The 1,052,251-nt window shown below is 38.3% G+C and overlaps 10 protein-coding genes, 2 non-coding genes and 5 pseudogenes across 30 annotated transcripts; 9 read left to right on the top strand and 8 right to left on the bottom strand.

Moving 5' to 3' along the window:
• The first annotated feature begins 2,102 nt into the window (after positions 1 to 2,102).
• Positions 2,103 to 7,803, top strand: NDUFB4 (NADH:ubiquinone oxidoreductase subunit B4). Its single transcript, XM_024578146.4, has 3 exons — positions 2,103 to 2,322; positions 6,338 to 6,481; positions 7,682 to 7,803. The coding sequence occupies exons 1-3, from the start codon at positions 2,140 to 2,142 to the stop codon at positions 7,742 to 7,744; spliced, it is 390 nt and encodes a 129-aa protein (XP_024433914.2). The 5' UTR covers positions 2,103 to 2,139; the 3' UTR covers positions 7,745 to 7,803.
• Positions 7,804 to 18,998: 11,195 nt separating this feature from the next.
• HGD (homogentisate 1,2-dioxygenase) lies at positions 18,999 to 60,137 on the bottom strand. The gene is made up of 14 exons (XM_024578023.4): positions 59,949 to 60,137; positions 55,368 to 55,439; positions 54,507 to 54,595; positions 50,787 to 50,892; positions 38,131 to 38,190; positions 36,342 to 36,433; positions 34,967 to 35,001; positions 34,082 to 34,161; positions 33,423 to 33,522; positions 31,244 to 31,368; positions 28,764 to 28,868; positions 26,357 to 26,483; positions 21,956 to 22,137; positions 18,999 to 19,333 (listed from the first exon to the last, which is right to left on the bottom strand). The coding sequence occupies exons 1-14, from the start codon at positions 59,961 to 59,963 to the stop codon at positions 19,184 to 19,186; spliced, it is 1,338 nt and encodes a 445-aa protein (XP_024433791.1). The 5' UTR covers positions 59,964 to 60,137; the 3' UTR covers positions 18,999 to 19,183.
• An 8,551-nt stretch (positions 60,138 to 68,688) lies between these two features.
• Positions 68,689 to 118,681, bottom strand: RABL3 (RAB, member of RAS oncogene family like 3). 3 transcript variants are annotated; one of them, XM_024578182.3, is made up of 8 exons: positions 118,607 to 118,681; positions 113,914 to 114,005; positions 90,056 to 90,185; positions 83,913 to 84,027; positions 77,885 to 78,035; positions 73,791 to 73,862; positions 70,975 to 71,013; positions 68,689 to 70,416 (listed from the first exon to the last, which is right to left on the bottom strand). In XM_024578182.3, exons 1-8 carry the CDS (start codon positions 118,650 to 118,652, stop codon positions 70,351 to 70,353), a joined length of 711 nt encoding a protein of 236 aa, XP_024433950.1. In that variant the 5' UTR covers positions 118,653 to 118,681; the 3' UTR covers positions 68,689 to 70,350. The 3 variants fall into 3 exon arrangements, with proteins under 3 accessions (XP_024433950.1, XP_045041955.1, XP_045041953.1); XM_045186020.2 differs by having other exon boundaries at positions 73,791 to 73,882; XM_045186018.2 differs by lacking the exon at positions 73,791 to 73,862.
• Positions 118,682 to 118,814: 133 nt separating this feature from the next.
• GTF2E1 (general transcription factor IIE subunit 1) lies at positions 118,815 to 164,864 on the top strand. Its single transcript, XM_024578076.3, has 5 exons — positions 118,815 to 118,941; positions 123,943 to 124,420; positions 145,558 to 145,759; positions 150,899 to 151,140; positions 163,056 to 164,864. The coding sequence occupies exons 2-5, from the start codon at positions 123,973 to 123,975 to the stop codon at positions 163,478 to 163,480; spliced, it is 1,317 nt and encodes a 438-aa protein (XP_024433844.1). The 5' UTR covers positions 118,815 to 118,941; positions 123,943 to 123,972; the 3' UTR covers positions 163,481 to 164,864.
• On the top strand, positions 159,455 to 159,561 carry LOC112320712 (U6 spliceosomal RNA). The gene has a single exon (XR_002976429.1). It is a non-coding gene; the product is annotated as a U6 spliceosomal RNA (small nuclear RNA).
• Positions 164,865 to 211,858: 46,994 nt separating the features above from the next.
• LOC112320722 (U6 spliceosomal RNA) lies at positions 211,859 to 211,966 on the top strand. Its single transcript, XR_002976437.1, has one exon. It is a non-coding gene; the product is annotated as a U6 spliceosomal RNA (small nuclear RNA).
• Positions 211,967 to 234,257: 22,291 nt separating this feature from the next.
• LOC112320480 (acidic leucine-rich nuclear phosphoprotein 32 family member B pseudogene) lies at positions 234,258 to 237,227 on the bottom strand (annotated as a pseudogene).
• Positions 237,228 to 276,915: 39,688 nt separating this feature from the next.
• LOC112320401 (transmembrane protein 230 pseudogene) lies at positions 276,916 to 277,283 on the top strand (annotated as a pseudogene).
• Positions 277,284 to 347,337: 70,054 nt separating this feature from the next.
• STXBP5L (syntaxin binding protein 5L) lies at positions 347,338 to 700,119 on the top strand. 4 transcript variants are annotated; one of them, XM_045185997.3, is made up of 30 exons: positions 347,338 to 347,492; positions 348,511 to 348,707; positions 391,289 to 391,386; positions 401,550 to 401,631; positions 409,557 to 409,657; positions 437,282 to 437,416; positions 445,134 to 445,197; positions 488,249 to 488,332; positions 495,489 to 495,612; positions 521,973 to 522,051; positions 527,401 to 527,555; positions 531,538 to 531,610; positions 545,701 to 545,848; positions 546,803 to 546,870; positions 552,595 to 552,635; positions 554,508 to 554,725; positions 556,590 to 556,762; positions 559,601 to 559,726; positions 591,706 to 591,857; positions 593,970 to 594,041; positions 627,302 to 627,367; positions 632,604 to 632,696; positions 640,537 to 640,587; positions 665,659 to 665,829; positions 675,493 to 675,732; positions 683,475 to 683,835; positions 685,660 to 685,825; positions 689,705 to 689,816; positions 695,074 to 695,294; positions 695,870 to 700,119. In XM_045185997.3, exons 2-30 carry the CDS (start codon positions 348,519 to 348,521, stop codon positions 695,909 to 695,911), a joined length of 3,705 nt encoding a protein of 1,234 aa, XP_045041932.2. In that variant the 5' UTR covers positions 347,338 to 347,492; positions 348,511 to 348,518; the 3' UTR covers positions 695,912 to 700,119. The 4 variants fall into 4 exon arrangements, with proteins under 4 accessions (XP_045041932.2, XP_045041933.2, XP_045041934.2 ...); XM_045185998.3 differs by lacking the exon at positions 640,537 to 640,587; XM_045185999.3 differs by lacking the exon at positions 593,970 to 594,041.
• Positions 532,768 to 538,640, bottom strand: LOC112320426 (eukaryotic translation initiation factor 4E pseudogene; annotated as a pseudogene).
• Positions 626,076 to 626,163, top strand: LOC112320698 (U2 spliceosomal RNA; annotated as a pseudogene).
• A 21,959-nt stretch (positions 700,120 to 722,078) lies between the features above and the next one.
• Positions 722,079 to 865,658, bottom strand: POLQ (DNA polymerase theta). Of its 5 annotated transcripts, XM_024578062.3 has the most exons (30): positions 865,338 to 865,658; positions 864,722 to 864,898; positions 862,039 to 862,169; positions 860,472 to 860,628; positions 855,161 to 855,269; positions 851,684 to 851,906; positions 849,249 to 849,396; positions 846,982 to 847,128; positions 839,289 to 839,501; positions 833,932 to 834,074; positions 832,690 to 832,894; positions 832,018 to 832,160; positions 818,908 to 819,101; positions 817,893 to 818,017; positions 815,856 to 816,099; positions 804,095 to 807,201; positions 801,681 to 801,824; positions 800,499 to 800,695; positions 795,935 to 796,175; positions 781,024 to 781,217; positions 778,256 to 778,393; positions 776,868 to 777,042; positions 771,452 to 771,578; positions 770,590 to 770,711; positions 756,311 to 756,495; positions 753,711 to 753,822; positions 747,570 to 747,694; positions 726,772 to 726,925; positions 723,519 to 723,643; positions 722,079 to 723,057 (listed from the first exon to the last, which is right to left on the bottom strand). In XM_024578062.3, exons 1-30 carry the CDS (start codon positions 865,543 to 865,545, stop codon positions 722,944 to 722,946), a joined length of 7,827 nt encoding a protein of 2,608 aa, XP_024433830.2. In that variant the 5' UTR covers positions 865,546 to 865,658; the 3' UTR covers positions 722,079 to 722,943. The 5 variants fall into 5 exon arrangements, with proteins under 5 accessions (XP_024433830.2, XP_045041896.2, XP_053774392.1 ...); XM_045185961.2 differs by lacking the exon at positions 864,722 to 864,898; XM_053918417.1 differs by lacking the exons at positions 864,722 to 864,898; positions 865,338 to 865,658 and adding an exon at positions 862,828 to 862,886.
• A 24,254-nt stretch (positions 865,659 to 889,912) lies between these two features.
• Positions 889,913 to 903,467, top strand: ARGFX (arginine-fifty homeobox). The gene is made up of 5 exons (XM_053919397.1): positions 889,913 to 889,940; positions 894,280 to 894,402; positions 895,719 to 895,844; positions 901,901 to 902,049; positions 903,057 to 903,467. The coding sequence occupies exons 1-5, from the start codon at positions 889,913 to 889,915 to the stop codon at positions 903,465 to 903,467; spliced, it is 837 nt and encodes a 278-aa protein (XP_053775372.1).
• A 5,601-nt stretch (positions 903,468 to 909,068) lies between these two features.
• Positions 909,069 to 926,901, top strand: FBXO40 (F-box protein 40). Of its 5 annotated transcripts, none has more exons than XM_045186004.3 (6): positions 909,070 to 909,417; positions 909,529 to 909,740; positions 915,479 to 915,551; positions 920,380 to 920,412; positions 921,278 to 923,194; positions 925,691 to 926,901. In XM_045186004.3, exons 4-6 carry the CDS (start codon positions 920,410 to 920,412, stop codon positions 925,904 to 925,906), a joined length of 2,136 nt encoding a protein of 711 aa, XP_045041939.2. In that variant the 5' UTR covers positions 909,070 to 909,417; positions 909,529 to 909,740; positions 915,479 to 915,551; positions 920,380 to 920,409; the 3' UTR covers positions 925,907 to 926,901. The 5 variants fall into 5 exon arrangements, with proteins under 5 accessions (XP_045041940.2, XP_045041939.2, XP_045041937.2 ...); XM_045186002.3 differs by having other exon boundaries at positions 909,529 to 909,635; XM_045186005.2 differs by lacking the exon at positions 915,479 to 915,551 and having other exon boundaries at positions 909,069 to 909,417; positions 909,529 to 909,635.
• Positions 926,902 to 930,133: 3,232 nt separating this feature from the next.
• On the bottom strand, positions 930,134 to 960,186 carry HCLS1 (hematopoietic cell-specific Lyn substrate 1). The gene is made up of 14 exons (XM_024578036.4): positions 958,941 to 960,186; positions 956,156 to 956,239; positions 955,537 to 955,610; positions 945,222 to 945,351; positions 943,528 to 943,638; positions 941,673 to 941,727; positions 935,282 to 935,392; positions 934,339 to 934,394; positions 932,772 to 932,841; positions 932,414 to 932,625; positions 931,884 to 931,988; positions 931,154 to 931,367; positions 930,942 to 931,004; positions 930,134 to 930,742 (listed from the first exon to the last, which is right to left on the bottom strand). The coding sequence occupies exons 1-14, from the start codon at positions 959,070 to 959,072 to the stop codon at positions 930,606 to 930,608; spliced, it is 1,554 nt and encodes a 517-aa protein (XP_024433804.2). The 5' UTR covers positions 959,073 to 960,186; the 3' UTR covers positions 930,134 to 930,605.
• Positions 960,187 to 961,471: 1,285 nt separating this feature from the next.
• GOLGB1 (golgin B1) lies at positions 961,472 to 1,048,939 on the bottom strand. Of its 6 annotated transcripts, none has more exons than XM_024578014.4 (22): positions 1,048,888 to 1,048,939; positions 1,031,450 to 1,031,544; positions 1,030,490 to 1,030,642; positions 1,030,175 to 1,030,327; positions 1,027,950 to 1,028,078; positions 1,023,895 to 1,024,011; positions 1,021,668 to 1,021,790; positions 1,020,384 to 1,020,497; positions 1,015,756 to 1,016,158; positions 1,015,310 to 1,015,425; positions 1,008,494 to 1,008,608; positions 1,005,627 to 1,005,700; positions 996,769 to 1,001,954; positions 994,008 to 995,919; positions 987,135 to 987,313; positions 973,572 to 973,734; positions 973,254 to 973,391; positions 966,234 to 966,377; positions 965,322 to 965,419; positions 964,681 to 964,815; positions 963,112 to 963,217; positions 961,472 to 962,829 (listed from the first exon to the last, which is right to left on the bottom strand). In XM_024578014.4, the coding sequence occupies exons 2-22, from the start codon at positions 1,031,540 to 1,031,542 to the stop codon at positions 962,695 to 962,697; spliced, it is 9,786 nt and encodes a 3,261-aa protein (XP_024433782.2). In that variant the 5' UTR covers positions 1,031,543 to 1,031,544; positions 1,048,888 to 1,048,939; the 3' UTR covers positions 961,472 to 962,694. The 6 variants fall into 6 exon arrangements, with proteins under 6 accessions (XP_024433782.2, XP_024433783.2, XP_024433781.2 ...); XM_024578015.3 differs by having other exon boundaries at positions 1,021,668 to 1,021,775; positions 1,048,801 to 1,048,931; XM_024578013.3 differs by having other exon boundaries at positions 1,048,801 to 1,048,931.
• Positions 1,034,660 to 1,034,745, bottom strand: LOC112320704 (small nucleolar RNA U3; annotated as a pseudogene).
• Positions 1,048,940 to 1,052,251: the final 3,312 nt, after the last annotated feature.

Here is a 1,052,251-nt window from a genome sequence, read left to right on the forward strand (position 1 = left end):
CCATGCTACAAAATATATAAATAAAGTCCCCAGAAATTAATACTTGATTTATACAAATTAGCACACAGTTGTAATTGTAACCTAAAGTGTATTAAATATAAGATAAATTCATTTTCACATTTTTGGTTGCATTATTTCAAAATAAAGTCCCAATTAAGTCTTTTTCTTTCATTCTGGAATCCAGGTCTCCATCTTCAATAGATTCACTGTAACAGGGCCTTTACTGGGAAAAGGAAGAGGAAAAGAAGACCTCTTGTACTCATCTCTATATTTTCCCAAAATGCAATATTGTAAGAATCTCCCCAAGAAATTGTAAAAACTACAGACTCCTGGGTTCCCCTGCCAAACCAAATCTCCACGAGCAAAAAGCAAAAACAAAAACCAAACATAACAAAAAAAACCCTTAAGGGGTTCTTACGATAATTAAGCAAATGTGGGAATAACCACCTTACTTTAAGACAAAATGATGTTTATTTGCTATGTCTCCCTCTCTCTAAACAGTAAAAGTCCTTTTTAACTTTGTCAGCTGGCTTACACTCATTGTACACCTTTCCTTTTTCTTTCATTTTTTTATGTGCCCTTCTTCCTAGATCAGTGTCTAACCTAGTCTTTAGAATTTTTAGAATTTATAACCTGTTCCTACTTTTCATTTTGTTTTGTTTTCTTAATATTTTAAAACACTTTTTAAAAAACAGACCTTCTGTTTTCTTTCTCCTTTAAAATTTGAGTGTGAGTGATTTTTCTGAAGTTTCTTTTTTCTACATTCCCTCAGTCTGCATTCTCAGGAGTCTATTTTGTTCTCTATTCACTTGGACATTAAAATGCCTTGCAAATACTATCATACTCATTCTATTCTTTCTTTAGTTCCTGATTGCCAGCTCCTCAAAGACAAAGATCACATCCTTCATTTCTTCTCTCTTTCCTCAGTGAGTCTAGAAGATTGACTGACTAGTGTTCAGTATGCTTCATGCTGTGGGAGCTTAATAAATATTTTAAAACAGTATTAAAATGTTGAATAAATTTGATAGCAGTGCTGCTCCTCACCACTTTGAAGTGCCAACCCTTTCTAGGTGCCTTCTCTGTCTAGCAACCATTTTCTAAACACACCTGCATGTCCCCAGACAGTTCGCCCAATCTGAAGCTCTCTTTTGATCCAGCTTTCCTCATCTGAGTTCTGGAAATACTGTTTATATCTTTTCTCCCGAGGACTATCTGCTTGGTGCCCAAGACCCTGCCATGCAACGTGAGGTTGCTCTTTTCCCTTGCATAGTAGGGGAGGGAGAAAACAGTAGGGATGGAGAAGGTTTCATTTCGGGTTACCTTCTTTTTCTCCCTGCATCATCTTTCGCAGTAAGACACAATGACCTCATGTATATTTTCATATCTCTAAGGATGTTTTTCATTCTTAGCACCTGAAGAGTGCTAAGGTATTTTAGGCAAGAGGTGTATTTTAACCAAGATTATTTCTTCAGAAGCTTTATTCAATTTTTGTCTGACCTACTATAGTCAGGCAGGCAACACTTCTCATAACCTCATTCTCCTACTACACACACTATTTCGTGCCTACGAAAAACAGTCTTCTACATATGCTATACGGATCTAACGTGGCAACACACAGAAAACCTTATTCTCTTTTTCTTGGCTGGGAAATTAAATTTTGCAAAGCATTTTGGCATCTATTCATTATATAACTGAATCCTCACAATAACTTTGCTAGGTGGACAGACTAGGAGTCATCATTTCCTGTATACAGATGAGAAAACTCAGAGACTTTTAAATGACTTGTCCAAGGTCACACAGCCTCTATGGATCCACACTGAAACAAGACTTGACAACCAGTCCCACTTCCTGTTTCTTCCAGTTGCACACAACTCGACTTCAAGTAATAAGCTCTGTCACGTCAGTAGAGAAGGCTGCTAAAAAGAAATAACAAGCGATGGATTGAAAGGGCAATGGGTAGGGGAGGTTGAAACGCGAAGGAAGCACGTTGCGCATGCGCAGGTCGCGATTGTTGGCTCGGACGGGAGGCCGAACCTCGTCTCGACTCGCCGGCCAACGCGCAGGCGCACTCCTCGGGATTAAGGTCAAAATAAAGAGGACGGGTGCCGCGCAGGCGCAGTTGTGCGCTAGGTTTCCAAGATGTCGCAGTTCCCAGAGTACAAGCCGTCGCGTTTCGCCACTTTGCCCCCTACCCTTGACCCAGCTGAATACGACATATCTCCGGAAACCCGGAGAGCGCAAGCCGAGCGGTTGGCCATTAGAGCCCGGCTTAAAAGGGAGTACCTGCTTCAATACAACGACCCCAGCCGCCACGGGCCTATCGTGAGTGGGGGTCGGCTGGGCGGGAATCAAGGGCTAATTTCGGACGGGCTCAGGCTGGGTAGGCTGGGTAGCCCAGACCTGCCAAGGGGGACTTAGTAGCGGGGCGGCCATCGTTCCTCGTCAGTATCTTAGACATTGGTCGTCGTCCAGGCCCAGTGTCTAAGATGCTAAGAGAGCAGGCCAACTCACTAGCCCTTTGACCTTAGAGAGTTTTAGTGGTTCATAGAACGGGGTCTGGACGCAACAACTGGCCGAGTTTGAGCCCGCTTTGACCACCTCTCGCCTGGCTGATCTTGAGAAAGTTATTCAACTCTGCTGCTTACCTTCGGTTTTCCTATCTGAATAATGGGAATAACAATTCCTTATGAAGATTAAATGAGAAAGGACACGTGAACGGCAGTGCCAGGCCTGTAATGAATGTTCGAAAATGTGTATTTTTTAAAAAACTGTTTTCCACCTTTCAGTGCACAGTTCATAGCAATGCTGCTCTCTCCAGCTGGGAATATAGTGATTCTTCACTTTATGTTTTTAAAGATCCAAAGACTCTGCAGCTTGTTCAAGCTTTGCACTTTGGAGGCAAACTCCAACATGCTACATACTAGCAAATCACAGCATAAGGCAAAAGTGGGCATACAGTTGTGACTATGCGAAACACAGGTTTATTCTTTTTTTTAACCCAAGAATGCACACGTTTATTACATGAACCTTTTGGTTTTTTTAAACATGAGTTTTAAAGAAAGGAGGTCCGAGGAGGATTTGTTTGCCTTTCCTGGCCTTAATTTTCCTCAACTAGAACTCCAGCTCCTTGCCTTCTAGTACATGACCATCTGCTTGGCCACACTGGCCTCATCTTGAAGCTTATATTATTACTTGTTATTTATTGTGTTATTTTCCATGCAAACAACTGAAACCTACTTTTTCCTCACCCTGTGTATGACCTTGGGCAATTTGCCTAACCCTTCTGTTAGGGGAATGGTATTACCTTCTTTATAGAATTGTTGTGAGGTAAAATGAGGTAGTCTGTGTAGAATTCCTAGCACATATGCCCAGCAAACTAATAGTTATTATTTACCAAGCATGTTTTTCGATAATTTTCTGTACAAGAACTTTTTTTAAATACTATATCAAATATGATTTAAAAAAAAAAACACTTTTCTCAACAGTTGCATTGGTATTTGGTAGGAATTTTTAGAAGTTAGGAGAATTGAGGAAATTTACAATGTCCCAGGCACTGTCTAAACTTTTTCTGAATGTTATTCAAATATCACAACTATTTAGACAGTAAAGTTCCATTACTATCCCCATTTTACAGATGACAAGACAACATCAGAAAGACAAGTAGTTCATAGAGTGGTAACTGTTAGCAAGTGGTAGGGCAGAATTTGAACCTTGGTCTAAGTAACCCAGAGCATCTGATTAACCACTTGGCTGTACCATCTCCTGCCAGAACCGTTTATTTGGGAAGAAGGTGCAGAGAGAGACATTATTATATGCATACACAAGTAGGTTTGGTCTGCTAGATAGTATGATATAGTGAAAAAGAATAAGGCCTTGACCCAAACAAAGGTGAGGTTTAAGCTCCAGAGTTTGTCTTTTGCAGTTCTGTGACCTAGGGCAATTTCAGTTTTGTCATGTAGAACAGAAGTAGTAATATCTGTTTTATTCATTAAGTGAGTGTTGCACACTTCATCAAATATTGATCAATACATGGAAATCACTTGCCTAATCCTTAAGAATGATTAACTTAGGGACTAAATAATTGCTCAGGTTCTGTAATAGGCCAGGGCCTGTTTTAGATGTTGTAACGGTGGAGAACAAAACAGGCAGAGACCCCTGTCCTTACAGAGCTTTCTTTCTAATGGGGGAGACAAGTAGTGAGTTTAAAAAAATTAATCATTTAGCATGTTAGTGATACATGATTAGAAGAAAAATAAAGAGACGAAGGGGATTAGGAGTATGTGTATATAGTAGGAAGGAAGAGCAGCTACAATTTTAGGTAGGCCCAGGGTGACATTTGAGAGATTGGAAAGAAATGAGGTGAGGGAGCTGGGAAAGTAGTGTTTTAGGCAGAGGGAACAGCACTTTCAAGGGTCCTTAGATAGGAATGTGTCTGGTTAATTGCAGAAATACCGATGAGATCGTTGTAGCTAACACTGAGAAAGGAGAGGGCAGAGTAGGAAGAGGTGAAGTTAGAAAGATACCTGGGACTAGATCACACCAGACCTTGCAAGTCATTGGCAAATTGGATGTGAGGAATAAGAGGAGAGGGATCAAGGATGATTCCAAGGTTTTTGACCTAAGCTATCGGAAGAATAAACTTGCTTTTTTGCCAGGATAGAAAAGAATGAAATGAGAGGAGCAGGGGTGGAGGTGTAATGGAATATTGGGAAGTCAGTTTTGGATACATTGCATTGGACATGCCTGTTGGATGGTATGTCATTGTTGAGCAGGTAGCTGGATATTGTGTCTGTAGTTTAGGGTAGAGGTCTACAGCGGTGTAAGAGGTGTACAGAGGCATACTTTTAGGAGTTATCAGTGTGTAGGTGGATATTTAAAGCCATGTGACTGCAGGAGATCACCAAGGGAGTGAATGTAGATGGGAAAGACCAGCAAAGTCCTAAGTCCAATCTTAAGAGATTGTGGCGAGTAAGGAATAAGACAGCAAAAGAGACTTAAGAGGAAACGGCCAGAGAGGAGGAAAGCCAAGCTGGTGTGTGCCCTGGAAGGCACGATTTCAGGGAGGAGTGTTCACCATGTCTCATGCTGCCAGTAGTCCAGACGTGAAGTGGTGTCAAAGAAGAACTATCCCCCATGCCATGTGTATTGAAACTTCTTTTAGCAGCACTGAGAGCTCAATGAACTATGGTCATGGGGCTGTTGATATTTTTCTGAAATGAAATGTGTTTCTAGAAGATGGATCTGTCAGATATCAAAGTGTAGAGAGGTGACTGACAGTTTCAGAATTCATGAGTCATTCAAATCCATTAACAGCAGAAGGGATAGATAATAGATGTGTTGAGCTCAAACATCCCTTAGAGTCTATATCTTGTGTCTTTACCTTTGCTGTTTCTGCAGTTTGGTTTACAAAGTTACTGTGTAAGATCCAGTTTAGGTAATTTAGTCCTACCAACCATGCCCTTTTGGTATTATTGGTTAGGACCTTGAATGTTCTCCTTATAGCTTAGTATTAAGATTTTAAAGCTGACTTCACTCACTTATTTTTATCTATTTGTTAATACGAGTGAATAATTTTGTAAAATCATTTTGGAGGTTTAACTAATTATGTGTTTGGGGGTACAGTTGTTATTCTCACATAGTTATTCTAATATAATCATTGAAATGGACAATTAGGATTTTTCTTAACAAAGGCAGTGATTATTTTTCTTTAACATCAGCCTTACCCTTTCTACAAAACTATTCTAAATAGTGTGAAATGTAATATTTTGCTCCTAAAATATGAGCCAAGTCAGCTTAAAAAACTTAAAGTTCATAGTTAGCCTACTTCAGTCTTCACTTTCCTGCAGCTTATTTGTAGCCTGGAAAGACCAACGTGGGGTAACATAAAGGGTTTGTAAACAAAGTACAACGCATGATAGAGCATATGAAAAAGTGTTTACTGTCTTCAGGAATACTATGTGGGTGTGTTGGTTACACTTCAAGAAGACAGTAGGGCTGAAAACAATACAAAAAACAACAGATAAAAATGATCAAAGAGAAAAAGTGGTTTCTCTGGCACATTTAGGATTAGGATTCTGAAATCTGAAATAAATAGAATGCTAAAGGGTGTTATAGAAGTCTTTTAAATTCTGAAGGATTTGAACAGGATCATCAGAGAATTATTCAGCAAATACTAGAAGTGAAGATCTTCCCTGAAGCCCTTGAGGAACATTCAGAGTATACCCTTAACTGTAGTAGGGAACAAAAGGAAGGCATCTCCTGTGCTCCTGCACAAAAGTCTGAATGAGATTGTTTCTCAGCGTGGCCCTGTGTAAGTACCTGTAACCTTTTGTTCTAGGAAGATCCTGCTTTGACTCGATGGACCTATGCAAGAACAAATATCTATCCCAATTTCAGACCCACCCCTAAGACCTCACTCTTAGGAGCTCTGGTTGGATTTGGGCCCCTCTTCTTCTGGTATTACGTTTTTAAAACTGACAGAGTAAGTATTATTACTAGGACCCGAGGTTTAGTATTTGTGTGATAGGTTCACCCTGTGCTGGCTGCAGCTGTTTCTCCTGATCTTTGCACCAGTGCGCCTCCCATCTGGGCCCTCTCCTTTTCCTTCACTTCCTCTCTTTTATCTTACTCCTTTCCAACAAGAGATAAAATGTAATTTGAGTCATATATTTGGTGTTATTTATCATTTCAACTCACAGCAATATGCTTTGTTAAAAATCACTATAGGGTCTTGCAAGTTTAATGGTTGCTCTAGAATTTAAAGTAATAAATTGGTCAATTTAAATATCTAAGACTTGAACTTAGCTTATGAAAGAGTTTTCCTGGTATATTTAGATAATGTAAGGAAATTATACTATGAACATTAAGTAAGAGAATATGAAAGTAACTTAAAAAGTTAATTTCTTTTTTCTTACTAGGTATGCAGAAGTTAAACTTTCTTCTGATTAACTTTTATATATTACCTTAGCAAATTTTTGAATTTAATGTTTTTAGTTCATTTATTTTAAAAGAAGATGTTTGTGGGGTTAAGTGTTAGCAAAATATATAAATCATTTAGTGTGTTCCCTGTTTGTGTGAATTCTAGTTATATTAGTCACATTTTGCAAATTAATGTTAAAACTTACTAATACCTGAACAAAAGAAAAGCAAAAGCAGCCCATCCTGGGACTCACTGCCACCAGAGGCCTGGCTATGTGATTGCAGAGAAAGCCAAGCTTATCTTTGACACTAGACCACTTTGGTCCTAAACCCCAGCCCCAGCTTCCAGGCCTCATTTTGCCACCGAGACTGGAGCCCACCCATCTCCCTCTGCCTTAAACCAGCCAACCCACTCTCCTGTTAGAGCATACAGATTTTGATTATCTGATGAATACTGCTTAACAGAAAGGTACGCCACGCTTACCTAGAAGGGGTTTGCATTTTTCTTTTGACGTATGCTGTTTTCTAATAGGGTAATACACTTTTACTACTTAAATGTGGGTAAGACATTTTTCAATAGCAGTAGTTTCTTACTGTTCCTTTATTTTTCAGGCTACCTCTTCCTCTTCTTACTCCACAGGTTTTAGATGGTGGGGGGTTGGAATTAGGTTTGGCGTGTTTCATTCCTGATTTCTAGTGTTGTATCATGCATTGTGCCAGAATGCATTGTTTTTAATATTTTTCTTTCTTCCTCTTTATTCAGGAAAGGAAGGAAAAACTTATCAAGGAAGGAAAATGGGATCGAAAATTTAACATCTCATATTAAATCTGGCAATGATGGCTGTATGCATTATTGTTTAAATAAATCTTCTGTTGATCATTAAATAGTTTCTCTTTCTTCATATTACCTTGATTCAACAGACATTTGCCGGGCACTATAGAATCCCTACTTTGTGAGAGTTCACAGTTTAATGACGAAACCGGTGTATGTTCATTCATCATTCAGCAAATGCATGCCTCCTGTGAGCCAGGCACTGTGCTGTGCTGGGAATACAACAGTCAGTTAGACAAACTTAGGCCCTCTGCTTAAGGAATACACTGACAACTATTTATTCAACAATTATTATTTTGGGTGCTTATTACGTCTCTGGTACTCCTTAATACCTAAGCTCTTGTCTGGCTCCAGCCCCAGTGATAATGCAACAGAACCGTAACAACAGTGTGGTGAAAAATATCCTGAAGATTCAGGAAAGTGCTGTAGGCCAGCTGAGGGAGAGCGGCGTCTAGGGAGATGGCATTGGATCTAGGTGCTAAAGTTCACAGGGTTGATAGGGCAAAGCAGGAGCACAAGAGGGCAAGGTGTGTTGGGTATGGCATGATTGGGGAGCATTGCAGGATGAGAAGACAAAGAAGGTGGAAGCCATGCTGAGGAACAGAAGTAAAATAGTTTAGAAAAATGGGCTTTAGAGGACAGATACGGTCTAGAATCCCAGTTCTAATTTAGCAGTTGGAATACCAGGCCTGCATTTCTCACACTGTAGCATGGAGGTAATGAAGTCTTACGACATTGTGATTTATAATAATAAATATATATTTGGTTTTTGTCCCTGTTTCTGGCACAGAGCTTCTAAAGCCTATGGGATTTCTTAAATGATGAGATAAAGTTTTCTTTATGTTAATGAGGTACCTTTAGGACCATACCTAAGGATGGGGGCTCATTGCCAGGAGAGCCAGCCTTGCAATTAGAGGATTGGAACTTTCAGTCCCACCCCGTTACCGCCTTGTGTTTGTAGATCTGCTCAGCCACTGACTGGTTAAGTGAGCTGGAAAATACTTAAATTTTCTTTGTCTCAGTTTCCTTGCCTTTAAAGTGGATGTACTACTAATAATATTAAACTTACTATTTAACGAGTTACTACTTAAACAGTTTTTAGAACAGAAGTACACGTTAAGATCTCAGTGAGTGTTTACTATTATTTTTAAACCTAATTGATGAAAACTAATTTGCATTTCATTTATTATTGAAGTCTAACTTTTTTCGTATATTTTTGTTCACTTATATTTTGTTATTTGCTTCTTCAAATCCACTGCCCAATTTTTCTGATGTAATATGTCTTTTTTCTTAATGATTTTAGGATTTAAACATGATGAATTAAAGATATTAGTCCTTGATCATTCCAGTCGTCTCTTACTGGAAGTTATTCTAGTATGCCTTAGTAATAGGAAAAACATTTATACTATATCTTTGGTGCCTAATCTTTGAAGGAAGGCAGTACCCAGAGAGGCATAGTTAGAATTTTTAAAACTTTTTTTTTAACATTGAGAATTATTGCAATGTGTTCTTAAGAGTTTAATTTTTAAAGATTTTACAAGTGATCTGGTGAGAACAGCAATTGCCACATTGTCTGAGTGCAAAATGCTGCCATGTGTCAGACTGATGCTGCCAGCTCTGGGCACTGGGCCGAGGATCCCACTGAGCTACGCTGCCTCTGTTGGTCCATGAATTCATCAGCTTGTTGCAGTCACACCACTGGAAAGAGTTCTTCAAGGTTTCTGTTATCTTCCCATCATTGCTTCTGGGTCCAGGGGTATATGATTGGCCAAGCCTATGTCATGTGTCCGAGTTCTAGCTGCAAGGGAAGCTGAAAAAGCAAGTACATGGTATATTCAGCTCTAAAGTGTGAGGCAGGTAAGGACTTTTCAAACATAAGACAGTGGTTCAAATGCTGAGCGTCCAACAAAGTGACAAGTGTAACCAGGAAGGAAACTAGGAGCCTTTATCCTGATGGCAGTGGGAACCACTGAAGTTATTAAGCAGGAGTAGTAACCTGATTGGATTTGCATCCCTGTAAGGTCATTCTGGATCCTGGAGGATGATCAGTAATCAGGCTGTATAAGACTTTAGGCCAGAAAAGATTTTCAGTTTCTGAGACAGCCCTCAGCGCAGCACAAAGCCACCTACGCCAATCCCAGGATGACTCAATGGGATGGCAACTTGCTGAAAGCTTTATGAAAGTCTAAATACGTTATCTCTATTAGTTCCCTTTCATGCCCTTGCATGAGGAGCCAGTCTTCTTAAGTCCTCATCCTTGTATGACATCTCTTCCCTCTCCGAAACAAAATTTCATTTCTGACAGGCTGGCTTGTTTAATTGCTATGTGTTTTTTTTACCCTTTATTACGGGTCCTGCCTGGAGAGAAAGATTACATGCATGCTGTGATTGAAATGCCATCATATTTAGTCTGATCTAGTTACTTTTTAGTCTTTTCTCATTCCTGCTGGCACCTGACAAGTCTAACAGTTTTGGGGAGCTACAGAGTACTGATTATCTACATTCTTCAGGATCATTAATGGGGTATTTGAAGAAATTGGAGATGTGTATAAGAAAGAAACTGCCTCGATCAAATATGCACAATTAAAAATGTGGATCCTTTAAAATCAGTAAAAATATAGTGCTGTGAGTATTTTCAAAGTTCTATTACAGGACCCATTTGTATCTATGACTATGATTGCGATGCTTCCAAAAGTTTTCCCTCTGGCTACCTTGCTTAGTGTCTCTCTAGCTGAGACAGACTTCTTTTACTGCTGGTACCCGCTGTGGCCTGGAGAGACACTGAGCAGCGTCATCTATCTGGACACCATCCCAAGAAAATGCAGTGTACATCGATCTCATGGCCAAGCCTCAGGATTTCAAGGATTAGAGTCAAGTTCAAAGTCTGACCTCTGAATTTCCCTAGAGGTGGATGGCTGGTGAAACATCTGAGATTTTTGGAGCAAACCTGCCACTAAAGTTAAAATTCATTTCCCCCATAATCACAAGAATTACTGCCTTACCAATTTTGAGTTAATTCTTCCATCACCAGTTGCATTTAAATAATTTATCTCTTATTTGATAATTAGGCTCTGGAACAATCTTGGGGTTGGGGAGGATGCAACTGACTGAAGCTGCTCCAGCTATCAATAGGGGGGACACAGGCTGCGATATGATATGAAATCATGGGTAGGAGGAGAAGGTGGTAGGGGTCTTGTAAATACATTTGCACAATTAAGCACATCTTTTTCCTACTTACAGTGTGTGTTTTATATCAAAAAGTTTTCTAAAGAGACTTTTATTCATACTTCATATAAGATGGAGACAGCATCAAAGTGTTATTGTTTTATATGGAGTGGCTTGGGTTAGGGTAGATGGACATGGGGTGGTCAGTTTCCCCAAAGCCATCTATGACAAGCTGGAGAGGCAACTCCTCCAAAATCACACTCTGCAGCAGGGGTGGCATGCAAGTGATTTGGTCCCTTCAGGGCACTTGGGAAGAGACACCAATACAGGCTGCAAGGAGAATGAGCTGCTCTTGGTTTGCAGGTACTGGGGATGGTTTCCTGGAGCCACTGGGGTAGAGGAGCCTGTGTCCTATGAATGGCCACTAGGTCTCCTCTGCATCGATCACTTACAGAGCCCTGGTCATTTACTAAGCACTGAGGATACTAATATGAGAACATACAGCTCCTTGGAGGAAATCAAAATGATGAAAATCAATTATAGCAGTCAACACTTATTAAGCTTTTACTTGAGTTCCAGATACTAAGCTAAAGTAAGAGCTTTACACACCTCTCAACATACCTTGAAGATCCCCATCACGCAGATGAGATTTAGAGAGCTTGAATAAGTCAGTGGAATCCTCTAGCTAATAAGTGCTGAGATAGAACTTAAATCTAGGCAGCCTGACTCCGGGAGAGGGCGTGTCTTTAACCATTCTTCGTAAGGGATAAAGACCAACGCTATAGGGTGTCCAGTACTGAGAAAAGACATCTAATCGAGCCTGGAGGGTTTAAGTGATAACGCCTGAAGAAGTACTAATTAGTAGTTACAAAATAGGCACAGGGAGAATAGTGAACGATATTGTAATAACTATGCTGCCAGGTGAGCCCTTGAATTACTGAAGGGAACTCTATGTAAGCTATATGAACAGTCTATCTGCTGTGCCTTACACCTAAAATGAATACAAAATAGTATTGAATGTAAACTGTAAACAAAAATTAAAAAAAAGAAAACGCCTTCGAGAGCAGGGACTCCCACTTGCACATTTAGTGTTTCTAGCACATTCACAGGTATATAGAATGATAGAGCTGAAGGATCTTTAAGGAACTGCCATTCTCACGGCCTAATTCTATAGGAAAGGTTTGGACAGGAGAAATGACTTGTCCAGTGCTTTAAGGAACCCCGCCAATTTGAGGATTAGGCGTGCAGGTTGTAATAAGAACTGATCTGATAGCCCTGGCTGGTGAAAGGTTGTGAGTTTGATCCCTGGTCCAGGCATATATGATGCGTCTCTCTTGCATCGATGTTTCTCTTCCTTCCTCCCTCTCTAAAAGCAATGAAAACAATGGTCTCGGGTGAAGATAAAAAAACAAAAAAAGATGAAGAACTGCTCTGATGGCCCATGTCACCTGTTTGTGATTAGAAATGAGACTGTGGGACAACTGAAACAATTGCCAGCCAACCTCCTTCCTTCATATATCTAAGAGACTCGAAATGTCATTTTAACAGGGATAGATTTGGAGAGAAATCATCTCTCTCTGTCAAACATCCGAAGGCAGATGTTTGGAGCATTTTCAGTGTGAAGCAAGTATTAGCAGACTTGTCTCTTGGGGCACGTGAGAGTGAAGATATTAGATTTAAATTGAATGCCTCCTATATTATTCTTGTCAAATTCTCACAGGAAGGTATCCGTGGTGGGCACTAGCTGTCGCCCACTGATACCCACTCTCCTCTCTTTCCTTTTGATAGAACCCCAATTTTTTCAGGAGACTGGTGGAATCCCCTTTATCTGCACCCTGCAATGGAGTGGTGTCCTGTCCAGGGCCTTGGCTCCAAACACCTGCATCGGCTCCAGCCACTGGGACCCAAAACTGAAAAATAATGATCTCATTTTATTAATCTTTATTAAATGTATGTATAGTTCACATTTATTTTAATGCTTAATATTATCAGTGTTTTGTGTCTTTATTTAGACCCAAAGTTTAATGATATTTTTGTGACCAGAAATATGCTGTAGGAACTTAACTTGTTTATATCATTTAGCCTTTGGCAAAATTGGTTCTCTACACATCATTTCGTTTAAAGTCAGTTTCCAAGAACCTACTGATGAAGCTAAGTGAGGACTTATTGTACTCATATCAAAGCCACTTTATTAATTTTTATCTTTATTGTATTTTCCATTACCATTTAGTCCCCTTACACCCCTTCCCCCAGCAATCACCACAATGTTGTCCGTGTCCATGAGTTCTTTTTCCTTAACCTGTTCACCCCCTAACCTTCCCCTCCTGCCCCCCGCCCAATAGGGGTCATCTTGCTCTCTATGAGTCTGCCTCTGTTTTTCTTGTTAGTTCAGTTTGTTCGTTAGATTCCACACATGAGTGAAATCATATGGTATTTGTCTTTTTCTGACTGGCTTATTTAACTTATCATTATGTTCTGCAGGTCCATCCATACTGTTGCAAATGGTAAAATTTTCTTCTTTTTTGTGTCTGAGTGTATTCCATTGTGTAAATGTCCCATAATTGTTTTATCCACTCATCTACTGATGGACACTTGGGCTGCTTCCATATCTTGGCGATTGTAAATAATGCTGCAATGAACATAGGGGTGCTTATGTTCTTTTGAATTAGTTTTTTGGGCTCCTTCAGATATACTCCCAGAAGTGGGGCTGCTGGGTCAAAAGGCAGGTCCATTTTTAATTTTTTGAAGTATCTTCATACTGCTTCCACAGTGGCTGCACCAATCTGCATTCCCACCAACAGTGCAAAAGGGTTCCCCTTTCTCCACATCCTCACCAGCACTTGTTGTTTGTTGATCTATTGATGGTATAGCCATTCTGACAGGTGTGAGATGGTATCTCATGGTGGTTTTAATTTTCATTTCTCTGATAATTGACATTGAGAATCTTTTCATATGTCTATGGGCCATCTGTATGTCCTTTTTGGAGAAATGTCTACTGAGATCCTGTAACCATTTTTTAATTGGGTTGTTTGTTGTTTTGGTGTTGAGTTTTTAAGTACTTTATGAATTTTGAATATTAATTCCTTATTAGATGTTATTGGCGAATATGCTCTCCCATTCTGTGGGTTATCTTTTTATTTTGTTGATGTTTTCCTTTGCTGTGCAAAAGCTTTTTAGTTTGATTTAGTTCCATTTGTTTATTTTTTCTTCCGTCAAAGCCGTTTTACATTCTGTCTTAACTTGCACTTTGAGTTATTAATATGCATTGTTGAAGTCTTAAATTGAACTTCAATATGGTTTTCTTGTTTTAAGACCTAAAAGATGATGAAAAGGAGGCAGTACTTCTAAATTTTCCATACTTTGAACTTCTGTTACTTACTGCATTGGAAGGGTACATGCCTTAATCTTCAGCTAAGTGCTAGTTTATGTGGGACAAGGGCCTTTGCTTAACTCATCCGTGTCTCCTACAGTAAGTGGCATGGTAGTTCCCCTGAGTCACTATAGCAACAATACAATAACACTGAAAATAGCTAATACTTGCCTGTGCTCACTGTGCCAAAAGCAGCGTGGGTGCCTTTAAAGCTTGGTCTCCTTTAACCCACATCAAATCCCTGTGAAATAAATCACTTCCTTCTTTCAAATGAGGAAAGTGAGGCTGAGAGAGGTTAAGTCACTTGCTCAAACTCGTTCAGCTATGAAAGCATGGTCTGGATTCCTTAGTTACTATGCTTCCAAACAGATTCATGTCTAATGGCCATTATATTAATCAGTATCTAATAATTATACTAAAAACAAGCATATCGAGATCAAAATACCCCCCAAAAAGAAAAAAAAAAACCTCTGAATAATAGCTACTTGCCTTTCAGTGCTTATTATGTGACAAGTACTATTCTAAGCAATTTATCCACATTGGCTCATTTTATACTCACACTAACACTATGAGGCAGGTACTATCATCCACGTTACAGCTGAGGAAACAGAGGCTCAGAGAGCCTCTCTGTAACTTGGTCAGGGTCACACAGCTAAGAAGGGATAGAGCCTGGATTTGAACGCAGGCAGTGTGGCTCTAGCACTTATGCTCTTAACCATGCAGCACACTGCCTCACAAACACAAAAATAAATTTGGACATACTTCAGATTAGTGATGCAATTATTGAAGTTGATTATACCAACTTGAAGTCTAGCTGATCACTAAATATAAGACATTTAAATGTCAGCTCTCAAACTTTCTCTTTTTTTTTTCATTTTCATTTTAGTTGTAAAATGAAAAAAGAAGGACAAAACCTAGAAGGACAAAACCCCAGAAGTGAAAACTCTATCATCACTCTAGAAAACCACAACATGGGAACTGCACATTAACTTGTAACCTCTAAACAGTTCACATCTAGGCCTTGGGTTTCCTAATTTCCCTCTGCTTCTCCCCACACTCCCTGTGCCCCACCTGGGCATCCTTGCTGACCTGGCGCTTTCTGGTGGGAGGCGGTGCCCCTCCCTACTGACTGTAGCCTGCTTTGCCTCACCAGTAGTCCCTCACTACACATCCCAACCCATTCCACATTTATTGGAACCTTGGGAATTTTAGGGATTTTTTTTCACCTCCTTTTTGTAGACCCTAGGAAACCCTGGTTTGGACTAGGATCTGAGGTTGGGACAGAGGGTGTTTGGGATACTGATTTTAAGGTAATTTCTGAAACAGTGGTCCTCACTCTTGCCTATACAATTGTGATCACCTGAGCAGTTTCAAAAAAAATTATTATTTTGGTTCCATTCCCAGTGTTTCCAATTTAGTTGGTCGGTGGTATACCCTGGGCACTCGGACTTTCAGATGCTGCCAGGAGATCTAATGTGCCGCCGAAGCTGACAACCAGTGTGTAAAGAGCAGGGTTTCTCAACTTCGGAACTATTGACATTCAGCACCAGATAATTCCTTGTTGTAGAATAAGTTATTCCAGATAATTCACTTGTAGAATGTTTACCTGCATCCCTAGCCTTTACCTACTAGATGCCAGTAGTACCCTCCTCAGTTGTGACAATGAAAAATGTCCCTAGACTTTGCCAGATGTTGGGGGTGGGGGCTGCAAAATCTTCACTGTTGAGGACCATTGGTCTACAGCTGTTACTGGTAGCCTTGGATGTGAGAGAAGTCTCTCAAAAAGAAAGAAAGAGAAGGCTGGCTTCTATTGCAGCCTCTCTAAGAGGAGAATATATAAAGATGCCAAGGGACCAGGCAGAAAACCCTCTTGTCATTGGAGGAAACCAATTCAGGGTGCTCTTCCCGCATTTTTAAAAAAGTTTTTCTCTTTCTAAGCAAAGAGGTAATATATTTTGGGGGAGCCTGGTAGAAGGAGGTACAGTAAGTGCTCACTTAACAATGTCACTAGGTGCTACAATTTGAAGTGACACAAATAATTAAACCAATTTCACCATAGGCTAATTGATATAAACAAGAGTTAAGTTCCTATGGCATCTCCTCAACATTATAACAAAACAACATTGAACAAAATGATGATATTTGAGATTAGGGAATTAAGGAAATGATATAGATCTTTCTAGCTGATCTGAAGCACAACAAAACTAAATCTTTTTTAAATTAGTGTGAACAGCCTGACTTGGGTGAAATACTGTGTCTAGCTGACAAGTTGCTTCCAGCAGTGGAGACCAAGTACATGGGTTTGGATGTTAAATGGATGTAAATCTAGAATGTTGCCTTAGCTCTAGGAAGGTTTTGCTTCCAAACTGGTAATAAAATGTACCTATAGAGGTGCGAGTCTAGGTATGTAGAAAGGTAGGGTTAGATAGAGCTCATTATGAAAAGGCCGAGTTTGGGAATAAAGTGTGTTAGTGGTTGTCTTTGTTCAGATTATTTGGGAGATGGGCCCAGGAAGCACCAGAGGAGAGTGGGGACATGAGAGAAAAGGAAGCTAAGAATGGGTGCATTAGCAGAATTGCCATCTCGGGCACGTGGAGCTTAATCTCAATGGATGTTGCAGGGAGCCAGGGTCAAATGTGAGCCTCCGAGATACAGGGCAAAAGAGTGGGTGTTTTTAATCCACTGATTGCCGTTGTCATTGGTTGAGGGCTGTATGCACGTCGGCTTGATCCTCAGCACTTTGTCAGGTTCCAATTTGGGCCTCAGGCAGAGTTGCCTGTGTGGTGCTGGCAATTGGAAGTACTTAGTTGGCACTGGGTGGTGATTGCTGATGGGAGGAAGTCAGTGGGCCACTGGCAACTCCTGCTACAGTGATCAACTTTAAATTTTATTTTAAGGTATTAATTGCTTTACTAGTTAACAATCTTTAATTTTTAGTAAAGATTTCTTTATATTAAGGAACATTAGGAAGGCACACCAATCTCTGCCACCCTCAAAGATACCTTCACCTTATTGTTTGACACCATGAAATACTGTCAGAAAACCAGCAGCCACCCAGCCTTGTTCTCAGCTCCTCTTTCCCTCACCCCTTACATCCAGCCCATTAACAAGTTCTTCCAGGTTTACTGCAAAACACTTGGGAATTCTGTCTCTGCTGCCACCTCATTAGAACAGTGTTGTCTTTTTCCTGGACCATTGCAATGTTCTCCTGGGCTCCCCAAATTGCCTTTCCTTTCAGTTTCTTGAACCCACAAGGCTTCTTGGAATGTTCTTCCTCCAGACTCCACTCAAGCCCAACCCCACCCATCCAATGACTTCCTTCCTATCCTTTAGGTCTGGCTCAATGTCACTTCTTCATTGAAGACTTTCCTCTCTAAAGAAAGATGTCCTGCCCTGGCTGGTGTGGCTCAGTGGATTGAGTGCTGCCCTGCAAATCAAAAAGTTGCCGGTTCGATTCCCAGTCAGGGCACGCGCCTGGGTTATGGGCCAGGTCCCAAGTAGGGGGAGTGCAAGGGGCAACCACACATTACTGTTTCTCTCCCTCTCTTTCTCCTTCCCTTCCCCTCTCTCTAAAAATAAATAAGTAAATTTTTTAAAAAAAGTTCTTTCCCCTCCCACCTGTTGTTCTCAGCTCAGTTTCTCTTTTCTTCTTAGTGTGCGTGTGTGTTTTTAAGATTTTATTTATTAAATAAAAATCTTGTATTTTTTATATATCTGGGTATTATATATCTGGGTGTCTTGTATTTTATCTGGCAACCCTAGTTCCTGGGCCCTGACACATGGCTGACTCTCACTACATATTGTTGAATAAAAATCTGGTAGCAGCGTATCAAAATTGCTACTATGGCAACAAAGTGGGGGAAATGTGCTAAACCTACAGAACTAAAGTAGTGACAAATACCATTTCCCATTCCTTTCTGTTCTGATGTGACTGTCTCCTCATTCCAGGAGAATCCCATCAACTCACCTAAAGTCCTGGGCAGCCAGTGTTCTGGGAGGGGGCCGGCCGTGGGAAAGGAGATGCTAGGAGCAGCTTTCCTGCCCAGCACTGCCTGTTTTGTTGTAGTCCGACTACAGGGGCCCTTGGGCTTCTTTGGCCCAGATCTCCCCAGACTGTCAGCTTACTAAGGGAAGAGACAAATTCTTTCTTTTCAGTCATTCATCCCCAGTGCCTCACTCTGTAGCTGGACTCATAGTAAGGACTCAGATCATGGCTACCTAATGGACTGATAAGTGAGAGAATAGTAGGGTTACTAACTATCCTGTTTGGATTAAGAATGAGGGAGTTTTCTGGGATGTGAGGCTTTCAGTGTGAAAAAGAGGCCGGTTGGTACCCTCAGTGAATGATGCTCATTCAGTGGCTGGGCTTCTTCCATTATCACTATATGGTGTATTACATGGCAGCCGGCTGACCTGGATGCCCATCTGTTTAAGGAGGACATTAGGTGTTTGAAGCTCTGCTGACCCAGTTTGCTTCCCTATGCTTGAACTGACTCCTGAGGCCTTTGCCTTGGGTTCAGCCTAAACTCATGGTTCTTAATGTTAGCCTGTCCTTCCTTGTGACTCGGTTTTTTGGTCTGTGGTAGATGCCCTGAACCGTGCTTCTAGAATAAAGGCTAAGCATATGCAGATGGATCTCAGTCCGATCGCATGGACTGAGTCCTGGCTGTCACAGGTCTGCTCTATCAGGTGCTGATTATGAGCAATTGCCACTTCCACACAACACCAGCAAGAATTTATTGAGTAATTAAGCTGACAGACATAGAAATTTCCAAATACAAATGTCTCAGTCACTTGACAATAAAAAAGTGAATTCTCATTTTAACCCACCTCCTCCCCCAATAGTGCCCGAAGTAAGGAGATTCTAAAGGAACAACTATGGTAGCAATGCTCCAGTCTCAATTAGCTCCTACTGGGTTCCTGGAATTGGGTGTGAAGTGGCTCTTGAGAGGCTCCCAGCACTTGTAGTAGTTCTCATCCAGACAATGAGAGGCCTTGAGCCCCCACTTGGTGACAGCCATACTTAGAGAAGACTCAAACATAAATGCCTGTAGGAAATGACAAGAAAGAAGAGGTGAGGTGGATAACGGAACACATTTGATTAGATGTCTAGAGAGATGCGAGTAGGCAGAATCTTTGAATGATAAATCATGTGTGCTAGCATGGTGAGGAGAGCAGGCCACACCCTGGGTTCTGGCTCTGACCCTACCACTCATAAGTGGGAGATACCTCATGCAAGACCCTGAACTTCTCAGGGCCTCAAGTTTCATTCTAGAAAATGAAATCAGGCACGTAAGCCTTGCATTGTCCTTGGAGCATTATGGAGCTAAATTTGCTAGATCCAAGGGCAGAGGTGGGAGAGCCCTAGTAATATTCATCTTCTTAGGGGTAGTCACTTACTGTGGCCATGTCCTGGAGAGGGAGGCCACAGCCCCCCCTTTGTGGAGGTGAAAACTAAGGCTCAGAGCTGGGAAATGGCTTATCTAAAGCGATGGTAACAAGAAGTGGCAGAGCTGGGATTTGAGCCTTTCTTTTTCAGGACGCTGACCACGAGATGAGCTGGAAAAAGCAAAAGAAGGAAAAGAGAGAGTGGGGAGGAAGAGCGGAGTGGGCAGCAGGAATGGCTGTAGCCCTTTTGGAAACCCCGCCCCAGAGGGAGTGGACAGTGGATGCCCTGCTGTGTTCCGGAGGGTTCTGTCTGTGGCAGTGAGGGTGTGTTAAGTGCTTTGTGCATTGTAGACATTACAGCTTCACTGAGCGCCGATTTTCCTACTCATTGTGGCTTTTAAGAGTCAAAAAACAAAATAAAATCCTATAATTCTTTTGTGCTCACACTAATAGAAATTTTAAAAATTTAGATGGGTAAAAGGAAACTAAATATACTCTGTGCCACGATCCGGAGAACCCACATTAATGTTTGGTGTCTAATACACATTAACTTCTTTTTGCCTAAAACAGTGGAGATGATTGCCCCTGACCGACTCCCCACGACAGGCTTGCTGTGAGGACCAGATGAGGTCATGTGTAAGTGCCCTCTGCGTTATAAAGCATTATTCCGATATACGGGTTGCTATCGTGGCCATTATTTTGTCTCTCTGCTGACTGCTTCTCAGGAGACTTGCTGTCTGACTGGAGTAAGAAAACCCCATCCCAGCTGAGCTATGAAGACAGTATTGTGTGATGTTAATTGATTGCAAACTGGAACAAGGATGAGACATGTAGATGGGCTTGGATCCAAATTATCTAAAGGGAAATGGTAAGGGAGGCCCAAAGTTAGTTCTACATGAAGTGTTGGGCCCTCTCCCACCAGGCAGCATGGGCTTCCTGCACAGGGCCTCCCAGCTCCTGAGCCGCCACATAGAAGAGCTCTTTCTCATTAGTGCTCTGAGCCCTAGGCATTACCCAAAGTCTTGCTCTCATAAAAACAGCTCTGTCCTGTGCCTTGCTGTAGCAGAACATTGCTCTCTGGCAATACTGATTATCCCAAGGGTTATTGAGTAGTAACCGTGGAGTAGCCTGTGCACCCCCAGGAGCCTTCAGAGGCAAGAGCTTAACTAAGATTCTTAAGCCACGTCTCACAGAGGAACAGTGTCAACAAAACCTCCGCAGAGGCCCGGCAAGGGGCAATGCAGCTGAGGTGAGGCAGACGGGACTCTTCTCAGCCTTCCCCTGCAGACTAGCCCTCCTAACTCTGGCCCCAGGATTCGGGATGAAAGCAAACTGCACTGGACAGAGGGACAGATAATGCTCCGTGCTTAGTTAGTTTGCAAACTGGGCATGGAGTCAGGTGGGCCTGTGCTATTGATTTTAAAGCCAGGTAGCATTGAAGGCATTTGTTTAAAAATGTAATGCAAATTTGTGTATAATTTAGTATAAAATTACTCCTAGTGGTTCATAAACTCTACTTCCAAGAATGTACAAATAAAATAAAATCAAGTACCACAGCCATCTGCAATTGTGTTCAGCCTTGATGTTTACAGCCTGACACAGGAGGAATACAAAACAGGTTTTAAGTCCCATCAGTTTCATCCCATGCCAAAGGAGGGCAAAAGAAAATGAGCAAACAACAGAGAACTGGTGCTCACAGTCCTGACTACAGTGATGCAAAGCCTTCCTGACCCTCCTTGGCTTGACATCCTGCAGGAAAGTGACATCCTGCATCCTCTGCTACTGTGGCTTTAGATGAGGATCACTTCACAAAGCAGGGAATGACTCTGAAACAAAGCGTGTATACACAGGGCTGCGTGCAGATAAGCGAAGACCCTTCCCATAGTATTAATAACACCCCCGCCTTACATTTGAACAGTGCTGGACAGTCTGTGAGGTTAAATTACAGCCCCCTGCTGGGTTGGTCACTATACCTACTCTACAGATGGGGAAAATGAAGCAAAGAAGTAAAGTGACTTAGTCAAGGTCACACAGGAACTAAGTAAGAGCTAGGATTTGAACCCAGGCCTGACTCCAAGTCCAAAGCTCTTTCTGTGCGCACTACATTAGGAGTCTAGTAATCACACAGGGGTGTGTGCATACACACGTGGGAACAGACACACAGACACACTCTCCTCTCCTGACTCCTCCTCTGTGACTTTGGAGAAGTGAAAAATAGACTGTTCTCTCAGCAAGACCGGGGAGCCCGGAGGCCACTGGGGCCTGCCGTTTAACTTGCTCACCATGGTGCCATCGGCAATCCTCTCAGGGGCCAGCTTGGCTTTGCTGGCCTTCTCAAAGCAGTCAGCATCGGGCCCGTGGGGAGTCATTGCGCTGTGTAGGCTGCCTCCTCCTGGCAGGAACCCACCTTGCTTTGCCTCGTAGTGACCTTTGATGAGTCCCATGAATTCACTCATGCAGTTCCCTGGGAAGGTTGAAGCAGTATTATTGTTATTACCCAAGGCAGACCCGTGAACATTAAGACCCTTCAAACGTTATTTTTGCAGAATGACAAGAAGATAAGATTATCTGATACATTTTATTAAGATTAATAAAGAGTACAGATTGACAAAAAGTAACTGCAAGACATTTATTAGTGTGGAATTCTTGGTAGGCAAAGCTCTACTCCCTGGACGTGTGGATTAGCAGAAGTCTTGTATTCTACTGCCTGAAAGAACTTAGGCTAGATCTAAAGAAAATCAGACCTCAGAAAAGAATTTTAATAATAATTAAAATGTAAACTATAATAAAGAGTCAATGTACTCCATCAATTAGTTTTAATAAGCCTCATATCAAAATTATCTTCTTCTGTGACTGGACGCTTCCCAAGCAGCCCTACAGCAGGACACGCATCACCACGTTTCTGGTTCCCGGCCCAGAAGACTGACGTGGATGGGTGTGTGCCGACAGGGGGGATGTAATAGGTGCTATATTCCAACAAATACTATATTCTATATCTGAATCCGATATCCTCTTATTCTTCCAATCTTGAAAACGGCTGTTAGATTCATTCTTTCCTATTTCCATTGGCATTATCCTCATAGAATTTTAAAATCTTAAAATTGGAAGGGATCCTAACTTCTACTCAGTACAGAATAATTTTCTATGTCATTGCTGGCAGATTATCTCCTGTGCTCTGCTGGCATGCTCCCTGTGAATGCAAGCTCTCTACTCAAAAGAGCTACCTGAGCTCTCAGCTACCCAAGCTCTCTACTTAACAAAGCTCAGGGTGTTAAAAAGATCTCTCATATTAAATGGAAATTTGCTTTCACATACATTTAAATGCATTGATCTTAGTTGTATTTTCTTGATTCACACAAAATTTGACAAAAATCATGTTCCCACTCTTTCAAAAGTATGTTTCTAGTGAAATAAAACTTTTTGTTAGAATAGCAACACATTTAGAACAAGAATTAAAGTAATAGAACACCTGGGTAAATTTAAGTGACTTTCCATTCATCCACCCGCCTACTCACCCATGTCCTCCCCCGCCATCCATCTGTCTATTCACCCATCAAACCTATATAATTGGACACGGTGCTAAGTACTGATGGAGATGCATAAGAAATAGCCTGTCTAAAATTACTCCTATTCTGTCCCAAGGCAGTGCTAAGAGTACAAACCATGAACACAGAAGAACAACATGGCAGAGGCAAAGCCACACGTCTGACATTATTAATGCCCCGCTCCTCTTCCTTGCTTGTGAAGTATCACCAGAGAGTAAACTAAGCAGCCATACCCACCTGCCCAGACAGCCAAATGCTGCGGCAGGCCCCTGAAAAAAGGCACGGCCCAGGCCATAGCGCCACGTGTTTCCCCATGAAGCAGAAATAGAGGAGGAGACGTGACTGGGAGTGCCAAGTGTTTCTATTTTAAAAGCTCATGACTTAAATATGCAGCCACACCCCTCACTCCAGTGTGTGACCTCAGGGTTGCCTTCACGGCCTAATTTTAAGAAGAGAGCAGCACAGAATTCAGCTGGGATCTGAATATGAATTTAGGTAGCAATGGGTTTGGTGATGACACTTCTGTATCATTTCTGTAATTCAAAGGGCCGTGGGGTGTAGACCTTGCCTTTCTGAGTGATACCGGAACCATCTGACCAAGGCGCATGAAGACGATTGGAGGCAGTATTTCTACACAAACAATTCTCTACTTCTCTTGTAAAGTCACATCAAAGTAGCAATGATTTTGATTTTTGCTTAAGCAATATTTTAAATACCACCAGTAAAAAATCATTTCTAACTTGGGGTTCTGTGGTTTTGCCAACTAACTTGGGCAACCATACCTTTCCTGAGATCTGTTTATCCAGAGCCCAGTTTATCTGAGAGTCTTAAAAAATTATTGACAAGCATTTCACAAGGCCATTTGTTTCAGGCGATCTGAATGACAAACCAAAACCAAGGAGTGGGTTGAGAGCTGTGGCACAGTAGCAGCCTCGCCCGAGTCAGACTGCTCTTACACCCCCTCCCACCATTTCCCTACGCGATCCCCCCCCCCCCCCCCCCCCCCCCGCGTCAGAATTCCTCGACTTAACAAAATGCAAAATGCAAATGCTGAGGTTCCACCTGAAAACCAACTCATTAAATTCTCTGGGGATAAACACTGGGGGAAAAAAGGCATTCTAAGTGATTTTCATGTCCCCTGATGTTCTCAAACCGAGTCCCTGGAACAGAAGCATCAGCTTCACGTGGGAACTTGTAATAAATGCAGATTGTTGGGCCCTACCCTGAACCTACGGAAGCAGGAAGCCTGCGGCTGTGCCCAGGGACGTGTGTTTTAATGAGCCCTCCAGGTGCCTCGACAGCACGCCAACACCGAGAGCCATTCCTTCAGGCGCGGAAAGGAACCTGGATACAAGAACGTTGTGAAACAGTGAATGATGAGGACCGTGAGGTACAGGCTCTAAGCCAGAGCAGCTCTCTCTCCTTAACAAGTCCTCTAGAGACTAATTTGCAGGAGAACAGTTAGGGCCCGTGATGGGCTTGACATTTTTCAGAAAGGACGCAGTTTGTTACAACTTTATTCACAAAGCATCTGGGGTGTTTGTAGTGGTAACTAATTGTATCCTTTTCTCAGTCATAATGGAGTCACCTGAAAAGGTGCTGGGATTTGACGGTGAAGTGGCCTGCGCCCTGCGGACCTCTGCAAACGCCTGCATTATCCCTTCGGGGCACCTTTCCATCCTGTTGAGCCCTGGCATCTTGGGGCTGGTATTATGAGAGGAGTCTCACAAAGACAGAAGGCCCTGAGGTTAATTAAGGAAAGGATTTTTTAAATTTTTTTTTTTAGATTTTCTTTATCTATTTTTAGAGAGGGGAAGGGAGGGAGAAAGAGAGGGAGAGAAACATCGATTGGCTGTCTCTCAAATGTACCCTGACTGGGAATCTAACCAGAGAACCTTCCCTTTGCAGGATGATGCCAAAATCCACTGAGCCACACTGGTCAGGGTGACGAGGATTTGTTTTTAAGAATGTTTCAGCTTAGAGTTTTTCCAGAATGTACTCTCCAGGACGTGGAAGTGTACATTGACCTTTAGGTTGCATTTTCAGCTAGCTACCGCACCATTAGAAATGCCAACCTCACTAGGTGCAGCTATGAAGTACCTTATTCTTGTGATGCATTCATGTATTAAGTCAGTATTTATTAGGTGCATATCGTATACCAGCACTGTGCTGGGCACCCCGGTCTGTGGTCGTGAGCCCGTGATGAAATGCTGACTCCACAGCTTACCTCCCTGTGCAGCTTTGAGCAAGTCCCTAACCCTGCTTGTCTCAGTTCCGTCCTCTGGGGGGGAGGGGAGGGGGTGATGATACTACCTATCTCTGACAACTGTTATGAAGATTAAATGTTAATACTTTGAAAGAACGTGTAACAGAGTCATAAAAAGTCAATAATTGTTAGCTGTTAGTAACAGTAATATTAATAAAATGGATTTCATAAATTGTGTTTTCAGCAACAAATGCTTTCCAGAAACTGCCTCCAGAATAGGGTCCATCCCCTAGTGCGGACTGTAGTCTGATCTCTGCCAAAGTAACTGAAGAAGGCACATCTACTGGTTCTTGAACCAGATTTACGTAAACAACAAATTAACCAACATTCCCCCTCCCCCAAAAGAAGTATCAGAAACATAAAGAAATTTCTCCCCTTCAGCTCTGGGTGGAGGGTGCTGGGGGGCAGGGGCGGGGTAGAGGGATTGAGTGACAAAGAAAAGAGGAAGAACTCATGGACAAGAACAACAGCGTGGTGACTGTGGGGGAGGGCAGGGGGGGTCGGTGGAGGTGGAAGAGGATATAGGAGGGATAAATAGTGGTGGGGGAAAAAAATTGGGAAAAAAAAAGGAAACTTCTTGCTTCACACTTTATTAGGCTTTCTACCTCTCTTCAGGGCCGGAGGAACTGGGCTTCAGCATTACAAAGTGTTTTCTTCTCAGAAGCAACACAGTGCTGCCATCCCATGGGGAGGCTGTGCTATTTAAGCAGCTAAAATCTGGGGAGCAGCACCAGGCCCCAGGAGGCAGGATCTGGAACTCAGGCCAGGGCAGGGCATCCAGAAACACCTCTGGCTGTGTTCCCAATGGGCAGTGCTCACTGCCTTGCTCTCTCTTTGGTTCTCAAATGTGGCTTGGCAAAAGAGACACTTACTGTGGTAATAAGGAGGCCTGAAGGTCTTATCAGCAACCCCCCACCGAGGTGGAAAGATGACAAAATCGGCAATGGCCACTCCAGGGCGGAGAGACTTGGCAGTTAATACTGTGAAAATGGATGGGTCCTGTGAAAGTACAAGGAGAGGCTGAACACACGAGGAAAGGGAGGTGACGGGACAATGACACATACACCCACACATGAAGGGGCTTTCGAGTGACACTGTAATTTCTGATCAACCGCACAGGCCAGGCTCAGGAGTCTGGGCTTGTCACATAGGAGCCGTACTCACTCCTCTGACTTTCCCCTCTTGCTGTGCTTGAAGCAAAACGAATTAACACCAGCTAAGAGGACTCTGAGCTGCTTTTTCACCCTGCTGAGCCCATTTCATGTGAACACCACCCTGCGGGCCTGAGAAGCAGTGGCGCCTGCCTCCCAATCTGAAGTAGGGTGACCAGAGCCGGGCTGTACCACAGGGAGCTCCTGGCAGAAAGGACGCTCAGAGTAAGTGGAGATAGAAACAAAATATCCAAGCTGTGGTGCAAATGTAGGATCTGCTTCTTTTTGGGAGGGATCACAGAGACTCTAGACAGTGTTCTTTTGCTTTCCGACCCTTGTTTGGCTCTCAGATTTAAAATACACCGCATACATCATTAGTTTGGGTGGTGGTAGTATAGAAGGGAGTAGGTCAGGGGACGCTATAATGATTTTTAAAGAACTTCACAAGTCTTTCAGTGGAAAGGTTGATGTTCAATTAATTAAAATCAATGATCATGTTTGCTTTTGGATGCCATGCTAAGGTCTGAATTCAAAGATAATAGAGATCTATTCCCTGCTCCTTTAGCATTATTGGTGGAGGGGTGGGGAAGGTGGACTAAAGGATTAATAAAGCAGGTGCATGAACAACTCATCACAGCAAGGTCCCCAGGGCAATCTAGCTGTGTAAATAGAGACACAAGGAACGCAGAGGAAGGAGTGCCTATCTCTACCTGAGAGGACCAGGGAAGGCTTTAAAGAGGAGGAGACATTTGAGATAGGCTTTGAAGAATGAAAGGAGAAAGAGAGAAAAAGAGAAAAGGAGGAAGGAAGGAAAGGAGAGAGGAAGGAAGTAAAGAAAGAAAAAGGTATTGTAAGCACAGAAAACAGGAAAGACATTAAAATGCACATAGGTTTTATTAAGAGACAAGAAAGCTAAAGCCCAGGTGTACTGGCAGAAGGGAGAGAGGCAAGAGGTGGCACTGGAAACCGAGTCCATGGTCAGCTGACAAAGAGCATCAAATGCCACGCTCCAGAGCTCAGACGTAATCCTCAACCACAGGGAGCCTGCAAAGGTTTGCTAATGCGGTGGTAGAATGATCAGACCTGAATTGTGGACAAACGGCTATCGCAGCAATACAGGGGAGATGAAGCCTGAATAAACGCAAGTCAACAAATCAACCCTTATTGCTGTGAGAGTTAACATTTTCTTCGTCTGTCGTGAGAAATGATCTAAAACTGCTGAGGACAAGGTAGTGAGGCTGAAATAAAGCTCTGTCGGTGTCTCAGGATCCTTTTTCATGCTGTTTTGGGCTGGATGCCTCGTTTTCTTTCCCTTTGCTTTTATTCAGTGTTGCTGCTCTTCAGAAAGGTAGTTTTGTCCGCTCAGGGATACGCTGAACTGCCTCAGAGTAATCTTTCTGTCTTTGCTCCTCTGCCTTCTGCTCTAACTACCCCTCCAACTTGTGGGTTAAGGCTGAAAAATGAGGGCCCCCAGGGCCCCAGGGCTAGCACTTTATCAAGAATGTGGGGCCTCAGGGGCCTGCACGGTAGGCCCGGAACCTCTTTGGGGCCCCTTAACTGAGTGAAAAATATGACCAAGTTCATACTCTAGGACTTCTTTGGTTTAAATTCAAGCACCGAACATTCTGAGTAACTGCATAAGAGAACCATCTGCTCCATTGCTGCTAGAGACAGCCAGGAGTGGAGGTGCTAAAGTAGGCGCCGGGTCAAGTCACCCCTTAGTATTTATGGGCAAGATGGAGAACACCCCAAATCCAGAAATGGTCCTTTCTTATCTCTCCATCACTAACACTAGCAGTTGATTTTCTTTTGGGGATAGACTTTCCGTGAAGAAAATAATTTTTTAGCCATCTCCTGTGACTGCTGTATGTAGAGAATGGAGCTGCATTCACGGGTGAGTGTTGAGTGTCTGGCCTGGCTTCCTCACCAGCTATGCCATTTTCCCCTTCACCAAAGCCTTGCTGCGGGTGATTCAGATTCCTGTAAGCATGATGACAAATGACTATGTTGCAGGTTTCCAAGGGTTACACTGGAAATGTTAAATCTGTGAATCTTAGGGGTCTACTGTAAGCCCCTCTCACCCAAGGGTTGTCCCCTTCTCCAAGGACCCTCCAGGGTCCAGACTTACCGCGTGGTCGAAGGCCACCGCATTGATGACCATGAAGTTCTCCAAGTTGTACTTGTAGGGGGTATAGTTCCCGTGCCAGGCCACGACATTGAACGGGGAGACATCCTGATTGCAAAAGAATTAGAAAAGGGCCATCTCAGCACCTAATGCTTTCATAGCTGTGATTCCAGTTTGTATTTGGCATTACTCTCTCTTTTTGGATTTGATTTTGTTCTCATAATTTAATAATACCACCCTTTGGGAGAAGTACAAGCCTGAATCATACACCCTCAAAGTATCCCTTGTTTATCCACTAACCCCACTTTTTTAGTTCAGAAGCTGCAGCTGCCTCTGATCACATGTGCAGAAACAGAAGCATGGTACATTCTCCAAGCAGTGCCTTTTCAACAATTTTTCACACAACTGGGAGAATCTGTGGATGCCAGCAGTTCTCAGACCATCTGGGCCAGCCTCTGGGTTTCCTGGTGCGAAGGGCAGGCACTAGCTGTGGCTGTTCTCCAGGTAATTGCTGCCTAGAGGAGCTTCCAGGAGATGTAGTTAGTGCCTGGCTGTTGAGTATGGGAGGGTGGGAAGGCCTCTAAAATTTCCAACCCCAGGGACTCAAGATTTCAGAGCAATCCCAGGGTGATGCTTCTTGAGCCTACCCTGGGGTAGCAGAGGACCAGTGTTGTAAGATAGGAAGGATGCCCCGCTGCAGATATGGGTCTGTGCTGGAAACAGCATCCAGTTCAGAATGTTCTAAAGACTTTACTGGAGAGACTATTCACAGAGGTGTGACTGGTGTTAAGTGAACTGACTAGAGGTGGGTGATGTGGTGTCTGAGCCTACGAACAGTGGGGAGACATTGCCATTCCTGGGCCTGTGGGACATGGGAAGGAAATGTTACAGGATTCCAGTAAGAGCTCAGAACCTTGAAGAAGGTCTGCCCAGTGGCGTGCTGGTAAATATTTTACAACCAGCAATCTGGAAAAAATACAAAAACTCTGATTTCTGGGGTATAAATACTCTCACCATGATCATTTTTAAGTTACTGATGTGATATCACTAAGCACAAAGCTGGGAAAAGACGCCAAGCCAGTATGAACTGGTTCCAGCACACCTCTGGGGCTGCTCAGTGCCAACTGAGATTGTGGAAGGGTGCAGACCCAAATAGGGAGGAAACAGGGGGAGAAAACCCCCAACTTGTCTTTCCTCTGCCTTGCAGGTTCCTGTGAGGACCTCCCACTAGTTGAACCCAACCCACAGCCAGCTGGCAGGGAAGCCTGGGTGATACAGTCCACGTAGGTCAAGCTCCCAGGGCACAGATCATGGCAGAGAAGGGAGAATGGATCAGTGGGAGCTCACACAGAGAAAAACCATCCCAGGGGCCACTTAGAAAGTGGAAACTACTGGGGCTCTGGCCGCCTCTAGAATGATGGTTCTCCATCAATTGCACGTCAACAGTAATATGGAGAACATGCTTCTAATGAATGCAGATTTCCACACTCCATCCCCAGACATCCCCCGAGATTAGCATCTTTGCCAGGTTGGAGTTGTATCTAAGTATCTGCATTTTAAAGAAGCCTCCCTGATAATTTGATTCAAATGGTCTCTGAACCACATTTTGAGAAATCCTGACCCATAGAATATAAGGGTAACAATGCATCAATGAGGGTGACCATTAACCCTCAGGGGCTAATTTTAAGTGCCGAACCAGTTGCCTCTGTTGGTTAGCATGTCTTCTAGATGCTGTCCCATAACATGTCTTGGCAAAGTACATAAGCAGTAAATCAAATGGGCAAAAAATAAAGCAAACAAACAATGGTAAGCAGAAGAGATCTTTGGATTATGTTTGTTAACATAATTACTCTATACTAATACATTATATATTCAGCATATTAAGGAATAATATATACTAATTATATACTATGTATTATATAAAATATATGAATTATATACTCTATATTATATAAAATTATACTAATATTAATATATATTATAAATTACATATGTTACAATTACTATTTTTGTTATTATCTATGCCTTCGCCTATCTCCTGAGTTTTACCAGGCTGGTGAGGCAAACCAAATCAAGCTAATTCTACTTGTTTTGTGGGAGCCATTGCTAGTATTTGAACTATGGTGGTCATCGATGTAAAAAATCTCGGATGATCTGCTTGTTAACTCATTTCCCTTTCCAGAACATATTACCCTGTGTGTATATTACGTTATCGCCTGGATTTTCATTACTCAGTGAGTTGGAAAGAGCATGACTGACAGATAAGGTTCTACCATTTACTGTGACATTTGGTAAATTATTTGTCACTAACTGGCTTGTTTTCATGGCTACAAATAAGGCAAATAGCACTTTGTTTGTAGTACCTTAGTGCTGTAGTAAAGATGAAAGAATACAATCTGTATAAAATATTGAACACTGGCCTTGGCAATTAGTAGGTGCTCAATAACTATTCATTCCCTCCCCTTTCTACTGACCCCCCTTACCTGTTTGGCAGCAAACAGTTTTCCTTGGTATTTATTAATCACAGTGTAACCACCTGGCACTTGGCGATCTTCATACCAGGCAACAGGTATCAAGAAATCACGAGGATTGGCCAAGCCATTGGCTCCTAGAATACAATGACCATAGTTTTTTAGACACTTTGGAAGTCACATAGGAAAGAGGTTCACAGTTGCACAAATCAAAAGGGCTTTTTTCTACATCAAGAGCAACCCTACAATTCACCTTCATTGTCCAAAGTCTGACTGGATGCCCAGTGTGGCGCCTTTTTAAGAGAAGCCAAAGAATTTGATCAGGAAAAAACAATCACGAAAGTCACCTTCATCATCACCAACATCATGTCCCGAAGTTGTAGTGAATGTGGTTTCTAAAGCCACTTTACATACACTATCTCATCACTGCAGGTGAGGGGAGGGGAGAGGAGGAAGAGACTAGAAAAGAGGAAAGGGGAAGATCTGATAGAAATACTAGACCATTTTATTTCCAAGAAAACCCTGATGACTCTAGAACTCACCTGCAGTCCTTGATCTACAGGCCGCCAGAAAGAAAGGGTTAAGTACTGTTGCCCCAGGCATGCCTCTACTCCTCAGCCAGAACTCAGATTCAACTCAGATAAAACTGCTCTCCAGCCTGACAAATCCACCAGGGAGAAAAGTATTCAGGACTTCCTTGCTTGCCTTTGCTTTGCAAGTGTTCCCTCCAGGGAAAGGAAATAAATCAAAAGACCAAAACTGAAAAGTGTAAGTACAAAAACATAATTTAACTCTGAAAGGAGAAACACGGGGAGTGTTTTATCATTTCCAGTTCCTAGGGTTAAAAAAAATAAGCCCCCAGCTGGTTAGAAAATTACATGTATTTTCCAGAGGGTACATGTTCCATGGAACCTGGAAGCTCTGCTGAAAGTAGAGCAGCAGGAAGCCAGACCAAAGTGGGAAGAGCCGGTGGTGAGCAGGATGGCAGACGGCCTGCCACGGCTCCTGCTGCATCTCTGCTGCCTCCCACCTTCCTCAGATTATTAGGATCCTCCCAGGGGAGTGACCAGAAGGCACACACCGGCCTGTCCCTGTTTTGCTCTAAAAAAGCTGTTGATGAGGAAGAGAAGAATTGGGAGGTGTGGTCCTCAACTTCAGCAAACATGCCAAAGATGAAACTAAGGGCCAAACTCCTCAGCCACTCTTTTCACTCCAAGAGATGTTTTGAGGACAACCCCTCCTACCACCTTCGATTCTCTCCTGCATGTCCTGTCTCCAGCTTGCCAGAAAAATCCGGAGTGGGGAGATCTTTGTCCACTTTTGAAAGTTTTAATCTGCCTCAGGAGGCTGTGGTTTCTAGCTTCCTCATAGCACTGTGCAATGTACCTTTTGGGACTGTTAAGTGTTTAGATTTTGTGGGGTGTGCTCAGTAGGACTGTGAGGTTCATAGACTATGTGCCGCTTGGTCTGTTTCTCCTCTCTGTAGGAATATAGCACCTGCCATTTTTCTGGCTTCCCCACTATATTCTATACACACAACTAATTGACAAGAAAATGATATCCCTTCTACTCCCAAAGCTCATTCCCTCTTGTGTGCTTTTGCTTAAGCTGTTCCCTTTCTTCTTTATTTTTCCTCAATTTTTCATCAAGAATTAGCCAAATCTCATCTCTTCTGTGAGGCAGTTCCTTGTGACCAGGCCCACAGTATCCCAAACTTCTACATCCTATGGGGTGTACACGGCTCTCCAGTGGTCTATATACTATTCTAGAGAGAAATTTATATGGGTTATACTGGGTCATTTTCTGTTATGTATGTTGTGCACCTGTGGGAAGATGCTGTGTTATTCTTGATAAGGTTCTGTCACTCCACTCAGCACAACATGGAAGGTGAGACAAGCTGATGAATGAATACACGGATGAGCTAATAAATGAAGATTTCATTTCTCGGTAAGGTCAGTCATACTACATGCAGCCTCGGAATTTAGAGGTTTGAAAAGAAAGTCTGGCGTTGCTCAGGGAGTTCTAATGGGTTTTTAAAATTACCAACTACTCTTGGTCTTAGAGAAGAAGTTGTCTAGAGGAAAGTTCAAGTTTGAGTGAGATAATGAGGGGAGAAGGATGTTGAACTCTCATACAATTATTCATGTCCTATATTTCAAGCCAGGCTTAGAGGTTTGTCGTGAAGATTTACCAATTGGTCCCAGGTCAGGCAACTCAAAGTGGACACCATAGACCTCCAGGATGTAGCCCCTGGTCTCCTCGAAGACATCCACGCTGAACCGCATTCCTCTCTGGAATAGGAAGCAGAGACTGGTGTGCACTCCCAAATAATACCTGTAGCAATGGAGAAGCCCTGGAGGCACAGCTAGCCCCACATGCAAAAGTAAAGGGATGGTCTGTTGAGCTAGGTTTGAGAGACAACGAACTCAAAGATGAGTCAGTCAGAAAAGGAAAATTTAAATCCTAAACATGTCTGTGCCCAAACCAACTCTAGTCTATCCTTTCATTTGGTTCAGAAATAACGGTGCCCAGATTTAGCCACATTTTAAAGAAATCCATCTTCACTGCCCCCCGTCCACGTCCAGGGCCTTATCCAGAGTGTGTATAGCTATTTAGGAAAGTGAACCGACAATGCTCTTTGCTTTGTGACTATGTGCTATTTTAAAACAATGCAGGCACCCAAGCCTGCTTACCCTTCTGCACAGGAAGCCTTCTGTGTAACTCAAACACCCCTCCGCCCCCATTGCCTAGTCATAACAGAGAAATTCTAGAGTTGGAAATAGCAGCAGCTGCAACATCTGATTGCTTCCAAATTAGAGAGAGGCAGGGAGAAGGGGACGCATGGCTCACCTGAATGACGCAGATCTCGTTGGGCTGCACAAGCATCTTGCCAAACTCAGTGTAAATGAGAAGTTTCCCTTTCTGGGGAACTAACAGAAAAGGCAGGGCAGCAGTATTGCTTTTCATGCAAGAACCACTTCATGAAGAGTAAAAAGTTTAAGGACTGTATTTACTTTTCCATTCCCAATGAAAAGAGCTTCATTGAATCTCATAGGGGAAAATGTATGACATCTTAGGTTACCTATTTTATTATCTAGAAGAATGTGAATGAAAAAACTGACTCTTTTTTAGTTGTCAGGTAATGAGCTTGTATATGCACAATTCTGTGGATTGACCAGAAAAGGCAGCTGGAAAAGGGTAGGAAATCACCTATTTCTGACACTTCCAGCAGAAGGCTGTCATTTGCACGTCTAATGTCTATCCCAAAGTGTTCACTCCAAAATACCGGTACTGGAATCATCAAAAAGGGAATGGGCGGACCAGAGAAATCTCAAAGAGACATTCCATTTTTGGTGCGCTCATGAAAATCTGTATTTAAATTGCAGATATAAATGACAGTCTTTTCTTGGGACAGTATGAAGGCAAAGAGAGTTATCTTAATAAGTTAATCATATCTTGGTATTACTCTTCATTTTTTTTTCAGCTGCTCAGATCTACCATATTAGAAGGACCCTACAGAAATGGGCAAAGTCAGAGAGACCAGAACATAGAGCGGGCCTTTGAGGTACAGTAGGAATCTTTTCCAGACCATCAATTGTCTTTAGACCTTAGTCTGTAGATTCCACTAAATAAGACAGATGAAGGATGAAGGGATATAATGTGTATAAAATTAAAAAGCAGCTTGTGACTAGGGCTAAATTCACAGTGAAGGGGTCTGAACTCTTCAAAACTCACCAATCAAGAAGTCCCCATCCGAATTGTAAAAGCATCTGAAACATGTAGAATCATTCCTGTGATTTTCAGTTTTAACACCATCCAGACAAATTAATTTACTGCACAAATGATTGTTCAGTACCCACTCTGTGCCAGGCTTAATGCTGGATATGAAATGGTGTGCAAAAAAGACCCAGCCTCTGCCGTCATGAAGCTTAGAGTCTAGTAGGAGGTCAGACAGCAATCAAACATTTACAGAACTGTATCATTGTAAACTATGGTGGCACTGTGAAGGTCAAGTCTAGGAGAATGAAAGAATAATGAACACGATCTAGCTTGAGGAGTCAGGAAAAGCTTCCCTGAAAAAGGGACATTTGACCTGTGGTCTGAAGGAATCATCTAGGCAAGGGTTTGAGGAGGGAGGAGAACATTCCAGGCAGAAGAGCAATGCAAATGCTTTGAGGTAGGAGGACGGATGGCAGGTGAGAAGAACTGAGTGCGGAGAGAGAAGTAGACCCAGGGGACAACACCTGTGTCTTGTCACAGGGCTGTGATCTTGGGCTTATTCATGGCTCAGTTAAGTTAAATGACTTGCCCAAGGTCACACAGCCAGAAAGAGTGGAATTGCCTCTGGACACAAAGGTCTGGTTTAAAAAATTGTTATGACAGTCTGTTTACCAAAGAAAAGGCAGGAATGCTACTCACATATCGAAGCTCGCGTCGTTATTTGTTTATTTATTTATGATTATATATTTATTTATTTGTAATACATGATTTGTTTATTTATTTTATTTTAGACAGAGGGGAAAGGAGGGGGAAAGAGAGGGAGAGAAACATCAGTGTGTGGTTGCTTCTCATGTGCCCCCTACTGGGGACCTGGCCCCCAACCCAGGCCTGTGCCCTGACTGGGAATCAAACAGGCAGTTCTTTGGTTCATAGGCCAGCACTCAATTCACTAAGCCACACCAGCCAGGGAGAAGCTCCTCTATTTAGGAACCTTAAGCTTATACTAAGTCTGTCAGCTTGACCTGCCACCAATAGCTGGTCCTAATGGCTGTTCATGCAGTGTGATTTTGGACTCAAGAAAAGTCCTGGGAACCTTAGAAATTAAGAATATTCTACCCCAAACTGGGTTAAAGTCAAAATGCCTCTTGGACTACCCCTGCTTTCCAGTGTCCCATCATCCCTTTTTTATTTACATTGTTATGTGACATTCTCGCTTGTGTCATGGGAGTCGATCAAGATAGAACTACTCATTTATTGCCATTATTAATAAATGCATACCAACATTGCTCTGGGGGAAAAAACAAGAACAAAAATAACAACCCAGAATGTACCCTCTGGTCAGCAGCTTTTGGGGAGTGGGGCTGTCCTGCCTGAGCACTGAGCCACTTACCTGTCCTTCATGGAGGTGTTGCAGAGGAACATGTGGATGGCAAGCCCATTGTTAGATCTGATGTCTCCAGCTCCACACAAGGTGTGCAGGCCCTGGGAGAGGCCCGCAGGAGAGGGGAGGGTGAACGTGAATAGTGATAAAAGGCCATCATTCCTCCTGGTCCATGAGGGCCATGAGACAAGGTCCTAGTACTAGCATCTTCCCTTTGGGACCAGTGGGACATTCTGGGTCCAGGCTGCCTCTGGGGAACCCAGAGTTTATTGATTTATGTTTGGTGGATGGCAGCTCACCCTAGTGCCCAGCCATGGCCCTGGATCTCGATTGTCTTACTGGCTGCATCAGGTGAACTTACAAAGCATCGATTCATTACTTGGCATTTTATCATGTTCTACTTATGATCAACCTGAAGGAGAGTTTCTATTGGACATAAAGTCAGGTATCCAGGAGGCTTGGGGAGGAAGGTAGTGGCATTAGGGACCAGTTAATGCTTCTCAAATACACCAGACCATGTGGCGGCCCTCTGCCTATGAATAGGGTCAGCCCTAATCTTTCCAGAACAAGGCAAAGGGAAGTGCTCTGACCGACTATAATCCTCTGCTGACCATCCACTGTCCAAGAAACCGGAACGCACAGGCCGTCTGAAACAGCCCTCCTCCCCGGACCCGAAGTCTGAGAGCCCAAAAGAGAGAGTTCTGCTCCTCCAGATATCCATAATTCTCACAGGGTGGGGACTTCTTCTCTCATTTGAAGGTTTGGGTTCTGTTTAGATGGGTCTACACAGGGCTTGGAGTACTTCATATGGATAAGGAGTTCAACATGATCCAAAGAGTTTGGCCTATGGCTGTATACCTGGACCCTCCCTAACTAAACCACAAACCAAGGTCATTCTGCAGAATCTTCTGCTAGCTTCCTTGAGCCCCACCTCTTTGTAGCTCCTCTCCTTTTCCCCTATACACTCCGTGCTGTGAGCACAGATATTCCTAGATACTCTCAGCACCTATTACTGCCAAGCAGAACTTCTAATTAGTGTTGTACTAACTAGAGTTGCCAGCCTGCGTTGATCCTATTCTAGCCCAGGGGTCCACTCCAGGGAGTTCCTGAATTTGGACAAGAAAAATGATACATTTATTTTCACTAATCTCTGACTGACATTTGTCATTTCCTTCAATTAATGTGAACATAAGCAACAAATTACAGGAGTATTAGAAGTTCCTGTAACATTGACACTGATAGAAATCAGGGATATTTTTATATCACATTATAGCTGTTATAGATATCCCAAAATGTAATTTTTGCTCATTTTTCTAATCACCAGAGCTATTAGACTCTCCCATAGATTTTGTGATTTAGTGCATTTGTAAGGAAGCACACATATTACTATAAACCAAACCAAATTTGTTTTAATATTTTTATCATTGCATTTGAATATAACCAGGTTCTTTGTAATTTTATGTAATTTGTTTTATGCATTTAAGAACACAGGCTTCATCAGACTATCAAAGGAGTCTTTGTTCCCAAAACAAAGGAACCCAGGAAAGTAAAAGTTCAATTTCCATTAGCCTTTCAGAGATGTAGTAATTAGCTCCCCAGTGCCCTTTGGTGTCAGGGGTGAGATGGTGCCTGTAAGCAAGACATCCCTCCGCAGCCAAAAGCAGAGGCAGATGGTGCTGTGTCGGCTACCTGCCTCTAACGCTGCTTCTGCTTGGCACTCGGCCTGCAAATGGCTGGATCACTCACCGCAGAAGAGAGGAGAACAAGCTGTGGGAAGGTGTGGGTAGTATTGACTTACACTCGCAAAGTCCACCTTCTTCTGAGATGCTTTCGGAATCTCAAATGGCTTCCATCTAAGCTGGAAAAAAAAAATACATAAACAGGAAAATGATTTTGCAAGGGGAAACTATAGACTTTCTATATAAAAAGGATTGATTACACAGAAAAAGGACAGCTGCTCTCTGTGAGGCTCTGACTACTTGTGGTTTTGTTATTTTAAATTTAATAATTATCCATCATTTTCTTAAAGGGGCTCAGCTGGGTTCTCTGTGTGTGTGTGTTTAACCCATATGTACACACACACACACACACGCACAGTCTTTGTTCATTAACACTTTAAATTAAAACAATTTAGAAAAAAAATCACTGCTTCTTATTTCAGAGACTGTTTCTTTTAACATTTTGCTCAGGCACATCAGCGAGTTTTGACTGATGCTGCTTTTAATGCTATTTATAATCAGTTCCCTTTGCTGGCATGCCAGCCTCTCTGTGTGACACTGCAGGGGAAGGTTCTACTTCTACTTCCAGCCCTTGGAGTTTTGAATTATTTCTTGACGAGAAAGAGAAAGCACCCAGCTGAGACTGAATTTGGTAAATGCAGTACCAGGTCCTATTTTTTTTTTTTTTTTACCAAACCCCATGTTTGTCCCCAGGCTGCCTGAGAGTTCAGTTTAAATCACAACAATCTTTAATTTAATAATGAAATGATCTAGGGAAGTGGGGGGAAAAATCAGCAGGTCCACTCCCTATTCAAAGTGTCAGCCTGGTGCTTATTAATCAACCTGGCAGCTGGCCTGACTCAGCCAGGCTGGCAGCTGATAAACCTAGCAGCCTCAGGACATACCATGAAATGACCTGCAACCCAAAGACTGGCTCCACCGGCTGTCTGGTCAAGGCTGGCTAGCTAGGGCCTCCTCTAAATAATTGGGATCAGCTCATTCTGTCTCTCAAAGAGGCAGTCTGGCAGGGGGAAGTGAGCAGCAAGTAGAAATGGCAGCACTGGGATTTTTCTGCCTCTCTAATATACACAGTCAGATAGCAGCCTTTATTTCTTCTTTATTTCTGTCATTTAAAATTTTTTTTTATTGTTATTCAATTACAGTTGTATGCCTTTTCTCCCCATCCCTCCACCCCACCCCAGTCGAACCCCCCTTTCTCACCCACCTCCACCCTCCCCCTTGATTTTGTCCATCCCCTCTCCTCACTGTCCCTCCCCACTCCCCCCTGGCTATTGTTAGATTGTTCTTAACTTCAGTGTCTCTGGTTATATTTTGTTTGCTTTATTTCTTAAAAGCAACACAGATTATCACATTCTGGGACTACTTAAAAAGGATGTAAAATGTTGATTTGAAAAACATTGTTGAAATCATGCTTCAGAAAGAAGGAAAAATTAGATCTAATTAATTAAGGATGGTATTTCTTGGGGGAGGAGGAGGAACCTGAGAGCAAGGATCTAGGAAAGGGTTTCTCAAACTCGGCGCTGATGGCATTTTGCATCGAATAATTCTTTGTTCTGGGGGTTGGTCCTGTGCATTGTAAAGATTTTTAGCAACATCCCTGCCTTCTCCTCACTAGATGCCAGTAACACTCTCTCAAGCTGTAACAACCCAAAATGTCCCTGTTGTCAAATGTCACCTGGGGGACAAATTTCCCCTGGAAGAGAACCATTGACCTAGGAGGGTATTCCCTGACAGGAAGGGCCACCACTAAGCATTGCTGGCTTTTTGAGGGGAGGCTCTGGTCTATTACTAGGCATTATCTGCTACTTTCCTCTATAGCCAGCAACACAGTTTATGTACCCAGGAAGACTGTCTGGAAGGTAATACTACCTCGAATGGTGGTTCCAAGAAGAGTCACCATTCTGGATTTCCCAAGGGAAGAGATTTAAGTATCAGATCAATGGTTGCCTGAACAACATTATAGATCAATCCAGAGATTCTGAACCCTGTTTATCCGTGAGAATCACGTGGGCAGTCTTTGAGACCCACGACCAAATTAAATCAGAAACTGTGAAGGTGGGGCCCAGGCATCAGTATTTTATAAAGGCTTTTCTAGTGTGCAGCTACAGTTTAAGGATCAGCACACCCAACCCAGAGATTCTATGATCCTTGTATTGCTGAACAATGTTCAGAGAAGTCCACTCAGTCAACCAATGAACCAATGAACCAGCAAATCAATCAACTAAATTGTGGCATCTTGGGCCAGATATGGCAGTGACATGCCAATTACCAAATAGCAAAAATGTTTAAATAATGTAAGTCTAAGGATTTATAAAAGTAAAGATCAAGAAAATAAGGGGAAAGAAACGAGAGAGAGAAGAAAGAGAAGAATAAGAAGGAAGGAAGGAAGGAAGGAAGGAAGGAAGGAAGGAAGGAAGGAAGGAAGGAAGGAAGGAAGGAAGGAAGGAAGGAAGGAAAGGGGAAGGAAGGAAGGAAGGGAAAAGAAGAAGAGAGGGAGAGGGAGGGGTGAGAAGGAAGGGGAGGGGGAGAAGAAAAGGGAGGGGGTCCCAGTAATAGAGGCAGCACTGCCTGGTTTGCTGCACTGACACAACCCCTTTTTTAGATATTCCTGAAATTAAAATACCTGTTGTGAGTAGATATAAAGTTTTGACCTCTAGAGAATAGGTTTATCTTCTATGAGTGGGAAAGGTTGAACCAGAGAGGCTGATGGTTGAGTTGGTTAGGTTTTTAGTTTTCCAAGGTCTTCTGGAGCACATCAGACTTTAAGCCGAGGAAAGAGCCTGAGGTAGCAGGTGAAAGGAACCTGCATGATGCTATAGAGAGTATGCCTTCAGTAGGGATCACGTCCTAGATGAGGCAGTGGCCTCAAAGGACTTTTCCGGAGCTCTGGTGTGAGATCTTCTTGAATGTAAGGAGGAAGAACTGAGGAAAGGATAAACAGGAAGAGTCCATGGAGTGAAGGATCAAGTCATCTGCTAAATCCAGATGTGCAGCTTAATTGTATGCTGTGGCGCAGCTACTGTCTGATCCACAGCCAGCACGAGGGGGGCTGTGCATCAGACGGAGCCGGGAGACCTAGGTTCTGCTATGGTCTCTGTTCCCACTTACTCTGTGAACTCAGGCAAGTCATCTCCTCTCCCTGGATTGTGTTTTTTCTTACCTGTAACAGTGGGCTGCTAGAGTAAGCTATAATTCCATAATTCTCTTCAGAGAAGAGCTTCTAAAACTAATAAAGGGGACTTGCTAATTGAGTTAGTCCTATAACTTTTTAACAGTTTATTTTATTCATACTATATGTTATTTCTAAATAACCCCAACAGAATTAAATTATTAAACACTTCAGAAACAATGAAATCTGTTATAGTACCCAATGTCTTAACTCTAGTGGATTTTCATAAATTTATGCTGAATGATTGAATGAATAAACACAAGGAAGGTACTGAGAACATTGTTAATATCTCAAAGAACAAGACTAAAGCAAATTCGTGACATTTTTGGAAGTCAAAATGACATTCAGGCAATAGCTAGTAAATTGATAAATGTTTCTAAAAGTCCAAAGATTATTTCTAAAATGTAAGTCAGTTCTTTGTACATGTGAAAACCCCTCCTTTCTTTCATGTCCTGGGAGAGCAGTGTTGGCATTTCCAACTATAACTGGGGTTTCTTCTAATTCTCCCTTCAATTCTACCACTGCTTCACATAGTTTGCAGCCATATCCCACAAATTCTACTGGAAAATAAACTTTTACCTGCTATAAATGAGGTGGTCAAAAATAATTTGAAAAGTACTTTTGAGGGAGTCCAAAGTTAGAATTAAAAATTCTTTAAGATTACCAAAAGAGAAAGACTAGGCATTAGTGGCAATGTTTAATGATCAAGATTTGAAATTTACACCCAGGAACAAAAAAGGAAATGAGAATTGACCTCAGTTATTTCTGGAGTCAGAAGATCAGGACCAGATGATTCAAGTATACTCTTCAACACTGAGACTCCAATTTACTGAGATTCCCTATAAAACTGCCTTGGACTCAACTAGATTAGGTTAGATATCCTCAACACCATTGGCTGGTTAGAGATATACATATCATTAGAAGGCGGTACCACCTACCCAAGAATTTGGAAATAACTTGTAGATATGGTAGCAATTACACTGTGTCAGCATTTATCTGCCCAGCTGTGGCTATGAGAGGCCCAGGGTAATCCACTACAGTGAGTTTCAGTGCAGACTAGGGAATGCGGCAGGGACAGAGGCAGTGGGGGGCCATAAACGAAATAAAACAGTAACTCACTGAATGCCACAGCAAATCTAGCAATTTAAGGAAAAAGGCAACATGATTGATGTGGGGAAAATCAGGCTTTGAGTTCTTTGTAGTACTTTGAGGTAATAGAAGCACAGGTAAGGAGGATTCAAGTCACCGCGCATCATTTGGACTTTCAAAAGTCTTTCATGGGGCTACAAAAGAGATGAGCCTTTGTGGGGTTTGTATAACATTTTTTTTTTCATGGAAAAAAACCCCCTGGATTCCCATTTGGCCTGGCCCTTGAGTATAAAGCTAAGGGCATTAAATCCATTACTCAACACATAGCATAGAGCATGAAACATGGTAATCACACAATAAATATTAGTTGGATGACATTTAATTATCACAACAACTCTCTGAGACTCCTGTGATTATCATCACCTCTATTTTAGGAGTGAAAACACAGATGGTTTAGAGCAGGTCATTTTTTTTCCACTAAGAAATGATGCCAATATTCTGACTCTCTTAATAACATACACCCCTTTACTCTCAGGTTGTCTCAATAGGCTTCCCAGACTATTCATGATCTCCTTGCCTCCTGAACCCGGGCTTTGCCTCCTTTTAATGGTCTTGTGCTTGGTCCTCCATTCTGACCTTCTTTACTGCTCTTTCAGTGCTGAGTGCCCCTGGCCCAGCCTGACTCCTGGGACCTGAATCCTGCTAAGGTCCTTTAGTGTCAGCGTTCTTGTCCGATCTTTTTATATTAATTCATTCAAATGATTTATTGAACCTCTCTGTGTGCCGAGTCTTATTGTAGGTGCTGGAGATGAACATGACTGTCTCTGCCCTCAGTGGACCTGTTACAGAAGACCCTAGAAATGTGGACACTTTTTGATAAGAAAACAAGGAAATGGATAAGTAGAAATGACTTTGGAAGAGAAATATAAACAGGAATGTTCCCTCAGGATTAAGTCCTGGCACAAGGCCTATTTAAGTTCTTACACATGGAAGATAAGAGACAGACACAATGAAATAATCTGGTTTGCAGACATCTCCAACATCTCTCTAAGGAGTAAAATACAAGTTGATGGAGATGTACTATGAAAAGAGCCAGGAAGCTGTCAGAAAGGGCTGGACAGGGCAACGTGCCCTGCTATGTTGGCAAACGCCAATGAATGCCTTTAGGGAAATGGAATCTAGTCTATTTACAGGCTGATGGGATGTAAGCTATCAGGGAGTATATTCAACAAATACTTGTGATTCTGCTTGAAAAAAGGCATGTGTTGGACACTTCAGGATGTATGAACATGATGGAGATGTGGATCTCAGGATGTGAGAGTGTTGGAGTCTGGGAAAAAGTGGGGGAAGGGGATTGTGGGCCATACCTTAGAACTTCTTGAATGTTTTCAGGAGAAATAAATGAAAATTGAAATTATTTTAAATTATTTTTGGTCTGTGGATGTATGGGACCCTGGATCTTTGTTCATACAAACACACACAGACACACACAGAGAAAGAATGGAAAGAAACCAAAACATTAGAAGTTGTTACCTCTGCATTGGTGGAATTATTGGGCATTGATGATTTTATGTAAGTTTTAAATAAAAACATGTATTAATGGGGGGTGCCTTATTGTTGCTTAAAGAAGGTATAAATAGTTTCAATAGAGTGGTCATGGTAGGCTGAATTATAAGGAATTAAAAGCTTGAAGAGATGGAAAACCCAAGACATTTTTGGAGGGAAGGGGCTCTTTTAGGATTGTGAGACCTGAACAGTGGGGTAAATTAGACAGCAAACATCTTGAAAAGGTGTACAAAGTGTTTCAAACATTTTGATAACTTGCATCTCCTGGAGGCAGAGGTAACTTTATGATGTAGTCTTTAATTAGCCTTGAGATGTTTATCACTTGGTCCAAATTATACTGAGAACTAGAAGGTAATTTCCTCAGCTGAGGCTTCACTGGGTCAAGAGTCTGACTTTCCAATAATCAAGAGGTTGGGGATGTAGTGCACAAAAGATAAACTTTAAAGGACTCTGACCTTTTAAGAGGAATGCTGATTCAGAAATACTAATTGAAATCTGTAAAATCAGTTAACTTGGATGCAGATTTGTTTGATGAAATTCTGAGGTTCCAGAAATTAGAAGAAGGTGAATAATGAAAACAATTAGGTATATATATTTTGTTTAAAATATTTTATTTATTTATTTTTAGAGAGAGAAGAAGGGAGGGAGAAAGAGAGGGACAGAAACATCGATGTGTGAGAGAAGCATCGATCATCTGCCTCTAACACACCCCCAACCAGGGGTCTGGCCCACAATCCAGGCATGTGCCCTGACCCTGACTGGGAATGGAACCTATGACCATTCGTTCTGCAGGACGATGCCCAATCTACCAAGCCACACCAGTCAGGGTGGTTATATTTCTTATGTAAGGTATTAATGGATTGAGCTTGTTTTATGTCCACGGGCTAAATTTAAATACACTTAAAAAGAGTTTGCATTGATTCTTAGACAACTCATTAAATATACACTAAAAGAAAATGATCATTTTGTGGGTATACTCCTCACTTTTCCTGGGAGGGTATCAAAGAGATAACAATGACGACAGCACATCCATGATGTTCTCGTGGAGGAAACATTAGGTAATTCTCAGGTCTTCTGGCTCCCAGAGATGACTAATGTGGGGAGTTGAAGCTGATGGGTTGATTTGATTGGTGACAGGTGAAGACATGCCTACCATACAGGCTTCAGCTGGGAAAAATTGTCAGATAGGTACCTCATCGTACTTTTCTCATACTTTCTTGTTGAGAGTCTGGGATACATATTTGGAAAAGGTTATGAGGGGGGAAAGTGATGAACACAGATTGCTTTGTCTATTAATGAAGCATCAAATTGGAAAGAAATATTAACTGTCAAGAAGGTATAAATGAAAAGGCAAAAGCATAGACATAGTATGAACAGCCAGGGTGTGTGTATCAGGGCAACAGAAGCGAGATGGCAGAGGATAAACTACTGCCTCGATGGGGCTGGTGTTCATGGAGACACTACTGAGTTTTAGGGAGCATCTATCCGAAAGTATGTGAGCACACGGTCAAAAATGAGCAGGGGAAATATTGGAGAAGAGATTCATTTGGTGGCCACCATATAGAAAGTGTTTGAAGGAATTCAAAACGAGGAAAGGTAACAAACAAGTTCAGGAGAAATGCAAAGAAAGTTTAAAATGGGACAAATGGGATGGGGGAGGAAAATAAACATCTATTGAAGAGCTAGTAAAAAGTAAACAGAAAACTTTGATGCAGCTATTTTAATGGCTCTGTATTAACTTGTGCTTATTAATGCAGTTGCCTCAAACTTCCCTCCCAAGATTTATGTTATTTATGAAACAATGGATTAACATGCCCAAATGGCATACTTGACTCTCACTTATGGTGGGAGATTTCCATTTCTGATTTTTTAAATTTTATGTCATTTGAGTATTTATAAATGTTTATTACCTTAACAATAAGACAAAACCAGAAAAATTCTATCGGGACAAGGTTTAGCTTTCATTGGTAAGCCACCTATACCCAAAAATAATATTATAAAAAGGTGTATATATGTTCAATGAAATGTAACAATAGTAGTTATAGAAATAATAATACATAACAAAAGGATTGACTTCTGGTCAAGATGGAGGTGTAGGTAGATACACTGTGCCTCCTCGTACAACCAAAAGAAGGATGACAGCAACAAATTTAAAAAGAAAAACCAACCAGAACTGCCAGAATATTGAATTGTATGGAAGTTTGACAGCCAAGGAGTTAAAGGAGAAATATTCATCCAGGCCAGTGGGAGGGGCACGGATGGCTAGCTGGGGTGGAAAGAACTCAAGGCAAGGAGGCAACTAGCAGACCTGGTGGCCCCACATTTGTGTGCAGAAAAACCAGGAGGAACAACTGGGGAGCGAGACGGTCCACACGACCCAGGGTTCCAGTGTGGGGAAATAAAGGCTCAAAACTTCTGACTGAAAAAAACCTGTGGGCATTGAGGTGGCAGGAGAAACTCCCAGCCTCACAGGAGAGTTCATTGGAGAGACTTGCAGGGTCCTAGAATATACACAAAACAACCCACCCAGGAATCAGCACCAGAAGGGCCCAATTTGCTTGTGGGTAGTGGAGGAAGTGACTGAAAGCTGAGCAAGAGCTGAGCAAGCAGCATTGTTCCCTCCGGGGCCCCTCCCCCACTTACAGCATCACAACGCAGCTATGTGGGTTGCCCCCACCCTAGCCAACACCTAAGGCTCTGCCCCTTACTATATAACAGGCTCACCAAGACAAAAAAAAAAAAAAAGGTGGTCCAAATGAAAGAGCAGATCAAAACTCCAGAAAAAATCCAACTAAGTGACAAAGACATAGCCAACCTATCAGATGCACAGTTCAAAACACTGGTAATCAGGATGCTCACAGAATTGGTTGAGTATGGTCACAAAATAGAAGAAAAATGAATGTTATGACAAGTAAAATAAAGGAAAATGTACAGGGAGCCAACAGTGGCGGGAAGGAAACAGGGACTCAAATCAATGGTTTGGAGCAGAAGGAAGAAATAAATATTCAACCAGAACAGAATGAAAAACAAGAATTCAAAAAAATGAGGAGATGCTGATGAACCTCCAGGACAGCCTTAAATGTTTCAACATCCAAGTCATAAGGGTGCCAGAAGGAGAAGAGGAAGAGCAAGAAATTGAAAACTTATTTGAAAACATACTGAAGGAAAACAATCTGGCAAAGGAAATAGACTTCCAGGAAGTCTAGGTAGCTCAGAGAGTCCCAAAGAATTTGGACCCAAGGAAGCACACACCAAGGCACATCATAATTACATTACCCAAGATTAAAGAGAAGGAGAGAATCTTAAAAGAAGCAAGAGAAAGAAGACAGTTACCTACAAAGGAGTGCCCATAAGACTCTCAGCTCATTTCTCAAAAGAAACCTTGCAGGCAAGAAGGGGCTGGAAAAAGTATTCCAAGTCATGAAAGGCAAGGACCTACATTGAAGATTACTCTCTCCAGCAAAGCTATCATTTAGAATGGAAGGGCAGATAAAGTGCTTCCCAGGTAAGGTCAAGTTAAAGGAGTTCATCATCACTAAGCCCTTATTATATGAAATGTTGAAGGGACTTATCTAAGAATAAGAAGAAGATCAAAAACCTGAGCAGTAAAACGACAACAAACAAAACTATCAACAACTGAACCTAAAAAAAAAGAAAAGAAAAGAAAAATATACTAAGCAAACAATTAGAACAGGAACAGAATCACAGAAATGAATATCACATAGAGGTTTATCAGTGGAGAAGGGGAGGAGAAGAATGGGGGAAAAGGTACAGGGAATAAGAAGCATAAATGGTAGAAAATAGACAGGGGGATGTTAAGAATAGTATAGAAAATGGAGAAGCCAAAGAACTTACAAGTATGATGCATGGACATGAACTAAGGTGGGGAATGTGGGAGGGAGGGGGTGTGCAGGGTGGAGGGAAATAAAGGGAGGAAATGGGACAACTGTAATAGGATAATCAATAAAATATATTTAAAAAGAAAAAATGAAAGGGTAATACTACATATGTTACATATCACATTCACAGTACAGTCACATTTTCCTTAAAGGCTAGGTTTACCCCTCTACCCTAAATAGTCAATCAAATATAAAGTAAGAGGTCTCCACTGCTGCCCTCACAACCACAATCAAATCTAAGAAGACGTGTTGAGGTTATAGAGCTTGGATGACTGATGTGGATGATATGAGGAGGAAGGGCACCAAAAATCCCCACTCCACTCCTAGTTATTAAATAACCACTAGTTTTTTCAGTAGTGATCTTAAATGGCCCGTGACTTGAATTCCCAAACATCTGCCTAGGGACTTTTTCTGTAATCCTTCCTTTAGTCTTGCTCAGTGGTTCTCAAATCTAGTGCAGGTACAAAGTAGCACACACAAAACCATGTATCCTATACTTTATGGATAATTTAAGGGATTTTTTCATTTATAATCTTATTTATACTTAATTTTTGTCTTACTTGCTGATTTTACAACCACCCTCTTCCTTTGCATAGCATACACTTTGGCTCTACTTGAGAGAACTCCCAGAAACTTACCTGGGGATTCTCTATGCTGTGTAAAGAAAATAGAAAACTTATTGTGGTCCAAATACCCTCTTAGCATTCCAAAGCTAGAAGATAATAAATGCTTAATTTATTTCACCCAACCAGGAATCCTACCAAAGTACAGTTATCCATTCATTATATTTTCTAGTGGAAGATGGAATCACATTATTAAGCAGTCTGGTCTATTTATTAATCAAAAACAAACGAATGTGGCCATTGTAAGTCTATGAGAGAAATTAGAGAATTTGAGATGTAATCCACTGAGGAATCAAGCAAATTCTCAGAGGATTTGCAGTGATTTTGGCTAGGATGGTTTATGGTCCTTTATAAGATGAGCAGGAAAGCAAATGGTTAAATGAATGAGTTAAGGGATTAAATGAGGATGGTCTGCCAGATGCATTCCTAACCCCAGAGTGTGGGAGAAAATGTGGTAAAATGGTATCGGATTAGCACCCGGGTGAAACTCAAGGACGAAGTGAAGAAAGGGTCCTCAGGTTGGTTGTACAAATTGTGTTCCACACTAGGGCCCTACTCAGCAGAAGGAAAAAGAGGCAGGAGCTGAAAACCCAACCTTGTGTCTTGGCAGGGAACTATGTCTGCAGGGTTGCTGATTGGAGCAGGGACTGACTTTTCCCAACATGTTCACAGGCAATACACAGGCTAGTGGTGAACCGGAAGGACGGCTACTTCATGCATTAAATTTCGCACAAGTGGAAGCTGAGACAAAATATCCTGGTTTCAAAATGGCTGTGAGGTGGATGATATTTGAAGTTGTTAACTCACATTTCCTTCCACTCTGAATTCCTCCTTTTCTGCCCTTGATGTAGAAGATGGAGTAGCATTCAGACAGCACTTAATTCTCTGAGATTTCTATAGCTAGGGAAGAGATGGAGCAGAGCAGGAAATCAAAAGTGACTATGAATTATTCTGGTTCTACAAAATCACCTAAGCACTTAGGGGAAGAAAATTTGTAGGTACAGACAAATGTCTTGGTAAGCCAAGGGGAGGCAGCAGATTTTCGTCGGCGTTGGAAAGGGGATGGAGGGAGAGAGAGAGACGATTGTTTTGTGTGGACTTTGGTACAGAGGGGGGTTCTTGAACCTGTGACCTGGCAACTCTCAGAAGGAGGGAATGGCTGTGTGGCATATCCAGGATGGCAGGACCAGTGGGCTTGTGCATGATTCCATGACCAAACCTGGCATAACAGCAGCAGAACAAGGGGTGTCTCAACACTACTCCGTGCACAGGACCAACCAGCAAGGCCCAACTCCTACTCCTACTTTAGCATCCTTTACCATCAACAATTCCCAGCCAAGATGAAGATGAAATTGTTTTCTGCTGGTTTGGCAGTCAGGACCTCAGAATAAAAAAATAATATAAAATGAAAAAACAAGTTTATCTGAAAATAAATTCTACAATTTATAGGTAGTACCACTGCCTTAAGGTGACTATATCAAGTGGCTGTGTGCCAGGCACTGTTTGGAGTGCCGTCACCAGTTCTGTTACATACTCTTCACAGCAGCACTGCACAGCAGATTACCGTACCAATTCACAGGGAAAATACCACGGCTCAAAGACACAGCAGGTAGTAGAGGCACAGGGATGCAAGCCTAGGTCTGGTTTTCTGCCTGCACTATACTATACACGCTATCAGTGAGATCTACCTAAACTCAGGCACAATGGGAATACAATGGAGTTCTCAGAAGGAAAAAGTATATATAGCCTAGTCCATTATAGTACTGAGTCAGTCTCATTACTGGAAGTAGACCACATAAATACCGATGCCCAGAGGAAAAGCCCTCTGGTCGCTCAAACAAAAGGAGGAAACTTAGGCAAGAAATAGAAGCTCCTAGGTCTGCAGAGAATGTGACGGCAATCTGTCACCACACTAAACTTAACAGAATCCAGCTCAGACAACAAGTCTTTCATCTGTATATCAGAAACCCTTTTCCAGATACGAGTATTTAAAGTGTTTTATGTTCTGTGGTAAGTTTAGATTAAAGCAAACCAACCAACCTATGGGTATGTAGATATTTTCACTAGCTTATATAATTTCCATTCATCCCACTCACATTGGCGCGCCTGCCGAGTCTGAACCACTTCTGTAACTACCTAGATGCCATTAGGCTAAAAAACACAAGTTGATACACACATACACACACACGTGCACATTTACGCAATTACTGAAATCCCAAATTCCCACCCAAGTTTGAGAAAAACAACAGATAGTTTAATATTTATTTTTTAAAAAACTGTCTAATTTCTCAAAGACCCAGGCTTGACTTAAATATTTATATTGAAGGCTTTGGATACATAGTGTGTTCCAATTCACAGAATCCAGTTACCTGGTTAGGATCAGGATCAACTTCATCCCAGTTGTGGGTGACATGGCCTTGGTCAATGGATTCAAAGGGCTTGTGAGAAACTGAAGGTAGAATCCTATACAGCCAGCTGGGAGGAAACAAGGACACATGTCTCAGGGAGATGTACGAGTGATACACAGACTGGCTCAGAAAGTACCATCAGGAAGATTCTTAGGTCAACGATGATCTGTGGGCTTTAAAAGCAATGACACAGCATCACTACTTAACAACCAACCACTGCCGCCCATAACCCTGGCCTCTTCTGGCCTTTCCACCCTACCCATCACCCTTCATATTAAGGCTCTGGCTGTTGGTTATTCCTGTACTGACAAAGAATGAAGAATTGTCTTGCCTAATGACAACTATAGAGGAAAAGGCAGTACCTTGAAGGGTATCTGTATAAAAAAATCCATAGAAAATTATTAGCGTATATATGTCATTGGATACCAATCCTTGCTCTGGAAGGTGATGACAATGAATCCTTCATAGATTGAGAAGATATGGGTGGTTTCTTTGTTTTGTTTTTGAAATATAAATCAGTTTTCTCCTTTAAAATTATAAACACAATATATGTTTGTATTATGGTAAATATAATTCAAGTGGTAAAAATAATTCAAGGAATTCAAAAAGTTCTGAAATGTAAATGGCTTTCTCTTCCAGTTTCTCCAGGGCCAATCCTCGGAGGCGCCAGAGCTCAACAGTTTTCTTGTGTGTTTTCTCAGATGTGTCCAATGCACATATAAGCAGAACGGCCAAGTCATTTTACAATTTTATTCTCACAACAAAAATGTGAAAATGCCTAACCACCCACCTCTTCACAAATATGGCATATTATTAATAATTTTTCCATTAAGGCAAAACATATTTTGTTCTAATTTTGTATATTCTTTATTACAAGTAAGGTTGAGAATCTGTATGTTTACTGGACTTTTGTAATTTTTCTACGAATTACTTGTACAAGTCTTTTACAATTTTTCTCTTGGGTTATTTGTCTCTTTGATATTAATTTGTAAGAAGTTTAGGAAATTAACACTTCTGTAGTCCAAAATTATAAGACCATCTGTCCTATTTTCTTATAGTACATTTTTCCTTCCTTCCTTCCTCCCTTCCTCCCTTCCCTCCTGAGTTTTACTATCCGTATATATCAAGGTCAGAGCGAAAGATCTTCCTGCCAGGACCCAGGTCTCAGGCTTCAGGAGGAAAAGAAGCCTCTGATGAAGAAACCTTAAAGGACAGCAGGAGGACAACCCTCCACAAGCTGAGAGGGAGACTAAAACACAATAAAAGGGACTCAAGTCTTCAAAGGCCATTGCCCTGACAGAGTACAGAAGGAAGAAGAATACTACTTCTGACAGTTGAAGACCAGAGAAGCTTGAACCCACAGACGGTCCCTTTAAGCACTAGGACAGTCTACATCAGGGGTGAAGTTGGCCTGACTGCACACTGAACCATTTGAGAGATAAAAAGGCTACATTTGCTCAGTTTCCATTTGATTTCTCCGGCTCTAGAAAATATGACCTCAGACCTTGGACTTCAGGGCATGAAAAACTAAACTTCTCTCGCTTTGGGGAGACTATAGAGCTGAGAGTGTGAGTGTATCTTAGAACCAACTGTGTGTTCGTGGGCAAGTTAAAAAACTTTCTTGACTCGTGTTTTTCATCCTAATCTCCTAGGGCTGTTGTGAGGATTCAGAATTTATGTACCTAGAATGCCTGGTGCACAGTAGTTGCTCAATTATCAGATTCATGTGGAATTGTCTGTGAACTCCTAATCATCTGGGTTTTTGTGATAGTCCAAAATTTCCACATTCTCTGCCCTAAGTTTTACTTTCTCAGGACCTGAGGGATCAGTTAACTAATATGAAAAAAGTTAATCCTTGATACTTTCATGGGGACTCTGCATTCTGTGGTTTCAATGAGTGGTGACTAACTGTAAGAATTTTAGGCTTGCTCACCTATGGATAGGACTGGCTCCATTTTCCCCCTGGGAATTTTTATCATTTTCACAAAATTCTTGTGGATATTGTTGAAAAGTTCTAAATAGATGGGTGAGCCATGTCTCGTGTCCCTTGTTTTCTAGCTGAGTTTATAAAAATCCCCAGGTAGCACCACACTGTGCTGAATTTAATTCTGATTCAGAGACTGGTGTCAGCTTCTTAATGAATTGCCAACAGTTCATTTTCAGCCCCCTGGATCAGAGCTTAGCTCCTGCTGGCTGAAGATATTGCTGAATAATAGAGGCAGGCAGCAGAATCCAGAGTCCAGGTGTCCCATTAGTGAACGGGACATAGCATCATGGAGGCCAGGTTGTCATAAATTAGACTGGACAGGAATTGTCTATGTTTACCTTACTTTGACTATTTGGGATTTCACAGAGATGATTAAATACGAATTAATAGAATTAACCCGTAATTTTTGACAAGTATGGAAAACTATTTCTTCCTCTCTCTATGTATGTATCTATCTTGAGAGAAGCCATATTGGTATTGACATGGTAGCAATAGCACCTGCCATATCTCACACTAAGTTCTCTGATAGCCCCTTAGGGATACCCTGTGTTAGAGGATGAAAATCTGCTATGATGACAATAATAGTGATCATAATTCTTAATATTAACTGAGCACTCATCCTATGCCAGGCAATGTGCTAAGCACTTTACATACATTCTTTCCTTTAATCCTCATGACAACTATGGAATAGGTACCATTATTGTCTTTTTGACAAGTGAGAAGCCTGAGGCTCTGAGAGGGTAGACGACTTGCCTCAGTTCACATAGCCGAAAAGAGAAGGAGCAGGATTGAAACTCAGTGGTCCTGGCTCCAGAGTGGGCATGATTAACCACTAAGGGGAACAATCTATCATTTGTGTGGTCCATCGTGTTTCTATGCTCACTGTCTTATTTGCTTCTCAGGAGGACTTTGTGGAGATAAACCCTGTCCCTTCCATTAAGCAGTACCAGGCCACCTGCCCATTCCCCCAATCCTCCAGTATCAGTAGCAGACCTCCTCACAGTGCCCTAGCCTGAAATTCCTACAGTTAGACACAACATGTTTAAGTCAAAACACTTACTGCCTTCCCAAACCACTACAGCTACTGCATCCAACCTGCCCTTTAGGAGTTAATCAAAGGAGTGAGCTCACTGACCTGGCGTGCACGATTAGGGCAAACATGGAATATGAATGTGCTGATTTCCAGCAAAGGCAAATTCCAAAGAGTAAAAACCTTACTGATTCAAACCACAAGGGGCCGTAATACATGACCTTTTGACAACTCACGCTTGGATTATCCAAACTTGTCATGCAAAGAACATTCGGGTGAGAAAGATACTGTGCTCAATCTTCTATAATTTTGAGTTAATCATTAAAAAAAACCAAAAAAGTAAACCAAAATCCAAAACTCAGTTGGACAATCCTTAGGGGAAGGCCAGACTATTGGGAACATTTTCTTCTGAGTACAAGTGAGAATTTGTAAATGGACCTGGACACGTGTGATTCTAGGCTCTGTTCATCAGCTCTCTCAGCTTCATCCACCAGTCACTGTAGCTAGAGACAAGACCTATCATCCTCTATGATCCAGAGCACAGCCTGTGCAAAGTAGGGTCTTAGGCAGCCCAGTGAGGCTGTGGCCAAGGTGTAGGAGGCAGCATTAAGTAGCAGTCATAGCTCCCACAGTCTGCAAGTCAGAATTAACCTAATTCTTGTACCTTCTCTTATTGGTGATCCGCGGACAAGTAAAAGCTGATCCTGAGAGCTGCTCAGCATACAAATTGTAGGGACAAACTTGAGGATTGTTCTAAAACAAAGAAGGTAATAAATAACATCACTCCAACCTGAAATGCATCCCACCTTCCCCCAAGCAATTCATGGGAGGATTCTGTCCTGAATGGGGATGCTCTGGGCCACTGCATGTGACCACCCCCCACCCATATATTCTTATAATAATTTTAGGTGACTTTTTCCTCTGATTAGAAAAGTAATATACATGACATATAACCCATTATTTCACCATCCAGTAATAGCCCAATTTTGACATATTGGTATATTTCCTTCTATTCTTATCCTCCCAAATGGGGGCCCTTATGATATGTACAGTTGTGTAATAATCAGGACTTTTTAAAAAGAGGAAACCCTACATCATGAACATTTTTCATGACATAAAATATTCTTCAAAATTAAAAAATAATTTGTAACCAACACTAGTGTGAACCAACACTACTGTGTATACATTTTTAGGACTAATTATTTTGTCATCATTGTTATATGTTATGTTGTACAAGGGAATTACAAAAAAGTTCCCTTAGCCTTGGACCTAGGGGATCTCCTGAAGATCTTACAGTTAGTATTACTATTTGGGGCTGGGTGCTTTGCTTTAAAATAACCACCATCCAACTTTATTCTTTGTATTGTCATTGTTCTATATCCCAGTCTTGAGGATTTGTTAAACTCCAAGACACTTTACAGGCTAAATTACGAGAGCTATGATGGGTAGAGGTGCTTCACCTGAGGGCTGGTCATTCATTGCTATAATATAGAGCTCTCTAAGCTAATATTCTGCTTACTCATACCTGTCCTTCTGGCAGGGCACCAGGGCAGCGGGGGTCCTCTGAGGCACATTCGTTCCCAAATCCAGAAATGTACTGCACGTGACAAAGACACAAAGACCTCCGTTAATGGGATTTAAACAGCATTTTCACAAACTGACAGTCTACAAAGGGAAGAATTTCATATGGACATGTGTTTGTAGATGATTTTTTCTACAGAATATGTGATTTTCTATGTCTTGGCACATGAACAATTTAGGAAAGATAATATGTTCTGTGTGAATTTTAAAGACTGCCAATTAATTGGGAGAGGAATCCTGAATATTGACTCCATCCTTTGCTATACTTTGTCAGTTTATAGGCTTGCTCTTAGTTATCCTACTCCAAGAACAGGTTCTTCAATTCTGGTTCCATGAGGGATTTCCTGATGAGGGAGATGGCTCACACATCACCTCATCCAAATTATTAGGATCTTGCTGGGCCTAGATTACGGCCTCCTTGAGTTTGGGGAGCTCTACTCCCAACCCTTACTCTGAAATAAGCAACTGTAAAGGAGCATGAGGATCTACTCTGATAGCAAAGGCTTTGAGAGAAAGCTCTTCAAATCATCCTCACGACAGGGAGAAGACTACTTTTAGCTGGCTCATCTACGGAATGTATATATAAATGAAGTTTGAAGATATGGCTGGCTTGCAGGAGAAGGGATAGACCAGAATGTGTCCACCACAGCAATGTGGAGTCTATCTTAATTGCCACTTGTTTGAACCCAGAGAAAATAAAGTTAGGGGGTTTCTCCACAAAGTAAGGTATGTGGAGCCCATGAAACTCATTGTTACACCATTTAACACACCTCTTGCTCACTGTCTGACTCATCTGCTAGTTTATAACCTCCATGAAGTCCCTGTATACCTCTATATGCCCTGTGCCTGGTGTATAGAAGGTACTCAATGGATACCTACCATTTGATTTAGTTGTCACTTAGATCCGATCCAAATATGAGTGTATGTTTGCCGTCGTGAGGTTAGGATCCCTTCTTTTCTAACCTGAACATCAAAACACATGGCTATTTTTCCCCATAGCTGTTCCTAATAAATGTACTTAATTTTAGCCCAGGAAAGTGCAGCCTTGCTCAGGGAGTAAAATGCCACCATCTGAGCACATGTCTTTAAGAGATATAAGAAGGATGTAAGTGGGTGGAGGGTAAGCCCTCCAGACTTCTCAGCAGCACAGAGAAGGATGAGCTCGATGCAATGCGCCCGCATGTGTGAGCGATGATCGGGCCAACAGCTGTCTGTATTTGGAAGGAATATCAAATGTGAAGTGTCATGACCTAGAAAGCGATGGAAGTGAAATTCTTTTTGCCTCCAGAAAAATTTTTTTATATATTTGAAAATCTATCAGCACTAAAAACATCGAGTTCTACTTTTCACAGATTGGTTAATAGCAGTGGCATGCAGTTTGGAATGACTTTTGGGGGGGAAATGGCAGAAACCACCCAGCATTCTGACTCTCCACTGAACACAATTTTCTTCTCTGTAAGTGAACCTCATGCTCATCATCAACAGGATTGAATTTGAGCTGCTGAGAAATGGTAATGACCCCAAATTTTACAAAATGGAATTTTATACCAATCTGTGACTGAACCCATAGAGTGTCACAGAGCCTTCATTTTGTTCAGCTGCCTAGTTGTTCCTCTCCTCTGGAGAGGCAGGAAGGTGTGAGTGCTGGGGAATGCAGCCCATCTATGTGGCAGGCATGTGTCGGTTTACTCATTAGCCTTCCCCATTCTTTGCAACTGCTGGCCTCAGAACAGAGTCCACCATTAGATATGTTCAGAACGAGGGAAAAGAGACTTAGTATATGGAGTTCTGAAGCATTTGCTTCAGATTGCTTTTTAAAATGAGGGGGGGGGAGTAGAAAAACAGCTGGTGGTTTGGAAGGGAGCCACCCAGCTCCCAGAGAGGTGTGAGTCTTGAATCCCTTTCTCCATCTTAGCTGTGGTGCATTGGCTAAAGGGGCAGTGGAAACTGCTGAGTCACCATCGAATCAGTTGGTTTTCCTAATCCTCTGAGAGAAAAATTGCAGACGAGTTTGTCAGAGCTTTAAAACTCCATGTCCCTCACTGCTGAATGTACCTGAATTAAGGAAGCAGTTTTCTGCAGCTGCTTTCCCAAGGCTTTGACATCAAGGACAAAATCTAAACTCTGCTTTTATCTGCTAAGGAAATCCAAGCCTTCAACTCCAGCTGATTCAGTGACTAAGTACAAATATACCTTATACCAAAAAAGTCTGACATTTAGCGAGTGTGTTTGTATGTTTCCTTCAGTCCAGATTTCTGAATAATTTCATCCAACACAGAAATGATTTCATTTCATTCCAAGAGAATTATATGCATCCTTTCTAAATAAAAACAAATTACGGAGCTCCGTGTTAACTTCAGTACCATCAGTTCTTTGGCAGCTCCCTTGTATACAGCTTTTTAATTTTCTCCTTGTCCCCAGGATATGATTTATTTGTTAAGAGTAGTTTTATGAGGTGTCTTTTACTGACTCTGGTCCCAGGTAACACCCTGATGGGACGAGCAGATGGTGCACCTCGTTTCCTTTTACTGGGCATGCAGGAGAGAGAGAGAGAGGTCAGGGTAGAGATGGAGCTCGAGCTACCATTTTTCCTCTGTAAAGAGTCCAGTATTTCTAATTCACCTTGTTGGGAACACAGATTGTTAGGAGAACTTGCAGATGATTGCAGTAGGCTGAAAATGACCCTCAAAGATATTCAACTTTAATCCCTGGGACTTGAGAGTGTTACCTTATATAGCAAAAGAAATGTGATTTTTGCTGACCTTATATTGCAGATGTGATTAAGTTAAGGATCTTGAGAAGGGGATAAAGCCTCGTTTTTTGAGGGGTGTGCCCTAAATGTAATCACAAGTGTCCTTAGTAGAGGTAGGTAGAGGGGGGGTTGACTACAGAAAAGGAAAAGACGATGTGTTGGAAGCAGAGATTGGAGTGATGCACCCTGAAGATGAAGATATTAGTCAAGGGATGTGGGAAGCCTCTAGAAGCTGGAAAAGGCAGGGAAACGGATTCCCCCCTTGAGTCTCCAAAAGGAAGCAACCTTGCCAACAGTTTGACATTAGCCCGAGGAAATTGATTTCAGAGTTCTGACCCAGAGAACTGTGAGAGAATAAATGTATAGTTTTAGGCCACAAAATGTATGGTAAGTTGTTACAGCAGAAACAAGAAACTGATACAATAATTAGGTAGATCAGGAAGACCTATCTTTGGCTAATCGTTGGGATCACCCCAGAAGTTTGTTAAATGCAGACCCCCATCTAGTGAATCAAAATACTTGTTGGTGAAGCCCAAAGTCTGCAACTTAAAGCTCTTTGTTTTTAGAAATGAGGAAATCAAGACGTGTAGAAGTGAAGCAATTTAAGAACGTAGTGGTCTTTCAAATTTAATTTTATTGTTTTATCTTTTGAATTTTCTTCCCCTAGTTGTGCTTTTATGTACATGTGATTTTCCCGGAGGCTTTGTGTTGATGTATCCATTAAAATGAGGAAATAAAAGTTGAGAAATATTTTTAAACATAAAATGCTTATTGATTAGAATGATGCAATCTGGCTCTCTGTGCTTGGATTCCTGATCCCTACAACTAACCTTTTCTCCTGGAGATTAGACAGCAGGCCGGGAAGAATGCCTTTGAAACTGAGAACAAAGACCAGCATGCAATTTACATTGGTATGCTGGCTCTGTGCATAATAAGTTGCTTACAGATTTCAGCAGGATAGGATTTTAAATATAATTTATTTATAAATGGTAAGGATGTTTTCAACCCCTGCTGAACTCCCCCATAGGATTTTCATCAGGAAACACAGTTTTTATGAACTCTCCTTCTTCCAAGACTTCAACTACACTTTTGCTATGATGACCTCCCATATCTGTTCTCCTAGCCTTACCCACTCCCCAGAGACCCAGACGCATACATCTGACCACCTCCAGGGGATCTCAACTTGGCTCTCCCTGCAACTGAAATTTAGCTGAAACACTCTTGGACTCCAGAACATGCATAACCCACACTTATTTTTCAATTGCACATTAAATGATAAAAAGGAATTATTTCTTAGAGGAAGTGCTAAGACTTCTACTGGCCAAGGGCTGCTTGTGGGCCTCAAAATAACTGAGTAGATTAAACATATCTAATTAGTCAGCCAGAGGCAGTCCAGGAAGCTGCAGCAACAGGAAGGTGCTGGAGAGTGAGGGCCTGGGAGAAAAAACTGCAATGAGAAATCTGTCTACCAACCCATGGTGGGAGGGAGCCCTTTTGATATCTACTGATTCCCAAGACAATATTTGAAATGAACAAAAGCAAAAGACTGATAGTAAGGGCATCATCTCTCCCGCATCAACCCCTTCAACCCCTCCCCACCCCCCCCAGACCCAGCCATCCCTATGGACACCATAGCGAAGCCTCTGAAGACAGGGGCTTAGGCCCAGATTAGAAAGGGCCTAAGTCCTTTCTAATCTGACGCTATGGAATTCTCAAAAGCTTCCATGAGTTCTGGCTGAAGAAGTAGCCACAGCAAACTCGGTAGTTTCTTACCTTCAATTCGGCCATTTTCCTTCTACTGCAGGTGTGGTGACTTCAGGACACTCGAGCCCAGAGAGGGTATGAATCCAAAATGCTTCTGTTTCTTCTTCAAACCACTCTCTGAATGTTCTTACTCTCCCCACTTTGCTGTGCTCACTGGCCAGCAGGTCACCCAAACTAATGACAAGAATTGCCTAACTGATAAAGTAGGGAGAAAGTCCAGCATGTTTATTTTCAACTAACTGCTTACACAATTGCCTTTGTTTACTGACCTCAGGCTGTTTCTGGAAGAGCTTTCAGAAGCTTGCCTCCTCTTCTGACGTTAAAATTGACTAATGATTTGTTCCAGTTGAAAAAACACTTATTACTAGTGGCAGAGAATTTACTGTAGTAGTTACTGCCTGCTGTGTGTGGCAGAGACTTCTGTACTCAGTCCTGACTCAGGCTGGGAAGGAATAGAGAGGAGTGTTCACTCTCTAAAGAGCAGTGAGAAAATGCACTGTGCTCTGACACAGGGGTTTACACAGAGCGGCCTGCAACGGTGACCAGACCTACACAGCTCTCCACAGGGGCCTCCCAAGGATGATCTGGGTGAACAGTTCAGAGCCTGAAGCACTGATGTTTACTACTATTGCTTCTCTTAATTTCCTAAATTCTTAAAATTTCTTTAATAATCTTATTTCCTAATACCTTATTTCTCTGAAAACAGACCAAGGGATTACTTTCCAGCCACTTTTCCCATGACTCCCTTGTCCTTCATCTTGGCTATTCTCCTAAGTCATGGTCAGGTATCAACTTCGTGGCTAATCGTATTCAGGAAGGAAAAAACCATATATCGAATGCATGTTCTTGCCAGATTTTTCCACAGACATTACCTAATTTAATTTCACAAAAACAATCTCGTGAACCAGGCTTTATTATTACAAACTCAAGTGCAACAGGCCGGGCAGGAAATATAAATGGGTTAAGTAGGCTAGGGGATTTTTCCAAATGGAACTTTTATGTGATGCTCCAATTTTTAAACATTGGCAACTAAACAAATGAATGAATGAATAAATGTATAAAACCACTGTGGTAGATTGCAAAAAATGCCCACAATTCCCTTCCATCCTTGTATGCATGACCCTTTACAATGTGACTTTTCTGCTCCTCCCAGCAAGAGATGGTCCCTCTCTCTCTCTCTTTAATTTCCTGGATCTTACTTTGGCTGATAGCAAACATGACACAAGCAGAGGCTCGAAAAGTGTTGTGCCTTACAATTTGTCCATTTCTTCCTACTTGAGACCACCACGAAAAGCTGGGCTAGCCTCCATGAGAATGGGAGACCACATGGAGAGAGAAGTTCAGGCAACAGCCCAGAACTAAATACCAGGCATGTGAATGAAGCAATCTGGCTGCCAGATGGCTGCAGACCCATGAGCGATCCCAGGTGAGACCAGTGGGAGAACCAGCAGCTAACCTAGTCCCAATGGCTGACAAACAGATTTGTGAGCAAACAGAATGGTGTATTTTATGCTACTAAAACTTAGTAGCATAAAGTTTTGGGATGATTTGGTAAGCAGTGATAAATAACTGATATAATTATGTCAAAAAACATACATATAGGTTTGAAATGGCTATGGGCTGCCAGTTTAGACCCTCTGCTTTAAATGAATGGGTCTAAGCAGCATCCAGAGGAGGTCCCTAGGCTCTAGCATAAGGCGGTACCAGCAGAGTGATTCATCTGTGTATAAGGTGTTAGTGCAGAGAGGGCCAGACCAAAGGGACTACGGTGATAGGAATAAGTAAGTGACAGGTTGCTAGCAAACTGTGTGGATTGATACCTGGGGACCAGGCAGCTTCTAGGACATCTCAGCATATATCAGCATAGACAGATGACATTGTGGTATTACATAAACTTCTCTGGAATTTATATGGAAACCTGTGAGGAAGGGGGCTGAAGACCCCAGCTTTAGTGAGGCTGAGTTTTTATATTTCCTTTGGTATGCAGACTTAAAAGTAAATTCAAGAAAAGCCAAAAATAAATTCAAGAAAAATATTTTTTTCCAACTGAGTTGAGTACATTGGATCTCAGTGTAGGATCTCTATTGATCCTAAAAGTTAGTCTTTGGTGGTTAGAAAAATAAATGGGAGCCATTAAAAGACAAAGGAAAAGCTTTTCTGCTTTATTTTTCCTTAAACTTCCTATGCTCTTCCCATTGACGCAGCTTTGAAGGCAGATTTAAGAGGTGTTTCAGTTCCTCCTAAGGTGTGAGAAATTTCCTAAAGAGAGTGGTAACACCTCCATGACTGGATGAAAATTACTTAGAGGGACCTGAAAACACTTAAAATTGAATGAACCTATCATGGAACTTTAGGGGTTTCTCCCAAGTGGGTTAACTATTTCTTGCCTTTCTCTTTTTTATAGCAACAAGTCAGTAGAACAAGCATTTGCTTTGTAACTGTCACGTGCCAGGCCCTGTGCTAGATACGCACAGGGGATATAAGAATAAATATAACAGTTCTGACTGTAATCACACACTCATTTCTTTATTTTATCATTACCAAGGACCTGTGCCATGTGCTATGTGCCAGCCTCTGTGAGATGTGGGGGACACAAAGATGACCGTGTCCCGTTCTCTAGCCGGCAGTGCACTGGTGAGACTGCCCGCTAAAGGGGCCATTACAACTGAGTACCACATGTGCTGCGACAGGTAGAGTCCAGGGTGCTGCGGGAGGGATTGGGGGGCCCCCTAGCCCTGACCAGCAGGGCAGGGAAGGTTTCCCAGAGAAGATGATGCCTGAGCCAAGTCACGTGGAATTAGAGTTGGATGGGGCACGGAGCAGAGGGAAGAGTGTGAGTGAAGACAGAAGGGGAAGTGCGGTGAATTCAAAGAACTGTGTTTAGGGTCGTGTGACTGAAATAGTGGGGTGGAGGGGTCAAGTGAGGGAAAGCTTGCAGGAAGGGGAGAGTTTTGGCAGACATTTGAAACAGGGGAATAGGGACATCTTCTGGCTTGGGCATGTCTTTTAGCGTTCAAAGACACCCTGTGAAAGTAGGTTGTGTGTAGGGGCAAGGCAGACATATACTGGACCAGAAGAGAGTCACAATATCAAAGTGTTCACCAGAAAGAACAAAGATCCTAAAAACCAGGCAGAAGAGGATGGATTCGGTGAACTGACATGGGAAACATGTGAGGTGAAGAATTTGAAAAAGACCAGGAATCCGAGACACCAGGTACCTGCTTCTACCAGATTCCAGCAAAGATGGGTTTACTGTTCACAGGAGCTCTAGAAGGAAAGTCAGAGAAGTTTCAGACACACAAACACCAGGGAGTAGGGACCAACACCAAGTGTGACAAGTGATGATGAAACTGCCAGCCTCCTCTTCCCAGTGCACTTCCAGCATGCTATCAGCAAGTGTTTTACCGCCCCCAGGCAGGCGATTGGAAGACTTTTCTCTAGGACAATGGTCCATAAATAGTATACATTTTAAAAAGTGATTTGAGAGACATGAGGGGAGGCATCGATTTGTTGTTCCACTTATTGATGCATTCATTGGTTGATTCTTGTATGTGCCCTGACTGGGGATCAAACCCATTACCTTGGTGTATCAGGATGACACTCTAACCAACTGAGTTATCTGGCCAGCAGCTACACTTTGAAAAATAATTATTAAGTATAAAAGATAACGTTTTTCTAGAAATGATTCTTTTAATGAGGTGGATGGCTGCCTTCCCTTATTAATTCATATATCCATGAATAATTATTTTTATAATAAGATAGGAGTCAGCATCATTTACTCATATATTTTGGTTTTACAAACATAAGCACTGAGATTTGTTCACACAAATAGTAGATATGCCTGGAAGGAATTTTGCTATGGTATCCCTCACTTCTCCTCCTGAGTTAAAAACTAATAAACACAGTGTTCTGTCATTAAACATTATTATTAATGACCTCCATCAATCAACTCAGTAAGGTTCTCCTTTAATTTTGTTGCAAGGAAATAATTGGAAGCCTGATTGGAAAAGGGTTGGTTACCTAACTATTGGAATCACTGACTGAGGTGCTTTGTCTAATTCGTTACTTAGAAAGGGTTGGGAAACTAAGAATTTTATACACCTTTGCTTGTATAATTATATTTGACAAAAATGTTATTTTGACATTTTGATAGACCAAGCAAGAAGCTGCGTCATGAAAGAATGTGTCACAGCCTTGGATATTTCTTGGCAGAGCTCTTTGCTTTGTTCTCAGGAACTCTTCTTTAAGAGCTCTGCATTTTTAAAAATAACTGTAAGAAGTGGGAAAACTTCCTTAAATAAAACCAATATTCCGAATTGTTCTTTTGTTGGCATCCTTAAGGCATTTATAGCTTGGGGCACTATATCATGCTTCCATTGTACTACGAGTAAGATGTCCCTTTTCTGTAGCGGGGATTCTAAAAGCAGAGGTAGAGAATAACAACTAGCATTGATCTGCATTCACAAGCATTTCAATTTTAAAACTGAAATGCTTGTGAATGCAGAGGGGAATTGATGGTCTGGAAAATGATTCCTGTAAAACTATCTGTGCCCATGTACCTCCTGGAGCGGGTATTTGAACTCACCCCAGTTGGAAGACCACTGATCCACATCAAGAAAGTGGACAACATGCCATCCAGGAAGCTGGGAATTGTTACAGGGTGACGTAAAGGAGAGTGTGATAGGCTTACAGAGCAAATCACTCCAGCATGGAGCTAGGGAATAAAGGACTGAGGATAGATGTCTCCAAGAAAGAGATGGAACTGACAGATTACCTAATGTACTTGATGACATAGAGCATCAAGTTTCCTTCTTCACCATTACTTATTGATGACCTTGGTAAAGCTTAGCAGTTAGCCTGTTGAGAAAATAAATGTGGTAGAGTTGGTTGAAAAAAATCCATATATAAATGGGCACATACAGTTCAAATTTGTGTTAAGGATCAACTATACAAAATCCTGGCCCTATTCTACATACATAGAATTGGGAGAGGGGGTAGGGTAAGTGTTGGAATTTGCATTAAAAAATTTTTTTTTATCCTCACCCAATGACATTTATTTTTCTTTCTTTTTTTTTTTTTAGAGAGAGAGGGGGAGAGAGAGAAACATCAATGCGAGAGGGAAACATCAATTGGTTATCTCCTGGACTATAGATCAAAGCTGCAAGCTAGGTATGTGCCCTGACCAGGAATCAAACCCACAACCTCTTGGTTACTGGAAGACACTCCAACCAACTGAGTCACACTGGCCAGGGCCTGGAATCTGCATTTTAAACAAACACTCATAGAAATTTAATGTACTTTTGAGTTTGAAATCCATTGCCTCAACTCCCTAAATGGAAGTGCTGATTAATTGTAACTGGAATTCAGATCCTATTCCTGCTCTCTGGAGCAGCCCTGGCTGGTTCCAGCTCCAATAGTGCATCAGGAATACCGTGGAATATTTGAGGCTCAGGGTTCTGCCGGGGCTAGACTTCCTGGAACCCTTTCTCTCCTACCACAGTGATTTAACTCAGTCTTGGGACCGTGGAGAAATAAATTTTTTATTTCACTTTCTTCCTTTCTCCAAAACACTACCCTCCTTTGATTAACAGATATTAAATCAATGCAGACATTGGTTAGACCTTTAATCTTCTTGAAATAGTTGTTACCTGTGCTCTGGAATTTTCAGTTAAATCAACATTTATTAAACACCCATTCAAGGCCATACCTAGGTTGGGTGCTACAGCCCACACTATTGAAATGCAGGCTCAAAAGCTCTCATTATGGCAGCAATTAGAAGCTCTTCATCTCAGTCCAATGGCCTTAGCACATGCAGTCCGTTTCCAGAATGGACAGAAAAACATCAGTGTCAAGGCACTTGGATTATATCATGGATGTTTCTTTTTAAAAAATATATTTTACTGATTATGCTATTACAGTTATCCCACTTATTCTCCCCTTTATTCCCCTCCACCTTGCACATGCCCCCCACCAGCATTCCCCTCCCCTCTTAGTTCATGTCCATGGGTCATACATGTAAGTTCTTGGCTTCTCCATTTCCTATACTATTCCTAACCTCCCTCTATTTTGTACCTACCATTTATGCTTCTTGTTCCCTGTACCTTTTCCTCCATTCTCCCTCCTCCCCCTCCCCACTGATAACTCTCCATGTGATCTCCATTTCTGTGATTCTGTTCCTGTTCTAATTGTTTGCTTAGTTTTTAATTTTTTTTTAGGCTCAGGTGTTGACAGTTGTGAGTTTGTTGTCATTTTACTGTACACAGTTTTGATCTTCTTTTTTTCTTAGATAAGTCCCTTCAACATTTTATATAATAAGGGCTTAGTGATGATGAACTCCTTTAATTTGACCTCATCTGGGAAGCACTTTACCTGCCCTTCTATTCTGAATGATAGCTTTCCCGGGTAGAGTAATCTTGGATGTAGCTCCTTGCCTTTCATGACCTGGAATACTTCTTTCCAGCACCTTCTTGCCTGCAAGGTTTCTTTTGAGAAATCAGCTGAGAGTCTTATGGGCACTCCTTTGTAGGTTAACTGTCTCCTTTCTCTTGCTGCTTTTAAGATTCTCTCCTTTTCTTTAATCTTGGCTAATATAATGATGGTGTGCCTTAGTGTGTGCTTCCTTGGGTCCAACTTCTTTGGGACTCTGAGCTTCCCAGATTCCCTGGGAGTCTATTTCCTTTGCCAGATTGGGGAATTCTCCCTCATTATTTTTTCCAGTAAGTTTTCAGTTTGTTGCTCTTCCTCTTCTCCTTCTGGCATCCCTATGATTTGGATGTTGGAACACATAGAGTTGTTGTGGAGGTTCCTAAGCCTCTCCTCATTTTTTTGAATTCTTGTTTCTTCATTATGTTCTGGTTGAATGTTTATTTCTTCTTTCTGCTCCAAATTGTTGATTTGACCTGGCTTCCTTCCCTTCACTGTTGGTTCCCTGTATGCTTTTATTTCATTTTGCATAGCCTTCACTTTTTGCTCTATTTGGTGACCATATTCAATCATTTCTGTGGGCATCCCGATCACCAGTTTTGAACTGTGCATCTAATAGGTTGGCTATCTCTTCATTGCTTATTTGTATTTTTTTTTTTGAGCTTTTATCTGTTCTTTCATTTGGCCCTTTTTTTTTTTTTTTTTGGTCTCAGAATGCCTGTTATGCAGTAAGGAGCAGAGCCTTAGGTATTTGCCAGGGCAGGGCAACCCATGTCACTGTGTTATGGTGCTGTATGTGGGGGAGGGGTCTGAGAGGGAATAATGCTGCTTGCTCAGCTCTCTGCCTGCTTTCAGTCACTTCCCCTACTACCCACCGCAAATTGGGCCCTTCTGGTGCTGATTCCTGGGTGGGTGGGTTTGTGTACATTCTAGGACCTTGTGGGTTTCTCCAACAAACTCTCCTGTAAGGCTGGGAGTCTCTCCCACCACCGCAACCTCCACAGATTTTTACAGCCAGAGGTTCTGAGGCTTTATTACCCCATGCTGTAACCCTGGTTGCGTGGTTTATCTCGCTCCCCAGTTGTTCCTCCCGGTTATCTGCACACAAATGTGGGACTGCCTGGCCCACCAGCTGCCACCTCGCCCACCCAGTCCTCCAGGCCACACCTTGCCGCACGTCCTCTTTGCCCTGGCTGCCTGTCTCCACCCCTCTTACCAGTCTAAATGAATATATCTTCGTTATGGTAGTTGGACTTCCATACACTTCAATTTCTTGGCAGTTCTGGTTATTTTTTGTTTTTAAATTTGTTGTTGTCCGTCTTTTGGTTATGTGAGGAGACATAGTATAGGATATCTACCTATACCTCCATCTTGGCTGGAGGTCGTCACTATATATCATGGATATTTCAACTTCAGGGACTTCTGAGAACCCAAAATAAAGCTGATATGGGTCAAATCCTTTGAGAGCAGCTCTTCTGAGAGCACTCAGGTTAAGAGACTAACCCAAACCCTTTCCAACTAAGGGTGCTACCACTTAAGGGGCAGATGACTGGCCATATGCCTGCACATTTGGTTGTCTCCACAACAAGTAAGGACATTGGCTAGACATCTAAATCGCGAGAAAAAAATCTTTCTCTATTGCTAGCAACCTGTTCCACCAGAAAGTAAGAAAATGGAAGACTTAATTAACACCTTTTAGAAAGTATTTTGGTATTTACACTTGTTTGTTACTTAAAAGATTTTATGAGCAGGTCTGAGGAAGTCTCAGCAAAAATTATGCTTCAAAACATTCTTTTTGAAGAACTCTGGCTAATATTCATTTTGGAAAACAGCCTTATTTTGTTATTAATACTTGCAACAAACTTAGGCTATTAAAGATTATATTTTTCTTAGAAAACTGTAATTCAGAGAGTCAAGCTTGACAGCAAGAAGAAATGGACTTGAGAAGTAATGCCAGTTTTTCAAAGTTGACCCTGAAGCCAACAGTGATGGGTTACTTTTAATTTTTAGTAAGTAAGAACATAAAGAAATTGGAATAGATTTTTTTAAAATTTTTTAAGAATTTATTTATTTTTAGAGAGAGGGGAAGGAAGGGAGAAACAGGAGAGAAACATCATCGTGTGAGAGATATGTTGATTGGTTGCCTCTTGCACACCCCCAAACTGGAGACCTGGCCCATAACTGGGCCTGTGCTCTGACTGGGAATTGAACTGCTGACTTTTTGGTATGCAGGCTGGTACTCAATCCACTGCGCCACACCAGCCAGGGCTGGGATAGATTTTTTTTAACTAAGGGAAAGAAAGAAGAAGAAAGGCAGCGGGGGGCATGAGGAGAGAGTTATTGATTTATTTGTAAAAGAGGAATACAAAGAGCTTTAGTTGGTTTAGGTCTTTATGTATTCATTTGGTGTCTACTTCCTAACTGCACAGCCTCTGTCACAATGCATTTGTGCCAAATTCCACATACAGATCCTGATTTGCATAGCTCTCTTAATGTCAGAAAAGAAATCAGGACTAACTCTTGTGGGGGAGGATGCGAAGAAAGACTGGAGAATATTCTAGCTGATGAAAAGTGCTTTAATCATCCTTTTCCAAATTCCAAAGACTGCCTTTCTAAAAGCACTCTCTAACATTGTTATTTTAACATCCTCTTTCAGTGTATCTTGATTTCCACAGTACATCTGAAATTTAATTAGAGTAGAAAGTGAATTTATTGTTCTTTCCCCTAGTTTTAAAATGAGTAGCTGAAACTATGTATTATTATTATTATTATTATAATATTTTAATATGGAGCAAAATCAGAAGTACAGAGATCCACAGGAGAGCCAGAGAGAGAATATGGGTGGAAATGTGTTGCTGAATAAGGCAGCAAGTTAGTTTTTGGAAACCAGGTTTATATATTTAAGAATAACCAGGACAGAAAGAATTAAACAAGCAAAAAAGATGGGTAAGAAAAAATAATTAACAATTATGTATATACATGCACTCCCCCCCAAAATTTTTTCTTATGAAATCCAAGAATTATAGTCCAAAATTCATGTAAGTGTGTTGCTGTGGAACTTATTCTTACTTTTCTCCATAAATACATTGTTGACACAAAGAATATTATTCTTAGATTATAGACTACAGTTAAGAGTCATTTTAGGAGTTATCTTTTCCTTCAAAAAAAAATACAATCTGAAGAGGCTGTAAATCTTTCTTACTGCCTTTGTGCAGGTCTTAGATTTCACCGTACCCGTTTCCAAAAAGAAAACAGTGAGAGCATGTGACAGCTGTAACCTAAAGAGTGAAGGATTTAGGGAGCTGTCAATTTCTTACAGAATTCTTCTTTTCTGGCACTGCTGTTCTCTATGTATTATTAATCTATTTATATTTAACTCCAGCCATTAGTACTCCTCTTCCAGCCACTGAACCATTTGCAAAGGAGAGGCGAGGGAACAAGGGTTGCTATTATTAGGCATCCTTGTGTGTGATGTGAGGGTGGAGACAATTAAATGACACCATTTTGCTGCTTTGAAAATGACAGAGAGTATTTCGGATGGACAACTCAGGGCTGGTTAACATAACCTTTCCCCTCAAGAAGGTAAAATTACAGAGATACATTTTTGAAGTACTTAATTAAGCCTTCAGCAAGGAGTGCAGGAAAATTACAGACCCATTAAAAATCCTCTGTACTAGGCAAGAGTAAATTTTCTCTGCAGCACTCTGTCACTGCTCATTTACTGCATCATTTTGACAACATCTCTTATTTCCACAAAGCTTTTACATAATCTATAAACAGGGACAGAAAGGTGAGGAACAGATAATGGGGACAAAGTCTGGGCCTCTCACACTGTCACTTTCTTTCAGTTTTCCATTAAAGGGTGAGGGTGCAGGGTGGCATTTTAAGGTGATCATTAAAAGGCCGAGACATTAATAACTGACACAGCAAGAAGAATGCTGTGAAAAACTGCCACATCTTGCTCACTCTTCCAAAGAATGAGTGTAATTCAGTCATAATGAAGGCTCTTTAATGTTCCTCCCCCAAACCTCTTTCGATCAGGAAAGCCTGGAATCTGTAGGCAAGAAAGATAATCACATTAAGTCTCAAGTAGGCAGAGTTCAAATGCTAATAGGCTTTAATTTTTTTTTCCTTTAAAATGTCAGTCAGTTGTTCTTGAAAGAACCACCATTCTGTGGTTTTACTCAGAAAACCACAGCAGATTAAATAATAAAAATAAATTCTACCCAAATGGAAAACATTTGTTAACAAATTGGTGTTATCTAAATCAGAGAGGATGAAGGTGAAGGTGAATCTCATAATATTCACCTATTGGACTTTGTATGAATTATTTGCTTATGATAGACTTTAAATACATACCTTTGGAGTCTCAAGCAAATGCTTTTCTTCTATTATTTTATAATGTAAGCTTATCCCTGGATTTTTTTTTTCTCTTGGACCCTTACTTTCCCTTGATCTGACTTTTTTTTGTATCTAACAGAGGGATATCAGAAGCTTATGCCTATGAAGGGACTTCCACCATGTTTTTTTTAACCACTTCTGAAAATAAATTTGGCAATCTTCTCTCTATAAACTTAAGAACCCATTTGATGAAGAAAAGATAGATACTGACCTGATTACTGTCTCTTGAAAAGTATCTCTTCTCTATGACCTGCGAGAAACAAAGATTTTAAGGGTTTAGCACACATACCCGGAAAAAGTGGCTAACTGTAATGGCCGCTCATAGGGCTAAAAGGCATACATCCAAATTAAGAGTCTTTCCAATAGCTGCAGACATCTAGCACAAGGAGTTGAATTTGGTGCTAATGAGATCAGGATTGTGAGAGTATTTCCATTAAAGCCTGCCTCATTCCAGAAATCAGAGAATGACATATAATCTCATGCAACTCTTTAGTATGTAGCAGGAAATTTAGCTCTAAGTGTCCTAGCAGTCAGCCCAAAAGGTACCAAACAGAATCCATAAGATAAAAGCAAAGCACTTGCCTTAATAGTACAGCTATTCCTTAAAGAGGAGTCTGTGTAATGCAATGAACCACCACACCCCTCTAGTCACCACAGTGATAAATTCTGTAGGGCATCAATGGAGACAGATGACATAACATCACAAGTAGTCAATTAGCTTCTTTTTATGGACTTAATTTTATTTCAGTAGTTTTAGAACTGTCTGTATTTGGTTAGTAGGAAAAACACAGTAAAGCAGTGGACATATCTGCACAAATCCCTCCCCACTATCACACAGAAGCCCTCAAATGACATGCCCTAATATAGTGAGTTTAAGGAGCATCACATTCTCAGATGATGAAAAACATTTTTAAAAAATAGAGTTCTCTTCTAACATTTGAGAAACGGCAATGATTGCAGAGGCAGTATTGTTTTCTGTATACAGAACTGTTGTGATTAAGAAAAGTTAATCAGGTAGGAATACACAGAGATTAGCTGGAGATTATCTCTAATACATTGGAATCTCAAATTACGAAAATAAAAATTCCTCTGAATGAGCACTGAGCATCTTCTTCCAGGCCTGCATCAACTGACTCTCAACTGCCAGACAGCCCAAATATCTGGATTTTTCTATCTTTAAGAATATGGCTGGGTCACTGTTAGCCACAAGAGATCTGGGGTAAGGTTGCATTCACTGGTCCCAGAGGTAGAAAAGCTGGTTCATGATTAATATACGTGTACATCTCAAAATACTTGGTCTTACAGAAAGCAAGACAGGACTGATTATCTTTCCTCCTTCCAGGGAAGGACAGGAAGATCCTATCATTCTAGAGTGGGGACGAATTAATGGTAGCCAAGCGAGTCCGAAGGAGTGTCAGATTCCCTCTTGGAAAAGGAATCTTTACATTAAATTCTTACAGATATGATGTACAGAAAACTGGGTGATATTTAGCTGCTATATCCCTTGGCTTCAGACGGCCATCTCGGTCTGGAGATGTACATCCCAATGTACATACCTCTTGCTGTGTTTAGGCAATAGAGAGAGAAGTTACTTTTTTGCTTTTGCACATAATTCCCTACCTTCAACTTGTAATGTCTCCATACTAAATCTTGCTTTCTTCTTAAAGCCAATCAAGTTCCCTCTGATTTTTTTTTTAAATAAAGCCTTGACTGACAACTTAGGTCATACTCGTCTATAACCCATTGTTTCTCTAGGATATAACTTATTACATTTAATATTTCAATCTCAAAATCATTAAATTATTTAAAAATTTAAACAGTATATTGTGGGATCTTTCCATGTCAGACACAGATCTATAAGATGTTGCTTTCAGGGGACAGCATTTTGTATCAGATGGGATCAGGGATCTAAACCAAATGAAAGTTCTTACATTTTAAGTTTGAAAACAATGTAGACAGAAAATGTGGTTCCTTGAAGTGCATCTCATTTACAAAATGCTAATATTTGTACAGCACACGGGGGTAAATGGAAGAGGCTGCCAATCACCCAATCCCAGGGACTCTGGCTGCTCTGAGAACTGAGGGGAAATCAATATCTCAGCACACCTTACCCTATTTGCGACACACCAATTGGGAAGTTCTGCAATGAAGCAAAAATTTCCCAGTGATCTCATATTAAATAGGGAGGGGTGTGGGGCTGATCTTCTCCTGACATATTAGGTATCGGGCCAAACATTAGATCCCTAAATTGCTAAAAGAAAAATGATTCATAAGAAAGACCTATGAGGAGAGAAATGTTTTTTGGGGGATTACACTTAAAAGGACATATAATACAGCAATTAATCTTTTTTCAATAACACATACAAAAATGCATCCTATTTTACTTCGCAATGTCAGCATTGGGCAAGCAACTTAAATTCTAACCGGTCAATTCTATGTGCAATGCATCCGTATGGCCTTGTGAAGGAAAGAAGAGTGCTCTGATTTACTAGCATGCTGACTCATCCTACATTTTCATTCTACAATAAGATGATGCTAGCAAGAGTCAATAATTAAAATGCAAAGGTTTTTGATAGGGGAACAACAGGGAATTGAGAAGATAAAATTACCTTAAGAATAATAGTAACAGCTATTAATAGCTGGGAGAGCAAAAAGAACTCAGGGCTTTAACTAAGTAGAATCTCCTCAGCTCAGTGTCTTTTGTAGGAGTTAGGGGTGAATGAATACAAAAAGAGCTAGAAAATAGGGAAACATAAATTATTTTAAGGAGGGGAATTAGGTATCTTTAAAAAACTCCCACTTAAATCCAGTAGCTTTCATCCTTTGCTGAGAGAACACTGGTGATAGAATAAATACGTCAGCAGGCCTTGAGCAATTATACCAACAGATAAGAGAGATCAAAACAAGTACTATTCAGTCTGTGACATTCAGGATGAAGGCTTAAAAGGACAAAGCATTCTACAAAAAAATTTAAAGCCTCATAATATATAAATTAAGTTTAAAAAAAAACTTAATTGAGGCCATTACCTTATCAAAAAACCTACTGAGCTTGACAGCATTGGAAGAACCGGCAGCAAGGTACCTTGGATTTGTGCAATCCTAGAAGGTAAAACACAGACCTGCAATTAAAATTCAGGGAACATAAGCTCCTTGTCAGTATCGCTGCTCCTGTTGCACATTTCTACAGTAAAATATCAGCTATAATGCTCTCATAACATATTCATGTAATTTTCAAATTATGACGCACAAAGCAAAGAGGAAAGTGCTAAAGGAGGGTAACACCCCTTTTTATTATCTAAGCAATTTTAGAGGACACTGAACCAATGTATTCATCATCAAATAATTCATAAGGGAAGACAGGATTGCTAATATCTTACTAATAAAACCAAGGTACTAATCAGGTGACCTACCTACATTTACCCTAAAAAAGCAGAAACAGTGCCATTAAAAAGTCAGCCCTTCACTTTTGGGCACTAGTTCCTGACCAGTGCTCAACTAAATTCCTACAAATAGTAGGAAGCATGAAAATAAGGAGTTAAAAGGAGCAAAGAACAAACAGAATTGTTGCCAGGGATTTCTCCCTCATTAAATGTAAGGTAATACATCTCTTGATAGGTCATAAAGATAATAATAAGCAATAAATATATTTTTGATAATAAACAATGAATTATTATTAAATATTGTTATTATTAAATAATAGTTAAATAAACAATAATGAACAATAGATAAGTTACTATTAAATAGGATTTTTAAAAATCAGAAAAAAATGGGGCCCAGAAGAGACAAAACAACCTGGAATATTAAATCATTATAATGGCTAGTAAACACTTTAAAAGACTTATTGTCCTTTTACTGAAATTCCAGTGCCATGGTGTCTTTGCTTATCATTACTGATATGCTACCTCAAGAGATAAGAATATTTTGATTTTTACCTCAGAGGGCACATAAGACCAAACTATGACAACATCATATAGGCTCCTTGCAAGAATTATATTTGTCTTTCAGGCTGTGTCCCTTGGGAAACTACTGAAATTATTGGTGTTGCATTTATTGTTTTGTAATCTATATGCCTCATGATTCCTTTCCACTGCATTTTGTTAACAGTCACTTGTATTTTATCCATACACAACGTTTCAAGGCCCACATTTTTAATTTTGACTAGAATCTATAATACATTCTCAAAACCACACACACACACACACACACACACACACAAAGAGACTACAACAAACTTTTCAAAGATCACAGAATACTAGAAGCCAGCAAGGTCTGAATCTGAGTGTCTGTCACAACATTTTTAGATTGTGTGACATCGGTTAGGTTACTAAATCTTTAAAGTGGAGATCATTTATGAAATGGGGGTAATGATACTTATCCCATAGTATTTCTGTGAAAATTAAATAAGATAATATACATCTGGCACATAGCAGGTACTGAAATATTAGTTCCCTTCTCTCTTCTTCCTAAGCAAATGCTAGCAGGCTTAATTTTCAGACACAAAACACCTACCATAAAAGATAATTCCATATACAGATCAGACTGAAATATCATTGTGGAAACTACTGTATTTGAAATAACGTGTGAGCACATTTACACAGCAGAGAGACAAAACCTTAGATGGAGCTTTGTTAGATATTTTATAAAATGTTACAGCTGATACAGTTATCAGAATGTGAAAGTACTTCAGAGACTATTCCAAATAGAGCTGAAGTACTAAATACAGAAACTAAACCAAGCAGCAAACAAACAAAACTTCCCGAAGGTTTAATTCTAAGGTTGCACAATTTCAGCTTGACCACGCTAGAAAAATTCTATGATTTTCAGGATAACAATTTTAAAATTGAAAGGGTCATCTGTTATTGCTCATGGCAAAGGGCAAAGCTTGAAAATTAATAGCTCTAAATAGCTTGTCCAAGCTTGAGAAAGGAATAATAACTAGGGAAGATGCTTCAATGGGATCACTTTAAAGTACATGTATGACAGAGAAAAATTTGTTCTAGACACAATCAGCCTAACAGAATTTTAAAAAGTAAATATGGAAAACTTTAAGTATGCTTGGAAGAACTTGGGTATGTGAATTGGCTTTTTCAAATGTGAAGTTTATGAAATCTGAATACAGAGCAAATATTTTGAATGAAAAATTAGTATCTGAATTAAGAACTAGAGTGTAAAAGACATCAAATTTTGAAGCCTTAGTATGAAAAAAGAATATTTTTATTAATATTTACTTTATTAATACTTTTAAATACTGATTACATGTTGAAATGATAAAATTTGTATATACTGAATTAAGTAAAATATATTTAAATTAATTTTATCTCTTCCTTGTTACCTTTTTTAGTGTGGAAGCCATTGGAATAGTAACTGGTAAATTTTTTAATTTTCAAATGAAAGTAATTTTATTTCTAAAAACTATAAAACTTTTATTAAAAAGTAAATAAGTAAATAAATAAATAATCTTCTCCCTATTTATAATTTAAACACTTTATCTTTTTTTCAGGCACAAGAATAACTCTGATCCCTTCTTTGATGTAAACATATAGTAACCAAAGATGATAGCACTAATATTGTTACATTCGTTTTTTTTAATTTGAGGCTTTATATTTATTTGCTGAGTCTTTCTGATGATCTCTTTTTGAAACTTTAATCCAATTTTCCTCCTTATTTTTTACTTCTTGCATACTTACTAACAGATACTTAATGGAACAAATTAAGAACATTTAATGGTAAATTTTGCTTTGGAAATAATGTTCAAATGAGTTAACCTCAGCATTTCTTCAACAAGGATATTACATATTCTAAGTAGCAGGAAGCTTCTGGAATATCATGGTCCAGTGCTGACCACCTGGGGCACTTACTCTGAATATTCCATGGTGGCAGCTGAGAAAAATAAGGCACCTCCACTGCAAAGGAGAATGTAAAAACCAACGGCATGGCAGACAGATGCCGATTCCCTGTGGGGGTAGAGGTGGGGCTGCACCCAGCAGTGTTCACAAATGTTGATTCAGAGTCAGGACATCACAATCACCCGAGTCATTTCTTAAAATTAGAGTCCTGGTCCCCCGGCAGACCTTATGAATAAAAAGCTGCTGTTGTATGAGAGTTACTCAAAAAATTTCATAGGTACTGTTTGTTGGTAATATGAATATGCAGTCAGGTTTTGGTAATTGTTCATCTAGGTGATTTCTAAGAGTTCTTTCAGCCCCAAAATTCTAAATGTTAGTCATAGGATAATTAAGTGGAAGAGAAGCTTAATTGTACAGCACAGGCTCTGAAGTCAGAGTGCCTGCTTTGACCTGTGTAACCGTGGCCTAGTTACTTCTGCTACTAGTCTGCATCTTTAGAATGGGTATAGTAATAGTGCCTGACTCATAGGGACGATGCATGTGAGAGAATGTACGTAAAGTACCAGAACAGTGCTCGGCTCAATAAACGGTAGCAACTGGTATTATTAAACCACCACACGTCTGAATGCCAGTGCAGTGTGTACGTATGCTGCACGAATCCTACTTGTGAGCAACGACATACCCTTTTCTGGGCAACACTAACTGGTTTATAGGAGGACTTTTCTTAGCCTTTTTAGTGCCAAGTTCTAATGGAGCTAAACACCTCAGGAAGGGATTCAATATCTGTATACACATAAGATTGTATAAACTAATGCCTATGAAGTACTCCTAGTTTATAGTTTGTAATTTTTTCACTTGCCTAGGCCCTTTGCCTATTCACCCTTTAAGGCAAATTCTGTAATTTAAGAAGCTAAGAGGCTTTTTCTAAAGCAAGAATAATAAAATTTATTATAGTACTAGTACCCTTTCTTTGTCATCTTAATTTACTTATTTTGACTTTGGTGTGACTTTAAAAAACCTTTTCAAGAAAATGCCTATGATTTTTACATTATTCACAGAACAAAGTTTGAACATTCCAACAGAACAGCATACAAGGAAGTTGAAGTGACTGTCCATCTAACAGTTTGTTGATTCCAACTTTCCCCATATTTTGGAGTAGAACCAAAATAGCCTGACTTCAAGTATAAACCTTCTTTTGTGAGAATATACGATTTGAACTCTTGGATTTTGCTTCAACTGATAATAATACAAACATGCATTAGTGAAAATACACACCAAATTAATCTCTTCTGCATTGAAATCCTCAGCCAGGAAAGCAGTCCTAATTAAAACTTCATGGCGCTTGGTTTCATGAATCTGGTCCAGTTTAGTCCCTATTACCAACAATGGGATTTGGTTTTCAGCAAACTGTTCCCGGTCATAATCCCTGTGATAAATAATGAAGGGGTGAATAGAATTTACCTTTCTGATGTAGATATGTAAAATAGCTTATACTATTTTACTGATAATTCACTGACTCTTGCTCACCTATCACCTATAAAACTACTTTTTCCCCTAATTTCTTCCATCTACTTGTTTATCAATGCATCCTCACCATTTATAGAATTCTAACTATTCCATCTAATTCTCAAAATTTGTCCCCTTGAATCTTTATAGAGTACTGAATGTCCACCAGGTATAACAAGGTAAGTTGAGTTGACTTCTCCCAAAGCTCTGTCTTCTGAGGCTCAGGAATTTTTTTGTACAGATTCAGAGAGTGGACCCAAACCTCAGTGGGGAGAGAACCTGGAATCTAGCATGGCACTCAAGCCTTGTGTCAGAGCAGAAAATGACAAGCTTCTGGGTACCTTCAGGGCTATGCATGTGCTCTATACTACCATGCACATTTCTGTCTAGGAAGAAATTATTTAAGGAATTAGGCAATAGGGACATTAAAGCCAGAATAAATCAACCATAGGTAATGCTATAGCCTACGGAAAGATGGATTCAACAGATGAAAAGGGAAATAAACAGCTGAATCACAAACTGAATAGTAAAAGGAAAGAATTAAGTACCAAATAGATGTTTGGGAATGAGAGCTGTGGGAGACAGAGGACAGGCAATACAAATCTGTTAGGGTCATTGGCCATTACAATTCTTTTTTTCTATTTCTATCCAATTGATAAGAGTGGTATTCCTCCTATTACTAAAAGGAACACAGAGCCCAATGTTGAATTAATTTAAATTCTATTCATATATGAGAAATAAAAGGTTTGGATTTTTGACATATTATAAGCTCAATTTAAAACAGTCAGCAAAATCTGGTTTTGAACACCTGATGACAGTGAATCAATATTGCATAATCCAATCAATACAACCCAGTTGAGGATAGCTTTTTCTCTTCCTTTGACATTACTTTCCTTTCTCTTGAATAACCTAAATTGGGGGTGTGTATGCAAAATTATCAAATCTTTTTGCCCTTCATAATAATCCTGCAGAGCCTCAGTTACTGTTCAGCCTTGTAACACAATTGTTTTGAACCATGTAACCTCCCGTTTCATAAAAATGTTACCACTCTTTGTTTGCATCAAAGCCAATGAGAGCTTGAGTTCAAGGTCTTTGATTCTTTTTACCAGCATGAACCCTGATTTAGGAGAAATTGTCCAAACTGAAATTTGCTTTATTAGGGAATAAAGTATTGAGAGTGACCTCCTTTAGGACTATTTCCTTTTCCTATACTCACTAACTCTGGCTCACATACAAATTTTTGTATACAGTTTACCGAACATCATCTCTGATACACATATATTTCTGTCACTTGCAGTCTTGCATAATGATCTCTTGCACATCAACATATATATGTATTACATATGTTAATAATATATATATTGCAATATACATATAATTTGTTCTTTTATCTCTCTCCTAAGCTTTCCTTTTTACTCTTTTTTTAAATCTTACAACCAATTTGACTTTGGCAAAAACAAACAAACAAACAAACCTAGCATCTTTCAGACCACTATTTTTAACTACCATTTTAGAGAAGATTTAGGATTCAGAGAAACAAATTTAACAGGCACTATCGGCACACAATCACCAAAAGCCAGAATACAGGAAACTCTACAGGATAAACAAGCCATCTATTTTTCACAAATAAACTACTACAGGGTAAAAAATAAAAATGAAGAAGGGAAGGGGAAGTTGAGATGAAAAGAAACCAAATACAATGAGTGGAACTTATTTAGTTACAGTTTTGAATAAACCAATATTTTTGAAAAATTTGAGGACATTAAAATGAGGACATTAAAGTAAAATTCAATATTAAAGAATCACTGTGCATTTAAAGTATGACAATATATTTTGGTTATGTTCAAAAAGTTCTTAACCTTTAATGTTACACATTGAAGTACTGTATATCTAGATGAAAGGATATCACGTCTACGATTTTCCTCAAACATAAATGAAGAGACACACTGTATTCATGGATGGGACGATACAGCAAAAATTATCCCTGATTTGATCTATAGGTTTATTGCAATTCCAATACAAATTAAAGCATAATTTCTGTCAATATAGACAAGCTGATTTCAATTTTATATGGAAAAGCAAATAAGAGGAGCTAAACCATTTGAAAAGGAATAAAGTGGAAGGAATCACACAAATTTTAACACTTACTAAAATGCTACAATAATCAAGACTGTAGTATCAGTCAAGGGGCAGCCACACATATCAATGGAATGGAATTGGGAATCTAGAAATAGACCCACATAAATATGGTCAAATTATTTTTGGCAAAAGAGTAAAAGAAATTCAATGGACAAAGGATAATCTTGTCAATAAATGGTGTTGGAGGGAAGTTCATAGCGATACAGGCCTCCTTAAAAAACAGAAACATTTCAAACAAACAGCCTAACCCTACACCTACAAGAACTGGAGGAACAACAACAAACAAAGAGCAGAGCAAGTAGAAGCAAGGAAATAACCAATATTAGGGCAGAATTAAATGACATGGAGACTAAAAGAACAATTGAAAGGATCAATAAATCCAGGAGCTGGTTCTTTGAAAAGATAAACAAAATTGACAAGCCTTTAACCAAACTTATCAAGAGAAAAAAAGAGAGGACCCAAATAAGTAAAATCAGAAATGAAAGGTGAGAGATTACAACTGATACCACAGAAATACAAAGGATTGTAAGAAATTACTAAGAACAACCATATGCCAAGAAATTTGCAGACCTCGGTGAAATGGACAAATTTCTAGAAAAACATAATCTTCCAAAATTGAATGAAGAAGAAGCAGAAAGCCTGAACAGAATGATAACAGCTGGTGAAATTGAAGCAGTAATAAAAAAAAGTCCTGGCACACAAAAGCCCTGGACCAGACTGCAAAGTTTAGCAGGGGAATTTTACAAAACATTTAAGGAAGAGCTAACCCCTATCCTTCTCAGACTATTCCAAAAAATCCAAGAAGACAGAAGACTCCCAAGCTCTTTTTATGAGGCCAATATCACCCTAGTCCCAAAACTAGATAAAGACACAACAAAGAAAGAAAAGTACAGGCCAATATTGCTGATGAAAACAGGTGCTAAAATCTTCAACTAAATACTGGCAAACAGCATAGAGAAATACAGTAAAAAGATCCTACACCATGATCAAGTGACATTCATTCCAGGGATGCAAAGATAATACAATATTCTCAAATCAATAAAAGTAATACATCACATAAACAAAAATCACATGATCATCATGATCAATAAATGCAGAAAATGCATTTGATAAGGTACAGTACCCATTTATGATAAAAACACTCATCAGAGTGGGAGTTGAGAGAGCATTCCTCAACATAATAAAAGCCACATATAAGAAACCTACAGCCAACATCACATTCAATGGGCAAAAACTAAAAGGTTTCCCACTAAGATCAGGAATAAGACAAGGATGTCTGCTTTCACCACTTCTGTTCAACATAGTATTGGAAGTTCTAGCCACAGCAATCAGACAAAAAAAAAAAAAAAAAAAAAAAAGCAATAAAAGGCATCCAAATTGGAAAGGAGGAAGTAAAACTGTCATTGTTTGCAGATGATATAATAGTACATTTTGTACACCAACAAAAAAAATCAGAAACAGACATGAAAAAAAAAATCCCTTTTGATATAGCAACAAGAAAAATAAAGTACCTGGGAATAAACCTAACCAAGGAGGTAAAAAACCTGTACTCAGAAACTACACAATCCTGAAGAAAGAAACTAAGGAAGACAGAAACAAATGGGAGCATATACTATGTTCATGGGTTGGAAGAATTAACATCATCAAAATGTCCACACTACCCAAAGCAATTTATAGATTCAATGCAATCCCTATTAAAATACCAGTGACATATTTCACAGATATAGAACAAACAGTTCAAAAATTTATATGGAACCACAAATGATCCCAAATACTTGCAGCAATTTTGAGAAAAAAGAGTAAGTAGGAAAGATCATAATTCCTGGCATAAAACTATATTACAAGGCCACTATAATCCAAACAGTCAGGCCTGGTATAAGAATAAACAAATAGATCAATGGAATAGAATAGAGAGCCCAGAAATAAAAAAACCCCATGTTTTTATGGTCAATTAATATTCAACAAAGGGGGCAGGAGCATAAAATAGAGAAAAAATAGCCTCTTCAACAAATGGTGTTGGAGATCTGGACAGCTACATGCAAAAAAATGAAATTTGACAACCAACTTACACTATACACAAAAACAAATTCAAGATGGATAAAAGACTTAAATATGTCATGACAACATAAAAGTCCCAGAGGAGAACATAGGCAGGAAAATCTCAGGTATTCCATGCAGCAGTATATTCATTGATATGTTCCCTAGAGCAAGAGGCATAAAGGACAGAAAAAGCAAATGGGACTAGATCAAAATAAAAATCTTCTCCATGGCTAAAGAAAACATCAGCAAAATGAAAAGGGAACCAACCTTATACGAAAATATATTTGCCAATGATATCTTGGACAAGGATTTGATCTCCAAAATGCATAAAGAAGTAACATGACTCCACACCAGGAAGACAAACAATCCAATTAAAAAATGGGCAAAAGACTTGAACAGACACTTCTGCAAGGAGGACACACAGAGGGCCCAGACACATATGAAAGGATGCTCAGCATCACTAGCCATCAGAGAGATGCAAATTAAAACCACAGTGAGATATTACTTCACACCAGTCAGAATGGCCATCATTAACAAATCAACAAACAATAAGTGCTGAGGAGGCTGTGGAGAGAAGGGAACCCTAGTGTGCACTGTTGGTGGGAATGCAGACTGGTGCAGCCACTGTGCAAAACAGTATAGAATTTCCTCAGAAAACTAAAAATGGAACTGCCTTTTGACCTGGCAATTCCATAGCAGGGATTATTCCCTAAGAATCCTGAAACAACAGTGCAAAAGAACCTATGCACCCCAATGTTCATAGCACCACAATTTACAATAGGCAAGTGCTGGCAGCAACCTAAGTGCCCATCAGTAAATGAGTGGATAAAAAACTACAGTGCATTTACACAGTGGAATACTATGCAGGAGAAAGAAAGAAGGAGCTCTTACCCTTAGTGACAGCATGTATTTAACTAGAGAGTATTATGCTAAGTGAAATAAGCCAGGCTGTGAAAGACAAATACCATATGATCTCACCTATACGTGGAACCTAATCGATCATAAAACAAGCAAGTAAAATAGAACCAGAGACACTGAAATACAGAACAAACTGACAGTAACCAGATGGGAGGTGGGGGATAACGGGGCAAAGAAGGGCAAGGGTCTTCAAGGAACGTGTATAAAGGACCCACGGACAAAGCCAAAGGGGTGTAGGATTGAGGATGGAAGGTTGGGGTGGCTGGGGTGGGGGACAGTGGGGGGTGGGAAAGGGAGACAACTGTACTTGAATAGCAATAAAAATAAATAAATAAATGGTGTTAGAACAATTGGATGTTTATATGTAAAAGTCACCCTCCAACTATCTCACATTATAAGTAACTCAAAAAGGAGCAAGATCTAAAAGTAAATCTAAAACTATAAAACTTCTAGAAGAAACATAGGAGAAAACCTTAATGTTCTGGAATTAGGCAAAAAGTTCTTAGATATGATACTAAAAGGTACAATACATAAAAACCGGAGAAATTAGACTTTATTAAAATGCAAAACTATTGCTTTATGAATGATACTGTTAGGGGGATATTTATACATAAAACATCCTACAAGGTGTTATTTTGGAGGGTGTATTCCTGCGATTGCTGTAACATTTCAAGCCAACTGTAAACTAATCTGGGCTTACCCGTTTGTTACCAAGACTCCAGTTGGCACCGAATCCCTGTTGAGAACTTCTGATGACCAACGATTCAAGTTTTGGGATGACTTCTTATTCGTTAAGTCGTGTACTAAAATAATACCTAAAATAATCAGAGAAAATAATGTCAATACAGTAACAATTCTTCTTCATTTCAGAATTGGCAAAGTGAGGATTAGCAAAAAATAAGCATTGAGTTGTTTATTGCACCTAGCATTCTAGTATGATTAATGATTATTTTAAAATTTCCTCTAACCACAACAAGAGACAAAGAACATCAGTACATAATACTTAAGGGAGTAGTCCAACAAGAGGATATAACTCCTGCAAACACATATGCACCCAATATAGGAGCACCACAATATATAAAGAAAATCTTGGAGGACTTTAAGAAAGCAACAGATAGCAATACTATCTTTGTAGGGGATTTTAACACCCCACTGTCAACAGTGGATAGATCTTCCAAACAAAAAATCAACAAAAATATTGCAGAATTGAAGGACATTCTAGATCCAATGGACTTAATTGATATTTATAGAACATTTTACCCCAAAGAAGCAAAATACACATTCTTCTCAAAGGCACAGGGATCATTCTCAAAGATAGACCACATGGTGGACACAAAACAAGCCTCAACAAATTCAAGAAAACTGAAATCGTATCAAGCATCTTCTTGGATCACAATGGATTGAAACTAGAAACAAACCTCAAGAAAAACACAAAAAAACAGTCAAATACATGCAGGCTAAATAACATGTTATTAAATAATGAATGGGTTAACAATGAGATGAAGGAAGAAATCAAAAAGTACTTGGAAACAAATTAAAATGAATATACAACCCCAAACCTATGGGACACAGCAAAGGTAGATTTGAGAGAGAAGTTCATAGTGATACAGGCCCACCTAAAGAAGATAGAAAAATCTCAAATAAACAATCTAACCCTGCATCTAAAAGAACTAGAGGAACAACAACAAACAAGGCCCAGCGCAAGCAGAAGGAAGGAAACAATCAAGATGAGAGCATATTAAATAACATATAGACTGAAAACACAATTCAAAGGATCAATGAATCCAGGAGCTGGTTCTTTGAAAAGATAAACAAAACTGACAAACTGTTCACCAGACTCATCAAGAAAAAAAAGAGAGAGGACCTAAATAAATAAAATCAGAAATGAAAGAGGAGAAGTAACAACTGATACCACAGAAATACAAAGGATTGTAAGAAAGTACTAAGAATAAGTATATGCCCAGAAATTGGACTACCTGGGCAAAATGGATAAATTTCCTAGAAATACACAGTCTTCAAAAACTGAATCAGGAACAAGCAGAAAAACTGAATAGATTGGTAACTAGCAAAATGAAAGAAGTAATCAAAACACTACCGGCACATAAAAGCCCCAGACCAGGTGGCTTCACAGGCGAATTTTACCAAACATTTAAAGAAAACTAACTCCTATCCGTCTCAAACTATTCCAAGCTACTCAGGAAAAGGAAGACTCCCAAACTCTTTTTACAAGGTCAGTATTATCACATTCCTCAAACCAGGTAAAGATACAGAAGAAAGAAAATTATAGCCCAATATTTCTGATGAACACAGATGCTAAAATTCTCAACAAAATACTAGCAAACCAGATCCAACAATACATTAAAAAGATCATATAACATGATCAAGTGGGATTTATTCCAAGGATGCAAAGATGGTACAATATTTGCAAATCAATAAATGTGATACTTCACAGAAACAAAATGAAAGACAAAAATCACATAATCATGTTATATGCAGAAAAAGCATTTGATAAAATCTAGCACCCAGTTATGATAAAAACACTCAGCAAAACGGGAATAGGGGGAGCATACCTCAACATAATAAAGGACACATAAGAAAAACCTACTGCCAACATCATCCTCAATGGGCAAAAACTAAAAGTGTTTCCCTTAGTATCTGGAACAAGACCAGGGTGTCCACTTTCCTCTTATTCAGCGTAGTACTTGAGGTCCTATGCAATCAGCCACAGCATTCAGACAAGAAGAAGAAATAAAAGGCATCCAAATTGGAAAGGAGGAAGTACACCCATCATTATTTGCAGACGACATGACAGTGTACACAGAAAACCATATAGGCTCCACCAAAAATTTACTCGACCTACTAAGTGAATTAGGCAAAGTAGTGGTATACAATATCAATATTCAGAAATTGATGGCATTTTTGTACACCAGTATTGAACTATCAGAAAGAGGAACTAAGAAAAAAATCCTATTGACTATAGCAAACAACAACAAAGTATCTAGGAATAAACTTAATCAAGGAGGTAAAGACCTGAACTCAGAAAACTACAGAACACTGAAGAAAGACTGAGGAAGATACAAATAAATGGAAGCATATACTCTGTTCACTGATTAGAAGAATTAACATCATCAAAATGTCCATACTACCCAAAGCAATCTATAGATTTAACACAATTCCTATTAAAATACCAATGGTATGTTTGACAGCTCTTGAACAAATACTTCAAAAATCTATATGGAAGCAAAAAGGATCCCGCATAGCCACAGTAATCTTGAGAAATAAGAACAAAGTTGGAGGGATCACAATACCTGATATCAAACTATACTACCAGGCCAGAGTAATCAAAACAGTCTGGTACAGGCATAAGAACAGACACATAGATCAGTGGAACAGAATGGAGCCCAAAATAATCCCATGTCTCTATGGTCAATTAATATTTGACAAAGGGATGATGAGAATACAATGGTGTAAAAATAGCATCTTCAATAAATGGTGTTGAGAGAACTGGACTGCTACATTCAAAAAATGAAGCTAGACCACCAACTTACATCTTACACCAGAATAAACTCAAAATGGAAAAAAGACTTAAACATAAGTTGTGATACTATGAAAGTCCTAGAGAAAAACATAGGCAGTAAAATTTCAGATATCTCACAAACCAGTATTTTTGCTGACATATCTTCAAGAGCAAGGAAAATAAAGGAAAACAATAAACAAATGGGACTATATCAAAGTAGAAAACTTCTGTACGGCTAAAAACACATCATTAAGATGAAAAGGGAACTGACTGTATGGGAGAACATATTTGCCAATGATACATTTGATAAGGGTTTAATCTCCAAAATATATAAAGAACTCATGGGACTTAACACCAGGAAGACAAAAATTCCAATTTAAAAATGGGCAAGGGACCTGAACAGACACTTCTCTACAGACGACATACAGATGGCCCATCAACATATGAAAAATACTCATTGTCACTAGCCATCAGAGGGATGCAAATTAAAACTACAATGAAATATCACCTCACACCTGTCAGAATGGCCATCATTCATAAATGAACAAACAACAAGGGCTGGCGAGGATGCGGAGAAAAGGGAACCCTAGTGCACTGCTGGTGGGAATGCAGACTGGTACAGCCACTGTGAAAAACAGTATGGAATTGCCTCAAAAAATTAAAAATGCAACTGCCCTTTGACCCAGTGATTACCCTGCTGGGAATATACCCTAAGAACCCCAAATACCAATTCAAAAGAACTTATGAACCCCTATGTTAATAGCAGCACTATTTACAATAGCCAAGTGTTGGAAACAGCCTAAGCACCCATCAGTAGATGAATGGATTAATAACTGTAGTACATGTACACAATAGAATACTACACAGCAGAAAGAAAGAAGAAGGAATTCCTACCCTTTGTGACAGCATAGATGGAACTAGAAACTATTATGTTAAGTGAAATAAGCCAGTCGGTGAAAGACAAATACTGTATGATCTCACATGTAAAAGGAATCTAATGAACAAAACAACAAGCAAAATAGAACCAGAGATATGGAAACAGGGAACAGACTGACAGCTACCAGAGGAGGGTGGGGTATAATGGTTGAAAAAAGAGTAAGGGATTAGTGAAAGAACATGTATGAATGATCCATGGACATGGACAATAGTGTGGGGCTGGATTGTTGGAGCAGGGACTGGTCTGGATGGAGGAGGGCAAAGGGGGAAAAACTGGGACAACTGTAATAGAATAAACAGAAATAAAAAAGAAGAAAAAAAATGAAGTATTCAAAATAACAAAAAAGCACACCTCTCCTTCTAACTTTGAGGTAGACATTCCCCCCCCACTAAAGGGAGGGGGCAATTAAAAAGGAATAACAGACTTCAAAAAAATAAAATTTCTGCCCTGGCTGGTATGGCTCAGTGGATTGAGTGCTGGCCTGAGAACCAAAGGGTTGCCAGTTCAATTTCCAGTCAGGGCACATGCCTGGGTTGTGGGCCAGGTTCCCAGTTGGGGGTGCATGAGAGGCAACCACACATTTTCTCTCCCTCTCTTTATCCCTCCCTTCCCTCCTCTCTAAAAATAAATAAAATCTTTAAAAACAAATAGTTATGTATCATATTATGTTAAAGAAAAATAAATGAGTAACACCGTAGGGGGAAAAAATGGGCAAAGGACCTGAACAGACACTTCTCCAAGGAGGACACACAGAGGGCACAGACACATATGAAAGGATGCTCAATATCACTAGCCATCAGAAAGATGCAAATTAAAACCACAATGAGATACTGCTTCATACGGGTGAGAATGGCCATCATTAACAAATCAACAAACAAGTGCTGGTGAGGTGGAGAAAAGGGAACCCTAGTGCACTGTTGGTGGGAATGCAGACTGGTGCAGCCACTGTGCAAAACAGTATGGAATTTCCTCAGAAAACTAAAAATGGAACTGCCTTTGACCCAGCAATTCCACTGCTGGGACTATATCCTAAAAGCCCTGAAACACCAATCCAAAAGAACCTGTGCACCCCAATGTTCATAGCAGCACAATTTATAATAGCCAAGTGCTACAAGCAACCGAAGTGCCCATCAGTAAATGAGTGGATCAAAAAACTACAGTACATTTACACAATGGAATTCTACACAGCAGAACGAAAGGAGGAGCTCCTACCCTTTGTGACAGCATGGATGGAACTGGAGAGCATTATGCTAAGTGAAATAAGCCAGGTGGTGAAAGACAAATACCATATGATCTCACCTTTAACTGCAACATAATCAACATAAGAAAAAAGAAAACAAAATATACTCAGAGACATTGAAATTAAAAACAATCTAACAATAGCAGAAGGTGGGGGGAGGGGACAGTAGGGAGAAGGTTTTCAGGAAAAACTATAAAGGACACATGGACAAAATCAAGGAGAAGGGTGGAAGCAAGGGAGGGAGGTGGGTTTGGCTGGGGTGCGGGGGAGTACAGGGGGGAAAATGCAGACAACTGTAATTGAACAACAATAAAATAATTTAAAAAATAAAATTGAATTAAAAAAAAAGAAATGAAGAAAGTACTTAGCAATTGCAATGCTTACTTAATAGTGAATGATAAATGCATACACCAGGAGGGAAGGGGTAAGATGCTAAATCTTTTGGTACATCAATCAAAGACAAGTTGAAATTATATTTCACAGTAAAAAAAGGTTTAACAAATTAACTTAAAAAAGAGTAAAAAGATAAAGAAACTCTATTGGTAAATTCTAGGTGTCAGCAGTTTAGTCTACTGACAGAGTAGGCCCTCTATTAACTGCAGTTAGTCCTCTATTACATGCCACTAGTTGGAAATCTGCTCCAGGCTTTTGAATCTCTGTAACCGGAGGAAATTTTTGCACCCCAAAAGACACTCTTAGTCATCACTTCATAATTAATTGCATAGGAATCCCTCTAAGGAGCAGATGAAAGAAATCTTTGTAACTCTGTGACATCTGGCTTAGACTGTGGGATTCCTAATAGTTCTATTGTACTTACCCAACTTACTGGTGGAATAGGACTCCCAGGGGACAGTGTTTTGAAAGCCCCATGGTTAATGTCAAGTACCGCAAATACAATTTTACTTCTTAATATTTATTTTATGACAATAATATAAATAGAAACACTTAGACAAAGCAAATATTCAATGTTCTGAATTACATGGTTAGAATCTAGAAACACAAACTGGAATGATATGCAGATTTAAATTAAGAGTTGTGAGTAATTAAATCTTTCTTAAATTAAGATGAGTCCAGCATCCCACAGCATTCCATATAGAGGATGTGTACTCCTAGCCCAGTAATAAATGGTAGAAATAAAAAACGCTTTACCATTTACAGAGTTGTAGAATACTGCTCTTGTGCTTTTCACACTGCTGGCACTGCCCACAGAGCCTCCAACATCCCATAATTCTATATAGTAGGTCTTCTCTTCTGGGGTTCCTTCTTTGTAGTCATGAACCTAAAAATATCAATCCATAAAAATAATTATTATAGCCACTTAGCAAACTGGTAAGCACCCTCATTCTAGTTTAAAGCATTGGACATTGCATATCATTATCTCAAGCTTTCTCCCTCTTATACTCCAACACTAATTATAATCTTTGACCTCACAGGACTCTATATGTATTTAATTGATCCTAACATCTTTCATAGCTTCCCCTTCTACTTCTAAACCTCCTTTCCTGACTAAGGATAAATTCCATGATTTGTCGTTTTAGTCACTGCTTTTCCCCCTCTCTCATTGTATTCACCTGATAAAATATCAACCCTAATTACATCCACCTTTTCCCTGATTTCCATGTCTACAACCCAGCTAGCTGAATGTGAAGCTCAGAAAAATACACATTCAAGCTGACTGAATTCATTTTAAACTCAAGTGTACCTTTGGATCTGTCTTTCAGTCATTTCATATAGTTCATTTCCTCTTTTTCTCTCCTAGATACGTTTCCTCTTTTTAAAATTTCCAATATCCCTTCCTTATCCTCAAACACAGCTAATTACCTTGCTTCACGACAGAAACAATCAGAAGAGGACTTCTACAACCGGTTCTTCCCATATCTGTCCACCTCCCTGCATTGGTACCTGTATAATCCACTTTCCCTCCAGCTGTGAGACATAGGCTGTCTGTGTCCCTAAAGCATTAGATCCCATCTCCTCTTTCTGGTCAAAGTGGAGCTCCTCTCATCACCGAATTTTCCCTCTCAGTTGGGTAATTTCCACCAGTGTATAAACATGACATAATTTTTCAGAAAAAAAAAAACCTTCTACTTCCTCAAGCTACTATGCCATTTATCTGTTCCATTATTTATTTGTTTGTTTTTTGTTTATTTATTTACATTGTATTGTGTTTTCTTTCTTTGTTTATATTGTATCTATTCGCCACCCAAAGTCAAGTCTCTTTCCATCACCATTTATCCCCCCTTTACCCTTTTTTTCTACCTTCCCCCACACCCTTTTCCCTCTGGTAATCACCGTACTGTTGTCTATGTCTATGAGTTTTTTTCTTTTTTGCCTAATCCATTTCATCTTTTTCATCAGCCTCCCAGAACCCTCCTGTCTGACAACTGTCAGTCTGTTTTCTGTATCTATGAGTCTGTTTCTACTTTTTGTTTTTGTTGTTGTTGTTCATTAGATTACACGTATAAATGAAATCATATGGTACTTGTCTTTCTCTGACTGGCTTATTTCACTTAGCATTATACTCTCCAGGTCCATCCATGCTGTTGCAAAAGGTAAGAATTCCTTCTTTTTTACAGCTGAGTAGTATTCCATTGTGTAAATGTACCACTGCTTTTTTATCCACTCATCTACCATGGACACTTGGGCTGCTTCCAAATCTTAGCTACTGTAAATAATACTGCAGTGAATATAGGGGTGCTTATATTCTTTCAAATTAATGATTTGGGTTTCTCTATTCCTTTTTACAGTGAAAGTCCTCCAAGGGACTTTTGAGTCTATCCTCAACTGTCTCTAATTCTTCTCCTTCCATTCTGTTTTGAACTCATTCCTGTCACACTTTTGCCCCAATCACCCTAATGAATCATTCCTTATCAGGGTCACCAATGGTTTCCACATTGCTAAATCCAATGATCAATGAACAATTTTTACCTTCCTCTACCATTTGACACAACTAATCACTCCTCTGCCTTGCAATACTGTCTTCATTTATCTTCCAGGATGCCATACTCCCCTGGTTTTCTTCCCACCTCCCAGCTAATCCTTTTCAATCTCCATATGGGTTGTCCTTATCTCTCTATTCTCTAATTGTTGGAGTGTCCTAAGATTTAGTTCTCCGATCTCTTTTCTTCTCAGTCAACACTTGCTGTCTTCGCAATTTCATCATCTTTTAATTTTAAATGTCGTTATTATGTTGATGAATTCCAAATTTTTATCCATCTTGGACCAGTTCCTTGAATTTCAGACTACCACAGCCACCACACTACAATTTGGATGTTTAATAGATACAATATAGGCCAGAAGTGATTGGCATGAAACACTGAAGTAATGAAAAGCAAGGTACTTGCAACCAAGACTACTCTACCCAGCAAGGCTCTCATTTAAAATGGAAGGCAATATTGGGTCTAAGATGTAAGACCTGAAACCATAAAAATCATAGAAGAAAATATATGCAGCAAAATTTTGGACATGCAAATAGCTATATTTTATTGGATATATCTATCTCTCCAGGCAAAAGAAACAAAATGAAAAATAAACAAATGGGACTACATCAAAATAAAAAGTTTTTGCACAGCAAAAGAAAACATCAACAAAATAAAAATGGAAAGACAATCCACAGACTTGGAAACATACTTACTGATACATCTGACAAAAGGTTAATATCCAAAATTTATAAAAAACTTACAAAATTCAACATCACAAAAAACAACCCAATTAAAAAAAAAGGGCAATGGACCTGAATAAACACCTCTCCAAATAGGACATACAGATGGTCCATAGACATATACAAAGATGCCCAATGTCACTAATCATCAGAGAAATGCAAATTAAAACCACAATGAGATATCACTTCACAACTGTCAGTATGGCTATCATCAATAAATCAACAAATAAAAAGTGCTAGTACAGATGTGGAGAACAGGGAACCTTTTTGTACTGTTGGTGGAAATGCAGATTGGTACAGCCACTGTGGAAAGCGGTAGGGAGATATTTCAAAGAATTAAAATGGATCTGCCTTCTGACACAGTGATCCCACTTCTGGTAATACATCCAAAGGAACTCAAAACACTAATTCAAAAGAACACAGTACTACTATGTTCACTGCAACATAATTTACAATTGCCAAGATATGGAAGCAGCCCAAGTGTCCATCAGTAGATGAGGAGATAAAACAACTATGGGACATTTATACAATGGAATACTGGTTGGCAGTATAAAAGAAGAAAATTTTACCCTTTGTGACAGCATGGACGGACCTGGAGAACATTATGCTAAGCGAAATAAGCCAGAGGACGACAAATACCATACGATTTCACTCATGTGGAATCTAATTAACAAACTGAACTAATAAGGAAAACAGAGGCAGATTCATAGATAGCAGGATGACAGTGAAGGGTGGGGGAGGTTAGGGGAGAGAAGGATCAAGCAAAAGGGAAAAGGACCCATAGACAGGGACAACAGTGTGGTGATTGTAGGGGTAGGGAGAGCATATAAGGGGACTAAATGGTAATGAAAAAAATACAATAAAAAATTAAAAAATATATGGCATCACAAAAAATTAAAAAAAATAAAATGGAAGAAATTGCTACGAACAATTATATGCCAAGAAATTGGACAACCTAGGTAAAATGATAAATTTCCAGAAAGATTCAATCTTCCAAAACTGAATCAGGAAGAATTAGAAAACCTGAATTGAGTGATAACAAGTAGTGATTGAAGAAGTGATCAAAAAACCCTTGGCACACAAATGCTCTGGACCAGATGACTTCACAGGCAAATTCTACCAATCATTTGAAGAACTAATACATATCCTTCTCAAACTATTCAAAAAAATTCAAAAAGAGGGAAGGTCTTCACACTCTTTTTTTATGAGGCCACTATTATACTAATTCTAAAACCAGGTGAACATACAACAAAGAAAGAAAATTATAGCCAATATCTCTGATGAACACAGATGCTAAAATCCTCAACAAAGTATTAGATAACCAGATGCAACGATACATCAAAAAGATCATACACCATGATCAAGTGGGTTTTATTCCACACATGCAAGGATGGTACAATATCCACAAATCAAAAAATGTGATACATCACATAAACAAAATAGAAGACAAAAATCACATGATCACATCAATAGATGCAGAAAAAGCATTTGATAAAATCCAACATGCATATATGATGAAAACACTCACCAAAGTTGGAATAGAGGGAACATATACCTAAATATAACAAAGGCTGAATACAAAAAAACCTACTGCCCATATCATAATTAACAAGCAAAAACTAAAAGCGTTTCCCTTAAGATCAGGAACAAGAAAGTCCGCTTTCACCACTCTTCTTCAACATAGTCCTGGAGGTCCTAGATACAGTGATCAGACAAGAAAAAAAAAAAAGGCATCTAAATTGGAAAAGAAAAAGCAAACTGTCACTGTTTGCAGACAACATGATATTAAACATGGAAACCCTATAGGCTCCACCAAAAAACTACTAGACCTAATAAATGAATTCGGTAACGTAGTGGGATATTCAGAAAGTCAATATTCAGAAATCAATGGCATCGTTATACACCAATAATGAACTATTAGAAAGAGAAACTTAGAAAACAATCTCATTCACTATTGTAACAACAACAAAAAAAGTACCAGGAATAAATTTAACAAGTAGGTAAAAGACCTGTACTCAGAAAACTATAGGACACTGAAGAAAGAAATTGAGGAAGATACAAGTAAGTAGAAGCATATACTCTGTTCATGGATTGGAAGAATTAACATCATTAAAATGTCCATACTACCCAAAGCAATCTATAGATTCAATGCAACTCCTATTAAGATACCAATGGCATATTTCACAGATATAAAACAAATGTTCCAAAAATTTATATGGAACCAAAAATGACCCCAAATAGCCTCAGCAATCTTGAGAAAGAAGAACAAAGTAGGAGGGATCACAATACCTGATATCAAACTATACTACAAGCCCACTGTAATCAAAACAGTTTGGCACTGGCATAAGAACAGACACATAGATCAATGGAACAGAATAGAGAGCCCAGAAATAAACCCATTAATTGTCTTTATGGTCAATTAATATTTGACAAAGGAGGCAAGAGCATAAAATGGAGTAAAGCCAGACTCTTCAATAAATGGTGTTGGTAGAACTGGACTGATACATGCAAAAAATTGAAACTAGACCATCATCTTACATCATACACCAGAATGAATTCAAAATAGATTAATGACTTAAATGTAAGTCGAGATAACATAAAAATCCTAGAGGGAAAACACAGGCAGATATCCCATGTAGCAATATTCTTGCCACTATATCTTCTAGGGCAAGGGAAGTAAAGGAAAAAATAAGCAAATGGGACTATATCAAATTAAAAACCTTCAGCACGGCTAAAGAAACCCTCATCAAAATGAAAAGGGAACCAACTGTATGGGAGAACATATTTGCCAATGATACATTTGACAAGGGTTTAATCACCAAAATATATAAAGAATTCATAGGATTCAACCCAGAAAGACAAACAATCCAATTAAAAAATGGGCAAAGGACTTCAATAAACACTTCTCCGAGGAGGACATGTAGATGGCCCATAGACTTATGAAAAAATGCTCAACATTACTAGCCATCAGAGGGATGCAAATTAAAACCACAATGATATATCTCCTCACACCAGTCAAAATGGCCACTGTTAACAAATCAACAAACAACAAGTGCTGGCAAGGATGTGGAGAAAAGGAAACCTGAGTTCACTGTTGGTGGAAATGCAGACTGGTGCAGCCACTTTGTAAAACAGCCTGGAGTTTCCTCAAAAAAACTAAAAATGGAACTACCTTTTGACCCAGTGATTCCACTGCTGGGAATATACCTGATGAATCCTAAAACATCAGTTTAAAAGAATTTATGCACCACCATGTTCCAGGCAGCACTATTTATGTATAATAGCCAAGATTTGGAAACAGCCAAAGTGCCCATCGGTAGGTAGATGAGTGGATAAAAAATCTGTGATTCATCTACACAATGAAATACTATGCAGCAGAAAGGAAGAAGTAGTTCCTACTTTTTTCGACAAAATGGATGAACTGGAGACTTAAGCTAAGTGAAATAATCCAGTTGGTGAAAGAAAATTACCATATGATCTCATTTATAACAGGAATCTAATGAACAATATAAACTAAATAGCAAAATAGAACCAGAGGCATAGAATCATGGAACAGACTGACAGATGTAAGTGGGGAGGGGGAAAGTGGGGACTGATTGAAGAAAGGTGAAATGATTAGTCAAAGAACATATATGAAGGACCCATTGACATGGACAATGGTGAGGGGAATGTTTATGGAAGTGGGGGTCAGGCTGGGTGGAGGGGGGTGAATGGGGAAACAGTAGGACAACTGTAATAGCATAAAAAATATTTAAAAAGAAAGAAAGAAAACATTTTAGCAGGATTTCTAAGCAAAACCATTGAAACAAAATACAAAGTGTTATAAGGAGTCAGTTACCTGTTATCAAAAACTCAATCACATTAGTGAATCTTTCTTGATCTTGTCTCCCTTCCCTCCAAGACCTAAAACCAACCAGGGAGGTTTAGGTACTCCTATTTGCTCCCATAAGATCCTGTACACGTCTATCATTTCTAACCACACTGTTTTATTTATCTGCCAATATCTCTTCTATTAGACTCTGAGCATAAGGACAGGGATCATGTATTATTCATCTTTGTGGGCCTAGAAAATAGCATAGTACCTAATACATATTAGATGTTTGGTTATGTTTGCTCAAATCAATGAATAAATTTAGATTATCTCATCCTCCAAGGTCTTATTATATTAGGTTTATTATTTTACTGAATACCATCACTTCTCAGGTACAGTTTTCAGAACTAATTAAATCAGAATAGGAACTGGATAAAACACAGACTCTTGGATCATTCCTGAAGTTTCTAGGGTAGGGCTCAAAAATCTGTATTTTTAAAGAAAGCTCCCTAGGTGATTCTGTAACATAATTAAGTTTGGCAACCACTGCTATACACCGCTTTCATCTCTAAAATTATTTCAAATGTCTAACGTTACCTCTTCTTTTTTTTTTTTTTTTTACATTACCTCTTCTAAATGACTATAATTCCTCTAAGAATAGCCACCATGTAATACAATTCCCAGGTAGCATGCCCTCTTAGCTTTGTAATGTACCAAGTCTGCTACTGAGATCTCTTTTGACTATATACAGTTCCAAGTAAGACTGACAAAATACCTTCCCTAATCAAAACTTTCATTGTTTTCCTCTAGAATTAGAAGAGAAGGTGTCCTTCTTCCTTTTCAGCTTGTTCGATTAATACTGTTTAACTTAATTCAAATGGAACAAGTCCAAAGAATGTTAAACCAGTGGCTGGTAGCTTGTAGCTATAACATTATATCACTTACACAGGTAAGAGATCGCCAAGGCAAAGCTTGATATTATCACAGGTATTGCTCTTGACACAATAAGAGGTTCCTTGGTGCTAAAGTAAGAGCCCAGAATGATGGGGTGGGGGTAATGCCAAATTATAAGCAATGGGTTTTATATTTAAATAGGTTATCAAGGATTTAATACTTAAAGTCATTACAGACTTTAGTTATACAAGGTAGGAACAGTGTCTGCTGATCATCATATGGGAAAAGGAACCATATTCCTCAATGCTGCTGTTGCCTTGGTAATTCTCATATACATACTCTTGACTTTTTATGAAAGCCAAATCAAGACTAAGTATAAAAGGTTGTGTCTCACTGGAAGTTTATTCATTGTTTCTAACTTTAAAAAAGCAAAAACAAATTTAGTAAAGACTATCATACACATCAAGAGAGAACACTGGCCACTATTGATGCTAATAAGTTTGGTTTAGTATATATGCCTGCAGAACTATTACTAAAGAGAAGCAGATCTGGCCAAGATGGAAGCGTAGGAAGATAGATACACTGGGCCTCCTCATACAACCAAAAGAAGGACAACAACAAATTTAAAAACAAAAAATAACCAGAACTGCCGGAAAATCGAACTGTATGGAAGTCTGACAACCAAGGGGTTCAAGAATAAACATTCATCCAGACTGGTAGGAGGGGTTGAGACAGGCAACTGGGTGGAGAGGACTTGTGGCAAGGTGGGGGCTGGAGGACCGGTGGTCTCACTTTTGTGTGAGGATAAACCAGGAGGAACAACTGGGGAGAGAGACAGACTGTGTAACTCAGGGTTATGGTGTGGGGAAATAAAGCCTCAAAACCTCTGACTGTAAAAACCTGTGGGGGTTGTGGCAGCAGGAGAAACTCCCAGCCTCACAGGAGAGTTCATTGGAGAGAACCACAGGGTCCTAGAACATACAAAAACCCTCGACCCGGGAATCAGCACCAGAAGGGCCTAATTTGCTGTGGATGGCTGGGGAAGTGACTGATAGCCATCCTAGAGCACAGCAAGCACTATTGTTCCCTCTCAGACCCCTCCCCAACATACACTGCCACAATGCAGCCATGTAGGTTGCCCTGCCCTGGCGAATACCTAAGGACTGCCTCTTACTACGTAATAGGCACACAGAGACAAAAAAAAAAAAAAAAAAAAAAGGCCCAAACGAAAGAACAGATCAAAGCTCCAAAAATAGAACTAAGGGATGAAGAAATATCCAACCAATCAGATGCACAGTTCAAAACACTGGTAATCAGAATGCTCACAGAATTGGTTGAGTATGGTCACAAAATACATGAAAAAGTGAAGGCTATGCAAAATGAAATAATGGAAAACGTACAGGGAATCAACAGTGAAGGGAAGGAAACTGGGAATCAAATCAACAGTTTGGAGCAGAAGAAAGAAATAAACATTCAACCAGAACAGAATGAAGAAACAAGAATTCAAAAAAATGAGGAGAGGCTTAGGAAACTCCAGGACAACTTTAAATGTTACAACATCCGAATCATAGGGGTGCCAGAAGGAGAAGAGGAATACCAAGAAATTGAAAACTTATTTGAAAACATAATGAAGAACTTCCCCAATCTAGCAAAGGAAATAGACTTTCAGGAAGTCCAGGAAGCTCAGAGAGTCCCAAAGAAGTTGGACCCAAGGAAGCACACACCAAGGCATATCATAAATACACTACTCAAGATTAAAGAGGAGAGAATCTTAAAAGCAGCAAGAGAAAAGGAGACAGTTACCTACCAAGGAGTACCCATAAGACTCTCAGCTGATTTCCCAAAAGAAACCTTGCAGGCAAGAAGGGGCTGGAAAGAAGTATTCCAAGTCATGAAAGGCAAGGACCTACATCCAAGATTACTCTACCCAGCAAAGCTATCATTTAGAATGGAAGGGAAGATAAAGTGCTTCCCAGATAAGGTCAAGTTAAAGAAGTTCATCATCACCAAGCCCTTATTATATGAAATGTTAAGGGGACTTATCTAAGAAAAAGATAAAAAATATGAACAGTAAAACAATAACAAACTCACAGTTATTACCCATACCTAAAACAAAAACAAAAGCAAACTCAGCAAACAACTAGAACAGGAACAGAATCACAGAAATGGAGATCACATGGAGGGCTATCAGCAGGGAGGGGGAGGAGGGAGAATGGGGCGAAGGTACAGGGAATAAGAAGCATAAATGGTAGGTACAAACTAGATAGGGGGAGGTTAAGAATAGCATGGGAAATGGAGAAGCTAAAGAACTCATACGTATGACCCCTGGAGATGAACTAAGGTGGGGGAATGCCCTTGGAAGGGGGGGGGGTACAGGGTGGAGGGGAATAAAGGAGAGAAAAAAAATGGGACAAATATAATAGCATAATCAATAAAATATATCTAAAAAAAGAGAAGGAGAAAGGTAGGAGGTCTTAGTATAGAGTTGAAAGAGAAGGACAGCAAAGAACAATTAGGAAAGTGCACCACAGGGCAGGAACTGAATTTGTCTCATTCACTGCTGTGTAGACATACCTCAAAGATATTGCAGGTTTGTTCCAGACCGCAGCAATAAAGCGAGTCATACTAAAGGGAGTCATAATGTTTTTGCTGGTAAGAGGGTCTTGCCTTCAATTTGTAAAAATCATTACATCTGTGAAGTACAATAAAGCAAAGCACAATAAAACAAGGTATGCCTGCACTTCCAATTCCTTACAGTGTCTGATACCCAGCAGGTAATATATGTGCTAAATGAACAAATTAATGGATGACTAGTATAGTTTGTTGCTAATTACCTCTCCTTTCCAGTAATCTGATTTAGCCCTCAGCTAAGTTCCTTTCCCCTTTTTTTAAAAAAAGTTTCACTTTTCTGTTCTATTCTGTATCTATTCACTCTTTTGCGAAAGATTGATTTAAACTTTAGTCTCTATTTCCTCTCAGCCTATTCACATCATTTGATTTCTGCCACTAACATTTTTGCACTTTCAAAGGTCAGCACTGACATCATCATCACCACATTCATTTTTTTCCTCTCTCAGTCCTTACATTTCTATAGTATTTCATACTAAAAATCAATCCTCCCTTTGTGAAATTCTCACCTCTCTTTTCTCTTGTGGTATTTCATCATCTTAGCTATCCTAGCATTTGATCAATCTTTCTCTGACTCCTCTTTCACTTTCAACTTTCTAAATATACCCCACAGTTCTTCATCAGCTCTTCTCTTTTTAAATGTTCTTTTTTTAAAAAAAAAACTCATCATTTCTCATGGTTCAGGATTATCTCTATACAGATGATTCCAACTCAGAATTTTCTCTTGAGCTTCAACACCTCATTTCCAAATGCTTTTTGGATAGTTTCAGTTGAATAACTCAGATACAGCCCTTCATCATGTCCAGAACTGAATTTATTACCATTGTCTCTTCTTTCACCTAAAATATATATATCTCCCCCATTCATCCATTGCCCAGGCCACCCATTCAATCATTTATGCCCTGCATAATTTTCCACCCTTCACAAACATCTCACTTTCTCTCTTGAATTGCTATAACACTAATTTTCACTTAAGTGCTTTTTATGTAAGAATTTTCTGTGGTGATAAAAATATCCAATACAGTAACCACTAGCAACATGGTACTACTGAGCAGTTGAGATGTGCCAGTTCAACTTAGTTAATTTAAATTTAAATTTAACACATGAGTCTGGTCATCACTGTATTTACCAGCATTAGAATGCTTTTTTCCTACCTGTCTTTCCGGAACAAGAAGCCGTACAGAATAGTGATAAAGAGGACAGGCTCTTAGACTATGCTGTCTGTGTCTAAATCCCAGGTCCTCACTTACTAGCAATGTTCCCCTGGACAAGTCACTTAACATCTCTGTGCTGCAACTGCTTCATTGGCAAAGAGGGACACTAACAGTAACTACCTCAAAGGGTTGCTGTGGGAATAAAATAAATTATTATGTAAAATAAGTGTCTAGTCTAATTAAAGTTTTAGCAATCATTCATTATTATTGTTATTTTAAAGATCATTTACTTTACTATATGAACAAGAAAAATAAAATACTTAGGAATAAATTTAACTAAGGAGGTAAAAGACCTATACTCAGAAAACTACACAACACTGAAGAAAGAAATTAAGGAGGACACAAATAAATGGAAGTATATACCGTGATCATGGACTGGAAGAATTAACATCATCAAAATGTCCATACTACCCCAAGCAAATTATAGATTCAACACAATCCCTACCAAACTACCAATGACATATATCACAGATATAGAACAAACATTTCAGAAATTTATATGGAACCATAAATGACCCCAAAAGCCTCAGCAATTTTGAGAAAAAAGAACAAAGCAGGAGGGATCACGATACCTGATATCAAATGTATTACAAGGCCACTACAATCAAAACAGTCTGGTACTGGCATAAAAACAGGCACATAAACCAATGGGTTAGAATAGAGTGCCCAGAAATAAACCCATGTCTCTATGGTCAATTAATATTTGACAAAGGGAGCAGAACCATAACATGCAGTAAAAACAGCCTCTTCAACAAATGGTGTTGGGAGATCTGGACAGCTACATGCAAAAAAATGAAACTTGATCACCAACTTAACACCATACAGAAAAATAAACTCAAGATGGATAAAAGACTTCAGTATAAGTCGTGACACCATAAAAGTCCTAGAGGAGAGCATAGGCAGGAAAATATCAGATATCCTATGCAGCAATATTTTCACCAATATGTCCCCTAGGGCAAGGGATATAAGGCAAAGAATAAACAAATGGGACTACATCAATTTAAAAAGCTTCTGCACAGCTAAAGAAAACATCAACAAAATGAAAAGGGAACCAACCACATGGGAAAACATATTTGCCAATGACACCCCAGACAAGGGTTTGATCTCCAAAATTATATATAAAGAACTCACATGACTACACACCATGAAGACAAACAATCCAATTAAAAAATGTGCAAAGGAACTGAACAGACACTTCTTCAAGGAGAACATAGAGAGGGCCCAGAGACACATGAAAAAATGCTCAACATCACTAGCCATCAGAGATACGCAAATTAAATCCACAATGAGATACCACTTCACACTGGTCAGAATGGCCATCATTAACAAGTCAACAAACAACAAGTACTGGCGAGGTTGTGGAAACAAGGGAACCCTAGTACACTGTTGGGAATGCAGACTGGTACAGCCACTGTAAAAAACCGTATAGAATTTCCTCAAAAAACTAAATATGGAACTGCCTTTTTAACAAATTGTTGTTCAAGTACAGTTGTCTCCATTCTCCACCCACCACTCCTCCCTGCCCCACCCTCGATCCTACCCTCTTTGGCTTTGTCCATGTGTCTTTTATGTTTGTTCCTTGACCACCCTTCCCCTATTTCTCCCCATTAGCCCTCTCTCGCCTACCCTCTGGTTACTGTCCATTTGTGGAACTGCCTTTCAGTCCAGTGATCCCACTGCTAGGATTATACCCTAAGAATCCTGAATCACCAGTTCAAAAGAACCTATGCACCACAATTTACAATAGCTAAGTGCTAGAAACAGCCTAAGTGCCCAACATAAATGAGTGGATCAAAACACTGTGGTGCATTTACATGATGGAATTCTATGCAGCAGAAAGAAAGAAGGAGCTCCTACCCTTCTGACAGCATGGATGGATCTGGAGAGCATTATGCTAAGTGAAATAAGCCAGGTGGTGAAAGACAAATACCATATGATCTCACCTATAAGAGGAACCTAATCAACAAAACAAATGAACAAAATAAAACCAGAGACTTGGAAATAAAGAACAAACCAGATAGTGACCAGGGGGGTGGGGGTAGGGGGATAACGGGGGAAAGAACGGGAAGGGTAAGCAAAGGAACACAAATAAACGACTCATGGGCATGGACAATGGGGGGACATTGACTGTGGGAGTTGGGTTGATGGGGTAGGGGTGAGCAATGGGGAAAAGAGCCAGACAAGTGTAACTGAAAAAAAAATCTAAAAAATTAAAGAAAATAAAGATCATTTATGTATAAACTTTGTCCCACTGACTAGATCCCATTCATATTCTTACTGAGGATAGACTGCTTTATAAAAAATATTTCTTCCCAGTGCTTGCCCATTGTTATGCTGTCCACATTCAATAAATATTGATTATATGCAATGTGTAAATTAGAGTTAAAATCCCTTTAAAGTGAACTAGAAAAGACAAATCAATTTCCTTATTTATAATCTGTGAAAAGATTAAGTTCTGTAAATCTTGTTGTCATAAATAAGAGTACCCATGCATTTATATTAGTCCCATTAGACTTGGGGCAACAAAATTAGGAGACAGGAATGAAGAACACCACAAAATAAAACTCTTCTGCCTTCCGTTCAGTTATGAACACCTCTGCAGTGTACCCTAAATCCAAAATGTTAATAATTACTGAGCACACACATTAAGCTCATTAGTTTCATCTAGTACTTGAAATTAAACAATTACACTATTACCTTATCATTGCCATTTTTAGTTGGCTCTTAAACAAATGGGAAATGAGCTAAAGGAGGCAACTGTTTGTGAATTCATGGGTCTACACTGATTCTGGAGATCCCCTTTCACATGTGTCAGTTACAAGGAAGCTATAATTGCAATATAAAAGCTGCTAGGGAGAAAGTGTTCTTACAAACTCCTGAGGTAAAGGCTCTATCAGATTTAATTATTCTTCCTAAAGGGAACAAATGTTCACTTTATTACAACAATAGTCAAAATCATTTACATATCTGACAACTTACAGAAGATTATAATTTAAAAAGACCTTTTACTTATGTTGTCACTCAAGAAATGCATTCTCTTCCGACTGAAGTCAGCGATCAATCAGTCTAGATACCATGAAGAGTTTTTCTTTTTTAAACATATAAGATTTTATATTTTTAGATTTTATTTATTTATTTTTAGACAGAGGGGAAGGGAGGGAGAAAGAGAGGGAGAGAAACATCAGTATGTGGTTGCCTCTCCCAAACCCCCTACTGGGCACCTGGCCTGCAACCCAGGCATGTGACATGACTGGGTATTGAACAAGGAACCCTCTGCTTCATAGTCCGGTGCTCAGTCCACTGAGCCATACCAGCTGGGCCAATGAAGAGTTTGAAGAGCAAGGTCACTTTCAGTCCCACATGCTCCATTCTTCCAGGCCAGGCTGGCTTTAAAGGAGTCAGTACCACTCTCATTACAGGAAAATCAGTCACATTACATGACACGCGCCTCTGACTGCTGTAGCCTTTACTCAATGTTCCTTGGAACTATGGAGAGAGTTCAAAAATCTGAAGTCTAGCATAAGCTAAATAACTAAAGGGAACTCCAACTTTACTTCTCCCAAAAGCATGGTTTCCAAAGGGAATTACTACTGTTACTTCTGAAACTTGTTTGCAGTGTGGAGAACTAACTAATCTCATGTTGGTCTGCTCTCTGGGACTTACATAGAACCACCCTCGCAGATACAATCAAGTCTCCACCTTCGTATACAGTGGACTGTTGGGACAGTTTCTTCTGGAAGTTCTTGCCACCAGCTACACTCAAGGCATTTGACATCCCTGTTATCCTCACTTATCATACATTTCGGGCCTTAATCGGTTTTTCATATTCTCACCCCAAACTACATTCTGCTTTCCCTACCCATCATTTGTTGTGTCCTTCTTTCCAGTTTTCTCATGGAATCTTACTCCATGGTCACAAAATTCCAAATTATTTTTAGCCTTAACTTCACTGGATTAACTAATGCCAGCCTCTACTTTGAACACACAACTTCTCCTGCTGCCCTCTCAAATGGATGCTGTTCTCTTTCTTGTTCTAATTACCTTGGAATTGAAAAATTAAAACAAATGCCTGGCTGGCTTACTCTTCAAAGTTATTTCCAGTACATTATTAATCTGTCCTTATATTTTTAAAAAACTGTATCATTTAGAGGCCTTGTACCATCCACCTGTACTATCTTCCCTCTCGCCTTGCCGTATTAATAACTACTTGCCTCCTATCAGTGAAAGATTCATACTCTTACCCCTCCTGTGGTGCAAATCTTGTCATTAACCACTTCCATATACACTTGGAAGACTGATGCTACATCCTAACCAGTGCTCCTCAAAATACTATTCACCTCTACCAGAATCACCTCAGATGCTTTTTAAAATTAAGATTCCTGGGCATCATGTATAACTCTGAATCAGAATACCTAGAGGCATGGGCCAAGAATCACATTAAATGACTGTCAGAGTGGTTATCAAAACAAAATTTAACTACATCCTACTTACAAGAGATGCATATATTTATATGCATTTGTTGTTGCAAATGGCAGGATTTCCTTCTTTTTATGGCTAAATAATATTCCATTGTGTGTGCGCGCGTATATTTTTCTTTATTCATCTGTTGATATGGGCACTTAGATCTTAAAAGTTCTTATCACATAAAGTAATTTTAAAAAAATTAAATTATATTAAAAAATTCTCACTACAGAAAGAAAGTGTAACTAAGTGAGGTGATAGATGTTAATTAAGCTTATTATGGAAGTCATTTTGTTATATACATATTAAATCTTTATGTTGTACACCTTAAACTAATACAAAGTTACATGTAAATTATAACTCAATAAAACTGGAAAAAATAAGTAAGTTGGTTTAGCTATTTTATTATCAGACAAGACAAGACTTCAAGGCACAATGTACTACCAGATTTGGAGAGGGACATATCGCAATGAAAAAAGTTAAATCCTTCAGGAAGTTTAAACATTCTTAAATTCTTATACATCTACTAATAAAGCCTCACAATATATAAATGAAAAATTAACAGAATTAAAGTGAGAAGTGGACAAATTGACACTAATAGTTGGAGATTACAACACTCATTCCTTAGCAACTGGTAAAACAAGCAGGCAAAAATCAGGTTTGAACAAAATAATTAACAAACTTGACCTAACTGGTATATCTGAACACTGTAGTCAACAACTATAGAATATGCATTCTTTTTAAGTGCACATTAAATATTTACCAAAATTGACCATATAATGGGGCATCAAGCAAATCTCATCACATTTCAAAGGATGAAATCACAGTGTGTGTTCTGAAGATAATGAAAGTAAACTACAGAGAATTAATTAAAATAAACATTCTCATATGTTTGCAAATTAAGTAGCATATTTCTAAACAACCCATGAGTCAAAGAAGAAATCACAATGGAATTGGACATTTTGAACTGAATAATAATGAACAAAACTTCAGAGGTACAGCTAAAGCTGTGCATGGTTAAAAATTTAGAGCCTTAGAGTTCTAAAAGGAAGCCTGAAAAAAAAATCAATGAAAACAACTACCCATTTCAAGAAGTTAGAAAAAAGACAGCAAATTAAATCTCCAAAATGTATAGATATCTTAAAGTAAAGAGTAGAAATTAATGAAATAGAAAACAAATATATAATAGAGAAAAATCAACAAATCCTAAAACGGGTCCTTGATAGACCTCTGGCAAGACTAAAGGAGAAAAACTACAAATTACCCATACCAGAAATGAAAAAAGTAATATTACCAAAGAGCCTACATATATTGAAAGACTAGACATAAAAAAATTTTGACAACTTTTTTGAAATGGACAAATTCTTTCAAAAACATGTCACCAAAATTGACAAAAGGAGAACACAGTCATTTTCATATTTTCTTTAATGTTATTTAAACATTTTCCACAAAGAAAACTTTAGGCCCAGATGGTTTCACCTGCGCATTCTTTCAAATAGGTAAGAAAAAATAACAGAAAACTTAAATTCTTCCAGACTAGAAACATAAATAACACTTCCCAACTCATTTTATGAGGCTAGCATAACCCTGATACCAAAACTCCACAAGACAGTAAGAAAGATGACAGACTAATAACGTTTGTGGTGAATTTAGATTCAAATATTTGAAAAAATATTACCAAACTGAGTCTAGTGACATATGAAGACATACAAGACAAAGCTGGATTTATTCCAAAAATGCTAAGTTGGTTTGATATTTAAAAACCAATCAACATAATTTCCCACAGTAACAAATAAAAGTTGAAATATTATGATTATCATAACAAGCAACTGATAAAATACAACACCAGTTCATGATACAAATTCTCAACAACATAGAAACAGAAGGGAACTTCTGTATCTCATAAAGAATAGCTACAAAAAATCCTAGAGCAAACACCAGACTTAAGAGCACATCGAAAATTTCCTGAGATGGGGAATGAGACAAGGATGCCCACTGTCACCACTTCTATTCAACATTATACCAGAGACTTAGCCAATTCAACAAGTAGGGGAAAAACCCAAGAGATAAATGATGTGAGCAGACTGAGTTCTAGGTGGGATAACAGGGTCAGGACAAGGGCAAAGAGGCAGGGAGGGAGGGGCACAGAAAACTGAACTAAATTCAATTTTAAATTTAAAGCACTATACCTTAACTTCACATCTAAGCTTCTCTAATCCTCCCTACAAACCTATAGGCTAGAATCAGGGGTATGCAACTCATTTTCACCTGGGGGCCACATCAGCCTCGCAGTTGAATGTAATTTCAACTCCTTAACAGTTAAGTAGTAGTTACATTTATACATTCCTAAAATTATTTTGGCCCTTTGAAGACAATCACGTGGCTGATATGGCCCCCAGTGAAAATGAGTTTGGCACCCCTGTGCTAGATAAAGAGGTATTATTTACCTCTACTTTGCAAATAATATACTAAGGCCCAGAAAGTAAACTGATGGACTTCTGGCCAAGATGGAGGCGTGGGTAGATGTACTCTTTGGTTGTGCCTCCTCGCACAACCAAAAGGACAACAATTTAAAAACAAAAACCAACCAGAACTGACAGAAAATTGAAATGAATGGAAGTCGGACGACAAAGGGGTTAAAGAAGAAACATTCATCCAGACTGGTAGGAGGGGTGGAGACAGGCACCCGGGTGCAGAGGACTCGCAGCAAGGCGGCAGGTGGTGGACACAGGGAGGTAGTGGATTGTGGAGTGGGGTGGGCAAAGCTGCATCTGGTCAGTGAGGCAGCAGCTGGTGGACCGGGTGACAGACCGCGCAACCAGAGTTCCAATGTGCGGAAATAAAGCCTCAAACCACTGACTGAAAACACCTGTGGGGGTTGAGGTGGCAGCAGGAGAAACTCCCAGCCTCACAAGAGAGTTTGTTGGAGAGACCCACAGGGTCATAGAACATACACAAACCACCCACCTGGGAAGCAGCACCAGAAAGGCCGAATTTGCTTGTGGGTAGTGGAGGGAAGTGACTGAAAACTGGCAGAGAGTGAAGCAAGTGCCATTATTCCCTATCAGACCCCTCCCCCAAATAGCGTCACAGTGCAGCCACCAGCGTTACCCCACCCTCGTGAATACCTAAGGCTCTGCCCCTTTACGTAACAGGCACACCAAGACAAAAATAATGGCCCAAATGAAAGAACAGATCAAAGCTCCAGAAAAAATACAACTAAGCGAGGAAGAGATAGCCAACCTATCAGATGCACAGTTCAAAACACTGGTAATCAGGAAGCTCACAGAATTAGTTGAATTTGGTTGCAAATTAGATGAAAAAATGAAGGCTATGCTAAGAGAAACAAAGGAAAATGTACAGGGAACCAATAGTGATAGGAAGGAAACTGGAACTCAAATCAACGGTGTGGACCAGAAGCAAGAAAGAAACATCCAACCAGAAAAGAATGAAGAAACAAGAATTCAGAAAAATGAGGAGAGGCTTAGGAACCTCCAGGACAACTTTAAACATTCCAACATTCGAATCATAGGGGTACCAGAAGGAGAAGAGGAAGAACAAAAAATTGAAAACTTATTTGAACAAATAATGAAGAAGAACTTCCCCAATCTGGCAAAGGAAATAGACTTCCAGGAAGTCCAGGAAGCCCAGAGAGTCCCAAAGCTGGACCCAAGGAGGAACACACCAAGGCACACCATAGTTACATTACCCAAGATTAAAGAGAAGAGAATCTTAGAAGCAGCAAGAGAAAAGGACACAGTTACCTACAAAGGAGTTCCCATAAGACTGTCAGCTGATTTCTCAAAAGAGACCTTACAGGCAAGAAGGGGCTGGAAAGAAGTATTCCAAGTCATGTAAGGCAAGGCCCTACATCCAAGATTGCTCTATCCAGCAAAGCTATTATTTAGAATGGAAGGGCAGATAAAGTGCTTCCCAGATAAGGTCAAATTAAAGGAGTTCATCATCACCAAACCCTTAGTATAGGAAATGTTAAAGGGGCTTATCTAAGAAAATAAGATCAAAAATATGAACAGTAAAGTGACAATAAACTCACAGTTATTAACAACCACACCTAAAACAAAAACAAAAACAAACTCAGCAAACAACTAGAACAGGAACAGAATCACAGAAATGGAGATCACATGGAGGGTTATCAACAGGGGAGTGGGAGGGAGAGAGAGGGGGAAAAGGTACAGAGAATAAATAGCATGAATGGTAGGTAGAAAATAGACAGGGGGAGGTTAAGCATAGTATGGGAAATGTAGAAGCCAAAGAACTTATTATATGTATGACCCATGGACATGAAGTAAAGGGGGGGAATGTGGGTGGGAGGGGGTGTGCAGGGTGGAGGGAAATAAAGGGGGGAAAATGGGACAACTGTAATAGCATAATCAATAAATTATATTAAAAAAGAAAAAGAAAAAAATTTTAAAAATAACCTATATGCATCACCCGTGGGTAGGGACAACAGTGTGGGGATTGCCTGAGGGAATGGGGAGGGGGAGCTACATGAAGAGAGGCAAAAAAAAAAAAAAAAGAAAGAAAGTAAATTGATTAGTATCAGGTCACTTTTTTAAGGAGCAAAAAGTAATATGAGGACTGACCCAGAAAATGGGAGTTTAAGTCTAAGGTTTTTAAAATAGATTTTTATTTTTATTTTTTGTCATTTTTTTTTACTGTTCAATTACAGTTGTCCCAATTATTCCTTTGTTGCTCTCCTCTGCTTTGCCCCCCCCACTCAGTCCCTCCCCTGTCGTCCATGACCACGGGTCCTTTATACACGTTCCTTGACTTGATCCTTCCCATTCTTTCCCCCATTATCACTTTGCCCCTCCCCCTGGTCACTGTCAGTTTGTTCTTTATTTCCAAGTCTCTGGTTTTATTTTGTTCATTTGTTTTGTTGATTAGGTTCCACTTATAGGTGAGATCATATGGTATTTGTCTTTCACCACCTGGCTTATTTCACTTAGCATAATGCTCTCCAGATCCATCCATGCTGTCAGAAGGGTAGGAGCTCCTTCTTTCTTTCTGCTGCATAGAATTCCATCATGTAAATGCACCACAGTGTTTTGATCCACTCATTTATGTTGGGCACTTAGGCTGTTTCTAGCACTTAGCTATTGTAAATTGTGGTGCATAGGTTCTTTTGAACTGGTGATTCAGGATTCTTAGGGTATAATCCTAGCAGTGGGATCACTGGACTGAAAGGCAGTTCCACAAATGGACAGTAACCAGAGGGTAGGCGAGAGAGGGCTAATGGGGAGAAATAGGGGAAGGGTGGTCAAGGAACAAACATAAAAGACACATGGACAAAGCCAAAGAGGGTAGGATCGAGGGTGGGGCAGGGAGGAGTGGTGGGTGGAGAATGGAGACAACTGTACTTGAACAACAATTTGTTAAAAAGGCAGTTCCATATTTAGTTTTTTGAGGAAATTCTATACGGTTTTTTACAGTGGCTGTACCAGTCTGCATTCCCAACAGTGTACTAGGGTTCCCTTGTTTCCACAACCTCGCCAGTACTTGTTGTTTGTTGACTTGTTAATGATGGCCATTCTGACCAGTGTGAAGTGGTATCTCATTGTGGATTTAATTTGCGTATCTCTGATGGCTAGTGATGTTGAGCATTTTTTCATGTGTCTCTGGGCCCTCTCTATGTTCTCCTTGAAGAAGTGTCTGTTCAGTTCCTTTGCACATTTTTTAATTGGATTGTTTGTCTTCATGGTGTGTAGTCATGTGAGTTCTTTATATATAATTTTGGAGATCAAACCCTTGTCTGGGGTGTCATTGGCAAATATGTTTTCCCAGTGGTTGGTTCCCTTTTCATTTTGTTGATGTTTTCTTTAGCTGTGCAGAAGCTTTTTAAATTGATGTAGTCCCATTTGTTTATTCTTTGCCTTATATCCCTTGCCCTAGGGGACATATTGGTGAAAATATTGCTGCATAGGATATCTGAGATTTTCCTGCCTGTGTTCTCCTCTAGGACTTTTATGGTGTCACGACTTATACTGAAGTATTTTATCTATCTTGAGTTTATTTTGGTTTCTGGTATAAGTTGGTGGACTACTTTCAATATGTTATCTCACCAAAGGGGAGCTAGAAGAATGCAAAGGGAAATTTTGTCTGGAACTTGCCATTGGGTCTCCCAAACTTCAATAAAGTTGTCAGTGAACTTATTATCTAGAATTTTCTTTCCTTCCAGATCTAAGAATTTGGAAACATTTTAGGCTGAAATGGGAGACAAGTTCCCTCTGACTTTACATGCATAGAAATCATAAAATTTTAAAAAATAAATATAGAGGACAAGCTCAAAAGAAAGGAAAATCCCCAGATGCTAGAAATGAAGAACTTAAAATCCAAGTGATAAGTGGGAATCGACCTAGATTCATATATAGCTTCAGGGTCTGGTCCCTGGAGTTTTAGTGTCCATCTGGGAATAGAGATTTGTTTTCCAGTTTTTAAGGCAAGAGTATATGTGGGTGAGGGACAAAGACCAGACTGTAATTCTCTGCATGAAGTCTGGACTTGGATGAGCTGCCCAGTCAGTGAAAGAGACTTGGAAAAACTATCTAATGGTCAGGAAAACAACAAACTTTCTATCAGGGACCTCAAGTAGGAGTGGTAGAGAGTAGATAAAAAGGCCCCAAGAAATGGAAACCATTGACCCATGTTATAATTATACATTAGGGAAATTTACATTATTTAGATACCATGGAAACTCCTACGTGGGAAATTACAAGGACCACTGAAATCCCTAGGGCTGTGGCAGCAACAGAAATGAAAAGGCACTGACTGTACTTTCACAGCACAGCATACAGGACTTCTACAGGGAAGAGGAAACAAAATCCTCCTGAAGATGTGATCATCTTCAAAAAATTACAAACCGTACAAAAAGATACATTTTTATGAAGTAGAGTCAGGAAAATAGGATATCTACCATCCACCCAGAAAAAAAATAGAACATTCCAAGGGCAAGTAAAAAATATTAAAATAAAAAAGTAAAATCATTATGAAAGATTAGGATATTTTGAAAAATTTTGACATTTGCAAAAGAACAAAAAATAACATCTAAAAACTAGAATACGAAAATGATAATTGAGTGGATATATTAAAAGCAAATTAGACATAAGTGAAGAGACTCTTAGTTAACTGGAAAATAGGAGTACGTCATCCAGAATTAAGGAGAAATAAAGAATAGAAAATGTGAAAGTTCAATTAAAAAATACAGAAGACAAAACTCTAATAGAAGTTCAAAAGGGGAGAACTGAGGGAATGAAGAAAAACAGATAATGGTTAAAATTTTTGAAAAATGAAGAGAGCTATGAGAAGTACAACTTCTGAATAGAATGGCTAATAACTAATTCACATCTAGACTTAGGTTAGCAAAACTACATAACATCTAAGATTTCTGATGGAAGATTTCTAATCAGCAGCAAAATAAACAGCCTGTGGAAAAACAGCTTCAAAGAACTAAAGGAAAATAACTGTCAATCCAGCTAATTACCATCCCTCCCCTATTTATTTCTTAATTCAATGGAGAGATGTATGCCTGCAGAAGAGACACTTGCAATGGAGCAGTTGGAATTAGCAAACACCAACAATATCTGGGAATATACTTAATTCAGTGGAATCTGCACTTGTGTTTCTGAAATGTGAGGTGGAACAGATGACCTAGACATAAGGCTCCAGAAGCTTTTGCCTTTGCACTATTTCTAGCCAAAAGTTGGACTTTTCAGTGGCAAAGGCTAAGGCAGAATTATTTATGGAGATGTAAAGTGAACTTTACATAAAAAGCACAGTCATTAAAACTGAAGTCTCTGGAATCAGACTAACAGGGATCAAAACCTGACTCTGCTTGTTAAGCACTGAGTGAATTTGGTCAAGTTACTTTACTTCTCTATGCCTTGCGTTCTGCAGCTGTATCTAACAAATTAGAAAAGATTTAATAAGCAGAGATATGTAAAGCATTTGTATCCAGCACAGAGGCATAGTATCCAGCACAGAGTAGGTGCTTATTAAAGCCCAGTTTTTACCATCATTTAATTTTGACCATAGTACTGTAATTTGATTACATACAGGGCCCGGCAGAAGTAACGCCTGCTTGAGTGTGGTTGGTAGGGTAAAAATATGGGTGTAATAATTTATAGTTTTATGTTGAACATTTCACCTAAAATGTCATATGGTGTGCTTATGTGTGATATTGTTACATTACAGAATTACATGTTTATGATTTTGTAATAAAATATTTTATATAAAAAGGGGTGTTATTTGTGCTGGACCGGATAGTTTGAACAAGTTATTTTGAATATGACTACTAAAAACTAAAATATAGGAAACATACTCTGACATCTACTGAGCAGCCCACAGTCCATGATGGATTTCCCAGCACTTGATTTTGGCATAGAAGATGAACAAGTGAAGATTTCCCAACACCTGTAAAAGATACAAGAACTGTAGTCATACAAGACACATGCCAAAGTCTATTATGGCAAAGGTATAACTGGAAATATGCAGCACTAGTGGTATGTAAAGTACAGTTGTTTAAAGCGTGTTCACACCATACCAACCATTTAATAAGATTTATCAATAAATAGATGGTCAAGGAAAGTACTCTCTAAAATTCACTTAATAAGGGCTTGTTAAAACACAGAATGCTGGGTTCTGCCCCCAGTTTGCTATTCAGCAGGTCAGTTGCAGAGCTCAACACTTTTGCACTTCTAACAAACTCCCTGGTGATGATGATGCTGCTAGTCCAGGGGCCTCCTCACTTTGAGAACTACTGTTCTAGGGCAATCTCATGTGAACCAATCCTTTCCTTTTGAATGATTTCATCTGTTCAGACTATTTATTTTTTTAAAGATTTCTTTTATTTATTTTGAGAGAGAAGGGAAGGGAGGGAGGAAGGGAGAGAAACAAACATCACTGTGTGAGAGAAACATCAATTTGTTGCTTCTCCCATGCAACCCAACTGGGGACTGGGCCACAACCCAGGCAAGTGCCCCGACTGGGAACCCAACCGTGAACTTTTGCTTTTCTGGATGGCGCTCAACCAACTGAGTCACTCCAGTAGGGCATATTCAGCCTATTTTAGAATTGTACATTAACATATCCTGAAGGTAATCCTCCATCCTGATCACCAATGGAGAGGTCCCTCCACAGCACCCTGTTAGGTGGTCTTCCAGATTGTGCTTGAACACTGTCAGTAATAGGGACTCACCATTTCACATTTCCTTATCTGGACATTCCAATTCTCCCTCAGTAAATTTTAAAAGGCAGACAACTACTTGGCCCAGCTTTACCCTTTAGGGAAAAAGCACAACTCTACTTCCTCTTCCACATCACAGCACTTTACCTTAAGGCAGCACTTTATTTTCCTTTAGTTTTCCTGGGTTCAGAGCAATCTGTATGAGGGGGAAAGAAAATGAGTTCTCCCTGTATATTGATGGAGTCACTCATTCAATTAACAGCATTTTGATGCCATTATGTCAAGCATGGTTGGTGAATTTTTATGCATCATTAGTTGTATCAGAAATTTAGATGCCGGGGTGGAGTGGCTCAGTTGGTTGGAGCATCAGGGCACACACCTAGGTTGCGGGTTCAATCACCCAGTCAGGGCACATACTGAAGACAATCAATCAATGGTTCTCTCACATCGATGTTTCTCTTTCTTCCTCTCCCTTCCTCTCTCTCCAAAAGTAATAAACATTTCCTCGGGTGAGGATTAAAAAAAAAATTAGACTATTTCTTTGTGAGTTTTCTTTGCATTTTTATGTAGGAGCCTATCACTTTTGTTTTTTTATTACATAAAGTTATATTTACAGACAACTGGAAAGTATTTTTAAAAAGGGGGGAAAAAATCACCTGAAGAGCACTATCGTCAAAATGTAGGTTTAATTCCATAAGCAGGGTTTTCTATAAGCAGATTATTATTGTGAAGATATACATGGTGTACTTAAAACAATAAATCAGATCTGTTTACAGATCTGGTTCTGTCTGCAATATACTACCCATTCTCCCCCAGCCCTTCCCTCCATTGGCCGGCCTAATGAATTAATCTGTCAACACTCGGCATCATTCTAGTTATAAAGTCTTTTCTGATTCCACACAGAGAGAACTAAGTACATAATCCACCATCCTCTGGTTCTCCAACTGTACCCTGTAAATTTTTTCAGAACACTTAAAACATTGTTATACTTTTTTGTTTATAGGTTTTATATTTTATTCACTTTGTTTAATTTTAATTTCTTGGAGGATTGAGATTGGGTTTTACTCATCTTCCCTGCCCCACGCACCCCTAACCTCCAGTACTCAGAACAGGTTCTTAATTAGTATTTATTTAGTGACTAAAGTTTTCCATTAATGCAGAATTTCCCTAACATATGTAATGTCTCCATTGTAGTTCAGAACACTGACATAACAATTTACTTAACCATTCCCTCATTATTAGATATTTAGGGTGTTTTGAAATTTTCACTACGCTAAGAAAAAAATTTGTTTAAACTTTTGTTTACAGTTAAAATTACTTCATTGGTATATATCCCCAGAAGTGAAATTCACATGTAAAAGGAAATAAACATTTAAAGTTCTTAATATATATTGATGACTTTCATCTGGTTACTGTGCCACCAGCCATACACATACGCCTGCAAGTTTTGTTGCACCTCAACGTTATGTAGCTGCTTAGTGTTATTTTCATGATCTCTTTATATATTAGCTGTCTCATGTAATTGAATCAAACATTTTCCCAGGTTTCCCTTTTATTCTCTGCATAGACATTTATTTTTGTCACTTAAACTTAGTTTTTTGTCTTTGTATTGACTGCACTGCATCTGTGATTTCTGGCGCATGCTGTTGATTTTTGTGTTGGCATGTAAGTTTATGTTAGAGGCACATATCTAAGCAGTTTCCAGTCTGATGCAAGGTTTGAGCTTCTAGTTAATCTTAACTGTATCAGAGTAAGCATTTTTAGGCAGTAACACCTACAGCTCTCCATGAATCAACTTTGGGTGGTAAGAGTTAGCTAACACTGAATGAATTCTAAACAGTAAGAAAAATTGACATACCAGAAACAACGGCTAACTATTCATTTCTTTAAGAATTTTGGGAGGTTCTGATTCTATGATTTCGCTATTAGGACTAAATTAGATTTAAAAACTCATTGATTTGTTGGGGGGAGGGACGTGGTAAAAGGCCCAATACAATTAAATACCAGCTCCGAAAATAGTTGTTGGTAATGTATTTAGCACATCCCTTATATCTGAAAGAACAAAGAGTCAGCATGTGCCTATTAGTGAGACTTTCAGAATTCCTTACTAAATCATCAAATATCTCCATGACACAAAACAAATCTCTAAATCCCTTTGTATATTTGTGAAATCCTCCAAGTTTCATGAGGGAAATAATCCTTTACTCAAAAGTAAACTTTGAAGTTTGAATACAAAGGCTGATGAAGTGTAAGAAGTATATTCTAACCTGTCCAATAGCAAATCACTGTTAAAAGGGAAATGATAAAAAAGCAGTAACTGACTTTACACAAGTAGCCTAACATCACTGACTGTGTAACAAGATCAGTCACTTTTCTGGTGGGCCTTCTGTCTTATGTTTTACAATTGAGTTATAATGAACAGTGTAATGAAAAAAGCTTACTAATTTCCTGATCACTTCTCTTCAATACAGCAGCCAATGAAACCCTGTTATGTAATGCATTGATTCCAGTTATAACCCTAGCACCTAATACAGTGCCTGTTCTGCATTACATATATAAGTGTTTGGGGGGAGAAAAATGGACTATTTCCAACAATACCTAACATGAAATAACTGTTTGATGCAATACAAAAGGGAATTATAAAAGGAAGGGACACCTACTTCAAATATCATTGAACTGTGTTAGCTCTGTATTTCAGTTGTAAATCCTACGTGGTGATTCTCTTGCCAAATTAGACCACCATTACTTTCTTTATCTGTAAAACTGAGTGATTTTATTAAACTAACTTCAGCACGACCTCAAGCTAAAGAACTGGAGCTGACATAAATGTTTTATTTCATAATGTAGCTTTCTTAAGAGAATTTTAAAGAATGCTCTCTGTAAAATATTTTATAATGCAAGAAATCTTCAGGCAAGGTGAAAATGTTTTTGACCTCTTCCTTTCCGCAACTATGCCATTCAGTTCTGTAAGGGTAGTTTTCAAGCTCTTTGGGGTATGTTCTGTCCATTTCCCAGCATGTGGCACAATCTCTTTGCTCACAACACATACTCAAAGGTCAACTCCTGAAAAGCACATCTACGAAATGCAAGGTTAGCATTTATTCCAAGTTCATGAGAAGCGTAGGAATGGAGGTCATGGTGAGAGGAAGGATAGAGAGGTAGGAGAGAGAAATGCATACTTTCGAGTTCTCAAATGTCCAAAGGTGTCAAAAGAATTCTAATACTAGCATTAAACTGGGCTCAGCATTAAGTCCTAGCTACTTCATAATATGGCCCTTATCTTAATATCTCTATTTCTTACAACCTAGTACGTAATGGTTTTCAATTAAGATCAAAGAGAACAAACAAATCAAGCCCAATTCAGAGAAAAACAGGACAATCATCCAATATTTCATTTCATAATATAGCTTAGTATTTAAGTATGCGGACTCTGGGTTCAAACCCGTTCTGTCAGTTACAACCCTCCGCAACACTTTTCTCTTGAAGGCACGGTCCTAACTTGTTTCCCTAGCACCGCGCCCAACAGAACACGCAATGTCCGCTTATCTTTTTAAAACAAAGGAATTGACCACACGAGCCAAGTTACGATCGTCTAGGAGACGATCGTCGAAAGCAGCGAAAGTGGAGAAGGGCCGGCACTCCGCGGCCCTATCCGCGCGAGGCCACCACATCGTCAAACACAGCAAAGTCCTCTGGGAAGTGTAGTCTTTAGGCTTTGAGAAGGATTTCAGCCGCGGGCCGGAGCCTGTTATTTGGCGGAGGGAGGAAGTATTAGTTATCGGGTGATTTAAAAGTGTCAGGAGCCCAAGAGTTGGGTTAAGCAGCTCACCTGAGTCTCCCAACACCAGTACCTTCACCCGATCCAGGGAGGCCATCTTGCCAATGCCTTTCTGGGGTTAACGCCTGTTCCGGATTGTAGGCCAATCAGAGCTGGGTATGTAGGGCCGACCCTTCAATTTCATTGGCCAATCAGAGTTTGACTGTCTTCATTGATGGCTTCAGTGTTCTGATTGGCCGACCTGGTTAAAAGTAGCGAGTAGTGGTTTCCAAAGCTGGTCGCAGAAATAAGGCGTTTACTTTGTCGCACGAGTGTCGAGACTCGTTTAAGCCGGTAGTTGAGGCGCTGAGGGAAGCTGTAGTGCGAGTGTTCGAGGATTCGCTTTGGTAAAGCTTGTTCCCTGTTCCTTGTTCTGGGTTCTCTGGCCCGGAGTCGCATTCAAGGTTTCTCCTCCTTTTCGCTCCTTTCTCTTTAGCTACCCTTGTCTGCTTAGCTACTGTTTTGACTTGGTCCTCCAAAGAACCACGGGAGCGGCCCGTGTGCGACCTCGGGTGTGACGGGCTCGGCTCCACCGAGTGTGGTCCCTGGACTCAGCTGGCAGAATCCGCGGGAACTGGGGGTCTTGCAGTGTGGGGAGGAGTGACCATTACTGAACCGGGCTCGTGGAGGGCAGCTGGGTCCAGAGGTTCCGCGGTGGTATGCAGCTGCCTTACGTATGAAGGCGTAGAGAGTACTATGAGTAAAACGTGGTAACCGAGAAAACTACAGTTAAATGTATAGGATCCACATTCTTACAGAACTGAAATAGTAGTATACTGAAATAATCTTCTGGATTAATAAACGGGACCGCCACATCCTTTCCTTTCTCCTTTTATTTTATACCGGCAGTCAGCATAATCTTTTAAAATTGCGAATTTGAGCCTGTTGCTTCCAGCTTAAAATCATTTGGAGTTTAAGAAGGTTTCCAATAGCTTGTTTTTCTACTCTGGAAGCAGCAGTGGAGGGAAGTAAATTGGGGGGAAGCTGGCAGGGTGGGCATGTTGGGAGAACAAGTGCTTAGGAGATCTATTGAAAGTTTTGTGGAAGTACTTGACTGGCTGGGCTGGATTCTGCAAAGTCAAGATGAACACGATATCCCTGCTCTCAGTTAAATATGGAGAAGTACAAGTCTATTTACTGCAACGAAGAACGTTGGGAAAAGTTATGGGAACTCGTTAAAGCTATTAAGGGGAATCCGGATCGGTTTTTCTAAGGAAATTCCTTTGAGATGTGAAGGATACTTAGGAGAACAGAGTTGGGGCAGAGAGAACAGCATGTGCAGAGGTCTGGAAGTGGGGAAGGCATGAGTGGCTGATGGAATTGAGAGCATGCCAGTGTGGCTGGAGATAAGACTGACAGGGATAGACAGTGCAGAGAATTCTTTCATTTCAACTTTGTTTCTCCAACCCTGTGCCTGGTACACAGTAGTTCTTCAATGATTGTGGGATTAGAGTACATAGGATTTAAAAACAAGATCTTTCCGGATCTGTGCTGGGTAGGAGGTAGGTGAGACTGGGAGGGATTTAGACTCAGGCAAAAAAAAAAAAAAGAAAAAGAAAAAAAAAGAAAATAGGGCCTACCGTTAGAGGTCACACACTTAAAAATTTCCAGAGGCTAGCCAGTCAAGCTCTTTCCCTGTTTAAAAGTGACAAATGCTTTTCAGCTTATTTTTTCCATTTGGAAACCTGATCTTTTCCTCAGAAGTTTCCAAGAGGAGCTGAAACTTGAGATTTACATGGAGTCCCACTACTTTTAAATGTTGACACATAACTCAGAAAAGTTTCAATACATTCTTTTGATCAGACAATGTGGCAGAGGCTGCCAGTTTGGGACCTCTGACCTAAATAATATAAAAAATGCAGAGATTGAGTAGGAGATTGAGCATATGTGGGGAAGTAGAAGTGATAGAGGAGAGAAGACAGGTCAGGAAGGATGATTTTAGAAGGTAGACATTTTGAACAAAGTGGCGTGACTTCTTTCCTGAGCTCCAGTTTCACTTTTTCAGCTACGTGCTGGACATCTTCACGGGAATATTCTGTGGTATTTCCTCAAAGACAAGCAACTATAAGTGAATGCCTCACTTCTTCCAAACCTGTTCTTCAGGTGTCATACTATTTTTCATAGTAGTGCTTTTCCTAGTTACACTGCTTAAAACATAGCTGTATCTTATTGTTTAATGAGTATAGCATTTCAGTTTTTCAAGGTGAAGAGTTACGGAGATGGATGGTGGTGATAGTTACACAACATTATGAGTGTATGTAATACCACTGAACTATATACTTAGAAATGGTTAATTGGTAAATTTTGTTACGTATATTTTACCTCAATAAAATTTATTTTAAAAACCCAAATAACTATCAGTATTTAAAATTTTCCTACTTTTTTACTCCATTTCCAATATATTATTCGGTCCTTTTGATTTTGTTTCTGTAATAAGTTTCATTCATCCTGTTCTCTTGCAATTTTTTGCTCTCTTTCTTCGTTCAGGTTTTTTGCTCTCTTTCTTGGTTCAGGTTTGACTACTGTAGTTCCTAATACTTCTACAGTGTGTCCGTCTTCACTCATCTCAGTCCATTCTTCATAGTGTCATAAGAGTCACTTTTCAAAATAGGGGGCTGTATTATAAATGCCAGTACTTAATGGAGCTCATGATGTCAGCTCTGTAAGCAGCCTATTTTACATGAGTTATCTCTAATCTGTACAGCATCACCTTTATGAGAAAGGCACTGTTAATCACTTTTTATGCATGAGGAAACAGACTGAGAATTTTCAGGGCCACAAGCTCGGAAATGGTGGAACTGGAACTCAAAACTCAAAACTGTTTGGACTGCAGAGTCCTCGTGTCACTCCCTTGCTCACATCTTTAAGACCACCTCAGTTGTTTCAGGAAATGGAAACAGGCTAAATAAGGGGTACAGGGTCTTGCAGGATGTACGTTGGCAGGGTGTGTAATAGCTAGTCACCAGGTTTGTCTGGTGCAGTGGTCAGGGACTTTTTCTGTTTACTGGAGTCACCTAAAGAGCTTTTAAAATAAGATGATGTCTAATATGACCCTCCCAGACCAGCTGAAACAGAATCTCTGAGAATGGGGCCCAAGTGGGTATTTGAAAATGCTCCCTAGATGATTCTACTTTACAGCCAGGGTTGAGAACCATTGATTCCAGGTATGGAGTGTATATGTTGGGAGTTTAGGGACGGGAATACAATAGTAGGAAATAATATTGGAAAAATAGGTTATTTAGGTTATTTTGTCATTTGTATGCCATTCTTTGGTCTGTTGGATGTTTCTGAAGCCATATTTTGTGTTTTGCCAATTGTTGAACATGTTAAAAAAAAATTGAATCAACCATATTGGGAAGGAGAACAAGATGCATCTGACAGTATGTTATGATACTACTTTGATGTTGAACCCAGGCACTCGCCTGGCACCCTTGAGCCTTGGGATAATAGGAAGGCTGTAGGATCACAGGTTTGGATGTAGGTGCTACTTTGTTATCTCTTATATAGTCATGCCTGAGTTTTTACAATATGAAATATGTTCAGGGTCTGGCAGAAGTAACACCACTGAGTGTGGTTGGTAGGGTCGTGAATGTCTCACACGAGATGGACAGCAATTTGAACATTTCACCTAAAATGTCATGTGGTGTGCTTGAGTGTGATATTGTTATGTTACAGAATTACATGCTTATGATTTTGTAATAAAAGATTTTTATGTAATTAAAAAGGGTGTTATTTGTGCTGGACCCTGTATTTTTTTATTATAAATAACTTCCCATCCTCACCCCAATTATGTGTATAGATTGGTTATTTAGGAATCTTTTTAGCACAGTACTGTAGATATGCAAATATCTCTCATAAAAAGAGATATTAAATCTAATAGGGTTGATAACCACAGATTTTAAATAAAATGTTCAGTAGAAACTGGTGCTAACAGAATATGATTCTTTATTGGAATAGTTTAATGGGATATCTGTTAAAAATGTCCCTATGGTGTATGGAATTTCATTTGACGTAGTCTGTGTGGATAGCCTGACCATATTTAGTTTGGGACATATTAAATCAATATGGAATCTATTATTAACAAGAGCTTCACAAGCACATTACGTATATTCTCATTTATTCATCACAACAGCCTCATTGAGGTAATTAATATTGTTATTTCTCAGAGACTAAAGTGTAGCTTGTGGTGGTTTATGGGACTTGCTCAGGACCATGCAGCTACTAAAACACAGGCTCTCTAAATCAGAAACCCAGAGCCCATGCTTTTTGACGATTACATGAGAGTCTGCCTCATGCCATTCTGAGCTTCTGTAAGACAGATTTCTGGGTCATGACATAAGAACTGGGTACAGTTGCTTTGTTCTGCAAGGCTTCCAGTATTTAAGAATATTTTGGGTTCCTTTTTTTTTAAGTACTGGATGGTATTTACTTGGTCATTGGATTTAACTTTGCAAGGTTGGTAAAGCTGGCTGGATCTAAGTGTTCATTTCTTTCGTATTTATAACAATTTTGCTAAACACCTAGTTCGTGGTTACTTATGTGTTTATGGGTTTGTTGTTATTTTATTGTGAGAACGTGGCTGTGTAAAACATTCTAAAATCTATCTTGGTCGAAAAATTTTACTCAAGAAATAAAGACACTCTAAGGATATACTAACTGCTAGGCTTCTCCAGGGGTTTCCAACGTCCCCAAAGATGTACAGCAGCGATTTTCAGCTGGTGTGCAGCAATAATATTTAAAACATGCCATACCTGACTAGTCAGAGGCACTGACCTCTTTTCCCTTAGACTGTCAAATTAAAAAAATGACAACAGCCAATGGAACAATAATTGTCTGGTGTGAGTGAATCAAAATTTTACCTATTTTTTTTTTTCAGACTGGCAAAAAAAATATTTTTGGTGTGTGGCAGAATTTTAGTAATTAGTTTATGTGTGCAGTGAGATGAAAAAGGTTGAAAATTCACAGCTCTGTAACAATAAGAATAGTGTGACTTCACTTAGTTTTTTTGTTTCTCTTTCTGAAATAAAGTGGGTTTGATATGTATTATTGCTATAAGTAGTAAGTTAATTTTTTGAATCAAGCACATGTAGATCATGAGATTAGCCATTTAAGAAATATGTCAAGCTTTTTAGGTGTAACCTTTTGTGTACTCTGGAGGAGAATATTGTTCTCTGTGAAATGCTTAGGCATTATAAGTCTTTTTTAAGTCTTATAAAATAAAGATTTGAGTGCCTTTGTGGCACTCCAAGAGTAGTGGTAGCTCCCTAGTGGGTTGATCATTCTAGATTTAAAATGATTACTATGTCCTTATTATACCTAGGTAATCTTCTCTTTTTTCCTGAATTTAGTACATTTAAAGTGAAGTTTGCTGCTAAAAGATGGCAGACCCAGATGTCCTCACCGAGGTTCCTGCAGCATTGAAGAGGTTGGCCAAGTATGTGATCCGGGGGTTTTATGGCATTGAACATGCTTTGGCCTTGGACATCTTGATCCGGAACCCTTGTGTGAAAGAGGAGGATATGCTGGAGCTGCTCAAGTTTGATCGGAAGCAACTTCGATCAGTTTTGAATAATTTAAAGGGAGACAAGTTCATCAAATGCAGAATGAGAGTAGAGACTGCTGCAGATGGGAAAACCACTCGCCATAACTACTACTTTATCAATTATCGTACTCTTGTTAATGTGGTAAAATATAAATTGGACCACATGAGAAGGAGGATTGAAACTGATGAGAGAGATTCCACCAACCGGGCTTCCTTCAAATGTCCTGTCTGTTCTAATACTTTTACAGATTTAGAAGCTAATCAGCTCTTTGATCCTATGACAGGTGAGACTTTTCTAGTTTATGAATCTTTTTAGTAACTTTAAAAAATAAAATATGTATCCTTTTTCTTAAATTGTTTCATCTAATTTTTAAACCAATTATGTACGGCATTATAAAAGTAAATGGATATATAAAAGTAAATCACCATATGGTTTTTCTTAGTCTTACTGTCCTGTTGACTGTTAATCTCCTTCACAAGGGAGTACTCTCTTGCACCCATGGCCTTCCTACCTCCGCTCCCCGACCTCTATCCCTTACTTACAGCTACAGCCCGATCTGAGGGGTTGATTTCTCTACCACTTTGAGGCTATTCTGACTTTACTTTTGACCTCTTCATTCAACAAACGTTTGAGCACCTACTTGTCCCAGTCACTGCCAGACGGTTACGATACAGTGTATATAAATGTTATGTCGGTGGAAGTTTAAAGTGCTATCAGGAGTACATAACTAGGGCGCCTAATCTGGAAAAGCCTCTGGAAGAGCTTGAAGCAACAGCTGAGACCTAAAAGGTAAGAGCCAGATGAAATAAGAGGGGCACCCTTTTCAAGTTAATAAGTGGGTAGATATATAATCTCTTGGCCATTAATTAGTGGAAGAAAATTGTCAACAAGATATATAATTTGCTTCATTTAAATACTTTAATTTTAAGGACTTTTTTTTATCAACCAGAATTTACAAGACACGTTTTCCAAAAGTACAATATAGATTGCATTAACATGAAAAACTTTAAAGTGCTGGGTTGCATAATTATTTTGTCTTGTCACTTGTAAACTTGTAAAGAGATTATAGTTTTGCTAATTACTCAGTGGATCAATTAGGTATTATTTTTGAGAGGTAAAAAATTATAGAAAGAGTCATGCTTTTAAGTTAGATTGTCCCTTTGTTATGGCTGAATTCAGGAGTATAGGTTCCTTTTTAGTTCATAAATCTGCCTTTAAAAAAACTATCAAAATGTAATTTAAACTTTTATACATGAAATGTTTTATTGTAGGAAATTAGAAATTTGTGTACTGTTTAATTTTCTAATTTTAATATATGTTATATATTGTACATTTTAAAAGTTTTAATTATTTAAAAATGGGGAATATCAATATCAATTAAGATTATTAACAAAAAGAGCTAAAGATAGACTATGACTTTTTTTTCCTTATTTACTGTAAAGCAGTCATTTTGATGAAAAGTCATTTAAAGAATTCCAATTTGTGTTCAATGTTTATTTTGTCTGAACTATTTTGTCTGAACCTGTTTACCTTGAACAGAATTAACTATGAAGAACCTTGGCTGTAACAAAATCTTAACCATCCTGAGTGTAAGAATTGCTTGAGTGTGCTATAGAGGAAGTTTGTAGAGTATATCGAGCTCTTTCAAAACAGACTAGGAAAATCTCGTGATTTTTGCTGTTCATTCTAACAGATTTCTTAAAGGAGCTCTGGGTTTTGGCTTTGTGATCTTCTGCAGAGGTTGGTGTTATAGTGGTCGTCCTCACCTCTCTTGACTGCAGTGGAAGGTGTTATCCAGTCCCTCAGAGAGGGTAATCTAAAGTGATGTACTTCTACTACATTTACTCATCATTTGACTCTTATTTAATTTCATGAAGCTTTCTGAAAGGAAGTTACTCCACTACTTATGTATGAGTATTTATGAGACTGATCCATGATGCTCTTCGAATTTCACCTAAGATCAGTGTCTGAATGAAGCTAGTTGTAATCAACTGGTGGGTGGCCTGTGGAAGAGGTGGCCTAACACCCGAATATAGTCAAGTTTGTTTGAATTAGGGAGTTGAGATAGGGTAGGGGCATGAAAACATTTTATGAAAGAGAGCTAAAACTGAAATAGTTGTTTTGTGGTCAGTCTGAACAAAGAATATTTTTAATAAGAAAGTTATGGTCAGCATGAAGGTGGAAAGAAGGGATTCCAAGAAAGCAAGAATAAGTCATTTTACCTTTTGATTATAATTTGGCTTTTCATATGGACTTTCCTTTAAGGAGAGAATGTGCTGATTGGGTGATATTAGGACCCAGCCTGCTTGTTAGTTTTGTTTTGTACTATTAATAATTCGACACCCTCCTATGGTCTATACATTCCCTTTAGAAACTTTGGTCTTTTTCTCTCTGCTGCCTTCCTGTGTTGCTCAGTATTCATTCCCTTCCCACTCATTTTGAAGAAGATGGGAAATAAACATTTGGTATGTGTATCAGAGGAGGAGAGGACTTTTTCTGCTGTAATACTGTAATATTAATGCTCTGTTTAAATTAATAGATTACAGTTTTCATTCTAAGCCCAGACTTATACAAAGCTATTCTATTTCCTGGCTGCTTTTAGAGAATGATATTCTGACCAAATAATGGGGGTGTCTGGTGGGCTATCTCCATTGCCATCTCAACAGTTACTAGGTTCGACTGTTACTTTATCAAATAGGGGGGTATTCAGGAATTATATTTGAAGCCTTCTAGACTTTACTGCTTCCCTGATAAAAGTTCTTAAATCATATGTATGGGCAGCTCTTTGCTACCGGCCAGAGAGTAGTGACTCCGAGATGAGCATCTGGAAGCTCTGGACTCAGGAAACTCTGAGTCCCACAGGAGTTATTTTATCAAGGTTAATGCACACGTAAGCCAGAGATCTTACTATTCAGTTTACAGCTTTCTACCTCATCTCTCTTTTCTCCAAAGATGGTAGGTTCTACCTTGTCCAGTGTGACTCAGTGTTATCCCATGAAGCAAAAGGTTGCCGGTTCTGTCCCGGTCAGGGCACTTGCCTGGGTTATGGGCTTGGTCCCCAGTTGCGGGCATGGGAGAGGCAACCAATCGATGTTTCTCTCACACATCAGTGTTTCTCTTCCTTTCTTTCTCCCTCCCTTCCCACTCTGTAAAAATCAATAAATAAAATCTTAAAAAAAAAAGAAAAGATTGTAGGTTCTCTCCATACTTTCCATTAGGTTTCGTCTTTGGTGTTCTTGGGTTGAACTCTCTCCAGATGTTTGATGGTTGTATGTGTGCAGTAATAATGTATTGGTCTCTGCCTGGTTCCTTGGACAGACCTCATAAAACCCTTGAGTGATAAGAACACTAGAATCATCTTTTATACTATTTGTCCTTTGACTGCTATTCCTGACTCAGGGCTCCTGAAAAGGAATCCTTGTAATTTCACGGGTGATAGAAATGTCTTCTGTTCTAATGAGGCAGCTGTGGTGGGCTGCTGGATCAGGGCTGGTCACCAGAAAGATCAAGTCATGATTAGAAGTTTGGAATTGTCAGCCCCATCCCCCTTTCTCTAAAGACAAAGGAGGACTGAAATGGAGTTAATAATCCATTTTTGCCTGTGTGAAGAAGCCTCCATAAAATCCGCCAAGTATGACGTTTAGAGAGCTTCCAAGTTGGTGAACCCGCTGACGTGGAAGTGCTGGGAATGTGGCATGCCTGGACAGGGCGTAGAAGCTCTGAGCCCCATTCCGCATACCTTGCCCTACACAGCTCTTCCACTTAGATACTCATCTGTATCCTTTATCACATCCTTTAATAAACTGGTAAATATAAGTGTTTCCCTGAATTCTGCAGCTGCTTTAGCAAATTAATTGAACCCAGGGTGGACGGGGTTGTCATTGGAACCTCTAATTTATAGTCAGTTATACAGAAGAACGGGAGATAACCTGAGCATGCAAACTGGTTTCTAAACTGGGAACCGAGGAGCAATCTTGTAGGACTGAGCCCTTAACCTATAGAATGTGATGCTGTCTCTAGGTAGACCGTGTCAGAATTGAGTTGAATGGTAGGACACACAGCAGATATTACCGAGAATTGCTCGGTGTGGGGTAAAACCGCCATACGTTTGGTCACCAGACGTGTCAGAAGTGAAGTGTTATATGTGACTGGTAAAGGAGACACACAGTGAAGAAACACAAATAGAGAAGAACTGGGGTTTTCCCTACACAGAAAGGAAAAAAGACTGAGGTTTTTCCATTACAGTATGTCGAGATACTTTAATATCATTAAAATGGAATTACCTGGCCTTGCCCACTAGTGTCTGGTTTCAAAAATTTAACCAGGCAAAACTAGTTGTTTTGCTTCCTGAAGTATCAGGGTTTAAGTAATCAAAACAAAAACAACATGAAATTCCTCAAATCAGCAAAGTAGCATCGTGTGGTTCATAAGTGCATGCTTTTAGATTTAGCAAGCTTTCTGACATGTAAATAGATTTAGTATTTCTACTTTAGCAATCTCAGCCATGGGTAATTTAGTTAATGGTACTTCTAAGTTACATTCAGCAACACGGCTTCCCCAAAAGGGGAGTTCGTATTCTCTCTTTAGATGTTAAGGCCAGATGATATGGAAATGGCTTTGTATTTTCCATTTTTATTTAAAAATTATGTAGCCATAAGGCCAGAGATAATTTTGAAGTGAAAATATTACCCACAAAACCACTAGCTATTACCATAATTATAATCATAGCCAAAAATAGTTTGTGATCTCTTCGTTCCTTAATGTACCAAACTCTTATTCCTATCTATTGTTTAAAAAATGTTTTAATAGGTGAGGTTCCACCTCCCTCCCCCATTTTCCTTTCTGCATCTTTTTAGCACCTTGATTTTTATCTATTTTTTTCGTAGCGTCGATATAATGCTTGGAATACTTTTGTATATACCGTTTTATTCCTCTTCAAGTGTTTTCTTCAGAATTCTCAGCAGTTGGAATACAGGGTGAAAGAATATAGCTTTATAGCTTCTGTAAAAGTATATATGGCACTGTTGTTTATTGTGAATAGGATAAAGTTTTTCGGTGTTTGAAACACAAACAGTTTGGGAGCACCTATTGCTGAAATCATCTGGAGACCTGGGCATCCCATTGTAAATAAAGTTTGAAATAAGTTAAAATTTATTTTATTTTATTTTTATTTTATTGATTATGCTATTACAGTTGTCCTAATATTTCCCCCTCTGCCTCCCTCCATGCAGCACTGCCTACTCCCTCCAGAGATCCCCCCTCCTTTGTTCATGTCCATGGGGCATGCGTATAAGTTCTTTGGCAACTCCATTTCCTATACTTGTTCTTAACATCCCTCTGCCTATCCTGTAACTACCAATTTGTACTTCTTAATTCCCTCACGTTTTCTCCCATTCCCCAAGAGCCCCTCCCAACTGGCCACCATCCCAATGTTCTCCATATCTATAATTCTGTTAAGCTTGTTTGCTTAGTTTGTTTTTTAGATTCAATTGCCGATAGTCATGTGTTTATTGCCATTTTAATGTTAATAGTTTTGATTTTCTTTTTCTTAAATAAGTCCCTTTAACATTTCATATAATAATGGTGTGGTGGTGATGAAGCCCTTTAGCTTTACCTTGTCTGCGAAGCACTTTATCTGCCCTGGATTCTACATGATAGCTTTGCTGGATAGAGTAACCTAGGTTGTAGGTCCTTTTCATCACTTTTCACCCCTTTGAATACTTCTTGCCTGTCCCTTTTAGACTGCAAAGTTTCTTTTGAGAAATCAGCTAGCTGATAGTCTTATGGGAACTCCTTTGTAGATAATTATGTTCTTTTCTCTAGCTGCTTTGAAGATTCATTATCTTTAACCTTTGGCATTTTAGATGCGTCTTGGTGTGGGCCTCTTTGTATCCATCTTATTTGGGACTCTGTGCTTCCTATACCCGTATGTCTATTTCCTTCACCAAATTAGGGAAGTTTTCTTTTATTATTTTTTCAAATAGGTTTCTACTTTCTTGCTCTCTCTCTTCTCCTTCAGCACCTCTATCATATGAATGTTGCAGTGCTTGAAGTAGTCCCAGAGGCTCCTTATACTGTCCTTGATTTTTAGATTCTTTTTTCTTCTTTCTATACTGATTGGATGCCTTTTTCTTCCTTATGTTCCAAATCATTGACTTGGTTCTTGGCTTCATCCACTCCACTGTTGATTTCTTGTAAATTGTTCTTTATTTCAGTTAGTGCCTCCCTCATTTCTGATTGGATCATTTTTATGCTGTTGAAGTACCTACTGAGTTCCTTGAGCATCCTTTTGACCAGTGTTTTGAACTCTGCATCTGATAGATTGTTTATGTTTATTTTGTTCATTCTTTTTCTGGAGTTTTGATCTGTTCTTTCATTTCGGCCATATTTTTTTGTCCCCTCATTTTGGCAGCCTCCATGTGTTTGTTTCTATGTATTAGGTAGAACTGCTTTGACTCTGTCTTGATAGTGTGGCCTAATGTAGTAGGTGTCCTATAGGGTCCAGTGGCACAGCCTCCCCTATCACCCAAGCTGGGTACTGAAGGTGTGCCTTCCATGATGGCTGAGTACTCTCTCCTTTTGTAGCTGAGTCTTTATTGCTGTCAGCAGGTCAATGGGAGGGATTTACCCAGGCCAGACAGCTGCTGGGACTATCTGTGACCACTGGCCATTAACCACCTCCCTCCGTAGATTGTGGAAATGATTGGGTGGTGGTACTCCAACATGGTCTGTAACTGTCTGCTGGGTGCACAGGCGGTGCATTTCCTAGGTGGTGCAGGCCAAGGTCAGCCACCACCTGTGTTCGGTTTGGGGCCCCTTGGTGTAAGCTATAAAGCTGTCTGCAGATGGCTGCTGCTAGTGTCAGGCCTGTGTGCACCCAGCAAGAGGTACAGAGCTGGGCTCAGCTGTGGCTTGTTTGAGCAGATTTAGGAAGGTCTGAATCCTGTGCTTAGCCTGGCCATTCATATGGAAAAGCCACTGTTACTAGCTTGGGTGGGTCTGCAGGTTGGATGGGAATGAACCTTAGGTAATTATGAGGGCGGGGCTGAGCCAGTTTGATGGAGACTCAGATATGTTGCCACTGCATGTGCTTTGTGTTGGGGAGGGCTCAGAAAAGGAACAATGACTACTGTTTGCAGTTCTGTCCAGGATGAAGCTGTCCCCCAGCTCTCACCTTGATGCCAGATACTTCAGTTCCTCCCTGTATGCCACTGGTGCCTTTCAAGGTGCTGCCCCAGTGCTGGAGCCCAGAGAGAGTGAGTCTGAGTAAGTCTGTGTGTGTAGGGCCCTCCAAGAAGAGACACCTGAGAATCCCACAGTTTTTTCTGCTGACCCAACCCCCACTGGTTTTTACAGCCCGAAGTTATGGAGATTTATCTTTTTAGCACTGGAACCCCAGGCTGGGTGGTATGATAGGGGGTTGTGATCCCTCACTCTTGACATATCCCTCTGTTTTATATCCACCACACATGAGTTTGGGACCAACCTGTTCTGAGTGTCTGCCACTCTGCCCTTTCTACCCATCTGGATGAATGTGGTTTCTGTAATTCCTTAGTAGTTGGACTTCCATACAGCCTGAATATCTGATGGTTCTGAATGATAGTTGTTTTGTAGTTTAGCTGTAATTTTGCTGTGGTTGTGCAAGGAGGTGAGCTGCGTTTACCTACACCTACATCTTGACCAGATGTCTCCTGAAAAAAGTTAAATTTGTAAAAAATAAATCTTATAAGTGTATAGTAAAATCTTAGGAATAAGAATTTAGAGATTATTGCCCTGGCTGGTGTGGCTCAGTGGATTGAGGCAGGCCTGCTAACCAAAAGATCTCTGGCTCAATTCCCAGTCAGGGCGCAGGCCTGGGTTGCAGGCCGGGTCCCCAGTTGGGGGAGTGCAAAAGGCAGCGAATTGATGTATCTCACACACATCAATGTTTCTCTCCCTCTCTTTTTCATTCTCTTACCCTCTGTCTCAAAAAATAAATAAAATCTTTAAAAAAAAAGAATTCAGAGGTTATTTTATCTTGTTCAGCTCATCAAATTGTGTGTGAGTACATCTGTACATGCATGTGGTGTACTTCAGGCATGAAGTTGGAGTATTCAGCTATGTTGGAGTATTCTTATAAAGTAATACATAAACCTAGGGCTATATAGATTTCTAAGATGCTTTAAATTGAAGGTTAGGGAAGAATATGATAGCTTTCATGGAGACTCAGCTTGTTTTGTGTGGCTCCATGAAATTACTTAGAGACAGATTTTAGAATTAGTGTAAAAGAAGTTCTTAATAACTAACTATTAAATAAAATAAGTACAGTATCTAATAAATAAATCTTAAAAATAGCTAGTAATGGAAATTGTTGTAATTCTAGTGGTTAGTTCTAAGTCATTTGGAATATTCAAGTAAACTTTATATGTAGAAATTTGGGGTTAAGTTATATGAGCCTATTCTTGCCTTGTGACGGCAGGAACAGCTTTTTGATTTATAGACAGATGAGTGTCCTGATTAAAATTCCTCTTCAGTTTCCTTAACCCATAGGTGGCAAACACAAGGCCCGTGGGCCAAATCCAGCCCTCCACCTTATTTTATCCAGCCTGGCACCTTGTTTCTACCCAGCAGCAGCGCCGAGCTCTCGCTTAACCGTTAAGGAGTAGTTATATGTATACAGTCCTAAAATTACATTCAGCCCTTTGAAGGCAACTGCAGGGCTGATGTGGCCCCTGGTGAAAATGAGTTTGACATCCCTGCCTTAACCTAGGGGATTTGTTAATGTCTACCTTCACAGAGCAGGCTGCTTTTTCTTTATCTCTTTCTAGTTAGGACAAGAGAGAGCTTATAAAAGCAGTGCTTTCAATTCCTAAAATGCTAAAAATGCAAATACAAAAAGAAATCTTTCTATGATTATTTTTGCTCAGTTGCTGAGTGGAATGTTGCCCAGGATGAGTTCATTAGGAAATGATACTGGAAAGCTCAAAGGTGTGGATTTTGGGGGATGGAGGTGATTATTAGAAAAAGTTAAATAAAAACAAGTATGGAAAGAAAGTAAGGAACAAGTGTTTTCCCTTTTTTACCTCCTCTGTGCTCCCCCCCACCAAAATACTTTAGGGCAGACTTTTTTTTTCTTTTAATTGGCTGTGTTTCATCTTGAAGATTTGAGAACTTTTAAAAAAAAAGTCATTTGCCTTTTCTTTGTTGTATGTTGATACTGATTATATATGGGCTAAGTTATTTGTGCAAAGTTGCGTTTAGTTTTGATGCTGGCATGCAATATTCTATTAATTATTATCTTTCAAATAGTTTTATCAAAACCACAGACTTTTTGCCTGTTCACTGCTTGTTGAGATGAATTTGATTTAGGCCTAATTTATGGAATTTATTGTTAGCTTTAGTATTCACCGAACTACCACCCTTAAGTATGTTGCTCTCCCTCCCAGGCACAGTATGTTTTCCCCTGTGTAAGAAGACTTACGGAATGTAGGAATGATGCATGATTGTTACCAAACCTAGATGTGTCTATTTAAGGAAGGACAGAAGCCAATTTCATTGATAACTTGAATTTTGGGGTGTGGAGTTTTGTTGTGTATATCATTAATATATTTGAGATATTCTGAATTTAAAAATACATTAAACCTTCTTATTGTTTTCCTTTTGCATGCAAGCAAATGAGTATCTTACAGAGTTAGGTGTTGTGCAGTGAATTGTTAAAGTGTGATTTTTAAAATTCTTTTTTATTATAGGTAAAATAATATAAATATATAACTATGTACCTGTCGTGTCTGTTACTATTTTATAATAGCAGTTCCTTTTCCTGGACATTTCCCCCTGCCCAATTACACTGAAGAGATTTGTTTTATCAAATAAAGTTTGGAAATTAGAATAAAAGGTGACTTTTTGAGACTAGCATTTTAATATATATGCACCTTTAGCATTATGAAAGTTATAACAAAGGACTTGATAATACTTTGAATAATGGCCCAAGAATGACTGTGTAACTTCTTCACGTCAGTTAAGAGGGAGTTGAGTGCTTTTGAAGGATTCAAGATAACATTTGTTTTCCTTCTAAAAATATGTAAGTAATATGTGAATGTAAATTTAGAAAAATATGTAGAATAAAACGGCAAACCTAGTTTTTCCTCTGTGTTCTCCCACTGCACCTAGCCCCCACTCTCACCGCCTTTCAGGGTGTTAGCAACTGTTAACTTTGGGTGTCTTCCAGCCCTCTCACCTTATATCCCAACCCCACTCAACACCAACTGCCCCCGCCTCCACAGCCCTTTTGAAATCTAAGAAAGCAAAGTGATTCTTAATTAAATGTTTTGTTGTTATAACAGCTTATGGTTATTACAATGCTTGGTCAACTTCTATTAGTATTGTCAGGGTTTTTTAGAGCACTTACTATATTGAGTCCTTTTGCCTAGTTGGTATACTCAGTTAACATGTCATTCCTGGAAGGGGTTTTTTGGGGGGGATTTTTTTGGGGGGGGGCAATGATTAAGACAGTAACGTGGCAGTGCATTAGGATCCAGAGCCCTGACTTCTAGTCTTGGACCATGTTAGTAACTACTACCTTGGGCAAATCCTTTAAACATTCTAGACCTTTTTTTAGCATGTATAAAATGTTAAGTTCAGTCTGTTCTATACCATATATGGTTTGTCTCAACTTTAATTTCATAACACCCTTTCATTTGGAGAATAGTTGACATTTTAAAAGTATAAAGAAGCTTGGGGTTGTTTTATCGCTGCTCTTAGAAGATGATGTTAGTTACCTTTGGATAATTTGAAAGTCTTGGTTAGGAATTGAAACTCGTGGTTATAGTCGTGTTCATATAGAAAATATGTGCTGTTGAATTATGCTATCTTCAGAAACATGTGGCATAGTGGAGAACAGTATTTACAATTTTTCAGCAGTCTCATTTAACTAAGCTCCCCAGTTCATTCCCTTTCCCCTTATGTACATGATCTATAAAATATTCTGTGGGAGGCAAAACAATCTCCATATATGTTTCCTAAGTTATATATGGTGATTGGTAACATTAGTCACATGTGTGAGTGATATGTCTTTGAAGTTTTGTGGTTTCCTCTTTATCTCACTAAAATCTTAGGAGATCTGGTCCTGGTTAGTTGGTTTTAACAGGGAACTGTTCGTCTTTTGTTTTATTGTTTTTCCTGGAAGCTTGTTGAGTGAAGGTGAGTTTATTCAGGGAATTTATTTTTTTTCCCCCTAGGGTTCTCCAGAACCTTATCTAAGCAAGAGATAATGGTTTATATGACTTTCTTAGCTAGCCTCCTTGCTTTCAGTCTTGCTGCTCCTATGGGCTATTTGCATGGCAGCCAGTGACCCTTCTGAAAAGCACATCACGTAATGTCACTCTTTGTTTTTGAAACTTTCCTAAGGCTTCCCCCTTCACTAAGTAAAGTCAGAACTTAACAGAACTTATAAGGGCTTTTATCAACCCTCACCTCTTATTTCAGAGACTTTTTTCCTACCGCTCTCTTCCACGTTCACTCCACAACAGGCTCACTGACCATCTTTGTGTCTTGCGTGCACCAGGCGTGCCTTCGCTTTATCTGCCTTTTACATGCTGTTTTCCTTTTGGCCAAATGTCCCTATACTGTTCTTTTAAGTCTTTGCTCACTCATCGCTGTATCAGAGAGGCCATCCCTGAGTTTCCTATATACAGGGTGGGGGCAAATGTAGGTTTACAGCTGTTTGTATGGAAGATAATACAAGAATAAACTGCTTTGCATACTCACAACTGTAAACCTACTTTGGCTCCATCCTGTATGATAGAGCAATATCCCTTTCTATCACCCTCCTTTTTCTTCATCCTCTTTCCCTACTTTGTTTTTCTTTTTTATACTTATCAACACCTAGTGTTACTTTTTGTCTTGTTTACTCCCCACAAGAACATGAGTTCACCAAAGTGGCTCAGAAGATGATTGGCTGGACTAGGAAGGCAGAAGGTGGGAGATCCTTGGGACATGAGTCCCCCTGTGCTGGGTGTCAGGGCCCTGCAGCAGCAGACGTTTGATCCTCCCTGGGTCCTGAGCCGGCCGTGAGGACTTGTCTGTGACTTGACTGCCACTGCAGCACCTGTGCCATATCAAAAGAATTGGGCTTATTTTAATTTCTTCTTCTCATCCTCCTTCCTCTTCCCCTCCTCCTTCTCCTTTTGGTAGGTAAATGGCTGAATAATATTCCTACTGCAACTAGTACCTTTGAAAAATCTTTGACAGTGAATTCTTGACAGTTGCTGATGACCTATTCATTGTATTGAGTTGGCCAAGAAAATCCATAAAATAAAAGACACGTTTTTCATTTTCAACAATAACTATTGATTTGGATATTTTGAGTATGTTGGCTATCTCCATGTGGTGTAACATTGATTGTTCTCAATTAATGTGTCTATTTGATTGCTATCAACTTCAGCTGGTCTACCCAACCATGGAGCATTGTCCATCAAGAAAATCTCTAGCACAAAACTTCGCAAACCACTTTTTCTTCTTCTTTTTAATTGTTTTGAAAGTATAGTTGTCTCTCCATTTCCCCACCTCCACTCCCCCTGCCTCCCACCCTTGATCCTACCCCCTTTAGCTTTGTCCATGTATCCTTTATATGTGTTCCTTGATGACCCTTCCACTATTTTCCCCATTATCCCTCTCCCTCCTCCCCTCTGGTTACCATCAGTCTGTTCTTTATTTCAATGTCTCTGTTTATTCTTTGCTTGCTTGTTTGTTTTGTTGATCAGGTTCCACTTATAGGTGAGATCACGTGGTATTTGTCTTTCACCACCTGGCTTATTTCACTTAGCACAATGCTTTCCAGATCCATCCATGCTGTCGTGAAGGGTAGGAGCTCCTTTTTTTTCTGCTGCATAGTATTCCATTCTGTGAATGTACCACAGTTTTTTCATCCACTCATTTACTGATGGGTACTTAGGCTGTTTCTAGCACTTAGCTATTATAAATTGCACTGTTATGAACAGTGGGGTGCATAGGTTCCTTTCAATTGATGTTTCAGGAATATAGTCTTAGGATATAGTCCCAGCAGTGGAATTGCTGGGTCAAAAGGCAGTTCCATTTTTAGTTTTCTGAGGAAATTCCATACTGTTTTCCACAGTGGCTGCAACTGTCTGCATTCCCACCAACAGCGCACACTAGGGTTCCCTTTTCTCCGCATCCTCTCCAACACTTGTTGTTTGTTGATTTCTTTATGATGGCCATTCTGACCGGTGTGAAGTGGTATCTCATTGTGGTTTTAATTTGCATCTCTCTGATGGCTAGTGATGCTGAGCATCCTTTCATATGTCTCTGGGCCCTCGTATGTCCTCCTTGGAGAAGTGTGTGTTCAGGTCCTTTGCCCACTTATTAATTGGGTTGTTTGTCTTCCTGGAGTGGAGTCGTGTGAGTTCTTTATATATTTTGGAGATCAAACCCTTGTCCAAGGTATCATTTGCAAATATGTTTTCCCATACTGTTGGTTCCCTTTTCATTTTGCTGATGGTTTCTTTAGCTATACAGAAGCTTTTTAATTTGATGAAGTCCCATTTGTTTATTCTTTCCTTTATGTTCCTTGCTCTAGGGGACATATTGGTGAAAATATTGCTGCGTGGAATATCTGAGATTTTCCTGCCTGTGTTCTCCTCTAGGACTTTTATGGTGTCACTGCTTATATTTAAGCAAATCACTTTTGACGAAGTTGATCAGTCACAGTACCTTCTCCATACACTGCACAGATTTTTTTGCATTTCAGTTGTGTTTGTACCTTTCTTGGAATAATAAAGTATAATATGCCAAAAATGTTGCTTAACATTTTCTTCCATCTTTAATACTAAATTTTTTTCTATCTTTAATACTAAAATGGCTACACAAAAATTCACCAATTTTGATGTTTTTTAAAAAATGCGCACTCACATGACAGCTCTCACAATACAATCTAACAAGATTGCTTCAAATGAAGTTAAAGGCAAGTAAGCGCTACTAGCCTTTGTGTGGAAAAAAACAAACAAACTTTTTGGCCAACCCAGTATATACTGCAGTGAAGAGGGAAAAATACAGTTCTAAAGAGGGGAATTGACTCATAATATGCTTTGTGCTCTTTTCTTCAATTAAGGTAAAGTTCCAAAGCATTTTTTCTCTTTTCAAACTAAGGAGAACTTCATTTCTTTTCTCAGTTTGGGGATACATACTTTCATTGGAAGAGTCCTGAGTTATAGAATTTGGACTTTTGTATATTGAATACTACTGAATAGACAACCCACATACAGAGTTTTAAAATATTTATTTGTATAAGATATTTTTTCTCCCTATTTTCAGTGCCTGTTAGTTACAACTACATAAATTTTGATCCTCTGGCAAACTTGCTACATTAAGACTCAGCTTAAAAAAAAAGCCTCAGGTGAGTAAATGCCAAGTATGTGAAAGGCACTTAATGTTTGGTAAATAAATTCTTTGTTACAGACCCTTTCTCCCTCTGTTTTGTATTTTAAGAAATTAAAGCCTATGTGTATACATGGGGAGACCTTGCTAAATTGTATCTGGCAGGGATTATAGATGTTGGGAAAGTGAGGTGTGATTCAGGATGGTGCTGTGAATTTCGTCTTTTGAGTCAGAAAGATTTGTATTGAATCAGACTTAATGACTTTTGTTTTTAGTTATGACCTAGTAAACTTAACCTCTCTGAGTCGTTATTCCCTCCTATGTTGGATTTGGCTGATACTATTGACACAGACTTGGCTCTGATGAACATATGAGAGTATCTGTGACATAGCTCTCCTACTTCTTTTGTGGTTTGTGAATGTAGATGATCAACAAATGTGTTATCATTGAACTTCTTTTTCTTACTCCCATCCCATCATTTGTCAAGCTTTGCCTAAAGAATCTTTGTAGTCTTCGTTTTTCCCCCTGCTGCCACATTCTTGGATGTAGCTTGCATGTTCTCCTTGGCTTGGATTTGTTATTTCTAATTTTTGCCTTATTTTAATGTGAGGGAAGGGGAAAATGGCAAAGAGTTATGAGCTTCGATTTCAGTTTCTTCTCTCATGCTTGAGTACTATATTCTTTGCACAATACTTAGTGCAAAGTGGTCCACTTACAAGAAGAGTTGGGATATTTATCATATTGATTATTTAACAGCAGCTCTCCACCAAGGGTATGCATTAGAATTCCGTGTGGAACTTTGAAAATTTACATTCCTGGGCCCCACTCCAGAACTATTGAATCAGAATCTCTGGGATGGGCCTGGGTATTAACTTAAAATTTCACTAGTGATTTTTATGAAAACACTGTTAAGAACTGACTTATTGGAAGACCATCTCAAGTCAGTAAGGCAGATCAATTTTTATAAATATTAGTTTTGATTACCTCATGTTCTTTTCCAGAAGCCTTCAATCACCTTTCTGTTACTCAAGAATAAAGTCAAAATGAAGCCTGACATTCAAGACCCACTTATGGCCACTGTAGTTTATCTGTTAATTCTGTTCTTTGGTTGTTGTTTTTTTTTTTTACCATTCTTTTTGATAACTATATTCCTAGAAGACTGAAATTGCAGTTTAGCATTATTTTCAACTACCTGTTTCTCTTATGGTCTAGAATGTCCTGTTTTCTTCCCTTGCTCCTTGATCTCTAACAACTACTTCTAAAGTCTACCTTAAAAGGCGTACTTTCTCCATGAACTTTCCCTAGTATGCTCAAGCTAGAAGTTATATTCCTTCTTTTAACCCTAAAATGCTTATGTGCTTTATTTTTGCACTGATCCCTGGTCATGTTTGTCTCCAGATACTTTCGTCTCTACTAAACTTTAAGCTTATTGATGGCAGATTCCATTTATGTTCCACTACTCACTCAGTAGAATGGTACTTTGTACATAATATGTGCTAAGTTCCCTACCCCCACCTCTGATTTGGGGAAAGCTTATTTGCATTTTTTAATGTTTAGTGAAATTTATATAAGTGCTGCTGGTATGTTAAGCTATTCTTAAGTCATTTCCATAAAAATGTAGAATTTATTCTTCTTGTTAGACTCCAGACCTGGCTTTTGACAGGCCTGTTCCTGTTTACAACTTGTGTTGTGTGGTAAACATAGAATGCAGAGATGTCAGCCAGCATTACCTCCTGCGTGGTTTGCCAGACATGGTAACTGTTGGGAGATGACAGTTCTCCACGGGTCTCTCACACGTTTTGCATGTCTTGCAAAGAAGAGGTACTGTCTGATGGCTTTTTTTCTAGACTACATTTTTTTCAAGGGTATTTATACAGTGAGCAGGCTTGGAAGATAAAGATATTTTTTCCAGAGCAAAGGGCAAGTTTGCTTACCGTTGAGTATAATAAAAATACACTCCCCCACATATGAAAATATGCTTAACATCACTAATCATCAGAGAAATGCAAATTAAAACCACAATGAGATATCACTTCACACCTGTCAGAATGGCTATCATCAATAAATCAATAAACAACAGTGTTGGCGAGGGTGTAGAGAAAAGAGAACTCTCATGCACTATTGGTGGGAACGCAGATTGATGTAGTCATTATGAAAAACAGTTTGGAGATTCCTCAAAAAAATTAAAAATAGAACTGCCTTCTGACCCCACAATTCCACTTCTGGGTATATATCCAAAGAAATTTAAAACACTAATTCTAAAAGATAATGCACCCCTATGTTCACTGCAGTGTTATAATAGCCAAGATACAGAAGCAACCCAAGGGCCCATCAGTAGATGAGTGGATAAAAAAGTGGTGGTCCATATATACAATGCAATATTCCCTGACTGTGAAAAATAATGAAATCTTACCATTTACAACAGCATGAATGGAACTAGAAGGTATTATCCTAAGTGAAATAAGTCAGATAAAGACAAGTATGATTTCATTTGCATGCAGAATCTAAAGAACAAAACAAATGAACAAAGTAGAAACAGGCCGATAGATACAGAGAACAAACTGAGGATTGCCAGATGGGAGGCTGATTAGGGGATTGGGTGAAAAAAGGTGAAGAGGTTAAGAAGTACAAATTGGTAATTACAAAATATTCACAGGGATGTAAAGTACGGTATAGATGATATAGTCAATGATATTACAATAACTATGTATGGTGCCAGGTGGGTACTTGAAATATCAGAGGGAGCACTTTGTAAACCATGTGATTGTCTGACCACTCTTGTCTTGCATATTGAAAGTCTACTGCAATTGAAAAGTAAAATTAAAAAAGTAATAGTCTCCCTCCAGGGCATGTTTGCTCAGTTCAGTATAGTCAAGATACCATCACTGTGCAGAGCAAAGGACAGGTATCTTTATGCCCATTATAAAAGACTTGGTTCCTTCGTATCAGGATTTCCGTCTTGTAACATAACGTACTATCGTTACCTGGCTCTCTGTGTGTCACTGTATGGGAATTGGGGCCTTTCAGAGCTGTCACAAAGCTGACACTGTCCTCTGCTATTTTTGTGAGTAATAAATGCTTTGTCTCTGACCATAGGAGTCTTGTGTCTTCTCCAACACCCATGAAACCGGCAGGATAATTTGTTAGCTTATAAGTAGGATAAAATCTCAGATTCTTTACAGTTCTTATTAGTAATATTTAAGCTACTCTTTTGAGAGCTCCAAAGTGGGCCCTTCCAGAGGTAATTGTTAGTAAATCTTAATCTAAATTAAACCTGGGTCTTCAGAAAGTTACTTGAATGAGGCTAGAATTCAGGTCCCTGGTGACTTATACTGCTTTCTCCCTATTTTTTTCCCCACAAAGCCAAATTTATTTATTCAAGTAAAGGACTGTTACTCTAAGATTACCCTTCTACCAAACGATGATGTTAGAGATCTCTTTCACTCTTTTCCCAAAATGAAAGCATTGCTATTTTATGTGGATGAGTGACACTAACAAGCGTGTTTGTTTATTTAAAGTTGCAGTTTGGAATGTATCTTGTCTTCAAAGGAGAAATTGGGTATTTGGGAGAGCATTTTTAAAAAATTGGTATAACATAATTTTAATGACAAGTAATCTAATAAACTATTTAAATAATAAAACATAATATGTTTAATAGTGACAAATGTTAAGAAAAAAGGGAGGACAAGATGGTATTGAAATTTTAGGTAATGTTGGTTAGGGAAGGCCTCACTGAGGTGACTTCTGAGTAGAGAACTAAACTAAGTAAGGAGACAAGCCATTCACCTATCTGGAGGAGTAGCATCCGGGGTAGAGGAAACAGCAAGTACAAAGGCTCTGCAGCAAAGTATGCCCCATGCGAGACCTTGAGAAGCCCAGCTTGTAATGCTTTGAAGACATGTGCTGAGAGGATTAGAGTGTTACCCTTTGTCTTGGCTCTCTTTCTGTGCTTGAATTAGAATATTTGCACATTTATATATTAGCTACTTCTTTACTTCTGGAATGGGATTTCTTTATTTTTTTGTATGTGTGTGTTATTCTCTTTTTTATTATTTATTTTTTAACAATTTTAATTATTGTTCAATTACAGTTGTCTGATATTTCTTTCTTTAAATATAATTTTGAAAACTATTGAATTAGATAATGTTTTTCAGTATCCTCTAGTTTTCAGTGACAGTCTTTATAAGCACCTATTTTTCAACATTTAATGTAAGTTCCACATCACCTTGCTTTTTTTTTTTAATTCAGCAGGTATTTGAGAGCTGAAGTAGACCTTATTTTATATGATCCCACATGGATTATATTCTTTCTACTTCTGTTGAAGAGAAGAGGCTGAGATAGCCTGAAGTAGTTAGAAACTATTCTAAGATAGCAGCATACCAACTAAAACCCCACTAGCCAAGGTCACTAATTTTCAATTTTTAACCTTGATAAATGAACACAAATCCTTTCTTCCTTGAAATTCCATCTGGTTATGCCATTTCTGTCTTAAGGATTCCTCTTGCCTTGGGTTTATGCCTTGACCGCCTATGCTTCTCACTCTCCTTAATCTTTTTCGATACTCTAATCTATCATATGGCTTCAGTTACCATTTATATCTTCTTGATTCTCATATCAGAATTTCCAGTCTATATCTCACGTATGAGCTTTAAGCAGTTGTAATAAGTTGCCTTCTAACATACATTTTAATAACCAGTGGGCAATGTGAGTTCAGATATTTAAAGCAAATTCATATCTTTTCCCCACAAAGAACAAATGACTTATTCTTCCTCTCTTTATTTTGGTAAGTAGTATGCTTGTGTAGTTAGTTAAGCTGGAGTCTTTGTTGATGCCCACTAGTCAAAGACCATCATACCCATAGATAAACAAAGTTGGGTTTATCAATGCTTTCTGCAAAAAGGGAAGCCACATGCCATGGGGAACCATGGTGTGTCACAGTAAGGCCATGCTGGACAGAGGATGTGGGCTTTTGTTAGGTAATTTTGGGGAGGATTCAGGAAAGTGGTGGGGGTTTGCTCTGGACTGGGTGCTGTCAAGAAGTGGGGATAATTCTATGATCGGGTATCTTAATAAATCTCATCTACGAGGTAAGAAGCACAGGGTCAGGCTACAACTGTAATCGGTAAGGAAGCAATAGTTGCAGTTAGCTGAGATTTTTTTGTTTTTGGACAGAGACCTTACTTTTGTCTATACTCGGCCTCAAAGAGACTTGGCTTTGTATCACTTCCACAATGGCCACAAAGGACCTTCCTTATCTGCTTTTGGTAATCTGTGAGATTCTGTTTGATAGAAACACATCACAACCTAACTGAGTGCTGGGCCACCTTCTGTCTGTGAGGGGTGGTTTTTCTCTCTCACTGATTTGGAATCGGTGTAAAAAATTAGGTACCATTTGGACAGTGGGAAGATGGATGAAGAGTGCTTTAAATAGGATATATGAACAAAGAACTTGTGTGATATTGGTGTTTATGTGTGAGAAGCAGTAAAAATCTTCCTTTTGAAATAATCAGCAGGCTTGAGTGTAGTGTTGAAACAGAGATGCCTAGTTTGTTTATTCCTTACCAGGGAAGAGGGGTAAGGGGGTGGGGTAACATATCAATCACATGTGGAGCTTTTTAAAGCTCAATGTTTGCCTACTTACAAAGTGCCAGGCGCTAAGTACTTGTATGGTCTCTTTTAATTCATCACTCAGGTAAACTGGGATAGAAAGGAAGGGTACATATCCCCGGCATTGGGAATAAACCAAACTGGAGATCCAAGTGCCGATAGTAGACCATAATGTTTAAGAGTGTGAGTTTCAGCAAAATGGTGTGGGTTTGATTCTTGCCCCCTCCTCACAATTAGTAGTTATTGTTGACCTTGAATAATTTATTTAACCCCTTAGAGCCTCTGTATTTTACAGATCTAACTGGGCAATAATCAGAGTTGGTGATACTTGGTAAGCACTCAGTATACAACAGCTGCTGTTACTGCTTTTCCTTTACTGGCCATGTGACTTTGGACAAATCACAAAACTCCTCAGAGCCTCAGTTGTGACATCGCTTTGCAGGATTGGTATAAGGATCAAAGCGTGTTTATGGAAGTGTTTTAGAAACAGAAAACACTATACAAATATTTATCTTAATGTCTAATATTTTTTCTCTCAAATGCTTGAATTTACTTGACAGGTGAAGGACTGTGATTGGGTTGTGTGTTTAGTGCCAAATGATATAGGATCTTGAATGTTAGGATGACAAATGTAGCTTTGATGCGGTAGGCTTTAGAATCCAGCTACCAGATAGACTTCAGAGCAGGGTAAGGAAATGACAGAAGTGGTGACAGAGAACACTTGGAAGTGGAGAGGTGGAGTTGGAGAGGGAGAACCTAGAGGTTCCAAGACCAGATTTAGGAAGTTGTTTCATGCTAAATAATGTAGTCGTGGTCAGTGAAATGACAATAGAAGTGAAAAATCTTAGATGTGTCTAAGGAATTACTACAATTTAGTTACAAGTTGAATGTCAGGGATATAGAAATAAGAACAATAAAGCCTTCTTCAGCGTCAATTTTAAAAATGATTGGTTAAATTTGTTTAGATATAAATGGTTAATAAGTTTGAAAAAAATAGCCTTGTAACAATGTACAGGATGACTAGAAACTTGGTTTCGGGTATGTGTTTGGCAAAATTTATGTGTAAAAAGAAGGCTTTTGGGAAAGGGCACAGGTTTCACTGGTAAGCTGTAAAAATTTTGATTTTAAGTTAAAATAAGTATAAATTTGTTAGAAATATGATTAAAAACTTTGCTATGCTGCATTTGGGGGTTAGATATTAGTTTGAAATGCACCAAAAATAAGAGATGGATAGAAATGTGATAAATCAAATATAGCAAAATGTTGATTTTAGAGTCTCGATGGTGGGCATGTGGATGTTCGCTGTAAAACTCTTTCGTCTTTCCTGCATATTTGAAATTTTTCATAATGACATGGTAGAGGAGTTGTGGAGATACAAACAGTTTGCTAAAGGCTAGTCTTGATCATTTCTCTTGCCTGACCTGAGACTTGTTTTCTCTGTAGGAACTTTCCGCTGCACCTTTTGCGGCACAGAGGTAGAAGAAGATGAATCAGCAATGCCCAAAAAAGATGCACGCACACTTTTGGCAAGGTTTAATGAACAAATTGAACCTATATATGCTTTGCTTCGAGAGACAGAGGATGTGAACTTGGCCTATGAAATACTTGAGCCCGAACCTACAGAAATACCAGCCCTGAAACAGAGGTGAGGGTAGGCCCTGTGCTCAGGAACAATTTTAAGCTTGCCCTTGTTTTAACTACCTGTACTTTGAAGAGAAAGAGTGGGTAATTAATTTACCAGAAGACTAATTTTCATAGATTCCAAGCTCTTCTGCACTTGTCTTACTAACTTGTGCCTGTGATGAAGTTTGTTTGTACTGAATGCAGAACAGTGTGAGCCTTAGGCGAAAATCTTTAAGTAGTCAGGTCTGACTTCGAGCACTCACTCTGCTTAGGCCTGCTGCAGCTCAGCCAGTTGTTAGCTAGTCCTAAATTAGTCGCACCTCTTGGGGACATTTTAATTTTCCCAGCCAAGTTCTGAAGGCTGAAGTTCTTTAAGGAATACAGCATTTGCTTTTTTGTTTTTGGAGCACACTAACCATTACCTTTCTTGCCCGCCTCAGTTTTCAGTGCAACTTCCTTCAAAGTGAAGTAGGTGTTACCTGTGGGGCTTCCTATTTTTTTTTCTAGTGTACCCTAATGTTTGAATTGCAGAGGTAGCCTTAGTTTTGCATAAATGAGAATTGGGGTCAGCGAGTGTTCTCCTACTCTACCACTTTCTTTTTCCTTCTAGTGTCAAACTAAGGAAAAAGCTAAGAGCTTGGATTTTGTACCCTTTCATAGGACCCAGCAGTCCAAGTTGCAACTGTATAGTTGAACACTCTTAGTATTTTATACCCTCTGGTACCAGTGCTACGGAAAAGCCAGTTCTAGGCATTCCTGAGCAAACTGAGTTTCTTTCAGGTTGTTAAAACCAACCCAGTTGTACAGAAATGAATGTCATACTCTAGCGCTATGGATCGGTTAGGCTGCCTTTACATGTGATGACTGAAAACTGAACCAGAAGTAGCTTAATAAGAAGAAAAAACCTCACGAGCATGACCAGAATTCCTGAGGAGCACAGAATTAATTTCACAGCTTAGTTACATCCTCAAGAATCTAGATTTTATCCATGTTTATAATCTGCCAAATTTAGCCTGTTGGTTGTCTTCTCAGGAGCACAGGGGGATCTAGCCTAAGATAGTCATGTTTTTCTAGGTATCACATGTAGATGAAACTCTCCAAATGCAGACAATAGGCCATCCCTTCCTGTATCTTATTTTAAGATTGAAGAAGACTTTCCCAGAGGGCAGCCTTCATCCTACCTTACTCCTCTGTGTCTCACTGGCCAGAATTATTTTATATGCTTATTTCTAAACCAGCATCTGGCGAAGGTTATGAGATCACATGATAGCTGCTTAGACAGTTAAGGTCTACCTCCCACTGCTGGGGAAAGTCCCAGAGTCCTTTGGAGCAAGTAACTATCAGTATTTGAATAAAATCAGTAAGCAGAGAAGGAGAGGAGCCACAGTTGGTAGGAGCCAATATCATCCACATCACAGATAGCCTTAAATTTCTGTTACTGGTCATTTGGTCTCTTATCAAGGATATATTGTTTATATCTTTTTCTGTCTATGTAAGTAATACTATAACCCTAACATAGGAACCAATGAGGCATAGTAACTTTATAAAAATACATACTTTTCTAAGTCTGTGGGTTATTTCAGGTTGAAGTATGCTTTAGCATTCTCTCTGATTGCCTTCTACATAATATAATACTATCCATGAATTATTCTTGTGTTTCCTCTTCTAACTATAGTTATTTTCCTATGTATCAAGATATTTTCCCACTACAATAGTATTCTTTCACCATCACTCCTGGCATCTGGCTCTGATGTTCCCACCTGCCACTGTCCACCCCCCATTCCTGATCTGTATTGAGGTATCCCTTTCTCCATGCTGGAGACCAGTCGCAGTCATGCAGTAATGCTAGAGGCCCTAGCAACTAACTCACTGTATCAGATAAACCTGGCTTCTCCTTAGGAACGATGATGACTCTGGAGATGAAGAAGAATCAGGAAGTAGAGGAAATAAACTGATCAAGAAAGAAGCTGTCCAACAGTCTGGTCACTAAGAAAGAAAGGGTGAATGGAGGCAGGCAAAAGAGATAGAATAGGGTACCTGGAAGTGCCAGCCAGACCGAAGTACAATTGCTTCCATGAAGTCAGGAGAAAGACCATTGGAGCTAGGATGTAAGGTGTTAACCTGGCCAAGATGGCCTCACCAAGCATTTGACAGGCTCTGCTGCCTGAATATAAAACATCCTGGAAGTGGTATTGATTTAGCCTTTCTGTACTATAGGATCTGTTTTGCAGTGTAACAAATCTGTAATAGCCATCCTGCCCCAGATACAAGAAAAGCAACTACAGTAGAGTGGAATGGGAGCTCAGGGATGATAGTGATTCATTGACGATTTTTTAAAAGATAAGTGGCATCATTGTTAGTTTGGTTACTGATCTGTAATCAGTTAAATTCTAGCTCATCCCTAGATCAGGAATCAGAAGCTGCCTCTGCAGAATTAGTGGACTTAACCCGAGAGCTGATGGACAGTTTCAGCTTTTCAGCAAGTCTTTCTTAAATGGAATTCTTTGCCTGTAGCCTCACCTTTTTCATCATCTCTTTTTAACACTCATCTTAAAGATCTTTAAAATTTTAATTTGAAATAATATTCCTCCCCAGTCCTGAGCAAGAGTTAGCTTTTTAAAGTTCTAAAATTTCTTAATGTAAAAAGATTCAAAACTGAATTGTCCCTTTTGTCATCTTTAAGTAAAATATGTGCATTCTCTCCATAGAAGAAATTTAAATATGCAGAAGGGGTGAGCCTACGGTGTCGTCTCTCATCTAGATTTTTAGTGTCACATTTGCTTATAATTTAGATTTGTCTGTGTCTGTGGTAAAGGTAGAAATAAAATCTGTGTAGTCAACTCTTCATGGTTAAAAACATCTTTTAAAAAAATTCTTCCAAATTTAAAAATTTGTATGACTTGTGGTCACATGTCTTATGTTTCAAACTGGAATTAAACCAATTTTTGGTTTCTGTAATGCAATACTAAAAACAAAAGACATAGGATACTTTTATAAAAAAGTAGTCTCATGCTAATATTTATATTAGTTGTCCTGTTCTTTTTTCTACTTTTCTTGTTCTTCTCTACTCGTTGACCTTCAGAGTTAATGCTAAAGAAAGAGCATAGATGAAAGCTATATGTTCAAAATTATATATAGAGAAACAATAGCTTCAGAGAGAGTGAGTGAAGCATTTAATAAGAGTCTGGATAAAGGAGACACAGAAAAGGACAGGAATGTAATTGGCTAGGTCAGAGTTAGAGAAACATTGAGTGTATGGAAAGAGACAGAAAAGGCATATGGGCCTTGGCTGTTGTGGCTCAGTGGATTGAGCACCGGCCTGCAGGGTGAAGAGTTGCTAGTTCGATTCCCAGTCAGGGCACATGCCTGGGTTGCGGGCCAGGTCCCCAATAGAGGGCACCTGAGAGACCACCACACATTAATCTTTCTCTCCCTCTCTTTCTCCCTCCCTTACCCTCTCTCTAGAAATAAATAAGTAAAATCTTTTTTTAAAAAGGCATTTGGCTAGCTCAGGGAGACACATTTAGGGGCAAACAGGCATGTCGAGTAGGCTCATTACAAGGTAAAGATGTTGGCTGTGGATAGAAGGGACATTCAAAGGAGTCAGAGAGACCCAGGTGAGAGAGGAGAGACTCAGGATATAAAGTGAGCACATAAACATATAAACATAGATTAGGCCAAGGGAGAAGAGAAGAGAAAGAAAGGTGAATGCTTGAGGGAGACTAAAATTCAAAAACTCAATTTACACCAGAGTAAGCAGAGTCAGGTTATAGTGATGACAGAGACACAGCCTTTTAGGAGACATCAGAACTGTTGGAAGATGGAAAGATAATGACTAGAGACAGATAAAGATTAAATTGAGACAAGCATAGTAAATATGCAAAAAATAACATTAGATAAATGCAAAAAGAGAAACCAGTTATTTGCAACTGTAGCATAAGACTTTACAATATAGTAAGACAAATAAATTGGGTATAGAGAGATACCTAATAAGCCTAGAGAGGGACAGCAAATAACTGGTATAAAGGCTATGGGAAAGAAGGGTTATAGCAGCCCTACGTGTAGCTAGAGGCAGTAGCTGGCAGACATGGATTAAATGACTGAATCAGTTTGAATTGGGCAACTGGAGAGAGGGCATTTTTTTTTCTAATTTTATTGTTGTTCAAGTACAGTTCTCTGCCTTCCCCTCACCCCAGCCTAACCTCCAGCCCCCCTCACCTCCCTCCCGTTTCTACCCCCACCCCGTTATTGTCCATGTGTCCTTTATAATTGAAATAAATAAATAAAATGAGAGAGGGCATTTTTGTATAACAAAAGTGGCAGTGGGCCTGTAGACAGCCAGAGGGAGGGAAAACCGGAGGGATGGGATAAGCTCAAGATAACCTCCAAAATATGATCAGAAACAGAATGTTCTGAGAGAGAGATGTAATGACCCAGTCAGATACACTGACAGAGATATCCATCAAAGAAACTTCAACTGAGCATGAGGCAAAAAGCTCAAGTAGGCATAAGTGGGCCTGGGAGGAGATGAAGAGCATTGGAATAAGCAGAAATGAAGTAGGGTCAAAGAGAAGAAAAAATAGTGAGTGACTCATCAGGGAGACGTGGTACAGGACACAAAGATAAGTGAAGAAGTATTGGTTAGGCTTAAAATGAGGCAGGACTCCACACTAGATGACAGTTCAGGTTCCATGGAAAACATTTAGAGAAAAATGGGAGAGAAATTAAGGAGAAACACGGGGCCAAATGAGTCAGGCAGTGGACACTGGAAGGAACACAGCAAAAGGAATGAAGAAAGGTACATGGAAGATATACATGGGAGAGATTTTTGCCGGCGAGTGTCTTTTAAGTGCCACCAGACTGTCTGTCCTCTTCCAAGGTAGATTTATTGCAACATCTTAACCTGTAAAACCTCAGTCATTTATATACACCAGATGATCTGATCCACTGTTTGAAGAACTTAAACGTAAATATGATGTGTTCTTATAACCCATGCAACTTTCACTGTGAGATGTAAGAGCGGTTTCTCAAAATTGTCAAAGCTTGTGTACGTGGTTGCTAGCCAGCGTTCATTCAGTAACCACATGCGCAGCTGCCCTCCTTTTCCAAAACCAAGACTTTCATATTTTTCCTCCTGTCTTCCTCTAATCTTTTTATATAGCAAGGACCGTGCAGCAGCTACTGCTGGAGCTGCTGGCCTGGCAGGTGGGCACCACCGGGAAGCATGGGCCACCAAAGGTCCTTCCTATGAGGACTTATATACGCAGAATGTTGTCATTAACATGGATGACCAAGAAGATCTTCATCGGGCCTCACTGGAGGGGAAATCTGCCAAAGAGAGACCCATTTGGTTGAGAGAGAGCACTGTCCAAGGAGCATATAGTTCTGAGGAGATGAAGGAAGGTAAGAGAAGTCATTAAAATGAGCGTGTCTGGGTTCAGTAGAAAATAAGTTTGATTTAATGGGAAATTGCCTAGGCAATTCTTAGTTTTGTTGGTAATCCACTCTGTTTTCCAAAACAATTGCCTTACATCAAGAAGTAGGAAATTAAGTAATAAGCATTAAAACCAAACAATATACTTGCATTATTCTTTCACTTAGTTGAAGAAACAAATAGACAGCTTTTAAACCTATCTGTCTTTATTTTTAATTGAGATAAATTGGTAGACAGCATTATATATTTCAGTGTACAACACTATACTTCTACATCCGTATGTACTACAGAGCGATCACCACCGAAGTGTAGTTTCTATCCTTCACCGTACACTTGACCTCCTTCACCCACTTTACCCACCCCTTAACCTCCTTCCACTCTGGCAGGTAACTGCCAGTCTCTCTATCTATCAGTTTGTTTTTGTTTTATTTGTTGGGTTTTCTTTTTTAAGATTTCTCGTATGAATGAACTCATACAGTATTTGTCTTTCTCCATGTTGTCGCAGATGGCAAGCTTTCACTTTTTATGGCTGAGTGGCATTTCATTATGTATATGTGCTATTCATCTGTTGATGGATACTTAGATGGGCTTCATTTCTTGGCTATTATAAATAATGCTGCAATGAACATAGGGGTGCTATATCTTTTTTTCCTTTTTATTGACTTTATTGGGGTGACACTGGTTAACAAAATCATACAGGTTTCAGATGCACAGTTCTACAATACACCATCTGTACACTGTATTCACCACCCCAAGTCTCTGTCCATCACCATATGTTCCCCCTAAACCCTTCTCAACCTCCCCTCACCCCCCTTCCCCTATGTCATTTTGAATTAATATTTTTGTATTCTTTGGAATAGCTGGATCATATGGTAGTTCTAGTCTTAATTTTTTGAGGACTCTCCATACTGTTCTCTGTAGTAGCTGCACTAATTTGCATTTCCACCTATAGTGTACTGAATTTCCTTATATCGACATTCCTTCTGACACCTGTTATTTTTTTGTCCTTTTGGTAATAGCCATTCTAACAGGTGTGAGGTGATGTCTCATTGTGGCTTTGATGTGCATTTCCCTAATTATTAGTGAAGTTGAACATATTTTTATTTCCCTGTTGGCCAACTGTATGTCTTTGGAAAAATATCTGTTCAGTTCCTCTGCCCATTTTTTAAATCAGATTTTTTGTTCTTTTGTTGTTGAGCTATATGAATTCTTTGTATATTTTGCATATTAACCCCTTATTGGATGTATGATTTGCAAATATATTCTTCCATTTAGTAGGTTGCCTTTTCATTTTGATAATTTCTTTCACTGTGCAAAAGCTTTTTACTTGGATGTAGTCCATTTTTTTTTGCTTTTGTTTCTATTCCATTTGGAGTCAGATCCATGAAAACATTGTTAAGGCTGATGTAATGGAGCTTACTATCTATGTTTTCTTCTTGAAAGTTTATGGTTTCAGGTCTTATTTAGCTCATGTTGAGTTAATTTTTGTGCGTGGTGTAAGGTAGTGGTCTAATTTGTATTCACCTGTGGCTATCTAGTTTTCCCAACACCACTGTTTGAAGAAACTGTTATTTCTCCATTATGTTTTTTTACTCCTTCATCATAAATTAATTGTCCATATATGTATGGGTTTATTTCTGGGCTCTGGATTCTGTTTTATTGATCTGTATATCTATTTTTATGCGAATACTATATCATTTTTATTACTGTGGCTTTGTAGTATAATTTGAAATCAGGGAGAGACCTGATACCTCCCTCCAACTTTGATTTTCTTTCTCAAGATTGCTTTGCTATTTGGGAATTTTTATGGTTCCATACAAATTTTGGAATTATTTGTCTTATTTCTGTGAAAAATGCCATTAAAATTTTGATAGGGATTGCATTGAATATGTAGATTATTTTGAATAGTATGGACATTTTAACAATATTAATTCTTCTAGTCCATGAGTACGGAATGTCTTACCATTTATTTGCATCTTCTTTATATTATCAGTATCTTAAGTTTTCAGTGTACAGGTCTTTCACCCCCTTGGTTAAATTTATTCCTCAGTATTTTATTCTTTTTGATACAGTTGTAAATGGAATTATTTTCTTAATTTCCCTTCCCAGTTGTTTATTATTAGTGTATAGAAATGTCACAGATTTCTTCACATTGAGTTCATATGCTGCAACTTTACTGAGTTTATTCTAATGGTTTTTTGGTGGAGTTTATAGGTTTTTCTATCTTCAGGATGGGGAAATATAGGTTTACAGTTGTTCATATGAAAAATAATGCAATAATTAAAAAGTAATAATACAATAACAAACTCCGTGTTTTGTGTATTCACAATTGTAAAACTATTTTTGCCCACCCTGTATTATGTTATCTGCAGATAGTGAGAATTTTACTTCCTTTCTGATATGGATGCCTTTTATTTTTTCTTTTGCCCAATTGCTGTGGCTAGGACTTCTAATACTATGTTGAATAAAAGTAGTGAGAGCGGGGATCCCTGTCTGTTTCTGATCTTAGATGAAAAGCTTTCAGCTTTTCACTGTTGAGTATGATTTAATTGTAGATTTGTCACATATGGCCTTTGTTATGTTGAAGTATGTTCCCACTTTGTTGAGTTTTTATCATAAATAGATGTTGAATTTTGTCAGTTTATCTTTCTGCATTTATTGAGATGATCAGATGATTTTTGTACTTCATTTTGTTTATGTAGAGTATCACATTGATTGATTTGCAGATGTTGAACCATCCTTGCATCCCTGCAATAAATCCCACTTGATTATGGTGTGTGATCCTTTATATGTATTGTTCAATAGTTTGGTAATATTTTGTTGAAGATTTTTGCATCTATATTCATAAAAGATGTTGGCCTGTAAAATTTTTTTTTTTGTGGTGTTTTTGTCTAGTTTTGGTATCAATGTAATTCTGATCTCATTAAATGAGTTTGGAAGCATTCCCTCCTCTTTGGTCTTTTGAAGGAGTTTGTGAAGGAGATGTATTAAATCTTCTGCAAATATTTGATAGAATTCACCAGTGGTTCACCAGTGAATCTTGGTCTTGGACTTTTGTTCACTGGGAGTTTTTAGAGTACTGATTCAATTTCCTTGCTGGTAATCAGTGTACTCAAATTTTCTATTTTTTCATGACTCAGTCTGGGAAGAATGTGTATTTGTAGACATTTCTTCTGGATTGTTCATTTTGTTGGTGTATAATTGTTCATATTACTCTCTCGTGATCCTTTGTATTGTAGTATTAGTTGTGACTTCTCTCTCATCTCTGATTTTATTTGAACCTTCTCTGTTTTATTATTGGTTAATACAGCTAAATATTTGTTCATTGTTTATCTTTTCAAAGAACCAGCTCTTGGTTTTATTGATCTTTTCTAATTTCTTTTTCGTTTCTATTTTATTTATTTCAACCCTGATCTTTATTTATTATTTCCTTACTTCTGCTAACTTTGGGCTTTGTTCTTATTTTTCTCATTTCATTAGGTATAAACTTAGATTGTTTGTTTTGAGATTTTCTTATTTCTTTTTTTTTAATCTTTCTAAATTTATTTTTCCACGAGAGTTGACATTTGACATTATATTAGTTTTAGGTATACAACACAGTGAGTGGTTAGACATTACAGATAACTTACAAAGTAATCCTCCTGATGTTTCCAGTACCCAACTGGCACCATACACAGTTATTACAATATTTTGACTATATTCCCTATGCTGTACTTTACATCCCCATGACTATTCTGTAACTACCAATTTGTACTTTTATTTTTATTTTTATTTTTTATTTTTTAATATATTTATTGATTATGCTATTACAGTTGTCCCATTCCCCTCACTTCATTCCACTCCATCCTCCCCAACCCCTCCCTCCCACATTCCCCACCTATAGTTCATGTCCATGGGTCATACTTATAAGTTCTTTGGCTTCTACATTTCCTACACTATTCTTACCCTCCCCCTGTCTATTTTCTACCTATCATTTATGCTACTTATTCTCTGTACCTTCCCCCCCTCTCACCCCCTCCCACTCCTCTATTGATAACCCTCCATGTGATCTCCATTTCTGTGGTTCTGTTCCTGTTCTAGTTGTTTGCTTAGTTTGCTTTTGTTTTTGTTTTAGGTGTGGTTGTTAATAGCTGTGATTTGCTGTCATTTTTACTGTTCATATTTTTTATCTTCTTTTTCTTAGATAGATCCCTTTAACATTTCATAGAATAAGGGCTTGGTGATGATCAACTCCTTTAATTTGACCTTATCTGGGAAGCACTTTATCTTCCCTTCCATTCTAAATGATAGCTTTGCTGGGTAGAGTAATCTTGGATGTAGGTCCTTGCCTTTCATGACTTGGAATATTTCTTTCCAATCCCTTGTTGCCTGCAAGGTTTCTTTTGAGAAATCAGTTGACAGTCTTATGGGAACTCCTTTGTATGTAACTGTGTCCTCTTCTCTTGCTGCTTCTAAGATTCTCTGCTTATCTTTAATCTAGGATAATATAATTATGATGTGCCTTGGTGTGTTCCTCCTTGGGTCCAGCTTCTTTGGGACTCTCTGAGCTTCCTGGACTTCCTGGAAGTCTATTTCCTTCGCCAGATTGGGGAAGTTCTCCTTCATTATTTGTTCCAATAAGTTTTCAATTTTTTGTTCTTCCTCTTCTCCTTCTGGCACCCCTATAATTCGGATGTCGGAACGTTTCAAGATGTCCTGGAGGTTCCTAAGCCTCTCCTCATTTTTCTGAATTCTTGTTTCTTCATTCTTTTCTGGTTGGATGTTTCTTTCTTCCTTCTGGTCTACAGTGTCAATTTGAGTTCCCGTTTCCTTCCCATCACTATTGGTTCCCTGTACATTTTCCTTTGTTTCTCTTAGCATAGCCTTCATTTTTTCATGTAATTTTCAACCAAATTCAACCAATTCTGTGAGCATCCTAATTACCAGTGTTTTGAACTGTGCATCTGATAGGTTGGCTACCTGCTCTCTGCTTAGTTGAATTATTTCTGGAGCTTTGAACTGTTCTTTATTTGGGCCTTTTTTTTTGGGGGGGGGGGTCTTGGCGTGTCTGTTACATAAAGGGGCAGAGCCTTAGGTATTCACCGGGGGGGTGGGGTAACGCTGGTCACTATGCTGTGACACTGTATGTGGGGGAGGTGCCGAGAGGGAGCAATGGCACTTGCTCCACTCTCTGCCGGATTTCAGTCACTCCCTCCATTATCCACAATCAAATTGGGCCCTTTTGGTGCTGATTCCCGAGTGGGTGGGCTTGTGCACACTCTAGGCCCCTGTGAGTGTCTCCAATGAACTCTCCTGTGAGGCTGGGAGTTTCTCCTGCTGCTGCCTCAACCCCATGGGTGTTTTCAATCAGTGGTTTGAGGCTTTGTTTCCCCGAGCCTGGGTGGTGGTCTGCTTCGCGATCCTCCTGGTTTTTCTATGCACAAATGTGGGGCATGGGGTCTGCTAGCGATCACGCTACCACCCCATTTGTTCAACAATCTGCCAGGTTCTGTGTCCAGCCCGGCAACAGGAGTCCTGTCTACCCCAGCTGCCCGTCTCCGCCCCTCCTACCGGTCTGGATGAATGTCTCTCCTTTATCTCCTTGGTTGTCCAACTTCCCCGCAGTTTGATTTTCTGTCATTTCTGGTTGTTTTTGTTTTTAAATTGTTGTTGTCCTTCCCTTGGTTGTGCGAGGAGGCACAGTATGTTTACTTATGCCTCCATCTTGGTTATGATTTTCTTATTTCTTAAGGTAGACCTTTTTGCTATAAATTCCTTCTTAAAAGTGCTTTTGCTGCATTCTGTAGATTTTGGTGTGTTGTACTTGTGTTTTCATTTCTCTCTAGGTGTTATTTTTTGTTTATTCTTGATTTTTGTGTGATAACCCTTTGATTATTCAGTAGCATGTTGTTTAATCTCCACATTTTTGTGGGGGTTTTTTTCCATTTTCTTTTTGTAATTGAGTTCTAGTTTTATACCATTGTGATCAGAGAAAATACTTGATTTGATTTCAGTCTTCTTGAATTTATTGAGCCTTATTTTGTGGCCTAATATGCTGTTCTGGAGAATGTTCCAAGTACACTTGAGAAGAATGGTATTCTCCTTTTGGATAGAGTGTTCTGTATATAGCTATTAAATCCATCTGATCGAATATGTTGTTTAAGGTCGATGTTTCCTTATTGATTTTCTGTCTGGATGATCTATCCATTGGTGTAAGTAGAGTGTTAAAGTTAAAGTTCCCTATTGTTATTGTATTGCTATTAATTTCTCCTTTTGGTCTGTTAATATTTCTTTTATATATTTTGTTGCTCCTGTGCTGGGTGCATATAAATTTATAAATGTTATATCTTTTTGCTATATTGACCCCTTTATCATTATATAGGTCCCTTCTTTGTCTTTTATCACATTCTTTGTTTTAAAGTCCATTTTTTCTGAAATGTATATAGCTACTCTAGCTTTCTTTTCCTTTCTATTTCCATGGAATATCTTTTTTTAAAAAGTGTATAAGAGTTTGAGTCAAACAGAGAATATACCTGGAAGCAAGATCTCAATGGACAGTAATATGCTTTCTACGTGGAATATCTTTCACCATCCCTTCACTTTCAGTATCTGTGTCCTTATTTATGAAGTGCCGTGGTGGTGGGTAGGGCTATCAATGGCCTGGCTAAAACATGCTGCTACCCTCAACTGCTGCCTGAGGGTAAGTGGGGCTCTCACGAGGGCGTGCCCAACTATGCTAACACGTTAGAAGGAGAGTTACAAAATGGTGCCTCCAAGTGCCAACATTTGCTAGGCAGCAGGAGATTACAGAAATGGTACCTACCAGTGTCTCCATTCCCAAGGAAGTTCCCAACAGTTTTCTTTTCCTCTGGCAGATGTTTTAAGATTAGTAAGTAGGTTTCCTTCCTATATGGTCTAGATACTTTTCAAACTGGTGGTTTTGCACTGTTCCCAGGGCAAGTGAGTTTGCACACAAGTCCTTTAAGTGCAGGTTCTCTGTTCCCTACAGTTCTGTGGGTTTCCTGGACATACTCCCCATTGGTTTTCAAACCTGTGTTTTGGTGTTTCTCTCTTGTGCAGGATCAGGATCTCTCCCAAATGTGGATATCTGTACCTGGGGTGTTTTTCTATGTTTATTTGTTTGTTTTTTGTTTTTGCAAGACCTTGTCTCTGCCTCCCACCCATCACTTTTTAAAAAATTCTTACCCGATGATACGGTTTTATTGATGGCAGAGGGGGAGGGAGAAGGAGGAACATTGATGTGAGCAAGAAACATTGATTTGTGGCCTCCTGTTTGCACCCCAACTGGGGATCGAACCCACAACCTACGTATGCACCCTGACTGGGATCGAACTCACAACCTTTTGGTGTACAGGATGACTCTTACCAACTGAGCCAGCACACCGAAGGCCTCAGCTACTGCCTACCCATCTTGATGCTGTCCTTTTATTCTTCATTGTAGAGGCTTTATTCACCTAATTTTCAGGTCTTTGTTGGAGGATATTTTCCATATGTAGTTGTAGACTTGTGTCCATGGGAGGAAGTGTGGTTGGGATCTCCTATCTTGAACTGCCATCTTGAACTGCTCCTAAATCTCCATTTGTAGATTTAAGAAATAGCCACCTCTTTCTCTTAATTTTTTTGGACAAGTGCTATTGTGTTCAAGGTGGCCAAATTCATCTCTTATTTTTTCTTTTGTGGCACTAATTTATATGCATTTTTATTTCTCTGAATTGGGAGCAATAACTAGTCCAAGATTTTTATGTTGTGTCATAAATACCAAGAAGTTTGTGCTGCCTGAAATACATACTAAGACACCACCTGAGTAAAGGATCAAGGATACTCACCTTCCATGAAGACTGATGCAACTTTGTAGTAGAAGATTTTAGAAATCTCTGTGAGCACTAAAGGTTTAAAAATTGCATAATAAGGAGGACTGGATGAAAGAAGGTGAAGGGATTAAGAACAAATTGGTAGTTATGGAATACTCATGGGGATGTAAAGTACAGCATAGGGAACAGAGCAGCCAAAGAACATAAACGCATGACCCATGGACACGGATAACGATGAGGGGATTGTCTGAGGGAGTGGAGGTGAGCCAAGGGAGAAAAAGCAAGGACAACTGTATGGCATAAACAATAAAATACAATTAAAAATAATATAAAACTAATAAAAAAAAGAATTGCATAATAATCATAAGTCTGAGAACTGTAAGATTTTACTTTTTAAATTTTAGTCTTAAGTTACAGGATTCAAAGATTTTGGGGGATGAGGATTTAGAAGTACATAGGAAATGGGAGGTTAGTGCTCGCTTTGGCAGCACTTGTACTAAAATTGGAACGATACAGAGAAGATTAGCATGGCCCCTGCTCAAGGATGACATGCAAATTCATGAAGCGTTCCATATTTTAAAAAGAAAAAGAAAATGGAAGGTTAAGACTATGAACAAAGTTTACTCAGAAACTGGGAAGCAGAGATGAAAGGGAGTGTGTACCTCTGGTTGGAATTCAGCAGCATTCGAATCTGGTGCCTCTATGTATCATTATTAACATGTCACCTGAGTATGGTTCTTCAGTAGTAAAGAATTATCAGTAACTGAAAACTACTTTATTTTTTGGCCTTTCTTCTAACCTCTTTTCCCTTCACAATTAGCCTTTCTTTTCTGTGTATGCTAAGAGTTGTAAAAGTGGCGTGGAATTGAATAGTTATGATAAAAGCACATGTTACCTCTAATGTGATTCCCTTTGGTGTTTTTATTCTAATCAGATAAAAAAGTTTGTTTTTGGCGGCCGTACTTCACACTTCTTCCTTCCCACCGATTAGGTTGGCTATGATGCAGAGTTATTTTGATTCACTTGTTCGAGATTATATAATAATTAAGCTGTCAGCTATTTAATAGACTTGTTTTCTCCACCTTGGCTTTTTGCCTATTCTCGAAACAAGCAAACCTTCTTTTGTTTGAACTTAGAAACAAAATTGAACGAGACTGTGTTTAGCCAGTATTAAGATGACCTTAAATAAGTCATTTAGCCTACCCAATTAAATTTTGTGAATATTACTTTCTATATAAAATAGGATAATAAGCTGTCATATCTAAGTTTGCCTTTATTAAGTTTTATGATAATATAATAGGCTCTATCCAGTGAATGTATGAATTGAGTCTTACTAGTCTTATTCGTCTACCCTTAATTTTCCTCAGACATCAAGTCATTTTAATATTGTTCAGAATTCTATAGACTTCAACCATGTCCTCATTAGGATACAGAAAGTTCTAATTTCTTTTGATTCTACTTTCCTTACAGATAAGTCCTCTTCCCTCAGTCACCTCCACCTACAGTTTTGTTTAATTTTAGTCACCTTTTTCTGGACAATCTCCAATCATAATGTACCCTGCTTGAGACCTACTGATCAGAAGAATACGTGTTGTTCATACATGGATTCATATCAGTGATTTGAATTTTATTTCCAATATTCTTCTGGTTTTTATCCAAAAATTTGTTTTGCTTTGGTTCTGGAAGCGTATTAAGAATAACAACTTTAGAAACATATGCAGGGTTTTTTGAAAAGCTTGTCCTGCCCTGTATCTGACGGCTTGGACCACATCTTTCAGTATATTTGAGATTATTTTAACTAGAGGCAGATTTTCTTATACTTGCCAGTGTAGAACTAGATCTACCACTTTCCCATCCATATATATATGACCCTTGTCAGAAGTCTTTTCTGACCCTTTCCATCCCTCTCATGACCCTTGTCAGAAGTATTTTAGATAATAATTTCATTTAGTTTACAAAGATAAATTGCTCTCCCCCTCATTTTATATTTATTTTAAACATTAATGAAAATACTATTTTTGTAATATTAAGGTATTTAGAAAATTTTAAAAGAAGCAATGATTGCCTTAGAGACTCATATGTATATTTCTTGTCTTTTCTTTTTTAAAATTCCTGCATTGGCAATAAGGGCTCTGGGAGGAGCTTCAGTCTTTGGCAGTGTTTTAAAGTCGTCAGGTTAGATTTCAGTTCTCAGCTTTACATCTACATTGTCAAAAGCCTGTTTTGTCTGACCTGAAATTTTAACTTCTCAGTTCCTGTTTCCTATTTTCTTGTCTGTCCAATATTTCATCTCAGGAATTACACACTTTTGTAAATGTCCAGAGTTGCAGCTAATCTATTCTGATATGTTAATGAGAAGATGCTTTAATTGCACCTGTAGCCAGGCTCCATGATTCCTGAGCCTTCCCTTCATGGTGGTGATGGTGCTGATGACAGACTGAAAACGCCGTTCTAAGGGCCAGGCCTGTCTAAGCACTTCACAGACACTCACTAACTCTCACAGCAGTCCAGTGAGAGAGCTACTTTTTTTCCCTTTTGTACTTGAGAAAATTGAAGCAGAAAGAAATGAAGTAACTTGGCCAAAATTACGTAGCTAAAAAGTGTTGAGTCAGGATTTGAATCAATGAGTCAGTTCCATGTAACACTTTTAATCCTGTTATATATTTTAAATGGCAGTATGTTTGCTATTATTTTCTGAATATAGAATACAGATGTTTGTCTAATTTTTTCATCTTCAATATGTCAGGCAAGATGTGTACACAGAGTGACAGATAGGAGGTATGTGGTGAGAGCAGCTTGATTCGTGACACCAGATTCATTTTTGTAAAGAGTTCAAAGTGTGCTCAGTTTGCTTCAGGAGGCTAAAACTGCCATATACTCACTCATTCATCAAATATTTATTTAGTGCCTAACAAGTGATAGACACTATTTTAGGTGCTTTGGATATATCACTGTATAAAAAAGATAAATACCTGTTGTGGAGAACCTACATGCGGGGAAAGGGTACCAAAGACAATAGACATAAATTATTTATTGTGTTAGAAAATCATGATCTCACCTATAAGTGGAACCTAATCAACAAGACAAACAAGCAAGCAAAATAGAACCAGAGGCATGGAAATAAAGAACAAACTGATAGTTACCGGAGAGGAGGTGGGAGGGGAGAATGGGGAGAAAGGAGGGAAGGGTTTTCAGGAACAACTATAAAGGACACAGGGACAAAACCAAAGGGGGGTAGGATCAAGGGTGGGAAGTGGGGATGGCTGGGGTTGGAGGGAGTGGTGGAGGGAAAATGGAGACAACTTTATTTGAACAACAATAAAAGAAAAGTTTTTAAAAAATCAGTGCTATGGGAAAAAAATAGAGTATTAGGAATATAGAAGTAAATTAAAAGAAGGCGAAAAACTTGTGACACCTGAAGGAGATAGATGTAAGTATCCCAGGTAGAGAAAACAGGCAGTGCAAAGGCCCTGAGGTAGGACTGTGTGTGGTGTGTACAGGAATGCCATGGCAGCCACTGTGGGTAGAGCAGAATGAGCAAGAGGAAGGAAAAGACATGTTGGTGGGCGAGAGGGGTCCCACATAGCGGAGGACCTTCTACACCTTTGGCTTTTACGCTGGGCAAAATGAGGAGCCATATTTTGATTTCCTGTTATGGCAGCTACTATACGTGGTCTTTCATAGGTACTATTTTATATGCTCGTCTCCAGAGCCCTAGAAGGTCGATGCTTGAATCACCACATTTTATAGAAACAGGTGTTGAAATTTCGAGACTAAATATCTTGACCAAGGTGGTATGGCTTATATATGAAAGAATCAGTATGTAATTCCAGTCTATATTATTCTTAAAACCCACGTACTTAACCATTATGCTATTTAAGTTCCAGTTTGTGAGAACCATTTCGAATATATTATGGACAGCAGCTCCAAAAAGAGAATCAATGAAGTCTTAATCAGTGTTATTTTATAGTATTATGGTATATTTAAATATAATACATTAAAATATATTTTTTTATTGTAAGGGAGTATCTTTTATATTTAAGGATATTGACTTTCTGGGTTTTTCCTCCCAGGTGGCATAGATATAGATGCGTTTCAAGATCGCGAGGAAGGCCGTGCAGGGCTGGATGACAATGAGGAGGTTATGCGGGCGCTGCTCATTCACGAGAAGAAGACCCCCTCTGCCACTGCGGGCTCAGTGGGGGCGGCTGCTCCTGTGACCACTGCCAATGGCAGTGACTCAGAGAGTGAGACCAGTGAGTCAGATGATGACTCTCCCCCTCGTTCAGCAGCTGTGGCTGTGCATCATCGAGAAGAGGACGAGGAGGACGAGGAGTTTGAGGAGGTAGCAGATGACCCCATTGTTATGGTGGCTGGTCGTCCATTCTCCTACAGTGAAGTGAGCCAGCGGCCAGAGCTGGTGGCACAGATGACACCAGAAGAGAAGGAAGCGTACATAGCAATGGGACAACGCATGTTTGAGGACCTCTTTGAATGAGCTTTCCCTACCCTTTCCTCCTTCCTGTAATGTTCATTTCAAAAAGAAATTTCTTACCTTTGAAGAAAAGTATTTAAGTGGCTTTCTGCCCTTCTTGATGTAAAGTGACTGTTAATCTTGCTCAAAAGACAATGGGAGATAAAGATTGATTTTTATGACAGAAACTTTCCCAAAAGGTAGGTTGGCTACAAGCATTCCCTTCCCCGGTATTACTACAGTATTAATATTTTACTGTATTTTTTTTAAATCGAATCATTTTCCTTTTCTTTTTAAGACACATCTTCCTCCTTGTGAAATAAGTGAGAGAAGTCTGTAAGGTAAATTATTCCTGGCTGCCTGCAGAAGCCCACTGTGATGGGTTGCAGTGATTCACTGACCACATTTTTTAAATCTATCCTGAGCAAGCATTCTGAACAATTCCTAATAAAAAGCAGCTTGCCAACAGCAAATCATTTGATGAGGGAAAAAACCAATCTGAAAACTTCATACTGCCTCACAATTGAGGATGGTGTCAATAAGTAAGGGGAAGCGCGAATGCGTGCCAAAGAGGGATGGATATGCCTAAATCTCGTGCTTAATATCTAAACCAAAATTTGTGTGTTTAGAACTGACCTGACTGGTAGATTCTATTGTTTTGCTTATTGCCTCTTGGTTTGTATATTGGATGATAGAAAACAAAAAGTGTGCTTGGTAAACACTTATGAAGAAATTAGAAACAAACATGGATATAGGATAAGGAGTCCATATAAAGTGTTGAAAAGTGAAGAGCATTGGGAATAGTACCTTTTAGAATTGCTGAGTTTGTGCTGATTTGGAAATCCTTTATAGAAAGCTGTGACTGGTTCCTTTTTTTCCTTCTATAGTGCTATAAATTGTTTCATGAGGGCATTTCAGCAGAAATCAGCATATAACAATTGATTACTCCCCTCTTTTTCTCTCTCAGCACCGTTGAATGCCATCTTTGCCTCTCTCTTGATTGTTGTCAGACATGGTGTTGTAAGAGGACGTCCAGTATATTGTTGAGCATTATAACCTCAAGGAACAGTTTATTTTCAGTTCTGATATGTAACATGGTATTATTCCCTAAGGCAGAACTTTAAAAATAAGGAACTTTCATACAAGGATCTATAGCAATTGTATATTTTGTAATATTTCCCTTTGCATTGTAATTTTTAAGTATTTATCATTTTATAGTAAATGTGTGAATTAAGATAGATTTTAGAGTTATCTGAGCCTTGTATGAAGTGATGTTTCATTTACCTGGGTTGTATTAATGACTGTGTATTGACAAACTATTTTATACTGATTGAAATTTGTTAATTTCCAGCTCTGTAACATCTTGGAGCATAATTAAAATGAATACTCGTCCCATTAAAAAGGAGTTTCAGACTTTTTCTCTTATTGGTCATATTTTAAATAATAGACGCAGTTGTATGTGGTCTAAACTTTTTTCTGGCAGTAATTGACTTAAGAATGACTTTTATGTATGTACCTTGTACACATGGGCTATTCAACTTTTAAATGCTGTTTCTTTAAACTTTTATAGTTTTAGAATGAAGTTCATTTAAATAAAATAGGAACCAGATGTTAAGTTTTAAAACAGTTGCATGTTAACTGTCAGTTCTTTAAATGAATACCGTATTTTTCGGACTATAAGACTCACTTTTTTGCCCCTCCCCCCCAATTTGGGAGGAAAATGAGGGTGCATCTTATAGTCCGAATGTAGTTTACATTTACATTGGTGAAATATTACGTTATTTATATTATTAAATATTTTACCACATTTTTTGCTTCAAAAATGTTTCCCCTATTTTCCTCCTCTAATACCTAGGTGTGTTTTATGATCCGAAAAATACGGTAAATATTTCTCACTATTTCTTCTTGAATGTGACTTGCATGAGTTCTATTTCATGAAGTTACTGTTCTGTTTTTCTTTCCCATATTCTACCAACTTGTTAAAGAATCGTATAGACTAGTTACATACTTCTTTCATCTCCATCTTGCAGTCTAGGTTTTTGCCCTATTCCTATGATGAAACAGCTTTCTCCAGTCCTAATTGTCCAAACTAACAGCCCTTTATTCTTCGTTTTCTTTGGCAGCTCTTCATTATTTGATGCTATCAACTCATTCTTTCTCCTTGAAACACTTTCATTTGGTACCCTAGCCATTACACTGACCTGGTTCTCCTTACCTCACTGGCTATTCCTTCTCAGTCTTTAGGCTTTATTTTTTCTTCAGCCGTATGTATCAGCACAGCTCAGGGCTAGTTCTTTTTTCCTTTCCATGTGTGTGTATGGGTATGACATTTATGTAATGGAAAAAATCAGAAGTGAAGACAAAATATTGAAGAATAAATATTCATAGCAGCAGAGTTTTAAATAGAATAGATACATAGGTATACTAAATGGGCTTTAATCAGGAATTAAATTATTTTCCCATAAAGCCATTTAGAAGAATGTACTGATAGGAAAAGATATCCATAATTTATTAAGAAGGATTCTGTTTTTCTACCTGTGTATATGTTTGTGTATGTTAAGGAACAAAAGTAGTTAATACATGTGTTTAGGCGTTGACTTTTTTATATTTGTTGACTCAATCTTTATAAACTGAAGTAGATACATGTATACAAAGACATATATGATTAGAGTTGAGGATTACAGTGGTGTTAATGTGCTATAATGGAAAAGATATGTCCATTTTGAAAAAAGAATCAAGTGGACATTTAAAGAAGTTCATGTAGAAGATACCTGGCAGAATTAAAGAAAAAGAGTGACAAAAAGCAAGCCTTTTATATTAATGTTAATGCTGGGATTTTAAGGTATGCCTTTTTTTAATCCTGGATTTATCATTTCCTTAGATAAACATCTCTGAATTTATTATCAAAATTAGTAGGAAAATATAACAATATAAAACTTTGTGCACTATACCACATTTCAGTAACGTATCTAGTCACTCAATAGAGTTTGATATTACTTCATCCAACAGGTTTATGTCTGTTGAATGCACAATAATCTAATGAGAAAAGCCAGTCAGTGACAGAATGGCCAAAAATGGGAGCCCTGCTAATTCGCAGCCTCTGGAGCTCTCAGAAGGGCAGACTCACACCCCAGGTTGGTCAGTGCGTGTGGTCACAGTGTTTGCTGACCTCAGGATGTCTGGAGTTGTACCACCCACAGCCTATATATATATATATGGCCAGTAACTCCTCTCTGAGTGAGATTGGCTATGTTAGCATACCCCCAGTGTCAACTGTCCAGGTGTCCCATTGTCCTTTAAGATTCAAATAGAACAGTTTTACCCTAACATCATGAATACTCCTTCATTATTGATATTTGGGGGGGGGGATTTGCGTAAGAGGTTTGTGATTTATATCATCCTGCTCTGCCTTCCTGCTTTTTTGGCTTATCCACCTCCTCTGCACCACCTATACTGGCTCCCAGACTGTCATCAGTGCGAGATCCTCACGGAAGTTTTATAGTAATGGGCAGGGACAGGCGATGAGAGGGGGTTTTGTCTCAGTATTGCATAGTCTAGGAATTTAACAGTGGATCATATACAATCTTGTTCTTGAGTCTCTTAGCATTCTCACAGGTTTCATCTCAAGTAAAATCTTGCTAAAATTTCAACTCCTTTTTTTTTTCTTTTCTTCAATTACCCCTTTCTTTCCTAAGGCCTTCGAAAGCTATAAATGTATTAGAGGAAGTAACTTTGTTCATCATTTTATTCCTATTCCAAATAGTGCCTTGAAAGCTCCCATCACATCCAAAGTGCCTACTGAGATGTTTGCCTAACCAAGGAGCCATCTTCTCACCTCTAGGGAGGTTAACTGTGGCTTTAAAAGGAACTTTATTTTCTTCCCACTGCACTAAAAAGTATTAGTCATCATACCATTATAAGTAAGATGATATATAAATAGCCCTGGCTCCAGGTAATTATAACCTTGTATCTGGTAGAAAACTACTTTCATGCTATCTGCCCTTAAAGTTGAAGCCTTTTTTTTTTTTAAATTAAGATGTCCTTTTTTTCCTAAAACACCTTAAGGAGTATTCAGTTTAAATGATTAAAAGAAAATACCCTATTTGGCGTAGCCGGGAAGTCAGGAGACTAAATTCTAGTCCTAGTCCAGTTAACTAGATACTCGCACCGTGACACTGTTACCCGATATGATCTTTCTGGGCTGGCTTCTGGGCCGTCAATAATGAGAGGATTGTGCTAGGATCACTGACGAGTCCTTCTGCTCTGATATTTTGTGGAGGGAATACATATTAAAATGAGGCCAAATAATAACCAAAAAAGAAAAAAATATGTGTTCTGATATGTTACAGCAATTCAAAACAAATGAAGGATGTTTTAGTTGAGGGACTAATGTAGCTGCAGGTTTAGGATTTAGAATGTAGCAAACCACAGAATAAACAATTGCTAATTAGGTTTCTCTTTCCCTATTTGACAAGATACTTGACTGAGGAAGACGTAATTGAATACTTCATAACTTTTGGTAGTGTTTTGAGAGAATGGGACACTGAATGAGAATAGGATTGGGAAAAGTAGTTCATTTTCTTTTATACCATTTGGCTCTGTGGCTAAATTCCCAGCCAGGACCACAATAGAAAGACTTAACATACATACTTCCTTTTTCTTTATTTCTGAATTTCAAAAAAGTAACTAAGAAATGACAATCAAAAAGCAAACATGAAAGTCTTTAGAATTTAGAAATTGGTATTCTTTTTGTTTAGTAATTTGTTTCCACCAAAGCCTATTTCACATGTGCAGTCTTCGTCGAGCTGGGCTATTATAACTTTTTTTTTAATAGCTAAAAACCTCTTGGGAAAATGAAAAAGATTTTCAGAAAGACACTGGCACTATGGTAAATTTACTCTCTATTCTTTTAGCTTTTTATATTATAAAGGGAGCAAAATAGACAAAGTAAGCTACTTTCAAAACATGTAAAGCCAAATGGATTGAAAAGGAGAAAGGGTCATGAAATTTTACTCCTTTCTTGAAAAGCTGAAGGAGCGAGCCGGTCCTAGTGTGCCCTCAGAGGAGTGAGTGAGTACCCTTACCTGCTCTTCAGAAGAGCTTCATGTCCCTCTGAGTCCCAGAGGCTGTATTTTCTATCCAGTTGCAAAACACATAGGCCTAGTACATGACCCAGTTTCAACAGTCAACGCCACATTTCCTGTCAACAAAAAGGAATTATTGCCTACCTAATGTGAGTAAGTCTGAGAAATTAGTCTGGAGAGAAGGCTGGTGCCAGGTCCTAAAGTGCCTTTAATCGTGTTAAGCCATACAAGATGGTCATACAGTTTTCTGGTGGTGGTTATATGCATATTACTTTTTAAAAAATTCATCTAGTAAAATATAGAGAGTAAAAAAATGAAAACTCTTTACACAGCCCATCCCTATCTCACTACCCCGAGGTAACTTGTTAATATTAAGTTGAATGTGTGTTGTCCCAGACCTTTTCGGGGCCTTTAAGAAACAACATATACACATACACACAGGTATTCTGCAAAGATCTTTAAATGAATGCAATTACATACACATTGACACTTGCCTTTAAAGTATCATTAAAAACATGAAAATCTTTCCCATCAGTACATTTAGATTTGCATCAATTTTTAAAATAATGACTAGACAGAATTTTACAGTGTAGTTGTATCATGGTTTGTGTAACAATTTCCACATTGAATGGCATTGGCGTTAAGTGTCCAGTTTTTCAACTGTAAAACATTAAATGAAATACCCTCATATTTTTATTTTCTGAGTATTTCTATAGGATAAAATCATAAAAGAGCCAAAGGGCACATCCATTTTAAACTTTGATAGCTATTGCCAAATTGCTCTTCGAAAACACTGTTAGAGAATTTTAAGCAGGGAACAATTTGTAGCATTGATGTTGGTTGGGTTGGAGTTTAAACCTGGAGATAACAGAGGCCATTTCAATAGTCTTGGTGAGAAATTTGGTCTAAAAAATTGTCAAAGTCAAGGGGGATGGAGAGGAGCAGACGGATTTGGGAAACTTTGGGAAGGTAGCATTAACGGATTTGTCGACTGGACAAATGCCTTGGATAGGCCAGTGTCTTGGATAAAGGTCAGGTTTCTGACTGGATGGTGGTTCCATTTATCTGGATGGAAATATAGGAGGAGGGCCAGGGTTTTGCTCCTGTTTCAGTTCACCATCTCCGTAAATGTCACCGCTGTTGCCTTTACATGCTCAAGCCAATCGTCTAATAGTTGGTCAGAGTTGTTTCCCACATGCAATTCATTAGCAAGTCCTGTCATACTCAAAATCTAATATATGTCATCTAATTTTGAAGGTAGAGCTAACAGGATTTGCTGATAAAGTATATTTTAAGGATCCAAGATGGCGGTGGAGTAGGTGGAAGGTACGCTAACCGCCTCCCAGGACCAAACTGGAATTATAACTAAATTATAGAAAAGTCATCCTGAATAACCAACAGAACTCTCGCTGGAGAGAAGCCTTATAACCAAGGACTTACGGGAGAAACCACTTCACCACATCAAGACTGCAAGGCTCCTTCCGGTTGGCTCTTCCTCAGGCTCACCAAGTGCCTGGATACCTGGAAACTAGACTTCAGCCTTCCTCTTTCCTATCTTATGGGCTTTAAAAGCTGAATGGGGACAGACATGAAGTTTTTAAAGATAAGTCACGAATCACTTTGATTAAACAAATAGTTGGTCATATTTTATTTTGTCCCCCCAAACTCTTCTAATAATCCAGTAAACAAACCTTTATTAAACACTTATTTTGTTACCACTCATTGTTCTGGACACGGCGACCACTGCAGTCGTGCTTCTCCCTTTGCAGGAAGGGCAGACAGCAAAAAGGCATCCGCTACACTGTGGCCAGTGCTGTGACAATGACAAACTTGATGGGCTGGCAGCAGCAGGCAGGACTGGGTGGATCAGGGAAGCCCTCTCCAAGCAAGTTCTATTTGAATGGAGACCTGGAACGGGAGAATAAGTCAGGTTTTTAATTTTTCTTTTCCTTCCTTTTTGCACCTTACAGATTTTCATTTCTAGTAAATATCAATCTTTAATATCCTATATAAAAAAAGCTTTTGGGGGATCCTTTTTCTTTTTTCCAAAGTAAAACTGTGATGAGGCCAAACAGTTCTCATTTTTCTTTTTCTTTTTTGTTATTTGGTGGTTTTTAAAATTTTTTTATTTTTCCTCAATTTTTTTTATTTTGAAGTCACCATGTCTAATGACTTTGCAGACATCTTTGCCAAGGGTTGCCATGTTGGCAGTTACATACTACTAAACAGCGTTGGCAAGGTGTTTAAACATCCTTTGCCGAAATAAGGTTGGCCCAGCACATTTTGACCAGCACAGATGTGGCTGTGAAACTTACGAGTTGGTGGGGCTTCTCTGAAGTTTTTCAAGAAGTTCATTGTCTTAAGAGCCCAAATCACCCCAACAGCACCAAGTTATTTGAGGCGATTGCCACCTGGGACCAATAATTTCTCTTCATGGAACATATGAGCGGAGGTCACTTACTTGACTTGCTCAAGAACTACGGCCGCAGGACCTAGGAGGAAGCTCGAGCCACGTTCCAGCAACTGATGCCAGTGGTACAGTACTGCCACCAGAGGAGAATCCTGCACCAGGAACTGAAGCCAGGGAACTACATCTAGACAGTGAGCTCAATATCAAACTAACAGACTTTGGCTTCAGTATAGAATTTTCAGACCATGAACTGTACACCTTCTGTGGCACCGCCTCCTAAACGGCCCCAGAGATCTTGCAGCTCTATGACAGCCCTCCCCTGACTCCACCAGCAAGCAGTCTTTTCACAACCCAAGAGGTTCAGGCACTGGGGCAGAAAACCAGTAAGTCTGCCAGTCCCCAACCTGAAGTCAAGGATGCCCAGTCCCGGACCCGGCATGGAAGCAAGGAGGATCATTCCCTCTGCCAGCCTGGAAGCAAGGATGACCATTTCCCCAGCCAGGATGGAAACGAGGATGACCGTTCCCCCACCCTGCCTGAAATCAAAGACCACCACTCCCCTACCGGGTCTGAAGTCCAGCATGGCCCTGGGGGCTCCTCCACCACCCACAGCAGCTCAGCCCCCAGCAGCAGTGGTAGAGCTCCAGAGGGAACCATTAATGAAAACTGCCTCCAAGCTGGTCAGCCTGATGGTGGGACCTCAGCTTCTTCCTCTGGACCCAGCGAGGGCTGGCAGGGGGTGGCTAGGAGGGTCTTCAGGTTTTTCTTAAAATATGTATGTACTAACAAACAGCATCTCAAAAGGACAAGAGTCAAGCCAATATCATTTCTTTTATTCCATATTCTATTTTTAAAATATTTTATTGTTTATGTTATACTTGTTAAGCCAATGTAGATTTTAAAATTTTTGGATGGCGAAGGCAGAGCCACAGTCAAAGACGCTGGGGAGAAAAAGCGTCCAACTTTTAAGTGCTAAACCTGAAGTGCTGAGCTCCATGGAGGCCAGCCACGTGGCTCAGAAGATGAGCCAGGAGCTGGACGCAAACAACTGCAGGTGAGAGCGTTTCCTGGAACACACACTGTGTGTGCAAGTGAGACGAAGTGTGCAAACTACTGCAGCATTTCTTGCCTGGGACTCACATCAGAAGGTTGTCTAGCATCTCCGTGGCCTTCAGAAGCACCTTATCCAAAATATCTGCTGAGCTTGGAGCATGGCCTAGAGCCCCCTAGGGGTCAGGAAGAGAGGCTGCCGTCACTGTGGGTCCACCCCTCAGCCCCGACCTGAAAGAAACTTCAGAGAATGGACTATTTTCTTGGAGCCCTTCTCCCCTCCCCTGCTCTCCTTTGCTCCCATGTTTTTTGGAGTTCGTATTAAAGTATAGAGTCCAGCAGAAGTAATGCCTGCTTGAGTGTGTTTGGAAGGGTAATAATTTATAGTTTTAATTTGAACATTTCACCTAAAAAGTCATGGTATGCTTGAGTGTGATGTTACGTTACAGAAGTATACGCTTATGGTTTAATAAAAGATTTTGTAATAAAAAGGGGTGTTAGTTGTGCTGAACGCTTTATTTGATTCTACTCCCACCCCTCAAAATAAAGTACATTTTAAATTTGATTTCTTGTTACTTTTACCACTAGCAGCCTCCTCCAAGCCACATCAGCTCTCACCTTGGCTATGGCAGCCTTTCACCTGGCCTCCCCACTCTTATTTTTAACACCTCCCCAGGAACATTGACCATTCCTCACACACATGATTTTTAAAAAATGTAAATTAGATGATCATCTCCCAAACTCCCTAGCCCCTTGGAAGCGTCATTGATTTTTTCCCCCTCAGAATAACATCTAAATTCCTTACCCTTTTCTGTGGGCCCCCAGTGGTCTGGCCCCTTGCTACCTTTTTGACCAGGTCTCCTTCTCTGTATTCTTCTCCTTGTTAACTACTCTCTAACCACTTTGACATTTTCTCTGTTTTGCAAAAATACGCCAAGCTTTTCCTACCTTACTTAGGTCTTTGCCCTGACTACGTTCTTGGCATAAAACATTCTCCTCCACTCTCGTCCCTGTTATTTCCTTCTCAGCTTAAATGCCACCTTCTCTGCCTGTGCCATTTGTGATCGTGTTTTCCTGTTTAATTTTCTTCATAGCAAAATTGCTATTTGAAATGAATTTATTTCTTATTTAATTATTATGTCTATCAACCTTTCCAAAATACTAAATTCTTTGAGGGCAGGATTCTAGCATATAGAATTAATTGGGGTACGTAGTAGGCTCTGTTGGGTGGATGGACTGATGATGAATCAGCACTATGCGAACATAACCCTTTCTCCACCAAGGCTGATCATTTTGTTGCTGACTGAATTGCAGATATATGTATATTTTCTTAATCAGTTAAGTATGTTCATTTGTGGTTCATGGCACCCAGGGCTGTTTCTCCAGGACTAACAGTAGAGGGTGCCAGAATATAGCTTCTTGGGCACAGCCAATGAGATGGCTAGGAGCTTCAGTTCTGGGGAGCCATTAGCTTTAATGTGCATGGACAAGGGAGTTTAGTGAATCTTTGTCTAGGACGGCACTGTCCAGGTTGGTAGCCACTAGGCACACATAGATGAGTACTTGAAGTGTATCTAGTCCAAACTAAGATGGGCTATAAGTGTAAAATATGCAACAAATTTTAAAAACTCAGTACAGGAATAAAGAATGTTAAATATCTTGTTATTAATAATTTTTATATTGATTATATGTTGAAAAGATAATTCTGTTGATATGTTGGGTTAGAGGAAATATACTATTAAAAAATCTCCCCTGTTCCTTTTTCTTTCTTTTTATGTGGCTATCAGAAAAATTTAAATTGCATATATGCTTCCCATTTGTAGTTTGCATTATATTTTCTATTGGGCAGCACTGGTCTAGGGCATTTTCTTCAGGTGCTAGAGTTACATGCTTTGTATTTAGTGATTATTTGCATTTTTCTTCACATACAAGTTTTTGACCTGAATGCTGGGCCCACTTTCCTCTTCTCCCCAACCCTCTCAACCAGGCTTTCTTTGTTTTGTTTGTAGGCTCTTTGTTGTTGAGACAATAATGGTTTTGCTGTTTTAATTCTTCCCCTTTGAGGGGTGGCAGTGGTTGGGATGAGGTGTCTTTGTTTGGTGAAACGTAAGGATGTCGACAATGCTGAGAAGGAACTGACGTTGTGACGTGGAGAGTGCGGCTGACTCCCGGTAACTGAGCACCCTGCGGCGTCCTGTCGGAGTTGGGGGAACTAGGAGCCAGTCCTAAATTAGAGGAGAGTTGGAAGCTCAACATGTCCCTCTATATGCATTATATTAATATATGATATATATGAAAATTGCTTATGTGTTTATTGTCTGTATTTCCCCTTCACTGGAATGTAAGCTCCGCGAGGGCAGAGACTGGATCTTTCTTGCTTTCTTGTACTATTCAGGCTCCTGCCCCGGGCTCAGTGCCTGGCACTTAGTGAGTAGTCATCAACACACATTGAATAAGCAATTATGTTTATTTAGTCCAGGAGTAAACTATGGACCTTGTATAAAAGACTGTTGCTTTCAGTTTCTGTCATTACTCGTATACCTAATGTTTGTGATGCTGTTTCGTATTATGTTCCTGTTTGGAATGGACAAAACCAAGGGGGAGGGTGGAGGTGGGGGAGGGAGGTGGGTTCAGCTGGGGTGGGGTGGAGGGATGGGGAGAAAAGGCATACAACTGTAATTGAATAACAATAAAAATTAAAAAAAATTAATGGAATGCTTACAGACGGCGAGTGCTGATCTGTGTGGCAAAGGGCGCTTCCCAGCAACTGGCGAAACCATCTACCCACAAGCACATCTAACGAATATATCTAACCCAGACTTACGTGTGAACTTGCTCATGTAGTCTATGTTAAGGTCATTTTTTAAAGAGAAAATTTGTAAAGAACAAAGATTTTGCTATTTCTTTGACTAGGAGTTTTGTCTCAGTAAAATTGATGATACCATGGTTTCCTTCGTGACATCTAAGACCCAGATTCCTTTTACCTTTATGCTCAGCCAGTCTGGGCAAATGTTTGTTGCCTTTTGGTCGTGTAATGGCTGATCTGCCTACACCCTCAGGTAGAAAGAAGGGCAGGTGTAAGGGGATAAAGGTATATACCAGCTGAGTCAGTGCCCCCCCCTTCTGGATTTTTTATTTGGTGAAATTCATGTGACATAAAATGAAAATTTTAAAGTGAACAATTCGTTGACATTTAGTGCATTTATAATCTTGAGCAGCTACCGTCTCTATTTTCAAAATATTTTCATCACCCCAAAAGAAAACCCAGTATTCGTTAAGCAGTTGCTCCCCAGTCTCCCCTTCCCCCAGACCTTGGCAACTGACAGTTCTGTCTGTCTTTGGATTTACCTCCCCTAGATATTTAGTGTAAGTGGAATCATACTTTATGAAACCTTTTGTGTCTAGCTTCTCTCACTTAGCATGTTTTCAAGGCCGATCCATCCTGTGGCAGGTATCAGTGCTCCGTTACGTTTTATGGCTGAAGAGTATTCTGTTGTGTGCCCATACCACAATTTATTTATTCACTCAGCTTTCAACGGACATTTAGATTGTTTCCACATTTTGGCTATGGTGAATAATGCTACTACGAGCATTCATGTAAAAGTATTTAAGTACCTGTTCTCAATTGTGGGTGGTATATACCTAGGAGTTAAATTGTTGGGTTATATGATAACACTACATTTATGCGCTCTTTCTTTTTAAAGCAATACCTCTCCCAGCTTTGTGTGCAATAATTACTGTCATTCTCTGGGGAGTAGACAGGGCCTTACAACCGAGTTTTCTCTTTTGGATGTGAGAGTCAACAGAGAATACCAGAATGCTAGGGTTTGTGATCAGAGAGCCTTTCCGGGCAACCACCACAGTGGACAGAGTACTAGAAGGCGTGCATAGGGGGTAAAAATTCAAGAGTCCTGGATCTCCTTTCCTGAAGGAATTAGCTTTTCAGAACTGCCCTTTACATTCATTTCCGGGATTCAGACTCTAAGTCACACCACGGACTCCTTCGGGCCTTCTGGCCATGGACTCCTAGAGTGCTAACCTGGAACTGTGGCCTCTGCGCTCCAACTCTGGCACACAGCCAGGCCTTGAAGTCCAGGGTCAGAGCGGGCTAATGTTTTCATTGGCTTGAACATGAGGTGAGGCCCTTCGGTGTGGACATGCTTGGAAGTGGACCAATATCCAGCCCTCTGGTGATGGCAGTTGTTAAGATCCAGGGGATAGATCCAGAACGGAATTGCCTATCACAAGAATTTGCTCAGTATGAAGTCGGTTTTAATCAGCTCTGTTCCACCAGCTTCAAAAATGGGAGGCTGGCAGCTTTTCATTTCAGGGTAGTAACCTACCTGGGAGGCCTAAAGAATGATTCCGACAGTGTTCCAAGAGAATCTCTCCCTGCTGTTCTGTGCCTGTGTGCAGGTACAATGCGCTTGTAGGAGGGTGGAAAAGGCAAGACAGGGTGGGCCTTTATGTTCAGTGGGCGGGTGGAGAGGGCCTGCTGTGCTGTGCGTGTCAGTCACATTTCACTGCTCTGACAGGCTGTAACTTCCAGTAAACTTCGTGATAATTTCTTTGCTGCTTTTCCCACTGAGACTCATTAAGCTATAAAAATATGGTAGTGATGTGGGCATCTATGTCCATGTCTCCTGCATTAGTCTAGCTCCTTCGAATGGATACAGTCTTTTCCATCCATCCCTCCCTCACCCCCAGCAGTTAGGGACAAAGACACCTACCAAGGGAAGAACTAACTGAAAGCTTGTGACAGTGGCTCTTTTGCCTCCTAAACCACTGTTTCCCAGGAGTGCATTGGGCCACTTTGGAAATTCTTCGATATGTCCTACTGTGTTTTGACTGACAGACCTCCCGTGTCATTATGCCACCTCCCTATTCCCCAGAGTTTACTTGGTAATCCCTTTTTAAACTTGCCGTTCTGCTGTAAGTGCTACTTACCCTCTGCCTTGGGTTCTCTTCCCTCCTCTGTCCTGTGTCCTCCCTCCTACAGTCATCACTTCGGAAACAAGCCCCTCCAGCCGACGTCTAGGGTGGAGGATGTGGGTGGTTTTCATTTGCTCCCCAGCAGTTTGTATTTCACCCCACCCTCCCTCCGTGTGATTCAGCTGGGATGATGCCAGTCATGGTGATTGATTCAGATAATCCAGGCCAGACAGTAAGAGTTTCTTCAGGATTTTTCTTGAAATAAGAAAAAACTACTCTCTCTTCCTACTAGGGTTACTAAACTAACCCTGACTACTAGGTAACTAACCAGTATAACTGGTAGCTGCTGGGGACATTCTTTGTCATCATTTGAGGACAAGCTGCCTGAAAATGAATCTAACACGGAAAGCAGACACTAGAGATGGGGAGAGACAGATTTCCAACCATAACACCTGAGCACCTGAATCTTGCCACATTTGAAGTCATTTTTCCCTTGCAATTATTTCTATTATATGAGTTAATACATTTTATTCTTAGGCTGATTTGACTTGGGTTTCCATCCCTTGCAATTAAAAGTCTTAGACAATGCCTATCAGCCCACTGATACGTCCACTCACATTTACTCTGTCTCTCCCTCTGGGCCCTATTTAGTCGGCGATAGTATCTCACCTGTACCGTAAACCCCTCAACTCTTCCCACGACCCTCATCAGTGTTATAATCCCATACATACATGCATCTAGGGCTTTGTAGTTTATCCAGGGCTTTCCTATTTCATTTGATTTTCACATAACTCTCTGAGGAAGGTAGAGGAGGCATTATAATCCTCTTTCCTCAGCTGGGAAAACAAGTTGAAAGAAGTTTATGGTGATTTTCCAGTATCATATTCATAGTAACTGCTGGGACTCAAGTCCAAGTTTCCTGACTGATGACCTAGAAGAATTCTTTCTTTCATATTGTGCTGCCTCCCCGGGTACAAACATGGGTCTACTGTAAGCTCAGACTGTCCTCTCTCGTGGAAACCTCCTTTTTCTAGCACCTGTAGGCCCAAGGGGACAGAAGGCCTCGTGTTTGTTTCTGTGTCTCGGATTGGCTGTCCTCCATTTTCCATCAATTGGATTCCATTTCATCTGTCCGTACCGCACGCCACAATTCTTTGTTACTGTAATAGGTTATTTCTCAAGTATTTAACCTAGTTTAAGAATATGACTGGTTCTGGATCATATGACTTGGCTTCCCATTGACTCTTTTAACTCTTCAACTTCTTTAACATCCCAAGACCTCCCCGAAGGCCTCTGAAACCATCTATCATCCCTACATATCTTCCTGACCCACTTTTTAAGCTCCCATGCCTGGGCTTGGGCGTGTTGCAGCAAAGAGACTAGCTCATGCTCTAGTAGTGGCCCTGCTGCATGTTTTCAGCTGGGCCCTTCCTCTAGTTGGCTGCAGTGGGTGCTTCTCTCCTTGATCTTTACCAATCCGTTCATGAGCTTTCATGCCTGGGGTCAGTTTGCCTTTACACAACTTCCATAATAAACACTATTGGTTGCCTAGTCAGAATCCATTGCTCCTTTCTGTTACCACCTGATTTTTGCCAACTGATCTTCTCAAGGACATATATGTGCTTCTGGAGAAGCTAACTCTATATAGTCATCTTTACAGTTGTTTCTCATTGAGTCAAGGATAATTGTATTGTAGTAGTAATTGAGACTATTTATAAATACTCCATTTCTCCTAGAGACATGGTAGGAGTGCACTTCCTAGCTTGTTCATGTTGGGTATGGCCATGTGACTTGCTTTGGCCAATAAAATGTGAATAGAGGTGACACATGTCATTTCCAGGCAGAAGCCTTTAGAGACAGTGTGTGATTCACCAGGTCCCCTTCCCCCTGCTGCACTGATTGCTGAAGTCGGTGTCAAGGTGAAGCCTCCATCAGCCTGGGTCCCAGAGTGACTATAATGATAGAGCTCCCCCTGCCGATCTCCACTGGTATGTAGTGAGCAAGAAATAAATTTTTGCTGCATTACAAGCTGCTGAGATAGGGGAGTTGGCTGTTACTGCAGTATAAGCAGGCCATCCTAACTGATACAGTAATCTTATCCTCTTACCTGTGCCTGGGTCGGGAACCTAGCCTAAGCCAAGGAATCCATGGCATTCCTTGGTCAAGGAATTGGTTGAGAAAAGGGCTTGTGGGTGTTGGTACACTGAAAAGAGGAGAGAGGTTTGCCGGGGCTTTGAGGAAAGAATTTTCTTCACTTTTAAGAGAGCCACCAGAAGAGATGGATTTTCTTCCTCTGGGCTTTACTTGTAAATGTGAAGCCTGGAATTACTAAGTCATCTTGCTACCGGCCTGAGTATAAAGCCAACACACAGGGAGAGTAATGCCAAAAGAATGACAAAGAAATGATGCCAAATCTCTGATTAATCATATTCAATTATTACCCAACCTTTGGACTTTTTCAGTTGGAGAAGCTACTAGGTCTCCTTTACTGTTGAAGCCATTTGAGTGGGGTTTTCCATTACACACCTCCAAATGCAACCTAACAGTTTGTAACTTCCTTTCTAAGTTCTTATCTTTACTTCCCGCTCATCAGTCTAGCCTCAGAGAAATAATAACTAATAATAGCGTCCACTTGTAGAAGGTTCACTGTGTGTCTGGTACTATGTTAAGTGCTTTCCAGAAAGAGATTCTGATTCTATTTCAGTGTAGTAAATACACGTGTGAGCTCCTTGAGAGCAGAAATCTTTTAAAATTTATATTTGTTTCCCCCACAATGGTGATTTGGTGCAAAGTAGGTGCTCAACAAATGAACAAATATAAATTGAGTTTTTGCCTTAAAGAGCTTATAAGTTTCACAAACCTGAAAAATTAGAGATCAATACAAGAGAGAATAAGCCGTTAGGTACTAAATTGAAGTCCCAAAAGGCATGCTGTTAACAAACAGTAAAGGCTATGAGGAAAGGATGTTGTTGCCTGAAGCTTGGGAGCGAAAAGTTTTTGGAGGTCAGATTTGATTTAAAAAAAAATGAAGTCAGTATTGAAGGGTGAGAGAGTGGACGTCACACAGCGTTTGGATGGTAACGAACAGCAAGGAACGTGATGCACTGAAGACCATCCAATAAAGGTGCTCAATAAATGTCAGACCTTTGATTTTTCTTATGAGAAAATGGCCATTTTCCCTAGAATTTTTTGATGTAGTCTTGCTATAAAAGAAGTGGCCACTACCTTATTTAGCTGTTTACTTGCTCAAATCCCTTGCACATAGTAGGCCATCAAAGATGTTTATAAAATTACAAAGACATCCTTCCATGCACGTTTTCTCCCCAGAGAAAGATGCTTCTAAGGGCTTTTCTGCCAAGCATTGTACTTTTTTGTCTCTCAACTCAATTCTTGGCACATAGTAGGCCCTTAGTTAATACTTGTTTGAATTGACTCAAATTATCTGGTTTGGGAAGATGTTATTTGCCTACTGAGCCTGGTTTCTCAGCACATCAACACTTCATCATACCTCTGTCAGATCAGATTCTCAATAGGGTATCTTAACTACATGCTATTAAAATACCTAAATAGAAGCCCCATCTGTTTGAATAGACTGAGCCTGATGAGTCAGCGAGAAAGGTGGGAGGCTGATCCAGCCAGACATGAACTGATCCAGTGGGGAACAGGCAGCACTCTCCCTTTGCCACTCCAGAGTGCTCACAACGCAACGTACAGATTTATAAGAGAAAACAGCATCAAGCCGTTAGGAAAACAGGAGCGCTGAAGCAATCCGCAGGGCAGTGTCTGCGGGCTAATTATCAGAGGTCTGGCTGGGGCTCCTTGTCCCTGCTGTGGATCCTGCTGAAGTGTTTGTGGGAGCAGGAGAAAGAAGAGCCCGGGGATTACTCCTTTCATAATTACTCTACCTCTGGAATCTAGATTTTGTTTTCATGCAATTGTTAAAAGCACTTAAAAAGAACAGGATTTATTTTGGGAACTGTCATTGGTGAAGTCGCCAAGGACTTAAAGACCTAAGATGAAATACAATGATGGAAAGTGTTGAGGAAGCTGCATCCATTTCCCCCCAAGGATTTTGCACAAACAGCCATCCCTGATGAGATGTCACCAAGCCCTCACTTCCAGATTGTCTTGGCTGCCAGAGTCCTAGTCACAGTCAACTACCTTCTCAACTACCACACCTCCCTCTCCCCACCTCTGGAAATACCCCGGGTGTGGACTGTACTCTCTGATGCTGCCATTAAAGAAGGAAAAATGTTCTTGAGGATTTACTCTTCACTACACCAAAACACATGTTGAAAAATGTTCTTTCCTGTGCTCTACTCCTCCTGGTAGCAGTTAGCACACAAGGCCTTGAATCTGTGAAACGATTCATGTCTCAGTTCCCCTGGTAAAGCAAGAAGTTTGATGTGCTTTCTCATTATCGCACTGGTATGATTTCTCTTCTACTGTGCTGTCAACTTGCCTCTCCATATGCAACCTTAACCCAGCTCCCCACACACGTGCAAACACAGTCCCACTCCACCCCACCCAGGTGCTGCTATTGCTCCTTTATGGTTTTATTTCGGGTTTTTTCTTTATTAAATGAGAGGTAACTGGGAAGAGTATAAAAGTCAGAAGACCTGGATGCTGTGCCATTCTAGCTGTGCCATTTTGAATATGAGGGAAGCTCAGATTCCTTATCTCTGAAATAAGAATAATAGTAATAATATATGTCTGATTTACTTCTCAGGTTGGTGCAATGGTCAGAGGAGCTAATATATATGAAAGCCCTTTGAGAACAGAAAAAGCATTGTAAGTGACTGTTCTTGTAAGTTCCTAACCCCTTCTTTCAAGTTCACATACCCAGGAGAGCTCATGTAGTATTATCAGGAAAGTCCTCCACAGTGAGTTTCCCTGGGAAGGGGGCTCCGTCTCACCTCCCTCCCCCAGGAGAGGCTAATTGGCTGGCATCCTGGGCCTGAATGGGACACTTACTTTGATGAATTCACTGGGGTCCAGGGTCAGGCCCTCAGCTTTGCAGCCTCAGAAACCTGATCTTGGCAGAGCCTCTGAGTTGATCAGACTCAGGGATGCTGACTCATACTAACTCACAAGAGACTGATATATAACCAGAATGCCAGCTGATTAATTTACAGTGGGAAACATTTGACCTGATTTGCCCCTTTTCTCTATATAGGCCAGTTGTGAGGGAAGAGAGATTATCAGAAGGTCACTCAGTGAGCAAGGGACTTTTACAAGAAGGGTTAGACAATCCAAATGTTTAATAACATCGGGCTCTGCTCACCGGCTCTGCTATCTTCCCAACAGGAATCCATTCTCCAGATGGTCTAGATGTTTCTGGCACCCTGGCAGGGAACCCAATTCCAGAAGTCTGTTTGCATGAGCCAGAATGTGCCAAATGTACCCGTTTGCCCAAATTCCCTTGGCTGACCAACCTTCCGCTGACCTACACATTGCTCTTTATATGTGTTAATTCTTTTCAGATTTCTTGCAGTGTGACTGGTTCCCAAAGCCAGTCTGCTGCCACAAAAGCACCTGGGGGATTTATTTAAAAATACAGACATTCTTTTTAGCTCTACTAGAAACTAAAATACTGGGTTTGTGAAAGGGTTTAGGAATGTGCATGTTTACAGGGAGCACAAATGACTCCTGATCATTAGCCAGATTAGGGAACCACTGATATAAAAGTTTTATTTGGCTAAGAATTATACTGTTGCTTTAAGATGACTTTGCATATTCTGATCTTATCCATTATGGATTGATTGTATACATTAACTCTCAGAACAAAACGTTATTTCCTAGTTCTTAAGGGCCATTCACTCTTGCATCATTAAACCAACTTCCCTCCCTTCCTTCCTCCTTTCTTTCCTCCCTCCCTCCCTCTCTTCATCCCTCTTTTTCTTCCTTCCTTCCCACTTTCTTTCCATAAATATTTATAAATACCTAATTCATAAGGAAGTTTAACTAGAGAAGATTGTGGCAATCAACACTCCAACTGCCAAAAGCAAAAGCTGCTTTTAGGTGCTAATAGACTTTGAGTATTAAGACACATAATCCTGGTGCTTTAAGGCCAGCCAATAAAACCAAGGCCTGACATTGAACGGTCTAGAGCTGATTTCCCTGTGGTAAGTAACCCTGGGTCTTGGCACAGTTCCTGAGCCGATGTCCTCTAGGAAACAAAACTCTTAACTCACCACTGACTTTGACAGAAACTACATGTCCCCATTTCACTCATGGCAAAGAAAAGAGATGTTTTTCCTCTCAAACATGGTTCCCATCTCACTAGCATCTGGCAGTGGCCTACTTCCAGCAGAGCACCAAAGTCTGGGGAATCAAGTGAGAATCTTCTAAGGAGGTAGGCTAACGAGTGATGGGCATCTCAATATACTACGCATTGTGCTTTCATAGTTGATATGCCTTATGCATCACAAAAACTACTGATAGGGGTTAATGGCCCCATTTTCCAGATAAAGAAGTGGTTACCTTGCTAAAGTCACTTGCAAGCCTAAGTGGTAGAATTGGAATTTGAATCTAAGCCCGCTGGGTTCCAAGTTCTATATTCTTTCCATGATCCCTTGCTGCTTAGTAAACAGTGTCTGAAAGTGGGTGTTTTGAGCATAAGATTGTGATATGCATATGTATTTACAGATGATATTTAAGTTTTTCTATACAGAATTATACTATATATATGTATGTGTGTATATATATATACACACACACATATATATACACACACATGCACACCTTTTTCAAATATGCTACAATGAGAACTATTACATTCCTACATATAAAATATACTGGCATTTCAACGTGCATTTGGTTATACAGCTAATTCTGGTTCCTTTCTGGGAAAAATAAAGGCTATAATTATGGACAGAACTGGGAGCCAGGACACCTGGTTTATAGTCCTGGCTCTGTCATTCACTCGCTGTGTGTCTTGGAAAGCTTGCTTTTCCTCCCTGGGCCTCAATTTCTTCATCTACAAAAAGAATCTAATTTAGATTTCTAGATTAGACTAGATCTCTAACACAGTAAGATTCTGAAATCCTGGTAACAACTGTTACCATGTTTCTTCATTGTTTTAGATCAAAGCATAGCAAATGAACACTAGAAAAAAAGAAAGCTGAATATAAATACAAGATACATTAGATTATTTTAAAATAACGAATACTTACTGATATTTATTGAGCACTTTATAGATGCCAGGGACTGTGCTAATTAGTTTACAAACTTTTGATTCATTTTTATGACATCAAACCAATTTTTACTTAATCATCTCTAAGGAACAAAGAAATAAGTAATCCGGTCACAATCCCATGGCTGTTAGGTAGAGAAGCCTCAGCTGAAATCCAGGCCTGATTCTAGGGCCATCGGCTAAATATGGTCCTATCTTCTACTATCTGCTTTATGCCTCCTGATGTAGATTCTGGCCAGTGAGATCCGTGTTTTGAAGCAGCAAAAGACAAATACACACGGACTACAGAAATCCTGTGGAGAAAAAGGAATTGCACGGGCCTCTCTCTGAGAGAGAGCCCCCCACCCCCAGACTCCCTCCTGGAGGTCCTCATTTACTACACACAGGTTTGTTTTGGGTGGTTACCTTTTACAAAAAACAAAGGAGAGGATGTTGCTAATTACATCAAAGAAGAAGGATATTTGCAAATGTAAAGGGAAAAGTGGTCGAACTGGTTACACTCCATACTTGGGAGGTTTAGCTCAGATTTTAGGAAATTAAAGATACTCAGTAAACATTTGCTGCCTCAACTCAGGGTGAGGGAGTTTTAGCAAAAGCAAGTCTCATAGCAGCCTAGGTAAAATGCAGGCCTAATTCCCCACGGGAGAACCTGTTGGTGGGCTTGGGTCCTGCCTGCTGAACCTCCCACCCACTGGCTTTTCCGAGTGGGAGCTGGGCTACATTTCCCACGGTTGGAACATTTCCCTATAGCCTCCCACTAAGATGACTGTGTAGGACATTTCTTAAAGTTCCATTTGAGATTACCTGACCTTGGAATATGAGGAAAAAGGAGCCCATGTGAGCCCATGTAAGAGAATTTTCAGAGACTATGATTGTATTATCTCCCTTTGGGAGGGCAGCTGTAAAAGTCAGACCGAGTACGTTCAAGTTCAGAGAGTATTTTTTTATTTCAACTGTATCAGAGGAAACATTACACGGGTCAGCAGACCCTGGCCAAAAATTGTTTCTTTTCCTTAGTTTTATTAGTTTGATTTGTTTTCCCAACATTAAGCTTCTAAAAGGCCTCGATTCCCCTGACTAGATCTAAATAGGAGGAAATAAATCCATGAGGAAAAACTCCTTTTTCTGTTCGGTACTGATCCCACAAAGGTGAAGGGGAAAGGGAGGAAGAGGAAGACAGAGGGCTATCAAAGGGCCGAGTCTTGTACAGACTGCAGCTGCCACATTTGACATCCATCCTGTTCCAATGATGCCTTGATGTGATCTGTTGCCTGGGATCTGCCTGGACAGGGTGGCTAGGCCGAGTCACGGTCTAGGAGGAATTATAGACACATCATTAGCCTCATCTAGCCCCAAGGGATCAGACCACAAGAGGGTCCAATCCTGGGACCAGGGATAGGAGAATAGGGAGGAAGGTGCAGGTAGGGTTACCACTCCTTTCTTTTTTTCCATACTCACTACCCGCATCAAAAGTCCTCTTTTTCTTCTTTGTATGCCTTATATTATGTGTTGTTCAGGTGGGTTGGAGAGAATTTAAAAAAGCTTTCAATAAATTGCTCAAACTAATTTAGAAGTCATTCTGTATTGTGTATCCAAGACTGCACTTGTCAATGTCAGAAAAGTTTGCTTCACTTTTGCCATGGCATCCATTCAATGGCATTTTGTTTTTACTAAATCTACAGGTGGCACAAAGCTGGAAAATATAGCTACAGAACTAAACCAAAATTCAAAATTGTCTGTCAGTCTGGTGTGTCTTATCTAACTCAATGAGATGAAATGTTATCAGAAATAATTGCAGATTTCTATATTTAGGATAAAAAAAGAAAACCAGCTATTCAGGATTGAGGAGTTACCTGGACAGAGTTTGTTCACATGAAAGAATTGGGGGTTTTAATTAATGACAGGTTGAATATTTGCCAAAACTATGATGTGCCGCTGAAAAAAAAAACTACCCAGTCTTTGACTGCACGAAGGGAAGTGGGGTGGAGTTCAGAGGCAGCCCTGGCCTTCAGTGGGCTGTGGTCAGACCACACTCAAGAACTGGGTTCCGTGGTAGGTACCACAATTCTTGGGGGATATTGACCAACTAGAGCAAGGTATATAGAATGGTGAGAGTCAGGAAGTCAGAGTTAATTGATATAAATAATCACATTTAGCCTGGAGAAGAAAAGTAGTCAGCCAAAGGAACACCATAAAATTGTCTGTAAATATTTCAAACACTCTCATGTGGCAAGCCGAACAAATTTGTTCTTCCCTGTCAAGATGTAGAGGTAGAACAAGGAATAAAAGTTAAGAAGGCTGAATTCAGTTCAGCGTAAAAGCTGTTCAACAGCTGACCCCTTGTCCTAGAGAGAGTGAGATCCCAGATTCTAGAAAGTACTATGGCTAAGTCTGCCTTGGAGAAGAACTTTACAGAGGACAAGGATGAGGTGCAAAGTGGGGAAGCATTACTTGTTTCATTTTTACTCCCTGGACCAAAGGAGCCACCATTGTCTCCGCTTTTCCACAACTGAATTCATCTCTCTGATTTCACCTGTTTCCTATTTTTGCCTTGGGCCTAGACTTGGCAGCCATGCAGGCCTGAGGACCATGCCTATGGGCTCAAAGCCTGTGACTTTCTGAGCAGGGACCATCACTTTGGAAAACCTGAGCCCCTTAGGAATTCTTCCCACAGTGAAACTCAAGCTGTTGTACTCATGCATTTGCTTAGTAACAGAAAGACTCACTTTGCTTTTTGAGCATATGTTAAGCAATTTTTTCTGCTGCAGAAATATTTTTATTATTCCATATATTATACTTTTATTTCTTTGAGTTACATGTGGTAATTCCTAGACATAGAACTTTGATAATATAATAATTTTAATAATAATTACATTTATTGCACAAAGGAAAAAAAGATGAACGGAACATTTTGCTCTAAGACTTGCCTGTGCAGCTAAAATAATGGAAAACTTATCCCTGCAAAGTACATCTGTGCAGCCCTGAAAGAGATTGATGACCATGCCCCAATCACCTCTTACCTTATAGCTATTCCATTAAGAAAGGCAAGCAGTCTCATTCTTAAAATCCTTGATCCAAGAGCTTAGGAGCATTATAGCTCAAATTGCTTTTTCAGGAGAATACAAAACGGCTTCAAACTGTCTTGGAATAAAGTAACAACAGCAACCACACAACAACAAATACTTTCATGGGCTTACTATATGCCAGGCACTGTTGAAGCATTTTCATAATTTATTTAATCTTCACCATAACCCTGTGGTAGGTGCTGGGAATATAAAAAAAGAGAAGTTTTGTAACTTGCCCTGGGTCACAGAGCTCACAGGATGGGAGTCTGGGCTGGGGAGTCGAGCCCGTGAGTTCTGGCTCCAGAATCCAGGCTCTTACCCGCCATGCTGTATACACAACGATACCACGACCCTTTCATTTTTAGAATGCTGCCTGCAATTCCTCAAGATAAATCCATGACTATAGTTTCCATTCTCAACATCTTACAATCTTCTTAAAACATGTGTACTTTCTCCATTATAAAAATAATAGTGTAGTAGTGAAGAGTCCTGACTTTAATGTCAGATAAACCTGGACTCAGATGCAGGCTACCCACAGATAAGATACTTTATTTCTTTAGCTTTTTTATATGCAAATGTTTAGGTTTATAGATTAAGTGAGATAAAATATGTAATGTGCTTAAGTAGGGTGCCTGGCCCAGCGTCAGTGCTCAGGAAGTGTTAGCATTCATTAATATGTATTATAATCAAAGGAAATGTGGGAAGACTGAAAGTAGAAATAAGAAAACACCGGTATTCCCACCACCTGAACTGATTTTCAGCTATTTCATTCTGTCTTTTACCTGTGTGTAAGAGAAAGTAATGTTTTGCTGTTGTTCTGATTCTGAAAGGAACTCCTGGTAGCCATCATGGCCTGTTTGCACAGCCGTGATGGATGGTGGGAATAAAATATGGAGGTAAAAACTGGGGTGTATGTATGTGTGTGCAGAATTGCTCTGCATGATACAGAGAGGTGAATCAGAATCCCGGGGGGAGAAATGATTTATTCTCTGATTTAGATTTTCTAGCAGTCCCTGTTAAAGACAGAGAAGGAAGCCATTGAGGGCCCTGGATGTTGGAATTAGAACTGTTCCAATCAAAATGGACCACCTTTGTGACATCTTTCACACCAGCTCCCAATCTGCTGCCAGTGACGTAGAATCTCTGAGAGCTGAGCTGGAGGCACTGGAGCAGAGAGCCATTTATCTAGGCTTCCATCTTCTCCAAGTCATTCCCTGACTCATTCTTTTCAGGGGTAGCCAAGGTGGTCTCTTCCATGTTTTCCCATCTCAAGTTGGGCTGAGCCAACTTAAAATTAGTCAATAGTCCTGTGAATGCTTTAGTAGTAGGGAATGGGAACAGGAAGATTGCTTCTCTGAGGGCCTGAATTAAAGATAGTGCCAGAATCCAAGGAGAAAGTACTTGACCAAACCAATTTATAATCACAAGGTAATGTTGCTCAGTGACAGCTTAGGGAGGATGTTAACACTAAAATCCAGGCACTAATGTTTCTATTTAATCATTTACTTTTCTTTGCTTATTTATATCCACTAGTTGGATATATTAGATTGGTTTGAAAGTTATCACTTATCCATTACGTAAATCTGGACTCTCAAGATTTCAGGTCCTGAGTGCTGCCAGAATCATAACTCAATGAGAAAGATTAATTGGCAAAAATAATAAAATGGAGTAAGGACCTCTCTATGTCTACAGCTAACCTTTGGGGGAGAAAATCATGAAATCACAATCTTCTTCATTAGCCGCCGATGGATATAGATTTTCAGCTGTGTCTAGTCAGCCATGATGACCCCTCGCTGGTACTGTGGGGAACTACTTACTCAGTTTGATGAAGTCTATTAGGAAGGGGAAACAAATCCTGAAATTTAAGATAAAAATCGAGCACGTCTTAGTGGTGAAATATTACATGTAAATATTCTACAAAGAAATATTACATGTAAATCTTCCATTAAGCAGTTATTAGAAAGTTGGCCAGGACGACCCCTAGCAGGTGCACAAACTAAATTGAGGAGGAGATGGGAGTGAGAGGTGGGGCTTAGAAGGAACAGCAGGTTGCCAGGCAGAGCCAGGCCCTTTCAGAGGGTGCAGCTGGAAAAAAAAGCAAAGGTAAGAGGAAAAGGGCCCAGCCCTGGGAGTCTAGGAAGTAAAATCCAAAGAGTCCAAGGGGTGAAGTTCTGGCCTTGCCAAGGCAGCCACGAGGGAGGGAGGGGAGCATGGAGAAGCCTGGGAAATCCCAAGTAACTAAAAGATCCAGACTCAGAGGAACCATCAGCAGATCCAAAGAGGAGATTCTCCAAAAGCATTTCAGCATTGTTTGGTGAAAGGTTTTCTTAGGCTCCGCGGAGAATAAAAGCCGATCAACCACAAAAAGAGGCAGTACAGAGCTTTATTTGGGATTTGTGCTCTTGGAGGACGAAATTCTCCAGTCCGGAGAACTCCATGCCCCTGGGGAATATGGGCGGGGGGGTGGCTTTATACACCAAAATTCTGATTGGCTCCCCTCGAGGGCTAGGGATTGGTCTTCTGGAACAAAGTCATGATCCGTCATTGGTGGTTCCCCTGGAGCTCTGGCTGTCAGTCAGATATCCCCACCCATCCTGATATTCTGACATCTTTGATAGGATAAAGGGCGGGCTTAGGATGCCAGGGGGATATCCCTGCCCACCCTGACATCTGGGTCCTGTATCAGTAATTTTTAACTTAGAGTAAAATAAATCTAATAAAAGTGTGGCTTAAACATGACGGACACATACTTTTATCTCAAATAACATAAAGTGGAGAAATTGGTACTCCAGAGTTGGTGTAGCAGCATCAAAATGTCATTGATGTAGATGTCTTATTCTTTCAGATGCCAACATCCTAACCAGTTTCCATCTGCAAGATTACCTCCTGGTCACAGTGGGTTTCTGTAGCCCCAGCCATCACATATACCACACGGGAAGGAGGACTAGGGAGAGCAAACATACTGAGGGAACCAGTCCCCTTTAAAGAGCATTCCCTGCAATATGCCACCCTGTGATTTCTGCTTACATTTTTTCACCAAGTCTGTTTCACATGACCAATCCTAACTAAAAGAGAGGCGGCAGATAAATAGTTTTTAAGCTTCACATCGAGTTCCCTTAAGTAAAATTGGAGTTCTCTTAATAAAATAAAAAGGAATTATAGATCTTAAGTACCATATTTTGCCATGTATAATGTGCACCTTTTTTGCCCAAATTTTTGAGAGAAATATAAGGAAGCACATTATACATGAGTAGTATCTGTCCTTGTGTTCTGTAATTATTTGTTACATAAAATTTCTTGTACCATAATATGTTCAAAAATAAATGATAAAATTCCCTTATAAGAAACAAGTATCTAAATATGAATTTTTAAAAAATTTAATTAAAACCTAAGAATTTTTTCCAGGAAGTTTGGGCCAAAAACATGGATGTGCATTATACTTGGCAAAATACGGTAGGCGAGTAGCAGTCTCTGCCACAACCCCCCAACCATAGAATGACAAAAAAAGTAATTTGCACCTCCCAGTTATGTGCTGGGTGAGGCTCTAGATATATTGGTGTTCCCTGGATGTGCTTTCACTGATTCTGAAGAAGAGCAAGATGGTTTTATAGCCAACTTATTCCATTACTTGGTTTGAGCTGAGTCAGGTTAAGGACAGATAACAATATTAAAAGGGATGTCTAGGAGAACAGCCTGGAGGAAGTACATCCTGTGATTATAGTGGTGGGTAAAGTGATGAGATCATGACTTTTCTAGTTTTCTATTTTCCATTTGTTTTATTTTAAAATTTCTTTTTAAAATAGAGGATTTTCTATTTTCCTGTTTTCAAAGGGAAGGCCTTTGTGCCAGCCTACTTAAAGTAAGGCACATGCCCAATGTGCAAAGTAGGCCAAAAGGCCACACAATGTGTTTAGGAAACAAACCAGGGCGTGTGAGGTTGCCCCTGTAAAAGCTTATTGTGTGTGTGTGACACTGAGTTCCATGTCACAGGGTGAGCCATAGTGAGCTGGCAAAGGCCCCAGGAGGAAAAATTAGAAGACAGCTGCCCCGGGAAAGCAGCTGAAGAGCGGGTAGCAAACTAGGCGGCCCGTGGGAAGGGGACCTGGGTTCTAGGTCTTTCAGCACTCCTACCTTTAACCACCTGCGGGATGCTAGGGAAATTAACCTACTTTGTCCTGGTTTTCTTACCTATAAGATGAGAGAATAGAAACAAACTGATCATTGAAATTCTTTGCAATCCTAAACAGTTTTATATTATGTGATTGTTGAACCCAGAGAGAAAACTATGAAATATGAATAAAGGAGGTAAGGGTAAGGAAGAATGAAAGTAGCCTAACATGTGAAGAGCTTTAGTCAAGAGTAAAAAGACTTGGAAGAGGAACATGAAAAGTATGAAGCCATTTGGGGGTGATTTTAGGTGCATGGAAGCTCTGTGGGTTGGGGGATTTCCTATCCCTCACTGATGAATTAAATGTGCCGATTGCAACTCTAGCACCTGGAGGACATCCCCATGTGTATCTGTTTGCAGCCACCCAATTAAAATTCCTGAAAAAAAGGAATTACTTTTATAACTACCTAAGTCAATGAAATGGACTAATTCCCCTAGAAAGATTTTAACTCAATTATTTTTAAGTATAATTAATCCCACAATTCTCTAACCTTTCCATATAGCTTTCCCTTATGTCTGTTTCAGCAAACTCCCAGTCCTTTCCTCTTTAAACCTCCACAAGTCTTATCCTCCTTAATTTTAGTGGTCGGTTTATTTTACTTTCTGAATGCTTTTTAATTGAAAATGTATTATGTACTTTTAATTGGAAAATTAAGAGTGTGCATATGTTTCTGTGTGCACACATGCAAGAGACTGCTATGGTTCTCCTGAAATTTTTTTGCTTGAAAATACCTTATAATCTAATATACTGCTCTAATGAGACAGTTTTTCAAATGCAAATAAAGCCCTGAATTCTGCAGAAAAAAATGGAGCTTCTCTCCCTGCACTATCACACTAATTACAATTATTTCATTATAATAGCTCTTCCTTGAGCAAAGCTTTTGCTATTCTTCCTGCTACCAGCCACTTGAAAATAAGGAGGTAAACCCTGTTTCCTGGGTTGCTGGGGAAGTCAATGAGCAGAAAGTTAAAGACGGGGAAGAAGAATGGTGTACATTTAGCCCTGATTTGGTGCAAATTCAGGCTCTTCACCTTCGCCGTGGACTCAGTAAAGCCTCCACTCTTTGGTCTTCCTAAGCCTGAGCCTTCAGGATCGATCGCTTAGATAAACTCTGGGGTTCCCAGGCTTCTGCTCCCAGTCTCTGTTTTCATTTTCAGGACAGGGCATTGACATCATTCCATGAAACTACTCTTTCAAAATCTCCCTCCACTGTGACACAGAGAAAACCCTTCCCATCCTTGTTCCAGATCCAGAGAAAGAGGTGCCTCTCTGTCTAAAGTTAATTTCTGTGATTCACACCCCTCCAGAGTTCTTGGAGACCTTTCCTCTGGGCTATCTAGCTCTCTTAATGGCCAGACTCAGCACAATATTGGAGATGGGGACTAAAGAAAACTCGAGGCAGAAATCTAAAGGGCAATATACAATACAACTTCAGTAGAGTTTCTTAAGGAAGTGGAAAATGGATATTCAAAACTTCTTAAAAATATTTTGTGAAATTTTCTCCTTTCCAAATCCCTCTTCCTTCTTATTTCCAAATCCATCTCCTCCTTCTACATCCCACTACCTGATCTTTTCCTCAGGGAGCTGACTTCTCCCGAAGCCATTTGTCTTCCATCACCTTGTCCACTGACCCTCTCCCCTCCTCACCACATGGTCAACAAGGAACAATGCATAGCTGCCAAAGAAAAATTTCTTTCTCCTTAGAGGTCAGGGGGCTGGGTGATATTCATCATTACAAAATAGGGACAAGAATCATGCTTCATAGAGGTGTTGTGAGAATTAAATGAAAGAATATACATGAAATTCTCAGATTAGATACGTGAAGTTCTTAGAATAGTGACTGATGCAAGGTAAGGGCGAAATACATTTTAGTTCCTGTTATTATTAGCTATTTTTAAAAGACTTTATTTATTTATTTTTAGACAGAGTGGAAGGGAGGGAGAAAGAGAGGGAGAGAAACAGCAATGTGTGGTTGCCTCTCATGTGCCCTCTACTGAGGACCTGGCCCACAACCCAGGCATGTGCCCTGACTGGGAATCGAACTGGCGACCCTTTGGTTCACAGGCTAGCATTCAATCCACTGAGCCATACCAGCCAGGGCTATTAGCTATTTTTTAACCAGCATGTCACATTTTTTTTTCTTTTCTAACAGCTTTTTATTTACCATTTTTTTCCTATTTTCCATTGTAAGTAATCTACATTCACTATTTCCAATTATTCTCTTCTTTCTTTGTTTAATGATAAGCTTCTTGGAAAGATAAGCTATTCCTCTAAATTTTTATTTTCTGAATTCCTATTACGCCCTCCAGTCCTTAATTTCTAAGAATTCAAAAGGGGAAAATAACATGAAAAGAGCACATTGCAGAATGTACCATAACCTCACAGAGCTGTCAGTACCAGAAGGACGATGGGAGGGAGGGGGTACAGGCTCAGTGGAGTGGGCTGGGAAAACTTCAGCAGAGTGTGGGAAGAGAGGGAGATAATTTTTTGCAGAGAATGGAGAAGGGCATTCAGATGGGAGTAAACTGTAGTTTGGAACAGAAATGTGTAAGTTATGTTCTGGAAATAGTAAGGTTTTTATAATGAAGCAGAATTTCTGAAACAGAGCAATGAAATGTGAGGTTATTACAGCATAATTTGTGATGAATGAAGGCTAGGCTATAGGTAATTGGTAGAGAATTTGAAACAAATGCAAAAGTGCCTAGATTTAATGTAGGGCGCAAGAGTAAGTTTATGTAATTTGGGCTTATAATTATTTAAAGTAATGATAATTGGTCTTATTTTTGCAGGGCTTACTATATATGAGGAATAGTCTAAGAACTTCCTAAATGGTTTTGCTGTATTTGCTCTTCTGCTAATCTTATCCTCAACATAGCAACCACAGTAATTTTTTTAAAAATGCCAACCTGGTTATGTTCCTGACTCCTCCATGCTTCTTAAAATCCTTTACTAGCTTCTCTTTGCTCTTATGAAAAAGACCAAAGTCCTTTACATGACTTACTAGGTGCTGCCAGATCTGGCTCCAGCCTCTTCAGCTTCAACTTTTGTTCTATTTTTGGTCCTGCCCTCTCCTGCCTCAGTTCTTCACGGATGATGCTCTTTCTTATTCTGGACAGCTCCTGACTGCACCCCTCGGTTGGGTTGACACTGCTTTGGCCTCTACATCTCCATTTAAATGACACTTTGTCAGGAAAGCCTAGGTTAGGTTCTACATTAACCTCTACATTAGCACCGACAGCCATGGAGGTACATCAAGTAAATCACCTTTCAGGAATTTGCTATTTATCTGTAAAGAGTAAAGTTGACCGAATGCCTACCCTTGGTGCTTTCAGGACCTGCCTCAGCTTTCTAGCCAAGGGTACATCCAGGACACCCCCAATCTAATGACTAGACGTAGTGGGTGGTCCTGGTGCATGGTTATTTCTGTTCAATGTGGGATTCCTCTACTGGGCAATCTTTGTTCCTTAAGTTCCTCTTGAACTGGCTGAGCCTTTGACAGATCTGCATTGCAGACTGAGGCTCTTCCTGCCCAAGTCTGCTTCCTTTGCCCTTAACATTTCTCAGGCATCAACCCCAATGCATTTCTTATGCTTCTAACTCTGTGTTTGCATATGCTTCCTGGGGGACCCAAATGACACATAGCACTTGTCAGTATTTAAACCTATATATTTATTTGTGTAATATCTAACTAATGTTTACAGCACACTGAAAAATTCATGAGGAACGGTACCACCTCAAAAACTCCTGAAAAACCATTGTGGCAATAAAGTTAACTTTCACATGCATTATCTCACTAATCCTTTGAGAGAGTTTTCATTATTGTGCCATTTTGAAAATGAGAAAACTGATGAGATTAATTTGTCTAAATTTGATTTCAGGTGTGTCTGATGTCAAAGATCTTCTGAACTTCCACTTACTGCCTTTCCTGAGCAGGCAAAGAGTCAGATGACTTTTCAATCAGGACCCTTGGGTTTTTATCTTCCTGGTTCTTGTTCCTACCAAATATTGTGAGCTTGATTTGGAAAGGATCTTACCTGATTAATTTGTGTATTTCTAATAGTGTCTGACTCACAGAAGTGTTTGCTCCATGTGTAGTAAACTGGATGGGCAGTGGAGGGCAGGGATGATGCTCAAAGAAGACGATTCTTGCTGCCTCTATGTCAGCAGAGGAATGTCAATCCACTCTATGGATTCTCAAGAGGAAGTGATGCCCAGGACTCTGGAGCACAGCTTTCTTTGGTCATAACTCCCCTTCCCCCATGTCTGAGCCTATATGGCAATGTCCTCAGTAAAGTTTCCATTTTTGCTGCAAAGAGAAATCAGTGCATGTCAGAGCCAATCATTTTTCCTCTTGCCTTCAGAGTGTAATGCATTTGGTGCAGCTAAGACTGAATTATTACAGTAGAGCCTGCAAGGAATCTTAGAAAAAGATTTAGCTTGTTTATTTTGGGGGGGGGGCAGAAATTGAGGCTGAGAGAGAACAAAGCAACTTATCTAAGTAGCAGAGGTAGAACTGGAACAAGATCACGTATCTCTTCATTCCTGACTCCCAGCCTGCAGAAGAAACTGGAGCTCTTTATTTTGCTCCCTTCCAGTGAAAGCTAAATGTTGCTTCAGAGAGAATCACACATTTTGCTGGGATGTGGCCCAGGGAGAGAGTCTTGGGCCATGGGAGGTGAATAGGAGGTTCTAGAAGAGCAGTACTGTACAAGAATCAGTGTTGCATAGACAATTCTGACTTCTGAAAATAAGGTATGCTCACTGAAAAGAAAAATATAATTGCTCGAGTACAGAATTACCTCATCTATTTTGACCTTATTGTTGGACAGTGTGACCAAAATTGAGTTCTCCTGCACGAGTTTCTCAAATTTTTTGTAGTTCTAGACTAAAGCAATTACTACTTTCTTCCAAGGAGCTCTAGCCACTGTGCTGAGACTGTCTCTCTGTGAATATTTGTAGCTTCCTGTTGTTCTTTTCATCTTTGAACTGAAAAAAAAAATGAGGCAAAAATAGGTCTTAACGTGGGTCAAACCATCTCAAAATTAGCACCAATCTTTCTTTGTTTACAAGGGTTGAGGGATTCTTAGACTAGGATAGATGGGTCAGGTAACCCTGGTTGTCTCCCAGCCACTGGTCCTCCCTGGTGCCGGTCAGCCTGTCAAGTGCCAATGCTGCAACTCTCTTAGTGCCCATCGTCGTCTTGGTTGGCCCTTCTGGGTTTGGAGGGGGTCAGGGCATAGGGCCACAGAAAAGTAAACAAAGAAATCCTGGGGAAATGCATAAAAACCAGTGCTGAGAGCAAAATTCAGGCTATGAGCCCTGACTGGTGTGGCACAGTGGGCTGGCCATCATTCTGCAAACTGAAAGGTCACAGGTTGGGTTCCGGATCAGGGCACATGCCTGCGTTGCGAGCCATGTCCCTGGTTGGGGGCATGTGAGAGGCAACCACTGATATTTCTCTCCCTCTCTTTCTTCCTCCCTTCCCCCTCTCTAAGAATAAATAAATAAAATCTTTCAAAAATCTTTTTAAAAATCAAAAAATACTCTGGCTATGGACTGAGGGTTGGCAAGAAAATGAAATAGCCCTGTTCAAGGTCAGAGCAGTGAGGACATTCTCAAGTTGGAAACTGAAATCAATTCCTCTCTCCTTTCAGCCTGGCAGCTGTGTCTGGAGGGTGCCTAGGAAGCTGGAGCACAGACACACACAGGGCTGGAGCCAGAAAGGAGATCATTCTTTGACCCTTGTCATGGGCTCCTTGCTAACAAAGGCAGAGCCACTCCATGGCCCTAGAAAGGGCATCATGGGAGTACTTATTTATGGGTTTCCATTTTCATCCTGATTGGTTTTTCATATGTTTATTTTTCAAATATAAGAATCATATGTCCTTGTAGTTAAGGCCATGTTTTGATGAGAGTGAGGGTAAGAGACAATTACTCTATTGTAAAGCTTAAAATTCAGGACAGAGAAGATGCTGCATTTCTTACCAGAGTCAGTTCTTGCCAAAACAGGTCACTCAAAACAAGTGTTTTGGATCAATGAAGCAAGAGGAAGGAAGCTGGGGAATGAATATCAGGAAATAAAACCCGATATTCTTTGTTTTCTGCTTGACCACTTGGTGGAGTACATGAAGGTGAATGCAATTTATGGCTGAGAAGGGGGTGAAGGAAAGTAATGTCTGGAGAAGGAAAATATCACAGAATGAGACTTTCTAGAGGTAGAAGAAAATCCAGATTTTGAAAATTTCAGTCCGAAAGACATATTTTCACACATCTCTAATTTATGTAGATTCATAAATGAGCAAATAAACTGAGAAAGGAAAGGAAGAAAGAATACAATGGCCAGAACAATGTGGATTGGAGGCAGATCTGACAGCCTTATAATGGAGAAGAAAGAGAAAAGATGTGGTGAAGGCTGGTGGTCCACCCTTTTCACATTTCAACTCAACGAACACTTGTTGAGTATCTGTTAGGCACCAGGCATTATGCTAGGCACTGGGCATTCACAAGCAGATCATGGAAAACCTCTTGGAGGAGGTGACATTTGACCTGGAATTCAAAAGATGATTTTCTTTTCCTATGCTCCATGCATGGATATTTTGCTTATTTGAATAGATAAACTTACTAGCTTAAGAAAATTAAATCTCTCCATTTTGCAATATAACAAGAGTCACAAAAATAAGTGTGATATGACACTTGGGGATATTACCATCATCTCTCAGAGCTAAGGTCCATATTCAATTGCCAATAGCCATGCAATGGGTCTCCTGGAAACAAGAGAATGCAGTGTCTGGGAAGAACCCAACAAACTACAATAAGAAAAAGGAATTTCTTCAGGGCAACTGATAACCCATTATTTAAGAAAAGCAATATTGCCCCTCCCCCAGTAATATGCAACTCTTGCATCCTGTGATCAGAACTTAGATTATATTTATAATTCAGTTATTTTTAATGTGAAATTGCTTTAAGGACATAACAAGATTTAAGTCAGAGGTGGAACCCCTTCCACCCAGGTGTTTTAACCAGAGGTAAGCAAACTTTTTCTGTAAAGGCCTAAATAGCAAATATTTTCAGCTTTGCAGGCCATGTGGTCTCTGTTACACCTACCCAACTCTGCCATTACAGTATGGAAAGCAGACATAGGCAATATGTAAATGATGAATGTAGGTGTATTCTAATAAAACTTTATTTACAAAAACAGTGACCTGGATTTGGTTCTATGACCATCATTTGTTGACCCCTACTTTCAGTCATTGCTTTCACATGACTCTCCTCAAGCCTGCTACCCTCCCACTTCTGTAACCTGGAGGGGAGCGGAGGGGTCCCTTAAGAGCCTAGCCCTTCTTTCAACCCCCCATTCATATTTCCTAATCCATCATTTTTCTTTCTATATTTTAAATAAAAACATTCTATCCCTACTTTCTTTTTTGTTCATTTTTTGTTGTATTTTTTCCATTACCACTTATCCTCCCTATACTCTCTTCCACCTGCACCCCCCCTTTCCCTCCTGCAATCTATCTGTACTTTCTAGCCTAAATCTCCATCTCCATTTTTTTTCTACCCGTGTAGTGTATCTTAACAGTGACACATGGATTACTCTTCTCATCCTTAGCAACAACTGTGGCTACGCTGCTCTGGAAACAGAATTTCTAGAGCTCTATCCTGAGATGTGGCACAGATTGCTAGTTGTTAACCTCAATATTAATTCTTCTCTTTCCTTAGTAATATAACCCAATATTGATCTAGGCTTATCGCCATCTGGAATATAGACATTTCCCAGTCTCTTTGTAGCTGAGTATGACCAGGTGATTAAGTTCTAACTAAAGAAACATAAACAGAAATACTGTGTAGCACCTTCTAGAAAACCATTTTAAAAGGCAGCTGGTGGGTGTCTTTTCCCATTGTTCACCTTTTCCTCCATGATGCTATGTGGAAAAATGATGTGATGACGGAATTCCAGCTGTCTCTTGGACCTGGAGGACAAGGACTTTATCATAAGGGTGTCAAAACAGTGAGCTGGAAGGACCACTTATTAATACCTGAGGATTGTAGATTCTCATACTAGCCTTAGAGCAACTTTTTACCTGATGGAGAAATAAACTTCTACCTTGTTTAAGTCAGTGTTACTTGAAGCCATACTGAATCCTAATGAATTTATTCAGATACTTTCAAATCTTAGACAAAAATTTCTTTGAAACATGGACTGAAATGAGCTTTATTGCAGTTCTTAAAATGACTTTTAAAAAGCAAACAATGATCACTTAAAGATTTAACTCATTGAATATTTATGATTGCTAAATGTGACAGAAGAGAGCACAGGTGTCTATCTGAATTTATTGGAACTTTGTAATGCAACTCGTAAACTTTCATTGCTTCTTATGAATTTAAGTAACAAAAAGAGACAACTGAGATACATTTACTAGTATGTTAAGTAGTCCTGGGACTTGGAGCCTGCTCGGTTCTCTCAGCAACAATTGTTAAAGTAACAGGGCAAAGGTTATGCTCTGTGAGCAGGTTAAATTGACACCATCAGTGTGTTTAAACAGAGCAGTATCTCTCAGGGCAGCTGAGAGCAATCCACTCGTTGGCTGTTTGCACTCCAGGCTCCCAATCTGCAGTAATGCCTGTTTTCTACCCACCCCCACCAACACCCCTAGCTTGCACTTCAAGGCCAGCTTCTTGTGCACAGTAGGATGTATGTGATAGGAGCAGGGAATCCCATAGCTACCAGCTTTGGGTCTCAATTCTTTGGAGAGGAGCTTGTCCTTTGGTTACCAGTCACACTGCCTGAGTTCTCACACTGCTATGGGTTTTGGTAGGAGAGAACCTGCAGAGCAGTACTCTTCTGCCTGTTATTCCAATACTGAGCAGCACAATTTATTTTTTTCCTTTTTTGCACTTGGTGTGGTGTTTCCTGCCATGCTGATTTGTAAGACACAGGACAGATGCAAAAGGCTGGATGCCGGCCTCATTTTTCTCTATCCGCCACTAGCTGGGCAACCTGGAAGCAAAGATTGCCCTTTTCCTGCTGTTCTTTACTTACGAAAATGAAAAGAATTGGGTTAGGCAAAAAGATTGTATGCTTTCTTCCATAATATAAAAGACACATTTTTCATTTTCACCAATAACTTTACTGATTTGGATATTTTGAGTATATTAGCTGTCTCCTGCTAATGGAGGTATAATGTTGATTGTTCTCAATTAACGTCTCGATGTGATCACTATGGACTTCGTGGAGCATCATCCAGTGAGAAATCTCCAGCACGAGACTTCACAAATCACTTTTGACATGTTCCATCAGTCACAGCACCTTCTCCAAACACTGCACAAATCTTTTTTTTTAGCATTTCAGTTGTGTTTTTACCTTTTTGAAATAATAAAGCAGAATATGCCAAAATGTTGCATATTTCCTTCCGACTTGAATATTAAAATGGCTACACAAAAATTCACCAATTTTGGTAAGTTTTTTAAAATGCACAGTGATATAGTAGCTGTCACAATACAATCTATCAAAACTGTTTTGAATGAAATTAAAGACAACTAAGCACTACTAGAGCCATCTTATGGAAAAAACCAAACAAACTTTTTGACCAACTCAATAATAAACCACTATTCTTTAATTCCTCAGAAATGCTCTAAGACAGTGGCCACAAAGTTCCTGAAAGATTTTTCAGGGGCCCAACGTATCCCAGCCCATGGCTTATCTTTCTAGCCTTTCCTCCTCAACTGTTTACTTCCTCCTCATATTAGGAGGATGACGTGCTACTTACTGCTCCTTACCTTGATGACAGAGCAGAGACAGTGAGTGCCACACTTACTTTGGGTTTATTACTTGACACCCCATTCCTGGTACCAATTTCAGATTTAATTAAATTCTTTTCCTTGTAAGGAACAGAGACAAATGAGGAGGACTGGCTATTCTACAAATATATTTGGACTGTAACTGAGCCTGGAAATCTGGTGGGAGTCAAAGCAGTCCTAGAGATGTATGGCTTCTGTAAATAATGTTGCCTCTGCTACTCTCCTTTTTGGTCTCCTGGTTGGCTTTCTGTTCATTCATTCACCAAATATTTATTGATCACTTACCGAGTGTTGGGTGCTGCTCTGGGCACCAAGAATGCAGCAGCAAACAAAACAGACAAAATCACGGAGTGTAATGTCAAGTAACAATAAATTCTATGAAGACAAGTAAATCAGGGAAAGAGGATAGAGAGTAGCATGGTGCTATTTTAAATAGTATGACCAGAGGTAGTTCTGAGGAGGTAAAATTTAAGCATAGACCCGAATGAATTGAGAGAGAGAGAGAGAGAGCCATGAGGGACGGGTGTTCCTGAAGAGGAAACAGTAAATGCAAAGACTCTAAGGCAAGAATGTGCTTATCTTGTGAGAGGATCAACACAGAAATCAGTTGTGGCTGGAGCACCGAGAGCAGGAAGGAAGTTCATACTTAGTAGGGAGTTACCCAAGAGCCAGATTATGTAGGGCCCTGTAGAGTGGGGTAAAACAGTCATGATCGGATTTACAATTGAAGTGTCATTCTGGCTGTTGGGTGGAGACTAGGAATGAAAGCAGAGAAGACAGCCAGGAGGCCAATACAGTAACCCAGAAGAGAGATGATGACAGTAGCCTACTGCTGCTGGGGAGGTAGGAAGTGGATGGATTGGGATACATTCTGAAGAATTTGCTTGTGCATTGAATATTGAATATGAAGGGAAAGAAAAGAGATCAAAGATGACATTTTTTTAAACCTGAGAAACTGAATGGTTCATTTACTGAAAAGGAAAACACTGGGAGAAGAATAAAACATATGGATATCCTGTTTTAATTTCTTTTGGAAATATACCCAGAAGTGGGATTGCTGGACTATATGGTAGTTCTATTTTTAATTTTGTGAGAAACTATTCTACTGTTTTCCATAGTGGCTGTACCATATTATACTTCCACCAATAATGTACAAGGGTTCTCTTTTGTCCACATTCTCAGGAGCATTGGGTAACTCTTTTCTTTGTCTTTTTAAAATATATTTATTGATTATGCTATTACAGTTGTCCCAGTTCCCCCCCTTCACTCCACTCCATCCTCTCCACACCCTCCCTCCCACATTCCCCCCCTATAGTTCATGTCCATGGGTCATACATATAAGTTCTTTGGCTTCTACATTTCCTACACTATTCTTACCCTCCCCCTGTCTATTTTCCACCTATCATTTATGCTACTTATTCTCTGTACCTTCCCCCCTTCTCCCCCTCCCACTCCCCTGTTGGTAACCCTCCATGTGATGTCCATTTCTGTGGTTCCGTTCCTGTTCGAGTTGTTTGCTTAGTTTGCTTTTGTTTTTGTTTTAGGTGTGGTTGTTAATAACTGTGAGTTTGCTGTCATTTTTACTGTTCATATTTTTTATCTTCTTTATCTTAGATAAGTCCCTTTAACATTTCATAGAATAAGGGCTTGGTGATGATGAACTCCTTGAACTTGACCTTATCTGAGAAGCACTTTATCTGTCCTTCCATTCTAAATGATAGCTTTGCTGGATAGAGCAATCTTGGATGTAGGTCCTTGCCTTTCATGACTTTGAATCCTTCTTGCCAGCCCCTTCTTGCCTGTAAGGTCTCTTTTGAGAAATCAGCTGACAGTCGTATGGGAACTCCTTTGTAGGTAACTGTGTTCTTTTCTCTTGCTGCTTCTAAGATTCTCTCCTTCTCTTTAATCTTAGGTAATGTAATGATGATGTGCCTTGGTGTGTTCCTCCTTGGGTCCAGCTTCTTTGGGACTCTCTGGGCTTCCTGGACTTCCTGGAAGTCTATTTCCTTTGCCAGATTGGGGAAATTCTCCTTCATTATTTGTTCCAATAAGTTTTCAATTTTTGTTCTTCCTCTTCTCCTTCTGGCACCCCTATAATTCGGATGGTGGAACGTTTCAAGATGTCCTGGAGGTTCCTAAGCCTCTCCTCATTTTTTTGAGTTCTTGTTTCTTCATTCTTTTCTGGTTGGATGTTTCTTTCTTCCTTCTAGTCCACACCATTGATTTGAGTCCCAGTTTCCTTCGCCTGACTATTGGTTCCCTGTATATTTTCCTTTGTCTCTGTTAGCATAGCCTTCATTTTTTCATCTAGTTTTCAACCAAATTCAACCAATTCTATGAGCTTATTGATTACCAGTGTTTTGAACTGTGCATGTGATAGGCTGGCTATCTGTTCCCTGCTTAGTTTAATTATTTCTGGAGCTTTGAAGTGTTCTGTCATTTGGGCCATTTTTTTTTTGTCTTGGTGCTTTTGTTGCTTAAAGGGGTGGAGCTTTAGGTGTTCCCTGGAGTGGAGTAATGCTGGTCGCTGTGCTGTGATGCTGCTGCGCTGTGAGGCTGTACGTGGGGAAGGGGCCGAGAGGGAGTAATGGCGCTTGGTCCACTCTCTGCTGGATTTCAGTCACTGCCTCTGCTACCCACAATCAAATTAGGCCCCTCTGGTGCTGGTTCCCGAGTGGGTGGGCTTGTGCACACTCTAGGCCCCTGTGGGTCTCTCCAACGACCTCTCCTGTGAGGCTGGGAGTTTCTCCTGCTGCCGTCCCAACCCCCACAGATGTTTTCAATCAGAGGTTTGAGGCTTTATTTCCCCGCGCTGGAGCCCTGGGTTGCACGGTCTGCTTCGCTCCCTGCCATTCCTCCCGGTTTATCTATGCACGAATGTGGGGCCGCGGGGTCTGCTACCCGCCACACTGCCTGCCCCATTCTCCACCACTCTGAGTCCGGCCCTCTCGGTTTATCTGTGTGTGACTGTAGGGCCATAGGGTCTGCTAGTGGTCAGACTGCCTGCCCTGTTCATTGCACACTCCACCAGTCTCGGTTCCGCCACAGCAACGCGAGTCCTCTCCACCCCGGCTGCCCGTCTACGCCCCTCCTACTGGTCTGGATGAATGCTTATTTTTTATCTCCTTGGTGTCGGACTTCCTTGCCATTCGATTTTCTGTCAGTTCTGGTTGTGCGAGGAGGCTCAGTGTGTCTACCTACGCCGCCATCTTGGTTCTCTCAGCATTGGGTAACTCTTGTACTTTGGTAATAGACATTCTAACAGGTGTAAAGTGATATCTCATTGTGGTTCTAATTTGCATTTCCCTGATGATTTGTGATGTTGAACACCTTTTCCACATACCTGTTGTCCATCTGTGTGTCATCTTTAAAAAAAGGTGTATTTAGGGCTTTTGCCCATTTTTAAATTGGTTTATTTATTTTTGCTATTGAGTTATATAAGTTACTTCTATATTTTGGAAATTAAACTTTTATAGAATATGTGATTTGCAAGTATTTTCTCCCATTTCATAGGTTACATGTTGATTTTCTTTATGGTTTCCTGTGCTATGCAGGAGTATTTTTAGTTTGAGGCAGTCCAACTTGTTTATTTTTGCTTTTATTGCTTATGGTGTCAAATCCCCCAAAACAAGAGTTTTACAGTTGCAGGTCATACATTCAAGTCTTTCCTCTATTTTGAGTAGATTTTTCTGTATGCTGTAATATAGGGATCCAGTTTCATTCTTTTACATGTGGATATCCTATTTTTTAACACTATTTTTTGAAAATACTATGCTTTCTCCATTGTATATTCTTGGCACTGTTGTTAAAAATTAATTGACCATATATGCAGGGATTTACTTCTGGGTTTACTGTTCTGTTCCATTGGTATATGTGGTTTTTAAAAATGCCAATATCATACTGTTTTGATTACTATAGCTTTGTAATATAGTTTTAAATCAGGATATGTGATGCCTCCACCTTTGTTTCTTCTTCTCAAGAATGCTTTAGCTGTTTGGAATCTTCTGTGGTTCTATACACATTTTAGGTTCATTTTTCTATTTCTGTGAGAAATGCCATTGGAATTGGTTAATTTCCAGAGTGCTGAAAAAGTTGATTTTGACTATTTTTGGCAAGTGTTCCTTTGCTGGAATTGATTTTTATTCTACTTTTAAAGAAGTGTTCCTCTTGAATATGTTAAATTTGCATTATTTATTAGCATAAGGCAGGATTGCAAAATTAACAGCATGTAATCTGGAACCAGATTTGCTTGGTACATATCTTGGTTCTGCCAATTTTTAACTGTGAGAACTTTTGTCTCATTTTCCCCTTCTATAAAGTGACTATATTAACAGTGCCTATATTATAGGGTTATCTTATGTGAGTTAACCCCAAGTAAAGCATCTATAGTAGTGCTTGGTAAACAATGGCTTATGGAACAATCCTGCCACTATTTTTTTTTTTTAGGGCCCATGAGCTAAAGATGGCTTTTACATGTTTAAGTAGTTTTAAAATCAAATTAATATTTCCTGACACATGAAAATTATACGTTATTCAAATTTCAGTGTCCATAAAGTTTTATTGATACATAGCCATGCTAATTCATTTACACACTATCTGGCTGCTTTCCCACTAAAACAGGTGAATAATTGTGACCAAGTTTGTATGATCTAAAAAGTATAAAATATTTATTATCTAGTAATTTTTAGACAAAGTTTGCTGACCTCTAATGCAGTATATTGACAGGCATGAAAGAACTGAATATTTGTTAGCTATAATTTTTGCTGGACAGCTCAGTTACTGTTCAGTCTCTGTTATTTTTTTAAAGGTGTATTTCACATGGTTCACAGTGGCCTAAACTCTGTCTCATTAGGTCACATTGTATTCACCGTAGCCTCCCATTCTCAGCACGGTCTGGCTCCTGTCTCCCTCTCTGAGCTCATCTTTCACTCTTGCTTTCTCTGATCTAGTTGTCTTGGCCGTCTGTCATTTCTGGGAATGTGCAGAGCAATTTCCTTCCTCAGGGTCTTTGCATTTGCTTATCTCTATGCTTGGAACACAAATCTGGATCTATATAATTTTTCAGATTTTAGCTTATATATCATACCTCAGAAAGGCCTTCCCAGACCACCTTATCTAGAGTAGGACCCTCCCCCTGGCTATTCCTTATCCATATATTCTATTTATTCCTTCATGGCAATAATAATAATCTGTCATTATCTCACTTATTTACTTGTTTAACTGCTTTTTTTGTCTGCTTATCCAGTAGAATGTTAGCACTTTGATAACAGGAGCTTTATGTTTCATCTTCTTTATTATAACATGGTAGTGCCCTTACTAAATATGTGTTGAATGAATGAATGATATTGAGCTTCAACTCCCATGGTGAAGTATATTCATTCTCTTCTTTTTCTTATACTGTCATGCAAAGGAAACTGATCACCCTTACTTATCTTTTCACTCAAGGGCATGTCACAAGTCTCTGGCTGAAGTGTTATTTAGCTGACTTTGGTCAGATACCCTTCCCTGGTCTGATCAGCATGAGTTGGGACTAAAATGAAGTCACAAGGGGCAAAACATGGCTTTTTAGGGTCTGTACCTTCAGCAGGAGCTGTGGACATATAAAAAAAAGTAGGGTGCAATCAGAAAATAACTTGGGGTCTGGCTGGTGTGGCTCAGTGGATTGAGTACCGGCCTGCGAACCAAAGTGTCACTGGTTGGATTCCCAGTCAGGGCACATGCCCGGGTTGCAGGCCAGGTCCCCAGTAGGGGGCGTGTGAAAGGCAACCACACACTGATGTTTCTCTCTCTTTCTTTCTCCCTCCCTTCCCCTCTCTCAAAATAAATAAAATATATATATATATATTTTTAAAAAGAGTCAGAAGCCCTTTGTTAAAAAAAAAAGAAGGAAAACAACTTGGTACTTTTCCTGCACTGCCTGTATTCTGTACAGTTAGATCTTCCTTTGTTCCCAGATGAAATCCTGGGCAGACCTGAGGGTTTATATGCTCACAATTAGATAATAAAATCTTGTCTCCTCTGGTTATTTGATTTCCTAAAACAGTCTTAGTCCAGTAATTAATATGTCTTGCCCAGTGTAATAGTAAAATTTTCGAACTTCAAAAATTTTGAACTTCTTTTCCCCAACTTGGACTTGCTTCAACTGGAAACTTGCTGTTCAGGTGGATGTGAATTGTTTCCTCTTCTTATGCCCCACTCACTAGGCTCATTATGTCTCCTTTAATACTGAAGTGTGGGAAGGCAGGAGAGGGTGGGACAGCAAAAGTTTGACTAGCACTACTGTAGTGGTCTTAATTTCCTCTGGCTGGGGCAGAGATGCAAACAAATTCTGGGGTGGTGCTTTTGTGGTCTCCTTGGAGACTCCCTGGTGGTACTCAACTATAGCCCCTTGCCTTTGCTTCAGACAACCCGTCTGTGTACCTCTCCAGACCTTGTAAAGCCAGTGATATTCCTGAGCCTCTTTCTGTGAATGGTTGTCTTGTCCCTCAAAGAAAACCCTTCTGGGAATTATTCTAACCGGTTCTTCGTGAGTAGCCTCTGGCCTGTGATGTCTACAACTGACTCAGCAACCAAGTACCTCGGCTCTGTTGTCAAAGGCAATGTAGTTACCTACTAGTTGAAGTGCTCTATTCTGCTCCCTCAAGTTACTTCAGGCAGACTCTAACCTTTTAGATTTCTCACAGTTGACCTGGAAACATACTGAACTCCCTTGATACCCATCCCACTGGGCTTGAAGTGCAATACAGGGCTCCAGGTTGGTGCAAGGTAGGCATGATGGGGAAGGAAAATGCCACCACATTTTCACAACTAACCCTATAAGAAATCTTTTTCTTGTCTTTAAAAAAATCTCTCAGCATCTCCAAAGCAAGGAATGGGTGATCAATGAATGGTTACAAAACAGCAAGTCCTGCTTGGGCGATCTAGCACCTCCCTTTGGAATGCGGGAGTGGTGGTTGTTCAAAGCTAGGGGCTTTGGCCAGAGGCATACAGTCTCGTTTTAAATTACACACCTCATTACACATATCTAATAGTAAGTACCCTTTGAAGCACTACATGTCTCATGCAGGAAACACTTGTGTGTGTGTCTAAGATTTCAGAAATTATAACATTACACGTTGAGTAATAGACTGACATGCATTCCTTATGTTTCTTCATTTGAAAGAAATGAAGAAAGTAAGAATATGTTTCTTCATTTGAAAGAATGCATTGCTGAACGCAGTCGGAAATTGGTTTGTTCTATTTCAAAAGTATCTTTATATTTCCATTTATAGTTTCAAACAAATGTAGTTTTTGTACCGTTTTAACAAACTGTACATTACTAACATGCAGTCATTAGAGAACAGTGTTTACATTGGTTTGCAAGTATATATACAAAACCTTAAGTATTTACCTTCAAACCAATCACTAATTTCAACTCTCTTCACCTCTCTATGGCAAACTTCACTTTAATACAAAACTCAAAACAATCATGGGAGCAAAGAGTCATCATATTCCAACGTGCCAATTCTACTTTTGATTGTAATATTCTGACAAATTTTAACTAACTCTAATTGAAAATATTTTTTCAATCTGTTTTGGAGGATTTCCAAAGCCCTGTGGCCAAAATGTTTTGGCCTCGTGTATTAACTAACTTAGACTCTTGGGTCTATATCAAAAATATCATGGGCAAAAATTAAATATTTTAAAAATAGTTTCAGGTGTGCTAGGTAGGGCGGTACAGTTTTACTGCATAGCAGATTCTACTCGTATCTGTTGAGGCATCATTTTTGTAACACAGCTTATAAAGGCAGCAGAAGGTAGTTCTGTGTTGATTACTTATGTGTTGGTGGAGTGAGAAAGAACAATTTCTAATTTCTGCCAGTAAAATTCTTTTCTGTTCCTGTCTGTTGAGCTTGTTCTGGCAGCAATCATATTCTACTTCCCTTTTGGTCCTCCAAGCGTTAACAGAGATACACTTGTGCTCATGTTGGATTAATGTAAGAAAAGTGGAAAACTCTTCTTTTTGGAGCCATTAGTTACTTCTTGAATACAGAAATCAGGATCAAATAGCCTACACATCTAATTGTCTTCTCTGCTATAAAGTGGAAAGAGCTTATGAAGACAGATGGACAGTAAAATTCTTTGTGACATCTTATTAATAGTCTATCACTTTAGTCCTTACTAATTATTTTCTCTCCAATTCTCTATCTATTCATTGACTTACTTTTTTCCTTCTATTTTTTTTTTTTGAGTGTGGGTGACATTGTGATTGGATCAGAGTAAGTGCTCAACATATGCTAACAAACAAATGAATGATTTTCTAGGACTATCTGCCTATATGGGTACCATGGTTACTATGGTATTTAAGGGGCCTCATGTTAGGGCTGACTGATTAGACTTATGTCCAGAAGCTGATCTATACAGAGGTGATGTCAAGTGTCCAGGAAGTTGGTTGGGTACTACAAAGTGAATATCCCTGTTCCAGTTGATGGTAATTGCCCATGGACTCCACCCAAACAAGAACAGTTTGACCCACTGTCCTTGGAAACCTACTTTGTGTTCCCAAGGCTGATCTTAACTGGCTAGGAGAAGGATAATGGTAATATCTTACAAACTCTGGCTTAAAAAGAAGTAGGCCCATGAGTTATATTTTATATCACTTCCAGCTAATGCCTGAATGATCAATTAATATACCTCTCAGAAATTCACCCCACCAACATAGCTGTTAATAATTGGCTTACTCTGTATTTGGTAAGGAGTTTTGTGGAAGATGACCCTTGGGAGCCCTGGACTGACTCCCTTACCATGGAGAATACACTCTTTAATCAGAAAGGGGAGCTGCTGTATGTAGTTTACCATGCATGCTTCTCTCCTCTGAAAGCTCCTTGTGTTCCTTATATTTTAAATCTGTGTGTTCTTAACTATACTAAAAGCTGCCATGTATTAATCTCTTACTATATACTATCCACTGTGCTAAGTGCTTTACATACATTGTCACATTTAATTCTCCAGCGTTCCATCCTGCATCCTTAATTGTGCTGTCTCTGTTCACCAGAGGAGTGCATCTGTTCCAATGGCTTCAATTATCACCTTCATACTTAATCTCGATATCCACGTTACCATGTCCACTCAGAAAGCTCAGTCAGTGTTGCTCCATGGATAGCTTGCCATCCATACCCTCTCATTCAACATCTTGGCAACCCTTTCTGTTCTCCTCTCCCACCTTCTTTCTCTGTGTATTACATGATCATCTTAACCATCACCAAGGCTTAATACTTGTAGTCATCCATGACTCATTCTTCAAATATATGGGAGAGAGACTTACCAAGTACTGAGCCCTACTGATTTTCTTCCCTCTGTTTACTCTACTGCAATGATACTTCAGATCTCCTCACCTCACATGTGAGTTATTGCAACGCACTTCAGAGAGCTTCCCCAGTTCCAGACACTTTGCTCTTTGATGCATTCTGCCACCACCCTCGGCCCATCTTTTACATACCCTATGTTCATGTTACTTCGGCTGCCAGTGTCCCACTGAGTGAAGTCCACCTCCTTATTCTGGCCCTACTTACCTAACTTTATCCATGACACCTCTTTTACTCCCCACCTCCAACATATTTACTCTTCCCCAGGGTCTTCTTTTACCTTCACCTCCAGGTCTCTGTTCATCAGCTTCTCTTCATCTAGATTTTTCTCCCATTTTCTGACATTCAATATTATATTAGTTTCAGGTACACAGCATAATGGTTAAACAACTAAATAATTTACAAAGTGATCCCCCTATAATTCAAGTTATCTTACATTTTTCGGGGGGATGAGAAATCCAAGGCTCAGAGAAATTGAACAATTTTCCTCAAGTTATATTGTAAATGATTAAGCTGGATTTAAATCGATTCTTCTGATCCTCAAAAAAGTGCTTTCTTTCCTTAGCCACAACTGCTTGTCTCAGAATCAGATTAATACAGGATGGAATCCACTGATGCAAACTCAGATTGCATTTGTGTAACACCTGCCTGACAATAAAATACTCACAGGATGGCAGTGGCCCCTGAAGACTGTCTCCCTTAACCTGGACCCAGCCATGGCAAATGATTTTTTAATATATCCAGCAAAATTAATCTGCAAATTATGGCTTAATTTTAATAGCTTTATATCTGTAGTCCCTTAAACAAAACTTTAAATTAAAGAAAAAGAAGTGGATGCCCACAATTTATTTCAAAGTTATTGAAATTCTTCATTCAAATTCCATCATAGGGGTGTTGGTCCTAATTGTTCTAGGTTTGTACTTTAAGCTGCACCCAAAGTTCCAGCACTGGTTTTTTATGATTCTAAAAAAGGATAAGATAGCATATGTTCAAGCTGAGCAAGCTACTAGGATGCCAATAGTATGTTTCTATAAACTTTTGATTGTAGATATCCTATGCAAATAGCACTTCTCAGGGTCTTGGCTGGTGTTGGTTTTAAATGAGAACATGACCTTTAGTTCAAAGAGATAGCAAAGATTACTAGACTCTTATTCAAACTCTTCCTTAGGGGTCCTCCGAGAGCAGAGGTCTGGATTTGTGACCTTGCTGTTAACTTGCTGAATAACTAACAGATAGATATCTTTCTCCATCTCTGTTTCCTTCTCCAGTTAAGGAAGGTAACAACTCTCTTTCCATTCTCTCAGGCATATCAAAGGATTAAAGATGTTGTAAACAGTATTAAAAAAGAGTTTATACTGCTAACTTCGGCAGCACAGATACTAAAAATTGGACCGATACAGAGAAGATTAGCAGGGCCCTTGTGCAAGGACGTCATGCAAATCAATGAAGCATGCAATAAAAAAAGAGTTTATATTTTATTACATAACAATCCCATGAATATAATGACATCACGACAGTAGCTAACTGCTACTATGGTACATACAATGGAAAGTTTTTGTTGCTGTTTTAGTCATCCTCATTATTTGTAATCACCACATTGATTTTAGTCTGAAAAGCCACATTCTCAGAAACATAAACATGAAATTTGATTCAAAATAGCAACACTCGTGGCCCTGACAAATCTTTAAGAATTAGAATCAAGGTAGAAATATGCCTCTGGAAAAATCTTCTCTTTTCTTAGATTTTAGTGTTTCAGCTCCAGAGGCTAGTTGCTATTAGTTGTAGAAAATATGTCAACCTCATTCCAAACTCCATAGGCCATGAGGAAAAGCTAACAATCTGTGGTGAATACAGCAACTTCTTTCCACTGTCTCCCCAATAAAAGAAAACCACACATTATACCACATACCACATACAACTGACCACTCATTCTTTAAAATATTCTTTGCAGGTATGAGGGGTGGAAAAAAGATTCAAAGCTAAATAAGACAGTGTCTTCCCATAGGTATTCATAATCCAGCACAAATTTTTATACCACCAATGCCATAGTTTGTATTTTATATCTAATAATTGAATTACATTTCTACCTTTCTTTATTTTTACATGTGGAATGGTGTGAAAAGCTTCAGAAGAGAGGTTCTGAAATTTAGGTGTTAGGACTGGCTCTGCCATTGACCAGCTTATTTGTCCTCATCTGTAAAATTCCAGCCTTTAAAGTCCTACCCATTCCTGTGACATCCATCAGCTCTTGTTAGAGGACCTACTACATGTCAGTCACTGGCCCAGTTACTTGGTTACCTTAATGAGCTAAACAGACACATATTCCTGTCCTCGTCTTCTCTTATGTTCTATTGGCAGAAGACTGACAATAAACAACATAATAATAAATAATATAGCATATTTGAAGGTTGTAGAGCTGTGGAATAAAAAGCATAATATAAGGGGGAGACAGGAGGTTAGGATGGGAAGGAGCTCCAATTTTATACAGTGATCAGGTGGAACCGAGAAAGTGCCACTTAAGCAAAGACTTGCCAGTCCTGTCCAGTGCATTCTCAGAGCACTTCTTCCTATGGGGTAAAGGGAAAAGAATTAGAGAATTAGAGAAGTGCTGGAGCAAACACCACAGAGATGGCACAAGCATCTGTGACTATTGAGCTCTTGGAATATGGCTAATCCAAATTGAGATATTCAGTAAGTGTGAAATATAAATGAGATTTCAAAGAATATAAACTATCTCGTTAATGTTTTCATATTGAATGTATGTTGGGTTAAATAAAATATATTTTAAAAATGCATTTAACTTATTTATTTATATATTTTTGTGGCTTAATAACAGTTTCTTTCTCTCTCAAGTAAATGATGTATAGAAGTAAATATTCCAGAACAGATGTGCTGCTCCTTAGTGTTAAAGATCCTGATTCCTTTTCTCGGCGTTGCACTTCCAGTTGGGGCATGGATTCTTTCTGATAGTTCAAGAGGGCTGTTTAATTTCCAGCTATCACTTCTGAATTGCAATCAAGAGAAAGGAGAAAGTACAAGAGGCAAATGTACTCCCCCTTCTCTCCTTTAATGAAACTTTTTGGAAGTTGTATAAGACACCTCAGTTTTTATCACATTGACCTGTATCTAGTATGTACAGAGTCTGGGAAAACTGGTAAGTTTCTGAATGGCTATACAGACATCTAAAAATGAGTTCTCTTACTGAGAAAAAAAGGATAAAAAAAGGGAGAACAAATAATGAGTTAAAACAAGCAGTTTTTGCCAGAGTGTAACAAATCCTTTTTCTTGACCTTCCAAATCCTTGTTAAGTGAGATAATAAATGTTATTTTTGTTTGAATGACTATGGTTTGCTTTTTTAACAGATGCACCTTATTTCATTAGCCTTTCCACTCTATTAATGATGGCAAATATTTTATTATATGGCTGAACCATGACTTAGTTAACTTTTTAGTTAATTTTGGAAATTTAGAATGTTTTACATTTTTGCTAAAAAAATAGCACAATGATGAGCATTTTGGCCCATTAAACTTGTGATACATTTCTAAGAACAAAAAGATCAAAAACTATGAATAATAAAATGACAACAAACTCACAGCTATCAACAACTGAACCTAAAAAACAAAAACAAAAACTAAGCAAACTAGAACAGGAATAGAATCACAGAAATCGAGATCACATGGAGGGTTATCAGTGGGGATGGGGGAAAATGAGGGAAAAGGTACAGGGAGTAAGAAGCATAAATGATAGGTATAAAATAGACACGGGAGGTTAAGAATAGTATAGGAAATGAAGAAGCCAAAAAACTTAGAGTTACCACCCATGGACATGAACTAAGGAGGGGAGAAAATGCTAGAGGGTGGGGGCAGGTGGTGCAGGGAGGAGAGGGATAAAGGGGGGGAAATTGGGACAACTGTAATAGCACAATCAATAAAATATACTTTAAAAAAACTTAAAAAGACAGCACTTTTTACTGCCAAAAATGCAGTTCACTGACAGTGGGAGCACAAAATGGTTCCTTTCTGGCAAGAAAATTAGCAGTATGAATTGAGAACCTTAAAAATGTTCATATTCTTTAACCTATCTAGGGATCTATTCCAAAATAATAATTTGAAATGTACTGTATTTTTATTTTTTCAAATGTAGCTACCAGAAAACTCAAAATTATACATGTAGTTCACAATATATTTCTATTGGGCAGCACATATACAGAACTTGAAATGGGGGTTTAGCTATTAGAGCAAATGTCAGTCCTGCCTTGCTAGGTAAGTCATCTCTCATTTTGCTGAATGTCTTTCCTCTGGCATTCCTCAAAAGTCTTCTCCCCTGTGGCCTCTGGGTCTAGGAGTGCAATTACAGGGTTTCCATTTCTAGAATTCAGGGTACTTTAGGGCTATAATTAAGATACAGTGTGGAAGAGATGGGAGAAAAGTTCTGGGATAAAGCATGTTTTAGAAACTATGTAAGACCAGCCATTGTGGTTTGGTTGTTATGCTAATTAGAGTGAGTTGCTTCTGTCTTTATTCTTCATTCTGAACTTGATGACAAAACATGTTAGCTGTCACGATGGTAAATGAGGGTGATACTGGTATAAAATGAGAAGCATTTCTGCAAACCACAGCTATTCTCAGAGGTCAACAAACCTTGGAGTGTCAAACTTCAAATTAGGAGAAAGGCCTATGTAAAATACAAAACCTCTTTTTTTTTTCTTTTAGAAAGTAATGGTATACAGAGCTTCCAGCCAAGATGGAGGCATAGGTAGACACACTGTGCCTCCTCGCACAACCAAAAGAAGGACAACGACAATTTAAAAACAAAAAACAACCAGAACTGACAGAAAATCGAACTGTATGGAAGTTTGACAACCAAGGAGATAAAGAAGAAACATTCATCCAGACCAGTAGGAGGGGTGGAGATGGGGAGCCGAGGCGGAGAGGACTCAAGGCAAGGTGGCGGCTGGCAGACCTAGCGAGGTGGTGAATTGAGGAGTGGGGCAGGCCAGGCTACAGCTGACAGACCCCACAAGGTGGTGGCTGGTAGACCCTGTGGCCCTACATTCACGCATAGATAAGCTGGGAGGAACAGCAGGAGAGCAAAGCAGACTGCACAACCTAGGGCTCCAGCGCAGGGAAATAAAGCCTCAAACCTCTGATTGAAAACACCTGGTGGGGGTTGAGGCAGCAGCAGAAGAAACTCCCAGCCTCACAGGAGAGTTTGTTGGAGAGACCCACAGGGGCCTAGAGCATGCACAAGCCCACCCACTCGGGAATCAGCACCAGAGAGACCCAATTTGATTGTGGGTAGTGGAGGGAGTGACTGGAACCCGGCAGAGAGTGGAACAAGCGCCATTGCTCCCTCTCAGCCCCTCCCCCATGTTACAGCGTCACAGCGGAGCTACCAGCATTACCCAGGCCCTGGTGAACACCTAAGGCTCTGCCCCTTTATGTAACAGGTGCACAAAGACAAAAAAAAAAATGGCCCAAATGAAAGAACAGATCAAAGTTCCAGAAAAAATACAACTAAGCAATGAAGAGATAGCCAACCTATCAGATGCACAGTTCAAAACGCTGGTAATCAGGAAGCTCACAGAATTAGTTGAATTTGGTCACAAATTGGGTGAAAAAATGAATGCTATGCTAAGAGAAATAAAGGAAAATGCACAGGGAACCAACAGTTATGGGAACGAAACTGGGACTCAAATCAGTGGTGTGGACCAGAAGGAAGAAAGAAACATCCAACCAGAAAAGAATGAAGAAAGAAGAACTCAAAAAATAAGGAGAGGCTTAGGAACCTCCAGGACATCTTGAAACGTTCCACCATCCGAATTATAGGGGTGCCAGAAGGAGAAGAGGAAGAACAAAAAATTGAAAACTTATTTGAACAAATAATGAAGGAGAACTTCCCCAATCTGGCAAAGGAAATAGGCTTCCAGGAAGTCCAGGAAGCTCAGAGAGTCCCAAAGAAGCTGGAGCCAAGGAGGAACACACCAAGGCATATCATCATTACATTAGCCAAGATGAAACAGAAGGAGAGAATCTTAGAAGCAGCAAGAGAAAAGAACACAGTTACCTACAAAGGAGTTCCCATAAGACTGTCAGGTGATTTCTCAAAAGAGACCTTACAGGCAAGAAGGGGCTGGCAAGAAGGATTCAAAGTCATGAAAGGCAAGGACCTACATCCAAGATTGCTCTATCCAGCAAAGCTATCATTTAGAATGGAAGGGCAGATAAAGTGCTTCTCAGACAAGGTCAAGTTCAAGGAGTTCATCATCACCAAGCCCTTATTCTATGAAATGTTAAAGGGACTTATCTAAGAAAAAGAAGATAAAAAATAGGAACAGTAAAAATGACAGCAAACTCACAGTTATTAACAACCACACCTAAAACCAAAACAAAAGCAAACTAAGCAAACAACTCGAACAGGAACGGAACCACAGAAATGGACATCACATGGAGGGTTACCAACAGGGGAGTGGGGGGGGAGAGAGTGGGGAAAGGTACAGAGAATAAGGAGCATAAATGGTAGGTAGAAAATAGACAGGGGGAGGGTAGGAATAGTATAGGAAATGTAGAAGCCAAAGAACTTATATGTATGACCATGGATATGAACTATAGGGGGAGAATGTGGGAGGGAGGGGATGTGCAGGATGGAGTGGAGTGAAGGGGGAAAATGGGATAATTGTAATAGCATAATCAATAAATATATTAAAAAAAGAAAAAAGTAGAAAGTAATGATATATAACATGTGATCAATTCAATATATGGTTCTAAACAATTCACCTTCTAGAATCCAGAGTTCCCCTGAATCATGTTTTTAGAAGTATTCTAGAGCAAGGGAGGATACTGAAAGATTATTCAACTACCTTTCTTAAAGCAGGCAAAGAACTAAATCCTCCTGCTCATCAAGTTTTCTGTTCTTTTTATGATGATTCCCCAGAGATTTCAATACATACTTATTTATATATGGTAATTATGTATATGTAGCAATACTTTTTTATATGTGGACTAGAGATTCTACAATGTCCCTTAGAAGCCCATTTCAGTATTTCATCTTTCTAATAGTAAAGAAAGCCTTGTGGTATACAACTAAAAATATTCTCTATTTTATGCCAATTTTCTTGTCCAGGCAGAAAAACTAAGGAACACTGGTCATTTAAAATTTTTTCAAGTATACTATAAGGATTTGAAAGCAATTCATCTCTCTTATTCCTTTCCCCCAAATCACTGTGTTAGTTGCAAAGCTCTACAGTTGCACAGTATTATTCCCTGACTTGTGGTTATATTTTTGTGCTTCTGTCTATAAATCACCTACCTTGAATTTTCTTTATTGAGTTTTATCTTGTTCTATTTCTCATTTATTAAGGTCACTGTCCATGTTTTTTCTTTCACCTCATCTTAGCAAATAGATGTGTTTCTGAACCTGCAGTATCAGAATGCTATAAACTGTGACACTACTAAAATATATGTTCCAATAGTGAACCAAGAGATACCAGGTTCCACTGAAGAATACAAAAGAGCAGGAACAAAGAATGTGAGGTTATGAGGAAGTCAGTAACTGAAAACCAGTTAGGAGCCACTTAATAGAAAATACCAGGGAAGAAGAAAAGACAGGATTTATTGAAAATAAAATAATTCCTAGGTATCCCAACTTAAATTATATAATCTGTATCATCTCAATAAGTAGACTGTTTAGAAGTCCCCTTTCCATCCAGTACAGAGCAATGCAGTTTGGGCTCTTTTATTCAGAGCACTGTTCTTTGAGAACAATGGAGAGTAAATCTTGTCCAGGTTCCAAAGGTTTCTTTTTTCTTTTCTTTTCCTTCCCTCCTTCCTTCCTTCCTTCCTTCCTCCCTCTCTTCCTTCCTTTCTTTCTTTCTGTTTATTAAATTTATTGGGATGACATTGGTTAATAATATTATATAAGTTTAAAGTGTACAATTCTATAATACATCATCTGCATATTGCATTTTGTGTTCAACACCCAAAGTCATCTACTTCTGTCCATATATTTGACCTCATTTACCTTCATTCTTTTTAGACCAATACTACCATTGGTGAGTTACTCAATTTAACTGTTCTTGTCTTGCTTAGCACCAAATAAAACTCTAACTGGAAGGAATATAAAGTCTCCCACTGGTCTGATAAATTATTGCTTCAATAAGAATGTAAAATACTCCTGATGCAATTGCTTACTGATGGATCAAATATCTTGGTTAATAGAAGGGAGGGTAACACTGCCTTATGTGGGTGAGGGGAGTTGCTAAAGGTAGATGACAATTCCAGGAGTCTGATATAATTTCAACTGTCTGGTTTCTTCTCTGCTTCCCTCACTGGTCTGTAAGCACCTTGAAGATAGTAACTATATCTTTTTCATCTTGGGATTTCCAGGTCTTACTTCCAGGCTTGGAACAAAAGGCATTCAATAAGTAGTTGATTGGTAACTGAGTAAATCTTTAAACAAATTAATTAAATAATGTTTTGATCATGAGGAAAAATAAGTGGCAATATTAATATTTCAAAGCAAAATCATTTATTTTTTCTAAAATCATTAATAATAAGTTTGTGTATAATTCTACTATAAACTGATGAAACACTAAAGAAACTAAGTTCCTTAATATTATATACATTTGGAAGACAAAAATAATATTAATATATAAAAAGAATTATATATACATAATGTATATGTATTTATATATGTGTGTATATATCTATTTATATATATATGATAGTACATGGAATGAAAATCAAGACGATCATCTTGTCGGGGGAGAAGATGGTGGTGAGGTAGGTGTGAGCAGAGCCCAGTTCTCCCTATGCCTAGCTGGAACACCTAGCTGATCTCCTGAGGAAGAGAGTGAACAGTCAACTGAATCCCAGCTTATATGACACTAGGAGGCAAAAAATTGCAGAGGACATTGAAAAACAGACGATGAGGAGATTGAGCTGGGATGGTAAGGTTCCTGGGATTTGCATGGGGACCAAGTCTTCTGTGGCCCCCAGGCTGGCGCCTGCCACAGATTACAAGGAGGAGAGTTAGATCACCAGTTCCCTCCCCTACCAGAACAGGGAAGGCAGCCTGGCACCAGGATGGATCTGGATGCTGGAAGTTGCTGGGGCAAATAGACATGAAGTGGGAGACACACAAAGGCAGTACACATCCACTGGGACTGGGGATGCCAGCACCAGAGAAACTGAGGTGCCAGGTGACACTGGGAGAAAGGAGGAGTTGGGCCGTATCAGACCCTGACTCGGATAGTCTCCGGACTGGTTAGAAAGTTGGGCTATTGTAACTGAATAAAAATTTTTTTAAAAATTAAAAAAAATAGTTAATATCAAAAAAAAAAAGAAAAAGGAAAGTTGGGCTATGTGAAAAGCTGTGTGCTTGTTAAGAACAATGGGCAGCTGCTTTGTAAGGAACTCTCCAGCAGTGGCTGGCAAGCCCTGAGGGTGATTTGAGCTGGGTGTGCCCTGAGGTTGAGTGGCTGAGTGGAACTGCATGCCCAAGTTTGTCTCACACTGCACACCCAGAAGTTGATTGGAGCCTGGCAGCTCATGGAGAACCTGGGCTGGAAGCTTGGAAACTGTGAATATTGTGGCCCAGACCTGGTCCCCATCCTCTCCAAACCACAGGAAGGGAGAAAAGCAAAGCCCAGCACCCCCCTTCCTGTGGCATCCAGGAAGACCAGCAGAACTCGCTGAACAGGTTTAAAGTAAGCAGGAGGCTTATTTTTATTATTTCTTTTTTCCTTTTTTGTTCCCCTCTCTCTTGTTTTTTTTCTTTTTTTTTTCTGCCCACAAGTCAGACAATAAGACATAGAGTTATGAAGGGTCCAGAAACAGATCGAAAGGGGGAGCACAAAGCTAACCCCCAAAACTGAAAAACTGAGACAAATGTCACTTTGCTATCCCATAGATCTGACATTTTATTGTTTATGTGTATTACTATTTTTTCATTATTTTTACCACTTTTATTTTATTGGTATTTTTTTATTTCTCTTCTTTATGTTTAGTTTTCCTCATTTTATTTCTCTGTTTAATTGTACTGTTTGACTGGTTGTCCTTATTCTCTCTCTATTGTGTTTTAATTTTCCTTCTTTCACTTCACCTGTGTTCCAATAACACACAACTATTGATTGGATACTTTCTATTCTGGTTATCCAAATCATATATTTCTTGTCATATTATTGTTGATCCAGCACTATTGAAATAATTGTTGTTCCATATAATTGTACATATTACACAGTATCCCTCCCTGATCTTAGCCCACTTCACTTTATTCCTGAGCATTATTATTGTTGTGGTTAACTCTATTCTCTCTCACACTATGCCTAATTTCTATCCTTTACTCTCACTATGTATCATCATCTAACCTTGCACAAGCTGTCTGTTTTCTGGATTCAGCTCATAATCATCTTCCCGTCTAACAAGAATCTTAACTCTCTTTCACCTTTTATAAAAAGTGGCTAGTTGGGGGAAATATCACAGTTAATGCTATACTTACCCAAAGAATCTACTATCTCTTCTCTACTTGCTGGTACTTTAAATTCCACAAAATACTCTTCCACTGTCTTAATCAATTTTGCCTGCACACTGCCACTGGTCACATACAAGAAGAGATGGGAGCTGCAAACATCAGCATACTTGCTGGAGGAGAAATACCACCAACAAAAGAAGCACCAAAAGGTAAAAACCCAAGAAAAACAAGAAAGCCCACACAAACAGAAGAAAGGGCAAACTTAGAGCATCCAGATAAGGAGATCAAAGAGACCACACCACTGAACCCCACAGAATTCCTACCGTAGATGTTCACCATACAAAGACAGCTAGCAAAGCAACACATCAGGAAGCACAGAAACAAACAAAAAGAGTGACCTAAAATGGGGAGACAAAAAAAGAACATGCAATTGAAAGCAATGGAAGACTCCCCACTAAGAGAGCTAAACATAATAGAAGTAACCAAACTATCAGATATAGAATTCAAAATAATGGTTATAAAGATGCTCAAGGAACTCACAGACAACTATAAAAACTGAGTGAAAACTATATCAGCAAGAAAAAGGAAATAGAAACTATAAACAAAACCAGGAAGAAATGAACAATAAAATCTCAGAAATAAAAAACACATTAGAAGGAATTAAAAGCAGGCTGGATAAAGCAGAGGATCGAATCAGTGAGCTGGAGGACAGGGTAGAAAAAAACACCCAGACAGAGCAAGAAAAGCAAGAGACTCAGAAAGAATGAACAGGTGGTAAGGGAGCTGCAAGACAACATGAAACATTATAATATCCATGTAATTGGGATACGAGAAGGAGAGAAGAAGAGCAAGGGATAGAAAACCGGTTTGAAAAAGTAATGATGGGTGGGGATTAAGATGGCGGCAACATAGGTGGGAGCGGAGTCCACTTCCCCTCAACGCCAGGGAAATACCTAGCTGATCTGAGGAGCAGAGCGAACAGCCAACAGTATTCCAGCATATACGAAGATCAGAGACCAAAGATAGAGGACACTGAAAGATCTGACGGTAAGAAGAGGGCTCAAGGACAATAAGGTCCACGGGACCCAGGACCGCGCGGTACAAGGGCTGCAGAGGCGCCAGCCCTGGCGCAGGGGCTCCTGCAGGAGTCTTGGGAGAGGGCCAGGCTGCGCTGTGAGCAGCCAGGTGCTTGATTAGACCAGGGGGGCTTGAAAAGGAGGAATTTCTCAAAAAGAAAAAGAAAATAGAGACACTCAGGGGCTAATTAGAGAACTCTCGGTAGTAGCCGAGGCCCCTGGCGCCCCTCCCCCTCCACCCCTGGACTGCTACGCTCACCTGAGGTCCGGTCGCGCGCACGAGCAGATTAGCGAACGGGACCCACACTTGAAACCCCGGAGGGGCGCCCACACCTGAAACCTCCGAGATAATTTGGAGCAGAGACTAGCTGCTCCACCCACAGGCCCAAAACCTCGGAACCGAGTGCCGCGTGATTCAGTCCCAGGGCGGCCCCGCCCGCCCGAGAGACTCAAGCCCAGGGCGGCTGGATCGGGCCCCCAAGCACAGAGCCTGTGGCTCAGCGGGCTGCACGCGCTCACTAAGCACAGGGCCGGCTGGGTGCCTGTTTTCCAAATACAAAGCTGCTGGCGAGTGTCCTAACCCCAAGGCGGCTGAATCCGCCACCTGCGCGCCAGCGTTCCAAGCCCTGGCGGCTCGATTGGTCCGCCGGCTGCGCGCTCTGGGCACAAAATAACGTCACAGACCCAAAGCGGCTGGATTCCCCTGCTGCGCACGCACGCGTCACAAGCCAAAGCGGCTGGATTGGCTGATCAACGGACTGATTGACTGCCAGGGACCACACCTACAAAACAGCGAAGAGTGTGACCCAGGAAGAGAGAAAAGTGAAACCAATCCTTCCAACCACCCCCTCCCGTTGCACAGACAGGACACCAGCAGAAATAACCTGACCGGTTTAAAGCCAACAGAAGATTTTTTTTTTATCCTTTTTCTTTTTTTTCCTTTCCCCCTGAATTCCTTCTTCCTCTCTCTTTTTTTTCTTTTTTTTCATTCCTTCTTCCTCCCATCCTTTACCATTTTTATGTCTTCTTCCTGCCTTCTTTTATCTATTTCTATGTTTTAATTTTTGCTAAAATTCCTTCTTATCTTGCCTCCGATCTTTCTTTATTCCTTCTTCCCTCCTTCCTTCCTTTCCTCCTTTCCTATTTCCTTTTTCCCTCCTTCCCATCTTTGTTTTGGTTTGTTTTGTGTGTGTGTGTGTGTGTTTTTTCTTTTCTTTTGCCCCCCCTTTCTCTTTTTCCCACAGGTGAGACAACAAAACCTGGAGTGCTGAAAAGACTAGAGTTAGACCGTGTTAAACACATAAACGTCAGCTCAAGACCAGTGAGCACAGGAGAGTAAGGAGACAGCACCACCGAATCCCATTGGCATTCTACCATAGAAGTTCATATCATAAATCCAGGGAGTCAGAACAAAGCAATTTAAGACGCAGAGGCCAACAAGAAGAGCCTCACAAACAATGGGAAGACAAAGAAACAATTCCCAAATGAAAGGAAAGGAGGAAGTCTCAGAAAGAATACTAACCGAAAAAGAGGCAAGTCAACTATCAGATACTGAGTTCAAAGCAATGGTCATCAGGAAGCTCACTGAGCTCTCTGAGCTCAAAGAGAACTACCAGAAACTACAAGGAAACTACAATGAACTCACTGCAAACTATATCAACATGAAAAAGGAAATAGAAAATATCAACAAGAGCCAAGAGGAAATGAAGAATACAATTTCTGAATTGAAGAACACAGTAGAAGGAATGAAAAGCAGACTTGATGAAGCAGAGGATCGGATCAGCGAGCTGGAGGACAAAGTAGAAAAAAACACCCAGAAGGAGCAAGAAAAGGAAAAGAGGCTCAGAAAGAATGAAGAGGCAATAAGGGAAATGCAGGACAACATGAAACGTAACAATATCCGTATAATAGGAATACCAGAAGGAGAAGAAGAAGAGCAAGGGATAGAAAACCTGTTTGAAAAAGTAATGATGGAAAATTTCCCTAATCTGAGAAGAGAAAAAGTCACCCAAATCCAGGAATCACAGAGAGTCCCAAACAAGAGGAACCCAAAGAGACCCACTGCAAGACATATCATAATTAAAATGGCAAATTTCCAAGACAAAGAGAGGATCTTAAAGGCAGCAAGGGAGAAAAAGGAAGTAACATACAAGGGAGCCCCAATAAGGTTAGCAACTGACTTCTCAATGGAAACGCTCCAAGCCAGAAGAGAATGGCAAAAAATATTCCAAGTACTGAGAACCAGAGGCCTGCAACCAAGACTACTTTACCCAGCAAGGCTCTCAATCAAGATAGAAGACCAAATAAAGAGTTTCCCAGACATAAGAAGTCTAAAAGAATACAGCTCCACCAAACCAGCTCTGCAAGAGATGCTAAAGGGACTGCTTTAAGGAAAGGAAGGAAAAGAGAAAGACAGAGGAACACAGGTAGGAAATAATGGCAATGAATAACTACCTATCGATAATAACCTTAAATGTAAATGGATTAAATGCTCCAATAAAAAGACATAGAACAGCTGAATGGATAAGAAAACATGACCCACACATATGCTGCCTACAAGAAACCCATCTCAGGACAAAAGACTTACACAGACTGAAAGTGAAGGGCTGGAAACAAATCTTCCAAGCAAACGGACAGGAAAAAAAAGCAGGGGTAGCAATACTCATATCTGACAAAATAGACTTCCAAAGAAGGGCCATAAAGAGAGACCCAGAAGGTCACTTCATAATACTCAAAGGAAGAATCCACCAAGAAGACATAAACATTGTAAATATATATGCACCAAACATAGGAGCACCCAAATACATAAAGAAAATATTGGAGGATTTCAAGAAAGATATTGACAGCAACACAATTATAGTAGGGGATTTTAACACCCCACTATCAAAAATGGACAGGTCTTCCAAACAAAAGATCAACAAAGATATTGTGTCACTTAACAATACCTTAGAGGAAATGGACTTAACTGATATATACAGAGCTTTTCATCCCAAAGAAGCAAAATACACATTCTTTTCAAGTGTCCATGGAACTTTTTCAAAGATAGACCACATGATAGGACACAAAGCAAGCCTCAACAAATTCAAGAAAATTGAAATCATATCAAGCATCTTCTCTGACCACAAGGGTCTGAAACTAGAAACCAACGCCAAGGGTAAAAACCCAAAACACTCAAAAGCATGGAGACTGAATAGCATGCTATTAAACAATGAATGGGTCAAGAACGAGATTAGGGAAGAAATCAAAAACTTCCTGGAAACAAATGAAAACGAACTCACAACAACCCAAAACCTATGGGACACAGCAAAGGCAGTCCTGAGAGGGAAGTTCATAGCAATACAGGCCTACCTTAAGAAGTTAGAAACAGTTCAAACAAACAACCTAACCCTACGCCTACAAGAACTGGAGGAACAACAACAAAGACAGCCCAGAGCAAGCAGAAGGAAGGAAATAACCAAGATCAGAGCAGAACTAAATGACATAGAGACTAAAAGCACAATTGTAAGGATCAATGAATCCAGGAGCTGGTTCTTTGAAAAGATAAACAAAATCGACAAGCCTTTAAGTAGGCTCATCAAGGAAAAAAGAGAGAGGATCCAAATAAACAGAATTAGAAATGAAAGTGGAGAGATTACAACTGATACCACAGAAATACAAAGGATCGTAAGAAATTACTATGAAGACCTGTATGCTAAGAAATTTGAAAACCTAGATGAAATGGACACATTTCTAGAAAAATATAATCTTCCAAAACTGAATGAAGAAGAAGCAGAAAACCTGAACAGACCAATATCAGCAAAGGAAATTGAAGCAGTCATCAAGAAACTCCCATCACACAAAAGCCCTGGACCAGATGGTTTCACAGGAGATTTCTACAAAGCATTTAAGGAAGAACTAACCCCTATCCTTCACAGACTATTCGAAAAAATCCAAACTGATGGAAGACTCCCAAACTCTTTTTATGAAGCCAACATCATCCTAATCCCAAAACCAGATAAAGACACAACGAAGAAAGAAAACTTCAGGCCAATATCGCTGATGAACATAGACGCTAAAATTCTCAACAAAATATTAGCAAACCGCATCCAGCAATATATTAAAAAGATCATCCACCATGACCAAGTGGGATTCATCCCAGGGATGCAAGGATGGTACAATATTCGCAAATCAATAAACATAATACATCACATCAACAACAGCAAAGACAAAAATCACATGATCATATCAATAGATGCGGAAAAAGCATTTGATAAGATACAGCACCCATTTCTGATAAAAACACTCAGCAAAGTGGGAATAAAGGGAGCAGTCCTCAACATAATTAAGGCCATATATGAGAGACCTACAGCCAACATCACACTCAATGGACAAAAACTTAGAGCTTTCCCACTAAGATCAGGAACAAGACAAGGATGCCCTCTCTCACCACTCCTATTCAACATAGTATTGGAAGTCCTAGCCACAGCAATCAGACAAGAAAAAGCAATAAAAGGCATCCAAATTGGAAAGGAGGAAATGAAACTGTCACTGTTTGCAGACGACATGATAGTGTACATGGAAAACCCTATAGACTCCACTCAAAAACTACTCGACCTAATAAATGAATTTGGCAAAACAGCTGGATACAGAGTCAATACCCAGAAATCAAAGGCATTCCTGTACACCAGCAACGAAACTGCAGAAACAGAAATCAGGAAAAAAATCCCATTCGATATAGCAACAAGAAAAATAAAGTACCTAGGAATAAACCTAACCAAGGAGGTAAAAGACCTGTACTCAGAAAACTACACAACACTGAAGAAAGAAATTAAGGAAGATACAAACAAATGGAAGCATGTACCATGTTCATGGATTGGAAGAATCAACATTATCAAAATGGCCATACTACCCAAAGCAATTTATAGATTCAATGCAATCCCTATTAGAGTACCCATGACATATTTCACAGATATAGAACAAACATTGCAGAAATTCATATGGAACCATAAACGACCTCGAATAGCTGCAGCAATTTTGAGAAAGAAAAACAAAGCAGGAGGGATCACAATACCTGATATCAAACTGTATTACAAGGCCACTGTAATCAAAACAGCCTGGTACTGGCATAAAAACAGGCACATAGACCAATGGAACAGAATAGAGAGCCCAGAAATAAACTCAAGTCTATACGATCAATTAATATTTGACAAAGGAGGTAGGAGCATAAAATGGAGCAAAAACAGCCTCTTCAATAGATGGTGTTGGGAGATCTGGACAGCTACGTGCAAAAAAATGAAACTCGATCACCAACTTACGCCATACACGAAAATAAACTCAAGATGGATAAAAGACTTAAATATAAGCCGTAACACCATAAAAGTCCTTGAGGAAAACATTGGCAGGAAAATCTCAGACATTCCACGCAGCAACATCCTCACAGACACATCCCCTAAAGCAAGGGACATAAAGGAAAGAATAAACAAATGGGACCTCATCAAAATAAAAAGCTTCTGCATGGCTAAAGGAAACAGCACCAAATTACAAAGAGTACCAACAGTATGGGAAAACATATTTGCCAACGATACCTCAGACAAGGGCCTGATCTCCAAAATATATAAAGAACTCACTCGACTCCACTCCAGGAAGACAAACAACCCAATTAAAAAATGGGCAAAGGACTTGAACAGACACTTCTCCAAGGAAGACATACAGAGGGCCCAGCGACATATGAAAAGATGCTCAGCATCACTAGCCATCAGAGAGATGCAAATTAAAACCACAATGAGGTATCATCTCACACCAGTCAGAATGGCCAACATAAACAAATCCACAAACAAATGTTGGAGAGGATGCGGAGAAAAGGGAACCCTTGTGCACTGTTGGTGGGAATGCAGACTGGTGAGGCCACTGTGGAAAACAATATGGAATTTCCTTAGAAAACTAAAAATGGAACTGCCCTTTGACCCAGTAATTCCGCTGCTGGGATTATACCCTAAGAACACTGAAACACCAATCCAAAAGAATCTGTGCCCCCCAATGTTCATAGCAGCACAATTTACAATAGCCAAATACTGGAAGCAACCGAAGTGCCCATCAGCAAACGAGTGGATCCAAAAACTATGGTATATTTACACAATGGAATTCTACGCAGCAGAGAGAAAGAAGGAGCTTATACCCTTTGCAACAGCATGGATGAAACTGGAGAGCATTATGCTAAGTGAAATAAGCCAGGAAGTGAGGGACAAGTACCATATGATCTCACCTTTAACTGGAACATAAGCAATAGAAGAAAAAAGCAAACAAAATATAACCAGAGACATTGAAGTTAAGAACAATCTAACAATAGCCAGGGCGGGGGTGGGGGGTGGGGGCGGGGATAGTGGGAAGAGGGTATTACAGGAACTACTATAAAGGACACATGGACAAAACCAAGGGGGAGGGTGGAGAGGGGGGAGGGAGGTGGGTTCACCTGGGGTGGGGTAGAGGGATGGGGAGAAAAGGCATACAACTGTAATTGCATAACAATAAAAAAAAAAAAAAAAAAAAAAAAAAAAAAAAAAAAAAGAAAAAGTAATGATGGAAATCTTCCCTGATTTGATGAGAGAAAAAGTCACACAAATCCAGGAAACACAGATAGTCCCAATCAAGAAGAACCCAAAGAGGCCCACTTCAAGACACATAATTAAAATGGCAAAATTGCAAGACAAAGAGAGAATCTTAAAGGCAGCAAAGGAAAATCAGGAAGTAACATACAAGGGAGCACCAATAAGGCTAGCAGCTGGATTCTCAATGGAAATGCTCCAAGCCAGAAGAGAATGGCAAATATTCCAAGTAATGAAAACAAGAGGCCTTCAACCAAGACTACTTTAACCAGCAAGGCTCTCAATTAAAATGGAAGGCTGAATAAGGAGCTTCCCAGACAAAAGAAGTCTAAAAGAATACACCTCCACCAAACCAGCTCTGCAAGAGATGCTAAAGGGACTGCTTTAAGAAGAGGAAAAAAACAGTGAGACAGAAAGGAACACATGTATGAAAAACTGGCAATGAATAAGTACCTATCAATAATAATCTTAAACATAAATGGATTAAATGCTCCAATCAAAAGAAATAAAATAGCTGAATGGATAAGAACGCATGACCCACACATATGCTGCCTACAAGAGATCCACCAGAACAAAAGACCTACACAGATTGAAAGTAAAGGGCTGGAAACAAATATTCCAAGCAAATGGACAGGGAAGAAAAGCTGGGGTAACAATACTCATACCAGACAAAATAGACTGCAAAACAAGGGCAATAAAGAGAGACCGAGAAGGTCACTTCATAATACTCAAGGAAAGAATCCATCAAGAAGACATAAACATTGTAAATATATGTGCACCCAACATAGGAGCACCCAAACACATAAAGAAAATCATGGAGGACTTCAAGAATGATATTGACAGCAACACAATTATAGGAGGCAAAATGGATAGATCTTCCAAACATATCAACAAAGATATTGTGGAATTGAACGATGTCCTAGATCAAATTAACTTAACTAATATATATAGAGCCTTTCATCCCAAAGAAGAAAAATTCGCATTCTTCTCAAATGCACATGGAACATTTTCAAAGATAGACCACATGATAGGACACAAAACAAGCCTTGACAAATTCAAGAAAATGAAAATGATATCAAGCATTTTGTCTGACTGAAGGAACTGAAACTAGAAACCAACCCCAAGGAAAAAACTCAAAAACACTCAAACTCATGGAGATTGAATAGCATGCTATTAAACAATGAATGGGTCAAGAATGAGGCCAAAGACAAAATCAACAAGTTTCTGGAAACAAATGAAAATGAACTCACAACAATGCAAAACTTATGGGACACAGTGAAGGCAGTCCTGAGAGGGAAGTTCATAGCAATGCAAGCCTACCTAAAACAGATAGAAACATTTCAAATAAACATCCTAACTCTACATCTACAAGAACTTGAAGAACAACAACAAAGACAGCCCAGAAAAGTAGAAGGATGGAAATAACCAAGATCAGAGCTGAGTTAAATGACGTAGAGACTAAAAGCACAATTCTAAGGATCAATAAATCCAGGGGCTGGTTCTTTGAAAAGATAAACAAAATTGAGAAGCCTTTAAGCAGACTCATCAAGAAAAAAAGCAAGAGGACCCAAATAAATGCAATCAGAAATGAAAGAGGGATTACAACTGATACCACAGAAATACAAAGGATTGTAAGAAATTACTACAAATATTAATGTGCCAAGAAATTTGAAAACCTAGGTGAAATGGATACATTTCTAGAAAAATATATGCTTCCAAAACTGAGGGAGGAAGAGGCAAAAAGCCTGAACAGACCAATAACAGCTGACGAAATTAAATCAATAATCAACCCCCCCCCCAGCACACAAAACCCCTGGACCAGATTGTTTCACAGGAGCATTCTACAAAGCATTTAAGGAAGAGCCCTATCCTTCACAGACTATTCCAAAAAATCCAAGAAGACAGAAGACTCCCAAGCTCTTTTTATGAAGCCAGCATCATCCTAATCCCAAAACCAGATAAACACACAACAAAGAAAGAAAACTTCAGGCCAATATCACTGATGAACATAGACGCTAATATCCTCAACAAAATATTGGGAAACTGCATCCAGCAATACATTAAAAAGATCATTCATCATGACCAAGTGGATTCATCCCAGGGATGGAAGGATGGTACAATATTTGCAAATCAATAAATGTAATACATCACATAAAAAAATGAAAGATAAAAATCACATGATTATATAAATAGATGTAGAAAAAGCATTTGATAAGGTACAGCACCCATTTATGATAAAAACGCTCAGCAAAGTGGGAATAGAGGGAGCATTCCTCAAAATAATAAAGGCCATATACGAGAGACCTACAGCCAACATCATACTCAGTGGGCAAAAACTAAAAGCTTTCCCACTAAGATCAGGAACAAGACAAGGTTGTCCACTTTCACCATTTGTATTCAACATAGTATTGGAAGTCCTAGCCACAGCAATCAGATAGGAAAAGGAAATAAAAGGCATCCAAATTGGAAAGAGGAAACAAAACTGTTGTTGTTTGCAGATGACATGATAGTGTACAGAGAAAATCCTATAGACTCCACCAAAAAACTGCTCGACCTAATAAATGAATTTGGCAGAACAGCAAGATACAAAGTCAATATTCAGAAATCAAAGGCATTTTTGTATGCCAACAATGAAATATCAAAAACAGAAATCTGGAAAAAAATCCCATTTGATATAGCAACAAGAAAAATAACGTAGCTAGGGATAAAGCTAAGGAGGTAAAAGACCTGTACTCAGAAAACTAAACAACACCGAAGAGAGAAATTAAGGAAGACACAAACAAATGGAAACATATACTGTGTTCATGGATCAGAAGAATTAACATCATCAAAATGTCCATACTACCCAAAGCAATTTATAGATTCAATGCAATCCCTATTAAAGTACCAATGGCATATTTCACAGATATAGAACAAACATTTCAGAAATTTATATGGAAACATAAACAACCCCAAATAGCTGCAGCAATTTTGAGAAAGAAGAAGAAAGCAGGAGGAATCACAATACCTGATATCAAACTGTATTACAAGGCAACTATAATAAAAACAGCCTCGTACTGGTATAAGAATACATAGAAGGACCAATGGAACAGAATAGAGAGCCCAGAAATAAACCCATCTCTATGGTCAATTAATATTCGACAAAGGGGTAGCAGCATAAAATGGAGCAAAAATAGCCACTTCAACAAATGGTGTTGGGAGAGCTGGACAGTTGCATGCAAAAAAATGAAACTTGATCACCAACTTACACTATACACAAAAATAAATTCAAGGTGGATAAAAGACTTAAATATAAGTCATAACAACATAAAAGTCCTAGAGGAAAACATTGGCAGGAAAATCTCAGATATCCACACAGCAATATTTTCACTGATATATCCCCTAGAGCAAGGGACATAAAGGAAAGGAAAAACAAATGGGACTTTATCAAAATAAAAAGCTTTGCACAGCTAAGAAAAACAGCATTAAAATGAAAAGAGAACCAACTATGTGGGAAAACATATTTGCAAATGATACCTCGGACAAGGGTTCATTCTCCAAAATATATAAGGAACTCACAGGACTCCACTCTAAGAAGACAAGCAACCCAATTAAAAAATGGGCAATGGACTTGAACAGACACTTCTCCAAGGAGGACATACGGAGGGTCCAGAGACAGATGAAATGATGCTCTGTATCACTAGTAATCAGAGAGATGCAAATTAAAACCACAATGAGATACCACTTCACACTGTTGAGAAGGGCCATCATAAACAGAGCAACAAACAACAAGTGTTGGAGAGGTTGTGGAGAAAAAGGAATCCTAGTGCACTGTTGATGGGAATGCAGACTGGTGCAGTCACTGTGGAAAACAGTATGGAATTTCCTCAGAAAACTAAAAATGGAACTGCTTTTTGACCTGGCAATTCCAGTGCTAGGATGATATCATAAGAACTCTGAAACACCAATCCAAAAGAACCTGTGCACCCCAATGTTCATAGCAGCATAATTTACAATAGCCAAGTGCTGGAAACAACCTAAGTGCCCATCAGCAAATGAATGGATCAAAAAGCTATGGTACATTTACACAATGGAATTCTATGCAGTAGAAAGAAAGAAGGAGCTCCTACCCTTTGGGACAACATGGTTGGAACTGGAGAGCATTATGCTAAGTGAAATAATCCAGGTAGTAGGGACAAATAAGATATGATCTCACCTTTAACTGGAACCTAATCAACAAAACAAACAAGCAAAGTAGAACCAAAGACATTGAAATTGAGAACAGACTGACAGTGACCAGAGGGGAGAGGGGAGGGGATAATGGGGGGAAAGGGTGAAGGGTTTACAGGAACGATTATAAAGGACATAGGAGAAATAAGAAGTTCGGGTGGAAAAGGGAAAGAGGTGGGGAGGGATAGGATGGTGGGGAAGGGTGGGGGGAAAGACAGAAAACTGTAATTAAACAAAATAAAAAAATAGAAAAAAAAGATGATCATCTTAACCAAGATGTATCCTAGGTCAAACAAGGAGGGTAACAAGTGAATCTTGAATCTGATTTTCACTCTATGATAGCCATGAATTGATGGGGAGGTTTAAGTACCAACAAGGCAGAGAAAAATCATTAAAAAATTAGCAAAAATGGGAATGATCAAGAGTTGGGAAGAAAATGGTAAGAAATTCAATTTGACCCACAGCATTTAGAGAATAGTAATAGATGAGGAAATATTAACGCAAGTCTATCTATCTTATATTTGAGTCAATAGGCAATTGGGAGAAAAAGTGGTCGTTAAGAGAATGAGAAGAGAAAGGGTTTTGTTTCTTGTTTTTTGTTTCTTTGAAAGTTATGTCAGGAAGAACTTAGACAGGAGGAGAAAGTCCAGCCAGGAGGATATTGTGATGACGTGAAGGTGAAGTGATGGGGTCAGTACAGGAGTGATGACTATGGGATCATACGGTGAAGAAGATACATGAAAGATATCAGTGAAACAAATCACAGAACTTTGTAGCAAGATGTATACGTGGAACAAAGAAAAGTAAAAACTAAATTTGAGTCTGTGAGTAAGGAAATATTGGGGACACATATATCATGAATGATTTTGGAGAATTTAGGAATATATATAATATTTTGAGGGAACAGTTTTTGATCTAGTAAGTTTTAGTGTCATTATAATAGCTACACTTGGAAGTAACTGGAAATTTGGGACTAACTAGAAGTCAGGGCTAATTTCTGATTGTTTCTCAGCCTAATTGCTTCTCTACTCCAGGATGGATTTTGTGTTTGTTTTATTTGCTGGCTTTGGAAAAATTGGAGACTGATTTCTGTCTTTTTTGTTTAATAAATGTTAAGATTTTATTTACAAAGCTTCTTTGTTGTACAGAAAGTAAAAATGCTGTTACAATCTTGGTGTAACTGGTAGCCACAGACGGTTGACTCACCAATCACAGCTACCCACGCTACAGCAAGAGTCTTACATGAAAACCTAACAACGCTTACAATTTTGCTGGGGTGCAGTCCCCAAGCTTGGTGGTGAATTTCCAAAAGGGACTAAATGGAGGAAGGCGGAATGTCACAGGAACTATTCTTTGGCTCTTTGGGTGGGTGGGTGTCCTGGGGTTTGTATCACAGCTACCTTTTTTTAAACAGCTACCAAATCCATACGAGCAGTCCAACCAATACTGAACAGTTCTTTGTTTGCAGGTTATTTAGCATCTTAATCATCTTCTCCTTCATCGTCTGTTTCTCTCTTCCTCTTTTCACCTTTCCCACTTTCTTCCTCCTCTTCATCCTCATCCTCATCCTCATCGTCTTCATCTTCATTTACTTCTCCATCATGTCCAAATTCTTCTTCCTCCCCACTGACTTCATCTTCATCCTCTTCCCCTTCTACATCTTCATCTTCATCTTCATCCTCTTCATCGTCAAACTCTTCCTCCTCACCATCCTCATCCTCCTCGTCCTCCTCATCTCCTTCTTCATCATCCTCTTCTTCATCCACACCATCCACCTCGGCATCTGAGTCAGGAGCTTCTTGATCCTCTCGGTCATAGCCATCCAGGTAGGTCAGCTGGGGCAAGAGCTTGAAGACACTGTCTCAGTAGTCATTCAGGTTAGTAACCTCACAGTTAAACAGATCCAGGCTTTTCAAACATTCCAACTTTTCAAGGGTTCCAAGGTGCTGATATCTTTCAGTTTATTGCCACTTAAATTTAGATATGTGAGATTTGGAAGTTTTTCTGCCAGCATGTCCAGACTTCCACAGATTCTATTGTCACTGAGCTCAAGCTTTTTCAATTTTGGTAGTTTGGGGAGATTTGAAAGTGAAATCAAGCCTACATTTATTAAACTGAGGAACTCTAAGTTCACAAATTCAGCTGTTAAGCCCTCAATTTTTCTTTCTTTTTTTAAAATATATTTATTGATTATGCTATTACAGTTGTCCCATTCCCCCCCCCAACTCCACTCCATCCTGCCCACCCCCTCCCTCCCACATTCCCCCCCATAGTTCATGTCCATGGGTCATGTATATAAGTTCTTTGGCTTCTACATTTCCTGTACTATTCTTACCCTCCCCCTGTCTATTTTCTACCTACCATTTATGCTACTTATTCTCTGTACCTTCCCCCCTCTCCCCCTCCCACTCCCCTATTGACAACCCTCCATGTGATCTCCATTTCTGTGGTTCTGTTTCTGTTCTAGTTTTTTGCTTAGTTTTCTTTTGTTTTTGTTTTAGGTGTGGTCGTTAATAACTGTGAGTTTGCTGTAATTTTTACTGTTCCTATTTTTGATCTTCTTTTTCTTAGGTAACTCCCTTTAACATTTCATATAATAAGGGCTTGGTGATGATGAGCTTCTTTAACTTGACCTTATCTGAGAAGCACTTTATCTGCCCTTCCATTCTAAATGATAGCTTTGCTGGATACAGTAATCTTGGATGTAGGTCCTTGCATTTAATCTTGGGTAATGTAATGATGATGTGCCTTGGTGTGTTCCTCCTTGGATCCAGCTTCTTTGGGACTCTCTGAGCTTCCTGGACTTCCTGGAAGTCTGTTTCCTTTGCCAGATTAGGGAAGTTCTCCTTCATTATTTGTTCAAATAAGTTTTCAATTTTTTGTTCTTCCTCTTCTCCTGGCACCCCTATAATTCGGATGTTGGAACGTTTCAAGATGTCCTGGAGGTTCCTAAGCCTCTCCTCATTTTTCCAAGTTCTTGTTTCTTCATTCTTTTCTGGTTGGATGTTTGTTTCTTCCTTCTGGTCCTCACCATTGATTTGACTCCCAGTTTCCTTCGCATCACTATTGGTTCCCTGTACATTTTCCTTTGTTTCTCTTAGCATAGGCTTCATTTTTTCATCTACTTTTCGAACAGATTCAACCAATTCTGTGCGCATATTGATAACCAGTGCTTTGAACTGTGCATCCGATATGTTAGCTATCTCTTCCTCGCTTAGTTGTATTTTTTCTGGAGCTTTGAAGTGTTCTGTCATTTGGGCCATTTTTTTTTCTTTTTTTTTTTTGTCTTGGCGCGTTTGTTACTTTAAGGGGAGGAGCCTTAGGTGTTCACTGGGGCGGGGTAACGCTGGTTGGTGTGCTGTGACGCTGTATGTGGGGGAGGGGCCCAGATGGAGCAATGGCGCCTGCTTCACTCTCCTCCGGATTTTAATCTTTCACTCCGATACCCACAATCAAACTGGGCCCCTCTGGTGCTGGTTCTCGAGTGGGTGGGCCTGTGCACACTCTAGGCCCCTGTGGGTCTCTCCAACGACCTCTCCTGTGAGGCTGGGAGTCTCTCCTGCTGCCGCCCCAACCCCCACAGGCGTTTTCAATCAAAGGTTTGAGGCTTTATTTCCCCCGAGCTGTAGCCCTGGGTTGCACGGTCTGCTTCGCTCCCTGCTGTTCGTCCGGTTTATCTATGTTCAAATGTGGGGCTGCGGTGTGCTACCCGCACTCTGCCTGCCCGCTCTCCGCCACTCCAAGTCCGGCCCTCTCGGTTTATCTGCGCGAATGTGTGGCGGCAGGGTCTGCTAGTGCTCGGACTGCCTGCCCTGTTGGTCCCACACTCCGCCAGTCTCGGTCTTGCCACAGCTACGCGAGTCCTCACCACCCCGGTGCCCATCTCCGCCCCTCCTACCGGACTAGATGCATGTTTATTTTTTATTTCCTTGGTGTCGGACCCCCTTGCCGTTCGATTCTCTGTCAGTTCTGGTTGTGCGAGGAGGCGCAGTGTGTCTACCTACGCCCCCATCTTGGTTCTCTTTTTCCTGGATCTTTCAGGGAGAAAAAAAAGTCTTTATACTCCTGAATGTGTGTGTGCTTCAAACCAATTTATTATGCGCAATAGCCCACATTGCTGTGTGGTTTTCACTTAATAATAGATCTTTGTCCATTGTTCCAGTCCATCCAAGAACCAATACCCCTTGCTTGTATTATTGCAATATCCTCCTGGCTGCCTTCTGTGCTTCTGCCTTTACCCGCCACCATTCATTCCAGAGGGATCCTGCTCTCTGCTTTGGCTTGGGAAGCCCTCAATTTTTCCATCATTCGATTTGCAATTGTCCAGAACAAGTTCTCGAACCTGGTTTCCTACTGACTGACATTCAGGTTTCTTCCAGTTGTTCATCATTGTACATGCCATCTCTCTACAATTGGCTCCTTGAAATAAATTCCATTGCTGGCTTTGAACTTGGAGGAAGAGTGTCTTAAACCAAGGAACATGGATGGCCTCTGGAAACTCGACTTCTGCCTTTTTAAGAAGGCTGTCTGGAAGATGGAGGCATAGGTAAACATGGTACTTGCCTCCTTGCACAACCACATCAAAATTACAAATAAACTATAGAAAAACCATCATACAGAACTGTCAGAAATTGAGCTGAATGGAAGTCCAACAACTACATAATTAAAGAAGAAACCAACTATGTAATTAAAGAAGAAATCACATTGAGACTGGTAGGAGGGACAGAGACAGGAAATAAGCTGGTGCCAGCCCCACACCAGGGCCCCCATACCAGGGCTCCAGTACCAGGAAGAAAAGTCTCTGTAACTTCTGGCTGTAAAAAACAGCAGAGATTGAGGCTGTGAAAGATAGTAAGTGCTGTAGTCTCAGGCAATTCCTCTTAAAGGGCCTTCACATGGACTTACTTGGGTTGGACTCACTCCCTCTGAGCTCCAGTGTGAGGGCAGCAGAAAGAAAGACATTAGAGACATCCAGGGAGGAACTGAATTGTCTGGCATCAGGGGGACAGATTTCTCCCAGACAGAAGTGCTGGCAGAGGCCATTGTTCCTTTCTTGAGCCCTTCCCCCGCAGAGCCGTAGAGCTGGCAGCTGGGCACCATATTTAGACTCCATCAACCTGGATCACACTGTTTGCCCCAACGTGGTGATTCTCTGAGGCCCTGCCCACCCATCTTTTGGGCCCAGTCAAGCTGTTTCCAGTGGATTTTCCATACAATTGGCTTGTGTTGGCCCATGCTTCAGATTTTCCTAAATTTTCTCAAACAAACAGCATCTGGCTTCAGTGAGCCTTGTACCCACTAAGTTTTCTCTGTCCTGGCACTAGCAGCAGTTAGCCTTGGTTAATAGCTTTGTCTTGCTTGGGCACCTCCAAGCCCAGCACAAGTAGCAGCTATCTGCAGATTGCTTTGTTGTTTATGCTGTGTGACCCTGGAGAGAACACAGTTTGTGGCTGATGTTGGATGTGCCAACAACAATCAAGACTCATCTACAACAGGAGGGTGTACACAGCCTACACGGAGGTTGCACACAGTCTACACAGAGGTTGCACCTTCAGTACCTAGCTTGGGTGATAGGGGAGGCTGTGCCACTGAAATCTACAGGGCATCTACTGCATTAGGCCAAGTCTACTCCACCAAGTCTAGGTGACATAGCAGCTCTACCTAATACATAGAAACAAACACAGGGAGGCTGCCAAAATAAGGAGACAAAGAAACATGGCCCAAATGAAAGAACAGAACATAACTCCAGAAAAAGAACTAAACAAAATAGAGACAAGCAATCTACTAGATGCAGAGTTCATAACACTGGTTATAAGTATGTTTACAAATAACGTAGTAAGGACCTCAACAGCATAAAAAGAAAATAGTCAGAAATGAAGGATACACTAATTGAAATAAAGAACAGTTTACAGGGGATCAACAGTTAAGTGGATAAAGATGATAATAAGATCAGTAATTTGGAATATAAGGAAGCAAAAAACAATCAAACAGAATAGCAAGAAGAAAAACGAATCCGAAAAAATGAGGCTAGTGTAACAAACATCTGGGACAACTTCAAGCATACCAACATTCACATCATGGGGTTGCTGGAAGGAGAAGAGAGAAAGAAATTGAAACCTATTTTTAAAAATAATGACAGAAAACTTCCCTAACTCAGTGAAGCAAATAGAAATACAATTCCAGGAAGAACAGAGAGTCCCAAGCAAGATGAACCCAAAGACGATCACACCAAGACATATCATAATTAAGATGCCAAGGGTTAAAGACAAAGAATCCTAAAAGTAGTAAGAGAAAAGAAGTTAGTTATCCGCAAGGGAGCTCCCATAAGACTGTCAGCTGATTTCTCCAAAGAACTTTGCAGGCTAGAAGGGATTGGCAATAAGTATGCAAAGTGATAAAAAAGAAGGACCTACAACCAAGATTACTCTACCCAGCAAAGCCATCATTTAGAATTAAAGGACAGATAAAGAGCTTCCCAAACAATAAAAAGCTAAAGGAGTTCATCACCATCAAATCTATATAATATGAAATGTTAAAGGGTCTTCATTAAAAAGAAGAGAATAATGTGGCAATAAATACATACCTATCAACAATTGGATCTAAAAAGCCAAATGAACAGACAAGCAGAACAGAAACAGAATCATAGATACATGAGAATGTTTTAATGGTTGCCAGATGGGAGGGGGGCCAGGGGGATGGGTGAAAAAGGTGAAAGGATTAAGAAGTACAAATTGGTAGTTACAGTATAGTCATGGGGACGTAAAGTACAGCACAGGGGATAGAGTAGTCAAAGAATGTATATGCAGGACCCATGGACATGACAATGGTATGGGGATTGCCTGAGGGTAGGGGATGGGTAGGGAGGGGCAAAGGGGCAAAAACTGGGACAACTGAAGTAGCATAAACAATAACAAATAATTTTAAAAAGGAATAAAAAATAAGAAGGCTGTCTGAGCCTCTAAACCAAGACAATTCTCTCATTTATTCATTTATCCAAGTAATAACAACTGAGTACCTTCTCTGTGTCAAGAATGCTGAGTGCTGTAGATAAAGATGAAAAGATGACCTCTTAGTAGTTATCCCAACAAATAATTACAAAATATAATTGTCAGTGAAACCTAGATTGCTTAGTCATCATGCTTAAGGGCAAATTTTAGGGTACAAAATGCATCATAAAACCATGTCTTTAGGTCTGTCCCCAACCAACTCAGCAGAAAATCCAGCCATTTCCAAAAGCCTTTAAAGTTGTTTAGGATTCCTTAGAAGTGTCATGTGTTTTCTATTGTTAGAATATAAAATATGGAGTGACACATGAGCCTGGTCAAGCAGGGAGAGATCAGATATCCATACTGGACCTCTCTGACTTCTGTAAGCTTTGTTCGTAATTTGCTTTTATGAAACAGTACCTAGTTCATAGGAATATTCCACAGGACTTCTGTTTGTTTAGAGGAATAAAGAAAAGCAAACAGATCTCTGTTCCACATACTTGGAAATCTATTGGTGAGAGTTGGGCTGGCTTCCTTGTATAAAATGCTGCCATTTGCCTCCTGAGGACTCTGTATCTCTCTCTTCTTTTTTGTTTTGTGACAGAGACTCTAAGCAACTTAATCTCTGGGTCTTCAGTGCTAGGTAACCTTCTTCCAGTCATCTACCTCCAGGCCTTAACACTGTCTCCTTCAGGAGGGTCTTTAGAATGGCCTGTTTTTTACTTTTTAATTTTTTTAAATTTTTACTCTCAGCTGCTTTGCTGGCTAAGGAAATGAGACTGTTCTCTCAACAGGAGGGACCATCCTGCCACCTGTAGGATTGCTGGCTCTCTGCCCTCAGATTGTCCCAAGTCTAGCTTTGGTTTAAACTGCAACTCATCATCCACGTCCAAATCCACAAATTAGCTCCTTCCTTCTGTCCTCTCTTTATATAGCCTGTAATGCTCTTTTGGATAGTCCAGGGATGTCCTAGACCAGTGCTTTTTAAATCTTAAATTACATAGGAATCACTTGGTATCGTGTTAAAATGCAGATCTTAATTTAGTAGGTCTGGACTGAAGCCTGAGTTTCTGAATTCCTAACAATATCTGAGGTGAAGCCAATGCTGCTGGTCCATCGATCACACTCCAAGTAGCAAGGTTCTGAAGACTTTCTTGGGTGTTTACCCTAAGGGGCCAGGTCTAAGTAAGCTACTTCATCTGAAATGGAGATGGTGGTCATCACTGCATATGCCTGACCCAGTTATGCTTCCTTTCTCCCACATTTCTGGATCTTTGGGCTTCCAGCTGGTTCTCTCAGGGAACCATCCTCATGTCCAGTCACCAAATGTCAAAAAACCTCGCACAGGTGCTTCTCCTGTTCAGCCGCAAGGTTTCCAAAGCAGCTCTGTGTGTGTGTTTTTCCTGAAGCTCTTGCCATCTTTGGAGATCTGTTTAATCCCTTGCTTGGTTAAAGTGGGACATGGACTCCTTAGCTTCCTTGAGGCCCACAGCCCCTGTTGGTTTTAGGGGTGTTCCTTCTAATTGTTTTGGCAAAACAATTTGTTTTTGTTATGGTTTATAGTAAAAATTATAAACATAAGGAAGTTACAGACTTAAGTTCTTAAAATCCTGATCCCTATTTTGCAATCTATCTTCCTTTGCAATTGTAAAATGGGTGTCTGAAATCTCTTCCCTCTGTCATCTAAGTCCTATTTTCTTCTGGACGCCTCACACCATCTTTTGGTTTCTTCTTGTTTCTCTGGTTTCATGACCTCCCTCCTCGGTTACTTTCCTATATCTGACCCATCTTCTTAAGACTCTTATTTTCTGTATATTTTGACTTTGACTTCCTACTTCTGGTTCCTTGCCTGCTCCAACCTGTCCAACTCACTATTTTGTTTCCTCCAAGAAGGCAAGGAAGCAGGAGACCCTTTTGGTTTGACATCAATCTTTTAAGATGTTTTAGAATGCTGACCTTTCCGATATTACTTGACTTCACTCCCCTTGACTGCAGCTCTGGCTCCTGAGAAGCACTTTGGATCTTGGCTGTATTAGCTATGGCTTTGACAACTGCTTAGGCATGCCATTTAAATGATTATTTTCTGTTGCTTAATTAGGACTCCTTGTCCCTGTCCCCATTTTCCAGTTCCAATCCACAGACCTGCTGCCAAACAAGTATTTAGCATAGAGGAATTAGGGATATCTCTCACCTTTGTACAAGACTCACTATTAACAATCTAACTGTTTAAAAGAGTCAGAAAATCTAAATTTTGTAATATAAATTCAAAATAAATTTATAGGGAACATACTATTTCCTAACTGCACTGGCCCCTTTGCCTATGCTGTTCCCTCCACTTTGCGCATGCACTTCCCCCTACCATTTATGTCTTAGTTTAAACATCACCTTCCAGAGACCCTGAGGTCCTATCTAAGAAGTTTCCATCTTTGTGGGTCACTATGCTTGGATACTTAATTCTGTGTATTTACTTTTTAGCCTAATCCCAAATTGTGCTTATATATTTATTCATCTCTTGCTTATTTTTTAATCTGTTCCCTAGGCTATAATTTCTACAGGGACACAGAAACTGTATCTGGGTAGTCCAATATTAAATCAGGAGCATACTGATTTAAATACATGTAAATCAGCATGCTATATTGTAGGTGTTCAATAAATGCCGGGTGGATGGATGTTTGAATTGGATATAACCTTGTTAGGGGTCAAATACGTCAACATTAGTTCAACCAACAGTGTTTTTAAGGCTTCTCAATGAGAATGGAGGCCAAAAACTTTGAGTTAAATAGACTGAATGGGAAGTTTGTAGTCATGTGGAGTTCTCTAATTCTGGAAACCCTGGCTAGGCCTAAAGGCTAATTAGCAATCAAGCACAGTTGGTCCGTTGACTTAGTTTTTGCTGAAATCCCTCCTGAGACTGTCAAACATAACCAATTATTGGATTAACAGGCAAAGGATTGATGGTGCCTCCTGGTTCAAATGGTTTGAAAAGTTGATGTAAGACATTCATATTCTCTTAGTCTGTCCCTTTTCTCTGTCCTTAAATTACTTTCCATAGCTCCTGTGTATGCTTGGAAATATTATCACCTATTGATTTTTACTTTTCTTTCAGTACAGTTAAAAAAACCAGATGTGAGGCTTCTAGGTGAATGGAGAGAAATACAGCTTGGTGTGATTAGGGAACAGAACTGCATGGTTTTAGGGAAGTTAAAAGCATGGTCAGAGCTCCCTGAAAAGAGCACTGAAAAAAAATGAAAATAATTTTTTGTCATGGTGGTGAGAAGGGAAAACAGGAGCATAGTAAAGGTTTCTATACAACATTCTCAGTCTCTGTTCTCAGAAGAAGATTTCATTAGGCTTAGACCTGGGACTTTATTAAACCTAGGAAAAGCAAATAAGCTTTAGGTAAAGGAATAACACATATATGAATGTGGGTAAGTGTAACTCTAAGAGGGGGTGAAGAGGAAAGTCATTTTTTGTATGCACAGCAAAAAACCAAAGTTTTTTCCCTGGAGTGTGAAACCCTCCAAAAATGCCTCGTAGAATTAAAGCCAATGTGTGTGTCCCATATGACTGAGCAATTCCATCCCAGGGTATACCCAATAGAAAGTCATGCATATGTCCACAAAAAAACATGCCCTTGAATATATATAGAAGCATTATTTATTGTAGTCTCAAATTGGAAACTACCCAAATATCCAGCAAAAATACAAAGGAAAAATAAATTATGGTCTGTTCACAAAATGGAATAATATCCTGCCATGGAGAATTCAGATCTAAAAGTGTACACACAATATGGAAAAAAATCTTCACAGACATAACATTGAGCTAAAGAAATAGATGCAAAGAGTATGTATGATATGACACAAATGATATAAACTATGAACACCAGAAAATCTATGCTGTGAGAAATTAGAATAGTAGTTACCCTTGAAGAGGAAAGTAGAGTCTAGAAAGGGGTGTTGGGGTTTAGGGTTTCTAGAATGTTGCTATTATTCTGTTTCTTGACCTGGGTATTAGTTAAGTAGCTACTATATTCAATTCATGAACACTCATCAAGTTGTATGCTCATGACATTTGCACTTTCCTAATAATTTTTTAAAACACAGTTCTCCTTAGGGCTAAGGATTCTCTATTTCCCCAACTATCAAATAGTTATTGAGTTGGTATCTTGAAAATTTAATAGAGGAACAAGGAGCAGTGATTTAAATGGCAAAGCCCAAATGAAAATTGTGAGAATTAAAGAAAGTTTTTTAAAAGGGGGAAGGAAAGCAAGAAAGATTAATGGAAGGAAGGAAGGAAGGAAGGAAGGAAGGAAAGAAAGAAAGAAAGAAAGAAAGAAAGAAAGAAAGAAAGAAAGAAAGAGAGAAAGAAAGGAAGGAAGGAAGGAAGGAAGGAAGGAAGGAAGGAAGGAAGGAAGGAAGGAAGGAAGAAAGAAAGAAAGAAAGAAAGAAAGAAAGAAAGAAAGAAAGAAAGAAAGAAAGAAAGAAAGAAAAGAAGGAAGGAAGGGAGGGAGGGAGAAAAGAAAAGAAAGAAAAAGAAAGGAAGGAAGGAAGAAAGAAAAGAAAAGAAAGAGGGAAAGAGAGAAAGAGAGAGGGAAAGAGAGAGGGAAAGAAAAGAAATTCTATCACCTATTGTCAGCCCTTATCACTATTCAATGGCCACTCTGCAAAAAACATTAGATAGTAGTTTTTAAATTTTTATTTATTTATTTATTTATTTATTTTTAATATATTTATTGATTATGCTATTACAGTTGTCCCATTTCCACCTTTCACTCCACTCCATCCTGCACACCCTGTCCCTCCCACATTCCTCCCTTATAGTTCATGTCCATGGGTCATACATATAAGTTCTTTGGCTTCTTCATTTCCTATACTATTCTTACCCTCCCCCTGTCTATTTTCTACCTACCATTTATGCTCCTTATTCTCTGTACCTTTCCCCACTCTCTCCCCCTCCCACTCCCCTGTTGATAACCCTCCATGTGAGCTCCATTTCTGTGGTTCTGTTCCTGTTCCAGTTGTTTGCTTAGTTTGCTATTGTTTTTGTTTTAGGTGTGGTTGTTAATAACTGTGAGTTTGCTGTCATTTTTACTGTTCCTATTTTTTATCTTCTTTTTCTTAGATAAATCCCTTTAACATTTCATAGAATAAGGGCTTGGTGATGATGAACTCCTTTAACTTGACCTTGTCTGAGAAGCACTTTATCTGCCCTTCCATTCTAAATGATAGCTTTGCTGGATAGAGCAATCTTGGATGTAGGTCCTTGCCTTTCATGACTTTGAATCCTTCTTGCCAGCCCCTTCTTGCCTGTAAGGTCTCTTTTGAGAAATCAGCAGACAGTCTTATGGGAACTCCTTTGTAGGTAACTGTCTCCTTTTCTCTTGCTGCTTCTAAGATTCTCTCTTTATGTTTAACCCTGGGTAACGTAGTGATGATGTGCCTTGGTGTGTTCCTCCTTGGGTCCAGCTTCTTTGGGACTCTCTGAGCTTCCTGGACTTCCTGGAAGTGTATTTCCTTTGCCAGATTGGGGAAGTTCTCCTTCATTATTTGTTCCAATAAGTTTTCAATTTTTTGTTCTTCCTCTTCTCCTTCTGGCACCCCTATAATTCGGATGTTGGAACGTTTAAAGATGTCCTGGAGGTTCCTAAGCCTCTCCTTATTTTTTGAGTTCTTCTTTCTTCATTCTTTTCTGGTTGGATGTTTCTTTCTTCCTTCTGGTCCACAACATTGATCTGAGTTCCAGTTTCCTTCCCATCACTGTTGGTTCCCTGTGCATTTTCCTTTATTTCTCTTAGCATAGCATTCATTTTTTTCATCTAATTTGCAACCAAATTCAACCAATCTGTGAGCTTCCTGATTACCAGCGTTTTGAACTGTGCATCTGATAGGTTGGCTATCTCTTTGTTGCTTAGTTGTACTTTTTCTGGAGCTTTGATCTGTTCTTTCATTTGGGCCATTTCTTTTTTTTTTGTCTTGGCATGCCTGTTACATAAAAGGGCGGAGCCTTAGGTGTTTACCAGGGCCTGGGTAATGCTGGTAGCTGTGCTGTGACACTGTACATGGGGGAGGGGCTGAGAGGGAGCAATGGCGCTTGTTCCACTCTCTGCCGGGTTCCAGTCACTCCCTCCACTACCCACAATCAAATTGGGTCTCTCTGGTGCTGATTCCCGAGTGGGTGGGCTTGTGCATGCTCTAGGCCCCTGTGGGTCTCTCCAAGGAACTCTCCTGTGAGGCTGGGAGTTTCTCCTGCTGCCGCATCACCCCCCACACGTGTTTTCAATCAGAGGTTTGAGCCTTTATTTCCCTGCACTTGAGCCTTGGGTTGCGCAGTCTGCTTCATCCCCTGCTGTTCCTCCCAGCTTATCTATGCTGAATGTGGGGCCCCAGGGTCTGCCAGCCACCACCTCGTGGGATCTGCTAGCTGTAGCCTGGCCTTCCCCATTCCACAATTGGCCACCTCGCTGGGTCTGCCAGCCGCCACCTTGCCCCGAGTCCTCTCTGCCCCTGCTGCCCATCTCCGCCCCTCCTACTGGTCTGGATGAATGTTTTTTCTTTATCTCCTTGGTCATCGGACTTCCATACAGTTCGATTTTCTGTCAGTTCTGGTTGTTTTTCGTTTTTAAATTGTTGTTGTCTTTCTTTTGGTTGTGCGAAGAGGCACAGTGTGTCTGCGTACACCTCCATCTTGGCCGGAATAGATTGTAGTTTTTAAATCAAGCATATTTAAATTAAATACAATATCTTTATTTATTCCTTAATATATACAAAAACATTAAACTTAGCTGTTCTTTCAATACCACGACCAAATTTGTTTAAACAGTATTTATGTAAATGAATTGCCTTCATTCTCAAAAACTACAGTAGACTCTTGAGGGGTTGAAACCTAGCCTGGCTGGAGCCAGTGAGTTAAGGCACAGAGTAAAAGACGAGTCAAACAGTTAGATCCTCACATATCACTGATGTATAGGATGATTTGTGATGACCCTTATCTATTCCTGGAGTGTCTAAATAACTTCTAAATGAAAAGCCCAATTGGCTCTGTCTAGACAATACCAAACCTTCAGGAACATTTGGATGATCCATTTTTCCATCCAGAAATGAAGTATTAAGGTAAACATTGTTACTCTTTTTCAATAAGGTGGAAAACAAACTCTCAGTAGTCAAAAGAAGCCCCATGGCCTACAGTTCTAGGTGGAAGAAACTCTAGTGATCACTAGGGGTCAGTTCTTTATTTTTACAGATGAGGAGGCAGAGGTGAGAGAGCTCACTCACAGTCACACATGAAGTTGGTAACTGGAGCCCAGACAGCACGGTCATGATTTCCCTGGGAAATATGTGATGCATGTTACCATATATTATTTTTAAGGATCTGGTTTCATTTCAGCTGCAGGGCACAGAATAGGATTACACTATTTTCAGTTTTTAAATTTTAGATCTAATTATACAACTGGGAATACAGATTATAGAATAAATGTCCCCAAAAAGCTTGTTCTTTAAAAAATGTGTTCTTGCCCTGACCAGGGTGGCTCAGTTGGTTGTCATCCCACAAAGTGAGGGGGCACTGGTTTGATTCCCGGTCAGGGCACATGTCTGGATTGTGGGCCAGGTCCCTGTTTGGGGTGTGTGGGAGAGGAAACCGATAGATGTTTCTCTCACACATCAATGTTTCTCTTCCTCTCTTTAAAAAAAGATAAATAAATAAAATCTTTAAAAAAATGTGTTCTTACAAGGATATTTTCTCTCATCCTTTCTTCCATAATCTTTTCCTTGCTCTTTCCCAACACCACTTAGTCATTTGTTATCTGTTTTCCTTCCTTCATCCTGTGGGTTAAACTGGGAGATAATTTAAAAATAAATACACAGATGGAACTAATACAAAATAATATTGAATGTAAAAAAATAAATATGCTATTGATTAAATGAAAAATATATGCATGAAAATGTTCATGTATGGACCTTTTACTAGTTTAAAGGACCTCAGTATAAGAATTCTGAAGTAGAAATAAAATTTTGTCTTACATAATATTTTACCCAAATTCTGTTACATTTTGAAAAATATATTGATATGGAACATCATTCTGAATTTTAAAAAATAAATTATTTTCTCCTTAATCTCTAATAATCATAGAAGTTTAAAGAATATCTGGTAGTAAATAAATATTTTGTCATGTAATTTTTTGCAAAGTCTTTAAAAGGAGAAAGTATTTATTTTTATCATTTGGGGAAAAAGAATAGGTTTTAGAATTATCTTAGACACTAGGGTATTATGAAAATACAGTTTACAAAGTATTTTAACACTAATTAAACTTGCTTAATCCTTATAAAAGTATGAGAAGCAGGAGAAACATTATTATACCCATTTCACAGATGAAGAAACTGATACTAAAAGGGGTAAAGAGATTTTTGCACAGTCACATGGCAATTTAGTGTCAAAAGCAACTTGAAAGTAGATTTTTGGTCTCTAAATGCTATTGTTTCCTTTCTTTTTCTTTTTTTTCTTAATGCTATACTCCTCTTCCAGGCTGCTGCCCCTCTTCTTCCTCAGTGTCCCACCCTCATTGTCTGCCCTCCCCAGTCCACATGGTAGTCTCAGGTAGACTGTTAAGAGAATATACTCAGGAAGACATACTGAATCAAGAATTCTGGCTGTACAAGCCTCCACCCTCCTACCCAAGTGAAAAAATTCTGACAAGGCCATCTGTTTAGTCAAGCATGAGCCTGATGGCTGTGGGAGGATCGACAACTGTACCGCCATGGATGCAGGCCCTAGAGAGTAAATATTGAAACATGTGTTTGTGCCTCAGGGCTCAGTGATGGGCACATTTTAAGGATCTAAATAATAATAGTGATGGTGATGCTGCCAGCCCTAGTACTACTGTAGCACCTGAGCTTCACTTGAAGGAGAGCTGTGGCCACTTTGCCGATTACACATTCCTCTGTCATTCATGCAGTGTCTCCGTCCTAATCCCTGCAGTCCCCATACCTGTGTTGGTACTCTGCTTCCTACTTTCCCAGCCATATTTTCTTTTTTGAAAGAAACATTTTGTATTCCCATGGATTCTTGACAGTTGATTTCTTCCAAGGAATTGCTTAAATTCATTTTTTCCCCCCTTCTCTATAGTATGGGTTACTTCATTCTATGTATCAGTAAGAAGCAAAAACCATAGTTATCAGGATTTCTTGATCAGGTGTATACAAAACAAACAGGAAGTGGTACCTGCCCTCAATTATCAACACAATTGGTTTGAAAGGTAAAGGATGAGATCACCTAAAAAAAAAAGCAACCTTTAAATAGGTGCAATATTATATGTGATGACACATACAGGGCAATCAAAGGAACTCAGTAAAAAAAGCAGGTGACGTTACAAAGGGGTAACTTTTAGGAAAGAGAGAAAACAGTGTCAATTGGTGATTTAGTTAGGCTTAGCCCCAATAATCTCCATCAACACTCATTACCTATTTGAAATAAACATATAATCCAAGATTTAAAAAAATGAATTTTCTAATCTCAGCTTCATAATAAGACCCCCCTAACTACTCCCCTCAGATCAAGCCACATAACTAAGCTCTTCAAATTTAGAAGTTCTGGAGATACACTGAGAGGAACTGAGTTTCAAAGAAAATGATCTATAGAGAATTTTATTGTAAAGTTTTGAGATATTTTTCCAGTTGGAGATGGAGTTTTATACAAAGCCAGTAATAAGTAAGAAGAAAGGAGTTGTGACTAATGCACAAGGAAAGCCACGTCTGGATGTAAACAGAAGAAAACTGAGGTTGGAAAATAAGGGTGAACTGACGGAGGTTCCTAAAGGCCAGACTGATAACAACAACGCCTAACATTTACCAAGCCTCAGTTATACGCTGGGCTCTCTGTTAGATATCACAGTGCACTATCATATTTTAGGACCACAAAAATTCTATAAGAAAGTGTTACAAATCATTTTTTAGATGTTGCAGTAACAGGGTTAAAAGGTTCACCAACGTCATATAGCTAGTAAGTGACACATCTGTCTGAATCTGCATTTCATGCTCTTCCCTTTTCATAATTTGAATAACAAGTAGTTTAGATTAACTATACTAGGAAGTTGGGAATCTTTATAGTTTTTTTTAAATTGAACTTTATTTGTGTTAGAGTAATATATGCAAATAGTATTAAAAGTCAAATATTAGCATAAAATTTAGCAGTTCCCTGTCTACTCTTCCTTCCCCATCTTAAGGTACTATTCCTCAGAGGAAACCATATCCATTTCCTTTAGTTTTAAAATTAGCTCATTTTCTGTACTTCAAAATGATATGCTTGACTATTTATTGTTTCAACACTTTAAACATTATCTATTGATATCTTCTTTTCACAGATGAGGATTTATCTTTTATATACCTTCACCTCTTTTCCTCTTTCCACTCCATCCTCCCAACAATATATAATTTTGAGAGGTAAGTTATGTTTAGTGTTTACATTATGATGATGATATAAATACTGTTTAATGCTTAGCTAAGTAATGTACCCTGATTATGCTTCTTTATATAACTTTCTGCTTTTGGGGCAAGTAAGAAACTGTTTTAGATGTTAAAATGACTGTTTTCTATATACCTATTGCTCATTTTTTTCTAAATGCTCCGAGGATTTTTGAGACCATCTCATAGTACTATTTCCATATGGTCTAACCTATCAGGTTTTTTTTTTCTTGAGAACTTCTCTCTCTGGCTTCAGTCTGGACCAGTTGCTCTACTCTCATCTTGCGTTGTTCTGTTGTATTGGAGTTCTTCTTCCCTGAATTCTGTATCTTTTTATTTCACAGTTTACTCTGTTGCTTTTAGTGGATCACATCCTTCCAGAAGTATCCAAAAAAAAAAAAAGGATACATGGAAGGTCCATTTTTGAGCCCTTGAATGCCTAAAAATATTGGTGGATTATTCTTATAATCGATTGCTAATTTGACTTACTATGGAATTCAAAGTTAAAATTTCCCTTAGACTTTTGAAGGGATTTCTTCAGTGTCTCACACTTTCCAGTGTTGATATTGAAAAGTCCAATCACTTCCAATCTTTTGTTTGTGATTCTTTTTTCCCCCAGAATTTTCTCTTATCTCTTATGTTGTTATTTTTTAAGTCTTATTGCCCCAGTCTTTTTAAAAATCATTTTCCTACTATTGTCCATTTCTATGTCACTTATTCTATATTTGAGAGCTTCCTATGTCTTTGTCTTCCAGGCCTTCTACTGCATTTTAATTTTTATCATTTTTTTATTTGCAGTTCTCTCTGCCTAGAATTATTCTTCCCTACCTATTTTTGCTTCATAGATCCAATAACTTTTCTTTTTTCCCAAAAAGATACTTAGTTATATACATTCTGTTTTGAGAAAATTTTTTCTTCTCCCACACTTTTATTGTTTCTTTTATGCTTTTTCCCTCCTGTTATTTTGGTCTATTTTTTAAATATATAATCTTTATCATATTTTTTCCACTACCATTTAGTCCCTTAATATTCCCCTCCCCCCAGCAGTCCCCACACTGTTGTCCATGTCCATGAGTCCTTTTCCATTTTTGCTCAATCCCTCCACCCCCTTACCTCCATCACCAACTAGCTGTCATCTGCTCTACATCTATGATTCTGTCTCTGTTTTGCTAGTTTGTTCAGTTTCTTCCTTAGATTACACATATGAGTGAAATCATGGTATTTGTCTTTCTCTGACTGGCTTATTTCTCTTGGCATAATTTTCTCCAGGTCCATCCATACTGTTGCAAAGGGTAACATTTTCTTTTTTTTTATGGATGAGTAGAATTCCACTGTGTAAATGTCCCATAGTTGTTATATCCACTCATCTATTGATGGACACTTGGGCTGCTTCCATATCCTGGTGACAGTAAATAATGCTGCAATGAACATAGAGGTGCTTATGTTCTTTCTAGTTAGTGTTTTGGGTTTCTTCAGATATATTCCCAGAAGTGGGATTGTTGGGTCAAAAGGCAGATCCATTTTTAATTATATGAGGTATCTCCATACTGCTTTCCACAGTGGCTGCACCAGTCTGCATTCCCACCAACAGTGCAAAAGGGTTCCCCTTTCACCACATCCTCACCAGCACTTGTTGTTTGTTAATTTATTGATGCTAGCCATTCTGATGTATGTGAGAAGATATCTCATTGTGGTTTTAATTTGCATTTTCTGATGATAAGTGACATTGAGCATCTTTGCATATGTCTCTTGGCCATCTGTATGTCCTCTTTGGAGAAATGTCCATTCAGATACTTTGCCCATTTATTAATTGGGTTATTTGTTTTTTGGTGTTGAGCTTTGTTAGTTCTTTATAAATTTTGGGTGTTAACCCTTTATCAGATGTGTCAGGGAATATGTCCTCCCATCCTGTGGGTTGTCTTTTTATTTTGTTGACAATTTCCTTTGCCTTGAAACAAATTTTTAGTTTGTTTATTTATTTATTTTCATTTGTTTATTTATTTTCTTTCATTTCCCTTGACTGGGAGATAAATCCAATAAAAAAATTTCTATGAGCAATGTCTGAGATTTTGTTGCCTATGTTTCCTTATATGATTTTTATGGTTTCGGGTCTAACATTTAAGTCTTTCATCCATTTTGAATTCATTCTTGTGTGTAGCATAGGAAGGTGGTCTAATTTCATTTTTCTGCACATATCTGTCCAGTTTTCCCAACATCATTTATTGCATAAACTATCTTTAGCCCATTGTATGTGCTTGCTTCCTCTGTCAAATATCAATTGACTATAAAGGTATGGGTTCATTTCTGGGCTCTCTTTTCTGTTCCATTGATCTATGTATCTGTTTTTATGCCAGTACCAGGCTGTTTTGATTACTATGGCCTTGTAGTATAGTTTGATATTAGGTAGCATGATTCCTCCAACTTTGTTTTTCTTTTTTAGAATTGCTGTTGCTATGTGGGGTCTTTTGTAGTTCCATATAAATTTTTTTTTCAATTTTTATTGTTATTCAATTACAGTTGTATGCCTTTTCTCCCCTTCCCTCCCCCCTACCCCAGCTGAACCCACCTCCCTCCCCCACCCCCACCATCCCCCCTGATTTTGTCCATGTGTCCTTCATAATAGTTCCTGCAATCCCCTCTTCCCACTGTCCCCACCCCACTCCCCCCTGGCCACTGCTAGACTGTTCCCAACCTCAATGTCTCTGGTTGTATTTTGTTTGCTTTTTTCTTTTGTTGATTATGTTCCATATAAATTTTTAAAATATTTGTTCTAGTTCTGTGAATACATCACTGGACTCTTGATATGAATTGCATTGAGTCTATAGATTGCTTTGGGTAGCATGGACATTTTAATGATGCTAATTCATCCTACCCATGAACATGGTATCTGCTTCCACTTATTTGTATCTTCTTCAATTTCTTTCTTCAGTGTCCTATAATTTTCCAAGTACAGGCCTTTTACATCCTCGGTTAGCTTTATTCCTAGGTATTTTATTCCTTTTGTGAAGATTGTGAATGGGATTGTTTTCTTAATTTCCCTTTCTGTTAGTTAGTTATTGGCATATAAAATGCAGCTGATTTCTGAATATTAATTTTGTATCCTGCTACTTTGCACAATTCATTTATCAGTTTTTATAGTTTCTTGGTGGAGTCTTTGGGGTTCTCCATGTACAGTATCATGTCATCTGCAAAAAAGGAGAGTTTTGCTTCTTCCTTTCCAATTCGGATGCCTTTTATGGCTTCTTCTTGTCTGATTGCTATGGCTAGGACTTCCAGTACTATGTTAAATAGGAGAGGTGAAAGCAGATATCCCTGTTTTGTTCCCGTTCTTAAGGGGAAACAATTGTAGCTTTTGTCCATTGAGTATGATGCTGGCAGTGAGTTTGCCATATATGTCTTTTATTATGTTTAGGTATGTTCCCTCTATTCCCACTTTGCTAAGAGTTTTTATCATAAATGGGTGCTGGATTTTATCAAAAGCTTTTTCTGCAACTATTGATATAATCATGTGGATTTTACCATTTCTTTTGTATATATGATGAATCGCATTTATTGATTTGCAAAAGTTGTACTATCTTTGCATTCCTACAATAAATCCCATTTGATTGTGGTGTATGATCTTTTTTATGCATTGGTATATTCTGTTTGCTAATATTTTCTTGAGGATTTTAGTGTCTATATTCATCAGTGATATTGGCCTATAATTTTCTTTCTTTGTAGTGTCTTTATCTGGTTTTCAAATTAGGATAATGCTGGCCTCATGAGTTTGGGAGCCTTCTCTCCCCTTGCATTTTATGAAATTGTTTGAGAAGGAGAGGCATTAGTTCTTCTTGGAATGTTTGGTAAAATTCACCTGTGAAGTATTCAGGTCCACAGCTTTAGTTTCTTGGGAGTTTTTGATTACTGCTTCAGTTTCACTATGTGTATTCTCTCTATTCAGATTTGCTGATTCTTCCTGATTTATTTTTGGAAGATTGCATGTTTCTAAGAATTTATCCATTTCATCCAGGATGTCCAGTTTGTTGTCATATAATTGTTCATAATATTTACTTACAATCTTTTTATTTCTCTGGTGTCATTGTTATTTCTCCTCTTTCATTTCTGACTTTATTTATTTGGGTCCTCTCTCTTCCTTTCTTGATGAGTCTAATTAAAGGTCTGTCAATTCTGTTTTTCTTTTCAAAGAACAAGCTCTTGGATTCATTGATCTTTTGTATCTTTTTTAAAGATTATTTAATTTATTTCTCCTCTGATATTACTTATTTTCTTACTATACTGTCATTGAACTTTGTTGTTCCTTTTCAAGTTCCTTTAACGTGAAGTTAGGTTGTTTATTTGAGCTTTTTCTTGTTTTCTTTTCTTTTCTTTCTTTTTTTGAGATAGGCCTTTTTTTGGTAACGCTATGAATTTCTCCCTTAGGATTGCTTTCCAGTGTCCCACAGATTTTGGATTGTTGTGTCCTTATTTTCATTTGTTTCAAGATATCTTTTGATTTCTTCCTTGATCTCATTATTGACCCATTCATTGTTTAATAACATGTTATTGAGCTTCCATGTCTTTGTGTGTTTTTCAGTGTTCTTGTGGTTGATTTCTAGTTTCATAGCCATGTGATTGACATGATTTCAATCTTTTTAAATTTATTAAGACTTGTTTTGCATCCTAACATGTCTATCCTAGAAAACATTCCACATGCACTTGAAAAAGGGTGACATGCTCTGAAGATATCAATTAAATCTGTATGATCTAGTGTCTTGTTTAAGGCCCCTGTCTCCTTGTTGATTTTCTGTCTAGAAAATCTACCCATTGAAGTCAATAGGATGTTATAATCCCCAACTATTACTGTATTTCTGTTGACCTCTCATTTTATGTCCATCAGGATGTGCTTCACATATTTAGGTGTTCCTATGTTGGGTGCAGAAATATTTATTAGGGTTATATCCTCTTATTTGATTGTTCCCTTTATCATTATGTAGTATCCTTCTTTGTCTCTTACAATTGACTTGGTTTTAAAGTCTATTTTCTCAAAAATAAGCTTTATTTTCCTTTCCATTTGCATGAAGTATCTCTTTACAACCCTTTACTTTTAGTCTATGTGTATCTTTCGATGTGTGATGGGTCTGTTGGAAGCAGCATATATATGGGTCTTTTTTTCTTATCCATTCATATGCCCTATCTCTTTTGGTTAGAGCATTTAAGCCATTTACATTTAAGGTGATTACTGATAGATACATAACTAGTGCCATTTTATTAAATTATTTTCCTCATTTTTTTCTTCTCTTCTCCTTCTCCTTCTCCTCCTCCTCCTTCCTTTTCAACAAGCCCTTAAATATTTGGTACAGGATTGCTTTGGTGTTAAGAAAGTCCTTTAGCTTTTTCTGGTCTGGAAAGCCCCTTATTTCTCCTTCGATTTTAAATGATAGACTTGATGGGTCAAGTAGCCTTGGTTGTAGGTCCCTGCTTTTCATCACCTTGAATATTTCATGTCACTCCTTTCCAGCTTGAAATGGTTCTGATGAGTAATCAGATGACAGTCTAGTTGGTACTCCTTTGTAGGTATCTACCTGTTTTTCTCTCATGGCTGTTAGGATTCTCTCCTTATCTTGAAGCCTTGTCATTTTAATTATGATGTGTCTTGGTACAGGCCTCTTTGGGTCCAACTTGTTTGGGGCTCTGATCTTCCTGGACTTGTGCAACCTCTTCCTTCACCAGACTAGGGAAATTTTTGGTTATTATTTCTTCAAATAGGTCCTCAATCCCATTCTCACTCTCTTCTCTTCCTGGTATTCCCATGATGAGGATGCTGTTAACACCTCATGTTGTCCAAGATGTTTCTTAAGCTCTCCTCAATTTTTTTATTCATTTTTCTTTTTGCTGCTCTGTGTGGGTGCTTTTTTCTACCTTGTGTTCCAAAACTCTGATTCGATCCTGTGTTTCATGTAACCTATTGTTTATTCCTTCCAGTGTATTATTTATTTCAGATACTGCATTCTTTATTTCTGACTAGTCCTTTTTTGTGTTTTCTATGTCTTTTTTCATGCTGTTGAGTATCTTTATAATCATTATCCTAAACTCTCTATTTCATAAAATTGATTACTTCCATATCATGTAGTCTTCTGGAAAGTACTCTTATTCTTTCATTAGGGGTCTATTTCTTTATCTTCCTGTTTTGACCGCTTCATTGTATTTTCTGCCTTAGACGTTAAACTAGATAGATGTCTATATGATCCATTGTTAATGTATTCAATCTGTAATCATCAATCAGGCTTAAGCACCCTAGAGTTGGGCAGAGAAATTCAGAGTAATTCCTGCAGGCAGGGCTATTGCTTCCCCTTAGGCTGTTGCCATTCAGTGAGGAATGGTCTGCCTGAGAGAGTAGGCTCCTGCAGTATGGGGGATTACTCAGCACATGGATCCTGATAGCTGTTCCTTCAGTTTTCTCCCCAGAACCATTGATCTCAGACTTTCCTCAAGCCTCTCTAGTCCACTCTGCCCTCCCTTTGCTAGCACCCAGGGTAAGTGGCTGCAAATGAAATTTTGCGCTCTGGCCCTCCAAAAGGCCCTCTGCTTCTCCAGCCACCTCTCCCTGGCAGACAGAACCCCTGCTCTTTTCATAGCTGGAAGTTACCTGGGTTCCTTTACTTTCTGGCCCTAGTGCTGCAGGCTGGGGAGTCCAGCTTGGGCTTTAGATCCCACACTTCTCAGGGGAATCCCTCAGCCACTGAAATATCCCTCAGGTACTTAAGGCTGTTGCTCATGGGAGCCCCACCAGCCAGCCCTTTTACATCTCCTGCTCACTCCCTTCCACTCACATTGTACTGAAGTGTTTTCTTCTGTCTATCCTTGGTTGTAAGGCTCCTCTACAGCTAGTGTTCAGTTGGTTGTTCAGGATGATTTCTGTACAACTTAGTTGTAATTTTAGATTGGTCCTGGGAGGGTAGTGTAGCTTTCACTTACTCCTCTGCCATCTTGGATCTGGGTCTATTTTTCATATTAAAAACTTTCTTCAAATGTACGGTCACCATTGCCTGATCTTTCATATGAAAGAATGAGGAACTACAAAACTAGAGGCTCTGTGGAGGGGGGGGTAATGTTGGGTGAGTGAGCAGCCACATCACTTTCTCATTGAGAACCTGCAAATGCCAGTATTGGGTAGTTGTGTTCTTTGGAGTCATTCAGTTTCTGAAAGGCAGAGAAAAATCCCCAGTCTTTTTTGGGGGGCCAATACTCCAGTCTCTGTGAAGGAAGCTAGTAAGAGGAAGCAGGGGTGTGAGGGAGCAGTCTTCCTGTTCAACATACAGATTTTCATTTATTTCCCTTATTTTCGGTTCCAATCCTCACTACTCCTCTAGCGATCCTAGCATCCCCAAGCTCAGAGTCTCTTTAATCCATTTTTTCCAAGAAATAAATCTCTAGTCTCATGCAAGGAATACAGAAGAGACCTAGGAGCTATAAGCATTTGGCATATTGATTTCAACAGTTTCCTGTTATTAGCTTTATTCTTTCATCTATCTCCAGGAGCTCCAACCCTTCCATTTTCTGAGCCTTTCAGAGGTTCTGTGGAAGAAATCACCTGACTTCCCATTGGTATCCCACTTTGCAAGCATTTTTGTTGCTTCATTCTTTCTGCTAGGACAACTATTTTCCCTTTTTCCACTGAGGTGTTTATTTTTGTTTGTTTGTTTTTTCTTGGTTTTTTGTCTTGTTCTCTTTGGCCTAATGAGTTAAAAACAAAAACAAAATTACTTTCATTTTAGTGGGCTTCTAAAATATAATGATATTTGGCCATGTTTAATGTTGTCAATGGTTGGGTTCCCCCAAAGCAGATGCTGAGATAATTTGGGATTCAAGGTTAAAGATCTAGAGGGATGATAAATAGAGAGGGTTTTTTGTTTGTTTGTTTGTTTTTTGAAAAAAGGTTAGAGATCAAAACTTGTGAAAAGGGAGAGGAGGAAGCAGGACTGAGCAGAAGGAGATGTCAAACCATGATGCAGGTCTCACACAGTCCCAGTCCATCTAGGAAGGAGGTCTTCAATGAGCGGGCTGGTCAGAATTGTCCTTCATCCAGCATAAATGGCTGGACCTTTATAGCCTGCTTCACTGAAATGTGAGCTTCCCTGGAAAGCACTTGACCTCCGGCACCTTGGACATAAAACAAACAAACAAGCAAACAACAACAACAACAAAAACCCTCAGTTTTCCACCTATGTTTCTCTCTTGTGTGTTTCCTTTGCTACTCACAGAGAACACTTCTGATACTTCTGGTCACCAACTATATAGAGGATTTTCCCTACAACAAGCAATTCTTCATGACACCAGCTGGATATCCTACAATTTAACTCAATTCTGATACTATCAACCAGTAGATAGTGTCAGATCCCATAAGTTAAAGGCTCAGTCCAACAAGACTGCTTCTACCCTACTTCAGATGTCAATAACAAGTAGTAGGTCCCCAGGCTACCCACAACTTTGCCCCAACTTGGCTAACAATCAAGGGTTCCCACAACCCTCTTCTCAGTTTCAATTAATTTGTGAGAGTAGCTCACAGAATTCAGGAAAACACATTTAACAGCTTATTAAAGGATATAATAAAGGATGCAGATGAACAGCCATATGAAGGGATACATAGATAAAGTCTGGGAGAGTCCCAAGCAAAGCAGCTTCTGTCCTCGTGGAGCTAGGGTGCAAAACCCTCCTGGTAGATGGATGTGTTAATCTACCTGGAAACTCCACAAACCCCACACTATTGGGATTTTTATGGAGGCTTCCTCATGTAGTCATGATCAATTATTAATCTGTTTCCAGCCCCCCTCTCCTCTCTGGAGAAGTGAGTGTGTGCATGGGGTGGGAGAATGTGGCTGGAAATTTCAAGCTTCTAATCATGGCTTGGTCTTTCTGGTGACCATGACCAATATGGCAACCACCTCTTTAGAACAAAAGATGTTTCTAGTGCTCTTATCAGTTAGGAATTGACAAGGGATTTAGGAGCCTTGTGTCAGGACAGGATCAAGACAAAATATTAGAGCAAGAGATGCTCCTAATGTTCTTATCACTTAGGAAATTATAAGGGTTTTAGGAGCTATATGCTAGGAACTGGATACAGAGACCATTACATATATTTTCTATGATCTCACATTGGTCAAGGCAGCTCTCTGAAGCTGAGGCTGACCTTGAAGGAGCTGACAGCTGTAAGTTATCTTCTGACTATGCTCCTCACAGTTGGGTAGCAGGTCCATCCTTGAAGGGTGATCCTGGGTAATATTGGGTTGGCCAAAATGTCCATGTGTTTTTTTCATAAAATAAAAGGCAAACTTTTAATTTACACTGATTACTTTATTGATTTGGATATCTTGAGTATGTTGGCTATCTCCTGCATGGTATAATCTTGATTGTTCTCAATTAATGTCTTGATTTGATCACTATCAACTTCAATGGGTCAACCCAACCATGGAGCATCATCCAGTGAGAAATCTGTAGCACAAAACTTCACAAACCACTTTTGATATGTTTGATCAGTCACAGTACCTTCACCATACACTGCACAAATCTATTTTTGGGTTTCCATTATGTTTTTACCTTTCTTGAACTAATAAAGCATAATATGGTGAAAATGTTGCTTACTTTCTTCCATCTTCAATATTAAATTGGCTACATAAAAATTCACCAATTTTGATAAGTTTAAAAAATATACAGGCTGATATAACAGCTCTTACAATACAATCTAATGAACTTGTTTTGAATGAAGTTAAAGACAACTAAGTGCTACTAGAACCACCTTATAAAAAAAACAAGTAAACTTTTTGACCAACCCAATATATCTCCATGTCTACCACAAATAGAAAGACCACCATAGGTTTTCTTTTAAAATAGTTTTGTACAATTCAAAATGGTGGAGGAGAAAGTGGAAGCTACACTAACCTCCTCCCAGGACCAATATGGAAGTACAACTAAATCATAGAGAAATTATTCTGAATAACTAACTGAATGCTAGCTGGAGAGAAGCCTTATAACCATGGATGGACAGAAGAAACCACTTCACCACAATGAGACTGGTAGAGAGTGCGGAGGAGTGCAAGAAGGCTGACTGGGCTCCCACAGGTGGCAACTGAAGTTCCAGAGTGATATTTCAGTGGCTGGGGGTTCCCCCTGAGAAGTGTGGGGTCTAAATCACAAACTGGGATCCCCAGCATGCAGCACCAGAGCCAGAAAGAAACCCAGATAACATCCAGCTGTAAAAAGCTGCATGGATTCTGTCTGCCAGGAGGAGATGGCTGGGCAGGCAGAGAGCCTCTTAAAGAGCCAACACAAAAAAATTTTGTTTGCAGCCACTTACCCTGGGCTCTGGCAGAGGGAAGGCAGAATGGACTAAAGATGCTTGAGGAGAGTCTGGGGTTAGTAGTTCTGGGGAGAAAACTGAAGGAACAGCTACCAGGATGTCTGTGCTGAGCCTTTCTGCATATTGCAGAATCCGTCTTTCTTAGGCAGAGCACTCCTCCCAAGTGGCATCAGCCTGAAGGGAAACAATAGCTCTGCCTTCAGGAATTACTCTGCCCCATGCTGTAGTGCTTAAGCTGGGCTGCTGATTACAGCTTAAGACTATATCACTCATTAGTTTAACTACTAATGCAGAGAATACAAAGAAGCAGCCATAATGAGAAGACAAAGAAACAGACACCAATTGAAAGAAGAGAGCCCTGGCTGATGTAGCTCAGTGGATTGAGTGTGGGCTGCAAAACAAGGTCACCAGCTTGATTCCCAGTCAGGGCACATGCCTGGGTTGTGGGCCAGGTCCTCAGTGGGGGCCACATGACAGGTGACCACACACTGATGTTTCTCTCCCACTCTCTCTCCCTCCCTTTCCCTCTCTCTAAAAATAAATAAATAAAACCTTTAAAAATAAATAAAAGAAAGAATAAGAGAATTCTCCAGAAGGAGAACTAGATTAAATGGAGGCAAACAATTTGTTAGATAGAGAGTTAGAGTACTGATTATAAGGATGCTCAACAGCATGAAAAAAGACATAGAAAACACAAAAAAGGACTAGTCAGAAATAAAGAATGCAGTATCTGAAATAAATAATACACTGGAAGGAATAAACAATAGGTTACATGAAACACAGGATCGAATCAGAGTTTTGGAACACAAGGTAGAAAAAAGCACCCACACAGAGCAGCAAAAAGAAAAATGAATAAAAAAATTGAGGAGAGCTTAAGAAACATCTTGGACAACATGAGGTGTTAACAGCATCCTCATCATGGGAATACCAGGAAGAGAAGAGAGTGAGAATGGGATTGAGGACCTATTTGAAGAAATAATAACCAAAAATTTCCCTAGTCTGGTGAAGGAAGAGGTTGCACAAGTCCAGGAAGATCAGAGCCCCAAACAAGTTGGACCCAAAGAGGCCTGTACCAAGACACATCATAATTAAAATGACAAGGCTTCAAGATAAGGAGAGAATCCTAACAGCCATGAGAGAAAAACAGGTAGATACCTACAAAGGAGTACCAACTAGACTGTCATCTGATTACTCATCAGAACCATTTCAAGCTGGAAAGGAGTGACATGAAATATTCAAGGTGATGAAAAGCAGGGACCTACAACCAAGGCTACTTGACCCATCAAGTCTATCATTTAAAATCGAAGGAGAAATAAGGGGCTTTCCAGACCAGAAAAAGCTAAAGGACTTTCTTAACACCAAAGCAATCCTGTACCAAATATTTAAGGGCTTGTTTAAAAAGAAGGAGGAGGAGGAGGAGGAGGAGAAGAAGAAAAAGAAGAGAGGAAGAAAAAATGAGGAAAATGGTCTAACAATAAAACAGCACTAATTATGTATCTCAGCACTAGTTATGTATCTATCAGTAATCACCTTAAATATAAATTGTTTAAATATTCCAACCAAAAGACATAGCGTAGGTGAATGGATGATAAACAAGACCCACATATATGCTGCCTCCTAGAGACAGATCTCAGACTGAAAGATACACACAGACTAAAAGTAAAAAGTTAGAAAAAGTTATTTCATGCAAATGGAAAAAAAATGGTAGCAGTACTTATATCCAACAAAGTACTTTAAAACAAGGCCACAGTAAGAGACAAAGAAGGACACTACATAATGATAAAGGGAACAATCAAACAAGAGGATATAAGCCTAGTAAATATTTACACACCCAACACAGGAGCACCTAAATATGTAAAGCAAATCTTGATGGACATGAGAGATCAACATAAATACAATTATAGTTGGGGACTATAACATCCTATTGAGTTCAATGGGTAGATCTTCAAAACAGAAAATCAACAAGGAGACAGGGGTCTGAAATGACACACTAGATAAGATAGATATAATTGATATCTTCAGGACACTTCTCCCCAAAGCAGCAGTATATACAGTTTTCAAATGCACATGGAACGTTTTGTATGATATAACACGTTTAGACACAAAACAAGTCTCAATAAATTTAAGAAGATTGAAATAACTTCAAGCATCTTTTCTGACCACAGTGCTACAAAACTAAAAAATAACCACAGGAAGAACACTGAAAAACACACACAGACATGGAAGCTTGATAACATGTTATTAAACAGTGAACAGATCAACAATGAGATCAAGGAAGAAATCAAAATATGTTGAAACAAATGAAAATGAGGACACAACAATCCAAAATCTGTGGGACACTGGGAAAGGAATCCTAAGGGAGAAATTCATAGCATTACAGGCCTATCTGAAGAAGAAGAAGAAGGAGAAGAAGGAGGAGGAGGAGGAGGAGGAGGGGGAGGGGGAGGAGAGGGGAGGGGAGAGGATAAGAAGGAGGGGGAGGGGGAGTAGAAGGGGAATGGGAAGGGGAAGAAGAAGAGGAGGAGGAGGAAGAAGGAAATAGCTCAAATAAATAATCTAACTTTACACTTACAGGAACTTGAAAAAGAACAAACAACAAAGGCCCAAAGTGAGGGGAAGGAAGGAAATAATTCAGATCAGAGCAGAAATAAACAAAATAGAGTCTTAAAAATGATATAAAAAATCAATGAATCCAAGAGCTTGTTCTTTGAAAAGATAAACAAGATTGACAAACCTTTAACCAGACTCAACAAGAAAGGAAGAGAGAGGACTCAAATAAATAGAAATTGAAATGGGAGAAATAACAGTGACACCAAAGAAATACAAAGGATTGTAAGAAAATATAATGAACAACTCCATGACTACAAACTGGAGAGCCTATATGAAATGGATAAATTCCTAGAAACATACAATTTTCAAAACTAAATCAGGAAGAATCAGTGAATCTGAATAGAGAGAATACACCTAGTAAAATGAAGCAGTAATAAAAAAACTCCCAAGAAACTAAAGCCGTGAACATAAATGCTTCACAGGTGAATTTTACCAAATATTCTGAGAACTAACACTTCTCCTTCTCAAACTATTTTACAAAATGCGAGAGGAGAGAAGGGTCCCAAACTCATTTTATGAGGCCAGCATTATCCTAATCCCCAAACCAGGCAAAGACACTACAAAAAAATTATAGGCCAATATCCCTGATGAACATAGATGCTAAAATCCCCAACAAAATATTAGCAAACTGAATACAGCAATGCATCAAAGAGATCAAACACCATGATGAAGTGGGATTTATTATGGGAATGGAGGTTGGTACAACATTTGCAAATCAATAAAAGTGATTCACCACATAAACGAATTGAAGGATAAAACCATTTGATCATATCATATATTCAGAAAAAGCATTTGATAAAATCCAGCATCTATTTATGATAAAAACTCTCAGCAATGTGGGAATAGAGGAAACATACCTAAATATAATAAGGGCCATAAATGACAAACCCACTGCCAGTGTCTTACTCAATGAGCAAAAACTACAAGCATTCCCCTTGAAATCGGGACCAAGACAGAGATTTCCACTTTTACCTCTCTTATTCAACATAGTACTGGAAGTCCTAGCCACAGCAATAGGACAAGAAGAAATAAAGAAGGAGTGAAACTGTCATTATTTACATATGACATTAAACTGTACGTAGAAAATCCCAAAGATTCCACCAAGAAACTACTAAAACTGATCAATGAATTCAGCAAAGTAACAGGATACAAAATTAATATTCAGAAATTCATTGTATTGATATATGCCAATAACATACTAACGGAAAGGGAAGTTAAGAAAACAATCCCATTCACAATTGCTACAAAAGGAATAAAATACCTAGCAATAAACCTAACCAAGGATGTAAAAGACCTGTACTTGGAACATTGTAAGAGACTGAAGAAAGAAGTAGAGATACAAATAAGTGGAAGCACATACCACGTTCATGGACAGGAAGAATTAGCATCATTAAAATGTCCATACCACCTAAAGCAATCTGTATAGTCAATGCAATCCCTATCAAGATTCCAATGATATATTTCACAGAACTAGAACAAATATTTTAAAAAATTATGTGGAACCACAAAAGGCCCTGCATAGCAACAGTAACCTTGAGAAAGAAAAAGTTGGAGAAATGACACTACCTAATACGAAGCTATACTATAAGGGTATTGTAATCAGAACAGCCTGTACTGACATAAAAACAGACACATACATCAATGGAATAGAATAGAGAGCCCAGAAATAAACCCATGCCTTCATAGTCAATTAATATTCAACAGAGGAAGCAAGTATATGCAATGGGCTAAAGATTATCTATTCAATCAATAGTGTTGGGAAAACTGGACAAATATGTGCAGAAAAAAATGAAACTAGACCATCTTCCTATACTACACAAAAGAACAAATTCAAAATGGATGAAAGACTTAAATGTTAGACCCGAAACCATAAAAATCATATAAGAAAACATAGGCAGCCAAATCTTGGACAATGCTCCTAACAATATTTTATCAGATATCTCTCCCCAGGCAGGAAAATAAAATTAAAAAATAAGGAAATGGGACTACATAAAACTAAAATTTTTTGCACAGCAAAGGAAATCATCAAGAAAGTAAAAGGGCACCCCACAGAATGGGAGAACATATTCGCTGATACATTCGATAAGAGGTTAATATTCAAACTTTATAAAGAACTGACAAAGCTCAACACCAAAAAACCCCCCAAACAACCCAATTTAAAAATGGGCAAAGAACCTTAATAGACACTTCTCCAATGAGGACATACAGATGGCCAAGAGACATATGCAAAGATGCTCAATGTCACTAATCATCAGAAAATGCAAATTAAAACCAGAATGAGATATCTGCTCACACATGTCAGAAAGGCTAACATCAATAAATCAACAAACAAGTGCTGGCCAGGTTGTGGAAAAAAGGGAACACTAGTATACTGTAGGTGGGAATGCAGACTGGTACAGCCACTGTAGGAACCAGTGTGGAGATACCTCAAAAAATTAAAACTGGATCTGCCTTTTGACCCAGCAATCCCACTTCTGGAAATATATCTGAAGAAACCCAAAACACTAATTGGAAAGAACATAAGCACCTCTATGTTCATTGCAGCATTATTTACAATCGCCAAGGTATGGAAGCAGCTCAAGTGTCCTTCAATAGATGAGTGGATATAACAACTATGGAACATTTACACAATAGAATACTACCCAGCCACAAAAAGGGAAAATATTACCCTTTGTGACAGTATGTATGGACCTGGAGAACATTATGCTAAGAGAAATAAGCCAGTCAGAGAAAGACAAATACCATATAATTTCACTCATATGTGGAAACTAATGAACGAAGTGAACTAGCAAGGAAAATGGAGATAGACTGATAGATGGAGAGCAGGATGACAGGTAGTTGGGGGGCGGTTAGGTGAGGGGGTGGAGGTTAGGTGAGGGGGTGGAGGGATTGAGCAAAAAGGAGAAAGGACTCATGGACATGGACAACAGTGTGGGAATTGCTGGGCACAGAGGGTCATAAAGGGACTAAATGACAATGAAAAAATACGATAAAAATTAAATTTTAAAAAGGTTGAGAAGAAAATACTAATTAGTTTTGGGGGTCCTCATATTATAGGATTTTGTGCAGCCTTGGACTTAAGACTTTTCTGATACACTGGTAAAATGCTTTAAAAAATAAAATAGCTTTGTATAGGTATAATCCACATACAAAACAATTCACGAAGTGTACAATTCAATGAATTTTAGTATTTTCACAAAGTTGTGTATACATCACTATGAATGTAGATTTTCATTACCCCAGAGAGAAACCCTCTAGCTGTCACCCTTGAGTCCTCTCATCATCTCCAGCCCTAGCCAACCTGTAATCTATCTTCTATTTCTATAGCTTTGTTTATTCTCAACACTTCATTTAAATGGAATCATACAGCTGTGGCCAGTGTAGCTCAGTTGGTTGGATATCATCCTGTAACTGAAAGGTTGTGTGTTCGATTCCTGGTCAGGGTGCACCCATGAGGCAAAAAATCGATGCTCCTGTCTCATATCAATGTTTCTCTCTCTCCCTTCCTTTTTCTCTAAAAGCAATGAAAAAAGTTCTCAGGTGAGGAAACATACAAATGAAATCATACAATATGTTCTCACATATGTTCTTTTTATTGCTGCAGAACATTTCATTGTATGGACATTCTTATTCATTCATGAGATAATAGACATCTGGGTTATTTTCACTTCCTGGCTATTGTAAATAGTGTTTACAATACAAGCGTTTGTGAGGACACATGCTTTTATATCTTTTGGATATAACCCTAAGAGTGGAATTGTTGGATCATATGCTAACTCTATGTTTAACTGTTTGAGAAACTGCTAAACTGTCTTCCAAAGTGGCTAGCCCATTTATACACGCCCACCAGTTTATGAGGATTGCAACCTCTCCACATTATTGCCAACACTTGTTAGACAGTTTTTTTAAATTATGGTTATTTTAGTAGTGTAAAATGGTATGTGCTTGTGGTTTTGTTTGGTATTTCCTTGATGGCTAAAAATGTTGAACATGTTTTCATATGCTTATTGGTCATTTGTAAATTCTTTGTAGAAATGTCCATTGAAATTCTTTGTCTATTTGAAAATTGGATTATCTGTCCTTCTATTGTTGAGTTTTAATAGTTCTATATAGTCTGTAGATACAAGTCCTTGATCATACATACAATTTGAGAATATTTTCTCCTGTTCTATGGGTTGCCTTTTCACTTCCTTGTTGATGTCCATTGAAATACAGAAGTTTTAAAGTTTTGATTATGTACAATATAATCTACTTTTTTCTTTTGCTGTTGAGTCTTTTGGTGTTATATCTAAAAAAACCACTCTGTGATCCAAGATCATGAAGATTTACACTGATGTTTTCTTTTAATATTTTATAGTTTTGACTCTTACATGTAGGTCTGTAATCCATTTTGAGTTAATTTTAGTATGTGGTGTGAGTCAGGGTCCAAATGTGGATATCTAGTGGTCCCAACCACCATAGATGTTAAACCTGGAGAATAGCGTAATTAATGTTTAAAAAGTTAAGAAGATAGCTATTGAACATCTAGTCTGTATCCATATTATATTAGGTATTATGAGACATAGGACCACTATCCTCTTTCTGGGTATTAGTTTCTGATTCTTATGCGCTGGACCACTTGCCTTTAAATTTTTATTTATTCATTGCTAGTATTAGAATATTGGACAAGATAATGGTCATGCACAGAGAATTTTAAACATGCCACTTAAAAATTCTTTTGTGGTTAATCAGAATCCATTAAAAAGTTCACTGTGAGTAGTCTTGTTTAAGTGCCTATGAATTCAGGTAAAATGGAATGGGTACCTAACCATTTGTCAGGCACTGAAGTGCCAGAGGTACAAAGAAATATAAAATGTGCTCTTTTCTGTCATTGAGCTCACAGTCTTAGTAGGAGAAAGTGATCCGTTCTAAAGAAATTTCAACCCACTTACCAAACCATCATCCTATCTCACACCAAATCATCTCGTCCAAAACATTCTAAGAGACTTAATGAGATTAGAATTTGTCCTTAGAATTCCTTTTATTTAGCAAACATCTTATCTTAACTAAGGAAAATGATTTTTTTTAAGATCCATCCCATGCTGGCTCCTGAGATCACTCCTTTATCTGTATGCTTACACACTATTATAAATAAATCAGTTTGTAATTTTCTATTTCTTTGTCCATACTTCCTTGTCATAGAGGGAATTATTCTCTTTTTTATCTGGCCACTATTTTTAACTGGACAAAAGTCATCTGTTCCCAATCCTCAGGCTCATTTACTATTTTCTATGATTATTAAAACTTAATCTGTAATAGTTCTGTGAGATTGACTTGTTTTGCTAATTTAGTTAGGAAAATCTTTCAACCTTACATATGACCCTTTACATAGTGGGCTTCTTTTCCATCTCAGTAAATGTAATCATATAATAGTGGGCCAGGTAGGACAGAGAGATATAGTCCAAAATCAAAGGCTATAACGAAGAAGTTATATAATGTAAGGTAGGAAAACATTTTTTTGTAAAGATAATGGATAAAGGTGACTAATTTAATGGAGTGGAAAAATAAATAAGAACGATCATATTAAATTATCTAATTTTTAAAGTAGAGCATATATTTTTGGTCCTAAGGATCCTAATAAAGATAACAAAAACTTACTTGCTTCTCAAATCTCCTTATCCTAAGATAAATACACTTTGGTCTGAAGGCATGGTGCAAATTCATGTCTCCTACTTTCCCTCTCAAATTCCAGCCTTATCTTGACTACATAGACTCTGGGAGTCTAGTTATATTCTGCCTCCTAGAAACTGGCCTGACTTGCTTTCTCCACCCCTATCAGAGCAAATTTCTTTTTCTCTAGCTCAAAAATCCCAGAATCTTTTAGTTCTCTCATTTAACCTGGAATTTTTTTTTTTTTTTTTTTTTTTTGCCAGAGAGATGTGCCTTACCTATAGGCATGGCAAAAGTAACTGACATGTATTTCCCCTTTGAGCTCAAATTATTGATTCTCACAACTCTGAATAATTTGAAGACATCAAATTAACAGAAAATGTAATGTTTCTTCAAAGTTTCATGGGTTTGTAGCATGAGTGAATCTTTCTGACTGTCCATCACTTATTATTGCAAATGATATACCCAGCAGATGTTTGTAAGATTGCACCAATCCATTATGGAGTTCAGGATATGATTTAAAGTTACTCTTAAAAAATTAAATCCATGATGTCTAATTATTTTTATTGTACTTTGTCTCCTAAAAATATACAGCCATAGAAAACATCCTCAGATGAACCCAGTCTCAGTAGTTGGGATTGTATTGAAAGATTTTACTATAAGAAAATTCATGAAGTAGAAAAACATTTTTTTAAAGAAAGTGATTACAATCCAAATTCTACCAATGCTCCCAACTCATAATTGGAAGTGAAATATTTTAAATCTTTCTCCTGGTTTTCCCATGCAGACAAAGAATTGTGTAAGTGGGATTTTCAATGTAATTTCACTGTTTAGGCTGCACCATGATGAGAGGACCATTATATGAGAAATCATTATGAACTGTTTTTGGCAGGGAGAAGAACAGCCAGAATAAGTGATTAAAAGAGAGAACAAGGCAAGGGTCTGCTGGGGATAGAATGTGGTGGTGCAGCTGCTACCTCAGCGTGAGAACAGAGACCTATTAAGCATGTGGGGGGAACACGTGGTCCACTTCCATCCTTGCAGAGCCCCCATTTCCACTGAGTTCTTTGCTGACTCTGGTTCTCAGTCCAGAAGGAAGTGGCACAGTGTTTACTACCTGGAGGGATCAGAAATAAAGACCAAGACTCCCATGGTGCCTTTGAACAAGTGAGTTTAGAAAGCCACAAAAGGATGGACAGATTGCTAATAGCAACAGGAGGTGGGTATGCCTTCTAGAGTATGGCCCCCAAGGAATACTATCTATAGGCAACCCCGAAGAAGAAGAGCTAGATCTCTGCCAGAAAAACAAATCTCATTGCCTGGGTAAGGACTGATCAGAGACACTGACTCTGCATTTATGTACTGTTCAGAGGGCTGCCTAGGAAGAATGGCACACAGAAGCAGCAGTCCCCTTGGTGGAAACTGCCTCTGGGCACTTTCCTTCTCTTGGCATGGTGACCCCTCATTTTTTGCATGAAATACACTTAACACCTGGACAGAGCTCTTTGGAAATTCTCCCAAGAGCACTTTCTGGGACATGCCAGGTTCATGGCGGTCACTTGGGATCACAGAACCTTAAAATTAAAAAGCCAGAAGGGGCCTTAGAGGTCATGCAGTTAGCTGTGTATGCCTAACAGACACTGAGTGAATCACGAGTTTTCATCAAGTTTGGCATCTGCCTATGAATTTACATAATGTCACTTCAGTGCTGACAAATGAGCAGTCTGGCCACAGCCAACACTTGTGTGAGCTGCCTCATCCACAGGCTCTAGCTGGTTAATTTGATGAGAAGTCCGTTCATTCTGACTCAACAGACTGCTGTGTCAGCACCCTTGTCTGGTCCGGGCATTGTTTTCCTGTTACTGTCACGTGACTGCCGGGGCTCTGATTTTCCCCCTTCCCCACTCTGCCTCTGACTTTCTGGTGCGCTAGATGATTGGCTCACTCTTCTCTCCTCTGCTCAGTCCTCCTTGAAGTCTGCCTTCTCACAATCTCTCCCCTCAAATCAGGGAGAAAGAGAGGCAGAGACCAGGCCTCACTTCTCAGGATGAGAGTTGATTGTCCACCTCTTCCTAACCTGAAGTTCCTCCCTTATCATCTGGGGTCAGGATCTCTCCGTTCCCCTCATCCCCTCGCTCACAGCACATTGGGAGAAGTAGACAGTGGAACAGCCTACACTGATCCAGATTTCAACCTGTGAGTCAGGGCCTCAGACCAGGCTGGATGTGAGGAGGGAACTGTGGACATTTAGTTCTAAAGAATACCCTCAAGTGGGGTGAAAACTCAGGAGTCTTCATCCTTAAACCAAGGGGACCTCCTCATTACAGAAGTAATGAACCAGAGATGGGAGAGGCTGCAGACCTTTCTCTTAAACCCGCTTGACTAAAACCTGTATCCTAACCTGAAGCATGAGCCTGAAAGAAAGATAGAAGCACATCTGGGAAAGGATCATTGAGGGAGACTATATGACTGAAATAAACCTAAACAGGAAGAAATAAATTTTACTTTGGGTGAGTAAAACCAATGTTTTTCCATTTCATCTCTGAATCAACACGTTATCCAACTCCTGTCAGAGAAGTTTAAGAGTTATGATTAGTTAAACATTTGTATTAAAGGGGGAGTCCCTATAAATTCTGAATCAGTACTTTTTAACCTTAGCTTCACATTGGAATCATCTGGGGGCTTTAAGCATACTGATGCTTGGGTCTTACTCTCAGAAATTTTGGTTTAATTGTTCTGGGGTCCAACTAGACATTGGAATCTTTAAATTCTACATAGTTTAATCCATTAGTCAAGGATGAGAAACAATGTTCTGAAAAGAAATGCTCATATGTAACAGGGAAACTTTTCAGAAATTAAATTTCTTCTTTTCTCTGGAAAGAGAGATACCATGCATAAAACATCTTGGAATCAGGTAGGACTGTCCTATTGTAGGGGAATTACCTTGGAATCTGAGGGTGGTTTCTTTCAGACATGCAGGTATAGAGGAGCCACTGGAGTCTGAACTCAACACTTGCTATTGACAGAAAAAGAGAATACAATGAGACGTCTTGGGGTTTGTAAGTTCAAAAGAAAAGCCTACTCAACCCTTTGTTGCAAATCCTCAGGGAGAGAAAATGGTTCAGGGTTAGCTGATGTCCTGGCAGGTGTCTGTATCTGACTCTTACCTTTGCTTTTGCTGCTCTGTACCTGAAACTCTCCTCTCCCTCTTACCAAGTTCCCAGCTCATATTTCAACTCTCCTCCCTGCAGTTTTCCCTGACACCTCAGGAAAAATTAATTTATCTTGCATTCCTAGAGTATTACATGTATATTTCTATTCCCGCACTTGTCACATTGTATTACAGTTATTTGTTTACCTGCCTGTCTTCTTTCCCAGCTTGACTGTGAATATCCTAAAATCAAGGACTTGACTTTCCATCTTTATATAATAAATGTTGAGAATGCCTGCATATGTTAAGTGCTTTACAAACGCTTACGGAACTAATCACAAGCAATAGATTAGTCTCTTCGACTAGTTCAAAATCCTACTTAATTTATAATGTAATTGCAATAGATATACAAGGAATGAATGATAGAAAGTAATAATGTGGAACCATATCACCTTCAAAGTACAGTGAAATTTGTTTAAATAGACAGGGTCAAAAAGAACATTAAATACATAATGCCCAAATTTCTCAACAGACTGCCAGTCAGTGGTACAGGCATCTTGCGCATAGGGCAGAAGAGGGGCTGGAGGTGGGGCTGGGAAGACTGGCTGGAGCTTGTTGTGAGAAGCTGTGTGTGCTATGGGAGGCCTTTGGACTTCACAGTGTGGCATTGTGGAGCCAAAGGAGTCCTCCAAGCAGGAAATGGCAAAATCACATTAGTCATTTTGAAAAGGACCAGTTGATCTAGAAAGAAGCATAGAAGTCGAGGGCGTTGGCAGCTGAATAATGTTTATGGTGGAATCCTAGATTGAAAATTGAGAATGGCTATTGCTGTTGTTTGTTGATTTGGTTCTTCTGAGGCTTCTATATCCTTATAATAAAATCCAAATCCCCCTTTACTTGAGCTATTTTAAGTACATTTCTCTTCCCTACAACCAAATGTGCTCTAATACAAAAAATAAACTAAATTCTCGGGCTGAGATTAACTTTTAGAGACTAAAGCTATGAAAAACCACTGATATACCACAAATGTATATAATTCTACCTACCCTTTTATTCTTAAAAGCAGAGGATAAAGCCTGTACTATATAGAGCAGGCAGATAGAGCAAGAACAACAAAAGTGGTAAACTAGCTGCTTTCATGTAAACTTTCTCTCAAATCTTCTTAAATTAATATTTTCATTTGTATATGAATGAATACATTAGTATGAATATATGCATATGAAAAATATACCAGAATATACAAAATATACCAGAATGTTACTCAGGAAAAAAAAGAAGGCAGAGGACATGGAACTGCATCACGAAATTTCACGACATACAAAGAAAGCAAACAACTTAAAAGCTATTCTGATAATACTAAAATGCACGTATGAAACATAAACATCGTCTAATTCTTTTTAGGAAATGCTAAACAGATGCCTAAATTTTTTAGTTTCTTCAGTAATTTTCACTGTTTTAAATAACCAATTGAAAGACCTCTCTAAACCCATGTATTATTTTAATCAAGTAAAATAGCTTTCTGAGTTATATTCAAATTCCTGTATATAAGTAGTTAAATCAGTCTTCATTTTCTGAAAATACTTGGTAGGGTGAATCTAGTGTGTGATTCATTTTCCTCTTCTCTCTGACTCAGTTTTGCCACACGAGCATTACTTTTTATGGGCATTTCCATATTCAGGCTGATAGTGCAGCTTCCTTTCCCTTATAAGGGGGCTTGGGGAGGCTTTCTGGATTCAGTGGAATATTTCTAGGCAGGGTCTGCATTTAAAATTAGGATCTGAACATGGGATTCTAAGCTGATAAGGTGTGACTCTCTGACGGGGAGGTCTGGGTGCTTTCCTGCTCACTGACCCAGGACCGACTTTCCCCCGGGATGGCCTGCAACTGACTCTCATGTGGAGGAGAGAAAAGCCAGGCGAGGGGAATCTGGCCTTCCCTTCTCAGCATCTATGACAGAAGAAATAATTGGAAATCAACAGTTAAGTGACTGGTCCAGGGTCAGAAACAAGGAATCCAGGCTGGCTCAAAGAACAGAAGCAGCAAAACAATAACTATATAAGAACAAGGTAGAGCCCTGGCTGGTGTGGTTCAGTGGATTGAATGCCGGCCTACGAAGCAAGGGGTCACCGGTTTGATTCCCAGTCAGGGCACATGCCTGGGTTGCGGGGCCAGGTCCCCAGTAAGGGGGTGCATGAAAGGCAACCACACATTGATGTTTCTCTCCCGCTCTCCTTCCCTTCCCCTCTCTAAAAAATAAATAAATATACAAAATCTTTTTTTTAAAAAAAGAACAAGATAGAATGGTCTAGTGGTTAAGTGCACAGGTACTGAAATCAGGGTACTGGCGTTCAAACTCCAGCCTGCCCTTTATGTACTGAGTTTCCTAACCTCTCAGAGTCTTAATTTCCCATCTGAATAGACACACGGTAATAACAGTACCTCCCTCATAATATTGCTTCGAGGACTAAATGTGATAACAGCTAGAATCATGATTCGATTCTAGCTCATGTGTGACAAATGCTTTATATCAGTGAAATAAAACTCACCCACCTGGAGGAGAGACATGCAGTGAAGGGACAGGGCCTGGGGCAGTTGCATGGAAGGGCTTATGGATGGATATAGGCTGCATCTCATACCGTCTTGTTCTCTACCTTCACCTGTCACAGAAGTGACTTGTACTTTTCTGGCTGGGCAGGTGCACCAAAATGTAATGAAAATAAGAGATTTGGAGACTCCTCAGAAAGCAAAGAACAGCTGTGCCTTTCCCCTCTGCTCAGCTTATTTTTGTTCCCTGTGAAGACCATGTTAGCTACTGAGATTCAAGCACCCCTCTACCTCCCCCCGCAAAAAAAAAAAACAAAAAAAAAACCTCTCTCCAGTGAACCAAGAGATTTAGTGGCAGCAGTACCAATGACAGCATATCTGGCTGTCTGGCTCCTGTGTGCTGGCGCCTCTCCACCCCCGCCCATCCCCATCCTAGTTCTGGCTTCCCAGTCAGACTTCTCTGCATAGCAGCAGAGGGTGTGCTCAGCAGCTCTGCCCAATAACAGATGGACCTGCAGCAGCCCCAGTGAGGAGGCCAAGTTGTGATTCAGACTTCAGAGCACATTCGGAGGGTATTGCTTCTTGGCTGACAGTAACAGCATCAGATTTTGGATTTTGTTAGTGATGGGCACTCTGAGGTCACTTTACAGATTAGCAAAATTCTCTTGTCTACATAACTCTCTTCCTGAATACCTTGTATATTAACCCTATTCTCCCCTCTCATCCATCTCCTTATTTGGTCTTATAAATAATGGCAGATTTCAATGTATTTGGACATAAAGTCCTCTCTCTAATACGAGGGCAATAAAGCTTAATTTTGGACTCCTTTGGGAAGGTTCTATTTAATAATAGATGAGGCTACTCAAAGGAAGCACCTTAGCATGGGTCATCAGCGGGCCTATACATTCTATAGACATTTCATTCAGCCCTCAGTTTCCCAGATTCAGAGGCAATCAGACATTATTTCCAGAGCCTGGGATCCTGAACCAGGATCATGTCTAGTGCCTCTCATTGCCCTATTACATCCAGGTGATCTTATCTACATGCATATTGATTCTGCAAAGCACATAGACCCGTTGTAGATTGCAATCAAGGTATTTATAACATAAGGACTAGACCAGAGCACTAGGGTTTGACAGAGGTGCCCCAGAGACTGCTGTGAGTGAGTATAGAGAGAGAAGCAAGCTGGAGCCTTTGAACCTGCCACCCCAGTTCAACACTGACTTATGAGTTTTGTATATTTGGTTTTGTGCTGGATGTTCTCTGTTTGATTGTTTAAACGCATTCTCTGGCCTTCTCCATCTTGCTCTTTGCCTCCAGGAAGTTGACTTTTGTGGACTGTGTCTTTTGGCTTCCTTCGTCCTCTAGCTTTCCACTGGGTTCAGGAGATTGAGGGCAGGAGAGAGAAGCAGAAGTGTTTATCCCCCTGACTGCTTCCCTTCTAGGCTGTGGTTTGGTAATGGCTACATTCCTTTGCCAAAGTCCACAGCTTCCACCTGATGGTCTCCTCTTATAGCCATAGTTCTTGCCTGCTTCTGGTAACCGCCTATGCACTCTCTTGCCCCTTCTGGCCTAGAGGTGGCCATGCCATCCTACTGTTGCTAGCCCTGTGGTACTTTCACTTCCTTTGCAGGTTTCCCTTTACCCCATATTTTTGAATACTGCTTTCATCAAACCCTCTTCACTCACTCCTTCTTGAGTTTTCCATCTGTGGTTGAATCTTCCATACTAGGACTGTGACTGATTCAGTGTTATATTGTAAGATTTTGTTTAGTAAAGGAGTCTACCGCTAAATAAAACTGCAACACTAGACCAATCAGAAGCACTATAAAAACAAAGGCACATACTTTGTGAGTGTGAATACTCAAGATGGCTGAAGCAATGACTTAAAAAAAAATTAACTTAGATGATTTTTAGCAGAAATTTTAAAGTTTCTATTGAGGGATACATTAAATTCAGTACTAAATTTAGTTATTAAATAGAGGCTAAAATGTTTGGAATCAGATAGACTTGAATCCAGACTCTGACACTTACTATCTGTGTGATTTTGAGTTAAGTTATTTAACCTCTCTAAGCCTGTTTTCTCCTTTGTAAAACAAGGTAGTTGGCCAACAACATGGGTTTGAACTGCATGCATCCCCTTACACACGAATTATTTTCAGTAAATACTATAAGTGTAATTTCCTTATGATTTTCTTAATAACATTTTCTTTCCTCTAATTTGCTTGATTGTAAAAATGTAGTATACATTGTCATGCGCGTCTCTGTTTCCATCCGTGCACGAGTGAGCTGTTGGCCCGTGGCGACTTGGCACCTTGCGCCAACTGTCGCTGTGTCAGCGTATTACGATGCCATCTCGAAACAACTTGGCTACTGGAATCCCAAGTAATAAAGTGAAATACTCAAGGCTCTCTAGCACGGATAATGGTTATACTGACCTTCAGTTTAAGAATAGTCTTCCTAAGATCCCACATGAGGCCATTTTGCTTGCTACAGTGCTGTTTTTGATTGGCACCTTTCTCAATACCGTAGGCTCCTTCCTGCTGGTGGGCTCTGTCAGTCAGGGGGCCAGGAACTGGGGCAGACTGGCGCTCCTGTCCTGTTCACTGGCATCCTAGTGTTCCCCCCAGGATTTTCCTGCCTTTGCATCACCTGCTATGCATCCAAAAGCTACCTGGGTTACTCCTGCAATGACATTCCAGACTTTGACGACTAGCACTCACCTCAGCCCTGAGGAGCAGTTAGATGGGACTGAGCTCAGCTTAAGATGCTAAGCAGAAACTTTGGCTAAGGGCTAAGGAATCCTGCAGTTTGAAGATGTTTAACAAAATAATGGCCAAGTTTTATGGGTCCATCCTAAAGACATTAACCGAGCTTACAATTAGCTAATTGGGGCATGCTCTATTTTTCATCTCCTGGCCCTGACTAAAAGCTGACAAATTTTTCTAAGTGAACCTGTATCGTGGAAGAATAGCAATGTTAATTGGGAAAGGTGGGTGGTCTATTTTGTAGTGGAAAGTGTTGCTGCTGCCATCCTTTGTAGAGCTGAGCATTTTCAAGAATAGTCTGTATTGTCAGTTTGTTCTTATGGCAAATGGAAGAATTCAGTATGTCAAATTTATTATTACTAAGTAATTTATTTTGAAACTATCTAAGTGTCTTATCCTCTGTGCTCTAACTTCATATTCAAGTGAAAGACCTTAGAAAAATCAAATATTAGTGTAAATGCATCTGTAATATTTTTTACATGCTTTCTTATTAAGAGCAACCAGGAATTTTTTAAACCTCAGAGCAACTTTTGAAAATGCAAACACTTTCTCTGTTCAACACTCCTCACCCAGTTCTGATCTGGTTCACCAATAGGTTGGGTACCATATAATTTGGGTAATTCTATCCTTTATAGATTAAGATGTTCTGCTGAGTGAAAAAGGGATTAAGCAAAGAAAAAAAAACCCTCATAGACACAGACAATAGTATGGTGATTACCAGAGGGAAGGGAGTTACAGGTGGTAGAAAAGGGTATGGGGGGATAAAGGGTGATAGAAGGAGACTTGACTTGGGTTGGTGAACACAATATACAGATGATGGACTATAGGACTGTATGCCTGAAACCTATATAAATTTGTTAACCAATGTCACCCCCAATAAATTCAATAAAATTAATTTTTTTAAAAAGGTGTTCAGTATATCACGCCTTTAAGGACTGGACTTTTGGCTATTTTCTAAGGGGAAAATGTAGATAAGTGGTTGTTATTTAGAGTTTATAATCCCATTGTTAACACTTTGTGTTATGATGTCATTCTGCTGAAGATTACCAGATTTGACTTGGATCCGCAGGGGACTAGACTGCCTTAGTTTAATTATGTTTCCTAGCTTGCAAAAGGTGACGTATGTTCAAAAGAAATTAAAATGTCCAAACAAAAAAGAGATGTGTTGTATAACATATATAACGTACAAAATATGGGTTATTAACTGTCTTTTAATACTTTTTTTCTATTAATGTCCCAACACAGTTGTCTCCATTTTTCCACCACCACTTTCCCTTGCCCTACCCACGCCCACATCCCACTCTCAATCCCACTCCCCCTTGGCTCTGTCCATGGGTCCCTCATTCATATTCATTTACATCCCTTTCCCTTCTTTCCCACCTTATTTCCCTCTCCCCTCCCCTCTGGTTACTGTCAGTTTGTTGTCAATTTCAATGTCTCTGGCTATATTTTGCCTGCCAGTTTATTCTGTTGATTAGGTTCCACTTATAGGTGAGATCATATGGTATTTGTCTTTCACCACCTGGCTTACTTCACTTAGCCTAATACTTTCCAGTTATTCCATCCATGTCGTCTCAAAGGGTAGGAGCTCTTTCTTTCTTTCTGCCACACAGTATTCCACTGTGTAAATGTACCATAGTTTATTAATTCACTTATTTACTGATAGGCACCTGGGCTGCTTCCAGCACTTGGCTATTGTGCTGCTATGAAGATTGGAGTGCATAGGTTCTTTTGAATTAGTGTTTCAGGATTCTTAGGATATAAACCCAGCAGTGGCATTGCTGGGTCAAAAGACAGTTCCATTTTTAGTTTCTTAAGGAAATTCCCTGCTGTTTTCACGGAGGCTGCACCAGTCTGCATTCTCACCAACAGTGCATGCACTAGGGTTCCCTTTTCTCTACAACTCCACCAACACTTATTGTTTATTGATTTGTTTATGTTGGCCATTCTGACAGGTGTGAAGTGGTATCTCATTGTGGTTTTAATTTGCATCTCTCTGATTACTAGTGATGCTGAGCATCCTTTCATATGTATCTGTGCCCTCTGTATGTCCTCCTTAGAGAAGTGTCTGTTCAGGTCCTTTGCCCATTTTTTAATTGCATTGTATGTCTTCCTGGAGTGGAGTCATGTGAGTTCTTTATATATTTTGGAGACCAAATCCTTATCTGAGATATCATTGACAAATATATTTTCCCATACAGTTGGTTCCCTTTTCATTTTGCTAATGTTTTCTTTAGCTATGCAGAAGCTTTTTATTTTGATGAGGTCTCATTTGTTTATTCTTTCCTTTTTGTCCCATGCTCTAGGGAACATATCGGTGAAAATATTGCTGTGTGGAATATCTGAGATTTTCCTGCCTATGTTTTCCTCTAGGACTTTTATGCTGTTGTCATGACTTATATTTAAATCTTTTATCCACCTTGAATTTATTTTTGTGTATGGTATAAGTTGATGATAGAGTTTCATTTTTTGCACAGAGCTGTCCAGATCTCCCAACACCATTTGTTGAAGAGGCTATTTTTGCTCCATTTTATGCTCCTACCTCCTTTGTCAAATATTAATTGACCATAGAGACATGGATTTATTTCTGGGCTCTCTGTTCTGTTCCATTGGTCTATGTGCCTGTGTTTATGCCAGTACCAGGCTGTTTTGATTACAGTGGCCTTGTAATACAGTTTGATATCAGGTATTGTGATCCCTCCTGCTTTCTTCTTCTTTCTCAAAATTGCTGCAGCTATTTGGGGTCATTTATAGTTCCATATAAATTTTTGAAGTGTTTGTTTTGTATCTGTGAAATATGTCATTGATATTTTAATAGGGATTGCATTGAATCTATAAATTGCTTTGGGTAGTATAGGTTAACTGTTTATATTAAAGCTTCTGATCAGTAACAGGCTGTTAGTAGTTAAGTTTTTAGTGAGTCAAAAGTTATACATGAATTTTCATGTTGGTGCCCCTAACCTTGCATTGTTCAAGGGTAACTGTAATAACCTTCCCTACATTATGGAACTATTATTATGTTTAATAGTTTTTTATCCTCGCCTGAAGACATGCTTATTGATTTTAGAGAGAGGGGAAGAGATAGAGAGGGGCAAGGGGTTTTGGGAGAGAAACATTGTGAGAGAGAGAAGTATCAATAGGTTGCCTCCTATACACCTGATGGCATCACCTGGGGGATCAAATCTGCAACCTAGGCATTTGCCCTGACCAGGAGTCAAACCCAAGACCTTTTGGTTCAGTAGGACAACACTCCAACTGAGCCACACTGGCCAGGACCCTCATGGAATTATTGTGAGAATTAAATGAGATTATGCTTCAAGAAAGGTAAAAATTTAACTGAAATGCAAAAAAGATTTGTGCAGTGTATGGAAAAGGTGCTGTGACTGATTGAATTTGTCAAAAATGGTTTGCAAAGTTTCATGCTGGATATTTCTTGCCGAACGATGCTCCACAGTTGGGTAGACCTCTTAAAGTCGATAGTGATCAATTCGAGACATTAACTGAGAACAATCAACATTATGCCATGCAGGAGATAGCTGGCATACTCAAATTATCCAAATCAATGTTAATGTTATTCGTGAAAATTAAAAATGTATCCTTTATTTTACAGAGAAAGCTATATGGACTTTTTGGTGAAGTCAATATATTAAATGATAACCGCTGGCTGATTTTTAACTGAATTAAATAGATGTTTACATCAGTTTCACAGGTCACTTTTCATTGATGTCTGGCCTCTACTTGAATTGTACCTGTTTAGCAGTCTGGCACAAAATGGGCACTCAATAAGTGTTAATCCTGTGTTTTGTTGTGTGTTGGATATAGCTTTTTTAAAAATCAGTCTTTGTGAACATGTATCTGTGTGGGTGTATACCTCAAGGCACATCTGTTCTTGAGAACAGTGTTAAAATCCCTCAACTATCTATTTGCAGCTTATTAGAGAGAAGACATTAATTGCTTCTTTAGTATTCCCTTCTCACTTCAAGTGTTCCTCCTCATGTCCTTTTTCCCCCCAAGAGTAACATATTTAGTTGTCTAAGTTTTAATCATTTAGGTTGTTTCCCACATTGAATGCCTGATAGGACAGGAGCAAGAAAACTCCAGCAAAACTTTTCTTTGTCAATATAAGTGGTCCTGTTTGTACTGTTCCCCTCACCCTCCCTATTAGGAAACCCTGTGATATTCGTTCATATTCTTTTCTAAGGTAAACAGGAACCCCATTTACTTGCTTTCTTCTGATCAAAGATTAGATTGGAAGTCAACTTGTTAGTTCACTGCATTAGGAACAAAGGCATAGTTCAAAAAGCTGGAACTAAGTCCAAAACAAAGGATTTGTGATGGGGAATGCATGATACTGAACAGAAGCATCTTGGAAGGAGAAACTGGAAGTTTTCTAAATCAAAGGGAAGAGGCTATTTATAGGATACCTGTAATATGAACTGTTAAGAGTTTTTATCTGCTCTGGATAGTTATTACCCATTTTCTAAAGACCCATGGAGATAAGATATCATAATAAGGGATAGCAAATAGGTTCCATTTTATGTGCCAGCTGTATTTGGTTATAGTGGTAATTGACTGAAACATTGTTTCTCAGAATGTGGTCCCCCAACCAGCAACATTAGCATTACCTGGTAAAGTGTTAGACATGCAAATTGTTAGTCCTTACCTCAGACCTCTACCTCAGAAACTCCGAGATAATCTCTATTTTATTTTATTTATTTATTTTTTAAATTTTTATTGTTATTCAATTACAGCTGTATGCCTTTTCTCCCCATCCCTCCACCCCACCCCAGCCAAACCCCCCTCCCCCATCTCCACCCTCCCCCTTGATTTTGTCCATGTGTCCTTTATAGTAGTTCCTGTAATACCCTCTCCTCACTGTCCCCTCCCCACTCCCCCCCAGCATGGATGGAACTGGAGAGCATTATGCTAAGTGAAATAAGCCAGACAGTGAGGGACAAATACCATATGATCTCACCTTTAACTGGAACATAATCAACAGAAGAAAAAAGGAAACAAAATATAACCAGAGACATTGAAGTTAAGAAGAATCTAATGATAATCTCTATTTTAAAAAGTCCTCCTGGTGATTCTGAAGCACACCAATGTTTGGAACAACTGGCTTAGAGTACTGTGTTAAGTAGGATTCTAATTGGAGCTCATTAGAGAAAAAAAATGTAGCAATCCATTAGTGTTGTGCACCATAAACATGGGAGAGAGGAGTGGCAGTGAGTAGGCCATGGATTTGTGATCTCACTTGTAGACAGAATTGATAAATATAATGCAAAAGAGTGACTTCAGGAAGCACTCCAGGAAACTTTCCATAATCTGGTTTTGCCTGACTTCAGTGTGGACACTGGGTGTGAGGGAATCACGGGGAGGCAAAGAGAGAAGTGTGGGTGACCTACATGAGGGCTCGTGGTGGTCACAACCAGGAAATTTATAGTGGGATAGAGAGAACAAATCAAGTTAAGAAACGCTAAAAAAGTGGACTTGACAGAAGTCGGTGATTGGATTTGGAGAACAAGAGAAACATTAAAGACAGTGCCTGGATTTCTTGTTTGGGAAACTAGGTGGATGGTGATGCTAGCTACCAAGATGGGAGACAAAAGAGGGCAGATATAGGGGAAAGAGCTCAGCCTGGCCACATGGAATTTCAGGTGCCTGTGGCCCATTCAAACTGAGGCGCCCAAGAAACAGTTGGATGAAAGGGCTCTAGCTCAGGAGCCCTATCTAGGTGAGAAATATAACATTTGGATATTATTCCTTTAAACAAGAAAGTCCTGAAATAGATAAAAATTATGCAGATAGAGTGGAGAAGGGCTCAAGACAGAACCTTGAGAAAAACCAGTTTTAAGGACTAATCCCAGGAATGGAAACTACAAAAGATATTAAGAAGGAGATTAACCAGTTTTAAGAAGCAATTCTGATTCTTTGTCTTGTTATGTCTAAAAATTATATTTATACTAATTATTTTATTCATTTAACTTTACCATGAAATATTTCAGACATTCAAAGAGGTATAGACTAGAATAATGTAAGAAACATCCATGAGCCCCCCTACTGCTTGAACGCAGTTGAAGGCTCTCTGTGCATCCCTCCCGGAGCACTCTCCCCACCTCTCCCTCAGGGCTAACCAATTCTATAATTCCTATTGTCTTCACACTCTTGATAAGTTACGTTGTCATCATGCAAAAGGATATAATACTCTCTTCCATTACTACTGGGACACTAACCTAAAATTCCAAAGTAATGAGCTTCTACAAATTGCCCTTCAAAGAGATTGCAGGTATACTTCTATTTATCAAACACCACTCACATTTGGATTGCTAAGTGTAATCAGTTATTGATTCATTGTCTTCAGCTCCAATTCAGTCCTCTTTGCCCAGGTTTGTGGTGCTGAAGCTGGATGCTGGAACATTTTTAATTTGCCAGCTGGTGCAATGTTAACCTTGCTAGTAGAGGGTGCCGAACGAACACTGCAGCAGGCAGGGGCCTCACTTCCTGGTTCTGGTGTACTTCTTCTTACTTGCTCCTTCCCTGTGGCCAGTGACTTGCAGGCCATCTGGTGGCATTCAACCTCCGGTGAGTTTCACTGTCACCCAAATTGGTGGCTTCCCAAGAGTCTCACTGATAACCTCAATCCCCAGCACACAGCACCCCAACCTCTCCACCATCCAAGGGACAACAGCCAATTCTCCATAACAAGGTCTGGCTCTTCACCTTGAGGTGAGGTTGCTTCCTTAGAAACTCTGCCTCAGCCCTAGAAGTAGTGTCTGCTCCCTATGCCGGCCATCCCTTCAGAGTTCTCTCTATCCTTTAGCAATTAACTCCCTGTTACCATTAATAATTTTTTATATTAAACTTTCCTTGTTCAAACTACTGTGTAGATTCTGTCTCCTTGCTGAATCCTGGCTAATACAATAAGCAGAAGAAAGAACACCCACTTGTGGCCACAGACTCTGACTTTGCACTTTTCTTAGTGGTGACACATTGGAAAGTCATTTCATCTTTCCAAATTTAAATCCCTTGTCTATAAACTAGGGATAGGATACCTCCTCTACCTCCTCCAGGATTGTTCCAAAAATTCCATTGGATAATGGATGTGACTTATGAAGGGGTAGAATACAGGCTACACATTCAGTCTAAGTCCAAGTAAGGAAAACTGAAGGGTTGATAAAGAACAAAAGAAGCTGAAATACAAAAGTATTGGGGGGTCAAGACTGTGGGTGGTATTTATGGTTTCATGTCACCTGAAGCCTCCTCTATCTGTTCCTTCTGCTCAGTAGAGTGAAAGGAAGCAAGACTTTGAGAACAGGGAGCTTGAAAAAAAAAGTTCTTTCCTTTAATGACCTTAGAAGTGGCTTTATATTAGAAAGAAATGGCTTTGTGTTAGACTTACTGAGCAGGGGGCTTAGTGCCAAGGAAACCTAGATGCTGAGAATAAACAAATTACAGAAACCTTTTTTCTTTAATCCTCACCCAAGGACATTTTGTTTTCATGGCTTTTTAGAGAGAGAGGGAAAGAGAACCCAGTTATATTTATGAGTTTTAATATCAAATTTTATTATTTTATCAAAAAAGGAAATGTTGGAGCACTGTCCTTCAGAATGTGTCTCTATGGCCTGGCACCTAATGGCCAAATATCTAAATCGCAGGTTTGTTTTGTTTTGTTTTTTGGGAAAAGCAGCCTGCAGGTTACAACTTTAGTAATCATATTGAAAGGTTATGGGCTTTATAGTTAGCAACCATATAGCTGAGATTTTTCTGAGAAACTCCTGTTGTTGTGTAGTTTTACTCTTTTCAATTACCATAATTTGTTAAAAACACAACAAAAATGTAATTTTATTTGATTCTATTAAAAGCATTCATATATTGTTATAAATTTCATATAAAATTCATACAAATTCATATAAAATTCATGTAATTTTATTTTATATCTATTAAGAGTATTCATATAAATTCATATAAATTTGTCACGTGTCCTGAGTTTTTTGTCCAGAGAGCATAGTTTTTGGCTTGCAGAAGAACTCAGACTATTCTTTTTGTGGTCCCTACCCCTTCTTGGTCTTTAATATACTGACATGTAAAAAGAGGGATTGCTTTTTTCAGTGACTTTTATATCTTTTTTAACTGTGACTTATTGTGGAAATTGCTTCTGCATAACATTATCTCTTTCTCTTTCTTGTCTCTGTCTCTGTCTCTCTGTCACTAAATTAAAATTTATTTTTTTAAAAGAAGCTACCAAATTTAGCTACTCAAAAGTTCTGATAAAATAAAATGAAATTGGTCAAAGTAAATAACAAATGTAGATGGAATGGTGCCAGTGGACTCATGGACAGTCAGATGACTCCTTGTCCATGACTGAGGCTCTGGAGGAGACTGTAGAAAACATGTTTCACTCTAAATTTGTAATATGTGATGGTAATAAACATAATAGTTATTTTGACAGAGAAAAATAACTTATGAGTATCAGGAACATGTTTTCTTTTGATCAGTAAGGAGAGTTATGTGTTCACCATCTAAGTTAATGGCCTTCCTTTTATACAGAATCAGTGTGAGAGTTAAAGAAAAGGATTGAAAGGGACCCACATAGGAAGGCTTGTTCTACAGGGGTAAGAGAATAAGGTTATTGACAGGATCACATATTAGGCTCAAAAGGTGAAAGAAATGTGGGGTAAGAGCAAGAATGGCCTGGTTTGGGGAAGAAGAGATTTATTCTGAGCTTTGAAAGTGGGTTGAGGATAGAATTGAGGAAGGTGAAAGGCATATAGAGGATGAAGAAAGAAAATTTTTAAGAAATTTTCTATGCTTAGCATAAAACTGGTATTTTTGAGAGGTTTCTGTAAAACTTTGAATAGCTTTTAAATTACTTTTGTCACTACAATTACTATTTTGGTTCTTAAACTGTTGTTTCTTTTAGTGATGCCATGCTAACTCTGAGCTTTATTTAGATTAAGTATTTGTACATTTATTTGTTTATGCTCTGTATACTTCTAAAATGTTTTATTTAAGGTGGCTCAGAGACAACAGTAATGCTAATATATTGTATTCGTTTAAAAATGTATAATTGTGACTTCCAGCCAAGATAGAGGGTTAAGTAGATACATTGTACCTCCTTGCACAACCAAAAGAAGGAGAACAAAAAATTTAAAAACAAATAACAACGAGAACTGACAGAAAATCAAACTACATGGAAGTCCAACAACCAAGGAGTTAAAGAAGAAACATTCATCCAGACCGGTAGGAGAGGCAGAGATGGGCAGCCAAGTGGAGAGGACTTGTGGCAAGGTGGCATCTGGAGGACCAGGGCAGGTGAGGTGGTGGCTGGCAGAGCGGGTGGTCCCACATGTGCATGCAGTTAAACCAGGAGGAACAACGGAACAACTGGGGACCGAAACAGATGGTGCAACCCAGGGGTCCAGTGCAGGGAAATAAAGCTTCAAAACATCTGACTGAAAAAACCTGTGAGGTTTGAGGCAGCAAGAGAAACTCCCAGCCTCACAGGAATTCGTTGGAGAGACACACAGGGTCCTAGAACATACACAAAACCACCCACCTGGGAATTAATAACAAAAGGGCCCAATTTGCTTGTGGGTAGCAGAGGAAGTGACTGAAAGCTAACAGAGAGCTGAGCAAGCATCATTGTTCCCCCTTGGACCCCACCCCACATACAGCACCACAACAGAGTGATGAGGATTGCCCTGCCCTGGCAAATACTTAAGGCTCTGCCCCTGACTACGCAACAGGTACAACAAGACAAAAACAAAAATATTGCCCAAATGAAAGAACAGATCAAAGCTCCAGAAAATATACAACTAAGCAACAAAGAGATAGCTAACCAATCAGATGCATAGTTCAAAACACTGGTAATCAGGATGCTCACAGAATTGGTTGAATATGGTCGCAAAATAAAGGAAAAAGTGAAGGCTATGGAAAGTGAAATGAAGGAAAATGTACAGGGAACCAAAAGTGATGGGAAGGAAACTGGGACTCAAATCAATGGTTTGGAGCAGAAGGAAGAAATAAACATTCAATCAGAACAGGATGAAGAAACAAGAATTTGAAAAAATGAGGAGAGGCTTAGGAAACTCCAGGACAACTTTCAAAATTCCAACATCTGAATCATAGGAGTGGCAGAAGGAGAACAGGAAGAGCAAGAAATTAAAAACTTATTTGAAAAAATAATGAAGGAGAACTTCTCCAATCTGGCAAAGGAAATACACTTCCAGGAAATCCAGGAAGCTCAGAGAGTCCCAAAGAAGTTGGACCCAAGGAAGCACACACTAAGACACATCATCATTACATTACCCAAGATTAAAGATAAGGAGAGAATCTTAAAAGCAGCAAGAGAAAAGGAGACAGTTATCTACAAAGGAGTTCCCCTAAGACTATCAGCTGAGTTCTCAAAAGACACCTTGCAGGCAAGAAGGAGCTGGAAAGAAGTATTCTAAGTCATGAAAGGCAAGGACCTACATCCAAGATTACTGTATCCAGCAAAGCTATCATTTAGAATGGAAGGGCAGATAAAGTACTTCCCAGATAAGATCAAGTTAAAGGAGTTCATCATCACCAAGCTCTTATATGAAATGTTACAGGGACTTATCTAAGAAAAAGAAGATTAAAAAATATGAACAATAAAATGAAAACAAACTCACAACTATCAATGACTGAACCTAAAAAAAAAAAAGAAAAGAAAAGAAAAACAAACTAAGAAAACAACTAGAACAGGAACAGAATCACAGAAATGGAGATCACTTGGAGGGGTGGGGGGAATGGGGGGAAGGTACAGGGAATAAGTAGCATACATGGTAGATACATAATAGACACGGGGAGGTTAAAAATACTATAGGAAATGTAGAAGCCAAAGAACTTATATGTACAAGCCATGGTCATGAACTAAGGGGAGGGGAATGAGGGTAGAAGGCAGTGTGCAGGGTGGAGGGGAATAAAGTGGGAAAAATAAGATAACTGTAATAGCATAATCAATAAAATATATTTAAAAAATAAAAAATTGCAATTGTAAAACCTTTTTATTTTTATATTTTAAACATTTTATTTATTTATTTTTAGACATAGGGGGAGAGAGGGAGAAAGAGGGGAGAAACGTCAATGAGTGGTCACCTCTCACGTGCCCCCTACTGGGGACCTGCCCCACAACCCAGGCATGTGCCCTGACTGGGAATCAAACCGGCGACCCTTTGGTTTGAAGGCCAGCACTCAGTCCACTGAGCCACACCAACCAGGACTGTAAAATTGTTTTAATAAATCTTTTTGGTAGGGCATTATGGTGGGGCCAGTGGGGGTAATGCTATTATCCCCATTTTCCAGATGAAGCTCAATGAAGTGTTATATTTTGCTGTAAGTGTAACAACTAGTAAATAATTATTTGGGGTTCAAATTTGGGTCTCTTAATTCTGAATTTGGCATTCTGTCTATTACTTCAGATGGTAACAAAGAATAGTGTAAAGGAACAAGTCTTCTGTTGGGGAAGGTAATTTGTTTTAAACTTTAAGTTTACATTGTGTCTGACAAAATATGATTATACTTTTAGCCACATGTTTGTGTGTATGTAAGGAATTATGATCTCATCTGAAAGATGAGATTATTACAGATTTTCATAATTGAGAATAAGGAAACGTTTTCAGACTGGATCTGGAACAATGACAGGTTGAAAGAAGAAAGCACCCAGACTAGTCTTGTCTAACTACAGAAGATTAAAATGATAGTTGGTAGGGTTATTAAGAGAGGGCTAGAGCCCTGGCTGGGTGGCTCAGTTGGTTGGAGAATCATCCCTGCGCCAAAAGGTTGCAGGTTGCATCCCTGGCCAGGGCATGTATGGGAGGCCACCATTGATATTTCTCTCTCACATCGATGTCTCTCCCTCCCTCCCTTCCTCTTTCTCTAAAATCAATAAAACATATATTTGGGTGAGGATTAAAAGAATTTTTGTTAAAAAGGAGATGGCTTTGAGGCTAAGTATACATTTTCAGAGAATGGATACAGGTGGAGTAGAACAGAAAGCAAGCTGGCTATAAGACTGTCAGAAACCTGTGGTTTTTAAACTGCATTGTTTTCATGTGTTTCTACTCTGCATTTATTTTTCCTTTTTCTCCTTTCTTTCTTATTTAATAGAGTTGTGTTCAAAGTTCTATCCTGACTAAGCCATGACATATGGAACCAAGGGGAGGGAGCTTTACCTGTAGACCCTTGAGGATTCAAAATGGTGGTGTGAGTGGAAAGGTGAATCTCTAGGAGACAGTTGGGGTAATGTGGTCAGATGACTCTTCCTATGTAGAGATCCCACTTTCTTGGATAAAATGTTAGACGAATGTAGTCTTTTTATTTCTGTTTGTTATTCCCCCTTAAGAGAGAGAGAGAATCCTCATATGATTTGTGAAAGAAGTAAATGAATGGAAAATTAATAAGTATGTTATAAACACAGAATTTAAAAACATATTGATACTAAAACTGTTTTTGAAATAAATAATATGTTCCAGAAGAGGATTTTCTCTGTTGACGCCTCATCTTTGCATTTCCCAAATTCAAAAGAAATATTGTTTTATGTAAAGCTCGACACAGTGTTGGGTGACAAGAAACATAGCACGGTTCTCAATGCAAAAGTAAAATAAATTTTAGGATATCTTTCCATTTCTCTGAGCTGAAGAAAAGAAAGATTTTAGGGCTTTATTTACTTATAGACTTTTAATTTAAAAGTTGGGGAGTTTTCCTATTCTACTGATTAAGCCTTGAAGCCTGGAGTTAAACATTGGTTGCAACGAACATCAACCCCCTTGGAGACTAGAATCAACAAGTATATTGCCCTAAATATTCAAACAATATTGAGAAAGATAAAATAAAAGGGAGGGAGGGGTGGAGAGCGAGAGAGACAGAGAGACACACAGAGAAAAAGAGAGAGAGAGAGAGAGAGAAATAGAGAGCGAATAAATCTACAGATAGAGTAATATATGACTTTTCTTGATCCACAAAGAAGGTGAAAGATCATCACTGACAAGTGAAAATTTAAACATACCTGAATGAGAATACTAAACTATATTTTAATAACATTATCATATTTTTCTTGCCTATATAAATTGTCACTGAAGTTCTATTAATCTGGTGTTATTGCTTAGTCACCTGCTCAATCTTGGCAATAAAGTGAGCCTGTAGGACTAGAAATTTGTTTATACATAACTCTGTGGAAACCAAACCCTATATTGGTACATGCTCTAGGTTGGCATTTACATACAGACTAGCCAATTATTTATATTTTTGTTGTTTCCTCTACAGCAGAATGATGAAACCAATTTCTTGCATGTATAATCCTAAGAAGAAATGCAATTCTAATTAAAAAAATAAGATTCACAAATACTGTCCAATATAATGTACAACCCCAGTGCTACCAGTTTGACCAAGCACATTTTTATAGGTCAGAATTGTGCTGCAGTTTGTTTTTAAAAGGGAATCCTTCATGGATATGAGAGGAAGAATCACAAAGAAAAGTTGCTCCATTCTATCACCACATGTTCTGCAAAGTGAACACAGAGAGGTAACCCAATTAACTTTCTTCAGTCAATCAAATATTTAAAACAAGTAAATACACAAAAACTTTTCAGCAACCTTCATTTGTAGGCAGGGTAATCACAAAGAAACAATAAATAAATTGACCAAGCACTTGTAAGAAGATTGTATTGGTTACAAGACTGTGTTGCTCACCTGACTGGCCTTCTGTCCCCAGATTCCCCCAACCCAGGTGGCTACTCCTTTGCAAATTCACCTAGGTCTTGGAATAAGTGTTACCCAACTCACTGATCTAAGATCAAGTTAAATTTGCTGATGGCCCCTCTTTAACCCTGGTGTCTGTCCCAACTGCTCTTGGTTGGGTTCATTTTCTATCTCCCAATCACGTAATTAACTGAGCTTCTTGCTAGTTTCTCCAAATATCACATTTATCTGTTTTCCTCAGAAGCTTATTTATTAGCTTTCTAGGGCTGCTGTAACACAGTACCACAAACTAGGTGGCTTAAACAGAAATGTATTGTCTCACAGTTCTGAGACTAGAAGTTCAAGATCAAGGTGTTAGCAGAGTTGATTTATTCTGAGGACTATGAAAGGTAAATTGTTTCATGCCTCTCTCCTAGCTTCTCATTGTTTGCTGGCAATCTTTGGTGTTCCTTGGCTTGTAGAGACATCACACTGATCTCTGTCTTTATATTTACATAGTGTTTCCCTTGGGTACATCTATCTCTTTACATGACATTCTTTTTATAAGGACACCAGTCATATAAGATCAGAGGCCCACCCTACTCCAGTATAACCTCATCTTAACTAGTTATAACTGCAACAACCCTATTTCTAAATAGGGTCACATGTTGAGGTACTGGCGTTTAGGACTTCAACCCATGAATTTGGGAAGGGCACAATGCAACTCATAGCAGCTTACTAACTCATTGTAATTTCTTTTTTTTAATTTTAATTTTGTATTGTTATTCAATTACAGTTGTGTGCCTTTTCTCCCCATCCCTCCACCCCACCCCAACCAAACCCACCTACCTCCCTTGCTTCCACGCTCCCACTTGGTTTTGTCCATGTGTCATTTACAGTAGTTCCTGAAAACCATTCATGCCACTGTCCCTCCCTCCTCCCCTCTAGCTATGGTTAGATTGTTCTTAACTTCAATGTCTCTGATTATATTTTGTTTCCTTTTTTCTTCTGTTGATTATGTTCCAGTTAAAGGTGAGATCATATGGTATTTGTCCCTCACCGTCTGGCTTATTTCACTTAGCATAATGCTCTCCAGTTCCATCCATGCTGTTTGCAAAGGATATAAGCTCCTTCTTTCTCTCTGCTGCATAGAATTCCATTGTGTAAATATAACATAGTTTTTGGATCCACTCGTTCGCTGATGGGCACTTAGGTTGTTTCCAATACTTGGCTATTGTAAATTGTGCTGCTATGAACATTGGGGTGCACAGGTTCTTTTGGATTGGTGTTTCAGGGTTCTTAGGCTATAATCCCAGCAGCAGAATTGCTGGGTCAAAGGGCAGTTCCATTTTTAGTTTTCTGAGGAAAGTTCATACTGTTTTCCACAGTGGCCTCACCAGTCTGCATTCCCACCAACAATGGACTAGGGTTCCCTTTTCTCCACATCCTCTCCAACATTTGTTTGTGGATTTGTTTATGTTGGCCACTCTGACTGGTGTGACATGGTACCTCATTGTGGTTTTAATTTGCATCTCTCTGATGGCTAGTGATGCTGAGCATCTTTTCATATGTCTCTGGGCCCTCTGTATGTCTTCCTTGGAGAAGTGTCTGTTCAAGTCCTTTGCCCATTTTTTTAATTGGGTTGTTTGTCTTCCTGGAGTGCAGTCGTGTGAGCTCTTTATATATTTTGGAGATCAGGCCCTTGTCTGAGGTATCATTGGCAAATATGTTTTCCCATACTGTTGGTTCACTTTGTAATTTGGTGCTGTTTTCTTTAGCCATGCAGAAGCTTTTTATTTTGATGAGGTCCCATTGGTTTATTCTTTCCTTTATGTCCCTTGCTTTAGGGGACATGTCTGTGAGGATGTTGCTGCATGGAATGTCTGAAATTTTCCTGCCAATGTTTTCCTCTAGGACTTTTATGGTGTTACGACTTATATTTAAGTCTTTTATCCATCTTGAGTTTATTTTTGTGTATGGAGTAAGTTGGTGATCCAGTGTCATTTTTTTGCACGTAGCTGTCCAGATCTCCCAACACCATCTATTGAAGAGGCTGTTTTTGCTCCATTTTATGCTCCTGCCTCCTTTGTCAAATATTAATTGACCGTAAAAACTTGAGTTTATTTCTGGGCTGTCTGTTCTGTTCCATTGGTCTATGTGCCTGTTTTTATGCCAGTACCAGGCTGTTTTGATTACAGTGGCCTTATAATACAGTTTGATATCAGGTATTGTGATCCCTCCTGCTTTCTTCTTCATTCTCAAAATTGCTGCAGCTATTCGGGGTCGTTCATGGTTCCATATAAATTTCTGAAATGTTTGTTCTATACCTGTGAAATATGTCATTGGTACTCTAATAAGGATTGCATCAAATCTATAAATCACTTTGGGTAGAATGGTCATTTTGATGATGTTAATTCTCCCAGTCCATGAGCATGGTACATGCTTCCATTTGTTTGTGTCTTCCTTAATTTCGTGCTTCAGTGTTTTGTAGTTTTCTGAGTACAGGTCTTTTACCTCCTTGGTTAGGTTGATTCCTAGGTACTTTATTTTTCTTGTTGCTATATCAAATGGGATTTTTTTCCTGATTTCTGATTCTGCAGTTTGTTGTTGGTATACAGGAATGCCTTTGATTTCTGAGTATTGACTTTGTATCCAGCTGTTTTCCCAAATTCATTTATTAGGTCGAGTAGTTTTTTGGTGGAGTCTATAGGATTTTCCATGTACACTATCATGTCATCTGCAAACAGTGACAGTTCCATTTCCTCCTTTCCAATTTGGATGCCTTTTATTTCTTTTTCTTGTCTGATTGCTGTGGCTACGACTTCAAGTACTACGTTGAATGGGAGTGGTGAGAGAGGGCATCCTTGTCTTGTCCCTGATCTTAGCGGGAAAGCTCTAAGTTTTTGTCCATTGAGTATGATGTTGGCTGTAGGTCTCTCATATATGGCCTTTATTATGTTGAGGAATGCTCCCTCTATTCCCACTTTGCTGAGTGTTTTTATCAGAAATGGGTGGTGTATCTTATCAAATGCTTTTTCTGCATCTATTGATGTGATCATGTGATTTTTATCTTTGCTGTTCTTGATGTGATGTATTATGTTTATTGATTTGCAAATATTGTACCATCCTTGCATCCCTGGGATAAATCCCACTTGGTCATGGTGGATGATCTTTTTAATGTGTTGCTGGATGCGATTTGCCAATATTTTGTTGAGAATTTTAGCGTCTATGTTCATCAGCAATATTGGCCTGAAGTTTTCTTTCTTTGTTGTGTCTTATCTGGTTTTGGGATTAGGATGATGCTGGCTTCATAAAAAGAGTTTGGGAGTCTTCCATCAGTTTGGATTTTTTCGAATAGTCTGTGAAGGACAGGGGTTATCTCTTCCTTAAATGCTTTGTAGAATTCTCCTGTGAAACCATCTGGTCCAGGGCTTTTGTGTGTTGGGATTTTTTTGATGACTGCTTCAATTTCCTCTGCTGTTATTGGTCTGTTCAGGTTTTCTGCTTCTTCTTCATTCAGTTTTGGAAGATTATATTTTTCTAGAAATGTGTCCATTTCACCTAGGTTTTCAAATTTCATTGTAATTTCTGAATGCTGACCTGCTTGATTTCTGTCAATGACATGTGGATGGCTCACTTTCAATTGCTTATTTAACAAATTCTTTTTTATTTTTTTTTAGTTTTTGAAATATATTTTCTTGATTATGCTATTAAAGTTGTTCCAATTTTTCCCTCTTTGCCCCTCCCCATCCAGTACCCCCATTCCCTCCAGCAATCCCCCCTTAGTTCCTGTCCATGGGTCATGCATATAAGTTCTTCGGCTACTCCATTTCCTATACTGATTTTAACATTCCCCCATCTATTCTGTACCTACCAATTTGCACTTCTTAAAGTTTGCATCTTTTATCCCATTCTCCCCTGTTCTCCTCCCAACTGATAACCTTCCAAATGATCTCCATATCTATGATTCTATTTCTCTTCTGCTTGTTTGCTTAGTTTACTTTTTAGATTCAATGACTGATAGTTGTGAATGCATTGCCATTTTAATGTTCATAGTTTTCATCTTTTTCTTATATAATTCCCTTTAGCATTTCACATATTAATGGCTTGGTGATGATGAACTACTTTAGTTTTACCTTGTCCAGGAAGCACTTTATCTGCCCTTCCATTCTAAATGATAGCTTTGCTGGATACAGTTATCTTGGATGTAGGCCCTTGCCTTTCATGACTTGGAATACTTCTTGCCAGTCCCCTCTAGCCTGCAAGGTCTCTTTTGAGAAATCAGCTGAAATCTTATGGGAACTCTGTTGTAGGTAACTACCTGCTTTTCTCTTGCTGCAACAATTTCTTTGATAGGCATCTTTGATTTGATGTGAACTTCACTTGATTATGCTTGTGATCTTCCTCATTTCTCCTTAGGATGGCAATGTCCTAGGCCTATACCTACCATGTGATTCATGTCTCATTATGCCTAGCACTTTGTAGTAAGCAGAACAATGCTTTCCCCCAACCCACAAAGACATAGAAATCCTAATCCCCAGGACCTATAAATGTGGTTGGTTCTGTAGCAAAGAGAAACCGAGGTTACAGGTGGAATTTAGGTTGTAATCAGCTGACCTTAAAACAGGGAGGTTATCTAGGTAGGCCCTATGTAGTCAGAGGGTCTTTAAAAAATGTAGGAGGGAGGTCAAATAAAATGTCTGAAGTATGTGATTATGGAAACAGAGTCAGATGCTGTGCTGCTGCTTTGAAGGTGGAGAAGGGGGGGGAGGTGAACCCAGGAATACAGGTGGCCTCTAAAGTTGGAGAAGACAAGGAAATGAATTCTTTCCTAGAGCCTCCAGAAATGAACACAGCCCTCTTGACACCAGTAAGGTTTTGGTGATTTTTTACGGCACCAGTAGAACACTAATATATCCAAGAATTGAAAACTCATAGATGAGCCCTTAAGGTTTAGACATTAGTTTTTTGATGACCCTGAAAGTTCTCCTGTTCCCTGAGTTCCCTGTTGCCCCCCAACTAATTCATTCTCCCACCACTTCAAAGCTTAGAATAAACAGGCATTAGTTGCAATGTGGTGGAATGCATTAGAGTTTGCGTGAGCACTGGAGTCAGATTTGACCGCAAATTCTGGTTTGACCACTTTCTAGCTCTATGACTTCCGATAAATCATTTAAGTTTTCTGAGCTTCAATTTATTCCTTATTTACAAAACAGAGATAATAAGGAATACCTGTTACTATGAGGATTAGTAACGATATCTGTAAATGCACCTACCACAATGCATTGTATATATTAGGTACTTGATAAGGGGTAACTATTATTACTGTATTTTAAATTCTTAAGACTATTGTTTCATTTTTCTACCACATATTATTTTTCATCAAGGCTTTTTTGTGAGTCAGAATATAAACAGGTAATAGGATCTTGAAAGGAAGAATTGGTGAGACATTTTGTCCTATAGTACTTATTGGTGAATGGATGGATATTTAGGAATAAAGAATCATTAAATGTCAAAAGTGTGGTAGGGGAGACCCTGAAATAGAAGCGGACAACAACTGTACATTGCCTTAATTGTCAGATTCTGTGTTTTCCTTCAGTACACTGAGAATATTATTGAATAATAATGTAAGTAACTTTAATGCTGTTTGAAAATCATATACATGTATTCTTTTTCCTTCAAAGGACTCTACATCTCATGGCCTACATCTGCTTCTTCATGTCCTCACATCATAAAGTTGAATGTTACCCAAAGATCTTTAGAAGACCAGAAGTTAAAAAACACCTAAAGGCTACTCATAACAAAAAGTCATTTATTAGAAAAAACATTTTTAAAACATTTCTTCTGTTTTCAAAAAGAAGCAAAGGTGCAAAAATGCAAAGAATGCTAAAGTAACATTAAAACCTTGTAGTTACTGGTTGTAGTGTCTCAGTGAAAACCTTGTAGTGCCGGCCTGTGAGTCAAAGGGTTGCTGGTTCGATTCCCAGTCAGGGCACATGCCTGGGTTGCGGGCCAGGTCAGGTCCCCAGTCAGAGGCGCGTGAGAGGCAACTGCACATTGATGTGTCTCTCCTGTTTCTCCCTCACTTCCCCTCTCTCTAAAAATAATAAATGTTATAAAACCCTCAAGATTCCCTTAGAAAATAAATAAATAAAATCTCGTAGTAAAATTTGATAGAGTGAAGTAGTAATTTCCTTTGAAAGTTTAAAAAAAACCCTTCAAGAAATAGTGATAGTTATTGATGATCTTTTTAATATTGTTGTTCAAGTACAGTTGTGTCCATTTTCCCTCCACCACTCCCCACAATGCCACCCATCCCCATCTCCAACCCTCAATACTACTCCCTTTGACTTTGTCCATGGGTCCTTTATACATGGTCCTTGACAGCCCTTCCTCTATTTTCCCTCATTATCCCTCTCCCCTATCCCCCCTAATTACTGTCAGTTTGTTCTTTATTTCAATGTCTCTGGTTATATTTTGTTTGTTTTTTTCTTTTATTGATTAGGTTCCACTTGTAAGTGAGATCATATGGTATTTGTCTTTCAGTGCCTGGCTTATTTCACTTAGTATAATGCTCTCCAGTTCCATCTATGTAGTCGTGAAGGGTAGAAGCTCCTTTTTTTCTTCTTTATAGAATTCCATTGTGTAAGTGTACAATAGATTTTTTATCTACACACTTACTGATGGGCACTTAGATTGCTTCTGAAACTTGGCTATTGGAAATTGTACTGCTATGAACATTGGGGTGCAGAGGTTCTTTTGAACTGGTGTTTCAGGATTCTTAAGGTATAATCCCAGCAGTGGAATTGCTGGGTCAAAAGGCAGTTATATTTTTAGTATTCTAAGGAAATTCCCTACTGTTTTCCACAGAGGCTGTACCAGTTTGCATTCCCACCAACAATGCATGTACTAGGGTTCCCTTTTCTCCACAACCTCACCAACACTTGTGGTTTGTTGATTTGTTTATGATGACCATTCTGACCAGTGTGAAGTAGTATCTCATTGTGGTTTTAATTTGCATCTCTCTGATGGCTAGTGATGCTGAGCATCCTTTTATATGTCTCTGGGCCCTCTGCATGTCCTCCTTAGATGGATGTCTGTTCAGGTCCTTTGCCCAGTTTTTAATTGCATTGTATGTCTTCCCAGAGTGGGGTCATGTGAGTTCTCTATATATTTTGGAGATCAAACCCTTGTCCAAGCTATCATTTCCAAACATATTTTCCCATACAGTTGGTTCTTTTAATTTTACTGATATTTTCTTTAGCTGTGCTGAAGCTTTTTATTTTGATAAAGTCCCATTTGTTTATTCTTTCCTTCATGTTCCTTGCTGTAGTGGATATATCAGTGAAAATATTGCTGCATGGAATATCTGAGATTTTCCTGCCTATGTTTTCCTCTAGGACTTTTATGGTATTGTGACTTATATTTAAGTCTTTAATTTATTTTTGTGTATGGTGTAAGTTGGTGGTCAAGTTTCATTTTTTGCATGTAGCTGTCTAGATCTCCCAACACAATTTGTTGAAGAGGCTATTTTTACTCCATTTTGTGCTTCTGTCCCCTTTGTTGAATATTAATTGACCATAGAGACATGGGTTTATTTCTAGGCTCTCTTTTCTATTTCACTGGTCTATGTGTCTGTTCTTACGCCAGTACCAGATTGTTTTGTTTACCGTGTCCTTATAATATAGCTGATGTCAGGTACGGAGATCCCTCCTACTTTGTTCTTCTGTTTCAAAATTGCTACAGCTATTTGGGGTCATTTATGGTTCCAAGTAAATATTTGAAATGTTTGTTCCATATCTGTGAAATATGTCATTGATATTTTAATAGGGATTGCTTTGAATCTATAAATTGCTTTGAGTAGTATGGATATTTTGATGGTGTCAATTCTTCCAATCTATGACCATGGTATATATTTCCATTTATTTGTGTCTCCCTTAATTTCTTTCTTCAGTGTTGTGTAGTTTTCTGAGTACAGGTCTTTTACCTCCTTGGTAAGGTTTATTCCTAGGTAATTTATTTTTCTTGTTACAGAAAATGGGATTTTTTTCCTGATTTCTGATTCTGATATTTCATGGTTGGTGTATAAAATGCATTTGATTTCTTAATGTTTAGTTTGTATCCCACTGTTTTGCCAAATTCACTTATTAGGTTGAGTAGTTTTTTGGTGGAGTCTGTAAGGGTTTTCTGTGTATACTCTCTTGTCATCTGCAAACAATGACAGTTTTGCTTCCTCCTTTCTAACTTGGATGCCTTTTATTTCTTTTTCTTTTCTGATCACTGTGGCTAAAGACTTCCAACACTATGTTGAAAAGTGGTGAAAGCAAACATCCTTGTCTTGTTCCTGATCTTAGTGGGAAACCTTTTAGCTATTACCCATTGAATACGAAAGTGGTGTTAGGTTTCTCGTATATGTTGAGGAATGCTCCCTCTACTCCCACTTTGCTGAGTGTTTTTATCATAAATGGGTGCTGTATTTTATCAGATGTTTCTTCTACATCTATTCATATGATCATGTGATTTTTGTGTTTCTTTTTCTCCATATGATGTGTTGTGTTTATTGATTTGTGAATATTGTACCATCCTTGCATCCCTGGGATGAATCCCACTTGATCATGGTGTATGATCCTTTTAATGTATTGCTGGATGAGGGTTGCCAATATTATGTTGAGGATTTTAGTGTCTATGTTCATCAGAGATATTAGCCTGTAGTTTTCTTTCTTTGTTGTGTCTTTATCTGATTTTGGGATTAGGACGATGTTGGCTTCATTAAAAGAGTTTGGGATTTTTCCCTCTTCTTGGATTTTTTGGAATAGTCTGTGAGGGATAGGGGTTAGGTCTTCCTTAAATGTTTTGTAAAATTCTCCAATGATGCCATCTGGTCCATGGTTTTTGTATACCGGGAGTTTTTTGATTACTTCTTCAATTTCACCAGGTGTTATTGGTCAGTTTAGGCTTTCTGCTTCTTCTTGATTCAGTTTTGGAAGAATATATCTTTCTAGAAATTTTTCTATTTCACCCAGGTTTTCAAATTTCTTGGCATATGGTTGTTTGTGGTAATTTCTTACATTTCTTTGTATTTCTATGGTATCAGTTGTAATTTCTCCTCTTTCATTTCTGATTATATTTATTTGGGTCTCCTCTCTTCTTTTTTTCTTGATGAGTCTACTTAAAGACTTGTTGATTTTGTTTACCTTTTCAAAGAACCAGCTCCTGTATTTGTTGATCCTCACAATTGTTCTTTTAGTCTCTATGTCCTTTAATTCTTCTCTGATCTTGGTTATTTCCTTCCCTCTACTCACTCTGGGCTTTGTTTGTTGTTGTTCTTCAAGTTCTTGTAGGCATAGGGTTAGGTTGTTTATTTGAAATGTTTCTATCTTTTTTAGGTAGGCCTATGTTGCTATGAACTTCCATCTCAGAATTGCCTTTGCTATGTCCCATAAGTTTTAGTCCGTTGTGTATTCATTTTCTCTTGTTTCAAGAAACTTTTTGATTTGTTCTTTGATCTCATTATTAACCCATTCAATGTTTAGTAGCATGCTATTCAATCCCTATGAATTTGAGTGTTTTTAGTTTTTTCCTTGAGGTTGGTTTCTAATTTCAGTCCCTTGTGTTCTGAAAAAGTGCTTGATCAGATTTCAATTTTCTTGAATTTGTTGAGACTTGTTTTGTGGCCTGTCACGTGGTCTGTCTTTGAAAATGTTCCATGTGCACTTAAAAAGAATGTGAATTTTTCTTCTTTTGGATGAAAGTTTCTACATATATCAGTTAAGTCCATTTGATCTAGGACTTTGTTCAATGCCACAATATCCTTGTTGATATTTTGTTTTGAAGATCTGTCCAACTTTAACAGTGGGGTGTTAAAATCCCCTACTATAATTGTGTTGCTGTCAATATCTTTCTTGAAGTCCTCCAAGATTTTCCTTATATATTTGGGGGCTCCTATGTTGGGTGCATATATGTTTATAATGTTTATGTTCTCTTGATGGATTATTCCCTGAGTACTATGAAGTGTTCTTCAGTGTCTCTTTTTATGGCTTTTGTTTTGAAGTCTACTTTGTCTGATATAAGTATTGCTACCCTAGCTTTTTTTCTTGTACATTTGTTTGGAATATTTTTCCAACACTTAACTTTCAGTCTGTGTAGGTCTTTTTTACTGAGATGGCTCCCTTGTAGGCAGCATATGTCCAGGTTATGTTTTCTTGTCCATTCAGCTATCCTATGTCTTTTGATTGGACATTTAATCCATTAACACTTAAGGTTTTTATTGATAGGTACTTATTTATTGCCATTTTACCTCTTTGTACCTTTGTTCCTCTCTCTCTCTCACTCTTTTTTCCCCCTCTTCTTAAAGCAGTCCTTTTAGCGTATCTGGCAGTGCAGGTTTGGTGGAGGTATATTCTTTCAGCATTCTTTTGTCTGGGAAGCTCCTTATTGCACCTTCCATTTTAATTGAGAACCTCACTGGGTAGAGTATTCTTGGTTTCAGGTCTTTGGTTTTCATTACTTGGACTATTTCCTGCCATTCTCTCCTGACTTGTAGTGTTTCTGTTGAGAAATCAGCTGCTAGCCTTATCAGAGCTCCTTTGTATGTTACTTCTTGTTTCTCCCTTGCTCCTTTTAAGATTATCTCTTTGTCTTAAAAGGTAACATTTTAATTATGATGTGTATTGAAGTTGGCCTCTTTCAGTTCATCTTGACTGGGACCCTCTGTGCTTCCTGAACTTGTGTGTTTGTTTCCCCTCTCCAGGTTTGGATTGTTTTCTGTCATAATTTTTTCAAGCAGGGTTTCTACCCCTTGCTCCTTTTCTTCTCCTTGTGGTATTCCTATAATTTGAATGTTGTGTTTCATGTTTTTCTGCAGTTCCCTGAAGCTATCTTCATAAATTTTTAGTCTTTTTCATGCAGCTGCTGTATCTGGATATTTCTTTCTACCTTGTCTTTCATCTCACTTATTTGGTCATCTGCTTCATGTGTTTCCTTCTAGTGTGCTTTTTATTTCAAAAATTGTATTCCTCATTTCTTCCTGGTTCTTGTTTATAGTTTCTATTTCCTTTTCATACTGTTGTAGTTTCCACCCATTTCTTTGTAGTTGTCTGTGATTTCCTTGAGCATCCTTATAACCATTCTTTTGAATTCTATATCTGATAATTTGCTTGCCTCCATTTCATCTAGCTCTTTTAGTGGGAAGTCTATCATTGCTTTTGATTGCATGTTCTTTCTTTTTTTTCCCCATTTTAGGTGACTCTATTTATTTGTTTCTGTGATTTTCGATGTTCTGCTTTGCTAGCTATCTTCGTAAGGTGAACTTCTATGGTAGGAGTTCTGTGGGACTCAGTGGTGTGGTCTCTTTGATTTCCTTGTCTGGGTGCTTTAGGGTTGCCCTTTCCTCCATTTGTGTGGGCTCCTTTGTTCTATTTGTGTTTTATCCATTGGTGACTCCTTCATTGGTGGGTTCTCCCCTCCAGCGGATTTACTGGTATTCACAACTCCCACCTTATCTTGTATGTGATCTGGGGCAGGATGAAGACAGAGTGGATTATGACAATGGTAGAGTATTCTATGGGATTTAAAGTACCAACAAGTGGAGAACAGATAGGAGATCCTTTGTAGAACATAGCAATAACTGTGATATTTCATCCAATTAGCCACTTCTTTTAAAAGCTGAAAAAGAGATAAGACTTGTTAGAGTGGAAAAAGAATGTGAGCTGACTCCAGAAAGCAGAGCGCTTAGCTAGGTTAGATGGTGAGATATAGTGAGGGTAAGGGATAGAAACTTGGCATAGTGTGTGAGAGAATAAAGTTAACCACAACAGTAATAAAGCTCAGGAAGATAGTGAAATGGACCAAGACCAGGGAAGGGTGCTGTGTGGGATTTGGGACAACAATATCACAAGAAATATATGATCTGAATAATAAAAATTAAAATTAAAAGACTAAAAGTAATATGTTAGAATATGAGTGAAGTGAAAGAAGAAAAATTAAAATATAAAAGGGAGAACAAAGAAAACCAGTTAAACAATGAAATCAAACAAACTAAACAGAAAGACAAGAAATAAAAAAATAAAAAATAAAAATAAATAAAATGAAAGTTCTGTAGGATAGTAAAGTGAAGTTTGTCTCTGTTGTTGGCATTAGCATTCTGATCTCTCTCTTGATCTGTCTTTGTTCTTCTCACAACCCTAGGTCTTATTATCTTACCCTTGGGTGTGGGGGGCGGGGTGAGGGTGAAAGCCTCCTGCTGACATTAAACCCACCAAGCGGGTTCTGCTGGTCTTCCCTGATGCTGCAGACAGAGGGGGCTGGGCTCCATTTTTTTTCCTTTCCTGTGGTACTGAAAGGATGGGGGCTTTGTCTGGACTACAATATTCACAGGTGCTCAGCCTCCAGCCCAAGCCCTCAGAGCCCTGTGAGGCCCACACTGTCCATATGCATCAGGACGGCACCTTTAATCCACCTCATTGTGCAATGCTTTGATTAATCTGCGAGGTACAGGAGTGGGAACAACTTGTACCCCTCCTCCTCCTCTTCCCCTTTTGCTGACCTGGGCGCTGTGTGCACATAAAGTCCCTTCAGGGCAGTTTAGTTCCCTTGTTAAATTATGTCTCTCTGGGGACTGCTACCTCTCTGAGCCCCTCTTTGATCAGTCTGTGAGGCACCCTGATTTGGAGCAAATCTTGCCCCTCCTCCTCCTGGCCCAGACCTGCCTGTGAGAAGTCCTTGCATGGTGGCTGAGAGCCTTTTTTTGAGCGAATTCCCCTTGGTTGTGGGCAGCTGTTCCTAACAAGCACCTGGCTTTTCACACAGACCAACTCTCTGACCAGTCCAGAGACTAGCTGGGTCACGGTCAGTCATGGCCCAACTCTTCTCCCATCTCCAGGTGTCATCTGGCTCCCCAGTTTCCCTGGTACCATCCCAGCTGGCGACCACAGTCCCAGCCAGGGAACAAGGCTTGCTGTGTGTCTCCCACTGCGTCTTTATCCCCCCAGCAACTTCAAGCATCCAGGTGTCTCCTCGTGCAGTTCTGGCTTCCCTGCTCTTGGAGGGGAGGGAGCTGTGAAGTTACAACTGCTGACCTGGCTGTCCTCCAAAGCTCCTGTAGCGGCCGCAGTCCTGGCCCAGGGCCCGGGGACCTTCCCATCGGCCTACAAAATCTCCTTACCATCCATTTTTAAACATCCTCTGCAATCTTTGGCTTCCAAACTTCATATAAGCTGGGATTCTGTTGGTTGTTCACTCTATTCTTCAGAAGATCGGCTAGATGTTCAAGCTGGGTGCACAAGCAAGTGGGCTCAGGTCCCATCTACCTCTCCACCATCTTCAATGCCCTACTTATTGATGATTTGAATGTACTCAAGAGTAAAAACAGGAGCAAACCACCTAAAGGCTGTATTTTTTAGTTTAATTGCAGAGCTATGAACTCCAACATATTTTAAAACTATGGTATTTAGCACCTGAATTAAATTGTGCAGTTCTGTTAGATATTTGTCAAATAAATGATGGATAAAAATCAACTTAAAATATATTTCAGACTCAAAACATATTTCTAATGTGAAGAACCAAAGAACATAAGTAATAGACTTTTCAGAAGTAATTGTAATTAGTCAATTCCTGCTTCTACAAATTTCTTAAATTCTAAGTTCAAAAAAAATATGAAGCTGGCACCATGATCACGTTTTACAGGAGTAGAAAGTAAGTGGTGTCACCCTTGAAGAGGCAGATGATATCCTATGGGTAATTCCAGTTGCAAAGAACTGTGATGACTAGGTGAGGCTACAACAGCAGTTGTAAGGCAGAGACTCCCCAGCGAGGGGGGCAGCTCCAGAATGAAAGTACAGTACCTAGAAGAAATACATACCTTTTTCCTGGGGAGGATTCAGAGACCAGGTTCAGACAGGTTGAAAGTTGGGATGTGGCACCAGAACACATGTGATACACAAGGAAATAAGCAGGATTGATGAGAAATTAAGAAAGAGCTGGGCAGAATTAATGGAGAGAAGAATCAGGAAACAGAGTCTGGAAGAACATAACATCAGGATCACTGATCAGGAGCAAAGTAGGGGACACACTGCGGGACTTCAGAATCTAGCAGGCAGTTACTTCTAAAGATGAGCTTGTGGGCATGGCCTAATTTTCACAATGTCAGCCAGGACCTGCTGCCTGCTATTCTCTATTCTTAAAGTAGTCAGGCCTGGCCAGGTGGACAACAGTGTGAGTCTTGGCAAGCAGCATCCTTGTGATTTGATACTGCAAAAACAGAATGTATTCAGGTAGTAGGTCCCAGAACACAGTCTGGTATTCTGCCAAACAAATATGTCCTGAAATATGCTGGAAAGACCTTTGCACAGCAAGGTATTGGCACCTCTTGTTTTTGTCTAAGATGTCCCCAGCTTTAACCAGTAACAAAATTCACCCCAAACCAAAACATACCTATTCATGATGAAGCAAAAAACTGTTTCAATTTGGGCAATCCTGTAATTTTTACAAGTCTATGAAATGGGAAAAATAAGACACCAGATGCCCAGAGTCAGTTGGGGACTTCCTCATTCATCTCAGTTGTTGATTTATGTAATAATTTCAGGCAAGTGGCCTTAGATAAAAAATGAAGTCTGCAGTTGCATTTATAATTCTAAATGGATATATTGGTATGATATCTTACTCTTTGAGTTGGAAACACCCTAACCTCATCCCAAAGACTGACAAATGGATTGTTACGTGATCTCGGAGTGTTTATTCTAGCTTACCTAGATGAACAAGTAAGTACACTAGCTAAAATATAGAAAAATATTTGAAACATTGCATGTTCAATGCTATATGCTACATGCAATCCTAATCATAAATTTTATTATTTCAATTCTTCCTCCTGAACATCTCCCAAATTAACCCCCCAATTTTTTTCTAGATCTGTTAATGACATTATCCTACTTTGGGGCCCATCACCTGTATAATTGAAACAGCTTTCTATTTGGCCTCCAGTCTGGCTTTCCCTCATTTCTTCCAATGTCTTCCATACTATAAGAGTTACGTTTTTTCTAAATATTTAACCTGGTCAGTTCACTTTCCTAGTTAAAACCTTTAATGGAGCTTCACCTATTTTTGGAATAAAACTCATATTTCTTGAAACGTTCTACAGAGATGTTCATGACCTCCCTATCATTCACTTCACCACTTTGAATTCCATATCCCAGCCCCACTGGACAACTTTCAGCTCCCACATACTATGCTTTCTCACCTCTGGGTCTTCCACTTTATGTTCTCTCTGCCTGTAACATTCTTCATTACCTCTCTCCTCCCTCTCTGCCCCTTGAACTTTCATGGCTAGTTGCTACTTTCCCTTCAGGTTTGGGCAGAGAGTACTTGTGCTCACCGGTATCTACCTTTCCTTCTTCATTCTTGGCACATAGATTACATTTCATATCTTCCCTTGCAGTGAAGTGTGACAGTGTAACTAAATAAAATGTGGTAGAAGTGATCTATTATTCTCAGGCCTGGTCTATAAAACCCTGCCACAGGTAAACCTTGCCCTCTTTCTCCATCTGCCACCTGACTGGCTAGGATTCAGAGGACATTGAGGAGGACGAAGGACTAAGATGAAGGTGCCTAAGACTTTCATTAGACTGTGACATAAACAAGAAGTAAATCACTAGTGCATTAAGCTGCTGAGAAATTGAGGTTTCTTTAATTCAGCAGCTGACATTACTTTCCTTAAGCAACACAAAATCATAGCTTAGTTTTACATTTCCCTGGGAAAACTTCTTTGACTGACAGTATCTGTCTTCTCCACTCTACTGTAAGCTCAGTAAGGGCAGAGACCATTTTCTTATTCACTATTTTATCTCCAGTTCTTATTACAGGGTAAGTACACAATGCATGAATAAACCAAAAATATTTGTTAAATGTTGAGCCAATAGACTTTATATTGAACCTTAAAAGATTCAAATTTGAATTTCCAGGAGTTGAACAGATAGCATTAAACTTGGAAAAGTACATTTAATTCCTTTGTATAACAGAGATGAAACCATGAAAAACTGGAAAATTCTTACATCCACACAAGCAAACAACTTTAAAAGACAAAATCCTCATGTTGGGGACAAGAACATTAATACAAAGTTCTCACTTTGGCATTGCAGCTTGTCTGCTTTTCGATTTTACTTAGAAGAGAAAAACATGATAAGGATATCTGTCCCTTGGAGTGCAAAGAAGATTTTGAAAGCCCAAATAGGTTCTGATTTTCCTTATCAGTTTTTAGAGCTCCATACATTTCAAACCTGTTCAAAGTGGCAGTTGACATGTTGGATAATGGCTGGAGCACTTTGTTACAAGACCATAAAACAATAGCCATCTACGTATGAGAAAAATGTTGCAAAGAGAAAGAAACCTGTATTCTCTGTAACATCAATATAAAGCACTTTGTACTTTTTGGATAAACTGGATCTCTCTGTCTTTGGCCAAGTTATTGTGTATGTGTCTGTGTGTGTGTGTCTGTGTGTGTTGTGATCATCAGGCTCTCTTAATTTGGGTGTGCTGGGCTTAATGGTAGTCTCTAGAAATGGTCCTGGAAATGATAGTATGAATGACTTTTCAGAGCGGTGAGGAGAGAGACAGAAAGAAAAGGGAGAGAGAGATTACATACTAGAGTAGTCTCTGTGTGAATAGAGAGCTTAAGTTTTTCATATTTCATAGATTTCCCTCAATTAATAGGAATCATGCAATTGCTTTTCACTAAAATTAATTATGCCATGGATAAGAGTAGATAGGAAGATAGTGGTATTCATAATTTATTATGGTTTTATATTTCTTTTACTTCTAAGAAATGATCAGATCTCCCTCTCACCTGTTTCCAAAAGGGAATTCAGAAAACATGATTTCAGATTGCATATTCAAGGCAAACGCCATCAATTGTCTGCTCCATATCCTTTCCTGTTTCTTCCTTGCCAATGTAAGCCTGACTTTCTTTATGCCCAGCTCCAGAAAATGAAGCATGATTGGTAAGCCAGTTGCGACACCTTTTCTTTCTTAGTCTGTCTTACAGCTCAGGATGCCCATGTCATCCAGTTCTAGCCAATTAGGCCTAAGATGCAATCTGCTTATGGAATTTCTGGGGAAATTTTTTCCTAATAAAAAGGGACATATGCTGGCACTGTTCTCCCTTTATTCCTGTCCACTTCCCACCCCCATTTTTCAACTTTGAATACAGATATTGAGTTTAAAGCTTCAGAAGATATGTGTTACCATGAGGCAATTAGCATGAAGATAAAATCCAACACACTTTAGAGCATACAGCAAAAAAAAAAAGGAAGAGTCTAGATCCTTGGCATTGTTGAGCAGGTGAAGTGGTGTTTTCAGAAACATTCAAAAACTTGGACAATACATGCAGAGAGAAGAATAGAAAATATATTGACACATATTTAAAACTTTTACCAGATCCTCTAATGCATACCTTTCTCTCATTGCTTGGCCAAAACAGAGACTGGAAAACAAGATTTATATGCATTTTGGTATTCAATTTAAGATTAGAATTGTGAAGGTGAGAAAAATGAGGACAAATTGTTTAGTAAAGAAATGCTGTTGTCATTTACTTAAGAATAAGTTTGTGTGAGTTTTTTAAAGTTTTTAACTGAATCATGAATAGAAAATTTGAAGAAACCAATAATGAATAAGAAGATTGAAACAGTACTCAAATAAACACTTCCCAACAGCAAAAACAAAAAAAACCCAGCACTAGACATTTTCACTGGTGACTTCTATCAAACATTTAAGAATTAACAGCAATCCTTGTTAAATTTTTCTTAAAAACTGAAGATGGAACATTGGAAAACTCATTTTATGAGTCCTAATACCAAAGCCAGATATAAGAGCACTATAAGAAAAAAAAAAAACCTAGAGGCCAATATCCTTGATGAATAAAGATGCAAAAATTATTTAAAGAAAATTAGGAAATGTACTTCAACAACACACTAAAAGTCTCACATGCCATGGTCATATGGGATTTTTCTTGAGATGCAAGGGTGGTATAACATACATGCATTAATAAATATGATATACTGCTTTAATGGAATGAAAGATAAAAATCATATGATCATCTCAACAGCTTAAAAAAGAGCATTTAACATCCTTTCATGATAAAAACTCTCAACAATTTGGATATAGAAGAAAGGTACCTCAACATGATAAAGACCTTATATGAAAAATCATAGCTAACATCATACTCAATGGTGAAAAGTTAAAAGCTTTCTTGCTAAGACCAGGAATGATACAAGGGCTCATTCTCATCTAGTCAAATAAAACTGGAAGTCCTAGTCAGAGCCATCAGGCAAGAAACACAAATAAAAATCATGCTAATTAGAAAGGAAGAAGTAAAATTATCTCTATTTGAAGAAGCTATGATCTTATATATAGAAAATTCAAAAAAGTCCACCCCCCAAAAATCTGTTAGAACTAATAAACAAGTTCATTAAAATTACAAGACACACAATCAAATACAAAAATCAGTTGCATTTCATTTATTTGTAGAGGTATATGTACCCCTGCGTTCACTGCAGCACTATACATGGTAGCCAAGAAATGGGAACAACGTTAAGTGTCCTTTAATGGGTGATTGGGTAAAGAAGATGTTGTGCACATATTACAGTGGAATACTACTCAAGCAGAAGAAAAGATAAAATACTGACATTTGGTACAATATGGATGGATCTTGAGAATATCATGCTAAGCAAAATAAGTCAGATGAAAAATGACAAAAATCATATAATTTTACTTGTGTGGGATATACTTATAAAACAAAAAGCAACAAATCAATGAACAAACAAACTCATAGACACAGATGACAGTATGGTGGTAACCAGAGGGGAAGAGGGATTGGGAGAGGATGAAGAAGGTAAAAAGGGTCATATATTTGGTAACAGGAGATTAGACTTTGGGTGGTGAGCACACATGCAATATGAGGGGGAACCCCCCCAAAACAGAATTCTCTTCTGGAGGGCAGGCCCCTTGTAGTACAAGCTTTCCTCACTAGGTGAGTGTTCTAGGAACCCATCTGTATCAGTGTACCAGCTGGCACTGTTGTGAGAGGCTGCATTTGGCTTCAGTGAATTTTCCTTGAAGACTCCTTCAGTGCATTTGCCCATTCATGATGAGCTATTTATGAGTGACCTGCCCACACCACACTGAGCATTCAGCAGTTTGTGACCCAAAATGGCATGACCCCTGTGCCCCACCCTCCCTATTCACCCAATCTTGAACTGAGTGGCTTTTTTTTTGTTTCCTCAGATGAAGAAAGTCCTCAAAGGGAAATGTTTTACCAGCATGGAAGAGGAGAAATAAAAAATGGCAGAAGCACTAAAAGACATCAAAATTGACAAGTTCAAAACCCGTTTTTTAAAAATTTGTATTGTTATTCAATTACAGTTGTATGCCTTTTCTCTCCATCCCTCCACCTCACCCCAGCCGAACTCCCCTCCCTCGCCCACCTCCACCCTCCCCCTTGATTTTGTCCATGTGTCCTTTATAGTAGTTCCTGTAATCCCCTCTCCCCACTGTCCCCTCCCCACTCCCCCATGGTTATTGTTAGATTGTTCTTAACTTCAATGTCTCTGGTTATATTTTGTTTGCTTTTTTCTTTTGTTGATTATGTTCCAGTTAAAGGTGAGATCATATGGTATTTGTCCCTCACTGTCTGGCTTATTTCACTTAGCATAATGCTCTCCAGTTCCATCCATGCTGTTGCAAAGGGTATAAGCTCCTTCTTTCTCTCTGCTGCATAGAATTCCATTGTGTAAATATACCATAGTTTTTTGAGTGGATCAAAACCTGTTTCTTTTTAAAGATTTTATTTATTTATTTTTAGAGAGAGAAGGGAGGGAGAAAGAGAGGGAGAGAAACGCCAATGTGTGAGGGAAATACCAATTGGTTGCTTTTTGCACACCCCCAACCATAACCGGGCCTGCAACCCTGGCATGTGCCCTGACTGGGAATTGAGCCAGCAACCTTTTGATTCACAGGCTAGTGCTCAATCCAGTGAGCCATACCAGCCAGGGATCAAAAACTGTTTTGAGCAGTGGAAAAAAAGTCTCAATAAGTTTATTGCACCAAAAAGAGAGTACTTTGAAGGTGACTGAAGTTTAAATATGTAAGAATAAATACACAATTTTTAATAAATAAATTCCACTTTTGGGTCTTCCTCATATACAGATGATGTATTATAGAATTGTACACTTTAAACTTAGATAGTTATTAACCAATGTCACTCAAATAAATTTAATATATATAATCAATTGTGTTTCTATACATTAACAACAGAGTTTCTAAAAAAGAAGTAAGGAAAATAATCTCATTTAAAATAGCATGAAAAAAATAGCATGAAAAATAATAAAATGCTCAGGAATAAATTTAACCAAGGAGATAAAAGATGTGTATACTGAACACTATAAGACATTGATAATGGATATTGAAGAAGACACAAATAAATGGAAAGACATCCTGTGTTCAGAGTTGGAAAAATTAAGATTGTTAAAATGTCCATCACAAATGTCCAAAGTGATTTACAGATTTAATGCAATCCTCATCAAAATTCCAATGGCACTTTTCACAGAAATAGAACAAACAGTCATAAAATTTGTATGGACTACTAAAGATCAGAAATAGCCAAAGCAATCTTGAGAAAGAACAAAGCTGGAGGCATCACAATTCGTGATTTCAAACTTTACTACAAAGCTATAGTAATCAAAACAGTATGACACTGGCATAAAAACAGACACATAAGCCGATGAGAGTACAGTTATAAGACCACACATACTTGTTCTACTAATATTTGTCATGGAAGCCAGGAATACTCAGAGGGGAAGAGAAAGGATAGTTTCTTCAATAATGGTGTTGAATATTTTCTATATGTAGAAATGGATATTCACATGCAAAAAAAAATGAAATTGGACCCCTATCACACACTAATCACAAAAAATTAACTCAAAGGGATTAAAAACTTAAGTGTAAGACCCAAAACTGTAAAACTAGTAGGAGAAAACATAGGGACAAGCTCTTTGATATCAGTCTAGGCAACAAGTTTTTGGATATGACATCAAAAGCCCAAACAAAAGCAAAAATAAACAAATTAAACTAAAATGCTTCGGTACAGCAAAATGAAAAGGCAAACTAAAAAATGGGAGAAAATATTTGCAAACCATTCATCTGATAAGATGTTAATATCCAAAACATATAACAAATTCATATCATTCAATAGCAAGAAAACACACAATCTGATTTCAAAAATGGGCAGAGAATCTGAATAGATGTCTTTTCAAGTGGCCAACAGGTACATGAAAAGATGCTCAGCAGCACTAAGTATCAGGAAAATGTAAAGCAAAGCTAAAATGAGATATCACCTTAAATTTGTTAGAATAGCTACATCAGAAAGATAAATGATAACAATTATTGGTGAGGATGTGGAGATGAAGGAACATTGGTGCACAATTGGCAAGAAATTAGATTGGAAAACAGTATGGAGGCTTCTCAAAAGATTAAAAATAGAATTACTATATAATCCAGCAATCCCACTTTTGGATACATACCTGAAGAAAACTAAATAGTCATTGTGAAGACATATCTGTAGATATGAACCTCTTCATGTTTCTAGGGAGGCCATCATCACATGAGCAGCATCTTAATTAGGATTCACTGAGGAACCTCTGCTAGTCAGGAATGTGACAAGGTTGTCTGCTGTCACCATTACTAGTTAACATTTTTAAAATATATATTTATTGATTATGCTATTACAGTTGTCCCATTCCCCCCCTTCACTCCACTCCATCCTGCACACCCTGTCCCTCCCACATTCCTCCCTTATAGTTCATGTCCATGGGTCATACATATAAGCTCTTTGTCATCTACATTTCCTACACTATTCTTACCCTCCCCCTGTCTATTTTCCACCTATCATTTATTCTACTTATTCTCTGTACCTTTCCCCCTCCTCCCCCTCCCACTCCCCTGTTGATAACCCTCCATGTGATTTCCATTTCTGTGGTTCTGTTCCTGTTCCAGTTGTTTGCTTAGTTTGCTTTTGTTTTTGTTTTAGGTGTAGTTGTTAATAACTGTGAGTTTGCTGTCATTTTTACTGTTCCTATTTTTATCTTCTTTTTCTTAGATAAATCCCTTTAACATTTCATAGAATAAGGGCTTGGTGATGATGAACTCCTTGAACTTGACCTCATCTGAGAAGCACTTTATCTGCCCTTCCATTCTAACTGATTGCTTTGCTGGATCCAGTAATCTTGGATGTAGGTTCTTGCCTTTCATGACTTGGAATACTTCTTGCCAGCCCCTTCCTGCCTGTAAGGTCTCTTTGGAGAAATCAGCTGACAGTCTTATGGGAACTCCTTTGTAGGTAACTGTCTCCTTTTCTCTTGCTGCTTCTAAGATTCTCTCCTTCTGTTAATTATGGGTAATGTAACTATGATGTGCCTTGGTGTGTTCGTCCTTGGGTCCAGCTTCTTTGGGACTCTCTGAGCTTCCTGGACTTCCCGGAAGCCTATTTCCTTTGCCAGATTTGGGAAGTTCTCCTTCATTATTTGTTCAAATAAGTTTTCAATTTTTTGTTCTTCCTCTTTTCCTTCTGGCCCCCCGGTAATTCGGATGTTGAAACATTTCAAGATGTCCTGGCGGTTCCTAAGCCTCTCCTCATTTTTTTGAGTTCTTCTTTCTTCATTCTTTTCTGGTTGGATGTTTCTTTCTTCCTTCTGGTCCACACTGTTGATTTGAGTCCCAGTTTCCTTCCCATAACTGTTGGTTCCCTGTACATTTTCCTTTGTTTCTCTTAGCATAGCCTTCACTTTTTCATCTAATTTGCAACCAAATTCAACCAATTCTGTGAGCTTCCTGATTACCAGTGTTTTGAACTGTGCATCTGATAGGTTGGCTATCTCCTTGTTACTTAGTTGTATTTTTTCTGGAGCTTTGATCTGTTCTTTCATTTGGGCCATTTTTTTTTTTTTTGTCTTGGTGCACCTGTTATGTAAAGGCGTGGAACCTTAGGGGTCCACCAGGGCAGGGTAACGCTCATCAATGCGCTGTGACACTGCATGTAGGGGAGGAGTCTGATAGGGAGAAATGGTGCTTGCTCCATTCTCTGCTGGTTTTCAGTCATTTGCGCCGCTACCCGCAATCAAATTGGGCCATTCTGGTGCTGATTCCTGAGTGGGTGGGCTTGTGCATGCTCTAGGCCCCTGTGGGTCTCTCCAAGGAACTCTCCTGTGAGGCTTGGAGTTCCTCCTGCTGCCTCCTCAACCCCCATGGGTGTTTTCAATCAGAGGTTTGAGGCTTTATTTCCCTGCGCTGGAGCCCTGGGTTGAGCAGTCTGCTTCGCTCCTCCGCCAGTCCTCCTGGTTTATCTATGTGCGAATGTGGGGCCTCAGGGTCCACCAGTTACCACCTTGTGGGGTCTGCTAGCTGCACCCTGGCCTGCCCCACTCCTCAATCTGCCACCTTGCTGGGTCTGCCAACCTCCGCCTTGCTGTGAGTCTTCTCCACCCCGTCTTCCTGTCTCTGCCCCTCCTACAGGTCTGGATGAATGTTTCTTCTTTATCTCCTTGTTGTCAGACTTCCATACAGTTCAATTTTTGTCAGTTCTGGTTGTTTTTTGTTTTTAAATTGTTGTTGTCCTTCTTTTGGTTGTGCAAGGAGGCACAGTGTGTCTACCTACACTCCATCTTGGAGGGAGTTCTCCTAGTTAACATTTCACTGGAGGTATTGTTCAATTGAATGAGAGAAAAAAATTAAAGGCCTAAAAACTTGAAAGAATGAGATAAAATTCTGACTATTTACAGATAATGTAATTGTATGACTGGAAAACCCATGAGAATCAAATGCCAAAACCTACTACAAATAAGAAGATAATTAAGTATGTTGCTGGGATATAATATTAAAACATAAAAATAAATAATTTCATTAAAGAACGTATATAGTTACATGAACATAGGTAGTATGTTAGATGGGATTAGCAGTCAGATAATGCTGGGATGCAAGGATATTCACATAGAGAGTGTTTTGGGTTTTTTTTTTTAAATATACCCATGATTAAGAATAGGATTGGGCACCAAGTCTTGGGCATGGCTAAATCTATGGTCCTAGCCAGGATGGTGGACTCAAAATGTGGGATTAAGGAAAGTAAGTCACTGGCAGATAGTTTTCCAGAAGCAGTTTTGATAAAGTCATGGCTATAGATTCCTATCAATTTACTATGGCGATTAGAAATACTTGATTAATTTTTATTTTTTTGAGGGTTGAAATCCTGGAACTCCTTCATTAAATACCTCTCACTATTAGAAGTTGGACAAGTTCAACCATTGAGCTGATATAAAGCATATAAATAAAGTAAATTTTTTTTGAGTCAGAAAACCTAGATGTGAGGTCAGTGTTCCAACACTTAATAACTCATTGATCTTGAGAAAAAGCAGTTTTCTCCATGAATATAATACTACTTTTCTTCTGTTCCTCCCAGGGTTTTTGCTAGGCTGAGATATGATAGAGTATTGTTTTGTATACTGTTAAATGTTACAGTTAATGTTAATGTTATTATGATGGTGATGATGATGGCAATTCATATGTCCAGTGCAATGCCTGGTTATTACTCAGGAATTACTAATCTCACTTAATTACTTTCTTATAGAAATCACACAGACTCTTAAGCCCTGTCATTCTATAAAGATCTTGCTGGATTCAGAGAGCAAACAGAAATCTAGGGTCCAATTGCTAGAATCATAGCTGTGCTATCAGTCTGCACGTTTTGCCCCTCCATGTTCCTGCCAACCTGAAATGTACTTTTCAGCTTGCAGACTACTGTCATCTGCCAGAGGCTGAGAGATTTGTAGTGTGAAAAGAAAAATCTAAGAGCCTCTGGCCTTCTTGCCCCTGAAAAGAAAGTGTGATTTTTTGGTAGAAAAACCATTCACAGGTCAGAAAAATGCCTAACATTTATTCTTTTAAAACATGCTTATTATGAAATAGTTCAGACATATAAAGATTTATAACAATTATAATGAAGCTTCATATACCTATCACCCATCTTAAGAAATACAACACTGGCAACACAATTAAAGCCCTTTGGTACTTCCTCCCAGATTGCACCTTAGATAACCAGTAGCTTGGATTTTGTCATTTATCAATCATGGCATTTCTCTGTATTTTTGCTATTAATGAATATCAACTCTTTATAAGAACAAGTCCTCCTAGACTTACAACAGTTATATATCCTAATATTCTTTCTTCATTGCCTGTTTTAAAAGTTATAGTACTTCTTTTTAAAAATGGAGTTTCTCACTGTCATACATGTTTTTGACATCTCAAGAATTCAATTTGGTGGAATATAGATATTTTGGTAAGAAATAAAGCACCAATTCTCCTTATCTTTATATACTGCAGAATGTCTCCCCTACTCTTCCCCTTTTCCTAATCCTCTTTCCCTTTTTACATGCATTAGCATGTGGACTTCTTGTTCCCACCAAATGAGTCAGTCAAGATAGAATGAATGTCAATGTCTCCTGAAAAATACATGCCATACTGTCTTATAAAGTCACAAAAAAAAAAGTATTAGTGTGAGCCAACATTGGAAAAAACTGGGAGAGCTCACATAAATGTCTGGCTTCTTTAGAAAAAGTAAAAAGACTGATAACAGTGCCCACATTTCTAAATGGCAACAGTCTGCTTGAACCAAGTAGCAGCTGCCTCTTTTAGGTGGAGCACTCTCCATTGTGGGAAAAAAAACAGAAACCAAAGAAGCCAAAAAACCTCCTATCACTCCTTTTTTCTCCCTGAGACTAAGACCAATGTCATTTGCCACTTATTTTCATAGTCGGATTGCTGGTTCCCCATGGTAGAGGAAAATGTTTTTTCTTTACCCATATCAGTACTATCAAAAGTAGTGAAACAAACAAAAAAACTCAACCAAAAGGGCCACATCCACCCTCAAATAAACCTAAGATCCTAGAAAAAACAGTTTTCACTTCATAATCACAACTTTAAGAGAAGTCCCCTTGTTCCTTTATGAATCAGATTGGTACCTCTAAGGTCCTCTTCCCTAAAAATGTACTGTGGTCACTCCCCCCAGTACACAGAACCATCTGCCTCTTTCTTTTTTTTTTTTTTTTTTTTTTTTTTTTTTGCATTTTTTTTTTTTTTTTTTATTGTTATGCAATTACAGTTGTATGCCTTTTCTCCCCATCCCTCTACCCCACCCCAGGTGAACCCACCTCCCTCCCCCCTCTCCACCCTCCCCCTTGGTTTTGTCCATGTGTCCTTTATAGTAGTTCCTGTAATACCCTCTTCCCACTATCCCCGCCCCCACCCCCCACCCCCGCCCTGGCTATTGTTAGATTGTTCTTAACTTCAATGTCTCTGGTTATATTTTGTTTGCTTTTTTCTTCTATTGCTTATGTTCCAGTTAAAGGTGAGATCATATGGTACTTGTCCCTCACTTCCTGGCTTATTTCACTTAGCATAATGCTCTCCAGTTTCATCCATGCTGTTGCAAAGGGTATAAGCTCCTTCTTTCTCTCTGCTGCGTAGAATTCCATTGTGTAAATATACCATAGTTTTTGGATCCACTCGTTTGCTGATGGGCACTTCGGTTGCTTCCAGTACTTGGCTATTGTAAATTGTGCTGCTATGAACATTGGGGTGCACAGATTCTTTTGGATTGGTGTTTCAGTGTTCTTAGGGTATAATCCCAGCAGCGGAATTACTGGGTCAAAGGGCAGTTCCATTTTTAGTTTTCTGAGGAAATTCCATATTGTTTTCCACAGTGGCCTCACCAGTCTGCATTCCCACCAACAGTGCACAAGGGTTCCCTTTTCTCCACATCCTCTCCAACATTTGTTTGTGGATTTGTTTATGTTGGCCATTCTGACTGGTGTGAGATGATACCTCATTGTGGTTTTAATTTGCATCTCTCTGATGGCTAGTGATGCTGAGCATCTTTTCATATGTCTCTGGGCCCTCTGTATGTCTTCCTTGGAGAAGTGTCTGTTCAAGTCCTTTGCCCATTTTTTAATTGGGTTGTTTGTCTTCCTGGAGTGGAGTCGAGTGAGTTCTTTATATATTTTGGAGATCAGGCCCTTGTCTGAGGTATCGTTGGCAAATATGTTTTCCCATACTGTTGGTACTCTTTGTAATTTGGTGCTGTTTTCTTTAGCCATGCAGAAGCTTTTTATTCTGATGAGGTCCCATTTGTTTATTCTTTCCTTTATGTCCCTTGCTTTAGGGGATGTGTCTGTGAGGATGTTGCTGCGTGGAATGTCTGAGATTTTCCTGCCAATGTTTTCCTCAAGGACTTTTATGGTGTTACGGCTTATATTTAAGTCTTTTATCCATCTTGAGTTTATTTTCGTGTATGGCGTAAGTTGGTGATCGAGTTTCATTTTTTTGCACGTAGCTGTCCAGATCTCCCAACACCATCTGTTGAAGAGGCTGTTTTTGCTCCATTTTATGCTCCTGCCTCCTTTGTCAAATATTAATTGATCGTATAGACTTGAGTTTATTTCTGGGCTCTCTATTCTGTTCCATTGGTCTATGTGCCTGTTTTTATGCCAGTACCAGGCTGTTTTGATTACAGTGGCCTTGTAATACAGTTTGATATCAGGTATTGTGATCCCTCCTGCTTTGTTTTTCTTTCTCAAAATTGCTGCAGCTATTCGAGGTCGTTTATGGTTCCATATGAATTTCTGCAATGTTTGTTCTATATCTGTGAAATATGTCATGGGTACTCTAATAGGGATTGCATTGAATCTATAAATTGCTTTGGGTAGTATGGCCATTTTGATAATGTTGATTCTTCCAATCCATGAACATGGTACATGCTTCCATTTGTTTGTATCTTCCTTAATTTCTTTCTTCAGTGTTGTGTAGTTTTCTGAGTACAGGTCTTTTACCTCCTTGGTTAGGTTTATTCCTAGGTACTTTATTTTTCTTGTTGCTATATCGAATGGGATTTTTTTCCTGATTTCTGTTTCTGCAGTTTCGTTGCTGGTGTACAGGAATGCCTTTGATTTCTGGGTATTGACTCTGTATCCAGCTGTTTTGCCAAATTCATTTATTAGGTCGAGTAGTTTTTGAGTGGAGTCTATAGGGTTTTCCATGTACACTATCATGTCGTCCGCAAACAGTGACAGTTTCATTTCCTCCTTTCCAATTTGGATGCCTTTTATTGCTTTTTCTTGTCTGATTGCTGTGGCTAGGACTTCCAATACTATGTTGAATAGGAGTGGTGAGAGAGGGCATCCTTGTCTAGTTCCTGATCTTAGTGGGAAAGCTCTAAGTTTTTGCCCATTGAGTGTGATGTTGGCTGTAGGTCTCTCATATATGGCCTTAATTATGTTGAGGACTGCTCCCTTTATTCCCACTTTGCTGAGTGTTTTTATCAGAAATGGGTGCTGTATCTTATCAAATGCTTTTTCCGCATCTATTGATATGATCATGTGATTTTTGTCTTTGCTGTTGTTGATGTGATGTATTATGTTTATTGATTTGCGAATATTGTACCATCCTTGCATCCCTGGGATGAATCCCACTTGGTCATGGTGGATGATCTTTTTAATATATTGCTGGATGCGGTTTGCTAATATTTTGTTGAGAATTTTAGCGTCTATGTTCATCAGCGATATTGGCCTGAAGTTTTCTTTCTTCGTTGTGTCTTTATCTGGTTTTGGGATTAGGATGATGTTGGCTTCATAAAAAGAGTTTGGGAGTCTTCCATCAGTTTGGATTTTTTCGAATAGTCTGTGAAGGATAGGGGTTAGTTCTTCCTTAAATGCTTTGTAGAAATCTCCTGTGAAACCATCTGGTCCAGGGCTTTTGTGTGATGGGAGTTTCTTGATGACTTCTTCAATTTCCTTTGCTGATATTGGTCTGTTCAGGTTTTCTGCTTCTTCTTCATTCAGTTTTGGAAGATTATATTTTTCTAGAAATGTGTCCATTTCATCTAGGTTTTCAAATTTCTTAGCATACAGGTCTTCATAGTAATTTCTTACGATCCTTTGTATTTCTGTGGTATCAGTTGTAATCTCTCCACTTTCATTTCTAATTCTGTTTATTTGGATCCTCTCTCTTTTTTTCTTGATGAGCCTACTTAAAGGCTTGTCGATTTTGTTTATCTTTTCAAAGAACCAGCTCCTGGATTCATTGATCCTTACAATTGTGCTTTTAGTCTCTATGTCATTTAGTTCTGCTCTGATCTTGGTTATTTCCTTCCTTCTGCTTGCTCTGGGCTGTCTTTGTTGTTGTTCCTCCAGTTCTTGTAGGCGTAGGGTTAGGTTGTTTGTGTGAACTGTTTCTAACTTCTTAAGGTAGGCCTGTATTGCTATGAACTTCCCTCTCAGGACTGCCTTTGCTGTGTCCCATAGGTTTTGGGTTGTTGTGAGTTCGTTTTCATTTGTTTCCAGGAAGTTTTTGATTTCTTCCCTAATCTCATTCTTGACCCATTCATTGTTTAATAGCATGCTATTCAGTCTCCATGCTTTTGAGTGTTTTGGGTTTTTACCCTTGGGGTTGGTTTCTAGTTTCAGACCCTTGTGGTCAGAGAAGATGCTTGATATGATTTCAATTTTCTTGAATTTGTTGAGGCTTGCTTTGTGTCCTATCATGTGGTCTATCTTTGAAAAAGTTCCATGGACACTTGAAAAGAACGTGTATTTTGCTTCTTTGGGATGAAAAGCTCTGTATATATCAGTTAAGTCCATTTCCTCTAAGGTATTGTTAAGTGACACAATATCTTTGTTGATCTTTTGTTTGGAAGACCTGTCCATTTTTGATAGTGGGGTGTTAAAATCCCCTACTATAATTGTGTTGCTGTCAATATCTTTCTTGAAATCCTCCAAGATTTTCTTTATGTATTTGGGTGCTCCTATGTTGGGTGCATATATATTTACAATGTTTATGTCTTCTTGGTGGATTCTTCCTTTGAGTATTATGAAGTGACCTTCTGGGTCTCTCTTTATGGCCCTTCTTTGGAAGTCTATTTTGTCAGATATGAGTATTGCTACCCCTGCTTTTTTTTCCTGTCCATTTGCTTGGAAGATTTGTTTCCAGCCCTTCACTTTCAGTCTGTGTAAGTCTTTTGTCCTGAGATGGGTTTCTTGTAGGCAGCATATGTGTGGGTCACGTTTTCTTATCCATTCAGCTGTTCTATGTCTTTTGATTGGAGCATTTAATCCATTTACGTTTAAGGTTATTATCGATAGGTAGTTATTCATTGCCATTATTTCCTACCTGTGTTCCTCTGTCTTTCTCTTTTCCTTCCTTTCCTTAAAGCAGTCCCTTTAGCATCTCTTGCAGAGCTGGTTTGGTGGAGCTGTATTCTTTTAGACTTCTTTTGTCTGGGAAACTCTTTATTTGGTCTTCTATCTTGATTGAGAGCCTTGCTGGGTAAAGTAGTCTTGGTTGCAGGCCTCTGGTTCTCAGTACTTGGAATATTTTTTGCCATTCTCTTCTGGCTTGGAGCGTTTCCATTGAGAAGTCAGTTGCTAACCTTATTGGGGCTCCCTTGTATGTTACTTCCTTTTTCTCCCTTGCTGCCTTTAAGATCCTCTCTTTGTCTTGGAAATTTGCCATTTTAATTATGATGTGTCTTGCAGTGGGTCTCTTTGGGTTCCTCTTGTTTGGGACTCTCTGTGATTCCTGGATTTGGGTGACTTTTTCTCTTCTCAGATTAGGGAAATTTTCCATCATTACTTTTTCAAACAGGTTTTCTATCCCTTGCTCTTCTTCTTCTCCTTCTGGTATTCCTATTATACGGATATTGTTACGTTTCATGTTGTCCTGCATTTCCCTTATTGCCTCTTCATTCTTTCTGAGCCTCTTTTCCTTTTCTTGCTCCTTCTGGGTGTTTTTTTCTACTTTGTCCTCCAGCTCGCTGATCCGATCCTCTGCTCCGTCAAGTCTGCTTTTAATTCCTTCTACTGTGTTCTTCAATTCAGAAATTGTATTCTTCATTTCCTCTTGGCTCTTGTTGATATTTTCTATTTCCTTTTTCATGTTGATATAGTTTGCAGTGAGTTCATTGTAGTTTCCTTGTAGTTTCTGGTAGTTCTCTTTGAGCTCAGAGAGCTCAGTGAGTTTCCTGATGACCATTGCTTTGAACTCAGTATCTGATAGTTGACTTGCCTCTTTTTCGGTTAGTATTCTTTCTGAGGCTTCCTCCTTTCCTTTCATTTGGGAATTGTTTCTTTGTCTTCCCATTGTTTGTGAGGCTCTTCTTGTTGCCTCTGCGTCTTAAATTGCTTTGTTCTGACTCCCTGGATTTATGATATGAACTTCTATGGTAGAATGCCAATGGGATTCGGTGGTGCTGTCTCCTTACTCTCCTGTGCTCACTGGTCTTGAGCTGACGTTTATGTGTTTAACACGGTCTAACTCTAGTCTTTTCAGCACTCCAGGTTTTGTTGTCTCACCTGTGGGAAAAAGAGAAAGGGGGGGCAAAAGAAAAGAAAAAAAAAAAAACCACACACACACACAAAACAAACCAAAACAAAGATGGGAAGGAGGGAAAAAGGAAATAGGGAAGGAGGAAAGGAAGGAAGGAGGGAAGAAGGAATAAAGAAAGATCGGAGGCAAGATAAGAAGGAATTTTAGCAAAAATTAAAACATAGAAATAGATAAAAGAAGGCAGGAAGAAGACATAAAAATGGTAAAGGATGGGAGGAAGAAGGAATGAAAAAAAAGAAAAAAAGAGAGAGGAAGAAGGAATTCAGGGGGAAAGGAAAAAAAAGAAAAAGGATAAAAAAAAAAAAATCTTCTGTTGGCTTTAAACCGGTCAGGTTATTTCTGCTGGAGTCCTGTCTGTGCAACTGGAGGGGGTGGTTGGAAGGATTAGTTTCACTTTTCTCTCTTCCTGGGTCACACTCTTCGCTGTTTTGTAGGTGTGGTCACTGGCAGTCAATCAGTCTGTTGATCAGCCAATCCAGCCGCTTTGGCTTGTGACGCGTGCGTGCGCAGCAGGGGAATCCAGCCGCTTTGGGTCTGTGACGTTATTTTGTGCCCTGAGCGCGCAGCCGGCGGACCAATCGAGCCGCCAGGGCTTGGAACGCTGGCGCGCAGGTGGCGGATTCAGCCGCCTTGGGGTTAGGACACTCGCCAGCAGCTTTGTATTTGGAAAACAGGCACCCAGCCGGCCCTGTGCTTGGTGAGCGCGCGCAGCCCGCTGAGCCACAGGCTCTGTGCTTGGGGGCCCGATCCAGCTGCCCGGGGCTTGAGTTTCTCGGGCGGGCGGGGCTGCCCTGGGACTGAATCACGCGGCACTGGGTTCCGAGGTTTTGGGCCTGTGGGTGGAGCAGCTAGTCTCTGCTCCAAATTATCTCGGAGGTTTCAGGTGTGGGCGCCCCTCCGGGGTTTCAAGTGTGGGTCCCGTTCGCTAATCTGCTCGCGCGCGCGACCGGACCTCAGGTGAGCGTAGCAGTCCAGGGGTGGAGGGGGAGGGGCGCCAGGGGCCTCGGCTACTACCGAGAGTTCTCTAATTAGCCCCTGAGTGTCTCTATTTTCTTTTTCTTTTTGAGAAATTCCTCCTTTTCAAGCCCCCCTGGTCTAATCAAGCACCTGGCTGCTCACAGCGCAACCTGGCCCTCTCCCAAGACTCCTGCAGGAGCCCCTGCGCCAGGGCTGGCGCCTCTGCCGCCCTTGTACCGCGCGGTCCTGGGTCCCGTGGACCTTATTGTCCTTCAGCACTCTTCTTACCGTCAGATCTTTCAGTGTCCTCTATCTTTGGTCTCTGATCTTCGTATATGCTGGAATACTGTTGGCTGTTCGCTCTGCTCCTCAGATCAGCTAGGTATTTCCCTGGCGTTGAGGAGAAGTGGACTCCGCTCCCACCTATGTTGCCGCCATCTTGTCTCCCTCCTGCCTCTTTCTTTGTTTAGATTCATATGTAGTTTTAAAATAGACTCAAGACAATGAGTATGGAAAATATAACAATAGGAGTACAAGAAGACCATAAATGGCAAAAACTGCCAATGAAGCTACAGCTTTAAATTTAGAAGTGAGGCACAAGAATCAAAACAGAGGAGGTAGCATTATTTGCAAAACAATTTTACAGAGGAGACCCATTTTAAATATGATTTATAAACTGTTTCTGGTGAGATTGAGGTGTCTGCTTTCTTAACATCTCATCAGGAAGCCAATCTAAAATGTGATAAAGAAGGATGAGCTCTACATCCTTGGAAATTACATTAAGATGTAAGGCTGTAATGACCCCCAAAGCACTTTGTGGGCTAATAGGGGATATTAAAAACAAAGAGAAGGAAAGTAAAAAAAAAATGTGAGTCTTTAGCTAGCAGCACAGGCACTATGTATTTGGCAGATAGACACAAGAATTCCAGCTATTAGCAAGGTGTTCTTTGGACAGAGAAGGTATAAATCTTCTGACTTTTGCATAAATTATTCAAATACCCTCAGGCTTCATGCTTAAGAAAAATCTTGTAATTGTTATTTTGGGAAGAATGTATCTTAGCTACTAGACATGAGGATAAGTACTCTCTGAAGTAAGAACAGATTTACAAACAGCTGGTACCTGTGGAATATTTTCTCAATATTACTCACAGCCTCTCTTCCCAGATGTGATACCCCCACTAGTTGTTCTTCTATTGAAGGTCACATAAGTGAGGTACAGAGGTTGGGAATTAAATGATACAGGTGTCTAGAAGTACCAACCTAGTCTCCTATGTGACTGCTCCTATAGCAGTCTTCTTCTTCCCACCTCTCCTTCCCTAGACCCCTCTACTGTCTCTGCCATGGGAGGGGAAGTTTCAAGGAAAAGCTGCTACCACAAGATAAATGTATTCTTGGTATCTTCAGGTAAAATTCTGAATGTCTTTTTCTATATAAGTAATATTATAAACTGTGGCTAAATATAGTTGAAATAGTACAGAAAACATCATATTTAAGCATGTTTTGGGGTGGATCAGTCTTTTAGAGTTAGCCTGGGACTTCCAAGTACAATTGCAAAACATACTTCACACTTAAAAAAAAGTCTATGAGATTTTGGAAACAACCTGTTTCTGGATTTGGGAAATGTATTTGCTCTATCACTAGTATAAATTATTGCTCATCATTAATTTGTAATCACCCTGGCTTCAATATCTTCGAATTAAAACAAAGAGTGTAATAAGGAGACTGAACCTCCTCTGAGAGTTAGAGAAGACTAAAGAGAAGGTTAATCTGGGGCTTGAAAATGTGTAGGAGTGAGTCACAAAACAAATGGAGAACAAGTGTCCCTGTCAAAGGAACCAGTATCTGCAAATAACCTGAAGTGAGGAGGAGCTTAGGGTATTGGAGGAACTGAAAGGAGGCCAGTGTGGCTGCAACATAGTATCAGGAGTTACTGTTGGAGTGGTAAGCAAGGTCTAGATCAAGCTGGGATATTGATGACCATATCGCAGGTTTAGGAATTTACTCTAAGATCAATTAGAAGCCACTGCAGTATTTTAATAAGGAGGTTTAGATCCAGTCTTTAGCCTCTAGTGACCCCACTAGAAGGTGTGTAGCCTGTAGCAAATAGCTGCCTCAGTCCCCTATACCGCAGTCTGCAGAATTCCATATAATACATTTCTATACTGTAATCCATAGCATGGTATGTAATGCATTTCTAAGCCTATACTTAGACTGAGCCCTTAAAATATAGGATTACTCTGCCCCTCATTGTTTCCTAGAAAACTTGTCTTAAACTTCTCAGCCTAAGGAATAAATACAATGACTAATGGTTTCATTATTTCGTCTTCGATCTTTTAAAATCTAAATAATTTATCCATTTTTCTACTAGCTTCTAAGCTCCTTTCTAGAAGTTTGACAGAGTTCAGAATCTATGTCAACTCTTTTAAGCCACTAGGAATTCATTTAGGGAACTGAAGTGGCAATTTATTAGCAAACTGGAATGGAAGCTCCTTTCCTTATCTTGGTATTTATTTCTACATCTGGGCCATTCTGTAAAGTAGCAGTTACTTATGGCCCGAAAGAGTAAGTGCAGCATGCAGATTGCTTAATTTATGACTGGTGAGAGATTCTACAGGGAGAATTAGTTCATCACAAAATGTTCTATATTATAAACACATGTATAGACTCTTTGGCATCAGTCTCTTTTAAAAAATTTAAAAAATAAAAGTAACTAAATAAATTCAAACCTATCCCAGACTTGTGCTGTTGTCTTTTTCTTGAATGTGCAGAACTCTTCTGATTATCTGGAGAGCTCCGCCTGCAGAAGTGGTGTGTGTGGGGGCGGGGTGGGCAGCATGAGATTTTGGCCCTCCATTGCAAACTGCTGCCAGTTCAAATGATGCACACATGCTTAGTCCATCTGTCTTCAAAGACTCGGCAGAGTAGTCAGTAAAACTTTCTATTCAGTGTTTGAAGCTGCATTGCCAAATATTAGTAACTCATTTTATTTATAAGTGATTCTCCAAAGTAGGAAAAACAGGTGGTACTTATGAAGAACTCAATAGTAGCCAAATCTCAAAGGTCAGATGGTGCCAGTGTAGAATGAACTTCTCTCATTTTCTGTTCATATTCTTAATGTAAAAATCTTTTCCTGTGCCTCCTTTTCCCAATCACATTACTAGTACCTTAAGACTGCCCAGGACTGTTCTCAAGAGCTACTGCCACCCCCAAATCATCATTCTCCAGGAAGTTCCCCATGATGCACTTTTACAAATGTCCTCAGGGTCCTTCATTTCCTTTCCAGCCATCTTGGTCTGATAAATTACTGCTGTCTAATCTCACGACTTGATGACCGTTAGGTGTGAAACCCCTCCTGGAGATGATGACTACAGATGCTGTCTGTAAAGAAAGGCCAGCTGTGTTGGCGTGCCAGTAGAAAAGATAACTGGGCAGACAGCGTCCTTCTCGTGTCTGTCTCCCAACCTATGGGCATGAGAACTACAATAAACTTCTGAGAAACCAAAAATAGAGGAGATGCGGAGACAGATTAATAAAGTTCAAATTTTCAAGCAGAAAAAAAGGTTGCATTTTGGTTTCCGTTGTCCCGTTTTCAGTCCTTTCATAACAACACTGATTTTTCTTTTAGGAAATCACCTCCCTCCTCACTGGAATGGAATATTAGGGTGCTTGATGTCCCCTATCCACAGGGTGTGCATATGACTCAAGGTAGCCAATCAGTTCTCACCCCCTCAATGAACATCCAAAAGACTGAATTGGTGTGAATTTCAATTCACCCCAAAAGAGGCACCTTAAAGAGGTAATTCCTTTACTCTTACTATGGAGACACCCAGAACTTCTGTGGTTTTTTTATCTTTCTGAACCTGATTATTTAATGGTCTCTTTTTAGTCTTTCAATGATTTTCTTTTTATTGCTTAAGTTAGTTAGAGATGATTTTTCGTGTTTACAAAGAACTCTAATATTCCCAAATGTTAATTCTAAAATGATCAATATGGTATTTATCTTGTAAGATTCTAGGAATATGGGAAGTCTTTAGTATTATTCACCAGTGAAATATGATTGAAAACAATATGTAGCATTTCTAGGTGGAAACTTTAAAAAGCCAGTGTGTGATTTGTCACTGCTCTGGTGTCCAGATGAAGTCTGTTTGTGTGGGTTTCTGAGAGACCCTGAGGAGAGCTACTCTGGGATCTGCATGAGACTTGTAATATGACGTACATATAAACTGTTGTAAAGCTAGTGAGATTGGGGAGAATGTTAACTGACTAATACAGTAGTAACTTTAGAGCATGTAGAAAAAATGGGTAGTTTTATGGTTGCCAGCATGGAGCCATAAAGGACAAGATATGTTGGAAGTTTTACTTTCTTTTAAAATCAGAGTCATTAGTGACATATGAGGAAAATGGAAAAGATGGGTATTCCTTCAACTTCAGTAATAATTAAAGCCTATTAAGAGGAAAGAAGATAAAATATACCTAAATATTTTTATTTTAATGATAATTAAATATACACTATATACCAAGCTCATGTAAATGTTAATAAAGCTATAAAAATATTATTTAAATCTATCCTGTTAATTTCATATGATAGTTGACATTATTTAGATGAACTGAAATTGTTGTTCAGCAATGTGAAAGTGGTGCTGACTTCCATGGATTTGATCTTCCTATTCTTCCACATGCCGCATGATGGTTCTACCTCATGCTTGTCACCCATGTCTTTGCTTTATTTGAAACACTGCAAAATCATCACTTGTAGAGGACATAATGATTTTATCTGCCTTCTTTTTTATGTGCATGCATCATTTAAGTATTAAGGCATCCTCTGTTTTTTTAAATAATTAAAGTGAGCCAGGTGGTGAGGGACAAATACCATATGATCTCACCTTTAACTGGAACCTAATCAACAAAAGAAAAAAGCAAACAAAATATAACCAGAGACATTGAAGTTAAGAACAATCTAACAATAGCCAGAGGGGAGTGGGGAGGGGATAGTGGGGAGAGGGGTTTACAGGAGCTACTATAAAGGACACATGGACAAAATCAAGGGGGAGCGTGGAGGTGGGGGAGGGAGGTGGGTTAGGCTGGGGTGGGGTGGAGGGATGGGGAGAAAATGCAGACAACTGTAATTGAATAACAATAACAATAAAGAAAGAAAGAAAGAAAAGAAAAAATAAATAATTAAAGTAGTACTTCTTGGTACCAATGTGAGGATAAACATATACCCAGGAACAGAAGACATGTGGAAGTCCTCATTTATAAAGAGGTCATCCAAATTATATTGAATATATCTGTATTGATTTAAAAATATTTTGATTAAAATAAAAGGACAACATTGGAATAATTCCCCTATGGAAATTGAAGACCTTTAAGGGTATATCTATGGACTCCTTGGGGCAGCAAATACTAGTCTGAAAAACATTGCACTTGATATAAAATATCAAAATTTCAATGAAGCAAGACATGTCTCACAACACTGGACATCTTTACAAACAAGGTAATAAAATTATTAAACCATAGCATATTATGGGGACATTTATTAACAGGTCAGTATCAACCTGGAGGGAGGTTTCTAGTGTATCGTTCAGACCTCTATCCTTAGACTTGTTCTGTTCTGTAATTTCGTACCAGTCACAAAAGAAAATGTAGAATATACGTTAAACATATATATCAGTGATGAGCTGAAGGTGAAACCACGTATGTTGCATAAAGAACAAATATCTAAAACAACCTCTAAACTATCTCCCTCCCAAGATTTTGTTCTTACGTCATCAGATGGCTATTCCACCCACCCCCCACCTGTTTGCAGTCATGTACTGACCCCCAGAAAATCACTCCTCCTCATTGCTGTCACTTTTAGATAGTACAGCTGTCTTGATTCTTGTTTCTATACACATAGACAATCCTTCCAATTGCCCGATTTTTCAGTTTCTGAACCTCCTCTCTTCCAATGACCTCTTCCACATTCCCTCAGCCACTCTATATATAGATCGTGTATAAAACCTTGCATTTGTCAGTACTGAGACCCTGATTTCATTTTCAAGCTTTCTACACGGAGTACTCCTCCTCTAACCTTTCTAGCTTATTTCTTCCAATATCTCAATTCCAACAATCCTTTGAATGCACCAGGACCAATAAACTTATCAATCTTACTTTTTCACCATCTCATTGGTCATGTCTTCATATTCTTTGTTATTCAGCTTGAATTCTGTAGTCAGTCATTATACTAACTCCCTTGCCAATGCTCTCAGCCTCTTTCCACTTCCTTATTCTATTGTTTTCACTTGTCTTCAATCCCGGTTAAAATCAGTTTTATGTCTCTTGCATGCCTATATTTGTTCAGTTGACATGAATAGGGAAAAACACAAAACCATGCTGACTGGTCTCACTTTATGTTCGTGATCATTAACCTTAAGTGGGCCCTTGATGCTGCCTAGCAATTAAACTCCCACACTGTTAGATTTAATTATTTCATTCCTTCTCCTTTCTCCTTAAACCTCCAACACTTTCTCCCTCATCCTTCTTCTTAGCTTCTGATCTTTCTTCCCCTTTTCCCGAGGAAATAGAGCAGTTCTTAAAGAACTTTCAAAAGCAGTACCAACTTTTCTATTCACCCTAATGCATTTGTGGCCATATACTCTGCTTTCTCCCCTGTTATTATAGATAAACTCTATGCACTTTTAGATAAGGCCAGGCCCTCAACTTATGTTCTATATCTTTCTCTCCCACTCAAGGATATCTTCAATTATTCTCCCCATTTCTCACTTATCAATTCCCTTCTCGCTAATGGATATTTCCTAATCATAAAGAAATGTACAGTTTTTATTCTCCATCCAACAAAATAATCACCCTTTTGCAGATCTCACTTCCCTTCCAGCTATGTGCTATTTCTCTTCTCTCCTTTACAGCAAAACCCAAGGAAAAAGGTATTTGTATACTTGATATCCAATTCCTACATACATATGCTTTCTTTCTTTTGCTCTTGCCACTCTACAACCACTCTGTCAATATCATTCATGACCTCAAGTCCTCATCTTATTAGACTCCTAGCAGTGCTTGACCCAGAGGAGCACTTCCTCCCTTCACTGGGCCTGCAGAACACACCCTGTTGTTTTTTTTAAACTAAGTTATTGACTGCTCCTTTTAATTCTTATTTCTTGGTTATTACTCCCTTCTTTATGTCAGAATGCCCTAAGGGCTCGATCTTTGTACCTCTTCTCTTTTATATCTACACTCATTCCTTTGGTGGTCTCATCCAAAATCATGCCGTTAAGTGCCATCTAAATGCTGGTGACTCATACATTTATGCCTTTCTAACATTTATAGCTTCAGACCTCTTTCCTGAGTACCTGACTTAAATATTCAAATACTAACTAATGGGCACGAAAATATTAACAGTCCCAAACTAAGTTCTGATCTGTCCTCCCTGAAAAACTCGCTCCTTTCTAAGTTTTCTCCTGAAAAGTTAATGGCAACTCCATTCTTTTCATTGCTTAGACCTGGCACTATAAACTTCTGGTAATAGTGGACCATCATGTGCTAGTGAGTTATCATTTATTTAATGACTCGTCACATTAGTAATTTTTTTCAATTATTCATCAACTGCTTATCTCAGTCTTTAAAGTAAGACAACTTCTATTTGAAGGTATGAAGGATATATAAGGTAATCTCCATATCTCTGGCAACTGTAATTTAAACAGGACTAGATGTACCTAGAGAGTAATAGGAGGAAAGTGGCCAAGATATTGAGGGAAAGTAAAGGCATGTTTAATGAGGGATAGTTAAAGGAATTGAGGATATATTTAACCTAGAGAAGAAAGAAATCAAAGAAGTGATATCTGTTATTAAATATTTCCATAGTCCTTCATGTAGACAGGTGATTACCACACTATCCATTTTGGGTTCAGTTAGGCCATTAGAGATGCAACAGTGTTTTCTTCTTCTAAGAATGGATGGACTTGATAATCGGCCAATAGGGGGACATGACAGTATGATACTGCAAGACTTAGGCCATTTAGTCAAGATATTTTTATATATAATATATACTATGCATTATAAAAATATATACTACATACTATATAATATATACTATATATTAAATATAATATGTATAATAGTGAATTTCAACCTTTCTCATCTCATGATACACATAAACTTCTTACTAAAATTCTGTGGCACACCAAAAAGTATATTTTTTGCTGATCTGACAAAAAGATAGGTACAATTTTGATTCATTCACACTGGACAGTTATTTTTATGTTGGCTGTTGCCATTTTTTTTTTAAATTTAACGATCTAAGGGAAAAGAGGTCAGTGTCCATGACTAAATAGTCATGTATTGCATATTTTAAAAATTCTTGCAACACACTAGTGTGCTATGGCCTACCAGCATGCTAGAGCTGCCATTGAGAATCGAGTTGAAAATTACTGATATAATAAACGTAAACAAGACTTAGGCCATTTAGTTTCCAAGATATCATTATACAAGGGTGGGGAAAAGTAGATTAATAAAAATAAGTACTATAACAATTAGTAAATAATAATACAAGAATAAACTCTATGTTTGACATAAACCTACTTTTGCCCATATTTGTATATATAAACACAAAAGGAAGGGAACAATATCTTGAGATGTTTTATAGTCCGAATATCTTGCTATATATCCTCAGGACTTTTGCATGATTATAATTTTACAATATCTCTATTCAAGTATAGAGAAAGCCCATCATTCAGTGTCCTAAAAGCAAATGTTTACATGGATGTTATCATATCTTACATGAGAAAGAGGTGGGCAGGCATCTCCTGAATAGAGAAACAGTGACAGAATCATTCCATACAGCCAGAGTCTAGACGAAACTTTTTCCATTCAATTCCCCTTTGCTCAGATGTGTAGAAGTTTAAGAAAAGGGATATTTGCTTCAAGAGCCAAAAAAAAACCCAAGTGGGAGTTATATGTGATGGCTGTCACTTATAGTTCTAAACCTTTCACTTATGCTTTATAAAAATAACCAATTATTCAATTTTTGATCTGGCAAGGAGAAGAGTCTTTCCCTGAGTGTCAGCTGAGAATTCCCAAGAAAACTTCTTTTAGGACCAATAGGTCAAAGTTGCAGAGTGACTGATTTTGGCTTCCTAAAAAACAATTTTTTTCTAGGACATATTGACTTTTGAGAGGTGATTCTCAACCTTGGCTGGATTTGGAATCACTTGGAAAGTGTTAACAAATTTTAATTTCTGGATCTCAACCCCAGAGATTCTGATTTAGTTGTAGTCTCAGCATGGAGATTTTAAAAAGCTCTTAAGAATGTTCCACTGTACAGCCAAGGTTGAAAACATCTTCTCGAGAGGTATTTTACCCCTTCTTGCTACTTTGGGGGAGGGGTGAGGATAGGATGTTGGGGTAGGGGGAGGTGTTTAATATATATGCTAGATGACCGATTGGAACAAATGTTGAGATAAGTTAAATATAATTATTATAATAATATAATATAATATATAAATATTATAATATTATGATTGGAGTAGATGGCCTTTTATATCTTGCTCAACCTTGAAAGTCTACAACAATGCATATAGTGGAATCAAAGAAATATAGACAAAATTCTATTGAGCTGGATAAATCAGGATGATTTGGCCAGTGTAACTGTATTCCTAGTTGCTGCGTCTTTGGGTGGAGTAAACTATTCTTTTATTCTGACTACCTTTAAGTGCACATGACACAGTTTTATTAGATTACATTATTCACAGCATTATTGAGTCCAAGTGATGTTATTAGCCTGCTAGAAGAAGCATCTTAACCAGCTGTGAGGGCTCGTTAATATATTATGAAGTTAATGGTGCACATGCATATGTGTGAGTAGGTGGTAGAGGACAGAATTTTAAACCAAATAAAAAATGTGAGAGAGATTGCAGCATGTGGGACACAAATGCTTATTGCCACTAGTCTCAATTATTTTTCATTATCTTCAAGGTCAAGCTGGCAATTTTTCACAACTCCTACCTATAGATGCCCTTCCCAATTGATTGACTCTTAACAGCTAGTAGCTTTCCTTACACCCAGGAGGCAAGCCTTCTTTTTTATTGTATTAAAAAAATCCAAATGCCAAAGTGAAAGGAATACTAGGATTCTGGTTATTTTTATCTGAAAATCTAAACACTGTATCAAAATCTAAAGCAATTAAAGTATTAATCCTGATTTTTAAAAAAGTTTAAATGAACAGACAATGGTAATTGAATAACAATAAAAAGTTTTTTTAATAATAAAATAATAAAATAGTATTTTTATTTAAAAAGTTTAAATGGTTTAAAAATAATATACTGAGACAATTGTACATGAACAACAATAAAATAAAAAATAATATGCTGAGGAAACTGCTATTCTTTTTTTTTAATTTTGAGAGAGAGAAACATTGATTTGTTGTTCCACTTATTTATGCCTTTACAGGTTGATTCTTGTATGTGCCCAGACTGGGGATTGAACCCCACAATCCTGGTATATCAGTAGGATGCTCTAACCACTTAGGTACCCGGCCAGAGCTGAAACTGCGATTCTTACTGAATCTAAGCCTATTGTAACCCTGGTTGGAATCCTCTAGTCCTTCCCACTTGATAAAGCATGCTCTTTGGTTTGGCAAAAAAAAAAAAAAAATTACATATATATCTTTCCTTCACCATAACTTTACAATTTCTATTATAAGATGAATATCTCATGGTCATTTATAACTGTGTAGAACTTTTCTCATGGATATTTTTGTCCCCAAATTACCCATAACTTAAAATCAGAAAAATAATAACTTTGCATGTAGAGAAGGTGAGAGGTTCCCAGGGAGTCTTAATTGTCATACTGGTAAACAAAGAGACATATGAAGTTTGGGAGAATGTGGGAAGAAGGTGGGAGGTAGGGGCTGTTAGTAGGAGAAATTCCTTTTTAGTTGCCAAAAGGGTGGGGTGAAAGTGAGAAGGTATGAATGGGTGCTTATTATTGTCTTGAAGATTTGATAGTAGGAGGGCTAGGACATTTTCTTTTAATGGCTTCATTTTCTCTATTCTGGGCAAAGGCCATGAACCAGGGTTGCAATGGTAGAGAAGCTGGAGGGTTGGAAAAAGTGGGAAAATTATGAAATACTTGTTGCAACCAAAACCTTGTTTCATTGGTTATTTTATTTTACTCTTGAATCTTTATAGTTTGTTCTCTGCTCCTCCATATTATTCATTCTAGTCCCGTCCAGTCCCTTCAATTTCACATTTTCTCTGTTTTGTCCTTTTCTTTTACCATGAAATTCTTGAAATAGTAATTTATGATAACTACTAAGTCTTGCTCATATTGCATTTGCTTCTTAAATCCTTAGGGGTTTGGAAAAAGATGACCCAGTGAAGGAGGTGAAAGAGACCTCAAAGATGTAAAAGGGAAATCAGCATAGAGCTGTGTTGAGGAAGCTAAGTATAGGAAAGATTGAAGAAGAGCTAAAACCAACCTTCTCAATTTATTTACCTCTTTTTACTGAGGCATCTGGAAGAAATAATTGGCTCTTCTTTCAGGGCAATCACAGGGTTCTGCTTACAACATGTACATTACTTTCCTAACAGTGTTTTATTAACTGAAGCATTTTATCTAATTTGTGACTTGTTTATATATTCAAATTCAGTCCCGAAATTCTAGTGTGAAGCCTGGATATCATGTACTAGTATTCATTCATTCAGCATATTTATTGAATACCTGTCATGTGCCAGACACTACTGTGAGTGGTGGGGAAATACCCATGAACACAACAGACAAAAATTGGTATTTGCAAGCCATTTTGCAGGTTATAAAACTCACTCTTACATCTCTTCTTGGTACTTTCCCTTTTTCCTCATCCTGTATTATCAAAGCCTAAGAGTTTCATTAAGCTTGGCATGCATAAGGGAAATAAGGCTTCATCCTTGTCTTTGCTTCTCACATCCTGTGGAATGCCTGCTTTTGTAGCTGCTACTCTTGATTCTTAAAGCCTTCTTCTCTTCCTGTACTATGGAAGTCTCTATAAGAGTTGATGAATTATAAATATGGCTACCATATTTTAAAACTTGCAAATCAGGGCATTTATTCTTACAAAACATTTATTGTTTTCTATTTGTAAACTACTTTCATCAGAAGTCTTGCAGTGGTGTAAAATTTAAATCACTATATATATAAGTATATATATATATATAAATATACACACACATACACAATGAATAATCTTCATTAAAAAGCATACAGTTACATGAAAAGAAATAAAAAATTCAGCCAAGGTGTATATTAGCTAATACAATATTTGCATTGTCATTTTCATCATCTGCTGTTGAAATGATGGCACGTTAGTCTCCTCATACTTGTTTAAAGAACTCAACTTGCTTAATAATTGTTTTTTTCTTTCCAGTCTTTTTGCAGCATTTCTGGCAAGTCTTTGAGTACTTCATGTGGATTATCAAGAAAAATATCAGTGGCTGCCAATGGTTATTCCAATCTTCAAAAGTTGTTAATAAAGGAAAACAAAAACAGCAACAAAGAACAAAGAAGCAAACAAAAACAGCAACAACTCTCCTCCATACTGGAGGTTGGACAGAGAGAGACTGAGTTTACATGTTTTCTTTCTGTTTGGAAGAATAAGATTACCATGTTGAAAGTCTTTAAACATATTCAACCATCTTTGTTCTATGAATACCTTTTTCTTTGTCCCATTTTGCTAGCAAGTTCTTGTTAAGATATGACTTAAGAATACAATGTTTATTAAACTGATAATATGACTAAGTTAATTGCCTATTTTCTAAGGTTTACCATTTTTGGCCTTCCCATGTGAACTCTTCCAAACATAGTTTCTACAAAGATTTCCTTTCTAAAGGACTAGTTAATTATTAATCTACAAATACCCAGCTAAATAATTCCCAAGGTCCAAATCATAACAAACAGCATTTTAGTACTTTTCATGTTAGCATCTTTTACTTGAGTGGTAAAATTACATTTTTCTTATAATTCTTTTATGACCACCAATACTCATGTGAGACTTTGGTGCTGAAAAATCATTACAGCTAACATATGTGGAGGGTTTTCTATGTGCCAGGCAGAGTGTTGAGTGCCAGAATTCTCTCACTTAATTTTTACAACATCTTATGAGGTTGGTAATTTTATCTTTCTTTAATAGATAAGAAACTTGAAACACAGAGATGTTAAATAACTTGCCCAAGGTCACACACAGACAAGATCAGGCGCGTTCAGGGTGGTATGGCTGTAGACCAAGGTCACACACAATAAGTAACGGCCTCAGGTTTATCTGAAATCAGAGTTCCTGCTCTAAAAAACATGCTGTTGTGTATCTCCCTCCTCCATAGGTTTGCCATTCAAATTTTAAAAACAGCATCATGGAAAACAGTGATTTGCTGAGGAACTGGATAGTATTTTAAATGGTTTTGACGGTTTACGAGAGCAACGGTATAGAATTTTTAAAATAGAAACTGTCCCAGAAAATTCAAGAAATTTGGTCTCCATAATTAAAGCACATTAGACACAGACACACTTGAAAAACTATGCAAAATAAAGTAATATTTGCATTAAAAAGGGATTATGGCTAAAGACAACAGAGTGGGCATAGTGTAAAGAAAAGAATGAGGCAGAGAAATAATATCTGTTTTTCTGAGAAGACGTAGACGAAGCCATAAATCACTCTGGCTGTTACTGAAAAAAAATATTTGTGAAGTTTTTCAGCTTGGCCAAGGTTAAGAGAACAACAGTGTTTTGCCAGCCCAAGCTAGCCAAGGTACAGATTGAAATGGAAAGCTTATCCTGCACGGCCAGAGAGGACCCACTTAAAGGGTTTTCTCTTGTCTTAGTCTGCAATTGGGTCGGCAAGAGGTCATTCATCCTTCCACTCTCATGACTCTGTCTTGGAAGTTTTCTTGATAGTAAGGCAAAGTCATACCTGCATCCTGGATTATTCTCTAAAATTCTAGTGTGCCAATTTTAGCAGAGCTAATAATTAATATGAACATTTTCAGAATCTTCACATCCTAACCTTTTGTTAGCCATTTTCAAAGAGCAGTTCAGTAATAGCATTATTAAATTTTGTGATTGCCATCACAAAAACAAATGCACATTCCTGTTTAAAGTGGTGTAATCATCACAAGTCATGGTCAATCAAACCTTCAGGAAACTAGAGGCTGGGTCTAAAAGAAGCTGTTTCCATTTGTCTCCGTATTCCAAACCAAAGAAGACTGTCACACCTTGGTAGTTTTTATGGTCTAGATCAAGGTTAGAGAATCTATGATCTGTGGTCTGAATCCTGTTCTCATCTTCATTTGTTCAACGAATACCAAGTGTTCACATCTCTATTTAGTCTATAGTGGCAAACACCCAAATTGCTTTTAAAAGTCTTAAGTATTCTTTTAAGATTTGGTTGTCTTCCTAAAAATTATCCTTCCTTAGGTCTATATACAGGGACGGGCACATGTAGGTTTACAGTTGTAATACAAATAAATAATATAATAATAAATAATAATACAAGAACAAACTGTGTTTTGTGTACTCGCAACTGTAAATCTACTTTTGCTCCCTCCTGTATACTTCTTTCTCTACCCTTTAAGCTCTCTCTTTGCTGATTTTCTCATTTTTCCCTCAAATAATATAGCATATGATAAAATTGTACTTTTATTTATTTTTTTAAATATATTTACTGATTATGCTATTACAGTTGTCCCATTTCCCCCCCCTCACTCCACTCCATCCTGTCCACCCCCTCCCTCCCACATTCTCCCCCTATAGTTCATGTCCATGGGTCATACTTAAAAGTTCTTTGGCTTCTACATTTCCTACACTATTCTTACCCTCCCCCTGTCTATTTTCCACCTATCATCTGTGCTACTTATTCTCTGTACCTTTCCCCTCCTCTCCCCCTCCCACTCCCCTATTGACAACCCTCCATGTGATCTCCATCTCTATGGTTCTGTCCCTGTTCTAGTTGTTTGCCTAGTTTGCTCTTGTTTTTGTTTTAGGTGTGGTCGTTAATAACTGTGAGTTTGCTGTCATTTTTACTGTTCATATTTTTGATCTTCTTTTTCTTAGGTAAGTCCCTTTAACATTTCATAGAATAAGGGCTTGGTGATGATGAACTCCTTGAACTTGACCTTATCTGAGAAGCACTTTATCTTCTCTTCCATTCTAAATGATCGCTTTGCTGGATACAGTAATCTTGGATGTAGGTCCTTGCATTTAATCTTGGGTAATGTAATGATGATGTGCCTTGGTGTGTTCCTCCTTGGACCCAGCTTCTTTGGGACTCTCTGAGCTTCCTGGACTTCCTGGAAGTCTATTTCCTTTGCCAGATTAGGGAAGTTCTTCATTATTTGTTCAAATAAGTTTTCAATTTTTTGTTCTTCCTCTTCTCCTTCTGGCACCCCTATAATTCGGATGTTGAAACGTTTCAAGATGTCCTGGAGGTTCCTAAGCCTCTCCTCATTTTTCCGAATTCTTGTTTCTTCATTCTTTTCTGGTTGGATGTTTCTTTCTTCCTTCTGGTCCACACTGTTGATTTGACTCCCAGTTTCCTTCGCATCACTATTGGTTCCATGTACATTTTCCTTTGTTTCTCTTAGCATAGGCTTCATTTTTTCATCTGGTTTTTGAACAGATTCAACCAATTCTGTGAGCGTCTTGATAACCAGTGTTTTGAACTGTGCATCCCATAGGTTGGCTATCTCTTCCTCACTTAGTTGTATTTTTTCTGGAGCTTTGAAGTGTTCTGTCATTTGGGCCTTTTTTTTTTTTTTTGTCTTGGTGCTTCTGTTACTTTAAGGGGCGGAGCCTTAGGTGTTCACTGGGGCGGGGTAACTCTGGTCGCTGCACTGTGACGCTGTACGTGGGGGAGGGGCCGAGAGGGAGCAATGGTGCCCGCTTCACTCTCCTCTGGACCTCAATCTTTCACTCCGCTACCCACAATCAAACTGGGCCCCTCTGGTGCTGGTTCCCGAGTGGGTGGGCCTGTGCACACTCTAGGCCCCTGTGGGTCTCTCCAACGACCTCTCCTGCGAGGCTGGGAGTCTCTCCTGCTGCTGCCCCAACCCCCAAGGGTGTTTTCAATCAGAGGTCTGAGGCTTTATCTCCCGGCGCTGGAGCCCTGGGTTGCGTGGTCTGCTTCGATCCCCGCCGTTTGTCTGGTTTATCGGTGCACAAATGTGGGGCCGCAGGGTGCTACCCGCTGCTCTGCTTGCCCCTTTCTCCGCCACTCCAAGTCCAGCCCTCTCTGTTTATCTGCGCGAATGTGGGGCCGCAGGGTCTGCTAGTGGTCAGATTGCCTGCCCCGTTCATCCCACACTCCGCCAGTCTCAGTCCCGCCATGGCCACAGGAGTCCTCTCCGCCCTGGTGCCTGTCTCTGCCCCTCCTACCTGTCTGGATGAATGTTTATCCTTTATTTCCTTGGTGTCAGACTTCCTTGCCGCTTGATTTTCTGTCAGTTCTGGTTGTGTGAGGAGGCACAGTGTGTCTACCTACACCGTCATCTTAGTTCTCAAAATTGTACTTTTAATTTGTTGATATAATTGAATGGAGGTTTGTGTCACTAGTTTTTAAATTTAGAAATCAAACGTGAATTACTAAGTTTCTTTCTAACCTTGAAGTTCTGTAAAAACTTTTATATTTTCTTCCTTCAAACTGAAACGACAAGGTTTACTGAAATTACATGTTTTACCTTGCCATGTTTTCTTCTCAGTTTAACTGATTGTGCTTACTAATTCTTACTATCTTAAAACTCTCTTTGAATTTTTTTTAACATCTAAACAAAAAAGGCAATGGAGGTGGTATGGGACATCACTTTTAAAAGGTTCATTGTAACATGAGTCCTCTACAGAGACCTAAGGTCTTAAGGAGGGTATAAATTGGAACAATATTTTAAAAATAAGATTTAAAATTAATAAAATGTATTACTTTTGCATAGTAGTATCCCCTATAACAAAATCTGATTGAGGAGATCCTGTCTGAGGAATTACTTTTATAAAACTTTTAATAGGCAAGGCACATTTATGAACAAAAAGTTCATTATTATTTATATATATGAAAATTAGAAATAAATATCCAAGAATGTGGAAATGACTAAACACATTTATAAATGTCTTTATGATTGAATATAATATTGACATTCAAATGGTATTTCTGGAGAATATTTAATGAAATGGGGAAAGTTCATTACAAAAATGTTTGGTTAAAAATAAAACAGAAATGAAAATGATGTATACTGGACACTTCCAATTAATTTAAAAATGTCCTAAAGAGGACTAGAAATGAATGCTCAGATTTTCTAAAGTTTCTATAATAATCATACCTTATTTTTATAATCAGATACACATGCACATGCATGAAAATATTTTTAAAAATGTGATCTCTAATCGGTAGGTAGATCCTTCCTAGGATTCCTGTGTAGACTGCAGTTCATCTCTGTTGGCTGGTACCTACACAGATACTATAACAGGATACAGTCAAGTGGGGGCCCAAATGGGGATTTGTAATGGGATCCAGAACTTGGTGTCCAGGAAATATTAGAAAAGAATATATATATATATATATATATATAGGATGTCCTCACCCCCACAAGTCTGAGCTGGGGGATGAGATGAATGGAGCAGGGCCATTGAGAGTTGTTTTGAATAGCAACAGTTTTGCAGATAACCTCCAGAATGGTCATTTAACATGTCTGTAATCTTTGGCTGGTTTCATAGATATGTTAAACAGCTGTGGCCATGCTTTGAGCCAGGGGGATGGGAGTGACTTCATCTCATGATGTAACTGGGACTCTCCCTGGTTATAGAGCCTGGGTAAGAGCTTAGAGATGATTGGCTCCACACCACAGGGCCACGCATGACCAGACTTATTCTGGCAGCCCAGTAAAGCTGGAAAAATATGGGAACGATGGCAGCTGTGGCCAATTGTGGGAGGAGTCAGAAATGGTGTGGCAGAGGAAGATTGGCACTGGGATTTAAACCCAGGCATGCAGCCATGGCTTGGGCAAAGAAGAACTACAGACTTTTATTTCTTTTTCTGAGATATGGTACCCTGGACTGGGCAGAGAGGGAAGGAAGGACTGTGTGTTTATGGGTATTCTAAAGGACTTTGGGATCTCAAAGAAGACATTAAGTCATTAACTCTTTAGTTTGTATAACTCTCTAAATAAATAATCCCTTTCCTTTTCACCAATCTCTGGCATTGCGAGATGTCTTTCCCTGGTGGCGGGCAAGGTGAACCTAGTATGGGGTGGGGGACCCCCGGAGCACAAGGGTGGGTCCATTCGGTAATAGTATATCATTCGTACCCCCATGGGTCGTTCTGTAACAATACTCTTTTCTTTTTCATTTTTTAGTTAAATTTATTGAGGTGACATCAATTTGTAAAACCATACAGGTTTTAAGTGTATAGCTCAATAAAACACCATCTGTACACTGCAATGTGTGCCCATCATTGCAAGCAAAGTCTCTTTCCACCCCCACCCCACCCCCTTTGCCCACCTCCACCTATCACCCACCCTCCTTTCCCTCTGACTGTCACTACACTGTGTATGTGTATGTGTGTATTTATAATATATATGTATATATATATATACACACACACGTCATAATTCTTTCACCTTCTTTCATCCAGCTTCCCAACCCCCCTCACCCTGACAGCTGTCAGTCTGTTCTTTGTATCCATGCCTCTGTTTCTATTTTGTTCATCAGTTTATTTTGTTCATTAGATTCCACATATAAGTGAGAATGTATGTATTTGTCTTTCTCTGATTGGCTTATTAATTACCTTTTCAATGAAGCTTTGTGTATTTAAGAAGAGAATACAGCGAACTTTGATAAATAAATCATATAAAAGACAGAATTTTGGATTGGAAAGAACCTTAAAGTTCATCTAGCCCAAACCCTCTTCCTCCCCTTCAATTTCAGTTGATCCACAGATGCAAGCGACTTTTATATTAGTAATAGTCAGAAAATAAATTCAATTCTAAAGTCAATCCCTATAAACTATTTCACTAAGCGAAAAAAAATAGAGTAAAATAACAATATATTTATAAAGTGGTCTGCAAATCACTTTTATAGAAATCTCATTTGTTCCATATAATAGCCTGTCTAACAGCTTAGAGGCTAAAAGGGCATGTTAGTTCCCCAGCTAGAAAACTTGGTCTTGTCCCAACACCAAACCCCTTTCTCTTACCATATCTCAATGTAATGGATTGATATGTGAAAAATCTATTTTAAAAGATGCACAAAGAGCTGGTTTTAGTTACATGATTAATAGCAAATATTTTAGTTTTGTCCTAGAAGGGATAAGTTCTGTTTGCAGTTCTATCTTTGATTGTGCGCTGAGCCATGCTTTGTATGTTTTGGGTCTATCCTAATGACCCCTGACTGTTCATCTGAAACTCATGAGAGCTACGACATTATTTAATTAACCCTGTGATTTCTCCCATTGTGGGCTTGGAATAGGCTGAATAAGGTATTTTAATGGTCATTGCTATTTCCTGCCATATGACAGAAAGCTGATAATTATCAACCAGTACACCTCATGAAGAATGTATAAAAGGGTAAGAAAAAGTTTGGATGAAGATTGTGAAGGAAAGAGAATTCCTAATCCTCTTCAAAATTTTGCCAGAAAGGATAAAGGTGGAACCCATGTTTTGACTGTGTTCTCTCATAAAAATTCTAACTCCTAGACTGGCAAATAATAAAAGATGGTGCTATAACTTGATGGAGGAGTCAGAAGTAAATGATAAATTAGCTAGCTCAGTCCAAGACTTGGTACCTCATAGCAAGCAGATTGGAAATGTCTCCTCACTTGCTAATAATAGCCATCCTGGAGTTATAGTAAGCCTTGAGTCATCACCCTCCCTCTACCCAAATTCTCCTTCCAGATATTTTCATATTCTCTGACACTACAACCTCTCTGAGCAGTTTAGTACTGCCTTGCTACATCCAATTAGATATTGAATAACTGATTTATTCTGTACTAGTGGGATACTCCCTGGGACTCTTAATATATTTTAAAGTATACTCAGATTTCTTATGAGATAAGAACCTTCTATTAACTTGCCACTGCAAAAGTTCTCTGCTTCTAGTACTCACTCCCCATCTCTAAAATTCCTTTCTAGTTCTAGTATCCAAACTCCTTAGCAGCTTTCCTCTTTTTAAAATTCTGTGTTATCCTAATATTTAAATTTTGTAGTAATCCCCTTTTCTAATAACAAATAACTAAATAATAAGATTTCTTTGGTTTCTCCAAAGAAAGCTAGCAGCATGAGGAAAGAAATTTGGGATTATGTGAACCCCAATTCCTACTTTACAACCCACTAGATAGGTGATTTTCAACAGGTGTGCTGCAAGAATTTTTAAAACATGCAATACTTGACTAATTAGGAGCACTGAGGTCTTTTCCCTTAGATTATCAAATTAAAAAAAAAAGACAACAGCCAATACAACAATAGCTGTCTAGTATGAATGGATCAAAAATATACCCATTTTTTGGTCAGATTGGCAAAAAATATATTTTTGGTGCACCACAGAACTTTTGTAATTAGTTTACGTGTGCTGTGAGATGAAATAGGTTGAAAATCACTGCATTGAACTTATATTGGGCATACTGCTTAACCTTTCTTTGTTTCTGGTTTTTTTTCCTATAAAATAGTTTTCATGATTATTGTCAAAATTATATGAGAAACTAAATGTAAAACTGTTTACCCAGTTCCAACTTATTGTAGATGCTCTGCTCAAAGAATGTTGAATTTAATTGTCATTTGTTATGGTTTAATTGCATTTCTCCAGAATTCATATGTTACAGTCCTAACCCCAGTAGGTTTGGCTTTGTTTTCTCCAAGCCTAGGCAGTTTAGCAAATCTTCTTTGTGTGAAGTGCAAAAGATGTACATACTTTGTACATTTATCTGATTATTGTTAGAATGTGAAAAAGCAGCTTTTATTAGCTTTACTACTGGCTTGAATCCAAGATCACAGTCCCTTGAAGTGAGGTGTAATACATCTTTTACATATAACCTGAAAATCTTCCCAATGTATTAGGTTTGTTTGAATAATCTCATGATTTTGCTCCAAGAACCAAGCTTAGACTATTTTTTCTTTCTTACAGTTCTTCATACTTGTAATTTTAAGATGTCATGGCTTATCAGAAACTCCTCTCCATGAGGTGTTCTTCTAGTTTGCAGTGAAATGATCAAAGTTCTCCTTTACTATTATCTGACCCAATTCTAAAGTCCCCTGTATTATTTATCAGTTATATTTCATGGTCTGGTCTCATTCCCTTTACCAGGTGGTTTACACCTTACTTCTCTTTAATTTATTAAGAATGGAATTTGCTTCCATAGATATTTCAGTGTGCTGCTCTCACCTAGCAAGATTTTTAGGCTATATTTGTTTATCCTGTCCCCAGAGTATACAAAACGCACTCTGTTTCTTGCTCATTTGTATCCTTTGCTTACAGTTTTTGAACTGGCATCACAATATTCTCTGTGCACAGGTTTTCTCGCTCTATGATATTGAAATTATCTTAAGATTTTTACTTGCTATCATTTATTCAAATTAATTTGTACTGGGTAATTACTATATATAAGGCACTCTGCTATTCAATATCTATTGTGAAGGAATGAAGATATTTAAAATAGTTCCGGAGAGTCCACAGTGTCAGCATTCTAATCATTTTTTATTTTTAGGCTTCATATATTTGTTCATAAACACATATATTCTGACTTGGCCTTTTCTTTTATTCTTATTTGCTGTCCCATCTGAAAGGATATCTACTGTCACCTCCTCCTGAAGTCAAGTAGGCCAATAAATTCCCTTCGGGGTCCTCGAGCAGAATTTTTGTCAGTCTGTTTTGCGTACTAGTACTTCTTAATTCTCAGTTCTCCCCCTATTTTTAGAATAAAAACCACCACCTACTTTGCTATGATACTGCAGTGTTAGTGATGGGTGGTTTACGGGGTTTTTGTGCAAAAATTACGTCTCACTTTGCTGAATCAGGATGTCTGTTTTTCGTTTGTTTGTTTTCACTTTCATCAAAAGACCAAACCACCACTTGTTTTTATTTACTTGAAAATTAGAGTTGCCAGCAGACTTTCTGATGAAGGGAAAGAAGATATTTAAATCCATTATTTTAGACAACAATGCCTACTTCCCAAAGAGTTAGAGCAACCCTGTCCCCTCCCAACACCAGCCATTTAAAGAAAAGCCAGACATAAAAATGAGGAAAACAAACTAAAGCTCTTTAGCTTTAATATGCACCCATGCTTGGAGGTGAAATGGGCCAGACAGAAGAAAAGGAGAAAATGTAAAAAAATAATAAAGACAAAGATACATTTTGTTAGGAATCCAATATAGAATTTGGAACCCTCCCAAAAATCTAGTTAACATCACACATGGCATTTGTTTCCACCCTTACTTTTACCCCGCCCAAACAGGCTATTGGTACCGTCTCATAAATCTTTTACTAATAACCGGTAAACCAACTATTAACCTTTTAAGTGCCTATTCTATGTGAAACATTGTCCTAGCTGCTAAACAAGATAAGATAAATATAAAATTCTATGCCCACTTTCAAAAGTTTTGTCGTCACAACAAGAGACTGTCAGGCAGTATTGGGGGTCTTTGGGAGGTTTCGAAAGGACATTAAGCCCTGAAAAATTCAGAAGGAGAAGGTAAACGTTGAGCTGAGGATCTGAAAAATTGGGCTTTATTCCGTCTTTGCCATTTCCTTGATACCTTGAGCAATTAATTTCTCTTTCAGGTCTCCCTCTTTATCCCTCCCCCCACCCCCTCCCTCCTCTACACACACAAAGAAAGAAAAAATAAAGAAGACGTCATTCTAGATTTTTAAATGTGAGAATATTTGGGATGATTACTAATGAGTTCTGTTGTGTTGCCCACACTGAAGTCTAAAGCAGCTATGGCCCATTGAGCTGACCTTCATTTTCACAGACTAAGTAATCAGGTACTAATTTTTCCCAATTCAGTAGCTCATCAGGGTTTAGAACTGAATCTTCCTATCCTGATGCTGTTAAAAAAAAAATTTCCGGCACACAATAATGTATCTTTCAGTGATTATTGTGACTCAGAAAAAACTTAAAATATATTCTTGACACCGTCTACTGGAGAGAAATGCTTTTTAAAAAAATCTTTGAATGTATAGGTGAAATGAGGGGGGAAGGGGTAATTCTGCATATTAGAGGGGACACGGTGGATAATTAATTATTTAGTACCTCTAAAGCTATGCAGTATATCCCAAAATTCTATTGAAATACTATTCCTTCTGGCTGAGGTGACCCGTTAAGCCATTATGCAAGTAGCAGGGCAGAGAGGGGAGCCTAATAGATGCACCTGGAAAGCGGGAAGAGGCTCACAGGGGTGATAAACTGCAAAACGCTTGCCAATTCACAAAATTGTCCAGAGCCATACCTAAGGAAAGCCTTCCGAAACCCTCAGACTCAAGAGACCTAGTTCATTCGCTTCCTTGCATTCTATTGATTTACACTTGCGTCCTTCAACAGGTAGCGCCAATTACAACCCCGAAAGCACTGCCGCCCAGCATACTGGCCAATACTTCTGTCAATCAAATACTCCAGCTACCTTTCCAAATTCTCTCCTCCCCCTTTCATGGACTTTTCCTTCGGCCTATCCCCAAATTTCTTCCGCGTTTTGCAACCGTGGAACTTGACCCTATCGAGCCTAGGATTGGTGAGGAAACTACTCCCGCCCTTTGATGTCCGGGAGCTCTCCACCCCTTTCAGGGCTCTGGGCTGTCTGGGCAGGAGGGGGCGGGGGAACCGCGGGGCGGTTTGGAGGCAGAGCTTGCCTCCCACGGCGGGAGGGCGGAGCCTGTGGTGGAGCCTGTGGTGGAGCTTGCCTGCTCCGTTAGGACCTCGGAGAGCGCCGGGCGCCGAGACCAAACGGACTCGAGAAGCTGCCGGGACCGGGTCGGACTAACGCCGGCGAGCCCGCCTCCCTCCGCACCCTGAGCTTCCCGGGCTGACAGGCGGCCAGCGGCGGCTGTGGAAGGTGCTTAGGTCTGGAGTCAGATAGTCATCCCTCTGGGACGCGGACGCCGCCGTCCCGCCGCGGCTCCCTCACACCTGTGTGTGCGTCTGTGAGCGTGAGCGCCCGCGCGTGATGTCTGCGCGGCGGTGTCTCGGTTCGCGCGTCCAGCGCCTCTGCGCTCGGCCCGGGGAGGGACCGCGGGAGCCAGCCGGCAGAGGCAGGACTCGGGCCGCAGCCCTCGCCGCCACCGCTTCAGGTCCCGCCAGAGCCACTGCTGGGCTGCAGGTTGAGCGGACTGGCGGGCGAGCGCGGCGGCGGCCGCGGGCTGAGCGGGGCAGGAGGCCGCCGGAGACGCGGGAAGGGAAGGAGGGGTAGCGGCGGGAGAGGCGGAGGGAGAAGCGGGGGCCGCTGGCCCCGCCGCTCGCCCCTCCCATTAGCTGTTGCTGTAGGTCAGCCGCAGATGCTTGGGGGTCCGGGTTGTTGGAGGTAGGGAATGGAAAAAACGGCTCCCGCATTTCTTACTGAGCAAAAGAGAGCGTTGATGACGATGGGGGTACAGACAGGAAGGTGGTGGTACCGCCCCCCCAACATCATTTTTCTGAAAATAATGTATTCTGAGCTGAACCTTCAGTTGGAAAGCCCGCCCTTAAGAGAGAGACCGTCTTGGTCTGTTGAATTGTGGTTTGATTGTATAATAATGATGATACAATGCTAATGACGACGATGACACTGCCTTTTATTTTTACCCCACTGCTGATAAAGCGTAGCCACAGCTGGCGATAAAGCCCTTGAAAATTTGATGTATGAGGAGAATATACCGTTGTTTTCTGAGTTGTGTGTTTTTTCTAAGATATGCTTTTTAGAATTAAAATTTGACAATATGTAGCGCCCCCCCCCCCCAATCTCTCTCTTTAGTCCCTCATAGCCAATGCTAGTAAAATGGGGACTGGCTATTGCCTTGACTAATGAAAAGCCGAACACTTCTACCTGGGTATAATACCATGTGTTAAATCACCCTTTCCTTTGAATTTCTCAACAGTGTTTAAAATGAAGAAGTTTAATTTCCGAAAAGTTTTGGATGGCTTAACTGCGTCCTCCCCTGGCAGTGGTAGCAGCAGTGGCAGTAACAGTGGTGGTGGGGCTGGAAGTGCTTCCATGCACTCAGGAGGGACTGCGGGGGTTCTCAGAGAAGAGATACAGGAAACCCTGACTTCAGAGTATTTCCAGATCTGCAAGGTAAGTTTTGAATTGGTTTAAAGCCTATTTTTTTTTTAAATTTTACTGTTCTCAAGAAAGAAGTGTTCACACACACACACACACACACACACACACACACTCAGGACTGGAAATTGTTGAGATGCCAGCATCAGAGTCAGGTGTAGAGAACTGTGTGGATAGGTCAGTTTGAATTAATAAAGATATACCAGCATCAACTTAAAAAGCAATAGTAGTTTAAGGGGGAAATAAGCAAACATAAAAAGTAGAATTTGCAAATAATGTTAAGGCTCAATAATAGAGAAAAATTTTAATGTAATATTTATGTATAAGTTGTAAATTGAAGGAGAAAAATCATCATTCTGGTTAATCCTGTGATGTCATTCAGATAAACTAAGTTATTTTATTTCACTGTTCAGCTGTTAAGATGGTGTTAGAATCAGGTAGGTAACGTCTAGATGAATACATCCATTTTAAAAGAAATAATGGCATTATTTAAAATTATTTAAAATTATTTAAAATTATTGTTTAAATTCTGAATAAAAACACTTCCAGAGTCTTAAACTCTAAACAAACAAATGCCATGAGCTTAATAAGAACTTTTAATACTCATAAGAACTCAAAAATAGTGTTCAGGTTTATTGGGGAAACATTTTAGGCAATTATACTTTAATGTTGAACTTCTAATGAGCGTTTCTGAAGGGGAGAGATGAGAACTTACAAAATAAGTATTATGTTAATATATAGAGGTATTGCTATATTTTCTGAAATAAAGTGATTTGTAATTTTTATTGTCTTTTTTTATGGTGTCCTAGGAATGTGCTTTTGATCTGGCATGTGTAATAAAAAAGCTATTAAGTCATTCATATGAAATAGATAAATATATTTTTATAAATGTGTTCAATACATAAGAAGAAACAGTAAATTTTTGAAATTACAGAAATTAAGTATTAAATTTTTTCACACTTCAATAAGTGTTTTTAATTAAAATTAGTTTTGTAGTAAACAAATTATGTATAATAAAGTAAGCATCAATTACTGCATTAGTCTCCATTCCCAGTAGCATTATTATAAAACATTAACTTTATGGTTACTAAAATGTTGTAAATTAGTTTACATAAAAGTGATTTTATTTATAATTGGGTTACATAAATAGATTTAATTATAACCTACCCTGTGAGCATTGTATACAATACAATTTTGAATAAAAATATTATACAGTTTTTGTCCTCAATTTGAAATAATAGATATTTTGTCAGATAAGGGAGAGATTAAAGAGTGGTCATGAGATAAATATGTAAAAGGGTCCTAGAGATCAGAGATCAAATTTGGACTGCTAAGCAAGGGAATTATACCCTGATTCTCTAATCTTTGATGTATTAGTATTTCATTTCAAGATTTGAAAAAATTTCCAAATTCTCTCAGTTCATGAATGTGGTAGTGATGGAAGAGTTTTAGCAGATGTAAAACTGGTATAGAAAAAGTAGACTTATGAAACCAAGAGGCACTGTGCTGTTGAGGTTATAAAGCTGATAGAGAAGGTTTTAAATAAAAATATTCAGAAGAAATGAGTGAATGCAAGAGAGGAAAATGGGCTTATAGTCATGCCATTCATTCAGACAAGAGATAGTCATGGTGTAGTAGGAAAAGCAATGGCCTTGGAATCAGAAAATGTGTATTTTATTTACAGCTCTGCCATTTGCCAGCCATATAATGGCGAATACCTTTATCTGCCTTGAGCCTAGATTTTCTCATCTGTAGTGTGGTAATAAGTATTTCTGCCCTTCTTTCCTAACAAGGTTATCAAGAAGATGGAACGACAATTAGTTGAAGGCAATGTATAAATTGGAAAAGGCAATAAAATGTATATTTATATTATTGTAAAAGTTTCAAAATCACCTTGTTCTTGGTGGAATGAGTATCACCAGTGGGTTATAATAACGTTAGGTAACAATTTTCAAAGAAATTATAGGGATAGCTATGTAAGCAGAACACTAATAGTATTGAAATCTTACTAAATGGGGAAAGTGCTATGGCATCTTTGGATAGCAATATAGTTAATTTTAATAAGTGGTTATGTGATTGTGCTTTACATTACCCAGACTATAATAAGATATATAAAAATGGATGAAGGAAATTCCAAAATTAGAACTGTTACTAAATGGGGACTTCTTTTGTACTCACTGATTAAATGTGCAAAGAACATTCTATTCTGAGTACTAAGAAGCCGGCACCTTCTGGATACTTGTACCTTTTCAACATGGTCAAAATTAAAGTATAAATCTAGAATCTGCTTTTTTGAAAACCATCCTTCTCTCTATTATCTAAAGAGTCATTAAATTCTATTTTGTTTTGCCATCTCTGCTACTTGTCATTTCATCATATTTTCTTGCCTGGTCTCTTGAAATCACTTCCTAATTCATCTTCTCACCTCTCATTTCACCCTAGTTCAATTCATTTTTGTTGTTATAACTATTATTTCTGAATTATAATGTTAATTATGTCATTTCCCTCATAAAAATTCTGTTTCAGTCTTTCTAGACCAATGATGCTCTACAAAAAAGTCTAATGTGAAACTCCAGTAAATGATATTTGTTAAATAAATGTGGTAGTTAATTGGCATATATTTTAAAGTAAATAATAAATTATATCATCTCTGTAGGTATATACTTATTATATTATTATAATTATTGGTTCTTGTATAATTTTATCCACAGGCAGGTAGTAGGACATTTGCTAGCCTTAAAAAAGCAAATGTATAAAGCTACAGCTTTTATAATCAGTGATACATCTATAAGAAGTTAAAAAACACAGAAATGGTAGAAGAAATTTTGGTTCAAGGTCAGCCAAAAAACCTAAACAGGTTAACGCATTGGTTCACTACAATCTGTTTTAAGTTTAGTGTATATGCATTTAAATGAACATGTTCAGATATTTGTGAAATGCATGAAATGCCTTTTATGAATTTGAATTCTATGAAACAATTTGAAATCACTGCTTTATGCAATAAACTTTAAAGTACTTAACTTCATCTGTATGTAGTTCCCTTCAGAAATACAGATGAAGTTTACCTTTCCATCCTCATTTCTGTGATTCCCTAAGCATATTGTTTTCCCTGAAAGCACCAAACTTTCTCATATCCCAATGCCTTTTCTCAGTGTGTTGCTTCTGTCTAGAATATCTCTTCCAGCTTTATTATAATTGGAGAATTCCCAACTACCCTTTACGTCAAAGTTCAAACACCACCTTTATGAAACCAGCTGAGACCACTACTTTCCTTATCTACCTGCCCAGGCAGAGTTTTTTCCCCCTTCTCTGTTTTCCTATATCACCTGGCATATACCTGTAGAGTGAATTTAGCACCTTGTTATGATTAAAAATATTACTTCTGTTACTGTCATTATACTGTCAACTCTTTGAGAGGCAAATATATTTTGTTTCCTTATCACTGATAGGTTTTCATTACCTAACAGGCTAGTGGTTCTCAACTGTCGGTCTAAAAGAAAGATTTCTAGTTCCACCCTTGTTTTAGAGAATCAAAATCTCTAGGGACAGGGCCTAGGCACTTGCATTCTTTAAAGAGGCCTCACAGAAGATTCTGATGTACAGTTGGTATTGAGAACCATTATAGTAGACACTTAATATACTTTATGAATGAAGCAGCATGGTTGGTTCCTTAATTTACATGGTTGCTTAATTAATATACATGGATCATTGATTAATTTAAAATAAATTAATGCAGATGATATTTAATAATTATATATAATTCACATATATACATTCAATCCTATAGTTAACTGACTCGCACTTAATTAGGCTGGGAGCATGCGAATGTGAGTATTGTAGCTAGAGAGTTCCATCAGTATCAATCTATGTTTTACAAAGAGAATGGAGTTTTTCTTAATCTAGCAAATTGGTTAAATTAAAATTACAGAGCTTAATCTGTTAGATAGCTCATTTGACCTTCATAACAATCCTATAAGGAAGGCAAGGAAAGTGTTAATATTTTTATTTTACTGATAAGACATCTGAAGCCAGAGAATTAAAGTGGTATCCTTAAATCTGCAAATTAGTTGGTAAGAGACATAGCTAAGTTTAACATACTGTTCTTTGATTCTCAAATCCAGTACTTTTTTTTCTTCATCTTTGTTATTTAACAAAGCAACATGGTAAATTCCTCAGTAAACATAGAAACTTTGAGAAGATAAGACTATTTTATTGACTCTTCCTTCAAAATACATCCAAATAAAACCATATCTCTTCCACCATTACTCTTTTCTAGACTACTACTCGTAAGTATTTTCCTTGCTTTCTTTGCACTCAGGCCACACCACAGACTCATCTCATAATAGATAGAAAAATTACATCATCTCATGCAATGTTTGCTCAGAACTCTCATGGCTTTTCATTTCTCTTAAAAATAAAACTAAGTCCTACCTATTGTGCCTTCTAAAACTCTAAGATTTGGCTACTGACAAGATATCATTTTTGACTCTTTCTGTTACTTACTCTACCAACTACGTTACTACTTCTCAGACATGATTCCTGCACTGGGGTGGGGTAGAGGGGTGGGGAGAAAATGCAGACAACTGTAATTGAACAACAATAAAATAATTTTTTTAAAAAAGGAAAACAAACAAAAAGAGATTTTTGTATTTGCTCTCTCCTTTATATGTAGTATTCCTCCTCCCACCCCATGATTATATTACTTGTTCCCTTTGCATCATTCAGTTAAAAGAGAGACGGGGAAGGAGAAAGAGGAGAGAAACATCTATGAGTTGCCTCTCACTGGCTCCCAACCAGGGATCTGGCCTGCAACCCAGCCAGGCATGTGCTCTGACTGAGAATCAACCAGAGAACTTTCTTGTTGCGAGATGATGCCTAACCCACTAAGCCACACCAGTCAGGGTGTCATTCAGTTCTTAATTCAGCTGTTAACCTCTCAGAAAGATCTTTATTGACCATTGTTCACTCCCTTTATTCTCAACCCTCATCCTGCTTACTTTTTTCTTGATAACACTTATACCACTACCTGTTATTAAATTATATATTTATTTGCTTCTTCTATAATAATGTAATTCCATGAGGGTAGCACTTCATTTTGTTTACAACTGTCTCACCAATTTACAGAGCAGTGCTTGCCACATAGAAGGCAAATATTTGTTGAATGAATGAATGAGTAAATGAGAGCAAGGAAGTTGATAAAGCAACGAGTTTCAACAAGTGTGCCACAAGAATTTCTAAAACATGCGGTGCCTGATTGCTTAATCTGGCATAGTGACCTCTTTTCCCTTAGATTGTCAAATTTAAAAAATGACAACAGCCAGCACAACAATAGCCATCCAGTGTGAATGAATCAAAATTATACCTATTTTTGTGAGATTGGCAAAAAATGTAATATATTTTTTGGTGTGCTGCAGAATTTTAGTAATTAGTTTATGTGTGCCATGAGATGAAAAATACTGAAAATCACAGTGATGGAGTGATGTATTAAGAACAAACTAGATATTTTGAATGACTTTTTGAAAAACGTTTTTATTAAATAAATTTTTATTACATAAAAACAAGGAACCGTTCAGTGAAAGAGTATCACCACTTTAGGAACATGGTATATAATTTTCAAAAAGATATGGAGAAGGAGATTATAAAGAGATTCATTTAAATTTACTCTAATTTTTACTGAAGAAGGTATTAGGAACATTCTTGTTTTCCAATGATCTTTTTAGGGGAACAATTCAGAAGTATTAGATGGACAGTGACAACCACACAAAATATTCTAGGAATGTTCTAGACCTAATTGACGAAATAGACAAAAATAAATACATCACCAGGACCAGATGTCACAATCCCTAAAGTTTTGAATACACTCTTAAATTAGGCAATTCACTATTCATCATCACTTTTAAACTATTTCTTTTGTTATAAGTGGTTGTGGTGTCAGTGCCAACATTTAGATAACCAGTGTAATGTCTTCAGGGAAATGGATTTGTAATCATGATGTCATACCAGACATAATATCAGATATTGCCAGATAAATATGTATAATCAGAAACATAGGTGTCCACTGTGAAGAGTTGGGCTTCCCAGAACCCTGGAAAGATGAAGGGAGACTTAAGTACTTAGATATTCTTGACTATTATCTCTCCAGGTTTTTTATTGTCTCCACATTCTTCTTATTTTACATTATTTTACTTCAGGGTTTCTGTAAATGAAATTGGTACAAGACTATGAACATAATTCCTCATTTCCTCAATTTTCATTTGTTAAAAGAACTATACAGATTCCCTGACATGGGTGGACTTGTCTCATTGTGTACTTATAAACTGGTTGAATAAAAGCTAGTACAGTTGACACTGCAGGATAACTTATTATGGATAAAGCATTTGGCAATGACTTCATGCTCATGTTACTAAAATGAACAGCAGAGGAAGGGCATCTTTAACAGTAGTAATAGATGCAAACCGGAAAAAATAAGTTACCTTGTTATGATTGAGATGTTAACAAATTTAAAAACCAAATAGAATTAAAAAATAGATATATATTTTGGAACTGAAAATCAAAGTCAAATTATTCAGTACTCTAGGCTCTCTATTTTGCTTATCCTAGTATACAGGAGCAGACTTGAGTAAGGAATTATAGACTTGTAGGAAGTATGTTTGTAATTTTTTTAAGTTACCATAGAGAACAATCACATATTCTCACAAAAGGTCCTTTGATGCTAGTAAATTGGGTTATTAACTTTATTTAATATGGCAGTTCTTAATGTTCTTAAAAACAAACAGTGCTGTCATACTTCATGTCTCAGTGTAGAGCTAATTTAAAATCTTACATAATTTCCAGATTTATCTGTGGGATTATTTAAACCAAATTCCTATTTTTGAAGTTTAGTACATTTCTCTGCCTTCACTTGAAGATGTGCCTGCAAAAAATCATAGGGTTAAGTTCCATAATTTATTTTAATGATAGGATGATTGTATTGGTGTCCCACATTATAGTCTATAAATCATTTACATACTAGTTTAATAGCAATAACTTTGTATTCATTAAAGATTTCCAGTAGTAGCTCTACTTGTCAAATAGTGATCTTTATTAAAGATTTCAGCTATAATGATAGTTATATTTTTTGTATAGTTAAGTCTTTGATTCATTCCTTTTTATCTCCCAAGCAAGGAAATGCCTCTAAAATTCAGTTTTGATTAAATATTCATTTTTATTTTCTTTTATTTTTGTTTTTTTTATCTTTTATATTTTAACTTCTTTCAATCTAAACAGAATTTGTTTTGGTGTACAGTGTGGCTCTAAAGTGACTTTTTTTTTCAAGTAGCCAATTATTATACCATTTATTAACTGATTCTTTTTTCTGCTGGTTATGATACTCCTTTGTCATATATTAACTTTTGTTGTGTGCTAGGATTTGTATCTGGGTTAACAATGTTCTTCCATCTTTCTGCCTATTCTTATGCCAATATCATACTGATTTAATTTTCAGGTTAAAAAGACTGGTCAAAATAATGCATAGGGTGGGTTTTGGAATATTTGAAAGGAAATGCAGTGCCTATGCTCATCAACCAAATACTGCAGAAGCTGTATTTATTACAACAAGGGAGATTACACACCACAGGGAGCCATGAGACATCTCACTAAGAGGGTATTAGGGAGGCTTGTTACAGGATTTGGGCTTGTGTTAGGTGATTTTAGGAAAGTTCAAAGAAGCATGATTGACTGTTGTCAGAAAGTAGGGGACAATGCTATCGTCTTGTAACCTAAGAATATTTCTCTAGAATGCAAGAGAAACAGCATGGGCTAAAGATATAATTACTAAAGAAGCAGCAATTATATTACTTGGATGAGGGGAACATTCAGTCATTAGTGTGGTTTATGCAATGTTCTTACACTTACCAGTACCCAGACGTGATCCTGAAGTGGTTCTGTTTTTGTCTTGCTTCATCATGGTCATAGAGGGTCCTTGTTTGATGTTTTTTTTTTTTTTGTGGGATTGTTCATGTTCTGTGGTAGAACACCATGGCCTGTTAGTGCCAGGCAAGCTCAAGCTAATAACTGTTAGAGGCTACTTTTTTTCTCTTTTAGCAGTTTATTACTTCTAAAGTAGCTTTGTAGCTGAAGTTGCTACACTATGTTGCTAAACGGGCCTGCTTTATTACCTACATAAGAGAAATTTTTCTTGTTGATCAGCAGCCAACAATTCATATTGGATGATTTGAATTTGTTACATAATTGTTAATACAAAATGATTTGAAACTGCTATTATAATTATATATAATATGTAATATATAACAGCTACTGTTTAGTAAAATTATCTACTTGAAATAATATATTTGAAAACAACTGTACTAAGTATAACAATTTTTGTGCTAATTTTATTTGTACTGTTTCTCCATTTAGTCACAATTTATATTTTCTTTTCTTCACCTTTTTGAGAAAATACACAGATTTTATTTCCTCCACATAATATTCTCTAGCAGGCAGCTGTAACTCTAGCAGGTAAATAGAAGATTTGAAGTAGCTTTTGTTTTTTTGAGAGTTCAACCTGGCAAATGAATTTGGTATTTTTGTGTGAATATACAAAATTTTATTTGCTGCAGAAATAAAAACTATTTTTCAAAAATAAAATTATAGATAAAACTAATTTTCAAAAATCTTATAGGAAACTTTATTGTCTATGTATTAGGCTGAGTGATGCAAGCTTCCTACGTATAACACTCTGATTTTTTACCTGAACCATGTGACATCAGGTAAACCAGTATTTTAACTAAGTTCCAGAAGAGAAATTATTATCTGGTCTACATCATTGCAAATATTTTTACAAGGCTGGAGTAATCTTACTTCTATTTTCAAACCCTTTTTAGCCACTCCCATAGTGGCAAACAAAGATTATTTAATACAAGAAAAGTACGTGAGGTGAAATAAGATCCTTAGCAAATGTATATCTTGAGGAGAACATTGAATATGGTAGTAGGCCAGGCTGTTGAATGAATCATACTAAGAAACTTAACTGAGTCTGGAGAAGATTCAGGGTGGGAGTGTATAGGGCATAGTTACTGAAGGCAATTTCACTAAATGTTGTATTTGCTTGTTTTAGTGTGGTCAAATATAGGCAGAGATTAAGATTTAAGATGAAAGCTACAGAACCTGGAAGAATGGAGGCAAGAGTGATGCGGGAGAAACTGTGATATGGACAATAATTCGGATACTCAGGTTGATCACAAGGAACTAGGATAAAAGAACATTAAGGGATCAGCAACAAGCTAACTCAATACCAAGTCTATTGGTTGTTTTTCTTAATCCTCTTAATATAATGAAAGGATTATTTTTATAATTTTATTTATTTTATTTTTTAAATTAAATTTATTGCTGTGACAATGGTTAATAAGATTATGTAGGTTACAAGTGTACAAATTGTATGATACGTCGTCATCTGTATATTGCATTGTGTGCTTGCCACCCAAATCCAAATTTTCCACCACCATATATTTGACCTCCTTTATCCTCTACTATCCCAACCCCCTTCCCTCTGGTAACCACCATCCTGTTACGAGTTTGTTTGTTTTTCTTGTTTCTTCATGTGTTGCTTTCAGTTTTTCCTTTTTATTTAATTTCTTGGCGTGACACTAGTTAACAAAATTATACAGGTTTCAGGTGCACAATTCTACAATACATCATCTGTATGCTGTATTTTGTATTCACTACACCAAGTCAAATCTCTGTCCATCACCCTTTATCCCCCTTATACCCTCCCTTATCTCCCCCAAACCCAATTCTCCCTAGCAGTCACCATGCTGTTGTTTGTGTCCATGAGTTCTTCCTCTTATTTTTCTCTTTTGCTCAGTCCCTTCAGCCCCCTAAGTCACACCCCACAGCTGTCAGCCTGCTCTTATCTATGAGTCAGTCTCTCTTTTGCTAGTTAGTTCATTAGATTCCACATAGGAGTGAAATCATATGGTGCATGTCTTTCTCTGACTGGCTTGTTTCACGTAGCATAATGCTCTTTAGGACCATCCATGCTGTCACAAAAGATAAAATTTCCTTCTTTTTATTGCCAAGCAGTATTCCATTGTGTAAATGTACCACAGTTTTCTTTTTTTTTTTTTTGAATTTTTGTGTAGCCATTTTAATATTGAAGATGGAAGAAAATAAGCAACATTTTCAGAATATGCCTTATTATTTCTTTCTTTTTTTTCTGTTCCAATATTTGTGTTTTTATTTGGTTTTCTTCCTTCATTTCTTTTTTTAATTGTTTTTTAATAATTTTAATTTTTATTGTTATTCAATTACAGTTGTGTGCCTTTTCTCCCCATCGCTCCGCCCCACCCCAGTTGAACCCCCCTCCCTCCCCCACCCTCCCCCTTGATTTTGTCCATGTGTCCTTTATAGTAGTTCCTGTAGTCCCCTTTCCTCACTGTCCCCTCCCCACTCCCCCCGGCCCATTGTTAGATTGTTCTTAACTTCAATGTCTCTGGTTATATTTTGTTTCCTTTTTTCTTCTATTTATTATGTTCCAGTTAAAGGTGAGATCATATACCACAGCTTTCTTATCCACTCATCTACTGATGGGACACTTGGGCTGCTTCCAAATCTTGGCCATTGTAAATAATGCTGCAATGATCATAGTGGTACATAGATTCTTTTGAATTAGTGTTTTGGGTTTCTACAGATAAATTTCTAGAAGTAGAATTGCTGGGTCATAAGACAGTTCCATTTTTAAATTTTTTGAGGTATCTCCACACTGGTAATATATCTTTTTCTCTTGGAAATTTAAATTGTTTTTTTATATAATAAAAGATATTAAGAAGTCTTGTGGAATATAAAGCCACTTAAAGCCATTTACCTGTGTTTACTGACGATTTCCAAGCTTAGGTGACCAATGCCAAATTTTGTGATCAATTTTCAAACTTCTATGATTTATGTGGGTAGTTATGTGACCTTTTAGATATAATACCACTTAATATCCTACAACTATGCTTCAAAGGATATACTTTGGAAATAATGATTCAGTGTATTTTACCCATAACTAACTTCTTTATGCAATATATTATTGAGTATGTGAACATATAAATTGAGTTCAGGAGGATTCTGGCTTAAGCATATGGGGTGCAGCTTGAAGACTTCCAAATCTTGGGGAAACCATTGAATCCCTTGGAAATAATTTGAAATCCTCACAATACTTTAGACCTGGAAGAGAATTTAGAAATAATCAAATTAAATGTATCACTTTTACAAGTGCAGAAATCAAGCTCAAAGACATTAAGATTACATTAAGGTTAGATAATGTTAACTAATGTTATGTTTTTGTCAGGATTTTGCAAATAAAAATAACCCATTTTATGTTCTTGAATTAGAGATATAGCTTGAAGTCTATGTTAATAAATACCTCATAATGTTTGATTGAATAACAGTATACTTCCATATCCATCAGTGGCCTTCTGTTAATGTTAATCTCCTAAATGTCAATTCTATGCAAGTAAGGCTTTAATATGTCTCTTTGTCTTTAACAAGCTGTTTTACAAAACTGTTAATTATGTCATTTTTGTATTCAGCAAATTTATTTTTGAATAACTGCTATTATTTAATATTTTAAATAAAAAAACCTGTGGATGCTTTTCAAAATTCTGTGGACAGTATAAAGAGTTACTTTTTTCATTTACAATTACGTAATGTTGTGATAGTGTACTTACCTCACTACGTTGATAAAATGCCTGCTCCATACATATTGCATGTCATTAGAGTATAAAATGACAGGTTTCAAAGGAGAAAATTTTTGACTTAGAAATATTAACTAGACACCTAGTTTTTGATAGCTTGTATCAGGTAAGCTGTTTCCTTTCAGTGGGTGGTTCAGATAAATGGCATTTGTTTTATTTTTATTTATTTTATTTTTAGTCCTTTTGCTTTGCAGGACAACACCCAACCAACTGAGCCACACCAGCCAAGGCACCATCTTTTTTGTGGATTCTAAATTTTCTCTTGTTCTTCCTGTAAATAATGGTGTAGCCTTTGGGAGTCGCTACTTTACTTGGGTCTCCAACATCATAATCATGTTCCAGCCAGGGGACAGTCCTACATGTGACCATACAAATGAAGTTCCAGGTCATGGGGAATCGCCAAAAGCCCCTGCAGCCACTAAAATGGTTGTTTATTTGTTTGTTTGTTTATTTTTATTGTTGTTCAAGTACAGTTGTCTCCATTTTCCTACCACCTCTTTCCACCACCCCACCCACCCCCACCTCCCACCTCAATTTTGCCCCCCCCCCTTTGGCTTTGTCCATGAGTCCTTTATACATGTTCCTTGACAACCCTTCCCCCTTTTTCCCCCATTATCCCCCTGTCCCCTCCCCTCTGGTTACTGTCAGTTTGTTCTTTATTTCAATGTCTCTGGTTATATTTTGCTTACTTGTTTGTTTTGTTAATTAGGTTCCACTTACAGGTGAGATCATATGGTATTTGTCTTTCACCACCTGGCTTATTTCACTTAGCATAATGTTCTCCAGTTCCATCCATGCTGTCACAAAGGGTAGGAGTTCCTTCTTTCTTTCTTCTGCATATTATTCCATTGCATTAATGTTCCATAGTTTTTTGATCCACTCATTTACTGATGGGCACCTAGGTTACTTCTAGCACTTGGCTATTGTAAATTGTGCTGCTGTGAACATTGGGATGCAGATGTTCTTTTGTATTGGTGATTCAGGATTCTCAGGGTATAACCCAGGCAATGGAATTGCAGGGTCAAAAGGCTGGTCCATTTTTAGTTTTTCTGAGGAAATTCAATGCTGTTTTCCCAGTGGCTGCACGAGTCTGCATTCCCATCAACAGTGCACTAGGGTTCCCTTTTTTCCACACCCTCCCTAGCACTTGTTGTTTGTTGATTTGTTTATGATGGCCATTCTGACTGGTATAAAGTGGTATCACATTATGGTTTTAATTTGCATCTCTCTGATTACTAGTGATGCTGAGCATCCTTTCATATGTATCTGGGCCCTCTGTATGTCCTCCTGTTCAGGCCCTTTACCCATTTTTAAATTTTATTGTCTTCTTGGTGTGGAGTCATGTGAGTTCTCTATATATTTTGGAGATCAAACCCTTGTCTGAGGTATCATCGGCAGGTATATTTTCCCATATTGTTAGTTCCCTTTTCATGTTGCTGATGTTTTCTTTAGCTGTTCAGAACCTTTTTATTTTGACGAAGTCCCATTTGTTTATTCTTTCCTTTATGTCCCTTGCTCTAGGGCACATTTTGGTGAAAATATTGCTGTATGTAATATCTGAGATTGTCCTGCCTATGTTCTCCTCTAGAAATTTTATGGTGAAGAGGTTATTTTTACTCCATTTTATGCATCTGCCCCCTTTGTTGAATATTAATTGAACATAGATACTTAGGTTTATTTCTGGTCTCTATTCTGTTCCATTGATCCATGTGTCTGTTCTTATGCCAGTACCAGACTGTTTTGAATACAGTGGCCTTATAGTGCAGTTTGATATCACATATTGTGATCCTTCCTACTTTGTTCTTCTTTGTCAAAATTGCTGTGGCTATTTGGGGTTGTTTATGGTTCCATCTAAATTTTTGAAAGATTTGTTCTAGATCTGTGAAGTATGCTATTGGCATTTTAATGGGGATTGTGTCAAATCTATAAATTGCTTTGGGTAGTATGGACATTTTGATGATGTTAATTCTTCCCATTCATGAACACAGTATATGCTTCCATTTATTTGTGTCCTTCTTAATTTCCTTGTTCAGTGTTGTGTAGTTTTCTGAGTACAGGTCTTTTACCTCCGCAGTTAGGTTTATTCCCAGCAAATAGGATGTTTTTCTTGATTTCTGTTTCTGATATTTCATTGTTGGTGTGCAGAAAGGCCTTAGATTTCTGAATATTGACTTTGTATCCTGCTGTCTTGCCAAATTCATGTTTTAGGTCGAGTGGTTTTTTTTTGTGGAGTCTATAGGGTTTTCTATGTACACAATCATGTCATCAGCAAACAGTGACAGTTTTACTTCCTCCTTTCCAATTTGGATGCCTTTTATTTCTTTTTCTTGTCTGATCACTGTTACTAGGACTTCCAATACTATGTTGAATAGAAGTGGTGAAAACAGACACCCTTGTCTTGTTCCTGATCTTAGCGGGAAAGCTTTTAGTTTTTGCCTGTTGAGTATGATGTAGCCTGTAGGTTTCTCATACGTGGCCTTTATTATGTTGAGGCATGCCCCCTCTATTCCCACTTTGCTGAGTGTTTTTATAATAAATGGGTGCTGTACCAAAGGCTTTTTCCACATCTATTGATGTGATCATGTAATTTTTGTTTTTCCTTTTGTTTATGTGAGGTATTACATTTATTGATTTGTGAATATTGTACCATTCTTGTATCCCTGGGATGAATCCCACTTGATCATGGTGTATGATCTTTTTAATATATTGCTGGATGGGGTTTGCCAATATTTTGTTGAGGATTTTAGCATCTATGTTCATCAGCAATATCGGCCTGTAGTTTTCTTTCTTTTTTGTGTCTTTATCTGGTTTGGGGATTAGGATGATGCTGGCCTCATACAAAGAGTTTGGGATTTTTCCCTCTTCTTGGATGTTTTTGGAATAGTCTGAGAAGGATAGGGGTTAGGTATTCCTTAAATGTTTTGTAAAATTCTTCTGTGAAACCGTCTGTTCCAGGGCTTTTGTGTGCCGGGGGTTTTTTGATTACTGCTTCAGTTTCACCAGCTGTTATCAGTCTTTTCAGGCTTTTGCTTCTTCTTGATTCAGTTTTAGAAGATTATATTTTTGTAGATATTTGCCCATTCACCCAGTTTTCAAATTTCTTGGCATATAGTTGTTTATAGTAATTCTTAAAATTCTTTTTATTTCTGTAGTATCAGTTGTAATTTCTCCTCTTTCATTTCTCTTTATTTAGGTCCTCTCTCTTTTTTCCTTGATGAGTCTGGTTAAAGTCTTGTTGATTTTGTTTATCTTTCAATGAACCAGCTCCTGGACTTACTGATCCTTTGAATTGTTCTTTTAGTCTGTATGTCATTTAATTCTGCTTGATTTTGATTATTTCCTTCCTTCAACTCATTCTGGGCTTTGTTTGTTGTTGTTTCTCCATTTCTTATAGATGTAGGGTTAAGTTGTACATTTGAAATGTTTCTATCTTTTTTAGGTAGGCTTGTGTTGCTATGAACTTCCCTCTGTGGACTGCCTTCATTGTGTCCCATAGGTTTTAGACTGCTGTGTGTTCATTTTCACTTGTTTCCAGGAACTTTTTGATTTCTTCCTTGATCTCATTTTTTACCCATTCATTGTTTAATAGCATGCTATTCAAACGTCCTTGAATTTGAATGTTTTCAAGTTTTGTTTTGTTTTTAGAGGTTGGTTTCTAGTTCAGGCCCTTGTGTACCAAGTAAAAGCTGGATAAGATTTCAATTTTCTTGAATTTGTTGAGGCTTTTTTTTTGTCCTATCTTGTGGTTCAGCTTTGAAAATGTTTCATATGCATTTGAAAAGAATGTGTATTTTGCTTCTTTGGGATGAAAGTTTCTCTCTCTCTCTCAGAGAGAAAGAAATATAATTTCTTTCAATTTCTTAATTGAAATATATTTCAATTAAGCCCATTTGATCTAGTGTGTTGTTAAGTGCCCCAATATTCTTGTCGATATTGTGTTTGGAAAATCTTTCCACTGTTGACCGTGGGGTGTTAAAATCCCCTACTATAATTGTGTTGCTATCTATATCATTCTTGAAGTCCTCCAAGATTTTTCTTATATATTTGGGTGCTCCTATGTTGGGTGCAATAATGTTTACAATGTTTATGTCTTCTTGATGGATTCTTCCCTTGAATATTATGAAGTGCTTTCCTGTGTCTCTTTCTATGACCTTTGTTTTGAAGTTGATTTTTTCTGATATAAGTGTTGCTATTTCAGCTTTTTTTCCTGTCCATTTGCTTGGAATATTTTTTTCAACCCTTCACTTTCAGTCTGTGTAGGTCTTTTGTTCTAAGGTAGTTTTCTTGTAGGCAGCATATGTGCAGGTCATGTTTTCTTATCCATTCAGCTACCCTATGTCCTTTGATTGGAGCATTTAATCCATTTACATTTAAGGTTATTATTGATAGGTACTTATTCATTGCCATTTTACTCCCTTCGTACCTGTGCTTCTCTTTCTCTCTCTCTCTCACTGTTTTTCTTCCTCTTCTTAAAGCAGTCCCTTTAGCATATCTTTTAGTGCTGGTTTGGTGGAGGTATATTGTTTCAGCCTTCTTTTGTCCGGGAAGCTCCTTATTTGGCCTTCCATTTTAATTGAGAGCCTTGCCGGGTAGAGCAGTCTCAGTTGCAGGCCTGTGGGTTTCATTGCTTAGAATATTTCTTGCCATTCTCTTCTGGTTTGGAACGTTTCCATTGAGACATCAGCTGCTAGCCTTATCGGGGCTCCATTGTGTGTTGCTTCCTGTTTCTCCCTTGCCACCTTTAAGATTCTGTCTTTGTCTTTGAATTTTGCCATTTTAACTATGATGTGTCTTGGAGTAGGCCTCTTTGGGTTTCTCTTGATTGGGACCCTCTGTGCTTCCCGTACTTGTGTGATTTTTTTCTCTCATCAGATTAGGGAAATTTTTCCGTCATTACTTTTTCAAACTGATTTTCTATTCCCTGCTCCTCTTCTTCTCCTTTTGGCATCCCTATTATATAGATGTTATGACATTTATGTTGTCCTGCAGTTCCCTTAACTCCTGTTCATTCTTTTTGAGTCTTTTTCCTTTTCTTGGTCTTTGTGTGAGTTTTTTTCTACTTTTCCTCCAGCTTTCTGATTCAATTTTGTTGATTTCATTCTCTGCTTCAGATAGCCTGCTTTTTTTTTTTTTTAAAGATTTTAAAGATTTTATTTATTTTCAGAGAGAGGGAAAGTAAGGGAAAAAGAGAGGGAGAGAAACATCAATGTTTGGTTGCCTTTCATGCACCCCCAACTGGGGACCTTCCCACAACCCAGACATGTGACCTAACTGGGAATTGAACCAGAGACCCTTTGGTTCACAGGCCAACACTCAATCCACTGAACTACACCAGCCAGGCTAGCCTGCTTTTGATTCTTTCTACTGTGTTCTTCAATTCAGAAATGGTATTCTTTATTTCCTCTTGGCTCTTGTTGATAGTTTCTATGTCCTTTTTCATGCTGATATTTTTTTGCATGAACTATTAGTAAGTTCCTTGTAGTTTCTCTGTAGTTTTTTGTAATTCTCACTGAGCTCATTGAGCTTACTTATAACCATTGTTTTGAACTCCATATCTGATAGTTGACTTGTCTCTATTTCATTTAGCACTCTTTCTGAGGATTCCTCCTTTCCTTTCCATTGGGGGTTCTTTGTCTTCCCATTATTTGTGAGACTCTTATTGTTTGCTTCTGCTTATAAATTGATCTTTTTGACTTCCTGAGTTTGTAGTGTGAATTTCTATGGTAGGAGGCTTGTGAGATTCAGTGGGACAGTCTCCTGATCTCCTGAACTTGATGCTTTTTGGATGTCCTTTGTGCTGTTTGTGTTGGCTCTCTGGATACAATTGGGTTTTGATTGTTGTTGAGTCATTCTTTGGTGTGTGCTTCCCTCCTGTTGTTGACTAAGGATCTCTCCACCCACCATGTCTTATATGCTGTTGTGCAGGTGCCCTGTTTTGGTTTTTTTTTTTTCCTGGATCTGATTCTGGTGATGTGAGATGGTGACCCTGTCTGGCTCTTAGGCAGTCTGTTTGAGACTACCAGGGATCTACTGTCTGTGGCTGACTCCTTCGGTTGTTAATCTAGTCACTCTGCACTCAGCAGTTAGGCTTAAGCACCACAGAGCTGGGGCAGAGTTCCTCCTGGTGTCGGGGCTATTGTTTCTCCTCAGGCTACTGCCACTTGGGGAAGTGGTCTGCCTGAGCATGATGGCTGCTATTGTATGGAAGATGACTCAGCGCCTGGATCCCAGCATCTACTCTCTCAGTTCTCTCCCCAAAGCTCAGTCCCCAGTCTCTCCTCAAGCATCTCTAGTCCATTCTGCCCCTGCTTTTGCGAGAGCCCAGTATAAGTGGCTGCACATGCAAATTTATGTGTTGGCCCTTTAAACGGCTCTTTGGATCTCTAGCTATCTGTGTCTGACAGAGAGTAAATCTGCTGCTTTTTGCCACTGGTTGTTATCTGTGTACCTTTTGGGCTCTGGTGCTCCAGGCTGGGAATCCCAGCTTAGGGTTTAGACCCCACTCTTCTCAGGGGGATCCAACTGGCCACTTAATTATCCCTCCACTGCTGCTGCCCATGGGCTCCCGAACCAGCCTTCTCAAGTTTCCAGTGCACAAACTTCAGTCAGGTTGTGCTGAAGCTGATTCTTCTGTCTGTCTAAGGTTATAAGGCTTCTTTCTCATTATTGTTCAGTTGTTTGTTCTGGGTGATTTTTCTACAATTTAGTTGTAACTCCAGATTTGTCCTTGGAGGAGGTTAGTGTGACTTCCATTTCTGAGTTAAATGGCATTTAAAATGCCTTTTGATATGTTTGAAGTTAAGTCAAGTGAGGAAAACTAAGTTGAAAGTTATTATTGGTAGGTATACTATGTAAAGGTAAATCAGTTTAATATTCCTTTTACTGCTTTCTACCTTACCTTTCATAGTAAATTAGCAACTAATAATTGCTTTGCAAACAACTTAATTATTACTTGGTTTTTATATTTGGAATTGGCTCTGAAAGGAAAACTAGGTAGCCTTCTTTTCTTAGTCTTCTTAACAAAAAATAAAAAAATAAAAAGAATTTAAGACATAGGAATCAAGATTCAGCGAATATTTTGGTGAATGAACTCTACTGCATTTAATGAGCTAGAAATAGTAAGAGAAATTTATAGGCAAGCCCAGTCAACCCATATGGGCTTTGGGCAAGGGATTGGGAAACCTAACATTGTATTTTGGGGAAATATAGATGTGTTTGAACTCTTGATGTAAATTTTAACTGTTGTCTTGGAAGGATTCTTTGTTGTCTCTGTAACTAAGGCAATGCTCAAAAAGTGATGAGGGAATATGAGAGGGTTGCTGTTTTGGATGAAGGGGGCCTTGATTACTATGTGAAGCACTGTATGATAATAGGAAGCACTATGATACATAATATGCTAATTTACAAAGTAATTTGGGTGAGTTTTACTTGTTAGTGGTGGTGTTAAACCACAATTGCTAACCTAAACCAAACAATGCCATCTCCAGTTTTAGCTTCTGTTGGCATTGAGTTAAAACAATTTCTAAAAGCAAAACCCCTATAGTAAACCCCAAGACACATTGTAAAATAACATTGTAAAAAGTGTATATAAGGGGAAAAAACACCCCTGTTATGGGAACACCCTTTTGTACAATATCTTTCTTACCCCTACTTACTCGAAATATGATACATATACATTTGATGTTTTCCTTAGGAAAACTGATACTAATCAGAAGCTCAGTGAATCTTTTCTACATGGTATAGTATTGAACAGCTACTTTTAGTGAGGCTTTTGAAGTTTCTTTCAATTGTTAAAGATATTTTAATTTTATTTCTGATTTCTCTAGAGAATAGTACTAACTGGTAGAATAGTCTATATTCCAGAGGACCCTTGAAATAGATAAAGAAATTAAAAGATAGGGAAAGCCTATTTACCCTCTGAGCACCCATTTGGCCAACTGAATATTATTTAACCAAAACATTATATGGAAAATTTTAAACATGTAAAAAATAGAGAGGAGTATAAAAAATTGTATGTACGCCATCACCTGGTTTCAATAATTATGACATTTTGCTGGGGGTTTTTTCATCTATTTCTTCCCCATTTCTTCAAGTATATATGTTTTTTGGAGTATTTTATTAACTTTCATTATGAAATAACTTCAGACTTATAGGAAGTTTGAAAAGCAGTATGGATAATTCCATACTGTTTCACCCCAATTCCACAAATAATATTTTACCACATTTGAGGTACTATTCTTCCTCAATATGTGACCTGTTTGAAAGTTATAGACATGATATCCCTTGTCCCTAGAGGTTTTATTTCCTTAAAATAAGAGCCTTAAAAAAAAAGTAAAACCACAGTTCAGTTATCAAAATCAGGATATTTATATTGTTATAATATTATTATCTAATGCATAAACTTAATCCATATTTTGCAAGTCGTCTCACTAATGTCCTTCACAGCAAAATAAAATTTTTTTTCTGAGTCAGAATCCAATTCAAAATCACATGTTATATTTATCTGTCATGTCTTTTTAGTGTCCTTTAAAATATGACAATTAGTCAGTCTTTCTTTGAATTTTATCATCTTGATATTTTTTAAGAGTATTAGCTAGTTGTTATGTAGAATGCAGGAACAATTGGGGTTTAATAGTAAATTAAACTAAGTTCTATACATTTATTATTTTACCTAAAAATTACTTAATTATATATCAGTGCCCTGGCAGGTGTGGCTCAGTTGGTTGTAGCATTGTCTCATAGACCAAAGGGTTGTGGGTTTGGTTCCCAGTCAGGGAACATACCCAGGTTGTTGGTTCGACCCCCTGTTGGGGTGCATACAAGAAAGCAACCAATCAATGTTTCTCTCTCACGCTGATGTTTCTCCCTCTCTCTCTGTCTCTCCCTTCTTCTCTCTCTAAAAGCAATGAAGAAAATGTCCTCAGGTGAGGATATATATATATATGCACACACACATACATATACACATACACACACACTCACATATATATGTGTGCGTATATATATCTAATAATGTAAGGATTTAAAAGAAACAACCAGAGTGCTATTACCACTCAACAAAATTAATAAAAATTCCTAAATATTATTTAATATATAATCCTTATTTTTGGCATCTAATATCAATTTTCCCTGATTGTCAGGGAAAATTTGTTTGAATAATGACACGAAAGTATGTATTCTATTTCTTTGCATATATCCCTTAAGATTTTTAAAATTTATAATAGTTCCTTTTTCTTTTTTCCGACATGCTATTGATAGTTGAAGAAACTAGGTAATTTGTTTTCTAGAACTTCCTAGATTCTGTATTTGGCTAATAGTTTTTTACTTAATGCTTTTTAAAATAAGAGGCAGTGGCTTAAAAAGGAAATAATGGTGCAAATCATCTATTCTCCTTGATACACACCTTTGTTTCCAGGGCATGTTATCTTCATGATCGAGGCATTCTTCTTTACAATTGTGATAATGTTGATGATTCTTGAATCATGATTTGGCTTTGCTCTTTGGTGTCTGCCAAATGTACTTATTCTGGAGTCTGGCAAAGGTACCAAGTTCAGTCTAAAAATATCACTTGAACTAGCATGATAATTATTGTAACAATTTTAGTATATGGTCATAATGTAGTCTCATAATTATTCTCTTCCACTCCATGTAATACAAATGTGACCTGCTTTGTTCCTTGTCCTAAAGGTGTTATAAAAAATGAAGAATTATTTTTCATTAATGTATTCTCCTACAAATAATTTATATAGAAGCATAGGCTAATTATTATTGATTCATCTGCCTTATCTTGCTAAAGAAAGACAAGTGAATAAAGTAGAACATAAACAGGCTAAGCTCTCTCCTGTGTCTAGGATCAGCTGGTAGTTTGGCTGGTGGCTAGATGACCAAGCATGGCCTCACTCACACGTCAGTTGGCTTCTATTGGCTGTCATGCCTTGATTTTCCTCCCTCTCCTCTAGCAGGCTAGCTTGGGCTTGGATCACATGATGGTTTTGAGGTTTCCGAGTGTGTGTGTGCGTGTGCGTGTGTGCCATATTTTCTTCATTCATCCATCAGCAGATAGGTTGTTTCCATGTCTTTGTTACTGTGAATAATGCTGCAATGAACATTGGAGTGCATATAACTCTAATATAGTGATTTTATTTCCTTTGGATATACAGGTGGGGCAAGAGTAGGTTAACAGTTGTTCATATGGAAAACAATACAATAATTAATAAATAAAAACACAAGAATAAACTCTGTGGTTCACACTCTTACAACTGTAAACCTATTGGGTTGGTCAAAAAGTCCGTTTAGTTTTTTTCTGTAAAATAAAAAACACAGTTTTCATTTTCACCAATAACATTATTGATATGGATATTTTGAGCATGTCAGTTATCTCCCACATGGTATAACATTGATTGTTCTCAGTTAATGTCTCAGTTGGATCATTGTCAGCTTCAAGTGGTCTACCTGACCACGGGGCATTGTCCAGTGACAAATCTCCAGCCCGAAACTTCGCAAACCACTTTTGACACATTTGATCAGTCACAGCACCTTCTCCATACACTGCAAAAATCTTTTTTTGTGTTTCAGTTGTGTTTTTACCTTTTTGAAATAATAAAGCATAATATGTCAAAAATGTGTATTTTTTCCATCTTCAATATTAAATTGACTATACAAAAATTCACCAATTTTGACAAGTTTTTTAAATGCACATTAACATGGCAGCTGTCACAATACAATCTAACAAAATTATTTTGAATGAAGTTAAAGGCAACTAAGTGCTACTAGAGCCATCTTATGGGAAAAAAACCCCTGAATTTTTTGGCCATCCCAGTACTTTTGCCCCACCCTGAATGCCCAGAGTGGGATTGCAGGATCATATTGTAGTTCTATTGTTAATTTTGTTCAGAACCTCCATACTCTTTCCCATAATTGCTATATCAATTTACTTCCCATCAGCAGTGGATGAGGGTTCCCTTTTTTCCACATAGTCACCAACACTTGTTTTATTTTGACCTTTTAACGATAGCCTACCTGACAGGTGTGAAGTAAAACCTCATTTTGGTTTTGATTTTCATTTCCCCAATTAGTGATAGTGAGTATCCTTTTATATACCTGTTGTTACATTGTTGTCTTCTTTGGAAATAAAAAGGTCTATTCAGGTTTTTTGCTTTTTTTTTTTTTTTAAGCTGGGTTATTTTCTGTGTCTCTGTGTGTGTGTGTTTCGCTGTTGAGTTCTATGAGTTTTTTTTTAAATATATTTTGGTTATTAACCCCTTAACAGATAAATGGTTTGCAAATAGTTTCTCTCATTCCATAGGTTGCCTTTTCATTTTCTTGATGGTTTCTTTGCAGTGCAGATACTTTTAGTTTGATGTAGTCCCACTTGTTTATTTTTGCTTTTGTTGCCTGTGCTTTTGGTGTCAGTTCCAAAAATCATTGCCAAACCTGTGATAGGGAGCTCTTTTTGTATGTTTACTTCTGGGACTTTTATAGTTTCAGGTCTTATATTTGAGCCTTTAATCCATTTTGAGTTGATATTTGTATATGGTATAAGAGAAGAGTCTGAAGGGTCATTATTTTACATGTGGCTAACCAGTTTTCCCAATACATTTACTAAAGGGACTAATTATTCTTTCCAAACTGAATATTCTTGGCACCTTTGTTGAAAATTTATTGTATATGCGTAGGTTTATTCTGTTCCACTGGTCTGTGTATTTGTTTTTATGTCAGTACCATACTGTTTTGATTACTACATCTTTGTAATATAATTTAAAGTCAGGAAGTATGATGACTCCAGCTTTGTTCTTCTTGCTCAAGATTGCTTTGGTATTTCAGTTCTTTTGTGGTACTTTGTGAATTTTAAGATTTTTTTCTGTTATGTGAGAAATGTCATTGAAATTTTGATGGGGAATTTTTTTAAATCTGTAGATCACTTCATGTAGAATGGACTTTATAACAGTATTAATTCTTCCAATGCATGAACACAGGATATTTTTAAATTTATTTGTATTTTCTTTAATTTCTTTCATCAGTGTTTGAAAAAAAATTGTAAGCCAATGTCCCTGATTAACATAGATGTAAAGATCCTCAACAAAATAGTAGTAAACTGAATTCAACAATACATTAAAAGTATTACACACCCTGATCAAGTTGGATTTACCCCTGGATGCAAGGACGGTCCACATACACAAAGCAATAAATGTTATATACCACATTAACAAAAGATAAATATCATATGATCATTTCAGTAGAGTCAGAAAAAGCATTTGACAAAATTCAATATTTTTCATGATAAAAACTCTGAACAAGTTAGGTATGAAAGGAATGTACCTCAACGTGATAAAAACTATATTTGACAAGCCCACAGCTAACATCATATTAAATGGTGAAAAGCTAAAAGCTTTTCCTCTAAAATTAGAATAAGTGTGCCTACTCTTGCCACTCATATTCGCCATAGTACTGGAAATCCTAGCCAGAACAATTAGACAAGAGAAATTAAAAAAAGGTACCCAAGTTGGAGGGGAAGAAGTACAATTGTCTCTGTTTGCAGCTGACATGATCTTATATAAAGAAAACTCTAAAGACTGCTAAAACAAAACTGTTAAAACTAATGAACAAATTCAGTAAAGTTTTAGGATATAAAAATCAACACATATGCAAAAATCACTAGCATTTCTATACACTAATGAGTAAGTATCTGAAAAAGGCATTAAGAAAATCCCATTTACAATAATAGCAATACTAAATATAAAATAATTAGCAATAAATTTAACAAAGAAAGTGAAAGGTCTGTATACCAAAGGCTTTCTTGAGGTTTATTTTTCTTTAGTTTTCTGCTGCTACTACCCAGGGTATCAGGGATTACATATTTTTAAGTATTATGTTTGGGATTAGTGTTTTCCAACATGAAAAATGCCTCCATTCATAGTTTCTATTTCAGTAGGTAAGCTTGGTCTTCACCTTCCAGTATTCTATTTCTTAACTTTTCTCCCACCACTACATTAACACTTCTCCCCCTCTTTAGGAATAAAAGCACTGCTATTCATTATGATAGTACCATTATGAAAAGGTATTTAGTCAATACACTACATATGTTATAAAATGCCTCTCTAAGGTGTTTGTTTTTGAAATTTTTTCACTGCGGTATTGAAAATTTGTTATCCTTTGGAGAATTGAATTTCAGGCAACAGACTAAAATAATGGAAATAAAAGCCTATTATTTTTTTTAAGGAATTAACTTTCAGTAACGAATATGGAACAGCCTACCTTTCTATCCTGTGTCTCTAAGTTTACCATGGTTTTTAGTGCCAGTATTTGTATTAGGAATATGGTATGGAATTGGAAAAGACCTTAAAATAAGTTCCTTCTCCTTATTTTTTTCATTCTCTTTATTTTATAGATGAAGCTGAGTGCTTAAGTAATATGTCCAGGTTAGACAGTGAATGAAAGAGCTGGGAGTTGGACTAGGTCTCCTGACTCCTAGCACGATATTCCTCCACATCATTCTGTCTATAATTTTGCTTCACAAGATTTTCATTGTCTTTTCTATTAAAATGATTTTCTCCCCACAAAGTCAATTTATTTTTCTATCACTATACATTTTTAATTTTATTATATATCAATGAGAAAAGATTTTTAAATTTATAGAAATTTATTTGATAGCTTTATAGACACATAAATTAGTTAAAGATGTATGTAAGTTTTTCAAGTATGACATGAATTAAGTTAAAATGTACTGAGATGTTAAATAAGTTGGGAATAGAGGCTAGTGTAGCCAGAAAGAAAATAAAGATTTCGGATAGGTAGGAGGTTTAAGTGGAAGTAATAGGATAGTAGAAAAGATGGAATGGACTTCTGGCCAAGGTGGAGGTGTAAATAAATATGGCTCTGAGCCATATCTTTGCCTCCTTGCACAACCAAAAGAAGGACAACAACAAATTTGAAAACAAACAAACAAAATAAATAACCAGAACTGCCAGAAAATCAAACTATATGGAAGTCCAACAACCAGGAGTTAAAGAAGAAACATTCATCCACCGATAGGAGGGGTGGAGACTCAGGCAGCAGGGTGGAAAGGACTTGTGGCAAGGTGGTGCCTAGAGGACCAGGCAGGCAAGGTGGTGGCTGACCCACTGGGCAAGGCAGTGTCTGGCAGATGGGGTGAGGTGGTGGCTGGTAGAGTGGGAGGTTCCATATTTGCATGAAGATAAACTGGGAGGAGTAACTGGGCAGCGAGACAGACCACGGAACCCAGGGCTCTAGCACAGGGAAATTAAACCTCAAAACCTCTGACTGAAAAACCCTGTGGGTGTTGAGGCGGCAGGAGAAACTCCCACAGGGTCCTAGAATGTACACAAAACCACCCAGCAGGGAATCAGCACCAGAAGGGCCCAATTTGCTTGTGAGTAGCAGAGCAAGTGACTGAAAGCCAGCAGAGAGCTGAGCAAGCTGAGCAAGCAGCATTGTTCCCTCTTGGACCCCACCCCACATACAGCACCACAGCACAGCAGGGTGGGTTGCTCCACCCTGCTGAATACCTAAGCCTCTGCCCCTTAACTATGTAACAGGCATGCCAAGACAAAAAATTATGGCCCAAATGAAAGAACAGATCAAAGCTCCAGAAAAAACACAACTAAATGACAAAGAGATAGCCAACCTATCAAATGCACAGTTCAAAACACTGGTAATCAGGTTGCTCACAGAAATGGTTGAGTATGGTTGCAAAATAGAGGAAAAAGTGAAGGCTATGAAAAGTGAAATGAAGGAAAATGTACAGGGAACTAACAGTGATGGGAAGGAAACTGGGACTCAAATCAACAGTTTGGTGCAGAAGGAAGAAATAAACATTCAACTAGAACAGAATGAAGAAACAAGAATTCAAAATAATGAGGAGTAGGAACCTCCAGGACAACTTTGAACATTCCAACATCTGAATCATAGGGGTGCCAGAAGGAGAACAGGAAGAGCAAGAAATTGAAAACTTATTTGAAAACATAGTGAAGGAGAACTTCCCTAATCTGGCAAAGGAAATAGACCTCCAGGAAGTCCAGGAAGCTAGAGAGTCCCAGAAAATTTGGACCTAAAGAAGCACACACCAAGGCACATTGTAATTACATTAGCCAAGATTAAAGGTAAGGAGAGAATCTTAAAAGCAGCAAGAGAAAAGGAGACAGTTATCTACAAAGGAGTTCCCCTAAGACTATCAGCTGAGTTCTCAAAAGACACCTTGCAGGCAAGAAGGGGCTGGAAAGAACTACTCAGAGTCATGAAAGGCAAGGACCTACATCCAAGATTACTCTATCCATCAAAGCTTTCATTTAGAATGGAAGGGCAGATAAAGTGCTTCCCAGATAAGGTCAAGTTAAAGGAGTTCATCATCACCAAGCCCTTATATGAAATGTTAAAGGAACTTATCTAAGAAAAAGAAGATAAAAAATATGAACAGTGAAATGACAGCAAACTCACAATTGTTAACAACTGAACCTGAAAAAACAAAAATGAATGAAGGAAACAACTAGAACAGGAACAGATTCACATAAATGGAGATCACATGGAAGGTTATCAGCGGGGAGGAGGAGGGGGGAGAATGGGGGAAAAGGTATAGGGAATAAAAAGCAGAAATGGTAGGTCCAAAATAGACAGGGGGATGTTTAGAATAGTATGGGAAATGAAGAAGCCAAAGAACTTAGCTAAGTTCTTATGACCCACGGACATGAACTAAGATGGGGGAATGATGGTAGGAGGAAGGGTACAGGGCAGAGGGGAATAAAGGAGAGGAAAAAACGGGGACAACTGTAATAGCATGATCAATAAAATATATTTTAGAAATGGAATGGAAGTTATGACAGGAAAAGGTACTGTGAATGATTTGACAAAATGCCAAATTTAAGTTCTCGGAAGAGGCCTAGTAGTGTATGATGATAAGGCTATGTCGATTTGAGGCTGATGATAGTAATTGGTGATGATCCGTTGAATTGAAAGAGAGGGAAGAATGATGTAGTTGAGGTTTAGGATAGATTGAAGCAAGGATATTAAAGACATATGGCTGTTAATAAGGCTTAGAGTAGAGAGAAAAATATATAAGCCAGAATGTAAAATCACCTGAGAATATGAAAATGAATGTTTGGGGTGTATAAAAAAACTGGAAGTATTTTGGAGAGAAAAATCTGTCCACATTAGAGACTCTTCTGTCCTTAAGTTCTCTGTCCTTTAGTGAAGAATAAAGATGATAGAATTGATACTCTTTAAGGTATACTACTTCATGTTATTAGTGTGCTAGTATTCATATTATTGTCAGTGTTATTTATATATTACTGCAATATTACTGTACTTTTCGGTAGTGAAATTTTGGTTTACTTATATATTATGTGGCTTTTTGAAGGTTGTTTTAAATGATATTGTGAGACAAAATGATAGTATGAGAAATGATGGTATTAGAGAAGATAAATGGATCTAATTTGAACTTGATTTCCTCATTTAAAAAAATTTTTTATTTATTTATTTATTTTAGAGAGAGGGGAAGGAAGGGAGAAAGAGAAGGAGAGAAACATTGATGTGAGAGAGAAATATTGATCGGTTGTCCTCAACTGGGGACCTGGCCCACAAACCAGGCATGTGCCCTGACCAGGAATGGAACCAGCAACCTTTTGGCTCACAAGCTGACACTCAAAATCTATTGAGCCATACCAGCCAGGGTGATTTCCTCATATTTTGAAAGGACAGTTTTCTGTAAAGTTTAAATACTGTAAGCTTATGTTTACATAGTGTGCTCAATTTATAAAGCATATTTACATGGATTATCCCAATTATGTCTTAAATTTTTTGTAAGGTTAATAGTGTTAAGTATAGAATTATAATTACTCACCGTATGTGTTAATCTATTATCTACTAGATAATAGATGTAATTTTATCTATTTTATTGATTATGCTGTTACTGTTGTGATAATAGTCAGTAGTTTTTTGAGTGCGTATGAGGCTCTTAAGCTTTAAACAACAGAATCTTTGCCCTAATGTGATTTGTGATATAGCATGGTAGGAAGAAACACAACTAGGTAGTAAAGAATAATCTACTTTTACATTACACTTAGTGATATATTAATATCTATATCATATCCTGAATAAAATAACTATATCTATTTAAAATGTTATCTAAATGCAATTCTTATACTGTTCTAACACCTTAGAATTATCAATATTTAATATTAAATTGCATATGCTGATAGTAATCACAAAGGTGCTCAGAGGGAAAGGGTGAAAATGATAGCTATTGAAATTTTTTTTTTCCAATCTCAAATGTGCTTTCTTTACTATGGAAAGTTGAGACAAGAACTCCAAATACAGAAGTAATTATATGTTGATCTATAATTATTCTGAGTATTTTATTTCCACATACACAAAATATTTTGCGACAATCATTCAGCTTTCTTAAAAATATGAGAATAGTTTTAAAAGGAAATACTGTTTATATGCACAAATATTGATGAACTTTAAAGAACCTATTTAATCATAGCACTGAGCTAAGTGAAGGGGAAAAATTATTTTTTTAAAAGAACTTTAAAATTTTTAAATGACAGTTTATATTCATTATTATTTTGTATTAGTTTCAGGTGCACAGCATAGTGGTTAGACAATCCTATACTTTACAAAGTATATTTCCAGTATCCATTTGGAACTATATACAGTTATTGCAATATTACTGACTATGTTTCCTATGCTGTACTTTACACCCTGTAACTATTTTGTAACTACCAATTTGTACTTCTTTTTTGAAGTCTACTTTATTGATTATGCTGTTACAATTGTCCCAATTTTTTTCCCTTTGCCCACCTCTACCCAGTACCACCCTGCCCTCCAGAAATCCCCCACCTTAGTTCATGTCCATGGGTTGTGTGTATAAGTTCTTTTTGGCTTCTCCCTTTCCTATACTATTCTTAACACCCCCCACCCCATCTATTATGTTCCTACCAATTATGCTTCTTAATATCTGCACCATTTCCCCCTTTCTCCCCCTCCAAGGAGGACATACAGAGGGCTCATAAACATATGAAAGGATGCTCAACATCACTAGCCATCAGAAAGATGCAAATTAAAACCACAATGAGATACCACTTCACACTGGTCAGAATGGCCATCATAAACAAATAAACAAACAGCAAGTGTTGGAGAGGATGTGGAGAAAAGAGAACCCTAGTGCACTGTTGGTAGGAATGCAGACTCCTGCAATCACTGTGGAAAATAGTATGGAATTTCCTCAGAAAACTAAAAATAGAACTGCTGTTTGACACAGCAATTCCACTGCTGGGATTATACCCTAAGAATCCTGAATCACCAATTCAAAAGAACCTGTGCACCCCAATATTCATAGCAGTGTTATTTACAATAGCCAAGTGCTAGAAACAACCTAAGTGCCCATCAGTAAATGAGTGGATCAAAAAACTGTGGTACATTTGCACAGTAGAGCACTATAAAGCAGAGAGAAAGAAGGAGCTCCTGTCCTTCACAACAGCATGGATGAAACTGGAGAACATTTTATGTTAAATGAAATAAACCAGTTGGTGAAAGACAAATACCATATGATCTTACCTATAATCAGCAAAACAAACAAATGAGCAAAATGAACCAGAGACATGGAAATAAAGAACAAACTGACAGTGACCAGAGTAGTGGGGGAGACGGATAAGAGAAAGAAGGGGAAGGGGCAAGTCAAGGAACATGTATAAAAGGCCCATAGTCATGGACATCAGGATAGGGATTGACTGTGGGAGTGCAGGGTCTGGTGGGCAGGGCAGGGAAGAGTAACAGGGAAAAAGTGGGACAACTGTCATTGAACAACAATTACAAAAAATAAAAAGGTTGCTGAGACTATTTGGGGTCTTTTTCGGTTCCATATAAATTTTTGAAATAACTTGTTCTAGATCTGTAAAGTATGCTATTAGTATTTTAATAGGGATTGTGTTGAATCTGTAGATTGCTTTGGGTAGTATGGACATTTTAATGATGTTTATTCTTCCAATCCATGAACATGGTATATGCTTCCTTTTATTTATATCTTCCTTAATATCTTTCTTCAGTGTTGTGTGGTTTCTGAGTACATGTCTTTTACCTCCTTGGTTAGGTTTATTCTTAGGTACTTTATTTTGTTGTTTGCTGTACTCAATAGGATATTTTCCTTAGTTTCTCTTTCTGATAGTTCATTATTGGTGTACAAAAATGCCATCAATTTCTGAATATTGACATTGTATACCACTGTTTTGCCAAATTCACTTATTAGGCTGAGTATTTTTTTGGTGGAGACTATATTGTTTTCTATGTACACTGTCATGTTGTCTGCGAATAATGACAGTTTTATTTCATCCTTTTCAATTTGGGTGCCTTTTATTTCTTTTTCTTGTCTAATTGCTGTGGCTAGAATTATCCAGTAAGATGTTGAATAACAGTGGTACATTTGCATGATGGAATACTATGCAGAAGAAAGAAGGAAGGAGCTCCTACCCTTTGTCACAGCTTAGATTGATCTGGAGAGCATTATGCTAAGTGAAATAAGCCAGGTGGTGAAAGACAAATACCATAGGATCTCACCTATAAGTGGAACCTAATCAACAAAACAAACAAGCAAGAAAAATGTGATAAGAAGCATTGAAATTAAGAACAAACTGACAATAAGCAGAGGGTAGTGGGAGGGGACAATTGGGGGAAATGGGGTACGGGTTGTCAAGGAACATGTATAAAGGACACGTGGACAAAGCCAAAGGGGGTAGCATTGAAGGTGGGAGGTGGGGATGACTGGGGTGGGGAGGGCATGGTGTGGGAAAAATGGAGACAACTGTACTTGAACAACAATTAAAAAACAAAGAAAAAAAAGAGTGGTGAAAGTGGACTCCCTTGTCTTGTTCCTGATCTTATGGGGAAAGGTTTTAGGTTTTGTTCATTGAAGATGGTGTTGGATGTAGGTTTCTTGTATGTCTTTTATTATGTTGAGGTATGCTCCCTGTAGTTCCACTTTGCTTAGTGTTTATTATAGATGGGAGCTGGATTTTATCTAATGCTCATTCAACATCTGTTGATATGATCATGTGATTTTTGCTTCATTTTGTTTGCATGGTATATTGCTTTTATTGATTTGTGAATGTTTTACCATCCTTGCATTCCTGGGATGAATCTCACTTGATCATTGTGTGTGATCTTTTTAATTCATTGCTGGATCTGGATTGCCAATATTTTGTTGAGGATTTTAGCATCTCTGTTCATCAGATATATTGGCCTGTAGTTTTTTTCTTTGCTGTGTCTTTACCTGGTTTTAGAATTAGGATAATACTGGCCTAATAAAAATAGTTTGGGAGTCTTCCCTCTTGAATTTTTTGGAATAGTTTGAGAAGGGTAGGAGTTAGTTTTTCTTTAAATGTTTGCTAAAATTCACCTGTGAAGCCATCCTGTCCAGGGCTTTTGTGTGCTGGGAGTTTTTCAATTACTGCTTCAGTTTTACTGGTAGTTATCAGTCTACTCAGGCTTTCTGCTTCTTCTCGATTCAGTTTTGGAAGATTCTATGTTCTTAGAAATTTGTCCATTTCACCCCATTGTCCAATTTCTTGCTATATAGTTGTTCTTAGTAATTTCTTACAATCCTTTGTATTTCTGTGGTATTGGTTGTAAATTCTCTTCTTTTTTTTCTAGTTTTGTTTATTTGGGTGGTCTTTTTGTCTTGATGAGTGTGGTTAAAGGTTTGTCAATTTTGTTTATCTTTTTATAGAACCAGCTCCTGGATTAGTTGATTTTTTTTAAAAGATTTTATTTATTTATTTTTAGATAGAGGTAAAGGAAGGGAGAAAGAGAAAGAGAGAAGTTATCAATGTGTAGTTGCCTCTCACACACCCCCTACTGGGGACCTGGCCCACAATCCAGGCATATGCCCTGATTGGGAATTGAACTGTCAACCCTTTGTTTCGAAGGCTGGTGCTCAATCTGCTGAGCCACACCAGCCAGGGCTCTTCTTTTGAATTTTTTTTCATTTAATTGTCATTTAATTCTGCTCTGGTCTTGATTATTTCCTTCCTCCTGCTTGCTCTGGGTTTTCTTTACAGTTGTTCCTCTAGTTGTAGATTTAGGGTTAGCTGTTTATTTGAGATTTTTCTATCTTCTTTAGGTAGCTCTGCATAGCTATGAACTCCTCTCTCAGTACTGCCTTTGCTGTGTCCCATAGGTTTTGAATTGTTGCGTGTTCATTTTCATTTGTTTCCAGATATTTTTTTAATTCTTCCTTGTTCTCATTAACCCATTCATGATTTAATAACCTGTTATTCAGTCTCCATGTAGTTTAATGTGTTTGAGTTTTTTTCCTTCAGGTTGGTCTCTACTTTCAAGCCATTGTGATCCGAAGAGATGCTTGATAGGATTTCAATTTTTTTTAATTTTAATTTTTTATTGTTATTCAATTACAGTTGTGTGCCTTTTCTCCCCATCCCACCACCCCACCCCAGCCAAACCCCTCTCCCTCCCCCACCTCCACACTCCCCCTTGATTTTGTCCATGTGTCCGTTATAGTAGTTCCTGTAATCCCCTCTCCTCACTGTCCCCTCCCCACTCCCCCATGTCTATTGTAAGATTGTTCTTAACCTCAATGTCTCTGGTTATATTTTGTTTCCTTTTTTTTCTTCTATTGCTTATGTTCCAGTTAAAGGTGAGATCATATGGTATTTGTCCCTCACCATCTGGCTTATTTCACTTAGCATAATGCTCTCCAGTTCCATCCATGCTATTGCAAAGGGTATAAGCTCCTTCTTTCTCTCTGCTGCGTAGAATTCCATTGTGTAAATATACCACAGTTTTTGGATCCACTCCTTTGCTGATGGGCACTTAGGTTGCTTCCAGTACTTGGCTATTGTAAATTGTGCTGCTATGAACATTGGGGTGCACAGGTTGTTTTGGATTGGTGTTTCAGGGTTCTTAGGCTATAATCCCAGCAGTGGAATTGCTGGGTCAAAGGGCAGTTCCATTTTTACTTTTCTGAGGAAAGTTCATACTGCTTTCCACAGTGGCCTCACCAGTCTGCATTCCCACCAACAGTGCACTAGGGTTCCCTTTTCTCCGCATCCTCTCCAACATTTGTTTGTGGATTTGTTTATGTTGGCCACTCTGACTGGTGTGAGATGGTACCTCATTGTGGTTTTAATTTGCATCTCCCTGATGGCTAGTGATGCTGAGCAACTTTTCATATGTCCCTGAGCCCTCTGTTTGTCTTCCTTGGAGAAGTGTCTGTTCAAGTCCTTTGCCCATTTTTTAATTGGGTTGTTTGTCTTGCTGGAGTGGAGTCGTGTGAGTTCTTTATATATTTTGGAGATCAGGCCCTTGTCTGAGGTATCATTAGCAAATATGTTTTCCCATACTGTTGTTTCTCTTTGTAATTTGGTGCTGTTTTCTTTAGCCAGGCAGAAGCTTTTTATTTTGATGAGGTCCCATTTGTTTATTCTTTCCTTTATGTCCCTTGCTTTAGGGGATGTGTCTGTGAGGATGTTGCTGGATGGAATGTCTGAGATTTTCCTGCCAATGTTTTCCTCAAGGACTTTTATGGTGTTACAACTTATATTTAAGTCTTTTATCCATCTTGAGTTTATTTTCGAGTATGGCGTAAGTTGGTGATCGAGTTTCATTTTTTTGCACGTAGCTGTCCAGATCTGCCAACACCATCTGTTGAAGAGGCTGTTTTTGCTCCATTTTATGCTCCTGCCTCCTTTGTCAAATATTAATTGACCGTATAGACTTGAGTTTATTTCTGGGCTCTCTGTTCTGTTCCATTGGTCTATGTGCCTGTTTTTATGCCAGTACCAGGCTGTTTTGATTACCGTGGCCTTGTAATACAGTTTGATATCAGGTATTGTGATCCCTCCTGCTTTGTTCTTCTTTCTCAAAATTGCTGCAGCTATTCGGGGTCTTTTATGGTTCCATATGAATTTCTGAAATGTTTGTTCTATATCTGTGAAATATGTCATGGGTACTCTAATAGGGATTGCATTGAATCTATAAATTGCTTTGGGTAGTATGGCCATTTTGATGATGTTAATTCTTCCAATCCATGAGCATGGTACATGCTTCCATTTGTTTGTGTCTTCCTTAATTTCGTGCTTCAGTGTTGTGTAGTTTTCTGAGTACAGGTCTTTTACCTCCTTGGTTAGGTTGATTCCTAGGTACTTTATTTTTCTTGTTGCTATATCAAATGGGATTTTTTTCCTGATTTCTGTTTCTGCAGTTTCGTTGCTGGTGTACAGGAATGCCTTTGATTTCTGAGTATTGATTTTGTATCCAGCTGTTTTCCCAAATTCATTTATTAGGTCGAGTAGTTTTTTGGTGGAGTCTATAGGATTTTCCATGTACACTATCATGTCATCTGCAAACAGTGACAGTTTCATTTCCTCCTTTCCAATTTGGATGCCTTTTATTTCTTTTTCTTGTCTGATTGCTGTGGCTACGACTTCAAGTACTACGTTGAATGGGAGTGGTGAGAGAGGGCATCCTTGTCTTGTCCCTGATCTTAGCGGGAAAGCTCTAAGTTTTTGTCCATTGAGTATGATGTTGGCTGTAGGTCTCTCATATATGGCCTTTATTATGTTGAGGAATGCTCCCTCTATTCCCACTTTGCTGAGTGTTTTTATCAGAAATGGGTGCTGTATCTTATCAAATGCTTTTTCCACATCTATTAATATGATCATGTGATTTTTGTCTTTGCTGTTGTTGATGTGATGTATTATGTTTATTGATTTGCAAATATTGTACCATCCTTGCATCCCTGGGATGAATCCCACTTGGTCATGGTGGATGATCTTTTTAATGTGTTGCTGGATGCGGTTTGCCAGTATTTTGTTGAGGATTTTAGCATCTATGTTCATCAGCGATATTGGCCTGAAGTTTTCTTTCTTTGTTGTGTCTTATCTGGTTTCGGGATTAGGATGATGCTGGCTTCATAAAAAGAGTTTGGGAGTCTTCCATCAGTTTGGATTTTTTCGAATAGTCTGTGAAGGACAGGGGTTAGCTCTTCCTTAAATGCTTTGTAGAATTCTCCTGTGAAACCATCTGGTCCAGGGCTTTTGTGTGTTGGGAGTTTTTTGATGACTGCTTCAATTTCGTCTCCTGTTATTGGTCTGTTCAGGTTTTCTGCTTCTTCTTCATTCAGTTTTGGAAAATTATATTTTTCTAGAAATGTGTCCATTTCATCTAGGTTTTCAAATTTCTTGGCATACAGTTCTTCGTAGTAATTTCTTACAATCCTTTGTATTTCTGTGGTATCAGTTGTAATCTCTCCTCTTTCATTTCTAATTGTGTTTATTTGGATCCTCTCCCTTTTTTTTCTTGATGAGCCTACTTAAAGGCTTGTCGATTTTGTTTATCTTTTCAAAGAACCAGCCTCTGGTTTCACTGATCCTTAGAATTGTGCTTTTAGTCACTATGTCATTTAGTTCTGCTCTGATCTTGGTTATTTCCTTCCTTCTGCTTGCTCTGGGCTGTCTTTCTTGTTGTTCCTCAAGTTCTTGTAGGTGTAGGGTTAGGTTGTTTGTTTGAAATGTTTCTATCCTCTTAGAGTAGGCCTGTATTGCTATGAATGTCCCTCTCAGGACTGCCTTTGCTGTGTCCCATAGGTTTTGGGCTGTTGTGAGTTTATTTTCATTTGTTTCCAGAAAGTTTTTGATTTCTTCCCTAGTCTCGTTCTTGACCCATTCATTGTTTAATAGCATGCTATTCAGCCTCCATGATTTTGAGTGTTTTGGGTTTTTTCCTTTGGGGTTGGTTTCTAGTTTCAGTCCCTTGTGGTCAGAGAAATTGCTTGGTATGATTTCAATTTTCTTGAATTTGTTGAGGCTTGCTTTGTGTCCTATCATGTGGTCTATCTTTGAAAAAGTTCCATGTACACTTGAAAGGAATGTGTATTTTGCTTCTTTGGGATGAAAGCTCTATATATATCAGTTAAGTCCATTTCCTCCAGGGTGTTGTTAAGTGACACAATATCCTTGTTGATATTTTGTTTGGAAGACCTGTCCATTTTTGACAGTGGGGTGGTAAAGTTCCCTACTATAATTGTGTTTCTGTCAATATCTTTCTTGAAGTCTTCTAAGATTTTCTTTATGTATTTGGGTGCTCCTATGTTGGGTGCATATATATTTACAATGTTTATGTCTTCTTGGTGGATTCTTCCTTTGAGTATTATGAAGTGACCTTCTCGGTCTCTCTTTATGGCCCTTCTTTGGAAGTCTATTTTGTCTGATATGAGTATTGCTACCTCTTCTTTTTTTTCCTGTCCATTTGCTTGGAAAATTTGTTTCCAGCCCTTCACTTTCAGTCTGTGTAAGTCTTATGTCCTGAGTTGGGTCTCTTGTAGGCAGCATATGTGTGGGTCATGTTTTCTTATCCATTCAGCTATTCTATGTCTTTTGATTAGAGCATTTAATCCATTTACGTTTAAGGTTATTATCAATAGGTAGTTATTCATTGCCATTTTTTCCTACCTGTGTTCCTCTCTCTTTCTCTTTTCCTTCCTTTCCTTAAAGCAGTCCCTTTAGCATATCTTGCAGAGCTGGTTTGGTGGAAGTGTATTCTTTTAGACTTCTTTTGTCTGGGAAACTCTTTATTTGGCCTTCTATCTCGATTGAGAGCCTTGCCGGGTAAAGTAGTCTTGGTTGAAGGCCTCTGATTCTCATTACTTGGAATATTTTTTGCCATTGTCTTCTGGCTTGGAGCGTTTCCATTGAGAAGTCAGTTGCTAACCTTATTGGGGCTCCCTTGTATGTTACTTCCTGTTTCTCCCTTGCTGCCTTTAAGATCCTCTCTTTGTCTTGGAAATTTGCCATTTTAATTATGTGTCTTGCAGTGGGCCTCTTTTGGTTCCTCTTGCTTGTGACTCTGTGTTTCCTGGATTTGGGTGACTTTTTGTCTCCTCAGATTAGGGAAATTTTCCATGATTACTTTTTCAAACAGGTTTTCTATCCCTTGCTCTTCTTCTTCTCCTTCTGGTATTCCTATTATACGGACATTGTTACGTTTCATGTTGTCCTACATTTCCATTAATCCCTCTTCATTCTTTGTGAGCCTCTTTTCCTTTCCTTGCTCTTTCTGGGTGTTTTTTTCTACTTTGTCCTCCAGCTCGCTGATCCGATCCTCTGCTTCATCAAGTCTGCTTTTCATTCCTTCTACTGTGTTCTTCAATTCAGAAATTGTATTCTTCATTTCCTCTTGGCCCTGGTTGATAGTTTCTATTTCCTTTTTCATCTTGATATAGTTTGCAGTGAGTTCATTGTAGTTTCCCTGTAGTTCCTGGTAGTTCTCTGTGAGCTCAGAGAGCTCAGTGAGCTTCCTGATAACCATTCCTTTGAACTCGGTATCTGATAGTTGAGTTGCGTCTATTTCAGTTAGCATTCTTTCTGAGGCTCCCTCCTTTCCTTTCATTTGGGGATTGTTTCTTTGTCTTCCCATTGTTTGTGAGACTCTTCTTGTTAGCCTCTGCTTCTTAAATTGATCTATTCTGACTCCCTGGGTTTATGGTATGAACTTCTATGGTAGAATGCCAATGGGATTCATTGGTGCTGTCTCCTTTATCTCCTGTGCTCACTGGTCTTGAGCTGATGTTTATGGGTGTAACACAGTCTTACTCTGGTCTTTTCAGCACTCCGGGTTTTGTTGTCTCACCTGTGGGAAAAAGAGAAAGAGGGGGAAAAAGAAAAAGAAAAAAGAAGGGAAGGAGGGAAGGAGGGAATAGAGAGGGAAAGGAAGGAAGGAAGAAGGAATAAAGAAAGATTGGAGGCAAGATAAGAAGGAATTTTAACAAAAATTAAAACAAAAGAATAAATAAAAGAAGGCAGGAAGAAGGAATAAAAAAGGTAAAGGATGGAAGTAAGAAGGATTAAAAAAAAGACAGAAGGACAGAAAGGAAGAAGGAACTCAGGGGGAAAGGTGGAAAGAAAGAAAAAAAAGTCTTCTGCTGGCTTTAAACTGGTCAGGTTAGTTCTGCTGGTCTTCCTGTCTGTGGAACTGGAGGGGGTGGTTGCAAGGATTGGTTTCACCTTTTTCCCTTCCTGAGCCACACTCTTCACTGTTGTTCAGCCTTCAGTCCAGTTCCTCAGGGTCCTTCTGCTCCCCACTAGGCCTTTAGTTCACCAGTTGTGCTGTCCTTGAGTTGCACCAATTAGGGGCAACTCACACTCCCCCTTCTTGCTCTTTGCTCTCCAAGATGGTAGGGTCTCTCAGTGCTGCTATGGGGTTGTTCAGCCCACCTACTGGGTTGAGTCTTTCCGGGGTAAGCAGTCTCCCCCAGCCCTGCAGCTCCCCTCTGCTGGATGTTCTGTCTTTGTCCTAGAGAGCCAGTAGGCCCTGCAGGGCTCTGTGCACAGGGCCTCCATAGGAGTTGTAGGTGTGGTCCCTCGCAGGCAGCCAGGCAGGTGATCAGCGGATCTGCTGCTTTGGGACTGAGTCGAGCGCTGCCGGCCGGTCTAGCTGCTTTGGGTCTGAGTTGTGGGGGTCCTCGGGTCCGCCGCTTTGGGCCTGTGCGTTGGGCAGCTAGCCTCTGCTCCTGGTGCACACCCACCTGAGGTTTCAGGTGTGGGCCCCCAGTCCGCTAATCTGGGTGCACTCAACCGGGCTTCAGGTGAGCGCCGGGTCTGCTTATCCCATGTTCTCCGTCCAGGGGCTGAGGGGGGATGGGCGCCAGAGGCTGGGGCTGCTGTGGAAAGTTCTCTAATTAGCCGCTGAGTGCCTCTATTTTCTTTTTCTTTTTGAGAAATTCTTCCTATTCAAGCCCCCCTGGCCCAAACAAGTACCTGGCTGCTCACACAGCTCAGCCTGGCTCTCTCCCAAGAATCCTGCAGCAGACCCTGCGACAGGGCGGTCCCCTCGCAGGTCCTGGGGACCTTATTGTCCTTAAGCACTCTTCTTACCGTCAGATCTTTCAATGTCCTCTATCTTTGGTCTCCGATCTTCATATATGCTGGAATACTGTTGGCTGTTCGCTCTGCTCCTCAGATCAGCTAGGTATTTCACTGGTGTTGAGGGGAAGTGGACTCTGCTCCCACCTATCTCGCCACCATCTTCGCATTTTCCTGGATTTCAATTTTCTTGAAATATTTGAGGCTTGTTTTGTGTCCTACCATGTGATCTAACTTTGAAAATGTTCCATGTGTGTTTGAAAAGAATGTATGTTTTGCTTCTTTGGGTTAAAAGGTTCTGTACATATCAGTTAAGTTCATTTTATCTAGCATGGGTTTTCCTTTCTATATAAAATGCTTTCTTGGACTGACTCCTGACTTTCATCAAATGACTTTCCAAATCCTTTTAGTACAGTCAAGAGGTTTTATCTTTTACTTTGTTAACTTAATGAATGGCAATACATATCCTGATAGAAAACTGTCTCTGTGTGAAGTTAAATGAGATTAGATAGTGAAACTCTACCTAAATCAAACAGAGAGACATACCTTTAAATTTTATTTTCTTTCTTTCATCTGAGATAAAAAGAAAAGTACTAATGATCTTCTGGCTTTATAAAGGAAGCACACATGTACTTATGTTTTTCTGAAAATACTATGTCAATTTAAGTATTATTACCAGGGAACACATTATTAAGTAAAACAACTAATCAGGTTTATAGACTCCTTCGAGACTAAAGATTACATTCATAGCAGATAGCAGCAGTCTGTAAAATACAGCTATCTTATCTTTTCTAATCTGGGTGTCTTTCATTTATTTATTTTTCATCTAATTGCCCTCCATAAGACAAGAGCTGTGGTAAGAGCCTACTTGTCTCATTCCCGATCTTAGAAGGAAAGAATTATTTTTTTGGCTAATTAGTATGATATTAGGTGTAGCGTTTTCATTAATGTCATTTATCAGATTGAGGAAGTTTTATAGGATTCCACTTTTGAGTGCTTTTTAACATAAATGGGTATTGGATTTTCTGAAATTCTGCATCTACTGAAATAAGTCATGTGATTTTTGCCCAATATTCTATTGATATAGTATATAATATTAAGAAACTTCTTAAATCTTAAACCTACCTTACATTACTGAGGTAAATCCCACCAAGACATGTTGTGTGTCATTTTTATATGTTGCTGGGATCAGTTTGCAAGTATTTTATTGAAGATTTTTATATCTCTATTAATAAGAATTAGTGGTCTTTAGTTTTCTGTTTTTATGGATGTCTTTGTCAGTTTCTAGTATCAGAGTAATACTAGCCTCATAGAATGAGTTGGGAAGTATTCCCATCTCTTTTGGTTTTTTTTGGAGAGCATCTGTATTCTGATTTTCTTATCCACATTGCTCTGCAGGAAGATTAAGGCTACCTTTCTCTTGACAGTGTTATGTTTATAAGCCTAAATAAGGATGACAGTTTGGAATCAAGTGGGAAACATGACTAGAAAATGGGTTCTGTCTTTTGTTGCTTCTTTGTTTTATCAATTTAGTTGACACCTCTTTAGAGTTTATAGAACAGTAGTTGGTTGGTTAAGGATATCATGGTACTTTCATACTAATAAGCTCTGCAACTTCAAATAGTTTGGAGTATATTTACACACCTTTTTGTGAAACTATTTCCATATTATACTGTTGAATGAAAAAAACGATTATAGATCTGGGTATATGCTATATAATATGCATATGTGTATGGGCTCTTACATACTTTAAAAGAAAATGAGGAAGTTATGCAATGAACTCCTTATAGTGTTTTCTCTGGGGAATAAGAGTTTTAGATGAACTACATGCTGTGGTTGATCTTTCTTTTCATCTATTTACATTTGTAATTTACAAATGTAATTTTTTAATGAAAGTATTTCCATTAAAATAATTCTTGGGTCTCTAAATATCTGGTTGAAAAAGATATAGAACCTATTTTTTATTTTTACCTATGTGGTCCTCTATTTTTTTGAAAAGTTAGAGCACATTTTATATTGAATTAAAGTCCTTCCTTGCTTGTTTGTTTTGTTGATTAGGTTCCACTTATAGGTGAGATCATATGTTATTTGTCATTTACTGCCTGGCTTATTTCACTTAGCATAATGCTCTTCAGTTCCCACCTGTCCACCCATTTATTCATATTACTTTTTTTGATGCATTTTTAAAATAAGTTGTAGATGTCAGTACACTTTACCTCTTAAAAGTTCAATATGCATATCATAAACTGAGAGTTCAATATTTGTTTATAATTATTTTGTCTTATCTTTTTTGAGATATAATTTCATACAGAGAAATCACAAATTTTATCGAACCATTTGATGAACTTTGACTAATGTATACATTTGTGTAATCCAAACCCCTACCAAGATATAGAATATTACCTTCACTCTAAAGTTTCTTCAAACCCCTTCCCATTCAGTTCTGCTGAGGTCCACCACTGATCTGATCTTTTTCATCATTTTTAGTTTTGCTTGTTCAGAATTTAATACAAATGTAATTATACTGTATGCACTCTTTTGCATATTGCTTCTTTTACCTAACATAATGATTTTGAGAATTGTCCCTGTTGTTGCATCTGTCAGTAGTTTTTGATTGTTTAGTAATTTTTCATTGTATGCATATATCACTTTTTTTTAAATTTTTTGTTGGATATCTGGGCTGTTGTGTATAAAGTTATTGGGTTATACATATACAAATTATTATGTTGGCCATACGGTCTTTATTTTCTTGGGTACATACACACATGAGTGGAATTTCCAGGTCATAGTTCAGTATTTATTTAGTTTTACAAGAAGCTGCAAGACATTTTTCCAAAGTGGCTGTGTCATTTTATACTCCTACCAACATTTGGTAGTTGTTTTTTTCTTTTTAAGCAAAAACAAAATTATTTTAGTCATTCTGGTGGTTGGATAGTGGTATTTTGTGATTTTAATTTTAACTTTCCTGATGACTATTTTACTATTTGCTCTCTTTCAGACAGTACGTCATGGTTTTCCTCATCAACCCACAACATTAGCCTTTGATCCAGTTCAGAAAATCTTGGCTATCGGGACAAGAACAGGTGCTATAAGAATGTATCCTTAATTTTTGATCCATTATTTGCTATATTAATAGCAATTACATTTTAAAATTCTCAGGTGAGTGAATATATTAGTGACCAAATAAAGTTTATTGTTTCTTTAGATGCAAGTAATGATTGTGAAAACCCTCATTGTCAAATTTATTGGCATATTTTTAATGTCTGTGAGATAAGTATTGCTTTCCTTTCTTTACTTCCTAATATTGGTAATCTGTGTATTCTCTTTTATCCTGATCAATGTGGCTAAAAGCTTACCAGCTGTATTGGTTTTCAGAAGACCCAAGTTTTGGTCTCATTGCTTTCCTGTACTGTTTTGCTATATTCTGTTTATTGATTTCACTTTTGTCTTTTTTTTATTTCCTTATTTTGCAAAACTTTGGGTTTAATTTTACCTTTTTCTGATTTCTTAAAGTGGAAACTGAAGTAATTGATTTAACTGTCTTCTTTTCTTTAATATGCTTGTAGTACTATAAATTTCCTCCCAAATTTTGCTTTAGTGTCATCCCATTTTTTAAATTAAACTTTCCATTTTTAGATGGTTACAGATTTAATTGTAGTTGTAAGAAGTAATACAGAGAAATCCTATGTACTCTTTACCGAATTTCCAACATCTTATAAAACTATAGTGTAGTATCACAAGGTTATTGATATTGATACACTCAAGGTACAGAATATTTCTATCATCACAATGATTCCTCATGTTGCCCTTTATAGTTACACCCTATCTCTCCAATTCTCCCACCCCCACACATAACTCCTGACAATCACTAACTTGTTCTTTATTTTAATAATTTTACCACTTTAACAATGGAATCATACAATATATAACATTTGGGATTGGCTTTGTTCACTCAGCATAATTATGTGAAGATTCATCCAAATTGTTGTATATATCAATATTTCATATTTTTATTGTTGAGTAATATTCCAGGGCATGGCTATATCAGTTTGTTTAACCATTCACTTCTTGAAGGACATCTGCTTTCCAGTTTCTTGGCTATTATGATTAAAGCAGCTATGAGCATTTGTGTGCACGTTTTTGTGTAAACATAAGTTTTCATTTCTTTATCATAAATGCCCAGGAGGGCAGTTGGGGGTTGTATGGTAACAGCATGTTTAATTTTATGAGATGATGCCAAACTATTTTTCAGAGTGGTTGCAACATTTTACATCCCCACCATCAGTGTTTGAGTGATCCTGTATCCCTACATCATTTGCTACATTTTTATGTTACTATTTTTTTATTTTAGCCATTCTGATAATTTTGTAGCAATATTTCATTATGTTATTCTAACATTGGGTTGGCCAAAATGTTCATTTGGTTTTTTTCATATGTTGGTGCTGGTAGTGCTTAGTTGTCTTTAACTTCATCCAAAACAATTTTGTTAGATTGTATTGTGACAACTGTCATATCGGCATGCATTTAAACAAAACTTATCAAAACCGGTGAATTTTTGTGTAGCCATTTAAATATTGAAGATGGAAGAAAATAAGCAACATTTTTGGCATATAATGCTTTATTATTTTAAGAAAGGTAAAAATGCAACTGAAACACACAAAAAGGATTTGTACAGTGTATGGAGAAGGTGCTGTGACTGATCAAACATGTCAGAAGTGGTTTGTGAAGTTTCATGCTGGAGATTTTTTGTTGTATGATGCTCCATGGTTGTGTAGACCAGTTGAAGTTGATAGCAATCAAATCAATACATTAGTTGAGAACAGTCAATGTTCTATCACACAGGAGAAGCTGACATACTCAAAATATCCAAATCAATAAATTTACTGGTGAAAAATGAAAAAATTCGTCTTTTATTTAATGGAAAAAAACACACAAATTTTTTGACCAATCCAATGTATAGGGTGGGGCAAAAGTAGGTTTACAGTTGTGAGTAAGTGAAACACATTTTATTCTTGTATTATTATTTATTATCGTATTTTTTTCATGTGAACAACTGCAAATGTACTTTTGCCCCACCCTCTATTCTAGATACTAGTCTTTTTTCAGATATATGGTTTGTGGTTATTTTTTTTCCAATCTTTATTAAATTGTCTTTTCACCCTCTTAACAGGCTCTCTCTGAGACCAGTTTTTCAGTTTTTCCTATATAGATGTGCTTTTGGTATCACCTCTTAAAGCTCTTTTGCTAACCATGGATGTTCATTATTTAATTTTTTTCTTAAAATTTTATAATTTTACATTTCATATTTGAATACAGTTTTCATGTTGAGTTAACTTTTTATTTGTATTGCCTTTGTCTAATTTTGATATTGGGGTAATACCAGCCTCAGAAAATGAATTGAGAAGCCTTACCTCCTCTTCTGTTTTCTGTAAATAAAATTCGTGTTAATTCTTTAAGTGTTTGGTAGAATTCTATAGTTAAGGTACCTGGCCCTGGTGATTATTTTAGGAGAGATTTTTTATTACAAAGTCAACTTATTTAAAAGTTAAAAGACTATTTTGGTTTTCTGTCGTAACTTACTTGAATTTTGGTAGTTTGTAGTTATTCTTACTAGTGGTTTATAAATTTTATTGATTTTTTTTTTGAGGAGCCAGCATTTCTTTAATCGATTTTCTCTATTTTCTTGTTTTCAGTATTTTTATGGCTTATCTTTTTTTAAAAATTGAGTTATAATTTACATACAGCATTGTATTAGCTTAAGGATGACTTTCTTTTCTTTCTTTGCTTGTGTCTGACTTTATTTTGTTCTTTTTTCTAGTTTCTTGAAGTAGGAACTTAGATTATTGATTTGATATCCTTTCTCTTCTCAAAGGTGTGCACTTAGTGTTATTAATTCCCCTCTCAGCACTGCTTCAGTGGATACTACAAGTTTTAATATGTGTGTTTTCATTTCCATTCAGTTAGATGTAGGTTTAAAATTGTCTTCAAGACTACTTTTTTGAACCATGAATTTCTTAGAAGTGTATTAATTGGTGTTTGGACATTTTCTTGTCTTTTGTTATTGATTTCCAGTATGATTTTATTGTGGTCTAAAAACACTCTGTACGATTTCAGTTTTTTTAAATTTTTTAAGGTTTGTTTTGTGGCCTAGGATATGGTCTGTCTTGGTGAATACTCTGTGGACTCTGGAAAAACGTCCATTCCTTTCATATTGAGTAGAATGTTCTGTATTTTTTAACTAGATCGTTGGTTGATTGTGTTGGTCAGTTCTATATCTTTGCTGATTTTATCTGTTAATTCTGTCAAATCCTGAGATTGGAGTAAATTTGGTTCTCCAAATCTGTTTCTGTATATATTTATTTTTCTTTCCAGCCCTATTAGTTTTTGCCTTCAGTTTTTGGGGGTTCTGATGTTTATTGTGAACACAAGTAGAATTGTTATGTCTTCGTAGTGGATTGACCCCTCTATCATTATGTAATGTCTTTATTTGTCTCTAGTAATTTTCTTTGCTCTGAAATCAACTTTATTTGATATTAATCTAGCCACTCCTGCTTTTAAAAAACTTAATGTTTACATAGTATATCTACTTTAGTTCCTTTACATTGAACTTACTTATGTCATTGTATGTGAAGTGATTTTATTATAGACAACGTATTGTTGGATCATTTTGTTTTTTTGAGGCATAATTGACATAACATTATGTTCATTTCAGGTATACCACATAATGATATGATATTTGTGGATACTGTGAAATGATCACCCCAATAAATCTACTTAACAGGCATCACCACACATAGTTACAAATTTTTTTTCTTGTTTTGTCTACTATCTTAGCAACATTCAAATATACAGTATTATTAACTATAGTTAGTATGCTGTGCATTATATCCCCAGTTCTTACTTATTTTATAACTGGAAGTTTGTACCTTTTGATGACCTTTATTGATTTGGCCCATGTCTCAAATTTAATTCTGGTAACCACCCATCTGTACTCTGTATCTGACATTTTGGTATTTTTGCTTGTTTATTTGTTTTTTGTAGATTCAACAAGTGTGAGGCAATATAGTATCTGTATTTCTTTGTCTGACATTTCACTCAGCATGATGCCTTCAGTGTCTATCCATGTTGTCACAAATGGCACAATATCTTTCTTTTTTTATGGCTGAGTAAGATTACACTGTATGTATATATATAGCACATTTTCTGTATCCATTAGTTCATCAGTGGACACTTCAGTTGTTTCCATATCTTGGCTATTGTAAGTAATGCTGCAGTGACTATGAGGGTGCACATTTCTCTTTGAGAGCGTGGTTTCATTTTCTAGGATTCATATCCAGAAGTGGAATTGCTGGATCACACAGTAGCTCTCAACTTCATCTTTTGAGGAACCTCTATACTGTTTCCCATACTTGCTGTCCCAATTTGCAGTCCTACAAGCAGTATGAGGGTTCCCTTTTCTCCACATCCTCAGCAACATTTGCTTTTTCTTGTCCTTTTAATGACAACCCTTATAACAGATGTGAGGTCTCGATTTGCATTTTTCTGTTGATCAATGAAGTTGAGTTTCTTTTTATGTATCACTGGCCATTTATGTGTTTTCTTGGAAAAATGTTCATTCAGATCCTCTGCCAATTTTTTCCCTTACACAGTTGTATGTTTCCTATATATTTTCATATTAACCTCATATGTGATAGATGGTTTGCAAACATTTTTTCCCATTCCATAGGTTGCTTCTTTATTTTGTTGTTTATACGTTTATTTGAGTACTCTCCCTTTTTTCTTGGTTAGTCTAGTTAAAGGTTTGTCAGTTTTGTGTATTCTTTGAAAAAAATAGCTCTTAGTTTTGTTTTTTTTCTCTTTCTAGTCTCTATTTTACTTACTTCCATTCTGATATTTATTATTTTCTTTCCTCTGCTAATTTTCAGCTTAGTTTTTTCTAATTTCTTGAAGTATAAAGTTAGATTGTTTATTTGAGATATTTCTTTTTCTTAATGTAGGCATTTATCGCTATAAACTTTCTTCTTTGAACTGCTTTCCTGAATTCCTTAAGTTTTTGTATGTTTTATTTCCATTTTCATTTGTTTGAAAATGCTTTATGGTTTCCCTTTTGCTTTCTTATTTGACTTATTGGTTGTTCAGGATTATACTGTTTAATTTTCACATATATGTACATTTTTCACTTTCTTCTGGTTGTTGATTTCTAGATTAATACTGTTGTGGTCAGAAAAGATGCAAGTTATGTTTTTTTTTTTTTTGCTTCATATGTATCCAAACATATGATATATCCTGGAAAATTTTTCATGTGCACTTGAGAAGAAAGTATATTGCTGGCACTGTTGGATGGAATGTTCTGTATATGTCTGTTAGCTCTATTTGATGCATAGTGTTATTTATAATTGATTCACTCATTCCTTATTAATTCTTTAAGGATGATCTCTCCAGTGTTAAAAGTTGGATATAAGTCCCGTACTATTATTGTATGCTGTTTATTTCTCCCTCCAGTTCTGTTAATATTTGCTTTAAACATTTATGTTCTCCAATGTTGGGTGAATATTATGTGTAATTGTTATATCTTCTTGATGAATTGACCCCTTTCTCTATCATGATGTTTTTTCTCTTGTGACTGATTTGACTAAAAACCTGTTTTATCTAAGAAAAATATAGGTATGCCTATTCTCTTTGGGTTACTATTTTCATGAAATATCTTTTTCCATCTCTCCACTTTCAGCCTGCATGTGTCTGTAAAGCTAAAATGAGTCTCTTATAAGTAGCATATTGTTGAATCTTTTTTCTTAAATCCATTCAGCTACTTTGTATCTTTTGATTGTAGAATTAGTCCATTTATATTAGTAATTATTGATAGGTAAATATTGGGTTGGCCCAAAATTTCATTTGTTTTTTTCCATAAGATGGCTCTAGGAGCACTTAGTTGTCTTTAACTTCATTCAAAGCAATTTTGTTAGATTGTATTGTGACAGCTGTCATATCAGTGAGCATTTAAAAAAAACATCAAAATTGGTAAATTTTTGGGTAGCCATTTTAATATTGGAAGAAAATACACAACATTTTTGGTATATTATGCTTTATTATTTTAAGAAAGGTAAAATGCAACTGAAAAGCAAAAAAAGATTTCTTCAGTGTATGGAAAAGGTGCTGTGACTGGTGTATCAAAAATGGTTTGTGTCAATGTGTCAAAAGTGGTTTGCAAAGTTTAGTGCTGGAGATTTCTTGCTAGATGATGCTCCATGGTCAGGTAGACCAGTTGAAGTTGATAGCATTCAAATCAATACATTAGTTGAGAACAATCAATGTTCTATCATACAGGAGATAGCTGACACACTCAAAATATCCAAATCAATAAAGTTATTGGTGAAAATGAAAAATGTCTTTTACTTTAATGAAAAAACTAAATGGACTTTTTAGCCAACCCAGTGCTTACTATTGCCACTTCTTTGTTTTCTGAAAGTTTTTAGTTTCTTTGTCCCTTTCTTTTTCTCTTATTATCTTCATTTGTGATTTACGTTTTGTATTTGTTTTTTGTGTGATTTAATTGCTTTCTTTTTATCTTATTTAACTACTGTTGATTTTTTTCTCTGTGTTAAACTTCTTACAGACATAACAATCTACTTTAAGCTACTAACAACTTACTTTCAACCACATAAAAACAACACTTTTGCTTCTCCTTCTCCAACATTGTATGGTATTTTCGTCACACTTTATATGTTTTTATATTGTACCTCCATTAACAAATGATTATTGCTATGGTTGTTTTTAATATTATCTTTACCTTTTATAGTAGAGGTAAAAGTAATTAATATACCACCATTATAATATTAGGATATTCTGAGTTCAACTATGTATTTACTCTTACCAGTGAGTTTTATATTATTGGGTTGGCCAAAAAGTTCATTTGGTTTTTTCCTGTAAGATGGCTCTAGTAGCACTTAGCTGTCTTTGACTTCATTCAAACAATTTTATTAGATTGTATTATGACAGCTGTCTTATCATTCTGTATTTTTTTTAAACTTATCAAAATTGGTGAATTTTTGTGTAGCCATTTTAATATTGAAGGTGGAAGAAAATAAGTAACATTTTCAGCATATTCTGCTTTATTATTTCAAGAAAGGTAAAAATGCCGCTGAAGTGCAAGCAAAGATTTGTGCTATAGAGAAGGTTGTGTGACTGATGGAATGCATCAAAAGTGGTATGTGAAGTTTTGTGGGAGATTTCTCACTGGATGATACTCCACGGTCATGTAGACCAGTTGAAGTTGATAGCAATCAAATTGAGACATTGATTGAGTGATCAACATTGTACCACACAAGATAGTCGACATACTCAAAATATCCAAATCAATAAAGTTATTGGTGAAAATAAAAAATGAGTTTTTTATTTTATGGAAAAAACCATACAAACTTTTTGGCTAACCCAATATTATGTGTTTATGTCATTATATAGTATCCTTCTATTTCAATATGAAGAACTTCCTTTAGCATTTCTTGTAATGGCAGATTTAGTGGTAATGAACTCCCTCAACTTTTGTTTGTCTCAAACTGTCTTTATCTCTCCTTCATTTCTTAAGGACGGTTTTGCTGGGTATAGTATTCTTGGTTGTCAGTTTTTTTTTCTTTCACCACTTTGAATATATCAGCACACTGCATCCTGGCCTGCAATGTTTCTGCAGAAAAATCCACTTATAAGCTAATGGAAATTGCTTTGTATGTGACAAGTTGTTTTTCTCTTGCTGCTTTGAAAATTCTCCTCTTGTCTTTGATCTTTAACATTTTGATTATAATGTGTATTTGGGTGTCCATTTCTCTCCCAAAATTTGAGAAGTTTTTCACTATTATATCTTTAAATAATTTTTCTGCCCCCTTTTCTCTTCTGGAACTCTCATGATGAAATGTTTGTGTAATGGTATGCCATAATTCACTTAGGCTTTCTTCAGTATTTTATTTTCTTTTTGTTTCTCTGGCTAATTTCAAGTCTTTGAGTTTTCTGATTCTTTCTTCTGCATCATTGGGCTGTTGAAACTCTCTACTGGGGTTTCAGTTCTGTCATTGTATTCTTCGGCTCTTGGATATCTATTTGGTTCTATTTTGTTGTTTCTATTTCTTTGTTAAATGCAATTTGTTATGAATTATTTTACTGACTTTGTTTATTTGTCTATCTGCATTCTCTTGCATTTTATTTGTTCTCATTAAATAATTGCTTTAAATTTTTTGTTCAAGGCAAATCATAGAACTGCATTTCTTTGCAGTCACTTACCAGAGTTATTTTAGTTTCCATTGGTTGTGTCATATTTCTTCATGAACCATGTAGCCTTGCATTGGTGCCTGTACATTTGTTAGAACAAACACTTCCTCTAGTTGTTACAGACTGGTTTCAGAATATGAAGACCTTCGTATGTTTGTTTGCTGGGCTGATAAGATTACCTGTGGAATGCAGTTGTGCTGCATTGGAGCTAGTTATAAGGCTGTTGCTAGGTCTGTTGTTTGTGGGCTCACCACCAGGGCACAAGCTGGTGTGAATTCCTTCTGGTTCCTGGGTGAGTGTGACTGCCTCCAGTACCTTGTTCATTAGGCTGCCACTTATACAAGGGTCCATATTTGGGTCCTCAGAGAGTGGATTTCCAGGTATGGCATCCATCAGGTTCCTGGGAGAACTGCTGCCTGGTCACTGGATAAGTCCCTGGGTGGGCAGGACTGACCCTGAACAGTGGCTGTCAGGGCTCTTTCAGATTCCACAGCCAAGGTTAAGGTTTGAAGACCTAGCTCTACAGGCACAGATGGGCATGTCTCCTAGTGGGTTACTGGATGGACAGGATTGGTCCCCGACCATGGCTAGAGGGGTTGGAATGGCCTATAGGGTTCTTGCAGGATCTCCTGAAGTTCAGTCATATCTCCTGCCAGGGCCCTGTGCTGGTAGAACTGCTTGTGGATTATAGCTGGGAGGGGCTGAAACCAAGTATAGAGTCCTTCCAAGTATAGAGGATCTCCAGGAATGCAGACAGGAGTGGTTCCTGCTAATTCCCTGTGGCAGCAGGACTATTCACAAACTGCAGTTAGGTGGGTCTGAAAATAAGTATAGGGACATCTTAGAGTCTCTAGGTTTTCAGACAGGAGTGTTTCCCACAGGAACTCTGGACCATCAGTACTGCTGACTGACTAGGGCTGTGAGGTGGCTGGGGCTGTATATAGGGAGGGTCCTTCCAGTTTCTCCAGGGGTACAGATGGGAGTGTTTTTTGCTTGGTATTCCATGCCAGTAGGCTTGCTCATGGACTGGCTATAAGGGGTCTGGAGAAGAGTATAGGACTCATTTAGACTCTTCAGATGGGAATGTCTACTTCTGGTACCCTGGACCCTCAAGTCTTCTGGAAGACTGGCAAACTGTGGCTATGAGGAAGCTAGAACCAAGTATAGGGCCCTTTCAGGATTTCAGGGCATGGACAGAAACTTATCTGTTTGGCACCTGTGTCAGAAGGCCTGTTTGGCACAGCAACTCAGTATAGACTGAGAGAAGGGGCTGCCTATTATAGGTCCCTTTAAGGATATCTGGGGGTACAGACAAGAGGGCCCATGTGCCAGTGAGGCTGTTTATGAAATATGGGTTGGATGGGCTGAAGCTGAGTTACAGGGCCATTTCAGAATCTATAATCTGATCAAATTTGGCAGTTTTACCTCCAGGAGCTTCTGCAATGCAACTGAGAGGGGCTGGAGCTGGCTCAAAGGCCATTTCTGAGTCCACAACCAGGACCAAGGTCTCTATATCTATTACCTGATTCATGTGTGGGCTTGCCTCCTATGGGTCCCCCGATGGCATTTGCTGGTGACAAATGCAAACCCAAAAAGAGCTGAAGCCAAGTTCTCAGGGGTACAGAGCTATTTCCGTATCAGCCATCTGGGTGTGAGCCCGCCTTCTCAAAATGGCTTTATTCATTCTGGGACTGCACCAGGGTTTCACAATCTCCTACTTGAATCTGGAAGCTCCCATGAAGACCATTTTGTCTGTATATGATGCCAAATTATTAAGGGGGAATACATACAAGGGACATCTTATTTGGCCATTTTGCTGATATGCTGTGTATATAATGCAATTTACATCACCAAAGACTAAGATTTTTCAACCTCTATTTACAAAAATTAAGATAGATAAAAAGCAAACATCAGCTATTAAACATCAGCTATTAAGTTTATTTTTACTCATTAATATTAGAGCTAATTAAAATGTTAGAATCCTTGACTTTTATTCATATTAGACTCGGGAGGCCAGGAGTTGATTGTTATTGCCAACACGAAAGTGGTGCAGCGGTCCTGCAGCTCCAGTTCTTAATCAACGAGGTAAGGATTTCCTTGACTATTTGTCACGCACACACTGCATTCATTGATGTAATCTTTTTTCTGTTTTGATTCTAAATGCTTAAAGATATATAGATATATATATATGCATGCAGTATTGTTCATGGTCAAATTTTTCATAAAAGTCTCTACTGCAGTATTTGTCAATTTATTAAATTTTAAAAGAAAAAGTGGCATGTATCAGAAAATCCTGTTATTGTGATTGTGTAGAATAAGTTGGATTATTTAAATGTTTTTTTAAATATTACTAAAATTCTTTGATTGCTTTACTACCCATAAAACTTTTCTGCTGTGCACTCTCCACCCACCAACTTGAATTTTATAATTCAGCACTAATTTAATGTTTTGACTTTATCTTCCACGAAATAATCTTTTCATTTATTTACTTATAGGCTCTTTTATTTGTGTATATCTCCATATGCATTTGTTGGTATGTGTATGAATTTGTATTTATGTATGCATTCATAGCTATTATGACAATTAGCTACCTACCCTATCCCTATCTTTATAAACCTTTGGTGGTTAGGAACTCCCTAAAGATAAAATATGTATTTACAAAGCTCAGAAAGGTTGATAATCTTCCATTAGTTGAGGGCTACTTCAGGCCATCTTGAGTCAGATTTTTTTTTTTTTGGATTGGGAAGATGTTTTATTTGGTTTGAATGGCCATCTCATAGACCTTCTTGTTTAAAAAAAATTTCAATTATAATTGAGATGCAATATATTACTTTCAGGTGTACAATATAGTGATCAAACATTTATATAACTTACAAAGTGATCACCCCAATAAGTCCAGCACCCACCTGACACCATACATAGTTATTCTAATGTTATTGACTATATTTCCTACATTGTACTTCACATTCCTGTGCATGTTTTTCTAACTGGCAATTTGTAAATCTTAATCCCTTCCCCCTTTTCACTTATACTCTCAACCCTCTTTCCATCTAGCAACCATCAAAATGTTCTGTGTCTCTATGAGTTTTCTTCTTTTTTGGTCATTTATTTTGTTTTTTAGATTTAACATATAAATGAAATCATATGGTATTTCGTTGTCTATGTCTGACTTATTTCACTTAGCATAATACCCTCTAGGTCCATTCATGTTGTTGCAAATGGCAACATTTCAATTTTATAGCCAAGTAAAAATGGAATACCATTGTACATATGTACCACATCTTGATCCATTCATCTATCCATGGACACTTAGGTAGCAACTAAGCAATAGCTTAGGTTGGCTATTATAAATAATGCTGCAATAAACATAGGGATCCTTTCTGTCATTTTGAGTTAATGGTTTGGATTTCTTTGGATAAATAACCCAAAAGTGGAATTGCTGGATCATATGGGAGTTCTATTTTTAATTTTTTTAGGAAGCTCCATACTGTTTTCCATAGTGACTTTACCAATTTACAATCACCAACAGTGCACAAGGCCTTTTTTCCACATCATTGCCAACACTTACTGTTTGTTGATTTATTGATAGCCATTCTGACAGGTGTCTCAGAGTGTTTTTAATTTGCATTTCCCTGATGATTAGTGATATTGAGTATCTTTTAATACATCTGTTGGTCATCTGTATGTCTTTGTTGAAGTAATATCTATGCAGGTCCTTTGCCCATTTTAAAACAAATATTTTGGTGTTAAATTGTATGAGTTACTTATAAATTTTGGATATAAACCCCTTATCAGATGTATCATTAGCAAATACCTTCTTACACTCAGTAGGTTGTCATTTTATTGATGGTTTCCTTAGCTGTGCAAAAGCTCTTTTTAGTTTGATGTAGTTTTAGTTCTTCATTTACTTTTTTTTTGTTTCCCTTGCCTAAAGAGACATATCCAAAAAAATATTACTAAGAGTGATATCGGATAGTTTATTGCCTATGTTTTCTTCTAGGAGTTTTATAATTTGGGGTCTTACATATAAGACTTTAATCCATTTTGAGTTTATTCTTTTTTTAATATTTATTGATTATGCTATTATAGTTGTCCCATTTCCCCCCCCACTACACTCCATCCTGCCCACCCCCTCCCTCCCACATTCCCCCCCTATAGTTCATGTCCATGGGTCATACTTATAAGCTCTTTGGCTTCTACATTTCCTACACTATTCTTACCCTCCCCCTGTCTATTTTGCACCTATCATCTATGCTACTTATTCTCTGTACCTTTCCCCCCCTCTCCCCCTCCCACTCCCCTATTGACAACCCTCCATCTCTATGGTTCTGTTCCTGTTCTAGTTGTTTGCCTAGTTTGCTCTTGTTTTTGTTTTAAGTGTGGTCGTTAATAACTGTGAGTTTGCTGTCATTTTTACTGTTCCTATTTTTGATCTTCTTTTTCTTAGGTAACTCCCTTTAACATTTCATATAATAAGGGCTTGGTGATGATGAACTTCTTTAACTTGACCTTATCTGAGGAGCACTTTATCTTTCCTTCCATTCTAAATGATAGCTTTGCTGGATCCAGTAATCTTGGATATAGGCCCTTGCCTTTCATGACTTGGAATACTTCTTGCCAGTCCCTTCTTGCCTGTAAGGTCTCTTTGGAGAAATCAGCTGACAGTCTTATGGGAACTCCTTTGTAGGTAACTGTCTCCTTTTCTCTTGCTGCTTCTAAGATTCTCTCCTTATCTTTAATCTTAGGTAATGTAATGATGATGTGCCTTGGTGTGTTCCTCCTTGGGTCCAGCTTCTTTGGGACTCTCTGAGCTTCCTGGACTTCCTGGAAGTCTATTTCCTTTGCCAGATGAGGGATGTTCTCCTTCATTATTTGTTCAAATAAGTTTTTAATTTTTTTTTCTTCGTCTTCTCCTTCTGGCACCCCTATAATTCGGATGTTGGAACGTTTCAAGATGTCCTGGAGGTTCCTAAGCCTCTCCTCATTTTTCCGAGTTCTTGTTTCTTCATTCTTTTCTGGTTGGATGTTTCTTTCTTCCTTCTGGTCCACACCGTTGATTTGAGTCCCAGTTTCCTTCGCATCACTATTGGTTCCCTGTACATTTTCCTTTGTTTCTCTTAGCATAGGCTTCATTTTTTGATCTGGTTTTTGAACAGATTCAACCAATTCTGTGAGCATCTTGATAACCAGTGTTTTGAACTGTGCATCCGATAGGTTGGCCATCTCTTCCTCGCTTAGTTGTATTTTTTCTGGAGCTTTGAAGTGTTCTGTCATTTGGGCCATTTTTTTTTTTTTTTGGTCTTGGTGCGTCTGTTACTTTAAAGGGGCGGAGCCTTAGGTGTTCACTGGGGCAGGGTAACGCTGGTCGCTGCGATGTCATGCTATATGTGGGGGAGGGGCTGAGAGGGAGCAATGGCGCCCGCTCCACTCTCCACTGTACTTCAGTCACTGCCTCCGCTACCCACAATCAAACTGGGCCCCTCTGGTGCTGGTTCCCGAGTGGGTGGGCTTGTGCAAGCCCTAGGCCCCTGTGGGTCTCTTCAGCGACCTCTGCTGTGAGGCTGGGAGTCTCTCCTGCTGCCACCCCAACCCCCACGGGCGCTTTCAATCTGAGGTTTGAGGCTTTATTTCCCTGTGCTGGAGCCCTGGGTTGCATGGTCTGCTTTGCTCCCCTGCCGTTAGTCCAGTTTATCTGTGCATGAGTGTGGGGCTGCAAGGTCTGCTAGTGGTCAGACTGCCTGCCCCGTTCCTCCCATACTCTGCCAGTCTCGGTCCCGCCACGGCCACGCAAGTCCTCTCCACCCCAGCTGCCCGTCTCCGCTCCTCCTACCGGTCTGGATGAATGTTTATTTTTTATTTCCTTGGTGTCGGACTTCCTTGCCATTCGATTTTCTGTCAGTTCTGGTTGTGTGAGGAGGCACAGTGTGTCTACCTACGCCGCCATCTTGGTTCTCCGAGTTTATTCTTTTATATGGTATAAGAAAGTGATGCAGTTTCATTTCCTTGTATCTCTCTGTCCAGTTTTTCTAACACCATATTTGGAAGGAGACTGTTTTTACACCATTATAATTTCTTGCCTCCAATTAGTCGTAGAATAATTGACCGTATAAGCCTGGATTTATTTCTGGGTTCTCTATTCAGCTCCATTGATCTATGCCAGTATCATGCTGTTTTGATTACTGTAGCCTTTTCGTGCAATTTTATATCAGGTAGCATGATTCCTCCAACTTTGTTCTTCTCAAGATTGCTTTGGCTGTTTGGAGTATTTTTGTGATTCCATATAAACTTTAGGATTATTTGTTCTAGTTCTGTGAAAAATGACATTGGTATTTTGATAAGGATTGCATTGAATCTATAGATTGCTTTGGGTAGTATTGACATTTTAAGTATTTTAACTCTTCCTAACTATGAGTATGGTTCATGCTTCCATTTATTTGTATGTTTTTAAATTTCTTTCTTCAGTGTCTCACAGTTTTTCAAATAGTCTTTTACCTCCTTGGTTAAATTTATACCTAGGGTTTATTTTTTATTTTTTTAATTTTTGTTATTATTCAATTATAGTTGTCTGCATATTTTCCCCATCCCTCCGCCCCACCCCAGCCAATCCCACCTCCCTCCCCCACCTTTACCCTCCCCCTTGATTTTGTCCATGTGTCCTTTGTAGTAGTTCCTGTAAACCCCTCTCCCTACTCTCCCCTCCCCACTCCCCTCTGGCTATTGTTACATTGTTCTTAATTTCAGTGTCTCTGGTTTTATTTTGTTTGCTTTTTTTCTTTTGTTCATTATGTTCCAGTTAGAGGTGAGATCATATGGTATTTGTCCCTCACCGCCTGGCTTATTTCACTTAGCATAATGCTCTCCAGTTCCATCCATGCTGTTGCAAAGGGTATAAGCTCCTTCTATACCTAGGGTTTTTTAATGCAATTATAAATGGGATCGTTTCTTTAAAATACCTCTTTCCGATAATTCTTTTATTTTTATTTTTATTTATTTTATTTATTTATTTTTTTTTATTGTTCAATTACAGTTGTCTGCATTTTCTCCCCACCCCTCCAGCCAAACACACCTCCCTCCCCTGCCTCCACCCTCCCCCTTGGTTTTGTGCATGTGTCCTTTATAGTAGTTCCTGAAAACCCCTCTCCACTCCCCTCCCCTCCCCTCCCCTCTCCTCCCCACTCCCCTCTGGCTATTGTTAGATTTTTCTTAATTTCCATGTCTCTGGTAATATTTTGTTTGCCTCTTTCTTTTGTTGATTATGTTCCAGTTAGAGGTGAGATCATATGGTTCTTGTCTCAAATTTTTACAGTGGATCCTTCAGTCTTCTGGAGCTCTTTTATGTTAAGTGAGCTAGTTAATGCAAAAATGCTTTAAGAGTTTGTGACATGTCAAATCTGCTACAGCACACAGCAGATTGAACTCAGTGTCTTGAGAAAAAATGAGGTACTATTGCTTGCTCTCTTACGACATGAACAATGATTTTTAATTCAGTGTCTTTATATATTTGTGTATGTACCTCTTTCTAAGCATTTATAATCAATCATAAACATGAATACAATGTTTCATGGAACTTCATATCAGAGACATCTGACTCATGAAGAATTTGTGATATTGGCAGATGTCCACTTTTTACTTCTCTTGGCTCAAAATCTTTCTCATAAGGTTGTGAGATTCTCTGTATTGACAAATCTAGGATATTTCACTTTATAGACATACTTGCTGTTGGATACCAAAATGAGAGAGAGAGATGAGGAATAAAGGGAAAACATTTTTAAAAAATATTTTATAGCAGCTAGTCATTCGTATTTATAATGATAGCCTTTTTAAAGTCTCAGTGTTACTAGTTGAGAGATCTCAGCCTTTTGTCTTCTGCATGGATGTGTACTGGCAGACATAAATTGTTTCCCAGTATTTCCCCTGAGTACAATTTTCTGAGAATTGTCTTCGAGGCCCTATGTTTTCCTCTGTGCTACATGACTGAGAATATATAAAGACAAGCCTTTAACATCTTTCCATTGTTCATCCTAAACCACTTACCTTGATCTACTTCATATTCAGTTTCTGTACTTTTTTTCCAAAATTCCTAGTTTTGACTTTATGACTGGTGTTTTAATCTTTTCATAGATCTTCTTTAGTAGTGTTTCTTGTAGATTCACTTTGCTTGTAAATGAGCACTAGACACACTGATGATGTCCTTACTGTCATGTGTCCTATCTCTATTCATGCTGTTATGCTCAGAGATCCTATTTACTTCCCTTCAATGATAAGTTACCTTTTAGTTTTTTCATAGAATTAATAATACTGATTTTCTCCTTAGATTTATTCAGGTATTACATTAAATATTATTGATATATGTCGTTTTAATTCTATTGCCTTTGGCATATTATATCTTTGTATGGCACATAACTTATGTACTGTGGAGAATGTTTTATTAATTTCCTATATTACATTTTATCTTCACCCTATCCCAAGTGAATTTCCACTTTCCTGAGAAATGATATCAGTATTTTATATCTCAAAAAAATAATTGTACCTCCTTAAGCACTTGCAAGCAATCCTAATAATTTTATAGTTTGTGTATATGAAACATTTTTACAAATAAAACAGCCAAATAAACATAAAAATCCTCAAGGCAAGTATAGGTACATTTTATTGGAATGTAGTTACCTGTGAGTTCTTGTTAGAGTATATATATCAATGTACCTCTTTGAACATGTGTATTTACATATTTATGTACAAATATAAAAATTATACAAATTTTTTAACATTTTAATGGTTATGCCATGATTATGATTGGTGTTTTAAAAGTTATTCTCCTTGAGGCTAAAATCACAGGTACAGAATATTAAGGGAACCATCATAGGATACATGAATATTTTTGTTTAGGAATTGTTTTGGAAGGGCATTTAGATTCCCATCTTCTTCTCTAATTCCTAAAGAAGAAATAGATTTTAGGGATTTCAACATAGTTCTTCCTAGCATCTAAATGGGATTATGATTTTGAATCTGTAATTGGTATTATAAACTAAGAAAGGTTACTTGTAACAGAGTACTTTGGAAAATATGAAAGCAATTTTAAGTATCTCGGGATCACCATGATTCTGCAAGATCACTTTTAAAGGACACGTTTCCGTACTCTAGAGTAGCTTCAGGCTCTGTCATAGGGAAAGCGCTGACATGTTTAGCTGGGAAACTCATGATTGTAAAAGTTCTGGCATTGTTTACAATGATATTACTGAACTCAGTGAAATAAATAGTTTAACTGTGTTTGTGTGTATCATACATGGCAGCTAGTTATCTGCCCATATGGTGTCTGCCATATTAAGAAATAGAAAAACTTGCATTTGAAATAGGATTTATTTGTATTTGGAGGTGTTGTATAAACATAATCTTAACAATATTTTTGAAGTTATACTGAGTTCTATTTGGAGAAATGTTTTCTTTTATTATAGATGGTTTCTTTTATCAGAGATGAAGTTTCTTGAATATAAAAAATTAAACAATACCAAATATACTTTTTTAGGAAGAATATATACTTCCCAACTGTGATATATAGACAAAATTCTTACAAGTGGAGAATTTTTATGTAACTAGATTAAATTTTAAAACTAGGTTGGATTTTTGCTTCTCTGCAAATCTATATATAGTATAGGTGTCAATGGTAGAAACAAAAAAATTAAAGTAAGTTTTTCCCAAAGACAATAGAAACAAATCCTTAATAGTCACAATGATGCTTACAATAATTTTTCCTCTATATTAGTATATGCATATTTCTTGAGCTAGTCATCCTGACCAATCCCTATGCTGTAGTTTACTTGCTTCTTCCACTTCAGTATTCTTAGGTTTCCTGATTGGAGTATATGCAGTTGACTGTCCATGTATTTCTAGGTTATATAGATACAAATAGTTCTTTAAGCAGTGAAAAATTCAGTAAATTAGCTTGTTGTTTTTGCTTCACAATAAACCCTAAATTAAGTAAACCACTTGCTAAATTTGTTGTCTTTTTGTTCCAGGGTGCTTTGGTCAGTGCAGGTTCAGATGATACTCTTCATTTGTGGAACCTTAGGCAAAAAAGACCAGCTATTCTTCATTCTCTTAAATTTAACCGAGAACGGTAAGAATTTATGAGTTAAACAATTTACTAAGGTACAATAAAATTACTTCCTGAGCAAGTTACAGGTTAACTTTTGGAAGATTTTTTCCATAATCTTAATAGCTGGAAATAATGTAATGTTTATGGTTGCTTTTATAATAATTAATTTTCATAGCAAATTCATAATTTATATAGATTTAGCCATCATCTGCTAATGAAAAGTATCTAACATTTCTCTCCTCCTTGCTATGAAGCAGCACTTCAGCAATGAAGTATTCTTTTCCCGAAGCAGGGTGCTGCAAGCCCTGATCTAAAATCTGAGGCAGGTAAATAGTAAATGTATTTTTACACCTTTGATCATGGCAGTTACTTTTTACACTTACATCCTTTTGCTTAAATAATTTTTAGCATTAAAAAAATTGTGAGATAAAAGTTTTAGATATCAAAAAATGTTGGTACTAACTGGTGAGCAATACCATATTATTCAAGATTCATGTTTAAGATGGTAATTTGATCAAAATTTCAAGTCCCCATTTTAGAATGAAATATTAATAATCAGAAAGAGAAAATTATATGAATGGATATAAAATGTTATTAGATTTTATGTGTAACAAGTTGTACCAAATTTTAATGATTCTAATATTAGATTCAACCAGGCCTGGAACATAACACACATCCACTTAACTAATAATATACTTTGAAGTAAAATTACATTTTATTCTGTGTTTGTACTTTAACTATAAAATATTCTAATATTTGTTTATTATTTGGAGAGCAGTCATATAATTTGCAGTGAATGGGAAGAGTCATCACAGGAAAACTCGATGTTCATGAAAGAAAAAGAAACCTCTGAGAAATAAATTTACACAGATTAGTAAGCATTGTTCAAACTGATGTAGGTGAATAATAGAGGCAGGCAGCCATTTCTGAGCACTTAATATTATTGAATGGTCATAGTTCATAGGGAAATATCACTATAGGCAGTTCTCAATTAAGTAAACCTGTTTTTTTGTAGGAATAATGAGAAAAAAAGGATGGCAGCTATACAGATAGTCTTTTCTGAAGCTTTTTCTTTTTCTTCTCATATACATACTATACTATTTAAATTATTAACCCTCAATATTTTGAGTAGTATTCATGAATATTATGTCTTAAGTATTTTAGGATTCAGCATCAATGGAAATTTTTAGTGTGTCCAATATCTTTTTTTAAAGATTGTATTTATTATTTTTTAGAGAGAGGGGAAGGGAGGGAGAAAGAGAGGGAGAGAAGCATCAATTTGTAGCTGCCTCTCACCTGCCCCCTACTGGGCACCTGGTCTGCAACCCAGGCATGTGCTCTGACTGGGAATCAAACCAGTGACATTTTGATTCGCAGGCCGGCACTCAATCCACTGAGCCACATCAGCCATGACCAATATCTTTTCAGATGAAAATATTTATATTTTAGATATTTGCTAAAATTAGATAGGAATTCTTTTTTTTTTTTTTTTTTTGCTGTTTACTTCATTTATTTGTGTATTTATCACCATGATATTACTAGCTTAAGATGGTGGTTCTGTTGCCAAACCAACTAAAATGGTTAACTCCACTTGTTACAGCCTGTACTGAGTTCTTAGCTATGCTCATTTGTTAAATTTTTTTTAAATTAAAGAATGAAATCCATTCCTTGTTTCACATATTTTTTTCTCTTGCTGATTATTTTGTCACCAAGATATCCTTCTCACTTTCATTCAAGTACTATATGGTTTCTCCTGCATGCATCAAGTTATTTGCTTTTAATTGTACTTGCTTACCTAGATGCCTTTTGTTTCCTCCTACACCATAGATATTCTTTTGGATCATTATTTCTCACCCACAAATAAACACAGACTGTTTGTATTTAAGGGATCTATAAAAGAAGAAGAGCAAGAAATGTGGAACGAGAAGTTCTTTAGTTTAGATATAATTTTGGTTATTTTTAAAACTTTAAAACAATATAACAGAAATTTTAGGATATTAATATTAAAGGTCAGTCAAGAGATGTTATACTATTTCTGTTTCTTTGCACTGAATATATTACCTACTCAGATATTGCCATCCTAATATTTTGTTTGTTTAAATGGTTTGAATATTTTGGCCATACACTTTTGTACAGATGGAGAGAATGGGTAATTTTTCCCTCACAATTGGAATATTGAAGGAAATGTTCTGGCCCCTTTTTACGGCCCGTTTCGGGGGGAAAGGACTGATTGGTGGTGATTGCCAATTCTAATTTTATTTTTTCAGTTGCGGTGGATTTAATTGGAAACAACATAAAAATGTAAACTGACAGATTTTGGACAAGTTTAAATTATAGGAACCTTGCAAGCATTGCCTATATTAATGCCTACAAAAATGTGATATATATCTTTTTTCCCCACAGTATTTTATTTATTTATATATTTATTTATTTCTTTGGGTGAATAATGGGGAGGCATTGATGAACCTGCAGAGTCTATGAATAGGAAGTCCATTAATGAAACTATCAATGTCAGTGGTTGCCAGAAAACACTTGAAGGGAGAAACGGGAACGGATAGATTAGCACACTGAGTAATGGAAGGCAGGGACTCCCTCTACTCCACCAGCCCTTCACCACTTTTGCCTTGGCGTCCCTGACCCTTTCTCCAGTTGACCTGGTGCCCCAAAGGAAGATTTAGTTCCCACCTCTTGCAATCCTCTTACTCCCAGCAGGTGCAGGCATGGGAGTTCAAGAGGGTCCACCCACCTTTGTGGGCTGCAACAGACAGAGGTCCTGGGACTTAGGAGTCTGCTCGGCCTCCAGTTTTCAACTCATCTCAGGGCCTAAGCTCCCTGCCACCTCTCCCCTCCACCCATACGAGGGAGCCGCTTTTCCTCATTGATTTGGGGGCATGTCTAATTACAGCGCCTCTGGCTGGGAATCTGATATAAAGAAAAAGAAATTCATTATCTTAAAATTGAAAATAATCATTAATACTTAACTGGAGAATAATCATTAACTATTGCAGTTTATTGTGGAGGAGGAAAACATTTTAAATGTATGGTGAACGAGAGGATTAGATCTATAAAGGAAAATTTAACCAAGCATCTTTTGAAACTTTTAAGTCCTCTTAAATTAGCTATTAATTTAATCATGTAAATTTCTGTATATGCTTATGCCATATATATAGTTTATGCTGTACATTTTAGTGTTTTTTGAAGGCACCTTGAGACTTTGATCCTACAATCTTTAAAGACAGCAACCAGCCTTAGATTTTTGAGAATTAGGTTTAGATATTTCAGCTGCTTTTTAAAAAAATTTTATTGTTATTCAATTACAGTTGTCTGCATTTTCTCCCCATCCCTCCACCCCACCCCAGCCAATCCCACCTCCCTCTCCCACCTCCACCCTCCCCCTTGATTTTGTCCTTGTGTCCTTTATAGTAGCTCCTGTAAACCCCTCTCCCTACTATCCTCTCCCCACTCCCCTCAAACTAAAAATGGAACTGCCCTTTGACCCAGCAATTCTGCTGCTGGGATTATATCCTAAGAACCCTGAAACACCAATCCAAAAGAACCTGTGTGCCCCAATGTTCATAGCAGCACAATTTACAATAGCCAAGTCCTGGAAGCAACCTAAGTGCCCATCAGCAAACGAGTGGATCCAAAAACTATGGTACATTTACACAATGGAATTCAGCTGCTTTTTAAAACCTAATTGTGGAAGAAAAACTGTTTTGATTTCTATAATACATGATCTGAAAAATGAACAAAATCAAACATTCACATTTTAGGCATATTAATAGCCCTTGCTATCACTGATCATAAATTGTATTATATAATGTTGGGGAAAGCATAGATTGATTTTTCAAGTAAAATTCTATATGTAGACTATGATATACAGACCTTAAATTACTTGTATATATTATAGCAGGGTTTTGGGTTTTTTTTTTCTATTTGTGGTGTTCTGCTTCAAATTTCTCTAGTGCCCTTGATTTTGTCTCCTTTTGATTTTTGGTTTCATAAGAACTTTCTATATAGAGATTTTGGATTGTAGTTTTTCCTGAGGCTTCAATGAAGGCAATGATTTTCAGTTTATTAGGCCTTTCTCTTCTTTTTTTAACCATTCAGTTCTGAGAATTTTAGTATTTATTCTAAATAAATTTTCTAGTCCTTTGTTAAATATGTGGTTTGCAAATATTTTCTCCCAGTCAATTGTTTGTTAAGACCCTATTAATAGGGTCTTTCGTAGAGAAAATATTTGAAATTTTTATGAAGCCCAGTATATTAATTCTTTCATTATGGGTCATACTTTTCATAAAATCTAAGAAATTGTTGCTTAGTCCTAGATCCCAAGAATTTTCTCCTATTTTTTTAAAGTTTTATATTTTACATATAAATGTATGCTCTGTTTTAAGTTACTTTTTGTATAAGATTTGAAGGTTAGCTGGAGATTCTTTTTTTCTCAGTAGATGTCCAGTTTTCCGGTACCATTTGTTGACCTCTTTCATTGTATTGCCTCTCAAATTTGTCAAAAGTATGTTGAACTTATTAAGTGGGCTTATTTTTCTGTGTTCTCTATTCTGTTCCATTAATCTATGTGTCTATCCCTCTACCAATGCTACACAGTCTTGATTACTGTAGGTGTATATTAGGTCTTAAAACTGGGTAGACATATTCCTCCTACTTTATTATTCTTTTTCACAATTGCTTTAGCTATTCTAATTTCCTTGCCCTTTCATGTGATTTCAGAATAATCATATCTACAAAATCTACAAAAATATCTTTCCAGAGTTTTATAAAAGTGTGATTTGATGTTTTTATTATATTGAGTATTAAAATCTATGAACATAGTATGTTTATTGACTTAGATCTTTTATTTATTTCATCTGGGTTTTGTAGTTTTTAGCATATAAGTTCTGTAATTGCTTTTTACATTCTCGGTATATCATATTTTGAATGATTTTAAATGGTACTGCACTTTAAATTTCAGCTTCCACATGTTCATTGCTAATATATAGAAATATAGTTGAGTTTTATATGTTTATCTTATATGATGTAATGTGGATGAATTCATATTAGTTCTGAGAGTTTCTTTGTAGATTCTTTGGGATTTTCTAAGTAGACCATCATGTTATCTGCAAATAGGGGAGCTTTATTTGTTCCTTTCTCATCTACATGCCTTTATTTCCTTTTCTTCCTTTCTTGCACTGTCTAGAACTTCGAATAATATGTTGAAGAAGAGTGATTAGAGCAGCCATTTTTGCCTGTTCTTAATCTTAGAAACAGGGAAGGATTCAGGCATTTCAGTATTAATATAGTGTTAATTGTAGGTTTTCTTGTAGCTGTTCTTTGTGAGGTTGACCCAATACCCTCTAACATGATTTTCGATAGTTTTTATCATGAATTAGTGTTGAATTTTGTCAAATGCTACTTCTATATCAATTGATATGATCACTTTATTTTTCTTACTTTCTTTTTAACATTAGGTATATTTCCTTTTTTACTTTTTAATTGCATTTTTCCATTACCATTTATACCCCTTATAACCCCCTAACTCCTGCAGTCACCACACTGTTCTTCATGTTCATGAGGGCTTTCTCCTCTTTGCTCAATCCCTGTACCCCCTAATGCCCCCACCACAGATGTCATCCTGCTCTCTCTGAGTTTTTCTCTATTGTTCTTGTTGGTTCAGTTTGTTCATTAGATTCCACATATGAGTGAAATCATAAGGTAGTTGTCTTTCTCTGACTGGCTTATTTCACTTAGCATAATTGTTCTCTAGATCCATCTATTCTGTCAAAAAGGGTAAAGTTTTCTTTTTTATGTCTGAGTAGTATTCCATTGTGCAAATGTACCACAGTTTTTTGATCCACTCATCTACTGATGGGCATTTAGGCTGTTTCCAGCACTTGGCTATTGTAAATAACGCTGCTATGAACATTAGGGTGCATAGGTTCTTTTGATTTGGTGATTCCGTATTCTTTGGGTATAATCCCAGCAGTAGGATTGCTGGATTGAAAGGTAGTTCCATCTTTAGTTTTTTGAGGAAATCCCATACTGTTTTCCACAGTGGCTGCATCAGTCTGCATTCCCATCAACAGTGTACTAGGGTTCCCTTTTCTCTGCAACCTCACCAGCAGTTGTTTGTTGATTTATGATAGTCACTGTGATGATGTGAAGTGGTATCTCATTGTGGTTTTAATTTGCATCTTGCTAATGGCTAGTGATGTTGAGCATTTTTTAATGTGTCTATGGGCCCTCTGCATGTTCTCCTTGGAGAACTGTCTGTTCAGGTCTTTTGCCCATTTTTAAAATGGATTGTTTGTCTTCCTGATGTGGAGTCATGTGAATTCTTTATATATTTTGGAGATCAAACCCTTGTCTGAGGTATCATTGGCAAATGTTCTTGTGATGATGACTTCTTAGACCCATTATTTAGGTGTGTTGCTTAGTTCCAAATATTTGGAGATTTTTGCATCTTTAAAAAAAAATCCTCACCAGAGGATATATTAATTGATTTTAGAGAGAGAGGAAGAGAGAGAAAGAGATCATGACCAGACATCACACCTGCAACCTAGGTATGTGCTGTGACCAAGAATTGAGCCCACAACTTTTGGTGTGTGGGATGATGCTCCAACCAACTGAGCCACCTGGCCAGGGCCCAGGTATTTGAAGATTTTTTCTATTATGTTTTTTGTAAATTGATTTCTATGTTGATTCTACTGTCTTTAGAGAACATATGCTACATGACTTGAATTATTTTAAAATTGCTGATGTTTGTTTTTTAGCTCATGATATGGTCTATTTTGGTATACATTTGTGGATGCTACAAAAGTATACCTATTTCAACCTTATTTGTCAGGTTATTCTGTAAATGTTGATTATTTCCTGTTGGTAAATAGTTGTTTTGGGTCCTTTTGTATCCTTACTGATTTGCTAGAGATAGGTGTTGAAATTTCCTCCTAGAATCTGAGATTTCCTTTTTTTAGTTCTATCATTTTGTGTTTTACATATTTTGTAACCTGTTGTTTGGTTGTATACCCATTTAGAATTGGTATGTGTCCTTGATGGATTGACCGATGGATTGACCTTTTAATATTTACATAATCTCTCTCTCTCTCTGATCATTGTCTTTCCAGTGAATTTTTAAAAATCTAATATCAATATAGCCACTCCTGCTTTCTTTTTATTAATGTTTGCATGATATATCTTTGTCCTTCCTATTACTTTCAGCCTACTCATGTCAGTATATTCAGAGTTTCTTCTACACAGTGTATAATTAAGTGATTTTTGCCAATATGTTAATGTTTTTTTATTGTTGTTCAATTATAGTAGTCCTCATTTTCCTCCCACCACTCTCCCCCTGCCCTACCCACCCCTCACCTCCCACATTCAGTCTTCTTCCCCCTGTTGTCTTTGTCTATGGGTCCTTTATACCTGTTCCTTGATGACCCTTCCCCTCTTTCTCCCATTATCCCCTGTCCCCTCCTCTCTGTTTACGCCAGTTTGTTCTTTATTTCCATGTATCTGGTTGTTTTCTGTACACCGGTTTTGTTGATTAGGTTCCACTTATAGGTGAGATCATATGGTATTTGTCTTTCACCGACTGGCTTATTTCACTTAGCATAATGTTGTCCAGTTCCAACCATGCTGTCGCAAAGGGAAGGATTTCCTTCTTTCTTTCTGCTGTGTAGTATTCCATTGTGTAAATGTACCATAGTTTTTTGATCTACTCATTTACTCACTCTTCCTGTATATTTTAATTGTTTACATGTCATGTAATTATTTATATTTTAGGGCTTAAGTTCTTATTTTATTTTTTGTCTGCTTGTTCTATTTTTATTTGTTTTTTTTTTTTCTTCATGTGGTTTAATTGAACATTTTTTTAGAATTCCATTTTTGGTTTTTTGGGTTTTTTTTAATTATTTTATTGTTGTTCAATTATAGTTGTCTGCATTTTCTCCCCACCCCTCTACCCCACCCCAGCCAAATTCCATTTTGATTTGTCTATAGTTTAATTTTAGTGTCTCTTTTAAAAAATTAATTAATTTACATATAAATTTAAAATTTTCAGTGTATCTTTTTGTATCACTACACTTTTTCTACTGGTTGCTGTAGACATCTTATTATATGTATAAACAATGTATCACAGTCTACTGTTGTTGCATTTTTCCAGTTTGAATTAATATTTCCTTTTTCACTTCCCTTATTTACAGGGTGGGGCAAAATAGGTTTACAGTTGTTTGTATGGAAATAATATAATAATTAATAAATAATAATATAAGAATAAACTGTATTTCATGTACTCACAACTGTAAACCTACTCTTGCCCCACCCTTTATAGTAAATTTTCCTCCAAATATATTCAGAACTACATCAGAATGTGTAATAATTTTTACTTCAGCCACCAAACTTAATTTAAAAAACTTTGGAGGAAAAGGAAAATATATTATATTTATTCACATTTTTACTCTTTTTTTCTTCACACTTGATAGTAAACATTTCTTCTTTTATCATTTCCTTTTGGGTTAGTGAACTTTTTAACCATTTTTATAGAGTGGGTCTTCTAATGACAAATTTTTAGTATAGCTTCACCTAATGTTATGATTTCTCCTTTGTTCCTGGGATATTTTTGGTGGATATAGAATTCTGGATTAAGAGTTATTTTGTTTAATCACTTGAATAGTGTTCTACTTCCTCCTGGCCTTCTGTTTTCTGATGAGAAATCTGCAATCATTGCCATTTTTCCCTATATAAATAAAGTGTTTCTCTTTCTTGCTGCTTAGAAGATTTTTCTTTTCTTTTCTTTTCTTAGTTTTCAGATGTTTGGCTTTCACCTATCTCAGTTTTATTTCTTTGGGTTTTTCCTGTATAGTTATTCTCAGTGTTTTAAATACTATTTGTTTGTCATTTGCCAAATTTGGGAATTTTTAGACATTCTTTCTTGGACTACTTTTTTGAGCCCATTCTCTTTTCCTTTCCTTCTGGGACTTTAATATATAATTGTATCTTTTGTTTTTGTCCCACAGGTTTCTGAATCTTTGTCACTTTATTACATCTATTTTATGTTTCTTCAGATTGGATAATTTTCATTGTTTTATCTTTGAGTTCACAGACTCTTTTTTCTATCTCCTCCATTCTGCCATTGAGAATATACCTATTTATAACATAGGTTTTAAATTTTTCATTGTATTTTCGGTAGTAAAATTTGCGTTTGGTTCTGTTTTTTCTCCTGTTTCTTTGCTGAGACTTTCTAGTTTTTTCATTTCATTTTATTCATAATTGCTTGTACTTTTGTGATAGCTTATTTTAAATATTTATTAGTGAATTGTAACATTTTTATTATCTTGGTGTTGGTATAGTCTTTTTTTATCCATGTTGAAATATTCCTATTTCTTGGTACCATGAGTGATTTTTTAAAAAACTAAAATGACATTTTAGCCCTGGCTGGTGTGGCTCAGTTGGTTGGAACATTGTCCCATATACTGAAAGGTCATGGGATCCATTTCCAGTTAGGGAATGTCCTCAGGTTGCAGGTTTATCCCTGGTGAAGGTGCATACAGGCGGCAGGCAACCATTTGGCATTTCTCCCTCACATTGATGTTTCTTTCTCCCTTTCTTTTCTTTTGTCAAATTTCTTTCTCTCTCTCTCCCTCTCCCTCTCCCTCTCTCTCTCTCTCTCTCTCCCTCACTCTCCCTCCCCCAAACCCCCCTCCCTCCCTCCTCTTTTCTTCCTTCACTCTCTAAAAAGCAATGAAAAAAAAAAGTCCTCAGGCGAGGACAATTAAAACTAAACATTTTGGATATTGTGTTATGATACCCTAAGTCTTCTGTTTGGGTTGTTTTGACATTGCTTTGGCAGGGGAATGACAGATGTCCTCTTGTTATTAACATGTGGAAGTTATCAATAGAAGTTTAGTTTCCCTAGTTGTCCTTCACTAACACCTGAGATAGAGGCATTTTGTTACTGATGGGTGGGATGGGATTATGGCTCCCCACCATTATACTTCTATTTTTATCACACTGACCAGGAGACCAGTGACTCATTCCTGCTCTCCGCATTGCCTCCACCAATACAATTCTCTCATTCAAAAATTGAAATATTCTATGAATTTAAGTAAAGGTAGAAAATATTATTTATTTTGCTGTAGGAGAATGAGAATAAGCTTCTCAGGGTTGCATTTGTTAGAAATTATGATCTTATTCCCTATGGAACTCCAGAGATGAGACTTATTTTTAAAACTTGACTTATGTTTGATAGTTTTCCAACTAACTATAGACAGTAAAATTGACCAAGTTTTATACTGTCTGGTTAATTGATGAATAGCCCATTAAGACTGTGAATGAAATTCAACTAAATTTTTACTTATCTGTTTAATTTTGTCTATTGTATGATAATTCTAGTTAGGTATAGATTATTCAAAATTATCAGATTCTTTTCTTCAAGAAATTTTAATTCTTTATCTTTTCTTTCATAATTTTGAAATTCCCTATAAAAATTCCCAAGTATCAGTCTTTGACTTAAGATGCTTAGGAAATCTTAGGGTAGCTATGTTGTTGTGGTTCTTATTATCATCATTATAATTATCATTAGCTGTTCAGGGGAACTACATAGTAACAAGACTTTCTCCTCACTGTTAATGTAGCAATTTAGGTTCTTATCCTAAAACTTAAGGGTAAGTAAGCAGCATTCAACCATAGAACAGTGTTCCTTACAAAGTAGTTCATAGATTATTTGTATCAGAATCACCTGGAGAAGTGCTTCCTGAACTGTAATGTGCATACAGCTCCCCAGAAGGTTCTTCATAAATGCAGTTTCTGATTCTGGGGTAGAACCTGAGATTCTAAATTCTACTAAGTTTCCAGATGATGTCCATGCTGCTGGTCTATGGACTTAATTTTCAATAGCAAGTACTGAGGATACTTGTTAAAATATCAGTCATATATTACATCCCACGGAGTCCATTTGTGTAGCTGAAATCTGGGAATATATATTTTAATGACATATTTATTTATATCAAAATTAAAGAATTGTTGGTAGAATTTAATGGTTCTTTTTAAAATTTTATTTTTCAGTTGACATGCATTATATTAGTTTTAGTTATACAACATAGTGTTTAGACATTTGTATACCTTGTGAGGATCACCCTGAAAAGTCTAACACCTATTTGACACCATATAGTTAGTACAATAAGAGGTCTGTCTGGAAAAAAGTCCAACCCTGTTAATATAATAACAATGGTTTGCACAATATTGATGTAGTCTGGCAGCCAAAGAGAGTGGACTGGAATGCATATACATGAGCAATAACGACTTCACTGTACTAGTCAGTAGGGGTGGTAGATGCTGTTGAGTGAGCATGTGGACTGTATGGCCATTGCCATACAAAATGAATGAGCGAGTAGAGCAGTTAACCTACATCAAATTTTGCATTAAACCTGAGTATCCCTCCCCGAAAACTATTCAGGTAATTCAGAAGGCGGCAGATATAGGCAACTGGTGATTGATAGCTTCATCACAACAATGCACCTGGTCATACATCACATCTCAGGCAGAGTTCTGTGGCGAAACATCAAATCATCCAGGTAACTCAGGCTCAATACAGCTCAGATTTGGTGCCCTTAGACCTCTGGCTTTTTCCAAAACTAAAATAACCTTTGAAAGGGAAGAGATTTCAGACCATCAGTGAGATTCAGGAAAATAGGACAGGGCAGCTGATGGGGAATGGAAGAACTGTGTGAGGTCCCATGGTGCTTACTTTGAAGAGGACTGAGGCATCATTGTCTTAAGTACAATGTTTCTTGTACCTTGTATCTTCTTCAAGAAATGTCTCTATTTTTCATTTTATATGTTTGGATACATTCTGGGCAGATTGCAGTATGTTTATCAAATTACAGGGTTATTTGATCAGTAATACCCCAACTCAAATACAGTTTTCTACATTAGCTTTCCTTGATTTTCATTACTGGAATTAATTCTTCCCTCCTTTGGAATCTTCATAGTAATTAACAATTTAACTTTTATTTTTCTTGTCTGTTTGTCTTATCTTTTCCATTACATGGTATGTCTTTAAGAGGAAAAAGAGTAGATATGTTATAATAAAAGAACAGTGCTTTTATAAAGAATTATTCAGTGAAGTTTGGATAAATGAATGAAGACCATATTAGATGATTTATTAGAGAAGAATAATAGTGAATATGGATATACGAACAAGATTATTTTTCCAAGGCTCACATATAACAGAAAATTCTTCATCTTGTACGAGGTAGTGGTTGAAATACATTACAAATGAAAGTGTGACTACTAAATACAATTAGTTAAGTTCTCTAAGGGCATAGGTTTAGTCATTTATGGTCATCACATATACAGCAAATGTGTAATGCCCTCTCCTTCATCTATGTCAATCATCTTAAATATTTCACATTACTCTTTTGATGTTCAGATAAAGTCTGGGATGTTTCTTAATTGGTGGTTTAACCACTACCCATCATTTGGACATTGAACATAGATGAAACAATTTTATCATCAACTGTCTAGTTTCTAGTCAGTAAGAATGACAGAAAAAGTGGTATTGGTTCAAGGAATAGTTCTAATGCTATTTGGATCTTCTTTGTGTATTCCATTGTTATTGTACTACACAACCTGCTGCTTCAGGACTTACTACAGAAACCTGGAAGTTCTTGGAATTTTCTCTTTCATCATAGAAATTACTATGTTGAACATTATTCTTTTTCTACCTGAACTTCTATACTTGTGTCTACTCTTATAGGATAAGTGGTTTTTTTACTCTTCTTGTAATTCAAAAAGGGTGACCTTAAATCCTCTTTAACACAAGTCCCCTCTTTCTTACTTAGATTGAATTGAAAACTGATGGCCTAGAAACATGAACATCAATTTATTTCCTGTAGGATGTTATTAAATATGTTTTGGCAACAGCATTTTTAGCATTTGGGTTTTAATCATAATAACCCAATGTCATATAGTTTTGTTAAACTTTAATTAGTTTGTCAATTAACTCTGTAATAGCATGGCTTCTAATTTTTTAGACATAGTGTACAAGGTACTTTAAGCCAAATACTTTTAAATAGATGAAGACAGGTTTAAAGAAGTAGGGTGTTAGGTGATTTAATTTATCATTCTCAAAATGTAAATTTGGGGGGGTAGGTGACTGCAGAAACATTATATTATATCTATTTTTATTGTTGTTCAAGTACAGTTGTTTCCATTTACACCCCACCTCAGCCTCCCGCACTACCCTTCCCCTCCTCCACCCATGAACCTACCACCTTTGGCTTTGTCCATGTGTCCTTTATACATGTTTCTTGATGGACCTTCCCTGTTTTCCCCCATTATCCCTCTCCCTCCTCCCTTCTGGTTACTGTCAGTTTGTTCTTAATTTCAATGTCTCTGGTTATATTTTGCTTGATTCTTTTGTTGATTAGGTTCCACTTATAGGTGAAATCATGGTATTTGTCTTTCACCAACTGGCTTATTTCACTTAGCAAAATGCTCTCCAGTTTCATCCATGCTGTCATGAAGGGTAGGAGCTCCTTCTTTCTTTCTTCTGCATAGTATTCCTTTGTATAAATGTACCATAGTTTTTTGATCCACTCATTTGCTGATGGGCATTTAGGTTGTTTCCAGCACTTGGCTCTTGTAAATTATGCTGCTATGAACATTGTGGTACAGAGGTTCTTTTCAACTGGTGTTTCAGTATTCTTAGGGTATAATCCCAGCAGTGGTACTGCTGGGTCAAAAGGCTGGTCCATTTTTAGTTTCTTAAAAATTCCATACTGTTTTCCACAGTGGCTGAACCAGTCTGCATTCCCACTAGTAGTGCATTAGGGGTCCCTTTCCTCCACATCCTCACCAGCACTTGTTTGCTGATTTGTTAATGATGGCTATTCTGACAGGTGTGAAGTGGTATCTCATGTGGTTTTAATTTGCATCTCTCTGATGGCTAGTGATGCTGAGCATCCTTTGATATGTCTCTGGGACCTCTGTATGTCCTCCTTGGAGAAGTGAGTTAAACAAACACTTCTGTTTAAGTTCTTTGCCCATTTTTTAATTGGGTTGTTTGTCTTCCTGGAATGAAGTTGTGTGAGTTCTTTATATGTTTTGGAGATTACACCCTTGTCCAAGGTATCATTGGGAAGTATATTTTCCATACGGTTGGTTCCCTTTTCAATTTACTGCTGTCTTCATTAGCCATGCAGAAGCTTTTTATTTTGATTAAGTCCCATTTGTTTATTCTTTCCTTTGTGTCCCTTACTCTAGGGGACATATCAGTGAAAATATTGCTGCATGGAATATCATAGCTTTTCCTGTCTATCTTCTCCTCTAGGACTTTTATGGTGTCACGACTTATATTTAAGTCTTTCATCCACCTTGAATTTATTTTTGTGTATGGTGTAAGTTGATCATTTTCTTTTTTTTTTCATGGAGCTGTCCAGATCTCCCAACACCATTTGTTGAAGAGACTATTTTTACTCCATTTAATGCTTCTGCACCCTTTGTTGAATATTAATTGAGCATAGAGACTTGGATTTATTTCTGGGCTCTCTATTCTGTTCCATTGATCTATGTGTCTGTTCCTATGCCATTACCAGACTGTTTTGAATACTGTGGCCTTGTAATATAGTTTGATGTCAGGTATTATGATCCCTCCTACTTTGGTCTGCTTTCTCAAAATTGCTGTGGCTATTCAGGCTCAGTTATGGCTCCATATAAATTTTTGAAATGTTCTATATCTGTGAAATATGTCATTGGTATTATAATAGGGATTATGTTGAATCTATAAATTGCTTTGGATATTATGGACATTCTGATGATGTTAATTTTTCATGTTCATGAACTTGGTATATACTTCCATTAATTTGTGTCTTCCTTAGTTTCTTTCTTCAGTGTTGTGTAGTTTTCTGAGTACAGGTCTTTTATCTTGTTGGGTAGGTTTATTCCTACATACTTTATTTTTCTTGTTGTTATATCAATGGGATTTTTTTCCTGATTTATGTTTCTGATATTTCATGATTGGTGTACAAAAATGCCTTTGATTTCTGAATACTGACTTTGTAGCCTGCTGTTTTGCCAAATTCAGTTATTAGATCAAGTAATTTTTTGGTGGAGTTTTTGGGATTTTCAGTGTACACTATCATGTCATATGCAAACAGTGACAGTTTTACTTCCTCCTTTGCAATTTGGATGCCTTTTATTTCTTTTTCTTGTCTGATTGCTGTTGAATAGAAGTGGTGAAAGCAGACACCCTTGTCTTGTTCCTGATCTTAGTGAGAAAGCTTTTACTTTTTGCCCATTGAGTGTGAACTGGCTCTAGGTTTCTCGTATATGGTCTTTATTATGTTGAGGTATGCTCCCTCTATTCCCACTTTGCTGAGTGTTTTTATCATAAATGGGTGCTGTACCTTATGAATTCCTTTTTCTGCATCTTTTGATATGATCCTGTGATTTTTGTCTTTCCTTTTGTTTATATGATGTATTACATTTATTGATTTGCAAATATACCATCCTTGCATCACTGGGATGAACCCCACTTGATTGTGGTGTATGATCTTTTTTAATGTATTGTTGGATGCGGTTTGCCAATCTTTTGTTGAGGATTTTAGTGTCTATGTTCATCAGAGATATTGGCCTGTAATTTTCTTCTTTGTTGTGTCTTTATCTGGTTTTGGGATTAGGATGATGCTGGCTTCATAAAATGAATTTAGGAGCTTCCCTCTTCCTGGATTTTTTTTTTTTTTGAATAGTCTCAGAAGGATAGGGGTTAACTCTTCCTTAAATGTTTTATGAAATTCTCCTGTGTAAACATTCAGTCCAGGGCTTTTGTATGCTGAGAGTCTTTTCATTAGTGCTTGGATTTCACTAGCTGTTATAGATCTATTCAGGCTTTCTGCTTCTTTTTCATTCAGTTTTAGGGCATTATATTTTTCTAGAAAATTTTCCATTTCACCCAGTTTTCAAATTTCTTGTCATGTAGTTCTTCGTAGTAATTTCTTACAATCCTTTGTATTTCTGTGGTATCAGTTGTAATTTTTCTTCTTTCATTTCTGATATTATTAATTTGTGTCCTCTCTTTTTTCTTGATGAATCTACTTAAAGGCTTGTCTATTTTGTTTATCTTTTCAAAGAACCAGCACCTGGTTTTACTGACCCTTTGAATTATTCTTTTAGTCTCTATGTCATTTAATTCTGCTCTGATCTTGGTTATGTCCTTCCTTCTACTTGCTCTGGGCTTTGTTTGTTGTTGTTACTCCAGTTCCTGTACATGTAGGATTAGGTTGTACATTTGAAATGTTTATATCTTTATTAGGTAGACCTGTATCGTTATGAACTTCTGTCTCAGAATTGCCTTTGCTGTGTTCCATAAGTTTTGGACTGTAGTGTTTCATTTTCATTTGTTTCCAAAAACTTTTTGATTTCTTCCTTGATCTCATTATTGACCCATTCATTGTTTAATAGCATGCTAGTCAATCTCCACAAATTTGAGTGTTTTTAGTTTTTTCCTTGAGGTTGGTTTCTTGTTTCAGGCCCTGGTGGTCTGAGAAAATGCTCTATAAGATTTCAGTTTTCTTGACTTTTTTGAGGCTTGTTTTGTGTCTTGTCATGTAGTCTATCTTTGAAAATGTGCATTTGAAAAGAATGTGTATTTTGCTTCTATGAGATGAAAGGCTCTATATATATCAGTGAAGTCCTTTTGATCTAGGGCATTGTTCAACACTGCAATATCTTTGTTGATATTTTGTTTGGAAGATCTATCCATTTTGACAGTGGGGTGTTAACATACCCTGTATTTGTGTTTTGGTGTCTATATCTTTCTTGAATTCCTCCAAGGTTTTCCTTGTAGGAATTAGGATGCTCTGATAGGTGCTCTTATGTTGGGTGCAATAATGTTTACAATGTTTATGTCTTCTTGCTAGATTCTTCCCTTGAGTATTATGAAGTGTCCTTCAATGTCTGTTTTTATGGCCCTTGTTTTGAAGTCTATTTTGCCTGATATAAATATTGCTACCCTAGCTTTTATTTCCTGTCCATTTTCTTGGAATATTTTTTTCCAACCCATTACTTTCAGTCTGTTTTAAGTCTTTTTTTCTGAGTGGGTCTCTTGTAGGCAGCATGTGTGCAGGTCATGTGTTCTTATCCATTCAGCTACCCTATGACTTTTGATTGGAGCATTTAATCCATCAACATTTAAGGTTATTATTGGTAGCTACTTATTCATTTTTTCTCCTTTGTACCTGTGTTCCTCTCTCTCTCACTCTTGTTCTTCCTCTTCTTATAGCAGTCCCTTTAGCATATCTTGCCGTGCTGGTTTGGTGGAGGTATATTCTTTCTGCCTTCTTTTGTTTGGGAATCTCCTTATTTTGCCTTCCATTATAATTGAGATCCTCACTGGGTAGAGTAGTCTTGGTTGTAGGCCTTTGCTTTTCTTTACTTGGAATATTTCTTGCCACTGCCTCATGGCTGCACTGTTTGTATTGAGAAATCAGCTGCTCGCCTTATTGGATCTCCCTTGTATGATATTTCTTGTTTCTCCCTTGCTTCTTTTAAGATTCTCTCTTTGTCCTTAAAAATTCGCATTTTAATTATGATGTGTCTTGGAGTAGGCCTCTTTGGGTTCATCTTGATTGGGACCTTCTGTGCTTCCTAAACTTTTGTGTTTTTTCCGCTCTCCAAATTCAGAAAGTTTTCTGTCATAATTTTTTCAAACTGGGTTTCTATCCCTGGCCCCTTTTCTTCTACTTCTGATATTCTTATGATTCAAATGTTGTTGCATTTCATGTTGTCTTGCAGTTCCCTTAAGGTATCTTCATGTTTTTTGAGTCTGTTTTCATGATGCAGCTGCTCTACCTGGGTATTTCTTTCTACCTTGTCTTCCAGCTCACTAATTCGGTCCTCTGCTTCATCCAGCCTGCTTGTAATTCCTTCCATTGTATTTTTTTATATCAGAAATTGTATTCTTCATTTCTTCCTGGTTATTGTTTGTAGTTTCTATTTCCTTTTTCATACTGTTGTAGTTCCCACCCACTGCTTTGTAGTTCTCTGTGTGTTCCTTGAGCCATCCTTATAACCATTCTTTAGAATTCTGTTCTTTTGAATTCTATATCTTTTGAATTCTTGCCTCCATATCATTTAGCTGTTGTTGTGGGGAATCTGCCATTTCTTTAAATTGCAGGTTCTTTCTTTTTCTCCCCATTTTAGGCAACTCTTTTTGTTTGTTTCTGTGATTCCTGATGCTCTGCTTTCCTAGCTGTCCTTGTTTGGTGAACATCTATGGTAGGAGTTTTGTTGGCCTCGGTGGTGTTGTCTCTTTGATTTCCTTGTCTGGATGCTCTAGGGTTGCTTTTTTGTTTGTTTGTTTGAATAGTCTTTTTTGTTGTACTTTGTTTTTACACGTTGGTGGCTCCTTTGTTGGTTTGTTCTCCCCTTTAGCAGGTTTACTGATATCCACAACTCCCACCTTATCTTGTATGTGATCTGGGACAGGATGAAGATGGTGTGGATTAGGCAATGGTGGAGTATTCTATGGGATATAATGTACCAACAAGTGGAGAACAGATAAGAGATCCTTTGGAGAAGTATAGCAATAACCATGATATTTCATCCAACTAGCCCCTTTTTTTAAAAGGTGAAAAAGAAATAAGATTCTTGTTAGAGGGGGAAAAGAATGTGAGCTGACTCCAGAAAGCAGTGCACTTAGATGGTGGGATATAGTAAGAATAAGGGGTAGAAACTTGGCATAGTATGCAAAAGAATGACGTTAACCACAACAGTAATAAAGCTCAGGGAGATAGTAAAATGGACCAAGATCAGAGAAGGGTGCTGTGTGGGAATGGGGACCACAATAATATTAAAGGAACTATATGATCTGAATAAAATAATAAAAAGTAAAACACCAAGAGTTGTGTATTATAGGAATATAAATAAAGTGAAGGAAGAGACATTAAAATGCAATATGAAAGGGAGAACAAAGAAAACCAGTCAAACAATGAAATCAGACAAAGAAAACTACGTGGAAAGAAAAATAAAATAATAAAAAATATTAACAAAATAATAAAATACAATAAAATATAAACAACAAAAATAATAAAATAATAACAAAATAATAAAAATAAACATACAAAGTAAGGAGTGAAATGCAAGTTCTGTAGGATAGTGAAGTGAATTTTGTCTCAGTTGTTGATGTTAGTCTTCTGATCTCTCTCTGGATCTGTCTTTGATTCTTTCATAGCTCCAAGTCTTATTGTCTTACACTTGAAAGAAAAAAGAAAAAAAAAATGCCTCCTGCCCCAAAACATGAACCCACCAAACAGGTTCTGCTGGTCTTCCTGGATGCTTCAGGCAGAGTGGGGCTGGGCTCCATTTTTTGTTTTTTGTTTTTCCTTTCCTGTGGTTCTGCATTGGGGGCTAGGTCTGGGCTCCAATATTCACAGGTGTCCAGCCTCCAGCCCTAGCCCTCAGAGCCCTGTGTGACCTCTACTGTCCATATGTGCCAGGAAAGCCCCATTTATCCACCTTTTTGTGCCACCCTTTGATTAGTCTGTGAGGTGCACTGAGTGGGAGAAACTCGCATCCCTCCTCCCTCTTTACTGGTGTGGGCACTGTGCACTTGCAGAGTCCCTTCAGGGCAGTTTAGTTCCCCTATTAAATGAAAATCTCTCTGGGGACTGCTACTCTCTGAGCCCCTGCTGCCCCACTTTGATCAGTCTGTGAGGCACCCTGACATGGAGCAAATCGTGCCCCTCCTCCTCCCTCTTTGCTGGCCTGGCCATGGCCTGAGAGTTGCTTATACAGTGGCTGAGAGCCTTTTTTTTTTTTAAGTAAATTCCGCTTCTTTGCACCCGCTGTTGTTAATGAGCACCCAGCTTTTTACATACCCCAACTCTCTGACCAGTCCAGAGTCTATCTAGGTCAGAGTCCATTGTGGCCCAACTCTTCTCCTGTCTCCAGGTGTCACCAGGCTCCCTGAGAATGTAAATTTGATGGACCAGATATTCATGCTTATATAAAGAGACACAGAGGTAGATCCAAGATGTTGGCATAAAAGGGGAAGAGTAGGTAGAAGCAAAACTAATCTTCTCCCAGGAATAAACTGGATTACAACTAAATTATAGAAAAATCATCCTGAATAACCAACTGAACACTACCTGGAGGGAAGCCTTATAACCGAGTACTTATGGAAGAAACTACATCACCACATTCAGACTGGTAGGAGATGTAGAGGCACGAGAAAGCTGGTTGATCTCCCATCAGTGACAGCTGATGTTCTGAGGGATTATTTCAGTGGCCATGGGGGTTCCCCCTGAGAAGTGTGGGGTCTAAACCCCAAGCCTGGCTCCCCAGCAGGGAGCACCAGAATCAGGAAAGGTGCCCATGTAACATTCAGCTGTGAAAATCAGCGGGGTTTCTGCCTACCAGGAAAAGGCAGCTGGAGACTCAGAGACACTCTTAAAGGGCCAACACACAAAATTTCTTCTGAAGCCACTTACCCTGGCTTTGGTGGAGGAAGGGCAGGGTTGACTAGAGCAGGATAAGGAAAGTCTGGAGTTGATGGCTCAGGGGAAAGAGCTGAAGTGTCAGCTGCCAAATTCCTAGTGCTCACTCATGCTCAATATTTCAGAAGCCATCTGGCTCAGGGACAGCACTCCCCTCCATTCAATATCAGCCTGGGGGAAGCAATAGCCTGACCCAACCCAGTTGCTGAAGAGTACAGCTGGAGGCACTTCCTGTGATTAACCATAACAGAGAGTCTGCAGGTGGAGGCAGATGTCTGAGGGTTTAAGACTTTAGCAGACCCTCTCCTGGGCCCAGTGCTGATAAAAGCTAAACTTGGTGTGCAGTCTGGTTCATTCTGCATGCACCCAGTCCCAGCAGAGGGAGCCACAAACTGTGGATCTCTGATAGCTCCAAACACATTGCCCAGGGCCAGTCATAGACAGTGTCTGACATAGGACTGCAAAAACAGTTTTTGAGATCTACCTAATATGTAGAAAAAAACACAAGGGGGGCAGCCAAAATTGGAAGACAAAGAAGCAGGCCCAAAACGAAAGAATGAGAACATTTTCCAGAAAAAGAACTAAATGAAAAAGAGGCAAGCAATTTGTCAGATATAGAGTTCAAAGAAATGATTTAAGGATGCTTAAAGGCATGATAAAAGACATAGAAATGATATAAAAGTACCAGTCAGAAATGAAGAATGCAATATCTGAAGAAAATAATACACTGGAAGGAATAAACAGTAGGTTAGATGAAGCAGAGGATAGAACCAGCGATTTGGAAGACAAGTTAGAAAACAAACATGCAAACTGAGTAGCAAAAGGAAAAAAATAAATAAAAATGAGGATAGTTTAAGGGACCTTTGGACAACATGAAGCATAACAACCTCCTCATCATAGGGATACCAGAAGGAGAAGGGAAAGAATGAACAAGTGATTGATAATGTATTTGAAGACATAATGACCAAAAACTTCCCTAACATGGTGAAGGAAAAAGACACACAAGTCCAGGAAACTCAGAGAGTCCCAAATAAAATAGACCCAAAGAGGTCCACATGAAGACACATAATTAAAATGGCAAAGTTTAAAGAAAAGGAGAGCCCTGGCTAGGGTGGCTAAGTGGATTGGGCACCAGCCTGCAAACCAAAAGGTCACTGGTTTGAGGCCCTGTCAGGGCATATGCCTCAGTTGCAGGCAAGTCCCCCAGTTGGGGGTGTGCAAGAGGCAACCAATTGACATCTCTCATACCAATGTTTCTCTCCTTCTCTGCCTCCCTCACTTCCCCTCTCTAAAAATAAATAAATGAAATCTTTTAAAAAAGAATATTTGCATTAAAAATGTAATTACAAGGAGAGAATCTTAGAAGACATAAGAGAAAAGTAGTTAGTTACGTACAAAATAGCTCACATAAGACTGTCATCTGATTTTCAACAGTAACATTTCAGGACAGAAGAGATTGGCATGAAATATTCAAAGTGAGGAAAACCAAGAACCTACACCTAAGGCTACTTTACACAACAAGGCTATCACTTAAAATTGAAAGAGAAATAAAGAGGTTCCTAGACAAGAAAAAGCTAAGTGATTTTGTTACCACCAAACTAGTATAGCAACATTTATTAAAGGGCTTGCTTTAACAAGAAGAAGAAAGAAAAAAAAAAACAGAGGAAAATTGTTAAAAATAATGGCAATAATGACTTTAAATGTAAAAAACTTAAATGTTCAAATCAAAGACATAGAATAGCTGAATGGATAAAAAACAACACCCACATATATGCTATCTTGAGGAGAGCAGCCTCAGAACAAATGATACACACAGACTAAAAGTAAAGTGATGTAAAAAGATATTTCATGCAAATAGAAAGGGAATAAAAAGATGGGGGCAGCAATACTTGTATCTAACAAAATAGACTTTGAAACCAAGGCTAAAGTTAGAGACAAAGAAGGACACTACATAATGATAAAGGGAACAATCCAACAAGAGGATATAACCCTAGTAAACTTTTATGTACCCAAAATAGGAGCACCTAAATATGTAAAGCAAATCTTTATGGACATAAAGGGGGAGGCTGACAGAAATATAGTCAAAGTTGGGGGTTTCAACACCCCATTAACTTCAATGGGTAGGTCCTCCAGACAGAAAATCAACAAGGAGCTGGTGATCTTCAATGACACTCTAGATCAAATGGATTTAATTGATATCTTAGAACATTTTATCCCAAAGCAGCAGAAATTACATTCTTTTCAAGTGCACATGGAACATATTCTAGATAGACCACATGTTGGATAGGAAATAAGTCTCAGTTAATTTAAGAAGATTGAAATCATATCAATCATTTTCTCAGACCACAATGCTATGAAACTAGAAATCACAAGATGAAAACAAAAAAAATACACAAAGACACGGAAGCTAAATAACATGTTATTAAACAATGAAGAGGTCAACAATGAGATCAAAGAAGAAATCAAAAGATACCTTGAAACAAATGAAAATGAAAACACAATAACCCTAAATGTGTGGGACACAGCTTAAGCAGTCCTAAGAGGAAACGTCAACATATTACAGGTCTATCGTAAGAAACAAGAAAAACTCAAATAAACATCATAACCCTACATCTAAGTGACTAGAAGAAGAACAACAAACAAAGCCCAGAGTGGGTAGAAGGGAGGAAATAATCAGGTTTAGATCAGAAATAAATGCCACAGAGACTGAAAAAAAAACCAAACAAACCAATTTAAAGGATAAATGAATCCAGGAGCTGCTTCATTGAAAAGATAAACAAAATTGATGAACCTTTGACCAGACTCATCCAGAATAAAAAAGAGAGAACCCAAATAAAATTAGAAATGAAACAGGGGAAGTAACAACTGATATCAAAGAGATACAGTAGACTGTAAGAAAATGTTACAAAAAGCTGTATACCAACAAATTGGACATCTGGACAAAATGAATAAATTCCTGAAAATACACAATATTCAAGACTAAATCAGGAAGAATAAGAGAATCTGAGTAGACAGATTACACCTAGTGAAATTGAAGCAGTAATCAAAAAACTCCCAACAAGCAATAGCCCCGGACCAGATGGCTTCACAGGAGAATTTTACTAAACATTCCAAGAAGAAATAGCACATCTCCTTCTCAAACTATCCAAAAAATTCAAGAGGAAGGAAGACTCCCAAGTTCATCTTATGAGGCCAGCATACCCTTAATTCCAAAACCATATAAAAACACTGCAAAAAAGAAAATTATAAGCCAATACCCCTGATGAACATCATCAACAAAATATTAGCAAACTGGATACAGCAATACATCAAAAAGATCACACACCAAATTGGGTTTATTCTGGCCATGCAAGTTTGCTACACTACTCACAAATCAGTAAATGTGATATACCACATAAACAAAATGAAGGATAAAACCCACCTGATTATGTTAATAGAGAAAAAAGATTTGATAAAATCTAGTACCCATTTATGATAAAAACTCTCAACAAAGTGGGAATTGAGGAAATATACCTAAAAGTAATAAAGGCCATGAATGACAAACCCATTGCCTGCATCATACTTAATTGGCAAAAACTACAAGCATTTGCCTTAATATTGGGAACAAAACAGGGATGTCCATGTTCACCTCTCTTATTCAGCATAGTACTGAAAGTCCTATCCAGAGCAATCAGACAGAAGAAATAAAAGGTATCCAAATTAGAAAGGTAGAAGTAACAGTGTCTTTATGTGCAGATGACATGACACTGTTCATGGAGAACCCCAAATATTCCACCATGAAACTACTGGAACTGATAGATGAATTCAAAAAAGTAGCAGGATACAAAATTAATATCCTGAAATCAGTTGGACCTTTATATGTCAAAAACGAACTATCAGAAAGGGAAATTGAGAAAATAATCCCATTCACAATTGCTTCAAAAAGAATAAAATACCTAGGAATAAATCTAACCAAGGACATAAAAGACCTGTCCTTGGAAAATTACAAGACACTGAAGAAAGAAATAGAAGAAGATACAAGTAAGTGGAAGCACATACCATGTTCATGGATAGGAAGAATTAGCATCATTAAAATGCCCATACTACCCAAATTAATCTATAGATTCAGTGCAATTCCTATCAAGATACCAATCACAGAAATAGAACAAAAATTTAAAAAACTATATATGGAACCACAAAAGGTTGTGCTGTATAGCAACAGCAATCTTGAGAAAGAACAAAATTGGAGTAATCATGCTGCCTAATATCAAACTATACCATACAGCCATAGTAATCAAAACAGCATGGTACTGGTGTAACATTGACGCATAAATCAGTGGAACAGAATAGAGAGCCCAGAGATAAACCCACACCTTTATAGTCAATTAATATTGACAGCAGAAGCAAGCACATACAACGGGCTAAAGATAGTTTATTCAATAAATGGTTTGGGGAAAATTGGACAGATACATGCAGAAAAATGAAACTAGACCACCTTCTTATGCCACACTTAAGAATAAATTCAACAATAAAAAATGAAAAATAAACAGGTACATGATGAAATCTTGTTGGGAGTTGACCATTTGCATTTCTTCTTTTGAATTGGTCTGTTCCTCTGGCATCAGAATTACATCTAGCTCTTTCAACAGTTTACTTGCTCCTTTTCTTAGTAAACTTTAGGAAATACTATGATTCAATAACAAGTTTGGCAAGGGATTACTGTGAATTTATTCCTGCTTTTTTTTTTTTTAACGGTGATTAAAGAGCATATGTAGGCCAACCTAGTAAGAGTGATGATGCTATGAAGAGAAGACTTAAATTTCCAGATTTCATATATAGTAGTCATGGTTGCTCTGGCTATGGAATAGGCTCCCAGAGTTGGTCAGAGAGCCCACTGTGAAGATGAGGCAGAACAACAGCAAAAAAAGTCATATTATAGTGGATCTCTGACCTTATAAGTTTTCTTTATACTACTTAGATGCCAAGCATCTGAATAAACAGTAGATAATTTGTCATAAGCAGACAGAGCTACAAACTCTATGGCAACTCTGAAATTTTTGTTTCAAATTTACCTAAGTTTTATTTGAACTGAAGATTACTGAAAAAATAAGAAGCAAACAATGAAGCTTCATAGAAAGATCGTAATTTTGCAACTAAACAAGAATAGATGTTAATTGCAGTTTTGCCACTTATTTGCTGCCAGCATTGAAAATAAAAATTAAATTTTTAGAATTTTTATTATAAGTAAAAAATAAAAATTCTTTTTAAAGTATATTTTATTGATTATGCTATTATAATTGTCCCATTTTTTTCTACCCTTTATTCCCCTCCACCCTGCACCACCCCCACACTGCCCGTCAGCATTCCCCCCACCACTTAGTTCATGTCCGTGGATCTTACATATATATTCTTGGGTTCTCCATTTGCTATACTATTCTTAACTGCCCCCTTAATCTTTAATCTTGGGGAATTTAATTGTGATGTGTCTTGGTGTGTTCCTCCTTGGCTCCTCAATTTGTTTGGGACTCTGAGCTTCCTGAACTTGCATGTCTATTTCCTTTGCCAGATTGGGGAAGTTTTTCTTCATTATTTTTTCAAACAAATTTTCAATTTCTTGCTCTTCCTCTTCTGGCACTCCTATGATTCAGATGTTGGAATGTTTAAAGTTGTCCCAGATGTTCCTAAGGCTCTGTTCATTTTTTTGAATTCTTGTTTGTTCATTCTCTTCCATTTGAATATTTATTTCTTCCTTTTGTTCCAAATCATTGATTTGAGTCCCAGTTTCCTTCCCTTCACCGTTGGTTCCCTGTATATTTTTCTTTATTTAACTTTGTATAGCCTTCACTTCTTCCTTTATTTTGCATCTGTATTCAATCATTTCTGTGGGCATCTTGGTTATCAGTGTTTTGAACTGTGCATGTGGTAGGTTGTCTATCTCCTTGTTGCTTAGTCCTTTTTCTGGTGCTTTGGTCTATTCTTTCATTTGTGCCATATTTCTTTGCCTTGGTACACCTGTTACATTGTAAGGGGTGGAGCCTTAGGTATTCACCAGGACAGTGCAACCCATGTTGCTGGGTTGTGGTGCTGTATATGGGGGAGGGGTCAGAGAGGGGACAATGCTGCTTGCTCAGCTCTCACCCCGCTTTCAGTCACTTCCCCCATTACCCACAAGTGAATTGGGCCCTTCTGGTGCTGATTCCCAGGTGGGTGGGTTTGTGTACATTCTACGATCCCATGGGCCCATCTAACAGACTGTGAGACTAGGAGTTTCTCCCAGCACCACAACCCCCATAGGTTTTTACAGCCAGAGGTTTTGAGGCTTTATTTCCCTGTTGTGGAACCCCAGGTTGTGCGGTCTGTCTCTCTCCCCAGTTGTTCCTCCCAGTTTATCTACATGTGTATGTGGACTGTCCTGTCTGCCAACCACCACCTTGCTGTGAGTCCTCTCCATCCGCTCTGCCTGTCTCTGCCCCTCCTACCAGTGTGGATAAATATTTCTTCTTTAACTCCTTGGTTATTGGACTTCCATACAGTTCAATATTTTGGCAGTTCTCATTGTTTTTTTGTTTTTGAATTGGTGGTCATCCTTATTTTGGTTGTGCAAGATAGCAAAGCATATCTTCCTGTGCCTCCATCTTGGCTGGAAAAAATTAAAATTCTTTACCTCTGTGTCCTCTTTGCAAAACAGAAGTATGTATCTGTCTTGTAGTGCTGTTTTCAGAAAGAAATATTAGTGCCTATGTTAGATACTTATTTTTTTAAGACTTTATTTATTTATTTTTAGAGTGAGGAGAAGGGAGGGACAAAAAGGGGGAGAGAAACATCAGTGTGTGGTTGCCTCTCACACAGCCCCTACTGGGGACCTGGCTAGCAACCCAGGCATGTGCTGTGACTGGGAATTGAACCAGTGACCCTTTGATTCACAGGCTGGCACTCAATCCACTGAGCCACACCAGCCAGGGCATAGATACTTATTTAATAATGGGTATTATCATTATGGTTTTTAATAATATATTGTTATTTATCCTATGTCCTTGCTAATAACTAAATTATGCTACTTGAGTACATAGTAAATTTTATTGTTTATTTAGCTGTCACTACATAATAAGTGTAAAGAAAATATACTGCTGCTCAGACATAAATTTAGATATTTTAATTGTAATTTTCTTTCTTTCAGAATTACTTACTGTCATCTACCTTTCCAGAGTAAATGGCTCTATGTTGGAACAGAAAGAGGAAATACACATATTGTAAATATTGAATCTTTCATTCTTTCTGGATATGTTATCATGTGGAACAAGGCAATTGAACTGTAAGTGTAAACTTGAATATCACTTATTTAGCTTAAATATTTCTTATGGTTTGTAACATATATAAAATTGCAGTTATTTGAAACTTTAAAACTAATTTATGATTAATATGAGTGAAAAGTTCAGCCAAAATAATTTGAAACCATAAAGGCTTTTAAAAATATATATTGTGGTATTAACACATGCAAATAAGATTTTCCAAATACTATAAGTAATTAAGGATATGTGTGCCCAATTTGATGATAAAATATTAATTCTAAAAGTTGCACATGGCAATATCATCACATTCTTTATAGTCAAATTTAGTATAGCTACTTCCATTGAGAATGACAAGTGGATTGTGGCTACAGTTATTTTTATGTAAAAATAATCATGATCTGTTCACATACAGGGTGGGACAAAGGTAGGTGTACAGTTGTGAGTATGTAAAGCAGTTTATTCTTGAATTATTTATTAATTATTATATTATTTTCCATATTAACAACTGTAAACCTACTTTTTAATATTGATAGCTTATTCTTCATTTGCCTCATTGACATATATTTCTGGGCTCAAAGTAGAATCAATTTATTAATATTTTTATGTTGTGATCTATACAGCTATCTGGATATGTGGTTGATGGCAATTACCACTTTGATACTGATATTTACATTTCTGCTGGTATAAAATATGAAATCCCCCACATATGAAACTTCATGGAATTCTAAGCCATCTATTTATAGTATATATACAGACAGTTCTCCTGGTTAATCAGAGAAACAATTTTTCTTTAATAAATGTTTATGCTCTATACATTATTAGTTCCTTTATAAGATAAAGTTTTGACTTGAATCTGGCCCATTCTCTCATATTGTCTCATAAGTACATAAATTATTCTTCCCCCAAACTCTGATTAAAACAGACTATTTTCATAAAGTTTGACTCTTGACTGTTCCATACTCCCAATGTTTCAATGTACACGTATATTACTTAATAGGGAAGGTTGTTACTAGTTATATTGTTGTTACAGTATTTTGTATTATGTCTTAATGGGTTTTTTATTAATGACAATTTTTTCTCTGTCATTAGATTAAGAGGTGCTCCAGGGCAGAATTTTTGTTTATTGCTCTTTTCTTTTTCTTCATACTTGGTTTATTTTGGCACTTTCCACAGAGTGGCTACTAAATGACTGACATTACTGAAGAGTTGGTATGATAGTTACACACTACTATTGACTTACAGTTTTCATTTGTAATTATATTTGTTATAGCTATTTTGATTACATATATTTTACCATTCTGTATATGTATTTTTAAAGACATTTATCCGATAAACAATTATGTCTCCACCAAAAAGATACTTACTTTTTTTAGATATTTGGTAATGGCTTTTCCCCCTATAATCTTAGTCCTATAATAGCAATAAACAGGCTGAATAACAAACATTAAATAAAAAAAAAGGATTTCAAGTGAGGACTTTAAAGTAATTTCACATATCTCTTAAATATCTCCTATTTATTATTAATGCTTGTTTTCATAGTATTGTTTTAGGATATGATAAAAACACAAGTAAACTTGAGAGATCCAATTATAGAACTGCTATAAAATTTAATAGTAGTATAAATCATAATAGATGTATTATTTGTGTTCAGTTGAACGATGCTAAAATAATTAAGAAGAGTTTATTATCTGAACAGGTAAAATATTTTACCATTTTTTCAGTGTTGTTTCCACATTCATTTACTTAACAAATCCTTTCCTTAATCCAAATTCGTACTACCTGAAATAGTGACTTACACTTTAGCTATTTATAGTTATATAATCTATACTTTATGATTGTAGGACTAATGAAGAGGTTTAAAATGTGTATTATAAAGGAGGGAAAATTTAGGAAAAGTTAAAGTAAAATAAAATACTTTTATTTTTCATAATATGATCCTACACATGTAATTTGGCATCAGAATAGAATCTAACATCTATACTATATGAATCCAGTGTTTTATAGAGTTGTACATGCCTCTGAAAATGTCCATGAAATATTAACGTCCAAATTGTTTTTTGGTTTTCTCACTAGATTTCCAAAAGTATATTTTCATTGTTATAGATATAATTTTATTTTATTTTTTTAGACTCCTAGAGATTTTTATATAAGCTCTAGAACATTCATTTTAATAATAAAATACAATAATATTAAAGTCTATTTGTGTATACAAATGGATTTTATCTATAATAAAACAATAATAATAAAATCTATTTGTGTATGCAAATAGAACATAGTTATTATTTCTTTATTTGACAAAGCTTCCCATGTACTTTAAGCATATCAAATAAGCCTAATTAGTTCAAAATTTCTCCTTCATAAGGAGAAAGAACAAATCCCCAAGGCATTTCAAGGACCCTTTGGAATGACTCAAAGCCAATTTCAGGTCAAGAAAAGTCTCTTAAAAGTTAAACCCTGGGAAAGTTGTCAAACATATTTGACCAAAAGACTATATATCATTATGAAATAATAATATTTATTTATCCAAAGTAACAATAAAGGTATCAAACATAAACACAGGCTAGCAAAACTTTAGTTCTTAGGATAAAGAATATGAGTTTTTAATCAAGTACCTGATTTTACAATGTAATACATAACTATTTTTTTTAAATATAGAATCTTTGCTTTCTAGGCAGATACAGGAACACCTAGATATAATTTTATTTATTTTTAATTTTTAAATTTTTTAAATTTATTTATTTTTATTCAGTTACAATTGTCTGCATCTTCTCCCCATCCCTCCGCCCCACCCCAGAGAGTCCCACCTCCCTCCCCCACCTCTACCCTCCCACTTGATTTTGTCCTTGTGTCCTTTATAATAGCTCCTATAGACCCCTCTCCCCATTATCCCCTCCCCACTCCCCTGTGGCTACTGTTACAATGTTCTTAATTTTAATGTCTCTGGTTATATTTTGTTTGCTTTTTTTCTTTTGTTCATTATGTTCCAGTTAAAAGTGAGATCATATGGTATTTGTCCCTCACCGCCTGGCTTATTTCACTTAGCATAATGCTCTCCAGTTCCATCCATGCCATTGCAAAGGGTATAAGCTCCTTCTTTCTCTCTGCTGCGTAGAACTCCATTGTGTAAATGTACCATAATTTTTTGATCCACTCATTTGCTGATGGGCACTTAGGAGATGCAAATTAAAACCACAGTGAGGTACCATCTCATACCAGTCAGAGTGGCCAACATAAACAAATCCACAAACAAATGCTGGAGAGGATGTGGAGAAAAGGGAACCCTAGTCCATTGTTGGTGGGAATGCAGACTGGTGCGGCCACTGTGGAAAACAGTATGGAATTTCCTCAGAAAACTAAAAATGGAACTGCCCTTTGAACCAGCAATTCTAGTGCTGGGATTATACCCTAAGAACCCTGAAACACCAATCAAAAAGAACCTGTGCACCCCAATGTTCATAGCAGCACAATTTACAACAGCCAAGTACTAGATATAATTTTGAATGCCAACTTCCAATCTCCCAGAGTCTTTTAAATGCTCTCTACCTCTTGAGATACAGAAGAAAATGCATGCTACTTACTGTTAATATGTCAAGTATATGGGACAATAAAAATATGCATTTAATTAAAAATTCATTTTACAATAGAATTTTAGACACAAATTTTAACAATGCATTTTCTAAGTATGACAAATGCAGAATTGCCTTTAAGAGATATGTGAAATTATTTCAAAGTCCTTACTTGAATTCCTTTTTTATTTAATGTTTGTTATTCAGCCTGTTTCTATTTTTGTGAAGTCCCCTAATTGTAATTATATTCAATTCTCAAAAAAAGAAAATATATTGATGATTTGGAAACTGGAAAACATTTTCCATATAAACAGTGATGTTTGTAGAATATTTCATCTACGGCCATACCACCCTGAATGTGCCTGATCTCATCTGTAGAACATCTCATAAAATAGTTTTATAGAACAAAACTAACATTAATATTTTTGTGGGAAAATATATTCTAGTTTATAGCACAGAAATAGCTGTTCCTGTACGGTAGCCCTAGCTCTTTAAAAAATGTAACCTATTTTTTCTACATATTAAAATGTGAACATGAAATTCTGAATTAATATTAATATTTAACTACTGCTCATTCAAACATATTTATTGAGCGGTATGATATGGTAAATACATAATTTCTGCTTTCTTGGGGGCTTCCATTTTAGTAAGGATGAGATTATGTAAAAAGGCAATTACAATGTATTAGAAATATAGTGTGGCAGTTCCATGAGGACACCTAGTAAAGACATGGGGTCTCAGAGAAGTATCTGTGAAGTCAGATACATCTATGCTGAGATCTGAAGGATGAGTTTCAGTCAGATGAGTGAAGAACTGAGGAGAGGTGAAAGGGTATTGCAGGAAGTGGGAACAGAGGCTTAAAGGATGGAAATGTGAGAGAGTTTTTGTTCCATGCCCAGTTTTAAGTAGTTTAGTTGGTTGAAATGGCTGGGGAAGAGGATAGCAAAAGATAAAACCGAGGAAGTAATCTGGGTATATAACATGACAGGCCTTATAAGACAATTTGAGAAGTTTGGACTTTTTCGAAGGCCAGGAGCTAGATTTTGAAGAGTTTTAAGCAGAGAACTGACTGGATCAAATTTGCATTTTGGAAGATTACCCTGAATGCAGGTATAGAGAAATGAGAAAAGACTGTATTTTCGGTAAAAATTATGATGGTGAATTTTGGAGTGGAGATAAGCTGACATAGTAAAGAAGTAAGAGATAGAAGCTGTAAGACTTGGGTATTATGGGAAGATGTGAAGATAATAGGGAAGAATTAAAAGTGACCCCCAGGTGTTTGGGTTAAGCAACTGTGTAGGTTAGGGTGCCACTTAGAGAAAGAATGCAAAAGATTGAATAGGTTGGAAATAAAATAATGAGTTCAGTTTTAGGTTGGTAGATTGTATGTGTTTATAAAGCATTCACCTGGAATTGGTATGGGAGAATGGTAGGATGTGGTAAACAGGGTGGGGCAAAAGTAGGTTTACAGTTGTGAGTATGTGAAATAGAGTTTATTCTTGTATTATTAGCTATTGTATTGTTAATGAGAACAGAATTTTCATTCTCAATGAAACCATGAGAAGAGATGAGATTGTTTGTGATGAGTTAATAGAAAAGAGGTAGCAAACTAGTAGACAATGAATCAATTCACAGATATATTTTACTTGGCTGTCAGAATATTTAAATATGTCTGAATTATTAATTTGTAACATTTAAAAATTTGTAGACATAAAAATTCAGATTTTCAGCTTTTCATTAAAAAGATTCATAATGAGACAATTCCAGTCCAGCATTCTTGCATGGCAGTCAGTGATTAACTGGAAATGAGTTACATCTATTGTTTAATAGATGGGTCATGTGCTATCCAGTTTAGTACAGTTCTTATTCAGCCTATTTAACTCATTTGAAATACCTGCCTGGCTCCTGTGGGCCCTTGAATTTATGACTGCATCTAATAGGGGAATAGATGGCAGTCTAGGACAGAAGACAAAAGCAGACCAATATTTAAGATATAGAAACAGAAAGTTCATGAAGGAAACTATCAAGAGCCATTGCAGTGAGTGGGAGAAAGAGAAATAAATAGGGATACTTAGAAGAATTACTGGGCATTATTTGATAGGTATATATGAATTTAAGTTTATTGATAATTTTACCTGACATAATTCTTGTGGGATTTACAGAATCTGGATGTACAGATGCTATTCTTATTTTTAAAGTCAACTTTTAATGGTCATAAGTTTTGCCAGGAATGCTTGGTGATTTTTTGGAAGTTTAATGTTAGGAAAGAGGTCAGAAACAATACATCAAAATGTCAGTCATTATATCTAGGCAGTGAAATAATGAGAGATTTTTCCTTTAAACTTTTGGTATTTTCTGAGTTTTACTTTTTACAATAAATTATATTTCTTATATCATTATAAAAATCATTACAAACTGGAGATTTAATGCTAGATTATTTTCTGAACTTGAGTGTTTTCTAGAGTCTGAGAACTTGAATGGAAGTCTTGCAAATGGTCTAACTAGTGTTTCTCAAAGTATATTTCAGTGATTTTCTTAACATAATCAACAAAAAAGGATTCTGTTGATCCATAATTTTGGAAAATATTGAACATTTTCAATGCTCATTTGCATATGATAGCCCTAAGAAGTTCTTTAGAAAAAGAAAATATTTAATTGCCCCATGCAGGGCTTCCCAAACTTTTTTTGATATGAAACACTGTGAAATGCCTTATATGTTCACTAGTGTATCATGGAGTACACTTTGGTATTTGTTGCTCCAATCAAACCCAAGAGAGAGATAGGAGTTTATGATTTGTTGGATATTATTAGTTCTTCAAGGATAATCGAGGCACATTGTCCCTTCTTAGAAGCATTTATACTATAATAAAACACTACATTTACGTGTAAGTGATATAACTGCTAAAAGCTTTGTAAACTTTTTATAAAGCCTTGTTTAGTTTCTTTCTGCCTGCATGTATTCCAGACTGCAAATAGTAACTCTGATTTCCAGTTATTCCAATGATTTACAACAATCATAATACATAGTATTTATTGAGTACTTACTATGTTTTGGCATTATATTAAATGCTACATGTATCCTTTAATCCTCACAATCCTTCACTAGGGTTAGTACTACTACCTCCATTTTTAGATGAGAAAATTTAAGATAAAACCACTAACAAAATATCTAATAACTTTGTATTTATTCCTTTCAGTCACTCAGGGGAGTCAGTATCTGGGGAACCTGGAGCTACATAATTTGTTACTTTTCTCTGATGCCAAAGAGTTTCTAAAATTTAAATCTTTATTGCTTTGTAGAGAATCTTTGATGATTTTTATGTTTTTTAAAAATAAGTTATACTATGTCAGTATAATCATAATAGAATTAATCTGGTACACTTAAGTCACTGAAGAAAGAATGTGGAGATTTGTGAAATTGGTGGTCATATCAGGTCATGTCATATTTAGTCATGATACAATCACATTTAACAATGATCTAAGTTAAAGTAGGAAATATAAAATAAACATGCCAGATATCATAGTAGAATAAATTTAAAGTCATATTGACAGAATACATCTCTCTTTATCAATATGCTCTTGAACTCATAAAGATCTGTTACTGATTACCCTAGAAACCAGATAAATGAGACATAACCAACAAACTTTGTTTCCCTAGTTGGTCAGTGTTCTGTATGCTGGTTATCACTAGAGAGGGAATTTTCTTTTAAATAGAAGGAACCTATGTACTTTTTACAGGCACAAATCAGAGATTTTATGTCAAAATGAAATTTTAAATCAAGTATGAACTTTTTAATTCGGTTGAAACAGGTTTACAACATCAACCTTGTGGCTGTGTAAGTTTTCCTTTGTTTGGATAAGTATGTGTTTAATTTCAAATTTTCAGAGGCCCTGATTTGGCAACAAACGTATAAGATAATAAAGAATCCTATTGTTATGTGGATCTAAGTTTTTAAACCTGATTTTTAAAAAATCACACCTACTTTAATAACGTTAATAGGAAAGACAAAAGTAATCTTAAAGAAAAACAACACAAAAGTCAAATGAATCTAAGCTAAACCCCAGAATATTGGAAGTGTATTCCAGTATAATCTTAGTTTTTTTTGTTCCTGTCTCTAGTGGTAAGGTGTTTTAATGTTTATTTTTTAATTACTTTTTTAAATTGATTTAACAGATCCACAAAGACTCATCCAGGTCCAGTTGTACATTTAAGTGATAGCCCAAGAGATGAAGGGAAAGTGAGTATTCTAATACCATTATTCTTGCATTTATTTTCTTCATTCTTGAATAAAGGTATTTCTTATTATTATTTGATACCTAACATCTTTAGCACAGTTCACAACATTCAGTGTCATTTAAGATTAAAATATGTTGAATGAATGAGCAAATATTAATAAATGAATGAATGAATTATTCACTCTAATAATGGTACCAAATTAAGTCTTTAGTTTTACCTAAAGGTAAAGTTGATATTTAATTGTAGAATTTTGAGGGAGGCATGTAACACGTGGAACAATTTTAATTTTCAGATAGTTTGTGCTTGAACTTAACAATATAATTTTTAGTATTGTTAATCATTGGCCTCTGCTATTCAGTCTTGATAATGATAAGTAACCAATATTGAATAATTATAAATTAGCCAATCTTGATTTTTATAAATAGGTGATAATATAGAAAATGTTCTTAGATTACAGAAATAATCCTATTAACCTTGATTATTCATAATTTTCTTTTGATGATAAGGAAACAAAGTTAATAACAAAAAGATCTGAAGTATCACTTTCATGTAAATACTATTTCTTCAAGTATATAATTTTGGCTATGTAGTGTAAAAACACTTGAATAAATTATTTAGTTTAGGTTTGGTTCTTTGTTTATTTTTAAATGATAGAAACTGAATTAGCCTAATAAATATTGAACCTGAAAAACAAATTGGCCCCATGGCCATAGAAAGAATATTGGATTTCTTCAAATTGATCCATAAATATGGTATAATTCCATCAGATGTTATCAGAATTTACTTATTTTTTAAAGAACTCAAAAGCTGATTCTAAAATTCATAAGAAAAAGAAAATGTTTAAGAATAGTCAAAACATTTTTGAAAAAGAAATACATTGTGATAGTCATACAAGGGTATAAAGAAGACCAATAGATATTCAGAAATGGTTCAGGCATTTGGGGGAATTTTGCACATTTTAGAGATGTTTTAGAACATGATATACTGTTGAGTGAATGGTGTTGGACAATTGGCTATTTGTTTTAAATCAAATGGTATGACCTGTACCTCATACCACTCAGAAATAAATTCTAGATGGAGAAAACACATAAATATTAAAATCACAACTCAGGGAGTTTTAAAAGAAACTGTAGGAAATGGGTTGTTACTGTGCAATAAGGATATCCTGAGGCAAGATACAAAGCCCAAAAGCTTTAAGGACTATAGCATAACAAGACAATCATGGTAAGAGACAAGCATCAAAGTAGGGGGCAGTGTTTGCTACATATACAGCAGGGAAATAATGAACATGCAAAATATGTAAAGAACTTTACTAAATCCTTTTATTTCATAATAGGAAATAAATAATGTCTAATTAATAAAACAAGAAGTGGCAATATACATACATTTAGAAACATGGAAGAATAAGTCTACTAGAAAAGATAGTTTTAAGAGTTGAAGGAGTGGTTGCCTTTTACCTTTAAGAGAGCAGGGTTTGGCAGTGAGGAGGAAACAACTTCACTAGTATTCACTAAGGAAATGCAATGTACCATTTTCTTCCTAATCAGAGTGGCAAAATATTAAAAATTAAACATATTCATAATATTAAGTAATGGAAAAGGCATTGAGAAATGGGCATCTAGAATCAGCAATATGGGCAATTTGGCATTATCAACATTTAAAACATGTATTTATTATGACCTAGAAAATCCATTTCAGATATCTAACCTAGTTATATGACCAAGGGGCAAGATTTTGAAAACAACCTAAAAGTCTATTAATAGGGAGTAAATGAATGCTTATATATCCATACTATAGAATACTGTGTTAATATGGGAAGTTCTTTAAGCCACATTTTTTAAAACCACAATTTTTAAAAATTGTTCAATAATGGTTGTCCCCATTCCCCCCCATTATTCTCCTCTGCCCTACCCATGCCCACCTCCCACATTCAACCCTCCCCACCCTCCCCCCACCTCCGTGTCTTTGTCTGTGGGTCCTTTATACATGTTCTGTGATGACCTTTCCCATTCTTTTTTCCATTATCCCCCTCCCCCCTCCCCTCTGGTTACTGTCAGTTTATTCTTTTTTTCCATGTCTCTGGTTCTGTTTTGCCTGCCTGTTTGTTTTATTGATTGGGTTCTACTTACAGGTGAGATCATATGGTATTTGTCTTTTACCACCTGGATTACTTCACTTAGCATAATGCTACATTTTTTTTTTACAAGTTGCAGAACCATAAATGCAATGTAAAACCACTTAAATAATGCATTTGTATTTTTACTTGTACATTCAAATACCCAAGGGGAAAAGCCTGAAAGTATATGTATAAATCTGGGGAGGATACTGGAGATTGGAAAATGGTCAAAATTATCCTTATTTTACTTGTGGTGTTCAAAGTTTTATGAAGGAATAAAATTTGTGTTAATCATATAATTTAAAAAATTAGTATTAGAGTCAGAAACTATGTGTTTGAATTATGGCTCTACTACTTATTAGCATACATCCTTGAATAAATCCTTGACTTCTTGTAGATTAGTTTTTTTATCAGTAGCCTTTTGTCACAAAAAGTTTTTATTTTAATTACTTATTTTTATCAGTTTTAATTTGATTCCTGCATTTTGTTTCTTAGTAATGTTTCCTTTTCTGAGGGAAAATATAATCCTATTTTTTCTATTAGTTTTAAGGCTTTCCATTTTAAAATTAGATTTTAATCTATATATATATAGTTTATTTTGGTTTGTGATAAGGGCATACCTTTATTTATATGTATAAATAATCAATTTATTAAAATAAACAGTTCGATTTCCACTGATGTATAAGGACATCTCACTCATATATCAAGTTCCCATACTGGGGTGGGTCTTTTTCTGGGCTTTTTACTCTGTTGCACTGCTATATTTATTGTTTTACTAATAGCACATTTTAATAACTTCACAAAATATCTTGATATCTTGGAGGTCCTCCTCCTCCTCCCTTTCCTATCTTAGCTTTTACTTACCATTTATTCTACTCTATGAAATTTAGCATCAGTTTATCAAGCTCTGTATATCCCTGTTGTATATCCCTGCTGGGATTTTGTTTGCAACTTGGACATGCCAAATAATTTAGAGAAAATTTACATCATTAAGATATAAACATAGGAGACTTTTTGGGGGAAAGATGGCAGCGAGATAGGTGGGAGCAGAGTCCACTTCCCCTCAACACCAGTGAAATACCTAGCTGATCTGAGGAGCAGAGCGAACAGCCAACAGTATTCCAGCATATATGAAGATCGGAGACCAAAGATAGAGGACATCGAAAGATCAGACGGTAAGAAGAGTGCTTAAGGACAATAAGATCCCCGGGACCCGCGGGAGAGGGCAACTGAAGCCCCACCCGGGCACAGGGTCGGCTGCAGGATTCCTGGGAGAGAGCCAGGCTGGGCTGTGTAAGCAGCCAGGTGCTTGTTTGGACCAGGGGGGCTTGAATAGGAAGAACTTCTCAAAAAGGAAAAGAAAATAGAGGCACGTAGTTGCTAGTTAGAAAACTCTCTGCAGCAGCTGCAGAAGCCCCGGCCTCTGGCGCCCCTCCTCCCTCAGCCCTGGACTGTGAGCGCAGAAAAGCAGCCCCGGCGCTCACCTGAAGCCGGGCTGACGCACTCGCGTCTAGGGGCCCACACCTGAAACCCCGGGTGGGCGAGCACCCTGATAAGCTCCGGCTGCCTGGGAGCACAAACAAAAAGCTCCTGGGTGAGCGCAACTGGATCAGTGGCTGGCTGCCCCCGTCACGGACCCAAAGCAGGGGATCAGCAACCAACTGAAGTCCAAACACAACCCTATCAATGGCCTGGCTGCCTGCTGGCGACCACAGCCGAAAAAAGCACTGGTTCTGAAAACTCCTACGTAGCCCCTGCTCACACAACTCTGCAGGGCCTACTGGCTCTCTAGGAGGAAGGCAGAACGCCCAGCAGAGGGGAGCTGCAGGGTTGGAGAGACTGCATTCCCCGGAAAGACTCGACCCAATAGGGGGCTGAACTACCCCATAGCAGCACCGAAAGCCCCTAGCATCTAAGACAGCAAAGAGCAAGAAGGTGGAATGTGAGTTGCCCCTAATTGGTGCAACTCAAGGACAGCCACAGCTGGTGAACTAAAGGCCTAGTGGGGAGCAGAAGGACCCAGAGGAACTAGACTGAAGGCTGAACAACAGCGAAAAGTGTGGCTCAGGAAGGGAGAAAAGTGAAACCAATCCTTCCAACCACCCCTTCCTGTTCCACAGACAGGACGACCACCAGAACTAACCTGACCAGTTTAAAGCCAGCAGAAGACCCTTTTTTTTTTTCCTTCTTCTTTTTTCTCTCCTTCTTCCTCCCTGAATTCCTTCTTCCTTTCTGTCCTTCTTTCTTTTTTATTCCTTCTTCCTTCCATCCTTTACCTTTTTTATTCCTTCTTCCTGCCTTCTTTTATTTATTCTGTTGTTTTAATTTTTGTCAAAAAATTCCTTCTTATCTTGCTTCCGATCTTTCTTTATTACTACTCCCTTCCATCCTTTCCTTTTCTATTCCCTTTACGCCTCCTTCCGGTTTTTTTTTTTTTTTTTGCCCCCATTCCTCCTTTTTCCCACAGGTGAGACAATAAAACCTGGAGTGCTGAAAAGACCAGAGTAAGACTGTGTTATACCCATAAATGTCAGCTCAAGACCAGTGAGCACAGGAGATTAAGGAGACAGCACCACTGAATCCCATTGGCATTCTACCATAGAAGTTCATACCATAAACCCAGGGAGTCAGAATACATCAATTTAAGAAGCAGAGGCTAACAAGAAGAGTCTCACAAACAATGGGAAGACAAAGAAACAATCCCCAAATGAAAGGAAAGGAGGAAGCCTCAGAAAGAATGCTAACTGAAAAAGAGGCAAGTCAACTATCAGATACTGAGTTCAAAGCAATGGTCATCAGGAAGCTCACTGAGCTCTCTGAGCTCAAAGAGAACTACCAGAAACTACAAGGAAACTACAATGAACTCACTGCAAACTATATCAACATGAAAAAGGAAATAGAAACTATCAACAAGAGCCAAGAGGAAATGAAGAATACAATTTCTGAATTGAAGAACACAGTAGAAAGAATGAAAAGCAGACTTGATGAAGCAGAGGATTGGATTAGCGAGCTGGAGGACAAAGTAGAAAAAAACACCCCGAAAGAGCAAGAAAAGGAAAAGAGGCTCAGAAAGAATGAAGAGGCAATAAGGGAAATGCAGGACAACATGAAACGTAACAATATCCGTATAATAGGAATACCAGAAGGAGAAGAAGAAGAGCAAGGAATAGAAAACGTGTTTGAAAAAGTAATGATGGAAAATTTCCCTAATCTGAGGAGAGAAAAAGTCACCCAAATCCAGGAATCACAGAGAGTCCCAAGCAAGAGGAACCCAAAGAGACCCACTGCAAGACACATCATAATTAAAATGGCAAATTTCCAAGACAAAGATAGGATCTTAAAGGCAGCAAGGGAAAAAAAGGAAGTAACATACAAGGGAGCCCCAATAAGGTTAGCAACTGACTTCTCAATGGAAACGCTCCAAGCCAGAAGAGAATGGCAAAAAATATTCCAAGTCATGAGAACCAGAGGCCTGCAACCAAGACTACTTTACCCAGCAAGGCTCTCAATCAAGATAGAAGGCCAAAGAAAGAGTTTCCCAGACAAAAGAAGTCTACAAGAATACAGCTCCACCAAACCAGCTCTGCAAGAGATGCTAAAGGGACTGCTTTAAGGAAAGGAAGGAAAAGAGAAAGACAGAGGAACACAGGTAGGAAAAAATGGCAATGAATAACTACCTATCGATAATAACCTTAAATGTAAATGGATTAAATGCTCCAATCAAAAGACATAGAATAGCTGAATGGATAAGAAAACATGACCCACACATATGCTGCCTACAAGAGACCCATCTCAGGACAAAAGACCCACACAGACTGAAAGTGAAGGGCTGGAAACAAATTTTCCAAGCAAACAGACAGGAAAACAAAGCAGGGGTAGCAATACTCATATCAGACAAAATAGACTTCCAAAGAAGGGCCATAAAGAGAGACCCAGAAGGTCACTTCATAATACTCAAAGGAAGAATCCATCAAGAAGACATAAACATTGTAAATATATATGCACCCAACATAGGAGCACCCAAATACATAAAGAAAATCTTGGAGGATTTCAAGAAAGATATTGACAGCAACACAATTATAGTAGGGGACTTTACCACCCCACTATCAAAAATGGTCAGGTCTTCCAAACAAAATATCAACAAAGATATTGTGTCACTTAACAATACCCTAGAGGAAATGGACTTAACTGATATCTATAGAGCTTTTCATCCCAAAGAAGCAAAATACACATTCTTTTCAAGTGTCCATGGAACTTTTTCAAAGATAGACCACATGATAGGACACAAAGCAAGCCTCAACTAATTCAAGAAAATTGAAATCATATCAAGCATTTTCTCTGACCACAAGGGACTGAAATTAGAAACCAACCCCAAAGGAAAAAACCCAAAACACTCAAAATCATGGAGACTGAATAGCATGCTATTAAACAATGAATGGGTCAAGAATGAGATTAGGGAAGAAATCAAAAACTTTCTGGAAACACATGAAAATGAACTCACAACCACCTAAAACCTATGGGACACAGCAAAGGCAGTCCTGAGAGGGAAGTTCATAGCAATACAGGCCTACCTTAAGAAGATAGAAACATTTCAAACAAACAACCTAACCCTACGCCTACAAGAACTGGAGGAACAACAAGAAAGACAGCCCAGAGCAAGCAGAAGGAAGGAAATAACCAAGATCAGAGCAGAGTTGAATGACATAGAGACTAAAAGCACAATTCTAAGGATCAGTGAATCCAGGAGCTGGTTCTTTGAAAAGATAACCAAAATTGACAAGCCTTTAAGTAGGCTCATCAAGAAGAAAAGAGAGAGGATCCAAATAAACAGAATTAGAAATGAAAGAGGGGAGATCACAACTGATACCACAGAAATACAAAGGATTGTAAGAAATTACTACGAAGAACTGTATGCTAAGAAACTTGAAAACCTAGATGAAATGGACACATTTCTAGAAAAGTATAATCTTCCAAAACTGAATGAAGAAGAAGCAGAAAACCTGAACAGACCAATAACAGCAGACAAAATTGAAGCAGTCATCAAAAAACTCCCATCACACAAAAGCCCTGGACCAGATGGTTTCACAGGAGAATTCTACAAAGCATTTAAGGAAGAGCTAACCCCTATCCTTCACAGACTATTCGAAAAAATCCAAACTGATGGAAGACTCCCAAACTCTTTTTATGAAGCCAGCATCATCCTAATCCCAAAACCAGATAAAGACACAACGAAGAAAGAAAACTTCAGGCCAATATCGCTGATTAACATAGACGCTAAAATCCTCAACAAAATATTAGCAAACCGCATCCAGCAATACATTAAAAAGATCATCCACCATGACCAAGTGGGATTCATCCCAGGGATGCAAGGATGCTACAATATTTGCAAATGAATAAACATAATTCATCACATCAACAACAGCAAAGACAAAAATCACATGATCATATCAATAGATGAGGAAAAAGCATTTGATAAGATACAGCACCCATTTCTGATAAAAACACTCAGCAAAGTGGGAATAAAGGGAGCATTCCTCAAAATAATAAAGGCTATATATGAGAGACCTACAGCCAACATCACACTCAATGGACAAAATCTTAGAGCTTTCCCACTAAGATCAGGAACAAGACAAGGATGCCCTCTCTCACCACTCCTATTCAACATAGTATTGGAAGTCCTAGCCTCAGCAATCAGAGAAGAAAAAGCAATAAAAGGCATCCAAATTGGAAAGGAGGAAATGAAACTGTCACTGTTTGCAGACGACATGATAGTGTACATGGAAAACCCTATAGACTCCACCAAAAAACTACTCGACCTAATAAATGAATTTGGCAAAACAGCTGGATAAAAAATCAATACTCAGAAATCAAAGGCATTCCTGTACACCAGCAACGAAACTGCAGAAACAGAAATCAGGAAAAAAATCCCATTTGATATAGCAACAAGAAAAATAAAGTACCTAGGAATCAACCTAACCAAGGAGGTAAAAGACCTGTACTCAGAAAACTACACAACACTGAAGAAAGAAATTAAGGAAGACACAAACAAATGGAAGCATGTACCATGCTCATGGATTGGAAGAATTAACATCACCAAAATGGCCATACTACCCAAAGCAATTTATAGATTCAATACAATCCCTATTAGAGTACCCATGACATATTTCACAGATATAGAACAAACATTTCAGAAATTCATATAGAACCATAAACGACCCCGAATAGCTGCAGCAATTTTGAGAAAGAAGAACAAAGCAGGAGGGATCACAATACCTGATATCAAACTGTATTACAAGGCCATGGTAATCAAAACAGCTTGGTACTGGCATAAAAACAGGCACTTAGACCAATGGAACAGAACAGAGAGCCCAGAAATAAACTCAAGTCTATATGGTCAATTAATATTTGACAAAGGAGGCAGGAGCATAAAATGGAGCAAAAACAGCCTCTTCAACAGATGGTGTTGGCAGATCTGGACAGCTAGGTGCAAAGAAATGAAACTCGATCACCAACTTACGCCATACTCGAAAATAAACTCAAGATGGATAAAAGACTTAAATATAAGTTGTAACACCATAAAAGTCCTTGAGGAAAACATTGGCAGGAAAATCTCAGACATTCCATCCAGCAACATCCTCACAGACACATCCCCTAAAGCAAGGGACATAAAGGAAAGAATAAACAAATGGGACCTCATCAAAATAAAAAGCTTCTGCCTGGCTAAAGAAAACAGCACCAAATTACAAAGAGAAACAACAGTATGGGAAAACATATTTGCTAATGATACCTCAGACAAGGGCCTGATCTCCAAAATATATAAAGAACTCACACGACTCCACTCCAGCAAGACAAACAACCCAATTAAAAAATGGGCAAAGGACTTGAACAGATACTTCTCCAAGGAAGACATACAGAGGGCCCAGAGACATATGAAAAGATGCTCAGCATCACTAGCCATCAGAGAGATGCAAATTAAAACCACAATGAGGTACCATCTCACACCAGTCAGAGTGGCCAACATAAACAAATCCACAAACAAATGTTGGAAAGGATGCGGAGAAAAGGGAACCCTAGTGCACTGTTGGTGGGAATGCAGACTGGTGAAGCCACTGTGGAAAACAGTATGGAATTTCCTCAGAAAAGTAAAAATGGAACTGCCCTTTGACCCAGCAATTCCGCTGCTGGGATTATAGCCTAAGAACCCTGAAACACCAATCCAAAACAACCTGTGCACCCCAGTGTTCATAGCAGCACAATTTACAATAGCCAAGTACTGGAAGCAACCTAAGTGCCCATCAGCAAAGGAGTGGATCCAAAAACTGTGGTATATTTACACAATGGAATTCTACGCAGCAGAGAGAAAGAAGGAGCTTTTACCCTTTGCAATAGCATGGATGGAACTGGAGAGCATTATGCTAAGTGAAATAAGCCAGATGGTGAGGGACGTATACCATATGATCTCACCTTTAACTGGAACATAATCAACAAAAGAAAAAAGCAAACAAAATATAACCAGAGACATTGAAGTTAAGAACAATCTAACAATAGCCAGGGCAGGGGTGGGGGGACAGTGGGAAGAGGGGATTACAGGAACTACTATAAAGGACACATGTACAGAACCAAGGGGGAAGGTGGAGGTGGGGGAGGGAGGTGGGTTCAGCTGGGGTGGGGTGGAGGGATGGGGAGAAAAGGCATACAACTGTAATTGAATAACAATAAAAATTTTTTAAAAAAAGATATAAACATAGTATACAGGGTGGGGCAAAAGTAGTTTTACAGTTATTAGTATGGAAAATAATACAAAAATTAATAAATAATACAAAAATAAACTATTTTGTACACTCACAACTTGTCCTACTCTGTACTTACCTTGGCTTTTATGTTTTTCTATATACCTTTATAACATTTTTTCACAGAAGTCATATATCTTTTGCTACCTTAATTCTAAGTGCCGTATAGATTTTGTTGTTCCTGTTATTAATGTTTTAAAAATCAATTTTATACTTGAATTTTAGCATATAAAATATTGATTTTGTTATTTTGTATTAAACTACATCACTGAATGTTTTGTTTTTAAAGCTATCCTTAGATTTTCAGGAATATTCTCTATATAAAAGTATAGCAAATAGAGACAAATCTTATTTCTTCCTTTTGATATTTATAGTTTTTATGTATGTATTTGTTTTGCTGCATATGAACTCAGTGCAGTGTTGATTATAAATGGTTTTAATGGGAACTTTATTTTGTTTCAAACCACAGAAGGAAATGCCTCCAAGATTTTAACATTAAGTAAGATGTTTGCCTCAGATCTTTGGTTGATTGCTTTTATGAAGTTAAAAAGTTTTCATTTATTTTTAATATCCTAAGAGTTTTAAATTATTAATGGTTTCAAATGTTTTTCCACATATATTGAGATGTGATTTCTGCTGGTCTCAGCCTATTGACAGAGATGCTATTGGCTAGAAATGCCCGGGGGCAAACATCTGAGTCTGAGGTGAGACCCCACAGACATACCTCTTTGGAGTCAATATTGTGGCTGGACTGGCCCTCATGGTTTTTTTATGATTGCAAAACACACCTCAGCAACAACCACCAGGGAACTTTGACAAGCAAGGTTTATTATTCACAGGTCCTGGAGAGCAAAGGGCATGCCTGGTGCAATAAAAGTGAAGTCGGGTAAGGAGAGCAACCCTCTGGACCTGGGGTTCTGCTTTTCTAGGGGTTGAGTGTGGGGACCCTAGGGCTCAGCTGTTTCACTCTTTATTGGAAAATTTAAAATGTAAGAGCAGTAAAATACAGAAAGGGAAAAGCAAACCATCAGTCAAATTGTCAGTTATTTAAATCAACCTAAGCTTTTTAAAAAACAGGGGAATAGGGGGAAGTACAAGAGGGTAAAGGTGGAATAAATGGTGATGGAAGTAGACTTGAGTTGGGGTGAGTGGTAACCATACAATACAATACACAGGTGATGTATTTATTATAGAATTGTATACCTGAAACCTATATAATTTTATTAACCAACATCACCCCAATAAATTCAATTTTTAAAAAAGCTAAAAATAAGGGAACTCATGGGTGGTGCAGGTCTTTATCTAATCTTGTAGCTGACAGTGAATTTATTGGAGGTGGATGTCCTTTAAGTGGATGCCTTGGCAATTAAAAGCTTATGTCAGGCACTTAGAATACAATAAAACAGCTAACTGTCAGGCTACAAGATGATTATTCCTTATTATGTTATTTTGTTGAAATATGTTAATAGGTCTTCTTAATTTTAAACATTTTGCATTTCTGGGATAATTCAACCTAGAAGGGGAAAGCTTCCATTGAGGCTTGTTGGTGAAGTGAAAGAAGGAACAAATTACTTGAGTTAAGTCTCCTACTGAAACAAGATTGTGTTATAAAATCAGAAAATAGACCACTGTCTCCCTAAGATAACGTTTACTAAAGAAACTTCATACTAGTTTATCAAATAGAAGAGGGTGCTCTTGAAATGAGAGATGTCTGTATTATACATGGTATAGTGTATGTCTCCTCAAAGTCACTCAGCCTTGCTTCTACCCTAGCCCCTTGGCTGTTTGCTTCACCTCAGTTTTGGCAGGTTTAGTCAGTTTCAGGTAGTACTACTTCCTGAAGTTGAGTGGCTATGCTCTGAGTCTCTGTCTCCTCCCTTTAATTCTGAATGCAGATAATGTGTCATACTACAAAGCATGAGCTCTGGCTTCCCTAATAGCTGACAAAGGGGACAAAGGACACAACTCTGAAGTGAAGGGGTGTTTAACTTCTCATGGAGAAAACCTTGACCTATATTAGACAAGATACATAAAATAATTCCCACTCCCTCCCTTCCTATGGTTGGGCTATTCTGAATCATGATTTTTCCATATAAAGTGTTAGAGACATCCTGCAACACCAAATAGATACACTTGCAAAGTAATTGTCTCTTCTGCTTCTTTCAATGAAATAGTGGTTAGTGTGATAATAAATTTTCTTTTACTTACTTACCTTACTTTTCCTTATTATTACAGCCCTGAGGTTGTACTTCTCAGTGAAACATTAGCATTTAAGATTTGCCTCAGGCTGTTTTCTACAGGACCCTGGTTAAGACAATAGTTGTCAAAACTCTTCTAGATTGAGGATTGGAAACTACAACCCATGGGACAAATCTAGCATGCTGTCTGTTTTTGTAAGTGTTTTATTGGAACACAGCCATACTTACCCATTAACGTATTGTCTGTGGCTGCTCTCTTACTACAAGATCAAGTCTGAGCAGTTGTGACTGTGCTATATGGCCTGTGATGCCTAAAATACTTATTATCTAGCCCCTTATGTTAAGTTTGCTGACCCCTGTTATAGATTGCAGACCCACAGGATGGGATTGTACAGTTGGATTGTCTCCTATCTAAAGTCAAAGAACCCACTGAAGGTGCCAAGTGAAGAGTATTAAACCCTTTCATGCAGTGCCATCACAATTTTCCTATAATTAATTGGGATGAGGGGCTGATAGAAAGGTAAAACAATGGGAGATCAGGTACTTGTAGTGCTTAACTGATAAAAAGCAATGATAATTATAATCATGATGAAATAAAATAGCTTTCTTTGATGCCATTTATGTTATTTTCTATTCCAACAAACATTATTGGAAATATAGTAGTTTGAAACAATGTAAATATATTATCTTACCGTTCTGTCGGCCAGAAGTCCAACATAGGTTTTACTGGGCTACAACAGAGATATCACCAGGGTTGCATTCCTTTCTGGTAGCTCTGAAGGAGAATCTGTTTTCTTGCCTTTTTCATCTTTTATGACTATACACATTCCTAGGTTTATAGCCCCCTTCTTTCCTCTTCAGAGACAACATATCTCTCTGATCTTCTTCCATCATAACATCTCTTTCTAACCACAGCTAGAAACGGTTCTCCACTCTTAAGGATTCATGTGATTGATTAGATTGGGAGCATTTGGATAATCCATGATGCTCTCCCCACTTCCACAGACCATGTTTCTGAAAAGTCTACCTTTTCCTTTTTTTGTCAAATAAGGTAACATTTATAGCTGGGGATAAGGCACAGACATCTTTGTGGGGCTATTATTTTGCCTACCAAAGCACTGGACACTGTGTGAAAATAAGATAACTCAGAAAAGTTGATTACTGATTTAGGACATGCCAGAGGCCCCCTAAGGCAACTTTAAAGGAAGTCTTACCTCCTGATGCTCTAAGGAAGACTATGCTAAAAATAGGCCCACGATATATATATAATATTTTATTAATTATGCTATTAAAATTGTTCCAATTTCCCCTTTTCCTCCCTCCCCCAGCACCCCTTACTCCCTCAAGGAATCCTCACACAATTGTTCATGTCCAAGGATCATGTTTATAAGTTCTTCGTCTACTCCATTTCCTACACTGTACTTTATATCCCCATGGCTATTCTGTAACTACCAATTTGTACTTCTTAATGCCCTCACCTACCTCTTCACTCATTCCCACAAATCCCTCCCATCTGACAACCATCAACATGCTCTCTGTAGCCGTGATTCTGTCTCCATTCTTGTTTCCTTAGCTTTTTAGATTCAGTTATCCATAGATATGTATTTATTTCCATTTTATTGCTCACAGTTTCAATCTTCTTTTCCTTATATAAGTCCCTTTAACATTTCATATAATAATGGTTTGGTAATGATGAACTCCTTTAGTTTCTTCTTGTCTGGGAAGCTCTTTATCTGCTGTTTGATTCTTAAAGATAGCTTTGTAGGGTAGAGCAATCTTGCCTGTAGGTCCCTGCTATTTATGATTTTGGATATTTCTTACTAATCCCATTCTAGCCTGTAAAGTTTCTTTTGAGAAATTAGCTGACATTCTTATGGGAACTCCTGTGTAGATAAGTAACTGCTTCTCTCTTGCTGCTTTTAATGTTCTGTTTATCTTTAAAATTTGGCATTTTAATTATGATTTGTCTTGGTGTGGGCCTCTTTGCACCCATTTTGTTTGGGACTCTTTGGGCTTCCTGGATTTGCATGTGTATTTCCTTCACCAAATTAGGGAAGTTTTCTTCCATTATTTTTTCAAAAACAGATTTCTAATTTCTTGCTCTTTCTCTTCTCCTGGCACCCCTATGTTACAAATGTTGGAATGCTTGAAGTTGTCCCAGAGGCTCCTTACACTACTTACACTTTTCTCACTTCCTTTTTTCTTTTTAAGATTTTATTTATTTATTTTTAGAGGGAGGGTAAGGGAGGGAGGAAGAGGGAGAGAGAAACATCAATGTGTGGTTGCCTCTTGTGTGCCCCTGCTGGGGACCTGGTCCACAACCCAGGCATGTGCTGTGACTGGGAATCCAACTGGCAACCTTTGGTTCACAGGCCAGCACTCAATTTACTGAGCCTCACTAGCCAGGGCCATCCTCATTTCTTTTTAGATTCTTTTTTCTTCTTGATGTTCTGATTGGTTGTTTTTTGCTTCCTTATGTTCCAAATCATAGATTTGATTATTGGTTTCATCCACTGTACTGTTGATTTCCTGTAAATTGTTCTTTATTTCAATTAGTGTATCTTTCATTTCTGATTGAACCTTTTTTATTCTGTTGAGGTCCTCACTAAGTTCCTTGAGAATTCTTATAACTAGTGTTTTGAACTCTGCATCTGATAGATTATCTCCATTTTGTGTAGTTCTTTTTCTGGAGTTTTGATCTGTTCTTTCATCTGTGCCATGTTTCTTTGTCTCCTCATTTTGGCAATCTCCCTGTGTCTGTTTCTATGTATTAGGTAGAGCTGCTATGACTTCCTGTCTTGGTAGTGTGGCCTAATATAGTAGGTATTCTATAGGGTCCAGTGGTACAGCCTCCCCTATTACCCAAGCTGGGTACTTGAAGTGTGCCCTCCATGTGGGCTGAGTATACCTCCCTCGAGTAGTTGAGTCTTAATTGCTGTCAGCAGGTCAATGGGAGGGATTTTCCCAGGCCAATCAGATGCAAAGATTGGTTGTGACCACTGATCACCAACCTCCACCCTCCATAAAGGATTGGCTGGCAGGGGCAGGGTGGTGGTACTCTGACGTGGTCTGTAGCTGTCTACTGGGTGCACAGGCTCTGGAGTTTCCTGGGTGGTACAGGCCAATGTCAGCCTCCACCTGCGTTCTACCCCAGGCTGCCCAGTATGAGCTACAAAGCAATCTCTAGGTGGCTGCTGCTTGTACTGGGCTTAGAGGTTCCCAGGTGGAGCCAATCTGTGAACTTAGGCTGGCTGCTGCTAGTGCCAGGCCTGAGGCCACTTAGGAAGAGTTATGGGGGCTAGGGGCTAGCTGAGGCTCGCTGTTACTTGTTTGAGATGACTTAGGAAGATGTGAAGCATCAGTGAAGACAAGTCATTCATATGGAAAAACTACTGTTAATAGCTTGACTTGGCCTATAAGTTGGGTGGGGAAGAGCCTCAGGGAATCACTAGGGTGGAGCAAACAGTGTTAGCCAGGTTGATGGAGTCTCAGATATGGCACCCTCCTGCCAGCTCTGTGGCTCTGTGGGGGGATGATTCAGTAAAGGAACGATAGCCTCTGCTCGCAGTTCTGTTTGGGAGAAAGCTGTCCTGTAGCTCTCACCCTGAAGCCAGACTCTTCAGTTCCTTCCCATATGCCACTGGTACCTTTCAAGCTGCTACTCCCTCTGCTAGAGCTCAGAAGACACAAGTCTGAATAAGTCTGTGTATACCTAATTCCTTTGGGACTCCAGAAATTTCTTCCACTGACTCAATCTCTGCTGTTTTTTACAGCCAGAATTTATGGGGGGGGATTTATCTTCCTAGCACCAGGACCCTGGGCTGGGGGTCCTGGTATAGAGCTGGGACCCCTTGCTCCAGAAATACTGCTCCCAAATTTTTATCCACCATATGTGGGTGTAGGCCCAGCCTGTCTGTTTCTTCTCTACTCCTACCATTCTTGATGGATGTGGTTTCTTTAATTTCATAGTTGTCAGACTTCTATTCAATTTGATTTCTAATTGAAGTTATTGAGGTGAAATTCATTCACAAAACCATACAGGTTGCAAGTGTACAATTCAATAAAACATTATCTGGGCACTGCATCTTGCACCCATCACCCCAAGCAAAGTCTCTTCCTGGTGAGTTAAAACAGGAAGAAAAGGGGGTACTTAAAATAACAGAAATTTATTATTTTATAGTTTGGAAGCCAGAAATCCTAAATCATCAAGATCTTTAGGCCATGATCCTTCTGAACGCTCTAGGAGAAAATCCTCCTTTTCCTCTTCTACCTTCTGATGGTCCTGATGTTCCTTGATTGGTGGCAGAATTCCAGTTTCTTTCTCTGTCTTTACATAGCCTTCTTCTCTGTCTTCTTTTTTTCTTTTAAAAGGGCCAGGAGTCACTGGGTTTAGGGACCACCCCAAATCAAGAAAAATTTCATCTGGAAATTCTTAACTAATTATATCTGCAAAGATCCTATTTTCTAATAAAGAACATTCTGAGGTTCTGGGTAGGCATTAATTTGGGGAGATGTTGTGCAATCACTAGTATACCTGAGAATATTGTAAAGTCCACCTCCTTCAATTTCTTCGAACTCCTGTTTAGCAGAAGTACCTTTTTCACTGTTTCCAGAGAAGTTTACCTCTTCTAGGACACTGTGCAATGACCTCACCTGAGGTATATTTTTTGCCTAGCGGTGTTTATCCTTATAAGACCAACCACTAATCTCATTACCTTCAGGACAATAAACAGGTTACATCTCAGATCTCAGTACAACTTGACATAGCATAAATATTCCTCTAGGAAGAAATAGACCACATATGAAAGTAATAGAATATCTATCCCCCGACCCCAACTGTGTCAGAGTGATTTTTAAGGATTTGAACTTGGGCAGCTACTTGGAGGAGAGTTCATTTATCGAGCATCACTGAACAATGATTTGAGAGTTAATGCTTTGAGAATACTGGAATCTGGTCTTAATCATTTGCTGGAGCGGCTCCTTGAAGCTTGAACTCAACAAAGGCATATGGTTAATAAAGGAAAGATGCCAGAGCCTTTTGGTATAGCATTGAGGAGGGGTCAGAGGACAATGAAAGGGACTGTTAAAATGGATATATTTGTCCTGGCAACTTACTTCTAGACTGTATTCCCTAGGTGTCTCCTAAGGATACTGTCTTCACTTAACCTACCTAATAAGGAATACTCTGAAAAGATGAGTATCAGCATATTTGAGAAGTTTGTCACTTGTAAACAGTTTTTTAAAAAATATATTTTATTGATTATGCTATTACAGTTGTCCCATTTTTTTCTCCCCTTTATTCCCCTCTACCCTTTACCCCACCGCCCACCATCGTTCCCCCACCATAGTTCATGTCCATGGGTCATACATAGAAGTTCTTGGCTTCTCCATTTCCCATACTATTCTTAACCTCCCTCCTGTCTATTTTGTACCTACCTTTTATACTTCTTATTCCCTGTACCTTTTTCCCGCTTTGTCCCCCCACTCCCTCCCTGCTGATAACCCTCCATGTAATCTCCATTTATGTGAATCTGTACCTATTCTAGTTTTCGCTTAGTTGATTTTGGTTTTGTTTTGTTTTGTTTTGTTTTGTTTTTTAGGTTCAGTTGTTGATAGTTGTGAGTTTGTTTTCATTTTGTTGTTCATATTTTTTATCATCTTTTTCTTTCATAAGTTCCTTTAACATTTCATATAATACGGGCTTGGTGATTATGAACACCTTTAACTTGACCTTATCTGGGAAGCACTTTATCTGCCCTTCCTTCTAAATTACGGGGTTTGCTAGATAGAGTAATCTTGGATGTAGGTCCTTGCCTTTCATGACTCTGAATAGTTTTTTCCAGCCCCTTCTTGCCTGCAAGATTTCTTTTGAGAAATCAGCTGATAGTCTTATGGGAACTCCATTGTAGGTAACTGTGTCCTTTTCTCTTGCTGTTTTTAAGATTCTCTCCTTATCTTTAATCTTGTGTAATGTAATTATGATGTGCCTTGGTGTGTGCTTCCTTGGGTCCAAGTTCTTTGGTACTCTTGAAGCTTCCTGGACTTCCTGGTAGTCTATTTCCTTTGCCAGATTAGGGAAGTTCTTCATTGTGTTTTCAAATAAGTTTTCAATTTCTTGCTCTTCCTCTTCTCCTTCTGGCACCCCTGTGATTCGGATGTTGGAGCGCTTAAAGTTGTCCCAGAGGTTCCTAAGTCTCCTCATTTTTCTGAATTCTTGTTTCTTCATTCTATTTTGGTTGAATGTTTATTTCTACCTTCTGCTCCAGACTGTTGATTTGAGTCCTGGTTTCCTTCCCTTCACTGTGGTTCCCTTTATTTCACTTTTCATAGCCTTCACTTTTTCCTCTATTTTCCAACCATACTCAACCATTTCTGTAAGCATCCTGATTACCGGTGTTTTGAACTGTGCATCTGATAGGTTGGCTATCTCTTCATCACCTAGTTCTGTTTTTTCTGGAACTTTGATCTGTTCTTTCACTTGGGCCATTTTTTTTTTTTTTGTCTTGGCGTACCTGTTACATAGCAAGGGGTCCAGCCTTGTGTATTTGCCAGGTCAGGACAACCCATGTTGCTGCATTGTGGTGCTGTACATGGGGTGGGGGGGAGGTCTGAGAGGGAACAATGCCACTGGCTTAGCTCCTTGCTGGCTTTTAGTCACTTCCTCTGCTACCCACAAGCAAATCGGGCCCTTCTGGTATTGATTCCCAGGTGGGTGGTTTTATGTATGTTCTAGGAATCTTTGGGTCTCTCCTGTGAAGCTGGGAGTTTCTCCTGCCACCTCAATCCCCACAGGTGTTTTCAGTCAGAGGTTTTGAGGCTTTATTTCCCTGCCCTGGAACCCTGGGTTGCAGAGTCTGTCTTACTCCACAGTTGTTCTTTCCGGTTTATTCCCCAACAAATGTGGGACTGCCTGCTCCGCCAGCTGCTGCCTCACCTGTCCCAGTCCTCTAGCACCACCTTGCCACATGTCCTCTCCACCCTGGCTGCCTGTCTCCACCCCTCCTACCGGTCTAGATGAATGCTTCTTCTTTAACTCTTTGGTTGTCAGACTTCCATAAGTTCAGTTTTCTGGCAGTTCTGGTTATTTTGTTTTCAAATTTGTTGTTGTCCTTTTGGCTGTGCGAGGAGGCAAAGTGTATCTACCTATGCCTCCATCTTGGCCAGCTGCAATCAGTTATTTATTTAGTGAATTCAGTATCCATCAGCAGGACGGATCAAATGCAGCTTGCTTTTATAGAAAGGAAAGCATATAACTTCACAGTCTTTTCCTAGGCCTATTATTTTTCTTCTCTGTCATAACATATCCTTCAGGAACCTTGATTTTCTTGGCATTCTTTAGAAAGGATACCAATTCACTTTCTTTGCTATATGATATTAATTGGATCTGGTCAGCAGAAGTGGCAAGTACCTATATAACTCATAAGACTCATGTGTCAGAGGGTGGGAAGAAAATCCTTCAAAGGTCTAGGACCTTGCTCTGTATGTGATGGTATTGAGGGTCTGAGGGTATGGGGTATGCAGGGGCATCTCTTCTACAGTAAAGCATAAGTTTTTGTACTTTTCTAAGAAAGTGTCATATCACTTGGTGAACCTTTTTGGATTTGGATAATACTATGTAATACCCCTTGAAATTACTATTCAAATAAATTTTTTCCAGACTGTGCAAAAGTCTGACAGTTTTGAATGGGGCTTAGGAAAACAACAACAACAAAAACCAGGGCTTTTCACTAAGTACAAGCCAGTTTGCAAGGTACTTTACCACTTGGTATCTATGATCTAGTAAATCTGATGGAGATTAATATATCTAGCAGATAAGAATGCTCTATTGGAAAGCCCAGTAACAGAGTCACAACACTACTCTCTATTTTCAAATCAAGTCCTAGCATGCTGATGAGCTTTTGTAAAGACTGAATACCTAACCATGGGATACCAGTTGACTATGAAACTTGAGCTGTCCATCATGAGTTAGATGTTACCATATTCATTGAGTCATACCATTTGGTGAGGGAAGTGACAATCCATTTTACAATGGAAGTGGCATATTCAGGAAATCAGGCTGGAGCTGTTCAAAAGGTATAAATAAATTGGATAAATGGAAATCCCAGAAGTTAATCTGTCATAATGCCTTTCTATCAACCAACATATATGGCATTATGGAATTGGAGGGGAGTAGCTAAAACTCATAAAAGAGGACATAATTCAAGTCTGGTTCATAGATGCCACATGATTGCTTGGTGCAATCTGGACACAGACTACTCAATTACATTTCCACTTAGAGGGGACCTTGATGAAGAAAAATCCTTAAAATGGATTGGTCCACAAGCATATACATGATTGTGCATTTCATATGAATAGCGAAACACAATAATAAAAAAATTTTAAAAAATTACTTTCTACTTGGAAATTTAAAAACTATTAAACAGCTATTAGGTCTAATAGAAAACACAGAATAAAAATGAATATATAAAAATTAATAGTGATATAATACTACATATAAGAATCTATGAAATATAATTAAACCAGTTATCGTAAAATAATTCATACCCTTTAATACTTATGAATAAAAATTAGAAAGTTAAATAAATTTAATAAATCAATTCAACATAAAGCTAGAAAAAGAACAAGAAAATAAGCAAAAGGAAGCTGAAGAGGCAAAGATAAAAAGTTAGTTCTCCTGATTTTAAGTAATCTTAAAAATTAATTAACATGCTGGTTCTTTTGTTTTATTTTTAATTTTTTATTGTTATTCAATTACAGTTGTGTGCCTTTTCTCCCCATCCCTCCACCCCACCCCAGTTGAACCCCCTCCCTCCCCCACCTCTACCCTCACCCTTGATTTTGTCCATGTGTCCTTTATAGTAGTTGCTATAATCCCCTTTCCTCACTGTCCACTCCCCAATCCCCCCTGCCCATTGTTACACTGTTCTTAACTTCAGTATCTCTGGTTATATTTTGTTTCCTTTTTTCTTCTATTTTTTATGTTCCAGTTAAAGGTGAGATCATATGGTATACGTCCCTCACCGCCTGGCTTATTTCACTTAGCATAATGCTCTCCAGTTCCATCCATGCTGTTGCAAAGGGTATAAGCTCCTTCTTTCTCTCTGCTGCGTAGAATTCCATTGTGTAAATATACCACAGTTTTTCAATCCACTCTTTTGCTGATGGGCACTTAGGTTGCTTCCAGTACTTGGCTATTGTAAATTGTGCTGCTATGAACATTGGGGTGCACAGGTTCTTTTGGATTGGTGTTTCAGGGTTCGTAGGCTATAATCCCAGCAGCGGAATTGCTGGGTCAAAGGGCAGTTCCATTTTTAGTTTTCTGAGGAAATTCCATACTGTTTTCCACAGTGGCCTCACCAGTCTGCATTCCCACCAACAGTGCACTAGGATTCCCTTTTCTCTGCATCCTCTCCAACATTTGTTTGTGGATTTGTTTATGTTGGCCACTCTGACTGGTGTGAGATGGTACCTCATTGTGGTTTTAATTTGCATCTCTCTGATGGCTAGTGATGCTGAGCATCTTTTCATATGTCTCTGGGCCCTCTGTATGTCTTCCTTGGAGAAGTGTCTGTTCAAGTCCTTTGCCCATTTTTAATTGGGTTGTTTGTCTTGCTGGAGTGGAGTCGTGTGAGTTCTTTATATATTTTGGAGATCAGGCCCTTGTCTAGGGATCATTGGCAAATATGTTTTCCCATACTGTTGGTTCTCTTTGTAATTTAGTGCTGTTTTCTTTAGCCATGAAGAAGCTTTTTATTTTGATGAGGTCCCATGTGTTTATTCTTTCCTTTATGTCACTTGCTTTAGGGGACATGTCTGTGAGGATGTTGCTGCATGGAATGTCTGAGATTTTCCTGCCAATGTTTTCCTCAAGGACTTTTATGGTGTTACAACTTATATTTAAGTCTTTTATCCATCTTGAGTTTATTTTTGTGTATGGCGTAACTTGGTGATCAAGTTTCATTTCTTTGCATGTAGCTGTCCAGATCTGCCAACACCATCTGTTGAAGAGGCTGTCTTTGCTCCATTTTATGCTCCTGCCTCCTTTGTCAATTATTAATTGACCATAAAGACTTGAGTTTATTTCTGGACTCTCTGTTCTGTTCCACTGGTCTATGTGCCTGTTTTTATGCCAGTACCAGGCTGTTTTGATGACAGTGGCCTTGTAATACAGTTTGATATCGGGTATTGTGATCCCTCCTGCTTTGTTCTTCTTTCTCAAAATTGCTGCAGCTATTCGGGGTCATTTATGGTTCCATATAAATTTCTGAAATGTTTGTTCTATATCTGTGAAATATGTCATGGGTACTCTAATAGGGATTGCATTGAATCTATAAATTGCTTTGGGTAGTATGGCCATTGATGATGTTAATTCTTCCAATCCATGAGCATGGTACATGCTTCCATTTGTTTGTGTCTTCCTTAATTTCTTTCTTCAGTGTTGTGTAGTTTTCTGAGTACAGGTCTTTCACATCCTTGGTTAGGTTGATTCCCAGGTACTTTATTTTTCTTGTTGCTATATCAAATGGGATTTTTTTCCTGATTTCTGTTTCTGCAGTTTCATTTTTGCTATACAGGAATGCCTTTGATTTCTGAGTATTGACTTTGCATCCAGCTGTTTTGCCAAATTCATTTATTAGGTCGAGTAGTTTTTTGGTGGAGTCTATAGGGTTTTCCATGTACACTATCATGTCGTCTGCAAACAATGACAGTTTCATTTCCTCCTTTCCAATTTGGATGCCTTTTATTTCTTTTTCTTGTCTGATTGCTGTGGCTAGGACTTCCAGTACTACGTTGAATAGGAATGGTGAGAGAGGGCATCCTTGTCTTGTTCCTGATCTTAGTGGGAAAGTTCTAAGATTTTGTCCAGTGAGTATGATGTTGGCTGTAGGTATCTCATATATGGCCTTTATTATTTTGAGGAATGCTCCCTTTATTCCCACTTTGCTCAGTGTTTTTATCAGAAATGGGTGCTGTATCTTATCAAATGCTTTTTCCGCATCTCTTGATATGATCATGTGATTTTGTCTTTGCTGTTGTTGATGTGATGAATTATGTTTATTCATTTGCAAATATTGTAGCATCCTTGCATCCCTGGGATGAATCCCACTTGGTCATGGTGTATTATCTTCTTAATGTGTTGCTGGATGTGGTTTGCCAATATTTTGTTGAGAATTTTAGCATCTATGTTAATCAGCGATATTGGCCTGAAGTTTTCTTTCTTTGTTGTGTCTTTATCTGGTTTTGGGATTAGGATGATGCTGGCTTCATAAAAAGAGTTTGGGAGTCTTCCATTAGTTTGGATTTTTTTCAAATATTCTGTGAAGGACAGGGGTTAGCTCTTCCTTAAATGCTTTGTAGAATTCTCCTGTGAAACCATCTGGTCCAGGGCTTTTGTGTGTTGGGAGTTTTTTGATGACTGCTTCAATTTCGTCTGCTGTTATTGGTCTGTTCAGGTTTTCTGCTTCTTCATTCAGTTTTGGAAGATTATGTCTTTCTAGAAATGTGTCCATTTCACCTAGGTTTTCAAATTTCTTGGCATACAGTTCTTCGTAGTAATTTCTTACAATCCTTTGTATTTCTGTGGTATCAGTTGTAATCTCTCCTCTTTCATTTCTAATTGTGTTTATTTGGATCCTCTCCCTTTTTTTTTTCTTGATGAGCCTACTTAAAGGCTTGTCAATTTTGGTTATCTTTTCAAAGAACCAGCTCCTGGATTCACTGATCCTTAGAATTGTGCTTTTAGTCTCTATGTCATTCAACTCTGCTCTGATCTTGGTTATTTCCTTCCTTCTGCTTGCTCTGGGCTCTTTCTTGTTGTTCCTCCAGTTCTTGTAGGCGTAGGGTTAGGTTGTTTGTTTGAAATGTTTCTATCTTTTTAAGGTAGGCCTGTATGCTATGAACTTCCCTCTCAGGACTTCCTTTGCTGTGTTCCATAGGTTTTGGGCTGTTGTGAGTTCATTTTCATGTGTTTCCAGAAAGTTTTTGATTTCTTCCCTAATCTCATTCTTGACCCATTCATTGTTTAATAGCATGCTATTCAGTCTCCATGATTTTGAGTGTTTTGGGTTTTTTCCTTTGGGGTTGGTTTCTAATTTCAGTCCCTTGTGGTCAGAGAAAATGCTTGGTATGATTTCAATTTTCTTGAATTTGGTGAGGCTTGTTTTGTGCCCTATCATGTGGTCTCTCTTTGAAAATGTTCCATGTACACTTGAAAAGAATGTGTATTTTGCTTCTTTGGGATGAAAAGCTCTATAGACATCAGTTAAGTCCATTTCCTCTAGGGTATTGTTAAGTGACACAATATCCTTCTTGATATTTTGTTTGAAAGACCTGTACATTTTTGACAGTGGGGTGTTAAATTCCCCTACTATAATTGTGTTGCTGTCAATATCTTTCCGAAGTTCTCCAAGATTTTCTTTATGTATTTGGGTGCTCCTATGTTGTGTGCATATATATTTACAATGTTTATGTCTTCTTGATGGATTCTTCCTTTGAGTATTATGAAGTGACCTTCTGGGTCTCTCTTTATGGCCCTTCTTTGGAAGTCTATTTTGTCTGATATGAGTATTGCTACCCCTGCTTTGTTTTCCTGTCTGTTTGCTTGGAAAATTTGTTTCCAGCCCTTCACTTTCAGTCTGTGTGGGTCTTTTGTCCTGAGATGGGTCTCTTGTAGGCAGCATATGTGTGGGTCATGTTTTCTTATCCATTCAGCTATTCTATGTCTTTTGATTGGAGCATTTAATCCATTTACATTTAAGGTTATTATCGATAGGTAGTTATTCATTGCCATTTTTCTTACCTGTGTTCCTCTCTCCTTCTCTTTTCCTTCCTTTCCTTAAAGCAGTCCCTTTAGCATCTCTTGCAGAGCTGGTCTGGTGGAGCTGTATTCTTTTAGACTTCTTTTGTCTGGGAAACTCTTTCTTTGGCCTTCTATCTTGATTGAGAGCCTTGCTGGGTAAAGTAGTCTTGGTTGCAGGCCTCTGGTTCTCATGACTTGGAATATTTTTTGCCATTGTCTTCTGGCTTGGAGCGTTTCCATTGAGAAGTCAGTTGCTAACCTTATTGGGGCTCCCTTGTATGTTACTTCCTTTTTCTCCCTTGCTGCCTTTAAGATCTTATCTTTGTCTTGGAATTTTACCATTTTAATTATGATGTGTCTTGCAGTGGGCCTCTTTTGGTTCCTCTTGCTTGGGAATCTCTGTGTTTCCTGGATTTCGGTGACTCTTTCTCTCCTCAGATTAGGAACATTTTCCATCATTACTTTTTCAAACAGGTTTTCTATCCCTTGCTCTTCTTCTTCTCCTTCTGGTATTCCTATTATACGGATATTGTTGCGTTTCATGTAGTCCTGCATTTCCCTTATTACCTCTTCATTCTTTCTGAGCCTCTTTTCCTTTCCTTGCTCTTTCTGGGTGTTTTTTTCTACTTTGTCCTCTAGTTCGCTGATCCGATCATCTGCTTCATCAAGTCTGCTTTTCATTCCTTCTACTGTGTTCTTCAATTCAGAAATTGTATTCTTCATTTCCTCTTGGCCCTGGTTGATAGTTTCTATTTCCTTTTTCATCTTGATATAGTTTGCAGTGAGTTCATTGTAGTTTCCCTGTAGTTCCTGGTAGTTCTCTGTGAGCTCAGAGAGCTCAGTGAGCTTCCTGATAACCATTCCTTTGAACTCGGTATCTGATAGTTGAGTTGCGTCTATTTCAGTTAGCATTCTTTCTGAGGCTCCCTCCTTTCCTTTCATTTGGGGATTGTTTCTTTGTCTTCCCATTGTTTGTGAGACTCTTCTTGTTAGCCTCTGCTTCTTAAATTGATCTGTTCTGACCCCCTGGGTTTATGGTATGAATTTCTATGGTAGAATGCCAATGGGATTCAGTGGTGCTGTCTCCTTAATCTCCTGTGCTCACTGATCTTGAGCTGACATTTATGGGTCTAACACGGTCTAAGTGTGGTGTTTTCAGTACTCCAGGTTTTATTGTCTCACCTGTGGGAAAAAGAGAAAGGGGGTGAGGAAAAAAAAGGAGAAGGGAAGGAGGGAAAAAGGGAATAGAAAAGGAAAGGAAGGAAGGAAGAAGTAATAAAGAAAGATCGGAGGTAAGATAAGAAGGAATTTTAACAAAAATTAAAACAAAAGAATAAATAAAAGAAGGCAGAAAGAAGGAATAAAAAGGTAAAGGTTGGAAGGAAGAAGGAATAAAAAAAGACAGAAGGACAGAAAGGAAGAAGGAATCAGGGGGAAAGGAAGAAAGAAAAAAAAGAGAAAGTCTTCTGCTGGTTTTACACTGATCAAGTTCGTTCTGCTGGTCTTCTTGTCTGTGGAACTGGAGGGGGTGGTTGGAAGGATTGGTTTCACTTTTCTCCCTTCCTGAGCCACACTCTTTGCTGTTGTTCAGCCTCCAGTCCAGTTCCTCAGGGTCCTTCTGCTCCCCACTAGGCCTTTAGTTCACCAGCTGTGGCTGTCCTTGAGTTGCACCAATTAGGGGCAACTCACACTCCCCCTTCTTGCTCTTTGCTCTCTTAGATGCTAGGGGCTCTCGGTGCTGCTTTGGGGTAGTTCAGCCCCCTACTGGGTTGAGTCTTTCTGGGGAATGCAGTCTCCCCTAGCCCTGCAGCTCCCCTCTGCTGGATGTTCTGTCTTTGTCCTAGAGAGCCAGTAGGCCCTGCAGGGCTCTGTGCGCCGGGGCTAGGTAGGAGTTTTTCAGAACTAGTGCTTTTAGGTGTGGTCCCTCGCAGGCAACCAGGCCGTTGATCAGCTGATCTGCTGCTTTGGGCCTGGTTGGTGGCAGGTCCACTGCTTTGGGCCTGAGTCGCTGGGCCAGTGGGTCCACCCCCTTAGGCCTGTGCATGGGGCAGCTAGCCTCTGCTCCCGGTGCGCACCCACCCAAGGTTTTAGGTGTGGGCGTCCCGCCTGGGTTTCAGAAGTGCGCGGCCAGCTGGGGTTTCAGTTGTAGGCCCCCAGTCCGCCGATCTGGGTGCATGCAACCGGGCTTCAGGTGAGTGCTGGGGCTGCTTTTCCCGAGTTCACTGTCCAGGGGCTGAGGGTGGAGGGGCACCAGAGGCCGCGGCTAATGCGGAGAGTTCTCTAACTAGCTGATGAGTGCCTCTATTTTCTTTTTCTTTTTGAGAAATTCTTCCTATTCAAGCCCCCCTGGTCCAAACAAGCACGTGGCTGCTCATACAGCCCAGACTGGCTCTCTCCCAAGAATCCTGCAGCAGCCCCTGCACCTGGGCTGGGGCTTCAGCCGCCCAGGTCCCTGCGCAGGTCCCAGGGACCTTATTGTCCTTAAGCACTCTTCTTACCGTCTGATCTTTCAATGTCCTGTATCTTTGGTCTCTGATCTTCATATATGCTGGAATACCATTGGCTATTCCCTGTGCTCCTCAGATCAGCTAGGTGTTTCACTGGTGCTGAGGGGAAGTGGGCTCCGCTCCCACCTATCTCGCCGCCATCTGCCCCCGATCCCCAACATGCTGATTCTTTGAATAGAATAAATAAAATATGCAAACTGCCTTCTGACCTTATAAAAAAATAGGGAGAGAACAAAGAAGCACAAACAATACTTGAAACAAAGAGGAAGCACTCTAAAGATAAGGAAAATTTTATGCATTCACATTAAATTATTTTACACAACTTTTAGCAGGTACATTTAAAAGCCTAGGTAAATGGGTAATTTCCTAGGGAAAATAAATTTGTCACCAGTGACACAAATGGAGACAGAAATTTTAAGGAAATGAGAAAGTTATTGAATGAGTATTCCCAAACAAAAGTGCCAGGCCCAGATGGTATTGCAGAGAAATTTTGCTAAATTTTCAAATAGTATATAATTCCAATGCTGCACAGATTCTAAAGCAGTGGTTTCTACTCTGGCCAGTGGGACAGTCTGGCCCAACTACTCTCAATATAAATAAAGTTTTATTGGAGACCATGTATGGTCTGGAGAGCTTAAAATATTTACTATCTAGCCCTTTACAGAAAAAAATTCCCCTTTTTCTAAATGTAGTTTAAAACAAGAAAAATATACAAATTGTTTTTATGAGTCACCTGGTAAAGATTACAGAAAAAGAAAAACATGCATTTATTGCACTTATTCATATCAATGGAAAAATCTTAAATATCAATAGATACTGATAACATATTTAAAAATAACACACTGTGGTGTGCATTGTTTCATCCCAAGGGTGTAAGTATGGATACCATGAGAAAATTCATTAATATACTTTACATTGTTAACAGATATAAGAAAAAAAATTGTTATTACCTCTATAGAGGCTGAAGATGTCTTTAAATAAAATTTAACACCTGAGGTATTTATACTTTTGATAATGGTAGACTGCCTTATTTCAGATCAGTCCTCTCACTGTGAGAATTAGAAAATCTAATGTTTTTTAAAATCTGTTTGAGGGCATTAGAAAATGACAAAGGCAATGAAGACTTGTGGGTCCTAGATCCGAGAGAGAGAAACCCAGGGAATTGACCCAAACATAAATACCACCTTTCCCCTCTAGGCATTTTCGAATTTGAAAATAATGGCTAAAATATTAATTATATAAAAACAAAAGTTATTAGCTGAGAGGCTAAGCAGAATTTTCTGCAGTTTCTCATGGCAGGAGAGAAGTGGGGATAGATATATACATAAAAAAGGAGTTCATGACAAGTCAAAAATAAGGGTCTCTTGTAATTACTCCACACTTACATTGTGACCTCAAAAGGATATGCCCTACAAGTAAGATTTAACAGGAAATATATAAACCCTTTACATGACTCAAATCAATGTTAACATTATCTCAGTTGGTTTGGTATTAATTTGATCTTCCATAGTCTGCCTGAAAAAAAATAAAGATGAAAGAAGAAAATATTACTCAGAGCTTTTGTCTCACTCTACATTTCTCTCACAGTTAGCCTCAATGTGTCAAGTAAAAATAACATGGTTTATACACAGATCAGAAAGAGGAGAATTCACCAAAAACTAATGGGACAAAAAGAAATAGATGAACAAAAGGTTCAAATACTAGTCATTAAACATGGACTTTAAAATAAGCGTGATTGAAATGTTACTAAAAATGATAGAGATTTCATCAGATAAATAAAAATATAACAGAATAACTGATTGTAAAAAGGTGAAAAGAGAATTAATGACATTGAAGATAGAAGAAGAAAATATCCAGACTAAAGGACGTTGAGATAAAAGGATAAAGAATATTTGAGATATGTTAAAAATGTGTAATTATGGTCACAGAAGAACAGAGATAATGTGACAGCAGCAGTATATGAAGAAGGAATCAATGATAATTTTCTAAAGCCAATGACAGATATTTAAATCCAAGATATACTACAGACACAAACAGACTTTAATAAAACAAAGTTCACCTAGGCATATCAAAGACAAGGAGAAAAATCTTAAAAGCAGTCATAGTGTAGAAAAACAAAAGAGCAATAAAACTAACAGCACACATCTCAACAGGAAAATGAGATATGACACAATTGAGTGATAATGTCAAAGTTTTGGGAAAAAAGAAACTGCTTACACAGAATTCTATAGTATACAAAAAATATCCTTAGAAATGTTATGAAATTATTGCAACTTAAAATAATTTGCAAGAATTCATTAATAGAAAATGTACTCTAATGAAAAAAACTAAAGGAATTCTCTCAGAAAATGAAACTGATCCCTTTTAAATGAACAGGGAAGAAATAGGAATAAAGAACAACAAACATGAAAAAATATAAGGAACTATTTGATACAAATAATAGTAACAAGTTCTGAGAGTGTAACATACTGAGAATTAAAACACAAGGTAAAAATAGGTCAAAAGTTGGTATGAAATCCAATGAATTAAAGTTCTAAGGTCCTTATAACTTCCAGATAGTAATACAAATACTAATTTACTTTATAGTTTGATGAGTCATGGAAACATTTTGTATTGTTGTGGTAACAATAAAAGGTTAATAATGTATGTCTAATGGATAACTTAATAGAGTAGGGCACTGCAATCATAGATAATTATTAACCCAAAAGAAAACAGTAACATTAAACAGATGGCACAAATATAAAAGAAGTAGGTAGGTTTGTTCAAAAGTATGTCAGCAGTTATATTAAATATAAACATTAAATAGGCTAAAAGACAGTAATATGCAGATGTGTCAAAACAACAATATGTTATTATAAGAGACACACTTTAAACTTAAGGACATAGAAAATTTAATGTAAAAGAATGGGAAAAGATATAACCCTAAGCAAAGAAAACTGGTGTAGCTATACTAATATCAGACAAAGTAGACATCTTAGTTCAGGCTGCTGTAACTAAAAAGACTGTAGAATGGGTGGCTTAAACAACAAAAATTTATTTCTCATAGTTTTTGAAGCTGGAAACTCCAATATCAAGGCAGCAGACTAGGTGTCTGTTGAGAGCCTGGTTCCTAGGCGGCCATCTTCTCACTGTGTCCTCATATGGTAGAAAGGACAAGAGAGCTGTTAAGTCTTTTTTATAAGACCACTAATCCCATTCATAAAGATTTTACTCTCATGGGCTATATCATAATCTCCCAAAGGCCCACTTCCTAATCCGTAACATTCAGAATTAAGATTTCAGTTTTTGAATTTTAAGAGGACACACTTTCTCTAAGGGGAAGATTTTGAAATAGTCAATTCAGCAGGAGACGTAATCCTCAATTTGTATATGTCTAATAATATAGCTTCGTATTGTATAGGCAGTGCTTGCTTTACATGATACCATGTTAGCTGAAACATGCATATCTGAACAATGTTTTTGTTTTCCATGATTCCTTGGTGTGTGTGCATAGAAACTGACAGAACTAAGAAATATAAAGCAAATTTGACAGAACTAAAATGAAAAATACGCAAATCCACAATTGTAGTTGGAGATTTCAATACATTTCTCTGAGTAAGGAGAGAGAGAAAGAGTCAGAGAAGAAAGGACAAAGAAAATTTGAACAACATGATTAACTAATTCAACCTAATTGACATGTGTAGTACATTACACCCAATACCTGTAGACTACACATTATTTTCTAAGTGTACCTGGAATATTTACTGAAGTTATACATTTGTTGAGCCATAAAACATATTTGAACAAATTTCAGAGGATTAAAATAATACACAATATATTCTGTTAACCACAGCATGATTTAGCAGGATTATCAATCAAAGATAAATAGGAAATCTCCTAAATCAGGGGAATCAAACTCATTTTCACCAGAGGCCACATCAGCCTCACGGTTGTCTTCAAAGGGCCGAATGTATAGGACTGCATAAATGTAACTACTCCTTAACTAGGGGCAAGGAGCTCGGTGCTGCCACCAGGTAGAAACAAGGTGCCAGGCCAGATAAAACAAGGTGGAGGGCCAGATTCAGCCTTGTGTTTGCCACCTGTGTCCTAAATGCTTAGAAATTAAGCACTGTACTTATGAATAACTAATATGTCAAAGAAATCAGAATTGAAATTAGAATATATATATTAAATTAGACATGTGATGTGTCAAAACTTGTGGACTATAGCTAAAACCAAACTTAAAGGGAAATTTATAGATTTTCATTGCACTCATTAAAAAGTGAAGAAAAGCTGAAAATCAATTATCTTAGTGTGAATATTGAAATATAGTAAATTAAACTCAAAGGAAGTAGAAGAAAGATAATAATAAAGATGTGATTGTTAATATTGTGTTAATACAACTGAGCCATGGGGTTCCCAGAGATCTGGTCAGATATTATTTTGATTGTTTCTGTGGTGGTGTTTTTGAATGAGATTAACATTTAAATCAGTAGTCTAGGTAAAGCAGATCGGCCTCTCTAATGTGGGTGGGCCTCCTCCAGTTTGTTGCCTGAATACAGCAAGAAGGCTGACCCTCCTCCTCCTCCGGGGAAAGACAATCCCTCTTGCCTGACTGCTTTCCAACTGGGACATCAGCTTTTTTTTCCTGCCTTTTTACTTGATTTAAAACATCAGCTCTTCCTGAATCTGAAGTCTGCTGGCCTTCAGGTTGGAATTACACCATCGGTTCTCTTGGTTCTCAAGCCTTCAGACTCAGATGTACCTCTGTCATTGGCTCTCTGGGTCTCCAGTTTGCCAACTCACCCTGTAGGTCTTGGGAGTAGTTGGCCTCCCTAAACATATGAGCCAATTCCTTATACTAATCTCTTTCTACATATACATCCCATAGGTCCTTCTCCTCTGGAGAATGCTGATTAATACAAAATGTGAGAGCAGAAATTAAAATAAATAGAAAAAATGTAGTACATTAGCAAAGTCAAAAGTTGATTTGATTTTGTGAAAATACTAATAAAATTGATGCATCTGGGGCAAGCTGATTTAAAATTTTAAGAGAAAAGCCACAAAATAATACAACCAATTTTCATTCATCTCAGGAATACAGAGTTGTTTTAACTTTTTAAAATCAATCAATATACTTTTTTAAATTTATTTATTTATGTATTTTTATTCAGTTACAATTGTCTGCGTTTTCTCCCCTTCCCTCCACCCCACCCCAGCCAGTCCCACCTCCCTCCCCCACCTCTACCCTCCCCCTTGATTTTGTCCTTGTGTCCTTTATAGTAGCTCCTATAGACCCCTCTCCCCACTATCCCTTCCCCACTCCCCTGTGGCTATTGTTACAATGTTCTTAATTTCAATGTCTCTGGTTATATTTTGTTTGCTTTTTTCTTTTGTTGATTATGTTCCAGTTAAAGGTGAGATCATATGGTATTTGTCCCTCACCACCTGGCTTATGTCACTTAGCATAAGGTACTTTTTTTATATTAACAGAAATAAGGAGAAAAATATGAGACAATAAAATGATACATAAGAAGCATTTGATCAACTTCTCTTCATGATAAATAAAAATCTCTTGTTACATTAGGAAAAGAAAGGAATTTACTTAATCTGTACTTTGCTGATTTACCCAAAACTATGAAAATATCCTCCTTAATGGCGAATTAATGTTTTCTTCCTACAGTACAAAATTAAATAAAGATGCCAACTATGTACATCTTCTATTTAACATTATATGGCTATTGATAATATTAGTTGTTAAAGAAAATGAGAAGGAACTGAAGCTCTCGTGTGCAGCTTGTAGAAATGAAAACTGGTACAATTAACTTAGAAAATTGCTTGGCAGTATTGATTAAAGTTAAACATACTCTTACCCCATGGATAAGTATGAATAAGTATATACCTGACAGAAATGTATATATGTGTTTACCAAGAGACATACAAGATTGTTCAGAGAAACATTTGTATACATTACTTGTAAAATGAATGAACTTTGGTCATGTCATACCCAAACAATGGACTATTATAGTAATGAAAGTGAATGGGATGATAACTAAATTTCTGGTGGTGATCACTTTGTAGTGTATACAGATGTCGAATTATACTTGATATTTAATCAATTAAAAAAGAGAGAAAAGGGAGAAAATGAATGAGCTACTCCTACAAATGTCATGTTTAGAAATAGGAGCCAGCTTCCCAATGACTGCCTGCCAGCTGCTCCAAGTCTTGTGCCACTACTTCCCATTGTACCTCACATCCTCTCGTAGGTGGTAGAGGCATGTGTGGTCATTGCCGCTGTGTACCTGGGGTTGCATCACCCAGGGTTGCATTACTGGAAGACATGTTGCCAGTCAGTGGTGGGTCAGCACCCAGCAACCCACCTGAGTGAGCTGGGCTGGGACCAGAGTGCCTCCCTGAGGCCTGGTCAGAACATGACAGCCTCCTGGGTGCATCTTTTGAGGGCCCAGGCTCTGCTACCCACTTTCAGAGATTAAGGATGTCCCTGGCCATTCGTGGGCCAAAGAACCTCTGCTAAATAGTCCTGAGATTTATCAACACCTATACAACAGCATACAAGGTGTGGCAGAAGTTGTGACTCCCAGTCAGCCAGCATTGGTGGGAGAACCCACCAATGAATGAGCCACCAATATTCAAAGCCAAACTACAACAAGAGAGCCTACATAAAGTGAATAAAGGCCAACCCTAGAACCTCCGGATCAGGAAATCAAAGAGACTGTACCACTGCAGTCCCACAGAACTCCTACCACAGAAGTCCATCCCACAAAGAGAGGAAGGCAAAGCAGAGCAACCTGAGTTGCAGAAACAAACAAAAAAGAATCACCTAAAATGGGAGTACAAAGAAAGAACCCCCCATTGAAAGGAATGGAGGAATCCCCAGAAAAAGAGCTAAATAAAATTGAGGTAAGCATTCTATCAAACAAATAATTCAAAATAGTGGTTATAAGGATGCTCAAGGAACTCAGTGGGAAGGAACTACAGCAATATGAAAAAAGAACATAGAAACTATGAACAGGAACCAGGAAGAAATGAAGAATATAATATCTGAAATGAAAAATACACTAGAAGGAATTAAAAGAAGGCTGGATGAAGCAGTGGATCAAATCAGTGAGCTGGAAGACATGGTAGAAAGAAATGCCCAGTCAGAGCAACAAAACAAAAAAAGACTCAAAAAGAAATAGGATAGTTTAAGGGAGCTCCAGGTCAACATGAAACATAACATTCACATCATAGGGATATCAGAAGGAGAAGAAAAGGAGCAAGGGATAGAAAACATGTTTGAAAAAATAATGACAGAAAACTTCTCTGACTTTGTGAGGTAAAAAATCACATAAGTTCAGGAAGCCCAGAGGGTCCCAATCAAGATGAACCCAAAGAGGCCTACTTCAAGACACATCATAATAAAATGCCAAATTTTAAAGACAAAAAGAGAATTTTAAAGGCAGCAGAGAGAAACAGCAAGTAACATAGAAGGGACCTCCCATAAGGATATCAGCTGATTCCTCAATAGAAACAAAACAAGCCAGAGGGTCTTGACATAAAATATTACAGGTAATGAAAAGCAAGGACTCACAACCAAGACTCTTCTATTCAGCAAGGCTGTCATTTAAAATGGGTGGTGAAATAAAGAGCTCCCCAGACAAAAGAAGGCTAAAAGAGTACATCTCCACCAAGTCAGCACTGCAAAAGGTGTTAAACGGACTGCTATAAAAAGGAGAAGAGAGAGAGAGATGGAAAAAAAGGCAATGAATAAATACCTATCAATAATAACCTTAAATATAAATGGATTACATGCTCCAATCAAAAGACATAGGGTAGCAGCTGAATGGATAAGAAAACATGACTCGCATATATGCTGTCTACAAGACACCCACCTAGGAACAAAAGTTATACACAGGTTGAAAGTGAAGGGATGGAAAAAAATATTCTAAGCAAACAGACAGGAAAAGAAAGCTGGGGTGGCAATAGAATTAAAGAATAGCTAGAATAGACTTCAAAACAAAAGCCATAAAAAGGGATAAAGAAAGTCACTACATAATACTTGAAGGAACAATCCAACAGCAGGATATAAGCACTCAATATAGGAGCACCTAAATATATAAAGAAAATCTTGAAGGACTTCAAGAAACATATTGACAACAACACAGTCATCATAGGGGATTTTAAACACCCCACTGTCAACAATGGATAGACCTTCCAAACAAAGGATCAGCAAGGATATTGTGGAACTGAATGACACCCTAGATCAAATAGATTTAATTGATACATACAGAACCTTTCACTCCAAAGAAGCAAAATATATATTATTTTCAAAGGCACAAGGAACACTTTCAAAAATAGACCACATGGTAGGACACAAAACAAGCCTCAGCAAATTCAAGAAAATGGAAATCATATCAAGCATGTGCTCAAATCACAATGGATAAAAAGTAGAGGTAAATTCAACCTCAAGGTAAATTCAAAAACGCTCAAATACATGAACCAAAAAGACCCTGAAAAGCCTCAGTAATCTTAAGAAAGAACAAAGTGGGAGGAATCACAACACCCCATATCAAACTCTAGAACAAGGCCACTGTAATCAAACAGTCTGGTACTGGCATAAGAACAGACACATATATCAATGGAACAGAGTTGAGAGCCTAGAAACAAACCCATGTCTGTATGATCAATTAATATTTGACAAAGAGGTCATAAGCATAAAATAGAGTAAAGATAGCCTCTTCAATAAATGGTGCTGGAGAACTGGACTGATACATGCAAAAAAAGAAAAAAGAAAAACAGAAACTAGACCACCAATTTACACCATGCACCAGAATAAACTGAAAATGGATAAAAGACTTAGTTATAAGTCATGACACCATAGAAGTCCTATAGGAAGACATAAGCAGGAAAATTTCACATATCCCACATAGCAATATTTTTGACAATATATGTCCTCAGGCAAAGAAAATAAAGGAAAAAATAAATGGGACTACATCAAACTAAAAATCTGCATGGCTAAAGAAATCATCATCCAAATGAAAAGGGAACTGACTGTATAGGAGAACATATTTGCCAATGACACATTGGACAAGAGTTTGATCTCCAAAATATATAAAGAACTCATACAACTCAACATCGGGAAGACAAACAATCCAATTAAAAAGTGGGCAAAAATTTGAATAGACACTTCTCCTATGAGGACATACAAATGGCCCATAAACATATGAAAAGATGCTCAACATCACTAGTCATCAGTGAGATGCAAATTAAGACCACAATGAGATACCACATCATACCTGTCAGAACAGCCTTCATTAATAAATCAACAAAAACAAGTGCTGGACAGGATGTGGAGAAAAGGGAACCCTAGTGCACTGCTGGTAGGAATGCAGACAGTTGCAGCCACTGTGGAAAACAGAATGGAATTTTCTCAAATAATGAAAAATGGAACTGCCTTTTGACCCAGTGATTCCACTGCTGGGAATACATCCTAAGTATCCCAGAACACCAATTCAAAAACCTTACGCACCTGTATGTTTAAAGTGGCACTATTTACAATAGCCAAGTGCTAGAAATGGCCCAAGTGCCCACAGGTAAATGAATGGATTGAAAAAATCTGTGGTACATTTACACGATCGAATACTATGCAGCAGAAAGAAAGAAGAAACTCCTACCTTTTGCATTAGCATGGATGGAACTGGAAAATATTATGCTAAGTGAAATAAGCCAGTTGCTGAAAGACAAATACCATATGATCTCACTTACAAGAGGAATATAATGAACAAAATAAACTAATAAGCAAAATAGAACCATATGCATGGAAACATGCAGCAGTCTGAAAGTGACCAGAGGGCAAGGGCAAGGGGGACAATTGTGGAAAAAGGGAAAGGGACTAGACAACATGTATGAATGACCCATGAACATGGACAACAGTGTGGGTAAAGAAAGAAAAAATAGGAGCCAAACAAAAGAATGTATAAGGTATAATTCCACTTATATAAAATTTGGAAACAGATAATAGTGACTTATAGTGTTATAGAAGTCAGGATAGTAGGTATCTTTAGAGAGGATGAGGATATTGACTGGGTAAGGGTGTGAAATAAGCTTCTGAGTATCTTGTGTTTTTTTTCTGTTATTGTTTTTCTACTTTCTTGATTTATGTATCATTTCTTATGTTTCTTTCATCATAATTCATTAAAAACACATCTATAATTGGTCAATACTTTCCTCAATACTTTAATAAAAATATTTATTAAAATACTAAACACCTATTACTGACAAAAGAAAGTTATTTTTTTTTATTTTTTATTGTTGTTCAATTACAGTTGTCCTCATTTTCCCCCATTACCCTCCCCTGCCGTACCCACTCTCACCTCCCACATCCAATCCTTCTCCCCCCATTGTCTTTATCCATGGGTCCTTTGTACATGTTCTTTGATAACCCTTCTCCTTCTTGAAAAAAAATGAATTAATTCATACTTATTTAACTAAATATATGTGAAAATACATAGAATCCAGGAGCTCATTTAATGGGGAGACACTACAGGCATTGGCACTAAAGTCAGGAGGAAAGCAATGCTCTAAAGTCAGGAAGAAAGGATGCTCACCCACTATTTTTAATGCCATAGTATTTTTAGTAATGTAGTTATACATGTACAAAAAAAGGAATATGTGTTGGAAAGGAAGAAGTAAAATAGTCTCTCATAGATTATATGATATTATATCTGAAATGCCTACCAAAATCAACATTGAAATAAATACAAATAGTAAAAGAATTTAGAAAGTAGCATACTAAAATCCAACCATAGAAACAATACCCTGTAGAAGAGACAATGAAGAGAAGATCCCATATAAAATAGCAACCAGTAGCAAAAATTTGTCTTGATTTTGAAGCCCTGGCATTCAGATACATAGATACATTCTGACTTCTAGTTTTAGAATGTGAATCACTACATACTTGTATTAAAATCAAAAACAGAAAAAAAATAGCAACCAAAAAGTCAATTAGCTATAAAATTTACAAGAAAATCTATGTATGGAAGACTTTGCAAATACAAAAGTATACTTAAATAAGTGAAAGGTATTCTTTGCTCTTGGATAAGATGACTCATTATTTTTTCTTCTGTTTCCTGAACTTTGCTTTTTAAAATTTTTTCTAAAGTCAAATGAGCTAGTAGAGCAACAAATCTGCATCAAATTTCATGTTAAGCTTGAACATTCCTCCACAGAAACTATTTGGAGGATTCAGAAGGCTTTTAGGGACAATTTAATGAGTAGAGCACAAACAGAAGTGTGGCACAAATGCTTCAAAGATGGTCGAGAATCTGTTGAAAGTGATCCACATTCTGGAAGACCTGCAACAAGCAGAACACCTGAGAATGTTGAACATGCACAGGCTGCAATCAACAAAGATCAACTGACAGTGTGAGAACTGGAGGCTGATCTAGGGATTCCAAAAACTACTGTGGCCGAGATTTTGACATAGGATCTTGACAAAATTCATTCCACGGCTTTTGCTACTAGAGCACAGGGAACATCGTGCTGCAGTTGGGGGAACTTGTGAGTAGGCATCCCAGGATGCCTACTTTGAAGGGAACTGAGGCGTCATTGTCCTAAGTATAATGTTTCTTGTTTCTTGTATCTTCTTCAATAAGTGTCTCTATTTTTCATATTACATGGCTGTATACTTTCTGGACAGACTGTGTACGTATGAAACTATAAATTTGTCTGTTGACAAATGTTCATCTATATCCTACTAGTTTCAATATAAGATATTTTTGTTCAGGTTTATATCTTATATTTCATTATGATTTCTTCTTTACCATGAGCTATTTATGAGTATATTTTTCAGTTTTCAAAATACTTTGGCAGTGACTTCAAATTTTATTTTGCTGTTAGAGAACATAGCATCTATGATTTTGATTCTTTGGTGTTTAATAATTAATTTAACAGATATTTATCAGACAACCTATTTTCCCCAAATAGTGTTCCAGGTTCTGATGAAATAGTAGTGAAGAAGTCACCCTACTTCTGTGCCTTTATGGTACTTACATTCTATTATGGGAGGTGTTTTTTAGAATTAAATATATATATAACTTAAATATATAATATGTAATACTGTATATTTGTGGTTTGGGTGATGTTCATGTTTTGGTCAGACATGATTTCAGAGTGATCTTGTCTTTGACTTGATCCATCATGGTCACAGAATGACCTTGTCTGATATCTCCTTGGTATCAGGGGCTGCTTTTCTCTGTCTCAATTCTCAAGTGATTCTCATCTCTTTATAGTTCCTGTACTATAATCTTATAATTATCTCAATAATTTATGACATTTTGAGGTTCAGTATTTTATATTTTGTTATTTTACCAAGGCTATTGCTAATAATGTTTTACAACCTCTACTTTTCAGATATTTACTTTTAAAAAATAGCATTTTAGTATACTATTTTATAAAATTTTGGGGCTCAGATTATGAAAGGTTATATTATTCATTTTTTCACTTAAGTCAGATTTTCCAAATTGTTTAGATTTACAAATCTAGTTTCCATACATGCTGTATGAATTGTTTTCATAACTACATAGGAGTTGATTTTATTACTCATTATTTTCTCTGGTACATAAAAAGAATTGATTTGAAGTTAAAACATCTTAATACAGTATGTATGACTTTATGTAAATTTTTAAAGAAATATTCTTTTTTAATTCTTTTTTATTGTTATTCTATTACAATTGTTTCAATTTTCCCTCCTTTGCTCTCCTCTACCCAGCCTAACCTCGAGTCTCACAGTTAATCCATGGGTCATTCATACATGTTCTTTTACTAGTCCCTTCCCCTTCTTTACACCTTTATCTCCTCCCCCATGCCCTCTGGCTGCTATCAGTCTGTTCTATAGTTCCATGTCTCTGGTTCTATTTTGCTTATTAGTTTATTTTGTTCATTATATTCCTCTTATAAGTGAGATCATATAGTATTTGTCTTTCACTGACTGGCTTATTTCACTTAGCATAATATTCTCCATTTCCATGCTGACACATAAGGCAGGAGCTCCTTCTTTCTTTCTGCTGCATAGTATTCCATCGTGTAAATGTACCACAGATTTTTGATCCACTCATCTACTGATGAGCACTTAGACTGTTTCTAGCACTTGGCTACTGTAAATAGCATGGCTGTGAAAATGAGGGTGCACAAGTTCTTTGAATTGGTGTTTAGGGATTCTTAGGGTGTAGTCCCAGCAGTGGAATCACTGGGTCAAAAGGCAGTTCCATTTTTCATTATCTGAGAAAATTCCATACTGTTTTCCACAGTGGCTGCAACTGTCTGCATTCCCACCAGCAGTGCACTAGGGTTCCCTTTTCTCCACATCCTGTCCAGCACTTGTTTTTGTTGATTTATTAATGAAGGCTGTTCTGACAGTTGTGAAGTGGTATCTCATTGTGGTTTTAATTTGCATCTCTCTGATGGCTAGTGATGTTGAGCATCTTTTCATATGTTTATGGGCCATTTGTATGTCCTCATAGGAGAAGTGTCTATTCAAATTTTTGCCCACTTTTTAATTGGATTGTTTGTCTTCCCGATGTTGAGTTGTATGAGTTCCTTATATATTTTGGAGATCAAACTCTTGTCCAATGTATCATTGGCAAATATGTTCTCCCATACAGTCGGTTCCCTTTTCATTTGGATGATGATTTCTTTAGTCATGCAGAAGTTTTCTAAGTTGATGTAGATATACTGTGTTCATGAATTGGAAGAATTAATATCATTAAAATGTTCATACTACCCAAAGCAATCTATAGGTTCAATGCAATTCCTATTAAAATCCCAATGGTATATTTCTCTGATCTAGAACAAATACTCCAAAAATTTATATGGAACCAGAAAGACCCTGAATAGCCTCAGCAATCTTGAGAAAGAAGTATAAAGTTGGAAGGATCACAATACCTCATATAAAACTATACTACAAAGCCAGTGTCATTAAAACAGCCTGATACTGGCATAAGGTATTGCCAGGTAGATTAACAAAATAGAATAGAGAGTCCAGAAATAAACCCAAGTCTCTATGGTCAATTAATATTTAACAAAGCATGCAATGGAACAAAAATAGTATCTTCAATATATGGTGTTGGGAGAACTGGATTGCTACATGCAAAAAAAAAAAAAAAGATGAAGCTAGACTGCAACTTACACCATACACCAACATAAACTCATTATGGATAGAAGACTTAAATAGAAGTCATGATACCAGTATGTTTACTGCCAGAAAACATAGGCAGTAAAATTTCAGACATCCCACATAGCAATATTTTTGCCAATATATCTCCTTGGGCAAGGAAATTAAAGGAAAAAATAATCAAATGGGACTATTTTAAGAAGTACTCTTTAAATTTACACTTAATTTTGTCTCTTTAATTTAGTGAGTCATTATGCCACTTACTTTATTTTAATTTAGTTTGTAAAGAGCTCAATTATTTTTCAAAACATTTAAATATTATTATAGCTTAAAAAATAAATATACATAGTTTTCCTGACCCGATATTTGAAATTTTATTTCTTGTTAAAATTACTAGCTGGTTTGTTATATTTTGTGTTCTGTTATTAAATGTTGAGGTAAGTGATTAAATCTCAGGATGCTATATAGGAGTAGCTGATAATCACCACAGTATTTTCTGTTTTACCACTGTTCTTTTTTTTTAAAATATAGAAACATCACACTGTACAATTTTCATTGGGGAAGCACTACTACTAAGTTTCTAGAAAGTCAGCCTAAGGCAAATCCATGGGAAATATTATCATTTGAACATTGGGCTATTTTTATCCTTTCTGTTTTTTTAACCAATATGTATTTTTAAAGCAATGAAACATAGAATCAGAATCACAGCAGAAATCATCAGCATGGCTAGCACTGATTGAGCCTTTTTAAAGTTTATTTTTATTGTTTACACTATTAAGCAATATTCTCTTCACTTTGCCCCCCTCCACTTAGCCCCTGTCCTCTCATTCCCTTGAGACTTGAATATGATCTTCCAATCATCTGTTCTCAAATTCTTTTATTTTAAAATGAAGAACATATTATAACATATTATATGAAGAACATATATTAAATATATTTTAATAGTCTTATTGATTTATAAACAAATGTTAAGCATTTTAAATTATCTGAATCTGGAGAACACCTTTGTGAACTTCTGAGTGTTCATACATTTGAATTTAAAATGCTGCTATAAATCAAGTAATAAATAGGATTTAATGTAAAGAAACTTGTCAAATTTGTGGCCACATGTTTGAAGTGCATAGGATTGAATGGCATTATACGTAATATATTAAACTTACCTCATTTCATCCTTTATTTCATCCTCAGTTTTCTATCCCTTTTTCTTTTGTTTCAGTTTTCTTATTTTGATGTTGTCATGTATTTTTATATATTTCCTCAATTTCTCTTTGGAATGAGGCAGATTTAATTGGTAGATGTTTATATTGAAGTAGGTTATTTGCCAATTTTTAAAAATGTAGGTAGCCTATATTCAGGATCTGGAAAAACTGATATTCTAAATAAAGTTGTATTATGTAGTATTATTTTACTTTGTTGTATTAACATTAAACTTTATTTGGAACAAGTTAAAATTAATGTTAGAATTACAAAATGATTGTTCTAATGTTTTCCAGCTGCTAATAGGTTATGAAAATGGTACTGTGGTATTCTGGGACTTGAAATCCAAAAGAGCTGAACTGAGAGTTTATTATGATGAGGTAAGTGATTTCTGCTGAAATATTTGAAACAGTGTTGTGACTTCGTGTCAGTTTTTTACTTTTAATCTTTGTATATTACCAATATTCTTATCATTTGAACATGCCTAGTTCTAACTCAGTGACTCAAAATGCCTGTCAATTCTTGCACCAGTTCCAACTCTGGATTGTTTTCCTGAGTGGGAATTCTGCCTTAACTGCCCATTTCGGGGCCCTTTATGACATCTTACATACTTTGGTGCCTGTTAACTATATTGTATAGCCACCTTCATCTGAACTTCTTTTCCTTTCTTTAGGCTCTGTACTTTTTGTCTTGACTCATTGTCCTTAGGGTCTCTAAAGACACTATTCACACTTTCCTTAGAAAATTCTTTTTTTATGACATAAAGTTTAAGTGGTCAAGTTGAACAGTCTTATCTTCTGTTGCCCTAGAATACTTGCTGCCCTAGAATAAAGAGAAATTTTGTAAATAGTAATACTTAATAATGAGTCAGTAAGATCTTGAAGTTTTATTTTACATATTTGAGACTGATAAGGGTTTCATTTAGAGAAAGCAATGAACTCCTATTTACCAAGGAATAGTCTCTGAGTTGATACTTCAGGTGTTCAGAAATTGATGTGGCCCCTACCAGAAAAGACTAAGATGAAAACAGTGAGGCTGGGGACAAAAGGTGAGAAAGGGGAACTGCCTCTTGTAGCTGTGAAAATAAAGGTGATCAATTAAATTTTAAAAATGGTAGAATGGAGCTCTGGCTAGTGTGGCTTAGTTGGTTAGAGCATCATTCCATAGACCAAAAAGATGCAGGTACAATTCCTGGTCAGGGCATATGCCTGGGTTGTGGCTTTGTCCCCAGTTGAGGTGTATTAGAGAGGCAACCGATTGATTTGTCTCTCTCACATTGATATTTCTCTTGCTCTCTCTCTCTCTCCCTCCCTTCCCCTCTCTATAAAATCAATAAGCATGTCTTTGGGTTAGTAATAAATAGATAGATAGATAAGAATGGTAAAGTGGGGAAAGACATTAGGAATATACAGGTCAAAAATCACTGTCTGGTATCACCCATGCATATACTGGAAGAGTATGGAAGAATGTAAGGTAACACTGATAGAAATAGAAAAATAAACATAAAAAATAAAATTTTACAATACTTTCTTTGTTACTCCCTCCCATCTCTGCTGAACAGTTTAATTTTTAAGTTTTAATGCTTAAAGATAGCTGAAGGTTTATAGGTAATATGCTTATGATTGGTGAAAAATACTCTGGTGATATACAAATATGCTCTTTATAATCAACTTTAGAGGCAGCTTAAATCATAAGAAAAGATATTTCCTTTGTTAAATACACAAAATATAAAGATGTGGTTGGAGACTGCTCGCTCTCTCAAGACTAGCAGCTAGATGAGAGTCCAAATACCACCTGGGAATGTAGCCATTTGAAACTAGAGTAGAGCAGGTAAAAAGGAAATCCAGAGAAAGATGCTGAATCAGATGGTTTTCCTATGGCCTTAAACAGAAGTGTTTAAATAAGGATTAACCATGGTTAAGTGTCAATGGAATACTTCCCTATACCTATATTATATGTAGAAATCATTTTAAATATTGATTTATATGATATGTGTATAATATCCTTTGGTATTTTACCTTTTTAAATATGTATTTTACTATCAAGTTTAACATTTTAAGACATAGTCAGATCTGTAATTCTTTACCTCTGAACTTTCAAAGGGCTCCCAATTTGTCAACAATACAAAGTCTTTATTTCTTGATATAAGATTCAAGGCCCCAATGCCATTTTTTCCCTTTAGTTTAATTTACTGCATCCTTCTAATGCTCTTCACATTTCAGATATATTAGTCTCCTACACATATCATTTATTAGCATCTCCAAATATTCGCCCCTACTAATTTCTTATCCCAGATTCCCCTTTCCTCCTCTGCATATCAAAATCTTATTAATTCTTTAGCCATTTTAAAACTACTCGGACTAGCTAACTAGTACCTTGGTTAATAGTCATTAATGAATGGAAGGTTATCTTTTGTCAATCCCAGCTTATTTTCAGAAATAGCTGTGTGGATTTTATATCTCCATTAGCTGTAAAAATTTAATTTTATTACATTAATATTTCTAGAATTATCTCTCACAGAGAAATCCCTCAGAGTTTGACATGAAGCTAACCTTTTAATTTCTTGAGTAACTACCTTTTCTCCTTTTTCATATTGTTACCCAGATATTTGAGTTTTTCCTTTTTGTTCAAGAAATTCAATCATGGCCACTGAGCTGATATTACCTAGTGTTTAACTTCCATATTCTGTTTTCTATCTTTTAAAATTCTTTTTGAATTAGCTGTATTACATTTTGCTTTTCAGTAGACCTGTAAAGTCCTTTTTAAGAAAAGAGTAGGGTATAAACAAATAAGTAGAAATTGCATATTTATTCATTAAAGTCAGTTCAAATGACAGGTCTTTAATAATGCACTATTTGAAATTCTCCTCTCTAATAACAAGTTGGTTTCATATGCATACTCTTCTGTAGAATAAGTATATTACTCCTTTTATAGTACTTACTTGTTTTGGTTTTGTGTTGTAGCTATTACTTTGTTATCTATCTTCTCCAGTGAGTAGAAATTCACTGGATAGGAAGAAGAGCTGCAACTGGAGACAGTTTCTCTGCCCCCACCATATGCAGAAAAACTGTCTGAGAGAACCTTAAATTAATTGAGGTTCATCCAAGTTAACATGTATAGGCGTTATATGTGAACATATATCAAGAAGACTTGGCATTTCCCTTGAGCCATCTGCAAAAGTAAAAAGAAATAAGCAAAGGAGAGGAAAAATAAGAGTGGGATTTTCCCCCTGTCCTTCTCAGACTGTTCCAAAAAATCCAAGAAGAGTGAAGACTCCCAAACTCTTCTTATGAAGTCAGCATCATCCTACTCCCCAAACCAGATAAAGACACAACAAAGAAAGAAAATTATAGGCTGATATCACTGATAAATGTAGACAATAAAATCCTCAACAAAATATTGGCAAACTGCATCCAGCAATACATTAAAAAGATCATACACCATGATCAAGTGGGATTCATGCCAGAGATGCAAGGATAATACAATACTCGCAAATTATCACATAAACAAAAGGAAATGTAATACATCACATAAACAAAAGGAAAGAACAAAATCACATGATCATATTAATAGGTATGGGAAAAGCACCTGATAAGATACAGCACACATTTATGATAAAAACACTCAGCAAAGTGGGAGTATAGGGAGGATGCCTCAAAATAATAAAGGGCATACACAAGAAAATTACAGCCAACATCATACTCAACTGGGAAAAACTAAAAGCTTTCCCACTAAAATCAGGAACAAAACAAGGGTGTCTGTTTTCACCACTTCCATTCAACGTGGTATTGGAAGTCCTAGCAACAGCAGTCAGACAAGAAAAAGAAATAAAAGGCATCCAAATTGCAAAGGAGGAAGTAAAACTGTCACTATTTGCATATGGCATGATAGTGTACATAGAAAACCCTATAGACACCACCAAAAAACTACTCAACCTAATATGTGAATTTGGCAAAACAAGCAGGATACGAAGTCAATATTCAGAAACCAAAGGCATTTTTGTACACCAACAATGAAATATCAGAAACAGAAATCAGGAAAAAATCCCTTTTGATAATAGCAACAAGAGAAATAAAGTACCTGGGAATAAACCTAACCAAGGAGGTAAACAACCTGTACTCAGAAACTATACAACACTGAAGAAAGAAATTAAGGAAGACGCCAATAAATGGAAGCATATACTGTTTTTAAGGATTGTCCATACTACTCAAAACAATTTATAGATTCAACACAATCCTTATTAAAATACCAGTGGCATATATCACAGGTATAGAACAAACATTTCAAAAAATTGTATGGAACTTAAACTGACCCCAAATAGCTGCATCAATTTTGAGAAAAAAGAACAAAATAGGAGGGATCACAATACCTGATGTCAAACTATATTACAAGGCCACAGTAATCAAAACAGCCTAGTACTGGCATAAGAACAGACACAGATCAATGAAACAGAATAGAGAGCCCAGAAATAAACCCAAGTCTCTGTGGTCAATTAATACTTGACAAAGGGGCTGAAGCATAAAATGGAGTGAAAAATAGCCTTTTCAACAAATGGTATAAGAAAATCTGGACAGCTACATGCAAAAAAGTGAAACTTGATCACCAACTTATACCATACACAAAAATAAACTCAAGATGGATAAAAGACTTAAGTATAAGTTGTGACACCATAAAAATCCTAGAAGAGAACATATGGAGGAAATGTTAGATATTCCACGCAGCAATATTTTCATGGATATGTGCCCTAGAGCAAGGGGCATAAAGGAAAGAATAAACCAATGGGACTTCATCAAGTTGAAATCTTCTGCATGGCTAAAGAAAACATTAGCAAAATGAAAAGGGAACCAACTCTATGGGAAACCACATTCGCAAATGATATGTCAGATAAGGGTTTGACCTCCAAAATATATATAGAATTCACACAACAACATTCCAGGAAGACAAACAACTCAATTTAAACATGGGCAAAGTACCTGAACAGACACTTCTCCAAGGAAGACATACAGAAGGCCCAGAGACATATGAAAGGATGCTCAGCATCACTAGCTATCAGAGGAATGCAAATTAAAACTACAATAGATACCACTTCACACTAGTCAGAATGGCCATCATAAACAAATCAACAAACAATAAGTGCTGGCAAGGATGTGGAGAAAAGGGAACCCTAGTGCACTGTTGGTGGGAATGCAGACTGCTGCAGCCACTGTGGAAAACAGTATGGAAATTCCTGAGAAAACTAAAAATGGACTGCCTTTTGACCCAGCAATTCCACTGCTGGGATTATACCCTGAAAATCCTGAATCACCAATTCAAAAGAACCCGTGCACCCCAATGTTCATAGCAGCGTTATTTACAATAGCCAAGTGCTGGAAGCAACCTAAGTTCCCATCAGTAAATGAATGGATCAGAAAACTGTGGTACTTTTGCACAATGGAATAATATGCAGCAGAAAGAAAGGAGGAGCTCCTACCTTTTGCGACAGCATGGATAGAACTAGAGAGCATTATGCTAAGTGAAATAAGCCAGGCAGTGAGGGACAAATACCATATGATCTCACCTATAAGTGGAACCTAATCAACAAAACAAGCAAGCAAAATATAACCAGAGACATTGAAATTAAGAACAATCTGACAGTAACCAGAGGGGTGGTGGGAAGGGATAATGGAGGAAAGTGGGGGAAGGGTTCTCAGGAACAACTATAAAGGACACATGGACAAAACCAAGGAGGTGTGGAAGCAAGGGAGGGAGGTGGGGATGGCTGGGATGAGTGGGGAAGTGGTGGGAGTTAAATGCAGACAACTGTAATTGAACAACAATAAAATAATTTTTTAAAAAACATGGTACATTTACACAATGGAATACTATGTAGCAGAAAGAAAGAAGGAGCTCATACCCTTCGTGACAGCATGGATGTTTCTGGAGAGCATTATGCTAAGTGAAATAAGGCAGTTGGTAAAAGACAAATACCATATGATCTCACCTGTAAGTGGAATCTAATCAACAAGACAATCAAGCAAGCAAAATACAACCAGAGACATTGAAATTAAGAACAAACTGACAGTAACCAGAGGTGAGGGAATAACAGGGATAATGGGGGGAAGTGTCATCAAGGAACTTGTATAAAGGACTTACGTACAAAGCCAAAGGGCTGTGCGGTGCTGATGGCTGGGGTGGGGGCGAGTGGTGAGGGTAAAATGGAGACAACTGTACTTGAACAATAATAATAAAAAAAAGAGTGGGGTTGTGTTTTTGTTCCCATCTAACTGCCTCCTCTGAACCTTGGCAAAAGAGAAGTGTTCTCTACCTAGTAGTAAAGACCAGGGTAAGGGAAAAACATAAGTCCAGGGTTTCATGTTAACTTTTCCACTTATTCAAATCTTACTTATCTTTTTATGTATAACTTATATCCTATTTTCTTTATGATATGTCTAATGATTACCATAGCTGTCAGTTATCTTTAACTTTACAATACTTACTGTTTGGAAGTTCATTTATATCAGTCTTTCCTCTCTCACTGTTTTCTGAATTTCTTTAAGGAAAGGATCATGTTGTTTATATCTATTCAGCTTTTATGTCTCCTAGAGCAGTGGTCCCCAACCTTTTTGGCACCAGGCACCATATTTGTAGAAGACAATTTTTCCACAGACAGGGCGGTGGGGGAGAGACAGAAGGCGGAGCTCAGGCAGTAATGAAAGCAAAGCTTCCCTCCCTTGTCTGAAGCTCACCTCCTGCTGTGGGGCCCAAGGTGGGTTGGGCAGTTGGGGACCCCTGTACCAGAGCACTTACTTGATGGAAGACACTATGCTACCACTAGGAATAAATTTAAGAAACTGGAATAATACTTGTTAATTTTATCTAATAATTCACAACTACAGAGTGAACCTGTACATACAAAAACGAAAAGAACCTCATTGCTTCACATCAATTTAAATCATTTATGTTAGAGGCAATATAATACAGTGATGGAGAATATAGGTTTCGTAGTTAGGTAGAACTTGGCTTTCAGTTGTGTGACCTGATGAAGTATCTCAATCTCTTTAGGCCAATTTTGCCACAAGTAAATTGGAAAAACTAATAACTGTTTTATAGGATTAATGAAGTAATGTACGTAAAGTGCTTACCATCAGGCTGGCATATTGTAAGCCCTCTGATGATGGCTGTTATGTAAATTATTTTTTATTAGCTGCTTTAAGTGGAACTAGGCCATTACCTTATCAGAAATTATCTTCTGATAACCTTGCTTTTACTTCTATGTAAATAATGTTTCAAAGAAGGGTTATATGATACAGAGAGGATAGGGAATTTATGACAGAAAGTTCTGGGATCTAATGATGTCAACATTTTACTTAACTTTTCTTTATTTTCAGGAATTGAGTTTTTGTAGCCTTTTGTAAGCCCATAGAAGGATGAACCAAAGACAGTATGATATGGCTCAGAAAAATTACATATGTTTATGAGAGAATATTTTATTTTGGAACATAGAATGATGTCACATATTAACTCCCCCCTACTTGTTTCTAATTGTTATTTCATTAGGCTATTCATTCAATTGATTGGCATCATGAGGGCAAACAGTTCATGTGCAGCCATTCAGATGGAAGCTTGACTTTATGGAACCTGAAAAACCCAAGCCGTCCTTTCCAGACCACAGTGCCACATGGTAAGATGTATTCTTTCAAAAGAAATAAACCATAGAGTTACAGTGTCTCGGTTTAAAGTATACGAGGTGGTTTCAATGTGTTTGATAGAAAGAGGAGATAGTACATAGTTTCTGATTCTAAATACCTCTTTTATACCTCTTTCAGATCCCCCACAATGCTCCCAACTTCCTGTCTATCCACTTTCCTACTTTCTAAGTGATATTTATATAGACCTTTCCAACCAAAAATTAGATAATGGATGGTTGCTCTATCTGAAACAGAGGAGATAACAAAGGATATTTGACCAGTTTTAAGCATTAAGGTACTAGTGAGAGAATGGCTTTACCTAAATCTGACTTTCAGATCTAATTCTTATACTGCTTTATAGTCTGTTGTGTTCTAGTTCTGTTGTATTTCCATTGGCTCCACTAAATTATGAGGACTGTGGAACTATTATAGGTTGTATTTATCTTATCTTCCTCATGCTATAGACCTGTTTAGCATTTATGTTGGACCTATCTACCTAACTGGGCAGAATAAAAACTTCAAATGTGTGAATATCTTTTATTCAGATGTCCATATTATTTCCAAGGATATTAGTGATGATCTGAATTCCATGTTTATCTCAAACTGTTATTTCTTCAAATAGAGAGGTCAAAACCTACATTCTATTTTTATAGTTTCTGAGCATTTATTATAATGTACCATTTAGAAAATAGTATTTTTTTTATAATGGGTGTGTTATAAATCACAAGATGGAATTATTTAATCTTTTGTTGGTCTGCTGTTTTGTGTACCACAGTTGCATGTTCCATTTGCAAATGGTTAATACAATTAACATAAACTGCCTTACTTAGAGATTATTTTGCATTTAGACACTTACTTGAGATGCTTTATTTAAAGATTGCTATTATGGGGAGAACCAAGATAGCGGCGTAGGTAGACACACTGCGCCTCCTTGCACAACCAGAACTGACAGAAAATCGAAGGGCAAGGAAGTCCGACACCAAGGAGATAAAAAAGAAACATTCATCCAGACCGGTAGGAGGGGCAGAGACAGGCAGCCGGGGCGGAGAGGACTCCCATTGCCCTGCGGGACTGAGACTGGCAATCAAGACTGGCGGAGTGTGGGACAAACGGGGCAGGCAGTCTGACTGCTAGCAGACCCTGCGACCTCACATGCCTGCACAGATAAACCAAGAGGGCCGGACTCACAGTGGTAGAGAACTGGGCAGGCAGAGCGGTGGGTAGCACCACATGGCCCCACATTCGTGCCCAGATAAACCCAGACGAACGGTGGGGAGCGAAGCAGACCGCGAAAGCCAGGGCTCCAGTGCAGGGAAATAAAACCCCAAACCTCTGAGTGAAAACACCCGCGGGGGATGGGGCGGCAGCGGGAGAAACTCCCAGCCTCTCAGGAGAGTTCGTTGGAGAGACCCACAGGGGCCTAGAGCGTGCACAAGCCCACCCACTCAGGAACCAGCACCAGAGGGGACCAACTTAATTGTGGATAGCGGAGAGAGTGACTGAATGAAGTCCAGCAGAAAGTGGAGCGGGCGCCATTACTCCCTCTCAGCCCCTCTCCCACAACAGCGTCACAGCACAGCGACCAGCGTTACCCCACCCCAGGGAACACCTAAGGCTCCGCCCCTTTAAGTAACAGAAGCACCAAGACAAAAAAAAAAAATGGCCCAAATGACAGAACACTTCAAAGCTCCCGAAAAAATACAACTAAGCGAGGAAGAGATAGCCAACCTATCGGATGCACAGTTCAAAACACTGGTTATCAAGACGCTCACAGAATTGGTTGAATCTGTTCGAAAACCAGATGAAAAAATGAAGGCTATGCTAAGAGAAACAAAGGAAAATGTACAGGGAACCAATAGTGATGCAAAGGAAACTGGGACTCAAATCAACAGTGTGGACCAGAAGGAAGAAAGAAACATCCAACCAGAAAAGAATGAAGAAACAAGAACTCGGAAAAATGAGGAGAGGCTTAGGAACCTCCAGGACATCTTGAAACGTTCCAACATCCAAATTATAGGGGTGCCAGAAGGAGAAGAGGAAGAACAAAAAATTGAAAACTTATTGGAGCAAATAATGAAGGAGAACTTCCCCAATCTGGCGAAGGAAATAGACTTCCAGGAAGTCCAGGAAGCTCAGAGAGTCCCAAAGAAGCTGGACCCAAGGAGGAACACACCAAGGCACATCATCATTACATTACCCAAGATTAACAGAAGGAAAGAATCTTAGAAGCAGCAAGAGCAAAGGAGACAGTTACCTACAATGGAGTTCCCATAAGACTGTCAGGTGATTTCTCCAAAGAGACCTTACAGGCAAGAAGGGGCTGGCAAGAAGTATTCCAAGTCATGAAAGGCAAGGTCCTACATCCAAGATTACTGTATCCAGCAAAGCTATCATTTAGAATGGAAGGGGAGATAAAGTGCTTCTCAGATAAGGTCAAGTTAAAGGAGTTCATCATCACCAAGCCCTTATTATAGGAAATGTTAAAGGGACTTATCTAAGAAAAAGAAGATAAAAAATATGAATAGTAAGAATGATACCAAACTCACAGTTATTAACAACCACACCTAAAACAAAAACAAAAGCAAACTAAGCCAACAACTAGAACAGGAACAGAACCACAGAAATGGGGATCACAAGGAGGGTTATCAACAGAGGAGTGGGAGGTGGAGAGAGGGGGGAAAGGTACAGAGAATAAGTAGCATAAATGGTAGGTAGAAAATAGACAGGGGGAGGGTAAGAATAGTGTAGGAAATGTAGAAGCCAAAGAACTTATAAGTATGACCCATGGACATGAACTATAGGGGGAGAATATGGGAGGGAGGGTGTGGGCAGGATGGAGTGGAGTGAGGGGGGGAAATGGGACAACTGTAATAGCATAATCAATAAATATATTAAAAAATAACTAAAAAAGAATATTGACATGGGTAGATTATCCTGGTAGACTACAAATCCAGTCCCATGTATCATGGGAGGAGATCACAGACAGAAAAGAAGGCACTGTGAGCACAGAAGCAGAGATGTGGCCACAAACCAAGGCATCCTAGCAGTCCCCAGAAGCTGGGAAAGTCAAGGAGTGGATTCTCACTAGATCCCTTGGGGGGAGCACAGCCCCGCTGACACCTTGATTCTGACCCACTGAAACTAGACTCTAGAACTGTGATTGAACAAGTTTCTGTTGTTTTAAGCCACCGAGTTTGTGACAGTACATTACAGCAGCCATAGGAAACTAAATACTACTTATACACTACTGTGATTGAACAAGTTTCTGTTGTTTTAAGCCACCGAGTTTGTGACAGTACATTACAGCAGCCATAGGAAACTAAATACTACTTATACACTACATAATGCCATGTAGTAAAATAAAGGAGAACCAAAACCAAAACCAAAAAAAAAAAAAGAAAGAGAATATATGCATGTTTATGCTTGATACACACACCATATTACTAGAGGTACACATGTAAAAGTCATAACAGTAGCAGCCTTAGCAGGGGAACTATGGGCCTAGGGGACTCAAGAGGTCTGTAAAAATAAAAAGTAAAATAAAAATAAAAAACAAACAACTTTCTGCTGTACACTCATTTGTACCATTTTAATTTCCTGTCTTGTGCTGATAATACTTTCCATTTTAAAATCATAAACTATGGCTGGTATAAAATCTATTAAAATAAATGAAAAAAAAGAAAAAAGAAAATAAAGATTGCTATTATGGAAATTTGGATAGGTGTTTGCTATACATCTACTCAAGTTAAATTTGTTTCTATGGTGGGTATTCCTACCCTCCAAGGCCCTTCCCCTCGATCCTTATAACTTTTATTTGGAAATGTGTAATATGATTTATTAATAAATTTTCTATTCTGTTCCTCTCAACAGTCAACTTCTATATAAGATTTCTGACTTGACTGAATAATTGATACTTCCATATGTCTTACCATTTTTATGTTTACTTTATCAGTTAGGTGATTTTCTACAATTCTGTGAGATGAAGTTCTGTTCACATGTTGTTGAAAACATCAGCATCCGTATCTCTCATAACATATCAATTAAATTAAATTGCTGCTGCTTAACCATGATACAGTTAAGCCAGTGTCTATGATTTTGACAATAGAGGCATTCATTATTATATCTACATATATTATTTGGAATAATTTTGTGTTTTGTTTCAGCTATTTTTATTTTCTAAAATTAAAAATTTTCTCTAAGTACCACTTCAGCTGCATCCTATAAATTTTATATGTGATTTCACTAATAATATGTAATTTTATTAGTATTCAGTTTGAGGCATTTTCTTATCCCTATTATAATTCTCCTATTTTACCTATGTGTTAGACATGTGATTTCTGACTTTTTTTTAAATCTATTTTATTGATTATGTTATTACAGTTGTCCCATTTTTCCCCCTTTATTCCCCTCCACCCTGCACACCCCTTTCCACCTGCATTCCCCCTCTTTAGCTCATGTACATGGGTCCTACATATAACTTCTTTGGCTGCTACATTTCCTATACTATTCTTACCCTCCCCCTGTCTATTTTCTACCTACCATTTATGCTACTTTTTTTCTGTACCTTTTCCGCCCTCTCTCCCCCTCCCACTCCCCTATTGATAACCCTCCATGTGAGCTCCATTTCTGTGGTTCTGTTCCTGTTCTAGTTGTTTGCTTAGTTTGCTTTTGTTTTTGTTTTAGGTGTGGTTGTTAATAACTGTGAGTTTGGTGTCATTCTTACTGTTCATATTTTTTATCTTCTTTTTCTTAGATAAGTCCCTTTAACATTTCCTATAATAAGGGCTTGGTGATGATGAACTCCTTTAACTTGACCTTATCTGAGAAGCACTTTATCTCCCCTTCCATTCTAAATGATAGCTTTGCTGGATACAGTAATCTTGGATGTAGGACCTTGCCTTTCATGACTTGGAATACTTCTTGCCAGCCCCTTCTTGCCTGTAAGGTCTCTTTGGAGAAATCACCTGACAGTCTTATGGGAACTCCATTGTAGGTAACTGTCTCCTTTGCTCTTGCTGCTTCTAAGATTCTTTCCTTCTGTTAATCTTGGGTAATGTAATGATGATGTGCCTTGGTGTGTTCCTCCTTGGGTCCAGCTTCTTTGGGACTCTCTGAGCTTCCTGGACTTCCTGGAAGTCTATTTCCTTCGCCAGATTGGGGAAGTTCTCCTTCATTATTTGTTCCAATAAGTTTTCAATTTTTTGTTCTTCCTCTTCTCCTTCTGGCACCCCTATAATTCGGATGTTGGAACGTTTCAAGATGTCCTGGAGGTTCCTAAGCCTCTCCTCATTTTTCCGAGTTCTTGTTTCTTCATTCTTTTCTAGTTGGATGTTTTTCTTCCTTCTGGTCCACACTGTTGATTTGAGTCCCAGTTTCCTTCGCATCACTGTTGGTTCCCTGTACACTTTCCTTTATTTCACTTAGCATAGCTTTCATTTTTTCATCTAATTTGCAACCAAATTCAGCCAACTCTGTGAGCATCCTGATTACCAGTGTTTTGAACTGTGCATCTGATAGGTTGGCTATCTCTTTGTCACTTAGTTGTATTTTTTCTGGAGCTTTGATCTGTTCTTTCATTTGGGCCACTTTTCTTGTCTGGGCGGGCCTGTTACATAGTAAGGGGTGGAGCTTTAGGTGTTCACCAAGGCAGGGTAATGCTCCTCACTGTGGTGTGACGCTGTTGTGGGGGAGGGGTCGGATAGGGAACAATGGTGCTTTCTCTGCTCTCTGCTGGATTTCAGTCACGTCCCCCACTACCACAAGCAAAGTGGGCCCTTCTGGTGCTGATTCCAGGGTGGGTGGGCTTTCGTATGCTCTAGGCCCCTGTTGGTCTCTCCAACGAACTCTCCTGTGAGGCTGGGAGTTTCTCCCGCTGCCGCCTCAACCTCCACAGGTGTTTTCAATCAGAGGTTTGAGGCTTTTTTTCCCCACACTGGTTTGCGCCATCTGTCTGGTTCCCCAGTTGTTCCTCCCAGTTTATCTGCACGTGAATGAGGGACCACCCGGTCCACCAGCCAGCCACTGCTTCACTGGGTCCGCCAGCCACAGCCTTGCTGCTAGTCCTCTCTGCTTGGTGCCTGTCTCCGCCCCTCCTACCGGTCTGGATGAATGTGTCTTCTTTAAATCCTTGGTTGTCAGACTTCAATACAGTTTGATTTTCTGTCAGTTCTGGTTGTTTTTTGTTTTTAAATTGTCCTTCTTTTGGTTGCGCGAGGAGGCATAGTGTGTCTACCTATGCCTCCATCTTGGCCAGAAGTTCGAGATTTCTGACTTCTAAAAATGTTTTAATATAGATTTTAAAATTGTAGTCAGAGAATATGGCATGATACTAGTCCTACAAAACTTACTGAGATATGCTTTATTATTAGAGATATACAATTAATTACTATAAAGTTTCAAGTGTGCTTAAGAAGAATGCATTTTCTGTTACTCAGAGGTCAAATTCAAAATTATGATTTTTACTTTGTACTGTCTAAATCCTTACTTAAGTTTTTGTTGTTTGATTTTTCAATTCTGAGAGAAGTGAGTTAAAATCTCTAGCATTATGGATTTTTCCTTGAAATTATGTTCATTTCTGCTTTATAAACTTTGAAATAAATAGATCAAGGTGGTTAGTAGCATTAATCAGATCATTTGTTATTTTACTTATATTTGACTAGTGCTACCAATTCCTGAGAGAGTGGTATTTAAACTTCCTAAGAAGATAATAGAATTGTCTACTTTATACTTTAATTCTACCTTTGTTTGTTTTATATATTTTTGAGGTTTTATTATTAGGCATTCATTTTATGTACTGTAGAGAGCATATAGTTGGGTCTTGCTTTTTTAACCAGTCTTATATCATTTAGTTGGAGTGTTTAGTTCATTAATATTAAATTTAGTGGTTTCGGATTAGGTACACCAACTTATTTTTGTTTTCAATTGGTCCTATCATTTTTGGTTACTCTTTTCTCCCCCTTTGCCTTCCTTTGGATTATTTTAACATTTTTATTAGAATTCCATTTCATTTTACATATAAGCACTTTATATTCACATATTTTTTAATCAGTTGTCTTAGGGATTACAAGGTACTTTCTTAACTTTTCACAGTCTGTTAGAGTTGTTACACTCTTCATAAAATGTAGAAATCTCACAACCATATAGATTTGTTTACCTTTACCCACTATCCTTTATGCAATAGTTTAATGTAGTATACCTAAATACATTATCATATTTTTTACTTTAAGTAGCCTTAAGTATTTTTAATTAAGAGAAAAATTTTGTATTTTTCTCTTATTGTTTTCAGTGCTTTTTATTTGTTCCTGAAAATACAAAATGGTTTAGCATTTCTCATAGTGAAAATTAATTTATACATCTTTTCTTTATCTAAAAATACCCTTTTGTGCTTCCATCCTTAAAGTACACTTTTTACTAAATATAGATTTCTGGGTTGATTCGCTATGTTGTTTTCAAGTTGTTTAAAGTTGTTGTTCCACTTTCTTCTGTCTTTCATGGTTTCCGAAGAAATGTGTAGTGTTTTGCTTTTTGGTTCCTCTCTGTATAATGTGTCAGTTTTTTTCTCCGGCTATTTTTTTGTTTGTATCTTTTATATTCAACAATTTGACTATAATGTGCCTAGGCTTATTTCAAATTTATTCAAGTAGGATTCTAGAGAAGGATAAGAGTTAAGTCTTTCTTAAATATTTTATAAAATTATCCTTTGAAACCATCCTGTCCAGGGCTTTTGTCTGCTGGTAGGTTTTTGATTACTGCTTCAATTTCACTAGCTATTATTGGTCTTTTCAGGTCTCTGCTTCTTCTTCACTCAGTTTTGGGAGATTATATTTTTCTAGAAATTTTTCCATTTCACTCAGGTTTTCAAACTTCTTGCCATATAGTTCTTTGTATTAATTTCTTACAATCCTTTGTATTTCTGTGGTATCTGTTGTAATTTCTCATCTTGCATTTTTTATTTTATTTATTTGGGTCCTCTCTTTTTTTCCTAATGAGTCTGCTTAACGTCTTGTCAATTTTGTTTATCTTTTCACCAAACTAGCTCCTGGATTTATTGATCCTTTGGGTTGTTCTTTTATTCTATGCCATTTAATTCTGCTCTGATCCTGGTTATGTCCTTCCTTCTACTTGCTTGGGCTTTGTTTGTTGTTGTTACTCCAGTTCCTGTACATGTAGGGTTAAGTTGTGGATTTGAAATGTTTATATCTTTATTAGGTAGACCTGTATCGCTATGAACTTCTGTCTCAGAACTGCCTTTGCTGTGTTCCATAAGTTTTGGGCTGTTGTGTTTTCATTTTCATTTGTTTCCAGAAAGTTTTCGATTTCTTCCTTGATCTCATTATTGACCCATTCATTGTTTAATAGCATGCTAGTCAATCTCCACAAATTTGAGTGTTTTTAGTTTTTTCCTTGAGGTTGGTTTCTTGTTTCAGGCCCTGGTGGTCTGAGAAAATGCTCTATAAGATTTCAGTTTTCTTGACTTTTTTGAGGCTTGTTTTGTGTCTTGTCATGTAGTCTATCTTTGAAAATGTGCATTTGAAAAGAATGTGTATTTTGCTTCTATGAGATGAAAGGCTCTATATATATCAGTGAAGTCCTTTTGATCTAGGGCATTGTTCAACACTGCAATATCTTTGTTGATATTTTGTTTGGAAGATCTATCCATTTTGACAGTGGGGTGTTAACATACCCTGTATTTGTGTTTTGGTGTCTATATCTTTCTTGAATTCCTCCAAGGTTTTCCTTGTAGGAATTAGGATGCTCTGATAGGTGCTCTTATGTTGGGTGCAATAATGTTTACAATGTTTATGTCTTCTTGCTAGATTCTTCCCTTGAGTATTATGAAGTGTCCTTCAATGTCTGTTTTTATGGCCCTTGTTTTGAAGTCTATTTTGCCTGATATAAATATTGCTACCCTAGCTTTTATTTCCTGTCCATTTTCTTGGAATATTTTTTTCCAACCCATTACTTTCAGTCTGTTTAAGTCTTTTTTTCTGAGTGGGTCTCTTGTAGGCAGCATGTGTGCAGGTCATGCGTTCTTATCCATTCAGCTACCCTATGACTTTTGATTGGAGCATTTAATCCATCAACATTTAAGGTTATTATTGGTAGCTACTTATTCATTTTTTCTCCTTTGTACCTGTGTTCCTCTCTCTCTCACTCTTGTTCTTCCTCTTCTTATAGCAGTCCCTTTAGCATATCTTGCCGTGCTGGTTTGGTGGAGGTATATTCTTTCTGCCTTCTTTTGTTTGGGAATCTCCTTATTTTGCCTTCCATTATAATTGAGATCCTCACTGGGTAGAGTAGTCTTGGTTGTAGGCCTTTGCTTTTCTTTACTTGGAATATTTCTTGCCACTGCCTCATGGCTGCACTGTTTGTATTGAGAAATCAGCTGCTCGCCTTATTGGATCTCCCTTGTATGATATTTCTTGTTTCTCCCTTGCTTCTTTTAAGATTCTCTCTTTGTCCTTAAAAATTCGCATTTTAATTATGATGTGTCTTGGAGTAGGCCTCTTTGGGTTCATCTTGATTGGGACCTTCTGTGCTTCCTAAACTTTTGTGTTTTTTCCGCTCTCCAAATTCAGAAAGTTTTCTGTCATAATTTTTTCAAACTGGGTTTCTATCCCTGGCCCCTTTTCTTCTACTTCTGATATTCTTATGATTCAAATGTTGTTGCATTTCATGTTGTCTTGCAGTTCCCTTAAGGTATCTTCATGTTTTTTGAGTCTGTTTTCATGATGCAGCTGCTCTACCTGGGTATTTCTTTCTACCTTGTCTTCCAGCTCACTAATTCGGTCCTCTGCTTCATCCAGCCTGTTTGTAATTCCTTCCATTGTATTTTTTTTATATCAGAAATTGTATTCTTCATTTCTTCCGGGTTCCTATTTACAGTTTCTCTTTCATTTTTCATGGTGTCATAGTACCCACTCAGTTCTTTGTAGTTGTCTGTGTGTTCCTTGAGCATCCTTATAACCATTGTTTTGAATTCTATATCTGATACTTTGCTTGTCTCCATATCATTTAGCCGTTGTAGTGGGGAGTCTTCCATTCCTTTCAATTGCAGGTTCTTTGTCTCCCCATTTTAGGTGACTCTTTTTGTTTGTTTCTGTGATTCCCGATGCTCTGCTTTCCTAGGTGTCTTTGTTGGGTGAACATCTATGGTAGGAGTTCTGTCGGCCTCGGTGGTGTCATCTCTTTGATCTCCTTGTCTGGGTGATCTAGGGTAGCCCTTCCTTCTGTTTTTTAGGGCTCTCTTGTTGTACTTGGTTTTTACATGTTGGTTGCTCCTTTGTTGGTTAGTTCTCTCCTCCAGGGGATTTACTGATATTCACAATTCCCACCTTCCCTTGTATGTGATCTGGGGCAGGGCAAAGGTGAAGTGTATTAAGACAGCAGGGGAGTATTCTATGGGATTTAAAGTACCAACAAGTAGAGAACAGATAATTGATGCTTTGGAGACATACAGCATTAATCATGTTATTTCACCCAACTAGCCACTTTTTATAAAAGGTGAAAAAGAGGTAAGACTCTTATTAGAGGGGAAAAGAATGTGAGCTGACTCCAGAGAACAGAGTACTTATGCTGGGTTAGATGATGAGATATAGTGAGAGTAAGGGATAGAAACTTTGCATAGCATATGAGAGAATAAAGTTAACCACAACAGTAATAAAGCTCAGGAAGATAGTGAAAAGGGCCAAGACCAAGGAAGGGTGTTGTGTGGGTTTTGGGACAATAATAATATGACAAGAAATATATGATCTGAATAATAAGAATAAATAGTAAAAGACCAAGAGTAGTGTATTACTGGAATATGAGTAAAGTGAAAGAAGAAAAATTAAAATGCAGTATGAAAGGGAGAATGAAAAAAAACAGTCAATGAAATCAAACAAACACAACAAAGAAAAGTAGATGGAAAGAAGAGAAATTTAAAAAATAAAATAAAAAGTAAGAAAAATAAAAAATCAAATACAAGTTCTGTAGGATAGCAAATTTAAATTAGTCCCAGTTGTTGACTTTAGCCTTCTAATCTCTCTCTGGTTCAGTCTTTGGTCCTTTCACAGCTCCAGGTCTTACTGTCTCACATTGGGGGTAAAAAAAAAAGAAAGCCTCCTGTTGACTTTAAACCCACCAAGCAGGTTTTGCTCGTCTTCCTGGATGCTGCAGGCAGATGGGGGCTGGGCTCTGTTTTGTTTTTGTTCTTTTTTTTTTTCTGTGTTTTTTTGAGGATGGGGCCAAAGTCGGGGCTACCATATTCACAGGTTCCCAGCTTGTAGTACAAGCCCCCAGAGCACTGGGTGTCTCCCACTGTCCATATACACCAAGCTGGAGCCTTTAATCCACCTCATTGTGCCACCGTTTGATGAGTCCATGAGGAGCAGGAGTGGGAGCAACTCATACCCAACCTCCTCCCTCTTTGCTGGCCCAAGGCACTGTGCATGTGCAAAATCCCTTCAGGGCAGTTTAGTTACCCTATTAAAGTAAGTCTCTCTGGGGACTGCTACCTCTCTGAGCCCCTGCTGCCCTACTTTGATCAGTCCCTGAGGTGCCCTGATTTGGAGCAAATCACGCCCCTCCTCCCTCTTCGCTGGCCAGGCCACTGTGCAGTGGCTGAGAGCCTTTTTTTTTTTTTGGAGAAATTCCCCTTGTTTTTAATAAAAGCCTTACTTTTTACACAGCCCAAGTCTCTAACCAGTCCGGAGACTATCTGGGTCACAATCAGTCACGGCCCAACTCTTCTCCCATCGCCAAGTCTCACCTGACTCCCCAATTTCTCTGGTACTGTCCCAGCCAGTCCCAGCTGGGGAAGCCACCCTGCTGTGCGTCTCCCACTGTGTCTTTATCCCCCCAGAGACTTCAAGCATCCAGGTCTCTCCTGGTGTGGGTCTAGCTTTCCTGATCTGGGAGGAGATGGAACTGGGAGGTTACATTTGCCGACCTTGTTCTCCTTCAAAGCTCCTGTGACAGCTGTGGACCCTGGTGCAGGGCCCAGCAACATTCCCATTGGCCTACAAAGTCTCCTTGCCGTCTGTTTTTAAATGTCCTCTGCAGTCTTTGGCTTCCAAACTTCATATAAGCTGGGATTCTGTTGGTTGTTCTCGCTGTTCTTCAGAAGATCAGCTAGGTGTCCCAGTTGGGTACATGAGCAAGTGGGTTCAGCTCCCATCTACCTCGCCACCATCTTCCAGAATCTTAGTACTTTTTTATATCTTGTGTTTCTCTGCTGAATTTTCATTCACTATGTGCATTTTCTTTTCCTTTCCTTTTAACATTGAGCTTAGTTATAACAGCTTTTAAATTTTCATCTGTTAATACCAACCTCTGCTTCCCCTTGAAGTTGGCTTCTGTTAATGAGAATGGCTTACATTTTCCTGTTTCTTCATATGTCTGATAATTTGGACTGTATCACACATATTGTGGACATTATGTTGTACTCACTATAGAATATAGTTTTGTTGTCCCTTTCCTCCTTAGCCATGTGCCTTCTAAGAAGAGAAACTCTATCTAGATTGATTATTTTTCTACAAATCAAAATTAATGCAGACATTAATTTTCTTTCTCAATAAGTTGTAATAATTTCAAATATATATTATTCAATCACAATGCCCTCAGCTAAAGACACACACAGGCGTGCACATTTACATAATCTTAAACCAAATCCCACCAAATACTTAATAGTGCAGTTCATCAAAAACAGGACAGAAGTGTCCACTGTTATTTAAATTTTTCCTGAAAATACTATCCAATGAAATTAGACTTGAGAAAAGAAATATAATATTTAAAAAATTAGGAAGAGTTTAAAACTATAATTGTTTTTTTGATAATGTAATTGCACACTTAAAAAGCAAAAACTTATTAGTAATACTATTAAGTATGACATAAGAATCCTCTATACAAAACAAAGTAGAGTCAGGCACTTAAAGATGTTTTGGTCAACTATGGACTATATATACAATGGTGGTCCCATAAAATTATAATGATGCTGAAAAATTCCTACCACCTAGTGACATGGCCATTGTAACATTGTAGCTCAATGCATTATTCACATGGGATGATGCTGCTGTAAGCAAGCCTACCTGATTGCCACTCATATAAAAGTATGGCACATACAATTATGTATATAATGTAATAATAATAAATATGTTAATAATTTATATATTTGCAATACTTTTTGTTATTTTAGAGTGTACTCTTTCTACTTATGAAAAAATTTGCTATACAACTGTATGCCATGTTATACTAGCAGTGGCTTCCTACACTTCATGTTTACAGTTTTTCTTGATTGCATCATTTTCTGTTGTGCTTGATTTAATGTCGCGTTTTTTAAAAAAAATATTTTATTGTTCAATTACAGTTGTCTGCGTTACCCCCCCACCAATCCCCCCCACCCCAGTAATCTCATGTTGTTTTGTTTATCATGGTCTCTAAGCATACAAAATCCACCACTTATGTTGTCACAAGAGGCTCTGTTGAATGATTGACCTGGTAATGAAATTTAAAATGATTAGGGATTACAAAGTTAGGAAATCAGGGATAGTTACTGCTTGCCAGTCAGGTATGTCCCATTCCATCAAAGCTATAATCTTGAAGAATAACAACGTGACAGAAACTGTTATTGGTCTGCTGCTTTAAAGACAATGAGACCAACAAACATTCTAGAAAGGCCTATAACAGACATGGAGAATTTTCTAATGACCTGGATTGAAGACTAGACACCAAAGCATATCCCTCTCAGCACCATGATGATCACAAAGTAAATAGTTTGTTTCCAACGTTGAAAGAAAAGTCTGAACCTGACTATGATATTGAATTTACTGGGTGGTTTAAACTATTCAAGAATCATTATTCATTACATATATATAATGTGAAAGTGAGTGAGAAGTTTGCAAGTGCTGATGTGAAGCCTGCTGGAGAATTTTTGGAAACTCTAGATAAGTTGATTTTGGAAGGAAATTACTTGATAGACCAAATCTTCAATATAGAGGAAACCTTTCTATTTTGGAAACAGATTCCAGGAAGGACTTCTCATCCATAAGGAGGCCAAGTAAAACGTCAGATTTTAAGACTACTAAGGACAGAGTAACAGTTTTGCTTGGGGACAATGTTTCAAGCTACATATTGAAACCCTTTGTGATCTGGCAGACACTATGAAAAGCCCAGGACCTTCAAGCATATGAATAAGTGCACACTGCCAGTATACTGCAGGAGTAATAAGAAGTCATGGATGACCCAGATCCTTTCGCAGGATGCCTTCTTGAACTGTTATGTGAGAAAAATGAAAAAGTTTTATTGGGAGAATATCATACCTTTTATGATTTGGCTCATTGCTGGTAATGTTCCCAGGCATCCTGCTTTTATTGGTGATCTTTATCCTGATATCAACGTAGTATTTCTCTCTCTAAATACCATTCCTTGGATCCAGCCAATGGATCAAGGTGTTATAGCAGGTATTAAGGCCTACAACCTGAGGAGGGCATTTGCCTAGGCTATTGCTGCAGCTGAGGAAGATGCTGAGAAGACACTGATGCATTGCTGAAAAGATTACATCTATGACAGCATCAAGAACCATTCTTGGCTTGGGATGTTATCACCATGGAGTGTATGAATGGCTTCTGGAAGAAGACACTCAAGAGGTCCATCCATGACTTCAAAGAACTAGCCAAGGATGAGGTTACAAAACTCAACAAGGCTGTGATTGAGATGACAAACAACTTTAACATGGGTGTTGGTGAGGATGACAATGAGGAGCTTCTAGAAGTGGTTCCTGAGTAAATGATTAAGGAGGAGTTCTTGGAACTAGAATGCATAGCTGAAGAAAAGGCAAGAGAAAATGGAAACTGTGGGGGAAAAAAGCTGAAGAACCCCTCCCAAAAATACACAGTGACTGCTTCAGCAGGAGTTTTTCAGACCTCAACAAGCTCCTTAAAAAGTTTGAAAACATGAACCCCATCAGCAAAAGGTTTGAATTAATAGAGAGGAATGTTCATGGTTCATTATCTGCTTACCAGCAAACCTATGATGAAAAAAAACAAAGCAAACCATCATGGACATGTTTCTGAAAAGAGAAACTCCTCCTCAAGAGCCTCAGGCAGGTCCTTCAGGAGGTGTTCCAGAAGAAGGCATTATAATCCTAGGAGACGACAGCTACAGCTCCTAGTATGTTGCTGCCCTTGAAGACCTTCCAGAGGAACAAAATGTGGAGATGGAAGATGATACTGATGATCCTGACCCTGTGTAGGCCTAGGCTAATGTATGTGTTTGTATCTTAGTTTTTGACAAAAAGTTTAAAAAGTTAAAATAATTCAGAAATGTAAAAATAGAAAAAAGCTTATAGCATAAGGTATAAAGAAGGAAAATATGTACAGCTGAACGTGTTTGTGTTTTGTGCTAAGAGTTATAATAGTCAAAAAGTTTTTAAAAATTAAAATGTTTTAAGGTAAAAATTATAATAAGCTAAGGTTCATTACTTATGTGATAAATAAAATATTTTTATAAATTTAGTGTAGACTCAGTTTATAAAGCCTACAGTAGTGTACAGTAATGGCCCTTCACTTTCACTTACCAGTCACTCACTGACTCACTGACTCACTCAGAGCAACTTCCAGTCCTGCAAGCTCCATTTATCGTAAGTGTCCTACACAGGTACCTGTACACATTTACCATTTTTTATCTTTTATACTGTATTTTAACTGTATCTTTTTCTGTGTTTAAATATGTTTAGATACACAAATACCATTGCATTATAATTACTTATAGTATTAGCACATAAACATGCTGTACAGGTTTGTGGCCTTGGAACAATAGGCTTTATTGCCTATGTGTGTAGTAGGCTATACCATCTAAGTTTGTGTAAGTAGACTCTATGATGTTTGCACAATGACAAAATCACCTAAAGATGCATTTCTTAGAATGTATACATGTTGTTAAGCAATGCATGACTGTACCATTTTAAATAACAGCACCTACAAAAATACCTGGGAGTAACCCTTAACATAATAATGAGATATTATTTCAACTAATGGACATAAAAAACTTGAATAAATAAAAAACATATGCTAGTCCTGGCTGGTGTGGCTTAGTAGGTTAGAGCATGATGCCATAACCAAAAGGTTAAGGGTTTGATTCCCAGTCAAGGCACATACCTAAATTGCAGGTTTGATCCCTAATCCAGGCATGTATGATCCCTGGTCCAGCTAGTACAGGAGGCAACCAATTGATGTTTCTCTCTCATATCGATGTTTTTCTCTCTTCCTTCCTCTCTCTCTAATAAGCAATGAAAAAATGTCCTCAGTGAGCATAAAAAAATTTTTTATAAACATACTCTATGTGTGCATAGGTATGTAGAGCCAATATTATAAATATGTTAGCTCCCCACATATTAATTAAAAATCAGTGTTTCCACAAGGAAAATAATTACAAGACTTATAAAAATTAGATGTTGTAAAAGTAAACACAAACAGGAAAATTATTTAAACAAGGAATAACGGTCAGTTACAGCTAGTTTGGAATGTTAGACACCCTAAACAATTCTTATTAAAGTTCTGAATATATATTTATATTTAATTTTCAAAAATGTCATTGAGCTAATAAGCATAAAAATAAGGTAGACATAAAGGTCTCAAAAGACATTGTTAAACTGAAAACCCTGAGGGCTAAGCAAATGGTAAAGAAGATTTCCTTCTGAGGTTTTGTGCTACAATTTGAAGAAATTAAACTTCTTTTTTTAAAATACAGATTTATTGAGATACAATTCACAATTCACTAGTTTAAAAAATAAAATTCAATGGATTCTTTTTATATATTCAGGGTTACACAACTTTCAAAACAATCTCATTTTAAAGTACTTTTGTCACCTCCAAAGAAACCCTGCGTCCATTAGCAGTTGTGTCATCCCCATTCCTCCAGCTTTAAGCAACTACTGATCTTCAGTGTGTAGATTTGCCTGCTCTGGATATTTTATATATAGACTCATACTATATGTGGTCTCTTATGACTGGATTTTTTTCACTTAGAATAATGTTTTCAAGCTTTACCCATGTTATTACAGAAAATCTATTTTATTCCTTTTCATTGTATGGCTATATCCACTTTTACTTATCCATTCATCACTTGATGGACATTTCTGTTGTTTCCATGTTGAGTATTCTCAATAATTCCCCTATGAATGTTTATGTAACTTTTAATGTGGAAATATGTTTTCCTTTCTCCTGGATTGCATGGAACTGATAGGTCATATAATAATTCTATACTTAACATTTTAAGGGACTTGCCAAATTGTGTTCAAAAGAGTCCTCATGCTTTTTTTACGTTTGTACCAGCAATGCATAGTGTTTCCAACTTCATATCCTCATCAACCTTGTTAATATCTATATTTTTATGATAACCATCCTAGTAGATGTGCAGTGATATTTCAATGTGTTTTTATTGGTATATCATACATTTTGGCTAAAATCCTTTGTCAGATGTGTCTTTAGCAAATATTTCTCACCATCTGTGACTTTTCTCGTTCTTTTGACATTGTCTTCCACAGTCAGAAGTTTTTAATGAAATCAAGCTTATCCATTAATTCTTTCAGGGACTGTGTCTTTGGTGTTGTCTTTCATGTATTTCCCCTTTGTTGTTGTGTCATAGGTTTTATCCTATGTTATCTTCTAGGACTTTTATAGTTTTATGTTTTAAATTTAGCTCTGATCCATTTATGAGTTCATTTTTATGAAAGATATAAGGTCTGTATCTAGATTCTTTTTTTTTTTTTTGCATATGGATGTCTAGTTGTTACAGCATCATTTGTTGAAAAGACTGTGCGCCATTTTATTGCTTTTACTCCTTTGTCAAAAATCTATTGTCCATATTTATGGGGGTCTATTTCTGGGATACCTATTCTGTTGCATTGATATATTTGTCTATATTTCCTTAATGCCACATTGTTTTCATTATTATAGCTTTATAGAAGTCTTAAAGTCCCCATAGGTTCATTCCTCCTGCTTTGTTCTTTTTTAATTTAATCTTTATTGTATTTTTGCCATTACCATTTACACCCCTTATACCCCACTCCCTCCAGCAATCCCCACACTGTTGTCCATGTCCATGAGTTCTTTTTCCTCAATCCTTCCATTCCCTAAACTACCCCCCTTAACTGTCATCCCGCTCTGTATCTATGAGTCTGTCCCCATTTCCCTTGTTAGTTCAGTTGGTTCATTAGATTCCACATATTACTGAAATCATATGGGATTTGTTTTTTCTCTGGCTTATTTCACTTAGCATAATGTTTTCCTGGTCCATCCATACTGTTGCAAAGGGTAAATTTTCTTCTTTTTTCTGGCCGAACAGTATTCCATTGTGTAAATGTCCCATACTTGTTCTATCCACTCATTTACTGATGAACACCTGGGCTTCTTCCATATCTTGGTCATTGTAAATAATGCTGCAATGAACATAGTGGTGCTTATGTTCTTTATCTTTAGTGTTTTGGGTTACCATGGATAAATTCCCAGAAGTGGAATTACTGGGTCATAGGCAGTTCATTTTTAATTATTTGAGGTATCTCCATACTGTTTTCTACAGTGGCTGCACAAATCTCCATTCCCACCAACAGTGCAAAAGGGTTCTCCTTTCTCACATCCTCACTAGATCTTGTTGTGTGTTGACTTATTATGATAGCCATTCTGATAGGTGTGAGGTGATACCTCATTGTGGTTTTAATTTGCATTTCTCTGATGATTAATGGCATTGAGCATCTTTTCATATGCCTATGGCCATCTGTATGTCCTCCTTGTAGAAGTGTCTGTTCAGGTCCTTTGTCCATTTTTTAATTGGGTTATTTGGTTTTTTTGGTGTTGAGTTTTCTAAGATCTTTATAAATTTTGGATATTAACCCCTTATCAGATGTATTGGCAAATATGTTCTCCCAATTAGTGAATTGTCTTTTTATTTTGTTGATGATTTCCTTTGTTGTGCAAAAGCTAGAGCTCTAGAAACATTTTGGACAACATGAAGCATAACAACATCCACATCAGGAGAATACCAGGAAAAGAGAGCAAGCAAGGGATGGAAAACCTATTTGAAGAAATACTGACTGAAAACTTCCCTAATTTGGAGAAAGAAAAAGACACACAAGTCCAGGAAGCTCAGAGAATCCCAAACAAGTTAGACCCAAAGAGGCCTACCACCCAGACACATCATAATTAAAATGACAAGGCTTAAAGACAAGGAGAGAATCCTGAAAGCTGCAAGAGGAAAGCAGGTAGTTACCTACAGGGGAGCACCAATTAGATTGTCATCTGATTACTCAACAGGTCAGAAGGGAGTGATGTGAAATATCCAAGGTGATGAAAAGCAAGGACATACAACCAAGGGCTACTTTACCTAGCAAGCCTATAATTTAAAATCGAAGGAGAATTAAGGAACTTCCCTGACAAAAAAAGCTAAAGCTTTTTCTTCTTCAGTAAAGGTTTGCTCTTCTTCAGTATTGTTTTGGCTATACTGGATCTTTTGCCTCTGCATATAATATTTAAAATCATTTTGTCAATATCCACAAAATAGCATGCTAGGATTTTGATTGGGATGTCATTGAAGCTAGATTAAGTGAGGATGAACTGACATCTTGACAGTATTTAGTCTTCCTATCCATGAACATGAAATATCTCTCCATTTATATAGTTCTTTGATTTCAATTATCAGAGCTTTCTTGTTTGCCTCATAAAGATCTTATATTTTTTAGACTTATTCCTAAGTATTTTTTTTGGATGCTAATGTAAACGGTATTGTTTTTTACTTCAAATTCCACTTATTTTTGTTGGTATGTGGGAAGGCAATTGACTTTCATGTACTAACATTGTATAACATTGTATCCTGTAACCTTGCAGTAATGACTTCTTAGTTCTATATTTGTTACTGGTTCTTTCAGATTTTCTACATAAGTGATCATGTCATCTGCTAATAGTTTTTTTCTTTCTTCGCAATCTTTATACCTTCATTTTTTGTTGTCCTATTTTATTAGCTAGAACTCTAGTACAATGTTGTAAAAGAGTAGTAAGAGGGGACATTATTGCCTTGTTCCTAATCTTGGTGGAAAAGATTTGAGTTTCATCATTAGGTATGATGTCACCTGTAGGTTTTTTGTACATATTTATTCTCAAGTTGACTACATGTCCACCTATTCTTAGATTACTGAGAACTTTTGAATATTTCTTTTTCAAATTTATTTTTATTGTATATTTTCCATTACTACTTAAACCCCTATACCCTCTTCCAACTCCACCCATCCCTCCCCACAGTAATCATTACACTGTTGTCCATGTCAATGAGTCCTTTTTCTTCTTTGCTTGGTCCCTTTACTCCCTAACCCCACTGGCCCAGCACTGTCAGCCTGCTCTTTATCTATGAGTCTGTCTCTGTTTTGCTTGTTCAGTTTGTTCATTAGATTCCACATGTGAGTGCAATCATACTGTATTTGTCTTTTCTTTGACTGGCCTATTTTACTTATCATAATGTTCTCCAGGTCCATCATGTTGACACAAGGGTAAATTTTTCTTTTTTTTCTTTTTTTTTTTTACAGCTGAGCAGTATTCCACTGTGTAAATGTACCAGATTTGTTTTATCCACTCGTCTACTTATAGACACTTGGGTTGCTTCCAAATATTGGTCATTATAAATAATGCTGCAATGAACATAGGGGTGCTTATATTCTTTAGAACCAGTGTTTCTGGTGTCTTTGGATAAATTCCCAGAAGTGTAATCGCTGGGTGAAAGGGCAGATCCATTTTTATTTTTTAGAGGTATCTTCATACTGCTTTCCACAGTGGCTGCACCAATCTGCATTCCCACCAACAGTGCAAAAATTTCTCAACATCCTCACCAGCACTTGTTGTGTGTTGAATTATTGATGACAATCATTCTGACAGGTGTGAGATGGTATCTCATTGTGCTTTTAATTTGCATTTCCCTGAGGATTGGTGATGTTGAGCATCTTTTCATGTGCCTATTAGTCATCTGTATGTCCTCTTGGGAGGAGTGTCTATTCAGGTCCTTTGCCCATTTTTTAATTGAATTGTTTGTTCGTTTTTTTGCTGTTGAGTTTTCTAAGTTCTTTATAAATTTTGGATATTAACCCTTTATCAAATGTATTGGCATGTATGTTCTCCCAATTAGTGGATTGTCTTTTTATTTTGTTGGTTTTCCTTTGCTGTGCAAATGCTTTTTAGTTTGATGTAGTCCAATTTGTTTTTTTTTCTATTGTTTCCCTCACCTGAGAAAATACATCAAAAAAATATTGCTATGAGCAATATCTGAGTTTTATTGCCTATGTTTTCTTTCAGGATTTATATGGTTTCGGGTCAAACATTTAAGTCTTTAATCCATTTTGATTTTATTATTGGGTGTGGTGTAAGAATGTGATCTAGTTTCATTTTTCTGCATGTATCTGTCCAATTTTACCAACACCATTTATTGAATAAACTATCTTTAGCCCATTTTATGTGCTTGCTTCCTCTGTCGAATATTAATTGACCAAAGGTGTGAGTTTATTTCTGGGCTTTCTATTCTGTTCCAATGATTTACATATCTGTGTTTATGCTAGTACCATGCTGTTTTGATTACTAGGACCATATGGTATAGTTTGATATTAGATAGCATGATTCCTCCAACTTTGTTCTCCCTTCTCAAGGTCACTGTTGCTATTCCAGGCATATTGTGGTTCCATATAAATTTTAGAAATATTTATTCTAGTTCTGTGAAACACACCATTGATATCTTGATATGAATTGCATCAAATCTATAGATTGCTTTGGGTAGTATGGACATTTTAATGAAGTTAATTCTTCCTGTCCATAGACCTAGTAATGTGCTTCCACTTATTTGTATCTTCTTTTATTTCTTTCTTCAGTGTTTTGTAAGTTTCCAAGTTCAGGTCTTCTATGGCCTTAGTTAGATTTATTCCTAGGTATTTTATTCTTTTTGAAGCAATTGTGAATGGGATTGTTCTCTTAATTTCCCTTTCTGATAGTTCATATTAGCAGATAAAAATGCAACTGATTTCTGGATATTAATTTTGTACCCTGCTACTTTGCTGAATTCATTTATCAGTTCTAGAAATTTCTTGCTGGAATCTTTAGAGTTCTGTATGTACAGTATTATATAATCTGCTAATAATGACATTTTTACTTCCTCCTTTCACATTTGGATGCCTTTTATTTCTTCTTCTTGTCTGATTGCTGTGGCTAGAACTTCCAGTACTTTTTGAATAAGCGTGGTAAAAGCAGACATCCCTGTCTTGTTCCCAATCTTAAGGGGAATGTTTGTAGTTTTTGCCCATTTAGTGTGATGCTGGCAGTGGGTTTGTCACATATGGCCTTTATTATGTTTAGGTACATTTCAATTTACTGAGAGTTTTTATCATGCATGGGTGTTGGGTTTTTTCAAATGCTTTTCTGCACCTATTTGTATAATAATGATTTTTTTTCTTTTTCAGCCTGTTGATGTGATATTAATTGGTTTTTGTAATTTGAACCAGCCTTGCACACTTGGGATAAAGCTCCCTTAGTCATGGTGTAGAATTCCTTTTATACATTGTTGGACTTGATTTGCTAATATTTTCTTAAAGATCTTTATATTAATATTCTTGAGAGGTATTGGTCTGTACTTTTGTAATTTTTTTCTTTTTTTGGTTTAAGAGTAGTGCTGTCCTTATAGAATGAGTTAAGAAGTATCCCCCCTGCTTCTATACTCTGAAAGAGATTGTAGGCAATTGGTATAATTTATTACTTAAACGTTAGGTAGAGTTCAGCATCTGGGACTGATGCTTTATTTTGGAAGGTTATTGATTATTGATTCAATTTCTTTAATTGATATAGGCATATTCAGGTTATCTATTTTTTCTTGTGTGAGTTTTGGCAAATAGTGTCTTTTGAAGAATTAGTTCATTTCATATAGATTATCAAATTTGTGGGCATAGTGTTATCCTTTTCATGTTCATGGGATCTGCAGTGATGTCCTCTTGTTTATTTCTGTTATTATCAGTTGTGCCCTCTCTATTTTCTTCTTCATTAGCCTGGCTAAAAGCTTACCTATTTTATTGAACTTTTTCAAGAATCAGCTTTATATCTCCTTGATATTCTCTGTTGGTTTCTTGCTTTTAACTTCACTTATTTCTACTCTAATTGTTATTATTTCTTTTTTCTGCTTACTTTAGATTTAATTTGCTCTTTTTTAAAAGATTTTATTTATTTTTAGAGAGAGGGGAAGAAGGGAAGGAGAAAGAGAGGCAGAGAAGCATCACTGTGTAGTTGCTTCTCACATACCCCCTACTGGGGACCTGGCCCACAACCCAGGCATGTGCCCTGACTGGGAATCAAACCAGTGACCCTTTGGTTCACAGACTGACGCTCAATTCACTGAACCACACCAACCAGGGCATAATTTGCTTTTCTTTTTCCAATGTTTTAAAGTGGAAACTTATATGATTGATATTATTATATTTTTCTTCTTTTGTAACATATGCATTCAATGCTATAAATTTCTCTGCAGGCACTGCTTTTGCTTCATTCCATAAATTTTGATAAGTTGCTTATTCATTTTCATTTAGTTCAAGATATTTTAAAATTTCTTTTAATATTACTTCTTTATAGGTCCTGTGTTATTTGGAAGTGTGTTTTTATATCTCCACATAGATATAAAAAACTGTGAGGAGTGTCATTACCACTCATACAACAATGAAAAGCTGGAGAAACTGCAAATTAATAACTTTTATTGAACTCATTAGAGAAGTAAGGTGGCAGAGCAAACAATTAACTTAAAATCTGGGGAGGAAAAAGGTACCTGCAGGGAGGGACAAGATATGAGCTTTTGCTTGTCTAGGGCAGATACCATTGGTTACCACTAGCACCAGTAGAAAGGTTTAGCAAATGTTCTTTTCTGATGACTTGCTAAAGGATGAATATGGTCTAATGTGAAAGTATGAAGTCATTTGGGACTACAGACATAGGTCTGTGCACTGTCTTGCAGCATTTTCCTCCATGAATCCTACCAAGTAACCACACAGAAGATCAGGGAGAACCATAAGAAAGCTTCCCTTAGGGTTCTCACTGGAGAAGGGAAAGAGCAGCAGAAGCCAAATCCCCCCTATTTCTTCTTCTGACATTACATCTATGTGTTACAAACACAACAATACATTGTTATAATTATTACTTTATATATTTAAATGTCTTTTTAAAGAAACTGACAAAGGAAAATAGATCAAATATATATTTATAGAATCCACTAGATTAAACTTTTTGCTTATTGTTTATGGTTCTCTTCATTTGTTCCTGTGGATTCAAGTTACTATTTGTTGTCATTTTCTCGTTCTAGTATAACTTTGTTCCCATTCACCTCTTTTGTGTTGTTATTGTCAAATATACTATATATTCCACATAATAATTGTATACATATTATTCACACAATTATATTTTAAGTCAGTTAAGAGAAGATTGGAGAAGAAATATGCAATTATAATGTCCATTATTCCATTAGTCCCTCAACACATTAGGCACATTCTGCCTCCATGTCTTTTTTATTGCTCTCCTACTCAAATTCTATCTGTTGAAGGTCAATCTTCAGGAAGTTTTTTAAATAGAACTCTAGAAAGTCTTCTCTTATAATAAGGAAACCACTGTTTCATTCTCAACTCTTACAACACTTTATGTCTATCTCTCATTTGTCTATGATACCTCATATTGTCATTTTTATATTTGTTTTGTTTAATATAGGAAATTTTAAGCTTCTTGATAGTTATTTCTTAGTGCTCTGACAATTAATATAGCATTCTGAACATAAGGAATATCAATAAATGCACTTTATGATTTACACAATATGACATTTAAGACATAAATGGAGCAGATAAGGCATGTTGTATGCAGATACCCTACCATTTAAATAGAATAAATGCAACTATCTTGACATCCTATTTTGATTTCGATGTGCCATTCCAAAGCTATCCTGAATATTTAAACATAATAGGTATTTGTCTACAAACAACTGTGGCAATCTGAGAATAAATAAGGGTACTTACTAAAATATAAAAAAATATTGTCTAAAAATATCAATTTTATTAAAATGAGTCAGAATATAAGGAAAAGCATAAATAGAAAGATAAGTATGTTAGATACAGAGTAAGTAACTTCGTTTCCATTTCATACTTTTTGATTCCTTATTTAAAATCTTAAGGAATCTAAATAATACAACCTTTCCCATACAGGAAAGTATTATTTTCGTTATATGTAAATGGAATAATACATCATTAAACTTAATTTTTAAAATCATGAAATGTACCATCTTCATTTATAGTCTAATGGACTTTTCTTTATTTTTCTTTTCATTTTCACCCAAAACTTTATTGATTTGGATATTTTGAGTCTGTCGGCTATCTTCCACATGGTATAACATTGATTGTTCTCAATTAATGTTTTGATTTGATCACTATCAACTTCAATTTGTCTGCCTGACCTCACTGCATCGTCCAGTAAGAAATCTCCAGCACAAAACTTTGCAGACCACTTTTGCCACATTCGATCAGTCAGAACACCTTCTCTATACACAGCACAAATCTTTTGTTTCTTTTGCGTTTCAGTTGTATTTTTACCTTTCTTGAAATACTAAAGCATTATACACTAAAAATGTTGCTTATTTTCTTCCACCTTTTTTAACATTTCATTTAACTCTCTATATCCAAATATAATCTTATTTTATTTTATATTTTATTGTTGTTCAAGTACAGTTGTCTCCATTTTTACCCCACCTTGGCCTCTCACCTCACCTATCCCTGCCTTCACCCTTGAACCTACCCCCTTTGGCTTTGTCCACATGTCCTTTATACATGTTCCTTGATGCACTTTTCTTTAGATGAACTTAATGAAATGACAATGATTTTGATAGTCTTATCAGACGCTTTGAATAGCATGTTTTTCTACATATGAATGGGGTTTGCTTGTATTATAGATAAAATGTTGAGTCTAGTATGGATTTTCATAATAATACAATTCATTATGTACATAAATATGTATGTGTGTATATTCAACTCAAAAATTATTTATTTTATCTCAAAAGTTAATTAAAATAATCTTATATAAGACTATATACATGGAGAATGTAAAGCAATATAGGTTTGGTAAATTTACATATAACTTTATTGATTAGATAGCAATCAATTGTTAGGATTCAATAAATTGTGTACAAATTCAACAAAAATATTAGGCTGCATAGATGTGTTTATCCCACTAGTAAAAACACAATTACATTATTTTTTTGTATTTCTTTAGTCCAACTTCTTAATTCTCATGTATGAGTAGAATTTAAATCAGATTTAATAAAATTCTTTTTCTTTCTTTAGGAAAAAGTCAAAGAGAAGGAAGAAAATCTGAATCTTGCAAACCAATTCTTAAAGTAGAATACAAGACCTGTAGAAACAGGTATGCTTTTTTACTTTGGGGAACATGGGGAAATATGTAATAAACAGACACAAGAAAGGCAGATAATTTTTAATGTTTATGGCTTTGTTTATTTTTACATAATTATATTACCAAACTGAATCCTTTACATTAACAATAACAGATTTCTATTATTTGATAAACATCTATGATGATCATTATTATGAATATTACAAATAGCAACTGAATTATTTTAAATTTCCTATTAATATTCAGATGAGTATTATATATATTAATTTTTACAATGTAGGACTTTTTGTCCAAGCACATTACAATTAGCAATCATTTAGCATTATCAAGCAGAGCTATTTACCTATTGGTATTGTACATAAAAGAATTAAATACATAACCAGGCCTTTGTACTTTAGGTTTTATATTCTGAAATTGAAAAGGTTATAGTTAGTTTGCCCTAGCCAGGTGTTTCAGTTGGTTGGAGCGTTATCCTGTACACCAGAAGGTTGTGGGTTCAATCCCCAGTTAGGGCACGTGCCTGTGTTGCAGGTTGGAACCAGTTGGGGTATGTATGGGAGGCAATCCATCAATGTTTAAAAAAAGAAAGAAATAAAGGATTATAGTTAGTTTGAAAGATAAACAGTTATGTATATTGACATAAAAATAGTACTAAATTTTAATATATAGAAAATTGAAGAAAAAATATTTAATAAAATTCTAGCCTGTATATATAGCAGCCATATCCTATATATCAACAATATCCTTTTTATTTGCAATAATTAGTGGAAATACCATTCCAATTGCCATTCCAATATTTGGAATTACCATAATTCCAAATATTGCTTAAACTTTAATTTTTTTTATTCTAAATTGGATCATCCTAATTTGTATTACTTGTATGCTCACACTAGAATGTTTTCTTGGCATGATAGGTACATTTAATGTTTGTTTATATCTGCTATTATAAGGACTTAATAGTATAAAATTATGGTCAATTTAAGCAGTTAGTTTATGTATATATAATTTATTTAAATATAAAATTTGTATAAAATATATATGTGTGTATCATTTGTTTCATGTCCTAAAATGAAAGAGAATATTGCCTGATTATGAATCCATTATTGTCTAGTAGCAGAAGTAAGACCACAAACTTATGGTTTCCATATTTGTGAGGTGCTTATATAGAGATGTGCTATGAGAGCACAGCAAAAGGCTATTTAAATCAGCCAAGAGGGAGCGGAGAGAACAGTGAGGAGAGAAATCAGTAAATTTCATCTTGGCTTTCCTCTTGAGATTCCTGAGATGGTATGAAAGTGATGGTAGGATGGTAACAGGCAAAGGGAGGAAAAGAGTGAAGGTGGAGAGAAGGTATTTCAGGAATTAAGACTTCCAGTCAAGGTAGTATAAATTAATGGTTATGATTATGGGCTTATAGAGTAAGACATCTATATGACCTTGAAATTGTTTTTAAAAGATTTTATTTTTATTTGTTTTTAAAGAGAAGGGAAGAGAGGGAGAGAGAAAGAGAAAAAAACATCAATTGGTTGCCTCTTGCATGCCCACAACTGGGGAGCCAGTGTCCAACCCAGGCATTTGCCCCAGTTGAAAATTGAACCTGGAGCCTTTTGGTTTGCAGGCTGATGCTCAATCCACTGAGCCACACCAGCTAGGACTGACCTTGAAATTTTTAATTAACTCTTTTAAACTTTAATTTACTCATTTGTGATGTTTATGAGGATTAATGAAATTATGTATGAAGTTTGTAATGTTATAAGTTTTATGAATGGCACATAGTGGATTTCTTAATAAAAAGAAATTATTATTGTCATCATCATAGACATCACATTGTTAAAATTATAAAAACTGCTCCTAAATTAACAATTTGTTAAGGTAATGGTAATCCAACTTTGTGTAGAAGTAATTCTTCAGATTTCTAATGTGAAATAATTATATACATATTATTAATCATAATTACTATCACCCCCTTTACTGTATACTTTAGTACATTGTGTTTATTTGCTGTAATTACTACTGTATTAGAAAAGGAGAGTAAAGACAGAGGGGCACTGACATTAAGTGTTCTGAAAGGTATTGCAACAGCAAAATGGGCCGTAGTGTAGAAGTGGGAATAAATAACTATATTTCCAGTTCATTCTAATATAAAGTCAAAACTTTGTGAAATCAAAAATCGGGATAGCTATGACAAGAGCAGGAACTTCACAAAGAACTCTACTACTTATGTTGCAGCAATAGGAGTTTTAAAGGACTGCATAGGTAGAAGATGTAAGAGGTATATTTCCTCTCAATTTTATCAAAGAGCAGCCATGCACAGACTTGCTTTGCATTTCTAGGGATGAGTGATCATTCTGCTCAGAAACCGTTGGTCCCCAGTTGCCAATTTGCCTACTGGCACTCCAGCCACAATGGCCTCTGAGCATAATAATTTTATCCTGTTCAAAATTAGGAATTTACATCTCTCTACTTGCTACCACTACCATCATTAGGTTCCCTGTGGTTAAATAAAAGTTACTTTCTGCTACTGTTTCAATCCATTCCTATTATGGCCACCTACTGATAGAATTCCTGTGTAGTTACTAAGTTTTCCAAGCCTCAGTATACATACCTGTTAAGTAAGAATAATAATAGTTCTCTCATTTGGATATCATAAGGATTAAATAATAAAATACATGTCAAGTTCTTCACATAATACCTGGAACATCATAAATACTTAACAAATGTTATCATTTAATAAATATTATATTATATTACACAATAAATTGTTTAATCCTGTTGCCTTCATTGAGACAAAATGCTAGTACTGTTTCTTAATTATGTTTCATGTATTTTACAAAATAAACAGTTAAATAGACTTTTTTCCTTTGGTATACAATTCTATGGATTTTAACACATGTATAAATTCTCAAAATCACCATTGCAATAAGAACACAGAGCATTTCCACACTCCTAAAACCATCCCGTGCTATCCCTTGTAGTCAAACCTTTCCCTGACTCCTAACCTCTGGCAACCACTGATCTGTTCTCCATCACTATGATTTTAGCTTTTTGAGATGTCATATAAATTGTTATATGTTATTTATTTATTTATTTATTTATTTATTTATTTAATTTATTTAAATACATTTATTTATTAGGTAACTTTATGAGACTAGTTTCTTTCACCAACGTACTATCTTTGAGATTTATCCAAGTTGTGTGCATTGATAACTTTAAATTTTATTAATATTTTCCTTATGTATGAAAACACATTGTAAATTATATGGTTATTTATTTCTTTTATAATCACCTGATAAGTAACCTAAGATACATTTGCATTAGGTAATCAAGAAGATGGTTTTTATGGTACAGCATTTACCAAATTGTGTCCTTTTAATCACTAATTGTATTCATGGGAAAAAAAAAGAGTCGTAATCAAATAAATTTGAGAAATCTGAGAAATTCTTGGTTGAACAAAAGTAAATTGGATTTTTTAATGATTTCTCAGAATCTTTAATATATGGTATGAATTACAAATTTTCAAAGGGGAGATATAGTTTGCAAGTATCACATTAATAAAACCATTTTTATTTTTATTTTTGCAAAATACCTGTTAAGTTGTACTCCACAGTTTGAGAAACATTATACTAGAAATTAAAAACACGGACTCTGGAGTCTAGATTTGAATCTTTGTCCAGCCACTCACTAGCTGTTTGACCCTGAATAAATTATTTAATCTGCATTAATCCCAGACTCCTCAGCTACAAAATAGGCTAATAATACTTTCCCCATCAGGGTTGAAGATTACAGGATTTTGAAGATTACATGAAATTTACTTTATATACACACATAGCACAGTATATGCCAATATATTACCAATATGTATGGTATTCAGTACATTGTAGCTATTTATTACTACAGGCAGTATAGACCACTGTTCAGGAGAGTAGGCTTTGAAGTCTGATCTCAACTTTTCTGCTTAGTTGTTATTTAATCTCATTAATAAAATGAGGACAATACTTATGAGGATTTACTGTGATAATTAAATATCTAATGCAATTATCTGTGAGTGGTTCCCTGAGCATTTTCCTGAGTAAATAACTTTTTATTCAATCATTCAGTAATTTACGAGGAGGTGCATATATAATTAAGTTTACATGCAGCATTTTCTGAAGCAGAGTCATAATGAGAGCAAAAAAGATTTGCTTTCTCTTAATATTAGAAAGGATATATTTTTCAATGTGCCTACAAAAAAGAGAGTAAATTGCTTCTCATTAGTGTTTAGTACTAAGAGATGAGAGTGAATTCACTCACTGTTACATGGAAAAAATAGTTATGGCCTTCATTAATATTTGGAGCAGATATTAAGGTTAGTATGTATGAAAAGATTCTATGTTCTCTAAGTCATGACCCCTGTTGCAAAACAAAGCAACAAAGGTACAAAAACCCATACTCGTTTCATTAGAAGTGATTTTTAAATCTGGATAAATCTTCTTATAAGCATATAGTTTATAGAAAGAACAAAAATGTTTTTTGATACCACCATTAGGTTAATGGTTTATATATCAAATTACTGGAGAAAGATTAACTGATACAGAATCTAAGGAAAATAAATTAGAGCATTTTTACTTATGTAGCTTACAACTCAAATGTTTATGTCAAAATATTAACAGAATTATAAATGAAACTTAGTACAGGCATTTTATATGTAGGTATTGATGGCACTTTTGAAGTTTTATTTGTTTGATTGTTTATAGCCGGCATAAAATTAGCAAATGCCCCATTGGTAATGTTTGGTACTATGTACAGTACAAAATGGAAGAGACGGGGAAGTCTTATAGAGTGATTCCTAGAAATAAGTAGATACTTCAGTTTAACAAATTAATGGAAGTAAATTATTTAGAGAAGTAGATATCCTCAAAGAATTTGGTACAGTAAAAGTTCTAGTTCTTTTAAAACATTTTGGAGAAGGGCATTTGCATTTTGGTCCCACATGCCAGCTGGTTAATATGATAAACTAACATAGCCTATATTCTGATGGTAGTAATTTAAAGTTTGGGGAACCAACCAATAGTATATGTGAAGATATATTTTGGAGTCAGTAAGCACCTCCACCTCCCTCCAAACTCACTGCTTTTCCCTCCCCTCACCTCAGCACCTTAATACTGATCCATTAATAATGTTAATGGTGAAAGTGTGCTTCCAGAAAAAAAGGAAATGGTAAAATAGTAAGTTGTCAGGTGAGATATTTTGGGCCAGGAAAGACTTTTGTTCCACTGCGTAATTATGTTGTATAAACTCTCCACCAAGCCTGTTTATTGGCTCAGTCCTATAACAGTGTGTTTGTTATCTGAAAAGATTTATTGACTTTTTTTTCCTGTGTAGTGAACCATTTATAATATTTTCTGGTGGACTGTCCTATGACAAAGCTTGCAGAAGACCAAGTTTAACCATCATGCATGGAAAAGCAATTACAGTACTTGAAATGGATCATCCTATTGTTGAATTTCTAACTTTATGTGAAACACCCTATCCAAATGGTAAGTAACTAAAAATGAAACAATTAATGTTGAAAAATTAATTTTGAAATAAATTCCTAGCAAAATTAAGCTTAAATATTTTTAGTTTTGGCAGCTGACATCTACTGTGATACAACACTGTGAGCTACAGGTGTTGAAGCAGGTTCTGCAACTGTACCTACTTGATGAACTGGAAGTAGAACAGATATAGTGCAGCAATGCTGGAGTTTCAGGTTCAATATCAGGTAAGTGCTTTAAACTTTGATAAGGATGGTGGAAGCTGAGCTGGGAGGGTCCTATAGGGGTCTAGGGTAAAATCACTTGGGGAAACTGAGGTCTCCTAATAGCCTCTCCTAGACCAGCTCCACCTATTCCATTCTAATGCTAATCAAAGTTAAAGCACTTACCTAATGTCAGTGATCTGTAACTCTGGTGGTGCTACATCTATTTCACATCTGGCTTTGTGTCAGATGCAACTGCAGCACCTCTGATTACTCTGGGATTGCTGATATGTGGTTAGTGATTTATTTCAGTTTTGAGAATAATTGTTAGAAGGGTCTTTGGGAGGAAAATGCCTTTATATTTTTATCATCCCAAATATAAAGACTTTTCGTAAACGTAAAAAGTATACACAAATTGTATAATGGAATCTAATGATAATGAAATATTTTAACAATGAAATCTTAACATTTAAAAGCGTGAAATATACAAAGGGAATTATGAGTTTATTATTAAAGCACCATACTGTATATATACATTACCACATTTTCAAGAAGGAGCATATGGGGAAAGAGCACTGGATTAAGTACTTGGACGTGGAGAATATTTGGGTTTATGATTTAGCTCTGCCATTTACTAGCTAGCTATGTGACCTTGGGTAAGTCACTTTACATTTATGAGTTTTATTTATCATTTGTAGACAGATAATAATAATAATGATAGCAAATGGTTATTGGAAGACTAAAGTGGATGTACTCTATAAACTATGTGAATTTGATTATATATTAATGTGTTTTAATTCTTGAATTTCATATTTAAAAGATGGATTAAGTTGGTAGGAGATAACAGTCAATGTGACACTTTATTTCTAGAGTTGCTGGGGACAGACTACTGTCCTCTGTTGTCAATCAACAAATACTTATTGGATGTTTCTATGGCCTCAGTACAATAAGAACTTGTTGAGAATATAGATGAAGTATGAAACTGAGCTCTGATGTCAAATTATATGAAGTCTAGTCAGACGAGGGAGATAATTATGACTTCAGTTTAAAAAATATGGCATCTTAAGTGCTGAGTTATATAAGTCAAGAGTTTTTTAAATGTCCTAATTTAAGGCTAGTCAGAAAGTTGATGACTGAAATATACATGCTGAGCTTTGTGGAAAAGGAGAATTTAGATAAGGGTTTTGAAGAATGACTTCAGCCTTGATAAAGGATATTAAGTAAAGGTTTTAGAAATTGTGAGTTTTGTTAGTGTGAGGTCAATTTAGAGAAAAAATTGAAAACCTTTTGGAAGTATTTGGAAATAGGGAGATACAGAGGAATTCTAAGGAAATACTAAGATGGAAAAGCAATATTTTAGTAAGATTCACCCAAAAGGAGTGATGTGGGTTTGAAGAGAGAAACACTGAAGTCTAAAAAATTCCAGATTCCAGCTGGGAGACTTTTGTGCTAATGTGCTTTAAAATGGTCAAGATCTGAAACAGAGTACTGCCTGTAGGAATGGAAAGAGAAAAAACCACTGAATTTGGTCAAGAATTGGATTAGGAGTGACATGTTAGGTGAGTCAAAGATAACATATTTTAAGAATAGTGATTTCATATACAGTAATAACAGTTTTTTTGAAGGAGAGAAAGATAAATCTGATTTGGAGTTGTTTAGAGAACAGAAAAAGGAAAGGTTTTTAATATTTATTTGTGAACATCAGAATATAGATGTTCTCTGAAGTTATGACAACCAATTATAAACAAAGGAAGAAAGAATTAACAGAGGACCAAAAGCTGAGCTTTTGAAAATTCCTCCAATCAAAGAGCCTAGAGAAAGATATGTGTGCTAATAGTAAAAACTCAAAGTGTGTGGTTGCAAAGGTCAAACAGTATGTGTGTGTTTGTATATGAATTTTTGTACATCAGTAGAAATGTTAGGACAGTTTCTAGTAATGTTAAATAAATTATACATGTATTGTAACCAAGTTAATCAATTCCCAGCCACATACATGTCTTTTTTTGAGAAGCAGTAATGAGGATGGAGCTTTTTATTTGTCAGGGACTAGGAGAAATAGTTTAACTTTACTCAGCAAAATATAAATGTACTTTATTAACTAGTTCTAATTAAAATAATACCTGAAAATGCCAGAAAAGTACCCTATGATACACAATAGTATATAATGAAAGCTTTCTCTCTGCCCTTCCAGAAGTGACCACTATTATTAAATTTCTTACGTATCCCCCCCAAATAATCTATGCTTACCAACAGATAATATTTCTAAAGAAGGGGAGAGAAGAAAAAGAGGAAACCAGTAGTATCAAACCACAGTCTTCTTCAACTGAAAAAACAAAAACAACCTAGAAGTATTGAAACAATGTCAAAAAACAGCTCTAACATATATGGAAGAAGGGGGGGAAGAGCCTCATTTTGAGAACAGTTTGAGTAGCAAACAATATGACTGCTTACCGTCACAGATATGCACCCAAACAATGGCATGCTCCTTCTGAGTTTTGGGGTTTTGGGTTTTAGTTTTTCTCTCATAGCATGTGATCTCTGAATAGGCTCTATAGCTTCTCAGGACTGGAAGGACTGTGAAAGCCATCTGTTTTAGTTTACCATCCAAGACTATACTGTGAACAAAATTACTGCCAAGTGATTGTTGAATTTACGATTAAATACCTCTTAAACTGGCCAGTAGAAACTACTGGCATAAGGAAAGCAGGATGGAATTTAGAGTTAGAAATTCTTGGTTAAAATTTCAGCTATGTCACTTACTAGCTTAGTAGACTTGTGCCAATCTTGTAACCTTTTTGGACCTCAATATTCCCTATGAAATAGAAATACAGTAATACCTGCTATAGCTACTAAGAATCAAATACCATGTATATAAAATGCTTTTGTAAATACATTTTCTTTAAATTGAGGATAACACTTTAATTTTGGCTTTCCCTTATTAGTCTTTTATTATAGATGAAAAGCAATGTCTTCCCTGACCACTACAACTAAATTAGTGCTCCCAACCCAACCATGTCATTTCTTATACCACTACTAACAGTATTTTTCATAGCTCACATTACTTTCTGAATTAATTTTATTTGTTTTGTCCATGGTTTGTCTACATCCCTAGAATATAAACCCTATGAGTCCATCTTATTCTCCATATTCCCTTTGTTCTTACAAAGTTTGAAACACACTGAAGAAAGGAAAGGAGAAAGGGAGAGTTGAATTTTAAGAACTTGAAAATCCTAGACTATCCTTAGATTCTCTGCTTTTTTGAGGTGTGCACCATTGGGAACATTATAGGCAATCTTTAATTACATGTTAAGTCGCATTAAATTGAAAGTAAATTGCTTAGTAGGAGTGTTGCTCTCATAGGGAGATGAGTAGGTATCAGACATCAGAGAAGCAGAACTACTGTTTCCTTAGTATATTTCCTTGTAGACATGAAATTAAATCTAAAATGTAAGGTATGGAAAAATAAGATAGATGCTTGTGAGATGGAGATGACTGACTCAGTCTCCTCAAATAATCTACCATCATCACTTCATATTTTTAGGTATATTTAGTCTATGCTATGCAACTTATTTTCCCTCCTTCCCTGTGATGGTCATGAACATTAAATTTGAGAAATGTAACACATTTCTTTAAAAATGCTCTCAATACTTCTTTCTTTGGCTCATATTTCGGTCTTCTCAAATTATGTGAATAAAATTTATACAGCAGATAAAGGAAATGTAAATTTGCTGACTTTATGAAGTGTGAAATATGAAAACTGTTTCATTTTTTTTAACTTGTAGAATTTCAAGAACCCTATGCAGTTGTAGTACTTCTGGAGAAAGATCTCATTGTAGTTGATCTGACACAGAGCAAGTAAGTTATCCATGTTTAGAATAAAGCTAACTATTTTAAAAATCTATTCATTTAGTTAAAATACTGGAGGACATTATTAATAATTGACATTATGACTGGATTGGGCAAAAAATCCATTTAGTTTTTTCCATAAAATAAAAGGCCCATTTTTCATATTCATCAATGACTTTATTGATTTGAATATTTTGAGTATGTTGGCTACCTCTACTATTGGCTTCTAGTGGGGAGAGGCCAGGGGTGCTGCTAAACATCTTCCAATGCATAAGACAGACCCACAGCAAAGAATTATTTGGCCAAAATGTCAATATATCAAGAAACTTCTTTTTGACACATTTGATCAGTCACAGCACCTTCTCCATACACTGCACAAATCTCTCTTTTTTGCATTTCAATTGTGTTTTTACCTTTCTTGAAATAATAAAGCATAATATGCTGAAAATGTTGTGTATCTTCTTTCACCTTCGATATTAAAATGGCTGCACAAAAGTTCACCAATTTTGACAAGTTTTTTAAAAAATGCATGCTGATATGACAGCTGTCACAATACAATCCAATAAAATTGTTTTGAATGAAGTTAAAGACAAGTAAGTGCTACAGAGCTATCATATGGAAAAAAACTAAACGAAATTTTTGGCCAAGCTAATATTATTAGGTTATAAATAGTCTTTATGTGGACTATTGTTTTGCTAAAATTACAGAAATGTAATTTGGTTCAACAGTGAAAACTAGAACAGTTAAGAGAACACTGAGAAAATCATAGATTTTAAAGGCGCACATAATGTTTAGAAAATCAGGACAAACAAAATGCATCACATTCCTGCTGTTTCCCTAAACAAAAGCAGTGGTTATGAAAACTTGTACAATGTACTGTGTGGCTGTATGCTAGTCTATTGACTGAAGGAAAATGGCATATTTGGAGAGCTGATAAGATAAAGTCCCTCTTTTACTTATTTCTTTCCATTATATTACGGGCAACAGGAACAAACAGAAAATACTACTGTAAGAATGGTGCTCTCCATTCCTTTATATGGACAATAAAACATGTGATGAACACTGTCTCCCCTGCTAGACATATTTATTATAAATGATGATACAATCAACCAAACAAACAAATGAGCAAAACAGAACTAAAGACATGGAAATACAGAGGTTTCTTCTTAAAGAACAAACCTATCTTTAGTGGTGGTGGCTCTCTTAGTAGCTGTATCTACATAGGACTGATAACCAATCACTATCTTTGGAGAAAGTGTAACCTTTCTTTGTGTACCCTCCTTGTATACGTAACAGCTTCTCTGTTTTCACATTCAGTAGTCCATATTGCTATCTTATCACCTTTAGCTCTAACATTGACAACAACTCCACAGATATCATCACTGTAGTCACCAAATATTCTCCAATAAGGCACCTCGGTGTCTTTAGCCAACAGCATTTGAGGTCACTTGTCTCTGCCGTTTGTTCAATGCTCTTAGCCATCATTCTCCTTGTTTGTTTTTCTCATCTTCCCCCATAGGCTCAATACCAACCTTAAAAAGTGAGTAGTCACAGCCAGGCATTAAATTACTAGGCAACCAGATTTGGGTGTACAGAGCTCAAAAGTCTTCACCAGTATCAGACTTAGAGGCATTGTCTAGGGCTAGTTGTAATTTTGACTTGGTTGTGGGAGGAGGCAAATACTGTCTTTATATACTTGGCCATCATGGCTGGCCATCTTAACCATTTTTTTCTTTCTTTTTATTTAATTCTACAGTATACTTTTATTTATTAATTAATTTCTTGAGATTAATTTTAATTTTTATTTTTCAGTTACACCTTACTTTCAGTATTATTTATATTAGTTTCTGGTGTACAGCATAGTGGTTAGGCAATCATATACTTTACAAAATGATTTCCCTGATATTTCCAGTGCCCATTGTCACCAAACATAGTTATTGCAATATTGATAACTATATTTCCTATGCTGTATTTTATATCCTCATGACTATTTTATAACTACCAGTTTGTATGACTTAATCCCCTCACTGTTTTAACCCTTCCCCTCAAACCCCTCCTATCTAGCAGCCAACAATTTGTTCTCTGTATCTAGGAATCTGTTTCTATTTTGTTCGATTATTTTTCCTTTAGATTTCACTTATAAGTGCAATCATATGATATTTGTCTTTCTCTGTCTGACTTTTTTGAGGACCCTCAATACTGTTTTCCACAGGGGCTGCACCAATCTGCATTCCCACCAACAGTGCAGCACTAGGCTTCCTTTTTCATCATATTGATTTATTGATAATAGCCATTCTGCTAGATGTGAGGTGATATCACTCTGTGGTTTTAATTCTCATTTGTTTTATGATTAGTAATATAGAGCATCTTTTCATATGTATATTGGCAATCTGTACGTCCTCATTTGAGAAGTGTCTATTCATGTTCTCTGTCCATTTTTTAAATATATATAATTTCTATAATAGTTTTTCCATTACCATTTCGTCCCCTTACTGCCCCCCTCCAGCCAACCCCTGTCCCCACCAGCAATCACCACCCTGTTGTCCATATCCAGGAGTCCTTTTTCTTTTTTGCCTAATCCCTCTACACTCTAACCCCCCACCCCACTAGCTGTCCTCTATTTTCCACTTATGAGTCTGTCTCTGTTTCCTTGTTAGTTCAGTTTGTTCATCAGATTCCATGTATAAGTGAAATCATATGGTATTTGTCTTTCTCTGACTGGCTTATTTCACTTAGGATAATGTTCTCCAGGTCCATCCATACTTTTGCAAAGGATAAAATTTTCTTCTTTTTTTGCATCTGAGTAGAATTCCATTGTGAAATTGTCCCATTGTTGTCTTATCCACTCATCAATAGTTGTTTCATCTACTCATTTATTGATGGAAACTTGGGCTGCTTCCATATCTTGGTGATTGTAAATAATGGTGCAGTGAACATAGGGGTGTGTGTGTTCTTTTGAATTAGTGTTTTGGGTTCCTTTGGATATATTCCCAGAACTGGGATTGCTGGGTCAAAAGGCAGATCCATTTTTAATTTTTTGAGGTATCTCCATACTGCCTTCCACAGTGGTTACACCAGTCTGCATTCCAACCAACAGTGCAAAAAGGTCACCTTTTCTCCACATCCTCTCTAGCACTTGTTGTTTGTTGATTTATTGATGATAGCCATTCTGACAGGTGTGGTGTGATATCTCCTTGTGGTTTTAGTTTGCATTTCTCTGAGGATTAGTGATGTTGAGCATCTTTCATATGTCTATTGGCCATCCATATGTCCTCCTTGTAGAAGTGTCTGTTCAGGTCCTTTGCCCATTTTTTAATTGGGTTGTTTATTTTTTTGGTGTTGAGTTTTGTAAGTTCTTTGTAAATTTTGGGTATTATCCCCTTATCAGATGTATTAGCAAATATGTTCTCATATTCTGTGGGTTGTCATTTTATCTTGTTGATTTCCTTTGCTGTTCAAAAACTTTTTAGTTTGGTGTAGTTTCATTTGTTTAGTTTTTTTCTTTTGATTCCCTTCCCTGGGGAGATATATCCACTAAAAAATTTCTACAAGCAATGTCTGAGATTTTGCTGCCAATGTTTTCTTCTAGGATTTTTATGTTTTTTGGGTCTAACATTTAAGTCTTTAATCCATTTTGAATTTATTCTTGTGTGTGATGTGAGAAGGTGGTCTAGTTTCATTTTTCTGACCAGTTTTCCCATCACCATTTATTGAATAACCTATCTTTAGCCTATTGTAGGTACTTGCTTCCTCTGTTGAATATTAATTGACTACAAATGTCTGGGTCTATTTCTGGGCTGTCTATTCTGTTCCATTGATCTCTGTGTCTGTTTTTATGCCAGTGCCAGGCTGTTTTGATTACTATGGCCTTGTAGTACAGTTTTATGTAGGTAACATGATTCCTCCAACTTGGTTCTTCTTTTACAGAATTGCTGTTGTTATGTGGGGCCTTTTGTGTTTCCATATAAATTTTTGAAATATTTGTTCTAGTTCTGTGAAATGTGTCATTGGAATCTTGATAGTAATTGCATTGAATCTATAGATAGCTTTGGGTAGTATGGACATTTTAATGATGTGAATTCATCCTATCCATGAACATAGTTAGTGCACTTCCATCATTTGTATCTTCTTCAATTTCTTTCTTCAGGGACTTATAATTTTCCGAGGACAGATCTTTTACATCTTTGGTTAGGTTTATTTCTAGGTGTTTTATTATTTCTGAAGCAATTGTGAATGGGATTTTCTTAATTTCCATTTCTTTTATTTCATTATTGGCAAATAAACTGCAACTGTTTTCTGGATATAAATTTTGTATCCTCCTACTTTGCTGAATTCATTTATCAGTTCTAGTAGTTTCTTGGTGGAACCTTGGACTTCTCTATGTACAGTATCATGGTCATATGTAAATAAAGACAGTTTTACTTCTTCCTTTCCAATTTGGATGCCTTTTATTTCTTCTCCTTGTCTGATTGCTGTGGCTAGAATTTCTAGTACTATGGTGAATATGAGAGGTGAAAGCAGATATCCCTGTTTTGTTCCCCATCTTGAAGGGAATGCTTGTAGTTTTTGCATGCTGAGTATGATGCTGGCAGAGGGTTTGTCATACATGGCCTTTATTATGTTAGGTATATTCCCTCTATTCCCACTTCACTATGCGTTTGATCATAAATCAGTGCTAGATTTTATCAAAAGCTTTTTCTCTATCTATTTATATGATCATGTGTTTTTTATCCTTCATTTTGTTTATGAGGTGAATTACATTTATTGATTTGCCAGTGTTGTGCCATCTTTACATTCCCAGAATAAATCCCACATGATCATGGTGTATGATCTTTTTAATGCATTGATATATTCTGTTTGCTAATATTTTCTTGAGGATTTTAGCATCTGTAATCATCAGTGGTATCAGCCTATAATTTTCTTTCTTTGTAGTGTCTTTATCTGGTTTTGGAATTAGGATAATACTGGCCTCATAAAATGACTTTGGGAGCCTTCTTTCCTCTTGAATTTTATGAAATAGTTTGAGAAGGAGAGGTGTTAGTTCTCCTCAGAATGTTTGGTAAAATTCACCTGTGAAGCCATCTGATCCAGGGCTTTTGTTTTTTGGGAGTTTTTTTTATTACTTTTTCAATTTCATTAGGTGTAATCTGTCTATTCAGATAATCTGATTCTTCCTGATTTATTTTGGGAAGATTGTATGTTTTTAGGAATTTATCCATGTTGTCCAGGTTATCCAGTTTGTTGGCATATAATTTTTCCTAATGTTTTCTCATAATCCTTTGTGTTTCTTTGGTGTCAGTTGTTATTTCTCCCCTTTTATTTCTGATTTTATACATTTGGGCCCTTTTCTTTTTTCTTGATGACTCTGGTTAAATCTTTGTCGATCATGTTTACCTTGTTATCAAAGAACCAACTCTTGGAGTCATTGATCATTAGTATCATTTTTTTATACTCTATTTCATTTATTTCTGCTCTGACCCTAATTATGTCCTTCCTTCTACTCATGTTGGGCTTTGTTTGTTATCCCTTTTCAAGTTCCTTTAAATGTGAAGTTAGATTGCTTATTTGAGCTTTTCTTGTTTTTTGAAATGGGCCTGTAATACTATGAATTTCTCCCTTAGGATTGCTTTCCCATGTCCTATAGATTTTGAATCATTGTGTCCTTATTTTCATTTGTTTCAAGGTATCTTTTGATTTCTTCCTTGATCTCATTGTTGACTTACTCATTATTTAATAACATGTTATTTAGCTTCCATGTCTTTGCATGTATTTCAGAGTTCCTTTTGTGGTTGATCTCTAGTTTCATACCATTGCAGTCAGAGAAGATGCTTGGTATGATTTCAGTCATCTTAAGTTTACTGAGACTTGTTTTGTGTCCTAACATATGGTCTATCCTAGAAAATGTTCCAGGTACACTTGAAAAAAATGTATATTCTGCTGCTTTGTGGTGCAATGCTCTGAAGATATCAATTAAATCCATTTGTTCTAGGGTATAATTTAAGTCCTCTCTCTCCTTCTTGACTTTCTGCCTGGAAGATCTACCCATTGAAGTCAATGGGGTGTTAAAATCCCCAACTATAACTGTATTTCTGTTGATGTCCCCTTTTATGTCCATCAACATCTGCTTTATATGTTTAGGTGCTCCTATATTGGGTGCATAAATGTTTACTAGGGTTATATCCTCTTGTTGGATTGTTCCCTTTATCATTATGTAATATCCTTCTTTGTCTCTTACTATAGCCTTATTTATAAAGTCTATGTTGTCAGATGTAAATACTGCTACCACAGCCTTTTTTCCCTGGCCATTTGCATGAAATATCCTTTTCCCACCCTTTAGTCTGTGTGTATCTTTCGGTCTGTGATGGGTCTCTTGGAGACAGCATGTATGTATATGGGTGTTGTTTTCTTATCCATTCAGCTACCCTCTGTCTTTTGGTTGAAGAATTTAAGCCATTTATCTTTAAAGTGATTATTGATAGATGTATATGTAATGCCATTTAATTGTTAGAGTGTTTTCCTTTGGGTTTTTTTTTTTCCTTTGTCTTTTTCTTCATCTTCTTAAAGCAAACCCTTTAACATTTGTTGCAGTATTGGTTTGGTAAGTCCTTTAGCTTTTTCTCATTATTTCTCCTTTGATTTTAAATGATAGCCTTACTGGACAAAGTAGCCTTAGCAGTAGGTCCTTGCATTTCATTACCTTGAATATTTCACACCACTCCCTTCTAGTTTGAAATGTTTCTAATGAGTAATCAGATGACAATCTAATTGGTGCTCCTTTGTAGATAATTGCATGCCTTTCTTTTGCAGCTGTTTGGATTCTCTCCTTATTTTGAAGACTTGTCATTTTAATTATGTGTCTCAGTGTAGACCTCTTTGAGTCCAGTTTATTTGGGACTCTCTGATCTTCTTGTACTTGTGTGACTTTTTCCTTCACCAGATTAAGGAAGTTTTTGGGTTTTATTTCTTCAAATAGGTTCTCAATCCCTTGCTCACTCTCTTCTCCTGTTATTCCCATGATGTAGATGTTGTTATGCTTCATGTTGTCCAAGATGTTTCTTAAGCTGTCATTTTTTAAAATTCTTTTTTCACTTTTCCACTCTGCCTGATTGTTTTTTTCTACCTGTCTTCCAAAACACTGATTTGATCCTATGCTTCGTCTAAACTACTCTTTATTCCTTCCAGTGTACTATTTATCTCAGATATTGCATTCTTTATTTCTCACTGATACCTTTTTGTTTTCCATGACTTTTTTCATGCTGTTGAGTATCTTCATAATCATTACTCTAAACTCTCTATATGATAAATTGGTTACTTCCATGTTATCTCGTGCTTCTGGAAAATTCTCTTGTTCTTTCATTCAGGGTCTATTTCTTTGTCTTCCTATTTTGCCTGTTTCTTTTTATTTTCCACCTTAGATTTTAAACTAATCAGCTGTTAATGTGATTGGTTTCTTTAATCTAACCAATCTGTTATCAGAAGTCAGGTTTAAGCACTACGGGGTAGGAAAGAGGAATTCCTGCAGGCATTACCCTCAGGCTGGTGCCATTCAGAGAGGAGTGCTCAGTCTGACAGAGATGGCTCCTGTAGTATGGGGGTTGACTCAGCATGCAGATCTTGGTGGCTGTTCCCTTAGTTCTCCCCTCAGAGCCACCAATCCCAAACTTTCAAGCATCTCTAGTCCACTCTGCCCTCCCTTTCCTGGCACCCTTTGCTGGCTGCAAATGAAATTTTGTGCTTTGGCCCTTTAAAAGGCCCTCTGCATCTCATATGACTTCCCTGGGAGATATAACCCCTTCTGTTTTTCATAGCTGGATGTTATCTGGGTTCCTTCCTGCCTCAGGTGCTATAGGCTGGGGAACCCACCTTGGGATTTAGACTCCACACTCTCAGCAGAACACCCTAACCACTGACATATTGCACTGGCACTTCTTCTGTCACCCGTGGGAGTCCAGTCAGCCCTGTTGAGTCTCCTCCACACTCCCTACCAGTCACATAGTGCTGAAGTGTTTTTTCTCCTATCTGTCCATTGTCGTAAGGCTTATCTCCAGCTAGTGTTCAGTTGGTTATTCAAGATGATTTCTCTACAATTTAGTTGTAATTCCAGATTGGTCCTGGGAGGAGGTTAGTGTAGCTTTCACTTACTCCTCTGCCATCTTGGATCTCTCTTCTCACTGCACATATTTTTAATTGGATTTCTTTTTAATGTTGACTTGTATGAGTTCATAAATTTTATTAACCCCTTATCAGATGTATCATTGGCAAATATTTTCTCCCTTCACTAAGTTGTCTTTTAATTTTGTTGATGATTTCCTTTGCTAGGCAAAACCTTTTTTGTTTGATGTAGTTTCATTTGTTTACTATTATTTTTTGTTTCCTTTGCCTGAGGAGATATATCATAAAAAAATACTGCTAAGACAACTATCAGTGTTTACTTCTGTTTTCTTCTAGGAGTTTTATGGTTTCAAGTCTTACATTTTTAATCCATTTTGATATTTTTTTTATTTTTAAAATAATAAGTTTTTCCTTTTATTATTGTTGTTTAATTACAGTTTCCCCACATTTTTCATCATTGCTCTTCCCTGACCCGCTCCCTGCTCCTCAACCCCTGCTCCCACAGTCAGTCTCCATCCCCTTGTTGTATATGACATAAGAAGGTAGTCTAGTTTCATTTTTGCATGTATCTATCTGGTATTCCCAATACCATTTATTGAATAGACTGTCTTTACCCTACTGTATGTTTTTGTCTCCTTTGTCATATATTAATTGACCATATAAGCATGTGTTTGTATCTGGGCTCTCTATTTTTTCCATTGATCTATATGCCTGCTCTTATGCCAGTACCATGATGTTTTGATTACTATGGCTTTGTAGTATAGTTTGATATCAGACAATATGATTTCTCCAACTTTGTCCTTCTTTTACAAGATTGCTGTGGCTATTTGGGTCTTTTGTGGTCCCATGTACATTTTTGAAATATTTGTTATAGTTGTATGAAAAATGTTATTCATATCTTGATAGGAATTTTGTTGACTCTGTAAATTGCTTTTGGCAGTATGGACATTTTAATGATGTTAATTCTTCCTATCCATGAGCATGGTATATGCTTCCACTTATTTCCTTTTTTCAGTGTCTTATAATTTACCCAATACAGGTGTTTTACATCCTTGGGTAAATTTATTCTATGTATTTTAATTTTTATGATGCAGTTGTAAATGGGATTGTTTTCTTAATTTCATTTTCTGATAGTTCATTATTGGTGTATAAAATATTTTTTATTTTTCCTAAAGAAGTTCTCAACATTTCTTTTACTGCTTTGGTGGTGGTGATTTTTTTTTTTTAGCTTTTTCATTTCTAGGAAGCTTTATCTCTTTTTCAATTTTAAATTATAGCCTTGCTGGGTAGAGTAGTCTTGGTTGTAGGTCCTTGCTTTTCATCACTTTGAATATTTTGTGCTAATGCCTTCTGGCATGAAAAGTTTCTGTTGAGAAACCGGCTCACTGTCTTATGGGAGTTTCTTGGTAAGTAGCTGTTCTTCTCTTGCTGTTTTTAAGACTCTTAATTTGTCTTTAACTCCTACCATTTTAATTATGATGTGTCTTGCTGTGGGCCTTTTTGGGTTCATCTTGTTTGGGACTCTCTGCACTTCCTGGATTTTGGGGTCTTTTTCCTTTATTGGGTTAAGGAAGTTTTCAGTTATTATTTCCTCAAATAGGGTCTCAGTCCCTTGCTCTCTCTTTTCATCTCTTGATATTCCATGATATAAATGTTGTTACATTTGACATTGTCTCAGATGTTCCTCAAACTATCCTCATTTTTTAAAAAATATTGTATTTGTCCCTCACTGCCTGGCTTATTTCACTTAGCATAATGCTCTCCAATTCCATCCACGCTATTGCAAAGGGTATAAGCTCCTTCTTTCTCTCTGCTGCGTAGAATTCCATTGTGTAACATAATCAACAAGAGAAAAAAACAAACAAAATATAACCAGAGACATTGAAGTTAAGAACAATCTAACAATAGCCAGAGGGGAGTGGGGAGGGGACAGTGGGAAGAGGGGTTTACAGGAACTACTGTGAAGGAAGGACACATGGACAAACTCAAGGGGGAGGGTGGAGGTGGGGGAGGGAGGTGGGTTCGGCTGGGGTGGAGAGGAGGGATGGGGAGAAAACACAGACAACTGTAATTGAATAACAATAAAAAATACATATTGTTGCTGTGATTGTGTGTTTTTTGCTACTTTATCTTTCAGATCTGATTCATCCTCTGCTTCACCTAATCTGCTGTTGATTCCTTCTAGTGTATTCTTCATTTCAGTTACTCTAGTCTTCATTTCTGACTAGTTCTTTTTTTGTTTCTGTTTTATTTAATGCTTGCTATCTCTTTGTTGAAGTTCTCACTTTCTTGACAATCCTTATAATCACTACTGTGAACTTGACTCCATTTTATTTCGTTGATTTTTCTATAGATTTTTCCTGTTCTTTTATTTGGGACATGTTTCTTTTTCTCCTAATTTTGGGTGCCACTCTGTGTTTCTATGTTAGGTGGACCTTCTATGTTTCCCAATCTTGGTGTGGTGGCCTTATGTAGTAGGTGTCCTGTGGGGCCCCGTGGCACAGTTTTCTTGATCACCTGATCTGGCTGCCCCAGGAGTGTCCCTGTGTCAGTTATGTGTTCCCTTTTGTTGTATTTGAGTGTTGATTGCTATTGGCTTGTTACGTGTGGGGTTTACCCTCATGCTGGCTGGCTGTGAGTAGTATGAGGTCCTATGTAGGTACTAACACCATGAATTACAATTTTTTCCAGCTGGTACTGGTGCCTGCCAAAACCTCTTTTTGAGGGTGCATCTTGTGGAGCCAATCATGTGGTGCTCTGTTGTAGGCCAGCCACTGGGTATATTTGTGCTGTGGCTTCTTGAGAGGGACTGCAGCATAGGTCAATGCTAAACACTGCCTGGTACCGGCCTGGAACTACCTGTTGGGAGCTACAGTATAATACCAGATAAGTAGCTGCCTTTGCTGAAACTGGATGGGTGTGGGAGGGGCGAAGCTGCAAGCTGAGGTCAACAGCCACCACTACCAGGCCTGGGGCAAATCAGTAAAAGGCCCAAGACAACCTAAGACCATCCGGCTGCCTGCGTGTCTCAACCACTGAGAGAACCTCGGTGGTACATGACTTTTATGAGGGTCTCAGGGAGCCACCAGTGTGCAGCAAGTGGTATTCACCAGGTTAATACAGATTCAAACTTGGTACCAGTGCTGGGTCTAAGTCCCGTCAGCCAAAGTCTCAGGGTACAATGAAGCCAGCTGCCACCCACCTGGGGCCTGCAGACCTTTGAAGTGAAATGGTCTTAGGAATTGACAGGGTAGAGCTAATAGAATTTATAAGGATAATGCAGATTAAGATTTGGATGTGTAGGGGGAGGGCTTAACACAGGAAATGTGGCACCTATTGACATTGTAGGAAGCTGCCCCTCGCCCTGAAGATACACAACTCAGTTTCTCCCTGTGTATCTGTAGCACTCTCTGAGTTTAACTGAAATTCCTCAAGAGTTTTTATTTTTTTAATTGTTCAAGTACAGTTGTCTTCCATTTCCCCCCCATCTCTCTCTCTTGCCCCACCAATCCCCACCTTCCACCCTCAATCCTACCTGCCTTTGGTTTGTCCATGGGTCCTTTATACATGTTCCTTGATGACCCTTTTCCTTCTTTTCCCCATTATCCCCCTCCTCCCTCCCCTCTGGTTACACCTGAAACCCAATTCAAAAGAACCTATGCACCCCAATGTTCATAATAGCATGATATACAATAGCCAAGTGCTGGAAGCAACCTAAGTACCCATCAGTAAATGAGTGGATAAAAAAACTATTGTACATTTACATGATGGAATACTACATAGCAGAAAGAAAGAAGGAATTCCTACCTTTCGCAACAGCATGGATGGAACTGGAGAACATTATGCTAAGTGAAGTAAGCCAGGTGGTCAAGAGTTTTTTAAGACAGATCAAAATGCAGGCCCAGGCTGGTTGCCAATGATAATGGCCTCAAGCTGTGTGTGCATTGAATAGGTCAGAGTCTCAGAGAGTTATCAGGGTGGAGCTAGTATAGTTCATCGAGCTAATGCCATGTGGGGGGAAGGCCCAGCCCAGGAAAGATGGTGCTCATGGGACATGTTGAAGGAAGACTCAACACAGGTACATTGGCAACTGTTCCTTCAGCCTTCACCCCAAACCACACAACTCAGTTTCTCCCTGTATGACTCTGGGGCCCTTAAAGCTCTTGTCCCTCCACCTGAGTCCAGGGTTGAGTGCCTGTGAGTGAGTTTTTAGTGCGTTATCCCTTTAAGAGGATACCTGTGTTTCCAATAGTCTCCTTCCTGTCTTATGTAAACAAGTGGAAGCCTTGCTGATTTTCACTGCCAAATGTTCTGTGGGCTCTTCTTCCTGGCATTGGTATTCCAGGCTGAGTAGGGGCTAAAACCTCTCACTCCTTAGGGGGAACCTCTGCAACTGAAATATCTCTCTGGATTATCCATTGCCACATTTAGGAGTGGGGCCAGTTCATTATGTGTCTCCACCCATTCTACCAGCTTCTATGTGTCTTTTCTGTATATCTTAAGTTATAGGACTTCTGTTAAGCCAGTCTTCAGATGGTTATTCAGGTTGATTATTCTATAATTTAATTATAATTTTTATGTGGTAATGGGAGGAGATGAGTGCAGCTTCTGCCTTCTCCATCATCTTGACTAGAACCTGTGGATTCCTTTTCAAACTCACTCCTTCCTTCCTTCCTTCCTCCCTCCGTCCCTTCTTCCCTCCCCCCCTCCCTCCCTTCCTTCCTTCCTTCTCCCCCATTCAATCCTCTACATAAAAGCAAGCATTAGGGCTTAAATTTTTTTCTTTTCTTGATTTCTTGGATTTATATCTTTGTTTATATTTCCACAGCAACCAATTTACACTTTTACATCTAAATTCCCATAATAAATTTTTAGTTATTATTTCTTTTTAAGTATATCTTTCCATAGTCTTTGCCAATATACTAAAATACCTTTCTCCAAGCATTTTTACTATATTGTTCACCTTGTCTGGAGTCTATCATTGCAACCACTTGGCTATTATCAAATTCCAAGTTGTAGATCTGGTCTTTAACCTGATATATTTATTTTACTGGCAATTCTTCAATCTAAGAAATGTTGATAATTTCTACCCTGAAACAGGGGACCTCTCATCCATCCATTTTAACCTACTTGCCATTTTTTAAACACAACTTTGTTCTTCCCTCCTGATTTTGCATATACTACTATTCCTATCTGGGAAACCATCTGTAGCATATACACACTCACTCACATATACCATACTCTGAAGATTGGACTAAATTACTAATTAAATTCCTAACAGTATGGGAAAGAAATTATTTTTAGTAGCCCTTCTCTACCCATGCCCCGACAAAAACATACATTGTTTCAGAAGTAACATGATCACACAAATCTGGAACTGATGGAACATACGGTAATATTCTGTTTCTTTAGTGGTACGTCTGGTAACTAAGAACTGCACAATATATTGTGGATGTAAGAATTATTAATTTGATTCTATACTTTTATATGCCTGTTTGAAATTATAGTAAGCTTGAGGATATGAAATTTACTGCATCCATAATTCTGCATGCCCACTATGTTCTCTAGTTTACATAGGAAATTATCTCAAGCATGATACAATCACACACATCTTTAAATTACTCCTGCAGAAAACAAAAAAAACATTTACTTATATATTATCTCCCATGGAAAAAATGTCAAATTTACTAAGATATTTTAATACTTATAGTATGTTATATAAATATTTAGATAAAAATAGTATCATTGTGGAATTTTTGAACTATAGAAAAATTTACTTATACAAGTAAAATTCTACCAATATTCATATTATATTTTATAGATAAGTACTTTCAAAAAAGTATGTTTGTTCATATGACTCTTATGATGCATAAAAGCAATTAAGTGAATGTATAATTAATATATAGAAGGTTTTGGGATTTGCTTTATAAGTTATTTTATTTTTTATCATTGCAAAATGAACCTAATATATTGTATTTATCTATTAGTTTTCCAATCTTTGAAAATCCATATCCCATGGACATTCATGAATCACCAGTTACTTGCACAGCCTACTTTGCTGACTGCCCTCCAGATTTGATTCTAGTACTCTATGCTATAGGAGTTAAGCATAAAAAACAAGGATACAGTAATAAGGTAAAAGTAACAGTTAAAAATAAATCGTGTTAGATTCATATTCATATCATGTGATTACACTTTTTTGTCATACTATTTTCTTACTTTCTATGAAAGAATACTTGAACTAAATTCTTTTTTGAAATCAGAAGCTGGAATCAATAAAAAACATAACCTCTGGAATTCAAATTTACTAAATGGTACATAGCTTTAAACCTATAGAAATATAAATTTCTTATATAATATGTATATATTATATACTGGTATGCTTATCTATATGTATATTTATATACTAAAAATACATTTAAAGTAACAAATTTGAATTATAAATTGTAACTTTTAATTATTTTGGATGAAGGATTGTATTTTAATAAATTCAAGTTACCTCTAATCATTTCTTATCAATGTTTAAGACATAATTATCAAATTATGAAATTATCAAATTATCAATAAGACGTAATTATCAAAAGTCACTTATTAAATAACTTTCTGGAATTCCATTTTATTGAACTTACTATAGGATTCAAATACTTACAGTTGTATTAGGCCAACTATTATGATTTCTGTTATTTGTACAGGGCTATTGGGATGGATAATTCTGGGGATGAGAGTGGGGGCACAGTTAACATAGTATTCTGTGTTAAATGGCACCACAATAGTTTGGTAGTACATAGATCATGTGGCAAATGTAGCAACACTGTATTTGTATGATTGAAAATATTTCTTTGACTTTTTAATATGAATGGTAATCTTTGTTAATATTGATATTTTTATGGATGATGGAATTATACATTTGGAATATTTTGCTGAATGAAAGAATTAAAAGATAGCCACATACTTTATCCTCCACTACTTTATAGCTATTGACTTCTAAGAAAATCTTTCACCATTATTTTAAAATATTGTCACTTTAAATTTTTAAGTTATTTAAAATTAAAAATAAACTTACAAATTTTTCCTGGATAATATATTTAGGAGTGGCCAATCACTGGAGGAGCTTGGAACCTTGGAACACAAACATACCCAGAAATTATTATTACTGGGTAAGTGGGATGTGATTTTTAAATTTATCAATTCATCATCAAAAATGTTTCATTGAGCTTTTATAATTTCTCATAATTATGCTCTAGGCAGACTGACAATTTAAGTAAAAGTAAAAATTTAAGACACGTACATGCATAGCCTGGGGACAGACAACAGTGTGGTGAAGGCCAGAGGGAGGGGAGGGCAGGATCTTGGTGGAGATGGGAAAAGGTGAGGGGAATGGGGGACATCTGTAATAGTGTCAACAATAAAAATGAGACAAATTTTGTGCAAAGATTATAACATAACCTTGGTGGAAGATAGAATGAAACTACTGAAAACTTAGACATATAACAAAAATAATTAAGTGTACATTATAACAGTGGGAGAAAGTCGAAGTATGAAAAATCATGAGAGGCTAGTCAAGGAAGAACTCCTGTGAAAATCATAGATTATTAGCCTAAGAAAGTCCCTTACCAACATCTCTTGATTCCTGCCAAATGACTGTTCTATCAGGTAGTTATTTAAAGTATGCTTCAAAACTTAAAGCACCAGAAAAGTCACTATGTTCTGTAGCCGCCTACTCTAATAGTAGGAATAAAAATAGAGACATACCAACAGATAAAGGTGAGATTTAAAAGATAATAAGTTATTCTGCGTATGGGACAATATACTAGATGAAATTTTCCCTGTTTTTCCCACTGAATACAACTAAAACCCCTAAATAGTATATATTAAACAAACATAAGATGACTGGAAAAGATGGAGAGAAGTCGGACTGGCGAGGCCCCCAAGTCCCATGGAATAACATGGTGGCAAGTTTCTTGGGTTTTTTTGTTTTTGTTTTTGTTTTTGTTTTGCCTCATATATCCCAGAATTGGAGCTGAAGAAGCTGGCAACCTGCATCTGTCAATGTGTACAAACAAACAAAACACAAACAAAAATTAGTTCTCTGTAGCCAAATGACATGAAAAAGGGTAGCCTATCAAGACAGAAAACTTTTAGAAAATAGTCTCTCTAGCTAACTGCCAGAGGAAAAAAAACCATGGCCCCGCCCCAACCCACTCAAACAAAGGCAGATTGAGGACCCTAGATTTTTACCTTCATTAGGCTGTAAAAATGGTGCCTCAACTTCCTTCTGAGAGGAGTATCATTTCTGACCCTAAACAAAGGCTGAATAAGAAGCTGTGACTTTTAACTCTGCTGGATGCTGATGAAACCCATCACCTGTGCTGTTGGAGGAGATCATGTGGGGAAAAAAATTTCCATCACAGCCAAGCAGCAATGAGCCACACACCCTCTACCTTTTGTATCAGTGGAAATCCAGTAAATAAAGAGAGAAGAAAAAGAATAGGGCTGAAAAAAGTATATCAGGAAATAATGCCTGAAAACTTTCCAAATTTGGCAGAAGACATCAACCTATAGATTCCAGAAACTGAGTGAACCACAAGAAATCCATAATAAGTCACATCATAGTCAAACCTCTGAATACTAATCACCAAGAAAAAACCCATGAAAACAGCAAGAGAGAAATGACATCTTACCTATAGGGCAAAACAAATGTGAATGATGGTGAATTTCTCATTAAAAACTGTGGAGACCAGACAGAAAAGACTTTTCAAATGTTGGTAGAAAAGAACTGGCAACCCAGAATGCTATACCCAGCAAAAATGTTTGGGAATTAAGGAAAAATCAACACATTGGTAGAAGAAGGAAACAAAGAATTTTGTCAACATCAGTCCTACTCTAAAAGAGTGGCCAGAGTAAGTTCTCTAAACATAAAGCAAATGATAAAAGAAGGGACCTTGGAATATCAAGAGGGAAGGAAAAACACAGTAAGCAAAATGTGGGTAAATACAGCTTTTCTTCTTCTGAGTTTTTGAAATTATATTTGATGGTTGAGTAAACGTTACATTGTCAGGTGTGGTTTTATGTACATCTAAGGGGAATATTTAGACAATTATAAAAGGGAGAAGGTAAGGTAATGGAAAGGGAGGTAAGGTTTTTATACTTTCCTCGAAATGGTAGTATGATGACACCAGTAGACTGTGACAAATTGTTATACTTCAAGCAACCATTTTTTAAAAGCCAAATGCAAACAGATACACTAAAAAAATACACATTGAAATGGATGTACTTGTTGGGAACCGCCCTGCCTGGTTTCAGAAGCTGTAACCCCCATAGTTAAGGCTGAGTCAGAGACCTTGGGACCATAAGCCATTAAGGAGACAAAGTTTATCTCCCTGGCAGAGGTGCCATCTCTGCCCACTTTACCCTGCTTGGCCCTGAGCCTGACCAGTTAGCCAATGACGGGTAAGATTCCTCAAGGGAGGAACAGCCTAAGACAGGCATGGTCATGAAAAAGGCCCACAGGGAAGGACTCGGGGGGCTATAGAAAAAGGGGGTGATGGACTCTAGCCCCTCGGCTTTGACATAGGCTGAGTCCTCATTATGCCTGCAAGAAATCTCCTAATCTCTTGGCTACCTTACTTCCCCTGCCTGACTTAAACCTGAAACAATGACAGAGGTGGGTGTGGCCCTGTGCTGGAAAGGGCAGATTCCCTGGGGAATCAGGCCTAAGAAAGAATGCATACAATCCTGTGAAACCCACTTTGTTTATACCCTCAGCTTAAATGATAAGGGTCCAGACTGGAAATGAGTTTGTTTCCCAAAGTATTATAGCCCTTTAACTAACACCCTAACCCAGAATAAACCCTCAAAGTTCTCTATATGTTATCTATTGTTTGACCCTTACTGCCTGACAATGATTGATGAGCTTTATCTGTATTCCTGTGTAAAATGAACCTAACGAAAGCCCATGGAGGGAAAGGCTCTTGGCCCTTCTCCTTTGAGAGACTGGCCACTTCTCCTCCCCAAGCAGATCATGTCTTGGTAGACTTATTCTCATCCATGGCGGACGGGGGGGGGGGCGGGCTTCGGTAAAGCTCCACGACATGTACTAAAATAATTCAATTAACCCATAGGAAGGCAGGAAAAAACAGGAAAGAAAAAAGTGACAGACTAAAGCCCTAACACATCAATGATTAAGTTAAGTGCAAATGCTCTAAATACTCTAATTCAAATTCACAGCTTGGCAGAGTGGATTGAAAATTATGGCCCTACTTCACGTAAAAGAGTACAGTGAGGTTGAGAGAAAAGTAATTGAAAAATACTCTATAAAAATTTGGTGGAGAATGACATTGGCAAGATATCAGAACAGATGCTGTTCTCCCACAGCTGATGTAACAATATATGGTTGAGGAACCAGTAAAAAGTTGTACCGAGGCAAGCTTAAAGCCAAGAACAGCCAAATTGAAATGGGTTTAAATAGCCATTTAATTTCACTTTGACTACGTCAGCCCCTCCAGAAAATTGGCATAGCTTGTGTTCAGGAGGAAAGCTCAACTTGCACTTTCTCTCATTGGAGGGAAAGAGAGGAGAAGAATGTACATCAAATATTCCTGCTTTTCAGGGGGCTTCCCAAGAGATTAGTTTCTGTCTCACCTGAACCTGAGTGATGATGGAACTTGGATGCCTGGGAGATGCAGAGAGCAAAACAGAACTCAACAGTTGTTGAACTTCCCCCAAAACCTGCAGTACTAAAGATAGACAATAGTGGGAGCATGAGACTACAAGCTCATGGAGAAAACCAGCAAACCTCTTTAATAGGGAAATTCCATACAGAGGCCCAGAGGAGATACATCTCCATTAAAGGTTTGAGGCCCAAAGATTTCTACTTAGGCAGATTGGTGAAGGTCTTCCCCTGTACAAAGCCAGTTCATAAGCAGTAGTTTTATTTTCAAATGACAAATTCCCAACAAGAAATAACAAGGCACACAAATAAATAAATAATTAAAGGGACAAAATAGACTTACAGAAATTAATCTCTAGTCCTATTAAGAAATAGAGATCTGTGAATAACCTAACAAACAATTCAAAATAATTGTCTTTAAAAAGCTCAGGGCACTAAGAATACAGATAAACAAATAAACAAAATTTAAAAAATAAAGCATGAGCAAAATGAAAACAAAGAGATAAAAACTATAATAAAGAAAAAGACATTTTGGAGTAGAAGAATAACTGAATTGAAAAATATACTAGTAAGGTTCAACTTCAGACTTAATCAGAAGAAAGAATCAGTGAACCAGTAGATAGGTAATAGGAAATTATAGAGTCAGAGGAAAAAAGAAAAAAAAAGAATAAAGTGTTATATCTGATAATGGATTAATATCAAAAGTATGTGAAGAACTCATACAACTCAACAGAAAAAAAAACAATTAAAAAAAATACAGAGGACCTGAATAGACATTTCTGCAAAGAAGACTCACAGATGACCAACAGACACATGAAAAGATGCTCATCACCACTAATCATCAAATTCAAATCAAAACTATAATAAGATATCACTTCATATCTGTCAGAATAGCTATTATAAAAAGATTGTCAATAAGGGCTGGCAAAGATGTTGAGAAAAGGGATTGTAAATTAGTGAGCTACTATGGAAAACAGTATGGATATTTTTCAAAAATTAAAGCTAGAACTATCATATATGTGATCCAGCAACTCCACTTCTGCATATTTATCCCAAAAATGAAAACAATAATTTGGGAAGATATATAGCACCCCTATGTTCATTGCAGCATTATTTATAATAGCCAAGATATGGAAGCAACCTAGGTGCCTATCAATAGATTAATGGATAAAGACCATGTAGCACATATAAACAATGGAATATTACTCCTCCATACGAAACAATGAAATCTTGCCATTTGCAGCAACATAGATGGACCTAAAGAATAATATGTTAAGGGAAATAAGTCAGACAGAGAAAGACAGATACTGTATGATTTCACTTACATGTGGAATCTGTAGGTTGTTCCTAGATGCCCATTAGCAGATTTAAGAAGTTTCCTGTTCCTAGATTGTTGAGGTTTTATTTTTCATGAATGGATGGTAAATTTTTGTCAACTGTTTATTCTTCATTTATTGAGATGATCATGTGGTATTTAATCTTTCAGTATGGTAAATTACAATATGATGATTGAGTTTTTTTAATTTTAACTGGCCTTACATCCCTGAGATAAATCCCACCTAGTTATGATGTGTATGAATGACAGAATCTTCCTTTGATTTGCTAATATTTTGTTGACAGTTTTTATGCCCATGCTCAAAGAATATTGGTTTGTAATTTTCTTGTAATGTTTTTTTCTGGTTTTGATTGAAAATAAAGCTGCCTCAGAAAATGTATTGGGAAGTATTTTATCCAATTTTATTTTTTTAGTGAGTTCTTATAGAACTACCATTATGTTATTACCAAATAATGATAAAACTCTAGATAGGTTTAAGGATTTGATTTTTGTAATTTGAAGCTTGATTTTAATTTCTCCATGATATTCATTGCAAAATTATTTTAATATCTAAATTGCCTTGGGTATCTTTTTATTTAGTGTAAACAATTTTACATTAAAAGTATTGTTTTTTCCAATAGGTAGGTTTTAATTGCTCTCTATTACAAAATAAAATCCTAGAGTAAAATTTAAGTAATTATTGTTCTCTTTTAAGTTTAGATTTTACTGTATTATTTTATATTTAAACTATTGTGCTTAGAAATGACTTAGTGTATACTTGTTTTCATTGGAACAGTACTTTTTAATTGAATTTAACATTACCCCAAGTTTTACACTTTTAGAATGATAATTTTTTATTTAATATACTTTAATTTATCTAATTTGTTTTTTGCCTAGTCATGCAGATGGATCAATAAAATTTTGGGATGCTTCTGCAAGTAAGTTTTAACTTCCTCCTTTTATAACAGAAAACACTTGGTTAATATACTCCCAGCCAATTACCACTTTTTAGTTTAGACAATTAACATTTCATTTACATTTTCAGCATATGTGCATGGTTGTGTTACAAAAACCCATTTCCTATATTATTAGATCAATTTAAACTATCTCTACTGTACTTCTATAATATAAACTGGACTGAAGTCACTTTTTACCACCAACCATTATATTTATAAAAGGCAAATTGTAAAGGCAAAGTGCATTGGAAAAAGAACCAAACTTTGTCAGATTAGCTCTGTTCAAGGAATGTCCTTTTACCTCCTAACTCTGTGGTATTGGAAAAATGTCTTTATCCCATTAGTATTCACTTTTCTTGCTCCTCTATATATTTACATATACACATAACTTTTTGTAACCACTCAAGAGTAAGTTGCAAATATGCTGCTCCTCTGAGACTGAATGCCCTTGAATACTTAATGTGTATTTCCTACAAATACATCCTTTTACATAAATTATAGTTATTAAGGTCAGGAGATTAATATTTATACAAAACTATTATCTAACCTCCAGATTTTTTTCAGTTTTTGCCAATTGTTCCAATAATATCTTTTATAAGAAAAGAAAATCTAGGCTCATTTATGGCATTTAGTTATCATATCTTTTGAGTTTTATTTAATCTGGAACAGTTCCCAAGTTTTTATTTCATGAAAAAGACATTCATGATGAGTTCAGCTGACTTATTTTGTAAAACCTCCAATTTCAGTTCTACTCATGTTTCTCATGATTAGATTCAGATCATACACTTTTGGCAAGAACTCCCAAATTTTTAGAATTTTTCTCAGGAATCCTTTGCCTTAATTAGAGCTTTCTCATAGACAAGTCATTGTCAGGGTCTAAAATGGAAGAATATTCTCCCAAATAAACATTTCTGAAATTTCACAAACCCAGAGTTAACTAAAATTATAACTGACCATTTCCTAACACCTAGCCATTTGGAAAAGATTCTTCCCAAATAAATATTCCTGGAAATTCACAAACCCAGGGTTTCCTAAAATTGTAACTCACTCTTTCATAACACAGCCATTCAGAAAAGATTCTTCCTAACATAATTACAGCATATTGGATTCCCAGTATTGCTGGCTTGTATATTATAAGTGTTTCTCATCTGAAAGAGTGTCTAAAAATTTGTTGAGAGGAGTACACCCTCTAAGAATACTATCAATTTCTCATCTAGTAATCCAAGAGGAAAATTAGGGAAAAAGTTGAGGGGCCTCCCTTAGAATTAGGTTCAGTATTTCCATCGTAAACTTACTGAACTCCTGTGTTTCTGTTGAATAAATGAGGATAATACTTCATGGGACTTTTTAAAAAAAGATTGTATTTATTTATTTTTAGAGAGGGGGGACGGGAGGAGGGAGAAAGGGAGAGAGTAAACATTGATGTGAGTGAGAAATGTCAATCGGGGACTGAACCTAAAACCCAGGCATGTACCCTAACCAAAAATGGAACTGGGAACCTTTTACTTTGTGGGATGACACCCAAATAACTGAGCCACACCAGTCAGGGCTCACTGGACTTGTTCTAAGGATAACATGAGACTGTGCATACAAAGGATCTACAGATTCCTTGGTATATAGTGTATGTTCAATAAATGTTTATTTTTCCTTGTAGTCTTCCTTCAAGAAAACTGTACTGATAAAAAAGCATGACATTGAATGCTTACTAGTTAAAATATAATTTATTTTATCTAGATGTTTTACTTTTGTCTTTTAATAAATATATTGAAAAAAACTTCAACAACATTTAAGAATTAAGTTCAAAAAAAGAATTGAGTTCAAATTAGAAAGTAATTAGCCTTCAATATCTTATAGTAACTCTACAGATGCTGTACAAGCTAAAAACTTCAAAAGTGTTTGAAAAACAGAAGATAGGAGAAGGAAAACAAACATGTGAAATTGTAGAGGAAGATCCATATGCCATTCAGATGATTTACTGGTGTCCAGAGAGCAGAATATTTTGCGTTTCAGGAGTCTCTGCATATGTCATAATTTATAAATTCAGCAAACATGAAGTAACAACAGAAATAGTGGTAAGTCATTCAAAATTTAAACTTTACACTTAATTAAAGGAAAGCAATTTCATATATTTCGGTTAATACTGGGTATGGTTTTAAACCATTAACACTGCAGTCTGTGGCTAATAATCCAATTTATAGGATTTTTAATTAGACTTCTTATATAGTATAACATTTTTAAAAGTTTGACTTAAAATGACAAAATACAGTTTTCTGTAAAACCTTGGCATTATTAAATGGGATGCATTATGCCTATAGGTTTTATACAGATTTGTTATTGATTTATTTTATGTATAAATTTCCAATTAATTCAGGCTGTGTTCTATACCTTTATTAATTTTTTAAATGTATCTTTTTTGTCAATTTGATTGTCTCAATTATAATAAGATTATTTTTAATGATTTCCTATATATTAACATTTTTTATAGAGTGGAAATAATTATGGGGTTGATTTACCTAATCTTAATTTTTAAACTTATGAAATAACTTATTTAAAATAATGACACTCTCATGAAATAAATAAAATCTAACTTAAGACACCTATAGGTAATGGACCTTCTCTACCCAGGCCATTTTACCATTTTATCAGAAAATAGAGATTGTCTACTAAAGGCCTATAAAGATTATCTATCTACTCCAGGCATGTACATAACGTTTTTTACCTCAACAACTAAAGTATTACCATTTTCAAGTATATTAGTTAAAACTCCAGGCTTTGGAGTCAGATAAGCCTAGGTTTTATTTTAACTCTGGCTTTACCAGTGAATACCTATGTGACTCTGAGCAAGTCACAGACTCTATTAGTCAATAGTAGACCTGGGTAAGGTTTAATTTCATCATCTATATAATTTCCCATGTAAATGAAATGGAAGGTAATAATAAACTAGAAGTGGAAGTATCAATTTTATAGGGTTATTATGATGATTATTATATAAAATTATTAACATAGTGTCAAAGTATAGTAAGCATCCAATAATTAACAATTATTTTTGTCACTGGAGGTTTTTTATAAATTTTAAAATAATTATGACAATCATTTTGATAACATTGCTATTTTTACCACCTCATATGACATTTGTGTAAACCATTATTTTCAATATCAAAAATGCTGATTTTTACATTGTAAAGCAAATGTTTGTTTTAAAATCTATTTTAATAAAGCATTAAATGCAATAATAAATTACCTAAATTAAAAACATTTTAGTTTTAAAAAGAGATTTTGGGATCACATTTTTATTTTAATATAAATTACCATATTTTTTTCATTAAGTAACTCTGACCAAGCTAATGAAATTAAATAAGGAAGAGCTAGGCTAATGAAACAAATATATAGAAATATGAAATTTATTTTGGAAAATAATTACTGAGTTGAAGTCAAAATTAAAGGAAGCTTTTTTTAAATTAAAAGTCTTATACAAATAACAATTTATGAATTTTGGGTGAAAGGTGGGGGTGGGAGGGGTGGGGGGAGAGTGGTGGGGAGAAAATGGAGACAATTGTACTCAAAGAACCACATACACACATCAGTTTAATCTTTTCCACTGGAGTAAACATGACCAATATTTACCTTTATTTTATTATATATGGAATTGTAATTTATACTTTATCTTAAGGAATATTTATTATATAAATACTTTATCTCCACTGGTAGGCATTTTTCTTAAAATTCTGGAGAATTAAAAAGTATTTCACACTTTTTGTGAGTGCTATTTAATATTTCTTATAATTATTTAATTCAGTTTGGGATATCTCAGCTTTACTATAAATAGAAATTGAACTTATTAATCAGAAAAAAATAATGCTTACCAAAACTATCAACTATTTTAATGTGATTATTTGTTATCATGACTTAGATTAATTTAAACTTGTTCTTTTTAAGTCATTAGAGGTTCGACTTCAGTATGATGTTGAAGACATTATTACCCCAGAACCAGAAACAAGTCCTCCATTTCCAGATCTCTCATCTCAGCTTCCTTCTTCAAGGAGTCTTTCTGGGAGCACCAACACTGTGTCTAGTGAGGGAGTAACAAAGGACAGTATCCCGTGCCTCAAGTAAGAGTTGCTACCACATTTTAAAACAATTTTACATATTAATCATACAATTATTTTAAACTGTGCCAAATAAAATCATCCTTCTCTCTTATTAAGTTGTTGTTAAGTGATCTACAATCTCCCATAGGGTGTTATCTTTGTTATCTTTGGTACCTGGTGTTATCTTTGAATATCCCTGAAGAGGACACAGTATTTTCATCCTTCACTTGCTAATTCCTATATTTCCTTCCCAGAAAGACTCTAAAGAAAACATGGCTATGATAAAATGGGAAAACTTTTGTCCAGACACAAACATGGCTACTTACTTGTTACTTCCAAAATGGAAATGTATGTTAAGGGAATTTCTTTAGCCTTCTTAGAATTGAAAAGAAACCAAGTTTATTATCTACTGTCATAATACTATATTAGAAAAAAGAATTTTTCTCTCTTGTTTGGTAGGATACTGTATATGTCTTTCTCTTTTTTAGCTGATGCTATTTGGTAGTAAACTATGTTCTCTCAGTATATCTAAATAAACTTTAGTGTCATACTCAAAGAAAACTTAAAGTTAGTCAAGCCCATAGTAATATTTATTGTATTATTTTCATGCTTTTTAATAAGCAAATATAAAAAAATGTACTTTCCTTAAATCATTACTCACTGCTTCTTCATCATCAAACGAAATGTATTAGCTGGTTGTTTGTATTAGCTGGTTGGAGAACTGGGCCTAAGCAAAGAATTTTTACTAATCTCATATAAAAATATCTGAATCTGCTACTTAAAGGAACTTTAGGCACTTCTTATGAAAACACTTATGGAAAATTTAAAGATAAGATTTTTAGAAGCAAAATCTGTTTACCACACAATTAGCAGTTGCTATTCTTTTGTAATCATCATTTTTCCTCCAAAAAAATTTTCCTGTTTAGTACAAAATGCAAATAAAAGCAGGATTTACAGGGAGAAAAATCCACGAAGAGGAAACATCATCATAAAATTTCAGCAAATGGAAAACATCATAATGTTTTAATGCTATATATTTAATTTTCCCTTCGTAGCACTTTGCTTCATTTAATTGATTTCTATTAAAATGAAAACCAGAAACAGAACAAAAAGCTCAGCAAAGCTCAAGAAAGTACTGTTTACTAACTAACATGACCTATCATTAAAGTGTGGGTCTTCCAGTGATCTAAATATTTTTATATAAAATTTTTAAAAAATAAAAGGTAGAGATAAGAGAAAAACAGTTAAAACAATAAAAATTTGGTCATGGAGATGAAGTAAGCAATACATTAAAGCATAATAAAAGAATTTAATGTTGACTTGAAAAATCTTAAGGATAATCAAGAGAATCAAAGTGAAAAAAAATCAGGATAGTCCTATATTATGTATATAGTAAGGTCCTAAGAACCAAGTAGCAGAACTGATCTAAGAATATTATTCTGTGAATTACATTATATTACAAGTGGTTTTTGAGTTGCATATAATCTATGCTTTGATAAATTGTATGTTAGCATCGGTCCCTAAATCACTTTTCCTTTGCTGGATTTAGATTACCATATACATTAGCTGATAAATAAGCATTTGAACAAGCCAAGTCTTCATTTTTAGCAAAGTTACAATTTTTATCAAAATACACATATTTGTGCAATTATTGACTTTTTTTTTTTGCCTTTGTACTTCCTAGTATGTAAAATGGGTAGTTACCCTATCTCTCACTAAGAGGGTGAGATTCGAACAAAAAGTAGATAAGGGAGTTAGCTGAAGAATACATGATGGAAAAGTGTTCTAGGCAGAAGGAACAGCTAGAGCAAAGGCCTTAACAAAGGGAGCAAGGTTAGTGGAGAAGGTAGTTAGGAGATGAAGTCAGATAGGCACTAGTGACATTGACTTTTATTCCTAATTAAATGGGGAGTCATTATAGGGTTTTGAAGAGAGAAGTGAATTTTAAATTGATCAGTTTTGGTGGCTATGTTGAAAATGGATTTTGAGATGAAAAAGAGTAGAAGCCAGGAGACCAGTAAGGAGGATGTTTGCGCCTAACTAGAGATGATGTCGAGGGCTTGCAGATTTAGCAATTAAAAATAAAGAACATTCATTTAAATCTGAATTTCAGATAAACAATGAGCATTTTTTAGTTTCAGCATATCCCAAATATTGCATGGGACATACATACAGTAAAAAAAATCTTATTTATTGTTTATTTGAAATTCATGTATTAATGGATAGTCAGTATTTTTATTTGTCAAATGTAATTAGGATATTAGCAGTAAGGAAATAAAAGGGGATAATATTCTAAATATATTTTTAAGATAACACCATCAGCATTTATTTGATAATTTATTGGCCGTGAGGTATGAGAGAAGGGTATCAGTCAAGAATGATTTTAAGGCTTTTTTTTTTTAACTGAATAACTGGAAAAATAAGAGTTACTATTAACTAGAATAGAGAAGGGTGCAGGTGGAGCAAATTTAAAGGGAGAGAGCAGGATCGTACAATGAGTAGTAGATTAATAGTTATTCTTTTTTATTTTTATGCATTTTAACTTTAAAATAGATAACAAATATTTCATAAGAAAAATAATAATTAAAAAGACTATTCCCAAAGAAAAAAAAAGAAAGTGATAAAGACCAGTGGAAGTCGTGGGCCTGACTGACAAAACAGCTACTTAAAGAAAAGACTAAGCAACCACAAGTAGCTTGTTGTATTTTGAGAAATCTAGAAGACATTGTCCACCTGCATAATGTCCTTCATGCCTGGTGTTGTATATTTCTGTAGGAAGTTCTATGTAAATTATGAAGATAAGCATAAACATAGTTATTTAAACTGTATTAACAGAATTACTTTTTCTCCTTTTCCTAGTGTTAAGACACGGCCAGTGCGGATGCCTCCAGGGTATCAAGCAGAACTCGTTATTCAGTTGGTGTGGGTGGATGGTGAACCCCCTCAACAGATTACTAGTCTTGCTGTAAACTCAGCATATGGAATGTAAGTAGCTAAACATTCTTTCTAATTGTTATCATTTATCTAACATGTTTGATATATTTAGATATTTCCTTTAAAATACTTAAATATAGAAAGAAGCCCTTACCTGGATTTTTATTAGATAAAAATGGTATAAGAAAAATAATCATTTAAACATAAACTATGATTATTTGTTCTTTCTTGATGTCAAACTTGTGATAGTATTTCCACTTTTAATGTTAGCAAGTTGTTAGGATGTTACTACACTTACAACTTGTTTGTATACTCCTACACGTACACCTTTTTGTTGGTTTTGTTTGTATTTCTATTGTTTTTCTCCTTGTGTTTCATTTTGAATGCTAGAGTCAGATTCTTTGGGATTCAAATCCTCTTTCTGCTTCTTTCTAATTGTGGGATCTTAGGAAAGTTACTTAAATTTCTGTGCTTTGTTTCCTTATCTGTAAAATGAGGATAAGATGTTGAGAGGGTTAAATGTATTAGTACATATAAAATGTATCTTTTATGTTCAGAGTAGGATACACATGACGTATTCAAGATAGGATAATTTGAGTTTTAATAAATGAATTATTTATCTAGGATCTAGAGAAACAACACAAGATAGTGGGGTATGCCAGGGCTAGAAAGAACAGTACTTTATTAGCATCTGTTAAAGAATAACTTGAACACATAGTTAATTATTACCATGTTATTTACTTGAATACTAAGTGAAGCAATAATAGGTTGATCTTATGTAACAAATACAAAAACAGAATTTATGTGTGAGAAAAAGAAAAAATTAAAGAAAGAAAAACCACAGACACTATATAAATAATGAATTTGGTATTTTATTTTCATTGTGTAAGATGTAATGAGACCAGTCAGGGTGTTTGCTCTTGGGCATCTTTATGAATTACCAAGTAAGTCAGTTTTGGTTATTTATGGCTTCTCCAGAAGACCTTAGCTTTTTAATTTGTGATATATATGACATTTTTTGTATTATCATTTTTTGGGGAATACTTCTAATTGATTATTCCAGGTCTGTACCATTTTTTTCTTGTTAGAATTTATTAATTCCACCTTTTTGGTCAAACTCAGCCCCCAAGCAGACTGACCTTGAGTGCCTCAGCCTCCTTATGAAGCAGATTATAATTTGAATAGTGCCCCAGTATAATGGCTTTGTGACAACATTTAAATACATGCATATTAGATGTCAAAGAAAGGGGAAAAGGTAAAGACAATCACAATTATTATTTTAAAAATCTTTGGAAACTACTTTGCTGCCCCAATATCCTAGTCTGCCTAAGTCTAAACTAAGAGAACAAGTAAGTCCCAAGGATCAGTGAAATAAAGTTTAGCTAGCTGAGTAGCACTATTTTCTCATGTTTATTGATTGTTCTACTCTTTTGAAGAATTTACCAAGGGGCAACTATTTAAATCAGAAACTGCGTAGTGTCTGAGATTATTCACCTCTTATAAGCCAGTTGCCCGCCACACTTGTGTGTGTGTGTGTGTGTGTGTGTGTGTGTGTAGACAGAAAACTGGCCTCTGGGTAAGGAACAAAGATAGTTAACTATTGAAAGCAAAACAACAGCTAGAGCAACATCTTGCATCAGTTCCCTGAGCCTCAGACCCAACAGAGTAACATGTTGAGGAACAGATGGTACCTGCACATGCAGTGGTATTACAAAAGAAGAACTCTGAGTTTAAAAAACTCAGGAATGAAAATAGGTCTGCTACTGATCCCGCCTATCCTCTCATCTGGGAGAGACCACATCTTTACTCTGGAGTATAAGCAAATCTTCTCTGGGGAAGAAAAGGAGAGGCCTTTATCTTTTTAAAAGATTATTCTTACATTGTTTTTGTTGAAGTATGTTTTTTTTAATTACAGTTTATATTAAACATTATATCAGGTTGAGGTGTAAAACAGTGATTAGGTATTTATGTAACTTATAAAGTGATCACCTCAATAAATCTATTGCCCATCTAACACCATACATAGTTATTACAATTTTATTGGCTATATTTCCTGTACTATACTTTGCATCTCTGTGATGTTTTTATTACTGGCAATTTGTATTTCTTAATCCTTTTACCTTTTAGATCCATGTCCTATACACCTCTACCATCAATTTGTTCTCTTTATCTATGTTTGTTTCTGTTTGGTTGGTTGGTAGGTTTTTAGACTCCACATGTAAGTGAAATCATTTGGTATTTGTCTTTCTCTGCCTGACTTATTTCACTTAGCATAATATCCTCAAGGTCTAGCCATGTTGTCACAAATGGTTAGATTTCATTCTTTTTATGGCTGAATAATATTCCATTGTATATATGTACAACTTCTCCTATGTCAGTGATCTATGGATGAACACTTAGGTTGCTTCCATATCTTCGCTATTGTAAATAATGCTGCAGTAAACATAGTGTTCTAGATTTCTTTGGATAAATACCCAGCAGTGGAGTTCCTGGGTCATATGATAGCTCTACTTTTAATTTTTTGAGGATCATCCTTACTGGTTTTTATGGTGGTTTCATCAGTTTGCATTCCCACCAAAACTGCCCGAGGGTTCCCTTTTCTCTACATTCTTGCCAACATGTTGTTGATTTATTGATGATTGTCATTCTGACAAGTGTGAAGTAATACCTCACTGTGATTTTAACTTGCATTTCCCTAATGACTAGTGATGTTGAGCATCTTATCTTTTCATATGTCTATTGGCCATCTTTGTCCTCTTTGGAGAGATGTCTACTCAGGACTTCTGCCCATTTTTCAATTGGATTGTGTGTGCGTGTGTGTGTGTTTCATTGTATAAATTCCCTATATGTTTTGGATATTAACTATTTATTGATGAGTCATTGGCAAATATCTTCTTCCAGTAGGTTGTCTTTTCGTTTTGTTGATGGTTTCCTTTGCTGTGCAAAAACCTTTTAATTTGATGTAATCCCATTTGTTTATTCTTTTTCTTTTCTTTCCCTTCCCAAGGAGATATATCCGCCAAAATATTACTAAGTGTGATATCAAGAGCTTACTGCCTATCTTTTATTTATGGTTTTAGTTCTCACATTTAAATCAATTCATTTTAAATTTATTCTTGTACATGGTTTTAAGAAAATGGTCCAGTTTTATTGTTTTGCATGTATCTCTCCAGATTTTCCAACACTGTATTAAAAAGATAGTCTTTACCCCATTAAATATTCTTGCTTTCCTTTTGATAGATTACTGTATTTTGCCATGTATGATGTGTACTTTTTTTACCCAAATTTTTTAGGGGAAAATAAGGATACCCATTATATACAGGTAGTTCTAATTGTATATCTATATGTTTTAATTCTTTTATTTATGTTTATGCATTAAAAGTGCAGCTCTAGAAAACAATAACAATATGTATGCAAAATAATACTGTGGAATATGATAATTGGTTTTGTTTCTAAATATAAGTAAATAATTGAATTAAGATGAAAGATTTTTTCCTGAAAGTTTGGACCAAAAACGTGAGTGCACATTATACATGGCAAAATACAGTATTTGACCACATAGGCATGTGTTTATTTCTTGGGTCTCTATCCTGTTCCACTGATCTATGTGGTTTTTTTTTTCATGCCAATACCATGCTGTTTTGATTGCTATACCCTTGTAGTACAGTTTGATATTAGGTAGCATGATACTGCCAACTTTGTCTCTCTTGACATTGCTTGGCTTTTTGGAGTCTTTTGTGTTTCCATATAAATTTTAGGGTTTTTTTTCTGGTTATGTGAAAAATCCATTGGTACTTAAATAGGGATTGCATTGAAACCTGTAGATTTCTTTGAGTAGTATGGAATTTTTAATGATGTCAATTCTTCCTCACCATGAGCCCAGTATAGCCTTCCATTTATTTGTATCTTCTTTAATTTCTTTCTTTGGTGTCTTTTCTGAGTACAGGGCTCTTACCTCCTTGATAAAACTTATCCCTAAGTACTTTATTTATTCTTTTTGATGCAATTATAAATGAAATGGTTTTCTTAATTTCTTTTCCAAATAATTCATTACCAGTGTATAAAAATGCAACCAGTTTCTAAATACTAATTTTGTATCCTGCTACTTTAATGAATTAGAATTATTAGTTCCATTAGTTTTCTGGTAGAATCTTCAGGATTCTTTATATGTAGAATCATGTCATCTGTACATAATGAAGGTTTCACTTCTTCCTTTCCAATTCCAATGCCCTTTTTTTTCCTTGTCTAATTGCTGTGAGTAGGACTTCCAATACCATGTTGAATAAAAATGGTGAAAGTGGACATCCTTCTCTCATTCCTCATCTTAAAGAAAAAGCTTTCAGCTTTTCACCATTGAGTCTCCTGTTAGCTGTGGTGGTGTTATATAAGGCCTTTATTATGTTGAGATGTGTTTCATCTATTCCCACTTTGTTGAGTTTTTGTCATGAATGGATGCTAGATTTTGTCAAATGCTTTTTCTGCATCTATCAATATGAACATATGGTTTTTATCCTTCATTTTTTGTGTGTGGTATAACACATTAACTGCTTTGAAGATATTTAAACAGCTTTGCATCTTGGGAATAAATCCCACTTGATTATGGTGCATGATCTTTTAAAAGTATTGTTGAATTTGGTTTGCTAATATTTTGTTGAGGATTTTTACATCTATGTTCATCAACATTATTGGCCTATAATTTTTTTGTATTGTTTATGTCTGGTTTTGTTAAGAGGGCGATACTAGCCTCATAAAAAGAGTTTGAGAGCCTTACCTCCCCTTCAATTTTTTGTAATAATTTAAGAATAATAGGTATTAATTGTTCTTTGAATGTTTGGTAAAATTCACCTGTGAAACCATCTGATCCAGGGGTTTTGGTTGGTTGTTGGGAATTTTTTGATAATTGATTCAATTTTATTAGTACTTTTAGTTTTGTTCAGATTTTCTGTTTGTTCTCAATTCCTTGGAAATTTCTATTTGTAGAAATTTAGCCATTTTTTCCAGGGTATCCAATTTGAAAGCTTACAATTGTTTGTAGTATTTTCTTATTATCCTTTATATTTCTCTGGTGTTGGTTGTCACTTCTATGCTTTAATTTTCTGATTTTCTTTGATTGGGCCATCTCACATTTTTTCTTGGTGAGCCTGGATAAAGGTTCATCAATTTTGTTTATCTTTTTAAAGACCAGCTCTTGGTTTCATTGATCTTTTCTGTTGTTTTTTAAGACTCTATTTTGTTTATTTCTACTCTGATTGTTATTGTTTCCTTCCCTCTACTCACTTTGGGCTTTGTTTTTAATTTTATCTAGTTCTTTTAAGTATAAGGTTAGATTTTTTAAAGGTAGGACTGAATTGCTATAAATTTACCTTTTTGAATGCTTTCTTGGGGTAGTCCTACATTGGTCTAAATTTACCTCTTAGAACTACTTTGGCTGTGTACCATAGATTTTTGGATCATATTTTCATTTGTCTAAAGATATTTTTTTTATTTTTCTCCTTGATTACTGTTTACCATTTATTTTCTAGTTGCATATTATTTAGCCTTTACATGTTTGTGTGTTTTTCAGTTTTTTTCTTGTAATTGATCTAGTTTCATATCATTGTGGTCATAAAAGATACTTGATATGCTTTCAGTCTTTTTTAATGTATTGAGACTTGTTTTGTGGCCTAACATGTGGTCTATCCTGGAAAATGCTTCATGAGCATATGAAATAATGTATACTCTGCTGCTTTTGGGTGAAATATTCTAGTAATATTAATTAATTTGATGTGGTCTAATGTGTAATTTAAAGCTACTGTTTCTTCATTAATTTTCTGTCTGAAGGATGTACTATATGATGTCAATGGGGTGTTAAGTCACTATTATGACTGTATTACTGTCAATTGATCCCTTTATATCCATTGATATTTGCTTTATATATTTAGGTGCTTCTACATAGAGTATGTAGATGTTTACAAGAGTTATACCCTTTAGTTGGATTGATTCCATTATCATTATGAAATGCCCTTTTTTGTCTCTTGTTGCAGTTCTTGTTTTAAAGTCTATTTTGTCATATGTAAGTATAGTCACCCCAGCATTTTTTTATTTCCATTTGCATGAAATACCTTTCCCCAGCGCTTTACTTTAAGTTTAGTTGTGTCTTTCTATCTGAGGTGGATCTTTGTAGGCAGTTCTTATTTTTTTATTCATTCAACTACCCTATGCCTTTGACTGGAACATTTAGTTTATTTACACTTAAAGTACTTATTGATAGGTATGTAGAATCACCATTTTACTGTTTTCAATTACTTTTGTAGTTTTTTTCTTTTTTATTCTCTTCCACTCACATCTTGTATGTTGATGACTTTCTAGAGTGCTATGTTTGGATTCCTTTTTCTTTATATCTTGAATATCTCTCCTAGCATTTTCATTTGTGTTAACCATATGCTTCATATATACTAAGCTATGTTTATAACAGGCTATTTTAAGTTGATGGTTCCTTCAGTCAAACACATTCTTTTTTTATATTGTTTTTCAATTACAGTTTTCCCTATTTTCCCCCCAATCCTCTCCCCTGCCCTACCCAACCCCACCTCTCACATTCTAAGTCACAACACCGTAAAAGTCCTAGAGGAGAACATAAGCAGGAAAATCTCAGATATCCCACACCGGAATATTTTCATCAATATGTCCCCTAGAGCAAGGGACATAAAGGAAAGAAACAAATGGCACCCTGGCTGGTGTAGCTCAGTGGATTGAATGCGAGCCTGCAAACCAAAGGGTCACTGGTTGCATTCCTAGTCAGGGTACATGCCTGGGTTGTGGACCAAGTCCCCAGTAGGGGGCACGCGAGAAGCAACCACATATTGATGTTTCACTCCCTCTCTTTCTCCTTTCCTTCCCCTCTCTCTAAAAGGAATATATATATATATATATATATATATATTCATTCTTTTAAATATATATATATATTTATATTTAAAATATATTTATATTTTAATGTAATAAATATATTTAATATATTTATTAATATATATAAATATATAATATATATTATATTAATATATTATTATATATTAATATATATTAATATATAATATATTATATATAATATATATTATATATTAATATATATTAATATATAATATCATATATTATATATAATATTATATATAATAATATATATTAATAATATATATAATATTATAATTAATATATTAATATAATAATATAATATATTAATATATTATATATTTATATATATTATATATATAATATATAATATATATAATAAATATATTATATATATAATATATTTAATAAATATATTATAAATATATTTATATTTAAAATATATATATACATTCTTTTAAAAAATGGGATTTAATCAATTTAAAAAGCTTCTGCATGGCTAAAGAAAACATCTGCAAAATGAAAAAGGAACCAACCATATGGAAAAATATATTTGCCAATGATACCTCAGACAAGTATTTGATCTCCAAAATATATTAAGAACTCACATGACTCCACACCAGGAAGACAAACAATGCAATTAAAAAATGGGCAAAGGGCCTGAACAGACACTTCTCCAAGGAGGACATACAGAGGGCCCAGAGACACATTCTAAAATGACTACAATTTTTATTCACCCTTTCCACATTTGTGTATTTATTTTTAAAATTTCTTTTTTGTGTGTATGTATCTTTTAATTTAGTATTGTTTTCTTAGACTAAATTATGCATGATCTTCCTGCTTTGCCCTTTAACATTTCAACTAGTTTTATAGTTGGTTGATCCACCAATTTTACTGTGTCTTTGTCAGTGAGAATTTCTTTATTTCCTATTTTCTTGTTAATATTTTTTATATTTTCTTTTCTACTTAAAGAAGACCCATTGGCATTTCTTATAATACTGGCTCAATGGTGATGAACTCCTTTAGCTTTTTCTTGTCTGGGAAAATCTTTCTCTCTCTAAATGATTGCTAAATCATTGCTAAAACCATTCTAAATGATTGCTTTGCTGAGTAATCTTGATTGTAGGGCTTTGCTTTTTATCACTTTGGATGTTTCATCCTCCACTGTTTTGACCTGCAAAGTTTCTCTGTAGAAATCTCCTGATAATCCTCATTTTAGAGGATCCAAGTTGGCGGCAGTGTAGGTGGAAGCTACACTAACCTCTTCAAAGGACCAAACTGGAAGTACAACTGAATTATTAAAAAATCATCCTGAATAACCAACTGAAAACTAGCTGTAGAGAATCCTAATAACCAAGGACTTACAGAAGAAACCATACAACCACAAGTGGACTGGTAGAAAGTGTGGAGGCATGAGAGGGCTGCCATGGGTGGCAGCTGAAGTTCTGCAGGGATATTCAGTGGTGCAGAGAGGTCCCCCTGAGAAGTGTGGGATCTACCTCAGCTGGGCTCCCAAACCTAGAGCACCACAACCAGGAAAATAAACCAAATGAAATCTGTATGTGCAAAGCAGCAGAGCTTCTGTTGGCCATGGGAGAGATGACTAGAGATGCATAGAGCCTCTTAAAGGACCAATGCACAAAATTTCACTTGCAGCCACTTACCCGGGGCCCCAAAGAGGAAGAGCAGAGCAGACTGGAGCCACATGAGGAGAGAGCCTGGGGTTGGTGGCTCAGGGGAGAGACCTGAAGGTCATCCACTGGGATCCCTGTCTGTGTCATTCCCCACACTGCAGAAGCCATCTTTCTTGGGCAGAGCACTGCCATCCATGCAGCATCAGCCTGAGCGGAAGCAAAAGCCTCATCTGTAGGAATCCCTCTTGCCCCACCCCGTGGAGCTTAAACCTGGCTGTTAAGGAATACAGCTGGAGGCACTTTATATGATTAAGCCTAACAGAAAGCCTGTAGGCAGAGGTGGATCTCTGGGAGCTTTAAATCTTTAACTGATCCTCCCCAGGCCTGGTAGTGGTAAAAGCTGACCTGGTGTACTGCTTTGTTCTTTCTGCATGCAGTCAGGTCCAGCAGAGGGACCCACAAGCTATGGATCACTAATTGCTCCAAACAGATTGCCCCGGGCCAGTAACATGCAGTGTCTGATATAGACTTGCAACGAAGTCTTTGCAGATCCACTTAGTACATAGAAACAAACACAAAGAGGCGACCACAAAGGGAAGACAAAGAAACAGGCCCCAAATGAAAGAACAAGAGAATTCTCCATAAGAAGAGATAAATTAAATAGTGGCAAGCAATTTATCACATATACAATTCAAAGGATTGATTGTAAAGATACTCAACACATGAAAAAAAATATAGAAACCACAAAAGAGGAACAGTCAAAAAATAAAGTATGCAATATCTGAAATAAATAATACACTGGAAGGAATAAACAGCAGGTTAGATGAGTCAGTGGACCAAATCAGCAATTTGGAAGACAAGGAAGGAAAAAACACCCAAGCAGAGCAGCAGAAATAAAGAATTTTAAAAATGAGGAGAGTTTAAGGAAACTTTGGGACAACATGTAGCATGATAACATTCATATCAGGGGATACCAGAAGGAGAACACAGTGAGCAAGGAATCGAGAATCTATTTGAAGAAATAATGACTGAAAACCTCCCTAACCTGGTGAAGGAAAAAGACACGCAAGTTCAGGAAATGAAGAGAGTCACAAATAAGGTGGTCCCAAAGAAACCCACACCAAACACATCACAATTAAAATGGCATAGTTTAAGACAGCATGGATGAAACTGGAGAGCATTATGCTAAGTGAAATAAGCCAGGAGGTGAGGGACAAATACCATATGATCTCACCTTTAACTGGAACATAATCAATAGAAGAAAAAAAGCAAACAAAATATAACCAGAGACATTGAAGTTAAGAACAATCTAACAATAGCCAGGGCAGGGGGGGGGGGGTGGGGGCGGGGACAGTGGGAAGAGGGGATTACAGGAACTACTATAAAGGACACATGGACAAAACCAAGGGGGAGGGTGGAGGTGGGGGAGGGAGGTGGGTTCACCTGGGGTGGGGTGGAGGGATGGGGAGAAAAGGCATACAACTGTAATTGAATAACAATAAAAATTAAAAAAAAAAAAAAAAAAAAGATGAGACAATCTTAGAAGCCACAAGAGAAAAGCAATTAATTACCTACTTGGGAGCAGCAATTAGACTGTCAACTGATTTCTCAATAGAAATGTTTTAGGCCAAAAGGATTAGCATGAAATATTCAATGTGATGAAAAGCAAGGACCTGCAACCGAAGCTAATTTCCTCAGCAAGTCTGTCATTTAAAATCAAAGGAAAAATAAAGATCTTCCCATATAAGAAAAAACTAAAGGAGTTTGTTACCACCAAACCAGTTTTGCAACAAATGTTAAAGGGCTTGCTTAAAGAATAAGAATAAGAAGAATAAGAGTAAAAAGAATAAGAAGGAGGAGGAGGAGAAGGAAAAGGAAATAAAGAGGAAAATAGTTAAAAATAAAATGACAATAAATATGAATCTATTAATAATCACTTAAGTGTAAATGGTTGAAATGCACCAATCAAAAGACATTATGTTAGGTGAATGGATAAGAAAACAAGACCCACTTTCAGATTTTGACTCAGAGGGGGCAAATGTGCAACTTTCTTCAGTCATCCCAAATCCAGATTCATCCAACACCAGCTGCCTCCACCATGCTGCTAAAGTTCAACCCCAATGAGAACAAAGTCATATATCCAACATGCACGTGAGTGGAAGTCAGTGCTATGTTTGCTCTGGGCCCCAAGTTCAGCCCTGTGGATCTGTTCCAAAAACAGTTGGTGATGACATCACCAAAGCAACTGGTAATTGGAAGGTTCTGAGGATTACAGTGAAAATGACCATTCAGGAGAGAAAGTCCCAGATTGAACTAGTAGTGTCTTCTGCCTCTGCTGTGATGATCAAACCCCTAAAAGAACCACAAGAAGCCACAAGAAGCAAAAAAAAAACCCCAAACAAACAAACAAAAAAAAACCCCACCATTAAGCACAGTGGAAATATCACTTTTGATGAGATTGTCAACATTGCCTGACAGAAGCAGCACCAATCTTCAGCTAGAGAATACTCTGGAACCATTACAGAGATTCTGGGGACTGCTCAGTCTGTGGGCTGCAATGTTGATGCCCACCACCCTCATGACATAGATGACATCAACAGTTGTACAGGGGAATGCCCAGCTGGTTAACAACTACAAAGGAAAATACTTCAATTAAAGATTATTTGACAACCAATTTTAAAAAAGAAAAGACCCATATATATGCTATCCCCAGGAGACCCACCTCAGGATGAAAGATACACAGACTAAAAGTAAAGGGATACAAAAAAATATTTATGCAAATGGAAAGAAAAAATATATGGGCAAGCAATACTCATTTGTGACAAAATGGAGTTTAAAACTAAGGCTATAATCAGAGACAAATTTCCTTACACAATGATAAAGGGAACAATCTAACAAGAGGATATAATCCTAGTAAACATGTATACACTTAACATAGGAGCACCTAAATGTCTGAAGCAAATCTTGATAGACATAAAGGGAGAGATTGGCAGAAATACACACATAGTAGGGGATTTTAACACCCCATTCATTTCAGTGGATAGACCTTCCAGAGAGAAAATCAACTAAGAGACATTGGCCTTAAATGATACACTAGAGCAAATGAATTTAATTGATATCTTCAGAGCATTTCACCCCCAAACAGCAGAATATGCATACTTTTCAAGTGCACATGGAACATATCCTAAGATAGACCACATGTTAAGACACAAAACAAGTCTCAATAAATTTGAGATGATTGAAATCATATCAAGCATCTTCTCTGACCACAATGCTATGAAAATAGAAATCAATCACAAGATGAAAACTGAAAAATACACAAAGACATAGAAGCTAAATAACATGTTATTAAACAATAAAGAGGTCAACATGGCATTTAGAAAGAAAACAAATGATACCTTGAAACAAATGAAAATTTGAACACAAACCCAAAACCTGAGGGACACAGGGAAAAGTAGGCCTTAGAGGGAAACTCAGAGCATCATATGCCTATCTCAAGAAGCAAGAAAAAGCTCAAATAAACTATCTAACTTACACTTAAAGGAATTTGAAAGGGTGATGTGTAAGATGGCGGAGGCTAAGTGGAAACAACACTAATCTCCTCCCAGGACCAATATAGAATTACAATTAAATTGTAGAGAAATCATCCTGAATAACCAATTGAACACTAGCTGGAGAGAAGCCTTATAACTAAGGACAGAAAGAAGAAACCACTTCACCACAACAAGACTGGTAGGGAGTGTGGAGGAGGAGCAACAGTGGTGGTTGGGCTCCCATGGGCAGCAGCTGAAGTTCTGGAGGGACATTTCAGCAGCCAGGGGGTTCACCTGGGAAGTGTGGGGTCTAAATCCCAAGCTGGGCTCCCCAGCCAAAGCAACAGAGTAGGAAAGTAACTCAGATAACATCCAGCTGTGAAAAACAGCAGGGTTTCTCTATGCCAGGGAGAGATGGAGGGAGATGCAGAAAGCCTCTTACAGGGCCAATGAAAAAAATTCCTTTGAAACCACTTACCCTGGGCTCCAGCAGAGGGAAGGCAGAGTGGACTGGAGATGCTTGAGGAGAATCTGGGCTTGGTGGCTCTGGGGAGAGAACTGGAGGACAGCCCACAGGATCCCTGTGCTGAGTATTTCCCCATACTGCAGAATCCATCTTTCTCAGGCAAAGCACCACTCTCTTAACATCATCAGCCTGAGGAGAAGCAATAGCCCTGCCCACAGGAATTGCTCTGCCCCACCCTGTGGAGCTTAAGCTAGGCTGCTGATTAAAGCTGGATTAGTTTAAAAACGTAATAGTTTGTCAGCTAAAGTGAAGAATACAAAGAAGCAGACAAAAAGGAAAGGCAAAGAAACAGATGCCAAATGTAAGAACAAGAAAAGTCTCCAGGAGAAGAACCAGATGAAATGGAGGCAAGCAATTTATCAGATAGAGCGTTTAGAGTAAGGATTATAAGGACACTCAACAGCATGAAGACATAGAAAACAAAAAAAGGACCAGTCAGAAATAAAGAATATCAGAAATAAATAACACACAAGAAGGAATAAACAGTAGGTTACATGAAGCAGAGGATCGAATAAATGATTTGGAAGACAAGGTAGTAAAAAACACCCAGGCAGAGCAAAAAGAAAAAAAAAAGAAGTTAAAAAAATGAGGAGAGCTTAAGAAACATTTTAGAAAACATGAAGCATAACAACATCTGTGTCATAGGAATATGAAAAAGAAGAGAGTGAGCAAGGTATCGAGAACGTTTTTGAAGGAGTAATGACCAAAAATTTCCCCAATATTTTGGAGGAAAAAGACACATAAGTCCAGGAAGCTCAGAGAATCCCAAACAAGTTGGACTCAAAGAAGCCTATATACCAAGACACATCATAATTAAAATGAAAAGATTTCAAGATAAGATCAAATGGATTTAATTGATATCTTCAGAGCATTTAACCCCAAAACAGCTGAATATACATACTTTTCAAGTGTACCTGGAACATTTTCTAGCCACATATTAGGACACAAAACAAGTCTCAATAAATGGAGACAACTGTACTAGAACAACAATTTAAAAAAGTAAAAAAAAATTAAGAAGGAAATCTCATCAAACATCTTCTGTCACAACAATCCTATGAAACTAGAATTCAGTCACAAGAACACTGAAAAACATGCAAAGACATGGAAGCTAAATAACATGTTATTAAATAATGAATGAGTCAACAACAAGATCAAAGAAGAAATCAAAAGATACCTTAAAACAAATAAAAATGAGGACCAAAACCTAAAACCCATCTGTGGGACACTTGGAAAGCAATCTTAAGAGGGAAATTCATATCATCAGAGCCTGATTTAAAAAAAATCTCAAATAAACAATCTAACTTTACACTTCAAGGAACTTGAAAAGTAATAACAAACAAAGCCTAAAGTGAGGAGAAGGAAAGAAATAATAAACATCAGAACAGAGATAAACAAAAGAGAGTCTTAAAAAATGCAAAATATCAATGAATCCAAGAGCTGACTCTTTCATAACAAGATAAAGAAAATGAACAAGAATGACAAACTTTTAACCAGACTCATCAAAAAAAAAAAACCAAAAAAACACAGAGGACCCAAATTAAAAAATCAAAAATGAAAGAAGAGAGATAGCAACTGCCACCAAAGAAATACAAAGGATTTTAAGAATATAATGTGAATAATTACATGCCAACATACTGAAAAACCTGGAAGGAATGAACAAATTCCTAGAAACATACCATCTTCCAAAACTAAATCAGCAAGAATCAGAGAATCTGAATAGACAGATTACACCTAGTGAAATTGAAGCAGTAATCAAAAAACTCCCAACAAACAAAATCCCTAGACTGGATGGCTTCACAGGTGAATTTTATCAAACATTTTCAGAAGAACTAACACCTTTCCTTCTCAAACTATTTCATAATATTCAAGAAGAGGATAGGTTCCCAAACTCAGTTTACAAGGCCAACATTATCCTAATTCCAAAACTAGGTAAAGACACTAAAAACAAATAAAATTTAGGCCAATATCCCTGATGAAACTGTATGCTAAAATACTCAACAAAATATTAGCAAACTAAATACAGCAATGCATCAAAAAGATCCTACACCATAAGCAAGTAGAATTTATCCAGGAATGCAAGGATGGTACATTATTCACAAATCAATAAATGTAATTCACCACATAAACAAAATGAAGGATAAAATATTATTATATCAATAGATACAGAAGAAGCATTTGATAAACCCAGTACCCATTTATGATAAAAACTATCAGCAATGTGGGAACTGTGGGAACATACCTAAATGGAGTAAAGGCGATATATGACAAACCCACTGCCGACATCATACTCAACAGAAAAAAAGCTACAAGCATCCCCCTTAAGATAAGGAACAAGCTATGGATGTCTGCTTTCACCTCCCTTATTCCAAAAGTACTGGAAGACCTCGCCATAACAGTCACACAAGAAGAAGAAATAAAAGGCAACCAAATGGGAAAGGCAATAGTAAAACTATCTTTTTTGAATATGACATGATACTGTACAGAGAGAACCCCAAATATTCCACCATGAAACTACTAGAACTGATAGATGAATTCAAAAAAGTAGCAGGATACAAAATTAATATACAGAAATCAGTTGCATTTTTATGCCAATAACAAACTAACAGAAAGGGAAATTTAGAAAATAATCACATCATAATTGCTTCAAAAAGAATCAAATACCTAGAAATAAACCTAACGAAGGATGTAAAAGACCTGTACTTGGAAAATTATAACACTGTGAAGAAAGAAATAGAAGATACAAATAAGTGGAAGCATATACCATGTTCATGGATAGGCAGAGTTAACACCATTAAAATGTCCATACTACCCAAAGCAATCTATAGATTCAACACAATTCCTATCAAGATTCCAGTGACATATTTTACAGAACTACAATGAATATTTCAAACAGTTATATGGAACCACAAAAGGTACTCCATAGCAATAGCAATCCTCAGAAAGAGGAACAAATTTGAAGAAATCATGCTACCTAATATCAAACTACACTATAAGACCACAGTAATCAAGACAGTATGGTACCAGCACAAAAATAGACACATGCTCAGTGGAACAGAATAGAGAGCCATGAAATAAACCCACATGTTTATAGTCAGTTAATATTCTACAGAGAAAGGAAACACATACCATGGGCTAAAGATAGTTTATTAAGTAAATGGTGTTGGTGATGGAATACTATACAGCACAAAGAAAAAAGGAGCTCCTACCCTTTTTGACACCGTGGATGGATCTGGAAAGCATTATGTTAAGTGAAAGGCACATGCCTGGGTTGCGGGCCAGGTCCCCAGTTGGGGACACGTAAGTGGCAACCACACATTAATGTTTTTCTTCTTCTCCTTCTCCTTTCCCCATCTCTATAAATAAATAAATAAAATCTTTTAAATAAATAAATAAACACTTAAAAAATTAAATAAAACACTAGGAGATATCACACCACACCTGTCAGAGAGGCTATTGATAAATCAACAAACAAAAAGTGCTGATGAGGATGTGAAGTAAAGGCAACCGTTTTGCACTGTTGGTCTGAATGCAGACTGGTTGGTGCAACCACTGGGAAAAGCTGTATGGAGATAACTCAAAAAATTAAAAATGGATCTGCCTTTTGATCCAGCAACCCCACATAAGCAACCTTATGTTCATTGCAGTGTTATTTACAATCGGCAAGATAAGGAAGCAGCCCAAGTGTCCATCATTAGATGAATGGATATAACAACTATGGAACATTTACAGAATGGAATTCTGCTTGGCCATAAAGAAGAAAGTTCTACCCTTTGGACCTGGAGAACATGATGCTAAGTGAAATAAGCCAGTCAGAGAAAGACAAATACCATATGTTTTCACTCATGTGGAAATTAATGAACAAACTGAACTAATAAGCAAAATGGAGGCAGATTCATAGAGAGAGGGAAGGCTGATAGCTCTGGGTGGGGGATTAGGGGTGAAGGGATCAAGCAAAAAAGAAAAAGGACTAACGGACACAGACAACAGTGTGATTGCAGTGGGCGGGGGAAGGAAGGTGGATGGAGGTGGAAGAGGGTATAAGGGGTTAAGAGATAATGAAGAAAAGAATTAAAATTTTAAAAAGAAAAAGAAAATAAAAATCTGATAGTGTCATGATAGATCCCTTTTATGCAACTAACTGCTTTTCTCTTGTGGCTCTAAAAATTCGCTCTTTGTCTTTAACTTTGGCATTTTAATTATGATGTATCATAGTGCGGACCTCTTTAGGTTCATTGTGTTTCGGAGCGTTTTGTGCACTTTGTGCACTTGTATCTCTATTTCCTTCACCAAGTTAGGGAAGGTTTTTTGTCATTTCTTCAAATAGGTTTTTAATACTTTACTCTCTCTGTCTTTTCCTTCTGGTACCCTTTGCTGTGAATGTTCTTACACTTGTCTCAGTGGTCCCTTAAACTATCCTCACTTTTGTTTGGATTCCTTATGTTTTTTGCTGTTCTGATTCATTGTTCTCGGTTATCTTATCTTCCAGATAGATGATTTGATCGTCTGCTTCCTGTACTCTGCTGTTGAGTTCCTGTAATGTAGTCTTTTTTTTTAATTTTTTTATTGTTATTCTATTACAGTTGTGTGCCTTTCCTCTCCATCCCTCCACCCCACCCCAGCTGAACCCCTCTCCCTCCCCCACCTTCACACTCCCCCTTGATTTTGTCCATGTGTCCTTCATAGTAGTTCCTGTAATCCCCTCTTCCCACTCTCCCCCCCCCGACCCAGGCTATTGTTAGATTGTTCTTAACTTCAGTGTCTCTGGTTATATTTTGTTTCCTTTTTTCTTCTATTTTTTATGTTCCAGTTAAAGGTGAGATCATATGGTATTTGTCCCTCACCGCCTGGCTTATTTCACTTAGCATAATGCTCTCCAGTTTCATCCATGCTGTTGCAAAGGGTATAAGCTCCTTCTTTCTCTCTGCTGCATAGAAGTCCACTGTGTAAATGTACCATAGTTTCTGGATCCATTCGTTTGCTGATGAGCACTTGGGTTGCTTCCAGTACTTGGCTATTGTAAATTGTGCTGCTATGAACATGGGGGTGCACAGGTTGTTTTGGATTGGTGTTTCAGGGTACTTAGGGTATAATCCCAGCAGCAGAATTGCTGGGTCAAAGGGAAGTTCCATTTTTAGTTTTCTGAGGAAATTCCATATTGTTTTCCACAGTGGCCTCACCAGTCTGCATTCCTACCAACAGTGCACTAGGGTTCCCTTTTCTCTGCATCCTCTCCAACATTTGTTTGTGGATTTGTTTATTCTGGCAACTCTGACCAGAGTGAAGTGGTATCTCATTGTGGTTTTAATCTACATCTCTCTGATGGCTAGTGATACTGAGCATCTTTTCATATGTTTCTAGGCCCTCTGTATGTCTTCCTTGGAGAAGTGTCTGTTCAAGTCCTTTGCCCATTTTTTAATTGGGTTGTTTGTCTTCCTGGAGTGGAGTCGTGTGAGTTCTTTGTATATTTTGGAGATCAGGTCCTTGTCTGAGGTATCATTAGGAAAAACGTTTTCCCATACTGTTGGTTCTCTTTGTAATTTGGTGCTGTTTTCTTTAGCCATGCAGAAGATTTTTATTTTGATGAGGTCCCATTTGTTTATTCTTTCCTTTATGTCACTTGCTTTAGGGGATGTGTCTGTGAGGATATTGCTGCATGGAATGTCTGAGATTTTCGGGCCAATGTTTTCATCTAGGGCTTTTATGGTGTTACGACTTATATTTAAGTCTTTTATCCATCTTGAGTTTATTTTTGTGTATGGCGTAAGTTGGTGATCGAGTTTCATTTTTTTGAATGTAGCTGTCCAGATCTCCCAACACCATCTGTTGAAGAGGCTGTTTTTGCTCCATTTTATGCTCCTTCCTCCTTTGTCAAATATTAATTGACCATATAGACTTGAGTTTATTTCTGGGCTCTCTGTTCTGTTCCATTGGTCTATGTGCCTGTTTTTATGCCAGTACCAGGCTGTTCTGATTACCGTGGCCTTGTAATACAGTTTGATATCAGGTATTGTGATCCCTCCTGCTTTGTTCTTCTTTCTCAGAATTGCTGCAGCTATTCGGGGTCATTTATGGTTCCATATGAATTTCTGAAATGTTTGTTCTATATCTGTGAAATATGTCATGGGTACTCTAATAGGGATTGCATTGAATCTATAAATTGCTTTGGGTAGTATGGCCATTTTGATGATGTTAATTCTTCCAATCCATGAGCATGGTACATGCTTCCATTTGTTTGTGTCTTCCTTAATTTCTTTCTTCAGTGTTGTGTAGTTTTCTGAGTACAGGTCTTTTACCTCCTTGGTTAGGTTTATTCCTAGGTACTTTAGTTTTCTTGTTGCTATATCAAATGGGATTTTTTTCCTGATTACTGTTTCTGCAGTTTTGTTGTTGGTGTACAGGAATGCCTTTGATTTCTGAGTATTGACTTTGTATCCAGCTGTTTTGCCAAATTCATTTATTAGGTCAAGTAGTTTTTTGGTGGAGTCTGTAGGATTTTCCATGTACACTATCATGTCATCTGCAAACAGTGACAGTTTCATTTCCTCCTTTCCAATTTGGATGTCTTTTATTGCTTTTTCTTGTCTGATTGCTGAGGCTAGGACTTCCAATACTATGTTGAATAGGAGTGGTGAGAGAGGGCATCCTTGTCTTGTTCCTGATCTTAGTGGGAAAGCTCTAAGTTTTAGTCCATTGAGTGTGATGTTGGCTGTAGGTATCTCATATATGGCCTTTATGATGTTGAGGACTTCTCCCTTTATTCCCACTTTGCTGAGTGTTTTTATCAGAAATGGGTGCTGTATCTTATCAAATGCTTTTTCCGCATCTCTTGATATGATCATGTGATTTTTGTCTTTGCAGTTATTGATGTGATGTATTATGTTTATTGATTTGTGAATATTGTAGCATCCTTGCATCCCTGGGATGAATCCCACTTGGTCATGGTGGATGATCTTTTTAATGTATTGCTGGATGCGGTTTGCCAATGTTTTGTTGAGAATTTTGGCGTCTATGTTCATCAGTGATATTGGCCTGAAGTTTTCTTTCTTCGTTGTGTCATTATCTGGTTTTGGGGTTAGGATGATGCTGGCTTCATAAAAAGAGTTTGGGAGTCTTCCATCAGTTTGGATTTTTTCAAATATTCTGTGAAGGACAGGGGTTAGCTCTTCCTTAAATGCTTTGTAGAATTCTCCTGTGAAACCATCTGGTCCAGGGCTTTTGTGTGTTGGGAGTTTTTTGATGACTGCTTCAATTTTGTCTGCTGTTATTGGTCTGTTCAGGTTTTCTGCTGCTTCTTCATTCAGTTTTGGAAGATTATATTTTTCTAGAAATGTGTCCATTTCATCTAGGTTTTCAAATTTCTTGGCATACAGTTCTTCGTAGTAATTTCTTACAATCCTTTGTAATTCTGTGGTATCAGTTGTAATCTCTCCTCTTTCATTTTTAATTGTCTTTCTTTGGATCCTCTCTCTTTTCTTCTTGATAAGCCAACTTAAAGGCTTGTCGATTTTGTTTATCTTTTCAAAGAACCAGCTCCTGGATTCATTGATCCTTAGAATTGTGCTTTTAGTCTCTATGTCATTTAACTCTGCTCTGATCTTGGTTATTTCCTTCCTTCTGCTTGCTCTGGGCTGTCTTTGTTGTTGTTCCTTGAGTTCTTGTAGGTGTAGGGTTAGGTTGTTTGTTTGAACTGTTTCTATCTTTTTAAGGTAGGCCTGTATTGCTACGAACTTCCCTCTCAGGACTGCCTTTGCTGTGTCCCATAGGTTTTGGGTTGTTGTGAGTTCGTTTTCATTTGTTTCCAGGAAGTTTTTGATTTCTTCCCTAATCTCGTTCTTGACCCATTCATTGTTTAATAGCATGCTATTCAGTCTCCATGATTTTGAGTGTTTTGGGTTTTTTCCTTTGGGGTTGGTTTCTGGTTTCAGTCCCTTGTGGTCAGAGAAAATGCTTGATATGATTTCAATTTTCTTGAATTTGTTGAGGCTTGCTTTGTGTCCTATCATGTCGTCTATCTTGGAAAAAGTTCCATGGACACTTGAAAAGAATGTGTATTTTGCTTCTTTGGGATGAAAAGCTCTCTATATATCAGTTAAGTCCATTTCCTCTAGGGTATTGTTAAGTGACACAATATCCTTGTTGATATTTTGTTTGGAAGACCTGTCCATTTTTGATAGTGGGGTGTTAAAATCCCCTACTATAATTGTGTTGCTGTCAATATCTTTCTTGAAGTCCTCCAAGATTTTCTTTATGTATTTGGATGCTCCTATGTTGGGTGCATATATATTTACAATGTTTATGTCTTCTTGGTGGATTCTTCCTTTGAGTATTATGAAGTGACCTTCTGGGTCTCTCTTTATGGCCCTTCTTTGGAAGTCTATTTTGTCTGATATGAGTATTGCTACCCCTGCTTTGTTTTTTCCTGTCCGTTTGCTTGGAAAATTTGTTTCCAGCCCTTCACTTTCAGTCTGTGTAAGTCTTTTGTCCTGAGATGGGTCTCTTGTAGGCAGCATATGTGTGGGTCATGTTTTCTTATCCATTCAGCTATTCTATGTCTTTTGATTAGAGCATTTAATCCGTTTACATTTAAGGTTATTATCGATAGGTAGTTACTCATTGCCATTTTTTCCTACCTGTGTTCCTCTGTCTTTCTCTTTTCCTTCCTTTCCTTAAAGCAGTCCCTTTAGCATCTCTTGCAGAGCTGGTTTGGTGGAGCTGTATCCTTTTAGACTTCTTTTGTCTGGGAAACTCTTTATTTGGTCTTCTATCTTGATTGAGAGCCTTGCTGGGTAAAGTAATCTTGGTTGCAGGCCTCTGGTTCTCAGTACTTGGAATATTTTTTGCCATTCTCTTCTGGCTTGGAGCGTTTCCATTGAGAAGTCAGTTGCTAACCTTATTGGGGCTCCCTTGCATGTTACTTCCTTTTTCTCCCTTGCTGCCTTTAAGATCCTATCTTTGTCTTGGAAATTTGCCATTTTAATTATGATTTGTCTTGCAGTGGGTTTCTTAGGGTTCCTCTTGCTTGGGACTCTCTGTGTTTCCTGGATTTTGGTGACTTTTTCTCTCCTCAGATTAGGGAAATTTTCCATCATTACTTTTTCAAACAGGTTTTCTATCCCTTGCTCTTCTTCTTCTCCTTCTGGTATTCCTATTATACGGATATTGTTACGTTTCATGTTGTCCTGCATTTCCCTTATTGCCTCTTCATTCTTTCTGAGCCTCTTTTCCTTTTCTTGCTCTTTCTGGGTGTTTTTTTCTACTTTGTCCTCCAGCTTGCTGATCCGATCCTCTGCTTCATCAAGTCTGCATTTCATTCCTTCTACTGTGTTCTTCAATTCAGAAATTGTATTCTTCATTTCCTCTTGGCCATTGTTGATAGTTTCTATTTCTTTTTTCATGTTGATATAGTTTGCAGTGAGTTCACTGTAGTTTCCTTGTAGTTTCTGGTAGTTCTCTTTGAGCTCAGAGAGCTCAGTGAGCTTCCTGATGACCATTGCTTTGAACTCAGTATCTGATAGTTGACTTGCCTCTTTTTCAGCTAGCATTCTTTCTGAAGCTTCCTCCTTTCCTTTCATTTGGGGATTGTTTCTTTGTCTTCCCATTGTTTGTGAGACTCTTCTTGTTGGCCTCTGCTTCTTAAATTGATCTATTCTGACTCCCTGGGTTTATGGTATGAACTTCTATGGTAGAATGCCCATGGGATTCAGTGGTGCTGTCTCCTTAATCTCCTGTGCTCACTGGTCTTGAGCTGACGTTTATGGGTGTAACACAGTCTTACTCTGGTCTTTTCAGCACTCCAGGTTTTATTGTCTCACCTGTGGGAAAAAGAGGGATGGGGTGAGGAAAAAAAAACATGGAAGGAGGGAAAAGGGGAATAGAAAAGGAAAGGAAGGAAGGGAGTAGGAATAAAGAAAGATCAGAGGCAAGATAAGAAGGAATTTTTTAACAAAAATTAAAACAACAGAATAAATAAGAGAAGGCAGGAAGAAGGAATAAAAAAGGTAAAGCATGGAAGGAAGAAGGAATAAAAAAAGAAAGAAGTACAGAAAGGAAGAAGGAATTCAGTGGGAAAGAAGAAAAAAAAAAAGAAGGTCTTCTGCTGGCTTTAACTGGTCAGGTTAGTTCTGGTGGTCGTCCTGTCTGTGGAACAGGAGGGTGTGGTTGGAAGGAATTGTTTCACTTTTCTCCCTTCCTGAGCCACACTCTTCGCTGTTGTTCAGCCTTCAGTCTAGTTCCTCCGGGTCCTTCTGCTCCCCACTAGGACTTTAGTTCACCAGCTGTGCTGTCCTTGATTTGCACCAATTAGGGGCAACTCACATTCCACCTTCTTGCTCTTTGCTGTCTTAGATGCTAGGGGCTCTCGGTGCTGCTTTGGGGTAGTTCAGCCTCCTACTGGGTCGAGTTTTTCCGAGGAATGCAGTCTCTCCTAACCCTGCAGCTCCCCTCTGCTGGGCGTTCTGCCTTCCTCCTAGAGAGCCAGTAGGCCCTGCAGAGTTCTGTGGGCAGGGGCTACGTAGGAGTTTTTTTAGAACCAGTGCTTTTGGCTGTGGTCGCCTGCACGCAGCCTGGCCGTAGATCAGGTTGTGTGGCCAATGTCTGCTTTGGACTTTGGTTGGTTGCCAATCCCCTGCTTTGGGTCTGTGCGCTGGGGCATCCAGCCACTGATCCGGTTGCGAGCTCACCCAGGAGCTTTTTGTCTGTGCTCTCAGGCGGCTGGGCGCTTATCAGGGCACCCGCCCACCGGGGTTTCAGGTGTGGGCCCCAGGCCACTGACTGGGGTACGCACCCACTGGGGCACTTTGGGTCTGGCGCCCAGGCAGCTGGGCCGCTTATCAGGGCTCGGGCTCACCCGGGGTTTCAGGTGTGGGCCCCTAATCCACTAATTTGAGTGCACGCCAGCCGGGCTTCAGGTGAGCGCCGGGGCTGCTTATCCCATTCACAGTCCAGGGCTGAGGGGGGAGGGGCGCCAGAGGCCAAGGCTGCTGCGGAGAGTTCTCTAACTAGCTACTACGTGCCTCTATTTTCTTTTCCTTTTTGAGAAATTCTTCCTATTCAAGCCCCCCTGGTCCAAACAAGTACCTGGCTGCTCACACAGCCCAGCCTGGCCCTCTCCCAAGAATCCTGCAGCAGACCCTGCGCCTGGGTCGCGACTTCCGTCGCCCTCGTCCCGCGCTTGTCCCGGGGATCTTATTGTCCTTAAGCACTCTTCTTACCGTCTGATCTTTCGATGTCCTCTATCTTTGGTCTCCGATCTTCATATATGCTGGAATACTGTTGGCTGTTCGCTCTGCTCCTTAGATCAGCTAGGTATTTCACTGGCATTGAGGGGAAGTGGACTCTGCTCCCACCTATCTCCCCGCCATCTTCCAAGTCCATACTTTTAGTTTTTGCCCATTGAGTATGAGTTCGGCAGTAGGTTTCTTGTATATGGCCCTTATTATGTTTTGGTATGCTCCCTCTATTTGCACTGATGATTTTTATCATAAATGGGTGCTGGATTTTGTCAAATGTTTTTTCTGCTCCTGTGTTTTTTATCTTCCATTTTGTTTATGTGGTATATCAATTTATTAATTTGTGAATACTGTACCAATCTTGCAACCCTGGATAACTCCCACTTGATCATGGTGTATGATTTTTTTATATATTACTGGATCCTGTTTGATAATAATTTTTTTTGAGAATCTTAGCATCTATGTTTGTCAGGGATATTGACCTGTAATTTTCTTTCTTTGTTGTGTCTTTACCTGGTTTTGGAATTAGGATAATACCAGCCTCATAAAAATAGTTTGGAAGTCTTCCCTCTTCTTGAATATTTTGGAATAATTTGAGAAGGATAGGGTTAGTTCTTCTTTGAATGATTGATAAAATTCACTGTGAAGCCTTCTGAGCCATCCAGTCCATGACTTTTGTTTGCTGAGAGTTTTTTGATTATCATTTCAATCTCACTAGTTGTTATAGGTCTATTTAGGTTTTCTGCTTCTCCTGATTCAGTTGTGGAAGATTGTGTGTTCTTAGAAATCTATCCATTTTGCCCAGGTTCTCCAATTTCTTGCCATATAGTTTATAGTATTTTATGACAGTCCTTTGTAATTACAGCCTTGCACTGCTTCTTGTTAGTACAATATTTCTGTGGTATCAGTTGTTACTTCTGCTCCTTCATTTCTCATTTATTTGCATCCTCTCTCTTTTTTTCCTGATGAGTGTGGTTAAAAGTTCATCAATTTTGTTTATCTTTTCAAAGTACCAGCTCCTGGTTTCATAATCTTTTGAATTGTTTTTTAGTCTCTATTATAAGAGGTAAAAAGGAAGAGAACTAATTTGAGTAATCAATAGAAAGAGGACAATGGGAAAATGGGGCAAAGAAAGAGAAAGAATAACAAAAATAAGAAAAGAACGGGAAAATGGAGTAAGCAAAGATAAGAGTAAAATAAGAGATATAAAAGAAACATAGAGCAACAAAAATAGAAAGAGAAAAATAATAATGTCTATAAAAAAGAAAAAATAACAAAAATAATGAAAAAGAACAAAGTGGAATTTGTCTCAGCAGAGTTTAGTGCCTGCCTGCTGGGTTCTCCCTTTGGATATAGCTCTGATGTCTGAAGCTGGTATAAGCCAATGTCAGGTGCTATCCACGTCTAGCCCTCAACAGCCTATATGAAGCTACAAGCAACCCACAATTTGTAGCTGTTTCCTCTGGGATTGGCTGCACACAGGTTAGGCCATACTGTGCTGCAAAGCTGGCTTTTATCAGCATTGGGTTCAGGAGTGGGTCAATAAATGTCCCAAGGCACCACATGCTTCACCCCTGCCTGCCAGCCTGCTGTGAGTCTTAGACTAGTTGATGACCAGACTCCTTCTGAGAGGTCTTCTGGTGGATTCGGGGGAGGGGGTTGGATCTCCGATGAGAGGTGCATTTCAGACTTCAGTGAAGATGGTGGGTGTATTCCTGAGCCTCTTGTCTGAGTCTGTCCCAGATTATTGCCTTGAGCTTGGCTGGGTAGAGCCCCTAGTAGGCTGGTGGGTGGGGCCTCCAGAGCCCAGAGTTTTGGTCTGCAGGAAACCAGGAGGGTGTTTCTATGTCTCTACTGTGAGGGGTACCTGCCAGTCTGGTTCCTGGGTAAGTGTATGGAATATCTATGCGCTAAAGCCAGTCTCTGACAACCCATGCATCTGCATATGTTGCTCTCTCCTCAGCAGGGGTAAAATGCAGGATGGGAGAAAAAAAAGAAGAAAACAAAACAAAACAAGACAACACAACACAAAACAAACAGACAAAGAGAAAGAGATGCAGGCTGGGCAAAGCAGTATCCCACAGGGTAGGGTAATTGTTTTTTTCCCTGAGGGCGCCTTTCTCTTCTCAGGAAAGATGGCTGCTATGGCATTGAGGTATATCCTGGCACAGAAACCCCTACAGCCTTTCCCTCACGTCTCTCCCCAACGCCTCCCACTCCAGACTCTCCCCACGTTGCTCATGTCCACATTGCCCTCCCTTCACTGGAGCCCAAAGTAAGTGGCTGCAAATTCAAAACCTGTGCCTTGGTCCCTTTAAGAAAAAAATATACTGGCTTTGTCTCCAGCAGGCTCTGTCTCCCCAGCAGAAACAAACCCTGTGGCCTTTCACCACTGGATACTGCATGGGCAGCTGATCCCAGCACTGTTGCTGCATGCTTGGGAGCCTAGTATGAGATTCAGGTTTCTCTCTTTTCAGGGGGAAGCTCTAACAGCTGTGTCATAAGCTTACCCCCTTTCACATACCAATTTCTCATTGGTCTCTAGTTGGTTTCTGGCTTTTCTTTGATAGAAGTCTCTTTTTCACATAGCCTTTGGTTATTTATTTTGGGTGTCTGTCCCCCTCTTTAGTTTTATTTCCTGTTTGGTTCTGGGAGGATGTGCGAGAAAGATCCTCCTACTCTGCAACATCTTGCGACCATCTTCCTAAATGCCATTTTTTAGGAGTATCATTTTCTACCCTTTCATTTTGAATCTATGTTTGTCTCTTAGCTGAAGTGGTGACTTAAAGGCAACATGTAAGTGGTTTTTGTCTTTTATTTTTTTAATAAAGCTGGTTTGAACCTTAATTTTTTCCCTGTTTTATTTTTTTAAATATATTTATTGATTATGCCATTACAGTTGTCCCATTTCCCCACCTTTATTCCCCTCCACCCTGCACACACACCCCCCACCTGCATTCCCCCCCTTTAGCTCATGTCCATGGGTCATACATATAAGTTCTTTGGCTACTACATTTCCTATACTATTCTTAACCTCCCCCTGTCTATTTTCTACCTACCATTTATGCTACTTATTCTCTGTACCTTTCTCCCCTCTCTCCCCCTCCCACTCCCCTGCTGATAACGCTCCATGTCATCTCCATTTCTATGGTTCTGTTCCTGTTCTAGTTGTTTGCTTAGTTTGCTTTTGTTTTTGTTTTAGGTGTGGTTGTTAATAACTGAGTTTGCTGTCATTTTACTGTTCCTCATTTTTATCTTCTTTTTCTTAGATAAATCCCTTCAACATTTCATAGAATAAGGGCTTGGTGATGATGAACTCCTTTAACTTGACCTTATCTGAGAAGCACTTCATCTGCCCTTCCATTCTAAATGATAGCTTTGCTGGATAGAGTAATCTTGGATGTAGGTCCTTGCCTTTCATGACTTGGAATACTTCTTTCCAGCCCCTTCTTGCCTGTAAGGTCTCTTTGGAGAAATCAGCTGACAGTCTTATGGGAACTCCTTTGTAGGTAACTGTGTCCTTTTCTCTTGCTGCTTCTAAGATTCTCTCCTTATCTTTAATCTTAGGTAATGTAATGATGATGTGCCTTGGTGTGTTCCTCCTTGGGTCCAGCTTCTTTGGGACTCTCTGGGCTTCCTGGACTTCCTGGAAGTCTATTTCCTTTGCCAGATTAGGGAAGTTCTCCTTCATTATTTGTTCAAATAAGTTTTCAATTTGTTGCTGTTCCTCTTCTCCTTCTGGAACCCCTATGATTTGGATGTTGGAATGTTTCAAGATGTCCTGGAGGTTCCTAAGCCTCTCCTCATGTTTTTGAATTCTTGTTTCTTCATTCTTTTCTGGGTGAATGTTTCTTCCTTCTGGTCCACACCGTTGATTTGAGTTCCAGTTTCCTTTCCCATCACTATTAGTTCCCTGTACCTTTTCCTTTGTTTCTCTTAGCATAGCCTTCAGTTTTTCATCTAATTTGTGACCAAATTCAACCAATTCTGTGAGCTTCCTGATTACCAGTGTTTTAAACTGTGCATCTGATAGGTTGGCTATCTCTTCATTGCTTAGTTGTATTTTTTCTGGAGCTTTGATTGTTCTTTCATTTGGGACATTTTTTTTTGTCTTGGCACACCTGTTACATAAAGGAGCAGAGCCTTAGGTGTTCACGGGTGGGGGGGAGTAACACTGGTAGCTGTGCTGTGACACTGTATGTGGGGGAGGGGCTGAGAGGGAGCAATGGCACTTGCTCCATTCTCTACTGGTTTTCAGTCACTCCCTCCATTACCCACAATCAAACTGGGCCCCTCTGGTGCTGATTCCCAACTGGGTGGGCTTGTGCCCTCTCTAGGCCCCTGTGTGTCTCTCTGACGAACTCTCCTGTGAGGCTGGGAGTTTCTCCTGCTGCTGCCTCAACCCCCACGGGTGTTTTCAATCAGAGGTTTGAGGCTTTATTTCCCTGCACTGAGCCCCGGGTTGTGAGGTCTGTCTTGCTCCGTAGTTGTTCCTCCCAGTTTATCTGCATTCGAACGAGGGACCACCTGTTCCACAATCCACAGCTGGGTCTGCCACCTGTGGCCTTGCCATGAGTCCTCTCCAGCCAGTTGCCGGTCTCTGCCCCTCCTACAGGTCTGGATGAATGTTTCTTCGTTAAGTCCTTGATTGTCAGACTTATATACAGTTCGATTTTCTGTCAGTTCTGGTTGTTTTTTGTTTTTAAATTGTTGTTGTCCTTCTTTTAGTTGTGTGAGGAGGCACAGTGTTTCTACCTATGCCTCCATCTTTGGTTTTTGTCTTTTAATCCATCCCACTACTCTCTGCCTTTTTATTGGTGAGTTCAGTTCATGAGGACTTAATACAGCTATTTTATCTTGTGTGTGTGTGTTTGTGGTTGCTCTGTATCTCCATTGTTTTCCTTTCTCTATGTTTTGTCTGCTATTTTAGTTTGGTGGTAGTCTATGATTTTTATTCTCTGTTTTTTTAATATATATGTGCCTTTGTTCTAGATTTTTGTTTTACAATTACCATTAGGTCTACATAATGGATAGTTTTATACATACAATAGTCCCTCTTCATCTGAGTGCACCTTAACTCCAGTCACCTGTGCAAGTTCATTGCTTTTTTTTTTTTTCCTCTACTCCTTTTTATGTTTTTCTTGTCACAAATTATCTCTTTTTATGCTGTTTATTCTTTTCTGAATTGCAGAAGATACAGTCTTTTAAAAATGCTTTTTCTCCCTTTAATCTTTATGTTATACCTGTTTAACACTCTATTCTGAAATAGTTGCAATTTCCTGATTCTGTCTGTCTGTTATCATATAGTTTTATATTCTTTTGCCATTATATTCAGTTTTATTTTTTTTTTGTTTTTTGTTTGTTTCAGGTAAAATAGCTTCTTTCAACATTTCTTGTAATGAAGGTCTTGTGGTGGTAAATTCTCTCAGCTTTTGTCTGGAAAAGGCTTTATTTCTCCTTCGTATCTAAAGGATAACTTTGCCAGATATATTATTTTTGGATGTTGATTTCTTTCTTTAAATGCTTACATATTTGATTTCATGTTTCTCTAGCTTGTAAGGTTTCTGCTGAAAAATTCAATGATAATCCACTGGGCTTTTCTTTATAAGTTACAGTCCCCTCTGCCCCACACCCCTAGATGCCTTGAGAATATTTTTGTCACTAACTTTTGACAGTTTTTATATAATGTATCTTAGAGAAGATCTCTTTGCATTCAGGTAACTAAGTGTTCTATGAGCTTCTTGGATTCAAAGTTCCAACTCTTTTCAATGGTTTGGGAAGTTCTCATCAATTATTTGTTTGAATAGGCTTTCTGTTTTCCTCTCCTTGTGGTATATCCATTATATTGCTTTCCAATGGAGAAAGTGTAAATTGCTCTTTCCAATTATATTGCTCTTTCCAATGGAGTCAATGCTGTACTATCTGAGGTGTCCCAGCTGCCATGATGGTGAGGAAAGAGTTGGGCAGGGAGGGGTGGATTCACATGATGCAGCTTAGTTTCTTCCACTGCAACTAGCTGGAATGATGTTTCTGTCCCTCCAGTCCTTTCCAGGCTGTTGAGAGAGGGCTGCAACTCAATACCTCCACTGCTACTGTATCACCTGCAGCTGGGTGGGTGGCAGGAATGTGGTGGCATTTGTGCATATGCGTTATTTTTTGGGGGGTAATGGGAGCTGCCAGACTGAGGCTGCCAGACCTTTTAACTGTATATCCTCCCCTATCAGTAGGCTCAGCCACAATGTGTGCTAGCCACTCAGGCCAAAATGCTGCCTCTGTTCCTCTCTGGGCTGCTAATAAGGGCTTCACCCTGAGTGAGGGCTTCACCCTGACCCTTCACTGGTACTGCATCAGGTGGGGCCATAGTGAGTCCAGGACTGTGTCTGTGGCCTTTGTCTCCATCCTTTCCCTGCTTACTTCAACAGACCTACATTTAGATGCCTCAATATGCAGATCTCTCAAATTGTGTATTGTTGAGCATGGAATCATTTGTTGAATTATAGTTATCCAACTTGTAACTTCAAAGGGAGAAACCAAGAAGTTTTCTCACTCTGCCATAATGCTGACATCACTCCAGTATTTTTATTTTTAATTCATAGATAAAAATAATTATTTTGGCCCTGGATGGATGGCTCAGTTGGTCAGAGGGCCGTCTCATACACCAAAAGGTAGTGGGTTTGATTCCTGGTCAGAGGACGTATAGGAGGCAACTAATTGATGTTTCTCTCTTGCTCTCCCTTCCTCTCTCTCTAAAATCAATAAACATATCCTTGGATAAGGATTAAAAAATAATAATTATTATTATTTTGGTTGGGATCATACATTCTAATTGCCTTTTTTTCCCCTGTCAGTATTACTACATTTGGGAACTATATCATACCTGTAAGCAGAAGTAATTAACTACATTTTAACATAAAAGTATAAACATATTGACTTGCTATAATATGTAATATATATAACATTGCATTTAGTTAATATTGAGATCAATTCTGTGCGGAAAATTTTCAAAGTACATTAACAAATTGCTGATTTGATGTTTGTAAAGGTCCTATGAACTAGATAAATCTAGTATTATAATTCTCATTATAAAGAAACTTAAACAAGCCTAGCAAGATTCATTAATTTTTCTCAAAGTCAAACAGCTATGAAATAATTGATATGGGGTACTTTGTCTTTTATAACAATACTTTTTCCAGTTTCCAAAATCCGTCTTACTGGGAGATGTAAAACTCTGTGTGAAATAGCAAAACATCTACTCAATAGTATCCTAGAACTTTTAATTTGTTGTAAGGAAGGTAGTGTAATGGAGTGGAAAGAACTAGATCCAGAATAAGCAGATGATTTGCCAACCAGATTTAATCTAAGAAATAAAGCAACGTGGAACTTATATAAAATAAGCAAAACAGCATTCATACAACTAGTGTATATGTAACATAGGAAGCAAAAAACACAGATTTACAATTGTTCAGCTGGAAGTCATGCTGTAAATTCAGAGAAAATGGAGTTATTGTATGCCTAATGGTTGAAGTGATCAAAATGACTGCATAAGAGAACAGTTTTAATTTCTCAGGAGATTTAGTTATACAATTAGTCAATGGTCTTTGTCTTTTAATAAATGGGACAAAATAAAGAGCAAAGAAGTAAGAACATTTTAATCTTTTGTAAATGAAAGTTATATCTTTATAACTATGACAGTGTCAAAACTTTAGAGATACAAATTTTTATATAATATTTTCTGTTAAAATATCCTTGGTTTAAAAAGATAACTAATTTGGAGCCTAATAATTATAATTTTATTTCAAAAATGCACCTAATTACATATCTAAGCAACTGTAGCTTTTAAAAGTGTGACATTTCTTGACCTGTTTCCCATTGCATGGCAAAAAGATGCTACATGATTCTTCTGCAAAAATATAAGACAAAGTTAAAGAGCAGAATGGCACTACTTACATGATAAAATGGAAGTACAGGTCATTCCTGTCTTTTGTAGTGGTCATAATCATATTGGGATCAATTATATTTTTATGTGAAAAATTATACTATGGCTATTATATAAGGTCAACCAATCCTGTGTAAAGGCACAATATCCTTTGATTTGCTCCAGTTACTGCCTGACAGCCCCAACCCTATAGCATTACTTTCCAGTAATCTTATTTTTAATTGAAAGGCAAAAATAATAATGGTTGGTGTGATACATTCTAGCTGCATTTTTTTTTTCTCTTAGAGTTGCATTTGGGAACTGCAATGGGTTGGCTGTGGTGGATTTTATACAGAAGACAGTACTGTTAAGCATGGGGACCATTGACCTATATAGATCAAGTGACCTATACCAACGACAACCACGGTCTCCTCGAAAAAACAAGCAGTTCATTGCAGGTAGGAGATAAAAGAAGATGATTATAAACTTGATTAGTTCATCTGCTTTCTTACCTTTAGATTTCTTCTTTCTTCTATGATGCTATTAAAGTGCATGGCAATATTAAGTGAATATAATTTACAATACCATGTAAGTAAAAACAGACAGAAACATAGTAAGAATCTTGGAAAGAGTAAATGATGTGTTTAAACTTCAAGTTGATGTTAAAATTAGGAAGCATATCAAGTTTATTAGGTTGAAGTCCTAGGAAATAATAGAAAATAAGCTATTAAATATAAAAATGTTATGAAAATCTGGCTCTCTAGTTGAAAATGCTGCTTTCAATGGTTGTGTTAAAGAGGATACTTTTCTTCTGGTATATCTGGCCCCTTTAAAAATATAATTGTTAAAAGTTGTAAGTTAAAAGTAGTCATTCATTTAGGTGAAAGTTAAACATAATTATTACTTCTTTTAATTTTTTAAATTACCTCCATATTTTAGCTGTTGTCTTGCCTTGTTGGGTGATGACTTTCTAGGAGTATTTTAACAAATGCATTATTAATTAAGATTTAAAATGTTACAAAAGATAACATTTTTCTTGACAGGATCAATAAGTTGATTAATTTAACTATAAAAAGAATAAAAAATGAGTAATTAGGATTTAAACAGAAATACTTCCTACATAATGTCAAACTTATCCAAATCATACAAGATATGCCAAATCATCCAAATTTTTACTAAAATTTCAATATATATTTATGTAGTTGACTTTGTACACATTGTCAAACTTTTGTATATTTTCAGTCCACTGACATCATTCAGTTAAAAAGTTAGGTAAAAAATTAGGTTGAAAGGTTCATACATGGAAATATATTTATAGTATTATGTCAGTGGATGGAAAATATACAGTTTTAAAAAGTTTTTAGACAGTTTTTAATTGAATTTATTGGAGTGATGCTGGTTAACAAGATAGTTCTTTTAAAATTTTTTAATCAATTGAATATTGAAGACTTTACTAAATATACTCATGCAAGAATATTTTAAAATAAAAACAGTGAATGATGGTAGGTGTTCTAAATAGCACGTGTGCCAAATTTAACATCTGAATGTGATACTAAAGTTTCACTTTTCTAATGAAAAAAGTACTTGATATACTGAAATCTTTTTGTTTGTTTTTCTTTTGGAAACTTCAGCCCTTTTCAAAATGCTAGTTTTGACCCTTTGCAGGAGCACAGAAGTTCTCTTTCAAAACCTGGATTTTTTGGTTTTTTATTTGTTAGGAATCTCAACTTTTAGTGATATTTTTGGAGCGCTGGAAATTTCAAATTTTATAGGTTCTACTTCGACCACTACTCGCTTTTGAAAGGAGGACAAAATAAGAGAAATTGCACATGAGTGTATCATAAGATTCCCTTGTGACTTGGAAAAAGAAGGTTGATTTTTGAAAGTTCATGGAGTCTAGAATATGAAGATGCTAGGAGATAGCAGGCACTGTTTGCATACTCAAAGCACCAATTCAATCAGAAAACCTTTGTATTCTCTGACAGTATCTAAGTTACTGCTGCATATACACAGTAGGGTAACAGGTAATACAACTGTTATTTAATTTCATCTTGGTAAGCCTTAACATTTATGATTAGAGCTTAGAATTTTGGTGGTTTTTAAATTAGGAAAAACTGTAATGAAGTCATAAATTTTGTATTTAGTGTAAAAATGAGTACTCACTTTGTTATAAAAATAAAATATTACAGACTAAACTCCCTAAGCTTTCTTTTTAATACTGCAAATTAAAGACAACAATTTTGATATTTGTGAGGTAACATACATATTATTTGCAAGACAAATAAGTTTACTACATGAAAGAACATGAGAAATATGCCATCCATTTTTACAACATATTTGATTAAATAAAATTACTACAGCATTCTCATCATTCATCTACCACATTTTACTTTCTAATTGATTTATCTTTTTTTAATATCTTCTCTCTAATTTGATTACCTAAACTTGCTGCAATTTCTTCATCTTGGCTGTTCTAGATTCTGGTATGATATCACTTCCTTTCACTTTAGACTCTTTCTCTCTCTTTCCCCTGCCTGCTGCTGGTGCTGGTGTTCTGGCATGTTCCAAAGACAACTTTTGCATGCGTGGCCTGTCTAACTTTTATCCTGATTTAACGAAACGGATCCGTACCTCCTATCAGAGTAAGTTCTATCAAGATTAGGCAAATAGCACTTTTAAGTCATAATGCTTGAGTTAAATCCATACATCTGGACTCAGTAATGTGTTTTTAAAACACATTCAGCATGCATGCAAATTTTTGTTTTATTATTGAAGTGCAGCTTGATAACTTTAATTAAAATTATAAAAATATTTTAAAGTTATTGTCATAGATCCATTTACTCATATCCATTGTTTCAGTGTTTATTTCAAACCATGCAGACCACATCCTATTGGTCCGAAGTTGCTGTCTTTAGTTTTGAGGAAGCAGAACCATGGTGTCCTTATAAATAAAATCCGGATATACCAGTATTAACAACAATTGAATGATTTCTTATTTTGGAAACCTTGTGCCTTTGGCCATTTTATAAAATTGTTCTAACCATAGCCACAATATTTCCTTTTAATAAGTAATGGGATTTCTTAGAGATAACTATATATTCCTAATTTCTGATGGTTTTTATTAAAATAAAATACCCAGTTGGGGAATTAAGGTCACAAATAAAAGAGTCAATACTATCATTATTTACCATGCTAGCAAATGCAAATCTGAAGATGGTGGAGTGAGCAATTCCAAAAATTGATACAGAAAGAGGGGGGAATGAGGGTATAATTAGAAGTGCAAATGACACTAGTGATATTTTAGGTGAATATTTATTGATGTGAGAAGATATTTATGATAAGTAGATCAATGTTATATTTAAAAGCATGTGTCTTAAGAACATATACAAGAGGGTTCATATTTGTCTAAAATACACATACACATGTATGTTGTTTGTACAGTATCTAAAATTTCTTCAGACCTCACCTCATCAGCTTGTAGATCCTAATGAAATCACATCACTTATAAAAACCTAAAACTTTGTTTCTCTGCCTAAAGTCTGTCTCTGTGAAATCCCTAACTTTTTTCTGGGAGTACCCAGAGGATGACTTATTTTTTGTTCAAAAGTATTCTCTAGTTGTCTAGTCTAGCAGAGCACCCCCTTTTGGAGTGCTTCCCACTGCCTCTGCCCCTGGTGTCTTGTGACCAGAACACTGATATCTCTGTTGTCTCTGCTGCTTTCCGTTATGCCACTTCCTTTATTTAGATGCCTCCAGCATATAGGCTTGTACACAGTAGTATCTGAACCATTTACTTGGTACTTAGCCTACATTTGTTTACACTCACTTGTATGCATAGTCTCTACCTTTCCAAATACATGACAAGAACCCAAAGAACATATCTAAAATTTTTATATTCTCTATCCCCAGCACAAGTATGAGCTCAGTAAGATAGTAGTGGGATAGAGAATAACAAAAGACAATTTTTACTCACCTGTAGAGTCAGGGGATTTCTCAAATTTGACAAATTAGAGCAGAAATAGCTTCTATAACTACTGGGGTCACTGGAATTTTGCAAAAGAAATCATACTTTTTCTAAACAAAGTTCTAAAGTGTCAAGACAGATGTAAAATCAAATCCTTACAAGGCCATAAAGAGATCTTCCATGTCTCCACTAGTAGGCTCCATAGAGGCTCAGAAAAGCTTGAGGTTTAAAAACAGATTTCTTAAAAGTTTTCTCTTGATAATCCACATCATATATTTTAATAAGAGACTGATTCTTTAATGCCTTGAATGTATATCCTGAAATTTGCTTTAAAAAAATAAATTTAATGACAATTTAGCTTTAACTCTTAGATAATATAACCTAGTTACATTTCTACAGTTTTGTTTTATTATAATAGAGTCTGTACAGCCTTTTCATGAATTGTTTTTTAGCTTTCAGAAAAACATGTCTTCATTGACCCTCTTTGGGGGAAATTTAACCCAATTTCATTGAGTGTCTATTGTGTTCTGGGATTGTGCTTGGCAGTTTGATTGGATGTTATATTATTTAATGGTCATTATAGCCCTTCAAGGAAGATAGATATTTATTAGTAGGTTCCTTTACAGATGAGAAAATTGAAATTAAAAAAGATGAAATTAGTTTCTCATAGTCACACAGAATAAGTAGGACCAAACTTAGAGCTGTCTGATGCAAAAGTGATTTAATATGCTTTTCATTGTATTATCCTCTGTCTTCAGGTGTCTCTTCAAGTTTCAGACATATTGTAAGCCAAGTTCATTATTCTGTAATCAGAAACTACTTCTTCTTAGTTTTTGCCCATGTTTGATGAAATCATATATTCAAAAATGAAACAATTTAAAATTATTTTTCACAATTGAAGAGATTGGACAAGTTCTCAAAAATCCATTTTTACATTTTATTATATCAGTTTGGCTCTCAAAGTAATATCATATTCTATTTAGAACCTTATACTTTTCATTTTAAGAAGCATCTCAATTGCAATCTTTCTTGGGCTTTTTCACTGGTCATCTTGTAACACAGATTAGGCCTCAAGGAGTTGACTTCCCTAAACCTCTAAATTCTGATCCGCAAATCTTTACGTCATAGAATAATAAAACTTTGTAGTTCCAAGGAAACCTCTGTATTTTCCAGGTTCTGATTTGTAGAAGCATTGAAATGCTCCACCCTGAGATTGATCCAGCAGGTATGGTAGGATGCTGCTTTGTGCATCCACTGGAATGTGCAAGCAGGGCTCTTCCACTAGAGAGATTGTGAAACTAGCAAAATGTTCTAGTACCCACATGCAGGTGGGTCTGCCCTACCCTGAGAAGGTGTAGAACTAGCAAAGTGCTATGGTGCATGCACACAGGGCTGCCCAAACAAGAAAAAGTATAAGACTAGAGGAGTGCTTCTATGAGTGAATGCAGAGCTACCCCACTTGGAGTGGGTACAGAACACTGATTGGGCACTACTGCATGAGCACATAGGACTTTCCTGCCTGGAGAAAGTGTAGAACTTGCAAAATGTTGTGGTACATGTTACTTAAACCAAGCATGCGTAACAAGTATTTAAAGCAGTAGGTCATGCTGCACACATACTAGACAACACAACCCAAATCAGAAGTGCAAGAAAACATGCACACATTAGGCTGCCCTACCCAGACTCCTTTCTGGCCATGGGAGTTACTACACACCCATGTACACCAGACTGCTCCATCAGGAAGCCACTCTTTCTGTCCAGGTGGCACACCAGTCATTGCACACACCCTCCCTGACTACTAACATCATCTGGCACACAGTCTATGCAGAAACCACTTTTTCAAGATTGGTAGAGACAGCCATTTCATCTAACTCAAAGGAATAAACAAAGCCAAACAAAATGGGAAGGAAGAAGAATATGACCCAAGTGAAGGAATGAGAAAAAATTCTGGAGAAAAACCCTAGTGAAACAGAGATAACTAATTTGCTTGATAAAGAAGTCAAAGAAATGGTCATAAGGATGCTCAACCAAATAGAGAATAGAATAGAGGGACTCAGAGAGAACTTTACAAGGTAGTTAGAAAATCTAATAAAGAACCAATTAGAAAGGAATAATACACTATCTGAAATGAAAAAATATTAGAAGGAATCAACATCATATTAGTTAATACAGAAGAATGGATTAGGAACCTAGAAGAGAGAATAGTGGAAAGCACTTAGCCAGAACATCAAAATGAAAATATAATTTTAAAAGCAGTACAGTCATCAGTTTTGGAGAGATATCAAGCACTGTAACATTTGTATAATAGAAATTTCAGAATAAGAGTAAAAAAGGGGGAGAGGGAGTATATTTGAAGGTATAATGGGTGAAACTTTGCTAATCTGGGGAAATAAACAGACACCCAGGCCCATGAAGCACAGAGAGTTCCAAACTAGATGAACCTACAATAATACACAAATAATAAAGAGAAAAGAATCCAAACAAAGCACTGAAGAAAACAAGCAGATCAAAAGGGAAAAGATCAACATATCTGGTCAAAATGGTGGAGTATGTAAATGCTGTGCCTGCCTCCTCCCATGATGACATTAAAATCACAACTAAATTATAAAACAAGAACCATTGAGAACCACCTGAAAAGTATCTCAACAGAGTCCTATAACTAAGGGTATAAAGAAGAAGCTAAAATGAGACTGATAGAAGGGGATGTATATGAGAAACTGGCAGGTCTCACACTCACAGTGAGATGATTAAAAATCAGAAGGGATATTTCAGCTTTGGAGGTTTCCTGTGAGGAGTGAGGGATCCTGCCCCACCCCTAAATCCCCAGCCTAGGACACCAATGCTAGGAAGAGGAGTCCCCATAACATCTGGCTGTGAAAACCAGTGTGGATTGCATCTGGGGGAGAAGGAAGGCTGCCAGAATCCTCTTGATCTAGAGGAAAAGGTGTTCCGATTTAAGGGCCTGAACATGGACTCACTGTCTCACAAAATCACTCACACTGGGCTCCAGTGCAGGGGCATGAGCTTGACAAGAGCCATGGATAAATGGGAAAGAACTGAATTTACTTGCTTCAGGGTGAGGGCTGAGGAGCAAGGGTCAGGACAGCTCTCTCCAGGAACAGAAGCACTAGCAGGTGCAATTGCTCCTTTGTTGAGCCCTCCCCTACCCAGCCAGTAGACTCAAGTAGGTGCCAAATATGAGCTCTCAATTAACATTGCTAATACTGTTCACTGCATCCTGGCAATGCCCTGAGACACTGCCCCACCAAACTTGTGTGCCTGGCCTTACTGCTTCCAGTGGCTTTTCTACACTAATGGCCTGCCTTGGGTCACTCTGTGGACTTTCCAGAAATCTATCAAAGATCCACAAAATCCCAACAGGCAACATCTGTCCATAGCATGATCTGCACCTATTGATAAATAGTCCCAAGCCTGACTCAGCAGTGACCAGTCTCAACTGGCATTGTAACTCCCATCAGGGGGCCCCAAGCTTGGCAGAAGTAGCAACTAAGCTCAGCACATTGTGGTAACAATCAAAGGGTCTCAAACTCAGCACTAGTGATGGCCGGACTAGTTCACGGCATAACCTTTCCCAAGCACCCCCAAGTCAAGCACTATCAACAGCCAACTGCAGATCACTTTGTAGTGCCCACCTGGCAACCCCAAGCTAGGCACAAATGGCATATTACCTTGATCTGCAGTATAATCACTCCCCAAAAGCTCCAGAACCAGCACACCTGGGGGCCAGCTTCAGAACACACAGGAGTCCCACACAACCACCTACACAAACATCACAACTGAAAGGTGGACTTGACTGTCACCAGAGCCCCAGTAAAGTGACTCCTGCTTTGCTTTGTGGGGGTCAGCCACTGCATTATGGCTTATCTGCTGTAGCCATGGCCAAATCTCACTGAGAGTTAGCCTGAGGGCCAATCCCAGCTACTAACATGCCAACAGCAATCAAGACTCAACTATAAGAGGAAGACACACACAGTCCAAACAAATGACATTCCTGGAGCACCTGGCTCAGGTAAACAGAGAGACTGCACCACTAGGCCTCACGGTACTTCTACATAAGTCCACTCTGCCAAGACTGGGAGATTTAGCATATCTTTGTACTACATAGAAATGAACACAGGGAGTCAACCAAAATGAGGAGACAAAAGAAATACGTCCCAAATGAAAGAACAGGACAAAACTCCAGAAAAAGATCTAAATGAAATAGAAACAAGCAATCTACCAGATGTAAAGTTAAAAGAAAAAATTGGGTGTAAGTATTCTCAGTGAACTTAGGGGAAGAATAGATGAACTCTCTGAGAACCTCATTAGATAGTTATAAACTATAAAAAAGAATCAGTCAGAAATGAAGAATATATTAGAGGGAAATAATATCCAATTAAATGAAACAGAGGATGAAATAAGCAATCTGGAAGTCAAGATAGTAGAGAACACCCAATCAGAATTCAAAAAAGCAAAGGAATTAAAAAAATGAGGATGGTTTAAGGTACCTCTAGGACAATATCAAGCATACCAACATTCCCATCACAGTGATACCAGAAGACACAGCAAGAGATTGAAAATTTATTAGAAACAAAACAAACAAGCAAAATATAACCAGAAACATTGAAATAAGAACAAACAGTAACCAGAGGGGAGGAGGGAGAAGGATAATGGGGGAAAGTGGGGGAAGGTCCATCAAGGAACATGTATAAAGGACACACTGACAAAGCCAAAGGGGGTAGGTTCCAGGGTGGGAGATGGGGATGGGTAGGGCAGGAGCCATGGTGGGGTAAAAATGGAGACAACTGTACTTGAACAACAATAAAAAAAGAAAGAAAGAAAATTTATTAGAAGAAATAACAGGTAAAAACTTCCCTAACCTGGCAAGAGAAATAAATGCAAGTCCAGGAAGTGCAAAGAGATCCAAACAACATGAACCCATAGAAGCCCAAACCAAGACACATCAGAATTAAAATACCAAAAGTCAGCCCTGACTGGTAAGGTTCAGGTGATTGGGTATTATCCTGCAAACCAAATGATTGCCAGCTCAATTCCTGCTAAGGGCACATGCCTAGGTTGTAGGCCAGGTCCCTAGTTGGGGGGCATGTGAGAGACAACCAATTGATGTTTTTCTCCATCTCTTTCTCCCTCCCTTCCCCTCTCTCAAGTATATAGATAGATAAATTAATTAATTTTTAAAATGCCAAAGGTTAAAGACAAAGAGAAAATTTTTTAAGTAGTTTAAAAAAAAAAAAGCACTGAGTTACATACAGGGCTTTCCCATTAGGCTGTCAGATGATTTTTCAAAAGAAACTTTGCAGACCAGAAAAGAGTGGCAAGAAATATTCAAAATAGTGAAAAGCAAACACCTACAACCAAGACTGCTCTATCCAGCAAGGCTATAATTTAGAATTGAAAGAGAGGTAAAGATTTCCCCAGATAAGAAAAACTTAAAAGTATTTATCACCATTAAAGCAGTTTTACAAGAAATGTTAAAGTAATTTTTAAGGAGAAAAAAAGATTAAAAATATGACTGAGAAAATAGGACAGGAAAATATTTTCACTAACAAAGGCAAACAGTTTAAGCAGTGTATTAACCAACTATAAAGCTCTAATAAAAAGACTAAAAGCAAAAGTAGGTAGATCATGTGTAATAACAATAAATTAAGGGGATACACACAAATGTAGAAAAATAACAAAAACATAAGGTGGAGGGGTAACTAAAAGTTGTAGTGATTTTAGAATGCTTCAGAACTTGACTGTCAACTTAAAATAGACTGCTATTAATGTATCTTGGTACATATGAAGCACACACTAACCACAAACTGAAAAATCCATGATATATTAAAGAAATAAAGAGAAAGGGATCCAAACATGACTGTATAGAAAATCATCAACATAAAGTAGAAGAGAGTATGAGAATAAGAAACAGAATAATTTCAAAACAATGAGAAATCAATCACACTCCAATACATGTACAACTGTCAATAATTACTTTAAATATAAATGGACCAAATACTCCCATCATAGGACATAGGATGGCTGAATGGATAAGAAATGAAGACTCATACATATGCTGCCTATAAGAGACCCACTTCTTATTCAAAGACACACAAAGATGAGTAAAGGGATGTAAAAAGATATTTCATGCCCAAAGGCAATTGGGGAAAAGGCTGGGTTAGCAAAACTTATGTCAGAGAAAATAGATTTTAAAACAGTTGCTGTAATAAGAGCCAAGAAGGGCATTTCATAATGCTACAGGATCAATCCAACAAGAGGACATAACTCTCATAAACATATACACATCCAAAATAGGATTACCTAAATATATAAGGCAAATATTGATCGACATAAAGGGAGAGATTAATAGTAATACAGTAATAATGGGGACTTAAACACCCCATTGACATCAATAGATAGATCAGACAGAAATCAACAGAGAAACAATAATCTTAAATGACACATTAAACCAGAAGAACTTAATTGATATTTTTAGAACACTTCATCCCACAGCAGCACAATATACATTATTTCAAGTGTCCATGGAATATTTTCCAGAACAGAGAGTGTTAGGCCCCAAAACAAGAACAAGAAAAAAAAAATCAAGATACTTCAAGACAAATGAAAATGTAGACACAATGACCCCCAAAACTATTGGACACAGACAAAGCAATTCTAAGAGAGAAATTTATAGCAATACAGACCTACATCAAGAAACCAGAAAAATCTTAAATAATCAATGTAACCTTATACCTACAGGAACTTGAAGAAGGAGAACAGACAAAGCATAAAGTGGGTAGAAGGAAGGAAATAACAAAGATCAGAGCAAAAGTAGACAATGCAATCTAAAAAAAAAAAAAGAATAGGTAAGTGAAACCAAGAGTTGGTTCTTTGAAAAAAATAAAATCGATAAAACTTTATAGAGACTCATCAAGAAGAAAGAGAGGGCTAAAATTTCAAAAAATAAAGAGGAGAAGTGACAAAGAATACCGCAGAAATACAAAGCATTATAACAAAATACTATAAACAACTATATACCAAAAAATTGGATGACCTGGAAGAAATAGATACATTCCTAGGAACATACAATGTCCCAAGGCTGAATCAGGAAAAAAATAGAAGTCTGAATAGAGCTAATGTACTAACAAAATATAATCAGTAATAAAAAAAACTACCATCAACAACAACAAAAACCCTGGAGAAAATGGCTTCACAGTTGAATTTTACAAAACATTCAAACAACAATTACTACCTATCCTTCTGAAACTATTCCAAAAATTGAAGAGAAGGGAAGGCTTCCAAACTCATTTTATGAAGCCAGCATTACACTGATACCAAAAAAAAAACACACTAAAAACAAATTATAGGCCAATATCCTTGATGAACACAGATGCAAAAATCCTCAACAAAATATTAGTAGACAGAATTCAGCAATACATTAAAAAGATTATCCACCATGATCAAGTGAAATTTATTACCAGGATTCAAGGCTGGTTGAATATTCATAAATTAATGGATGTGATAAACCACACAAAGAAAATGAAGACTAAAACTCACATGATTATATCAACATATACAGAAAAAGCATTTGCAAATTCCAACATCTGTTTATGATAAAAATTCTCAGCAAGGTGAGGATGGAGGGAACATGACACAAGATTATAAAGGCTGTATATGACAACCTCATACAAAATGGTGAAAAGCAGAAAGCTTTTTCTTTGAGATCATGAACAAGACAAGATGTCCACTTTTGCAACTTTTATTTAACATAATATTGAAAATCCTAGCCACAACAATCATACAGGAAAATAAAAATTGGAAAGAGAGAAGTAAAACTGTGTTTTTTGACAAATGACATGATACTGTATGTAAAGAGAACCCTAATTTTCACCAAAAACTATTAGAATAAATGAATGCAGTAAAGTAGGAAGATACAAAATTAGTATTCAGAAAATGATTGCATTTTTATACATCAAAAATGAACAGAATGAGAAATTATGAAAACAATCTTCATCAGAAGAATAAAACACCAAGAAATAAAAACTTTGATTAATATATAAATTGATGAAAGGAAATGATGAAGATACAAATAAATAAAAAGCTATATAAGGCTCATATATAGGAAGGATTGACTTGGTTAAAATTCTCATACTACCCAAGTAATCTCCAGATTCAATGCAATCTCTATTAAAATGCCAGTGGCATTTTTTTGTTGTTTTTAAAATAGACTTTATTTGGTAGAGTAGTTTGAGGTCCACAGCAAAACTGAGGAAGAATATATTGAGATTTCCCATATACCCCACACCCTCACACATACAAAGCTTCCCCCCTTGTCAGCATCTCCTACCGGAGTGATATATTAGTTACAACTGATGAACCTTCAAGGGCACATCATTTTCACCCAAAGTCCGTAATTCACATTAGGGTTCACTCTTGGTGTTGCACATTCTATGGGTTTGGACAACTGTATAATGACATGTATCTGTGATTACAGTATCATACAGAGTAGTTTCAGTGCCATAAACATCCTGTGTTTTTCACATTTTTATTCCTTCTTCCCTCTTAATCCCTGGAAACCACTGATATTTTAACTGTCTCCATAGTTTTCCTTTTTCCCGAATGTCATCCAGTTGGGATCATACAGTATGTAGCCATTTCAGATTAGCTTCTTCACTTAGAAATATGCATTTATCCTTCCTCATGGCTTGATAAATAAACAGTGGCATTTTTTAAAAAAAACTAGGATAAGTAATTCAAAAATTTATATAGAACCACAAAAGACTCAAAATATCCAAAGCAGTCTTAAGAAACAAAAACAAAGTGGAGGTATCACTCTACCTGATATCAAACTATACTAAAGGCTATAGTAATCAAAACAGCACAGTACTGGCATAAAAACTGACTCATAGATCAGTAGGACAGAATAGAAAGCCCAGATAAACCCATGTCTACATGGTCAATTAATCTACCACAAAGAGTACAAGAACATACAATGGATAAAGAAAGTCTCTTCTATAAGTGGTGCTGGGAAATATGGATAGAACATGAAAAACAATGAAACTGGATCACTTTCTTACACCATATACAAGAATAAACTAAAAATGGATTAAAAACTTAGAAAACTACATTGAAGAAAGGAAATAATGAAGATATAAATAAATAAAAGGTTATACCAGGCTTATGTATAGGAAGGATTAACTTAGTTAAAATTTCCATACTACTGAGGTTATCTACAGATTTGATGCAATCTCTATCAAAATACCAATGGCATTTTTACAAAACTAGGACAAATAATTCAAAAATTTATGTAACACTTGAAACCATAAAACCCCTAGAAGAAAACATAGGCAGTAAACTCTTTGACACACTTAGTAATATTTGGGGGGTGGAGAAGATATGTCTCCTCAGGTGAGGGAAACAAAGTATAAAAGAAACAGTTGGGACTACATCAGTCTGAAAATTGAAAACATTCTGCACAGAGAAGGAAACCATCAACAAAACTAAAAGACAGCCTACTGAATGACAGAAGATATTCACCAATGATATGTCCATTAAAGGGCTAGTATCTAAAACATATTTAAAAACTCATACAACTTAACACTATGGAAAATAATATGGAGTTTTCTTAAAAATTAAAAATAGAACTATCATATAACCCAGCCATTCCACTTTTGGGTATAGATAGTATATAATGGCATGGAAGTAAATAAAATTGCATAGGTGGGGAGAGGAGGAAAGATGGGGTAAGAAGGACATTATGGATAGAGACATTAGGAATTTCAACAAATAAATTACAGAGGATTTGCAAAGAGGACTTGCCATTCTAGAGAAGAGAAAAAAATGAGAAAAAGCCAAAATAAAGACAATTGTTTCAGAACGTAGTCAGCTACATCAAATACTACAGATAGGATAAGTAAATAAACTCAGAGAAGTGACTAGTGGGTCTTGCCCTGTGAAGGTTATTAGTGATCCTTTGGAAAAATATTGGGATAGAAGTCAAAATTTTATTACACTGATTAGAGGCAAATGAAGAAAGAACACAAATTGTAACTCTTTGAGAATGTTAGATTATAAAGGGATACACAAAATAGGTCAGTACCTGGATTGGAATAAATTAAGAGGAGCAATGTTTTTTAATTTTAGATAAGGACCATCTTTTAAAGTTAATGGGCTCCTTTATGACCCATAGGAAAAAGAGATATTAGTGACAGGAGACAGAGGGGATAACTGAACGAGCAAAAAGCCTTAGGAAGATAGAGAGAATGGTAATCAGCACATACAAAGATTGATATTTAATAGGAGGTTTTCTCTATTGTAATAGGCAGGTACAGAGAAGAAACTGAGAAAGCTAAAGAATGAGAAGGATAAATTGAAAATGAATTATTTGGTTTCAAAATAAAACAAGTGATTTTTATATCACTGATTTTCAGCTTTGTATTTCAGTGGGGTTTTTTAAATTGGTTTTACAATGTAAATTTTTTTATTCTAAAACTTTGCATTGAAAAGCAACTACATCCAAGTATAATTAGCAGGTAAAATATAAGGTTCTTTCTTTGAGTTAAAGGGTGGTGGGAAAATGGAGACAACTGTATTCGAACATTAGTAAAAAAATAATAAAAAATGAACTTAAAAAGTAAGGGAGATAGTACTTAGCAATATGTCTGAGTTTTCTAGAGTTTGATTAGTAAGTCAAACAAATAAAACAGACTTATTTAACTGAGTGGCTCTCAACCAGGGATGACTTTTTTCCTAAGGGACATTTGGCAATGTCAGGACATTGTTTGTTGTCACAGTTGGGTGAAGGGGAGCTCCACTGGCATCTAGTGTGCAGAAGGCACAGAGGCTGCTACACAGCCTATGTTATACCACATATAACAAAAATCAGGCCAAAGTGTCAATCAAATTGGAAAATATTGAGATCAGAACATTTTATATGGTAAATGGTAGTTTGGTAAGAAATATGCCTTATAGACTATTTATATGCATGGAGACATACTCACTGGGTGTTATTCTCCAAATGAATATTGATATTTTAACATTCACAATTAAGATAAATTATACATATATAACCTTAGATTTTTTCAAAGTTGGTATAATTCACTCTACCCAATAAGATTTTGTCTTCTGACATTTAATTGTTTATTTACCATAAATTTTCTATATCTGTTCTGAACCAGGATTTATTATATATTTTCTAATGAATCACTATACAAATCTTCCAAGTTTAATAGTCAACTTGCTTTACTTTATTTACTTTATTTATATATTTATAACTTTCTCCACATAATCTTGGGGAAATTTCATCATTTATTAGGAAAATCACAATTATTTAACTTGCACTCTGATTATTTTAATGGATACCTATTAGTGTCAGTAATGGATTAAACCATTTAACTGGTTTCTATTTCTTAAGTCCTCATGTCTTCAATCCAGCTTTCACAGTAATTCCAAAATAAAAAAGTGACTGAGGGGCTTTCTGTTTCCAGATAGAATGTTGAAAGACAGGAAAGTTCTTCACCCCCATGAAAATGACAGTAATGGCAACAATAATAATACTGTGATAATAATAATGATAAAATTAAAATAATAATCTTCTTTGGGGCTACTGAAGAGTGCTGGATTCAAAGAACCATTGATTAGCTGAATTACAGAGAGAGAAAAGTGAGCCATACATAGATGAGCAGAAAGCTGCAGCAGATTTGATACCTGGGCAAGTGACTAATCTAGGCACAAGTAGGGAAGGAGTGGGCCTTCCATAAGTAGTCAGACTGCCAAGAACAGGAAAATCAGTGAGGTTTAATGGAAATCTGAAATAGGTCTAAACACAAAAATACATATACAACTTGGCAATTCTCCCACCTAACCCCCACCAATTCCATGAATTTTTCCAAGAAGGTGATGGTGTAAGTGAGACTGGAAAGCAGAAGGAACTAATGCAGTGTCAAAGTGCTTGTATTTGGGGATTACTATAAAATTTGTCCCAAAGTAAACTAAAATATCCAAAACTGCATTCTAAACATCTCCCTACACAAAAACTAAGATTAAAAATAAGCCCCTTGGCAAAGGGAGTGTGGATATTAGAGTGTTGGACTGAAGAGCAAAGAGAGACTTTCTTAATCTAGTTATAAAGTGAAACAATCTAATTAAAGCCACAGTCCAGCCCTACCTCAGTTCGGTACTTTGTAGAATCTGAATACGTGGTTAGCACTTCTTTTGAACTGACAAAAGAAATGAGGGGAAAAAAAGTAGATATATATATCTATAAGAAATTGAAAAACATGCAAAAAAGCAGAAAATTGGGGGCAGGGTGAGTCAATCTAAGGTGACCTATAGATGACCCAAATTCAAATTAGCAGAGAAGAACTTCTAAATACTTATTATAGGAATTCACAATAAACAATGGATTAAAATGAATGAATTTCAGGAGAGAAAATGAAACTGTAAAAAGGAACCAAATACAAATTCTATAAAAGAAAAATAAAATATCTGAAATGAAAGTCCCTAGTATTGCTTTAACAGTATATTGGACTGCCATGGAAAGTATCATTGAACTTGAATACAGGTCAACAAAAATGATCTAAATGAAAGGAGAGAGATTAAAAAAAAAAAATCCCACAAGTTAAAAGCTAAATGATTGTCAGTAACTTGTGGCTGAATTTTTTTCTGAATTTGGTGAAAAATCAAAACTCTAAGATCCAAGCAATTCAGAAAACACTAAACTAGAAAAATACAAAAGAATCATACTTACAACTTCATAGTAAAACTAAAATTAACATGAAAGAAAACCTTAAAAGTAGTTAATATATACATACATACACACAGTAGCATATCAATGAGTAATGAATGATTTCTTATCAGAAATAATTGAAGACAGTAGACAACAGAATCACATCTTTTAAGTAGTAGAGAAAAATAACTGTAGATTTGATATTTTATATATAGCAAAAATATTTTAAAACAAAGGTCAATAAACATCATCAGCAGACCTACACTACAAAAAGTGGTAAAGGAGGTTTTTAAGGCTGAAAAAAAGTAACACTACACATATATGTGTGTGTGCATGTATGTATACATATACATATATATACTGAGTGAAGGGCACTAAAAATGAATATGTAGATAAATATAAAAGATTATGTTTTCTTAAAATCTTTCAAAGTTAATTTCAACAAAACAAGCAAATAAAATATAAGCAGAGGTGTTAAAGAACAAACTGACAGTAACCACAGGGGAGGCGGTGGGGGGGTAATAGAGGAAAGAAGGGAAAGGGTCATCAAGGAAGATGTATAAAGGACCACTGGACAAAGCCAAAGCAGGGGTAGGATTGAGGGTGGGAGGTCAGGGTGGGTGGGTGGGTGGTTAGACTGGTGGTGGGGAAATGGAGACTACTGTACTTGAACAACAATAAAAAAAGTTAATTTACTCTTTAAATTAAAAACTAACAGTGTAACCAGAGACACTGAAATAAAGAACAAACTGACAGGAACCAGAGGGGTGGGGGGACAGGGATAATGTGGGAAAATAGAGGAAGGTCCATCAAGGAACATGTATAAAGGACACATTGACAAAGCCAAAGGGGGTAGGTTCAAGGATGGGAGGTGGGGATGGATGGGGCAGGGGGCCGTGTTGGGATAAAAATGGAGACAACTGTATTTGAACAACAATGAAAAAAACTTAACAATGTATTTGGGGTTTATAAAGAAGAAAAATATATGACAAGAATAACAGGAATGGGGGGGAGGTAAACAGGATTATACTGGTGTAAATTTCTTTCATCATAAGAAATGATACAATAATAATTAAAGGTAGATTGTGATGAATTGTAGATGCATATTATAATCCCTAGAATAATTACTTAAAAAAGAAAGAGCTGTAGTTAAGTAGCCAAAGAATACTAGAAAATAATTGAATTTTCTCAAAAGAGAGAAAAGAGGAACAGTGAAAAAAGAACAGAGGGAACAAACTGAAAACAAATAGGAAGACAATAGACATAAACCTAACTCCATCAATGATTATATTAAATGCAAATGAAACGAACAAAAAAATGGCAGAGATTGTGAGACAGAGTGAAAACAAAACAAGTAAAAGTAACTATGTGCTATTTATAAAAGATGCACTTTAATTATAAAAACACACAAATAAATTGAAAATTAAAAAAGGGAAAAAGAATTCCATTAAAACACTAATCCCAAGAAAGCTGATGTGGCTGTATAATGAGATGAAGTTGATTTCAAGACAATGGGGCAGAACAGTTGTATAAAGTTATAAAAATATAGGTTTATCTGGAAGGTACAAAAATTCTGTACTGTGTAGACCTAATAAGAAATGTTGAAAATATATAAAGCAAAAATTGTCAAAACTAAAAAGAAATCAACCAACCTACAATCTTAGGTAGGGAGTCATCATTTTTGTTCAGTAACTGATAGAATAGACATGGGATATTTACAAATACTGATATTTTATAATGAATTGTATATTTTATAATTAATTATAAGGGGCTGATTCCAAGCAAAATATGTTCTCTGATCACAAAATAAATTAAAACTATGTCTTAATATTCACAAACATATTTGGCAGTTAAGAATAGGTCATGCTTAAAAAAGAAATCATAAGGAAAATACTAAAATATTTTTAATTGAGTGAAAGTATAAATAATAAATATCAAAATTTATGATATGTTGCTAAAGTAGTGCTTAAAGGAAAATTTAGAACATCAGATGCTTATGTTACAAAAATAGAAAGATCTCAAATTAATACATCTAAACTTCTTTGTTAAGACACTAAAAGAAGAAGAATATAACCAAAGTAAACAGCAAAAAGGAAATATGGATGAAAAATCAGTGAAATAGAAGGCAAACATTACAGTAGACCAATAAAACCACAAAATATTCTTCCAAAAGTTTACAAAGGTATACCATATATCCTAGGTATGTAGTAGTCTATCCTATCTAGCAAGACAGGTCAAGAAATAAGAAAAAAACATAACCAATACCAGGAATGAAAAGGGGAGCATCGGAGAACCAAGATGGCGGCATAGGTAGACACACTGCGCCTCCTCACACAACCAGAACTCACAGAAAATCCAACAGCAAGGAAGTCCGATACCAAGGAAATAAAGGATAAACATTCATCCCGACACGTAGGAGGGGCGGAGATGGACACCAGGGCAGAGAGGACTCACGTGGCCATGGCGGGACTGAGACTGGCGGAGTGTGGGATGAACGGGGCAGGCAGTCTGACCACTAGCAGACCCTGCGACCCCACATTCGCGCCGATAAACAGAGAGGGCTGGACTCAGAGTGGTGGAGAAAGGGGCAAGCAGAGCAGCGGGTAGCACCCTGCGGCCCCACATTTGCGCACAGATAAACCAGACAAACGGCGGGGATCGAAGCAGACCACGCAACCCAGGGCTCCAGCGCCAGGAAATAAAGCCTCAGACCTCCCATTGAAAACGCCCTTGGGGGTTGGGGCAGCAGCAGGAGAGGCTCCCAGCCTCACAGGAGAGGTTGGTGGAGAGACCCACAGGGGCCTAGGGCTTGCACAAGCCCACCCACTTGGGAACCAGCACCAGAGGGGCCCAGTTTGATTGTGGGTAGCAGAGTGAAAGATTGAGGTCTGGTCGAGAGTGGAACGGGCGCCATTGCTCCCTCTCGGCCCCTCCCCCATGTACAGTGTCACAGCACAGCGACCAGCTTTACCCCGCCCAGGTGAACACCTAAGGCTCCGCCCCTTTAAAGTAACAGACGCGCCAAGACAAAAAAAAAAAAAAAAAAAAAAAATGGCCCAAATGACAGAACACTTCAAAGCTCCAGAAAAAATACAACTAAGCAACGAAGAGATAGCCAACCTATCAGATGCACAGTTCAAAACACTAGTAATCAGGAAGCTCACAGAATTGGTTGAATTTGGTCAAAAACTAGATGAAAAAACGAAGGCTATGCTAAGAAAGACAAAGGAGAATGTACAGGGAACCAATAGTGATGGGAAAGGAAACTGGAACTCAAATCAGCGGTGTGGACCAGAAGGAAGAAAGAAACATCCAAGCAGAAAAGAATGAAGAAACAAGAACTTGGAAAAATGAGGAGAGGCTTAGGAACCTCCAGGACATCTTGAAACGTTCCAACATCCGAATTATAGGGGTGCCAGAAGGAGAAGAGGAAGAACAAAAAATTGAAAACTTATTGGAACAAATAATGAAGGAGAACTTCCCCAGTCTGGCAAAGGAAATAGACTTCCAGAAGTCCAGGAAGCTCAGAGAGTCCCAAAGAAGCTGGACCCAAGGAGGAACACACCAAGGCACATCATAATTACATTACCTAAGATTAAACAGGAGAGAATCTTAGAAGCATCAAGAGAAAAGAACATAGTTACCTACAAAGGGGTTCCCATATGACTGTCAGCTGATTTCTCCAAAGAGACCTTACAGGCAAGAAGGGGCTGGCAAGAAGTATTCCAAGTCATGAAAGGCAAGGACCTACATCCAAGATTACTCTATCCAGCAAAGCTATCATTTAGAATGGAAGGGCAGATAAAGTGCTTCTCAGATAAGGTCAAGTTCAAGGAGTTCATCATCACCAAGCCCTTATTCTATGAAATGTTAAAGGGACTTACCTAAGAAAAAGAAGATCAAAAATATGAACAGTAAAAATGACAGCAAACTCACAGTTATTAACGACCACACCTAAAACAAAAACAAGAGCAAACTAGGCAAACAACTAGAATGGGAACAGAACCATAGAGATGGAGATCATATGGAGGGTTGTCAGTAGGGGAGTGGGAGGGGGAGAGGGGGGGAAAGGTACAGAGAATAAGTAGCATAGATGATAGGTGGAAAATAGACAGGGGCAGGGTAAGAATAGTGTAGGAAATGTAGAAGCCGAAGAACTTATAAGTATGATCCATGGACATGAACTATAGGGGGGGAATGTGGGAGGGAGGAGGTGGGCAGGATAGAGTGGAGTGAGGGGGGTGGGAAATGGGACAACTGTAATACCATAATCAATATATATATTTTTTAAAATGTTTAAAAAAAAAGAAAAGGGGAGCATCACTATGGATTCTACAGACATTAAAAAAATAAAGTAAGTTTATGAAAAACTGTATGCCTATAAATTGACAATATAGATAAATCGAGATTTCTTAAAAGAAAAAATTACAAAAACTGACATTAAGCACACTGGAAAATGTAAATAGCCTTCTATCTTTTAAAAATTTTTTCAATTTAAAATTAAATACCCAGAGAAAAGAAAATTGCAGGACTCAAATGCCTTTGCTGATTACTTCCATCAGACATTTAAGGAAGAAATAAACAGGGGAAAGAAGGGGAAGGGACAAGCAAAGGAATACGAATAGAGGACTCAATGGGTATGGACAATGTTGTGGGGATTGACTGTGGGTATGGGTAGGATGAGGTAGGAGTGAGCAATGGGGAAAAAGGCGGGACAACTGTAACTTATTGAACAACAATAAGTTTAAAAAAAAGAAATAACATTAATCTTATACAAACAATTTCCATGAATTAGAAACAAGATAAAATTCTTCCTAACTGGTTATCTGAGGCCAGCACAATGCTGAAAAACAAAACTTGTCAAAGATTTTAACATAAAAGTACAGGCTAGTCTCAATCATGAACATAGATGTAAAATTCATAAATAGAATATTAGCAAATGGAAGACAGACATACATAAGAATAATAACCAAGGTGGATTTATCGAGGAATATGAATTTAATATTTGAATATCAATCAGTGCAAAATGTCTATTAACATAATAAAGGAGAAAATAATATGATCATCTCAATACAGTCATGTACTACATAACCACATTTTGGTCAATGACCACATATTCAAAGTAGTATACCGTATATCTTAGGTATGTACTAGTCTATGCTATCTAGATTTGTATAAGTACACTCTATTATGTTCACATGACAAAAGTGCCTAATGACACATTTCTCATATCCTTATAACTAAGTGATATATGACTACATACAAAAAATTTATCATAATTTGACATGTATTTATGATTTAAAAATCCTGAGAAAACCAGGAATAGAATAATACTTCCTCAACTGAATAAAGTCCATCAGTGAAAAACCTACAAATAACATCATACTTGATTGTGAAATTCTGACTGTTTCTCTACTAAAATTGGTAGCAAGAAAATTATATCCAGCCTCATCAACTTTGGTACTGTACTTAATAAACTAGTAAGGGCAAAAAGGAAAATTAAATATAATGTGCCTAAAGTTTAGATAGAAAATATTAAAGCTCTTTTTATTTGCCAATGATATTATGGTATATGTAGGAAATTCAAAGTAATCTACAAAAAAATTAGAAAAACAATATGTGAACTTAGCAACATTGAAGAATACTAGTTAGTATTAAAAAATCAATCATATTTTTATGTAGTAGCAACAAAACAATTAAGAACTATAACCAAGTAGACTTCCAGATGGCAACCTGACAGCACTATGGAAACATTCTCCAGAGAAAAGTCATAACAGGTGAAAGCTATTCTTATTTTTTAAATTAAATTTATTGAATGTTGGAGGTGGGGGTGGGTAGGGCAGGGGAGAGTAATAGGGGCAAATGGGGACAATTAATTGAACAACAATAAAAAAATTTTTTTAAATAAAGTTGGTTATAAAGGGCGACATTCATGCAATGTGTAACTCTGAGAGTCTAAACATAAAAAATTATTGAGGTGAGTCTGGTTAGTAAGATTATATGTTTCAAGTATGCATTTCTATGATACATGATCTGTATATTGCATTGTGTGTCCACCACCCAAAATCAAATGATCTTTCATTACCATTTATTTGGCCCCTTTTACCCTCTACTAGCTCCAACCCCCTTCCCTCTGGTAAGTACCATACTGGTGTCTGTGTCTATGAGTTTCAGTTTTTTTTTTTTTTAAAAAAGATCACTTAAGTTCTCTGAAAAGTGTTCCTAAGAGGGTAAAGAAAATGAAGAAACATTTATTTTTTAAAGTCCACTGAAACTTGGTAAAAAGTAGAGAGTCTATGGCACTAAGCCACAATTTGCTCTATACTTCTCCTGCCTTCAGGTTGCCAGCATTTCTCATTCCCTTCAACTAAGTTGAAAAGGCCAAATTCCTAGAGAGTGTGGCCAAGAGGTTAAAGGCTCCCTTCTCCTGCCAATCCCCCACTCATAGGACAGAAGGTCTACTCCTGGCATGGCAAACCAAAAATAGATTCCCTGATTGCTCCCACCCTTGCTTGCTCAGAGGGCAGAGGTTTCATGCCAGAAAAGTCCAGCTGAGACCAGAGGTTTCCACCCCTGCTAGATATCCTGTCTTGTTCCTAGCCCCTCCTTCCATCATCCTGCCCTCCCACTCCCTCCAGTCACTCTCAGTCCACTCCATGTTCCCATGCCTGTGATTCTATTTCTTTCATTAGTTTATTTTATTCATTAGATTTCTCTTATAGGTGAGATCATATGGTATTTGTCTTTCACTGCCTGGTTATTTCACTTAGCATAATACTGTCCAGTTCCATACATGCTGTGATGAAAGGTAGGAGTTCCTCCTTTCTTTCTGCTACATAGTATTCCATTGTGCAAATGTACCACAGTTTTTAATCCACTCATTTACTGATGGGTGCTTACACTGTTTCTACCACTTGGCTATTATAAATAGCACCTCTATAAACATAAGGGTCCATAAGTTATTTAATTTGAATTTCAAAAGGGCAGATGATCTGAATAGACATTTTCTCCTAAGAAGACATACCAATAGCTGACAGGTACATGAAAAGATGCTCAATATCACTAATCATCAGTGAAATACAAATAAAAACCACAATGAGAAACCACCTCACATCTGTTAAAATGGCTATTATCAAAAAGATACAACATAACAAATGGTGTTGAGGATGTAAAGAAAGGGGAACTCTTGTGCACTGTTGATATAAATGTAGATTGGTTCAGACACTATAGAAAACAGAATGGAGGTTCCTCAAAAAATTAAAAATAGAACGACCACATGATTCAGCAATGCACTTTTGGGTATCTATTGAAAAAAACAACACTAACTCAAAAAGATATATGCATGCCTATTCACTCTCCTTTCTTATAATAGTTTTAATCTCTTTACACCCTTATGAATACTAGTTCATTTGCTGTTGATAGTGGATTGCAAGTGGGAGTTATTTTTGCAGGTGTAGGTTTGTTTCCTGGGCTTTTTGGTTTCCTGGCAGCAGCATATACAGCATACGAGATGTGGTGGGTAGAGTGATCCTCAGTCAACCAGCTGGAGGAAAGGACTTGCCAAAGAATGACCCAACAAGATCAAAACACAATTACATCCAGAAAACCAACATAAATGGCCTAAAGGGCATCACAAGAGCATCAACTTCAGGAGATCAAGGAGATTGCACCACTGAATTGCACAGTTCTCCTACCATAGAAGTTCACACCACAAAGTCAGGGAGTCAAAACAGATCAATTTAAGAAGCAGAAGCTAACGAGAAGAGTCTCCAAAAAAATAGGAAGTCAAAGAAACAACCTTGAATCAAAAAGAAAGGAGGAATCCCCAGAAAGAGTGCTAAATGAAATACTAGCAAGTAAACTATTAGTGAGTTCAAAACATGGTTATAAGAAAGCTCACTGTGCTCAGTGAGAATAACAAAAAACTACAGGGAAGCCACAAGGAACTTACTGTGAACTATATCAGCATGAAAAAGGACATAGAAACTATCAACAAGAACAGAAGAAAATGAAGGATAAAATTTGTGAATTGAAGAATACAGTAGAAGGAATCAAAAGCAGGCCAGATGAAGCAGAGGATTGAATCAGCGAGCTGGAGGACAAGGTAGAAAAAAAATTCCCACAAGGAGCAACAAAAGGAAAAAAGATTCAAAAAGAATGAAGAGGGGTTAAGGGAACTGCAGGACATGAAATGTAATAATATCCATATAATAAGGATACCAGAAGGATAAGAGGAACAAGGGATAGAACACCTGTTTGAAAAAGCAATGATGGAAAACTTCCTTAACTTGATCAGAGAGAAAGTCACACAACTCCAGGAAGCACAGTCCCAATCAAGAAGAACCTAAAGAGGCCCACTCCAAGACACATCATAGTTAAAATGGCAAAATGCAAAGACAAAGAGAGAATCTTAAAGGCCGCAAGGAACAAACTGGAAGTAACATACAAGGGAGCTCTGATGAGGCTAGCAGCTGACTTCTCAACAGAAACACTACAAGCCAGAAAGGAATGGCAACAAATATTCCAAGTAATGAAAAGCAAAGACCTGCAACCAAGAGTACTCTACCAAGCAAGGCTCTCCTTTAAAATGGAAGGCAAAATATGGAGTTTCCCAGAAAAAGAAGGCTAAAGGAATATACCTCCACCAAACCAGCACTGCAAGATATCCTAAAGGGACCACTTTAAGAAGATGAAGAAAAAGAGTGAGAGAGGAACACAGGTACAAAAGGGGAAAATGTCAATGAATAAGTACCTATCAATAATAACCTTAAATGTAAATGGATTCAATGCTCCAATCAAAAGACATAAGATAGCTGAATGGATAAGAAAACATGACTCTCACATATGCTGCCTACAAGAGCCCCACCTCAAAACAAAAGACCTACACAGACTAAAAGTGAAGTGTAGAGAAAATATATTCCAAGCATATGGACAAGGAAAAAAAGCCAGGGTAGCAATACTTATATCAGACAAAATAGACTTCAAAACAAACGCCATATAAAAAAAGACACTTCCTAAGTGTCTTCATAACACAAATATTCAAGGGGAGAATTCATCAAGAAGACATAAACATTATAAATATACATGCACCCAACATAGGAGTACCCAAATGTATAAGAAAAATATTGGAGGACTTCAAGAAAGATATAGAGAACAACACACTTATATAGGGGATTTTAACACCCCATTGTCAACAATGGATATATCTTCCAAACAAAATATCAACAAGGACATAGGGTCACTGAACAATACTAGATCAAATAAACTTAACTAATATGTATAGAATCTTTCATCACAAAGAAGCAAAATACACATTCTTTTCAAATGCATATGAAACATTTTCAAAACTATACCTCATGATAGTTCACAAAACAAGCCTCAACAAATTCAAGAAAAACAAAAACTTATCAAGCTTTTTCTTGGACCACAGGGCCTGAATCTAGAAACCAACCTCAAGGAAAAAATATGAACATTCCAATTCATGGAGACTGAATAGCATACTGTTAAACAGTGAATGGGTTAATATTGAGATCAAAGAAGAAATCAAAAAGTTTCTGGAAATAAATGAAAATGAACACACAACAGTCCAAAACCTATAGGACATAGCGAAGGCAGTCCAGAGGGGGGAACTCATAGCAACACAGGACTACCTAAAAAAGATAGAAACATTTCAAATAAATAACCCTATATCTATAAGAACTGGAGAAACAACAACAAAGCCCAGAGCGAGTAGAAGGAAGGAAATAATCAAAATCAGAGCAGAATTAAATGACATAGGGACTAAAAGAACAATTCAAAGGATCAATATATCCAAGAGCTAGTTCTTTGAAAACATAAACAAAATCAATAAGCCTTCAACCAGACTCATCAAGAGAAAGAGAGGGCTGAAATAAATAAAATCAAGTGAAAGAGAAGAAATTAAAACTGACACCACAGTAATACAAAGGATTGTAAGAAATTTCTACAAACAAATATATGCCAAGAAACTTGGAAACCTGGCTGAAATGTGCAAATTTGTAGAAACATATAATCTTACAAAACTGGTAAAGAAGAAGCAGAAAACCTGAAGAGACTGATAACAGGTAGTGAAAATGACACCACAATCAAAAAATTCCTAGCACACAGAAGCCCTGGCCCAGAAGGTTTCACAGGACAATTTTACAAAACATTTAAGGGAGAGCTAACCCCTATCCTTCTCAGACTATTCCATAAATCCCAAGAAGAGGGAAAACTCCGAAACTTCTTTTCATGAGATCAGCATCCTCCTAATCTCAAAACTAAATAAAGACACAACAAAGAAAGAAAACCACAGGCCAATATCACTGATACAGAAAGATGCTAAAGTCCTTAATAACATACTGGAAAACTGCATCCAGCAATACCTTAAAAAGACCATACACACTGATTAAGTGGGATTCATCCAAGGGATCCAAGGCTGGTAAAATATTCACAAATCAATAAATGTAAATAAGTACATCACATAACAAAAGGAAAGACAAAAATCACATGATCACATCAATAGATGCAGAAAAAGCATTTGGTACAACACCCATTTATAACAAAAACACTCAGCTAAGTGGGAGTAGACGGGGCATATCTCAACATAATAAAGGCCATATATGAGAAACCTATAGCCAACATCATACTCAACAGACAAAAACTGAAAGCTTTCCCACTAACATCAGGAAAAAGACAAGGATGACCACTTTTATTACTACTTCTATTCAACATAGTATTGGAAGTTCTAGCCACAGCAATCAGACAAAAAAGAAATAAAAGGCATCCAAATTAGAAAGGAGGAAGTAAAGCTCTCACTGTTTGCTGATGACATGATAGTGTACATAGAAAGCCCTGTAGACTCCACCAAAAAAAATCTACTCCACCTAATACATGAATTCGGCAAGACAGCAGGATACAAAGTCAATATTCAGAAATCAAAGGCATTCTTGTACACCGATGATAAAATATCAGAATCAGAAATTAGGAAAAAATCCCATTTGCTATAGCAACAAGAAAAATAAAGTACCTGGGAATAAACCTAACCAAGGAAGTAAAAGACTTGTACTCAGAAAACTACACAACCCTGAAGAAAGAAATTAAGGGAGACACAAATAAATGGCAGCATATACCATGCTCATGGATTGGAATAATTAACATCATCAAAAAGTCCATACTACCCAAAGCAATTTATAGATTCAACACAATCCCTATTAAAATGCCAATAGCATAATTCGCAGATCTGGAACAAATCTTTCAAAAATTTAGATGCAACCTTAAATGACCCCAAATAGCCACAGCAATTTTGAGAAAGAAAAACAATGCAGGAGGGATCATGATACCTGATGTGAAACTATATTACAAGGCCACTGTAATCAAAAGAATCTGGTACTGGCATAAGAAGACACACACACAGATTAATGGAACAGAATAGAGAGCCCAGAAATAAACCCATGTCTCTATAGGCAATTACTATTTAACAAAGGGGACAGATGTATAAAATGGAGTAAAAATAACCTGTTCAACAAATGGTGTCAGGAGATCTGGACAGCTACATGCAAAAAATGCAACTTGATCACCAACTTACACCATGCACAAAAATAAACTTAAGGTGGATAAAAGACTTAAATATAAGTTGTGAAACCATAGAAGTCCTAGAGGAGAACATAGGCAGGAAAATCTCAGATATTCCACGCAGCAATATTTTCACTGATATGTCCCCTAGAGCAAGAGACATAAAGGAAAATAAACAAATGGGACCTCATCAAAATAAAAATCTTCTGCATGGCTAAAGAAAACAGCAAAATGAAGAAGGAACCAACCATATGGGAAAACATATTTGCAAATGATACTTCAGATAAGGGTTTGATCTCCAAAATATATAAAGAACTCATACAACTCCACTCTAGGAAGACAAACAACACAATTAAAAAATGGGCAAAGGACTTGAACAGACACTTCTCCAAAGAGGACATACAGAGAGCCCAGGGACATATGAAAAGATGCTCAGCATCATTAGCCATCAGAGATGCAAATTAAAACCACAATGAGATACCACTTCACACTGGTCAGAATGGCCATCGTAAACAAATCAACAAACAACAAGTGCTAGAGAGGTTGTGGAGAAAAGGGAACCCTAGCACACTGTTGGTGGGAATGCAAAGTGGTGTAGCTGCTGTGGAAAACAGTATGGAATTTCCTCAAAAAAAGATAAAATTGAACTGCCTTTTGACCCAGCAATTCCACTGCTCCAATTATACAATAAGAATCCTAAAACACCAATTCAAAATAACCTCTGCACCCCAATGTTCACAGCAGCACTATTTACAAAAGCCAAGTGCTGGAAACAGCCTAGTGCCCATCAGTAAATGAGTGTATTAAAAAACTGTGGTGCATTTACACAATGGAATACTACACAGCAGAAAGAAATAAGGAACTCCTACCCTTCATGACAGCATGCATGGAACTGGAGAGTATTACACTAAGTGAAATAAGCCAGGCAGTGAAAGAAATACCATATGACCTTACCTATAAGTGGAACCTATTCAACAACAACAACAACAGAAAAGCAAAATAGATCCAGAGACATGGAAATAGAGAACAAACTGACAGTGACCACAGGGGAAGGTGGAAGAGAATAAAGGGGGAAAGAAGGGGAAGGGTCAAAAAACATGCACAAAGGACCCATGGACAAAGACAATGGGGGTGGGGTGAGGATTGAATGTGGGAGGTGGAGTGTGGGTAGGGTAGGGCAGGGGAGAGTAATTGGGTTGGGGGAATGGGGATAACTGTAATTGAACAATAAAAACTTTTTAAAAAGAAGATATATGCATCCTCATGTTCACTGAAGCATTATAGTAGGCAACACATGGAAACAATTTATGTCTATCAACAGACAAGTGGATAATGAAAATGTGGTATATACACATAATTGAATATAATTCATCCATAAAAAATGAGAAATATTGTCATTTTAAAAACATGGACCTTGAGAGCATTATCGTAAGTGAAATAAGTCATACAAAGAAAGACAAATACCACAAGATATCATTTCAGTGTGGAATCTGATAACAGGGACAAAATCTCCAGCCTATAGATACAAAGAACAGATTGGTGGTTGCCCAAGTTGGCAGTTGGAGGTAGGTGGGTGAGATGAATGAAGGGGGTTTGTCAAGGGAAAATTGGAAATTCTGGTGTTGAAAAGTACAATAAGTGAAAAGAAAAATTTGCTAGAGGGATTGAACAGTAGATTTGAACTGGCAGAAATAAGAATCATGAAACTTAAAGGTAGGTTGATAGAGACTATGCATTATAAACAGAAAAATAAAGAAGAAAAATGAACAACCCTCAGAGAAGAAGGATACATTAAGTGCACTAACATGTCCAAATAAGAGCAAAAGGAAGAGAAAGAAGTAGGAAATAAAGAGATAATGGCTGGAAACTTTCAAAATTTAATGGAAGATATGAATGTACACATCCAAGAAGCTCAGTGAATTCCAAGTAGGGTAACTATAAAGATATCCACACCAGTACATATCACAGTAAAAATGCTGAAAGACAATGAGAATATTTTGAAAGCAGTAAGAGGAAATTGATCATGTACAAGGGAACTCCAATAGGATTAACAGCTTATCAGAAACAATGGAGACCAGAAGGTAGTTGAATAACCTATTATTCAAAGTGCACAAAGGAAAATACTTTCAATCAAGAATCTTAAATCCAGTAAAACTATCTGTCAAAAATGTACATGAAATAAAGACATTCCAAGATAAACAAAAACTAAATTTGTTGCAAGCAGAACCATCTTACAAGAAATACTAAAGGAAATTCTTCAGACTAAAAGAAAGTGACCTCAGATGGTAATTTGAATCCACACAAAGAAAAAAAGAACACTGTTCATGTAATAATATAATTATAAAAGAATACTTTAAATGCATATTTTTTCTCAACTGATTTAAAAAGCAATTTGTAAAACAATGTGTATAAAATTTGGGGGTCTATATATAACATATAAAACCAATATATTTTTTTCCAATAACAGCACAAAGGAGAGGGAGGGTGGGAGCAACATTGTATTTGAGTAAGCAGATGACTCCAGATGGATATACTGGAACAAATGAAGAGAGCCAGAAATGTTAAATCAGAAGCTAATACACAAACATTATAAATATATGTTTTTCTTTCTTCTCTCAGCTTATAAAAACATAAAATTATGTAAAATAATAATTATAACAATATATTGTTGGGTTCTGAACACATACCGATGTAATATATATACCAGAAATAGCACATAGAGGGGAAAGAGGAAATAGAGCTATAAAAGAGTAGCATTTCTATAACTCACTGAAATGAAGTTAGTATACATCTGAAGTACATTCTGATAAGATGTTTATTTTAAGTTAGCGTAATGACAAAAACCTCCATAAAAATGAAAAATTCATTAAAGAAATTAGAGTTACACTAGAAAATATTACTTGATACCAAACCAAGCAGAAAAGGAGGATTAGAGGAATAATAATGAAATGAGACATACAGAAAACTAAAAGTAAAATGACAAATGCAATCCAACTATATCATTAATATCATTAAATGTGGATAGATTAAACAATCCTATAAAAAATTAGAGGTTGTCAAACCAGATTTTTTTTTAATTAAGATCCATCACTATGCTTACTGAAGTTGACACAAAAAGATACAAATTGGTTGTGAAAGAATAAAAAAAGATCATGCAAACAGCAACCATAAGAAAGCTGGAGTAGCTATATTAATATCAGACAAAACAGATTTTAAAGCAAAATAGTTACTAGAAATAAGGACATTTAAAATGATAAAATGTTCAATCCATCAAGAAGATGTAACAATTATAGATAAATATGTACCTAACAACAGAGTACACAAAGCAATACATGATAGTCAAATGGAATAACAGACATTTCAGCAATAGCCATTGTAAATTTTAATACTGCACTTTCAATGATACAAAAAGTAGGCAGAAGGCCAAAAGGAAAATACAAATCTTGAAAAATGCCATGCACAAGATCTCTATATTGAAATCTACAAAAGAGTGCAGAAACAAAAAAAAATTTAATCATTTAAATGGATAAATACCATATGTATGGGTCAGAAGACTGAAGATACTTAGTCTATCAAATTTATCTATACATTTATCCCAATTCTATAAACATATATCTTTTTGTAGAAATTGGCAGATTGATTCTAAATTTTATATAGAAATACCAAGAATCTAGAATGACTGAAACACTCTTGGAGAATAATAAAGTTGGAGGATTTCACTACCTGATTTCAAGGTGTATAAAAACCTACAGTAATTAGAGAATGTGGTAGTTGAAAAACAAAGATAGACAAATACACCAATGATTACAGAATAGAGAATCCAGTAATAGACCCACCCATATATGGCCAATTTAATTTCGACTAAAGCACTAATGACAATAAATGAAGGGAACCAACAGTGAAAGGAGGGAAACCAGGACTCAACTGAACAGTTTGGAGCAGAAGGAAGAAATATACATTCAACCAGAACAGAATGAAGAAACAAGAATTCAAAAAAAAAATGAGGAGTGGCTTAGGAACCTCCAGGACCTTTAAATGTTCCAACATCCAAATCATAGGGTGCCAGAAGAAGAGGAAGAGCAAGAAATTGAAAAATTATATGAAAACATAATGAAAGAGAACTTCCCTAATCTGGCAAAGGAAACAGACCTCCAGGAAGTCCAGGAAGTTCAGTGAGTCCCAAAGAAGTTGAACTCAAGGAAGCACACACCAAGGCACATTATAATTAAGTTTCCCGAGATTAAAGATAAGGAGAAAATGTTAAAAGCAGCAAGAGAAAAGGAGAGACTTACCTACAATGGAGTTCCCATAAGACTATCAGCTGATTTCTCAAAACCTCGCAGGCAAGAATGGGCTGTAAAGAAAAGTATTTGAAGTCATGAAAGGCAAGGACCTACATCCAAGATTACTCTATCCAGCAAAGCCATCATTTAGAATGGAAGGGCAGATAAAGTGCTTCCCGGATAAGGTCAAGTTAAAGGAGTCCATTATCGCCAGGCCCTTATTATATAAAATGTTAAAGGGACTTATCTAAGAAAAAGAAGGAGATCAAAAATACGAACAATAAAATGACAACAAACTTACAACTATCAACAACTGAACCTAAAAAAACAAAAACAAATGTACTAAGCATTCCATTGTGTAAATGTACTATAAGATGGAACTGGAGAACATTATACTAAGTGAAATAAGCTAGGTGGTGAGGGACAAATACCATACAATCTCACCTTTAACTGGAACATAATCAACAAAAGAAAAAAGCAAGCAAAATATAACCAGAGACATTGAAATTAAGAACAATCGGACAGTAATCAGAGGGGAGGAGGGAGGGGATAATGGGGGGAAGGGTTTTCAGGAACAACTATGAAGGACACATAGACAAAACCAAGGGGGAGGGTGGAAGCAAGGGAGGGTGGTGGGTTTTGCTGGGATGGAGAGGAATGGTATGGAGAAAATGCAGACAACTGTAATTAAACAACAATAAAATAATTAAAAATAAATAAAATAATAAAATTAAAAAATGAACTAAAACAACTAGAACAGGAACAGATTCACAGAAATAGAGATCACATGGAGGGTTATTAGTGGGGAGTGGGTAGGGGGAGATTGAGGGGAAAGGTACAGGGAATAAGAAGCATAAATGGTACATACAAACTGGACAGGGGAAGGTTAAGAATAGTACGGGAAATGGAGAAGCCAAAGAATTTATATGTGTGACCCATGGACGTGAACTAAGGTGGAGGGATGCTCAGGGGGCTGGGGGGGGACAGGTCAGAGGGGAATAAAGAGGAGAAAAAATGGGACAACTGTAATAGCATAATCAATAAAATGTATTTAAAAATCTATTAACTAATCAACAAAACAAACATGTAAGCAAAATAAAACCAGAGACATGGAAATAAAGGACAAACTGACTGTAACCAGAAGTGGGGGGAGGGGAATAACAGGGCAAAGGGGGAAAGGGTCCAGTCAAGGAACATGTATAAAAGACCCATGGACAAAGACAATGGGTTTTGGGGAGAGGATTGAATGTGGGAGGTGGGGCTGGGTAGGGTTGGGGAGAGTATTGGGGAGGGAAATGGGGACAACTGTAATTTAACAATAAAAAATAAAAATTTCAAAAATTAAGAAAAAAATCTGTTAGCAAATAATGATAGAACTGGGCCAATGTATAGGGAAAAAATGGACCTCATCTCTACCTCATACCATGATCCCAAATTAACTTGAGATAAATTATATCCTAAAAAATGAAATCTAAAATTAAAATTGCTTTTGAGGAAAACAAAGAATATCTTTATGACCATGAAGAAGACAATGATTACTTACACAGGAATCAAAAAAAATTATATCACAGTAAAAGAAAAATTTAATAAATTGTTTTTCAAGTAAATTAATCTTCTGCTCACCAAAAGACATTTCATTCTTTTTTTCTTATTTTATTTTTGTATTTATTGTTCAATTACAGTTGTCCTGCCTTTTCCCATTGCTCTCCCTGCCCCATCCCCCCACTCCCAAAATGAAATGTCACATACTAAAAGAAAAATATTCACAATACCTACTTCTGACAAAAGACTTAACAAAATATAAGAATTTAATTCATTCTTTGGTATACTAACTTAGTTCTATGACCCTAAATAAATAGCTTAAAACTCTTGTTTTTCTTTTTCTTCTTTTTTAAATATTTTTTTATTGTTGTTCACGTACAGTTTTCTGCCTTTTCCTCTCACCCCTTCCTACCACCTCCCTCCCCTTTTTCCACCCCCCTTGTTATTGTCCATGTGTCTTTTAAATAGTTCCTGCAAACCCTTCACCCTTTTCCCCTATAATCTCCTCCCCTCTCCCCTCTGGTCACTGTCAGCCTGTTCTCAATTTCAGTGTCTTTGGTTATATTTTGCTTGTTTGTTTGTTTTGTTGATCACTTCTCAGCCTTTTGGCTAAGATCAAGTGTAGTATCTGTTCCTAACAGTTTAAAACTCTTTAAACTTACTTTTTCTTACCTATAAAACATAAGGGTTAGGTAGAGTATTACAATGCTCCTTTCTAAAATTCTGTGATTTCTTTTTTAACCTACAGCAAATTTATTGGTACAAATTATGTAAATGGGATGGTGGAAAGGAACATGAACAAAGATGGTTTGGTAATTGAAAATAATGCTTAAGTACCTCTGGATATGGGAATTTACATTAAAGTAGAAACTCAGAATATTTACTTACAAAGAAAAAATATTCAAGACCCTCCAACAATGATAAGAAAACCATAGTTAAGGGTATTTTATGAATGCCATAGGAAGGCAGAATGGCAGACAGTGAGAATTACAAAATGTTTATTGATCTAGTGTGCCTATCCTTGTATATGTCAGGAAAGTAACAACAGAAAATAAAAAGTACTAATAGTGTGAAGAATAAAAATAAAATTAAAAACAATACTAAAAATAAAAATGTAGTGCTTATTATGAGTAATTTGATACTATTGAACAAACCACTTAGTATGCACTATACAATACTGCAAAAATTGTAGCAAAATACTTAAAAATACTTAAAAATTGTAGCATCTCCTTAAAGGTCTTTTTAAAAGCCAATAACCATTTCTCTTGAAAGAGCAAGCTTTGATTCGATCTTTAAAAAAAATAACCTAATTTGTTTTATTCTTGATATGTTTTCAGATGAAGCCACATTATTTAGTAAAATAGATATTTCATGTGAAAAAAATTTTAAAGGGTTTATATTTTTCACCATCATGTTCAATTACCCTTTGGTATATAAACTAGTTACTGCTCCTTATTTTTTTCAGTATCACTTGTTAAAATAAAGGGATGGGGAGTAAAGGAATGGATGAAAAGGTGAAGGAAATATAGTCAATATTAGTGATCTAACTTTGCAGGGTTACAGATGGTTCCTAGACTTAGTATGGTGATCACGTTGTAGATATATAAATGTCAATCACTGTGTTGTACACCTGAAACTAATATGTCAACTATATTTTAACTTAAAAAGATTAACACAAATTGTAGTAATATGAGCATAGGAAAGTAGTTTTCACAGGTTAAAAAAAAAACCTGTAAAACTCATAGGAATTAAGAAATAAGAATTATCTACAAAGTGTTAGAGAAATTTACTCATTTTTTGTCATTTCATATTCAGGTTTAACTGAGTTGAATGACAGTCCAGTTCCCCTGGAACTTGAGCGCTGCAAGTCTCCCACTTCAGGTAAACAATAGTGCTATTTTTCAGGCTTCTGGTAACTCACTGCCCTAATCTACTGCTTTATTTTCTTAATCCTTATAATGTAAAATCTTTTATTTTAGTAAAGGGTTAATTCCATTTCTGAAATTTAACTGTAAGCAAAATTTTTTTCAATTTGATTCCAAAATCAATTAGAAATATGACTTTAAAAATATTTTTGTCCTCTTAAAAATTAAGATCAGAGGTATAAGTGCAATGCTTTTAAAAACATTTTAAAGAAGGTTTGTTCAGCAAGTATATTAATAATTTTAAGTAATAATGGGAAACTTTATATAGAAACTCTCTCTTCTTATAGCTAGAACTGAGTCAGTGGGAAATATATGCCACAAATGCAGTAGCATGTGATACTATCCCTTTGGACTGTAGCTTGGAGGCATGCATATTCATTGATGAAACAAAGCATGTAATGAAATATGTTGGAAGTAAAACAGGATAAAATATGAGGCCATTAAAATGTATTTTAAAATGTGAATATAAAGATTCCTAGGAATAATTATTTTAAATATGTAAAGAAAATGTTAACAGTACAAATTGTTGAGTAGTGGAATTATGAATGGTTTGCATATTTTTCTCATTTTTATTTACATGTCTTTTCTATAATGAATGTAGAGCAATGTGTAAATTTCTAAGCCCCCAAAATATTAGGTATATCTTTGACATTGAGCTGTAGATCTGTTTTCACACAGTATAAAAGAACTTTTTATTTAAATTATTTTTAATTTCATGCAAATGTATAAACATTTAATAATGTCTTTTTTATATTTTTTATTAAATACTTTTGAATTTTATTGTTGTTCAAGTACAGTTTTCTGCCTTTTCTCCCCAGTTCTCCCCGCCACCCCAGCCATTCCCACCTCCCTCCCCTGTTTCCACTCTCCCCTTGTTATTGACCATGTGTCCTTTATAATTGTTCCTGTAAACCCTTCACCCCTCCCCCATTATCCCCTCCCATCTCCCCCCTGGCTACTGTCAGTTTGTTCTTAATTTCAGTGTCTCTGGTTATATTTTGCTTGCTTGTTTGTTTTGTTGATTAGGTTCCACTTAAAGGTGAGATCATATGATATTTGTATTTCATCGCCTGGCTTATTTCACTTAGCATAATGCTCTCCAGTTCTGTCCATGCTGTTGCAAAGGGTAGGAGCTCCTTCTTTCTTTCTGCTGCATAGAATTCCACTGTGTAGATGCACCATAGTTTTTTGATCCATTCAATAATGTCTTTGTAAAGCAATATTTTTTTCTCCTTTTTATTGAAGTTATTGACTTTTAGATATTTATTTGGAATTATGACATCTTCAATTTGTTTCATCCCTGATTCACATTTAAGTTCAGGTTCCATTTGGCATGTGTTTCTGTGTATGATGTGAGCAAGAAGTCAAGGTTCAATTAAATAACAATAAAAAATTTTTTTAAAAAAGTAATCATGGAAAATTTCCCTAATTTGATGAGAGAAAAAATCAAACAAATCCAGGAATCACAGAGAGTCCCAATCAAGAGGAACCAAAAGAGGCCCACTTCAAGACACATCATAATTAAAATGGCAAAATTCAAAAACAAAGGGAGAATTTTAAAGGCAGAAAAAAAAAAAAGAAGTCAAGGTTCCTTCCATTTAGTTATCCAGTTGATAAGCACCATTTATGGGAAAACTATCATTTCTCCCACTGCACTAAAGTGAATTTTTGCCACAAATTAGTGTATTTTACTGTTCGTGTGTGTGTGTTTCTAGATGATGTTCTATTTCATTAGCATGTTCATCTGCCATTTATCCAATTCCACTCTGTTTTACTTACTGTAGTTTTATAGTATTGTTGATAGTGTAGGTTCTTCAATTTTGTTTTTGTGGTTCTTTTCCAAGAATGTTATAACTATTCTCAGTCTTTTGTATTAAATTGTTCAGTTTGCACACAAATATGCTTGAGTAGTGATTGCCGTTTCATTGGATGTATAGATTAATTGTGCAGAATTAACATATTCAGTAACATTGAATTTTCTATTTGGTATCTCTCCATTTATGTGTGCCTCCTTTACTCTCAGAAATACTTTTAATCATCTTTTTAGAGGTCTCGCACACCTTTCACTGGATTATGTTTAATACGTTTCCTTTATGTTTACTTTGGGGGGGGATAAATTGTAGAATTTTTAATCAATGAAATACTATACTGCAATAGAAAATAATTACAGGTAGCCCCATTAACATGGATAAATCTTTTTAAAAAGTATAAAACTAAGCAAAACCACTTTTTCTTATTGTTTGCAGCTAGAATATAAAATACAATTAATTTTTATGTTAAACTTATATCTAGAAAACTTGATAAATTTATTTAATTCCAATAATTTATAAATTCTTTTGAATTACCTGTGTATCCAATCATGCCCTCCTGTTAAAATATCATTTCTATTTTTTCTAAGGAAAGAAATTATCTAGGACCTCCATACAAAGTTGAACAGATGTGTTAGCAGACCCTTTTCCTTATTCCCAATCTCAGAGATAAGTCTTTCAGTATTTCATAATTATGGTAATTGCTGTAAGTTTCTAGTAACATCTTGCTTTTAGCCATCTGCCTATGATTTTTCTTCTTTTATTAATATTAGAGCAGTTCTGGAAACACTATCACTTTTTTTTTTTTTGACAGACTGAGAGAACTTGGCATACAATCAACTAGATTGCTTCAAAGCAGGAAGGTTTTGAATACATTTGTATTCTGTTATTTGGGACAGCACTGATTGACTGTGATAAAATTCCTTTATCGATTCAGTGGCTTATTTGGGACTGCTTTACTGGGCAGGTCCTGTTCTTCGTTGGTAGCAATTTTAAAATATAAGTAATTACAATTGAGGAATAAGAGATTATTTCTTTTAACAGGTTTTCAATCATTATATATTGTTAAAATATGTAAATTTTTTTTTTCTGGGGAAAGGGCTAACAGTTTAATTTATCTTAAGAATATTGGACAACAACTATACTTGAACAACAATAAAAAAGAATATTAGAAATAATCAATATTTGCTTATTTAATTCATTTCCCATGAAAAAGAAAAATAAGTAATTTTGTGTAGTAAGGGGTCTTTTTAAGCCCAAAAAGGAGAATGTGTCTAATATATTTCCAGCAGTCTAATGCTATTTCCAGCATACTATAGCAACACATATACATAAAACTACATACTACAGTCTCTTGCTATTGTTATTGGAATTGCTGCATCCAATCTAGATTCTCAGGAAAGGAATAGTTAGGATAAATGCAGACTTTTTAAGCCCCATCTCATAAAACTAAAATGTAACTATGAAGAAAGTAAATTTAAGACTTTTATCAATAGTTCAAAAAACCCATGAAGCTTATTGTCTCTAGAGGTAGAAAAGAATGAAAATATAAATAATTAAATTGTTTAGATAACTTATGAATGACAGGATCAATATATTGTTAAGAGATACTAGAATATTTGTAATACATTCTAACTTTTGAAAAATTAAGAAAAGCAGCCATGCCACCTAACAAGTCTCCTTGATTTATAACACTCAGAAACAGTTCATTAGGTCTGACTAATAATGGCAGTTTTATGCTTGTATCTGGGTATATCTCCCCTTTTTATGCATACAAAATACTTAAAAGCCAGTACTTTTCTTGTCTTTTTTTTTTTCTTTAGTGCAGTGATCCTGAAAACTTAGGTCTGTATCAAAATCATGTGAAGAGTTTGTTAAAACTCGGATTGCTGGTTGCCAGAGCTAGATTTTAATTCAGTAAGTCTAGAGTGGGGCCTGAGATTTTGCCTTTCTATCAAGTTCTCAGGTGATGCCAATCCTCTGGTCTCCAGACTGCTTGAGAACCATGGCTCTGTGAAACTTTTTTAAATATTCTTTTCAGTAGTTACTTCATTTCTCAGTATCTATTTTGGGATCTCAGACGCTCATCTCTTTAAAGTCTGCTAAAAACAGATTAAAATATTGACACAAATATCGCTGAGCAAGAGAGGTTGGGAATTACAGAAGCTGGAGAACAGTAATCATTTTATAACTCTGATTTTCTACATGGACCTCAAACCCCCTTTTAGCCCAATAAACTACAGGTAAAATAGAGTTAAGTTTTGGACTATAAATATATCCTTTAGGATAATGAGAGAGGACAGAGTAGGATTTAGGAGCTGAAAGAATCCCAATGAACCAAAGAGAATACTGATGTTCTTAGCTTCTAGGATAATATAATCATTTAATATTTAATTATTCATAAACTATTCAACAAATAATTTTAAATACCTACAATTAGGTAGATAAATTGCTATCCACTAAGAATAAACTAGTGAACAAGATAAACATACTCCATGCCAAATGCAACTGGCAGTCTACCTACAGAAACCAACGTTAAACTAATAATTTTACAAATTGCTAATGTTTTTTTCTTAAAACCCTGTAACCCTTTTCTGCTTAGCAGGTAAGGTCGTGTGCACTTTGTGTACTACATAAACATACCTCCCACCCAAGGGGGTGAGCAGGAGCTAACATTCAGTCCTAGTTCCACTAGGTCCTGGCACAGTACTGCAAGCCCCTAGGAAACAGCACCTTTTTCTTTGAACAAAGAGTTGAAAACTAACCAAGCCTTCAACTGTAGGGTTATGTCTGCTCACAGATATGCATTTTCTACTTTGTCCTCCTTGAAACTGTGCCTTTAAAAGTCGTTTTCTCAGATGAATATCTTTTTCTAGACTGGCATTAGGTCCTAATATTGTTGCTACCTATATGGCCATCCATCCTCATGAGTCTCACTATCCACAATATACAATAAACTTACTATGCTATTAAGTTCAGCTGAGGGCTATGGTGATAGAAATATTCATCTTTATTAAAAATACTTATTTAGGCATCTTTAGTAAACATATCTTTATTAAAATATCATAGAGGTAAATGTCACAAAATACTAACAAGGAAGTAACCAGCTCTGTCCTCAAATCTGGGTTTCACCTGCGTCTAATAGCCTATTCTGAATGCTCTTCCTGTTTGATTCTGTGTACCCAGAACCTCACTACATCCTTCAAAGAAGTCGTTTTCCCTCCAAACAGTGTTCTGTTGGGTCCATATCAAAATGCACAGATAAAGGCATCAACTAATGACCCTTCTAAGTAGTTATCATGAAATTCTCCTCTAAGGTAAAAATTCTTGGTTCACTTGGACTAGGAAATTACATGTCAATTGTTTTTTATTCCTTTTCTTTAGGACTTCCTACCAGAACTCCTGAGGCAGCACCAGGCTTTTATAGGAATGAGATACCAGCTGTGAGACAGAGGAATCAAGTACATCACTTGCCAGGTGAAAGTGAAAATGTCTTGTATAAACAAACAAGTTATTGATACCTTCACAACTTTCTAGACTTCACAATTTGTATCAAAAGCTTTATTCTTATTTGTTTTGCTGAAAACACAGGTCCCTCATAATGAATGAAGACAAATTTCCCTGAAGCAATGGTTAAAACCAGAGACACTGACTTCGTTAGAAGGAAAGCAGAAATTCCTAAGGGTTTTGTGAACAATTTTGAAATGTTCCATAGAATTTTGATAGTGTTATTTTCCTGCTCTGTATCTGAGTTATTTTATCAGGCTGGTAAGAAAATATGGAAAGACCAACAGACAATTCAGGGAAAACTTAAGAGTCAAAAAGTAAAGTGGTTTTGTAAAAATTCTCCATAATTCTTCCTAACATAATTAAATATGTTCTGTGATCAGAAACAACTATAATGATCATGGAAACTCCATGAAATAATGGCCTCAAAGGAGCAATGTTCTCTCAAAAATAGTGAGCAGAAAGTAGTAAGATCCTATAGTCTAAATTTTATGCAGTCATTGAATATTTGATGAAGCTCATAGGGACCAACTCATAATCAAACACAAGTTACACAGCTTCCTTAGATTAGGAAACCATTACAAAATGGTTGTGACCAGATCTGCAACTTTAAAAAACTTGAATTACTGCCCTGGCCAGTGTGGCTCTCAGTTGGTTGGGCGTTGTTATACAAGGCAAAAGGTTGCTGGTTCAATTCCTGGTCAAGGCATATATACCTGGGGTGTGGGTTCAGTCCCCAAGTTGGGCTGCATATGAGAGGCAACCGATCAATGTTTCTCTCTCACATCAATATTTCTCTCCTTCTCTTTCTCCTGCTCTCTAGAAATGAATAAATAAAATATTTTAAAAACATGAATTACCAATGTTCTAGACACCAAATAAATTCATCAGCCAAGAAACCTAAAGATAATTGCAACCAACACTTTTTAGTAGTAGTTTTTTTTCTTATGTACTACAGCAATTCTGTCATATGCCTTTCTCTGTGGAGAATTCCAGCTTAGTTACATTTAGTTGTAAAGCCTATGACTTTTTCCTGATTTTATTAATAAAATGAAAAACATGAGTTATAAAAAATAATCAAAATTAAAATTATGTAACATCCAAGCGATGAAAAAGTGAGAAGCTGCTGAGTCATGAGCAGACAATATTTTAACCAAGAAATTCAAAAGAACTTAAGAAATATACTTTGCATTAAACATCAGAAACACAGCTTAAGTTTCATTTAAGTTCCAGGAAAAACTGAATTTGAAAATAATTTTTAGTTTTTAGAGGTCATAAAAATCAACAAATTGTCACCACCTTTTGTATTATTAAGCCTTGTTTGCTAAAAATGGTAAAATCAACATTACTATAGCACTTTAAAACAAACGTGTATTATTTAATCCTACAGCAACCCTGTCATTGGTATTATTCTCAGGAGAAATTATGGCCAAGAAAAAAATTCTGTAATTTGTCCAAGCTTACCCTACTAGTAAATGATTTAGTTTGAACCAACCCAATTCTCCTGACTTCAGGGTTCTCTAACCTTGAATTATTTGATATCCTATTTGTACTTTAAAGAAAGTCTGTGTAACAACCTAGTTCTCTCTGGGAGTTTATAATTCAAGATAGAAAAGAACAGAAATAAAATTTCATAATTCTTTAATAATTGTTCATATGATACTAATAAAGAGTCCCTGATTCATTAACATCTAGATAGAAATAATACATATTTTAAGGTAGTAATAAAAGTAGAGTCATAACATTGAACATTTTTGTGCTGGAGAAAGTTCTAATAAAGATACCTCTTAGCCTGGCTATATCTTAGCCACTTCTGAAGAATGCAAAAAGGGAAAATGGCAACAAAATTACAGTCATGTATGCCTTTCAGGATTCCACCATGGCATAATGGCCCCAAAATGTTTGTGTACGTGTGTGTGTGTATAACTACACCTGTATACATACTAGGTGTTTGGGTTTTTTTTATCTTAGTTTCTGGCATAGGGAAGATAGAGACAAATGAAATTCATTACTATATTTCAACCAGCCAAGTTAATCTCCAGATAAACTTTATAAACATTTTAATTTAAACCACTTCTATTTTAACTGTGTTAGATGCATTTATTTTACAGAAGATAACTAGGCCACACAGATGACATCTAAATCAGGAAGACTGTGTTGCTTAGTGGAAAGGACTTAGCTTTGGAATCAGAGAAATTTGACTTTACCCTGCCACTTTCTACCATTAAAACTTTAGCCAAGTTAGAACATAGATCCTCAATAATATATAGTAGTAGTTATTAATAAAAGCAGTAATGAACATCCATGGCCTAAAGACACTGAATTTGGTCTCTTTTACCATTTTAAATTTCTAAACATTAGTTATAGCTTATTCGTAACAAAGTAGAAATCCTTCATGGAAACGAAAAAATCAATCTAGTTGTTTCTAATCAAGAAACAACTAATAAGAAGCTTTATATTTGAAACCTTTGAACACAACTCTTTATATTATTTCTGTAGCCATATTCTGACTTATTCAGGGTTCATTCTGGTCCCAAAATTTTGATTCAAACATGGAAACAAGGATCTGACTGAGACTTATTTGAAGCCAGTATAAAATGTCTGTTGAGCCAGGCTGCACTATGTATCCATTGACTTCGAATTGAACTAAGAGTCAGAAAAAGGGCATATGAATCTACAGTTGACTGATGAGATGATACAAACAAGATACGTGAAGTCCCCTAGGCAAAAACGTTTTGTAATGCCTGAACTTCTGTCGCTATTTAGGGCTAAGATCAAAGACAGGGCTGAGCATATGACCTCATCCTGGCGTAGCTATCATAAGCCACCAGACTACGCTACCTCTTTACTGTAACAACCTGAGTTTGGGAGGCAGAAGAATCTAGGAGTGGAGGTAAATAGTCCTGCAAAGGTTTGTAATCTGGTGCTATTGTAGCTTGGCCATCACCTGATCTTTAGGCTTGAGTTCATAGATAGATATTAATATGTTTTTGCCATCAGTCAGTCCTTTCACTTATTTGCATCATCTTTGGTCTCTTAGGCTATCCTTCCTAAAAATTTCTAGGTAAGCCAGAAGCTGATAGATGTGATTAGGTAAGTGACTAACCCTATCTTTGGGGATGCTTTCCTTCACACTTTTTAAAACTCAGATTTATTAAGAAATATTTATAAAGGATAAAATTCACCTTTTTAGTATACGGTTATGAATTATTTTGTCTGCTTTTAATTTTGCTTTTCTTTCTAAAAATGTATTCCACAACATGTTAAAGTACCAAGAATTTTTCTGACAATTTGCCCAGAAACTAACAGGACTAGGATCATAAAGAACAGCACCTGCTGCAGCTCTATTCCCTGCCTCACAGCTGAGGACCTGTGGTACAAGTTGTCGTGTTATTGTCTGTGAGTCAAGACAGGCAGTTTTTCAAGGTGTGAAGGATTAAAGATATTATTCTGTGTGATGATGCACAACATGACAAAGAGATTTTTATAGCCAATGAGATATTTTTATAGAGAATAAGCCCATTATGAATCAAGTGTGGGATGTCATCATTCTTAAAAACATGGTAGATTCTTAGGAAGTACTATTATGCAGAGCAAGTAAATAATAGTACTAGATACAATTGGAGGCCTTATCAAGTGTGCTATGTTTAATCCTATGCACTCTATTTTAAGTAGGGCATGTTGCTCAGATAAATCATTTTTTTGGTATAGAATACCATAGAAAACAATCTTTTCTTGCCAGCTAAGTTTGATAATGAAAACAATAGCTAATACTGGATGGTCGTTACAAACCACACCATGCTAAGAACTTTACACATATTCCCTTAATTAATACTGATAAGATTCCTATGAAGTGGGGATTATCATTATTCCCCTTTTTACAGAGGAAGAGAAACATAATCTTCCTGAGATTAAGAAACTACTAGTCCAGGGTCACTAAGCTGGCAAATACTTGAGTCACGATTTGAATCCAATTTACTTGTGTTCTTGATCACTGGGCTTCACTTCATCAAATATCGGGAAACATGCCTTGGAGAAAAGCAAAAGTTTTTGTGGAGCTTTATAGAGGGAACAAAAAGGCATCTAACCTCTTCTAATAGGGGCATTACTATCATTGTAACTACCAACGTTCTATTCCTTATTAGAAAATAGAAGATCAAATACTAATATGATGAAAAAAACCTTAATTATTAAAGCAGTACCTGATAACTTAATAGTATATATCTAACTAAGCATAATGACCTTGTGCTCAGTAAAGTGATATCTATATCTGTATCTATAGCTAATATAACAACAAGGACAATATGGCACATCTTGTATGGCAAATTTGAGATGCATCTCAGGAAGTACCTTTTGTGGAACAGTCCTGAATAAAAATCCCATAAGTTGCTTAATGTTCGTAAAACCATAAAACATTTCTCCAAATGTGATCTGCTAGCCTCTTTGCATCAGTATCACCTGCAAAACTTTTTAAATACAAATTTCTGCTGATCTACTGAGAGTACCTGGAGGTGCCCCTTAGTCTCTTCAGGTACTTTATGATCTGGCATGTGAGCGCCTGAATCAGTTACTCCTTATGGCTCCAGAGGTTAGAACTGGGACAAATTAGTAAATGATAATGGCAAGTAGTTTGAGCTCAAGAGAAAGAAATCCTGTAGCAATTATAGCAAACCCTAAATTGGATTTTTTAAAAAATACCTTTGAAGGTTTCTATTGTGGATGTCAAGAATGTTGTAGGAGAATACTTGCATTGAGAGTACTAGAGACTAGATGATCTCTAACATTCCTTTGAGCCAGGATTCTCATCTTCCTTTTCTGTGCAGTGTGCTAAGCCAGTGTAGAGAGCCAGAGTAGAGAGAAGTCTGTATTTCCCATTTTCTCCCCTTTGGCTAAGAATATGAAATGATAGTGATGTGTTTGCTTTAGTGTAGAGAACAGTAAAAAGAAGAAATTCAGAGCTGCACTCACAGGGGTACATTGCAAATGTTAACATGTATTGTTTTCATTCTATACATTTCCAAGACTACTTGCCTCTTACTCCCTTTTGCCTCATACATCTTCCAACCCAAATTTCTCAAACGTTAATGTGTAACATATTACTCTATCACTTGAACATACTTTCTCAGTTTCTTAGACCTCTTCAGAGTAACCTTTCACCCCTGCCTTCTGGCTTTACTGTTTTTTTTCCCAACACTCATTGAAGAAATATTTATTATATACCTACTCTACATCAATACTTTATTAGGTATTGAGAATATAATCCCTATCTTTGGAGAACTCCAAGTTTCAGGATGTTAGTGGATAGTGGACAGAGTGAAAAACACCAAGTACAATAAAATGCGTTAAGTATAATGGAGATGTGCACAGGTGCTATGAACATTAAGATAATAGCACAAGATAAGCCTTAAGTTTGAGGCTGTCATCAGAAATGATTTTTTTTTTTAGCTGTCTTGAAGGGTAAGTAGGAGTTTATTAGTTGAACAAGGAAAGAGGAGGATCATTCTATTCATAAATAACAGAAAACTGTTATTAACATTGTTATTAAAGAAGTTCCCTAATTAACCCCATTACAGTATAATGAGTGGCCTGAGGGGAAATAAAGGCAGGGCTCTCACCATTGCAATCTAACTAGAACTTAATACAGGAGGCTAAAAGCAAAAGGCCACCCACTGACCCAGTCGTCCTGAGCCTGGTTCAATAACGTTGCCAGGCACTCTGAACACCAAGACAGTGTAGGAGGTGGAGAAGAAGCCCTTGAAAGTCTGTGTGTATCATCTCCACTAGCTGGGAAAAGGAAAACCTTGAAACTGTGTATTCATCCCAAGGCCTGGAAGGGAGAAGGAGAGGGGGACTATAGTGCCCAAAGAAAGACCTATAAACAACTTTGGTTAACTGTCTGCCTCCTATCATGTGTACAAAATGAACAAAAAGAGTCTAGAACAAAATAAGGATTCAGGTTAACATCTCCACTTATACCTACATTTGGGTAGTCACGTCTCCCTGAGGGAAGCTGGAACCACGTTTACCCATCAATCAATATCTAACTTCTTTACCCCCACACCATGAACTATATAAGTCCTCAGAACAAAGGACTTTCTCTCTTTTGGCCACCTGTCTTCTTGCCACCTGGCCTCTGCTTTTGCTTTCCTATTAAAACTGAGAATTAATAAACTTTACTTGCATGCTAATAGGCTCTCTGACCTGTAACTCTTTATTGCGTTGGTGAGAAGAACCAGATTTCTGGGAGTTTCTCCCGTGACAATCCCACCATCTAATCATTCCCCTTCTCTCCCTGGTACACAACTGAGGATGGGTTTGTTTTCAGGTAGGAAGTAGTATGTAGGAAGCCAAAAAGGTAAGTGGCAAAGTAGAGAAAGGAATCCCCAAAAGTGGAGCAGATTTGAGAGCCAGTGTAAGGAGGAGTACAGGAGGTAAGTTTTCCATTTAAATAGTGGGTAGTGGGAGGTGAATTTTCCATTTAAACAATGGGGAGTGTGGTCACTGTCCTGCTGTATGTATCTGGGCTTATTGACCAATAGGCAGGGACTGTTAGCCCTCTTTTTAAAAGCATCTTTGTAATCCATTTTTGAAATAATTAATACTATATAGATATGTTGAAGCACCCTATTTAAAAACAAAGTGGAAACAAAAGTTATAAAACATATCTTTAAATTATAAAAAATTACTTCATATTTTAAAAATTAAGTGAAATTCCCTGGCTGAGTAGTTCGGTTGGTTAGAGCATCGTCCTGATATGCCAAGGTTGCAGGTTCTATTCCCAGTCAGGACACATACAAGAATCAACCAATGAATGCGTGAATAAGTGGAACAACAAATCGATCTCTCTAAAAACAAAAAATTACTTTAAATAGTAAGTGTCCCACTTCTTTAAGTTCATCTGAATTATGGATCAATTTTTAAAATATCCCCCTAATTTATTTTCCCTATTGCATTGCTCTATATGATAACATGCATTCCAGTTAAATATTTTTATGGGATGCCCAATTTTTATTAACAGATAAATAATGAGTAATGTTTTTGAATAAATTACAGGACTTTTCTTGGTTTACTCAAACACTTTCTGGTAGCTTGATTTCTATAATGTAATTAAAATTATTTTAAAATTTTGTATTTTCAAGATTTTATCTACTGAAATTAACATTAGTGTTCAATAATGAAGTCATTTCACCTGCAATAGGCATAGTAAAGTTTCCTTGACTACTTCATATATATCTGTAATAGAATATTCTTTCTATTTCAAAAAATTATCGACAAAGTTTATCAGGTTTTGCCCTTATCATTATTTATGATATAACCTAGTACATTTATTGCAATGCTTCCTTACCTATTAGAGATCAGCTGGTTAGAGTGTCATTCTGATACACTAGTAGTAGGTTCAATTCCCAGTTCGGGCACAAACAAGAATCAACCAATGAATGCATAAATAAGTGGAACAACAAATCTGTGTCTGTCTGTTTCTCTCTCTCTTTCTCTCTCTCTCTCCTGCTCCCTAAAATCAGTAAAAAAAAAAGAACCCCATACTACATATGAAAAAAAAAAACATGCAAAGAAACACTTAAAATATTTACTGTAAGAACAATTACTTTTCTCATGTTTCTGTTTGCATATTAAATAATTACTCGGTGGCAGTAAACTAACATTGAACAATATTTCTGCTCCCATACATGCTCACTCAGTGTAATGTTTATCAGGACTTTAATAATTATATTGTAAGACATACTGTTCCCCCACATTCCTCTTTAATTTTATATAATTAACAACTGCCTTTTTCCTTTTTCTGTTGTTTCAGTTAAAGGATCAAGAAAGTTAAGTCTGCCAACAGATCTTAAGGCTGATCTTGGTACGGTAGGCAAAAGCCAACAATTTTAAGTTTTCTTATATTCATTTGGCTGAACATTTTTACTAACCAGTCCATGAATAACACAAGTTTCCTAGATGGCAATGTTTGATGTCTTTTCAAAAGGCTTTTAAAAAATCACCATACAGTTCTGTTGGCAGCATTCAACATTGTGTTTAATAATCATTTTACAAAATTATGTTTTATAAATCATTACACACCAAGGTATATAATTTTTTGTTTTCTTTTTATCATGTGAATGTTTTTAAACATTAAATAGTCACACATATGGGTCCTTGTGACTGTTATCATGTAAATGGGCATCATTTTTTTCTGGAATTATTTTTCTTATTTTTATATTAGTATCATTTAGAAGTAATGCTACTTTTAAAAAGTCTGATATATAAAGGAATGGAGTTTTGGTCATTTTTTTATTCTAGGGAAGTTATAGAAAATTTGATTCACTTTTAGTTTGTTCTTTGTGGTGGTCACAGCCTTATTCATGATTCTAATGTTGAAGCAAATAAGGCATCATTAAAGAAGCCTTCATATAGCTATGTTTCAGAACTTTTATCTGCTTATTCCAACATGGTTTTTCTTTTTCAAAAAAATTTTTTTGGAAGTCTTTAATGAACACTTTATTTTTTAAAACTTATTTTTATTTTTATTTTTCTTCAGTTACAATTTAATTGAATTACTTTTTTTCCCATCTCCCTTATTCTCATTCAAAGTCATAGTATTAAATCCTACTAATGTCATAGTTAAAAATAACAAAAATATAATAATTGGTCTTTGCATTATCCTTAAGTATTTACAAAGCTGTTACACATATGCCATTAACAAATGGTAGATTTAAGATCTGAACTTGGAACATGGTACCAAAAGTTTGTGGAGCATAGTCACATACTTCATCTCATTGTATTAAATAACTGTTAGATAAATACTTCATTAAATTGAAAATCTAATTACATATAGACCCCCAGCCAAGATGGAGGCATAGGTAGATATACTTTGCCTCCTTGCACAACCAAAAAAAGGACAACAAAAAATTTAAAAACAAAAAACAACCAGAACTGCCAGAAAATAGAGCTGTATGGAAGTCCAACAACCAAGGAGTTAAAGAAGAAACATTCATTCAGACTGATAAAAGGGGCAGAGACAGGCAGCCAGGGAGGAGAGGATACATGGCAAGGCAGCACCTGGCTTCCCCAATCTGGCAAAGGAAATAGACTTCCAGGAAGTCCAGAAAGCTCAGAGAGTCCGGGCAGGTGAGGCAGCAGCTGGCGATCCCACATTTGTGTACGGATAAACCCAGAGAAACAATTGAGGGGTGAGACAGAACACATGACCCAGGGCTCCAGCACAGGAAAAGAAAGCTTCAAAACCTCTGACTGTAAATATCTGTGGGAATTGCAGCAGTAGGAGAAACTCCCAGCCTCACAGGAGAGTTCGTTGGAAAGACCCACATGATCCTAGAATGTACACAAACCCACCCGGCAGGGAATCGGCACCAGAAGGGCCCAATTTGCTTGTGGGTAGTGGGGGAAGTGACTGAAAGTGGGGCAGGAGCCAAACATGAGGCATTATTCCCTCTATGACCCCTCCCCTACATCACCACAAAGAAGCAAAGTGGGTTGCCCTGCCCTTGCAAATACCTAAGGCCCTATCACTTACAATGTAACAGGTATGCCAAGACAAAGAAATATGCCCAAATGAAAGAACCAATCAAACCTCCAGAAAAATAGCTAGGTGACAAAGAGATAGCCAACCTATCAGATGCAGATATCAAAACACTGGTAATCAGGATGCTCACAGAATTGGTTGAGTAAGGTCGTAAAATAGAGGAAAAAGTGAAGGCTATGCAAAGTGAAATAATGAAAAATATACAGGGAACCAACAATGAAGAGAAGGGAATGGGGACTCAAATCAACAGTGTGGAGCAGAACAAAGAAATAAACATTCAGTTGGAACAGAATGAAGAAACAAGAATTCAAAAACATGAGGAGAGGCTTAGGAACCTCTGGGACAACTTTAAATGTTCCAACATCCAAATCATAGGAGTGCCAGAAGGAGAACAGGAAGAGCAAGAAATTGAAAACTTATTAGAAAACATAATGATGGAGAACTTCCCCAATCTGGCAAAGGAAATAGACTTCCAGGAAGTCCAGGAAGCTCAGAGAGTCCAAAAAAAGTTGAACCCAAGGAAGCACACACCAAAGCACATCATAATTAAGTTACCCAAGATTAAAGATTAGGAGAGAATCTTAAAAGCAGCAAGAGAAAAGGAGAGACTTACCTACAATGGAGTTCCCATAAGACTATCAGCTGATTTCTCAAATGAAACCTCAAAGGCAAGAATGAGCTATAAAGAAGAAGTATTTGAAGTCATGAAAGGTGAGGACCTACATCCAAGATTACTGTATCCAGCAAAGCTGTCATTTAGAATGGAAGGGCAAACAAAGTGCTTCCCAGGTAAAGTTAAGTTAAAGGAGTTCATCATCACCAAGCCCTTATTATATGAAATGTTAAGGGGACTTAATTAAGAAAAAGAAGAAGATCAAAAATACGAACAGAAAATGACAACAAACCCACAACTGTCAATAATTGAACCTAAAAAACAAAAATAAAAACAAACTAAGCAAACAACTAGAATAGGAACAGAATCACAGAAATGGAGATCACATGGAGGATTATCACTGGGTGGGGGGGAATGGGGGAAAAGTTACAGGGAATAAGAAGCATAACTGGTGGGTACAAAATAGACAGGGGGTGGTTAAGAATAGTATAGGAAATGGCAAAGCCAAGAACTTATATATACAACCCATGCACATGAACTAAGGTGGGGGAATGCTAGTTGGAGGCAGGGTGCAGGGTAGAGGGGAATAAAGAGGAGGAAAAAAATGGGACAACTGTAATAGCATAATCAATTAAATATATTAATAAAATAAAATGAAATGGGCAGAGAAACTGAAGTCTTCAAAGAAGACATACATGTACAAATGGCCAACAGGTACATGAAAGATACTCAGTATCACTGATCATTAAAAAATGGATATCAAAACCACAATGAGATATCATTTCACACTTGTTAGAATGGATATTATCAAAAAGCAATATGTTGGTGAAGACATGGAGAAAAGGAAACTCTTGTACACTATTGGTGGGAATGTAAACTGGTATAGTCACATGAAAAACAGTATGGAGTTTCCTCAAAAAATTAAAAATAGAACTATATGATCCAGCATCCAATTCTGTGTATCTATCCAGAAGAAATAAAAACAGGGTATCAAAGAATATCTGCACTCCCATGATCATTTCAGCATTATTCACAATAGCCAAGCTATGGGAACAACCTAAGAGTCCATGTCCATCAACAGATGAATGGGTAAAGAAGATGTGGTATATACTCATATATGTATATATTACACAATGGGTAATATATACAACATTAGTCTCCCGTGAGAGAGAAGGAAATCTTGCCATTTGCAACAATACTGATGGACCTTGAGGGCATTTTGCAAAGTGAAATAAGCTAGACAGAAAAAAAGTACTGCATGATATCACTTATATGCAGAACCTAAAGAAACAAAAATGAAACTCAGAAACAGAGTAGAAAATGGCTGCCAGGGGTGGGTGTAGGAAAAATAGGGAGAGGTTTGTAAAAGGCTACAAGCTTTCAGTTATAAGGTGAAGAAGGTCTGAGGATCTGAAGTATAACATGGTGACTATAGTTGAGAACACTGTAATGTATAATGGAAACTTGCTAATTAGTAGAACTTAAATGTTCTCACCAATAAGTAAATTAATAAATAAGTGAGGTGATGGGTACGTTAATTAATTAGATGATGGGAATCTTTTCACAATGTATACATATATCAAATCACCACAATGTATACTTTAAATATTTTACATTTTCATATGTCAGCTATACTTTGATGAAGCTGAAATTTTTTAATTAAATATTGTTATCCAAGATAAAAATTCTATTCATCAATGACAAACCTGTGGCAGTGTTTTCAGTCAAAGATTATTTTTCTGAAGACTATAACTTTGGTCTCAAATAGTTTTTTATAACCCACTTAAATGGATATTTAAATGCAATAGAAATTAAACTTGAAAAAATGACAAATTATTGATAAATAAAAAGGAAAAAGCTCTTTGAATGTGTGAGTTTCAGACTAAACATTAAATTCAGAGAATATAAACCTGTACTCATTTAAGGCATTTTAACTTTGACAGCAAAGTCATAATCATAACTTTGCTATAGAAGAATTAAAGCCAGGAATAAAAATTAAGCTGACTTCATGGGAAAGTCTGTGGTTCAGAAAAAGATGCCCTAAAAGTAGAAGCTTAAAAACCTCAGAAGTGTCAGCAAAATAGTACAGAAATGTATAGCCTATTAATTCCTTGTTTGGCAGTCAAAAATCCTGAAACAAAGACAAATTAAAAATTATGTAAACTTCAGTTTTGGTGGGTATGATGACAGAGATGTCTGCCTGTACCAGGCCAGTGGTGGTAACATTCAGGCCCCAGCATCATCAGTGCTGAGCCACTGACAGAGTAGTATCTTAACTAAAAATAACTCAACTCCAGTGTGGTTTGGCATTGATTTTGGCTATAGTTTCTGAGTATGCCTTGAAGGTTCTTTCTGAGAGTTTGAGCTGCCTAATAACCTTTAATAAGTTATTTTCCTGCTTCAGAAAACTAATCAGCAAGCAACCATCATTGAATCAACCAACAAACCAACCTGTCCTCCAACTAGGGTTACATAATTATTACAAAGAGAGGGGAGGGAGACAAGAGTTACCGCTTAACTATAAAACTAAACATGGATGGAACTGGAGAGCATTATGTGAAGTGATATAAGCCAGGCAGTGAAGGACAGATACTATATGATCTCACCTGTAAATGGAAACTAACCAACAAAACAAACAAGCAAGCAAAATATAACCAGAGACATTGAAATTAAGAACAACTGACAGTAACGAGAGGGGTTTGGGGAGAGAGATAATGAGGGAAAATAGAGGAAGGGCCATCAAGGAACATGTATAAAGGACATATGGACAAAGCCAAAGGGGATAGGTTCAAGTGTGGGAGGCGGGGATGGGTGAGGGGGTGGGGTGAAAATGGAGACAACTGTACTTGAACAACAATAAAAAGCAAATAGGAATTCCGGCCAAGATGGAGGTGTAGGTAGAAACCCTTCACTTCCTCACACAACCAAAGGAGGATAACAACCAATCTAAAATCAATAAACAACCAAAAGTGCCAGAAAATCAAACCTCATGGAACTCCAACAACCAAGGTATTAAAGAAACAGTCCAACAGAAAAACCAGACAGATATGCCAAGACAAATAGGAGCAATCTAACAATAACCAGAGGGGAGTGGGGAGGGGATAGTGGGAAGAGGGATTTTCAGGAACTACTATCAAGGACACATGGACAAAACCAAGGGGAGGGTGGAGGCAGGGGAGGGAGGTGGGTTTCTCTGGGGTGGGGTGAAAATGCAGACAACTGTAATTGAACAGCAATAAAAAAAATGTTTCAAAAAATGAAAATAATTTAAAAATGTAAAATTAAATAATAAAAAATAAAAAAAAAGAAATACAGCCCAAATGAAAGAACAGAGCAAAGCTTCAGAAAGAGAGCTAAGTGATGAGGAGATAGCCAACCTATCTCATGGAGAATTTAAAGCCCTGGTAATCAAAATGCTCACAGAACTGATAGAGCTTGGTCGAAAAATGAAAAAACAAATGAAAGATACCCCAAATGAAATAAAACAAAATATCCAGGGAACCAACAGTGACAGGAAGGAAACCAGAACTCAAAGCAATGATTTGGAACAAAAGGAAAAAAATAAACATCCATCCAGAACAGAATGAAGAAACAAGAATTAAAAAAAAAAATGAAGAGAGGCTGAGGAATCTCGGGGACAACCTGACACCTTCCAATGTCCAAATCATATGGGTGCCAGAAGGAGAAGAACAACAGCAAGACTTATTTGAACAAATAATGAAAGAAAACGTCCCCAATCTGCTGAAGGAAATAGACATCCAGGAAGCCCAGAGAGTCCCAAAGAAGTTGGACCCAAAGAAGAACACACCAGGGTATATCATCATCGTTACCCAAGATTAAAGATAAAGAGAGAATCTTAAAAGCAGCAAGAGGAAAGGAGAGAGTTACTTACAAAGGAGTGCCCATAAGGCTATCAGCTAATTTCTCAAAGGAAACCTTTCAGGCAAGAAGTGTCTGTAAAGAAAAAGTATTTGGTAGGTAGACACACTGTGCCTCCTTGCAAAACCAAAAGAAGGACAACAATTTAAAAACAAAAAGCAATCAGAACTGACAGAAAATCAAACTATATGGAAGTCTGACAACCAAGGAGATAAAGATGAAACATTCATCCAGTAGGAGGGGCGGAGACGGGCAGCTGGCTGGAGAGACACACAGCAAGGCGGCAGCTGGCAGACTGAGCAAGGCGGTGGAGTGTGGAGCGGGCTGGGCAAAGCTGCACCTGGCCAGCAAGGCAGCAGCTGGTGGACCTGGTGACAGACCATGTAACCCAGAGTTCCAGCATGGGGAAATAAAGCCTCAAACCACTGATTGAAAACACCTGTGGGGGTTGAGGTGGCAGCAGGAGAAACTCCCAGCCTCACAGGAGAGTTCGTTGGAGAGACCCCCAGGGGCCTAAAATGTACACAAACCCACCCACTCAGGAAGGAGCACCAGAAGGGCCCAATTTGATTGTGGGTAATGGAGGGAGTGACTGAAATCTGGCAGAGAGTGGAGCAAGTGCCATTGCTCCCTGTTGGACCCTCCCCCACATACAGCATCACAGTGCAGTGACGAGTGTTACCCCGCCCTGGTGAACACCTAAGGTTCCACCCCTTTATGTAACAGGTGTGCCAAGACAAAAAAAAAAATGTCCCAAATGAAAGAACAATCAAAGCTCCAGAAAAAATACAACTAAGCAACGAAGAGATAGCCAACCTATCAGATGCACAGTTCAAAACACTAGTAATCAGGAAGCTCACAGAATTGGTTGAATTTGGTCAAAAACTAGATGAAAAAACGAAGGCTATGCTAAGAAAGACAAAGGAGAATGTACAGGGAACCAATAGTGATGGGAAAGGAAACTGGAACTCAAATCAGCGGTGTGGACCAGAAGGAAGAAAGAAACATCCAACCAGAAAAGAATGAAGAAACAAGAATTCAAAAAAATGAGGAGAGGCTTAGGAACCTCCAGGACATCTTGAAACGTTCCAACATCCGAATTATAGGGGTACGAGAAGGAAAAGAGGAAGAGCAAGAAATTGAAAACTTATTTGAACAAATAATGAAGGAGAACTTCCCCAATCTGGCAAAGGAAACAGACTTCCAGGAAGTCCAGGAAGCCCAGAGAGTCCCAAAGAAGCTGGACCCAAGGAGGAACACACCAAGGCACATCATCATTACATTATCCAGGATTAAAGATAAGGAGAGAATCTTAGAAGCAGCAAGAGAAAAGGACACAGTTACCTACAAAAGGGTTCCCATAAGACTGTCAGCTGATTTCTCCAAAGAGACCTTACAGGCAAGAAGGGGCTGACAAGAAGTATTCCAAGTCATGAAAGTCAAGGACCTACATCCAAGATTACTCTATCCAGCAAAGCTTTCATTTAGAATGAAAGGCCAGATAAAGTGCTTCTCAGATAAAGTCAAGTTAAAGGAGTTCATCATCACCAAGCCCTTATTATATGAAATGTTAAATGGACCTATCTAAGAAAAAGAAGATAAAAATATGAACAGTAAAATGACAATAGATTCACAACTACCAACAAATGAACCTAAAAGAAAACACGAACAACCAAAACAAAAACTAAGGAAACAACTAGAACAGGAACAGAATCAGAGAAATGAACATCACATGGAGAGATTTCAGTGGGGAAGGGGAGGGGAGGAATAGGAGAGAAAAGGTACATGGCAGAAGAAGCATAATTAGTAGGCATAAAATTGATGGGGGGAGATCAAAAATGGTATAGGAAACAGAGAACTCAAAGAACTTATATGTACAACCCATGGACATGAATTAAGTGATGGAATGCTGGAGGTTTGGGGGGTGCAGAGTGAAGAGGGGGTAAAGGGGGAGAAATTGGGAAAACTCTAATAGCATAATCAGTAAAATATACTTTAAAAAACAATAAAAAGTAAATAAATCAAAGTATGCAAAAGTAAAATGTGGTTTTTCAAACATTTAAACCAATTACTTTATATTGGCTGTATTTTATGTGGCTAAATGCAGCCTTTTTATTTCATTTATTTTCATAGTTTTTAAAAACCTAGCCCTTATTTTTATTTAGCATTATGTTGAACATTTATTTCACCATATAATCACCCTCTACGGCACAGGCTTAATCTACTTTGTACTTCCTAGTATTTGCATGGTGTATTAAAAACTTTGTTTAACTAGACTAGTTTATTAAGTATTCAATTAAATTTTCATTTATATTCTATTAAGCTTTGGCAAGAACTATGTTAAAAAATAATTTCAATGGTATTCAATAAGCCATTTCTCAGTAAATCATTGTTGTAACTTTATACAATTAAATACATTAAATCAGGGTAGAGACTTCCAGCCAAGATGGAGGTGTAGGTGAACACAATTTGCCTCCTTGCACAACCAAAAAAAGGACAACAGCAAATTTAAAAACAAACAAACAAAAATAACTGTAACTGCCAGAAAATCAAACTGTATAGAGGTCTGAGAACCAAGGAGTTAAAGAAATATTCATCCAGACCACTAGGAAGGGCGGAAACTGGCAGCCGGGGCAGAGAGGACTCAAGGCAAGGCAGTGGCTGTAGGACCCAGGTGGGCAAGGTGGTGGCTGGCAGAGTGGGCAGTCCCACATTTGTGTGCTGATAAACTGGGAGGAATAGATGGGGGAGCAAAACAAACCACGCAACCCAGAGTTCCAGCACAGGCAAAGAAAATCTCAAAACCTCTGGCTGAAAAAACCTGTGGGGGTTAAGGTGGTAAGAGAAATGCCCAACCTCACAGGAGAGTTTGTTGGAGAGACCCAGAGGGTCCTAGAATGTACACAAGCCCACCCACCTGGGAATCAGCACCAGAAGGGCCCAATTTGCTTGTGGGTAGTGGAGGAAGTGACTGAAAGTTGGCCAAAAGCTGAGCAAGTGGCATTGTTCCCCCTCGGACCATGCCCCCACAATATAGCACCACAAGGCACCAACATGCATTGCCCAGCCCTGATGAATACCTAAAGCCCCACCCTTCACTATGTAAGAGGTGCACCAAAACAAAAAAATATGGCCCAAACAAAAGAACAGATCAAAGCTCTAGATAAAATACAACTAAGTGATGAAGAGATAGTCAACCTATCAGATGCACAGTTCAAAACATTGGTAATCAGGATGCTCACAAAATTGGTTGAGTATGGTCACAAAATAGAGGAAAAAGTGAAAACTATCCAAAGTGAAATAAAGGAAAATGTACAGGGAACCAACAGTGAAGGGAAGGAAACTGGGACTCACATCGACAGTTTGGAGCACAAGGAAGAAATAAACATTCAACCAAAACAGAATGAAGAAACAAGAATTCAAAAACATGAGGAGAGGCTTAGGAACCTCTGGGACAACTTTAAACATTCCAACCTGAATCATAGGAGTGCCAGAAGAAGAGGAAAAGCAAGAAATTGAAAACTTACTTGAAAAAATAATGGAGAACTTTCCCAATCTAGCAAAGGAAATAGACTTCCAAGAAATCCAGGAAGCTCAGTGAGTCCCAAAGAAGTTGGACCCAAGGAAGCACATGCCAAGGCATATCTTCATTACATTACCCTAGATTAAAGATAAGGAGAGATCTTAAAAGCATCAAGAGAAAAGGAGAGACTTACCTACAGTGGAGTTCCCATAAACCAGGGGTGTCAAACTCATTTTCACCTGGGGCCACATCAGCCTCACCGTTGCCTTCAAAGGGCCAAATATAATTTTAGGGCTGTATAAATGTAACTAGTCCTTAACTAGGGACAAGGAGCTCAGCACTGCTGCCAGGTAGAAACAAGGTGCCAGGGCTGATGAAACAAGCTGGAGGGCCAGATTTCCAGCCCAAGGGCCTTGTGTTTGCCACCTGTGCATAAGACTATGACCTGATTTCTCAAACAAAACCTGGCAGGCAAGAACAGGCTGTAAAGAAAAGTATTCGAAGTCATGAAGGGCAAGGACCTACATCCAGGATTACTGTATCCAGCAAAGCTATCATTTAGAATGGAAGGGCAGATAAAGTGCTTCTCAGATAAGGTGAAGGTCAAGGAGTTCATTATCACCAAGCCCTTATTATATGAAATGTTAAACGGACATTTTAAGAAATGTTATCTAAGAAAAAGATCAAAAATATGAACATAAAAATGACAGCAACCTTACAACTATCAACTGAACCTAAAAAAAACAGAAACAAAAATGAACTAAGCAAACACTAGAACAGGAACAGATTCACAGAAATAGAGATCACATGGAGGATTATTAGCAGGAAAGGGGGTAGGGGGAGAATTGGGGGAAAGATGCAGAGAATAAGAAGCATAAATGGTAGGTACAAAATGGGGGGAGGTTAAGAATACTATGGAAAATGGAGAAGCCAAAGAACTTTTATGTACGACCCATGGACATGAACTAAGATAGGGGAATGCTGGTGGGAGGGGGTGCAGGGTAGAGGGGAATAAAGAGGAAAAAGAAATGGCACATCTGAAATAGGTATAATCGATAAAATATATTAAAACAAAGAACAGAGGTAGGACTAATAACAGCATTGTATTAGAGGATAAACTAGGTGATTTCTAAGATTTTTCAAAACCTAAAGGACTCTGGTTCTTTAAAATAATATGGAATGCAAACACGTGTGTTTTTTTTTTCCTAGTTGCCATATTGACAATGTTAAGATTTATTTTTTAATATATTTATTGATTATGCTATTACAGTTGTCCCATCCCCCCCCCACTCCACTCCATCCTGCCCACCCCCATCCCTCCCACATTCCCCCGCTATAGTTCATGTCCATGAGTCATACTTATAAGTTCTTTGGCTTCTACATTTCCTACACTATTTTTACCCTCCCCCTGTCTATTTTCCACCTTTCATCTATGCTACTTATTCTATGTACCTTTCCCCCCTCTCCCCCTCCCACTCCCTTAATGACAACCCTCATGTTCTAGTTGTTTGCCTAGTTTGCTCTCCTTTTTGTTTTATGTGTGGCCGTTAATAACTGAGTTTGCTGTCATTTTTACTGTTCCTATTTTTGATCTTCTTTTTCTTAGGTAACTCCCTTTAACATTTCATATAATAAGGGCTTGGTGATGATGAACTTCTTTAACTTGACCTTATCTGAGAAGCACTTTATCTTCCCTTCCATTCTAAGTGATAGCTTTGCTGGATACAGTAATCTTGGATGTAGGTCCTTGCGTTTAATCTTGGGTAATGTAATTATGATGTGCCTTGGCGTGTTCCTCCTTGGGTCCAGCTTCTTTGGGACTCCCTGAGCTTCCTGGACTTCCCGGAAGTCTATTTCCTTTGCCAGATTAGGGAAGTTCTCCTTCATTATTTGTTCAAATAAGTTTTCAATTTTTTGTTCTTCCTCTTCTCCTTCTGGCACCCCTATAATTCGGATGTTGGAACATTTCAAGATGTCCTGGAGGTTCCTAAGCCTCTCCTCATTTTTTTGAATTCTTGTTTCTTCATTCTTTTCTGGTTGGATGTTTCTTTCTTCCTTCTGGTCCACACCATTGAGCTGAGTCCCAGTTTCCTTCTCATCACTATTGGTTCCCTGTACATTTTCCTTTATTTCTCTTAGCATAGGCTTCATTTTTTCATCTGGTTTTCGAACAGATTCAACCAAGTCTGTGAGCATATTGATAACCAGTGCTTTGAACTGTGCATCCGATAGGTTGGCTATCTCTTCCTCGCTTAGTTGTATTTTTTCTGGAGCTTTGAAGTGTTCTGTCATTTGGGCCATTTTTTTGTTTGTTTGTTTGTTTGTCTTGGCGCATCTGTTACTTTAAGGGGCGGAGCCTTAGGTGTTCACCGGGGCGGGGTAATGCTGGTCGCTGCGCTGTGACACTGTACATGGAGGAGTGGCCGAGTGGGAGCAATGGCGCCCGCCTCACTCTCCTCCGGATTTCAATCTTTCACTCCGCTACCCACAATCAAACTGGGCCCCTCTGGTGCTGGTTCCCGAGTGGGTGGGCTTGTGCACACTGTAGGCCCCTGTGGGTCTCTCCAAAGACCTCTCCTGTGAGGCTGGGAGTCTCTCCTGCTGCCGCCCCAACCCCCACAGGCGTTTTCAATCAGAGGTTTGAGGCTTTATTTCCCCCATGCTGGAGTCCTGGGTTGCGTGGTCTGCTTCACTCCCCGCTGTTCGTCCGGATTATCTGTGGGCGAATGTGGTGCCGCGGGGTTCTACCCGCTGCTCTGCCTGCCCCGTTCTCCACCACTCTGAGTCCAGCCCTCTGGATTTATCTGTGCAAATGTGGGGCCGCAGGGTCTGCTAGTGCTCGGACTGCCTGCACCATTTGTCCCACACTCCGCCAGTCTCAGTCCCGCCACAGCCACGAGAGTCCTCTCCACCCCGGTGCCCATCTCCGCCCCTCCTACCGGTCTGGATGAATGTTTATTTTCTATTTCCTTGGTGTCAGTCCCCCTTGCTGTTCGATTCTCTGTCAGTTCTGGTTGCGCGAGGAGGCGCAGTGTGTCTACCTACGCCGCCATCTTGGTTCAAGTGTGTTGTTTTTAATGCATTTGGCTTATTTCTTATTTTTTTTTACAATAGGTTGACATTTTAAGCAATACACTTATTTTTGCAACAAAACACTAATTTACTTATGAATGATAACAGATGCATTTCATCATTTTAGGTATAACTGTGAATATTTTAGAGGATTCATGTATTTCCTTTTCCAGACAAAGACTTTATGCAACTTTTTTAGTTCATTTCAATAATTGAAAAAATTAAATGAAAAAACAGGACTGGGAGGTAAAACTAAAAAAAAAGTGTTTATTTCTTTACAACATTGGTTATTCTAGTATGGTTGCATCATTTAAAAATAGAGGGGTAATATCCAAATATATTGTTATTTAGGAGCCATGGGGAATCAGTCAGATAGAAACTTATCAACTAAGATCCAGAATTGGATTCTGTAATAGTAATAATTAGAAATATTAAACCTCCACGTTAGAATGGTAGTATAATAAAGAACTGATTTGCCCTTCTTAACCTTTGACTAGAATACTAATAAAAACATAAAGAAAAACCTACATGGTTTATTGACTTTAAATCATCCTGATCTGCACAATTTTTCTTCGTAAGATTAAATGCTCTTTTTAAAAATGTGTCAATGAAAATAAAGTTAAAAAGGTAAAAAAAATAAATTTTTTTACTCAAAAAATACATTAAATCAAATCTTGATTTAAAGACACAATAGAATTAGCTTGTAAATTTTTAAAATTTGGGAATCTTTCTGTAAAATAAAGAAGAACAATTTCCCCTCAGCTTTAATATGCTTATTGTTTTACAATTGAATTTTTTACAATGTTGAACTTTCTGTACATGGTGCAGAGCTCCACAACTGGCTAAAGCACCCTTGTAATCAGGGAGCAGTTCTAGAAAATTGAAACCATTCTAGTTGTGTTAATGCTCAAAGTGATTTAATACAAGAAACTAGGTGCTTATCAAATCATGGAAAGATTGGAGAAATGAACTCCTAAGCTTCACCTATAACTTTCAGAATAAGGCCACCAAGCAGATATCAGGGTAGCAGGCACTTTTTCTACTATTAAAAGCAAAGAATCAGAAGACTACTGCCAACCAATTGTTGAACCAAAGAGCATGTTGTTATAAGATCAGGAATCTACTACAACCGTCTCTTGATATACAGAAAGATTGTGACTGGACACTGGAAGGTTGCTTTCAAAGCAAAACAAAATAAAACAAAGTCTCCATTGCAATAACACCAAAGCAGTGGAAATATGGCTTCCATTCCACTTTCCAATTAATTGCCAGACTTTTGAAGCTCTGAAAGGTCACCATGCTATGAAGAAATCCAAGCTTCCTAAAGAAGCCACAATTGGCAGTCCTATCTGAACTCAATCTTTGGGGCACTAGCCCAGGCATGTGAGTAAAGAAGCCTCCAAAGAGTTCCAATCCTCCAGCTGTTCAAGTAGTTTCAACTAAGGCCCCAGACATCATGGATATAATATCCCCACATTGTGTTAGCCTACTTAAACCGTGGCCCACAGAATCTGTGAACGTAATCAAATGATTGTTACTGACATCAATTACATTTGTAGTGGTTTTTTATGGAACAAGAGCTTACCAAAACACATCATAGATATTTCATGTTTCAATTTATTTAGCGTTTCAGAGACATTTTTAAAGGTTATCATATTATTATGTGATTATTACCACAATTTGCCTAAAATTTTATGCTCAATTTTAAATGATAGCTGGTATGTAACTTTTATCTATAAGAACTAAAACTATAGTGAAAATTTAATTATAGTGGTTTTGCATTTCTTTTATACTTAGCATTATTTCTTTATCATAAACCTCCAGAATGACTCTGTCGGGGTTATGAACAAATTTTTTTTATAAATGCTTTGTATCAATTCATATCTATCTTATATATTCAGCATGGTAAAAAAATATTTTAAAAATTTAAGTACAAAAATGAATCCTTTAAGTTAATCAGTCCTATTGAAAACAGAAATATAAGACCATAATCCCTGGGCTGCCCATATATGGTAATGTAAACTAGACCTTGGGAGTCAAACCTGAGAACCTGAGGAAAATGTGGTCTCTACATTATGGGGTTAGGCTGGGGGGGTTGTGGTGCCAGGGAGACTAGCACATTGAGAATCTAATGGTTTTTCCCTGTTATGAGCTGAAATGAATATTCACATAAGACAGCCACCAGGAGATAGTAATAGCTAGGCAGCAGCTTTGGCTTAGCAAGTGCAAGGGGTTCTAGCCAAGTAAACAAATTTTACTATTCCCAGGACTTTACTGTTCCCAGGGCTTTACCTATTTACCATATACTCTTGTACCTGGCTAAGAAGATTGTGAGTCCTCTCACATTCCCCAGGACAAGCAGTGAGCCGCAAAACAAAGCATCGCATCTGAGGAAGGGGCAACTTCTCCTAACTTACATACCCAGAGCGGGGCTTATTTTTGCAATTTGTATCCCCAAAGTAGTTGCCATTTTCTAATTCCTTCTAAGTCCTTGTTAGTGCCAACTTTTGCCCTCAGAGTTCTTCCTATTTATCAGACTAAATGTGATACTGAAGGAGGAGTAGAGCTCCCGACTTCAGCCTTCCAGTGGTTAACTCTTACTGGGATATTTCTGCCTTTCCAACTGGGAAATCTGGGATTTCTGAGATATGTGTTAGTATGGAAGAAGACTGGCCCTAAAGGGTTTGGATCTCAATATGCATTACACAATATGCTAAACGCTACCAAATAATTTATATGAGCCTGTATCCCAGTTTTTAAGCATAAGACAATGAGAAAATCATGATTAGAATCCTGCCTCCACGAATACTACTTATGTAATTTGGATAGTTATCTGAATCATTTTTCCCCAAGTTTTAGTTTCCTCATCTCCAACGTCAGAATAATAAAGCATATACCTTGCAGGGTTGTTGTAAAGATTAAATGAACAATGTGTATAAAATGCCTGGCATTTAAAATATTCAATACATGTTAAATCTCATTTTAAAAAATAGTATAACGCACTAGTGCATTTAAATAATGAAACCTAATTTTCATCTTTGCAAGAGCTGCAAGGAAATCTAGGAAATGTATGATCTTATCAAAGTATAATACAGAAAGGCTGAAATAGAGTGCCAGTGACACATGTCCAACATGGATATTAAACATGAACTCCCCGTTGAATTCTACTGTACTTAGAATGACCAAACAAGAACATTTAAATGCATTCTGTATATTGCAGAACTATTAGATGCTAGTTTAAATATTCATGTTTAGCATTAATAAAAATGAGACATTTTTGTACATGTATTTCCAAGTTTTTTAATTATATCAAAATAGAGCTAAACTCTCACGCTCTAAATAAACAATATTGTTTGTCTTAGAAATGGGCACTTTTAATACTCTAAAACAACAGTGACAATAATAATTTTTGTTAAGAGTTTACCGCATACCGGCAGGCAGTCTGACCACTGGCAGACCCTGCAGCCCCACATTCGCACAGATAAACCAAGAGGGCTGGACTCAGAGTGGCGGAGAACGGGGCAGGCAGAGCGGTGCACCCTGTGGCCCCACATTCGTGCACACATAAACCAGACAAACGGCGGGGAGCGAAGCAGACTGTGCAACCCAGGACTCCAGCATGGGGGAAATAAAGCCTCAAACCTCTGATTGAAAACGCCTGTGGGGGTTTGGGCAGCAGCAGGAGAGACTCCCAGCCTCACAGGAGAGGTCTTTGGAGAGACCCACAGGGGCCTACAGTGTGCACAAGCCCACCCACTCGGGAACCAGCACCAGAGGGGCCCAGTTTGATTGTGGGTAGCAGAGTGAAAGATTGGAGTCCGGTGGAGAGGGGAGCAGGCGCCATTGCGCCCTCTCGGCCCCTCCCCCACGTACAGCATCACAGGGCAACAACCAGTGTTACCCCGCCCCGGGGAATACCTAAGGCTCCACCCCTTAAAGTAACAGAAGCACTAAGACAAAAAGAAAAAAAAATGGCCCAAATGACAGAACACTTCAAAGCTCCAGAAAAAATACAACTACGTGAGGAAGAGATAGCCAACCTATCAGATGCACAGTTCAAAACACTGGTAATCAGGAAGCTCACAGAATTGGTTGAATCTGTTCGAAAACCAGATGAAAAAATGAAGCCTATGCTAAGAGAAATAAAGGAAAATGTACAGGGAACCAATAGTGATGAGAAGGAAACTGGGACTCAGCTCAATGGTGTGGACCAGAAGGAAGAAAGAAACATCCAACCAGAAAAGAATGAAGAAACAAGAATTTGGAAAAATGAGGAGAGGCTTAGGAACCTCCAGGACATCTTGAAATGTTCCAACATCCGAATTATAGGGGTGCCAGAAGGAGAAGAGGAAGAACAAAAAATTGAAAACTTATTTGAACAAATAATGAAGGAGAACTTCCCTAATCTGGCAAAGGAAACAGACTTCCAGGAAGTCCAGGAAGCTCAGAGAGTCCCAAAGAAGCTAGACCCAAGGAGGAACACACCAAGGCACATCATAATTACATTACCCAAGATTAAATGCAAGGACCTACATCCAAGATTACTGTATCCAGCAAAGCTATCACTTAGAATGGAAGGGAAGATAAAGTGCTTCTCAGATAAGGTCAAGTTAAAGAAGTTCATCATCACCAAGCCCTTATTCTATGAAATGTTAAAGGGACTTACCTGAGAAATAGAAGATAAAAAATAGGAACAGTAAAAATGACAGCAAACTCACAGTTATTAACGACCACACCTAAAACAAAAACAAGAGCAAACTAGGCAAACAACTAGAACAGGAACAGAACCATACAGATGGAGATCACATGGAGGGTTGTCAGTAGGGGAGTGGGAGGGGGAGAGGGGGGAAAGGTACAGAGAATAAGTAGCATAGATGATAGGTGGAAAATAGACAGGGGGAGGGTAAGAATAGTGTAGGAAATGTAGTAGCCAAAGAACTTATAAGTATGACCTGTGGACATGAACTATGGGGGGGGGGGAATGTGGGAGGGAGGGGGTGGGCAGGATGGAGTGGAGTGGGGGGGGAATGGGACAACTGTAATAACATAATGAATAAATATATATATTTTTTAAAAGTTTACCGCATACCAGAAAGTATCCCTGCATGTGACATCTATTATCACAAAAACTCCACAAAGTAGATAATAATATTCCCAATTTACAGAGAAGGAAAATAAAGCATAAACACTTCAATAATTTGTAAAACTAGTAGAATTTGGATTTGAGCCCAGGCAGTCTAGCTCTAGAATGAACATTCTGGGTTTTGTTTTTTTTTTTCAAATTATTATTGTATTTTTCTCCATTACCATTTAGTCCCCTTAATCTCCCTACCCCAGCAATCACCACACTGTTCTCCATATCTGTGAGTCCTTCTTTTTACTCAATCCTGCCACTAGCTGCCATCTGCTCTCCATCTATGAGTCTGTCTCTGTTTTGCATGTTAGTTCAGTTTGTTCTTTAGAATCCACATATGAGTGAGATCATGTGGTTTGTCTTTCTCAGACTGGCTTATTTCACTAAGCATAATGTTCTCCAGGTCTATCCATTCTACGCAAAGGGTAAAATTTTCTTTTTTACAGCCAAGTAGAATTCCATTGTGTAAATGTCCCACAGTTATTTTATCCACTCATCTACTGATGGACATGGGCTGCATCCATATTTTGGCGATTGTAAATAATGCTGCAATAAAGATAGGGATGTTTATTTTCTTTTGAATTAGTGTTTTGGGTTCCTTCAGATATATTTCCAGAAGAGGGATTGCTGGGTCAGAAGGCAAATCCATTTTTAATTTTTTGACATATCTTCACACTACTTTTCACAGTAGCTGAAACTGTCTTCATTCCCACCAATAGTGCAAAAAGGTTCCCCCTTCTCCACATCCTAACCAAATCTTCTTAGTTGTTGTTTAATTGATGATAGCCATTCTGACAGGTGTGAGATGGTATCTCATTGTGGTTTTTATTTGCATTTCTCTGATTAGTGACATTGAGCATCTTTTCATATGTCTATTGGTCATCTTTATGTCTCCTTTAAAGAAGTGTCCATTCAGGTCCTTTGCCCATTTTCTAATTGGGTTGTTTGGTTTTTTGGTGTTGAATTTTGTAAGTACCTTATAAATTTTGGATATTAACTCCCTATCAGATGTATTGATGAATATGTTCTCCCATTCTGTGGGTTGTCTTTATTTTGTTGATGTTTTCCTTTGTTGTGCAGAACCTTTTTAGTTTGATGGAGTTCCATTTTTTTATTTGTTGTAAGCAAAAACATTTATTTTATATCCCATTAGAGTCTCATTTGATTAAGGTGAGGGATATTTTCCAATTATTTTTGTCTCATGAGATTTACAAATTGAGAATGTCACTTCAATAAATCACCTGTTCTCATTTGACATCTACCAATGATGTTTAATCACTTGATTCTTTTGAAATGGAAATTTTGGAAATGGCAAGAACTATATTCCTTAATATAATAAATAAAAAATTTTCAAGACCTTGGAGTATTCACAGCTTTATCCCATGGCATCAGTGTACCGTATACCTATAAAAATATAGCAAGATAGAGCACTTATGTTTAGATTCTGAGAATACCCCTTTTTAAAAATTATATTTAATTGATTTTGCTATTACAGTTATCCTGATTTTCCTTGTTTGCCCCCCTCCACTCAGCACTCCCCACTCCCTCAGGCAGTCCTCCCACCCTTGTTCATGTCCATGGGTTATGCATGTAAGTTCTTTGGCTACTCCCTTTCCTATACTGTACATCCCCACAGCTATTCTGTAACTACCTACTTGTACTTCTTAAGCCCCTCACCTCTCACCCATTCTCCCACACCCATAGTCCCATCTCTTTGTCTTTAACCTTCAGCATTAAATTATGATGTGTTTTGTGGTGGGCCTCTTTGCATCTATCTTGTTTGGGACTTTCTGTGATTCCTGGACTTACATATCTATTTCCTTCACCAAATTAGGGAAGTTTTCTTTCATTATTTTTTCAGATATATTTCCAATTTCCTGCTCTTTCTCTTCTGCTTCTGGTACCCTGATGAGGCAAATGTTATATTGCTTAAAGTTGTACCACAGGCTTCTTATACTATCTTCGTTTTTTTGGATCCTCTTTTCTTTTTGTTGTTCTGCTTGGTGGTTTTTTTGCTTCTGTATGTTCCAAATCATTGATTTGATTCTCAGTTTCATCTACTCTACTGTTGTTACCTATTTTTCTTTTGTTACCCTTGCCTGGGGAGATATATCTGATAAAAAAAACTTTTATGAGCAATATCCAAGATTTTGCTGCCTATGTTTTCTTCTACTATTTTTCTGGTTTGGGATCTAACATTCAAGTCTGTGATCCACTTTGAATTTAATCTTGTGTGTGGTGTAAGAGGTGGTCTAGTTTCATTTTTCTGTATATATCTGTCCAATTTTCCCAATACCATTTATTGAATAAACTATCATTAGCTTATTATATGAGCTTGCTTACTCTGTTGAATATTAATTGACTATAAAGGTGTGGGTTTATTTCAGGGTACTCTCTTTTGTTCCATTGAGTGTCTGTTTTTATGTCAGTACCAGGCTGTTTTGATTACTATACCCTTGAAGTATAGTTTAATATTAGTTAGCATGATTCCTCCAACTTTGTTCTTCTTTCTGAGGATCGCTATTGCTGTGCAGGGCCTTTTGTAGTTCCATATAACTTTTTGAGATATTTGGTCTACTTCTGTGAAATATGTCACTGGAATCTTGATAGGAATTGCATTCAATCTATAGATTCCTTTGGGTACTATGGACATTTTAATGATGTTATTCTTCCTATCCATGAGCGCAGTATATGCTTCACTTACTTGTATCTTCTTCAATTTCTTTTTTTAGTGTCTTATAATTTTCTGAGTACAAATCTTTTACATTCTTGGTTAGGTTTATTCTCAGGTATTTTATTCTTTCTGGAGCAATTGTGAATGGGATTGTTTTCTTAATATCCCTTTCTGTTAGTTCATTATTTGCATATAAACTGCAACTGTTTTCTGAATATTAATTTTGTATCCTGCTACTTTGCTCGGTTCATTTATCAGTTCTACTAGTTTCTGGTGGAATCTTTGGTGTTCTCTATGTACAATATCATGTCACCTGCAAATAAAGACAGTCTTATTTCTTCCTTTCCACTTCAGATGCCTTTTATTTCTTCTTCTTGTCTGATTGCTGTGACTAGAATTTCCAGTACTATATTGAATAAGAGAGGTGATAGTCAACATCCCTGTCTTGTTCTAGATCTTAAGGGGAATGCTTGTAGTTTTTGCCCATTGAGTATGATGCTGGCAGTGGGTTTGTCATATATGGCCTTTATTATATTTAGGTACATTCTTTCTATTCCCACTTAGCTGAGAGTTTGATCATAAATGGGTGCTGGATTTTATCAAAAGCTTTTTCTGCATCTATTGATCATGTGGTTTTTATCCTCCTTTTAGTTTTTGTGGTGAATCACATTTATAGATTTATAATAGTACCAGCCTTGCATTACTGGAATAAATCCGATTTGATCATAGGGCATGATCTTTTACATGCACTGCTGTATTCAGTTTGCTAATATTTCATTGAGGATTTTAGTGTCTATGTTCATCAGGGATATTGGCCTATAATTTCCTTTTCTTGCAGTGTCTTTATCTGGCTTTGGAATTAGGATGATGCTGGCCTCATAAAATGAGTTTGGGAGCCTTCTTTCCTCTTGAATTTTATGAAATAGTTTAAGGAGAGGTGTTAGATCTTCTTGGAATAATTGATTGATTCACCTGTGAAGCCATCTGGTTCAGGGCATTTGTTTGTTGGGAGTTTTTCTTTTTTATTATTATTGCTTCAATTTTATTAGATGTAATCTGACTACTCAGATTCCTTAATTCTTCCTAATTCATTTTTGGAAGATTGTATGTTTAGGAATTTATCCATTTCCTCCAGGCTGTCTAGTTTGTTGGTATATGATTGTTCATAATATTTACTTATGATTTTTTGTGTTTCTTTGGTGTCAGTTTTTATTTCTCCTCTTTCATTTCTGATTTTTATTATATGGATCCTTTCTCTTTCTTTCTTGATCAGTTTGATTAATGGTTTATCAATCTTCTTTATCTTTTCAAAAAACCCCAGCTCTTGGATTCATTGATCTTTCGTATCACTTTTTTAGACTCTATTTTATTTATTTCTTCTCTGAACTTTATTATTTCCTTCCTTCTACTCACTTTGGGCTTTGTTTATTGTTCTTTTTAAAGTTCCTTTAAGTGTGTAGTTAGATTGTTTACTTAAGATTTTTCTTGTTTTTTGTGATAGGCCTGTAATGCTATGAATTTCCCTCTTAGGATTGCTTTTTCCGCATCCTATAGATTTTTGGATTGTTGTGTCCTCATTTTCATTTGTTTTAAGGTATCTTTTGATTTCTTCCTTGGCTTTGTTGTTGATCCATTCATTATTTAATAACATGTTACTTAGCTTCCATGTCTTTGCATGTCTTTCAGTGTTCTTGTGATTGATTTCTAGTTTCATAGCATTGTGGTTAGAGAAGATGCTTGATATGATTTTAAGCTTCTTAAATTTATTGAGACTTGTTTTATGTCCTAGCAGGTGGTCTATCCTAGGAAACATTCCATGTGCACTTGAAAAGTATGTATATTGTGCTGCTTTGGGCTGAAATGATCTGAAGATATCAATTATACCCATTTGATCTAGAATGTTGTTGAAGATTACTGTCTTTTTGTTGATTCTGACTGGAAGATCTATCCATTGGAGTCAATAGGGTATTAAAATCCCCAACTATGACTTTAATTCTGTTGATCTCTCCCTTTATGTCCATCAGGATTTGCTTCACATATTTAGGTGCTCCTGTGTGGGGTGTGTGAATGTTTACTAGGGTATATTCTCTTGTTGGATTGTTCCTTTTATCATTATGTGGTGTACTTCTTTGTCCCTTACTATAGCCTTGGTTTTAAATTCTATTTTGTTGGATATAAATACTGCTACCATAGTTTTTTTCTCTTCCATTTGCATGAACTATCTTTTTCCAACCCTTTACTTTTAGCTTGTGTGTATCTTTTGATCTGAGAAGGATCTCTTGGAGGCAGCATTTATAGGGACCTTGCTTTCTTGTCCATTCAGCTACCCTATATGTTTAGGTCACAGTATTTAGCCATTTATATTTAAGATGATTACTGATAGACACATATGTAGTGCCATTTTATTGTTAGACTATTTTCCTCTGGGTTTTTTTTCCTTTCTCTTTTTTTTCCTTCTTTTTAAAGCAAGCCCTTTAACATTTGTTTCAGTACTGGTTTGGTGTTGACAAACTCCTTTAGTTTTTCTTGTCTGGGAAATGCCTTATCCTCCTTCGATTTTAAGTGATAGCTTTGCTGGGTAAAGTAGCCTTGGTTGTAGATCGTTGCTTTTCAACACCTAGAATATTTCACGCCACTCCCTTCTGGCCTGAAATGTTTCTGTTGAGAAATCAGATGACAATCTAATTGGTGCTTCCTTGTATGTAACTACCTGTTTCTCTCTTGTGGCTTTTAGGATTCTCTCCTTGTTTTTAAAACTTATTATTGTCATTATGATGTGTCACAGTATAGGCCTCTTTGGGTCCAACTTGTTTGGGACTCTCTGAGCTTCCTGGTCTTGTGTGTCTTTTTCCTTCACCAGATTAGGGAAGTTTTCCATCATTATTTATTCACATAGGTCCTAAATTTTTGCTAACTCTATTCTCCTTCTGGTATTCCCATGATGTGGATGTTGTTACGTTTCATGTCATCCAAAATGTGTCTTAAGCTCTCCTCATTTGTTTAAATTCTTTTTTCTCTTTGCTGTGCTGACTGGGTGTTGTTTTCTACCTTGTCTTCCAAAACAATGATACAATCCTCTGCCTCATCTAACCTACTGTTTATTCCTTCTAGTGTATTATTTATCTCAGATATTACATTCTTTATTTTGGACTGGTCTTTTTTTTATGGTTTCTATATCTTTTTTCCTTCTGTTGAGTATCTTTACAATCCTTACTCTAAACTCTCTGATAAATTGCTTGCCTCCATTTCATCTTGTTCTTCTGGAGAATTCTCTTGTTCTTTCATTTGGGGTCTGTTTCTTTGTCTTCTCTTTTTGGCTGTGTCTTTGCATTTTTTATCTTAGAAGTTAAACTCTTCAGTCATCAAGCTGTAATTAGCAGTCCAGCTTAAGCACCACAGGGTAGCACAGAGTAATTCCAGTAGGTAGGGCTATTGCTTCCCCTCAGGCTGATGCCACTGCAAGAGGAGTGCTGTGCCTGAGAAAAGATGGCTCCTGCAGTATGAGGAATGACTCAGCATAGGGATCTTGGTAGCTGATCCTTCAGTTATTTCCCCAGAGCCACCAGCCCCAGACTCTCCTCAAGTGTCTCTAGTCCACACTGCCCTCCCTCTGCCTGAGCCCAGGGTAAGTGGCTGCAAATGAAATTTTGTGTTGGACTATAAGAGGCTCTCTGCATCTCCAGCCATCTCTCCCTTGCAGATAGAAACCCTGCTGCTTTTCACAGCTGGATGTTATCTGGGTTTCTGTCTGGCTCTGGTGCTATTGGTGGGGAGCACAGTTTGTGGTTTAGACCTCACACTTCTCAGGGAGAACTCACTAAGCATCCTTCTAGAACTTTAGGTGCTACCTGTGGGAGCCCAGACTGCCCTCTCATGCCTCCTGTGTACTCCCTACCAGTCACATTGTGGTGAAATGGTTTCTTCTGTCTGGCCGTGGCTATAAGGCTTCTTTCCAGCTAGTGTTCAGGATGATTTCTCTACAATTTAGTTGTAATTCCATATTGCTCCTTAGAAAAGGTTAGTGTAACTTCCACTTACTTTTACGCCATCTTGGATTGACCTTGAGTGAATATTCTCAAGTACCATTCTCAACTGCACACAGTAAGGTGCTTCCATCCTATAATTTAATCTACAAGCACTTGAAGTACTTCCAAAACTTACGTAAATAGGTGTTTTATTTAAATTAATCAAGAGAAAGTTTAGTACTAAACAAATTTGTATTGCCGTTAAATGGTAGAATACATAATGAGGATATAGAATATTAAACTATGCTAACTAGTCAAATTTTAAAAATAATTTTATATTTAATAACTATCAAATTTTTGGCTAACTACTGAATTGTGACTAAATTTTAATATAGCAAGGACTTAGCCATGTTTATATAGTTTGAACATAAAGAATTCTCACTCTTCTTCATTCATTAATCTATCCACTTGGATTTTTTTATATTAAGATTTAATTATGATACTTATGCTGCCTTCTTTTTCTTGGTACAGATCATGTAAATGGACACTGCACAAGTCCAACTTCTCATAGTTGCAGTTCTGGAAAGCGCCTTTCTAGTGCTGACGTTTCAAAAGTAAATCGTTGGGGGCCTGGGAGACCACCATTTCGAAAAGCACAGTCAGCTGCTTGCATGGAGATTTCTTTACCAGTTACAACAGAAGGTAGGTTAAACATACAAATTTTTTAGGATAACAATTAAAATTTGGCATACCATGGCAGTGGGAGCTGAAGGACAAGGGATGGAGGTCATATATAAAAGATATAAAAAACTAGTCAACTCCAGACAATGACTTACATGGCCAGGCTGTGGCTATGACTGCAAATCCATTCACACTCTACCTCCTTCTTCACTTCTAATACCAGATGGCTCTGCTTATTGGTAGGTTCCCACCTCCTCTATACAAAGGGAGACCTATGACTTAATCTGTGGTCTAGACTCCCAGTAATAATTGAGAGTTTCTTTCCAACTCAGTGGTAAGCCTCTTAGTGTCTCTGTCTATTAATAGATGTTCAATGTCTGGCAACCTTAATTTCTCAACTGCCAAGTGCATGTGACCAAAAAAAAAAGGCAAAATATTGGCTCTGGTTGATGTGGCTCAATGGATTGAGCATCAGCCTGGGAACCGAGAGGTCACCAGCTTGATTTCCAGTCAGGGGGCTAGTTCTCTAGTTGGGGGTATGCAAGAGGCAACTGATCAGCCTCATTCATATGTTTAAAAAAAGGACTGTTTGCTTACTTATGGAATGATTGTGGGGGCAGGGAGTAAAGTATAAGAGCAAGAAGGCCAGAAATTTTTAGAGAGGAAAAAAAAGGAAGGAATCTTGTAACTTTGCTGCTACTATCTTGCTGAGAAAGAACTTAGCAGACAGAGCAGACAGAGGTAGTAAAAAATAATCTTAGAACTATTTGCTGTGCTATAAAATAATTGTATCACCCCATTTATCAAAAAATTTGATAGCAGATGGTGGCAAGATAGGCGGGAGCAGAGTCCACTCCCCCCTGCACACGAGTGAAACACCTAACTGATCTACTGAGGAACAAAGCCAACAGCCAACAGTACCCCAGCATATATGAAGATAGGAGACCAAAAAGTATAGAGGACACTGAAAAAACAGTCAATCTTCAGGACAATAAGGTCCCTGGGACCAGCGCGGGGACCAGAGTGACTACAGCCCCAGGCCCAGCGGGCGGTGGGCCTGGCACAGGGCTCCTGGGAGAGAGCCGGATTAACAGCTCCCTCCCCTGCCAAACAAGGTTAAAGCAGCACCAAGAGAGACTTGATTGCTTGAAGTCACAGGGAGGGGAATAAAAATGAAGTGGTAAACCCACAGAGACTGTGCGCCAGCTGGAGAGAGTTGAGAGTTGGGCCATGACGGGCCCTTACCTGGACAGTCCCCGGTCTAGCTGGAGAGGTGGGCTGTGTGAGAGGACAAGGAGGGTAAGGATTGAGCAGGAGGAAATTCTCAAAAAGGAAAAGTGAAAAAAAGAGACACTCGGCGACAGTTTGGGGAATTCTCCTGCAGCAGCAGCTCCAGCCTCCTCTCCACCTGCCTCGGGGCTCTCCTGCAGGGGAGTGGGGGACACCGAGCCCACATCAGAGGCACCAGGGAGAGTACGCACCTTGGAGGGACCTGAGACTACATCCAACGCACCTAAGAGAGTGCACACCACTGAAGGCCCCGCTCTCACATCCATAGCCCCGAGGAGGGTGAGGCCTGAAACTGTGGGACCTTGAACTACTGGGGAGCTGGGCTGGAGGCTGGCCAAGTGCTGCTGGGGAACCGAGAACAGTTAAACTAAGCTCCCTTCAGCCTGCTGCAACCAAAAAGACCAGCAAAACTGGCATTGCCAGTTTGAAGCCACAAGGAGGCTTTTTTTTAAGTAATTCTTTATTATTTTTTTATTATTTTTTTTCTTTTAACATATTCTTCCTCTGTTTCCTTCTGCCGTGTTTTATTCCTTCTTTCTTTCCCTTTATATCTCTTCTTCCTTCCTTCTTCTTTTTTCCTTTTTTTTTTTTAATTCCCACAAGTGAGACAATAAAACTTGGAACTGTGAAAAGACCAGAGTTGGACCCAAAGAGGGGGCATCCCAACAGCTGAGGCAGTGAAACAAATTTCACTTTGCTACTCCAGAGAACTTGCAAGTTATAGTATATTTGTATTTTTTTTTCATTATTCTTACAGCCCTCATTTTATTAGTATTTTTGTATTTCTCTTCTTTCTGTTTAGTCTTCTTCACTTGACTGGTTAATTTGCATTGTTTGACTGCTTTCCCCTTGTTCTCTCTTTCCCAGTGTATTGTTAATTAACTGTGTTTCACTTCACTTGTGTTCCATTAGCACACTACTGTATGACCTATAATCCCTATTCTAGTTATCCAGATCATATAGATTCTGTCATATGATTGTTGCTTCATTACTATTGTAAATAATAGCTGTTCTATACATTTGTAAATACTACACAGAACCCCTCCCAGATCTTAGCCCACTTCACTGTTTCCTGAACTTTATTACAGGTGTGGTTAACTCTATTCTCTCACACATTACACCTATTTTCTACCCTTTACTCTCCCTTTACCTCATAATCTAACCTCCCATATGCTCACAGCTTTCTAGATCCAACTCACAATCCTTCCCCCCCTCAACGAGAGTCTTATCTTCTCTCCACCCTTTCTAAAAAGTGGCTAGGTGGGTGAATTATCACGGTTAACACTATAAAAATCCAAAGGATCTCCTATCTCTTCTCTAAAGGCTGGTACTTTAAATATCACAGAATACACTTCTGCTGTCTTAAACCATTTCGCCTTACCCTCCAACCTATCACAAAAAAAGAATAGGTAGAAGCTGTAAACACCAGGATACAGCCGGGAAGAGGAAACCCACCAACAAAGGAACCACCAACAGATAAAAACAGAAGAAGGTGAAGGAGGAAGTGGAAGCCACACTAACTAAACCTAGGACCTATCTGGAAATACAACTAAATAGTGGAGAAATTACTCAAAACAAACAACTGACCAAGAGCAAGAGAAAAGCCTCAAAACCTTGTACCCATGGAAAAACCAGTTCCAACACAACCTGCCCACACCTGCACAACAGACAAGACGTGGGGGACAGACTGACCTTCAAATAACGAGCTGGTGGAAAGGACCCACCAATGAAGGACCCAACAACAACCAAAAACCAAAGACATGCACAGAGCCAACATAAACCACAGCCCAAGATCAGTAAGTAAGGTTGGGAGATCAATGAGATTGTACCACTGAATCTCACAGGTATTCTACCACAGAAGTTTACACCATAAATCCAGGGGGTCAGAACAGATCAACTTAAGCAGCAGAGGCTAACAGGAAGAGTCTCACAAACAATGGGAAGACAAAGAAACAATCCCCAAATGAAAGGAAAGGAGGAAGCCTCAGAAGGAATGCTAAATGAAAGAGGCAAGTCAGCTATCAGATATTGACTTCAAAGCATTGGTTATAAGGACACATAATGAGCTTACAGAGAATTACCAAAAACTATAGGGAAACTACAATGAATTCACTGCAAACTATATCAACATGAAAAAGGAAATAGAAACTATCAACAAGGGCCAAAAGGAAATGAAGAATACAATTTCGGAACTGAAGAACACAGTAGCAGGAATCAGAAGCAGGCTAGATGAAGCAGAGGATCATATCAGCAAACTGGAGGACAAGGTAGAAAAACAACATCCAGAATGAGCAAGAAAAGGAAAAGAGGCTCAGAAAGAATAAAAAGGGGTTAAGGGAAATGCAGGACTACATCAAATGTAATAATATCTGTATAATAGCGATACTAGAAGAATGAGATCAAGGAATAGAAAAGCTGTTTGAAAGAGTAATGATGGAAAACTTCCCTAATTTGATGAGAGAAAAAGTCACACAAATCCAGGAAACACAGGGAGTCCCAATCAAGAGGAACCCAAAGAGGCCCACTTCAAGACACATCATAATTAAAATGGCAAAATACCAAGATAAAGAGAGAATCTTAAACACAGGATGGGAAAAACAGGAAGTAATATACAAGGGAGCCCTGATATGACTAGCAGCTGACTTCTCAATGGAAATACTCCAAGCCAGAAGGGAATAGCGAAAAATATTCCAGGTAATGAAAAACAGAGGCGTGCAACCAAGACTACTTTATCCATCAAGGCTCTCAATTAAAATGAAAGGTCAAATAAGGAGCTTCCCAGACAAAAGAAATCTAAAAGAATATACCTCCTCCAAACCAGCTCTGCAGGAGATGCTAAAGGGCTTGCTTTGAGAACAGGAAGAAAAACAGTGAAAGAGAGTAGAACACAGGTACAAAAAAATGTCAATGAATAAATACCTATCAATAATAACCTTAAACGTAAATGGATTAAATGCTCCAATCAAAAGACACAGAATAGCTGAATGGATAAGAAAACATGACCTATACATATGTGGCCTACAGGAGACCCACCTCAGAACAAAAGAACTACACAGACTGAAAGTGAAGGGCCAGAAACAAATATTCCAAGCAAATGGACAGGAAAAAAAAGCAGGGGTAGCAAAACTCCTATCAGACAAAATAGACTTCAAAAAAAGAGCCATAAAAAGAGACCCAGAAGATCACTTCATAGTTCTCAAGGGAAGAATCCATCAATAAGATATAAACATAGTAAATATATATGCACCCAACATAGGAGCACCCAAATACATAAAGAAAATCTTGGAGGACTTCAAGAAAGATATTGACAGCAACACAATTATAGTAGGGGATTTTAACAGCCCACTGTCAAAAATAGATCTTCAAAACAAAATATCAACAAAGATATTGTGACATTGAACATGTCCTAGATCAAATGGACTTAACTGATATATATAGAGAGGGAGACTTTCATCCCAAAGAAGCAAAATACACATTCTTTTCAAATGCACATGGAACATTTTCAAAGATAGACCACATGATAAGACATAAAACAAGCCTCAACAAGTTCATGAAAATTCAAATCATGTCAAGCATTTTCTCTGACCACAAGAGACTGAAACTAGAAACTACCCTCAAGGAAAAAACTCAAAAACCATCAAATTCATGGAGATTGAATAGCTATTAAACAATTAATGGGTCAAGAATGAGATTAAGGAATAAATCAAAAAGTTTCTGGAAACAAATGTAAATGAACTCACAACAATCCAAAACCTATGGGACCCAGAGAAGGAAGTCCTGAGAAGGAGGTTCATAATTATACAGGTGTACCTGAAAAGAATAGAAACATTTCAAATAAACAACCTAACCCTACACCTATAAGAACTCAAGGAACAACAACAAAGAAAACCGCCAGAGCAAGTAAAAGGAAGGAAATAACCAAGATCAGAGCAGAATTAAGTGACATAGAGACTAAAAGCACAATTCTAAGGATCAATGAATCCAAGAGCTGGTTCTTTGAAAAAAACAAAATTGACAAGCCTTTAAGTAGGCTCATCAAGAAAAAAAGAGAAGACCCAAATAAACACAATCAGAAATCAAAGAGGAGAGACTACAACTGATACCACCAAAATACAAAGGATTGTAAGAACTTACTACGAAGAACTGTATGCCAAGAAATGTGAAAACCTAGATGAAATAGACAAATTTCTAGAAAAATATAACCTTCCAAAACTCAATGAAGAAGAAGCAAAAAGTCTGAACAGACCATTAACACCTGATGAAATTGAAACAGTAATCAAAAAGCTTCTGACGCACAAAGCTCTGAACCAGATGGTTTTGCAGGAGAATTCTACAAAGCATTTAAGGGAGAGCGTTAGATAACCCCCATCCTCCACAGATTATTTCAGAAAATTCAAAAAGATGGAAGACTCTCAAACTCTTTTTATGAAGCCAACATCATCCTAATCCCAAAACCAGATAAAGACACAACAATAAAAGAAAACTTCAGGCCAATATCACTGATGAACATAGATGCTAAAATTCTCTACAAAATATTGGCAAACCAGATCCAGAAATACATTAAAAAGATCATACACCATGATCAGGTGGGATTAACCCCAGGGATCCAAGGATGGTACAATATTTGCAAATCAAGAAACTAATATACCACATAAACAAAAGCAAAGACAAAAACCACATGATCATATCAATAGATGCAGAAAAGGCATTTGATAAGGTACAGCACCGATTTACAGCACTCAGCAAAGTAGGAAGAGGGGGGCATTCTGCAAAATAATAAAGGCCATACATGAGAGACCTACAGCCAACATCATACTCAGTGGACAAAAACTTAGAGCTTTCCCAGTAAAATCAGGAACAAGACAAGGATGCCCTCTCTCTCCACTCCTATTCAACATAGTATTGGAAGTCCTAGCCACAGCAATCAGACAAGAAACAGAAATAAGAGGCATCCAAATTGGAAAGGAGGAAGTAAAACTGTCATTGTTTGCAGATGACATGTTAGTGTACATGGAAAATCCTATAGACTCCACCAAAAAACTACCTGACCTAATAAATGAATTTGGCAAAACAGCCAGATACAAACAGTCAATGCTCAGAAATCAAAGGCATTCTCGTACACCAACAATGAAACATCAGAAATGGAAATCAGGGAAAAAATCCCATTTGATATAGCAACAAGAAAAATAAAATACCTAGGAATCAACCTAACCAAGGAGGTAAAAGACCTGTACTCAGAAAACTACACAACACTGAAGAAAGAAATTAAGGAAGACACAAACAAATGGAAGCATGTACCATGCTCATGAATTGGAAGAATTAGCATCATCAAAATGGCCATACGACCCAAAGCAATTTATAGATTCAATGCAATCCCTATTAAAGTACCCATGACATATTTCACAGATATAGAACAAACATTTCAGAAATGTATATGGAACCATAAACAACCCCAATAGCCACAGCAATTTTTAGAAAGAAGAAAATAGGAAGGATCACAATACCTGATATCAAACTGTATTACAAGGCCACCGTAATCAAAACAGCCTGGTACTGGCATAAAAACAGGCACATAGACCAATGGAACAGAACTGAGAGCCCAGAAATAAACCCAAGTATCTACAGTAAATTAATATTTGACAAAGGAGTCAGGAGCATAAAATGGAACAAAAATAGCCTCTTTAACAAATGGTGTTGGGAGATCTGGACAGCTACATTCAAAAAAATGAAACTTGATCACCAACTTACACCATACACAAAAATAAATTCAAGGTGGATAAAAGAATTAAATGTAAGTCGTAACACCATAAAAGTTCTAGAGGAAAACATTGGTAGGAAAATCTCAGACATTCCATGCAGCAATATCCTCACAGACATGTCCCCTAAAGCAAAGGACATAAAGGAAAGAATAAACAAGTGGGACCTTATCAAAATAAAAAGTTTCTGCATGGCTAAAGAAAACAGAATTAAAATGAAAAGAGAACCAACACTATGGGAAAACATATTTGCCAATGAAACCTCAGACAAGGGCCTGATCTCCAAAATATATAAATAACTCACAGGACTCCAGTCCAGGAAGACAAACAACCCAATTAAAAAATGGGCAAAGGACTTGAACAGACACTTCTCCAAGGAAGACATACAGAGGGCCCAGAGACATATGAAAAGATGCTCAGCATCACTAGCCATCAGAGAGATGCAAATTAAAACCACAATGAGGTACCATCTCACACCAGTCAGAGTGGCCACCATAAACAAATCAACAAATGTTGGAGAGGATGTGAAGAAAAGAGAACCCTAGTGCACTGTTGGTGGGAATGCAGACTGGTGAGGCCACTGTGGAAAACAGTATGGAATTTCCTCAGAAAACTAAAAATGGAAGTGCCCTTTGACCCAGCAATTCCGCTGCTGGGATTATACCCTAAGAGCCCTGCAACACCAATCCAAAAGAACCTATGCACCCCAATGTTCATAGCAGCACAATTTACAATAACCAAGTACTGGAAGCAACCTAAGTGCCCATCAGCAAATGAGTGGATCAAAAAATTATGATACATTTACGCAATGGAATTCTACACAGCAGAGAGAAAGAAGGAGCTTATACCCTTTGCGACAGCATGGATGGAACAGGAGAGCATTATGCTAAGTGAAATAAGCCAGGCAGTCAGGGACAAATACCATATGATCGCTCCTTTAACTGGAACATAATCAACAGAAGAAAAAAGCAAACAAAATATAACCAGAGACATTGAAGTTAAGAACAATCTAACAATAGCTAGAGAGGAGGAGGGAGGGACAGTGGCATGAAGGGTTTTCGGGAACTACTGTAAATGACACATGGACGCAACCAAGTGGGAGGGTGGAAGCAAGGGAGGTAGGTAGGTTTGGTTGGGGTGGGGTGGAGGGATGGGGAGAAAATGCAGACAACTGTATTTGAACAACAATAAAATAATTTTTAAATTTTTTAAAAATTTGATAGCAATGGTCTGTATTACTCTTCAAATTTTTAAATAAATTTTGTTTTATTATTTGTTTATTATTATGCCATACTAAATCTTGTCCAGGGATAATGGAGACAATGTTTTCTCTCTATCACTAGTGCCTCGAGTAGCAACCTTGAATGTTGATGAACCATGAATGGAAAAATTAGGGGAACATATTAGCTAGGAATATTATAAAAGAATCAAAATATAAAAGGTCATAAAAGAAACAGCACTCAATCCCTGCATTGAGAGTCAAGAATTTAGAGTTTTAGATATTTCTGCATCAAACTTGTGCTGCATTCTAGAAAAATTACTTAATACTATGTCTCTCTCTCCAAATCTATAAAATATATAGATTATACCCAAGCTTATTCTCTTTCCTAAATTCTATTTCAAACAATTATGTCTGTAACTTGCTGAGGGATAGGAGGAAATTGGAAATACTATATTTTGTTTTCTAGAAAAAGGGTAGTCTGAGGAATTTATTTTTAGTCTTTTTTAGTAAAAATGAGCCACACTTACACCTATCAAGAGAGCAAGGAGAGTGAAGGCAGTAGAAAGAAGAATGTGAGAAACATGTACTCAGGAGTTTCTAAGAACAATACAACCTTCCTAATACCATTTAACTGAGGTGCTCAGTTTATACTTGCTGGAGGGAGTACTTTGTATAAGTGTTGATGAGCAGGAGAACCTGAAACCATCCCATTTCCTTTAAGTGATCTGAAGCCCTCTCAGAAACATTACCACTATCAAAGGGATGGCACTGTGTACAGCTCCATATTTGGCCCTATGTAGTTAGGACTGAATTTGGACTCAAGGTAGGCAGCTTCAAACTAGTTCAGGAAGATAATGTTTGCTCTTTGGCCTTGCTAAATAGTTCAATTTTTACAACTGTAATTACTCCAGATTTAGCAAAACCAAAAACTGCATTAGGGGAATGTATTTGCCATAGAACATTTGTGACTTGAGGTTAGTAGCCACAATGTTGTCAGTAAGTAGAAATTGCCAAAAAAACCTCAGGAATACTGTACCTCCAACAGTTGAAAGACAGAGGGAAGCATACTTAAAATGACACCAGAAATTCTTGTAACTTTGACTACCTAGACTAATTTTTTTTCCAGATTAGAGAATTTCAACTAAACTTGTGAGGTAGTGTAGAGAGAAAAATATGGTGAACTGGAGAGTCAAGTTTTAGTCCCAGGCCTACTTAAGTTTTTGGTTGACACTTCTGGACTTTAGTCTCTTCATTTTCAAAATATGTGGTGTACTGGATAAGCTGCCTTCCAGATCAGTTAACAAAGACTCACAATTCTACTTGTCCCTCATAATTTTGGTTTTCATGCATGAAGTCTCACTTTACTTTTTCTGGAAATATACTAACATTTCATTTTTGTTTTTTAAATTTCCATAGAAAGCCGAGAAAATTCCTATAATCGTTCTAGAAGCTCTAGCATCTCCAGCATTGACAAAGATTCTAAAGAAGCAATTACAGCACTATACTTTATGGAGTCCTTTGCTCGGAAAAATGACTCTACCATCTCCCCTTGTTTGTTTGTTGGAACTAGCCTGGGAATGGTGTTAATCATCTCCCTGAACCTACCTTCAGCAGATGAACAAAGATTCACAGAGCCAGTCATGGTATTGCCAAGTGGTAAGAGTTTTTATTTATTCATTCATTGCTTTTTTAAAATTTAAAGTATTGTAAAACATGAATTTGTACTGTCTGTAGCAAAGATTTTAAGTATTCTGTGTAATAGAAAATTTCATAAATCATATACTATTTCAACATTTGTCATGTTCCAACTTTCCTTTAGGGTAAAAAAGCACAACCATTTCTATGGTAGTAAACTATGGAACTGCCAACCTACACAATGCCTTGGGAAATAAGTTCCTGAAAAGCACTGAAGAAAACCTTAATGCGAAAGTTAAAAAATTATTTTTTTAAACTCTCATCTTTTTTTTTTCAATGAGAAAGGTCACTTTCATTTTTTTAGAACTTTTATTTATTTTTTTTTTACCTTTTTTTTTAACTGTTTTTCAAGTACAGTTGTCTCCATTTTCCTCCCACCACTCCCCCGCCGCCCCAGCCATCCCCACTCTCCACCCTTGATCCTACCCCCTTTGGTTTTGTCCAAGTGTCCTTTATACATGTTCCTGAAAACCCTTCCCTCTTTTCCCACATTATCCCCTCCCACTTCTCCTCTGGTTACTGTCAGTTTGTTCTTTATTTCAATGTCTCTGGTTATATTTTGCTTGCTTATTTGTCTTGTTGATTAGGCATGGATGGTAATGGAGAGGATTATGCTAAGTGAAATAAGCCAGAGGTGAAAGACAAATACCATATGAGAAAATATCTTTTATTACATATAGCAGAACAGCCCCAAACCCAAACTGGGGAGCTGCTTACGTGTTCATGATATTCAAATGAAACCACCCGGTGGACTGGCTGATGTGGACATGCTGTTTATTACCCACACAGCGGGGTAGTGCATTGAAGGCAGCTGGTTGGTGGGATAGAGAGGGCACCTCCTCTAGTCTGAGGCTCGATATAAGGGGTCCCAGACAAAGGAAGCACGTGTCCTACACATGACTCTAAACTACATTACCTCAGTGTGTAAAGGTCAAGAAGCAGTCACAAGACAAGAAAGCCACTCCTAAAAGGAGATAAGGAGGGAGTTACAATCCACTCCCAAAACAATACATATTCCTTCTAGCCAGCGGCCATCTGACCAGCCCTCAGTCATGGGAGGGGGAAGGGCCATGTTCGCTGACCCTACACTACATTTCCAATTTTTAAGAAAATATTCACAATTCTCTTAGTCCTTAGCCTACTTTTTAGTGGCTACAATTAAGAATTGGTTTTTTGAAAAGATAACCAAATTGACAAACCTTTAGCTAGACTTAGAAGAAATGAGAGAAGACTCAAAGAAAATCAGAAATGAAAGATGACCCATTGCTGGATAATCTAGAAGAAATGAATAAATTCCTAGAAACATACAATGGACTAAAACTGAATCATGAAGAAATAGAAACTCTGAACAGACCTGTGACTAATAAAGACATTGAATCAGTAATCAAAAACCTCTTAACAAAAAAATGCCACTGCTTCTTTAAGGAATCTTTTCACATAGATTTATCTTGGTTATCTTGAGAACAAATTTTAATCAATGATATGGAAATTTGAAATGCACTAAATCATTGGATTTTAGAGTGGGAAAGCCTTGACATTATCCATTCTGATAGCGATCACTGTAGTCTGAATCTGAGTCATGTGGAGGGTTTGTTACAGCACAAATTATTGGGTGCCACCGTCGGAGTTTCTAATTCAATAGTTCTGGGCTGGGATCTGAGGATTTGCATTTTTAATGAACTCCCAGGTGATGCTGACCATACTAATGCAACTTTACAGGCTAGGGTGAAAAAACCTACAGTTCTTACCTCTTGTAGAGGGAAAAACCCAGTCCTTCCACCTTCTGTGTCTCTCCTATGTGTCACACTATTACATTTTCACACTGCTGCACTGACAACACTACTTAACACCAGAGGTATGGACAGGGTTTTTTTTGCCACAACAAGCAATTCTCTGCAACACTGGCTGGGTGCCCTACAATTTAACTCAATTCTGATACTGGTGATAGCGTCAGATCCCACAGGTTAAGGGCTCAGTCCCACAAGACTGCCCCCCAGACCCTCTTCACCGACCAGTCGCAAGTCAAGGTTGTTACTACCTGTTCTTCAGCTGTAAATGTGAGACCATGACCCCCTCCTTGGGTTCAATTAATTGCTACTGTGGCTCACAGAACTCAAAAACCTATTTACTTACTGTTTCCAGTTTATTGTGAAAGGATCTAGATGAACATCCAGATAGAAGATATGCAGAGGATAAAGTATTTGGGAAGGACACAGAGTTCTCATGCCCTCTTCCCCACACTTTTACGTTTTCACCAACCAGGAAGCTCTCCAAAACCCCTCCTTTGGATATTTTAAGTAGGCTTCATTACAGGAATAATTAATTAAATCTTTGGCCACTGATGATTGAACTCAATCTCTGGTCCCGCTCCCTCAGCCAACCCTCTAATCATGTGGTTGGCACCCCTGGCAATTAGACCTCATCCTAATGTGACGGCCAAAGGTCACCTCTTTCACATAACAAAAGACAATGGTGTTGCTCTCACCAGGAATTCCAAGGGTTTTTAGGAGCTCTGTGCCAGAACAGGTGATAAAGACAAAACACATATTGTAAATCACAATATTGCACATGCATATTCAGCTTAATCAAGATAAATTTAATTCTACCTACTTTATTTCTATACCTACGTAGCTGAATATGGCTGGAGAATATATGTAACCACGCTAATAGTCTCATTTTGAAATAAATCATGAATAACCTCAAGTGGGCTCCTGTGTTGCTAACGTCATACTTTAGAGATCTCGTTCTCTCTCCCACCCTCTTGAACAACCATTGCAATTTTCTCCACTCTCCTCAAATCTCTAGCACCTCCTCTGCTGTTTTCAATCTCAGCTAATAGCCATGTGTCCTCTTTCACAGAGAAAATTGAAAGAGTCAGATAAGAATTTCAATGGTTGCCACCACCACATCTACCAGCCTGTCTATATCTCCATGGTCTCCACATTCTTTCCTATTATTATGACTAAACTATGTAAGCTCCTAACTGGGTCATCTTCTACTTGTGTACACTAGATTCTGCCCCCTTCCCCTACTCAAGAAAGTCAATCCAGCATTTTTTTCTTTTTATAATTATAGTAATATGTTTATATTATTGCCCATAATTGTATAATTATAATAAGTATTTCTATGAGATCAGCATACAAACATGCTGTCACTTCCCCCATTTAAAGAGAAAAACCCTCTTTTAAATCCATTCGCCTATAATGCCCCATTTTTATCTTTAATCACTGCTTTATCCTCAATGCAAAATTCCTTGCAATGGTTGTTATAACCATTATTTCTAATTTTATTCTCCCATTGTGTCTTGAGTTCATTGTGATCAAATTTTCTCCTGTACCAATCAACAAAAATCTCTAGGTTATTACTAACCATATTGCTAAATCCAGTGGTCAATTCTCAGGCAATATCTTGGCATATCAGCAACATAATACACAATTAAGCATTGTCCCTACCTTTAAACACTTCACTCGGATTCCAGAACACTTTATTTACCCAGTTTTCTTCCTACATTTCTAGCCATTCTGTCTTAGTCTTCTTTGCTGTTTCCTCCTCAGTTCACTAGCTTAAAATATCAGATTGCCCAAAGACAGTCTTTGAACCTTTACTATTTTCTCCTTTTGTTGTCAAACTTTTTTGTTCCTTTTATAGATATCTGAGCTTTTTAGGAATATTGGTTTATTTTTATATTTTTATTTATTTATTTTTAGACAGAGAGGAGGGGAAAGAGAAAGAGAGGAAGAAAAACATCAATGTGTGGTTGCCTCTCATGCACCCACTACTGGGGACCTGGCCCATAACCCAGGCATGTGCCCTGACTGGGAATTGAACCAGCAACCCTTTGGTTCCCAGGGTGGCACTCAATCCACTGAGCCATACCAGCCATGGCTCTATTTTCTATTTATATTTAAGCCCTAGATCACAGGTGGTAAACACAAGGCCCTCAGGCCGAATCTGGCCCCCCACTTTGTTTTATCTGTCCCAGCACCTTGTTTCTACCCAGCAGCAGCTCCAGGGGCCAAGCTTCTTGCCCCTAGTTAAGGAGTAGTTACATTTATACAGTCCTAAAATTACATTCGGCCCTTTGAAGGCAACTGCAAGGCTGATGTGGCCACTGGTGAAAATGAGTTTGACATCCCTGCACTAGATGAAATCAGCCAGCCTCATGACTTTTAATGCCATTTATAATCTGATGGGTCATATGTTTCCATTTATAGATGGACCTATCCCCAAATTCCTGACATAAGTATTCAGTTAGTTGACATCCAATGGATACTTAATAAGCATCTTAAGATCAATATATCCAAGACTGAGTTTCTGATATACTTTTCTTTCTCCCATAGTCCTTCCCACAGTATTTATTTATGGCAATTCCACCATTCTGATTTCTCAAGTCAAAAACAGGATCACCCTCGATCACTATGTTTCTTTCACACTCTAAATCCAAGTTATTAGCAAATTCTGTTGGTTTGACCTTTATAATCTACTCAGATTCTAATAATTTCTCACCACCTGTTACCAAACTGGCTGGAGCAAGCCTCTCTCCATTTCTCACCTGGATTATTTTGCTGACCTCTTAACTGCTCTCCCTTCTTCGAACCTCGACTCCCCATAGGATATGCCCAGCAGGAAGAGTGATCCCATTAAATGAAAATTAGGTTATATCACTCTACTCTCAAAGTCCTGCCATCTCAAACTCAGTAAAAGTCTAAGTCTTTAGTGTGTCCCACAAGAACGTACGTGACCTAGCTCCATATTATCTCTCTGTTATTTCCTATGAGTCTACCCTTCACTGCTCTAGAAAGTCAAGATCTGTAAAATGTTTTAGATTATAGTTTACTTACAGACAAAGTTTGGTTACCAGTTTCATTGTTGCTGATAAAAAACATGAGACTTCTATGTCAGAGATGAAGGGTAATCACAGTAGCCAGAATATCAGCATTTTGTGCTGCTTTCCTGTGCTGCCTAATCCCCACAGTATGGTGCCTTCTCTTCTATATTAGTCCGCTTAGGCTCCCGTAACACAATACCACAGACTAGGTGCTTAAACAACAGAAATTTATTGTATTTTCCCACACTTGTGGAGACTAGCAGTCCCAAATCAATGTGCCAGCACTGTTGGCATCTGGGGAGAGCTCTGTTCCAGAGTTGCAGATGGCTTTCTTCTCACCGTGTTCATATGGCCTTTCTCCTGGGTCCCCACAGAGAGGAAGAGAGAGCTCTCCTGTGTCTCTTCTTTTAAGGATACTAATTCTGTCATACCAGGTCCCTACCCTTATGCCTTCATTTAACCTTAATTATTTCCTTAGAAGCCCCATTTCCAAATGCATCCACACTGGCAGTTAGGCCTTTGATATATCAATTTGGGGAGGGAGAGAGATAAACATTTAGTCAATAACACCTTGTACCCTATTTAAAATTTAATCACATCCTTTCCCAAGAGTTCCTATAGCTTTTCTGCTTTATTTTTTCTTTAGTACTTATTACTAATTAATAGCTCATATATACATATACATACACATATATGTTTATCATATATATTGTATGTCTCTATCATAGAAAGTGTGCTCTATTAAGGTGGGGGTGGTCTTTTTTTATTCACTGTTATATCCCTTGTGCCTAAAACAGAGCTAGAACATACAGTTACTTCTCAGTAAATACTTGTTGATTAAATGAAGTTTGTATGTAGTAGGGAAGGTTGATTATTTGGAAAGCTAGAGTCAGGTGCACTTCTAGCCTGTGAGACCTCCTTTAAGAGGGAAATCTTAATGAATTGTGTGGTCAGTTACTTACTGTAGACTGAATTGTTAGGATTTTATAGAAGCCCTTAAATTTAAGCTTACTTTGTAATGAAGTGTAATTCTGAAAAAATAGAGATTGTAATTTGGACTTGCTTAAGTTTTCCTTTTTTTTTAAGTTAGGAAAGAATAAAGGCAGAGTCATCCAGATCAATAATACATTGTTGGGAAAACATAACACCCTGTAAAAACCTAATGAACAGAATATAAACAAAGCCTTTTTCACCACAAATTAGGAAACAAAGCAGCTGTTTTGGCAAGAGTAGCTTATTAAGAAATTGTCATTTGGATGCCGACAGCTTGTAAGTGTCAGGTATAAGTAAAATGGATTTAACAATGTAAGTTTCTTGTCTCTTTAACCTACTTTAGGCTATCTCTAAATTGAGGGTGCTGAGATATACTTAGAAAAGTTTTCTTTTAGTAGGTAGTTATGGAAATGTGGTTTTATAGAAGGGTCAATTCTAGATTAATTCTAATTAAATCATTCATCATAGCTATTGGCATTATTTCTTCTTCATGGGAGGTTGGGAGATCTGGCTTTTTTCTACCTTGATCCTCAGACTGAAGTGCCTAAACCTCTCTTCTCTTATCCTCTTCAGTTACCTTGCAAAACATCCACAGGCCACCAATTCTGGTTTTAAAGTAAGATGTGAAATCATCTAAACATGTTATTTTGGAGTTGATAAATTTTAAGTACTTCAAGTTATAAAGTACTTTCTAAATGGAATGTATTTTTGTATATCACCCGTTCCTTTCCATGTCTCTGTCACATATACACTCTTGCAGCCTATTAGCCTGATTAGCCTTATTACTCTCACTGCATGATGTCGAAGGACAAAGGCAAAATAAAGGCTGCTAGGGCATTGCTTAAGGGAGAGTCTGGAAGTATTCAAAGGTGAATCTATTCCAAGTTACCTCCTAAGCTTTATACTATCCTGTCTTCTGGGACTGGTAAAAATCACCCATAGGTAGTAATCTGGCAAGGATATTCAACCTTTGAGAATGCAAATGAGTAAATCTCTTTTCAGTATAAAGGTGGATTAGCCTGCCCAAGAGTCAAAGGTAGTTTGTTTGTTTTGTTCCATATAATCAAAATTGCTAGCCTGAATTCTAGCTGGTAAAAGTTCATGACATTTATTTTGAGTGCTCAATTTCAGAAGAAGAAAAAAAGCATTTTCTAGCTAAGGAATCTATTAAATAAGTGGAATCAGATGGCATGATTATTTTTTCAGTTGAAGTTATTTCAATAAACAAAAATTATACTTTTATTCCCTGGCCAGTGTAGCTCAGTTGTTTAGAAAATCATCCCATAAACTGAAAGGTCTCAGATTCAATTCCCACTCAGGGCACATGCCTGGGTTGTAGGTTCTGTCCGTGGTCAGGGCGTGTGAGAGAGGCAACCAATTGATGTTTCCCTCTCACACTGATATTTCTGTCCCTCCTTTCCCCTCTTTCTAAAATCAGTAAGCATGTCCTTGGGTGAGGATAAAAAGAACTATACATTTTCTAAAATTTGCTTTTCAAAAAAGGATTTTAAAGGAAACTATATAGTATAAAGAAGGAACACTGGAATAAGAATCTGGAAACCTGAGTTCTAGTCCAGACTCAGCCACTAACTTGCTATGTAACCTGACCCAAGTCTCATCATCGTTGGGGGTCTCCATTTTCTTATTAATATAATGAGAGCATTTGACAAGTTGATGTCTTAGGCTCCTGTTAGAACTAACATTCTATAATTCCAAATTATTATAACTGATAAACTCACAAATCTACTTATTCATGTGTATTACTGCAATGTTATGATATATAGATATAAATGATCATAATAGAAAACATGTATTGCCCATAATAAAAACAGCTGTTGTAGAAAGAATTTCACATGCCAATGATATGGAATTGTTTTTATAGGTACATTCCTCTCATTGAAAGGAGCTGTGCTAACATTCTCCTGTATGGATCGAACTGGTGGACTAATGCAACCGTCATACGAAGTTTGGAGGGATCCAAACAACATAGATGAAAATGAGAAATCTTGGAGAAGGAAACTGGTCATGAACTGTCCCTCTCTGTCACAAGAAATAGGAGATCATCAGTATACAATAATCTGCTCAGAAAAACAAGCCAAAGTTTACTCACTGCCTTCTCAGACTTGCCTTTATGTTCATAACATCACCGAGACATCTTTTCTCCTGCAAGCAGATGTAGTGGTCATGTGTAACAGTGCCTGCTTGGCATGCTTTTGTGCCAATGGGCATATCATGATAATGAGGTACTTGCCTTCTCTATAAGTTATCTGTTAATTACAGCAGTGCCAACAAGGTCCAATTCTGAAAAGCACATGTGTAATGTGCAAGATGTTATCTAGAAGTGACGTGAGATCCTTGTTTCTTACATTTTTTAATGTTTTGTTTTACAATTTGAGAAAAGTTTAGGCTTTTTATTTTTTCCTTTAGCTAAAAATGCTTTGCATTGTGAATAACATATATGTTTTAATTGGCATTAAGGAATCTAAGAAAAGAATGATTTTTTCCAGTCTTCCACACATTCATTCAGCAAACACTTATTGAGGATATGTTATCTCCCAGAAGCCATGCTAGGTACTGGAAATATAAAGATCAATATACTATAAGGAAAATAAATGAATGTTACTTTTACTAGGTTTCATAGTTCACACAAGGATTTTACATACAGAATTTAATTTGATCCTTATAGCTTCCCTAGGACATAGAAAATAGATTTGCATCCTCCATTTTACATATGTTAATAAGTTAACCTTTTTCCACCATTATGCATTAACTTGACTGAATCTGTCATGGGTGTCTATTTAACTGGGTTTGTTTTGAACTCATATCCTAAGGAGCTTAGTTACTTGAAATACCATAACATACACTTTTTAACATTTTTCATTCTAAGTCTTTAAAATCTAGTATATAATTTACACTTACAGAACATTCCTAGTCAGACAACCATGAACCAACTGCTCATTAGACACATGTGGCTCGCGGTTACTGCACTGGACAGCACAGTGCTAGAGCCTCATGAAAAGCTTATTCCAACAGCACATATTTCAGGTCCCATTTTATATGGTAAGGTTCTAGGGTTTAAATTGTAATTGTAAGCTACTTTGAAATAAGAAATTAGTACTATTTTTTCAAGGTGCTAATTTTATGATCTGGAGTAATTTAAAATCATTGTACATACTGGAATTAGTAGAATGATTTCAAAGTTTGAGATATAATTAAAAGTCTATTTTTCTCCTTTTGGCCTGAGAGGTATGATTTAAAAGCAATAAGACTGGTTTTCTTCAGTAGTTTGTTAAACTGGCTCTAATGACAGTATCCAAAGGGACAGTCTGATGAATTTAAGCAAAATCATTGGCTACAACATTAGGATAAGCATAAAGCCATTCGGTAAGACACTGGAGATTGGTGATACTCATTTGGATGTGCAAATTCTCATCTCTTATTTAAAACTTATTCTCCTTCCCTTTCAGCACTGGCTGTACTTATTTATTAATCACGCCTTCAGTGCACGTGCCCTAAGTCATTGGTAATTTTTCATTTTCTGTGTATAGAGGGGTAGAGAAATGGGAAACAAGGCCACTCCATTCCCAAGCACAGTGAACTGGACCTACTCCACGTCTCCACCAGTGCATTACCTCCTCAGACTCAGGAATTTTGCCTTAAAAGACCCAGTATGCAATTAGGCACTTTCTAGAAGTAGTGTTTCTATCATAATCAGACTATAACCATATCATTGGAACCTGTGAAAAGCTGCAAAAAGTATCCTGAAGTTGTTGACCATTGCATTTAATCCATTCTTCAAGGACATTTGCTGAATATCTAGATGGATTACTATAGAAGAACTGTGCCCATGTTTTTTGTGTATACGATTTTATGTCAAAGTCAGTTTATTAACTGTGAGACTTCAAGAGATTAAATGAAACTCTGAGACTTGAAGGTATTAAAAAAGAACCATAAAATAGTGATATCAATGTAACTGTTTTTCTCTAAGGATTTGCAAATTTTATACAGAGAAATGAAAAGCCTCCAACAATTTGAATCTGAATATGATTTGCTTTTTTCCCATGCAGCCTACCTAGTCTCCGCCCAATGTTGGATGTTAATTATTTGCCACTGACAGACATGCGGATAGCACGGACATTCTGTTTCACCAATGAAGGACAGGCATTGTACCTCGTCTCTCCTACTGAAATTCAACGGTTAACATACAGCCAAGAGATGTGTGATAATCTACAGGTAGGTCAGGCCATTTATGAACAAAATCATTGGAATAGTTATAAAAAGAAAGAGAATGAGAGATATCTGAAAGCTACAATATTATTGGACCAGGCAATAAATATGCTTTTCTAGAATGTATGTGAATATTACGTTCATCACTGTGAACCTAGAAACAAGTTCTGTGAACAAGTTCTAGTGCAGTTCTAGGGATACGTAGAAAAAAACAAGAAAGAGAAGAAAATGTGAAGATTATGCATATTAATGGTTAATTTTTGTTTACTGTGTTTTGTTTTATTTTTTGCCTGTGGAGAATGCTCTGTAAGATTATAAACCCTTCCGCCCGGGTAGAGAATATGTGCGCACACACAAAAACTTGCTTACAGTTCAAGGAGTTCTTGGACTTTCTTTTTTGAATAAAACAATATAGTTAAGAGCCATATAAAATAAATACATATTTATTCTTTGGGTTAGAATTGGGCATTTGGGCATTTGAATTTCATCATAACAGATAAGCAGAGCCTAGAAACAGAATAAATATAAAAACCTATGTAACCTTGGGCAAGTAAAAGTGCTCACATAATTTTGGAAAATATCTTAGAAATTCTAGTGGTTCAATCCCCTCACTTTACAAATAATAAAACTAATATCCATTCATTATAACACAGAGGTTAAGAGTATAAGCTCTGAACTATTTAAGTTGTATTTTGCCCACTTGTATAACTTGGAGTATTTTACTTACCCTACCTGTGTGCTGTACCTTAGAGCATTATTGTGAGAATTAAGGAAAAAATTCATATAAAGCACTGAGCACAGTCTCTGGAGTATAGTAGGTTTTAAAAATAAATAATAATAAATATTATTATCATTATTCAACAAATACTTATTGAATTTTTACTGTTTGCCTGGTACTGGGCCAAGCTCTAGCAATGCAATAATAAACAACATGCAGTCCCTGTGTGCAAGTGTGGAGGGAGAGGAGTAAACTGACAACTACAATACTCTGTGGAGATGCTGTCTACAGATGGCCATGCCAGTTCTGGGGAGACGTGTAAGAGGGGGCACCCGGGCTGAGGAACAGAGGGAGGGGCTAGATAGAAAGAATTATGAAGGGGGAATAGGAGTTACTCATGGGAATGGATGGCTGGGGATGGAAATGGTAGATTTATTCTTTTTAAAAAAGATTATGTATTTATTTTTAGAGAGGGGGGAAGAGAGGGAGAAGAGAGGGAAACAGCAATGGTTGCCTTTCACTCATCTCCATCATGGGACCTATCCCGCAACCCAAGCATGTGCCCCTGACGGGAGTCAAACCTGCAACCTTTTGGTTAGCAGGATGATGCCCAACCCACGGAGCCACACCAGTGAGGGCCGTCATGATACTCTTGACTAAGTATTGCCAAGCGAAAGCCCAGAGGTTTGGGAAACTGCCAACAAAGTTCAGAATTGGGAATTGAAAAGAATAGAGGGATGGTGCTGGAGAATTAGTCAAGAATAGAGTTTGGAGCACCTTGTAAGCTCTTTAAGGAATGTGGCATTTATCCCAAGGGCAACAGGAAGTCATTTAAAAGATTTGGCAAATTCAGCCCAGGCTGGTTCAGTGGGTTGGGCATCATCCCACAGGGCAAAAGGTGCCTGTTTGATTCCCGTGGTCAGGGCACGTGCCTGGGTTGTGGGTGGTGGTTGGGGGCCTGCAGGAGGCAACCTATCCATGTATCTCTTTCACATCAATGTTTCTCTCCCTCTCTTTCTTCCTTCCTTCCCCTCTGTCTAAAAAATAAATAAATAAAATCTTTAAAAGATTTAGGTAATTTGTTTATTGAAAGTAATATTCTGGTTGCAGTATGACAATTAGTTTTGAGGAATTAAGACTCAAGGTAGGGAGAACAATTAGAAGGCTTCTTAAAAATAATTAATGCCCCAAATAACAGTGACTTGAAATACAGCAGCCAGCAGTGAGGGTGGAGAAAAGTTAGCAAATTCAATAGGTTAGAAGTGTAGTCAGTTGGATTGGAGGGTTATTATGGGTAGGAGTGAGGGAAAGGGAGGAATTAATAACTATGTCTGGGTTTCTGGCATGGGGAACTAATTAGATGATATACTGCCACTGCCTTTTCCAAAGAGAAAGGATTAAGGAGGAAGAGTACCGGTCTGGGGAGCAGAGAGGAGGGGAGGTGATGAAGTTGAAGTCATACTGCAAGTTCATAAGCAAACCGATACTAGGTCACCGATGTCCTGATTTCTGGTTGTAGTTCCTTTCTCCATATTGATAGTTCTTAGGAAGACTTGGTGAGCAAATTCAAAATATAGATAACCAGAGCATGTCTTTGTAGATTATGATTTAGTATGTGTGGAATAAAGCCTGAGCATCTGTGTACCTACAAGATTTTTTTTCAGTTATTCTAAAGCATGCCAAATATTGAGAACAATTGCACCTCACCAGGTAGTGGCTGCCTATTTGACCCATTTAAATTATCTTGAGCCATTTAATAATTTTGTAATTGATATAAAAATAAATCCAACACTTCTCCACATACCACCAAGTGCTTCCCATTTCATAGGGCAGTCCATGCTTGCTTTAGGAGAGGGATTAGGAACACAGAGGCTACAGTAATTGAAAAAGACCAGAAGTCTAGATTGATAGTCATTGATCAAGTGAAAATTAACCCTAGAGTGAATATATTATCTTCCCATGCTTTCTGAGTATAAAGGGAAGAAGAGCGCAGAAAAATGAAAATTTTAGGATGTCAGTTATTAAAGAAGGCATGGAAAAGAAGGAGAAAGAAATGCCAGAGATAGAACTGGGAGCAAAGCAAAATCACCAGCAATTTCCCACTAGCTTGTGTTTGGGAATATTCTTGTAGTTTACAATGCCAGAACCAGCAGCTCAATTATAGGTATACATGAAACAAAATCTAATCAACAAGGAACTCTTCCAAGCCTGCATAGGGAAGGAAAAACACCATCCTCCTCAAGCCTTCCAAGCTTTTGGCTGGGAATCCTATAACAAAAAATGGTTAACAAAGGAAAAGCATATGAATTTATTGAATGTAAGTTTTACATGACATGGTAATCTTCATAAGGAAATAAGAACCTGAAGAAGTGCTTAAACCTGGGTGTTTTTATGCTAGGTTTAATGAGGATTGGGGAGTCATGGAAAAAATGTAGTAGGACAAAAAAGGGAATAAACTAAGTGTAGTAAACTGGGGGAAAGAAAAAAAATCACCAGGAAAATACGGAAAGCAAACTGTCTTTTTACATAGAGGTGAGATCATATGGTGTTTGTCTTTCACACCTGCCTATTTCACTTAGCATAATGCTCTCCAGATCCATCCATGCTGTCTCGAAGGGTGGGAGTTCCTTCTTTCTTTCTGTTCCATAGTATTCCACTGTATAAATATACCACAATTTTTTTATCCACTCATTTACTGGTGGGCACTTGGGTTGCTTCCAGCACTTGGCTATTGTAAATTGTGCTGCTAGGTCTTTGAATTAGTGTTTCAGGATTCTTAGGGTATAGTCCCAGCAGTGAAATTGCTGGGTCAAAAGGCAGTTCCATTTTAGTTTTCTGATCAACAAAACAAAAAAGCAAGCAAGATATAACCAGAGACATTGAAATACAGAACAGACAGTTATCAGATGAGAGGGGAGAGAGAGATAATGGGGGAAATTAGGGGAAGGGCCATCAAGGAACATGTATAAAGGACACATGGACAAAGCCAAACTGGGGTAGGATCAAGGATGGGAGGCAGGGATGGGTGGGGCAGGAGGGCATGGTGGGGTGAAAATGGAAGCAACTGTACCTGAACAACAATAAAAAAAACTGTCTTTTCACAATATGCTCTAACAATCACAGTGTTTTCTTTTGATATATTAATTTATTTATTTTATATGATATAGGACATGCTGGGAGATTTGTTTACTCCCATAGAAACACCAGAAGCTCAAAACAGAGGTTTTCTAAAGGGACTGTTCGGTGGAAGTGGACAGACATTTGATAGAGAAGAGCTCTGTGAGTAAACTCCTGATCATAAATTTGTATCACCAAACAGAAGACCTGTGAGTGTGTGTGTGCGTGTAACTTAATGTAATATGTGACTTGGAATTCTAGACTATTTTGCTTTTGAATAAAATTGATCACTTTGTATAAGGAAGTAGCATAACAAAAACAGAACATAAAGTTTAAACAAATAATGAGTAAGCTAATAAATGTGTCATCTGCAGGTAGATCATGCCTGCCAGCCATGGTAAAGACATTCAGTTACTAAAGTCTGGAAAAAAAACATTTTTGAATCAGTCTGCCTTTAACCACTCCTAAAAAACAGACTCTTTATTCAGAACACAAGGTTTATCAGTGCTACAGAATGAATTACTTTTAATATCTACCACTGAGACTCTGATGACCAGTAATTGAAAAGCAGTAGAAAGATACTAGGGAACATTTTTAGAAAGAAGTTTAAAATATATTTTCCTCATACATTGTTAGTGGGATTGTAAATTTGTACAGCCACTATGGAAAACAGTACAGATATTCCTTTAAAAATTTTTTTTAAATAGAGCTGCCATATGACCTAGCAATTCCACTCCTGGGTATTTATCAAAAAAAAAAAAAAAACAACCCAGTACTTCAAAACATATAAGCACCCTTACATTCATTGCAGCATTATTTACAGTAACCAAGACATGGAAGCAACCTAGGTGTCTGTCCCTAGAGAGATGATTGGATAAAGAAGATGTGAATCTATATATCTCACATCTGATTAGTTGTGATAATAAAGATTATAAAGATGTTTTATTAGTTGTGATAAATAAGATAAAGAAGATGTGATATGTATATCACATCTTATTAGTTAGCACATCCTGTCAATGTTAGTTTCAAATATATACATATAGGAGTATTACTCAACCCCCAAAAAGAATGACGTCTTGCCATTGGCAACAACATGGATGGACCTAGAGGGAATTATGCAGAGTGAAATAAGTCAGAGAAATACAAATTCCATAATATCACTTACATGATTTTACTTATATGTGAAATCTGAAAAACAAAACAAAAAGGACCCATATATAGAGAGAACAGGCTAATGGATTCCAAAAGGGAGGGATGTTGAAAAGGGTGGGGGAGGAAATGTTTTCCAAAATATCTCATCACCATTTGATCTTACCAACCAAAAACCTTTTCTTTTAAACTTTTACCCATGCAAAAGATCTAGGTACTTCCATACACTCAATATTCTTCAGCCATAAAAAAGGCATGAAATTTGATAATATGGATGAACCTTGATGAACATCATGTTAAGTTAAAGGAAAACAAAAAAAGGTCATATATTGTAAATTGATTCCACTGATATAAAATGTCCAGAATGGGCAAATCCATAGGAACAGAAAGCGGATCCATAGTTGCCAGGCACTGGGGCAGGAAGGGAGTGGGAGTGACTGCTAATGGCTATGGAGTTTCTTTTGGGGCAATGAAAATATTCTAAAATTAGGTAGTGTTGATAGTTGTACAACTCTGTGACTACACTAAAACCACTGACTAAAAGGATGAATTTTATGGTATGTGAATTATATTCCAACAAGTCTCTTATTTTTAAAAAGTAGATCTAGATTCCATTCTTAATGTTACCTCTTTGGGAATGCTTACTAAATTTTTACCAAGCTGTTTTTCAATTTAAAAAATTTTATTTCATTAAAATTAAATGAGACTAAGCTTTGTAAGTGACAGGTAAAATTTTGTCTGTTATAAAGTAAGTTTTGTATAAACATTTGTGTGTTAATGTCCACCGTGCATATACCCCATTCTCTCATATTTACACATACACACCCCGTGAGATTCAAAAACAACAGCAGACTTACAGAGGCCAATGGCAGGATAAACGGAGAACATTGGAATGAAGACTTGGGCTGAAATTTAGACAAAAGAACAGACTTGAGATTGGAACAGACACTAATGAGGGTTAAATATGAGTTCACATATATTACAAGCATCCCAATTCGGCAACATCAAGGATGCAATTATGGGGCTTCCTGTCAAGATGGCAGAGTAGGTAGCCTCTCCTTACCCCCTCCCATGATCGCATCAAAATTACAACTAGATTATAAAACAACCATCATTGAGAGCCACCTGAAGACTGGCTGAACAGATAACTAAGTTATCTGTTAACTTAGTTATCAGATAACTTAGTTATATTCCTATAACTAAGAATATAAAGAGGAAGCCACATCGAGACTGGTAGGAGGGACAGAGACTCAGAATGGGCAGGTCCCACACCCACAGTGTGGTGAAAAATCTGGAGGGAATTGTCAGTCATGCAGGTCCCCTGACCAGCCAGAGGTCTTAGCCCCCGACTGGCCTCCCCAGCTCAGGCCTCCAGGAGCAGGACGAAGAGCCCCCAGAACATCTGGCTGTGAAGAGCAGTGGGGATTGCATCTGAGAAAGACAGGGGGCTACTGGAGACTGAGGAGAACCTCTTAAGGTGTTTGTACACAGACTCACTCACTCAAAAACTCATAAGCTCTATGCTCCAGCACAGGGGCAACAGCTCAAAAAGCACCAGGGGCCTAGGGGATGAAATAAATTTGACTAACCTCAGGGTGAGGGGGCTGAAGGAGCAGGGGTTGGAGCAACTCTCTCCAAGAACAAAAGCACTCAGTACCTTGTTCTTTGGGGAGCTCCCCTCCCACCCACCAAATCTGTGCCCTCCATTAACCAACCAGATTAATACTGTTCCCTCTGCCCTGTGATTTCCTGAGACCCTGCCCCACCCAACTCACCTGCCTGGCCTGAGTCTCTCCCAGTAGCGCCCCATACAAGTGGCCTGCCTCAGCTCACACTGCAGGCTTTCCCAAAATCTATCACAGATCCAAAAACCTCAAACAAGCAGTGGCTGACTAAAAACAAAAGTAAATTAAAATTTTTTTATTTTTTTTAAATTTTTAAAATTTTTTTTTAATGAACAAACAAATTCAAAGATACAAAGAACAAGTTGGTAATGGCCAGATGGGAAGCTGGGTGAAAAAAGTGAAGAGATTAAGACATACAAATGGGCAGTCATCAAACTAGTTATCAAAATAGCCACAGGGATGTAACGTACAGCATAGGGAATATAGTCAAATAGCATTTTAATAACTATGTGTGGTGTCAGATGGATACTAGATTTATCAGGATGATCACTCCATAAGGTATATATAAATATCAAATCACTATGTTTTACCCTTGAAACTAATATAATATTGTATGTCAACTGTAATTAAAAAATGAAATAACCAAAAAATGTAATTATGCCATATTGTATGGAATCCAGACACACAAAAAAGGCTTATGGCAACAATATCTCTCACAATCTCTTTTGTTTTTTTGTTTTTAATATTTTTTATTGATTATGCTGTTACAGTTTCCCAATTTTCCCCTATCTATCCCCCCTCCCTCCTGCCCCCCCAAACCTCCAGCATCCCACCTCTTAGTTCATGTCTGTGGGTTGTACATATAAGTTGAGTCCTCTGTTTCCTATATCATTTTTTATCTCTCCTGTCTACCTTATGCCTACTAATTATGCTTCTTCTTCCCTGTAACTTTTCCTCCTATTCCTCCCTTCTCCCTCCCCACTGAAGTCCCTCCGTGTGATGTCCATTTCTCTGATTCTGTTCCTGTTCTAGTTGTTTGCTTAGTTTTTTTCATTGTTTTTCTTTTCTTTTAGGTTCATTTGTTGATAGTTGTGAGTTTGTTGCCATTTTACTCTTCTTATTTTTGATCTTCTTTTTCTTAGATAAGTCCTTTTAACATTTCATATAATAAGGGTTTGGTGATAATGAACTCCTTTAACTTGACCTTATCTGGGAAGCACTTTATCTGCCCTTCCATTCTAAATGATAGCTTTGCTGGAAAGGTCCTTGCCTTTCATGACTTGCAATACTTATTTCCAGCCCCTTCTTGCACACAAGGTTTCTTTTTTGAGAAATCAGCTGATAGTCTAATGGGAACTCCCCTGTAGGTAACTCTTTCCTTTTCTCTTGCAGCTTTTAAGATTCCCTCCTTGTCTTTAACCTTGAGTAACTTAATGATGATGTGCCTTGGTGTGTTCCTGTTTGGGTCCAACTTCCTTGGGACTCTCTGGGCTTCCTGGATTTCTTGGAAGTCTATTTCCTTAGCCAGATTAGGGAAGTTTTCCTTCACTATTTGTTCAAATAAGTTTTCGATTTCTTGCTGTAGTTCTCCTTCTGGCACCCCTATAATTTGGATATTGGAACATTTCAGGTTGTCCCAGAGATTTGTTAGAGTCTCTTTACTTTTTCAAATTCTTGTTTCTTCATTTTGATCTGGATGGATGTTTATTTTTTCCTTTTGTTCCAAATCATTGATTTGAGTTCTGGTTTCCTTCCTGTCACTGTTGGTTCCCTGAACATTCTGCTTTATTTCACTTTGAGTATCCTTCATTTGTTTTTTCATTTTTCAACCAAGCTCAATCAGATCTGTGAGCATTTTGATTACCAGGGCTTTAAATTTTCAATCAGATAGGTTGGCGATCTCCTCCTCGCTTAGCTCTCTTTCTGATGCTCTACTCTGTTCTTTCATTTCGGCCATATTTCTTTGTCTTGGAGCAGCTGATAAATTGTAAAGGGGTGGGGCCTTAGGTACTGGTCAGGGCCGGGCAGCCCTCCTGGCTGCACGGCAGCACTGCCTGTGGGGGAGGGGCCAGAGAAGGAATGGCTTACCTACTTGTCTCTAGCGCACTTTTCAATGGAATCTCGGACTCTCCTGTGAGACTGGGAGCTTCTCCTACTGCAGCAACCCCAGCTGTAACCCACAGCCCCCTCTGAGTCCCCTTAAGCTGAGCAGCAAGCCCTGCCTCCAATGTCTGCCTGTCCCCTCAGTTTTTCTGAGTCGGCTGGTCCGTTCTGCCACCTTAACAGTCTGGTTGTTCTGGTTGGTTTTTTTCTTTAATTCCTTGGTTGGTGAAGTTCCATGCCATTTGATTTTCTGGCACTTTTGGTTGTTTATTGATTTCAGATTGGTTGTTGTCCTCCCTTTGGTTGTGCAAGGAAGCAAAGGGTCTCTACCTACACCTCCATCTTGGCCAGAACTCTCACAGTCTCTTTTGTAGGCATTTTTCTTGGGTTGTTAACATCTCCAAATCTATGATATGGTCAAATATGTCTCTTACTGGAGAATTATGAGAGTAGAATTTAATATAAGTATTTGGGTGATAAACTTGACTGTAACTATTTGAATGACTGACAAATGTTTTAAACTGGTATGGCTTGATTCCCAGTTGGGGAAGCTTCGGCAGGAAAAGCATCCCGCAGCCTAGCGCAACACATTCCTGGGCCCGGTGGCATCGAAGGGGTGAAAGGCGCTGCCGGCGGGGTGATGGGAGAACTGACTCGTGCACGGATCGCACTGGATGAGAGAGGGCAGAGGCTAGGAGAGCTGGAGGAGAAAACAGCGGGCATGATGACCAGTGCAGAAGCATTTTCCAAACATGCACATGAGGTAAACTGCCTAAGAAAATATGAACATCTTCATACAGTAATAATTGGAAACATTTAGGCTCGGCACAGGAAAGCTTAAACAGAGACGCAGCTGTAACATCCTGTGCCAGAGGCAGGGTAACCTGAATCTCATTACAGTATAAGTATTGTAATTCCCCCAAGCATTTGGGAGAAAAACGCTTTTAGAAAATACTATAACACGCTGATACTTCATTATCTTTGGGGATAACTCAAAAGGGCAAGACCCATTAGTGCTGATACACGGGGTGCATCTGGTGCACGGGGAGGTCGACGTGCTCGCCCTGGAAGGTGTGAGGCACGTGGCAGCTGAGATCTCCACACTCCTTTGTGTCTCAGCCATTAAAAGTGGTTTCCTGTCAGCTGAGTCTTTGCAGATTGATTTGTTTTTCTAAAAAACCTTTCCATTGTTTTACAAAATTAAGGACGTTCTATAAGATTTAAGATACATTTATTATGATTAATTATTATGATTCATGATTAATTTATTATGAGCTTGTTTAATTAGCACTTTTGAAGATTTTTTAACATCTAATGGTAACTATTTTTTCTTTTCAGTTAATGCTGAAATATAAGGATAAGAAATGGTACCAGTTCTAAACTTCTAAAGAAGCTGTGGCTGCTCTGAGAAACCATGATTCAGGGAAACCAAATTTATTCCCAGCATCACTATTCAACTGCTAGAAGCCAGTTTCTTCTACAGAATGTTCCATTACAGTCCATCTGAAGTTATCATAAGAGAGACTTATCAGAGACACTGTACAACCGAAAGTCTGGAACCCTGGTTAGAATCCCAAGGTATGGCTGAATTTGCCTTTTCCCACGTGGAATAGAGGTATCATCTTGGCATGTCACTTGCTAAGGATTTCTATTTAGGAACTACGGGAAGTTCTCCTGATTTGAAAAAACCCTGTACAAACAAAAACATTAATGCACTTAATGAAAAAAATCTTTGCATGATAAATTAACATCTTAAGAGGAAAAGAAAAAAAGCATGTTGTGATTGAAGAAAAAAAGATTAATGGTAAACTATTTTTATAAAATGGGCCACACCTGACAGTTTAAAAAATCTGCATTAGAAATTATCAGTGCATTTCAAGTACATTTGTCATACCCAACTGAAAAGGAAAAGAAAACAAAACCAAAGTTTTCTTCTCATCTATAACTTTAATTATACTAAAACATTATCCAATTCTGATGGCAAAAGTCTGACTAACATTCCTCTCACTCCATAGTATCTTACATCATTCACAGTTCTCAGTCATAATCAAATATTGCTGGCATAGTAAATTATTTCTAACACAATTATTTCCATTTCTATCACTTTCAGGACAAGTTGCTATTTTTAGTCACAAACCATGCAGGGTTGGGACACCTCAAAGCATTTTTTCAGCCTAGTTTTGCTCTCTGCAAGGGAGTTGACTGATAGGTTTGAGGAAACCAGATTACAAGAGCAATGCAGTTAGCTTTGAGAACTGATTTCACATACTCTGGTTTGTTTCTAAAGTGATACATTTTTAATGCTCCATTTGTATCCTTTTCTGCCAATTACACAGTATATTACTGTTCAAACCCAGTGGGGTCTTCAATCCAAAGGTGCTCTTGCAGCCTGACACAGACCAAACTGGTCATTCTCTTTAGCATGATTCAGTAAAACCTCAGTTAATGTTTTGGGAAAGAGATTCTGATTTATTACATTTCTGACTAACAAGGGCTTTCATTAGAAAATAATTTTGGTTCAATACTTATTGAGAATCTTTATAAAATATAGTAGTGTTTTTGCTATGTTGGCCTCAGTCACCATTATGTGCAACAGAAATACATAGAGATAAATGATACAAAATCAATAATTTTGTCATAAACCAGAGGATTCTGTCAATAAACACCAAATACCTTTTCCTTATTAAAAACTGTTTTCAAAATGAAATAAAGAATATCCTTAACAGGTCAAAGGCACCTCTCACAACTCAGCAGACAACTAGAGACAAAAGAAAACAAACACACCTACTATCTCTATTTAACATAAGTCCAGGACTCAGAAGTCCTAGAAATCGACATATGCCAGTGCTGGGACCCATCCTATAATATGTTGCTCCTTCAAAAAGAATTTGTTTAAAGAATTAATGAGTTTGGTTTACTGAATTTCAATTAATCAAGATCTTACTAGATATACATTTATGTTTTAAGAAACCACCATTTTCCTAAAGGCCCATTTATTTTAATAGCCAAAATAGTATTGAATATTTCTTGGGTTTTTTAGATATTTTTTATTTTCAGTGAATTTGTTTGAAGTGGTACTTCCTTTAAATATTCTTAGTAATTTTGAGAAGAGCAGAGATGTTTGAAAGAAGCAGCAAAGGGGTACCCGGATGGCATTTCTCAGAGTCCTTGAATTTGCCTGATTTCTCATAAAACCCTCCCCATGAATCTCTCCAGACTCCTGTGAACAGCCTGAGGGTAACAAAACCTGACTTGGAAATACAACATGATACATAAAATTCTATAGTCAAAACATGAAAGAAACTGGAGACCAGGATCTGGGAAACACTGATAGATTGCACCATCAGTTTCAGGACCCCGTTTTCTGATTTTTCTGAACAGATAATGTATCATTTCTATGTTTTTAAAAAATGTAAAAAACCCTAAAATATTAGTTTATTTTAGGAACAATGAAACACAGTTCCAAGTGGCATTAAGTTCAGTGACTATCTGTGAAGGCGCAATAAGACATGAGACGACTTGTTCTTCACTAGGATTCTTGGCGGTGGCGCTGCTCGCTGCCCCGTCACTGCGGGGCACTGTCCTTTCACCGCAGCATGCTCAGCAACATCCCTGGCCTCTGTCCCCCAGATGCCAGTAGCCGCCCCTGAGTGATGACGATCATAAACGTCTCCACCCATTGCCAAAACTGCTCCCAAATGTGAGCCACTGTTCCACATTGTTTAAAGACAGGCTAAGTATGAATGTATAATATATGTCTTGTATAAAATTGAATATAAGTGCACAGTGTCTTAACAAGATAAATTACTATACCCAAAATTACATGTGTGGTTCAATATGCAATAAAATACTATTTTGGAGAAAGCTTATATGAATCAGTAAAAAATAACAGTTATAGAATATTTTAAAGCATACAGAGAAAATACCAAAAAGGACAAGATAGTGTTTCACAGAAGTGCTTAAAACTCTGGCTTTAATGAGTAGATCAAAAGTTAGCACAATTGGAAGTAAACAGGTGCTTCTGAAATGCTTGAAAAGAAATTCTTTTTAAATGTGTCTTTCAATATTGTTTTTATAAACCCTTTCCTAATGTAAGGGTAACTTGATCCCACAAATTCCTGATTAGTGGAATACAAATTAATGAGGTTTTACTGTATCAAAATTATTTTTATAATTCAAAGAGATAGCAATAATAAGAATCTAATGTGGATGTGGTTTTTCTCTTTGAACTTTTCTATTCCGTTGCACTTACCTTAGCACACGCGTACACGCGCACTCCCCCCATCAGCATCACTGTCACCACCATTGTCTTTGGCAAATGAGTACTATTGATCCATGTAATTCTTTAAATATCTCTTATCTACTCTTTAAATGTCTTGCCTCTATCTTAGGACATAAGAAAAATACTCTTAATAACTTGGACAATGATAGAGAAAATGACTCAGAGCCTAGTTGTCATCAAAATTACATTCTGTCTGCTAAGGTGGCATCAGAAAATAAGGCTTGTAAACCACAGTCTCTACGAGTTGACTTTATCTCCCTCTGACTCCTTCAAGAGATGAGCCTTTCTTGTCCCAGGAGAAAATGGGCCTTTGCATTCTGTTTATCATTGGGAAGCTAGACGTGTTTGTTTTTCTGGTTCTAATAATAAGCAATAATTCCTATCGTGAAATCATCCATTGACCCTGGAGTTTGGAAGAAGGATGACTGATTTATCATTTATTTTAATTCCTTACGAAAGCAGTACTACTGATTTTGCTTCCCACATAGACTTCATTTCACGGAGACGCAGACTTAGTGTCCCGGTCACCATCAGAGTCGTTGTCGGACTAGCTTTGGAAGAACAGTGACATAACTGAGTGAGGTGTTTTCCTATAACTCAGTCATTAAGACATTTTTCAGATCTCATCTATAGCCTGTGAATGATTCTCAAGCTAAGAAATCAGAATCCAGGTCTCTATTTCTCAAAGATCTTAAGGGGTTGCAAAGGAACACGTACACTGCCAGAGTCCTTTCACGTGACCCGTGTGTCCGGTTTTAAAGGTACGATTTGTCAGCTACCTGCATTAACGGAGGACCGTTACTTTGAACAAGGAAAAAAATGTATATGCCCTAGGTTGGTTGAAGAAAATTGGGATTAGCTCTTGGAGAAACTGGTTGTAAAATATTTGGCAGAGGGAAAATGAAAAGGGTCTAGAAATGTAAACTAAAAATCCTCTTCTTGGTTTAGGATCACCGGGACAACCCAGGAGCAGACCTGTGGGATTATTCCTGCCCCTGTGGGCAGGCACTCTTGTTCAGAGGGGGCAGGGCCACAGGGAGTCAGTCCTGTCAGGCTCTGCTCTGTGCGTGGGGGGGAAACACGGCAGCCTTCACAGCTTCCTCCCCTCGGCCCTTTGCAGCCTCGGCCTGGTTTGTGACTAGGTACTACGTCATATACACACCTCCCGAGTGCCGGAAGTACTTGCCAGTACCTAGTATGTGCGATACCACCGTTCTGGGGAGCGTGGTTGTCATGTAGCAGGCTTAGCGTATATAATTACAGACAACATAACCCTGAAAGGATGAAATGCAGACCAGGTAGGGTCTGGCTTGGGAAAAAGAGAGGAAGTGCTGATCTGAGGCAAGGATGTCGGGGTAGGGAGGAACGTGGAAGCCAGAGTGAAGTGGAAAAGGCTTTGATGAGGAACCAGAGGCAGTGAGGGTGCATTTATTTATATATTTAGGTAGGGAAGTGATTCTCAACCTTGGCTGTTCATAAGAAGCACCTAAGGAGCTTTTAAAATTCCCAATTATATCAAAATCTCTCAGAGTGGGAACCAAACATCAGTATTTTTGAAAGCCCCCAAGGTGGTCCCAGTGTCCAGCCAAACTGTCCGCCGCTAAGGAGACCTGTTGGTTCACCTTGGCTGGTGCCCAGGCCCCACTTCTGAGGGGTCAGGGGAGGCGAGGTGTAGGAGATGCAGTGGTGGCTCGGCTGCTGTTTATTTTCTGTCACAACCCAAAACAAATGTTCTGTGCAAATTCCGACCAGACGGTACCCCATTAACTCTTAATAACAGCTCTTTGTGGTTTTCTTCCTTGTGACTTGGCCATTCATTATTCCAATTCAAACATCTAGGCTTTGATTATCTTATACATGTGACATCACAAAACACCAGAAATAGCATAAGAAATTCAACAGCATGTAAAGCTAAGTGGAAAACTAATTCTCTCAATAGTTTCATAGTAGAAATGCTCAAAACAATCATTTACCCAATTAGGTCCAAATTTATTATTCATTCTTTGTTTGCAGGAGAAATGGGTACCAGGTGCCTGTTCTGCTATCGGTATATTTTCTTGAATTCGATCTTAGCGAGGAGGGAGAACAACTCTTCCTTGACTGTTGTCTTAGCTCCCAGGGCCACTCAGATTCATTTTCTTAAGAACTGGACTGTGTTTAAGGGGAGAAGAATGCCTGTAACTCACTCTCCGGCCTCCAGTGCCCTGAAAGAGTACTCTTACCTTCAAAAAGGGAGAGTCTGCCTGTCCGAGGCCAGAACAGTCGGTGAGAAAATTCAAACAAGTCCTCTCCTCTCATACTGCTCCCCTCTAGTGCTGGCCCACCTTTCTCACTGCAAAGTCAGAAAATAAAGTAGGTGGTGGTTTTGGACAAGTGTACACAAGATCAAAATCTCTAACAACCTATAATTTTTAGTACTTAATTATGTGATGTTTTCCTCTAGGAAATAAGAAACCGATGATATCATTGATGTATCTTTCTTTCATCCTCAGAATTTTTGCATCTTTTCAGAAAATGACAAATTACTATTTTTCTGTTGTACTCAGCAATTGTGACTATACTTAAAATTCTTGTAGTCTGTAGAGATATCAATAAAATTGTATATGTTTGTACATAGATGCTCTCTTATGTTATGATGTCATGAACTACTAATGATTTTTGCCAAGATTAAATATGGACAGAGGTAAGACCCTCATTTGCAACACCGTGAATCGTGGTTTTACAAAGTATAATTGTTCTAAAAAGGCAGGGATGTGGGTGGGGGAACAATGTACACCATATATATTTGAACTAAAAAAGAGAAAGGAGTAAAACTAAACACAAATTCCCTAAACTCCAAACAGGCAGAAATAGCCATTCAAAATTTCCATCAAATTGGAGAGATAACATAATTTTTTATTGGAAGACTTTACAGACAATTTTTGAGGATGTTGACTGGTTTCATCTTTGGTGAAGTAAGTACAGGGCAGCAAATAAACTGAGGCTGAATGAGAAGTACTTACGACATTCTTATCACAGTTCCTCACTTCTTTCTTTAAAGCTCAGGCTAATCCCCAGTAGCAATAAAATAAGCTGTTGTGGGCTCATACCACCACCTAGTGGTTATAATGAACATTCATTAACCCACCTAACCCACTGCCTCCAAAAGTTCCCTGTGGCTTTCAACTGCAGTTAATGCCTCTTCAGGAACTTTCTTTACACTGGTTACCTACACTGTGGCCTTAGCCAACTAATCACATTTTTCCAAAGTCTGTCTAATTATCTAAGGAAAATTTTCCCATCACCACAGTTTCCCTACTTTTGGTTCCATATAAAAATGAAAAACCAAGAAACTAACCCTAGTTTTTCTATTAGAAGTACAAATATAAAGACAGATACAATAAAATCAAGATACCCAGGTTTTCCCTTCAAGAATTTTCTCAAAGGATCCATTTACTTCCTCACCTTCTTTGAATTACAATCACTCACTCTTCACATATCTGCATTCAATATTTGGGGCAGGACCCTGTGGTCCTCACTTGTTATAACTTCTCTGTCATTCATGCCCGAGCCTCTAAGTAAAGTGCTCAGTGTCTTGATTGTATCACTTTTTCATGAGAATTTTCTCTTTTCTTGTTTTTCTTTTAATAGTCATTTTTACAATTTTTTATCTTTGACTTTTGAACTTTGTTTTAAAGGCCTTTACATCCCTATAATAATAAATACTCTCTCATAGCTTCTTTTCTTTCATAGGTTTTTTTATATCAGGCTTTTAACCCATTGGGAGTTTGGGGATAAGGATCTAACTTGATATTTTGAGAAATGGATAACATCACAAAACTCCTATTTTTGAGTGACTAAACTTTTCACCACTAACTTGAAATGACATTTTCATGTACATATACAGATAAGTCTGTTCTCTAAATTATCAAGTAATCCACTTGTCTATATGTAATTATCAAACTGTTAGGTTATTATACCTTTATAATATGTCCTAATATGTGATAGATAGCTTTGATTTTTTTCAAGTTTGATAGGTATTGATTTTCTCTCTTTAGGTGAGTTTCAGGATATAATTGATCCAAAAATATCCCTGTTGAGACTTTGCTTGAAATTATAGTAAATTTATAGATTAATAAAAAAATTTTTTGCTGGCATTGCTTCCTTTAGGACATCTTTATCCTTTTTTTCCATAACCATTTTCCTCATTTACATTGATAATTTTGCCTTCACTCAGTTTTTCAGGTTGCATACCTAGAGTATCTTAAATGGCATCAATATCAGTATTTCTACAAACAGCTATTTCTTCTAATGCAAACAAATTACTACAAACTTCCTGGCTTAAAACAATAATAAGTGAGGCAACCACTAAGACAGTGATATTGTTCATTCCTAACTTCACTCCCTGTCACAAGGAGTGAACTATTCAAAGACAAGATACCACTGAAAAAAACATAGAACGTGGGGTGAGACTGAAGCTCCCCCTGCACCACAGACACTGAGACAGGCCACAGTAGATGGTAAGAGGAGCAGCTACACGCTCACCACACTGCATCTTTTCCAGGCCAGCGCGGCGCCACACTGAGAGATCGCCCCTGAGCCTGTGGTTACTCCAGGAAGAAAAAAGAGCCCAGCGTGGACATTGAGTGCTGTGGGTCCCTTCTTGGGAGAACCACTATGGTCTTGCATTGCTAGGATCCCTGGAATCTGCAGGGCTTAAACACTGGGAGTCAGATTGTGACACAGAAGAGGGTTGGGGATTGCAACAGTGCTCAGATCTTGGCAGACCAAGGTCCTACCTACAAAACCCAAGCAGTAGTCTAAAACCAGAGGCTTTGCTAATCTGCAGAGCCAAGAGAGCAGTGTAGTTTGGCCAGGGAACTTAGTGGAGTACAGTTATACCTGATTTGGGACCTCAAATGAAGAGCCTTTCTGCCCTGGAGCCTGGTGTCCCCTACTGCCCCCCCCTCCACAACCCCCCTCCCAACACACACATACACTTTCCACTCCCCACCCAGTCTGAGCAGGGGAGCTGAGTGATAGCCCCACCCACTGGTCCGTGTGTATCCAGGCCCCACCCAACCAGAAAAACTGGCCAGAACACCTGGACACTGCACAGCCTCACAACACTGGAGCAAGCAGACCTCATGGTCTGCAGAGCAAAGCCAGTGGCACTGTCCTGCCAGGGAACTCAGGGCACAAATCACCTCAAATCAAGACCACAGATAGCCTTGCAGGCCTTGGAGCTGCTTGCTCCATCTGGGAGCTGATTCATAGCCTGTCCACTGCTGCACAGAGCTCCCTGCCCTGTCTGACCAGGAAGATTGGACTTAACACCTGGGAAGTTGTGTACCCCAACAGTGCTCAAGTGGGGAGCCTGGCTGATAGCACTATCCATTAGGAGAGCAAAGAAGGTAGTTCTGCTAGGCCAGGAGCTTAGGTACAGTTCTGCTTGAGTCAAGACCCCAAACAAAGAGCCCTGGCAGCCATAAAGCCAGTTCTGTCACCCTGCCTGGGCAGGGAAGCTAATTCATAGTTTCACCCACTGCTGAGGGTAGCTTCCACCCCCACCCACCCAGGAAGCCTGACCTGAGGCACCTGGGAAAGCGCTTGGCCAAGCAGTTAGTAAGCAGAGAGCTTAGCCATCTAGCAGAGACAAATTGGTGACTGTCTAGCTAGAGAGTTTGATGCACAGATACCTTTAATTACCTTCCCAGACAAGAGACTTGTCAGCCATGGGGCCTGTTCTGCAACCTCACCCTCCAGACAGGGAAACTAATCCATAATCCACTGCTGAACACAGCCTCCAACCCTGGTAACCAGGAAACCTAACCAGGAGAACCTCAGGAGCCCACCCCGCAGAGCCCACCCCGCAGTGCATTACAGCAGCACTTCAGTGAAGAATCTGACCAGTGGCTCTGCATTTGCCATGCTAAGACAGTGGCTCTGTCCGCCCTGGGCCACTGATTTGATTCCCAAACAAGAGCCTTACCAGCCTTGGGGTCTGTTTGGGGCACTACTCAGGCAAGCAAACTATTTCCTAGCCACTGCTACAATAGCCTTCACACACATACCCCATCCCCACACCAACCAGAGACTAACCAGAGCATGTGAAAAGCTGCACAGTCCATCCTACAGCCCTACTTATAGTGACACTTGAAAAGACAACATAGCCTGGGGCTTTCCCCATCTTCAAAGTAAAACTGGTGGCATCATCTGGCCAGGAAATTTAGTGCACAGTCTAGCCTGATTCGGATCCCCAAAGAATGAGCAGTGCAGACCTTGGGGCTCATCTGCTACCCCCCAAAAACAGGGAAGCTACTTCATAGTCACGCCTGCTGCTGAGTATAGTACCCAGTCCTGATCACCTAGGAAGACAGTCCAGAGCACCCAGGCAGCCACAGAACCCATACTATAGCCTACTCTATAGAAGTCCTATCCAACTGTTCTCAGCCAGCAGCAGCACCCCTCCCCTTCAACTTCAAAGCATGGGCAGTAGCTTCCCCTCCAAATAGACCCTGACAGCAAACCCTACAGTCCCAAGGACATTACCAGCTGACACGTCCAGAACACCAAGCCAAGCTGACTGGTGAAGAACTACCTCTAACAAAATGAACCTGTAAAGTCTGGAAAAGGGAACTGCTTACTAACATGCACAGAGACCAACATACAGAATCAATAATCACAAAGAAATCAGGTAAACATGACACTATCAAAGGAAACTAATAAAGCTCCAATAACTGACCGTAAAGTAATGAAGGGCAGGTAAAGAATTCAGAATAATCCTCTTAAAGAAGTTTAGTAAACTAAAAAAAACACAGAAATACAACTAAACAAAATTAGAAGAACAAAATGAGAAGTTCGACAAAGAAATAGAAATATCCAAAAAAAAAAAAAACCCAGAAATCCTAGAGCTTACAAATACAATGATTGCACTGAAGAATTCAACAGAAAGCTTCAGCAACAGACTCAGCCATGCAAAAGAAAGAATCAGTTACCTGGGAGACAGGACATTTGAAATTATCCAGTTAGAGGATCAAAAAGAAAAAATTTGAAAAGTGTGAAGAAAGCCAACGGGATTTAAGGGATAAAATCAAAAGAAACAACATTCCCATTATGGGAATCTCAGGAGGAGAAGAGAAAGGGACAGAAAGTAATAATATATTTAAAGCAATATGACTGAAATCTTCCCAAACCTGGAAAGAGAAATGAACATCCATGTCCAAAAAACCCCAAACATGTTGAAACTGAAATGGGCTACAATGAGACACACCATAATTAAGTGGTCAAAAGTTAGAGAAAGATTTTGAAAGCAACAAGAGAAGAGACAGGTTATATAAAACAAAGCCCCCATGTAGGTGGATTTCTCAGCAGAAACTTTTCAGGCTAAGAGAAAATGGAATGATATATTCAAAAATTGAAAGAAAAAAAAAAAACAACCCTGTCAACGAGGAATTCTATACCTGGCAAAGTTGTCCTTTAGAAATAAAGAAGAGATAAAAATTTCCCTGAACAAACAAAAGCTGAGGGAGTTCATCAACACCAGACCTGCCTTATAAAAAATGCTAATGAGAATACTTTGACTGGAAGTAAAAGGAATGCTAATTAACTTCATAAAAACATAAAAAGGTAGCATAAACATTACTGGAAATGGTAGGTATATACATAGTCACTTAGATTCTGTAATACAGTAATGGTGACACGTAATTCACTTAACATCTCTAGTTTAAAAATTAAAATAAATGTAACTGTAACTATAATAATTTGTTATTGGATGAATAATATAAAAATATATAAACTATAACATCAATAATCTAAAATGTGAGGAGAAGGAAAAATAAAAGTGTAAAGTTTAGGAATGCTACAGCACTTAAGTTGTTATCAGTTTAAAATTGGGTATTACAATTTTGAGATATTTTATGAAAGTCTCATAGTAACCACAGGGGAAAACCCGTAATTACATGAAACATGATAAAGAAGTCCAAACACACTGAACCCAAAATAGGTCCAAAAATAGATCAAAATACAAAAAAAGATAGCAAGATAAAAAGAAAGTGGATCTACAAAACAACCAGAAAAAAATTAACAACAGTAACTTCTTGCCTATCAAAACTTGCTTGAATATAAATGGTTGTGATTGCTTTAATGTAAATGGATTAAAAATCAAGATCCAAATATATGCTGCCTACAAGACACTTGCTTTAGCCTTAAAAGCATGTAGAGACTGAGAGTAAAAATATTTCAAGCAAATTGTAACCAATAAAAAGAAGGGGATGTTATACTTATTACATCAGAAAAAAATGGTAAAAAAACAAAACAAAACAAGAAGTTCTCTATATAATGTTGGGTCAACCCAACAAGAGGATATAACAATTGTAATTATTTACATACCTAACATTGGAGCACCTATATATATAAAGCAAAAATTAACAACTAAAAGGAGAAATAAATAGCAAACAAAATAATAGTTGGGGACTTTAAAATCCCACTCTCAACAATGGATAGATTATCCAGACAGAATCAATAAGGAAATAACAGATTTGAACAATACTATAGACCACACATCCTTCTTAAACACAAGTGGAACATTTTCTAGGAGAGACTATAAGTTAGGTCTGTCATAGACAGACAAGCCTTAGCAAATTCAAGAAGACTGAAATCATACCAAGTATCTTCTCTAACCACAAACTAGAAATCAATAACTGGAGAAAAACTGGAAAACTCACAAATACATGAAAATTAAACAACACTCTCTTGAACAATCAATGGATCAAAGAAGATAGTAAAGGGGAAGTAAAAGAGTATCTTGAGACCAACGAACATGTAAACCCTACATATAAAAATTTATGTGATGCAGTGAAAGCAGTGCTAAGAGGGAAGTTCATAGCAATAAACACCTACATTGAGAAGTAAGAAAGATCTCAAATTATCAACTTAACTCTATGGCTTAAGAAACTGGGGAAAGAAGAACAAACTAACCCAAAGTTAGCAGAAGAAAGAAAATAATAAAAATTAGAGAATAGATAAATAGAGAACAGGAAAACAATAGAAAAGATAAACAAAACTAAGAATGTTTTTTTATATCAGTTTTTGGCGTCAAAAAGAGAGAGAGAGAGAGACTTCCGGCCAAGATGGAGGTGTAGGTAGACACACTTTGCCTCCTCACACAACCAAAAGAATGACAACAAATTTAAAAGCAAAAATCCAGAACTGAGAAAATTGAACTATGTGGAAGTCCAACAACCAAGGAGTTAAAGAAGAAACATTCATCCAGACCAGTAGGAGGGGCAGAGATGGGCAGCTGGGTGAGGAGGACTCATGGCAAAGCAGCGGCTGGCAGACCTGGCTAGGTGACAGCAAGCAGAGCAGGTGGTCCCACATTTGTGTGTGGATATATCAGGAGGAACAACTTGGAAGTGAGACAGACCATGCAACGCAGGGTTCCAGTGCAGGGAAATAAAGCCTCAAAACCTGTGACTGAAAAAACCTCTGAGGGTTGAGGCGGTGGGAAAAACTCCCAGCCTCACAGGAGAGTTTGTTGGAGAGACCCACAGGATTCTAGAACATACACAAAACCACCCACCAAGGAATCAGCACCAGAAGGGCACAATTTGCTTGTGGGTAGCAGCAGAAGTGACTGGAAGCTGGCAGAGACTAGAGCAAGTGGGCATTGCTTCCTCTCAGATCCCTACCCCACTTACAGCGCCACAACACAGTGATGTGGGTTGCCCTGCCCTGGTGAATACCTAAGGCTCTGCCCCTTACTACCTAACAGGTGTGCAAGACAAAAAAAAAAAAAAATGGCCCAAATGAAAGAACAGATCAAAGTTTCAGAAAAGATACAACTAAGCTGTGAAGAGATAGCCATCCTATCAGATGCACAGTTCGAAACACTGGTAATCAGGATGCTCACAGAATTGGTTAAGTATGGTCACAAAATGGGGGTAAAAGTGAAGGCTATGCTACGTGAAATAAAGGAAAACATACAGGGAACCAACAGTGATGGGAAGGAAACCGGGACTCAAATCAACAGTTTGGAGCACAAGGAAGAAATAAACATTCAACCAGAACAGAATGAAGAAATAAGAAGTCAAAAACATGAGGAGAGGCTTAGGAACCTCTGGGACAACTTTAAACATTCCAACATGAATCATAGGGGTGCCAGAAGGAGAAGAGGAAGAGCAAGAAGTTGAAAACTTACTTGAAAAAATAATGGAGAACTTTCCCAATCTGGCAAAGGAAATAGACTTCCAAGAAATCCAGGAAGCTCAGTGAGTCCCAAAGAAGTTGGACCCAAGGAAGCACACGCCAAGGCACATCATAATTACATTACCCTAGATTAAAGATAAGGAGAGAATCTTAAAAGCAGCAAGAGAAAAGGAGACACTTACCTACATTGGAGTTCCCATAAGACTATCAGTTGATTTCTCAAAAGAAACCTTGCAGGCAAGAAGGGGTTATAAAGAAGTATTAGAAGTCATGAAAGGCAAGGGCCTACATCCAAGATTACTCTATCCAGTGAAGCTGTCATTTAGAATGGAAAGGCAGATAAAATGCTTCCCAAATAAGGTCAAGTTAAAGGAGTTCATCATCACCAAGCCCTTATTATATGAAACCTTAAAGGGACTTATCTAAGAAAAAGAAGATCAGAACTATGAACAGTAAAATGACAACAAACTCACAACTATCAACAGCTGAACCTAAAATAAAATAAATAAAATAAATAAAATAAAATAATAAAACTGAACAACTACAAAAGGAACAGAATCACAGAAACGGAGATCACATGGATGGTTATCAGCAGGGGAGGGAGGGGAGAGAATTGGCAAAAAGGTACAGGGAATAGGTAGCATAAATGGTAGGTAGAAAATAGACAGGGGGACATTAAGAATAGTATAGGAAATGTAGAAGCCAAAGAACTTATATGTACAACCCATGGACATGAACTAAAGGGGTGGGGGGAATGCAGGTGGGAGGAGTTGTGCAGAGTGGAGGGGAATAAAGGGGGGGGGGGGAATGGGACAACTGTAATAGAATAATCAATAAAATATATTTAATAAAAGAATGGCTCTTGAAAAAGATAAACACAATTTACAAATCTTTAGCTTCACTATCCAATGATAAAGTATCCAAATCAATAAAATTGTAAATGAAAGAAATCAAATAGGAGGGACACTCCCAAACTCATTTTATGAGGCAGCATTACCCTGCCAAAGCCAGTAAAGGGCACTACAAGAAAAAAAAAAAATTACAGGCCAATGTAAAAATTCTCAATACGTACAAGCCAACTGAATTCAGCTGCACATTATTAAAAGGATCATTCATTCACCATGATCAAGAGGGATATTTATCCCTGGGATGCCAGAATGATTCAATATACATAAATCAATAAATGTGATACATCATTTTAATAGAATGAAAGATTTTAAAATCATATCATCTGAATAGATGCAAAAAAATTTTGACAAAATTCAACATCTGTTCATGATAAATATTCTTAAATTAGGTATAGAAGATGTACCACAACATAATCCATACTGTCGGGGGGCTTTAACGCAGTCCCCCGGTCCAACACAGATGAAGAATAAGACTACCAAGACATGATCTGCTTGGGGAGGAGAGATGGCCGATCTCTTAAACAAAAAGGGCCCAGAGCCTTCCCTCCATGGGCTTTTATTAGGTTCATTCACACAGGAATACAGATAAAGCTCATCAATCATTGTTAGGAACTAAGGGTTAAACAATACATGATTTACAGAGAACTTTGAGGGCTTATTCTGAGTTACAGCCAATTAGTTAGAGGACCATAAAACTTCAGGCGCCAGACTCATCTCAGGTCTGGACCCTTATCTTTTAAGCTGAGGGTACAAATTAAGTAGGTTTCACAGGAATGTATGTATTTTTCTTAGGCCTGATTCCCTAGGGAATCCGCCCCTTCCAGCACAGGACTGCACTGCCCTCTGTCATTGTTTCAGGCTTAAGTCAGGCAAGGGAAGTAAGGCAGCCAAGAGATTAGGAGACTTCTTGCAGACAGAATGAGGACTTAGGCTATTTCAAAGCCGAGGGGCGAGGGTCCATCACCCCCTTTTTCCACAGCCCCCCGAGTCCTTCCCTGCAAGTTTATTCCTGGTGACCAGAGCCTGTCTTAGGTTGATCCTCCCTTGAGGATTCTTACCCGTCATTGGCTAACTGGCCAAGCTCAGGGCCAAGCAGGGTGAAGTGGGCAGAGGTGGCACACCTGCCAGGGAGATAAGCTTTGTCTCCTTAGTGGCTTATGGTCCCAACTCTGACTCAGCCTTAACCATGGGGAGTTACAGCCTCTGAAACCAGGCAGGGAGGTTCCCAATGCCATACCATATATTACAAGTCCACATCTAACATCACACTCAATGGTGAAAAGTTGAAAGCTTTTTCTCCAAGATTAGGAGCAAGAGAAGGGTGCCCACTCTCACCACTCATATTCCATATAGTACTAGGATTCCTAGCCAAAGCAGTCAGGCGATACAAAAAAAAATAAAAGGTATCCAAATTGGAAAGGAAGAAATAAAATTGTCTCTATTTGCAGAGGACATGATTTTATGTTTAGAAAAAGCTGCCAAAAAATTGTTAGAACTAATCCACAAATTCAGTGAAGTTGCAAGATAAAAAATTAACATGTAAGAGTCAGTAGCATTTCTATATACCAACAATGACCTATCTGAAAAATAAAGAAAACAATCCCATATACAATAGCATCAAAAACAAAATAAAACCTTAGAAATAAATTTAAGCAAGGAGGGAAAGATCTCTATGCTGAAAACTGTAAAACAGTGGACAAAGAAAACACACAAAAATGGAAAGGCATCTTGTGTTCATGGAGTGGAAGAATTAATACTGTGAAAATGTCCTACCTGGAGCCATCTATAGATTCAATGCAATCCTTATCAAGAATTCAATGGCATTTTTTGAAAAGTAGAAAAACAACCCTACAATTTGTACAGAACCACAAAAGACCCCAAATAGCCTAAGCAATACTGAGAAAGAAGAACAGAGCAGGAGGCATAATACTTTTTTACTTCAAGCTATCTTATAAAGCTATAGTAATCAAAACAGCATGGTGACATAAAAACAGATCCATAGACCAATGAAACAGAATTGAGATCCCAGAAATAAACCTACGCATATATAGCCAATTAATATTTGACAAGGGTGCCAAGAAAACTCAGTGGAGAAGAGACAATCTCTTCAATAAATGGCACTGGGAAAATTGGATATTCACATGCAACAGACCCCTATCTTACACCAGTCACAAAAATTAACCCAAAATGAGGTAAAGACTTAAATGTAAGGCCTAAATCCATAACACTCTTAGAAAAAAAACCTAGGAAAAAAGCTCTTGGACATGGGCCTTGGTCATGATGTTTGTATGTGACACCTAAAGCACAAGCAGCCAAACCAAAAATGAGCAAGTGGGGCTACAAGAAACTAAAAAACTTTTGCACAGAAAAATAAACAATCAACAAAACGAAAAGAGAACCTATAAAATGGGAAAAAATGTTTTCAAATCTTCTATCTGATAAAGGGTTACTATCCAAAATGTATAAGGAACTTACACAACTCAATAGCAACCCCTCAAAATAATCAAATTTTAAAAATGGGCATAAGATCTGGAAAGACATGTTTCCAAAGATATACAACTGGCCGACAGGTACACACATCATTAGGGAAATGCAAATCAAAATCACAATGGGGTATCACCTCATACCTATTAGAGTGACTATTGTCAAAGACAAAAAATAACAAGTGTTGGCTGCAATGTGGAAAAAGTGAATCCTTGTGTACCATTGCTGGAAATGTAAACTGGTGCAGCCACTATAAAAAGCAGTATGGAGATTCCTCAAAAAATTAAAAATAGAACTATCATATGACCCAGCAATTCCATTTCTGGGTAAATATCCAAAGGAAAGGAAAACACTCATCCATGACATACCTGCTTCCCCATGTTCATAGCAGCATTATTTATAATAACCAAGACAGGTAAACAGCTTAAGTGTCCATCAATGGAAAAATGCATAAAGAAGCTTTGGAATATTTACAGCCATAAAAACGGAGGAAATCCTGACACTTGCTGTTGGGAACCTCCCTGCCTGGTTTCAGAGGCTGTAACTCCCCATGGTTAAGGCTGAGTCAGAGTTGGGACCATAAGCCACTAAGGAGACAAAGCTTATCTCCCTGGCAGGTGTGCCACCTCTGCCCACTTCACCCTGCTTGGCCCTGAGCTTGGCCAGTTAGCCAATGACGGGTAAGAATCCTCAAGGGAGGATCAACCTAAGACAGGCTCTGGTCACCAGGAATAAACTTGCAGGGAAGGACTCGGGGGGCTGTGGAAAAAGGGGGTGATGGACCCTCGCCCCTCGGCTTTGAAATAGCCTAAGTCCTCATTCTGTCTGCAAGAAGTCTCCTAATCTCTTGGCTGCCTTACTTCCCTTGCCTGACTTAAGCCTGAAACAATGACAGAGGGCAGTGCAGTCCTGTGCTGGAAGGGGCGGATTCCCTAGGGAATCAGGCCTAAGAAAAATACATACATTCCTGTGAAACCTACTTAATTTGTACCCTCAGCTTAAAAGATAAGGGTCCAGACCTGAGATGAGTCTGGCGCCTGAAGTTTTATGGCCCTCTAACTGGCTGTAACTCAGAATAAGCCCTCAAAGTTCTCTGTAAATCATGTATTGTTTAACCCTTAGTTCCTAACAATGATTGATGAGCTTTATCTGTATTCCTGTGTGAATGAACCTAATAAAAGCCCATGGAGGGAAGGCTCTGGGCCCTTTTTGTTTAAGAGATCGGCCACCTCTCCTCCCCAAGCAGATCATGTCTTGGTAGTCTTATTCTTCATCTGTGGCGGACCAGGGGGCTGCGTTAAAGCCCCCCCACAACTTGCCACAACATGGATGGACCTTTAGGGGATTATGTTAAGTGAAACAACTCAAAGAAAGACAAATATGAAAGTTATCAGAAGCGGAGTCCACTTCCCCTCAACGCCAGGGAAATACCTAGCTGATCTGAGGAGCAGAGCGAACAGCCAACAGTACTCCAGCATATATGAAGATCAGAGACCAAAGATAGAGGACATTGAAAGATCTGACGGTAAGAAGAGTGCTCAAGGACAATAAGGTCCCCGGGACCCGGGACCGCGCAGTACAAGGGCGGCAGAAGCGCCAGCCCAGGTGCAGGGGCGGCTGCAGGAGTCTTGGGAGAGGGCCAGGCTGAGCTGTGAGCAGCCAGGTGCTTGATTGGACCAGGGGGGCTTGAATAGGAGGAATTTCTCAAAAAGAAAAAGAAAATAGAGACACTCAGGGGCTAGTTAGAGAACTCTCGGCAGCAGCCGCAGGCCCCTGGCGCCCCTCCCCCCTCCGCCCCTGGACTGCGAGCGCAGGACCTGAGGCCCGGTTGTGCGCACGCAGATTAGCGAACTGGGGGCACACACATGAAACCCCGGAGGGGCGCCCACACCTGAAACCTCCGAGAGCATCTGGAGCAGAGGCTAGCTGCTCCACCCACAGGCCCAAAACCTCAGACCCGAGTGCCTCGTGATTCAGTCCCAGGGCGGCCCTGCCCACCCGAGAGACTCAAGCCCAGGGCGGCTGGATCCGCCACTTGTGCGTCCCAAGAACAAAGCTGCTGGATTGGCTGATCAACGGCCTGATTGCCTGCCAGGGACCACACGTACAACGCCTATCTAACACCTGCGCATAGAGCCCTGCAGGGCCTACTAGCTCTCTAGGACAAAGGCAGAATACCCAGCAGACGGGAGCTGCAGGGCTAGGGGAGACTGCAGGCTGAACAACAGCGAAGAGTGTGGCCCAGGAAGGGAGAAAAGTGAAACCAATCCTTCCAACCACACCCTCCCGTTGCACAGACAGGACGACCAGCAGAACTAACCTGACCGGTTTAAAGCCAAAAGAAGGTTTTTTTTTTTCCTTTCCTCCTTTCCCCCTGAATTCCTTCTTCCTCTCTTTTTTTTTTCATTCCTTCTTCCTCCCATCCTTTACCATTTTTATGTCTTCTTCCTGCCTTCTTTTATCTATTTCTATGTTTTAATTTTTGTTAAAATTCCTTCTTATCTTGCCTCCAATCTTTCTTTATTCCTTCTTCCCTCCTTCCTTCCTTTCCTCCTTTTCTATTTCCTTTTTCCCTCCTTCCGGTTTTTTTTTTCTTTCTTCCCCCCTTTCTCTTTTTCCCACAGGTGAGACAACAAAACCTGGAGTGCTGAAAAGACTAGAGTTAGACCGTGTTAAACCCATAAACGTCAGCTCAAGACCAGTGAGCACAGGAGATTAAGGAGACAGCACCACCGAATCCCACTGGCATTCTACCATAGAAGTTCATACCATAAACCCAGGGAGTCAGAATAGAGCAATTTAAGAAGCAGAGGCCAACAAGAAGAGTCTCACAAACAATGGGAAGACAAAGAAACAATTCCCAAATGAAAGGAAAGGAGGAAGCCTCAGAAAGAATGCTAACTGAAAAAGAGGCAAGTCAACTATCAGATACTGAGTTCAAAGCAATGGTCATCAGGAAGCTCACTGAGCTCTCTGAGCTCAAAGAGAACTACCAGAAACTACAAGGAAACTACAGTGAACTCACTGCAAACTATATCAACATGAAAAAGGAAATAGAAAATATCAACAAGAGCCAAGAGGAAATGAAGAATACAATTTCTGAATTGAAGAACACAGTAGAAGGAATGAAAAGCAGACTTGATGAAGCAGAGGATCGGATCAGCAAGCTGGAGGACAAAGTAGAAAAAAACACCCAGAAAGAGCAAGAAAAGGAAAAGAGGCTCAGAAAGAATGAAGAGGCAACAAGGGAAATGCAGGACAACATGAAACGTAACAATATCCGTATAATAGGAATACCAGAAGGAGAAGAAGAAGAGCAATGGATAGAAAACCTGTTTGAAAAAGTAATGATGGAAAATTTCCCTAATCTGAGGAGAGAAAAAGTCACCCAAATCCAGGAATCACAGAGAGTCCCAAGCAAGAGGAACCCAAAGAGACCCAGTGCAAGATACATCATAATTAAAATGGCAAATTTCCAAGACAAAGAGAGGATCTTAAAGGCAGCAAGGGAGAAAAAGGAAGTAACATACAAGGGAGCCCCAATAAGGTTAGCAACTGACTTCTCAATGGAAACGCTCCAAGCCAGAAGAGAATGGCAAAAAATATTCCAAGTAATGAGAACCAGAGGCCTGCAACCAAGACTACTTTACCCAGCAAGGCTCTCAATTAAGATAGAAGACCAAATAAAGAGTTTCCCAGACAAAAGAAGTCTAAAAGAATACAGCTCCACCAAACCAGTTCTGCAAGAGATGCTAAAGGGACTGCTTTAAGGAAAGGAAGGAAAAGAGAAAGACAGAGGAACACAGGTAGGAAATAATGGCAATGAATAACTACCTATCGATAATAACCTTAAACGTAAATGGATTAAATGCTCCAATCAAAAGACATAGAACAGCTGAATGGATAAGAAAACATGACCCACACATATGCTGCCTACAAGAGACCCATCTCAGGACAAAAGACTTACACAGACTTAAAGTGAAGGGCTGGAAACAAATTTTCCAAGCAAACGGACAGGAAAAAAAAAGCAGGGGTAGCAATACTCATATCAGACAAAATAGACTTCCAAAGAAGGGCCATAAAGAGAGACCCAGAAGGTCACTTCATAATACTCAAAGGAAGAATCCACCAAGAAGACATAAACATTGTAAATATATATGCACCCAACATAGGAGCACCCAAATACATAAAGAAAATCTTGGAGGATTTCAAGAAAATTATTGACAGCAACACAATTATAGTAGGGGACTTTAACACCCCACTATCAAAAATGGACAGGTCTTCCAAACAAAAGATCAACAAAGGTATTGTGTCACTTAACAATACCCTAGAGGAAATGGACTTAACTGATATATACAGAGCTTTTCATCCCAAAGAAGCAAAATACACATTCTTTTCAAGTGTCCATGGAACTTTTTCAAAGATAGACCACATGATAGGACACAAAGCAAGCCTCAACAAATTCAAGAAAATTGAAATCATATCAAGCATTTTCTCTGACCACAAGGGACTGAAACTAGAAACCAACCCCAAAGGAAAAAACCCAAAACACTGAAAATCATGGAGACTGAATAGCATGCTATTAAACAATGAATGGGTCAAGAACGAGATTAGGGAAGAAATCAAAAACTTCCTGGAAACAAATGAAAACGAACTCACAACAACCCAAAACCTATGGGACACAGCAAAGGCAGTCCTGAGAGGGAAGTTCATAGCAATACAGGCCTACCTTAAGAAGTTAGAAACAGTTCACACAAACAACCTAACCCTATGCCTACAAGAACTGGAGGAACAACAACAAAGACAGCCCAGAGCAAGCAGAAGGAAGGAAATAACCAAGATCAGAGCAGAACTAAACGACATAGAGACTAAAAGCACAATTCTAAGGATCAATGAATCCAGGAGCTGGTTCTTTGAAAAGATAAACAAAATCAACAAGCCTTTAAGTAGGCTCATCAGGAAGAAAAGAGAGAGGATCCAAAGAAAGACAATTAAAAATGAAAGAGGAAAGATTACAACTGATACCACAGAATTACAAAGGATTGTAAGAAATTACTATGAAGAACTGTATGCCAAGAAATTTGAAAACCTAGATGAAATGGACACATTTCTAGAAAAATATAATCTTCCAAAACTGAATGAAGAAGCAGCAGAAAACCTGAACAGACCAATAACAGCAGACGAAATTGAAGCAGTCATCAAAAAACTCCCAACTCACAAAAGCCCTGGACCAGATGGTTTCACAGGAGAATTCTACAAAGCATTTAAGGAAGAGCTAACCCCTATCCTTCACAGACTATTCGAAAAAATCCAAACTGATGGAAGACTCCCAAACTCTTTTTATGAAGCCAGCATCATCCTAATCCCAAAACCAGATAAAGACACAACGAAGAAAGAAAACTTCAAGACAACATCTCTGATGAACATAGATGCTAAAATTCTCAACAAAATATTGGCAAACTGCATCCAGCAATACATTAAAAAGATCATCCACCATGACCAAGTGGGATTCATCCCAGGGATGCAAGGATGCTACAATATTCGCAAATCAATTAACATAATACATCACATCAACAACAGCAAAGACAAAAATCACATGATCATATCAATAGATGCGGAAAAAGCATTTGATAAGATACAGCACCCATTTCTGATAAAAACACTCAGCAAAGTGGGAATAAAGGGAGCAGTCCTCAACATCATAAAGGCCATATATGAGAGACCTACAGCCAACATCACACTCAATAGACAAAAACTTAGAGCTTTCCCACTAAGATCAGCAACAAGACAAGGATGCCCTCTCTCACCACTCCTATTCAACATAGTATTGGAAGTCCTAGCCACAGCAATCAGACAAGAAAAAGCAATAAAAGACATCCAAATTGGAAAGGAGGAAATGAAACTGTCACTGTTTGCAGACGACATGATAGTGTACATGGAAAACCCTATAGACTCCACCAAAAAACTACTTGACCTAATAAATGAATTTGGCAAAACAGCTGGATACAGAGTCAATACCCAGAAATCAAAGGCATTCCTGTACACCAACAATTAAACTGCAGAAACAGAAATCAGGAAAAAAATCCCATTCAATATAGCAACAAGAAAAATAAAGTACCTAGGAATAAACCTAACCAAGGAGGTAAAAGACCTGTACTCAGAAAACTACACAACACTGAAGAAAGAAATTAAGGAAGACACAAACAAATGGAAGCATGTACCATGTTCATGGATTGGAAGAATTAACATCATCAAAATGACCATACTACCCAAAGCAATTTATAGATTCAATGCAATCCCTATTAGAGTACCCATGACATATTTCACAGATATAGAACAAACATTTCAGAAATTCATATGGAACCATAAACGACCCCGAATAGCTGCAGCAATTCTGAGAAAGAAGAACAAAGCAGGAGGGATCACAATACCTGATATCAAACTGTATTACAAGGCCACGGTAATCAAAACAGCCTGGTACTGGCATAAAAACAGGCACATTGACCAATGGAACAGAACAGAGAGCCCAGAAATAAACTCAAGTCTATACGGTCAATTAATATTTGACAAAGGAGGCAGGAGCATAAAATGGAGCAAAAACAGCCTCTTCAACAGATGGTGTTGGCAGATCTGGACAGCTACGTGCAAAAAAATGAAACTCGATCACCAACTTACGCCATACACAAAGATAAAATGAAGATGGATAAAAGACTTAAATATAAGCTGTAACACCATAAAAGTCCTTGAGGAAAACATTGGCAGGAAAATCTCAGACATTCCACGCAGCAACATCCTCAAAGACACATCCCCTAAAGCAAGTGACATAAAGGAGAGAATAAACAAATGGGACCTCATCAAAATAACAAGCTTCTGCATGGCTAAAGAAAACAGCACCAAATTACAAAGAGAACCAACAGTATGGGAAAACATATTTGCCAATGATACCTCAGACAAGGGCCTGATCTCCAAAATATATAAAGAACTCACACGACTCCACTCCAGGAAGACAAACAACCCAATTAAAAAATGGGCAAAGGACTTGAACAGACACTTCTCCAAGGAAGACATACAGAGGGCCCAGAGACATATGAAAAGATGCTCAGCATCACTAGCCATCAGAGAGATGCAAATTAAAACCACAATGAGGTATCATCTCACACCAGTCAGAGTGGCCAACATAAACAAATCCACAAACAAATGTTGGAGAGGATGTGGAGAAAAGGGAACCCTCGTGCACTGTTGGTGGGAATGCAGACTGGTGAGGCCACTGTGGAAAACAATATGGAATTTCCTCAGAAAACTAAAAATGGAACTGCCCTTTGACCCAGCATTTCCACTGCTGGTATTATACGCTAAGAACCCTGAAACACCCATCTGAAAGAACCTGTGCACCCCAATGTTCATAGCAGCACAATTTACAATAGCCAAGTACTGGAAGCAACCTAAGTGCCCATCAGCAAACAAGTGGATCCAAAAACTATGGTATATTTACACAATGGAATTCTATGCAGCAGAGAGAAAGAAGGAGCTTATACCCTTTGCAACAGCATGGATGAAACTGGAGAGCATTATGCTAAGTGAAATAAGCCAGGCGGTGAGGGACAAATACCATATGATCTCACCTTTAACTGGAACATAATCAATAGAAGAAAAAAGCAAACAAAATATAACCAGAGACATTGAAGTTAAGAACAATCTAACAATAGCCAGGGCGGGGGAGGGGGGGGACGGGGACAGTGGGAAGAGGGGATTACAGGAACTACTATAAAGGACACATGGACAAAACCAAGGGGGAGGGTGGAGGTGGGGGAGGGAGGTAGGTTCAGCTGGGGTGGGGTGGAGGGATGGGGAGAAAAGGCATACAACTGTAATTGAATAACAATAAAAAAAAAAAAAAGACAAATATGGTCTTACTTAAAAGTGGAATCTTAAAAAAATAACTCAGAAAAATAGATCAGCCCTGGCTGGTGTAGCTCAATGGACTGAGTGCCAGCCTGTAAACCAAAAAGTTGCAGGTTCAATTCCCAGTCAGGGCACATGCCGGAGTTGCAGGCCAGGTCCCCAGCTGGGGCTGTGCGAGAGGCAACCGATCCATGTATCTCTTTCACATCAATGTTTCTCTCCCTCTCTTTCTCCTTCCCTTCCCCTCTAACTAAAACTAAATAAAATCTTTAAAAAAATTGATCAGATTTGTGTTACCAGGGGCAGGGGGTTTAGGAGTGGAGGGTGAGGGAATTGAAGGAAGGTTGTCAAAAGGTACCAAGTTCCTGTATAAGAAAAATAAGTACTAGGGATGTAAAGTGTATGATGACACCAGTAAACATACTGGGCTGTATATTCAGAAGTTGCTAAGATAATAAATCCTGGAAGTTATCATCACACGGAAAAAGTTTTCCCTTCTTTTTTATCTCTATGAGGTGGTGAATGTTAACTTCCTGTGGTAATCACTTCATAATGTATGTAAGCCATTATGCTGTACAACTTAAACTTACACAGTGTTGTATGTCCATTGCATCTCATTAAAACTTAAACAACACAAATTACCATTCTGGAGGTCAGAAGTTCGATATGGTCTTTATTGGGCTAAAATGGAGGATTGGGGAGAATCCAGTTCCATTCCATTGCCTTTTCTAGCTTCTAGAGGCTGCCTGCATTCCTTGGCTCATGGTCCCTTCTTCCATCCTTAAGGTTAGTGCTGCATCTTCAAATCTCAGTCTGAGTCTGTTTTGTAGTCACATCTCCTCCTCTGACACTCTGTCTTCCTCTTATGAGGCCCCTTGTGTTTACATTGGAACCACCCGGGTCATCTCCCCCTCTCAAGATCCCTAACTAAACTATATCAGCACTGTCATTTTGTCATGTAATATAACATGTTCACAGGCTTTAGGAGTTCGACTGCTGACGCTTGGGGAGAGGGCGTTATTCTGTCTACCACAGTGAGCATCTGTTACTACTCATACACGGTGATTGTGTCCTAAACAGCTACCAATGAAGTTTGAACTTTATGCAATTACTCAGTTACTACGCCTTGCTAACTGAAATCTGAACTGTGTTGTAAGGGGTAATATGTTATTTAAGTAAACCATGGCAACTGGAATGTGTGTATAACTGAACGATGCAAAGCAAGGCCTGTTTTAAGTCCAGCTGATAGGTCAGAAAGGGTGAGAAAATGCATGTGGCTCCACGTGTCGGGCCATGGCTGCAGAAAACGAGGTGCACATGACCCACACGTCCGCACTCACATTTGAAGAACAATCATAAGTCAACAGTGAGCTGGGTCTCAAGGCTACCAGAATACTGACAGCACTACAGCTCGTCCCTCTGAAGAACATGGTACAGGTGAGTGTGAAAAAACCTTGAGAAACGATGACAGAACTCCCCTCTTACCTCTGTCATCTTCTGCCCACTCCCCCTCCCCCCAGAAAATACGTCTGAGTATCGTGTGCACTAATATCCAGTCACCGATAGTGTATCACACTTGTTTACAAAGCAACTGCCTTTTAAAACATTTCTGACTAATAAACATAAAAGAGCTCTTTTGATAACTGATTAAGAGTATGATTAACATTTCTTATGTGCAGAGTCAAGCAAATTACAAAATAAGTAAATAGGGGACACAGGTGTCTGATACTCTTAGACCAAACACAATTTACAAAACTGAACTGCTGATAGAAGTTTTCTCATAAATACATTTTATTTTGACAGTAAAAAGGTCAGGCGTACAGTACAATTATTGAAGCACACTTTTTTGAGGTGGGTATTCTCACCATGCACAGGGACATAGAGGGACTGGTAAGAGGGTGTTTTCCTCCTCTGGAAGTATTATATTAAACTGCAATATAAACACCTGATCTTGCAGAACAGGACACCTCTTCAAGAGTTGTAGCCTATTTTATAATACCTAAGTACTGCAAATACATTCATCGCATGAACTGGGGAGAGGAAAGGAAGCGGAAGCAGCATTTCATGAAAATCCATTCCTTGACTACATCCATATCAAGACTTACCACTTTACAGAATTCATAATTTATTAGTCAATGCTATTTTAAAATAGTACTTCAGTAGTCTTAAATCGATATTGGAGAAAAATCACGCACACGGCCTAACCCCAGTGAGGTATATGAAATGAAATCCTTATCCGTCTGTGGCTCCTGTTGGACCCCTGACAGGGCTGAAAATACCTCAGAGGCAACTGTTCCATTTTTCACATTCTCAGTCCAGACGGGTGAGGACCCAGCGTGTTAAGTGCGTATTTCAAGGATGCATGCTGAACCCGTTTAGAGCCACAGTAAGCTACGAAAGGCTTTCATAAATACTCTTTGAGAGGGAATATAATCATTAAAGTTGGTATTTTACCTCAGAAAAGATTATTTACACTACAGAGAATAAACTCTCATATACATTTTGAAACTCCTACTATAAATTACTATCCTAAGTCTGTTAAGACTTGATGGTTTCTGCTTTCGTGAAGTAGGTGAAAGGGTGATCTCTCTTCTTCCCATGTGATTGTACCTACACGAGCCTTTTGGGAGGCCTTAATCAACTGTAATTTACACATCGAAGTCCTTCAGTGCTCCCCAGCTGCCACCTATTTTCACTTTCACCTTCAGGTTCACAGAAAGTTTTATGGCATTTTCCATTTCATTCTTGATAATCTGTGCAACCTAAGCAGGGAAGAAAGAGGTTAACAAACTCTCTGCCCAATGAAAGAATGCTTTTCACCCCACCCACTGAGCTGGGAGGCCAGACCAGAGCCCTTCACCTGGTGATTAAAGCCTGACATCAGCAAAGAACCAGGCACCCCAAGTCCGCACTGACCAGCAGGAGCTCTGCCACTTTCCGCTAGAATGCTCAGAGCTTTGAAACCCTCAGGACAAGACTCCGAATTCTCATCTAACTTCTCCCAGACAAAAAACATCCCTGCACAAGGAATTTTTTTTTTAATTTTTATTGTTATTCAATTACAGTTGTATGCTGTTTCTCCCCATCCCTCCTTTAACAACAGTATGACACTGACACTCTCAGTTCTTTCTATACCCTTAAGGACTCGACATTTATGTGTCTTAGCCTGACCTACAGAGTGTCTTAACTTTCCGTAGAATGGATGCAAACACTGTAAAAATACCTGAACGACATCCTCTTCCGCCACTTCATATAAGAGTTCATCATGGAGCTGAAGGATGAAGAAGCCTCCTCTGACTGGGCCAAAGACCCCTTGCAGTTTTCTCTTCGGTAACAATCCTCCTACCCCTGAAAAAGGCAGCAAACATAAACACGTCACTCTGCCACAGGAGAATGTTGTGTTTTGTTTTGTTTTGTTTTAGAGATCTTGAGAAACTCTGTGAAATTTTAATTAAGAGATTAAAATACATAACATTTGGAACTACCCGGAAAATAACTACTTGCTATCTGCTACTGAGCCTACTTATCAGGCAGACTAAATCTCCGCCAACTTCCTCCCAGAAAGGAGGAGTCTAACAAAGAAGCCAGTAAATGAAGTGTGAAGAAATCTGCTCCAAACTCTAACTTATTTCTCATAAAAAACCAACATCTTCTCTTTCCATGGAGTCCCACTGTTCTGAGTAAAAGCACCCGGATGGCATGGGGCCTGATTCCTGCTCCAGCAAAGTGAACTGGTATTGTCATTAGGCAATGTTTTATAAGAGGGACACTGCCTGGTGTCTTTTTATGGCCAGAAGTGTCGCTACAGTAATACTGGTGCTTCCCCAGTTAGCATACTCTAGACAAGCACCTAAACCTCAGACCCAAATGCGGACTTCAGAGAGTGTGTGAGCCCCTTGATGTTATATGTAAGAGTCTACGTCTGTACATTTTTCTGTGGAGATGACCGATAGCTTTCAATAGATTCTCAAAAAACCCATGACTCCAAAAATGGTTATAAATCAATGGACTAGACTTAGTTACTATTTCCTAACTAGCTGGGCCTGGTGGTACAGACTATGCCCCTCTGATCACTAAATAAGGTTCAACATTAAGACCTTTAGAGTAACTGTCTTTAAATATTTGTCCATATCTCACACCACTGCTTCCTTTCTGCCATCCAAATTTCCCACATACCCTCAGGACAGCACACGTGTATTCCCATCTCCTTCAATACCCGGTGCTTCCCTCAGAGTTCTTTAGCTGTCACTATCTGCAGCCCCAGTTTGCTCAGAGGGGGCTGTCATAGGGTAAGAGAACAAATGCAGATGAGGTCACAGCAAGCTGCTTCCACAGCTGGGCTGCAAAGGCTGTGCATCTGTTCGCCAGTTTGGCTGACATCTGATCCTCCCCACTGGACCCCCTTATCTCACAGCCCCAGCTGTGCAGATGCTCTAGCTTTTCTGCTTTCTGATCACCGCACCTTTGTCCTCTTCATTGCCCTGTGCACTTGGCTTCTGACCCAGGACGTCATGATCTTCCTGTTCCCTGTGCTGTCTGCTGCCTCACCCTCAGCTCCCTTTGATCGCACTGACCCGCTGCTACCTTTAACCTGTCCTGTCACCATGAAGTCATCCTCAGGGACATATCTACATTGTCTTCCACTCGTTCTAAAGGTTGTAATACTCTGCTGTGAAGAGTTATGCAAATATTCAAAGTCAGGTATCGTGTCTTCCCTTCCTTAGTAGATTTTAAATTTGAACATAGGCTGATGACTTTTACCTCTAAACCCTTCAAAGCACACACTATTCCCCAAATAAGCTTGATCATCACACATTCTCTCTCTCTCTCTCTCTCTCTCTCTCTCTCTATATATATATATATACACACACACACACATATACATACATATATACACATATACATAGAGTATGTGTATGTGTGTATATATATATAGTGGGTATGTGTGCATTTTTGTGTGTGCATACTTACTCCCACATAACAGTATGTTGAATGATCAGCCTTATATATTTTGGGGGGCACTGAAGACAATAAAACTAACAATCCCCATTTGGTGGGCAAATAGGTTTTTATATCTATGTATTTTTGTATATAAGTGAACATCTTTTTATGTAACTGGCTGCATTATTCTCTTTAATATATTTGTATGTCTCTTCTAAAAATAGCAAATTCCATCCTCAACAGCTGACCTGTACCTTTTCTGCCCCATCTCAAGAAGTTTATTCTTCCCCTTTATGCCTGAAACTTCTCAACTTCTTCCCGGGAACACTTAAAACAAGGCCGCAGTCATGGTTTGACGATCTCAGTGGCTGTGCAATGGCATTTAAAGTGGAAGTGCAGACATGGGAGAAATAGATGAGGGAAAGTTCTATGTACTTGTTAAAACAAGAAGTAATCTATCCAAGCAACAAGGAAAGGACTTTTAGGGAAAATACTTTAAGAACAAGAGCAAGAAAGGCGACAATATTGACAAAGAAATGTATGTGATAAGGAAGTCAACTTAGTGTTTATTCCAGACTTCAGAGAACATGGAATGCCATGAATAGGTAAAATCAACATGTTCTTAAGTTATGTTCTGAGGGCCACAGGGGATCCCTAAGGCCCATTCAAAGCATATGCAAAGTCAAATTACTTTCTTAACAACATGCAGAGGTTGTTTTCCTTTTTCGGTCTCTTTTGTCAGTAAGTATACAGAAAGGTGATCAGCTATCCTGGTTTTAGCACTGCCAGTACCACGTCCTGAGGAACCCACCAGTCTCCCACAAACTGAGGCATTTATCACTCTACACTATATGTTTAGGGCTTTCCAGAGGTTACAGGACATGTAACATTGTAACACACTGAGTGCAGAAATAGGAGAGAGAATCCAACTATCTTCTCATAAGCTAGACATTAAAGAGATTAGCAGAAAGGTAAAATAAAGCCACTCATTACCAAATTTCTTTTATTCTAAAAAAATGTAGTTATTAATATTTTAGCCCTGACTGGTGTGGCTCCGTTGGTTGGGCATCGCCCCGCAAAGCGAAAGGTCACCGGTTCAATGTCTGGTCAGGGCACATTCCTGGGTTACAGGTTCAGTCCCCACAAGAGACAACCAAATGACATTTCTCTCTCATATCAGTGTTTCTCTCCCTCTCTTCCTCCCTTCCCCTCTCTCTAAAAATAAATAAAATATTTAAATAAATAAATAATATAGTTATTTTAATTAAAATGTTACTTATGTTAATATACATTGAGTTTATTATTTTTTTAATGTTTTTAAATTCCTTATTTTTTAAATTTCTAACATGGTAAATATTGGTAGATAGAGCCCACAGAAACAAAAACCCTTTGGCATCTCAATAATTGTGAGTGTAAAGACAAATTGAGACCAAAATGTTAGAGAATTGCTGAGCATATATAAAATACATCCCCTTTTCATTCCTGATGCAATTAATCTGATCACGCTATAGCAGGGGTCTCATTTACGAACAAACCTGTTCTGTCACTTTGAAGCGCACTTTCCCGATGACCATGGGATTTGAAGATTGAGGGGAAGGTCTCTAATTGCTTCTGAATGTTAACTGTGGCTATTTTGACAATATCAGCTGCGGAACCTTGGACTGTTGTATTGATAGCCTGACGCTCAGCCTATGAAAAACAATAACAATAACACGTGTTCCATCAGGTACACAACATGGTTTCATACCCACTATCCAACCAGAAGTCTGGACCAAGATGTGACCTAGAATATCGACTGTTAAGCAGCATTGTTAGAATAACAACTGGAATGATCCAGGCCCTGAGATTCTGCGTTATCATCCACATGATAAATAAAAATTGCTTCAGTTTGCAAATATTCAACACTCAGTTAGGAACCAAAACCTGTATCACACTTAAGATATATTTAATATAGCTCAAAATTATTTTATAAACACATATCATCAATGTTCTAAACTTCACTCTAAAGCAGGGGTGTCAAACTCATTTTCACCGGGGGCCCCATCAGCCTCGCAGTTGCCTTCAAAGGGCCGAATGTCATTTTAGGACTGTATAAATGTAACTACTCCTTAACTAGGAGCAAGGAGCTTGGTGCTGCTGCTGGGTAGAAACAAGATGTCAGGCCGGATTAAACAAGGTGGGGGGCCAGATACAGCCCATGGGCCTTGTGTTTGCCACCTGGGCTCTAAAGGATCTATTCCTCAAAATATAACTATTAATCCTAAACAGATATAAGTAGATTCTTTGTGATGTGGGTTGGAATGTTCCAAGTACATCTTCCATATGAATGGCCTCTTAGTCCCATTGTTGAGTTTGCCACTGGCAGGTCTGGAGCCCTCAGGTATGAATCAGAGCTTTTGATGGGCAGCCAGGGCTGATCATTAGCTGCTGGTGAAAATGCAGATCCTAGCTCCCTAGGTATTAGGTTAGCACTTCCCTAAAACTATAGTTGCCATGAACTTCTTGGTTGGCAACCATAACCACCAAAAGTGATTATCCTGGGCCAGTAGGGATGGAGTCTGAGTTAATATGTAAGGTGCAACATGTCCATGAATATTGTTCCTGTCGTCCCAAAAGTTCTCAGAAGGGATCTATGTAACTTGAGAGGTGTTCTCTGGTTCCCCGTTTCCTGAGTGGACCCGACTCCTAGAATACCTGCTAAAGAGAGAGATTTTTTTTAAACAGCTTCTTTCAATTTTATTTTCACTAGCAACAAAACCATAGATTGGAATATTTAATATTGTTAAACTATTCATACTACCCAAAGCAATTTACAGGTTCAATATTTTATAAACCCAATGCCATTTTTTAAAGAAATAGAAAATATCATTATCAATTTATATGATATCTCAACAGACCCTGAAGAGCCAAAAGAATCTTCCAAAATAGCAAGGTTATTGGCTTACATTTCATGATTTCAAAACACATTACAAAGCTAAAGTTAAAATAGAGTGGCACTGGCATAAAGACAGACATATAGACCAATGGAATAGAACAAAGAGAGCAGAAATAAACCCTTGTGTTTATTACTTATTACTTCCACAAAAGGTGTTGGGAAAGCAGGATATTCACATGTAAAAGAACTTTATACCACATGCAAAATTAATTCAAAATGGATTAAAGATTTAAATGGAAGACCCAAAACTATAACACTCATATGAGATAACACAGGGGAAAAGCTTCATGACATTAGATTTGGCATTAAATCTTTGGACATGATACCAAAAGCTCAGGGAACAAAGCAAAATAGGAAATGAGACTACATCAAGCTTAAAAATTATCAGTCATCAAAAGAAACATTCAAGTGAGTTAAAAGAAAACCTATAGAATGAGAAAAAGTATTTGCAAATCACAAATATCTGTTAAAGGGTAAACATCTTAGTTATATAAAGAAACTCTAAAATTTAAAACAAAAAAGCCCAAATTAATTAAATAATGATCAAACACTTGAATAGACATTTCTCTAAATACAACATAAAAGTGGACAATAAGATAATGAAAAGATACCCAACATCAGTAATCATTAGAGAAATCAAATCAAAACAACAATGGAGTATCACCTCACACTTATTCAGGATGGTCAGTATTTGGAACACAGAAAGTGACCCGTGTTAGCATGAGGTCAAAAAATTAGAACCCAAACCCACTGTTGGTGGAAATGCAAAATAGTGCAGCTACTGTAGATAACAGTTTGGAGGTTCCTCTAGAAATAAGAAACAAACTCATTATGTGGTTGAACAATCTCACTTCTTTTTTTATATTCAAAAGAATAAAAAGCAGGAGTTTGAAGTAGTATTTGCACACTCATTTTCATTGCAGCATTATTCACAATAACCAAAAGGTGGAAGCAAGCCAGTTGTCCATAGACAGAGTAACAGAAAAAGAAAATGTGGTATATACATACATAATGGAACATAAGCCTCAGGGATTTTAACCCCTAATTTTTCCTTTAAAATCTTCATTTAATTATATTAAAAATGCATAACATTATACTTACCACCTTAACCAAAAGCCTGTGTACAGTTCAAGTGGAATATATATTCTCGTTGTAAAACAGATCTCTAGAACTTTTTCATCACTAAAACTAAAAATCTATACCCATTAAGAAAAAACACCCCGTTTCCTTCTCCCCCAAGTACCCCACAATAACCAGTCTTTGTATATGTAAATTTAAATACTTGAGATACTTTATGTAAGTGAAACATATCATTTCTGTCTTCTTCTGACTAGTTCATTTCACTTAGCATAATATTAGAATTCCCTAATTTTCTATGGCTGAGATACATTTTTCTAAATCTACTTTTTTGGGGGGTATCAAATGCTGATCAATCCCCTGTAAACTCACTCAGTTGTTGCTTTTAAAGAGTGACTGAATTTGAGTCCTCCTGACTCCTCCCCTGGTTGAAACTTTGTGTAGTGTGTTGTATTATTATTACTTGCTGCTTTCTCTATGAAGTTACACAGCCCCTCCCACTGCCATGTAATTTGAAATGTTTTTCACTCTAACAAGATGGCCTTGACTTGTCTTGGCCAATGAATTGTGAGTAAAACTGACATATAGCACATGTAGAAGTTTTAAAAACTATCCAACATTATCACAAAAAAATCATCTATCCTAGATAGGGACTCTTCCTTTGCTCTGGATTCCAGAGGGAAGAAAACATGGAACAGCGTGACAGTCAACCGAGGGCCAAGCTGTAACATGATTTAAAAATAGAGCTGCTTATTGTATAAGTCACTGAAGTTTTGGAGTTGCTTTTACTGACATAAGCAAAAATATGACTAAAACATATACTACACTCTAATAATATTGTACTTCTCTGATTCTCATCCAAAATAAGAAAACATGGCAGTCTTAGCTATGTGTCCCACAGTCTAAGTTTCTCCATGACCAGGGTGTTTTGTACACAATGAAAATATAGGTTTCTGATAATGGCAGATTAGGTCATTAGAACCAACACTCTGACTGATAACATGAAAAAGCTGGAATTCTTTTCTTTTCTTTTTTTTTTTTTTTTGCAGGTGATGCTGTATAGATAGAAATATCTAAAAGAATATCACAGATAAATTATTAGAATATGTAATATTTGCAAGGTTTCTAGGCAAAAGAACAACAATAAAAACAATTATATTTTTATGTGTGAGAAGCCAAGGCTTAAAAAATGTGAAAAAGAAAGGAAAAGAATTTTAAAAATACCATTTGCAACAGCATCAAAAGTTTTCAAATACCTAGCTATAAATCTAATAACAAACACCTAATAAGATAAAATCTCTTTCCCAAAACTACACAATGTTATTGAGAAAATTTAACAATACCTAAAGATCTAAATAAATGGACAAATAGATCATGTTCCTGGATTAGAAATTCAAATTTTAAATGTGTCCATTAATCCCATCTTGATCTATGAACTCAAGGCAATAATAATAAAAGAAATCCCAACATGATTTTGTGTTTGTGTGGAAATTTACAAGCTGCTTCTACAATTTATACAGAAATACAAAGAATGAAGAATAGGCAAATATTTGTGGAAAAAAAACAAGGTAAGACAACTTACTTTGTCATATATGAAGACACCTTACAAAGCTGCGGCACTAAGGCAGTGTGGCACTGTCTGAAGATGAGCAAATACAACAGACCAAAATAATGTGTCCAAAACCAGAAACATCCATATTACTTGATTAGCAGCAAAGGTGGCACTGCAGAGCAGTGAAGGGAAAGCTCATTCTTTTCAATAAATAATTTGGGACAATTGTATATCCACAGGGGAGGTGAGGGACCTCGACCTTCGATCTCTCATAACATAAAAATAAATTCCTGATTGACTGTAGATATAAATATGAAAGGCAAAGCAAAAATTTCTAAAAACAATTTCTTGATGTTGAAGTACACAAAGCTTCCTTAAACAGATCAAGGAAATCGCTCCAATAATATAAAAGATTGATAAATTCATGTAAGCAAAGGGCTCATGCCTGGAATATATAAAGGACACTCACAAATTGGTTTAAAGGACAGACAACAACAACAAAAAAAGGCATAAGACTTGAACACACTCTTCACAAAAGAAAATTCCAAATGGTCGATAAACATTTTAAAAGGAGCTCAACATCACTAGTCATCAAGAAAAAGCAAATAAAAATGCAATGAGATACTATTATACAATTACCAGATTGGCCAAAATTAGAAAGACCAATGATATCAAGAATGTACATACACTTGATCACCAACTTACATCATACACAAAAATAAATTCAAGGTGGATAAAAGAATTAAATGTAAGTCGTAACACCATAAAAGTCCCAGAGGAAAACATAGGCAGGAAAATCTCAGATATTCCACACAGCAATACTTTCACCGATATGTCTTCTAGAGCAAGGGACATAAAGGAAAGAATAAACCAATGGGACCTCATCAAAATAACAAGCTTCTGCATGGCTAAAGAAAACAGCATTAAAACAAAAAGAGAACCAACTATATGGGAAAACATATTTGCCAATCATACCTCAGACAAGGGCCTGATCTCCAAAATATATAAAGAACTCACAGGACTCCACTCCAGGAAGACAGACAACACAATTAAAAAATGGGCAAAAGACTAGAACAGACACTTCTCCAAGGAAGACATACAGAGGGCCCAGAGACATATGAAAAGATGCTCAGTATCACTAGCCATCAGAGAGATGCAGATTAAAACCACAATGAGGTACCATCTCACACCAGTCAGAGTGGCCACCATAAACAAATCAACAAGCCAGTGTTGGAGAGGATGTGGAGAAAGGGAACCCCAGTGCACTGCTGGTGGGAAGGCAGACTGGTGCAGCCACTGTGGAAAACAATATGGAATTTCCTCAGAAAAATAAAAATGGAACTGCCTTTTGACCCAGCATTTCCACTGCAGGGATTATATCCTAAGAACCCTGAAACACCAATCCAAAAGAACCTATGCACCCCAATGTTCATAGCAGCACAATTGACAATAGCCAAGTGCTGGAAGCAACCCAAGTGCCCATCAGCAAATGAGTGGATCAGAAAACTATGGTATATTTACACAATGGAATACTACACAGCAGAAAGACAGAAGGAGCTTATACCCTTTGCAACAGCATGGATGGAACTGGAGAGCATTATGCTAAGTGAAATAAGCCAGGTGGTGAGGGAGGAATACTGTATGATCTCACCTTTAAGTTGAACCTAATCAACAAAACAAAGCAAGCAAAATATAACCAGAGACATTGAAATTAAGAACAATCTGACAGTAACCAGAGGGTAGGTGAGAAGGGATAATGGGGGGTAAGGAGGGAAAGGTTTTCACGAACAACTATAAAGACACATGGACAAAACCAGGGGGTGGTGGAAACGGGAGGGACGTGGGGATGGCTGGGGTGGGGGGAGTGGTGAGAGGTAAATGCAGACAACTGTAATTGAACACCAATAAAATAATTTTTAAAATAATGAAAAAAAAAGAATGTAGATACAATATACAGAGTTGATGGCAATGTAAACTGGAATACTCACTCTGCAAAACTCTTACTTAGTACATACTAAAGGTAGTACACACTCATAGTCTTACTCTATGACTCAGCAATTTCACTCTAAGGTAATGGAACTGGGTACATACGTTCACCAAAAGATATGAAAATCTCATATGTGAAAATGTTGATAATAGTTTCATTTAATGATAACCAAAATGTGAAAATAAAAATGTCTGCCAACATTAGAATGAATAAATTATTGGTGTGTTCCTACAATGGAATACTACTGAGCTGAATGAAAACCTATAGCTGCCCATGACACTACTGAATCTCACAGACTTATATTTGAATGGAAAAATTCAGACCCAAGAGTATATAGAGTATGATGATATTTAAATAAAAGTCAAGGTCATACAAAACTAACCTATAATTTTATGTGTGTGCACTGTGGAGCCTTGGAGGGGGCATAAGGAAGCCATCTGAGGAGCTGGGAAAGTTCTCCATCCTGACAACGGTCATGGGCACATGGGCACACACAAAAAACTTCAGGCTTTACACTTCAGACTTGTGCCATTTACCACATGTATGTTATTTCTTAATTTAAAAAGAACTTAAGTATAAACAAAATGTACACTGTCTCCTCAACTAAAATCACAAATAAGAGAATGAAAAGTCCAGATATAGTATGAGAAAAAATATTTTCCACACATGGAACCAATAATAAACTCCCAAAAAATCAGTAAAAAAAGACAACTCAACAAAACAAAAAGATGAATAAGAAAACTTGAATGGGCACTTCCCTAAGGAAAAAAAATAACTAAATGGCTAAAAAAAATTTTAATTTAGTTTACCTCATAAGTATTCAAGGAAATGCAAATTAAAACTACTCCGGCCAAGTAGGAGGAGTAGGTAGACACACTGTGCCTCCTCGCACAACCAAAAGGAGGACAACAACAATTTAAAAACAAAAAACAACCAGAACTGACAGAAAATCAAACTGTATGGAAGACCCACAACCAAGGAGATAAAGAAGAAACATCCAACCAGACTGGTAGGAGGGGAGGGAGGAGACGGGCAGCCGGGGCAGAGAGGACTCACGGCAAGGCAGGGGCTGGCAGACCCAGCAAGGTGGCGGATTGTGGAATGGGGCAGGCCTGGCTGCAGCTGACAGACCACACAAGGTGGTGGCTGGCAGCCCCTGCAGCCCCACATTCACGCATAGATAAACTGGGAGTAATGGCAGGGGAGTGAAACAGACCACACAACCCAGGGCTCCAGCGCTGGGGAAATAAAGCCTCAAACCTCTGATTGAAAACGCCCGTGGGGGGTTGAGGCAGCAGCAGGAGAAATGCCCTACCTCACAGGAGAGTTCCTTGGAGAGACCCCCAGGGGCCTACAGCTTGCACAAGCCCACCCACTTGGGAATCAGCACCAAAAGGGCCCAATTTGATTGTGGGTAGTGGAGGGAGTGACTGAAATCCAGCAGAGAGTGGAGCGAGCGCCATTACTCCCTCTCGGCCCCTCCCGAACGCACAGCATCACAGCGCAGCAACCAGCGTTACCCTGCCCTGGTGAACACCTAAGGCTCCGCCCCTTTATGTACAGGCATGCCAAGACAAAAAAAAAAAAAGGCCTAAATGAAAGAACAGATCAGAGCTCCAGAAAAAATACAACTAAATGACAAAGAGATAGCCAACCTATCAGATGCATAGTTCAAAACACTGGTAATCAGGATGCTCACAGAATTGGTTGAATCTGGTCACAAATTAGATTTAAAAATGAAGGCTATGCTAAGAGAAACAAAGGAAAATGTACAGGGAACCAATAGTGATGCGAAGGAAACTGGGACTCAAATCAACGGTGTGGACCAGAAAGAAGAAAGAAACGTCCAACCAGAAAAGAATGAAGAAACAAGAATTCAAAACATGAGGAGAGGCTTAGGAACCTCCAGGACAACTTGAAACGTTCCAACATCCGAATTATAGGGGTGCCAGAAGGAGAAGAGGAAGAACAAAAAATTGAAAACTTATTTGAACAAATAATGAAGGAGAACTTCCCTAATCTGGCAAAGGAAATAGACTTCCAGGAAGTCCAGGAAGCTCAGAGAGTCCCAAAGAAGCTAGACCCAAGGAGGAACACACCAAGGCACATCATAATTACATTAGTGAAGATTACACAGAAGGAGAGAATCTTAGAAGCAGCAAGAGAAAAGAACACGGTTACCTACAAAGGAGTTCCCATAAGACTGTCAGCTGATTTCTCCAAAGAGACCTTACAGGCAAGAAGGGGCTGGCAAGAAGTATTTGAAGTCATGAAAGGCAAGGGCCTACATCCAAGATTACTGTATCCAGCAAAGCTATCATTTAGAATGGAAGGGCAGATAAAGTACTTCCCAGATAAGGTCAAGTTAAAGGAGTTCATCATCACCAAGCCCTTATTCTATGAAATGTTAAAGGGATTTATCTAAGAAAAAGAAAATATAAAATATGAACAGTAAAAGTGACAGCAAACTCACAGTTATTAATAACCACACCTAAAACAAAAACAAAACCAAACTAAGCAAACAACTAGAACAGGAACAGAACCACAGAAATGGAGGGTTATCAATAGGGGATTGGGAGGGGGAGAGAGAGGGGAAAGGTACAGAGAATAAATAGCATAAATGATAGGTGGAAAATAGACAGGGGGAGGGTAGGAATAGTATAGGAAATGTAGAAGCCAAAGAACTTATATGTATGACCCATGGACATAAACTATAGGGGGGGAATGTGGGAGGGAGGGAGTGGGCCGGATGGAGTGGAGTGAAGGGGGGGAAATGGGACAAGTGTAATAGCATAATCAATAAATATATTAAAATATTAAAAATAAAAATAAAACTATGGAGTGGCTAAAATTTTATTAACTTTAGTAGCAAATGTTGGCAAGGATACAGAGTAGTAAGAACTTGCATACACTTCTGATGGAAGGACAGACTGCCACAAACACCATGAAAACAGTTTGGCTTTATTTACTAAAGCAGCAATTCTATGGCTAGGTCTTTACCAAGCATAAATGGAAGCATCTGTGCACCAAGAACCTTGGAGAAGAATGTTTAAATCAGAACAATCCATAACATCTCCAACTGGAAACCCAAATGCCTATCAAATAGAAAAAATGGATTTGTGTGTATATGTATATCCACATAATAAGCACTATACAGCTACCCACACATGAAACAACATGAATGACTGGCATATGTAATGTTGAAAGAAGCTAGACACAGAAGAATACATCTAGATGATATATACATAGAAGTCAATAAATAAAACAAAACTGTAAGGTTAGAAGTTATAATAGTGGTTATTTCTGGGAAGTGGTGATTAGGAAGAGGCATGGGAGGGGCTTCTAGGAGCTGACAATATTCTATTTTGTGAGTTGGGTTGTGCACAGGTGTAGCCCCATGATAATTTACTAAAATGTACATGTTTTCTGTGCTTTTTCTATATATATTTTTCAATACAGTAAAAGTTAAACAGAAAGTAAAACCAAACCTAATCAAAACCAAAAAAAACCCAAAACAAATTGTGGTCATGTTGTCCCTATTCCTAATTCAGAATGTTGGAATTTTTTTTCTCCCAGCAACAATATAACAAATCAGTTAGATCTTGATACCTAGAGTTCAGCCATCAGAAGCCTTACTCTCTGCACCCCTATATTCATTGAAGCATTACATACAATAGCTAAGATTTGGAAGCAGGCCAAGTGGATAAAAAAGCAGTGGTGCATTTACACATGGAATACTACTTGGCAGTAAAAATAAAAGAAGAAAGAAGGAAATCTTACCTTTTGTGCCAGCAGGACGGGCCTGGAGAATAGTGCACTAAGTGAAATAAGCTAGTCAGAGAAAGACAAATATCGTATGATTTCACTTATGTGAAGAATCTAATGACCAAATAAACTAACAAACAAAATAGAAACAGATTCACAGATACAGAGAACAGACTGACAGCTGTCAGAGGGGAGCAGGATTGGGGAGCTGAATAAAAAAGGTGAAGGGATTAAGGGAAAAAAAAACCTCATAGACACAGACAATAGTATGGTGATTACCAGAGGAAAAAGGGGCATAGGGGAAGGTAGAAGAGAGTAAAGGGGGGATAGACAGCGATGAAGGAGATTTGACTTGGAGTAGTAAACACACAATATACAGATGCTGTATTATAGAACTGTACACTTCAAACCTACATAATTTTATTAACCGATGTCAACCCAATAAATTCAATTAAAAATTAAAATTAAGAAAAGATTCTACCAATTTAAAACTATAGTAGCATTGGTAAAAAACGTCTAACTCTGAGATCTTTGGCTACAAAAATATTACCATATTTTTCGGACTATAAGATGCACCCGACCATAAGAGACACCTAGGTTTTAGAGGAGGAAGATAGGGGGAAAAAAATCCCACTCCACCGCTGCTTCCTGCCCCAGCGAGCCAGGTAAGCTACATTCGGACTATAAGACTCACCCCCATTATCCTCCCAAATTTGGGGGAGGGTGCATCTTATAGTCCAAAAAATATGGTAGTTCTCAAAAAATTATATTATTTTACATTATACATTCATTTACACTACATTAATAACTCTACCCTCTATTTTTTATCATATAAATTCCAAGAAACATAATTTCTGTTAGCTTTCTCTGGAATCTGACTGAGAAGTCCAGATTTCTCAGTCTGCCATTAAAAAGCTTCTACTATCCTTCCCCTATCTGGCTCCCTCTGACAAGCAGAAAGTTATCTGCACCTAAGCGACAACTCCAGTTCTCCATTCTTACTAGATTGGCTTCTAGCCAATCCTCACTCAAATTCTTATTCAAATGTGATTGTCTTTTTCTTGTGTCCAATAACCTAAATTTTAAATCACCTGTAAGAATCTCTTCCAGTACTACCTCCTTCCTGAAGCCTAAATAATTAAGTATGTATGTTATTTTTATACAGTTTTATCTTGCTTTATCTCTTCTAATACATTTTAAGATTGATTTTTCTAGAGCATCAATTACAGTGCTCAGTTCACTTAAGAGATGGTAAAAGCCTGATAAACATCTGATGTCTGCATGTGGAGATATGGGAGGCTAGAGAGTGAAGAAGTAACGAAAAGCCAACTATTCTTCCATGGTCCCTAAGAGCATTAGTGCTCTGAAGGCTTCTAGCTCCAGACCGAAGTTGGGCAGTTTGAGCCTGGGTACTTTCATTACGTGGTATATGTAGTGGACACTGACATGCAACACTATGTGGGAGGGGCAAAACACAGCCAGTTAAAATTGAAAAATCTGGACTAAAATAGAAGCTTAAATGCTCAGATACATAAAATGCTTTTATGAGTCCCAGTGATTTTAGAAAGAGATTTTTTGTTCATTATTTGAGCAGATATGATCATTAAATCTTTAAACTAACACTAAAAATAGCCTTCTTCCATATTTTGGGTATCGTAAAAACTTCTGATGAACTAGTGCTTTTAAAATAAATAAGTAGAATGAGCCAAAAAAAATCACAATTTAATGACTGGCTAGACTCTGGAGACATTATCAGTCTGGTGTGATATGTATGACAGATTAGCACATGGTACCTGAAACAAAGATCAATTAGCAAATGTAAGAATTAACTTTACTAATGACTTGTTACCAACACTAACAAATAATTGGCTTACTGAAACATCTTTAAATGAAGTGTTATAAAGGTGAGCTGATATTTACGTTAATCTCCAAAAAACTGGCATGTGCCATCACTTCAGAAGTCCTCAATGAAACAGAATACCCAATTAATATGCTAGTGATCCCTCTAAGGCAGGGGTCCCCAACGCCCAGGCTATGGACTGGTACCAGTCTATGGCCTGATAGGGATTGGTCTGCACAGCAGGAGGTGAGTGGCAGCAGAGTGAGCGAAGTTTCCTCTGTATTTACAGCTGCTCCCTATTGCTTGCATTTCCACCTGAGGTATTCTCATAGGAGCACGAACCCTACTGTGCACAACACATGTGAGGGAGCTAGGTTGTGCGCTCCTTATGAGATTTTAAAACCTAATGATCCGAGATGGAGCTGAGGCAGTGATGCTAGCCCTGGGAAACAGCTGCAAATACAAGTTACCATTAGCAGGGAGGTTTGACTGCACAGAGACCATAATAAATCAATTTGCTTGCAGACTCATATCAAAACCCCATTAGTAAGTGGCAGATGACAATTAAGCTGCATTCAGTGGCAGGCTTTATAGTGGCAAGTGAGTTGATGTACTTCAATTGTACAGCTGCATCTGGTGGCAGGCTTTAAGTCAGAATCTGACACTTAGTCCACGCATGACCCGCCCGTTATTGTATTTACCACTTGCATCTGCCCCTCTTTCCCACACTGCCCACTTGTCTCAGTCACAGTTTTGGTAAGCACACATGCTAATCCTAGCCAAAAGGAGTCAAAAACAAACATCACTGGAGAGCTTCTTTGAAAAGGGGGAAAGACCCAGTGATGAGACAGCAGAATACTCTAAGACTGCCAACAAAAAGAAAACTGCATTTAAAAGAAAATACCAAGAGTCCTATTTAAATTTTGGGTTTATTGCAACAGTTGATTCACATTTTCCAATCCCACTTTGTATAGTATGTGGTGACTGGCTATCCAATGAAGCCATGAAACCTTCAAAATGCGTCACCTTACACAAGTACGACCCTGGGCGCAAGCACCCTCTTAGCAGCCAGCGTCCAGAGGCGCTGTGGTAGCCAGGTTCTGTCCCTGCCCTCGGCAGCTGCTGGCTGAGAGAGCATAGCTGCCCCTGGCCAGAGGAGAGTGATGCAGGGGACGGAGTGGCAGTTCGAACAGTAATGTGGATTTACAGTCATTTCCTGCAGGAACCAGCTGACATGCCTGAAGTCCGGGGTGCCAGCAACGTCCATAGGTGGTGATCACCTGGCAAGGGGGTGGGGACCACACCTGGGGACAGCATCAAAACTTCTCCCTGGACCAGGAATTACAAGGACAAACTTTATTCAGCTGTCTCCTTTTTTGATTCCCATAACTTCTGGATCTATCAAAGTGCACTTTATGATTGGCCATAAGAGCATAAGTAAGTACAAGCTATGCAAACCAGGATACCTCCAGGAAGAGGAAACCCACCAACAAAGGAACCACCAACAGATAAAAACAGAAGAAGGTGAAGGAGGGAGTGGAAGCCACACTAACTAAACCTAGGACCTATCTACAAATACAACTAAGTAGTGGAGAAATTACTCAGAACAAACAACTCAACAAGAGCAAGAGAAAAGCCTCAAAACCTTGTACCCATGGAAGAACCAGTTCCAACACAACCTGCCCACACCTGCACAACAGAAAACAAGAGGTGGGGGACAGACTGACCCTCAGATAACCAGCTGGTGGGAAGGGCCCACCAAAGAAAGACCCAATAACAATCAAAACCCAAAGACATAGACAGAGCCAACATAAAAGAAAGCCCAAGATCAGTAAACACGGGAGATCAAGGAGACTGTACCACTGAATCTCACAGGTATTCTACCACAGAAGTTTACACCATAAATCCGGGAGGTCAAAACAGAGCAGCTTAAGAAGTAAAGGATAACAGGAAGAGTCTCACAAATAATGGGAAGACAAAGAAACAATATCCAAATGAAAGGAAAGGAGGAAGCCTCAGTAAGAATGCTAAATGAAAAAGAGGCAAGTCAACTATCAGATAATGAGTTCAAAGAATTGGTTATAAAGAAGCTTCATGAGCTCACACAGAATTACCAAAAACTACAGGGAAACTACAATGAACTCACTGCAAACTATATCGACATGAAAAAGGAAATAGAAACTATCAACAAGGGCCAACAGGAAATGAAGAATACAATTTCTGAGCTGAAGAACACAATAGAAGGAATCAAAGGCAGGCTAGATGAAGCAGAGGATCGTATCAGCAAACTGGAGGACAAGGTAGAAAAAAACACCCAGAATGAGCAAGAAAAGGAAAAGAGGCTCAGAAAGAATAAAAAGGGGTTAAGGGAAATGCAGGACAACATGAAACGTAATAATATCCCTATAATAACAATACTAGAAGGAGAATGAGATCAAGGAATAGAAAAGCTGTTTGAAAAAGTAATGATGGAAAATTTCCCAAATTTGATGAGAGAAAAAGTCACACAAATGCAGGAATCACAGAGTTCCAATCAAGAGGAACCCAAAGAGGCCCACTGTAAGACACATCATAATTGAAATGGCAAAATTCCAAGACAAAGAAAGAATCTTAAAGGCAGCAAGGGAGAAACAAGAAGTAACATACAAGGGAGGCCCAGTAAGACTAGCAGCTAACTTATCAATGGAAATGCTCCAAGCCAGAAAAGAATGGCAAAAAAATATTCCAAGTAATGACAATCAGAAGCCTGCAACCAAGGCAACTTTACCCAGCAAGGCTCTCACACAAGATAGAAGGTCAAATAAGGAGCTTCCCAGACAAAAGAACTCTAAAAGAATATACCTCCACCAGATCAGCTCTGCAAGAGATGCTAAAGGGTCTGCTTTAAGAACAGGAAGGGAATCCTTTGTACTGTTTCAAATTTTACCATGTACATATATTAGCTTTTATAACCATTTTACCTTGACTAATAATGTACTGTACCTTGGTTTTCTACTTTGTAAAATAGTAATACTACTTGTCCAGCTCATCTCCAAAGGTAATTGTGAATATAAAATGATAAAACACGCATGAAAGTGATTTATAAGCTTTATAGAGTGACAATAAACAGCACACAAGTTAGAAAAAAAAAAGAACAGGAAGGGAAAAAGAGAGAGAGAGAGGACCACAGGTACACAAAAAATGGCCAGGAATAAGTACCTATCAATAATAACCTTAAATGTAATGGATTAAATGGTCTAATCAAAATACATAGAAAAGCTGAATGGATAGGAAATCATGACCTACACATATGCTGCCTACAAGAGACCCACCTCAGGACAAAAGACCTACACAGATTGAAAGTGAAGGGCTGGAAACAAATTTTCCAAGCAAAAGGACAGGAAAGAAAAGCAGGGGTAGCAATACTTCAATCAGACAAAATAGACTTCAAAAAAAGGGCCATAAAGAGAGACCCAGAAGGTCACTTCATAATACTCAAAGGAAGAATCCACCAAGAAGACATAAACATTGTAAATATATATGCACCCAACATAGGAGCACCCAATACATAAAGAAAATCTTGGGGGATTTCAAGAAAGATATTGACAGCAACACAATTATAGTAGGGGACTTTAACACCCCACTATCAAAAATGGACAGGTCTTCCAAACAAAATATCAACAAAGATATGTGTCACTTAACAATACCCTAGAGGAAATGGACTTAACTGATATATACAGAGCTTTTCATCCCAAAGAAGCAAAATACACATTCTTTTCAAGTGTCCATGAAACTTTTTCAAAGATAGACCACATGATAGGACACAAAGCAAGCCTCAAAAAGTTCAAGAAAATTGAAATCATATCAAGCATTTTCTCTGACCACAAGGGACTGAAACTAGAAACAACCCTCAAGGAAAAAAAAAACAAAACACTCAAAAACATGGAGATTGAATAGCATGCCATTAAACAGTGAATAGGTCAAAAATGAGATTAGTGAAGGAATAAAAAAGTTTCTGGAAACAAATGAAAATGAACTTCCAACAATCCAAAACCTATGGGACACAGTGAAGGAAGTCCTGAGAGGGAAGTTCATAGTGATACAGGCATACCTAAAGAGAATAGAAACATTTCAAATAAACAACCTAACCCTACACCTAGAAGAACTTGAGGAACAACAACAAAGACAACCCAGAACAAGTGCAAGGAAGGAAATAACCATGATCAGAGCAGAATTAAATGACATCGAGACTAAAAGCACAATTCTAAGGATCAACAAATCCAGGATCTGGTTCTTCATAAAGATAAACAAAATCGACAAGCCCTTAAGCAGGCTCATCAAGAAAAAAAGAGAGAGGACCCAAATAAACACAATCAGAAATGAAAGAGGAGAGACTGCAACTGATACCACAGAAATACAAAGGATTGTAAGAAATTACTCTGAATAAGTATATGCCAAGAAATATGAAAACCTAGATGAAATGGACAAATTTCTAGAAAAATATAACCTTCCAAGGTTCAATGAAGTAGAAGCAGAAAGCCTGAACAGACCAATAACACCTGATGAAATTGAAGCAGTAATCGTAAAGCTTCCAACACACAAAGCCCTGTACCACATGGTTTCCCAGGAGAATTCTACAGAGTATTTAAGGGACAGCTAACCCCTATCCTCCACAGATTATTTCAAAAAATTCAAGAAGACAGAAGACTCCCAAACTCTTGTTATGCAGCCAACATCATCCTAATCCCCAAACCAGATAAAGATATAACAAAGAAAAAAAAATTCAGGCCAACATCACTGATGAACATAGATGCTAAAATCATCAAAAAAATATTGGCAAACTGCATCCAGCAATACATTAAAAAGATCATACATCATGACCAAGTGGGATTCATCCCAGGGATGCAAGGATGATACAATATTCGCAAATCAATTAACATAATACACCCACAAACAAAAGCAAAGACAAAAATCACATGATCATAGCAATAGATGCAGAAAAAGCATTTGATATGGTACAGCATTGATTTATGATAAAAACGCTCAGCAAAGTGGGAATAGAGGGAGCATCCCTCAACATAATAAAGGCCATATATAAGAGACCTACAGCCAACATCATACTCAATGGAAAAAATCTTAGAGCTTTCCCACTAAGACCAGGAACAAGACAAGGATGTCCTCTCTCACCATTCCTATTCAACATAGTATTGGAATTCCTAGCCACAGCAATCAGACAAGAAAAAGAAATAAAAAGCATCCAAATTGGAAAGGAGTAAACAAAACTGTCACTCTTTGCAGATGACATGGTAGTATACATGGAAAATCCTATAGACTCCACCAAAATACCACCTGACCTAATAAGTGAATTTAGCAAAACAGTGGGATACAAAGTCAATATTCAGAACTCAAAGGCAATTTGTACACCAACAATGAAACATCAGAATCAGAAATCAGGAAAAAAATCCCATTTGATATAGCAACAAGAAAAATAAAATACCTAGGAATCAATCTAACCAAGGAGGTAAAAGACCTGTACTCAGAAAACTACACAACACTGAAGAAAGAAATCAAGGAAGACACAAAACAAATGGAAGCATGTACCATGCTCATGGATTGGAAGAATTAACATCATCAAAATGCCCATACTCTACCCAAAGCAATTTATAGATTCAATGCAATCCCTATTAGAGTACCCATGACATATTTCACAGATATAGAACAAACATTTCAGAAATTTATATGGAACCATAAATGACCCTGAATAGCCACAGCAATTTTGAAAAAGAACAACAAAGCAGGAAGGATCACAATACCTGATATCAAACTGTATTACAAGGCCACTGTAATAAAAACAGCCTCGTACTGGCATAAGAATAGACACACAGACCAATGGAACAGAACAGAGACCCCAGAAATAAACCCAAGTCTCTATGGTCAATTAATTTTTGACAAAGGAGGCAGAAGTATAAAGTGGAGCAAAACTAGCCTCTTCAACAAATGGTGTTGGGAGATCTGGACAGCTATGTGTAAAAAACTGAAACATGATCACCAACTTACATCATGCACAAAAATAAATTCAAGATGGATAAAAGAATTAAATATAAGTTGCAACACCATAAAAGTCCTAGAGGAAAACATTGGCAGGAAAACCTCAGACATTCCATACAGCAACATCTTTACTGATATGTCCCCTAAAGCAAGGGACATAAAGGAAAGAATAAACCAATGGGACCTCATCAAAATAACAAGCTTCTGCATGGCTAAAGAAAACAGAATTAAAATGAAAAGAGAACCAACACTATGGGAAAACATATTTGCCAATGAAACCTCAGACAAGGGCCTGATCTCCAAAATATATAAAGAACTCACAGGACTCCACTCCAGGAAGACAGACAACACAATTAAAAAATGGGCAAAAGACTAGAACAGACACTTCTCCAAGGAAGACATACAGAGGGCCCAGAGACATATGAAAAGATGCTCAGTATCACTAGCCATCAGAGAGATGCAGATTAAAACCACAATGAGATACCACTTCATACTGGTCAGAGTGGCCACCATAAACAAATCAACAAGCAAGTGTTGGAGAGGATGTGGAGAAAGGGAACCCCAGTGCACTGCTGGTGGGAATGCAGACTGGTGCAGCCACTGTGGAAAACAATATGGAATTTCCTCAGAAAAATAAAAATGGAACTGCCCTTTGACCCAGCATTTCCACTGCAGGGATTATATCCTAAGAACCCTGAAACACCAATCCAAAAGAACCTGTGCACCCCCATGTTCATAGCAGCACAATTTACAATAGCCAAGTGCTGGAAGCAACCCAAGTGCCCATCAGCAAACGAGTGGATCCAAAAACTATGGTATATCTACACAATGGAATTCTATGCAGCAGAGAGAAAGAAGGAGCTTATACCCTTTGCAACAGCATGGATGGAACTGGAGAACATTATGCTAAGTGAAATAAGCCAGGCAGTCAGGGACAAATACCATATGATCTCACCTTTAACTGGAACATAATCAACAGAAGAAAAAAGCAAACAAAATATAACCAGAGATAATGAAGTTAAGAACAATCTAACAATAGCCAGAGGGGAGGGGGGAAGGGACAGTGGGAAGAAGGGGTTTCAGGAACTACCATAAAGGACACATGGACAAAACCAAGGGAGAGGGTGGAAGCAGGGGAGGGAAGTGGGTTTGGCTAGGGTGGAGTAGAGGGGTGGGGAGAAAATGCAGAGAACTGTAATTGAATAATAATAAATTAATTAAAAAACAAAAAACAAAAACAAAACTGCTTCACCACATGGAGACCAAGCACCCTGCATTATAAGACAAGGCTTTGGAAATTTTTTAAAAGGAAAAAAAAAAAAAACCCTGAACACAAAGAACAGAGGCAATTATTGAAGGCCACCATTTCATCAAATGTGTCTGCACTGAGAGCATCAGTTTTAGTGGCTAACCGCATTGCTAAAGCTTAGAAGCCCTTTATTGTTGCTGAAGAGTTGATCTGCCTGCTGCTAAGAACATTTGTTGTGAACTTTTAGGAGAGACTGGAGTTCAAAAGGTGGCACATGTTCCTCCTTTACCTAGCACCATAACTAGATGTACTGATAAAACAGCAGAGGGTATTGAGGCACAATTGTTAGAAGGGGTAATGAGTCACTGAGGTATGCAATTCCAGTTGATGAATCTACCGATGCTGACAACAGGGCAACAATGCTTGTTTTGGTGTGACATATTTTTCAGAAGAATGTGCATGAGGATATGTTATTTGCACTTTTGTTGCCAACCAAAACCACAGCTGCAGAACTATTTAAGTCTTTAAGTGATTACAAATCAGGAAAACTGAATTGGTCATTTTGTGTTGGTATGTGCACGGATGGAGCAGCTGCCATGACTGGACGGCTTTCTGGTTTCACTACTCGGGTCAAATAGGTCACTTCTGCATGTGAGTCTAGGCACTTGTGTCATCCATAGAGAAATACTGGCTAGCCAAAAAAGGTTGCCTGAACTTAACATTTTGCAGGATGTGATTAAAATTAGCAACCACATTAAAGTACATGCCCTTATTAACTCATGTCTGTTCATGCAGCTGTGTGAGGAGATGGACACAGAGCACACCTGTCTTCTCTTATACACAGAGGTGAGAGGGCTTTCTAAAGGGAGATCGCTGGCCAGAGATTCTGAGTTACGAGAGCCGCCCCAGAGATTTCTTCTAGAAAAACGTCACTACTGGCAGCACATTTCAGTGACACAGAATGGGTCGCAAAAGTTGCTTACTTAGATGACATATTCAACCTGCTCAACACAGTCAATCTGTCACTTCCAGGGACAATAACAACTGTGTTCAAGTCAGCAGATAAAGTGGCTGCATTCAAAGCCAAACTGGAATTTTGGGGTGACAAGTGAACATTGGGACTTTTGACATGTTTCAAACATTACCAGAGATTTTGAAAGAGACTGAGCCAGGGCCTTCTTTCTCCCAGCTGGTGCATGATCCCCTGTCTCAGCTTTCAAAAGAGTTTGAGCTTTTCTTCCCAACCACAAAAGACTCCTGAACTGGGAAGGAAGGAATGGATCTGTGACCCATTTGTGAATAAGCCAGGTGAATCGAAGAGGATCAACTGCTTGAGATCGCAAATGACGGTGGCTTAAAAGTATGTCTGAGACAACTTCAAATCTCTATACATTCTGGGTTAAAGTCAAGGTAGAATATCCTAGAATGCCACAAAAGCACTGAAAAGCCTGCTTCCGTTTCCAACATCCTGTCTTTGTGAAGCAGGGTCTTCTGCAGTGACAGCAACCAAAACGAGATTAGAGTAGACTGAACATAAGCAACATATTTTGGGTGTCACTGTCTCCCATCACCCCCAGATGGAACCATCTAGTTGCAGGAAAACAAGCTCAGGGCTCCCACTGAGTCTGCATTATGGTGAGTTGTGTAATTATTTCACTATATGTTATAATGTAAAAATAATAGAAATAAAGTGCACAATGAATGTAATGTGCTTGGATCATCCCGAAACCACTGCCCCCTCACCCCCACACCAGTCTGTGAAAAAATGCTTCCACAAAACCAGTCCCTGGTGCCAAAAAGGCTGGGACTGCTGTTCTAAGGGACATGAGCAGCATTTGTCTGTGTTGAAAAGTATATGTCATTTAAAATTTAAGTTAAAAATCCAGAGAATTTCAACATACATGAGCTTTAATATAGGGGTTGCTGTCTTTGATTCCTGGTAAATATCTCCGCCTTCCCAAAATGGTCTGAACAAACCCATCTCTTTCACAGTTCTTCACTGTCTCTCTCACGAAATGATTAATCCCTACAAAGAAAAAAGAAAGTACAACAAAAGTCCATTATTAATTTCATTCAATAGTTTCAAAATATGAAACATATCAAAACCCCACTAATATCACATCATTGTTTGCATATAAACTTTCATTCACTTTTCGTAAACTCAAAAAGTTAGAAATAAAAGGGACTTTAGGAATGATACAATCTAACTGTTTTTTAACCAAAAACAACAAAAATTTTTTTCAAGAAAACTAAACTCCAGCACAACAAGCAAGTAGGATGTAAAATCTAGGATGTTTTACTCCAGGATCTTAAGAGGATTCCCTGCTCCTTTCACAGGTTTCTGTTCTTTAATTATCTTAATCCTCTTTTACTCTTTGATTTTATCATTTCCAGGCTTAAAACATTCTACCAGCTCCCTGCTACCATCTAAACTGTAATCCAAATAGGACCAAACTGATATTAATGCATGAGTTATAATTTCCATTGGGAATGTATACAACCTTTCTTAAAATTCAAAAAGACTATGTATAGTGTCCCATTTTTTATGAATGGTTTACTTGATCACTTTAATCCTTATTGTATTTTTCCCATTACCATTTAGTCCCCTTTTACCCCCTCCCCCTGCTATTCATGCACATCCATGTCCCCTGTACCAGCCTTCATCCTTTGCAATATAGGTCCATTCTTATGTCTGACGGATCTCCAGGATGAATTCTTTGCTCCAGGTGGGGTCAATCTCACCACTGCTCATTCCTGTCTCTGAGCTAGAGAGGTTCTTTCTCTATATACTTTAAAACACAAAAGTATAGAGATTGTGCTGATCTACCTTTATTCATCTGCACAACCTCTGCTTTCTCATGGCTCTGCTCATCCTAAGTATTGGGTTGGCCAAAACGTTTGTTAGGTTTTTTTCCGTAAGATGGCTCTAGAAGTGCTTAGTTGTCTTTAACTTCATTCAAAACAACTTTGTTAGATTGTATTGTGACAGTGCTCATATCAATGTGCATTTAAAAAAAAAACATCAAAATTGGTGAATTTTTGTGTCACCACTTTAATATTGAAGGTGGAAGAAAATACACAACATTTTCAGCATATTATGCTTTATTACTTCGAGAAAGGTAAAAACTCAACTGAAGTGCAAATAAAGATTTGTGCAGTATATGGAGAAGGTGACTGATCAAAATGTGTCAAAAGTGGTTTGCAAAGTTCCGTGCTAGAGATGTCTCGCTGGACAATGCTCCATGGTCGGGTAGAACAGTTGGAGTTCACAGCGAGACATTAATCAAATCGAGACATTAATTGAGAACAATCAACATTATTCCACATGGGAAATAGCCAACATACTCAAAATATCCAAATCATTAAAGCTATTGGTGAAAATAAAAACTGTGTTTTTTATTTTACGGAAAAGAACCATCTGGGCTTTTTTGCCAGCCCAATAATAAACACTAATGCCTCCCAACTGCAACTCCTCATTTGAGGATTTCTGTTGTGTGGCTGGCACAGGAACGACATCTGAGGAGACCGTGGGTGAGAGGAGGAAGAGAAAACCCTGCCCTGCCAGATAAAGCTGTTGGTGATATTTGACCACTAGCATGAAAGTTCAGAAAGCAATCAGGCTGTCATCTTTTTCTCTTTAAGAATTACTGTGATATCCATCCTTGCTGTCACGAAGGGTAGGAGTTCCTTCTGTCTCTCTGCTACATAGTATTCCATTGTGTAAATGTACCATAGTTTTTTGATCCACTCACTTACTGATCGGAGAGCATTATGCTAAGTGAAATAAGCCAGGCAGTGAAAGACAAATACCATATGATCTCACCTCCAAGTGGAACCTAATGAACAAAATAAACAAGCAAGCAAAATAGAACCAGAGACATTGAAATAAAAAACAAACTGACAGTAACCAGAGGGGAGGTGGGAGGGGCTATTGGAGGGGGAAAAGGGAAGGGTCATCAAGGAACATGTATAAAGGGCACGTGGACAAAGCCAAAGCGGGGTGGGGGTAGGACTAAGGGTGGGAGGTGGAGATGGGTGGGGTATGGGGAGAGTGGGGGGGGGAAATGGAGATAACTGTACTTGAACAACAATAATAAATAAATAAATAAATAAATAAATAAATAAAAATAATTTTAAAAAATTACTGTGATATTATTGAGTAAAGAGCAAACAAAAGGGACTGTTGAGATTTAAGAGATCTCTACAAATTCTCTTACCTGACTCTGCAGTAGGCCTTCAAATATTCAGAGATTGTAAGAACTACTTTAAAAACAATCAATTCTGAGATATAATTTAGATACAATAAAAGGCACCCATTTCGAGTTAACAGTTTGATGTATTTTAATAAATGTATAGCCTTCTATAACAACCACTACAAGATGCAAAACATTTCATCACATTTACAGTCAGAGCCCCATTATCAGCCTCACTCAACTCACTGATGTGCTTTATGACACTTAGTTATGACATCTAGTTTTTTTATGTTCTTGAAATTCATAAAAATTGAATTTTACCATATTTTCTCACTTATATCTCTCTTCTTTTGCTAAGTAGTATTACAATGCAGAGATATACCGAAACCTGTTTATCCATAATCACGTTGACAGACATTTGGACTGTTCCCAATGTCTGGGCTGTTATGAATAAAACTGCTATGACCTTCATGCACAAGTCTTCCTTTGGATGTGTGTTTTCCTTTCTCTTGGGCAAATGCCCAGTGGCAGAATTGCAGGATCAAATAAATGGCTTAGTTTATGTTTAACTTTGTCAGAAAGAGCCATACTCCCTTCCAAAGTGATTGTGCCATTTTACTTACTACTTTACTAGCAATGTAAAAGAGACACAGTGTTTTTATTTTTATTTTTTAAATTTATAGTCTGATTTATTTGATTTATACTTAATTTTAAATGTATATATGAAGAAGAACTTCTGTCTTGGTGGAGTAAGGGGCTATGAAAATCCATTCTGGCATGAAAGCAATGAGAACACTGGCAAATATTGTCAAAATTAACATTTTCTGAACTCTGGAAATTAACCAAAGGTTTGTAACAACCGGAAGAGTGTTTATTCAAGAAAAATGGCTAGAACAATACAAACAGTGAGTGTTGGGATGTTGTTACTTGCACTGTTCTTACCCCCTCCCCTTAGCTCCAGGTAGCCTTGAAACCAATGACCTTTATTCTAAAGTAGCTCTGAACCCCAGGTCAGCCATTGGAGGGGACAAAACTGGTTGGAGCTCCCCATCATCTCTATTCCCAGACAACTGTCACGACTTGATGTACCTGGTGACTCCCTGAAAAGCACCATTCTCAGGATTTGTCCATAATTCAACAGTCTGAGAGCTCACTCTGTGTAGACAGCCCTATTCACCACCTGAAGGTACAAGGTAGAAATTCCTGTAGTGCAGTGTGGAATTGAAGAGATGACAGTGGACATTCTTGCTTTATCTTACAGGGCATCTTTCTAATTTTTCACCTAGGAATACTGTATGCTGTAGACTTCTGGTATATACCCTTCTTAACAAACACTTGTAGATTCTTCTCCATAAATAGTTGCTTTTTATCCCATGTGTTTTCTGCATTCATTTGGGTGAAGAGGAAGGGACTGTCAAAGAACATGCGTGAGTGACCCATGGACATGGACAACGGTGTGGGGATGACTGTGGGAGTAGGGGGTGGGCTGGGTGGAGGAGGACAACGATGGAAAAATTGGGACAACTGCAATAGAATTACAATTAAAAAAGAGTAAACTTGGAGTTTTAGATGATATAATCAGCACACTTTATTAACAGATTAAAGGAGGAGAGTCATGCCATCATCCCAATGAGTGCAGAGACACACGGTTCCAATTTTGGTAAATTTGGGGGGGGGGGTTGTAATGGTATCTCTTTGTCATTTTAATTTTCTTTTCCCTGATAACTAACAATGATAACATTTGATGTGGTCATTCATATACATGTATTTTCTTTTGTGAAATGTCTGTTCAAATCTTTGACCTTTATTTTTTTGGATTGTTTACCTTACTAGAATTGCATTCTAAGAGTTCTTTATGTATTCTGAATGCAAGTTCTTTGTTAGCTAATAGGAATTGCAAATATTTTCTCTCAGTCTGTGGCTTGTCTTTACATTTTCTTTCTTTTTTTTTTCTTTTTAAAGATTTTATTTAACTTTTAGAGAAAGGAAAGGAAGGGAGAAAGAGGGAGAGAAACACCAATCAGCTGCCTCTCGCACGCCCACAAGCGGGAACCTGGTCCACAACCCAGGCATGTGCCCTGACTGGGAATCAAACCCATGAGTTCTCAGTTCACAGTCCAGTGCTCAACCCACTGAGCCATACCAGCCAGGGCTACATTTTCTTAATGGTGTCTTTTATCAGTGTTTATCTTCTATGATTCAGTGTTATTATCACCGGAGAAATCTTTGCCTACCTCAATGTCACAAAGCTTTTCTCCCCTGTTTCTTCTGGAAGATTTACAGTTTAAACCTTGCTTTTAAGTCTATGCTCCATGTCAAGATAATCACGTGAGATAAAAGTTGAAGTTCACTTTTCTCCCACACCGGCATCTAGTTGTCCTAACACCAGCTGTTGAAAAGACCATTTTTCCTTCACTGAGTTACCATGGTAACTTAGTTGAAAATCAATTTGCCATATATATATTTCTGGGCCCTTTATTGTGTGGCCCATTGTTCTCTATGTCTACTCTTATGCCTATCTTAATTATTGTAGTTTTATAATAAGTTTTGAAACCATGGAGTATAATTACTCAATACTGTACTTTTCCCAAAAATGTTATTCTAGTCCCTTTGAATTTCCATATAAATTTAGAGTCAACTTGTCTAATTCTTCAAGACTCTAATGAAATTTTTATTGGAATTGCATTGAATCTATAGAACACTTTACAGAGAATTGTCATCATGCTAATACTGTGCCTTCTAATAAATTCATGGGAAGCCTTCCACTTACTTAAGTATTCTTCAGTTTCAGGATTGCTTTGGAGATTTCAATGAAATCTTGAAATATTGTTAAATTTAGCCTAAGTATTTCATGTATTTTGGTGTTATTATAAATGGTTTTATTTTTACTTCATACACTAATTGTTTACTGCTAACAGAAATATACTGTATTTTTTGGACTATAAGATGCACCTAAGTTTAGAGGAGGAAAATAGGAAAAAAATTTTGAAGCAAAAAATGTGGTAAAATATTTAATAACATAAATAACATAATATTTCACCAGTGTAAATGTAAGCTACATTCAGACTGTAAGACTCACCCCTGTTTTCCTCCCAAATTTGGGGGGGGGAAATACGGTAACTGATCTTTATAAATTGACCTTGTATGGTGGGAGCTTGCTAAATTCAGTTATTTGTTTTAGTAGTTGTTTTGTAAAATTAATATGATTCTGAAGCACAAGATCATATCATGTGTAAATAAAGTTTCTTTTGGGGGACCGGGGATGGGGACAGAATGGATTACAAAAAGGCATTAAAGAACTTTCTGGGGTGATGGTTCCACATCCTGGTTATGGTAAGATTACACGACTATGTGCATTTGTCAAAATTCATAGAAATTCAAAATTCACCTAAAAGAGTGAATTTTATTCTTTGTAAACTATACCTCAATAAACTTCCAAAAGAAAAGATAATTTAAAACAATGATACTCAAATTGCTCTATAACAGCAATTGTTCTCTCAACAGGTTCTGGTACATTTACTCAATGCTTCACAGTTTCCTACTAAAGCTATCTAAACTTAAAGCATGGAAAATGCCAAGATTTTATGAGATAGTCACAATGACACAGTAACATATATATCAACTACATTTTGCTATTCCACTTCCATCCCTTCTTTTATGAAAAAAAAGCACCTCTTAGTAAATAATCATAATAAAATTAATGTTATTTAATTGACATGTCTGATGAAAACTTCTGATTAATAGAAATGTTGGTAGAAAATTCTGTACCAAAATTGTTTAAATTAATACGATGTGGAAATACATTTGAAAAGAACAATATCTAGAAGAGAACACTGAAGGACTCTTTACCAGTGTATCTGGATCTGAAAGACTCGATGTAGCAAGCAGCATCATTCTCTTTAATGCCCATCTGCTCTCCCAAAGATTTTGCTCCCATTCCATAAATGATTCCATAGCAAATCTGAAAGGAAGACATCACATTCAGTAAGTAAATTAAAGGTCATAACTACATAAAATACAAATGTAAAAAGTTCATTAAGATTGAAATTTGGTAAGTTTTCCATTTCATAGTGAGTCAAAGAAATGATTAGATCGGCTTTTGTGGGGTTAGAACCATAAAGATGATATCCAGTGAACATCTTTTTGCCTTTTAGAATATACTTTTAGAGGGGGAAAGAATGGGAGGGTAGAAACAAATATGAATGAATATGAATGTTATGTGTTTTAAGAAAGTAATCCTAGTGATTTGAAAGGAAAGATTTATTTCTGACTCGCTGTCATTTGTCCAGCAGTCTTCAGAGAAGCTTTCTATTCCTCATAACTCCTCATAACATCATTAACTTCTGTTTAAAGAATTGCCTCTGGGTAGGAAAGAAAAGCTACCAACATCCTCTCCTAACCTTTAGAGAACACTAAAAGAGCTTGATAAAGGGGAGGTTTATTGCAAATAAATACCCACTTCACCTCATAGCCCCCTGAAATCCCACAACTGCAGAGTTCATTTGACTTACATACATATTCATTAAATTTTTGGCATAATGAAGAAAAACGGTCTAAATAGGTCAACAAAGAAACTCTGATTTAATAATAGATATTGTGTGGATTCAAACCCTAGTTCCAACATTCACGAGATGTATTATCTCACACAAGCTGCCTAAACACTTAGCACCTTGTTTCCTTCTTCTGTGAAATGAAGACAGTGACACCCATATCATGGGACTGTTAGGGTTAAATCGGTTATTTGTTGTAAGTGTTCAGGAAACTGAACGATATAAAGCAAGTTCTATATAAATGTTGTTAAACAAAATTTAAGAGGGTAAATTCAAAAAATGATTATCAGAATTCCAAAATACTTTTAATGTGATGAGACACTACAGGTATTTTTTTTCCTTTTCTTCTTCCTTTGAATACATTTAAACAATTATTTTCCTTCTTTTTTTTTCTTTTTGATTTTATTATGCTTTATTTTGTTGTGACACCTACTTCTTATTTTTTAACTCAGACATTACTTAGTACCAGTGAGATTTCAGTAAGACTCAAGGATTAAATGGTTCAGTGCACAGTTCTTTAGGGAAACAACTGCTATAATATAAACGCTATGAAATCACACAAGAACCTATTAAATAGAGGCTGCTATCGTCAGGGAATAAATGTTCAGGTTACAGAGTCAGAACGTCTAAATTCTGGCGTTATGAACTTATCCTGGCTCTACCACTTACAGCTATAAGAGCTTAAGTAAATTAGTAACTTTCTGTGCCTCAGTTTCCTCCTATATAAATTGAGGATAATAATAATACCTATTTTGTGGGTTTATTATGAGGATTAAATATTAGAATATTACCTATTTATCTAGGGTTTGATTCTTGCTAAAGGCAGGACCCCAAAGGAGATTATTCAGAGAAGACGAAGCTGGCTTTCTAAATCGTGGAAGAAACAAGTGTCGGTGCCAAACACACAGTGATAAGAAAGTGTTTCTCCCTGATGAGCCAGTCAAGAAATACAGCTGTAACTAAGTAAATGTAAAACTAGTAAAACAAGATTTTAGAGGGGGGAGTGGTGTGCCTTTACCTCAGCCACCCATGTTACTTTCTTGAAAACGGCATGAGATTTCCCACAGGTCATGTGGCAAGGAAGTATCAGTGTTAACTGAGGACAGAAATGGTGTAAATGTGGCCTTTGATGTCCTCTGTGCCTGACAGTCACTCAGGAGTAGAAATTAATATGGACCCACTTGAAACGTCGAAGGGCAACATGAAGTTTCACAGCTGGATAGCTAACCAGTGGCCTGAAAAAAACTAAAAAGCTATCAGTTATAATTACAATCTACAGCTCAGCACTATTTATCTACCAACACACATTGAGAGCACAGGTGGCAAACACAAGGCCCGCAGGCCGAATCTGGCCCTCCACCTTGTTTTATCCAGCCCGGCACCTTGTTTCTACCCCGTGGCAGTGCCGAGCTCTCACTTAACTGTTAAGAAGTTACATTTATACAGTCAGAAAATTCATTCGGCCCTTTGAAGGTGACCTCGAGGCTGATGTGGCCCCTGGTGAAAATGAGTTTGACACCCCTGATTTAGAGAGTACCTTTTTATAAAAAGCATTGTGGCTCAATGCTGTGTGAAAATAGATAAAAATATAGATGCTTACAGACTAGAAAGATTTTTAAAATGCACACAAATGTGCGCACGACAACTACCACCATCACCACAATGTCTACCACAAACGCATGTGGCCTTTCAGACCCTAACTTGCCTCATACTAAGCCTTATTCTTCTTATTGACTCTAAGGAGACATAATAAATACCATGAGACAGGCTCAGATAAAGGTGTTTTGAAAGATCAAAAAAGAAGAAATCAGTCCTCAAACCATGAATGATCGAGACAATTTTTCATTTTTTTTAATCATTAAAATTCTCATTTATGTCAGGCACATTCACTAGAATCACCTGCTTTGCTTGCTGCCTCAGGTCATCCCCAACAGACTCTGGCTCAATCATCTTCCATTCAGCTGCAATACTCCTGAAAACATCAGCTCCAGTGTTTAATACTTGAATGAGACGACTATCGTGGGATAAGTGAGCCAAGATCCTCAGTTCAAGTTGAGAGTAATCAGCAGCTAATATTATACCACCTGAAGCAGAAATAGTTTTAGAAAAGCTGGTACAAAGGAAAATTCAAGTTTTCCATAACTAAGCAGGATAACAGAAATTCAGTTCTAACATAGAACTTTTAGATCATGTATCCAAAAGTTAAAACCTTGCTCTTAATATGATGCAGTTCAGTTCTGTAACTTAGATCATTTTTTTCATTTAGCTTTCAAGTATGCATAACATGTGTGAAACCACCCTGACCTCTGCTCCCCTGTGTTTCCAAAGCACCGGACAATCTAAAATGGTTCTTCCATGCCTCTCCCACATAGCACTCACTGTTAGGGATGGGAGACTTCATTTTCCTTTGCATTCTATAGAAAACTTTGCACAGTTCCTGGCATATGATAGGCTCTGAAATGGTTATTAAATGAATGAACAAACATATAAATGAAAAACAATATAAATGAAAAACTGGTTTCCAAAGTGTGCATATTTTAAGTGGGCTGGAGAGAAATGTGAGCTCTACCTTGACCATAACAAAGATTGTGGCTCAATTGATTGTAGTGCATTCCCACGGATGAAAAGGTTGCGAATTCAATTTCCAGTCAGGGCACATGCCCAGGTTGTGGGATCAATCCCAGGTCCAGGCAGTTCAAGAAACTAACCAACTGATGTTTCTCTTTCTTTCTCTCTCTCTCTCTCTCTCTCCCACTCTATTTCTTCTCCCCCTTCCTTTCCTCTCTCTCTCTCTAAAAGCAGTGAAGAAAAAATGTCCTCAGGTGAGGATAAAACAATAATCAAGTGGTTGACATGTGAAGAAAAGTTTTTAAGAAAATTCAGATAATTTACCTATGGATTAGAAATGACTACATTAGATATGTACAGCAAAGCCATAATAAAACAAAAAAGAAAAGCAGGTTTAAGAAAAAGTAGGAAAATATATGCAACTAAGAGTATAAAGAACTAATAGCCATATGATTTATTTATTTTCTATTTTTTTCATTTCATATAACAAATTTTTTTCTTTATTTATTTTTTAATTATTTTATTGTTGTTCAATTACAGTTGTCTGCATATACCCTCCACAACTCCCACCCACCTCAGCCAAACTCACCTCCCTCCCTTGCTTTCAACACCTCCCTTGGTTATGTCCAATTGTCCTTTCTAGTTGTTTCTGACCCCTTCCCACCACTATCCCCCCTCCTTCCCTCTGGTTACTGTCAGATTGTTCTAAATTTCAGTGTCTCTGGTTATATTTTGCTTCCTTCTTTGTTTGTTGATTAGATTCCTGTTAAAGGTGAGATCACATGGTATTTGTCCCTCACCACCTGGCTCATTTCACTTAGCATAATGCTCTCCAGTTCCATCCATTCTGTCCCAAAGACTAGGAACTCCTTCTTTCTCTCTGCTGTGTAGTATTCCATTCTGTAAATGTACCATAGATTTCTGATCCACTCATTTGCTGATGGGCACTTAGGTTGCTTCCAGCACTTGTCAGTTGTGCTGCTATGAACATTGGGGTGCATAGGTGCTTTTGGATTGGTGTTTCAGGGTTCTTAGGATATAATCCCAGCAGCGGAATTGCTGGGTCAAAGGGCAGTTCCATTTTTAGTTTTCTGAGGAAATTCCATACTGTTTTCCATAGTGACTGCACCAGTCTACATTCCCATCAACAATGTACTACTGTTCCCTTTCTCTGCATCCTCTCCAACACTTGCTTGTTGATTTGTTTATGATGGCCATTCTCACTGGTGTGAAGTGGTATCTCACTGTGGTTTTACTTTGCATCTCTGTGATGGCCAGTGAGGCTGAGCATGTTTTCATACGTCTCTGGGCCCTCTGTATGTCTTTCTTGGAGAAGTGTCTGTTCAAGTCTTTTGTCCATTTTTTAATTGTGTTGTTTGTCTTCCTGGACTGGAGTCCTGTGAGTTATTTATATATTTTGGAGATCAGGCCCTTGTCTGAGGTATGATTGGCAAATATGTTTTCCCATCTGTTGGTTCTCTTTTCATTTTAATGCTGTTTTCTTTAGCCATGCAGAAGCTTTTTATTTTGATGAGGTCCCATTTATTTATTCTTTCTTTTATATCCCTTCCTTTAGGGGACATATCAGTAAAGATGTTACTATGTGGAATGTCTGAGATTTTCCTGCCAATATTTTCCTCTAGGACTTTTATGGTGCCATGACTTATAATTAAGTCTTTTATCCATCTTGAATTTATTTTGGGGTATGATGTAAGTTGGTGATCAAGTTTCATTTTTTTGCATGTAGCTGTCCAGATCTCCCAACACCATTTGTTGAAGAGGCTATATTTACTCCATTTTATGCTTCTTCCCCTTTGTCATATATTAATTGACAATAGAGACTTGGGTTTATTTCTGGGCTCTGTGTTCTGTTCCACTGGTCTATGTGTCTGTTCTTATGCCAGCACCAGGCTGTTGTGACTACAGTGGCCTTGTAATACAGTTTGATATCAGGTACTGTGATCCTTCTTGCTTTCTTCTTCTTTCTCAAAATTTCTGTGGCTATTCGGGGTCATTTATGGTTCCATATAAATTTCTGAAATGTTTGTTCTATATCTGTGAAATATGTCATGGGCACTTTAATAGGGATTGCATTGAATCTATGAATTGCTTTGGTGATGTTAATTTTGATGATATTGCTTCTTCCAATCCATGAGCATGGTACATGCTTCCATTTGTTTTTGTGTCTTCCTTAATTTCTTTCTTCAATGTTGTGTAGTTTTCTGTTGTGTAGTTTTACAGGTCTTTTACCTCCTTGGTTAGGTTGATTCCTAGGTACTTTATTTTTCTTGTTGCTATATCAAATGGGATTTTTTTCCTGATTTCTGTTTCTGATGTTTCATTGTTGGTGTACAAAAATGTCTTTGAGTTCTGAATATTGACTTTGTATCCCACTGTTTTTGCTAAATTCACTTATTAGGTCAGGTGGTATTTTGGTGGAGTCTATAGGATTTTCTATGAACACTATCATGTCGTCTGCAAACAGTGACAGTTTCATTTCCTCCTTTCCAATTTGGATGCCTTTTATTGCTTTTTCTTGTCTGATTGCTGTGGCTAGGAATTCCAATACTATGATGAATGGGAGTATTGAGAGCATGCATCCTTGTCTTGTTCCTGATCTTAGTGGGAAAGCTCTAAGTTTTTGTCCATTGACTATGATGTTGGCTGTAGGTCTCTCATGTATGGACTTTATTATGTTGAGGAATGCTCCCTCTATTCCCACTTTGCTGAGCGTTTTTATCATAAATCAGTGCTGTACCTTATCAAATGCTTTTTCCACATCTATTGATATGATCATTTCATTTTTGTCTTTGCTTTTGTTTATCTGGTATATTATGTTTATTGATTTGTGAATATTGTATCATCCTTGCATCCCTGGGATGAATCCCACTTGATCATGGTGTATGAACTTTTTAATGTATTGCTGTATGAGGTTTGCCAGTATTTTGTTGAGGATTTTAGCATCTATGTTCATCAGCAATATTGGCCTGTAGTTTTCTTTCTTTGTCGTGTCTTTATCTGGTTTTGGGATTAGGATGATGTTGGCTTCATAAAAAGAATTTGGGAGTCTTCCATCTTGTTGAATAGTTTGGAATAATCTGTGAAGGATTGGGGTTAGCTCATCCTTAAATGTTTTGTAAAATTCTCCTGTGAAACCATCTGTGAAAACCAGGGCTTTTGTGTGTCAGAAGCTTTTTGATGACTGCTTCAATTTCATCAGGTGTTATTGGTCTGTTCAGGTTTTCTGCTTCTACTTCATTGAGACTTGGAAGGTTATATTTTTCTAGAAATTTGTCCATTTCATCTAGGTTTTCATATTTCTTGGCATATACTTATTCAGAGTAATTTCTTACAATCCTTTGTATCTCGGTGGTATCCGTTGTACTCTCTCCTCTTTCATTTCTGATTGTGTTTATTTGGGTCCTCTCTCTTTTTTCCTTGATGAGCCTGTTTAAGGGCTTGTCAATTTTGTTTATCTTTGTGAAGAACCAGCTCCTGGATTCATTGATCCGTAGAATTGTGCTTTTAGTCTCTATGTCATTTAATTCTGCTCTGATCTTGGTTGTTTCCTTCCTTGTACTTGCTCTGGACTGTCTTTGTTGTTGTTCCTCCACTTCTTGTAGGCATAGTGTTAGGTTGTTTATTTGAAATGTTTCTATCTTTTTTAGGGAGGCCTGTAGCGCTATGAACTTCCCTCTCAGGATTTCCTTCACTGTGTTCCATAAGTTTTAGATTGTTGTGGATTCATTTTCATTTGTTTCTATAAACTTTTTGATTTTTTCCTTAATCTCATTCTTTACCCATTTATTTTTTAACAGCATGCTATTCAATCTCCATGAGTTTAAGTGTTTTGGGGTCTTCACCTTGAGGCTGGTATCTAGTTTCAGTCCCTTGTGGACAGAGAAAATGCTTGATATGATTTCAATTTTCTTGAACTTTTTGAGGCTTGTTTTGTGTTCTTTCATGTGGTCTATCTTTGAAAATTTCCCATATGCATTTGAAAAGAATGTGTATTTTGCTTCTTTGGGATGGAAGGCTCATATATATATCAGTTAAGTCCATTTCATCTAGGGCGTTGTTCAAAGCCACAATATCTTTGTTGATATTTTGTTTGGAAGATCTGTCCATCCTTGACAGTGGGGTGTTAAAATCCCCTACTATAATTGTGTTGCTGTCAATATCTTTCTTGAAGTCCTCCAAGATTTTCTTTATGTATTTTGGCGCTCCTATGTTGGGTGCATATATATTTACAATGTTTATGTCTTCTTGGTGGATTCTTCCTTTGAGTATTTGAAGTGACCTTCTGGGTCTCTTTTTATGACTCTTTATTTGAAGTCTATTTTGTCTGATATGAGTATTGCTATGCTGGCTTTTTTTCCCTGTCCATTTGCTTGGAAAATTTGTTTCCAGCCCTTCACTTTCAATCTGTGTAGGTCTTTTGTCCTGAGGTGGGTCTCTTGTAGGCAGCATATGTGCAGGTCATGATTTCCTATCCATTCAGCTTTTCTATGTCTTTTGATTAGACCATTTAATCCATTTACATTTAAGGTTATTATTGATAGGTACTTATTCATTGCCATTTTTTCATATTTATCTTCCTCTCTCTCCCTCTCACTGTTTTTCTTCCTGTTCTTAAAGGAGACCCTTTAGCATCTCTTGCAGAGCTGGTTTGGAGGAGGTGTACTCTTTGAGGCTTCTTTTGTCTGGGAAACTCCTTATTTGGCCTTCCATTTTAATTGAGAGCTTGCTGGATAGAATAGTCTTTGATTTTCATTACTTGGAATATTCCTTGCCATTCTCTTCTGGCTTGGAGCGTTTCCATTGAGAAGTCAGTTGCTAACCTTATTGGGGCTCCCTTGTATGTTACTTCCTGTTTCTCCTTTGCTGCCTTTAAGATTCTTTCTTTGCCTTGGAATTTTGCCATTTTAATTATGATGTCTTCCAGTGGGCCTCTTTGGGTTCCTCTTGCTTGGGACTCTCTGTTTCCTGGATTTATGTGACTTTTTCTCTCATCAAATTAGGGCAGTTTTCCATTATTACTTTTTCAAACAGCTTTTCTATCCCTTGCCCTTTGTCTTATCCTTCTGGTATCCCTATTATATGGATACTATTCCATTTCATGTTTTCCTGCATTATATGGATACTATTCCATTTCATGTTTTCCTGCATTTCCTTTAACATCTCTTCATTCTTTCTGAGCCTCTTTTCCTTTTCTTGCTCAATCTGGGTGTTTTTTTCTACCTTGTCCTCCAGCTCACTGATCCAATCCTCTGCTTCATCTAGCGTGCTTTTCATTCCTTCTACTATGTTCTTCAGTTCAGAAATTGTATTCTTCATTTCCTCTTGGCCCTTGTTGATAGTTTCTATTTCCTTTTTCATCTTGATATAGTTTGCACTGAGTTCACTGTAGTTTCCCTGTAGTTTTTGGTAATTCTCTGTGAGCTCAGTGAGCTTCCTGATAACCAATGCTTTGAACTCAATATCTGATAGTTGACTTGCCTCTTTTTCAGTTAGCATTCTTTCTGAGGCTTCCTCCTTTCCTTTCATTTGGGGATTGTTTCTTTGTCTTCCCATTGTTTGTGAGACTCTTCTTGTTAGTCTTTGCTTCTTAAATTGATCTGTTCTGACTCCTTGGGTTTATGGTGTGAACTTCTATGGTAGAAGACATGTGAGATTCTGTAGTGCAGTCTCCTTGATCTCCTGATCTCTGGTCTTGGGCTGTCATTTATGTTGGCTCTCTGTATGTCTTTGTGTTTTGATTGGTGTTGGGTCTTTCATTGGTGGGTCCTTCCCTCTAGCTGGTTACCTGAGGGTCACTCCATCCACCATGTCCTGTATTCTGTTGTGCATGTGTGGACAGGTTGTGTTAAAGCTGGTTCTTCTGTGTGAGGTTTCGAGGCTTCTTTCCCACTCTTATTCAGTTGTTTGTTCTGGGCAATTTCTCCACCATTTAGTTGTATTTCCTGTTCAGTCCTGGGTGGTTAGTGTGACTTCCACTCCCTCCTTCACCTTCTTCCATTATTATCTGTTGGTGTTTCCTTCATTGCTGGGTTTCCTCTTCCAGCAAGTATACTAGTGTTCACAGCTCCCACCTACTAATAACTTGCAAGTTCTCTGAAATAACAAAGTGAAATTTGTCTCACTGTCTCAGTTGGGATAACCCCTCTTTGGGTCTAACTCTTATCCTTTCACAGCTCCAGGTTGATTGCCATATGATTTAAAAGGTGCTACAAATCAAGAACAAGACAAAACATAAAAAAATAGTACATGAATATAATAAGAATAAAAGAAACTGACACTTCCAGTCAAGATGGCATTATAGGCATACATGACTCACCTCTTCGCACAACCACAACAAAACTACAATGAAGATATAAAACAACCATTGCTCAGAACTGACAGATATCAAGCTGAGTGGAAGTCTGACAACTACAGAATTAAAGAAACCATCCAGACTGGTCAGAGGGGTGCAGACCTGGAACTGGCTGGTCCCACACCAACATGTGCTGGATCAAAATTCAGGATGGATATCTCAGGAGCAAGGAGTCCCATACCCACACTAGACCCCCCAGCCCAGGGTTCCAATGCAGGGCAGATAAGTCCCCACAACTTCTGGCTGCAAAAAGTGCAGGGATTGAGTTGGTGGAAGAAATTGCTGGACCCTCAAGCAGTTCCTCTTAAAGAACCCACACAGGGACTCATATACTCACACTCATTCCCTCTGGGCCCTGGCACCAGGGTAGCAGCTTGAGGGGTACCAGTGGCATGTAGGGAGAAGCTGAGATGTCTGGCATCAAGGTGAGCAGAGGCCATTGTGCCTTTTCTAAAGCCTCCTCCCACAGAGCCAGAAGACTGGTTCCACATCTAAGATTCCATCAACCTGGTTCACACCGTTTGACCCACCTTGGAGATTCCCAGAGACTCTGCCCCACCCAACTTATGGGACCACCCAAGCTGCTTTTCCATAGGAATGGCTGCTCTTGGCTCATACTGCACAACTTCCTAAATCCTCTCAAACAAGTAGCAGCTGGCCTCAGTGCGCCCCAGGCCCAGCACTAGCAGCAGCCAGCCTAGATTCACATCTTGACTTCACCTGGGAATCTCCAAGCCCTACACAAGTAGCACCCAATTCATTTTGCTTTATAACTCAGGATGGGTGTCTCCAGGCAAAACACAGGTGGGGGCTTATCTTGGCCTGCAATACCTTGGAAACACCAAGGCCAGCACATCCAGTGGATAGCGATTAACCATGTTGGAGCACCACCACCCTGCCCCTGCACAGCTGATCCTCCATGGAGGGTGGAGGTTGTTGGTACATGATCACAGCTATTCCTTGCAGCTGACTGGCCTGGGTAAATCCCTCCCATTGATCTGCCAACAGCAACCAAAGCTCAACTACAAAAGGAGAGTGTACTCAGCCCACACAAAGGGCACACCTAGAGCACCCAGCTTGGGTGTTAGGAGAGGTTGTACCACTGGACCCTACACACACTTACCACATTAGGCCACACTACCAAGACACAAAGTCAAAGGAACTCTATCTAATACATAGAAACAAATACAGGGAGGCTGCCAAAGTGAAGAGCCAAAGAAACATGGCCCAAAAGAAAGAACAGATCAAAATTCAAAAAAAAGTGAAATGGAGATAAGCAATCTATCAGATGCAGAGTTCAAAACACTTGTTATAAGGATGCTCAGGGAACTCAGTAAGGACCTCAGCAGCATAAAAAACACCCAGTTAGAAATGAAGGATACACTGATTGAAATAAAGAACACTTTACAGGGAAACAACAATAGAGTGGATGAAGCTGAGAATCAAATCAATGATTTGGAACATATGGAAGCAAAAAACAACCAATCAACAATAAGAAGAAAAAAGAATTCAAAAAAATGAGGGTAATGTACACAGCCTGTTGGACAACTTTAAGCAATCTAACATTCACGTTATAGGGCCGCCATAAGAAGAGAAAGAGCAAGAAACTGGAAATCTATTTGAAACAATAACAAAGGAAAACTTCCCTAATTTGGTGAATGAAATAGATATGCAAGTCCAAGCAGCACAGAGAGTCCCAAACAAGATGGGCACATAAGAGGCCCACTCCAAGATTTGTCATAATTAAAATACCAAAGGTTAAAGATGAAGAGATGGGAGGGGCATGTGGGTGAGAGGTGAGGGGTTTAAGAAGTACAAATAGGTAGTTACAGAATAGCCATGGAGATGTAAAGTACAGTATAAGAAATGGAGTAGTCAAAGAAATTATAATCATAATCTGTGGACATGAACAAGGATGAGGAGATTGTCTGAGGGAGTGGGGGGTGCTGGGTGGAGGTGGGCAAAGGGAGAAAAATCAGGACAACTGTAATAGCATAATCAATAAAATATAATTTAAAAAAGAATAAAATAAACTTAAATATATTAAAGAATGCTCAACTTCATTCACAAAAACAGAAATGCAAATTAAGTCTATAGCAACATAACAATTTTCCTCTACTTATATTGCAAAAATCCAGAAGTTGGAGAGCATACTCTGTGACAAGGCTGAGAAAGAAATACACATACACTGTTACTAGGAAGTAAATGGTAACTGTCCCCCATTAGATGGTAATTTGACAATACCTATCAAAACTACACAGGCTTTTACTCTGTGACTCAGCAAACAAGCCCACAGATTGCCATACAGATTACCTGCACATAGATAAAACTGGTTTATGTATAAATTTCTTTACTGACGATCACAAATCTCTAGTATAGAAATATTAAATGAAAAAGTAAGGCATATAACAGGGTATATGGAATGCTCATCTTTGTTTAAGAACAGGAGAAGAAAATGTTACATATTCATATTTGCTTATATCCACATAAAAATACTGAAAATATGTATAAGAAACTCATAAACATAGTTATCTATAAAAATTATAGATAATAACATACTAGGACAGGGAATAAAGCAAAGCTTATCAATATATGCCTTTTATATATTTTGATTTCTGAACTATGTGAATAACCAATTCAAAATATGCAAATACTAATTTAAAACAAATGACCACTTAAAGACAAATACCATATGATCACTTGATCTCATTTATATGTGGAATCTAATGAACAAAATAAACTGACAAACAAAATAGAACCAGAGGCATGGCTACATGGAACAGACTGACAGATGTCAGAGAGGAGAGGGGGGTTGGGATGGGGTACGGGGTGAAAGAAGGTGAAGGAATTAGCCAAAATACATAAACACATAGCACATAGACATAGACAACAGTGTGGTGATAGCCAGAGGTAAAAGGGGGAGGGGACTACATGGAGGTGGACAAAGGAGGGGGCAGGGAATGGGTACACAATACAGTGTGCAGATACATTTTATTGAGGGGTACACTTGAAACCTGTGTGGTTTTGTGAACCAACGTCACCCCAATAAATTTAATAAAAAAATAAATGAATAAATGAAAGGTAAACAGATATGATATAATAAAAGACGTAGCCTGGAAAAAATAAAACAAATGACCACAACTTTTATGGCCTTCCTGCCACAAACAAGATAAAACTGGACAAAATACATGAAATAACTGTTTTGAGGTGTTGGACAACAGGCAATTCAGAACTATAATATTTGAGAAGTGGGGAGGATAGGGAAGATGGGGCAAGTCACACAAGTGTCTCATGTTTCTGAATGGAGGCACTTTCCAGGACACATTGCAGGAAGGAAAGATGAAGTAAAGCACTATGGTCTGTCTGAGCTGAGGAAGCGGAAACTGGAGTTTGGACCCACTGAGGCAGCCAGAATTTGTGAAAATTGGGACAGAAAGGAACTGTGCATAAAGGGAGCACCAGAAATATGCACAGGAATCTCTCTGGATTTCAGACCAAATATTAGGCTGTGCAAGGAACAGGCAAAAAAAACAAATACTAAACAAATAACTATCACCAAAGAAAGAACCACCAAAGCATAGCTGTCAGCTGAACAACTACTTGAACAACATACTTTAAATGTTGAGAAGTGTCCAAGTTCTGATCAAACTGAATGGAGAGACCTCACTGAACAACTTGGGCATCAAGACCCCAGCGAGGCCAGGCCTTACAGTCAAAGCTAATCTTGCCCTGGTAAAGGCTGCCCTAAACTTTTGCTAACAAAGCTTTAGAAGTCTCAAGCTATCAAGCTCATGCGAAAGTAAATTAATTGTCTTCCAGAAGAAAATGTTTTTAATGAAAACTACAAAATCCATGGAGTCAACAGTGTGGCAACCATTATGTCCAGCATGCAATAAAAAAAATGTAAACAAATAAAAAAATATATAAAACTAGTCATGTGCAGAACCAGGAAAATGTAACTTTGACCAGGAGAATATTCAATCACCAGAAAGATGGCCCAGGAATTAGAGATGATGAAATTTTAAATAGCTAACATAGATATGTTCAGGAATTTAAAGAAATATGAAGACAATGATGTAGCAAATAGTGAATTGCCATAAAGTAATTAAAGCTACATAAAAAATCAAATGAAAGTCCTAAAACTAAAAGCACAATATCTGAAATGTAAAATTCACTAAAAGGATGAGACATAAATGAGACACTGAAGAAGAAAAGATCTGTGAACATTAAAACAATCAACAGAAAATATCTATTGCAGCACAGAGTGGAAAACACAGGGAAGAGGGAATAAAAAGAAAAGGAAAAAAACTTCAGTGATGTGTGGGACAATACCAAAGGGTACTTACTACCTATGTATTGACATATTTGGAATAATAGGAAGAAAGAGAGATAGGAACAATAAACATGGCAAGAAATAATGGTTGAAAATGCTCCAAATTTAATAAAATATGAGTACATAGATTAAAAAATTAAAAAAACTATGCAAACTCAAGATAGTCAGCAAATTCAAAAATCCCAGAAGCAAACCATGAAAAACTACCCAGAGATTCACGCCCAAATTAAATTGCTGAAACTGAATAACAAATACAAGTATCAAAGCATCCAGGAAACAGTACCTTGTGCTTGGAGGAATAGCAAGAAAAAATTGTGGTGTACTTCTTAGGAGAAATAATACAAACCAGAAGCTAATAGAAAAATATTTTTAAAGAGTTGAAAGAACACATGGACAAAAACAAGGGGGCGTGAAAACGAGGGTGGGAGGTGGGGAGGGCTGGGGTGGTGGGGACGGCTGGGGGGAAAGGCAGAAAACTGTCCTTGAACAACAATAAAATTCAAAAGTATTTAATTTAAAAAAAAGAGTTGAAAGAGAAGGACTGTCAACCTATAAATCTATGTCATATAATAATAGCTTTTGAAAATGAGATGAAATAAAATTTAGAGATACAGAAATGCTCAGGAAAGTCATTGTCAGTAGAATTGCATTACAAGAAATATTAAAGGAAGTGTTTTTGGATGAAGAAAAATGATAATAAATGAAAACTTGAATCTACTCCCAGAAACGAAGAGTGCTAGAAAAGATAAAAAGTGGACAGATAGAAAAAAACAGACTTCTTTGCTTCTTGATTTCTTTGTAAGATAAGACTGCTTAAGGTAAAAACTATATAGCAGAGTTCATAACAGTCATAAAGATTAAATCAATTATAAGACAAGGGAAATGAAAAAAACTCCTTACATTATAGACGAAGTGGTATAAAATTATTTGAAGATAGACTGTGATGCATATTATAAACTCTAAAATATCTACGACATATAGTTAATAAACATAGAGAAAATAAAACAGAATAGTTATTTAAAGTTTTAAAAAAGAATAAAAAACAAATAGAACAAATAAAATACAAATAACAAGATAGCAGACTATAATCAAACCACATATCAATACAACTTTAGATGTAAATAAACTAAACACTGCACTTAAGTGGCAAAAATTTCCAGATTTAACTCATATATATTTAATTTAAATTAATTTTAAAATTTTAACCTGAAGCAACATAAAATATTGTTACATTAAACAATTTTATTATTTTGGTAAGAATAAATTGATGGATGAAGAGATAAATTAAATGAAGTATATACATACAATGAAATATTATTCAGCCTTAAAAAGAAGGGAAATTCCTCAGAAAACTAAAAATGGAACTGCCTTTCGACCCAGCAATGCCACTGCTGGGATTATACCCTAAGAGCCCTGAAACACCAATCCAAAAGAACCTGTGCACCCCAATGTTCACACCAGCACAATTTACAATAGCCAAGTGCTGGAAGCAACCTAACTGCCCATCAGTAAATGAATGGATCAAAAAACTATGGTACATTTACATGATGGAATATTACGCAGCAGAAAGAAAGAAGGAGCTCCTACCCTTCACTACAGCATGGATGGAACTAGAATGCATTATGCTAAGCAAAATAAGCCAGGCAGTGAAAGACAAATACCATATGATCTCATCTTTAACAGAAACCTAATCAACAAAACAAACAAGCAAGCAAACTATAACCAAAGACACTGAAATTGAGAACAGGCTGACAGCGACCAGAGGGGGGAGGGGAGGGAATTTCAGGAGAAAAGGGTGAAGCGTTTGTAGGAACAATTATAAAGGACATATGGACAATAACAGGTGGGGGTGGAAATGGGAGGGAGGTGGGGAGGGCTGGGGGTTGGGCTGGGGTAGGGGGAAAAGGCAGAAAACTGTACTTGAACAACAATAAAATTTAAAAAAAAAATAAAGAAGGGAAATTCCAACACCTACTGCAACATGGTTCAACCTTGACAACACCATGCTGAGTGACATAAGTCAGGCGCACAAGGACAAATACGGTATGATTCCACTTACATGAGGTACTAGTGTCATCGAATTCATAGAGACAGAGAGTAGAATTGTGGTTACCAAGGGCTGGGGAGTAGGGGAGGGAGAGTTAGCATTTAATGGGTACAGAGTTTCAGTAAGGAAGATGAAAAAGTTCTGGAGATGAGTGTGGTAATGGATGTACAACAAAGCAAATGGACTTAATGCGACAGAACTGAATACTTAAACATGGTTACAATGGTGAAATGCTGATAGTTCATACTTAAAAAGCAAAACTGAAATTTGCCAAGCAGGTTATGCTATCAGAGGCCCGAATTCACCCTTGAAATATATGTTTCTGACATAACTCAAATACATTCAGGTAGTTAACTGCACTCACCCAGACCTGCCAACATAAAAGAACAAACATGTACTAACAGTTGGGATTATTTGGGAATTACATCATGACTTTCAAATGTTTTGATGACAAAAACAAAAAGACAGTGTGCCCTTACTGGTGAAGGGAAGAGAGAAATTGAGAAAAGTAAAGATTGGTTAACAATGACAAATGCTGTACAGAAGTCAAAGAGGATGAGGACCTAAAATATCCATTGGATTTTCCAAAAAGGTTTACAATCACCTTGGAAACATGGCTTCAGCAGACTGTTGCCAATGAGCACACACCACAGAAGTTTCCCACAGAACAGATCGTGAAGACAATGACGACTGTTATAAACCTGGCAACACAAAGGGCAACAACGGGCTACACAGAAGAGAGGAAAGATGGTGGGACCAATGCATACTTTTGAGTCTTATTCATAATGCAGGTTTTATCAGTGCTTTGAAAAATACTCCCACATCAAGGAGAAGCTCAAAAACCATCAGCACCCTACCTGGGAAAGGCACAAAGGCATGCCGCATGCTGACCGAAAATGGCACTCCTCTGTCTGGGGTTCTCTCCTCCATCTGTGCCTGGTACCCAGGGTTTAGGCCACAACCCTTCTTATTTCCTCCTCTGTCATGCAAACGACATCATCAGTGTGAGATGAAGCAGTCTCAAACATGTGAAAAAGGCCTGATTTTTCATTAAAGTTAGTATTTCCATCTAAGAAACTTAAAAACCTTATTATTGGAAACTCACTTTAAAGCTTAAAAAAGATTCTATACTTTTTTTAGCAAACATTCAATTAAATAGGAAGTAAGACATTTTTTATTTTTTTTAAATGCTTAATATGTGCTAGCTATTGTTTATTATTGTTCAATTACAGTTGTCTCCATTTTTTCCCCATTACTCACCCCTGCCACCCCCCACCTCTCATATTCTATCCTCCCCCTACTGTTGCATTTCTGCAAAAGCCTTTCCCACAAACTGCTTCTGAGATAATTCACTGGCATTTAGCTCAACAAATCTCTTTGACCAAATCTAATATAAATTATCCGTGCATTTTCTTTCCTTTGTGTGTATGTGAGGAAGGCAGGAGGGGGGATGTCCCTGACATTGTTAAACTCTCCCCTTTAGTATTTGACTTAAATAAGCATGTGATGGTTGATTTAATTAGTGGCCCAGGTTTAGCCTTTCACCATCAACTAGCTTCTTTACAGACAAACTCAGGGTTTGAAAATAGTGCCTAGAATAGAAATGTGTCTACCTAAAACAAATTTAAGCTATTTTCATTATTTTGTCCAATAGGCTATTTTTGAGCCATCCATGCTCACAGAAGTACTTTAACGCAAGTACAAAGAAATAATGTCTACCTGTCCATGGGAAGTAGGCCTTTGCCTTGGACTTGTGAAGGTGGGCTCTCTCCTACTAGTGTTGGCATTTGGATCTCAAAATCTTTTGGCACACTCTGAATATTTGGTTCTGTAAATGTTATTCGTCCTAGAATCAAACAGAATAAAGACAAAATTAGGGGGGAAAATTTGACATTTATCTCAATAATTTCTGAATTATCTTAAAAATGCATGTTACATTATTGCTAAAATAAAATAAATTTATATTTAAATAAAATATTTTTCATTATGTTCATGTGTCTAACAATGAAAAAATAAGTACAAGAACAATCCCAATGTAAGTGAATATGGGAATCAGGTATAATACATTTTAATTAACCTAGCCCTCTAGAAAAGAGGCTCATGATACGAAGTAATGTGATAGAGAATCAGATACTAGCACTACCAAATGTTAGCAGTTGTATTAATAAATAAAGACTAATCAGATGGATTCTAGGCAAAGTGAGCGTTGGAGCCTTTAAAACCCAAGAATGCACAAAATAAAGGAAAGAGGATCTGGAGCAGAAGAGCAACCTGAGTGCTGAAGAGGGACAACTGTACAGAGGAGTTGGCTAATGCAGGAGATGGTGGCAGTGAGAGATGGAACGTCACTTTCTAGACATTACCTGGACAATTTTCTTCTTTATCATCATCATCACTCATCAAGAGAATAGCTATGGCCATGTTAGTAAGCATAGCTAACATGGGCATAGCTAAAAACTAGAATTAGGTGGTTAATGAATTTTCTAGGAAACAGAAAGCTATTTGTTTAAATGCTTATAGAATTTATTTCCCTTAAAATATTTTACATTTTATTTGTTTACTTACTGGATGAATTTTTCTAGAACACATAGCATTGTTCAAAAAAAGTTTGGGTAATTGATTTTGTTTTTTGAAATTTTTATTTACATATATAGTGACATATTTTATGATAAATCATTGTAACAGGCTCTCTACTAGCTACTATATATAATTCCATCTTTCAATGAATCAGACATCTTAAGTACCAAGAATATTATTTCTGAATAAACCCGTGATATTATGCTCTTGTTATTTAGCTTTTAGGCAGGACTTCCGGTCAAGATGGCAGCATAGTTAAACATGGCTCACCTCTTTGCAAAACCACATCAAAATTACAATTAAAATATAGAACAATCATTGCTCAAAACTAACAGATTGAGTTGAATGGAAGTCTGACAACTATGGAATTAAAGAAACCACATCCATCCAGACTGGTAGGAGGGACACAGATGCGGAACAGGCTGGTCCCACTCCCACGTGTGGTGGATAAAAATTCAGGAGGGATATTTCAGGAGTGAAGTGTCCCAGCCCCACACCAGACCCTCCAGCCCACAGTTCCAGTGCCAGGGAGATAAGTCCCCACAACTTCTGGCCATAAAAAACAGTGGGGATTGAGTCGGTGGAAGACACTCCTGGAGCCCCAAGCAGTTCTTCTTAAAGAACCCATATACACAGACTCACCTACTCAAAAACTCACTCAAAAACTCACTCCCTCTGAGCTCCAGAACTGGGGTAGCAGCTTGAAAGACACCAGTAGCATACAGTGAGGAACTGAAGTATCTGGCATCAAGGTAATCAGAGGCCATTGTCCCCTTTCTAAATACTTCCCCCAGAGAGCCACAGAGCTGGCAAGCTGGTGCCATATTTAAGACTCCATCAACTTGGCTAACACTGTTTGACCCACCTTGGAGATTTCCAGAGACTCTGCCCCACCCAACTTATTGGACCACCCAAGCTTATTTTTCCATATGAATGGCTGGTGTTGGCTTATGCTGCACAACTTCCTAAATCCTCTCAAACAAATAGCAGCTGGCCTCAGTGAGCCCCAGGCCCAGCACTAGCAGCAGCCAGCCTAGATTCACATCTTGGCTTCACCTGGGAATCTCCAAGCCCCACATGAGAAGCACCATCTCAGATTGCTTTATAGCTCAGGCAAAATGGCCTGAGGCAAAACACAGGTGGGGACTGACCTTAGCTTGCACCACCAGGAAACCCTAGGGCTAGTGCACCCAGTGGACAGCTACAGACCATATCGGAGCACCATCACCCTGCCCTTGCACAGCTGATCCTCCATGGAGGGTGGAGGTTGTTGGTACATGATCACAGCTATTCCTTGCAGCTGACTGGCCTGGGTAAATCCCTCCCATTGATCTGCCAACAGCAACCAAGGTTCAACTACAAAAGGAAGGTGTACTCGGCCCACAAAAGGCACACATCAAGTACCCAGCCTGAGTGATAAGGGAGGCTGTGCTACTGGACCCTACACACACTTACCATATTAGGCCACACTACCAAGACATAAAGTCAAAGCAGTTCTAGCTAATAGTTCATAGAAACAAATACAGGGAGGCTGCCAAAGTGAGGAGACAAAGAAACATGGCCCAAATGAAAGAACAGAAAAAAACTCCAGAAAAAGAACTAAACAAAAGGGAGATAAGCAATCTATCAGATGCAGAGTTCAAGACACTTGTTATAAGGATGCTCAAGGAAGTCAGTAAGAATCTCAGCAGCATAAAAAAGATCCAGTCAGAAACATAGGTTACATTAACTGAAATAAAGGACAATTTACAGGGAAGCAACAGTAGAGTGGATGAAGCTGAGAATCAAATCAATGATTTGGAACGTAAGAAATAAAAGAACAACCAATCAGAACAACAAAAAGAAAAAAGAATTTTAAAAAAATGAGGATAGTATAAGTAGCCTCTGGGACAACTTCAAGAAGTTCAACGTTCACATCATAGAGGTGTCAGAAGGAGAAGAGAAAGAGCAAGAAATTGGAAATCCATTTGAAACAATAATGAAAGAAAACTTTCCTAATTTGGTGAAGGACATGCAAGTCCAGGAAGCACAGAGAATTCCAAGCAAGATGGATGCAAAGAGGTTCACTCCAAGACATATCATAGTTAAAATGTCAAAAGTTAAAGATAAAGAGAGAATCATAAAAGCAGCAAGAGAAAAGCAGCTACCTACAGGGGAGTTCCTATAAGACTGTCAGCTGATTTCTCAAAAGAAACTTTGCAGGCTAGAAAGGATTGGCAAGAAATATTCAAAGTCATGCTATCATTTAGAATCGATGGGGCAGATCAAGAGCTTCCCAGAAAGAAAAAACTCAAGGAGTTCATCACCAAACCTGTATTATATGAAATGTTAAAGGCACTTAATTAAGAAAAAGAAGAAGATCAAAACTATGAACAATAAAATGGCAAAAATACCTATCTATCAACAACTGAATCTAAAACACAAACTAAGCAAACAAGAACAGAGACAGAATCACAGATACAAAGAATGTTTTGATGGGGCCAGTTGGAGGGTGGGATGTGAGGGAATGGGTGAAGAGGTGAGGGGATTAAGAAATACAAACAGGTAGATATAGAATAGCCATGGGGATGTACAGTACAGTATAGGAAATGGAGTAGCCAAAACTTACACACATGACCCATGGACATGAACAATGTTGGGAGGATTGCCTCAGGGAGTAGGGGGTGCTGGGTGGAGGGAGGCAAAGGGGAAAAATCAGGACCACTATAGTAGCATAATCAATATAATTTTAAGAAGAAAAAAATAGCTCTGGTTTGTGTGGCTCAATGGATTGAGGGCCAGCCTGTGAACTGAACAGTCAGTGGTCAAGGCATATGCCTGGTTTGCAGGCCGGGTGCCCATTTGTGGACATGTGAGAGGCCACTGATTGATGTATCTCTCACAATTTCTCTCCCATTTCTCTCCCTCTCTTTCTCCCTCCCTTCCCCTCTCTCTAAAAGTAAATAAATAAAATATTTTTGAAAGAAAAAATAAATGACAAAGCATCAGGGAACTGAATTCTAATAATGAAATGGCTTTGTTATACTTGGGGAAACTTCTATTTCTAAAATATTCTTTAAATGATAAAAACCAATCAGGAAAAAAGGAATGGATTACTTTCTGCATTATAAGCAACAAATAAATGGGACACCTTTGAAACTCTGGGTTGATTTAGTTTTTTACCAACAAGGATTTATTTTTATAAGTTTACAGCAATAAAACTGAACTAGCAACAGGGCAAGAAATGGCTGGGAAGGACTAAAAGTTTAGCTAAGTAGAGAAGAAAGAAGAGAGAAGGTGTTGAGAACAAGGAATAAGCAAGCAGAGAGAAAAGCAGCTCCTCATGGTGCCTCCATCCTTAATAACCATATAAGCCACACACTAAGCGCCATGCACTATTCTACACACTGACATGTATTAGCCTATCAAATCCTCAGGAGGGACTTCTGGTGTCGCCATGGTGGCTAATGCTACCACTATCCAGTCACAGCTGCTGTCTCTAGTAAAATCACACTGCAAGGAGGAAGGATTACTAAATTAGGCCAGATTTTTCTAAATGCAAATAATATAACAATGCCGGCTCCTGGAGGAGAAGGACCTGGAGTATGAATGGGTTTGCTTGACTTATACTAGATTCTGCTTTGTCTTACACTGACAGCACAATTTTTATTTTTTTTAAACCTTTCAATGTCTGGATTCTGTGAAACTCAGTTTCCCATTAAGGGAGAATGCTTTGAAGAGGGATTGCAAATACCAATTTTGTAAATTAATCGTGTTTATCTTGGGGAAAAAAGTTTGTTCTTTAAAGACGAAAATAAAGGTGTTTTTGGTTAAATAAATAAATAAATAAATCCTCAGGATGGTCTGCGGAGGTAGAACAATATATTATGACCCTGTTTTATCATGAGGAAACTTAGGCACTGAGAGGTTAAGTACTTTGTCTAAAGATTCACAGCCCCAGGACTCAAACTTACAAAGATCTGATACCATCAATCTAAAATGCCTTCCCCACGAAGGGCTTAACACCGCTCTTCCACTGCACGCTGCATTCAGCAAATATTTAGGGGTTTGTACTGAGTGCAGAAGTAAGACTTTTTCCTCACCATATGGTACTCACATCTACACCAAGCGGGCATGAGACACCCAGAGGGCTCACAGCTCTCTGTTCTACTAGAGTAAAATAAGCCGCTCACTTATTATACAAAAACCCCACGTCTATTTAAATTCGACTTGGAGAGAATCTTAAGTCACTCAGGAGAGGGCTGCAATTAAAATTAGATAAGATCACTGACTCAAATAGTTAATTCCTGGATATATTCTCATCCAAAGCACAGATGCAGACATCCTCGTTACTCTACACAATATTTGAAAGCAGAAACTGTATTTTACTAAATCTCATCTCTGTACCTAGTTAGTATCCATCTACACTTTGGATATAGTATGTGTTTCATAAATGTTTACAAAATTTTGTTGAACCCAAAGATCAACACTTGAGTTCCTTGGTGACCAAAAAATATATATAAATGAACAATTTTTTCTTTCAAAATTGGATATTACACATATTTAAAATTCCTCTTACCTGTAGCGGTGTGTGATTGTGATATAGGATAGACTCTTCCCATTCCAAGAACATGATTCAGATGCCTTTCCCGCTGCAGGGGAAAGATCACTTTGGTGATAGTATTAGTGATTCTTCTCCACTCTAATATCAAGCCTGGTAAAGGGTGTAACGCCTTTAATTTATTTAAAACATCCTGCCAAAGAAACACAATAAAGTAAGATCAGATCCTTATCCAAATTCCATAGCAAACTAGAATCTCTTTTGGGTAAATAATATACTCTCAAAATTAAATCTGCTAACTCCTGTATTTACAACTCAAAATTACCGTTTGGACTTTGTAGAAATCACCATAATGCTAAAACTATGATAACTATGGATTATTAAAAGCAAACATGTTTATGCTAAGCAACATCAATTTCAATCTACCTTTAAAAAATTAATAAGATGTCAACTTAGCAAAGTAACTGCCTCTCCACACTCCACCCAAGAGTTTATATCATCCTTTTTATCTCCATATTTTCCTCCTCCATTCCTCACATAATTGGAAATTTCACTTTTTTTCATTTTTGCCCTAATACTTTCATGGTTCTGCATCAAAAGAAAATGAGAAGACATTTATCTTTAACACTGTGAATTTTCCAAGCTATAGACTTTCAATGAATGTTTCAAGAATAAAAACTTGAGAGGTAAAAGGGCCAGTGAGGTCAAATAAAAAGTTGTGCTACAGAATGGAGTGGAAACGTCCCAGGTCAGGCAAGTCAGAGTGAATGATGTTAGGGGCAAAATTCTGCAGGATGGTAACCTGTTGCACTGTGGCTGTACTTTCTACCCTTGTTTTTTGATTGAAAATCCATTCAGTAAAAATGTAAAATAAGCCCTTTTACTCTTCTCTCCCTTTCATACAGTGTCCATGGATTGTGACTAGCAATTTTACTTAGAAATCAGCAGGCTAGATTCTTAAAAGAAACTCACGTAAATCTTACTATTTTGCCCTGGAATTGAAAAAAATAATGTTTCATTTGCATTGGCTTGGGTATTTTTTTCTTTTAAAAAATTCTTCCATACCTTTGTTCATGTTCATATAAGTATACAAATTATATTATACTGGAAGTCTAAACATAGTGGATGTCAATAATTAAATAATATCTACAGGTCTGATTTTACAAACCATTACACAGTTTTAATGACAGGAAGGACACAACTGCTGACTCAGACCATGGTCCAGATTTTCCATGTTGAGACACTGCCACATTTACTGTGGCAGCCAAACCGCAAGCCAATTTGCTCTCGTGTGGATAAGTTCAAGTGGTGGGCTATGACGGGCCTGGATTTCATCAACAGTCTTCGAAGACACCAAAATGCTAAAAGTAGTTCAGACTCTGCCCCGTGACTGCCCCAAAGAGCACCTTACTAGTGCTGAACCGTTTTCCCAGCCTCAGCTTGCATCCATTGTCATTCCCTCTTCTGGTAGAACCCCAAATTTTCTTGCCGCCTTGATTTTTTATCTCTCCATTTGGTGGCAACTTCAATTCCAAAAATAAAACCTGTAAGAAATTACAGCTTCTTTAGTCAAGAATCAAATATCAAGTATTGTCATTCAGAAAACATTTTTAAGTTATTTGGAAAAACATGGAAAAACAACCTATGTAGCTCAACTTGGCTTGGAAAAATTTTTTTGGAAAGTTTTGAATTATCACATTTAAAAAATAATGGCAATAAAAACTTATATGTCCATACGCTGGACATGTAACTTAGGCTGTCCATACACTAATGTAAGCACTGACAGATTAATACTAATACCAGGCTTTCAAACAGTCAAGGACACAGGAATGTATACTCTGTGTTGAACAACTGACAAATAAGCTGTTGACATTGAGACTTCAGGGTGCTCTGGTGGTTGTGAACTCTCCTAAGTACCACTGGCTGCTCAATCATTTCAGCCCCATAGAGTCAAATGGGAGACTTTGTGGCTCAAAAATCAGAGAACACTAAGTAGGAAGGGGTCTGAAAAGCCATCTACTTCTACTGCCATAAGGCTGGACCCTGACAGTCCCTGGGCACAAAAAGTTGGGAGAAGGTGGCCGAGCCAATGCAGCAATGAGAGCTAGAGTGGCCAAGTGCACCCACTGAAGAAATGAAGGGCAGGGATCCAGGCCGTGGGGCAGAGGGAGAATCCCCTAGATAAATTATTTCTTCAGGCCTCGATTATACCTGTGAAATGAGGGCGTTGAACAAGATAAGGGCAAGAGGGACTAATATTTATTGAGCACCTACTACACGCCAGCCATTATGTCAGATGCTTTAACATATGTATTTACCAGAACAGATGGCGGGCCAGACCTGGCCCTCAAGCTGCAGTTTGCCAATCCCTGCTCTAGACCAGTGTCATCCAAAAGAACTTTTTGCAATAATGGAAATGTTCTGTATTTGTGCTGTTCGATATAGTACCCAGTGTGGCTTTTGGACATTCAAAATGTGGTTTGCACAAATAAGGGGCTAAGTTGATTTACTTAATTTTAATTAATTTCAATTTAAATAGCCACAAGTGGTGGCTAGTGGCCCCTGTATCAGTGCAGCTCTCGATGAATGTAATATCCTGCCCAGTTAAAGACGCAACTTGAAGTCAGCAAGAATTAAATAGTCAATGAGTAAAACTGTTACACTACCTTAAACATAACTTCAATTTTAGTGTGAAGACTTAAGAACAAGCTAATGACACCCAAGGCCTTTTATTCCAGCACGGCATTTGGTCCAGGACCAGGGCCCTGATAGCTCAGTGTCCATCTGTGTCACAAGGGCACAGGTTCCTGCCTTTGCTCCGAGCCAACTCATGCTGAAATTCAGGGATTCTATATTTTTTAAAAGCTCCTTATGTAATTTTATGTACTTTCAGGTAGGTACTGTACTGGCTTAGGGAGTTCTGGGCTAAAGAACTCAAAAGAAAATATTTAAAATACCCAAAAAGTCACCACTGAATTCAATACAAATATACCACATGATCAGGAGAAACAAAGTTCCTCATTTTTTAAAACATATAATTCTATGGCTTAAAAATTGACATTTTTTTAAAGATTTTATTTATTTACTTTTGGAGAGAGAGGAAGGGGAGAAGAAAGAGTGGGAGAGAAACATCAGTGTGTGAAAGACATCAGTTACCTCTCACACACCCATCCCCCCAACCGGGACCTGGCCTGCAACCTAGGCATGTGCCTGAACTGGGAATTGAACCGGTGACCTTTGAGTTCACAGGCCAGTGCTCAATCCACTGAGCCACACCAGTCAGGGAAAAAATGGACACTTTTATGATTATATATAACATTTGTTGAGTACTTACTATGAGATGGTCACTATTCTAAGTGCTTTACATTTATCATTTATTCCTCAGACTAGTTCTATCAGGTATTTCTATCATAACCCATTTTATTGATGACAAAACTGAGATACAAAGAGTTGATGCATTGGCCCAAAGTCATGGACTGAGTTAATGAATGAAGAAGGTAGGATTCAAACCCAAGAATTCTGACTCTAAAGCCTATGATCTGCACCAATATGCTGTATTATTGAGTCATATCTAGAAGACATTGTAACTTCAATGCTATCAAGTATAAGCACTGAAACCTACATTTGGAATCCCTTTAAAACAACCCAACCACCCTTTGTGAGTGTGGGGAGAGGACTGAGTACAACACCAACCTTTGAAAATAAAAATGGGAATAAACTATGTCAAAATTTATGTAAGGTGATAAAAATAGTAATTAGGTTTAAGAAGCAGACAGTCATGAAAATCTATTTTTCATTAACACCTGAGAAAAATATCTAATTTTGTACTCTACAACAGGATTTAGAGGCAAGGGAGGGAGAAACAGCTACACTGCTATCCAACTGTCTTTTGTTCAACAAATATACTAAGCGCCTCCTCTGTTCCAGGCAAATTTCCTTCTCAGGGAGCATATGTTCTAGAAGCCTTCTTTACTACCTTCCTATTTCATAAATACAAGATATAACATAAATTGTTTGCTAGAATACTCTACCTCCAAAATATTCTGTTTAACGGAATTGTTTTTTACTGGTATTTGTTGTTTAGCTAAACACATTTAGGAAGTACACACTCACACACAAACAATTTTTAACTCTAAAAATTACTTCTCTAAATTCTCTATTCCCATGATACAACCTCAGCAATGTCATCTGAACTGGTGAAGGAAAAGCTGTGACCGGCTAGCCGATAGGCCTGAGTCTCAATGGCATCCAGCGTGGCTTGCATTATGTGTTTCTGACTTTCACATTCTGCAGTATTAAAGCCGATTCCATTTAGTTCTAACAAGGCCAAGCAGTACTGACAGGGCATTTCCACTTTGCATAAAACATCTGGAAGAGAAAAAGACTAAAACATTAATTTATCAGAAGTGAATAGATCACCATCATGATCTAACCACACATAGAATTCTTGTAGCAAAATCCACAGAGGATACCATATTATTCTTCCCAATCCAGTATTCTGAACAGCATTCTCAAACCAACAATGAAAGGCATAAAAGTACCTCCCACTGTTCCACTCAAGCACTAGAGTACTTTCTTTGGCTATACAGAGAACAGAAGAATTGGCAAGCTTGTGAATAGTATGGATTACTGGAGATTGCTTTTCTCCCAAAATAAAGTTACTGCTACTCTTTGCAAGAGCAAGAAGCCAGTCGTAGTCGCTAAGCTGACTATAAAGTGTTAATTCCCTGAAACTGGTTCCAATCTTCCTGGTCCCATGCACGCATGCTTGCAGAAAGAACCAAATATGGAGGTTTTACATTTTCTGATGCACTTACCAAAGAGTAAAGAAAATTCCTAAACTAAGAATCAGACTAGTTTTCTATCTGCTGACATTTCTCAACAGATTTGTCATTATAAATCGATTTTCCCAGTATGTTCATAGGAATTTTAGCTTCAAAGACACTCTATACAAAGGGTGGAGCTGACACCGTACACTGTGATTTCAGCATTTATGTGCTGCAGTTGGATATTCCTGATGCCTGTTGATATCTTAGAGGCTCTGAGAAGACCTGAAGTAAAGACAATTATTTAACTTTGTGTTAACCAAACATCTGAAATTACTTGACCACAAAACTCTTTTTTTATTACTAACATCCTGAATAGTGTCCATAGAATATACTGAGAGAAATACTGTCCTAAATCATTAAGAAAAAAAATCCACTTTCCATTACTATGGGTCACTAGGACTCTAAGAAGCCCTGACCTGCTGTCCCACTCCCCACCCCCACCCCCACCCCCAGTTCTACAAATACATTCTCTGAGCCATTGCTGGTCTCAATCAAAAGGAAGGAGATCTCCAGGGACACCCATAACCACCACCAAAACTAGGGTGACCTATGGGCCTCTAACAGGAGGAGTAACCAGGCATCAATCTGGCTTTCAAGGCCTCAAGGCCTGACTCAAAGCAGAAATTCATGGGATGTGGGACTGGAAAAGTAAGGAACTGGGGTCAGAATAGGAACAGTCAGAGCACTACAATATCAGAGTGACAGGACTGGACCCTTAGACAGTAGGGAGGAGGAGGACTGTCATAGGAATGAAGTGCAATAGCCAAAAGGTTGAGGGGAGTGTGTGTGTGTGTGTGTGTGTGTTAAATCTTCAGAATAGCACCAGGAGGAGAAGCTGATTCTCAGACTCCATCCCTGAACCAAAACTCTCGAGGATGGCTAACGTGGTTGTTGGACACCGTGTCCGTCGTTCGGTAACAGTGGGGGCAAGAGGAAAACCTTTCTACAGGGAAGTTTCCCCAGTTAGGCCAGCAGTGCTCCACTGATCAAATCTTGTTTGAACTCACCAAAAGTATGAAACTACAAGATAGCAAAGAAATATGGATGGAATTCAGCAGAAACAAAAGACAGATTTAGATTCCAAGAACTGCAGCTATGAAGTCGTTAGAACAGTGCACAGGGCACAGTTATGAATGAACTGTTTACCAAATAAAAAGAGATGAATACAAAGTAAAAGAGCAGGAAAACAGTGCAAATACATCAATAATCACAATAAATTTCTAAATTAAACAATTTGGTAAGTTTGAACTAACAAGCAAAACAGAGACAGACTCATAGATGGAGAACAGATGACAGCTGTGGTGGTGGGAAGAGGTTGGGGGGTGAGGGACGGAGCAAAAAAGGAAAAAATACTCATGCACATGGACACAGTGTGGTGATTGCTGGGGGGAGGGGGTGTAAGGGGAGTAAATGATAATGGAAATATATAATAAAGATCAAATTTTTAAAAATTGATAACTTTGAAAAATAAATGAATAAGCTATATTCTATTTATAACACATATTTAAAGCATAAGAACTTAGAGGTTTAAAAGGAATAGGAAAAAGACATATGAGGTATATATTAATCAAAAGAAAGTTGATGTTGCCATATTCATTACAGAAAATAAAGTAAAAATAAAAAATATTAGTGGTAGAGCTAACCACAACATAGAGGGTTTAATTCATCAGGAAGCTAAATCAATTTTAATCATTTATGCATCTAATAAAACGGTCTCAAAATATATAGTTAAAATTGACTTACCTATATGTGAAATTAGATACAAAAAATTTAAACAACAACCTTGACTTAACATTTACAAAATTCTGCATCCACAGTTAGAATACACATACACAGAATATTTATACCACAGTTCCAGTGTCAGGTCAGAAAGCAACTCAAAAAATTTCAAAGAATGGGTATTACTCAACCATGTTCTCTAACCACAATTCTATTAAGTTTGAGGGTAATAATAAAAATACAAAATAAAAAGTTTCCAAATATTCAGGAATTAAAAACCAATTTTCTGAATAATCTATGATTCAGAAAGTATCATAACAAATTCTTAAATATTTAGAAGAAAATGATGAAAACATTACATGTCAAAACTTGCGAGACAAATGAAAGTAAAGCTTTAAAAATGTATAGCCTTAAATATTTAAATTAGAAAACAAAAAAAATTATTTGAAAGTAATAAACTTCTGAATTTAGTGTCAAACTTATGAATTGAGAAAAAGGACTGCAAAATAAAGTCACAATAACTAGAAGAAAAAAGAATATAAATGTTAACAAAATCAAGGAAATAGAAAACAAAAACAACATGGAAAAGATCAAAGGCAAAACTGGTTCTTTGAAAAGACCGAAAACTTGAATAAACTTCCCAGTGATATCAAACAATAAATATTACAAAAGAAAAAGAAGACATTAACAGCTCACCTGAAGTGTAAAAAAAGAAAAAATAAACAGCTTTATAATAAAAAATTTTAAATTTCAGATGAAAGAGATAAGTTCTTAAAATATATAGCTTACCAAAATACAATCTAATGGATATAACTGAATAATTTTACAGTTGTTAGGGATATTAACATGATGGTAAAAAATATATTCCTACAAAGAAACAGTTTACAGGCAATTTCTACCAAAATTTCAAGGAACACATCATTTCTATCATACATAAACTCCTCCAAAATAAAAAGAGGTTCTATTCATCAGCTCATTCCATGACACTAGAATATCTTTAATACCAAAAGCAAAGTTCAAGAAAGGAAATTTATAGTCATTTTACAACCATTGAATTGGCAAAACTGAGACAATATTAATTAGCCAAACTTCTTTCATATTGCAGTTTCGAGAATAAACTTTTACAACCAGTCTGGAAAACAATTTAGTATAATCTTATGAAGTTGACCATTCTCATTCCCATGACAGAGAAAATCTACAAACAGAAGTTCTTGCCCACGTATACCAGAGGACATGCCTCTGTGTTAGCAGATGTACACAGAACTACTTGTTATAGCAAAACAAAAAAATAAAAACAAAACTGGAAACAACCCAAACATTCATCCATAGGAAAATGGATAAATAAATTTTGACACACTCACACGGTGGTATATTACACTGCAGTGAAAATGAATTGACTACAGATACTTGCTAATATACATGAATCTTGACACAATACTGAGAAAGAAAAGCCCCGATCTGACAAATGTTTTATAAAGTTCAAAACCAAATAATATATTGTTTGCACTTATATATATGCTAAATATTTTAATTAAAAAATAAAATTTAAATTAAAAATAAAGGAATGATAAGCATAAATCTTGGGAAGTACAAGAAAGGAGGAACACATAGGTAGACACATATGTTTGAGTTATTCATGAGTTAACAGCCATTGGTTAAATTATTAAATGAATAATGAATAATTAAAAACCACACATGGACCAATGATGATAGCGTACATAAATAAAGATTACAACATACAAATCTGTGCAGATGAAGTCCTTTAACAGAGAGAGAAACCACCTTACTCCGTACTTAGAAAATCATCTCACATGTGTTTAAACCACTCTAAAAATGACCTCGATGATCCATGTGAAGAGAACAGGATACTTTGTCCTGGACACACTGAGCAAAGACACATTTATTCATTCCCTAACAAAAATTAGCTCTCTACAGGAAAAAGTAAGCTGCTAGAATACACCCACTCAATAGGCAAGAAATGAGAAAAGAAAAAGATGAAGATCCCAGAGGTCCATTAAAATAAACAAGCACATCCTGAAATAATTATGTCCGAACAAAATTTGACAGCTGTCCACATTCTGTCCAAAATTTCCCTCATCGCATTGTATTTCAATTCTCTGGAATCTTTCAATAAAAAAGACTCAACAGTGGGAAAATGGAGACAACTGTGTTCAAACAACAATTTAAAAAAAGTAAAAATTTAAAAAAAGGACAACATTGTACAAGAATGCATTTAACTCCTAGTCACCAACTTTTGAAAATCTGCAGGGGGCGGGGGGAGAGCTTGCTTTCAAGGCACACTGAAATTGTAAATGTTAAAAAATAAAAAATAACCAATCTTGAAGGTTTCTTATACTTTTCTGGAAAGAAAAAAGTGTCCCTTTTTTTTGTAGGTTAAAAACTTCCTTTAAGTACTGAGTGATCTCCTTCCAAAGATGATGAAAGCTTATAATTCTCACAAGGTACAAGAAATGTCTATAAAAACTTATACACTAATCCTCATCCCCACCATCAAATGTTGGCGTCTGGGAACTACACGGACTCTGCCTGACACCTCACCTAGGGGAAGAAGTGGCAGACAGAGGGAGAGAGAGCTGTGTGGATTCAGCATCATTGCCCATGAATGCAGAAGCAGCCCTATGGGGCGTGGGACACATACTCACACTCCGTGGCCTACCTACATTGGCTCAGAGAAGCTGAGTTTAAAACGCTTCAGTGCCTGTTCCAGAGTTGCTAATTAACATCATTAAGCAAGTAAGTCTGGTCTTTGTATTATTCTACCCAATGATACAGAAGAGAATATCACTATCAGCACAGAGAGCACGTATTACCAATAAAAATAATAATAATCAACTAAAACAAAAATGAATGCTGACTCTGTGGCAGACACTGCACTAAGTTCTTTCTCATTTAGTTATGTTTTAAGTATATTTTATTGATTATGCTATTATAGTTGTCCCAATTTTTTTCTCTCCTTTATTGCCCTCTGCCCTGCACCACCCCCTCTTAGTTCATGTCCATGGGTTGGACGTGTAAGTTCTTTGGCTTCTACATTTCCTATGCTATTCTTAACTTCCCCATCTATTTTGTGCCTATAAATTATGCTTCTTATCCCCTGTACCTTTTCCTGCCATTCTCCTGAAACCCCTCTCCCCTGATAACCTTCCATGTGATCTTCATTTCTGTGATTCTGTTCCTGTTCCAGTTGTTGGCTTATCTTTTGTTTTTGTTTTATAGCTTCACTTGTTGATAGTTGTGAGTTTGTTGTTGTTTTACTGTTCATAGTTTCTCATCCTCATCTATTTCTTAGATAAGTCCCTTTAACATTTCACATAAGGGCTTGGTGATGATGAACTCCTTTAACTTGACCTTATCTGGGAGGCACTTTATCTGCCCTTCCATTCTAAATGGTAGCTTTGCTGGATAGAGTAATCTTGGACGTCAGTGCCTGCCTTTCAATACTTCAAATACTTCTTTCCAGTCCCTTCTTGCCTATAAGGTTTCTTTTGAGAAATCAGCTGACAGCCTTACAGGAATTCCTTTCTTATATAAGTCTTATGATAGTCTTCTGTAACTCTACTTTCCTCTTGCTGCTTTTAACATTCTCTCCTTATCTTTAAAAGTGTGTAACTTAATTATGATATGCCTTGGTGTGTTTCTTCTTGGATCCAATTTCTTTGGGACTTTCTGAGCTCCCTGCACTTCCTGGAAGTCTATTTCCCTCACCAGACAGGGGAAGTTTTCCTTCATTATTTGTTCAAAAAAGTTTTCAATTTCTTGCTCTTCCTCTTATCCTTCGGTATCGACATGTTTCAGATGTTGGAGTGTTTAAAGTTGTCCCAGAGGTTCCTCAGCCTCTCATTTTTTTGAGTTATTGTTTCTTCATTCTGTTCCAGCTAGATGTTTATTTCTTCCTTTTCTTTCAAATTGTTGATTTGAGTCCCAGTTTCCTTCTCTACACTGTTGGTTCCCTGTATATCTTCCTTTATTTCACTTTGCATAGCCTTCATTTCTTCCTTCATTTTGTGACCAAACTCAATAATTTCTGTGAGCATCCTGATTACCAGTGTTTTGAACTCTGCGTAAGAAAGGTAGTCTATCTTCTTGTCACTTAGTTCGTTCTCTGGAGTTTTTATCAGTTCTTTCATTTGGGCCATATTTCTTTGTCTTGGCACATCTGCTATGTTATAAGGGGTGGATGCTTAGGTATTTTCTGGGGCAGGGCAACCCTCTCCCTCTTTGTTGTGATGTGGCACTGTCAGTCTGGATGAATGTTTCTTTAACTCCGTAATGCAGTTAGATTTTCTGGCAGTTCTGCTTGTTATTTTGTTTTTAAATTGGTTGTTTTTTCTATGCTTATAATTTTTATTTTTTTTAAATTGGTGTTCAACAAAATATAACCAGAGACATTGAAGTTAAGAACAATCTAACAATGGGCAGGGGGGAGTGGGGAGGGGACAGTGAGGAGAGGGGATTACAGGAACTACTATAAAGGACACATGGACCAAATCAAGGGGGAAGGTGGAGGTGGGGGAGGGAGGGGGGTTCAGCTGGGGTGGGGTGGAGGGATGGGGAGAAAAGGCACACAACTGTAATTGAATAACAATAAAATTTTTTTTAAATAAAGAAAATAAAATAAATTGGTGTTCAAGTACACTTGTCTCCATTTTCCCCCAACCACTCTCCACCGCCCCACACATCCCCACCTCCCACCCTCGATCCTACCCCTCTTTGACTTTGTCCATGTATCCTTTATATATGTTCTTTGATGACCCTTCCCCTTCTCCCCTCTCCCCTATGGTTACTGTCAGTTTTTTCTTTATTTCACTATCTCTGGTTACATTTTGCTTCCTTGTTTGTTTTGTTCATTAGGTTCCACTTATAGGTGAGATCATATGGTATTCGTCCCTCACTGCCTGTCTTACTTTACTTAGCATAATGTTCTCCAGTTCTGTCCATGCTGTTGCAAAGGGTGGGAATTCCTTTGTTCTTTCTGCTGCATAGTATTCCACTGTGTAAATGTACCATAGTTTTATGATCTGCTCATTTACTGACGGGCACCTAGGCTGCTTCCAGCACTTAGCTATTGTAAATTGTGCTGCTATGAACATTGGGGTGCATAGGTTCTTTTGAATTGGGGTTTCAGGATTCTTAGGGTATAATCCCAGCAGTGGAATTGCTGGGTCAAAAGGCAGTTCTATTTTTAGTTTTCTGAGGAAATTCCATACTGTTTTCCACAGTGGCTGCACCAGTCTGCATTCCCACCAGCAGTGCACTAGGGTTCCCTTTTCTCCACAACCTCACCAGCATTTGTTGTTTGTTGATTTGTTTATGATGGCCATTCTGACTGGTGTGAACTGGTATCTCACTATGGTTTTAATTTGCATCTCTCTGATGACTAGTGATGCTGAGCATCCTTTCTTATGTCTCTGGAACCTCTGTATGTCCTCCTTGGAGAAGTGTCTGTTTAAGTCTTTTGCCCATTTTTTAATTGTGTTGTTTGTCTTCCTGGAGTAGAGTCATGTGAGTTCTTTATATATTTTGGAGATTAGACCCTTATCTGAGGTATCACTGGTAAATATATTTTCTCATACGTTTGGCTCCCTTTTCATTTTGCTGAGGGGTTTTTTTTTGCTGTGCAGAAGCTTTACTCGATGTAGTCCAAGTTGCTTATTCTTTTCTTTCTGTCCCTTGCTCTAGGGGACATATTGGTAAAAATATTGCTGCATGTAATATTTGAAATTTTCCTGTCTGTTCTCCTCTAGGACTTTTATAGTATTGCAACTTATATTTAACTCTTTTATCCACCTTGAGTTTATTTTTGGTATGGTGTAAGATGGTGGTGGAGTTTCATTTTTTTTAATGTAGCTGTCCAGATCTCCCAACACCATTTGTTAGTCTATTTTGATTCCACTGTATGCTTCTGCCCCCTTTGTTGAATATTAACTTACCATAGAAACTTGGGTTTATTTCTGGGCTCTCTATTCTGTTCCATGGATCTATGTGTCTTTCCTTATGCCACTACCAGACTGTTTTGATTATAGTGGCCATGTAATATAGTTTGATGTCAGGTATTGTGATCCCTCCTGCTTTGTTCTTCTTTCTCAAAATTGCTGCAGTTATTTGGGGTTGTTTATTGTCTCATATACATTTTTGAAATGTTTGTTCCATATCTGTAAAATATGTTATTGGTATTTTAATAGGGATTGCATGGAATCTATAAATTGCTTTGGGTAGTATGGCCATTTTGATGATGTTAATTCTTCCAATCCATGAACATGGTATATGCTTCCATTTGTTTGTGTCTCCTTAATTTCTTTCTTCAGTGTTGTGTAGTTTTCTGAGTACAGGCCTTTTACCTCCTTGGCAGATTTATTCCTAGGTACTTTATTTTTCTTGTTGCTATAGCAAATGGGATTTTTTTCCTGATTTTTGTTTCTAATATTTCATTCTTGGTGTACAAAAATGTCTTCGATTTCTGAAAATTGACTTTCTATCCCACTGCTTTGCCAAATTCACTTATTAGGTCAGGTAGTTTTTTGGTGGAGTCTTTTGGGTTTTCTATGTACACTATCATGTCATCTGCAAACAATAAGTTTTACTTCTTCCTTTCCAATGTGGATGCCTTTTATTGCTTTTTCTTGTCTGAACACTGGGCTAGAATTTCCAATACTATGTTGAATAGAAGTAATGAAAGTAGACATCTTTGTCTTGTTCCTAATATTAGTAGTGGGAAAGCTTTTAGTTTTTGCCCATTGAGTATGCTGTAGGTCTCTCATATATGGCCTTTATGTTGCGGTATGATCCCTCTACTCCTACTTTGCTGGGTGATTTTATCATAAATGGGCGCGTACATCATCAAATGCTTTTTCTGCATCTATTGATATGATCATGTGATGTTAGTCTTTCTTTTTCTTTTTGTGACATATTATGATTATTGATTTATGAATATTGTACCATCCTTGCATCCATGGGATGACCATGGTGTATGATCTTTTTAATATATTGCTGGATGCGGTTTGACAATATTTTGTTGAGGATTTTAGCGTCTATGTTCATCAGCAATCTTGGCCTGTAGTTTTCTTTCTTTGTTGTGTCTTTATCTAGTTTTGGGATTAGAATGATACTGGCTTCATAAAGAGAGTTTGGGAGGCTTCCCACTTCTTGAATTTTTTGGAATAGTCTGAGAGGGACAGGTATTAGCTCTTCCTTAAATGTTCTATAAAATTCTCCTAGGAAACCATCCAGTCGAGGGCTTTTGTGTGCTGGGAGTTTTTTGATTACTGCTTCAATTTCATCAGCTGTTATCAGTCTGTTCAGGATTTCTGCTTCTTCTTTACTCAGTTTAGGCAGATTATATTTTTCTAGAAATTTATGCATTTCACCTAGGTTTTCAAATTTCTTGGCATATCGTTGTTCGTAGTAATTTCTTACAATCCTTTTTATTTATGTGGTATCAGTTGTAATCTCTCCTCTTTCATTTCTGCTTTTGTTTATTTGGGTCCTCTCTCTTTTTTTCTTAATGAGTCTGCTTAAACGCTTGCCAATTTTGTTTATGTTTTCAAAGAACCAGCTCCTGGATTTATTGATCCTCAGAATTGTTCTTTTAGTCTCTATGTCCTTTAATTCTGCTCTGATCTTGGTTATTTCCTTCCTTCTACTCACTCTGGGCTTTGTTGTTGTTCCTCCAGTTCTTATACATGTAGGGTTAGGTTGTTTATTTGAAATGTTTCTCTCTTTTTTAGGTAGGCCTGTATTGCTATGAACTTCCCTCTCAGGACTGCCTTTGCTGTGTGCCATTAGATTTGGACTGTTGTGACTTCATTTTCATTTGTTTCCAGAAACTTTTTGATTTCTTCCTTGATCTCATTCTTAAGCCACTCATTGTTTTATAGCATGCTATTCAATCTCCATGAATTTGAGTGTTTTTGAGTTTTTTCCTTGAGGTTGGTTTCTAGTTTCAGGTCTTTGTGGTCAGAGAAAATGCTTGACATGATTTCAATTTTCTTGAATTTGTTGAGGCTTGCTTTGTGTCCTACCATGTGGTCTATCTTTGAAAATGTTCCATATGCATTTGAAAAGAATGTGTATTTTGCTTCTTCGGGATGAAAGGATATATATATAAAGTTCATTTGATCTAGAGCATTGTTCAATGCCACAATATCCTTGTTGATATTTTGTTTGGAAGATCTAGCCATTTTTGACAATGGGATGTTAAAATCTCCTAGTATAAGTGTGTTGCTGTCTATGTCTTCTTGAAGTCCTCCAAGATTTTCCTTATATATTTGCGTGCTCCCATGTTGGGTGCATATATTTTCATAATGTTTATGTCTTCTTGATAAATTCTTCCCTTGAGTATTATTAAGTTACCTTCTGGGTCTCTCTTGATGCCCTTTGTTTTGAAGTCTATTTTCCGTGATATAAGTATTGCTACCCTGTCCATTTGCTTGTAATATTTTTTTCCAAACCTTCACTCAGTCTGTGTAGGTCTTTTTCTCTGGGGTGGGTCTCTTGTAGGCAACATATGTGTAGGTAATGTTTTCTTATCCATTCAGCTACCCTATGTCTTTTGATTGGAGCATTTAATCCATTAACATTTAAGGTTATTATTCATAAATACTTATTCATTTTTTCCCTTTTGTACCTATGTTCCTCTCTTGCTCTTTTTTTCCTCTACTTAAAGCAGTCCCTTTAGTGTATCTTGCTATGCTGGTTTGGTAGAGGTGTATTCTCCCAGTTGTCTGGGAAACTCATTTCACCTTCCATTTAATTGAAAGTCTTGCTGGGTAGAGTAGTCTTGGTTGTAGGCCTTTGTTTTTCATTACTTGGAATATTTATTGCCTTTCCTTTCTGGCTTGCGGAGTTTTTGTTGAGAAATCAGCAGCTAGCTTTATTGGAACTCCCTTGTATGTTACTTCTTGTTTCTCCCTTGCTGCTTTTAAGATTCTCTCTTTGTCTTTAAAACCTAGAATTTTAATTATGATGTGTCTTGGAATACGCCTCTTTGGGGTCATCTTGATTGGGACCCTCTGTGTTTCCTAAACTTACATGGTTTTTCCCCTCTCCGGGTTAGGGAAGTTTTCTGTCATTATTTTTTCAAACAAGGTTTCTATCTCACATTCCTTTTCTTTCCCTTCTGGTATTCCTAAGATTCGATGTTGTTGTATTTCATGTTGTCCTGCAGTTCCCTTAAGCTATCTTTATATTTTTTTAGTCTTTTTTCGTGCAGCTGCTCTACCTGGGTATTTCTTTCTACCTTTTCATCCTGCTCATTAACTTCAGTCCTCTGCTTCATCCAGCTTGTGATTCCTTCTACTGTGTTTATTTCATAAATTGTACTCTTAATTTCTTCCTGGTTCTTATTTATAGCTTCTATTTCCTTTTTCATATTGTTTAGTTCCCACTCAGTTCCTTTTAGATGTCTTTGAGTTCCATGAGCATCCTTATCACCATTCTTTTGAATTCTATATCTGATAGTTTGCTTGCCTCCATTTCATTGAGCTCTTTTACTGGGGAGTCTCTCATTCCTTTCGATTGCTGGTTCTCTCTTTGTCTCCCCATTTTAGGTGATTCTTTTTGTTCCTGTGATTCCTGATGCTCTGTTTTTCCAGCTTCTTCATAGGGTGAAATTCTGTGGTAGGAGTTCTGAGGGACTCAGTGGTGTGGTCTCTTTGATCTCCTTGTCTAGATGCTCTAGGGTTGCCCTTTCTTCCATTTGTGTGGGCTTTCTTGTTGTACTTAGGCTTTACCTGTTGGTGGCTCCTTTGCTGGTAGATTCTCCCCTCCAGAGGGTTAACTGGTATTCGCAGCTCCCACCTGTCTTGTATGTGATCAGGGGAAGGGCAAGGGCAAAATATATGAAGACAGCAGAAGACTTGGTACCTTAAATCCCATAGGTTTAAAGTAGAGAACAGGTAGGAGAACCTTTGAAGAAGTACAGCAATAACCATGATATTTCACCCAACCAGCCACTTTTTATAAAAGGTAAAAAAAGAGTCTTATTAGAAGGGAAAAAGAAAAGAATGTGAGCTAACTTTAGAAAGTAGAGCACGTATGCGAGGTTAGATGGTGAGATACAGTAAGAGTAAGGACAGAAACCTGGAGTGCTGTGTGAGAGAATAAAGTTAACTACAACAATAATAAAGTGCAGGAACACGGTGAAATGGATTAAGACCAGGGAAGGGTGTTGTGTGGATGTGGAATAACAATAATATGGTAAGAACTATATGATTTCAATGAAAAGAATATAAAGTAAAAGACCAAGAATATTGTGTTATTGGAATACAAGTGAAGTGAAAGAAGAAAAATTAAAATGCAATATGAAAGAGTATAAAGAAAACCAACCAAACAATAAAATTGAACAAACAAAACATAAAACCTAAATGGAAAGAAGGGAAATTTAAAAAATTTAAAAATATCAAAAAATAATAAAATGCAAGTTCTGAAGGATAGTAAAGTGAAATTTGTCTCAGCTGTTGGTGTTAGTCTTCTGACTTCTGGATCTGTCTTTGGTCTTCTCACAGCTCCAGGTCTTATTGTCCTACACTTGGGGAAAAAAAAAAAAAAAGCCTCCAGCTGACTGTAAACCTGCCTAGTGGGTTTTTATGGTCTTCCTGGCTTCTGCAGGAAGAGGGGGCCTGGGCTCGGTGTTTTTTCTTTCCTGTGGTTCTGAGAGGATGGGGGCTCAGTCTGGACTTCAATTTTCACAGAAGCCCAGTTTCCAGCCCAAGCCCTCAGAGCACTGTGAGGCCCACACTGTCCACTCTGTGCATATGAGCCAGGCCGATGCCTCTGATCCACCTTGTTGTACAACCCTTTGATTAGTCCTTGAGGTACACTGAGTGGAAGCAAATTGTACCCCTACTCCTCCCTCTTTGCTGGTCTGGCCACTGCACTTGCACAAAGTCTCTTCAGGGCAGTTTAGTCCCCTTATTGAATTAAGTCTCTCTGGGTGCTGCTACCTCTCTGAGGCCCTGGTGCCCCGCTTTGATCAATCTGTGAGGTGCCCTGAGTGGGAACAAATAGTGTCCCCACTCCTTCCTCTTTGCTGGCCCAGCCGCTACATGAAACAGGTCCTTGCACAGTAGCGGAGAGCCTTTTTTGAGCAAATTCCCCTTGGTTGCAGATGGCCATTCCTAACAAGTTCCCAGCTTTCCACACAGACCAACCCTCTGACCAGTCCAGAGACTATCTGGGTCACAGCCAATTTGTCTCCCCTATCGTCTCCCATCTCTAGGTGTCACCTGGCTCCCCAAATTCTCTAGTACCTTCCTAGCTGGTGACCATAGTCCCTGCTGGGTATGCGCCAGCTGTTTCTTACTGCATCTTTATCCTCGCAGTGACTTGAAGCATCCAGGTCTCTCCTGCTCTGGGAGGGGAGGGAGCTGCTAAGTTATAATCACTGAACCAGCTCTCCTCCAAAGCTCCAGCAGCAGCCAAAGTCTCTAGCGCAGGGTCTGGGGACCTTCCTGTCAGGCTACAAAATCTCCTTAACGTCCTCTGCAACCTTTGGCTTCCAAACTTCATATCAGCTGGGATTCTGTTGCCTGTTCACTCTGTTCTTTGGAAGATCAGTTAGTTGTTCCAGTTGGGTGCATGAGCAAGTGGGTTCCGCTCCCACCTACCTCACTGCCATCTTCCCCCTGCCTAAAGTGGTTGTTATCCTTCTTTTGGTTGTGCGAGGAAGTGAAGTGCTTCTTCCTGTGCCTCCATCTTGGCCGGAAGAGCTGAGTTCTTTCTTGTTTAATACTCATAACAATTTTATAAGAACCAGACTTAGAGAGTTTCAGTAGCTTGCCCAAGGTGTCTCACTAGTAAGTGACACAGGCCAGATTCCAACCCCAGTCTGTGTAAACTCATCAGTCTGCTGTTTCTAGTACTTAATATTAATCAGGCAATAAATTCATGGTTTATAACTTCTCATAATGAAGCCAACTTTGTTCCACTTCACCCTTTCTGCCATAAGCATATATTATGCTCTGTGAAGTCCCTTGACTCACTGTGGACCAGCAGACTAAAAACTAAATCCATGAAAGATGTGTTCTAAGTGGGAATAAAAGTCATTTGATAAAGTTCAAATATAAAAGCAATAAATGAGAGGGAGAGTAATGGAGGGGATGGGGACAACTGTAACTGAATAAAAAATATAAAATATATGTTTAAAAAAGCAAAAAATGAATATAACATCACTAATTCTCTTCATTACATTAGAGCCTGAGGTTGGCAAATTATGGCCAGACTAGGGGCACAGGCCTGTTTGTATAAATAAAGTTTTACTGGAACACTTATTTTCATATTTCTATTCCTGCTTTTGTGATATGATGGCAGAGTGGAATATTTGTGGTTTAGACTATTTGGGTTTCAGAACCAAAAATATTTACTACTTGGCCTTTAACAGAAATTCTGACCCCAATACTAGATAATCCAATAATATACTTTGTGTAAAAAACATAATTTACTCTCCTATAATAAAAAGTGGCTAAATACATAACTATCACCAGTCTTAACAGCATAAAAATGCCAAAAACTTTGCTTTACCATAAAGGTTTTCTTTCTTCAACAAAGAATTGAGTTCGTTCATAGAGTTGAAGATGAGGATGGACTCTACTGATGCTCTGTATCGTCCAGAATGCTCAGTGTTGATGTTCAGTCCCAGGCTTTGAATTCCTTGGCCCGCCTCTATCCCTTCCAGGAGTGGAAGCTCGTGAGGAAGAAAACTGGCAACTATGCTGTGAAGAGTTGGCTCCTTAGAATCCGGATCCAATAACCAGCATGCCACCTGAAAGGATAGCAGTATGTTTTCTTGATTTTTGTCAAAGAAATTTCTGCATTCTTAAGTTAAAAGGGGGAAAAAGAAAGCTCATTTTCACTTCATACTTTTCAGTGGTCTTCCTACAAGAAGAGAAGAAAAAGATGATTGTACCAGGACTCATTTTTGGTACCAAGAAGAGCAGCCGCCTTCAAAGAAGGAAAGCATATAACTTTTCCATTACTGCAATGCTCCTGCTGATCTGGTTCTGCAGTAGGCTTAAAACCAGTGCCTCTTGGGAGCAACCAGAATAACATTTGATAGAGGATTGGATAAAGAAGATGTGGGATATATATACAATGGAACACTACTCAGACATAAGGAAAGATGAAATACTGCCATTTGCAACAACATGAATGGACTTTGAAAATATTATGCCACGTGAAATAAGTCAGTCACAAAAAGCTAAGAACCATATGATTTCACTCATACATGAGATATAAAACTGAAACGTAGACACAGACAACAGTGTGGTAGTTACCAGTGGGAAGGGGGTATAAGGGTAAAGGGGGCCACATATATGGTGGTGGAAGATCGTTTGACTTTGGGTGGCGGGCACACAATGTGATATTCTGATCATGTACCACAGAAATCTACACCTGAGACCTATATAATCTTATTAACCAATGTCACCCAAATAAATTTAATTTAAAAATTTATAATTAGAAAAAATAGTGCCTCTCAGCTAACTGAAACCATGTTTCTGAAAATGCAGGTGGACTCTTCTCCACTAAGGCTGATGTTGGGTAAGCCATTATAATAAAGATGGGCCTACATAGCATCAGGTTTGTTTAATTCTTTCAACATCGGAAGAAGTGAGACCTAAATGTTTTATCATTAAAAGTTCATATCCAGAGTTTTAGAAAGCCTATGGCTTTCCCCCAAGGATGAGGGCCTATTACCATGATCATCCAACTGGTCATTTGATTGCTATTTTTAGCTTCCCAATGAGACTAGATCTAGCAGAACAAAACTGGATTTAGAATAAGGAAATATAAGTCCAGTTCAAAATTCTGACAATTACTATATGGCTCAGTTACTTCTTTTGTAGGTTAAGGATATAGTTTTATAGAGGGGTAAAATATTGTGAATTATAATAAAAAATATAAATATCATCTTTGTCCCCAGTCCCCATGTCTAGCACAGAGCTTCCAATACCCTTGGAATTTCCTAAGTGTCAAGAAATGTAAAAGTGTCTTTTGTTATATTAATAAGGCAACTTTTGGAATGCCCCTACGTTGCCTAAAGATGGAGGTCAGAAGGGGCTAGAAACTAAATTTATCACCAATGGGCAATGACTTTTTTCAAGATTTTATTTATTTAGTTTATAGAGAAAAGGGGAAGGGAGAGAGAACAAGAGGGAGAGAAGCATCAGTCAGCTGCCTGTAATGCCCCCAACCAGGGACCTAGCCCTTAACCCAGGCATGGGCCCTGACCGGGAATTGAACCAGCAACCTTTCAGTTCACACGCCATTACTGAATCTACTGAGCCACACTAGCCAGGGCTCGGCTGATTTACTCAATCACGCCTATGTAATGACTCCTCCTTAAAATCACAAAAAGGAGAGGGTTTGAAGAGCTTTGTGGTTGGTGAACACATAGAGGTAGTGACAGAGGCCATGGGAGCTCCTGGCCCCTTCCCACATACCGCACCTATGTATGTCTTCACCTTGCTGTTGATTTGTATCCTTTAATATCCTTCATAATAAACTGGTAATCTAGTGAGTAAACTGATTTCCTGAGTTCCAGCTTCTCTAGCAAATTAACCAAACCAAAGGAGGTGGGAACCTGTGATTTAGATGGTCGATCAGAAGCACAGATAACAACCTGGGCTTGTGGCAGGAGTGTGAAAGGGTGGCAGGATATCTTGTAGGACTAAGCCCTTAACTTGTGTCAGAATTGAGTGGAATTGTAGAACACCCAGCTGGTATCCAAAGAATTGTTGGAGGTGTGGGACACCTCCCCCCACCATATTAGAAATGGGTGATCAGAACCCTTTCGGGAGGTATTATAAAAGTTGGCAAATGTTTCTTATAAAGGTAAGATTTTATAAAAGTTTATCTTCTTACATCAAGTGTTTTGATTCACAATTTACAAAACAATTATGGAATATTTCAAGTAGTTTATGCAAAAGTGCTATATAAATCTGTGATGCTACTGTAGTTTCAATAAGCTCCTATTACCCATATTCTCATTTTGGATTCTGTAAGATCAAAATTATGTGACAACCATCCTGGCCTGGTGGCTCAGTAGGTGGGAGCATTGTCCTGTACACCAAAAGGTTGCAGGTTCGATCCCCAGTCAGGGAGTGTACAAGACACAACCTATTAATATTTCTCTCTCAAATCGATGTTTCTCTCTATTTCTCTCAATCAGCCTCCCTTCCTCTCTAAAATCAATAAACATATCCTCCTCAGGTGAGGTTTAAAATATTATGTGACAACCTTTTATATCCAGTTGAGGTCGGTTTAGAAACTACATGGCATTTGGAGGGTGGAGGAAGGCAGAAGAGGGTAAAGGCGGGGACAAGTGATGACAAAGGGAGACTTGACTCGGGGCAGTGAACACACAGTACAAGACAGATGATGTGTTACAGAACTGTACACCTGAAACCTATATAATTTTATTAATCAATATCACCCCAATAAATTCAATTTAAAAATTAAGAAACTACGTAGCATTTATCACATGTAAACTGAGCCTGGCTTGAAGTATAGAAAATGATAGCATCTTTAGTTTATCTAGCACGGCTTTTGAAAGCCTTTGCCATAAAAGCTGAAGAAACTAAGAAACTAAAAACTATTGTGTTATTGATCATAGTTTTAATTACAACCAAATACAGTTAGTCCTCATTTAACGTTGTCCATAGGTTCTGCAACTTTAAGCAAAATGACCATAACAAAACTAATATTACCATAGACTAATCAATATAAATGAGTTAAGTTCCTACAATGTAGAATGATAGACATTATTTGAGGATACGCTATAGTATCATATCTCAACTCAATATTAATATTCCACAAAAAGATATCCTTTTGAGGGCTATGATGCTGTGAATAAATGTCTTCCAAAAATGCAACATAGTGTTAAGTGTATATTACAATAACATAGGTTACCCTTTCCTTAAAAACGCAGTCATCATTACAAAGAGCGGACCATACTTTGGTCCTATAGGAAAGTTCTCAAGGGGCGAGCTAGTAAGGTGATTTGTCTCCATGCTAATTGACCCCTAACTGCTATTCCTCTGGGCATCTCACAGCTACACACTTGTATTTCCTGCCTCTATTCTCAGGGATATTGGAAACATCCTGTTATCGTATATCTAAATCAGACAGTTCTCCTTTCATTTCTCTTTTTTTAATTTTTATTGAATTCTTAACTTAAACTTTATTTTTAGAGCATCTTTAGTTTCACAGCAAAATTGAATAGTATGCACAGAGATTTCCCATATACTCCTTGCCCCCACCCCACACAGCATCCTCACTATCAACAATCCATATCAGATTGAAATATTTGTTATAACTGGTGAACCTACATTGACACATCATTGTCGCCTGAAATCCATACTTTACAGCAGGGCTATTTTTGTGGTTTGACAAACGTATAATGACACGCATCCGCAGAGCCCTACAGAACACCGTGTTCTGCCTATTCACCTCTCCCTCTCCCTAACCCCTGGAAACCACTAATTTCGTTACTGTCCTTAGAATTTTCTCTTTTCTGTATCGTTGAAATCATACAATGTATAGCCTTTTCGGATTGGCTTTTTTCACTTAGTAACATGCACTTAAGCTTCTTCCGTGTCTTTGCACGGCATGGCAGCTCATTGCTTTTCAGTGCTCAATAATAATCGATTGTCTAGATGCCCCACAGTTTACTCATCCGCACACCTACTGAAGGGCATCTTCATTGCTTCCAAGATTTAGCAATTATGAATAAAGCTGCTACAAACATCCGTGTGAAGCTTTTTTTTTTTTTTTGGATGTGTCATTTCTAATATACTATAAGACAGAAAACTTAGAACATACAACTAAAATAAAATTTCATCCGCAATTTTAAATATTGCTGAGGAAAGATATGAACTTCAGAGCTTGGCATTCGTGACATCTCTGGTTTCAGCTGCGCTGCGGCACTTGGTGCCTGACACTGTGTTCTAAGTGGGTGGGGTCACCAGGAAAGGAGTGACTACTCTGTAAAACTGAAGCTGCGTGGTAAACAAACACCAAGTCATTTAAACATTAGCCTTAAATGTTAAAGACGTTAAGTATGTAAAAATTAAATAAGACATAGAACCTTAGGATCTTCATAACTTTGTTCCAGGGAGATTCCACAAGACAGAAGAAGAATTTTATAGCTCTGGATGAAGTCATAGATGACGACAGTGCGCTCCTTATCAGATTCCTTTGGAAAGCAGGACTGAAGGTGCCACATTCTGTCCTTCACAGTCAGGTTTGGATCCAGAGGAGGTGGGACCAAACTAGCACTAATTTCTTAAAAGAAAAAAAAAAAGTCTTCAGGCAAAAATCACGTGCATTCACATGAAACAGCACCCTATAATGCAAAGACTGAAAAAGACTCAAAGTCTAGTTCCATGTAACCAATAATTCAGCGTGACCTTATGGAGGTCATGTCAGCTACATGGATAAAGTGCTTCATAATCCAAAAATTATGGTTTGAATCAGGTGATTTATAATGCTCTATTTATTTAGGCAGAAGAAAATTTTAAATATCAAGGTTTTTAAAAATAAATTTACATTTCTCAGAATGAGGAATTAAAGACAAAAAAGGTATTTTAAAGTGAGCTTTAAAGGAACTCCTTTTAAGGGGAGATTTAGTAGGAATATGTAATATTATATCTTTAAAAAATAGTAGTTCAAGTAACTACTCACCCTAACATATTTTCCTGCAAAACACTTGAAAATATTTCATGCTTACTCAGGAATAAATGTTATATGGCATCCTATAAAATGTTTCCTTTTCAATCAGCAAGGTATGCAACAACCATAATCACAAAGTATTTCCAGAACATATCTTTTTAATTCCAAAGACTTCTCCTAGGCTGTGTGATTCAACTACTGTAGATATCTCGCTCATCACTGCCTCTAGATGAGCTCCAGACCCAGTCAAAAGGAGGAAAGATGTATGAAAAGAAACTACTATTATCCAATCTTCAAAAACAAACCCTCAAGATGGTCAGAGAGTCCCTGATGCTCTACTACTCCCCAGAAGAAAACATAGCATTAGTAGCTACTTCCATGTGACAAGCTGAAGGGAGTAAGGGTGGCCTTTCTTAAAATAGTCATTATAGTTAATATATTAAATAATACACACACTACAGCCATTATCAAAAATTTCTTTAATTCTAAAAATAAATTCTTAGTAAATATCCCGTAATGATTCTCAACAAAGAAGCCACTACCTCATAGAGGCTACATTAAAATTATATGATGAAATTGCCGACTGCTGATTACATACCAGAATGCTTCTGTTCCCTCTGCAGTGAAATATAATAGGCATCTCTTCCACCCCAGCACACAGCCAGTCCAATCACTGAGATGTTATTACAACCTCTAACAGGCAATCCATCATCTCCAATAAGAGTTTCCTGAGGTGACCTAACTAAGTAAATCAAAAGTGAAATAGTTAAAAATCTCTAAAAATAATACCTTTAAACTGAACATTAAAACAATGATAATAATTTTATAAGCCAGGTGGTAAAAGACAAGTACCATATGATCTCACCTATAAATGGAACCTAATCAAGAAAACAAACAAATGAGCAAAATAGAACCAGAGACATGGAAATAAAGAACAAACTGACAGTAACCAGAGGGGTTGGGGGTAGGGGACAAGGGAGGAAAAAAAGGGAAGGGTCAAGTCCAAGAACATGTATAAAGGACCCATGGCCAAGGACAATGGGGGCAGGAAGAGGATTGATTGTGGGCAGGACAGGGGAGAGCAATGGGGGAAAAATGGGGACAATTGTAATTGAACAACAACAAAAATTTTTTTAAATAAAATAATGCATCTCCAATTTTACAAAAACATAGGTCAAGAACCAATCTATTTTATTTACAATTACATTCCCAATACCTGGAAAATTACTGGCTCATACCTGTTTGATTTCAGTAAATGTTTTTTATCCCTCTAACCTCTAGCACAGAAAATGTGTTCAATTTTATGTGTTGAATGAAAAATGGAATGTGCTATTCAACACTGACAAGTAAAATCTTGTCATTAACACATGTGCTCTATGAATTGAATATCAGGCAAGTACTCAAAACTTAATGGACATTTAAGGTCTCACCTTTAAGTGGAAACTAATCACCAAAACAAAAATACAAGGAAAATGTAACCAAAGACATTGAAATTAAGAACAAACTGACAGTAACCAGAGGAGAGGTGAGAGGGGATAATGGGGGGACAAAAGCGGGGAGGGTTTTCAGGAACTACTACAAAGGACACATGGACAGCTATTCCCCACGATACAGAACACTTACTTTCATGAAGCGAGACAGGAATATACATGGTAGTATCTGACCAAACAGTGCAATACACTCAAAACCTGGAAGAGCTCACTGAGGCTGGGGATAGATATTTCCGTACAGGATTCACGACTATCAGAGGATGTACAAATTCCATTTGAGACAAGTAGTGGAAAATGTAGCTAATGTACATGGTGAAAAATATAGTGCATATCTGCTATGCACCTTTGTGATTATATAAATGAATAAGGTATTATAATTTAATAGAAAATCATGAGCACTGGTGATAAAAAAAACATCATGTAATATACACCATCAAGATATGATAAAACTGATCTATATTCAAAATATATACCTTAACTTTTACAATCATATTCTAATATTTCTATATTTATATAATAACATATTACATATATTATGTATTATGTATACACATGCAATTTTTTGAAGAAAAAGTTGTTTTCTTATTTCACCCAAGGACATGCCTATTGATTTTAGACAGAGACAGAGAGAGAGAAACATTGATTCGTTGATTCTCATATGCACGCAACCCTGGCATGTACCCTGACTGGGAATTGAACCCATGCTTAACAGCGACCTAACAGCTTACAGGATAATGCGCCAACCAACTGAGCCACACTGGCCAGGGAGAAATGTTGTATTTAATGGTAAAGCTTGGCATGTACTAGCACCAGGCATGGCCTGGAGCTGAAGCTGCAGAGACCTCCATGAAGCCTCATAAAGTGAAGAGGATTAGGAAGGCAACCATCAAAACGAAGAGCTCCTTGGCCTCAGAGAGGGCACAGCCCAGATGGTATAGGAGAAAGAGCTGCTATTTGAGATGGGCATCCCAATGATCAAGCTGCCAAACATTGTTCCAATACATGCCCCTGCACCAACCACACCAATTGTGGTGGCCCCAGCAGCAAAAAGCTTGACCACTATGTCAATGTGCCAAGAAATAACACTGATCTGGAACTTCTGACAGGTCACCTAGACTTGGGAGCTGCTGTAGAAAGGCTAATTAGATGAGACCTTTGACCTTCTGGTAAGGAGGCAGACACTGCCTCAATTATCCAGGTACACAACAGTGGATCAGAGCCAGAGGAAAGAGTAGTACTTCAGTGGTCTGCATTTTTTCAGTCCCCCAGCTTGAGCTCTTGGTCTCAGTGCTCAGCTCTCCCACCCATGTTTCCTGGGGTCAACCATCTCTTATACCAGAGGGCAACTATTATTAATCTATCTGTGCTGAAAAATAAGGCTGTTCTACATGTTAACCCACATAAGAGAAACTTATTAAACTTTGGATAAATTTACTACACTTAGTATCCAATACTGAAAAGTCACAGACCCATCTCAGTCCACTATTATATATATAAATGTGAAAAAAAATGTATTTCTTACCTTGCTTAAACCTACCACCAATAGTAACACTTCTAGAAGATGTCAAATTACTGTTCTTTTCACAAGCCAGAGAGATGGAAAATCGCTTTTTGCACCGCAACTCCTTAATGAACGTTTGAAAGACAGTTTGGTCACTTGCTACATCGATTATAGCCAAGCCTTCTGCACTGCATGAGGTTGGAGTTAACTGAGACCCATCTTGTGATAACAGCTGTGAAAAACTTGTATCTCTAATAGAACTATTGCCTTTCACATTATTTTTGTTCTCTGGACTTAAATCATGGTTTTTAATATCTGATGGTGAGCCAAATGAATAACTTTCACCAAGTTGTAAAACACCACTAGTTTTCTGAAGTTTTACAGGGGATGTTCCAAGAATACTGGGAAATGACAGCTTAGAAGCAGATGCTGGAATTGGTGTAGGGGGAATAGGTCCATTGTCATCAACTGCACAACTTTCTTTACGAGGCAAGAGGGATAGGGTTTCACCATGAACAGCATTGTTCTCTGGTGCCTCAATCTTGCTTTTTACTTTAATATTAGGGGAGAATGAAGTTCCCTGCACTTGATTTGGCTCCAAATTTGAAACCATTTCTTGTTTATCATTTAATTTTGTATTTTTTCCTTTCAAACTAGACAAGCTTATAGCTGTTAATTTTAGATTTTCATTTTCTAGAGGACTGGACACTTTATCTAAAATCTCTTGCAGTCCTGGACTTAAATCAAATGATGCTCCAGACCATATGAATGAATTATTCTGCCCTGTCTGAATTAATTTGGATTTTTGAAGATTTTCATCTTTATCTCCTCCAGTTACATCTCTTTGGGGATAATCATTACCAACTGGATCACTCAGTTCTAATGCTTTAAACGATACTGCAGTTTTATGATTATCTTGGACAGGAATTATATCTACATTGTCCAAAGCGTCAACCACCTGAGCAGAGTCCATTTCTGAAAATAAAATAGACTCATCACTGAAACAAGTCAACTGCTGTTGATTATCTTGATTTTCATCCACATTTGATTTAACTGGGCCCTCTGGTTGTAGCCACAGAGAATCACTGAAATGGCCGGACATTACTTCAGAAGGAAGGGGTGCTTCTGCCCCCACATCAGGGGGTTGTTCTTTTACTAGGTAGTCTTCACTGAAACTGTCAAAGAGCAAACTATTACTCAAATTCCAACTTGTATCAGGAACTGGCAGACATTCTATGTCAGTGGGAGTTCTCTTTTCAGGGACCAGAGATATAACTGGTTTCATAGCTTCTTGTGTTTGATAACCTTCAAGAAAACTGTTTAATTGGGAGTCGGTAACAGAAAATTCATTCCCTTTAAAGCAAGGGCCATTTTCCCTCAATAATATTGGAAAATGAAGAAGTGGGCTTTCTGGAGTCAGGATATCACCCCCATGTAAACCAGTGCTTTGCTTCATAGTATCTACAGTCTTTGGTTCCAAATTATCTTTATTTATCGCTCCTGGAGAATGTCGTTCACCGGGAAAGGTAATGTGAATCTCATTTTGAAAAGGGCTCGAGCCCTGTTTGTCTAGACTCTTCTGCATCATCTCTGTTGCCAGGCTGGTGTCCTTTGTTCCTTGTTTGGCATTTTCAGTTGCCATCTGTTGTATAATTATCTCAGACTGAGTATCCAGGTAGAAACTATCTTCAAAATCACAAGGAACTAACCCTAAGTCAGAAACACAATTATTTTTAGATTTGTTTGCTGCGTAAGCATCTGTTTTTTCTTGTATTCTAGAGGCATTTAGAACATTCTGCTGGCCTCCAGATTCACCAAATGCCCCAGCTGATAGAGGTACTCCACTGGGTAACTCAGTGCTGCTTATATTATCTCCAGATACCTGAAGATTATTTGCTTCCTTTTCCTCAGCATTAAACTTTGTACTTTTACACTTGATAATAATAGCATTCGAGTCTGTATTCATATAATGACTGACTGTATCACAAGGCATTTGTTTCTCTATTATTTGTTTCTGTTTGGTACAATTAGTTGTCTGTTTATCAGACTGCTTCTCCAGGCACTTATTAACTGGATGGGTATCATAGTGTTTAACATAACCATTCTGGTTTTTTGAATCACATAGTATCAGCACACGGTCTATTTTTTCTGACTCAGTAACAGCTAATCCTCTTCCATTTTCACTAACCACACGGGTAGCTTGACAAGTCCCTTTTTTACTCCAGGAACCTGTGATAATATGTTCCACAAGAATATCATTAGTTATTGTTTTGTTCCTTGAACAACTTTGTTCTGTTTGTGATGGGAATGATGCTCTGTTATGCTTTTCTTCAGCACAAGAAGATGTATTTTTAGCAAATGGCCCTGGATTTCTAAATCCCGTACTCTTATCATCTGAGGTAAATGAATCTTCACAAACACGGTCAAACTTACTCTGTTTTTGTAAATCAGTTTTACACATCTCAGCGTCTTTCACAGGGCTACTGTCTCTGGATTGTTTTAGATGCTTTCTATATTTCCAAGATCGAAATGAGGTTGTACTCATCTTTTCTAAACTGAAATTCACAGCTTCTTTTTTTGTCTTCTCAGATAAGATAGTCTGAAAAACTTTCTTAGTTGTTGTTTTTCCTTCATTCAAAGAGGTTTCTAGCTTCTCTTTACTTCTATTCAAATAAGCCCATTTTCTTGCTCTGGAAATTGAATGTATCTGACATTCTTGATGCCCATCCTGAAACTGATAATAAAAGGAATTTGTATGCTCCCTACTTTTACCTAAATCTTGCACTCTATTTGGTGAATGCTTAACAGAAGAATCACTCAGTATTGTGTTACTTTTTTTCTTTGATGTTAATCTTTCACAAGAACTCTTAGTTTGTTGTATAAATTTACAATCCTTTACTTCTGATTCACTGCTGGTCAGTGAGGATGTATCAGAATCTAAAAGGGGATGTGGATTCCATTGCACTCCCATTTCAACTAAGTCCTGCTGTAGAATCATTTTGGCTTCTTCCACTATAAGGGCTGCGGCTTCCCTTTCAGTTAAACCTCTTCTGCCAGTCACCCAAATAGTTCGCATATTCCGACGTTCTTCAACGTCTTCCTCTTCCTCATCCACTGCCTTTCGGGCACTAAGAAGGAGAGAGCAAAAGAAATAAATTAATTCATTGATTCACTCATACAACAAATATTTGTTAAGCATCAGCTGTCCTAGGAATGGAAGAAATGGCACTAAACAAGAGGGAAATATACCTGCTCTCAGAGAGCTTACGTAATAGTTGGAGAAATCAGAAAACAAACAAATAGTAAAATATAGTGTACATCAACTGATGGTAAGAGTTGTGTACAAAAATGAAACATCAGGAAGGGATGAGAGATGAAATTTTTAAATAGCATAATAAGGAAAAGCCTCACTAAGACAGATTTTTTTTAAAGGAAAACCTAAAAAAAGTGAGCATCATAAAACTTTCATTGTACCAGCAAAATACAAGCAGTAATCAAAAAAATCCTGGCACATAACAGCCCTGAACCAGATGGCTTCACTGGCAAATTTTACTAAACATTTGAAGAAGAACTAACACCTATCCTTCTTAAACTATTTCAAAAAATTCAAGAAGGGGGAAGACTCCCAAACTCTTTTTACAAGGCCAGTATTATCCTAATTCCAAAACCAGGTAAAGACACAACAAAGAAAGAAAATTACAGGTCATATCTCTGATAAAATAGGTGCCAAAACCCTCAACAAAATATTTTTAATCTGGATCCAGCAACACAATAAACAGATCATACACCATGATCAAGTGGGATTTATCCTAGGGATTCAAGGATGGTATAACATTTGCAAATCAATAAACAGAATACATCGCATAAAAAAATGAAAGACAAAAAACATACAATCATATCAATAGATGCTTAAAAAGCACCCATTTATAATAAAAACACTCAGAAAAGTGGGAATAGAAGGAGCATACCTCAACATAATAAAGGTCATATACGAGAAACCTACTGCCAGCATCATACTCAATGGGCAAAAACTAAAAGCATTACCCTTAAGGTCAGGAACAAGAAAAGGGTGCCTGCTTTCACCACTCTTAATCAACATAGTACTGGAAGTTCCAGCCACAACAATTAGACAAGAAAAAGAAACAAAAGATGACTAAATTGGAAAGGAGGAAGTAAAACTATCATTATACACAGACAATGTGAAACCCTACAGTCTCCACCAAAAAACTACTCGACCTAATAAGTAAATTTGGCAAAGTAGAGGGATACAAAGTCAATATTCAGAAATTAATGGCATTCTTATTCACCTACAATGAAGTATCAGAAAGAGAAACTAAGAAAAAAATACCATTTACTATAGCAACAAGAAAAATAAAATACCTAGGAATAAATTTAACCAAGGAGATAAAGATCTGTACTCAGAAAACTATAGAACACTAAAGAAAGAAACTGAGAAAGATGCAAATGAGTGGAAGCATATACAATGTTCATGGATTGGAAGAATTAACATCATTAAAATGTCCATACTACCCAAAGTGATCTATACATTCAATACAATTCCTATTAAAATACTAATGGCATATTCACAAATATTCAAAAAATTTATATGGAACCAAAAAAGACCCCAAATAGCTTCAGCAATCCTGAGAAAAAAGAACAGAGTTGGAGGGATCACAATACCTAATATTAAACTATACATGGACACTGTAATCAAGACAGTCTGGTACTGGCATAAGAACAGACACATAGATCAGTGGAAGAGAATAGAGAGCCCAGAAACTAGTCCATGTCTCTATGGTCAATTAATATTTGACAAAAGGAGCACGAGCATACAATACAGCAGGGGTGCCAAACCCATTTTCACCAGGGGCCATGTCAGCCTCGTGGTTGCCTTCAAAGGGCTGAATGTAATTTTAGGACCGTATAAATGTAACTACTTCTTAACTAGGGGCAAGGAGCTCAGCACTGCCACCAGATAGAAACAAGGTGCTGGGCCGGATAAAACAAGGAGGAGGGCGAGATTCAGCCCACAGGCCTTGTGTTTGCCACCTGTGCAATAGAGCAAAAACTGCCTCTTCAATAAATGGTGTTGGGAGAACTGGACTGGTACATGCAAAAAAAAGAGAAACTAGACCCCAACATACACCCTATACCAGAATAAACTCAAAATGGATAAAGGACTTAAATGCAAGTCATGATACCATAAGGCCTAGCAGAAAATATAGGCAGTAATATTTCAGACATCCCACATAGCAATATTTTTGCTAATATATCTCCTAGGGCAAGGGAAATAAAGGAAAAAATAAATGAATGGGGCTACATCAAATTGAAAGGCTTCTGCATAGCTAAAGACATCATCATCAAAATGAAAAGGGAACTGACTATATGGGAGAATGTATTTGCCAATGATACATCGGACAAGGTTTTAATCTCAACAATATATAAAAAAACTCATATGACTCAACACCAGGAAGACAAACAACCCAATTAAAAAATGGGCAAATGAACTGAACAGACACTTCTCCAAGGAAAACATACAGATGGCCCATAGACATATGAAAAGATGCTAAGCATCATTAGCCATAAGAGAGATGCAAATTAAAACCACAGTGAGATATCACCTCACACCTGTCAGAATGGCTATCATTAATAAATCAACAAACAAGTTCTGGTGAGGTTGTGGAGAAAAGGGAACCCTAGTGCACTGTTGGTGGGATTATAGACTGGTGGAGCCACTGTGGAAAACAGTATGGAATTTCCTCAAAAAGTTAAAAATGGAACTGACTTTGACCCAGCAATTCCACTGCTGGGATTATACCCTAAGAATTTTGAATCACCAGTTCAAAAGAAACTAAGCAGCCTTATGTTCAAAGTAATGTTATTTACAATAGCCAAGTACTGGAAACAGCCTAAGTGCCCATCAGTAAATGAGTAGATAAAAAAACTGTGGTACATTTGCACAATGGAATACTATGCAGCAGAAAGAAAAAAGGAACTCTTACCATTTGCAACAGCATGGATGGAAATGGACAATATTATGCTAAGTGAAATAAGCCAGTTGGTAAAAGGTAAATACCCTATGATCTCACCTATAAGAGGAATCTAATGAAGAAAATAAACTAATGAGGAAAATACAACCAGAGGCATGGAAACATGGAACAAACTAACAGCAACGAGAGGGGAGGAGGGAGAGGGATAATGGTGGAAAGAAGGGGAAGGCACTAGTCAAAGAACATGTATGAATGACACATGGACGTAAACAATATTGTGGGGACTGATCAGGTTGGCTGAGTGAAGGAGGGCAAATGGGAAAATATTGGGACAACTGTAATATAATAACAATAAAAAATTAAAGTATAAAATAAAACTCTCATTGAAAACAAATCCTCCTACATGATATGAACTCTGGACAAAATACCTGAATGAAGTTTAGAGTGACCCAAAGAAAGTAGAAATCAGAAAAAGTTGAGACAAGAAGCAAAAAAGAGCAGTAAACTGTCACACTTTTCATCTGAAGGTAGGCTCCAATAACAACCATGAAGGGTAACTTGGATAAAAATCTGGAGATTCAATTCAATTAGATAAATCAAGTAGAGGTATAAAAATTGTTAAGGAAGAAGTAAAATATCTCCATTTACAAATGATATGACTATATACCAGGAAATCCTAGAGAATCAATGATGAGAGTAATTCAAATAATAATGGGATAAAAATATATAAAAATCAATAGCTTTAATAAATTCAAATAATAATCATGTATAAGGCATCTTAGACGTGAGCCATCATTTAAAACAATAAGGATGAAATAGAAATAAATTTAACAAGAAATGTATAAAACCATTATGAGGAACACTTTAAAACTCCTAAAACATTGTATGTGGAAATCTTTTTAAAACTCCTCAAAATCACAAAGACTATACCAAATGCAAAGATATTACCTATCCTTGCATAGGTCTGACTCAACATTACAAAGATGTCAGTTCTAAGTTAAATTTCAATTCAACCTCAATAAAATATCAACAGACGCATTAAATTTCATATGGGCAAACATGCAAAAATAGTCAGGAAAATAATGAAAAACTATGAGGGGAAGTTGCCCTACCAGACATTAAAATGTGCTATAAAGTCTTTTATTTAAGAGCACTGTACTTGCTCGTGAACTGACAAAAAGAGAGTAAACAATAGAAGTTCAGAAATAGGCCTAATTGCATATGGATATTTAGTATATGATGAAATGGCATCTCAAATAACTAGGACCAAGACCAACTTTTTTATAAATGGGAAAAAGATAAAATTAAATCCGGACTTCATATTACACACAAAAATAAACAATAAATGCATCAGGACTCTAAATGCAAACTTGAAATAGAGAACAAAACCTGTGAATCCATCTTTAATTTCAGTGTACAGGAAAGCTTTCCAACTATGACAATTTAGAAGCAAAAAAGATTGATAAAAAATAAATCAATAGAAAAATAATAAAAATTCTGCATGGGGAAAATGAGGTAAAAAAAACTCAAAAGACAATTGATACATTTTGAGAAAATATTTGCAATATACATATCAAATAAAGAGTTAAGAATCCTAATCAACTTAAAAAAGAAAAGATTCTTTAAAAACGAGAGGAGACTTCCAGCCAAGATGGAGGCATAGCTAGATACCCGTCACTTCCTTGCACAACAAAAGAAAGGATAACAACCAATAAGAAAAGCAAAAAACAATCAGAACTGCCAGAAAACTGAACTGTATAGAAGTCCAAAAACTGAGGAGTTAAAGAATAAACATTCATCCAGACTGGCAGGAGGGGCAGAGACAGGCAGCCAGGGTGGAGGGGATGCATGGCAAGTTGGCAGCTGGCAGACCACATGGTCCCACATTTGTGTGTGGATAAAAACCAGGAGGAACAACTGAGGAGCCAGCAATCCTAGCCACACAACCCAGGGTCCCAGCACCAGAAAATAAAGCCCCATAACCTCTGGCTATAAAAAACTCTGGGGGTTTCAGTGGAGGAAAACTGCCACTCTCTCAGGAGTCCATTTGAGGGTCCCATAGGATGCAAGAAGGTACATAAGCCCACCCACTAGGGAATCAGCAACAGGGCAGCAACTGGAAGTGGATAGAGTAATCTTGGATGTAGATTACTCTACATCCAGTAATCCAAGATTACTCTAACCAGTTGCTTGCAGAAAGCAGGGAAGTAACTGAAAGTGGGCAAGAGCCAAGCAAGTGGCACTGTTCCCTCTCTGACCACTGGCGAACATACAGCGCCACCCTGATGAATACCTAAGGCCCCGCCCCTTACAACATAACAGGTGTACCAACAAATAAAGGAGACAAACAAATATGGCCCAAATGATAGATCAGAACTCCAGAAAAAGAACTAAGTGACAAGAGGATAGCCAACCTATCAGATGCAGAATTCTAAACACTGATAATCAGTATGCTCAGAAATGATTGAGTACAGCCTCAAAATAAAGGAAGAAGTGAAGCTAATACAAAGTGAAATGAAGAAAAATACACAGGGAACTAACAGTGAACAGAAGGAAACTGGGACTCAAATCAACAATTTGGAACTAAGGGAAGAAATAAACATTCAACTAGAACAGAAAAAAAAAACTCACATTATTCAAAGAAATGAGGAGAGGCTAAGGAACCTCTGGGACAACTTCAGATGTATCAACATCTGAATCATAGGGGAGGCAGAAGGAGAAAAGGAAGAGCAAGAAACTAAAAACTTATCTGAAAAAATAATGAAAGAAAACTTCCCCGATTTGGCAAAGGAAATAGACATACAAGTCCAGAAAGCCCAGAGAGTCTCAAAGTTGGATCAGAAGAGGGCCACACCAAGACACATCATAATGAAAATGCCAAAGGTTAAAGATAAAGAAAGAATCTTAAAAGCAGCAAGAAAAAAGAAGACAGTTACCTATAAAGGAGTTCCCATTAGACGATCAGCTGATTTCTCAAAAGAAACTTTGCAGGCAAGAAGGGGCTGGCAAGAAGTATTCAAAGTCATGAAAGGCAAGGGCCTACATCCAAGATTGCTCTATCCAGCAAAGCTATCATTTAGAATGGAAGGGCAGATAAAGTGCTTCCCAGATAAGGTCAAGTTAAAGGAGTTCATCATCACCAAGCCCTTATTGTATGAAATGTCAAAGGAATTTATCTAAGAAAAAGAAGAAGATCAAGACTATGAACAGTAAAATGACAACAAACTCGCAGCTATCAACAACTGAACCTAAAAAAAGAACAAACAAAAGAAAAAAACTAAGCAAACAAGAACAGGGACAGAAGCACAGAAATGGAGATCATATGGAAGGTTATCAGCAGGGAGTGGGAAGGGGGAGAATAGGGCAAAAGGTACAGAGAATAAGAAGCATAAATGTTAGGTACAAAATGGACGGGGAGGTTATGAATAGTACAGGAAGTGGGAAAACCAAAGAACTTGTTGTATGTTGACCCATGGACATGAACTAATGGGGAGGAATGCTAGAGGAAGGGGGGATAATGGGCAGAGGGGAGCAAAAGGGAGAAAAAATGGGACAATAGTAATAGCATAATCAATAAAATATACTTTTAAAAAAGGAGAGGAAAAAGACCAAAATCCATAAGAAATATAAGGAAAAGATATAACCAGATAATCTACAAAGATATAAAAAATAATCCTGAGACATGAAAAATATATTCACCACCACTCACAATTATAGAAATGTACCTTAAAACCACACTAAAATACAGTTTTTCATCTATCAGACTGGTAAAATGAAAACCTTAACAGTGGATTCTGTTGGCGAGGCTGTGGGTAATAGGGCTGTAAGAGTTCAACCCCTGTGCAGGGAATTTGGAATCTAATAAAGCTGCATATGCATTCACCTTTGGAAATCCCATGTGTGTGAATTTACTCACCACCAACAATATGAAAACACACATGCACAAGGTAATTCATTGCAGATTGTTAGTAAACTGTTTGAGACCATCTGAATGAGGTTATCTGACCCTTATACACCAACTAGTAAAAGCAAAGGACGGCCAGGTGCCAGATACACTTGTTTTTATTCAGAAAATTAATATTAATGCAAAACTATACCTAATCTACACACCTTATTCAAATTTTACCAATTGTTCCTCTTTCTTTTTCTAAACCAATCAAAAATACAAGGTGCTATACTAGTTCTCAAGTCTTTTTTATCCTCCTGTAATTACAAATAGCTCTCAGTCTTTGTTTTTCGTGGCCTTGATAGTTTTGAAAAGTACTAGCCAATTATTTTGTAGAATGTCTGTCCATTTAGGTTTGTCTGACTCACATTAGACATTTTTATAAAGAACACTCCAGGAGTAACGTGTCTTTCTCAGTGTGTCACATGAGAAGGCACATGAACTTGATTTGTCACTAATTTTGGTCTATAACATTCTGGGCTTTCAGAAGAGGCATAGCCATGACAGTAACAGTCTTAGAATAATATGAAATGATTCTAAAATATGTTAAACAGCTTTTACCAAGTACATTTTTTTTAATGTGTACTGCCCTCAGATGACTCCCTGGAAAGGTCAAGCATGATGTATGGCATATTGTTACCACAGAGAGACTGCCACAACTGATTTTTTTTTTTTAACCTCAGGAAGTAACAGTACATATTTCTAAGCAGGTATGAATATATCCAAAGATTCTGCAAAAATCAGAGGCTCCAGAAGAGAACAGCACTTTTACAAGAAGATTTTAAAGCATACTCCAAGTAGACTTCAGCCAGAAGCACACCCCAAAGTGACAAAATTGCACTCCACATACCAGTTGCTCTTCTGGTCTGAGGTCACAGGAGTGGCCCCAGCCCCACAACTCCCCTGGGTATGGCCCTAGGGAGACCTCTACAGTGGCCCCCCACTGTGGCAGTTCTCTCCCTAGGTTCCATTCCTAAGACTCCACACAATTCCTTCCTACACAATCCAGGTAGAGGTTGCTGGCTATGGACCCACAGCCCTGCCGGATGCAGCTCATATCACGGGGCCATATCGCGGGGCAGCAGTAGAATGCAGGAAGCAGATCACAGTGTGAGGTGGCACTGGTGGGGCTGCTCCTTTGACTACACCCCATCCCTTCCCATACATGTGACAAGTTTCAGAGCCCGTGTCAGGCCTAAACTGAGTGGCAGGGAAGAAACATTGAAATGGAAATGAAACTGATGCTTTTATAAATTTAGAACAAAACTTTAATATCTGAAAATAAAACTGTTAGAACCTGTAAGTGCCTAAAGCAATGGATCTGGCTGAAGTTTCATGTAAGAGTGAGTTCAGGGAAGAGTTTTTAAGAAAATACTTAAGCTATTCATTGATTATATGGTGAGTCCAGACCACTTTTGAACTGGTTACAAACATGTATATAATAGTCTTCTCACAATTGTTTTGAAGAACTAGTTTCCAAAGGACATTCAAGAGGAGTACATTCTAAAGTGCTCTTGCCTAAAGAAAGTCTAAGACGAGCCCTGGATATACACTGAAAATCTAAATCCATCAAAGCAGAAAGCATCAGTACCTTACATTTACTCAGTCTTTCTAAGGGAAAAATTATGGTACTTTTAGAAATGTCTTTTAAGTCATGAAATATTTTAAAAGTATAAAAAATTAAAAATAATCTTAAAGAGGGATAAAGCAGCCACATTTTCTTCTATATACATCAACTATACCATGACATTATCAAAGAGAAAAATATTTTAATGCAGTACCTATTATTTACAAATTGATTTGATTTTCCACTTAATGACCCTCTACAGATGGGGAACACTCTTACCTTTTAAAAGGCACAGCATTTTTCAGAACAGCCTCCACCTCAGCAATATTTGCTCTGGCAAGATCTGCTACAGTAAGAAAGCCAGAAGCATAGAGGAATCTGGCTCGCTGGGCATTGAGTAAGGACACCCGAACGAGGTCACACAGCTCCCTCTGGATGCCAAATGTAAGACGCTTCTGAAATTGGGAAAGTAGTAGCTCCATGTTGTGCCAGCCCAGGCGGTTGGAAAATACTGTAATCATCCCTAGAATATGCATAGAATATTTAATGAATTAAAAATTCTTTATAGATCAATTCTCTATTTCTCTAGATATACTTTTATTTCATTGTTTCCTTTTCCCTGGAGAATTGTAAAGTTCAACAGGCCCAAGGTGTAAGTTAAGAAGAAAGTAGATATATGTTAAAGGCCTACTTAACTGGCCAACAAACATGCTAAACATTAAATTTCATCTCACTTATTCTTTTTTTCTTTAAGATTTTATTTATTTATTTTTAGAGAGAGGAGAAGGGATGGAGAGAGAGGAAAAGAAACATCACTGTGTGGTTGCCTCTCACATGCCCTCTACTGGGGAACTGGCCCATACCCCAGGCATGTGCCCTGACTGGGAATCGAACCAGCGACCCTTTGGTTCACAGGTGACACTCAATCCACTGAGCCACACCAGCCAGGTCATTTATTCTTTTTTTTTTTAATTTTTATTGTTATTCAATTACAGTTGTCTACATTTTCTCCCCATCCCTCCACCCACCCCAGCCAAACCCACCTCCCTCCCCCGCCTCCACCCTCCCCCTTGGTTTTGTCCATGTGTCCTTTATAGTAGCTCCTGTAAACTCCTCTCCCCACTATCCCCTCCCCACTCCCCTCTGGCTATTGTTAGATTGTTCTTAACTTCAATGTCTCTGGTTATATTTTGTTTGCTTTTTTCTTTTGTTGATTATGTTCCAGTTAAAGTTGAGATCATATGGTATTTATTCTCAATTATGTACTTGATATTTGAAAAAAACAAGGTGGAGCACATAACCACAAAACAAAAAACCCTCATCTTAGTTCATTCCTTTCTTTCATTCTCTCTTCCTTTTTTAAGGAAGAAAGAACTCTTAAAAACAGATGAGGAGCTATTTCCACCTAGAGAAAAACAAGGGAGCTGATCTGAATATTTAAGTGCCAAGAAAACTTCAAAAAGCAAAGCTGCCATTGATATTTTCTGCAAAGAAATGTTGCCCAGCTCAATAGCCAGACACTTGAAATCAAGAGGCCAGAGCAGCCAAGTGCCAAGTCACTTTCCTATGAGAACATTAACCCCAAAGGCAATCTGAGATCTTTGATGCCAGCAAGTTGAAGAGTGAGTTTCTCCCTTGTATCACCCCCCACTGCCACCCCGTCTGTCACTGCTCTTTCACACACAGCCCACACCTTCACAATACACACACTCTCCAGCAGCCCAGGGTTTCCTTCCTAAGGACTTATAAGGATTTCTTGGTAAAATCAGATCCATAACTTTTCTGTCTGCCTAGTTTACAGAATATGGGTTTAATTTTATTAAGCAAGACTGCTGTTTCCTTAGACAAGAGATAATAATTTAGAACAGTCAGACAGAAGTCCAGAAATCCCTCTCCATTTGCCATCCTCCTCCTCCTCCTCCTCAATAGCAACTATTAACCAGTAGTAACTAGATTAGAAAAGGGAGATCGCTGAGAACTGTGTCTATTTCTTCTTGCAACAGGTTGGAGGAAAAATAAAAATAAAGAAAAATACAAAACAAAAGGGTGGTCAGCAGGTTGCTAAGGAATGGAAGGGGACACTAAGGTCCAGACCCAGCTAGGTGCCAGTCATCTCTAGCAGGGCAATGGAGCCCAGAGGAGCCGTAGTTTCAGGTGTTCTGATGCTGTTAGGGGACTGAACAAAGTTATGGCTTGACACAATCTCCTACAATAAAGAGAAGCCTACAATAAAATGGAATTTGAAAAATAAAAGTAATCTTAACTTTACCTCAAACTACAGTCTTACAGAAATGTGGAAAACCTTGTTTAACTGACCTGCATGAACAGCAGCTGACTGTTGTAAAGATTGAATCTGCCCACGACTGCATCCAAATTTCTGATTAATTTCCTTTAAGGGAACTTCACTGATTAAATCCAATAGCACAAGACTGGTAAAAAACCTGGAAAGTAAATCACCAAAAGCGTGATGAGAGATCACTTATGTCTACTATGAAGGATTATATAATAATATGTTGCGAAACAAGTAAGAACCAAAAAAAAGACAACAGAAGGTATACACTCTGAGAAGATTCCTAACAAGACATAGGTTTAGTGGACAAAGACTGAGTTCAATATTTATGAAGTAAGATCTGACATATACTAAAACTATAGCGAAGTACTTAATATCTCTATAACAAAAAGATTTCCTCCATGTTTCATTAACACAATCTAATTTTGAGAAATAAGATGTGGTTCAAGAAGTGTGATGGCACAAAAATTTAAAACACTTGATGCACAGTTATATGGATCATCTAATCATATTTCAATAAGTGACAGAATGAGAGTATAAAAAATAATTTTTATTCAGAAGGCAATAGTGCCACAAATAATCCAGGTATATAAGTCCTTACAGAATTTTCACTTGACTATGTTATAAATAATACTATTTAAAAAAACAATTGTATTATATTTGAAAAAAGCTAAAAGCCTATGCAATTCCCCATCTGAATCTTTTAATTAGCTCTTCCCTACTGGTAATGAATCACTTTTAAAGATTGTAGGAACATCCTTCCTTTCCTTAAAGCATCCTGACTCACATTTTCTTTAAGGAGAAGTAATTAAATGTTCTATTTTTAAAAGGTGTTCATATATAATGGCTTCTAAACTACAAGTGGCAAGAAGAAACTAAAATGTTAATAAATTCAGAAAGTACAGTATATTGAAAAATCGTGTTATGTGCCACCAGAACTTCGATTTTAATGACAGAGAATGTGACTACAATAAACTAGGTATCTGCTGCACATCTAATACTGTGTTAAATACTAGGTAGTCCAGGCTCCTTGATATTTACCTTTTATGGATGGCCATTTGTCGGTGTTGTCTCTCAGTTCTGGCTACTACTTTTCCCTTCACACAGCGAGCCAAGAACCCTTCTTCAACTCCCACCAGCTCTGCCACCCGTTTCATAGAGGTTGGCAACTTCTCCCATAAACAGAAGAATCGATACCAATCAATGATAGTCCAATCCTCAAACATAGGTGTAACCTAAAAGGAAGAAGCACCATTCATTAGCTAAAATTACTGTACCACAAAAGGAACAAATAAATGTTAATGTCATATTAAAAATGAAGGCCTCAGTATTTGAAAAACTTGTAAATTTGATAATACCTCTTTTATATGCAAACTTCATTTATTCATAAACTACTCATAGCCAAGAGAAAAGTAATAGACCTACTAAGCACACAGTCTAGATTTTACAGAGTCTAAGAACTTTACTCACAGATACTTTAATCTCAATATTCTGGTGTTAAGTACATTAAGTATTTTATATGATTTCTAAAAAAGAATTAGAAAAATAGAAAGAGGAGTAAGGGGAATTCAACAATAAAATAAAACCTATAAGACATGCAAAGAAACAGAAAAGTGTGTACCAAACACAGGAAAAAAAGCAGGCAAAAGAAATACCTTTGAGAGGTCCCAGATATTGGAAATATCAGACAAAGACTTCAAAGCAGACATTATAATTTGGCCAAAGAACAAAGAAAACCATACTTGATGAAATAAAGGAAGATCTACGATAATGTCTCATCAAGTAGAAAATATGAGTAAAGAGAAAGAAACAATTTTTTTACTAAGAGCAAAATAAATAGGAATTCTGGAGTTAAAAAGTATACTATTTGAAATGGACAATTCACTATAGATTCAGCTGCAGAAGCAAGTTGGTAGAATCAGCAAACATGAAGACGGATCAATAGAGATCATGCAATCTGAGAGGAAAGAAATAGGAAGAAAAATGAACAGAGAAATGTGGGAAGCATTAATTGCACCAACATATACATAATGAAAGTATCAGAAGAAAATAGAAAGGAACCAAATAATTTAAAGAAATGATGGTTAAGGAGGATGTAAAGATGGTGATAGAGCAGGAAGATGTGTCATGCACCTCCTCCCAGAAATAAACATGAAATAAATTAAAAGAGGGGGCAGTCACCAGAAATAAACCAAAGACTACCTGAAAAAGAGACTTTTAACCAAGGATAGGCAAAAATCACCTCGAGACTGGTAGGAAGGGCAGAGATGTGAAAGGGCTGGCCCCATTCACACGGGCAGCGAGCCAAGGTTGTGGCATGGCTGTGGGAGCTTCCCTATGAAAAGCAGGGACCACAGACTGAGCTCCCAAGCACAGAGGGCCAGACCCAAGAACAGCTGCCCACATAACACAGAGCGGTAAAAGGCTGTGAGGCTTTTTTTCTGCTGGGGAAAGATGGAGCCCACTGGAAACAAAGCCACTATTTTTTTTAAATATATTTTATTGATTATGCTATTACAGTTGTCCCATTTCCCCCCTTTCTTCCCCTCCTCTCTGCACACTCCTTCCCACCCACATTCCCCTCTTTTGGTTCACGTCCAGGGGTCATACATATAAGTTCTTTGGCTTCTACATTTCCTATACTATCCTTAACCTCTCCCTATTTTCTACCTACCATTTATGCTACTTATTCTCTATACCTTTTCCTCCACTGTCCCCCCACCCCCTCCCTGCTGATAACCCTCCATGTGATTTCCATTTCTGTGGTTCTGTTCCTGTTCTAGTTGTTTGCTTAGTTTCCTTTTGTTTTTGTTTTAGGTGTGGTTGTTAATAACTGTGAGTTTGCTATCATTTTTACTGTTCATATTTTTATCTTCTTTTTCTTAGATAAGTCCCTTTAACATTTCATATAATAAGGGCTTGGTGATGATGAACTCCTTTAACTTGACCTTATCTGAGAAGCACTTTATCTTCCCCTCCATTCTAAATGATAGCTTTGCTGGATACAGTCATCTTGGATGTAGGCCCTTGCCTTTCATGACTTGGAATACTTCTTGCCAGCCCCTTCTTGCCTGTAAGGCCTCTTTGGAGAATTCAGCTGACAGTCTTATGGGAACTCCTTTATAGGTAACTGTCCTTCTCTCTTGCTGCTTCTAAGATTCTCTCCTTCTGTTTCATCTTAGGTAATGTAATTATCATGTGCCTTGGTGTGTTCCTCCCTGGGTCCAACTTCTTTGGGACTCTCTGAGCTTCCTGGACTTCCTGGAAGTCTATTTCCTTTGCCAGAGTAGGGAAGTTCTCCTTCATTATTTGTTCAAATAAGTTTTCAATTTCTTGGTCTTCCTCTTCTCCTTCTGGCACCCCTATGATTCGGATGTTGGAACATTTAAAGATGTCCTAGAGGTTCCTAAGCCTCTCATCATGTTTTTGAATTCTTCTTTCTTCATTCTTTTCTGGTTGAATGTTTCTTTCTTCCTTCTGCTCCAAACCATTGAGTCCTGGTTTCCTTCCCATCACTGTTGGTTCCCTGTAGATTTTTCTTTATTTCACATAATGCAACTTTCATTGCTGCCTTTTTTATGCTATTGAAGTACCCAGTGAGTTCCTGGAGCATCCTGATAACCAGTATTTTGAACTGTGTATCAGATAGATTGCCTATCTCTTCACCGCTTATTTGTATTTTTTCTGGGGCTTTGAACTGTTCTTCATTTGGGCCTCTTTTGTTTGTTTGTCTTGGCGCACTTGTTACGTAGTAAGGGGCGGAGCCTTAGGTGTTCACCAGGGCGGGGCAACCCACGTGGCTGTGTTGTGATGCTGTATGTAGGGGAAAAGTCCGACAGGGAACAGTGGCGCTTGCTCCGCTGTCTGCCAGCTTTCAGTCACTTTCCCCACTTCCCACAATCAAAGTGGGCCCTTCTGGTGCTGATTCCCAGGTGAGTGGATTTGTGTATATTCTGGGATCCTGTGGTCTCTCCAATGAACTCTTCTGTGAGGCTGGGAGTTTCTCCCACTGCCACCTCACTCCCCACAGGTGTTTCTAGTCAGAGGTTTTTGAGGCTTTATTTCACTGTACTGGAACTCTGGGTTGCATGGTCTGTCTCACTCCCTAGTTGTTCCTCCCGGTTTATCTGCATGACTTTAGGGTGCATACACTTCCATACACTTCCATATGCTTCCATACACTCTCCTGGGACCCAGGATGGCACATCCCCCTCATGCAACAGCCATAGAAATACTGTCCTGGTTTCTGGTAGACCCAAAATCTGGGCTCTAGAGGCCTCAACCACTAGCCTACTAGGGGCCCTGCCCCGCCAAGTTCAGGGAAATAATCCCGGATGGACTTAGATGAGTGGTTCATGGATAGGAGAACACACCACAATCTTTCCAGAAGTCAGAAAGGTGCTTCCCAGGAGCCTTTCTGGGAATCCAGAAAGGGGAGATCCAGAAGACGCCCTCCCTCCACCCTGATTACACCAGATGTCCTTTCAGACACAGCTGGGTCTGTGACTACTCTGAGACTAACCACAAGCTGGCAGGCAGAGTCAGGGAAAGGCAGATCCTGCAGTGCCTTGGGACATTTGTTGACATACCCCTGCACCCAGTACTGATAAAAACTGACTTTTCAGAGCAGCTGGGCCTTCCTGGGCATAGCGAAGCCTGGAGTAATCAGCCACAAACTGTGGATCACTTGAAGCTTTGTAAAGGTTGCCAAGGGCTAGACATGGACAGCACCTGACATTGGCTTACACCTCTGTCAAACAACAGCAGAGCTGTAGCCAAAGGAAGGACCCAGGAGGCAAGCACTAAACTCTGCTGAGACAAATTCCACTTTACTCGTTTTCATTATTTTTGGTATTTTTGGTTTTCCATGTCCGTTTTATTTTTTGTATTTTTATCTTCTAATTTTGTTGTTGTGATTTTTCTTTCATTTCTCTTATTTTACCCTTACCATTTGATTACTCCATTGTTCCCTTCTCCTTTGCTTTTCTTATTTTTGTTATTATTTCTCTTTCTTTGTCCCCATTTCCTATTTTCCTCTTTCTACTCATGACTTGTATTAGTTCTCTTTTCTCCTCTCATAATCACTTTTCTAGGCTTTGGTCTTCTCCCATTCTTTTTCCTTTTTTTTTTTTCCTTTATTTACTATTTAATTTCTCTATCCACTTTTATTTTTGTTGCTCTTTTGTCATGGATTTTGCTGTTGGTGGTGGGGTTGCTTGTTTTGTTTTTGTTTTTTGTGTTGTTTTGCTTTATTCTGTCAGCCCCTGTACAACAGAATACAAGATGTGGTGGGGATTGAGCCTCTCAATCACCGCCAGAAGGGAGACATCACCAAAGAAAGGGCCAACAAATAAGAGGATGCAAATACAACAGGAGAGTCCACATAACCCACACAAAGGAAATTGCAAGAGCATCCAGCTCAGGAGATCAAGGAAATTGCACCACTGGGTCCCACAGTACTCCTACTACATAAGGCTACCCCGGAAAGACAGGGAGTCAAAGTAGATCTATATAATACAAAGAAACAAACAATAAAGAAAGAGCTAAAATGGGGAGATACAGAAACAATCTCCAAACAAAAGCAAAGGAGGACTCCTCAGAAAAAGAGCTAAATGAAATTGAGGCAAGCAAATTATGAGACATAGAGTTCAAAGTAATGGCTATAATAATACAGAAGGAACTTAATGAGAACTACATAGCATAAAAATATAGAAACTAAGATAAGAAACAGTTGGAAATGATGAATGCAATATCTGAAATGAAAAATACACTACAAGGAATGAAATGCATACTAGACAAAGCAGAGGATCAAATCAGTGATTTTGAAGACAAGGTAGAAAAAAATCACCCAGCCAGAGCAACATAATGAAAAATACTTAAAAAGAAAAGGGATAGTTTATGGGAAATTTGGGACAACATGAGTTGTAACAATATTTGTGTCATAGGGATACCAGAAAGAGAAGGGAGCCAAGTGAAAGAAAACCTGTTTCAAGAAATAATGACAGAAAACTTCCCTAACCTGGTAAAGGAGAAAGACACATAAGTTCAGGAAGCACAGAGAATCGCAATCGAGATGAACTGAAAAAGATCCACACAAAGACACATCACAATTAAAATTGCAATGTTTAAAGACAAAGAGAGAATATTAAAGGCAGCAAGACAGGAACAGTTAGTTACCTATAACAGAGCTCCAATAAGGCTGTCAGTTGATTTCTCCACAGAAACACTACAGGCCAGAAGGGATTGGCATGAAGTATTCCAAGTAATGAAAAGCAAGGACCTGCAACCAAGATTATTCTATCCAGCAAGGCTTTCATTTAAAATGGAAGGTGAAATAAAACACTTCACAGATTTTTTTAAAAAGGGGAGTGCTAAAAGAGTACATTTCCACCAAACAAGCACTATAATAGATGCTAAAGGGACTGTGTTAAGAAGAAGAAATAGAGAACCAAGATGGAGGCGTAGGTAGACACACTGCACCTCCTTGCACAACCAGAACTGACAGAAAATCAAAGGGCAAGGAAGTCCGACATCAAGTTGATAAAAAATAAACATTCATCCAGACCAGTAGGAGGGGCGGAGATGGGCAGCCGGGGTGGAGAGGACTCGCGTTGCCATGGCAGGAACAAGACTGGCGGAGTGTGGGACGAATGGGGCAGGCAGTCCAACCACTAGCAGACCCTGCGACCCCACATTCGCATACAGATAAACCGGGATGAAGCAGACCACACAACCTAGGGCTCCAGCTCGGGGGAAATAAAGCCTCAAACCGTTGATCGAAAACACCCGTGGGGGTTGGGACAGCAGCAGGAGAAACTGCCAGCCTCACAGGAAAGTTCGTTGGAGAGACCCACAGGGGCTAAGAGTGTGCACAAGCACACCCACTCGGAAATCGGCACCTGAAGGGCCCAGTTTGATTGTGGGTAGAGGAGGTAGTGCCTGAAATCTGGTGGGGAGTGGAGCAAGCGCCATTGCTCCCTCTCAGCCCCTCCCCCACATGCAGCATCACAGCGCAACAACCACCATTACCCTGCCACAGGGAATACCTAAGGCTCCGCCCCTTTACATAACAGACGTGCCAAGACAAAAAAAAAAAAAAAAATGGCCCAAATGACAGAACACTTCAAAGCTCCAGAAATAATTCAACTAAGCAGGGAACAGATAGCTAACCTATCACATGCTCAGTTCAAAACACTGGTAATTAGGATGCTCACAGAATTGGTTGAATTTGGTTGAAAACTAGATGAAAAAATGAAGGCTACGCTAAGAGAAACAAAGGAAAATGTACAGGGAACCAATAGTGATGGGAAGGAAACTGGGACTCAAATCAACGGTGTGGACCAGAAGGAAGAAAGAAACATCCAACCAGAAAAGAATGAACAAACAAGAATTCGGAAAAATGAGGAGAGGCTTAGGAACCTCCGGGACATCTTGAAACATTCCAACATCCGAATTATAGGGGTGCCAGAAGGAGAAGAGGAAGAACAAAAAATTGAAAACTTATTTGAACAAATAATGAAGGAGAACTTCCCCAGTCTGACAAAGGAAATAGACTTCCAGGAAGTCCAGGGAGCTCAGAGAGTCCCAAAAAAGCTGGATCCAAGGAGGAACACACCAAGGCACATGATAATTACATTACCTAAGATGAAACAGAAGGAGAGAATCTTAGAAGCAGCAAGAGAAAAGGACACAGTTACCTACAAAGGGGTTCCCATAAGACTGACAGATGATTTCTCAAAAGAGACCTTACAGGCAAGAAGGGACTGGAAAGAAGTATTCCAAGTCATGAAAGGCAAGGGCCTACATCCAAGATGACTGTATCCAGCAAAGCTATCATTTAGAATGGAAGGGCAGATAAAGTGCTTCTCAGATAAGGTCAAGTTAAAGGAGTTCATCATCACCAAGCCCTTATTATATGAAATGTTAAAGGGAGTTGCCTAAGAAAAAGAAGATAAAAATAGGAACAGTAAAAATGATAGCAAACTCACAGTTATTAACAACCACACCTAAAACAAAAACAAAACCAAACTAAGCAAACAACTAGAACAGGAACAGAACCACAGAAATGGAGCTCACATGGAGGGTTATCAACAGGGGAGTGGGAGGGGGAGAGAGGGGGGAAAGGTACAGAGAATAAGTAGCATAGATGATAGGTGGAAAATAGACAGGGGGAGGGTAAGAATAGTGTAGGAAATATAGAAGCCAAAGAACTTGTAAGTATGACCCATGGACATGAACTATAGGGGGGGAATGTGGGAGGGAGGGGGTGGGCAGGATGGAGTGGAGTGAAGGGGGGGAAATGGGACAACTGTAATAGCATAATCAATAAATATATCAAATTTTTTTTTAAAAACATGTTAAATAAATTGGAAATATCTGAATGTATTCTGATAGTGAAATTTATGATAGGTAGTTTTAATAATGCATACTAATCCATTAATTAGCCATATTTCAGTTAAAACAAATTTAGCATTTCTTGAAAACCTTTCTCTGTTAGTACTTTTATCTCTTTGTTACTTTTTCTTTAACTGTGCCCCATAGGCTTCTGGGACAAAAAGTAGTACAGAAATATACCTTTACAGATGCTTCTTATGACTATGGGGTGAAAAGTAGCCAATTAGGTAACACCAGAGCCATTGGCAATACCAATATATTGTTGACTCTGTCTTTAGTACTTTATTGTCTTGGTGGGGAGCTATAAATAGAAAATGCTGTATTATTTATTTTATGTATTCAATGGTTCTGAGAACCCCTTCCTTTATATATGGATGTTTATGTAATTTTTCTTTAAACCAATCTCTTCTCATTAGTTTTTAATAGTTCTTCACAAAAAATGTAAATGTAATTTCCAAAGGAGATAAGATAATATTTATAGTAATATTTTAAATGTAAAAGTATAAAAGTTAATATCAAGAGTGGATATGTATGTAATTCTCTTGTTAAAGGGAATTAAAGTTAAGAAAAACAAAGTGATGCAATTAGCATTTCTGAAAAAAAATAATAATAGTTGAAGACTTAAGTGCCCCCTCTTTCAGCAATGGATAGAACAACTAAGCAGAAGATCAACAAGAAACAGAAGACTAAAACAACACTCTAAATCAAGTAGCCTGTGACTCAGTTGGTTGAGCAGCATCCTGCAAATCAAAAGATCACTGTTTGATTCCCAGTCAGGGCTTGATTCCTGGTCAAGGAACATGCCTGGGTTTTGTGTTCAGTCCCCAGTCAGAGCACGTACGAGAGGCAATCCACCGATGTTTCTCTCTCACATTTTTATTACTCTCTCTCTCCTCTGTCTCCCTTCCCCTCTCTCTAAAAAAATAAATAAATAAAATCTTTTTAAAAGTAAATAAATAAACTAGGCCTAACAGACAACAGTAGAATTTCATCTAACAACAGCAGAACGCACATTCTTCTTGTAGGATACTTTGTAGGAATATCTCCTACAAAGTATAACTTCCAGCAATGGAATGAAATTAGAAATAAATAAAATATTTTGGAGATTGACGATGTGGAAATTAAGTAAGATACTACTAAGTAATAATATGTCAGAGAAGAAATCATAAGAGAAATTACAAAGTACCCTGAAGTGAATGAAAATAAAAACATAATATACCAAACTTATAGAATGAAGGGAGAGTAGTGTTTTGAGGAAAATTTAGACCTATAAATGCCTATATTAAAAACAATCTCAAATCAACATTAATCTTCTACCTTAAGACACTGCAAATAGAAGGGCAAAGTAAACCTAAAGAAAGAAGTGAAAAATAATAAAGAGCAGAAATTCATAAAACAGAGTAAAATGAGAAAATCTACTAAACCAAAATAGGTTCTGTTAAACTGAGGCATACTAAGAAAATTTTTTTTCAAGAGTTCATTTGAGCCAATACTGATTTGAATTCTACAGAGCCAAACAAAAGGTGATTAAGAGCCCTCCAGTGATACAAGCTAGGGGCAAAGTTTTTATAGAGAAGATGCTGAAGCAAAGCAAAGCAATGATTTGATTGGTTAGAGCTTAGGCAATTGCCTTATCTGTGCAAGAGTAGTTGGCTGTTGGTGACTGGTGGTTCAGTTTCACTTTCTCAGAGTTGAGCATAGTGACTCTGGCTTAGGTTTGGTTGGCTCAAATAAGCTACCAAAGGCATTAGAGCCACCTCAGTCTAAAGCCTCCTTGTTTAAAGACTATTAAAAATTCTTTGAAAAGGATTAATAACATTGAAATACCTTTATCTAGCTTGATCAAGAAATGATCAAGAAATGAGGAGAGAAGACTAAAATTACAAAAAAACAGGAATAGAAGAGGGACAACACTACTGACCTTACAGAAAAAAAATAGATTATAAGGAAATACTATAAACAATAAACACCAACAGATTAGATAACCTACATAAAATGGACAAATTCTTGAAAATACTGCAATTTTCAAAATTGATTCAAGAAAAAAATAGAAAATCTGAGTAGTCTATAACAAGTAAAGACATTGAACTAATAATCAAAAAATTTACTCCAAAGAAAAGTCCAGGCCCACCCAATAGTTTAACTGCAAAATCTCCCAAATGTTTAAATAAGAATTAACAGCAATCCTACACAAATTGTATTACAGAAAACCAGAAGAGGGAACATTTCCTATGTTATTCATGAAGTTAATATTACTTCAAAACCACACAAAGTGAGGAAACAGAACTACAGACCAATATATCTTCTGCATATAAATGCAACAATCCTCAACAAAGTACTAGCAAACCAAATCTAGCTATATTTAAATAGTATTGTACAACATGACCAAGTGGTATTAACCCAGACAATTCGAGATTAATACAACATCTGAAAATCAATGAATGAAATATACTATATCAATAGAATGGACAAATGCATGATGGTCTCAATAGATGAAGAAATAGCACTTGCCAAAATTTAACACCCTCATGATAAAGACATCTATTAAACTAAGGATAGAAGGTAACTTCCTTAACCTGAGAAAGGCCATCTGCAAAAAGACCACAGCTAACCTCCTACTTGATGGTAAAAGATTGAACAAGACACAGATGTCTGCTCTCACTCTTGCTATTCCACATTTTATTGCAGATTCTAACCAGGTCAATTAGGCAAGAAAAAGAAATAAAAGACATCAGATTGGAGAGGAAGAAGCAAAATCATCTCTATTTGCAAATGGCATGATCTTGTCTATTTATAGAACATCCTAAGAAATCCACCAAAATAGTATTAAAATTAATAAATGTGTTTAATAGGTTGCAGGATACAAGATCAATATACAAAAAAATATTTTTCTATGTACTTTAATAAACAATCTGAAAATGAAATTAATATAACAATTCCATTTAATTGTATCATTACTACCATCCAAAAGAATAACATGCTTAAGAATAAGTTTAACAAAAGAAACACAATATTTGTACTCTGAAAAACTATAAAAATTGTTGAAAGAAATTTTAAAAAGACCTAATTAAATGTACATGTATATGAACTGGAAGACTTAATATTAAGATGCCAATATTCCCCAAACTGACCTACAGATTCAACACAATCCCTATCAAAATCCAGCTGACTTCCTTGCAGAAACTGACAAACTGATCCTAAAATTTGTAAGGAAGTACAAGGCACTCACAATAGTCAAAAAATTTTTCAAAAAATAAACTTTTTTAAAGTTAGAGGGCTCACATTTCCTGATTTCAAAACTTACTATCAAGCTACAGCAACCAAAGGCATGGTGAATGTTCACAAAAGCATTATTCACAATAGCCAAAAAGTGAAAACAATTCCAAATGTCCATCAGTTGATAAATGGATAAAGATGTAGTATATCCACACAATGGAATATTATTCTGCAATATAAAGGACTTAAGAATTGATATATGCTATAACATGAATGAACTTTGAAAACATGCTAAGTGAAAGAAACCAATCATAAAAGCCACATATTAGATGGCAGGGGATGATGGGGGAAAAGGAGGAAGGGTTTTCAGGAACAACTATAAAGGACACTGGGACAAAACCAAGGGGGGGTGGAAATGGGGGGGAGGTGGGGATGGCTGGGGTCAGGGGGAGAGGTGGGGGGAAAAGGCAGACTACTATACTCAAACAACAATAAAATTTAAAAAATGGAAAAAAAATTCTCAGAATAGGAAACTACAGAAACACAAAGCACGCTAGTGCATTAGTGGTTGCTCAGGACCAGGGGAGGATGAGGAGGCTGGAGGAAAATGAGGAGCGATTGCTAACGGGTACAGGTTTCTTTCTGTGGTGATGAAAAATGTTCTGAAATTAGATATTGGTGATAATTGCACAACTCTGAATATGCTAAATATCATGACTTTTACATCCTAAATGGCATGCCATGTGAATTGCATTGCAACAAAGCTATTTTTTTAATGATCAAATTCTCTTGAAAATTTTCAGTACGCTCTTGAAAGTCCAAAAACAGACTTAAAGTAGAGAAACATCTGTTTTTATTAGTAAGACCAATCAACTTTAAAAAAAAAAATGCCAGTCAGTTCTCCTCTGTGTTAATGCATAAATGTGAAAATACTAAATTAATTTTAAGTGGTAGTATGTTTAAAGGTAAGCAAATAAGAATACCTATAAGCACTGAAAAAGGACAGCAATGAAGTAAACTAGCTCTACTAGATAAAACATACAATAAATGCTTTTAATTAAAACAGAGGTACTAGTGGACAAATTGGTAAAAGAGTTTTGTTGTCAGATCAACAAATGAAACAAAAATATACCCAACAACAAATGAAAAGTAGAGAGATATCCAAATACAAAAGCAAATATTATATAAGATAAAAGTTGGAGGAAAAGGTAAAAGATAAAACCTGTAAAAAAATGTTTAATCATTGTGTATAAATGAACCTTAATAAATGAAGCTGTAACCACTGACAGACATTATGAAAAAAAAAGAGTAAGAAAAACATTTCTGATTCAAAAGTTCATAAATTCAACTACATTTTTCTAAATGCTATGCAAAACACACAATAAACAAAGTCAAAAGCCAAGAGAAAAACTAGGAGAAATATACTTTTAATTTATACCACAAAATACTACTCTCTCTAATATATAAAAGAACCTTTAAAACTTAAGGAAAGGACCAAAAAAAAAAAAAAAAAGAAAAGAAAATGAGCAGAAGTCATAGATAATTCATAGAAAATAAAGCATAATGCCCTTAAACATATGGAAAAATATTCAAATTTACTTATAATAAAAATATAAAATAAAAACACTCAAAATACAAAACCTTAAAATATACTCTATTCATGAGGTTATAAAAAAAATAACCACTCTCATATAGCACAGGTAAAATTGGAAAATGATACAAGCCCTATAGAAAGCAATTTGAAAAACCAAAATCACATATGCCTTTACACTTTACCTACCAATTGCACCTTTGGGAGTCTTTCCTAAAGATGTATTTCCATCAAAACTAAACAACATATTCACCAAAGTATTTTAACTACAGCATCACTTACCATAACAAAATATTGGAAACCACCCAAAAGTCCAACTACAGAGAAATGATTAAATAAACAATGGTAAATCCACACACACAATGGAGTTATGCAGGTATAAAAACATAGATAAATAAAAAATGTCCATGAACATAAGTGATTTTCAAGATATACTGTTAAGAGAAAAATACAAAATAATGTATATAATGTATGTAATATGTGCTATCCTCTGTATAAGGAAGAAGGTAAAGTAACAATATATATAAGCATTTGCATAAAATGAAACAGAAGGATACACCAAACATCAGTGAAAACAGTTATCTAGGAAGGGAGTGGAAATGGCATGCAGGGGGTAGAGATGGATGTCAGACTTCACTGAGTATTCCTTTTGATACAGCTCTTATTCCTGAATTACATGACTGTTTTAAATATTCAAAACATAAAATAGTTTAACTATAAATGTTTTACTTAAGTTAAAACATAAATGTATATTAACTTCACAATATTTTGAGCTAGGGTCAAGGCCTTTTCTTTTGACTATGAGTCTGCTGATTAGAGTTTACCATTGCTTTCTTGTGTAAACCATACCCACAATGCAATATGTCCCCTTAGAGTAGCTTTGATGTTCAAGATTCTATATATTTTCCCCCCATTTTCACCAATATGACAGTGAAGAAAACAGAACTTACCAGATAGACAATATGCAGATCATTCTCTAAAACAAAGCCCTTCATTGCTCTTTGGAGATCAGCAAAAATATCTAAAGTATCAGTTGGAGAAAGTGAGGAAGAAAGAGTTGCCGAACCAAGATGTGTTGGATGATACACCTTTCCTGGTTTGGGGGTGGGGATGGGGAAATAAAGGATCAGATGTTGAAAATAAAACAACACACTGTCTTCTGTATTCTGTAATTAGTCTTTTAGGCTCTGATAAATTTTACAATCAGAATCTTGCCCAAACCATGGGTTATTTACAAGTGGGCTCTGTACTAATTATCTGATGTTGCTGAACACAACACTGACTTACTGAATAAGAGTTGATACACTCCTAGAAAAATGTTTCCTTTTATACTGCTTGAAAAGCCAATTTCCTTTCTTTTTCTTTATTGATTTGAGAGAGAGAGTGAAGGGAAGAGATAGAGAAATATCAATTTGTTGTTCCACTTATTTATGCATTCATTGGTTGCTTCTTGTACGTGCCCTGACTGAAGCTGGAGCCACAACCTTGGCGTATCATGGCGATGCTCAAACCAACTGAGCTACCCCATCAGGGCCCACTTTCCTTTCACTAATCAGTCACACACATTCTAAACCAATAAGATGAAAAAGTGAGTGAATTGCAACTAAGAAAGTCATAGTTACCTTCTGTTCCATCACTAGCTTCAGTAGTCTGGATGAATTCATTTTCTAGCAGCCACATTACACAGCCCTCAATTGCTCCAAGTTGAACAGGATCTTGATTTTTCTGAATTCCCTGCTTCCCTTCTTTCATACTTGTAGCCAAAAATGTGCAAGAAGCATAAGTCTGCATATCTTGTGATGTACTTGCCACTCCACCAACTATTATCTGATAAAAAAGGTTTTAAATTTTTCTGTAATTTTTGTGACGATTTTATTTATTTATTTTTAGAGAGAGGGAAAAGGAGGGAGAAAAAGAGAGAGAAACATCGATGTAAGGGAGAAACATCGATTGGTTGCCTCTCGTACATGCCCCAACCAGGGACTGAACCCACCACCTAGGCATGTGCCCTGACCAGAAATCAAACCAGCAACCTTTCAGTGCACAGGACAAAGCCCAACCAATTAAGCCATACTGACCAGGGCTTTTCGGTAACTTTTTTTTTTAATTATTTTTTAGAGAGAAGGGAAGGGATGTAGAAAGAGAGGGAAAGAAACTATGATGTATGAGAGAAACATCGATTGGTTCCTAGGTTGGGACCTAGCCCACAACCCATGCATGTGCCCTGACTGAGAATCAAACCAGAGACCTTTTGGTTTGCAGGCTGCTGCTCAACCCACTGAGCCACACCAGCCATGGCTCTAACACATATAGGCCCTAGTGATGTAAAAGAAATGAAGTAATTTTTTTAAGATTTTTTTTTAATTTAGTTTTAGAGAGACGGGAAGGGAAAGAGAAAGAGAAGGAGAGAAACATCAGTGTGTGGTCGCCTCTCACACACCCCCTAGTGGGGACCTGGCCCACAACCTAGGCATGTGCCCTTACTGGGACTCGAACCAGCAACCCTTTGGTTCTCAGGCTGGTGCTCAATCCACTGAGCACACCAACCAGGGTAGAAATGAAGTAATTTTGTTCTCTTAAAATATTCTCACCATCTTAATGTAGAGACTGTTTACTCTTCCATCATCATTCATTATAAATGTACACAACATCTACTGACAACATGAAAAGTTTTCCTAAAAAGTAGATGTAATATTTTCTCATTGATGAAAATTCCAAGAAATAACTATATAAAATAGGAACGATTCAGACTTGGGAAGGCTGTAAATAACCTCATAAAGAAACACAAGCTTTTTCACATACTAAAGTTCTACCATTAGGTTATAGGTAAAAAGAGCCAGTGGTAACTTAGTGAACACTCTTACCTCCAGAATAGCTCTTATCATGCTTGCAGTTACTTCTTCTCCTTCTCGTCTTCGAAGACAGCTGCGAACAGGTTTTAGAGATCCCTGAAGTAAAGCTATGCCTTTTGATTTCTCAGAGTTCTTACAAATCAAGATACTCTCACCTATAACCAAAAAAAATTATGTTTGCAAAATCCCAGCACATTTCCATAAGATACTGGCTAAAAAGAACTTAATTGGCTTACTTTACTTCAAGGAAATAATAGAAGATAGTGATGTTATGATCATTGAATTATTGCTAATGTTTTTCTTTGTGTCTTTTTTTTTTATCCTCACACGAGGACATGCTTATTGATTGTGGAGAGGGGGGAAGAGAGGGAGAGAGAGAGGGAAAGAAACATTGATGTGAGAGAAACACTGATTGGTCCCTAGTCAGGCACATAGGAGAGGCAACCAATCAATGTTTCTCTCGGGGTGCCATTCTTGGACATACCCAATGCAGGGACTGAACTCGCAACCAAGGAATGTCCCCTGACCGGGTAAACCTGTGACCTTTTGGTTTACAGGATGACACTCCAACCAACTGAGCCACACCAGCCAGGACTCTAATGTTTTTATTTTCTACATTTTGAATTGAAGGAAATCAGAATATGTATGCCACACTAAAATATGTCACTTTCTGACTTCTGGCCAAGATGGAGGCATAGGTAGATGCACTTTGCCTCCTTGCACATCCAAAAGAAGGAAAACAACAAATTTAAAAACAAAAAACAACCAGAACTGCCAGAAAATTGAATTGTGTGGAACTCCAACAAGCAAGGAGTTAAAGAAAAAATATTCACCCAGACTGGTAGGAGAGGCGGAGACCAGCAGCCAGGGCAGAGAGGAACCATGGCAAGGCACGGCTGGAGGACCAGGTGGATGAGACGGCAGCTGGTGGTCCCATATTTGCATGCAGGTGAACCAAGAGGAACAACTGCAGAGCGAGATAGACTGCACAACTCAGAGTTTGAGCCAGGGAAACTAAAGACTCAAAAATTCTGGCTGTAAAAACCAATGGGGGTTTCAATAGCAGGAGAAACTCCCCATCTCACAGAAGAGAGGCCCACAGGACCCTAGAATGTACACAAATCCACCCACCTTGGAATCAGCACCTGCAAGGGCACAATCTGCTTGTGGGACATAAGGGAAGTGACAGAGAGTGCGGTGAGAGCCGAGCAAGTGGCATTGTTCGCACTCTGGCTCCACCCCAATAGAAAGCGCCACAACACAGCAAAGAGGGTTGACCTGCCCTGGGGAATACCTAAGCCTCCGCCCCTCACAACATAACAGGTGTACATAACACGTGTACCAAGACAAAGAAATATGGCCCAAATGAAAAAACAGATCAAAACTCCAAAGAAAGAACTAAGTGATGAGGACATAGACAGCCTATCTGACGCAAAGTTCAAAACACTGGTAATCAGGATGCTCACAGAAATGACTGAATTTGGTTGCAAAATGAAGGAAGAAATGAAGGTTTTACAAAGTAAAATAAAGGAAAATATACAGTGAATCAATAGTGAAGGAAGGAAACTGAGACTCAAATCAATGATTTGGAACAAAAGGAAGAAATAAACATCCAACTGGAACAGAATGAAGAAACACGAATTCAAAAAAATGCGGAAAGTCTGAGGAACAACTTTAAATGTTCCAACATCTGAATCATAGGGGTGCCAGAAGGAGAAGAGGAAGACCAAGAAATTGAAAACTTACTTGAACAAATAATGAAGGAGAACTTCCCCAATCTGGCAAAGGAAACAGATTTCCAGGAAGTCCAGGAAGCTCAGAGAGTCCCAAAGAAATTGGACCCAAGGAAGCACACACCAAGGCACATCATAATTATATTAGCCAACATTAAAGATAAGGACAGAATCTTAAAAACAGCAAGAGAAAAGGAGAGACTTACCTACAAAGGAGTGCCCACAAGACTATCAGCTGATTTCTCAAAAGAAACCTTGCAGGCAAGAAGGGGCTGGAAAGAAGTATTCAAAGTCATGAAAGGCAAGGACCTACATCCAAGATTACTGTATCCAGCAAAGCTATCATTTACAATGGAAGGGCAGATAAAGTGCTTCCCAGTTAAGGTCTAGTTAAAGGAGTTCTCTTTACCAAGCCCTTATTATATGAAATGTTAAAGGGACTTATCTAAGAAAAAGACGAAGATCAGTAAACTATGAACAGTAAAATGACAACAAACTCACAACTATCAACAACTGAAGCTAAAACAAACAAAAAAAACTAGAACAGGAACAGAATCACAGAAATGGAGATCACATGTAGGGTTATCAGTCTGGAGGAGAAGGGGGAAGAAAAGGGAAAATGGTACAGGGAATAAGAAGCATAATTGGTAGGTACAAACTAGACAGTGGGAGGTTAAGAATAATATAGGAAATGGAAAAACCAAAGAACTTATATGTACGACCCATGGACATGAACTAAGGGCGGGGGGTGGGTAATACTGGTGGGAGTGAAGGTGCAGGGTGGAGAGGAATAAAAGGGAGAAAAAATGGGACAACTGTAATAGTATAATCAATAAAATATACTTAAAAATAAAATAAAGTATGTCACTCTCTCCATATTAAAGATTATTTTTACTTTAATGCAACTGGTAAGTAGAAACACAGAAAAAAGCTCTTTACCCTCTTTCTATTTACCTAGAAGCAGCATATAAGGGGAAAGGAGGGAAAAAGAGAAGGAGAGAAACATTAATGTGTGGTTGCCTCTCACACCCCCCCTACTAGGGACCTGGCCTGCAATGCAGGCATGTGCCCTAGGCTGGGAATCGAACCGGCCACCCTTTGATTCACAGGCCAGCACTCACTGAGCCACATCAGCCAGGGCTGTAAATTTCTTTTTGACCACTTCAAAGTTATATAATTATCTTGCAACTATGCTGTCATCTGAAACTAACACAAAAAATATTGAATGTCAACTGTAATTGAAAAATAAATTTGTTAAACAATTTTTTAAATATTTAATATTATTAAGTAATGAAGGCCATTCTGACTGGTGTGTAGTGGTATCTCATTGCGATTTTAATTTGCATCTCTCTCATGGCTAGTGATGCTGAGCATCCTTTCATATGTCTATAGGCCCTCTGTATGTCTTCCTTGGAGAAGTGTCTGTTCAGGTGCTTTGCCCATATTTTAATTGGATTGTTAGTGTTCCTGGTGTGAAGTCACGTGAGTTCTTTATATATTTTGGAGATCAAACACTTGTCCGAGGTATCATTGGTAAATGGAAGATGGGGGGAAGGTAATGGGGGGAAATGATGACAACTGTAACTGAACAATACTTAATTTAAAAAGGGAAAAAATTTAAAAAAATAAAATAAAACCCGTAAGTGTCATTTGGGTACTGGCCACACAGCTAAAGATTATATTCCCCAACATCCTTTGCAGTTGGGAAATGTAACCATGTGACTAAGTTCTGGCCAATACGTGAGGAGAAATATGTGCAAGTTCCTAAAAGGGCAGGACGTGTAAAAACTCTTCCTCATCTCCCCTTCCGGATGGCTAAAATGCAGATGTTATGGCAGAGACTGATAAGTAGTCATCCTGTGCCATGGAATTGAAACTATCCTACTGAACATGGAAAATGAACCGGAAGACTAGGCCCCTGACACTGAAGTCACTATTATCAGCCCCGAATTACTTAAACTGTACTGTTACATGAGAAAAAATTAACTCCAACCTTGTTCAAGCATCTGATATGTTGGCTTTTGTTACAGCAGTGAACATATATTCTAACTCATCCAGTCACCAATAAATTACAGTCAATTCTTATTATTTGGGATAGTTATGTTCTATAGTCACCACAAACGGTGAATTAGGGAATACCAAATCACTGCTCATTGGGGAAATACAGGGCTGGCTTTCTCCAAGCCCCGAGGCTCGACATTTTCAACATAATCTTGTTTTAAATGTGTTTCTGTTTAAGGAGACCTTATTTCACATATGTTATTGATTTATTAACATTAAACTCACAGCCAACAGTACTGTATCTCACGGCTGAACAAAGCTTATTTAACACCCTTATTTTCTCTATAGGGTACATCACAGCCTTCTTGCACTTAGTAGTACTATATATATGATAACTGCACTTCAGAACTATGGTTAGGGGTCACTTCAGACAGTTAATCACCAAAAATATAAAAATGTGACAATAAATAGACCCAGAAAAGGATGCCTGTTTCCTACATGAGAGCCAAAACAAGAAGGTAGAATAATGAGAAATTTGAGTCGCTTCCAGAGACTCAAATTTGTCACTGCTCTGCACATGTCCACAAAGGCCTCACAAATGTTGACTTGGGGGTTTTGAATAAATTTAGTAAATAAGCATATTCATAAATATAGGATCCACAAATTACAAGGATCATCTGTATTTAGGGACCTCACATGACTAGTGAAGTTATTCTAAAAGTCACTTCCTCAGTATACTACCCAGCTTTTTGTGCCCAGAACATCACACCTCTTTTCCCATTAAAACTTTCCTTCTTCTCCTGGATATCCGAATTTCTCTTCAATAGCCACAGAACTGTTTGCCTATTTATTTGACATATAGTATAATGTTGGAGTCACTAAACTACATCCTAAAGAGAACAGATAAGTAACAGAGAATGTTCCTCCAAAATTTCTTTAATATTAGAAGATTCATAACAATTCAGTCACACCCAAACAATGTAGGAGGTTAGAAATAATATATATTTATATGCTACATATTATTATAAATAATAACAATGCTCTATTGATATTTAATTCAAACAAGCCTCTTCTTCATTACTTAAGACAAAACTTTTGTTTGAACTGCTGATAACATTATCATTACTTATTGATGCAAGGTAAGAAGCTTAAAAGGTTTTTAGAGCCAGAACCAATTCAGAGGGAAGAAGGTGGTATGTAAAGTCCCTGCTCCCACAGTGTGAGAGTGCTTCCCTGCCCTCAGCACCCCTGTTTGAACTCTTAGACCAGTCAGCTAAACAGAACTAATACCCATGCAAATTGCTACCTTCGTTAGCACTAACTAGTAGACTATACTGGAAATTAAAAATCATATGCCAGCTAACGTGATAAATCATCTTGATTAACATAATACTGAATCATTTTACTGTATGTAATACAAAGGAAAATCTTAATTCTACATTAGTAGAAAATCAATGGTTGACAACATATGAAAAAGAACTTACACTATAAGTATTAAGTACATCAAAAGGAGGACTTCAGTGCTTTGGATAACAAACACACCATGATGAGATATGGGTTGTCAGGGACTAGTCAAATTTCAAGTAGAATGACACACTCATTCAGTAATGCCATTAAAATGAAATTCAAACTCACCTACTGTGTCCACTCCTTTCCTACCAGCACGACCAACCATCTGCTTATATGTAAGAATATCTAGAATTCGACCACTGAAAATAGGAGTCCGAATAATTACACGACGTGCAGGTAAATTCACCCCAGATGAAAGAGTAGAAGTTGCTGCCAAGACCCGAATCTGACCTTGACGGAAGGCTCTTTCGATGATATCCCTCTCCTCAAAAGTAAGACCTAAAAAAAGTTACAATAACATACACAGATGGTCCTTAAACAACATAGGGGTTACAGGCACAGACCCCACACACAGTGAACAATCTGTGTATAACTTTTGACTCCCCCCAAATTCCTCTTGTTGACTAAAAGCCTTACTAATAATACAATCAATTAACACATATTTTATATATGTTATATGTATTATATAATGTATTCTTACAATAACATAAGCTAGAGAAAAGAAAATGTTATTAAGGAAATCACAAGGAAGAGAAACACATTTATAGTACTGTACTATATTGATACCATAAGCTTACATTATCTGTTTTCAAGATGAATTGTCTGTCAGTACTTACACCAATATTGTCTTATATTGATACAAAACACTATAGATATTATCTGTATTACTAACACTAGACATCACTAATGGAAGATGTGAAAAGGAAATTCATATTTATTTACAGGTATAATAATGCATGCGTGGATAATGGAGAAGCAACAACACACTTGTTTGATAGCAGTCTAGAACAATTAATATGGCTGCTTCATGACAGCCTAGCATACACACTAATAAATGAATTGTTATAAAATGTTTATGGCATATAGTAACAGTCATATTCACAATACAGTATTTGAAAGCACTGTTACAGTTTTTTTAAAATCACTTACCTATGACGATAGGCTGATACACAGAGGCATATTGTAAAGTAATTTTTGAAAGCAGTTACACAACAGTAAGAAAACTAACACATTATTAACTTTATATTAAATTTCACTCACCTTATGCCTGTGTAAGAATAGGCTATCATTTCAATACAAGCCTCGCTCATCATGCTTTACGTGATGAATACTCATGCAGTGATGATGACACCGAAACACCTCACACAGCTCCTGCCATACAGTCAGTATATTTCCACTTGAATTGCTTCTTGGCCTTTTGGCTGAGATCAAGCGTGGGTATATTTTCACACAAAGACACACACACAACAGATAAGTTTATTAACTGTACAGCACAATGATTATTTACTAGTCACTACGTGGGAGTGGATCATCATGAAAGTTTCTGAGTAGGATGAGGAGGAGGAAAAGGAGGAAGCGCTGGTCTTGTGTCAGGGGTCACAGAGGAGGCGGAAGCAGTGGAGGAGGTGAAAGGGGAGGCAGAACAGGCAGGCACACTCAGCGTAACTTCACAGAAATACATTGTAATTTCTGTCTGACTTTTTTGCTTTTTCATTTCTCTAAAAATGTTCCTGTATAGGACCAATCCTTTTCCCAGTGTTTGCTTTAGTTTCAGTGCCCACCTCATGGAAGGGCCCCTGCTGTAAAAGGAGCCAAAAGCAGTCTTGAATAATAGGAGCCCTTCTGCCAGGTTTTCTAATATCAGTTTGTTTTCTGGCACTGCTTTTTTGTCTCCTTCATCTTCTGGCAGTGTTCGGAGCACTCATCTCCACCGAATTTTCTTCTTCAAGACCCGTGTCTTGAAACCCTTCACCCCTCTCCACACATACACCTTTTTCGTCATATTCACAATCCCTTTTGTAGTCTCTTTGATTGGCTCTGTCATAAATCCTGTGGAGCCCTGCACAACATCTGGAAACAGTTTTCTTCAGCAGAAAATTATTGTTTCAAGTTTGATGGCTTTCATGGCTTTTTCTGTAACAATGGCCTCTTCAATGGTGTGATCCTTCCAGACTCTCATGATGGTCTAACGGAATCCTACTTCCATAATGTTGACAATCTCTTCCATAGAGCACCAAGTGCAATGAGCCTTATAGGTCCTTATGACACCCTAATCCAGACTGCAGCGCAGAGGTTGTGCTTGGGGGCAAGTAGGCCATTTCAATGCATTCGCTGTTGAACTCAACAGAGTCTGGGTGGCCAGGACCTTGTCCAATATCAAAAGAACTTTAAAAGGCAGTTCCTTACTGGCAAGGTATTTCCTGACTTCAGGGACAAAGCATCGATGAAACAAGTCCCCAAAAAGTATTCTCACTATCCATGTCTTCTTGTACAACCAAAAGACTGGCAGCTGGTCAGTCCTCTGCAAATGCAACCCAACTGCATTTGCACAAAACAGTAGAGTTACCCTATTCCTTCCTACCTTAAATCCTGGTGCTCGTTTTTCTTCCTTATCAATAAATGTCTTTTGTGGCATTCTTTTCCAAAATAGGACACTTTTATCTGCATTAAAAACCTGTTCAGACAGACATCCTTTCTCCTCAATAATTCTCTTAATGGTGTCTGAACAGCAGAAGGTGCTTCTCCTGTTGACATTTTTTAAGCCAAAACTCTTTCTAAAATTATTAAGCCATACTTTGCTAGCATTAAATTCTCTAGCTTTAAATCCTTTACCTTCCTTTTCCTTTAAGTTGTCATATGACTTTGTTTTTTCTTAAATCATATTAGAATCTATAGATATGCCTTTCTTATAGCAATCCAGCACCCACATAAAAGCTGCATTTTCAATAGAAGATAAAAAGGTAATTCACAAAAAGTGTAAGGGTTTCCTGCCTGCTGGCACAGCTGCAGTGAAGGATTCATGGATTTCCTTTTCTTCTTTTACAGCAGTCCTTCTGCTGGACTTGTTTACCTTGACATGGTGGGCAACCACAGCTGCAGACGTCCGTCTACAGTACGTACCAAGCAATTCAACTTGGTCACGTTGAACGTCGTGACTTTTCTCTGTTTCTCAGGAGCCTTCCAGCATCACCAGCGGCACTCGGCATGGGCCCCCTGGTGTCATCCACGGTTTACGGCGCCGCACCAAACATGGTGAAACATATGCAAGAACTGCAAGAGGTCACTTTCTACTGTAACACCCAGTTTACTGGAGAGACAAACTGCTCACAAGATGATTAGTGTCACCGAGCAATTTAGGTGCTTCTTGAAATGCTTGAATGGGTAACTACAAAATTATTACAGTAGTACAATATGCATTGCAGTTAATTTTTTTTGTTTTTTTAATTTTTAATATATTTATTGATTATGCTATTACAGTTGTCCCATTTCCCCCCCTTCACTCCACTCCATCCTGCCCTCCCCCTCCCTCCCACCTTCCCCCTCTATAGTTCATGTCCATGGGTCATACTTATAAGTTCTTTGGCTTCTACATTTCCTACACTATTCTTACCCTCCCCCTGTCTATTTTCCACCTATCATTTATGCTATTTATTCTCTGTACCTTTACCCCCTCTCCCCCTCCCACTCCCCTATTGACAACCCTCCATGTGATCTCCATCTCTATGGTTCTGTTCCTGTTCTAGTTGTTTGCTTAGTTTGCTTTTGTTTTTGTTTCAGGTGTGGTTGTTAATAACTGTGAGTTCGCTGTCATTTTTACTGTTCCTATTTTCGATCTTCTTTTTCTTAAATCCCTTTAACATTTCATATAATAAGGGCTTGGTGATGATGAACTCCTTTAACTTGACCTTATCTGAGAAGTACTTTATCTGCCCTTCCATTCTAAATGATAGCTTTGCTGGATAGAGCAATCTTGGATGTAGGTCCTTGCCTTTCATAACTTGGAATACTTCTTGCCAGTCCCTTCTTGCCTGTAAGGTCTCTTTTGAGAAATCAGCTGACAGTCTTATGGGAACTCCTCTGTAGGTAACTGTGTCCTTTTCTCTTGCTGCTTCTAAGATTCTCTCCTTCTCTTTCATCTTGGTTAATGTAATTATGATGTGCCTTGGTGTGTTCCTCCTTGGATCCAGCTTCTTTGGGACTCTCTGAGCTCCCTGGACTTCCTGGAAGTCTATTTCCTTTGCCAGATGAGGGAAGTTCTCCTTCATTATTTGTTCAAATAAGTTTTCAAATTTTTGTTCTTCCTCTTCTCCTTCTGGCACCCCTATAGTTCGGATGTTGGAAGGTTTCGAGATGTCCTAGAGGTTCCTAAGCCTCTCCTCATTTTTTGAATTCTTGTTTCTTCATTCTTTTCTGGTTGGATATTTCTTTCCTCCTTCTGGTCCACAGCACTATTTGAGTCCCAGTTTCCTTCCCATCACTATTGGTTCCCTGTACATTTTCCTTTGTTTCTCTTAGCATAGCCTTCATTTTTTCATCTAATTTTCAACCAAATTCAACCAATTCTGTGAGCATCCTGATTACCAGTGTTTTGAACTGTGCATCTGATAGGTTGGCTATCTGCTCGTTGCTTAGTTGAATTATTTCTGGGGCTTTGATCTGTTCTTTCATTTGGTCCATTTTTGTTTTCTCTTGGCACACCTGTTAGGTAAAGGGGCGGAGCCTTAGGTGTTCACCAGGGTGGAGTAATGCTGGTCACTGCTGTGACGCTGCATGTGGGGGAGGGGCCGAGAGGGAGCAATGGCACTTGCTCCACTCTCTGCCGGATTTCAGTCACTGCCTCTGCTACCCACAATCAAATGGGGCCCTCTGGTGCTGGTTCCCGAGTGGGTGGGCTTGTGCACACTCCAGGCCCCTGTGGGTCTCTCCAACGACCTCTCCTGTGAGGCTGGGAGTCTCTCCTGCTGCCGCCTCAACCCCCACAGGTGTTTTCAATCAGAGGTTTGAGGCTTTGTTTCCCTGCACTGGAGCCCTGGGTTGCGCAGTCTGCTTTGCTCCCCTGCCATTAGTCCCGGTTTATCTATGCACGAATGTGGGGCCGCAGAGGTCTGCTACCGGCAGCACTGCCTGCCCCGTTCTCCGCCACTCTGAGTCCGGCCCTCTCGGTTTATCTGTGCGCGAATGTGCAGCTGTAGGTCCGACTGCCTGCCCTGTTCATCCCACACTCCCCCAGTCTGCAGTAACGCAAGTCCTCTCTACCCCAGTGCCCATCTCCGCCCCTCCTACTGGTCTGGATGAATGTTTCTTTTATTTTTTATCTCCTTGGTTGTCGGACTTCCTTGCAATTCGATTTTCTGTTAGTTCTGGTTGTGCAAGGAGGCGCAGTGTGTCTACCTACGCCTCCATCTTGGTTCTCCTCCTGCAGTTAATTTTATGCAGGTATGATTTACTACTGTATCTTTACATTTGTTTACATTTCTCTCCACACTCTGAATGCATCATGTATGGTCTGTAAGTGTTTCTACACATAAGTTTTGATAAATTTTAACTTTTTATAATAGATCTGTGTATATTTTATGACTTAAATAGACTAAGCTCATTTTCTATGATATTAAAATAGATTAATATCTACATATATTTTATGCATTCATGACATACCTAATTTTTTTAAATATTTCTAAGCTCCACAGTTCACCCATGAGTTTTTCAAATTGTTGCAAAATTCCAAAACTTTTTCCAATTGTTTATTGAAAAAAATCTGCATGTAAGTGGACCCACGCTGTTCAAACCCATGTGGTTCAAGGGTCAACTGTGTATTCACATGTGTGCATATATGTGTGTGTACATATATTTACAAACTTATTTATATATAGCATGATAAAAGTTTTAAAATAAATTGAAAAGGTTAAATTCCTAATCTTAGAAACTATATATTCTTAATCATATGCTTAGCACATATGATCATGGGAAGACCACTTCCTGAAAGAAATTATTTAATTCAGTGACTATCATAATCCTTGCAATTTTGACAACCTAGTTGATTTTTAAACATTCTACCCCTCTCAAAATACAATATGACAATTTCTAAAATTAGTTTGATCTTCCTATATGTGTAACAATATTTCAATACACCTTGAGATAAAGGGAGACGCTCAGAGTGGCATAAAATTGGGTTAGCAAGTACAGTAGCTCCCCTTATCTGCAGTTTTGCTTTCCACGGTTTCAGGTGCCTGCAGTTAACTGTGATCTATAACTATTAAATGGGAAATTCCAGAAATAAATAATTCTGAATTTTTTAATTGCAAGCTGCTCTGAGTAGCATGACAAAATCTCACACTGTCCTCTTCCATCTGCCTGGGATGTGAGTCATCGCTCTGTCCAGCATTCTTCACAGTGCACACTTCCTGCCCGTTAGTCACTTAGCGGCCATCTCAGTGATCAGATTGATTCCTGGTGCTGCAATGCTTACGTTCAAGTAACATTTATTTTACTTAATAATAGTCCCACAGTGCAAGAGTATTAATGGCAATCTGGATATGCCACGGAGAAGCCCCAAAGTGCTTCCTTTAAATGAAAAGGTGGAAGTTCTCTACTTAATAAGGAAAAAAACTATACAATCGCACTGCATAAAAACATTTCAGTTCAATGACAGGCCACACACATGGTGGTGGTGCCATAAGATTGTAGTGAAGCTGAAAAATTCCTATCGCCTAGTGACGTCGCAGGACGATGCATTCCTCACATGTTTGTGGTTGTGCTCGTGTAAGCCTTACAGCGCTGCCGGTCACGCGAAAGTACTGCACACACAACTATGGACAGTTCAGAATACTTGATGGTGATACTAAATGACTGTTGCTGGTTTATGTATTTACTCTGCTTTATTTTTTACTGTATTTTAGAATATACTCTTTCTACTTATTAAAAAAGCTTCCAGCAAAGCAGTATGCCAAGTTACTCCACAAGAGCCGCACACATCTTGTGCTTCCTGGATCTGTTGATTGCATCGTTTGCTCTCGTGCTTGAATTGAACTCATGTCATTTTATAAATTTAATGGAGCCTAACTTTAAAGTGTTAGTAAGTCTACAGAAGTGTACGGTAATATTCTAGGCCTTCACAGTCACGCAGCATTTGCTCACTGATTCACCCAGAGCAACTTCCAATCCTGTAAACTACATTCGTGGTAATGTTGTACCAGTTTTTACCTTTTATATTGTACCTTTTCTATATTTAGATACAAAAACTTACCATTGTGTTACAGTTGCCTACTGTGGTCAGTACAGTGACACGCTGTATATATGTTTATAGCCCAGGAACAACAGGCTATACAATATAGCCTAGGGAAATAATAGACTATGTCACCTAGGTTTGTGTAAGCATACTCTATGACGTTTGCACAAGAACAAAATTGCCTAACGACACAGTTCTCAGACAGTATTCCCATCGTTAAGCGGTGCATAACCATGCTGAGGCTGCTAAGATTTACAGTAAGAATGAATCTTCTATTGTGAAATTGTAAAGAAGGGAAAAGAAATGCGTGCTACTTTTGCTGTCACCACTCAAACTGCAAACGTTATGGACACAGTAGGTGGGAAGTACTTAGTTAAGATGGAAAAGGCATTAAATTTGTAGACAGAAGAACAGAAAATACACTCTGAGTAATGGCAATGTGTTGCACCAGGAAATACGGAGCCTAATATTAAGACTTCAGCAAGGAATCCCTGAAACAAGTGACACCCAGCCACTGACTGCAAGTAAGGTTTCCTTACACAGTAAACAGACTAAGTAAATTTGCTTATCTGTAGAGTAACCCTAAACATGTCCATTTTTCTTGTGCTTAATCTTAATCACACAATTTCTTAACATGAAATCTAAGAGTATTAAGTGTGGTTAACAAGAAATCAAATGCATGTAAATACAAAAATAAAGAAATTGTGAGGATTTTTGGAGGGGACTTCTTATTAACATTATAAATATGGATACCTGCGTGATGAAATGCTACTCCCCATGGTACGGTTCTTTGTAATACAGAGTCCAGGCCTGAAGGCGAATGTTTTAGCTGATCAATCACTTCTAGGAGCCCCTTTTGTTCCAGCATCACTGGTGAAAGTTCAGATGATCTTTCCAGTCCTGTCACACGAAAACACTGTCAACATGTTCACCTCTGTCTGAACCTCTTTAAGTGTTATCTGCCTAGTCATTACAAATCTAAACACTAGGGCAATGAATCCAAAACTACTATGTATACTAATCACCTTTACACCTTTGAAAAATACTCATGACTTTCTCTCAACCCTGGACATTGTGATGAATAGCATACAATGTGGACGTAAGGAATTTTACAATCTCCCCAGTCGATTCTAAAGTTCACCAGAGTTTAGGCAGCACTGTACTAGAGTGAGACGAAGCCCACAGGAGGGGATTCAAGGAACCAGCTGAAAGAAGAAGATTATATATGAGTATAATGACTACCACACAGAGCCTAAAAATCAAAATCCTTGCTAAGAGTATGTCCCGCCAACAGTGTCAGAATTACCTAGGAGCCTAATTTTATGTGACAATTTTTTCTGGCCTCTTTGGCACCAACATGGTAATCACATTACCTTTTGTTTTTACCTATCTGTGTAAACCTCTCCTCCAGAAAGATCTTAACTATCTCTGTCCGGGGAGGGCGGAATAAGGAGGATAAATGGTAATGGAAAAAATACAATAAAAAAATAAATGAGTAAATAAATAAACAAAAAATTTTAAAATTAACATTGATCAATATCTTTATTTCAAAAGAAAAGTCACTTTAACTTTTAAAAAAATGAGGGGATAATTTCAGAATTTAAACTTTAGTTTTATGAAAAATGTGCAGCCTTGTCTTTACTTTTCTGGGGTTTCATCATAGCCCAGGCTCTAGTCTAAGCACTAGGATTTGCAAACCACTGCAACAAATCAAAATAAAAGAACCTCGAGCAAAGGAAATAATAAATTTTCTGGTTACTATGGAATATAAGTTACCATGGTACAACATAAGGAATACAAGTTGACAGAGTACAGAAAGTACCAATTAAGAGAGAACTAGAAAAGACATTATAATGTTGGACTAGAGCCTACCCAATATAAATATCAGGCAGTTCACTAGTTGGAACTTGGTTTGGAATATCCATCACCCATCCTCATGATGCCACTGGCATAGTGAAGTCATGAAATATACTAATATTCTGTGACTGGAACTGGTCTCCGTCTGCCCTACACTTACCTTGGAACTCACGTGATCATAGGTTAGTAAAATCAGTAAAAATATATACTGTTGGTTATGCCATAGACTCAGCAATAAAAGAAGGAACAAATTGATAAATGTAACTATCTAGATGAATCTTAAAAATATCTTGCTGAGTGAAAGCAGACACAAAAGACATATACATATACTACATGACTTCATTTACATGAAATTCTTAGAAAAGACTAAACTAATCTAGAATATCAAAAAGCAGATAAGTGGTTGTCTGTGCTAGAGATAGAGGGAAATAGCAAGAAAAGCAAAAAAGAACAGTTTAGGGTCATAGAAATGTTCTATATGTTGATTATAGTGGGTGTTAAAGAGGTATATACATCCATTAAAACTGATTAAATTATATACTTCAAATGGGTACTTTTTATTATATATAAACTGTACTTAAATAAAGCTTATTTTTAAATAAATATGTGTATGAACACACACATGTGTGTATACATATATATGTATGTGTGATTCTTTTTAAAGTTTGGAAATATAAAGAAAGATATGGCTGTGTGCCCCATTAAAGTGTGTACGTGTGCAGTTTCATACATATCACCTCAAAGCCCATGGGTCCCAGAGGAAGAACCTGGGTACACATCTGTATAGATCCAGTTTTGTAAAGTCTGACTGTTGGACGGAGTGTGTGCACACCTTGTCCATAATGAGGCTAAGAAGAGGACTGGTCACAAGAGCATAGTTTCGTAAGGAGAGCTTGGGAGCAGGTGGAGGCAATGAGGAAAGAGAGCCATGCTTTGCTAATATAATCATTAGTTACTTTTAGCAAAATGTATTAAGTATGGAGGGTTTCTTTTTTTTTTTATTGTTGTGCAATTACAGTTGTCCCCATTTCCCACCCACACCCCCCCGCCGTTACTTTTCCCTGCCCTACCCACCCCTACCTCCCACATTCAGTCCTCCCCCCTGCAACCCCCCCAGTTGTCTTTGTCCATGGGTTCTTTATACATTTCAGTTAGTAACCTACCGTCAGCTCGATGCTGTAGATTGTAAAACTCGTGGGCAATAATATCTGCCAGCTTCTCACACCATTTCTTTGATGGACAGAAAATTAATACTGAATGGTTATCACGAACAGTCTCATAGCATAAACTGACAACATGGTCTTCATCTCCCTAAGAAAGAAAAATAAGTAACTACTCCAGTAGTACTTTCAAAACATCTTTACATCAATTTAAAGTCAATCATTTTGCTTCATAGGGAAATTTTTTTTTCTACTCAAAGGCATAATAAAAATCAGTTACAAAGTTAGTAACAAACAATGAAAAAAGAAAACAAGAAGGAGGAAAAGAAATAAACTTCCTTAAAATGCAAGGTGAGAAAGAAATATTTTCTATTCATTTAACTAATATTTATTGATCTCCAATCCTCAAACAATGAGGATATAATTGTGAGTAAAAGAAAGTCAATGTCCTATCTTCAAGGGTTTTAGGTCTCACTGGAGAAACATGTTAAAGTACTAAACAAATAAATGTAAAATGCAATCATTTGTATTTCAAAAGAGTTTTATAGATGTAGTACATTTTATAGATGTACTATAAAAGAGAGTTTTATGGTGTTTTGATGCTTCATATTTAACATAAATTTGACAGAAAGATCTGAAAGAAAGGTTTCCCTGAGAAAATGATGATTTAGCTGAGGTGTGACGTTGGGGGGGGGGGGGCAGTGCATTATCTCAATATAAGGTAACTGAGGGGCAGAGGAAACATTTTAGACAGAATAAAGAGCATATGGGCCAGGGGTGGCCCAGGGAGTTCCCAAAACTGGAAGGTCAGTATGTGTAACTGAATTAATTAATTCATCCATCCATTCTCTCACTAAACAAATATTTACTAGGTGATGGATACTCTTCTAGGCACTGGGGATGAAGAACAAAGCAGAAAAGAACTCTGCCCTCAGTGTTTCCACTCCTATAAGAAGAAATAGATAATAACAAAAACATGATAGATAAAACACATATCTCAATTTTGAAAAGTGCTAAGGAAAAAATAAAACAGGGAAAATAGGGATCAGGAAGAAGAGGACACTAATTTAGATAAGGTGGCCAAGGAAGGTCTAAGAAAGTGACATTTGAGTAAAGGTCTAAAGGGGAAGAGTAAAGTATACTGACGCCTGGCGGGGAAAGCATTCCGGACAAAGAGAACCTGAGAAGGGAGATTCGTGGCACACTGTGGAATAGCAACCAGGCTCTGGGGGGTCAGAAGAAATGCAGCCGGTGAGGTCAGAGCACGAGGAGGGTGAGGGCAGACAGTGTAGGCCCTGCAGGCTACTGTAAAGACGTCGGCTTTCATTCTAAATGAGAAGGGATCCTTCACAAGTTTTTCTGGAGAATAGTTATATGACTTGATGTTAATTCTAAATAAATTACTAGCTCTTGATTTAAACATAGATGGAAGGGGACCAGGTTGAAGCAGACAGAGCAATTAGGAGGTTTTTTAAATAATTTGGGTAAGAGTTGAAAGTGATTCAAAAAGGGTGGAGGCATGGACATTGTAATAGAAGAAAAGGATCAACAGAAGGGTAACTAAATGTTTACATACATAATTATTGAGGTAACCAAGGCACAGTCAGGTGAAATTTGGATTACAGAGCAAAGCAACTGAGTACAATTCCATAGCAGGCACACGGAGGCTGCAGGCACACAGCTACAAGGGCACTGAAACATGAATTTAGTGCTGACCCCAGCTCTAGACCCATCTTTGCTAGTTCAGTATTCAGAGACCCACGCTTAGAAAAATACTGTAAATTAAAACTTACTAAGTGTATTTAGGGCTGTGGGAGGGAATTTATCATTTATCAATCACTTTCCAGATGCCAGATAATTTTTAAAATCATATTTCATTCTTACAACAATACTAAAGGTAGGTATTATTTCTCATTTTATACATGAAGACACTACATTCAGAGAGGTTTTATGATTCAACTAATATCACAGCCATATCAAGTATCTATTAAGTATCAGAGGTAGGTCTGTCTGACTCCAAAAATGATGGGTTTTTTTCCACTCTACTATATTTACAACCTATCATTTAACAAAAGTTTAATTTTCCACATTATAAACTACTTATAATGTGGAAAAAGTATTTAGTATAAACTAAACCATAAGAAATTTTTTTCCCAGTTAAAAAGAAAAATCTACAAAATTAGTTACTATTTTGTATTACTCATAGAAAATGAGTCATTTAAATCGAAGCTACAACTACATTTCCTCTCTTACCATCACTGCCAATTCTTTAAGATGAAACCAATTAGCTTAATATTAGTAATGTTTCTAATGGATATGTAATGCACATTCAACTACTTTGCAATTCCTACTTCACATAACTCAAAACCTTTTAACTTGCTAGAAAACACAATCGAACACAAAGCACAGGAGGTAGTGAGGTAAAAACAGTGACTTACCTTCACCTGGAGCATGGGCTGAAATTCCCTCACGAGCTTCATTGAAGAGTCATATATGGAATTTCCAAGCTTTACTGACTCCAACAACGGTACAGGACGAAAGTCAGTGCGGTAGAGTTCAGCATTCAACCAGGAAGCCACGAACTCCAAATTAGGAAGAGTAGCGCTCATGCCTACAATCTGCACGGCATAAGACTGCAGAGGACTGGCTAAATTTGCTTGGCTGTGAAAAACAAATGAAAATGATGTTAAAAGATACATGGTATTACTTACCAATAGTGCCACCAACAACATTTGATCATGTCCTTTGGTACATACAAGCATACATTTCTTCACGGTATATACCTAGGAGCAAAATTACTAGGTCATAGATGAGCTTCAATTTTCTTAGATGATGTGAAACTGTTTTCACAAAAGACTACCAAGTGTTAGCCATTTTAGAGAGTGTGGTAATCTCTCTCTGAAGAGGTAATTTACATTCCCTTGACTGCTCATGAGATTAAGCACTGTTTCATGCTTAGGGGTCACTTGTGTACCCTCTTATCTGTTCAAGTTCCTTACCCATTGACATATTGGGGTCTGTTTTTTTCATATTGATTTGTAGAATATTTTTAATGTTCTGAATAATGACTTTCTTTTTCATTAGATTTGTTTTTGACTAGTTCCTTTCTTTTTACTTTCTGTGTGACATTAATTCTTTTTCTAAGTTCTTGAGAAATGATTAATTTTTCAGTCTCTCTTCTTTAATAGTACATATATTTTATACTATCAATTTCCCTTTAAAAACACCTTTTGCTACAACTTACAAGTTTTTTTTTTTAAGATTTTATTTATTTATTTTTAGAGAGAAGGGAAGGGAGGGAGGGAGGGAGAGAAACATCAATGTGTGGTTGCCTCTCACGTGACCCTCACTAGGGACCGGGCCCACAACCCAGACATGTGCCCTGACTGGGAATCGAACCAGCAACCCTTTGGTTCTCAGCCCACGCTCAATCCACTGAGCTATACCAGCCAGGGCTTTTTGTTGTTGTTGTTTAAGAATTTATTTATTTTCACTGAGAGGGGAAAGAAAGGGAAAGAAACATCCATGTGTGGTTACCTCTTGCATGCCCCATGCTGGGGACCTGGCCAGCAACCCAGGCATGTGCCCTGACCGGGAATCTAACCTACAGCCCTTTGGTTCACAATCCGGAGCTCAATCCACTGAGCCACGTTACCCAGGGCTACGAGTTTTGTTAGGAAATATTTTTAATATACTTTCAGTTCAAACTATCTTCCAATTTCTATTGTGATTACTTTTTTGACTCAGAATAGGTCAAAATTTGTTTCTTAATTTCCAAACACATGGGCATTTTCTAATTATGCTTTTCTCATATTTATTTCCAGCTTAATTCCACTGTTGTTAGAAAATGTATTTTAAATAACTTAAATCCTTTAAACTACATTGCTTTATGGCCCGGCACACAGTAAATTTTTTTCGGTAAATGTTCCATGTATAACTGAAAAAATATATATAATATGCTTGTATTTGGAAATTGTTCTACATTCATACATTAAGGTCAAATTTGCTAATTGTGTTAGTTATATGCCTCCTGACTTGCAATACAGATGTATCTACATTTTTTTACATACTGCAAGAGATGTGTTAAAATCTCCCTAAACTAAGAGACAAGAGCTCCCAGATTGAAAGAATCTTTGAGTACCCAGCACATCAATGAAAATAAACCAAAACAAAGACACATGAATGTGAAATTTCACAATACTGAGGAAGCTCCTAAAAACTGTCAAAGAAAATGAAAATATCCAAAGGATAAAGGATTAGCATGGCATTAGAATTCTCAATTGTTACAAGAAAATAAAGAAATATCTTGAAAACTCTAAAGGAAAAAAAAATTTAACCTTCACTTTTATACCTGGACAATCTCTCAAATAATTGTAAGGCATTTTCAGGCATGCAAATGTTTAAAAAATGTATACCCGTAACAGCTTGTACATTGAAATAAAGTGAAAATTCCTGAAAGATGTCTCCACCAAAATGAAGAAGGAAATCAAGAAAGAGCCATGAGATCCCAAAAAAGGGGGCTCTGACTCAAGCAAAAAGCTACTGGAATGAATGATGAGAAGAAAAGATCCCAAGAAAACTTCTATGCAGCACATAATGTAGATAAACCACTTATATAGATTGGAACAACTCAGAAGGCTTTAAGAGAAACTTCTTCAAGAAGATGAATTTTGTAGAATAGCAAATGTACTGGAACCTATTAGGTGGAGATTTACACAGGGGAGAGGTTGGGGATAGGTCAGTAACAAGAACATAGGAAACAAAGCCTTCAAACAAAGAAGACAAGTTAATTTCAGAGAATAAAATGTCACTTAGAAAGTAAAAGTAATCATAATATACTCCATGGCTCAGCTGACAGTGGCATTTATGTAGTCATAATGGTGTAACTGAACACGGATCTCAGCAAAATTATGACACTACATTTGGCAAACGGGAAGATGATGAGAGAATGAAGAGAGATGGGGAAGGGAGAAAATGGGTGGGGTGAGTAAATAAATAAAAAAGAGCTAGATCTTCATTTTCCATAGTAAGAAGTTAACATATATTGAAACTAAAAACTCAAGTAGCTGCACTGAGAGATACCACTGTGAATAAAATGTTTATAAAGCTATAAAAGTTGAAAGTAGTTGCCTCTGCAAAGTAGTGAATAAAAAAACGTTACTTTTCAAAATTGGCCTTGACTACCTAAGTAAGATGTGTCTGTAACTGAAAGTAACAAAAACTTGAATAGTAAGTCTATCATACTCTTAGTCTGATCTCCAGTACCTTGCAGTAGGAAGGTCACCTGGTAGGCTCGTGGGCCGGGTTGGGGCTGGACTCCCCACCCCCAACTCCCCTGCCTGCTGAGCTTTGCCACTGAAGAGCTCCTCTGCTCCTGGCGACCAGACCAGAAGGGTACAGCAGCCCTTGGTGACCCAGGGCGGGGGTTGGGGGTGAACATGACTCTGCCATCCCCGGTTGTACAAGGAACAGAAAAATAATAATAACATTATTTTTCTATCATAAAAGTGATCAGCAGTCAGAAATTTAGGAATATTTACAAAATAATCTAAAATATTTCTCAAATCTTAAGTGTTTGTTTTGGAACAAAAATGAACTACTATATCTGAGTTTACACTAAATAAATACTACTCTACTTTAATATATGTGATTTGTATGTGTTATTCACCTCTTTTTATTGATTGATTTGAGAGAGAGAGAGAGGAGAGAGTGACAAGCATTGATTTGTTGTTCCACTTATTTATGCATTCATTGGTTGCTTCTTGTACGTGCCCTGACCAGGAATTGAACACGCAACCTTGGCATATCAAGGAGATGCTCTAACTAACTGAGCTACCCAGCCAGGGTCTCACTTTTGTAGATACTTTTTCAACATTGTTTAGAATCTCAGGAGTGTAGTTATTTCATGTACTCACCAGGGTGCTGACTTCTTAGTAATATAGCAAATCTTGGTCAGCAAAAGTTCCAGCAGATACCCTCGGTGAGAGTCTCCCAGCATATGCAGTTCATCCACAACCACAATTCCTAAAGAGATTTTCCAGATACTAGCTTTTACAGAATTTCACAAATCCAAAAAGAATCTTAAGGACTCAATATCTTATATCTTTTTTTTCCATATTATTTTATTATTTTTTTACTGTTGTTCAAGTACAGTTTTCTGCCTTTCCCCTCCACCCCAGCCCAACCCCCCAGCCCTCCCCACCTCCCTCCTGTTTCCACCACCCTCCCTTTCCCCCTGAAATTCCCTCCCCTCTTCCCTTTGGTCACTGCCATCCTGTTCTCAATTTCAGTGTCTTTGGTTATATTTTGCTTGTTTGTTTTGTTGATTAGGTTCCTGTTAAAGGTGAGATCATTCGGTATTTGTCTTTCACCATCTGGTTTATTTCGCTTAGCATAATGCTCTCCAGTTCCATCCATGCTGTTGCAAAGGGTAGGAGCTCCTTCTTTCTTTCTGCTGCATAGAATATCTTATATCTTAAATAATCAGTAGCTATCCTTAAAATATATAGTAAGTCATGCAAATTTCTAATCGTAGAACAAAAAGCAGATTCTATATATTGGACAATTCTTTTCTAAGATATTTCAGATACCATAACTGATCCTACTACAATGTATCCTGGATCTAAAAATCAACGACTAGCTAAAGTCAGGGCTATCTCAGGGAAAACTCCTCTTATTACTTAAACACTAATTGATAACCTTGTAGAATATATTTACAATGAGGTATCAAAAATATCTATGACAGTTATTCAGTATGCTAACTTTTCTATGGGAAATACAACCAGGGCAACCATACTGATGTTAGAAATATGCTAAGAAAAACAGAATCAGATCAAGATGAAAGAAATTATTTTAAGGGATATTTCTTTTTGATTATGATAGGTTAGGGAGTCTCCCTACTACAAAGCATAAATATGATGATAATCCCCTTTTCCACTGCTTGGAGAATCAAACCAGTCTATGTACTTGGAATAATGCTAAGAACTACTAAAAATTGAGTATCAACCAATGCCTTCTTCAGTTAAATGTTTTCATAACATCACAGTTTCTGTGCACACTGGCGTCTACCCAACAAATTCTTCCCATCAAAATCAAGGCCCTTTATGGGGAACCGTTCCACGCGTGGGAAATGTGGCTCAGCTCCCACTCAGAAAAGCCAGTGGGGAGCAAGATTGGCGGGCAGGATCCTCGTCTATGGATAGGTTCTCCCATGGGAAATTAGCCCTGCATTGTACCTAGACTGCTATGAGACTTGCTCTTGCTAAAACTCCCTCACCCTGAGGCAGCAAATGTTTACTGAGTATCTTTATCTTCCTAAAATCTGAGCTAGACCTTCCAGGTATGGAGCATAACCGGTTTTGACCATTTCTCCCTTTACATTGCAAATATCCTTCTTTGATGTATTTAGCAACATCCTATCCTTTGTTGTCTGCAAAAGATAAACACCCAAAACAAACCTATGCATAGTAAATGAGGACCATCTTTGATGTAAGGGGCCTAGAAAAATAATAAAAGCCTGTCAAGGCAAGGGTCGGGGTGCTCTCCTCTTGAGAGAGTGACCGCGTCATCCCTTTTCCTCCACAGGACTCAGTAGTCCCTGTGTATTTGTCTATTGCTGCCACAACACAGGATCCTGTGGGCCAGGATCTGCGTCAGCCCTTTAGAGGACTTTGGTCAAGATGGTGGCCTAGGGAAACATGGCTCACCTCTTCGAACAACCACATCAAAATTACAACTAAAATACAGAATATGCATGTTACACTCAAAACTGTCAGAAATCAAATTGAATGGAAGTCTTGACAACTATGGAATTAAAGAAACCACATCCATCCAGACTGGCAGGAGGGGCAGAGACACGGAAAGGGCTGGTTCCACATCCACCTGTGCTGGATCAAAATTCGGGAGGGATATCTCAGGAGTGAGGAGTCCCATCACACACCACGCACCCCAGCCCAGGGTCCCAGTGCCAGAAAGATAAGCCCCCATAATTTCTGACGGCAAAAAAACAGTAGGTATTGAGTCAGAGGGAGAAACTTCTGGAGTCCCAAGCAGTTCCTCTTAAAGAACCCACACACAGACTTACTCAGACTCACTCCCTCTGAGCTCCAGCACTGGGGCACCAGTGGCATACTGGGAGAAACTGAAGTGTCTGGCATCAAGGTGAGCAGAGGCCATTGTCTCTTTTCTGAATCCTCCCCCAACAGAGCCACAGAACCAGTAGGTGGGTGCCATATCTGAGATTCCATCAACCTGGCTAACACTGTTTGCTCTGCCCTGGAGATCCGCCCTGCCCTGGAGGCTCCATCCCATACAACTTACAGCTGTTAACAGTGGCTCTTCCATATATATGAATTGCTGCTCTTGGCTCATGCTTTGCAAATTCTTAAATCCTTTCAAACAAGCAACAGCTGGCCTTCAGTGAGCCCATAGCCCCAGTACCTCTCGCTAAGTGGCTCCAGGCCCAAAACTAGCAGCAGCCAGCCTAGATTCACAGCTTGGCTTTGCCCAGGAATTGCCAAGCTCAGCACAAGTAGCAGCCATCTCAGATTACTTTATAGCTCAGGCAGGGTCACCCTGGGGCAAAACACAGGTAGGGGCTGACCTTGGCCTGCACCACCTGGGAAACCCCAGGGCCAGCCCACCCAGTGGACAGCTACAGACCACGTTGGAGAATCCACACCCTGTCCCTGCACAGCTGATTCCCCACGGAGGGTAGAGTTTGGTGGTCAGTGGTAACAGATACTCCTTGCAGCTGACTGGCCTGGGTAAATCCCTTCCATTGATCTGCCAACAGCAACCAGGCTCAACTACAAGAGGAGGGTGTACTCAGCCCACACAAAGGGCACACCTGGAGTACCCAGCTTGGGTGATAGGAGAGGTTGTGCCACTGGACCCTAGAGGACACCTACTACATGAGGCCACGCTACCAAGACAACGAATTATAGCAGCTCTACCTAATACATAAAACAAACACAGGGAGGCTTCCAATAAGGAAGCAAAAAACATGGAGGAGAAGCAAAAAAACAAAAGAGGAGACAAAAAAACATGGCTCAAATGAAAGAACAGATAAATTCCATAACAAAAGCTAAATGAAATGGAAGTAAGCAATTTATCAGATGAAGAGTTCAAAACACTGGTTATAAGGATGCTCAAGGAACTTAGTGAGGACCTCAGCAGCATAAAAAGATGCAGTCAGAAACAAAGGATACACTAATTGAAATAAAGATTCCTTTATAGGAAACAACAGTAGAGTGAATAAAGCTGATAATTAAATTAATAATTTGGAACATAAGGAAGAAAAAACAACCATTCAGAACAAGAAGAAAAAAGAATCAAAAGAAAAAAAAAGAGGATAGTGTAAGCAGCCTCTGGGACAACTTCAAGCATTCCAACATTCACATCATAGGAGTGCCAGAAGGAGAAGAGAATGAGCAAGAAATTGGAAATCTATTAGAAAAAATAATGAAAGAAAAGTTCCCTAATTTGGCAAAGGAAATAGACAGGCAAGTCCAGGAAGCACAGAGGGCCCCAAACAAGATGGATGCAAAGAGGCCCACTCCAAGAAACATCATAACTATAATGCCGAAGGTTAAAGATAAAGAGAGAATCTTAAAAGCAGAAAGAGAAAAGCAGTTAGGTACATATAGGGGAGTTCCCATAAGACTGTCAGCTGATTTCTCAAAAGAAATGTTGCAGGCTAGGAGGGATTGGCAAGAAATATTCAAAGTCATAAAAAGCAGGGACCTACTGCCAAGGCTGCTCTACCCAGCAAAGATATCATTTAGAATTGAAGGGCAGTTTAAGAGCTTCCCAGACAAGAAGGAACTAAAAGACTTCATCATCACCAAACCATTATTATATGAAATGTTAAAGGGACTTATTTAAGAAAAAAACCAGATCAAAACTATGAACAAAAAATGGCAATAAATAAATATCAGCAATTGAATCTAAAAAACAAACTATGCAAACAGGAACAACAGAGACAGAATCATGGATACAGAGACCATATTGATGGTCGCCAGATGGGAGAGGGGTTTAGGGAAATGGGTAAAGAGGTGAGGGGATGAAGAAGTACAAATAGATAGTTACAGAATAGCCATGGGGATGTAAATTACAGTATAGGAAATGGAGAAGCCAAAGAACTTATATGCATGGCCCATGGACATGAACAATGGCATGGGGATTGCATGAGGGAGAGAGGGATGCTGGGTAGAAGGGGGCAAAAGGGGAAAAATTGGGACTACTGTAATAGCATAAACAATAAATTATATTTTTTTTAAATCAAGATCTTTTAGACTAATTCCTGACACATGGCACTCTTTTTCCTCATCAGTGAGCTATCTCCAAATTATACTGTTTGATGAGTTACTTTAGTACTTATTCACTCATTCATCCAAAAATATTTATTCTATCTAGTATGCCAGGCACTGTCCTAGGTATATTGGATATAACACTTAATAAGATTCTATTGCAATCCTCAAGATATTTAAAGTCCAATGGGGTGACAAGAAATGACAATTCTGACACAAATTGGTAAATGTGATTTCTCTCTCCAAGATTTATAGAGCAGAGCACATGCCTCTGATTTCTGATTTCCCCACTGCTACCCTACCGCAACTTTATCATTTAAGTTCACCAGGATCTCAATTAGTAGGTAACTGATATCCTTGCTGTACTATTGCTGCTACAACCATTTTCTTCTTATTGGTACCACAATATAGGGGCCTTTCCTAAGTGGGGGGAAAAAGCATTAAGGTAGAAAATCTTCCTAGAGTCCCAAGTTCAAATAAAGTGTCAATTTCTGTAGCTCCCCACCATTTCCCTGCTAAAAGGTAGTCCCTGGGCACAGGCCTATTCTAAATACCATGGCACCAGAATATAACAAAACACATGCACACTAATTGCAGAGATGGCAGATCCAGCCCCAGCTTGCTTCCTTCTATTCCAGGTAAAGTTTAGACAGGAAAGAAGCAATGAGAAATGACTTGAGGGCCCAAGGATATCCTCTATGTTTTGTAAAGGGCAAAAATACAAGGAAGCAGAACCAATAACAACAGGAGGACACAAAAGTTTTCCCCACAGACACAGACTTCCTAACAGTACAAGATGTCAATACTCACTCCAGAAATAGATGACAAACTACAGAAGAAAACATGGGACATACAGAAATCACAACAGCTCCACTCCATTCCATCAAAAAAATGGCAATAGGAAATATTTTCTCACCTAATAGATCCATCTTATTTTCTTCTATGAGACGATTGATCAGACCATTGGCTCTCTCAATTGTGCAGACAGCAATATCCAAGGAATTGAAATGCCGTTTTGGAGAGGTACTGCCCATATAACCATCCACTTTTATTCCTACTTCCTGGAACAGACTCTGAATTGAGTAAGAAGGAACAATACTGGTGAAAACATTTGATATTCATGAATTGTAAATTGGTCTTATCCCAGAACATAGACATAAGTTTCTAACATAAATAATTATCAGATCACTGTTAGTCGTTCCTGGACAGGACACACTGGTTCTTTCTAGAATCATATACTAAAAAAAAAATAAAGTTTAAAATTGAAAAAACTCAGTACAGAGTCAAATAAAATTAACTATGCCATTTAATGACAGCACTTTCTAATCATAGTTCTAAGAACTGTTTATAGAAATTGAAATTGGAGAAAAACTACCACAAGTACTAATACTTTTAATCTAACAAAAAAACAAGACACTACCTTTCTTTAATGCTAATGTAACACTTTAAAAAACAAATTTTTACTTCATGAGGAAATTATTCTCATTACCCCACTAAGTTTTACATAATAGAAAAGTCTTCAAAATTCAAATGCAGTGAGACTTCGATGTCAATTTTTTTTTTTTAGTTTAACTTTTAACTAACATACCTTCTCAATAAAAAGGATCCTTTCATCGTTTTGTTACTTTGGTCTAAATTTAGAGGATATTACCATGGCCTCCAGGTTTGGCCTCTGAAATAACTGTTTAAAAGATTTACAGAACCATAGAACTTCAGAACTTCTCATTCAGTAAAATACTTCTGAGTGTTTGTTGACTTAACCCACAGTACTAGGGTTAACATCCTTATTTGACCAATGAAAAAAACTGAGGCCCAGCAGATTATGTGCCTGGCCTGAAGACAAAGTCGGTAGCAAAGCTAGGACTAGAACCCAGATTTTTTTGGACTACCAGTACAATAATCTTGCCATCCAACAGCACATTTTTTCACTGCAGAAATCACAACAATACACTTATTCTATTAAATGAAACACCATATTTGTAATGCCTTAAAAACCAATGAGCATCATACAAATGAAAAATGTTTTTCATTTTTGCAGAACAGAGGAACTGACCGCAGGCCTGGAGCTCTGCATACCCACTAATGGCTCTTGTTCTTCATCCCGACATGTTCCCAAACAGCCCTCAGTTAAGACAGGATATGCTTCCTGAAACACTCTTTTCTTTCCATGTGCAGTCTAGTCCTACTTTTCAGTTAAAATATTGATTGTTAACTTGCATATTTATATAGTAGTAGTATTCTACTTACTTCCTGAGGAAAAGTTTATCAATTTTAATACACTGTTCACCAATTACTTCTCTGATTTGATGGCCCTTTCTCCTTCATGCAATAATACAAAAGTTTCCCTTCATAAATGGTCAACACTTAAAGCTACATTGGGATGCAGATTTGACCTGCTTTTATAATTCTGTTTCAAATGAGTAAAGCTACGGCTGCTAGTAACAGGCTTTATCACAATTCCAAAATTAGTTTAAGAACATTACCTGGAGATAGTATTTCTTCTCTTTAGCCACAGAGACAAAGGGCAGAATGAACAAAGCTTTCTTCCGCATTTCCAAAACCCGCTTCAAAATAAGTAATTCAGCAACAAGAGTCTTTCCAGCACTTGTAGGAGCTGAAACAGGTTCACAAGGTTCACAAAAAGAAATAATATTTGATATACTGCATTAATAAATGTTTTAAACCACACCAAGTAACTACAAAATCTAAAACTATCATATCATTAAGGTCCAAAAGCATTTGAAACCTTTATACCCTTAAATGCCCGACTTTATTTCTTTTCTTTTTATTTCTTTCCTTTTTTAATTTTTTTTTATTTTTTCATGATTTTAGAGAGAGAGAAAGGAAAAGAGAGAGAGAAACCTTGATTTGTTGGTCCACTTATTTATGCTTTCATTGGTTGATTCTTGTATGTGCCCTGATGGGGGATGGAACGTCCAGCCTTGGCATATCAGGCAATGCTTTAACCAACGCAGCTACCTGGCCAGGGCCAAATGCCCCAACTTTAAACTAGCTCTCTAGCAGGATGGCAGCTACTAGGGGGTGAAGGATACGTTGGGGGGGGGGGGGTGGAAAACAGGAAAAAGGACTCATGGACATGGACAACATGGGATAAGTGGAGTATAAGGGGACTAAATGCTGATGGAAAAAATACAATACAGATTAAATCAATAAAAGAAAAAAAAGCTAGCCCTCTGAAGAGTCACACTGAAAATGGGGAATTATTAAACAAATCTTTATATGAATAGTAAATGACAAATATCATTGATTACCTAGCTTGTGCTTGAAGATCCTTTCCTTTAAGAACTAAATGACTAAAAGCCCTTCTTTGAGGAAGCAGATGAACAACTTTATTATATTGTAATAGGAGCTATGATGTAAGTTGAGGGAGAGGAGCCATAAGGAAGTTTATGGAAATGAAACCGAAGTAATGAGAAGAAAGAAGGGAACAGGCAAGCAATGCCAAGCAAAAGAAACAGTGTGTTCAAACACCTGGAAGAAAGCCTGGTGTGTTCAGATGGCAGTTAAGTTATTTAGTAGCCTACGTTATAAAACAAGTATGGGAGTGAAAAAACAGATATGAATGTGCCACATGAAGAAGTTTTATAAACCCATCATCTAAGGAATTTAGTTTATACTGAAAGCAATTCAGAGCAACAAGTAAGTTTTATGAAAAGGAGTGACAAGGTCATATTTGTACTTTATAAAGATCACTTTGACTGCTGGAGCAGAACAGGAGCAGAGAGAAAAAAATAAACTAGTTATAAGGCTATTGCATAATCAAGAAGAAAAATAATAGTGAGCATAATCTAGAAAAGAGATAACAGATGATAATAAACTAGGTAATGGACCTAGAAACAGAAAGAAGTAACCAGAATCAAGATATTGGAAGTTACAGACCCTGGACTTGGTGATTAATCGACAATAATTGGTGACTAGAGTTATAAATGACACCCAGATTTTGGTTTAAGTGTTTGAAATGGTCAGACCATTCTACCACTACCACTAATTACCATAAGTTAGCATTTTACGTATACTTTCTTCTTCTTCTTTTCTTTTTTATTGAATTTATTGGGATGACATTGGTGAATAAAATTATGTTTCAGTGTACAGTTCTATGGTACATTTTTTTTAATTTATTTTTTATTGTTATTTAATAACAGTTGTATGCCTTTTCTCCCCTTCCCTCCCCCCACCCCGGCTGAACCCACCTCCCTCCCCCACCCCCACCATCCCCCCTATGGTACATTATTTGTATAACAACATGTAGATGTTCACCACCCCACATCAAGTCTCCTTCCTATATGCCCAAAACTGTTCTAAATGCTCACTCATGCTCTCTCTCTAGTGATATGCAAGGTTACACAGCCAATACAAAGTACAGACAGTTTGCAAACCCAACCAGTCTGACTCCACAGTCTGAGCTTATACCTACTGATAAATGTCTATTTTTTGCAGCCATAACAAAAAATTTGGATGATTCACAATTTCAGAGAAAACTGACACAAAGGAAGGGCATCTTACCAATTAATTAGCTTCTAACATCAGTAGAATAAAAAGGTTTAAAAGTATGCATGTCAGAGTTGCCCTTGAAAGCCCATATAAATTTCCTATAAAGTATATTACATACGGTTTTGTGTATTCAATCCTGCACAAGCAGGTCAGTTTATAAAGATATAATTTATAATGCTCACACACTGAAGAGCAACTGAAATAGATGGGAGGAAAAGCAGATTTATGTCTCCCATTGCACACTCACTCTGGGACAGATGTTTGTTGAGGGGAATGGTAAACGGAATAGCTCTCTTTAAGGTGTGTGTTTTTCTTCCCTTCCCCCCACCCAGCCATATAATGGATTGTGCATAATTTAAATATGCTTATAATGAGACTCCACTTTTCATATATATTTTTAAGACTTTCTCTAGTTCTCAAGCACTGTCTCAACTACCTTTAAAAATCATTACTTCAATAGAGTATTCTTTACATTCATAATATCTTTTTTTTCTTTTTACTGTTATTCAGTTACAATTGTCTGCATTTTCTTCCCATCCCTCCACCCATCCCAGCCAATCCCACCTCCCTCCCCCACCTCTACTCTCCCCCTTGATTTCGTCCTTGTGTCCATATCTTTAAAATAGAGAAATTAATTTGCACAAATTTGAATACCTGAATAGACTAAATTCTTTCCTTCCAGGACTTGTCCAAGCAAAAGACATTCTGCCTGCCATTTAAACATCTTTTTTACACCAAAACTGTGATATGTCTCCAGAACCGCTGTAGGAAGTCCCCAATTTGCCAATAGCAGCTTGTCTATTTGATCGTCGGGATTTTGCTTGCATTCCCCTTTCAGGAAAAAATAAAAAAATTAATAGTTGAATTTAATTTAAAGATGACTTCAGTAGGTAGGTCTCCACTGTATTTTGGAATTCCTCTGTGTTGGAATGAGGCTACATAAAGCACACCTGACATAAAGCACGTCCAAGATAAGGATCTGTAAGAAGTACTGGGCGCTACGATGTGATGCGATTTGGCCAACTAGGAAGCTGTTTCTGTAAAGACCCAGAAACCACTTGTAGGCTACTCCCAGGCGGTAGCTAAACATAAGCTGGAAGCAATTTCGTGTCTGAACAGAAAGTGACCTGCCGCACCAGGCCCGAGTCACGAGCTGAGAAAGGGACTATAAACCGAGGGCACAGGTCGTGCAAACAAGCAAGCTCCTCGCGACGAGGACACCTTCCTATCTGCCCACCTCGCTGGCTGTCCCCAAAGTGCCTGGGAATACCTGCTGCTGAGGCCGACGGGCGGCTCCCGTCCCTCAAGCTGCGTCCTAGGCCGGGGGGCGGGCTCAGCACCGGCTCCGAGGGGAGCAGGCGGCTGTCACTGCTGTCACTGCAGTCGCTGCTGTCACTGCGGTCACCGCTGCTTCCCAAGAAGGAATCCGAGCCTGATGTTGAACGCCGCCGTTTCCCTCTCCAGCGCGAAAGATTCATCGTGAACTCTTCTCTGCTGTTCAGCGACAGCCACGGTTCCTGCGTCCTCCCGTTTTGGAGAAAACCGGCGCTGTGGCAGGTGTGGCCGTCATCTTCCCGCCAAGGCCTTCAAACTCGGGCCTCCCCGCCCAACCGGAACCATAGAGTTCTCGGTAATGACAGTAACCTGAGAACCATAGAATCGTGGGGAAGGAGCGGCTCTCGCTGGTGTCTTAGACCTCCCGCCTCCGTGGTTGATGAGTGTGAGACAAGCAGAGTTGGTCCTAGGGTTAAAGAGGCAGGGAAAAACACTTTACGTGTATAATCTGCATTTATAATCAGACCAGCCTAACCATTTTCTTTTTGTCCACTTCTTGTTTGAACAGCAAGATTCGCTAACTTCATAAATGAGCTACCCAGAATAGGTAGATCAGGGAAGTTAGTCTTCTCAACACATGGGTATATTCAAAAAATCATTACACATTATGTGTGCAAAACACATGAGAGGAACCTAAGATTTCTAATGGAATACAATCTGCTCCTCACTCCTAGCATGTGATGGAAGGGCAGAGGCTACGTTTCTTTACACGATGTCCACGTTAGCCATCACACACTGTGGGTACTGAGTGATGCCTAGTTGGGGACTGCGGGCAGACAGACCTCCTAGAGAGTTGCATGAACGTTTCAAGGAAGGAACCCTGGATGTACCTGAGTGATCATTGTGAGCCAAGAGCTTATTAGTGGACCTGTGTGCCACATATTGGCCAAGTAGAATCAAATGAGCTCTGGACATAAGCTGCTGCTGGTTAATTACCTAGTTGCACAATCCCTTTCACCAAGCAAATCTAGTAGGTGAAAGGCCTACCTTGAAGAGGCTATGCTATTCTAGGGCACTAAACATCTCAAAAGGATCAGTCTAATAAAAAAGACTCTAATACAAGTCTGGGAAATAACACTTGAGTGTCAATAATCTTGTGAAAACCTACTTTAAAAAAATTTTTTTTTGAACAACAATACTCTAAATTTCCACAAGATGGGGATATTACTCTATAAAGGAAGCATTTTTTTTCCCTAGTTACTGCGCATGCGTTGGCTCACTGAACTCATGCCCTTCTACTGTGTGCTGGACACTGGGCATCTAGCAGGCAAATGGCATGAAATGGCTCCTGCTCCCAAAGAGAAACAACCTAGAGAAGGAGACAAGCATTAAACTAGTTAATTAACTAGTTAGTTCTTTTAAATTATACTAATGCTCAAGCAGAAATGAACAGATTGCTATCAAAGAAATAAAAGGGATCCTAATTTAGATTGTAATCAGTGAAAAACTTTCTTAAAAGCATCTTAGCACGGGGTCAATGCAACTCTGTAGCCAATCAGTCCAGGTTTAAAGACTTAATAAGTGTGTGATTTGGGCAACTTGCTTTACTCCTTTGTGCTTCCTTTTCTTCACCTATATGAGGAGGATCAAAATAGTAACAACCTATTTGGTTATTGTAAGCACTAAAAAAGTCAATATGTGTAAAGTGCTTAGAACTGTGCCCTTCGCATAATAAGTACTATTCAAAGAAAATACTTAAATGTTCTAGTATTGCTCCCAATATGAATCCAACATTTTGATGGGAAAAGAATAAACCAAAGAAATCCTTCACATTATCCTGTTTTTATTTTGTCCACTATAATCAAGTAAGGAAAATAATTAGGGAAGAATTACAAATAATGGTTTATGTCATCCTATAAAAAGCCTAAAGAATATTTTATAATTTACAATTTATTTCAAACTTTAAACACCTGTTTCTAATTTATAAACTCTTAGAAGATAGAGAAGGCTACTTCTCAAAAATATTAAAGCATTTTTATGTTAACAGTTACTGTAATAATTAATACTAATACAGAAGAATTTCCCATCTGTCTTTGGGTCTGAATATATGTGCACATATTTTCTGCCAGTGTGACCTCGGAGATGTACCAATTCTGAACCGCTTTTTTTTAAATATATTTATTGATTATGCTATTACAGTTGTCCCATTTCCCCCCCTTCACTCCACTCCATCCTGCCCACCCCCTCCCTCCCACATTCCCCCCCTATAGTTCATGTCCATGGGTCATATTTATAAGTTCTTTGGCTTCTACATTTCCTACACTATTCTTACTCTCCCCCTGTCTATTTTCCACCTATCATCTATGCTACTTATTCTCTGTACCTTTCCCCCCCTCTCCCCCTCCCACTCCCCTATTGACAACCCTCCATGTGATCTCCATTTCTGTGGTTCTGTTCCTGTTCTAGTTGTTTGCCTAGTTTGCTCTTATTTTTGTTTTAGGTGTGGTCGTTAATAACTGTGAGTTTGCTGTCATTTTTACTGTTCCTATTTTTGATCTTCTTTTTCTTACATAGTCCCTTTAACATTTCATAGAATAAGGCCTTGGTGATGATGAACTGCTTAAACTTGACCTTATGTAGGAAACACTTTATCTGCCCTTCCATTCTAAATGATAGCTTTGCTGGATACAGTAATCTTGGATGTAGGTCCTTGCCTTTCGTGACTTGGAATACTTCTTGCCAGTCCCTTCTTGCCTGTAAGGCCTCTTTGGAGAATTCAGCTGACAGTCTTATGGGAACTCCTTTGTAGGTAACTGTGTCCTTTTCTCTTGCTGCTTCTAAGATTCTCTCCTTCTCTTTCATCTTGGCTAATGTAATTATGATGTGCCTTGGTGTGTTCCTCCTTGGATCCAGCTTCTTTGGGACTCTCTGAGCTCCCTGGACTTCCTGGAAGTCTATTTCCTTTGCCAGATGAGGGAAGTTCTCCTTCATTATTTGTTCAAATAAGTTTTCAATTTTTTGTTCTTCCTCTTCTCCTTCTGGCACTCCTATAATTCAGATGTTGGAACGTTTCAAGATGTCCTGGAGGTTCCTAAGCCTCTCCGCATTTTTCCAAATTCTTGTTTCTTCATTCTTTTCTGGTTGGATGTTTCTTTCTTCCTTCTGGTCCACACCATTGATTTGAGTCCCAGTTTCCTTCGCACCACTATTGGTTCCCTGTACATTTTCCTTTGTTTCTCTTAGCATAGGCTTCATTTTTTTCATCTAGTTTTCGAACAATTTCAACCAATTCTGTGAGTGTCTTAATAACCAGTGTTTTGAACTGTGCATCTGGTAGGTTGGCTATCTCTTCGTCACTTAGTTGTATTTTTTCTGGAGCTTTGAAGTGTTCTGTCATTTGGGCCTTTTTTTTTTTTTTTGTCTTGGTGCGTCTGTTACTTAAAGGGGCGGAGCCTTAGGTGTTCCCGGGGTGGAGTAACACTGGTCGCTGCTCTGTGACGCTGTACGTGGGAGAGGGGCCAAGACGGAGTAGGGCCCGCTCCACTCTCCACCGTATTTCAGTCACTGCCTCCGCTACCCACAATCAAATTTGGCCCCTCTGGTGCTGGTTCCCGAGTGGGTGGGCTTGTGCACACTCTAGGCCCCTGTAGGTCTCCCCAACGACCTCTCCTGTGAGGCTGGGAGTCTCTCCTGCTGCCGCCCCAACCCCCACGGGTGTTTTCAATCAGAGGTTTGAGGCTTTATTTCCCCGAGCTGGAGCCCTGGGTTGCGCGGTCTGCTTCGATCCCCCCCGTTTGTCCAGTTTCTCTGTGCTCGAATGTGGGGCTGCAGGGTCTGCTAGTGGTTGGACTGCCTGCCCTGTTCGTCCCACACTCCGCCAGCCTCGGTCCCACCACGGCAACCCGAGTCCTCTCCGCCCAGGCTGCCCGTCTCAGCCCCTCCTACCGGTCTGGATCTTTGTTTCTTTTTTATCTACTTGGTGTCGCACTTCCTTGCCGTTCGATTTTCTGTCAGTTCTGGTTGTGCAAGGAGGCGCAGTGTGTCTACCTACGCCGCCATCTTGGTTCTCTATCCCAATTCTGAACCGCTTTAAACTTAATCTCTGGGTAAAACTTTTTTTATTTTTTTTAAGATACATAAGTATAGAATAATGTTAGACACACAGAGCCAGCTTTGACCAGGCTTCCAGCCTCATCATCTCAATCTGCAGAACAGTATTTCTCTGTTTTATTTTCTGAGGGTGTTGCCCTTCTTGGGTTTGGGGGATTTTAGATCTTACTTCTCATCCTGTTAGGAAACCCAGACTGCTATCTCCCAGAATACATAATTCATTAAAATCCACACTCTAGACCACCAGGGGTCAGCAGACATCCCTATGGAAAACTTTGGTTCTAATGGAGAGGTGTCAAACTCATTTTCACCAGGGGCCATATCAGTGTTACAGTTGCCTTCAAAGGGCCAAATGTAATTTTTGGACTGTATAAATGTAACTACTCCTTAACTGTTAAGGAGTTGTAATTACATTTGGCCCTTTGAGGGCAACTGAATTTCTTAAATATATTTTTATATAACATTCTGAATATTAAGGAAAAGTGTACAGTGCTAGAAGTGGTTTCTTGCTCAACCTAATATTGCTGAAAATAGGAGCAAAGGAAACTCAAATTACAGTTGATGTACATTCAAAGATATCATCTGATTATTTAGGTAAGTTTGCATAGATAATGAAGTGTGATTTTTTCCATTGAAATTGCAAGGGTTATATGGAAGATAAAATTTACACAAACTACATGTGTGAATAGATGAAAACAGAAACATCTACCCAGACTGAATAAATTCTTGAGTGAAATCAAGTGGATTTTCACTTGAGTGGAAGGGATTTGCAAAAGAAGAAAGAGCTAGAAAATATACAAGATCAGAAATATGGGATTGGAGTAATGCTGATTGGGGCCAAAATTCTCAGATTAAAGGAGATGCTAATTAAGAGAATTTTGTGTTTGAAGTTCAGTGGTTCTCAACAGAAACAAGACCAATGGCTACACATTAGAATCCCCTGGGAGCTTTAAAATTGTTATCCTACTTCTGGAGATTCTGACATAATTGCTCTAGGATACATTCTAGGCGCATAAAAGCTCCCCAGGTGTTCCTAATGTGATGCTGGAATTGAGCCACAGGTGCATCTAAAGCACAGGTGGCAAACACAAGACCCATGGTCCCAATCCGAATCTGAATCCAGCCCTCCACCTTGTTTTATCCCGCCAAGCACCTTGTTTCTACCCGGCAGCAGTGCAGAGCTCCTTGCCCCTAATTAAGGAGTAGTTACATCTATATAGTCCTAAAATTACATGCAGTCCTTTGAAGGCAACTGTGTGGCTGATGTGGCCCCCAGTGAAAATGAGTTTGACACCCCTGAAAAGAATAAGGCAGACTTGAATTCAGGTGGCTTCACTGACAAAACTTTAAAAGAAGAGGCTTAAATTAACAAGGAACTCTGTAAAGGACCTATTTCTCCACAGTGACCCGAAGAACTAGTTGAAATAGCTGACTTATGGGTGGGGATGGAAGCAAAATTGAACTAACTTCAAAGGTCTCAGTTAAAGCATCAGAAAGCTAATTTAAAGGTGGAAACCTAAACAATGAATGTCTGAGAGAGACTAAACTAATTAAAATGCATGAACACACACACACTTGTAACTTCCAAATTTATATAAAGGCTGTTTTCCCACTTTTCACATGGGAATACTGCTGATTGCCTGTGTAGTAAACACCAGGCAGATGAAATGGGGAAGAGGAAAGAGCAGTAAGCCTAGGAATCCTAAAGATGCAGTTTTTAGAGTAGAAATAGCCTTTGATTAGATAGAGAAAGGGTGCGTACTCTGCCTAGGGAAAAGTTATCAAAAGGGGCCCTGGTGCATGGAACACCCTCCTGCTTGGTTTGCGTCAGATCACATCAAAGCAATCGCTCCCGGTCTTCCATTTAGGTCTGAGGTAAAGATTTTAGATCAGCCCTTACTGATTCAGAGAATTTCTCTAGATGTTACTATTTTTTTCTTTGACATCCTCAACCCTACCCCTTTTTTATCTAGACAAAATCTTCCCCAAATCAGCAGCAACAAATGAAAAATAGAAAGGGATTTGTTATAGCCAGTTGTTAGGGTGAAGAGACAGGGTAAAAGGCCTGGTCGGGGATGAATTTTTGTTCCTGTCTCCTTTTTGCATTTTGCCATCACCTCTTTCCCTAATTCTCCCTTCATTTGCATTTATTCACTTTCCTCTCCTTCCCTTTCTGTTTACATTTAACCACTATTAAGACAGCATACTCTTATGTATACTAGAATGCAAAATTTTACTTTGAATAGACTCAGATCCTCCATGGAAAAAACTATTATGGTAAAGGAAAACTTACACTTAACTGTACTTTTTATGTTAATAAAATGGCCATTAAGGTGACTCATAGGTGTTCTTAAGTGTGATTTTTATTACATATTAGACAATCTTCTGAGTATGAATTGGTATATAAATACATCTAAAAATTCTATCTTTTTCCTTCCTAAAGTGGGACCAATTTACAAAGATCACATCTTCATGGCCTGTTTTGATGGCATGCACATCCTGGGTATGTCAGCGACAACCTGAAGGACAAGGACATACAGATCCTCTTCTCCTATATCACCTCACCTACACGGGCAAAGCAAGAGTGTTTCTGTCAGTTCAGCAAGTCATGAGTATCTCATCATCTGCATTACAAGCCATGGAATTTGGCTTTTATTCTTTAGAGATTGGAAAAGCACTGGAAAGCAAGAAAAAAAAAACTTGTATTGGGTTGGCCAAAAAGTTCGTTTAGTTTTTTCCGTACAATGGCTCTACTTGTTCTTAGTTGTCTTTAACTTCATTCGAAACAATTTTGTTAGATTGTATTGTGATAGCTGTCCTATCAGAGTGCATTTTTAAAAAAATATCAAAATTGGTGAATTTTTGTGCAGACATATTGAAGATAGAAGAAAATATGCAACATTTTTGGTGTATTATGCTTTAGTATTTCAAGAAAGGTAGACATACAACTGAAATGCAATGAAAGATTTGTGCAGTGTAGGGAGAAGGTGCTGTGACTGATCAAATGTGTCAAAAGTGGTTTGCAAAGTTCCTTGGTACTACTAACATTTTGGCCAAATAATTCTTTGCTGTGGGGATGTCTTAAGCATTGGAAGATGTTTAGCAGCATCATTGGCCTCTACCCACTAGAAGCCAATAGCGGGAGATCATTGACATACTCAAAATATCCAAATCAATAAAGTTATTGGTGAAAATGAAAAGTTTGTCTTTTATTTTAAGGAAAAATCTAAACGGACTTTTTGGCCAACCCAATATCAATTTATGTTAAAAGATGCCCTGGGTCTCGTATGGAGAAAAAAAGGAATGTAAAGGAGCAAAAGCAGAGGAAAGGAAATGAGTTATAAAATTACTGCCATCCTCCATTAAATAAATATGGGTGGCTTTTTGGTAACAGCGAAAATGATCAGGTTGGGTATCTGATAGTCTATTAAATCAGATTGTGTATTGAAAGTAGGTTGCATGTGGCCCAGAAGATAGCGGCAAGATAGGTGGGAGCGGAGTCCACTTCCCCTCAGCACCAGTGAAATGCCTAGCTGATCTGAGGAACACAGCAAACAGCCAAAAGTATTCCAGTATATATGAAGATTGGAGACCAAAAATTGTAGAGGACATTGAAAAATGAGACTGTAAGAAGAGTGCTATAGGAGCTACTATAAAGGACACATGGACAAAATCAAGAGGGAGGGTGGAGGTGGGGGAGGGAGGGGGGTTTGGCTGGGGTGGGGTGGAGGGATGGGGAGAAAAGGCTAGCGCAGGGACCAGGACTGCTGAAGCCCCTGGCCGGGGCCTCAGGGTCTGCTGCAAGATTCTTGGGAGAGAGCCAGGCTGGGCTGTGTGAGAGGCCAGATGCTTATTTGGACCAGGGGGCTTGAATAGGAGGAATTTCTCGAAAAGAAAAAGAGAAAATAGAGGCACTCAGCGGTTATTTAGAGAATTCTCCACAGCAGCCGTGGCCTCTTGCGCCCCCAACCACTCAGCCCCTGGACTGTGAACACCAGATAAGCAGCCCCAGCACACACCTGAAGCCCAGGTCGGTGTGCACCCAGATCAGCAGTCAGGCTGCCTGGGCCCACAAGCCCAAAGCCCCCAGGTAGGTGTGCACACAGATCAGCACCCTAGGCGCCCACACCTGAAGACCCAGATGGGTAAGCACCCCGATCAACAGCCTGGTTACCCATAGCTACCACTCCTGAAGCACTGGGGACTGAACACCTCCCACCTAGCCCCTGTGCACAGAGCCCTGAAGGGCCTACTCGCTCTCTAGGAGGAAGGCAGAATGCCCAGCAGAGGGGAGCTGCAGGGCTAGGGGAGACTGCAGTCCCCAGAAAGACTTGACTCAGTAGAGGGCTGAACTACCCTGAAGGAGCACCAAGAGCCCCTAGCATCTAGGACAGCAAAGAGCAAGAAGGTATACTGTGAGTTGCCCCTAATTGGTGCACCTCAAGGACAGCACAACTGGTGGATTAAAGGCCTATGGGGGAGCAGAAGGACCCTGAGGAACCCTGGGCTGGAGGCTGGACAACAGCAAAGAGTGTAGCTCAGGAAGGGAGAAAAGTGAAACCAATCCCTCCACCCACCCGCTCCTGTTTCACAGACAGGAAGAGCAGCAGAACTGACCTGACCTGTTTAAAGCCAGTAGAAGACTTTTTTTTTTAATTCCTTCTTCCTTTCTGTCCTTCTTTCTTTTTTTATTTCTTCCTCCTTCCTTCCTTTACTTCTTTATTCCTTCTTCCTGCCTTCTATTATTTATTTTTTATTAAAATTCCTTCTTCTTTTCTTTCCCTCCGATCTTTTTTTATTCCTTCTTCCTTCCCTCCTTCCTTTCCCTTTCTATTCCCTTTTCCTTCCTTCCCTTTTTCTTTTTCTTTTTTTTCTCCTTTTCCCACAAGTGAGACAATAAAACCTGGAGCCCTGAAAAGACCAGAGTTAGACCCAAACAGCGGTCATCCTAATAGCCAAGACAGTGACACAAATTTCATTTTGCTACTCCAGAGAACTTGCAAGGTGTGAGCGGTGAACACCAGTACACCTCTGGAAGAGGAAACCCACCAACAAAGGAACCACCAACAGATAATAACAGAAGAGGGTGAAGAAGGGAGTGGAAGCCACACTAATCTCAGTCCAGGACTGATCTGGAAATACAGCTAAATAGTGGAGAAATTACTCAGAACAAACAACTGGACAAGAGCGAGAGAGCAGCCTCAAAACCTTGTACACACAGAAGAATCAACTCCAACACAACCTGCCCACATCTGCACAACAGAATACAAGGCGTGGTAGATGGAGTGACCCTCAATTAACCAGCTCAAGGGAAAGACGCATCAAAGAAAAACCCAACAACAATCAAAACCCAAAGACATACAGAGAGCCAACAAACAACAGCCAGAAGTTTAAAACTAAATTTTCCAGAAGTTTAAAACTAAAATAGCCCTGGAACCAGAACAGATTCTCAGATATGGCAGAGGGATTGCCCCAATCTGGAACTCTGGTGAAAATATCGCCCAATTAAAGGATATTCCAGATTGTCCCGGTGGTGCCAAGAGAATATTTGAATTACAGTTCATGCCTCAGCTGCTCAACTACGTCAAGGCCGACAGGCGACAGGAGTGCTGACTGGGGCATCCTGGCCATCTCCACCTGTGCTGGAAGCTGAGACTTGGGCACTGGCTACACACAGGAATCTGTTTGGAAGCAAGATAAAACAGCTACACCTTAAAAACAACCTCATAATCTCTTAGACCTTGCAATTCTATTTTTAGGACTTTATCCTAAGGAAATAATTATACCAGAGAGAGACAAGTACAAAAACATTGTTGTAGCCATTGTTTATACTGTTTAAATATTAGTGAAAAAAATATGTCCAGTAACAGGGAATTACGTAAATGTTGGTGTATCTATCCAGTGGAAGGCTATGCAGTTTTAACAATACAGATCTGTGTGCACACTAAATAAGGTACAGGTCTGAATTCATGCCAAGACACCATTACAGATGGTATTCCTAGTAGGAGTGTAATTTTTAAAACCATGTGTACATATGTATGTGCACAGAACTAAATCTGGAAAGATACATACAAGGTGTGAAGGTTAACAGAATGGTGTGCTAAGTGAAATGATCTTTTTACCCATATGTATATTTCTTCAATAAAAAGTTAGTTATATGCAAAAAAAAAAAAAGTTAGACTTTCTCACTCTATTCTCCCCATCTCTTAATGCCTCCCTCCCCCTGCCTCCCCTTCCTTCTCTGGGAAAAGGATACTTACAGCACCTGGGATGGCAACATAGGGTCTAGGACTTTCCTATTCCCATAGATAATCTTCTGCTTTTAAAAAAAGATTTTTAGAAAACTGGACTTTAAATTTTTTGAGTCATTCAGTTACACAGAATCATCTTTAAACATTGGCTTAGGGTTGCGTTTTGTTTTTTTAATTTTTATTGTTATTCAATTACAGTTGTCTAAATTTTCTCCTCATCCCTCCACCCCACCCGAGTCGAACCCACCTCCCTCCCGCAACCTCCACCCTCCCCCTGGATTTTGTACCTGTGTCCTTTATAGTAGCTTCTGTAAACCCCTCTCCCCACTGTCCCCTCTCCACTCGCCTCTGGCTATTGTTACATTGTTCTTTTTTTTGATATATTTATTGATTATGCTATTACAGTTGTCCCATTTCCCCCCCTTCACTCAACTGTATCCTGCCCACCCCCTCCCGCCCACATTCCCCCCCTATAGTTCATGTCCATGGGTCATACTTATAAGTTATTTGGCTTTTACATTTCCTACACTATTCTTACCCTCCCCCTGTCTATTTCACACCTATCATTTATGCTATTTATTCTCTGTACCTTTCCCCCCTCTCTCCCCCTCCCAATCCCCTATTGATAACCCTCCATGTGTTCTCCATTTCTGTGGTTCTGTTTCTGTTCTAGTTGTTTGCTTAGTTTTCTTTTGTTTTGTTTTTAGGTGTGGTTGTTTATAACTGTGAGTTTGCTGTCATTTCTACTGTTCATATTTTTGATCTTCTTTTTCTTAGATAAGTCCCTTTAACCTTTCATATAATAATGGCTTGGTGATGATGAACTCCTTAAACTTGACCTTATCTGAGAAGCACTTTATCTTCCCTTCCATTCTAAATGATAGCTTTGCTGGATACAGTCATCTTGGATGTAGGCCCTTGCCTTTCATGACTTGGAATACTTCTTGCCAGTCCCTTCTTGCCTGTAAGGTCTCTTTGGAGAATTCAGCTGACAGTCTTATGGGAACTCCTTTGTAGGTAACTGTCCTTTTCTCTTGCTGCTTCTAAGATTCTCTCCTTCTCTTTCATCTTAGGTAATGTAATTGTCATGTGCCTTGGTGTGTTCCTCCCTGGGTCCAACTTCTTTGGGACTCCTGAGCTTCCTGGACTTCCTGGAAGTCTATTTCCTTTGCCAGATGAGGGAAGTTCTCCTTCATTATTTGTTCAAATAAGTTTTCAAATTTTTGTTCTTCTTCTTCTCCTTCTGGCACCCCTATAATTCGGATGTTGGAACATTTCAAGATGTCCTGGAGGTTCCTAAGCCTCTCCTCATTTTTCCAAATTCTTGTTTGTTCATTCTTTTCTGGTTGGATGTTTCTTTCTTCCTTCTGGTCCACACCGTTGATTTGAGTCCCAGTTTCCTTTGCATCACTATTGGTTCCCTGTACATTTTCCTTTGTTTCTCTTAGCATAGCCTTCATTTTTTCATCTAGTTTTCGAACAAATTCAACCAATTCTGTGAGCGTCTTGATAACCAGTGTTTTGAAATGTGCATCTGATAGGTTGGCTATCTCTTCCTCGCTTAGTTGTATTTTTTCTGGAGCTTTGAAGTGTTCTGTCATTTGGGCCTTTTTTTTTTTTTTTGTCTTGGTGCGTCTGTTACTTAAAGGGGCGGAGCCTTAGGTGTTCCCAGGGTGGAGTAACACTGGTCGCTGCTCTGTGACGCTGTACGTGGGAGAGGGGCCAAGACGGAGTAGGGCCCGCTCCACTCTCCACCGTATTTCAGTCACTGCCTCCGCTACCCACAATCAAATTTGGCCCCTCTGGTGCTGGTTCCCGAGTGGGTGGGCTTGTGCACACTCTAGGCCCCTGTAGGTCTCCCCAACGACCTCTCCTGTGAGGCTGGGAGTCTCTCCTGCTGCCGCCCCAACCCCCACGGGCATTTTCAATCAGAGGTTTGAGGCTTTATTTCCCCAAGCTGGAGCCCTGGGTTGCTCATTCTGCTTCGCTCCCCGCCGTTTGTCCGGTTTCTCTGTGCGCAAATGTGGGGCCCCGAGGTGCTACCCGCTGCTCTGCCTGCCTCATTCTCCGCCACTCTGAGTCCGGCCCTCTCAGTTTATCTGTGCAAACGTGGGGCCGCAGGGTCTGCTAGTGGTCAGACTGCCTGCCCTGTTCGTCCCACAGTCCACCAGTCTCGGTCCCACCAAGGCCATGCTAGTCCTCTCTGCCCCGGTGGACATCTCCGCCCCTCCTACCGGTCTGGATCTTTGTTTCTTTTTTATCTACTTGGTGTCGCACTTCCTTGCCGTTTGATTTTCTGTCAGTTCTGGTTGTGTGAGGAGGCGCAGTGTGTCTACCTACGCCGCCATCTTGGTTCTCTCCCGTTACATTGTTCTTAATGTCAATTGTCTCTGGTTATATTTTGTTTGCTTTTTTCTCCTGTTGATTATGTTCCAGTTAAATGTGAAATCATATGGTATTTGCCTTTCACCACCTGGCTTATTTCACTTAGCATAATGCTCTCCAAATCCATCCATGCTGTTGCAAAGGGTATAAGCTCCTTCTTTCTCTGCTGCGTAGAATTCCATTGTGTAAATGTACCATAGTTTTTGAATCCACTCATTTGCTGATGGGCATTTAGGTTGTTTCCAGTAATTGGCTATTGTAAATTGTGCTGCTATGAACATTGGGGTGCATAGGTTCTTTTGGATTGGTGTTTCTGGGTTCTTAGGGTATAATCCCAACAGCGGAATTGCGGGGGCAAAGGGCAGTTCCATTTTTAGCTTTCTGAGGAAATTCCATACTGTTTTCCACAGTGGCCTCACCAGTCTGCATTCCCACCAACAGTGCACTAGGGTTCCCTTTTCTCTGCATCCTCTTTAACATTTGTTTGTGGATTTGTTTATGTTGGCCACTCTAACCGGTGTGAGGTGGTACCTCATTGTGGTTTTAATTTGCATGTCTCTGATGGCTAGTGATGCTGAGCATCTTTTCATATGTCTCGGGGACCTCTGTATGTCTTCCTGGGAGAAGTGTCTGTTCAAGTCCTTTGCCCATTTCTTAATTGGGTTGTTTGTCTTCCTGGAGTAGAGTTGTGTGAGTTCTTTATATATTTTGGAGATCAGGCCCTTGTCTGAGGTATCATTGGCAAATATGTTTTCCCATACTGTTGGTTCTCTTTGTATTTTAATGCTGTTTTCTTTACCCATGCAGAAGCTTTTTATTTTGATGAGGTCCCATTTGTTTATTCTTTCCTTTATGTCCCTTGCTTTAGGGGATGTGTCTGTGAGAATGTTGCTGTGTGGAATGTCTGAGATTTTCCTGCCAATGTTTTCCTCTAGGACTTTTATGGTGTTACAAATTATATTTAAGTCTTTATCCACCTTGAATTTATTTTTGTGTATGGTGTAAGTTGGTGATTGAGTTTCATTGTTTTGCACGTAGCTGTCCAGATCTCCCAACACCATTTGTTGCAGAGGCTATTTTTGCTCCATTTTATGCTCCTGCCTCATTTGCGAAATATTGACCATAGAGACTTGGGCTTATTTCTGGGCACTCTGCTCTGTTCCATTGGTCTATGTACCTGTTTTTATGCCAGTACCATGCTGTTTTGATTACAGTGGCCTTGTAATACAGTTTGATATCAGGTATTGTGATCCCTCCTGCTTTGTTCTGCTTTCTCAAAATTGCTGCAGCTATTCGAGGTCGTTTATGGTTCCATATAAATTTCTGAAATGTTTGTTCTATATCTGTGAAATATGTCATGGGTACTCTAATAGGGATTGCATTGAATCTATAAATTGCTTTGGGTAGTATGGCCATTTTGATAATGTTAATTCTCCCAATCCATGAGCATGGTACATGCTTCCTTTGTTAGTGTCTTCCTTAATTTCTTGCTTCAGTGTTGTGTAGTTTTCTGAGTACAGGTCTTTTACCTCCTTGGTTAGATTTATTCCTAGGTACTTTATTTTTCTTGTTGCTGTATCAAATGGGATTTTTTTCCTGATTTCTGTTTCTGCTGTTTCGTTGTTGGTATACAGGAATGCCTTTGATTTCTTAGTATTGACTTTGTATCCAGCTGTTTTGCCAAATTTATTTATTAGGTCGAGTAGTTTTTTGGTGGAGTCTATAGGATTTTCCATGTACACTATCATGTCATCTGCAAACAGTGACAGTTTCATTTCCTCCTTTCCAATTTGGATGCCTTTTATTGCTTTTTCTTGTCTGATTGCTGTGGCTAGGACTTCCAATACTATGTTGAATAGGAGTGGTGAGAGAGGGCATCCTTGTCTTGTTGCTGATCTTAGTGGGAAAGCTCTAAGTTTTTGTCCATTGAGTATGATGTTGGCTGTAGGTCTCTCATATATGGCCTTTATTATGTTGAGGAATGCTCCTTCTATTCCCACTTTCTTGAGGGTTTTTATCATAAATGGGTGCTGTATCTTATCAAATGCTTTTTCCGCACCTATTGATATGATCATGTGGGTTTTGTCTTTGCTGTTGTTTATGTGATATATTATGTTTATTGATTTGAGAATATTGTACCATCCTTGCATTCCTGGGATGAATCCCACTTGGTCATGGTGTATGATCTTTTTAATGTATTGCTGGATGTGGTTTGCCAATATTTTGTTGAGGATTTTAGCGTCTATATTCATTGGCAATATTAGCCTGAAGTTTTCTTTCTTTGTTGTGTCTTTATCTGGTTTTGGTATTAGGATGATGTTGGCTCCATAAAATGAGTTTGGAAGTCTTACATCTTCTTGAATTTTTTGAAATAATCTGTGGAGGATGGGGGTTAGCTCCCCCTTAAATGCTCTGTAGAATTCTCCCGTGAAACTATCTGGTCCAGGGCTTTTGTGTGTCAGAAGCTGTTTGATTACTGTTTCAATTTCATCAGGCATTACTGGTCTGTTCAGGCTTTCTGCTTCTTCTTCACTGAGTGTTGGAAGGTTATATTTTTCTAGAAATTTGTCCATTTCATCTAGGTTTTCAATTTTTTTTGGCATACAGTTCTTCGTAGTAATTTCTTACAATCCTTTGTATTTCCATGGTATCAGTTGTAGTCTCTCCTCTTTCATTTCTGATTCTGTTTGTTTGGGTCCTCTCTCTTTTTTTCTTTATGAGCCTGTTTAAAGGCTTGTTGATTTTGTTTATCTTTGTGAAGAACCAGCTCCTGACTTTGTTGATCCTTAGAATTGTGCTTTTAGTCTCTATGTCATTTAACTCTTCTCTGATCTTGGTTATTTCCTTCCTTGTACTTGCTCTGGGTTGTCTTTGTTGTTGTTCCTTGAGTTTGTGTAGGTGTACACTTAGGTTGTTTATTTGAGATGTTTCTATTCTTTTTAGGTAGGCCTGTATGGCTATGAACTTCCCTCTCAGGACTGCCTTTGCTGTGTCCCATAGGTTTTGGATTGTTGTGAGTTCATTTTCATGTTTCCAGGAACTTTTTGATTTCTCCCCTAATCTCATTTTTCACCCATTTTTTGTTTAATAGCATGCTATTCAATCTCCATGTTTTTGAGCGTTTTGGGGTTTTTTCCTTCAGATTTGTTTCTAGTTTCAGTCCCTTATGGTCAGAGAAAATGCTTGATATGATTTCAATTTTCTTGAATTTGTTGAGGCTTGCTTTGTGTCCTATCATGTGGTCTATCTTTGAAAATGTTCCATGTACACTTAAAAGGAATGTGTATTTTGCTTCTTTGGGATGAAAGGCTCTATATATATCAGTTAAGTCCATTTCATCTAGGGCGTTCTTCGGTGCCACAATATCTTTGTTGATATTATGTTTGGAAGATCTGTCCATCTTTGACAGTGGGACAGATCTTCTATAATTGTGTTGCTGTCAATATCTTTCTTGAAGTCCTCCAAGATTTTCTTTATGTATTTGGGTGCTCCTATGTTGGGTGCATATATATTTACAATGTTTATGTCTTCTTGGTGGATTCTTCCTTTGAGCATTACGAAGTGACCATCTGGGTCTCTCTTTATGGCCCTTCTTTGGAAGTCTAATTTGTATGATATGAGTATTGCTACCCCGGTTTTTTTTTCTTGTCCATTTGCTTGGAAAATTTGTTTCCAGCCCTTCACTTTCAGTCTGTGTAGGTCCTCTGTCCTGAGGTGGGTCTCTTGTAGGCAGCATATGTGTGGGTCATGCTTTCATATCCACTCAGCTATTCTATGTCTTTTGATTGGAGCATTTAAGCCATTGACATTTAAGGTTATTATTGATAGTTACTTATTCATTGCTGATTTTTTATACCTGTGTTCTTCTCTCTCTCTTTTCCTTCCTTTCCTTAAAGCAGTCCCTTTAGCATCTCTTGTAGAGCTGGTTTGGTGGAGATATATTCTTTTAGACTTCTTTTGTCTGAGAAACTCCTTATGTGTCCTTCTATTTTGATTGAGAGCCTTGCTGGGTAAAGTAGCCTTGGTTGCAGGCCTCTGGTTCTCATTACTTGGAATATTTTTTGTCATTCTCTCCTGGCTTGGAGCGTTTCCATTGAGAAGTAAGCTGCTAACCTTATTGGGGCTCCCTTGTATGTTACTTCCTGTGTTTCCCTTGCTGCCTTTAAGATTCTTTCTTTGTCTTGGATTTTGCCATTTTAATTATGATGTGTCTTGCAGTGGGCCTCTTTGGGTTCCTCTTGCTTGGGACTGTCTGTGTTTCCTGGATTTGTATGACTTTTTCTCTCATCAAATTTGGGAAATTTTCCATCATTACTTTTTCAAACAGCTTTTCTATCCCTTGCTCTTCTTCTCCTTCTGGTATCCCTATTATATGGATATTATTACATTTCATGTTGTCCTGCATTTCCCTTAATCCCTCTTCATTCTTTCTGAGCCTCTTCCTTTGCTTGCACATTCTCGGTGTTTTTTTCTACTTTGTCCTCCAGCTCGCTGATTCGATCCTCTGCTTCATCTAGCCTCCTTTTGATTCCTTCTACTGTGTTCTTCAGTTCAGAAATTGTGTTCTTCATTTCCTCTTGGCCCTTGTTGATAGTTTCTATTTCCTTTTTCATGTTGATATACTTTGTAGTGAGTTCATTGTAGTTTCCCTCTAGTTTTTGGTAATTCTATGTGAGCTTATGAAGCTTCTTTATAACCAATTCCTTGAACTCAGTATCTGATAGTTGACTTGCCTCTTTTTCATCTAGCATTGTTTCTGAGACTTCCCCCTCTCCTTTCATTTGGGGATTGTTTCTTTGTCTTCCCATTGTTTGTAAGACTCTTCTTGTTAGCCTCTTCTTCTTAAATTGCTCTCTTCTGACCCCCTGGGTTTTTGATGTAAACTTCTGTGATAGAATACCTGTGAGATTCAGTGATACAGTTTCCTTGACCTCCCCCTCTTACTGATCTTGGGCTGTGGTTTATGTTGGCTCTGTGTATGTCTTTGGTTTTTGGTTCTTTTTGGGTCTTTCTTTGGTGGGTCTTTCCCACCAACTGGTAATCTGAGGGTCAGTCTGTTCCCTACCTCTTGTTTTCTATTGTGCAGGTGTGGGCAGGTTGTGTTGGAGCTGGTTTCTGTGTGTACAAGATTTTGAGACTTTTCTCTTGCTCTTGTTCAGTTGTTTATTCTTAGTAATTTCTTCACTATTTATTTGCATTTTCAGGTAGGTCCTGGGTTGACTTAGTGTGACTTCCACTCCCTCCTTCACCTTCTTCTGTTGTTATCTGTTGGTGGTTTCTTTGTCGGTGCGTTTCCTCTTCCAGGAGGTATCCTGGTATTCCCAGCTTCTACCCACTCTTTTTTACGGTAGGCCTCCCCCGGGATATGTGTGTGTGCACAGAGCCTTACTTGATTCACACTCTCCCAGGTGCCTGTGGTCTCAGTTCCCCACGAGATGAGGTGCGGACACTCCCTGGTGGGTGCGTACACACTCTGGTGGGTGCATACACTCCCCGGTCGCTGGGCACACTCCCCGGTCACTGGGCACCCTCCCCCAGTTGGTGCCTGTAGTCTCAGCTCCCTCCAAGATGAGGTGCGGACACTCCCCGGTGGATGCGTACAGTGCCCGGACCAGTGGCGGGGTACGGAGGAGACTGGAGCTGTTGGAGCAGGGGAATTCCCCAAAGTGCCCCCAAGGGTCTTTTTCTTTTTGGGAAAATCCTCCTGCTCAATCCTGTGGCTCCCTCCGTACAAGGAAGGGCCTGTCCTCTCACACAGCCCACCTCTCCAGCTAGACCGGGGACTGTCCAGGTCAGGGTCACATATGGCCCAACTTTCAACTCTCCCCAGCCAGCACCCATGGTCTCCATGTGTTTACCACACTTCGTCCTTATCCCCCTCCCTGCGACTTCATGCAATTAGGTCCCTCACAGTGTTGCTTGGGCCTTGTTTGGCAGGGGAGGGGGCCTTTAACCCGGATCTCTCCCAGGAGTCCTGCGGCAGGCCCAGCAGGAATGGGCCTGGGGCTGCAGAGGGCCTGGGGCTGCAGCCGCCCTGTTCCCATGCTGGTCCCAGGGACCTTTTTGTCCTGAAGCAATCTCCTTACCTTCTGTTTTCTCAGTGTCCTCTGTACTTTTTTGTCTCCTGTCTTCATAAACACTGGGGTGCTTTTGGCTGTTCACTTTGTTCCTCAGTAGAGTGGGTAGGTGTTTCACCCAGGTGCAGAGGGAAGTTGACTCCGCTCCCACCTATTGCACCACCATCTTAAAAAAAAAAAGTGGCTTAGGGTTTTTAAAAAATATTTTGTCACCTCCAACATTTTGGTTGATGGAAGTCCATCCATGTCTTTCATAAATCAGAGAGAAAAAAAGATTACACTAACCCATGCAATTTTTCAACAAACCTGTTTTAAAAACTAACTTCTCACCCTGACTGGTGTGGCTCAGGGGGTTGAGCATCATCTGCAAACAGAAAGGTGGCCGGTCCGATTCCCAGTCAGGGCACATGCTTGGGTTGCAGGCCAAGGCCCTGATTGGGGGCATGCAGAGACAGCCTATGGATGTTTCTCTCCCTCTCTTTCCCCCTCCTTTTCCCTCACTCTAAAAATAAATAGATAAAATATTTTTAAACAATTACCTTCTCAGAAAGGACTTCTTTGACCATCCTTTCTAAATATCACTCACTGGCTCAATACTCTCTTTTCCCTTCCTCTGCTTTATTTCCTTCATATCACCTATAACTCTCTAAAATACATTATTTATTTATCTATAAAATGACTTCCTCACCAGTATGTAAGTTCTGTGAGGGCAGGAACTTTGTCTTCCGTTTTATCTCCTGCACTTAACACAACATGGGACACATAATAGACACCCAAAACATTTATGGAATGGATGAATGACAACTGTGTCAGCCCCTTTTCTGGGTTCTGGAACACAGTGATACAGGAAAGAGACATAGTCTCCGCTGTCGTGGATCTTAATTTCAAACCATCTGTACCCTTTTCTGAAATTTTTCAGTTTTGTTATTTAATTGGAAAGTGGAGGTTTAGTCTGAGAAAGCCTTTACTGAATGTGTCATGTTCTCTGAGATGTCAATATTAACTGCTCATACCAGGGACCTCAACTGTGAACATTTGAGGATTTCTGAACTTTCAATCTCATGGAACTTGATATTTGGGCCCTGAGTTCATTTCACTTTGTCCTTTTTCTTCCACCTGGGGTAAAGGAGGGAATAGCTATGAAGACCCTAGAAAAGGAAGCTTTTTACCCATGAAGGGAAAAAGGGGCACTCAATAGAAAAATAAATAATAAAAGGTGTTTATTATTTTATGTCTGTCTCCTTCCATACCGATAGAGTTCATAGGGTACAGGGTGCTTTCTTTATAAGGTGGCCATGTTTTAATTGTTTTAATTAAACAATGAAATAAGTGTTTAATTGTTTTAGTGATATTAATTACTTTAACCTCATAACAACCATGAGCGGTTAAGTAACCTGCCCAAGGCCACACATCTGTTGTAGAGACTCCACGCATACAGTCTGGCTCAAGTCCATTCTTACCCTTTTCTATATTCTTTCACTCTCCTTTATTTTTCTGCCCTTCCCCCTCACCACGTGGATAATTTTGATTCCTGGGGGCACTACCAAAATTCCTTTTCACATCTTTGCCTTCTCCTATTATTTGAAACATGTTTGAACACAGACTCTGTCTGGCAAGGATTAGGGAGGCGTTTTAGACCCCTGCCCAGTCCAAGATGAGATGGAGCTGGAGGAAAGCCCTGTGGGTTTAGGAAGGAAGAATCTAGGATCTACTCAGGAAATAAGGGTTGTGGCCCTAGGGCACCAGCAGTTTAGAATAAATAGATGGGTTAATTGGAATGAAGGCATAATATGCCCCTAAATCATCATTTATGCCACAAAACTTGCACGGGATCTTCCCCCAGGATGAGAGTGGAGAACAACCCTTACTGTTCCTTTCAGACCATTTCCCTTTGTCTCAACACATGCCAACAGTTTTCTCCCTCCTCACTTCTGAAACTAGGATCTTTGCCCCTACCCTGGATGGCATCATCACCCAGCATGTTCTCTTCCCCTCAGAGCCACAGGACAACCCTAAATCCTTGCCTCTTCATAATTATAAAGATGATGGCTTGAGCCCTGACTGGTGTAGCTTAGTGAATTGGGCATCACCCGCAAGCTGAAAGATCACCAGTTGAATTCCCAAATCTGGGCACATGCCTGCCTTGCAGGTCAGGTCCCCAGTTGGGGGCATGTGAGAGGCAACCGGTCAAAGTTTCTCTAGCACATTGCTGTTTCTCTCCCTCTCTTTCTCCCTCCCTTCCTCTTTCTCTAAAAATAAATAAATAAATAAATAAATAAATAAATAAATAAAATTTTTAAAAGAAAAAAATGATGGGTTGAATAGTGTAATGTTTGTTTTTAACTTTTTTTTTTCACTACAGAAGCTTTGGCTTTGAGATTCTGTATTAAATATATTACCATTTTACCTTCATGCTTTTGAAAACTTTTATTTCTGCCCTGGCTGTTGTAGCTCATTGGATTGAGTGCCAGCCTACAAACTGAGGAGTCGTTAGTTCGATTCCCAGCTAGGGCACATTCCTGGGTTTTGGGCCAGGTCCCCAGGTGGGGATGTGCAAGAGACAATCAATCTATGTTTCTCTTGCACATCAATGTTTCTATCCCTCTCTTTCTCCCTTCTTTCCCCACTCTCTAAAAATAAATAAGTAAAAACTTTCTGTTTATTTCATGAAAGGAAAAAAAAGGAGAGCTTAAATAAGAGTTTGAGGGAGTCATTTTGAAAAATTTTTTTGAAAAAAATTTTCAGAAAAAGCTTGAGAAAGATTAAGGGGTTGACAAAATTGAGCCATTAAGAGAAAAGTACCATAAGAAATATTGAAATATTGAGAGAGAGAGAGAATGAATGTGTATGACAAAAGAAATTGGATAGCCAGAATGGGTAAGAAATATGAAAAAGAGAGATTAACAAAAACTGACAGAGGTAAACAGGAATTGAGTGGATTTTGAGCAAATGTTACAAAATAGAGATTTCAGAGACCGAGATACTGTCCAAAATTGAGATACAGTGAATGAATGACTCTGAGTAAGAGAAAAATTAAGAAAATATTGAGTCACTATGATAGAGAGCAAAATTGAATCTTGAAAGATTGAGAGAGAAGGAGGAGGTCAGAGGAGGAACAGGGAAAGGGAGGGAAGGAAAACAAGGAGGCAGATAGGTAAGGAGGACTGCAAGAGAATGACAGGAATGCAGAAATTGGTTAGATATATATATAACTGAGAGATATTTAAAAAGAGAGCCAGGTACTTGGAGGGAAAAGGAGAGATTTTGAAGGAGATGTTGGGATAAATAGTGAGATTTCTCTGTACTGTGTTCTCTCTTTCTGGATCACCTGTCAATCATTGTCCTGTTTCCTGGGTTGATTCTTTAGTACCCAATCTTTTCTTTCCTATTGTGTGTTGCTTTATATTTTGTTTTACTGTAGGTGCATTTATTTTGTTATATAATAAGTTTCCATCTACTTTCCTTGGTAGGATGCAGAGTGTGAGTCAAGTCTTTTGTTTCTAGATTTATGGCTTAGTCTAAGACTTGTGCCCTCTGAACTTACGCCCTCTGGGCTAGCTAACAAGAGGAGTGGGAAGAGCCAGAGCCTCCTCCCCAGTCCAGAGAAGCTACTCCAACAAGCAGATGATTGCTATAATGGTTTGAAGTGTGAGTCAAGTCTATTATAGTCATAATTGACTCCCCTCTCTTCAATTCCAGAATTGTGTTGGGACCCTGTAGGCACTCAATAAATAAGTGATGAATAACGTACAGCACGGTGACCATAGTTAATAATATTACATTAATATCTGAGAGTTACCAAGAGTAAATCTTAAAAGATCTCAGCACAGAAAAAAAAATTGTAATTATGTACAGTGACAGATGGTAACTAGACTGACTTGTTGTGATCATTTCACAGTAGTATGTATACAAGTACCAAATCATTATGTACACCTGCAGCTAATATGATGTTATATGTCATTATACCATAAATAAATACATTTAGAGCAAAAATAAGTAATGAAAAAAAGAACAAACAGATGGATGAATAAATAAGACTTCCACCAGTTTGAGGAAGATGGTGGCAGGGATGAGTGGGCAAAGCACCACAGAGAAAACAAAATTAAAAGGCAACAAAAAGCATCAGCCACAGTGATTATTTTATATATATATCACACATATATGTGCATAATATATATGTCAGATTTTTAACATTATAGCTAAATGAGCTGCAGCTCAGAAAGTTAAGGAGATGATAGCATTTGGAAAATATATAGAATGAAAAGGTTTAATATAAATCTAATGGAAATTCCAAAAGAAACTTGTAGGGATAGTGAAGGAAAGACATTATTCAAAGAGGTAATGGCTCAGAAATGTCCCTAATTGAAGAATTTCAAGAGTGTTTAGATTAAAGACATATAGTGACACATGAACAAGATAAATAAAAACAAATCTTACCCAGATATTTTGAGGTAAAAATATAGACCATGGACAAAGCACACATCTTTTTAAAAGCAGCTAGAGAGTATAGAAAGATTACCTACAAAGGAATAAAAGTTTGACTGTCAGCAGACTTCAAATAAATGAGTTCTATACTCATCTAACCAATTATGCAAGATTGACAATTTAATAAATGTATCTTCATGCAAAACAGTTTGAAAGGTTTTACAACTAAGAAGCCAAAAGAATGATTCCACTTCAGAAAGAATAAAATGTGCCCAGGACGGAAAAGGAAGATGAAAGAAGCAATGATGACCAAAGACCTTGATAAACAGATGGTTAAATCTAAATATTTATGGGAAAAAATAATAACAATGACTGTTAGGGTCATAAAAGCTAGTTTGATCTAAAATAGTAGACAAAAATAACATAAAAGCCTGAAGATGGGGAGTTCACTGTTAAAAATCCAAAGAGTATTGTACTGTTCAGGAGAAGTATAGAGAAACTGATTAAAATTTTTGAATTTTCAAAATTGAGGAAGTATGTAAAAGATTAATAGTAACTTTAAATGTTGCATATAATTAACGTGCCATGTGGGAAAGGGGAAGGGAAGAAAGTGCAACCATTCCTAGAGAAGGCTGGGAAAGTGAAAAAAAAACCATAATGGAAGTAAAAATAAGTCTAGGCTGCTTTCCCTCTTGGGTGCAGGCCCTGCCTTCTCCTCCCAGCCCCCAGGCATTATCTTTGCCTTTCCCTCCCCTAAACTCCAAGGGCCCTTTTTGTGCTCCTGTAACTTGTTTCCGGAGCCTACACAGCCCAGGTGGCTCACGTTTACCACCTCTGTAACTTTCTAAATAAACTTTTTCTTATAATTTGAAAAAAGAAACAGAGCAGTCTAAATGTATTACTTATTATTACTCTATTATGCATAAACAGACTTAATCCAAATTTAAAATGCTCAAATTGGATTTCCTTTTTAAAGAAATTAACTTATAATGTGAAATAACAGGCAAGCGTAAAAAGTGAAATAAAGAGGCGGAGGTACCCCAAGGATGAGAAGCCAGCTTAAAGGGCTGGTCAAAGGTAGGGAGTTTGAGTATAAAAAGAAAAATGACTTTATTTCCAGCAACAGTGATATTAGTCTCTAAGCATACTTTTACTGAATAAATAAATGATTGACGAGGATGAAGGGTGGGGCGCGAGGGGTGGGACTGGGTGGTGCAAGGATCTGATTGTATCAAATTTTACATTTAAATACAAGGTGTTTCACCGAGAGAAGACGCTAAAGAAACTGCCTTTTCCGAGAGACAGGTCCGGCAGTCTCGAAAATGGGTACTCCGTGGGATTTCGTGACAGGTAAGCAGGGGCTGGGGGGCTGACAGTGGTGCAGAATGTGGGGTTTAAGGGGTCAAAAAGGATTCAAACGCTCAAAGGAGCAAGATTAAAGGATGCAAGTCCATCGGCTCCATTCCAAATGAGTGAGATGCTAGGGAGAGGTTTGTGAATTGAGGGAGGAGGGTCCGATTGCCTCAACGAAGTTAAGGGGTAAAGGTAAGATTCCTGTTCTACAGGGTGGGTGTCTGCTTTGCAGGGCTCCCATCCTTTCCCAGTCGGTGCTGGCCTGGCCTTGTACTACCCTCAATAGAAGCTCCATCATGGCAGGAATTTTTGTGTTTTATTCACTGCAGAATCACCAGACATAAATAACTGCCCACTTGTGGGAGGTAGACAAACACTTGCTGAGTAAATGCAGTGTCCCTACTGTCTTGTGCTCTTCATAACCGTGATCCCAGAAAACACCTGAGTTCATTTGAAACATGCTTTTCTGTTTGTTTCACAAGCTAGTTTAAGCAGTAAACTCTCAATGCCCCTCCTGGGAAATGGGAGAGGGGTTAGCATATACAGGTGTCAGTAAGAACAATTTCATTCACAGTTATGCTACTCTTATCAGCTCAAACTTGAAGAGCTCACTTCGCTTCATCTGTAGGAGTATGATAACAGTTGTACTTTACCCCATGTGTTTGATGAGGGTTAAATGAATGCGTTTATGAAACACTTAGATGTCTGACATATGGAAAACATCTCCAAATGTTGTTATTATTTTTGTTATTATTGTTGTATAACATTCTAATACTGTTACTGTATTTCACTGTATCATTAATTACTACATTTACTCCGAGAATTATATTAAAGAACAGATGCTTAGCTGAGTTTAATTTCTCTTCAATTAAATAAATGTCAGGCTCTGGCTCATCCTCTGTTACTGCTTTTCAAACTTTTTGTTCTTAACCTCTTTACATTCTTAAAATATTGAGGGCTCCAAAGAGCTTTTGTTTTTGTAAGTTGTATCTACAGTAATTTACCACATTAAAAATTAAAATTGACAAATTAAAAAATATTTATTTACTCCCTCACCGCCTGGCTTATTTCACCTAGCATAATGCTCTCCAGTTCCATCCATGCTGTTGCAAAGGGCATAAGCTCCTTCTTTCTCTCTGCTGCGTAGAATTCCATTGTGTAAATTACCATAGTTTTTTTTTGATCCACTCATTTGCTGATGGGCACTTAGATTGCTACCATATGATCTCACCTTTATAACTGGAACATAATCGACAAAAGAAAAAAGCAAACAAAATATGACCAGAGACATTGAAGTTAAGAACAATCTAACAGTAGCCAGAGGGGAGTGGGGAAGAGACAGTGGGGAGAGGGGTTTACAGGAATTACTATAAAGGACACATGGACAAAATCAAGGGGGAGGGTGGAGGTGGGGGGAGGGAGGTGGGTTTGGCTGGGGTTGGGTGGTGTGATGGGGAGAAAATGTAGACAACTGTAATTGAATAACAATAAAAATTTTTTAAATGTATTTACTCAAAATGATAAATGCATTACATGTTAACTATATTTTCTTTTTTTAAAAAAGATTTTATTTATTTTTAAAGGAAGGGAGGGAGAAAGAGAGGGAGAGAAACATCGGTGTGTGGTGGGGGCCTGACCCACAACCCAGGCATTGCCCTGACTGGGAATTGAACCAGCAACCCTTTAGTTCACAGGCTGGCACTCAAGCCACTGAGCCACACCAGCCAGCACATGTTAACTATATTTTCCACACAGAAAAAATAGTGAGAAGGGTGTCAACGTTTTACATTATAGGAACTTTATCTGGCTTAATAGAAGACAGCAGAATTCTCTTCCACTTTTCCATTCATTTTCTGTAATATATTGTTGAAACTAGCCTTATGCAGATCATGTTGAAATCTGGCCTTACACAGACAGAGTGTTAGAAAACAAGAGTAGTCTAATAGCCTTTGTGATAATTGTGAATAGTCTTTGAAACTAAAACAATCTCAGGAAGTGGTAATTTCTTACAGATTAGCTGCTATTAGAAACTGCTGTTGAAATTATATCAATGAATTCTTCATAATCTGTCACATTAAAATCCACTGTCTGCCTTGCACTTTGAGTGGATCTTCTGTCCATACATGATTTTCCAACATCACACCGGTTTTTTTCAAAATACTAGTTTACTCAGTTATGCTTTTCTAAATGTATTCCACTGGACATTCCTCACAGAATAAGTGTTAAAAACCAAACATCTTAATATTAGGAAGACAACTTTGACCTTAGGAACCCCCCAAAAAGATCTTAGGGAACTCCGGGGGCCTTCAGAGGCCACTTGGAGAACTGCAGCCCTCCATTATCGTAACTTTCACAGTAATTGCCTCTCTCTGTCTCTCTCAGTCTCTCTGTCTCTCTCATGTAAACTCTTTTTAAATAAAAGCAAAAAAATCTATATTCTCCTCCCATTGACACATCACTTCCCATAGTCAACTGTTTCCAAAAGCGTAATAAAGGGACAACAAAGAACAGACAAATAAATGGGTAAATAAAATTGTTATTGCTCCTAGAAGGGAAAGCATATAGTACTAAGAGCTAACAGAACATTGTGAAATAATCTTGGAAGAAAAGGTTATCTTCTAAAGTTAGTGTTGTTTAAACTGAGACAAGATAGGCAGGTGGGTATTGAGTAGTTTCAAATAGGACAGGACAGAACAGTGGGAGTGAACACGCACAAACAGCTGAAACAGGCAGCTCACGACTTGTTCAGAGAATTGAGGGAGATCCAGTGCGGCCAGAACACAGACTCCCAAGAGAGGAGTGCCCAGAAGGTGCCACTTTTGAGGCCAAGCAGCAAATACAAATGGATGCCCATGTACCATACACCATAAGTATTTTAAAGTTGTAAATCAAGCTATCAAGCTGTAAAGTAAAGTATGTTCCACCTGCCCACCTTGACAAATATATCTTCCAGGAAGCTGAGATTCAAATTTTGAATTCTTGACACTGTTGAAGTTCCGTATGGGAAGGTGGCAGTGGAGGGAGAGCTAGCCACAGCCCCTCCACTGTCGTTCTCACCCCCTCTCCCTGCCCAAGGCCTAGTCTCTGTTGACACCCCTTGACCAACAGCCCCCTCAGGCCAGGGCGGAAGTCCACTTTGATAGCCTGTTCTCCACTCAGGGAACCGGCTCTGTATGCTCAGAACCATTTGGCAGAAAATCCTTCAGTCCCTGCCCATGGAGTGCGACTGAAAAGTGGGCAAATATTCTAGGGGCCATGACATTTTTGTCTTGCAGACTCATGCCCAGTGGGGAGGGGCACATACAGAAAGAGCCAGAGAGAGGCCCTTTTGTTTATTTTTGTTCATTGTTTTAAAATTAAATCTATTGGGGTGACATTGGTTAATAAAATTATATAGGTTTCAAGTGCACAGTTCTATAATGTATCATCTGTATATTGCATTGTGTGCCCACCACCCAAAGTCAAATTTTCTGTCACCATATATTTGACCCCCTTTACCCTTTACTACTCCTCCATCCCCTTCCCTCTGGTAACCACCAGACTGTTGTCTGTGTCTATGAGTTTTTATTTGTTTTTCTTGATTGTTCATCTGTTGCTTTCAGTTTTATATCCCACATATGAAAGAAATCATATGGTTCTTAACTTTTTCTGACTTATTTTGCATAGCATGATGTTCTCAAGATTCATCTATATTAAGAGAGGCCCTTATAAATCCTTGCTACTCAAAGTCTTATTTGCAGAGCAGTAATATCAGCATCATCTGGGAGCTCATTAGAAATGCAGGATCTCAAGCCCTACCCCAGACCTATTGAATCAGGATCTGTATTTTAATAAGATCCCTGGGTGATCTGCACATCTGGTAAAGTTCAAAAGGCAAAAAACTCAATAAAGGGGCTCAAGCTGCTTTTTGCCGGACCTGCTGCACTGCCAGGCCACACCACCTGTTCCTAGGCACCCTAGGCCAGGGTCAGTGAGGCTGTGGGATTTGTCCTCCTTGCACTGAGGAGGCACGGAAGGGTTCTGAGCAGTCCAGGTACAAGATCTGAATTACTTTTTTCAATAACAGCAGACCCTATCCCTTGAGCATCATATTGCAACAAGCTTTGTGATTTATAGTTAGGTTCTCAGTGAATCCTCACTGTAGCCCTGTAAGGTAGAGATTATAATTATTTCTCAGCTGAGATAACAGGCTTAGGGAGGTGAAGTCACTTTTTCTTTCAATTCCCGGAGGTACTCTGTGAGTGACCTGGGATTCAAACCCCAAGGGCCTTGAATACATTGCATCCCCCAAAATGAATGAGATCATCACTCTCCACCCCACTATTCTATTCCACAGACCTACCAATGCAGTTCTCTGCTGCCCAGAGGAACAGAAGAGCCCCTGGGACTCCCCAGACCTACTCTTTTGTCTACAAGAGTGATCACAGCACTGACAAGATACAAGACAAAGTGGATCACAGTGAGTGCAACACCCTCTCTTTCCCCTCCAGTTTCACTCCCACCTCCTGAGGGCACACAGTCCTTGAAGAGGGGACAGTTTCAACAGTCAAGTGAATTCCAAGTGCCTCTGGGGAAGGCTGGTTCCCATTTTCCAGGATGGGTTAACTGATAACAAGATTGGGTGGCTTAGTGTAGGTCCTTTAAGAAGCAGATGTCAAGACAAGATTAAACAAACTTGCAAGGATTTTATTAGAGGAGACACCCATACAGAAAATGGGGAAGAAGTCAGGGGAAGCTGGAAGAGCTATTGGACCACAACACAAACCTGACCCCTAGTGAAGGAGAAGGGAAGGTTGGGTAGACCATCCACCATGCAGTCCAAACTGGGCAATGTGGTTGGTGAAATGTGAATGAGCTTTATGGAGTGTTCCAGTGTCGTTTTTCTGGTTTTGATGGTGCACTACAGTTATGCCAGATGTCACCATTGGGAGAGGCTGAATGTAGGGTGCATAGGACCTCCTTGTACTCTCTTGGGTTTTCTTGTTTGTTTGTTTATTTTTTGTTTTGGGGTGTTTTTTTTTTTTTGCAACTTCTGTGAATCTAATTATTTCAAAACTAAAAGTAAAAAAGAAAAAACAAACACTATAAAATGTGATAATTCTTGCTTTCAACATTCACGTATATTTCAAATAACTTAGAAGAGAAAATTAGTCTATTACATATAAGCAGATATTTAGATATTTGCCCTTTCTTACGGATCTTTCTTCATTCCTGAAGTTGTACCTTTCCCTCCTGCACATGTCCTTTCAGCCTGAAGAAATTCCTTCAACATTTCCATAGAACAGGACTACTGGTACAGGTTCTCATAGTTTCCCGTATCTGAGAATGTCACCATTTTTCATCTTCATTCCTGTAGGGTACTTTCCCTGGATACAGAATTCTGAGCTGACAGCACTTTACTTTCAGCACGTTAAAAATTTTGTTCCACCATCTATCTGTCTTGGTTTCTGATGAGAAAATCTATGGTCATTGTATCTAGTCTAATTTATGTATTTTTTCATGTATAAACTGTGTTTCAACAATCTCATTAAAGAAAATATCCCTCTACTCTGAGTCACAAAGATATTGACACACAATTTCTTTTAATATCTTCAAATTTTCATTTTTGACTAATACATGTGCAGTATTTTTTTATGGTATAAATTCGAAGTATTTTCCAGGAGAGGCAGAGACTCTGGAGGTTAAATTCATTTGTGTTACAATAAGCCCAGGCCCCCAGAAAACATTGCTTTCCAGTGAGTAAATGATTTCAACAGGGTCCCCTTTCTTATATAGGCTTTTCATCCCACATGTCAGTGCCTCTGATGAACAGAATGGCCCCAGAGAATCCCCAGTCAGACCTTCATAACCACGTGGATGATTCCAGCATGAACGTGATACCACAGAATCCAGATGGTCCCAGTGAGTATAACTCTCCTTTGTCCTCCCCTCTACTGTTGCCCTCCTCACAGGGGGCCCTATAATTGTGTATATTGCATCAGTCTTAAAACAGCTATTTATTGTTACATCTTTTCAAAAATTGATTCAAAAAACATTCCCATCATAAAAGGGGATGTTATAAATTTCATATCAAGATCAAGTAACTTTGGCCCATGCTTTACCAAAGTATGAGAGATAAGAACACAAAATATAGAGCAGGTAAGAATGTTTATCCAGGAGAGAACTGAAGCATAGAGACAGAAACACAGAAAGCCCCTTATCCAAGGTAAAATACAATTCTAACACAAACTCCGATGTGTGGATTTTTCCCCACCAAACAGTTCTCTTGACACCAGCTGAATGTCTTCAATTCAACGCAATCCTGTCAATATCAACCCAGAGATAGAGTCAGTGACCACAGTTTAAGGGCTCAGACCCAGAAAACTGCCCTCACTCAGCTGCCAATCGCAAGTCCAGGCATCACCTGTGCTTCTGCCCAACTGGCTATGAGGTTTCCATAACCCCCTCTTTGGGTTCAATTTTCTTGAGCAGCTCACAGAACTCAGAAAATCTGTTTACTCACTAGATTACTGGCTTATTACAAATAATATCAAAGACTAAAAATCAGTCACTGGATGAAGAAGGTACATAGGATGGGGTCCCAAAAAAGGCTTCGGGCCCAGCTTGGTAGCAGGCGGATTCATTCTGGTTTACTAGCCTGGAAGGTCTCTAAACCCTGTCCTTTTGGGATTTTGTGGAGGCTTCATTACAAAGGCGTGATTGATTAAATCATTGCCCACTGGTGACAGATTCAACCTACAGCCCCTCTCACCTCCCCAGAAATTGGGGGCTGGGCTGAAAGTGCCAACCCTCTTATTAGGATTGGTTTCTCTGGCAAGCAGCACTTCGGTCTCTAGGAGATTTCCAAAAGTTGCCTCATTAACAAACTCAGTTGTGGTTGCAAGGGGTGTGATATGAGTATGAAGACACTGATTTCACCTTTATGGTTCTGAAAAAATGTCAGGAACTTAAGTCAAAAGAACAAAAATTACACCAAAAATGCTCCCATTAGTCTTTCTAAACAATTTTTTATTGATTGATTTTTAGAGTGAGAGAAGAAAGGAGAGAGAAAGAAACATTGATTTGTTGTTCCACTTATTTATGCATTCATTGATTGATTCTTATATGCCATGACCGGGGATTGAACCCACAACCATGGTGTATGGGGACGATGCTCTAACCCAGCAGTCTCCAACCTTTTTGGCACCAGGGACTGGTTTCATGGAAGACGAACTGGGGAGCATAGGAGGCAGAGTTCAGGTGAGCTTCACTCACGCCCAGGGGTTGGAGACCCCTGCTCTAACCAGCTGAGCTATCCAGCCAGGGCTTATCACTTTTACCTTCTTTCTTCTCTGATCACTAAAATAGGTTTGATGTATTTTTTTTGTACTCTGCTCTTTGTATGTTATACACTAAACCATTTTTTTATTTTTTTAAAGATTTTATATATTTATTTTTAGAGAGAGAGGAAGGGAGGGAGAAACAGAGGGAGAAACATCAATGTGTGGTTGCCTCTCACGTGGCCTCCATGGGAGACCTGGCCCACAACCCAGACATGTGCCCTGACTGGTAATGGAAGCGGCAACCCTTTGGTTCGTAGTCCATGCTCAATCCACTGAGCTATACCAGCCAGGGCTAAACTATAATTTTTTGAGTTTTAAAAGAGAGTGTATTTTCTATATTGTATTATATAGTAAAATAATAAGAATTAGCAATATGGTTTTAAAAAATCTGTTTTTCTATAAATCCACTGAACTATTTTAATTGGTAATATTTTCCTAACTTATACTTGATATGCTGAGGAGGTTAATTACTATAAGATCAGTAAGATTATAAGCAGTGAATTATCAGGAATGTGGTAAGGTTGTTAGATAGCCTATATTAATTATAACTTTATTGTTTTAAGATTTATTTACTTACTTATTTTTAGAGATAGGGGAAGGGAAGGAGAAAAAGAGGGAGAGAAGCGTCAATGTGTGGTTGCCTCTCGTGTGCTCCCCACTGAGGACCTGGTCCACAACCCAGGCTTGTGCCCTGACGAGGAATCGAACTGGCGACCCTTTGGTTCACAGGCCAGCACTCAGTCCAGTGAGCCACACCAGCCAGGGCTAAATATAGCTTATAACTTTAAATAAAGACTTCATTTTCAGTGAAAAATATTCTAAAATAAAATTAATAAAATAAAATATTGATGTGCCACGCATTATCCTAACGTTTTGTGTGTATTAATGCCTGACATTAATACGTTCATGCAATACAAACCCTGTTACAAACAGGGTTTACAAACCCTGTTGTAAAGTAGATACTCTTAGCATTCACTTTCAATGCTTGATGAAACTGAGGTGAAGAGTTAGTTTAAGGGACCTGTTCGTGATCATATTCCTAGACAAGTACACTTAATAAGCAAAGTTTCTCCTATTGAACGTAAATGATTCAGAGATTACCAGTCTATCTCTACTCCACTTTTTCAGCCACTCACCATAGTGAACGTAATTCTTGCTCATAACATTTCTGTCTCAGGGTGGATCTGTCTCCTTTTGGAAAAAATAATTGTTAGAAGATTACATTTTATTTACTTATTTTTAATATGTTAGTATATAGAAATTGCTAATATAAACAAAAACAGAGAGTAGTATAATGAATTCCCATGAGTCTATCATTTAATCTTAGCAAACATTATCTCATTTAGCATAATGTTCATTCACGTTGTAAAATGTATCGGTAACCCATTCCTCCGATTGCTGAAAGATAGTCCACTGTGTGGATACGCTACATTTAAATATCCACTTAACAAGGAGGTCTAGACTGCTACCAGCTGGGGCCGTCCGTCCTCATCTCTCTCGGGTGGATTCCTAGGAGTGGAGTCACTGAGTCATATGATAAGTTGATGTTAACCTTTTTAAGGAACTGCCAAACTGTTTTCCAAAGTTGCCGTTTCATTTTATAGTCTCCCCAGCAATGGCCAATTGCTGTGTGAGTTTTGATCTTTACACATTCCTCCACATACCCATTTATATAACTTCTCTGATGAAATTCCACTCAAATGTTTTCATTAATATTAAAACATTTTTAATTGGAATGTTCATCTTCTAATCTTTGAGATGTAAGAGTTTGTCACATACTCCAGAGATAAGTCCTTTATCAGATACCTATTTTCCTCCTGCCTAAGGGAAGGCCTTTAACATCTCCCAGGGGGCGGATCTGCCCAGGCAGGATTCTTTCAATGATGTGTCTGAAACCGTCTTTTCTCAGCTGCTTTTCTCAGCATGGTCTGCTGAACTTTCCAGTGTGTATCTGTTAGTGTTTTAGGGATTCTCCTCTTCTTAAACCTTGGTGATTTCCTGCTGTCTTTCTTCTGCATCTGTGTGTACAGATAAATGGGAAATTGCAACCAATCAACAGCTGGAGAACCAGTTGAAAAGCACAAGAAAGGAGTTGTCAGGAGACAGTTACACACCAGCATGTGAACATGAAGCTTGGATGCGAAAACTTGTTAGTCTTACTAACAGAGACCCTATTTGTCTTTTCTAAATTAGATTTTATTCAGTTATTTATTTTTAGAGAAATTGGGAAGGGAGGAACAACAAACGGGAGAGAAACATCAAAGTGAGAGAAAAACGTTGATCGGTTGCCTCTCTCGAACACGGGCTGGGACTGGACCTGCAACCCAGGCACATGCCCCGACCAGAGGTCAAACGGGCGACCTTTCGCTTTGTGGGATGAAACCCAACCAATTGAGTCACACAGGTCAGGGAAATACTTTTTTTTTAAGAGATAATATTTCAAATAAACAGACTCAAGCTGATATGATTCAAGAGTATATAAAAAGCTAAAAATACACACAAAGATCAATCTTGTCCTTTTATCAACTATAAGCTTTTTGTTTATTTAATTTACTTGTATGTGCTGTGTTAAGGCATTCACAAATAGAGGATAGATTTAAAACCTTTCATTTTTAATCCATAATTAAATCAGACAATGTATATAATTTAGAATTTAGCATTTTAAACTGTAACAATTTTTTGCTAAACAGACAACAAATGGTCCAGTAAGATAGTTCACATTATTTTATTCATATTAAGACTTTGAAATCCAGTGAGTACTTTACACTTCATAGCATATCTCAGTCTATATGCTAAATTTTCACCAGAGATACTTAATCTGTATTTAGAGTTCATAAAATTTACATTTGAAAAAGTATATTCACATAACTCAAGTTGTCCTAGCATACTAAAAAGTTTCCTAATAACTGGATGGAATTACTAGTTTAAAACTTTAAATTAGTTAAATTTTAATGAAATTAAAATTTAGTACCTCAGTGGAACTGGCCACATTTCATACCCTTGGTAGCCCTGCTGGGTCGTGGCTACTGTATTTTACTAAACGACTCCAGAGAGTATAGGTAGCTGGGAAACAAAGATGGTTTTAATTTTGTACTATTTTCATATATGACTTATTTAAGTAAATGAATAAACCACTTTCTTGTTTTAAATCTGCAGTAACTAGTATGTAGAGACCACAAATGCCCTTCTACAGGATGCGTATGGGGACAAAGTTGTTACCTTAATGTTATGTTTCTTGTAAATTAAAACACAATTCCGAGTAATAGTATTCCAGAAACATATTCCAAAAGTGCTGTATGACAAACAACTTATTTGAAAGGAAAGATTATGTACCAGTCAAAACTATACTGTTTAACTAAAAGAATAGGCTCAGACTGTTGATTAATATATGGCTATGTAAGCTAAATGCAAACTGGAGGATAATTTTATGAAATGTAAATAGAAAATGAATATGCATAAATTTATATATATTTGATTTCAAATACATATACATGGATTTCAAAAACAAATTATATACTATCAGTTTAGAAATATGTATATTTAATATGTGATTATGTTAAATATATTTTATATAGGTCGTTTTCATTACAGAGTGGGGCAAAAGTAGGTTTACAGGTTGTATGGAATACATACAATAATTAATAAATAGTAACACAAGAATAAATCACATTTTGCGTACTCCCCAGTAAATCTACTTTTGCCCCACTCTATGTTCGTAAGTGGCCTCAGTCTATGGCTTGTTTATAGGGTCTGTCCTTGCCAGGTTAGTGCTGGTGTTGTAGGCTTCGAACAGAAGAAGCGAGGCCCCAGGGAAGACCCTCCGTCCTCTCACTGAAATGGACACGTAACATGAGCATCAGTAGAGTATTGCCTTGCATTCGAGAACTGAACCTGTGTGTGTACGTGGCTATCCGTCTGTGTGAGGTTTGCAGTTGCAGTTCTTCGTAAGCAAATTTTGGCATTTGTGTTTCCGTAGAAAAATTATAAAATTTTCCTTTTTCTCCCATGCCATTTAAAAACATTCTATAATTTTTTAATCACCTCCACATATTTAATTATGTTTCATTTCATATGAACCTTTTCACAGAGGAGTGAATAGAGCTTCAGAAATCCTGGAAAGGAAAAAAGAAAACACTCAGTCATCATCGACTGGGTCCCTAAATAAATAAGCAAAGGGAGGAAACCCATTCTGTAGAGTTTGTTATATTTAGTTGCAGGGACGTGAGGTTTTCTCCCAGTTTCTAACAGAGACAAAGTGTGAAAGAGGAAAAGAGGGAAGCCACTGTCCACTGTCTGAGGTTAAGGTAAGGTAGACAGACTGAGTACATATGAAAAAGGATTTTCTGTTTTTAGCGCAGGGTAAACGGAAACTCAAGGGAGCCAGTTTCCAGAGCAAACAGACTGGGTACAGAGAGAAGGAAGAGGTAACATTTTCCAGCAGATACAAACTAAATCTCCAAAAACAGGACAGAGCACTGTTACTTAGGGCTCAGCCTCTCAGAGTCAAGGCCTGGGATCCTTATCTCTTGGATTCCAAGCCTGGCTGGAGGGAAGTCATGGGAGACTCATGGCTATGGTTTTGCGGAAAGGACGTAGTGGTAGTGTAACCATCCCCTCTCCATCTCTGCTCTCCAGCAACGTGGAAGAAGCACCAAAAACGCACCTCATTTATGCATATGCAGCATGAACAGTTGGAGGCTCTATTTAGCTACACCATGTTTCCAGATAAAAATCTCCGGAAGGAACTCTCTTTGAAACTCAACCTACCAGAGGCAACAATAAAGGTCTGTCCAATCCCCTGAGGTATGCTTGGTACCCCCACCCAAACCACATTCTACTATTCAGCCTGGAAATTCCCTCCATAAAACAATAATAACAGTTCATTTGTTGAGTACCTACTGTGTGCTAGTACTGAACTAGGCACATTGAATATGTTGGCCTCACTATCATCAGGTTAAAAGAGGAGGGAAAGTTCAGGGGCAAAGTGACTGGATCACAGAGTTAATAGGTAGTAGGACTGGAATCAGAACTCCAGAGGTCTTGTGCTATGGAGCTCAAACACACGAGGAGTCTCGTCAGGACAGACTCCTCACGGTCTCAAGCAAAACCCTGCAAATAACTGCTCCCAACCTCTAAGTCTGCTGAGACCCATCAAATTTTTTTGGAGTATTCTTTATTGTAGAGGCCTTCTTTTTTCTTTTCTTTCTTTCTTTCTTTTTTTTTTAAGATTGCATTTATTTATTTTTAGAGAGAAGGGAAGAGGGAGAGAGAGAGAGGGAGAGAAACATTGATGTGCAAGAGATACATCAGTTGGTTGCCTCTCCTATTCCCCCAGTTGGGGGTCTGGCCTGCAAGCCAGGCAGGTGCCCTGACTGGGAATCGAACCAGTGACATTTCATTTCTTAGGCTGGCACTCAATCCACTGAGCCACACCAGCCAGGGCAAGGCCTTCTAACTAATTATTTAAAATCCTTTATTTCACATTCTGTACCTCCTCCTAGATCCCTGAACTAGCTTCTCTTCCCCAGAGTTCAGGACCCTTTCTCTGAACCCCCAACACAACCTCGGAACACCCCCCTCCTTTCTTTCCTCTTTCCTTCTCTGGGGTCCCAGTTCCGATCCCTCCCTGCCCCACTATTAACTCCATTCATGCCCATCTCTGCTGTCCCAGAATTCAGTGTTGTGGTGATTTGGAGAGGACTTGAGGGTTATAATCTGACTTTTTTCACCAGGACAAGCTTCAAACTGCTCCATTAACAGACTGTAATGTCCCCTCTTCCCCAACTCCCAGACTTGGTTCAGGAACCGACGAGTCAAACTGAGGAAGCAGCAGCAACAGCTGTCACCAACGCAACCAAATCGGATTCTTCCAGCCAAGATTGTGCCCATGTCACCCACAACATCAACCAATCCTCGCTCTTTTTTTCCTGCAGTTCCATATTTCTATAGCTCCCTTCCGCCTCAGCCCATGGGCCCTTCCAGTTTGGCACAGGATTCTATCATCACTGAGAGTCCCACAAGTGATGACCAAATGCAAGGTCCTCAGTTGGAGAGGCTGGTGGCCTCAGTTCCTGCTTTGTACCCGGATGCCTATGACATAGAGCACATCATGGAACTGTACAGTTTTCCTGATGAGGATGAAGTGCCCGACACTTCTTTCCGCTGTCTGTACCAGTATCTCTCACCCACAGACCCCAGCTAGACGAAAAGGGTTCTTAGATTCTTTGCTGATGCAGCTTTAGGTCTATCACCAGGGCAAACCTCAACCAGTATGACAAGCTGAGGTCTTTTAGCCTAAGCTAAGAGACAGCCTAAGAGACAGCATAGAATTCCAGAATCCCTTCAGTATGGAGGCCTTGAATTTCTCTGACCAAAGTACTAATAAATACCAGATTGCATAGAAGAAGTATCTTCTTGTGTCTTGTATATACCTCTCTTCTCTCCTTTGTTTGCTTTTTAACCCAAGTATCTGGGTTGGAGTTGCTTTGATTTCCACAGAAATGATGTAAAAACTAGAGATTTTTTCCTAGTATAGCTCAGTACTACACAATCAACCCCACCACTCTGCCTGGAAATAGGCCTTCCTTGCTCCCATGATGGCCAGTTAGACCCCCAAAATTCTCTCCCCAAAATTATCTTAGACTTTTTAAAAGAGGATCAGCAGCCTTTTTATGGGGCTAGGTTATAAACTCATATTTCCCATCTTTATGTCTGGGGGTTTTCTACAGGGTGGGTTTAGTCAAAAGTTAAGGGGAAATCACCATCACCATTAGTTTTAATATAGAATGAGTCCAAACATAGTAAACATAAGGAAAAATAAGTGTCTCTCCATTAAAAAATATAGAGTATCTAAGAATTAACTAAGAAAAGTAAGATCTCTGTGAAGAAAACTTCAAAACTTGAATAAAGGACATATTAATGTTTTGAAAAAAAGGCATCTGAGACTATAAAATAATAAATTTAAAAAGATTGAAATTATATAAAGTATATTCTCCAAACACAATGAAGTGAAATTAGCAATCAATATCTGAAGAAAATTCATGAAGGAAATTTGTAGCTGTAAAAGCCTATATTTCAAAATAAGGTCTCAAATCATAATCTTTTTAAACAGAAAACAAGTTGGCATAATTGTATTAGTATCTTTCAAATTAAACTTTAAGGCAAGAGACTTGGAAGTAAAAGTATATTAGGCAAGGACAAAAGAAACAATCGGAAAGATAATTCTGATCTTTATACATTTAACAGCATATTCCCAAAGCATAGAAAGTAAAAACAGTTCTCGGGGAAACTTAACAAATACAAAATCACAATGGAAAATTTTAATCTAACACTCAATAAGTGATAGGTCAAGTGGATAAAAATTTAGTATGGGTAGAGAAGATTTTAACTACACAGTAAGCTTGGTCTAATGGAAGTATGTAGATTTCTGCATCCAGCTGGTAGAGAATAGACATTCTTTCCAAGCATATAATTTCCACGTACTAGACCACAAAACAAATCATAACAAACTCAAATAATTCAGTAATATACTAAAAGCATTTTTTGACCATAAGGACATTCAGCTAGAAGAAACTCCAAATTTTCCCTCCACTGAGAAATTTAAAAGTATATTTCTAAATACTTAATCAACCATGGAAGAAACTATCATACAAATTACTACTAATAATAACTGACTCAGCACTGCTGACAGTAACAGTTTACTAACAGAGATAAAAGCAGCCGGCTGGCAGGTCCCTAATGTCAATCAAATTGTGGGTCATCACAGAAGATCCTGCAGGGTAAGACTATAGACCTAGGAGACAGACATTGAGCCTTAGGCTGTGAGGTTTATAGTTTACTGGGGTTTTTTTTTTCACTTTTGATTTTTTAACAAGTCTCTTTTTTTAGAGCAGTTTCAGGTTCCCAGCAAAATCAAGCACAAGGTAAAAAAATTTCTCATATACCCACTGCTCCCACATGCACATAGCCTCCCCCACTCGCACAACCCACCTGGAGTGGCACATTTGTTACATCTGAGCCTGCATTGTTATGTCACTCTCCTTAAGTCTGTAGTTTACATTTAGGTTCACTCTTGATGTCGTACATTATGTGACTTTTCATAAATGTACAATGATATGTATCCACCATTACGGTACCATACAGGATAGTTTCGCTGCCGTAAAATTTATCCTTCTCTGTACCCTAACCCTCAGGGGGCAAACCCATGGCCCATGGGCCGAATCTGGCCCTCCACCTTGTTTTATCCAGCCCGGCACCTTGTTTCTACTCGGCGGCAGCACCGAGCTCTCGCTTAAGAAGTTACATTTACACAGTCCTAAAATTACATTTGGCCCTTTGAAGGCAACCCCAAGGCCAATGTGGCCCCCGGTGAAGATGAGTTTGATGCCCCTGCCCTAACCCCTCGCAGCCACTGATCCTTTTACTGTCTTCATAGTTTTGCCTTCAAGTCAATAACCTTTCACCTTCAAATCAGTAACTTTTCACCTTAAGAAAATAGAAAAAGAACAAACTAAGTCTAAAGCAAACAGAAGGAAGGAAATAAAGACTAGAGCAGAAATAAGTGAAATAGAGAATAGAAAAACAATAGAGAATATCAATGAAACCAAAAGCTAGTTCTTTGAAAAGATCAATAAATGACAAGCCTTTAGCTACATTAACAACAACAAAGACTCAAATTACTAAAATCAGAAATGAAAGATTCAACATAATTACAAATCTTACAGAAATAAAAAAGTATTATAAAGGAACACTATGAACAATTGCATAACTTTTATAAGTTTTATAACAACTTAGATAACTTAGATAAAATTGACAAAATCCTAGGAAGACTCAAAATACCAATTCTTACTCAACAAGAAATAGAAACACTGTGAGTAGAGCTTTAACAAATAAAGAGATTGACCTAGTAAACAAAAATGAAAACAAAAATCTCCCCATAAAGAAAAGCCCAGGCCTGATGGCTTTACTGTTAAATTTTACCGAATGTTTAACGAATTAATACCAATTGTTTACAAACTCTTTCAAAAAACAGAAGAGGACATTTCCTGAGTCATTCTATGAGACTGAGTTTTACCCTAATACCAAAACTGAACAAAGGCATCAAGAAAATTATAGACTAATATTTCTTATGAATATAGATGCAAAAATCCTCAACACAATACTAGAATACTGAATCCAGCAACATATAAAAAGGATTATGTACCAGACCAAGTGGAGTTTATCAAGGAATGTAAGGTTGGATCAACACACAAAATCTACCAATGATATTCCATATGAATAGGATAAAGGACAAAAACCACATGATCATTTCAATAGGCAGAGAAAAAACTTTTGACAAAACTCCACAGCCTTTTATAATAAAGGTACTCAACAAGATAGGATAAATATCAAATTCCTTCAACTTGGTAAAAGCTATGTACAAAACATCCACAGGTAATAGCATACTTAATAACAAATAACTAAGTACTTTTTCCCTAAGATCAGGAATACAAGTTAGGGAAGGCCAGTCTCACCACTCTTGTCCAACATAGTGCTGGAAGTTCTAGGCAATAAAGAAAATAAGGCAAGAAAATGAAGTAAAAGGCATCCAAATTAAAAATAAAGTAGTAAAAATATCTCTTCACAGATGACATGATTTTGTATATAGAAAATCATAAGGAATGCATAAGAAAAATATTAGAACTAATAAGGAAGTACAGCAAAGTTTCAAGACATAAGATCCATACACAAAATTTTTGATTTCCAACTGCTCACCCCCAAAAAGTTTACCTACAGGGACATACATAGTGGGCAAAAGGAGGTTTACAGTTGTGAGTATGTGAAACACAGACTTTATTGTTGTATTATTATTAATCACTATATTATTTGTTTGTATTACAACTGTAAACGTCCTTTTGCCCACCCCTGAATATGCACCAAGAAAATCCAGGAAGGGAAATTCAGTGTCTATTAACTAGAGCAGAATTTATCACATATATTTTTAGCCCATACATTCAAAGAATAGCATTGGTGACCACTGGTATATGCTAGACATCATTTACGTGCTTTACATATATCAGTGTATTAATGTGTTAGCTCATCAACACATGGTCACACTAAATATTATCAACCTCATTTCACAACTGGGAAAACTGAGGTCGAGCGGTTAAGTAACCTGGTCAAAGTCACGTATGTGAGGTCTGTCTGGAAAAAGTCCAGCCATTGTTAACATAACGAGAACGGTCAGCGTGACATGGATGAAACCTGGCAGCCAAGGAGAGCAGACTGGAATGCGCATGTGTGAACAATAACAACTTCACTATACGAGTCAGTGGGGGCACTGGACTCCATTGAGTGAGCTCGTGTACTGTGTGGCTGTCACATTCAAAATGACTGAGCGAGTAGAGCAATGAATCTGCAATCCAATTTTGCGTTAAGCTTGAACGCTCCTCCGTGGAAACTAATCAGATGATTCAGAAGGCTGCAGCCACGGGCAACTGGTGATTGGCAGCTTCATCACAACAAAGCTCCTGCTCATGCATTGTGTCTCATGCAGAGGTTTTTGGCAAAACATCAAGTCAGCCAGGTGACTCAGCACCCCCTACAGCCCAGATTTGGCTGCCTGTGACTTCTGGCTTTTCCTAAAACTAAGATGACCTTTGAACGAGAAAAGATTTCAGACTGTTGATGAGATTCAGGAAAATATGACAGGGTAGCTGATGGCAGTTGGGAGAACTGTGTGAGGTCCCAAGGTGCCTACTCTGAAGGGGGCTGAGGCATCATTGTCCTATGTACAATGTTTCTTGTATCTTGTATCTTCTTCAATAAATGTCTCCATACTTCATAGTGCATGGCTGGATACTTTCTGGACAGACCTCATCGTACACTGTCCATACCTATGATAAAGTTTTATTTATAAATTAGTCACAGTAAAAGATGAACAACAACAGCTACTATTAAAATAGAACAATTAGGTGAACGTGGTCTCTCTCAATATATCGTATTGTACTGGACTCACCTTTTCACTTAAAGGAAGCACTTTATGGCTTCTCTTTGGCATATCCTAATTGCCAGCAACACTACCCTTGCACTTGGGGGCTATTGTTAAGTTTAGGATCACATGAGCATGAGCACTGTGATACTGCGACAGGCATCTGATAACCAAGACAGCTACCAAGTGGTTAACAGGCAGGTAGTATGTGCAGCTTCCAGGCACTGGACAAAGGGTAAACTTGCATCCCAAGTTGGATGGAGCTGAACAGCACAAGATTTCAACACGCTGCTCAGAACAGTAGCAATTTAAAACTTATGAACTCTTTATTTCTGGAATTTTCCATTTAATATTTCAGACCACAGTTGACTTCGGGTAACTGAAACCACAGGGAGAGAAACCACAGATGAGGGGTCAACTGTACCTAGAAATTAGCCAAGCCAGGATTATGTATTTTCTTTCCTCAGAAGATAGCTGAATGTGTCTACGGCCATACCTGAATGTACATGAATGTACATGATCTCCTCGGAAGACAGCTGAATGCATTCCTCTGAGGAGGATGAGATAAAGAAGAGCACCAGACTGGGAATAAGAATAACTGTCTTTCCTCTGGCTCTTCCACTAGAGCAAGTTGTGTGACCTTGGACAATTTACACTCTCTAACCCTTAGTCTTCTCATCTGTAAAAAGAGGGAGTTGGAGTAAGCCATAGCTAAGCCTCCCACCACTTCTAATTCTCTCGCACCGGACTTGCTCTGTGCTTGATTTATGAGTTACACTCTCCCTTTTCCAACCACCTGGGAAAGAAGAGGGCCAGGAGAGGACAGCCACTTACTTGTCATGACAAGAAATAGGAGAAAGAGAAACAAGACCGCATGTCACTTACACAAGTTGCTGCTTCAGCGAGTTGTGGATTTAGGTGAAAAGCATGGTTATAATTAGAGCAACAGCCTGAATGTTCCACCAGCCACCGTGAGCACAGCTGGATCTGCCCAGTGCATGCACAGGAGGCTGGGAGGCTGCTCCAGCCTTGAAAATGATCCTTCTTAAAAGGATTTTCTTCCTTCCTCGAGGGAAAGAAAACCCATTGATATAAAACTTCACTTCCCTTCTGGCTTTCCCTGCTAAATGCCACTCCAGTAGAGACGCGAGTGTTGATAAATACAGGGGAAAGAAAAAAATCAGTAAGCTGAGCCCGGTCACATTGACCCTTGTGATATAGTTTTATTTTTAACCTCAAAATACTTGAACTATTCCTGTTGAAGTTTTCTCTCCTTTCCCTGCCTCCTCAACAGAACTCTGCTCTGTGCAGCTGATGCACCTTCAGCCGCCTCCTGCGACCTGCTTGCTCACAATCCGGGACGCAGGTGCAGCAGATGCTGACTCAGCCCTTGCTGTTAAGGTAAGCTTCTCAGACACGAGCAGATGCACCGTGGAGACATTTGGAGCGGTGAACGTGGAGACTGAGGCCCAGCTGCTCATCACCTTTTTGCTCTGAGCAATGAAGGTCATTAAGCAAATTACTTACTTACTTATGGGTGGTGGGGAGGCGGGGTAGCGGTGTTCCCGCTGAGAATGAGACTCAGCTTATGTAAATTTCTGTTTTGAACTCTAAAATCTTAGAGCAAGAAGAGATTACCTGCTTTCTGACAGTTTAGGTTCTTTGTTCTGCAATCAACCAGAGTGAGTGATGAGGGGTTGCAGGGTTGAGGAAGGGGAGTGGTGAGGAAATAGATGGAAGACTAAACCCAGGATTACTAAATTTGAAGTCCAAATGCTGGCATATTTTCACCAATCAGCATTTGCTATGTTAACTGCAAGTCATTCTCACGTGGTTTAAATTCCATCTCCTGTGTCACCTACCAGTTGACGTGCCACAGTTGTATTTACTGCACGAACTATTTAAACTTTGCCTGCAGAGTTTAAAACCTGTTTTTCCCTAACAATACACCCTAAGTATTACTCTCTCCACCCCAGAGCTCTTGAATCCAAAATGCATCCATGGAATAGAAGTGGAAGTATTTTACAAGTTGCAAAACTTATACAGACCATAAATTATTATAGAGTTGTAACTTGCATATCCAGAGGAACAAATGTAAAATGATTAATGATAACTAATGTATTAGAAGCTTTAAAATGTAGCTAGATTATATCTAGCTTGGAGTAACTGCATAGAATTGGCAGGAATAAGGGAGCAGTGTTTGTTTTCTTGTTTCCTCTTAGCTTTGCTTTGGTGTTACATGGTTTAGAGTTCAGCTGAGGACATACTGGGAAGTGGCTTATGCAGCAAAAAGGGATTCTGTACACTCTGAAGTACACAGACTAAAGCCACCAACGTCACCTTAAAGGATATCTACCCAGATACTAATTTCCGGTTCCTGCCTGCCTCTGTAACCTCCAGGTGCATCCCATAACTCTGCTCAGGGTGTCTGGGTTATAAGCATGTTTGCTAGGCGCAATTAAGTGTACTATGTGTAAATGCCTAATAGCATTTAATCTTGTCAGGGTTTTCCAAGGCACCAAGATCTTCAAGGTGTATGCTGGGGTTCTCTGCTAGCAAGACTGGGGGATGTTGGCTTAGGAGTAACCAGGAAGACAGGCTGATTTATAGTAAGCCCTAGGTGGTCCATTCTTGGCCAATATAAAACAAATGGTGACTTAAAATACTGATACTAATAATAGAAGCAGCAGATATGAGAATTTACTAGCTAATGAAATAACTAGAAAGTTTAAAGGTAGAGAGATTTCTAGCACAGGTGGAGACCCGCCGATGGTGAGGTTGAATAGGTTTGGAGGAGGTCGGCTATGTGTTCAGGGCACAGTGAAAGTGCTGGAATCATAGCCCTGACGCCCAGGACGCTGGAACAGAGGTGGGCATTATCTGCAGCCAACTGGTATGTCAACATCTCAAGAAGCAAAGAGGGGATTACTTTAATATTTAACTTTACACATTTTCTTTCCTTAGAATTAAATATCTCCATAGTAGGGGAAACAGGTTCATAATGTATAATTAAAATACAATTGTTAATTTAACAATTAAATTAAAATAATTAATTGACTGGTTAATATGTTAAGAGTTAAAGAATATCTCTGACCTTTAACTTTTGATGTTGTCACTTCCACTGGAGTTAAAGCTCAGGGATAAATAATTATTGCCATGAAGAGGCAAAATAGTCACTGACATCATGTGAGGGGTGCTGAGAGGGTCCTTTGCCTAAAAATATCCCCCTGACGTCAACCCTGTTTGTCTACTACCTTTAAAAGTATAGTAAGGAATGTTAAAACTATTATCAGTTAATCCCATTCTCTTTTTGCTTGAGTCAGTGATTAAATATACCTGCCATATGCCTTCTCATGACTTTCTTGGCCAGCGACACTTAGTCACCACCTCTTCCTCATTTTTCCAGGCTCTGCCCTATTTGTCCTTGGTACCATTTAAGTGGCCCACATGCCCTTGGCCGCCACCACACAGGTAGCGACACTGTAGCGACACCACACTGTGTGACACTGGTTTCTACAGAATCTCTCAATAAAACATCAGGGTGAAGAGTGTGGGCAAGACACTTTACTTTGCTGGGCCTCAGTTGCTCTTGTAGGAAATGAAGAGGTTAAATCAGACCCTTTTCTTTCAAAGTGAGGTCCTTGAACCATCAGCATTGTCTAGAACTTATTGCCTGGGAAGCCTCTCAGGCCTCATCCCAGTCCTACCAGATCAGAATCTTTAAAAAGACTGCTCAAGTGATTCCTATGCACATAAAGGCTTTCTGGTTACCTGTCTGATCCAGATTCCTGATTTCTGTCTGTAGGGTTTAGAACAAGCACCAGAACCCTGAAAACAATTCTGGCAGCATTTCAGAGTGTCTATGAATAGCTCCAGTCCTATGAAGTCTTTTCCATTCAGTTTAGGCTACGTTAACCTAATAAAGTTGAAAACATTTCTTTTTCTTACTTAAAAAAAAATCCCCAAATTAGCATACATCTGACATTATTACACTTTCCTCCTAAATTTGTTTCAAATTGCTATCTTTGAAAGAGGTTGCCCTTTCAAAATATTTCCTTCTTTTGGGTTCTATTCAATTTCATTCCATTTTATCCTATTCAGTAAATGTTAATTGAGTGCTGGGAGCTGTGTTAGCTATACTCACTCTCCGTCCCTTAGAAATCGGTGCACGCTTTCCCTGAGGCCATTCGCATTTGCTCTCCGTGCTCTGTTGCTATTCCAGTCAGGGCCCCTTTCACTGCAGGAAAACATTGTCCTGCTCTGAGCACTTCTGCTGCGTCTGTGGCTCTGTCAGGGTCTCTCCCCCACCCACACCCTCACAGCAACACTTGTCTCAAGTTGTACTGACTCCCACAACTAATCAGCAAGAAACAAGTGGAGACTCAGTTGATACCTTCCTTCCTCCCCACCCTCCCCATAAAGAACAGCATAATGTAGGCAAACAATTAAATTACAAACTTCAACCTAGGAAAAAAATGCCCTCCTGTTGCCTTTGTGGCTTCTAAAAGGCACTCCTGCCCTGGCTGGCATGGCTCAGTGGATTGAGTGCCGGCCTGCGAATCAAAGGGTCCCCAGTTCGATTTCCAGTCAGGGCACGTGCCTGATGGTGCCTGGGTTTCCGTCCAGGTCCCCAGTGGAGGGTTGCACAAAAGACAACCACACATTGATGTTTCTCTCCCTCTCTTTCTCCCTCCCTCTTCCTTTCTCTAAAAATAAATAAATAAAATCTTTTAAAAAATAAAGTCAAATAAATAAATAAATAAATGGCACTCCTGGCTGATGCAGTACTGTTTGAATTCCTAAGCAATAAATGCTTTGTATTGATTACCAGGGGCCAAAAGGGGATGGGGTTTGGGGGAATTCACATTCTTAAAGAAGTAAGGTAAGATTTTTTAAAAAGATTATTAAACTGGCAGTGGTATGTAAGATACATTTGAGTGAGGGAGAACTGAAAATTGAAAGGCCAGCCAAGAGCTGTGGAAGTGATGCCACGGAAAGAAAGACAGGCCTGAACAAGGAAGGGGACGGTGAGAATGGCCTGCCCGACAGAGGGATGACTAACAAATGAGTTGTGTATTAGACGCTTCCCTACTTCATTTCATTCGATCCTCACACACGCTTATGGGTTATTATGAGCCACACTTTATGGATGAATAAATTAGTCTTAGGGAGATTAAATAAGTTCTCAAAAGTTACTTAGCTAATATATGAGAATGTACATTTATTTGCTTTATATTGGGGGCTTCACATAGAGCCTCTTTGTGGAGGTAACATGTAAGCTGAAATTTAAATGGCAAGAAAGAGCCCGTAGCACAAATACAGAGCAAGGGGAGAATCCTGGCAGAAAGACCAAGTAGAAAGGCCCTACAGAGGATTAAGCAACAGGCTTGAGCCATGTGCTCCAGGGAAAGAGAACAAAATGAAAGAGGCGAGCAGGGACACTGGGCTTTGTGGGCCAGGATAAGGACCTCAGAGTTTATTCCTTGTGATGGGGGTCCCCTAGAGGTTTTTAAGTGGGAGTAATGACCTAGTATCAAAAATTGTTAAAATCACAGGAACTACTATAAAGGACACATGGACAAAATCAAGGGGAGGGTGGAGGTGGGGGAGGGAGGTGGGTTCAGCTGGGGTGGGGTGGAGGGATGGGGAGAAAAGGCATACAACTGTAATTGAATAACAATAAAAATTTTTTTAAAAAGAAAAAATATCAAAAATGAAAAAAAAATTGTTAAAATCGCTTTCTTTGCTGGTGAATGTAGATTCTGGGGCACAAGATGGGAGGAGTGACACTGGTCATCAGGCTAGTGCAGCAGACGGGATGAGAGACGATGGTGCTCAGACCAGGCAGTGGTGGTGGAAACGAAAAAGATGGGTAGACATGCCCACTGCCTTTTCAGATCTTTCTCCAAGGCCTTCCTACCCAACTGGGCAATAGTTCCTTTGCATTAGGTGCATAGTACCAAGCATTTTCTAGCTCAATGGTTCTCTAATTGAGCTTACAGCAGAATCAGCTGGATTCAGTAGGTGCGATTCGGGAGGGCCCAGGAATTCACATTTCTGACTGGTCTCAGGTAATGCTGATACTGTTAGTCTGAGTACACACTATAAGGACCACTATTTTAGCTGCCTTACCTTTACTTATTAACTTACTGCCTTCTGAATGGTCCACCTAGCACCACAACCTACATCCAATAAAGTTTCTTCTCCCCTGCCAGGTTCTAAGTACTTCCCCATTTCTTTAAAGAAATATTCATCCCTCAAACTCATGTACCAGGTCCTTTTAACTACTCGTATTCCACTCAAACTGCATCCAGTACAACCAGCAAAATCTAGTTCTGTGTAGATCTTTGAACTATTAAATCTAAATTATATTGACTACTGTCTCCTTTAGAGAGGAAAATTTTAAAACATATTTTGGGGGCAGTGTTTTGGCCATAGACTTGATTGAAGTTCATTTTTAAGAGGAGGGAATGCACTGACTTTTCAGACAGGAAGTGTGAATTTGAAAGTGAAGGAAGGGCCTGGAAACTGAAGGAGGAAATGGCACCAGTTGTTTCAGGCATAGAATTTTGTCAACTTTTTCACAGTGAAGAGTTTTGATAATTTATGTGTTTTGATTTAGTCAGTGTTTCATTTTAAATCTCCGAGTCCATATTATAGGGCAGTTTTTTAACCCTCAGAACTTCACTCTCACCCTTACAGTCCCTGAAATGCAAAACCATGGGACTTGGATAATCTTTTTATTTCCTCTATTCAGACGGGGCCCCGTAGGGCCATGGTCCAGAAGAGGACCAAAATAAAGTCATCACAGAGATGAAGTTGCTTCCTGATGAAGAGCATCCGGCTCCTCTACAGTTCGGAAAGATTATGCACGCAGATACCTCTCTATGTCCTAACTGGAGGGGGGAGGCTCTCCCCCTGATTAGCTCCACTCATGGGCTCCATTTCCTCCCATATCCTGGGACGGACTACACAATGCCCCCGTGGGTCTCTGAGGGACACAGTGTGATCGAGCAAAGAGGAGAAAATTTGAAGCCAGATAAACTTAGGGATTTTTGTCTTTTTGTTTTGCTTTGGGGGTTTTACTTGTTTCTTTTTTCTGTGCCTCAGAATCCTGGTCTGTGAACTAGAAATGGTGATACCCCCCTCATCTGGTCATTGTGAGGAATAAATGAGATGTTATATAAAAGCACATGTTGGGCACTAAAATCTTGTTTCTCTTTCTCATGACTTCCAAAATGCAGAGAGATCACTCAGTTTGGGAAAGTCAGAGAAACCCACGGAGGATAAGGACCCAGTCACTGCCCCGAAACAGAGGTTAGTACAACAGGGCAACTTATCCCCCAAGACAACCAGTAGTGTATCCGATGCGATCAACTTGGGGCAACAGCAACTGGTTTCAAATAAGGCGATCAATTAGCTGTCCAACTTTGCCTGGGATTTAGAGGCATCCTAGGACTTGGGACTTACAGTGATAAAACCAGGACAGGCCCAGGCAGACCAGGGTCACTGGTTACTCTGCTTATCTAACAGTAACTAGACTATCAAGAATTTTGGACTGTCCTTTATCTCAGTGAGAAAAATTTCCCCTAGATATACAACAAAAGGTTCAGATGTGATTTTTATGCCCTTAGGCTGTATGCACCTTTCTATATATGTGTGTAAAATTTCCCCAGAGTGCTCTCTACTCACTGTGTCTTTTTGCTGAGCACACGTCCTCTCCCAAAGTCACTCATCTGGTGTAGCTCCAGAGCCTGGAAGAATATCTTTAAATAGCAACATTAAAAAAACAGTAGCATCTTTGTTGTCTGCATGCGTTGTTTTTCTTCTCTCTTAAAGGGATATTTTCAAAAAATGTATTATGCCGTGTGTAATGCATGCCCACGTTTTATGCACACTACACACAGGATTATTATACCCATGGTGTGTAATCATTATACCCAGGTGTAATGCACATCCTTATTTTTCCCTCAAAGAGTTAGGTAAAAAAAAGTGTGCATTATACATGGCAAAATACAATAATAACTTCAAATAGATGGAGAGCAACAAGGCTCCACCCACAATCGTTTCCAGCTTCAGTAACACTGTTCTTAAGGATCATACTTTGTAACGCTGAAGGGTAAGAAACGAATGCACTTCAAGTTCATCACCACTGTCCCACCAGCCAGACACATCTCTGCTACTGGGGCAGGGTTCTCACTACACACACAGATCATAGAACCAGCCAGACCTGCTTTTCCCTTCCCAGAACCTGGGCGCAACTTTGTGACAGAACCAGGCAGGCAAATACAAAGTTGGACATTTCTGGTGCGGGTAGCTTTTTCACATAGCCTTATTCCATCTGTGTCTGCCTCTTCTTTGCTGCCTAAAACCCAGCAGGGGACTCTGACTCATCCAGGCTCCATTTTTATTAATTACATCTTTTATGACTAGAAAGCAGATGGTCACATTCTCCCAGCCAGGGCACAGGACCTAGGGACGCTGGAGTGTGTGCTTAACGGCTTTCCCCTCCCCTCCCAGCAAACACTGCATTTCAAATGGCCAAGGATCCCACAGCACAGCTGAAATGCCACATTTGTTCTGGCAAGAACTCCACGTTGTCACCATTGTTCTTAACCTCACGGCAGTATTTGAGGCGGTGGCTCACCCTTTCTTTTTTTACATCTGGGGCACATAGTGTTGACTCTTTTAACTCTCTGGTCTCTTCTTCTCTGGCTCTACTTCTTCCTGTTGTCCCCAGAGTGGTTACATTCAGTTATGTGCTTCAAAGCTCAGATTTCTGTTTTGTGTTACTTCCCCAGTGATGGCTCCCTCTCTCAGTTATAAGTGGATAATTCTCAAATCTGCATCTCCACAATCTAACACTTGTGTTAAATGTGCTGCATCTATCTTTCCTCCCCAAACAATTTCATCTTCAGAATTCTATTCTTCTCAGAATTATGCCCTGTATTCTCTCTTTCTGGTTCAGTATCTTGGCATCAACTTTGATTCCTTTCTTTTCCCATGTACAGTCAGAAACAACAGTGTTAGTAGATTTTCCTCTTTAATGTCTCCTATCTACCTTATCTTACCTATTACTATTGTCATCGGTCTTCCCCATCCAAGCTCCCCTCACATTCTCTGCACAGCAGTTTCTACCTCTAGGTCCTCCCACTCCATCCCTCCACTACTACTAGTTGACACACAAATTATACTGTTAAATGGCTCCTTATTAAGCACCAAATAATTCCAGATGCTTTAGCCTAAAATTTTTGAATTTCCACAAGTCCCCAAGTCCACAATGGACATTTACCCCCAGGAGTGGTCTGGATGTTAAACTGTATTTTAAAAGATCCAGTAGCTTGACTCTTGAATCCAAAAGACATCCTCTGCCCAATCTTATTCTGCCCCATCTCCCTCTCTGGCTTTAACACCTTGATTTATCTTCTGTTGGGCCCTGACCCCGTTTAATGTTCTGGCTTGCAACTTCTCACCTGCCTCAGGATTCAGGCTGACTCTTAGGGGTATAGAGCGCTTTGACATGGTATTCCTTCACTCTCAGCAGCCCCAGGGCATAAGAATCAGATGGGGAATGTGTTAAGAATTTAAATTCCACCTGGACGGTGTGGCTCAGTGGATTGAGCGCCAGCCTGCAAACCAAAGTGTCGTTGGTTCTGTTCCCAGTTAGGGCACATGCCTGGGTTGCAGGCCAGGTCAGGTCCCCAGTAGGGGGCGTGCAAGATGCAACCACACATTGATGTTTCTCTCACTCTCTTTCTCCCTCCCCCTCTGTCTAAAATGAATATATAAAATCTTAAAAAAAAAGAATTTAAATCCCAGGACACCTCTCAGTCAGTCCAGGGCTGCAGCCAACGTCTACAGCAGTGCTGTTACAGAACTTCATGTGAAGGTGGAATGTTGTATTCTGTGTTATCTAACAGAGTGGCTACTAACCACAGGTGGCTACTGAGCACTTGAAATATAACTAGTATACTTGAGAAACTAAATTACTGACTTTATCTAACTTTGATTAATTTAAATTTAAATAGCCACATGTAGCTGGTGGGCACCATATTGAACAGTGCAGATCTAGAATTTTACAAGCATCACAGCTGATTCTGACAAAGAATACTGTTTAAGAACCACGTAGAACAAGCGGTCCTGGTGACTCTATGCTCATTACTGGCCCATAGTAGGTAATCAACAAATGCTTGTTAAAGGAACAGATAAACAAATGGATACAGAAGTGAACCAGAACATAATTTTCACTGAAATTCAAGTCTGTACCTTCTGAAAAAGAAAAGCTGAGGGAACCTTTCCAAGATTAAAAGGGCTAAAAACAACAACCATAAAATTAAATTCCAAAAAAGTGATTTTCCTCTTTAAAAAGCAAACAAACAAAATCCACTTACCAACCAAATGTAATAAATTGATGTTAAAGGGATCCGGCTTCAAAAATTTAAAAAACATATGACATTTGGGGAATATTTGGACAAATTTAAGTATAGATAACATGCTACATGATATTAGAAAATTATTTTAAGTTTTCTTAGGTAAGATAATGTCATCGTAATTATAAAATAAAATGTCTTTATTCTTAGAAATACATGTTGAAATACTTAGGGATGATATCATGATATCAGCAACTTATTTTCAAGAGTTTCAAGATTTTCAACCAAAAATTGTGTGAATTTGTGTGCGTGGAGAGAGAGGGAGGAAGGGAGCAAAAGTGGCAAATGTTAATTGTTGAATCTAGGTAGAGTATATGTGAGTGTTTATTGTAGATATTCTTTCTCCTTTTATGTATATTTGAAAAAAATTTTAAGTTGAAGGAAAATTCACTCACAATGAATTGGTAAACCCTAAAGTAAATTAAAATAAAATATTTAAACACTGCATCTTCTGACTTTTGGGTGCCAAATTCTTCCCAGACTAACAGAGTGCTGAAATTATGCTACAAATTCTCTAGGCCAGGTGTGCAAACTGGCAGCTACAGGTCCTATGTAGGCTGTATACATATTTTTTCCTTGGCCCAAATAGAGGTTTTTAAATATATATATATATATATATATTTAAAAATAAATATATATATATATTTGCCAACATTCAAAATTCCAAGAATTTTTATCTTGATATATTATGCAATAAAATATTTTGCAATATAGTGAAATATACTTATAATAGCAAACATGTACAGATGACTTCCTATGAGACAAGTACTCGTATAAGAGTTTCAGGTACTGCAATGATCTCGTTTTCTTCTCACAAGAGCCAGGTACTATTATTATTCTCCCTTTACAGATGACAAACTGATGAACAAAGGGGTTAATAAACTTTCCCAGAGTCTCTCAGCTACTGACTTGTAGTGCCCGGGTGGAATCCTATGCTATCTGCCTCCTAACACTAGACTGTACCACCACTCACAAAAATCTGCACCCCTGGTTTCTCTGGAAAAATCAGAAGATCTGGCAACACATTCCACATGGGATCAACTGACCAGAGCCAAGAAGCTGTATTCCCCTGAAGGGAGGGCATCTTCTCTTATGCTTGCCAGAGCCCCCGCTCAGCCTGCTTCTGGGGCCTTGGAGTTTGGCCCCTGCTCTGGCCACGGCACAGCTGAATACACCAGAATGAATGACATGCGATAGATTATTTCACACACACTTGTACACTGCACAGACTAAGCTGGATATCAGGCTGCTTTTTAAACAGTCATGAAGCCCCAGTGGGAGCAACGGCTAGTAAGAAGGGTAACTTGGAACACATGTGTGCATATGTGGTGGTTGAGGAGGGGGTGGACGAATTTCAGGATAATTTTTGGTAGATGATGGAGAAAAGGTATAAGAAGCATGAGTTACACATTCCATAGTTGGTAAGATGTCCCATCGGAGGGCAGTGTGGGTCAGTGAAAAGACCATAGACTAGGGTGGCCTGGATTGGGATCTGACTGCATCACTTAGCTGCTATATATCCTTGAACAAGCTATTTAACTTCTCTGGCTTCCATTTTCTTGACTATCAGATGGGTCCATGACACCTCTAGGGTGCTGGAAGGAATTAAATTAGAGAGAGTTTGTGAAGTCTGTTTGGCCCCTGTTAACATAGATAACCAAAATACTTTTCTTACTATGAATCATTCATATTCATATTTTTATATTTTCCCTTAGCATTATAAAGCAAGAAGACATTAGGAAGCTATGGTAAGTACCACGTTCTTCCTGGATCTTTACATACTAGGGATCCAGGTCTGCTTCATTTGGCCTGCAGCCTCAGCAGCTGGCACACTTGTTCTTATGGCTTGATGATATTTATTGGCTTTCTGCCAAACCAGAGCTGCTAGAGCAAAACCTGGAAGAAATTGACTGAGTAAGGAAAAAGCAGAGAGAGAGACCTGAGAAAGATTTAAAAACAAAAGAAGCAAAAAATGCAGCAATAATCTAAATGGCTAAATATTTCTTCATTCAGCATATTATTGATTACCTACAATGGTCCTGGCTCAGTGGCAGGTGCAAGGGATGCAGATATGAACAAAACCAGACATGGCCCTGCCCTCCCAGCATGTCTCCTGGTGGTAGTTGGTTAAATGAATGATAGCATTCTCATTCTGGAATGCTACACTGCCATTATGAAGAAAGTTGGTAGAGAATAATTAATAAAACAGCCTAGTCTCATGTTATAGTAGCAAATTAAAAAGCAGGACACAAAATTGTATTCATAGTATTAACTGTGTAATATAAATCACTCATAATCCACAACTTAAAAATAACGATTGTCAACACTGAACTTCTTTACATTCAACATCATTTTTTCCCAATCTAAACACCTCTACTACAGACATAAACTATCAGAAAATACAGAAAAGAGGGTTATAGTTATTATTTCTGGATTGTGGGATTATGAGTGATTTTGGGTTTTTTCTCTATGATTTTTATATTTTCCAAGGTTCCTATAAGCAACATGTACAAACAGGAAATAAGTCAATTAAAACACAGTCACAGACACACCTAGAGCTTTTCTCCCAGCACTCATTTGTTTCCTCTTTTCCTTTGCCTTTGGCATCTCCAGGGCAGGGCACGCAGGCCCCCACCTGGGCAGCACAGGCATTGTGAGACATGCTTCAGCCGTCACTGCCATGTTCCTGTGGAGCCCAATGTCTCCTGCGTAATGATGAGCTGCCACCTGTCCTGTGGCGCCGCCTTTCACATGTGCAAAGAGGCGGAGCATGAGCTCCTGTGCCCTTTAGAGCAGGTTCCGTGCCTCAACTCCGAATACGGCTGCCCCCTTTCCATGTCCCGCCACAAGCTGGCCAAGCATCTGCAAGTGTGCCCTGCCAGCGTGGTCTGCTGCTCCATGGAGTGGAACCGCTGGCCCAATGTGGACTCAGAAACAATCCTTCATGAGAACATCATGAAAGAGATCCCCAATGAGGAGTGTTTGGACACAGCCCTGGCCCTCCAGGACCAGAAGGTCCTTTTCAGATCTTTGAAAATGACAGAACTTTTCCCAGAAACTAGAGAGCCCACTGAGGAGGAACCAGCTCTGAATGGAGAAGCCAGCTGGGAGGAGATGGGAGGAGCAGTGGGCGGGGCGAATTTTGCTGGTTTAGTACCACATAGCTCTCTGTCAGCCACTAAAGGAGAGATGGCAGAGCTGAGTCAAGAAGAACGTGAGGTGTTGGCCAAAACCAAAGAAGGGATGGACTTGACCAAGTTTAGCAAGTGGGAAAATATTTTCAGCAAAGAGAACGCGGCCTCTGCTTTAACAAACTCTTCAGCGAGCTGTGAGAGCAAGAATAGTGATGGCCCAGGGAAAGAACAGATTTCCAACGGCAATCACGTGGTGGGGGAAGACACTGCCAAAGGGAAAGAAGCACAGGAAAACCAGAAACAGCAGGACTGTCATGCAGCTGTGGAAACAACAGGGCTTGCCCCTTGGCAGGATGGTGTTCTGGAAAGACTGAAAACAGCTGTGGATGTAAAGGACTATAATATGTACCTGGTGCACAACGGAAGGATGCTAATCCACTTTGGTCAAATGCCAGCTTGTACGCCTAAGGAAAAGGACTTTGTTTATGGCAAACTTGAGGCTCAGGAAGTGAAGACTGTTTACACCTTCAAAGTTCCTGTGAGCTACTGTGGGAAGCGGGCTCGCATTGGTGATGCCATGTTGAGTTGTAAGCCAAGTGAACACAAGGCAGTAGACACTTCAGATTTAGGGATCACTGTGGAGGACCTGCCCAAATCAGATCTCATCAAGACCACCCTCCTGTGTGCTTTGGAAAGAGAACTCAAAGGTCACGTCATCTCTGAATCCAGGAGCATTGATGGGCTGTTCATGGATTTTGCTACTCAGACATACAGTTTTGAGCCAGAACAGTTTTCCTCTGGAACAGTGCTGGCTGACCTCCTCACCACTTCCAACCCAGAGGGGCTCCATGTGGAACTCCACAGTGAGTGTGTGACCAGGAGACACAACAAGAGCAGCTCTGCCTTCACTTTCACTTGCAACAAATTCTTCAGGAGGGATGAATTCCCTCTGCATTTCAAGAATGTCCACACAGACATTCAGTCATGTCTCGACGGCTGGTTCCAGCACCGCTGCCCCCTCGCCTACTTGGGATGTACATTTATTCAAAACCATTTCCGTCCCCCAGGGCAAAAGGCAAAAGTGATCTACAGTCAAGAGCTCGAGACCTTTGCCATCAAGCCAGAGGTTGCATCAGAGCTGAATGAGGAAAGGAAGAACCACCATCTCTTGGGCCATGGAGGAAAAAGCCAGAATTCTCTAACCAGCCTGCCCTTGGAGGTTTTGCAGTACATTGCTGGGTTCTTGGACAGCATCAGCCTGTCCCAGCTCTCCCAGGTGTCTGTACTGATGAGGAATATCTGTGCCACCTTGTTACAGGAAAGAGGGATGGTCCTCCTGCAATGGAAGAAGAAGAGGTATTCCCATGGAGGTACCTCCTGGAGAGTCCACAAGAAGGCAAGTAAACACTCATTCATTTATTCATTCATTCAACAAATATTCAAGAGCTTTATATGTGCCAAGCACTCAACTAGGCACTGGGATTGCACTGGGCTCCTAGAAATAAGACCTAATTCTTGAACTCAAGAAGGTCAGCCTAGTAGGGAAGACAGACCTATAGACATATTAATGGCAATACCGATAAATGGCAGTGCCTATTTATCTCTATGTATGTGTCCTGGATACCTTCTGTTTGCTCACACGATCCGTTCTCCAACCTTCTCCACCATGACCTGTCCCCCAGGGTGCTGATCTCCACAGGCTGCCTCAACTGGCTCCTTTGCCTTCTGGCTTCCAGTTAGGCTACCTAATGGCACTGTATCAGCAGGAGATGGGAGAGAGGGAGAAAGTGGAGTTGACAGTTCTCTCCTTCTGGCTTCCTCCCTACATGCATTCTCCCTCCATGACTCTGCGGTGGCTGTGTCTCTCCACTGAAGGTGGCTACATCAGGTGGTTCTCTCCACACAAGGACCCATTCAGGTCCCACGACCTCCCTCTTCTCCCCTTTCAGGCTCACAGTAGTAACACTCTAGATTGTTACCAGCCCAGGTACTGCCCTATGTCTGTGGCTTTCCTAAACCTTGTCCACAGTTTGTACATCATTCCCTCTTTCAGTTCTCTTCAAATTGTCCCTGACTGTGCCATCTGTTTCCTGCTTGGACTCTGATTGACACAGTATGCTGGCAAATTCCCTGTAGTCCCACGTCAACTAATTTTTAAAAACAGTTTTTGCCTTTGTTAAATGCATTTTGAAATTCTAAAATAATTTGGTCCACTGATTTCTCCTGGTTCAAATACCTATTAAATTTTTCAAAAACTCTGCTGTAAATTTTCTAAATGTGTTTCTTTTTCCCAGTTTATACTTGCTTAACTGTATTATAACTTCTATCACCTTGTACCACACCGAAGGGGGACTCCTAATTCAGCGTATCCAAAGTACCCTAAGCATCCTTCCTTACAGTAAATATGTTGGTAATATGCACCATAAATTTATGTGCCCACTGAGGTCAATAATTCCATTACAGCTGAGTTTCTTCCCAATATGTGGGTGTGTGCAAACTGGCATCGGGGAGTTACAGTTGTTTACATCTATTTTTCTTATTTATGTCTAAAAACATCTTGTATATTTACTATTATTTATTTCCTGAGCAGTCTTCTTCAAAGAATCATTGAGATTCTCTCTCAGTATCCGTGCCTATATCCAGATGTTAAAGGAACACTGACTGCCAACCAACTATGTGCTAAGGATAAGCATGACTGAGACTAAGCCCCTGCCGCTCAGGAACTGTATAGTCTAGAATTGCCTAATATCATCCTCTGTAAAACCTGATGCAAATAATTTCACCTATATACTAGAAATTCCATTATTTTTTTGGCTCACATTTGTTCCCAACTCAGTGATTGCTGTGCACTCTTGAATATAATTTGGGATACCCTAATTTCTTTGCAGAACGAAAGAGAGAGAATTTAGTTGGAGCATCCTTTAACTCCAAGTAAATTCTCTTTCTGGAGTTAAAACAGCTCTTTAAAGTAAAAAGGGAAATTGTTCTAAGATCCTAGGAAACATTTTACTTACATAGGAACGATGACAAGAAACTGAGGATGAAGTGGTCAGATTGAAGGGGAATCAGGTTATGCCTACTCTTATAGCCAGATTTTAAAACTAGTGACTTTGCCACAACATCCCAGGTGGAAAGGTCAGAGGGTGTTTGAGTACCAGACTCCTAGATTTCTACTAAAATTTTTGTTCTAAAATTTCTTATATGTAACAATATGTTTAGTTTCAAGCAATAGAAAACCAACTTAAAGTGGCATGAACAATAAAGAGAATTTATTGGACTCAAATATCTAAAAAGTCCAAAGGGAATAGCTTCAGGTAAGGCTTGATCTGGTAGCTCAAGAAAATTTCCCCAATTGATGTTTTTCTTTCTATTTCTTTATCTCTACTTCTTCAACAGTGGCTCCATTGTAAGATATAGTGCTCCCTTGGTGGTTCTGGGGGGCTACCAGTCACTCCTGAAACTGCAGTTTCCCAGTTCAAGTACAGAGGGAAAAGGAGAATCTGCTTCTTTATATCTCAAAAAAAAAAAAAAAAAAAAAGAGTTCTGGAGTAGAGTCATTGAAACTGATTGTCCTGATTTGAACCATGTGTCCATTCTGGAGCTGGTGGGTGTATGTGTGGTGGTAGTGGTGGTGTGGTGGGTTCAATAAACAGGTTAGTATCAGTCATTCCAACACAACTGCATGGCTGGCTAGAAGATTATCTACTGGAAGTGGGAACTGGGGACTGGGTGCTGGAGAAGAAACTAACAACATGTCTGCAGCAGCCACTAACCGCTCTCCGGAAGCTAAGAACAGGAAAAACCAGAAGGCATTTCCTTATACCTTTCAAATAAAGCTAGCCTGAGAGTACTGCCCCAATGTTCACTTTGGAACTTCTATCTTTCCCAACAGATCTGGCAATTCAGCAGCCTCTTCTCTAAAATCAACAACTGGGAATTTAATGAAGTCACTTCCATGTCTGAGCACCTGAAGACCTGTCCTTTCAACATTGTGGAGCACAAGATTGACCCAATTCTTTTGACCAGCATGTGTCAGCCCCGTGAGCAGGCCCGAGAGAGCTTAGTCGCCACCTTTAGAGCCAGACCACAAGGAAGACAAGCCAAGTAAAGAGTCCAATGCCACTGTTCTTGAGGTCTTCCTCAGAGTTACTGAAAGTAGGACAGAGTACGCTTTTGGGGACTTCCCTCTGTAACTGCATATCCGCTTATCTAGGTGTATTAGAACATGCGATGTCCTCCAAAACCCCAGCAGTTGCACGAGGCCTAAGAACTTCCTAAGCCCTGCCTTGCGCAATTGTTATCGTACTGCATTGATGACTTATTTCCTTTCCTTTTTTATTTCTAAATAGATCACTCTGAAGAGAAAATAGGTAACTTGAGGTCATTGAGGAAGATAAGCCCAGTTTCTGAAGAGATGAGAGAGCAACGAATTCCATAAGCAGCATAGACCTATGTTTTTATGGGGTGGAGGGGTGTTCAGTTTACAAGCACGTTCAATGTGTGGGGCAGGCAGTGCAGAGATGCGGTCTGACGTGTCAGTCCTCCATGTGAAGGGCACCAGTTTGAAGGTTCTGGAGCTGGGGCTGTCTTGACTTTCAAGTCCAGGGCTGGTTTTCGTTGCCCCACTGCCCCGAAGACCAGACATCTGAACACAGCCCGACAGAATAGAAACCATGGCTAGGCACAGCAGCCTGGAGGACACCACAAACAGGGTGAAAGGCAGAAATAGGGTCACAGAGTTTGTTGTATAGAGTCTTGACAACATATAAGACAGCCTTGAAAATTATGGAGTCCAAAAGAGACACTATATTCATGGAGAAAGTAAGGGCAAAAGCCTCAAGCCTACACTTTAATAATGACTTAAGAGTCAAGGCATTTTTCTCCTGAAAATTATACCCTAGGCCTGGATGAGGGGGAGCACAGCCGTAGCCCAGCACCAGTGCGCACTGCAGGTCCTGTGGGGGATCTTGGGAAGGAAGTCACGGCAACATGGTGGTTCCCTGTAATGGCTCCTACCCATTACTGGTCATGGCTTCAGCCTGTCAAAAATGGGTGACACTGCTAGTTTTGGGTAACAAGCAGCAAATACTCATGAGAACAAAAGTAAAAGAAAAACTCATAATGGAAACTGACTTCCCCTTCCTTAAAGCTTCTGGGAACTGCGGCCATTGTGCACCAAATAATTCCTTGTCATGGGGGACTGTCCTGTGTGATACAGAGTATTTCGTAGCACCCCTAGCCCCTAGTCATAGATGCCAGTAGTACCCCCACAGCTGTGACAACCAAAACTGTCCCCAGACATTATTATTATCCTCTGAGTCACTCCTGGTTGAGAACCACTGCCCTAAAAGATGACATGCCAGAGGCAGGAAGTTAGGATCAGCTTTTTTCGTACAGCGGAATCTTCTCTCCCACATAGTCATCTACAATGGTGAAACTTTCATCAGCTCGTCTTTATTTACAAAATAGGCTTTAGACATGTGGTGATTTTAAGTTGGGAACCAGATGGAGCTGATTCGTTTGGCATGTCCTCATGCCCTTGGGTCAAGTGCAAAAGCTTATCCTTTCAGCTCTCTCCATGTGTAGCTGAAGCCAGGAAAGTTAAGCTAGTCATCTTGTGCTTACATCCCTCTCACCTGAATTGGTGCCATTTTCTCAGCAGGCCTAGCCGTCTTCAAGCACTTGAGAAAGAAGGGAAGAGGAGGATAGGTGTCATGGAGAAGTAGAGAATGAAGAATTTAGCCAACAACAAAAATGAGTCTAATTGATCTGGATGCTTGTTATCGCCCACATCCCTGAAGATGGTCCAAAGCCGGTATAGATGAAGTAGACGGCACCTCTGAGAAGAGTCAAGAAGGCACTCGAACAAGTCCCAGAACAGAAATCTCACCTTTTCATTACAATGTGCCACTTGGTACTGTTCAGTAATGTAACTATTTTTCCTCATCCTTATTGTTTGGTTTATATTTCACATTTGTATATAAGGCATCATTTTCTAAAAATATAACTAGAGTGTGATCTAAGATTTTATTTGGTGACGATAAATAACTGTAAACAACTAAACCCTGAAGTGGGAAAAAGGGAGAATTCTCCAGGTATCAGTTCCATGTGTTTTGGATCTAGTCCTTCCTATATGGAGAAAGAAACCTCCTAAAGTCCATTCTGGGTTTCTTATTTTACTAGAGAGAGAGAGAGAGAGAGAGAGAGAGAGAGAGAGAGAGAGAGAGAGAGAGAGAAGGCGGGCCGCTATCAGCCAAGGGAGGTGAAAGTTAGGAGCTACTGTTAGGTGGGTGAGAAGTACAGAGAAAGGAGGGCAGCAGAGGGCTGTGCCCCACAGGCCGGGGCAGGACAGCAGTCGGGACAGTGCCACACTGCTCTGTGGGCTACACACTCCAGCCGCACTGTGCTTTCTCTGTTGCTGCCTTCAGAGCAATACTGAATTGATCAACATCATCACACGTTTTATAGGATATCTAATAGTGTATGTTGCAGAAAGCAGGGTACTGCGGTGTGTCCACTGATCTATCCAAACAAGCACATTTTATGATGAAAGGGCAGTTGGAACAAAAGGAAACCATTCTACAGAGTCTGAATTGGACAGAAGATGATTTTGGTTGGTGAGATATGGCTGTAGTGAGCAGCATGAGCAGCAAGCAGTATCTGACAGAGGCCAGACAGTTAAACACGGCTTCAGACTCAGAGGCACTGAGGGGAGTGAAAAAGAACTGTGTTCCCAGGATGGAGAGATGTCTATGCGTATCACCACCAAGATAATTGGTTCAGAGTAGAAATCAGCCAAACTTGGAGGGTGAGGTCTGTAGAACTGTTGCCTTAATAGCGTAGGGATCTGGGAAAGAAGTTTCTGTCTTAAAATAAAGGGAAAAGTGAAAAGTAAGGTGGCTCTTGGAGGTGTCACCAGAAAACCACTGTAAAATTCTGATCTATGTGTGATGTCAAATAAAACTGAAATGAAGAATGAGATTGTGCATATCTATGAAGACTTACCTCTGTATGCTGGAAATCCCAACATCTCTATGAGCAGAAATAAAAGCTGCTTTGCACTCTTCAAGGCTAACTGGGTAAATCTTGTAAGTTAGGTCTAGAGACAGATTTGTGATTCACTGGCATAGAAGTCATTGTGGAAACAAAGGAGTTTGTGTCTTAAAGAAAAGCCGAGGAGCAAGACTGAGGAACACATGCTCTGGGCATGTGGGCAGCTCACACCTTTAGGAAGTCCTGAGCATCTATGGAGCTCAGTCATTAGTTGTAGCTCCCACCATCTTCTTCATCTTTGAAAGCTGGACCGAACTTTAGATACTGGTTACAACATAGACTCTGTCTTACCAACAAAACATTCCCTACACCAACCAAATCCCTGACTTGGTTTTGATTTTGCCTAGGATCCTCTATCTTGGGCCTCATGGAGCCCAATGGCGTGGGCTAGGATAGACCCACTATGACCTGCCTTCTCATTCTCTTTCATCCCCATACTTTGCCTGGTGATTTGGTTTTTGCCCATCACTCTCTGTCCGAATGTCTTCATCTTTTTTCCTATCAGCCTCAACCCTGAAACCACACAGAAGCTTCATGAGCTCCTTCCATGTACAATCTTACTTGGCCATCAATTTCAGTCATCCAGCTAGCTATAATAAAGCCTGGGCTTTCTTGAGTAGAGGACATTCTCTCTGGCTAAATCCTCCTATCACTTCATCAGAGCTGTGTTCCTTTAGCTTTCATCTTTTTTTGTGCTTGTTGCCAAGTCTCCCTTTTCCTCCTTCCTAATCCCTAATTGTGCTTCTTCCTCAAGAATCATCATGTCCTAAAAGAGTGTGGTCATTACGCCCAGGCAGAAGGTGGCTAGCCTCTCACAACTGCAGAAGCCTACAGAAGTTGACACTACATGGCCTCCTGTTCCCCCACCTTACCACTATTCCCCAGGCTGATCTGTTTTGGACTGGGTTTAAGTACAGCCTAAAAAAAAGGCCCAGTCCTAGGCATCCAGGGCAGAGGGGAGTGGGCAGTGGTAGGAGGGAGTCTTCTGGATATGCCTGAAAGATGGAAGGAGAATTGGAACCATGAGAGCCAAGGCTGCCCTGGCTGGTGTGGCTCAGTGGATTGAGTGCTGGCCTGAGAACCAAAGGGTCACTGGTTCGATTCCCAGTCAGGGCATGTGCCTGGGTTGCGTGCCGGGTTAGGTTCCCAGTAGGGGGTGTGCAAGAGACAACCACACATTGATGTTTCTCTCCCTCTCTTTCTCCTTCCCTTCCTCTGTCTCTGAAAATAAATAAATAAAATCTTTTTTAAAAAGAGAGAGAGCCAAGGCCATTGCAGGCTGCACAAAAGGAAGTTATTTACCTCAGCCTAGAGGTGAAACATAGTCTCACTTTATTTCCAACTTTAAGACTGAGCAGAGAAAAGATATCTCTCCAGGGAAGGAAAGTAAGCAAAAGTACAACCAGGTAAACCAGGCAATCCAGACATACTTTCCCAGGTAAGCAAACCAGGAAGCTCAGAGCTCTCTGGAAAGCAAAAGGCAGAGCTTGGGGTGATAGAGGGAGCACTCATGGGGAAGAGGCAGGACAAGATAAATGTCTATGAGCTCACACAGGATAGAGAGGACACTGAAGGAGAGCTCCTTCCTCATGCTGTCTCTGCCCCAAGCCCTAATGCAGAGGGAGGGGGAAGTCCCTCTAGAACTCCAGCAAACTCATGACATCCTATTAGAAACTTGAAGCAGGATGGGAGGAGGTGGAGGCAGAGCCACTTTGGACATGGGAAGTCACAGTGCAGAATACAGTAAGGGCCATTTACTGGAGAAGGTTGACATAATTTGCAGGGAAGAGTCCAAAGCGGCCATGGCAACGTCCCCGCCACCAGCCCTCATCCACCATCTCAATGTCAGTGATGACGTCATCTGGATCAAAGGAAATCTCATCACTTCCCTCTGGAGAGGAAATTGACAGGAATTAGGATGGTCAGACAGGAATCCCTCCATCCCTGTGCCCACTTTAAACCTCAGAAGGGAAATAGGCCTGGTCTTCTTGATGCCAAGCCTGGATCCTTCCCTGACCCTCAGAGTTCCTCGCCCTCTCTTGTTTCAAGGGCCTTCAGGCACCAGAACTCTCAGGCCACTCCCAACCTACCTCCTTGGTAATCGTACAGCGCTACAGCTGAGATCCCAGCCCCAGCCGGACAGCCTGATGCTCCTGCATTGTGAGAAATATAAACATGGTCTCACCAACAGGGAGAAGGAAAACAAACAGGTTCTTCTGGGTAATGGGACAATTCTTCTTATCACCCAGCCCCACCACAGACCTGACCAAATTCAGGAGCTGATTCTCTCTTGACCACTCACCAGCCAGAGAGGAGGAAAAAGAGGGATTCTCAGGCTCCAGCACCTCCTCATAGTCCCCTTCTGGTTCATCATCTTTCTCATGTCTGTCCATCTCCTCAACATCCTCATAGTCATTCTCAGGCTCAGGCTCAGGTTCTGCTTCATACACTGGTTCTTCCACCACCTGGAGGCCTTCCAGAGTCCTGGGGGGCAAAGCTGGGGGCTCCTCATCATCCTGAGAAGAGACAGTGTGGAGCAGGGTGACTTGAACTCACTAGGAGCTGCCTCTTCAAGACTTCCCAGTGAAGGATTGCTGAGATCCCACCCATCACCACCCAACCACTTCTACATTCACCCTTGCTTCCATCCAACAGCCCTTTCTAGGAAACACATTCTTTCATCCATTCTTCATTCCCCAACCTCCTCCCACATCTACCCACTCAAAACACATACCAAGAGATGATAGGAGGGTAATGTAAAAGGTATGAGGAAAGGGAAGTGGGAAAAAGGTCAGATTCCTTGGAAGAGCAAGAAAATGTTGAAGAAAAGCACACCGTTGGGAATACCACAGCTACGATGACCAGCTCTCCTAGTCTTCCCAGGTCTAGGTGGTTTCCCAGAATGCAGGACTATCAGTATTAAGATCAGGAGAGTCCCAGACAAACCAGGATGTTGGTCACACTCTATGGTCCACCTTTCTAAGACATGAGGAGATGAGGAAGGGACAGAAAATCTTTGGGCCTCTACTTACCTCTGGGGCTCCTGGCCTTGAGGGCAGGGAGGACACTGGGTGTTCCCTGCTGGTTCTCAAAGGCTCAGGCTCTGATGATGAACAGCTCCCTGCCGGAGGCCAGACCTACGAAGAAAGAAGCATCTCTCCAGTAAGCAATCATTCCTCTATTTTCTCTCTTATACTGACCTGCAACACCCCTTCCTACCTCTGCCAATCCAAATCAAACTCCAAAGCCCTCAAAATAGGTTCCAGTCTGCAGAGATGGCTCTTTCCTCTTAGTTCCTGCGGCAATGATTGGCTGCACTGTCTGGTGAGCTGTCCTTTGTTATACAGTGTAACTTTTGTGTTTTCTTCTAACATTCTTGTATACATGAGGTTCAATCACACAGTCAGACCGAAATCTTCCTGAACATAGGGACAGCACTTCTATAAAATTTGCTTAACACAGGGAAAGCCTGTGTCTTATTCTCTACCAATGATTTGGACTCTTTAGGCTTCTGTCTGGGCAAGGAATGTTGGATATGGATCCCAGAGCACCAAGCGCTCACCTCTGAGGAGATTTTCTTAGGCAACGGGGCTGGCACCACCGGCTCTTCCACAGTGGCTGCTGGTTGCTGAGCCTCATGGCTCATCTTCACCAGGGCCTTTCTCTCCTGTTGCTGCCTGGCCATCTGCTGTGCCTTCTTTTCTTCTTCCTGCTTCTTCTTCTCTTCAGCCATGGACTCAAATTTTGCCTTCAGTCCACGGGCACCACTAGAAGCTATAGACACAGGCAAGAAGAGGGGTCAAGTGTACCTCAAGTAATCGAGGTAGATAAAAGCATGGAGGAAGTAGTCTGGGGAGAAAAAAGAATGAGAAGGAAAAAGTAGTTGAGGAGCATTGAGAAAGGGAATTGTTAAGACTCACCAGCCTCTACAGGTGTCGTCTTCTTATAAGCCGTGGTTGGGGCCTCCATTTCATTGAAGCCAACAGCACTCTGCCGGAGAGCAGTAGGTGTGTGTGAGGTAGGTGGTGGTAAGGAAGTGGTAGTGACTCAGAAAGCAGTATTAGGGACTGAGGCCACTATAAGTGGTATCCTAACCATTTCATCCTCAATAGTTGGACAGGGTATTCCAATACTGTTGTTTTGGGGTAGAGAGAAGGGAAAAAGAAGTTGTAAACTGCTGAGCTCAGCTCCTCTTTTGGAAAGTACAGTGTACCTAGAAACCCGCATCTCCAAATCCAGTTGCATGCAATGCAGCAAGGCCCCTGGGTAATGAAGAGGAACTCATGGGGGGGAGGACAGTGACATGGATGGGGAGAGACTACAGATTGGGATGAACAATGCCAAGCAGTCAACAAAATTTTAAACATCACCTTTCCCTGGGGTTTTTCTGTCTCTCTGTCTTTCTCTGCCTCCCTACCCTCTCCTCAGTTAAAGCTCAGGCTTCAGAAGACAAGCTCATTAGATGCTGAGGGCAGCCAATGGGGAGTGCAGGACACCTCAGGAGGTGTCAGGAGGACAGCTCAGGACACTTAGCTTGTTGTTGGAAACCGTCCTGCCTGGTTTTAGAAACTGTAACCCTTCGGGGCTACGGCTGAGTAAAAAGACCTTGGGACCAGAAACCACTTTGGAGACAAAGCTTAACTTCCCTGGCAGGGGTGCTGCCTTGCCCCCTTTCACTTCACCCTGCTTGGCCCTGGGTGGATGACTGGTTAGCCAATGATGGGTAAGATTCCTTAAGGAAGGGATGACCTAAGACATGCACAGTTGTGAAGGGGCCCTCAGGGAAGGACTTTGGGGACTATAGAAAAAGAGGGTGATGGACCCTCACCCCTTGGCTTTGACATAGCCTGAGTCCTCATTCTGTCTGCAAGAAGTCTCCTAATCTCTTGGCTGCCTTATTTCCCCTGCCTGACTTAAGCCTGAAACAATGCTGGAGGTAAGTATGGCCCTGTGCTGGAAAGGGCAGGGCGGGTTCCCTAGGGTGATCAGGCCTAAGAAAGAATGCATAAAATCCTATGAAACCTACTTTGCTAATACCCTCAATTTAAATGACAAGTGTCCAAGCATGAAATGAGTTTGTTCCCCAAAGTTTTATGGCTCTGTAGCTATCTGACCCTGACTCTAAATAAGCACTCATAGGTCTTTTAGTGTTATCTATTGTTTGATCATTACTGCCTGACAATGATTGATGAGCTTTATATTTATGCCCTGCATTCCTATGCAAATTAAACCCAATAAAAGCCTGTCCAGGCAAGGGACAGGGCCCACCCTCTCTTTCACTGAGAGCAGCCATGTCATCCCTTTTCCTCCACAGGATTTCTGTAGTCCATGTGAACTTGTCTCGTCTCATACATAATGCCATGGACACTGCGGGCCAGTTTCTGCATCAGCTTTTTCCATCTTTTTTCCCAGCTTTGCCTCTCACTCTTCTCCATGCACAGCTGTGTAGTTTGTTATTGCCAGCAAATTGGTATTCTGGTACCTTACCTTATCCACTCGGTCCTTCTGGATCCCATACTGACCACCAAAACCCTTGGCATAATCTGCAGGACAGAAAGGTCTGAGAGTCATACAGGAGTAAAAATGCTGGAAATGGGTGGGAAGAGGGAGCAGTGGGAAGAATGACCAGAAGACAGGAATGTGGAAAAGAGAAATGGATGAGGAAGTGTGAGAATCAGAGGATAGAGAGAGGCATAGGTGGGAAGAGCAGCAAAAGCTTTGGGAGAAGAAAATAGAAGAGAATGGAGGGGAGAGAGATGGGAATTATATATAAAAAGAAAAAAGTGACAGAAAATGGGAAAATGTAAAGGAAGAAACAGAAAAAAAACAAGGACACCATTCTGCCATCCCCTATGGATCTCAGAGAAGAAGGAGATCTCTCTACCCTCTATGAGGCAGAGGGAACTTTAAGAATCATAGCCAGCCCTGGCTGGTGTAGCTCAGTGGATTGAGCATGGGCCATGAACCAAAGGGTCGCCAGTTCAACTCAGGGTCAGGGCACGTGCCTGGGTTGTGGGCCAGGTCCTTAACGGGGGCCACATGAGAGGCAACCACATACTGGTGTTTCTCTCCCTCTCTTTCTCCCTCCATTCCCCTCTCTAAAAATAAATACATAAAATATTTTAAAAAAAGAATCATAGTTAGATATACTCTTCTCATCGCCAGCCTGTCTGTCTTCACCCTTTTCTCAGTGGCCCCTTCTCTTTAGCCTCCCTTTTCTGTCCCGCTCCTAATCTTATTGTTTTCCTCTCCACCCCTTTTGGTTTGCCCCCACTGATCCCTACGCACATACACTCATTACTCTTCACCTCACCACCTGCACTGTACATGTGCCTCTCAGTATTGTGGGTCCTCTGTGTCAGCTTTCAGAAAGGAAGGATGAAGTTTCTATGATATTCTGTGACCTCCCTCCTCTCCAGCCCCAACTTACCTCTCTGGGATTCATGTTTCTCTGTTTCTCCTTTGTAGTCATATCCCAGAGCTGCCTTGTCCCATTTATCCTTCTCTACCCCGTAACGGCCACCAAAGCCACGAGAATAATCTACGGTGGAAGGAATAGTCATGAGAGCCCACTCTCAGCCCACAGGGAAAGCTGCTGAAGAGAGGTCAAGAGGAACTGGTGTTCTAAGCCATCTTTTGCCAGCTTTAACATTGTTCACTATTTTTCTCTTCTCTCTCTTACTTCCATGCCAAGAGGATAAGATCATTTCATTTTTTTCCCTTCTTCAAGGAAAGGGAAAGTATAGAGATTATAAGGAGAGGCTTCCAGGGGGAAAAAGGCATATCTACATGAAATATATGCCTCTCTCTGCTTCAATAAAACACTTAGAAATGTCAGCTAAAATATAATAATCTTCTTTGTTGTTATTGTAAACAGTGAAGCTCAAAAGGAAAAAAATTCTGGCTCCAAAACCAAATTGGTAAATCAAAGCAGTAGGTATGAGGGTAATTATGAACTGATGTCAGACAAAACTCAAGGGCATTTTAAGTACCAAATCTAGTGCTTAAGGTTAAAATCTAGAATCTCTGGTTCTAATTTCTATAAAAGAACAGGGGGCTGGGGAGCAGAAAATTAGTCTCTGCCAACTCCATTAAACATTGTACAGGAAGTCCTTGCTAATGCAATAAGGCAGAAAAGGAAATAAAAGTTACATAGACTGGAAAGGAAGACATAAAACTGTCTTTGCTGACAGATTACATGATGATCTGTGTATAAAATCCAAAAGAATTGATAAACATACTGCTGAAACTAATAAATGATTGTAGCAATGTTGCAGAATATAAGGTTAATATAAAAAAGTCAGTTGTTTTCCTATACACCAACAATGAACAAGTGGAATTTGCAATTCAAATACATACAATACCATTTATATTAGCACCCTCAACAAAGATATATTTATGTATAAATCTAAAAAAATGGACAAGATCTATATAAAGAAAATCCTGATGAATTAAACCAAAGAAAAACTAAGTAAGTGGAGATGGAGTCTATGCTCATAGAAAGGGAGACTCAGTATTGCCATGATGTTGGTTCTTCCCAGATTGATCCATAGATACAACTTTATGTCAATCAAAATCCCAGCAAGTTATTTTTTGGATATTGACATCTGATTCTAAAGTTTCTGTGGAGAGGCAAAAGACCCAATAGAAATAGACCCCCCATAAATACAGTCAACTAATCTTTAACAAAGAAGCAAAGGCAATACAATGAAGATAGTCTTTTCAACAAATGGTGCTAGAACAACTGGATGTCCACATGAAAAAGGAATCTAGATACAAACATTACACTTTTTATAAAAATTAACTCAAAATAGATCATAGACCTAAATGTAAAATGCAAAAATATAAAACTCCCGGAAGGATGTGGGAGAAAACCTGGATGACCTTAGGTGTGGTGACCTTTTTAGATATAACACCAAAGACATAATCCATGAAAGAAATAATTGATAATCCTGGACATCATTAAAATTAAAAAACTTCTGCTCTGTGAAAAAATACAATGCCAAGGAAATGAGAAGACAAGCCATAGAAAGAGAAATATTTGCAAAAGATACCTCTGATTAAAAAAATCCTGTTATCCAAAATATACAAATAACTCTTAAAACTCCACAATACACCAATCAGAAAGAATATATGCCCCTCTATGTTCATAGCAGCATTATTTACAGTAGCCAAGATCTAGAAGCAGCCCAAGTGCCCATCAGTAGATGAGTGGATAAAAAAGCTGTGGTCCATCTATAGGATGGAATACTACATGGTCACAAAAAGAAGGAAATTTTATCATTTGTGACAGCATGGATGGACCTGGAGAGTATTATGCAGAGCAAAATAAGCCAGTCAGAGAAAGATAAATACCATATGATCTCACTTATATGTGGAATCTAATGAACAAAATAAACTGAGGAACGCAATAGAACCAGAGGCATGGACATGTGGAACAGACTGACAGATGTCAAAGGGCAGGTGGCAAGGGTGGACTGGATGAAAGAAGCTGAAGAGATTAGCCAAAGAACATATGTTGGGAACCGCCCTGCCTGGTTTCAGAAGATGTAAACCCCCATGGCTAAGGCTGAGTAAGAGACCTTGGGGCCATAAGCCACTAAGGAGACAAAGCTTGTCTCCCTGGCAGGGGCGCCACCTCTGCCCCCTTTATGTCACCCTGCTTGGCCCTGAGCCTGACCAGTTAGCCAACGATGGGTAAGATTCCTCAAGGGAGGGATGACCCTTGTCAGGAAGAGGCCCACAGGGAAGGACTTGGGGAGCTATGGAAAAAGGGGGTGACGGACCCTCACCCCTCAGCTTTGACATAGCCTGAGTCCTCATTCTGTCTGCAAGAAGTCTCCTAATCTCTTGGCTGCCTTACTTCCCCTGCCTGACTTAAACCTGAAACAATGACAGAGGGCGTTGCAGCCCTGTGCTAGAAAAGGTGGATTCCCCAGGGCGATCAGGCCTAAGAAAGAATGCATAAAACCCTGTAAAACCTGCTTTGCTAAGAACGTTCTCAGTTTTCTGATAAGGGTCCAAGCATGAAGTGAGCTTGTTTCCCAAAGTTTTATAGCCCTTTAGCTAACTGACCCTGACTCAGAATAAGCCCTCAGAGTTCTTTGTATGTTGTCTATTGTTTGATCCTTACTGACTGGCAATGATTGATGAGCTCTATCTGTATTCCTGTGCAAAATGAACCCAATAAAAGCCCATTGAGGAAAAGGTTCTTGGTCCTTCTTCTTTGAGAGATCAGCCACCTCTCCTCCCCAAGCAGATCATGTCTTGATAGACTTATTCTCATCCGCGGCGGACGGGGGGCTCTGTGGGCAAAGCTCCCCCACAAACATATATGCATAGTCCATAGACACAGACAATAGTGAGGGAAGGGCCAGGGGTGGAGGGGGCAGGGTCTGTGTGGAGGTGGGAAAATGAGGGGAGAAATGATGGACATCTGTAATAATGTCAACAATAAAAAAAGATAATTTCTAAAAGAGAGGAAAGGTACTATCTAAAAAAAGAAAATGCCTGAGAACTTTCCATAATGAGTCACTTTGCAGGTTGAAAAGAACTAATAAGTCTTATGTAGAATAATAAAAATAGATAAAACACCTACACATGTGCTGATATTTCAGACTATCAGAGACAAGAGAAAACCTTTCATTAAAAAAAAAAAAAAAAAAACACCAGAGACGACACATATTACCTACAAAGGAATCACACAAGAGAGATGCTAGAGGCAATGAAATATCTTCAAAGTGATGAATGTAAAATAACAATGAAGAGTGGAAGAAAATAAAGATATTTTTCAGACAAAGCCTGGGAGTTCTTTTGTAGACTCAGTAAAATAATTGTTAAAAGTAATACTTTAGCAAGAAGAAAATAAAAGGAGAAAGGAGAAAACAATGAAACACAGCAAACAATGATGAGCTAGGAGTTGGTTAATATGTTGGTCAATTTAGCATTTACTCGGTAATACCCATGATGAAATTGTGTGGTGTTTATAAACATAGAACCAAAATTCCACACAATAATAATCGTCCAGTTGGTACAAAGAATGTAGAATGTAAAAAGAGCATAATTAAATTATCCTACATTTCAATTATCCTACATTTCCTATATTACTCAGGAAGAGAAAATGATTAATTTAAAATTTAATTCAAAGATGCTTTGTAAAATTCTCCTGTGAAACAGTCTAATCCAGGGTTTTTGTGTGTCGGAAGCTGTTTGATGACTGTTTCAATTTCATCAGCTGTTATTGGTCTGTTCAGACTTTCTGCTTCTTCTTTATTGAGTTTTGGAAGATTATATTTTTCTGGGAATTTGTTCATTTCACTTAGGTTTTCAAATTTCTTGGCATATAGTTCTTCGTAGTAATTTCTTACAGTCCTTTGTATTTCTATGGTATCAGTTGTAATCTCTTCTCTTTCATTTCTGATTGTGTTTATTTGGGTCCTCTCTTTTTTCTTGATGAGCCTGATTAAAGGCTTGTCGATTTTGTTTATCTTTGTGAAGAACCAATTCCTGGATTCATTGATCCTTAGAATTGTGCTTTTAGTCTCTATGTCATATAATTCTGCTCTGATCTTGGTTATTTCCTTCCTGGTACTTGCCTGGGTTGTCTTTATTATTGTTCCTCAAGTTCTTGTAGGTGTAGTGTTAGGTTGTTTATTTGAGATGTTTCTATTCTTTTTAGGTAGGCCTGTATGGCTATGAACTTCCCTCTCAGGTCTGCCTTCACTGTGTCCCATAAATTTGGACTATTGTGAGTTCATTTTCATTTGTTTCTAGGAACTTTTTGATTTCTTCCCTAATCTCATTCTTAACCCATTCATTGTTTAATAGCATGCTATTCAACAAGGCCACTGTAACCAAAACAGACTGGTACTGGCATAAAAACAGGCACATAGACCAATGGAACAGAACAGAGAGCCCAGAAATAAACCCAAGTCTCTACGGTCAACTAATATTTGACAAAGGAGGCAGGAGCATAAAATGGAGCAAAAACAGCCTCTTCAACAGATGGTGTTGGGAGATCTGGACAGCTACGTGCAAAAAAATGAAACTAAATCACCAACTTACACCATACACAAAAATAAATTCAAGGTGGATAAAAGACTTAAATATAAGTTGTGACACCATAAAAGTCCTAGAGGAAAACATTGGCAGGAAAATCTCAGACATTCCACGCAGCAACATCCTCACAGACACGTCCCCTAAAGCAAGGGACATAAAGGAAAGAATAAATGAATGGGATCTCATCAAAATAAAAAGCTTCTGCATGGCTAAAGAAAACAGCATTAAAATAAAAAGAGAACCAACAGTATGGAAATATGTATTTGCCAATGATACCTTGGACAAGGGTTTGATCTCCAAAATAAATAAAGAACTCACATGACTCAAAAAAACTCAAAAAGACAAACAACCCAATTAAAAAATGGGCAAAGGACTTGAACAGACACTTCTCCAAGGAGGACATACAGAGGGTCCAGAGACATATGAAAGATGCTCAGCATCATTAGCCATCAGAGAGATGCAAATTAAAACCACAATGAGATACCACCTCACACTGGTCAGAATGGCCATCATAAACAAATCAACAAACAAGTGTTGCAGAGGATGTGGAGAAAAGGGAACCCTAGTGCACTGTTGGTGGGAATGCAGACTGGTGCAGCCAGTGTGGAAAACAGTATGGAATTTCCTCAGAAAACTAAAAATGGAACTGCCCTTTGACCCAGCAATTCCGCTGCTGGGATTATACCCTAAGAGCCCTGAAACACCAATCAAAAAGAACCTATGCACCCCAGTGTTCATAGCAGCACAATTTACAATAGCTAAGTGCTGGAAGAAACCTAAGTGCTCATCAGTAAATGAGGGGATCAAAAAACTATGGTACATTCACACAATGGAATTCTATGCAGCAGAGAGAATGAAGGAGCTCATACCCTTTTGCAACAGCATGGATGGAACTGGAGAGCATTATTGTAAGTGAAATAAGCCAGGTGGTGAGAGACAAATACCATATGATCTCACCTTTAACTGGAACATAATCAACAAAAGAAAAAAGCAAACAAAATATACCCAGAGACATTGAAATTAAGAACAATCTAACAATAGCCAGAGGGGTGAGGGGAGGGGACAATGGGAAGAAGGGTTTGCAGGAACTACTGTGAAGGACACATGGACAAAACCAAGGGGGAGGGTGGAAGCAAGGGAGGGAGGTGGGTTTGGCTGGGCTGGGGGTGAGTGGTGGGGAGAAAATGCAGACAACTGTAAGTGAACAACAATAAAGTAATTTATGAAAAGAAGAAAGAAAAAAAAAGGGATACATGTTAAAACTTAAGGATAACCTCCTAACATAGAGGAGTAGAATACCTTATTTTGAATCCATGAGAGAAAAAGGGGACTAAATAAAAATTGATCAACCTCATAGAAAGTGACAAAGGAGAAAGGAAGAAGAAAGTACACATTTCAATTTAAAAATAAATGAGCCCTGGCCAGTGTGGCTCAGCTGGTTGGAGCACCATCCCATAGACTGAAAGGCCACGGGTTCCATTCCTGTCAGGGAACATACCCTGACCAGGAAGGTGTGGGTTCAATGCCCTATTGGGGCAAGAGGGCAACCAACGGATGTTTCTCTCTCTGTGTCTCTCCTTCCCCCTCTCTCTAAAAGCAATGAAAAAACCTTCCTCAGGTGAGGATAAAAAAAAAAACAACAAAAAAATGGTGAAGAACTGGGTCATGGAACTGAAAGGGCGTTGAGACAGCTGTTGCTAGTTCAAGTCTGAGCAGAACAGCGGGGCAGTCAGGCTGCTAACACTGAAGTGCAGGGTCCTTGCCTTTCTGAGATGTGTGTTTCTCCACTTCTCCTTTGTAATCAAAGCCAACTGCCGACTACAAAGAAAAGGAGAGAGAATTGGTTAGAGTCAAAGGTGACCATTTTTCCCCTCTCTCACTTACCCTGACTCCCAGCTCAGCCCAGAGGTTCATTTACAGGGGCCCAGGCCTGTGGGGGGCGGGGGGCTAATGGAGGAACAGAGTACCCAGACAGGCTGGCGTAGAGGCAGTGTGCTACAAATCAGTCAGCACGGGCTCTGGACTCCGATGGTTCTAGATTCAAACCCCACCTCCCCTACTTATAGTTGTTCAACTTCAGGCGTGTCCTTTAATATTTAAGCCTCAGTCTTTTTAAATATAATAGGTATACCTCTCTTATTAACACCAACTGTAAAATGGAAGAAGTGATCCCTCTTCATTTGGGAAATTGTGAGAATTATATGGGGCTAGGTGTATAAAAGTGTTTTCATTGGGCTACTCAGTAAGTTAGGGCTTTTCCTTCTAACTCTCATGAAACTAAAGTGAGATCATAGTGCCTTGTAAACTAGAAAGGTACGATGATGCACTTGTAAGAGATAGTATCCTATTCCTAATTAATTGGGCTGTGCCTCTTCCCTTTCCTTGAACACAGATGTGGATTTTGGTGGGGTGAGAAGCAAGCAGGAGAGTCTGGATCCTAGCTGCTCCCCGGACTGGATACAAGTATTGGCCAATTCCTAGCATCACCACGTTGCTTCATCCCAGCTGGCTCAGTAACTATGGGTCCCTAAGTCAGTCTAGATTTTGCATCTTAAGAGCTATTAGTATGTATTGTCACTTGGTTTACAAGACACACTGATTGTTTAGATGATTCAGTTTGTGGCTGTGAGGCAGAAGATGAAAGCGAGAACAATGAAACATTAGGCAAAGGCAGGAGGGGGCCAAGATGGAAGAAAAATTCCAACCTGGTTAGAGATAACTACACTCAGCATGCTCCATATTCCGTTACTGCCTTAAAAAATTACCCTCTGAATATTTCCATTCCTTTATAGTATGTTTTTAACTTTTCTGGTGTTTTTTTCCACCTACAATGAAATAACATCTAACAATTAGTGTTAAGGGTTCAGGCCCTCATAATAAACCACTGGAGGTTAACAAAGAATCTCGGCTAGCTGTGAAGGAGTTGTCCCCTCTGTGCCATGTGCAGGGGAAGACACACTGTTCTGCACCTAAGAAGAGAGATCCGAGAAGTGGACCTACTAAGGACCAAACGGACAGCATCAGTGAGTTGCCGCTTGCACTCTCGTGACCGCTGGGTCATCTGTGATCACACTGTCCTTTTTCCCTCTCTTCAAAATTACTTTTTTTTTTAGTACAAAAGTCTTTAAACACCTGGACTTCAGGGATTAAATAATGTGAAAAGTAACCTTTACCTTCTAAAAATATTGTAACCCTAATTAGTTGTTTTACTTGATTATTTGCTGCTGTGGTAATAACATTTAAGCTGACATTTCTGTTTTCCTGAAAGGCATACATATTTATAAGGTTTTGATGTTTCAGGAGCTTTGGAATGTCCCTCTTCTCCCTTCGTGTGTACAGGTATAATGAAAATCAGTAGTTTTGGGGATTCCTTAGTCAAGCAGAGTTTGAGAGTCTTTGACTCATTTAAATCAATGCCTTTCAGCTCAGCATGTGGCCTCCAATAGTGACACCAAGGGACTTGCTGAGGGAGGTCACAGGATCTGTCCTCAAGATGGACCCTCCTGGAGTCCACTGCCCTGGTTTTCACAGGAGAAGCACTGACCCACATTCAGGGGGAGTGTTGGTAAGTCCCACATGATCTGAGTTGGGTGATGTGGGAAGAGAGCTGTCACTTACCTTGTCTGCTCTGTCCTTCTCAACTCCATATTTGCCCCCAAAGCCTCTGGCAGAATCCGTCTGAGAAGAGTGCTTTTCTACCTCAGCAACATACTCATGGCCCACAGCACTCTGAGAAAAATCAAGGACGGAATGAGTGACAAGATAAAAATGACCACAAAGAAATAAAATGACACAGGGATGGGAAGGGATGTGAGAATACAAGAAATTCCCTCCTGGGTCAGACTCGTATCTCTGACTGCGGTGCCAAGGAACACATGATGGGAGCACCAGGCAACTTCTGGAGCCTCGCCCTCCTGATTCTTCCCTAATACCAAAGAGAACACATCATTCAGGAAACTCCCATAGGACAGGCTGGGAACCAGAAGGATAGAGACTAGGAAGACAGAGCTGTGGTTAAACCAGAAACCAAAGAGGGCTAAAACAAGGGCTTTGCGCGTTGAAGCGGAAATGGGGGTAGTTACTGGGGGGAGACCAAAGGGGACTGACTGGATGCCTTAGTCAGGACTGAATATCCACATAAAGAGCCAGGTACTTTTGTTCTCAATCATTTCTCCTGTGTGACCATCAAAGTTCGGAAGTGCCACCTGAGCCCTAATATTTCGCAGTGACCGACTCTTCATACCGAAGGAGGTTGGTAGACAATACTGTGAGTGGTCCAAGATGGCATGTAACTTAAATTTTTCTTTTCTATTCCCCTCCACTTTTTATGCCATCTACTGATTCATTTTTTATTTGGTTTTGAAAGTTAGGTCTCTCCTAATATGTAGATATGAATGCTTAACAATTTGGGAATTGAGTAATACTTCAAACCAAATAATGCTGTCTTGCAGAGTCTCAGCTGAGAAGAAACTAGAAACTTCTTCCTCCTCTATTTCCAATCCCATGCTGGCAGAAGCAGCATCAGCACAGAGCTGACTGAAGCATGGCCCCCTAAAAGCTCCTGGGAACTGGCTTTGCAATATTTAGGGATTTGCTCGTTGAATTGAAGAATAAATGACTGCTTTCTCCCTAGGAATTTCGTGGGAGAATGCAATGCCGACGCTGTGCTCTACACAATGACAAAACAAAAGGCCTCCCAGGGTGAACTAAAAGCTTTCATTGGCTTTTGCTTTCTCCTTGAAGGTAAACCTTTTTTCCTTAGGAGTTTATCTATCTTTCAGGTTAGGAAAGTCAAAGGAAAATATAACTCAATATACAAGCATCCTTTTATCATACTTTTATAGCATCTAATGGATAAAATAAAAAATGTTCATATTTGAGGGCTTCTCATAGATAAATTCACATCAATATTTTTCACACCTATGTACACACCATATAATGTATGGTATATACATGAAAACACTAAATATAAAGAAAATAAGAGAAGTTGAAACAGACGTAATACGCAAACATTTAAAAGTGGCACATGATTTTAAAATACATTTTTCTCGTCTCTACTTGTACCTCCTGTAGCCTCAGTCTAGGAGTTATAGTGTGGCAGGGCCTACTACAGTCAGCCCTTCTCAGGGCTTGGCTTCATCTTCCACTATATTTTATGTGTTGACATAGGGGAAAAATAATACAAATAATATAATGACATTCTATTTTAAAGCCCAAATAAATATTGTACTTTTGAACAACTTTTAAATCATAAACCCAACAAATGAATGAATCCGTCTTTTTTTTAAGCTAGTATCTCCCTTTCAACTCACCTTGTCCATTCGGTCTCTTTCCACACCAAACTGACCACCGTAGCCATGGGAGGCTTTGGGCCCCGACTCCATCTCCTTCTTCTTGAGCATATCATGCTCCTCCGACACTTTGTTCCTAAGCTGGTGGATGCTGGAAGTAACCACATGATAGAGACTCATCTAGCATGGGGAAGTCAACAAGCCTTGAGGTATGTTCTGTTTATTTTTAGCAACAACCTCAGCCCCCAAAGTATATCATAGTGGGGTCTGGGGGTAGGAGATTAGTGTGGTCTGCTACCATAGCCTGATTCTTTCCGTAAGCCAATAGTATTTTCTCAAGGTTGTTATTTTGCTTACTAACCTCCTGATATTTAGTTCCATTTTTCATGTTCCTAAATATTAGGGGACAATGATACCCATATCCTAGTAACTGTGGAATTATTTTTCTTCCTGAATGGATTTGCTTTCTAGCATTTAAGTATTCTATCTCAAGAAGCACAAAATATTCGTATGTACTTTTATCTACAGTCTAGTCTCAGGAGTTGAGCTTAAGAAAGTAATTTTTAATATGGAAAAGCTTAATGTCTAATGACATTCACTGAACCATTGAAGATAGTAATAGCAAGGACCAAGAAACAACTTAAATAGCCAATAACTGAAGAGTAGTTAAATAAATTGCAATATTATCTTTCAATAGCATACTAGGAAGTCACTTAAAATGATAGTTATGAAAAATGTAGCACTGGAAAATTTATCTACATATTAAGTATGTTGTGTGTTTTCTTGTCAAAAATGAATGTTCATCATCCCTATCCACAAATCTGAGGAGAACTGAAAACTAACAAAAGCTAATTAATAAAATTCAGTGTTACCCTATTTTGTTGCACCACTTTGAGGCCCCTTAACCTTGCTTTGGGACACCTCCATCACTAAGAGAATGTAACACCAAAAGCAGGCATTCTCCTTACTTCACTTCCATCTTTACCATGACGGTAGAGCACCTGTTATGCCTGTTTGGTCTAAAGATATGAAACGGTAACTCAGCATCAGGACCAGCACCGACAAGTGACCATCAGGACTGACCCTTGGACACATATAAAGACCCCTGGGGACTCTTGGAAACATTTGGGCAAGAGAACCCTAAATAAAGTAATTGACTTCCTACAGCAAGAAATGAATGTTTAGGGAATTCAGACAGTGATGTTACTGGAACTTCACTAGCTTAGGTTGCAGGTAGAATGGCCATTTCACAGCAGAAATTCTCCTCTTTCGTGGAAGAATAGACCCATCTGGCGGCCTTGTAGTATAAGCCCACCAAAGGCCTTTTAAAAAAGCCTTCTCAGCTTTAGTCACAGTTAATTTTAGAAATCTGGCTTTGAGTCAGATGAAATTAAACTAAGTACTGGAAGAACCCTCTGTTCCCATGCCTGTTCTAAACCTTCTGGCAGCAGTGAGGGCAGAGATCCTGTGTTGCTAGTTCAACACCATTAACATTTTAGAGCTGTCTGTGTCAAGGAAGGTACTGGTTCCAAGAACATATAAATGACTGACACTTCCAACCAACATATTCAGATGAAAATGACGAAAATGGGGCTAAACATTACCTTTAAATGTGAAAAGCCTGCAAAGTTTTAATGAATCCAATGATTGTTACATGGGCCATAACTATATTATAGTTGAAAAAAGTTTTTAAAAGGGATTAGAAAATGAGATTCAGAAATACCACCTAAGGGATGACGGCAAGGTTGGCCAGAGGATCATGCCAACACATCATATGTTTGAATGAAAATGTTGGGGCCAAAGAAGACCAACTTCTTATCAAATTCTTTAGAATATAGTTGAAGTCACTTTAAGTAGGTCTTAGTTATATCAGCCCTTCACTCAATAAATATTAATTAACTATTTACTAAATTTTTAAGTGTGAGACATGGTTAGGACACAAAGATGATTGCTATATGCCACAGGTGGCAAACACAAGGCCCACAGGCCGAATCCGGCCGTCCACCTTGTTTTATCTGGTCCGGCACCTTGTTTCTACCTGGTAGTAGCGCTGAGCTCCTTGCCCCTAGTTAAGGAGTAGTTACATTTATACAGTCCTAAAATTACATTCAGCCCTTTGAAGGCAACTACGAGGCTGATGGGGCCCCTGGTGAAAATGCGTTTGACACCCCTGGTGTATGGAGACAGTGGTCAGGTGGAAGAGAAAGAAAAGAAAACAAAAAGTTACAATTCTATGTGCTTAGTGGCATGCCTAAGAAAGTTTTGACATGTTAACTTCTCAGATGCCTATTTTAAAATACTTCAGAACTGCCCTGGCTGGTGTGGCTCAGTGGATTGAGTGCCAGCCCATGAACCAGGGGGGCACTGGTTTGATTCCCAGTCAGGGCACGAGCCTGGGTTACAGGCCAGGTCCCCAGTTGGGGGCATGTGAGAGGCAAACACATATTGATGTTTCTCTCCCTCTCTTTCTCCCTTCCTTCCCCTCTCTCTGAAAATAAATAAATAAAATCTTGTAAAAACCCCCAAAAAACAGAATAGAGACTCCAGAAACATACTCACACAAATATAAAAAAACAAACAAACAAACAAAACTTCAGAACTGTTAAAGCAATGCAGTTTATGGGAACCAAGTGAAGTTCAGGGCCTCAAAAAGGAGCTAAGAAAAGGAACAGATTTTGTTTTTATTACAAAAATAAAAGCAAAAGGTGAGTAATTCAGACTATAAAATTTTACTCCAAGCAAAAATCCTAAAGAATCTACAAAAAAAGAAAAAGTTGCTTCTAGAACCAGTAGGTACATTTGGCAAGGTCTCAGGATGCAGGGTCACTATCAAAATCAATTTTATTTTAACATACTAGTCATAAACATTGGAAATTGAAAGTTAAAAATAAATGTGACTTACTATCACAAGAAATAACATAAAATATTTTAGCATAAATCAAATAAAAATATTTTAACAAAATATATGCAAGACCTAAATACATGAAAGCATTCCTGAAAAAAACTGAAGACAAATATATGGAGAGATATCCCATGTTCATGTACCAGAAAACTCAAGATCAATAAGATGTCGGTTACTTACAAAGTGATCCACAGATTCAATGCAGTCTCAATCAAAATACCAACAGGAGTATTTATAGGAATTTACAAGCTTACTCTAAAATGTATGCGGAAATGTAAAATCCTGGAAGAGTAAATGTTTTAATTGGAAGACTATTGATTTTATCACTTGTTATAAAGCTACAAGAATCAGTACAGTATAATATGGGACAGGGAATACATATAGATCAATAAAATCATCTAGAAATAGACCTCCAAGTATATGGCCAAAGATGCCAGGTTAAGTCATTGAGGAAAGAATAGTCTCTTAATGGTGTTGGAATAATGAACTACCCATTTGGGAAAAAAATCAACAATCTTTGTCTCACACTGTACACAAAAACTTATTTGATCACAGGCTTAAATGTAAATGCTAAAATTATAAATATATGAGAACAAAACATAGAAAAAATTTTCATAATTTTGAAACAGGCAAAAATTACTCAGGTGCACAAAGCACTAACCACAAAAATTTTTTATAAACTAGACTTCAGAATTAATATCTTCTGATCTTCAAAACAAGCCATTAATAAAATAAAAAAGCAAGTTACACTCTGGATTAAATATTTGTACAACACATATTTCACAAAAGACTTGTATCCAGAATATATAAAGAACTCTGAAAACAATAAAAGTACAAACAAGCCACTTTAAAGGTGAGAAAAAAAAAGATTTGAACAGACACCAAAATGAAGACATAAAGATACATGAATGGCACTCGAAAAGACACTTAATAAAATTACTCATCAGCAAAATACAAATTAAAATCACCACATATCCACAAGAGTGGCTAAAATTAAAAATACTAACAGACTAAGTGTAGACAAGGATGTGGAACAATTAAAAACCATACATTATTGGAAGGAATAAAAAATGGTATTAATAAATTACTATCAGGAAATAATTGGTTAGGGCAGACTTCTGGTCAAGATGACAACATAGGTAAACATAGCTCGCATTGTTGCAAACCACATTGCAAACCACACTAAATTATAGAACAACCATCACTCAGAACCATCAGAATCAAGTTGAACAGAAATCTGACAACTATGGAATTAAAGAAACCATATCCAGCCAGACTGGTAGGAGGGGTGCAGCTGCAGAATGCGCTGGTCCCACTCCCATGCGTAGTAGATAAAAATTCAGGAAGGATAACTCCTGAGGAGTGGGAGTGAGAAGTCCCAGTCCCATACCAGGAGCCCCAGCCCAGGATTCCAGTGCCAGGAAGATAAGTTCCCATAACTTCTGGCTGCAAAATCCAGGGGGATTTAGTTGGTAGCAGAAACTGCTGGAGTCCCAACCACTACCTCTTAAAGGACCCACACACAGACTTACACTCACTCCCTCTGAGCTCCAGCACTGGTGTAGCAGACTGGAAGGCACTGGTGGCAGAGGGGGTGTGGAGAGAACTGAAGTGTCTGGCATCAAGGTGAGAGCTGAAGGACAGCTTTCTCCCAGACAGAAAGGCAGGCACAAGCATTGTCCCTTTTTAGAACCTTCTTCCAACAGAGCCACAGAGCCAGAAGCTGGCGCCATATCTGAGACTCTATCAACCTGGATAACACTGTTTGCCCTGCCCTGGAGATCCCCTGAGACTCTGTCCCACCCAAGCTGTTAACAAATACTTTTCCATATGAATGGCTGGTGTTGGCTCACGCTTTACAACTTCCTAAATCCTCTCAAATAAGCAACAGCTGGCCTCAGTGAGCTCCCAGCCCCCATACCTCTTGCTAAGTGGCCCCAGGCCCAACACTAGCAGCAGCCAGCCTAGATTCACAGCTGGGCGTTACTTGAAAATCACCACGCCCGCACAAGTAGCAGCCTTCTCAACTTGCTTTATGGCTCAGGCAGGGTGGCCTGAGGCAAAACACAGGTGAGGGCTGACCTTGCCCTGCAACACCCAGGAAACTCCAGAGCCTGTGCACCCAGTGGACAGTTACAGACCATGTCCAAGCACCATGTCCCTGACCCTGCACTGCTGATCCTCTACAGAGGGTGGAGGTTGGTGGTCAGTGGTCACAGCCAGTTCTTGCACCTGACTGGCCTGGGTAAATCCCTCCCATTGACCTGCCAACAGCAATCAAGACTCAACTACAAGAGGTGGGTGTATTCAGCCCACATGGAGGGCACACTTCAAGTACCCAGCTTGGATAGGGGAGGCTGTACCCTTGGACCCTAGAGGACACCTACTACATGAGGCCACGCTATCAAAACAGGGAGTCATAGCAGCTATACCTAATATACAGAAACAAACACAGGAAGGCTGCCAACATGAGGAGATGAAAGAAACATGGCCCAAATGAAAGAACAGATCAAAACTTCAGAAAAAGAGCTAAATGAAAAGGAGATAAGCAATCTATCAGATGCAGAGTTCAAAACACTGGTTATAAGGATGCTCAAGGAACTTAGCAAGTATCTCAACAGCACAAAAAAGATCCAGTCAGAAATGAAGGATACACTAATTGAAAAAAAGAACAATTTATAGGGAAACAACAGTAGAGTGGATATAGCTGAGAATCTAATCAATGATTTGGAACATAAGGAAGCAAAAAACAAGCATTCAGAACAAGAAGAAAAAAGAATCCAAAAAAGCAAGGACAGTGTAAGCAGCCTCTGGGACAACTTCAAGCATTCCAACATTCACATCATAGAGGTGCCAGAAGGAGAAGAGAGAGAGCAAGAAATTGGAAATCTATTTGAAAAAGTAATGACAGAAAACTTCCCTAATTTGGTGAAGGAAACAGACATGCAAGTCCAGGAAGCAAGTCCCAAACAAGTGGGATGCAAAGAGGCCTAATCCAAGACACATCATAATTAAAACGCCAAAGGTAAAAATAAAGAGAGAAATTTAAAAGCAGCCAGAGAAAAGGAGTTAGTTACCTACAGGGGGGTTCCCATAAGACTGTTAGCTGATTTCTCAAAAGAAACTTTGCAGGTTAGAACAGATTGGCAAGAAGTATTCAAAGCCATGAAAAGCAGGGACCCACTGCTAAGATTGCTCTACCCAGCAAAGCTACCATTTAGAATCGAAGGGCAATTCAAGAGCTTCCCAGACAAGGAAAAAACTGAAGGAGTCCATCATCACCAAACCATTATTATATAAAATGTTAAAGGGACTTATTTAAGAAAAAGAAGACTGAAAAGATGAGATGGGGGTCTGGGAGAATGCATAAAGAGGTGAGGGGATTAAGAAGTACAAATAGGTAGTTACAGAACAGCCAGGGGATATAAAGTACAATATAGGAAATGAAGTAGCCAAAGAACTTTTTACACATGCCCCATGGACATGAATGATGGTGTGGGGATTGCCTGAGGTACTGGGAAGTGCTGGGTGAAGGGGAGCAAAGAGGGAAAGATTGGGATAACTGTAATAGCATAATCAGTAAAATATAATTTAAAAAATTAAGAGACTAAATAATTTGTTAGTCTTAAAAAGTTAAACACACACTTAATATATGAATCAGCAATTCTGTTCCTAGGTTTTTCCCAAAAGAAATGAAAATGTATGTCAATGAAAAGATCTGAGCCCAAATATTCAGGACAGCTTTATTTGTCATAGCCCTAAGCTGTCAACAGCCTAAATGTCCACCAACAGTGTAATAGGTAAAACAAATTGTGGTATATCCATACAACTGGTTATTACCTGGCAATAATAAAGAACCACAGACTGATACACAGAGGACCATGGATGGATCTCAAAAACATTATGCTGAACAAAGTAAGTCAGAGACAAAAGAAAAATGTCCTATTATTCCATTACGTGACACTGTAAGACAGGCAAAACTAACCTGTAGTGATAAGAAGCAGATCAGTGTTTACATCCACCCAGGAGAGGGAATGGGGAGCACTGACTGCAAAGAGGCACAGGAGTATGAATGGGCAAGAGTGATAAGAAGACGGGGAGAAGGGCAACAACCTGTGGAAGCCAGGCAGTTCCTAGTAAACACCAGGCTGTTTGGAGCTGCCTGGCCCAGGACTCCTTTATACAATAAATGAGGGATAGATAGGATCTTTTGAGTTATTCACCTAATCATGAAACCGATCCCCAAGCTAAATTTATTTTAGGCAGACCTAAAAAAGAAAGATCGTGGTGTGGGGGAAGGTAATGAGATTAATGTGAACCACAATCACTTCCTTTTCCTGCTTTGAGTCATCTCAGTTCTGCAGCTACTCTTTTCTCCAACTTCTCCTTCTTTCCCGAGGACCTCAGTGATTATCATCTGACCTTAAAGACTGACTGAGCCCCCACTAACCAGAGAGAATCTTAGAGGACTCACTGCTGCGCGGTCCTCTACAGGTCTTTTCGATTCCAATGGGAAAACTGAGAATATGAAAAGAGAAGTGACTTGTGCCAGGTCCCCTGGCTAGTCGCTAGCAGAGACTGGACTTTTACACCTTGGTAGTGTAGATAAATGGGAGGGGAGTAGGTGTTGTATAAATATCTCCACTATTTATTCTATCATATGTAGATCCAGTAAGGCACATGTAGGGTCACCAAATTTTACAACTCCAAGGGTCTGCAGTCATTGTAATGTAGGTACTGGATTAGCCACACGACAGTCCACGTAGACACCACTTAGGAAGAAAGAAGATCGTCTTCTGTTTACATGCTTATGTTAGGTCTTTAGAAAGAGAATATGATTAAAATCTGTATTAACAAAAAAGAGAAATAACAATATTGAGCTGCTAATAGGTACTAAGTACTGCTCTAGACATCGGGACATATCAGCCCATTGAATTCTGCAGGGCAGCTATTATCATCCTCATCTAACAAATAAATAAGCTGAGATTCGGAGAGGTTGTATGTCTAAACTCACACTGCCGGTAATGGCAGAGCTGGGAATGCAAACTCCAGCTCTGTCCATAAGGTCACGGCAGGAATTTAGAGTCCTCCTTACAATGCTCCACTACCATGCACGAGACAGGCAGTGGGAGGGAAAAGGTACAAGGAGGTCTGTGTCCTAAAGTAACTGTCAGATACCAGGGCTGAGTGGCCTTTACTCAGAAAAGAAAAGGGGTCTTTTTTTTTTTTTGGATTGTTGAGCCCACGGAGGGCATAAAGAAGCATTCTGCATGACCCTGATTGATTTTTTTTCATCTCCCCAACTGCTACCAGAATTGCTGGGTTTGTTTAAGAATAATACTCACTACAATTACTTAAGATAAACCATTTATGTCTGGTTAAACAACATTACATAGTACTCAATATTATCAAATTGTATCAAAATATACCAAGTTTTCATAGTGTGTTGCTTGTGCAACGTGGCCATCCGCGGGCATTTTTGAAATCTAGGGGAAAATAGGTTAAAAACACTGTTGTTACAGTGCGGGGGGGGGGGGGGGGCGCATTAAAATGGAACTTAAAGCTGTGTTAGTTTTGCAAATTTGGATGTAGTTGTCAATTTTTGCTTTTTATTTTTGCTCCTGTTTTACTGTTCATAGTGTCTGCCTTGCTGCTAAAATTGGACATTCTGATACTATCCAAAGTAGGCAGCCCTGGTTCAATGACCCTGAATAACCCAGGAAAGAGAAGAAGGACTCTCTCAATCTGACCGTACAATACAACCCACAGAAACCCTAGACACCTCTGTAAGGACCTTCTCTCTTTGTTGTATCAAAGTTTTTGTTTTGCCTTTTTTTTTTTTAGTAAAATATTGGGTTATTGTCTTTAGGACCCCTAAACACCAGTACTAAAATAGTTTTAATCAACAAGTGTCCAAGTCTCACATTTCTTCATATCACTTTTCATAGCTTCCAACTTCTATCAAGCAGCCAAATACATGTTTTTGTTTTTGTTTTTTTAACATTTTAACATTTTTTTAATTTTAATTTTGTATTGTTATTCAATTACAGTTGTGTGCCTTTTCTCCCCATCCCTCCTCCCCACCCCAGCTGAACCCGCCTCGATCCCCCACCTCCACCCTCCCCCTTGGTTTTGTCCATGTGTCCTTTATAGTAGTTCCTGTAATCCCCTCTCCTCACTGTCCCCTCCCCACTCCCCCTGACCATTGTTAGATTGTTCTTAACTTCAATGTCTCTGGTTATATTTTGTTTGCTTTTTTCTTCTGTTGATTATGTTCCAGTTAAAGGTGAGATCATATGGTATTTGTCCCTCACCGTCTGGCTTATTTCACTGGAGAGCATTATGTTAAGTGAAATAAGACATGTTTTTGTTTTAAAAATCATTCAGACTGGGTGTTGGACCTGATATCGTTCTCTTTTACAATACTTACTCTGAGTGCTTTACCTTGACATCTCACTCAATCCTGCGTGGCCCACCTGAAACCACCCTACATTCTAGGCATACATGTATATTTATGTGGATGGATGGATGAATGGACAATGATAGATAGATAGATAGAGTGTGATATAATCTCAGCATGAGCCACTTCCTCTCTGAATCTCTTATAATAGACCCACTTGGGGAAACAGCATAGTTGTTAGAAAGAAAAGAGAAACAATAGGGTTCGGGGGATAAGAGCAGAGACATGAAACAGAAATACACAATGACATACATACATAGGAACACCCAGGCACAGATTCAAGAAAAAGCTGGAGTGTTGAACATACAATACAGTGTACAGAGGGTGTGTTATAGAATTGTGTACCTGAAACTGCAGTAATTTTTTTAAAGATGTTATTTATTTATTTTTAGAGAGATGAGAAGGGAGGGAGAAAGGAAGAGAAACATCAATGTGTGAGAGATACATTGGCTGGTTGCCTCTCACACGCCCCTGGTCAGGGACAGGTCCCGCAACCCAACTGGGAATTGAACCGGTGACTCTTTGGTTTGCAGGCCAGCACTCAATCCACTGAACCACACCAGCCAAGGTGAAACCTGGGTAATTTTGTTAACCAGTGTCAAACCAATAAATGTTTTTAAAGATTTTATTTATTCGTTTTTAGAGAGAGAGGAAGAGAAAGAGAAAGAGAGGGAGAGAAATATCAATGTGTGGTTGCCTCTCGTGCGCCCCGTACTGAGGACCTGGCCTGCAACCCAGGCATGTGCCCTGACTGGGAATCAAACTGGTGACCCTTTGGTTCGCAGCCCACAATCAATCCATGGAGCTACACCAGCCAGGGCAACTCAATAACTTTTTTAGAAAAGAAAAAGAAAGACCATAAAGACTCATAGACGCAAACTACCTTCTTTTTTTCCTTCCTCCCTGAGTCTCCAAAGTTTTCTTTGGGCTCTTCCCACATCCCTTTCCCACTCCCTAGTCTATTTGGCACCTACTTGATATGCTCTGTGCGTCCAGAGCCCTCGATGGTCTTGGCTCCCCACCGTTGCTCCTTCTCCGAGATGTCATTCTGCAAAAGACAGCACTCAGCAGGAAGTGATGGCAAGGGAGGTGCTGCACTGAGAGGGGCCACGCAGCTGACACACACGCCCTCCATGCCCCTACATCTGCTGCCTCCTTCAGTCAGATGCCTGTATGTGCACCCACCGGGCCCCCATGTTAAATTACACTGGTGAGCTCTGAAACCTCCCTTCCTACTACGTCCTCACACTTTCCCCTTCAGGTCTCTTATGACTTCAGAATCCCCCCAAATTACAAATGTCCAGCCTAAATCCTGGCTCGTAGGCCAAAAAAAGACCCAGAATAACCTGCTCCTTCAGCATAGTCTGTCACAGCCCATCAATCACAATGTCAAACTCCTCTCTTCTTCTTACCTGTCTCCTTCTATCCTCAACATCCAATATCATGCATGCCCCACTCCTTATAGTCCGTTCCTTCATGAGGGCTCTCTCGGCCCCAAACTGTCCTTTTTCTAAGCCCCCCAAAGGCTACAGAGTGGTGCAAATGCTGCCTCTTCACCTTTCATTATCCAAGCAAAGCCATTTCCAAACTTACCACAAAGTCAGGGTCTGTGTCCCAGTCATCGCCCTGAGTCTCCACGGAAACAGATACATCGTGTCCGACTACAGACTTCCACATCTGAGGGTAAGAGAAGACGGCAATTAACTAGAGGAGAAAAATCAAGACGAGGGAAAGCAAGAACGCTGAAGTCTATGAGATGGCAGCTTAATGTTTCTTGCCGCTTTTTGTTAGAGCATAATAGAAGCTGAGGCAAAGCAGACGGGAGTTTTAGGAAGCTGCCTCGGGAGATTTATTTACAAACTAACACGGCCTGGACACACTTGAGTCTGGAGAGAAGTCATTATGGGTGTAGGTCACACTGAATAACTGGGCATCGAAAGTGCTGGGACCATTCATTTGCCAAGAGACCAGCCAGGCAGTGGCTTGAAGTGGTGGTAATCAACGAGGGGTGCTAAACATCACTAGAATTACAGCACCATCTCACTCAGGTTTCTACTTATGACTCTTTTTATAGCTATCAAAATATATCTCTCTTGGTACTGAACATCTACATGCCTCTCTACAACCTGCTTAACTCTATTCAGCAATTTTCTAATTCCTACTGCAAGTGCTATTCCACCTCCACTCAGACCGGCCACTGAACAGAACAGAGGCATGAGGGTAGTAGGGCTGGAGTTTCTACACTGGGCAATGCATGGGGAAGCATTATTTGCCGAGAATAAGTCATTACTTTTCCATTTTTAAAAACAGGTCAATTATATTTTGAAAGAAGATAACTGATGCACAAATAGCATGTAATAAATCCCTCATTTTGAACATTAGAAGTTGTTATATTTTTATTGACTAAATAAATGATGAAGAACTGCTTAGAGAACACCAGCTGGAAGGACTACCAAACTGTTGTTCTCCTGGGGCATCCCCGGTGTTCCCACTGGCCGTGACAATTGTGCATGAGGAGCAGCTGCACAGTTGCTCTGCATCTGTGGGTTCCAGGGTCTTGGTGGGAAGAGGAAACAGGCGATGCTCATGTGCTCTGATGGCCGCTGAGACTTCGCGCCCCTGATACCACTTGCTAGCTGGCAACTCCCCTGCTCAGACTCCTCAATCCTCCCTGCTCAGACTCCTCATCCCACTGGTGTCTTTCCCATGCTCTTCATTGTCTCTTAAAGGAATCCCTCTTACAACCATTCCTGGGACACTTGCAGCACCATCACCCAGGCCCTCAGACTTTCTAAGTTTCCTCTCCAGTTGAAAACCACTTTTCCATGCTCCTTGAAAAATGCTGTGGAGCCCTGGCTGGTGTGGCTCAGTGGATTGAGTGCCGGCCTTTGAATCAAAGGGTCGCTGGTTCAATTCCCAGTCAGGGCACATGCCTGGGTTGCAGGCCAGGTCCCCAGTAGGGGGCGTGTGAGAGGTAACCACATATTGATGTTTCTCTCCCTTTCTTCCTCCCTCCTTTCCCATCTCTCCAAAAATAAATAAATAAAATCTTTAAAAAAAAAAGAAAAAGAAAAAGAAAAAAATGCCGTGGAAACCAGCCCAAGGGAAGTTTGTGGTAGATTGATTAAAGAGATGCAAGGAAGACACCGGAGAAGTATTGACTAAGTCAGCTGCACTGTGGGATGAGTCACTGCTGAGACCAGCTTTACCTTCCCCTGTGAGGTAACAATTATAGATAGGCAGAGAGAAGGTAGATAAGACCTAGGTTCTGGCTCCTGGGCGCTCTGCAATAAAAGAACTTCACATAGAAAACTGGAAAGGAGACATTTTTGAACTATTCACGAGCAATAAGAAAGCAATGCAGACTGATGGTCCTTTCTCTTTCCTGCTCTTCCTCAAGGCCTCAACCTGACTCTCCCATAAATCTCCCATCCTCATGTGTTTTTGAAACTAAGAGAAGTTTCTGACACAAAGACAACTGAATATCCTTGAGCTACTGGCCAGAAATATGGAAACCAAGACACACTATCTGGAGATAGGAGACCGGAGAGTAACTTGGTGAGGCATGGTGCCCAGAACATCAAGGGCCACCAAGGGCCTCATCATAAGGCCGCCTTATGGCATCAGTATACTACATGGATAGGGAGTCAGAAGATCACCTGGCTCTATTACTAAGCCCCTGTGGGAACATGGGGAAGGGGATCAACAAAAAACACGTACTTATTTGCCAGGTACCATGGTAGACAGTTCACAAATATTAACTTAAATAATTTGGTGAATCATTGAATATCTCAGGTGCTCAGTTTTCCCCCAATGGAAAAATAAATAAAGAAGTTAACCTAGCTAATATATAAAGTTTCCTCCACTTCTGACATTCTGGGATTCTACGATCAATCACAGAAAGCAGCCCCAGTCGCACCTTCATCCTGTTTGGCCTCCATCATCTCTTGGTTCTCAGCACTGGTGCACATGAGCAACTACTACCTGAGCTATTACGTCATTTATGTGAATTGCGTCTCCCTGGTAAATCATACTCTCTCCAAGAGCAGAGACTTGGTCTTTACCTCCTGTGGCCCTCCTCTCAACTCAGTGCCTGGGAGCAACGGGTCTTGAGGGAGGGTTGTAGACTCTGCAGAAACCAGGGGTTCTGGATTGGATGGGTGCTGGATCTTGTTCCCTGGGCTCCAGACACCCACTTCTGTTTCCAACCCCAGATACTCACTGTCCACAACCACACCCACACAGACCTTCTGGCCATAAAAGGTTAAAAGCGTACTAGCAGTGACTTCATCTCTCAACGAGGAGTTAAGAGCTAGGTAGATTCCTCTTACTTCAACTCTTGGGTCGTGCTCCCCTTCCCGCTGCTCAGAGTACCCACCTCCAACAGTGCGAGTGTCTGCTCTAAGCTCCCCGCTCCTCGCGTCCACACTTGGCTCCTTCTCTGGCTGCTGCCACTTCTGAGCAAGAAAATGAGCTGCTGCTTCAGTTCCGTGTTCGGGTTTTCTGTCATTTCCTGCCACCGTGTCCTCACAGCTATTTCCTGAAGTTTGAGTCAGTTACTTCTGCTTAGGCACTTAAAACAAAAAAAAAGGACTAAATGCTTCATCTTTTACAAGACTTTCAAGGTCATAGGGAAGTTAAAAAAAAAAAAAAGCTCTTACTCTCAGAGTTTATAGCTGGCCAGGGAAGCAAAACATTCAACCAAAACCGAATTTGTGTTCTAAATATGTGAGTGGTTGCATGTGTAACGGAACATAGACAGTTTGGTATTGGCTGAAGTAATCAAGAAAGGCTTGATGGGAAAAATAATTTTTATAATCTTAACCTTGCAGGGTAAGATTAAACAGAAACTCACTTTTACATTTCCCACAGCACTTCAAACTGGGGTTTGCATATAGCAGGTGTTCAAATAAATATTGATCAATTGAAAGATGAAAGGGAACAAGTCACAGGGAAAAGGCAAGACATGGAGGAAGAAAAACTCAGATCATTTAGGACACAGTGAGGGGTCTGAGCTAACTCAGAGCTGATTCCTAGTAGGAAGACGTCTAGAAGAACTAGGTGGTACCAGATGACGGGAGGTCTGTGGCATTTTGTACCACTGTTCACCAAGATTTGCTGCCCCTTCCTTCCTTCTTAAAGTCACCTTTGCTCAGGTAACTTGTTTTGGCCAGTGAAATGTATCTAAATACTGGGCTGGCCAAAAAGTCTGTATGTTTTTTTCCCATAAAGTAAAAGACAGTTTGCATTTGCACCAATAACTTTATTTGGATATTTTGAGTATGTCAGCTATCTCCTACATAATATAATGCTGATTGTTCTCAATTAATGTCTCGATTTGTTCGCTACCAACTTCAACTGGTCTACCCGACTGTGGAGCATCGTCCAGTGAGAAATCTCCAGCACAAAACTTCGCAAACCACCTTTGACACATTCAATCAGTCACAGCACCTTCTTCATATTGCACAAATCTTTTTTTGCTTTTTTACCTTCTTGAAAAAACAAAGGGTAATAATATGATGAAAATGTTCTGTATTTTCTTCCATCTTCAATATTAAAATGGTTACACAAAAATTTACGAATTTTTTAAGTTTTTTTAAACATAAGCTAATATGACAACTCACAATACAATCAAACAAAATTGTTTCAAATTAAGTTAAAGACAACTAAGCATGACTACAGCCATCTTATGGAAAAAAACAAACGATTTTTTTTGGTCAAATCAATACATAACTTTGTGGTGGAGACTACGACCAGAGCAAGCTGTCATCCTTTGGCCCAGCGCCCACCACCTGCAGTTCTGCAGAGCGGGCCCATTCTCAAGTCGGGAAGTCAGAGGGTCCCCAGAGGAGAGCGGCAACACTCAATCTATTGTGTGAGGGAGCTGGAGCCTATGACTACAAAACAATCCTGTTATTTTAGCTACTGAAAACTAGGGGGCGTTGTCATCGTATCTGACCTAGCCTCTCCTAATCTTGATTGAGGTAGACTTGCGACCTGATTTGCTCAGTAGTGAGCTCCCCGATGGAGTCCAGCAGAGACTGCATGAAACAAGTCTAAGATCCCGAGGAGGGGATTTCTGTATTAGGAATAAGTAAGATTTTAGTCACTTCCAAACCTAAGGATTCTGTGCCTGGGGGGCATTTTTATTTAGAGCTCTCCTACTTCACAACCTATTTATTGTGGCAGCACCAAAATAACTTTAAGGAGTAAATTTGTAGAAGGGGAAAAGAAATCTCAGATCATTTGGAATTCTAATTCAGTGTTGAAAATAGGAATGATCTGACCAGATGTTATGATACACCACCCAGGAAATTTTTTGAGAAACCATAAAATTTAATTAAAGGCGACACGAAGAAGAACCATTTCTCCTTAGCAAATGTCCGCAGTTCTTTCCCAGTGAGAGGCAGTGAGCTGTCGCACATGGAATAGCATGGGCTTTGCAGACAGACAGACTTGGTTCAATTTACTTATTGTATCTTGAGAAAGTGAGTCAGATTTCTCAAGCAGCAACTTGATATAAAAATATAATTTAAGGCCCATGCTGCTGTGCCTTAGACTATCTTTTCCCCACTCCCAGCCAGAGGGACCCCCTGGGGTCTCACGTTTTCGATACCCACCAGATAAGAGTTCTCCCAGGCCCAGGTATAAACCTGCACGAATCTCATGCCTTAAAGCCCAACTTGTTTGGTTCAGTATCAGGATGAAATTCTTCTACTTCATTGCCCTGGCTGGGGTCTAGCTACTAAGCTGCAAGGACACATGTAGCCATTACTGATGCTGGTCAGTGAGAAAGAAGTCTGAACACGTAAAGCTTTCTACTCCTGTGTCCGTTCCTGGCTACCCGACTCCCATGTCCCCTACCTTCTTCCCCTCAGCACACAACACATGTACGCACACGCACCACCATTTTCCATTCTAAAAATAATTTTATTATTTTACAGTTATTCAGGAAAGTTCCTGGATTGGGGAACAAACGATTAGAGCATATCGGTCAGTTCACCAGTTCTCTCTCTCTGGGTGGTGAGAGCAAGCCGGGAAGACATCATGTGCATAACGAGAAAACAGCAGCTAAGGGTTGCGGGTGGGGAGGTGGGGAATAGGCACAAGTGGAAATCGATCCTGCTGTCATTCTCAGCCCTAGATTTAAATACTGGCTTCTCCATATTCTCCCTTCCTTTTCCTTAGCTCTCTGTTACCACAGAGGGCAGATGAGTATGAAATTGAGAAAGTGGAATAACTGTTACCAACAGCAAAGTAGCTTAGTACTTCAAGAGGCTGGGAGTGGTCCCCAGATCACACAGATCTCCCTGGCCAGGGGAGTCAATGCCTCACTAGGACTGGCTCCCAGTGTACGGTCATAGGGCCTACATTTGAGGCACATCCAGGTAACACAGAATGACGAGAATCTGAATCCCACTACCTACAGCCACTTCCTGCCTTCCCGTGAAAGGCAAGGCACAGGCCACTCAGTACCTTAGTCTACATGTGATCAGGGGCATAAGCAGTGGGGTCCTATCCTTACAGTTCAGGACCATAATTTTACTCCAATGACGTCTGAACAGCCAGGGAAGGAGATGTTGTCCTCCCCTGTGATCCAATAGCTAAAACCCGTGGGGAGTTCTTCAGACCCTGGGACCTAATCGGGTATCCCATGAGATGATATTCCCCTAGAGCTTTGTTATGGAGAGCCCACCTTTCCCCTGAAGCAGGAGAAAATATAAGGTAACTGAAGTAAATAAAGTATCAATCAAAATGATAGAAGACTTCAGATTATTACGTTTATTGGAGCCACCCTCCTGGTTGAGAGCATTCCTCCGCATCTTTCACAGGACCACAAGAGATCAGGGCCTGACGAAACCTTGAGCTCAGCACCCGAATATGGGGCCTCCTCAGGTTATCAAGAATTTCTGGCCCTGGGCAGTAGAAGAAAGCAGACCTGATGGTTCTTGCAGCTCTAACCTGGGCTCACATCCACTTCTGTTTTTGCAGGCACTTTCTGTGGAGACTTGGAGAGAGGACTTATAAGTGGGAAGACTGTTCCACTGGAATTTGATACTGGATGGTTTTGATACTAGAGATGAGGGAATTCCAAGTTCCGGGAGGAGTGTTCCAAAAGGTGAGAACTAAGTTTATAGATGGCCTGTGAAACACAGAATGAGGAGGACATGAACCATCAAAAAGTAGACGGCGGCTAGCAGAGGCACTCGGGTCCGGGAATGACAGAGCGAACGCAGGACCCGCTTCCATCCAGCACCACTCCGTGACTGAAAGAAAAATTTGGAGGTGAGAGTTCTACCCTACAGAGATAAGTTCTTTTTCCTCCTCCATCCCTACAGAAAAGAGATATCCTGAAAGTCCTCTCAAAGTCAACAAACTGGCAAATCCTACCAGTTTCCTCCAACCTTCCTATCTTTCCAGTCTTAGCCCCAGTAGCTGCTCAATGCCTGGAATTCCACATTCCTTCTTCTGACCCTTCGCCTCAACACAGCCGACCCTGGAGACAGTACAGTACTCTCTCTTTATCTATAGCCTTCTTCCCTTCTTACCCTTCGACAGCTGTTGCCTGCAAGGTCTATTAACAGTGCCTGCTCCTGAGTGCCACAGGAACCAATGATAGGAGTCCGGGCAGAGTCCCATTCACTGTGCTCCAACCTGTGTTGAGAAAAACAAGAGGAACGGCATCGGTTCACAGCATGTGAGGCAGACCCGCTGAAGCCATCCCACTCACTTTGCCACGTGATGTAGCACTAGGGACTTGCCGCAGACTGCTTTCACATCCCAGATCCCATGCAAGGAGAGCACAGGCAGACGGGTGTCTTTCAGCAGCAGTAAAAGGTGATAATTAATAACTACCAGGATTGACTGCTACTGGGCCTAGGTAGGCAGTACTTGACTGGCTACCTCAATTTCCATTCTGCATCAGGGCCAAAGAGGGAACTGTGGAGGGGCTAAGCTCGGAATTATGTAGCTTATCCACAGACTCAAGAGTCACCTGCGCTATGCAGTTTCAAGTTGGCTTGGGACATATTCATCACACATGAGGAAAAGGTCTCCCCCAAAGGGTGGGGTTTCCAGGTCTGAGCAAGTCCAGAGCAAGTGGCAAAGAAACAGCCATGGGTACACTGGCTAAAAATACTCAGCAGAGACAGTAAGGCTCTGTGGATCCCCAAAGAGCCTGCCCTCAAGGCTGCAGACCAAGGCCCAAATGAGCGATGAAAATTAAGTAGTGAATAATCTGGGTGGGGAAAAAGGTATCTCAAATAAGACCTGCTCACTGGGGCTGCCACCTCTGCCACCTCAGTTTTGCAAGCCATTAATTTCACAAATGCCTCTCTCTGAGGGAAGAGGCAATATATGTAGTTGGCTCCCCCAAGCCTACTTTTAATGTTTCTTTTCCATGGAAAGAAACACCCAGTAGCAAAACAACTGTAGCCACTCTCTCGTGTAGGGTGATTCTCTTGACTGGTGAGTTGGGAATAAGAACTGTGAATATGTAGCTCTGTCCTTCCAAATCACACTTGGAGCAGACTTCCCATACGAGGCACAATTTGCTGTAATGTTCTCATTTTATAAGAGTGGGCTCTTCTGCAAGAAAGTCCACACTGGCTCACCAATGCCAGCAACTGAGAGGGCAAATTCAGGGTTAGGAAGTACATTTGCTAACAAGTCAAACGCTAGATTCTTTTATATCATCTTTATAAAGTGGTTTCTTAGTCTCCCATGTTTTAATCTTTGTAAAAAAAATTTCAGCGGATTCATATCTGAGATAGGGAGTGGGGACTGCCATTTAATTGGCTCTCTAAGGAGTCCTACACCTACCTCACACAGCTACTGTTGGGATATAAAAGACACCTTATTTCACCCCACATGAAATAAGCTGTCAATAAATGGTAGATAATGTTATTATTCTCTAAGAACAACTGCTTTGGAAAGTGCAGGCCTCCTGGATTCCAAAAGTGCCGTCTTCTTGAGTGACTGCAATGACCCTGAAGTCACTGTAGCACCCATCTCAAGATGAGAATTAGATAATTATTCTCAAGTCTGGCCACTGAAATGTACCGAGTGTGATAAGGAAGGACCAGAGGTGAACACAGGTATCTCCCTCGGCCCTTTACCGCCTGATCTGTTCCTCGGCCACAGAGAGCGCAGTCTCAGCAGCCACTCTTTGGTCTCGTTCTTCTTCCAACAGCTTCCTCAATTCATTCACCTCCTGTTTAGTGTTGCTCAGCTGCTTCTGGGCTTCCGAAAAACTTCAGGACAGAAGGAAAACAAACAGCATCACTAGATGCAGAGCACAGCTGCTAATAATACAAGGGCTTCCAAGTCTTCGTAAAGTTCTAGAGCAGAAAAATTTACAGAAGCTTGTAGAAACACACAAATGTATTAAAAGCTTAGCTGTGGAGTGATTAAACAAAGATACAGAAAATATCTTAAGATATTTTAGGGACCGACTGAATATCTTTCATGTGAAAGCCACTGGTGGGTGGGTGGGTGGGTGGGTGGGTGGGTGTGTGGGTGTGTGTGTGTGTGTGTGTGTGTGTGTGTGTGTGAGATGGTGCTACTGTTTTTGCTTCACTAACTTTTCACACTTAATTTAGGTTATAATTGTTACTATTTAACCCTCACATCAATTCTGTGAGGCCAATAAGATAAGATGACCTATCAGTCCCACTCAATGGTCTCCAGTTCAATCTAGACGACTATCCAGCTTCTGTACACGCGATGCGTGCTCCGGGGCTGAGCGCTGCTTCCGCACCTTAGCTGTGGCTGCCTCAGTTCTTCAGGATCACTCTTCCTGTGAGCTCCATTCTTCTCCTGGGGAGCTCCTGGAGCAACGTCCATACTCACTGGCCCCTAGAAGAAGCAGCAGCTTAGCAATTCAGTGATTAGGAAACTGTGCCTAAGTGCCTAAGAAACTGTACTTGGGCAAAAGGAACACTCACTTAACATCAAAAAGAATTAAAAAATCTCGGAGAGGAATGCCTCTACTTATAATTCTCTTCAAGTACAGATTTAGACGTGAGAATCTTCAACTCTAACAGATTAATCTCCTACAAAAAACTCTCAATTAATGTTATTCAAGATTCTCATTCTGGAATCTCTCCTCTTAAAACTTTAAAGGCTTACCATTGAAATCTGCTTTCTTCCAGTGGAGGCCTATGGATTTTCTAGAAGGCACTCTAATCAAACAAGGGCTCAACGACCCCTCCCAAACCTGTTCTCTTTCCTTCCATGCCCTATTTATTCCCATAATAATTCTCAACCTCTTTCAACGTCAACAATGCCCTCCTCACCGCTGCTGCCAACGGCTCTACCTGTTCTGTTCTCACATCCAAGTCTCCCTGACAGCTGTCTTGTTTCTTGGAGCAAAATCAAATTTTTCCTAGTTTTAGGATTCCAAAAGCTTCAATCACCACTGTTTTCCACTTGCTTTTTGATTCCTCTCCTACCACCTAACTGATCTTTTTTCTTCTAATCCCTTCTTTAATTTTTCCCAGACCTTATTCTCATTTTAATTAAGTCCCTTCTCTCTCCTTTCTCCCACCTCCCATCACACCTAGTTACTCCTCAGCCTGAACACGTCAGCCTCTTCAGTGCTGCTCACTTACTCTTTCTCATCCACAATCAGTTCCACAACAATTTCCCAGCCTCTCAACTTCTTACTCACCGCCTGCAGCTCCTGAACCTGCTTCTCCAAGATGGCACAGTGATTAAAAAGGTCACTGTAGTGCTGCTGATTTTCACGAAGACTCTGACTGGTACCACACAGCTGAATTGAAAGGGTATTTTTCTCTTCAAGTAGCTGAGAAAACTGGAACAGAGAACAGGATAAGCACCGCCCCACAGGTCTACTTCACTGTAAAGAGTACTTATGCTACCTGCCCTGAGGTTTAAGGACTTAATTTTCTTAAAGCAAGGCCTTTATTTCAATAATAGCAACAATGGCACCGTGCGTTCCATCAAAGTGAGAAAACTCAGAATTTTTTGACCAAGAAAGAAAAACAATTAGGGGGAAGTAGCAAGAAACTTGGTTTACAGTGCCCAGTACATTTAATGAAAATGAAAAAAAAGGGAAGTGGAAGCCCTCAATCATCACTGTTTTCCACTTGCTTTTTAAAAAAATTTATGTTTAGAGAGCGGGAAAGGGAGGGAGAAAGAGAGGGAGAGAACCACCAATGTGTGAGAGATATATCAATTGGTTCTCTCTCACACGTCCCTAACTGGGGACCTGGCCTACAACCCAGGCATGTGTCCTGACTGGGAATTGGAAGTGGCGACCCTTTGGTTTGCAGGCCAGCACTCAATCCACTGAGCCACACCAGCCCAGGCTCTACTTGCTTTTCGATTTACTAAGTATGTAAGGGGATGGCAGTAGTTTGGGTCCGAGATGAAGTTACTAACAAATGGCTATAAAGCCCAGAGTTCGAGATGGCTAGAGACAGAGATGTCATCTACAAATTCATACAGGACTATATCTGGGAAGATTCTTCAATGCTGTAGAGAGCTATAATTTACCAAGAACGTAGAGTAGAAAATTATAATACGTGGTAGAAGGAGGAAACAGTAAATCCTAATATGCTAATGTACATGTAAGAAACTACATTGGGAATAGAGACTCACAGGTATAAACATTTCGGTCACTCTAAGCAGGACTCTCCTCTGCTACGTGAGCAGCAGGCAGGCAGTTATTCAGTCTTCCTTGAACACGTCCAGTGTCGGGGGTGCTCACTAGCTGACAACGCAACCCAAGCCACTTCTCTCATGTCAGAAACAGAAAACTATTTTTAATACTGGACGAAAACTTACTCTTTGGAGCTTCTACCTATTGATTTGAATTCAGTCCTTTGGAATTCTAATTCTAATTCTTCATTTACAGGCGTCAAGTTTTAAGTTTAGTTATAATTAACATCCAGATACATTAATAACCACAGAAATGTCTCTCTGAAGTACCTACTGTAGGACTATACACTGTCTGAAAGGCAACTGGTGTACCTGGCTGATGTTCAATCTTTTCCTGAGTATTCCTTTTTTGTAAGTATTTTGGGTTAATGTTTGAATAAAAAAGCTGAATCAATGTTCAGAGAAAAAAAGATAACACTTTTCTAAAGATCCTATTATGATCAGTAAGGACATCTGATGCACAGGAAAAATTAGAACAACAAATCCACATGGTATAACCAAAATATCTGCATGGCCATAATGAAAAACAGGACAAAGTTAACTCTGAAGAGCAGTGTTTAGTTGACAAACCACTGTCAAAGGTATTACCTTATTTGAGAGAGACAGAGGGAGAATTCCTGTCCCCGTTTATAAACGACAAACAGAAAAAGAAACGGGTAGTGACCTGCCTGATGTTATGCGGCAGGCCGGGACTCAAGCACGTTCTTGAGTTCAAGTCCAGAGCTCTGTCTACTACCTGAAGGCGCCCAACTGAGAGCTCAGCAAGGGACAGTAGGCAGGTCATGGGTTTTTGTTAGGGAATGCGGCAGTTAGTAAAGGAAAGGACGCACGAATCTGAAGACAGAGGTGGTGTGGTACAATGGCACCTACTGGGTTCTGAGACAGGGAGGAACACGATCCTCTCCTAATGTAGGAGAGAGTTAATGTTCCTGGCCATAGCAAACAGACCATACCAAACACAGACAAACAAACAAAAACAAAAACAAGAAAAAAATGAACCACAAACAGAAACAAAATTCCTCAGAGTTGGAAAAAACCCTACAATTCTTTTCTTTGGCATATCTAGAGGAGAAAGGATAGACTTGTAAAACTCATTGGAGAAGTCTAATTACTTATAATAAGCTACCCTCATGTAAACCACTTCTATAATGTTTATATTTTTATCTCTAGGATAGATATAGGTCCTTGTAATTTAGGGGCTGGCAAACTACAATTCAGGGCCTACTGCCCGTTGTGAATGAGGTTTTATTGGAACATAACCACCCCATTTGTCTATGCATCGTCTGTGGCTGCTTTTGTCCTACAACTGCAGAGCTGAACAGTTGTAACAGAGATGGGATGGCCTACAAACCTAGAACATTTACTTTCTGGGTTTGTAAGGAAAAATTTGCTGGTTTCTGCTGTAGCTCATAAGCAACTGTATTTTACCATGTCTATACTTGTAAAACTGGAGGTTAGCGTCTAGGGTAGAAGGGAGCAATCTAGGCTACATGACACCAGTAACCACTCCTCTCGTGTTCGCAAGTTCGCATCACATACAAACATTCAACCGTGCCGGTACGAATACATGTCAAGCCTGAGCACCCATGCACAGAATCAGGGCAATGGCTTGCAGTGGTGCCTTTCTACTCTGATAGCCCGTCCGCTGCAACCCCTACCTAGAGCCCCAGAAGCAATCCTCTAGTCATGTAGGACCCACCTGGAGTGAGACTCAAAGCTCACCGGAAAGTAAGCCCCATGAGGGGCTATGTGTACCCTCAGTAACTGCATATGGCCAGGCTCACAGAAGGCGAGTAACAGTTATTTGCTTGATGAAAAAAATGAACGAATGATGCGAGGGATGGAGATACCTTTCTTATAGCTTGGTCCTAAAGAACTCTTTCTCACCCAAAATGACGGTGACCTAAGGCAATGTTTCTCATACTTTAAGTGGTGTGTGAACTATATCTCAAACAAGCGGTTAAAGAAAACATAACTTTGGTATGACACAGAAACCAGTCCATAAATAATTGAAACTAAAGTTTCTCAAAAGAGATATACTCTTTATTACATAACATAGATATTTTCAATCTCCTTTATTTTATAAAAAACACCATTTGTACTGTTTGTAATAGCCCTGAAATGGAAAAACCCAAAAATTCTTTAACAGAAGAATAGGATAACTATGGTATATGCCTACAATACAATACTAAACAACCTAAGAGTAGAAAAATCATACTATGCACAACAACATGGATATTACAAAATAAGTGAAGCAACACGGAAAAGACGGCATGATTCCAGCTGCACGTACTTCTGCAGGGGTATAGAAGAGGACACAGGGACTTCTGGTCAAGGTGGAGGCGTAGGCAGACACGCTTCACCTCCTCTTGCAACCATAGAGAGAATTACAACCAGATCTCAAAACTATTAACACCCAGAACCATCAGGAAATCGAGCTGTATGGTAGTCCAACAATCAAGGATTTAAAGAAGACACATTCATCCAGATGGGTAGACTCGCAGATAGGAGCGGACTCGCAGGGACGAGTGTAGAGGTGGGGTGGTGCAGAAAGGCAGTGCTGGAGGCAGCAGGGACTGCCAAATGGACAGGAGAGATACCTTCGGAGCAAGCGATCCCAGGCCTTGGCTGCAAAGCCCAGGGGTCCAGCACCAGGAAGATAGATCCCCATTACCTCTGGCTATAAAAACGAGTGGCGGTTGGGGCAGTAGAAGAAGCTGCCAGATTTTTGCCACTTAAAGGGCCGGCATGGTCTTAAAACATACACAAACCACCCACTCCAGGATTCCTTACCAGGGCAACAGCTGGAAGAGCACCGGTTACACACAGGAAAGGGGTAAAGTGACTGAAAATGGGGTGAGCACTGGGCAAACCTTCAGAAGCCTTGTGGCGGTACTGACCCACTCCAAGCCCTTCCCACACAGCCACAAAGCAACAGAGCGGATGCCCTGCACTGGCAGTTACCTAATGCTCCACCCCACACAATTTATAGGTACCTTGAGGCAGGTCCCACTAGTGAGACAGAAACTAAAAGCAGTTCTACATAATACACAGAAACAAACACAGGGTGGCTGCCAGATTGAGGAGACAAAGAAATATGGCCCAAATGAAGGAATAAAGCAAAACTCTAGAAAAAGAACTAAGCGAAACAGAGACAGACAACCTATCAGATGCAGAGTTCAAAACACTGGTGATCAGGATGCTCAGAAAATTCACTGAGTATGGCAAAAAAATTAAAGGAAGAAATGAAGGTTCCACTAGGTGAAATAAAGAAAAATCTACAGGAAAACAACAGAGCAGGGAAGGAAGATAAGATTCAAACTGACGATTTGGAACATAAGGAAGAAATAAGCATTCAACCAGTACAAAAAGAAGAAACAAAAATTTTCAAAAAAGAGGAAAGGCTTAGGAACCTCTGGGACATCTCTAAACATGCCAAAATCTGAATCATAGGGATGTCAGAAGGAGAAGAGGAAGAGCACGAAAAGTGAAAACTTACTTGAAAAAATAATGAAAGAAAACTTCCCTAATTTAGTGAAGGAAATAAGACATACAAGTCCAGGAAGCCCAGAGAGTCCCAAAGAAGTTGGACCCAAAGAGGAACACACCAAGACACAGATGCCAAAGGTTAAAGACAAAGAGAGAATCTTAAAAGCACCAAGAGAAAATAAGAGAAGTACCTATAAAGGAGTTCCCATAAGACTATCGGCAGATTTCTCAAAAGGAACCTTGCGAACAACAAGGGACTGGCAAGAAGTATTCAAGGTGATGGAAGGCAAGGACCTACAACCTAGGTTACTCTATACAGCAAAGCTATCATTTGGAATAGAAGAGCAGATAAAGTGCTTCCCAGACAAGGTAAAGTTAAAGGAGTTCATCACCATGAAGCCATTATTACAGGAAATGTTAAAGGGACTTATTTAAGAAAAAGATCAAAACCATGAACAAAAAGGCAACAAATTCACAACTATCAACAACTGAATGTAGAAAAGAAAAAGAAAGAAAAAACAAACCAGAACAGGGACAGGATCATAGATACGGACATCATTTGGACGGTTATCAGCTGGGAGCGGGTGGGGGAAGGGGTAGAATGGGGTAATGGTGCAGGGATAAAGAAGCATAATTGGTAGGAACAAATGGTCAGAGGGGAGTTAAGAACAGCATAGGACATGGAGAAGCCAAATGACTTACATGCACAACCCATGGACATGAACTGAGTGGGGAGAATTGCCGGAGGGAAGGGGGATAACGGGTAGATGGGGTCAAAGGGGGGAAAATTAGGAAAACCGTAATAGCATAATCAATAAAATATAATAAAAAATAGAAGTCAATAGATCCCAAACATATTCTGGAAAAATAAAAGAGGACAAAAGGGACTTCTGGGTCGGTATGTTCTAATTCTTGAGCTGGGTGCTGATTACACAGGTGTCTTCACTTCATGGAAACAAGCCATACTATTTATGATTTGAATGCTTTCCTGTTTTTTACCTCAGTGAAACATTTACGTTAAAATTTTTGCTATCTGCTAAAATGATTTCATTATCTACTAATAGTACTGAATTGCAGTTTAAAATACTGTCTTAGAAAGATAAATGCCCAGAGAGAGTCACAATCTAATGTTTAGGAGAGCAAATATAACAGGGCTGAGATGGGATCTAGTTTATGGAAAAAAGAAATGTTACAGAGCTATGAAGGGCAGAACTTTCTGAAAACAACTGGCTAGCTGGTAGGGGAACTGGGTAGGAGCTTCTCTGGAGCCCCTCTAAAAACTCCCAGACAATTTCCCTAACAAAGAGTCTGCAATTTTACCAATTCATTGGGTCAACATTTTTTTTAAATGTAAATTTCTATGCCAAAGTTAACAGTGTTATCAGTATCAGATGCTTCGGTGTCAAACAGATGAATTTAACAACATTTAAAAAGTACCTTCTACATAAGCCAGGCACTGTGCTTTCCATACACATTATCATCGTTATTTCAGACCACCTCCCCGCTAACACCTCAGGCAAGGTATTTGATACTTCTAAGACTTAGTTTCCTCATCTGTGCAACAGCCCACTGCTCGTTTCATTTTGGGATCACAGCAGACTCCTTGATGGAGTGGTGACTTCTTCCACACACACGTGCATTCCCATGCACGCACCATATGCATAATTCTTGGACACTCACAGCTCTCCTCAAAGCCAATCTTTAGACTCCAGAGTCTAAATGATCTCTTAAATCCCCTCTAGTTGCAACATAAAAACCACCCAGCTGACTTCCTCTGAAGAAGGCAGAACCAGGGGAGGTGCCACTAGAGAATATTTGAATAATCAAAGAGCAACAAGAGTATGATTCATAACAGGGTGGGGGAGGGGAGGACAGAAACATGAGAAGGCACCTAAAAAGAATTTTCTTTAATCTTGTCTTTGCCTTTGTTCTAGGGCCCAGATGGCAAAGTGGCCCTTCCCTATAGAAAAAGGTCCCATCTACTCCAGCATCCTTCCCTAGAGTGTCTGGAGTGGCAAGGCTGGGGTATGGGAAAAAGCAAGCTGTCCTCCAGTTCCCGAGCATCAGACACATAGTAAGGAGGCCTACAAACGGGCCTCCTACTGTCTAATCACATGTGAAAAGCCTCCCTCTGCCTTCCTGAGACTCTTCCCTATGGCACACTGGTGGGAAGTATAGAGGAACTTGGAGTTTTTGTGGGGAGTGACCTCAATATTACTAACAAGTGATAAAGATGGGGAGATGATGCTGGGGATGAAGGCTTCCTAAAGGAATTAGCTTTTTTACTCTTACTGAATGGATTTTTCCAATTATTTCCCATGGACTCTCCAAAGGCGAGGGAAAGAAAATGTGACCATGTCTAGCCCAGGGGTGAGCAACTCGGGCTCTGAGAAAGGCAGAACTTCTGTACCCAGGATATGCCACAGCTGGAGACTAGGTTTAATCAGCTTCTACTTACCTTCTTGCTTCCAGTCATGGAAACAAGAAACTGAATTCCAGTCTAGCAGGAAAGTCTTACCTTGCTGTTCAGTTGCTGAATTCTTAACTCCTTTTGGTGAATTTCCTTTAGGCTGTCATTGAGCTGAGTCCTAAGAAGTTCTGTCTCATACACTAGGTTTTGTGACCCATTTAGGGAAGCTGACGTCTCTGGGGATGCCTGCCAGGATACAAACACTGCTGAAATTTCCCCCTAAGATTGTTCATGCTAAATTCCTTCTCTCCAGAACTCTGTCCACCTCACTGGAAATCCTAAGTGGTCTGCACTTAGCTTGCAGGAAGCTGGTACTTCCTGGGTAATGATTGCCTCTGAGTAGCAACTGGCATTGAAATTACTCACCTGTCTTTGGTATTGTACTTTGAGGGTTTCAGCCTGGGAGGGAGATCTAAATTCCCTCATTAGATTCTGCAGGTGACTAATCTGCTGATCTTTATCTGTAATAGCCATAAGGTACTGCTCCTTCATTCTTCTTTCATGAATTTCCCAGGAATTCTTTTCCATCCTAGAAAAACATGAAATAACCACAGGCAAAAATATACTAGTGAAACAAAGATGAATAATTCTATATCCAAAACAGTATCATGGGCTGTAGAGATGTAGTAAATAATGAAATCAGAGCAAAATTTAAAATAGAATTGTGCAGCATAATGATGGAGCAAAACCAAAACAAGAATTTCAACATCACTAATAATCAGGAAAATGCAAATCAGAACACAATGATATATTATTACTTGTATCAGTCAGAATGGCTTTTATAAAAAATCTTTAAGAAGACCCTTTAACATATATGATACTGGTATGGTGGTGATGAACTCCTTTAGTTTTTCTAGTTTGGAAAGCTCTTTATCTGTCCTTCGATTCTACAATAAATGATAGCTTTGTAGGTAGAATAATCTGGGTTGTACGTCCTTGCTTTTCATCACTTTGAATATTCCTTGTCCATCCCTTCTGGCCTGCAAAGTTTCTTTTGAGAAATCAGCTGATAGTCTTAAGGGAGCTCCCTTGTAGGTAACTAACTGCTTTTTAGATTCACTGTCACCATCTTTAACCTTTTGCCTTTTAATTACAATGTGTCTTGATGTGAAACTCTTTTGGTTCATCTTATTTGGGCTTCTTTGTACTTCCTAGACTTGTATGTCTAGTTCCTTCACCAAGTTAGGAAAGTTTTGTGTCATTATTTTTTCAATTGATTTTTAATTTTTTTGCTCTCTCTTCTTCTTCTGGCACACCCGAGATGCAAATGTTGGTACATTTGAAATTGTCCCGGACGCTCCTTACGCTATCCTCTCGTTTAGATTCTTTTTTCTATTTGTTCTGATTGGGTGTTTTTGCTTTCTTATATTCCAAATTGGTGATTTCATTCTCAGCTTATCCCCTCTAGTATTGATTCCTCGTAGATTATTCTTCAATTAGTGTATCCTTCATCACTGACTGGTCCTTTTCTATGCTGTTGAGGTTCTAAGATCATTAAGCATCCTTATAACCAGTGTTTTGACCTGTGTATCTAATAGTTTCCTTGCCTCTATTTTATTTTGTTCTTTTTCTGGAGATCTCTCCTGTTCTTTTATTTGTGCCATGTTTTTGTCTCCTCATTTTAGCAGCTTCCCTGTTTGTTTCTAGGTATTAGGTAGAGCTGCTATGTCTCCCAGGCTTAGTAGAGTGGCCTGATGTAGTATCCTGTAGGGTCCAGTGGCACAGCCTGCCGTATCCCCCAAGATGAGTACCTGAAGTGTGTCCCCTGTGTGGACTGTACACCCTCTTCTTGTAGTTGAGTTTTGACTGATGTTGTCACATCAGTGGCAGGGGTTTACCAGGCTGATGACAATCAAGAACTGGCTGTGACCTCCTACCACTGACCTTCAACCAACATAAAGGATCAGCTGTGCAGGGGCTCACCCCACAGAGCAGGACTTACTTCAGCAGGGTTCTAGTGCCCACTGAGTCTACCCTTTGAGTGTGTCACTTGTGGAGGAGGTTGGGGGGTGGTGCTTCAATGTGGTCTGAAGCTGTCCACTGGGTGTGCTGGCCCTGGGGCCTCCTGGGAGGTACAGGCCAAGGTCAGCCACCACCTGTGTTTTGTCCAGGGCAACCTGGCATAAGCTACAAGGCGATCTACAGATGGCTGCTACTTGTGCTGGGCTTAGAGGTGCCCAGGTGAGGCCAAGCTGTGATCCAAGGCCTGCTTCTGCTAGTACCAGGCCTGGGACCTCTTAGCAAGAGATACAGGGCATACTGAAGCCAGATGCTGCTTGAGAGAATTCAGGAAAATCTGAAGCATGAGCCAAGACAAGCCATTCATATGGAAAAGCCACGGGAAACAGCTTGGGTGGACCCAAAATTTAGGTGGAGTTGGGGCGTAGGGAATCACCAGGCTCAGACAAACAGTGATAGCATGGTTCGTGGAATCTCAGATATGGCACCAGCCTGCTGGGTCTGTGGGGGGAGGGCTCATCAAAGGGACAACAGCCTCTGCCAGCACTTTAAAAAAGAAAAGATTTTATTTATTTTTAGAGAGAGGGGAAGGGAGGGAGAAAAACATCAATGTGTGGTTGCCTCTCACATACTCCCTCACTGGGGACCTGGCCTGCAACCCAGGCACGTGCCCCAGACTGGGAATCGAAACGGCTACCCTGTGGTTCGCAGGCTGGCACTCAATCCACCAAGCCACACCAGCCAGGGCTCTCTCAGCACTCCTGTCTGGGAGAAAGCTGTCTCTCCAGCTCTTGCCCTGATGCCGACAATTCAGTTTGTCCTCGTTATGTCTCCGGTGCCCTTCAAGCTGCTGCCCCACTGCTGAAACCCAGAGGTAATGAGTCCAAGTCAGTCCGTACGCAGGCCCTTTAAGAGGAACTGCCTGGGACTTCAGGGGCCCTCCACTTCCCTCAACCTGAATTCCTGCTGGTTTTTACAGCCAGAAGTTATGGAGAATTCCTTTCCCGGCACTGGAACCCTGGGCTGGGGGGCCTGGGATGGGACTAGGTCCCCTTCTTCCTCAGGGGGGACTTTGCAGCCAAGATATCCCCCCTGATTTTTATCTGCCACATGTGAGTGTGGGACCAGTGAGCCCATTCCATGTCTCTGCCCCTCCTAGCAGTCTTGATGTAGTTTCTTCTTTAATTCTGTAATTGGAGGGCTTCCATTCAGCTTGATTTCAGGCAGTTCTGAATGATGGTTGTTCTGTAGGTCAGTTGTAATTTTGATGTGGTTTTGGGAGGAGGCAAGTACCATGTTTACCTATGCCACCACCTTGACTGGAAGTACTGTATCTTCTTCGTTGTTTTCAATTTAGTGAAGTGTAATTGACAAATAATGTTTTCTGATGTGGGCTCATTATTGAAAGTGTTCGATTTATATCTATACACTTAAGATTTGTGCACTCCTTTACATGTATGTCGTATGTCAATAAAAAGTCTACTTTAAAAGTGCAAAAAAAAATTCAACTGGAACGACTGGGGAAGATTTCACAGAAAAGCAGGCATTTGGTCTGAACCCTGAACAATGAGTCAGGTTTCCATGGGAAAAGCATTCCACGTTCAGGGAACAAACTGAGTGAAAGGCACAAAAATAAGTATGTACAGTGAATTTTGAAATTGTTGTAGGGGAGTGTATGTGAGTAAAATAGGTAGGAAGTGAAGATGAGGTCAGATCATGTAAGGTACTGAATAGCATGCTAAAGAAAGCTAACTCTGTAAGCAGTGGGAAGCCACTGTAATTGTTCAGAAAGACAGTGCCATCCATGACGCATATAACATGATGGCTATGAAAATACATCTGTAGAGTCTGATGGACCTGGGTTGAAATGCTGGCTCTATCATTCATTCGTCATGAGACTATGTAAAAATTCATCTGTCTGAGCCTTAATGGTAAAATAGGAATAAACTATTCCTTAGGATTATTGTGGGAATTAAATGAGATACTACATGTCACAAACTGAACACAGAGCCTGGCACTTCATAATCACTAAATAAACATCAGCTGCTGATATTTCTATTTATTTATTCCCTGAATTTGACCAAGAAGGAGTTTGACCCCAGCTAATGTTCTTTAGTGCCAGCAAAGACGCCTCTGTCATACTCTTTAGTTCTACTTCTCTCTACACTACACCTGAAAAAACCCAGTCGGATTGTAAGCAAATTTCTATAGTATCTCTTCATTTTCTATAGTACCAACATCTCTATTTTTTCCAATAATAGAAGGTTTTGTTTGAATTGCATCTGATTTATCTTTCTCTTTTTAAATTAGGTGATATTCAATTTGATACATACTTATTATGAAGTAATCCTGCTTGGCTAAAAGGTAACTTGGATTATAGTGAAAATTTTTTCAAGAAGGCAGAGCTAAAACTTTAAAACTAAAATAAATTTTTATTACAAAGCCACTATATACAAAAGGTACTTTTGCTCTGTGGGAACATAAATCTTTGTTTTCTGTAAAAAAAAAAAAATGCAAAAGGAATTTTCTAAAAACACTTTCTTTGATATTTGTCTTTTAAAAGTGAGTCAGAATTAGCAAGAAGGCATAGAAGAGTAAGAATGCGTAAGATCACAATCTTCTATAAAAAGCTTCAAGGTGCCATTTTTTTTTAGAAGGATGGACAAGTGGTTATAGTGTGGAAAGAGACCCTCAATGGAGAACAGGGATTAAGGAACAAACCTGATTACCTGATACAACTCAGTCATAAAAAGGGCTATACCATGCTTGCCCCTTAAGTCAGCAAGCACAGGAACCAGAGCAGACTAAGCAAAACAGTAACCACAAGTGGAAGGGAAAGGCTATGGTGTAAATCCAGACTCTCCTGATAAGCCAACCCCAAGGCCAACAGAATCTTGAACAAGATGTTTCAGCTCTTTCATGATTAAAAAGCTAATTTCTGCCAAGTATTTCAAAAGCAAAAGACAGGGAGTCTTGAAGATATTCGCTAAAGAAGCTAGTCCTGAAGTCAGTGAACACACTCTTTTGTTCTCATATTCTTTTTCCTTCCAACAGTGAAGTAAAATAAACTGTCTTCCTTTCCTTCTCCAAATTTATTCATATTCACTTAATATATAATTTTACTCTTCTTCAAATCTGCTCAAAGTAGAAGGTAAAGAGAGAAAGGCTAAGAGAAAGGAAGAAAATGAGGGGGAAAAGAATCTATAGATGAGAAATTGTTCTTTCTCCCTCATTTTCTCTTCCTCAAAGATCAACTTCATAAAAAAAAAAGTATCCTTTAGGAATACCCTTTGAGGAAATTTAAAGAGGAACACGTGGCTAGAGAAAACAAGTCTTTAAAGCTTTGCAGCTCTTCTTAGGTTTACACTGGTAAGTAGACACTTAATGTTTTTGTAATTCTGGATGATAGGGATATAATACAGATTTCAAAGTGATGCTCTGATGTGGTCCCAACCATCTTTGGAGGGCCCTGAATTCAGTGGTCAGCATTCATTCATGTGTATCTGAAGAAAGACACAGAGCCTGAGAGCTTTATGATAAACTGAGATTCTAACAGAATAAACTGGGGCAGCTATTCCCTAAGGGGGTGCGGGAGGCTGAGGTTGAAAAGCAGCAACTTCTCTCTTCTCTTGAGGTTCAATTTCGGAAAGAAATAGAAGAAATTTGTATTCCCAGGCAGCAAAAATTCACAGATTTTATCTTCTCTGCAATCATCATCTTCTGACTAAGAACAAGTGTGTTCTTGTACTCTAGAGGAAGCTGCCAACCTTACAGAGTGAGTCGGACATGTGTTCACTTACAAGAAAGTCCAGAATGATGTTAAATATAAAAATCTTTACTCCATAAAATTTAAATCAATAAAATCTAAAAACTCTTTCCTCTCTAAGGTTTATTTTGAAATATCATGTCAGAAAAGTGTATGTGCACCTAGCATTTGTGAGGGAACACATCTTTTATTTATTTATACGAAGAGCTCTCTCCTGGCTGTTACAATAGTTATTTTAATGTGTTGATCTCTATCATCCTGGCTGCCCTTTGTGAGCTGTGTAGGAGTCTAGACCCCACTTCGTAGTTTCCCTATTCACTGGCCTGTAGTTGTCCTGCGGCAGCTACCGAGCCAAAGCAGGTGCCGCTTCATCAACAGCCCTCTCTAACATGGCGACTCTCCTTTTAGTACCAAATCTTGAAAGCTCTGGGTTTATTTTAATAAGGCGGCATGTGCCATCTTAAGCTAAACAGTAATAAAGTCCCAACAATGAGGTTATGACAATAGGGCCTGTTTTTATATACTGTTAATTGATTATTCTTTACCTTTTCTCTTTCAATCAAACTTGCTTAAATACTGAATTAAAAAACCAACCAGAATCACAGTTCCTATCTTAACTTTTTCTGCCCTGATAGTGCCCTACAGCATGGTTATTCATCTCTTTCTTTAAAAGAAAAAGGGTTGGGTTTCTGGACCCAGATGAGGCATTGTAGATGCATTTCTCCTTATTCCTCCCACTGAGTATAGATTTTTAAGAAACCCTAGAAATTATACGTAAAAACAAACATCAGACGACTTAGAAAGATAAAGAGAAGGTGGACCAGCTAGGGACCTTCATACTTGAGGGATGACCTGGCAGTAAATTCACTGTTTTTTGTTTTGTCTTGTTTTAAATTCCATGTAACTAGATGGTGAAGATCCTACAATCTAGAAACACCAAGTGACTAGAAAAGTTTGCCCTGTTGTCAATGGACCAGGAAGAGGCAGCCTAGTGAGACAGAAATAATGACAATAACTACTCTGCTCCAGGTGAACACCATGGAAAACCCATAGTACCTTCCCATTCCCATGAACAGAATCCTAGTGGACAAGCGAGAATTACATCCTCGCCCAGAAGTAACCTTACCCTCCAGATGCACTTCACCCTCCCTGCTGGGCCAAATATACACTCTGGACTGTCACCCCACTCAGTGGTGAAGAGGTGCCTCTCTCTGACCAACCCTACTCCCACTGCGGTGTCAGTGGAGAAAACAAGGGAGACCTGGATATCCATCTCCAAACATGACAAGGTAATGAAGCGCTCCTCCCTGTCCCTGCAGAGGCAGTAACAAAAGAGGTCAAGAGGAAGTTTGGACTTTGGCACTACCCAGTGGTAACAAGGTGACCCTCCTCAACCCCCCTTCGGCAGTGTCAGTGGAGACTGAGTGGGGAACCTGGACTTTTACTATTGTCCAGTAATAATGAGGTGAGCTTCTCCACACCCCATAGTACTATCAACAGAGGCCATGTGTGAAGCTTACATTCCTACTCTAAAGGAGCAGTAATGAGGCAACCCTCTCCACTAACTGCTCAGTCAGTGGAGTACAAGTCGGGAGCCAGGACTTCCAACTCTTCTGGCAATATCAGGGCACCTCTCCTCTCTCTAGGGCAGGGGTGTCAAACTCATTTTCACCGGGGGCCACATCAGCCTCATGGTTGCCTTCAAAGGGCCAAATGTAATTTCAACTCCTTAACAGTTAAGGAGTAGTTATATTTATACAGTCCTAAAATTATTTCAGCCCTTTGAAGGCAACCCCAAGGTTGATGTGGCCCCCGGTGAAAATGAGTTTGACACCCCTGCTCTAGGGCAATGGAGGCTGAGTGGGACACCCACTGACTCACCCCCCTTCTGGCAGCAAAGTGGAAGTGTTCCTCTTCCCCTGCTGGTGTGGTATTAGTGGGAGTCCACCAAAGCAGAAGACTTAAATAAGACTTTGAGTCTTACAACATAATTTTCAAAATGTTCAGGATACAACTGAAATCATAATAAGAACCAAGGATATCACATTCTAAGACCAAGGAAATCAAAACTTGAATGACAAAAAAAAAAATCATCAAATTACAACAATGAGATGACACAAATGTGGAACTTACATGACAAAGATTTTAAAGCAGTCATTATAGAAATATTCCAACAAGCAATTACTAACACAATGGAAATAAAAATAGAGAAAGCCTCAGCAAAGAAATAGAACATATAAAGAACTGAAGGGAAACTTTAGAACTGAAAGATACCACATGCAAAATAAAAAGCAAATGCAATGGACTCAACAGCAGAATGGAGATGATAGATGAAAGATGCAGGAAACTTGCGAGAACAATAGAAATTACTGATCAATAAACTGTGATCATAAAAATTAAAAAGACCTTGTTGAGAAGGATAAAATGGTAAGCTGCAGACTGGAAAAAATATTTGCAAAGCACACGTCTGACAAAGAACTTGTGTCTGCACACATGGACCGATGGAACAGAACAGAGAGCCCAGAAATAAACCCAAATCTTTACAGTCAATTAATATTCGACAAAGGGGGCAGCAGCATAAAATGGAGTAAAAGTAGCTTCTTCAACAAATGGTGTTGGGAGAGCTGGACAGAAACATGCAAAAAAAAAAAAAAGAAAGTCGAGCACCAACTTATATCATACACAAAAATAAATTCCAGGTGGATAAAAGATTTAAATATAAGCATGAAACCATTAAAGTCCTAGAGGAGAACATCGGCAGGAAATCTCAGATAACCCACCCAGCAATATTTTCACTGATATGTCCCCAGAGCAAGGGCATAAAGGAAAGAACAAATGAGATCTCATCAAATTAAAAAGCTTCTGCAAAGCTAAAGAAAACAGCTTTAAAATGAAAAGAGAACCAACTATATGGGAAAACCTATTTGCCAATGATACCTCAGACAAGGGTTTGATCTCCAAAATATATAAAGAACTCACATGACTCCACTCTAAGAAGACAAGCAACCCAATTAAAAAATGGGCAAAGGATTTGAACAGACACTTCTCCAAGGAGGACGTATAGAGGGTCCAGAGACATATGAAAGATGCTCAGCATCACTAGCCATCAGAGAGATGCAAATTAAAACCACAATGACATACCACCTCACACCAGTCAGAGTGGCCAACACAAACAAAGCAACAAGTGTTGGAGAGGATGCGGAGAAAAGGGAACCCTAGTGCACTGTTGGTGGGAACACAGACTGGTGCAGTCATTGTGGCAAACAGTATGGAATTTCCTCAGAAAACTAAAAATGGAACTGCCCTTTGACCCAGCAATTCCGCTGCTGGGATTATACCCTAAGAACCCTGAAACGCCAATCCAAAAGAACCTGTGCACCCCCATGTTCATAGCAGCACAATTTACAATAGCCAAGTGCTGGAAGCAACCTAAGTGCCCATCAGGAAATGAATGAATCAAAAAACTATGGTACATTTACACAAAGGAATTCTATGCAGCACAGAGAAACAAGGAGCTTCTACCCTTTTTGACAGCTTGGATGGATTTGGAGAGCATTATGCTAAGTGAAATAAGCCAGGCGTTGAAAGACAAATACCATATGGTCTCACCTTTAACAGGAACCTAATCGACAAAACAAGCAAGCAAAATATAACCAAAGACACTGAAATTGAGAACAGGTTGACAGTGACCAGAGGGGAGAGGATAATGGGGGAAAAGGGTGGAGGGTTTGCAGGAACAATTATAAAGGACACACAGACAATAACAAATGTGGGGTGGAAACAGGGGAAGGAGGTGGGGAGGGCTGGGGTGGTGGGGAGGGGTGGGGGAAGAAAGCAGAAAACTACTTGAACAACAATAAAAATGTTAAAAAAAAAAAAAAACTTATGTCTACAATATGTAAAGATCTCTCAAAACTGCACAGTAAAAAATTAACAACCTAAATATAAAAATTGGACAAGACACATTAATAAACATTGCATTAAAAAGGACAAATAACTGTCAAATAAGCACATTAAAAGATGTTCAACATTAGCCATTTGGCACATTAAAACCACATTTACATACCTATCAACAGCAAATGCTGACAAGACTATAGCATTTGATATTGAAGCTGCATCACTCCTATATTGCTGGTAGGAATATAAAATAGTACATTCTCAAATATAGTTTTACAGCTTTTAAAAACACTAAACATTATACTTACCATACAAACTAGCATTTTTTCAAAGTTTAATCTTTATTTTACTTTTTCACATTAACTTTTAGTCCCCTTATATCCCCCTCCCCGCAGTAATCACCATACTGTTACCCCCACTGGCTGCCATCTTCTCTCCATCCATAGATGAGTCTGTCTGTTTTGCCTGTTAGTTCAGTTTGTTCACTAGATTCCACATATGACTGAAGTCATATGGTATTTGTCTTTCTCTGACTGGCTTATTTTACTTAGCACTAATATTCTCCAGGTCCATCCATATTGTTGAAGAGGGTAAAGTTTTCTTCTTTTTTACAGCCCAGTAGAATTCCATTGTGTAAATGTTCCACAGTTGTTTTATCCACCCGTCTACTGATGGACACCGGGGCTGCTTCCATATCTTGGTGACTAAATAATGCTGCAATGAACATAGGGATGCTTGTGTTCTTTCAAATTAGTGTTTTTGAGTTCCTTCGGATATATTCCCAGAAGTGGGATCTCTGGATGAAAAGGCAGATCCTTTTTAACTTTTTGAGGTATCTCCACACTGCTTTCCACAGTGGCTGCACCAGTCTGCATTCCCACCAACAATGCAAAAGGGTACCCCTTTCTCCACATCCTCGCCAGCACATTTGTTGATTTATTGATGATGGCCATTCCGACAAATGTGAGGTAGTAACTCTTTGTGGTTTTAATTTGCATTTCTCTGATGATTAGTGACATTGAGCATCTTTTCACATGTCTATTGGCCATCTGTATGTTCTCTCTGGATAAGTGTCTACTCATGTCCTTTACCCATTTCTTAAAAAAATATTTTATTCCAATTTATTTTTCCTTTCCAATTTATTTTTATAAGGACAGTAAGGAGGAAGAGAGGGAGAGAAACACTGATGTGTGGGGGAAAACATCTACTGGTTGCCTCCTGCAACCAGCTCCCAACTGGGGACCTGGCCCGCAACTCAGGCATATGCCCTGACCAGGAATCGAACCAGTGACCTTTCAGTTCGTAGGCTGACAATCCACTGAGCCAAAATAGCCAGGGCTTCCCAGTTTTTATTGGGTTGTTTTATTGGTGTTGAGTTTTGGAAGTTCTTTATAAATTTTGGATATTAACCCCATATCAGATGTATCAGCAAATATGTTCACCCATTCTGTGAGTTGTCTTTTTATTTTGTTGACATTTTCCTTTGCAGTGCAAAAACTTTTTAGTTTGATATAGTCCCATTTATTTGTTCTTTTGTTTCCTTTGGCTGGGGAGATATATCCAATAAAAAATTCTACAAGTAGGAGATGGAAGATGGCGTCCACTACCCGGCTCATTCAGAAGTTACAGAACTGGGCCTGCAGGCGAGGCTGCAGCTGCATTACCAGATCACCAAGCGAACTCAGCCTCCTCCCAAACTCCCTGTGGGCCAAAGCCACAAGCTCTCCAGCAACTACGACTGCACTCGTGACAGCCACCAGGAAGTCATGCTGCCCTCGGTCATCATGTCCTCACATAAGGCACCGGTGTAGGCAAGCCAGCAGAGAGCTCAGCTGTCGCAGCCACTAAGAAGGCAGTGACACCAGCTCCTCCCACACCAAGGTGAGCGCTGTCCCAAGAACAGCCTGAGATTTTGTTCTCAGAACCTGTGATTCTGTTCTGGGCCACCTGAGGGCTTCCCCTCCTTGTGTTCCCTCCCAGGAGAATGTGAGCTAACTTATGACAAATATACTGTGCTCTCTAGTAAAAAGACAAAATTATATGAGCAATATCTGAGATTTTGCTGCCTATATTTTCTTCTATGATTTTTATGGTTTTGGGTCTAATACTTAAGTCTTTGACCCATTTGGATTTATTCTTGTGTGATGTAAGAAGGTGGTCTAGTTTCATTTTTCTGTATGTATCTGTCCAATTTTCCTGTTACCATTTATTGAATGAACTATCTTTAGCCCACTGTATGTGCTTGCTTCTGCTATCAATATTAATTGACTATAAAGGTGTGGGTTTATTTCTGGGCTCTCTATTCTGTTCCACTGATTTGAGTGTCTTCCTATGCCAGTACCATGCTGTTTGATTACTATGGCCTTATACTATATTTTGATATTAGGTAGTGTGATTCCTCCAACTTTGTTCGCAAGATTGCTTTTGCTATCCGGGGCCTTTTGCGTTTCTGTATAAATTTTTGAGATATTTGTTCTAGTTCTGTGAAATATGTCATTGGAATCTTGTTAGAATTGCACTGAATCTATAGATTGCTTTGGGTAGTGTGGACATTTTAATGATGTTAATTCTTCCTATCTATGACTGTGGTATGTGCTTTCATTTATTTGTATCTTCTTCAATTTCCTTTAGTGTCTTGTAATTTTCTGTGTACGGGTCTTTTACATCTTTGGTTAGGTTTGTTCCTAGGTATTTATTCTTTTTGAAGCAATTGTGAATGGGATTGTTTTCTTAATTTCCCTTTCTGTTAGTGTGTCATGGGCATATAAAAATGCAACTGATTTCTGGATATTAACTTTGTATCCTGCTTTTGCTGAATTCATTTATCAGTTGTAGTGGTTTCTTGGTGGAACCTTGGAGTTCTCTAAGTACAGTTTCATGTCATCTGCAACTAAAGACAGTTTTACTTCTTCCTTTCCAATTTGGATGCCTTCTATTTCTTCTTCTTGTCTGACTGCTGTGACTAGAACTTCCAGTCCCATGTTGAATAAGAGAGGTAAAAGCAGGCATTCCTGTTTTGTTCCTGATCTTAAGGGGAATGCTTGTAGTTTCTGTCTGCTGAGTATGATGCTGGCAGTGGGTTTGTCATATATGGCCTTTATTATGTTTGGGAATGTTCCCTCTCTTGCCATTTTGCGGAAAGTGTTTATCATAAATGGGTGCTGGATTTTATCAAAAGCTTTTTCTCCATCTATTGATATGATCATGTGGTTTTTATCCTTCACTTTGTTTATGTGGCAAATCACATTTACTGATTTGTGAATGTTGTACCAACTTTGCATTTCTGGAATAAATCCCACTTGATCATGGTGTGTGATCTTTGTCATGCATTGCTGTATTGGGGTTGCTAAAATTTTGTTGATGATTTTAGCAAATATGTTCATCAGGGATATTGGCCTATAATTTTCTTTCTTTGTGGTGTCTTTATCTGTTTTTGGAATTAGGATAATGCTGGCCTCATAAAATGGGTTTGGGAGCCTTCCCTCCTCCTGAATTTTATGAGAAGAAGATGTGTTAGTTCTTCTTGGAATGTTTGGTAAAATTCACCTGTGAAGGCATCTGGTCCAGGGCTTTTGTTTGTTGTGAGTTTTTTGATTACTCCATAGCTTATAGCTATACAGGGTTGTTTTTAATAGCTAAACATTAGAAAATATACTCATATCCTTCAACAGGTAAATGGTTAAAAGCAACACTTTCACAACATGAAACCCAACTGTCAAAGAAAGAACGAACTACTGCTATGGACAATACAGCTGATGGGTCTTAAGGGCATTATGATGCATGAAAAAAGCTAATTTCAAAAGGTTACATACATACTTTATGATTCCACTTACAAAATATTCTCAGAATAACAAAATTATAGAGACAAAGAACAGATTAATGATTGCCAGAGATTAGGGATGAGAGGGTGGAGAGGAGGAAGGAGGAAGAGTGTGACTATAAACTAGTGGCACGAGAGCCGTATTTGTGCTGACGAAACAGGTGTGTATCGGAGTTCTGGTGGTGGTTGCCTGACTCTGCACACATAGTAAAACTGCAGAGAACTACACACACACATAACTGAATAAATGTAAAATTGGTAAAATACGAATCAGGTGTTTGAATCATACCAATGTCAATTTTCTGGTTTAGATACTGTATTAGAGTTAAATACAGTAAGATGTGATCATTAGAGGGAACCGGTGGCCGGGTACATGAGAACTCTCTGTACCATTTTTGCAACATCATATATAATTATTTCATTAAAAAAGTTAAAAAGAAAAAAAGAAAACTAAAAGAAAAGGGTCAAAAAGCACCGATTTTCATACCTGAGCTGATGCAGCTCATGCTGCCAGGAGAGGTTTTCCTGTCTGAGCTCTTCTTGCACAATCTGAAATGTTTTTGTCTTGTCTTGATACTCCTGAAGTTGAGCCTTCAGCGGACGTAACTCAGTGATTTCCTGGTTCATCTGTAAGTACTGCTGCTGCAGATTCTTCAATTCCTTCAGCTTTAACCAAAGGGAAAGTAAAAGGGTGATTCATTACGTCTCACTCACCCGGCCATAAGTCATCAGCAGCTCCCTACTAAGTCAGTCAGATACCAACCACCAGAGAATACGAGCACCTTACAGTCCACTGACGTATCACTGGAGCATGAATCTCTAAAATGTTGAAATACATGCAGCCAGGCTGGTGGGAATCATCCCACGGAACTGCCATCGAGGCTGCAGCACCTGCCCATTCCTGCAACTTCTACCCCTGCCCCCCACTCCCAAGGTCCTAAATTGACTCTCAGTCTACAACTCACATGGGACAGACATAAGGGACCGGCAGCTTCTTTGTGTGTGGTAAATTCCTAGAACAAAACATGTAAACACAGACTGGTATTCTATTTAGCCATGTGACCTGGTTAGGCTTCTAAACTTTCGTACATGGAAGTCAACCTTTACTTTAGCTCAGCTCGTGACTATGATATGAAGAAGGTGGTGATGATGCCCAGGCCCAGTGACTATGAGCACTTAGGCTTTGCAATCAGTTATCCTGCCCAGACAGGCTGTATGACTCTATGCATGTTCTCACACCCTCCAAGGCTTAAATTCCCTCCTATAAAATGAAGAGAGTTAGAGTACTGCTCATAATATTATGAGAAAAAAAAAGAATGTGTTATACACATAAAGTTAATAATGATGGTGATGATACACTTGACTTTAATTAGCAAAACTGCCTATCTGCATTTCAGGTATATCTTCAAACTCTTTATCCCCAGTACTCATTAAAAGCTTGGTAGTAAGAATAAAATGGCGGGACATCTGGGCAAAGAGGTGGCCATGAACACACATCTGTGTCACTTATTCCAGAAACATCACTAAAGTTACAATAGAGGCATTATTTTTCTAAAGCATAAAACACAAGAACAGAAAGAACAAGAGAGGGGTCAGAAGCAACAAAATTAATTCTGGAAGCTGAAAAGCAGATGCATTAGTGGTAAATGACTTAACAGATCTGGGAAGGCCAAATCTTAAGCTGGCAGTAGGGAGAGCCAATGACCAACAGAACTTACTCTGCACAATCTTCAAAAGGCTCTGGAATTAACAGCACCAGGTACCCCTGGAGAAGATGGTGATGGGGATAGGGAGGTGGTGGCTGAAATTAGGAGAATCAGATGAAAGCTGCTAAAGAAAGAACTGCATCCCTAGGTACCCTCCTCAGCTCCACTCTTTCTGTTACCCTGACAAACAACTAAGTTTTATTCTTTGGAGAAGGTAAAAGAAGTATCTCTGGACTATGGAACACCAGGCACAGCTAAATGTAAGGGCACTGCTCTAAAACAAGGGTGATCAAATGAATGTATTCTTTCTGAATGCTTTAAGTCTTTCCCCTGCTCAGCTTGGAGAGTGTTGGCATACATGCCTTTACCTTCCATCACACAGGCATTGAGAAGTCTTCTCTAGAAAATGTGACTGGCCCAAGAGGAACTAAAGACACCAACATAGGGACTAACCACAAAAAGCTCAGCATGATCACCTCACAATTGAACCTGGAGTTGCTAATTACCGTCCACAAGTTTCTAACACCCTACCCATAAACATAAACAGTAAACCAAGGATTAACCCTCACCTGAAGAATGGCTAAAATTAAGTCAGAGAGGAAAAGAAACTAGGAGAGTATTTGAAGGAGATTATCGGGGGCAAATGTAATATACTATAATATTTAAGATAATACTGGAAATTAGATTCATTACAGTGGAAATAAAAATTGTAAAGAAAAGCTTACTATGAGAAAGTTTCAAAGAACAAAACTATTAGCACTACTCTTGGAGACGTATGAACATACATCCAGAGACATGGGGGAAAAAGAAAGCCTTAGAAATTAGAAACATGATGGCAAAATGAAACTTCTCCAGGGGTTCAAAAGATGATGGTGAGAAAATCTTCCCAAATATAGCAAAAACAGAAAAGGTAAGAAAATTATAGAGCTAATCCATAAGGTCCTACATCTAAATAATAGGATTTTCAGAAGAAAAAAAACCAACAACCAGAAAAGGACTGAGGGTGGGGTAGGTAAGACATAAATCAAAAGATTTCCCGAATTTCATTAGTATGAATTCTTAGATTCAAAGGACTACACAGAATGATGAATGAAAACAGATTGAAACCAAAGTACATTATCATGATAGTTCAGAATACAGATTAAAAGATTCTATATATTTCCAGAGAAATGAGAAATGAGAGGTGTGTGTATGATGACAGAAAGAGAGGGAGAGAGAAACAGCTCACGCGCAAAGGATCAGGAATCAATAGCTTGAGACTTCTGAACCACATGTAAGCTTAAAGGCAATAGACCAATGTCTTCGCAATTTTGAAGGGAAATTATTTTCAGCCTAGAATTCTATACCCAGCCAAACGATCAATCACATATGAGAGATCAAAAGACATTTTCAATAAATTTACCCTGCACTTATCTTCTCTTAGGGAGCTAAATGATGGCACAAACCAAGAAGAGAGAGACACAGAAGAAACAGATCTAATAAAGGTGAAAGGAGATACTCTAGGGCAAGTGATTCATACAAGAGCAAGTTGGGGGCTCTAGGAGAATTTTGTTCATGAAGACGATATTGATAGGAATAACTATCTTGAGAGGAAATGTAAATAAATGGCATTAAGTCACAGTTTAACACCGGTAAGTACAGAAAAAAATCTAAGTAACAAAAAAAGTTATTAACCCTAGGAAATACAAAGATGTTGAGAATAAGTAACACATCTCAGCTCTAATACCATTTATAGTCATAAAAATGTAAACATTGAATGCTGATTTAACCAAAGTTAAAATTAAATTACATCAGGAGAATGGGGAAGGAGTTGCATATGGAAAGCGTGTGTAGGTACTGTGGAAGCAGGGTGAGTAAGAACTACTAAACCCTGTTAGCATAAAAAAAAAGTCCATCCCCAATGCAAACAATAAAAAGCCAAATGCATACAAACATATTTAGATACTGAGGGAACACCAAAATAATAAACTAAAAGCAAGTTCACTCAGGAGAAAGAGAAACAGGGTTAGGGGTGCAACTGTTTATTTTTCTCGTCAAACACTGTAGAATTTAGTGGCTTATTAAATGTGTACATAACTTTTTTAACCCCAAAACTAAAATAAAAATATGTTTTTGTTTTACTTTAAAAGGAAAATATATTCTTTATTTAATCCACTCACTCCTCTAGTCGAGATACTTTAAATATTATCCTTGGAATGGACTAGACCATTGGAAAATGTTAAACACTTTTCATAATAAATCACATTACTATATTTATTGCAGAGAAGTAAAGGGAGTTTCACAACCTCATTGAGTCCTCTCTATGGAAACAGACGAGAAATTTTTTGCAGGCCTCCATACTTAATAACTGTTCTTATCCTGAACAAGTAGTATTTCTTTCTTTCCCTTTCCTAAAATATGGACACTGCAGTTCACGCATACGGTTTTTAAATTCCCTATTTCTGATGGCCGCTAGAAAGCTCAGAGCAATTGTGGTCCGTAATTCTAACAGAGCATGGGACAGTGTGGCATCCTGGAACACTAAACTTACTCTTGGTTTAATCTTTTTCCTTTTATCCTCATTTTCTCTGCCTTCCCAGTTCTTATATTATCTTGAAAAACTGTTCTGATCTTTATATGCTACCTCAAGTCATTTTCAGGAAGAAGTGAATAAAGATAAACAAATACACAGGCACCTCTAGAGATCTGCTCTCCACTATTTAGGCAGGAATTATGTACGTGCTTTGTTTGCTTAGAGAAAAGTCCTAAGGAAGTTTAGACAGATAAAAAATTCCAGAATGCTTTAAGAGTTGTTTGTTATGACCTAATACAATCCCCTGGGCTAATCCCTGCCACTCCGGCTCAGACTTTAGTTTGGGAAAGTTGCCCTTGAGTAAGTAGAGACCAATGTAGCCTAATTCCCTTTCAGACCTAAATCCACCAGGGTGGTCCTGAGTGGAAGGGAGAGCAGTTTAAGCAGAGGGGATAAACTGCTGGCCTAGGCTGAATGTTTAAACTGATAGAGGGTGAAACATGTTATCTCCCATATTTACTACACATATAGCCAAATGATTAAGAGACTAGAAGCTTCAATGAGCATGAGACAGATTGGGAACAAGACTTGTAGAAAGGAAGACTGATGGACAGATAACAATACATTCAGAAAATATGCAGAAGGGCCTCAGCAAATCAGTGAATCATGTATGTAGTATCACCAAGTCACACTGCCAGGACTTCATGTGATTTACAACCCTGCCTAGGCTTTCATGGCAGATACAGAAGCCATGACCTCAAAAGGCAGATCTCAAAAGTTCCTATAATTTCCCTAACATGACAGTTTTACAAAATAGTGTTTATAGTAACAACCACAAATATAGGGAATGACCACCAATTGCTGCCTATCTACCATATAATTAATTAATTAATTAATTAATTAATTACTTCTAAGCTAAAGACCATGGAAATATAAACAAGTGTAAGGCATGAGACTTACCACCAGGAGCTTGCAATTTAATAAGGGAAATAAGTGTACAGAAATTAAAAGCACACAGACACGCACACACATAACCAAGGCATTATGGGACAACTGAAAAATAAAAAGTACTAGGGAAGTACAAAAGGTAATAGACAATCAAGTGATAAGGAAATGTAACCAAAGAGGATTTGAGTTCTGGGGTGACTTTAAAGCGTGGGTAATACTTGCCTCAGAAAAGGAAAATTGAGACAACATTTTTGTTGAAAGGATGGGAATGTGGGTAAGTCAAAAGTACTAGATATGATTCCTGCACAATGAGTACATCAGTTTAGCTGAAGAGTGTAAGTAGGAAAAAAATAAAAAAGACTGAAAGAAAGGTAAGGACAAATTACAGGGTCTTAAATGCCAGTCTAAGAGGTTTGAATCCTAAGCCTTAACTAAAGATAGCACGACTTGTAAAGGTTTCTGATTACTGCAGTAATAATAAAGTGGTTTCAGAAAGATTTACTCAGCAGTGGTATTGGAATGTACTTTAGAGGTGACAAATTGGGAACGACAATATTACAACAGTTTAAGGTTAAGGCTTTAAGGACTTAACCTAACTTTTCGATGGTGGAAAGGAAAAAAGGAAATATTTGAGTCATATTACAAATAAAGAAAAGACAGCCTTGACCAAGTATGGCTCATTTGATTGGGAGCTGTCCTGCAAAGCAAAGTGTCGCCGTTGGATCCCTGGTCAAGGCAAATGCCTGGGTTGGGGGTTTGTTCCCGGGTTGCAGCAGGTACAAGAAGCGACCTATCAATGTTTTCTCTCTCATATCGATGTTTCTCACTCCCTTCCCCTCTCTCTAAAAATAAATGAAATCTTTAAAAAGAATTTAAAAATGATAGACCTTGATTACTACATGAAACAAAATCATAAAAAGTTATGAGCCCTAGGGAACAGAAGAATGTTACTACGAGTTATAGAAACATGGAAATTTTTTAAAAAGCTGCTTGGCTTGTAAATATCCAGCAGATAAAAATGTGCAACAAGGGTTGAGAGATACAAAGTTTTATCCCTAGTGTTTATAATAGATAATAATAATAAACCAATTCCCTGAATGAAAGTTAATTCAGAATCTATTCTAACTGCTTCCAGGAAAAAGATTTTGACTTAGAAGATAATCAGTACCTGAGTGCTATAAATTACAGTTTTCAGGTATATACCGCCCTGATAAAAAGACCTATTGTACCTGCATTCTGAAAGCAATGACAAAAGGTCAAGCTCCTAGGACAGCTGAACTGAAACAATTAAAAAATATATAAACAAATACGTAAATTGTGCTGATGTCAAAGCCATCGCTGAAAGGGTGGGTTTTGTTCAGAGCACAAAAGGCAAAAAAGACTGTCTATAAATACTGGATATTAAGTGTAGTACAAACGAACCCATTACCTACAAAGAAAAAGTCTGTATTAAGACTTTACGGTTAGGAGAAATGATCTTTCCATTAGGGTAAATCTTAAAAACTAGAATTTTTATATTCTGGACACAGGTCACTTTTTAAAACAGAAAAATCCAGCTTTTTTGAAGCTTTTACTTCGTATTAAGCCTAAGTACATGGGCTTGACAGAATTAAGAGACGTCGATAAAGTGAAGATAGTAACATCACAAAGCAGAACCCCCTGACAACCTGGCTTGGCTCATTACAGTTCCAGTTTTGCCTCTGAATCTTGATGACATGGAATTTTTCTGAAAACTGAAAACCTGGATTAAACTGCTGGATCTTAATAACAGCAGCAACATTTAGCATTAGACAGTCTCCTTATCTTTCTTTCTGATTGGAAAAAAGCTGAGTATTAAAGGAAAATGAGTAAATGGTTCAGTTTGCAATTAAAGCTTGACTGGCCACATAAACATAGTATGACAAATTCTGGAAACTGTGTGTGTGTGTGTGTGTAAAAGATGTAAAGTAGCTCTCCATTAACCAATGGAGAGTTTTATGTAAAGGAAATTTGTAATTTTTTTTAAATGGTAAGTCAGATTTAAGTAATTTAAATATTTTTGTGTTTCTCTAAGACCAAGCAGAACCTGTGGAATATATAACACTGTCCCGCAGTGCCCACATAATACGTAAAATAATCTGCTTATGCTTTTATTTAAAAATTAAAAGAAAAATTCAAAAACTCTCAAAGATCAGAAAGAGAAAACTACACTCACAAGTCGGTCTCTGTCATTTTGGAGTGACGACATAGCTTTTTTTAAACTCTGTACTTCGGCCGGGCTCGTCGCTGGCTGGGCTGCAGACCTCTGCTTCCCTTCCTCTGTCTTGCGGAATTTCTCCAGTTCATTCAACAGGTGATCTCTCTCATTCTGTAGACTGGCCATAGCCTTAGAAAAAGACTGCACTTGGTTGTAAGAATCTTCTAGTTGTGAGGACAAGTGAAGCAGTTGTTCATCTTTGGATTGAAGCTGTTGGTTAAGTTTCTCAAGGTAAGGAATGCTGTCACCATCAGTGGAGTTCACTGGTAAGGTAGCTTTAGAAACAAGAACATTTGTCTCTTTGCCTAAGAGGCCCTGTTCTTCTTTCAGCTGTGCCAGTTCTTTCAGACTGGCGTCATATTTCCTTTTCAGTTCATCAAACTCCTCCTTGGCATGGTCTCTACTATTTTGTAGGGAACTCATAGACCTTCCAAAAGACTGGATTTGTGCTGTGAGATCTTTATTTTCTTTCGTGACCGTGAGTAATTTCTGTTCCATCTCCACCAGATCTCTTGCTAGCTCTGCCACCCTCTCTTCTGCTGTTTCCGTTTCATTTCGCATTATCCCTGCATCATGATGAAGATGCTTTAATTCCTTCTTCATTTTCTCTTCAATTTCACCTACCTTCTTGGCAGCTTCCACCTGAACATGAACCAATTCCTCTTCCAGTTCTGTAATTCTCTTTTGAGAGGAAGAAAGGGTAGTACTTACCCTCTGTACCTCTTCTTCTTTTACTTTTAATTGGGCCTGAAAGCATCCTGAAGTGCCTTCTTCTTGCAAGGCTGTCAACTCCCTCCTTAGTTGGGATATAGTTACTTTCAAGCTTTCAATCTCTTTTGATAAACACTGTTTCTCCTCCTGTAGGGCAATAGAGAACCCCTGCAGATCCTCCTTTGCTTCTTCAGACTCCTTCAGCTTTTCTTCTAATTTGGCATATTCATTTTTCAGCTCCTTATTCTGTTGAAGTTGAGCTTCAAGGAGTTGCTTTTGCTGGCAGTCCTTTCTTGCTATCACTTGGTTCAGGTCTTCTCTATACTGGATCAGTTCTGCATCTAGCTTGGCATTCTCAGAATTAAGATCATCCATATGACTTCTCAAGCATCGAATCTCTTCCTTAAGCTTATTATTCTCAGCAGCAGCCTCTTGTATGAGTTGGTCTTTTTCTAAGATTACAGAAAGATGTCGCTCTTCCAGCTTTTGGTAGTCACCTACTATGCGGTCTCGGTCATCCTGGAGAGAAGACATGGATTTAACAAAGGAATTCAACTGAGCTTTCTGCTGCATGTTTTCCTTTTTGATGGATTTCAGTGTTTCCACGAGCCGAATGGTTTTGTCAACAGCTTTTTTGTTCTCCTCTTCTAAGACAATATTCTCTTCCCCCTGGGACAGCAAGTTTTCCAATTCTTTAATTTCTTTATCATGTTGCTGATGCAGTTCAGCAACAACTTCTTGGACTGCCTGTTCCTTGGCAGAAAGCAGGCTTATAATCTTCTGTTCTTTCACGTTTATTTCTTCATGCAGCCTACTGATCAGCTGTCTGGAGGCCTGAAGGTCAGTCTCTAGCTGTTCATAACTGAACTTAAAATTTTGGATGTCAGCCTCTTTCTGCCTTATGATCCCTTCCAAATTTTCTTTATTTTCCTTACATTTTCCTAAAGAATTATTTAAATCAGTCCACTGGTCTCTAAGAATCTTAAGTTCTGATTCTAATTTAGCTAATTCATTCTGAGAATTGTGATACAGACGTTGAGCCTCTTCTAGCTGGGACAAAAGTTCTCTGTTTTCCGCCTGCAGAGTATCACAGACCTTCTGCTGAAGCTGGACCTCTGTCTGCGCCTTGGACTCCCAAGCCTGCCTGTCATGTTCAAGCCTAGAAAAAAAGAGAAAAGGTCATAAATTACAGATTTAAAGGAAAACTACTTGGTGCTTGAGAAACACATACGACAACATGTACTCAGATCTACAAATGAATATTCATAATTGGTGTTCATCTTTTTAATGAAAAGATATTAGTTCTACTGAATGCTTTATATATTACTGTACTAAAGGTATATTGTACCTAATGATGCAGATATAATTTACCTAAATTATAAACTCCAAATTATCTTGCTTATTTTAGTGATGTGGTTTTTGCCACTCCAGGAAATAATACTTTCTACTACTTTGCTCTACACAAGCTAATGGCTGGCCCCTTAAAAAAATAATCCTGATGTGAGAGGCAGTAAGAAGGATACTACTAAAAGTGGAGGAGTGTAAAGTGCGGGGGTATTATAAGTGACAAAAAATTGCAGTTTGAAGAAAATGACTCGAACACACTTATACAGTATGAACTGATGTGGAATATGAGGAAGAGAAAAGAGGCTATCATTTAGGAGGCCACAGCGATGATCCGAGAGTACTGTGGAACAAAGCCAGACGAGAGTAGTGGAAATGGAAATGAAAAGAAAGGGAGAAATCTAGGAGATCTCTCAATTAAAAAATGGGAAGAGAAGCAGATGTGAATTTTTCATGTTACTACCATTGTAGCAGAAAGTCATTCACAAAAGAACGAGAGAAAGAGAGAGAGAGAGAGAGAGAGAGAGAGAGAGAGAGAGAGAGAGAGAGAAAGGCACGAGAATATGTCCTCTAGAGGAATTTAAGCCCAAATCAGGCCCATGTTAAGTGGAGACTTTCTTTGGCTTCAATTATCTTTGGAAGAGAAAAAAAAAATTCTTTTTACCTGGAAATGTTGATCTTCAATTCCTCCATATGGATGGACATCTGCCTAAGTTGATCCTTTAGAACACTACAATTCTCCTCTTTGAGTCTAATTTCTTCTTCTTTAGTTTGAATAGCATCACTGAACTTCCTCTCCCATTTCTTGGCCTCATCTATCACCCTGTCCCGATCATCCTGGAGGGAAGACATACTCTTAGTGAAAGCTGCAAGCTGGGCCACAGTACTATCCAAGTTTCCCTGAAGTTGTTTTACTTCCTTGTCTTTCTTGTTTAAAGTAATCTGAATCTCTCCAAATGTCTCTTCCAAGTGGACTTTTTCTCTACTCAAAACATCCAGTTTCTCTTGCATATTTTTCTTCTCTTTCAGATGTTTTTCTTCTACCTGCTCCAGTCTTCGCTCAAGATCTTCATCTTTTTGTTTCATTTGGCTTTTAATTGATTCTCTATTTGACTGAAGTTCCTTTTTCAATTTGAGATTGTCCGCTAGGACCCTTGCCGCTTCACTCTGGGTGTCATCGAGCAGTACCCTGAAGCTAGCTAATTCTGTGTCTGCCTTCTTGCGGTGTTCATTGGCTTGCGCCAGATTTTCTTTGGTTACTTCCAAATCCTTTTGGGACTCAGTTTGAACAAATTCTAGGGCCTTAACAGTTTTCTCCAGAGCACTAACTTTCTCCTGATACCTGATGCAGTCCTTCTGCAGCTGCTTTACTTCTTGCTGTTTTTCTTTTAACAGTTCCTGAAGTTCCTTTGCATGGCTTTTATTGCTAGGTTCTTTCTGAGCACCTTGTATTTTCTCCAAATATTCTTTGCGGATTTCTGATTCCACCTGAGTTTTCTCCTTGACTAACTGCTGCTTTTCTTCTTCCAATTCACTCACACACTTTTTAAGGTTCTGCATTTCAGACTCTAGTAGCTCATTTTTTATTTGGGCATCTGTAACATCCTGATAGTAATTCCCAATGCTTCCATTAAGTTCTGCTAACTGATTCATAAGCCTCTCTTCCAAATCATCTTTTTCTTCTTCTGCTATCTCCTTGAGCTTGGTAACTCTGGCAAGTTCTTCTTGGATTTGCTGATTTAAAAGGTTTATTTTGGTTACTTCTTCCTGAAGCATTTTTAGTTCGCCATCCTTTGCTGATATTTGATTCAGTAAAGCATTTCTCTCATTTTCTAAAGTCTGGCTAAATTCCTTTCCTCTCTGTTTCTCCTCCTCTAATTGGGCAATTCTTTCTTTGAACTGATCAATCTGCTGTAGGTAGTTATTAATTTCATCATGGGAGCTGACATTCTCACTTGCATCAGGACTGGCACTGGTCTCTGGTAGAATGGGTTCTACATGTTCGAGCCTTGTGTTCACATGCAAAGAGCTTTCTTCACTAGCTTCACTTCGGACAGACTGTCTTGCCTCTTCAATGATGTGCACCTGGTTACCATGTTTCTCAGTGGCCTCTAGGCTAGCTTGTTTGGACACATTACCTTCTCTCTGATGTTTTAAATTTTTAATCTCTTCACTTAGAGAGTCCTTCTCAGTCATCAAAGCCTCATACTCCTTAGAAAGGGTTTTATACTCTGATTTGACCGTTTCTAGCTCCTCCTTCATGTTGGCATTGGAAGAAAGAAGTGCTTCCATACAATCTTGAGATGAACCTTCTGCAGGGTGCACCTCTGCTCTAAGCCGGTCATTCTCTTCTTCCAACTCCAGGATTTTTTGCTGTTTAGATTTAGCAAACTTTCTCATTTTTTCTTTCATTTCTTCCATTTCCTGTTGAGCTTCCTGGAACTGCTTTTCCACCTCCTTCTTGTTTGCTTCTGTGCTTCTTAGTTTGCCATATAGTTCTTGCTTCTCCTGCCTCACAGTTTCCACCACATGCTGAATTCTTTCTGCTTCATTACTAACATTCTCATAGGACTGCAGAAGGGTTTCATATTCTTTTTGTAATTCTTTGTGCTTCTCTTGCCACTCAGTGCTTTCCGCAACCTTAGAACATTTCAAAGATTCAATTTCCTTCACTAACTTCTCTTTGTCTTCAGTAAGACCCTCCAACGCTAATTTCAGACTTTCACAAGAACCACTGAGACTTTGATTTTCCATTAAAGATCTGTCCACTTCTATAATAAGTTTGTCTCTTTCTTCTTGAAGAAGAGCCAACTTTCCTAAGAATGTATCTTTTTCCTGATTCTGAGCAGAAACTTGGCTTTCCACATCTGCCAGAGACTTAGTGAGACGTTCAATGGTATCTCTGGCCGAAGAGAACTTCTCTTGGAGACTTTTGTTTTCTTTTAGTGCTTCTTTTCGGGAAATGAGGGCAGCTTGCAGTTTCCTCTGTATTTGTTGTTTTGCTTTACTTTCTTCTCCAATCTCTTCTGGTTTTTGCTTCATTTCACAAAGTTCCACCTGTAAATGCTTTACCTTTTCATCATGTTCTTTGGCTTGCATTTCCAGCTGTGTATGCAGGGCCTTAATTAAATCCTCTTGCTCTATTATCTCTGTCTGTACTTTAGTTAGGGCTGCTTCTTTCTCATTAAGCTGCCCAGAAAGGTATCTAACTTCGTCTTCCTTTTTGCTTATGAGTTTTTGCAATTCATCTAGTTCGGGCTGTAATTCTCTTAAACGTTCTAATCCAGCAATTTCTAGTTGACTGTTTTCTAATTTCTGCCTCAGGCTTTCTGCACAGGCTTCAGCTTCCTGGGATGCCATTTGAAGACTTTGGATTTCAAAACCCTGCTTATTTATCTGCTCTTGTAATTGAAATACCTCTTCTGATTTTTTAGTAAGCTCACTTGCTGTAGAACTAACCCTCAATTCTAACTCCTTTTTCTCAACCTCTATTTCTTTGAGCTGGGCTTGAATCTGAGCAATAGAATTATTGCCCTGCACAGCATTTGCATCTCCAGGATGAGAAGGCCAGTCTCGGCACAAGTCAAACTCTAAGACAGGTTGAGCGGGTTGCCGCTCCATGGCTTTGAATAAAGGTTCTTCTAAATCTTGAGTGGGAGAGCCTTGTTCCTGTTGGCCAGTGCCTGGGAGTTTTCTGTCTACAGACTCCCTTATTTGATTCTGGAGCTGCTTTAGCTGATCTCCAATGTTCTCATTTTCTTTGCTTTGCTCATCAAACTGTGCTCGCAAGCGACTATAGTCATCTTTCTGTTGCTTTAGCTCCTCCCTAAGATGTCTTTCTTTCTCCTGTGCCTTTTTAAGGATCACCTTGCGAGAGGTTAACACTTCCTGTAGCTTCTTTTGAAGTTGCTCCTTTTCTTCTTCAAGGTCCAATATTTTTTCTTCCAATTCTCGTTTCCAGGGTTCTCCACCACCTGCACTAGGAGGACTGCTCACCACTGTTTCTTTTACAGGTTCTGTTGAGCCTCCATCACCGGCATCCTTGTTACCTGTGGTTAACTTTTGGATAATTGCTTGGTTTTCATTGATTTCTGCTTGGAGCAAATCTATTTGGCTCGCTTTCTCTTGAAGGTTCTGATTCATCTGTTTGATCACAGCCTGTAACTCTTCTTCAGCTGCTGCCTTTTCTTCCAAATCTTTCCTTAAATGCTCTAGTTCTACTTCTTTCTCAGATATTGTCTGTTTTAAAGAAATTTCAATTTCTTGACACTTAGAAGTGACACATTTTTCTGAGTCCTCTTTACTTTCTTTATCTTTCTCTATTTCTCTCCTTTTACTCTCATTGAGTGGGACCTCTTTCCTGGATTCATCTTTCACTTTGGCCAATTCCTCTTCCAATCTACTGACTCTTTGTAGAAGTTCCTTTCTGTTAATAAGAGCTGCCTGGAGCTTTTTCTTTCTCTGCTCACTTTCTTTCTTTACAAGGTCTAATTCATGCTGAAGTTCTTCATTATTTATTAGCCCTGCTGGGCTCAACTCGTCAGAAGTCTGTTTAAGGCCAGAAATAACTTCTTTACCTTCTTGCACTTGCTCTTTTTTTGCCTCTTCAGCTCTGGATAATAAATTCAGCTGTTCTTTAAGAGTCTTAATTTCTACCCCAAGAGAAAACTTTTCTTCATTAAGCTGAACCATTTTCTCAGTCATACTAAAGCTGATTTCTGTCACTTGCTGATCCTTCTCCTCAATAGTTTGCTGGAGGGTTTCTACATCTCTCTTTTTCTCTAGTAAGAGTTGATTTATTTTTGCTATTTCAAGTTCCTTCTCTGAAAGAGCTTGTGAAAGTTCTTCCATCTTATTTGAGATATCCCTCAGACGTTCTGTCCCCTCAAGCACTTCACTTTCCTTCTTCTGCAGCTGGCTTTGCAGGCTTTTAATCAGCATACTCTGCTCAGAAAACTGAAGATGTACATCATCCAGTTCATTCTGTAAAACTTCAATTTTCACATCTTTGGATTTGGCTTCTATGCTGAGACTGTGGATCTGTTCAGTAAGTAAGTTGTGATGAGTAGTGTGACTTTCATAGTCAAGTCGTCTTTGCCTTTCTGCTTCTGCAAGGTTCACTTCCAGTTGTTGCACCTGAGCCCTCAGTTCTGTTACCACACTAAGTTCCCCCACCTGAGAGAGAAGACGGTCTCTTTCTTCAGACAAAGCAGTGAATGCAGTGTTGGTGTCTTTGGCATTTTTCTTAAACTCTTCAATCAACTGAGTTAGGTTGCTTATTTCCTTAGCCTTCTCATCTAAATTTTCCCCATAGGTTTCTTCTGCTTTATGAAAGCTAATCTCAAGCTCCAAAATTTGACTTTTTAGCCTTTCCAATTCATCCTGGTGACACTGACAAATGCTTGGTACAGCAGAAGGGGGGTTATCAACATCACACCGTTTTGTTGACTTCAATTTTATTCCAGTGTCATTTAAAGATATTTCCTCAGATGTCCTACTCTGATGTTCAGTGCTCATCTGTTCTTTCTCAAGTGCTGGAAGATGGCCCTCTTCATCTGACTTCAGGAGAAAAAGTTGCCCTGTATCTTCAAGTAATACTTTCATTGTGACTGGAGGTATTCCTTCACTCTTGATCTGTTTCATTTCTTTCTGGTCAAGGACCTCAGGGTCCCCCTCAGTCCTTTTGCCCTGGAGCTGCAACTTAAGAAATGCAATCTCCTCTTGAGCTTCTTTCATTTCCAACAATAAAACTGACAGTTCTTTATGTTTCTGAAAAAATGTGTTCTCTAGGACACTTTCCTCGGCAGAAGAATTGCTCTTATTGAGCCTGGTAATATCAACCATGCTGATCTGTTTTAAAATAAGTAAAAAAGACAAAACTTCCATCAAATATTTTACGAGAACCAGCCCAACTAATACATAGCATTTTGTGTGTTTTCCAAAACCTGAAACTTTTCAGCCAAACCTTCTTCCTACCATAAAACTGCTAAATCCTTTTAAAATTACTTTTTATCTTCTAAATTGGACCTCTAAGGGCATCCTCTCATTTCTGCACTGAGGTGAAGCAATACTCATAAGACCTAAGGAAACCTGGAACTTATCATCTAAATATTCCTTACCTGGAAAATTTTATTTCAGATTAAAATACCTACTTATTTCTCTAACGAACTGCTTAAAAATGAAAAGGGAAGCAGGAACTTAATTAAATTTTTGTTTCTTCCCATACCAAGGAGGAAGTTATAGGATTCCTTTTACTAAACTATCCATTAAAATAAGCCATTAACAGACAAGTATATTATCAACCAAGTACAGTAAGTCCTCACAATGTCGATAAATTCTAGGAACTGTGGCAAAACTAAGTCTAATGAAACCAATTTTACCATAGACTAATTGATAGAAACAAGAGTTAAATTCCTGAGGCATCTCATCAATGTTATAATGAAACAACTTTGAAAAAAATGACATTACTCAAGTAATGACCTGCTATGGACTAAAATAAATTACCAGGATCAAATAATCAAAAAGGAGTTTTGCTAGAGTATAAGTATGAAATTATGGACTTGTTTGACAAAATATTAACCATTATTATTATAAAGATTACTGCATTAAACTGCTCAATACACATAAATTACTTTTATAATTTTCTTTTTTTAAATACATTTTATTGATTATGCTATTTATAATTTCTTAGAAAAACAAAATCAGTGAAATCTCGTGTAAATTTAATTAGCATTTTATTAAATGAGTTTGGGGACAGTGTATACAATAAAATCTCCACCTTTATCAATAACACCTTTTCTTTCCAGAAAAAAATGCAATTTGATAGAAGACTACAAATAATGCAGTGGCCAAGAGTACAAGCTCTGCAGCCTGACTGAGTACACATCTTAGTTCTGCCATCTACTAGCAGAAGCTGGTACACAGTAGGTATTCAATGAATATTAGCAATCATCATGGTATCATTCTTAGCCAATGAGTAAGAAAAAAATTCATTATTTAGGAATTATTTATTATTTTAAGAAAAGTTATCTCCTTAGTTTTCATACGCATTATTTCCTATCATTTAAAACTCTCTGCTCTCTGAATTAATCACATTCACATTTCTAGAGACCAAAACTGGAAACAGTATTTGGGACAGGGAAGAAGTTCCTCTATAATTTTGGCCTGTCACATTCCTGTTTATCCATCCCTATATACATTAAAGACCTAACACAGTTCAGGCATCACTTCTGCCAGAAGACTTCAATATAACTAACTCCTTTTTGGCTCTCTTTCTTACCCTAAGTATTTTTATTTCCTCTTTTCTAACTACCTGCCATGCTGCTCCCTATGATACACACAGAGTAACTTTTTGGCTCTAGTTAAAAAAAAAAAAAAAAGAAAGAAAGAAAAAAATCAATGACATCCCTTAAGGAGAGGGCAGAACACTAGAGAATTTAGCTCTTTCTAGCCATTCTCATAGAACTAGTCTGCCTCTTCTCAGCTGAGCTTACACTTTCTATGAAAACTTTTCTATTCTCTCTTATTCCAAGGGATTATCTTATTCACCCTTCTTTTCGCAATGTGTGCTTTTTATTTTCTTTTCCATTGTTCCCTATTTTTCTCCCTTCTAGTTCTTCTGTTTTTCTTTCTTTCTTTTTAACAGATTCCCATCTTTCTTATCTGTTCTTCTTTTTTGCACTAAGTTATCTTGTTCTTACTAGCCACAACTACTAGGCATCTTAAAACATTAAGCACTCCCTAGCCAAAAAAATTTATTTTCACCTTGTCAGTATCCATATAATGCTACAATTTTCAAAATTTAGTTCCTTTTGATAATTTTGTGAACATAGCATCAATGGCCCAATTAAAAGGCATTGAATATAAGTGTGGTGGTAATATTACTGCCAACTTGGCTTGGCCACATTTGGTCAAATATTCTAGATGTTTCTGTGAAGGTATTGTTAGGAGAGATTAACATTTAAGTCAGTAGACTATGAGTAAAACATATTATCCTCTATAATGTGGATGGGCCTCATCCAGTCAGTTGAAGGACTTAACAACAACAAAAAAGACTGGCCTCCTCCAGAAAGAGGGAATTCTGCCAGTAGATTGTCTTTAGACTTTAACTGCAACTCTTCCCTGGATCTCCAGCCTGATGGCCTACTGCGTATATTCTGAATTTGCCAGCCTCCACAATTGCATGAGCTAATTCATAAAATAAATCTCTCTCTATTTATACTTTCTATTAGTTCTGCTTTCTCTGGAGAGCTCTAATACAATAAGTAAGCAGTTACTTCTGTTAAGAAGTTACATTATTGTGGGGGAGGGAGGTGGGTTCAGCTGGGGTGGGGTGGAGGGATGGGGAGAAAATACAGACAACTGTAATTGAATAATAATAAAATTTTTTTTTTAAAAGTTACATTATTTCTTAAGGCCATTCATTACTCTATCACTGACTTCTTGATTGGGAGAACATAGCTAAGTAACCACAATACAGCTAACAGTAATCTTACATCAACAGAATATTAAGGAACCACACATTATAGTAATTTTCAGGTTATAAAAAGCACCATTGTCCAAAAATACCCTTTTAAATATAATCCTTAGTAAAACTGTACCAAGTGATAGGGGGAGGGGATGAACTAGAGATTTTATCCAATCTCTTTACTCAGGAACCTTTTTGAGATGGGCAAAAAAGCTGAGACGAAATGATAACCTATAGGAGACCAAGCTGCGTGGTGTGGGAAATGTAGCCCAGCTCCCACTCAGAAAGGGCAGTGGGAAGCGAGGTCCTGCACACAGGACCCACACCCACAGACAGGTTCTCCCGTGGGGAATCAAGCCTGCATTGTATCTAGGCAGATTTGAGACTTGCTTTTGCTAAAATTCCTTCACCCTGAATTGAAGCAGCAAACTTTTACTGCATATCTTTAAAGTACTTCCTAAAATCTATGCTAAACCTCCCAAGGACGAGTGTAACCAGTTCAACCATTCTTCCCTTTACATTTGCAAATATCCTTCTTTTCTGATGTAATTAGCAACACCTCTGTTTTCTGTAAAAGGTAACCACCTAAAGGGAACCTGTGCATAGTAAATGAGGACCATCCTCAATGTAATGTGCCCAGAAAAAAAGCAATAAAAGCCTGTCTAGGCAAGGGATGGGGCCAGCCCTCTCTTTCACTGAGACAGTGGCCATGCCATCTCTTTTCCTCCACAGGATTTCTGTAGTCTGTGTGAATCTGTCTCGTCTCATCCATAATGTCGTGGACACTGCGGGCCAGTGTCCGCATCAATAACCCAGTAAGAGAAATGGGTTATCAAATCAATTTTTATTTGTTCAGGGCAAATTAAAAAATCCAAATATTCAGAAACAAATGAGATTATATGGGAACTAATAACCATTACCCATTTCTTAAATAGATCTCACTTTCTAAGTAATGTAATTCTCTGCCAACATTAGGAAGTTGCAGAAATGTTTAGGTTTGAAGGTAAGTCCTCTTGATGAGGTTATTCTGGTTATGTCAAGAATGAATCACTTACCTCACCGCCTTCTCTATCTGCTTCTCCAGTTCTATTCTGAGCCTCCAGGAGAGTAATCTGAGAAGATAGTTTTTCTGAAAGTCACAAAATAAATATCCTTAAAATATAGGTAGAGTATTTAAAAAACCAGAGGCATGCTTTTGTGTGTGAGACTATTTGAGATGTATGAAATAATCAAGAGGAAATAAAGAGACAAAATAGTTTGGAGGAGATAAAAGGCTTATTTTATTAAAAAGAACTGGCAAGAAAAGAGAAGATATAAGATACACTGCTACTATTACGTGATAATAATTAACCTGAGTAAATCGTGGAGGCTTGAAAGTAAAAGGACACCAGAACATGTGACAAGAAGCAGCTTGTTCCACAGCACAATTTGGAACTTCTAGGGCAGTAAATTGGCCCTCACTTATCCATAACCATACTATGTTTGTAATATACATCTTGCATTAATATAGCACTAATAATGTCTTCAATGTTCTTTTACATATGTTCATAAAGACATCAAATTCTAGCACTAGAAGGGAGTTATCTAATCTCCACAATGACCACATGAGGAAATGAAGAAATGACATGACCTACAGCTAGTGCACAGAGAGCTAAAATCAGAATCCAGTCATCTGAGTTCTACCCCATATTCTAACATGTCTATCTAAAAAGGGTAGTAGCACCTTGGAGGATAAAAATACTGAGTACTAACATGCCACCACCGAGCTTATATTCCTTCTGAGAAGCCAGGACAGATACAGCAAAGAAACCGCCCCCCAGTGTATTGTTTATACTACATCCAAATGTCTAAACATAACCTACGTGGGCCCTCATCGTTTGAGCCCCGCTTACTCTACAATCCCCTCTTCTTGCACTGCCCCTTTTATGTTTACTCCACTCCCCAAACACTGACCTTCTTTCTGTCTGCAAACATACAAGGTTATTCATACCTCAGGGTACTCGGCACTGCTTTTTCTCTGCTTAGAATGCTCAGCCTCTTTGCACAGCTATTCCTTTTCATCACATTCAGGTTTCCAGTTCTCATAAAGACCTACCCTGACTACTCTAATGCCGCCTTTCTTCTTCCCACAGGCACACTTGAGTAACCTGTTTCATTTTTATCCTAATACATATCACTCTCTGAAGTTTTCTTATTTATTTACATGTTTATGGCCTGTCTTTCTTCTAATATGCTCAGAGTAGTATCCTTAGCAACTAGATTAGTGCCCGGCACATAGTAAAGGCACCGCAAAAATTTACTAAATGAATGAACATGAAACAAATGAATTCAACACAGTATACAATATGGTCAGACACTAAAGATTATTTGAGGAAAGGGTGCAGTGGTAGAAAAGTGCAAAGGGTGAGTTAAGCAGAACAGGACACATACAAAAAAGGTAACCTATGAGACCAGACATTAAAACTAACACAAAAAACCTTAAAGGCAGTGACCTCTGCAGGGAAGAACAAGGAGAATGAAACGCACCTCACACCTCTAAACCATAATGAGCTACATGAAAGTGATAGGTACTGTTCACAAAACTGCAAAATAATCATCAAGGTCTCAAAGAAGTGCTTTGAGTGGGTTGAATAATGAGCTGAATTTGTGGCGTTCTTTATGTATCAGCAATGGTGGCAACAGTCTAATAAAGGTATAACCCCTAGTTTAGAGCTAAGTGGAACACGTGAAATGACTAGGGTGGAAATACTGGCTTGCAGGGGTGGCCAACCTGTGGCCCGCGGGACACTTGCAGTCCAGGATGGCTCTGAATGTGGCCCAACATAAAACTGTAAATTTACTTAAAACATTATGAGAGTTTTTTGTGATTATGTGTCACAGTATACTTAATGTGTGGCCCAAGACAACTCTTCTTCCAGTGTGGCCCAGAGATGCAAAAGGTTAGACAGCCCTACTTAGACTTTACTTGGTGTTCACTTTCACTCAGAAGACAAAGCATATTAGTCAGTTAATCCTGGATAAAACAGATCAATAACTCATTATTAATTACATGCTACTAAAACCATAAGGTCCTTGAGAAGGGGGTAATAGATGGAAGGAAGGTATGTCTTCATTGTTACCAATAAGTCACACACATTCCAACAGAATAAAATGCTAAATTTAGTTCAATCCAAAAAATCGTTATTAGACAGCTACTATTTGCCAAGTACAATTCTAGTTCCTGTTAAAGAATAAAGCAAAGAAGACAAAAAATGGCCCTGTCCTGAGAGAGTTTAACTTTTTCTTTGAAAATCATACAGCATAAAATATAACCAGATTATTTTAGGGAATGTTAAGGGAATGCAAGGATGTTACAAAAGCACAAAATATATTTAACCCAACTTTGGGGGATCAAAGCCAACTTGCTGAGAAAGGTAGTGCCCTAGTTGAGGCCTGTAAGGTGAGGAAGAACTAGCCAAGCTAAAGGAAAGAAAGAGGGTTCCAAGCTGTGTATAGCATGAGGAAAACCCAAGATGGTTTCCACCTCTGAACTTGTATTTATACTGATGTCTCTTACCTCATCTCACAAATTTATTACCAGGAATTTCCATTCTTTTTTCATTTTGCCTATTTAAAAGTTCATCATCTTGGTAAAGTCCTATTTAGGCCGTATTTCCTAGAAGAGTCCTTGACCACTCCAAAGTGAGTGTAATAATACAGATATCCTGCGGCATTTATAGCGCAAACTGCGAAATGTAAATATCGGTATCGTGTACAAATTGTTTAACGTGTGTTGATGCTATCTTTGATAACCACCTGCTCAGGTATCTAAGATTTTTATTATCAGGCAATAAGAGAATCTATAAATTACATACATATTGTGATAAAAGTAGAGGCACTTGTAGGTTAAGAAGACACAATTACACTTTTTATTTATACGCACCATTCTCAGCCTTCAGTTTCTCCAGCTCTGTGGAACTAAGGAGCAAGGTTTCCTTTTCATTCTCTAGCTCTACCACCCTCTTCTGCAAAAAGGCAGCATCGTCCTCAGTGATTGCCTAAATTGTACAAAGACAACAAATCAATGATTCTCCAGTGAAAAACTCTCATAGTAATGCCAGATAACCCCCAGCACTCTGTCTTCTCCACGTTCTCCAGCCCTAAAAATACTTTTAAAGTAGCACTATTTACTACCTAAGTAATCATTAAAAACTGCTGTGTGTATAAAGAAAAAATATTTCACACAAAATTCCAGTTCATTGGTCTTTGAAATTAAAACTGAAGCCTAGATTACAAAGACAGAAATCCCAAGTCTACTGCAGAGAAAGAAGATTTTCAGGTCCACAGATAACTAGATCAGGTCACAAAACTAGATTAATGCTGCCTGATAACAAGGCTGCTCTTTTTTATATTGTTGTTCAAGTACATTTGTCTCCATTTTCTCCCCACCACTCTCCCCACCCAAACATAAAGAGCAGCTCTCAAAGAACAGAGGCAAAGTAGTACGTACCCGTTAAGAAAGAGTCATAATTGTTTTTGTTTTCTTAAGTATAGTAAAAATTTTCTTGTGTTTCATTCATGTAAACATATTATTTGCTTTTCCTAATGACAAATATCAAATTATGCCACATCTTTAGTTTTGTGTCTTTTAATGTATTTTTCTTCTCCAATTACAAAAATTCTATGTAATTTTTCAGAAAAGTGTACACATTTTGAGCAGTGAGGGTCTTTACAGCTCACTCAACCCCAAACTTTCATTTCATGTTTAAAAAAATGATGAGATCAGTTTTAGGGTTTTATGGCTTTTATCCCAAGGGAAGTTCCCAATATGCATTATACAAGGTAAGTAAAACACAGAAATGATACAAGTATTTGTGCTTGAAGAATGAGGAGACAGACTTTGCCAGAACTTGGGGGGGGGGGGGAATCAGAGAGAGAAAATTTTAGCAAGGGGGAACCCTAAATTTTATTAGGTTGCCCAAAAAGTGTTGCATTTTTTCCGTATAATGGCTCTAGTAGCACTTAATTGTCTTTAACTTCATTCAAAACAATTTTGTTAATTTGTATTGTGACAGCTGTCATATCAACATGCATTTTAAAAAAAAACTTATCAAAATTGGTGAATTTGGGGGCAGCCATTTTAACATTGAAGATGGGAGAAAATACACAACATTTTTGGCATATTATGCTTCATGATTTCAAGAAAGGTGAAAATGCAACAGAAATGCAAGAAAAGATTTGTGCAGTGTATGGAGAAGATACTGTGACTGACTAAACGTGTCAACAGTGGTTTGCAAAGATTCTTGGTACTACTCACACTTTGGCCAAATTAATTCTTCGCTGTGGGGCTGCCTTATGCGTTGGAAAATGTTTAGCAGCACCACTGGCCTCTAGCCACTAGAAGTCAATAGCAGGAGATAGCCAACATACTGAAAATATCCATATCAATAAATTTACTGGTGAAAATGAAAAATGTGTCTTTTATTACATATAAAAAACAATATTAAAAAATTCATCAAAGTCATTTGACTTCAGCCAAGCCAGTATGTATAAACTTATGAATAATGAACTATGCATTTTCAGGGCTGACTTGATGCTAAGACAAAAATAATTCAACTGAGTTCTGAATGGCTGACTACCATAGGCCAGTTTGTGGTTGGAGTCCAAATTACTGGCTAATCAAAAAGTAATCCAACCTCTTCAGAAATTAGATAGCAGAAGAGAGTCTTGAGAACAAAACATACACGATATTTGGTATTCAATACAAAATCACTCAGCACACAAAGAAAGAGGGAAATGTGACCAATTCTCAGAACAAACGAACACATATATTCAACAGAGGCCAAGTACAACATGATGCAGATTTTGGAACCAGCAAACAGTGATTTTAAAGACACTACTAATAAATACCTCAGGACATAAAGAAAAATGTTTATAATGAATGAAAAAACAGGAAGTCTTAGTAGAGACTTCTATAGAAAGACAAAGGGCAAAATGGGCAGAAAAGTTTTTTGAAGAAGTAATAGCCAAAATTTTCCCAAACATATATTTATACATGTAAGAAACCTAACAAAAGCTAGGGAAGAAAATTATGCAGAAAACCACAACTAAATACAATACAAACAAGAATAAACAGAAAATTCTTAATATTAAAATTGTGATCTGGGACTTCTAACCATTTTAATATAATATAAACAGCACCTGCAGCATACAGAATGGCACAAGGGTTTATGATCACAAGGTTCCTATTGTACACTTTAAGTGGAATGGAACAGTATTAACTCTGAGAAGACGGAATGGTTAAGGATACATATTGTAAAAATGATACATCATGTTGACACCAGTCAGAAGAAAAATAGAGTAGCTATATTAGTATCAGACAAAAGGAGATCTCAGAGCAAAGAACGTCACCATGGATAAATAAAGGTAATTTCATAATGATAAATGGGTCACAATAAAAAAAGACACAAAAATCATAGCTACAAGAGAACAAACTGATGGGAAGGGAGCTCGGGGGGCTGGGTGGAAGAGGTGAAGAAGTCAGGAAGTACTAACTGGCAGTTACAAAACAGTCTCAGGGATATAAAGTACAGCATAGGAAATATCATCGATAATAGTGTCACAGCTATGTATGCTGCCAGGTGGGTACTAGACTTAATGGGGTGGGGAGGGTCCACTTCGCAAATTACACAGATTTTTAACCACTATGTTGTACACTTGAAACTCAGGTATTTGAATGTTGACTGTAATTGAAAAAAATTAAAACAAAACAAAAAGAAAAAATGGTAAATGTTTAAATCTCCAATAATACAGCTTAAAAATACATGATACAAAAATTGATAAAACTATGAGAAATACATAAATCTGCAACTATAATCTGAGATTTCAATACTCATTTTAATAATTGAGAGAACAAGTAGGCAAAAAAGCAGCAAGTAAAAGTCCACCTGAACAACATTATCAACCAACCTCACAGGACTGATATTTACGAAATGTGTCAGTCAACAAGCAGACTACACATTATTTTCAAGTGCTTATGGGACATATAGCAAAAAAAATAACATTCTGGGCCATAAGACGAGTCTCAATCAATTCTAAAAGACTCAAGTTATATAAAATAGGGACTCTGGAATTAAAGACCTCTAGGCATATCACCTACAAATATTCGGAAACTTAATAACCCAGAGGGCAAAGAAGAAATCAAAAGGTATATTTGTATTTTGAAATGAGTGAAAATGAAAATACACCAGAATTCATGGGATGCTGCTAAGGCAGATTTTGGGGGAAATGTGTATTATAAAATGCCTATATCAGAAATAATAAAGGTCTCAAACTAATGGTCTCAGATTACACCTTAAGAAGCTAAGAAAAAATCAAATCCAAAGTAAACAGTAGAAAGGAAATAGCAAAGATCAAAGTATAAATCAATAAAATGGAAAATAGAAAAAAGAAAACAGCGAATCAATATAAGCCAAATCTGTCTGTTTAATATCAGTAAAGTCATTAAACCTCTGGTCAGTCTAACCTGTACCAGAAAGAAAACACGAACTACCATTACTGGGAATGGGACAGGTGACATCACTACAGATTCAAGTGATATCAAAAGGATAATGAGGGACTATGATGAATTACTTTATACTTATAAGTTTGAGACTTTCGATTAAATGGGCAAATACCCTACAAGAGATATACAAACACCAAAGCTCACTGAAGAACAAACAGATGACCTGACAGCCATGTAGCTAGTGGGTTGGCCAAAAAGTCTGTATGGTTTTTTTTCTGTAAAATAAAAAATACATTTTTCATTTTCACCAATAACTTCATTGATTAGGATATTTTGAGTATGTCAGCTATCTCCAGCCATTGGCGTCTAGTGGGTGGAGGCCAGGGGTGCTGCTAAACATCCCAAATAGCTCCCATATCTTCCAATGCATAAGACAGCCTCACAGCAAAGAATTATTTGGCCAAAATGTCAATACAGCAAGAAACTATGCAAACACATCTGACACGTTTGTGCCTTCTCCATACACTGCACAAACCTTTTTTGTATTTCAGTTGCATTTTCACCTTTCTTGAAATCATGAAGCACAATAAGCCAAAAATGTTGTGTACTTTCTCCCATCTTCGATATTAAAATGGCTGCCTAAAAAGTCACCAATTGATTTTTTTTAGTTCAATGTATTTTTTAAATGCATGTTGATATGACAGCTGTCACAATATAAATTAACAAAATTGTTTCAAATGAAGTTAAAGACAATTAAGTGCTACTAGAGTCATCATACGGAAAAAATAAAAACACTTTTTCGTCAACCCAATACTAAACAAATAAAATTTACACAAAAATATGCTCCCACAAAGAAAACTCCAAAACTAACTGGCTTCTCTGGTGAATTTTCACACACAAAAAAAAACTTAAGAAAAAAATAATACCAAGTATACACAAAACCTTTAAAAAACTGAAGCGATAGGAGTACTTCTCAATTCATTCCAAAAGGCTAGTATGAATCACACAGAAAAACCAGAAAAAGATATTACAGAAAACTATAGGCAAACTAATATTCCTCATGAACATAAATGCAAAATTTTAAAATAAAATTTTAGCAAACTGAATCTAACAAAATAGAAGGATAATGTACCAAGTGAGGTTTATCCCTGAAACTCTCATCCACTGCTAGTGGGAAAGTGAAACGATACAACCACTTTGGAAAACAGTCTGATAGTGTCTCAAAAACTCCCAAATAGCTCCCATGTGGCCCAGACATTCCACTTCCAAGTATTTACCAAGAATTAAGAAAGTATCGGTTCAAACAAAGATTTGTAAAAGAACGTTCATAGAAGATTTGTAATTGCCCAAAACTGTCAACTACCCAAATCTGCCCAACAATACATGGATAAACAAATTGTGGTATGTATGATATCCTCAATACTATAAAGGGGTGAATTATTGCTACATACATTATAGGATGAGTCTCAAAATAAATATGCTGAAAAAAAACCCAGAAAAAGTTGAGAGTATCTACAAATTATATAAAATCCTAAAAAGACACAAACTAATCTATAATGATAGAAAACCATTACCTGGTTACCTGGGTAGGGGGAGATGTGAGGAAGAAATTAAAAGGGGGCATGATAATGAAAATGTTCATATTCTTGATTACAGTGATGGTTTAATGCATACGCCAAAATTTATCAAATTGTACACTTTAAAAGTGTGCATATTATTAATGACAATTTTACCTCTACTTGAACTGTTTAAAAGGAAAATAAGTCAATAGATAAATGAAAATAAAGTTCAAAAAACTTGAAATTATCAAGGAAATTATAGCCCAATCATGCAAAAGGTAAACGCAGCATATCCTTAGAATGGAATACTTTTCAGCAATAAAAAAGAATTATAATAAAGGAGCAATATGTATGAAACTCAAAATATGCTAAGTGAAAGAAGCTTTCCACAAAAGAGGATATATGTATGATTACATTAATATGATGTTGTAAAACAGGCACAATTCATCGACAGTGAAAAAAATGGTGCACTGGTTGCCTCTGGAAAGGAAGGGCGGGACCGACCTTAAAGGTGTAGGAGTTGAAACTGTATACATTTTATTAACCAATGTAACTCCAATAAATTCAATTAAAGAAAGTATGAAGATATTTTCTGGGATGATGGTAATAATATATCTTGATAAGGATTTCAGGTATGTGCGTTCAACAAAACTCAATGAATGGTACATTTAATATTTGTACACATCATGTTTTGTAGATCTTCAAAAGAACCTCAAACAAGTATTAAAATCTAATCAATGACAAGCATGCTGAAATATTTAGAAGAAAATGTACCAATGTCTACAACTTACTGTGAAATGGATAAAAAAATTAAGGTAAATTGATAGATGGATAAATGGATATTTGGTAAAGCAAGTACAGTAAAATGTTAGTGAGAGAATCTAGAAGGTGGATATACACACGTTCACTGTGAGTTTCTTTAAATTTTTTTGAATTGTTGAAAATGGCTTAACAAAACATTGAAGGGAAAGTTGAAAATGAAAGAATAGAAGAGATGGGAAAGCCTAGATGCTAGAAACCAGAAAATAAAAACTTTTATGAGTAGACAGGACCACCCAGGAAACACAGGACTCTGGTGGCCAATATGCCTGGCAGTTTGGAAAGGTGTAACTTTATAATGGAGATGAACGTTTCCACTTATCCTACTTTGACATTAGCTAAGTAAGATCATCAAACTAACTCCCGTTGTTCTGATATTCTTGCTCAATTAGGAGCTTTCTGGTAATTATAAGCTAACTTCCCACAGAGATTTTTATAGAAGGAAAAATATACAGGTCAATCAACAGCTACTTGGTAATTAAATGTTTTACTGTTAATTAATTAATGGGAGCATTGTGATTTCTATAATAAACTTATAAATTTGGGTTTGTATACATTAAACCTGATCAAATCTACCAGAAACAAAATTGCCTTCTCAACTGAGAAAACTGATAGGTTAAAAAATAAAGATTCATCTCCAATACAGATTTCTCAGACCTTAGAATTGGAAAGGCTTCTGAGATCATGGTGCTTGTTATCTACTTTTTTCTCATTATTCATTGTGAGACATGAAATTAATGTCTTTCCTGATTCCTTTCAAAAATGCATTTTATGAGGCATAGAAGACAGAAGGCTTATACCTCTTTATGGAATAAACTCTCATTAGAACACCCAAAGACAAAAAGATCATATTCATAAGAAGTATACATTTAATTACCTGTGCACCCTCATTATCAATATCTGGGAAAGAAGTCTGACATGCTGTTTCATTTTTCTGCAAGGTTGGTTTATTTAGAAATTGGCTAATTTCTTTGGATTTTTGCTCGAGTTGATCTAAAAAAAAGAAAATAAATAGAAATGATCTCTGCCTCAAGTCTGAAATTTAGTGAGTTATTATTTTCCACGGATACATTATATGCCATTTACTCTAGTTATCTTAATTTAAACTTGTGGTGCCAATGACAGCACTTTTTAAAACTGTTTAAATGCTCCCAAGACCAAAAGGCAACTCAGTAAGCCACTTGCTTCAAAGGTAAAATAAAGCAAGCCTAGGCATTTTTTAAAAAGTCATTTTTCATTTCCCCCTTAAATTCACCCTAGAATTCTGAAGTGGAAACACTCAAGTACTAGACAAGTGGGCCTCAAAAACAATCAAACACTGACCTTCCAGCTCTTGAATGGCCTGGGCTGAATGAAGTACTTGTTCACCCTTATCTTGGAGGAGCTTTGCATTTTCATCCTTTAGAGTATCACAGGCAGACCGTAGTTCTTGCTCAGTCTTTTGAAGACTCAAAATGTGAGAAGTCTTCTCTTCCATTTCTGCTTTGTGCTTCTGCTCCAAAGCACTGTACCGGGACTGAAGGTCAGCCTGGACTTGACCTGCCTGCTCAAGCCGTTCCAGTAGGTGATGCATTTCATCCTGCAGGTTATGGAAGGATAATTTTCTTCCTGCCACTTCAAGTTCCATCTTTTCCATTAGAATCTTGGACTCCTCTCTTTCTGTTTCCACAGTGTTTCTTAAAGTATTATACTCAGCTTCCACCTGCTCTAACTGCTGAGAGAGAATCTAAGAAAAAAAGACAAGCCTCATGAACCACAAATCCTTTCAATAAACATGAATTCATTTTAATAAGCATAGCGAAGTGAAGCATGGGGCTAGACAACTATGTAGGTTTGACCCTCTATTTTTGCTTCTTGCTACTTTTGAGAAGTTTGCATTTATTTGTGCCATTATTTGGACCCAAATATATACAGTAACTGTATATATTTATTGTCTTTTTGTATATATAAACATATAACTGTATATATTTATTGTCTTTTCCTTTCTGTCTCTCCCAAAATAAAATTTAGCAAGAGAAGGAATTGCGTCTGTTTTATCATCATTGCTCTCCAGCACAGTATATAGTATTTTGAGTACTGAAATGAACAAATAAATGAATCCAGTCCCTGCTCTCAAAGAACTCAGAGTTCAGAGGGAGAGTCACACTTAAACAAAGCATTATGATGCGAAATAAGAGAGGCCATGAAAGAGATACATATAAGGAGTAGAGAAGGAGCAGAGAAGAAGGGAAATTTACCAAAAGTCATCTATGTGTAACTATCTACATGGTACGTATCCAGTGAGGGGCATAACAAGGATTTGAATCTCATTATCTGATGACAGCCGAGACCTCAGAGTCAGGTTATAGTTTTTGTTAGGACTGGAAAGAAGGGAACATGTTTCTATGCAAGAAAGTCCTTGTTAAGGAGAGTTGAAAGTTAAGAAAAAAGGAGATACTTGACTTTCTCCACAGCAAACTGCACCCAGGTGAACAAGCAGAAAATGTGACCTGAGGCACCAGTTCTATAATACAATGTGGATTTCTGAGTGGGACAGGCCAGGGACACAGGGAATCCAAGGGCTGTAACCCAGGTCCTGCAGTCAAGATGGTGGCACAGGAAGACATGGCTCATCTCTTCACACAACCAGATCAAAATTACAACTACAATATAGAACAACCATCACTCAGAAATGCCAGAAATCGAGTTGAATGGAAGGATGACAACTACGGAATTAGAGACCACACCCATCTAGACTGGCAGGAGGGGCACAGATGCAGAACAGGCTGGTTCCAAACCCATGTGCGGTAGATAAAAATTTGGGAGGGATATCTTGGGAGCGAGGGGTCCCAGCCCCACACCAGGCCCCCCAGCACAGGATTCCAGTGCCAAGAAGGTAAGACCCCATAACTTCTGGGTGCAAAAACCAGTGGGGATTGTCGGTGGAAGAAAATCCTGTAGCCCCAAGAAGTTCCTCTTAAAGAAGCCACACACAGACTCACCTAGTCACACTCACTCCTTCTGAGCTCCAGCACTGGGCTAGCAGCCTGAAAGGCACCAGTGGCATACTGAGAGAAACCAAGCTGCCTTCCATATGAATGGCAGGTCTTGGCTCATGCTCCACAACTGCCTAACTGCTCTCAAACAAGCAAGAGCTGGCCTCAATGAGCCCCAGGCCCAGCACTAGCAGCAGCCAACTTGGATTCATAGCTTGGCTTCACCTGGGAATCGCCAAGCCCAGCACAAGTAGCAACCACCTCAGATTGCTCTGTAGCTCAGGGAGGATAGCCCCGGGCAAAACACAGGTAGGGGCTGACCTCAGCCTGCACTACCTGAGAAACCCTAGGGCAAGGGTGTCAAATTCATTTTCACCTGGGGCCACCATCAGCCTCATGGTTGCCTTCAAAAGGCCAAATGTAATTTTAGGACTGTATAAATGTAACTACTCCTTAACTGTTAAGGAGGTGAAATTACATTCAGCCCTTTGAAGGCAAAGGTGAGGCTGATGTGGCCCCAGGTGAAAATGAGTTTGACACCCCTGACCTAGGGCCAGCCCACCCAGTGGACAGCTACAGACCACATCAGAGCACCACTACCCTGCCCCTGCACAGCTGATCCTCCATAGAGGGTAGAGGCTGGTGGCAAGTGGTCACAGCCAGTCCTTATAGGTGACTGGCCTGAGAAGAGGGTGTACTCAGCCTACATGAAGGGCGCACCTAGAGTACCCAGCTAAAGTGATAGAAGAGGCTGTGCCTCTGGACCCTATAAGACGCCTACTACAACAAACCACACTACCAAGACACAGAGACAAAACAGCTCTACCTACATAGAAACAAACACCTGGAGGCTGCCAAAATGAGGAGACAGAGAAACATGGCCCAAATGACAGATCAAAACTCCTAAACAAAAGAGAGATAAACAATATCAAATGCAAAGTTCAAAACATGGTTATAAGGATGCTCAAGGAACTTAGTGAGGACCTCAGCAGTGTAAAAAAGATCCAGTCAGCAATGAAGGATACACTAACTGAAATAAAGAACAATTTACAGGGAAACAACAGGAGAGTGGATGAAGCCAAGAACCAAATCAATGATATGGAACATAAGGAACCCAAAACAACCAATCAGAATAACAAGAAGAAAATATACTCAAAAAAAATGAGGGTAGAATGAGCAGTCTCTGGGACAACTTCAAGAAGTCCAACGTTCACATCACAGAGGTGCCAGAGGGAGAAGAGAGAGCGCAAGAAATTGGAAATCTATTTGAAAAAATAATGAATGAGAACTTCCTTAATTTGGTGAAAGAAACAGACACACAAGTCCAGGAAGCACAGAGTCCCAAACAAGATGGATGCAAAGAGGCCCACTCCAAGACACATCATAATTAAAATGCCAAAGGTTAAAGACAAAGAGAGAATCTTAAAAACAGCAAGAGAAAAGAAGTTACTTACAAGGGAGTTTCCAAAAGACTGTCAGCTGATTTCTCAAAAGAAACTTTGCAGGCAAGAAGGATTGGCAAGAAATATTTAAAGTCATGAAAAGGAGGGACCTACAGCCAAGATTGCTCTACCCAGCAAAGCTATCATTTAGAATCAAAGGGCAGATAAAGAGCTTCCCAGACAAGAAAAAACTTAAGGAGTTCATCATTACTGAACCATTATTATATGAAGTGTTAAAGGGACTTATTTAAGAAAAAGAAGATCAAAACTATGGGAATAAAATGGCAAATCCATATCTATCAACAACTGAATCTATAAAACAAACTAAGCAAAGGAGAAGAACAGAAACAGAATCATGGATACGGAGAGTGTTTTGATGGTTGCCAGATGGAAGGGGGGTGTGGGGGGAATGGGTGAAGAGGTGAGGGGATTAAGAAGTACAAATAGGAGGTTACAGAATAGCCATGGGGGTGTAAAGTACCGTGTAGGAAATGGAGTGGCCAAAGAACTTATACCCAGGATCCATGGACATGAATCATGGTGTGGGGATTGCCTGAGGGACTGGGTGTGCTGGGTGGAGGGGAGAAAAGGGGGGAAAAAATCAAAACAACTGTAATAGCATAATTAAAAATATAATTAAAAAAAGAGTGCCCAGCCCTAGCTGGTGTGGCTCAGTGGCTTGGACACTGGCCTGCAAACCAAAGGGTCGCTGCTTAGATTCCTGGTGAGGGCACATGCCTGGGTTGAAGGCCAGGTCCCCTTTACGGGGCGCACGAGAGGCTACCACACATTGATGTTTCTCTGCCTCTCTTTCTCCCTTCCCCTCTCTAAAAATAAATGAATACAAATCTTTTACAAAAATAAAAAATAAAAATAAAAAAGAGTGCCCAAATAGCTAAACATGGGTCTATACCAGATAGGCAGAAAAGAGGGGCCAAAAAAAACCTAACAATACTAGAGGAACAAACTGAAAGGATGAAGGGACCTCAATGAAAAGGAAGGTCAGGACAGTCTAAGAAAGAGAACAACAAGATGGGTTACAGTCAGGGGATGGGAGACTTGAGTTTAAGATCTTAGAACATCAGCATCCTCGATCTCCTTTAGACTGACAGAAATACTGCATGGTGGGATTACGTCAATCCCACAGAAAGTCACCCAGCAAAAGCTAGCAGAGAAGGGACAGTACGTAAGGCACAAGAACCAGTCAAGACAAGAGAAGAGGTAAACTGACAGAAAATCAACTCACCAGAGGAAAATATGACACTCTTAGAGAAACTAGGACCCTAGATCTAAAATCCCAAAGGAAAAGAGCAGCAATGAAAGATGTGGAATGTAAGCTTCTCAAGAGACAAAACAGACCTGTATCTGTTTGGCTTATAACGCATTACCACCATAGGGAATTTGTTGAAAGAATGAAGAAATGCCATCATTTCTCTGAAAACTTCTAACAAAAATCTCATATATGCTGCCTGAAAACTACAGTAGAAATGAGTACTCCCAGGGCAGACAGTAAGTATCATAAGGCAGTAAGTACCTGGTTTCTCTGTTCGGCAGCTGTCAGCTCCTGTTGCAGCAAGTCCACAACCTGAGCCCGGCCCAACAAGGCTTCTTCGTGTTCTTCCAGCTTCCTCTGTAGCACCCTCAATTTCTGGGGAAAAAATGTTTTAGACTTAATGTGCTAACAAATGAGCACTATCGCCTGCTTACCTTTCAAAATGTCATGTAGATTTGTGCACTTAAGATTTTTGGATGTTGAGGATGAAGATTAAAGAGTGGGACACCAGCATGCCATGCTCCCCATCCGCAGCAAGAAAGAATCTCCAAAACTCTCTCGTCCGGAGCACTGATAACCATCAAACGGAGACGCGAGCAAGTCCCTGAATTAGGGAGCCTTTTTAATTATTAAAGAAAATGACATATATCTACTTTTTTTTTTTTTTTTTTTTTACCCCTCCCCCCTTCCCCCATATATCTACTTTTTAAATAATACAGTCTATGGCCTATACCTAAATAATCTAAGTAAATGTACATCTCACTCACCAAAGAGAATATTCTCTGCAGGCAAGAACCATTTCTCTTCTAGTGTCATGCACGGGACATGCACTCAATAAACATTTGCTGAATGAGTAAATCCATGATGCATGATGCATGTGTACATTAATATTCTACTTTAAAAAGTGTTATATTCTAAACCTCATTTAGTGGTGTTTTCTGAAGGACTGCTTGAACTTGGAAGATATTTTCACTCAAAAACAATGAAATGAATCAATCATGAGAGACCGCTGGAGCACCTTCAGGTACCACACTGCACTACACACTAAACAGAAACAAATTATCTTTGAGTTAGTAGATGAAAAGCTCAACAACAATGAAGCCAATTTTCAAAATAAACCAATGAAATTTTTTAAAATATTGATTTAATAAGACTTCATGGCTTCAAAATCAATCTTCTTCATCTTTTAATTTTTGAAACTTTAAAACTGGTTTCATTGATTTGAAGATTTGGACCAGGTTTTTAATGCACAGAGGTAGTATCCGTGAAAGCAAATGAAAGAGGAACCAATGTCTGACCACCACATACATTTGCCAATTAAGCTCAGCTTTTGAGTACCGACAACCCGGTTAAAGAGGCAAGGTAAAGATAAGAAAAAATAAATAATCAATATGCAACAGAAGACAGGAACACCGAAAAGAAGCCAATTAAGGAGCACACTAAGACCATGTGAAGAGCAGTGGGTAATGGTGAAAAAGTGGCTGTTACCGTTTAATTAAATGTTAACTAAAATGACAGTCATTCTACTAAGTTTTAGCAACACACCTGTTGCATCTCTGTTTCCACATCTGCCTGGGTTACTAACTGAAGAAGCTCATCTTCATGAAGACGAACTTGTGTTTCAAAGCGGGCATCTTTCTCTCGGACCACCTGCTGCATGGAACTCAACTAAAGACACACACCAGAGAAACTATACAAGTTACACTCCCCAAATATCACAAACAAAACTCATAGACTATTCTCCAAAGATAGACACTGAAAATTGATAGACAATAGGTTTTTTAAGTTAAACTTTGAATGTCAAAGTTGATAACATTAGAAGACAGGCCTGACAGCAACTTCCAAATGTGACAGTAAGCCTATCGTCACCAGATAATCAATTCAGAAGTCAGCCTAAATATAAATCTTGATTGAAAACTACATTTGCATGGTTGCTAGAAATGTTTAAGTATAAAACAGGTACATATTTTTGAAGTTTTAAGGAGATTAGAATATTAAACATAAAAGTGAAGTTAGATTTCTGTTAAGCCCTAGACGCTACTTGCAGTATCACACTCATGTTCAAAAACTTTCAATGAAATTCTCTAAGACAAACTTCAAACTATGGATCTTTTATTCAAGATTCTCTGCAACTGAAAATAGAATTCTTTCTTTCTAGACTTGTTTTCAAAGAATTGCTTCTACCAAAAAATTCTGTGTATTTCCAAACAAACACCACCTCCCCAAATAGCTATTTTCAGCTGTTCATTATTTGAAGGCTTCGAAATCACCCTCATTTGTAACTGGCTCTTAACAAAATGCAATGGAAATAAATGGACCGACTGTGAGCTGCTCAGTATCAGCGTTGTTTTGTTTGGAGGTCTTGTGTGCGTGTGCGCGCCTGCTTATTCATTTCGTTAAGATCTCTGGTTGAGCATGCACACAAATTCTCAGGATGCCCATTCTGCAATGGTCAACTACTGCAGATTCCTCAATTTGTGACACCTTGAATTGACCTTGGCTTTCCTTCTATGTAGGACAAAAATCTTCAAAATTTTTGCGACTATCTGAATTCTAACATCACTATGAACTTAGAATACTGTGTTTCAAATGTACAGGCACTGGAGTCCTTCATTAGTCAAACACATCTACACATCCTTTCCTGTGAAAGTACCATATTCTTTTTCCTTTCTGAGACTGTGCTCACACCATTCTCCACAAATGGAATACCTTTCCCCACCCTCTCTAGAGTAATACCTATCTATCACAATTTTGCCTAAATCTAACTTTTCCATGTAATCTTCTTTGGTTGTCACACTGAAAGTAACCACTTTCACCTCTCAAAACACTTTCAGTCTGCATTGCTGTGGCTATGCACTTATTTGGAATGACTTGCATTAGGATGGACCTGTTAATATGTTTATAAATCTTGACTCCCAATGTTTTAAGTCACTTGTAGGCAAATTCACATTTTGTATTTTTCCATCCTAAATTGCATATAGTGTTTGTAATACAAAAAGGGCACAATAAAAGCTAATAGGTAAAAGTAAGGATTCCAGGAAATACAATTTTAACTGTATACATAGCAGTAAACCATCCACAGACAGAAAACATCTCTAATACTGCAAGTTATCAATGAAGCAAACACCTCATGGATGAGATTAAGTACTGTTCGAAGGCACTTCAGGAAAAAAAAATGTGTCAGGAGTCAAAAGCATTCCCAAAGGAAAAATATGGGGGCAGGTGGTCAAAATGGAAATTTAGAAAAAGAGAAAGAGTTGAGGACGTCAGTCCAAATAGTCTGGTCCTGGTAGCAGAAAAAAATATGAAAAATGTCACATACTAGTGCCATTTAATACTAAATCACATGACCTGTATCACTTTCTCATATTACACACTCATTAAGTAACCTTCTGGTTATAATTTAACTTCCCAATGAAATTTTATTAAGGTAAAGAACAGACATAATCATTTGTATTTCTTTTAGTTTATCTATCAGTCTCTTTTGAACTTAGCATGAGCTCATTCCTAAGAGACTGAATCTCTGTGTGCTATTAAACTCAAATCTCAAATCTCTGGGCCTGTAGAACTAAGAAACAAGTATCAATTAAGCTATGGCAAATTAATCAAGGTAAATCCACTTCTAATAACAACATATCTTTTTAATTTCTAGTGTGACACTCTTAGCTTTATTCTTTCTAAAAGTGAGTGTCTGAATTGCCTTATCATGTAATAACCCATTAGACTTCTATGATTCTTTATCCTACTGATTAGGAGGTACCTCCCACCCTACCTGAGCAGCTTGTTCTGCCTGTGTCTGGCTGAGCTGGGCTTGCAAAGTACTAACGAGCTCCTCCTTCTCTTGGAGTTGTTGCTTCATCACTGAAAGTTTTTCCATCTCTGTTGAACTCTTGTAAAATTGAAGACACAGAAGGAAAAAATATTTATTTAATCAAAAGAATTAGCATTCTCAATTTTTTCACCTCCCTTTCCCATCTGCCCTAAATACATACCATTATCCTTCTAATTTCCACTTAACACAAAAGGGAATTGCATATACTGCAGTTTTTTAAAAAATACGAACTATTTTTCAGAGGACAGAAGCAATATCAGCACTTCACAATGTCTCTCACATTGAAAGAGACAGTACACCTAGATAGCAAAACCCAAAACCTAGACAATACTTATAGTACAACTAGGAAGGCAGTCCACAAACACTGAATACAAGCAGGCAGGGACAATCTACCAAAAGGCACAAGACCTGCATGGTATTAGAGTCTGTGCGAGAGGAAGCAACCGAGAAACATCTGATGGCCTTGAGAAGAGGAAAACCCCTAAAGAGCCAATAAGCATTCACTGGAAAACACAACTGTCCAATCTTAGAGCAGCAGCTTCAATGGGCAGGATCTGATCATTCTCCAATATTGGATAAATGCAAGGGGTCCACAGAAAGAATTAAAAGACTAGAACAATCTTGCTCCTCTGAACTCTCAAAACTGACTTAGCAGAGCTGCCTTCCAAGAAATGGACCTGCACTAAACAGTTATGTCTAGGAATGAAATAAAAATTGAGCAGAATAGAGATAACCCAAACAGAAAAAAAGGTCTATACATTCTTCAGTACTTCAGTCACTGATTACCGACTAGCCATATATTGCTACGAAAGGCTTGAAATATGCTTAATGTGAAAAAGGAATTTAATTACTAACATTATTTAATTTTAATTAATTTAAATTTAAAAACCAAAGAAATAGAATATTTTTCTATTAAATATAACTGTTTTGATACGAGTACATTTCATTTTACTAAATTACATAAGGTACTTTTGAATTGTCTTGCAAGTAATAAGTGTGCATATTGTTCCTAGTGTTATAATAAATACACCTCCTATCTAGTTGGTGCGAACGGATTCAGTTTGAATGATATCTCTTCTACAAATCTATAGAACACTGTAATGTGTTTATTTGAATGCTCTATGCAGAGTCTGAGTAACAGTTGATACCTATGAAAATCATCACTGGTAATTAAAATGACATATAAATACTTACTATTTTAATTATAATTGAATTATTTTTCTAGTGTAAAAATAAATATAGTCACTTCTTTTTATCCTTACCCAAGGATATTTTTTCATTGCATTTTAGAGAGAGAAGGAGAGAGACAGGAAGGGAGAGAGAGAAACATTGATGCGAGAGAGAAGCAGCAATTGGTTGCCTCCCTTACGTGCCTGGCCCGGGGATCAGATACGCCAGACCAGGGATCAAACATGCAACCTAGACATATGCCCTGACTGGGAATTGAACCCACAACCCTTCAGTTACGGGAAGACACTCCAACCAACTGAACCACAACGGCCAGGGCAGTATAGACACATTTTTAAGTTTAAAATGAAGTCACAGTGCTGACACACAATTCATTCCACTTTATTTCTAGGAGTACTGCATTATGAAGATGTACCACAGTTGAACCATTCATCTGTTGATAGACATATGAACTGTTTCAAGTTTTCCGTTAATACAAGTAAAGCTCCTATGAACACCTACATCAAAGTCTTTGTATGAACATATGCTTTCATTTCTCACAGATGTAGCTTTGAAATTTATATACTTTTCAAAGTCCAATTATTCTCCTAAAAGTAATGAACAAGTTTCTCAATGTAGATGCAAATACTAAAGGAAAATGATATTTCAACCCTCAGTTCAGTAATGGGAAAACTTATAGGTATGTTTGGAACAACTTAACTAACGGATCTATTTTCTCAACTGGAAATTTTATAAAATCAAAACACAGGTAAGTTATTCCCAGTGAAAATGTAGCATCCAAATTCTGATGTAATGTAAAATATACATGAAATTTCAGACTTAGTGCACAAAGAAATGTAAAATGACACAAAAATATTTTCTTTTCCTTTTCCAACTTTGAGTTACATTATGAAGAAGTGTCTATCTAGTGCTTTAGCCTTGACGTCCCGGACAGGAGGTGGGGCCACCACAGGCCTAATGCAAAGGGAAATGAGATTCAGTAGAAACTTCCAACTTACACCACATAGATTTTTATATATAGGCCTACCACACCTGTTAAGTCAATTGCCTGAAAAATCATAATGAAAATATCCAGAAAAACAGTATTAAAGAAGAGATCATGAGGGATAAGGACCCTCTGCTGTGAGGAAAGGCAGGATTAGGTTTCCAGAAGCTGGGCTTTAGGAGGCCGTGCGTGCGTCTCCTGGGGAGTATACAGTTACAGGGAGAGTGTCAGATAGGGCTTTGAAAACATCATCAAGAAGTGTAAGCAGAATAACTAGTATACAGTGTATGACCATAGTATATAGTGTATGACCATTAAATACTTGTTGAATTACTGAATTATTAAAAATACAGTAGGGTTGTTAAGACATGCCATAATTCAAAAGTACAAAAAACAGTAACCAATTTCTAAGGACTCTCATTTTGCTTTTGAGCCTATTCAACAGAACAGGTCTCTCTTCAACTCATAAATGAACATAACTTAAGTCTTCCAATTTTAGCCAAAGCTTTTTAGGTATTATCTCAGTTGCTTCAGAATTTAATCTCAGTAAATTACATCTTTTTTCTCCCTCATGCTGATGAGCGCCTCTCCAGAGGCTGAGTTCTTGCAGATCGGAGGCAGAGTGTTGCAGCACTGACAGGCTCTGATCTGGCCTGTCTCCACGGGATGGGTGTCCCGCTGCAGTGAGTGAGGCTGGTCCTGCCCATTTCCAGCGTGGACCCACTGTTGAAATGGCAGGCCTTACTTTACACTCCAGTCACACAGATGTCCTATTTTGCAGCCTCCTTGCCCTGACCTCATCCCCCATAGTGCTGTACGAAATTCTGGACTCCCTAGATGACAAACATACGCCACAGGAACCTGAGATCCTAGCACAGGCTTATTTGCCAAGACCTCTCCTCCAGACAGTTCAAGTAAGCCACAGCTGGCTGCTCTGCATACTGAATATTCTCAATATTTGACTTTCCTAAAGGGGTTGCAGTTTGCCCAGGCTATGCACCGAGAAGCAAGTAAGCCCCCTTGCTCCAACAGTCCCCAAATATCTCTGGCCCTCCCCTCACCCTTTGCCCATTTCCCAAAGATCTGATTGTGGGATAGGAGAAAATGATGTTTATATTATCTTGAAAGTATAGTATTTTGAACATACAGGGCTAAATTAATTTCACCTGTTTCTTCATAACCTATTGTAATGCAGCTACTAACAATTTAAAATTATACATGTGACTTACAACATTGGCGTAGACCAAAGTGAAGGACAGGGGAAAGGAAGCAAGAAAATCTTAGAAATCCAACAGTCATATCTTCGAATACAACACAAAAACAACAGAAGAGACAGGTCTGTTAAGTCAAAAAAGCTTCGCTGAACCAAGACTCCTTTTATTATTTTTTTATTATTACTTTTTAAAATCCTAACCCAAGGATATGTTTATTGATTTTAGAGACAGAAGAAGGGGGGAAGAAAAAGAAAGAGAGAGACATTAATGTGAGAGAGAAATATTCACTGGCTGCTGCCTGTACATGCCATGATCAGGGATTGAACCCACGACCCAGGTATGTGCCCGATCAGGGATTGAACCCGCACCCTTTTGGTGTACAGGATGATACTCCCACTAACTGGGCCACCTGGCCAGGATAAGACTCCTTTTAAAAGTTAAGGAAAATTATCAGACTTAGGAAGAAAGAAAGGAAAGTAAGGAAGAAAATCAATAGATAACATGGATAAATATCCACTGGGCACCTAGAAAATGTATTTGTCATATAATGATTCAATGGGCTTCAGTGATTGTTAACATAATGGTTATGAGGCGACAGCCACCCCTACCTGTGCAGCTTGCTCTGCCTGTGCCTGAGTAAGCTGGGCTTGCAAACTGCTAATTAGTTCCTCCTTCTCCTCCAGTTTATGTTTTATCTTTTCTACTTCCATCTCTTCCTCTGTGGAACTCCTGTCATGCTGAAAATATAAGAGATAAAGTTATTTATTTTAAAAAATTGCAGTCACTATACATTTGATCTTTGGCTCTAGTTTGCCCTATAAAACCATTTCATGATAGTTTTATCAAACTGATGTGAGTGAGAAATAACACCTGACCTAACAACAAGGAAGAAACCTTCGAGTTTTCCAGTTTCAGTGGGGCCAAGTGGCTCCTACTAAGGCCCATCCTCCTCAGATAACAGTTCTAAGTCTGAATAAGAAATAAAAACAACTCTCTGAAAATGACGAGGGCAACCAAAAGCCGGTGATACTGCAGGGGAGTTGACAGCTGGAAGAGGTGGCACCAAGTTCCCCGTTTCTATGGTTTTTTAGTCTGAGGGCAAAGCCAGTCAGCGTCATGCAGGACTCAAGGGAAAACTCAGTCTCACTGCCTTGACGAACCAGAGGCCAAAACTGCAAAGTGAGGGGCAAAACGTCATAAAAGAACCAGTGAAAGGAAACCTAAATCTTTCAACAGTCTATTTTTTTCCCCAAAGACCATTAGACTGAACCAGATCATGCCCTTCCTGCTTTAAATTCACATCCCCTTCCCCAAATGAACCTAGTCTCCTTATTGGAACTACACAGAATAATTTTATACTTTTTTCCACATAGTAGTTGGTCAAGCGCCTGAAGATTGCCATCATTTCTTCAACTATAGTCTGCGCAGAATACCGAGCTCTGTGAGACGTGCACAGCAGTTAGAGGGCTGCTCTGATTGGCTGCTGGAGCTTTGAAATCTTTTAATCCAACCCTTTAATTTAACAGAGGAAGGGAAGTGATGTTGTAAAATGTTGATTTGTTTAAGGTCTCATCTTTAAAAAGAAGGCAGATTATAAAATGGGTAATTTAAAAATGTAACAACATAGCAGAGGAAAGGAAAGTTAGAAGAAACAAAGCAACTTAGAGAGAAGTTGCTGCTACCGCTGCTAGGAGAAGGAATTACCAGAGGAGAAACCAAGAAGTAAGAAAAGAAGAATCAAAGAAATAATATGAAAAAAATGAGAGAACCTTCTAAAATAAGCTTTGAGAAGTTTAGTAAGTCTACCAATGCAGGAAAAGTAATGTTTTCAGAGCGTCAGACCCAAAAAGAATGACTGACTAGGGAGTTGACTAGGCTCCCCAAGGGTTATACCTAGAGAATCGATTACAACCTAATTTCCCAAGAACTAGGTATTGCGAATAACAGTACTAGTGGGTCAAAGGATGAGGTAGGATGAAATTAAGAAAACAAAAAGATTTCTTATGCAAAGTGAAGTCTAGGCCAACTGTAGTATGTACATGTGATATATTAGCCTCCATATATATTCTATAGCAAACTCAGAAAGGAATCAAAACGAGTATTAAAACAATGCTCTATTCCTCAAAAGGCACTACTTTCCTTACTCCTCTCTCTACCTCCAACCTGAAACTGTTTTCTTGGTGGTGGTCATCAATCTAAAGAACACACCTCATGGGGGGGCAAGGCAATCTAAATGATTCAGCCTACAATGCATGGAATTTTAATCCACTACTGTATTACCATATAAGGACACAGGATATTCTGTATTAAGTCACCGATTTAAAGAATTTCAGAGCTGGAAGAAACAGAGACCAGCTAGCTTAATCTTCTTACCAATGATGAAACTTCTCCAAAAGCTATGTACCTTTCCTATCTAAAAACCTCACTTCAGTATTTACTTCTTCCCAGAGGCCTTTTTAATTCTCTAAAAGTCTAAGTAACAACTGGCATTTCATTTCCGTGTTTTCTGTTGACCTTTTGTTCGCCCTGCGTGTCGCCCGTAGCCCAGATACACTGCAAGTTCAATATGAAAGAACAGCATTTAAACTGCACTTGAACAACAATAAAAAAAAGTGGAAAAAAAAATAAAGGTCTTCTTGGCTCCCTGTCCCCATCCAAAGAAAGAAAGAAAGAAGGAAGGAAGGAAGGAAGGAAGGAAGGAAAGAAAGAAAGAACGAACGAACAGACTTTAGTATTTATTACTTTAGCTTCCTAAGTACATGATTAATAAAGATCTGTCACGTTGGAAGGCTTTCTGCACTCAGAAAATATGTACTGTACCAAGTCACCATACCTTGGCGAGCTGCTCCTCTGACTGAGGTCCTGTAGGCAGACCAGTCCCTCCTTGTGCCTTAATTTCTTCTATGTGTTTATTCAAAGAAGTTAATTTGGCCTTAGCATGAAGTTTCAGCTTTTTAATTTTGTTATCAGCAGCTTTTCTTTCTTCCTGTCAGAGAATAATGACGACAAATACACATATGTTTGCTCATCGTTTACCTAGCACATAACGAAAGTAGGCATCATCTTATAGTATCAGGGAAATAGGAATCAGATTCTCCAATAATCTTTTAGTAAATACTGAGCAAGAAAGAAGTTAAAACAATGGTACCTGTAGAACTTCATCTTTCTGCTGCAGTTCAGTATCCTTCTGTCTAATGATTTCTTTTAGCTCCACCACCAACCTCTCTGCATAAGCCAGGCGCTCCAGGACATCCTCTTGAGTTTTATCATTCAGTTTCATATCAGACTCTTGGGGTAATTCCTAGCATTTAGACAAAAAAATTGCCAATGTACCAGGGGAAAGGTATCAACTTCTAAACACGAGTTCCTTCATTCCAACTTCATCTTATCCCAAATCATATCCTTACTTAGGAAATTATCCAACTCTAAACCAATAATAACTGTTATCACAGCCATTACAATACGTTAAGTATTTTGTAAATGTTAAGCATTTTACAAATATTCTTATTTACAGTTTTATTATTCTAATTTTACCAAAGAGAAAAATAAGGGGAAGCAAAGATCACAAACTATTACGCCCAAAATTTTAAATTTAAAATTAAGAGAGTAGTTGAATAAAATTCTCTTAACCATTAGGCAATACTGCTTGTCTTTTCAGAAAACTAAAGGACTTCTTTTGATTCCTTATGTGGCCCTCAGAAAATACAATGCCAACTATAAGAGAAGTGATGGATAAATTTACAATACCAAACAGATATTCTTAAACAGGAAAGGAGCTCCAATTCCACCATCTGTCATTCAAATCCTTCCTAAAGAAAAGGAATCTATATACCCAAGTAGGAGTTAAAACAATGTAACACTAAACAAGTCTCTGGGGGACAAGTGTGAAAGATCTTATGACTCTCATCCAGGACTTGATTGCTATCAGTGGCTCTTAGGCTATAAACTACAGGAAAAGGACCATTCATAAAGTCTCAAATTTTTCTTAATCTTCTCTTCTACCTAGCAGCACACGGGAGGCTGCCCAAACCCTTCTATCTTAAATTATTTTCCTCAGAAGAACATGAAACATATACTCATCAGTTTAATCCAGACCCGAGCTACTTACGGAGTCTAAGGAAGCCGTCATATTCTGATCGGTGTCATCCCCTGACAATTCATGTAAAACAACATTTGCTAATCCTGACAATCGACTCAGCATTTCTGCAGGAAAAGAAAACATAAGAATCAGTAAAATACAGAAACACAGTCTTTTCCTTTATCGGTAACTATATCATCTGTAAGTAAAATGAGAAAACTGTGTGGGTGACAGGCATTAGAAACAGACTGGAGCATGACAGTATCTTTTAAAATGGCATCTGAGTACGTCCAGTGCAGTCACACACTTTTCCGTGGCAACAGCAGAGATTATAATCACCATAACCAAAAATTTTAAATAGAACACAAATACATAATTGTTTAGTGGGAGATAACCTACAGGTTATCTTCAATGCCATTTCTTTCATCAGAACTTCATTTACAAACATAAACTTCTAACTATTCCTTCCCCTCCTAGACTGTTGTTTTTTCCTACCCTGTCAAATAAACCCTATGATTCAGCAATTTTTTTCTTTTGATGTGTCCCACGAACCCCATTTTTTCAGGAAGCTTTCCTGATAAGTCATGTTTTTGCTAAAACTTAAATATAATCCCTGTTCAAAATCCAATAAATTTAATTAAAAGAAGAAAAAATGTATAGTATTAACTGCATATATTAGAAAAGGAATAAGGAATCTGCAACCTATGCTTCTCTTATAGAAAATTAAAAAAGAAGAGCAAATTAAATGTTAGCAGAAAAAATAAATTAAGATTAGAGCAGCAAATTAATAAAATTGAAAATAGAAAAAGAGAAAAATCAATAAAATCAAAAGTTGTTTGTTTTTTTTTTTAAAGATCAGTAAGATTGATAAAGCTCTGGTCAGGCTGACCAAGAAAAGAAGAAGACACAAATTATCAACATCAGATATGAAAGAGGAGACATCACTACTGATCGAACATATATTAAAAAATAATAAAGGAACACTACAAATAACTCTATGCCTATAAATGCATTAATATAGATAAAATGGGCCAATTCCTTGAAAGACACAAGTTACCAAAAATCACAAGAAATAGACAGTGTAAACACACACACACACACACACACACACACCAACACTTCCCTTCCCTCCCTCCCAATCTTCCTCCCTCTTAAAGTTTCCAACAAACTGTAAAGTAAACATGGATGAAACAAACCCCCAATAGCCACAGATCTATGTGGCATTGTTGCCCATGCAAGAGAAAGTAGACGGAAGTGAAGGGTGGCATAATGAGCCACTCCAAAATATTTTACTTTGGCATAAGTATTATTTTGAGCTAAAGACACTTGAAAAAAAAGTAGGAAAAGAAGTGTACTCTGACCTCCTCTTTTTTCTTCCTCTAAGCAAGAGATTAAAACACCCATATATATAGAAGATGTCTGCCCTGTATCAGGAGGAAAGTAACATTCTTATCTCCAGGGATGGGGAGCTGAAGCCAAGGGAAATTTGTAAAAATAAACCTTGTAAACTAGCCATTATCTTACTAGTCACTTCTCCATGATTAACTACACCCCTTGCCTTGTCTCATTTGCAGAATTTACTACTCTATCTAATTCAATATGTTAAGTGTTTAATTCAAGTGCTTCTTTGGGTCTTTATTACCTCAGGAGGGCTTCTGTGTTGCATAAAACTTACATTAAATAAGTGTGTATGCTTTTCTCTTGTTAATCTGTTTTACTTCAATTTCTCAGGCCCAGCCAAGAAATCTAATAGTGTTACCATTGGTATTTAGCTAGAAAAGGGGAGCAAAAGGGAACTAGACAGACATTGAGCTTAATAAACTGGGAAGCAGGAGCCTGCTTGCTTAGCCAGGAAGCTATAGCTTCACACCCCAGGGGATCAACACTCCTCCCTTCCCCCACTCCCAGATAAGGGATCACTGGAGGGTACAGGGGCAGGTGCTTGATCATACAGACCTGTCAGTCTAAGTAGGGGGATGGACCTATGCATAGCCTGTGAAAGTTTGGGAAGTTGACTGGTTCTTTTGAAAAAGTACCTGGTCCATCCCAAACCTAAGCTCCTTGTTATAACCCCAGGGGAACAAAGAAGCCCTCTCTCTTGTCCGTAGGGTAACGCACTCACCCTGTGCGACCCTGTGTTCTCTCGCCATTGCCATGTGTCCATAGCAGCCAAACAGCCAGCAGCCCCATGGACTCTACCACCAGAACAGCCAGAATGGAAACAAGCCCAGTTGCCTGGATGGGGGCTGAGATCATTTAGCTGCCTGCCTGTGGGCTTCAAAGGACTAAACCTTAATATGAAACAAAAACTCAGGACACTGGCTTTTGTGTTGGGCCTACTGAAGACACGGTAGTACTTTTTCCATGGTAGGACAGAGGGAGATGGGACACTGGAAACCCAGGAGGAAGTTTCTATTTCCACATAAATAAACCATGCCACACCAGTCTCCAATGCATGGGTCCTCGGAATGCTTTCCTTGTGATCCTGTAGAAGAGTCTAATTTCCATCCCACAAGAGGATGGAGGTAAGCTTTTGATAGACCATATGCTAAAAGAACCACAAAGGAGCCAGGGAGTATTTACTGGCAAACCGCCAAGCCAGTTAAGAACAGCAGCTGAAAGAATCTGGTATATCCCCACCACAGCAGGAAGTGCAAAGAACCTACAGAATCTGAAATAGCTACTATGGAAGCCAGGGCTCTTTTCCAGAACAGGGCCTCCACTGAGGAGAATCTACTGAGAACAGACTCGAAATTCATCAAGACAGAATCAACAAAGACCAAAGAAAGATCCAGATAAAGAGTGCAGATGATTAAAAAAAAAAAAAAAAAAAAAAGTCAGGAAATATCAGAAATCCAGCTACCACATATTTGAACATAGGAAAACAACATAGAAAAGCAACCCAAGTTCAAAAACGTTAAACAAACATAAACATGAGCAAATGCAAAGTAACACAGTAAATTTTCATAGAAAATTATTATAAAGAAATAAGTAATATTCATTCAAGAAATAAAAGAATTTCAAAAAGCCTTGCTCAAAAACAATTCAAAACTACTAAACAACTTGATGACCTATAAAATCTCCTAAAAGAACTGAAAGGTATTAAATGATATAAGATATAAAAATATATATAAAAAATTGATACAATGCAATATTATTACTCAGCCATAAAAATGAATTTCACCATTTGTGACAACGTGGATGGGCCTAGAAAACATTATGCTAAGTGAAGTCAGTCAGTCAGAGAAAGACAAATACCACATGATTTCCCTTATATGTAAAATCTAGTAACAAACTATAGAAATGATCCCTGAAAGTACAGTCTTCCTTATATGTAAAATCTAAAGAAAAAAAGAAATGAACAAACAAAATTGAAACAGACTTCTAGACACAGAGAACAAACTGATGGTTGCCAGAGAGGGAGGGTCTGGGGGACTGGGTGAAAAGGTGAAAGGCTTAGGAAGTACCAAGTGGTAGTTACAAAACAGCCACAGGGACGTAAAGCACAGCATGGGTAATAGTCAAAAATATCGCAATAACTATGTATGCTGCCAGGTGGGTGCTGGCAACACCTAAGGGAACACTTTGTAAAGTAACTGTCTAACCACTATTCTGTATACCTGACAATTATATAAAATACTGTTGAATGTAAACTCTAATAGAAAAATAAAATTAAAATAAAATAACCCCCAAACTATTTTTATTAAAATTTTTTTTGAAAAACTCTGGAAGACAGAAAGAGAACAAGAAAGGAGCAAAGGAACTACAATACTGTAAGAAAACTATCAACAAAATTACCATAGTAAGTCCTTAACCTTTCAATAATTACTTTAAATTTAAATAGATTAAATTCTCCAGCCGAAAGACACAGTGGCTGAGTGCATTAAAAAACCAAGAACCAGCTATGTTGCCGTCAAGTCTCCTTTAGCTCTAAGGATATATATACACAGACTAAAAGTGAAAGATGTAAAAAGAAATTCCATGCAAATGGTAACCAAAAAAACCCAGGGGTACCTCTATTTCGACAAACAGACTAGATTTAAGTCAAAACTGTCACAAGAGACAGAAAAGGTCATTACATAATAAATAATAAAAAGGTCAATTCATCAAGAGGATATAAACTTATAAATATTTATGTACACAAAATCAAAGTACCTAATTATATTAAGCAAATTTTAACCAAATTGGAGAGAGAAATAGACAGCAATATAATAATAGTAAGGAACTTCATTATCCCACTGTCAGCGATGGATAAATCATCTACACAAAAAAAGCATTAAGAAAACACTGGACTTGAACTACGCATTAGACAAAATTGACCTAATAGGTATTCTTTTCAAGCGCACATGGGACATTCTCCAAGACAAATAATGTGTGGCCACAAAACAAGCCAACAGGTTAACGGGACGTGGCAGCGGCACCAGCAAGGTGCAGCAGCAGCCGCAGGGCTCGAGGCAGGACTGACTTGGAAAGCCCCTCCTCAGTCTCCGCAGGAGGGGACCCCAACAGCCACGTGAATAGTGACTGGTCCTCAAGATGCCAGTCCTTTCTGCAGAAAGTGGCAATGCAGGCATCAGTGTAAGAAAGAAAAACCCAGAAGTGAAGTAGAAATAACTGAAATTTTTAAAAAATCATTTTGGAAATGAAGATGAAAACTGAAAGAAACAGTAAAATGAAATAATTATAACAAATAATGTCTTAAGATAAAAAGAAAGCTGAAATAAAAAATAATCTTAAAAATCAGGAAATAACTATAAATATACAACTACATTATAACCCAGTAATTTTATACCTAAGCATTTATTTCAAAGAAATAAAAACTTAAATTCAAACAAAAACCTGTATATGAATGTTCATAGGAGCTTCAGTTGAAGGAATCAGCAAGGATGTCCTTTAACAAGTAAACGGTTAAACAGACCATTGTTATCACTACCGTGGGATACTATGCAGCAGTACAATGGAATAAACTATTGATATACCTACCCAATCATTGAATCTCTAGGAATTTAGGAATGAAAAAAGGATAATTCCAAAAGGTTATATACTATATAATTCTCTACTGATATTTTTGAAACGACAAAATTTTAGAAATGGAAGACAGATTAGTGGCTGCCAGTACTTACGGAGGGGTTGGAGGTGGGAAGGTAGGAGGTAGTTACAGTTTTAAAAAGGCAACATGAGGGATCCTTGTGGTCTTGGAACCTTGCAGTATCTTAACTGTGGTGGGTATGGAATCTACACAGCTGATAAAATTGTATAGTATACAAATAAAACTAGGGGATATATTAATGTCAGTATCCTGGTTGTGGAATTAATTACACAATGGATCTGTAAAATGTTACCATTGAGGAAAACTGCACAAAGAGTGCAGGGATCTCTTAGTATTATGTATTGCATGTGATTCTATAATTATCCCAATTAAAAAAGAAATGGACTTAAATGCAATGTGATTTCCTGTGGTATGCTCAGGGCACTAATGGAGAAACTGGTGAAATTAAAACAAAGTATGGGGTTTAGTTAATAGTAATGAATCAATGTTGTTTTCTTAAGTTTTGACAAACATACTTTGCTAATGGAACATGTTAAGATATAAGGGAATACTGGGTGTGAGATCAACTGAACGCAGCTGTCTTTGCAAATTTTCGATAGAAAGTCTAAGTTATTCCTAATGATTTACTTTAAACGTTTTTAAAGAAATAAAAATAATTAAAAAGGAACCAAGAGAAAGTGATAAATACTGCAAATAAGCAATGCAGATAATAGGATTTCCTGAAGAAAACCAAAGCAAAGTTACAAAAAACAAATCCAAGAACATTTACTTGAAATTTAAAGACTTGAAGCTACATATTAAAAGAGCCTACAATGTACCTGAGAATATCAACCCAGAATGCCCAGAAAGACATTTACTAGAGTAAAATCAACAGACTTAAATAATCCTTGGAGATTTAAGCCAAAACATCATCTGACTTTGCAAGATAAAGAAAATAAAGACTATTATAAGACTTTTCAACGACAATGTTTTTGCCAGAAAAAACTAGAGTTACAGCCCTGGCTGGTGTGGCTCAGCAGACTGAGTGCCCATGTGGGAACCAAAAGGTGGCCAGTTCAATTCCCAAGCAGGTCATATGCCTGGGTTGCAGGCCAGATGTCTGGGTTGCAGGCCAGGTCCCCAGTTGGGGGCGTGGGAGATGCAATCTATCAATGTATATCTCTATCAATGTATATCTCACACATTGATGTTTCTCTCCTCTCTCTCTCCCTTCCCCCTCTCTAAAAATAAAAAGATAAAATTAAAAAAGAAAAACCCAAAAACTAGAGTTACAGATTTGAGCTATTCAAGGATAAAACATGTAAGCCAAGGATTTTATTTTTAACAAAAATGACCTTCAGCTATAGAGAGCAGAGACAGAATGTTACAAACATGTAAGAAAATTTACGGAAATTTTCCCATGAGCGTTTCCTAACGTATCTACTCAGAGAAAGCTTGAGACAACCAAAATGACCAAAACCTCATTATAGGGATTGGTTGTACTGGCATAAAAACAGATACAGAGACCAGAATAGAGCGCCCAGAAATAAAACCACGCCTCCATGGTCAATTAATAGTTAACGAAGGAGGTAAGAACATACCTCCTTTGGTAAAGACAGTTTGTTTAATAAATGGTGTTGGGATAAAGACAATTTGTTTAATAAATGGTGTTGGGAAAATTGGAAAGATACAAGCAAAAAAATGAAACTAGACCACCTTCTCACACCACACACAAGAACAAAGTCAAAATGGATTAAAGACAAATATTAAACCCCAAACCATAAAAACCCTGAATGAAAACATAGGCAGTAAAATCTTAGACACTGCTCATAGCAATATTTTTTTCTGATATATCTCCTTGAGCAAGGGAGGAAAAAGAAAAAATAAACAAATGGGACTACCATCAAACTGAGAAGTTTTTGGACATCAAAGGAAACCATCAACAAAATGAAGAGAAAACCTACTGAATGAGAGAACATATTCACTAATAATACATCTGATAAGGAGTTAATATCCAAAATTTATAAAAGACTTACAAAACTCAACACCAAAAACAAAAACAACCCAATTTAAAAAATGGGCAAAGGACCTGAACAGACATTTCTCTGGAGAGGACCTACAGATGGCCAACAGAGATGAAAAGATGCTCAACATCATTATTCATCATAGAAATGCAAATTAAAACCACAATGAAGTATCACCTCACACCTGTCAGAATGGCTATCATCAGTAAATCAATAAACAAGTGCTGGTCAGGATGTGAAGAAAAGGGAACCCTCACGCACTGCTGGTGGGTAGGCAGACTGGTGCAGCCACTGTGGAATGTAGTATGGAGATACCTCAGAAAATTAAAAATGGAGCTGCCTTATGACTCGGTGATTCCACTTCTGGGAACTCATTCAAAGAAACTCAGAAACACTAACTTGAAAGAATATAGGCACACCTATGTTCATTGTAGCATTATTTATAATAGCCAAGATTTGGAAGCAGCCCAAATGTCTATCAGCAGATGAATGGATAAAAAAGCTGTGCTACATTTACACAGAGGAATACTACACAGTCATAAAAAAGGAAATCTTACCTTTTGGGACAGCATGGAGAGTAGTATACTAAATGAAATTAAGCCAGTCAGAGAAAGACAAATACCACATGATTTCACTTATATGTAGAATCTAATGAACAAGATAAACTAACAAAGAAAACAAAAACAGACTCATAGAGACAGAGATCAGACACATAGCTGTCATACGGAAGGGGGGTTAGGTTAGGGGCTAAGTAGAATAGGTGAAGGGATTAAGCAAAAAAAAAACCCCAAAACAAAGAAAGAAATAAAAGAAACAAAACTCAGACAAAGACAAAAGAGTATGGTGATTATCAGAGGGAAGAGTGACTGGCGGGAGACAGAAGGTATATGGAGGATAAATAGTGAAAGAAAGGAGACTTGACTTGGGGTGGTAAACACACAATACAATATACAGATGATGTATTATAAAATTGTACACTTGACATCCATATAACTTTATTAACCGATCTCACTCTGATAAATTCAATAAAAAATTTTAAGTTTTTTAAAATTGATTTAAGAAAGAGAAGGGGTGGCGGAGAGGGAGAGAAACACTGATGTGAGAGCAGAACATTGATCAGTTGCCCCTGCACACGCCTGACCAGGGACTGAACCAGCCGCCCAGGCCTGTGTCCTAACCAGGAATCACGCCCATGATCTTTTGGTTTGCAGAACACCACCCTACCAACTGAGCCACACCGGCCAGGACAATAAAAAAAATTTGTTTTTAAAGGATTGGTTGTAAGCATTCATTATATAGTTACTTGGGGGACTAAGACTGGGATGGAGAGAACAGTGTTTACTGATTACATGCGCTGACAATATACAGAGCTACCATGAAAAATAATATTTGGGGAGGATATAAATAGCATATGCAAAGAAACCCTTTTAAAATTGTTTTCAGTAGCCAAAAATCGGTGGTAATTCTATCAGTATTGTTATTTCTACACTATTGTATGCGTTACGTGGAATTAAAGTACATGAGTAATTATGGGCACAGTAATTCTGTCGTATCTTCAGCATGAAAAAAGGAGTAACAGCTGTAACACAGAAGAAACTACGAACCGTGAAATAAAAACTGATTTTGAATTTGAATTAAAAGTGTCAATATGAACCTACAAGGTATATTACCTTAATAGATGCATTTTCCTAGCTCTGTCCTCTGAAAAGGCTTAAAAACAATGACAAACTGAGAACGAGTGAGCGTCTTTTAGGCATAGACTGGGGCCTTAAAATAACATTTCCCATTAAAAATATATTTTTAAGCAGGAGGGCTTCTGGGAGGAGAAATGACTGATGCCAGTTTGGTAGGAAATGCACAAAATGAGTGTGAAACACCTTGTCATACGAAAGAGCGGGGAAGCCATCAAAGACTTCCAGTCGTGTCAACATGGCTACGGAGCCAAACTGAAGTTCTCACAGGCCAAAACAGCAACGTGAGTCTCTGGTAAGAGTATGAATTGTAATACATTAAAACACACCAAAAATGTTTAAAGCCGTAAGTTCATAATAATAATAATCTGGTCATCATCTGAACTGATTATGTTGAAATCAGGTAAGTACAAGAATTTATCCTGCCTTTCCTATTTGAACTTTATGACTCAGGAAGCAAATAGTAAATGAGGCGACACATTGCCCTATACAATTATTCCAGCTAATAAATGAAAATAAAATGGTAGCATTAGAATTTGTAGTCTCATATTTTACAACTCCTAATAAATCCATGCATTTAGACATAGCACATAGGTAGCTAATAACAAAAAAAGAGCAAAAACCAGACATTATGACCGACCCAATGAAAGAATATACCACCACCTAGAGTCATGCAAAGGAATTGAACCTCAGTCTGGTGAAGCCACTGGATGGGCTGCCAATTTGCAGGAAACACAGAGGATAGAGGAATGGCTGAACTGAACCCATAAAAAGGAAATTCCCAGAGTGAAGGAAACTCCACAGGTTAAAAGGCCTCAGTTCTTCAACAGAAATTTTAAGAAAAAGACAAGAGGCACACCAAGTTAAAAAGGTGGAGGGGAAGTTCACATTTGGGTGATCAAACCATAAAGAAACCACAGGAAATGATACTTGGGAATAAAAGGAAGGGTTTTTATTGGGATGGGGGACATTGAGGGGTTTCTTGGATGACTGGCAAAATTTCATTTCTTGAGCTGGTAGTTATGACAAGATGCTCATCTTATAATAATTCATTAAACTATACATTTTGGGGGGGCGGTTTTTTTGTTGTTTTTTTTTAATATATTTATTGATTATGCTCTTACAGTTGTCCCATTCCCCCCCCCCTCCACTCCATCCTGCCCACCCCCCTCCCTCCCACATTCCCCCCCTATAGTTCATGTCCATGGGTCATACATATAAGTTCTTTGGCTTCTACATTTCCTACACTATTCTTACCCTCCCCCTGTCTATTTTCCACCTATCATCTATGCTACTTATTCTCTGTACCTTTCCCCCCCTCTCCCCCTCCCACTCCCTTAATGACAACCCTCATGTTCTAGTTGTTTGCCTAGTTTGCTCTCGTTTTTGTTTTATGTGTGGCCGTTAATAACTGTGAGTTTGCTATCATTTTTACTGTTCCTATTTTTGATCTTCTTTTTCTTAGGTAACTCCCTTTAACATTTCATATAATAAGGGCTTGGTGATGATGAACTTCTTTAACTTGACCTTATCTGAGAAGCACTTTATCTTCCCTTCCATTCTAAATGATAGCTTTGCTGGATACAGTAATCTTGGATGTAGGTCCTTGCGTTTAATCTTGGGTAATGTAATTATGATGTGCCTTGGTGTGTTCCTCCTTGGGTCCAGCTTCTTTGGGACTCTCTGAGCTTCCTGGACTTCCTGGAAGTCTATTTCCCTTGCCAGATTAGGGAAGTTCTCCTTCATTATTTGAATGATGTCAAATAAGTTTTCAATTTTTTGTTCTTCCTCTTCTCCTTCTGGCACCCCTATAATTCGGATGTTGGAACGTTTCAAGGTGTCCGGGAGGTTCCTAAGCCTCTCCTCATTTTTCCAAGTTCTTGTTTCTTCATTCTTTTCTGGTTGGATATTTGTTTCTTCCTTCTGGTCCACACCGTTGATTTGAGTCCCAGTTTCCTTCTCATCACTATTGGTTCCCTGTACATTTTCCTTTGTTTCTCTTAGCATAGGCTTCATTTTTTCATCTGTTTTTCGAATAGATTCAACCAAGTCTGTGAGCATATTGATAACCAGTGTTTTGAACTGTGCATCCGATAGGTTGGCTATCTCTTCGTCGCTTAGTTGTATTTTTTCTGGAGCTTTGAAGTGTTCTGTCATTTGGGCCTTTTTTTTTTTTTTTGTCTTGGCGCGTCTGTTACTTTAAGGGGCGGAGCCTTAGGTGTTCACCGGGGCAGGGTAATGCTGGTCGCAGCGCTGTGACGCTGTAGGTGGGGGAGGGACTGAGTGGGAGCAATGGCGCCCGCTTCACTCTCCTCCGGCTTTCAATCTTTCACTCCGCTACCCACAATCAAACTGGGCCACTCTGGTGCTGGTTCCCGAGTAAGTGGGCCTGTGCACGCTCTAGGCCCCTGTGGGTCTCTCCAACAACCTCTCCTGTGAGGCTGGGAGTCTCTCTTGCTGCCGCCCCAACCCCCAGGAGCGTTTTCAATCAGAGGTTTGAGGCTTTATTTCCCTGAGCTAGAGCCCTGGGTTACGTGGTCTGCTTTGCTCCCCGCCGTTCGGTTTATCTGTGGGCGAATGTGGTGCTGCGGGGTGCTACCCGCTGCTCTGCCTGCCCCTTTCTCCGCCACTCTGAGTCCGGCCCTCTGGGTTTATCTGTGCAAATGTGGGGCCGCAGGGTCTGCTAGTGCTCGGACTGCGCCATTTGTCCCACACTCCGCCAGTCTCAGTCCCGCCACAGCCACGCGAGTCCTCTCCACCCCGGTGCCCGTCTCCGCCCCTCCTACCAGTCTGGATGAATGTTTATTTTCTATTTCCTTGGTGTTGGTCCCCCTTGCTGTTCGATTCTCTGTCAGTTCTGGTTGTGCGAGGAGGCGCAGTGTGTCTACCTACGCCGCCATCTTGGTTCTCTTTTAGGGGGGGCGGTTTTTAGTACTTGAGTTTTATTTTACAATTAAAAGGGGGTTGTTTTGGTGTTTGTTGTTTTTACAAATCAGTTAACAGCCAGAGTTGTCCCTAAGGGAGTTTCTCAACTTAACCTCTGGTTTTGTCACACATGCTGACCTGTATTTACCTCACTCACGGGCCATTTTCGTTCACTTTCAGTTCAGGTTCCCCAAACAACACCCAACCCACCTCTATCATACATAGCCCTGCTGTTTGCACCTACAAGCTCTGCTCTAAGTAGCTTGGATCCTTCTGCTACAGCTACTCCCTTTAGGACTAAACAGAGTAATACTGAGATGTCAAACACAATGACTATGTTTCTCAACCATTTTAAAACCATACACCCTTTGGAGAAATGTGAGATTATCATGTGTGCACAAACATGTGCGCACCCCCCCCCCAAGACAGTATGCCCTAGATCGGATATTTTGCGTATCACCATCAGCCAAGAAGACTGTGATGGATTTGTAATGTATATTGTAAAAAGATGGGGTTTTTTCGTATTCCAAATATAAAATTAAAATCCTGAATGTTTTTTCAAACTGAACCCCCCCCTCCCCATCCACCACTACCACATATCTGATTCTGATTCACTGCTCTAGAAGGGTGTGTCTTCTTCACCAACATCCTACTAAAAATTATTGCATATGAAGGACACGTACAGATGAACATAGAATGATGTTAACAGTACCAATTATTGAGCAATACGTACCAGATACTTTACATTTTTCTCTGTAATCCTTACGAAACTTGCTAAGTAGATATTATCATTATCCCCATTTTATAGATGAGGAAAACTGACAGAGAAGATATTTCAAAGTCTCTCAGATAAATAAGCATTATTGAATAAGATAAAGAGCTCTTTAAATGAAAAATAGGTACTTCTCTCACATAAGCGGTTAAAAATATGTATATTTGAAGAAAGACAACATTGTTATCATGCCTATATCATTTCAGGCCAGAGTAAAAGGAATTTGCTCGTGGAGTGATGCCATAGTATCAGAGGGCCATGAGAAAAAGATGGCATAGTGGACAGAGCACCAAATTGAGAGCCAGGAACTGAGCTTTTGGTCCTGGCTCCAACACAAAGTGGTTAGACTGTAATAAGTCACTTAAAATGAAGACTGACAAGGAACATTCTAATGCCCAGTATTATCACTATGATTCAAGAGTAATTTCTCTAGCTGTTGCTATTAAAAGAATAATATGGAAATAGAAGTGGAAAGAGTATCTCAGATCCAGTTAAGTGCTTTACGTAGCTCAAAGGTTGGGAATTCAAGGGCAAGAGAACCACTAAGTAGCATGTTTAAACTAAATGAAGAAAGATGGACCTCCACCTCTGTTAGCTCACTGTAGGAGAGAAATGGGCAAATGGTACATAAAAACTAGTGAAGGGGAAAGTATTTATGTTCATAGTAATAAATTCATGTGTGGAATATGTGTGCCTGTTGGACAAACAATGCTTTTCTCATTGTTTTATAAAGCACCAGAATGAGGAACAACTTGGGAAAAGAAATAAATAAAGAATGATATGCCAAGGCCAAGGTTCAATAAAACACTAAGGCAAATAAAACAATACCTTGAAGACAATGCTGGCCATACCTTCCAAAAACCCATACAGTATCTTGACACTTGTATGTTGAGGTGGCACTTAAAACTCAATTAAGTCTTACTTTATCAAAGTCTTCACTACTATAAATAACTATTTTTTATTTCTTAAAGATTTTATTTATTTATTTTTAGAGAGAGGGGAAGGGAGGGAGAAAGAGAAGGAGAGAAACATCAATGTCTGGTTGCCTCTCACATGGCCCCCACTGGGAACCTGGCCTGCAACCCAGACATGTGACCAGACTAGGAATCGAACTGGCGACGCTTTGGTTCGCAGCCCAGACTCAATCCACAGAGCTACACCAGCCAGGGCTAAATAACTATTTTTTAATAACTACTTGGTGTAGAGCACAATGCCAGGAGCCACAAAAAATTTAAAATAAATATAAAGCATGTCTCTAACCACAGAGAACTTAGTACAAAATGCACGGGAAAATCAAGAAAATAACTGAAGATAGCACATGCCTGTGTGTATATCCATTTGCTTTGGAATTTAAATCATATTTTCCCACGGAAACAACACAGAAAATGGTGAGACTTCCAGATCCCTCTTCAAACTTGCTTAATGGTTATTTGGTTGAGCCTCAGTAGTTTTCCTTAATTCTCAAAGTGATTCTCAACCAGTTTGCCATAAAGCTGGAAAAAGCATATGCAAATTATAACTTTATAATTAGAAAAAACCTATTTTTCATGACACAAAAACCTATTTTCATTGAATAAATTTAGAGTACATGGTAGCTATAATTATATACACAGTACTATGTATTAAGTACTGCTCCAATTGCTTTATGTATAACTTACTTGTCATCATTATTTTACTCATTTTATTATTAAAAACAGCCCCAAGGAGGAGGTACTATCAATATACGCAGTATAACAACGAGTAAACTAAGACATGGCAAGGTCAAATAATTTGCCTAGTCACAGAGCTCAACAAAGCTTCTTGGCTGGTGGAGATACACAAAAGATAATCTGTTTTCTGGGTAACTCATCACCCAACATTTGTCACTGTCGCTGAAAATAGGGTTGGCGGCATGAGGACACTTACAGTCGCATAAGCACTTTTTTTGAGGACATCAACTAAAATGAAAGGATTCAGAATAGTATAGCTCCAAAGAATTCCATATTGCTTATATCATAGACAGGCTCACACAAGGGCCTAGGATATACGAGTTCTGTCCAGAAGGTATCCAGCCATGTAATATGAAAAACAGACATTTATTGAAGAAGACAAGAAACATTGTACATAGGACAATAATGCCTCAGTCCCCTTCAAAGTAGGCACCTTGGGACCTCACACAGTTCTCCCAATCACCATCAGCTGCCCTGTCGTATTTTCCTGCATCTCGTCAATGGTCTGAAATCTCTTCCCTTTCAAAGGTGATTTTAGTTTTGGGAAAAGTCAGAAGTCACAGGTCACCAAATCTGTGCTGCAGGGGGGTATTGAGTCACCTGGTTGACTTGATGTTTCACCAAAAATCTCTGCACGACATGTGATGCATGAGCAGGCATGCTGTCATGATGAACCTGCCAATCACCAGTTGCCCATAGCTGCAGCCTTCTGAATCCTCTGAATAGTTTCCAGACGAATATTCAAGCTTAATGCAAAAGGTAATGCAGATTTGTTGCTCTACTCCCTCAGTCATTTTGAATGCAATGGTCGCACAGTACACATGCTCACTCAATGGCGTCTACCACCCCCACCGACTAGTAAAGTGAAGCTGCCATTGTTCACACATGCACATTCCAGTCCTCTCTCCTTGGCTGTCAGGTTACATCAATGTGGCACAAACTGTTCTTGTTATCTTAACAACGGCTGGACTTTTTATGGACAGACCTCGTTACCTACATGGATGTTCACTAGAGCAGGGTTTGTGATGGCCAATAACTGGAAACAATCTAAATGTCCATTAATAGAGGGCAGGTTAAATACATTTTATTATTTCTACAAGGGAATGCTATCTAGCCTTCTTAAAAAATGATGCAGTTTAATACTTATGGATATGGAAAAATACCTAACATATAGTACTGAGTGGCAAAGAAAGGTGTAAAAGAACATGTGTTTTATGACTCCACTTGTGGAGATGAAAGGGAGGATGTGTGTGTATGTGTGTGCACGTGCTTGGATATGATCAAAAGGGTTCTTCGGAAAAAAAATTATTTACAGTGCTTACTTCTGGAAGGTGGGAAAAAGAGTAGATAAAGAGATTTTTGTTTTTATACTATACTCTTTTGTATTAAATTTCATTTTACCGAAAGCACATACTGATTTTAAAATGGCTTATTAAAAATAGAGTATTAGAGAGCCTAAACTCCATTTATATAGCAGCTCCTAACAATTAAGTGGTATGTAATGATCAGTGGTGAGGCAGTTCCTAAATAATTTATTCCTACTACTAGTTAACCTAAGAAGTTTATGAATGGTTTATTTTTAATAAGAGTAAAATCTACATCGTTCTAATTAATCCACTAATGCAAAGGAGAAGAGGGGCATTTAGGAGTCAAGTAGAAGGAAAAAATAATTATCTCCTACAGATGAGTATTTTTAGGAGAATCTGCATCCCAGAACAATGGAAGGCCTCAAAAAATATTTTAAAAAGGAAATCCCCTCAGTAGTCTGGAAGTCCTTAGAGATCCAGACAGACTTCTTGAAAAGTAAGGAAACACCTTTAAATGGACTTCAAATTAGTTTGGGAGCATCCCAGGGAGTGTGTAAGAGTTGTTTTTCATCCTTTAAAAAGTATGCTTTTACATGTTTTATATTTACAGTGCCATTTATCCATTACCTACAATTAAAGACACAGTACTTTGAGAATGCTTATTTTAAATGTTTTACTGATAAAGGTTGCAATAAAAAATGTTTGGAAACTATTGACATAGACAGACAAATTTAATGCAGCAAAGAGAAAAGCATTTAATGGTTATTCATTCCATAGTCCAGGGATGAAAAGTCAAAGCTGTGAAACTGTGTACAATGCCTGCAATTTTTGAGCTCTCTTCAACTTTTTCCTGTATCTATTCCATGACCAATCCCTGCCATTTTCCAAAAGAGCATTTCCTGGTTTTGACCATTCACAATCATCGAACCATCCAAATTTAATTTACTTCATGCTTTAGGAGAGGCCTTCAGCTTCTCTGTACAGAGTTCTCCACTGTCATCTTGCAGACTTTAAGATTCTTTAAAAGCTCTGAGTGTGTCCGACCATTTTCAAAAGTGAAACTATTTACCTAGAGATGTTAAGACATCTGATCCACTCTTAAACTGTCCACTCCACACAGACTAATTGCAGCTCTTTAAATAAGTCAAAGATATTCCCCACTTGCCAAGGGGCTCATCCTCCCCTTCACACTCCTACCACCACTCACGTTATGAAGAATAAGCATCCTCCACACCACCACATCAAGTTCCTTTGTCTGCAGTACCTCCCGTACTCTCGCCAGGAGTCCCTTTCCCTCTAACAGCCTGCCCACCTCTGATTCCTGGGATTTTAGGGCTGATGGAATTGCAATAATCATCCCTCTCTCCGAATTTCTCCAACAACTCCTAGGCAGGATTGTCCCACAGGCCCTCCTTTGCGTTAATCTCTCCAACGTTTCCGTGATCTCCGCCCTCAAGACCTTTGATTTGTTTGGGTCCTGCCTCCCCTTCCCGACACTGTTTTTTCAGGGCTTGAGCGCAGAGCCCGCAGGTTCTCTCCAACGTCAGCCGCTGCGTACCCAGGCCGGCCTAAACAGGCCGCTCAGGGAGCAAGGCCGTGCAGGCAAGACTGACCCGAGCGCTTTTCTCGTTCGCTCCCGGCGGAGAAACGTCCTGAAGCAAAGGTGGAACCGCGCACACGTGTCGAGGCCGCGCACGCTAACCCCAAAGTCCCCCGGACTGGCCAGCAGGCCTGTGGGCGACTAGAACTAGACCTGGTAGGTGAAGGGAGGCGAGCGAAGGGCCAGATCTCGGACTGAGTCAAGGAAAGGCCGGGCGGGGAGGGAAGCGGAGTGTGGCTGCTTCGGCAGCTCCGCGAGCCCTGTAGCTGGGGTAACCGTTAAAAGACAACGGAGGGGAGGAGTTGGGGAGCGTCCCCCACTCACCTGAAAGAGGCTACCGCCAGTGGCTCCAGCTGCCCACCCTCCCAAATTTAAGCCACGTCAGCTGGGAATCCCGAACACAACACCTACCACGGCCGCGCCCAGCCGAAGGACTCAACCACTCGCTCTCGGGACGGAAGACGGGATTAGGACACGGACCAATCAGGACTATCGGCAAAGCGTTGCCAGGGAGACCAGATACGCCTTGTTTGTAACTAACTCGTCAACATTGACCTAAACCAATCATCGTCAGGAAATGCTCGGCTTCCTCAAAGAAACAGCCAATGGAGTTTAAGCAACGGTGGAGGGGCAGAGTCAGACGCGAGCTAGTGTTCCGGAAGAGGATCCGGGTTCAAGCCGGAAATACCGGGTTGGGGCGGGGAGTAGCGTTTTGGGGAAGGTCAGGTGTTTCCAGTGTCAGGTGGGTGGGCCGAATTCTTCGAATTCCGCTGTCTCCTAGGCCTCGACTAACGCAGACTACTGCTTGGGCTTTTTGCGGAAACCCTGTACAGCGGGCGCCTGTTGCTATTGGGCTTGTTGAAAAAGCTGTGAAAAGAGTGGGGATGTGGGTTATGCTCTTAGAGTCATAAAATATTAGAGCTGGAAAGTAAGTCGTCTAATACTACCTTTTCATTTTTCTGATGAAAAATGAGAACCAGACCAAAGTGACTCACCCACAGGCAAATGGCGACTTAATGATGAAACTTGGACTAGAACCTGGCGTCTGTATGAAAGAGGATCACAGATGTCTCTAAGGACGAGAGAATAGTGAATACTAGGAAAGTAGTTTCTTGAAATGACAAAAGCATCTAGGGAATCTAGGATTCTAGGTTTCAGTGTGGGCGAGAGAGGACGCTGAATGGGTTTTTATAAAGGCAACATGAAGAATTTTTACGATGATAGACCTGTTTCTGCATCTTGACTGGTGGAGGACATATGAACCCACAAATGTAGTAAAACTAGAACTAAATACACACACAGTCACACACGTACACAAGTACAAGTAAAACTGGGGCATCTGAATGAGACTGATAGTTGCATCAATTTCAATATCCTGATTGTGATATGCACTGTGGTTTGACATGATGTTACTATCGGGGAAAACAGTAAATGGTAGGCAGATCTATTATGCCTTTACAACTGCAGGTGAACCCAGTTACTTCTAAATACAAGTTTAATATGAAAACAAAACAAGAAAGCAGGGCTTGAGGTGCGCTAAAGGTGAGATTTGAGGACTTGGTCCTGGAATGGGAGCAAGTGAGGAGCTCCAGTAACAAAGTCGCTGAAATCATGCATGCTCTACTTAAGCACCCCTAAGGAAAGGGGGGAAAGTAGCAAGCTTCTGTGATTTCAGGCACTATCTTGACAGTAAGAGTATTACTTTGAATTTATTGCAGCTTACTGTGTGCCAGGCACTCAGCCCACTATATGCATCCTCACCTTCATGCTCAGTAAGGCTTTTACAAGCTGCCCATCTAAAATTGCAGTCCCCTGCAATTACTGTATACTGTTCTTGGAACTGAAGATACAGCTGAGATCAAAACAGGAAAAAATTCCTGCTTTTTTGGAACTCAATTTAGCGAGGAGAGAGAAAATGAAGATAAGTAATATAATATGGCAAATGGCAAAATGCTTAGGAAAAAATTAGCAGAAAAGGGGGTACAGTGCGTGCAGGGGCCTGCAATTTTAGGAAAACAGACCAGGCCTGAGGACTTCTGTTTCATCCTCTTGTAATCAAAACTTGGAATGTACGGGGCAGCCCTTCCAGAGCCTGACATGAGCCAGGACTTGGAAGGTCTTCTCCAGGCTCTCTCAGAGCTTCTAGTTGAGGTCAATAAACAAAGGGAATGTTGCTGAATAGGAACTGCAGCTGCTTGGGGCTGAGGCACCCAGCTGACTGCATCAACAGCTGAAAATGCTCCCTGATGATATGCAGACCTCTTAGGTAGCTGGTCTCTCAGTGTTATATTTAAATAGGCATTAAGTATAATCCTTATTAATCAGGATTTCTCTAGGCATGAAGAAAAGTCTAAATTACAAGATTTGGATTTTGTATGAAAATGTTTGTATATATTTGCCCTGCAGAGCTCTGGCATCTTATCAGTTACACTCCCCTTCAGCAGCAAAAATCCCAGAAGAATCCAAAGTGAACCAAACACCCCATACTCAAAGCCTAAGAAAAGATTATTCTTCTGAAATCCCTAGCCCTCATAGGTAGTGAGTCATGGGTGTTTCTTCTGGAAGTGCCGAGATACCTGTTCATATTTTGTTGCTCATTTCTCAAGTAGGGCCTGCCTATGGAATATTCCTGTAGTAGATGGGAACTTGTGTCATAACTGTGCTATGGCCAGAGGGACTGCTGTTCTGAATTGTTTGGGTTCTCTTCTGATGTCCCTAGGAGGCCAATACGACATGAGGTAGATTTCAGACTATTTGTCTCCATGTAATAGTTGGTAGTCATCCTTCATACCAATGGACTCCTAGAAATAGATGTCAGAGGAGACCTCCTACAGGAATTGGGACTTATGTTCTCTTGACTTTTCTCCTAGGAACACTGACACTCCTGATTAGACACAGACCCATGGGCTGGGTCTACGAGAGACTGGGCTGGCTTTACAAAAACTAAGACCAGGCCTGACAACTTTCGATTCATCCTCTCGTAGTCCTTAAAACTTACCAGACACAGCAATCCTTAATGTATTTTTGTGCCCACCTTCAGGCTTCTGGTCTCCAGGGTCTCTACATGGTCTGTCTTTGAGAATGGAAGAAATTAAGATTTAGGGATCTATTCTGTCTGCGCTATCTCCTTGCATCCTGCTGGATAAGCTTTGGGCTGGGGAGGGTATGTGATAGGTTGGATCTTGGGAGGGCTATAACTGTAGAATGAGCAGTCTTCTCAGAGGCATTAGAGATGCCTGAGGGATGAAGAAGCTTGTTGGTTTTTGCTCCTACTTTGATATTAAGGCCCTATTCTCTGTCTTTCAGTTCTTGCTAAGTATCCTCAAGCAGTAGCAGTTTTTCCAGGCACATCTAGCCCGTCAATTTGAAGAATGTTCTTACGTACCTTAGGGGATGTGGCAGGCCCCTCTTTTGGATAACTTCCAAGTATTGCACTATAAAATTTCCTGAGGATGCAGCTGTACTTGATGTGTTAATGTACTGGCACAATGAGAATACTAGAACTCAAGTTATATATCAAACTGACGTCTCTGATACACTTCATAGGAACTTTCAAGGACTTTCACTAAAGTCTACCCTCAGTAATATTCCTAGCAAAAGAATAACCGAGATTAACAAAGTCACCCTACCATTGTTAATATAACCAGTAAATTTGAAGATTTTCATATAAGACACATACTGTGAGAAAGTCTATGGACTTCCTCATTGTCTGTGTGTCCTAGGTGTGTCCTGCTCAATAAACTCCCCTTGATTTTTATCAGAAGTTTTAAACAAG

Source organism: Desmodus rotundus, chromosome 2 (assembly GCF_022682495.2).
Source record: "Desmodus rotundus isolate HL8 chromosome 2, HLdesRot8A.1, whole genome shotgun sequence".
Lineage (NCBI taxonomy): Eukaryota > Metazoa > Chordata > Mammalia > Chiroptera > Phyllostomidae > Desmodus > Desmodus rotundus.

What these genes read in the sequence shown, in the direction of transcription:
- STXBP5L (XM_045185997.3), top strand. Translation starts at nt 348,519, where the DNA reads ATGAAGAAGTTTAATTTCCGAAAAGTTTTGGATGGCTTAACTGCGTCC. An exon ending in ATTTTGGGATGCTTCTGCAA is followed by an intron (nt 552,636 to 554,507) that starts GTAAGTTTTAAC and finishes AATATCTTATAG; the next exon opens with TAACTCTACAGATGCTGTAC. An exon ending in AAACAAGCAGTTCATTGCAG is followed by an intron (nt 591,858 to 593,969) that starts GTAGGAGATAAA and finishes CATGTTCCAAAG; the next exon opens with ACAACTTTTGCATGCGTGGC.
- POLQ (XM_024578062.3), bottom strand. Translation starts at nt 865,545, where the DNA reads ATGAATCTTTCGCGCTGGAGAGGGAAACGGCGGCGTTCAACATCAGGC. An exon ending in AGCTAGTGATGGAACAGAAG is followed by an intron (nt 832,161 to 832,689) that starts GTAACTATGACT and finishes CCCCCAAACCAG; the next exon opens with GAAAGGTGTATCATCCAACA. An exon ending in TTTCAGATCCAGATACACTG is followed by an intron (nt 747,695 to 753,710) that starts GTAAAGAGTCCT and finishes TTTTCTTTGTAG; the next exon opens with GGATTAATCATTTCGTGAGA.
- HCLS1 (XM_024578036.4), bottom strand. Translation starts at nt 959,072, where the DNA reads ATGACAGAAAACCCGAACACGGAACTGAAGCAGCAGCTCATTTTCTTG. An exon ending in CTAAGAAAATCTCCTCAGAG is followed by an intron (nt 931,989 to 932,413) that starts GTGAGCGCTTGG and finishes CTTTCTTCGTAG; the next exon opens with GTCTGGCCTCCGGCAGGGAG. An exon ending in CAAGGCCAGGAGCCCCAGAG is followed by an intron (nt 931,368 to 931,883) that starts GTAAGTAGAGGC and finishes GTCTCTTCTCAG; the next exon opens with GATGATGAGGAGCCCCCAGC.
- ARGFX (XM_053919397.1), top strand. Translation starts at nt 889,913, where the DNA reads ATGGGTACTCCGTGGGATTTCGTGACAG. An exon ending in TCCGTGGGATTTCGTGACAG is followed by an intron (nt 889,941 to 894,279) that starts GTAAGCAGGGGC and finishes TCTATTCCACAG; the next exon opens with ACCTACCAATGCAGTTCTCT. An exon ending in TACCAGAGGCAACAATAAAG is followed by an intron (nt 902,050 to 903,056) that starts GTCTGTCCAATC and finishes CCCAACTCCCAG; the next exon opens with ACTTGGTTCAGGAACCGACG.
- GOLGB1 (XM_024578014.4), bottom strand. Translation starts at nt 1,031,542, where the DNA reads ATGCTGAGTCGATTGTCAGGATTAGCAAATGTTGTTTTACATGAATTG. An exon ending in GGCCATTCAAGAGCTGGAAG is followed by an intron (nt 1,015,426 to 1,015,755) that starts GTCAGTGTTTGA and finishes TCTTTTTTTTAG; the next exon opens with ATCAACTCGAGCAAAAATCC. An exon ending in GAAACTGAAGGCTGAGAATG is followed by an intron (nt 1,005,701 to 1,008,493) that starts GTGCGTATAAAT and finishes TGTGACTTTCAG; the next exon opens with AAAAACTATCTTCTCAGATT.
- FBXO40 (XM_045186005.2), top strand. An exon ending in CCTGGAGAGTCCACAAGAAG is followed by an intron (nt 923,195 to 925,690) that starts GCAAGTAAACAC and finishes CTTTCCCAACAG; the next exon opens with ATCTGGCAATTCAGCAGCCT.
- RABL3 (XM_024578182.3), bottom strand. Translation starts at nt 118,652, where the DNA reads ATGGCCTCCCTGGATCGGGTGAAGGTACTGGTGTTGGGAGACTCAG. An exon ending in GCTGCTCAGTAGATGTCAGA is followed by an intron (nt 90,186 to 113,913) that starts GTATGTTTCCTA and finishes TGATATTTTTAG; the next exon opens with GTTCATGACTACAAAGAAGG. An exon ending in TCAGTAGGTTTTTTGATAAG is followed by an intron (nt 71,014 to 73,790) that starts GTAATGGCCTCA and finishes TGTTTCTCGCAG; the next exon opens with GTCATAGAGAAGAGATACTT.
- HGD (XM_024578023.4), bottom strand. An exon ending in GGATGGGGACTTCTTGATTG is followed by an intron (nt 34,162 to 34,966) that starts GTGAGTTTTGAA and finishes CTTTTCTGTTAG; the next exon opens with TTCCCCAGAAAGGGAAACTT. An exon ending in GCCTGACCTGGGACCAATTG is followed by an intron (nt 31,369 to 33,422) that starts GTAAATCTTCAC and finishes ATTGTATTCTAG; the next exon opens with GAGCCAATGGCTTGGCCAAT.
- NDUFB4 (XM_024578146.4), top strand. Translation starts at nt 2,140, where the DNA reads ATGTCGCAGTTCCCAGAGTACAAGCCGTCGCGTTTCGCCACTTTGCCC. An exon ending in CCAGCCGCCACGGGCCTATC is followed by an intron (nt 2,323 to 6,337) that starts GTGAGTGGGGGT and finishes CTTTTGTTCTAG; the next exon opens with GAAGATCCTGCTTTGACTCG. An exon ending in ACGTTTTTAAAACTGACAGA is followed by an intron (nt 6,482 to 7,681) that starts GTAAGTATTATT and finishes CTCTTTATTCAG; the next exon opens with GAAAGGAAGGAAAAACTTAT.
- GTF2E1 (XM_024578076.3), top strand. Translation starts at nt 123,973, where the DNA reads ATGGCAGACCCAGATGTCCTCACCGAGGTTCCTGCAGCATTGAAGAGG. An exon ending in GCTCTTTGATCCTATGACAG is followed by an intron (nt 124,421 to 145,557) that starts GTGAGACTTTTC and finishes TTTTCTCTGTAG; the next exon opens with GAACTTTCCGCTGCACCTTT. An exon ending in ATACCAGCCCTGAAACAGAG is followed by an intron (nt 145,760 to 150,898) that starts GTGAGGGTAGGC and finishes CTTTTTATATAG; the next exon opens with CAAGGACCGTGCAGCAGCTA.